This window comes from Dermochelys coriacea, chromosome 16 (genome assembly GCF_009764565.3).
Source record: "Dermochelys coriacea isolate rDerCor1 chromosome 16, rDerCor1.pri.v4, whole genome shotgun sequence".
Classification (NCBI taxonomy): domain Eukaryota; kingdom Metazoa; phylum Chordata; order Testudines; family Dermochelyidae; genus Dermochelys; species Dermochelys coriacea.
Window position 1 is genome coordinate 25,512,094 of NC_050083.1, and position 885,592 is coordinate 26,397,685.

Sequence of the window (885,592 nt, forward strand, 5' to 3'; positions counted from 1 at the left end):
TATAAACAGCTCAGTGAAAACTCATGCCTGATGTATATAAATGGTCAGAAAAGCAGACAAGAGGTTCATATTTATGGCATTTACCTGTGTCTCTACCTCTGTGTGTAGGAGTGTGCACTCCGTATGCCTTCCATCATAGCAGCGTCCCGGTGCTGCTGCCTTTAAATGACTCTTCTGATAAAAATATACCAGCTCTTTCTCTTTAGCTAGAGTTTATTGTACTGAAATAGGGTGATGCCATTCTATAAACCGAGGAGATGTCCTCCCCTGGGACACTTTGTTCAGTCACCCAATTCCAAAGATACGGCAGAAATGGGAAAAGGGCCCAGAATGCCGAGAGGCCTGGAACATTCCATGTGAGGAGGATTGAGCAGGTGGGAATACTAAGCTCAGGGCCAGACTGCTGGTTACACCTATTTGTGTGGCAAGCGTAAGGGCCAAGTCAAATTGCAATACCTGCACTCAGGGGAGTGCAGAGGCTGCTCCATCACTACAACCCTGAAGTGCACAAAGCCCAAAGCAGGGAAAGAGAAGTTGCATCACTGTCCCTCCTCCACACATGCATAAGGAGCAGGCTGTGCCCTAAATTGGGGCAGTAACAAGTATCAGGAGAGTGCTGTGTCCCAGGGAAGTGTTCTCTGTGCTTCCCAGGTATGTGATAGTCCATCCTGCTCTCTGCTCTGGGATGGACCTCAATAAAGCAATCTAACCCTCAGAGGGGACATCAGAGAGTTGTGTAAAGTAACACATGCTATAGAGAAGGTAAATCACATGTGCCTTCTCCCAGTAGACCAGGACATCCAGAGAAACTGAAAGGCAACAGATTTAAAACTGATCAAAGGAAATACTCTTTTTATAAAAATAAACAAACCTGTGGAACTTATTGCCATGTGATATCACTGAGACAATGAGCTTGACAGAACTCAAAAAAGTATTAGACACTTACATGGTTAATAAAAATATCTGCAATTACAGTAGCTGAGATACAAATTATGCAAAACCATCCTGCTTCAGGACATAGCACAAACACCATCTTTCCCCAGAGGCAAATTATTACCTAATCAGTTACAAATTCTGTACTTTCTTGCATAGCATCTGTCACTGGTTTTTGCAGGAGGTGGAAGACCAGATTAGATGAACCATTGGTCTGATCAGTGTGGCTGTTCCCATGCCCTGCACACAGCTAAATCACTGTTTTAAGAATTCTGCTGAGTTCCAATTTTAACCCACACACCTCCTGGGTGTGGTGTTCTGTCCCCACTAGTGTCACTGAGACCTCTTAGAGATTAATGAGGCTGCTGAAGCCTTAGTTAAGGGCCATATGGCTTTTAGCTGATGCAGTAGAAGTCCCAGGTTTGATCCCACCCGGGGATGACGGGGGTTTGTCGGCGTTACAAGTGGGAAATCTCTGATGCTCAGGATGCGCTTCCTCAGCTAGGGGAAGTTTGTAATCCACACACCTCCTGGGTGTGGTGTTCTGTCCCCACTAGTGGCACCAAGACCACTTAGAGATTAATAACTGATACAGCCTTTGATAAGGGCCATGTGGCTTTTCGCTCATGTATTTAGCTCCAGAGGCCCCAGATTCCATCCCGCCCACCGATGACCGGGGTTTGTCAGCATTACACAATGAAGGCTTAACACCTTGCTATTGGATTGTTTGTTTTAAAGTCAGCCTGTCTGTCTCCAGATTTCTAGACCCTCTCCAGGGCAGTACAACCATCTGGGAATCTGTTCCCTTCCGCTATTGCCTGTATTCACTCAGCTCTGACCGAAAGCATGGCAGGATTTCATGCAGTGCATATCTCAGAAGCAGCATGCAGTAGATATGAAGCCAAAGAACAGCCAGTTTTGGAGATTGAGAGGAAGCCAGAGGGGAAAAGGTTTCTATTTCACACTGCTAACAACCTTGGCTAGCATTTCTTTAGCAGGCTGTGATAACTGGTGGGATACTGTCACTTACGTCCCAACAGGCCATTAATGCTTAATTCTTCTTCTTTGCTGATGATTCCAACCTAAGATGTCTGGATCTTATTGGGGGTTGATGTGAGCTGACTAAATCTGCCTGCTGCTAAAAATCCTGGAGTCTACACAACAAATATGAAATGACCACAAGATGCTGATCACGGGGAAAAATATATATATAAAAAACCAGAGCAAAAGCCCTTGATGGCTTCTCTAGTTCTGACCCTCAGAGCTATTCCCATTGCAGATGCTGCTGCCTTCCTCAGCATAGAAAATGTAAGTGCGAGGGATATGAGACAGGACCAAGGGCTGGGAAATATCAGTCAGTAGGTCTCTCAGTATGCCCAGAGGAACCACACAAAGTATGAGTTCCATTGAGGGAAGTGCTGGAAGCAAAGGCTGCTGCAGGAATAAATCAATGGCCATTGCGAGGTAAGTAGCAGTCTAACTGTTTTCCCATCGCTCAGCTGTGGTAGGAAACACGAGCCACTGTAGATGCATTACACCCACTTATGGAGTTTGAAGAAGATTATAAGGGTTTGTTGCCACATTCCGCACGAGCCACCAAGACTAATAGTGTAGAATGCCTAAAGGGCAATCACCACCCTTTGCAAAGTGATGGAGATGCAGCATCCCAAAGGGGCTCCTGCAACACACAAAGGGGATGAGCCCCAAAGGGGCTTGAGGATTAATTAATTCACTAAATCTCTCTGGGGCACATGGAGCCATTCTGTAAAACGCTAGTTCAACTTTTAAAAGAAACCCTGTCCATAGTTCTCATGAATACACTCTAGTGTGCAAGGCAGCATAGACACATGAGAGAACATTCATGGGCAATGCACCATGCAAAGGGCCATGAAAACAAGTGATAATATGCAGCTGAATAGTGATGGTGGTACTCAAGGGCGACTATATCTCTGTGGGTTCCTGTGGGCCCTCCCCCCCACTGAGCATTCTAGTCTCTCTCTTGTTGGACAGTATTTGTGAATGGCGCTGTATTTATGTTGTAAACCTAGCATTAAATTAAATGAAGTTACCACTCTCAAGACAAACTCAAAAGACATTGCCCCAGAGTTAATTTTTGTTTGTTTGCTTTACCACATTTCAGCGGTTATGCACCAGCAGAAAAAGGGGAGGTTGTTTGGTAGAAGAATACACAAGTTCCATGTTGTGATGAAAACAACTCAACAAAGGAGGAATTCTCACACACCTGGGCTATTACAGCTCATCTTTATTATCCTAAATTGAAGGATCTTGGTATGGAAGATATTTTAGAAACTAAAACGTCCTCTGAAGAGGTGCACAAAAAATAACAGGGTTATATTATTATTGTAGTTACCATTTGCATTACTAGTTGTTTCTAGCAGCACCTGTAATGTGCTAAACACTATACAAATAAAAAAGAAGGAACGTTAATACAGGTTACCTAGAGGGGAAACAAGACTCCAGATTCTTGTACTGATCTCATGATCCATGAAGTTGCTGAAGATCTGAGTCTCATAACACTAGATGTAATAAGATGCACTTGGTAAGTACTTATATTTACACTAAGTGATAGAGCCAGAAAACCATCCACTGTTTTTAAAACTAAAGATTGCTGACAATTTTTATTTAGTCTAGCAGCAGTGAATTCCAGGACCTGGGTTTTTGATAACTGATGGCAGCCTCAGTGGATTCAGAGCAGAATGCTGGTACTGACAAAATTAAAAGATTAGAAGATCGTAAGTTATAGAAATGCTCTCTTGCACTCTCTCTGAAGAGCAATTTTGTGTAACTCAGAACTTTCTTAATACACAGAGAAGTAACTTGGTTAGCTAATGAAACTGACATCTGGTGCTCAGAAAGAGCCAAGAATGTTATTGTAGAGGTCACAAGGTGAGTCTCATAGTCACAGAATAAAACGAACCAGGAGATCGCATGTACAGAGTATCACATTTCTGACCATATCCTTGACATCCTGTCATATACAAATCACCACTATTATAAATGAGTCATAATAGCACTTCCCGTTTTATGCTGTGCTTTAATGTAGATTATTTCTCCAAGGAAATTCCTACTTCGAAGAGTCTTGAAGCTGTCCATTTTTAAGACAACGTGCTCAATAACAATAGTAAAAGCTAACAATTTGAACCTCATTACAATGGTCACAAATCACAATGTAGCCAGGGCAGTGGGCTCACATGAGACGACCAGCAAAAACCCAGCCACTTCCTCCTCTGTACAGGGTAACAGCAGCAGAGGTGATGGGTGGAACCCAAAGGGTTTGGTGGTGCAGTTTACAATGTGAGCATTCAGAAGTTTCAGTGCTTCTCCAGTGGATTTCCACACATATCCAAACCTCTGCATCTGGAAGCCTCACTAGGTGTGCATGAATGATCAGACACTCCAGTGATGAGCACCATGAAAAAGCCAGGCAATAAAGAGAGAAATAATGTCCAGCACTTCCTGGTTTAGTCAGCTCAGAACAGTTTTTTCTTGCTGTGTATTGTGCTCCTGTTTCCCCTCCCAGCTGAAACCAGTAGAGGTACCTGAGAATAAGGGTGAGCAAAACAATGCTGCTAAACTAAGGAAAGAGCCAACCAGAACCTTTGACCTTCCCTATAGCTAAACCCTCCCTGGACCTTTCTGGAGATTTTGGTAAATTCATCTATGTTTCTCCTCTCATCTCTCAGATGTGAGATCAAGACCATTCCTGCTGCTTCTTAGAAGCTTCCCCTGCAGAGATTCCCCAGAGGGCACAGCACCCTGGAAAACTTCAAATCTCAAGAAGTCTGGAGCTGCTCAGCTATGCTGTGCAAGTTTGGGGCACTAATGCACTGTAGCCCCCTGAAATCTGAAACTCAATGCATGGCACCAAACTCAGAACTGACACTTGCTGTTGCTGGTTGTATGGGTGCCAACTCTCCAGGATTGTCCTGGAGTCTCCAGAAATTAATCTTTAATTAAAGATTATGTCATGTAATGAAGCTTTCAGGAATACGTCCAACCAAAATTGGCAACCCTCGCTGGTTGGGGGGCTGTGGAGCTCCCATAGAAGGGCACTGCTTCTGCCAGAGGGCAGGGGGAAGCTACCCACCAGTAAGGTTTGGAGTTTGGGCAGCTGATTTGCCTAAGCATTTCCTCATCTGAATGGGAGAAGTGCATGGCTCCTCACCTGCTCCTACCACTGGCAAATTCTGCCTGTAAACCTTTTATAAGTGCTGTAAGACTTGGGGGTTTGGCTGACAATTTGGACAAGGTCTTTATTCAGTCATCACAAAACTATGAGACAATGCCTCATCCTCGACGCAGTGGGGCTTCTCAGCTACTATGTCTATCTATTACATTGAAAAATGTGTGCAAATATCCAGCATTGCCAAACTCATATGTTCAAAACCATAAGATAGGTCACCAAAAAAATCCAGATATTTTTAATGTAATAAAGGATGGATTCTTTTTATTTTCCTTGTGGATTCTGAAACTTCAGGGGGTCACATTTTTCAAGCTTTTCTCCCCAAACACGAGGTTTAGAAACTTATTTTTTTTAAATGAAAATTAAGATTTTCACATATGTAACTCCATGAACTATGACTTACACAAAAACTTCAGAAGTCAGGAGAATTAACATCTGAAGCCTCTCATCCCTAGTCTAGGTCACTAAAGAGCATGGTGGATACTTGAAATATGGAAAAGGGTGAAATGTGCATGTGCATTATATAATATTAAAAATATTAGTGTCTGAACAACCTACAAGATATAGATGATTCAATACTACAGAAAATATATAGTCTATAGCCACATTGTTCTGTACATGGCAATTTAAAAGAGGATTAACAGAACTTCTTGAGTTTCTGGTAGTTTATTAGGAATTGCTGTAGGTATTGACAATGATATGGAGTCTTTCACACCTAGGTCATTGGTTAAATCTATCCCAGTTCAATTGGAACCCCTCTTCCCCAAGGGGTGAAATCCCTATCCAGGGCAGAAGCGTTCCAAAGGCAAAAAGGATACAAACTAAAGTCCCTGTACTGAGGGGGAAGAATCACGGGCCATCTATACATCTGCAACTGCTGCTGCTTCCTGCATGCACCTTCAGAAGCAAAATACTGTGCACAGCTTGGAAAATGGTGTATATCAGAGAGAGAGAAATATCCATCCTAAGTGCAGAGCTGATAGCACTTGAGACACTTACTGTGTGTAGGGGTCACTTCCTTTGAATTACTTATTGGAATTTTGGTTGCATTCTTCATTACTACATAAGATAAATATGCCATTGAAAAATTTACTTTCTGCTTCAGGGTTACCCGTTGGCATTATGAAGAAGGACAGTTTTAATTGTGTGTACTTGATACATTAGTTAAGTGGAAGTTGTCAGTTTTTCCCCATTATTGTAGGAGCTAGCATTGTATCTGAAGTTCTAGACTGTTGTTAAGAATGTTTGTCAGAAAGCTATATAAACTGGCTGCATACATTTCGGTCCCAATGCTGCAAGGCCTAAGAGACTGTCAAGTTCTCACAACCCAAGCCTGTACCATACACAGTGCATTTCAGCCCAAGGTCACCAGGAATAGGATCAACATTCACTAGCACGACCCTCCTACCCAGAAATGTTTCCAATCTTCACTAGGGTCTTCGTTAAAAAAATACAATAAAGATGGGTTTAATGTAAAATATGTAAATGAAGTTTTCTGTGCATCTGCCATCTTTACAGCAGTCCCACCCCCAATGGAAATCTACCAAGTCACCTGTGACAATATAGTTTCCTAGAAAATAAAACCATAATTCTGAAAACAGGTTGCAGGAAATGAAAGCAGAATATGTACACTAAATCTAGAGCAGTGTTCGCATCACAGGACTTGGACTGGATCACTGAAAAACCCTCCCCTTTAATATTGAGCCATGTGCAGATTAGTTTGGGGCTTTGATACATCCTACAATCAAACTTCACCTTCCAAAGGACAATTTGCCACCTCTACCCAAAGCAGCTGGACAGTGCCAATAGGTCTGCTCCTCCAAGTCCTGTGGCATACGCTGCTCTTAAATCTCAGCTCTCACCTAGCTCCTCTTGCCACTTCAATCATTACTGCACTCCTCAGGAAAAGGAGAAAGTGACATAGCAGCAGTGCCCTCCCTGCTGCTTCTTAAGGGGACACACACACACACAAATGGGCGCTTCCTACACTTTTGCTTTTCTTTATTAAGCAATAAATGTTGATTAACAAACAATCCTGCTCACTGATTTTTGCATAGTCCATATTGTTTTCATTTCTAAATTCAGAACCCACCTCCCATGACAACTGGTGCTATGGAAACCAGTAAAAGAAAAAGACTGCATTGGCCCCCACTGGTTGCCACAACAATTGCATCTCTTACATTCATTTTCCCAGCAGAATCTGCGCACACAGACCCAGTCCCACCCTCATCTCCAAGTGGTACTGCCCACCAGCAGAGGGACAGGGAATTAGAGTAGACAATCCATTACCAGAGTCCCGCACCTGCTGACCAGACTTGTTTTGCTGTGTGTGGGTCCTACATGTTACCACAGGCAGGACTTGATCCAGGATCCCTGTATGGTAGAGGTAGCAGCTGTACTAAAAGAGCCAAAGGGGGCTGCCACTACACACTCTGTTTCCCATATCTATCGAACCTTTCTACTCCTCCACCCACCTAGCATGATAGCTCCGGAGGGAAATAGCATGAACATCTGTAGAAAGGACTTCGGAAATGAATATGATGTAAAAATGTACTTTGAGTTCTTAAGTGTGTATAATTAGGGGAAACAGAGTGTGTGCTGCGAAGCAAGAATAGCAAGTTCCAGTAAGCAGAGGGAGAGCAATTGTGGTTCAATATCTTTGGAATAAAAACCATCAAAATATAATACCAATGACGGCTCCTTCACAGACAGATGCTGGGGCGACTCAAGAGTGAATCTGGTGAGGTTTTCTCCTCTGTAAGAGCCTCAGTTTTAATTTCTATAACTTCTACTTAACCATGATTTGAAGAAAAGTATTTTCACAGAGAAATGGGATAGTTCCTGGTTAGAAATCAGACCTATAGTCCGGCCAGAGCAAACACATTTTCAGTGCACTATGGTATTCTTCCTGCCTCGCGACTCTTCTGACAGGAAAAGAACCAGCGGGCCAGGGACTAAACAGCAAGCCAGAAAAACACAAGGTATTTCTGATGATGGCCTAATAACACTCACCCCACAGGTCTTACACATTCATAGGAGTCATCTTATTTTCTAATTTCAGTTTCTCCTTTTGTAGCCCACTCCTTTGCATCCACTGCCAGTGTTCAAGAAGAAAGGCCAATGCTTTATCAAAAAGCCTTTCTACCACCTGCCAAAGAGGTGACTGGAAAGAGTGCCATTGTTTGACATGGAAGAGGGAAAAGAGAATGCCCTTCTATGGGACTGAATAATGAGAGCACAGAATCTGCAGGAGACAAGATAAGAGAGCAGCTACTACAGTGATGAATGTGATATAAAAGCCTATATAGGATAGACCCCTCCCACACTGTCTGTCTTGGCCCCTACCTGAGAGTACCTGACACTCCATGGATCAAATTCTGCTCTCCATTACAAAGGCAGTTTCTTCTTAAACCCTATTAGTTAATGATTGGCTCATGGCTGAAGCATGAGGTTTTATATCTTTCTCTGATCTTATATAACATAACTGTACATGTTGTATGTCTAACATTTTTTAAAATCCTGCCAAGCAGACTCAGTATCTTGTGACAGTGAATCCCACAGGATGATTATTGGTAAAAAAGTCTTTCCTTTTATTAGTTTTATCTGTTCCCTTTTGTTTACATTCCTTTGTTCTTGTATTATGAGAAAGGGTAAATAAGAGCACCTGACTGACCTTCTCTAGACCATTCATTATTTGCCCACCCTTATCAGGTCGCAGCTTTTCCATCTCTCCCCCCAGCTAAGTAGTTTTAAATAATTTCCATCTCTTTCCATAGGAAATTCTTGTCAGGCCTCTAAACATTTTGTTACCCATCTCTGTATCCACTTCGATTTGTGCTATATCATTTTTGAGATACAGAGACAAGAGTTGAGCACAGTAACCCTGGTGAGCTCACAAACCCCTGAGTTACAGAATGGCACTGTAATGTTTTTAGTATTATTGTTTACCCATTTTTATATGCCCTAGCTCTTTTTGCTACCCTTTCTCGTTAACTCTCTAAGCACACACAAAACTACTTTAATTCTATGCATCTTTATTTACTGTGCTCTCCCTCTATTTTACTGTATCTAGAGAAACGTAAACTGATCTATGAACCACTTATACTCTCATATTAGGACAGTACCCTTGCCATTGCCAGCTCATTGTGATTACAAAAGATCAAATTAGGGTAACAACAATGATATTGCAATAGATTTGTTTCAGTTCTGTTGTGGGACCATATACTCAATAATGGAAAAAGGGTGACCACTGAATCTTATTGCTGTGATATCACTATGTTCAGATTTCTACCAGGAGCGTGTGGGAATGTTCCCAATGCCATATCAGGGACCCAAAGTTCAAAACAACTACCAGTTTGCTAAGAAGTGAAAATGTTACTGGCTTAGGAACAAGGGTTTTTCAAAATGTATTTTTACAGTTTTCAAGCTTCTTGGAAATTTAATATCTGTCATTGACATAGTGAATTTCTTAGTCTTTGACTGGCAAAAGCAGTAATCTTGATTGTGCATTTCCTTTACTTTTAAGGCTTGTGCTAGGAGGAACAACATTTAGGAAACCTTGTCTCCAGTGTCTGACAAAAAAATCATTACACTTATGTTAATGTTACTTCAGAGCCATGTTCTTTACAAAATTCACACCTGAACCACATTACATTCCTTTGCTAATAACATGAGCTCATTTGATTTTGTCTCCAACTGGAATTGTTTGAGAGAATGACAGAGAAAAGCCTTTACTGTTGCAATGTCCAAAAGAGCAAACTCTCATCCTCAGGAGCACAGTGCTGCAAGCCTCCCAGCCTTGTTTACTTGCCATTTATGCCATTGTCGCTTTATGCCATTTTCCCTGGAGTTCTGGGAGCAAATAGTGACCAGCAGCCAGGCACGGAAATGCAGGCATTAGAAATCCAGTCAGTTATGATGACTTTCTGATTCACATCAAAAGTTTATAGTACCTAGGCTCAGATAAGGTGGAAACAGTCTGCATGGGACTTTTAATGTCATCTCTGACATCTTCTTTACTCAAAAAGAAAAGGAGTACTTGTGGCACCTTAGAGACTAACAAATTTATTAGAGCATAAGCTTTCGTGAGCTACAGCTCACTTCATCGGATGCATCCGATGAAGTGAGCTGTAGCTCACGAAAGCTTATGCTCTAATAAATTTGTTAGTCTCTAAGGTGCCACAAGTACTCCTTTTCTTTTTGCAAATACAGACTAACACGGCTGCTACTCTGAAACCCTTCTTTACTCAGTGCAACCTGCTAATGTGAGAGGTGTTTAGTATATAAAGTATTATCCTTAACTGCAGTGTCAGGGAGTGGAGTTAGGGTACAGTATCGGCACTGGTTGCATTGTACTAATGTATTCATTTGTTTAGGACAGAGACCAGAAAATTCCAGAAAAAGCATTATCCTCAAATTACGTGGGGTGTGAATAAGCCATGACAGGATGGTTTAGATAGATGGTTATGGGTTCTGTTTTCCATTGTAACCTAATCATTCTTCAGCTCATAATGGAGCCTTTGTGGATTGGGTCACCCTTCCCTCCCTCCTCCGCTCCTTGCCAGCTAAACCTGCCTTTTCTGCCTGAGCACCAGCAATGAAGTCACTGTAGCTAAAATACCCTGGCAGCTACAGACTCATCAAGTAACTCACGTATTATACACATATAACAAGGAATCTGTTCCTTTGGTAAGAAAGTGATGAGGACTACTGACCTGATCCCCCAGAGAGCACCCAGCAGTCACTGTCCTAGGCAACTCTGATCACAGTAACTTTTACAAAAACTCAGTAGTCACTTCACTCTGACAAACGTGCTTCCAGCTCAATAATGACTCTTCTGGGGAACACCTGACAAGATGACTATACCATGGGCAACACAGGAAAAGCTATTTTAAAAAACCTTTTTAAAACTGTGATGCTACAGAATTCCCATGGATGTGTTTGCAGTATCACATGATCTGGAATTATCAGCTCAGTTTCTGCACATGTGCTTTGTTCAGCCATGCTCTAACTGCCACCAGTCTACCTAATTCCAATGCACCCAATGCTGGAGCATGGGTGCAGACCCTTATCATTGCTTTGGCTTTGTATGAGACATTTTTGGGAACTAGCCCTTTGTCACCACTACCTTTCTGAATATCTTCTATTGTAACTATCGACAAATGAGCAAGTCTGCCTTGAAACAAGAACTGGAAATATTACCGGGATTATCTTGCATGTCAAAGTTGCTATCCACTCACTTAACAATCACTCAAAGAAATGATATAAAATATCACTTTTTTACATAGATGAATAATAGAGTGTTTGTCAGTCAATTCTGGGCTGACTGAGCCCCTTTAACTTTCTGAAACCAGAGTCCCTTTTTTTCTAAACCTCCCGAGAAAATGTTGACAAAACAGGCAATTTTCTGTAATTTCACTGCAAGCTTCTGTCAGCACGAGAGGCAGTCAGAGCCCACTCATTTCAGATAACACCACTGGGTAACCTTTGACATTTACCTCCTCGCTGACTTCGGAGGCTCCTGGAAGTGTAACAGTTATGTCTTTCAGGTTGCAGGATGCAGGCCCACAATTTGGGTCTTAGTTCACTGAAGGCAGCCTTTGTTTCCCAGCTGACTAAGAAGCTCTTCTAAAAGGGATAAGAAATGTAGTTAATAGCTCAAGAGTGGCCTAATCATCAGCTGCCATTACCCCTCCAATATTAGGAGGGATGACAGACTTATCAATAACAGAGCCCCAGGTGAGGTACATGAGCCGATAATGTGAATTTCGGCTTGATCTCTGCTCGACTGAGCACAGCACTCATTTAAAAGAAGCACCAGTGTCTATTTTTTACTTCATATTGTGCCAAAAATCAGTCAGCTGCAGAGCTTTTGTTGTGTTTTTCTAACTTAAACCAGAATGATTTGACCAATTTCATTTATAAGCAGAGATGAAAACCTGAGAACTCTCTCATTAAACAGCTTAAGCCAGAGAGATGCCCCCTGTGCATTTATTTCAATATGTGAAAATAAAGATGGACAGCATGCCTGTCTCAATAGGCATATATGCAGAGTTACACATATATACACACACATGATCTGAGTGCAGTATATGTGGGTGGTGTGCAAGTATTGTTCTCTATAACTGAATAAAAGTTTAAAACCTCAACATTATATAGGTTATCTCTGAAGAATGCTTGAACAAAAGGTGTCAACATTTGTTTAATAAAAACCCCATTTGTTCATTAAAAATAAAATGAACTCATTCATCACTAAACTCCTAACGTTCATTGTATACATGGTGTGGGATTTGTTTTCAATCTCTCCAGGTATTTATATGGCCCCATCACTATCGTATCTCAAGCCATTGCAGAGAGCATTTTGCCTGACTTCTTTGAACAATCTACATGTCTGAGATCGATAGACAGATTGATCGATCGAGGGGGGTGGGGTGAGGACAGATCCATCGACCGATCCATACATCGACCGATCCATCCATCGATACAGGGGGTGGGGTGGGGACAGATAGAGGGGAAGGAGTGGGGACAGATCAATCGATAGATAGATAGAGGGGGTGGGATGGGGACAAATCCATTGATCGATCGATCGATAGATAGAGGGGGTGGGATGCGGACAGATAGATAGAGGGGTGGGGTGGGGACAGATCAATCGATAGATAGATAGAGGGGGTGGGAAAAAGTAGATAGATAGAGGGGGTGGGGTGGGGATAAGTGGATAGATTATCGATCGATCAATAGACGGGGTTGGGTGGGGATAGATAGAGAGAGAGAGAGAGAGAGAGAGAGAGAGAGGAGGTGGGGTGGGGATAGACAGATAGATAGATGGAGTGGGGTGGGGATAAGTGGATAGATGGATAGAGGGGGTGGGGTGGGGATAAGTGGATAGATAGATAGAGGGGGTGGGGTGGGGATAGATAGATAGATAGATAGATAGATAGAGGGGGTGGGGTGGGGATAAGTAGATAGATAGATAGAGGGGGTGGGGTGGGGATAAGTGGATAGATAGATAGAGGGGGTGGGGTGGGGATAAGTGGATAGATGGATAGATAGAGGGGGTGGGGTGGGGATAAGTAGATAGATGGATGGATAGATGGAGGGGATGGGGTGGGAATAAGTAGATAGATAGATGGATGGATAGATAGAGGGAGTGGGGTGAGGATAAGTAGATAGATAGATAGATGGGGTGGGGATAAGCAGATAGATAGATGGATGAATGGATGGATAGAGAGGGTGGGGTGGGGACAAGTAGATAGATAGATGGATAGAGGGGGTGGGGTGTGGTGGTGATAGATAGGTAGATAGTGGGGTGGGGACAGATTGATAGATAGAAAGAGGGGTTGGGGTGGGGATAGATACATCAATAGAGAGGGTGTCTGGGGATAGATAGATATAAAGTCCAATGTCTGCCACAATTATTAATTATATTATGGTTGCAGAAAACTAAAAATGCAACCAAATCAGCCAGGGGAATTCTAAACTACTGGCCTGACTGAGAGTGAGCCCAGTCCCACTCCCATCGACCAGAGGGAGAACAGGGTTGGGCACAATGTATCCTGTGACTTGCCCTTTCATGTACATTATTGCCTATTTGGTATGTAAACATAGGAATTGCCCAAGTGGATCGGCCACACATTTCACCATGTTCCGTATCCTGTCTCTCACAGTGGCCAGCATCAACTGCTTCAAAGGAAGGTATAACCACCCAGCAGCAGGAGATGTGGGATAAACTGCCCTCTACTTTAAGTCACATGACAGCTAAGATTTAGAGATTGGTTTAAAACTTGAAGCATAATATCATTTCCAGAAAGTTGATCAGCACGTTTTGACAAACTCTGAATAGCCTTGATATGCATATAAATGTCCAATCCCTTTTTGAATCATATTGAATTTTTGGCCTGAATGACTTCCTGTGACCATGAGTTCCAGTTGAATTATGCATTGTGTGAAATAGTATTTCCTTTCATCAGTTTTGAGTTTCTCACATTTTAACTATATTGCATGTACCCTTGTCTTAGTGTTACGACTATGGATACAATTTTGTCATGGTAAAATTAAGCAAAGTTCATGGAACAGTCATGGGGAAAAAGGACAAAAATCAGGGTATGGTTACTGCAGGGCTGAAGCTGAAGCTGGAGCCCCACCATCCAGGGCTCACAGCCCAAGCCCTGCCACCCAAAGCTTAAGCTGAAGCCAAAAAGTTATGGAGATCTGCTAAAGTCAAGGAATCTGTGACCAAATCATATCCTTAGTTATGGGAGAGGGAGAACAGAAGTTCCCAATTTGAATGGCTTGGGGTCAGTACCCTTTGCATAGTGAAAATCACACTCTCCCTGGTACTGTAGTTAACTACCTCATCCCTTCGCACCTGGGGCCTATATCTTTGAGAGTTTGGTTGAGTCCACCTTAAGGCCCTTTACAAAGGGAGATTTACAAAGGCACAAATGGCATTTAGGGAATAAACTGTCCCTCTCATCAGAGCCTTTATAAACCCAAAGCACTTCTTCCACTGAATCCCTAGCTAGCAGCGCCACCCACAGTGTTGCATGGAATGCCGCTCAGTGTTCAGAACAGATCACATCTAAAAAGGGTTTTTTGATTGTCAAACTATGTTCCCTTTGTTTTGTTTTTTAAAAACTCTTAAAATTATATTTCTTTTTAATCCTTTTCTTTTGAAATAAAGGAACCTTTAATACAGCCAAAGTGTATTTTTTTTTACATCATATCCAATCTTTCAAGAATGCCTTGTTTTCATCAAGTATTTGATTAGAGAGTTTTGTTACTAATGCTAGACTTATAGTAGCTAAATCCAATATAATACTTTCCTGAAATATTACTCAGAACTGCTTAGGCTAATATTTCCAAAGCCAGAATTTTTTGAGCAGCTAAGGGCACAATCTCAAATGGCTTAGAGCCACATACCACAAAATCTGACATTAATACTTTTCCTTACTCCAGAAAGCTCTGTGTTTTTAAACTGTAGTGGCAATTCTTGCATTGACTTCTGCTCTGGCAGCTTTTTGTTAAGCATTAGATATGGCAGCATGAAGAGGGAAAGAATTTAGAGCTCTAAAACCCAGAGATGATGTAGAAGGTCCCAGCAAAAAACAGACTGGGATCTAAACACAAAGAAATCTGAGTCCAGGAAAGAATAATCCCATTAAGTGACCAGCGGCAGCTTGTAGAAGTGAAGATACCACCCCAACCGCATATAAAGGGGCTCTGTGCAGTTTTCTGGTGGAGAGGATTCAGCAACGTGAGGCTCTAAAGATCCCCCCAGAAGGGAAAAGTGTGCTCACTGCACAGGGACTTTTTCATTATGAGAGGAAACTCCAGAGACTTCTACTATTCTGTTTCAACAGCGAATCATAAACCGCCCAAAACTCTAAGGGATTAATTTGCAGGAAAACTAAGCACCCACAATTCCAGCTCAGGTCAATGGAAACGGCAGATCTCAGCACCTCTGAAAATCATCCTGATTGTAAAGTTATCCGCTGATTTGAAATAGTAGCTGAGCACAGGTTCCTATCTGATCTGGGGCCTGTCAGGTGCCTAAAGCCAGTTGTATCAGTATTTTCCTCTCCTCCTTCCTTTTCCCAGTTAATAGACATCTTAATGTTGATATTCTGCTGTCTTGAAATGAGTTCTGGTCTCCCATTTCCAAGGCCACTTTGGGGTAGAGATCATCCTAGCAATGCATGTATCTGCTCAGTCTAAGAAGAAAAAATATATATATACCCGCATTCACTCAAGGAGGCATACAATAATTTTAATTGCCCTGATGAATGAAGAGTGTGTTACCCATTATACCAGGAGTCATAGAGCAGAGATCGGGAGTTCGGAAAGGTTCTGCTCTCTAAAACTCCGGTGGGGGTTCCTTCTTGGGTTAGTCTCTAAGGTGCCATGGGTACTCCTTTTCTTTTTGCGAATACAGACTAACATGGCTGCTACTCTGAAACCTTCTTGGGTTGATTACATTATTTTTAATTGCCCCTAAATTTGCTGTGTTACTAAAATGTCCTCTGGATTAGTTCTTTGACACTGGGATAGATCTACCATAAATAACTGGGTTTCAGCTGTCAAGAGTCCATTTTGAGGGGGCATGAAGTTTCTTGGGGATACTGTATCAATGTTAATGATACAGCAGCCAACCATTCCGAGTATCTGAGTCCTTGGCCCATTGGAGCTAGTGCAGTCTCTCTCTTAGCTTGCAGGAGGCAGCTATCTTCCCAGATCCTAGTCCTCACTCCTGAAACATCTCAGTTGGATGGATTTTCTAGTCCCTTAGCACCCTCACTGGGAACGATGAAAGGTCTGGTGATTCGTTCACACACTGCACGTGCATAGTGCTGATAATACTGATGGAAAGGCACTCGTGTTCTTGGTTCTGAGGAGGAGCGAGATGGTGACAGAGGGGGCCACACAGCTTGGCCTGATGCGGTCAATGGGGCTCATTCCTCACAGCAACCCATGTGTCTGACGGGACACTGACCATCTCTGCAGCTGCCAGTTTGTGTCCCAGCCTCAATGTGTACTTTAAACAGGGGTTCCTCTTTTGTCTGTTAAGCCAATTCTGTTTTCTAAGAGTGAGCCAGGTTTAGTGTCCCCATCATGCTGCCATCCTGCCATCTGAACTACTCTTAGGCCTGAGATGACAATCCAGCATATCTCCAAATTAGCCTTTTTATTGAAATCAATAAAGGAGAAAACACTACACTAAACTATTTGGTGGCAGCTTTGTTATAAACTCATTACTGAGAAAACAGCAATTGCACAGACCTTTAACCACTGTCATTGATTTCAGCGCAGAGAAGGTGATCTACTGAGTTAATCAGTGGTGTTACTGTGGGCAGCAGTGTTCCCACACTGCGCTGCCCTGCTTAGGGTTCAGTTAGCATTTCCATACAAAACCTTTTTTATAATTTGGACACAAAGATCTTCACCAAAGTAAAAATTACCCAAAACATAATATTGACCTGAAAAGTCAATATTAAATATTTTAACACACTTTAAACCCACAAATATAATGCCAGCACATAGCTGACTGATTGGAACATTCTCTGCTAATTTTTGGTTTGCTTGCTGTTACACAGCTGTAAGAGCAATCAACTTTGCCCCCAAACGGAATTTGTCCATTTCTTCTGCAACACTTTTTGGTTACTAGGATAGGAAACAATCCACAAACTCTTACTCCTGGGTGTCTTGCTTACTCCATTGACTCCAATGAGAATGTGCACAGGAGCAAACACTAGTAAACCTGCCCTACACAGACAAATGGTTACATCCACAGAGAGTCAAGATGAAGCCTATGGCATTCTGCAGGGGGCAGGGATCTGTTTGCTTCGATCAGGTGGCAGGTCGCACTCTGTGCTTGATAGAAAGGGTTGGCAGGATTCGGCCCTTAATTACTTCACTGTTCCTCCCACATTAAAAGCTCCAACCCCTAGTTGAATCCTGTATGTCCAAGGAAAGGTTAACATTTTTTCTAGCACTGTAATTTTATGTCCCATTTGTATTCCTCTGAGTTCCTGATTTTATCAAGTTTGCTGAAAGAAAGGTGGGTTCTCTGTGGGTGTGCATCAATGCAATGCTTTTCTCTCATGCTTTGTGTCAGTAATATAGTCAGGAAAACACTTTAAATGAGATTTGTTTAGCATAAAAGATTATATCGATTTTTGCTGGTATCTGGTATCTCCAAGATTTAAAGAGCCAGCATCTGATAACAGATTATTCTAGCCAGGGTCTGGTTTCAGTTTATCCCTAAATACATATTTACTTGTAGGTCTTTGGCAGCAGATTATGTCTCATTATTACTAGCACACTGTAAAGGACACTAAATCATCTTTAATCATTCCTTTTAGTTGTCTCCCCTTTTCCCCTAGATAAGCACCTTCATATAAAAGTAAGTAGGACTAAAAATAACCAAAAAAACCTGCAGACACAAAATGAACCTTTGTGTGCAGATCAAATGTTAGAAGATGCCTCATTCTGTGGCATGTCACAAAGATTTCTCTTTTCACAAGACTGTTTTACCAACAACCATACTTTGGAATATTTATTTCAGAGTTTTCTACTTTATTGATGGTGCTTCAAGAGCGGGACTCTGTCCCATGTCACACGGGCTGTCAAGGCATCCAGGTCATCTCAGCTTGTTTCTGTGTATCTGCAGAATGTCTCATAGATTTACTGGGCAACCCATCCTGTAGCCTGCAAGGGCCATTGATTTGAGGGAATTTGCAGCCTCTCTGAAGGTAGCTACTGTGGAACCATGTTTGTCAAAGACACAAGTGACAGCAGAGGTGCATTGTTTACACTGGGTGGCAGCATTAAAGCAGAGCTAAGAAAGCATTTTTCTATAGATTTTTCATGCAGACACTGAGCTCTTCAAAGGGTTTTGTAAGAATACTCAAACTTGCAATAGGGAGAAATTACTCAATTTATTTCAATGAGAAATAACAATTACACCTGGGAACTAGCTGCAAGTTTTTCCCAAGTTAAAATTAACCATTTTCACAGAAAAACATTGACACCTTTGTCACAAAACAGAAGTTTTATAATGAAATAACTGTGCTTCACAGTAGTGAAAAATGCTAGTTGTTTTCATGGAAAACTGCAAACAAACTGAGGCAAATGTCACAACAAGTATTTCAGTTACTTCTAAGATTTCCTATGGCACCATAGCATCTAAGTGATTCCAATGCATTAATGTATTTAATCTTGCAATACTGTAGAGCGGTAGGGAAGAATAACTATGCCTGTTTATGGAAACTGAGGCAGAGAGATTAAATTGACTTGCATAAGATCACACAGGAAATCTGTGGCAAAGCTTCGACCTCTTAAGTCCCAGTTCAACAACATAACAAAAATACCACCCTTTCTTTCCTTTGTGGTTCTTGGAAGAGACACCAAAAGGTGATTTGTCAGTGGCTTCACTAGTCTTACAGATGTTTTTTCACACTTCCGTGTGTGAAGTCTTGTCTTCATTTGAAAAAAATATTATGCTGCATCAGCTGATATCAGAAGTCTATTGTATTTTAATTTAAGATGCACCTATATATATATATATATATATATATATATGTGCATGATTGCCTCAAGCACAGGATTAAAGTTGGTAAATTCTATAGAAATCGTACAGATCCAGACAGAGGCATCAACCTAGTGGATTTAACCTATAGTCACTTGCGTGTTTAGAATATTATGTGCAGTAGCTCAAATGTTAAACATAATGAGCCTTCTCAGCTTATCAAGGTGCACAGCTCCACTCAGGGGAAACTTGATAAGCATAGCAGTGACATGGCTGGTCCACACACCTGCAGAAGGTCAGCTGTTATTTCATTTCAACAATGGCAAGGCTCAGTTGTTGACAACTTGTTCCAGCACCTGTTTCTGGACAACAAGTATCAAATCAGCTCATTCAGAAAAACCACTGTTTAGTACAGCACTTTTATGGTCCCATTCCTTACTGAGCATCAGTACAAAGAAAGCAAGAGAGGTTGACAGAAGTCTCCTTCCTTTTTAGAGCAGACTCCCCTGAGAGTCATGTGACCCAGTATAGTTCTTGGGGAAGATTCTCTGTACTGGGCATCTCCCACCAAACATCTGGCAACTAGTGACTGCATGTGAAAGGCACAGGCATAGCCTAAATATATCTGGTGTGTCTCATGCTACAAGTAGTAAGAACACAGACTGTTTTACTCTTACAATTCATAGGAAAATATCAGAGGTGATCTTCCTTGTGAGCCTTTCCCTGCCCTTTCTCCTTACCCAGGACACTAAAGTAGTTCTCAGCTCTCTTTGTTGCAATTCTTTGGTGGGGATTTCACCACGACAGTACAAAAGGATCTCTCATTCTGCCCCAAGATGCAGAAAAGGAGATAGCAGGCTGTGCACACTAGCAGAGCTGGCAAGCCAAGAAGAGTATCTCCCACCGGGACTCTTTCTGCTACATATTTACTGTCAGGCACGATCCAAGTTTAAATTCCTACAGCATACAAGCAAAACCCCTGGTCAAACAATACCAAAGAGCCTGTTATAGTACCTAGCCACCAGAAAGGTTTATGCAGGAACCATTTTTATAGGGCCCTGGGACGTTAGCTCTTAGTACCTGATTGACCTCAGCAAGGATCCCAGACTCATTATCACAGAAGAGGAAGGGTTTGACCCTGGGCTCAGGTATTGACTTTATCACAACATAGCTCCTTAGTTTGTCCCTTTTCTCTACCAAGTGGAACAAGGATTCTGGTTGTACAACCTATGAGCAATGGGGCACAATGAAATGCCTTCAGGCTCCCTGCACAGCACACAGCTTTCTGCCTTGTCCTGGGCTCATGAAGGGGTTGGTTTGTTCATTTGTGAGACTGTTCCAGTGTTTGACTACTTAACAGAAGTTTAGCAACCTGGTATTTCATTAATGGTAGAATTGTGACTGGATGGAAACAAATATAGTTGTTTAAATATATTTGTCCATGCATAACTTGAAAATAGTTTTTGGTCAGCGTCTATTTTTAGATTCAGCTGATTTAAGTAGGCCAGTCCTTTGCTGTAATAATACAGATGGACTTCTGGCCATTTGCTCACAATGCAGAATAATTGCACAAAGCAATACATGATACAAAATAGCAAAGGAAGTATATGATCTAGATTAGTGAGCTAATGCACTGCAAACAGTTTGTGTTTTAGTACAAGAAAAATATAATTCTGTGAGCAATAAAGTAATGGGAAAATACATTTGTTCTTTGCTGAACAGAATTTGTTATTTCTATGTTATCCAAGGGATTAGGATTTACTTTTCTTTTCATCTGATGAATGTGGATTAACGTGGTAGCATCCTTAGGTTCTCTTTCCCTGGTTAAATTAATCTAATTGCATTTTCATGTTTCAGATTACAAACATTTGGATTTCCAAAGCTTTTGCTTATCATAGTGAGTGGCATCTCTCTGCCAGATAAGCTCTTTATGAAAGGCATTTTTTCTTAACAAAGTTCAAACTTTAATGGCCTTTTATGAAACATAGTTTGGATAAAAGAGATGACTCAAGGTTTCCAGCATTCCAACCTGCAACAAGCTGCCCAGGTTATGGGTCACAGTCCGGTCTTTTCATGACTAAAAGGCTTCTCTTTTGGATGATGCTGCAGGATTGTCTTGCTATCATTTTATTCCAGCGTATAGACACAGCAGTGGAAGAAATCTGGTTGTGTTTATCGTAAAGACAGACAAACTGCCTTCTATCTTTCACATGGTATGTGCTCTCTGCATCTCCTAATCTCTTGGTCTTCCCTGCTTCTGACTTTCCTCCCTCATTTCTTTGAAAGTTTGTGGCCATACTCAAATCCACTTTCTCTACATCCCCCATCCCTTGCCCTTTCAATTGGATAAAAGATTTTTTCACTTCCTGTCCTAAATTTGCTCAGTAGCACTGCTGTGTGCTGCTGCATTTCACTGGTAAATGAAGCAATCCTTCAGCAGTGTTTGTTTGTTAACAGTTCAGGGGTCTGATCCAGAGAGGTTCTCTGATAAGTTGCATATATTCAGTACCATTCTGCAGCAGGCCCCAAGTCTGTAAAGTGCTTTGTGATCCTTCCTGATGAACGGTGCTAAAGATACAGCAGATCCTTAGCAGCAGTCTAGAGAAGATACCTCTTTAACCCGCATGCAACCAGAAAATGTACAATAATAAAATGGCTGTTTTCCTTCCCCCTGGCTCAAGCATTTAGTACACTTAATTTGTTACCTTGGACATTATCTTACACTAGATTTATTTTTAAATAAAAAATTCATTCATTTATTTTACTTACAAGACAAACAGCCTCACCTCTACATATGTTAGCCCAGACTTCCGCTAGGTTAAGCATGAAGTTGGGAAACAACAGTCAGAAGAGTTCCCGAGGTTAGAAATATGGTCAACAGCAGCACATTGCATCTCTTGTTAAAAAGCTGCTAACCTACATGTTTTGCTTTAAAAATACCCTCCTTTTTATGTTCCAGACTAGTGGCTTCAGTGGTGGGAATTTTGGAGTTTTCATAGGTTGATCCCTATTTCAGTTCAGAGGAAAGGATAGGATATTGCTAAATGGCTAAGTCCCATTTATTCTCATCACATTGCATAGCCAATTACATCCCACTTCAAGGTGAAGGAAAGGAGCTATGGCTGTAAAAACCCCCATTTAGTATAGGAACAGACTAAAATGGGGAATACATGAATGTGTAGCTTAAAATAGCTCAGATAGTATGCTGCCATGCAAAATGCGTTCAGTCATGAATAACCCCCCAAATGCTTTTTTTAAAAAACCAGGAAATCTCAAATGAGGGGAAGAGACACTGATGCTGTATATTGCAAAACTTCTTATCATTGATACCACTAATTTTTAGTTCAATGCATTACTTTTTATCATCGACCCCATATCCAGCAAAATTAGATTTATTGTCCTTGCTTCTTATGAAATTACACAGAAGCTGCTGCTTTATTCCTCTCCAGGACAGTAAAAAGCAATAAAATTCTTGCAGATTTCGACAGTAGGCAATTCAATAAAAAGCTATGTATGTTTTATAAGTACAATAAAGACAAGTCTATAGCTGGATCATAAATGGGTTTTGTTTGTTTTGTTTTTGCTGGCATCCCTGTTGCAGTTGGTTGGCAACCCAGGTTGGTCTTCACAACAATACACAAGACACAACACTGTCTTTTTGGGGAGAGGCAGAATGAAATTTATACCTTTATAATATATTATTTAAGTTTTGCTCTAGGGATTTTGCAATGTGGGTCGGTTTAAAATTTAAAGGTGTTGTGGAACTCAATTTTTTCCTGTTCTTGATTAGTGCCATAAAATTTTATATATATATAGTTTTGTTACACTGTAAAACTTTTCTCTCTTATCATTGTGACTTTCCTTTTTATAAGCAAACAATAAATAAATATTTGATATGTATATAATTATTTGCTAGACTTGCATCAATGCACAGATATTTTATTTTTTTTAAATTTAGGATTAACAAGGGACAATTTGGAGATGAATGGAGTGGTGTATTCCTGAAAAATAGTGTTGCAACAGATTTACTGAGAGTATCTCTGCTGAAATTCAAAATTTTCCCACAAATGTAAAACACTAACTTAATAATATGCAAATAACCTGTCTTAAAGAATTACAGAACTGTAAATTTCATTTTCTGCTCACTTGAAAAAGGAAAAGTCAAAAATATGCAGCAGTTGGACTCAGATTAAAAAATATGCTCTCCTTTTTGAGTTTCTGGGCTTGGCCCTGCAGTGCCCAAACTAAATGGGAGGCTTTTCTGTTACATCAGAGACCGAGGCCCGATCCAGCAAATTGCTCTGTATGTGCACTGAAAGCTGCCCCAGGAACAGCTTGCAAGGTCAGACTCTAACTTTGTACACCAAGGTTCATTTGATACAATATATCATTGGGTTAGAGCTTTCAGATTAGTTTTCATTGTTCCAAGTTCTCTGGGTATTTTAACGTTATGGGACAAGCCTAGCTATTCTTTTTCACCAATGATCTACAAATATCTGTGTTCTTGTGCTTATTGTGAGAATTGAAAACACAAAATTTGGTTTTCAGGGGGACAGAAATATACTCAGACCACATCTGTTTCAAAACCACAGAAAACCCCGAAAAGACATTTTCACCTCCCCATGAAATGATGAGGAAAAGTTGCGTTGTTAATAATTTATTAAAACAATTCTCCTTTTGATCATAACCTAAAAAATCTGAAACCCACCCTTAAAATAAATTATTTAAATGAATCACAGCAGGAGATGCAGAGCACAAAAAAAAAAAAAAAGAAAAGAAAACCACCACTATAAAAAAGCACTCAACATCAGGAAGAAAAATGAGGGTATCAGCTTAAAACTATTAAGGCACAAATGAAGAAACAAGAGAATAAAAGCAATGGAATCAGCATCAGTAACATCTCAGATTTCTATCTCCAAATTACTGCGAATTGTGCAGAAACCTATTCTGAGATACAATCCATATCAGGCCTGGTACTTAGAGCTTGGCATGTTAGTGCTGAATCCTTCCTAAAATAATTGTAGCTTTCAATTTTCTGCCAAAATCTAAAGAGCAAATTCCACATGAGCATTGTTGATTAGCAGTTGGAAGGAAGGAGCCCTAATCTGACCATAAAGTTTTACATATTTTTAACTTTGGTTAAATGGTAGTGACTTTTGATTTTCCATTGCCCTGCACCTTGTCTAGTTGTTTGCACCAATGCCACACGGGTGTACTGTTACCCATCAAAATAGTGGCAGACCATACTGGATTTGCACTGGTATAGGTGATTTTACAAGATGCAAAGCAGAAATTAATCAGGCCCCAAACCCGGGAATCTGGGCTTTGACCATATAGCTCAGAGGCCTCCTGGCTGATGGTGAGAAGGTAGGAAAGTCCACTGCAATAACAACCTGCACACCAATTTAGGGGAATTATTACAAGCCAATTGAATAATAAATTCAGGAATAAATAATTAAATGGCATTTGTGACCCACAACTGTGAAACAAACAAATGCCCCCTCCTCAAAAAAAAACAAAAACAAAAAACAAAAAACCAACCCACGTCTGTGAAGAGACTAGTTGCTCCTCTGTGACCCCAAGAATGTGCAGGGCCCCATCCCCCTAGAAAGGGTTCAAAAACTCAGCCCCCTCCTGGGAAACCTATCTGCTGCTCTCACCTTGGGCAGGGGATGGGCTGGTTTCAGGCTATGTAAAGAGCAGGCCTTGCTGCAACTACTCATCCTGTGATAGTAACTAAGAGCTCCTACCTCATTTGCAGGCTGTTTCACAAAATTTAAGCAAGAACTGCTGACATTAGATGCTTCCATTCTTTAAGTACATCATATCTGAACTCTCCACTCCCTGAGATCCCCCATCTGTGGGGCTCCCCCCGCTGGCACAGTTCATCTTGTGTGCCCAAAAGATAGACAGGGACAATCTTTTCAATTTTTTAAAATTGGAACATTCTCAAAAGAGCAGATGTGGGTATTTGCATTTTATTAAAAATGGCCACATGCTAATCTGGGCTGCCCCGCCCCAGAGAGGGGGACCAGCCTGGGAGCAGCACTACTAGACTTGGGGGAGAGATGCAGCAAGTCTTCCAGAGCTGTATGCACAAGCCAGGAAAAGCTATATAGAAACATCAGTGTAGGAAACATCTTCTTGTCCTGACCCATAGCAGATGCTACCAATAGTACAGAGCTTTAAAGATATTTCTCCAGGAACGCTCCACTCAGCTGCTTCTTTTCCATCCTAATGCAGCTATTGCATAGAAAATCAAGTTGATGTGGTTTGTATTACCTAGTGATGTGCATACAATATGTAATTTATTTACCAGAAAACACTATTGCAAGTGTACGTAAAGCCAACGTTTTAAACTAGTTTTCACAGCTCAGGCAGTCTTAACTTTTGCATTTGCAGCTGTGTCTTCTGCAGAGGATTGCAGGACCTAGAGAAATCAAATAGTGCTGTCTGGGCTCTGTATTGGAGCCCGTTCAGCAGCCCTTGTAACTGGACTTACCCTTTCTGTAAGTCAGCAACCTGATCTTTCAGTTCACTTATTAGTGTCACATGAGTTTATATGAACATGAATTTGCCCAGCACGATTCGCTGGGAGAGCTGTGATTTATATTGCTGAATAACTCCCATATGCCTACAAATCACAGGTCAGTAAACATTATGCATCCCAGAGCTGGGTGCAGACTAGACAATGATGCCACATTGCTCCTAGTTTACACACATGTATCCTTCCTTTTCATGCCTCCTACACGGCAGCATCATTTTCACTAGGATTTTTTGAAATATAATTGCCAACATGTACAGCTCTCCCAGTGATAGCACCAGTGGAAGCTACAGTGTGGACAAGACTCATATGGGCTCAAACACAGACCCCTACTCTCAGCGGTGTTAGACTTGTGGTAAAAATGCCTGAGCTTTGTCTACACTACAGCTTCCAGTCTCTGAGAATCCTAGCGCAGACAAGGCCAAAGAGCTTGGCTTATGAGTCACACACCTAGTTGTATTGCACAAGCTGCCTCATGATGAGCTTAGGTGGCTCTGAATGGACATTCCATGGCCAGGCTGAGTACTCTCTCTTTTTTAATTTCTTTGGCAGAGGGCTTGAATACCAAATCCCACCCAGAATCAGTTTAAATGGCTGACTTATGATCTGTAGAAAACACTTTATGCAGACTGGAAATACTAATAAGCCCCAAGCATTACTTGCCCCACCACAGTATATACCATGTGGGTGAGAGTAACAGAACCTGGAACAAAGATGAGAATGATTGTGTACTGGCTTTTCTATACATCACACTTTCAGCGCCATGCAGACAACTTTCCTTTTAGCGCACAGGAAAGCTCAGGTAAGTCCCTGCCTATGGATAAGAAATGAAGCATTTTTTCTTGTCTGCGTTAGCCAGCCTGTTTTGTAACATGCTGTGTTATGCTGCATAAAGTCAGAAAGCCAGAACAATGCAGCCTCTGTTGTTGTTTTCTTTTTTAGCTGGCCTATCCACTGTCTGCAGACAGCAGGTATCCTGTTGGAATTCTTTGTTTAAGCATCTGGTACTCATGAAATGCAGGGCTTTATGAACTCCCCTCCCCCTCCAAATCCTGCAATACTGACCCACCTTGTGTCTGGAGAAGTTCGATGGGACTTAATTTCTCTCCTCAATGAACACCATGATCAGGAACTTGGCAGTTTCAGTTCTTTGCCTTCATCATCTGTGTTCAAGGCTGCAAATATCTCCAATGTGTCTCCTGTCACCATGAGCGGGATGTGGAGTCTGTTTCCCATTGGGAATTTTAATGCCCTCCTTTGATATCTTCTTTAAAGTTTGTTTCTTTTGTTGGTGGGTGGCTGTTATGAGGTGTTAACAGGCATCTAGCAGAGACATCATTTGTGGTGGGAGGAGCAGGATGGATTTGCAGCACTTCTTTTCCAGTTATTTATCTTAATTGTGTCAGCTTCTACGTTGATTGGGTCAAAGGGTTCTGACTCTGAATGCTTGCTTTCTGGTTTTTATTTCCTAATTCTCCACTCTGGTCCCCATTTTTTTGGGATTTCTTTCTCCAAGTGATGCTTTGGAGATACTTTGATGTTTCTGATGTATGGCTATGTTTAGCTCAATGTGCATCATCCGTGCTTATTCCAGCTTCTTGCAAACAGTGCAACCTGATGAATAAGGCTGCATATATTGTGCCAACCTGTCTCCTACCGAAGCCAATGACCAAGTAATACAGAGCAATCTGAGAGGACCTTAAAAAGCAAGCCACGTGCCATTGTCCCATTACATCAAAGGGCATGCTCTGACATACTGGCATGTTTGTTTGTTACACTGCCCTTGACCATACGGAACTTTGTGATATGTATATCATTGCCCTCTACTTGATGAATTTTGGGAAATCCTCACTGAGAATGGGCCCATGGTTTCAGAATCCAAGTTCAGGAGTTCTCTTCCACATGCTGTCTGTTTGCAGTTAACTGATGACTATGGCATCTGGGAATGTTTGCAGCCATGGAACATTACAACCACTGTTACTCTTAGAGTAAGGAAATATAGCCATTCTTGCCTGCTGCTGGTTATTTTAGGTTCATTATTATGTTGACTAAGAAATTACAGTTTGTAGGGAAAAAATTCTTCTTGATTGTTAACTATTTCCAGTGCTGTTTAAGTAACGGACTGCAGCAACTAGCAACAAATATTATTAGCCACTTTTGTCACAAGGAATAAACATAAAACTGAGCACATAGAAAGACAGCCTATCCCTAAGCTGCAAGTGCAGACAGAGAGAGCTGCTGACTTGTATGTAACCACTCAGGCTTCAATACAAGATAATAGATCCAGCTGTGTTTGGGAAACTCTCCCTTCAGCTGCTGCCTTTGGAAACAGAAGAATGGTTGTACATCAAGTTGATTTAGAAAATTACAAATCCACTGAATTGTGCAGTTCTGTATTACATAAAAGCTGTTGTTAATCTCTCTCTCTCTCTCTCTCTCTCTCTCTCTCTCTCTCTCTCTCACACACACACACAAAATAGCTCATGGACTATTCTGCATTAAAGTTTTGAACAAATCTCATTTCATTTGTGGTGAGCAGGCATGAGTAATAACTTCCTCTGAAGAGGAATCTCAGACCAGTTGCTGCTACCCAGGGCTGAAGCAGTCTATGGGGGTTTCGAAGCAGTCTGTGGGTGTTTCTAGGTTACCTTTAGCTGCTTTGTGTACCAGTGTGAAGTGAAACTAACTGCAGTGAATTGGAGAACATTTAAATACTAAGTCAAAGGTGAAAAGAGAGCAAGTCACTAAGCCTGATACAGGCAAACTACTTTTCATCATTCTAGATTTGTTATTGCTTTGTTTTAGTGCTGAATAAATTCTCTATCAGGTGCCTGTGCTTGGAGTCAAACTACCATTTGGGGTCCTTGCAGCCTATCACAGGTGCATATACTCAGTGGACAAAGAAGCTGGCCTGACAATAAGGAGGCCGAAGCTGACAGTGTTCTGCTAAATTCTTCATCTCTCTAATCAATACTATGAATAAAGCTTGTCTTGGCTGACTGCAGGATGCTTAGCAGCATTAAGCTATTTGAAATCTGTGCACAGTAATAAAACCAAACAGCAGAAGATCAATCCCGGCACAATACCAGGAACAGGGAGAAGAAAGCCAGCAAGGCGATAACCTGAAAATATAGAGCTCTCCCTCTAACCACCACAGTCTAAAACTAACCACTCTGGGGATATGGAGGGAATTCACCAACAAAGGACATCCACCCCAAAATTCTGAAAACACGGTAACCTGGATGCTGTCATGCCAGCTCAGTCCAGCTGCCCTGATATCTTACCTCCAGGGCTGCTCCAAAGAATACTGAATGAATCTCTAGAAGGGATCTGGCAAAGTCAGCAATGCTGCAGGTTGGAGCCTCAGTTAGAGCCTTCAGTTGATTCTTTTCTCCTTCCCATTTTCTAAATGTAAATGAATCAGTTGTAAAGCAAATCTCAGTGTTCAAGGAGAAATATGATTCCAATTAGGTACAGTATGAGCTGTCCTTACTAACGCCAATGGAACAAATTCAGCCCTGGCATAAGGGGGCACAAGTCCACTGAAGCCCATGTAGATCCCGCCCAAACTGAATTGATCCGGTGTCTAACTTTGATTATAGATACATAGGTGGTAGTGGGTTTTAGCACTATTATTCTGCCTCAGCACAAAGCTGCTCAGCGGTGCAGAATAACACCAGTGCAACTGCAAGCCAGCCCTCGAAGCCCTTGCACATAATTCATAGGCTGTCCAACTTAAGCCAGCAATTTTTGCCAAACAAGTGTCTAAGAGTTTCAATTCAGAGTTCCCTGTTGGGAAAATAAGTACTTCCCCCTCTTATTTTCATTAGTTTAAAGAAATACATTTAAAGGATTTTATTCTGTAATGAGAGTATTTCCTATAAAGAGCTGAGCAGTTGGCAGCATTATTACACAAAAGGAATATTGCAAGTGTTTGGCTGTAGAGATCATGAGTATCACACTTCAAAACAATTTCCTTCAGCATTGGAAATGGCATTTCCCTTTTCCAGTTAGTAAGCACTTTACCTTTTTTTTTCCCCGCTTTGTTTAAAACGAGCCAGAAAGAGAACCTTTCCAACAGTTCAGTTCAGTGTCAGGAGTGGCCAGGTGCTGCCATGTGGGAACAGAGTAAGGTTCCAATCATTGACACTAGCTTCTGGACTGTCACAGCTTGGCTGTGTGGTAGAAGCGAAGAGTGCAGCTGCCAGGGGTAGGAAGCCATTCCAGTGGCACATGAATAATCTTCCTTGGCCCTTTAGACCCTGGCACAGTGATCCTTGGTCATCAGGATAGAGGCCTTTTGCAGGTGGCTGTGGAGCATCCCCAAAGGCCCTTAACACAATGGGAACTGTCAATAGCCAAACACTTTTTTTTTTTAAATTAAGTTCATTCTTCATAGAACAATATGAAGAGAGAGAAGATAATGAGCCACCTGCAACCTCCACATAAGAGGTATCCAAGGGCTAATCAGTTTCTAGAGCTGAGCCAGATATTTTATCTCTGCAGAAGATCCCCAGTAAGTGAAAGATACCAGCTGAGTTGTCAACCCGTGTTAGTGGTGACTGTGCCCACCTCCTTTCCTGCTTATTTTCTTTTTATGGACAAGAGAGAAAACAAAACCAGTTACCAATAACAACAGCAACAAAACCTGCCTGGAATCTGAATCTAGCATATTAATAAAACAAGCTCTACCTCTGAAAGAATCTTGCACAGATATTGACATTATTAGCACCTAATCTGCCAAGAACAATAAAGCATATGGGGCCAAACTCAAATACACAAACTCCAGTGCCTCATAGCTACAGGGAAACCTCACAATTAGGACGCTCAATGCAAATATCTCACTAATTGATGTGTTTTACAATTTTATTATTCCCGTTTTAATGCTGTTATAACAAATCCACTAGCCATGAGGCCCCTGTTTCTGCTGCAATTAAAATGCAAAGCAAACTTGGACATGCTAATAACAGATAATTAAACCCCAGCACTTGGCTCAGCATCCAATCTGCTGTTGTACTTTTGCTGTTGCTGCAGATCCCAAAGTGAAGTTTCAATATTTACAGGTCTCAAGAAACACAGTGGAGAGCCAAGATGATGATGTGTTTGTTTATACTCAAGAGTTTGCTCCAAAGATCTGTAGACTTAAGGGAAACTAGAATAAATAACTAAAACAATAATAGTTATGCAATTCCCATTTGCTTTCTTTGTAAAACAGAAATTCTGATTAAATAAATATAGCCTAACCATACAGCGTAGCTCCTGGAGTCAACGTGAGTTCGACACACATAATGACTACAGGATTGGCCACAGCTACATAAAGGAAATCCAGAATGTTTTTTGGGCCATACTCCTAGTTAATCATAACTAGCAGTGAAAACTGATTTTATCTTTAGAATTACAAGTTCCTGTGCACAAAACTTCAAAAAACACCAAACAAAAAAGCCCTACATTCCTTAAATTAAATATTATAGGATTACATCGCAGAATAGATATATTACTAACAAAACAGGTGAGATGTTGGGGACTCATTTATTGGCTCTGATTAAGAAATAATTTTCAAAAATGCAGACCTGCAAATGATGCCCCACAGCTAGTCTACATAACCATGTATTCAGATTACTGTTACTCTCATTTTCCTCCTGCAGCCCATCCATTGGGTGCTACACCTACTTGTTACATCTTATCTGCATTTAGATTGTAACTCTTTTGGGCTAGGACTGTCTTTTACCGTTTGCCTGTTCAGCACCCAAGACAATCGGGCCTTGATCCTGAGTGAAAATAAGTTTAACATTTTTGAAGGCAAAAGTAGATATAGAAAGAGCAGCTTTCAGCTGAGACAAACTTCTAGCCTACCAGAGATCTTGGAGACAAGAGGAGCCAGAAATCAAAGAGATCTTGGAGACAAGAGGAGCCAGAAATCAAAGATATCAGGGAGTTTCACTGATTTATCCATCAACACAAAGATAAAAAGTCAAAGATAAAAAGAGGAGATACTTGTAGCTCTGCACTCTTACATTCACTGCTACATAACAGCACACCCTACCACTAAATGGCTTCATTAACACGGTGCTCAGTTACTGATTCTAAATCGGGGTGGGCAAACTTTTCGGCCTGAGGGCCACATCTGGGTATGGAAATTGTATGGCGGGCCATGAATGCTCACTAAATTAACAATTCAGAAATATTCAAATAAACTTTATTTACTAAAGATACATTTTAGTGAAAATAAACATAAAACCTTACTTACTATTATAAATATACCATCATAGCAACCTATTACAATAATTAAACCAAACTTACTCCCTTTCCACGCCCTTTCTCTCTAGCCTGGATTTGTCGGGTATCAGCTTCCAGTCATTGGACCTCATTGAGATTCACCAACCCTCCGCTCTTAGAAATCTCCTCCCATGTAAGTCCCGACAGCCCACAACTTTGAAAACTGCCACTGAACGCTCCTTGGCCAACTACTTTTTTTTTTTTTTTAAATTCTCAACAATGGAAAATTAAAACTACTAGAACATCAGAGTCACCTAAGCCAACAAGTAGCAGGCACGTGGGCTTGCATGTTCCCAGGCTCTGATGGCACGTGGGGGTTGTGCAGCCAGACTAACATGTGTGCCCTCATGCCTGTTACGCAGGTCCTGATCACACAGGAGCGCTGGGCAAGCGGAGCATGGCAAATCCCGACTCCGCTCCCCAGCTGGAGCGCCAGGCGGGCACAGCGGGGAAACCCCCAAACCCTGCTCCCAAGCTGGAGAGCCAGAGCGGGACAAGCCCCCGATCCCACTCCCCGGCTGGAGAGCCGGAGTGAGGCAAGCCCCTGACCCTGCTCCCCGGCCGGAGCGAGGCAATGGAGCTCGAGAGCTGGATTTAAAAGTTTGATGGGCTGGACGTGGCGCATAGTTTGCTCAACCCTGCTCTAAATGCTACAGTTTTGAGGGATAGATGGCAGGTCACCTCAGAGAGTGATTTTGGAAGGTGAATCAGCAACAGCACCTCAGCGTTTTAGGGAGAGAGCAATGGGCGCTGTTATGAATCTAGGCTGGGCTCCAATTCAAAGCCCAAATCAAAGGCCCCTTTTGAATGATGGTCTTGGCAGTTTGAGCTTTGTTTTGGTGGGTTAATATGCTGTTACACATATGGATGGAACTACAGCCCTAGAGTTACAGGGCCAGGTATTAATTATATCTGTATTGTTGACCTTTTTCAGGAATCTGTAGCTTTATTAGTTGCCTGATCAACAGCTCACCAAACCAAATGTTCAGCAAGGGTGCAGTGGCAAGCCAAGAAAGATGCAGAATTTCTGCCACAGTATTCTAGAGAAAAGATCCAAGACACATTTTCATAAGGATAATAGGATCTACATCGTCCATTGCAGTAATTGCTTGCAAACTATACCTAGCAATGGAACTCTGAGGCTTCACTCCAATGAGAAGGATTTAGTGGGAATAAGGAATCGTTGCTGTGTATGCCAGTTAGTGTGCTGAGTCCTCTGCTGAACCCCCGCATCCCCCCCATGCTGTAGCTGGGATTCCTTTATATGCAACATGCACATTACTACAGCCAGGACTCTGGTAGGCAAGCCAAGAGGAAACCTCCTTGGCTGAGCTCATTTTAGCTGCACATGTTTCTTATGTACGTCACATGGGAGATTATTCACTTTTCACAGCCACATTTCCAGCTGTGGGAATCACACAGTTTCACACAGGCCAAACCAGAGGCTTAATGCAGCTGTTTGTCATTTCATCACTGACTCTATCCTTTCCCTTTTTCAGAATATTTTCCCTGCCTCTTGGTACTGTTGATCCATACCGCCCCCGCCCCCTGTGTTATTTGCTACAATCCTGAACTCACAACTACTATGGAGTAAACACATTTTGGCATAACCTTGATGCAACAGTCCAGATGGTGGCTTTCATGCTTCACCTCCTGACATGAGCCACAGTCTCCAGATGCCAACAGGACAAAAATCATTTCTCCCCTAGCAGCTGTCTCCTGAAAATTGTAAATGGTAGTGACTTTCCATTTCTCTCTGGGCAGTTGTATATTAATTATAACTACACTGAATTGTTTCCTCAGTAAATAAGAATATTGCATTTTCTTAAAATATCCCCACAGTGTGAGTAAAGGTTAATACTTGAGAAGGAGAGAAACATGCCAGAGAAACACATTTCATTCTGATATTTGCGTGTCTGAACAATACTCTAATAATGCAACAGTTGAGAATTTTTACTGGACTTTATGGGAGTGGAAGCCTGTGGATCTCCCTAAGGTCAAGACAGGAGATGAGGTCTGCTAGCCACATCAAATCACAATTACTATAGCACTAATTACAACCCCAATGATCACCACAACAAAAACCAAGTTGGTCACATGGTTTGAATAAATGAGATAAGATAGATAGATAGATAGAAGGGTATGGAGATGGATAGAGAGACAGACAGGGCGATCACACCACCTCCTTGCAACTGTTGAGTGGGATAGCCACCTTCCATTCAGGCTAAATGAGGAACAATTAAATGCCCCTTTGATAGGTGAAAAAATGGAAAACTGCCATCCAAGAACTAGACCACATGCAAGCTTTAGTAGTAGCTGGGCCATGCAGTTCAAGGGTTTCCTGGGAGTTTGTTAATAATGCAGGAGCAGGGAATTAATTTGATTGCAGCTGTGCATCTGTGTGACAGAGACAAAAGAAGCAGAAACACCAGAGAAACTGACTGACAAGCAGCAAAAAGCCAAGGAGCCATCCAGAACAAGCACTGGTAGCATGGTCTTGAGAAAAGACCCCAAGACAGAACTCTTTGGGTAGAGTGCTGGCTGAAAAAAGGGTTGGAACTGTGAACAAAGAAATCTTCCCCTTCTGTTTGATTCTGTTTGATTTGTTCGGGAAACAGGACTTTTGTACATTCTTTGTAAATAACCAGGACTACATTGAAGAAATACCTGACTCCATCATCCATTTCTCCTCCTTATGGAAACAACCTGCAAGACCCTGAATACTGGCTAATTGCTCAGGCCAAAAGGGTAACAATATTTACAGAATAAAGGATCGTGGACTTTATCCAAGGTGTATCTAGCTAGCAGTTTGATTGCAACTCCCTTTTCTATCAGCTTCCCAAATCCCCTCTCTTCAGAACCTATTGCCTCCTTTCCTGCACCTGTAAAAACTCAGGCACATCACTCCAGACACCTTCAATTGCCCCCATTCATTTCAGAATATATTTGAGAACTACTCTCTTGGGGCAGGTTTCAGAGTAGCAGCCGTGTTAGTCTGTATTTGCAAAAAGAAAAGGAGTACTTGTAGCACCTTAGAGACTAACAAATTTATTTGAGCATAAGCTTTCGTGAGCTACAGCTGACTTCATCGGATGCATCCGATGAAATGAGCTGTAGCTCACGAAAGCTTATGCTCAAATAAATTTGTTAGTCTCTAAGGTGCCACAAGTACTCCTTTTCTCTTTGGGCACAATCCAATGCCCATTGAAGCTTTCAACACTGTAGAATTATAATGTAGAAAAGCCAGAAGTGTCCATAAATATTTCTGTTCTACATTTTGGGGGGAAGGGGGGAGGAGGGAAGAGGCAGGGAGACAGGGAGATCACATGGTTTCATCACTATTGTCCTAGTATCTCTGGATGCTTTTAAACAGAAGCTCCTAAATTAGACATTTTTAAATCAAAAGGTCCAGATATCTTGCACCCAAGAGTTTCAAAAGAGCTGGCTGAGGAACTTGCTGGATCACTACTGTTGATTTTCAATAAATCTGGGTGCTCTGGGGAAGTTCCCAGAGACTGGAAGAAAGCTGATGTTGTGCTAATCTTTTAAAAGGAAAACAGGATGACCCAGGTAATTATAGGCCTATCAGCCTGATACTGGTCCCAGGCAAGATAATGGAGCTGCTGATACAGGACTCAGTTAATAAAGGTGTAAAACAGGGTAATGTAGTTAATGCAAATCAACATGTTTTTATGGAAAATAGATCTTGTCAAGCTAACGATATCTTTTTTTGATGAAATTACAAGTTTGGTTGATAAAGATAATGTGTTGATGTAATATATTTGGACCTCTATAAAGCATTTGATTTGGTACCAGATGACATTTTGATTAAAAAACTAAAACAATATAAAATTAACATGACACACATTAAATGGATTAAAAAATGGTAAACCAATAGGTCTCAAAATGTAATTGTAATGTGGAATCACCATGGAGAGGATGTGTTTCTATCTCCTCCTTTGTATCCCTCAACTTTCACAGTCCATCACAACCCAGCCACTGTCTTAAACAGACGATCACCTCATTAAGGCAGTGGTCAGATCTTCCAGTGCCCAGAGAACAAAAAAAAAAAAAAGACCCATGATCCTGATTTGCTCACAAAGACTCATACTTTGTACCAGGGCGGCCATTTCCTGAGCAGCACCCTTGTGACCAGAGGAGGTTTTGCAGTATCCTGTCTCTGTTTCCTCTCTTCAAGGCCCCTTAAAAATTCCACACAGTCTTTCTCGTGCTGAACAGCACTCCCTCCCAATGCTGATTTAACAACAGAAACAGTTCAAAACAATTCTCAGGATCCCAAAATAAATTCCATCACCACAATATGAAAGTTCATGCTCAACTCTGGTTCTTCTACCACAGAGCTCTTCTTCTGTCCCAGTCTATTCCTCATGAAGCTGCTACTCCAAGCCTTTTCTAGCTAGAGTTCTGCCTTCTGACTGGTTTCCTTCTCCTGTCAGCCTCTCCAGCACCCCCTCATGTCATGAGGTCCCCTGCTAACAAGGTCTCCCTTCCTCAAGGTTCTTCAATTATGTACACACCAAAACAGGCTCACAGGTCCTTCGGTCCAGGCTTTTTTCAGTTCTTTCTCCCAAAACAGCAAACCAAAATCTGAAAACACAACATAGTCATTACCCAGCTGGACCTTAAGTTCTGTTTTCAGGGATCTCTCTGTCAAAGCTTACTGCCAGATTTCCTCTCCCTGACAATTTCAGCCACTCTCCCACTCTCACTTCTAAAAACAAAAACAAAACCAAACCTGCTTCCTGCTTCTCTTATAGTGGAATCACTTTATCCAACCCAGGGGTGTCGCTTTAGAAATCAGGGTTGGTAACCCCAGGCCCTCCAGGCTTAAGAGACAAGGCACCCTGTTACAGACTCTAAAAATTCCAAACCTGCTAATGCACAACACTACCCCACCCTCAAGACAAAAAGTGGAGAACTGGTGAATCACAATAAGCTAGCTTTATCTGTTGACACATTGGCCCCCAAACAGCCACTCTTCCCACTGTCCACAGAGATCTCCTTGGTTTTCTGTCACACTGTGACGAATGAAGATTGTGGTGCAAAAATTCAAAAGCCAATGGCAGAATACAAAGGTTTATACAGTCAGGTTGAAGCCTAATGAATTCCTCCAAGCCTAAGCTGAGAGTAAATTACAGGCCAAGAGAACCTTCATATGAGCCTCCACTGAAGCTGACAAGTTCACCACCAAGGAGCTATCCAGCGTGGTAAACCACTTCTTCAATCCAGAGTGCCTACAACATGCAGCAGAACTGAACACCAAACACTGTGAAAAGCTATTATCCTACTGTGCTGAAAAGACCATGCACAATAGGGAAGCCTTCTCCAACAGCCTGTATCCATTCCGTCTGCACCTACCAACCAACAGCTCACTTGCATTCCCATACTTCAGTGCATTTACTTATCAAGAAGTTCTGTACACCATAAAGACAACCCAAAATCTGGGAACCTGCCCTATGCCCTTACTGGCTTGTGAAAGAGAGTCCTGAACAACTGGTGCCGCTTCTGATCAAAGCAGCCAATGCCTCATTCAAGGAAGGACTCTTCCCTTCCTCCCTCAAAACATGCAGTAGCCTGACCAATATTGAAGAAACCTATTCTGGATACATTGGTGCTAGCCAACTACCACCTAATACTGAACCTCCCATTCCTGAGCAAGTTCATAAAAAAAAAGCTAGCCAAAGGCCAACTACAAGCTCATTTAATAGTCTAGACCCAGCACAATGTGCATTCAGACTAGGACATGGAAATGGAACAACTTTAGTGGCACTGATGGATGATTTCCTCCTGTCAACAGACAGAACAGACATCCATTCTCATCCTCTTGAAGCTCTGTACAGCATTCAACACCGTCAACAATCAGATACTGCTCTCTCATCTGAGAGAGACACGACAGGGTCCAGGGTATGTTTAAATCTTTCCTGGAAGGAAAGTAACAAATGAAAAATGCACCTGCACCATTAGAACCATCCCTTGAGCACTCCCAGAAGCATCAATTCTCTCTCTGGTCCTATTCAACAGTTACATGCAGTCACTAGAAGAACGGGCCAGATGACATGGGCTCAAATGCCAGCTATAAGCAGATGACCTACAGCTCTAACTATCCTTTACTACATGTGACCACATGGTGCAGTGCTTGGCTGAGATTAGCTCATGGATGAAGAATAGATGGCTGGAGCTGAACCCAACCAAACCAAATTTGAAATTGATGGGCAGAGAAAAGTATTTTGAAGAGTTTCCAGCCATGGTGCAGTCTCCTTTGGTTGCAGATTCACACCCACAGTGAGTCAGTTCAGTCCATGGTCTGGAAGTACTCTTGGATTCCTTAGTGATACTAAGCTCTCACATAGCAGCATTCACACACAGTGCTTTCTGTCATTTGGCAGATGATGACATATCCACAGTCATTCACACCTTCATCACTTCTTGGCTGGATTACAGCAATGCTATTGGTGGTGGAATCTGTTCCTTAGAAGCTTTTAAGGTCAGGCTTTACAAAGACCTGGCTGGGATGATTTAGTTGGGGATTGGTCCTGCTTTGAGCAGGGGGTTGGACTAGATGACCTCCTGAGGTCCCTTCCAACCCTGATATTCTATCATTCTATGATTCTATTAAACCCAGATATGACATCTTCAATGCTTAGCAAACTGCAACTAGTTCGGAATGCTGCGGTGTATCTACTCAGCAACATAGGCTACCACGAGCACATCAGACATGTCCTCTGCTCCCTACAGCAGCTTCCCATAGAATATCAAAGCAAGTTCAAGGTCTTAGGTCTTATCTTCAAAGTGCTCCATGGCCTGGACCCAGGTTATCTAAAATATAGAATCATAGAACTGGAAGAGACCTTGAGAAGTCACCTAGTCCAGTCCCCTGCACACAAGGCAGGACTAAGTATTATCTAGAATATCCCTGACAGGTGTTTGCCAACCTGCTCTTAAAAATCCCCAATGATGGAGATTCCACCACCTCCCTTGGCAATTTATTCCAGTGCTTCCTAATGTCCAACCTAAATTGTCTTTGCTGTAATTTAAGCCCATTGCTTCTTGTCCTGTCCTCAGAGGTTAAGAAGAACAATTTTTCTCCCTCCTCTTTGTAACAACCTTTTATGTACTTGAAAACTGTTGTCATGACCCCTCTCAGTCTTCTCTTCTCCTGACTAAACAAATCCAATTTTTTTAATCTTCTTTCATAGGTCATGTTTTCTAGACCTTTAATAATTTTTGTTGCTCTTCTCTGGACTTTCTCCAATTTGTCCACATCTTTCCTGAAATGTAGCGCCCAGAACTGGACACAATACTCCAGATGAGGCCTAATCAGCACGGAGTAGAGCAGAAGAATTACTTCTCATGTCTTGCTTACAATATCCCTGCTAATACATCCCAGAATGATGTTTGCTTTTTTTTGCAACAGTGTTACACTATGACTCATATTTAGCTTGTGATCCACTATGACCCCCAGATCCCTTTCCGCAATACTCCTTCCTAAGCCGTCATTTCCCTTTTTGTATGTATGTAACTGATCGTTCCTTCCTAAGTGGTGTACTTTGCATTTGTCCTTATTGAATTTCATCCTATTTACTTCAGACCATTTCTCCAGTTTGTCCAGATCATTTTTAATTTTAATCCTATCTTTCAAAGCAGTTGCAACCCCTCCCAGCTTGGTATCATCTGTAAACTTTATAAGTGTAGGCTCTATGCCATTATCTAAATCATTGATGAAGATATTGAACAGAACCGGATCCAGAACCCTGTGGGACCCCACTCATTATGCCCTTCCTGAATGACTGTGAATCACTGATCACTACTCTTTGGGAATGATTTTCCAACCAGTTATGCACCCCGCCTTATAGTAGCTCCATCTAGGTTGTATTTCCCTAGTTTGTTTTTGACAAGGTCATGTGAGACAGTATCAGAAGCCTTACTAAAGTTAAGATATACCACATCTACCGCTTCCCCCTATCCACAAGGCTTGTCAAAGAAAGCTATCAGGTTGGTTTGACATGATTAGTTCTTAACAAATCCATGCTGACTGTTATTTATCACCTTATTATCTTCTAGGTGTTTGCAAATTGATTGCTTAATTATTTGCTCCATTATTTTTCCGAGTACAGAAGTTAAACTGACAATAAGCTTTAATTCCCCGGGTTGTCCTTATTTCCCTTTTTAGCAACTAAAGTGCCAGGATGAAGACCACACTATACAGCTACGTTCCTTTGGCACAATGGAACTCTCAACAATAAGAGTAAAGCTCATCTGTGTGAGAGACTGAACTTATTCTGAGGGCAGTCCAAGACTGTGGAAAGAACTCCCACAGGAACTAAGGATCATCCCAAACCTCACCACCTTCTGCTCCAATTGCAAGACACTTTTGTTTAACTTTGTCTTCTCTAACATGTATATAGCAACATGTACATTTAAAAACCAAAACCCCTACAAAAACAAGACAAGTGTGCACATGCTTATCCCTCTGGGGAGAGGATAAGAGACCAAACAACACATGACTCATGTGTAGTCATGTTGTCTAATGCATTACAGGAAGGTCCTGAGATACTACAGCAATAAATGCAGTATAGTAACCTATAGAGAATAAAACTATCAGCATTTGAGTGACCTTTCCCTATGTCATCGTTGCAAAGTCTGTGGGTTCCAACCTGAGTTAAACTGGAGTCCAGCTTCTAACCTATATCCCCAGCCAAGCAAGCTAGCCCAGGATTAAAGCCCCTCCAATACCAGGTCAGAGATTTTTCAAGATACATCTACAGAGCAAAAAAACTCAAACCTGGCAGTGAGTCTCAGAGACTGGATCAACTGACTCTTGGCTCATGGGGCTCATGCTACAGGGTCTGAGACCCAGTGAGGTGGAGGTTCTCAGAGTCTGGCCTCCAGACCAAGCCCAAACATCTACATGGCTATTTTGAGCCCATGGCCTGAGCCCCATGAGCCAAGAGTCAGTTGATCCAGTCTCTGAGACTGACTGCCACATTTCTTTGTTTGGATTTTTTTTTTGTACCCTATGGGTGGATGGTGATGGGGTTGGGAGAGGAGGGTCGGGCAAGACTCGGGCAAGAGCTTGGTTACCCATTCAGTGAAGACATATCCTAAGTATCCCCACTGCTGTTCTGAGAGAATTCTCCTCTGCAGAGCTCTGGGAGCAGATTCTGTATCTCTCTGCCTCATTACTTCACCAATACCGTCCGAGCTTTGCCCAGTCACTCTGCTCTCCTACGCCAGCATTCATTATGGAAGTTTGTAAAACATTTGGGGATACTATATGTATGAAAGATGCTATGAAAAGTGCCATATAGTACATGTGATTTTATCATTCCCTTAGTCTTCTACAAATTAACATCAGCAATTTCTGCTTGCAACTGAGAGAAAAAAAACTGTTTGCCATTTTCCATCTTGAGTAAATGAACCTCATATAAAAAGAATTCCTTTCTGGTGGTTTAAGCTGAGAAAGAGGTGGTAAATGACTTAGTTCATTTCAGAAACACATATTAAAAGACCTTCCAATAAATTACTCCTCTTTTCTTTGATTCAGAGAATAGTGCCAATTAATGCTGCATCAGTGGCCAATATTCCAAGAATTTGGACCACAACAGAACAGCTGGTTTGCTACCTGCCTTGCAAAACTATAAGACACATTCTCCTGAGATAATCAGCCCCATTAGTTCAGTAGGAAAGAATTTTTGGTCAAGTGAACAGTGCAGCAGGTAACAAAGGCGACTTTCAGAAAAGATTACAAGAGACGACAGGAAACCCTTTGATTAAAAAGCTGTTTGAAATGTTATCAATACCTTGATCACCTGTCGAAGGTCAAGAAAACCATTTCTAATCACTCAGACCTTGCTTTCTCAAAAGGAATTCTCTACCCACATACAAAGTGAACCTGTTGAACAAATCAGGTCTGTAAGAAGTACATGTAACAATGCTTCTCGGGCCACTAGCCTCTAACTGCCCACCTGTTTTTAAAATGAACACAGATATTCCATGTGACTGCCAAGTTGTCAATAGTGAGCAACTCAGGTGAGGTAGTCTTCTGTTGTGTGATGTGAAAAATTAATTTTAAAAAGCAGAACAGGAATAATATAAGCCTTATTAACTGTTTCAGGCACCATCTGGATGGACAAAACATAAAGACTTAGAGTCTTTTAATGCTTCTTTACATTTACTTTCTGCTTTTAGAAATACCACAAATCCCATGTAAATTGCGTGAGGATTGGAACATCCCAACAGATCTTTTGTTAGACAAATCTAACAATAATAAAACATGAAAAGCAGTGATAGGATTGTAGTGTGTCAGCTCTGTGCCTCTGTTGGTTTGCATAGCTGGAAACATATATTTCACTGATTAAAAAATATTCAATTTTCTGAGGAACATAGCCCTAACTCAAAGACTGATTTTTACATAATTTCTATGACATTAAAATAAGGCAAGGTTAATTATGACAGTCAAAGATTTCGGACCAATTTAACATAAACCCCAGTATGGATGAAGTGAGCTGTAGCTCACGAAAGCTTATGCTCTAATAAATTTGTTAGTCTCTAAGGTGCCACAAGTACTCCTTTTCTTTTTGCGAATACAGACTAACACGGCTGCTACTATGAAACCTGTCAGTATGGAACTGTATGACAAAAATCACATCAACAGAAATTAAGAGTGAGCATCAGAACTGTGTTGAGAAAAGTACAGCTTCTGTACTTCCTCTATGACTATGTCAGGAACGTTCTCAACATGCAGAGATTTTGGGCCAGATGGAATTACCCTGATTCACACCATCTGAGAAGATGGTCTTTTATAAGCTAAATCTGTAAGGCCAACTCACAGCCAAACCAGGGCCGCTCGCTCAGGTGCTGTGATGAGGCAGCCCTCAGGCATGCAGCACAACCTATCACAGAGCAGAGCTTGGGTCAGATGACCCCAGGCTTAGGTATTTCCACAACCCCAGCAGAAGTGCAGATCAGTCTGAGGAACAGTTCTAGCCAACTAGAAACCCTTCTGCTGCCTTGCAGTACACCAGCCTTGTCCCAGTATTGTCCTTGCCCTACGCTAGCCTTGCTCCAGCCTCTGCCTCCTGAGCCTCCCACCTCAAACCCTTTGACTTTGACTGTCTGGTTTCAGCCTGTGACACTTATTTGGACACTGGCTCTGGTACTGACTTGGCTTGGCTTGGCTTTGCACTTTCTGGCCTGCACCTGGACTCTGGCTATGGTTCTGATTCTGGTTTGGCTACAGGCTCTGATCTTGGTTTTGCCCCTGGCCTGTATGCAAATCTCAATTCCAGGACCACTCTTGGCCCAGGTTTCACCCTATGGCTAGCTGTGACCCCCCCATGCTCCAACCACTAGGCCTGATTATCAGAGGCAGTGTCTGATAAAATCAACTTAAAGAAAATTGGCCAGAAAAAATGGAAACAATGTAAGATCTGCATGTCACACATACTGATTCCCCACCTGGAAACATGCTGCTAGAAATAACACAAATGTTGTTAATCCTATACTGATCAACAAAGTAGAATATGGGGGTTTTTGGGTCAACATTATATAGATAATGGAAGAACTTGGAAATTATTGAAAGTACCCCTGAAAATGGAGCTTTATAACAGGGTGTAATGATGGCAGACCAGCTGCCAGCTCATGCCAACATCCCCATGTCTCAATTGAACACTTACAAATACATAGCTGGAACTTGTTTGACTCAGCTGTGTGTTCGGTATTGTTAATATAGGTATTAGAATTAGAAGAATGTGTTCAGTGTTTAGACTTTATTGAATGCTTGTGAGTGTTTGCCTGCATTAAGCTCACTTATAACATCTGTATTCCATATTGTAAAGTAATACTGAAGCAATTGTATTGCGAATGCCTGTGACTATGTAAGGGTACAGCTACCCAAGAGTTTACAGCAATGCAGCTGCATTGCTGAATCTCTCCCACTGACTTAGCACTATCCACACCGGTGCTTAGGTTGCTGTAACTCATGTCACTCGGGGGTGATTTATTCACCTCTCTGAGCGACACAAGTGACGCCGACATAAACTGTAGTGTAGACACAAGGTCTCTCTCCTTCTGCTAATTTAGGCTAATTAGTGTGAAGGGCCGATCTCCAACAGAAAATGGTACACCCTGCCAAAGGAAAGGTCCCTCGATACCAGACAGACTGTTGTGGGACTTTGCAACTGCAATTTCTCTAAATACTCTCAATAAGAGAACAAAAGACTTTTTTGTCGTTCTAAGCTCCTCCCTGTGAAGACGAACCTTGCAAATGAACTCCTCCCATCAACTGAGAGCATATGGAAGGAGGACGTTAAAAACCCCTATCTCTCTTCTGCTTTAACTCTGAGGGGGGACAAGCTGTTTCTAGGCATATTTGAGATATCCCCAGCTGTCTAGCCTGGGTTAGCCTTAAAGAACATACAGAACTTGCTGATTATAGAAGCTTCTATTACCTTTTGAACATCATAACTCATTTGTGTATCTATATTTACCGGCTTTAACCTTTAAATAACTCTTTGGATTCCTTTTTCTATTTAATAAATCTTTAGAAAGTTTATTATAGGATTGGCTAAAATATTGTCTTTGGTGTGAGATCTAAAGTGCAATTGACTGGTCCTTTAGGAGTAGGCGTAACCTGAATATTGCAGTGACTCTTGATTTAAGAGACCATCTATTGTACTTGCGTACCACTTAGCAGATAAGCTTTCTGGACCAAGGATCCCATTACAGCACTAAATAGCTGTTAAAAATGTACCCCTTTTTTCCAGGCTGAATTTGTCTACCACTTAGAGTTGGCATAACATGTAGCTTGTTTGATCACAAAGTTTCTTATAAAAGCTGGTGATGCACTAGGACTTGAAAATGCACTGAATGCATCATTGTCATTTTTGTCACAAGATAACAATGGAGTTAAAGCAATGCATATTATTGAACCATACCTTGGGGGTAGAAGAAAGAGTGGTGTTCTACCATAACCCACAACTTTAGCAAATTAATTATTCTTTCTTGACCATCCCATCTCTAACCATACCCAACTGCATCACAACATGCCTCTCTTCATGTGTAGTTTATTTCATGCATGGTATATTTTAATCTGAGAATCACCAATTATTTCAGTTTTGTTCAGACTTCATTTCAAATATGCAACCTCAGGGTTGGGACAATCCAGAAAAGGGGTACACCCTTTAGTGGCACAGTAAGCAAAACTTCTCTCAGAAATTAAGTGCAGTGTTAAGCCATGGTGCACTGGCAACCTAAACCCCAGAAGTAACTAATATGGTTTTAAATACCTGAGTACTTTTTAAATTGACTGCTTGTGACATACTGGTGGAGCTGAACAAACAGCTTGGCTCAAGCACTAAATATCAGGTATTAAAGCTTGGAAGTGAGCTATTCTAGAAGATGGGAATCTGAAACATGGAAACTGTAATACAAAATAGAGGGCCTGGTATAAAAGGCTTTGTATGAGGCCTAAGACCTGAGGCAAAGTCAGGCCCTGCTGTTATAAAGCAAAGTTAGCAAGAGTCAGGCTATGAGCAAAAATCAGGCTCTGTTACAAAACATGCCTACTTGCAAGTTGACAGAACCTGGCAGAAACCAGGCTGTCTTGCAAAAACACAAGCACTTCTAGGAATTAAGTATTCATGTAAACACATTCCAAAAGGTTAGTTCCAGAACACCACAATACCAAGTACGGTATAAGCACACTCCCCGAAGATAATATAGGACACATTGACCCCTCCTAAAGATAAGGTCAGGATGACAGGGTAATGGATAGAGACATTCTGGTTGAACCAACAGGTATAAGGTAAAGGGTGGTAACTAACCATATCAGAGAGACAGTATGTAACTTGTTTATATCAGTGTATAAAAGAGAGGTCACAGAGGGGGTGTCTTTGTCCAATCAAGGGGGGAACAGAAAGTCTCACTGTTCACTGAGCTGAGTTCATTGTAATAAGCATACATGTATTAGTAAAAACAAAAGGAGTACTTCATCCGATGAAGTGAGCTGTAGCTCATGAAAGCTTATGCTCAAATAAATTTGTTAGTCTCTAAGGTGCCACAAGTACTCATTTTCTTTTTGCGAATACAGACTAATACGGCTGCTACTCTGAAACCTGTCTACATGTATTAGTGTACCTGTAGCACACATAGGATGCTAGAACTGTGCTTCGTTGACAATAAACCTGACCGAGTGCCTTTGTTACTGAATTGAGTCTGTGGTCTTCTTGGGCAGTTTGATTGAGGTCTGCTGAGTCAGCTATCTGTGAAGAAGTGGTACAGCACACAGAGAGAACACACACACACACAGCCAATAACTGACAACAGAGATAAAAGACCTCACTGAGTTTCTCATGTTTGTAATTTTCCACTGACTTATCTGAGTAGTTCTGTTCTAAAATCATGTGTGCATAAATTAAGAGGCATAATTATTATTAACAGGAATTTGTTAAGCACCAACAATGTGCTCACCATAACACAACATGAAGTAAAACATGGTCCCTATCCATAGGAACTTGCCATCTATATTACACTAATAATACAGCGGATGATTAGGAACTGGAAGGTCCAGTCTAACAGTAGTGTGGTTACCTTCTTACTTTTAATAATATTTTATATTTAATTGATGGATTAGAATTGGACTATTCTGTGGAAAAGCAGCATGCGACTTTTCTGTTCTTCACACAAGATTTATCAATACCTACAAACATTGCATTGGGCCATTTCTTTTCCCACCACACTTAACTAAAGGGATGCAAGATTATGCTAAATGCACATGATGCAACTTAGTTGTTACTCACACTTATATAACGAATTTATTGACAAAATGGATAAAAACAGAAACCGTTGAAAAATGTATAGGAAAAATACCCGGAGGACTCCCATAAGACTGGAAGAATAGAACTGTTGTGGATTAACACAAAATACTATAATAAACACAAAGTAGAATCATAGAATCATAGAATATCAGGGTTGGAAGGGACCCCAGAAGGTCATCTAGTCCAACCCCCTGCTCAAAGCAGGACCAAGTCCCAGTTAAATCATCCCAGCTAGGGCTTTGTCAAGCCTGACCTTAAAAACCTCTAAGGAAGGAGATTCTACCACCTCCCTAGGTAACGCATTCCAGTGTTTCACCACCCTCTTAGTGAAAAAGTTTTTCCTAATATCCAATCTAAACCTCCCCCATTGCAACTTGAGACCATTACTCCTCGTTCTGTCATCTGCTACCATTGAGAACAGTCTAGAGCCATCCTCTTTGAAACCCCCTTTCAGGTAGTTGAAAGCAGCTATCAAATCCCCCCTCATTCTTCTCTTCTGCAGACTAAACAATCCCAGCTCCCTCAGCCTCTCCTCATAAGTCATGTGCTCTAGACCCCTAATCATTTTCGTTGCCCTTCGTTGTACTCTTTCCAATTTATCCACATCCTTCCTGTAGTGTGGGGCCCAAAACTGGACACAGTACTCCAGATGAGGCCTCACCAGTGTCGAATAGAGGGGAACGATCACGTCCCTCGAGTACATTCTTTCTTGATTCATAATCCTTATGTGACTTTTAAAAAACAGTGAGACATATCAGAACTCAACAAATGTTAGCATTGTACTGGAAAAAACATAGCTCCTCCACTGGTGCAAAGGGTCCCAAAGCTGGCTTAACCATCTAGCTGAAGATTCCCCTGGTATGGGGAAATCCGTGGGTGGTGCAGAGTTGGCATAGGCTGCTCTGTGATACCCCCCTCCTCAGGTGCAGGGGGCATGTCAGATACATGGTGGGTAAAGGGAGCGTAGATAAAACAGTCTCCAGCCAATGTAATAGCTCCTTGGGCTCACTGCCCCTCAGGTAAGCTGCATCAGTGCAAGTTACTTTTTGCACAGACAGCACATTCTTACTGGGGTTTGCACCAGTGCAGCTGCATTCATGTAGCTACACTGGTGCAAAACTCTCCAGTGCAGACAGCCTTGTGCTTAGGAGGAAGGATGTCTTTGTTAAATATTCAACTGAGGTGCAAAAAGAACTTAAAACACACATTACCTTAGACCAGTGGTTCTCAAACTATTGTACTGGTGACCACTTTCACATAGCAAGCCTCTGAGTGAGACTCCCTCTTTTAAATTAAAAACACTTCTTTACATATTTAACACCATTATAAATGCTGGAGGCAAAGTGGGGTTCGGGGTGGAGGCTGACAGCTCACGACCCCCCACTTAATAAACTCATGACCCCTTGAGGGGTCCTGACTCCCAGTTTGAGAACCCCTGCCTTAGACCCACCTCCCCAAGACTTTCTCCAGCAAAAGCAGGCCATTTTTATACATCTGAAGCAAAAAATAGAAATGGACCAAAAACATTTGGCCAAACTGTTCAGTGCAATCTGCACCAGACACAGCATGAGATAGAGCAGCCTAGGTTAAACTGTTTTAATGTACGGTACTATACACCAGTTATCTACCTATCAAACATATTTAGATGGCCCCTTCACCATAGTATCTGAGCACCTCGCAATCTTGGATGTAATTAACCTCAGAACACTCCTGTGAGGTAGAGAATTACTCGTATACCCATTTTACAGATGGAAACTGAGGCAAGGAGAAACTAAGTGACTTGCACAAGGTCACAGTGGAAGTTTGTGGCATAGCAGAAACATGAACCCATGTCTCTCAAGTCCTAGAATTGTGGCCTAACCACTGGACAATCCTGCTTCTCACAAAACAGAGTTCTGCCTCACACCAGTGGAAATCTCAACTAATTACAGTCAGAGCCTGGCACAAAGGGGTAGGATCCTAAGAGAATATTTCCTTCCATTTAAAAACAAAATCCATTGTAGAAGAACTTTAGCATGGTTAGAAGCTGATGAGTGAAGTTTCATGAATTTTTTATGAGTTTTAATTTTTACAGTAATTAAAAGTGAAAACAATTGGGAAAAGTTTTTGCAGCAAGATTTGACTTGATTTGCAGAAAATAAAACAACAACATACAGGGAATTGTGATTCGGAGCACCATGAAAAGGTAACCAAATTCACTTGAATTGTATTCTATATTGTCTATGATGATCCCACAGGGTAATGGGATATCAAATGCAGCCAGTCACAAAAGTGACACTGTGGAGATTAATGTCAACTTTTATCTGTCACTTTGATGAGTTCTCTAGTGTGAACATGAAATTTTAAAGGCACAGTGTCAAAACAAAATGAAAAAGCCATAATGCTCTCAATCTACTGTTCTCAAAGGATAGACCAAAGGAGCAGAATACAAAAAAATCAGTTTAATGATCAAAACACAAATATGTGCCATTCCCTGTCATTTTGCCTGTTTGCTTTTATCTGCATGATCTGTTTTTGTCCCTAAATCAAGAAACAATCTGGCATTTAAAAGTAAAAAACTCAAGGTAGTGCTAATATTCTTAAAGAAATTATACTGAATCCACCTCTTGCTGGATTCAAACGTAACCAATGCTGCAGTCAACCTTATCATATGAACAAAGAAGTGCAACCACACCCAACAACTCTATAGAGCTCCTTATGCATTTTTGGACCCAGGTCAGGATCGACTTTCTTCTTTCGAAAATCCTCCATGCGCTTGTTCCAGGATCTCTGCAATCCCTTTCCTTCTCTGTTACTGGGGGAATTCTGCGCTAGTGCATGTGTGCATAATCAATGAGCCGTGCATATTTTATTTTTTTGCACAGAAAAAAGCTTCTGCCAAAATGTTGCTGCAGTTCCTCCTTTTGCCCACCAGAGGGTGCTGTGGCACAAAAGCAGTAGCTTGCAGAAGACAATAACTTTTGCAGTTCTGCCCTTTGCCTATCAGAGGGAACTGTTGCCATAGAACACAGCAGCCGCTCCCAGCCAGCTAGGGAAGAGAAAGAGCCTGCCTTCTTCACAGTGCCTGTCAGGCCAGGCCAGGAGACAGGGGCTATGGGGAGACAGACAGCATGGGGTTCTGGGAGGGTCAGACAGGGGTTCATAAGGGCTAGTGCAGAAGGACAGGCTGGGGCAGGGGATGAATGGGAGTGGAGGCACAGAGCCACAGAGGGGAGGGAGGTGCAGGGCCACACGGTGATGGGGAAGGGGGTGCAGAGCTACATAGGGACAGATAGTGGCTGAGTGGGGGCACAGAGATACATGGGGATGAGAGGAGGAGGTACAGGGACACATAGGGACAGTGGAATGGCTGGGTGGGGCCACAGAAACAAATGGAGGATGGGGGAAGGGGCACAAAGTAACAGGGACAGGAGGTGGCTGAGTGGGGCACAAAGACACATGGGGACAGGGGAAGGGGATGCAGGGCCACATGGGGATGGGAGAATGGGTGTCTGAGAGGGGGTGCAAGGACACATGGTGGTGCAGGAACACATGGGGACAGGGGCAGATATGCCTGACTGAATGGGAGAGACTAGGGATCAGCCAGAGTGTGTATGGGGGAAGCTCCCTAACAACATCTTCCCGCACCCCAAAAAAACCTGTTCCATACTTTTCCCACCAATACCCAACAACACTCCAACTTCACACAAAGGCTCCTTCCCTGCAATTTACGTCCCCCTCAGCTCCTCCATTACCTCTGACTGCCCCAAGCCTTTGCACTGCTTCTGAGGCATGCAGGAAATACGGTTCTGTATTGTAGTTTAAATGAATTATTACTCAGAGTGCTGTATTAAGATGCCTAGTAAGGAACCTGTTTGTCAAAAAAACTTCCTGAATCTTTTTTGTTGCTGACAGGTATTTTGAAATAAATGACCAAAAATAACGGAAACTGGTGTGATTATATTGTGTTATTTTGACAAATAAAATATGCAGAATTTTAAAGTATTGTGCACAGAATTTTTAATTTTTTGGTGCAGAATTCCCCCAGGAGTACTCTGTGTATGACTAGCACAGGTCTCTTCTATTGCTACTGGATGTGAAAGAGACTTCTCCTCTGCAGTAGCTGCTGTATGAAATGCCTTTCCTGTGCACCTCTGCTTATTTTCATATTTCATCTGAAAACATTTCTCATGCACATCTCTCCATTCCTCTTTCCTTGCACTACTGCTTATTATTTTTCTCTGTAACTGTATTTAACTCTGTAAAGCATTCTGAGGATATAATTTCCATAGAAGATGCTGTACTAAATAATTCTATATTGTATTAAATAATTCCTTTCCCTTTTGCCCATTGTACTTGTATTATAAAACACTAGTTAATTTCTGAAGGATGCTGACTCACACTGCATGTAAATAAATGTAAAATACTACACAGACACACAATGCTCCAAGTTAGGTGCACACACTGTACGTGTTCATATGGGTGTGATTCCTGCCCAAAGCACTCACCCAGCCCCAGTGGACCTGGCTGCTCTCTCCATTCTTTGCGTCTTGTGATATGTTTCACTTTCTCAATTTATGTCAAAGCAACTCTCTTTAGCAGGGGTGAAAGTAAAATTGAACACTTACCGGTACGGGGCCGGCTCCAAGCCCTGCCCCTCTTCCTGGAAGGGGCAGCATCTCTGGCAGAAGGGGTGGGGCTGGGGGGGGGGTCAGCATCCCCCAGCCAGCACATCTACACTGCCTGGCCCATGCTGCCCAGGGCTCCAGCTGCGATTTAAACGGCCTGGGGCTCCGGTGCTGCTGCGGTAGCAGCAGCAGCACCGGAGCCCCAGGCCCTTTTAAATCGCCGGTCCCATGGCAGCTGCTCCTTTTGCTCACCCTTCCCCGTCAGCAGCCCGGGGCGGGGGCAAAAAGGGCAACAACGTTAAAATGCTTCCGCAGCAGCGCTTTTAGCAGGGTCCTTAAAGCCCTGCAGTGGCAGCGCTTTAAAGTCAGCTGTACGGGCTGGTGCCAGCAGCCTTACTTTCACTCCTGCTCTTTTGTGTCATGATTTGTGACACAGGGTGGGATTTTCAGAAAAGTCTGAGGGACTCAAGAGAACAAGTCCCATGTATTCCAGCCACAATGAACTCTCCCACCACAGCAGTGATAGCACCACTACCCCGACTCCCCTTTTTGGCTTTCTGCTTGGTCTTCTGAGGGCAGCCTTGGTGCCCATGCCACTAACCTAGTGTTCAAAGGACTCTGATTCCAAGAATGTAAGGGATTTGTATGCCTCCATTGTACAGTGAGAGTGGGGCACATGATACACATATCTGGCATACATTTTGTCCATAGGTAATGTTTCTGCAGGTTGTAACTCGTGTTTCAAAGAAGGGTTTAAAGAGCTGGTTGAAGAAGCCTTTGGGAAGAATATAGCAGTTTATGGCCACTTCTGATTTAGGTACAAATTAAAAGATTAAACATGAAAAAATCAGAATGTGCTGATTTGCTTCCAAATAAAACTGCTGGAAAATGTTTATCGTTAGTGTTAATTCCTATTTTATGTAATAGAAGTGGATAATAAAAGCAATCTGAGCACAAAAGAAACCTTAGGAAACAACTATAAACAGTCATTGTCCCACATAGGCAAGAAACCTACAAGCACACAGTCGTAGCCTATGAAACATGGGTGACTGTGTTAAGAAAACTGGCTGAAGCTGTTAGATTTGCAGAATACAACACAGTAAGTTTCATGGGGCTCAAGCACAACATCTGACCTTTGAAGTTAACTTTAAAATGCTTTATTCATGGAATAATTATATAGAGAGAAACCATTTGATAAGCACCTACAAATTATCACTTTAAATAATTATATATTGTTATATCATAGAATATCAGGGTTGGAAGGGACCTCAGGAGGTCATCTAGTCCAAACCCCTACTCAAAGCAGAACCAATCCTCAATTTTTGCCCCAGATCCCTAAATGGCCCCCTCAAAGATTGAACTCACAACCCTAGGTTTAGCAGGTCAATGCTCAAACCACTGAGCTATCCCTCCCCCCCCGAAGATGAGACAAAGATCTTGGATGAATTATTATTTGAGTTTATCCTGTGAAATTCACAGGAAAGGCTGCACAAACACAAAACCTTAGATAATAAACCATATACTTCTCAGCATTTGAAGTTAATAAATAGGTGTGTAACTATGTAATACAACATGAACGCTTAGCTTGTGGAAGAAATACATTTTGATACTTCATTGTAACCACATTAAATTAACATAATGGAGCACAAAGACTTTAAGTCCTACCAATATTATACATAAATTTGTTTGCTTTCTGTGTCTTATTCAGAATTTGTTGCTGATTACCTAAGATACTCGTGTGTGACTGTCAATCAGATGTTAATTTATACTCACCCATCTTCTCCTTAACAAGGAAGTTATTAATAAGGTGAATTAGTGACATAAGTAAAAACACTGCCCACTGTGTTTTTATGAGCAAAACACCCTCAGTATCTGATGTGAAATCGCTATGAAATAGGCTAAGCTGGGACCCATTTTTCTGCTATAATTTGTAAGAAAGTTCCCTCCCCATTAGCTCCCCATTAATTAGCTTAATTAACCTCAACCTCCCCACATCCACCCACCTTTTAGAAAAAAAGACAAGGTAAGCAAAGCATGTCATACGGGCAAACTGAATAACTTTGTGTTCCAGTGCTGACCTAAATGATCTCTTCTAAAATAATTTACTATCCTATTTTTCATTTTTGCACTAGATATAATACCATGTTCTCACTGTGAACTAAACCTTGCTACATACAGTACATAAGGGATCTATCTTATTTCCTGCAAGCATTAAGGGGAAAGAGAACAGCAACTAACAAGCACATGTGACTGGAGGTTGGTGAACTATCTTAGATAAAATAAAAACTGATTGAATCTTTGCCCAGATGCAAATTAAATCCTTTCTGAAGCTTAAGAGAAAAAAGGGCTCTTCTAGTATTTCTGGCCCACCCAAAATCAGGAATTTCTGCAAAACACAACAAAAATCCTGACCTCACAAGGTTCCTAGCCTCATTTCTAGAGTAACAAGGGCTAGGTATGTTTGGATAAACTTGTCTGAAACAAATTTCTGAATTTTGGAGGTCCACCATTCGCTACGTATCACATGCTATGAAAGCTGGATACATTGTCTATATTATAAATCCCCATCTGTGTTATTTTCCAGTTTTTGCATGTATTCCGGTAATATTGTCAGAAGCAGCACAGAAGACAGTTGAGTTTCCATGACTGTTACCAGCTCATGTGTCTTGAGGTTTGCTGGAAAAGCAGTTCTAGGGCTAATTAGCACTTGGAAGGAAGGAGGACCGAAGTACAAACTTCAGACTTCATGCAACAGTATTCAAAATGCAAACATTTAAGGCATATTAAATACTGAACAGGTATTTTACTGAGGACCTACAAAAAGGTCAAAGAGTTATTCTAAAAGGTCTTGGCTCCCTTGTTCACAAATGAAGAGCCTGTTCTAAAAAACCCTCTAGTTTCCAGGCTTCATATTAATTCTAATATGTCAAAGTTTACATCTTTATAAACACACATTAAATGTAGGAACATATAATTCTTAACAGCATAGGGTTCAATAAATATAGATTGCAAAATAAACATGATTACAAAGGATTTAATTTCCACTGCAATGTTTGTAGATCTTCGCTTTATACAGTTATTATTTACCCATTAAATAATAGACTCCAGCTTCCTTAAAATGATCAGGAGCTGTATCAGCAATTGTGCTGAAGTTACGTGAGAGCCATGTTAATGACCAAATATGAACTAGGTTAAGAAAAAAGAAAAGGAATACTTGTGGCACCTTAGAGACTAACAAATTTTAAAAATTTCCTTTTCTTTTTGCGAATACAGACTAACACGGCTGCTACTCTGAAACCTAGGTTAAGAAAGAAGTTGTCCTAGCCTTCAGCACCATCTGCTGTTTTACAAAAATCTGACAACTATTTCTCAATTTTGCCAAGCTTCTTTATCCTTACCCCCCTTTCAGAGCAGACTCAGGTCCAGCCAGAGACCTTCAGACAATATTAAGTATTTTCAATAGCTCTTCCTAAGGTGAAATGCCTGAACTATCACTTAGTTGGGGGCAGGGCATTCTCAGGAAGGGATCCTTGACTCTAGAATTTGTTTTCCCTCAACAGAGCGAGAGATTGAGACCCTTATGTACATGCTGAATGGCCAGCGCACCATTAATTCAGGCTTTTCCTGAGGGGTTGTGTTGAGCAGGGAGGGTCTTCTTTTAATTTCTTTAGCATTGGGGAATTCTCTAGTATTATTGGCATCATGTTAGTGTTACATAGTTCAAACAATTTAGTCATAGTGTATGTGCCCCTAGAAACATAGGATAATTGGAAAAATAAATACAATATTTTTATAATTAAAATTCTGCACCCCTATTTAGATCAGTGGTTTCCTTAATGTCAATCTATTATTAAAAACAAAGTATGCAGGATATCTAAAGGCAATGAAGTGAGCTGTAGCTCACGAAAGCTTATGCTCTAATAAATTTGTTAGTCTCTAAGGTGCCACAAGTACTCCTTTTCTTTAAGCACAAAGAGTCTTTGTCTGTCTGCATGTGGGACACTGCAAAATAACGTCCTGGAAATAAAAACTTTTGTGAAAGTGCCTTAAGAAATAAATTCTCAAACCTTCCATCTCTAGGTCTCTGATTCAATGACAATGTCAATTCCATGACAGGGCTGTCGAGCTCCTAGTGTATTTTTATCTGTACAGTGGTATACTATCACTATAACTGCTATTTGGTATCCTTGAGGGGAGTCTCAACAGCGAGGCCAGAGGACAAACCCACTGTTAAAACTGAAGCTTCCTCTCATCCCCCGGGAAATTCAGAGCCCCTTGACAGAGCAGTATTGGGAAATTTGCATTGCATCTCTTCTGACAATGTACCAAGCCTGCCAATCCTTTATTATCCTTTTACTTGTGAAAAAAAATGACTCAGATACATTTTCTTACACAGTATTTAGCTCAGATTAAAAGGTGTAAAAGGAAAATTGAATATGAAACTTACTTGGATCAAAAAATCATTCAAATCTTCCCAGCTGACCTTTCACTAAGACTAATGGGCCCTTATCTTGCTTAAATCAAAAGGTTCATAAAAGGGAAGCAGCATCAACCTGTTTTGGGGCTGTATCCCCAGCCACACTTTACTGGGAAGCCATAGACTCTATTCAAAGGAGTTGTTTTATTTAATCTAAGAGGCAAGAGAAAATTGCACCACTTTAGCTTCTCCAAAATGTCAACTAAACAGCTCTCTCTCATGTAAGATAGTGTCTGAAAATATATTAACTTTTTATTTTGAGGTTTGATTCCTTATAGGAATAGTCAGTGCTCTACAGTTTAGGTACAATACAGCTAGCCTTACAGTTATGAACTAGCTTAATATCCTGGCACTAAACCACTATCACAATTCTGTAGAATCACAATTGCCACAGGCTTGCTTGGGAAGTTCAAAGTAAGTCTTTGATCTATTTTCAGACTATAATTTTTTCGTATGGAATCCCATTATATTTTTACAGGTTTCAGAGTAGCAGCCATGTTAGTCTGTATTTGCAAAAAGAAAAGGAGTACTTGTGGCACCTTAGTTGTTAGTCTCTAAGGTGCCACAAGTACTCCTTTTTATTATATTTTTAGAAAGTTCTTATATGTGCTTGCCATATGGCCAACCCAGTAGTTTCATGGCAGCATGCTTCTGTGTCATGAGGGGATCCAGGTATATGTCCTTAGCTCAGCCTCTTCCTCCCAGGCTAAGGGAGGCTTGCAACGCTGTTGGGACAGCACACTCAGTTTCCGTGTGAATATCTACTACTGCTCTCTAGTGGCCTCTTCTTGCTTTAGCATACAGCTCTCTTGACCAGCTCTGGAGAGCACAGTGGCCAAGTAGTTCCTCTAGGGGAACCGGGCATGTAATACAATGTGCACTTCCCTCACTCTTCTAAGGCTAATTTACTTCATTTATGCAACTGTTGACACAAACTTCTCACAAGATATTTGCCAAGCTGAGAAATACAAAAGATATCATTATTCTTCTCATTTTTGTCTTGACTCTTTCTCTTTTGTAGCATTCTACCACCTCACATACCACACACTTTTCTCTTCTTTATTCCCCTTCATTCAAGAAAGGGCAGGTAACCTGAACTCAAATCCTGAAGCTTGGGATATATCAGGGTCACCTCGCTGGTAGATCGTCCAACAGGGGATACTGAATGAGCAGAGCAGCTGCTTCTCTATCCCTCAGAGACCATCTTTAACAGCTTTTATCCACTGTGGCAGAGACCAGAAGTTTGAGTCAACTCTCAGACTTTTTTCTTATGGCCAGTAGAGCAATATCTCAGTGTCTCAGGAGTAGCTTGCAAAACATCTGTTTTCTTAATTCCACCATTCTTGATCTTCTTGACATAAAAAGAATTCTAAAAAATAATCCTGTTCTAAATCTCATGCTGGAATAGCAAAAAGAACAGTCCATTGAAAGTAAGACAAATCTGGCAAGTCTGTCTCATTTTGAAAGAGCTAGCTTATATTGATCCATCTTTATCTATGTCGTAAATACCAGTGGATTAAGGGTTGGCCAAAAGGGACATTTGCCCTTTGCCAATATGTGAATGGAACCCTATTAGATTTAACAACACATTGTTTTACAAAAGATATATAGTATTGTTCTATTAACAGTGATTTAACTCCTGATGAGTTTACTGTACGTTCAGCCTGTGCTGTATTTCTACCAATGGAGATCCTGCTGAATGATTCTTGGCTCCAGCCCATTAGGAAATGCCAAAGGAAAATGTCAAACTAATCTAGAGAAACTGAGTTGAAGAATGTAAGCATAATCTATTTAGGACATGGAGAGGAGACATATGGGATCTAGTCACTCCTTAATGCGAGTGCTGAGCTGAGGTTGGGTCAGTGCTGTTAGGTAGGTATTGGACGGGTTCTTGTTCTGTGCAGTGTTTGGGGATTAGTGTAGTGACATGGGGAAAAATACAGAAAAGTTACATAGGCTTCTTGTGAATGACCCTTGTTTCATTTCTCTGAGCGTGCTGGGAGCAGGGTCAGTGCAGTGTTTCAGCAGGATATCTATCTTCTTTCACTCTCCTAAATCAGGGTGAAAAGAGCCCAACAGCAGAATTTTCAGAAAACTATAGTAAGTAGTTTAATAAGTAACTAAGTATAATTAATAATTATAATAGTAAGAATTAAAAATATAGCCAAGAGTTTTAGAAGGGCTATAAATCCTCATGCTTCAGAACATAAGCCAATCACTAATTAATAGGAGGTTAGAATGAAACTTTCTGTACGGGTCGGTTATTCCACAACTGCCTGCTAAAGGGTTTCTTACCCCTTCCTCTGAATCAGCTATTACTAGGTATCGTAGGAGACAGGATGAGCTGGATCACTGGTCTGATCAAGTAGGGCAATAACTCCTGTGTTCCGATTTCAGCACATTGAACAAGAGTCCAAGTGATATGTGTCAGGAGAAAGGCTTGTCGGTTTTGATGCCTTGTTGGACTGAGCCTCTTTTCCAATTTAAAGATGTATTTTTTAAACAGCTTTCTTGTTTTTAATACACTTGGGACGCATTATCTACCACACTGTTAAGAAGTTGCAGTGTATATTAGGTTCTGCCCCATAAAATGATTTAAACCCATAACAATCAGGTGAAAATATAATGCTGTCTTCAGTTATTGCCCCAAACTTATTATTTGTTATTGTTTGGTTTGCAAATTCAATTTTGCATAACTAATTTAATTTACTTTCTGCTGAATTTCACATTAAGCAGAATAGATTAAACAGCCATACCTATACTATATATTGCAAATTTGTATCTGAGTGGCAACCAAAAATATTCTTAAAATTATCTACTGCACTCAAAGAGCAGTGGGAGATAGCGAAGAGAAGCTTGATACAAATCCCTGTTGTATTTTATCTCACGCACTTCCCCTCCAGGGGATTCTAAGGATATTTAGCTCCTGGTTAATAAAAGAGATTGAGCAAGCATGCCTCTCAAAAATCTACATTTACTCCATGTCCCACAAACCTAGTGCTTTTTCATTCTTACTAGTATAAATTACTTTTACAGAATTACAGAAATGTTGTATGAGGGAGCTGAATTTACAGTCAACAGTTGGTGATCTGATGTCCTGCACAAATTCCAGAAGTTTCTAGATTAAATCAAATGAAGGCACTACTTACAGTACACAACTTCACCTGCTCCTCTCTCTTCAAACTCCACTGGCAATTCATTCCACTCAGTAATCACATCCCTATCACTAGCTACTCACCCAGTTTCCCTCTAGGCTTCCAGACAGTTCTCTAAATTTCCTAATAGGCATAACAAGAACCCTGTTCTGATCACTTCACCTTTAACTTTTAGAATAGTTAAGATTTTACTAGATTGAGAAAAGAGCCTAATGCTTCTAATATCAAAATACTTTCAAATATGTGTTTGTATAAATATTGTCACAGATCAAAAAAATGGGAAAAAAATCCCACTGAATTTATTTTTCTGAGAAAAATAATCCCTCCAATTTAGGTTTCTAATAATTCTGCCTAAAGCCCATCCCAGCAGAATACCACTAAGATGTCACCTAGAGGAAAAACTTTATTTCAACAGCAAAAAAGAAATCCTGCTTTACCTAATAAGAGATAGCAGCGGAGGAACAGGAGCCGGTCAGATGGTACCCTGACCTATGAAGATCTGCACGTAGAATTGGGATTTACCCAGCCAGTGCTAGTTTCCAATTTATATTCAGATACAATACTACTTAAAAAAACAACAACAGAAAAACAGGAGTGTTTTCATCTAAGCCCAAATCTGCTTTAATCGCCAGTTAACACAGCACCAAGGAATGTTCTGTTGTTTAAGTTTTAATATCTTGAATCAAAGAATATTTAGTAAGCCAGGAAAGTGCCATGCACAGTAAAAACTAACTGTAGCAAGATAAAAGGGAAATCAGAATTTTGGCCACATTCTTAACAATTTACATTATTTTATTTACTGACTCCTTGGCACTGACATGTAAATTACATAAACATAATTATTAAAGTGTCACAATACTAGGGGTTTTTTTAGTGTTTCTATGGCCACATAAACTTTGGCTTACTCTGGGTATGTGTTTTCTGTTCACTGAAAGGGAAATGAATGCCCATTGTGAAGGAAAAATAATGGCTTCCATGCTTGATAAGAGGAGCTCTAGGGTTGCAGATTCCCTAAAATGAATGCCAGTGTTGGCCCCCTCCTTCAGTGGAACCATGTTGTTGCAGAGGTAATAAAAACAGTAATTTTAAACAGTGAAAAATCAGCATAGGCAGAGATTACAAGCAATTACATCTTTTTAACTGAACTGGGATCACATGGGCTCCAACCCTGCAAACACTTATTCACATGCTTAACTTTAAGTCCCCCTCCACAACTGAACTCAAGTACATGATCTTCTCATTGCACTAGTCCTTTCTCTCTTTTCTTCCTCCTATCGTTTGTTGAATTTTGTCTTTAATCATGCTCAGTTCTGCACCCTCACACAAAGCACCACTGACTTTGTTGAGTGGGTGCATATTCATGCATATCTGCTTACAAAATTTTATGCTTTCAGAGTAGCAGCCGTGTTAGTCTGTATTCGCAAAAAGAAAAGGAGTACTTGTGGCACCTTAGAGACTAACAAATTTATTAGTAAATTTATTAATAAATTTGTTAGTCTCTAAGGTGCCACAAGTACTCCTTTTCTTTTTGAAAATTTTATGCTGTTTGTGGTAGGGACTGACTTTTACTCTATTTTTGTACAGCACCTGGCACAATGAGGCCCAGTCCTCAGTGGTGTCTCTGGTTCCTACATTATACAAAATGATAAATAACAGTATTAAGTTCGCAAAAAGAAAAGGAGTACTGGTGGCACCTTAGAGACTAACAAATTTATTAGAGCATAAGCTTTCGTGAGCTTCAGCTCACTTCATCGGACGCATTTGGTGGAAAAAACAGAGGAGAGATTTATATACACACACACAGAGAACATGAAACAATGGGTTTATCATACACACTGTAAGGAGAAAAGAAAAGGAGTACCCGTGGCACCTTAGAGACTAACAAATTTATTAGAGCATAAGCTTTCGTGAGCTACAGCTCACTTCATCGGATGCATCCGATGAAGTGAGCTGTAGCTCACGAAAGCTTATGCTCTAATAAATTAGGTGCCACGGGTACTCCTTTTCTTTTTGCGAATACAGACTAACATGGCTGCTACTCTGAAAACTGTAAGGAGAGTGATCACTTAAGATAAGCCATCACCAGCAGCAGGGGGGGGAAAGGAGGAAAACCTTTCATGGTGACAAGCAAGGTAGGCTAATTCCAGCAGTTAACAAGAATATCAGAGGAACAGTGGGGGGTGGGGTGGGAGGGAGAAATACCATGGGGAAATAGAAAAGGAGTACTGGTGGCACTTTAGAGACTAATAAATTTGTTAGAGCATAAGCTTTCGTGAGCTACAGCTCACTTCATCGGATGCATTTGGGGGAAATAGTTTTACTTTGTGTAATGACTCATCCATTCCCAGTCTCTATTCAAGCCTAAGTTAATTGTATCCAGTTTGCAAATTAATTCCAATTCAGCAGTCTCTCGTTGGAGTCTGTTTTTGAAGCTTTTTTGTTGAAGTATAGCCAGTCTTAGGTCTGTGATCGAGTGACCAGAGAGATTGAAGTGTTCTCCAACTGGTTTTTGAATGTTATAATTCTTGACGTCCGATTTGTGTCCATTCATTCTTTTACGTAGAGACTGTCCAGTTTGACCAATGTACATGGCAGAGGGGCATTGCTGGCACATGATGGCATATATCACATTGGTAGATGCGCAGGTGAACGAGCCATCCTAGCCACTATGGATGTAGAAGCCCTCTACACCAACATTCCACACAAAGATGGACTACGAGCCGTCAGGAACAGTATCCCCGATACTGTCACGGCTAACCTGGTGGCTGAACTTTGTGACTTTGTCCTGACCCATAACTATTTCACATTTGGTGACAATGTATACCTTCAAATCAGCGGCACTGCGATGGGTACCCGCATGGCCCCACAGTATGCCAACATTTTTATGGCTGACTTAGAACAACGCTTCCTCAGCTCTCGTCCCCTAATGCCCCTACTCTACTTGCGCTACATTGATGACATCTTCATCATCTGGACCCATGGAAAAGAAGCTCTTGAGGAATTCCACCATGATTTCAACAATTTCCATCCCACCATCAACCTCAGCCTGGACCAGTCCACACAAGAGATCCACTTCCTGGACACTACGGTGCTAATAAGCGATGGTCACATAACCACCACCCTATATCGGAAACCTACTGACCGCTATTCCTACCTACATGCCTCTAGCTTTCATCCAGATCATACCACTCGATCCATTGTCTACAGCCAAGCGCTACGATATAACTGCATTTGCTCCAACCCCTCAGACAGAGACCAACACCTACAAGATCTCTATCATGCATTCCTACAACTACAATACCCACCTGCTGAAGTGAAGAAACAGATTGACAGAGCCAGAAGAGTACCCAGAAGTCACCTACTACAGGACAGGCCCAACAAAGAAAACAACAGAAAGCCACTAGCCATCACCTTCAGCCCCCAACTAAAACCTCTCCAATGCATCATCAAGGATCTACAACCTATCCTGAAGGACGAGCCATCACTCTCACAGATCTTGGGAGACAGGCCAGTCCTTGCTTACAGACAGCCCCCCAATCTGAAGCAAATACTCACCAGCAACCACACACCACACAACAGAACCACTAACCCAGGAACCTATCCTTGCAATAAAGCCCGTTGCCAACTCTGTCCACATATCTATTCAGGGGATATCATCAGAGGGCCTAATCACATCAGCCACACTATCAGAGGCTCGTTCACCTGCGCATCTACCAATGTGATATATGCCATCATGTGCCAGCAATGCCCCTCTGCCATGTACATTGGCCAAACTGGACAGTCTCTACGTAAAAGAATGAATGGACACAAATCAGACGTCAAGAATTATAACATTCAAAAACCAGTTGGAGAACACTTCAATCTCTCTGGTCACTCGATCACAGACCTAAGAGTGGCTATACTTCAACAAAAAAGCTTCAAAAACAGACTCCAACAAGAGACTGCTGAATTGGAATTAATTTGCAAACTGGATACAATTAACTTAGGCTTGAATAGAGACTGGGAATGGATGAGTCATTACACAAAGTAAAACTATTTCCCCATGGTATTTCTCCCTCCCACCCCACCCCCCACTGTTCCTCTGATATTCTTGTTAACTGCTGGAATTAGCCTACCTGCTTGTCACCATGAAAGGTTCCCCCCCCCCCCCCCCCCCCGCTGCTGGTGATGGCTTATCTTAAGTGATCACTCTCCTTACAGTGTGTATGATAAACCCATTGTTTCATGTTCTCTGTGTGTGTGTGTATATAAATCTCTCCTCTGTTTTTTCCACCAAATGCATCCGATGAAGTGAGCTGTAGCTCACGAAAGCTTATGCTCTAATAAATTTGTTAGTCTCTAAGGTGCCACCAGTACTCCTTTTCTTTTTGCGAATACAGACTAACACGGCTGCTACTCTGAAACCAGTATTAAGTTCCTATGCTGGAGACAGTTATCCAATCTACAGAAAACTGAGCATTTCCTTTTATAAGGCAACTCTTGTAACACTGCTCTCTCTGTGTTCTACAAGTGTAGAACAGACTTGGGTGTGATTGGGTCATAAAGTTTGTCAGGAATAAGTTCTAATGAATTTGCCTTATCTTTGGAGTCTACCTATCTGCCAAAAGAAAGATGAAAGCCCTGACTCCCCACCAAGAAACACACAGAGAGACCCTGTGCCTCCATTGTGGTCCAGTAACACCAATAATACTCTTCACAGACACAGATGTTTACCACCACAAGTTCCTTGCAAAAATCGGACCTTAACTCTTTACTATGGTCCTCTTTCTCATTCAAATTTGTATTGTAAATGACTTTATATCAGAAGATGTCTGAAGTTAAACTCGATACTTGCCTAACCCAGGACAACAAGTATGAGAAATTGGATAGCTCAGAGCCACATCTGCTCCTCTCAGCTGCCTCTTATTATCAACGATATCCCTCATTGCAAGCACAAATTCATTTACTTCAGTCTTACTCTGATAAGGAGTAAAGTAGAACATTCAGGCAGAGGACAGCATAACGATCAGTTCAAACTGCCCCTAAGTTAAAGGATGATGTATCCAGGTCATGAGCAGTCTACTCAGTAATGTTCCAGCGGTGTAAATGTACATAATTACAAAACAAATGAAACAACGTCTCTGCCCCGAAGAGCTTCCAATCTAAACCATTCTATATGAGCAGGAAGTCTTCTATTCCTGTCCTGGTTATAAGATTAAAATAAAATGCCAAATCCTCCACAAATTATGTCCCTAAATCTCCACAGGCTTCTCTGCCTCTGTTAGTCTTTCCATGGTGAATATTTTCTGTATCCAATTTCCTTTTGCAACTAAGCTAAACAAAGAGCTCTAGGTAAGTGACAAAAAGAGAGACAGCAAGGCTCCTCGGATATACAAAGACGCAATTTAGTCCAGTGGGCCGGGTTTACAGAACCTCGGTTCTATTCCCGCCTCTGTGACCTCAAGCAAGTCACTTCACCTCTGTGTGCTGCGACTCCCCGCCCGGGCTAGCCTGTCTTGTCGGTTTGGACGGGAAGCTCTTCAGGCCCGGGACTGACTCGGCCCGTGTTTGTCGAGTACCTAGAACAACCGGGCCTCCCGCTATTGTAACTGAAACCACCGTTAGGAGAGGCGCCTGCCATCACGTGCCCGGAGGAGCTCGAGCTCGCAGCCGGGTCTAGCCCCGCCCCCGCGGCCCGAGCCGGAGCCGGTGGAGCAGTTCCGGTGCCGCGTGACCCGGAAGCGGAAGCGCGCACAGGAGGAACCGCTTCCGCGCGCTGCCGGGCTGAGGCCGGGAAGTGGCGGCGGAAGCAGCAGCAGCAGCAGCAGCGATCGGAGCCCCGCAGCGGGACCGGCCATGTGAGAGACCCCCGCCGCCCAGGTGAGGCCCTACCTGGATCTAGGCGCAGAGGCGGGCGCCCGGGCTCCCCCTTCGCTCCCGCGGGAGGTGAGAGGGGCCGAGTCTCATCGCTTCGCCGCCCGGGTCTGACTGCCCGTGGCGCGGCCTGAGGCCGGCCCCGGCCCCCCGAGCGGCGCCGAGGGCGCGGAGCTCTCTGTCCCAGAGCGACGCCTCCCCTTAGCCCCTGCGGCGCCGCTCGCTGGGCGGGGACCTCCCGCCCGGGGGCCGGGCCGTCACGTTCCGCTGGGCGCCGACGCACCCTGTGCAGCCCCGCTGATTCCCGGCTGCCGGAAAGGGCCGGCACAAAACAGCCCTGGGATGGGCAGCCCGTGAAAGTCCTCAGCCCACTGTTGTGAGGGGGGCAGGTGCCTCGCGCGGGGATGTTCACCTCGAAGCTTAGTGGGGCACCCTTTAACCACCTGAGGTGGGCTGGGTAATGCTGCCGAGGGTGAAGCTCTGCAGCACTCTGCAAACGTATGTAGTTAGACAGGACTTCACAAGCAGCACCAGTTGTAGACGCCTTCTACCTTTGGATATACAAAGGCAAATCCTTCCTTCAGTGCCTGGCTCTGCTATAGACTTCTTTAGTACCCTGGGGCACATCATTTAATCTGTCTGTACTTCAATTTTCTATCAGTAAAATGGGTATAATAGTTCCTTTGTCTCTTTTAGATTGTAAACTTTTCTGGGCATGAACTCTTAATACATGTAGTGCAGCTAATGTGCACTATAATAAAGTACCAAATTTTGTAAAAACAAGCTTTTATAAAATTTAAGACCAATTATTTATTTCCAAAATACATTATTCTAATAATATTTTATCTTGCAACGTTTGAACCCAAACATCCTAGTATTAAGAGTGTGGAACTCTCTTTAAACAAAACGGGAAAAGTTTTATTGACTTTCCTTGTCCCAGATGGAAGAAATACAATAAAGAAACACAGACAATAAATAGTGAAAAGAAAACAACATTTTAAAGATACTTTCACTTTTCATATCTAACTTCTTAATAATATGTAAAGAAATTTTTATTTACAGTATGATTAAGTTGATTGCCTTTATGTAAACACTTTTATTTTTAATGGTAAACTTTGCATACAACAGCAAGAAAGCAGATCCCTTCTAGAAATGTTACCACGTTGAACCCACACATATTCTGTTGTGCACATCTTTATGGGATTAGGATGTATGCTTGTTGAAAGATGGTAGTTTAGGGTAGTCATAGTAATGCCTTTCAAAAATGCATTTAGCATAGCATTTGTTATAAAGAATAAGAATTCTTATAATAGGATAATCATGGAAGATAAGTTGTTCCTAAAAAATATGGGAAAAGAGGTAATGGCAGTCTGCTTCTTCCTAAATAATGGCATTTTTCATAGTAAGATGCAAAAAATTCATATGACTAAATAAAGATTCTGTAGTAGAATGACTCTTGCCTGTTATGTTGTTACTGAAGAGCTACACTTCGGTAGCCTTGTCATGTGATTCTGCAAAGCAGAAAATAACTTCTCCATGACAGTACTGTTTTTGCATCACTGTCATGATAGGCTGCATGGGCTGGAATTCTTGCAAAGAGACTGGGTTTCTTTCTTTATCTGGGATGCCTGCAGTACTAGCATAGGCATAAGGAAAGTGATGCTCCTAATAAGAGCTGATTGCACTCCTGTAAAAGAGGAGCAATATTTGTAGGAAAGAGTGAAGGGAATGAAAGAAGGAAAATGAGGACCACTGGTAAATACTAAGATTAAACATGCAGACTCCATTAGACCTGTTACCTGGTTCCTACTTCCCAAAAGAGCCCTCTTAGAAGCAGATACAAGGCAAGTAACTGGTTGGTAAGACCTCAGAAATAGCTTTCCTTCCAATAAAAGATTGTAAAATCTGATACTTTTATTAATAATCTGATGGTTTAAAGGAAATCAGCCATTCAGCATTTTGACTGTCTGGCCTTTTCCATCAGTTATTGGACAAATTGATATCAGATAATGATCACCCATCATGAGTGACTGAAAATGATCCTATGACAATTCAGTACGTCTGTTTACCTCCTGTAGTGAGGTTAGGAGGAATGCTGATTAGTTACACACAAATGCAAATAAGTATATTGTGATTATTCACCTTCAATGGGTCACGCTTTTTTTGCCGGGGGGGGGGGTGGACCTCTAACTAAATAAAAAAGGCAAAATAATTATGCTGCTTTAATTTTTAGCCTTAATGTAGATCTTTCCTTTCCCCTTATTAAATTTTGTATGGAGGAGTTCTGGCAACTTCTGTTTTGAATGCAAGGTGGATCTCTGCCTCCAAAATGACCAGGAAGAGATTATATAATCATGAGTTATTGTTTGAATTATTATGGGTGACTTGCATCATCATTCTCTTTTGTGTAGTCTGTGCGTTGCATGCAAATAGTGATGCTGTTTCTTTAGCATCTCCCAAATGAAATAATGATACCTGTCAAATTTTGCATATATGTGCTTGTTTGTAATAAGAAGAATGAGCTTAATCTTCAGCAAGGGAGTTTTAGGTTAGATATTAGAGAAAACGTTCTAAATTTAAGGGAAGTTAATCTCTGGAACAGGTTTCCAAGGGAGATTGTGGAAGCCCCATTTTTTCTGGACGCTTTCAAGAACAGGTTGGACAAACATCTGTCAGGGATGGACTAGGTTTACTTGGTCCTGCCTCAGTGCAGGGTACTGGACTGATGACCTCTCAAGGTCCCTTCCAGCCCTATGTTTCTATGATTCAGTGAGTGAATTGGGGCTTCTTTCCTAGATTTTTGTCCAATCTCAAACGTTAGAATGCACTTTTTTTGAAAGTCGGAACTTTGTTCTAAGAGATAAAGATGTCAACAAGATAGATACTTTGAAGGAGAACTAAATACTATGCATTGAAAAGTGTATTCCTGTGATTGACTGTCACAGTCTAATAGTTTCTTTCATTCTGTTGATCATAAAAAATAATAGTTTTTCTTTCAAGTAGCTGTTGTAAAAAAAACTTCTGGAAGCTCAGATAGCATCTGACCACACCACATCTGATTCAAGCTTGTGCTCTTTTTAAAGTTTTCAGTTACGTAATCTACAAATGTATCCACACAGCTAAATGTGAAGTTAAAGTTGGCCTTTCTATATTCTTGACCACATTAGCATTCCAGATGCAATTATATAAATTTTTTTTTGGTGTTTCCATAATTCCTGTTAAGGATTTGTAACCCAGTATCTATACACCCCTGTTGGCCTATGTCTTTGCTTATAATTTGGTACTTTAAATAAAACTTTAAAATATCAATCATCTCTGTTTCTTTACTATCATGTAACAGACTTTGAGCTCAGGTACTTCTCTTCCTTTTGTAACTAAACAGCTGAACTATTTGAGACCCTTAATAACCTTCAGTTTCTTTGAAGAGTTTAGTCTTGTTAGGTTCCAGTTTAAGCAAGAAAAACACTTACTTTAAAAGGTGCTAAATCAAGGGGTTTTGCAATAAAGTAACATTTGAAAAAGATCAAAGTTTGTGTCACTGTAACGGTCTCTCAGCTCCCCACTAGCAACATCTACTACTTTCTCCTTTTAAAAAATGAGGGGCAGAAAAATATTGTTTATAATAAAGGTCATTAACTCTGCTCTATTTAGGACTCGACAGTCACTTTCTTGCAATATATGTGACTTGTCATATCGAAGTATGAAATAACATATATAAATAACTTAAAGTGAATTACTTTTCTATAAGAGCAAACTGGCCTCTTTTAAGAAAGTTTGAAGAGATGATTTGACTGGCAGTTGGAAAACAGAATTGATTTCTCCCACTTGAGAAACTTTGGGACATTGTGGAATTAGTTAATAAGAAATGCAAGCAACCCTACTGCTGTAATTTCATCAAAATAACCATTTTTTTTTTTTTACTCTTGACCCTCCTAACTATGTGCATGAGTAACCCCATCCCCATAGAATAACTAGCTGTACAGAATACACAGTACAGCTTAGATGTCCAACTTTCATGTTTAGGCACAGATGGCGTAGCAGTTTGTGATCTGTAGAACATTTTTAAAATCGAAAGACTAAGGGGAATAGAAAAGGCAGAAACAGCCTGGCAACTGTGGAGGTTCCTAAAAGTTTTGTTTCTTTGGGTAAGTAAACCCACTTATCTGAAACATGTCAGCCCACTTAAGTGTCCCTTCCTAAAAAGAGGAAAGACTTGAAGATAAGAGAGTGGAATGAGCAAACTTAGTCTCATCATAAATGCTGCTTAGTTATGTTGAAACTGGTTATATTTTCCTCTCTCTTGCAGCACAACACTAGATTTGTAATGAAATGGAGTCTGGGACAAACTCTTTTCGAGTGGAATTTCCTGATTTTTCTAGCACCATTTTGCAGAAGTTGAACCAGCAGCGCCAGCAGGGACAGTTATGTGATGTTTCCATTGTAGTTCAGGGCCATCTGTTCAGAGCCCATAAAGCTGTCCTTGCAGCCAGCTCACCTTACTTCTGTGACCAAGTGCTCTTGAAAAATAGCAGGCGAATAGTCCTTCCGGATGTGATGAATCCAAGAGTGTTTGAGAACATCCTTCTGTCTACTTATACGGGACGGTTGGTGATGCCTGCTCCAGAAATTGTCAGTTATCTGACAGCAGCTAGTTTCCTTCAGATGTGGCACGTAGTAGACAAATGCACTGAAGTGTTAGAAGGGAACCCAACAGTTCTCTGTCAGAAGATGAATCATGGCAGTGATCATCAGTCCCCAAGCAGCAGTAGCTATAATGGGCTTGTTGAAACCTTTGAACTGGGCTCTGGAGGACAGCCAGACTTCCACAAAGTGCAGGAGCTGAGGGATGGTGAAAATGAAGAAGAAAGCTCCAAAGATGAGCTGTCATCGCAGCTAACAGAACATGAGTACCTTCCCAGTAATTCTTCAGCAGAACATGACAGACTCAGCACAGGAATGACAAGTCAGGATGGCGAAGAGGGAGCCAGCGACAGTGCAGAGTGTCAGTATACAAGGCCTATCTATAGCAAACCCAGCATCATGTCACACAAGCGTTGGATCCATGTGAAACCAGAAAGATTTGAACAGGATTGTGAAGGTGTAGATGCACATACTTATGATGAGCACCAGGTGTCTGAATCCATGAATGTCATTCAGACAGAGCATTCTATCCAGTCTTCAGGAGCTGAAGACTTTCATGTAAGTGACAAAAAGATGGAGGCAGAATTTGATGAACAGGCTGATGAAAATAACTATGATGAGCAAGTTGATTTCTATGGCTCTTCTATGGAAGAATTTTCTGGTGAAAGGGCAGATGGAAATCTAAATGTTCACAGACAAGATGTTATGATAGCAGCAGGGTATGGTGAGAGCATTGAAATGGCTACAGGAATTAAAGAAGAAACCACCCTCTCTGGATTCTCACCTACTGACAAACTATATCCTTGTCAATGTGGTAAAAGCTTTACACACAAGAGTCAGAGGGATCGGCACATGAGCATGCACCTGGGTCTTCGGCCTTATGGTTGTGGTGTCTGCGGTAAGAAATTCAAAATGAAACATCATCTTGTCGGCCATATGAAAATCCACACAGGCATAAAACCTTACGAGTGTAATATCTGTGGGAAAAGATTTATGTGGAGGGACAGTTTTCATCGGCATGTAACATCTTGTACTAAGTCATACCAAGCCTCCAAAGCTGAGCAGAATACTACTGAGATGAACTAAAACATAAGACTTATAATTGTTTAGCAGAGTAAGCAAAATAAACTAATTATGCAAATATTGTCTGGTACTTGCTATTGTAAAATTTAAGGTTTTGGTTTTTTCGAAGTTCTAAGGATGTTGCTGATACAGCTGTGAGCAGACCAAATTTTTGTCCATCTACTGTCTCCACTGCAGGTGCTTCAACCCTGCCCTGATGGGACCCCTTTAGAGGTGAGAGGGAAGTTCAAATCTCCATGGCTTATTCATAGGACCCTCTGCTGAGACTGTAACTAATGAGGCCAATTGTGGTGATGTTTTTTGTTATATATTATTGCTGTTATTTATTATTTGTTTCACAGTAGTGCTCAAGGGCTGTGACGAAGGCTCCATTGTGCTAAGAGCTAAATAAACATAGTGTAAGTTCCAGACCCAAACCCCACAATCTTAAAGCTTCAATCCTGCAAACACTTATTCCTGTGCTTAACTTTATGCATGAGAAAGTGTAAGGTAATACACTAATAATAAGGGTAACAGTAGCACAAGGTTGCATAAGTTAGCTATGTGTAGAAATTGCAGGATTCAGGTGTTTTTGTTTTAAATAAATGAATAAAGGATTTTAGTTATATAGAACTGATCTGTTCAGTTCCCTGCTGTCAGCGTCACCAACTTACTTACCATGGGTCATTAAATAGCCTTCAGATAGCTATTTTTTTAGTGAAAAGCCACTTTTTGAGTCAAGCCTTCCTTCTCTTGTTTGTTTACCCATATTTTTCTCTGGCAGAGTGTCTAGTTCTGTCTCGTTACTAGGCCTAGTTCTATTTGTTCATTTTTGTAAAGCACTTGAATATATCATGATGTGTGCTGCATAAATTTAAGAGACAGTTGCATTAAAACTTCATTTGTTTGTACCCCTGCAGTGTATGATGTTAAAGTCGGTTGGGCTGTCTTTCAACCTTGGCTGCCACATCGTAAGAGAATTTGTAGAAGTGTGTGTGTAGCAAGAGGGCATTTTATCAAAATGTTTTTATTTTTTTAAGTGCATAGTTGGTATTATTCCAACACTCAATAAAGCCTTTAACCTATAGCTCAAGTTTCAGAATTCATGGCTTACTGCAGTAGCAAGTACCAAAATCACTGTACAATACAGACTTGGGTTTTTTTGGTACTAAAACTTGTTTGAAAATTTCTGTCCTCTTAAATCTGAAGAGCTAGAGACTTGCTTCAGGAAGTTCTTATTAGTCATTGATAAACTGTCATTTAAATATTTAATCCTCTACTGTTTGAACAGTGGGGACCATAATACATGTTCTTGATTGTCAATTACTGTGACTCTGATCACATTCAAAGGCAGAAGCAGGTCAGAGCTGTTTTCTCTCCAAATGAAGGCCCTTGCTGACAATTTAAATTACCCTAGTTGGATCCCTTTTAATTATACAGTGGGACATGGTGCCATGCACAAGTTTCAGGTTTGTGAGCAATTTCTGGATTCTTAGTTGTGGGAAAGTGGCACTCGTGCGCTATGAGAAGGCTATATTATACACTGGACTCATGCTCTAGCAGATGGAGCAGTGTCATAGTTTTGGGAGATTTTGACATCCATCCAGGCTCCAGGGAATGCACCAGTTGTGAAGGTGGAGATAAGATAGGGGTTGAAGAAGGCAGCTCAAAATGGTTGAAAGCCTTTGCATTCCTACTCAGAAGCAGTTAACCTTATGATGTAGTTTATTAACTGGTGTAAGAACGAAAGAGCCTCCTTAGCATACACTGTGGTCAACAATCAGAAGAGGTGAGTCTACATACATGTAGCCCTCTTCCAGCACTGGTAACTTCTAGCAAAATAGTTAGCCAGGACCAAATAGCAACCAAGCATGACTGGCCCCAAGTTGCATCCAGATTCTGCAATCTGTAGAATCATGGGACTAAAATACAACATGACCCATTATGTTAAAGCCACACACACAAACCGATAATTCCCCCTTTAGTTGTTTTTCTTCTTTATCTGCTTAACAGCCCAATTAAAACATCATTTTAACATCTAACCAAACTGTATCCTGAACATGAATGTCTGACACAAAGGTGAGCTTCATTACTTGGTGGGCTGCTATTACTGCAACTCTTTGGCATATTACTTAAACTTAAGTAAAAATGGGTTTTTTAAAGGCTCTCAAATTTTACTCTATCAATTCTTCAGATATTTTTCATACAGAATTTTGAGTACAGAAAATGAGTCCATTGCTGGCAATGGACATACAAATGGTCAGCACTAAGGAGTTCCTGTTCTTAGCACTTACTTGAACTCTACATCAAAGCAGGGTGGGGGTGATAATTGCTGTCTAACCCATGTACTCAAGGTAACTAAACAGGGATCTATCTGTTCACTAACACTGTAACCTGATCAATGTATAAAAGCACTTTGTATTTAAAAATCTTTATACATATTTTTTACATTTAGAAATTATATAGTCCTTCTATGGTTTCTTTCCACATTTACACTCACTATTTAATATTGAAATTTATAATGGTAGCAGGTTATTTCCTTGTGTGTTTACATGAGTGTAGGGAGAGGGTTACTGTACTTACTGGCCCTTTTTTCCATTTCCCCACCTCCTTACCACATACAGGAAGTACTTTTTGTGACTTTCATGGTTCCATTTGGAGGAGATAATCCTCCTGTTCTCTTCAAGATTGTTCCAGTACAGTGGCTCTCATTCTTTTCCATGCTGTGACCCCCAAAGGACAACAGAGAAGATTTGGGGACCCATCTGGCCATAAAAAAGAGAGGGTGGTTGGAAACCCCAGGTTGAGAACCTATGGTCAAATAACAGAGTATACTTCCACCAGACCCAGACCACCCTACAGAGCTGCCTGTGAACCCCTTTCATTTACTGGCTTGAGATGACTTTTATATGGGACTTTTAAAAGTTAACTTCAAATAGGAGTAATGTTTAGATAACTTTTAAAATAGAGCTTTAAAATTAATGTACTAAGAGACACTTTAAAGGTTTTATACAGGTGTAGTAGGTGTGTGTGTGTGTGTATCCTTTTAATGACTTTTCATGAATAGTAACTCTAACATCTAATACTGTTTCCACCCAATAGGTTGTGACATTTTGTATTGAAAATCCAGCATATATGACTCCATTAACATTTGTAATCCTTGACACTTGGATTTTTGGTATTAATCTACATGATCCGCACTTAGCTAACTAAAACAAGAAGTGCTGAATGCAGCTTCTTCCAGAGCCTATAAGCACCACTATTGGGACAGCCCTGTGCAAGGGATAAAAGGTGCATTCTGGTCTGCAAACAAGGGATCCACTTAATATATATTTTAAGGTGAATGTTATGCATTTATGCTTATGCTTTATAATTTTAGATGAGACCATTTAAAAACGTTAATTTTTTATCCTTCCCTTAACTATCCCCTCTTTTTGCTAGTAGACATTTGCAGAGGGGATGTTTTATAAACACCTGGATCATTGTAGAGAGATAAGAAGAATTTCAGAATCTTCTGTTACTGAGAGTCCACTGCATGGCCTGCTGGTGATAAGAACTCTCTAAGGAGACTAAAGTTAAATTCCTTTCAATTCCATCTCTAGGTTTCTAAGAACATCATTACCCATAGTATCTAAGCAATTGTAATTCTGAAGTACAGTCTCCTGCAGTCACAGTGACAAGTACCTGACTTCTCTTCTCAGAAGAGCTGTGAATCTGTCTTAGGAGTTGTTTTTCTCCTTTTTTGAGATTATATATTAGCATTCCCATTTTGCACACTAGTATTTAAAAAAAAATAAAAATAAAAGGCAGCATCTTCCCAGTTTCAAGTAGCAACCATTCTTGATCGCTTCATGGACAAGCAGAGACCCTAGATGGTACTACTGAAAGATCTTTGGTCTCAATTTTTCCCTCTGATGTAGCTTCCCTGTTAAGACTGTGATAAAATACCACACATCAGAGGCCAGGAAGGAGCTCTGAAATTGCCATATTTCAGTGTCTTTTTATTATAAGGTCCATACTTGACATCACTGTACTTCTGGACATGAAAGAATGGACATTCTTCAGACCACCTAAAGTGAACATTATTGGGCTGGTGCCAGAGAGCTAACCCATCTTTGAATCCTGAGAGCCAGGAGTTTTGTATTTAGTTTGTCATCATTATTTAGTAGAGTTGGAAGTTTTCTCACAATAGCAAAGGATTATATTTAATTATATTTAACTGGGTAGTTAGAGTTTTTAGTTAAAAAGCTCTAAGCTGTCTGTGCCCCAAGGGGAGATGCTGGAAAACCAATTTATTTTTAATGTGATGAAATTATCAGACTCTGATAACTTTGCTTGAAGCCTGTGTCATAAGTCAATTGCTGCTGCTTTTTTGTTCTCCAAGGGATCTTTCTTCCAGAAATGTAACTGTTTATGCAAGTGAGATACAAAAGTTTTTATTATAAACAAAATGTCATTCATAATAGTAAAGTTGCATATCTTATTGAAACTTTGTGAGATGTTATGCCTGTATTGCAAAGGTTGGATAATTTTGTCTATATAATATTGCTGTCCTAATTGCACAGCATGGTTTTACTTAATTTAATGTTGCTGTTTAATATTTTCTTCTTATAGAAGAGATCCATGCTCTTTTTGGTATAACATGTTTTAATAAATGTTATCTGTCAACTTTGTAAATGTTTTCTTTTTTAATTCTAAGTAAACAAAATGAGTGCCTGTTTAGCTCTAATAGTGGTTAGCTATTGCCATGAAAGATAACAGCTCAAACATAATTTCAGTACATCAAAAAGAAGCCAGTACAATAAAAAATGTCATTGCATATTATGATAAAATAAGTAAAAATACACCTAGTAATGCATCTTTATTGACGTATCAATTTACCTTCTAACTTTGCCTAATACGTTTTTCTTCTAAATTCACTTCAGGCTGATGAACATGTAAACTATATAACTGAGGGCCCTGTGCCTGCTTAACCAATATAATCCATATTCTAATTCTTCCTTTTTTTTTTTTCCTTTCATTAGAAAGGCCACTGTATACTACATCTGGGCTTGGCAGTGGGAGAGATAGGGATCTAGTCTTAATCTACTTGACTGTCAATGTCGCAGAAATCGGCATCAGTTACACTGTTTCTAACACCTGTAGCAAGAATAAAATGTTCATAATTTAACAGCTACTTTTGTCTTCTGTCTTGAAGACTCTGGGAATTCAGTGACTGGAATTGCTGTAGGATTCAATTTTGTTGCCACTGTTAACTATGCACATATGTTAAGAGGCAAACAGAACCCTTTGCATTTTATTGGTTGATATAGATATATAGATATATATAGTGGCATTTATAAGGCCCCAGCCACTATTGTAGGCATCAAGATATATGGGCCACATCATAATGGAGATCAGCGTGTGTACCACTGGCAGTTCTTAAACCCTTTGGAACACGCAATTCTATGCTCTGTATTAATTACAGGAGGTCAGAGTAGATCTAATGGTTCCTCACATTGCACCTTAACCATTTTTCATATAGATAAACAGCATGCTGTAACTAGTTGTTCAGATTCTAGCATCTGTTCTGCTGTAAGCAACTTGATTTCTAGTGTGCCACAATTACTTAATATTTAGGCCTTAACAAAAAAAAATTGCAGCTTGAAGGGGAGACTTGCAGGTTGATTTCACCCCTGTGTTCCTAAACATGTAATGTTTAATTTTATATAAAACATGTTTCTCTTACATAAACTTCCTAGTAAGCTAATTGAGACCAATGTTGAATTTACTTTTAACTTGTTCCAAGATGTCTATTAAAACTGGTATTCTAGATGTGTATGGTTGTACCATCTTATAGATAGATATTTCTAAAATCACATTTCCAAACACCTTCATTTACAGATTCTTTTGTAAAAAAATCATAGCACTATGAAGGTTTTCAATTCTCTTAACATTCCTGTTTGTATTTATCACAACAATGTACCTTAATTTAACTGTGTATTGTACTGTATCCAATTAGCACAATATGTTGCACAAACAACTTCTAAAAATCACTAAATCACATAGTTTAAGTGGTGTCAATTCTTCTCTTCATACAAGCACAACTGTCAGTAATTCTTGTCAAAATTAACTTTAGGAATAGAACAGATGCTCAGTCTGCAAACATATAAAAAGGAACACTGTTGTCGCTGACAGAATTTCCACTCTAGATAAGGTTCCAGTGTGCCTTCATAATTGCTTTTGGTACTACCAGCTATAAAGGGAAATGTGCTATGTGAGTCTGCTGGGCTTGTGGCCTCTAGTATGTAATTCAATTCCACCAAAATAATACAATAATTAATAATCATCAATTAAACTCAGGTGATTAACTCCATCTTGCAGCAGATTTTATTTACCTATAAAAAGTGTTTTACTTAGTAGTGAGCAATGATGGGTTGCAATACATCCTGCACACATGACCAACACAAACAGAGAACAACCATACCTGTTTCTGCTGTAGGGCTTCCCTCTTGCAGTTCAGGAACACGCCCTTTACTTACTCCTGTACCCCCTTCCTTATATAAGCAAGGATTGCCTTCTATCGAATAGGCTTTTATAACCAATACTGGTGGGCAAAATGTGAAAAAATCCTGTAACAGGAGACTGCTAAAAGCATTTAATTAAACTCAACATTCAATAAAATTGTATACTGCTCCCATCACTTAAATTGTTGATTAATATTTTCAGAGAAGTTTACCATAGTATATGCTGCTTTACAGGCAATGTAGTTTTGGGTGCCTGTCCTGGTGGTAAGTGGGACACTGACTACCATCACAATGGGAGGAATAGTAAAGAGTTGTTTTGGAGAGAAGGAAGGATTTGTAGGAAGAGAATGAGGTGAGTGAAAGGAACGGAAAAATAAAAGACAGCAGGAAGAGGAATATTTTAATGGCCCTTAGATTGATTAGGGCTGGTAGTACAATGAAGGGCTTGGGAGTGCTTTGCATTTCATTCCTGTGATCTACTGAGTAGTTCTAAATGGAGAACCTAAAAATGCATAGACCAACTGCCAATGAGGTCTCAAACTTGGCTTAATTTAGTCTTAACATGTATAACAATGCATCGTTGTGGCAAGTGTTTCTAAATATGTATGAGGGGGTTGAGTGACTATCCCAAGGTTCTCAAACACTAAAGTCAGTAATGTCTACAGTGTTCTTTTCTTTTTTCATGCTTAAAGCACCCCACTAAATGGAGGAGTACAAATACAGATCATGTTCAAGTGAGTATACAAGTGGAGCTTTACATCATTCAGATTCTTTTTATGTGACTGTGGAAGACCGTAATTTCACACTGCAATTGTAAGGGATGGAATTTAATCTTTTCTCCTCCCCCTGTATCCAAATTTAGGTATTTCCATTGAAAACCTATCATTTACCCAGCTTCAATCCATTTGGCCTTCATTCAGCTATTACAATTGACATTTGTTGCTCCAGATCAGGAAGAATGTTTGATTTCCAAACAAAGACTGGACCTACTTTAGTTTAAAGCAGGTCATTCAGCTAATCCCTAGAAAAATCAGTATTCACACACAGCTCCTTTTTCATGCTTAGCAACTTTTCTTTAATCGTGTGACATATAGCAGTTCATTCAACTTTATTTTTGCACCCACTAAATATAATCTAGACATTCCCTTACATATACTAATAACTGTTCATGGTTTTAGTTTTGTGACTTTTTAATATCAGTGGAAGTTATAGACCCAAACACGATTTTACCTCCTAAATTATTTCTGATTATGTAGTATTACGTATTTATATTGTAGTAGTGCCTGTAGGCCCCTAATGAACTGTGTGTTGTACAAATAGGAGGTTAGGGCTGGTCCCTGCATCCAAAGAGTTTACCTTCTCAGAAGACCTGCAACATCTGAAGGGCGGGGGGGGGTGTGTGCAGGAGAGAAAGATACAAGTATATATAAGCCTTATAACATTTGGTATTTTGCTTTTATAAATACATAAAATAAGAATCAACTATCATCTTCTCCTTAATCTAGCCATTGTTAATTTGCTAATTGCTGGACTTTGAATCATTAAATTTAAGGCCAGAATGGACCACTAGATTATGTAGTCCAGTGGCTGTTAATCTTTCCAGATTACTGTACTCCTTTCAGAAATCTGATCTGTCTTGTATACTTCCAAGTTTCACCTCACTTAAAAACTACTTGCTTACAAAATCAGACATAAAAATACAAACATGTCACAGCACACTTATGGAAAAATTGCTTACTTTCTTATTTTTACCATATAATTATAAAATGGAATATAAATATTGTTCTTCCATTTCAGCATATAGTACATAGAGCAGTATAAACAAGTTATTGTCTATATGAAATTTTAGTTTAAACTGACTTCGCTAGTGCTTTTTATGTAGCCTCTTGTAAAACTAACTAAATATCTAGATGAGTTGACGTACTCCCTGGAAGACATCTGTATACCCACAGGGGTATGCATACCGCTGGTTGAGAACCACTGATTTAGTCTGACCTCCTGTACGTTACAAGCTACTGCCACCTCACACCTATACACTGAACTGAAGAATCTGAATGAGGAATGGATAGTGGATTTATGTTCAGTTCAGGCAGGGTGTTCCATGTGAAAAGGGGAATAGGGTTTAAAAAAAAGTGTTTTTTGAGAGAAGTCTTTCTCCCTTCCCCCACTTTGAATTTTCAGACTCAAAGTAATTTTATTCTACTTACTAAGCACATGTCATCTTTGTTTTAAGTAAAGGAAGTTTAATAGAGTATGTTCAATTAACAGTAAGAAAGCAAACGAATTTTAATCCACTGCCGTTTACACAAAATTGATAGAGCCTTGCGAGGACACAAAATTTGTATCTGCCTGTGATCTGCAAAAATGATCTGTGGATATCAGGGCTCTAAAAATTGATACAAAGCATAAGAAGTTTCTTAAGAGACTAATTCATGCTGCTCCATATAAACTGATAGGGTCCAGTACAGTCAATAGAAATCGCCATTGCTGCTTTGTAGCTATGGTGGGCTTCCCCACATAAGCTATTGAAGTTAATGTGAGTCCATGGAAAAACTTCAATTGATGGTATTAAGACCAAGATTTAGCCCGGTATGAAAGGAGACAGCGTCCCCTTTCTAGTGCCTGGGGAATCTGTTTTGATACTTCCACAACAAGGAGCTTTAAAAACTGAATAGCTTTAACCTGGCTGCCACTTATTCCCTCATTTCCAATCATCTAGAATCTATTCGGATCACGACTAAGCTCTGAAGTTCACTTATCAAAATAAAAACCATCCTAAAGCTGAGAAACTGGAAAGTCCCTTTCCTACATGGATGTTTGTTGGGCAAATTTGGATGTAGATACTGAACAAATAGTAAGAAGTTCTCAGCCACATCATGAAAATCATCATGAGACTCCTGTAAATCCAGATATTCCTGTAGCTGGCCTTTCCTGACCTCAGTAATTGGTTTGAATTGATTTAGCTGCTATGTTTTTAAATATTAATTTTCTTGTTTTTGTGCCTGCTAAATCTAAGCAGCGTGAAGTAGCTATGGACTCCATGACAACAAGCTCAGCTATCAATGCACTGAGAATTATTTTGGCACCTACTACATGATTTAGATCATAAAATTATCTCTATACTTCACAACTTTTAAAACCATGGAATTTCTGATACTGTATGGAACACCTCTTACCCTAACCTTATCGCACCAGTTCTGATAAGGAAACATAATATTTTATTGCAACTTTCAAAAAGATTATACAGAGGCCACAATGTAAATACCCTCAGAATTGCTTACTGCTAAGTACACGGTTAGCTGTAATGAGATCTGATCTTTCTAACGGGTTGTCCCCCAGAGAAATCAGAAAGTCTGCAAAGATTTATGATTATAAGAATCTGTCCTGGAACCCTGGGTAGATCATTTAATAACATTGGACCCAATACACAGTGAATTTCAATATAAGGGTTTACTTCAATAAATACACACACACACCCCTTAAGTAATATTAACGTTACAACACAAACTGAAAAATGCTAGCAAACTAGACATCTTTGGTCAAGGTTGGATATCTTTCTAATAAGTATGTCCTACTTCAACCTCAAACAAGTCATTGGGTTAGATTCTATGACCGGCATTATGCAGGTCTGCCTAGATGCTCATAAAGGTACCTTCTGACCTTAACATCTGTAGAAAAACAGAATATTAATATTGGACACCATCCTTAGCACACACCATCATGTCTATACATTACAGCCAGTGGTGGTTTAGCCTTTTATGGGCCTTGGACCACACTGAAAAGATAAAAAATTAAGTAAAATAAATATACCTTCAGTCTATTTTGATATACCATTCCTAGCTGTAAAATGGGCCATAAGCTACACAAGCTGTAAAACTGAAAACCAAAATAACCTTCATAGGAGAAAAGACACAAACACCAACAGTAGAATCTCAAAAAGAAAGACCCTTGTTTCTAATTTCACTATCCAGAAAGCCATAGGACTGAAAATGAGAAAAGAGAGATGGGAACATACTTAACTCACCTTAGGCTTTTGGTCTGAGACTCAGGCTACAGAAAGAAGTTTTCAGGTCTTGAAACTGCCTCCAAAAATCTCAAGACTTATGACCACACATACTACAACCATTAAAAATGACCTGCAATAATCAGTTGGGTCCTTTTTCAGCAAACTACAAAGCAGACATTCTTAAACCCTAGTATTACATGTGTTTATGTGAAGACAGAGAGATTACTATTCTCAATTAATAAACTCAATTTATTCTCAATTATTTTTTTTCTCTTCCCCAAACAACTGAAACATAGGGGATGATGTATCATCCAAGGGAAAAAAGTCTAGGTTGTATAGTTTTTCACTGTAGGCAACAATGCAGAGCAGGGGGAAAGAGATTGAAATTCATAGGGAAGAAAAAGTGGGTGGGGTGGGGGGGAGACACATTGGGGAGAAAAAGAAAAGCAGGAAATTTGTATTTGTTGGAGTTCCACAAGCAAATCAAGGTCACTGTGTAGCCCAAGCTCTGTAAAACAGGGGGAAATTGTGAGAGAAGCCATTCTATTCAAATTCTAGCAAACAATTTTCAGAGTGGTAGCCATGTTAGTCTGTATCAGCAAAAAGAACGAGTTAGTTGTTGACAAGAAGGTGAGAGTAATGGGGTGGGGGGGATAAGCATGGGGAAATAGTTTTACTTTGTGTAATGACCCAGTGGGTCATTCCCAATGCTTATTTCCCTATGCATATTTCCCCCCCTACTGTTCCTCTTACCTTCTTGTCAACTGTTGGAAATGGGCCATCCTGATTATCACCACAAAAGGTTTTTTTTTCTCCTGCTGATAATAGCTCACCTTAATTGATCACTTTCATTATAGTGTGTACAGCAACACCCATTTTTTCATGTTCTCTGTGTGTATATATATATCTTCCTACTGTATTTTCCACAGCATGCATCGGATGAAGTGGGTTTTAGCCCACGAAAACTTATGCTCAAATAAATTTGTTAGTCTCTAAGGTGCCACAAGTACTACTCCTTCTTTTAGTAGACAGTTGGTATTCACAATAGCTTGAATCAACAGCCAAGTGCCAGGGAAAATAATACTTGGCTAGAGGGAATTATTGCTAAGTTTCAGTGAAGAGAAAGGGATTGAGATGTTTTGAAAGCAGCAGAGTAACTTATCTCATTCAAGAACTTGATGATGAAATTTTGCTCCATATGAATTCCCTCTAGGTATGCTAGGGTATATCCTGCTTTGTCTCCTCTCCACCACCACACATACTAAATATGAGCGAGTTAGTCAAAGTCAGAATTATACTGTAGTTCAAAGGTGTCAAAACCTGAAAGTTTCTAGCCCTCTTGGCTGAGAAGAAAACCTAAAAGCAAAGTTAGTATAAGTTGATGCAATGCTATCTTCAAGGTGTGGACTCCTCCACCGCCTTAATATAATTAGTGCATGAATTCTAATTCCTAATGATTTCACTTCATATCTCAGTAATAACTATTTTTTTTAGGTTTCAGAGTAGCAGCCGTGTTAGTCTGTATTCGCAAAAAGAAAAGGAGTACTTGTGGCACCTTAGAGACTAACAAATTTATTAGAGCATAAGCTTTCGTGAGCTACAGCTCACTTCATCGGATGCATTTGGTGGAAAAAACAGAGGAGAGATTTATATACACACACACAGAGAACATGAAACAATGGGTTTATCATACACACTGTAAGGAGAGTGATCACTTAAGATAAGCCATCACCAACAGCTGGGGGGGGAAGGAGGAAAACCTTTCATGGTGACAAGCAGGTAGGCTAATTCCAGCAGTTAACAAGAATATCAGAGGAACAGTGGGGGGTGGGGTGGGAGGGAGAAATACCATGGGGAAATAGTTTTACTTTGTGTAATGACTCATCCATTCCCAGTCTCTATTCAAGCCTAAGTTAATTGTATCCAGTTTGCAAATTAATTCCAATTCAGCAGTCTCTCGTTGGAGTCTGTTTTTGAAGCTTTTTTGTTGAAGTATAGCCACTCTTAGGTCTGTGATCGAGTGACCAGAGAGATTGAAGTGTTCTCCAACTGGTTTTTGAATGTTATAATTCTTGACGTCTGATTTGTGTCCATTCATTCTTTTACGTAGAGACTGTCCAGTTTGGCCAATGTACATGGCAGAGGGGCATTGCTGGTACATGATGGCATATATCACATTGGTAGATGCGCAGGTGAACGAGCCTCTGATTGTGTGGCTGATGTGATTAGGCCCTATGATGGAGTCCCCTGAATAGATATGTGGACACAATTGGCAACGGGCTTTGTTGCAAGAATAGGTTCCTGAGTTGGTGGTTCTGTTGTGTGGTTTATGGTTGCTGGTGAGTTTTTGCTTGAGATTGGGGCGCTGTCTGTAAGCAAGGACTGGCCTGTCTCCCAAGATCTGTGAGAGTGATGGGTCGTCCTTCAGGATAGGTTGTAGATCCTTGATGATGCGTTGGAGAGGTTTTAGTTGGGGGCTGAAGGTGATGGCTAGTGGATTTTTGTTATTTTCTTTGTTGGGCCTGTCCTGTAGTAGGTGACTTCTGGGTACTCTTCTGGCTCCGTCAATCTGTTTCTTCACTTCAGCAGGTGGGTATTGTAGTTGTAGGAATGCATGATAGAGATCTTGTAGGTGTTTGTCTCTGTCTGAGGGGTTGGAGCAAATGCGGTTATATCGTAGCGCTTGGCTGTAGACAATGGATCGAGTGGTATGATCTGGATGAAAGCTAGAGGCATGTAGGTAGGAATAGCGGTCAGTAGGTTTCCGATATAGGGTGGTGTTTATGTGACCATCGCTTATTAGCACCGTAGTGTCCAGGAAGTGGATCTCTTGTGTGGACTGGTCCAGGCTGAGGTTGATGGTGGGATGGAAATTGTTGAAATCATGGTGGAATTCCTCCAGGGCTTCTTTTCCATGGGTCCAGATGATGAAGATGTCATCAATGTAGCGCAAGTAGAGTAGGGGCATTAGGGGACGAGAGCTGAGGAAGCGTTGTTCTAAGTCAGCCATAAAAATGTTGGCATACTGTGGGGCCATGCGGGTACCCATCGCAGTGCCGCTGATTTGAAGGTATACATTGTAACCAAATGTGAAATAGTTATGGGTCAGGACAAAGTCACAAAGTTCTGCCACCAGGTTAGCCGTGACAGTATCGGGGATACTGTTCCTGACGGCTTGTAGTCCATCTTTGTGTGGAATGTTGGTGTAGAGGCTTCTACATCCATAGTGGCTAGGATGGTGTTTTTAGGAAGATCACCAATGGACTGTAGTTTCCTCAGGAAATCGGTGGTGTCTTGAAGATAGCTGGGAGTGCTGGTAACGAAGGGCCTGAGGAGGGAGTCTACATAGCCAGACAATCCTGCTGTCAGGGTGCCAATGCCTGAGATGATGGGGCGTCCAGGATTTCCAGGTTTATGGATCTTGGGTAGCAGATAGAATATAGCTGGGAGTGCTGGTAACGAAGGGCCTGAGGAGGGAGTCTACATAGCCAGACAATCCTGCTGTCAGGGTGCCAATGCCTGAGATGATGGGGCGTCCAGGATTTCCAGGTTTATGGATCTTGGGTAGCAGATAGAATACCCCAGGTCGGGGCTCCAGGGGTGTGTCTGTGCGGATTTGTTCTTGTGCTTTTTCAGGGAGTTTCTTGAGCAAATGCTGTAGTTTCTTTTGGTAACTCTCAGTGGGATCAGAGGGTAATGGCTTGTAGAAAGTGGTGTTGGAGAGCTGCCTAGTAGCCTCTTGTTCATACTCCGACCTATTCATGATGACGACAGCACCTCCTTTGTCAGCCTTTTTGATTATGATGTCAGAGTTGTTTCTGAGGCTGTGGATGGCACTGTGTTCTGCATGGCTGAGGTTATGGGGTAAGCGATGCTGCTTTTCCACAATTTCAGCTCGTGCACAATACCCACCTGCTGAAGTGAAGAAACAGACTGACAGAGCCAGAAGAGTACCCAGAAGTCACCTACTACAGGACAGGCCCAACAAAGAAAACAACAGAACGCCACTAGCCATCACCTTCAGCCCCCAACTAAAACCTCTCCAACGCATCATCAAGGATCTACAACCTATCCTGAAGGACGAGCCATCGCTCTCTCAGATCTTGGGAGACAGACCAGTCCTTGCTTACAGACAGCCCCCCAATCTGAAGCAAATACTCACCAGCAACCACACACCACACAACAGAACCACTAACCCAGGAACCTATCCTTGCAACAAAGCCCGTTGCCAACTCTGTCCACATATCTATTCAGGGGATACCATCACAGGGCCTAATCACATCAGCCACACTATCAGAGGCTCGTTCACCTGCGCATCTACCAATGTGATATATGCCATCATGTGCCAGCAATGCCCCTCTGCCATGTACATTGGCCAAACTGGACAGTCTCTACGTAAAAGAATGAATAGACACAAATCAGACGTCAAGAATTATAACATTCAAAAACCAGTTGGAGAACACTTCAATCTCTCTGGTCACTCGATCACAGACCTAAGAGTGGCTATACTTCAACAAAAAAGCTTCAAAAACAGACTCCAACGAGAGACTGCTGAATTGGAATTAATTTGCAAACTGGATACAATTAACTTAGGCTTGAATAGAGACTGGGAATGGATGAGTCATTACACAAAGTAAAACTATTTCCCCATGGTATTTCTCCCTCCCACCCCACCCCCCACTGTTCCTCTGATATTCTTGTTAACTGCTGGAATTAGCCTACCTTGCTTGTCACCATGAAAGGTTTTCCTCCTCCCCCCCTGCTGTTGGTGATGGCTTATCTTAAGTGATCACTCTCCTTACAGTGTGTATGATAAACCCATTGTTTCATGTTCTCTGTGTGTGTGTATATAAATCTCTCCTCTGTTTTTTCCACCAAATGCATCCGATGAAGTGAGCTGTAGCTCACGAAAGCTTATGCTCTAATAAATTTGTTAGTCTCTAAGGTGCCACAAGTACTCCTTTTATTTTTTTTAGTATCATTTTATCAGATAGCTTGGAGAACAGGGTGGGACTGGAACCCCCAGATGGAACTGGGAGTTACTGCAGTGAAGGAAATGCAGTGAAAAACAGTGGAAATGCACAAAGACAGGGAAGATGGAGAGACAAAGAATGGAGAAGGGGGAGAAACGGCAAAAGTAACAGTGGTCTTAAAGACAGCACATTTTCTCAGTTTAGTGATGCTGAATGTGACTGAACAAAATATAATGAAAATAATTAAGTTTAGGCATTACATACAGGTTATAATCCACCCTTGATTGTGCAAACCTGAGAGTGCTATGTCAGCTATATATCCTGGAGAGAATGCAGTTCTACATTTATGCCCAGGCACACAGCCCATAATAAACAAGTAGTGCCCATCTTTAAAAAAGGGAAGAAGGAGGATCCTGGGAACTACAGGCCAGTCAGCCTCACCTCAGTCCCTGGAAAAATCATGAAGCAGGTCCTCAAGGAAGGACTTAGAGGAGAGGAAAGTGATCAGGAACAGTCAGCATGGATTCACCAAGGGCAAGTTATGCCTGACTAATCTAATTGCCTTCTATGATGAGATAACTGGCTCCGTGGATGAGGGGAAAGCAGTGGACGTGTTGTTCCTTGACTTTAGCAAAGCTTTTGACACGGTCTCCCACAGTATTCTTGCCAGCAAGTTAAAGAAGTATGGGCTGGATGAATGGACTATAAGGTGGATAGAAAGTTGGCTAGATTGTCGGGCTCAAAAGGTAGTGATCAATGGCTCCATGTCTAGTTGGCAGCCGGTATCAAGTGGAGTGCCCCAAGGGTCGGTCCTCGGGCGAGTTTTGTTCAATATCTTCATAAATGATCTGGAGGATGGTGTGGATTGCACCCTCAGCAAGTTTTCAGATGACACTAAATTGGGAGGAGAGGTAGATACGCTGGAGGGTAGGGATAGGATACAGAGGAACCTAGACAAATTAGAGGATTGGGCCAAAAGAAATCTGATGAGGTTCAACAAGGACAAGTGCAGAGTCCTGCACTTAGGATGGAAGAATCCCATGCTCCTCTACAGACTAGGGACCGAATGGCTAGGCAGCAGTTCTGCAGAAAAGGACCTAGGGGTTACAGTGAACGAGAAGCTGGATATGAGTCAACAGTGTGCCGTTGTTGCCAAGAAGGCCAATGGCATTTTGGGTTGTATAAGTAGGGGCACTGCCCACAGTTCGAGGGACGTGATCAGTCCCCTCTATTTGACATTGGTGAGGCCTCATCTGGAGTACTGTGTCTAGTTTTGGGCCCCACACTTCAAGAAGGTTGTGGAAAAATCGGAAAATGTCCAGCGGAGGGCAACAAAAATGATTAGGGGACTAGAACACATGACTTATGAGGAGAGGCTGAGGGAACTGGGATTGTTTAGTCTGTGGAAGAGAAGAATGAGGAGGGATTTGATAGCTGCTTTCAACTACCTGAAAGGGGGTTCCAAAGAGGATGGATCTAGACTGTTCTTAGTGATAGCAGATGACAGAACGAGGAGTAATGGTCTCAAGTTGCAGTGGGGGAGGTTTAGGTTGGATATTAGGAAAAACTTTTTCATTAGGAGGGTGGTGAAACACTCAAATGTGTTACCTAGGGAGGTGGTGGAATCTCCTTCCTTAGAAGTTTTTAAGGTCAGGCTTGATAAAGCCTGGGCTGAGATGATTTAGTTGGGGATTGGTCCTGCTTTGGGCAGGGGGTTGGACTAGATGACCTCCTGAGGTCTCTTCCAACCCTGATATTCTATTCTATGAATTTTTGGACATTCCCAAAAATAAATTTGATACCCCTCCTCATAAGGAGATCTTCTAATTTTCAGAAGTAATTGCTTACAGTGTAATACCAAATTGTAACCCATCTTTCTCATTGGATTCTCATAATCATAGTTTCCAAGGCCAGAAGGTCAGATCATCTAGTCTGACCTCCTGTAAAACATGAGCCATAGAACGTCCCCCCAAAAATTCTTAAAGGACATCTTTTAGAAAAACATCCAATCTTGATTTATAAATTGTCAGTGATGGATAATCCACCATGACCCTTGGTAAAGTGCTCCAACGATTAATTACTGTCACTGTCAAGCATCTACATCTTATTTCCAGTCTGAATTTGTCTAGCTTAAACTTCCAGCCATTGGATCATGTTAGACCTTTCTATGCTACACTGAAGAGCCCATTATTAAATATTTTTTTCTCCACGCAAATAATTATAAACTGTCATCAAGTCACCACTTAGCCTTTTTTTTGTTAAGTTAAATAGATTGAGCTCTTTGGGTACATCTACAGAACAATTAAGCACTTGCAGCTGGCCTGGGTCAGTCTTTGACATGATTAGTCGATCAGGGCTTTACATTGTTCTGAAGAAGCTTGGTTGTCCACCTATATTGCTAAACCTTGTGAAATCCTTACCTGATGTCTTGAACGCAACTGTAACGTATGAAAACCAAGAGTCTGACTCATTTAACATAAATGGAAGCAGGGTTGCATACTGGCTCCTACATTGTTTAATATTTACTTCTCATTTCTGTTTCAACATGTGTTCTGTGTTGTTTGAGAGGGTGTCTATCTTAGCACTAGAGATGATGGAGGTTTGTTGCAAGGATCAGAGCTAAGACAAAGGTGAAGGAGATCATGAGGGACCTATTGTTTGCAGATGATGCAGCCCTTGTGGCTCACAGTGTTGATGCCCTACAACATCTTATTACCAAGTTCTCTGATTCACGCAAAATCTTTGTGTTAGCAATAAGTTTGAAGAAGACAGTTATCATGCACCAAGGCTCTTCAGACCCAGTTCCAGATATCACCTTAGATGGTATTTGTCTAAATGTCATTGACAAACTTTGCTGCCTTGGCTCTACTGTTATTAGCAATGTAAATCTTGATGCTGAACTCACTAGTAGAATTGGAAAAGCAGCCAGGAACTTTGGCCTTTTGCAAGACAGAGCCTGGAACAATAATAAATTGTCAACTAAAGTGAAAATCCATATTTATGAGGCAAAGTCCACTCTTCTATATGGCTCAGAAACATGGACGACTTACGCCAAACATACCAAAAGACTCAACAGTTTTCATATCAGATGTTTGCATAAAATTCTTTGAATAAGATGGCAAGACTGGGCGACAAGTGTGGAAGTGTTAAATTGTGCTGGTATATCATTCATGGAAAAGTTGATTAGTAAGAAAAGACTCAGGTGGCTTGGACATGTCAAGCGAATGCCAGATTACAGGATCCTGAAGAGTTTGCTGTCCTCTAAAGCTCACAAAGGGTCTAGAAAGAGAGGCAGACCACTGCACAGATTTCGGGATGCTTGCAAAGATGATTTAGTATCCTTTGGAATTTCTGTGGATGATTGGAAAAGGAGTGCAGAATGCTGCTCTGATTGGTGGAGTCAGCTTGTAGATGGAGTGAGGCATTCCAAGGAGGACTGGATCAAGCTTTGTGATGACCAGCGTCAGAGGAGAAAAGAATCTGCTGCTTCAATTCAGAGCATTGCTAGTGTGTGGGTGTGCCCTACCCATGGACAGGACTGTCACTGATGCATTAGATTCAGCAGCCATCAAAGAACTCATCGGCACATACACCTACCATTTCAATCTAGTTTTGGACCAATATCATTGTCAGGATTCTTTTTGTTCCTAATATAATTTAAAAGTTCCTTATTGTTCATAACTCTGCTAGCCATAGATTTTTCCTTGTGTCCCTTAGCTTCTCATCAATTTTCTATAATTCCTAACTTCTGATTTATATTCATTACTATCAACTTCTCCTTCCTCCATTTGTTATAAATATTTTCATATAATATATATAAAACTGTCTTCACTTTTCCACTAAACCAGGTCGGTTTTTTAACCAGTACAGCCTTCTTTCTCAATTGTGGCTTTTGGGAAATCTGGTAAAGTGTTCTGAAATGATTCCTGATTATCATTTATGTTTTTCTGATTAAATACTTCCTCTCAGCTGATTTGGCTCATAATTGTTTTCAGGTTTGTGAAATTGACCCTATTAAAGAACCAAGTGTATATATATTACTAGTGGCTTTATTTTTCCCAAGTACAGTTTTTCCATTAAGGGGAGCAGGAATTTCTAACTTTTCAGAATCATGCTCTTGCCGGATACAGAGCTATATTGCTATCTGAAATTCTCTCTTGCTTTTTGAAGGACACTTTCATGTAATGCCATAAAGTCATCATATCCTGCTACAGTATTACAAATTTACTGGTGTGAAAACCAGATTTAGGAATTTGAATGATTCCACATAGGCATTTTATAATGTTCACTGGACACCTAAATGAAAAAGTTCTTTCCATTGAGTTTAATGAAGCAAGATTTCGGTTTACAAATATGTTTTGATCTCATCTTGAATTTTTCTCAAACAGGAAAGGCACTTTCTGCAAGCAAAAGTCAGGCCATTTTGATGTGAAAAGCTTCTGGATGGTGAAAGCAGGAAACTTTTGTGTAACACCCTTTTCCACACATGAACTAGCCCAGGGGTTCTCAAACTGGGATTTGGGGTCGTGAGGTTATTATGTAGGGGGTCGCAAGCTGTCAGCCTCCACCCTAAACCCTGATTTGCCTCCAGCATTTATAATGGTGTTAAATAAATAAAAAAGTGTTTTTAATTTATAAGGGGGGTTGCACTCAGAGGCTTGCTATGTGAAAGGGGCCGCCAGTACAAAAGTTTGAGAATAACTGAACTAGCCTCTTTGTGATTGCAATTGAGTGGGATTAAGACAACAAGAAAATCAGTATTTGTTAACATAGAATCTGCACTGCAAATGTATCACAGTGTAGAGACTTCCTGACTCTGGCTGCCCTCCAATCTGTGGTCCCAAAGAACTGGTAACATTCCAGGAGCAGCAAGGAGACATGAATGAGGAAACAGTCTCTGACCCTGGCTCTGTCTGCTATTAAAATGTTGCTTTTTGCAGTACACTCAGAACAGTAACAGAAATGAGTGAGGGTGAACAGTGATATTGCTAGTACTGGAGTTTTTCTATAACCCCTGGTAGTACCCCCAGAGGATTCTGAGGTCATATTACTGGTGTGACCTTCAAAACACTACTCAGTTGACCTTCATAGTTTGGCCTTTAGCATTAGTTTTGCCAGATATTTAAGTGATTTGTTACACAGGAGTAAGATTCAGCCTTCTTAACTGTCTTTCATTTTCAGCTCAAAACCTACATCCATTCACCTCTACCCTGCATTGGCCAACGTGTATTACTGGTAATTATTTTCCTGAGAAATTGAGTGAAGTAGAAGTACAAAAACAATTATTTATGAAAAATAAACTAAACCCACATGGTTTAAAGAGTTCTGTTCTAGTATATAAGAACATAAGAATGGCCATACTGGGTTAGACCAACGGTCCATCTAGGTCAGTATCTTGTCTTCCAACAGTGACTAATGCCAGATGCCTCAGAAGGAATGAACAGAACAGGTAATCATCAAGTGATCCATTCCCTGTCTCTCATTCCCAGCTTCTGGAGAACAGAGGGTAGGGACACCATCTCTGCCCATCCTGGCTAATAGCCATTGATGGATCTATCCTCCATGAATTTATCTAGTTCTTTTTTGAACTGTTATAGTCTTGGTCTTTACAACATCCTCTGGCAAAGAGTTCCACAGGTTGACTGTGCATTGTTGAAAGAAATACTTCCTTTTGTTTGTTTTAAACCTGCTGCCTATTAATTTAATGTGGTGACCCCTAGTTTTTGTGTTATGAAAAGGAGTAAATAACACTTCCGTATTTATTTTCTCCACACCAGTCATGATTTTATACCCCTCATTTATGTCTCCCTTTAGTTGGCTCTTTTCCAAGCTGAAAAGTCTCAATTTTATTAATCTGTTCTTATACAGAAGCCATTCCATATCCCTAATCATTTTTGTTGCCCTTTTCTAAATCTTTTTCAATTCCAGTATATCTTTTTTGAGATAGGGTGACCACACCTGCACACAGTATTCAAGATGTAGGTGTACTATGGATTTATAAAGGCAATATGATATTTTCTGTCTTATTATCTATCGCTTTCTTAATGATTCCCAACATTCTGTTTGCTTTTTTTGGCTATTGCTGCACATCGAGTGGATGTTTTCAGAGAATTATCCACAATGACTCCAAGATCTCTTTCTTGAGTGGGAACAGCTAATTTAGACCCCATCATTTTATATGTATAGTTGGGATTATGTTTTCCAATGTGCATTACTTTGCATTTATCAACATTGAATTTCATCTGCCATTTTGTTGCCCAGTCACCCAGTTTTTTGAGCTCCTTTTGTAGCTCTTTGCAGTCTGCCTGGGACTTAACTATCTTGAGTAGTTTTGTATCAACTGCAATTTTTTCCACCTGTTTACCCCTTTTTCCAGATCATTTATGAATATGTTGAATCGGACTGGTCCCAGTACAGACCTCTGGGGGACACCACTATTTACCTCTCTCCATTCTGAAAACTGACCATTTATTCCTACACTTTGTTTCCTTTCTTTTAACCAGTTACCAATCCATGAGAGGACCTTCCCTCTAATCCCATCACAGCTTACTTTGCTTAAGAGCCTTTGGTGAGGCACCTTGTCAAAGGCTTTCTGAAAATCTAAGTACACTCTACCCACTGGATCCCTCTTGTCTACATAGTTGTTTACCTCCTCAAAGAATTCTAGTAGATTGGTGAGGCATGGTTTCCTTTTAAAAAAAAAAACATGTTGACTCTTTCCCAACAAATTATGTTCATCTATGTGTTTGACAATTTTGTTCTTTACTAGAGTTTCAAATAGTTTGCCTGGTATAGAAATCAGGTTTATCAGCCTGTAATTTCTAGAATCACCTCTGGAGCCCTTTTCAAAGATTGGCATCATATTAGCTATCCTCCAGTCATTTGTTACAGAAGCTGATTTAAATGATCGGTTACAGATTACAGTTAGCAAGTCTGCAATTTCACATTTGAGTTCCTTCAGAACTCTTGGTCCTGGTGACTTATTACTGTTTAGTTTATCAATTTGTTCCAAAACCTCCTCTAATGACACCTGACACCTCAATCTGGGATAGTTCCTCAGATTTGTCATCTAAAATAAATGGCTCAGGTTTGAGAATCTCCCTCACATCCTCTGCCTTGAAGACCAATGCAAAGAATTCATTTAGTTTCTCCGCAATGGCCTTATCATCCTTGAGTGCTTTTTAGCATCTTGATCATCCAGTGGCCCCACTGGTTGTTTAGCAGGCTTCTTGATTCTGATGTAGTTAAAAAAAAAAAAGCTATTATTTTTTGAGTCTTTGGCTAGCTGTTCTTCAAATTCTATTTTGGCCTTCCTAATTATATTTTTACACTTCATTTGCCAGAGTTTATGCTCCTTTCCATTTTCTCATTAGGATTTAACTTTCACTTTTTAAAGAATGCCTTTTTGCCTCTCACTGCTTCTTTTGTTTAGCCACAGTGGCGTTTTTTTCGTTCTCTTACTATGTTTTTTAATTTGCAGTATACATTTAGGTTGAGCCTCTATGATGGTGTCTTTAAAAAGTTTCCATGCAGCTTGCAGGGATTTCACTTTTGGCGCTGTACCTTTTAATTTCTGTTTAACAACCTCATTTTTGTGTAGTTCCCCTTTCTAAAATTAAATGCTACAGAGTTGAGCTGTTGTGGTGTTTTCCCCACCACAGAAATGTTAAATTTAATTATATTATGGTCACTATTACCAAGTGGTCCAGCTATATTCACGTCTTGGACCAGATCCTGTGCTCCACTTAAGCCTAAACCAAGAATTGCCTCTCCTCTTGTGAGTTCCAGGACTAGCTGCTCCAAGAAACACTAATTTAAGGTGTCAAGAAACGTTATCTCTGCATCCCGTCCTCAGGTAACATGTACCCAATCAGTATGGGGATAGCTGAAATCCCCAATTATTACTGATTTTTTTATTTTAATAGCCTTTCTAATCTCCCTGAGCATTTCACAGTCACTATCACCATCCTGTTCAAGTGGTCGGTAGTATATCCCTACTGCTATATTCTTATTATTCGAGCATCAAATTACTATCCATCGAGATTCTTTGGTTCATTTAAGATTTTTACTTCATTTGATTCTACGCTTTCTTTCACATATAGTGCCACTCCTCCACCAGTACGACCTGTTCTGTCCTTCCAATATATTTTGTACCCTGGTATTATCATGTCCCATTGATTATCATCATTCCACCAAGTTTCTGTGATGCCTATTATATCAATATCCTGATTTAATACGAGGCATTCTAGTTCACCCATCTTATTATTTGACTTCTAACATTGGTATATAAGCACTTTAAAAAACTTGTCACTTTTTAGCTGTTTGCCACTACATGATATAATTGAATGGGACTTTTCATTTGACAGTTTCTCATCAGATCCTACCTGTATTTTATCATCTTCCATCCTCTCCTCCTTACTAGGACATAGAGAATCTCCATTAATAGATCCTCTCCTAAAGGATGTCTCTGTCTGAACCACGTGCCCCTCTACACCTGTCGGCTTTTCCCCCAGCCCTTAGTTTAAAAACTGCTCTATGACCTTTTTAATTTTAAGTGCCAACAATCTGGTTCCATTTTGATTTAGGTGGAGCTCATCCTTCCTGTATAGGTTCCCCCTGTCCCCAAAGTTTCCCCAGTTCCTAATAAATCTAAACTCCTCTTCCTTACACTATCGTCTCATCCACCCATAGAGACCCTGCAGTTCTGCCTAACTGACCCTGTGTGTGGCACTGGAAGCATTTCAGAGAGGATCTCTTACCTAGCAACCTAAATTTGGCTTTCAGGACCTCTCTGCTATCCTTCCCTGTGTCACTGGTACCTACTTGTACCACGACCACTGGCTCTACAGATAAGTCTATCTAGATGTTTTGAGAGATCTGCAACCTTTGCACTAGGTAGGCAATTCACCATGCGGTTCTCCCGGCCATCACAAACCCAGCTATCTATGTTTCTGATGATCGAACCCCCATAACTATTACCGGTCTCTTGCTGATAACTGGAGTGCCCTCCCCCGGAGAGGTATCCTCAGTGCAAGAGGATATCACATCATCATCTGGAAGGAGGGTCCCACCTATGGGATTGTTTCCCTTTGCTCCAGTTGGATGTTCTCCTTCCCTTAGACTTTCCTCCTCCTCAACAGCACGGAGGCTGTCAGACCGGGGTAGGACCGTTCTACTCCTCCAGGTCAGCCACCCAGTCTCCAAAGCCCGTACACGGTCTTTGAGGGCCAGGAGCTCCTTGCTCCGAATGCACACATATACCATCTTCCCATAGGGCAGGTAATCATACATGTTGCATTGGAAGCAATAAACTGGATAGCCCCTACTCTGTTATTTCCAACAATAATAATCCAAAATGTCTCATATTTGTCTGTTACACCTTTGAACCTGGGCAGGTAGAAAGCAAATATGTTAGCAGAGGACATGTACTTCTGCTGTGTATAATTTTCTATTATTTCCTGCTATTGCATGAATCATGAGGAATAAAAAGAAGGGAAAAAAAGGCAGCCCCCATGGATTTGTTGTGCTTCACACAACTTTCTCAAATGACCAGGATGGGTGAAAGCCTTTTCTTCCCTACATGATGCTCAGACTAACTGTGAGCAGAGGTTTGAATTGAGATCGCTGGCCCTTAACCTGGGTGAGAGAGAGCCCAAAAAGTGGGAGCCAACGAGAATTAAAAGAAGCCAGGAATAGCATAGTGTTCATTTTATTTTTCAGGGGAATAGGCTCTCCCAAGATAAACTTCATTAAGACACATGCACGTTAGCTCTCCTGATAAAGGCCTTAAAATGGGACCTCTAACTGAAAGTTAGTTTGGGCTCTCTCTGGCATTGACCACCACTGCTTCAAGTGTCAGCCAGAGGAAACTGTTCAAAACAGCCTGTAAGGTTAAATACAGCTCCCTCCTGAGTTTGTCAGTGCACTAAACCAGGGACAGTAGCCACTTTATGACATGGTTTTAGTTGTGGCTTGGTTGGCTGCAAATGCACTCTAATTAAGGGAACTTTTGTACAGGGACTTCTGCTACGGCTGCCACATGAAGTACGAACACTGCTGAAGTCCCACTCACTAGAGCATGTGCAACACACAGTGGCGGGAGGAACAGGTATGCGGGAAGCACCACCACCTTCTGACATTACCAGCGGTGCATGGCATACCTTCCATTTCTTTGCGCGTGCTGAGTCCGTCCCAGCCCAGGGGCTGCGCTAAGCCTCTCCTGGGGGAGGAGAGTCGCTCACCGAAACAAGAACCGCCGCAGGGATCTCAGCCCTGCAGAGCCGCGGAGTGGTCGCTGCCGAGCCGAGCCGAAGGCTGCAAGGCCAGCGATTGTATCTGGACGCCAAACGGCTCTGTGCCGGCGGGCGGAGAGCCCCGGCTCGCCCTGCTGCCCGCGGCCGCGCCCCGACGGCTCCGCTTCGGCCTAGCCGGGGCACCGCTGGGCCAGCCGCCGGCGCCTGAAGGGAGACGGCCGCGGGGGGCGGGACTCGGCCCGTCTCGAAGGGAAACGCCCCGCCCCGCCCCGCCCTTCGGCCAGGGGAGCCGCCAGGCCCTCGCCCAGCTCGGTCGGCGGGTGCCCCGGAAGTGCTGCTCAGGAATCACTTCCGGGAGCAATTAGCTGTGGGAGCGGGCGGGAAGCGGCGCTGAGAGGGAGCGGGCCGGGCTGGGCACCCGCCATGTGAGAGACCCCGACACCCCCAGGTGAGGAGCCGCCCGCGGCGGGCGCGGGGCCCGAGGGCCTTGGGACGCGCCGCGGTCCCTCCCCCCCGGAGCAGCAGCCCCCGCGGCCGGAGCCCAGGCCTGCCCAGGCGGGCGGGGGTCCCTGTGCAGCCCCGCCCCTCCCCTGCCCTCCCCAGGGCAGGGCAGGGCGCTGTACGCGCTCCCCTGGGCGGAGGGAGGATGGGCGCTGAATGGTCTCCCTCCAGCCCCTCGCGGGGCATTGCCGCCGCCTTGTCGCGGCCGCTGCCCCTCGCCTGGGGCCCGCCGCGCAGGGCTGCTCCGGACGAGGCGGATGGGCAGCATCGCAGGCTCTGGCTTCACGGTCCCGTCCCGTGGGTGGGCTCGTTGGCTGCTTTGCCCCATTTCTCTTCACCTTCCTTGACGCTAATGCTTCTGCTGGCCGCGGGAGGGGACGCTGAGCCTCCAGAAACGCAACATGGAAACTCCTGGGCACGGGCAGCTCCGTGAGCACGAAATCTGAAAACTCCACGGGCAACTGCCCACTTAATTGTGCTCCCCTCGGACCTGACCTCCCGGCTTCCCATGGAGATTTCTCGTGTGCTGAGCCCACGCGCTCTCCTTGGATGAGCCTGCTCAGAATATTCCAGCGTATAATTTAAATGATCTGTTTCGTTTAATTTTGGCCTGTAAATTGGGAGGCGGTGGCTCATAAATATTGAAGCTTTCTGTAAAGCTACTATTTTCATATAGTGCTCTCCGACTACAACAAGAATATTTTAGACTAGCTGGTATAGAACTGCTTATCCTTAAGGGATAGAAAGACACCTAGACTATAAACATTTCTTCTGAAGACTTTAAACCTATCGTTAATTTTCAGTCTAGATAGACGTTTGTTTTTCCCTTTGGGGAAAAAAATGTTTAAAGCAGTTTTAAAAACCTTCCATTATGCATACATTAGTTTATTGCAGGAACGCAGAGAAAAATAAGAGGGGTAGTCTGGGGTTAGTCTGGATCTGTAAAAGCGACAAAGAGTCCTGTGGCGCCTTATAGACTAACAGACGTATTGGAGCATACAGGCATCTGACAAGGTGGGTATTCACCCACAAAAGCTTATGCTCCAATACATCTGTTAGTCTACAAGGTGCCACAGGACCCTTTGCTGCTTTTAGAGAAAAATAAGCTTGCTGGGTTTGAATTTATTTTTAAAGCCTGCTTTCTCTCTCTCTCCCCTCCAAACTTGGAGAGCAATCTGTAATAAAATAAAAACGACTAGATTTTAAAGGTGAGGAAAGGAGGTCATTAGTTAAAAATAGCTACAGTACAGCCCATTGCAAAGTAGAGAGACATTGTAGAGGACATGGTTGTGAGGTGAAAGGGTCAGTGGTTGGGTAGCTGCCTGAGATCAGGAAGTGTCCGCGCTTCGCCATCCCTTTTTCCTCTTAATGACAGCTGTAGAGTGGCCAGTATACAGGTCTTATGGAGACTGTTGAATAATAATAAACATCCAATTAGAAGAAAGTGGTGTAACAAGGGAGAGATGGAGAATACTTGCATGGAAAGTGCAGATGGATGTCATGTTCTTTTAAAGAAAAGGTGTACTTGTGGTACCTTAGAGACTAACAAATCTTAAGTGATCACTCTCCTTACACTGTGTATGATAAAACCCATTGTTTCATGTTCTCTGTGTGTGTATATAAATCTCCCCACTGTATTTTCAACCAAATGCATCCGATGAAGTGAGCTGTAGCTCACGAAAGCTTATGCTCAAATAAATTTGTTAGTCTCTAAGGTGCCACAAGTACTTCTTTTCTTTTTGCGAATACAGACTAACACGGCTGCTACTCTGAAACATGTTTTTAATGTACTGTAGCGATGATTTTGTTATTATACCTAAATAGATGGCTAACTTCATTAATTTTCATTGCTTTAAAACACTATTACAGCAAGAAAATAATGACTGATGTCTGATTATCTAAAATGTAAAAAGTTATTAGCTGTACATGAGAAATTAGAAAACCAGCTGAAGATGTCACTGACATTAATTACATATTCTTCATCTATACTAATAGCACAAAATATTAAAAATAATTTATTTCACAGTTTAGCGTTGACAAAATAAAGGATATGTATTTTTCAAAACAGATTGTGCTAACAGAATTGTCTCCCATGTTGCAAGTGGCTTGTTGAAACATCTGGTTTCTCAAATTTGGACAAAAGGTTGCTATAATTGTGATTTAGGAACCATTGAATACTTGACTATAAATGGTGAAAATGAAAATGTTGGTGTCTGCATAAGTGTTCAGATATGTGCACAAAATGAAGACTACACAGATGGTTACTTGTTAAATATCTTGCTGATTTCAAAGCACATTTATGGTTCTGAAGCATACGTTGTACTTGTCTGGCACCTAACCTCTGTGTCCAGAGCTTCGTTATTTCCAGCCTTCCACTGTTGTTGGAATTAGATGTGTACATATATCTAGGTTTACATGTAAACTGACTTTTTGAGCTAAAATTGGACTACCTGAAACTTGGATTGATCATGAAAACTTTGTTGTCTCCTAGTCTTTGAAACTTTACCTGTTTATTTTCACTACAATCATTTTTATATGAGCCAGCAATGCACATAGCGGTAATAAGGGGGAAAGCAGTTCTCATGTTTTTGTTTCAGAAGTACTTTCTCTGTTGTAATATTGCTCAAAGAAGAAGTCTTAAATTTTTCTATATTTCTAGTGTCCCAATTGCTATATCTAGATGCCACACTATTCTCGGTGCATTGCAAAGTATAGTGCGTTTGTAATCTAATAATTTACTAGTTTAATAACTAAAAGCACTCGTCTTTAAAATTACACTATTAACGTTTTTAACCAACCGCTTAAATTACTAGTGCTGGTGGGGATTTTTTTCAATAGAACTCAATTTTTCAAAAACTTTTCTGGAAAATGCTGATTTGTCAAACTGAAACTTTTCATGGAAGTTATTGGTTTTGGTAAAACTTTCATTGGGAAGGTTTCTTACACCAGAAATTCTATGCTGGACTTAAGAGGGAGCTGCCCTAAAATAGCCAATAACCCAATGATTAGGGCACTCACCTAGGATGTGGGAGAACCAGGTTCATGTCCCTGCTGTGCCTGATGATTTGGAACAGGAATTTGGACCTAATTACTGGATTATAGTCACTCTGTTGGACCTAATGAATAGTTAATTTATGCAAATTAGAACAGCTCCAATGTGAGAGAGCAAGAGAGAGCCCCAAAATGGCTATAGCTCTGTTGGGAGGCCACTTGCCTGGGATTTAAGAGACCTAGGATCAAATCCCTGTAGTAAAAGGTGGTTACAGTGAAGAGAACACTAACCAGGGACGTGCATCTGTGTGTCCAGCGTCTCACTGAGCTGTTGGCTATTGGAGTGAGTCTCATGTTTTATCAGGAAAAATTTTAAAAGGTCTTGGCTAAATCTGTTTTGCAAAACGGAATTCTTGTTTTTTGGCTAGCCATAAAAATTACATATTATTGCTCCTCTGATAGAGGGCTTACCACCAAAGTGTTGGATCTGTTCTGAATGTGTGTGATGAGGACACATTCACATTGGCTCTCTCTACTATTTAGTTCCTATTGGGCAAAAGATTGAAATTAACAAGAATTTTTCTCTCTGAAATTTATAATCTTTAATACCCTGCCTGCGCACAAAAATGGAGGGACTGGATACTGCAGCATTACCTACGTCTGGTATTCTGTCAGTTCCTTTTTCTCAGGAGCTGGGATTTGGAGTTTTTTTGGGAAATAGGGGAGAGGCATGATTTGAATTGTTGCCCAGTTATTTTTAATAGCCTTACAATTACAAGAGATGCTGTGGTTCCATAGGTTTCAGAGTAGCAGCCATGTTAGTCTGTATTCGCAAAAAGAAAAAGAGTACTTGTGGCACCTTAGAGACTAACAAATTTATTTGATCATAAGCTTTCGTGAGCTACAGCTCACTTCCTCGGATGCATGGTTCCATCTGTCCTAAACAAAAGTATGTTAATTTACTGATCCCAGGAGAGAACTTTCAAAACCACAACATGCACAAATTTTATTTCAAGTAGCCCTCTCAGTTACATGTACATCAAAAACCATGAAAGTATAACTTTTGACCCCTGCGAAGTGGACTTGTAGTTCATTATCTTGGTGCTTTGTGTTGTGGGAAGCTTAAGGGGACTGTATGTATTATGGGACCCGAACACCTTTCTTAGCAATTGAATGAAAATACTTGGCATCATTTGATTTTGGGACATGGGATTTTTCCCCCCCAATTATGTCAAGAAAGGATGCTTAATCAAATTTGTTACGAAATACACCACAAACTTCTATATTCCTCCAGTTTTAAGAGACTTGATCTCCCTAATGTTGGTAGTGCAGTATTGTCAGATTATTACAGATGATGTCCTTTTGAATAAGCGGCAGAGTGTCCTGTGGCACTTTATAGACTAACGGACGTATTGGAGCATAAGCTTTCGTGGGTGAATACCCACTTCGTTGGATGCATGTAGTGGAAATTTTCAGAGGCAGGTATAAATATGCAAGTCCTTTTGAATGACATTAATCCAAGTCCGTTTCTGCCTATTTGTGTGGTTGATGAGATAGCAATTAAAGGTACTGTATCTCTCTTTAAAAAGTTCAGGGAATATCCTGGAGTCATAACCAGTGTTCCCCCTGACAGTATGTGGCATTCCTGCATCCAAGGAGCATGAGGAATTTTTATGTGCATGACAGCTCTTGGTTTGCCAGTATCTAATACGGTACAATATAAAGTACTTTGATGTTACCTTTAAATCCGAAAGATGCATAGAAAAACTACATTCTGTGTTATAGAGAAAGTGTAAACAAAATGAAGCTTTAGTGCAACAGTAAAAAGTGCAGAATGTTACTGAACTAAATTGCAGCATTTTTCAGTAGTGCTGTGGTATCTTTCTGGACCAAGGGCTAACTCCAGATCCCATTGACTTTCTTAGTGACTCACAATAAATTGTTACTTGTACTGAGATCAGAATTCTATATTTGTGTACTCTGGTTTTTGTACCCGTACTTTGCAACTTGCCAAGACCCAAATAGGAGACATTCAAAATGAAGGATACAAATAAATTCATGCAGAAATTGTTGTGGGATTTATTCCTTTAGGGTAAATTTAACTATTTATTTAACTTTGGTTTAATTCTTTATTTCTGACATAAATAATTTAAATAATTTAAAAAAATAAGTGATGGGGCAGCAGGTTTGTGCAGAATGAAAGTAACTCTGAGACAATAATGATTGACTTTTTCCCTTGAAATGAGGGACAGTTATGAGGTGTGTCTGTACCAATAATATCCCACACCAGGCGTTCTCTCTGAAGTAAAATGGATCAATTATTTTCTCTGCTAATGATGCCAAAGTCTCAAAAAAACAAATAAACAAAAAAACCCGACCCTATATTTAAGAGCCCATAATTGTCCCACAAGTGTGTGTGTCCCCTTTAGATTATCAGTTTAAAAATTGACTCTTGCACAGCTTTAACTTCCAGGATGCAGATTTTATAATACAATGAACAACTGAAACACTGATTGCTAGGGAATCATTCTTTAATATATGGCAGGGGTTCCCAAACTTGGTTTGCGGCTTTTTCAGAGTAAGCCCCTGACTGGCTGCGAGACGCTTTGTTTACCTGAGCGTCCATGGGTACGGTCGCTTGCAGCTCCCAGTGGCCGCGATTCGCCATTCCCGGCCAATGGGAGCTATGGGAAGTGGTGCGGGCCGGGCCACTGCTTCCCGTAGATCCCATTGGCCGGGAATGGCGAACCACGGCCACTGGGAGCTGCGAACGGCCGTACCCGCGGTTGCTCAGGTAAACACAGCATTTTGCAGCCCGCCAGGGGCTTACCCTGAACAAGCCGCAAACCAAGTTTGGGAACCCCAATATATGGTGATTTAAACCAGGGTATTGAAGCATTATTTGTTGGCCTCAGTACAATTTTTTAAAAATTTCTTTACCTTCTTATTTCCTTGTCTCCTGAAACCTCTTTGAAAGTTCCAGTTGACAAAGTTTGACACACATTGGTAAATATGAAGTGTAATGGAGAACTTTTGAGTAGAGAGGTGATCTGCCGCCTGGTTACCTGTTTCTCAACTTGGCCATTCAGACATTATGATTTCAGCAGGTTTTTGATTACCTCCGCACTCCTTTGCCTTCATGCACAGCAATTCTTAAATGTTGGTCCTCCTTTATGCAATGTACAGTAAAACTTCTCATATTATGCTAGAGCTCTAGACAAATATAATCAATACACTAAGATTAATATTTTGTAGCAGTTTATCTGTTCCGGTAAGCTTAAAAAGGTGTTCTGAAAAAAGTGTTCCAATCATTCATCTTTTTCTTCTATGGTTTACAACGAAGAAATAATATAGGTCTGGGGTGAAGCTGCAGTATATGAACTCCACAGGGAAATATGTATGGGTATGTGTGTTTATATATAGATACAGATATCCCTTATAGAATTTGTTTTAAGTGCATGGGTCCAAAGTAGCCAAGACCTTATTCTGAACATTTATTAATTGTGTGAATCTTCTGGAAAAGTCCCTTTATTTAGTGAAATAGGTTTTGAAATTGATTATATATATATATATATATATATATATATATATATATATATATATATATAATATAAAATCAATATATTCTGCTTACTTCATTTGAATTAAATAGAAATAAACTACAGTTTTTAGTGCTTTTTGAAAGACTAAAGACAAAAGATTTCCAGGAAAATGGCAGCTTAAACCTAGGAATGGCTGAACAGAGGGCAATCACTTTATATTAAGTATACTAAAAATATAGAGGAAGTACTAGTGCTTGTGATTAAATACAACAATCAAAGTTATTTTTGGCCTGTAAGAAGCTGTTTTCTCCAGGAAGATAAGTACTTAATAAAAAGCTATTTGTTTACTAACTGCAGAAGAACCACTGTCGAAAGACAGGATACTGGGCTAGATGGACCATTGGTCTGACCAATATGGCTTTCTTATGCTCTTACAAGACCGAGGGCCAGATTCATGGACACAGCAAAGATTCTTTGTGTCACACTGTTAGAAGATTCTCTCCATAACGCCAGTGTATAAGGGGCTGGGAGGATCACCCCAGTGCAAGTGGGAATCCTTCAGTGGAATAGAGCTGGCATAGAGGCTCCTACACAATCCTGCTCTCCAGGACAGACATAAGAGATGTGACTGAAGAAAAGGGGACCTAGTAGGGGGCCCTATACTGCACCAATATCTGGCAGCAATTTCAACTGCTTTGCCCTATTAGTAGCTGGCATAAATTAAAACAGCATCTAGGCAGCTCTAACCTGGTGACTGCCCAGAGCAGCTGCAATATTGGAGGAATGCAAACGTGAGCTTTAAGCTAATTTTCCAGTCCAGCTGTAGTTGAGGATCTGGCTCTAAAACTTTCAGCACTGATCATAGTGCCCAAAGTGTCATCTTTCTAAGTGAAAAACACTTAAAAGTCCTCATAAGTGATAGTAGTGGTGTATAAGATGTCAGATTGCATAAAAAAGTTCTCTCAGATTCTAACAAATTAGTGGAGTAAGCACTCAAATCTTTTAAAGTTAAGATGAGGTCTTCATGAATATCCATTACAGCATACTATTTTCTTTCAGCTTTCTCTTGTACTTCAGAATGCTGTAGCCAATCTCAATGTTATGATAGCATTTTTTTTCTTCAAAACAAAGTATGAGGTTACAGTTGATGATATTTCAGTCTAAATTTTGATTGGGACTGAGAGAGAAATACTTAGAAAACTTATTTTTGCACTTTTGTTACAGCAGTAACCACGTTTTAATGTTTTTGTCTATGGTTATATTAATGATGATCTTTAAAAAATCATATATGGCATGACTTTGGCTTCCATACATTTAAATATGTGAGTACAGCTCATATGATTCATAAACAGTTTTAACAGACAGGTATGTATCAGCAAATGAATGAAACTAAACAGGTGCAGACTTAAAAGCAGAAATTAAATATGAGCTTGGCACATGGCTCCATATAGTAGTTACTCAATGCTTTCCTGCTGTTACCATTATAGGCATGGAAATTCAATACCAAGTATATTACATCACCTTCTATTGATTTCACTATTTTAAATTGAAAAATGAGATTTTTGGGGGGGGTAGACCTTGCTGTTTGTATGTTACTTTAAGAAACTACTCTTATCTGAAGTAATTTTAGCCTTGTCCTAAGAAGTAGGGTCATGATAGATAACCAATTGAACATAAGCTCCTGGTGCACTCAAGATACTGTGTTGGTGGATGGCAATATAGAACCATAAGGTAAGGCAATGTGACGCATTAGCTAAGAGGGCAAATGCAATCCCTGGATGTATAAGAAGGGGAATAGCAAGTAAGAGTAAGGAAGTGGTGTCACCTCTGTTTACAGCATAAGTGAGACGTTACTGGAACACTCTGTTCAGTTCTGGTGTCCGTGCTTCAAAAACAATGTTAAAATTTGAAAGGGTTCAGAAAAGCTATAGAAGAATTATTCAAGGTCTGGAAAACATGCCTTATAGTGAGAGACTTAAGAAGCTTCATCTATTAATCTTATTCAGGAGGTTAACTGGTGACTTGATCAGCCAAGTACCTACATGGAGGAAAATATTTGATAGTAGATAGCACTTTAACAAAACCCAAGGTTGGAAGCTCCAGATAGAGTGCATTTCTTTTCAGTGAGGGTAATTAACCATTGGAACAACTTATCTTGGTGTATGGTGGATTCTCCATCACTTGAGGCCTTTAAATCAAAGCTGAATATCTTTAAAAGACATGCTGCAGCTCAACAAGGAATTATGGTCTTGATGTATAAATTACTGGTGAAGTGGTTCAGTCTGTATTATGTAGGTCAGACTAGATGATCACAATAGTCCCTTCTGGCTTCAAAAATCTATGAATATTTTGTTTTAGTTCCTAGAACTACATGGCAGTGGCAATATGGCCAGGACTACAGTTAAGTCTTTTGCCAGTATAGCAATGTCAGATAGTGGTGTATAGTGTCAAAAGTCCTAGTGTAGATGGCAATCTACTGGCAAAAGAGTGATTTTGCCGGTATAGTTTATTTTGTTCGGGGCACTGGTATAAGTTGAGTCTCTCCACTAGGAGAGTTTGCCATCAAAGCAATAATAGCAAGCCTTTTCTATAAAGACCTGACATACTCCTTGCACTGTAGTATATATAATTAATACACAAGACTATACCTAAAATAGTTTTCTAAATTATTTTAAATGGATATTTCAGACTTCTCTCCTACATTTTGATGGCGTACATGTTTTTCTGAAATGTAGTAAGGTTGTATATGTAGTAAATATTTCACCATCTAAAATTCAATATTATAGAAATTCTCAAAGATTTTAACATTATTTGTCCCTATTGGAATATCTCCATTCACTGATTGGGATTCTTCTTTCCAGGAATTCCATCTTATTAGTACAGCTCTTTACTTTCCAATAAAGACCCAGCTTGCTGCAAAGTAGGATTTCATTAGTGTTTTCCATTAGAAGACAATGGAAATTGGAAAGTTTTAGGGTTGTGGAAAGGAAATGATAAAACTTATTCTTTACAGCTGCTCTGAAACTTTGCCACTGCTTTCTAATGAAAAGTCACTTTTTCAGACCCATTTTGTCAATTTTATTATGCAAAGTAGAAGCATTATCTTTGCTTATTTTTGTAACTTTTGGCATAGACAATTTTTTTTTAGTGATTTAGTACTTACTTTAATTGGATGTTATCACAGGGTAGATTATGGGGGAAACAAAATGGGGATTCAACAGCTCAAGTGGCTTATTATCTTGTCAGTATAATGGTGCTGGCCTCCAGGGCAGCGGGATCCAGTGGCCAGAGTCTATTTGCTCATCTAGTTCAAGGCCATGTGGCCCAATGGCCAGAGTCAGTAGATGTTCTTCTGTTCAGGGCAGTGTGGCCCAGTGGCCAGGATCAATAAAGCTGTCCTTTGACAGTAAAGCCCGCCACTTCAGGGGGGCGACTGCAGCCGGTGGTGGGTGCAGTTGGGGTAGGGGGATCCAGGCTACCCTTCTCCACCAGGTCCCAACCCAGGCCCCAAGGAACCAGTAGTTTTGTGATTAGTCTTGATCTCTCGTTGTTATAGTCCTGACCCTGGGTCACTTCCTACGCTGACTTCCAGTAACCACAGTCTCACAGCCTCAGCACTCTCTCCTCCGTCAGCCTCAGCAGTCAGCTCGGTGTTCACCTGGCAGCTTCCTGGTAGGAGCCTGGAATACACATCCGGTCTCCTCTGTGGTCAGGCCAGACTAACCTGAGCTATTCCCTTTTACACTCTGGTTCCAGTCTGAGCATGCCAAGCAGGGTCGAGAGGGCATGGCTTCTTCAGCCCACAGAGTGTGGTTAACCCATCTGGAACCAGTACAGGGTAGTTATGCCCCGTTCCAGATGTGGTGATTGTACTCTTATTAGAATTTTTAAGTCTTTTATTAATTGAATGTATTTTAAAAATTAAGCAGGAAATTTAATGGAGGAAGTTATATATATTAGGGTTGTTAAGTGATTTAAAAGATTAATTGTGCACTTAATCGTGCTGTTAATGATAGAATACTGTTTACGTACGTATTTTTTGATGTTTTCCACATTTTCAAATATATTGATTTCAATTACAACACAGAATAGTGTACAATTTTCACTTTATATTTTTTATTACAAATATTTGCACTGTAAAGATAAAAGAAATAGTATTTTTCAGTTCACTAATACAAGTATTGTAGTGCAATCTCTTTATCATGAAAGTTGAACTTGCAGATGTAGAATTATGTACAAAAAATAACTGCATTCAAAAATAAAACAATGTAAAACTTTAGAGCCTACAAGTCCACTCAGTCCTACTTCTTGTTAAGCCAATCACTCAGACAAACAAGTTTGTTTTCATTTGCAGGAGATAACTCTGCTCGCTTCTTGTTTACAATGTCACCTGAAAGTGAGAACAGGCATTCTCATGGCACTGTTGTAGCCGGCGTTGCAAGGTATGTATGTGCCAGATTCACTAAAGATTCGTATGTCCCTTTATGCTTCAACCACCTTTCCACAGGATATGCTTCCATGCTGATGATGGGTTCTGCTCGATAATGATCCAAAGCAGTGCAGACCAACGCATGTTCATTTTCACCATCCAAGTCAGATGCCACAAGCAGAAGGTTGATTTTCTTTTTTGGTGGTTTGGGTTCTGTAGTTTTTGCATCAGAGTGTTGCTCTTTTAAGACTTCTGAAAGCATGCTCCACACCTCATCTCTCAGATTTTGGAAGGTACTTCAGATTCTTAAACCTCAGGTTGAGTGCTGTAGCTATCTTTAGAAATCTCACATTGGTACCTTCTTTGTGTTTTGTGAAATCTGCAGTGAAAGTGTTCTTAAAACAAACAATATGCTGGGTCATCATCCGAGACTGCTATAACATGAAATATATGGCAGAATGCGGGTAAAACACAGAGGAGGAGACATACAATTCTCCCCCAAGGAGTTCGGTTACAAATTTAATTAACACATTTTTTTTAATGAGCGTCATCAGCATGGAAGTATGTCCTCTAGAATGGTGGACAAAGCATGAAGGGGCATATGAATGTTTAGCATATCGGCATGTAAATACAGGGAGTCCTCGGATGCCACTTATGACACTTTTCAATTCACTGCCCGTTTCTCTCCTACGATGATTTTCACCCTTATGATGAAATCCGGCAGGGAGAACAGCACGCATAAAGTGCTGAGCTTCAGCCAATCACTGATTTCACTGTTCAAGCTTTCTGATTGGCTGAGCCCGGGGCTGGGAGCCAATGAAAAACTAGTGGCGAGGCTACCTGGCAACAAGCTACCATGGCCATGGAAGCAGATCAGACAAGCGACTGCAAGGGACCCCCTTCCAGCTCCATTTATTATAATGCGACCACAAAGTATTTACAAGCAACTCTTTAAAAAGCAAGCCCAATTCTGAGTTAGTATGTTGCCGACATTCTGAGAGCTGCCTGCCTTGCTGCCTCCTTGGCTGTCTGCCCAGCCTGTCTCCCTGTTCAAAAAGTTCTGGAAACTCAAAGCATATGTGATTTTATATGTTTATTTGAATGCTGTTTATCAAATAAATACATTAATGTTGCTACATACAGACTAACACGGCTGCTTTTCTGAAATTAGTCATCTATAATTCATTTAGTACAAAAATCTGGTTTATTGTGGTGAAAATAGTGTATCAAGCCTTGGTTGAGGAGCCAATCCCCCATTTATATCATTGATTCCTATGGAAAAAGCGGTTTCGACTTGCAACATTTAGACTTACAACACAATTCTGAGGAACGAATTGTGTCCTAAGTCCGTGGACTCCCTGTACCTTGCAATACTGGCTACAAAAGTGCCATGCGAACATCTGTTCTCACTTTCAGGTGACATTGTAAATAAGAAGCAGGCAGCATTAACTCCCATAAATGTAAACAAACTTGTTTCTCTTAGTGTTTGGCTGAATAAGAAGTAGGACTGAAGGGACTTGTAGGCTCTAAAGTTTTACATTTTGTTTTTGAGTGTTATGTAACAAAGGTTTCAGAGTAGCAGCCGTGTTAGTCTGTATTCGCAAAAAGAAAAGGAGTACTTGTGGCACCTTAGAGACTAACAAATTTATTAGAGCATAAGCTTTCGTGAGCTGTAGCTCACGAAAGCTTATGCTCTAATAAATTTGTTAGTCTCTAAGGTGCCACAAGTACTCCTTTTCTTTTTATGTAACAAAAAAATTCTACATTTGTAAATTGCACTTTCATGATAAAGAGATTGCACGACGGTATTTGTATGAGGTGAATTGAAAAATACTATTTTGTTTATCATTTTTACAGTGCAAATATTTGTAATAAAAATATAAAGTGAGTACTGTGGACTTTGTATTCTGTTTGTAATTGAAATCAATATATTTGAAAATGTAGAAAAACATAAAAAATATTTAATACATTTAAATTGGTATTCTGTTTAACAGTGCGATTAAAACTGCTATTAATTTTTTATCACGATTAATTTTTTTAAATTAATCCTATGAATTAACTGTGATTAATAGACAGCCTTAATATATATCATTTAAATATCAGCACCTATTATGAAATCACTATGGTTATATGCAATAATTGTCTCAGCAGACTGTCTGTCTCAAATAAAATATTGGATCTGACTCATCAGGAAACAAATTATTATGCAAAACATGTTTCCTGTCCTTTTGCTGCAGTTAGTTCAACCCACTCATTCTGATTGCACAAGATTTTATAGTAAAAGTGATTCACTTCCCCAGAGATCTGCCATACTCCCTAGAGTGATCTCTTTTGTTCTTTTCCCACACAGACATTTATGTTAAGGATCAGAATTAAAGTAAAATGTTTAAGCTATTTTTTCAGTCTCTCTACAGACTCAGGAAGGTAGCAGTGTAGTAAGTGTATCAGTTTGTGCATGGCAAGTAATCTCAGAAAACAAAAGGGCTAAAAGCTTCTTAAAATCAAAACCTTAAATTTTTCAGAAAACATTGGAATCAACACAGTGACCCTTTTCAGACTGGTTGCTTAATGGTTGGAAGTATAGGCCAACATAGAAAAACTGCAAATAAACAGGTAAAAAGTTACCCTTCTGCCAGTAGCTTAGTTCCTTCTGGCCTTAAAATCTGGCATTCTGATCTAGTCTGACTGCCTACATAACACAGGTTATAGAATTTCACCCAATAATTCCTGCATGAGGCTCATACCTTACGGTTGATCTTTCAGAAGGACATACAGTCTTTAAAATAAAGATTTCAAGTGATGGAAAATCCACCATATCTGTTGGCAAATTGTTCCAAAGGGAAATTGTCCTCACTGCTAAAGAGTGGCTGGGAGAGCTGAATATTGTATTTCTAGTCAGAATTTGTCTATCTTCAGCTCCCAGTCATTGCATAATGTTATGCTTTTGTCTGCTATATTGAAGAGCTCTGTACTATCCAAAATATTTTCCTCATCTAGGTACCTCTATACTGCAATCATGTAATCTTTTAACCTTTCCTTGGTCCCATCCCCCCCCGCCCCCCCCGTTTCTTGCTAGTACATGGTGCTGGAATATCATGGTAGGTATATCAGAATTGTTAAATATGCCTTACATTATTAATAGACTTAGTTTCCTAAATATATGTAGCAGGGCTTACAGAGTGACTGCTAGACAAATGGAGTAGGAAAACATCATACTATAATTCTGAAGTGATCTTAACTTCCAGCTAAGCAGGGTTGGGGTCACCTTAAAAGAAAGAGGAAAAACAATGAACTGCATTTTCTTTGAATATTATATTTGATTTCAGATGTTGCTTGCCCTGCTGTCTTGATTTAGAGAAGTGCTGCCACCTGTGAAGATGATTGTGTGTAACAGGGTTAAGTGGAGGATGGCATCTAGACACAGCAGAGAAATCCTATGCTGCTTCTAGCAGGCTTTACTTTGCTGTCTACTCCGGGTAGATGTTAACATTTTTTAGGAGAGTTCATTAGCTGTTGTGTAAATTAAATTAGATTCTATATCTTTCATATATCTCATCACAGCACATAACTTAAGATATAAACAGAAGGTAAATCCAGTGGTATATTAAAGTATCTTGATTGATGTGTTCTGTGTGAAGCCAATAAGCAGTACTGACCTTGGGATTCTGGTTTTTCCTGCTAGAGAAACCAGGTGCAGTGAATGTATAATGTATTTGGACTTCAGAAGGAAAAGAGAAGAAATAACTAAATCAATTTTAATGCTGTGGACATCTGATTAATGACAGTATTGGAATCAGAAAGTGGTGTATGCTGTGGAAGCTGTCACTGGTTAAATAGATGTTTCTCCTTTTGTGTGCTCTGCCCCACCCCCACCCGGTTGTATCTCTAGCGAAAAATTGCAGAAATGCCTTTCTGTTTAGTTTTTGTACTTTGAAACTTACTTTTTTCTATGGATCCTCTTCAAACAACACTTCCAGACACATGTTGAGAATGTTTGGGGGAAGTTTTCTGACTTTCTAGATAGAGTTGCTCCTTTGCACTGTTGTTGCTACTCAAGATCTATAAATGGGATTAGAAGAGAACAGTTAATATCCCAATAAAATCTGAAATGTCTAGACAAAAAATCTGATCACAAGAAGTAAACAATTTGTAGGCTTTTGGTTTTCTTTAACAAACTCTAGAAAACTCTGTTGCACTTTATGAAATAAGTGTTTCAGAAAAATTACTTTGATGGCTGAATCATGGGTGGGCATAATGGGGAGCAGCATGCACTTGAGAGGTTACGACTCCTGCTGGCAGCTTAATATTAATCAGGTTCCTTAATCTTGTTCTACCATTCCTGCCAGATACTGATGTTATAACAGGCATGCCATTTGGGTAGGGCAGGGTTGGCAGTGTCATCCCCCACACACCATGCTTCATACCATGTGCGAACAGTTCAGGCTTCAGGCCCAGAGACCGTCTGCACTCTCTGAAATTCTCTGTGGCAAGAACCCTGTGGGCGTCCTGGAGTCTTCACTCCCTAACCTACCTGGCATAGCCCCAGGGATCTACCTGTCTCACTGCAGCTCTGTTCTAACCTCATCCATTGCCACGCTCCTTTGCCCCAGTGCTCGGGGATGGCAGCTGTGATTGGCGAAGGGGCTGGAAGTGTTGGTCGCTATAGATGCGATGAAGCAGGAGATTTGACATGGCTCTTCTGTCATGTGATGAGCAGAAAATGCACAGTTCAATGGATGTAGGTGGAACTCCATTGTCTGATGGTATATAGGTGGGACTTGCTGTCGTGGGATACCGTGGTTGTGAGGAGCACAATCTCCTCCATAAGCAAAGTGAACATCCCCTTTTTCTCCCCTTCCCCTCTCCTGGCTTACAGAGCATGACTGGTACCAGCTTCTCCTGTGCTGAATTGCCCTGTTTCCACCCCTAGCCCAACCTGTGGATTGGGGGGCTGCCAACTTGTGCTTCAGAATCTGTTTTTCCTAGGATGAATAGAGCGAGGTATCTCCCCTTGAAGTTGTGATTGGGACTGACTGATTATGGATTTTGACATTTATCCTTCATAATTCTGAGAGCTTCCAGGGCCCCCATTAGAAGTTGCCCTTTCCACCCCAATTGGAATGTGGAATTGTGTCCCTGTATTTATAAAGCTACTTTTAGATTGGATGTGGACACTCGTGAAGAACCATTGATATGTCCTGTTATATAAGAGCCACTGAATTGTAGATAGTGGAGACAATTATTCAGTGGACAAAGATGTAAGTAGGAGACAAACCACTTGTAAAAATATTCCAGGCCTTAAGATGTACCTTAGACCTTTTATTTTACCTTGAATTAATTTATTACACACAGCATACACTTTAACCATGTGTTTGCACTTATCTTTGAAATGTAAAATGTGTATAAATCCTGAGTTATAATCTTTTTGTTTTCTTTCACAGATTACATTCTACATCAGTAGAAATGGACAGCAGCAGTTTCATTCAGTTTGATGTGCCCGAGTACAGCAACACTGTTCTGAGCCAATTAAATGAGCTTCGACTGCAAGGGAAGCTATGTGATATAATTGTGCATATTCAGGGTCAGCCATTTAGAGCCCATAAAGCTGTTCTAGCTGCCAGTTCTCCGTATTTCCGTGATCATTCAGCATTAAGCACCATGAGTGGCTTATCAATATCAGTTATTAAAAACCCTAATGTCTTTGAACAGTTACTTTCATTTTGTTACACTGGAAGGATGTCCTTGCAGCTGAAGGATGTTGTTAGTTTTCTAACTGCAGCTAGCTTTCTACAGATGCAGTGTGTCATTGACAAGTGCACACAGATATTGGAGAGTATCCATTCAAAGATCAGTGTTGGTGATGTTGACTCTGTCACTGTTGGTGCTGAAGAGACTCAAGAAAGCCACAATGGAGTAAAAGATAGCAGCTACTTTGCCAATCCTGTTGAAATATCTCCTCCTTATTGCTCTCAGGTGCCACAACCAACAGCGGGTAGTGATCTAAGGATGGAAACTACTACAGGGAAGACTTTACGCAGTCGTCTGCACGAAGAAGGGCACTCGGATCGAGGAAGCAGTGGAAGTGTCTCTGAATATGAAATTCAGATTGAAGGTGATCATGAGCAAGGGGACCTGATAGTAAGGGAGAGCCAGATTGCAGAGGTGAAGGTTAAAATGGAAAAATCTGACCGGCCAAGTTGTTCTGATAGCTCCTCACTTGGCGATGATGGATACCATACTGAGATGGTTGATGGAGAGCAAGTGGTTGCAGTAAATGTAGGTTCCTATGGATCTGTATTACAACATGTTTATTCATTTTCCCATGCCTCATCCCAGGCTACTAACATGTCTGAAACCTTTGGAAGCCTGAACAATTCAAGTCCTTCGAGGTCCATGCTGAGTTGTTTCAGAGGAGGTCGTGCACGCCAAAAACGGGTATCTGCTGGTCACTTACATAGTGATATTCAGGGCTTAATGCAAGGGACTGATGGTGAAACCATAGTGAGTAACCCAGGATATGAAAGCAGTCCACGGGAAAGAAATGCAAGAGGTCACTGGTATCCATACAATGAGAGGTTAATTTGTATTTACTGTGGAAAGTCTTTCAACCAGAAAGGGAGCCTTGATCGACACATGCGATTACACATGGGAATTACCCCTTTTGTGTGCAAGTTTTGTGGGAAGAAATACACACGGAAGGACCAACTTGAGTATCATATTCGTGGCCACACGGATGATAAACCCTTCCGGTGTGAGATCTGTGGGAAATGTTTTCCTTTCCAAGGGACGCTAAATCAGCATTTAAGAAAAAATCACCCTGGGGTAGCAGAAGTAAGAAACAGGATAGAATCTCCAGAAAGAACAGAAGCATTTCTTGAACAGAAAATAGATAATGACACTTCAGCCTCTGAAGCTATGGATTCTAGTATGGAAATTCACACAATGTCTAACACACCTGATTAAAATACTAAGTTCTAAGTGCAACCCAAACAAAGCACATTAATCAATGCATTTTTAAAATTTTTGCTTCTTTAATAGTCTTCAGTACAGGTATATCAGTCTTTTAATTTTCCTGACCTTTTGGAAATCTGGTCAAAATGGTTTCTGAAGGAAGCTATGTGATTGTGCATTGTTTCGAAGGAAGCTGAGTATTTTTCACTCTTGAAGATGCTTAAAGTATAAAGGATAGAGTATTTTGGGTTTCCAGAGGGGGAAGTAGGCTAAAATTGTTCTTTATTGGCTGATCTGGCAAGACACAAATTCTATCAGGGAAGGATATTAAAATAAGACTAGCAGCCCTGCTGGATACACTAAGAGGGTATATTCTCCATCATTGTGCTTCCTAACTTCCATTCCCAATAATGGGGGTTATGCAGCACTATGGGGAAAGACTGTTTTCTCATCAGTCCCCTTCAGGTGTCAATGAAACTTCTTTAGTTTTTTGAAATAGCTATTTTTTGGTAGCTTGCAATTTTATATATATATATATCTATAACAAACTTATCTGTATAACAAACACTTTCACTTTTCTTATTCTGGTTGGGGTGAATGTAAGAGTATGTCAAAGTTAATGTACAAGGCTTTCAACTCTTAAGTCTCATCTCTACCTAGGACTTAGGACTTTGCTGGGATATTTTTTTCTTTTTTAGAAGAAAGTTACTTGGTTTTCATTTTATTAAAATATTACTTTTTGTCCAAAAATGAGCAAAGTGAATAACCTTGTTTAAGTATCCTTGCTTTATAGCAGATATGTAAACCAAATGCCATAAATCTATTAAAGTATGGTTGAATTGTTTGGGTTTTTGTTAGTTGTCTAGAGTACAAGCTGGACAACCTGTGGTGCTGACCTTTTTTATAGAACTTGTATTGTTATACTAGCAAACCCAGAAGTAGCATTGTGGTTTTAAATATGTTTTTACTGGCCTCAGAATCTACCTTCATTTTGTACTGTAGAAACATACCAGGTAACTAAATCTAACTTGATCGTTCTAAATGGTTGGCTAATGCTAACTGGAAAGGGATGTTGTAGTTTAAACTACAGTACTTCCAAGCAGTATTTTATCTTTTTCCCAGAGAGCTGTTTCAGGTGCACAGTAACTTCCTACTTACAGTTCCAAGTGACGTCTCTGCCCTTGGAATTTGTACCTTTTTTTTTGTAAAAATACTATATGGGAATTGCGAGCAATATGTTTGTTGTTATATATGTGAGTATTACAGAGTCACTATGGCTTCCCCATTATTTCAACAGTTAATGTTTTCTTCATAAAGAGACGACCAATAACAAAAACTTTAAAAATACTCTAAATCGTTTTGTATTACCAAATGTGTTTGTTTTTGTTTTTTGGTTCTTATGTGGTGCTATCTTTACCTTTATCAACTTAGGTCAGTATAGTATAGTAAATGTGAAACCTAATGGTAACAGTGAAACAAAAGCAAAATCTGTTCAATGAGATGATAGCTTCAAAGAGACCTTAAAAACATGGCTGGCAAACATTACTGTATAAAATTCTACTTGTTCGGCAGAATTAAGGAAGTACAATTCTGTTAATCATGTTTTTAAAAATACAAAAGAATGAAGCTTTATGTAGATTTGGGCCTATATATTTTTTTTATTCAGATTCATTTTGCAATGATTGCTAATGTTCTTGTGATTATGCTATTGAACTTTTAAAATTAAAAAAATGCTCATTTTTAGGTTACAGGAAAGCAAAAAAGGTAAGTTTGCTGGCTTGTAATGCTTTTTGGGCTCCTATAACTCAAATAACTTTGTGTGGGATATTTAAATATTTTTCAGGCCCTTAGTCCACGAGTCCGAGGTATATGTGTGCAGTAACTTTTAAAATACACTATCTCTTAATATTGTGTCAGTACGCAATAAGGATTAATGTTACTAAATACAGATGTACACTATAAACCCCAGCTGCTCCATAGGAGCAGTTTTAGTTAAATCGGGTACATAATCTGCCTTTTCCTCCTAAAACTGCCTAAATAAGGGATTTGTTCCTCCCTGAAGCAACAGAAGAACTCCTGTTTCCATTAATGGAAACAGTTGTGTGCATCAAGGAGAGGCTAGATCGCTACATGTTTACCATTTAAACACATGTTGATGTTTCAAATAAATGTTTTTTTCTTACATAAATGTTTTTTTAAGTAAATGCAAACAATTGTGTTTTGATAAATTAAGTTTGAGACACATAGAAAAGCCAAGAAATGTAGAGTTAAGCTTAATCCTTTATCTTAAACTTGTATTGTGGTGCCTTTGGGTTGGCTTATTTCCATAGTAATGTGAGTTGAGGGGAGTAGGGAAAGGGCTGTTAACTTTGTATTTCTTGACCTTTGTCATTGTGTCACAGTCTTAACATTATTTAAATATAGTTCTTTGTATCTATACATTTATTCAACTGGTTTGATTTTACCAAAGAGTGACTTATCCAAAATTGTCTCTGACAAAAATATACATCACTTTGATTGTAAAGGTTCAGGTTCAAAACATTGTAATGGGACTGTTAAGGGGCGGGAAATCATCACTTTTTCTACAATATCATGATTCAACAGTTTGCAAGTTCCACTTGCTCCTATTCATTTTGGCATAACATTTACCCTTTCCACTGCTAGCAGTGTTAAGAATTATCAAGCCATAACACAGTACTGTAAGGTTCAGCAGTGCTTCAAAGGATGTATACATGTAGGCCAGCAAAGAGCATCTTTGAATATTACATTTAAACTTATAAAGTGTGTGAATCTGGTAGAAAATGAACTTTAGATCTGGCAGCAGCAATTAAATTGTGCCTTGTCACATGATGGTTTGCCAGGATTAACATTACCATGAAACATAAAACATTATCCACTTGAAGTTCATTTTACAAGTTCACCAAGACAAAGTATCTTGTGTAGTTATTTTAAGCAGACTTTGAAAGTACTGTACAGTACCTATTTCTGCGCTCACTTAAACCGTACAGAACTTACATGTTTCATTTACAATAAATGCAGAAGTCAATAAAATAAGTGATGTGAAGAAATATTTGGCAGTAAATACATCATGAAACCATATAAGGCTGGTTCATAATTGAGTCTCTTCTTGATCTACCTTTTGTATTACATAGACAAATGTGAAAACAGTGACAGTGTCCTTTCCTCTAGATGTTTAACCTATTATTACAAACTGTGAAAACAAAGAATTTTATACTGTTGCTAGTGATTGTGGTTTGTTTCAAACAGTTATTTTAGTTTTCCTAATCAGTTATATTCCATATAATTTCTATTAAAGTTGTAAATACATTTAGAAAATAGATTTGTAAATACCTTAGTGAATCAGTTTAGCTGTAGTCAACAGAGCCTCATGAATGGTTCTGCATTTTATTGCGACATAGCATAAAGGATACTGTCTGTTCACTGTTCATCAGAATATACTGTAGGCCTAAATTTATAGTTTTTTAATATTATAATCTTCCCAAGCATGAGGAAATGTTTTATGCTGAAGCCTTCAGTTTATTTCTAGCCAAAACAGTAAGGCCTGTTATAACTTTTCTTTAGTTTGAAGTATGGGAAGAATAGCAGGAATACAACTGGGGCTGGGAAAAGATTGAGCTTGAATAGCTTTACCATTTTTTAAAGTACCTTATTCAAATCTTTTATTTTAATTTACTGTGATTGTTTTTATTGTCATTTTCTGAAAGGGTTTCACATGAAACCATTGAAAGGGACTCAAATATGCAACACCTAATCTATTTTCCAAGGGAAATTTACCCTTGAATGGTGCTTTTAGACTGGTCAGGGTTATTTATTAAATTTTATATTTGAAAGTATTTGGGAACTGTGTAAATTCTTTATATGAATCTGTTTAGTTCATGAATTGTAAATTTCAAATACTCAGTGACTGAACTAGAAGTTCAGTAAAGTCATTCAAAATGTTCAAAATGTATAACCATTGTGCATTTCTTACATATCTTTTAACAAGTGCCAGAATAATTATATTTAATATAATTATAAGCCCAATGTATTATTCACCTATCCCTATAATGAATATTGACTTAATTATGCAAGTTTACATACAAATTTTAAGCAGAGTAAGCCTGAGACCATTCTGTTCCTATTTTTATTCAGAGGATGTGAAGCATTGATAACTGAGCAGGCTTGCTTATAGCTTGTATAGGCAGCTTACTGCTACAGCAGATAAAATAAATTGCTGCCTCCCCAATTTACATATACTATGAATTCAACCTCTGGACTTGTATTGCAAGACTTCGGTTGGATATCTGATTGAGGTAGAACTCACTACTTCCTTACACAATGTTAATAGTGTTTATTTCCCTTAACAGAAAATGGTATTTTTAAATAACTTTTATTATTTGTATAGTTGTTTTATGATAAATATTTGAACAGTTTGAATGACTTAACTCAGTGTCATTATCTTGCAATATAAACTGGTAACCTCACAACTCCACACTTCATCACCATATGAAGTAAATGAAGCTAGCTAAGCTGATGCTGTAACAACTAATAACTTGCCATTAAGGATTATTTTATAGCATGGATTTTAAAATATTTATTCAAATGATATTTTACACTTGTATTCATTTTGTTTTAGATTTGTGACATGAATATTTCAGTGCTGCTTTATTTTGTTCTGAAGAATTTTTGTTTCTTGCTTGTACATTGCTTTTTTTATGGTATAAATAATAAGTCAATGGGAATTGCTGTTTGTAAATTAAAATGCTTCTAGAGCAAACCAATGTTGTCAGTGTATAATTTCAATTATTTAGTTTAAATATTAATGGGCTCACATCATCTGTCACATTTTATAAAACCTCTATATAAAAGGTTACAATTTAATAAAGGTGTTCCTTTATTAAACGCCAGAGGCAAATCTGTTCTATGAAGTTCCTCTACCTTTAGTGAGCCAGCTAGTGAGTCCTCAGCAGCCTACTGACTTGGTACCATGCTGCAGAGAGCATGACTTATCATGGATCCTAGAAATGTCATAGATTGTCCTATCATAGAATTATAAAAATGTAAAACTCATCCAAAAGAAACTTCTCAATATTGGGTATTACTGTCTACAGTTAATTTACTTTGCATACAGATTTAAGGTTAGTAGCTATGTTCTGCCTCCACAGTTGGATATCATTCTGTGCCCTCATGGAGCAGTAGAGGCCACCACAGACCTCCATTAAGTATACAATTCATTTCCTAACAAAAGAAAAGGTGAGATTAGAAATATGGGTGTCCAGCAATTGTGGACAAGTACTTGACAAGTCTATCTAAAGTTGGCCAACAGTGCCTTACACCTTGCTTTCACAGCTAGACTGATGAACTCTCAAGGAGGTGCCATGTCACCAATGATTTCCAATAGTGAAATATGATCCCACCATCAGCCAAAGGCATACTTCATTAATCTGGTGAGACAGACCAGTCCTTCCTTGGGTGGTGGTTTGCAGAAGAGTGATTTTTGCCTGCTGCCCAGGCAGCAGTCTTACAAAACACAAATGCTGCTATTTCATTACCCTTACTGCACAGGAATTGTGACTATTTTAACTTACTTCCATTGTGTATGTGAGTTATGCTTGTGAACAAAGGAAATTTATCTCATAGTAAAGTTGATTGGATTAGCACAGTGTGAGTGATAGATTTACTGCTGTAACTTCTGTGGAGGCAAGGCTGAGTTAATTATATGTAAACTATTTTTATTAATGCTAGTGCTGCTGCAGGATGCATTTTTGAATAGCTGTTTTAGATTCTCCCCCCACATTTACTGGCTATAGCTTTTCAAAGATGATTTTAGTTGTATTTGCCACCCATACGTCTGTTCTCTCCACATCCTCTTGTATTTGTTTTTTCCATTCTTGTAGTTAATGTGGGGATAACCACTGGAATTAGCAATCCCTCTCAAAATGGAAGCAACTTTTCATGTGGCCTCCACTGTGGGGAAATAAAGTTTATTGTACGCATTGGGGAAGGAAGTCTAATAAACTTGCTAGTTTCCTTTTAACTATAGAAGGAATGTTTGTGTACCATCAAGTGGTCTTAGAAGCTGTTGGGAGAGATGTACAGCAGCTATTTAAAGATGTGTATATGGGACCTTGTGCAGCTATTCAGCAGTTTCTGCAGAATCTTTGCCACATTTTATTCTACTTCAGTGCACAGAGCAGCCATCATTAGTGCTGCAACAGCAGTTCCAGAAGCAAGCCCAGGAAATGAGTGGGGTATTGCATGTAGGGCTGATGCATTCCTCAGCTGCATGGTATTGTGTATTATATAGACTTGTTTATAGCCCGCAGAGTATGTGCACAGACAGCTGACATTGAGATTACACAATCTTCAACAGCTTGCAGAAATCACTGTTGGCACAAGAGTGTACAAAGGGCTGCCATGCTGCAACAACCGCTACAATGCAGCAAGACTCTTAGTTATTTCCATTGACATTTCTTTTCTGGGTAAAAGGATAGAAAAACTTCCTTCCTGTGGCACTGACTGTTGAGCATTTCCTAGGAGCTCAGAATGTTCATTTCTTTTTAAGTTTGTATAAAGCAAACTCCTTGAGAGAGAGAAAAATACCCCTGTTGTTCCCCCTGTGCCTTTGGGTTTAGAGGTAAGAGAAAATTCTGGTGCATCTGTAATTTTTCAAAAAGAAAAGGAGTACTTGTGGCACCTTAGAGACTAACAAATTTATTAGAGCATAAGCTTTCGTGAGCTACAGCTCACTTCATCGGATGCATTTGGTGGAAAAAACAGAGGGGAGATTTATATACACACACACACAGAGAACATGAAACAATGGGTTTATCATACACACTGTAAGGAGAGTGATCACTTAAGATAAGCCATCACCAGCAGCAGGGGGGGGAAAGGAGGAAAATCTTTCATGGTGACAAGCAAGGTAGGCTAATTCCAGCAGTTAAGAATATCAGAGGAACAGTGGGGGGTGGGGTGGGAGGGAGAAATACCATGGGGAAATAGTTTTACTTTGTGTAATGACTCATCCATTCCCAGTCTCTATTCAAGCCTAAGTTAATTGTATCCAGTTTGCAAATTAATTCCAATTCAGCAGTCTCTCGTTGGAGTCTGTTTTTGAAGCTTTTTTGTTGAAGGATAGCCACTCTTAGGTCTGTGATCGAGTGACCAGAGAGATTGAAGTGTTCTCCAACTGGTTTTTGAATGTTACAATTCTTGACGTCTGATTTGTGTCCATTCATTCTTTTACGTAGAGACTGTCCAGTTTGGCCAATGTACATGGCAGAGGGGCATTGCTGGCACATGATGGCATATATCACATTGGTAGATGCGCAGGTGAACGAGCCTCTGATAGTGTGGCTGATGTGATTAGGCCCTATGATGGTATCCCCTGAATAGATATGTGGACAGAGTTGGCAACGGGCTTTGTTGCAAGGATAGGTTCCTGGGTTAGTGGTTCTGTTGTGTGGTGTGTGGTTGCTGGTGAGTATTTGCTTCAGATTGGGGGGCTGTCTGTAAGCAAGGACTGGTCTGTCTCCCAAGATCTGTGAGAGTGATGGGTCGTCCTTCAGGATAGGTTGTAGATCCTTGATGATGCGTTGGAGAGGTTTTAATTGGGGGCTGAAGGTGATGGCTAGTGGCGTTCTGTTGTTTTCTTTGTTGGGCCTGTCCTGTAGTAGGTGACTTCTGGGTAAAAAAGCTTCAAAAACAGACTCCAACGAGAGACTGCTGAATTGGAATTAATTTGCAAACTGGATACAATTAACTTAGGCTTGAATAGAGACTGGGAATGGATGAGTCATTACACAAAGTAAAACTATTTCCCCATGGTATTTCTCCCTCCCACCCCACTCCCCACTGTTCCTCTAATATTCTTGTTAACTGCTGGAATTAGCCTACCTTGCTTGTCACCATGAAAGATTTTCCTCCTTTCCCCCCCCTGCTGCTGGTGATGGCTTATCTTAAGTGATCACTCTCCTTACAGTGTGTATGATAAACCCATTGTTTCATGTTCTCTGTGTGTGTGTATATAAATCTCTCCTCTGTTTTTTCCACCAAATGCATCCGATGAAGTGAGCTGTAGCTCACGAAAGCTTATGCTCTAATAAATTTGTTAGTCTCTAAGGTGCCACGGGTACTCCTTTTCTTTTTGCGAATACAGACTAACACGGCTGCTACTCTGAAACCTGTAATTTTTCAGTTTGTCTACCAAAGTCCGTCAACTTTAGCTTTGAGTGTTTAGAAGATAAAAGTGCTTTCTGCAGAACATTGTGCTAACTTACTACCTTAATTTTTGTCTTGGCAGACTATCACAAATTCTTCAGGTTACCAAACTTTAAAAAAAAACCCAAAACCCTCCCTCCCCCCAATGATTCTATTATATTAGTTCCTTTTGCATAGCAGTGATAGTAACTAATAGTTGAGAACTAAACCCTTTAATAAAAACAGAATTCCCATCCCAGTAGTGTACACATGTCTTGTAATAGCATCTGGGAATTAATAGCTATCTGATATCCTCTTATGATAGCACCTCTCCATTCAAGAGGTCCTAAAGAGCATCATAGGCTATATTTATACTACTGAGATGCAGCCATCTCTTTTGTGTGAAGAGTGATAACCTATTGCCCAGCTGTACCAGAACATTATGTAGAGGAGGGGCCATTTGGCCAAGGACACTAGAATATAGTGCATGTATTTATGAAAGTGCCTTTGAAATCTTTTATGCTCAAACATGTTTTCACTTTTCATGTAAAAGAGACCTGTATGTAAATTAATAATGCTGACTGGACATTGCTTTCTGCCAAGCATAATTTAAATTTCACTGGAAGAACTCAGAACTCTTTTCTTGCCCCTTTCACCTTAGTTTGGTGAGTATGGTTTAAATTTTCCATGTTTGAGAGGGAAATGTTCATGTGCTAAACACTGACTTGTAATGCTTAATGCATCTTTGTCTACTGTTAGTTACTATCTACTATAATGCATAGGAGCCCTAGTTATGGACTGGGAGGACCCCATTGTGCTAGGTAATGTACAAACAACAAAAAGTTCGTCCTTGCCCCGAAAAGCTTATAGTCCAAGTATAAGACGAGACAACAAGTACAAACAGATGGGGGAGAACAGGGAAACAGTGAGACCATATTTGTCAGCATGGTAGGTAGTGGTATCAGCACAAGAGTGGCATGATGCCTATTTAAAAAAAACTTGGCAATGGCTAGGCCAAAGGAGAGTTTTAAGGTGGTAATGAGATTGTTTTGTGGACGTTTACAAGGAACTCGTCCCACAAGTGAGGGCAGTGTAGGAGAAAGCACAAAGGTGTTTGAAAATTTAGGAAATGTGCAATGGAGGCTGGCATAATTTGTCTATTGAACATGGGAGACAATATTTTGATAGAGATGATAGGCAGGATGGGAATAGGCTGTGAAGGGCCTTGAGAGTGAAGACCAGCATCTTATGTTTGATGTGATATAGAATGGGGAGCCAGTAGAGGGATTTTAGAGGGGTGACAAGGTCCAAGAGATAGGGTAAGGGATGATCTTTGCAATTCTGACATATGACCAAAAAAAAAGTCAAGCTAGTCGTACTTACCATGAGTCAGCATCAGGCTGATGCCACAGGCTCTAGGTAGCCCCTAAACTTATACATCTCAAGGTAGGCCTCCCCCCCAAGCACCAGTGTGGGGAAGATTTCTCAGATGCATAGCATCTGAATGCAAATTCACCAGCAGATTAGTTTTTCTTCTTTACTGCAGAAGGAAATATCTTGAGTGCAAAGACTGAAGGGTCCACTATGCTTACCAATGGGATGACATACATCAAAATACAGGTTCTGAAAATTATTTTTAATGTTAAATTATAGTGCAGTAGGTTTGTCACTGGTTTGTAGTTTCATATTGAAGGGTCCTATCCTCCTTCTATCACAGTGATGCTTGGGGTAGGGAATATGGGGAACTTCCCTGATGTTTATATGCATGCATTATCCACAATACTTTTTTCATAAATTCAAAAATATTCCCTAGGATGCTCAGCACATTGTTAAATCCAAGTTGTCTACATCATTTTACCATCTTGAAAATAGTTATTTTGCTGGGACAGAGCTGGAAGGTTGATTAATGCTAGAGTACAAAATTTATTATGGCATACAATTCTAGCTTCACGTAGATTGTAGCCACTGAGACACTGCTGACCTTGAGCACTCCACATTTGTTTAATTTAAGTTGCAATATGTGGCAATAATTACAGTACCATAGTACAGTGTATATGGTTAAACTTGAACCCAACTGCTTGTTTTAGGTCATGAGCCAGCATCTCCCATAATACAATATCCATGTATTAGCCAACTTGAAAGCACTTTGGGCCACTTTTAGAGCAAATAGCCAACAAACAGTTGCACTGCATGGGCTAAAGTAACTTATTTTCCAAAGGAGTGGATCAATAAAATGTGAAAGAAATGACAATTTTTTGTTTGAAATTAGTTTAAAAGTGACAGACACATGCATAGAAGAGAGACAAGGTGGGTGGGGTAAAATCTTTTATTGGAAATTGGTCCAGTAAAATATATTATCTCTCCTACCCTATCTTTCTAGTATCCTGGAACCAACAGAGCTACAACACCACCCCAAACAATATGCATAGGACACGAGTATGAAACACAAAGCTATGTAACTAATGTTTTTGTTCTACCCCTTTAATAATGAATGGGTCACTTTCTGCAAGAGTAGGAGTGTTAAATCAAATGGACTTTGCTTCCCCAAATTCCTTGTGTTTTTTGTTAGATGAGTGATTTGAGGCAGGGGACTGGCTCTTACTATGCAGGCTACTGAATATAAGGGGGTTCCAATCCTGACAAGCACCTGGATCCTCTCATAATATAATGATAAAGTGGGTGGAGTGTTGCTGTGCACTGTTACACCGCAGTAGCTTTCCACTTAGGACAACAGTGCAGTGTTGAAATTAGCTTCTCCCCTGTGACATGATTATTTTGAGGCCTCACTCATTTACTTAGAGCTGGAGGGCACAGGCAGGGGCCCACTTATGCAATGGAGAAAGGGAACCGAGTAGAGGGATTTCTAGCAGTTAGCTACTAACCCCTCAGATCTTGCAACTTGCTTTTAAATAAAAAAAATTCTACAAGACCTTCTGGCTGCAATGCAAATGGTTGAGTTGTGTATTTCTGCACTAGCAGCTAGACAGCCAGAAACTGTATGTGTCTGCCCTGCAATGTAAGCTCAAGCTCAAGCCTAACCTCCCTTCTATCTACATACAAATTCCACTGTTGCAGGACCCCACAGGTGGAGAGAGTCTGAGTAAAGCTGGGACCCAGGTGCAACTGGGGAGGGTACATGCAGACAGCCAAGTCAAATATGATGATTATTGAAAATCTTGTTCATATAAAAAAAGTTCTACCAGTCCTAGAGGATCAGACACAGTGGACATTAGTTTCATAGTAGAGATGACAAACTTTAGAATTGTAAAGAGTCCTTTTCAGAATCAGTTCATCAAGTTATAGTCAATGTCCAAATATTCAATATCAGGGCAGTCCAGCTGGGACTAGAGAGCTCAGTCTTACAACTCAAACTTCCTCCAACTAAAGCTTAAACAGATCTGAGATGAAAGGTCCCAAGAGTTTTTATAGAGACTTTTGCAGCCTCTTGACAGCACTAGTCCTTGGGTGAACAATAGACTTTTAAAGTAACCTATTTGGTAAGCATCACTGGTAATTACCTACATTGATTAACATAAGGCAATTGTCTATTTATTACAAACTTCAAAGAAATTAAGACAGTGACATCAGTACATTTAAATGTTAATTCAGAGATCAAAACAGCTTAATAGAATATAGCATAGACAAGAATGTTTGATTACATTGTTAACCTCTACAATATGTACGTAAACACACAAAACACAAACGCTATCAACTAATATGTCTCTAAAGGTTGAATCAGGGTCAGTTAGCCTGCTAGTTGCTTAACACTTTCTGGCTCCATATCACAAGCTGGGACCTAGGGTTCACGACCCATTGCTTTACATTGTAGACACAGCCTCACTGGATTCATTCTCTGTGATTCTGCAAAAAGTATCCCACAGTCCTATGGGCTAACATTCTTTGTCCAGTGACAGTGAAGTTTGATTGACAGGCAAGTTTTTCCACACTGCACCATGAACAAAGGGCTAGAGCAGCCATGCTTTGAGGGTGCTAGGAAGTCTAGAATAAAGTGGTTGGACTGGAGTCCACATAATATAGTGTCACCCCTTGTGGGGTCCCAGAGCCCAAGTTCTAGGCTAAGCCCAAACATCCCTACTGGAATTTTATAGCCCCCAGCAGCCAGAGCCCTGTGAGCCCAAGTCAGCTGGCACAGGCCAGCTGGGGGTATTTTAGAGTGCATCTACACTGCTAAAAGAGAGCTCAAAGTTGCCATATTCAGCTTGATTGTGTGTTAACTCTGAATCCTAATGATGAAAGTTAAAACATCAATATTGTTAACTGGAGCTAGGAAAACTTGTAACAAGTACCTTATGTGATCATAGAATCATACAAGATTAGAGTTAGAGGAGACTTCAGGAGGTCATCTAGTCCAACCCCCTGTTCAAAGCAGGACCAACCCCAATTAAATCATCCCAGCCAGGGCTTTGTCAAGCCAGGCCTTAAAAACCTCTAAGGCTGGAGATTCCACCTCGTAACCCATTCCAGTGCTTCAGTGACATACTTTGACTTTTTTGTGTGGAATGTTCATGAACATTACAATGCATCTGAGAACATTATTACAATACTTGTATAAACGTTATGTTGCCCAGTTGTTTATCATGTCAGATAAATAATACTGTTTCCATTCTCTAAATGGGTAAGCAGCAGTAGCAATTTGTGCAAGCCACTCTGGAAAAACTATACATTTATACACTTCTTAAGGGAAGCTGGCAGGCTCTGCAGGTATGTTGTCAGAGCCAGTTTACAGCAGCAGGTAAAGGTCTTAGTATGTATGACTCAAACCAGCATGGGCAAAGCTCAGCGTGCCTGTCCTTTGCCATCTCTGCTATCTACTCTAAAACTGAAGGGAAACTCCAATCACCTGTAGACTCAAACCTCTTTTCCATAATGCATGTACAGGCTCAGTGATAAAAACCTGGACATTAAGGGTGAAATCCTGGTCCAACTGAAGTCAACAGGGCCAGAATTTCACCCAAAGACCTTGGTTTTAGAGTAGATGTGCTGAAATACTATGGTTATGAGTCATCAGTAGCTGCATATAGCTAGTGTACCCATTGATGCTCCTTCCCCTGCAACCCTAAAAGCATATTTTGCCTTTTTATATGTTTTGAAGTGTTATGGTCACTTACACTCTATAAGAAGTTCTCTATGAATTTCTCTCATCACAAGTCTAAGTATATTTATATGCAAATTAGTTGCGTTCCACAGGCTCCTGACAAGTTATCCAGGCCATGGATACACTAAATAGACTTGCCGTTACTGTTTTTATTAAATAGGAAGAGTAAATATAAAAATATTTGTGGGTAACCTGTGACTTCATTATACTTTAGTTTTAAAACTAGGAAGACATCTACAATTATTCTAAGATTAAAACGTAACCAGTCAAATTATGCTGTCCCATTCTCTCCCCTTTGGCAATATCATCAATATTCAAAAATGGATTTCCAGTTTTTTTTAAAATCATATATTCTGTGCTCAGTCCTAGAGATCATCTCATCTCTAGTTATATTACTAAAGTGGCCACTATCTTAGCATCAAAACAACAAACAATATAAAACCTCAAAAGAGATTTCCCTCTCTTATTCCTAGAGTTTTTGACAGGCGTTTTATTTTTTCCTTATTGGCCTCTTTTCTGTGGAAAGGGCTTTATCAAAAAGCTGTCTTGTATTTTTATTTAGGCTTAGGCTCAGGTAAGGAGTTCAGATTTTGCATCAGCTGCTAAGAACCCTTTGCCCTTCTAGTGTTAGTGAAAACCTGTCTCTCCCTAGCTATAATGGCCCTCAGGACTACAAGGGTTTCTGAGGATGAGAGACAGATCTTTCATGAAAGACTTCGTAGATCAGAAGTTGGGCTCTGAGTATGGTTCTGAGAGAAACAGGGAGCCAATAGAGATTGCAAAATGTCAGCGATACCTTCTTAACTGCCTTTTTTTTTTTTTAAAGTCATGATGTTGAGCCATGTAATGGTGGTTAGACTCAGGTAAAGACAATTGTAGTAGTCTAACCTGGATAGTTAGATGTCAGATGTGTTAAAGATTCATATGTCCCTTCATGCTTCAACTACCATTCTAGACGACATGAGTCCATGCCGACGATGGGTTCTGCTCAAAGCCAATCCAAAATAGTGTGGACCAATGCATGGTCATTTTCATCATCTGAGTCAGATGCCACCAGCACAAGATTGATTTTCTTTTTTGGTGGTTTGTGTTCTGTAGTTTCCACATCTGAGTGTTGCTCTTTTAAGCCTTCTGAAAGCATGCTGTACACCTTGTCCCTCTCAGATTTTGAAGGCACTTCAGATTCTTGAACCTTGGGTCGAGTGCTGTAGCTATCTTAAGAAATCTCACATTGGTACCTTCTTTGTGTTTTGTCAAATCTGTAGAGAAAGTGTTCTAAAAATGAACGTGCTGGGTCATCATCCGAGACACCTATAACATGAAATATATGGCAGAATCTGGGTAAAACAGAGCAGGAGGCATACAATTCTCCCCCAAGGAGTTCAGCCACAAATTTAATCAACTTTTTTAAATGAGCATCAGCAGCATGGAAGCATGTCTTCTGGAATGGTGGCTGAAGCATAGATATTAAGGTCAGAAGGGACCATTATGATCATCTAGTCTGACCTCCTGCACAACAAAGGCCATAGAACTCACCCACCCACTCCTGCAAAAAAACCTCTCACCTATGTCTGCGCTATTGAAGTCCTCAAATCGTGTTTTAAAGACTTCAAGGAACAGAGAATCCTCCCTCAAGTGACCCGTGCCCCATGCTGCAGAGGAAGGCGAAAAGCCTCCAGGGCCTCTTCCAATCTGCCCTGGAGGAAAATTCCTTCCCGACTCCAAATATGGCGATCAGCTAAACCCTGAGCATATGGGCAAGATTCACCAGCCAGATACCCAGGCAAGAATTCTCTGTAGTAACTCAGATCCCATCACATCTAACATCCCATCACAGGCCATTGGGCCTATTTACCATGTATATTTAAAGATCAATTAATTATCAAAATATAAAAGGAGTACTTGTGGCACCTTAGAGACTAACAAATTTATTAGAGCATAAGCTTTCGTGAGCTACAGCTACAGCTCACGAAAGCTTATGCTCTAATAAATTTGTTAGTCTCTAAGGTGCCACAAGTCCTCCTTTTCTTTTTGCGAATACAGACTGACACGGCTGCTACTCTGAAACTTACCAAAATATGTTATCCCATCATACCATCTCCTCCATAAACTTATCGAGTTTAATCTTAAAGCCAGATAAGTCTTTTGCCCCCACTGCATGAAGGGGCATATGAATGTTTATCATAGCTGGCACGTAAATACCTTGCAATGCCAGCTATAAAAGTGCCATGTGCACGGCTGTCCCTAGGGGAATGTGGGGCCCTTGGGCAGAAGTGATAAATCCATCACTTCCAGGACCAACTGTGCCAGCTAATTGCACTGGCCCATGGGGCCCCCCAAAGCACGGGCCCCAGACTGGTTGCCCCGATTCGCCATACTCAAGGGACGGCTCTGGTTGTGCAAACATCTGTTCTCACTTTCAGGTGATATTGTAAATAAGAAGCAGGCAGCATTACCTCCCATAAATGTAAACAAACTTGTTTCTCTTAGCAATTGGCTGAACAAGAAGTAGGACTGAGTGGATTTGTAGGCTCTAAAGTTTTACACCGTTTTGTTTTTGAGTGCTGTTATGTAACAACAACAACAAAAATCTCCATTGGTAAATTGCACTTTCACAATAAAGAGACTGCACTATAGTACTTGAGTTAATTGAGAGAGTTAATTGCAATCAATCAACAGCCCTAATATATATACACACATTTAAATGGATAAACTGTCACAGTCACAGAGGGGCCTGAAGGGTTACAAACAGCAGCAGGGCCCAGATAATCTCTGTTAGCAACCTTGTCCAGATGCTTCCTTAATGAGTATCTGAGAGTTTATTTTTACCATTCTTCATATCTTGTTTTAGGTGGTTTGAATATATTGGCAATACTACATGTTGAGTTTGTCACCTCTAAAAGGAACCAGAGGAACTACCAAAGATTAAACAAGTTTGCTACATTTCTGCCTCCCCTAATCAAATTATAAGAACATAAGAATGGCCATACTGGGTCAGACCAAAGGTCCATCCAGCCCAGTATCCTGTCTACCGACAGTGGCCAATGCCCAGTGCCCCAGAGGGAGTGAACCTAACAGGTAAGAGATCTAGTGATCTCTCTCTTGCCATCCATCTCTACCCTCTAACAAACAAACAGAGGCTAGGGACACCATTCCTTACCCATCCTGGCTAATAGCAATTAATGGACTTAACCCCCATGAATTTATTCAGTTCTCTTTTAAATCCTTTTATAGTTCTAGCCTTCACAACCTCCTAAGGCAAAGAGTTCCACAGGTTGACTGTGTGCTGAGTGAAGAACTTCCTTTTATTTGTTTTAAATCTTCTACCCATTAATTTCATTTGGTGGCCCCTAGTTCTTATAGTATGGGAACAAGTAAATAACTTTTCCTTATTCACTTTTTCCACACCACTCGTGATTTTATATATCTCTATCATATCCCCCCTTAGTCTCCTCTTTTCCAAGTTGAGCCCTACTGTTATATTCTCATTAGAGCATGGAATTACTATCCATAGAGTCTCTATGGAACATGTGGATTCATTTAAGATTTTCTTTCACATATAGTGCCACTCCCTCCTCTTCCCCCTGCATGACCTGTTCTGTCCTTCCGATATATTTTGTACCCTGGAGTGACTGTGTCCCTTTGATTGTCCTCCCTCCACCAGGTTTCTGTGATGCCTATAATATCAATATCCTCCTTTAACACAAGGCACTCTAGTTCACCCATCTTATTTAGACTTCTAGCATTTGTGTACAAGTACTTTAAAACGCTTGTCACTGTTTATTTGTCTGCTCTTTTTTGATGTGTCAGATTCTTTATGTGAATGTTTCTTGTCTGATCTGGCCCATACTTTATCCTCTTCCTCCTGACTCAAACCTAGAGAATCTGTTGTCAATAAACTCTCCTCTAAGAGAAGTCTCTGACCGATACACATGTGGCTCTGCAGCAATTGGCTTTCCCCCATCTCTTGGTTTAAAAACTGATCTGCAACCTTTTTAAGGTGAAATGCCAGCAGTTTTGATCCACTTTGGTTTAGGTGGAGCCCATCCTTCCTGTATAGGCTCCCCCTACTCCAAAAGTTTCCCCAGTTCCTAATAAATCTAAATCCCTCCTCTCTACACCATTGTCTCATCCACACATTGAGATTCTGAAGCTCTGCCTGCCTACATGGCCTTGCGCGTGGAACTGGAAACATTTCTGAGAATGCCACCATAGAGGTCCTTGATTTCAGTCTCTTTCCTAGCAGCCTAAATTTGGTCTCCAGGATGTCTCTCCTACCTTTCACTAGGTCATTGGTACCTACATGTACCAAAACCACCAGCTCCTCCCCAGCACTACACATAAGTCTATGTAGATGCCTCGAGATAGCTGCAACCTTTGCACCAGGCAGGCAACTCACCATATGGTTCTCCCAGCCATCACAAACCCAGCATCTATGACAGGTTTCAGAGTAGCAGCCGTGTTAGTCTGTATTCGCAAAAAGAAAAGGAGTACTGGTGGCACCTTAGAGACTAACAAATTTATTTGAGCATAAGCTTTCGTGAGCTACAGCTCACTTCATTGGATGCATTTGATGAAGTGAGCTGTAGCTCAAATAAATTTGTACTCCTTTTATTCCAGCTATCTAGGTTTCTAATGATCGAATCTCCCATTACTAACACCTGCCTTTTCCTAACCGCTGGAGAGGTAACCTCAGTGCAAGAGGGTACCCCAAGATCATCTGGAAGGAGGGTCCCAACTATGGGAAGGTTTCCCTCTGCTCCCCTTGACTGCTCTCCTTCTCTGGGCCTTTCATCCTCCTTAACGGTGCAGAGGCCGTCTGACGGTAGATTTGTCCCAGAAAGCCTCATCAACATACCTCTTTGCCTCCCTTAGCACCTCCAGTTCTGCCACCCTGGCCTCCAAAGCCTGCAGACAGTCTCAGAGCCAGGCACGCCCTGCACCGAATGCACGCGGACGCGGACAGGGGTGTAGGAATCGGAACAATGGGTCAAACCTCTGCCCCAGCCAAGACTGGCCCCAGCCACCGGCCCCCCCAGCCGCTGCCACAGACACCGGGCACCGCCACCCCGATTGCTGCTCTGTGCAGAGACGCCCGCAGACCGTCCCGCTCAGCAGCCGGATGACAGGAGAAGAGCAGCAGCTCCGGCGCATTGAGCTTTTATTTGCATGTTCCCGCCTCTACACAGCGCTGATTGGTGAACTCTGGTGGCCGGGCTGAGGATTGGCTGAACTGCCTGTCACTGTGGTGAGCCCCAGGCCCCGCGACCGGGCTCGGCCTCGGCCTCACCCGCGCGGCTGCAGCGGCGGGCGGGGGGCGGCGCGAGGACCCCGCCCCTCCTCCTGCTGTGGGCCCAGTAGCCGGCCGGACTCGGCCTTCGGGAGCAGCGCTCAGGTGAGACCCGCCCCCGCCCCGAGACTTTGGCGGCCTCCCCGGGGGCCAGGTGGGGCCTTTGAGCTCCCGCTTGCCCGGCGCCCCACATCACCTCAGGCCCCCCCTGGCGCCGCTCTCGGCAGAGGAAACCCCTCCCCCTCCCCCACACCCGGAGATCCCGCCTGGACCCTGCTGGAGACCCTCCCCCACACCCTCCGAGACCCCTTCTGCTGCCCCGCCCCCAAAGCCTCCCTGCCCCACACTTGTGAAGCCCCCACGCCCCCTCCCTGCGACTCTTTCCTCGCCCCCCACGCTCCTGGGACTCCCTGCTCCTCATCGCTGAGACCCTTCCCCACACACTTCTGGGATCCCCCCTGCTGCCTCCTATCCCTGAGACCGCTCTCCACCCACTCTTCGGACCCTCCCTGCTCCACCCAGACCATCTCCCCCCCCCCGCCAAGCTTGGGATGCCCCCCACCATCCATCCCTGAGATCCCTCGGCACCCACTCCTGGGACTTGCTACCCACCTACTGGAACTGCCTGCTCCCATCCCCCTTGTCACCTACCTCGGGACCCCTTCCCCCTAGACCCCTCACCAGAGATCCTGGGATGCCCCCCACCTTCTCCATTCCTGAGACCACACACCCTTGGGACACACCCTCATATCCCATTTCTGACACCCTCCCATTCCTGTCACTTGCCCCCAGCCCTCCCAGCAGTTGAGTCCCAGGGATACCTCCTCATCTATGTTGCAAACTCCCTCTCCAGGGACTGGTGAGATCAGAACTGCCTCCCATCTCTATCACTCATTCTTCCCAGGATAGGCGAGACCCTGGAATGCTCTCCCTTGCTTATCTCTGTTACAAACACTCCCCTACCTGGGGGTATTCCTGAAGCACCTCTCCACTCCTACAGCTGCACTCTCTCAGAACAGGTGAGACCCTGGGACCACCCCCACCCCCACCCCCGTCCCTATCCCTTACCCCTGCTCTCTTGAAACAAGTGGCACGCAGGACAGCCCCGCTCATCCATGTTCCTGACAGAACTTGCCACACATCCTTGGGACGATTGAGACCCTGGGACATCTTCTCCACATAGCTGTCACAAATATGCTCGGATATCTCCGAAACACCGGCCAGGACAGGTGACACCTTGGGACACCCCCTCACTCCAGGTCAGGTGAGACCCAGAACTGCATCCACAATCTCTTTTGTGCATGTAATAGGTGAGGCCAATTCCCAAGATATCCCATTCCTGTTACTCACCTTCCCTCATCCCAAGATCACATGAGACCCAGAATCTTCCCCCCGCCTCCCTCCCCAACCCATCCACAAGATCCTCCCTACCCCCATCCCTGTCACATCTAGCTGAGATAGCTGAGACTTTGCAATCCTCCCACCTAGCCCATTCCTGCCTGTGTTTTTCACTCTCTTTTAAACACACAGTTCAGATGAGACCCCAGGAATCCTCTTCTCTGCCCTAACACTGAGATACCCAGGGGCCCTCACCATTGCTGTCTCCCTCTTTCTCCAGGATTGGAGGGACCCAGGACACCTGCCTATTTCTGCCACTGGCACCTGGCATCCCCAGGACCTCCTAACTCTAGGACACACACAGGGGACAGGTGAAACCAAAGGCATGCCCCTTGTAGAGACTTGAATCTCCTATCTCTGTGACACATCCCACAAAACTAGGTATGTGAGACTGGGTCCCGTTGGGGAATGTCCTGACTCCTTTCCCACCTTTCTGCTTTCCCATTCCCCCAAGACAAGTTAGATCTTAGAAGAAACTCAGGAGCCACATCTTGAGGATGGTGAGATGGTGTACCCCCCTGAAACTAATGGGCCTTGGGATTCTCACACACCACCTCCCCTTGTACTATGTCAGACCTGGGGACCCTCCCCCATCCAGTCTCTCCTCTCCAGTCCCATTCCATGTGATAGGTGAGTCATAATCTCCCTACCCCATGGCTTTATGTGTATTTGGTTGGGACTGGGTACCTCTGAGACTGGTGAGTCCCTTTCACTGTCTGTCCTTGGACACGTGGAAGGAGAGGGGTGGTGGCTGGGTTTCCTCATCGTCAAATCCCTGCCCTAGAGCACTGGTTCTCAGCCAGGGGTCCAAGACCCCCTGCGGGGCTGTGAGCAGGGCCAGCATTAGACTTACTGGGGCCCTGCTGCATGGGGTTGAAGCCCAGGCTGTGAGCCGCGCCACCCAGGACTGAAGCCGAAGCCTGAGCAATGTAGCTTCATGGGGGGCCCTGTGGCATGAGGCCCCAGGCAGTTGCCCTGCTTGCTACCCCCTAATGCTGGCCCTGGCTTTTATATGCAGAAAACCAGTTATTGTAGCGCAGTGAGGTTGTGGAGTTTTTATAGCATGTTGGAGGGGCCTCAGAAAGAAAAAAGTTGGGAACCCCTGCCCTAGAGCATGACTAGGGTAAATCAATTTGCTCATCATCACCATATCCTCGTGAGTGTGTGTGTGTGGAGAGGGACTGTTCTTAATATTGACACTTTCCTCCTTTGCAAACACGTTAGCATTTTATGCAAAATAGAGAGAGGAAAACTTGTCCAAGGTGTATATATTTCTCTTTCCATTGGGTAATTTTTTTTCCCATTTGTTACAGTGCAAGTGTGTGGTATTCATATTATCACAGTTTCTTTGTTTACAGGATTCATGCACCCTCCCATCATCACCTCAGACACCCCGTAAGCAGCAATAATGTGAACAATCTATAGTATTGATGTCTCCTACTCTAGATTTGGTGCCCAGTCTAAGAGGCATTAACCAGCTCATTCAGTGAGAAGGCCCTTCATAGGGTGGGGGATCTAAAGCCTTTACAGCTGTTTGGTTTTCTGTGTTTGTAATATAAATAAACTCAAAATCTTTCCATTTTTTCCTTCCCTTTAAGAAGTCTGTGAAGAGCTTGTAGTATTTTAAAGTTTTGGCTAAATAGAAAGGAAGCTCTTGCATTTCATTGCCTCTTCTATGTGTTAGAAAGAAAGTAGATGGTGTATTAAATAAAATTTGTTTTGGACAGAGAGATTTGCAATATTGATAGTTGGCTTCTGTATAGTGCACTATCATTTATAGTGATAAATGCCGGAGAGATATGGACAATTAACTAGTACTGCTCATTCTCTGCACTGCTGTTTCAGAATATAGGGATGGAATTTCCAGCATTTTGATAATTTCATGAGGAGGGTGTGAGGAAGTTTTGGAAGTGGAGGTGCTCTTTGGGTTGTAAGATTCAAAGGATGTTGTGCTTTTTCAGGAAGACGCATACAATGAGGGCTACCCTTGTAAACTGCAACCCTGCTGAGCAGGACATGGTGAGGGTAGGTGGAAGGCACAGACAGCTGTAGCAGAGGATGCTTTGTGAGATAATTTGGGAAACTAATCACATATTGTTTGGGATGACACTCTACAAATGCAATTTAGAACTTTGTTTGACAGATATGTTCTGATTGCATTTTGTAAATGTGTGTCTTTTTTTTGCTTCAGAGAATGTGGATGACTAATGTTTTGGCATATAATGAAAAGGATTACAGTTGAATTATGTAATTGAAGAACCCAAACATGTCTTTTGCATGTAGTTGTTGTCATAGATAGAACTGAAACCAATGAAATGGAACAAATGCAGACTGTTGCCTTATTAAAATTATTTTTTATTAATGCAGCTGTTTACTGTAGAAAAACCTATTCCGTGTCCCAAAGAGATTACAATTGAAGATAACAATGTTTATTTGTATCTTGTCTAGCAGATGCTTAGTAATCAAAACTGGGCTTGCTTTCATACTGAATATTGATTCTGGGACTGGTGGTTATTTTTGGTGTGTGGAAAAGGGGTAACAAAAATATGTGAGAGGGAATGATCTGTATAAAGTTTTTTCTTTGTTTCCAAAGTTTGTTCTTCTCATGATGGGATCCGTTTGAAGAACAATTTAATAGGATACTGTCACCTGAATTATATTTTGTAAGCAAACACATTTTATTTATCTGTGATAAACGTGTTTACTGTAGATTATGAACAGTGAAGAATTCTAAAAGTCTAGTTTACTTGTCACTATTTTATGTTTTAGCTTACTTGTATTTCCCTACCTTGAGTAATATAAATCTATTAATTTAGTTTCACTTTTGTTTATAGTCAATTTCACTTTTAAGTTCTAGTTCTTAGTACTAAAATGTTTAAAATGTTTGAATTCAAACTCTGTATGGGGAAATGTTGATTTGCTTAAAAACACTTATTGAATTTTTTTTTTAAATGGAAACATGGTTATTGGTCTTATATTTACCAAATGTAAGTTGCTTTAAATCAATCACAGTCCAGTTCATACATATAATTCTTCAATATTCTCCAAATTCTTAAACCTTACCACTTGAATGTAATTTGTATTATATTTTTCTGAGTTCTCCAACATTTTCCCCAAATAATATTAGTGTAATTGAACAGAATGAAGTGTTTTTATTTTAGCCTAGCATTCTCTTTGGCCAGGTTGACATATTTTTCAGGGAAGAGCAAGATTTTATGAGGATTTGTTCTGTAGAGGAGGCCCAATAAGGAGTAAAGTGTTAATAAAACCCCTGTTTTTGTGAACATTAATATTAAACAATGAAATCTTGTCCAAGATTTTGTGTTATCGCTGATGACTCCCACTGATATAAAGACCATAAAACAACTTGAACAACTTCCCCTTATTCCCTTTCTCTTTAGTTGTGTAGTATTTCATGGGGGGGGGGGGGGGAATTCCCTGTTTGAAAGCCTTTTTTTTTTTTTTTCTTCTCAAATAATTGTCCATTTTTGGGAAAAAGAGAGTATTTAGATAGTGGGTTTTGTTGCTACTTTTGTGATTGAGGTATGATCCTTCTTGTATGCATTTGTCTTGTATTGTCCTAAAGAAAAAAGTGGGAAGGGAAAAGAATAGCAAAGACAGAAAATGAGGTTTCTTTCTGTTTGTCTTTCTCAATTTCAGACTAGTTGCTGGGGAACCAGAAGGCACAGCATATGATCTTATCAGCCACACTGAGACCTTGCAAACTTTTACCAATGCCAGGCTGTTTCAAGCATTACTGTACTTTTACCTGCCTTTCTAGTCACAGGATCGTGGCAATGATGCAAAAAGTAGAGTTGTTTTAGCTGGCTAAGCCGGATTCTTATTTCACAGAAGACAAAAAAAGGAAGATAGGAAATAGGAGAAATAAGATGGGGAATGAAAAATGACAGTAGCAAAGGGCTAGTAGTAGGAACCTCAGGTTCACGTTTTAGTTGAACCTGAGTGGTAATTATAGAATCATGGCTGGAATGGCTAAAATGTAGGGCTGAAAGGGACTTTGAGGTCATCTACTCCATCCCTTCATGGTAAATCAGGATCAAGTATACCTAGACCATCCCTGACAGGTGTTTGTGTAAAACACAACCTGTTCTTAAAATCTCCTCCAGTGATGGGGATTCCATAACCCCCCTTGGTAACCTATTCCAGTACTTTGCTATCCTTATAGAATCATAGCAATGTAGGACTGGAAGGGATCTTGATAGGTCATCTAGTCCAGCCCCATGGACTGAGAGGCAGGATTAAATATGATGTTAGACCATCCTTGACAGGTGTTTGTCTAATCTATTCTTAAAACCCACCAATGTCAGATATTTCACAGTCTCCCTAGGTAATTTGTTCCGGTACTTAATACCCTTACAGTTAGAAGGGTTTTCCTTATGCCTAACCTAAATCTCCTTTGCTGCAATTTAAACCCATTACTACTTGTCCTGTCCTCAGTGGATAAGGAGAACAATTTATTATCATTCTCTTTATAACAACCTTTTACATACTTGAAGATTGTTATAATGACCACCCTCAGTCTTCTCTTGTTCAGATTAAACAAATCCATTTTTTTCCATCTTTTCTTTTAGGTCAGGTTTTCTAGACCTTTACTCATTTTTGTTACTCTCTCCTGGACTTTTTCCAGTTTGTCCACATCTTTCCTGAAGTGTGATGCCCAGAACTGGACACAGTACTCTAGTTGAGGCTTTATCAGTGCTGAGTAGAATGGAAGAATTACTTCTTGTGTCTTGCTTACAACATTCCTGCTAGTACATCCCATAATGATGTTCACTTTTTTTTTTTTTCAGCAATATTACATAGCAGATCACAAACTAAATACGAGTCAACCATAAGCCTCAAATCCTTTTCTGCAGTATTCCTTCTTGGCAGTCATGTCCCATTTTGCCTATTTGTGCAATTGCTTATTCCTTCCCAAGTGAGTACTTTGCATTTGTTCTTAATGAATTTCATCCTATTTAATTTAGGCCATTTTTCCAGTTTGTCAAGATCATTTTGAATTCTAATCCTGTAGTCAAAAGCGCTGACCAGCTTGGCATCATCCTTAAACTTTATATTTGTACTCTCTATGCCATTATCCAAATAATTTATGAAGATATTGAATAAAATTGGACCAAGGACAGATCCCTGCCAGACCCCACTTGACATGCCCTTCCAGCTTGCCTGTGAATCAGTAATTGCTATTCTCTGAATATGTTTTCCAGACTGATTGTTCAACCACCTTAAAATAGGTTCACCTAGGCTATATTTTCCTAGTTTGCTTATGAGGTCATGTGAGACAGTATCAAAACCCTTACTAAGGTCAAGATGCAATCACATCTACTGCTTTTCCCCATCTATGAGACTCGTTACCCTGTCAAAGAAGGATATTGGGTTAGTTTGACATGATTTGTTCTTGACTAATTCATGTTGAATGTTACTTATCACCTTAATATTTTCTAAATACTTACTAATTGATTGAATTATCTTTCTGGGTACTGAAGTTAAGATGACGGGTCTATAATTTCCTGGGTTGCCCTTACTACCCCTTTTTATAAATAGGTATTGTATTTGCTGTTTTCCAGTCCTCTGGGATCTCTCCCATCCTCCATGAGTTTTCAAAGATAATTGCTAATAGCTCAGAGATCTCTTAAGAATATCCTTAGATATTCTAGGATGTATTACTCAGGCCCTGCTGACTTGAAGATACCCTTAGACAAGTTTAGATATGTCTACACTTCAATTAGGCACCTGCGGCTGGCCCACCCCAGCTGACTCATACTAAGGCTGCAGAGCCGTTTAATTGCTGTGTAGGCATTTGGGCTTGGGCTGCAGCCTGAGCTCTGGGACCCTGCCACCTCACAGGGTCATAGACCCTGGCTCCAGCCTGAGCCCAAATGTCTATACCACAGTTAAAGTGCCCCTAAGCTCAAGCCCCATGAACCCAACTCAGCTGTCACCAGCCAGCCACAGGTTTTTAATTGCAGTATAGACCAACCCTAAGTAATTCTTTATTTGTTCTTTCCTTAATTTAGCCTCAGATCCTACCCCATATTACAATGATGTTCACTATGTTAGTCATCCAATTACTGCTAATCTTTTTGGTGAGACTTGAAACAAAAATGGCATTTAATACTTTGGCCAATGCTGCATTTTTTTGTTGTCTTTCCTTCCTCATTGTGTAATGGCCTACACTATCCTTGATCTTCCTCTAGCTTCTAATGTAACTGTAAAATGTTTTCTTGTTACCCTTATCCCTAGGTAGTTTAATCTCATTTTGTTCCTTGGCCTTTCTAATTTTGTCCATATGTGTTTGTATTTTTGTGGGTTTTTTTGTTTGTTTGTTTTTTAATATTCATCATTTGTAACTTGAACTACTTCCCACTTTATTTTTTATGATTCTTGGGGCTGGGGAAGAGGGTTGGGGTGCAGGGGTGTGAAGACTCAGACTGGGTTTTCCGGCAGGCCCCAGAGCCCACACTCCAGCCGGAGCCCTCGCACCCCTGCACCCCAACCCTCTGCCCCAGCCCTGAGCCCCCTCCCACACCCCGAACTTCAGCCCCACTCCCACCACATTAATTTTGTTATGTACACCAATATGAAGGACATGTGTCTCACAACACCTCCGTATTGGTGCACATAACAAAATTCATAACATGGATGGGAAAAATTAGAGGGAACACTGACCACCACCATTCCAGAACTTGGGGACAGTTATCCTTTTCTTCCAGGAGGAGTGCACACCAACATTGTGATTCTTCAGATACATGAGAAGAACTGCTCTTCAGTACTGAGGCAGCATTAGTTCATCACTGTATAGTAGACTGGGGTATCATCCATTGGATACCCCTTGAGTCCAGTATTGATGACACAGAGATGTTTAAATACTGGACATTTTCAGTGCTGCTACTTGTTCTTCCATACATGTTTGTACCAAATATGCTGTTATAGTGGCATCTCAGTCAGATCCAAACTTTGGGAAGGCTGTCCTGCAGTCTTTATTTAAATAGACTCCAAGCCCCACCTTCTACGAGTACTGCATGTGTTATATTATTGGAATATATATCTGCAACCACTCGAAGAAAAAATGGTTACTTGTTCTGTGACAGTTCTTCAAGATAAAGGTGCAGATGCGTATTCCACAATCCACTCTCCATCCCTTCTGCATTAGAGTCTCTGCTTTTGACATTTGGTACAAAGGAATTGAAGGGAGTTGGGATGGTGCTGCTTCTTAAATAGTTAGGTGAAGGCTAATGGCACAGCGTGTGAGCACTGCCCCATGGGTACTGCTAGGCAAAGTACTGTGGCTTTGGCGCGCTGGGTGTGAACTTGGAGGGTTGTTGGGTATGGGTGGGAAAAGTATGGAACAAGTTTTTTTTGTGGGAGGGGAGGAATTGTTAGGGAGCTTCCCCCATGCAGATCCTGGCTGACCCCTAGCCTCTCCCATTCAGTCAGGCACAACTGCCCTGTCCTCATGTGTTTCTGTACCCCCATGTGTCCTTGCACCCTCTGCCCACATGGGTCCCTCCACCCCCACTCAGACACTCACTCACCCCATCCCCATGTGGCCCTGCACCCCCTCCCCTGTCCCTATGTGGCGCTGTACTCCGTCCCCATTTGTGTCTGTGCCCACCACTCAGCCACCCTCTATCCCTATGTAGCTCTGCGCTGCCTCCCCCATCACCATGTGGCCCTGCACCTCCCTTCCCCCTGCGGTCCCATTCAGTCCCTGCCCCAGTCTGTACTCCCCCACTAGCCCGTAGGAGCCCCTGTCTGACCCCCCACCCTATGCTGTCTGTCTCCCCACAGCCCCTATCTCCTGACCTGGCCTGATAGGACCTGGGAGCAAGGTAGGCTCTTTCTCTTCCCTAGCTGGCTGGGAGCTGTTGCTTTGTTCTATTGCCACAGCACCCTCTGATTGGAAAAAGGTGGAACTGAAGCAATATTTTGGCAGAAGGTTTTTTTCTGCACAAAATTTTTAAAATGTGCATGGCTCATTAATTATGCACTTGCACAGGAGCACAGAATTCCCCCAGGAGTAATACGAATTTATTTTTTGTGCTGTTTGTTTTTTGTATTTCATTTCAGTTTGCCTATTAACTAAAGATGAAAGTTGGTTTTTCATTTACTGGTTCTCTTCCACTAGCACAATATTATAATCGTTTTGCAAACAGTGCAGAAAATATTTAAATCTATTTTTTTCAATTGAAAATAGGAAAAAATATGAAAACTTTAATTTTAGCGTTGGGTTTAATAAAACTTTTTAAAACATATTTTGAACCTCAAATATGTGATATGTTGAAAACTTATTAAAATATATAAAAAAGCATGCAATCATGAGAACAAAACTTGGACACTAAAATCTTTTATTAATGGTGGTGGTTGTGGAGTAGTCAGTAATCACAGTTTGACTTTAAAGCATTTTCAAGATGCTTTTCAGCGTTCTAGCATGTAGGCCTTGATCTTGCAAACACTTATGCACATGCACAACTCTACCATTGTGAGAAGTCCCACGTTTCAGTGGAGTTAGTCACAGTAGCAAAGTTAATCATGTGTGTCAAAGTTTGCAGGATCTGGGCTTAAGGCAGCGACTGTTATAGTTTCCATTTTAAAAAAAACCTGTATTAACATACTCTAAAACTTGTGAAATTTCATTAACATTGAATGTTGCATTGAATATTTTATTTTGTGTTATTTTATTGTTGTGCACTTTCACACTTGTGTTAACATTCTTGGTAATCTTATTCTCATGTCTTGAAAAATCTACCCAGCATCTAGTAGCCAAAAATTAAGCCTATTAGCCAGGGTCCAAATTATTGCTATTTTGTAACTTAAATTAGTCAGTTGTTCACTCTAATCAGTTGTGGCAATTTTCAGTGACCTTTTTATTTAATAAATTATTTTGCATCGGCCTTTGGCTAGTAGTTTTAGTTCTCTGGCTATTGTCTGGCAAAATTTCTAGAGTATGAGAGGGTGGTTGAGTGAATGTGCAGGAGAAATTGATAGGATAAATTAGTAAAAAGAATGACACGGTGAGATTTTGGAAGGTAAATGTGAGAAGGAAAGAGAAAATACAGGCGAGAAGATAGAGAACTCAATGTAGACAAAGATATAAAAGTGCAAAGATATGACGGATCTGAGGGTCATAGTGGATCATAAACTAAATATGAGTGAACAGTGTAACACTATGGCAAAAAAAAGCAAATATCATTTTGGGATGTATTAAAAGGAGTGTTGTAAGCAAGTCGTGAGAAGTTATTCTTTCTTTCTACTCTGCCCTGATTAAGTCTTAACGGGAATATTGTGTCCAGTTCTGAGCACTACATTTCAGGAAAGATGGGGACAAACTGGAGAAAGTCCAGAGAAGAGCAACAAAAATGATTAAAGGTCTAGAAAATATGACTTATGAGGGAAGATTGAAAAAATTGGGTTTGTTTAGTCTGGAGAAGAGAAGACTGAGAGGGGACATAATAACAGTTTTCAAATACGTAAAAGGTTGTTACAAGTAGGAGGAAGAAAAATGGTTCTCCTTAAACTCTGAGATTATGATAAGAAGAGTGGGTTTAAATTTTAGCAAGGGTGCTTTAGTTGGGATATTAGGAAAAACTTCCTAACTGTCAGGATAGTTAAGCACTGGAATAAATTGCCTAGGGAGGTTATGGAATTTCCATCACTGAAGATTTCAAAGAGCAGGTTAGACAAATACCTGACAAAGATGGTCTAAATAATACTTAGTCCTGCCATGACTGCAGGGGACTGGACTAGATGACTTCTCAAGATCCCTTTCAGTCCCATGAGTCTATGACTCTAAAAGGAGGAAAAGAGGAAAATGTCCTGGAAAAAAATTTAGGAAGAGATCCACCACAAGCTATTACAGCAAAGAAGAAACAAGTGGAATGAAGCCAGGAAAGGAAATAAAGTAAAATAAAAGCAAGAAGATGTAGTAAGCTACACTTTTTAAAAAGTCTTACTAAATAAAATATGTCACAAATGAACTATGAGAATGTCTTGTCTAGGCTGTCAGCTGCGCTTATATAGTGGGAGAGAAGAGAAAAAGTAGCTGGCACCTCCATCTTTTAGAACTGAGTAAAACTTTGAATTTCCATTCTGTGGGAAATTCCAACACTTTAATGTTTGTTTTTATCTCAAAATGTGTCAAAAGGTGAAATTTTTCACAAAATGGGAATTCAAAAAAATTTCAATTCAGAAATGAAAAGGAGTACTTGTGGCACCTTAGAGACTAACAAATTTATTAGAGCATAAGCTTTCGTGAGCTACAGCTCACTTCATCGGATGCGTTTGGTGGAAAAAACAGAGGAGAGATTTATATACACACACACAGAGAACATGAAACAATGGGTTTATCATACACACTGTAAGGAGAGTGATCACTTAAGATAAGCCATCACCAGCAGCGGGGGGGGGGGGGGGAAGGAGGAAAACCTTTCATGGTGACAAGCAAGGTAGGCTAATTCCAGCAGTTAACAAGAATATCAGAGGAACAGTGGGGGGTGGGGTGGGAGGGAGAAATACCATGGGGAAATAGGTTTCAGAGTAGCAGCCGTGTTAGTCTGTATTCTCAAAAAGAAAAGGAGTACTTGTGGCACCTTAGAGACTAACAAATTTATTAGAGCATAAGCTTTCGTGAGCTACAGCTCACTTCATCGGATGCATTTGGTGGAAAAAACAGAGTAGAGATTTATATACACACACACAGAGTGTGTTTCATGTTCTCTGTGTGTGTGTATATAAACCTCTACTCTGTTTTTTCCACCAAATGCATCCGATGAAGTGAGCTGTAGCTCACGAAAGCTTATGCTCTAATAAATTTGTTAGTCTCTAAGGTGCCACAAGTACTCCTTTTCTTCATGGGGAAATAGTTTTACTTTGTGTAATGACTCATCCATTCCCAGCCTCTATTCAAGCCTAAGTTAATTGTATCCAGTTTGCAAATTAATTCCAATTCAGCAGTCTCTCGTTGGAGTCTGTTTTTGAAGCTTTTTTGTTGAAGTATAGCCACTCTTAGGTCTGTGATCGAGTGACCAGAGAGATTGAAGTGTTCTCCAACTGGTTTTTGAATGTTATAATTCTTGACGTCTGATTTGTGTCTATTCATTCTTTTACGTAGAGACTGTCCAGTTTGGCCAATGTACATGGCAGAGGGGCATTGCTGGTCAGGAACAGTATCCCCGATACTGTCACGGCTAACCTGGTGGCTGAACTCTGTGACTTTGTCCTGACCCATAACTATTTCACATTTGGTGACAATGTATACCTTCAAATCAGCGGCACTGCGATGGGTACCCGCATGGCCCCACAGTATGCCAACATTTTTATGGCTGACTTAGAACAACGCTTCCTCAGCTCTCGTTCCCTAATGCCCCTACTCTACTTGCGCTACATTGATATCTTCATCATCTGGACCCATGGAAAAGAAGCTCTTGAGGAATTCCACCATGATTTCAACAATTTCCATCCCACCATCAACCTCAGGCTGGACCAGTCCACACAAGAGATCCACTTCCTGGACACTACGGTGCTAATAAGCGATGGTCACATAAGCACCACCCTATATCGGAAACCTACTGACCGCTATTCCTACCTACATGCCTCTAGCTTTCATCCAGATCATACCACTCGATCCATTGTCTACAGCCAAGCGCTACGATATAACCGCATTTGCTCCAACCCCTCAGACAGAGACAAACACCTACAAGTTCTCTATCATGCATTCCTACAACTACAATACCCACCTGCTGAAGTGAAGCAAACTGGATAAATTAACTTAGGCTTGAATAGAGACTGGGAATGGATGAGTCATTACACAAAGTAAAACTATTTCCCCATGGTATTTCTCCCTCCCACCCCACCCCCCACTGTTCCTCTGATATTCTTGTTAACTGCTGGAATTAGCCTATCTTGCTTGTCACCATGAAAGGTTTTCCTCCTTCCCCCCCCCTGCTGCTGGTGATGGCTTATCTTAAGTGATCACTCTCCTTACAGTGTGTATGATAAACCCATTGTTTCATGTTCTCTGTGTGTGTATATAAATCTCCCCTCTGTTTTTTCCACCAAATGCATCCGATGAAGTGAGCTGTAGCTCACGAAAGCTTATGCTCTAATAAATTTGTTAGTCTCTAAGGTGCCACAAGTACTCCTTTTCTTTTTGCGAATACAGACTAACACGGCTGCTACTCTGAAACCTGAATTCAGAAATGTTGAAACATATTTTTTTTTGACATTTTTGATAGAAATGAAATATTTCTGCATTCCTGAAATCTAAATGTTTTGTTGACCTAAAACTCTTCCTTTAGAGGCAGATGATCATTAAATTGCATTCCTCTTGCCTTATGGGAGTTGTAGTTTGGGATCCCATTGGCTCCTATGCACTGGGCTCCCTGGAGGACTACGTCACCCACAATTCAATGCAGTCCCAACTGACTTAGCCGTTTTATTCCTCAGTGGAGTCAGGTGACTCTGGATGCATCCAGGGAGGTGTAGTTCAGCCAAGGAACCTGAAGGGCCTTTAGTTTCCTCTACAGACCAGGCTTCCTGGCAGGAATACATTTTTCCATGATACACCTTAAGGGCCAGATTCATCCATACACTTCAGCTGCTTTTTGTTGTTCTGTTGATGCTGTAAACTGAGTTTAATTGTCCAGTGTGCTATGGCTCCTTTATGCTCCTCTAGTGTACTGGTAAAATTGCCCTTAAAAGACGAATTTTTAAAAAAAGATTTAAGGTTGATACTGCATATTATCAGTTCTTGAAAAATATTGCGTAGTAGCTTTCTCTGTGGGTTTCTGGTTTAGTATTCATGTATACAGCTTTTAATAATTGTGTTTATAAAAAAAAAAGAGGAAATTTCCAGACCAAAAATTATGCTAACGTAAGGGTAAATTTTAGAATACTTATTAGCAACATAAAGGTAAAAACATAACAGGGATATTTTAGTTATTACAGAACTGAATATTTGAAATCAAGGAAATTCAGATATGTTAAGGTAAGAAATGTACAATTAAAGCACCCAAACAACCTTAACTTGGCCAGGTGCCACGGGGCTGGGGAAGGAGCACCAACCTGTCCCTCCCTGCCCCTAGCTCTGGTTCCTTCCCACCCCCAGCCATGTCCTTGGCTTCCAGCCTTGCACCTGTCCCCAGCTTCAGCGTGGCTCTGCACCAGCCCCCAGCCTCAGCTGCTTGCTGTGGCTCTGTTCTTGGCCCAGGGCCGAGGCTGGGAGCAAGGCTGGGAGTAGAACTGCACTTGGCCACGGGCCCGGCTGCTGGCCCCCACTGCAGCCTGGCTGTGGCTCCACTCCAATCCCAGCTACAGCCCTGCTCCTGGACCCAGACCAACCCCCAGCTGTGGCCCCAGCATTCCTCTCCGCATCCCTCCTTTCCCCTAGAGCTGCGGCCCTACAGACAGGAGTAAGGGGAAGTGTGACCCTTCAGTTTGGGGACCACTGGGTTAGAGGAGAGCCAGGGTGGATAAAAATCAATGATTTAAAAAAAAATCAGATTTTTTTAAATTTAAATTGGATTTTTTTGATTAAAATGCTTTTTGAGAAAAAAACCTATCTAAAGATATCTTTGAGCTATAATGTATCTTAATTAAAACTATCTCATTAGGGATTATAAATTCTAATTGTATAGTATGAGACAATATATTCATGTAATGTTTAAGAAAAGCTTTGTAAATGAGTTCCAATAGTTCATGGATTAGGGACCCAATCTTATGGGGTTCCAGAGGCTTCTGTATAGATTATTTAAGTTAATCTTCCTAATCTACCCAGTGGGACTCACTGCTCAGTCTAGAAGATACCATCAGAGATGCTTAGTTTTGCAGTTCTCAAACTGGATTTGTGTCTCCAGAGGTAACATGCTTGTTAACAGGAAAAATGTTTTTAAATAATTATATAGAGGTGAGAAATAACAGACTTCAACCCTATTGTCCCTCTGCAAATTTGTGTTCACAGAGTCAATCCCTTATCTCTCTCTAAAAGTGCAAAGTTTCAAAAAGTTCAACAAATAGAAGATAGTTGGGGGTGGAATAGATCTGGACAAGAAGTCTGGAGATAAATGTGAGAAGCATGGAACATATGCTTGTTTTGTTAAAATATTATATGTTTGCTGTTTGAAGAAAAAAATCCAGAATACTTAACGTTGTTGTTTTAGTTAAAACAATTTAAATATCTGTCTGGTGATGTACTCCTCCTAATACAGCATGGCAAGAAAATCCTGCAAATATTAATGATTAACCTGTTGAACTGGAGATAGTTCACCTCCTAATGACTTCATAAATATCTGCTTCAATTATCTTTGGTAAATGAAATAACCAAACAATCATTCATTTTCTGATATAGTTGTAAAACAAATCTGAAAAATTTTCAAAATAAATCAGTTTAAAAATATATAGTGAGTACCTTCTAAAAATGAAACCTACATCTATCTCTGAGTTGTGAAGAATATGTATTAAGGTTATAACAACCAACAAGAATGCACTTTATGTAGAAAACCATGATTAAATCGAGTTTTCCTGACTAGTGATTTAAATGAATTTGATTTAAATCAAATCTATGCTGAGGAGAGCAGACATGAAACTTCTGTCTGAGAAGGGAAAGGAGAGTTGTGGGAAGCAAACAGGGAAGGGAAGGCATGCTGAGGGGAGGAGGAAGGTCACGTGTTTTGTCAATATGTTCTTTGAAGAAATCAACAAGGTCCTCTGTGTAGAGGGTTTGAGGAATAGTCAAAGGTGATGAAAAAGGCAGCTGGGATTGAGGACATGAGATTCAATTAAGTTGTTTCTTTACTACTTTTACTTATTTTAAGTTATCAGTGCTGAATGGCTCTTTTTCCCCCCCTATATGCCCCATATATCTCTTTTAGGTTTGCTGTGGTGTTAACTTTCCTTAACACACACACTTCTGTAGTTTAAATAAGGCTTATCACATAACATTGTTCAAATTTATAGACCTCTTTAATTACATTGTGTGTACTTGGAAAATACTTCTATTATTTGCATTACTCTGAAGTTGCTTCGTTGGTAGTGTCGAATGATGCTCCGGATAGTGGAATTCTCTCTCCTGGACTGGTGTAGATGGTCATTATACTCCATAGTGCTTTTCTCTTCTTTATTTTCAGTTTATTTGTTTTATGGTATTGGTTTTCCTATGTCTGCAAGACTTGTCTTCTTGTGGGAACCCATGGTCGTTTCCCACCACAAGTCCATGCAGAAGGGCCTCTGTGGTGCTAAAAGGAGGAGGAGCAGAGGAATATGGTATGAAGATAAGAGTGGGAAGCAAACTGGTTGATGCCTGTGGCACTGTCCCCTGCTCAGCTTGATGCATGGAAATACAGGTACATTAATGCATCCTGCATTCTGTCTGTGACTGCTTAGTAGTAGCTCATCCTGGAACTATACTGCCATGGTATGTGAGGATGAACAACTCCTGCCTGTCTGTTTTGGGTCCCATTCCCTTCAATGATCCACAGGGTTGTGCAGCTTTGTTCCTACAAGATCTGTATCATCTCAAACTCCTATCACTTGAGAAAGTGTTCAGAAGGAAACTCTGAGGGGAACCTTACAGAACTTTTCCTGCCTGTGGATTTCTTTGACACCCTCCCACAACCTGCCCCTACGTGAGATGAATCCTCTGTTTAGAGTTCCCTCTCTCTCCACCTGGGAGTCTTACATTAAGCTGGCTGAGCTAGGTCAACCAAAGGAAGAGGCAGAAACATTTTCCCAGCCCTCAAAGCAATCTGAGGCAGAGTTCTTATTCTGTTAATCTCTTACCTTTGTTCGCTGCTCTCCCTCTTACTGAATTTCACATTTTAATGTATTGATCAAAAGGCCATGGGCTTTAATACTTGTTTCAATGTAGACATTGTGAAAATAAAATTTTGTTGTGGCTGGAAATAATATATTTCCTTCCTTACAGCTTAGCCTGGCTGTTGAATAGTGTAGTCTTCAATATGGTATAAAATAATGCTAGAGTCTTATGTTGCACAGAATGAAAAAGATAGTAACCATAGTAATAAACCAACAAAGTGAAACAACACGTGAGCTGTAGCTCACGAAAGCTTATGCTCTAATAAATTTGTTAGTCTCTAAGGTGCCACAAATACTCCTTTTCTTTTTGCGAACACAGTTAGGATTTCCAATTTTAGCCTTCGTCTTTAAATCAGGTTTCAAAAGAAGTGATGTGCCTCAGTCAGAAGTTCAGGCTTCTAGGTTTCAGTACACAAATGATTTGTAGAATACAATCATTGCAGAAAGAGCGCTTTGGTTCTAATTCCCTTTTTTCAGTAACTTCTCATTTACCCAAAATTTCTCCATCTCCTTATCACTCTCTGTTTTCCCCTACATTGTGATATTTGCCTCCTCCCCCATATTTTCTCTCCTCTTCTTCTCTTCCACACTCCACCTCATTTCAATAAAATTCTTCTTTTTCTAATTTATCCCACCCATCCACCCAAACATATCACGAAACGTAGGGCTTGGAGATTTTACCAGATATCTAATAGAATTGAACCTACTAGTCAAAGACCAAAACAAAATGGGGATGGAGGAGGACTCATCTGGCAATACCTTAAACCTTTAACTGCTGTAAGGGGAAAAGTTCATGGTGTTTTTAATGAGGTGCTCTCCCTGTAGCAACTTTGGTGGCCTCATCTTTTCTATCGTCCTCTCCCTAAAAGGAGTCTGATAAATTTGAAGCATCCTTAATCTTTAGCAGCTGGAAGGAAGGAATTTTCTGTTTCTCCCATGTCTCCTCCCAGAGCCTCCTGGATGTGGCAATGTTAGCAATGGGTGTCTTCCACTCTATATTCTCAGTCCCAGCATCCTGGCTGCTGTGAGAGATGTGTCTCTGTTGCTGTATTCCCCTCTTCCGCCCCGCCCCCCGCCTTTATTGAGTCCTCTGCATCAGTGCCTGACAATGTAGATGCTCTTAGCCTTTCCAGCTAGCAGGAATAGAGCAAAATTGACTTGATTCTTGTCAGTTTAACTTCTGGATACAAGTTCTGAATGGCAAGAATGAAAACTGACAAGAGAACTAATGTGATGTCGTGGTAAGAGTGTGCTATAGACCATCCGACCAGGGGAATGAGGTGGACGAGGCTTTCTTCTGGCAACTAACGGAAGTTACTAGATCTCAGGCCTTGGTTCTCATGGGAGACTTCAGTCACCCTGATATCTTCTGGGAGAGCAATACAGTGGTGCACAGACAATCCAGGAAGTTTTTGGAAAGTGTAGGGGACAATTTCCTTGTGCAAGTGCTGGAGGAACCAACTAGGGGGTGTGTGTTGCTCACAAACTGGGAAGAATTAGTAGGGGAAGCAAAAGTGGACAGGAACCTGGGAGGCAGTGACCATGAGATGGTCGAGTTCAGGATCCTAACACAAGGAAGAAAGGAGAGCAGCAGAATACAGACCCTGGACTTCAGAAAAGCAGACTTTACTCCCTCAGGGAACTGATGTGCAGGATCCCCTGGAAGAATAACATGAGGGGGAAAGGAGTCCAGGAGAGCTGGCTGTATTTTAAAGAATCCTTATTGAGGTTAGAGGGATAAACCATCCCGACGTGTAGAAAGAATAGTAAATATGGCAGGTGACCAGCTTGGCTTAAGAGTGAAATTCTTGCTGATCTTAAACACAAAAAAGAAGCTTACAAGAAGTGGAAGATTGGACAAATGACCAGGGAGGATAAATAAAAATATTGCTCAGGCATGCAGGAGTGAAATCAGGAACTCCAAATCACACTTGGAGTTGCAGCTAGCAAGAGATGTTAAGAGTAACAAGAAGGGTTTTTTCAGGTATGTTAGCAACAAGAAGAAAGTCAAGTTTGGGCCCCTTACTGAATGAGGGAGGCAACCTAGTGACAGAGGATGTGGAAAAAGCTAATATACTCAATGCATTTTTTTGCCTCTGTCTTCACGAACAAGGTCAGCTCCCAGACTACTGCACTGGGCAGCACAGCATGGGAGGGAGGTGACCAGCCCTCTGTGGAGAAAGAAGTGGTTCAGGACAATTTAGAAAAGCTGGACAAGCACAAGTCCATGGGGCCGGATGCATTGCATCCAAGAGTGATAAAGGAGTTGGCGGATGTGATTGCAGAGCCATTGGCCATTATCTTTGAAAACTCATGCCGATCAGGGGAGGTTCCGGGCGACTGGAAAAAGGCTAATGTAGTGCCCATCTTTAAAAAAGGGAAGAAGGAGGATCCAGGGAACTACAGGCCAGTCAGCCTCACCTCAGTCCCTGGAAAAATCATGGAGCAGGTCCTCAAGGAATCAATTCTGAAGCACTTAGAGGAGAGGAAAGTGATCAGGAACAGTCAGCATGGATTCACCAAGGGCAAGTTATGTCTGACTAATCTAATTGCCTTCTATGATGAGGTAACTGGCTCTGTGGACGAGGGGAAAGCAGTGGACGTGCTGTTACCAAAGCTTTTGACACTGTCTCCCACAGTATTCTTTCCAGCAAGTTAAAGAAGTATGGGCTGGATGAATGGACTATAAAGTGGATAGAAAGCTGGCTAGATTGTCGGGCTCAAAAGGTAGTGATCAATGGCTCCATGTCTAGTTGGCAGTCGGTATCAAAGGGAGTGCCCCAAGGATCGGTCCTCGGGCCGGTTTTGTTCAATATCTTCATTAATGATCGGGAGGCTGGCTTGGATTGAACCCTCAATAAGTTTGCAGATGACACTAAACTGGGAGGAGGGTAGACATGCTGGAGGGTAGGGATAGGATACAGAGAGACCTAGGCAAATTAGAGGACTGAGCCAAAAGAAATCTGATGAGGTTCAACAAGGACAAGTGCAGAGTCCTGCACTTAGGACGGAAGAATCCCATGCACCGCTACAGACTAGGGATGGAATGGCTAGGCAGCAGTTCTGCAGAAAAGGACCTAGGGGTTACAGTGGACTAGAAGCTGGATATGAGTCAACAGTGTGCCCTTGTTGCTAAGAAGGCCAATGGCGTTTTGGGCTGTATAAGTAGGGGCATTGCCCGCAGTTCGAGGGACGTGATCGTTCCTCTTTATTTGACATTTATTTGACCCCTCATCTGGAGTACTGTGTCCAGTTTTGGGCCCCACACTACAAGAAGGTTGTGGAAAAATTGAAAAGCTTCCAGAGGAAGGAAACAAAAATGATTAGGGGACTAGAACACATGACTTATGAGGAGAGGCTGAGGGAACTGGGATTGTTTAGTCTGTGGAAGAGAAGAATGAGGGGGGATTTGATAGCTGCTTTCAACTACCAGAAAGGGGGTTCCAAAGAGGATGGATCTAGGCTGTTCTCAGTGGTAGCAGATGACAGAACAAGGAGTAATGGTCTCAAGTTGCAGTGGGGGAGGTCTAGGTTGGATATTAGGAAAAACTTTTTTACTAGGAGGGTGGTGAAGCACTGGAATGGGTTACCTAGGGAGGGGGTGGAATCTCTCCTTCCTTAAAAACCTCTAAGGTCAGGCTTGATAAAGCCTGGACTGGGATGATTTAGTTGGGGATTGGTCCTGCTTTGAGCAGGGGGTTGAACTAGATGACCTCCCAAGGTCCCTTCCAACTCTGATATTCTATGATTCTGAGATATTTAGTGCCTGATTCATATATTCAAAACACAGCTCCCATTAGCTTCATTTATCGTTCTGAGTGCTCAGAACTTCGGCAAATCAGACCCCAGATGGTAGAACTACAAAGATGATTTGGCTCACTCTGTCACCTAGTGGAGTTCTCAGCTCTGAATTGTGTGTCCAGGCTACATATACAATACATAGGGAGAGTTGGGACCTACAAAAGGGATTTACAGAAGCCAACATGCTAAGCAGGTCAACTTATTGGTGAAGAGATCCTTTACTTTTTTTTTTCAATTTCAAAAGACAGGAAGTGAAAGCATTTCCAAACAAGTGGGTGCACAACTAAATGCACCTTTTTCCCCCTCTACCCAATGTCTTCTTTATGGTCATGTCACTCCTCTCTACAGATCTGTGCGCCATATGCATTTTACCCCCATTAAATCTTTGGCTTGCTGTGGTTACGAATAAGATTTTTCAGTCATTGCCAACTGTGATGATATTTCTGAGAAATAGACTCCTACTCACTTGGAACTGGACTGAGGCAAATGGCTTATCTTGCATAGGTTAATAAATAGCAGTCAGATAGTGGTTAATTTCAGGATGAAGGTAAAGGAATGTGGTTTGAGAGTAATGGAAGGGAGGTAGTTTCCATAAATTCATAGATTCCAAGGCACAGAAGGGACCAATCTACTCTGACCTTCTGTATAAAACAGGCCATAGAACTTGCCCAAAATAATTTCCAGAGCATATCTTTTAGAAAAACATCCTGTCTTGAATTAAAAATTGTTAGTGATGGAAAATCCACCTCAACCCTTGGTAAATTGTTCCAGTGGTTAATTACTCTGTCAAAAATTTATGCCTTATTTCCAGACTGAATTTGTCTATCTTCCATTTCCAGCCATCGGATGATATAATTTATACCTTTGTCTGTTAGAATGAAGAGCCCATTGCTAAATATTTGTTCCCCACGTAGATTCTTATAGACTATAACCAAATCACCCCATAACCTTCCCTTTAAGCTAATTAGATTGAGGTCTTTGAGCTTATCACCATAAGGAATGTTTTCTAATGCTTTTAATCATTCTTTTGGCTCTCCAGTTTATCAACATCCTTCTTGAGTTGTGGGCACAGAACTGGCCACAGTATTCCAGCAGCCAAATACAGAGGTAAAATAGCCTCTTTACTCCTATTCAAGATTCTCCAGTTTATGCATTTAATGATCGCATTCTCTCTTTTGGCCACAGCGCACATTGGGAGCTCATATTAAGCTGATTATCCACCACAACCCCCAAATATTTTTCAGAGGCACTGCAGCTCATAATAGAGTCCTCTTTCCTGTAAATATGACGTACATTCTTCATTCCTACAGTTACATTCATTCATTTAAATTTAGCCATATTATAACGCACCTTGTTTGCTTGTGCTCAGTTTACCAAGTGGTCCAGATTGCTCTAAATCAGTGACCTATCCTCTTAATTATTTACTACTCCACCATTTTGTCATCTGTGAACTTTTATTAGTTGTGATTTTGTTTTCTTCTAGATTGATAAAAATATTAAATAGTATAGGGCCAAGAACAGATCCCTGCAGGATCCCACTGGAAACACACCCACTTTGATGATAATTTTCTGTTTCCAGTTACATTTTGAGACTTATCAGTTAGCCAGTTTTTAATTAATTTAATGTGTGTCATGTTAATAAAAATTTCTTGTAGTATCAAATCAATTGTCTTACAGAAGTCTAAGCATATTACACCAGCACTATTATGTCTATCAATCTAATTTGTAATCTCATCCAAAAAAGATACCAGGTTAGTTTTACAGGAACTGTTTTCCATAAACCAATGTTGATTTGCATTAATTATATTACACTCCTTTAGTTCGTTATTAATTGAGCACCGGATCAGCTGCTCCATTATCTTGCCTGGGATCAATGTTAGGTTGACAGGCCTATAATTACCTGAATCATCCCGTTTAGCTTTTTTAATAATTGGCACAGTTGAGACTGAGAAGAGGTTCTGAGGATGGGGAATAGGGATGTTGAATGACTTAACTGCTGATTTCCTTACTTTGTGTGGTTTGTGTTGGTGGGATACAGTAGCAACCTTGAGTTAATAATCTTTTTTGTGTATAAACAGATGTGTGTACATAGATATGTAGGTAGAAAATATTTAATTTAAAGGAACATCAAGATATGTGTAGACCAGAATAGCGTAACTGATTTATTTTTTCTGTAACCCTGGCCTTCCTTCCCCTTTCCCTCTTACTGTTTGTTAATATCACTCTTTGCATTATGTCTAAAATAACAAAACGATGGCAAAATATGCACGTGCTGCTGGCAGGGTCAGAGAGTTGCACTTTAAGTTGCACTAGCTAACCCCACAGAGTTTAGCATTTACAACCTTTCATATTGAATGACCATTTGTGCTATAGTGAGCTGGTTCCATGAACCTTTATTCTGCTCTTCTGCTGCATATTGAGAAGTCATTGTGATGTGTAATGACTTACTCTGGTTGAAGAATTAATAATTTTTTTTTAAATTTACACAGGAGAGCCTTGAAAGCAGAATAAAGGCTTTCTTTCATGCAATTTGCATGAAGATCTCACCTCACTGAAAATCATAGATCTTTGATTCCTAGGAGCTAATAATTCCCCTATTAATTCAGAAAAAGAAACGCTCACTGAAAAGCTCTTCTCCTGATAATTAAATAACCATTCTCCTCTTCTGGATGTATATTGTTGCATATAGGAATCAAGAGGAAAATCGCACTTTATAAAAGTGTTAAGAGAAAAATCTTTGCAGCCTATTTCAGTTGCCTCTGTATCCTATGTAACATGCTTTACTTCCTTAGGGAAGGTCAATGGAGGTTGAGCTGCTTCCCAGATTTTTATCTTGGTAGAACAAGAATTCCCACTCTTCATCCATCAAAAAATATTGTAGTTGTAAAACTGAATATTTTGTAATGTAAATATAATTTTTAAAAAGACCCCTTTTCAGGTACAGAGATCTTTTTAGAATGTATTTTATATAGTATCATGAAAAGTATAGATATTTTACAGTAAAACAGATTCATATTAAATTATTAAATGGTATAAGATCAAACAATAATTCCCATTAGTTAATATTTTTTGAAATCTAGTATTAGATTTTTAATACTTCAGTCATATGAAAGGATTGTAAATTCCCAGATGTAAATTGCTGAATTATACATCATATGAAAATTGAAGTATAAGCATTATAGAATTTAAGATGGAAAACCTGGCTATCTGATATTTGTATTATGTAAGGAATAATCTGTTTTCAAAGATAATTGATTTTAAACACCATTAAGAACAAAATCTCCAGAAGAGTGTGATTGTGTGTGAATTTGAAAACTACTTTTGTATAAAACATAGCTTTATTTGACTTTTTCAGAAATTACTGTTCTGAGAAACATGTCGCAATACAACTCTTGTTTTTGAATTCCTGAATTTAAATTTGGAGATAAACATATAATATGGGTAAGCTAATCTGATTTTATTTATTATTAAAAAAAAACAAAGAAAAAGCCTCACAAGATGCATACTGTAGAATATGGACAGTATGCCCATGCAGTATTTCTAATGACACCAAAATGGCCATGGTTTGAAACATGCAGTAGCAAAACAAGGATTTTAATAATTTGCAATTATTATACTAAAATGTGTATAACTGTAAGGGAATATGTATGTATCTGTATTGCACCACCAATCTCTCTGATCTCTAGGTGTCAAATACAGGTGCTTTAAGTTTCAGTTATTGTCATGGTAGGACTCTGTTCTCCAGACCACTCTTACTGAGGTTGTAGTTCTATACTTTGGTCTCAACAAGCTGAATTCTACATGCTGACAACTGCATCACACCTGTGTTCTAGGGAAGAGGCATGCTTTGAGTTAGTTGACTTTAGCCAATTAAGGATTTTGAAGAGGAGGACCAGCACTCTGAAATAGATATAATATAGAATGGAGAACCTGTGTAGAGTACAGATCACAGATGTAATATGTTCTCATCTACCTGTTCTGCTTAGGAGACAGACAGACATAGTCGTTGTTGAATCCAGACATCACAGGTTAGAAAGTGTGAAAGTAAAGAATCTATTTAATTTTTTCCCTTTGATCAAGTCCAATGATGCTGTTGTTCTAACACCACTGATTAGTCAACAAGCTCTTGATCCTTTATGGATGATTCAGTACTTACTGTAATGACCTCACCGGCAGCTATCCCTGGTCGTGCTAGTGTGTGCAAGTGGCTTGCATGCTCCCAGATAGGAGACGCAAACTGCTGCATGGAAAGGACTCCTAGCTTACCCCTGAGCTAGAGAAAGTGATGATAGGCCTGATGCCATTCAACCAGGGTTCAGCCAATCCACAGGCAAGGACCCATCCAGGTGATCCCAAGGCAGATGTACAGGCTCTTAAGGGATTCGGTCTGTCCAGCCTGCTCAAAGTCACTACCTGGCTTGGAACACTTCCACTGCCAAGTAGTTTTGATAGACTGCCCTTGCTCTTGCTCCTGTTCCTCCTCTCAAATAGGCTCCAGCCAGCCCATGCTCCTTCTCCCAAACCTGTTCCATCTAGCTCTTGCTGCTGCTCCAGCTCATGCCTGTTTCCACACTAGCCAGCCCTTGCTCCAGCCTGCATCTGGCTCCTAACTCAGTCAGCTGCCTGGCAATTATGGTACTGTATAAAACTGTCTAGAAGGAAGAGGGGAAGGTAACTAAGTGGAGTCATTAGTGATTGGAGAAAGGGGCATGGCTAATAGGTGGAATCAAATCACTTGAGATGCTGAAGGCAGGAGTGAGTGGAGTTGTAAACTGTTGAAGAGCATTGGTTTGATAGAATATAGAAACCGCTGGAGGGTGGGTAGGGCATTTAATAATGTGCTTCTATATAATAATGGCTACCTTATCTTATTTTTCAGTCTACAGCGATGAGTTCACTAGTTAGTACTTTCTCATTATAACTATAATAAATGTGAAGCTGCTGACTCATAATGCCCAAAGCTGAACAAAGTTCTTGAATAACGTGAAGAAATGATAACTGATAATGTGAGAAGATTTTCAAAATGATGAGAGTTTCATAAATTATAAGGCCAGAAAGAACAAATACAATCATATGGCTTGTGTTATGCAGGAGATCAGACTATAGGATTTCCTTGAATTTGATCTAGAGCATATCTATTAGAAAAACATCCAGCCTTGATTTGGAGATTTTCAGTGATGGAGAGTCCACAGCTAAATTCCCTGTAAGGCTGCGCAGCAGGCTCTCAAAGGTCACGCCAGCAGGGAGAGGAACCCCTCCCCCTGGCCCAGTCCAGCCCAGCCCTGCTGAAGCTGCCAGGGAGAGGAGCCCCTTCTCTAGCTTGGCTCAGCCCAACCCAGCCCTGCTGGAGCTGCTGTGGCTGGGAAGAGGCGCCTCTCATCTGGCCCTGAGTTGCTATGGCGAGAGAGGGCTGGGAGGAGTCTTCTCTCCCCACTGCAGCTCAAGGGCAGCCTGCACCCCAAACCTCATTCCCAGCCCAACTCCAGAGCCATCACCTCTAGCTGGAGCCTTCACCCCTTGCACCCAATCTTCTGCCCCAGTCCTGAGCCCCCTCCTGCACCCCAAACCCCTTATCCTTGGCCCCACCCCAGAGCCTGCACCCCCAGCCAGAACCCTCACCCCCCACACACACCCTAATCCTCTGCCCCAGCTCTGAGCCCCCTCCCACACTCCAAGCCCTTCAGCCCCACTCCACATCACTTCCATATTGGTACACATAACAAAATTCATTCCGCACATGGACATAAAAAATTTGAGGGAACACTGGTCCACAGACCTTGGTGAATTATTCCATTGGTTAATTACAGTAACTCCTCGCTTAAGGTTGTAGTTATGTTCCTGAAAAATGCTACTTTAAGTGAAACGATGTTAAGCAAATCCAATTTCCCCATAAGAATTAATGAAGCTTGGTTGAGGTAGTTGAAGTCAGAGTGGAAGAGGGTGGGATATTTCCCAGGGAATGCCTTCCTGCTAAATGATGAACTAGCACTCTGGCTGAGCCCTCAAGGGTTAACACGTTGTTAATGTAGCCTCACACTCTACAAGGCAACATGAATGGAAGGAGGGGAGACAGCATGGCAGAGAGAGACACACACTCTCTCTCTCTTTCTCTGTGTGTGTGTGTGTGTGTGTGTGTGTGTGTGTGTGTGTGAGAGTGAGGTGCATTGCCCCTTTAAGTATGCTGACCCCACTCTAAGTACACTGCCTTTTTAAGTAGATCAGCAAGTTGAGATAGCAGCTGCTGCTAGCAGGCTCCCTCCATCCTGTGCCCTGTCGTGTCCCCCCTTGCTCTGTGGAGATGGGGTAAAGGAACGGGGGCAGGAGTGGGAGGGAGGGGGACGCCCTGACATTCGCACCCTTCTCCTCTCCTCCTCCCCCTTCTCCCCCAGGCAGCAAGCAGGAGGCTCCTGGGAGCAGAGCCAAGGCAGAGGATAGGAGCAGCACACGGCAGTGGGAGGACAGCTGAAGTGCCCAGCAATTGATAGCCAGCACAGGGAACTAAGGGGGGCTGCTGACCCACCCTGTTCCAAGCCCCCACCAGCTAGATCCAACAGGCTGCTCTTTCTGCAAGCGGTGGACAAAGCAGGCAGCTGTCAAACAATGTTATAAGGGCGCATTGAACAACTTTAAACCAGCATGTTCTCTAATTGATCAGCAACGAAACAATGTTAACCAGGACAACGTTAAGTGAGGAGTTACTGTACCATGACTGTTAAAAACTGTGCCTCATCTTGGGTTGTATTTGTCTAACTTCAACTTCCAGCCATGGGATGTTGTTATGTCTTTGTCTGCTAGATTGAAGACCCACCTATTATCCGATTTCCGTTTCCCATGTACATACTTACAGATTGTGATTGTCATCCTTAGCCTTCTATCAGACAGCTGCAGCGGCACAGGAGCTAGCAAACAGAGCTCTAAACAGGGGAGTTTGAGTGGGAGTTCTGTTGGAGGAGAAGGTAGTTGTACTTGGTTTTGTATTTTTAGTATTTGTATTTGTATTTGTGTGTGTGTAGGGGTTTTGTGCTGGGAGAGCAGCTGAGCCTGATTAGGGGGTGGGGCTTTGTGCTGAGAGAGCAGCTGAGCCCTGCCTAGGGGGTGGGGCTTCTGACTAGGGGCCCTATAAACGTAGCCAGCCAGCCAGTCAGGCAGCGGCACAGACAGCTGCAGCGGCACAGGAGCTAGCAAACAGAGCTCTAAACAGGGGAGTTTGAAAGGGGAGTTTGGATTGTGGTGCTTGTTGGGGTTTGCTTTTGCTGGGGAGGTGGTCTTTTTGGTGTGGCTTGTGTTTCCCAGATTAACAGGATTTAGGTGGGAAGGAGATGACAGATACAGAGGCAGCTGTGGGAGTGACTCCTGCAGTGAAAGACACATTGAGGATGACTGGATGTGGAAGCTGTGGTATGTACATGATCCTGGAGGGGGGAACCGGTAAGAGTTTTGTCTGCATGAAATGCCATCTGATAGAGCTGATGGAGGAAAAGATCAGAGGTTTGGAGATGCAGGTGGAAAGTCTGGTTGAGTTTAGGAAGGGGTTTGAGCAGATGATGGAGCAAAGATATGAGGTATCTGAAGGGAAAAGCTCAGACTCGCAGATGGAAGCAGGGCTGGGGAATTTTGAGGGGAGATTGGATGAGGAAAGTGGTCAGTGGAAACATGTGACTCAAAGAACCAGGCAGAGAAAAAGACAGGCTAGTGCAGGAGAAATAGAGCTTAGGAACAGGTTTGCAGAGTTGGAAAATGAAGAAGGGGCTCAGCAGGTAGTCGCTGAAGGTGGAAGGGTAAGGAAGAAGAGAAGAGAGGCTAGCCCTATAGAAAAAGGGGAAGAGTCAAGGGAGACTACACCAAATATGAGCCCCAGGAGGATACAGGATGGGTTGAAGAGAATTGTAAGGGAAAATAGGAATGGAAAGAACTTGCAGCCAGAGGGAACAGGGGAGAGACTGGAGAATAGCACTGTCACCAGGAAAAGGCAGGTCTATGTGATCGGGGACTCTTTATTGAGAAGAATAGACAGGCCTGTAACTAGAGCTGATCCTGAGAATAGAAGGGTGTGCTGTCTTCCGGGTGCTAAGATACGGGATGTAGACCTGAGGTTGAAAAGGATCCTCAAGGGAGCAAGAAAGAATCCCCTAATTATCCTTCATGTGGGAACAAATGATACAGCCAGATTCTCGCTGGAAAGTATCAAGGGAGACTATGCTAGGCTGGGGAAGACGCTTAAGGAAATTGAGGCTCAGGTGATCTTTAGCGGGATCCTTCCTGTTCCTAGAGAAGGGCAACAAAGGTGTGATAAGATTATGACTGTCAACAGATGGCTTAGGCAGTGGTGCTATAAGGAGGGCTTTGGGATGTATGGCCACTGGGAGGCATTCACGGACAGAGGTCAGTTCTCTCGGGATGGACTTCATCTGAGTAGGGAAGGAAATAGATTTCTAGGATCGAGGCTGGCACAACTGATAAAGAGAGCTTTAAACTAGGAATTGGGGGGAGATGGATGGGAGATGTCCAGAAAATCTCCATGCCAGATTTTAGCATTGAGAGGGAAGAAGATGAAGTAAGAAAGGATACAGCCATGGGTAGGAGAATGTATATAAGGAGCGAGGGCGGTGTGGATACTAGTCTAATAGGTTATACTGGCTGTAGAATGACTGTGCCTAATAGGGTACAAAATGTGAGCGAGGCCAAACAGCAAAAATTAAGATGTTTGTACACCAATGCGAGGAGTCTAGGTAACAAAATGGAGGAACTAGAGCTACTGGTGCAGGAAGTGAAACCAGATATTATAGGGATAACAGAAACATGGTGGAATAGTAGTCATGACTGGACTACAGGTATTGAAGGGTATGTGCTGTTTAGGAAAGACAGAAACAAAGGTAAAGGGGGTGGAGTAGCATTGTATATCAATGATGAGGTAGAATGCAAAGAAATAAGAAGCGATGCAATGGATAAGACAGAGTCCGTCTGGGCAAAAATTACATTGGGGAAGAAAACTAGTAAAGCCTCTCCTACGATAGTGCTTGGGGTGTGCTATAGACCTCCGGGATCTAATTTGGATATGGATAGAGCCCTTTTTAATGTCTTTAATAAAGTAAATACTAATGGAAACTGCGTGATCATGGGAGACTTTAACTTCCCAGATATAGACTGGAGGACCAGTGCTAGTAATAATAATAGGGCTCAGATTTTCCTAGATGCGATATCTGATGGATTCCTTCATCAAGTAGTTGCTGAACCGACTAGAGGGGATGCCATTTTAGATTTAATTTTGGTGAGTAGCGAGGACCTCATAGAAGAAATGGTTGTAGGGGACAATCTTGGCTCAAGTGATCATGAGCTAATTCAGTTCAAACTAAATGGAAGGATTAACAAAAATAAATCTGCAACTAGGGTTTTTGATTTCAAAAGGGCTGACTTTCAAAAATTAAGGAAATTAGTTAGGGAAGTGGATTGGACTGAAGAATTTATGGATCTAAAGGTAGTTGAGGCCTGGGATTACTTTAAATCAAAACTGCAGAAGCTATCGGAAGCCTGTATCCCAAGAAAGGGGAAAAAATTCATAGGAAGGAGTTGTAGACCAAGCTGGATGAGCAAGCATCTTAGAGAGGTGATTATGAAGAAGCAGAAAGCATACAGGGAGTGGAAGATGGGAGGGATCAGCAAGGAAAGCTACCTAATTGAGGTCAGAAGATGTAGGGATAAAGTCAGAGAGGCTAAAAGTCGAGTAGAGTTGGACCTTGCAAAGGGAATTAAAACCAATAGTAAAAGGTTCTATAGCCATATAAATAAGAAGAAAACTAAGAAGGAAGAAGTGGGGCCGCTTAACACTGAGGATGGAGCGGAGGTTAAAGATAATCTAGGCATGGCCCAATATCTAAACAAATACTTTGCCTCAGTCTTTAATAAGGCTAAAGAGGATCTTGGGGATAATGGTAGCATGACAAGTGGGAAGGAGGATATAGAGGTAGATATTACCATATCAGAGGTAAAAAGAAAAGGAGTACTTGTGGCACCTTAGAGACTAACAAATTTATTAGAGCATAAGCTTTCGTGAGCTACAGCTCACTTCATCGGATGCATATCAGAGGTAGAAGCGAAACTGAAACAGCTTAATGGGACTAAATCGGGGGGCCCAGATAATCTTCATCCAAGAATATTAAAGGAATTGGCACCTGAAATTGCAAGCCCATTAGCAAGAATTTTTAATGAATCTGTAAACTCAGGAATAGTACCGAATGATTGGAGAATTGCTAATATAGTTCCTATTTTTAAGAAAGGAAAAAAAAGTGATCCGGGTAACTACAGGCCAGTTAGTTTGACATCTGTAGTATGCAAGGTCCTGGAAAAAATTTTGAAGGAGAAATTAGTTAAGGACATTGAAGTCAATGGTAAATGGGACAAAATACAACATGGTTTTACAAAAGGTAGATCGTGCCAAACCAACCTAATCTCCTTTTTTGAAAAAGTAACAGATTTTTTAGATAAAGGAAATGCAGTGGATCTAATTTACCTAGATTTCAGTAAGGCATTTGATACCGTGCCACATGGGGAATTATTAGTTAAATTGGAGAAGATGGGGATCAATCTGAACATCAGAAGGTGGATAAGGAATTGGTTAAAGGGGAGACTGCAACGGGTCCTACTGAAAGGCGAACTGTCAGGTTGGAGGGAGGTTACCAGTGGAGTTCCTCAGGGATCGGTTTTGGGACCAATCTTATTTAATCTTTTTGTTACTGACCTTGGCACAAAAAGTGGGAGTGTGCTAATAAAGTTTGCAGATGATACAAAGCTGGGAGGTATTGCCAATTCGGAGAAGGATCGGGATATTATACAGGAGGATCTGGATGACCTTGTAAACTGGAGTAATAGTAATAGGATGAAATTTAATAGTGAGAAGTGTAAGGTTATGCATTTAGGGATTAATAACAAGAATTTTAGTTATAAGTTGGGGACGCATCAATTAGAAGTAACGGAAGAGGAGAAGGACCTTGGAGTATTGGTTGATCATAGGATGACTATGAGCTGCCAATGTGATATGGCTGTGTAAAAAGCTAATGCGGTTTTGGGATGCATCAGGAGAGGCATTTCCAGTAGGGATAAGGAGGTTTTAGTACCGTTATACAAGGCACTGGTGAGACCTCACCTAGAATACTGTGTGCAGTTCTGGTCTCCCATGTTTAAAAAGGATGAATTCAAACTGGAGCAGGTACAGAGAAGGGCTACTAGGATGATCCGAGGAATGGAAAACTTGTCTTATGAAAGGAGACTTAAGGAGCTTGGCTTGTTTAGCCTAACTAAAAGAAGGTTGAGGGGAGATATGATTGCTCTCTATAAATATATCAGAGGGATAAATATAGGAGAGGGAGAGGAATTATTTAAGCTCAGCACCAATGTGGACACAAGAACAAATGGGTATAAACTGGCCACCAGGAAGTTTAGACTTGAAATCAGACGAAGGTTTTTAACCATCAGAGGAGTGAAGTTTTGGAATAACCTTCCAAGGGAAGCAGTGGGGGCAAAAGATCTATCTGGTTTTAAGATTCTACTCGATAAGTTTATGGAGGAGATGGTATGATGGGATAATGGGATTTTGGTAAGTAATTGATCTTTAAATATTCAGGGTAAATAGGCCAAATCCCCTGAGATGGGATATTAGATGGATGGGATCTGATTTACTATAGAAAACTCTTTCCTGGGTATCTGGCTGGTGAATCTTGTCCATGTGCTCAGGGTTTGGCTGATTGCCATGTTTGGGGTCGGGAGGGAGTTTTCCTCCAGGGCAGATTGGAGAGGCCCTGGAGGTTTTTTTGCCTTCCTCTGTAGCATGGGGCATGGTTGACTGGAGGGAGGCTTCTCTGCTCCTTGAAGTTTTGAACCATGATTTGAGGACTTCAATAGCTCAGACATGGGTGAGGTTTTTCATAGGAGTGGTGGGTGACATTCTGTGGCCTGCGCTGTGCAGGAGGTCGGACTAGATGATCAGAGTGGTCCCTTCTGACCTTAGTATCTATGAATCTGTGAATCTATAAGCTAAATGACGACAGTTGTATACAACAAATGGAAAGGAGGACAGGTAATAGGCGAGTGGCAGATTGTACTAATTTGTTTCACTTATTGTACCCGCTCTACGCACTTGCACAACATACATCATTTGAAAGCTTATTATGTCTACTTTAAGATGAGGTATGATGTGGAGCTGTCAAGTGGTTCTGTTATCATAGAAATGGGGATAAACAATGACACTATTCATAGTAGCAGCCGTGTTAGTCTGTATTCGCAAAAAGAAAAGGAGTACTTGTGGCACCTTAGATGAAGTGAGCTGTAGCTCACGAAAGCTTATGCTCTAATAAATTTGTTAGTCTCTAAGGTGCCACAAGTACTCTTTTTTTTTCTTTTTGCGAATGACACCATTGACATGTTAAAATGACCACTCTGAAATATTTGCATTAGTTTCTGTTTAATAACTATTTCAAGACATAAAACTGGACTTTTTTGTGACTTCAAAGCATCACAACAATAACCTAAAGGGTAAAATAAAATCTAATAATAAACGTGTACAGGTGTTACTGAAATGTAATAGCGCTGGTGACTATTCCAGTCAAGCGGATTCTCTGTATCTTGTTTCAGAGTAGCAGCCGTGTTAGTCTGTATTCGCAAAAAGAAAAGGAGTACTTGTGGCACCTTAGAGACTAACAAATTTATTAGAGCATAAGCTTTCGTGAGCTACAGCTCACTTCATCGGATGCATTTGGTGGAAAAAACAGAGGAGAGATTTATATACACACACACAGAGAACATGAAACAATGGGTTTATCATACACACTGTAAGGAGAGTGATCACTTAAGATAAGTCATCACCAACAGCAGGGGGGGGAAGGAGGAAAACCTTTCATGGTGACAAGCAGGTAGGCTAATTCCAGCAGTTAACAAGAATATCAGAGGAACAGTGGGGGGTGGGGTGTGAGGGAGAAATACCATGGGGAAATAGTTTTACTTTGTGTAATGACTCATCCATTCCCAGTCTCTATTCAAGCCTAAGTTAATTGTATCCAGTTTGCAAATTAATTCCAATTCAGCAGTCTCTCGTTGGAGTCTGTTTTTGAAGCTTTTTTGTTGAAGGATAGCCACTCTTAGGTCTGTGATCGAGTGACCAGAGAGATTGAAGTGTTCTCCAACTGGTTTTTGAATGTTATAATTCTTGACGTCTGATTTGTGTCCATTCATTCTTTTACGTAGAGACTGTCCAGTTTGGCCAATGTACATGGCAGAGGGGCATTGCTGGCACATGATGGCATATATCACATTGGTAGATGCGCAGGTGAACGAGCCTCTGATAGTCTGGCTGATGTGATTAGGCCCTATGATGGTATCCCCTGAATAGATATGTGGACAGAGTTGGCAACGGGCTTTGTTGCAAGGATAGGTTCCTGGGTTAGTGGTTCTGTTGTGTGGTGTGTGGTTGCTGGTGAGTATTTGCTTCAGATTGGGGGGCTGTCTGTAAGCAAGGACTGGTCTGTCTCCCAAGATCTGAGAGAGCGATGGCTCGTCCTTCAGGATAGGTTGTAGATCCTTGATGATGCGTTGGAGAGGTTTTAGTTGGGGGCTGAAGGTGATGGCTAGTGGCGTTCTGTTGTTTTCTTTGTTGGGCCTGTCCTGTAGTAGGTGACTTCTACAACAACATTCCACACAAAGATGGACTACAAGCCGTCAGGAACAGTATCCCCGATACTGTCACGGCTAACCTGGTGGCAGAACTTTGTGACTTTGTCCTGACCCATAACTACATGCCTCTAGCTTTCATCCAGATCATACCACTCAATCCATTGTCTACAGCCAAGCGCTACGATATAACCGCATTTGCTCCAACCCCTCAGACAGAGACAAACACCTACAAGATCTCTATCATGCATTCCTACAACTACAATACCCACCTGCTGAAGTGAAGAAACAGATTGACAGAGCCAGAAGAGTACCCAGAAGTCACCTACTACAGGACAGGCCCAACAAAGAAAACAACAGAACGCCACTAGCCATCACCTTCAGCCCCCAACTAAAACCTCTCTAACGCATCATCAAGGATCTACAACCTATCCTGAAGGACGAGCCATCGCTCTCTCAGATCTTGGGAGACAGACCAGTCCTTGCTTACAGACAGCCCCCCAATCTGAAGCAAATACTCACCAGCAACCACACACCACACAACAGAACCACTAACCCAGGAACCTATCCTTGCAACAAAGCCCGTTGCCAACTCTGTCCACATATCTATTCAGGGGATACCATCATAGGGCCTAATCACATCAGCCAGACTATCAGAGGCTCGTTCACCTGCGCATCTACCAATGTGATATATGCCATCATGTGCCAGCAATGCCCCTCTGCCATGTACATTGGCCAAACTGGACTGTCTCTACATAAAAGAATGAATGGACACAAATCAGACGTCAAGAATTATAACATTCAAAAACCAGTTGGAGAACACTTCAATCTCTCTGGTCACTCGATCACAGACCTAAGAGTGGCTATACTTCAACAAAAAAGCTTCAAAAACAGACTCCAACGAGAGACTGCTGAATTGGAATTAATTTGCAAACTGGATACAATTAACTTAGGCTTGAATAGAGACTGGGAATGGATGAGTCATTACACAAAGTAAAACTATTTCCCCATGGTATTTCTCCCTCCCACCCCACCCCCCACTGTTCCTCTGATATTCTTGTTAACTGCTGGAATTAACCTTTCATGGTGACAAGCAAGGTAGGCTTTCCTCCTTTCTCCTCCCCCCCCCCCCCCACTGGTGATGGCTTATCTTAAGTGATCACTCTCCTTACAGGGTGTATGATAAACCCATTGTTTCATGTTCTCTGTGTGTGTGTATATAAATCTCTCCTCTGTTTTTTCCACCAAATGCATCCGATGAAGTGAGCTGTAGCTCACGAAAGCTTATGCTCTAATAAATTTGTTAGTCTCTAAGGTGCCACAAGTACTCCTTTTCTTTTTCTGTATCTTGTTTATCATTATCTCTGTTGGGAATGAATGGGATATCACAGTCTTCATTGCCTTGGCATGTATACAATTTTGTGCAGGGAAGATTTTTCTGATTAGAGACACTGCATAAGAGACTCTCATTGCCCGGGGAGAGTAAAGTGATTTTTCTTTCCTGTGCTTCAGTGATATTTCTTGTGATGCTGGACTATCTGCTGACTGTTCTTGAAATACCATTCTAGCTGTTGAATTGAAGGAATTTTTTGTATCAGTGATCTCTGCATTGATGTCTATATTATTATCTCTTTCATGCATGAGATTTGCACCAGCATGAAGTGAATCAGTTCCCTTTGGAATGAACACACCTCTCTGGAGTCTCCTACTTCAGTTTTTGCAGCACTAGTGATGAACCACCTCAGCTAATAGTAATTGATGTGGAATCCATGAAGGTGTAGTATGTCAATTAAATTGCAAGACCCAAACTCATGGTATAGCTGTGAAGCAAGATTTATGTGCACTGGTGTAATAATTGTGGAACAGTTAAACACTGTGCTACTGAGATACATTTTCTTTGAAAGGCTGACACTCTTTGCGGGCTCAATTATATACTCCTTTTTTCAACCTGAGGGCAAACTCCTGCACCAATTGGGGCACAAAAAAGTAGCTGACCTCAGTAAACTGCAATCACCTAGCTTTGGATAATATTCTGAATATTTCAGATAGAAGGATTGAAGCGGCATTATAAAAAAACACTTGTTCATTTGAAAGCTGTTCATCAGTCTTACTCGCCAAAAGAACATTGACAAAATACTGACTTAAGTTCCTGCTTCAGATTACTAGGAGCTTGGATATCATCAGCTAATGTTGTACTGTATAGAATAAATGGTAGACTTGCCTTGTCCTTGCTGTGTGTGGAATGAAATTGCAGAACCATAGTTGTTTTTCTAATCTTGCCTGTAATTTACTACTGGAATAGTGTGCAGTTTCGACGTCTGAGGGAAGTAGGACTTTATAGCTTTGTAGCAGCTTGGACAGGCAAAGAGCCTTTTTGTTGTACATAAGATCATTCTCTCTCTCTTCAATCAGATGATAAAATGTAGTGTTATCATTGGATTGTTGCAGCATAAATAGATGGTTTTTCTTTAAGATTTGTTTTACTCAAGCAGGAAAAAGGGCATGTTAAGTAATAAACTGCATCCTTAGCAATCGGGTCTTCCACAGATAGTCTGCTCTACTTGTCATCGCCTCTTGGTTGAAGTGCTGCCTTCCTTAGATTGTTTGCTCTCTCAGATGTTTCTATTTTATGAAGTTTCTTGTCTGTCTTGTATGTTTTTCTCAAACAAACAATGCACCAAGGTCAATTGCTGGAGGAGGTTCTTGTTCCTGTGGCTCTAGAACAGGGGTGGGCAAGCAAACAATGACCTGCGGGCCGGATGCGGCCTGCGAGCCATTTTAAGCTGGCTGGTGCTCCGACAGGGCACTGGGTCGAGGCCGCACCATGCGGCTCAGCCCCATTCCGCTGGTGCTGGGTTGGGGCCACACCATGCAGCTCAGCCCTGCTCCAGCACTCCAGAACGGATTGGGCGCAGGGTCAGGGCTGCACGACGCAGCTCCCAGAAGACCTGGCATGGCCCCACTCCAGCTCCTATGCATTCCAATGGGAGCTGTAAAGGTGGTGCCTGTGGATGGGGCAGCATGCAGAGCCACCTGGCCATGCCTCCGCGTAGGAGCCGGAGAAGGGACATACTGCTATTTCCACGATCCGCTTGAGGTAAGCACCACTCAGAGCCTGCACCCCCTGAGCCTCTCCCCAACCCCCTGCCCCAGCCCTGATCCCCCTCCCGCTCTCCAAACCCCGCAATCCCAGCCTGGAGCACCCTCCTGCACCCCAAACCTCTCATCCCCAGCCCCACCCCAGCGCCCGCACTCCCAGCCGGAACCAGCACCCCTTCCCCCTCCCCCCTCCCCTGCCCCAGCCCTGATCCCCCTCCCACCCTTTGAACCCCTCAGTCCCAGCCCAGAGCACCTTCCTACACTCCAAACTCCTCAGCCCCATCCCAGAGCCAGCAACGCAACACCAATTTTGTGAGCATTCGTGGCCCGCCATACAGTTTCTGTTCCCCGATGTGGCTCGTGGGGCAAAAAGTTTGCCCACCCCTGCTCTAGAAGCAGGAAAATGTGATGCTCTTTGATCAAATTCAGAGTCATTTTTTTCCCTAGGTTCAATACTACTCTGACACGTTCCAAATTCAGTTTGCTTGTGTATTTCTGAAAGCAACCCCTGTGATTGAGTATTGTTTCCACATCATCCAAATTAGATAATAACTCATCAAGTAGCTGCCAATACAATTCATCTTTCCTGATTTCTGTCCACCTCTGGTAGCTTTTGACAGTTTTACTTTCTTTTGATTTTCTTGATAAATACCACATTTTTAAAAGTTCATGGAGTCTTTTTCTCTTTGATGTAAACTTTAAGGGGCTTGTATCCACAATATCTTCAAATACTATAATGTCCCTGTAGCGGTAAAATTCCCAAAGTATATTAGCATTACCACCACCAGTACCACCATTTTTCATTTTGTACAAGTATACAGACTTGTGCTAAATTAGGTATAAATTAGATCTATGTTAGTATCAAAATTGCCATTTTTGTTTAGTGAGCACTTTGTTTGAAGCCCAATATGAAGCTGTATATTATCTTTAATACTAAAAAGTGTCACTGAATTAATAGCTAGTTTCCAGAATATTTCAAAGGCTAGTATTGCATGCATAAGCAATTACAAATTAAAATCTTCTACCAGGCAGACTAGATGCTACGTAGTACGTATGAAAGCTTACAAATGGAGAAGCATTACATTAAGAATTCATGTACATTTATATCTACCCACTGTGCATTACAAACTATGGGCACAGAGTCTGCTGCTACTAGCACACTACCTTCAGTGTGAAACTGATCTGGTCAGTAAATTTCAATTGAAGATATGGATGAGATACTTAGACAATTAAGAATATGTGATGTGAAAACATTTCATGGTAGATAATTGCATAATGTTGATTTTCGTCATATATGCTAAACAGTTTAATCATTTCTGAAAAAAAAATACTTGCTCATGCAAAACTAATACAAATCTTTTACTACATTGTTGTTTGGTAGCTTTGACCAATAAATACCACATTAAGGAGTTGGAATTAACTTAAACCAGGGGTCGGCAACCTTTCAGAAGTGGTGTGCTGAGTCTTCATTTATTCACTCTAATTTAAGGTTTTGCGTGCCAGTAATACATTTTAACGTTTTTAGAAGGTCTCTCTCTATAAGTCTATATTATATAACTAAACTATTGTTGTATGTAAAGTAAACAAGGTTTTTAAAATGTTTAAGAAGCTTCATTTTAAAATTAAATTAAAATGCAGATCTTATCAGTTTAGTGCAGTGGTTCTTAACCTGGGGTGCACGCATCCCCGGGGGTGCGAGATACTCTTTCTGGGAGTGCAAGACATGCAAGATTTTTTTTTTAAAAGGTAAATCATTGAAAACACAAATTAAGCACAGGCACATAAGTACAACTACTTTGTTTCATCAAACCTATGTATTTATTAACATTATACACTTTTTAACGATTACAGTAATATACTAAGTTTTTAAGTTTTCAAGTTTTTAAGCTAATTGTAGTGTAATTTTTTTATAAGGGCTGCAGAGCGTTGGGACTAGGCCAAGAGCAGAGCCCTGGGCTGGCTGCCGGTACCCCAAGCCAGCAAGAGGGCTGAGCAGGGCTGGAGGCCCAGACCCAGGATGGCAGGGGGCCGGGCAGCTGGAACCCCAGACCAGCAGTGAGGTGAGCAGGGCCGGCGGCTGGTATCCCAGGCTGGCAGCAGGCTGAGCGGGGCCGATGGCCAGGACCCCGGCTGACAAGGGGCTGGTGGCCGGAACCCCAGACTGTCAGTGGGCTGAGCTGGGTGGCGGACAGAACCACAGACTGGCATCGGCTCACCCGATGCTGGTCTGGGGTTCTGCCGGCTCCTGCCAGCCAGGGTCCTGGCTGCCAGCCCCGCTCAGCCCACTGCCAGCCGGGGATTCCATCTGCCAGCTCATGCCAGCCGGGGTCCTGGTCACTGGTCGCACTCAGCTGCTAGATCCTGGAAGGTATCTAGCTGGCATAAGTTCAATCCTAACAATACAAAAGTGATTTTAGTAGCAAGGAGGAAGCTTTTGGAGAGGCTGTGAGAAGAGTTACCTCAGCTGCTGCTGGCCTGGGGTTCCATTCACTCAGGTTGGCAGTGGGCTGAGCGGGGCTGGTGGCTTAGACCCCGGCTGGCAAGGGGTCGGCAGCCAGAACCCCAGACCATCAGCAGGCTGAGCGGGGCCGGCAGACAGAACCCTAGACCGGCAGCAGGCTGAGTGGGCCCGGCAGACAGAATCCCAGACCGGCGGCGGGCTGAGCAGAGCCAGTGGTTGGGACCCCAGCTGGCAGCAGCGTGCCAGTAAAAATCGACTCACATGCTGCCTTTGGCATGCGTGCCGCAGGTTGCTGACCCCTGACTTAAACAGTAAAAACTGTATTCATAGTTATGTTGCAGTTTTTCTGAAACTATGGGGAAAATGACACTTTCTCATTTTGGATACCATCGTTTCACCTTGCCTACAGGTTTATAAGACCACTTAATAGCTCCACATCATACCTCATCTAAACATACATGAAATAAGCTTTAAACTGATATATGATGTAGGGTTATGCAAGGTGGATACAGTAAACTCCAAAATATGGGTCTTTTTGGAATATTGATGCACACATATAACAATGAAATTATTAAAAATATAACAAGCAATGATCATGGCACACTAGTTGCCTTGCCATTGTCGGATATACTGAAGGATTTGTGACATCATCAACCTGAGGAAAAAAATCTTTATTCAACCCAGATTTTTCAGCCTCCTAGCTTTCTCACTGTTCTGCCTAGAGAGGATTGTGGAAGGTGTCTAGCTGGCGTAAGATCAATCCTAACAATACAAAAGTAATTTTAGTAGCAAGGAGGAAGCTTTTGGAGAGGCTGTGGGAGTGGTTACCTCATCCAGTGAGGATATATGCTCATGCTTTTCTCACTGTACAAAATCTTGGAATCTTACTAGATCCATTGCTGCCCTGGATTCTCAGATAATAAGGTTTAATTTTTATATGGCTAGGAGGTTGCCAGCATGTCTTTTCAATCTGGCTTTTAACCTATTGTAGATCATTTGTTAGCTGAAGAGCGATAGCGCATCAGTTGGCTGATGAATTGTTGTCAATGGGAGAGGTGAAGGGGTTGGTAGTGTTATAGTTCTGTGGTCAAGTTGCTCAGCTCTTGGTATTGTTAACTCATGTAATTGTGCCTATGGACTGGTTGTTGGTTGTGTATGTGGCATGTGTAACTTCATTACAGTTGATGAGAGCGAGACATGCACCTAGAATAGAATATGTACCCTGTCTCTGCTAAGTCTGTAGCACATACTATGCAGAATTACTAGACACCTTCATTTACTCACCATTACCTATGACTTATCTGTTTCACAAGCGTTTTAAAAGTTGTGCTCTTCAGTTATTTTGTCACTAGGTGGTACTGTTGCACAAGGCATCATGATTTAAATCACTAGTCAGGAAGACTTGATTTAATCATGGATTTCTACATAAAAGTGCATTCTTGTTGGTTGTGATAACCTTAATACATATTCTTCACAACTCAGAGATAGATGAGGGTTTCATTTGTAGAAGGTACACACTATACATTTTTAAACAGTGATTTATTTTGAAAACTTTTCAGATTAGTTTTACAGCTATATCAGAAAATGAATGATTGTTCGGTTATTTCATTTACCAAAGGTAATTGAAGCAGATATTTATGAAGTCATTGGGAGGTGAACTATCTCCAGTTCAACAGGTTAATCATTAATATTTGCAGGATTTTCTTGCCATGCTGTATTAGGAGGAGAACATCACCAGACAGACATTTAAATAGTTTTATTTAACTAAAACAACAACGTTATGTATTCTGGATTTTTTTCTTCAACAGCAAAACATAATATTTTAACAAAACAAGCAAATGAATTTTTGAATTTAGTTAAACATTCAAGTTTTTTAAAATCTAGTTTGTTTTTGTTAAAATTGTTTTTAACTAAAATAGTTAAATGAAATATTAAAAAAAAATTAAATCGACTATGTCAGCCCAGATCAACATGAGAAGCTTAAAATATTGGCTTCTGCAGCTAACTCAATCGTCGTCACCTTCATTTTTCTGTTTGTTCGTAATCTGGAATAGAAAAACAAGCTTTCCTGCTTTTTCAGGTCCCAAACAATTTTTCAATTTGGAATGAATTAGTCCAAAGGAAGAAAATATTCTTTCTACACTGGCAGAAGAAGCTACTGCTATTAAAAGTAACATTATCACTTCAACAGTCTCTGAATCCAAGTGCTTAAGTGACTTCCACCAGTTCACTGGTGTGACTTTCTTTAAAACATCATCAGCAAACAGATATTTCTTGAATGGTTCACCCTTAGCTCTGAAGTTTGTTATAGTTGGCATTATAGTGAGATGATTGCTGGATGTCCATGTCATAGCTAGCTCCTCTTCTTCAGCAGTTAAGGTTTGTCCCTGGTACCGAATATTGAAAATATTTGCAAGAAAATGAGCTGGAGATAGTGCTTGTCCCATTCGTTTTTTTAATGCTTGTAATTTAAATCTGTCATTGCATATTTCTCTTTTTAAGATCTCACTCAGTTCCTTCCAAATTTCAACAGCATCAGCAATAAAACAGCTTTTTCCTGCATTTTGTTCAAGGCTACAGAAAAAGGCTTCAGGGTACTCGGCATGTGTTCAACATTTCTCTGAAGCCCAGTATTGAGAACTTTGGCTGTGACAGTGTCATCTATTTTTTTCACGATTTTGTTCACAAACTGTCATCAGATTAGGCCAGTTCTTGATATAGTCCACTGCTCAAAACAGTCCACTGCTGAGTTCCATTGCACGTCTTGTGGGAGCGTTACCTTGGTTCCTCCCACTTTTTTCAGAGCAGCTGCTGCAAAGTGGTTTTTATGGAAGTATTTTGCAATTTCAACAACATTAGTCTTTATTTCTGGAACACTGAAGTCTTTGGCTAAGAGGTGCATTAAATAAGCACTGCAACCATATATTATTAGTTTGGGACTCTCTTATAAATAATTTCTTCTCATCTTGGATACATTTGCAGCATTGTCTGTGACCAAGCTGCATATTAGACATTTGAATTTTTTCTCCACAGTTTGTTATAGCTTTTACTGCTGCTACTTGTAAGTATTCTGCTGTGTGTGCATTTCCTGATGTATCAATTGTTTCTGTAAGGAAGACATTCCCTTCTTCTGTTGTCACACAAGCACATACAACAGGATTGTTGTGGACATTGCTCCACCCATCAAGACTCAGTTAACAATTTTACCCTCTAGACCTTTTGCACACTGCTCAATTTCTCCTTCATACACTTTATCCAGCAATTTGCCTGCAACATCTGCTCTGTTGGGTGGACTGTATCCTGGTCTTAATGGCTGAACAATGTTAATGAAGTGTGGGTTCTCAATCATATGGAAAGGCGAGTCTGTTGCATAAAAAAACTGGGCAATTTTTTCATCAATTACCTCTTTTTGTAATCAGCTGATTCTTATCACAAACTTATCTACGATTGTTTCTGGATGATGGAGATTTTTTTTTCTTTTTGCTACAGGTGATATACTATGGCTATGTGACATATATGATGTGACCGAAACACTATCATTGGCAGATAACTCTAAAACTATAGAAAATGATGGTGATCTTGAAGGTGGATAGTCTTTAGAATCCTGTATGTTGAGGATGGATTCTCCTAAACAAAATAAGTTAATGCAGTTATTATTACCATACTGCTCATTTAGTATTATTCATTGCATTCACTGACACTCAGTACTGCTTTAAAAGTGAAATTGTAAAAGGAAGATCTGCCTATTTCAGCTGTTTATTTTTTATCACAACTGCATCTAAAATGATAGTACCATAAAGTAGCAACTATATTTTTTGCTCAAACATGAGAATCCAGAAGGAAGACAGGCAGTCCTTAAGAAAGAAGTATGAAATAAAAAAGTTTACCAACGTGAATGAAGATCCTGCATGTTCAGACATGTTCATTTCATCATCTTCAACGCAGCTTCCTCCTGAGAAGGAACACTTCCCATTATATTGTTTCATTCGGGAAACTAGGCCTTGCATTTCTTTGTTGCGCTGTTTGCATTTTGCACGCATGCCTGTCTTATTCACAGGTAGAGGAACTTCATTAAAATATTCCCAAACTGGGTCTCTTTTATGGACTGCTGACATTATAGGTTTTCCCTTCTAGTGAGAGAATGGTATGGTAGATCTCAAATCAATGAAGGCTACACTCAGAAAGACCTCAAGACTTCTGGAATATGCTGCTCAAACAGTTTCACTTTTGTTTCTACTGCCTGTCCCTCCCATCTCACATTTATCTCCAGACTTCTCCTTCTCCAGATCTATTCCGCCCTCAACAATCTTCTATTCATTGAACTTTTTGAAACTTTGCACTTTTAGAGAGAGGTTAAGGGATTGACTCTGTGCACACAAATTTGCAGAGGGACAATAGGGTGAGGTCTGTTATTTCTCACATCTCTCTCTATTATTTATTTAAAAATATTTTTGCTGTTAACAAGCATGTTATCTCTGGAGAGACGAAATCCATAGTTTGAGAACTGCAAAACTAAGCATCTCTGATGGTATCTTCTAGACTGAGCACTGAGTCCCATTGGGTAGATAGAAAGGTTAACCTAAATAATCTATACAGAACCCCCTGGAACAGCATAAGATTGGGTTCCTAATCCATGAACTATTGGAACTCATTTATAAAACATTTCTTAAACATTACATGAATATATTGTCTCGTACTATAGAATTAGAATTTATAATCATTATTCCATGATGAGATATCTTTGAGGTATAATGTTTTAATTAAGATACTATCTTTAGATAGGTTTTTTTCCTCAAAAATCCGATTTAAATTAAAAACGATTTAAAAAAAATCATTGATTTTTATCCACCCTGCTTAGAATCATAGAACCATAGCATTAGAAGGGACTGCAAAGGTAATCTAGTCTACCCTGTGCCAAGATGCAGGATTTCTTGTGTCTCAACCGTACATGCTAGGCTATTCAGACTCCTTTTGAAAACCTTCAGTGAAGGAGTTTCTATGAGCTCCCTAGGCAGTTCTTACAGTTAGGAAGTTTTTCCTGAGATTGAATCTAAATCTATTATGCTGTAGTTTGAACCCATTGCCTCTTGTCCTGCCCTCTGTGGCAAGAGAGCAACTTTTCTCTATCTTTTTTATGATACCCTTTCAAGTATTTGGAGACCACTATCATGTCCCCCCTTAATCTCCCTTTTCCAAACTAAACACATCCAGTTTCTTCATCCTTTGTTCATATGGCTTGTATTCTATCCCTTTGATCATCTTTGACACTTGTTTCTGGATCCTGTCCAGTTTCTCTACATCCTTTCTATATATTAGAGAGCAAAATTGGACACAATACTCCAGGTGAGGCCTAACCAATGCTGCATAGAGTGGTACTATCATCCCTCGTGACTAGCATGCTATGCCTCTGTTAATGCAACCTAAAATTTTATTTCCCTTTTTTGCAACAGCATCATACTGTTGACTCATGTTGAGGTTGTAATCCACCACACCTCCCAGATCCTTCTTGGCAGTGCTGCTGCCAAGGCCGTTATCCCCCATTCTGTATTTGTGCATTTGGTTTTCCTTCCCTAAGTGTAGCACCTTACATTTGTTTTTGTTGAATTTAATTTTGTTGTCTATAGCCTAGTTCTCCAATTTATCAAGATCCCTTTGAATTTTAGCTAAGTGTTTGCAAACCCCTTCCTCCCCCAATTTGTGTCATCTGCAAATTTTATCACTATGCTGTCTATTCCTACATCCAGGTGATTAATAAAGATGTCATAGTGGATCACAAGCTAAATATGATTCAGCAGTGTAACGCTATTGCAAAGAAGGCAAACGTTCTGGGATGTATTAGCACGAGTGTTGTAAGCAAGACATGAGAAGTAATTCTTCTGCTCTACTCTGTGCTGGTTAGGCCTCAACTAGAATATTGTGTCCAGTTCTGGGCGCCACATTTCAGGAATAATGTGGACAAAATGGAGAAAATTCAGGGAACAGCAACAAAAATGTTTAAAGGTCTAAAAAAACACTGAGGAAAGACTGAAAAAAATAGGTTTATTTAGTCTGGAGATGAGATGACTGAGAGGGATATGACATAGTTCTCCAGTACATAAAACGTTATTATAAGTAGGCGGGCGAAAATTGTTCTCCTTAACCTCTAAAGAAAGGACTGGAAGCAATGGGCTGAAATTGCAGTAAGGGTGGTTTAGGATGGACATTAGGAAAAAATTTCTAACTGTCAGAGTAGTTAAGCACTGGAATAAATTGCCTAGGGAGATTGTGGAACCTCCATCATTGGAGGTTTTTAAGAGCAGGTAGACAAACACCTATCAGGAGTGGTCAAGATAATACTTAGTCCTGCCATAAGTGCAGGGGACTGCACTAGATGACCTCTCGAGATCTCTTCCAGTCCTGTGATTCTATGTTAAATAACATTGGACTGTAATGGGGCGACGCCCCCATCCCCATGCCAGGTTGGGCTACAGTAGGCCGGAGTGGCTGTGCAAGGTGGCAGTCAATCAGGGCTGAGCAGGAGGCAGCCAATCAGGGCCAGGATAGGCCCTATATAAAGGCTGCTCAGGCAAGAGGTAGTCAGTCTCTTCCAGACCTTCAAGGGAGAAGGTCTTTCTCCTGAGCAAAGGAGACCAGCACCCAGGACAGCGTGGTGCTGGGCAGGCTTGGGGGAGCTGAGGAGAGCTCCCGCCCAATACCTGCCAGGCTGCAGGCCCTAATAGAAGGGCCCACAAGGTGCAAGGGGGCCAAAGGGGAAGCGGTCCAGGGAGGAGAGGCGGACAAGGGGAGCAAAGGAGGGGAGGGAGGCCACTGCCAGAGGGTTCCTGGGCTGGGACCCAGAGTAGAGGGCAGGCCTGGGTCCCCCCTTTCCCCCTTGTATTACACCCAGCCGTTAGAAGTGGCCATAGCAGACTGCACCCGACCCCTGACAGAAAGGGGTTAGACTTTGGGGGTGTGGTTGGCCACAGTGGCTGGGGCGAAGCAGAAGGACTGCTGTTATTCCCCCCCCCCCCCCCGAAGGGGGTGAGCGTGGACTAGGGGGCACTACTGGAGGGCAGCGTCCTGAAGAGGACGCTGCGAGAAGGGGGCAACGCAGGTCCAGATGCCAAGAGAGGGCGAGAGATGGACGGGACACCACCAGCAGAGGGCGCTCCACATGGACTGAGCTAATTCCCAGAGGTACTAACAGGAGGCATCACAGTGGTGAGTGCCAACCCCATCACATGGACCCAGAACAGATCCCCGTGGAATCCCATTTGAGACCTCCTTCCAATCTGACATCATTCCATTAATAGCTATTCGTTTTTTTGCAGTTGTTTAACAAATTATGTATCCACTTAATGGTAGTTCTACTGAACCTGCATTTCTCCAGCTTACTTATCAGAATGTCATGTGGGACTGTGGTCAAAAATCTTGCTAAAATCCAGGTATATTATGTCCACCACATTCCCATATCCACCAAACTAGTTACGCTGTCAAAGAAGGAAATCAAGCTGGTTTGACATGATTTGTTCTTAGTAAATCCATACTGACTGTTAGTGATTAGTAAGGCTGCGAGTTTGTCACGGAGGTCACGGATTCCGTGACTTTCTGGGACCTCCGAGATTTCTGCAGTGGAGCCAGTGCTTGGGGTGGAGGCAGCCCGCAGAGCTGCTTGGCCGTGCCTCTGCCTAGGAGCTGAGGGAACGGGATGTTGCCGTTTCCAGGGAGGCGCAGAGCAAGGTAGGGAACCTGCCAACGTCTCCCCTGCTTTACATCAAAAGCCTGAAAAATGGGTTTTCAACAAAAAGTCCATTTAATCAATCATTTTGTCAAAACAAACACATTTTGACTGAAAATTTAATAATCAGTTCTAATTAAGATACTTCATGGACTGATCTGTATTTTAATAGTCTCCAAATTGCTCCATGATCTTAAAGGCAAAGGGATAATTTAATGGTGAAAGTCAAAATCATTGTAGGAGGTAAAGTCTTGTGCCTTAAAAGCTTATTTGAGTTAGCATGTTCCTGCATCATGAGAGATTTGCCATTGTGGTTGAATGAGTGATTTATTTAGAAATAGGTATTTAATCGTCTATTTATGAACACCCTTCCATTGAGAAAAGAGTGAATTTAAAATCCATGTTGATATATATATCACAGTCATTGAACCCATATCATAGATGATGTTTGAGTGTACCTTTTTGTGTCATATTTTTTTCTTTATAGAATAACTGGACTCTTGTTCATTGTTTAATATACTAATCAGTTACTTGTTGTCACAATATCAAATGTGCATAACTAATTTAAATATGTATTTTTATAACTGTAGACCAAGATTTGTTTTCAAACAAACTTCCTGATTATACAAGATTAAATCTATGTCAAGCTACATGTTATGTGTTTGCCCTCCATTTGTTCAGGTGAACAATCAGAGTGTGATATTAGATCTCCATATGTTGTTAGACGAACACTATTCTATCAATGTCCAGGAATACTCGATGCCATCTGCTGCTTGCCAAGAGCTTATGAGCATTTCTTTTGGATGTGAACTTTGCTGCTGTGATTCATGCATTTGCATTAATCCAGTTTCGGGTGATAATATGTGGTCTTTGTTGGAGAACACCTGAAATCTATCTGGAAACTTAAGTTGGAGTGGAATGCAGCAGTCCACTGATTTGTGGTACCTCTTGATGGTATCATTTATCATCTGTGCTCTATGATTTGCACAAACTGCCTGTTGATTTCTGGAAATAGTTTTTAAGGTGATGTTTTAAATCTATGAAGCCCATAACAGTTCGGGACCTGCTTATTTGAGAGACCACCATTCCCCAGGCTGTATTGTCACTATTCTTGTTGAGAAGAGACCCTTGAACTTGTCAGCAGCCTGCTTTTTAATGAGGAGGATCAAGAGCGCTCTCAGTAGAGGCCCCTTTCCTTTGGAATGCTCTGACCCTCTGCCCCAAAGCAGCCTGAATTGACTTTCCAGGCACACAGCAGAGCTTATTTGAGTGGGCGTTAGTGGAGTGCTGAGTCAGTTGAGGGTGGGAAAGTGTGATAGGTTTTCTGAAGCTCCATTGATTGCATAACTGGTGATTAGATAATGGATGGTAAGGTGGGAGGAAGAAGTGCTGCTGCTTTGGTTAGTTTTTAATGTGTATCTCCTAAGTTCTTGTGTTCTCAGTGTAAGTCAAGGGTGCTCAAGGGTTTTCATGGATGCCTTCTGATGTGGACTTCTTCTTAGACCTAGATCTAAATATAAGCATTATATTTGTTTCTTTCCTGAACTGACTAGGGGAAAAAAAAGTGTTAGTATAGTATTATGATAAAGTCACATAGTACTCTTTTTGATTTTATACTTCACAGAGAATTCTTCCCCCAACATATAATGATCTTTTTGTTCCACACATGTGGCTGCTCTCTCACAAGAGAATAAGAAAATCCCTTAAGTCAGTTTTTCATAAATACTGTATATTTGCCTTACAGGAGTTCTCCATTCATCATGTTGTGTCACCAGCAGTGGCTGAGCTGAAATTTCCTGCGTCTTGGGGAGAGCATGTATAAAAGGAATGGCCTCATGGCCAATGTGACCGTCACCTCTGCCACTCTAGAGGTACAGACTCACTGTTTATTTTCATTTTGTTAGATTCTATGTCAAAATAAAGTCACAGCTTATTTTGGCTTCCACAGAAATCCTTTCTGCCATGAAGCATGTCAGCCTGGTTTTTTAGGAACAGTATGTTTTTTGACTATAAAATTAACTTTGAATGCTGTACTTCTGAATGTTCACAGCTCATGCAAAAAAACCTTTCTTTTATGCTTTTGACAGCTGTTGTAACTTGTTGATAGATTTAAATCTATCTATATTGAATGATTATTTGCTGAAGTAGTTCTTTCAAATAAAAATAATCAGCTACCCAACTCTGAATTGGGCCTTAGGGCTTTCCCTTTGATAGAGAATTTTGAAATTTTTGGCTTTCATTCTGAGTAAGAACAAAACCAAATTTCAAAACGTCCAGTCCTCCATGAAATGGAATTACCTTTTCCCACATAGTTCTATGTTCAAATGGTAAAAACGCATAGGTGTGGATGCAAGAAGGCGGCTATTCAGTGGCTATTGTGGGGAAAATAGTATACCACGGGCAAAATATGTAGTGTATCTTGAAATGTATTGGCGTTTAAAATCTCAGCTGGTGTCTTGTGTATCTCCTCTTGATACTATTTTTCTTTTAAATTGGGATCTGTTCAGGGAAGCTGCTGTAAGTAATGATCATCTAAGCTCTCGTTCTTATTCACGGTCAGTGTCTATTGCACCATACTATATAGCAGATGTTTTTGCTTTCACTATCTTATAATGGCCTTGTGAAGAAATTTAAAAGATTGTTAAACCCAGTAGCCTTGCTGGTTTGATTGCATTACATTATAAATCTCTTAATTTAAACTAATCCTTTGCGTGTGCATTTTAAATTCCTCCTAGAGAAACAAACTCATCTGTTTTAGTTTTTAAACCACATTTTCAATTTAGAAGGTATTACTTAAAATTTAATTTTTTTTTATCCAGGTCTGCTTTAGGATTATATAAATGTTCCAAGCTCGTGAGTAAGGCTGTGTACTGTTCTCTTACTGTAGTGGTGTAAAAGATCTAGGATCTCTGATAAAGATCCTATTGCATATTAAAGGAAATGTTGCTGTGCTGAAGAGCCTGCTCATTGTTAAACTGTTCAGCTATCTTAAGCTATTCAGCTGATTTAGAAGAGTAGCAGTGGTTGAAAATCTTGAAAGTGTAAAAATCACTTTCACAAAAATTACTAGGTTTTAGAAACTTCTTCAATATTTTTAAAAAGGCTATTTTTTGATGGATTTTTTTTCCATTTGAAAAATTTTAAATCAGGTCTTCAGTTTAGTAGATTCAGAAGAGCTTGTATGCCAGTGAACAGTTTATTGAAGACCAGGATCTTTGCCATAGCAGTGATTCTTTTACACACAAATCAATACTCATCAAACCAGTGGAGCACTTTGTTGAGGATACTGTTCTTCATGAAATCATTCAGCTGGTTTAGGAGTGGGCTGAACCGTTTCACAGGGGTCTTAGTCTTCAAAAAACTGAACAGGTAGGGTGCAGAAGTCAATTATCTCCAACACAACACAAATGCCCATGATAACAAAATCTGTTTTCCATCCCAGGCTTGGATGCAGGGAACGTTACTAAGGGGATATATCAAAATGCAATTTTGTATTCCTCTCCTAAACTGTTAGTCTTCCCCATACCATATTGTAGAATGAAAATAGTTGTAAATCACTATTTTTCATACAAAACAAAGACTGAGTTCCCGCTTTAAGTGCAAAACAGAGCTAACCTTAAATATGGTGTGTCAATGGCTCTGCCACAATAATTTGAGGAAAATCATGTACTGACTATGGGGACTGGACTAAATGAAGTAATAGGTCTTTTGCATCTCTGCATTTTAATTCTGTGAACTCTTTGGTCTGTTGTACTAGTTTATGCTGTTTATCTTATGCTTCATGGATCTACTCATAGTTTCATTTTTTCCCTTGAAATGCTTGAGGAGTTGAAGTTAAACTGCTCTATTCCAAAAGCCAAGATTTTAATATGAAAGAACAATTCTCAATTTTTGTATCCTGTGTAATTTTGCCAAATGTTGCTGTAGTTTTGAAGTCTGTTCTGCTTCCTACTTATTGCTTTGACCTTTAAGAAAAACACTGAGCAGCATGGCCATGTTGAAGACCCTTATAATATCCAACATTTGCATGCCAGACAACAGTTTGAGAAATTCATCCAATTTAAAAAAAAAAAAAAAAACCTCTTTTCAGTTATATTAACTAGAATATACTTTGTATGGACAGAAATAATTATGCAGCTTTGTAACATTTTCAAAGATTGAACTGTTTTTATTCAAGGTAAATGCAGAACAGTCTTTAAAAGATGTACAGTAACTTTCTAATCTTTAAGTGAAAACATGGTTATGAAATAGAGATTATTACCATTTTTTTGCTTGAATTCTGAGATGTCACTTTTAATTTTGGTTTATTGATGCCACTAGGTCTGCAGTGTTAAAGCAAAGTAGATTTTGCTACTGCCTCCATCTTCAAAAAGGGAGCGCAGTAGGTTTAAGAATCTTTTTAAAACTGTTTTTCTCCAAATACAGATGGATTACAAGGTTTGTGCATTTTCTCATCCAGGCTTGTTAGGCTGAAAAGAGACTGGCCAGATTCTTTGGCCTCATCTGCACTGGAAAAAAATTGAAAGTATAATTCACCACGTATGTACCATCTCTGGGTGGCAGCAATGGTGGAGACAGTAATATAGACAAGACCCAGGTATTTTTATTACCATGTTGCCACTTCTGCTACTGCTGGTAGAGTTTTACCGGGGGTGAATTGTCATTTTTTTTTTATCCTGTACGGACAAGGCATTGTGATGATCAGTAAGAATCTGATTGAGATCTATACCATGTAGATTACAATTTGGGCACAGCTCTAAATACGAGGCTGAAATTGAGGTCACAATTAAAAACTTTGGTTTAGGGTGGTGGCTGCAGTTGAAATGAGCTGATCTACGACTGGTCAGATAATAGATGTTATCTGCTATAGGGAGATTACCTTGGTACCTACATGCCCTTGAGCATTAATGAAAATATATCTTCAAAATACCTCTGTAAAATAAAAAAAGTATTATTCCCAGTGTACAGACAGGGGAACTGAGGTATAGAACAATTTAAATGACTTGTCCAATGTCATGCTTCCAAGCAGAGAACAGTCCTAGTACAGTGCCCTAACCACAAGACCATATTCCAAGCAGAACAGCATAATGGTTTCTAAAGTGACATTGCAGATTTACTGTAGTTGCTGAATAAGATTATTATATGAGATGCCAAACAAATGCATGGAAATAGAGATGGTCTTGCAATTTTTCGGCACAGTGGAAATCCTAACTACAGGGTGACTAGTCACTAGTCTGTACTACAAGTTTGTGTAATATACAGTGACTTTTTATTTTTCAAGCCTTTTAACTAATGATGCAGGATTATTGAAATGAGCTGGTTTGTTACTGTCCAAATTTGACCTCAAATCTCTGTTATTAACCGTTGGGTTTGCTTACTGGCTTGAATATACTGTAGATTCCAGTAACTCTGCACAGTTTTTCCAGACACTACCATCTTGGGAAGGCTGAAGTAAATAGGAATCAATACAAAATATATTTTATAACCAGAAAATATTTCCAAGTTGTTGAGTTTGGGAGAAACCACTAAAACTGCACAAGATGGGGCAGGAAAAAAAAATTTGATTAATCCAAGTGATCCTTTTCGGGGTAGATAGGGCGTACACAAGAGTTGCTAGATTAGATTAATAAAAGTCTTTTTCGTTTGTTTTTAAGCCCTTGCGAGATCTCCAGTGCTTGAGATTTGGGCAGCATTTACAATTTCCTTTTATAGCACACTCATATCTTTTTAACTCTTTCAAAGTGTAGTGTTTACTCACATTAATGCAAATTGTTCTCACATTGTTTCAGTATAGTCCCCCAAAGAGCCTTTAACTCTCACCATTCCCTAAATAATGTTAATATGTAAATTTTGCTAGATTTGTGGATCTTGAGCTGCCAGTATATCAATTGTTGTTATTTATTAATATTAATTTTAAGCATTGACAGAGCATTTAGCAATGTACAGGGCACAAATATAAAACAGTTCCTGCCCCGAAGAGCTTACTATCTATACTTCTCAATCTTCAAACACTGCAGTGTTCAGCAGAAGAAATCCATATTTTGATCACTTATTGTATTTTGATCACTTCTATCTTGCTGGTTCGGAAAATTATAATTGGCAAATGATGTTTTAATGATAAAACCTGTTTTTGAGAATATTTTCTGTCTCTGTAAACCCAATTTATTCATAGAATTGAAAAAAACAAATTTCCTCATGTGCAACCATAAGGAACCCCCTAAATGGGTCTGCAGGCTTTGAACCCTGAGCTTCATATTCACAGCACAGACTCATACTGATTCAGCTAAAGGAGTAATTTATTGTGCATAAGGATGCAATCTCACTTTGCCAATGGGCAACACAGCTATTTCCTCGACAGTCATAGAATGATGGAGATCAAAATTCCTGGGTTCTTTTCAAAACTCTGAGAGGAGAACGTGGATTAGTGGTTCGAGACAGGCTAGCCAAGCACTGTAGAATTGTAACATTCAATCTGAAATGTATGGTAAATGAGGCTTGAGTCTGCCATGTTAGAAACCGTGATTGTATTCCCATTTCTGCCTAAAATGACTACATGCAACTTCTATTATCTTATTTGTAAAATGGAGTGCATGACACTTGATTACTTTGTAGGATTGGGGGCCTGAGGTCTTACTCAATATTAAGGCCTATTAAGCTCACAGAAATATAAACAGCATTTCTGAGGATGAGCAGAACTCATGGTCTCCTGGCTTCCAATCCAGTGCATCTTCCTTAGACTACAAAATAGTCTGTGGGGGAGGGTGTCTCTTTCGTGTCTACAGAATAGGGAGTCCATTTCAGCAGAAATATGGAATTTTATACTTGAAAACTTACTATCCGTAAGATAAACTGAGATTATTAGATACATTGGAAAACCCAGAGAAGAAGAGAACCTATTTTTAGTGTAGTTTTATTACTATTATTTATTAACCTTTTTCATGAGCATTATGGAGGGGAGGAGTGATGGGGATTGCAAGAAGAGACAAGATCCAAGGTGTAGGCTGCAAGACAGAATTGGGCAGGCCATGAAGTCAAGGACAATGTTTGGCAGTTTGTGTGCGAATGGGAATGTTTGAGACTGGGATGTGGATGGTCATGCCAAGTGGTTGGAGCTGGAGTCAGACCTAGTGGTTGGAGCTGTGGTCAAAGGTCAGATGGCAGAGACAAGCGTCGGAGCTGAGAATCGGAGCTGGATTACCTGGAGTGAAGCAAGACACGGACAATGCTGGGTCCAAGGCAGGAGCAGGGCTGGGTCCAAAGCTGGAATAAGGCAGGAGCGGGACTGTAGCAAGGCAGAAGTAAGACTAAGAATAAGTGAGTACAGGAGCAATCACATCTGTGGGTGAATGCTTTGAGCAGCCAGCAACAAGCTGCTGTTGGGTTAAGGGCAAGCCCTCTAGCTTCCTTAGCCAATCAAATGGGGCATTCTATCATGTGGTCTAGTTCAGGGGTTCTCAACCATAGGTGTGTGTACCCCATGGGGGTATGCAGAGGTCTTCCTGAGGGTATATCAGCTCACCTAGATATTTGACTAGTTTTACAACAGGCTACCTAAAAAGCACTAGTGAAGTCAGTACAAACTAAAATTTCATACTGATAGTGACTTGTTTATACTGCTCTATATACTATACACTGAAATGTACAATATTTATATTCCAATCAATTTATTTGATAATTATATGGTAAAAATAAGAAAGTAAGCAATTTTTCAGTGGATAGTTCTCAGAAAACATCCACTCGATGTGCAGCGGAAGTCAGAAAAGCGAACAGAATGTTGGGAATCATTAGGAAAGGGATAGATAATAGAAAATTGCCTCTATATAAATCCATGGCATGCCCACATCTTGAATACTGCATGCAGATATGACACTCCATCTCCAGAAAGATGTATTGGAATTGGAAAAGGTAGAGAAGAGGACAACAAAAATGATTAGGGGTATGGAACAGCTTCCATATGAGATCAGTTAATAAGACTAACTTTTCAGCTTGGAAAAGAGATGACTAAGTGGTGGGGTATATGATAGAGGTCTATAAAATCATGACTAGTGTGGAGAAAGTAAATAAGGAAGTGTTGTTTACTCCTCGTAACACAAGAACTAGGGGTCACCAAATGAAATTAATAGGCAGCAGATTTAAAACAAACAAAAGGAAGTATTTCTTCACAAAGTGCACAGTCAACCTGTCGAATGCCTTGCCAGAGGATGTTATGAAGGCCAAGACTATAACAGGGTTCAAAAAAGAATTAGATAAGTTCATGGAGGATAGGTCTGTCAATGGCTATTAGCCAGGCTGGGCAGGGATGCAAAACTATGCTCTGAAGTGTCCTCTGTTTGCCAGTAGCTGGGAATGGATGAGAAGAGATGGATTGCTTGATCCGTTCATTCTCTGAAGCACCTGGCATTGGCCACTGTTGGAAGACCGGATACAGGGCTAGATCGACCATTGGTTTGACCCAGTATGGCCATTCTTATGTTCTTATAGCATGCTGTGACACTTTTTGTATTTTTATGCCTGATTTTTGTAAGCAAGTAGTTAAGTGAGGTGAAACTTGGGGGTACACAAGACAAATCAGACTCCTGAAAGAGGTACTGTAGTCTGGACAGGTTGAGAGTCACTGGTCTGGCTGATGCAGCCCAGCTATGTTCACTAGGCTGTCAGAAGACTGAGCAGGTGCAGGGCCTTATCCCTGACACAGAGCCAATGAAGGCATTCGGAGAGGGGCTACTATGGTCAAACAGGGCAAGGAATATGATTTTTGTGACTGCAGTTTTGGATGGACTGGATAGGGGTAGCGTAGGAATTGCACAGTACTGAGGGAATGAGATTGCAGTAATGAAGACAGGAGATGATCAGAACATGAGTAAGCATTAGAGTTGCATTTAGCTGTCTCAGAACTGAATGGGTTTGAGATTTTCAGTAAGTTATGTGGAAAGAAAGCAGCAAGATTTGGATATGGCTGGATGTGTGGAGAGAAGAGCCAAAGCTGTTCCATTTGAGCTTGGGCAATACCTTTTATCTGACTGTTTGCTTTCTAATCTAAACTTCTAAAATAGCCTTGTTAGAAATGGAAACTTCTAAGACTTGATACAACTAAAATTTTACTGGAAAAAACATCCTAGTATTTTTTTAGATTTTGAATGAAAAGCCTGTTCTGATTAGATAGCTATATAATTTGTCTGTGGTATAGTAAATACTAACATTCATGAGCCACATCTATTTTCAGAGAAGATTTGCAATGCACTGCATGAAAGTTCTTTCTTTATATGTTGGTCAGTTTTTAGTAGAAACTTTTATTCATATCTATGAATGTGTTATCAGACTTAAACTTTATTTTTTGTTTGTCTGACATGAAATCCATCACTTTGCACATAAGACTTAATTTTTTACTTTCTGTAGGATAGTAGCAGCTCTGACTCTCTGGAAGGAAGGAGTTCAGACTATGCCAATAAAAGCTATGATGCGGTTGTATTTGACGTATTGAAAGTAACTCCTGAGGAGTTTGCAGTAAGTAAAAATGTTTGCATTTATGCTTATAATATTCAGAGCTAACAGTAAAAAAAAAATAGCATCAAAATTTTTTATTCTTTTCCTTCAAAATAGCACCTTTTAAACAAGTCTTTCAGCAATCTCAAAGATAAGTTTCTGATCATATAAATTTTGAGATATATGCCTCAACATGAAGCATTCAGTACTGAACTGATTCAACATCTTTGTTTTTCTGTTGAAACTAATTACAAATCTGTTTGGATTTTTTCCAAAATATTAGATGTTTTTAAGTGGGTTTTAAAACTACTGCTAAATATCCACAGCCCTTTGGAAGCTTGCTGATGCAGACCCAGACCCAGCTCTACTCCCTGTTTTATTTTTTAACCTAAATCTCTAGCATTTTTTTCATGGTTATACAGAAACAGTTAGTTAGTTCTTGAAAGTTGAGGGAGTCAGTTTTCATACCCCCATAACCAATTTTCAGTACCAAATTCAAAGCAAAGCTTCCATGCCAGGTACAGCTCTTTGCTCTTGTATTATTTGGCTTCTGTTTTAAACTACTACATGTGTAATACGTTGTGACTTCTACAGAGCAAGAAGAGGCGATCACGAGGTACTGAAGGGGGCTGAAAGAGTGTACAAATGTACCAGGCACTTGAACCGTATAGTTGGACATAAAATGTGGTGTCAGGTTTAAGCTCCCACAATGCTTACAAAACACAATGGCCATAAACAAGACTTGTGTACCATTGTAACAAATGTTGTCATAACTTTTGTGGATCTGTCATCTTGGAACAAGTCTGGACTGACAGTGCCTCATCCTGCACCAACTTGCAGTTCATTGGATGTGGACTACAGGTCATTATGATAATACATTAAAATTAAAAACTCTCACTTAACAAAGCTACATTAATTCAGTTATAAAATCACTTGATGCTTTAACTTCCATTCACCCAAACTTAACTGAGCACCGCCCACAGGATTGGCCTCCACAGTTAATATAATAAAAGTTCAAAACAGGTTGAAAGTAATGTATACAGATTAGAATCATGGAATTGTAGAAAATTGGTAAAGGAAACAAAAGGACACAAAGAGAGATCAATGGCCAGTTTAGATAAGGACAATAAGATGGAATTTAAGATATTAGGAACAAAAGGAATCCTAACAATGGTATTGGTCCATTAGTAGATGGGAGGGGGGAATCAGTAGCCATGAACAAAAATTTCAGCAGCTCAAGAAATATTTGCCTTTGTAGCACTTGTAGTGTAGCCTAAGGAAAATCATATGTATAATACTTGAATTTGTTTTTAAATACTGGGCATGAGAACTCTTATAACTGAAATAAATCAAACAGAAAAATCCCTCTTCACCAAGGCACATTAAAGGCTCTCTGTAATGGCTTACTGATATTTCATTACTGATCTCCTATATTTGGGGCAGCTAGGTATGTCATCTGGTTCTGGTTCCTAGGGGGACGTAGTTAATTTCATTTTACTAGGAATTAATTGATAATTACTAATAAATTTTTATTTTTCCCACTACATTGAGTTAAATCATGTAACATTCCCTTCACTGAGATTCTCAAATAGATTGAGTGAATATTAATTCAACTGATGAACTTTTCACAGGAAGGCTTGTAAAGCTAAAGTTATACCCTCCCCCTCCCCCCCATGGGATTGGTCTAATTACTGGCAATACTGAAGGGAATAGGTCCACAGCACAATAAGTAGTCAATGGAGACTGGAATTGGTATGTTGCAACTAGATTCCCAGGAAAATTGGGGACAACCAGTCCAAGGTCACTCCCTAAAGTTGAGTGTTGTGGGTTTTTTTGAATAATTTAAAAATAAAAAGTTTGAGAGGAAATGTCGTACTGGTAAATTCTTGCCAACATTATCTAGCTTGGGTACTGAAATCCCATAAAAGAAAAAACTGGCAGTTTTGCCCAACTCTTGCTGAATTTTACTGTCATCTTCACATTTTTTCTTGAACAAGGGATTATGTGGAACATGGCAGGAAAGAGACAGTGATTTACGCTAGATATGGTACTTTACTTGTAAATCATACGGTTGTGCTCTGTGACGGTCTCAGTCCCAGAGATCCCCTTGGGACTGTCACCTGATGTACTGAAACTACCTCTGAGCCCATTTTCCCTGGCAGCTTGAGACTCTAGAACCCTGTCTTGTTGAGCCAGACACGATAGCCTGCTGCAACACGGACCCAGGGTCTGAACCACGCCCCCAAAGCTGCAAACTTAACTGAAAACAGCTCAGCAAGCACTCCTGTCTCCAGCACCCAGACACCCAACTTCCAATGGGATCCAAACCCCAAATAAATTTGTTTTACTCTGTATAAAGGTTATACAGGGTAAACCCATAAATTGTCCACCCTCTATAACACTGATAGAGAGATATGCACAGCTGTTTGCTCCCCCAAGTATTAATCACTTACTCTGGGTTCATTAATAAACAAAAGTGATTTTATTAAGTATAAAAAATAGGATTTAAATGGTTCCAAGTAATAACAGACAGAACAAAGTAAGCTACCAAGCAAAATACAACAAAATACACAAATCTAAGCCTAATACATTAAGAAACTGATTACAGATAAAATCTCACCCTCAGATGTTTCAGTAAGCTGCTTTCATAGACTAGACTCCTTCCTAGTCTGGGCCCAATCCTTTTCCCCCGTACAGTCCTTGTTAGTTCCAGCTCAGGTGGTAACTCGGGGATTTCTCATGACTGGCAGCCTCCTTTGTTCTGTTCCACCCCCTTTTATAGCGTTGGCACAAGGTGGGAATCTTTTGTCTCTCTGGGTCCCCACCCCTCCTTCTAAATGGAAAAGCACCAGGTTTAATGTGGATTCCAGTACCAGGTGACATGGTCACATGTCCTGTGAGACCCCAAGCCTCCGGTCTTCTGGCTTGACTCATGGGAACACAGGAAGGCTTGCAAGTAAACAGAGACATTTACAACCAATTGTTCTAGTCAGTGGGAGCCATCAAGATTCTAAACCACCATTAATGGCCCACACTTCGCATAATTACCATAGGATTTCAGAGTTATACTTCATATGTCTAGTTTTAGATACAAGAATGATACATACATACAAACAGGATGAACACACTCAGTAGATTATAAGCTTTGTAATGTACTTTACTAGAGACCTTTTGCATGAAGCATATTCCAATTATATTATATTCACATTCATTAGCATATTTCCATGAAATATATGGAGTGCAACATCACACACACCTACACAAACCAGATTTTTAAGCCCCTGTTATTCAGTTTATTGGCAGCCAGTCCCATATTTGTCCACAGGCTTCTTCACCACACTGTAGCTAAGTAATGCTGTCATGTCACTCAGGTATGCACATGCCAGAACCGTCACCCTAAAGGCAAACCCCCAAAGTTTAAGTACTAACAAGACTGATAGTCCAGGGCTGCATGGACAAACCACTTACAGTTACATTAGACTTGGATACAGATCATTAAAGTATGCAAACGAACCATTTGCAGGCAAAACTTTCTACGATAAAGTGTGACAGTGCAGTAACATGCTGATACTCAGATGGCTGCCCCTGCTGCTGGTGGCCCAGCACAAGCAGAGAACTGAAAAAAATCCTAATTAAGAGGTGAATCTCCTCATTGAGAAAATGTTGGCACACAAGCCAAGACTCCTGAAAAGCCATACCCAGTAAAAGCAGCTGTAAATATGTACTTGTTTTATTTTCATACTAAATGATTTTTAACACTGTTTTTGTTGCAGAGCCAGATTACATTAATGGATATGCCAGTATTTAAAGCTATACAGCCAGAGGTATGTTTTCTTAAATTCACTGTTAATATTTGTTTGGTGTATTTGGGGGAAAAAGTGACCAGTTGGATAACACACTTTCTTATAGATGATTAATGTGGTGCCATAAATGTATATAAATACTGCATAACAAATGGACTCTTCAACTATAAACATTCAAAGTGGACTTGAGAGACTAGAAGGCATTTATATCTGTACACTTCAATTTTGTTAAAGCTCACACATGAAGATCCTCATGTTGATATGCAAAGTAATCGTGTGAGTGGTCCAGCTAGCACCTTTTTCTTGGGGACATGTTGGGCTAGAAATGGAGCATTAGGATGTTGTAGAACTACCACAGGAAATGTGCTGAGTTATAAAAACAGTGCTTGCTTATCTCCCCTAAGTATATACTTTCTTTTATTTTAAACTTTCCTTCTAGAAAATGAAGGAAGACCATTTGTATGGAAAATTAACAAAAAAGTGAAAATTATTCTGTTTAAGCAATCATTATTAAGTCAGTGTTTTACCTTCATTCTGCGTGTTTTAAAAATCATGTTGTGTCTCTGAAGTATATTGTGTGTTTGAGATGGTATAATTTTTGTAACTCACAAAACTTTAAGAGCCAGATTTTCAGAATGCTCAGCACCCATCAGCTTTTATTGAGAATATGAAAAATCTGGTACTAAATTCTTTGCTTTATTTTGTTGGTTTTAAGAAGCTGTACAGCATTAGTCCCAACTGCCAACATGAGCAATCTCAGAATATTATAAATTTAGTGCTTAGATGCTTTATATAATATGCTCTGAGTTTCATTCTGCAGGGATAGTGTGTTGTGTGAATTTTCCTATAAAGCTGTTAGCTTTTCCATTTAAGAGCTACAGGCAGTTTGAAGACACATTTGACTCTGCCTTCAAGGACTTCTCAATCAACAAGGTGTTACTCCAGAGCTTTTGTCCAAACAGATTAGGGTCTAACTTCTCTGCAGCATACAAGCCCAGTGTTGGGCCCAGCTTTTTCTTCACAAGTCCTCATTGAAGCAGAAGCCACTGTTTCTCTAACTGGGTCTTTTGAAATGCATTCTCAGACCATTCTTCCTTGCTGGGGAAAAGAGAGGTTCCATATGCTTTTTTGGTAATACGGACTCAACCTCAGTTTGAGAGGACTGCTTTTTTTCTACTGTTCTGTCTATGGGGGAAATTGATACTCAGATCTCATCAATCTGTCCTGGTGACATCACACTGAAGAAAATGGGTATATAAGATATTCATTTTTTTTTCCTGCCCATACCAGAGAACTACCAAAACAAAAGTTAATGTAAACAACGAAGTATAATTTGATTGCTAAAGAAATTAAATCAGACTTGTTTGTATTGCGTGCTGCAATCTTTCCTATGTATTTTTTATTAATGATTTGTTGAGGCTACTGGTAAGGTATACATAAGAATGGGAGACTTTATTTCTGTAACTTGATGATTAGGTGTGTTGGATAGTGATTTTGAAATATTTGCATATTATCCGTCTCTAATAAAATAACTTTTCAACAGCCCAAGATCTCCTGTAACAGGGTTATATCAAATGTAGCTTGAGCTGCTAAGGCAAAGTTAAATATAGCTTCTACATGAAGTTTGGAGAACGTACATTGTGAAGAGCTCTGTGCAAGCACTGATACTAGCAGTTCTTCTGAAAGACTTTTTTTTTTTTTTTTTTTTTTTTTACAGCAGCTGTTCTTCATTTTCTGAACACTGCCAGAGAGCTAACATTTGAGATGGTTGCTGAGAAGTTTATCTGGTGTATTAGATCATTTTAATGATAGGATCATAATGAAAGACCACATTGCATGACCTCAGTAGCTCCTTATTGGTGGGTTAGCATATGAAGGCAGAATCCCTGGGGGTATGTCTACGCTGCAGCTGGGAGGTGTGATCACAGTGTGGATAATCAGACTCATGCTAGCTCAGCTCAAACTAGCATGCTAAAAATAGCAATGTGGATGTTGTAGTACTAGCACGGCCCGGCTAGCTGCCTGAGTCTAAGCCCCTCTGACACCCTGGGTCTGAGCTGACTCTTACATGCTTCTTAATTACATAATGTTCTGCAGGGCTCATGCTGCCACTATTAAAACTTTTGGGGAATGTCTAAAAATTAATTATATTTTTTTTTAACAAAGTACTACGCTCTACATGGCATAGCTATATCAGATCTCATTCTGACAGACAAAGATGAACTGATCATGGAACTAAAAATTTAGTCATTGCCTAGGTACAGATGGTGATGACCCAATTGCTTTTGCAATGGGCAAACAGAATATAGTCCTGACCAGGGAAATACATATTTTTGGTGCTTTTTAAAAGGGTCAGTTTCCTGAAGCTGAAAACAATCAAGCAAAACCAATCAGAAGGAACAATTTAAACATGCATAATAATTAGGAGGTTAAGAGAACTTTACTAAATGTCAGGTTTCAGAGTAGCAGCCGTGTTAGTCTGTATTCGCAAAAAGAAAAGGAGTACCCGTGGCACCTTAGAGACTAACAAATTTATTAGAGCATAAGCTTTCGTGAGCTACAGCTCACTTCATCAGATGCATTTTTCCACCAAATGCATCCGATGAAGTGAGCTGTAGCTCACGAAAGCTTATGCTCTAATAAATTTGTTAGTCTCTAAGGTGCCACGGGTACTCCTTTTCTTTTTACTAAATGTGCCTTCCCCAGAAAAAACCCAGAATTCCACAGTCACAAAGAAGGCTAGATAAGTTTTTTATAAAAAATCCTGGTTAAGAAGGAAAATGAAAGCACCAAGAAAAAGCAATATTTGCCAAACGGAAAAAGGGGGAAATTGCTAGCAATGTCTATAAATTAATAATCAGGAAATAGAGACAATTGATAAAGGAACAAAAAAGTTTAAAATTAATAGACTAAGGAGCTCTCTGAGCTGTAGATGTTTAATAAATCTTGGGGTACTGGTGAAGTCACAGAGAACTGAAAAAAAGTTCATGTACCAATATATAAAAAGGGTAAACAGCATGACCTACGTGACAATATAGGCCAGTTAGCTTGACCTTGATCCCAGGTAAAATCGCGGAAAGGCTGATACAGAATCAATCAGTAAAGAATAAAAGGATGGGAGATGATTAGTACAATTCAGTACAAGTTTATGGAAAACAGGTCTTGCCAGACAAAATTCATATTTGTTTTTTTAGATCAAAAATTTGGTTGACAAAGGTAATTATATTGACACAGAATACTTACACTTCAGTAAGGCATTTGACTTCATGCTGTATGAATCTCTGTATATGTATCTTCTGTACACTTCCATTCATGGGAATGGTGCCCCCTTGTGCCTCTAGAATCTTTTGGAAAGCAATATCCATTGGAACTGCACAAGTGTCATCTTGTGACACTAAACATTCAACACCCAACATTATATAAAGGAATTGCCTAATAGCCATGGTTCCTTCTCCATGGCAGAGAGCACAGGAACTTTGCAGTTGTCTTGGGTCAGTATTCAAAAATGGTATCTGGATACATTTTATCTTAAAAAAAAAATTCTTTTATGTAGTTTCTCAGTATGTTAGATTTGATCATATTTTACGGGAGAGTTTTTTCCTAAAAATTAGTGTGGCAAGTGTACTCTGAGCCCTTGAGACTTGCTTGGTGCCAAAGCCATATCTGGAGAAAAGTGTAATAAAAGTTCTTATGCCACTTTATTTTCCCCAACTCAACCCGCCTCTTTGGGGAGGCATATCATGTCAGATGCCTCATTGTGGAGCCACATTCACTACAACAGTGCAATGTGTGCTGAGTTTCACTCTTTGGGTTTGCTATGAAGGGTACTGAACAGCCTTCCCAGACCCGCTACTTCTCTGTGGATCAAGTTTTTAGCACCATGCTTTGCTTTGCGTAGCCCTTGAAGAGAGGATTGAATGCTTCTGTCTTCTTAGCCTCAGACTTCTTCTAGTGTCAAGACAGTATACCTGAGCCTACTACAATCCTTGTCTACCTTCCATATCAGACAACACATCTGTCTCAGAATGATGAGCTTCTCCATGGATGAGATCCCCATACTTGTCTATACGAGGCCTCATACAAAAATCACATTCCAAACGTGGACAGCTTGGACACGTTACCTGCCCCACAAAGACCTTAAAACAGCTCAGTTGATTATCCCATCTCATATATGTAGTCCTTGAGTCCAAAAGCTCCTTTGACTGACATCACAGATGCTTCCAATGTGGGCTAGGGAATACATTTCTAAGAACTAGAAGTTCATGGTCTCTGGAATGACCAGGAAAGGAGTAGGACCAGGTTGACAGATAATACATCAGCAAAGTATTAACTAAAAAAAATGGCAGATTTCTTTCCTGAACACTTTATGGTATGTGCTCTCATATATACCAGGTGGCTCTATATCTAGCTAAAGATAAAAATGTGCAGGCAGATTATCTTAACAGTGAGATTTGAGACCAGCACAAGTGTCACCCTGAAGTTCAGTGGTGAATTCTCTTTACAGCTTGTTATATTCAAGACCTATCCTGGCCTGCAAATAGAACAGCTTACTGCTTGAAAAACTGCCAGGCCTCTTAAGATGGCTCAGACTTCCCTGTAAATCCAGCCCCTTTTCATAAGAAAGCTGTGTTTGCTGCTTGATTCACAAGGAAAAGGGCTTCACACCAATCCTTCTCCCTTGGAGGTTTGAGACCGCAATCCCAAATAATTATGCTGTTGAAAAAGGTTTTGACACATCTGCTACCGGGACCTATCCCCATAGATGCTGCTTAATTGGTATATCCAGCATGCATATCTCTCAGCCATTTCTTGCTCCTGTTCACAATACCATTGTTACAACATTCCATAGGTGCATACCTCCTGGGTAAAATAATTCAGGAGAGTTTTATGACCTCTGCCTCACTGTTTGGTCTTCAGGCACACCAGCAAAGTTGTTGACATGCTTTCTGGCCCTGTCAACCACAACCAGTGCATAAGAACCACTTCAAATACTATAGGGCAGCAAGTGATCACACCAGCAAAGTAGAGGGAAACGGGTGCATCAGGGCTGCCCAGTCTCACTTCATTTGGAGGATAAGATGGATGCAAAGTAAATAATGGTCTCCAAGATATGAGGAGGGCATTTCAGATAGAATTCTATGGCAACAGCTCATTAGTCCAGGTGTTGGGAAGCCCCACAAAATGCCCTGCTGACTGAACCATCAAAGTAGCACTTTAGCCTGAGATAAGCCTATCTGTTCTCCATGGACATGTGTTGCTGCTCAGTGGACGATGCTGTGGTCTGTGATCCTACTGTTTACATGGATTTAGTCTAGCACCTGAATATAAAAGAAAAGCTACACAATGAGAATAGACACTGAAAAACAAAGAAAAGGGACATGAACAGGTATGTAAAGTCCTGGTCTATTATTGCAGTCTGTTCTGCCAGCCAAGCTAGCTGGTGATGAGGAAGTCAAATCTATTCGGGCATATGTCCTACAACAGGCAGAGTACCACCTGCAAGGGGGGAGGGTCCCAGGCTCCAGCCCAAGCCTGAATGTCTACACTGCAATTTTACAGCCCCACAGCCTGAGCCCCATGAGCCTGAGTCAGCTGACATGGGCCAGCCATCAGTCTTTAACTGCAGTGAAGATATACACTCAATCTTGTCACTTCATTCCCCTCTGTCTCTCTTACTTGCCTCCTTCCCTTTCCTCCCTGTTCTCTTCCCCCTATTCCTTTGTCCTTCTGTTTAATTTATCACCTCCTAATAAAACTCCATCCAAAGTATTTAAACAAACAAACTAACTTATGGCACCAACATGATATTTGCAGGCCATTATACTGATTACTGTGCTTATGCATTATACCCCTTTTTCCTATTTTTTTTTTTTTTTTTGCATTTAGATTGTAAGATCTTTAGGGCTAAATCAGGGGTGGGCAAAATTTTTGGTCTGAGGGCCACATCTGAGTGGGGAAATTGTATGCAGGGCCATGAAAGTATGGCTGGGGCAGGGGGTTGGAGTGTGTGTGTGGGGGTGATGTGCAGGAAGGGGCTCGGGGCAAGAGGTTGGGGTGCAGGAGGAGTGTGGGGTTCAGGAGGAGGATCAGGGCGGGGCTTGGGGTGCAGGAGGAGTGTGGGGTGCAGGAGAGGGCTCGGGCAGGGGGTTGGGTACAGGAGGGATGCAGGGTGCAGGAGGGGCTCTGGTCAGGGAGTTGGGGTTCAGGAGGGGGCTCAGGACAGGGGGTTGGGGCACACATGGGGTACGTACAGTGTTCTGTGCCCTGCAACAAAGCGGAATCCCATTAGTCGGTGTCACTCTTAGCCCCACAGTGCCTGTCAAGATGAATGGTGCCCATGGTATAACATTGCTCTTCATATAGCTACGCTTCATAACTTATAATGTTAAGTCAGTAAAAAAAAAAATATAACACTTAGGTCAGCGTTTCTCAAACAGGTCCATGAGGGTACTCCAGGAGGTCCACAGGCCCCCCTGATCAACTCCTCCCTGTTCCTCAACTCCTCCCTCTCCCTCTCCCTCTCAGAGCCTCCTGCATGCGTGTTCAGCGGCATGCAGGAGGCACTGGGAAGGAGTGGGGACTGGGCACGCTTGGGGGAGGGGGCAGAAAGAGGAGGGGCAAGGGTGGAGAGGGGGTGGGAAGAGGTGGGGCCTTGTGGGAAGGGGTGAAGTGGGAGCAGGACTTGGGGCTGAGCAGAGGGCTTGAGGCTCTGCAAAAAATTTGACATCAAAATGGGTGTCCTCAGGTTGCTAAAGTTGGCCCAGCACCGCTTACCTCAAGCGGCTCTGGGGTGGTAGTGGTGTGTAGCCGGGATAAGCCAGGCTCCCTGCCTGCTCTGGCCCTGTGCCGCTCCCAGAAGTGGCCAGCATATCTGGCAATGGCTCCAGGGGGTGCGGTGGGATGGGGCAGGTGGCTCTGCAGGGCGCTGCCCTCGCCTGCAGGTACCACCCCCAAAGCTCCTATTGGCCGTGGTTCCCCGTTCCCGGCCAAAGGGAGCTGTGAGGGGCAGTGCTGGCAGGTAAGGGCAGCGCATGGCGTCCTCTCCCCCAAGGGCTGCAGAGATGTGGTGCCAGCCACTTCCGGGAGCGGTGCAGGGCCAGGGCAGGCATGGAGCCTGCCTTAGCCCCCTGCACCACAGGGCTGGCAATCCTGCTGGCTGGATCGAAAGCCCTGACAAGCCGAATCCGGCTTGCGCACTGTAGTTTGCCCACCCCTAGGCTAAATGCACGTTTATTTATTGTATTTGTACAGTGCCTCGCACAATGGAGCTGCATTTTGGTTAGTCCTGAGGCAGTAATGTAATTATAGACTAAATAGGTAATAAGATGCATCTGAATGCAAAAGGATCTCAGTGCAAAGGAGCCAATCTGAGCCCCATAGTGAAATGCCATTAAATTTTTCCAAAAAAGGTACTCAAGTCTTGTTCCTTCCTAATTTCTGCTGTAATGCAGACACAGTGTGAGAGCATGATTCCAGCTAAAGCATTATAGAGCCATCAACAGAAGGCTCACCTGAGTGCCATAACCCTGGACACAATGCCCAAAGGCCTAAAAGTTCCTGAAGTTGCCACAAGGTCACCTTCTCTGTAGCTATTACTCCCATCAGTAACTCCTTCCTTCAGGCACATTACTTTATCCATTGGCAAGCACAACTCACCCACCACAGTGTCAAATTCAGTGCCCAAATAGGTCAGAGTCGTGTCTGGCCCCTCTGCTTTTTCAGGGATGAGCTAAATACTCAGTCTGTGTCACAGCCTGAAAAAAACTGAGAAGTCATTAGTAGTGCCCAAATCCCTACACCACTGTGTACAAGAAATCATCCAAATTGTGAGCCACTGCAGCCAGTCCTGTTTCCCTTTTCCCTTTTCATTACCTGACCCAGGAATTAATTAAATTTCTCCAAGACAACACAGAAAAGAGCACCCCTTGGGCATGCCCATGCCATAATAATCCCTTTCAAAGGTAATAATAATCCCTCACAATTCAAAACCTTTTGGATACACTGGCAAGAGACAAAATGCTGATTTGTTGTCACTCTTCACTCCACAGTGGCCCTTCATCAGCTCCACAGCACAAATGTTTGCATCAATAGCATCACTGACTGATGAGCCCTGAGGATATGACACATGATGTGTCAGTTGATACTTACCTAGGGACTTCTTGGCCATAATCCCCAGTTGGGAAATCCTAAAATTGGGAAAAAGAAGGGAAAGAAAGAGCCAGTGATATGATCAGCATCTAGATTATGTTGGCTCTTCACCCTTAACACACAGCTCATGGCAACCACTAACTTCAGATTATGGAACTCTGGATCTGACAGAAGGTATCCAGAACCCTTCCCAAAAGCCCTCCCCTAGTTACTCAGCTATGAGTTCATAGGAGTCTAGCAGCCCTTTCCACTAGATATCCAATTTAAGTGGAGTTGGGGCCAGTCCTGTTAACAGGACCATTGTTTTCCCCTTTCTGAAAAAAACTATTTCTCTCTACCTCTCTGTTACAAGGTAGTCTGTGCCTTTAAGGCTACTGGAGTCTAGGGTAAGCCCACCCATGCAGTGTGGCCATAGTCCTTTAAGATTTTGGGATCCTGAGATTTCCAAAGGATCTAGGAAATAAGAGATATTGCAAGAAAGGAAGCAGTCCTGGGAATAAGTACTGTAGTTTTTGTGAAGACAACCTGTTACTATCTCTTTCAGGGCCTGGGATCAGGAACCTTGCAGAGTGGGCAGGGCAACTCTCCTCTCTCTCCCAGGTGAATGGGATGAGCTTTGGGAAGGGAACCAACATCTATCCTGCTTCCTTCTTCACAGCATGGAGACACCATCAGGCAAAGGCCAGCTTGCTGATTCTTCCAAGATGGAGGAGTAATTGTGGAAAAGGGGCCAGTTGAAGGATAAGCTGGTTAAAGCCCTATTACTGGCCTAAATTACAACTCCTGTTCCAGGGACGGGAGGGCTGGGGCTGGGGGTGGGAGTGGGATTCCTGTCTACAGTAACTAGTTCTTTGAGATATTGTAGTGTGAATCCCACAATCTGCCCCTGCTTTGGGTGCTCAGGACCTTGCAGATTTTGAATTGCGAGGGAACTGAGGAAGGACTATGGATGCTCCACCATTTATGTGCTGATACAGGGAGATGGGGCGTGTGTGGTCCCAAAAGACACTGCTATTCAGTAAAGTCTGTTATCATCATGAGCTGCAAGCACATGTTTAGTGGATCCACAGTGATGACAACATCTCAAAGAACCACAGTTCCTGTAAAATAAATAACCATTTTTAATGGGAGAATTGCAGGAAAGTAAAGGAAATAAAGTTTTAAAAGAGAGATTTTTTTTGTTGATGAGTCGGTAAACCTTTTTAGATCAATTACTTTCATATAAAGTGTTCTTGGGTACAATACAGGGAAAGAGTACTGGGCTTTGTTTTGCATTGCAGAGCTTGTAAATTGCTGCTGCTTATACAGTGATGTAGTATCTGTAAACTCTTGGGCCTGGTTCTTTTTGGGTTTTTTTTTTTAATGTTCATAATGAATTGATCCACCTAAACTTTTTAAGCTGTTTGAATTTATCTGAATTCAAGAAGATTATACTCACTCCTTCATCTTACACATACACATCCTTAAGTCTCTAAATGACAAATTTCTTTCCCTATTCAATTTCATAGTGGTTATTCTGTAACACATTATGGAGTATTTGCTTAGCCTGTTAAAAGTGGCTAATACATTGTATTTAAGTAGTAGTATTTGGATATATCCTTAAATGAGTGAGAATTATTGAAATGTTCTGTTTTGTTGCTTATATCTCAGCTGGGACCTAATTCACAAACACAGACCGAGTTTTTTGAGTATGTGACTGTGACAGACAGTAGAAAATGAAAATTCATTTAACATTACTTTTAAAAAAAGTTGTTAGATTCTGTCCTATTTTAGAAAGCAAAATAGTGAAAACACAGAACTTCTAGGAAGCCATGTATGTGATTAGTATATGGTTTGGCAGGATGCAAGGAAAATGGAAATTTGCAAACATCACACTATGGCTGCCCTGTTGCCTGATGTTTATAACAAGCAACTAATTTTATCATTTAATGGTTGGAAATATTTTTCATCCTGAATCTGAATAAAACCCCAAACCTTAATTTTTTTTGCAGAAGGAAATTACACGATTTCTTTTTGGAAATACTGTAGCAGGAACATTTTGGTGTTTCTGAAATGAAATATGCTCCCTGGGCTCCCAGATTCCCCAAGAGCCTGGAAGCCCTCAGAGCCCTGGCTCTGAGCCAAGCAGGCTGCTGAGCAGCCGGGAGCCTGGGAGTCCGGCTACACACCCGCCTACCAGACAGTTTGCTGAGCAACCCCCAGGAGTCCTGTCTGTGTGGCAACCTGCCAGGTGAACTGCTGAGGGAGAGCAGGCAAGATGACAGGAAACCAGAAAGGTTCCTGTGGGACAATTTGATTTTGCAGAATCAGCATTTTTTTGATGGAAACATTTCCAACCAGCTCTATTACAGGCATTCCAGAGGGCAGAGATAAGTGTGCTATAAAAAATTGCTGTATGCCTTTGGTTCCAGAAATCAAAGGACTTTCTTTTAAAATAGAGTATAACATTATTTTAAAAAGCAAGTTTTCCACTTACTGATCTGCAAAGTGACTATTTTAGGTGCTTTTTAATAATACAACATTTTTAATCATCCTTGTGTTTTATTCCTTGTTGTTTTCCCTTCTTCTTGCTACTACGTGCTTTGCCTTTTGCCTGAAGAGTGAATGTCTCCTTTGACCATTGCTGTTCTATTGGCTGGTTGACCACTGAAATTAAATTAATAATGTGGTGGCATTTTTGACCCTAGGAAAGGATATTGTTACTTCTATTTGCAGCCTCCACTAGCTAAGGAAGTTTGATATCTTACATGAAAATATACCTTATTGCTGTCACTAACAGTACTAAACACATGAGTTGCCTGAGGCCAGTAGTGGTCAATTGTGAATTTTCAAGGCTGCTTTCTTATCAGAATTAAAATTTATTGTGCTAGGAGGTGTAATATTGTACAACTTTTCCGTGTATTTCTGTCCTGAAAATGATTTAAAAACCAAAAATGAAGCTCACTGTTACAATGGCTCCAATCCAAGTCACTACATAATTAAGCAAGCAGATATAAAACCAGTCATCTAGTTTTATTTTACTTGAGGATTGAACCAAAAAATGTTCTCTTCTCTCTATTGTGAATATATCTTCACAATATATTTAAACTTCTTAACCTTGAAGAAAAAAAAAAGATTACATCAGGCTTTAGGTTAGTTTAGTTTTTGTTGTGGGAAATAGGATCATTGTGTGGTCTCCCCTTCAGTTTATGTTCCTGAGGCGGAGTGGGCCACATCATTGTGTATGTGCAATAGCCCATTTTTCAAATGTTAATTCAGCCACTTACGTAATAAAGTTTCAATAACAGATGTCATCGCCCATTTTGTTTATCAGGGGTCAACCGTGCTATTTTTTTTAACATGCTCTAGTGTCTTTGATACAAATTCTATGTTGGTAAACAGATGAGTAGTCTTAGCACAGTCTCCTTTCATGCACATCACCAAACCATACCACAGGTTTGATATAATTTGTAGTATCTGCTTAAGACACTCACAGTTGGAAAAACACAGATGCTGTGTGTCAGTATTAATGTGCAACAGCAAAAGGTCTTCAGGTACTGCAGTGATGCACTAGAGAGAAGAGAACTAGAATAGCTGGATATCTGCAGGTCATGATTTGAAGTGTATTGGATGAGCTGTGCAGAACCAAAATAAAATTCTCATTGAGAGGCTGTCTATCATCTATTTTAACAGTTTATGTAATACAATGATCAGTCTCTCTAAGCATTTTTATAAATACAATACTGAAAAAAAAAAAGAACCCTCCCCAAATGACCCCTACCAACCAAAATTGTAAAGTCTCCCTGTACAATTAGCCTTCTTGGAAAGAGCCTGACATTATGCCCTGAAGATCAACAAACTTGATCTCTGTCAGATCAAGAGGGGAAACACATTGCAGTCATGAGCCTTCCCTTGAGAAGACCCTGCTCCAAGTGATAGCTCAAGAAGCATAGCTGATCTCAACTGCTAGGATTCAGCGGGCAAAGAGAAATGGTCTCTTAAATAAGCAGGACACATCATCGAGGGCTTTATATAGCAAAGGTAGCACAATTAATTGTTTGCAGAAATGAATTGGAGCAAATACAAAGCGCGCATAGATATAATGTGCTTTTGCCGGCAAAATTCAAAGTAGTTAAAGAGTCAGATATCTGGGCTTTCCCAATGTTTTCTGGCATATTCCACGTAGAGCTGATTGCAGTAATCTGTTCTGGAGCTAGCAAAGGTATGGGTAACTGAGGAAGTTTGCAACTGAAAGGAAAGGTTACAACCACCTGCCCCCGCATCGATTGCAGGGTGTAGGGGAGAATCACTCTCTGCCACTGCTGCTGATTGAATATTCAGAAGCAGCTGGGGATCCAAGAGCACTCCTAGCCTAAATCGTTAGTTGATCATGAAAGATATTCATAGTGTCTGATCAGGCAGCTTATAGCATGGTCCATCATCTGGGTAGTATTCCTCTTCAGAGAGCTCTGAAACAGAATCAGTTCCATTAATTCTAAGGGAAACTTATTTAAACAGATCCTCTGCCCCAATGGGAGCAAAGATGACTCCTGGGCAAAGGATGTAGTGGTCTGACTAGTACAGTACAACTTTCACCCCTTCATCCCCAAACTCAAATAAAAAATGAGATCTTATTTGTTCAGACAGAAAGCTCAACTGCAGATATCAGCAATTCAGCTAGGTAGTCTTTGGTTAATATCCATAGATTTTTTTAAAATGAAAATTAGTTACTGCATGTATGCAGTTGTGTTTACTAAAACAATTGTTTTCTTCCACTCAAATAGCAATTTATTTCACCCATTTAAAAAGTCAATATTTGGCAACGATTACCATAGTTATTTCTTATTCTCAGAATGGGAAAGACTATAAATTTTGGGTATTGCTGTGTTCACTGTTGGCAAGTATTGCTGTTTTTTTTTAAATGATGACAGCTGTTCTTATCATTTGATGAATTAATTTTAAAAAATCTTTTAAATAGTAGATCTAAAAAAAAGTCCATTCCCTGCAACTTTTTGCTTTCCTGTAGTTGAATGCTTGAGTAGATAATTTTTAAAAAGCTCCAAAAAATAATTGTGAGATGCTAAATGCCAAGATTTAGACTGGAGTAACTGTTTTACCATGAAAAGAAAAGGAGTACTTGTGGCACCTTAGAGATTAACGAATTTATTTGAGCATAAGCTTTTGTGAGCTACAGCTCACTTCATCGGATGTATTTAGAATTCTCTGCAAATGGATTTATGTAATGGAAAGGCTGTTTGTTTGCATACCATATAGAGTGGTGATGGCAGACACCTCTGATACAAAACACTATATAGTATAGTTTATCGAAATGCTGCATAGAAAGCTAATTAACTAAAGAATCATATGATTCATAAAATGTAAACAAACAGATCTGAAATGCATTAGGGTTTTCTTGCAGTTGCATAGATGGTATATAAATGGACAACTTAGGTGGATTTAACTTTGAATATTTTTGGAAGACAGAAATAAATGGCATTGTAAATAGAACTTTCATGTAATCTTTCCAATTTCTTGCTGGACATTCTTACTTATCTTTAAAAAGGGGAACTAAGAGGAAACACGCTGGTTATGTGCAGTATTGACCAAGTGCCTTTCATAATGTCCAGTTTATCGTTTCCATGCCATTTCTGCCACATTCATTGTCCTTCTCCCAACTTTCTCATCCCCCACACCAGTAGACTCAGTTGTGTTCTCTCTCCTCCATCCTTGACTTCCATGCTCTTCTCTCTCATCATAAACTGTGTTCAACTAATCCAAAGCCCTGGTTCACTCCTAGCATTTGCTTCCTTCACTTCTGTTCTCAACCTGTTGAACATCTCTGGAGAGAGTCCCAATACTTTGCTGACTTGCTCCACTACAGGTTTGTTCTCTTCCCTTGTTCTCTTTATGTAATACAACAGTTGGTCTCTCTAGGCACGTTTATAAATACAATATTGAAAAAAGATGATGATAAACTCCCCAAATAACCCCTATTAACAAAAAATGTGAAGTCTCCCTGTACAATTAGCCTTCTTAGAAGGAGCTCACATTGGGCCCTGAAGGTCAGCAAACAAATGTGAACAGCATTCTGGAATGTATCAGCAGGAGTGTTGTAAGCAAGACATGAGAAGTTATTCTTCCACTCTACTCCTTGCTGATAAGGCATCAACTGGAGTACTGTGTTCAGTTCTGGGTGCCATATTTCAGGAAAGATGTGGACAAATTGGAGAAAGTCCAGAGAAGAGCAACAGAAATGATTAAAGGTCTGGAAAACATGACCTATGAGGAACGATTGAAAAAAAATTGGGTTTGTTTAGTCTGGAGAAGAGAATACTGAGGGGGGGGGACACAAGTTTTCAAATACATAAAAGGTTGTTACAGGGAGGCTGAAAAATTGTTCTCCTTAACCTGTGAGGATAGGACAAGAAGCAATGGGCTTAAATTGCTGTGAGTGGTTTAGATTGAACATTAGAAGAAAACTTTCTAACTGTCAGGGTGGTTAAGCACTGGACCAAATTGCCTGGGGAGACTGTGGAATCTCTGTCATTGGAAGTTTTTAAAAACAGGTTAGACAAACACCTGTCAGGAATGTCTAGTTATTATTTAGCCCTGCCTTGAGTGAAGGGGACTGGACTAGATGACTCATTGAGGTACCTTTTAGTCCTACACTTCTATGATTCTTCTCTTTAAACTATGGCATATCCCTGGCTAAACAATACTTCTCTTGCCTCCTTGAATCCCATGCCCACAGTTGTTCCCATCACTTATTTGCAACCTTTGACTCTTCCCTTTTTAAACCCTCCCCTCTTCTCACTCTCTTCCCTCTATCTGCACAAGATCTTGCTGACTTCTTCAATAAGAACATTATTAAAGTCCTCCAAGATCTCTCTCCTCACACCTCTTCTTTGCTTCTCATTTTACCCTGTCCCCAAAACACCTCCTTCTTCTCCTCCTCCTCAATCTTGAGGTCTCCTGCCTTCTTTCCACCTCTAATCCATGCACCTGCCCCAGTGATCAGATCCCTTCTTGCCACCTTACTTCCATTTCCCCCGTACTCACACTCTCCCTCACCTTTCTTATCCAGCTGTCATTGACCTCTGGTCTCCCCTATTCTTAACAAACCATCCCTTGACTCCTGATGCCTTTCTATCTAATATTATATTTCTATACTTCCCCTCATCTACAAAATAGTTGAATGTGCATTCTGTAATCAATGCATTGATTTCCTCTCCTGCAACTCTGTTTTGCATCCCTTCCAGTCTGGGATCTGGAATTTTCACTCTACTGAAATTGCTCTCTTTGGTTTCTAATGACCCCCTCCTGGCCAAATTTCAGGGCCTCTAGTGTATATGTAGGCTTGGCAGAATTCCATTTTTATTTTTTAGAATGTGGATGGATAATATCAGTTTATTTTAAGCATTTTTATTTAAATTCACAACCGAAGGAAATCATTGAAAGGGGGGGTCAATTATTTAATGACATTCTGATAAGCTCTCAAGCATTGTTTTTCTTACTTTGCCTATCTGTAAATTTAAATTATTATTGATGGAAATATATTTCTGTGTGTGTGTGTTTGTGTGTACAATGAAATCAGTGTCTACTGACGTTTACCAGTAAAAATCTAATCCTTCCAAACCTATCTATAGTTTCTGCCTTCACCTCTCTGCTGCTTTTGATCCTTCTTCTTGACATCTTATCCTCTCTGGGCTTTCAGAATACTGTCCTCTGCTGGATTTCTTCCTACCTCTGGGCTTTTTCAGCATCTCCTTCAGTGGAGCCACTTCCTCCCCACTCCCCCTCTTTGTGGAGATTTCCCAGGGCTGTGTCCTTGGCCTTTTACTGTTTTCACTTTACACTTCATCTCTTGGTGATCTCATCAGCTCAAATGGCTTCAGCTGTGATTTCCGTGCTGATGACTCACAAAGCTATCTCTCCGTCACCAGGTAGTTTTCTTCCATCCTGTCCCACCTCCCTTTCTGTCTCTCTGATATCTCCTCTTGAATATCTTGTCATCTTAAATTGAACATGGCCAAAACTGAACTCTTTCTCTTCCCAAACCACCTCCCCTGCCCTACACATCTAACCCATTTCAGTCCATTTGCTTCTTCCTCAACATATCCAAGATCTTCTCTCCACCACCACAGCCTTAACTCTTGTTCAGAACTTCAGCATTGTTCCACCTTGATTACTGCAACATTCTCCCCTCAGCGTTCCCAAATAATACATCATTCCCTGTCAGTCCATACAATTGCTGCCACTTCCTTGCCTGCTGTTTTGATCATGTAAGTCCCTTTTTTTAATCTCTCCATTTGCTTCCCATCTGATATCAAGGTAAACTTCTTGTTGTTATTGCCAAAGCTCTACATAACTGTCCATTCCTGATTTACCCTCTTTGTCAAGCTGTGTGTTGTCACCTTGTCCTCTCTGCTCTGCCAACATTCCCAGTCTAGTCTGCCCATTGGTCATATTTTCGCACAGTCTCCTCCATGACTTCTTGCATGCAGTCACCTATGTATGGTGTGACTTCCCTAATCTCATCCACCAGGCCCCTACTTGTTAGTCTGTTTTAAAGACCCATTTCTAACCTGCTGCCTATAGTGAATTATATTGATTATGATATTACTTGTATATAAGCTGACTGTTTTTGTTCCTTTTGCCCTGACTACCTCAGATCGGGGACTGTCCTTAAGTATTTGGTAAAATGCCTAACACATAATAGTGCTACCACAAATAGATCATTTGCCTATAAAATTATATCTATGCTACAGAATTCTATATTATGTTCTTTAGGATGCTTAAAGATGTCTCGGGCAAAACATCCCTATTCTTCACTTCTGACATACCCTCTTTCTGGTGTTAGATCAGGATGTATCTGGGCTAATCTTCTGGAATATGTTCACACACATACTGTGTATTTATTGTTTCTTAGCAGTGTCTCTGTTTTAGCCATGCTAGCAGTGCCCTTGTGAAGTTCATGTGTCAGACAGTCAACTTGTAAGCATCTGCTTTAATAGATGGCCTGATGTTGGTTATTGGCATGGCCTGACTTTGCTGACTATGGTTTAGGCCTTAGGTCTTCCTCCAGGCCCAGTGCTCCAGGCTTGCTTTCTCTCCTACTCTGCTGTAATGCAACTGAAATTGGTGAATTACAAATTACAAAATTACAAAGGAGCAAAATATTTGGCCTTGTTCCTTAAGCAAAATATTCTGAAGACCTGTACATAAAATTAACACACAACTAAAATGGTTCATGTTTTCATTTTGCTAATCCATGGATGGAACAAAAAGAAAAGGAGTACTTGTGGCACCTTAGAGACTAACAAATTTATTAGAGCATAAGCTTTCGTGAGCTACAGCTCACTTCATCGGATGCTGTAGCTCACGAAAGCTTATGCTCTAATAAATTTGTTAGTCTCTAAGGTGCCACAAGTACTCCTTTTCTTTTTGCGAATACAGACTAACACGGCTGCTACTCTGAAACCATGGATGGAACGTGTGCAAAGTGCTTCAGTTCCTTTAATACTGTCTTTCCTCTCATACTGTCATACCTTGGCAACATCTTTGACTCTCTTCTTCCTCTTTATACTTACTTACCCTAGTATATAGTCTTTCGGACAGAGATATAGCAGGACAGAATAGACGTAATTATTCAAACATATATTGTAAATCAGTGGTTCTCAAACTTTTTACTGGTGACCCCTTTCACATAGCAAGCCTCTGAGTGCGACCCCCTTCCCCTTTATAAATTAAAAGCACTTTTTTATATATTTAACACTATTATAAAAGCGGGGTTTGGGTGGAGGCTGACAGCTCGCAACCCCTGAAGGGTCCCAACCCCCAGTTTGAGAATCCCTGTTGTAAATAGAGCTGGTCAAATAACAGATTTTTTTGAGTGTCAGAGTGGTAGCCGTGTTAGTCTGCATCAGCAAAAACAACGAGGAGACTGAAATCTATAGCTATTCAGGACAACCCTTAGCACATTCTTAACTTTAAGCATATACTTAAGTGTTGCCTTGAATAGGGATGCTTTCTTGAATCAGTGTCTAGATCTGCTGCTGTTATTCCTTTTATTTCTTGCTTTTTCAGATGTACTGCTGCCATGTGAATCTAGCCTTCTAGAAAAGTTCTCCAGCCAAACAGCAGCAACAGCAAAGATATGAATTCACCCTGCCCCTATTCTAGTTCTATTCTGTATAAGTTTTTGTATTACATTCATCACCATAGTACATTAAACATAACTGCACATCTGTCATGTGTGATGTGTTCTTCTCATCCTCTCCCAGAGAGAGAAGCAAATGGAGTGTCTTGTTTTGGTAGGGGTGGGTTTTTTGGTTAAATGTACCTGTTATCTTGTGTTTATATTAGAGAAGGCAAGATCAAGGAAATGTACCTTCCACTTGGAGCAGAATGTGGTGATGTTTCTGAGAGCTCTTAGTTGCTGGGAGAATTCATTCCACAGTCTCAGACCACCCCCAGAGAAGATTCTCCCCCCCTCTGACGAGCTTTACTCTTGTTGTTGAGAGTTCCATTGTGCCAGAGTTCCATGGTTGACCACAGCCTTTGTCCCAGAGCTTTAAACGGTCTATGGGAAACCAGTGTAGGAAATGGAGGACAGGTGTGATGTGCTCACAGTAGCCTATGTTGCTGAGGAGAGACTCTGCAGTTTTTTGTACTAGTCAGAGTTTCTTAAGTGCTGAAGGTTTCATGCCCTGGTATATCACATTGCTGTAGTCTAACCAAGAGGTGATTGGCATGAAAAACTGAGGGCAGGTCTTCATCTGCCAGTATAGGACAGAGTTTTCTAGTCAACCGGAGGTGGTAGAAGGCATTAGTAATGGCTGTTGTGAGAGCTTATCACATGTCTGTGACATGTGAACTCTTCTTCCCTGGAACTCTGTCCATGCTGGATACTTTAGTCCAAGCTATCTATGATCCCTGAGCAAGTTCATAGAAAAGCTAGCCAAAGGCCAACTAAAAGTTCATCTAACTGAAACCAATATACTAGACCCAGCACAATCTGGATTTAGGCCAGGACCCAGAATTGAAATGGCTTTAGTAGCACTGATGGATGGTCTCCCCCAGTCAATGGATAGAAGGCAAACATTTATTCTCATCCTACAGGATCTCTCTGCAGTGTGTGACACTGTTTACCATGATATACTGCTGTCTTTCCTGAGAGGTGGTAGGAGTCCAGAGTAATGTCCAAAATGGTTTGAGTCCTTCCTGGAGGGATGCACCCAAAGAGCAGTGATGGGAAACTGCACATCCACCACTATACCCCTCATCTGTGAGGTTCCACAAAGATCAGTTCTCTCTCGGTCCTTTTCAACATCTACATGCAGCCAGTAGGTGAATTGGTCAGATAAAATAGACTGAAATGCCAGCAATATTCAGATGACACATAGCTCTACCAATATTTCACCACATCTGATCACACCTCCACCACCAAGATGGCCTAGTGCTTGAATGAGATCAGCTCATGGATAAAGAACACCTGTCTAAAGAAGAACCAGAGTAAAACAGAGGTTAGGCAGAGGAAAACAGTTTGAGGAGTTGGTATCTAGTTTGCATATTCATTCAAGCTCAGCAGTTTCTCTTTGGAATCTGTTTTTGAAGCTTTTCTGTTGCAAAATTGCCACCTTTAAATCTATTACTGAGTGGCCAGAGAGGTTAAAGTGTTCTCCTACCAGTTTTTGAATGTTATGATTCCTGATGTCAGATTTGTGTCTATTTATTCTTTTGCATAGAGACTATCCAGTTTGGCCAATGTACATGGCAGAGGGGCATTGCTGGCACATGATGGCATATATCACATTGGTAGATGTGCAGGTGAAAAAGCCCTTGATGGCATGGTTAATATGATTGGGTCCTATGATGGTGTCACTTGAATAAATATGTGGACAGAGTTGGCATTGGGCTTTGTTGCAAGGATAGGTTCCTGGGTTAGTTGTTTTTGTTGTGTGGTTTGTGGTTACTGGAGAGTATTTGCTTCAGGTTGGGGGGCTGTCTGTAAGCGAGGACTGGTCTGTCTCCCAAGATCTGTGAGAGTGAGGGATCATATAAGAGACAGTTCCTGTCCTGAAGAGTTTACAATCTAAGGGCAAAATAGTTTGTGATTGAGACCACGATAAGGAGCGGCGTAAAAGAAGCAGACCAGAAGTAAGGCTGTTATTCTGGGTGTCAAAATCATAGAATCATAGAATCATAGAATATCAGGGTTGGAAGGGACCCCAGAGGGTCATCTAGTCCAACCCCCTGCTCAAAGCAGGACCAAGTCCCAGTTAAATCATCCTAGCCAGGGCTTTGTCAAGCCTGACCTTAAAAACCTCTAAGGAAGGAGATTCTACCACCTCCCTAGGTAACGCATTCCAGTGTTTCACCACCCTCTTAGTGAAAAAGTTTTTCCTAATATCCAATCTAAACCTCCCCCATTGCAACTTGAGACCATTACTCCTCGTTCTGTCATCTGCTACCATTGAGAACAGTCTAGAGCCATCCTCTTTGAAACCCCCTTTCAGGTAGTTGAAAGCAGCTATCAAATCCCCCCTCATTCTTCTCTTCTGCAGACTAAACAATCCCAGCTCCCTCAGCCTCTCCTCATAAGTCATGTGCTCTAGACCCCTAATCATTTTTGTTGCCCTTCGCTGTACTCTTTCCAATTTATCCACATCCTTCTTGTAGTGTGGGGCCCAAAACTGGACACAGTACTCCAGATGAGGCCTCACCAGTGTCGAATAGAGGGGAACGATCACGTCCCTCGATCTGCTCGCTATGCCCCTACTTATACATCCCAAAATGCCATTGGCCTTCTTGGCAACAAGGGCACACTGCTGACTCATATCCAGCTTCTCGTCCACTGTCACCCCTAGGTCCTTTTCCGCAGAACTGCTGCCGAGCCATTCGGTCCCTAGTCTGTAGCGGTGCATTGGATTCTTCCATCCTAAGTGCAGGACCCTGCACTTATCCTTATTGAACCTCATTAGATTTCTTTTGGCCCAATCTTCCAATTTGTCTAGGTCCTTCTGTATCCTATCCCTCCCCTCCAGCGTATCTACCACTCCTCCCAGTTTAGTATCATCCGCAAATTTGCTGAGAGTGCAATCCACACCATCCTCCAGATCATTTATGAAGATATTGAACAAAACGGGCCCCAGGACCGACCCCTGGGGCACTCCACTTGACACCGGCTGCCAACTAGACATGGAGCCATTGATCACACAAAATCTTGCTCATGGTCTCTCTGCTGCTCAGGGAGGGAGTTAACTGTGACAGATGTAGACCTGTTAGAGCATTTTCTCCCTGATCCATTTGTGTAACAATGCCAGCAGGCATGTGGGAGGATGGAGTTAATGCTCAGTCTGGGTATGTCAGTGTAACCCACTCACCTCCTGGGTGTGGTGTTCTGTCCCATCTAGTGGCACCAAGACCACTTAGAGAGAGAGAGAGATTAATGAGCCTGCTGTACAGCTTTAGCTAACAACCATATGGCTTTTAGCTCATGCAGTAGAGGCTCATGCACTAAGCTCCAGAGGTCCCAGGTTTGATTCTGCCTGCCTACGACCGGGGTCTGTTGGTATTACATCTACACTTAAACCACTACAGTAACACTGCTGTAGAGCTTCCATGTGGACAATATCTATGATGATGGAAGTGCTTCTCCTGTCGCTGTAGGTAATCCATCTCCTTGAGAGGTGATAGCTAGGTCAATGGAAGAATTATTCCATCAACCTAGCGCTATTTACACTGGGGTTTGTCGGTATAGCTGTCTCTCTTAGGGTATAGATTTTTCATACCCCTGAGAGACATAGCTATAGCATTGCCAGCTCTCCAGGATTGTTCTGGAGTCTCCAGGAATTAAAGATTAATTAAAAATGAAACCTGCATGTATATGTCCTACCAAAATTGGCAACCCTAATACCAATGCAAATTCCTAGTGCAGACCAGGCCTATTCCTCCTTGCCCACTTGTGGAAGGTGGGGCACAGTGATTCTGCAGAGTCTGCTTCCTCTGTTTGCAGAAGGCACAAGGTAGTCAGAAGGAGGTTTATGCCCCTCCTACTTCCTTGCACCAGCACGATCTGGCCCTATGTTGGTCAGATAAAGAGTGGAAAGGGAAACAGACACAGAGGTTGAAATAATTGACCCTGCTGGGCTATGTTAGTCAAGTGGCAGAGCTTGGAATTAGAGTCCAGGTCTCCTGAGTCTACCGCCAGTGCACTCTCCACTTTACTATGCTGACCTTCATTGTGCCTACATTAGTGTTGCTTTGAGAGCCTTGTTTTGCTTTTCCTAACTTGTGTTTAAATGCTTTTAACATAATTTTGTGCATTTGCACACATGCTATGTTCACTATGCTCTTTAAGTCAACTTGCTTAATCTTGAGAATAATAGTTTTTCCCCACACCCACATTTTAAGTATTTCTTTGAGAAGTTTGTGTTATAACAAATTGACAGTTTTAGACAGTAGGTTGTCAAAGAAATTGCATGTGAAATATTTGAACATCTTTTAAAGCTAGTGCATGCTGTTTTTTCCTCTTTCTCAATGAGCTGTAACTTAAAAATTTGTTTGTATAATACTGTGATTAAAAACACTAGAATAAAGTCCCTGGCACCACTTAATGGCATTTGCACAGATATGCAGATATTTGCATTCTAGGTTTACATAGGCCATATGAAACCTTATTGGTGAAGAGTGTAAAAATTCTCTGGGAAAGTGTAAGATGTTTATATTTTACATTCCAGTTTCCTTTTTGTACATTTATTAGGAAACTGGTCTGTTTGAAGCTATACCTAATGAGAAAGTAGTCTTCATCTTTCTAATATCATCCTTCATACTTCTATATAGAAAAGGAATATAGTTGAGAATTATACAAAAAATTCAGCTAGCAAGGAAATGCTAAATTATTTATGCTTTAAAATCTGCTTTTCTATATTGTTCAAATTAAATTAATTTTCCATACTCAGGTTTTCCTTTGTTACTCACTAACTGTTTCTTCACTGCTTTTGAAGTAATAAGCTTACTATTTAACATTCAGTCTGATAAAATTTTCTCTTATTCTGGTAAGTGTGAATTCTGCTATCTCCAGTAAAAGAGCTTCTAAGATTTTTCCACATTTTTCCGCATATAGCTTCCAGGTTCTTAAACCAGACATCTGCTCATCACAGGGAGAACCTTGTGTCTTGACAGGTGTGAATTGGCACTGTTATCAGCAGGAAGCTTGTGATGTGAAGTGCAGGTGGAGACTAAAAGTGCTTTTCCTGGTTCTCACGCAGCAATATGTGGGCCTGCATTTCTGTAGACAATTCAGTTTATCAAAGTGTGTAAAATGTTTTTTGGAGGCAAAAGTTTGTGGCTGATTTTTCTCTCCCTTTTGGCCTGCATGCCTCTGAAGTGCATAACTCACATTTGGAAACTTGCACAACATTTTGTTTGACATTGACATTGTAAAAACAGGAGTGATTGAGAGCTAGAGTTCTGGATAACTCATATATATATATATATATATATATATATATATATATATATTCCCCTATTGTTACATCTGAATATAAAGGCTGTGTAGATATGTGGTAATTTGAACCTGTAAATGAAGAGTCAAGTTGTCTAAGGTATTTGGAACTGCATAAAACAACCACTTGAAAATAGACACATTTTTTCTTTGCAAATCTGAACATGTAATTATAGTCTAATTTCTTTCAATGCATAACTGTTAAATGTTTGTACATCTCATTTAAAACAATTAGTAAGAGTTGTCTGAACTGTCCTCTGTATTTAATTTAAAGCACTAGTGTGACACTTAGAGCTCCTTGGAGTGTAGAAGGGAGACCAAGAGGATGGGTAGTACTCTCCCATTTGTGGACCGCCAGTTTGTAGAGCTGGAGGTTCTTCAAGTTCTGTCCCTGTGGGTGCTCCGTTTTAGGTGTTTGTGCGCTCCTGTGCTCGTAGTCGGAGAATTTTGGTAGCATTGCCTTGTTGGATCGCACATGCGTGGTCCATGTCTCGTGCTGCTTCAGGCAGTTAACTGACACTGTGCGATCAAAACCCACTCAGTTCCTTCTCTACCACCCTCTGCTACAGAGTCGGAGCAGTCAGCAGCGCCTCACTTCTTAGTAGTTAATTAGTTGAAGAGTTAGTTATCTAGTTTCCTCATTAGCAGCTATTTACATTGTTTCCCTTTTTCTTTTATACCTGTCATCTAGTTTATAACAAAACAAAACAAAACCCTTTTTCCTTTTACTTTCCTTTTGAACTATTGGCTGGGGAGACGTTTCAGTTGAACCTCCGAATACACAGCTGCTCTGAGGGTGAAAGCCCACCCTGACAGGAATGCCTGGTTTCCTGGGCTTTAAACACTGTCTCAACTGTAACCTTGCTATATCTGTCTCAGATGGCCACGATCAGTGTGTTCCCTGGCTTGGTGAAACGCACACAACTCAGAAGTGCCAGGACTGCCTCAAGCTCACTGCTAGGACAAGAAGAGCTAGAGATTTGCAGTTAAAGCTCATCCTTATGGAGAAGTCTCTCAAACCTGCATCTGAGCAAGGACTCCTCCTGGTCAAACTTTGCTGACCATGGCTTCTGACCCGCCTCAACCATGCGTCTGAGCAACCTGCCAAAAAACTGTCAAAAAGGCAGGCACTTGTGTCCCCAATGCAGGAATTGGCCAAGAAGTGCCGTTCCGCGAGCGGACACTCAGCACCGGCACTGACTGCACTGTCAGCACCGGCAGCACACAGCAGGACCACCCAGCACTGCTGGTACTGTTAGAGTCAGAGACTCTAAAAGAGCCAGCTCTGACAGAGGCACTAAGGGGAAATCTAAACCTCATGCCTTGGCACTGCCAATATCAAAGCTGCGATCCGCACGCAATGGCGTGGCACTGGGACAAATGGTGGCTCCTTCAAAGGCATGCTCGGTGCACAAGGTGGTGCAGCCTTCAGTGCCAGCTTATACACAGCAGCTCCCAGCACCAACAATGATACCACCTCAGGGACCAATCAAACAGACATAGCAGCAGTTTCTCAGACACAAGGGTCTCGTAGTCGGTTCTGCCCCAACTCCCCTATCATCGGCACCAACGCGAATATGTCACGCTCGGCACCGAGTCTCCTCACATCTCTAATACAATCCACTCCTCCCTATTTGAGTGAAGAGGAGGATGAGAGTGAGGAAGGACAAGGAGATCTCCCTCCACAATCTCCTCTCTACCATGAACCGACTAACTCAGGACCCCCTCAGGGGACGTAATACATGATCCCAAGTATTTTCAATGGTACAGCCAGCCCTGGGGGCCCCCATGCTTCCCCCAACCCATTGGGCATACTGGAACCCGTGGATGGCATACCACACACAACAGGGACTGTCTGCCACATCCAGACCCAGCACACAGCAGTCACCTGCAACTTCAGTGCCTGGACCTTTGATGGTGGCAAGGGAACCGGGGGAAGATGAGGAAGAACCCCCAATCCTGGAACAGGCACTGCCTACCTATTTGCCATCACTGTCCACAGATGACACCATTATGCGTCCTCCCCCTAATATAGGGGACGATTTCAGACTATTCCAGGATCTATTTTAAAGGGTGGCTAGCTCCCTGGACATCTCCCTTGAGGAGGTCCAAGTGACACAAAACAAACTAGTGGACATTTTGCATACATCTGCTTCATCAAAAATTGCTCTGCCCATGAACGATGCGCTGATGACCCTGTCAAAACCATTTGGCAGAGCCCTGCAACTGCTCCTCCAACCTGCAAGAGGTCTGACCAAAAATATTATGTACCAGCCAAGAGCACAGAGTTCCTCTTTTCAAATCCAGTGCTCAATTCCCTAGTGGTGGATGCAGTCCAGGAACTTGATAGGCAACAATAGCCCAAAACCACACCTCACGACAAAGAGTGGAAAAGACTTGATCTTTTTGGCCACAAGGCGTATTCCTCAGCTACACTACACCTCCGTATAGCCAACTACGAGACATTACTGGCAAAATATGACTATATTAACTACACCAAAAATGTCTGAATTGACTGATTTTATTTCCAAGGACAAGAGAGAACAATTCACAGCACTTGTATCAGAGGCACAACTCATCAGCCCTGCAAGCCACACTTGATTCTGCGGACACAGCTGCAAGTTCAGTGGCGAAGGCCGTTGTGATGAGAAGGGCCTCATGGCTCCATCTCTCCAGCTTCCCTAAGGAGGTGCAATCCACGGTTTAGGATTTGCCATTTGAGGGTCCCAAACTCTTTGACAAGAAAACAGATGACTCTCTCCACTTGCTCAAGGGTTCACGAACAACACTCTGATCCTTGGGAATCTATACAGCCAAACCTAGGAAAAAACAGAGAAATTATTATGTATCCCAACACTATTGCCAGACCATGTATTCACAACAACAACAGTGATTTGAGTCACAGGCCCACAAACACAGACTCCTGAGGGAACGCCAATCCACTTCTTCAGTAGCTGCATCCCAACCATCAACCTCCAGACAACAAATCTGAAGTCTTGGTCTAGGGCACGAGAACCCCAGGTCTGTCTGTGCTGGAGACACCATCTTCCACCACTCCCCATCCTCCCTCCCCGTCCCTCTTCAGGGATCCCTCTCATGAGTCTGTACTGTGCCCAGGAGGTAAGCCACCTCATGTAGCTAGGAGCAGTAGAACCGTTCAAACAGAACAAGAGGGAGAGGATTTTATTCCCGCTATTTTCTCCCAAAGAAGAAGTTTGGTGGATGGAGACCAATACTTGATCTACGACAACTCAACGAGTTTGTCAAAACACAGCTATTCAGTATGGTCACGCTAGGCACCTTAATCCCAGTTCTAGAAAGAGGGGATTGATTCTCGGCCCTCGACCTCCGGGATGCATATTTTCATGTAACAATACATCCCTCTCATCTCAGATTTCTGTTTTACTATTGGACACGACCACTTCCAATACAAGAGCCTTCCCTTCGGAATCTCTACTGCTCCTCGAGTGTTTTCGAAGATACTGGCTGTGGTTGCAGCAAACTTGCACAGAAATGCAATTATGATATTCCCATACTTGGATGACTGCCTGCTGAAAACGTCAACACGGCAGGCAGCAATACAAGCCACCAAACAGATGGTAACCCTCTTCATGAGATTGGGCCTCCAAATAAATATTGAAAAGTCCACTCTGACTCCGGTGCAGGAGTTGGAGTTCATTGGGGCCCATCTCAGTTCTACGGAGGCCGTAGCCTCTCTACCAAAGCAACAGTTTCTCACTCTCACTAGCCTCATATCCACAGCACGAAACAGTCCACAGATATCAGCCAGGACTTGCCTACAACTTCTTGGTCACATGGCAGCCACAACCTTTGTCGTCAGACATGCCATATTAAACATGTGTTGCCTGCAAGTATGGCTCCATATGAATTATGTCCCACACAGACACAGCATAAACAAGTGTCTTACGATGCTGGACAAAATAAAGGACTCCCTACTCTGATGGACACAACCAGCCAACGTATGCACAGGGGTGCCCTTCCTTCAGAAGACGCCGACACTAACCATCACTACAGATGCCTCACTGTCAGGATAGGGGTGCCCACAAGCATCCACATTCTACTGAGGGCCACTGGTCTCCTGCAGAATGCCTTCTACGTATAAATCTTATTAGAACTACGAGCTGTCCACAATGCCTGCTCCCTCTTCCTACCACTCATCAAAGACAAGGCCATTCAGATCCTTACGGACAACATAGACTGTATGTTTTATATAAACAGACAAGGGGAAGCATGATCACACTTCCTATGCGTGGAAGCCATAAAACTCTGGCAATGGTGCATCAGACACAATATCCACATCTCCGCGTCTTACCTACCTGGATGCCAGAACATCACAGCAAATGCCTTAAGCAGGCATTTTTCTCACAAGTGGGAGCTCGACAACAGAGTACTTCTACACATATTTCAACAGTGTGGGTTCCCAACAATAGACCTCTTTGCAATCGCACAAAATACCAAATGCCCCCGATTTTGCTCCAGGGCAGGTCTTGGCATATGGTCCTTAGGTGACGCATTCCTCTTCGAGTGGAATGCTCCCCTCCTATATGCCTTCCCTCCCATCCCTCTCCTGACCTGAGTGATCCACAAGATCAGGCAGTACGGGGCCACAGTAATCTTAATGGCCCCCGCATGGTCTTGCCAACTATGGTATCCTTACCTTCTCAGGATGGCTATGTATCCATCAATCACACTCCAACTTTGGCCTCATCTGTTGTCCCAGGTCTCAGGTTGTGTTCTGCATGTGGACCCACAAAAAGTCCATCTCAGAGCATGGGTCCTCCATGGCTCACAGGATCTGAGATGACCTGCTCGGAAGAGGTACAAAACATATTATTAAATAGTCATAGAGCAACTACCCGTTGCACATACATGCTCAAGTGACAGCAATTTGAAGCCTGGTGCCCACAAAAACAGATGGCATCCATCTCACTCTCATTACCCTCAATATTAGATTACCTATTAGAGCTTAAAAGGTCAGGCCTCTCCATGAGTTCAATAAAAGTCCACCTATCCACCATCACAGCCTTTCACCCCAAGGTGAATCAACATTCTGTCTTTGCTCACCCGCTAATCAAATGTTTCCTCGAAGGACTCAACAACGTCTACTCTGAACTACGTGAGCCAACTACACCATGGGACCTCATCCTGGTCCTTCATGCCCTCACCTGTTCCCCATTTGAACCCATGGCTACATGCTCACTACTACACCTTTCCATGAAAGTGGCATTCTTTGTGGCAGCTACAACTGCCAGACGAGTAGAAGAGCTGGGAGCCCTCATGGCAGATCCCCCATACACGGCCTTTTTTAAAGATAAAGTATCCCTAAGACCACACCCCAAGTTTTTATCGAAAGTTGTCTCAGTTTTCCACCTTAACCAACCCATTTACCTACCGACATTCATAGAATCATAGAATCATAGAATATCAGGGTTGGAAGGGACCCCAGAAGGTCATCTAGTCCAACCCCCTGCTCAAAGCAGGACCAAGTCCCAGTTAAATCATCCCAGCTATGGCTTTGTCAAGCCTGACCTTAAAAACCTCTAAGGAAGGAGATTCTACCACCTCCCTAGGTAACGCATTCCAGTGTTTCACCACCCTCTTAGTGAAAAAGTTTTTCCTAATATCCAATCTAAACCTCCCCCATTGCAACTTGAGACCATTACTCCTCGTTCTGTCATCTGCTACCATTGAGAACAGTCTAGAGCCATCCTCTTTGAAACCCCCTTTCAGGTAGTTGAAAGCAGCTATCAAATCCCCCCTCATTCTTCTCTTCTGCAGACTAAACAATCCCAGCTCCCTCAGCCTCTCCTCATAAGTCATGTGCTCTAGACCCCTAATCATTTTCGTTGCCCTTCGTTGTACTCTTTCCAATTTATCCACATCCTTCCTGTAGTGTGGGGCCCAAAACTGGACACAGTACTCCAGATGAGGCCTCACCAGTGTCGAATAGAGGGGAACGATCACGTCCCTCGATCTGCTCGCTATGCCCCTACTTATACAACCCAAAATGCCATTGGCCTTCTTGGCAACAAGGGCACACTGCTGACTCATATCCAGCTTCTCGTCCACTGTCACCCCTAGGTCCTTTTCCGCAGAACTGCTGCCGAGCCATTCGGTCCCTAGTCTGTAGCGGTGCATTGGATTCTTCCATCCTAAGTGCAGGACCCTGCATTTATCCTTATTGAACCTCATTAGATTTCTTTTGGCCCAATCCTCCAATTTGTCTAGGTCCTTCTGTATCCTATCCCTCCCCTCCAGCGTATCTACCACTCCTCCCAGTTTAGTATCATCCGCAAATTTGCTGAGAGTGCAATCCACACCATCCTCCAGATCATTTATGAAGATATTGAACAAAACGGGCCCCAGGACCGACCCCTGGGGCACTCCACTTGACACCGGCTGCCAACTAGACATGGAGCCATTGATCACTACCCGTTGAGCCCGACAATCTAGCCAGCTTTCTACCCACCTTATAGTGCATTCATCCAGCCCATACTTCCTTAACTTGCTGACAAGAATGCTGTGGGAGACCGTGTCAAAAGCTTTGCTAAAGTCAAGAAACAATACATCCACTGCTTTCCCTTCATCCACAGAACCAGTAATCTCATCATAAAAGGCGATTAGATTAGTCAGGCATGACCTTCCCTTGGTGAATCCATGCTGACTGTTCCTGATCACTTTCCTCTCCTCTAAGTGCTTCAGGATTGATTCTTTGAGGACCTGCTCCATGATTTTTCCAGGGACTGAGGTGAGGCTGACCGGCCTGTAGTTCCCAGGATCCTCCTTCTTCCCTTTTTTAAAGATGGGCACTACATTAGCCTTTTTCCAGTCATCCGGGACTTCCCCCGTTCGCCACGAGTTTTCAAAGATAATGGCCAAGGGCTCTGCAATCACAGCCGCCAATTCCTTCAGCACTCTCGGATGCAATTCGTCCGGCCCCATGGACTTGTGCACGTCCAGCTTTTCTAAATAGTCCCTAACCACCTCTATCTCTACAGAGGGCTGGCCATCTCTTCCCCATTTTGTGTTGCCCAGCACAGCAGTCTGGGAGCTGACCTTGTTAGTGAAAACAGAGGCAAAAAAAGCATTGAGTACATTAGCTTTTTCCACATCCTCTGTCACTAGCTTGCCTCCCTCATTCAGTAAGGGGCCCACACTTTCCTTGGCTTTCTTCTTGTTGCCAACATACCTGAAGAAACCCTTCTTGTTACTCTTGACATCTCTTGCTAGTTGATTCACATTCTACCTCAAACCCCACACAGATAGAACGCAGTCCACCCTTCATATTCTCGATGTACAGAGGGCATTAGCCTTTTACATAGACAGAACAAGGCCATTTCGTAAATCACCCAGACTGTTTGTATCCATCACCAAACGTTCCAAAGGGAGTGCTATATCTAAACAAGGACTCTCCAAGTGGATCTCTGGTTGCAAAACAAAAAACAAGCCTGTGCTATCATCAGTGTGCCCACCAACCCCCCAAGGGGATTCACATGCATTCCACCTGTCAGCCTCCATGGCTTTCCTGAACAATGTACCCATCACGGACATTTGTAGAGGTGCTACCTGGGCCTCAGCCCATACCTTTACATAGCACTACGCGTTAGAACAACAGGCAACATCTGATACCTCGTTCGGACTCTCTCTACTGTCATCTGTCACGACTTCAACTCCGAAGTCCCCTCCTTCCACCAAAGGGCACTGCTCTGAAGTCACCTAAAATGGAGCATCCACAGGGACAGCACTCTAAGAAGAAGAGAATGTTACTCACCTTGTGCAGTAACTGAGGTTCTTCGAGATTTGTGTCCCTGTGGGTGCTCCACTACGCTCCCTCCTCCCCTCTACTTCGGAATTTCTTACTCAGCCTCTCCAGTAGAGAAGGAACAGAGTGGGTTTTGGTCGCACAGCATCAGTTAACTGCCTGAAGCAGCAGGAGCTGGGGACCACGAATGTGCGACCCAACCGGACACTGCTACCTTAAATCTCCGGCTATGGGCACAGGGGCGCACCAACACCTAAAATGGAGCACCCACAGAGACACACATCTCTAAGAACCTGAGTTAGTGCACAAGGTGAGTAACCTTCTCTTAAGGGCTAAAGTGTTTCAGCTGCTCACCAGAGTATAATGTGGCCAATCTGAAGCTCTATGCAACTGCTTAGGCAATATATTAAAACTCCAATGCAATGGCAGAGCCACATCCAAGCAAACCCACTCTCAACCATGCACATAAAATCCATTTTCGGTGTTTTGAGTGCTACTGTAAAAATGATGTAGGGAGAAACCACAGTGAAATTGGGAAGGATTTTTGTTCTTTTCCATTATTAGTTCTTGCCTAGGTTCTGATCGTATATAACTTCATAATTATTCCAGTATTCAGGTTTTTCGGTTGTAGATGATTTTGTGTACTGCTCCTAAGTGAACAAGCAAGAAAAAAGATGGTTTTCTTGGGCAAAAAGTAAGGGAGGGGGTCACTTGCCAAAATCACAAAAGTGGCCAATGAGATTTTGCAAAAAATTCAAGTGAAGACTAAATGTTTAAAACATTGAATTTTGTGATTGAAATTTGCAAGGTTCTTAGGATTTTTGCAGTTTTAATACTAAGTGTTTTCCTACCTTAACTCTAGATCTCCTTATCATGCTTGCCTATATTTTTATTACATGTAATTTCAAGACAAAAAAGGAAGCTAGAACAAACAAACAGTTTACTGGACATTTTCAGAAGTCCAGAAAATAGACGTAATCCATGCTTTGATTTGTTCTAGTCAGTGGGGTAACAAAAGTATTGCAGAAACAGAGTCAATAAAAACCAGTTTATTTTTTATTTAAATCAGATTTTAATTTAAATTAAATGCATTTTTATTTAAAATGTAATTTTAAATTATGACAAGCTACATTAAAGACCTAAACTTACTATAACAAATTCATTTAAATTAAAAAAAAATAAATAGGACATTTTTGTTGCCAAAGTTTTAAAGAAAGTTAAACCACTGAACTGATGGAAGTCACTGGCTAAGCCACCTGGAACTAGAATTTGTTTAAGGGCTAACCCAGCCTTTGACAGCCTTTTGCAGGTAGAAAGAATGTTTCCTTCATTTGAAAAAAGAAAAGGAGTACTTGTGGCACCTTGGAGACTAACAAATTTATTAGAGCATAAGCTTTCGTGAGCTACAGCTCACTTCATTGGATGCATCGTGCTGTAGCTCACTAAAGCTTATGCTCTAATAAATTTGTTAGTCTCTAAGGTGCCACAAGTACTCCTTTTCTTTTTGCGAATACAGACTAACACGGCTGCTTCTCTGAATCCTTCATTTGAGTTTATTCAACTAGTTCATCACAATGACTTGTTCATTCAAAGTTAAGAAACCAGTTGGGAGTTGAAAAAGCAAGGAAAGCTTATTTTTCCACTTCCAATTTGTGAATAAAAACTAAATGAGGATGAGATCTACTATGCTAGATACCATGCAATGTACAGTTATACAGTAATAAAACCTCCCGACTCCTACTTGATATTTCCCTTTTTATACAACTAAGGATCATTAGCCAGCACATCACACTGGGAGTTCAAGTTGAGTTTTTTATCCACTCTGACCTCTAATTCCTTTTTTCAGTCACTACTTTCCAAATTAGTCCCATCCTACGAGTATGACCTTCATTCTTTCCTAGATGTATTACCTTGTTTGCGGAGCATGAAATTATCTGACTTCAGGAAATCATAACAAACAATAGTATGCCTCCCCAGCGATACAAGTTACAGCAAACGTATCAAACCTGTCCTCTGCTTCTGACATTGGCTTTCTGTAATGGGGTGAAACCTCTTGAGCACCACTTGTTGGCTGGGTGAGATTCTGCAGTCCTTTTCCCCTCTCCTGGAGTCTTCTGTAGGTTGTCAACTTAGCTTGGCAGGTCTTCAGTGGCGTGGCCCTCTGGCTTCATTGCACATTCAAAATTAACTGCTTTTTGGGTAGCAAAGAGTCCAAAAAAGACCATTTGCCTGCCCTCACCAGGGTCTTCAACCCCAGCTTTGTGCCTTTTAAATTCAGCCCTTTGCTCAAGTTTCAAAGTAAGCCTTGTCCCCTTCTTGGGGTTTACACCATTTTACTATTGGCTAGTGGTGGAACCTGGGCCCATCCATTACTCTGGGTTTCAACTCAGGGACCCTATAAACAGCAGCTGCATCCCATTCTCTTCGATTCGTTGCTTCTAGTTCCCTGGAACTCTTCCTGCCTTGCCTCTTTATCTTCACGCCTTACCACAGGGTTGTAGTTCTCAGGTCTTCTCTCTCCCAGCGTAAGCAAATGCAGCCAGAATCAAAATCTGCTTATCCCTCGAGGTCCTTTGTCCAGAAAGGAGAACATAAGAATGACCATACTGGGTCAGACCAAAGGTCCATCCAGCCCAGTATCCTGTCTACTGACAGTGGCAAATGCCAGGTGCCCCAGAGGGACTGAACCTAACAGGTAATGATCAAGTGATCTCTCTCCTGCCATCGATCTCCACCCTCTGACAAACAGAGGCTAGGGACACCATTCCTTACCCATCCTGGCTACTAGCCATTAATGGACTTAACCTCCATGAATTTATCCAGTTCTCTTTTAAACCCTGTTATAGTCCTAGCCTTCACAACCTCCTCAGGCAAGGAGTTCCACAGGTTGACTGTGTGCTGAGTGAAGAAGAACTTCCTTTTATTTGTTTTAAACCTGATGCCCATTAATTTCTTTTGGTGGCCCCTAGTTCTTATATTATGGGTACAAGTAAATAACTTTTCCTTATTCACTTTTTCCACACTACTCACGATTTTATATACCTCTATCATATCCCCCCCTTAGTCTCCTCTTTTCCAAGTTGAAAAGTCCTAGCCTCTTTAATCTCTCATCATATGGGACCCATTCCAAACCCCTAATCATTTTAGTTGCCCTTTTCTGAACCTTTTCTAAGCACCCTTATTTGCCCCTCTGGTCCCAGCCGGGAGCTGACCTGCTTTAGGCCTGCAGCTCCTTTTATCTGAACCTGCTGGGCTCTCATTGGCTGCTTCTGTGAGGCCTTTCTAGGCAGGCCTGAGGATTCACTTTCGCTGCTCCTTTCCTGGGGCAGGGTGTAATAGGACTGTGGGCCATCCTGTAGGGAACAGTAAAGGCTAGGTACACCCTGTCACACTTCCCATACATCATCATATCATATGCAACTTTGCTATTCTCATTTTCAAGGGATTTAGTGGTCAGGGCCTGGGATCCCTAAAAGCTTAGCTGAAGCTCTGGTACAAAGACCACTGTTGACATTTTCACTCTGACACAGTAGAATTGTCTACTGCCAGGGTAAAGCTCAACTGTGCAGGAGACAGCGCTTTGTTGGGGGCTACTCCCGGACTTAGGGAACAAACTCGCTAAGGATTTGAGAACTACTAAAACATTACTGTTTTCTATTCTAAGTGCACTGTAATACTTGGCCCTGCCTTTACTAAGAAAAACCTATCGCACTTCATACATAAATAAACAGTTAAAGTAGTTAAATCCTTGTACAATTTTCCCTTTGGTGAAAGGGAGGGAGAAAGAAGACATCACTTAATACACTACCGGCAGCTTGTGATGGGGTTCATTCACTGCATAGGGTGCCTCCTTGTGGTCACATCTCGGGATCATCTCCATTCAGTTCTGACATCCTCTTCCTCGCACCATGACCCCTCTCTCTCCAGGACTTGGGGTGTCCTTCTTCGTAACTCAGCCCTTTTGCCAGATCACTATAGTCCTCCCTTTCCAGGGTAACGAAGTCTTTCTGGATCAGCTGTCCAACACTCTTGTGCCACTTCCCAGTGGCTGGTAGGGGAACCAGGCCTGCCCTCTGAACTGGGTTCCAGCCCAGGGATCCTATAACAAGCAGCCAAGGTCAGCACGGTCCTACCCCTTACTGCTGTTTCCCTGGGCTTCTTACTTGGTGCTCTCAGGCTTCCTTTCCCCACAACTTCTCTGGGATTTACCCTTCTTCTAGGGATAGAAGCCTGGGGCTTTTTCTCCCTCCTGGGTTTTTACCTCCCCTCTGCTCCCTGGAGTGACTGCTGACTCTCTCCTGCAGCCCCCTTCTGCTGCAAACTTCTTGGCTTTATAATCCATCCTACTTAAGCCCAGCTGAGCCTCTTGTTCATTTAAGCCTGATTCTCCCTCCCTAATTGGTCCCTCAGGCCCACATTAACCCTTTATCAATCAGGTATCTTTTGCAGGCATACAGCAATGCTACACTGAGTTGATCAGACTTAAATACAGGGTATGGATTCAGGGTACATTGTATATCCATGTTACACAGAAACCCTCTCCCTTTATATACAGTTACACATTTAATTGCATTTACTGTACAGTGTATTACACATTTTAGGGTTGGCTTGGTTACTTTGTAGGAACCAACCTCTGTACAGCATTCTCTGTCCACGCACTGTCCATGTTCACCAACTCTTTACCTGTTTTCCCGACTTATCTTGCCCATTGTTATCTTGTAAGTGGTTCTCTGGGTATTCTCTTCCCTTATCTTAGCTGCATAAATATTATTAGGTGCCCTGTGCTGTTCAGAGGAGCAGAAAATACAGGGAAGAAAAAACATCACCCCTGGAATCCTAGTTCTATTACCTACCACACAGCCCTCTGGCAACAGTTGGATGTTGCTTGTGTGTATGGGCTGAGTGAAAGGTTAGAAATATTTAAGAGCATAAGAAGGCCATACAAGTTCAGATCAGTGGTCCATCTAGGCCACTGTCCTGCCTCTGAGTGTGGCTGGTGCCACGTGCTTCAGAGGGAATGAACACAACAGTGCAATTATCAAGTGATCCACCCCTTGTTGTCCTGTCCTAGCTTCAGGATGTTGGAGGTTTAGGGGATACCCAGAGCATGGAGTTGTATTCTTCCCCCTTCCCCCAATCTTGGCTAATATCCATTGGTGGACCCATCCTCCATGAACTCATCTAATTCTTTTTTGAACCCAGTTATACTTTTGGCCTTCACAACATCCCATGGCCACAAATTCCACAGTTTGAGTGTGCATTGTGTGAGGAAATACTTCCCTTTGTTTGCTTTAAACCTGCTGCCTATTAATTTCAGCAGGTGACCCCTAGTTCATGTGTTATGTGAAGGGATACGTAAAACTTTCTCCATACCATTCATGATTTTCGTATCGCCACTCAGTTGTGTCTTTTCTAAGATGAACAGTTTCATACACTTTTTAATCTCTCCTCATATGGAAGCTGTCTCATCCCCCTAATCATTTTTGTTGTCTTTCTTTGCACTTTTCTAATTGTAGTATAATTTACTAAACATTATGTTTAAAATATTTAGTGTCTGAATCAATAGGTTCAATGTAGGCAGATTGTTTCAGACCTTCATTGTCAAGATAACTGAGCTCCATGCAATTCAGTATGTGAAACCTTAAAAATAGGATCACTATTGGCTGTGGATGTATTTATGTTGAAAAGCCCATGATGCATTTTGTAGGAGTAAGGTTTGCCCAAGTTACTGTTACTGTTAAAAAAGTTTCAGAGTAGCAGCCGTGTTAGTCTGTATTCGCAAAAAGAAAAGGAGTACTTGTGGCACCTTAGAGACTAACAAATTTATTAGAGCATAAGCTTTCATGAGCTACAGCACGATGCATCCGATGAAGTGAGCTGTAGCTCACAAAAGCTTATGCTCTAATAAATTTGTTAGTCTCTAAGGTGCCACAAGTACTCACTTTTTTAACAAAAAGAAAAGAACTCCCTCCATATTGTGCAGCCTCTTGTGCACTTTTTGGCTATGGCCTTTCATCCCAGAGGCAGCTGAAGTTCCTTAATACTCTCTGTGTGTAATTAAGTGCTTAATGATTAAAGGTCCAACATAAAAGTATGATAGTATTTTAACACATGCTACACAGTGAATCAGAAGGGCGACTTTATTGGGATATCTCTCCAGAACATGTCCTAGCCTAATGATAATGAATGGTAATGACTGGTACTCAGAGAGAGCAAAGTTTTACAGAGTAGTTGTCATGGAATTAGGGCCTTTATAACTGCAAAAACAACGAGGAGTCCGGTGGCACCTTAAAAACTAACAGATTTATTTGGGCATAAGCTTTCGTGGGTAAAAAACCAGTTCTTCAGATGCATGGAGTGAAAATTACAGATACAAGCATAAATATACTGGCACATAAAGCTTATGTCCAAATAGGGTGACCAGATAGCAAGTGTGAAAAATCGGGACAGAGGGTAGGGGGTAATAGAAGCCTATATAAGAAAAAGCCCCAAATATTAGGACTGTCCCTACAAAATCAGGACATCTGGTCACCTTATGCCCAAATAAATCTGTTAGTTTTTAAGGTGCCACCAGACTCCTTGTTGTGTTTGTGGATACAGACTAACACGGCTATCCCTCTGATACTTGATTTATAACTGCAGTGATTGATGTTTTAGAAACGCTTACGGTAGATATTACTCTTGTGTGTCCATTTCTGTGTTTTCCTCTAATGGTATTTCAGTTAAGTTTAGTTTCCTTTCCTTACATTGGAACTCAAAGACAATATTTCAACTCTGTTTTATTTTTAAAGACTGTTTATCTCCCTTTTAAAAAGTTGTAAATAGTGAAACAGTATTTTGATGTATTTTCTAGGAACTAGCCAGCTGCGGATGGAATAAGAAAGAAAAACACATCCTCGCCCCTAATATTGTTGCCTTTACAAGGAGGTTTAATCAGGTAAATAATCTAATTAGATTTACAGAATTAACACTGCCCACCTGAATTTAACAAGGATTGAATTTGTTACTTCATTGATGTACATAAATGTGCCATATCTGAATCCTATTAACTTTGATGGATTAGTAATCATAAGAGTTAGATTTTTTTTTTTCTTGTGAATTGTTGGCTTTAAAGGAGATCAGTATGGGTGTAGCAAATATGTTGATTGTAACTGACTTGTAATTTTTCAGACTAGAGCTACGTTTAAATGCTGCAAGGGATGGATATAAAATAAGATCATTTTTAAGATGAGTATTACATGATACTCAATGGACATGAAGATAATAATGGATTGGTGATGTTGGGTTTGGGCTTTTGTTTGTTTATTTTGTTTGCTCTTTTTTGATGGGGAATTTTATTTATTTAATAACAAATGTGAAAACAAATTGCTAAATGTAAAGGGAATTATTTTTCTTTCTGATAAAGACTATTTGATTATATTCCACTTCAACAACCTGCTCTCAAACAACAAGGTTTCTGGGTAGTGATCAATGGCTCCATGTCTAGTTGGCATCAGATATCAAGCAGAGTGCCCCAAGGGTCGGTCCTGGGGCCGGTTTTGTTCAGTATCTTCATTAATGATCTGGAGGATGGTGTGGATTGCACCATCAGCAAGTTTACAGATGACACTAAACTGGGAAGAGTGGTAGATACGTTGAGGGAAGGGATAGGATACAGAGGGCCCTAGACAAATTAGAGGATTGGGCCAAAAGAAATCTGATGAGGTTCAACAAGGACAAGTGCAGAGTCCTGCACTTAGGAAGGAAGAATCCATGCACTGCTACAGATTAGGGATTGAGCAGCTAGGCAGCCGTTCGCAGAAAAGGACCTAGGGGTAACAGTGGACGAGAAGCTGGATATGAGTCAACAGTTTGCCCTTGTTGCCAAGAAGGCTAACGGCATTTTTGGCTGTATAAAGTAGGAGCATTGCCAGCAGATTGAGGGATGTGATCATTTCCCTCTATTCGCCATTGGTGAGGCCTCATCTGGAGTACTGTGTCCAGCTTTGGGCCCCACACTACAAGAAGGATATGGAAAAATTGGAGAGCGTCCAGCAGAGGGCAACAAAAATGATTGGGGGCTGGAGCACATGAATTATGAGTAGAGGCTGAGGGAACTGGGATTATTTAGTCTGCAGAAGAGAAGAATGAGGAGGGATTTGATAGCTGCTTTCAACTACCTGAAAGGGGGTTCCAAAGAGGATGGATCTAGACTGTTCTCAGTGGTAGCAGATGACAGAACAAGGAGTAATGGTCTCAAGTTGCAGTAGGGGAGGTTTAGGTTGGATATTAGGAAAAACTTTTTCACTAGGAGGGTGGTGAAGCACTGGAATGGTTTACCTAGGGAGGTAGTGGAATCTCCTTCTTTAGAGGTTTTTAAGGTCAGGGTTGAGAAAGCCCTGGCTGGGATGATTTAGTTGGTGATTAGGTCCTGCTTTGAGCAGTGGGTTGGGTAGATGACCTCCTGAGGTCCCTTCCAACCCTGACATTCGATGATTCTTCCAGAGCCTGAGACTTTCTGGGGTTCTGATGTAACCCTCACTAAAGATGTGCATGTATTCACCTTGTATCTAATAATAAGAAATGAACAAAAAGAAAAGGAGTACTTGTGGCACCTTAGAGACTAACAAATTTATTAGAGCATAAGCTTTTGTGAGCTACAGCTCACTTCATCGGATGCATTTGGTGGAAAAAACAGAGGGGAGATTGATATACACACACAGAGAACATGAAACAATGGGTTTATCATACACACTGTAAGGAGAGTGCATAGCCAGATAATCCTGCTGTCAGGGTGCCAATGCCTGAGATGGGGCTTCCAGGATTTCCAGGTTTATGGATCTTGGGTAGCAGATAGAATACCCCAGGTCAGGGCTCTAGGGGTGTGTCTGTGCGGATTTGTTCTTGTGCTTTTTCAGGAAGTTTCTTGAGCAAATGCTGTAGTTTCTTTTGGTAACTCTCAGTGGGATCCGAGGGTAATGGCTTGTAGAAAGTGGTGTTGGAGAACTGCCTAGTAGCCTCTTGTTCATACTCCGACCTATTCATGATGACGACAGCACCTCCTTTGTCAGCCTTTTTGATTATGATGTCAGAGTTGTTTCTGAGGCTGTGGATGGCACTGTGTTCTGCATGGCTGAGGTTATGGGGCAAGCGATGCTGCTTTTCCACAATTTCAGCTCGTGCACGTCGGCGGAAGCACTCTATGTAGAAGTCCAGTCTGCTGTTTCGACCTTCAGGAGGAGTCCACCCAGAATCCTTCTTTTTGTAGTGTTGGTAGGAAGGTCTCTGTGAGTTAATATGTTGGTCAGAGGTGTGTTGGAAATATTCCTTGAGTCGGAGATGTCGAAAATAGGATTCTAGGTCACCACAGAACTGTATCATGTTTGTGGAGGTGGAGGGGCAAAAGAAGAGGCCCCGAGATAGGACAGATTCTTCTGCTGGGCTAAGAGTATAGTTGGATAGATTAAAATATTGCTGGGTGGGTTACGGGAACCACTGTTGTGGCCCCTTGTGGCATGTAGTAGTTTAGATAGCTTAGTGTCCTTTTTCTTTTGTAGAGAAGCAAAGTGTGTGTTGTAAATGGCTTGTCAGAGACAAACACCTACAAGATCTCTATCATGCATTCCTACAACTACAATACCCACCTGCTGAAGTGAAGAAACAGATTGACGGAGCCAGAAGAGTACCCAGAAGTCACCTACTACAGGACAGGCCCAACAAAGAAAATAACAAAAATCCACTAGCCATCACCTTCAGCCCCCAACTAAAACCTCTCCAACGCATCATCAAGGATCTACAACCTATCCTGAAGGACGACCCATCACTCTCACAGATCTTGGGAGACAGGCCAGTCCTTGCTTACAGACAGCGCCCCAATCTCAAGCAAAAACTCACCAGCAACCATAAACCACACAACAGAACCACCAACTCAGGAACCTATTCTTGCAACAAAGCCCGTTGCCAATTGTGTCCACATATCTATTCAGGGGACACCATCATAGGGCCTAATCACATCAGCCACACAATCAGAGGCTCGTTCACCTGCGCATCTACCAATGTGATATATGCCATCATGTACCAGCAATGCCCCTCTGCCATGTACATTGGTCAAACTGGACAGTCTCTACGTAAAAGAATGAATGGACACAAATCAGACGTCAAGAATTACAACATTCAAAAACCAGTTGGAGAACACTTCAATCTCTCTGGTCACTCGATCACAGACCTAAGAGTGGCTATCCTTCAACAAAAAAGCTTCAAAAACAGACTCCAACGAGAGACTGCTGAATTGGAATTAATTTGCAAACTGGATACAATTAACTTAGGCTTGAATAGAGACTGGGAGTGGATGAGTCATTACACAAAGTAAAACTATTTCCCCATGGTATTTCTCCCCCTCACCCCACCCCACCCCCCACTGTTCCTCAGATATTCTTGTTAACTGTTGGAAATAGCCTACCTTGCTTGTCACCATGAAAGGTTTTCCTCCTTTTTCCCCCCCTGCTGCTGGTGATGGCTTATCTTAAGTGATCACTCTCCTTACAGTGTGTATGATAAACGCATTGTTTCATGTTCTCTGTGTGTGTATATCAATCTCCCCTCTGTTTTTTCCACCAAATGCATCCGATGAAGTGAGCTGTAGCTCACGAAAGCTTATGCTCTAATAAATTTGTTAGTCTCTAAGGTGCCACAAGTACTCCTTTTCTTTTTGCGAATACAGACTAAAACAGCTGCTACTCTGAAACCTGAAGAAATGAACAATGAGTTAAAAAAATTTCCACTTAAGTTGCAGTACAAACCATAGCTTATCCTTATAACACACTTGTAATTTAGAAAGGAAAAATCTTACCTAGCAAATCAAGTATATGCTAGTTTTAGGAGCATTCCGAGTAACAATAACCCTCAAATTTTGCTTAGGTGCACTCAGAAGTAGTTGTATGATTTGTCATTGTGCACAGGCATCTAGATGAGGGGATAGTCAAGGTTAATCCTTAGTAACGAATAACTAAATGTTTAATGATGTAAAAAGAAAAGAAGAGTTATTAAATGGTTAAGGAATCATATACTTTATAATTGATTTTTAGAGTTTCCAGGTCAGGATCATAGCTGTGATGATAAATCTGGTAGCTTGTTTTTACCCAAGCAAGTTGGGGGGTCATTCAGTTCCTTGTTCAAAGCTTCCTTAGAAGATTACAGTCCAGAGGTAAGAAGCAGAAATGAAGACAAAGAAAATGATTTTCACAGAGCAGTCTCCCTTTTAAATGTTCAGCTCAGGTGCATGGAAAATTCGGGGCAAAAGAAGGAGTCTTAGGTCACGTCCTCATCACATTTCCTTGCATGCTACAATGAGTCAATAGCTCATTGAGTGTCTTTAGTCTCTTTAATGGCCCGTTGTGAGAGTTGAAAGAAAAGGAGTACTTGTGGCACCTTAGAGACTAACAAATTTATTTGAGCATAAGCTTTCATGAGCTACAGCTCACTTCATCAGTGTCCTTAATGGACAGTCCTGACTGTCTAATCCTGATGTAAATCTGCCTGGGGGTGTCACCCAGGATTCATAACATGTGTTTGAGATACAGATACATAACCAATATTCATAACTTCAGATACAAAGAGGATACATGCATATTAAGAGGATTATCATACTTAGCAATCTGTAACTTTTCCATTGATGCCTTACATGACATACTTTGTACAAGATTTGTTGCAATTGCATAATAGTGGTAGCAACAATGATATAAAAGGCCATCTTCCTTTTCATACAGCATCATATATAGTTATTATTAGATAGCAACATCACCCCCTTCCTCAGGTCTAGTCTACAATGGCAATGCTAAAGCGCTTCCGCGGCAGCGCTTTAGCGTGCCTTGTGTAGTCACAGTGCAGCGCTGGGAGAGAGCTCTCCCAGCACTCTAAAAAAAACCCCACCTCCACAAGGGGCGTGGCTCCCAGCACTGGGGCACTGTTTACACTGGGCATTACAACACTGCAACTTGCTGTGCTCGTGGGGGGGGGTGTTTTTTCACACCCCGTGAGTGGGAAAGTTGCAGCGCTGTTAATTGCCAGTGCAGATAAGCCCTCAGGTACTTTCTTCAGCAAAAGACAAAAACAGGAGTCCAGAGGCAAACAGTTGACAAAATTAATGTGGCTATTTATCTTTGCAGCAGTTAATCAGGGCCCAAACTGCCTATGGATAGCCAAATTATCAGCATTTCCAATTAACAGGCAGGGTGATGGAAAGTTTAGGTGTTCAGACTCTCATAACAAAAGAGAGATATCTGTGGTTAAGATAAATTATAGAGGAAATAAGAAAAGGAGTACTTGTGGCACCTTAGAGACTAACAAATTTATTAGAGCATAAGCTTTCGTGAGCTACAGCTCACTTCATCGGATGCATTTGGTGGAAAAAGCAGAGGAGAGATTTACACACACACACACACACACACACACACAGAACATGAAACAATGGGTTTATCATACACACTGTAAGGAGAGTGATCACTTAAGATAAGCCATCACCAGCAGCAGGGGGGGGAAAGGAGGAAAACCTTTCATGGTGACAAGCAAGGTAGGCTAATTCCAGCAGTTAACAAGAATATCTGAGGAACAGTGGGGGGTGGGGTGGGGTGAGGGGGAGAAATACCATGGGGAAATAGTTTTACTTTGTGTAATGACTCATCCATTCCCAGTCTCTATTCAAGCCTAAGTTAATTGTATCCAGTTTGCAAATTAATTCCAATTCAGCAGTCTCTCGTTGGAGTCTGTTTTTGAAGCTTTTTTGTTGAAGGATAGCCACTCTTAGGTCTGTGATCGAGTGACCAGAGAGATTGAAGTGTTCTCCAACTGGTTTTTGAATGTTATAATTCTTGACGTCTGATTTGTGTCCATTCATTCTTTTACGTAGAGACTGTCCAGTTTGGCCAATGTACATGGCAGAGGGGCATTGCTGGCACATGATGGCATATATCACATTGGTAGATGCGCAGGTGAACGAGCCTCTGATAGTGTGGCTGATGTGATTAGGCCCTATGATGGTATCCCCTGAATAGATATGTGGACAGAGTTGGCAACGGGCTTTGTTGCAAGGATAGGTTCCTGGGTTAGTGGTTCTGTTGTGTGGTGTGTGGTTGCTGGTGAGTATTTGCTTCAGATTGGGGGGCTGTCTGTAAGCAAGGACTGGCCTGTCTCCCAAGATCTGTGAGAGTGATGGGTCGTCCTTCAGGATAGGTTGTAGATCCTTGATGATGCGTTGGAGAGGTTTTAGTTGGGGGCTGAAGGTGATGGCTAGTGGATTTTTGTTATTTTCTTTGTTGGGCCTGTCCTGTAGTAGGTGACTTCTGGGTACTCTTCTGGCTCTGTCAATCTGTTCCTTCACTTCAGCAGGTGGGTATTGTAGTTGTAGGAATGCATGATAGAGATCTTGTAGGCGTTTGTCTCTGTCTGAGGGGTTGGAGCAAATGCGGTTATATCGTAGCTCTTGGCTGTAGACAATGGATCGAGTGGTATGATCTGGATGAAAGCTAGAGGCATGTAGGTAGGAATAGCGGTCAGTAGGTTTCCGATATAGGGGGGTGTTCATGTGACCATCGCTTATTAGCACCGTAGTGTCCAGGAAGTGGATCTCTTGTGTGGACTGGTCCAGGCTGAGGTTGATGTTGGGATGGAAATTGTTGAAATCATGGTGGAATTCCTCAAGAGCTTCTTTTCCATGGGTCCAGATGATGAAGATGTCATCAATATAGCGCAAATAGAGTAGGGGTATTAGGGGACGAGAGCTGAGGAAGCATTGTTCTAAGTCAGCCATAAAAATGTTGGCATACTGTGGGGCCATGCGGGTACCCATCGCAGTGCCGCTGATTTGAAGGTATACATTGTCACCAATTGTCACCCCCCCCCTTTTTTTTTTTTTTTTGCTTGGGCAGTTGCGCTCTCAGAACTTGGGGTGGCAAAAAAGCTAGAGCTAGCCCTGTTGCCAGCCCTAAGCTTTCACAAATCTGGGAGAAAAGGGTTGGGTGTTGGAGGTTGGATGAGGAGCTGTGAGAGGGGGAACTGGGACTGGCTGGGCAAGGAGACTGGAATGAAAAGTCTCAGGAACAGGGAGTAAGACTGGCTAGACCAGGAGAATGGGACTTTGATGATGAACCAAGAGTGGGAAAGAGACAGGACTGGGACACGAATAGGTTGGGAAAATGGAGCCGGAGGGATTGGGCTTGAGGGGAACTGGCAGAAGGGTCTCTGACCACTGGAGCTCTCTGGAGCTGAAATGGAACTCAACATTCCTGAGTCTCATCATTTTTTTTGGTATCAGCAAATATCTGTGAAACCCCCTATTAAAATGTTTGTTTCATCCCCCTGTGTACTGAACGAGGCAGTGGCCCTGTAGAAAAAAAGTAGTATGTGATCACTCAGTTAAAGATTGTCCCATAATGCATAAAGGGGGTGAATTAAAATTGCACAGGCAACCTTAATACAGGCATTTCCTAACTTTTCACTGCTTGACTTTACAATCTTAATGTTCTTTTAATGTAGGATTTTTTGTGTGTGGAATACAGGATATAATGTCATTCGGTGCTCTCATTAAATTTTCCTGCCCAGATATAGTACTTTCTTGAGATACAGTTCCCTTTGAGGTTGTAGACAGAAACAGTGGCCTCTATTTTTTTCTCACCAATCCCTTTCCCACCCCGGAAAATTGTTTTCTTGGAAGGTAGCTGCACTGTTCAGATAAATAGAATGTAATATAAGGTATGCACCCAAAACTACATAGGGGATGTGAAGCAGATATTCTAAGTTGGTTTAGCAAATATCAAATAACTTTAAACCTGGCATTATTCCCATAGACATGACTAGGTCTGTGTTGGGATCAGTCCTATTCAACATATTCATAAATGATCTGGAAAAGGGTAAACAGTGAGGTGGCAAAATTTGCAGATGATACAAAATTACTCAAGACGGTTAAGTCACAGACTATGAAGAGCTACAAAAGGATCTCTCAAAAGTAGGTGACTAGGCAACAAAATGGCAGATGAAATTCATTGTTGATAAATGCAAAGTAATGCACACTGGAAAACAAAATCCCAACTATACATATAAAATGATGAGGTCTAAATTAGCTGTTACCACTCCAGAAAGAGATCTTGGAGTCATTATGGATAGTTCTCTGAAAACATCCACTCAATGTGCAGTGTCAGTCAAAAAAGCAAACAGAATGTTGGGCATCATTAAGAAAGGGATAGATAGTAAGACAGAAAATATCATGCTGTCTCTATATAAATCCATGGTACGCCCACATCTTGAGTACTGCATGCAGATGTGGGTGCCCCATCTCAAAAAAGATATATTGGAATTGGAAAAAGGTTCAGAAAAGGGCAAAAAAATTATTAGGATATGGAACAGCTTGAGGAGAGATTATGAGGAGAGATTAATAAGACTAACTTTTCATCTTGGAAAAGAGATGACTAAGGGGGGGATATGATTGAGGTCTATAAAATCATGACTGGTTAGAAGACAGTAAATAAGGAAGTGTTGTTTACTCCTTTTCATAACACAAGAACTAGGGATCACCAAATGAAATTAATAGGTAGCAGGTTTAAAACAAACAAAAGGAAGTATTTCTTCTCACAATGCACAGTCAACCTGTGGAACTCCTTGCCAGAGCATGTTGTGAAGGCCAAGACCATAACAGGGTTCAAAAAAGAACTAGATTAATTCATGGAGGATAGGTCCATCAATGGCTGTTAGCCAGGTTGGGCAGGGGTGGCGTCCGTAGCCTCTGTTTGCCAGAAGCTGGGAATGAGCAACAGGTGGGTTTTTTAGAGTGCTGGGAGAGCTCTCTCCCAGCGCTGCACTGTGACCACACTTGATGATTACCTGTTCTTCTTATTCCCTCAGGGGCACCTGGCATTAGCCATTGTCGGAAGACAGGATACTGGGCTAGATGACCTTTGGTCTGACCCAGTATGGCCATTCTTGCGTTGTTTGAACAGCTCACCTTTCTAAATAATGCTATAATAAATTAACCTCCATTGCTAAATGTATAACATATGGATATGTTCATCTGGGGATAGATTAATTTAAAATATAGAGTACTTGCTTATGTACTTGTTGGCATTGCACTTGATTTTCAGCAAAGTGGATCTTCGTTCTCAGAAACCATGAAAGGGAAGAACATTGATACAAGGCTTTGAGGAGGCAAGTCTTGGTTATACATGCACTCTAAGGGGTTTATAAATGAGCAAATGAGTCTTTGGAAAGGTGAGCAACACTTTGAGCCAGCCCAGCAAATCCTTACTCAAGCAAATAGTTCTATTGACTTCAATGGTATTACCGGGTGAATGAGACTACTTATGTGGCTGGAAGTTTGCAGGATCAGACTCTCATAACTAAGGCCCCAAAATGATGAGTTATTACTATTCAAGAATTGTCCAGGCATCAAGGCTGTTTAGAAAAAGATAGGACAGAGGGCTAAAAGACAAACTCAAGGTCTAGTAGCAAGATTTCTTTAAATTGTCTGAGGAAATTTAGAGTGTCTGCAGCCTTTTACAAAAATGTACAATAATGTTGGTGCAGCTGAAGAAACTTTCCTGTCTATGAACGAATGAATTAAAAAAATTGATATATAACATTAAGATTTTATATGATGTGCCAAATAACAGTAGAGGAAAATAGGGAACTGAATGAAATATAATTTCAATTCATCACAATATTATATGTATAAAAGTGAAGTTGACTATGAACTTTGGGCAAAATATTGTAAACTTTAATGACATGCTTTACCTTGTGAGCAATTCTTTTAGGGGAAGAAAGAGGTTGCATTCATATTGATTTATTTTGGTTACTGAGAAAATGAAGAAGTAAGGCTAATATTTGCAATGAAGCATGCTTATTTTATCAAGTTATTGAAATACATCTGTGCTGAAAGAGGTAATTAATAAAAGGAAGTGAAACCAAATAGTGTGTTTATAAGAACACTTGATCACAGGGTAGAATAATCAGAAATGTAACTGTTTGATTCATAATGCACACACTCAGTTCAACCATATGCACCAAAGTCCCACCATTGTTACTGAAACAAAGAGAAATGGAAGATTTATACAATTGTTCTGATCTGCTCAATAACAGCAGTTCTTCTTTGAGTAGTGTCCCTATAGGTGCTCCACTATAGGTGTGTGTGCATCCCTGTGCTTCTGATTGGAGATCTTGGGTAGAAGTGTCCATTCGGCCCGCACATGCTCTCTCCTCCCCAAGTTGTGCTCTGCCTTGAGGCTAATTAGTGCTGTGTGGACAAACCACCCTCCGTTCCTTCTCAACCATCCCTGGCTAGAACCAGAGCAATTACTAGTCCATTCATGGATACTCTATATCTTTAGAAATCCTTTATATTAGTCATTCTTAGTGTTTTCATTTGCATTTTCTTTTTAGGTGATAGGATTCTATTGTTTTTTCTTTTCCCGTTTTCCTTTAAATAATAAGTTTAAAAATTGGGAAAAAAATTTACTTCATTCCTTTCCCCCCTACTTGGGGATTGCCCCCTAGCAAGGGGCATGCCCAGCAACCCCAAGTTTAGGAGGTGCCTCTCCTGTATGGAGGCCATACCTGTAAAAGACGGACATTCCCGCTGCATCCATTGCCTCAGAGGCCCACATTCCCCAGAAGTGTACTTTTTGTCACCTGCTGAAAGCCAGCTCCTGAAAATAACGGGAACTAAAGCTAAAAGTACTTCTGATGGAGGCAGATCTGCAACCTGCGGCTGACCTGGTCCGAAGTCTACTCGGTGACGAGAGCCATCACCATAGCCTTCTACCTCCAAAGTAAGTGAACCAAGGAAGAATCTTTTGGATTTCTTATGTAAGACCTTCAAAAAGAGAGCATGAGCCCTCACAGTGAGTCCTGAACCAGCCAGAGGAAAGCCCCAGCACATTCAGTCACTTCAGTACTGACCACTCCTAAACACAGTGCCCACAAGGCACAGGGTCATCCAGTGCAGATACCAGGAGTAAGCCTAAGTTTCCTCAGGGCATAGGTGCTGAGGCAGCGGTACCACCTGTCAGAGATAGAAGCACAGATCATACCGCCTCTGTGAAGTCGGCAGCAATACAGAAACCCTCGGTACTGATGACAAATAGAAAAGCTCATCAGACCGCTCATCTCGGCCAAGATCGCCAATTGCCTCAGTACCGATGACCACAGCACCACAGGAGTTCAGATTTTCTAAGGACCTGCTGATATGTGAAACCACAGAGTCCCCTTTACTCAGTACCAGGGTCTCTGTACCAGGCACATCTCGAACCATGGAGTCACCACCCAGTACCAAGCCATTCACCTCAGTCACCTCCAACGTTCAACGGAGATTCAAAATCTCCCCTGGTCATTATCACACTCACTCAGATTATGCTCCCTCCCGCCATCAATCCAGACTTTCCCAGACATATTTTCACTCTGGACCTCAGCCCCCATGGTATGACCAACCATGGGCTCTGCCACCAATGCCTTTTCCACAGTCCCAGTGGCTTTACGGGATCCATGGACAGCTTATAGGCACCATGCCTCCTGGACATCCAAGGTCACCCACCAGGAATCTGTGATGTGCTCTCCTTCTTCCTCTACATCTAGAGCCTCAGAGCCTCTTGAGGAAATTTATGAACCACAGGAGATCGGGCTAGAAGAGGAGATACTCCACCAACTATTTTCTCTTTCTTCTACCCAGATGAGGCAGTGATGCCCCCTCCTTCATCTATGTCAAACGACTTCACGTTCAGGACCTTACAAAGCGGGTGGCAGATACACTACAAATCCCTCCTGAGGAGGTGAAGGACACCCACCATATGCTGCTGGACATTTTACATACATCCTCCTCCTCGAGGATCACCTTCCCCCTTAATGAGGTGCTTTTGGATCCAACCAAACTCATTTGGCAAACACCAGTATCAGCCACACCAACGTGCAGATGGTCTGATAAGAAGTATTATGTCCCCCACAAGGAATCAGAGTTCTTCTTCTCCCACTTGCCACCTAATTCCATTTTAGTGGATTTGGTGAACTCCCATGGCCACCAGTGCTATTCAAAATCCACCCCTTTCTATAGGGATTGGAAGAGACTTGACTTGTTTGGGAGGAAGGCCTGTTCTTCTGCGACTTTACAATTTCAAATTGCAAACTTACCAAGCTCTAGCAACCAAATACGATTAAACAAATTACGCCAAGCTTAACACCTTTATTGACCACCTGCCAGTCACACAGAGACCAGTTTCAGGCCATCATACAGGAGCGGCTGTTAGTGGTGAAAACAGCTATCCTGACTACGCTAGATGGTGCAGATACTGCAACCCTTTTGATTTTGACAGCAATCGTGATGCAATGAGCATCGTGGCTGCATCTTTTGGAACTGCTGAAGGAGGTTCAGATGAGAGTTGAGGACCTCCCCTTCGAAGGCCCGAAGACCACTGCTGCACTCCAGACTCTGAAGACTCCAGAGCCATGCTACAGTCGCTGGGATCTAATACACCTGGATAAAAAAAGGAAATTTAGTACTCAGTCCTCCCAAAAGTTGCATCTGCCTCAGTACCCATCATAGCACTACTGTGAGCCACAATGAAAAAGGTTCAAATTTCAGAGGTGCAAACCATCAGGCCCCTCAATCCTCCACATCACAGCCTTCCATCTCGAAATACCAATTTTGATGCCTTGTTTGAGACCCTGAGAGACCACTCCCTATGACTAAGGCTGCGAGTTTGTCACAGAGGTAATGGAAGTCAGGGATTTTGTGACTTTCCGTGACTTCTGCAGCAGCTGATGCTGCTGACTGCAGGGCCACCCGAGCAGCTCAGGCAGACTCGGGGCTAGCCACATTGGCCGCTGCTGTGGCAGTCTTGGGCCACCGCCCTCCTCCCCTGCAGCAGCAGGAATTTGAGTGTGGGAGGGGGCTCAGGGCTTGGGGTTGGTGTGCGGGAGGGGGTGAGGACGCTAGGTGGCACTTGGTGGGGGGGGGCTCCCCAGACACGGTGACATCCCTCAGCTCCTAGTCAGAGCAGGCACCTCCCCAAGGTTCCTAGCCAATGGGAGCTGCAAAGCCCGCACTCGGGGTGGAGGCAGCGTGCAGAACTGCTTTGCTGTGCCTCTGCGTAGGAGCAGAGGGAGGGGGATGTTGCTGCTTCTGGGGAGGCGTGGAGCCAGGTAGGGAGCCTGCCAACCCTGGCAAACCTCTCAACCCCAGCACCAGTGGGAATCCCAGGCTGCGCGCTGCCCCCCACCCCCCTGAGCACCAGCGGTGCCCCCCGGGCAGCCCCCCCAGCACCCTTAGTGCCTCCCGGGCCACCACCCATGTCCCCTCCCCACAACATTATTTCTCACTACAGATGCATTCCTTATAGGTTGGGGTGCACATCTCAACAACCTCACAACTCAGGGCAAATGGTCATCCCTGGAGGTGCCTCTCCACATCAACTTCCTCAAACTCCGAGCAGTCAGGAATGCTTGCATTCACTTTCTTCCACTGATCAGAGGTACACACACAAAGTTGATAGCAGACAACATTGCGTGCATGTACTACATAAATTGTCAGGGCGGCACCCTGTGTGCGGAAATGGTAAAGCTATGGAACTGGTGCATTTGCTACAATGTTCTAATATCAGCATCCTACCTAACAGGAGAGCAGAACACAGCAACGGACACTCTGAGTGGTTAAGTGGGAAATGAACCCAACAGTACGCCACAACATATTCTATCAATGGGAGACACTGACAATAGACTTGTTTGCTGCATATCTGAACAAGGAGTGTCCATGCTATTGCTCCAGGGCCACCTTGGACAGCACTAATTCGGTGGTATTTTTCTTCCATGAGACAAGGGCCTTCTATGTGCCTTTTTCCCATTCCCTCTGCTCTTGAAAGTCCTGTTAAAAATAAAAAGAGAAAAAGTAAATGACATACTAATTGATCCCACCTGGCTGAGATAAATGTCATATCCGTACTTGTCACAGCTTGCAAGATGTCCACTGATTCCTCTTCAACTTGCTCCTTACCTCCTCTCACAGAACAAAGGGCACATTCTCCATCCCAACTTGCATATATGCTGTCTCAAGGCTTGTCTCCTTTGTGGTTCTAACACATAGAGAGTTCCTGCTCCATGGAGGTACAGGAAGTGTTACTACACAGTAGAAAATGGGCTACCCATTGTACTTACCTGCAAAAGTGGACTAAATTTCAGGTTTGGTTAATTTCCTACAAATTACCACACTATTTTCTACCCTTCCCATGGTGTTGGACTACATAGTTGTTCTCAAGAAGTTGGGCCTATCCCTCAGTTCACTCAACATACACCTGGTGGCCATAGCAACTTTCCATCAACTAGTAAAGGGATACTCAGTTTTCTCCCACCTAGTTACAAAAAGATTCCTTAAGGGCATAGTGAACCTCTCTCCCCAACCCAGACATCCCATTCCAACATGGGACCTAAATCTGGTTTTAAAGAGCCTCACTAGTTTTCCTTTTTACCTATGGCCATTTGCTTGCTCACATCTGTCAATGAAGACAGCATTTCTTGTAGCCTTCACTTTGGCAAGGAGAATAGGAGAAATAGTGGCACTAATAATGCACCCCCCTTTTACAATTATTTTTTAAACACAAGGTTACTCTTTGGCCCCACCCAAAGTTCATCCCCAAGATGACCTCATCTTTTCACATAAACCAATTGATTCATCTCTCAACCTCTTACCCTAAGCCTCACCATGATAACAGGGAAGCCATACTGCACACACTAGACATTAGGAGAGCCCTGGCCTTTTACCTGGATAGGATGAAGGCCTTTAGGAAATCTCCTAAGCTTTTCCTTTCCATTACAGAAAGGTCTAAAGACTCAGTGATATCAGCCCAGAGACGCTCCAAATGGGTCTTGAACTGTATTAAGCACTGCTATCATGTTTGCATTGTGGTACCTCCATCTGGAATCTGCACGTAGTCCATGAGGTTGGTTTCTTCCTCTGTCACCTTCCTCAAGAATGTCCCTATCTCGGAAATCTGCAGAGCTGAGATTTGGGTGTCTGTTCATACATTCACAGAACACTATGCAGTTCCTGGAGACTCTGCTTCGTTTTCAGCTCCACAGTACTGTCATCCATAACAGACTTGATGCCGAAGCACCACCCTTCCATTGAGGATACTGTTCAGGAGTCACCTACAGTGGAGCACCCATAGGGACACTACTCGAAGAAGAAGAGAAAGTTACTCACCTTTTTCAGTAACGATGATTCTTCGAGATGTGTGTCCCTATGGGTGCTCTACAACCCGCCCTCCTCCCCTCTGCTTCAGAGTTTTTGATAGGGACTCTGCGGTAGAGAAGGAACAGAGGGTAGTTCGCCTGAGCAGCGCTAATTAGCCTTGAAACAGAGGGCGGGGTGTGGAGGGAAGAGTGCATGTGCTGGCTGAACGGACACTGATACCAAAGATCTCCAATCAGGAATGCAGAGAGGAGTGGAGCATCCATAGGGACACGCGTCTCAAAGAACCATTGTTACTGCACAAGGTGAGTAACTTTCTCTTCTTGAAGTGATTTGCATTGTTTATTGGACTGTTAAAACATGTTTAAAGAGCATCAAAGAATATGGAGAGACTTCAAACTGGACATTTCAACAGCTAGCAGAAGGATGCTGGAGAAACTGCAATTTGATCAAGCATAATTGCGAAGTTGGCCAAAGGATGCACCACAAAGAGGCCCTGAAAAGTGACTTGCGGCTCACCAGAGCAAACTTTCCGATGTTCAAGTTATGTCCCAAGATGGTTGTACCAACAGTTATGCCCTAACCTGTCTTATGCAAACTAGTGTGACAAGATGTGTTGCAGAAAGAAACTAGAAGGTTCCAGCCGCACTTGCAAGAACTAAAAAGGTGATGCTTCGTTTCCTGATTGCATGGTGAGAGGAGGACAACTCTCATTTTGCTAGGACCTTTTGAATTTTTGGCAGAAATATGGGTTACCATCTGATTTGGTTCATGCCAGCACTTCCAAAAAGAGATAACAAGTTATCCCAACAGAGATGGGATAAAATGGTCTTTTTCTGTTAGCACATTATTTCTGAAAAGCTGAACACACCTGGAAGGGAGAAGACAGGTCCTGGGCTGACCACCTGGGAGTCCTCCTGTTGATATCAAGTTCATATCTCAGGCACATTTTAACTGTCTCCTTCTATTTTCAGTAATTCAGGTTGCCTGTTAGTACACTGAGAAAAAACTATAATTGTCTCCATCCTTCACACCACCTGTGTTTGCAGTGTAAACTTCTGCTATGAACAATAACTAAAATGAAAGCTGATGACTCAGCAAAGATCTGGTGATAAGTAACACAGTGTGATAACCCAAATCAGTCAACTGACCATTTTCTGAAACTGGTAACTAATTAGTAAGGAAGTGTACCAGCTTGCGTCAGTACTTTAAAGATGGTCAGAGTTAGTGTGTCTCCTTGTTTTTGTAACAGGTTCAAATCAAGGTTGTAAAGTGATCTGAAACTCAACAAGTTACTGTTGTTAACTAAGATTGTTGAACACTATGTATATTTACCATAGTTAATCACTTCATAATGCCTTTCAAATTTTATGTGCACACAGTCATAAAACAGACTAAGCATACAAGCTTCTTGAACTGCACTCATAAGAATGGCCATACTGGGTCAGACCAGAGGTAGTAAACAACACTTTATCTGCTTTCTCTACATCAGTCATGATTTTATAGACCTCAATCATATCTCCTCTTAGCCTTTCTTTTTCCAAGCTGAAAAATCCCAGTCTTATTAATCTCTCCTCATACGGAAGCTGTTCCATATCCCTAATAATTTTTTTCCCCTTTTCTGAACCTTTTTCAATTCCAATATATCTTTTTTTGAGATGAGGGAACCACATCTACACACAGTATTCAAGATGTGGGCGTACCATGGATTTATTTAGAGGCAACATTATATTTTCTGTCCTATTATCTATCCCTTTCTTAATTATTCCCAGCATTCTGTTCTCTTTTTTGACTGCCGCTGTACATTGAGTGGATGTTTTTAGAGAACTATCCACAATGTCTCCAAGATCTCTTTCTTGAGTGGTAACAGTTGATTTAGACCCCATCATATATGTATAGTTGGGATTATGCTTTCCAATGTGCATTACTTTGCATTTATCAACATTAAATTTAATCTGCCATTTTGTTGCCCAGTCACCCAGTTTTGAGAGAACCTTTTGTAGCTCTTCGCAGTCTGTCTGGATTTTAACTATCTTTAGTAATTTTTTATCATCTGCAAATTTTGCCACCTCACTGTTTACCCCTTTTTTCAGATCATTTATGAATATGTTGAATAGGACTTGTCCGAGAACAGACTCCTGGGGGACACCACTGTTTACCTCTCTCCTCTGAAAACTGATCATTTATACCTACACTTTGTTTCCTATCTTTTAACCAGTTACCAATCCATCAGAGCCCCTTCCCTCTTATCCCGTGGCAGTTTACTTTGCAGAAGAGCCTTTGGTGAGAGACCTTGTAAAAAGGCTTTCTAAAAATACTTAGTTAAGTACACTATATCCACTGGATCCCCACTCAGTCTGCATAGTCTGTCATAAATGTAGAAGTTCATGTTAGAGGAGTGTGAGGAAGTAGGTTAAAAGGATTGACTACTATAGATCCACTGGGAAGGAGACCTGGGTGAACTGGCATGTATTTAATTAACCAAATTGTCTTGCACTTTAACTTTGTATGGGGGGGGGAGTTTTCGTTTTACATTTTTGCTTTTGTTTTTTCTTTCTTCTCTGTTTGGAGGGACTCGTAATCAAAAATCTAAATAAAGTCACCTTTCCTAGATAGTGATTGAATATAGGTGTTATTTTCTGTAATGGTTGTGTGATTTGATTCTGAAAATCTGAATGATTATATTGACCAGTTTTCTAGTTTGTTAGCCAAATCCTAGTCCACTACTGTTTTTGTTGTCTTATATCCTGTTCTATCAGATGTGGCTATTAAGGATATTTAATTAAACTTTATAAAATTAAATTAATCTCTCAAGTCCTTTTTGTTTAGTTAAGCTATTGAAATTAAAGAAAGGTTGTGTGGGTAATGAGTTCAGCAGTTGCTTACTAAGGTTTGTTTAATACCACATCTTTCTTACAAGACTTGTATCTTTCCTGCTCCTAATCTGCATTTTCTTTAGAGAATCGAGACAGTTTATAGATGTTTAATATAATAAAGGTGTGGATTTTTGCATTAAATTCAGATGTATATGTTTCTTTATAGGTCAGTTTCTGGGTTGTACGAGAAATTTTAACAGCACAGACCTTAAAAATAAGGGCAGAAATATTGAGCCATTTTGTGAAAATAGCTAAGGTAAGTGTGCATTTTTATTGTTGTTATTATTGAAAATATTCTTTTTTTGTCTGTTTCTCCACTCATATCAACTCTTTCTTTAGACCACTGAAGAATAAAATTCTTGATAGCACAGCTCCTGCTTTCCCACTAAGTACTTGGTCATTGTGACACACAATGTGACCACCACAGACTGATCTGCTCATACATAGCTAGGTACAATGGGCAGCGAACTTTTTAACTGGCTTCTGCTATAAATATTATAGTTTAGCATGTTTGCAAGTTTAAAGGTGATTCATCTTGCTGCTATTATGCTGTTGAGCTGTGCTGGAGCCATGGACAACATAATTACCAAAACAAATTTTTGTTGCTAGCATTAGAGCTGGCTGGAAAAAAATTATTTCCCCACTGAAAATTATGACCAAAAAATTTTCATCAACATTTTCCACAGAAAATTTAGAATTGGTGGCAAAAAATTGAAAGCCAAAATATTGTGGCTAAAAACTGGAATATTTCTATTTTGACACACTGCCATAGAGCCTAATGAAGCTGGAATTCTGAGGCCTGATCCTCCCATTCTCTGCTATAGGTAGGGCTCACCAGTTGAACTACAGTTTTTGTGATGCACCACAATGTCACCTTTTGGGACTTGTCTACATGCAGGTTACTGTGCAATAATCCAGATGTGAATGTGCACCAGTTTGCTGCTCAGTAATGTGCTGCATGGATACTGCTACTGTGCATTGAAAGTTCTGGAGTACAGTTTGTCTTAATACACTTTCAAGTAGTATAGTAGTAAGCTAAGCCATGCTCCATGACTTTCAGGACACTGTAGCTATGTCCATCTGGACTCAACTGCGTGGCAAGCAGGCGTGCTCTAGATTCATACTCTGGCTTTCTGTGCCATAACTTCCCTTGTAGACAAAGCCCTTGGTGAGGGGAGCTGTGCATCATGGGAAGATGTAGTCCTAATAGGGATTCAGGACACAGAGGACAATTGGAGCATTAGGCATGTGATGGGGTGAACTCCCCACACTAGGCCTCCAAGAGCTGGGCTAGGTCAGCTGGGTCCAGTCACCTAATTAGGTTGCTTATGCTGGAGGCAGCTAGTTGGAAAGACGCTCACTTGTGCAGGAACATGCAGGGCCTTTAAAGCCAGGTAGCAGGCTACAGACTGGGCTGCTGAGAAAGGGCAGTCCATCCCTGGGAAAAGGGAGGAGTGTTTGGGGGCAGCTGGGAAAAGCTGCAGGAAGTCAGGCAGCAGTCACTCCCAGGGAAGTGGGAGGAGGGTTCTTGGAGCTGGTACACTCGAGATAGAAGGGTGTTGTAGGAAGTCGTCCAGGGGAGGAGCAGTGAGGGCAGAAAGAGGAAACCCAGAATTGCTGAGCGGAGGGTCTCTGGACTGGAACCTGGACAAGAGGGCGGGCCTGTGTTCCCCTACCAGCCACGGAGGGAGTAGTACTGGTGCAGACTACCTAGGACTGAACCTCATAAGGGGGAACACTGAGTGACCTAGCTGGAGGGCTAAGTCAGGAAAGGATGCTGTGAGTCCTGGAGCAAGTGGAGCTGCAGACTAGAGTCAGAGTGACAGCATGCAAGCCGCGGACAAGGGTGTCAGCCTTGAGAGCTAATTCCCAGAATGACTAGGAGGAGGCACCAGCACAGCGGTGAGTGGAGCACCTTATGATAAGGCATATGAGTTACAACTTCCCTGAGGCACCCTGGCAGCCTTTCAGAAATGAAGCATTTTGGTTTTCGTCTGTGTGACAGAGCTCCTTCTCTGCCTCGGTGGGTTCCGCGCTTCCACTTAGCGGAGGGCCAGGGTGTTCCTCTCTACCTCAGAATTTCCCCACACCCCTGGGCTTGCTGTCCATACCTTGCCTGAGCCGGATTCCTCCCGGCTTCCCTGATGGGGGAAGGGGAGGGAAGCCTCTTAGTCTCTGGTAGTCCCTCTGGGCATGGTGGCAACAAATCAGGTACCCAGTTAAGTCTCTCCTTTCTGGCAAGGTCTCTTTCCTCAGACTTCCAGGGCCCAGAAGGGCTGTTCACCCTGTTGGGTAGGGTTTCTCCTGCCCTTTGTCTGTGTATTTGTAGGGTTTTCCCTCCTGGTGCTTGTCAGCATCTGCACCGCCCAGCTCTCCAGTAGCGCACTTTCCTCCCACAACTCCTATTGTGTACCCCACCCCTCCCTTCTTTCCTGTCCCCTGCTGTTTTCCCCTCCCATTTGGCCCTGTTTGCCTGTGCGCCTGCGCCCCTTTCTCTAGTGCTTGTGATTCCCTTCCCCTTTTCAGTTTTCTCCCTCACTGCTTTGCATCCCCTCATGTTAGTTTAGTTTCTTTCCTCCCCAGTGCAGTTGGAGGAGCCAGTTCTACTATCTTGTGCTGGAGTTTGTGTCCCTTGGTTTTCTGTGTCCTTCTCTGCTGGCACCCTCCGCCCCCGATTCCAGCCTACCGGGGAGGAGCAGCGGCCTCCTTTCCCATCCCCCTCTCCCCTTTTGTTTCCCTTCCTGCATTTTTGTAATTCTGTGATGATGGTCTGGCTGCTGTAATATCATTTTAGTGCACTACCCATATATATTGGGAGTTGTATATAAAAGAATTATTTCTCTTACCTGATCTGAGAAACAAATGAATATTACTTAGTTTTTTAATACCTTAAGTACTGTTATCCACAGCTAATACTGGAAGTAAGAATGAGTGTACAGCTTCTTAAAATCTTTTTACAAATGAGTTATGTGAAAGTATTTCCCATTTTTCTTTGCTGCAGGCACTGTGTTGAAGTAAACCTTTTTTTATATAACACAATGTTGCTTCTGCTCCTTCATGCAACACATAATCAAACCATCGAACTCGTTGCCAGGGGATGTTGTGAAGGCCAAAAGTATAACTGGGTTCAAACAGAATTAGATAAGTTCATGGAGGACAGGTCCATCAATGGCTATTAGACAAGATGGTCAAGGATGCAATCCCATGCTCTGGGTGTCCCTAAACCTCTGACTGCCAGAAGCCGGGACTGGATGATAGGGGATGGATAACTTGATAATTGCCCTGTTCTGTTTATACCCTCTGAAGCTTCCAGCACTGGCCACTGTCAGAAAATAGGATATTGGATTAGATGGACCATTGGTCTGACCCAGTATGGCCAGTTTTATGTTCAAATGTTCTCAGTTGTCTTGGTGATTTTTACAGCAAGGAGTCTGCTGAAGATAACTGTGACCACAGGCTGGGTTTTTAAACATGTTGGGAGGGGGAGAAGCATTGTCTTTTTAAAAAAAGATTACAGCATTATTTTAACAAAAAGTCACTTTATTAATTCTAGACTACTTCATTCAACATCTTCGGTAACCATTGGAGGCCAAAGTTGAATCTTTTGGCCCAATTAAACATATATGTTTCCAGAACTATAGTATCATATTGTTAGAACTTGTTTTCAACAATAACACCTGAGTTACACTTAAAAATATTTAATCTTTTCCACCTCCAAAGAGAGAACCTTGCAAAACCCAAATTAGTTTCGTGAACGTAGGAGGTACATCTAAGTGAGCTTTCACTTTGCAATGAGTTCAAGGCAAGCCTGGAATATCTGCAACATTTTTAAAGTGCAAAATGTCACCCAGATTAATAGAATTTCCCAAATTAGACACCATTTAGTACCCCTTGCTTTTGTTTTGAAGAATTGCACCTCTAGTTTGATTGTATTCAGTGTGATGGCTCTAAAGAGCTATGAGAAAAGGTTAATTAATTTTTCCTTTGGTGGTGTTTCAGAAACTTCTAGACCTGAACAACCTTCATTCCATCATGGCTGTAGTATCAGCATTACAAAGCGCACCTATTTTCAGGCTGACAAAAACCTGGGCTGTAAGTTAACTTGTCTTTATTTTAAATCTTCTCCCTTTTGTTATGGTGTATAATAATCCTGTGCTTTGTTGTCTAAATATCACTCGATCGCTGAGTTAGAGCTGAAGGAAGGAAGATAATTTACCTTTAGAAGTGATTTTGTGTATGCTCAGAGGTGAAAGTAAGCCGGTACACCCCAGTACGGCGTACCGGCAAGAGCCGGTGCGCTGTACCGGGGTGGATTGGCTTCCGCAGGCACAATTTAAAGGGCCTGCAGCTCCCAGCAACGCCTGGAGCCCCTGGCCCTTTAAATTGCTGCCGGAGCCCTGGGGTAACGGCGGCGGGGCTGGGGCGGTGATTTAAAGGGCCCGGGGTGGTAGTGACAGCTGAGCCCTGGGCCCTTTAAATCGTTCCCAGAGCCCTGCCTCCGCTTCCCCAGGGCTCCGGCAGGCTCCGGGGACGATTTAAAGGGCCCAGCGCGGTGGTGGTAGCCGGAGCCCCATCCCTTGAGCCCTGCTGCTGGAGCCCTGGGGAAGCGGTGGCGGGGCTCCAGGGATGATTTAAAGGGCCCAGGGCTCTGGCGGCCGCTACCGCCTAGGGCCCTTTAAACCGCTGCCAGAGCGCCCGGCTGCCACTGTTACCCCGGGGATGGGGAGAGAGGCACTTGCTGGTACAGGGTGGCCCAGGGCTGGCTCTGACCTCCCCCAACCCTGTCCTTTCTGCCCGAGGCCCTGCCCCTTCCGGGGGCCAGAGCCAGCCCCAGCCCAGCCCTGTACCAGTAAGTCCCTATTCTTACTTTCCCCCCTGTGTATGTGTTATCAAATTACTCTAATTTGGTGTCAACTTGAAACCATCTGTTTATGAACGAGAAATCTATATTGTTTTATGGCATTGCGTTATACGTTAAACTAAAGCATAAGCTTAACTTGTTTTCGTTACTGTTATTTCCTTTCCCTGATTTGTTTGTCTCATTCATCTGTTGTGCCTTGTAATAACCTAGACTGTGAGCTCTTTGAGGCAATGACTTGTTTTTTGACTATGTGCCTGTACAGCATCTAGCATATTAGGGTCCTTACTCCTGGTTGAGGTCTCTACATATTATTTGCAGTACAAATAATAATTAATAATAAAAAGCTTTCTTAGGTAAGTAGTTCTATCACGATATCAAGCAGGACTTTGTTCTTTTAAAAAGTCTTTCGAGCAATTTTTGTCAAAGTCCAGGTTAATAGACCAAAACATTTCTGTACTTTAGGCAAGTAAAGCTTTCCCTTCAGTTCATTGTTTGTGTGTGTGTATATAGACAACATACGCTATAATCCAAACTGTTTTTGGTGCTGAAAATCTTTATGAAAAAACATCTCTCTAGTTCCATCTTACACACACATAACTTACTGTGATGTTTTGGGGATCACCCAGACCAGTAAGAGGTTCTGTCACCACCTGCCCTGTAACTTTGGGTGTCTTAATGGTATGCAGCTATGGCTCAGAGCTCTAACAATGGTAGCCAGTTCACTAACATAAAGGTCTGACTCTGGCTTCCACCAGCCTACTTATTCCTTGAAGTCTTGATGCCAGAGCCCTCCAATCTTGAGTCTTCCCAAATCTGACCAAACCAAGTTCTCAACTACCAGACACTCAGACTTTCCCCCTCTTGGTTAATCACCCTCAAAGACATGAAACCTGCCTCCACTTACCAGTTCACTTTGGCACATACACTCCACACAGTTTTCACAACAGAGACTGCTTAGGGTAAAAGTAAACAAACTGTTTATTTACAAAAACACAAAAAAAATCACAGATTCAAAGATGGAATAACAAGGGAAAGCAAACACATACAAGTTTCAAAGGAAAAAACATGAAGATGCAATATCAGGCTTTACAGTTCTACGTTAGATACGTTCCCTTTTCTAATACAAGTTACCTATTGCCTTTGAACAGCTTTCCAGTATACCCTCTGGCATAAAGCAGATCAAGCAATCGTAGCCAGTCCCCTTTTGAGACTTTCCTTTAGTTCTGGATAAAAACTGGCTCCTCAGCCAGCTCATAAAACTTTTGGATGCAAGTTATTGGGACCTGCTGATCTGAAAATGTTTAAATGTATTAGCTTTTATCCAGAAACATTAGTGGAATGGAAGGAGTAGTGTCATCACCATCTGATGAGGCTGCATCATCTGTTTTTCCCAAATACAGAACAGAAATATTTATTGAACATTTCTGCCTCTTCTGCATTTTTATTGATAATACTACCATATCTATCTATTAATGGACCAATACCATAGAATCGTAGAATCAAAGGACTGGAAGGGACCTCAAGAGGTCAGCTAGTTCGGTCTCCTGCACTCATGGCAGGACTAAGTATTATCTAGACCATCCCTGACAGGTGTTTGTCGAACCTGTTTTTAAAAATCTCCAATCATGGAGAGTCCACAACTTCCCTAGGCAATTTATTCCAGTGCTTAACCACCCTAACAGTTAGGAAGTTTTTCCTAATGTCCAACCTAAATCTCCCTTGCTGCAATTTAAGCCCATTGCTTCTTGTCCTGTCCACACAGGTTAAGAAGAACAATTTTTCTCCCTCCTCTTTGTAACAACCTTTTATGTACTTGAAAACTGTTATGTCCCCTCTCAGTCTTCTCTTCTCCAGACTAAACAAACCCAGTTTTTTCAATCTTCCCACATAGGTCATGTTTTCTAGACTTTAATGATTTTTGTTGCTCTTCTCTGGACTTTCTCCAGTTTGTCCACGTCTTTCCTGAAATGTGGTGCCCAGAACTGGACACAATACTCCGGCTGAGGCCTAATCAGCCCAGAGTAGAGCGGAAGAATTACTTCTCATGTCTTCCTTACAGCACTCTTGCTAATACATCCCAGAATGATGTTTGCTTTTTTTGCAACAGTGTTACATTGTTGACTCATATTTAGCTTGTGGTCCACTATGACACGCAGATCCGTTTCCGCAGTACTCCTTCCTAGGCCATCATTTCCCTTTTTGTATGTGTCCAACTGATTGTTCTTTCCTAAGTGGAGTACTTTGCATTTGTCCTTATTGAATTTCATCCTATTTACTTCAGACCATTTCTCCAGTTTGTCCAGATCATTTTGAATTATAATCCTATCCTCTAAATGACTTGCAACCCCTCCCAGCTTGGTATCATCCGCAAACTTTATAAGTGTACTCTCTATGCCATTATCTAAATCATTGATGAAGATGTTGAGGACAACTGGACCCAGAAATGATCCCTGTGGGACCCCACTCGTTATGCCCTCCCAGCATGACTCTGAGCCACTGATCACTACTCTTTGGGAATGGTTTTCCAACCAGTTATGCACCCATCTTATAGTAGCTCCATCTAGGTTGCATTTCCCTAGTTTGTTTGAGAAGGTCATGTGAGACAGTATCAAAAGCTTTACTAAAGTCAAGATATACCATGTCTACCACTTCCCCCCTATCCACAAGGCTTGTTACCCTGTCAAAGAAAGCTATCAGGTTAGTTTGACACGATTTGTTCTTGACAAATCCATGCTGACTGTTACTTATCTCCTTACTATCTTCTACTTTGCCAATTGATTGCTTTATTATTTGCTCCATTCTCTTTCTGGGTGCAGAAGTTAAGCTGACTGGTCTGTAATTCCCCAGGTTGTCCTTATTTCTCTTTTTATAGATTGGCACTATATTTGCCCTTTTCTGGTTTTCTGGAATCTCTCCCATCTTCCATGACTTTTCAAAGATAATCGGCTAATGGCTCAGATATCTCCTCAGTCAGCTCTTTGAGTATTCTAGAATGCATTTCATCAGGCCCTGGTGACTTGAAGACATCTAATTTGTCTAAGTACTTTTTAACTTTTTCTTTCTCTATTTTAGCCTCTCTTGGTCCTACCTCATATTTACTGACGTTAACTATGTTACACATCCAATCACCACCAACCTTCTTGATGAAAACCGAAACAAAAGTCATTATCCACATTTCCGCATTTTCTGTTGTTTTTCCCCCTCGTTGAGCAATGGGCCTCCTTTATCCTTGGTCTTCCTCTTGCTTCTAATGTATTTGTAGAATGTTTTCTTGTTACCCTTTGTCTCCAGCTAGTTTGATCTTGTTTTGTGCTTTGGCCTTTCTAATTTTGTCCCTGCATACTTGTGTTGTTTGTTTATATTCATCCTCTGTAATTTGACCTAGTTTCCACTTGTTGTAGGACTCTTTTTTTTGAGTTTCAGATCATTGAAGATCTCCTGTTAAGCCATGGTAGTCTCTTGTCATATTTCCTGTCTTTCCTACACAGTGGGATAGTTTGCTCTTGTGCCCTTTAATAATGTCTCTTTGAAAAACTGCCAACTGTCTTCATTTGTTTTTCCCCTTAGACTTACTTCCCATGGGATCTTACCTACCAACTCCTTGAGTTTGCTAAAGTCTGCCTTGAAATCTATTGTTTTTATTTTGCTGTTCTCCCTCCTACCATTCCTTAAAATCATGAACTCGACCATTTCATGAACACTTTCATGCAAGCTGCCTTCCACTTTCAAAATCTCAACCAGTTCCTCCCTATTTGTCAAAATCAAATCTAGAACAGCTTTTCCCCTAGTAGCTTTCTTCACTTTCTGAAATAAAAAATGGTCTCCAATACATTCCAAGAACTTGTTGGATAATCGGTGCCCTGCGGTGTTATTTTCCCAATAGATGTCTGGGTAGTTGAAGTCCCCCATTACCACTAAGTCCTGTGCTTTGGATGATTTTGTTAGTTGCTATAAAAAAAGCCTCACGCACCTCTTCTTCCTGGTTAGGTGGTTTGTAGTAAACCGCTACCATGACATCACCCTTGTTTTTTACCCCTTTTATCTTTATCCAGAGTCTTTCAGCTAGTCTGTCTTCATCTCAACCTCAGTCCAAGTGTATATATTTTTAATATATATGCCTTATAAGGCAATGCCTTCTCCCTTTTCCCCCTGCCTGTCCTTCCTGAGCAAGCTGTGCCCTTCTATACCAATATTCCAGTCATGTGTATTATCCCACCAATCTGTGATGCCAACTATATCATAGTTCTGTTTATTTACTAGCATTTTGAGTTCTTTCTGCTTATTCCCCATACTTCTCGCATTAGTATACTAAGATACTGATAAGATACTGACATCTAAGATACTGATTTGATTTCCCCCCCCCCCCAGTTCTGTCTTCTCTCTCCCTTATCCTTGCTATAACAGCCCATGTTCCCCCCCCCCCCAAATTCCAAACTTTCTCTCAGGTCTCCATTGTCAGGATTTTTTTTTTGTTCCTAATACATTTTAAAAACTTACTATTATCGTTAAGTCTGCTGGCCACAGTTTTCTCCTTTGCTCTTCATATCTGGTATCTATTATCATATCACATGAAATCATATAATATCATATATTTTAATTAATGTAGACAATTCAATTTACTTTGCTAGATTTTCAAATAAAATTTTATTTTGTAAAGAAAATTCACATCTTTCCTCTTGGACTGAAAATCTTCCTTGTTACTGCAGAAATAAAGATAGTGGAAGCTGACGAAATAAATGGAACCTTTGCAAATTTTGGAAATATGCTTGATTGATAAAGTCTTGTAATTATCTTTGGAAGACTTACAGCACTAGTAAGGGCAGTCCAAGCTTCTCTCCCATGCCCCCAACCAATATGCCACCACAGCTCTTGAAGGACCACCACTAAGACTCATAAGGGGAGTGTTGTTTCCATGCTTATGGAACTCACCCTTCTACTGAGACTGCGAATAAGAATCCCAAGTGTTAGAGTTTCAGAATAGCAGCCTTGTTAATCTGTTTCTTCAAAAAGAAAAGGCGGACTTGTGGCACTTTAGAGACTAACAAATTTATTTGAGCATAAGCTTTCGTGAGCTACAGCTCACTTCATCGAGCTGTAGTTCATGAAAGCTTATGCTCAAATAAATTTGTTAGTCTCTAAGGTGCCACAAGTCCGCCTTTTCTTTAAATGTTAGTGTGTGTGTTGTGGATAACTGCCTACTGGGAATTAGACTGTGACGAAATCCGCATTTCATACAGCCTACTGAAGAAATCTTGATTTGTAAATCACCTTAGCTGATCCTAATATGAAAGAAGGATGTCTTTGTGTCTCATTACCCAAATCACATCTCTGTCATGTGATTTTCATATAATATGATGAGAAACACAAATCTATATGCATTAATTCTGCATTGTCTTGTAAAATGTTTCTATTTCAGCATAGAAGTTCTGCTGTGACCACCACTCAGTAGATGCTTTGATTCATGATATTTTAGCATTCCATCTCAATGCTACAATACAATGAAACAAAAGGTCTATACAAATTTCCAATAGACGCCTTTGGCTGGACTCCCAGACAATGCAAAATTCTGTGGGCAGGCCTGTTGTTTATATTAAGGAATATTAGTACAATACTCCAGTTTTCTTTTAAATTATAGTGGCTTCCCTTTAGGGAATGAATTCATTACAGAATGTATGTAATAACTTTTATTGGCCCTTTACTATTCAATACCTTCAGTCCTCTTAATTTGCTGTTAGTTTATATACAACAACCAAGTCATCTCTCAGCTGAAGGGCTCACTTGTACACAAAACTGTATGGTAGAATGTTTCATATTCCTTATCCTTTTAACATTTTATCCCAGTATATGTTTAAAGAGGTACATTACTTTCTCACTTTGTTCTCTAATGAAAAGTTTTATTTTCAGACTCTGTTTTCTGATGAGACTGTAGAGGTTTTAATAATATATCTTATTGTGATTGTGATTTTTTTTTTGCATCATGATATTATTTGGAAATAAACATTTTAATTAGAGTGCAAAATATTGGGAGGAGGAAGAATGGGATCATCATCAAGGTATATATCCTTTCTGAGTTATAATTTGTAACTTAAGGGTCTACTCTGTTTTAAGACTCTCAGAACTTGGTGCTCGTGAATGTAACTCCTTTTGTTTCTATACACCTCTATTACTTTAGGAGATTTTTGGTCTGCTCCAACTTCAAGTATTTATCCTGGTTCCTTTGTTTCCTGGAAATGCTCACCTATACCATTGGTTATTTTTAAAAAAAAATCAATCTTACACTACCCACATTTTAGGGCTTTCACCAGTGTGTCTTATTCTGCTTTTACTGTGATGGATTTGCAATTTGAGTTTCATTGGAGAATCGATTTGTCTTCCCGCCAAACACAAACACCACAAATTTGAAGATGATACAAAATTATTCAAGATAGTTTAATCCAAAGATGACTCTGAAGAGTTACAAAAGGCTCTCATAAAACTGGGTGACTGGCCAGAATGGCAGATGAAATTCAATGTTAAGTGTAAAATGCACATTGGAAAACATAATCCCAACTACCCATACAACGAGATGGGGGTCTAAATTAGCTGGTAAACACTCAACAAAGAGATCTTGTAGTCATCATGGATAGTTCACTGAAAACATCTTGTTTGTGTGTAGCAGCAGACAAAAACCTCCAATGATGGAGATTCCACAACATCCCCAGGCAATTTATTCTAGTGCTTAATTACCCTGACAGGAAGCTTTTCATAATGTCCACCATAAACCTCCCTTGCTACAATTTAAGCCCATTGTTTCTTGTCCTCTCCTCAGAGGTTAATGAGAACAATTTTTTGCCTTCCTTCTTGTAACAAACTTTTATGTATTTGAAAACTGTTATGTTCTCCTCAGTCTTCTCTTCTCCAGACAAACGCATGCAGTTTTTTCAGTCTTTCCTCAAAGGTCTTGTTTTCTAGACCTTTAATTATTTTTGTTTGCTCTCCTGTGGACTTTCTCCAATTTGTCCACATTCGACCACTGAAATACAGTGCCCAGAGTCCAGAGATATATATGTGTGTGTGTGTGTGTGTGTGTGTGTGTGTGTGTGTGTGTGTGTGTGTGTATATATGTATATATATATATGTGTATATGTGTATATATATATATATGTGTGTATATATATCAGTATATAAATCCCTGGTACACTCATACCTTGAATACTGTATGCTGTTTTGGTCACCCCATCTCAAAAAATATATATGTGATGGGATATTTACCCCACACTGACCCTGAAGGCATAAGGGGACTCAGGAAGGGGCAGTTAAGTTTCACAGTTGCACCTGACGGAAGGCCCATGGTTTTATAAGTATTAATGGCTTATGTAACCTAGCAGGGCTTCAGCCATGGGGAGGGGCGAAGGGGAGAAGGGAGGTTGGGGCTGCAGCTGCAGGGTGGGAGGGGGGTTCAGGGCTCTGGACAGTCAGGGGAGACTTGGGGCTTTAGCTAAGAGGAAAGTGCCAGTTTCAGCCCCACTGCTCCCCCTGTAGCTGAAGCCCCAACATGTGCTGCGCCCCACTCCCCATCTGAAACTGGGAATGGAACCATGGGGAACCCCGAGCTCCAGCGTTCCCCACAGGGCTGAAGCATTGAATGGAGCTGCAGGGCTGACGTCGTGAGCCCCAGTGTTCCCTGGGGGCAGTAGCCCTGAGCCCCATACCTGGAGCCCTACAGCCCCAACTCCCCACCCCAAGGCTGAAGTCCGTAACCTCTTGTCCAGCATTATGGGACATTTCAGAGTTATGGACAACCTCCGTTCCAGAGGTGTCCATAACTCTGAGGTTCTACTGTAAGTTTGTTCCATCAGTGGCTGTTAGCCAAGATGATCAGGGACACAACCCCAAACTCTGGGTGTTCCTAAACCTGTGACTGACTGCCAGAAACTGGGACTGGATGATTTTGGATGGATCACTTGATAATTGTGCTGTTCGGTTTATTCCCACTAAAGCATCTGGTATTGACCACTGTCGGAAGACAGGATACTGGGCTAAATGGACCATTGGTCTCGCACAGTATGGCCATTCTTATGTTGTTATGTTTTTGTTATATTATTGTACAGCCGCCAAGCAAGGAGAGCAGGAGAAAGTTGCTGTATTAAAAATATTGTTTCTTCTTGGATTCTCTGCCATTCACCTTAGATTTTTTTTTTTTTTTTTACTACTCCTAATAGAAGCTGTGACTCTGTTAAATATATTTACAGATTCAGTTTTTTCCTTTTTCCTTTAATTTACAATCAGATCTGGAGGTCAGGAAATTAGTGAACTTTAGCAGAACATCCAAATGAAGAAACATACAAAGCTGCTCAGGATAAAAAATTGTTGGTTTTGAGCTCCAGTGAAAATTAGGGACCCAAATGAAAACAGAACCTATTTGAATTAGTAGTTTAAAACATGTTGTTGTATGAAAAGAGGAACTGTACTTTAAAACAAAAAACAGATTACTTACCCAAAGGACCATGTTCCTATGGAATAAAAGATGTGATTACATTTTGCTGCTTTGTATGTAATTATTTTGTGTTACATTCGTAGTTAGTGATTTGTTCTTTCTTATATGCAAAAGTTTGGAAATGTTCAAAACACAATAACGTCAGAGAAAATCTCTGAGTTCTCCTAATTATATTGTTTATATAAGAGTTAATCTAGAAAAAAGAACGGGAAGTGCTGGCTGTGTATTGTACACAGTATGTATGTGCTATGTATGGGAATAACGCAGTGCCCAGAAATCTTTATGTATTGTCCAAAGTATTCTATCAGATCTCAAATGCTTTTATTTGTATAATGGAGTACAAACTAGACCTCAATAGGGACCAAGATGGAATACTGTCTGTGTATTTAAATTGGAACTGTGAACTGCATGTACTTCTCATTTTGAAATTAATATGAGTTCTCCCTTTTATTTTAATGGGCATTGGGTTGGGCTCAGAGTGAGTGATTCCTATGCTGATTCCAGTGAAGTCAATGGCAGAATTCCCATTAATGTCAGAGGTACAAGATTGGCCCTTAGCATGTTAACCATTCAGCACTGAACACTTGGGTTCAAATTCTACTTTCAGTTGTAGGCAAATATTTGGTCTCATGAGTGCACATTACAAAACCCCTGCACAAATTGGCACAAATCGGCATCACTGACAGTTTCTGCTGAAAGAGAGAATTAAGACCGTTTGTATCTGAGATGTACTGGCAGAGATGGGCATGAGCCACTTGCAAAGTTCCTGCCCATCTAAGCCTACCAGAAGCCAATGCTATTAGTCTCTTATGTTTAAGAAATAGAAACTTGCATAGAAAATGTGAATAAAATAATACACCATGTAAAAAGGAGTGAAAAACAAAGAATACTTTCAATTTTTCTTTAAAGTTTAACTTAAGTTTCATCATATTCAACTGTCAAATTGAGGATTAAATTGTCTGGACATCTAAACACATGTGTTTTCCTGTGGCTGTTTGCTACTAGCCCTGTTTGTACCAAAAACAAGGGGTGGGTGTGTGGGTGTGAGAGAGAGAGAGAGAGAATTGGGAGCTGCCTTGGCTTCATTAATCTTTTATATCCACTTCATGAGTCACTCAGTGCTTTTCAGTGCCGGAAAAAATATTGAAAGCTCCACCCACACCTTGCCGTAGGAATTAAAATGGCAGGGTTGGGTTTTACTGTTGTGCTGTGGAGTATTTTAAAAAGAATTAAGTAAAAAAAAAAGCATGTCTTGAATTGATTTAACATGGGCACTAATATCTGCTTTCCTAGCAGTGATCACGTTTTAATGTATTCACAGGGCAGTACCCTATAAGATTTCCTGAAGAGCTTGTGTGAAGTGAGCTGAAAATGCAATATTAAACATCACTTGTGATGTGACGGCTGAGATGTATTCGCAATCTGTTCTGCATCCTCGTCACTTGATACATTTAGATTTATAAAACTATACAACATGGGGCCTGATCCTGCAACATTTGTGCACATTGATTTCAATGGGACTGCTCTTGTGAATAAAATTTGCTTGCACAAATAATTGTTTACAGGATCAACTCTAAGTATGATCAAATTCTCTGCAATTAAACATGACATGGTAGTGATCTGCTAATAGTTTTCTTAGACATGCATGCCATGACGGTCCCCAAAGAAGAGCTTTGAGTGAACATAATAGAAAAGAAAAGAAGAGGTGTAGCATGCCTAACAATTCAAGTAGGAAATGTGGTGAGCTGTGATCATCTGCTGCACAGTGTGACAGTTTTGAAAGCCAGCTAGGGCTCTCAAATCTTTGCAGCTCTGCACAGCCCTCTTGGGACAGCAGTCACCGTTTGATAGAGTCAAGGATTTACTTATAGCAAGCCTTGGCAGCACATTCTATAGGTAAAGTTGAAAACAGTTTCCATTATAAATCTGTTTCCACACTTATAACTTTCCAAAACATAACTTTTAGTTAAATTTTCCAGGGTTGGTCCCTGCCAAAAGGTGATTTTTTTTCCCAAGTTTCAGCAAAATCCTGTCAGCCTTGTTTGGGTTATGAGAGTGGAAAAGAAACTTCCAACTGTTTTTAAAAACAAAAATTCTAAGCACAATTTTTAAAGCAGGGCTGCAGCAAAAAGAGCTGAAGTTGAAACTGTTAGCTCGGCATGGACATAATCTTTATTGACAATTAATACTTTTGCATACTTTGGAAAAAAATAGCAGGTCCCAGCCCCACTGCCATGCGGGGCTGGGAGCTACAGCGGGGAGCTGCTGGTGGGGGGCCCTATCAGTGGCAAAGGCTGGGGAGCAGCAGGGGGCCCCCCACTCGCAGCCACTGAGCAGCTCCGGGGTCCCTCTGCTGCCGCCGCCAGCAACTGGGAACTGGGGGGGGGGCTGGCTGCTTGCAGCGACTGAGAAGCTGCAGGGGGGGCCGTGGCGATGACTGGGGAGTTGTGGGATGGGGGGGCGGCCGCTGAGCAACTCCAGGGTGCCTCTGCCACTGCTGTCAGTGACTGGGAGCTGCAGGGGGAGGGCTGGCTGCTTGTGGCAGCTGAGTCACTGCAGGGGGGGACCCCTGCCAGCGGCGGCGGCTGGGCAGCTCAGGGGTTATCACCAGCGGTGGCAGCTGGTCAGTTGTGGGGGGTCCCGCCACCTGCAGCTGCTGGGCCCCTAATGCCGCCCGCGTAGGCTGGTCAGCTGCGGAGCCCCCAGTGTCATGGAAGTCACTGGAAATCACGGATTCCCTGACTTCTGTGACCTCCGTGACATAATCTTAGTAATCATAGCCAGTATTCTTGCAGCACCTTTTTGAAAGAGCTCCTAAAGTTTCCTTGCCTTTGGCTCAGTGCTCTGACTGTTACCTCTTTCTTTGGTCTCCTCTGGAGGGTAGATTAGTTTCCTTTTCTCTGCAGCACCGATCTGTGTTTGTCAACTCTGTAACAACCACTAAATACAATCCAGATGTCTTGAATACAGCAAAGTTTATTTAGAATAAACAAAATTGCCAACAAAATACAAGTTAAGAATAATATGACTATCAATCTAGTTAGAGAGACAGTGCAGCAAGTTTAGCTAGATTTGGCTTAGTCACAACCTATTGCTTAAGCAACAGGAACATTTTACAAGACAAACTTCTGCTACCATATTTTTTCTTACTCTCTCTCATTTAGTAATGTTTGAGGCTCACCTGTGAAATTATGTACACTGAATATTGTAGTAAGCAACATAAATAAATTCCTTTAAAAACATTAAAATGCTAATTTGATTGTTTATTTCCTTCCCAGCTGCAAGTGATGTATGCTGACCATACCCTGTTTTAGCAACAATTGTTCCTCATCGTCTTTAGCTAGCAGCCTGGAAGATGAAAATAGATTCTGGAATACTCCAATTCTTTATTGTAAAGGAGAAGAACACATTTTCTTTATATTTATGGCTCTTTTTCTTTAATATAAAATTCTTCATGTGGTATCATTGCAAAGTAAAATTATGCTAGATGGAAGATGATAGTTGAATAAAATGTTAGAATAACAATTCTTCTTTGAGTGCTTGCATATGTCCATTCCACTTCAGGCGTCTGTGCTTCAGTGTACTTAAGCCAGAGAACTTTTTCCCAGAGTGGTACCCATTGGGGTGGTACATGTGCCCTCTGCATGTTCATGCTGCTAGCATGAGAGTATAAAGGGGCAGCGCTTCTCTGACCCCCCTCAATTCCTCCTGCTGTCTGTGATCAGTAGTAGGAGCAAGCATGTGAGTTTCTCACTTTCCGTTTGTAACTTAGAAAACTTTAAATGTTTTTAATGTAAATATTTAGTAAAAAAGTTTTTTCTAGTTAAAGTACTTGTTATAAGTTTCCATTCAGCTTATTATTCTTTGTTTCCATTGAGCTTTGTTTTGGTACTAGGGTATGCCAAGTCTCCAGGCTTCAAGTGTTCCGAATGAATGCAATAAGTTAGTGCCAGTCAGCAGTCGCCACTGCAGCTGCTTGAAGTTTCTGGGTGAGGGATCTGTTAGGAATAAGTGCCCTATTTGCAGAGGGTTTAAGACTCATACTAAAAAGCTGAGGGAAGTTCATCTTCAACATAGTCTCCTGGAGGCTAATTTGCATTTGATGTGTGAGGATTCAGACTCTGTGCCATCCTAGAGTGTGGCTGGACTTAGTAGCTTCTCCATGCCAAAGTGATCGAGAGAGAGGGCAACAATCCGATGAAGTGAGCTGTAGCTCACGAAAGCTTATGCTCAAATAAATTTTAGTCTCTAAGGTGCCACAAGTACTCCTTTTCTTTTTGTGAATATCACTATTGAGACACCATTTTCCTCCCAGTTTTAACCTCAGTACCCAGCAACCAGTACAGATTGTCCATCCAACTCTTATTCATCCTATTATGGTGGCTTCTGTACCACTGGAGCAGATGGACATGTCAGTGCCACTGCTTAACATCTCCTCATCACCCAAGGAGGCTATTGTATCAGTCATCTGCAGTCTCTGATGTCTACAAGACATACAAAGAGCGTATGAAGAGGGCTGCTACCTCTCTAGGTATCTAGTGCTGGTTCAAGATAACTCTCATAAGCTCATGGATATCTTGCATTCATCAGGCCCTGCTGACGTGGCCCTGCTTATTAATGTTATGATTTAGGAGACAACCAAAATCCATTGGCAGATCTCCCTCTTCTTTATTATGGCTAAAAGTACAGAAAAACGGTATCCAGAATCTTTACAGTTACAGGATTTTTTTAAATTTTCTCTTGGAGCTTTAGTGGTGGAAGTTGTGAATGGGCCATGCTCAGGGTGTCCCTAAACCTCTGACTGCTACAAGCTGGGTCTGGATGAAAGGGGATGGATCACTCAATGAATTGCCCTGTTTTGTTCACTCCTTCTGAAAGCATCTGGCACCTGACACTGTCGGAAGGTAGGATACTGGGCTAGATGGGCCACTGGGCTGACTCAGTATGGCCATTCTTACATTCTTATGAATGAGAAGTCAAGACAAGGATAGATTAAATTTACTCCCAAAGATAAGGATGCAAAAAACCTGTAATTCTTTTGGAAAAAGTTTATTCTTCTTTGGGCATTACAGTTTAGAATAGCAGCCCACCAAGCGTTGCTTGCCAGGCACAAACATTCAAATTGGGATGTAATGTCTAAGTTTCAAGAAAAGTTACCAGATGAGTTTATAGCCTTTATAAATTAGGGCCATTTGGTAGCCCACTCTTCTCTGCAGGTGGCTTTGGATGAGAACAATTTACTGGCTCAAGTGATGACAGCTGTCACTGGGCGTCATGCTTCATGGCGGCAGGTGTCGGGAATAGCAGTGGAAATGAAACAGACAATAGAGAACTTGTCCTGTCAGGGCCCAATTTTTTTTGGCGGGGGGGGGGGGGGGGGGACACAAAGCAGACAAGGCTCTGCACTTTCTTAAAGATTCCAGGTGAAGTCTTTAGATATTTGTACCCCAGCTATACAGAAAAAGAAGTTTCATCCTCTGGTCCAAGAGAGAGAGTCATTTTATTTGCTCTGACAGCCCAATCACTCCAGGAGATATCATAGGTCTCAGAAGACGAGACCACCTCCCTCTCCTCCTCCACCATCTGCTACCAGTAGAGGGTCTTCTACTTCCAACCAGTTTATTTGACTTCTTGGTTGAGGGTAACAAACTATTCTGAGGCCATGTCTACACTAGCAAGTTTTCAGCAGCATAGTGTACCAGTGCAGCTGTGCCTTGGTAAGATCACTCACGTAGCCACTCTATGCTGACAGGAGAGAATTCTCCGGTTGACATAATTAAACCACCCTCAACGAGTGGCGGTAGTTATGTTGGCAGGAGAGTGTTTTTTCACACCCTTGAGTGACATGTTATACTGTCAAAAGTACTAGTGCACGTATAGCCTGAGATTTTCTCTCCCTTTGGCTGCAGGTTGTACTTGTGGCACCTTAGAGACTAACACATTTATTTGAGCATAAGCTTTCGTGAGCTACAGCTCACTTCATCGGATGCATCCGATGAAGTGAGCTGTAGCTCACGAAAGCTTATGCTCAAATAAATGTGTTAGTCTCTAAGGTGCCACAAGTACTCCTTTTCTTTTTGCGAATACAGACTAACATGGCTGCTACTCTGAAACCTGTCATTTGGCTGCAGGTTGTCCCATTTCCTAAAGGCTTGGACCCATATTACAACAGATTGGTAGGTTCTGACCATGGTGTAACTGGGATATACCCTGCAATTCACCTGTATTCCCCCATCCCTTTTCAGGGAATTGATTAGTCTCTAAGGTGCCACAAGTCCTCCTTTTCTTTTTGCGGATACAGACTAACACGGCTGCTACTCTGAAACAAAGGCAAATTAGTTTACCTCCCTGAACATCAAATTTATAGGTTTGGTTCTCACCTCTCTGTCAGCGAGAGCATATTTGCCTGAAGCCAGATTTCAAACAATATTAAACCTGTGCAAAGAGTTCTAGACATATACCCATACAACAGTAAGGAACTATCTGAGACTTCTCGGACACATTGGAGCTTGCACATACCTGACATCATGCAAGACGTCACTTCAGGTAACGCAGCGATAGTTGAATTCTGTTTATCATCTTTCACGTCACCTGCTGGTCATGGTGACTCACATATATGCAGCTGTTCTGCCCTCCCTGGGCTGGTAGATAGACCCCACCTAATGAATGCAATGAAGTGCCTTTTGCTCTGCTTTCACCTTCTGTGAATCTGGTCACAGATGCATTATCCCTTGGTGGCTTGGTGCACCTGGGAAGCTTTTGGACTTAGGGTCCCTAGTCAGATCAGGATCTCTCCCTCCACATCAATTTCAGGGCTCCTGGCTATTTATCTGGCCAGTCAAATGTTTCTTTTCCACATCGCGGGTTGCTCTGTACAAGTACTCACAGACAACACTGCTGCAATGTTTTATCTCATCAAACAGGGAGGTGCTAGGTCAGACCCCCTTTGCCAAGAGGCTGCAGACCTCGGTGCAGAAATTCCAGAGAACAGAATCTCACTCAAAGCATCTCCAGGAGTCTCACAACTCCCTAGCAGACTCTCTCAGCAGGTGATTGAGGAGATCACAAACGGTCCCTCAGACCCAATGTAGAAAAGTCTGTTTTTCAGATTTGGGTGGGGGGTACCAAAGTTGGACCTGTTCACCACTTGATAGAACAGAAAGTATAATCAATTCTGGCTAAGGGGAGGTCTCAAACCAGGGCCTATGAGAGATGCCTTCCTACTGTCTTGGAAGGGGAAAGCTTTCTGCTCTTTCCCCCCACATCCTGATAGTGCCCAGAATGCTAACCAAAGTCAGGCAAGATCATGCTATTCTAATCTTGGTGGCACAACAGCATTGGTTTTCAGATGTGTTGAACCTCTCCATTTGGGATCCAGTTCTTCTCCTTCAGGACCTGGATATAATTTCACAGGAGTATGATCAGATTCTGCATTCCAGCTGTCCCAGACTGCACCTGACTGCCTGGATGTTCAATGGCTAGCTCGTCAGGAATCTGTATACTCTGTGGTAGTTCAGAACATTCTTTTGAATAGCAGGAAGTTCTCTACCAGGTACACATACCTTTTGAAGTGGAAGAAGTTCGCTGTGGGCCGAGGTTCTCCTTCATGGGCTCGTTTCAGTTTATTCTGGATCATCTGCTTTACCTGAAAGAGAGAGCCCTTTCCATCAGTATAAAAAGGATTCACCTGGCTCCTATCTTGGCGTTCCATCCTACTGTAGAAGGCGGGTCCATGTTTTCCAACCCTATGAGAACAAGGTTTTTAAAAGATTTGGACAGACTTTTCTCACCTATTAAAGATCCATCACCTTCCTGAGACCTAAATGTAGTTCTCTCAGGATTGGTAAGATCCCCTTTTGAGCCCAGGGCCTCTTACTTGTTGTCTGATCTCTCAACAAAGGTGGCTTTTTTAATAGCTACTACCTTGGTTAGGAGGGTTGCAGAACACCTGACTTTGGCTGACCTTCCTTACGCATTTTTTTTATTTAACAAAGAAAGACTAGGTTGCTTAATGCTTGCAGCCCAAATTCCTCCTGGTTTTGGATTTTCATATGAATCACATTATTTAGGGTACGTCTACATTGCAGTAAAAGACTTGCAGTGCGGAGCTTTGGCAGCAGGGCTAATACATGCAGTGGAGACTTTCAGGCTTGGGCTGGAGTCCACGTCTGTGACCCTCCTCACTCACGGAGTTTCAGAGCGCAGGCTCCAGCCTGAGCCCAAACATTTACGCTGCAATTTTTAGCCTCACAGTCCGACCCCAGCAAGCTTGAGTCAGTATACCCAGGCTCTGAGACTCGGTGCCATGGGTTTTTTATTACAGTATAAACATACCCTTACTTGCCACCTTCTTTCTGAAACCTCACTTTCACAAAGATGAGGAAAGACTACATACTTTGTCAGGGGTTCTCAAACTTGGGGTTGGGACCCGTCAGGGGGTCGCAAGGTTATTACATAGGGTGTCGTGAATTGTCAGCCTCCACCCTAAACCCCGCTTTGCTTCCAGCATTTATAATGGTGGTGTTAAATTTACAAAAAAGTGGTTTTAGTTGATAAGGGAAGGTCACGCTCAGAGGCTTGCTATGTGAAAGGGGTCACCAGTACAAAGTTTGAGAACCACTGCTTTACGTGTTCATAGAGCATTATCTTTTTATTTGGAAAGAACTAAGGAGTTTCAATTTTCTCCTCAAAAAGAAAAGGAGGACTTGTGGCACCTTACAAACTAACTAATTAATTTGAGCATAAGCTTTCGTGAGCTACAGCTCACTTCATCGGATGCATTCAGTCAATTTTCTCCCCAGTTATTCATTTCCTTTGCAGGAATGATGAAATGGATGCCTGTTACCTCTCAGAGGATTTCTTTCTGGATTTCCTCCTGCATTCATCTCTGTAATAATATTGGTAATGTTCCTCTATCAGAAAGAGTGTTAGCAAACTCTATCAGGGTTCAAGCAGCATCAGTGACTTTTCTGGATCATTTTGCCATCAGTGACATTTTTAGTGGTATCGCTTGGTCTTTGGTTCATACCTTTACCACTCATTAAGCTGTCCCCAGGGACAATGCTAAATTTGGGAGAGTAGTATTAAAGTTCTTGTTTAGGTAGATTCCAATACCCTCCTCCTCCTGAAACTGCTTGGGAATCACCTAAAGTATAATAGGCACATGCAAGCACTTGAAGAAAAAACAGTTGTGTACCTTCTTCTGTAATTGATGTTCTTTGACATGTATTGCAAATGTCCATTTCGCAACCCACCCACCTTCCCCTCCACACCAGAGTCATTGTGAGACTGATATTTGGTGTGAAGAAACAGAGGGAGATCCAGGCAGCTCCTCCCCTTTATATTCTCAGCTAGCAGCATGAGCATACAGCGGGCACTTGGGCTTCCCTGATGGGTATCACTTTGGGAAAAAGTTCTCCAGCTTTGACACACTGGCATGCAGACACTTAAAGTAGAATATCTTGAAGAACAAACAATTATAGAACATGTATGTACCCGTGGTTTTTCTGTTTTATTGATATTAGTTTCCAGGGGTGGAGTTATAAGAAAGGGTAATCTCCTTAAAGTGTTTTTGGGGGTATGGGGGTTTGGTGTAGAAACTTTCAAACCCTTTGGAAACATGTTTATGAGTTTATTTTTTTCCAGATAAAAGCAAATAACTGCTACAGAATGTTTAACTTTTGTAGTTTCTCATTTTGCTAGCAGACATTCCAAAGGGACCATCTGGAAATGTGTTGTGTGCAGTGTTGTTGTAGCCATGTTGGTCCCAGGATATTAGAGTGCCAAGATGCGTGAGGTAATATCTTTTATTGGACCAACTTCTGTCTCTCTCACTAATAGAAGTTGGTCCAATAAAAGATATTACCTCACCCATCTTGGCAGTCAAGAAATTTGTCACTCTTGCAAGATCATGAACTTTTCAGCTGGGGTTATGAAATGATGTAAGTTGTTCTGGAGTCAAACCTATCACCTGACAAATACCATAGACTTTCACACCTTATTTTATATTTACATTACATGGAAGATTAAATTTCATAAAAACCCCCCAGTTCCACGCACGGGAAGACAATGTATTTCAATGGTTGAATTAAATAATGAACCATATAGTTGCATGGTTGATGATCATTAGGCACAGGAAAACCTCTTGGGGAAGGGAGAGCATATAGAGAAAGGATGAGCTCAGCTTTATCCGAAACAGAATGTTTACTGTCAATGGAAAACAAGGTTTGAGGCAAAGGGTTGAATGCAGAAGAGTACTCGAAAATAAGATGTAGGTATATAGAAAACAGATTAGAGAGAGCTGATCTTGTGTACTTTTTCATTAATAAATTGAAGAGGAAGTATTCAGTGCAACTCACTGGTGCTGGCTGTTATTGAGACACATACTAATGAGAACTAGACATTAGACAAAGACCCTGATCCTGCAACTTGCAAAATTGGAACCAAAAATAGCATTTGAATTTAGTCGGCTGAGGTTTAGAAAGAATTTCCTCCCTATAATATGGAATTGCAAAAACGGGTGCAATCTGGGAGTTTTATATCTTTCTCCAATATTGTCTACACCTCTAAGACAGGATTCTATATTGGATGGGCAAGTTTTCTGTTCTTTCTATTAATTAACTATATTTGAAAACAAAATAATTTATTAAAATACACCATGATTGAGCATATGATATTCTGAGCACTTCTGTACTAGGTAAAAGCTGCAATAACACTTGTATGTAACCACAGTGTTACAGGTTTTGAGACCCAGCCCAACAGCAATCACTTCTCCTGGTGTTTGCATTACTGTTCTTCCACTGAGTCATCTAGAGTTCTCAATAACTTCTGTAATCATAAGCTTTCCTGGCCTCACCAAGCTCTGATTGGCTCAGTTCTCAGGCTGCGAATGAGTAAGATGCAGCTCTGCTTGGCCAGAATGGTGGTTTTCTTTGAAAGAAAACTACTTAGCATGCTTAGTAATTGCCACTCCCTATTTTTGCATGTTTACGTAGAAATGGCCACAAATTCCCCAGTTCTGCTCTCTGCATACATACAGAAACAAATAATTCACATACATTCATTCATCTCCCTTCCCCACCGCTGCTACTCCTTTCTTAGGGCTTAAACTACTGCAATATAAAGCCCCAGTGGGTATTTCTACACTGCAATTAAACACCCATGGCTTGCCTGTGTCAGCTGACTCAGGTTCACAGGGGTTGGGCTACGAGGCTCTTTAATTGCAGTGTAGACATTCAGGCTTGGGCTGGAGCTCAGGGTCTAAGACCCTCCCCCGTCATGGGGTCCTGGAACCCAGGTTCCAACCCTAGCACGAATGTCTACACTGCAGTTAAACAGCCCTGTAGCCCAACCCCTGTGAGCCTGTGTCAGCTGACACAGGCAAGCCATGGGTGTTCAGTTGCAGTGTAGATATACTCAAAGGGACTGCTCTTGTTTAAAGTTAAGCAAGTGTAAGGATTTACAGGATCAGGGCCTAAGAAATGGCATTTGTATTGGCGTCTTTTTTGTTTTCAGTGTGACTAGTGTTGCCAACTTTGTAGTAATTAAAAACTGGTTGCTCCAGCAGGAGTGCCAGAGCCTCCCCTGCCATGCCTCTTCCCCACCAAGGTCCAGCCCCTCAGCTTGGCACCTACAGAGTCGGAGCTGGGAGCTGCAACTGCCTGACACAGGTAGGAGGCAGCCCAGGCTGAGTAGGGGCTGGTGTGGGTGGTGACCTGGCACATCCCCACCTCCCATGCCTTCAGTAACCAGACTGGTTAGTAGTACTGGCTGGACAGTGTCGGGTCCCCTTTTCGACCGGACTTTCTGGTCAAAAACCGGACATCTGGCCACTCTTAAGTGTGACTCAGACATCAACATGTGAGCTTGAGCTTTCCTTTTAACAGAGCTTTCCTTTTAACAGTCTTATATATGTACTGAATTTCTTTGTTTGTGCTGGTGATGACTAAAGAACTGAGGGTGGAAAAATGCATCCTAAACTAATGAATTTGTCACTAAAGAGCATGGAACGACAAGCCAAACCAGTTTGACAACAGCTATCAGAATAAATTTACAGGACTGTGGTTCATCTGAGCTGAATTTTGATAATCAGATACATTCCATTCTTATGACATACACATTGGAAGAAGTTATGCTTCCAAACATAACAAAATATGCTTCTTTAACATCTGGAGTCCAGTGAATCATTGCCTCAATTAAAATAATTCATTGCCTAATTTGTACATGGAACACTATATTTTTCATGTAATTTACTACTGCATATTGTAAAGAAATGTATCTAACGTGTGTTAAATATAATTTTTAAAATTAAAGATCAATTTAAAAATTACAAATTATTTAAATAATCACTGAGAGAGAGGTTGTCATATAATACAGGGGAAAACACAGGTTGAGGCAGTACAAGTGCAAGAATTTTTGCATTCCTTCTATTGTCAGGGGGCCTGAACATTTCTCTCAAGCTTGACCGCTTTACTCCATCACCCCTACTTCAACCTGCCCTGTCTCTTCCCCAGTCCTGTCTCCTTGTCCAGTTCCATTCTCCTTCTCTACCCAGTCCTAGTCTCCACTCCTAAAGTTTCTCATCCTAGTCTTTTTCGAGCTAGTTGTAATCTCCCCCTCCTTGTATGATCCTGTCTCTTTCCTCCTCCTGACTTCCAGTCCCAGTTTCCCTCCCTGGGTACTTCATCCAATCTCAGTCTCCCCCGTCCCCACCCTTTGCCTGGATCCTTGTCCCAAGCTCTTTGCCCACCTATCCTCACCCCATCTCCCAGTCTTCTTTCCCAGATAGTACCAGCCTCCTCTCAACCCTGGCTCTGAGGCTTCTTGCCCAACCAGCCCCTGTCCCACCAGACTCCCTATTCCAATATACTCCTTTCCCTACTCCTTGGTCTGGCATTTGTCTCTTCTGCATTCAAATCTGATGGCATCCAGGCAACACAGAGGAGGAAGCCAGCAGCAGGGGGTAACTGAGAGCACAGGAGAGACAGGCTTCCTTCTCACTTCTGGAGCCCTGCCCCACCCTGGCCTGGAACAGCTAGGAGCAACCATTACAGGTCAAGTTCTGTTGAGCCACTGTAGCCCTGGAATGGAACATGTTCAGTCACTCTGTGAGGATGGTGCATTTGTAGTCTGGGTGGCACTAGGAGCTGTGAGGGGATGAAGCTTGCTTACTTGCTCTGTGGAAATGTCTCATACACAGTCTGGTCTGCGCTAGGAGCTGTAAGAGGCAAAAACATGTTCATTGAGGATGGAATCTTCAGAGATGTTAGCTGTTTAGCTATAGCAAGTCTCTACTGAGCATGTGTGAACTGCAATTTTTCCGTAAAGTAATTGTGCACATACACATTCACTGGAGGTGTATGTGAGCCCAGATCACTTGAGTCCCTCCTTGAAAATATGAGTATGCTAGAGCATTTCAAATAAAAGTTCACCAGCATTTTTTAACATGGGCACAAAAGTGTATTTTTCCCTAATTCATTCTCAGAGATGGCTGAACTTCTTTGGGTGAAATTTTCCTATCTATTAATTTTCCTATCTATGGCATACACATCCAGTTTAAAAAATGTAACCTCAAACAGTTAAAATTTTGCACATTTATAAGAAACTGAAAACAAGATCTTATAATGGAAAGTGTTTGGCAATGTTAATAATAGGCAGTGCTAGCAGCCCCCCCCCATAATACACTTATTTTTTAACCCAGGGATATTTGGACAGAATATTTAGACATAACCCTTTTTTCTTTTGATCAAAGAAACGTAACCCTTTAACATTCAAATCATAGTTAACTCACACAACTCAAAATATTAATTGTGATTTAATAAAGTATCGTGATTCATCGCAGGTTTAATCGCATAGTTAAACAATAGAGTGCCAATTGAAATTTATTAAATATTTTGGCTGTTTTGCTACATTTTCAAATATATTGATTGCAATTACAACATACAATACAAAGCGTACAGTACTTACTTTATACTATTTGTATTTCAAATATTTGCACTGTAAAAATAAAAGAAATATTATTAAAAAATAAAAAGTATTTTTCAGTTCACCTAATACAAGTACCGTAGTGCAATCGCTTTATCGTGAAAGCGTAACTTACAAATGTAGATTTTACGTAACTGCACTCAAAAACAAAACAATGTAAAACCTCCGAGCCTACAAGTCCACTCAGTTCTACTTTTCTTCAGCCAATCACTAAGAGAAACAAATTTGTTTATATTTACAGGAGATAATGTTGCCTGCTTCTTATTTACAATGTCACCTGAAAGTGAGAACAGGCATTCGCATTGCACTGTTGTAGCCAGCAATGCAAGATATTTACGTGCCAGATGCGCTGAAGATTCATATGTCCTTCATGCTTCCACCACCGTTCCAGAGGACATCCTTCCATGCTGATGACGCTCGTTAAAAAAATAACGCATTAATTAAATTTGTGACTGAACTCCTTCAAGGAGACTTGTACATCTTCAGCTCTGTTTTTTACCTGCATTGTGCCATATATTTCATATTATAGCAGTCTCAGATGATGACCCAGCATGTTGTTTGTTTTAAGAACACTTTCACTGCAGATTTGGTAAAACATAAATAAGGTACCAATGTGAGATTTCTAAAGATAGCTATAGCACTTGACCCAAGGTTTAAGAATCTGAAGTGCCTTCCAGAATCTGATCGGGACGGGGTGTGAGCATGCTTTCAGAAGTCTTAAAAGAGTAGCACTCCGATGCAGAAACTATAGAATCTGAACCATTAAAAAAGAAAATCAACCTACTGCTGGTGGCATCTGACTCGGATGATGAAAATGAACATGCTTTGGTCTGCACTGCTTTGGATCATTATCGAGCAGAACCCATCATCAGCATGGACACACATCCTCTGTAATGGTAGTTGAAGCATGAAGGGACATATGAATCTTTAACGCATCTGGCACGTATTTTGCATTACGCATCTGGCACGTAAATATCTTGCATTGCCGGCTACAACAGTGCTATGCGAATGCCTGTTCTCACTTTCAGGTGACATTGTACACAAGATGGGGGCAGCATTATCTCCTGCAAATGTAAAGGATGATTAGCTGGGGATTGGTCCTGCTTTGAGCAGGGGGTTGGACTAGATTACCTCCTAAGGTCCCTTCCAACCCTGAGGTTCTATGATAAAACAAACTTGTTTCTCTGAGTTATTGACTGAATAGGAAGTAGGACTGAGTAGACATGTAGGCTCTAAAGTTTTACAGTTTTATTTTTGAATGCAGTTTTTTTTGTACATAATTCTATATTTGTATATCAACTTTCATGATAAAAGAGATTGCACTACAGTACTTGTATTAAGTGAATTGAAAAACACTATTTCTTTTATCTTTACAGTCCAAATATTTATAATAAAAATAAATATAAAATGAGCACTGTATACTTTGTATTCTGTGTTGTAATTGAAATCACTATATTTGAAAATGTGGAAAACATCCAAAATATTTATATAAATAGTATTTTATATTATTGTGTAACAGCGTGATTAATCGTGATAAATTACTTGACAGCCCTAATCAAACAGTCTTCTTTGCTTAGAATCAGTCACGTGACACATTTTTGTAAATTTAAAGAAAAATGTAGCTTATTTTATTGCATTTGATTTTAAAATTAACAATGTTTACTCAACTATCTGCATTTCATATTTTAATGCTAGTGGAACAAGTTGCCTGGGGAAGATGTGGAATCATCATCACTTGAAACAGATTGGAGGCTGAGGCTAGACGGTCATCTGTCAGGCCTAATCTTGCAGCATCTTCCTCGATAACGTTCTCTCTGCCCAGGCATCCAAAACTCTCATCTGGGCTACTGTCATTTCCCATTTTAATTACTGTAACATCTTCCTTTCCAGCTTCCCTAACATCTACATCTCTCCCCATAGGTCTGTGCAAAATACAACTGCTAATATTTTCCTTGTCTGTTGCTCTGATCAGATCACACCTATATTTGAATTCCTCCACAGGTTCTAGTTGTTTCTCCAAGTCAAGTTCAAGCTTCTTGTTTTCACCTTGAAGGTTCTTCCTAACTCTCTTCTGTCCAGTCTTGTCACTTGTCATATTGCTATGTCATCTCTCCTCTACCAGTAATATCATATCATATATTATTGTATGATTGTCATCTTCTCCCACAAACATCACCTATATCTTTTTCCATGCTGCCCTTTGTGTGTGGAACACGCTCCAGCAGTTGATCATGAAGACCAATAGCTTCTCCTCTTAAGACCCAACTCTGCCATGATGTGTATAAGAAATCAGCTAATTCATTATGGCTAGACAGGCAGATGGGATTAGCTGATTCTTTATTCATAATGATAAGTGCAAATCATATAAAAATGTATGTACTTGATTGTATCTCTTTCCTCCTTCTCTTCATATGTCACTTGTCAACTTAGACTGTAAGGTCTTCATATCTGCAATGTGTTTGTATAGTGCCTACCACAATAGTGCTTCATTGGGTGTACTATGTGCTACCATAATACAAATAAATTATAGTAATATTTAAACATACTAGGTAAATAGAGAGGTTTGCAGAATGTGAAAGCAACTTTGGGGTCGGTTGGACAAAGTGGGGGAAGGGAGCAGATTTCAGAATCAAGGGCCCTCCCCTGAAAATGCATACTCTACCGTCCAGCTGTACAAATCTGTGGATACTTATCCCAATCTTGTGAGCTAATCTTAACTATTATGGCTTAACACAAAGAGAGGAGGCCTGTCAGATACATGGAACCCAGAGCAAGGAGAGCTTTGCTCTTGAAAATAAACTAGAATTTGCACTACGAAACTAATTAGAAGTTTATGAAACATGGGCCCATGTGTTATCTCCTGTGATGATGTTTTGTCATGAAAGCTTGTCACATTTTCTATGATGAAGTCAATGGGCAGGACTGAAGAAGCAACCTTATTGCTAACTTCGATTTTATCCTATGTGAGTACAGTTCAGTGATATTCAGCATCCCCATTGTTTATTCACTTGAATAACACATAGCCAGGCTTATCTCAGTACTTGAGATGCTTGTCTGCAATTGTGTACTTATAACTAATAATATTCCTTTAAACCTTCCTACTAATCCCTTTCCATTAGTATAACACAATGAGAATCTGCGCTGCCTAACCCATGCTTTAACCACAAACTGATTAATAATTCTCCACTCTGATGTATGCGTTTAATCCTATTAAAATTAATGGCTGGGTTCCATCACTGTAACCAAGAAGAGAACTTGTGGCTTATTGTTATGGTAAAATGTGTGCCATTGAAACCTGCTCTCCTACCAAAATATACATCTTTCTTTATATAATCAGAAACTGCATATTCTCACTGTGGTCCTAGCTACCTCTTTACATTAAATGGTCCCTACTTATCCTAGTAAATGGATCATATACCAAGCAGAAGCACTTAGCATGCATTTCTGTCTCACCCATCTTTCCTTTTTTTTGCAGCGCTCACAGGTACAGCAATAATTAATCACATACTGAACACTATCTGGCTAATATAAATTTGGCAGTGTCCTGCTAGTAGTTTTTCCTACTACTGTGTATCCTGTAAATTAGGATGTTTATTTGCCAGCGACGGCAATTGCTTCCTACATTCAAAGGGAACCCACAATCTGGTGGTAAACCTCACTCCCTTCTACTGCACCTCACTAGTTGCAGTGCTGCCTGCAAAGTGTTCCATCTTTTGTAGACAGTTTCTCTCTGAATGCTCTTCTGTCATCTTCTAGTTTCCTGCTTTTCTTTATAGTTTAGTAGGATTGGGTCCTGGAGTTGCATTTTGATCATCTGCTTTTTCAACAGAATTGTTTCATTTTAGGTTGTTATTGCTCTAATAAACATTCATTTCATTAGTAGATAAACTATAAAGACAGATTTCAGAGTAGCAGCCATGTTAGTCTGTATCCACAAAAAGAAAAGGAGTACTTGTGGCACCTTAGAGACTAACAAATTTATTTGAGCGTAAGCTTTCGTGAGCTACAGCTCACTTCATCGGATGCATGCAGTGGAAAATACAGTGGGGAGATTTATATACACAGAGAACATGAAACAATGGGTGTTACCATATACACTGTAATGAGAGTGATCACTTAAGGTGAGCTATTACCAGGAGAGCGGGGGGAGAGGGGAACCTTTTGTAGTGATAATCAAGGTGGGCCATTTCCAGCAGTTGACAAGAACGTCTGAGGAACAGTGGGGGGTGAGGGGGGGAAATAAACATGGGGAAATAGTTTTACTTTGTGTAATGACGCATCCATTCCCAGTCTCTATTCAAGCCTAAGTTAATTGTATCCAGTTTGCAAATTAATTCTAATTCAGCAGTCTCTCGTTGGAGTCTGTTTTTGAAGATTTTTTGTTGAAGAATTGCAACTTTTAGGTCTGTAATTGAGTGACCAAAGAGATTGAAGTGTTCTCCAACTGGTTTTTGAATGTTGTAATTCTTGACGTCTGATTTGTGTCCATTCGTTCTTTTACGTAGAGACTGTCCAGTTTGGCCAATGTACATGGCAGAGGGGCATTGCTGGCACATGATGGCATATATCACATTGGTAGATGCGCAGGTGAACGAGCCTCTGATAGTGTGGCTGATGTGATTAGGCCCTATGATGGTGTCCCCGAATAGATATGTGGACACAGTTGGCAACAGGCTTTGTTGGAAGGACAGGTTCCTGGGTTAGTGGTTCTGCTCATGACCAGAACCCTCCAAATCCAGTTGTCCACATATTACCCCTCATTCACTATGACTGTATGGTCCTTCCATTGACTTTAGTGGGATCTGGATCAGGCCCAGATGATAGCTCTCCCAGTTGGAAGATAAAGATGACATTCAAAGTTTTTTGGAGTTCAATTTTTTAGCTCATTATAGTCTTGGTCCATCAATTTCCACTTCCATCGTATTTATTTTTGTTAAAACTCCTATTTTCATTAAAAATAGTGGTTGATTAGTTTGGTTAGCACATTAGGATGCTTCACTATCAAAATCTAAATAAATATCTACTTTAGTAGGACAGGGTAACTCTGCTTTCATCCCACATTCTGTAGCTTCCATCTAAAACGAAATAATAATGTAGCTACAAGTATCTCCTTTTTTGGCTTTCTCTAATCTTTGCATTCTATGTGCTGCCCCTCCTGAACTAGGTTTTCAAAGATAGAAAGTCCATGTCTCATAAATCAGGGTTGCTTTTAAAAAACATAAGTAAGAAGTTAGAACTGTAAACTGGATGGATAGAAAATGTAGTGCTCTTCTGAGAATTCCTAAATGGAAAAGGATACCGTATAACTAGAAATCTGCAACTATACCTCTTAATATGTTGCTCAGCTCATTTCCATCTGATTATTTTGGGAGAAAACAATGTAAATGGTAGAAAGTCATGGTCTGTCAACATGTGACTACTCACATGAGTTTGCAAGTTACGGATTTTCATTTTTTAAAATTCAAATGATTGATCATTTTCCATTCTTCTTCGAGTGGTGTCCCTGTGGGTGCTCCACTTTAGGTGTTGGTGTGCCCCTGTGCTCATAGCTGGAGATTTAAGGTAGCAATGCCCGGTTGGGTCTCGCATGTCTTGCGCCACTTTAGGCAGTTAACTGGAGCTGTACGACCAACCCCCCTTCAGTTCCTTCTCAACCGCATTTGGCTCGAGTGGGAGTACTTAACAGTGCCTCACAGCTTAGGAATAGCTTAGCTTTCCCTTACTTTTAAGTTTTCAGTTAGAATAGTTAGCTTTCCTATTTTAGCCCCGTTTTTTTCTTCTTCCAAAAATTATTTTAATTTTTCTTATAGGGCTGTAGGTTTCTGTTTCTACAGCAGCAATGCAGTTATTGTACCTCCCCTCCCCTTTGTTTTTTACGGGGAGAGTATGCTCCATGAGGGGCATGCCTGGCTTTCCAGGTTCAAATGCTTCACTACCTGCAGGCTTTCTGTACTTCTTTCAGATGGACACTTTGTGTGTCCGGTGTCTCAGCGTGACACATATACCGCAGAAGTGTTTGCACTGTCACAGTCTGAAAGCTTGCACCAGAAAGGCAAGAGATCTCCAACTGAAACTTCTCATGGAGAAATCTCTCTGCCCAGCATCTGAGAAATCACTATCAGCAACCTCTGATAAAGGGCCCTTGGCACAGGCTCCATATCAACCCGCCAAGAAGGTAGCAAAAAAAGGGATACCATGTCCCCGACTTCGGAGTTGGCCAAGAAAAGGTGCTCCACTCACGAGCAAACATTCCTGGTACCGACTGCACCGTTCATGTCAATGGCCAAAACAGTGGGCTCCTCCGGTACCGTCAGTACCAAGAAACTGAAAGCTCCCAAGCAGCCAAGCTCAATCACAGGCACCAAGGGGAAAATGAAACCCCATGCCGCACTACCATTGAACATGAAAAAGCAATCAGTACCGAGTACTTCAATAACTCGAATGCTAATGCTGCCACCTATTGCAGCCGTTGCACACGTCAGTCACACACCGGTGCTGACAAGCAGTTTCCAACATGCAGTACCATTTCCTACTACACCAATTGTACCAATACTGGGCACGTCACAGCAATTCCTCCACCACAAAGACTTCTCCGTTCAGTGGATACCGGAGTCCCCCATCCTTGGCACCGACGGTACCTACAGCACTTAGTCAACCCTGGCTGCCCGCTGTGCCCTTCCAACCATAATGGCATTTTTGGAACCCGTGGGCTACATATTAACAATAACAGGACATACCTGTTGGCCTTCCCACAGCTGACACAAGTCAGGCACCTTTCTTGACGCCACAGGGCCTACCTAGCACCTCTGAACAGGGGGCTCAAGAGGAGGAGGAGGAATTCTCTGATCAAGACAATTCCCTTGAAGTCCATTTCTCCTCATCCTCACCGAATAACACTATTATGCCCCACCTCCCACCAGAGGTGATGATTTAAAAAAATGTAAAGACCTCTACAAGAGAGTTGCCACTTCACTGGACATCTCCCTGGAAGAGGTCCAGGAATCACGACACAAGCTAGTTGACATACTGCACCCATCGACCTTATCTAAAATCGCCCTTCCCATGAATGATGTATCCTGTGAAGTTGCTATGGCAAATGCCTGCAATGATTCCACCTACCTGTAAGAGATCTGATAAAAAATACTACGTGCCTGCAACGGGCTCTGAATTCCTTTTTTCGCATCCAACACCTAATTCATTGGTGATCAACGCCGTATATTCCGCTGCGACCTTACAATTGAGAATTGCCAACTAGGAGGCCTTATTGGAAAAGTATAACCACAATAACTACTTGCGTCTCTCTGAATTTACTGCCTTTATTCCAGATGACAAACAAGAACAATACAAATCACTCATTACAGAAGGTCAACCCGTAACCAGAACAGCGTTACAAGCTGCCCTTGATTCAGCTGCGATATCCATAGCAACCGCAATTGTTATGAGACGAGCCTCATGGCTCCACCTATCCAGATTCTCAAAGCCAGTACAGTTGACTGTGGAGGACTTACCGTTCAAGGGATCCAAATTTTTCATGGACAAAACAGATGAGTCGTTGCACACTCTTAAAGACTTGAGGGTGAACATTGCAATCTCTGGGCATCCACACACCTAAGATCAAAAGACGATGGGCAGTTATCAAGTCCCTCAATGATTACAACCCCCTCCATTTGCACAATTCAGTAGATACTACAACCCTCAGGGTCGAAAGTAGAAAACCTTGAGGAGACAGCAGTCCACTCCCTCGAATACTACTTCTCAACCATCAACTTAACCATGAACATAACAGAGGTTCTTTGAGATGTATGTCCCTGTGGGTGCTCCACTATGCTCCCTCCTCCCCTCTGCTTTGAAGTTTTATCACTTTATTCTGCAGTAGAGAAGGAACAGACTGGGGGTTGGTCACATAGCGCCAGTTAACCGCCTGAAGCAGCGCAAGACAGGGACCACACAATCCAACTGGGTACTGCTACCTTAAATCTATGGCTACGGGCACGGGTGCACCAACATCTAAAGTGGAGCACCCACAGGGACACACATCTCGAAGAACCTCCATTACTGGTGAGTAACGTTCTCATCCTTATTAACGTGTTTTCTTATAATTTCATATTGGCCGGCCAGCCAACCAGCTGTTCTCAGGGTCTCTGGGCATCTACTTAACAGCCACACCCATAAATCATCTTGAGCAATTGTGTTAAATTATCCCAGAGGGACAAACTTGCTCTTTTGTCCATTGTCGTCATAATGAGAACCTTACATCCATGTTTTAGTTTCACAGCTGGTTAATTATAAACCTCCTAGATTCCAAATATTGTTAACTACACCTAAACTGAAAATATAGTCCTTAAAAAGGTCTGAAATAAATCTTCATCTGCTAGTTCCTGATAAGTAATGATACCAAAGGAATCACTAATGCATCTTTCTCCAAGTGATTGTTTCCAAATGTTTATTAACATTCCTTGGCAAATCTGATTTAAAAGTCTGATGAGTAGATAAATATGAGTAGATAACATCTACTGATGAGTAGATAAATATACCTGACAAAAACCATCTTGTATTTCTCTGCCATTTTTCTCATTTCTTTTTTTCTTCCACCTCTCTTTGACTACAGGGTTTGGTCCTAAATCTACCACATCCTTCAGCTTAACTCTCATATCATAGTACATCAGGCTAGAAGAAGGTCTGTGCTTGAAGCATGCAAAATCTTAAATAAATTTATTGAATATTTGCCAAGATAAATGTTTTCACAACTAAACCAGTAGTGACACCTATAGTTAATATTTCTGTTCTAGCCCCTGTTTTCCATCACTCACATGTTTTCAAAATTTTTGCCCATGGGCTGATATTTTCTAGCCTTGGCCTGTATCCAAAGTTAATTAAGTCTGAGGGGGAAAATAGGTCAACTACTTTCATGTGAATGGGAAATTTGAAAACATAGAAACAAACCCTACAATTGTAAAAAGATTTCTAACGCTAGCCTCAGTGAGATGTGCCTTTGACTATTTTGACAAACATTGATTTTAATTTGACTGAATAATGACCTTTTATACAGAGTGCATTGAATAAGGCAAGGCTTCTTCACACCCCTGTATCATTCACAGCACACACAAGTGCATTTTTGAAATTGTATACTGTATTTGTATGTTATGTATTGAATGAGGTGAAGGGGTGTTGCCTCATTCAGTGCACACATTACATAGTGTGCATCCCCCCACACATTGCCTTTGCTCTACTGACTAATTAGACAACAGGCACACACTTCATGGACCAGGCTCCCCAGGCTGATAATGCAATAACCAAAATTCTGAAATGAAATGCGTAATACAACCCATTATACATACAGAAAAAGCTAATTATATATTCAGTAAAGTTACTGCCCAGAGAATGCGAGCCAATCTAAAACATAATTTTTACATTTTAGGAACTGGGGGGAAATGGGGAGGTCGTTTTTGTTTTTAAATAACCTTATTAAAAGGAAACTTTACTACTTTAGGTAAAAAAAAATTTGCTGTATCCTAAAATAATCCTACTTCTTCCTACATTGTTTTGTTTGCATCTTTTAGTTTGTAGTATCCTGTGGCATGACTCTGTCCTAGCAGAGGTGAGGATGGTTGCCAAATCCACAATTACTGTTTTTTTCTTGTATTGTTTCTTATAGATGTGTAGAATAGTCCAAACATATATCAAGACTCTCTGGTTTGTAGGAGAGCTTAGGAATATCGTACTTCCACTATCCTGGTTTTTGGTTCATATAAATTCAGTGGCAACTGTTTGCCTTTCAGATTATGTAAAAGTATGAATCACAAAACTTGAATGTACCCATAAGAGAGGATGGTGCAAGTACACTGATTTTTAATTTTTTTTGTAAAGAAAAACCTCAGAGATTGAACCCCCATTTTGAGTACACTAATTTTTTCATACAAAGTTATTTAGCTCGATAAACTGTTCCATTCACAGCCTCTAGGACAAATGTAGCAAAACATAAATATCTCAAGTTATTATTCCTTTTGTTTATTGTAGTACCCATGATATGCTGGACACTTTCCAGATATGCAAGACGAGACGGTCCCTGCCCCAAGGAACTGATAATCTACAGATAGACAGAGAGGTCAGGAAAGGGCAATAACAAAAGGGAAATACTGTACCAATCAGCATGATCCACTGTAGGGAATACCATCTAAAAGCAGAGAGAGTAATGGCCTTGCACATATTTTGAAGAATATATGAGGACACATGAAAAGATATGGAGGAGATTATTCAAGAAGATGACTGATGGGTAGGAAAGGATAACATTGGTGGCAGTGTGGAAGGGATAGGGTATAATGTGAAGCACAACAAGGAAATACAAGTCAGCAGGAGCAGATTCATAGAGAATCTTGAAAGTGGTGGCTATTATTTAAATCTCATGCAGTGGCAGATGGAAACACAGTGGAGAACGTCAAAGAGAGGAATGACACAATCAAATCAACAGACCAGGAACATAAGAACGGCCAGACTGGGTCAGGAAGATGACTAGTAGTTCTAAGTCACTAATGTTTTTTTTCAATGAAAATAACTTGATGAATGCATTGGGCTCAGAGTATTTTGAAATTTTTTTTCCAAATCTGGCTTTTCTGAAGTGTCTGGGATGCACTTGATGTGCATTCATCTTCAGTACCCAACACCTGTGACCTTAAAAAAATATTAGATTAGAATGAAAAATGACATAATTTTAAAATAGTATTATTTTAAATACTTTATTCGTCATCTGTAATGTAGTCATGGCTTTTCCAGTGTGCAGAAGATTCATTGCTAAAATTATGGATTGATTGTGAATTGTTATTTAAACATAGTACACAACGTTTCCTCAGGTCAAATGATAATATTCAAGGGTCTTATCCTGTTTTTCATTTTTTATTTGATCAGTTTTCACTAATACAAGAAGTCCAGTTTGCTTCCCTGGTACGTCTTATGTGATTTAGAAATTCCTAATGTGAATATTTTCTAGAATCAAGCATGAAATTTACTTTTGCCTCATGCCCCTCAAGCGTGCATTCCTTGAGACCAGAGGTAAAATTAGATTGTGGGTAGACATTGATGGGCTCCCCATAATGATAAAAATGTGCCCTTTAGCTAGGATAAAAACTAGAATTTGGACACATTTTCATGCAATTCCTATACCTGTCAAGATGTGCCCACTTCAGACTGTAGGAAGGCACATTTTGATTGGTTCCCTATACCAGTCCAAATGTACCTTCTGTAGACCTCATTGTGTATTACCCTGCCCCTCATGCCATACAGTGAATGTTCAGATAAAGATAAATCACAGTGTAGGAAAAAGAACATGGGATCTGAATTATAGGACATTCCTACAGGTCAACTACAACAGATTCAATCTCACATATTATTGCAGGAACCCAGCACCACTTCAGTGTACTTGAGAAAGTGAAACACTCACTGAAACTAAGAGCAAAGTTTGGATGAAGGCAGGAGCCTCATGGAGACTTCAGTTGCCAAGTGCACCTGTGCACCTGCATATACTCACTTCAGAGTACGTCATGTTTAGAGACGTTTACATCTGCTTAATAACAAAACGGGTATGTTTGGATGTATGGCAGATTTTGACATGACACCTCCCCGCCTATTCCCTCTTACTTGTTGCTGGACCAGGAGAAGCAGAGTTACACTAGTTTAGTTTAATGTGTGCTTTTAAATCAGGTTAGTTAAACCAGCTTGAAAGATTGTATGGACATTCTTGATTTAAAATTAAATAAACTCAGAATATGGTAGAACATATTCTAGTTTTTATGTAATTTGGAAATATGCCCATACCGATCAACCCCAGCTTCAGAAATTGCTTCTTGCAGACAAAATTTTCCATAAAAAAGTACCTTAAATGGATAAATAGAATTTAATCTAGCCTTTTATGTAAAATAAATTTTAGCTAAATTATTCTGTAAATCAGAATGTTTATATAGCAGGATTAAATGATACACAACATTGAAATAAAGAGGGAGTCATGTCATTCGAAGTTAATGTGATCCGTATTGGGTGAGCTGTTAACTATGCAGAACTGTGAAATAATTGACGATATACTTAAAACTCTCAAAAGATTAAAATATAATTTTATTAAAATGCTTAAAAGAAAAATGCCTATGCTGTCTCTAGGGTATGAAGATTTGGTACTGAGGCTCTGATCCAGTAAAGAACATAAGTACAAGCTTAACTTTATGTGATGAGCGGTCCCAAATATGTGCAAACAGGGAAACTTAAACAATGGGACCACTCACATCCTTGAAACTAAGCACATACATAATTTATTGCAGAACTGAGACTTAAAGAAATTTCTAATAGTTTACATTATGTATCCTTGTGAAATATACTAGTTCATTAAAATTTGCATTCAAGGTATCTATAAATGACATTTTTTGGAATGACAGAATGTCATTAGATAAATAAGAAATGAAATATATGATGTATGCCCAGTTTAATTTAGAAAGCAAAATGTTCAGCCATTATTTCAGAAATCTATCAGTAAGGGATATTGTGATCCTCTAAGGAAGAAGAAATTAACTTCCCTTTGCCTCAGACAAGATGTTGTTTCTGATGTTTTAGAAAGCTGTTGCATCACAATCTTTGCTGTGATTGCTATTGCTGATACTGCTAACACTACGCATATCACTATTTTCCTACATTTGTTAAAAGTAAAATGTCTTTTGTTCTCACACTGAATTTTTTGTGAAATCAGAAACAGAATTCTGCAAGGAATTTCTTTATTATAATTGATTTCAGCTACAAAAATTGGTAAAATTCTACAATGCTGGTATATTTCTACATCAGTGAAATTTGCCATCTAGGAAGTGGTGAGCTTTTGCACTGGATTGAATTAGGTCTTGATCCCTCCAGGGAGACTGAAGCATCCGCGCAGAGCCCTAAAAATTCCATGTTTCTCTGAACAACAGTTGATAGGCATGAATTGCAATGTAGTATCAGAGCTTTAGTGAATATTCATAAAACTCTCATCCCTTTTAATGTGAAAAGGGAAAAGAGGTGATTTCAGAAAACTCTGGCTGTTGCAGCCTTTCAGTTGTGTTTACCATTTTCCCCAATTTTTTTTTATCTCACTGACAACTGGTGTTCAATATTGTGTAGTTTTTCATTACTCGATATCAACTTGTGTATGGACCATTCTTAACTTGCTTAGGCCTTGATCCTTCAATTTAAAGTGCACAGGTTTGGGCTATAGAGTAACTCCTCCAGAAATGTAGAGATGCCACACTTCCCATGCAGTCTGGTGTGTCTGTGAGGTACTTTGTGCTTGGGAGTAGAAACAAAGGAACCTAGAACAGGGCAGTCACAGGTTATATTGAGAGAGTAGTGGGAAGTTTTGTTACCTTATTTCAGTACATAGTTTCCATTCTTAGTAAAGGGTTTATCTTGAAACCTGTCTGCTTGCAATAAGATACTACAAGTTTGACTGCTGCAGCCACACAGAGCCCCACTGACTTGATTGTGGCTCTCCTGCTTCAGTGAAGCAGTCCACTCATGTGTTATCCATTGCAGGATCGGAATCTTGATCACTATGACCAGTCTCCTGGCATTGTAAAAATATTAGTTGTAAAGTCCTTTATTAAGCTTTCCGGAACAAGAATTGGAATATTAGGAGCGAGCTGTCCAGGTAGCATTATGACATGAGATCTTTCTCTTACCCTAAAATTCAAGTGTAAGAACTCAATATTAAGTAGTCTGCGACACCATAATTTTTATGCATCAATACTAGCTCCAACTGGCTTTTTAATTGTGGCTTCAAAAATATTAGCAAGGTATATAAAATCAGCTAAAAGTGAATGAATATTTTTGATGCAGTATATTACACGTATATGCCTCCATAGTTTAGGACATCAGACTCTTATTCTGACCTGTTTTGCTGTACTCTGTGTAACTTGCCAAGATTATGTAGCAAATAGTAAGATTAACCAGAAATATAATTATTTTAAGACTTTAAGACTTTTTCTTCCAAGGTTTTAGCAACTCTGTTAACATTTATAGATGTGCTTTTTTGGGGACACTGATGAAATGGTGTGTCTTGCATATATAGAGAGAGAGCCCTTTCTCAGTATTAGTTATTTTAAGTTTCAAAATCAAGAGCATATAATATTCTGTAAATTAGGAAAGAATGTTAATGTCTGGATTATAACATTTTACATATTATCCTTAAAAAATTAACACAGATAATGTTAGGTTTAACATTTTATCATTTACATAAAAATGTATATAAAAGATGATAGATTGACAAAATATATATAAATAATACTAAAGATCTGTCTACAGCTTCAGAGTTAAGAGTGAAACTATACTTTTATTTTAATGTGCAAAAAACTTTCAAATATCATGCTAGTTTTGGTTTGTTTGTTTTAAATCTAACCAAATCTCCTTGTAGTATGCTTTTCTGTGATCTGGGTGACACTGTCTCTTGAGTTTGTATTTACTATTTATCTTTCTCTTCTCTTTAGCTTCTAAATCGCAAAGACAAGACCACCTTTGAGAAGTTAGACTACTTAATGTCTAAGGAAGATAATTATAAGAGGACACGGGAGTACATCAGAAGCTTAAAGATGGTCCCTACTATTCCCTATTTAGGTAGGTGTGAAAACAGGCTTGTGGTATCTGTGGAAATATATTCAGTTTTGAATAAGAAGTCTTTGCTGTTTCTGACTGACAGCTAGCCAGCTGGAACATGATGCACTTGAAGCAAACCACATATTGAACATATGGTTCACTTAGTTTGTTGTTCAGAAAAATTAAAGGTAGTGAAGGATTTTAAGGTGTAATAATGTCTAAAATCACTGTGAACTTGCAGAACTTTCATCTTCACATTAAATCCGAAAATATAAGTACATCAACGTTTAATGTGGATCATAGCTCTTTTTAATTTACAAGAGGATTGGATTTCAGGAATGTCTTAAATTTAAGTTTTTGTTAGAGAGACAAGATGGTGTCGTAATATATTTTACTGGACCAACTTTTGTTAGTGAAAGACAAGCTTTCAAGTTATTCAGAGCTCTTCTTCAGGTCTGGAAAAAGTACTCGGAGCATTACAGATAAATACAAGATGGAACAGATTGTTTAGCAGAAGTAGTTAACACACATTCTAAGGGACGATTCAAGGTAAAGCCCATTAACACCCCTTCAGTTAAAAAAAACGGGGAGGTTACGGGGTGTGGCAGAGCTTCTTCTCTGCATCGGTGGATTCTGCGCTTTTCTTCATTGTCCCCCGACTTTAGTTGAGTTCTAGGCTCAATAGCTCCTCCCCAGACTGGGGGAGGGGGCCTTTAGCGTGTGGGAGGGGCCTTTAACACTTCCCAGCACCCAATAAGACCACTCTCCTATAGTGCTAGGTTGGCGCATGGAGCTCTCCACCCTTCGAATTCCCTGGCGCGTACTTCAGGAGATGGAGGCAGCCTTATTGCCCACTTCTTGGGTCTACTTCTAGGAGGTCCTGCGAGAGGGCACCCCCTGCCCACCCTTCACCCCAGGCCCTCTGGATATTTCCATCAAGCCCCTGCCCCATAAGCCCTCCCATCCTCCTCCCCTTAGTACTCCGAGCCAACTGCACGCCTTGCAGCTGATCCGGTTTCGAACTGCGCCAAAGGAACAACTGTACACAGTCGCGCTTCACACGCTTCATTTCCCCATTCTCATGTCCCACCCTGACACCAAGTGGTGGGACCTATTACCTAAGCAAACTTGTAACAACACAAGTGAATGCAAAAACAGAAAGAATTAGGAAGCTGGAGAAGGGCCCAGGTTATGGAGATTCTTGATACAGGTTCAGGAGTTTAGTTGGAAGTTAAGCATTGGTCTTCTTGGTGTTTTATTATTGTCTTGTTTTTATCATTCTTTTTAAAAATGAACATCGTGGGTAAAATACTGGCACTATTTAACTCAGTGGGGATTTTGCCATTCACTTAAATGACACCAGAATTTCACCTGGTTCATTATAAAGCCCATGATTTTAAAGAATTGAATGTTAAGTGGCAGTAAAAATTTGTCTTACAAATGGGTAAAACAATAAACAAATTAATATTTCCTTGCTACAATGATGGTCTGCCATAGCATAGCATGGTCTGCTCACCACCCTGTTTCATTAAGTGTAAAGGATCTGTGGTCTCATGTGTTGTTTACTGCAAACCATCCAAATCCTGCTCTGAATACAGAATTTTCTCATTTTCTGTATAACACTTTCTCATCCCATCTAAGTGCTTCACAAACATTAATGAATGTACGTTCACAACAAGTCTCTAAGATGAAGAGTTGGTACTATCTCTATTTTACAGATGAAGAATTGAAGAACAGTGAGGTTAAGTCCAAAATTGTGAGGTGTCCACCAATTTGGGGCATCCAACTTGAGATGTCTAAGGCATGATTTTTTCAGAACACTTAGTATTTGTATAGCATTTTATACATTCAAAGCATAGCTCCAGTGAACTTTAGCTGTACTTATGAGTGCTCAGCACTTTGGCAAATCTCTTCTCAGTTGTCTGAGGCAGAATATTTTAAAACTGAGCACAGTTGCTGGCCACCTATTAAAAGTTTGGTTTAACTTATACAGGCAGCATTTTATAGGAACTCTGTAGCAGAGGCTAGAATAGAATCCAGGTCTCCAGAATAGCATTCAACTACAAGATCATCCTTTCTCTTTCTGTAGTCCCCTGCCTCGTTCACTACACATCTTCCAACTTCAGCAACAAATGAGAGAAGGGTCCTTTAGACAACAGCCTCTTTCACTACGCAACCCTGATTCATTCCCTGAGCACAATCCGTCCCCTGCCTCATTTAGTGCACAGATCAGGTGGAAAAAATGTGTAATTGTGTGATGAAAGACGGTATCATAGTGCATCCGCACAAGGGAACAAACAGTCGCATGGGCACTCCTCCATGATGCCTGCGTGCCAGCAAACAAGAGTATTGAGAACACAAAAGAGATGGTTTTCGTGCTTTCAATTCCATTGCTCAGTTCCATTCTACAGCAACCAGGAGGAACGATATAAGGAAAGTCCTTCTCCATCCCTGTAGCCATGAATTAGAGCTTTCATGCTCAGTGCAGACCAAATCTTTACAGAATTTTGCTGCCAGCTTCTAATAAGCCTCTACTGAGTGCATGCAAACAGCAGTTTTCAGAGGCTTTTAACTTGAATGAAGCTGAATGGATTTTCACCAAGACAGCAAAAGAATTCTCTGTCCCCAGAGCAATCCTCATGGCAAGTTTGAAACATGGAGATATTAGAGTTTCACAACAAAAGAGTTATAAGAATATTTTAACACTGGCAAAACAATGTATTGTCTCCTAGTTCTTGGAAGAAGCTAAACAACCTTTGCTGAAGCTTTTTTTTTTAATTACCGTAAGTTGGACATTCTGATGCTTTGGGATTTAACCTAGACCAGTAAGGGTTGTTACCACCTGCCCTGTAACTCTGGGTGCCTTCACTGCTATGCTGTGGTGGCTCACATCCCTGGCACCAACAGACAACTTATAAACATGCATATCACACCCTGTTTTTCACCACCCAGTTACTTTTTGCAGAGTGACCCCAACACCTCCCGCCCAGTCCCGAATTTCCTCCAAACCGTCTGCCAATGTGACAATCTGCTCAGGTTCCTAGAATTGTGAGTAACTGTGTTACCCCTCTCATTCTCACCAAGTGAGAGTTTTGCTACTGCTAAGCTGTGTGACAACTCCCTGACATCATAACTTGTCTGCCTTGCCAGCAAACTCTTCAGGACTCTGCCAGTTTGAATCTTGCCTTGCAAGTAATAAACAGTAAACCACAACTACTGAGTTCCCCGGAGACATCTCCCAACTGTGGTCAGCTGCTCCTGGAATATTCACAGAAATTACTAAATTTGATGCTCCTTTAAAGAGACGATACACTGCAGCTCATTAGTTGAGCTGTGGTTTGACAAAACACTCATATTTCAGTCATAGAACTGATATGGTTTATCATAAAAGTAAAAGTTTATTTAACAAAAGGACATGGGATTAAGTGATACCAAATATAAGGAATAAAGATGGAAATAGTTACAAGCAAACAAATGTGAAAATGTGCTTCCAAGACTAAAAATTAACAAGCAAATTACAATCTTTGCTTAAACAGATTTCTTACATGTATTTAGTTTCCAGAGACTTCAACCACCTTGAAATCAAGAGCTCTGGCTGCTTGATCCCCCATGTTGTGGGTCCCAAAATAGCTTTCTGTTTCTGCTCATATTTCCCAAATTTCATTAACTATGTTATAAGAATCAGGAAGGCTTCCTGCTGTTCCTCCCTTCCTGTTGACTTCCCATCCCTTACTGATTTGTATGTAAATGGGCTTCTGTTGTTTTGATTCAGTAATGCTTAATTTATATTTCAGACCGGTAGATAGTTGCCTGCCTTCCTTCCTCACTGAGAGAGAACCTGTTTTTCCCTGTGTTTGGTCACAGACTTCAAAGCATAATATCACTGCATATTCATCATTCCTCACGTAGTATTAATGCAGACATTTCACAATGATATTAATCACCAGTGTGTCGCAGGCTTTCATAAGAGTTTGCTTGATACAGTTTGATAATACAGTAATATTGTGTATAAGCAGGTGATTCAATTGCTTATCATTAGAGATTCAGAACTCCTGTTTTTATAGCCAAGTAAACCTTTGAAATGTATTCTTTGAAAAGTAAGCCCAGACCAAATTTCTTTCTCCTGCTGGGGTGTAGACGCACTGCTGTCTGCCCAAAGTTCATTGATTGTGGGTCAAGAGGCAGGAAGGCTTCCCGGGGGTACATTCTCCATCCCCATTGAGATTATATTCATCTTTTCCCACTTAATCTCCTGATCGCTTTGTTTACCTTGTATGTAAATGTGCTTTTTTTTGTCTTTGGTCACATCATACCTAATTTACATCAGACACACATTCAAGCAGATGGAACCACATTCCTTTGTCTGGAACAGCCATGGTTTAGGCCCTGCTTGCCAAATACATTTTTAAGAACATAATTCTATTACTTATTTATAACACTTGGTATATACCCCGTACATACACCACACACTAATTTTTTTTGGGACCAGGTGTTACCAGTTTGTGTATGATGGATTACATGACACGTTTTAGATACAGTTTATGACAACAATGTGTTAGGTGTAGTGAGTATGTCTGGCCTGATACAAGCTGCTGTCACAGAGTAGTGAACACTAACGGTCCTGTGATTCACAGACATCCAGCATGGAAATTTTCAGGTTAAAGTATGGCAAAGTTGTAAGCTGCTGAAAACAGCGCGTTATAAAGGAATATAAGCACACTTAACAACAGATGACATTGCCAGTTCTACTTATTATAGGACTTTGCACTTCTATAGTGTCTTTCATCCAAAGGCCTCAAATTGCATGACAAACATTAATGAAGTTAGCCTCATAACTCCCTATGAGGTAAGGGTGATTGTCTCATTTTATGCTGAAGAAACTAATGCACAAAAATTTGAAATTATTTACCAAAGGTCAGACAGAAAGTAGTGGCAGAATTAAAAGTAGAACTCAGCCTGATTCCCAGTCTTGTGCTTTAGCCACTTCCCCATCCTTTGTTTATATACTGTACGTTGACATGATTTCAGTTCCAACTGAACTTCAGAGTAGTGCTTTTGACCTTCTAACCAGAGGAATTTAGGGGTGTAACAAACTATTATTCTAGGTGAGACTTAACTTAGGTCTTTGAAGACATGGACAGTTGTTAGTGGGAATAACAGGTTTCAGAGTAGCAGCCGTGTTAGTGAGCTGTTGCTCATGAAAGCTTATGCTGAAAGAAATTTGTTAGTCTCTAAGGTGCCACAAGTACTCCTTTTCTTTTTTGTTAGTGGGAATGTTTCATTGAAAGTGTTTTATCTAAAGAAGAAAGTTTACATAATTGCTGTACAAGCAACTTTATAGGAATGCATTTCTGTAATACATTTATCTCATTTCTCCTGCCAGTTTTCTTCTTAGCTCTTTATATCTTCATCCTTCCCTCTTGATATCGGAGGGAAGATCAGCCTTAACTTTGAATTCCAGGCTTCTGTTAATTTGTGTCACAATCTTAATAATAAAATGTTATTTAACCAGATTAGTGGCTATTCATTTCTCTTTTTTATAGGGATGTAAAGCGATTAAAAAATTAATCCTGATTAATCGCACTCTTAAACAACAATAGAATACCATTTATTTTAAATATTTTTGGATGTTTACTACATTTTCAAATACATTAATTTCAATTACAACACAAAATACAAAGTGTACAGTGCTCACTTTATATTTATTTATTATTACAAATATTTGCACTGTAAAAAACAAAAAAAACGTATTTTTCAATTCACCTATTACAAGTATTGTAGTGCAATCTCTTTATCATGAAAGCTGAACTTACAAATGTAAAATTTTTTACAAAAAAAAACTGCATTAAAAAATAAAAGAAAGTAAAATTTTAGAGCCTGCAGGTTCACTTAGTCCTACTTCTTGGTCAGCCAATCACTCAGACAAACAAGGTTGGTTACAATTTGCAGGAGATAATGCTGCCTGCTTCTTGTTTACAAAATCACCTGAAACTGAGAACAGGCGTTTGCATGGCACTGTTGTAGCTGGAGTTGCAAGATATTTATGAGCCAGATGCGCTAAAGATTCATATGTCCCTTCATGCTTCAACCACCATTCCAGAAGACATGCTTCCATGCTGATGATGGGTTCTGATTGATAACGACCCAAAGCAACGTGGACTGACGCATGTTCATTTTCATCATCTTTGTCAGATGCCACCAGCAGAAGGTTGATTTTCTTTTTTGGTGGTTTGGATTCTGTAGTTTCTGCATCAGAGTGTTGCTCTTTTAAGACTCCTAAAAGCATGCTCCAAACCTCGTCCCTCTCAGATTTTGGAAGGCACTTCAGATTCCTAAACCTTGGGTCGAGTGCTGTAGCTATTTTTCAAAATCTCACATCAGTATCTTCTTTGCATTTTGTCAAATCTGTTGTGAAATTGTTCTTAAAATGAACATGTGCTGGGTCATCATCCGAGACTGCTATGGCATGAAATATATGCAGAATGTGGGTAAAACAAAGCAGGAGACGTGCAATTCTTTCCCCTCCATCCCCCCAAGGAGTAGAGTCACAAATTTAATTGATGCATTATTTTTTTAACAAGCTTCGTCAGCATGTAAGCATGTCCTCTGGAATGGTGGCTGAAGCATGAAGGGGTATATGAATGTTTAGCATATCTGGCATGTCCATGTCCTTGCAACGCTGGCTACAGAAGTCCCATGCGAACACCTGTTCTCACTTTCAGGTGACATTGTAAATAAGAAGCAGGCAGCAGACTCTCCCATCAATGTAAACAAACTTGTTTGTCTTACCAATTGGCAGAATAGGAAGTAGGACTGAGTGGACTTGTAGGTTCTAAAGTTTTACACTGTTTTGGATTTGAGTGTAGTTATGTAACCAAAAAAATCTGCATTTATAAGTTACTTTCACAATAAAGAGACTGTACTTCAGTATTTGTATGAGGTGAATTGAAAAATACTATTTCTTTTGTTTATATTTTTTACAGTGCATATATGTGCAATAAAAAATAATATGCAGTGAGCACTGTGCACTTTGTATTCTGTTTTAATTTAAATCAATATTGAAAATGTAGAAAAACATCCAAAATATTTTTAAAATTTAAATTGGTATTCTATTGTTATAAGTGTGATTAATCCCAATTAATTTTTTAATAGCAATTAATTTTTTGAGTTAATCACATGAGTTAACTGCGATTAATTGACAGCCCTACTTTTTTATGATTTTTGTAAGCCATCTTTATTGAGTTTTAAAATTTGTGGTATTTCATCTGTCCTGAAAACTCTGGAATGATTGTCATAAACATATCTTTAATCTCATGAAAATATGTATTTAAAAATTGCTAATAGTTATTACTCATCTACATAAGAATGAATTTTTTATTGTTTTTCTTTCAGTCTCAGAACTGGTTTGGTGGCAGGTTATAAACATTAGCTATGCATTATGTCCACTTGCTAAATCTTTATGAAATTTAATTTGGAAAGCATTGGTGTGTGGGCACTGCAAAACCACATTTCTGAATTAAGTGACTTTGTTTCTGTCAATATGTTTCTTCCATATTACTCCAGCGCTCTAAGGTGCATTCTAGATCAATGCCCCATGAAAATATTCATTTGAAAGTAAAGCTATCAAAAAAATAAGTATCACTATAACTTGCAGGTTTTGAAAACTCATAAAACACTCATAAAGCTTTAAAACAAGCAGAATGATTTTAAAAAAAACTCTCTAAAAATGTGTATGTTTGGGCACACAATCTCAGTCTGTCACTGAAAAAGTGCATTTGGCTTTGGGGTAAGTTTGCTCCAAGCTCTAGTGTTAAAATTATCACAGCAAAATTAGAAATATCTTAAAAAGGAGGTTTGTAATTGGAATACTGACCTAACATTGATTATCGCCCTTGCTCCTTGTTCAGTACTTATTACTTGTGCATGCTGACTCCATGTTATTTCCCAGTACCAGATCTAATGGTACATTTGACAGTTGTTGACAATTTGTTCTTTAGTGAATATAGTATTGGTAATAGACTGAAGAACAAGGACAAAACAGGTACAATGTAGGCAGCAGCAAACTTCCCCGTATACTTCTCTCCTACTAATGTGCCATATATGACTTGAAGGAGTTACTTTTAGTGGTAAAGGGAAAATGTATTCTCCCTTAGTCTCTTTAGTCTCTCTTCTTAAGTCTTTAGTCTCTCTTCTTAAGACTTTCAACCAGGGTAGCAAGTGGTAACAAACACATTTTACAAAGGCCACTCAACAGGCCGTCAGCTTGTATGTGCTACCACTTTCTGTCTCATTACGGAAGCTTTAGTTAATGCTGAGTTGAGTTACGCACTTAAAGCAGGGATTAGGTATATCGGGAATAGAAGAAATCCTAACAAAGGTGTAGGCTCATTACTTGATAGAGATCGTAGAATTTTAATATCACTACAGAAGAAGGATGACGTGTTCAATAAATATTTCTGTTTTATGTTAGGAAAGAAACACAATTATGTCCTTGTATCATGAGTGTGATCTGCTGTCCTGTACAAGGTGTCAAGTAATTATAATAGGGCAGTCATTCAGAGTAATCTGGATTTCCTGATAAACTAGGCCTACTCAAACAAAATGTGTTTTAAGATAGCCAAAAGCAAGGTCATGCATCTATGAACAAAGAGTGCAGGCTGTAGCCACAGAATGCGGGAACTATATTCTGGAAAGCAGTGACCCTGAAAAGGATTTTAGGCGTCATAGTGGACAAGCAAGTGAACATTAGCTCCCAGTACAATGCTATGGCAAAAAGAGCTAATGTGATCCTTGAATGAAAATTGGGATTGAGGAATAGGAGTAGGGAGGTGATTTTTGCCTCTGTGTACAGAGTTGAGGAGACTGATACTGGAATACTGTGTCCAGTTCTGGTGTCCACATTTTAAGAAGGATGTTGAACTATTGGATAGAATGCAGAAAAGAGCCATAAAAATTATCTGAGGGCTAGAGAAAATGCCATACAGTGAAACACTGAAAGAGCTCAATCTATCTAATTTATCAGAAAGAAGATTGAGAGGTGACTTGATTACGATGTATAAATATCTTCATAGGGAGAAATTATTGGATACTAAAAGGCTCTTTACTCTAGCAGAAAAAGGCATAACAAGAACCAATAGCTGAAAATTGACCCCAGACAAATTCAAATTAGAAATAAGGCACAACTGTTTAACCGTGAGGGTAATTAACCAGTGGCGCAACTAGCAAGGGAGGTGGTGGATTCTCTATCTAAGTATCTTTAAATCTAGACCAGTACCCTTTCTGGAAGATATTCAAACTTAAGTAATTGGACTCAATACTGGGATAACTGGATGAAATTCTATAGCCTGTGTTATATAGGAAGTTGGACTAGATTATTTAATTTTCCCTTCTGGCTTTAAAATTATGAAAAATACAGTATACCCTCTCCAAATTTACATCACTTACTCTTTGGTACAGAATACATTTTTCTCAGAATTAACACGTACAGCTGTTATTTATTTTAGAGTTTATAGTTAATTAAAATGGGTCCTTTAAGGAATTTAGTACCCAGTGCTACAACTTTATTTTTGCCCCTAAGTATGTCCGTTACAGAATAACAGACTTCAGATTTCCCACATAGTTAATGTGCATCAAAGTCATGTACATGTTAGTTTTTTAGAATTAGATAAAAACTGATTTTTAAAAACACATTAGCTTTTTTCCCCTTTTTTTCATTCATGGTGCCACTAAAGGACAGACTTAAGGTTGGTTGCTTTAACTGTGCATTTCTTACCTTAATATGTTTGGATTTCTGTTAGGTTTAAGTTTAACCTTAACTTAATTTCCTGGGTTTATATCAATGGGGTTTGGGATAATTACAACATCCCTATAATATTGTTTACCCTAAATTACTGCAATGTACTGTCCACCTTAACTCTACCTTAACATAGTTATTGAATGTGTGTGTGTGTGTATGTAACTGGAAAGAAAAATTAAAACTTTGCTTGAAGTTTTAAATGAGCACAGTCTAAGCAAGTAAAATAATATTCATAACCACACTCTCTGTAAGATGTTAAATGGATTTAGTCTGTTCCATGTTTAAAACCACTATTTTAAACTATTTTTAAAACTTTGCTGTAGAATTTTTTTCTTTTCAGACAGATCTTCCAAGTTAGAAAAATCTTGAGATCAGCAAGACTGTGGTCTGGAGTGTTGGAAGCATTTAGCCATAGGTTGGTCTGGGAAATAATTGCAGTCTTGTTTGAAAATTTATGGGTACTGTGGTTGGTCACTGAATTTTCCAATTTTCATTGAAGGTGGTCTTTTCATACTGTGTGCCATAGGGAAGACAAAGAGGTGTGTGTGTGTGTGTGTGTGTGTGTGTGTGTGTGTGTGTTGGGGAGGGTGCTATTCTATTGTGTACTTAATAGTTTCTCTTGTAGAGAAACTATTAAAAGGTCACCCCCCCCTTTTCTTTGGATATAACAATGGGTATAACAGCCCTGAGTGATGACAGAAGAGTTTTATGGAAGGACTTCTTTGAAATGGACATTTAAGTATGAAAGTTAAAAATTGCTTTCTCCAGCAATTTGCTTTAATAATAGGGAGATAAACTTTTATCTGGACACTGTTGGTAGTATTCAGCTGTGCAGCTCCTAGCATGCTGAAAATGTGTCAGGGTAGCCTTGCTTACCCTACTGTGAAAAAGATGCAGTATGGTCTTTACCCATTTCTATTAGTTGGATTGGAGTGTATCAATTTTGTGTATCCCTTGTGGCAATCTGCTTATTAGGGGATGACACTCAAAACAAAATCTATTTTGCTTTTTCATTAAACTCAGCTTGATTGATTTTATTTTATTTGTGGAGCTAAGAGGTAAACTGCTACAGTATTGTATCTGGTGGTGTGTGTACAATATCTTTGATTATTAAAACTTGAATTGAACTGTTACTGAAGAATATAGATTCATTTCAAAATGACCACAACATATAATCATCTTAGAATCATTTCACGTACTGGAAATAGTGGAGCAGAAGTGATTGTATCCCTTTGGCAATATTGAAGGACAGCAGTGGGACATGACAGGGATATTTAGTTCTTACGTATATCTTCTACTCTTAGGTTCTGACTCCTGTTGAAGTCAATGGGAGCAGTGCCTGAATTGGGGAACTGAACTTGACTCTAAGCATTAGTGTTTTAATTATCTGAAAGTGACAATTCAGAAATAAGAGAGACAAGGTGGGAGAGGTAATATCTTTTATGGGACCAATTTCTGTTGGTGAGAGAGATACAAGCTTTTGAGCTCACACAGAGTGAATTTGACCTGAAGAAGAGCTCTGTATAAGCTCAAAAGCTTGTGTCTCTCTCCAACAGAAGTTGATCCAATAATAGATATTACCTCACCCACCTTGTCTAGCTAATATCCTTGGACCAACACATCTACAATAATGCTGCATAATTCAGAAGTAAGTAATTCATATACTTGCTCGTGTACCTTTATACATTACACTATTTGAAATGAACTTTACAATTTCTGACCTCAGTATTTTCATTATAAAATAGTTGTATATCAAGGGAAGCCATGATGATAAAGACTTGGGGTAAATTTATGCCTGATGTAATTCCTTTGACTTCAGTTTGGATTTTAAATGTTATTTCCATCCAGTGGACTTGAATGTAGAGCTTCCATGGTTAAAGTCTTCCTCATTGTAAATGCATTCATCTGCTTTCCTGAGAGAGACTTTGATTGCCAGTAAATAGTTCCTCTGTGCATCATTATTAGAAAATTCTGACCACTGTAAGTTCTGGAGTGCCAGCATATACTGTTTCCAGTACAGCATACAGCCTAACGGAGGGGTAGTCCTCTAACCCTGCTAATGTGTGGTATACTCTTATTACATTAAAATCAATTAACTGGCATGATCTCAACACACATGGAAGTGAGGTATGCAAGAAACTAAATTAATTTTGTAACTTTACAAACTAACAAATGATGTAATTTTAACATAGGCAGCTGCTGTATTTCTTGCGACTTTTAGTGAGGGCAAACAGCAAATCCAACATCTGAAAGCACAAAGTGAATTTAAAAAAATACCAGTATGTATGATCTATCTTTGTATAGGGGGAGAGTGGCAACATGTCATAGTCAAGAAGCAAACAAAGCAATAAGGAGAGCTGAAAGTAAATTAGTCGTATTAATGTCAAAGGAAATGTGCATATTTCTGGGTCCTTCTCTGCCTGTAATTTTTATTTCTAGGAGGAGAGAGGGGAAATACTTCTTTATTCATATTAAAGATTATGAGGTTCAATTTTAGCTGAATACAGCATAATATTTGTGGTTTTGGGAAGCAAGTGTTTGAGGAGGTTTATTCCGAAACCTTTTCCAAAACCTATAAAAGGTTTTCTTTCCTTTACTGGTCGTTTGCGTCAGTTATATATTCCCAGTGATGGGTTTTTTTTATATTACTTTTAAAAATCTACTGGAATACTGTCTTGTTAACCCTTATTGTGAATTATTTCAGGGAACACTATAGAGATGCAGACACATTTAATACTACAAAAATTATTACCATGAAGTGCATCTAAATAAATCCTGAAACTAATACATTTGTTTAATACCTACTTTGTACAGACTTGCTAAGCCCCTAAGTTTTCACTAAATCTTGAGTCAAGCCTCAAAAAGTCATGCACTTTGCTGAAAAATAATAAGATTTTTTAAAAATAATAAATTGGAGTTCATTTTGTTTTTTGGTTTCTGTACCTTTACGTTATACTCTGGTCGCATTTTTGAAGCTTTTCTACACAGTTAAGAGGGCTAGAAGAAAAGAATGAAAGGGGTGCAATAAAAAAATCACGTAATTTTATTTTAGGTTAGGGGCATTGCATGTTGGTTTCAGATTTATAATATACATAGAAATATTATACAGAAAGCTACAATAAAAGAAAGTGAAAGTTGCAAAGTCAAGCTTCTAAAAGTTAGGAAATGCAAGAATTAAGGTTGCCTGTGCAACCTTTATTTACACTCCTTGTGTGTATGCATTATGATACAGTCTTTAATTACATGATCAAATACTATTTTTCTACTACTTTTCTGCCTTATTCAGAATACAGAATAAACTCTGCTGGGGAAATGAATTAGGGTTCTATAGTGAATGATGCTGTTGTCTGTCGGATCTGTTCTTCATTTTTTGCAGATTTTGAAAGGGTGTAAGTGAACGAGGCAGGGGCTGCAGGAAGAAAAAAGGATGTCTTATGGTTAAGGCAGTTGAAATTGCACCCTGGAGAATTTAGTTTTATCCCTGCCTCTGATACAGTGTTCCTATGTACTGCTGGAAGAGTCAAAACCTTTCATTCATTGTGTGTTCTTCATTTTCTAGGCGCTTAACGTGAGCACCCTGGGATCTGGTTTGCAGCAGTGCTGAGCACTCATAACTGCAATTGAGGTGCCTGCTCAATGGGTGGAAAACTTGATGGGGCTGATGGTGATAAGGACAGCCCCAACAGAAAGGGGAAGAATGTAAGCTGAGGGATGCAGCAGTGGCTCCTCCCCCTTCAGAGTCTCTAATCTCTCATTGGCTGCTGGGACAGGAGAGGAGCTGATAGGTCCCTCACTCTCCCCTTTCATTAATTTAAACTGTAGTCTGGGCTGAATGGAGCCTTTTTTTTGCTCCATGCAGCAGCCTCACTCTGGTAGCTTTGGAGCTAAGTTCTGTGGCTGCTGCAGGTCTGACTCATTGCCTTTTTTGAGGTCAGGAAGAAATATTTTGTTCCTGTAGGGGCCAAATTGGTGTGGGCCTGGTGGATTTTTTCACCTTCCTCACAGCATCTTGGAGACACAGTTACATTAAATAGGAGTAGGATTTAGTAATTAGTTGTAATACTTAGTAGGAATGTTAGTTCATCACAACTTACAGCCAGTTTCCAGTGTAGTTAAAAGGATAAAAGGAACAGTTCTCTGAAGTAAAAGACGTGAGATTTTGCTGATGGGTGCTGTATTCATGGGATAAGGGAAACCTTTTGGCCTTCACAGACTGAAATACCCCCCTTTACTATCCTCTGTCCCCTTTGCAGGGGTTTGTGAGGCAAGTGGTAGGAATCAGATGAGTGAGCGAAGTCCTAGCTGTAGGCTGAGGAAAGTCTACCCTGAGTTATGGTTTATGTGATAGGAACCCAGTAACCCCTGCACTGGAACTCACTTAAATTGCCTGGTATGTGAGAGCATGTGTGACAGCGTGCATAATGCCCTCCCCTGGGATAAGTTGAATAAGGTTGTGGCCTGCCACTTAAAATACATCCGTGTGTTTGTCCTCATTCACTGCCATGTCCAGATCAATCAATGGAAGTTGTTCATTGAACATAGAACGTGCTGTAAAAACGCTAACTACTCTGAAAAATCAGGCCATAGGTGTCTCAAGTTAGGCAACCAAAATTAGTTGTCACTAGACAATTTTGTATATATTTTCCTCTGTGCCACAGTTCCTCATCTGTAAAATGGAGATAAGACCATCAGTCCATTTCACTTGTTGTGATGAGCACCATAGAAAGGCCTGTGAGGAAATTAATAAATTATTATTCCAGGCAGGTTTTGGATAGTGTGTACTGAATAAGGCATGGGGTTACATGTTGTGTGGTGAAGGTAATATTAAATATGTACCCATTCAGGATGTCATTCAAGTGTCTTATCTTATACTTAGCTTATAAGTTTGTTGGGGCAGAAACTGTCTTTTTGTTCTGTGTTTGTACAGCGCGTAGCAAAATGGGGCCCTGGTTCATGACTTGGGCTCTTAGGCACTACCATAATACAAATAAATAATAAAAATAATAAACCATAAAGCCATCTGTTTCCTTCATGCAATTCCCTGTCTTATTCACTACACATCTTTCAAATTCTGTAATAAGTGAACTTAACAGAAAACAGCCTCATTCACTGCACAACCATGACTCACTTCCTGAGCACATTTCATTCAGTACACAGAATAAGACGGGGGTCGTCGAAAAAATAGCATGGGTTCAGGTAATAAAAACTGTATAATAATACATATACAAAAGAGGGTTGAAATTTGGATTAATTTTACAGTCTTGTATAATTTCTGTATTTCAATCATTAAATGTTTTTTATTCCTCTTAAGGGAGATTGCTTTTACTGCCACTTACAAAATTACTGTTAACTAATATTTATATTATTTTCGGCACGTGAAATGATCTGAAATATTGCAATCTGAAAAGTGTGTCACTGAGCCATTGCCTCCAAGTTACTGATATTCAAACTCCCCATTGATGGAGAATATGCAAGAGTCTATATTTCTTTTTGTTTTTAAAAAAGGACTATAGGAATTTGTTGTTTTTTCCAGTCAACAAGTTTGCTCCCCAGAAGTGAGAGGTTCCAACTCTGAAAGAAATAGTAAATTGTGTAACTTGTAAGAATAACCTTATCACAAAAATATTTGATGGAATTTAGGCAGAAACTATGTATTTATTCCTCTTAAAAATAAGTTATTTTTCAGTAATTCCCTGAGTCAAAAGCCTCGCGCAGGAAGACAGGAAAAGGAGAGATATATATCCTTATATCTCTTAACTCATTGACTGGTATAACTGATGAGGGAGTCTTATCAGGGGTTCTGTAAAGAGTCATACTCAGTCGTCCAAAAACAAAAGGATTGTAGCTTTGGCAGAGGCCACTGGCAGTTGGTGGGAGTCTAGAGAGTCGGTTAGTAACAGAAGTTAGCATATGGACATGCAATAGCTGTAACAACAGCTTTTTGTGAGATGATGAGTGAAAATTGTTTGCTTCACTTTATAAGACTCCATACCATCCCCATGCCATATATGTTAGGATAGTAACTGGCAAGGCATGCATTATCCCAAAGTGCCAGAAACATTTAGCAAATTAAGTGGTTTAATCTGAATGTTTCTCCCTCGCTAATTGGTCATAAAAAGAAAGAATAGATTGCCTTTGTTGAAAGGGAGCCAATTAGATATTGCTGTATTGAGTACAAGAGTGCTGGAACATAATAATTAGGGCTGTCAATTAATCGCAGCTAACTCATGCAATTAACTAAAAAAAAATTAATTGCGATTAATCGCACACTTAACAATAGAATACCAATTGACATTTTTGAAATATTTTTGGATGTTTCTCTACATTTTCAATATTGATTTCAATTACAACACAGAATACAAAATGCACAGTGCTTACTTTATATTATTATTTTTGATTACAAATATATGCACTGTAAAAATCATAAACAAAAGAAATAGTATTTTTCAATTCACCTCATACAAATACTGAAGTACAGTCTCTTTATTGTGAAAGTAACTTATAAATGCAGATTTTTTTTGGTTACATAACTACACTCAAATCCAAAACAGTGTAAAACTTTAGAACCTACAAGTCCACTCAGTCCTACTTCCTATTCTGCCAATTGGTAAGACAAACAAGTTTGTTTACATTGATGGGAGAGTCTGCTGCCTGCTTCTTATTTACAATGTCACCTGAAAGTGAGAACAGGTGTTCGCATGGGACTTCTGTAGCCAGCGTTGCAAGGACATGGACATGCCAGATATGCTAAACATTCATATACCCCTTCATGCTTCAGCCACCATTCCAGAGGACATGCTTACATGCTGACGAAGCTTGTTAAAAAAATAATGCATCAATTAAATTTGTGACTCTACTCCTTGGGGGGGATGGAGGGAAGAGCATTTCACGTCTCCGGCTTTGTTTTACCCGCATTCTGCATATATTTCATGTTATAGCAGTCTCTGATGATGACCCAGCACATGTTCATTTTAAGAACAATTTCACAACAGATTTACAAAATGCAAAGAAGGTACCGATGTGAGATTTTGAAAAATAGCTACAGCACTCGACCCAAGGTTTAAGAATCTGAAATGCCTTCCAAAATCTGAGAGGGACGAGGTGTGGAGCATGCTTTTAGGAGTCTTAAAAGAGCAACACTCTGATGCAGAAACTACAGAATCCAAACCACCAAAAAAGAAAATCAACCTTCTGCTGGTGGCATCTGACAAAGATGATGAAAATGAACATGCGTCAGTCCACACTGCTTTGGATCGTTATCAATCAGAACCCATCATCAGCATGGAAGCATGTCTTCTGGAATGGTGGTTGAAACATGAAGGGACATATGAATCTTTAGCGCATCTGGCTCATAAATATCTTGCAACTCCAGCTACAACAGTGCCATGCAAATGCCTGTTCTCAGTTTCAGGTGACACTGTAAACAAGAAGCAGGCAGCATTATCTCTTGCAAATTGTAACCAACCATGTTTGTCTGAGTGATTGACTGACCAAGAAGTAGGAATGAGTGGACTTGTAGGCTCTAAAGCAGGGATCGGCAACCTTTGGCACCCGGCCTGCCAGGGAAAGCCCCTGGCTGGCTGGGCCAGTTTGTTTACCTGCTGTGTCCACAGGTTCGGCCGATTGCAGCTCCTTCTGGTCGTGATTCGCCGTCCCAGGCCAATGGGGCTGCAGGAAGGGCTGCCAGCACATCCCTCGGCCCATGCCGCTTCCTGCAGCCCCTGCTCTAAAGTTTTACATTCTTTTATTTTTGAATGCAGGTTTTTTGTACATAAGTCTACATTTGTAAGTTCAACTTTCATGATCAAGAGATTGCACTCTACAGTACTTGTATGAGGTGAATTGAAAAATAATTTTTTTGTTTTTTACAGTGCAAATATTTGTAATCAAAAATATATATATAGTGAGCACTGTACACATCGTATTCTGTGTTTCAATTGATATTAATCTATTTAAACCTCCAAAAATATTTAAAATAAATCTTTTAACAGCACGATTAATCGCACGATTAAACATGATTAATTTTTTAATCACTTGACAGCCCTAATAATAATCAACAAGTCCACAAAGTTCTGATCTTGAGCCCAGTTTGAAGGCACCATTTTAAAGAAGCAGGTGAGTAATCAAGAGAGTAACGTCTGCTACGAGGAGTGCCCGATTGGAAAGCAATTGATTGGCTGGCACAGGTGCAGCTGCTTATATATATTGGCTGTAACAGCTGAAGAGGGGCAGACTAGTGCTGTGGGTGAAGAGGTAATCTAGGTCTGGGGAGAAGTGAAAGAAACATACTGAAGGGAGGAGCTGTAGAGCTGGCTCTCTGAGATGAGAATAATAGGAACAGGCCATACTGGGTCAGACCAAAGGTCCATCTAGCCCAGTGGTTCCCAAACTTTTCAGCATCATGCCCCCTTTTTAATTTTTGAGAAACCCTCACACCCCCCACCTCTCCTTTACCATCATCCAACAGCCCCTTTTATAACATTTATAACATCCTTGTCCCCTGACCACCCCCCCGTGGGACCACACCCCCTATCCAACCGCCCCTGCTCCCTGTCTCCTGACTGCCTCAACCCCTATTCACACCTCCAACCCCTGACAGGTCCCCCGGGACTCCCACGCCTATCCAACCCCCCTCTGCTCTCTGTCTCCTGATCACCCCCACAGAACCTCCACCCAATCCAACTGCTCCCTGTCCCCTGACTGCCCCCCTGTCACCTCCTGCCCCTTATCCAGCCTCCCCTCCCCCCCTTACCAGGCTGCTCAGAGCGGCAGGACTGGCTTATTGGAAAGCCTGGGAGGTGGGCAGGCGCAAGCGGTGCTGCCTGCGTGGCTTTGGGGGAGGGTGGACAGGAGGGGAGGGGCCAGGGCTAGCCTCCCCGGCCAGGAGCTCAAGGGCCCAGCAGCCTCACACCCCCCCTTGGAATTTCTTCACGCCTCCCCAGGGGGGCGCATGCCCCAGTTTGGGAACCAATGATCTAGCCCAGTATCCTGTCATTAGCCAATGCCAGGTGCACCAGAAAGAATGAACATAACCGGTAATCATCAAGTGATTCATTTCCTGTCGCTCATTTCCAGCTTCTGGCAAACAGAGGCTAGGGACACCATCCCTGCCCATCCTGGCTAATAGTCATTGATGGACCTATCCTCCATGGACTTATCTAATAATAAACCCGGTTAGTCTTGGCCTTCACAACATTCTCTGGCAAAGGGTTCCACAGGCTGACTGTGCACTGTGTGAAGAAATATTTCCTTTTGTTTGTTTTAAACCTGCTGCCTGTTAATTTCATTTGGTAACCCCTAGTTCTTGTGTTATGAAAAGATGCAAGTTAACATGTCCTTATTCACTTTCTCCACACTAGTCATGATTTTATAGACCTCCATCATATCCCCCCTCAGTCCTTTCTTTTCCAAGCCGAAAAGTCCCAGTCTTAGTACTACTCATATGGCAGCCGTTCCATACCCCTAATAATTTTTGTTGCCCTTTTCTGAACCTTTCCCAATTCCAATATATCTTTTTTGATATGGGGCAACCACATTTGCACACATTGCAAATGGATTTTTATAAAGGCAATATGATCTTATTTATCTATCTTATTTATCTGTCTTATCTATCCCTTTCTTAATGATGCCCAACATTCTGTTCGCTTTTTTGACTGCCACTGCACATTGAGTGGATGTGTTCAGAGAACTATCCACAGTGACTCCAAGATCTCTTTCTTGAGTGGTAACAGATAATTTAGACCCCATCATATTATATGTATAGTTGGGGTTATGTTTTCCAATGTGCATTACTTTGCATTTATCAACATCGAATTTCATCTGCCATTTTGCTGCCCAGTCACCTAGTTTTGTGAGATCCTTTTGTAGCTCTTCGCAGTTTGCCTGGGACTTAATTATCTTGAGTGTTTTACATCATCTGCAAATTTTGCCACCTCACTATTTACCCCTTTTTCCTGATTATTTATGAATATGTTGAATAGGACTGGTCTCAGTGCAAACCCCTAAGGGACAGCACTGTTTACCTCTCTCCATTCTGAAAACTGACCATTTATTCCTACCCTTTGTTTCCTATCTTTTAACCAGTTACCGATCCATGAGAGGACTTTCCCTCTTATCCCATGACAGCTTACTTTGCTTAAGAGCCATTGGCGAGGGACCTTGTCAAAGGCTTTCTGAAAATCTAAGTGCACTCTATCAACTGGATCCCCCTTGTCCACATGCTTGTTGACCCCCTCAAAGAATTCTAGTAGATTGGTCTCTGCATCCTGTCCTGAGGTGACATATACCCAATCAATATGGGGATAGCTGAAATCCCCCATTATTATTGAGTTTTTTATTTTATAGCCTCTCTCATCTCCCTGAGCATTTCACAGTCACTATCACCATCCTGGTCGGGTGGTCGGTAATGTATCCCTACTGCTATATTCTTATTATTTGAGCATGGAATTACTATCCATCGAGATTCTGTGGTACAGTTTGGCTCATTTAAGATTTTTACTTCATTTGATTCTATGCTTTCTTTCACATATAGTGCCACTCCTCCACCTGTACGACCTGTTCTGTCCTTCCAATATATTTTGTACCCTGGTATTACCGTGTACCATTGAATTTCCTCATTCTACCAAGCTTCTGTGATTCCTATTATATCAATATCCTCATTTAATACAAGGCACTTCATTTCACTCTTATTATTTAAACTTCTAGCATTGGTATATAAGTAATAAGTATACACAGCACACAGACAACCTGTGGAACTCCTTGCCTGAGGAGGTTGTGAAGGCTAGGACTATAACAGGGTTTAAAAGAGAACTGGATAATTCATGGAGTTAAGTCCATTAATGGCTATTAGCCAGGATGGGTAAGGAATGGTGTCCCTAGCCTCTGTTTGTCAGAGGGTGGAGATGGATGGCAGGAGAGAGATCACTTGATCATTACCTGTTAGGTTCTCTCCCTCTGGGGCACCTGGCGTTGGCCACTGTTGGTAGACAGGATACTGAGCTGGATGGACCTTTCGTCTGACCCAGTATGGCCATTCTTATGTTTTTAAGCACTTTAAAAACTTGTCACTTTTTAGCTGTCTGCCATTAAATGATGTAATTGAATGGACTTTTTTTTTCATTTGACTGTTGCTCATCAGATTCTAGCAGTATTTTATCATCTTTCATCCTTTCTTCCTTACTAGGACATAGAGAATCTCCATTAATGGATCCTCCCCTAAGGGATGTCTCTGTCCGAACCATGTGTTCCTGTGCACCTGTCGGTTTTCTCCCAGCCCTTATTTTAAAAACTGCTCACGACCTTTTTAATTTTAAGTGACAGCAATCTGGTTCGATTTTGGTTTAGGTGGAGCCCATCCTTCCTGTATAGGCTCCCTGAATGTTTCCCTAATAAATGTAAACCCCTCCTTCCTATACCATTGTCTCATCCACCCATTGAGACACTGCAGTTCTGCCTGTCTAACTGGCCCTGCATGTGGAACTGGAAGCACTTCAAAGAATGCTACCATGGAGGTCCTAGACTTCTTACCTAGCAGCCTAAATTTGGCCTCTAGGAACTCTCACCTCACCTAGAATACTGTGTGCAGTTCTGGTCTCCCATGTTTAAAAAGGATGAATTCAAACTGGAGCAGGTACAGAGAAGGGCTACTAGGATGATCCGAGGAATGGAAAACTTGTCTTATGAAAGGAGACTTAAGGAGCTTGGCTTGTTTAGCCTAACTAAAAGAAGGTTGAGGGGAGATATGATTGCTCTCTATAAATATATCAGAGGGATAAATATAGGAGAGGGAGAGGAATTATTTAAGCTCAGCACCAATGTGGACACAAGAACAAATGGGTATAAACTGGCCGCCAGGAAGTTTAGACTTGAAATCAGACGAAGGTTTTTAACCATCAGAGGAGTGAAGTTTTGGAATAACCTTCCAAGGGAAGCAGTGGGGGCAAAAGATCTATCTGGTTTTAAGATTCTACTCAATAAGTTTATGGAGGAGATGGTATGATGGGATAATGGGATTTTGGTAAGTAATTGGTCTTTAAATATTCAGGGTAAATAGGCCAAATCCCCTGAGATGGGATATTAGATGGATGGGATCTGAGTTACTATAGAAAATTCTTTCCTGGGTATCTGGCTGGTGAATCTTGCCCATATGCTCAGGGTTTAGCTGATTGCCATATTTGGGGTCGGGAAGGAATTTTCCTCCAGGGCAGATTGGAGAGGCCCTGGAGGTTTTTCGCCTTCCTCTGTAGCATGGGGCATGGTTGACTTGAGGGAGGCTTCTCTGCTCCTTGAAGTCTTTGAACCATGATTTAAGAACTTCAATAGCTCAGACATGGGTGAGGTTTTTCATAGGAGTGGGTGGGTGAGATTCTGTTGGCTGCGCTGTGCAGGAGGTCGGACTAGATGATCAGAATGGTCCCTTCTGACCTTAGTATCTATGAATCTATGAATCTCTCTCATATCCTTCCCTATGTCATTGGTACCTACATGTACCACGACCACCGGCTCCTCCCCAGCACTACACATAAGTCTATCTAGATGTCCCTAGAGATCTGCAACCTTTCCACCAGGCAGGCAAGTCACTGTGCAGTTCTCACAGTCATCGCAAACCCAGCTATCTATGTTTCTAATGATCGAATCCCCCATAACTATTGCCAGTCTCTTCCTAATAACTGTTGTTCCCTCCCCCCGGAGAGGTATCCTCAGTGCAAGAGGACACCACAACATCATTTGGAAGGAGGGTCCCTATGGAATTATTTCCCCCCACCTCCAGTTGGATGTTCTCCAACCCTGAGACTTTCATCCACCTCCAACAGTAAGGAGGCTGTCAGACTGGGGGTGGAATTGTTCTGCTGTGTCCTGAAAAGTCTCATCTATTTACTTCTCTGTCTACCTTAGCTCCTCCAGTTCAACCACTCTGGTCTCCAAAGCCCGTACATGGTCTCTGAGGGCCAGGAGCTCCTTGCAGCGAATGCACAGATAAGCCACCCGCCCATAGGGTAGGTAATCATACATGCTGCATTGGATGCAATAAACTGGATAGCCTCCACTCTGTTGCTGGACTTTTGCCTTCATTCTCTTTTTTACTCCTGAAGCTCGTTCCTTTGTTGTGGATGTTTTTGTTTTTAATCAGGGGTTGTTTTTGGCTTTATGTTTAAAGAATGTTACCTAGCCCCCCACACACACGCACACGCACTCTCCCTCTGTAAACTCCCTCGCAGAACTCCCGTATTCGCTAGCTCCTCTGGTCACTTAGAAGCGGGCTTTTTAAAGTCCTGGTCTTCCTGAGTAGCCCTGCCCCCTGGTTAATAGTTGATAGGTGCTAAAGGATCTTATAGATCAAAGCCTCATTAAGAAGCTCTCAGCCTTACCTAGCAGGCCGCTAGGCTTAGCACGCACAGTCAGCACACAGTCTCCCAAATAGACTACATGGTATACTTCAATCAAGCAGCAAGCATACCACAAACACTGCAGACAAGAAACTTACCCAAGGTTCACGTAATTACTCCTCATTCACCTGGAAAATTCCCTCGCAAAACTCCCCTGTTAGCCCTGCCTATTCTGCTAATTCCCTTGATGGCTGGGCACAGTAGATGTCTCTTCTGTTGGGGATAATCTCAGATTCTGAGCAGATGCTCAGAAAGATTGTCTTTCTCTTTGAAAATGTGCAAGTTGCAAGATGCAAGGCTGAAACTTCATCTTCTGGAATAATCCATGAAGGTCTCTTCAGGCCTTGAGGAAACAAGTTCCAGAGACCTACAAGAGGACAAATCATTATCATTGAGCACCTTGTCAAATAGACAGATGACGTTTAAGGCTGACGGGGAGAATACGGCACAAAAGTCAACCTAACATCAGCATCAAAACTGACACCAACACTTCCAAGGTCAAGCTTGGGGACTGAAAGGGTCCAATCCAAGTGCTGAGGTAGAAGCTTAAGAAGGAACTCAATGTTCTCCCACTAGGACAGGCAAGACCACCAGACAGTCCTCTAAACCGCCCATGGCATTGAGGACTGGAGAGAAGGCGCAGCCTGCAACACAGTAGACTCTGCTAGCACTGATCCTAGTTTTGATGCTTCCCACAGCGTTGACCCCAGCCTTAGGCAGGCCCGTATCCACCGAGATACCTACTGGAACCACTACAGACCTGAGGGTACCTTACACATTGGCACTGGCTCTAGAGGAGACCTGTTCCTCTTCACTGTCACCAGACATATGTTCTCCCTGTTATTGAACATAAAACCTTTCCCCCTAAAATCTGCGGTTCATGCTGCCCAGAGACCTATGCGTTTCTCCTGCAGGTCTTAGCTGCCATCAGCCTTCCAAGAATGGCATTGGGTCCAGTCAATATCCAGCAAGTTAGGTGTACTCCAGTGGTATGCCACTGTAGCTTTCTGTGGCAAGCCATCACAGGGGTTGAGAAGCCAGTCTCCATCACTGAAGCAGAGGTCTCTCTCCTCACCAGCGTCCCTGAACAGGAAAGGAGCCAGATCGATGGGCAGAGCAACACAATGCCTCATCTCACCATGAAAGGATCTCTCTACTTCATCACTGGACAAAGTGATATCCTTCGCATTGGTGCTGACACTGGATGACTATAAAGCATTTCAAGAGCTGCTTGTGAGGAGTACCAAGACATTAGAGATCAAAACAGTGATCACTACAGAGAAGTCCCACAGGCTGTGTGACATCCTGTCCACTTCTGGTCCATGCACTTTAGCTTCATTGCAAATATATGTGGCTAATTGCCAGTCCTTACTAACTAATTAGAACAGAGTGCCTCTGTCATGGACCATCCCATTGTGCCATCTTCTGGTTAAACATGGTTCAGCAGACAGTCCCTGCCTCAGTTTCTTCCTCTAGTGGCTCCCCTTTCCCGCACAGCTCAGAGTTTGTGATATGGCCCTCCAGCCAAGTCACTAAGCAAATTTAACTCATGGGAAAACAAAAGTCCAACTGAAAGGCCAAACAAAAAGTTCTTCCACCCTTCTTGGGCTACTCTCCAGCCTGCCTTCTGGGCTAATTTTTCAGTTTTTTCTTTGCTCCATTGTAGAGCACTGACTCCCATGCTACTTTCCCTGGAATCCCTCTCACTGGAGTTTCCTGATTTCTGCATACTCTGCGTCAGGGCCTTCCCAGGAGCTCAACCTGCTCCCAGTAATTCCTCTCTCTGAATTTCATCATCCTTTTTTATGATCATTAGGTGATCACCTGACTCCATCTCCTCCAGACAGGAGTTGGCTAATTATAGCACAGGCAGGGCTGAGATGTTTGTTTTTATAGAAACCTGAACAGGTAGACTGGGCCCTGATTCCCCTTAAAGGGACCAGCCACTCTGTGATAGACTCCCTTCCTAGCAGAGCTCCCTCATGATAAGAGAGAGCAGCCTAAAGATGTAATTTAAGATAGGCTTACTTTATCAATGGATGCCTCAGACACCATGGTCACATGTATGGCCACCGTCATAACCATGCAGCAGGTATTATGGCTCCAGGCATCAGGCATCCCAGGAGAAGTACCGGCCACTATCAAGGACTTCCCTTAGAAGACCAGAGCTGTTCACAAAGTGGACTGACTAACAGCACTCTTCACTTGCTGAAGGACTCAGAAGCTACCCTACTCGCCTTGGGGATTTACACCTCCACATCATACTTCCAGTTCTACTGTCCTCAGTCACAGCAGGAACCATGCACTCCACCCTACCCTCCCAGACACACTGAGTATCATGCCAAGAAGTGTGTGAGATACAAAAGGTGACATCAGCCTTTCTTCTCATCAGCAACCCATCTTGCTCCTAGGACTCATCAGCAGATTTGACTGGATGGTCAAGGAGCACATTGGACTCAGTCTGTAGAGCACCATCTTTGGTACTCCCGAACCCCAGGAGAGGTTCATCTTGCAGCAGTATCAGTGTGTCATGCATGGATGCAGTTACACGCTTTCTTTTCACATCTAATGGTTTTTAAATTCCTTTAAGGGCCTCCTTCACACCCTGGAGGAATAGACCCAGCTTCCTCAGGGGATGTTATTGTTGTCCTCAGGAAGTTCATGGAGCCTTTCATTGAGCCACTATCAGAATGTTCCATACACCACCTCATCACCAAGATTGTGTTTCTGGTGGCCATTGTGTCAGCTCAAAGTCAGCAAGCTCTAGGCTCTCATGGAAGGACCACCCATGGACATACAGAAAAGGTATTGTTGAAACCACACCCCAAGTTCAAGACAACCTCAGAGACAGACTTTCACTTGAACCTTGCCAGTCTTCTTCCTGAAGCCACACTTGATACCCAGAGAGAAGAAACTGCCTATCCTGACTTATCCAGAGCTTTGCTTTATTGCTTTAATAGGACCAAGCCATTTCAGTGGTCTCCTCACCCCTTTGTGGCCACTTCTGGTCCAACCAAAGGCTAAGCCATCTCTTTGCAGAGATTTTCCAAAGTGAATCATACAGTACATTTCAGTCTGCCATCTGCTGGCTGGTTAACCCTTCGAATATCAAGGCACATTGTTCCAGAGCACCGGCTGCATCTATTGCCTGCTTCAGAAACATTCCAGTCTCTGAGATCTGGAAGGTTGCGACGTGGAGTAACCCACTGACATTTGTGAAACATTATGCCCATGATGTGGCTGCCAAATTCGGTGCCACGTTCAGGTGAGCAGTATGTCAATCTTCGTTTGACTGATTCAGCTGATACTCCTCACTTCCACCGTCCAGTGAGGACTCTGCTTGCCAGTCACCTACAGTGGGATCCATATTGACACATACTCTTTAGAAGAACCACAGTTACTGTAAGGTAAGTAACTGTTCTTTAGAATACAAACTTCAGTGTGAAAATGCTGTGAATTGTTTTCCAGCTGAATAGGAACAAGAGTTTTCATAGAAATACAACTTTTGATTTTTGTCATGGTTTCAATCCCTTAGGGATAACCAATGTTCAGAAACTAGAGCAGATAGAAACAATTAACAGAGTCCCTGTTTAGCAGTTAACAAATTAACCAGGTTCCCCCATCCGGTAGCTGGACTAGTTGAGTATGCATCTTGAGCACTACTGCAACTAAGACATGAATCATGAGCCTTGTGGACCATAGGAAGCAGCCCTACCAGCTGATCCAAAAGATATTCTCCCCTTTGACTGAGATGATAGGAGTTGTGCAGTACTTGTCTCAGCAGGAAGCTGCTTTGGTAGATCTTGAAATGTGTAGACAATTCATTTAATGGGAAAAGCAAATCATTAATGGTGTAGAGTTAGAAGTCAGAATTGATTTGATTTAAATTAACAATGGTAGACTTGTGTGGCGTTAAAGCATTTCCTGTACTTTGAAAGTTAGCCTGAACTGAAATACCAGAATGAATCTAAATACATCAAAATAGCATTTGTTGCTTTATTACCAATTTGCAATATTACAAGGATAATCTGATAATATATTAAAAACCATACTTTCATTTATATACAACACATGCTACATCAGGCATCACCAGTTTTTAATGTACATCATACATTTGTAAAGAAATAATGAGGTAATAAGGGAGGAAAGTATAATATGCACATGGTAAAAAAAAAAAAATCTCACAGGCTTATTGTAAGGTATGCCAAATTGCCAAGAGCTTTTTTTGTTTTTCTCAGACATTCTTTCACTAAATTTTATGGTTTTCACTGTAGTTTCTAATTTGTAACAATTATCTATTCTACATACCTACCTCAGCAGAATTCTAAAATTCTCCAAGTTTCCACAATTGATTTTAGTTATAAATATGAGTGAGTAATTCTCTTTAATATGTTGACACACAATGTACTCATTAATAATTGTAAAATATGGCAAATATAATTGTTCTTGGTTACAAATATTTTCTTCCAAGAATCTTAATCTTGTGGCTAAGGACATTAAATAGAATATAGATCGGTATCCATCATTTGCCTGCAAAGTTGGATAGCCCCTTTAATTTGTAGCCATTTTCTGATTACAGTGGCTACACAGCAGGTAATGACGTAGCTCAGTATAAAATAATGTTAAATATTTAGGCTATTGTTTTATATGAGAATTAATATTATTCATGTTGGCTATATAATATGCAATAGCCATTATAAGTTTGGATTACTTTATAAATACATGTAGGCAGTTCAATTTAAAAACACTCATTTTCCTTCCTTGATCAAAAATGTTTGTATCAGGGGTCATCTTTGAGAATGATGGCATGTACATCAAGAGAGGAGTGAGAGCAACAGACTGGATTAATCATTATGGTAACTATTTGGGTGTCTGCCCACAAACTGAAATGATTTACTGATTGTTTTATCTATGACAATTAATAAAAATTAAATTAGGAATAATCCCACTAATACCCTACAGTACATATACCAACTACATGGTTTCAAAGGATGCGATTTCCTGTGTCAAATGATCCCTACTAATAAGAATAAAACTCTTGCTGTACAGATTGTACTGTATTTGAGAATATTTATACATAATACAAAATATTTAGATGCTGTGGCAGTATTTTTAGAATCTAGACATAATTTACAGGGAATAAAACCCAGAAGTGTTATCTACAGTCCATGTCAAATCCCAGTTCTAGAAACAGGAACCTTAATTATTTTTGGTACAAAGAAAGATGTTCTGAAAGTTTATTATATCACTTACATTGTATGTTTTTGCTAGAGTGAATGTTGAAAATACAATATACAAGTCCTCAAATTGTAGCAATAAATGTACAATATCTTACATTCCTTGCTGCCATAAAGATGTATTCCGGATAGCACATGCAGCTATTACTGCCATTTCATTGTTCTGTTTTAAACAGTAAATTAAAAGAGGAAAAAATTCTTTCAGTGGAACGTGTTGGGGTTAGGCCTGATCATCATAACAACTTTCTTTAGTGAATATGATCCACCACGGAATTCAGCCCAGTAAACACCATCCTGGTATCGACTACGATAGTGTCCTCCCCGATACCAGACTCCATTGAGGTTTGAGTGAGCACAGGCATTGTACCACCATCCTCCTTTTTGGTAATGAGCACAGTTACCTATAATGAAAAGCAGACTGTTATTAGTATAGAAACTGAAAATCTTGCAGTGAGCAGACTAGCAAAACTTTCATAAAAAAATAGATATTTTTAAATCTATCAATCTGATGATGTAAGCAGCAAGGCACACAAAACCTTCCTTTTACAGTCCTCAATCCTGCAATCAAAACTATTCAAGTGGACTCTTCAGTGGAGCTCCACTTTAGTACAAGATTCACCTGCAAGGATCCAGTTTCAGGATCCGGGTCTTAATTTTTAAAATAAAATCAAATATTTAAACTAAAAAGATTTTTGTCATCTGTCAATGAAAATCATTAGATTACTGGATTAATTGGTGTATCATCAGAGTGATTTGTTTTTCGCTTTTGTAAATGTTTTTAATTATATGTTTAAATATAATTTTCTATCATGTCATTCTATGACTTGCCATTTTCCTTAGGTTTTTTTTTCTTTTTAAACACTTCATACCTGTGTATACATCATGGTCTCTATCCAGTGTGGTGAACTGCTTCCCATTGTGCCAAGTGAAAGAATCCCCAGCGTTGCCATTGTAACGACCCAGTCTCAACTTGTAATATTCACTCTCTGGCTCCAGTCTGAAACTGGCATATTCAGCAAATACTTTTCGACCTGACCAATCTTCCATAGTTACAAGCAGTTTGTAGTTGCCTTGATTTGTTAGCCAATAAATATTTTCTAAACCCAGCCAGTACTCTCCATCTATGTTACCAAATCCTTGCTGTGAAGAAATAGTGACAAATGGATTACGGTTGCATATATGTTTTACTTTTAAATCTCAATGTATCCTTAACCATGGCACCTTGATAATGACTACATGGGCATATTTTGAAATTCCAGTGCAACTTCACCTTGGCCCTAAGTATATTTCAGCACTTGACACCACTGAAAATTTTTTCAGAGGAAGGTACAAGAGATTATGGAGTGGACACTCATGGAATAATCTGTCTAATGGGAAGTTTCTTGCCACCCTATCAGTTAGTGGTTGGTTTATAACTTGAAGCGTAAGTGTATACTCCTTATAAAAGTAGTTGTATCCTATCTAACATAGCTGTGGATGGTCTCATTATTCACATGTCTAATTATTTTTTCAGTCCTACTAAGCTCTTAACTCTAAATCTCCCATTAAGACAGGAAAGAGAAAACAAGTTTCATTTGTCCTAACCTTGTAAGTATCCCAGTTCCTGAAAAAGTTGACTGATCCATCGAGTCGTCTCTGAATGACAGTCCAGCCACCAGGGTCATGTCGTTGGTCACACCAGACCTGCATAAGTCGATTTGTATTTTCAGGTTTCACAAGATAGATGGAACTGGTGTCATGGCCATCTTCTAATGCCTGTAGACAGTCTCTCCATGGTCCTGTTTTAAAATAAACACTATGCATTCAGAAAATAATTGTGCTTGTCATCTTTGTCTTCTGAAAATATTTGAATGTGGAACATTTTTTTCCTTGCATGTACTAGACATGCTTCTGTCAAGTATTATGTATAACTGTCTTCTTAAAAAACACACATTTTCACCTTTGCCTATGGAAGGTTTAATGTCCAGTAGTGAGCTTGCACAGACCTGGGCTTCATTTGGTTTCATGAGGTTCTTGACCTCTTTTTACTTCATTTATTCCTTGGCAAACCATATTGTGTATGCTGTTTATACAATATATTAATTTATTGATCTTGGCTGCCTGCATGTTTTCTTTATGCAGTATACAAAACATGGCAGATTATGCAATCTATCTTCTAAATCATAGCCATAATTTTTAGTCTTATTCAGTATAAAGGATACTTGGAATTACAGAAGACTAAATAGTGGTAGAAGTGCAATTATAAAAGAAGAAGATACTTCTAGTATGTTCAGACTTGCATGCATGCTGGTGATTTGGATTTAATAGCGTTGTGAAGGGATGCATAGTGTAAAGTATGGAGTGTAGGTTTAAAATATGGAGCATGGCATTGTTCTACCACCTGGCAAAAAGAATTCACAGTATCCAAGTCAGGTAGGAGAAAGGTATTCACTGCAAATGCAGAGGCAGTCATATTTAGGGGGATAGTTCAGGAAAGGCAGAGTAGCAGGTAAGATCACTTGGAAGCACATGGGAAAGTCCCTTGCCCTTAAGCATGGGATTTGTGTGGTCAGGAAGACTGAATCCCGTTAAGCATGTCCTTGTTTGAAGACTCCCCTCTGGATTCTGTCTTGTGCTGCCTTCTGAGATGTGGCAGGTCAGAAATTTAAGAGTTAGCTGCTTTAAGGTGTGTAAGCTAGAAGGCAAACTCAGTGGCAGGGTAAAGTAGAATAAAGTTCCCAACAACCATGTAGTCAAAGACCCTTTCTTCAAGGCTGGGTTTATTTTCAAACAAAAGCAAATTAATTCATAATATTGTGTACCATCCAGCCAGCTGGGAAGGGAGAGCGTATAGCCCATTCCTGTTAGTAGCCAGGAACAGTGCTTAATTTTTGCTAGGGCTCTAGGCTTGGTAGTTCATAGCCCCAGCACTTGGCAGTTCTGAAAGTTAAAAAATTGCCTGCATCCTGGCACCTCTTTCATTACAAATTAAGCACTGGTCTGGAATGACTACTAATGGAGACACACACTTCTACGACTTCCCTGACTCAGGGTTCTTCCTGTTTGCTGCCCCAGCCCTAGAGGAAAGAAGCCTTAAACCTGGTTTCTTATAGGTTACATGCCTGTACTAGCCATTTGCCTGCAGCTACAGCTCCATGTTTTAAATGGCCAAAGAGTTGTAACAGACACACTGGGATGCATGCATACACCCCAAAGCCTGGTGCCCTTTATACAGGCTAGAATTTTCAAAATCGTCTAAGTGATGTAAGAGCACGACTCCATTTGTTTCTGTGTCACTTAGACACTTCTGAAAATTGCAGCTATAGTTTTTAAAAAACAAAATAAGGGAAATAGCTGTTAAATACAGAAAAAACTTTACTTTTACTTTTTAAATTAACCTTTAAAGACAAAATCTATATAGTAAAAACATTTGAGAGCAATCTCAGGATAATGAATGTCTTAGAAATATATAACAGACTGTAAAGTAAAACTAAAATAGATTTAAAAAATATCCTGTGTGGAAAGACTGTCATTTCTTTAACATGTTATCTGAGTTCCTAGGGGAGCAGCATCTGAGTGCCCAGGAAGGAAAAAAAATTGATTGGTAAAAAGTGCCCAGTAGAATTCTGGATTTTGTTGTTGATCCTTTTGCAAAAATTCAGTGTAGGCTAACTAGGCCCATCTGAACACCTAGGTATATTGCAAAAAGAAAATCAGAAACATTCATGAATTCAGGATCCACTTACTTAGTAACTATATTTTGAATTTTAACATTTTGGTGCCTGCATAACATGATGGTGGCAATATTAGAAATGGCTGTATGGACAGTTTTGTTCAGTTGCTATGGTTATAGTGAGTGAGCTGATAGAAGAAAATGATAAAACTGTTATCAGTAAGTAACTGGTCTGGATCAATTTTTAAGGCAACTGAGGGAGTATTATAGTACAAGAATGTTTGATCAACATTTATAAAGAAGCCAGAACTGAGCTATGTAGTAGACAGATCTTTTTCCTTTTAGTAACAAAAGAGTCAAATTGACTTTGGCTTCTATTCTGGATGGGGATTTTCCAGCTGAGCTGCACCCAAAAATAACATTGACATGTAGATCAACAGTAGACTCAGCAATACAATAAACCATTATAGACATTAGCATTGTCACACTGATATCTGAAGGCAAGCAAAAAACAGTTAATGGATCAAAAATGTGGTGTGATATACTCCATACATAGAGGAGAAAGAAAGCTATCCCATTTGCTGGAGTGCAACACATTGGTTTCAGGTATGGAGGCCATAAAGCAGCTATTTTTAAGAGATTAGACTTTTTAAAAAAGTTTCTAGCTCAAAGAAAATGTTCTCAGTGTGAAAATACTCAGATTCCTCCCTAATTGGTCCGGTATAAGAACCCGGTATAGATAGAATGTGTACAGCATTGTTTTCGGAAATCTGTAGACAGTCATCTCTAGTAGCTTTGCTACTGTGCTCATATTTTTGCCAAAAAGCAGAAAAGTTAAATTAACAAGACTCACAAGTCAGTGAGTCCGGTCTGGACTTCAGAGTCCAGACTGAGAGAGAAAAGAGAGGATTTAGTAAAGCATTCATCTTTGGAATGATACTAAATTGTATGTTGCTATTATAATAAAACATAGTTTTAAGTTTATACAGAATAAATACTTCTGTAATAAAGACTATTGCCATTGTTTTAATGCATGTAAATAAGACGATTATAATGAATTAGCTTAGTTCACATTGGATAGTGGATAGTCTGTGCCACTTGTTCAATAAATTGTAGCTTAGTTTAGGTGAACTTTTGCTATTTTAAAAAGCCTTTTGTAAATACTCAAGAATCCAATCTAAAGTGGGTGTTTTGGGTTTTTTGGTCTGTGTCGAAGTTATTTGATTTTTGTATTTCCCTTTGTCCTCAGCAGCACAGTCCTGTGAATAGAACGCTGCTTCTTAGCCCAATTTCCTTTGTGGCTGCAGATAGAAGTACATGTTCTTGGCTGCTTAAATGAAGATGCAGCACTCTGTTTTCATATCTGTGTTTTATTTTGTTAAAATGCAGGCGACAGATGACATTGTATTTTTTTCCAATATCTAGTTCAACACATTTAACTTGACTTTGTGTTGACTGTATCAGTCTGCATTTCTTTTCTTTCACTGACTACCCCGTTGCTATTAGTTTATATTTCACCAATAAACGCCTGATTCTAAAAAAAAAACAAAAAAAAACCCCTTAAATACAGTGAGTTTTATAACAAAGAAAAATACATGAGTTCAGAACTGTTGTGGAACAAACTTCTACAGGAACTAAGGACCATCACAAATGTTTGACCTTGCCTTCTATCACAAACACATAGCATCATGAGCGCTTAAAACAAACAACCGCTCCACAACTAAACAAAAAAACAACAAACACTATTCTGCACACATAATACTTCTCTGGGGAAGAGGATGAAAGACAGATTAATCACATCACTGTAAAGAGCTCAGATACTAAGATGATGAGAAAGGTATGAGAACCTGAATAGAATAGAATAGAATAGAATAGAATAGAATAGAATAATGCTTCCTCTCTCACTGTTACCAGTTAATCTGCAAAAATAGCTTGAACTCCTACCTCAAAGAGAGTTTTATTATGGTTTCAGACGAAAGGGAAAGCAGTTAAAAAAAACCTCACTAAACAAGATGTGTTTGGTCTCACTAATTTAATTTTACAGACTTGGGATTTTATGATCATGCAAATATGTACTTTCAAATAGATGTAAAAACGTGTGTGTCAGCAAAACATCTCCAGTGCTGAGGTCTCTAGTATGATTTCTTTTAATTACTACCATTTAATTATTCTAATGTACCTGATTTTTGGTTTGATATGGGAAATGCAGTGGTTTTAAACTATTTTTGCTCTTCTGCTATCATTCTACTGAAATAGTGATGGACATGACAACTGATACGTTCTATCGAGCAATGTGAAATACTAAACGGTTAAACAGTAAGCATTAGTCTTACCGGTTAACCAACCCTAACCATTAACCCCCAGCCCTGGGCCGACCAGCTCACCCCAGCCCCAGGCCACCCAACTAGCCTGCTGACCTCAGCCCCACGCCAGCCGACCAATCCACGCTGGTCTGCCGATACCTGCCCTGTGCCAAGCTGGCCGATGCCAATGCCACGCCAGTTGACTCCAGCGCCACGCACTGGCCAGCTGGAGCAGCCCCAGCCATGCCGACCCCGACCCCACACACTGGCCAGCTGGAGCGGTCCCAGCCCCGCGCTGGGCTGCCAATCCCAGCCTTAGCTGTGCCGGCCAGCTGGAGCAACCCCAACCATAGAGGCCCCAGCCCCTCCCTTTAATTGATTAACTGTTTAAATGGCATTTTAATAGTTTAAACAGTTAACTTTTTAAACAGATATTTACATCCCTAGTTCTACCTAAATGAACCTCTAATGTTCAGTAGCAGTTAGTGGATTAAAGGATAATCTCAGATCACTGCTTTTAGGAATGTTCTAAGATTCATTTATATATTATGAATTATCGTATGAAATATAGTCTAGATCAGGGGTGGGCAAACTACTGCCCGGGGGCCACATCCGGCCCTCCAGACTTTTTAATCCAGCCCTCAAGCTCTCGCTGGAGAGCAAGGTCGGGGGCTTGGCCCGCTCTGCGTGGCTCCCAGAAGCAGCAGCAGCATGTCCCCCCTCCTGCTGCTATGCATAGGGGGCAGCCAGGGGGTGCTGCACCTGCCTCAAGCACTGCCCCCACAGGGAACCACAGCCAATGGGAGCTGCAGGGGTGGCACCTGAGGACTGGGTAGCGCACAGAGCCGCCTGGCTGCCCCTATGCATAAGAGCAGGAGCGGGGACATGCCGCTGCTTCTGGGAGCCGCTTGAGGTAAGCACTCCCCAAAGCCTGCACCCCTGACCCCCTCCCATACCCAAACCCCTGCCCCATCCCTGATCCCCCTCCCATTCTCCAAACCCCTTGGTCCCAGCCCAGAGCACCCTCCTGCACACTCAACTTTTCATCTTGAGCCCTCACTCCCCCTCACACTCCAGCCCAGAGCCCCCTCCCGCATCTTGAACTCCTCATTTCTGGCCCCACCCCAGAGCCCACACCCCCAGCTAGAGCCCTCACCCCCTCCTACTCTCTAACCCCTAATTTCATGAGCATTCATGGCCCACCATACAATTTCCATACTCAGATGTGGCCCTCCGGTCAAAAAGTTTGCCCACCCCGATGTAGACCAGGGATGGGCAAACTTTTTGGCCCAAGGGCCACATTGGGGTGCAAAACTGTATGGAGGGCTGGGTAGGGAAGCCTGTGCCCCCAAAACAGCCTGGGCCCTGCCCCCTATTTGCCTCCTCAAACTTCCCACCTCCTGACTGTTCCCCTCAGAACACCTGACCCATCCAACCCCCCCTGCTCCTAGTCTCCTGACTGCCGCTTCCTGGGAAGCCCCGCCCCAACCACCCCCAGGACCTGAACTCCTATCCAGCCCCCCCTGCTCCCTGTCCCCCCGACCCCATCCACATCCCCACCCCATGACAGGCTCCCCGGGACCCCCATGCCCTATCCAACCCCCCCGTTCCCCAACTGCCCCAGAACCTCCGCCCCGTCCAACTGTCCCCTGTATGCTCCCCTAGCCGCCTCCTGCTCCCTGTCCCCTGACTGCCCCCCAGGACCCCCTACCCAACTCCCCCACACCGCCCTGCATGCCGCCGCCTTGCTCCTTACCATGCTGCTTACCGAGGCTTCTGGGCCAGGATCTCAGGGGTTGGGCAGAACGGTCCCACGTGCGATAGTTTGCCTACCTCTGGGTTAGTGCATATTTGAGATCTGACAGCAGTTCTAGTTGCCATAGTTTCTGCAGATAACTTTTCCAAACATAATCTTTTCCTCCCCAAAAGTGTAATAGAATTATTGAGTTACACAGAGCGACTTGATGAATGGAGATAATGAATGAAAGCGCTTTTGGCAACTGGAAGCCATGCAGAAAGTAAATGATACATATGATGCTAAAAATACCATAGACTGGCAAAGTTTTCATTTGTCATGCGTTTAAAATTAGGGTCTCTTTCAGTTGGTGCACTGCAAAGCCTGCACAAGGCAGAATATTTTGGTAAACTGTCCCTTTTATACGTCTCTATTACAGAGAGAATATATGACCATGCAGTTCTTTTTCCTATGTACTGTGTAAAAAGTAGTACAAATGACTGCCTGGAAGAGCCATTTTAAATTAAACCTACTGGATTTTGATTGCTGTGTGTCCCATTCAGTTTATGTAATGTGAGGATATCTATTTTGTAATTCTGGTCAATTTATATAAACATGGATTGCATATTACAGCTAATTAAGAATCCAAGAAACTGTTGTTTTGTGTTATTTTAACAATAGAGAGGAATGAAGGAGTTCTGGTCAACATTTCAGACTATGTGGTAAGTTGTTTCAGATTTGCCTGAGTTCCAGAGTCTGTGGCCTGGTGTGGAACATGTTACATCATTTTCTGTCTCCATCTGATCTTGGTTTGTATCAGTGAGGCTTCTGCTGCTGTTCATACCGGCAAGCTGACCTATAACTCACACCTTTTTGCTAGCTTTTATTAGTCTTATAAAGTAGTGGTAGAGAATTTAGTAGATTTCATTTTCACTTTCTTGTACAGCTCGTTAACATAATGAGTTTTATTTTATTTTAATTCATTTGTTTGTAGAGGTGACATCTGTTATTGCTGAAAACTTGTACTAAACAGTTTCTAACCAATTAACATTGGGACTAGCAAGCAACATTGCTGTATTGACAATTGCTGTTTTTACTGGTGATCATGATGTGAATACAGGATAGAAGGTTATAGAAGGCGGGCATCTCTTCCCTGTACAATAAACCCCAGTCAGAACACATTCTATGGCAGGGGTTGGCAAACTTTTTGACCCGAGGACCACATGTTGGTGGGGAAATTGTAGGACTGGGGCAGGGGGTTGGGGTGCGGGAGGGAGTGCGGGTATGGGAGGGGGTTCAGTGTGCAGGAAGTGAGGCTCAGGGCAAGTGGATGGGGTGCAGGAAGAGGCTCAGGGCAGGGGGTTGGGTTGCAGGAGGGGGTACAGAGTGCAGGAGGGGGCTCAGGGAAGGGGGTTGGAGTGCAGGAGGGGTGCAGCAGGAGGTTAGCGGCTCCTGGGGGCAAGGTGGAGCAGGTGGCTCCACTGCGCGCTGCCCTCGCCTGTGGGTACCATCCCCGAAGCTCCCATTGGCCGCAGTTCCCTGTTCCCGGCCAACGGGAACTGCGCGGGGCGGTGCTTGCAGGCGAGGGCAGCACATAGAGCCCTCTGTCCCCTGCTCCCTCAGAGGCCGCAAGGACATGGTGCCATCTGCTTCTGGGAGCGGCATAGGGCCAAAGCAGGCAGGGAGCCTGTCTTAGCCCGCTGCACCCTAGTTTGCCCTCCCCTGTTCTATGGTGATTGTATCTCAGGATTTAGCTAATTTAAACAGGCGCAGGAAGGGAGAAGTTTTCATCATACTGTCATTCAGGGATGTTTTGAACCCTTACTTAGAATTACCCACTGGACAAAATATGTAATAGTTATCATTATTTTGGATAGTGTGAGGATATTTATTTTGACACTAAGGTGTTCCTGTTTGCAGATTTCTTACACAGAATTGCAACAGATACTTGTATTTTAGAAGAGTCGAGCCCATTCATTGATTTACTGTATTTGAATGTTCAAGTACTTTCACTATGAATTCATGGTATGCCCAGGAGAGAAGCTACTCTGGGAACTTCTGTTAGCATCTAGTCACTTTGACTCAGATTTTTAAAGGTATTCAGGCATAGTGATGCTCACCGTTGCAATTCCTAACAAATTTAGGATCCTAAATCTCATTTTCGAAAGAGATTTAGGCATTTGGGCTATGTCTTCGCTGCCATTAAACATCCAGGTCTGGCCCATGTCACCTTCCTTGGATTTGTGGGGCTTGGGATTAAGGGTTGTTTAATTGCAGTGTAGACGTTCAGGCTCGGGCTGGAGTCCGGGCTCTAGGATCCTGCAAAGGGGGCAGATCCCAGAGTTCGGGCTCTAGCCCAAGGCTGAATGTTTACACTACAATTAAATAGTCCATGAGCCCAAGTCAGCTGACATGGGGCAGCCGTGGGTGTTTAATTGCAGTGTAGACAAAATCCTATTGATAGTAAATAGGATTGTAGTTCCCATAAACCTGAAAATGAGACTTAGGCTCCTAATTAAATTAGGCATTACAACGCTGAGCATCAGAATGCCTAAATACTTGCATTTTTATATAAATGAGCAGTAAATTAAAAATTATGTTATAATATTTGGCTTAGTCGTGAGGTATCGTACCAGCTGGTTCATTGACTGCTTTCTTGTTCACTGTATAATTTCCCATTGTTGTATATTTGCTTCATAAGCTGTGGATGGAGAAAATTGTTCCCATTCAGCTGCTGTCATTTATGACTGTGCATGGAAAACAAGTACAGATGGTAACTTTGCTTCATGAATTTTATGTTTACAATGACAAATCATTCTTTCAGGAATTAAAACAGAATATCTCAATTATTTTAATTTTATTTTCACATAGAACCAGACAGCAAAAGCTTCAGGGGCAACTTTCAACAAAATGCTTTATAATGAAGTAACACATTTTGGCAAATGCATGAATGAAAGCATGTGACTCTAATCCTATCCACACAAATTAATTTGTTCATGATAAAACTCATGTCTTTCAAATGATTGCACTCCAGATATGTTTGTACATTTTTAGACTGGGATTTGTGAGCATTCTTTCTCTAGAAGTGCTTCATTGTACAATACAGCAATATCTTCGTGTTGTTTTCATGATACATTCTGCCAATGCTGTTCATTATGCATGCATTGATTTTTATCCTCTCTTGGGATTTGTTAGGCACTAAAAACAGACCATGATGTATCTGTTGAAATACAGCCCAGAACTTCAAATGTTCCTATTATATTTGACATAGTACTGAAACCATAAAGGGATAATGCTTCTCTATCTGTTTTAAACCTGACAGTTTTTTTTTATAGAAACCACATTTTGGCTGAGTTATATGAATGTAGAAAAATGCTCAGCTTACATTTTCAATCTCATTTTGGCGTGGTAAAGCCATGTTTCTTAAGAGCTTTTAAAATATTATTAGGAAAACATTTTAAAATAGTGATCGCTTTATTGTCATAGAATATTATTATTATTATTTATTTGTAACATAGTGGCTGTAGTCAGGGAGCATGGTCTGATTGTGCTAGGCACTGTACAAACAGAACAAAAAGATAGTTCCTACCCTAAAGAGCTCAACCTCAGTAATATTTGCACTATCTTCTATTACAAACTCTCTCCTGCACATAGTAATTATGTGTGTCTGATACATAGAATCAAGAGATTATTGTGGGATTTTCCTGACACCCATAAGCCTCTCCAGTTCACATGCCTAGGTATATTAATTTTGAATGGGACAGATGTGAATACACATCAATCATAATGAAGTTTCATGTGAAGCAAAGGAGACATTTTCGGTGTGTGGTCTGTATAGCCTTGCTTGTTTGTGGCTTGTGGAAGCTGGACATATTTTTGATTCAACCCAGGAGTTGTGTAAGTATTCAGATATTTTTTAAACAATTAAATGTTATACTGATGAAAATTACTGGATTAACCACCATGCAGACTGAAGTCTACTGTTTATCCACAATACAGGTATGGCATGGCAACAGTAGTGCAAGCTTCCTTAGCACTTAGGAGGAGTGGGCTACCGCTAAGGTTAAAAGACAGATCAATATCCATAGCATCTAGTCGATGGTCTATTTGTTAATATATAATATGCCTATACTTATCTCTTATAAAGCACTTTTCCTCCAGAGATCTCCGCATGCTATACAAATGTAGGGTATCATTATTCCTGTTTTTCAGAAGGGTATGCTGAGGTGCAGAGAGGTAAAGCGACTTGACTAAAGTCACACAGCAGATCAGCAACAGATCTAGGAAGAGAGCCAGGGTCTCCTGACTCCCAACCTAGTTGACCTGTTTACTCGATGGATAACATTGCCTCACACAGGTTGCCTGGAATGGTGGTGGATTTATGTGATGTTACGTAGACATCTCAGTCTAATTCCTAGTGAACAAACTATCAATTTATGTTTCAGAGAGACCATTGAACAGCTACTAAACAATGACCACTTTTAATCACTGGTAATTTGAGGCCCACTGAGGTCAGTTACTCATATACTGAAGGGGGAAAATTGGGCCCCTGGCCTGAATTGAAGGAGGTGAAGTAGAGATGAAATATTGTCTCTGTTACCAATTCCCCAAACTGTGTAATTTTTAGAAACTGAGTTTATCTGTATAATTATTCAAAGATTAAGATTTTGTGGGATCATTTGACAAGAAGTCACTGAATAGCCCAAACCAGGGAGCTTTGAGAACTAACAGAAAATGTTTGGATTTTTGTTTTTAAGAATACTTTTTAAAAAGGAGCCTATATTAATAGAATTTAGGCACCCCATATTATTGTGAGTGATTTAATATTATCTAACCTACAGGGGGTCAATATCATATCCTACAGAGCATACTTGGAAAGAAAGAGACAGACTTTGTCACATTATTTAATTATTTCAGAAAAATGTAATTTAATTAAGGTTGAAGTATTAATAATACAGAGCACAAGTTAATATGGTTAGCTATTGTGTTCCAATTTGAATTCTGAGGTAACACTGAAAGGAAGTTTTAGGGGGTGGAATCTAGGTTCTGGGCTGGGAAGGCATGTTATATAAAGTGGATAGAAGAGTTCCTCTAGTCTTATTTCATTTCCAATATCCATCTTAGAAATCAAAGTTGTGCCAATCAGAAAAATCTTTCTCAGGGAAGTGAGCTATTTGTCTAGCATGTAAAAACTGAAGGGAAGGAGCTGTCTAACTATACTGTACCATTTCTTCTAAATCTTCCTAGCTCATATTGGCAACTTTCTTTCCCTTTAGAACTGACAACCTCTGCCAATTCATTTGGACAGAGCTCAGAAGATTCTAATTCATTGAGACTTTAATTGTGCATCCTAATTTATTTTAACTCCAGCCAAGACTTGCCAACTGATTTATGTCGTCTTATGCAGTATGATGAATCCTTTGCTGCCACCCCGGCTCCCCTTTCTTTTGCTGAAAAAAGAGAGAATCTCTGAAATCTGAAAATTTATGTTATAGGATCTGTAACTTTCCCTTTGCCAGCACTATTTAAGAACAGTTTCCATTGAACAAGGGCACTTTAGTCTTACAACTTTTAACTAAGAAAAGTAATCATATGATATATATCTATATCTACTTTGTAGTCTTCTGCCCTGTTGTCACATAACACAAGACTTGATGCATACTAGTCTGTATCATGTCTGTCTTTAACAATGTGCAGTAATCTTTTGGGAAAATTGGAAACTAGGATTGAAAATGTTCCTTGCATCAACAATGCACTTGTTCCTTGAGCCAAATGGAAATGTAGGCAACTGAATTGCACAAATTTCTAGAAGGTAGCTCTATCTGAGTGTAAGTCTTTGCTGGAATTTCTTAATCAATAACTCCTTTCATAAGTAGTAGGAGTTTTTGAATTGGTATGTTGGAGTAGGAGTTTTTGAATTGGTTATTTTTATCCTGTCTATAGTCATTTGTCATGATCTCTGAGGGTTGTTAGTTAAGCTATCTCTTTTTTTGTACATCGTTTTACTATCTGAAACTCTATTACAGGTTTTTCTGATTTAATGTTAGTGCAGTGCACCATTTCTGTAGTGAATATGCTTGCATCAGATATCCCATTCAGTAATCTAGGGAGGAATCTACACAGATGTGCATTTTCTCCAGTTAGATTTATTGTACTCAAGAATCATCTTGAATTTTGTGAAATAAGGTATCCTTTTCCAGGTCTGCTATGTTGTCTGTTACTATTCTAGTGCATGTCTGATTGAACACATTATCATTCTCACTTGCAAATAGAAGGTAACGGCTGAATAGAGGTTAATGTTATAATTGTAAGAGATAAAACAAAGTTGGCCAATTTAAGAATTATATATCTTTTCCTAAGCAAATCATTGTGGATTACTGAATGCCAGAATTCACAATGACCTAAGATCTTGATTTTGAATTTTTTTCAGTGTGAAGTGCATCATCTTCATAGATAGAGAACACACTAGTGCAGTCAGAAGGATGTAAATATTAGTTGGGTATATATGCAGCACTGCTGGTCATTAAGTTTTTGTACTAATATGGATATCAGATCTGGTGTTCACACTCCCTTGTGCCGAACGGTTTTTTTTAATTTCCTGGAGAAATGGAACTATATGGCCTTTCCCTGCTATACTCAGTTTCCTATGGCTATGTGTATGCTGCACGCCGCTTGTGGGAGTGTGTATGGTATGTGTAGATACGTGCTATAGTGAAAGGCAAACTGTGCCACATTGCAGTGTGTAGCTGCACGTGTCAGTGAGAGGCTCTGGTGGCGACAGGCAACAGGAAAAGGCTTGGCGGTGAGGAGCTGTCAGAGCCTTTCCCCGCTGCCATAGTCTTTCCCTGCAGCAGCAAAATAATCCAGCAGCTCCCTGTTGCGGGGGAAGAGATCTGGTACCAGGCAGCTGCTGAAGACTTTCCTTGCTGCAGGAGTCTTCCTCTGTGGTGTGCTATATTTTGAGGTCTAAATGCCAGACTCACTCTTTAATAAGACTGTCCCCAAGTAGTTTCACAAAAAGATAAATGGGTAATGAACCAACACTGATTTCCCCATAGAATTTTAGTGTAATATTTTCTGGTGAAGTGTATACTAGCTGTGAGATAAGTTGGATGAGGTAATATGTTTTATTGAACCAACTTCTTTTGCTGACAGAGAAAAGCTTGGCCAATAAAAGATATTACCTCAACCACCATGTGTCTCTAATATCCTGGGACCAACACAGCTACAACTACAACTACACTGCATAGCTATTAGTGTCATTCACCTTTGAGCACACTTTAAGAATATATGATGTGTGGAAAAATGTTGCTAGAAGTAAATTTTAAAATGACTCTCCACCTTATTCATACCAATTATTTCCTAAAATAAATAAAAGCCAGTTTAATCTGGAGAGTACCTGATAATCTGAGAGGTTTGACAAGACCATCCAGCAAATGTTGGAAAGATTTATGGAATGGGTGTAATAAGCACCTATCGTTATACCTCAGTTTTTGGCTACACAACTTTAGACACTTAAGATGGGCCTCACTTTTTTAAAGAAAGAGCTGAGCACCCATGCTTTGAAGATCAGGCCCCTTTTATATGTCTCAATTTGAGTGACCAAAAACCAAGGCAAGCAAAATCAATAATAACTTACGAAAATGTAAATGTCTGGAGGGTTTCAATGGACTCAAGGATTTGACTAGAGCAAGAGGAGATCAAAGATCTCTTACTTACTGGGCACCAGACTTTAACTTTCATAGAATCGTAGAATATCAGGGTTGGAAGGGACCTCAGGAGGTCATCTAGTCCAACCCCCTGCTCAAAGCAGGACCATTCCCCAACTAAATCATCCCAGCCAGGGCTTTGTCAAGCCTGACCTTAAAAACCTCTAAGGAAGGAAATTCCACCACCTCCCTAGGTAACCCATTCCAGTGTTTCACCACCCTCCTAGTGAAAAAGTTTTTCCTAATATCCAACCTAAACCTCCCCCACTGCAACTTGAGACCATTACTCCTCGTTCTGTCATCTGCTACCACTGAGAACAGTCTAGATCCATCCTCTTTGAAACCCCCTTTCAGGTAGTTGAAAGCAGCTATCAAATCCCCCCTCATTCTTCTCTTCCGCAGACTAAACAATCCCAGATTAAGACAGAATCTAGTTACTGGTCTCCTCCTGAGGTAGCAAAACTGTGTGCTACCTCTTGCTCAGGATTTATGAAAAAGCCAGTTTAGCCCTGAATATGTAGCAGTGTCATTGGCAAATGTTAGTGAGTTAGAGATCATAAAAGGAGCATACTGTTCCCACTCAATTGTCTAGGCACTGTGCAGGGATTACAGAGAAACAAAGAGATCTGCCCTTGAGGGACAGTCAAAAATTCAGATGCAAGAACACTTTTGACAACATTTGGCATTGCTCCGATTTATGCTTGTAAATTAAAAATGGCAAGGGGGAAACAGCTTTTGACCCATTAAGAGTTCAGGGATTTAAACTGAGTTCCATGAAGTAATGATCAAGAGGGAAATTTTCAAAAATACCAAAGGGAATTCAAAGCGCAAGCCTCATGATGATATGTCTGGGGGGAGAAAGCGGAAGGAGACTCCGCTGGTTGGGAGGCATGAGATGCGATGTCCTGAGGTTGGGGGTTCCACGACCACCACTCCCAAGAGGAGAAGGCGGGTGGTGGTGGTCGGGGACTCTCTCCTCCGGGGGACTGAGTCATCTATCTGCCGCCCTGACCGGGAAAACCGAGAAGTCTGCTGCTTGCCAGGGGCTAAGATTCGTGATGTGACGGAGAGACTGCCGAGACTCATCAAGCCCTCGGATCGCTACCCCTTCCTGCTTCTCCACGTGGGCACCAATGATACTGCCAAGAATGACCTTGAGCGGATCACTGCGGACTACGTCGCTCTGGGAAGAAGGATAAAGGAGTTGGAGGCGCAAGTGGTGTTCTCGTCCATCCTCCCCGTGGAAGGAAAAGGCCTGGGTAGGGACCGTCGAATCGTGGAGGTCAACGAATGGCTACGCAGGTGGTGTCGGAGAGAAGGCTTTGGATTCTTTGACCATGGGATGGTGTTCCATGAAGGAGGAGTGCTGGGCAGAGACGGGCTCCATCTTACGAAGAGAGGGAAGAACATCTTTGCCAGCAGGCTGGCTAACCTAGTGAGGAGGGCTTTAAACTAGGTTCACCGGGGGAAGGAGACCAAAGCCCTGAGGTAAGTGGGAAAGCGGGATACCGGGAGGAAGCACAGGCAGGAAGGTCTGTGAGGGGAGGGCTCCTGCCTCATACTGGGAATGAGGGGCGATCAACAGGTTATCTCAAGTGCTTATATACAAATGCACAAAGCCTTGGAAACAAGCAGGGAGAACTGGAGGTCCTGGTGATGTCAAGGAATTATGACGTGATTGGAATAACAGAGACTTGGTGGGATAACTCACATGACTGGAGTACAGTCATGGATGGTTATAAACTGTTCAGGAAGGACAGGCAGGGCAGAAAAGGTGGGGGAGTAGCACTGTATGTAAGGGAGCAGTATGACTGCTCAGAGCTCCGGTACGAAACTGTGGAAAAACCTGAGTGTCTCTGGATTAAGTTTAGAAGTGTGTGCAACAAGAGTGATGTCATGGTGGGAGTCTGCTATAGACCACCGGACCAGGGGGATGAGGTGGATGAGGCTTTCTTCCGGCAACTCACGGAAGCTACTAGATCGCATGCCCTGATTCTCATGGGTGACTTTAATTTTCCTGATATCTGCTGGGAGAGCAATACAGCGGTGCATAGACAATCCAGGAAGTTTTTGGAAAGCGTAGGGGACAATTTCCTGGTGCAAGTGCTAGGGGAGCCAACTAGGGGGAGCGCTTTTCTTGACCTGCTGCTCACAAACCGGGTAGAATTTGTGGGGGAAGCAAAAGTGGATGGGAATCTGGGAGGCAGTGACCATGAGTTGGTTGAGTTCAGGATCCTGACGCAGGGAAGAAAGGTAAGCAGCAGGATACGGACCCTGGACTTCAGGAAAGCAGACTTTGACTCCCTCAGGGAACAGATGGCCAGGATCCCCTGGGGGACTAACATGAAAGGGAAGGGAGTCCAGGAGAGCTGGCTGTATTTCAAGGAATCCCTGTTGAGGTTACAGGGACAAACCATCCCGATGAGTCGAAAGAATAGTAAATATGGCAGGCGACCAGCTTGGCTTAATGGTGAAATCCTAGCGGATCTTAAACATAAAAAAGAAGCTTACAAGAAGTGGAAGCTTGGACATATGACCAGGGAAGAGTATAAAAATATTGCTCGGGCATGTAGGAAAGATATCAGGAGGGCCAAATCGCACCTGGAGCTGCAGCTAGCAAGAGATGTCAAGAGTAACAAGAAGGGTTTCTTCAGGTATGTTGGCAACAAGAAGAAAGCCAAGGAAAGTGTGGGCCCCTTACTGAATGAGGGAGGCAAGCTAGTGACAGAGGATGTGGAAAAAGCTAATGTACTCAATGCTTTTTTTGCCTCTGTTTTCACTAACAAGGTCAGCTCCCAGACTGCTGTGCTGGGCAACACAAAATGGGGAAGAGATGGCCAGCCCTCTGTAGAGATAGAGGTGGTTAGGGACTATTTAGAAAAGCTGGACGTGCACAAGTCCATGGGGCCGGACGAATTGCATCCGAGAGTGCTGAAGGAATTGGCGGCTGTGATTGCAGAGCCCTTGGCCATTATCTTTGAAAACTCGTGGCGAACGGGGGAAGTCCCGGATGACTGGAAAAAGGCTAATGTAGTGCCCATCTTTAAAAAAGGGAAGAAGGAGGATCCTGGGAACTACAGGCCGGTCAGCCTCACCTCAGTCCCTGGAAAAATCATGGAGCAGGTCCTCAAAGAATCAATCCTGAAGCACTTAGAGGAGAGGAAAGTGATCAGGAACAGTCAGCATGGATTCACCAAGGGAAGGTCATGCCTGACTAATCTAATCGCCTTTTATGATGAGATTACTGGTTCTGTGGATGAAGGGAAAGCAGTGGATGTATTGTTTCTTGACTTTAGCAAAGCTTTTGACACGGTCTCCCACAGCATTCTTGTCAGCAAGTTAAGGAAGTATGGGCTGGATGAATGCACTATAAGGTGGGTAGAAAGCTGGCTAGATTGTCGGGCTCAACGGGTAGTGATCAATGGCTCCATGTCTAGTTGGCAGCCGGTGTCAAGTGGAGTGCCCCAGGGGTCGGTCCTGGGGCCCGTTTTGTTCAATATCTTCATAAATGATCTGGAGGATGGTGTGGATTGCACTCTCAGCAAATTTGCGGATGATACTAAACTGGGAGGAGTGGTAGATACGCTGGAGGGGAGGGATAGGATACAGAAGGACCTAGACAAATTGGAGGATTGGGCCAAAAGAAATCTAATGAGGTTCAATAAGGATAAATGCAGGGTCCTGCACTTAGGATGGAAGAATCCAATGCACCGCTACAGACTAGGGACCGAATGGCTCGGCAGCAGTTCTGCGGAAAAGGACCTAGGGGTGACAGTGGACGAGAAGCTGGATATGAGTCAGCAGTGTGCCCTTGTTGCCAAGAAGGCCAATGGCATTTTGGGTTGTATAAGTAGGGGCATAGCGAGCAGATCGAGGGACGTGATCGTTCCCCTCTATTCGACACTGGTGAGGCCTCATCTGGAGTACTGTGTCCAGTTTTGGGCCCCACACTACAGGAAGGATGTGGATAAATTGGAAAGAGTACAACGAAGGGCAACGAAAATGATTAGGGGTCTAGAGCACATGACTTATGAGGAGAGGCTGAGGGAGCTGGGATTGTTTAGTCTGCAGAAGAGAAGAATGAGGGGGGATTTGATAGCTGCTTTCAACTACCTGAAAGGGGGTTTCAAAGAGGATGGCTCTAGACTGTTCTCAATGGTAGCAGATGACAGAACGAGGAGTAATGGTCTCAAGTTGCAATGGGGGAGGTTTAGATTGGATATTAGGAAAAACTTTTTCACTAAGAGGGTGGTGAAACACTGGAATGCGTTACCTAGGGAGGTGGTAGAATCTCCTTCCTTAGAGGTTTTTAAGGTCAGGCTTGACAAAGCCCTAGCTGGGATGATTTAACTGGGACTTGGTCCTGCTTTGAGCAGGGGGTTGGACTAGATGACCTTCTGGGGTCCCTTCCAACCCTGATATTCTATGATTCTATGATTCTATGATTGATAGCCAATGGGACTTGTGCTCCTAAATCCCATAGGCATTTTTGAAATATCTTCCCTGCCCTTAATCTTTATTTGTGACTTGTACAAAACCAGTTATGCTGTTGGTGTTTAATAAAATGGTGATCATCAGGGCACATTACAAGGCCATCTCATAACCTAGGCTTTTGGGGAAGTAAGCATTTGATAAGGGCTGGCTTTCGTAGGAGGTGTTAGGGTCTAGTTTTGATGTTCTTTAATTTGATTGTTGGTTTTGGTTAGTTCTTTACTTATTTTTCTGCTTTGGGAAGGCTACTGGGTTTTATTGTATTGCTTGTATTTTAAAATTATGTCAAAGGTGCCTAGAAGTCAAAATAATCACTTTTTTCTCTGTGTTCTAAATGTAAAATAAATTAACAAATAATAAATAATCAGGTTAATAGAATTAACAATAATCTTGGAGCACTAAAATGAGAATCTCTCTAAGTAACTCTAATTTTGACCTAAAAGTAAATAATCCAGAAGCACAACAGTTAAACTGGATATGTCCTCCTCATCTTATTCTTACTCTTAGAAACTGCAATACATGGAACAATTTGAGAAACAGTATGAGGCCAAAGTTTTAGAAACTGACTCCCCCACTACTATAATTTGAAAACAGTTTTTAGCTGGGTTGGATTTTTTTTCAAGTTTTGATTGCTTACAGGTAATACCTTGTATGTCATATTTTAGCCTGGAGCTGAGGTTTATGGCACAGTTATAAACCATGAAAATTAGAAGTTTATAATGGAAAAAATTGAAACCGTAAAAACAGTATTTGAAGGGAACTGACCTATTGCCACTTTATATTTCTAGAGTGATAACATAATAGCAGCAGAAAAGCAAAGTGTGTGTTGAACAGGTGCTTAACAGGCCAGATCCAAAGTCCATTTGATTAACTGGAAGTCTTTAATGAGCTTTGGATCCAGCCCCAACTGGCCAGTATATCCAGGACAGACACAGCCTTTCATTGTTTGTTAATTGATGGATTTCAGTTTTTAAAATGTGCCCATCCTTTTCTTTGGACATATGTACACGTAATGTAACATTAGAGCAACATTGCAGACGAAGGACTAAAAAATATAATAACCATCACACTCTACGTAAAAGAATGAATGGACACAAATCAGACGTCAAGAATTATAACATTCAAAAACCAGTTGGAGAACACTTCAATCTCTCTGGTCACTCGATCACAGACCTAAGAGTGGCTATACTTCAACAAAAAAGCTTCAAAAACAGACTCCAACGAGAGACTGCTGAATTGGAATTAATTTGCAAACTGGATACAATTAACTTAGGCTTGAATAGAGACTGGGAATGGATGAGTCATTACACAAAGTAAAACTATTTCCCTATTAAGGTGCCACAAGTACTCCTTTTCTTTTATTTCCCCATGGTATTTCTCCCCCCCCCCCCCCACTGTTCCTCTGATATTCTTGTTAACTGCTGGAATTAGCCTACCTTGCTTGTCACCATGAAAGGTTTTCCTCCTTCCCACCCCCCCACCCCCCCCCCCCCGCTGCTGGTGATGGCTTATCTTAAGTGATCACTCTCCTTACAGTGTGTATGATAAACCCATTGTTTCATGTTCTCTGTGTGTGTATATAAATCTCTCCTCTGTTTTTTCCACCAAATGCATCCGATGAAGTGAGCTGTAGCTCACGAAAGCTTATGCTCTAATAAATTTGTTAGTCTCTAAGGTGCCACAAGTACTCCTTTTCTTTTTGCGAATACAGACTAACACGGCTGCTACTCTGAAAAATAACCATCACAATTCTTCAGAAAACTCTCCCACTTGTTCACCCAACTATTCATCCTTTTCCTCCTTGAAAAAAGCCTGAGAGTATAAATGAGCAAATTCAAGCTGTGGCAAGCCAAAGTTGGAAGCAAATTCCTCAGTCTAGGACTTGTGAATATAAAGGCCCAGCTAACAGCATCCCTGCAATAAAGGAGGTGTTAGCACAAATATCTCACATTATCTCAACTACATTGATATTGTATGGCAGACACAGGTATCTGAGTTATCCTGGACCCAGCATGTTTAAGGTTTTTTACATCACAGTAAATATATTAAATTGAACCCAAAACAAACTGGGAGCCAGTGGAGCTCACAAAACACGAAGTACTGTGCTCCCTGTAAGAAACACCCTTAAGATTCAGCTGCTGAAGTAGCTGAAGTTTTTGAATGGTCTTGTGTGGAGAATATTGCAACAATCCAGTTTCAGGGGGACAAAATGTTGCTTACTGCAGTAGGATTTCTGTATTTGAAAGAAGAGGATGGAATCTCTTGGTCAAGCATAAATATTAAAGCACCCTGGGGCACTGCCACTACCTAACATTTGCAAAACTGCACCAAGTCCAGGCACACTCCAAGGTTGGGAAGGCAGTAACAAAAGGTAGACAAATTCCCTTAACAGAAGGACTCATAGTACCTCTGCCAGTTCTCCTAGCAGGTGCACCAAGTCCACCAACATAACCTCAGTCTCATCTGGGGTGAATCTGAACCAGTTCACCCTCAAACTTTTGCATTATCATTTGCTAAATATGTTACGTGCTACTTACCTCTGTCTGCATCTTTGAGACCCAAGTATGATATCTCCACCTCTGGAAAATGTGCTGTTAGTCACTGCATATTAAAATAGATATCATTTAGACATGCCAATAAAATAACTTACCAGATGGTTTATCAGTTGAAGTTGGACTGCTAGTAACTGGTGGCATGGTTGGTAGATTAGGTGGTAGAACCTTTAAATTCTGATCACTCTGAATCTCATTGGTAGCTATTTGGTTAATAATGCGATTGTAAGTAGGAGGCTGATACATTCTGTTTGGTGGTTGGGGAGGTTGGGGTATTGGCTTAATGGATGGCATTCTTTGACAATGTTCTTCTAGCTGTGCAATAATTATAGACTGGTTATTGGCAATTGACACCAAATGTTGATATTTGTACTCTAGGTCCTTGTATTTGTTTGCAAGTTGCAACATATCAGCAGTTTGGTTCAATATCTTATTTTCAAGTTGGGAAAGTTCTAATGCATTGTCCCGTTTTCGAATAATTTCATGTAGCAGCTGCATATAAAGTTGCGTGACACGAGAGTTCATATTCCGACTTTCTTTTCGTAAAAGTTTAACCTCATTAACGATCCCACCATCCACCTCCACCAATTGCTGAAGAGTTTCTATTTGTCTCTTTTGCTTTAGAAGTTCATTGTTAAGCAGCTCTAATTCTTGCTTATTTACCCGGTTTTCAAGAAGAACCTCAGGCTCCTTTGAATTAACACAAATGGCACCTGTCACTTTCTGCTGAGGTACAATAAAGGTGTAAGTGCACTTGTCCTGTGTGTCGCTGGACCGCTTATACCTGTTCATGTAAATGAATTCTTGCTCTGTGCCCCCATCACTGTTTTCAAATTCCTGTGTCTTGCTAGCAGACACTCCAATGACTGCAATTAGTAATAAGCAAGTTAATCTTGCTGCCTTCATCATTCTTTATTTTTGGATAATTTTTCTTCTACAAATGAACTTCTAAAATCTGTTTAAAAATATAAAAAAAAGTTATTTAGTAATAATAAATACAAAATAAATTAATGTGAAATAAGAAGATTAACAACTGATGTATTCATTGGGAAGTCTTAAAAAAATCTCTTCAAGTGGTAAATGATATTATGAAAATAAACCTATTTTCATGCCAACAAATATGGTATACTTTTCATGTCTGGTAAGAGCTTCTACCAAATAAAGATAAAAAATGATAGAGAGGCTACTGAGCTTCATGGAGACAAGTTATAACTTACTAGCATCCTGTGACCAAATCCTTTGTTAATAAATTGTGAAACATTGCTATAATTTCTCACCACTCACCTCAAGGAACTGAATTAGTAAAAAGTAAGCCCATATTTCTAGGAGAGTGCCATAAGTTTCTCAGAAATTCATTTAAATAAAAATTAAGTTTTCATCGCTTACATTTGCAAAGATAACTTTCAAATGTGAACAGAATGTTGCTGATCCTATGGTGTTACGGTTTCTAAGATGCACTAGATTAGGGCTGTCAAACTATTTTTAAAATCGCAATTAATCGCAAGATTAAAAAAATAGTTGCAATTAATCACAGTTTTAATCACACTATTAAACAATAATGGAATACCAATTTAAATTCATTATAAATATTTGGATGTTTTTCTAATTTTCAAATATATTGATTTCTATTACAACACAGAACACAAAGTATACAGTGCTCACTTTATATTATTTTTATTACAAATATTTGCCCTGTAAAAATGATAGAGAAAAGAAATAGTATTTTTCAATGCACCTAATACAGGTACGATAGTGCAATCTCTTTATTGTAAAAGTGCAGTTTATAAATGTAGAATTATATTTTTTCAGGGCTGTCGATTAATCGCAGTTAACTCAAAAAAATTAACTGCGATTAAAAAATTAATCTTGATTAATCGCACTGTTAAACAATAGAATACCAATTGAAATTTATTAAATATTTTGGCTGTTTTTCTACATTTTCAAATATATTCATTTCTATTACAACACATAATACAAGGTGTACAGTGTTCACTTTATATTATTATTTTTGATTACAAATATTTGCACTGTAAAAATGATAAAGAAAAGATAGTATTTTTCAATTCACCTCATACAAGTACTGTAGTGTAATCTCTTTATCATGAAAGTGTAACTTACAAATGTAGATTTTTTTTTGTTACATAACTGCACTCAAAAACAAAACAATGCAAAACTTTAACGCCTACAAGTCGACTCAGTCTTACTTCTTGTTCAGCTAATTGCTAAGACAAACAAGTTTGTTTATATTTACAGGAAATAATGCTGCCCGCTTCTTATTTATAATGTCACCTGAAAGTGAGAACAGGCGTTCGCATGGCACTTTTGTAGCCAGCGTTGCAAGGTATTTACGTGCCAGATATGCTAAACATTCATATGCCCCTTCATTGTTTTATTTTTGAATGCAGTTATTTTTTGTACATAATTCTACATTTGTAAGTACAACTTTCATTATAAAGAGATTGGATTACAGCACTTGTATTAGTTAATTGAAATATACTATTACTTTTTTTTCAGTGCAAATATTTATAATCAAAAATAAATATAAAGTGAGCACAGTACATTTTGTATTCTGTGTTGTAATTGAAATCAATATATTTGAAAATGTAGAAAAAAATCCAAAATATTTAAATAAATGGTATTCTATTATTGTTTAACAGTGCGATTAATGGAAATTAATTTTTTTAATCGCTTGACAGTGATAATTTTTTTTACATAACTTCACTCAAAAACAAAACAGTCTAAAACTTTAGCGCCTACAAGTCCGCTGAGTCCTACTTCTTGTTCAGCCAATCGCTAAGACAAACGAGTCTGTTTACATTTCTGGGAAATAATGCTTCCTGCTTCGTATTTACAGTGTCACCTGAAAGTGAGAACAGGCGTTCACATGGCACTGTTATAACTGGAGTTGTAAGGTATTTATGTGCCAGATATGCTAAACATTTGTATAGCCCTTCATGCTTCGACTTTTAGGCTCTAAAGTAATAATAATAATTATTTGCAATAAACCTTTGTAAATTGCACTTTCAGAATAAAGAGACACCACTACAGTACTTGTAGGAGGTGAGTTGAAAAATGCTATTTATTTTGTTTATCTTTTTACACGGCAAATATTTGTAATAAAAATAATATAAAGTGAACAGTGTATATTTTGTATTCTGTGTTGTAACTGAAATATATTTGATAATGTAGAAAAACATGAAAAATATGTATAATAAATGTTAATTGGTATTGTATTATTGTTGAACAGTGTGATTAAAACTGCAATTAATTGCATCTATTATTTTTATCTAGTTAATTTGTTTTGTGTTAATTGCTTGTGTTCACTGTGATTGATTGACAGCTCTATATTAAATGTAAAGTTGTTTAACAATATTTTAACAATTAAAAAGGAGCATATAAATCTGTTTTATTGCTTAAATTTGCAGGAGGTATGGCTTTGATGGAGTTGTGGCAATTTAGGTATTTTTTTACCTTGATTAATAACATTAAATCTCAGGGTAGAATGTTTTGAATACATCAGTCAACCCTGAAAACATTCCTACACAATTTACATACCCTGCACGTTAATAAATCAGGAACTTTGACCCCAAAACATTGTATACTTTAAAATCACACAATTTCAGCAGAGAGAATTTATCTCTCTGTTAATTGAACTGCTTTTCAACTAAAGTATTTAATGTGACTTTTACAAGGAAAATCCCATTTCCTTCGTATTCCTCCTTACATTAGTCCAAGTTACTGCCTTAACAGGATCTGCCTTCAACACTCCTGTACTAGCTACTAGTGTTTATTGACTTTTTGCAATAGTAGTGCCATTTTTGAGATACTTAAACTGATTTTAATCCCTCAGGTATTCAAAGCGGATCTCTGTGGCACTTTTCTTCATAAAACACAGTGGCCACAACAGCTAAGGGTTTATAAGACATCATCCTTTTAGGCATTATGAGTTCAACATTGGGGTCACTAGCATTAATAAACTTTTCTGAGGCTGTTCCATTTTCAGCTATGCAGCCAAATAACTCCTTGGCATTGCATATGTCTGAGGGCTTCCTTTATTCCTAAATACTGCAAAAATATTCAGTCTTTTCTAAATATTCCCAGTTCTCTTCACAATGGCTAAAGAAAGAAAAACTCCATGATCTACACAGTATATATAAAAAGAAAAGGAGTACCGGTGGCACCTTAGAGACTAACAAATTTATTAGAGCATAAGCTTTCGTGAGCTACAGCTCACTTCATCGGATAAGTGAGCTGTAGCTCACGAAAGCTTATGCTCTAATAAATTTGTTAGTCTCTAAGGTGCCACCGGTACTCCTTTTCTTTTTGCGAATACAGACTAACACGGCTGCTACTCTGAAACAGTATATATAAAATCATACCAGGTATGTGTGTGTTTCCTATGTTTCTCAGTTCTGTTGTGAGAGTTGATATTTTGGATGTTATTTTTTGAATAACATGCACTCAGTGTATAAATCTGTCAATAATTGCTTATTACATAATTGCATGAGAATGAATATTTAGAGTAAGCAACTCAAATATTTATAAGTACACACTTAGATTACAGGATGGTGCACTGCAAAATACACGTTCATCCGTATGTGAGCTTGGATACCTCATTGAGGGTGTAGTAAAGTGCACTAGAATTTTTGAAGGGGTATATATTGCACTTTCCTTTAAAATTGGGTTGCCCCTTTTAATGAATTTTAATGAATCAAAACATACTTTCCATATTATTTCTGCGGTTTGGTTTTCTTTCTTTGTTCTAAGGAAAAATAATATGAGCCTGTTTGGAAATCTTTTGCATACTGTAGCTCTGAACATTGCTTCATTTTGGTCAACTTGCATTGTTGTTAGGCTCACAAGGGGTGATTAGATAGCTTCTCGATAATCAGATTAAGATATTTTTATGATTTTCTTTTAAATATAATTTTGCCTTGATGTGTGCAAATAGTAACTCCCATTAATGTTACTGGGATTAAGGGAGTAAATACCTTATAATAGCCATCTATATTACAGCTTTTCTTTCATTGTAAAAATGGTGGATTTCTTTCTTTTTCAGACTGACTTGAGTATTTCAGCTAATTTTTGTGTGGGTTAGAGAACAGTGAAAGCACTGAAAAGTTTATGAGAAAATATTGCACTTGAATGTGTGTATGTGTGTGTAATCTAGTTTGCATAAAAATATACGTCGAACTTGTTCAGCATGTAATGCCTAGTTTGACTTTTTCTTTACCAACATGTCATTATTATCTTGTTTTGCTATACATGTAAAACATTTCCTTATAACCCTAATTTTCATTTAAAACACTTGCTTTTGTTTAAAATAACAAATTAAAAGCAATGGATTTCGTATTCCCCATTTACATTTTTATGAGAAATGTACAGCTACAGTCATTTAAATCCAGTGGAAAGGTACAATTATGACTTTTGTGTCAGTGGAAAAAATTGATTTTAAAAGTGAAAATGTTAGCAGTCTAGACTTTTTCTAATATAATTTTCCCCTCTTCTATACCCACTTTTAACTGTCAAAGTTTATAATAAAAATAGTAATTTATGTAGTAAAGGCAATAGCATTAAAATCCCTAAATTTGGATCCATTTCTGGTCTTAGAACTAAAGACAATTATTTCTTTGCACTTTTTATTATTGGTTTCTAAAACTCTGTTTGAAATGCAGCTTTTCTAAACATATGAAGGCAGTGATAGTATTGCCCAGACCTTCTGTAGGTTGAGGAAAAAAGATTAGTTTTTGAAGTTTTATAATGTTAAAAAAGGGACTGTCTCTCAGACATTTTCTCACAATCTACATTACGCAAGCAGCCGTCAATTTCAGTCAACAGGAGCTGGTCTGAGGAGCACATTTCCTTTTGGAAACACCATGTGTCATCATTTCCAAAACAAATTTTCTGATGTTTTCTGTTTTTTGAGAAATTTCTGAAAATGTCGTTTCATTCTGATTTGGAACAAAAACAAATTTCAAAATGCCAACATTTCTTGTGAACCAGAAATCCAGAGTTTTAGCCTGTTCTAGTTGTCAGCAAATATCTGAGAAATCCACTGGCAAAGTGTGTATCTAATCCCTCTCTAGTAAGCTCAAGTGGCAGAGATCTGTGCAGTGGATCTAAAGGTTCTAACCTAGCTGATGAGTCATGTGGGTATCAATATGATGCCACATGTTGAAATTTATTTTTTTCAGTTCGCTTTAAAAAAAAAAAAAAAAGGATATTGCACACAAAAAGCCCCTATGTTAAAATAACATGATTAAGGTTTCACAGTCAAGCACTCCAAAGTTAGGAAAAGACTCATTCAGAACACAGGATGGACTATGCTCGGGGAAAGGATCTGGTTGGTGTAGTTAATGAGGCTGTTGTCATAGAATCAAAGGACTGGAAGGGACCTTGAGAGGTCATCTAATCCGGTCCCCTGCACTCATGGCAGGACTAATTCTAGACCAATGTTCTTCATTGCAAGGCCTGCGAGCAATCAACCCTAAGTGATGGCGGCTCTCATCAACCCTAAGGGCAGCTCCCTAAGTTCCCAGAGCCTGCACCCCCAGCCAGAGGCCTCAACCGCACCCCAGCCCTGAGCCTCTTCCTGCACCCTGAACCCCTCATCCCCAGCTCCACCCTGCAGCCCTCACCCCCACATCCCAACTCTCTGCCCTAGCCCAGAGCCCCCTCCTGCACCCTGAATCCCTCATCCCCTGCATTCCAGCCCTGAGCCCCCTCCCGGACCCAAACCCCTCATCCCCAGCTCCACTCTAGAACCCTCACTCCCGCTCCCCACCCTCTGTCCTACCCTGAGCCACCTCCCATACTCCGAACCCCTCGGCCCCACCCCATGTGGCTCTCACATTGAAGGTTTTTTGCCAAAGTGGCCCCCACTTCAAAAATAGTGAAGAGCAACTGATCTGGACTATACCTGACAAGTGTTTGTCTAACCTGCTCTTAAAAATCTCCAATGATGGAGATTCCACAAACTCCCTAAGCAATTTATTCCAGTGCTTAACCACCCTGACAGTTAGGAATTTTTTTGCTAATGTCCAATCTAAACCTCCCTTTATGCAATTTAAGCCCATTGCTTCTTGTCCTATTCTCCAAGGTTAAGGAGAACAATTTTTCTCCCTCCTCCTTGTAACAACATTTTAAATTCTTGAAAACTATTATCATGTCCCCTCTCAGTCTTCTCTTTTCCAGACTAAACAAACCCAATTTTTTCAATCTTCCCTCAGAGGTCATGTTTTCTAGACCTTTAATCATTTTTGTCACTCTTCTCTGGACTCTCTCTAGTTTGTCCACATCCTTCTTGAAATGTGGCACGCAGAACTGGACACAATACTCCAGTTGAGGCCTAATCAGTGCGGACTAGAGCGGAAGAATTACTTCTTGTGTCTTGCATTAAACATTTCTGCTGATACATCCCGTTTTTTTTTTTGCGACATGGTTACACTGTTGACTCATATTTAGCTTGTGGTCCACTATGACCCCCAGTTCCCTTTCCGCAGTTCTCCTTCCTAGGCAGTCATTTCCCATTTTGTATGTGTTCAACTGATTTTTCCTTCCTAAATGAAGTACTTTGCATTTGTCCTTATTGAATTTCATCCTATTTATTTCACACCATTTCTCCAGTTTGTCCAGATCATTTTGAATTATAATCCTTTTCTTCAAAGCACTTGCAACCCCTTCCAGTTTGGTATCATCCGCAGACTTTATAAGTGTACTCTCTCTGCCATTATCTAAATCATTGATCAAGATATTGAACAGAACCGGACCCTGAACTGATCCCTGCAGGACCCCACTCATTATGCCCTTCCAGCATGAGGGTGAACCACTGATGATTACTCTCTGGGAATGGTTTTCCAACCAGTTTTGCACCCATCTTATAGCTCCATCTAGGTTGCATTTCCCTAGTTTGTTTACGAGAAGGTCATGTGAGACCGTATCAAAAGCTTTACTAAAGTCTTTGGGACCCTTCCTCATTTGTTGCAGAAGTTGGAAGGGGTTTAGTGAATGAGGAAGGAAGAAAAGAGGATAGTCTCATGGTTAAGTTAGTTGAGTGCTGCCCAAGAGAATTGGAGTCTATCCCTGCTTCTGCTGGAGATTTTCTGTGTGATGCTCAACAAATAATACACACATTTTCATTTGTGGCCACTAATTGTGTGTTCCCCGTTTTCTGGGTATCCAACTTGAGACTCTGGGGCTGAGCACTCACAGCTGCAACTGAAGTCAATGGGAGCTGTGCTTTAAACATATCCAAGTGCTATAAAATGCTAAGCACTCTGAAAAATCAGGCCCTTGATGGCTCAAATTGAACAGTCAGAATTAATGGACATGGACAACCTTAATTAGCATTTCCTAATTATTGAGTCTTTGACTTTGCAACCTTAATGTTCTGTTAACACTCTTTTTGTATTAGCTTTTATTTATGGTAATGCCTATCACGTGCTTTCCAAATGTTCAGGAAAGTCGGTTCCTACTCTGAGGAGCTCACAATCTATGGACCCTGGAACTTTTGCAATTGTGACAGCTAGGTTTGCTTAGAGCATATTTAGATAACATGATAGTAAGAAAGCCTGCTTTCTGTATATGCCTGTCCCTCCACCCTGGGAGTTCCACTGGTGGAACTTGCAATGGTTTTTGATCAACTGTAATAAAGTTGTTGAAAAATTTCCAGTGTATGTACACCTCCCTAAGAACATACTAGCCTGAAGGGGAGGGCAAGGAGAAGATGGGAAAAAACCTTACTGCATTGCTGTTAATAGCATTAGTATTATTTCTTTGGGAAACTCCTTGCTCTTTGCTTTTGTGGACTTGCTATGAGGAAAGCAGACAAGAGAGAATGGAGTCAGTACATTTGTATAGCAAGATCTTGCCATTCTAAGCAGGAATACTGTAGTAATAATTTATTATTTATTTACTGCATACAATGAAATTACGTAGCAACTCTATTTAACATACATTTTTTACAAAGCATCATGCTAATAATTAATGTGCCTGTTTAGATCATTTTTACAGATATTCACATACTCTGAGTAAAAATATAATTGAACGTCAATGGTAGTATTATGTTAATTGTAATTATACCAATTAAAGAGAGAGAATTGTAGTGAGGCTTTGGTAGTATGTTTCAGTAAATGATACAAGAAAACTGTATCAGCAATGATTTTTGTGGATCTTTTTGAAAATTGTTTATTTCCCATGTGTCTCAAATTTTAGTATAACTTGAATGAAACTCATTTTCATTTTGCAATTAGAAAGGGATTGTAGCTTATGGCGTTTGGCAAGAATCTTGAGAACTTGTCAGATACAAGTTTTGGGTTTCATGTCCAAAGGCGCAAGGAACTGGCTGTTACAAATAAGTTCCATGTATTCTTTAAAGTTTGAAAACTCTGGAAAAATAAAGAACAGAAATTAAAATTACCCCAGATAGCTTTAACTTTCATAACCAGCATTTGCACAGCAGGTCACACTTGGTTTCCAGAGTTTATATTTCTACACAGATGAAACCATTCTTGTAAATGTCTACAGCACAGTAGATGTAAAACAGCTTTGATTTCAGTATTTGAATTGCAGACCTTTTCTCTTCACAAACCCTGTTTATTATGGCCCATGGAAAGAAACTCTTTCCCCCCCCCCCTCAGAGTTCCATTATGTCCCTTTTACAGTGTTTCATGACTTTAATTGAGTGCTGGATTTGGGGTGCTTCTTCCTTTTCCAGGCTGAAGAACCATAGAGCAAATCAGAAATGTTTGTTCAGCTTCTCGAATGGTAATTCATTTTTGGAGAATTACAGAGGAACATGGGAATTAGGTTCATTATCCTCATCTGAACAGAAGAATATCCAGAGTTTGTCCCTTGTGCCACCTCACAAAAATGGAGGCTAGAGAAAAGGAAGCACGAATGAAGAACAACAACTTGACTAGACTGTGCTGAATCTTTTCTTCCTCTCATATCCCATTGTGACATGGAGGCCCATTGGTACCAACAGACAAAGGCTTACCTGTTTTTTACAAGCAACTCCTGTCTCAAGCCAGACAAACTCACTATAACTAATACACAATTTTCATAATATTTATCCATGAAAGGTAGCATGTGAGTTCTCTACTGAAAGCTTGTAACTTATCAATAGTCATAATCACTGAGAGCTGTGTGTGGGTAATATTTAAGGAATAATGTAACTATGTTGAAAACTATTCCTTATGGTCGTAGAGCAAAGGTTAGCCACCAGGGAATCAAGACTCAGTGATGGAGCATTTATGCAGGAGGGAGTTGTGACCTTTCCCTGATTAGCCAGTAAAGTAATGCAAGGCTCAATTGTCTACCCTTTACCTTACCCCAGAATAGACAATGGAAAATCATCAGACAAGTGCAAACAATCCAAACCATTTGGAAGTAGAAAGGAACATTATAATAGACAAGAAATTGCCTATATGTGAATAAAGACAAAATATGAATTCAGTATTAGGCAAGGTGGAGACAGGAACTCAGCATCCATTCACTGAGAAAATACACTGTTGAGCAAGGGTGTTTCATGAAAGATTGGATCCTGGTTCATGGGAAGCCAGCAAGCTCTGCAACAGACTGCATTTTGCGCCAGGGTTCGGGACCTACTTTATTAAGCAGGAAAGGTAATTATTAAGTGTAGTCACTAGTTTGCATTCTATAATTTTGTTTTGTGTTGTAACTAGGGCTGTTGATTAATCACAGTTAACTCATGCGATTAACTCAAAACATTGTTTCAGAGTAGCAGCCATGTTAGTCTGTATTCGCAAAAAGAAAAGGAGTACTTGTGGCACCTTAGAGACTAACAAATTTATTTGAGCATAAGCTTTCGTGAGCTACAGCTCACTTCATCAGATTCATCTGTAGCTGTAGCTCACGAAAGCTTATGCTCAAATAAATTTGTTAGAGTCAAAACATTATTCACGATTTAAAAAACGTATCATGATTAATCGCAGTTTTAATTGCACTGTTAAATAATAGAATACCAATTGAAATTTATTAAATATTTTTGGACGTTTTTCTACATTGATGACTGGGCAACAAAATGGCAAATGAAATTTAATGTTGATAAATGCAAAGTAATGCACATTGGAAAGCATAATCTCAACTATACATATAAAATGATGAGGTCTAAATTAGCTGTTACCACTCGAGAAAGAGATCTTGGAATCATTGTGGATAGTTCTCTGAAAACACCCACTCTGTGCAGCGGCAGTCAAAAGAATGAACAGAATGCTGGGAATAATTAAGAAGGGGATAGATAATAGGACAGAAAATCTCATGTTGCCGCTATATAAATCCACGGTATGCCCACTTCTTGAATACTGTGTGCAGATGAGGTCGCCCCATCTCAAAAAAGATATATTAGAATTGAAAAAGGGCAACAAAAATTATTAGGGGTATGGAACGGCTTCCATATGAGGAAAAATTAATAAGACTGGGACTTTTCAGCTTGGAAAAAAGACAGCTAAGGGGAGATATGATTGAGGTCTATAAAATCATGACTGGTGTAGAGAAAGTAGATAAGGAAGTGTTGTTTACTACTTCTAATAACACAAGAACTAGGGGTCACCAAATGAAATTAATAGGCAGCAGGTTTAAAACATATAAAAGGAGGTATTTCTTCACACAATGCACAGTCAACCTGTGGAACTCCTTGCCAGAGGATGTTGTGAAGGCCAAGACTATAATAGGGTTCAAAAAAGAACTACATACATTCATGGAGGATAGGTCCATCAATGGCTATTAGCCAGGATGGGCAGAAATGGTGTCCCTAGCCTCTATTTGCCAGAAGCTGGGAATGAGTGACAGGGGATGGATCACTTGATGATTACGTGTTCTATTCATTCCCTCTGGGGCACCTGGCACTGGCCACTATTGAAAGACAGGATACTGGGTTAGATGGACCTTTGGTCTGACCCAGTAGGGCCATTCTTACATTCTTATATTGATTTCAGTTACAACACAGAATACTAAGTGTACGCTGCTCATTTTATATTATTAATTTTGATTAGAAATATTTGCACTGTACAATGATAAATAAAATAGTATTTTTCAGTTCATCTCATACAAGTACTGTAGTGTAATCTCTTTATCATGAAAATGCAATTTACACGTGTAGATTTTTTTTTATTACCAATCATTAAGACAAACAAGTTGGTTTATGGGAGATAATGCTGCCCACTTCTTATTTATCTCACCGGAAGTGAGAGCAGGCATTAGCATGGGACTTTTGTAGCCTGCTTTGCAAGATATGCTAATCATTCATATGCCCTTCATAGATTCATAGATATTAAGGTCAAAAGGGACCATTATGATCATCTAGTCCAGTGATTCTCAAAGCTGGTCCACCACTTGTTCAGGTAAAGCCCCTGGTGGGCCGGACCGGTTTGTTTACCTGCCGTGTCCGCAGGTTCGGCTGATCGCGGCTCCCACTGGCCGTGGTTCACTGCTCCAGGCCAATGGGGGCTGCGGGAAGCAGCGTGGGCCAAGGGACGTGCTGGCCACCCTTCCTGCAGCGCCCATTGGCCTGAAGCGGCGAACCGCAGTCAGTGGGAGCCGCGATCAGCCGAACCTGCAGATGCGGCAGGTAAACAAATCGGTCCAGCACGCCAGGGGCTTTGCCTGAACAAGCAGCGGACCGGCTTTGAGAACCACTGATCTACTCTGACCTCCTACACAATGCAGGCCACAGAATCTCACCCACCCACTCCTGCAATAAACCTCTCACCTATGTCTGAGCTATTGAAGTCCTCAAATCATGGTTTAAAGACTTCAAGGTGCAGAGAATCCTCCAGCAAGTGACCTGTGCCCCATGCTGGAGAGGAAGACGAAAAACCCCCAGGGCCTCTTCCAATCTGCCCTGGTGGAAAATTCCTTCCTGACCCCAAATATGGCGATCAGCTGAACCCTGAGCATGTGGGCAAAATTCACCAGTCAGATACTCAGGAAAGATACCCCATGGTTTGGCTGCCATTCCAGAGGACATGCTTCCATGCTGATGATTCTTGTTAAAAAATAATACATTAATTAAATGTGTGACTGAACTTCTTGGGAGAGAATTGTATGACTCTGGCTCTGTTTTACCTGAATTCTGCCATATATTTCATGTTATAGTAGTCTTGGATGATGACTCAGTGCATGTTGTTCACTTTAAGAACACTTTCGCTGCAGATTTGACAAAATGCAAAGAAGGTACTAATGTGAGATTTCTAAAGATAGTTACAACACTTGACCCAAGGTTTAAGAATATGAAGTGCCTTCCAAAATTTGAGAGGGAAGAGGTGTGGAGCATGCTTTCAGAAGTCTTAAAAGAGCAACACTCCAATGCAGAAACTACAGAAACCAAAAAAGAAAATCAACCTTCTGCTGGTGGCATCTGACTCAAATTATGAAAATGAACATACATCAGTCCAGACTGCTTTAGATTGTTATTGAGCAGAACCTGTCATCAGCATGGACACATGTCCTCTGGAATGGTGGATGAAGCATGAAGGGACATATGAATCTTTAGCGCATCTGGCATGCAAATATCTTGCGACGCCAACTGCAACAGTGCCATGCGAATGCCTGTTCTCACTTTCTATTGTGCCATTGTGAACAAGAAACAGGCAGCATTATCTCCTGCAAATGTAAACAAACTTGTTTGAGAGATTGGCTGAACAAGAAATAGGACTTAGTGGACTTGTAGGCTCTAAAGTTTTACATTGCTTCATTTTTGAATGCAGTTATTTTTTGTACATAATTCTATATTTGTAAGTTCCACTTCCATGATAAAGAGATTGCACTACAGTACTTGCATTAGGTGAATTGAAAAATATTATTTCTTTTGTTTCTAACAGTGCGAATGTTTGTAATAAAAAACAATTATAAAGTGAGCACTGTACACTTTGTATTATGTGTTGTAATTGAAATCAATATATTGAAAATGTAGAAAACATCCAAAAATATTTAAATAAATGGTATTCTATTATGGTTTAACAGTGCGTTTAATCGTGATTAATTTTTTTAATCGCTTGACAGCCCTAGTTGTAACCACTTGTTTCCATCACTCTCTCTCTCATTTCTTTCTTAAATAAACCTCCTTTTGTTTTATTATAAATGCTCATAAGTGCCGTGCACTATGCAGGAGCACTGATTTAAGGTAAAACTGGGGTACACTGTTCCTTTGGGAGCAAAGGATCTGGAATTTCTGAGTAGCCAGTGTCAAGAGTTGAATATCACAGGGGAATGTTTCAAGGGGACCTACCAGGCAAAGACAGGGCTTGCATAGCATGGAGGAGAGTGGTTTAGTGGCTGATAGATTGGTAGTGTTAGGGAGCTAAAACCCAGCTATCATGGGCAAGACTACCTCTCGCTAGAGGCAGGGGGATAACAAGGTGACTCTCAGTCCCGGCTACCTTGAGAACAGTCACACCCATGTCTCTACCTTTCACTTAGTTTAAGAAGTTGCTTCTTTAAGGGAGAATGTGATGCAAAATGAGGTTCAACAAGGACAAGTGCAGAGTCCTGCACTTAGGAAGGAAGAATCCCATGCACGGCTACAGGCTGGGGACCAACTGGCTAAGCAGCAGTTCTGCAGAAAAGGACCTGGGGATTACAATGGACGAGAAGCTGGATATGAGTCAGCAATGTGCCCTTGTTGTTGCCAAGAAGGCCAACGGCATATTGGGCTGTATTAGTAGGACCATTGCCAGCAGATCGAGGGAAGTGATTATTCCCCTCTATTCGGCACTGGTGAGGCCACACCTGGGGTATTGTGTCCAGTTTTGGTCCCCCCACTACAGAGGGGATTTTGACAAATTGGAGAGAGTCCAGGGAAGGGCAACGAAAATGATGAGGGGGCTGGGGCACATTACATATGAGGAGAGGCTGAGGGAACTGGGATTATTTAGTCTGCAGAAGAGAAGAGTGGGGGGATTTGATAGGAGCCTTCAACTACCTGAAAGGGGGTTCCAAAGAGGATGGAGCTAGGCTGTTCTCTGGGTGGCAGATGACAGAACAAGAAGCAATGGCCTCAAGTTCCAGTGGAAGGTCTAGGTTGGATATTAGGAAACACTATTTCACTATAAAGGGTGGTGAAGCACTGGAATGGGTTACCTAGAGAGGTAGTGGAATCTCCATCCTTAGAGGTTTTTTAAGGCCCAGCTTGACAAAGCCTTGGCTGGGATGATTTAGTTGGTGTTGGTCCTACTTTGAGCAGGGGACTGGACTAGATGACCTCCTGAGGTCTCTTCCAACCCTAATATTCTATGATTCTGTGTTGATAGTTCCATTCGATATACAAATATTAACAGAACAAGAAGTCCCTGTTGAAATGCTGTTCTTGCTGCAGAGTCCAATACATGTTCCTGTATTATAGCTGTTATTCAGCAAAGCTGGATGTTTAACAAAGTTATCACTTTTTTCTGTTTGCAATCTGTCCTTGAAAAAAACTTTATTTTTTTCTGTATTGGTATTTGTACTTGTTCAATCAAAAATGTATGTGAACAAATTATAAAAAATGGCTTATCTGCAGAATGAACACTGATTATTGGACGTTGGGTACTTTTGTGCAAGTGGTCACCTAAGCCACATGACATTGTTTCTGTTCTCTGATTGGATAACTTAAATTTTATAAACAATATGCCTGCCTGAACAAATTGTTTGCTCATTCAATCTGTCAAGGAGAGGATGGTGTACTTGGGGGGGGGGAGTGGAGAGAAACAGATTATACATGCAGACCTAGGGAAGTTTAAGCCACATTAGTTTTCTGTCCTCTTTTGTACAAGATAGCATTATATTTGTTTATTTAGAAGGCTCCCCATTTTTATGATATCTGGATTCCTTCCTCAGAGAGAGAGAGAGAGAGAGAGAGAGAGAGAGAGAGAGAGAGGTATGTCACATCTGTTGGGTCTCTAGCAGACTTCGCATTCAGTTTCCTTTTGTCACATTCATACTAAATAATTCTTGTAGCTGTTGCCCCTATTTCTCCTTAACAGGGGTGCTGCTCTTTGGTGATCCCTGATTTCTCTCTGTTGGCACCCTCCTGTCTGTCAGTAGCTGTTCTCTGTCACAGTGGCCAGTACATATTTGAGCAGGACCATGTTTGTAACCAGATGTGAAACTCTCACTTCAGTATCTGGCCACCCTACAAACGCTGTCTGTAATCTAGCCCCATTATAAAAACAAAGTATCTCCAAGCTAGGGACTCTTCTGCTTCTCAAACATCTCTCCTCCCGCATTATCTTCCCTTCTATCTCCCCAGGGCTCCTCAAACTGCAATTATTTTGCTTGAGAACGCCAGTAACTTTAAAATGTTCTCCTAGTCTCTCCTTGTCTCCTAAACTCCTCAAACCAAAACACACAAGCCAGTTTACATAAATATGGATGTGCCAGCAGTTTTGCTATGAATTCCCGTAAATGCTCACAAACACTAGGTCATACCGAATAGCCACACTTACACAAATAAAAGCTCCTCTGCAAACATATGTACTCACATAAACCAACTTTTTGAGTGGTCATGAAAAACCACACAAAGGACATAAATGTGGTTGGATTGAATCATGAATAGGATTTGATTAATATGTTTGCGAGCACATTTATCCAGTATTCACCCTTCTCTATTATTTGAACTGTAATTTGTGTCCTGATTGGTGTATATTTGCTCTGTCAATGTTTGGTTTCCCTCGAGACACAATTAGAGGACATTCCTATCATCAGAGTGAAGGGAAAATAAACTTTCAGAAAAAGTTATTTGGTATTTTTCCAGTCCCTGAAAAGGAAAAGCAAATAATTATTTTCTTTGGCTTTGTTAGTCACAAGTTAAGAAAAAGCGACTTTGGGAATTGCTTTTCCATATTGCACTGTAAGGCATTTGTAGTCTGTAGGAACATTCTTGCTTAATCAAAATATTGTTGATTATTATAAATGTTTTTAAAACTCACAAATGAGATTTCCCCAAGACTTGAGTATTTTACCATCTGAAACTAAATAGGTATTTCACTTTGTATTATCATGACCTCATAAGAATGAGGCTGAAAATTTCTGTTTTATGAATAACTGTAGGACTATATACAAAAGTTAATTCCGCATTTTAATGAAAAATACATACATATGCTTGTATCACATTATCTCTTTTAGATTTTCTAATGGTTATTACATTTGAAAGATTTTTTTTGTGCACGTGACTATAAGAGTCTGATAACTCCATTAACTGAAAAATGTGACTTCTAGCAACTCACATTGTGTGTTCTGTAAAGCATCATTCAGATTCTATGAAAACTGCACCAAATAAACCCCAAATACTGCAGATTGCACTGTTTAAATTGAGTACTTCTTAGCTAATATGATTAATTAGTTAATAATTGCAATGCATTTTGAAGAAGAAAGATGTTATATAAGGCGAGATTTATTATTGTTACTGCATGTATAATGTCTGTAATCCTAAAGAATTTCTGCAACAAAAAGTCTCTGTTTGGCAATCGGGGATTGGTATTTCATGAGACATTTTTATGGCATCTGTAACCCTGGTTTTCCTACCACAGTTTAAATTTCAGCATCTTTGAAAACAGTTGAGACCATAGGAAAGATGAATTGTGGCTAAACTTTGACTTCCATTATGCTTTTTATTGTGGTAAGAATTGCTAATTATTTTAAATGCATGGTAGTTGGGAAACATTTTGAGAGTCAAAACAAAATAGCATTTATGCTATGAAACTCTGGAGAAATACAAAAGCAAAATAATATCAACAAACATAACTATTGTCTGGAAAACTCTAAGGCAATACTGCATGAAATTTATCAGCTATAGATTTCATATCAAAAGATGCAGTTCATACCCTGTCTTCACTTGTTTCAGAGTAGCAGCCGTGTTAGTCTGTATTCGCAAAAAGAAAAGGAGTACTTGTGGCACCTTAGAGACTAACAAATTTATTAGAGCATAAGCTTTCGTGAGCTACAGCTCACTTCATCGGATGCTTCACTTGTATGTGATACTATTCTGAAAAGGAAATCTTAAAGAATTTCAGGAGCTAGGATTAGTTGACTTATTTTCTGCTACTCTTGTTCTTCTATATATAGTGTATTGTTATTAAGATAGAGGACAGTTGTATGAAAGCCTCATGCACTGAACTGCATAAACCCAGTTTATGTGTAAGTGATACATGATACTGTATCCACCCTGAGAGGCTGCTTTTCACGAGATAACTATTTTCCATGTTTAAGGCAAGATTTTACATAAGGAGATTTCCAGTGACTTTTAGTGACAATTTGCACTGCTGTAACTGTACATCAGAGATAGCCTAATTTATTGCAGCTTCACTAATTAACTACGTGATGCCAGGAGCTGGGAACTGAAATTCTAGAAATTGAGGTTCCAGCAATTGTTCTCAACAAGAGGTTATAATATTAAAAAAATTGTTTGCAAGTTGGCAGTAGTGCTAGAACAGTTTGTACTTTGGGGATGCTGAGAGCCATTGAACCAAACCATAAAGTAAACCCTGTATATGATGGAAACTACTTCAAGCCAGGGGATACGGCAGCACCCAGAGTTCCAGCACCTATGCAATTTGTGATTAGGGAATTGAGGGGGGCAGGTTTTCAGATGCACTTCAGGTTGGAGTATTGGTAATCCTCAGTAGAAAAGGGAGATCTACCCAAAGTGAGAAACAGGCTTTTCGAATATGAACAAGAGCACTGAGCTGTCAGATGGAATAAGATAGGATTTCTAATGTAAGTGGTTGGACCCTTATTTTGTTTTTCTAAAGTAGTACATTATCACATTAACAAGACAGCTGCAAATTTTCATTGTTCAGTCACTTTGCTTTTATTTCCTATGCTTCATCCTACATTTGTATAACTGGTTTTATTAAATAAATGTCATGTCTTTGTCCTACTAACTTGCAAATTAAATTTAATCAAGGGTGGGATGGGAGGAGGCCAGAGCTCCCAGCTTATTCTCATCTTAATTATTCATCCTCCTCTGGTTCAACAGGGGTTGAAGCCCAGAGCCCATCCTTAAATGTAGCTCTCTGGCCTGAAATGCAAAGTGCATATAGTTTACTAATTAAAGTAGCACTCTAAATCCTTTTAGAAATACCCCATATAGATAGCTTAGTCCAAAGAGAATGTGACTGCATGAGATGTGCTCTTTTTGAACACCACATAACATTCTGGAACTGCATCTCTATAGCTTTTTGCTTCAAAAGAAAAATAAATGTAACCCAGATAGATACTAATGGATTAGTTTTTCAGCACATACTAAATAAATCTGGAACTAAAGCCTAGTCAGCAGTTGAACCAATAATTTTGTGTAGATTACATTTATTATAGTAGAGTTACTGGTAATTGTTAGATTTGGGTGGGCTGTTTTCCTTGGATGACTCCAGCGTCAAAAAACTGTATTATGAAGCCGTTTATGCAACTTCCACAAGTAGAGTTATACACACAAATGAAGTCAGATTCATGAAAGGCCTAGTGTTGGATCATATGGTATTTCTCTGAAAAAAATGTGACCATTTAAAATAAATATGAATATGTGTTACATGTATTCACACACCAGATTGTGATAGACATTTAATTTATTACATTACCGTTCTTTGAAGGAGAAAAGTTTAACCGAAGTACGGAAGAAAGCAGCAATGCGTGTTTCTATAAAACCCCCAAGCTTCCCCCATCCATCACACATAGGTGGCGTTCTTTTAGCTTACAGTAAACATACAATTCTATCCATTAATTGGAATTAAAAGGCAAATAGAAATTTAAAATATTTTCTGAAGAAAAATAAGAAAAATCGTCTTAATTCTTTCTTCTGTAAAATCATTTGGTAGTCAGTGATTGTAGGAGACCTTGCAACTAGCAGGCATCTTCAAAACACCAGTCAGTAATTTGATCTTGATTTCACAACTCTAGTATGATGATTTTCTGAAGCTGTCTTTTTTTCCTCAGTCCCCACTCCTTCTGTCAAAATGCTTAAAAAAAATACACTTTACATGCCCCATTTTCCAGTCATTCTATTATAGAATTGTGGGCGTTGTGCTAACAAACTCTTGTCCTTTAGCTCAGTCAGAGCTAGAAAGATTTTTCTGTTTTCTCCAAGAGTGGAAAGACATTAATTGATTTGTATTTTCTTGTTAAGTAAACTCATTTATTTTGTTTCTTGTTTGTGGAGAAAGGAGATTGCTATGTATTAAACAAAAGATTTTACTAGAATTTTTTCTGTGTTGGCTTACTTGTTTTGTAACAGGAAATTGAACTTTACAGTGCAAATACTGTACAACAGTATGTATGTTTGGCAATTCAGGGAATAGCTCTACATTTTTATTTAAAGTTTAAAGTAAACAAATGGAGTCCAGGGGAAAAAATGACAGGTACAGCATTTACTTTAAATATAGAAAAGATGATGTGCTTACAAGTTGAAAACTCATTTTACTCTGATTTTAGGAATTCCTGGGTGGGTAAGGGTATTTTGAATTCTTTGCCATTAGTTACTGGATTCCCATAAGCAGAACACTAAACTACTGGCTGAAATGAAATGAACTACTTCAGACAGATTCATTGCAATATTCTTTTCAGCTTGTTCTGCTCAGTTCAAATTGTGGGTAATAACTAATCCTCAAACACTACTTCACTCTTAAAACTCTGAACAACTTTTTTTTTTGTTGAGTGAATGGATGACTAATGAAATACAGCAGAGTGAAGGAATCTTAATTAGTTCTTAGAGTACTTTTCTTTTGAAATGGTACCAATTGCTGTAAGAAAGGGATTACATCTTGTTGAGCCTTCTATCTTTCTTTCGTACAGTTTCCGGCAAAAGAAAGTAGTAGCTCTTTTAAATGCAAGAAGTACAGCTTTTCTGTCTGGATCATCAAGAAATTTAGCAGGCAGAATCCATTTAGTGGGTTGTTCTTTGTGCCTCAGTAAAGCTAGCTCTCATGGATTTGGAATGTAGTTATTGCAAGCAAGTACTGCATTTGCTGTTACTTCCCTTAACAGTGGCCTCACTTTATTTTCACATAATCCAATCACTCTTGAAAAGAGTATAAAAAGCTAGCGCTTAGTCTTTCAATATGTTGTTAGTATGCAGTAGCCCTGTAATACAAAATTTCAATACTTACTTTTATTTTGCTTGTTCAAAAGATTGTATTTAACCAGTAAAGTTGGTGAATGCTGTACTTGCAAAAAGATGCATCTAAATTTTACTTTGTTTTTAAAGTAAAGGGTTCACGTAAACTTCCAAACAACAGGATATTTTATAAAACCTGTAGGGATTTACAGGAACTTTCATATCTGATTAATCTGATTTAATGTAGAAGAGATTGAAGGCAGGCTTCCGGGTTTTTAATACAATAGCTCTTTCAAAGAGCAGACATGAAAGAAATGTAGAACTTTTTGTCATGAAAAGTTTTGCTGAAAAGCATACAATTCTTTGAACAAATGTACAGTTAGTATGAGAAGAAGGCACAAAACCTCCAACTATGTACAGCATAAAGTAAGAAGGAAATACTCATGTTCTTTAAAAGTTAATTGCTCAGCAAGAAGTCTTTGATTCTCTGACACTGTATAATGTCACAAAATCATTTTTATCAAACATTATATTTTCATTTTAGAGTAAAAATTTACAAAATTCAACTTTAGTTACAAATTGTATGGATGCAAGAGTACTTTAGTAATAGTTATATCTGTTTGCTTATTTAATAAGCATTACACAGTTCATAACTAAATTTACATCAGAGAGATTGTAATAACTCTCATAACAAAACAAAGCTGCTACTAAAAGACTGGCTTTATAACTCAGTCTCTGTGCATTGGAAATTATTTCATACATGTGAAAACATCTGTATATTTTAAATGTAAACCAGCAGTACTATGATAACATTCTTACCGAGTTTTCTTTGCCTTTGGCTTCTTTCTTCAGTCTTTAACGTGCTTTTTATCAAAGATTAACTGAACAGCTTATCCATTGGAACTGTGACATCTCTGTATCAGAAGTATGTCTGCAGTGAAAGCAAGCTAGACTCTGCCACTGAAAAGTTTTATACATTTGATACTATAATTAGAAAAGTTAATGCCCTAAGGCTCTGATAATCTTGTTTTTCTTATTGTTTAAACTCTTTTCTTTGATAGAAAAAAAAGACAGTTAGTTGCTGAATCTAAGATGAACATCCTCATGCTATAGGCATGGAGGGACAATAGGCTGAAGTAGTAACTTTCTTTTGATGAAAGAAGAGAACTCAGGCATTTCAATTCCGAAGTCTTGAATCTATCATTTCATGCAGGACTAAAGCAGCCTTATTTGAACTTCAGCTCCTTTGTGGTGGATTTACATGCTGGAGTTTAAAAAAAAAAAAAAACCCTATTGAGTATGCAGCAAGTAGACAAGTTCTGGTTGGATAAGCCTTTTTTCCCCTCCCACAAGTACAAGGGATCCACCAGCAATAGACACGTTCAGGGCCTCCCCCTAACCACAAACAGCAGAGGTCTGGCTGAAACCAAACTTTAATACAGTGATGTCACAGCTCACAGCAGTCCAAAGTAATCTGGCGTGCAGGAGGCTGCCTCCCTGGGTTTTGGCAGAGCACATTAGCAACAATTTCCTCTGGATAGCTGAGCTGAAAAACTACCAGTTCCTTATGAAGATATCAATGCTTTGTAAAGGGTTTTGTTCCGGAAAGGCCAGGCTTCTACTCTTGGCATTATGTAATGTTTATTTTAGCTACATTTTTCGGTAGCATTTTGTGGAATTGGTATGTTAGTAAAGTTGTCTGAATTATTGTGAGCCATTTGTTCATAGTACTTAAAAACATGTAGAAATTAGACTCCTTAGATTTTTGGCATTACTGATTAACTGCTAATATTAATCTAAAAAGTGAGTTATCTACCTATAAAATTCAAAGCTGTGAGTCCTGAGTTCAGAGAGAAATTCTGGAGTCTACTGTGTGTTTAAAAAGCATGATCTATTTATTTATTTTTGTTCAGACAAGATGTTAGAATATCTATTGCGCAGAATTCAACTGCAAACTGTCTTGTGGGAGACTGAGTCTCTTTCCTTTTTAGCAAAAAGAAAAGGAGTACTTGTAGCACCTTAGAGACTAACAAATTTATTTGAGCATAAGCTTTCGTGAGGATGCATCCGATGAAGTGAGCTGTAGCTCACAAAAGCTTATGCTCAAATAAATTTGTTAGTCTCTAAGGTGCCACAAGTACTCCTTTTCTTTTTGCGAATACAGGCTAACATGGCTGCTACTCTGAAACCTTTCCTTTTTAGTGCACTTCACAAAACAAATGTTGGTGTGGGGTATCTTTTAACTCAGGCAATTTGCACAGCAGCCCCTTGATTATTTCTGGGTTTTTAGTTAGCCAACATCTATTTTATTCCTCTTCAGTTTAATGTGTAGGCAAAAAAGAGAGAATTTATACTACTATGGACAGACATAAATAATAACTAAAAAGACAATCAAAGTAACAAGGGGTGCCTGAACACTTCTAGTTCGACCACCTTCCTCACCCCATGCCTTCAGTTTACCATGACATTTCCAGGTGAAGACAGAAATCAAATTGTCCAAACTCAAGTAAGCTCTCCAGTTATCTAATACTGTTTAAGGACATGTATTAATATAACTTGGCTGAACCCCAATATTTTTTACCAGTTTGCCTGCAAATGATGCTGCTTGGTGTTCCACAGCTCTTACATGTTCACTATTCATTCTTAAAGATTTCTTCCCAATTGATGATTACATGCTACAAAATCTGCCATTGCTTTTCTATGTGTAGTGTATACTCATAGTCATTTGCTATAGATCAGTGGTTCCCAAACTTTTTTCTGCCAAAAACCCCTTTGGCATCTGCCTAATTGTCCCAGATCCCTTTCATTTCTGTCACTACCAGAATGCCCCACCAGTGTGAGAACACATCTGCCAGCGTGACATCGCACACAGTGTGCATGATAGATCATGGTGATTGAGGACACTATTTTGAAGACAAAATGGCATCCTTCACGTGGCAAAAGTGCCAGAACATCATTTCAGCACATTCAGGCCTTGTTCACAGGACAGACCCATGCATAATCCCTGATGGGCCCCCAAGAGCCTGGAGGACCCCACTTTGGGAGCCACTGCTATAAATTATATTTTAAAATAGGCTTTGGTTGGATTATTAATAAAAGATCCAGTTTTAAGGTGCATCTGTACAATGCTAAAAGACTTCACAGAAATATTACAAATTAAAAGTGAAACTAATTTAAAAAATGCTTTCAGTGCTGACTTAATCACAATTAAAAATCAACAATTAGCAAATTGGGCTATTTCTTTACTTCCTTTCACTATGTAGTATCCTAGCTGTCTGAGTAGGTCATTTTAAAAGGTCATACATAAGCAAGTTATTTCTGTGCTTTTAGTTAATTTTTGAGATGGATTGTTACAAGATCTCTCATCTGCTTGCAGGGATTAAAGAAATCCATATGAGAATACTTTAAACTAGATTTATCAAAGGCAAAATAGGAGATAAGTTTTGAATTTAATAGAAAAGATGCATTTCTGTTCATTAAGTACCTTTCATTTAATTAACAGTTTTAGTGATAATTATGAAGTTTCCTTATTTATAGAAAACTAATGCATACTGTGTTGAAAAGAGCACACTTGTTACCTTTATATATAAAGTTGATTAGTGGGCTGGTCTTAGCCAGTAACAATAAATAGTAAGACAGGAGTAGTCAAGCTTGATAGCCTTTATTAATAGAGTTGACTTTATTATTTAAGAATAGCACATAAGAAGGCTAACCATAGCATACAACAATACTTGATCCTTGTGAAACCAAAGCTTACTGCTGATCCCAGTCTTGTCTGGTTCCATCAGTAACTCGAACTATTTTTTGTAGTTTTGATGATCTATAGCTTCACTTTTTTCACACATAACAATTACTCAAATCCCCTTTGTCTGATACATTTGCAAATTTGCAAGCACATATTGTAATATTCAGACTTTCCAAACTAATTCAGTTAGAACACTTGTTCTGATAAATAGGATTTCATGCTAAACATTAAGCAACTAAACTTTCCACTCTCACTAAACTAAATTTTCCACTCTTAATAAAGGTTACACAGCTTAACATTATTATTACAAATTATTCTTAAAGCTTGCTAGGGGTTTGGTTCACTTGACAATAGGCCCTTTGGCCTAATGGTCAACACACTAAAAAATATGATTTGCTAGTAATGCAGTAATTGTCACAGGAATTCATTCTTACTCCTTCAACAGATGTGGCCTTGCGTTCCTTGCAGGAGGATGTTATAGAAAGCACCTTACATATCAGCTGTTGTCATTCTACTTTATTACTGTACATTGACAGGTTCCCCGTATCAAAAGGAGCCACTTTTTGGGGTCTGAAGGATCACCAAAGTGAATTCAAATAGTAACCATAGGCACTTGGGACTACAGCTGGTTGAAAAATTTCTGACAGAACAGATTTCCATCAGAAAATGCTCACGTGATGGAATTGACCCATTCTACAGGAACATGTCAATTCCATGAAAGCTTTTGATGGAAACTGAGTTTCTGTTAAAATTTCTCTCAAATTTCACATATTCTGACTACTCATATTCCTTTCAGAGTGGTAGCCTTGTTAGTCTGTATCACCAAAAACAATGAGGAGTCCTTGTGGCCCCTTAGGGACTAACAAATTTATTTGGGCATAAGCTTTCATGGGCTAGAACTCAATTGATCAGAGTGGAAAATATAGTAGCAGGTATATCTATATATTTTTCCTCCCTTGGCTTTTTACTGTTAATTGAATTCATAGATTCATAGATACTAAGGTCAGAAGGGACCATTATGATAATCTAGTCTGACCTCCTGCACAACGCAGGCCACAGAATCTCACCCACTCACTCCTGCAAAAAACTTCTCACCTATGTCTGAGCTATTGAAGTCTTCAAATTGTGGTTTAAAGACTTCAAGGAGCAGAGAATCCTCCAGCAAGTGACCCGTGCCCCATGCTACAGAGGAAGGCGAAAAACCTCCAGGGCCTCTTCCAATCTGCCCTGGAGGAAAATCCCTTCCCGACCCCAAATATGGGGATCAGCTAAACCCTGAGCATATGGGCAAAATTCACCAGCCAGATACCCAGGAAAGAATTCTCTGTAGTAACTCAGATCCCACCCCATCTAACATCCCATCACAGGCCATTGGGCCTATTTACCATGAATAGTTAAAGATCAGTTAATTACCAAAATCATGTTATCCCATCATATCATCTCCATAAACTTATCGAGTTTAATCTTAAAGCCAGATAGGTCTTTTGCCCCCACTGCTTCCCTTGGAAGGCTATTCCAAAACTTCACTCCTCTGATGGTTAGAAACCTTCGTCTAATTTCAAGTCTAAACTTCCTGGTGGCCAGTTTATATCCATTTGTTCTTGTGTCCACAGTGGTACTGAGCTTAAATAATTCCTCTCCCTCTCCGGTATTTATCCCTCTGATATATTTATAGAGAGCAATCATATCTCCCCTCAACCTTCTTTTAGTTAGGCTAAACAAGCCAAGCTCCTTAAGTCTCCTCTCATAAGACATGTTTTCCACTCCTTGGATCATTCTAGTAGCCTTTCTCTGTACCTGTTCCAGTTTGAATTCATCCTTCTTAAACATAGGAGACTAGAACTGCACACAGTATTCCAGGTGAGGTCTCAACAGTGCCTTGTATAACGGTACTAAAACCTCCTTATCTCTACTGGAAATACCTCATTAGACTGACCCCCCACTTGGTAAGGCAACTCCTATCTTTTCATGTACTATATATGTATAGTACATATGTATATCTAATGTCTAACGAGACAATTCAATTAACAGTAAATGCCAAGGGAGGAAAAATCACTTTTGTAGTGGTAATGAGGGTGGTCCATTTCAAACAGTTGACAAGAAGGTGTGAGTGTCTTTATTCAGGCCTAATTAGATGGCTTGCAAATTAATTTCAGTTCTGCAGTTTCACATTGGAATCTGTTTTTGAAGGTTTTTTTTTTTTTTGAAGAATTGCCACTTTTAAGTCTGTTATTGACTGACCAGGGAGGTTGAAGTGTCCTCCTACTGTTTTTTGAATGTTGTAATTCCTGATGTAAATTTGTGTCCATTTATTCTTTTGCATAGAGACTGTCTGGACAAGCTTTCTTTCTGAGCAACTCTGACAAGACATCTAAGCACCCTGCCACCCCATGTCTATTCTTCCCTTTCAGCAGTTATGATCTAACCAACATCTAACCAAGTTCTCTGTGGTTTTCTGTACAGACTGAATCAATAAAAATTTACATTTTCTAGGTTCTGTTAAAATGTGCCTATCAGGTTGAGCAAGTAAAGTCTCCCCATACTCTAGAGGTTAGAGAGCTTTTATGTAGAGATTCCATCTATTTTTAGAAAATCAGAATGGTTTGGAAGAATGCTCTATAAATCTGTCATAGGAAGGATAGAAGGCAAAATGGGATTTTGCATCCACCTTTTACAAGGGTGTGGCTTCCGCTTGGACAAAATGGAAACTTGCTTACCTTAGATTTGCAAGGCCTTGACATCAAGGTCAGTCCATTCATCTTCATTAAGATTTTAGACTGAATGTCATAGTTTTCAGAACACTTCACAATGGCTATATTTCCATTTTAATACTATGCATCTTACAAGTTGATTATTAAATGTGCCTTTGATTTCAGATACATACAGTAACGAAGGAAAATGGTCATTCTTTCTAGCTATGTCTTCTGCCTTGTGTGATGTTCCAAGCAGAGAGGCATCATAAATGAAATATGATTTTCAGTTCTTGTTCTATAGCAGGTCAAGAGATACAACAAACTGGTAACAAATGCTGCCTTAATAATAAACACAAGATTGATCTTCATTTTATAAATAAAAGATCACAACAGTCTGAGTATCTTTGATCTCACTGCATGCTTCTGACAATGATTGTGAGAGAAAGGTATTGTAACAGAGAAGATTCCCACTGTTTTTGCCTATTGGGCAAAAATCTGGCCATGTAATATAAACATAACATGTCACCATAAAAGGATGACTTGTATGAATGAATGACAAATAGGCTTTCAAACATTCTTTTAATCTCATATATATTCATTATTATTATTCATTTTATTATTTATTATTTATTTGTATTACCACAGCATGAGCTATGTCTTCACTGCAGAGGTAGTTCAAATTGTCTGCACAGGAGTTATCTCCCCTCAAGATAGCCTACCTCAAGTTGGAGCAGTCATACTGCAAAATAACACTCAAACTGCACAGTGATTGGATTAGCAGTACAGGGTAGATGTGCCTCCACTGTTATGCCTCAAACTAACACTGCTGTAAAGACAAGCCCATGATCCTTAAAATGGTTTTGTCAGTGCTTCCTGCTGATGATTAGAAGTATTATATTTTAAATTCCAAAACCAATAAACCTCAACCAATTTTCATGTGCCATGAGTTGGTGATTGTAACTCAGAGTGGTTAAGAGTGTATTTCATGGTTCCAAGTATCGGAGGGGTGGACCACATCCACCCTGACTGAATTGGCCTTCAACATTGGTTCTCCACTTGTAAGGTAACTCCCTTCTCTTCATGTGCCAATATATATTTATGCCTGTATCTGTAATTTTCACTCCATGCATCTGAAGAAGTCGGTTTTTTACCCACAAAAGCTTATGGCCAAATAAATCTGTTAGTCTTTAAGGTGCCACCAGACTCCTCATTGTTTTCATTTCATGGTTGTGACCCTACTTGCATGGACATGGAGAATGAAGTACTCTTGCACCCATTGAGATTGGTCCCTCCAGAAAAGGGCGGGGTGGGGGGAGTACATTGGCAGGAACAGCATGTAGAAATTTACTGTTTCTTCCTTTTCCTTCCTGTTCTGTGGTTAAAGAGTTTCAATCGATCATCAGCATTCACTTCAAAACAAAAAATAATGTGGTCACCATGAACTGGTCATGAAACTGAGCTCTCGTTGCTTTGGATGCTGACTGTGCCAACCAAGGAATGGCATGTGGAAGGCTGGATCAAATTTCCTTTAATTATTTTCTAAAATGTGATTATTTTAATGGCTTAAACAGATGTAAACATTTTTACTATACTGTGTCTGATTATATTTTGCTTTGTGAATACTTAGTTTGTGGGGAGTCAGCACTAGTCCCAGGGGCTAAGCAGTTGGACTCTGGGGTCCTAGCTTTCAAGAGGGGTTGATAGGCAAAGGATCTGCATCCTGTGATTGTGTCTAGAGACCCCAAACCAGGATCAGTGCCGGGACTCTGTTCAAACTCAGGAGGCTTAAAGAGTGCATGGGGCCCAACTTGGAAGGCCCCTAAACCCAACCATTTGGAAATGTCCAGAAAGAGTGGGAGCACTACCAGTGCTATCAAATTGATGTAGACTAAAGCATATGTCTCAGGGAATGCAGAAGCACTGATGGGTGTTGACAGCCTTTGATGGTCTGTAGATGAGCAAAAGAATCTTGAAGTTAGTCTACTACCTGATAGAAGCCAGTGCAATAGCTTCAGTATCAGGATGCTCAAGGTCCTGTCTTTATTTACTTTGCATTTATATAGTACCTTTTATCCAAGGATCTTCAAATATGTGAGACATAAAAGAAATGTCAGGGATTGTGTGGGTGTGCTGTTCAATGGAGAAGGTGAGCTGGTAATGGAAGATGATAGGAACGCAGAGCTGCTCAATGCCTACTTTGCTTTAGTCTTCTCACAAAAAATGATGTAACAAGATGACTAAAAAAATTACCATAGATGATAAAGGGGAAGGGATGCAGATTGAGATAAGTAAGTCAGAGATCTTTTGACCAATTTGAATAAATTCACAGCAGCAGGGCCTGATATTGTTCTTTCGAGGGTACTGAAGGAATTAGCTGAAGAAATCTCAGAGCCACTGGCAATAATATTTGCAAACTCATGGATGACAGGAGATGTCCTGGAAGACTGGAGGAGGGCTAACATAGTGCCCATTTTTAAAAACAGTAAAAAGGAGGAGACTGGGAATGATAGACCTGTCAGCATGACTTTGATACTGGGAAGCTAACTAGAACAATGTATAAAACATTCAATTTGTGAATATGTGGCAGATGAAGGGGTAGTCACTAGCAGCCAGCATGGATTTACTAAGAACAAATCATGCCAAACGAGCTTGATTTCCTTCTTTGACAGGGTAACTAGTTTGGTGGATGGGGGAAGGAGGTGGATATAATATACCTAGACCTCAGCAAGGCTTTTGACACAGTCCCACATTACATTCTGATAAGTGAGCTGGAGAAATGTGGGCTCAGCTGAACTACCATTAAGTGGACACATAATTGGTTAAACAACTGCAAACTAAGTAACTATTAATAGAATTATGTCAGATTGGAGGGGGGTCTCAAGTGGGGTTCCACAGGGATCTGTTCTGGGTCCAGTGTTTAACATCTTTACTAATTACCTGGATGTAGGAATAGAGAGCATACTGATCAAGTTTGCAGATGACACAAAGCTAGAGGAGTTGCCAATACTTCAGAGAATACAGTTAAAATTCAGAGGGATCTTGATAAATTGGAGGACTGGGCTATGGACAACAAAATAAAATTCAGCAAAGACAAATGTAAGGTGCTACACTTAGGGAAGAAAAAACAAATGCAGAATACAGAATGATTGGGAGTTGCTGGCTTGGCAGCAGCACCACTAAGAGGGATCTGGGAGTTACGGTAGATCACAATCTCAAAATTAGTCGTCATAGAAGATTAGGGTTGGAAGAGACCTCAGGAGGTCATCTAGTCCAACCCGTTGCTCAAAGTAGGACCAACACCAACTAAATCATCCCAGCTAGGGCTTTGTCAAGCCGGGCTTTAAAAACCTCTGAGGATGAAGATTCCACCACCTCCCTAGGTAACCCATTCCAGTGCATCATCACCTTTCTAATGAAATAGTGTTTCCTAATATCCAACCTAGACCTCCCCACTGCAACTTGAGACCATTGCTGCTTGTTCTAGTCATCTGCCAGTGCAATACTGTTGCAAAGAAAGGAAATACAATTTTAGGTTGCATTAATAGAGGCATAGCATGCAAGTCAAGGTGATAGTACCACTTTTGGTGCTGGTTAGGCCTCAGCTGGAGTACTGTGTCCAATTTTGGTCACCAATGTATAGCAAGTATGTAAAGAAACTGGAAAGGATCCAGAGGCAAGTGACAAAGATGATCAAAGAGAGAGAATATAAGCCATCTAAACCAAGGCTGACAGAACCTAGGTATGTTTAGTTTGGAAAAGAGAGATTAAGGGGGGAACATGATAGTTGATACTTGAAAGGCTGTCATTAAAAAGTTAGAGAAAAGTTCTTTCTTGCCACAGAGGGCAGGACAAGAGGCAATAGGTTCAAACTATAGCATAGCAGATTTAGATTTAATCTCAGGAAAAACTTCTTAACTGTAAAAAAAAGCCTAGGAAGGTCATTGGAAGCTCCTTCACTGGAGGTTTTCAAAGGTAGGCTGGAAAGCCATCTGTCTTACATGGTTTAGACACAACTAATCATGCATCTTGGGAAGGGATTAGACTAGATGACCCTTGCTGTGCCTTCTAAACCTGTGATTCACTTTATAAACATTAAGTCCAGCACTCCTGTGAGCTATGTGGGTATTATTGCACTTACTCCTTAGGGGAAGGAATGGAGTTCCTTCTCACCACCTGTGGCTGTGAGCTGGAACTCAGCAGTGTCAGAGCCTCTTCACTCACTAAAGAGCTTCTTATTGCTTGTAAATAATTGTAAATAGTGGTAACTAGTTAGGTAGTTGTTAGTTTAGTGACTAATATAGCATTTCCTTTTTTCTTTTCTATTAATTCCCTCAGTTTGGGAATTTGTTTTTCCTTGAGAGACTGCCTGGTAATGGTTCCTATCTCCAATGGCAGATACCAATCATGCGGCACCAAAGTGCCTGTGCAGTTTATTTACAGGGTGCAATCCCATCACCTTCTCACCCTATACAGCTTCAGGTTTTCAGCCTTGAGGACTCCTTAGCCTCCTTAGCCCAGAAGGGAAAAGCTACCCCTCTCCGGCTTTTCCCTGGCTTCTTTCCTCTGGCCTTGTATGTGCCCAGGCTAATTAGGCTGGCAGCTGTCTCCCCTTTACCAATCAGGTGCAGGTTTCTCTAGCTAGCTCCAATTTATCTCCCTTAGTTGGCTCAGGTGTTCCTGCCCAGCAAACTATCACACAGAGACTAGCTCTTCAGACAAGAAAAGAACCAGCCCCTACTGCTGATCAGCAAGATTAAGGGTCTGAAGAAGAGCGACAAGCCAAGAACTCCAGTATTGTGACTCCCATATCCTCATCCTCTTGATAGGGCTGTTGTTCCACCAACATCATTTTTATAACCGGATGACTAGAAATTTTTCCAGAGTTGTTCAGGAGAATGGCAGACAGTCTTATCCAAGACAATCTTGTTACCCACGGTGCAGATCTTCTGACCTTAGAAGAAAATGTCCAAGGTTCCAGAGGACAAATACATTCACATCTTTTGTGTGATCTATGCATCCAGCTATGTCCTCAAGGTAGTAAATCTGACTCATGAGTTGTGGGCTCTTTATAACTTCCAGTGAATCCACCAGTTATTTCTGCACCTTTTGGCAACCACCATTTTGTTTTCATGGTGTTTTGAGTACCATAGCATACTGCTGTGTTATGGAGATAATTGAACTGGGACACTCAGTTTAGTTCCATACTCGTCCCACCTGCCCCCCACCCATCTTTCTTTTTCAGGAACTCCTCTTACAAGAACATGGTGCATCAGGAAGTATAATCACTTCTAGTTCTTGGTAGATGATGTTCCAAAAGAATTCAGACGATCCTGTTCTGCCAATGATGAACAGGGGAGTCACAGTTTAGAGTGACTAGATTGTTCTTACAGACTACTAAAGCATTAACTTGGTCCAGAAGTAAAGAATAGGACCTAATAGCTTTGTTTAAAAAGTAAGATCCCCCCCCCACCCTCACATAGAAACATGTTTTTGCAGAAAACCATGAGGGAGACGACACAGAAACTAAGAGGATGATTGCTCTTATCTTGTACGAGCAGGGGACAGGATACTAGACTACATGGATCACAGGCACAACCTGGTAGGATGAAGCCTATAACTGTATTCCATATAAATACCTGATAAATGCTCGAGCGTTAATGACACTTTTGCCTAAGTATTTACAGTGCATGAAAGGCTAATCTATGCCATTTTGGAAGATCAGTAAAAAGGATGACAAGAACAAGGTTTTTAATGCATGCTTTGAATGTATTTTTAAAGAAGTCTTATAATAATTTAGTGCTCAGTACAGAGCAAAGATAAATCTGTATTGAATTTTATTACTTAGGGTACGTCTACACTGGCAAGTTTTTGCATCACAAGTTATACCATTTTTATTGAAACACTGGAATTAAACCACTGCTGCGTGTCCACACTGTTCTCCTTGTGATGCTGGAGCACATCCACATTAGCAGCTCTTGCAACAGCAAAGACAGCAGTGCATTGTGGTAGCTATCCCACTGTGAAACTGGCCACAGGATGCTTTGGGAAGGGTTTGCAGTGCCTCATGGGGCAGGCACAGCATCACATGATGCAGGTTTTCCAGTTCTATTACCCGGGGTTCTTTCAACCCAAAGCTCTTGGTAACTTTTACTATGTGCAAGGTGGTGTCAGGAAATAAATTAGGGGAGACATGGCTGTCCAACAGATAGATGGTTGGCACAAACAGGACAACACGAGTGCTTTCACTTAAAGCTAAACTTTACTTAGTCTCAAGCACTTACACATGTCCGCAACAGGTTAGTAAAACACCCCTAACCCTTGATAATTACCAAAGCTTAGTGTGGCTCTCAAGTGACACAGCGGCAGTCTTCCAGTGGCCAAATCTTCTGTCTGCCAGTGGGGACTGCAAGATGTATCCAGAGGGAGAGTCCAAAAAGAGTCCAATTACCTCAAACTTTCTCCCCTTCTTTATACATTAGTAATAGAATGACATGTTCCTTAAAGAAACTTATTAAGTAAACAGTTTCAATGGTCAAGCAAGAGGTTCCTTCTGATTATGATTAACTAGGTGTTGGTTTTTCCAGAGTTTGCAGCCTTGAAGCCCCAGTAGCTATTCCTGGGGTACATCCTGCTCTTCTAAGATGCATGTATCAGCAACTTCAACACAATTGTTATCAGGAAGGACGCGGGGTCAAGCTGCCCTTTCTGTGGCACCCGAAATACCCTCCCCTCCTGTCTTGGTCAAACTGAGAGTGCTGAATGGCCAATTTACAGCCTGCTGACTTGGCTCCTTTTAACAATAAGCCATAGTGGTTTCAGGCACTTTACTGGTTTGCTAAAGTCTCCCCATACAATCCCATTGTTCCATGGGCATCCTACAACATTGCCAGCTGCTTTTCAACTGAAGGGGGCGGGGGAGGAGAGAGAGAGAGAGTGTGTGTGTGTGTGTGTATGGGCGGGGGAGAGAGACAGTGTGTTTTGGGGGACAGTGTGTCAGCATATTGTCTTGTAAGTTAAGACAGCAGCAGGAAGCAACCAGTGCTGAGGCGGGGGAAACCTCGACATCAGCCCCTGCCTCCCTCCCTGGGCTTGCGGCACAGCAATCTCTCTCTCTTTCTCTCTCACACCACCCCCCATGTTCAACAGCATAAGCATTCCGGTCACTTGAGGCATTATGGGACAGCTCCAGGGGCCAATTACAGTGCAGAAATCAATCAAGTGTTCACACTGACAATAAAACACTGGGGCCACTGCGCAAATAGCCTTATGACTCTTTGAGGTGGTTTTTTTGCAGCGCTGCAACCGAGGAGTTTCTCCGCACAAAGTGGCTTGGCAGTGTGTACATGTGTGCAGTTTGAGCGCAAAAAGCTGCTTTACTGCGCAGAAACTTGCCAGTGTAGACAAGCCCTTAAGTTTATATTTTTTAGTCCTGATCCTGCAAAGGGATTCAGCTGCTCCTTACGTTCACACAGAAACCCAGTGACCTTGAGCGATTAACAGCCAAGACTTCAGAGGGATCCCACACATGCTGACTGCTGTGCAGCAATAGGGCTTGAAAAGCCATAGATGATGATAATGTTCCATGTGGCAATGAACTGGAGGCTGCCATTGCTTTCAGTTTAATAGAGTGAATGAAAATTCTGTTAGTCATTAATTATGCATCTCGCCTTGTATTTCATGCTCACTTAGGGCTTTGTTCATCTGTAATGATCCATATTGTACAAAGCAGCAGACACTGAAAGGATTGTAGAACTTAGCTTCCCAGTAACCCCAACATATTTAAGAGAAAAAAATTTATACCTACAAAAATCTGTTTTATAGAATTAATGGGTATTTAGCAATGGTAAATTCCAATTCCCACTTCTGAGTTTGCTTCTTGATTCATCAGGCATTTTAAAGGGTAATTCATAGTAATCGAAGTTATGTTTTGTGGAGTAAGGTAATTAATCCAGGCCAGAATTAGTAACCCCGATAAGTACATAAGTAAATAGTATTTCAAATAGAGGGCCAAAGTCTCAAGCAATTGAGGAAGGCTATCAAGGAGATGGATGAGGCTCCTGAATTCTCAGGGCAATTCTGTACCTATGTAGCTACTTCTTCAGGCTCTTCTCTAAACTCCAGTGGCTTCCAATGTGCCATCTACTAGCTGAGGATGCATTCTGGTGATGCCGCCTACATGGGGGAATTCTGGGGCATTCAAGTGTAGAAGTTGTCCCTGTGCCTACTGGGGATTTCCCCAGAACCGGAGAATCCTAGCTGGGAAATTGCATCCAACTTCTGGCCTCTTTGCACTGCTGGAGTGGACCAGATAATCTGGACCGGGGAGAGATCAATTTTGGTGCATAAATCAGTTAATTATATTTTTAGCTAAATATGCAGTAAATGCTGCTTCTTTCACGAATAAAAATCTTATTCTAAAAGGGGCCTGGTTCCCAACAGGATTTATTATTTTTTACTTAGGTCATCATTTTTATCAAATAGCAAATTATTTATTGCTGCAGTAACACATTATGAATTCCAAAGGTTTTCCAGCCCAAGATCATTCAGATTGCACTGCTGGAGGCAGGCAGTGCTCAATACATTCTTTACTTCCATTTAGTTCAGATGTCCAGATGCAGAAACCTGATAACCTTTCCTGTCATTACCTATAATTTAGAAGACAGGAATGGCAGAAAGTCATTTCATTTTGTTAAAGTGTTGATTTTTGATACTTCGGGTGGTTCTGTTTTTCCAGCAACATGCTATTGTTTACTGAGCGTCTTAGCTGCCTCTTGTATTAGGAGTTCTGCTTCTAACCCAGATTTTCTGTATAGTGTCAACATGGTGCCTGAAGCACAAAACTTTTGAGAGAAGCTGCAGCCTTGTGTGCATCAAACAATGGTGATGGCTTTAGTTCATTCATTTGATGATCTGCCATGTCAAGGGAGTAAGAGAAAACCACAAAATGGTTGGAAGAAGCTCCTTTTTCTCTGAACCTTTTAGAAATCAGGCTGTGTAACACAAAACCTAATAAAATTGGATTAATTTAGTTTTCCTTTAGAACTCATAAATTAATAACCATGACCCTGTGTTGTTATACCACAGCAGGAGCACTAACGTATCCAGTTGTTTGCGCCAGGCTCTAGTAGAAAGGATTATCATATTGAGCCAAACTTATATTTTTCGTATTCCTAAAAGGGTTTACATTAGGTATTTATTTAAACTGTTTTTGGAGGAGAGGAGGTCTGTGCTAATAACTTGCTCCTGCATACCCTTGCTGAATCTAAGGGCTAATCTCCACTGTATTTCCACTGAATGCATCTGATGAAGTGGGCTGTAGCTCACAAAAGCTCATGCTCAAATAAATTTGTTAGTCTCTAAGGTGCCACAAGTCCTCCTTTTCTTTTTGCGGATACAGACTAACACGGCTGCTACTCTGAAACCTGTCATTACACTAGAAGCGTTACAGCAGTGCAGCTGCACCGCTGTAGCTTGTCTGCTGAATATGCTCAATCCCGATGGGAGAGAGCTCTCCCATCAGCATAATAAAACCACCTCTGCAAGAGGCAGAAGCAATGTTGGTGGGAGAAGCTCTCCCACTGACGAAGCACTGTCCACACTGGTGTTTAGGTTTGTGTAACTTATGTCACGTATGGGGTGGCTTATTCACACCCCTGAGCGACAAAAGTTATACTGACATAACCTGTAGTGTAGATAAGCCCTAAGGGGAGGTGTGTTTGGGGGAAGGGCAAGGGCATTCTAAAGGTTTAATTGTGTGTAACTGCAGATATGTCTACACCTCGACTTGGGGTATGTGAGTCCAAGTTCACATAGACATGCTAACATTAGCTGTCTTTGAGCTAGAATGCTAAAAATAGTGTTGTAGTGAGGGTAGCATTGACAGCAGCGAGTAGTGGCATGGGATAGCTGTGCCAAGTACAATCCAGGGGTACACTCGCTGCATGGCTAACCCTTGCTACCTCTCACTGCTGCCTGGGCTACACCACTGTTTTGGGCATGCTTGCTCACTGAGAGCTAGTGTGTGTATACCTATACAAACTGGAAATCATGCAGCTAGCCGGGCGGTTGAGAAGGAACTGAGGGGGGGGGGTTAGCCTACGAGCGCTGACTAGCCTCGTGGTGCAGCATGAGGAGAGACAGCACATTTGCGGGCCTAATGGACATTTGCTACTGAAGTTCTCTGGTCAGCAGCACAGGGACGCAGACACACCTACAGTGGAGCATCCATAGGGACATGCATCTCGAAGAACCATTGTTACTTACAAGGTAACTTCTTCATCTCAGGTTTCTTTCTTTTTTTAAGTACATTTCTAGCCTTCATAGTGGTTGCAGAGAAAAGCTTGAAAATGTAATTCAGGTGTATCCGAAAGGCTCAAACAGCACAAGAAAAACAAAAATAACTCAAAATGTATTTTTTAAAATATTTGCATAATTTCTAAGTCAAACTTATGACTTTTTTTCAGGTCTGACTCATAATTTTTGAACATTTGGGATTGACACTACAGCAAAATGTTTTATAATAAAAATATGACAGCATTAATTAACTCAACAAAACCACTATTTATTGATGCACTTGAGGTTACAGCCTCAAGAAGCTCTTTAGAAAGCAGGCAAATTACATTATCATATACAAATTCATCTGGGTCTCCCACATTTGTTACAATTATATTTGTATTGATTTTCCTTATAATTGCATCCTTCAAACATGAGGAAAGACTCTTTGAAATAAATATGCTTACAGGAAATATATAATACAGAAACTTTTTCTAGGCCTGTATAATAAGTAAGCTATAACTCACTAAAAAACACTTAACAGTATGTGTTCCCTGCTAAATAATACTTGTTTTTGAACTTTACAAAGTAATATTCTATCAAGAAATAATTTAGTGTGGATCAATCAATACTTGCCTTCCTGTCTTTGGATAAATGTGTAGCAGTTTGTCCACAGAAGTATGTGACACTGAAATTTGATAATTATTTTGCATCCAGGTAAAAGTTGTCAGTATCTTTCCATTAATTAAATCCTTAACTTATAGAATCCCTTTTTAAATTCAATAACCTTTAGAGATGGACAAGAGTTGAATTGAGAAATGCAGACTTCTTTGTAGTGGGCTGAAGGTAAATTAAGTGGGGTGGAAGCCTTAATGCACTAAAGCGCTCCCCATGAGTCCAAAAACCAGGCTGGTCATTTGGTTTACATTTTGGGAAGGAATTAGTGTTTCAAATTTGGAGTGAGCATTCTCTTTTATTCTGGTATAGGGTATGTTTGTAGAGCTCCAACCTTGTAGTTGGCACCACAGTAATGTTCTGAACCACACTAAGATATGATTGTTCTATCAGAATCAAACTGTGTCACAAGAAGACAGGAATGGAAGCTAGAGGCAGAGGTCAGGCAAACCTATTTCACCAGACAATTACTATCCTCTGTTTAGTATTAGAGGGGTAGCCTTCTTAGTCTGGACCTGTAAAAGCGGCAAAGAGTCCTGTGGCACCTTGTAGACTAACAGACTTATTGGAGCATAAGCTTTCATGGGTGAATAAATGCCACAGGACTCTTTGCCGCTTATCCTCTGTTTAGTATCATAATATTTATTTCTCTGAAAGTAAATAGAATCAGTTCAGAGTTTTGCATTATTAATCAGTCACTGCAATCTGTTTCTAGAGAGTGGGAAGGAGGAAAATAAGAAAGAGGAAGGATAAAAATTACCTGAGCGTGAGATGAACCAAAGAATCAGAGAATAAAATTTAGTGCAGTTCTTAATTTTGTATTTGTCATCTAGATAAAATAATCTTGGAAACACAGGAAAAGGAAAGGTTGGAGGGATACTGTCCAGAAATAATCTGTTAATTGGTAGCTAAAATTTCAAAGCTGTGAAGCTGTATAAAACTGTTCTCATGTCTGGTGTTAATGGAAGAGTTAGCCATGTAAAGATATGGAAAAGGAAAAAATAGAGAAAGAAATTGCCTCTTCAGTGCCTATTTGCTTTAGCATGGTAATATTGGAGACTTTATGTTCTGCTGGATATCTCATGATATCCTACAGGATGGAGAATAAAATCTCCAGTTATCCTCTCCAGTTGCAACTCTATGAAATAAATAAATAAACACATTGGTGAACTGACAAGATGTTTGCTAACTTCCTGAAACAATTGAGGCCTGGTTGAAAGCCCATTGAGACCAAGGGCTGTTCATCCATCAACTTCAGTGGACTTTGGGCTAGCCCCCTCTGTGCTTGGTATTGTATTCCACCTTTACCTGTATATGCTGTCTGTTAAGAGCCTGATCTGGCAAGCTGCTGAGCATCCTCCAGATGATGCTGAGCACCTTCAACTTCTTTTAAAGCCTGCATGATCAGGCTTTTATGACCCAATCCTACACATTCTTTACTACATGAGTAGTCTCTTTAAACTAAGTGGCATTACTCTCATCTCTAAAGGTACTCAGGTGTAAATGTTTGCAGGATTGTGGCCTTAAATTGCAAATTCACCAGGGAAGGGGCTGTTTTAATTCTTGTGTCTAAAGTACCTAGCATGCTGCATGCTTATTGGGTGCTGTAGTAATAATATTGAACAGACCTTGCCAGGGCATCTCCTTCTTCAGAGAAATTTGGCCAGTTGTCTGCGTTAGATGCATTATAAATATTAATGTCCCTGCAGGTAGAAACAAGTAGCAGGTAAACTGTGATAGTTCCAATTCAGGATTTGTGGAGTCACTTAGTTTTATATTTTAAAATTGTTATTTTTTTTATATTTTAAATTTTTATATTCAGGAGTTTCCTGAAGTAATCTTATTATTTTTCGTGGCATTTCTCCACTAACCACTTGATTGAAAATTCATTTCTATGTTAACAAAGGAGAGGAAGTGCTTTATTTCAGTACAGAGAGAGGGGTTTTTAGAAAACGTTTGATTTTTTTTTTCAGTCAGTCTTTATAATTGATTTTGGAGCATTTTGCACTGTCCCTTGCATGAGAAAGCACAGCTAATTCTGATCTTCTCTCTATCTGATGACTTTTGTCTAGTATTGTGTGCAACACTGGACTTTTAAAAAGTGTTTGGTGATTTGGTGACTAATGGTCTTAATGAATAATAGAGGCCCTGAGCTCAGGGATACAGAATATTTGAATTATACAGGTGAGCTATATACCCAGACAACCAAAATCTAACATTAGAATTCCAGAGGTCTAATTCTGTCATTTGATGGCCATTATTTCTTTGTGTGATGCCCCAGAAGACTATGCTGCCTGTGTCATACTCATGGTCATTTTTGGTAATATCCCAAAGCTTTACAAAACCACACAACATAAGAAAGAAAACAGTCTTGTCTTTCTGCATATGGCTGCTTCAGTCTCTGGCATTCTTCACTGTTGGGTGTGTCAACACCAGTACAGTGCATGCTGGGGCAATGAACCATATGGGAAGCAGCACCATTCCACAGTGGGCCTAAGTTTGGGACTTGAAACTAAAAAAAAGGTAGATTTTTAACATTATCAAGTACGGTTGTCCTTCTATTCTAATTATTTGTTTTATTTAAGGGCGAAAACCCTTCTTAGCCTACTTATCTTGGGTTTTCTGGACTAATTTTGATATGGCTCAAGTTATGGAAACACAGAGGTGGATGATTTGTTAATATGGATCAGATTAACGTGCTTTCCAAAATTATTAGTTTGTTAGAATAAGATCTCATCTCCTAAAGCTTGTTTTATGTCTCATATATAAATTAAATAAATTTAACCAATTACTAAAGAATTTTGGAACTTATCTTCTTTGATATTACTCAGTCTTTACATTTTAATGCAGTTTCGATGATCAAATGGCTGGAAGTTAACATTAATGTATAAAATGTCTATTCAGAAAAGTGTATTTTCAGTGCTTGTGTATGTGTGTGCGTGTACACACCCATTCTGTTATTAAATGGAGAGAATATTGTAGTGATTATTAAATGATATCTAAAGGATTAGCCAGCACTGATGATATAATACTCAAGAAAAGGAACTCTTTTTGTGTTAAAATGACACTGTCATGTATTGTTATTTAGGTTTATTGTGTGTTTGTGACACCCCCTTATAAAGGTGAGAATCAAACTTCTTTCCCTGTCTGCCTTGTCCAGTAGGCAAGCATTAACTTTTTCCTTTGCTCCAAAACAAACACAATGTATTTTAATACATGAAAATGCAAAGTTATAATTTAGGGGGAAAGGAACATGCTTACAGAAATGGGGATTGTATCCTGGAAAGCGGTGACTCTGAAAAGTATTTTGGGGTCATAGTGGACAAGCACCTGAATGTGAGCTCCCCATGTGATGCTGTGACAAAAAGGGTTAAAGTGAACCTTGGATGTATCAACAGTAGGAATAGGGAGATATTTTACTTCTCTATATGGCATTGGTGAGACTGACTTTGGAATACTGCAAGCGGTTCTGGTGTCCACATTTTAAGAAGGATGTATGTAGGGACAAAGTCAGAAAAGCTAAGGCACAAAATGTAGGGACAAAATGAGGAAGGATAAAGAACAAAATGAGTTATAACTAGTAAAAGAACATGAAGGTCAATAAGAAGAGGTTGTATAAAATATTAGGAGCAATGAAGGTCAATAAAAAGAGGTTGTATAAAAATATTAGGAGCAAGAGAAAGGAGTGTGTAGGTCCACGACATAGTGGAGAAGCAGAGCTAATAATTGATAACATTAAGAAAGCTGAGGTGTTTAATGCCTATTTTGCCTCAATCTTCACTAAAAGGGTTAATTGTGACCAGATACTCCACACATTAGTACTAACAAAGAGGAAGGAACACAAGCCAAAATAGGGAAAGAACAGGTTAGAAAATATTTAGATAAATTAGATGTATTCAGTTACTCAGGGCCTGAGGAAGTTCATACTGTAGGGTACTTAAGGAACTAGCTGAAGCAATTGGAACCATTAGTGATTATCTTCAAGAACTCATGGAGGACGGGTAAGGTCTAGGTCTCAGAGGACTGGAGAAGGGAAAACCTAGTACCTATTCTTATAAATAGGTAGGAGGGCGCGGCAAATTATAGACCAGTCAGCCTAACTTCAATACCTGGAAAAGCACTAGAACAAATGATCAAACTATCAGTTTGTAAGCACCTAGAGAATTATAGAGTAATAAGTGTTAGCCAGCATAGATTTGTCAAGAACAAATGATGTCAAACCCACCTAATTTCTTTCCTTGACAGGATTACTGGTGTACTGGATTGGGAAAAGCAGTAGATGTGATATTTCAGTCCGACTTGACATTCTCATAAGCAAATTAGGGAAATGTGGTCTAAATTAAATTTCTATGAGGTGTATGAGGTGTAACTGGTTGAAAGACTGTACTCAACGAGGAGTTATCAATGGTTTGTTGTCATACTGGGGGGATGTATCTGGTAGGATTCCCCAAGGTCAGTCCTGGGTCTGGAACTGTTCAATATTTTCATGAATGACTTGGATAATAGAATGAAAAGTATGCTTATAAAATATGCAGTTGAGACTACGATAGGAGGGGTTCCAAGCATTCTGGAGGACAGGATTAAAATTCAAAATGACCTATAAATTTGAGAATTTGTCTGAAATTAACAAGATGAAATTCAATAATGATAAATGCAAAGTACCACACTGAGGAAGGTAAAATCAAATGCACAACTAAATGGGAGATAATTGACTAGATGATAATACTGCTGAAAAGGATCTGGGGATTATAATACATCACTAATTGAATGAGTCAAGAATGTGATGCAGTTGCAGAAAAAACTAATATAATTCTTGGATCTATTTAGCAGCAGTGTCATGTGTAAGACGAGAGTTAATTATCCCACTCTACTCAGCACTACTGAGGCCTTATGTGGAATACTGAGTTCAGTTGTGGGTGCCACACTTTAAGAAAGATGTGGACAAAACTGGAGAACATCCAGAGAAGAGCAACAAAAATAATGAAAAGTTTCGAAAATCTGACCTATGAGGAAATGTTTAAAAAAAAAAGTGTTTAGTCTTAAGAAAAGACAACCGAGGGGGACCTGGTAACAGTCTTCAAATATGTTGAGGGTCGTTACAAAGATGGTAATCAATTGTTCTCCGTGTCCTCTGAAGGTAGGACAAGAAATAATGGACTTAATCTGCAGCAAGGGAGATTTAGGTTAGATATTAGGGAAAATTTTTTAACTAGAAAGGTAGTCAATCTCTGGAACAGGCTTCCAAGGGAGCTTGTGGAATCCCCATCACTGGAGGTTTTTAAAAACAGGTTGGAGGAACACCTGTCACTGACAGTCTAGGTATACTTGTTCTTGCCACAGTGCAGAGATGGTGGATTACATGACCTTTCAATATCCCTTCCAACCCTACATTTCTGTGATTTTTATACTGAAAAATTGGAGAGAGAGCAGAAAAGGCCCACCAAATCTATTCAATTAGAGAAAATTTCTTACAGTGTGAGACTTAAAGAACTCAGTCTGTTTATTTTATGAAAAAGGAGATTGTGGTTATTTGAATTATGGTGCATATATACCTTCACAGGGAGAATATACCAGATACTTAAGAGCTCTTTAATCTAGAAGAGAAAGTCTAAGAAGGACCAATGGCTGAAAGTTGAAGCCAGACAAATTCAAATTAGAAATAAGGCATAGCTTTTTAACAGTAAGGAACAAGCTACCAAGGGATGTGGTGGATTTTCCATCTCGTGATGTCTTCAGACCAAGTTTGGATGCCTTTCTGGAAGATAATCTTCAGTCAGTCATAAATTTCACCCAATTATCCCTATACTGAGTTCAGTAACTTAATAGCCTGTGTCATACAGGATGTCAGACTAGATGTAATGATCCCTTCTGGTTTTATAATCTATGAATCTATATGTTCAGAAGGCCTTACACCTGACCTCCCTGTTTGCAATTGTAATTTACATAGATGACATTTAAGCCCACTTTTGCACCTTCAAAAAGAATTGCAAATGCATATCAAAATGCCTGCACCTCCTACCTTTAGTATGCCCACAAAGTGGTGCAAATACTCATTCTAGATCCTGACCTCTCCTTCAGTCTGAGACATGTGGGAATGTGATGAGGCATATACCCCTACATTGACATTAAAAGAGTTAACTGGGAGCAAGAGAGCTTGATTAAGGCCCCTGATTGCACTTTAAGGGTGAGTCAGACCCAACTGAAGATGAATCCCAGTTGAGGGGGATCTGGGTGGTGATCATAAAGGAAGTAAGCCCAAATGAGAAGTAGGCTATAGGGAGAAAGAGGAAGGACTCTGGACTCCCTTTGTGATTGCTAGAGATTGAAGGAAGGGTTTACAGAGGGACGTAGATGTGCAGTAAGCCCATGGAGGAGCTCAGGGAAAGGATCTGAAGGAAGGCCAGGGTAGTCCAGGGATGCACTGAGGAGTCTGAGAGAGCACCTGCAGTGAGTCCTCGCTTCTACAGGGAAAGGTCAGTCCCAGAAAGGAAATATCAGATAACATATTTTCCAAATTTTCCCATGCAGTTCAACTATGTGTACAAAATATCAGGCTAAAATCATGCCTATGAAAGAGAGTCAACCCTTTGAGAAATTTACCATTTAATGTCTGTAGCACATTCCTTACCAAATTATAAAGATATGTAGCTAAACTATGGTCTTTCTAATGTTCAGCTCTCAAGCACAGCAGCTGTGCACCTTGGACTGTTTTATGCCTTTCATTTTATTCAAGATTATCTTCTCTGTTAGTTTGCTAACAATTATATTTATAAGAGTCAGATGATTAGTGTTAACGATTTAAGAAACGTGTTATCATGTGTTTTTTGTTTTTGCTCTGTATCCTGTACTTATGACTCAGAGGACATAATATAGACATGACTCAGAAAGAAAAAAATAAATCTCATCTTTGTGGAGAGAATTTTAACAAGTAAGTGTGCACTCATGGAACCTATTTGGACCAGGGCAAAGGCAGCGTCTTTCACCCTGACTGTACTTAATAGCTGTAATGTCCATCAATTTCCAGGGGTTTTTTTTTCAGAGCAAAGGGCATTATGGAAAATGAATAGAATTTTTTTTTTACCATGTACCTCCAGTGAATCTGCAACTAACATCTGAATCATATTTTTTCTCCCTTATACCAGGGTCTTTACATTTTGTTTTTCACTTATTTGTTTCATTTAACACATGGTAAAATTGTAATATGATAGTTTGTATAGGTTTTTCAACTTCTCAAAATAAACATCAAAGCTATGAGATAATTGTGTATTGTAACATGTTTTCCTAAAACATTTCAGAATGTATAATGTACACAAACACAGGCATATTGCAACTCTGAAGCAAATGGACAAAACTGCTTGTTTGAAGGGACCAGGCTATTGAATGGTAAGGAAAGGAGTCGTCTTGCTTGTTTTTTTAATATGAAACCTGTGTTTATGCTTTGTTTCTGCTGTGAAGAGGCGTGTGTAGCGTGTTTACTGCAATTTCTTAACCTAAAATATAGAGGTGACCAGAGAGCTAAGAAGGTAATCACTTGCTTTTATAGAAATTATTAGGTGAAATAAGTATGGTGGTCATGTGTCGATGTCAGATGACCATAGATCTGAGTGTTTTTGTCACCTCACCCACTGTACATTGAGAGAATTATACCCCAGAGATTGAATTCAGCCTAGATAATTGTTTCTCACCAGTATGCAATACAATGCTCTTACTTATCATAACTAAGATTGTAAATAGTTTAATTGACAAGATGTTTGGATGATTAACTCAAGGCAACTATGTTAGAATTTATGATTACCAACCATACTGGAATAGTTCCCACAAAAGTAGGCATCCATGCGACTAGATTTCTTTTAGCACATTCCATTGTTTGAAAGGTCCATCTTGTTTTTATTGTGTTTCAATTTTCCAGTTCAAGGTCAGATTTGGACTAATATTGTCTACTGCATTTCTATTACAGTGTGTACATGTTTCATTGCATGGTGAAGTTTGTTCACATTTAGGGGATTAGTGGGGAATAAGCCCCACTCCTCTCTACTTGGCCATTTTAGGACTACCCAGATTGCAGATAAAATGCAGGGAGGAAAGAGCAATATGCCTGTTACTGTCTGCTACCTTATTCTAGCCTTTATTGTTTTTGTAGTCTGTGCGGAAAGGTTTTAGTTACTACTTGGGCATGCACGTTGAAGGTAAGATACATTTGACTGGTTTTATAAAGCGTGCTGTCTTCTTTCAGATTTTTGACTGTTTGCATCTGCTAAACCGTGGTGGGCAACCTGTGGCCCGCTGGCCGCATGCAGCCTGCCAGCGGATTACCCTGATGGACCGCGAGACAGTGTGTTTACATTGACAGTTTGCAGGCGTGGCCACCCACAGCTCCCACTGGCTGTGGTTCGCTGCTCCCTAGTGAGCAGATCCAGAGTCACAGTTCTGATGTGTTTACCTTAAGTAATAAATAGTTACGACTACCATAGAAAATGTGCATGTAGTTTGAAATTGAATTCATGAAGGGAGAATACGATATCCATTCCTGGCTCTCTGTTTTTGAAGAGGCCAAGTCCAGCTCTGTCTCATCTGATTGGATTTTTGCTATGGCTTTGTAGTTGGCACGTGAAACTTATCTGAGAGAGGAGGAGTATTTTATCCAAACAAATAATAAGTTGTCATCATGGTGCAGGTTCAGAAACTGCCTTTGTTTGTTTTGTAAATAAGAACCTAATTTCCAAATCAGCCCATATATCAACTCTGTAGCAGTTAGATTGGGATTTGACCCACTAGCTCATTTAGGTGTGGTCTGTTCTTAAAATTTACATTGACATAGCTAAATCGGTTGGAGTGGATTTTTCAATTACCAATGTAGTTATGCTGACGTATGCCCAGTGTAGATACAAGTAGGTCGATGAAAGAAGGCTTTCATCATTCTACCTACCTTCATTCAGGGAGCTGGTGTTCCTACAGCAATGAAAAAAACCCACCCATTGTGCTAAATTGTGCCTACACTATGGAGTTATGCTGGCGCAGCTACAGCACCATAGCTATGCTGATATAGTCCCTGTAGTGTAGACAGGACCTTGTGGTTTATCTTCATTGCCACAGTTAGCTCAAATTACAACACTCAAGTTACTCCACTCAAGCTAGCCTTGTTCAATCACCACACCTTAAACTGAGTATGGTGGGGTGATCTGGCTTGCTGGGGGAACGGGTATAGTGCTTTATGGGTTGGGGATGAGAGAGAGCACCGAAGCTTCTGTAAATGTAGAGTGAGTCAGTGTGGCAATGCTAACTCATGCCCCCTGGAAAGGCCGGGGAGTTGATTAAGGGCAAGCCCGGGCAGAGAAACTCTTTTTTTCCCAGACCAGGTGGAGCAGTACCCACCCTCTCTCCCCTTGGAGTGGCAAAATACCAGGTTTGGTCAGGACCCGCTGTGGGCATCGCACTAGCTGCTTCATTCTCAGGGGGCTGGGAAGGAATTTTTTCCTCACCACCAGATAGACCAAGGTGGAATGTTTTTTTTTTTTTCACCTTCGCAGGTTCGGGGGGGTGGGGTTGTTATGGTGAGTAGGGAAGGGAGTTAGGCTATGATGACTCAGTTCATTATGTAAGCGTGGAGCAGATGTCCCGTTCAGGTACTCCTTAGGGAAGGGACACAGTGACCAGATAAATGGCTTGGTAAAGGACTTAAAGGAGATGTTTGTTAAAGGAGCAGACCGGGAGTTGTGAGGTTGGGGCTCCTATGAGTGGCGCGGCAGGGAGCCAACCCCTTTTCCTTTATAGCCCCTCTTAACCCTTGTTTGAGGTAGGGGGGGAATAGTCAGGTCCCAGCAGTGGGTTGGCTGGGGACCAGGATGGAAAAATTGGGGGCTGGTGGAAGCCCCCAGCTAGATATTGAAATGATCATAGAATTACCAGCACTGTACACTGTTATCTGCCGTGTAGTCCCAGACATCTAATAGGCTAAACGCACCCAGTTTTTTCAGTTTTTCCTCATAGGTCTTGTTCTCTAGACCTTTAAACCTTTTTGTTGCTCTCTTCTGAACTTTCTCCAATTTGTCCACATCTTTCCCCAAGTGTGGTACCCAGAACTGGACTACTACTCCAGTTCAGGGCTTAACAGTGCTGCATATGGTGGAAGAATTGTGTCTTGTCTACAAAACTCTTGCTAATACATCCCAGGTTTTTTTTATAACAGTATTACATTGTTGACTCATCTTTAATTTGTGCTTTGGTATAACCTCCAGATCCTTTTCTGCCGTACTCTTTCCTAGGCAGTCATTTCCCATTTTTCAGAGTAGCAGCCGCGTTAGTCTGTATTCGCAAAAAGAAAAGGAGTACTTGTGGCACCCTAGAGACTAACAAATTTATTAGAGCATAAGCTTTCGTGAGCTACAGCTCACTTCATCGGATGCATTTACATCCGATGAAGTGAGCTGTAGCTCACGAAAGCTTATGCTCTAATAAATTTGTTAGTCTCTAAGGTGCCACAAGTACTCCTTTTCTATTTCCCATTTTGTATTTGTTCAATGGATTGTTTCTTCCTATGTGTAGTACTTGCATTTGTCTTTATTGAATTTCATCCTATTTATTTCAGACCACTTCTCCAGTTTTTCAAGATTATTTTGAATTCTTATCCTGTCCTTTGAAGCGCTTGCAACCCCCTCCGAGCTTGGTATCATCCGCAGACTTATAAGTGTTCTCCCTATGACAGTATCAAAATCATTTATGAAAATATGGAATAGAACCAGACCCAGGACAGATCCCTGTGGGACCCCACTCATTATGCCCTTCCAGCTTGACTGTGAACCATTGATAACTATTCTCTGAGTACAGTTTTCCAGCCAGTTGTTCACTCACCTTATAGTAGTTCAATATAGGCTATGTTTCAGAGTAGCAGCCGTGTTAGTCTGTATTCGCAAAAAGAAAAGGAGGACTTGTGGCACCTTAGAGACTAACAAATTTATTTGAGCATAAGCTTTCGTGAGCTACAGCTCACTTCATCGGATGCGTCCGATGAAGTGAGTTGTAGCTCACGAAAGCTTATGCTCAAATAAATTTGTTAGTCTCTAAGGTGTCACAAGTACTCCTTTTCTTTTTGCGAATATAGGCTGTATGTCCCTAGTTTGTTTATGAGATGGTCATGTGAGATAGTGTCAAAAGCCTTACTAAAGTTGAGATATATCACATCTAATGCTTCTCCCTCCCCCATCCACAAGGCTTGTTACCCTGCCAAAGAAGGATATTAGGTTGGTTTGACATGGTTTGTGCTTGACAAATCCATGTTGACTGTTGCTTATTACCTTACGAGTCATGTTAAGTCAGTCCACAGGCAGCAGCTCCTCCAAAATGAGCTGTTCCTCACTTAGCCAGGGGGACCTGCAGGGTGTAGGAAGGTGCTTTCTTGCAGTAATAGGAATGGTGGCAGATTGTGGATGCTTTCCGGGATTCAGGCACAGCCTCTAACAGGACTATGGAGAGCCCTCTGCTGAAATGGGGGAAGGATTGTAGCCTCAGAAGGAGGGCTGCAGAGAACACAAAGGAATAAAGAACTTTAAGTCCTAACAGGAGGGCTATCGAGTTCCTTGTGCCAAGGCAGAAGGGTGGCAGTCCCTGGAAAGAGGGCTTCAGATTGCCCTGCCAACCAGGGAATGAATAGTTTGAGCTTAAAATAATGTTATATGAAATCCCTGGGTGCATATGAGCTTGTCTGAATGAGGAGATGGAAGATGACTGAGGCTGGGGTGTCATAATGGGCCACACCCCTCAACACTTGTGTTCAAAAAGAGAACTATTTTTATTCCATTTCCAAAGTAAAGAGACCAAGCATGGAAAATTTCAGTGCATAGGTGAAAGCCTGAAAAAATTATGCATCCGATGAAGTGAGCTGTAGCTCACAAAAGCTTATGCTCAAATAAATTTGTTAGTCTCTAAGGTGCCTCAAGTCCTCCTTTTCTTTTTGAGAACATTATGAGGGATTATAATGGAAACTGTTAATTAGCCTAATCTTTAAGGCTAATTATAACCTGTAACCATCTATTATTACAAATATTGTGAACCAAAGTTACTCTAATGTGCAATAATCTATGTTCAAATGGGGCCATTTTAGTTAAGTAAATGTAGTGTTTGGTTAAAGACCCAGCATTAATAATTTAGGAGATTGTGTCTTTTACAGGGAAGACCTCTGCTTGACAGTCTTACATGGCAGTGTCACAAAAGCTGTCTTGATTGGCTAAATCAGTCTCCTGTTAGATAGAAGACAAAAGGTGGGAGATAGGAAAGTGGAGAGAGAAAATGACGTGTGATGGAGAGGGTGGCATTAGGAACCTAAGGGGTGCATCCCAGGTATTGTTCAGGATTTAGGCAAAGCCAATGGGGCTGTCAGTGTCCTCTGGTTCCCTCTTTCTGGCCTGCTGTGGTCAGGATATTTTTCAGGATCAGGACAAAGAAGGCCCAGTAGTGTCATAATAGATCCCAGGGTCCAAAAGACAGTGGAGGTGGCAGTCATGATGATAAAGCTGGTCCTTGGTCCCACTGCTTCCATTTAATGGTCCCTATATAAATATTGTCAAAGAAGCGATTGCAACCTCATCCTATTAGAATTAACCAATGGAAATACATTTTGATTATTTTATCTGTAAATATTTCCTCCCATTTCTAGAATCTTTCACCTTATTATCTTGCAACCCATGACTTTTGCCAGGAATCTTGAAGACCACTTTTCACAGTTCTCAAGCAATCCAGTTTATATTATACCAGTCTGCTGTAACTCTTGCCTATTTTTATTTTTAAAAAAATATATGTAACAGACTACGTTAGTTTTTTGTTACTTTGGACAATTTAGAATACAGGTCTCTTCACAACCCATCTCTCTCTTGGAATTATTTTAATCCTCTGCTGAAGTCCTTAAAGAGTCTTGTTTTCCTTTGAACCACTTTAGAATAGTGATTGAATTGATTATGTCCTTGGGAGGTCTACATTTCAGAAACCCAATCTCAGGTAAAAGGAGTTGATGGCTGCTAGGTACTGACCTTTCCTTTAGTGTCCTTTTGGCTTTTCTGAAAGGACACTGTATTCCTCCTCGCAGACACTATATTCTTTCTCTACAAACTGTAAAATTAACTCTGAAGTTGGCTCCAGTGGTTGGCTCTACCTTTTCTGACCTGCATCAAAGACCCTTATGGTAAGTGAAAAATAAAGGAATCAAATTTAGGCTCCTTGTCCTTGTTAAGAAATCTCTGTGCTGATCAATTGCCTTACGTCAGATAGAACAATTATTCTGTTAAACCTATTAAATTCTCAGATTTTAATAATTATTTTGCCTCCTTTTTCCTAGTACGAAATAAAATATTTTCAGAATTTCCTCTGTCTTTCAGCATACACATCATATTCACCCCTGAGTTTTAATCCTCTTAAAGTATTAAATGTAATGTATGTTAATATTTTGGATAATCGGCAATAATCATTCACTTCAACTTTAGCGCCTAAAAGAAACTCCAAGCCTATCCATTAATACATCTAATGTTTTGTTGAGATCCCAGATAGGACTATTAAGGGAAAGAGATGCTCGCATCTTTTCCCTACATTATATAGCACTTGTATATGCAAATGAACAAACTGAAGTGGAGAGAACTTGTTCCTCAAGATCTAAAATAGGATTCATTCTCTTGAAAATGTCTGGTGTAGCAATAAAAAAATTTAACCACATCCCTCCAGTAGCCCTTGTCCCAATTCCACTGTCCCTCTCTTTTAATTTAGTGAGAAAATATTTTGCTACAATGTCTGAAAATTCAGAAATCAAGTTGAAGATGCCTTAACATAAAGTGTTAAAACATTGAGCGAAGAAGTGTACCAACTACTGAGTGCCACAGCCTCCCTTGGAACTCTATTCCAGAGACTGATTTATAGTTAGAAAGTTTTTCCTAATATCTAACCTATATCTCCATTACTGCAGATTAAGCCTATTACTTCTTTTCCTTCTTTCAGCATATATGAAGAACAATTGATCTCTGTCATCTTTATAACAGCCCTTGTGGTATTTGACAACTGTTAACAGGTCCCCCCGATCAACTATTTTTTAATGTTTCATCATGGGTCATGTTTTCTAAAACTTTTATTGGTTTTGTTACTCTCCTCTGGACTCTTTTTTCGATTTATCCCTATCTTTCCTAAAGTGTAGTGCCCAGAATTGGCCACAGAAGTCCAGCTGAGGCCTCACCAGTGTTGAGTAGAGCAGAACAATTACCTGCCATGTCTTACATACAAAACTCATGGTAATATGCCCCAGAATATTAGCATTTTTTTGCAACTGCATCACATTGTTGACTCGTGTCCAATTTGAGATAATATAATAACCCCTAGATCCTTTTCAGCAGTACTACCACCTAGCCAATTATTCCTCATTTGGTAGAGTTGCACTGGATTTTACCTACCTAAGTGTACTACTTTGCACTTGTCTTTATTTAATATACCCATACCTATACCTATGTGTTATTCCTGTCATTGCGTTTCTTATCCTGTTTCAAGAAAGAGATTAACCCCTTTATTCCCAGCAGATAACAATACTAAGTGAGAGGGGAAATGAAGTCACATTTTTTCATAAAAATACAATCTGACTCACATGGCTTCAACTGCCATCTCTGCTGATGCCTCACAAATCTGTTTTTTCCTCTACCCAAATTTATCTCAACATGCCTTTCTGACATCTTCTCCTGGATGCTCATTAAGAACTCGCACTTAATATGACCTAAACCATGAGGACTTGATCTGATCTTGATCTTTTCCTCTGAACTTTCTCCACTTCCCATATTCTCTGTCAATGTTCACATCACCAACGTCCTCTTTGTCACACACTAAGGGTCATTTTTAAGTCTTTTCTCTTCTTTGCCTCTCACATCCATTGTCACTTCATCCTTCACATGTCTAAGCCCCATCCACAAGCTCTTCTTGTGGCTTGAAAGCTTCTCTCTCTCTCGTAGACAGAAGTTGGTCCAATAAAAGGTATTACCTCACCCACCTTGTCTCTCTAATATCCTGGGGCAGACATGGTTACAACTTCACTGTGTACACCAGTACATGTCTTAGAGGATAGGTTTCAGAGTAGCAGCGTGTTAGTCTGTATTCGCAAAAAGAAAAGGAGACTAAGGTGCCACAAGTACTCCTTTTCTTCTTAGAGGATATTTATCCATAAAGAATAACATGTAAGTTATCTACAGAAAGCTCATAATTTGTCAAGATCCATAATCTTTGTGAGATGTATGTATGGATAATATTTAAGGAATACTGTATTTATATTGAAAGTATTCTTTTATGGACTTGGAATAGAAATGAGGAGGTAATGTATCACCTCCTTTGTCAACTAGTGAGATAATGCAAAGTTCTATCATCTATCCTTACCATAGTCAGAAAACCATCAAAGACAATGACAATCAAAACCACTTAAAGGTAGAAAAGAAACATTACAACAAGGCAGAGGTTTGCCTTGCCTGTGAATAGAAACAAAAGACTGTTTTCAGTATAACAAAGTGTAGGGAAAGGCATTCTGAATCCATTCGTTGAGGAAAATCCCTGGCAGAGGGGGATGCTTTTGTGAACATTTGGATCCTGGTTCTCAAGAAACCCAGCCAGCTCTAGCAATGCACTGAACTTTGGGGGGTAATCCTACTATATTATATAAGAAATGTAGCTATTGATAAGTTTAGACCCAGATTCATGTTTTGTTTTGTGTTGTAAACAGTTGTTTCCATCATTTTTTTCCACTTCTAGTTAAATCTAAATAAAACTACTTTTGTTTTATAAGAGCTCATAAGTGCTGTGTAGTTTACTTAAGTAGTGGTTTAAGATAAAACTGATAAACTGTATACACTTCACTTTGAGTGCAGAATTTCTGTTAGTAGTCAGTGTCAAGGGCTGGATATCACAGGGGAACAATTCAAAGGGATTCCACCTGTTAATTTGCAAGGCAAAGAAAGAGCTGGTATAGCCCAAAGGAGAGCACTTGAGTGCCTAAAGAGCTCACAGTGTCAGGAGAAAAGACTCCGTCTCATTGGAGCCAGGAGGTAACAAGGTGACTTAAAGTCCTGGGTATCCCGAGAACTATCACACTGTCCAGTGTGTTCAGATCTGTCCAATGAGTCCTCTGGCTCCATTGCATCAAATGAAAGTTTTGTGCTAACTTTTAAGGCCTTACATAGCTCTGCTCTCACCTACTTACCTATCCTTGCATCCATCCTTTTCTCCACCACTAATGATGCCAGCCTCAGTGCCCAGTGTCCTCCACTTCTCTCATAACTTTCTGCACCTTTTTCTGTTCTTCTCTGCTCAAACTAATTTGTCTGGCTACTGCCAATTTCTCATTCAAATCCCTCCTGAAGATCCATTTCTCCAAGTGAGTTAACCAAAGTCAACTTTCTCTCATGTTATGAGATTTATCTTTTTAATAACACAAAAGATGTTCACCCATGCTTGGCACACATCTTTGCTGAATAACTATGTAATTTTGTTACTTTGCCCTCTGCTTCTCCTTCCCATCTCAACCCTACTGTTTCACTGTTCCTTCATTGCATCATAGATAATCGCTTTGGGACAGGGACTTGGTCTAATTTATTTATACTTTTGAGCATTGTAATAATAATTATAAATGAGCCTGTAACAAACTTTTTTTCAGTCCTCGCACTTGAGCAGTAGGTTACATTTGTGTTAGTGTGCAGCACAGAAATGTGTATGCAATTTAAAAAATAAAAATGAAAGTTTTGTGAAAATTCTTTTTTTTTTTACACAGCTTCAGTAATGAGAACTGTTCCACTGAACTTTAACTTGACGCAATGGCCACATAAAATTAATGTTTCAATAATGTATATTATTTTATAATAACTGTACAGTTTGTCACCACTGTACCTTACAATATTTTGGGCCAGTCTGAGCAAGCTATATATTTCTGCTTTAAAGGAAAAATAGCTAGCTTCTGGAATGGTTTTGGTCAGTTATTCTATATGAAACAGATTGAAATATTGTTAGTACATGGAATTTTAAACATTGTTTTACAAAATGATTGACGTCAGTACACTTTCTTGAATGTGTTTAACTTTATTGTTGTACCCTGTCCATCTTGGAAATTCACTTCAGAAATTTCCAGTGACTTCAATAGTTTTCTCTGTATACTATGTCTGTCTAATTAATTATCTTCTAGCCTTGAAACATATGTACTGGCTAAAGCGATCAAAGTCAAAAGTAGCTACCAAATTTAAATTAAGCAAAATTTATATTTGTGCGAGTTTGGGGCTCTTTGGGGTTTTTTTTAATCATAAATGTTATAAAAATAAGTAAAGTGAAAAGTAAATATAAGACTCTTCCTATAGTATTTTTGAGGTTAGGCAACTATCACTGGAAATGTCTGCTGTCTTTGTTGTGCTGATTCCTAGACCTTGGCTTTAATGCCAAATGTCAAAAGGAGATTTACAAGAGTAAAAAAGTCAATTTAAAAACATGACAGGCTTCTATAAATAGCATATAAATCTCTTGTCTACTTTAAGTGAGTGCTCTAATGTCTGTCCTCTCTGTAAAAAGAAAAGGAGTACTTGTGGCACCTTAGAGACTAACAAATTTATTAGAGCATAAGCTTTCATGAGCTACAGCTCACTTCATCGGATGCATTTGGTGGAAAAAACAGAGGAGAGATTTATATACACACACACAGAGAACATGAAACAATGGGTTTATCATACACACTGTAAGGAGAGTGATCACTTAAGATAAGCCATCACCCACAGCAGGGGGGGGAAAGGAGGAAAACCTTCCATGGTGACAAGCAGGTAGGCTAATTCCAGCAGTTAACAAGAATATCAGAGGAACAGTGGGGGGTGGGGTGGGGGGGAGAAATACCATGGGGAAATAGTTTTACTTTGTGTAATGACTCATCCATTCCCAGTCTCTATTCAAGCCTAAGTTAATTGTATCCAGTTTGCAAATTAATTCCAATTCAGCAGTCTCTCGTTGGAGTCTGTTTTTGAAGCTTTTTTGTTGAAGTATAGCCACTCTTAGGTCTGTGATCGAGTGACCAGAGAGATTGAAGTGTTCTCCAACTGGATTTTGAATGTTATAATTCTTGACGTCTGATTTGTGTCCATTCATTCTTTTACGTAGAGACTGTCCAGTTTGGCCAATGTACATGGCAGAGGGGCATTGCTGGCACATGACGGCATATATCACATTGGTAGATGTGCAGGTGAACGAGCCTCTGATAGTGTGGCATCTCAGGCATTGGCACCCTGACAGCAGGATTGTCTGGCTATGTAGACTCCCTCCTCAGGCCCTTCGTTACCAGCACTCCCAGCTATCTTCGAGACACCACCAATTTCCTGAGGAAACTACAGTCCATTGGCGATCTTCCTAAAAACACCATCCTAGCCACTATGGATGTAGAAGCCCTCTACACCAACATTCCACACAAAGATGGACTACAAGCCGTCAGGAACAGTATCCCCGATACTGTCACGGCTAACCTGGTGGCAGAACTTTGTGACTTTGTCCTGACCCATAACTATTTCACATTTGGTGACAATGTATACCTTCAAATCAGCGGCACTGCGATGGGTACCCGCATGGCCCCACAGTATGCCAACATTTTTATGGCTGACTTAGAACAACGCTTCCTCAGCTCTCGTCCCCTAATGCCCCTACTCTACTTGCGCTACATTGATGACATCTTCATCATCTGGACCCATGGAAAAGAAGCTCTTGAGGAATTCCACCATGATTTCAACAATTTCCATCCCACCATCAACCTCAGCCTGGACCAGTCCACACAAGAGATCCACTTCCTGGACACTACGGTGCTAATAAGCGATGGTCACATAAACACCACCCTATATCGGAAACCTACTGACCGCTATTCCTACCTACATGCCTCTAGCTTTCATCCAGATCATACCACTCGATCCATTGTCTACAGCCAAGCGCTACGATATAACCGCATTTGCTCCAACCCCTCAGACAGAGACAAACACCTACAAGATCTCTATTATGCATTCCTACAACTACAATACCCACCTGCTGAAGTGAAGAAACAGATTGACAGAGCCAGAAGAGTACCCAGAAGTCACCTACTACAGGACAGGCCCAACAAAGAAAACAACAGAACGCCACTAGCCATCACCTTCAGCCCCCAACTAAAACCTCTCCAACGCATCATCAAGGATCTACAACCTATCCTGAAGGACGAGCCATCGCTCTCTTAGATCTTGGGAGACAGACCAGTCCTTGCTTACAGACAGCCCCCCAATCTGAAGCAAATACTCACCAGCAACCACACACCACACAACAGAACCACTAACCCCGGAACCTATCCTTGCAACAAAGCCCGTTGCCAACTCTGTCCACATATCTATTCAGGGGATACCATCATAGGGCCTAATCACATCAGCCACACTATCAGAGGCTCGTTCACCTGCGCATCTACCAATGTGATATATGCCATCATGTGCCAGCAATGCCCCTCTGCCATGTACATTGGCCAAACTGGACAGTCTCTACGTAAAAGAATGAATGGACACAAATCAGACGTCAAGAATTATAACATTCAAAAACCAGTTGGAGAACACTTCAATCTCTCTGGTCACTCGATCACAGACCTAAGAGTGGCTATACTTCAACAAAAAAGCTTCAAAAACAGACTCCAACGAGAGACTGCTGAATTGGAATTAATTTGCAAACTGGATACAATTAACTTAGGCTTGAATAGAGACTGGGAATGGATGAGTCATTACACAAAGTAAAACTATTTCCCCATGGTATTTCTCCCTCCCACCCCACCCCCCACTGTTCCTCTGATATTCTTGTTAACTGCTGGAATTAGCCTACCTGCTTGTCACCATGAAAGGTTTTCCTCCTTTCCCCCCCCTGCTGCTGGTGATGGCTTATCTTAAGTGATCACTCTCCTTACAGTGTGTATGATAAACCCATTGTTTCATGTTCTCTGTGTGTGTGTGTGTATATAAATCTCTCCTCTGTTTTTTCCACCAAATGCATCCGATGAAGTGAGCTGTAGCTCACGAAAGCTTATGCTCTAATAAATTTGTTAGTCTCTAAGGTGCCACAAGTACTCCTTTTCTTTTTGCGAATACAGACTAACACGGCTGCTACTCTGAAACCTGTCCTCTCTGTGACAGGGTCAGGCCAGATGGCTATAGGAGAGTAATAGAAGGCAGATATATTAGCCCTAGGCTAAGTAGGTCCCTTTTCCCTGGGTAAGGTAACAAGGAAGGTTCCTGAACAATCAGGAACCTTCTGAAGACAATTAAGACAGGCTGATTAGAACACCTGCAGCCAATCAAGAAGCGGCTAGAATCAATTAAGGCAGGCTAATCAGGGCTCCTGGGTTTTAAAAAGGAGCTCACTTCAGTTTGTGGTGTGCGTGTGAGGAGCAAGAGGTACTAGGAGCTGAGAGTGAGAATGCGGACTGTTGGAGGACTGAGGTGTACAAGCATTATCAGACACCAGGAGGAAGGTCCTATGGTGAGGATAAAGAAGGTGTTGGAAGGAGGCCATGGGGAAGTAGCCCAGGGAGTTGTAGCTGTCGCACAGCTGTTCCAGGAGGCTCTCTAGACAGCTGCATTCCACAGGGCCCTGGGCTGGAACCTGGAGTAGAGGGCGGGCCCGGGTTCCCCCCAAATCCTCCCAACTCCTGGTCAGACACAGGAGGAGTCGACCTGAACTGTGAATTAAGAAAAACGGCCAAGCTGAGGGGTGCCGTGAAGCTCCAAGGCGAGCAAATCTGCCAATAAGCGCAAGACCCACCAAGGTAGAGCAGGAACTTTGTCACATCTTCAAGAGTATGTTGGTATGATTTCATATTAAAGTGGTTTCAGAATAGCTGAAGTAATTTGATGTATGTAGTTTAAGGCAGAAACTACATGGAAAGTCATCCTCTGAAAATGTTTACGTACAGCCCTGTAATTCTCAAGCTTATATTGCATTTGCAGTTTCAAAAACTTAGAGACAACAGCAAAAAACAAACCCCAAAGAATGAAGAGTTGTGTGAAGATACATTAAAAAGTTAACAGGATAAATTATTTCTATTGAAATGTAAAAATTAAATGTAAAATGTAAAATGAATATAGCTACCATTAACCTCACGAAAGCTTCACCTTGGCCTCTGTTATACACACACACAATGTTCGATTATGAATAGGAGTTATATTTGAATGCTGAGGTGCCGTTAAATCCGTTTGTGAGAGATGTGATATTTAGAAAACAATAGTTTACTGAAAATACAAAAATTAGTAACTGTCACAAAAACTAATTGTTAAAAATATTGTTATATACTTTCAAATGCTGTTATTTATTTACCTTTATAAAAAAACAAAGAAATAGTTTATCCTTGCCAGTTTGTGGTGCTGCTTCTTACATACACTGTGTTCTGGTTGGATGGCACTAGATGAAAGCAAGAAATCTGGTCATAATTTCATGTTTGCTTTTCGTCTGAGTGATCCCATTCACTTGGCCACTAGCGTGGATTTATGTATTACAATTCACATGTTCATGTTGGTTTGGCAAAGTTCACCGTCAGTTTGTTATTAAAATATCCCAAGGCCTACCAAGGCTAACCAGGATATGCATTTAGCTCTTCAGAAAAGTGCTCCAGCCCTTGGTTCACGGAAAATGTCATCTAAATTTCATGAAACCAGCAAAACCACAAAACTGTTGGCAGTTTTCTGACTGTGCACTAATCTCGAGAATAGTGTCTCTGGTTTTGCAGGCTGCTGATTGCAGTGATTTGGGAGTTGATAGTATATTGTTAAGTTGCATTCACTTGGAGTCTTCTATTTGATTTGGTATGATACAACCTCACATATTTATGTGGAAACGTTTTTATTAAATATAGTTTGCTAGAAGTTGAAAACATATTTTTTTTCTCTTTTGGTTTTTCCTATCAAAACATTTTGATTGCTCCTGTTTGGGGGAGGGGAGAGAGTAAAATATTACTTTTAGTAGGTTTCCTTCTGCTAAGTGTGCTGGTTGCCATACCGCCCAGTAGACACCACGTTATGTGCTACCAAATGTACTGTGCCTGACATCCATGTAAAACTGCAGCATATATGAATACAGGCTCTTCAAGCAGTGAGAATATCTGTAAAAAGTTACATATTGCTATCCCATAGAAGCAGCATTATATGTAAATGAGGCTATGTGTAGAGCTAACTTTGTTCATTCAAACATTTAAATTTTACTGTCCTTTTATAGCATTTGTTTTGTGGTTATGATTGTTATGCTAACTGTACGATTTACTGTGCTTTCTTAATCAGAATGATAAATAAGAATAACACACAATATTGGTCAGGCTTGTCTAGAGTACTTCTTCTTTCAGATAATAATTCTTTGATGTTATTGAACTCTATTACATCCATGAGCAACAAAGACAAAATGAACTCCTGACTAACACAAAGAACTTGCAGCAGCTCCTTCCTAGTTTATTTGCAATACTGAATTACAGAGGGGCCTAGCAGGGCACTGTTGCTATAGTCAAAAGGAGTGTATGGCACTGTGCTTCAACCACACAATTCAGGACATATTAACTGTATTATATCACATCATATCTTTATATCCAGGAAAAGAAAGGATAAAATAGGCCGAACCCAGAGTTAATCCCAATTGTCAGCTGGGTTTTAACCAAACCTAGAGTATTTGCCTTCAGTTTTGCAATAATAATTTGTGGGAGCAGTTTTGGTGCTTCAGATGTGTGAATCCCTTCCTATACCCACAAATGATTGCAAGCCTGAAAGCAGAGAGATATTTGAAAATCAGACTCTTAAGGTTTAATGGCTGCTATTCTAACAGTTTTCCCTCAGGTATATGGTCCCCACTGCCGTAGTGTCCGAGTGCTTCACAACCTTTAATGTATTGATTTTCACAACACCCCTACGTAGCAGAGAAGTGCTGTTCTCTCCAATGTACAGATGGGGGAACTGAGGCACAAAGCGACTTGCCCGACGTTACACAGGGAGTCTGTGGCAGGGAAGGGAATTAAGCCTGGTTTTCCCAAGTCCAGAGCTAGTACCCTAGACATCCTTCCTCCCTGCTAGTAATGTAGAATATAGTGTAAAATAATATACACAGGTGTTTTTCTTTAAAATTTGAGAAAATCCGTCATTAGTGTCATCACTTTGGAAATGTGCATCATCTGTGGGACCAGAAATATCCTGTTACCCCATCTCAGCTTGGAGTCCCATTCCTTGTAAGGAGCAAATCTTCCACAGCTGCTTGTGGAGATTGACAGGGCATAGATCACTTGATGATTACCTGTTCTGTTCATTCTTCTAGGGCACCTGGCATTGGCCACTATCAGAAGACAGGATACTGGGCTAGATGGACCTTTGGTCTGACCCAGTCTGGCCGTTCTTATGTAAAACCTGTGGGCCTGAACCAAATCCTGTTGAAGTCGGTGGTTGTATTTCTGTTGACTTCAACAGACTTTGGATCAGGCCTTATAACAATGTGTTGCCCACACCTACTCTCTCCAGGGCAATGATACTTATTCAGGGGAACATTGCCTATGCCACTGTTAATTTGTTTCTTCCCCAGGAGCATAAAATACAATAAAGACAATAAGGGGAATGTCTTAGGAGAGAGTCAAAGATCACAAATAAGTGGCCTTGTGCTCATGTCCTGATGAGCCTCACACTTCTCACTAAGACCTTTGCTATTAAATTTAGCAATAATAGAGGCCTAAGTCCCCTTTGGCAAGTTACAAACAATCTGTCCCTATACACGCTATAACTCCCATTGATTCATTTAATTGAAGAATGTTTGGTTATGTTGCTTCCTTGCTCTAGATTTTTATTTCCATTGTATTATAAACTAATTATAATTACCCAGCTAGGAGACTGGTTTAAAAAACAATAGAGAGATGTCAGTGTGGCTGGAAAATGTTTTGCTTATGGAAGCAGCTGCCCATGAGCTCACTCTTTGGAAAGCATCCTGGTGACTGCATGCCTTCAGGGGGAGCACAGTATTTTATGCACAGTAGCACATTTATGAGCTACAACTTGAAAATCTAAGTCCCTGCATGTTTTCTTTGGCCCACCGGCGTCCATGGACCTGCCTGTTTTTCACTGGGGGAATCGTTTCATGTTTCCTGTTTGAGAAGCATACTGATTCTCATTTAGTATTATTATTTCATATTTGTATTACGATAGACTCAACATGCTTTCTTGTGCTGGTAGCTGTACAAAGTTATATGAAGACATGGTCCCTGCTCCAAGACCTTACAGTACAAATGATACATGAATGGTGAGGAATAAGAGAGATGCAATCAAATAGATGCAGCTTTATATGTGTTTAGTAAATTCAACAAAAAATGCAGTTTTAGGACAACCAAGACTGTTTGCGAATTTGGGAATTTGCTAATTCAGCAAATGGTTTTGTCTGAATAAAAAATGAAGGAATTTTTTTTTTTTAGAAAAAGTCTAAACAATTTGTTTTGAAATGTCATTTCAAATCAGCATTTCATTTTGTCATTTTGTTTTGAACCATGCATCTTGAACCATGCAAATGACATCATGTCAACAAGGAAAAAAACAAAAAAATTCAGTTTAATTTCAAAGCTAACTTAACTTTTTTGGTTCAGTGACCAAACCAAAAAATTATTTCTTGAGCTCTACTGGGAAGCATGTGGTGCAGATCAGGTTTGCAAAGGTGCTATGTGTACATGTGTATGTACACGCACACACCATTCCTTGACTGTGTGGGTACTTTACAGCCTGTGATGTAAATTAGAACAACACGAAGGCTGCTCTAATCTTCACAGCCTGCCCATGGCCCTGAGGAGCTGTTCATAGAATCATAGAATATCAGGGTTGGAAGGGACCTCAGGAGGTCATCTAGTCCAACCCCCTGCTCAAAACAGGACCAATCCCCAACTAAATCATCCCAGCCAGGGCTTTGTGAAGCCTGACCTTAAAAACCTCTAAGGAAGGAGATTCCACCACACCCCTAGATATCTAAGGAAAAAAATTATTCCAGGAGTTAGGGATTATTGATCCTATAATTCCCCAGACACTCCCCCTTTTCACTGGCCACTGTCACTGTGCCAGCATCAAGGAGGGGTGGTGTAAGAGTTACTTGCAATGGATTGAAGCCAACGTGGGAACCCCATGCACTGGGGGAATCCTCCAGTGGCTAGATCTATCAGTTTTGAGACAGCTTCAGATTGTGCAAAGCAGTTCTGATATGATATAGACACACTGGCAGCAATAGAAACACAAGCTGAAACAACACAAAGTAGAGAAACTAGAAATACCGCATGTAGTGAGGGAGTGGAAAGAAACTCCACTCCCACAAATCTAAAATAGTTATTCTTCATAAAATCTGAAGCTAGTTTTGAATTGTTGAGTTGAGTAAATGAATGTGAAGCTACTGAGAGGTGAAGGCACTTTGCACTTCTCAGCAGGTGCTCCACACCTTGCAGAGTTGTACATTAGAGTAAGTTTCTACAGCATATACCAAACTAAATGTATAGAGTAGAACAGAAGGGACAATATTAAACATAGTATGCACCTTAAAAATGTCATAATTTACCAGCAGCTGCCACAGAGTGACTTCTAAGTTGCCACAGGTATTCCTAGCCTAAATATTAGAAGATTTGTTATCTATGATCTTTTAGAATGACTACCCATGAAGTTGAAGTGAACAACAAATGGAATTGAAGCAAATCATGGTGACTCGCCCACCTACATTATTAAGTGGAGATTATTTATTTTTATCTCATTTCAAAGCATGTAGATAATGAGGCATATGCTATACAGCTACTGTGGAAAATACAGTTTAAAGAAATTTCAGTCAGACAGTGCAAAAAGACTAATTTCTCCCTCTTCGGCTTGCAGCTTGCAATTTTTGTTCACCATGTGAATTAAGACATTGGGGTACTTGAGAGAAATAGAGAACAGACTGACATTTAATCTAAAACTCTGAGCCACAGAAACAGGTTACAGAAATGGACTCTGTTTTCTATAGAAAGCATAGCAGTTAAGAAATTTACAGAAAGTATATACAGGTTTCAGAGTAGCAGCCGTGTTAGTCTGTATTCGCAAAAAGAAAAGGAGTACTTGTGGCACCTTAGAGACTAACAAATTTATTAGAGCATAAGCTTTCGTGAGCTACAGCTCACTTCATCGGATGCATTTAGTGGAAAAAACAGAGGAGAGATTTATATACACACACACACACACACACACAGAGAGAACATGAAACAATGGGTTTATCATACACACTGTAAGGAGAGTGATCACTTAAGATAAGCCATCACCAGCAGCGCGGGGGTGGGGGGTGGGAAGGAGGAAAACCTTTCATGATGACAAGCAAGGTAGGCTAATTCCAGCAGTTAACAAGAATATCAGAGGAACAGTGGGGGGTGGGGTGGGAGGGAGAAATACCATGGGGAAATAGTTTTACTTTGTGTAATGACTCATCCATTCCCAGTCTCTATTCAAGCCTAAGTTAATTGTATCCAGTTTGCAAATTAATTCCAATTCAGCAGTCTCTCGTTGGAGTCTGTTTTTGAAGCTTTTTTGTTGAAGTATAGCCACTCTTAGGTCTGTGATCGAGTGACCAGAGAGATTGAAGTGTTCTCCAACTGGTTTTTGAATGTTATAATTCTTGACGTCTGATTTGTGTCCATTCATTCTTTTGCGTAGAGACTGTCCAGTTTGGCCAATGTACATGGCAGAGGGGCATTGCTGGCACATGATGGCATATATCACATTGGTAGATGCGCAGGTGAACGAGCTTCTGATAGTGTGGCTGATGTGATTAGGCCCTATGATGGTATCCCCTGAATAGATATGTGGACAGAGTTGGCAAGGGGCTTTGTTGCAAGGATAGGTTCCTGGGTTAGTGGTTCTGTTGTGTGGTGTGTGGTTGCTGGTGAGTATTTGCTTCAGATTGGGGGGCTGTCTGTAAGCAAGGACTGGTCTGTCTCCCAAGATCTGTGAGAGTGATGGGTCGTCCTTCAGGATAGGTTGTAGATCCTTGATGATGCGTTGGAGAGGTTTTAGTTGGGGGCTGAAGGTGATGGCTAGTGGCGTTCTGTTGTTTTCTTTGTTGGGCCTGTCCTGTAGTAGGTGACTTCTGGGTACTCTTCTGGCTCTGTCAGTCTATTTCTTCACTTCAGCAGGTGGGTATTGTAGTTGTAGGAATGCATGATAGAGATCTTGTAGGTGTTTGTCTCTGTCTGAGGGGTTGGAGCAAATGCGGTTATATCGTAGCGCTTGGCTGTAGACAATGGATCGAGTGGTATGATCTGGATGAAAGCTAGAGGCATGTAGGTAGGAATAGCGGTCAGTAGGTTTCCGATATAGGGTGGTGGTTATGTGACCATCGCTTATTAGCACCGTAGTGTCCAGGAAGTGGATCTCTTGTGTGGACTGGTCCAGGCTGAGGTTGATGGTGGGATGGAAATTGTTGAAATCATGGTGGAATTCCTCAAGAGCTTCTTTTCCATGGGTCCAGATGATGAAGATGTCATCAATGTAGCGCAAGTAGAGTAGGGGCATTAGGGGACGAGAGTTGAGGAAGCGTTGTTCTAAGTCAGCCATAAAAATGTTGGCATACTGTGGGGCCATGCGGGTACCCATCGCAGTGTCGCTGATTTGAAGGTATACATTGTAACCAAATGTGAAATAGTTATGGGTCAGGACAAAGTCAAAGTTCAGCCACCAGGTTAGCCGTCACAGTATCGGGGATACTGTTCCTGACAGCTTGTAGTCCATCTTTGTGTGGAATGTTGGTGTAGAGGCTTCTACATCCATAGTGGCTAGGATGGTGTTTTTAGGAAGATCACCAATGGATTGTAGTTTCCTCAGGAAGTCAGTGGTGTCTCGAAGATAGCTGGGAGTGCTGGTAACGAAGGGCCTGAGGAGGGAGTCTACATAGCCAGACAATCCTGCTGTCAGGGTGCCAATGCCTGAGATGATGGGGCGTCCAGGATTTCCAGGTTTATGGATCTTGGGTAGCAGATAGAATACCCCAGGTCGGGGCTCCAGGGGTGTGTCTGTGCGGATTTGTTCTTGTGCTTTTTCAGGGAGTTTCTTGAGCAAATGCTGTAGTTTCTTTTGGTAACTCTCAGTGGGATCAGAGGGTAATGGCTTGTAGAAAGTGGTGTTGGAGAGCTGCCTAGTAGCCTCTTGTCCATACTCCGACCTATTCATGATGACGACATTTAGCCGTATAGAGTGGAAATCTGTCAACTTCATGAAAAAACTCGCACAGATACAGACAGACATCATCTTCCTCTCCAAATGCAAACAGATGGACATCATACCGAAAGGACTGAAGGTAAAAAATCCATTACAATCTACATACCATACAGACTATGCTGACAGCTTGTGCCACACACTCTCAAAGAAACTGCAGAACCCCCTGATCAACATCCTCTACAGCAAACAGGGAAAGATTAAGAATGAGCTCTCAAAACTGGATACTCTCATAAAGAACCAACCTTCCACACAAACTTCCTCGTGGCTGGACTTTACAAAAACTAGACAAGCCATTTACAAAACACACTTTGCTTCTCTACAAAAGAAAAAGGACACTAAGCTATCTAAACTACTATATGCCACAAGGCGCCACAACAATGGTTCCCGTAACCCACCCAGCAATATTGTTAATCTATCCAACTATACTCTTAGCCCAGCAGAAGACTCTGTCCTATCTCGGGGCCTCTCCTTTTGCCCCTCCACCCCCACGAACATGATACAGTTCTGTGGTGACCTAGAATCCTATTTTCGACGTCTCAGACTCAAGGAATATTTCCAACACACCTCTGACCAACATATTAACCCACAGAGACCTTCCTGCCAACACTACAAAAAGAAGGATTCTGGGTGGACTCCTCCTGAAGGTCGAAACAGCAGCCTGGATTTCTACATAGAGTGCTTCCGCCGACGTGCACGAGCTGAAATTGTGGAAAAGCAGCATCGCTTACCCCATAACCTCAGCCATGCAGAACACAGTGCCATCCACAGCCTCAGAAACAACTCTGATATCATAATCAAAAAGGCTGACAAAGGAGGTGCTGTCGTCATCATGAATAGGTCGGAGTATGGACAAGAGGCTACTAGGCAGCTCTCCAACACCACTTTCTACAAGCCATTACCCTCTGATCCCACTGAGAGTTACCAAAAGAAACTACAGCATTTGCTCAAGAAACTCCCTGAAAAAGCACAAGAACAAATCCGCACAGACACACCCCTGGAGCCCTGACCTGGGGTATTCTATCTGCTACCCAAGATCCATAAACCTGGAAATCCTGGACGCCCCATCATCTCAGGCATTGGCACCCTGACAGCAGGATTGTCTGGCTATGTAGACTCCCTCCTCAGGCCCTTCGTTACCAGCACTCCCAGCTATCTTCGAGACACCACTGACTTCCTGAGGAAACTACAATCCATTGGTGATCTTCCTAAAAACACCATCCTAGCCACTATGGATGTAGAAGCCCTCTACACCAACATTCCACACAAAGATGGACTACGAGCCGTCAGGAACAGTATCCCCGATACTGTGACGGCTAACCTGGTGGCAGAACTTTGTGACTTTGTCCTGACCCATAACTATTTCATATTTGGTGACAATGTATACCTTCAAATCAGCGGCACTGCGATGGGTACCCGCATGGCCCCACAGTATGCCAACATTTTTATGGCTGACTTAGAACAACGCTTCCTCAGCTCTCGTCCCCTAATGCCCCTACTCTACTTGCGCTACATTGATGACATCTTCATCATCTGGACCCATGGAAAAGAAGCTCTTGAGGAATTCCACCATGATTTCAACAATTTCCATCCCACCATCAACCTCAGCCTGGACCAGTCCACACAAGAGATCCACTTCCTGGACACTACGGTGCTAATAAGCGATGGTCACATAACCACCACCCTATATCGGAAACCTACTGACCGCTATTCCTACCTACATGCCTCTAGCTTTCATCCAGATCATACCACTCGATCCATTGTCTACAGCCAAGCGCTACGATATAACCGCATTTGCTCCAACCCCTCAGACAGAGACAAACACCTACAAGATCTCTATCATGCATTCCTACAACTACAATACCCACCTGCTGAAGTGAAGAAACAGATTGACAGAGCCAGAAGAGTACCCAGAAGTCACCTACTATAGGACAGGCCCAACAAAGAAAACAACAGAACGCCACTAGCCATCACCTTCAGCCCCCAACTAAAACCTCTCCAACGCATCATCAAGGATCTACAACCTATCCTGAAGGACGAGCCATCGCTCTCTCAGATCTTGGGAGACAGACCAGTCCTTGCTTACAGACAGCCCCCCAATCTGAAGCAAATACTCACCAGCAACCACACACCACACAACAGAACCACTAACCCCGGAACCTATCCTTGCAACAAAGCCCGTTGCCAACTCTGTCCACATATCTATTCAGGGGATACCATCATAGGGCCTAATCACATCAGCCACACTATCAGAGGCTCGTTCACCTGCGCATCTACCAATGTGATATATGCCATCATGTGCCAGCAATGCCCCTCTGCCATATACATTGGCCAAACTGGACAGTCTCTACGCAAAAGAATAAATGGACACAAATCAGACGTCAAGAATTATAACATTCAAAAACCAGTTGGAGAACACTTCAATCTCTCTGGTCACTCGATCACAGACCTAAGAGTGGCTATACTTCAACAAAAAAGCTTCAAAAACAGACTCCAACAAGAGACTGCTGAATTGGAATTAATTTGCAAACTGGATACAATTAACTTAGGCTTGAATAGAGACTGGGAATGGATGAGTCATTACACAAAGTAAAACTATTTCCCCATGGTATTTCTCCCTCCCACCCCACCCCCCACTGTTCCTCTGATATTCTTGTTAACTGCTGGAATTAGCCTACCTTGCTTGTCACCATGAAAGGTTTTCCTCCTCCCCCTCCCCTCCCCCGCTGCTGGTGATGGCTTATCTTAAGTGATCACTCTCCTTACAGTGTGTATGATAAACCCATTGTTTCATGTTCTCTGTGTGTGTGTGTGTATATAAATCTCTCCTCTGTTTTTTCCACCAAATGCATCCGATGAAGTGAGCTGTAGCTCACGAAAGCTTATGCTCTAATAAATTTGTTAGTCTCTAAGGTGCCACAAGAAAGTATATAGAACTTTTAATGGTGTCAGGTTCAACCCAAGTAACTGTTTCCACAAGTATGTGGAATGCAGGGTGTGGATGAAAATGAAAACAAATTAAGAATGATGACTACAAAGTACTTTTCAGAGAGCAATAACTTCTCCCAAATAGTTTGTTAGCAGAAAGAGTTAAGCACCAAATTAATTTTAATCTCCTCCCACCAAATACACACACATTTTAATATCAATAGATAACAGATATAGATGTGTATGTGGTATAGCTCCTGTTCAGGAGAGAGGAAATGAGGGCATTTATAGTCAGGGAAGCAAATGTTTAAGTCACTGGTTTGGGCCAACTGAAGAACGTTACAGATCAGACTGTAATTTTTAAGTACTTCTCCAAACTCCTCTTATCAGAACAGACATGAAAAAGGTAGTGCCAAGGGTCTGACTGGGCTCTAGATGGTTATGCCATCACTCCTACTCCTTACTACTTCCTTGTTTTCTCGTCTGGTAAGGGGATCACATCACAGTTTTCCAACTGGAACACTGGGAGGTATCATCAGGTCTATCAGAAAAGCATTACAAAAAGCGGAGGGTGGGGGGGGAACATGGTCTTTCCTATCTCTTAATGCAAAATGTGCATATTTGAGCAGGTTTTTAAGAGAAAGATAGATAGCCCCAGCCTTTTGGTTTCTTGGAGGACTACCAACATTTCACATTTGAAATGGATTCCTTCTTACCTCTCACTGGCCCTGTGTCTACGTCTCTTCCTTTTTAAAAAAGCGCACATGATTTTTTCACCAGATCATCCTTTCCTCTCCAAGCAGCTGAAGGTCTTTACAAAATGCATTTGGGAAGCTAGACAGATTCAGACTGGAAATAAGTTGTACATTTTTGACAACGAGAATAATTAACCATTGGAACAATTTACCAAGGGTTGAGGTGGATTTTCCATCACTGACCATTTTAAAATCAAGATTGGATGTTTTTCTAACAGATTTCCTGTAAGAATAGTTTCTGGAAAGTTCTCTGGCCTGTGTTATACAGGAGATCAGACTAGATTATCACAATGATCCCTTCTGGCCCTGGAAGCTATGAATCTATGAATAATGTAACCTCTTTCTTCCCAAGATGGCAATGCTTTAGGGTGGTGTAGAGGAGCCAGGCATAGTTGGATTTGGGAGGAGGAGTTGTGGGGGGCAGATGTTATTAAGTACTCTTCTGTCTCAGAGAGGGAGTGTGAGAAGTGCAAGTGTTGGATGGGATCTTCCAAACACCATCTTGGCTGTGCAGAATTGCACTGAGAGACTGAAAAAGTTGTAAAAGTGCACAATAATGAATAATCATGTGTACCAGACATGTGAACACAAGAAAACTCTTGCAAATTCCCAGCACCTTCTAAAATAGAATAATCTTGCCAGTCTGTCTCCTTCTGGAAAACTATAGCGGAACAAATTTTAGTGAGCCACATTGCTTTTCTTCAATTCCCATTACCACACTTCCCATTACTACTTGTGCTATTATGTAATTCATGGCTATAAATGATGGAAGTGAGACTTTGGTGTATACTAAAGAGCACATGAGGACATTTAGTCTTCAGGAAAGAATTTACATTTTCCCAGATTGAATTATTACCAATTTTTATTAAAAGTTGTGGGTTATATTTAGGTCAACTACCAGCAGATTATTTTAGTGTAAGCTATCCCAAGTGAGGAATTGTTTTCACTGAACATACTTAAACAGAATAATAGAACTACATATTAATGCTTGGTGATTAATGCAAACCTACCCTATATCTCTATGAGGCAGGGGAGTTCACGCTAAATGTGCTCTATGCAATATATGGTTTCTCCCTCTGTAGAAAAAAAGTACTTTTGACTAGCATGGCTGCCATTTCTGTTAATGGTTGAAATTAATCAAGACAGTTTGATATGATAAAACCACACAAGTGCAGCCACATCAGCCAACTAGCTTAATTTCTGAAACTTTAGAATACTCTTTCCATGGCACGGTAGGAAAAATGTGGAAAAAATGTCTTTAATCATAAACGTTCTCAAAAAAGAAAATGGAAAGTTTAATATGGAAATGTGGCAACTTTTTATGCTGCACAAATTATTTTCCTGTCCAGAAGAATTTTCCTTTCTTTGTTATGTGACAGATAAAGTTGTGCTGGGAGCACTAATCTAGCACACAACACATAAAACAGCTTAGGAAGAAACAGCAAATAAAACCTTTGTTTAGATGACCTTCCACATACCAGAAGCCATGCTTTGACTGCTATAGAAAAATCAAAATGGGTCCATGCCTTTGACACATTATAGTGGTTGCAGTAGTAATCACTATAGTAAAGACTGCATAATGATTTCCAACCTACTCCATTTTGAATATTGCACTCTGTGCAAGTTCAGTATATTTCATATGACTTTTTCTCACTGCACTCATAAAGTCCTCTATCCACTTCCATTGAAGTTGATGAGAGGTTTGCCATTAATTTGAATGGGAGCAGAAGACTGGTCTGTGCTAACTTAGCTGCATGGTTTAAAACAAAATGAGAGGAGGTGCATAATGAATAAGGTGCTCCATTGAATATCTGTGGAGACCTTGCCTCTTGGATCACACAGCTTCACATAAAATAATATGGCTTCAGAATAAAATATTTATAGACCATTTTCTTGTGTGTGGTGGACAGTATATGCTGAGACATTTGTTAACTTAATAAGTACTCTGTATATTTTTGTACATTATTTCAAAACTGGAAGAGTAGATACAAAGTTGCAATGTTTTTGTACTGAGCACTCAAGTATAGTAAATGTTGAAAAGATTGAACATCTTTCTGAAAAGCTGAGGTAGGTTGGTTGGGGGGGGGGGTGAGAGGAGGATGTTTTAAGTGCCAATTCAACCCTGGAATCTGCAGTCAGACCATGTGCCCTGGTAGAGTCCTGTCAATTTTAGTATGTCTCTTTGAAAGTTCAGAGGGTTGCTGCACAGTTCCCATTGCATGATCAGAACTTTAGCTTACAGATTTCTCAAAGTGATTTCATGCCAGTTTGACAATTTAAATGCAGGACAGTGCTGTAGATAATTAGAAAGGTGCTGGCACTGCTGTTAGCCAAGCCTGGGTATTTTGGTTGTTAACGAGTCCCTATCATCTGAATGAAAAACGGTAATTGGTGGGAAGCCAAACAGATTTTCCAGGTTATAGCTGGATACTCAGGTTGTATTTAAGAAACAGTTCAACAAATGAAAGGTGATGGCAGTTTATTCTTTATTTAATGTTTGTATTTACTTCATTTTTTCTCTTATCCAGCTTCTTAAACCTGCAGTTTTGACATGGCTAAAAAAAAACTGCACAGGATTTGGCCACAAGCGAAGTGAAGATTGAGGGTGGGAACAGTATTTCCTCTTTAGTAATCTGCTACTTTTCCTGTGAGGCAAAGGACAGGCCATTTTCTGATTCCATGACCCTGATTCTCCATGACTCTGCACCTTGTCTTGTCATTTATACCAGTGAAAACTGTGTGTAAAATACTACCAAATCAGAATGATAGGGCCTGATTCTGGATTACACTAAGGCAACTTTCTATTTCTCTAGCTATCTAAAGGGGCCTTAAAGTGAGAGTAAATGTAATTTACATACACTTTAAAGTCACTTTATGTTGCCAGAGTGATGTAAAATGGGCTTTAATATAAAAGAGAATTGGAACCTTAGTGTTTTAATCCCACTTAGCACTGGTGTATATGAATTAGGCCCCATGAGTCTCTCTCAAAAATTGCATGGGTGATTGTATGGTTGCTTTACCTTCATAAACTTGGTTTTTCCGTTGGTCAAGAAAAATGTCCTCAAAAATCAGACAAACCCAACAGTTGCTTATGCATTTTCTCAGCATCTACTAGGTTCTTCTTAATCGCTCTAACTTTTAGATTCAGATATTTAGTGCAAGTCCTGTCTCTTTCTCTCCTTTGTTTTCCATCCCCAACTATTTATATTTGCCCAAACAAAAAAATTAGTTTAGCTCTATGAGGAAAGGTTTTATTTTGGAGACTTTTGGGGTGCTATTGCCATCTATTAATTGAAATTTTTATTACTATTTATGTATTTTGTGAGGTTCTAACCATTTTTGCATTCACTTAGACTGGGAATTATACAGCTCATATCATGCTTTCTTAATGTAGAATAGAGTTCTGAGTTTGATATCGTTACTGAATCATTGCAAATTTGTGACTGCAGCGAAAGATAATGTTTTAAAAAGCTGTTATTTGTAAGGTTGCCTCAGGGTATCAGACATTAGAAATACCATGTGTTATTCTTTCCATGGATTCTGCTGATGTACAACTTCCTCAATTGGAACTTTTTACTACATAGTTTCATCATTATATCTCATAGCTAATATAATGTTAGAACATTAACATGTATGGGTTTTAAAGTTAAATTGCTCTGGAAAGAACATTAGAGACTAGTAACTTGAGTGTGTGACTGCACATCAGTAGCAACAAGAAGGTCAGAATATACACAGAGAGCTGCTGTAAGAATTTTCAGAACACCTAAACTCCAAATGGCTTTCTTTGGCTGCTAAAAGATCTGTTGCCATGTTTATCTTGGTAAGAAAATGTAAATAACGTGGTATAAGTATTATTTCTTGTAGCTTGTTGTAGTGGGGCAGTTATCCTGCTCCTAGGGAAAAAGGTATGCTGATGGGGAAGCGGCCACGGGGTGTGGCCACGCCCAATCAGGCCACAGCTGGCCCTGATATAAGGGCTAAGGGAGGAGTTGGGACACTCTCACTCCAGCCCTGAAGTGGGAAGGACCTAGCTGTATCTTGGGCAGAGCAGTGCTGGGGAGTTCCAGCCTGGCAACTCCCCAGGCTGAGGCCTTGTTAAAGGCCTAAAGCAGTACTGGGGCTGCAGAGGTGCAGCCCGGAGATATGCAGAGGCAGCTGGTCCAACCCCCTTGCCAATGATGAGTGGCCATTACAGACTGCAGTTTGCCTCAGGGGAAGGGGGCTAGATGACGACTGGCAGTAGCCACTAAGGCCAGGTGGGTAGAGGGGGAGGGGGTTCCCCTGGGAGGGGAGACCCAGACTCTGGAGGCACTGCTGTGGGGCAGCACCCCAAGGAAAGGGGCACCAGGGTCCAGAAGGGACATGGGGCCTGAGACAGGAAAGACACCTGCCAGTAGGAGGCGCTCTGAGTGCTAGAATTGAGCTAATTCCTGGATGACCAGCAGGAGTCACCACAGCGGTGAGTCTGCAATCTGCTACATTGTGTATCTGATGTGGGACAGCTGTGTAAAAGACACTAATGCTCTACTCATCCCCCAACAATCTAACCTTTCAATGTGTACGTATTGGGTAATTATAGAGAGTTACATCAAGTGACATGTATTGTTGTGTAGGAAGATAATTCTTCAACACCATGATTATTTTATTGGACTCTGAGCTGAATTCATTCCTGGTGTAACTTGGTTGTAGTCAGTGAAGTTACATCAAGGAGGTATTTGGCACATTTAATTCAAGATTATGAACTTCTGAGCTTCTCTATGTGGTTTCCATCCAATTCCAGTTTTGTAATCAAATATTTGACATAAGCGCCTGATCACAGAATAATTCCCATGTTTACAACATGAAAAATGAACAGCTGTGTTAATAAAGATAAATGAACACGTTATGTTAGAGAGATTAATGCTGCTTGTCCATTGTCAGTGGACTATTATGTTTCTAGTGACTTTTATGCTATCAATCAATTTAGATTTCATGTGCTACATCTTTTGTTCTATTGGTCTTCAACAAGCTTTAAAAAGATCACTTTCTCTTCTAACAGTGCTGTTTAAAGGAGAAGCTGGTAATGGAGTAATGAGATAAATCTCTACATTTAATGTTATTAGTAGCAGTTAGATACCATATTAAAACATTATGTAGCTCCTTTCAAGCAAAAGGATCCCAAAGCACTTTAGGGTGTAGCAATCACTCATCTAGCCCTGAAATTCAGCCGCCTCTGCTATGGAACGTGGTCAGACTACTACCACGTAGCTTTTCACAGGGGTAGCAAAGAGAACTTCTCCAACATAAACCATAGAGACAACACTAGAGAAGCCAGGATACCACACTTGGCAATGGTAAGGACTTGGGTTTTATATGACATCCAAGAAGATGCCTCCAGTAGCATAGTACCCACTAGTACCATGCTAAAGCTTTCATTCATGATTCTGACAGAGAAATGTCCAATTGTAACAGTAACTGGGGCTGCAATCTTGTTTTGTTTCAAAGCTAAAAATAAAGTTGGTTAGACAACTTGGAAGACGTAGATGTTTCAAAAAGTCATTTCAGTGATGTAGCAAATGGCACTCTCCTCTGAGTCAGCATTACATTAAAATATAAAAGGATTATCTTTGCGGAATATTCATTCTTTGGGATTCTTCACATATCCCATCTTCTTTTAGTTTTTCAGATTACAAACTCTGGGTCCAGTACTGTTTCCATTTCATGTCTGATATAGCACTGAGTAAAAATAGTTAATAAGAATACTTTAGGTTCTGAAAGTTATACTTCAATATATTAATTTTTGGATATATAGTAAAATGACAACTGCTCCTGCCAATAGGTGAACTTTAAGTGCTAGTTAAAATAAAGGATTAACAGTTGCAGATACAGGGTAATTTCAGTTGGATCAGAAATTCATTGCCAGTCCTGAATTGTCACATAGTGTTACTGTGTGCATTTAAACAGAGGTGATGGCATTCCAGTGTCAGGTGGAATGACTCTGCATATCTGTACAGTGCATAATTAAGTTAGAAAAGCATCTTGGGATGAATTGTGCATGTGCCTTGTAATTATTGTTAGTCATGGTTTTTAAAATGTAGATTGCATCCTGTCTGCCTTTTATACAGTCATTCATATGTAGAATCCAAATCTGTCTTGTAATGATCAGATAACTTTTTCGAGTAAAATAACTGAATTTAAAATGATTTTAAGAAGGTGTAAATACTGTATTTCTCTTTCTTGCTGATGTGGATCCATTGCACAATGATCAACAGAATTATTACAAAACCCTAGGAATGTTTCCTAGCAGTAGCATGAGCCTCTGCAATACCTTATACTCTTTGTTGAATTTGTTGTTTGTTGGGAAGCTTATCACTTGAAACTTTAAAATTAAAGGAACCTGGGTACATTTATCATGGTGGTCATTTTGACCAAACTACTGTTCTGTGGTTTCATATACTCAAGGTTCTGCCTTCTTAGTTTTCATCTCAATAGTGAGGCACATTGTGTTGTGACTAAGCGCAGCCTTTACTGTATACCATAGCTTAGACTAACATATGGAATTGGCTGCATGTTCCTTACTTAGTAGATATCTTTTGGAAACTGTTAGAACACTTATTCTTAATTCTTCAGGTATTACACAGACCTGAGGAAGACCTCTGTGCCAGCTCGAAAGTTTCGCGCGCTCTCTCTCTAAGAAAAGTTGGTCAAATAAAAGATATTACCTCACCTACCTTGTCTCTCTAATATCCTGGGACTGACACAGCTACAATGCTGCATAGAAATCTTATATGATATTTTGTATGGCATGACACTCCACTGTTATTACTTTCTGCTTAATTGAAAGTGACTCATCCTCCAGACTCCTCTATTCAAAAACTGCAGAAACCACCAGTGCTACAGTGAAGTTGTATTTATAGTTGACACATTCTGCTTACTTTCCATTGGGAACCAAGATGGATGAACTTTGACGGTAATGGCAGTGTTGGCTAAGATACACTATGTAAAACACTGCAATTCCAACTCCCCCCGGCCTGATTCTCATGTATACTAATTTACATTTACACACACATACATCCAGATTTCTTTAACTGCCAGAATGGTAGAAAGGGAAGTTAATGTAAATGAAAATTAGGACCCTTATTCCAAAACATGGATAAAAGAGTCACTCTGAAGAGTTTTTAATATCTAGTCCTGATTGATTCAGTCTGTTTTCTTCTAAGTTTCTTGCCTCAGTTTGTACGGAATTTGTCTATTCCAAATACACATTAGCAAGTGAAGCTACAGACTTATGTAACACTAGCACAATTAAATAGATTCCCAGTGTGTTGTCATATCTATAATAAAATGGACTGCCTTTAGAGCCTTTAAATTTGTCTCTAAGGTGCCACAAGAACTCCTTTTCTTTTTGCGAATACAGACTAACACGGCTGCTACTCTGAAACCTGCCTTTAGAGTGTTTTAGTCATTCCTTAGTCTCTCCACTGATAATGTTATTTGGTGCCAGCTGTGGCTGTGTCTACACTGCCACTTTCAGTGCTAAAACTTTTGTCGTTCAGAGGTGTGAAAAAACACCTCCTGAGTGACAAAAGTTTTAGCGCTGAAAAGCACCAGTATAGACAGCACTTTATGCAGCTCCCAGCGATAAAGCTATCACTGCTTGTTCGGGGTGGGGGTTTTTTTTATCGCCACGGCAGCGCTGTAACCTGGGCAGTGTAGACGTACCCTCTGATACTGATTTTTTGATTTGGATATTTATCCAATATGAATTGAACTGAGATCCTCCAACTCATTTCACATATTGCCATATGATTCCCATTCAGTGCCTGACCTCAAATCATGTTTACTTCAACATGAAATGTTTGGAATCTTTGCCATATAAAAATATACCAATTTTCATACTTTAAATTAAAACCCTTGTCCTGTGAAGAAAAGACCTTTAAAATCAAGCATAATTCACAAGATCTGTTCTTTTCTTGGGAGTGCCAGGGTATAATGAAGTGCCTCACAGGTACACAGAAGAAAATGGAAAGGTAAGAGAGGTACACAGCTGTTTCCAGCTCTGACATCTTTGCCAGTTTGTACAGTGTGTGCAAAAATATTGCTTTGCGGAGCAGTAGTTTCAGTGCTTCTAAACAACCTCTTCTGCCACCGCTTGTCATTGCCTCAGTGGGATTAGCTGGGTTTTCAGGAATGGCTAATAAGTGAGCAGAAAGAGTTTTCCTGGTTATATTTTGGGCCTGATTTGGCAATATGACTTTAAGTTTACCATAAATCCAAACCATGTGTGTTTCTTTGGTAACTATCATGTTGCACAGTATTAAAATACATTACACAGGCTACTGAACTCCAGTGGTGAGAAAAAGAAATTAACTTGTCAGTAATCCTGTAAGGGCCTGAAATGCCTGGACTCCCCATACACAAATTACACATTACATTGTTGCTCTACCTTCAAGACAGTTTTAATAAGGGGGGTGGGGGGATTAATCTAACCCAGCCCCACTCTGATCAAAAATCTGAGGTCAATGAGTTATTTCTCCACATGGAGCAGTTGACAGTAGTCCCCTCTTTTTTTACCTGCTGTGAGCCTGAAAAACACACAGGCAATAGATTTCTGTCAGCTCTGGATTCCTGAATGCCCTTTATGAGCTCATCCTGAAGCATGCTAATGTGATCAAATGCAGGCGGGGGAGCTTTGCTGCATGACCTACTCACAGCTAATGGGGAAACTATTGTTAATCTAACTGGGTGGTTGCCAAAGTGACCTACTTCAAATGAAAATGAGATAAAAGACTCATTGGGCTGAGGTTCCCTTCCACAAATATTGTTTTACAACCTCCTCCTCTTTTTAAGTCAGTTCTTCAATTTAACAGCACAGTGTGTAGGTTTCTGCCTGGAACAAGAACAGGACCAAAAACTTAAATGTACATGGCCTAAACATAAACAGTAGTCGCAATGAAATTGTGATCATGAGCTTTATATGTTTCTGGTTTACTGCAGTGAAAATTAGCATGAGAAATTAATCTTATGTGACTTGAACCATACTATAATATTATGTTGTAGTATTAAGTATTACAATATTCATTCACAGGTTTCAGAGTAGCAGCCGTGTTAGTCTGTATTCGCAAAAAGAAAAGGAGTACTTGTGGCACCTTAGAGACTAACAAATTTATTAGAGCATAAGCTTTCGTGAGCTACAGCTCACTTCATCGGATGCATTCGATGAAGTGAGCTGTAGCTCACGAAAGCTTATGCTCTAATAAATTTGTTAGTCTCTAAGGTGCCACAAGTACTCCTTTTCTTTTTGCGAATATTCATTCAGCCTTTGTTCATGTGTCCCCTTCTTGGTTTTGATGCTATATTCGGTAAACTACTCCATTTTTAATTTGAAATAATTGTACATGTTAAATATTCTCTCCTAGCCTTCATTATTTTTCAGTATTTCTTCCAAGATATTAGTGAATTTTACAGGTTTGAAGAACTTGAATGTATGCTCTGTATGTTTGAGAAAAAGTATCTGAGGACTGTTATTACTCCATAAGAAGTGAAGAATATTCAGCCATAGTAATTATTGTTGAATCAGGAGTTTAGATCTAGTAGCACATAGTGCATACTGTCAGCTTGAAAAAAAGTTTACATTTTAATATTTGATGGAATAAGTGAATGTGGCTTTTTTTTTTGTTGAGTTTCTCTACTATCACCAGAAAACCTGGGTTGTAACAACTCCAACCTTATCAATATGACCTTCCAGTGTTTTTGTTCAGAAATACTATAATGAAATCAAAGACTTTTCAGCTGAGCACTCTGGCATCTGGATTGTTCAAGGCTCACATAGAGAAAATCTCCTGTTGGTTTTATGATGAGATCAGTAGTTACAAAGCATCCAATTGGCTGGAAAATCATTTTACTCTGTGAGAATGACAAGTTTTAAAAACGTACCATCAGTGCTGCAGAAATTATCATGGTTAATTTATTATACTCCCTCGTCCAAACATATAAACATTTATCACTATTTTTCACCTTCCAGCAAACTGGTTTCACAATAGCCTTGACACTTTGGTGTTTCAGGTGTTTTATTCATATTGTTACAGAGAAGAGCAACATGACAAACATGGAAGCTACACCTCTAACTTTCCCTCCCATCTAAACTCCTCCAGGTAACATTTAACTGAGTTTAGCCTCTTCCAAAGCTTTACTAGATACCAAAGTCTCTTAAAACTTTCTGAGAAGGGCCAATCCTTATATTCTTAATTATCCAATACGTTCTCCTCCCATTCAGTGAAAAATCATTTGAGTCCCCTACAATTGGCCATCTCTCCTTGTTGATTTTTTTTTCTACCACTGTCGGATTCATTTTGATTCAATCCTACAATACAGAAAAAGATGTCAGTTGTACTAACACTATGATGGAACAACTGAATAAATACCAGCTATCATCCATTTAGTGAGCCTTCCTTGGATCAAGAATGGAAATTTCACCTATGATGACCCCCTACAAATGGAATGCCCTCCGTGAACTGATCTATAAGGCACCACCCTTCCTTTCAAATGCCTGCACAAGTCCCATTTCATCCACAATGACTGAGGGACAGCTGATTAAAGTCAGTACTTATGTATTTATATCAATATAAGACAGACAAAAACAGTGAATGTATACAAAAGTTGTATACATCTTTTCCTCCACCTGTCATATATTGTTTGTCTTTAGCTTGCAATCCCTTACAGGTAGATACATTCCCTGTCCCAGTATTTGTACTGATTGTTGCCTCTGGATGCTACCATAATAAAAATATTTAATAAAATGACAGGCATGTTGTTAAAATATTAATCCACATCTGCCTAATCTCTTCCCCCATAAAACTGTAGTTTTGCTTGTTGAATCACAAACGTAATGAGTATCTCTGCTAGCACATATGAAACAAAACACAGCCTCAGCATGACTTGCTACAAATCTGTTTCGCACTAAGCAATATTATATAAACTGGTTTCTACCTTTAAATGTACAGCATCCCATATGCTCTGATCTGCAAACAACAGTGCTTTGTTTTATCACTGGAAGTGAAAATATTGACTTTTTGATGTCAAAAGTTCCACTATTAGTAGTTTTATAGGCATTGGTTTGTATCTGTTTCTAACCATTATTAATTGTGCTGGGTTTTGTGCTGTATGTGTAAATTACATACAAAAATGTGTTCAAAGTTGTATAGGTTGTAAAGTCATGAACTTGAAAGTTAGGAAATGCTACTATGGTCTATGCAACTTTAATTCTCCCCCTTGTGCTTCCAACCTGTGTGACAAGTCTCACTCAGGTTGAGGTTCTGTGGGGAAAAATAGTATTTCATCATGTAATTAAAGATCATGTCCTAGTGCATACCAACAAAAGGGCAAAATTAAGGTGGCATGGAGGTACTAGATTTAAAAAAAAAAAGTAAAATGAAGGTGATGTAACTTTAGTCTGGAAAATTATGCAAAAAATAGGTTGAAGAGGAAGTAAGGATGCCTTAGTCATGAGCAAAAACAGATGTGATGGTTTCAGGTGATAAATGGAATATTTGATTTTGAGGATTGTAGGAATGGCCAGTGTTAATTCATTTTCAGAATGAAGAGGATTCTTATCAGGCCTTAACAGACAAACTATCACAGTTTTTGACAAAGAAGGAATGGCTTTAAACTTAGAATTTGGTTTTGGGAAAACCTAACTACAAAGATTGTTTCACTCTCTGTACTGCCTGTGCTGTTACAGGCATCCAGAATGTTCCTTTCCCACCTTGAAAAATGGACACAGGTGCCATTCCAGACAAACTCCCTGCCGTTATCCCTCTGGCCCAATGTATACCAATATTCTATGGGCTTGTGCACTAGAAGAGCATGTATACTGATTAATAGAAATTAGGGAACAGATGATATTACTGAGGGTTAATGCTGTGGGGAAGCCTTTTGCTATCTCACTGAATAACTCTTCATTCAAAAAGAACTAGATAAGTTAGAGGATAGGTCCATCAGTGGATATTAGCCAAGATGGTCAGGACTGCAACCCCTCAGGCCCCACCAAAGACTTGCAATAATGTACAAATTGGCCCCATTTGATTAATCTGAAAGCAGTACTGTGCAGTGCTTAGCTTCCTCAGCTTTTGTTGAAGTCCAGGATTTTTCATTCTTCGGGATCATGCAATATCAGGTCCTTAGTAATTTGCCAAATGCATGGAGATATTTCCCTCTTCTCCTCCCACTTTAATTCCATAGTATTTTCCAGGGTGAACACCACATTTTAATGAAGTGTATACACTGAAGTTTTGCCTCTTCTGTATAAGAGACATTCTTCCTTGTAAGTCAACAAGGCGTCCGGTGGCACCTTAAAGACTAACATTTATTTGGGCATAAGCTTTTGTGGGTAAAAAAACACTTCAGATGCATGGAGTGAAAATTACAGATCCAGGCATTATATAATGACACATGGAGAAAGTTACCTCACAAGTGGAGAACCAGTGTTGACAGGGCCAATTCCATCAGGGTGGATGTAGTACACTCCCAATAATTGATGAGGAGGTGTCAATTCCAAGAGAGGCAAAGCGGCTTTTGTAATGAGCCAGCCACTCCCAGTCCCCCCTTACGCTTCCTTGTAAGTGTACATTGTCCACGGTTTTCTATGTTCTTGTAAGCAGTGTCACAGAATTGAAGTCCAAATTTTACATTTTTGATTACACAAAACTCAAGCTCTTTGCGGTTAATAATCTCCCCATTTGTTCAATGGGAAAGGCACAGATGGGTTGCTGGTGGTTCCTGGGTGTTCTGTTTTTTAGTACGTACTTGATTATTTCTTTATAAAACACTTGATTAATCTTTAATTTCAGGAATATATCTCTTGGATTTAATCTACATCGATTCTGCATATCCTTCATCTGGCAGCATCATGGAGAATGAACAAAGATCCAATCAAATGAACAATATCCTTCGAATAATAGCTGATTTGCAAGTCTCCTGTAGCTATGGTTGGTAATTTTTGTCTTGTTATTATAAAGTCGTCACTCATATTAATATAATAAATCATTAAGAGATGTCTGCCTGTGGCAAGGGGAAGACTCACCGGTGCGGCACTTCCTGCTGGTTGTCTTGGGAATTAGCTCTCCAGCCTTTGGAGCGCCCTCTGCAGGCTAGTGTCTCACTTGCCGCTGGCCCCCATGTCCCTCCCAGACCCCAGTATCCTTTACCATGGGGTTCTGCCCCAGCAGTCTCCACACTCTGGGTCTCCCCTCCCAGGGGAACCCCAACCCTCTAAACCCACCTTGCCTCAGTGGCTACTGCCAGTCATTATCTAGCTCCTGCTCACTGGGGCAGACTGCAGTGTAATGGCCACTCATCATTGGAAAGGGGTTAGGACCTGCTGCCTTTGCCTATCTCTGGGCTGCCCCTCTGCAGCCCCAGTACCTTTGTAGGCCTTCACCAGGCCTGGAGTCTGGGGTTTTACCAGGCTGGAGCTCCCTCTGGCCTTCCCTAGCACTGCTCCACCTCAGGTACTTTGCTCCCAGGCAGCTAGCCCTTCCCACTCTAGGGCTAGAGTGAGATTCCTCTAGCCTTGCCCACAGTCCTCTTATAAGGGCCATCTGGGCCCTGATTAAGCCAGACACACCTGTGGTCAGCTACACAGTCAGCTTCCCCCAGCTGTTCTTAACCCCTTTCCTTGCTGCAGCCCTCTCCAGGGCTGCTTTTAACCCCTTCAAGGCTGGAGTGGGGTGACCACCCCGCTACACTGCCTCATATGAAGAGGGACACGAGGCTAATGTAAGTCAATAGAGTGATGCACTGCTTAACTTCTGCTTCTGTATAACTTCCGTTTTAATACCAAATTAGGCAGTTGAATCATATGTGTTCTCTGTTAATGGAACTAGTGTGCAAGCTTTGTTAAAACAGTGTATTTAATATGCAGGCTAAAACTTAAGTATTTAGTGAACCAGGGCTCTTGCATTTGGATTTTACTAGACTAACATTCTGGTTTATTTTTATTTTATTTAAATTCTTTTTGTTCTGTTTTTGCTCTATTATTGTTCAGATGAGGGAAGGTAGGATGTTTCACTGGACCATTTCTTGCCTGGATGAACTAGAGTCCCTGCTCCCCATAAATCAAGCGACTCTTCAGACCACCTCTGGTACCACAGGACTCTCCACCCTTCTCTGTGGGTGCTTCTCTGGTGAACAATATTTAGGAGGATGAAGAAGACTTCCAGTCCGTCTCTTCTATTTTTGTTCAGGGTTCTCTGACATATCCTTTCAGGAACCCATTCTTTAGCAGTCACAGGGAAGATTGTACTCATCAACAAGGGTGGGGGAAACCAATCCTGCATTCCACCCTCCACTCCTCTATGCCACCCCCAACAGCCATACTGGGCCCTTGGCTGCTTATTGGCAGCAATTTGCCAGACCTCTGGTACCATTTCATAAGGAGCCTAGAGTCATATACTCCTCTCCTCCTCAAACAGCCCTCCCCCTCCACCCCCAGGAGACGACATTTAAAGAGCAGGAGGTCAGATTGGATAAAGAAGCCACCCCTCAAATATTCATTTCATCCCCGTCTCCACACAAGGGGGTTATGTCTCTTTTCAAAACAATGATTTTGATGAGTCAGTTGAGCATTCAAATCCTCCTGCACCTCTAGTTTCACAGCTGCATATGTTTGCCCACCTCCCCCACTTTGGAGATGGCCTTTCCCATCTCCTTGGAAGCAGATCACTACAGAGCGAGTCATAGAGGTTATAACATTGGGCTATGCCATTCATTTTACATCCCAACTTCCCCACACCCCATGTTTCTTAAGGGATGCCTTCACAAGCTTTTATTGAGACAGGATGTGAACTGTCTCCTTTGATTAGGAGCAATAGAGCCTGTCTTGCTGCCTCACAAAGGCAAAGGGTTTTACTCAAAGTATTTCCTTATGCAAAAGAAGAACAAAGGATGGAGACCAGTTTGTATCTAAGATTTCTAAACAAGTTCATAAAGTCTTAAAAGTTCAGGAAGGTGACTCTGGCAGCTATAATTCCTTCACTGGAGGAAGTGGATTAGTTTTCAACCCTTGACCTACAGGATACCTATTTCCATATGATGATACATCCATTGCACAGGAAATACCTACAGTTCACTATAGGCCAGGATCATTTCCAATACTAGTTCTTTCCTTTAGTTCTTCTGCCCCAAGGGTATTCTCAAAGATCCAGGAAGTAGTGGCTGCTTACCTGCGACAAGAAGTGATCCTAGTCTTCAGTACCTCAGCAACTGGCTACTCGTTGTTCCCACGAAGCAGTGCTATCTTCCATCCAGACAGCCCTTGCTCTGTTCCAGGAGTTGGGTCTTCAGCTGAATGAAAAAAAATCTTTGTTAACCCCTGAACAGAAGATACAGTTTATAGGGGTGTCTTCAGAGTTGTTGACAGCCAGGGCTTACCTTCCCGTAGACAGATTTGTAACTTTGTCAAATCTGGTATACATAGTTCAGGGAAACCCTCATACCACAATAAGGAATTTTCTTGGCTCCTAGGGTAACAGGGCATCTTGCATCTTTTTGACCAATCACACAAAACTACGTGTCTACCACTTCCAGGGTTGGCTCAGAATGACCTATTCTCCAGCCAGACACACCTTGAACAGGCGGGTGATGGTTCTTCTGCAAGTGAGGAATTCTTTAGACTGGTGGAAAAATCAACTCAGCATTGGTGCAGGTGTTCCTTTCTGTTGTCCAACCCCATCAATAACTTTAACAGATGCATCCGTGTTGGGGATGGGGAGCTCACCTCAATGCTTTCACAACTCAGGGCATATGAACAACTCGGGAAACCAATCTCCACATCAATGTACTGGAACTCAGGGCTGCCTTCATTTCCTACCCCTCCTCAGAAGCAAATCAGTCAGGCTCATGATGAACAATATATCCAGCATGTTCTGTATCAGCAAGCAGGGAGCAGCAAGATTCCCCTTTCTGTGCACTGAAACCATGAAACTATAGAACTGGTGCGTAGCTCATCAGATCCAAATTCCATTGGTCTACCTCCCAGGTATTCAGAACACCACAGCAGATGTTTTCAGAAGACACTTCTCCCAGGACTCCAAACTCTCAAGTTCTCCACAGCATATTCCAAAGATGGGGAGTGCCAGAGGTGTCTCTCTTTGCCATCTCCAGGAACAAAAAGTGTCCTCTTCTCTGCTCAAGAGGAGTCTGAGCCACCACGCTTTGGGAGACACTTTTCTTCTATCTTGGAAGAAGCATCTGCTCTATGCGTTTACCTCTCCACTGCTGATATGAAGGGTGGTGAACAAAATCAGGCAGACAAGGCCAGAGTTGTCCTTTATAGAACTGACATGGCTGAGAAAAGCTTGGTACCCTTCCCTGCTTCATTTGTGTCCAACCACCAGTCAAGCTTCCGACCACTGCTCATCTCATGTTATAAGCCACAGGTTGCCTGCTTCACTCCAACCTAGGGTTTCACCACGTCAGGGGATGGTACCTTGGTGGTTCATGGGTTAGAATCCTCCTGCTCTGCAGAAGTGCAACAGGTGTTACCAAAAAGTAAAAAGAAATCAACCCATACTACTTACTTGCAGAAATGGAAGAGATTCTTCCATTGATGGTATTTCCAACGCCTTCTGCCGGAATTGGTGCCTCATTCAGTCATCATAGAAATGTAGGATTGGAAGGGACCTTGATAAATTATCCAGTCCAGTCCTCTGCACTGAGGCAGAATTATCTAGACCATCAAGTTGCAGTGGGGGAGGTTTAGATTGGATATTAGGAAAAACTTTTTCACTAAGAGGGTGGTGAAACACTGGAATGCGTTACCTAGGGAGGTGGTAGAATCTCCTTCCTTAGAGGTTTTTAAGGTCAGGCTTGACAAAGCCCTGGCTGGGATGATTTAACTGGGACTTGGTCCTGCTTTGAGCAGGGGGTTGGACTAGATGACCTTCTGGGGTCCCTTCCAACCCTGATATTCTATGATTCTATGATTCTATGATCTCCCACAGGTTTTTCTGTAACCTGTTCTTAAACCTCCAATGATGGAGATTCCACATCCACCCTTAGATAATCTGTTTCAGTGCTTGACTACGCTTAGAATTAGGAAGTTTTTCCTAATGTCTAACCTAACTTTCCCGTGATACAGTTTAAGATCGCTACTACTTGTCCGGTCTTCAGTGGTAAGGAGAACAATTTATCACCCTCCTCTTTACAACGACCTTTCACATACTAGAAGACTATTATTATGTGTCCCCTCAGTCTTCTCTTCTCCAGACTAAAGAAACCCATTTTTTTAGTCTTTCCTTGCAGGTCATATTTTCTAAATCTTCATTTTTATTGCTCTCCTCTGAACTTTCTCTAATTTGTCCACATCTTTCCTGAAGTTTGATGCCCAGAAGTGCACACAATACTCCAGTTGAAGCCTTAACACTGCTGAGTAAAACTGAAGAATTACTACTTGTTTCTTGCTTACAACACTCCTGCTAATACATCCCAGAATATGTTTGCTTTTTTTGCAACAGCATTATATTGTTGACTCATATTTAGTTTGTGATCCACTATAACCCTCAGATCCTTTATTTAATACTCCTTCCTAGGCAGTCATTTCCAATTTTGTATGTGTGCAACTGATTGTTTCTTTCTAAGTGGACTACTTTGCATTTGTACTTTTCATTTGTCCTTATTGAATTTCATCCTATTTAATTCAGACCATTTCTCCAGTTTGTCAAGATCATTTTGAATTCTAATCCTATCCTCAAAAACGTATGCTGTCCCTGTGTGGTATCATCCACAGCCTTTATAAGTGTACACTCTATGCCATTATCCAAATCATTTTTGAAGATATAGATTAGAACCTGACCCCAGACAGAACCCTGCTGGACCCCACTTGATATGCCCTTGCATTCTGACTGTGAACTATTGATATTACTACACTCTGAGTACTGTTTTCCAGCCAGTTGTGCACCCACCTTATACTAGATTCGTCTAGGCTATATTTCTCTAGTTTGTTTATGAGAGAGTCATTTGAGACCGTGTCAAAAGCCTTACTAAAGTCAAGATATGACATCTGCTGCTTCATCTTTATCAACAAGGCTTGTTACCTTTTCAAAGAAGGCTATTAGATTGGTTTGACATTTATTCTTGACAAATCCATATTGACTGTTACTTACCTTATTTTTTACTAGGTGCTTACAAATAGAATGTTTGATTATGTGCTAGATTATCTTTCTGTGCACTGAAGTTAATCTTTACAGTCACACCCTAAATTCATGCCTAAAATATTATCAGAGTTCCATCTTAACCAATCCATTTATCTACCAGTGTGTTTTCCCGTACCACTTAGCTCTCTGCAAGAGACCAGTTTTCATACCTTGCATGTTAGAAGGGCATTGGAGCAAACAAATTAGAAAGTCATCTAAGCTGTTCATCTGATTTGCAAATACATGAAAGGGATCCACAATCTCTGCTCAGACTATCGAGATGGCTATCTGGTTTTATATTCATTTCTTACGATGCTACAGGCATTCATCTCACCCAAATGGTGATAGCACATTCAACCAGATCACAAGCAACCTCCACAACGTTACTTAAGAATGTGCCAGTATCTGAGATATGAAGCCCATGTAGTGGCCTGACAGTATATATGTTTTCTGAACATTACACTATGATCCATGCAGCAAGATCTGATGTGGCATTTGATACTGCAGCACTGGTCTTTAGTTCTAGAGTGAATTCTGAAGATCCCTCCTCACTCTGGGGATGCTGCCTGGTAGTCACCTGAAGTGGAGCACCCTTAGGGACATTACTCAGAGAAGAACAAACAGTTACACACCTTGTGTAATAATTGTAGTTCTTGAAGATGTGTCCCCCTATGGGTGCACCACTACCAGCCCTGCTTCGGACTGTTCTCTAAGGGACATTTGGGTGGAGAAGGCACTGAGGGCTGTTCAACCACACACTCCCATGTAGACTTGGTGTCCAGCACAAGAAGGAAAAGGGCATGTGAGCTTTCCAAACGGACACTGCTAATGCAAAATCGCGGCTCAAGGATTTGAGAGGCTCCTGTGTACCTGAAGTGGAGAACCCATAAAGATGCACATCTTGAAGAAGTGCAGTTATTGCACAAGATGAGTAATCTCCTTTTGGTGCTCATCAGAGGCCTACCTAGTGGAAGGCTCCAGGGCCTGTTGTGGGAGAGAGGGAGATGTGTTCCTTTTGGTGCCTTTTTCTCACTTCGGAACTCTCAGGTTGAAATCTTGTCCTGATGCTTTTTGCCATTAAGTTTCGAATAAGAATCCAAAATGTTTGTTGTGAATTTGAACCAAATTGTCTGAGGTTTGCTCGTTAATACATGAACCTCACTTTTCTCTTTGTAAATTGAGAGCACATACTAAAATCGCCTAATTCTCCTAGTAAAATCAGCAGCTGAATCTCATCTATAGCATGAATGACAACTAAGCCTTTATTTGGTAAAATCCTTAACATTCTCATACAATCTAACAAAATAATATTCCTAGACAGTTTCTCCCTTGGGGAGTTATGGTCTCCTTTTGGTTTCATTCATAAAATCAAAAGAACTGGAGGAATCTGAAGAAGAATTGCTTTTATTTTTGCAGTTGTAGAGATTTATCTTGGCTATTTTTTTTTATACTCTACAGATCATCTCATAACTTTACCCCACGTGCAAAAGTACTTAAAGTCTGTCCGCTACATTGAGGAACTTCAAAAGTTTGTGGAAGATGACAACTATAAGTAAGTACCATACTTTCCTCTATCCCTACATGTTTTAATGGAAAGATGGCCTGGCTATTAGCTTGAGTAGGAATTATACAAAAAAATCTCTGACAGAAATGTAAGAAGAGTTTAACATTTTTAAACTGAGCTGATATTGTTAGGACATCTGAGTGAAACCCTAGCTGGCTGTAGTCCTTATGACTCTTAACATCAGTTCCAAAATTGTATTTCTTTAGCTTTTGCAAAGGCAAAAATCAAGTGTCTGTCATATTACAGTATAGCCTTGTACTGGGAATGGCACTCAGGAGCCCTAAAACTGGATGTTCCCTTGCAAACTCTGTTGGCTCAGGATGCAAGCTGGCCCCAAGCAAACAATATGCATTTTAATACAGCTAAATGTAAATGTATAACTAGGAACAAAGAATACAGGCCACATTTACAGGATGAGGACTCTTTCCTGGGAAGCAGTGAGTCTGAAAAAGATGTGGGGGCAGTGGCAAATAATCAGCTGAACATGAACTTCCAGTGTGACGCTGTGGTCAAAAGGGCTCATATGATGCTTCGATGCATGAATTGGGGAATTTTGAGTTGAGTAAAGAGCTTATTTTACCTCAGTATTTGGCACTACTGCAACTATTGTTGGAATACAGTGTCCAGTTCTGGTGTCCACAATTCAAGAAGGATGTTGATAAATTAGAGAGAGTTCAGAGAAGACCCATGAGAATGATTAAAGGATTAGAAAACATGACCTGTAGTGATGGACTCAAAGAGTTCCATCTATTTAGTTAACAAAGAGAAAGCTAAGGGGTGACTTGATAAGTCTATAAATACCTACATGGGACACAAATATTTAATAATGTGCTCTTCAGTCTGGCAGAGAAAGGTCTAACATGGTCCAATGGCTGGTAGTTGAATCTAAACAAATTCAGAATGGAAATAAGTCATAATTTTTTAACAGTGAGTTATTAGCCATTGGAACAATTTACCAAGTGTTGTGGTGGATTCTCCATCACTGACAATTTTTAGATCAAGATTAAATGTTTTTCTAAAAGTTCTGCTCTAGGAATTATTTTGGGGAAATTTTATGACCTGTGTTGTATAGGAGGTCAAACTAGATGATCAGAACGGTCCCTTTCATGAGTTACTTAATGCTATCTGAAATGGTGTACACAATACCTTTTAAATACAACTGAATAGTTATACCAGGCTAATTCACAACAAACAAGGCTGGCTTTGTCAGGCTACTACTTTCATATGTCAGGTGTGTGAAAAGCAACACTCACTCAAAAAGCTGAGGTCAAGAGCAAACCAACATGCCAGAGTGAAAGAGGCTGCATATACACATTCATTTTCCAGAGTGGGGAACTGAGGGTCCCTATTTCACTTCTGCAATCCTCAGGATCATGTATGTGCCAGTCCAAAGAATGGCCTAACCTGCATCAAACCAAACTGTCCTGCAGTTATTTCTCAGATACAGCAGAGCATACTTCAGTTGTTTATAGTATTAAAGACTGGTACTAAGCTATCATGCATATGTCTGTTGCTGCTAGTGTAGACATTGTTAACAGAAAGATCCATCTCTTAAAAATAGGCAAGACAGATTTGAAGACAGTGAGCATGAAACAAAATGGTGACCTTTCCTGTTGGCTTCCAAATACCCCATGTCTGGAGATACCTCAAGTTTCTAAAGCTGTTCTACTGCACTCTATTTCAGACCAGTGCGCATATACTACATTTCTTCAGCCAAACAGTAATTGAGACAAACCATTTATGATAAAGTATGGAATAATTAATTTTGCAATGTGGAGCCATATAAAAGTTTAATGTGTTTGGAGTTTTACTCTGCTTCAGATGAGAGAATCATTCTAAAGGAAATAACATACAAAGCAGACATTGTTCTGGGACTGATACCAGAACTGCATGAATATGTCCGGACAAACTTCAAATGGAGAGAATATCCTCCATAATCTGTCCCATTGCCTAGGATAACCTCCAACTAGAGCAGCCAAATCAACATTGGCCTATTCACTGCAGAAGATCAGCCTTGTTTATGATTTTGACAAGTTTGTGTTTTTGGTTCAGATTAAAAGCAGATCTAGGAACAATGATATTTTATGTCATAATTCTGCTTAGTGTTTTGCACTGTCTTCCAAATGAAAAAACGCACATCTACATAATTTTTTTCAAATACAACATATATTATTTTAAAAAAAGGAGAATTTCTACCATTATATTCATGGTGGGATTTGTGTGTTCATTTCCCTCTCTTCACATCATATGTACAACACAAATAGAGGGATAGACTTGCACACTATGCACACAGATACACACTGAAAACTTGCACATTATATGTTGTTGTACAAATTAAGGACAGTGTGAGCTCTATGCTAAAAGTAGTCTGACTTTCATATGTTTGCCCCTGAATGTTAAAATTTAGTGAGCAAGAGATTGTATTTACTTATTTCCAACATGATAAGCATGTTTTATTAAATGAAGGCAGGGAGAGCACAAGCTTATAATCTATATTGCAATAGGGAAAATTGTAGTTAGTGTATGCTTTACAGCTCCTGGACTGGCTGCCAGCAAATGAACACATCGCTTAATTTAATTTTTGGACAGGCTCTCCTGTTCATGATACAACGTTGAGATTATATAGACAGTAGTTTTTCATTAGTTCTAGTATCTTTGCGAAAGTGAACAAAACAAATGGTCTTTATTTATATTTATTGCCATGACATAATACTTGGATGTACTACAAATTATGAGTAATTTATATTTAATTTTTTGAAGCCACTTTTAATCCCAACAGAGGTTTTGCTAACAACAGTGAGAAGTATTTACGTATATTGTTAGAGGTAATTCAATTCTCATCCTTTGATCTGGATGCCTGGGAAAATGCATTTTCTGAGCAAATTTACTAATTTTCTTTATACGCATGAGTTATGTCTAGTGAGAGTTCAGCTGAAGCCAAAGGAAAAATTCAAAGTGAAAGGAAATCAGGGCAGAACTTGATACCTAATATGGTAAAGGCCACTGCAGCTTCTTTGAGAGCTTGCAATGTCCATTACACTGTAAGTGTGTGTGCATCTTGTGCACCGGTACCAGAGAGTTTTCCCTAGTGATACCCATATAGGCATGGCCTTGCACAACCCCAAGCTCCTTGTGCTACAAAGTGAGGGTATAAAGGGCAGAATAGCCCTCCCCCTATTTCAGTTCCTTCTTAGCGTGCACTGTTGATGGTCGTAGCATTGGTGTTACCTGTGAACAAATAAACTGTTTGGTACTACCTAGTGGTACTCAGTTTTTAGTTATTTTCCTTCTTTTTCTTTCTTTATTTATTGTTTCTTTTGAAAAAAATTACTTTGATTATGCACCCCAGGAGGTCTCTGGACCCCATTTGATACTGGGGGGGCCTATGCCGAGGTTCCCAGGGTTTAAACCTGGTGTAGGCTGTAAAAAGCCTATGCCTGTTAGTGACCCTCATTCCCTCTGTCTCAAGTGTTTCAGTGAGAGCCCGGTTAGAGGCAGGTGCTCTGTTTGTCATGACACTGAGGGAAGAGTGCCTCCAGTGCCTCCTGATGGAAGTTGCACGTAGGCTGGCATTATTGCCCCCTCGGTCCTCCAAGGAATGCTCTTCAAAGACTCATTATCAGAGTCTTTGCCTAGACGGGCCTGCAGAAAGAGGCTGCAGGAGATCCCCAACACTGGTAACATTTTCTTTGAGGCCCAGGACTTCAGACCAGTCTCTGCCTCAGAAGCATAAGCAGAAGTTGGCTTCTGGCTCATCAAAGTCTTGGGTTAGGAACTCTTCCATGGAAGGGTGATCCACTACTGAAGATAGAGCACACCAGACAGCACCCCGCTTCCCAGTACCGGCTCCATTGGAGAAATGAGCTGTTCATTGAGATGCCCTCCCAGGGACCATTGAGACCGGCTATTTCTTCACTGGCTATGGAGCAGTCTTCCTAGTCAGCATCTAATGGCTGTACCTACTACACTAGAGGCTTATGCTGTGGCCAGTAACTTACAATGCCTGCTGATACTGCCATCACCATTTCTTCAGGACGAAGACCCTTGACTGGCATTGTCACAGCTATCTAGATCATCAGCACCTGGATATTCTTCTGTGAGGCCATCAGTTTCAGGCTCAGTACTCTCCTCTTCCACCTTCTTGGGGCCAGTTCCAGATCTCCCACACTGTATGTTGCCAGATGCTAGAAAGTCATCCATGTTTCCCCCAGTGCCTCATTTCCAGCATAGGTCTCAATCCTGGTCAACAAGTACCCCTCCCTGTACTGTGCCACTTGGGTCTCTAGGTACTCTGATTCATCATGTACACAAGGATAAGTGAAGACTCCATAATCCCTGACGTTCATTGACCATTGGCTTTTTACCTGGATAGAACAATGCCCTTTTGGATTTCTTCCAAGTTTTGCAGAATGTATGAGAAGTCATCCTCCCTCAACTCAGACTCTCCCAGTGGATCACTAGCTGCTTTACAATGTGTTGAGCTGCCAAAAGAGTAACGCCTCCTGACCAATCTCACAGCACATTCAACCAGAGAACATTCAACCTCACCAGTGTTTGTGGCACTGTGGCGGGGTGTGCATACCCTGCACTAAGAAAGGAAGGGTTAACCTCATACTGTGGGCGGCAGACGTCTCACCGCTCAGGCTGTGCTGGGCATGCTCCAACTGCTGCCTCAGTACATAAGGGAGTAGGGCAGCTCATTCTCAGCTGACCACCAAGGAGGGAGGACGCTTGGTGGAGGCTTCTGCCCGGGAGCCACTTCAACACTTGACTGCGGGAACCAGAGATCCCAAGGCCCAGTCCAGAGTCTTGTCGCCTATGGCTGGCCAACTGGAGTCAGAATCCCAGGGGCTTGGAGACCTCAACAACGTTCAGACCCTGGCTTCAGGAGACACAGTAGGAAGTGGCCCAGGGAGGCAGAGTGAGTGATCTCTTCCTCCCAAGGAAGGTCAGCATATCATGGTAGGATCTCCTCTGACTGGGTGGTGAACACATTTGCCACTGACAGGGCAGGTCCCTCTACCCTGGCCGTCCCTCTTCCCTCCAGGTGGCGGCTACTTACTTGTGCCATTAGGATACACAGTCCTGATCCCCAGGGAAGCCATACTGATTCTGGCCATTGGGCCGCACCGCCCTGACCCCAAGAACAGTTTTATTGACTTTGGCTATTAAGCTGGACAGCCCTGATCCCCAAAGGCAGCCATATTGACTTTGGCCATTAGGCCACACAGCCCTGATCCTCAGGGCAGCCATATTGACTCCAGCCATTGGGTTGTGCTGCTCCCAGCCTAGGGATAGTCAGGTGGACTGTAACTGCAGTAGTATCACAACCCCGACCTGCCCCAAAATGGGACAGGGTATGCATATCCCACGACAGGCACACATCCCAATTATGGATATTTGTAGAGCAGCAACGTGGTCCTTGATTCATATATTCACCAGTTATTGCATATTGTCTGCTGCATCAAGGGAAGATGCAAATGTAGGCAAGTTGATCCTATAGTCCTTCTTCTGATGAGACTCTGAGCCCCACCACCTGCGTTAATGGCATGGGAGTCACCTACAGCATAAAGGACATATGCAATCGCTTTAAAGAAGAAAAAAGTTACTTACCTTCTCGTAACTGATCTTTGAGATATGTTGCATATATCCATTATATGACCCATGCTCCATCCCCAGCACATCAGAGTCTATCATCTGAACTGAAATAGGGGCTGGGAGACTCTGAACTTTATACCCTTGCTTTGTGGCACTAGAAGCTTGAGGATGGAGCTGGCTTAAATGCCACCCTGGTTAGGACCAGCAGATGTCATGTGCAACATCACCAGGGCCACCCTGAGAATCATGGCAGTCTCCACAGAAGCAAGGAGATCTGTGGCAGAAGCAATGGTCAAGCCAAGGCCAAGCTTCCCATTTTACCCTTCAGAAGTGGATGCCTGTTTGCCAAAGGTTTCAGAGTAGCAGCCGTGTTAGTCTGTATTCGCAAAAAGAAAAGGAGTATTTGTGGCACCTTAGAGACTAACAAATTTATTAGAGCATAAGCTTTCGTGAGCTACAGCATCCGATGAAGTGAGCTGTAGCTCACGAAAGCTTATGCTCTAATAAATTTGTTAGTCTCTAAGATGCCACAAATACTCCTTTTCTGTTTGCCAAAGAAATCCAGAAGCTGGAGAAATTTCTCTCGCATAAGGAAGATGAAGGGCTTCCATAAAACAGGTTCACTGGAACACCAGTGACCTGCTTCCTGGGCTAGATTTGCCAAGCTTCAGGATGGAGTTTCTGAAGTCTGTTAAATCCAGTCAGTTAACTCTGCATAGGTTCTCTGTTCCCTGTGTCATCAAGATGCCTTGCTCTGCATCACAATTTGGCCATTCTTGTGTCTCATAATACTGGGGCACCTTTATCAATATCAGGTTCTTTCAAAGGAAAGAAATCCAAAGGAAGGATCAGATGTACACTTCTACATGAACAATTGTCTAGTGAGAGCTAAGACAGAGCACCAAGCAAAAGAAACAAATAGGCTCCTTCTTGGAAAATCATGGTTAGATCATCCATTGAGACCATGTGTCGACAACTGGTCTGTCTAGGAGTCCAATCAGAGTTAAAGTATTGCCAAGACAAATGCTCCACAAGAGAGGAGAAGTATTCAGCTGCTTCAAAGTGAGGGCAGTGAGACTCGCACTGCTCCACTTTTGAAGTATCTTACCATCAAGGCTGGGTATAGTCAGGCAACATGATCCTCATCACATATGTAAATTGTCAGATGCATGAAAAACAAAGATATGGCAAAGGATGTGCATGTACTTCCAATACCAGAAGGTTTTTTAAGTTCTGCATGTATCAGGGTTCTGAAAGAATACAGCAGACAGCCAAAGAAGGCAACAGATTTGTCCAGGGGTGTGAAAATTCAGTTCCAAGAGTTCAGTGCAATATGCTAAAAGTGGGGAACCCCATAGATAGACCTAACGGCCACCAAGTTCAAAAGGAAGACATAAGTTTATTCAGCAATATGAGGGAGCATGACTTATGGGAAATAGATGCTCTGTCACTCTGGAGTGGCCAAGTTGCCCTTGGAATCCAGAGCTGGTGAATCTGGTGTTGGAAGCTTAATTCTGGCTCCTAGTAACAGAAAATCTTCTGACATCTCATCTGAGACATATGACGTGTTTTCCGATGGCAGGCAAATGAATAAAAGGCATTTTTGGATAAGGACATCACAACCTTGATGTTTTCTTGGAAACAATCTCCCTCCATGTAATCTGCAATTGTTTGGAAAGGAAGATAAGGAATTTCCATACAAAATCAGACCCAAGGTTCATCTAATTCTGTATCCTGTCTCCAACAATGGACAGTACCAGGAAGATGTAAAAATCCTGTATCATGCAGATGTGGGATAATATGCTCCCCACATTAGCTCTCATCCTGCTGTCTAATAGTTAGAGATTGGCTTAAACCCTGAAGCATGAGTTTTAATATGCCTTCCAATATTTTCCCTACAATTACAATAGCTCTGGATAGTCTTTCTATCCACACAGATTTGAATCCTGCTTAGTCCTTTGCCTCTGTTTTCCTGTGGCAATGAGCTCTCTATTTACCTAGCTGGGTTAGGTCTTTCTTTTTCTGTTAACCTTCTTCCATGAAGAAAATTTACATTTTATTCCTATTCTTTGCTTTCTGCTCCTAGACAGTTTATCATCCATGACAATATTTTGCTTCTCACCCCATGATTCCCTGGCTTCTTGAGGCCTCTTGTGCAGGACTTTATCAAAGGTCTTTTATAAATCCAAATACCTTTTTTGTCAAAGAGACTTTGTCAAAGGTCTTTTACAAATCCAGATATCTCTTGTGTGACACAAGAGGTATTGACCTGCTGATACTTGTGATCCCTGTATTCTGGAATTGTTTTCAGTATGTCAAGATTTAGCGATAAGTACCATCTTATGGGAAAAACAAAGTCTTTTCTAGTTATAATTCTTTAAATTCATGCTTCAGAGGGCAGTATCCAGATTAGATCGATTTCAAAAGGGAGTGTCCAAGAAAGACAAAGAGGAGTTACCAGATCAGCAAAACTACCCAGAAGTGTTTTCCTCTGAATCTAAAACAGAACTTCTTATTCTTGTCAATGTGGCCTTGCTAGCTGTGATGGAAGTCCACAGAAAAATTGAAGAGACCAAGCACGGTAACTAAGAAATGGTCTAGTGTGCACCAGTGTAAAACAGATGTTTTTTCTTTTCCTAAGGATATCCCTAATTAAGGACACAGCAATATCCAGAGATTGAGAGCTAAGTCCCACAGACACTCAGGAGAAACTTTGAGCCTACTAGGAAACTCGAACTTCATCAGAGCCTAATAACCTCTTTAACATGGTGGCTCAGCTTCACCATTTCAAAACAGGACTTCTAGTAGCTGAACTGAACAGGCTTTTGAGTGTTTTTCTATGAAAGATAGGATACCCTGAGTGGATTCTTGGAATGTTTCCACCAGTTTTTCTTCTAAATCTGGCTAAAGTTCAAGGGATGCTACAAGAAAGATATCTGTCCATCTTCACCTTCACTTTCAAGATATTTGGGTTCTTATAGGAGGGTCTGAACAAAGATATCACAGAGTCAACATTAAAATGTCCAGAGGCTGTATTATCAAGTCCACTATCCTAAACAGGCAGGAAGAAATTTCTTCAAACTTGGATTTAAAGTGTTACCTCAGGAGGAGGAAGAAATGTTGCATGTCAAGATTTGTTGAGCTCTGCCATTGGACCTTGATTTGGTTCTTAACCCATGATTCTTCATCCCTTTGAGCTCCTTGGGAAGGTATGTTTGTGATTTCCTCTCTATCACAGTGCCATTCCTGGTACCCAGCACTTCTACCTTGTGGATAACAGAGCTTGAGGTTTTATCCACTGGGGATCAGTATAGTCCACAGTGATAAGGTTGTTCTTCAACTAGACCCAATTTTTATCCCCAAAACTAATTCAGCATTTCACAGTCTAAGATTTTCCCAAATCCACCTCAATTAAGAGAGAATATTTAGCATACATGAAAAGTTCATTGAGCCCTCAAGATCTTTGTCCATTGCAAAAAGTAATGCTGTATTTAGTCAGTATCATCCTGCATCCAAGAGAAAGAGAAAGCAACTAAATCTACTGTTTCAAGTGGACTGAGATGGTGCACCCCGGTGGCCTACAGATCAAACAGTGTCTGTCCAGCAACCAGCATTAAATACCACTGAGAGTGGTAGCAGTCTCCTGGTCCAAGAACTTACACACCATATGAGGAGATCTGTAAGGAGGCCACGTGGTCATCTATTCATGCTTTCTAATAATTGTACAGGTTAGACATTCAGGCACTGGTGAATGCTGCCTTTCATGCTCTGTGCAGTGGACTCCTGGTAAAATACAAGGAATTTACTACCCTGTGTATAGTTCTGAAGGCGTACTGCATCATAGATTCACAGAGTTTAAGGCCAGAAGGAACCATTAGATCATCTAATATGAACTCTTGTACCTCGCAGGCCATTAAATTTCACCTGGTTACTCCTTTATTGACCCCAATAATTCGTATGTGACTGAAGGTCATCTTCCAGAAAGGCATCCAGTCTTGATCTGAAGATACCAAAAGATAGAGAAACCACCACTTCTATTGGTAGTTAGTTTCAATGGTTAATCACCCTCATTAAAAATGTGTGCCTTATTTCTAACTTAAATTTGTCTGGCTTCAATTTCCAGCAATTGTTTCTTGTTATGCCATTCTTTGATAGATTAAAGAGGTCTTTGTTACCAGGTATTTTTCCCCTGATGGTACTTTTATGTTATAATCAATCTTTCAAGCTTTCCATCACCTTTTTGCTAAGATAAACAGATTCATCTGTTTGTCTTTCACTTTAAGGCATTTTCTTCAGATTATTTTTTTTGGCTTTTTTCTGCACCCTCTCCAGTTTTGCTATATTATTTTTAATAAGTGGACACCAGAACTGGACACAGTATTCTAGTATTGGTTCCACCAGTGTCACATACAGACGAAAACATTTCCCTACTCCTACTCCCCTGTTATACAGCCCAGCATTGCATTAGCCTTTTTTGTCACAGCATCACACTGGGAGCTCATGTTCAGTTGTACGTATATTACATCTGCACAGCAACCCCTCCAACCAAACTTGAAATCTCATCAAAGAATGAAATCAGGTTTGTTTGACCAACTCTGTTTTTCATAAAACCATGCACTGGCATTAATTATATTTATATCCTTTTAATTCTTAACTTAATTGCGTAGCAGATTTTCCAGTATTTTCCCAGGACTGATATCCGACTAATTGACCTGTGGTTACCCACGTCATTCCACTAGCCTTTTTTGAAAATTGGCAGAACATTAGCACTCTTCCAGTCTTCTGAAATTTCCCCAGTATTCCAAGATGCATTAAAAATTAACATGAGCAGCCCAGAGATCTCCTTAGCCAACTCTTTTAGCACTCTTGAGTGAAAGCTATTCATGCCTGCTGATTTAAAAATTCCAGTAGTTAATTGATCTGAATCCCTTGCAAATGAAAGATAATAGGAAAATTTAATGACTTACCAAAAATTGCCTTACTCTGAGTTACAAGGTCCACAGATATGACCTTACCTTGCTTGGAGTATATTGTTGCCAATGGGCTAAAACTGCCATTTAGTTCATTTAGAATTGGTCCATAAGGCTGTGCTGTGCAATAGGAATTCATAGATTCATAGATAGTAAGGTCAGAAGGGACCATTCTGACCTCCTGCACAGCACAGGCCACAGAATCTCACCCACCCACTCCTATGAAAAACTTCACCCATGTCTGAGCTATTGAAGTCCTTAAATCATGGTTCAAAGACTTCAAGGAGCAGAGAAGCCTCCCTCAAGTCAACCATGCCCCATGCTACAGAGGAAGGCGAAAAACCTCCAGGGCCTCTCCAATCTGCCCTGGAGGAAAATTCCTTCCCGACCCCAAATATGGCAATCAGCTAAACCCTGAGCATATGGGCAAGATTCACCAGCCAGATACCCAGGAAAGAATTTTCTATAGTAACTCAGATCCCATCCATCTAATATCCCATCTCAGGGGAGTAGTCTTATTTACCCTGAATATTTAAAGATCAATTACTTACCAAAATCCCATTATCCCATCATACCATTTCCTCCATAAACTTATTGAGTAGAATCTTAAAACCAGATAGATCTTTTGCCCCCACTGCTTCCCTTGGAAGGTTATTCCAAAACTTCACTCCTCTGATGGTTAGAAACCTTCGTCTGATTTCAAGTCTAAACTTCCTGGTGGCCAGTTTATAACCATTTGTTCTTGTGTCCACATTGGTGCTGAGCTGAAATAATTCCTCTCCCTCTCCTGTATTTATCCCTCTGATATATTTATAGAGAGCAATCATATCTCCCCTCAACCTTCTTTTAGTTAGGCTAAACAAGCCAAGCTCCTTAAGTCTCCTTTCATAAGACAAGTTTTCCATTCCTCAGATCATCCTAGTTGCCCTTCTCTGTACCTGCTCCAGTTTGAATTCATCCTTCTTAAACATGGGAGACCAGAACTGCACACAGTATTCTAGGTGAGGTCTCACCAGTGCCTTGTATAACTTTACTAAAACCTCCTTATCACATTGGCAGCTCATAGTCATCCTATGATCAACCAATACTCCAAGGTCCTTCTCCTCTTCCGTTACTTCTAATTGATGCGTCCCCAACTTATAACTAAAATTCTTGTTATTAATCCCTAAATGCATAACCTTACACTTCTCACTATTAAATTTCATCCTATTACTATTACTCCAGTGTAGATTCATAGTTTATTCGTACAGTGTTTATAAACTCATTAAAAAATTTAAGGTCACTGGGGATATTGTCCTTTCTTTGGAAGCTCTCTTAACTGGTAGATTCTTCAGTTTAGCTGGCCACACCCTTTCGTGCCAGTGACTGACAGGTACAGCTCTGCCTACATAGCTGGACACAGGCAGAAAGCTAATTGGCTAATGTATCTGTGGACCTTTTAAGTTAGAGAGAGGACATTTTTGATAAGTCAAAATATATTTTCCTATTCCATTAAGGGCTCACTAACGGTAATCCTATTTACTCCTTTTACCCTGGATCATCTCATAGTTTTGGCTGGAGAAAATGTGCTTGTTATGTTTTTTACAAGTATTTACCTTTTCTCCCTTAAAAATAATGTAAATTTGACTTAAACTACAATAACTTTTTTATAAAGTGCTCAGAAGAGGAATAGTTTTAAATATAAGTATTATACATTGTTGTTGTTTGGTTTGCATGTTGTCTGGGTTTTTCCTGTGCTAGTATCTGATATCTTTAGAAGCTATCCACTCATGCAAAACATAGCTCATATTCCATTAAGGAAGTTTTCAGTGGAAGTGTTCAGTTTTTCTATGTGTATCTTGACTTTCACTGAACAGCTGTGAAAGAAATCATCAGCTACTGCCTGAGTAAGCAATATAGTTTTTGAAATCTGCTAACCTTGGAACATCTGTTTCTTTCCATTTCTTGAGTCTCCTGACTCCCAGCTGAATTTTACTGTTTGCAGATTTTAAAATGCAGACAAGCTCTTTAGCCCCTAATTGACAGAACAGTATTGGAGGGAGTCATAACACTCCTGGAGTGTCCTATCTCCTTCCTGATTGCTTTACCAGTAGTGCAGGTTTATTTAAACTTTCCCACATCTACCACTGAGTACAGAGTGCTTTTCAGCTTTTTCAAGCTGCAAAACTGAGCACGCAATTGAATTTGGCATACTCAATACCTGAGTTACAAGTAAGAATCTTTTTATATCCTCCTACAGAAAAAAAAACCTTCGTTTTCAACCTACTATAGTGAACAGAAAGCTGGACATAATGCCACAGATCCCATAGACCCTTTCAATCCTTGCCTGCCTAAAAATTGATCAGAAATGGTTAGGTTTGTGCCTATTATCACAATATAGAAAGGGCTGCTTGCCCAGATTTGATATAGAATCATAGAATATCAGGGTTGGAAGGGACCTCAGGAGGTCATCTAGTCCAACCCCCTGCTCAAAGCAGGACCAATCCCTAACGAAATCATCCCAGCCAGGGCTTTGTCAAGCCTGACTTTAAAAACTTCCAAAGAAGATTCCACCACCTCTCTAGGTAACGTATTCCAGTGTTTCACCACCCTCGTAATGAAAATTTTTCCTAATATCCAACCTAAACCTCCCCCACTGCAACTTGAGACCATTACTCCTCATTCTGTCATCTGCCCACCACTGAGAACAGTCTAGATCCATCCTCTTTGGAACCCCCTTTCAGGTAGTTGAAAGCAGCTATCAAATCCCCCCTCATTCTTCTCTTCCGCAGACTAAACAATCCCAGTTCCCTCAGCCTCTCCTCATAAGTCATGTGTTCCAGTCCCCTAATCATGTTGTTTGCACTCCGCTGGATGTTTTCCAATTTTTCCACATCCTCCTTGTAGTGTGGGGCCCAAAACTGAACAAGTACTCCAGATGAAGCCTCACCAATGTCAAATAGAGGGGAACGATCACGTCCCTTGATCTGCTGGCAATGCCCCTACTTATACATCCCAAAATGCCATTGGTCTTCTTGGAAACAACAGCACACTGTTGACTCATATCCAGCTTCTGGTCCACTGTAACCCCTAGGTCCTTTTCTGCAGAACTGCTGCCTAGCCATTCAGTCTCTAGTCTGTAGCGGTGCATGGGATTCTTCCGTCCTAAGTGCAGGACTCTGCACTTGTCCTTGTTGAACCTCATCAGATTTCTTTTGGCCCAATCCTCTGATTTGTCTAGTTCCCTCTGTATCCTATCCCTACTCTCCAGTGTATCTACCTCTCCTCCCAATTTAGTGTCATCTGCAAACTTGCTGAGGGTGCAATCCACACCATCCTCCAGATCATTGATGAAGATATTGAACAAAACCGACCCGAGGACCGACCCTTGGGGCACTCCACTTGATACCGGCTGCCAGCTAGACATGGAGCCATTAATCACTACCCATTGAGCCCGAAAATCTAGCCAGCTTTCTATCCCCTTTATCGTCCATTCATCCAGCCGATACTTTTTTAAGTTACTGGCAAGAATACTGTGGGAATACTGTGTCAAAAGCTTTGCTAAAGTCAAGGAACAACATGTTCACTGCTTTCTCCTCATCCACAGAGCCAGTTATCTCATCATAGAAGGCAATTAGATTAGTCAGGCATGACTTGCCTTTGGTGAATCCATGCTGACTGTTCCTGATCACTTTCCTCTCCTCTAAGTGCTTCAGAATTGATTCCTTGAGGACCTGCTCCATGATTTTTCCAGGGACTGAGGTGAGGCTGGTGGTAATGGTTTTCTTCCACTGCTTGAGTGGGGAGGGGAAGGAGGAAGAAATAAATGCCTCCTCTCTCCCCTTGGGTCCATGTGCCAGTGGGATACAGAGGGGTAACCGACCTTCTCAATCTGTCAACAGCCTTTGACACGGTCACTCATGCTCATCTTCTCAATATGTTGTCCGCCCTTGACTTCTGTGATTCAGTCCTCTCTTAGTTATAGATTCATAGATACTAAGGTCAGAAGGGACCATTCTGATCATCTAGTCCGACTTCCTGCACAGCGCAGGCCACAGAATCTCACCCACCCACTCCTACAAAAAACCTCACCTATGTCTGAGCTACTGAAGTCCTTAAATCATGGCTTAAAGACTTCAAGGAGCAGAGAAGCCTCCTTCAAGTCACCCATGCCCCATGCTACAGAGGAAGGCGAAAAACCTCCAGGGCCTCTCCAATCTGCCCTGGAGGAAAATTCCCTCCCGACCCCAAATATGGTGATCAGCTAAACCCTGAGCATATGGGCAAGATTCACCAGCCAGATACCCAGGAAAGAATTTTCTATAGTAACTCAGATCCCATCCATCTAATATCCCATCTCAGGGGAGTAGTCTTATTTACCCTGAATATTTAAAGATCAATTACTTACCAAAATCCCATCATACCATCTCCTCCATAAACTTATCGAGTAGAATCTTAAAACCAGATAGATCTTTTGCCCCCACTGCTTCCCTTGGAAGGCTATTCCAAAACTTCACTCCTCTGATGGTTAGAAACCTTCGTCTAATTTCAAGTCTAAACTTCCTGGTGGCCAGTTTATACCCATTTGTTCTTGTGTCCACATTGGTGCTGAGCTGAAATAATTCCTCTCCCTCTCCTGTATTCATCCCTCTGATATATTTATAGAGAGCAATCATATCTCCCCTCAACCTTCTTTTAGTTAGGCTAAACAAGCCAGGCTCCTTAAGTCTCCTTTCATAAGACAAGTTTTCCATTCCTCGGATCATCCTAGTAGCCCTTCTCTGTACCTGCTCCAGTTTGAATTCATCCTTTTTAAATATGGGAGACCAGAACTGCACACAGTATTCTAGGTGAGGTCTCACCAGTGCCTTGTATAATGGTACTAAAACCTCCTTATCCCTACTGGAAATGCCTCTCCTGATGCATCCCAAAACCGCATTAGCTTTTTTCACAGCCATATCACATTGGCAGCTCATAGTCATCCTATGATCAATCAATACTCCAAGGTCCTTCTCCTCTTCCGTTACTTCTAATTGATGCGTCCCCAACTTATAACTAAAATTCTTGTTATTAATCCCTAAAGGAATAACCTTACACTTCTCACTATTAAATTTCATCCTATTACTATTACTCCAGTTTACAAGGTCATCCAGATCCTCCTGCATAATATCCCGATCCTTCTCTGAATTGGCAATACCTCCCAGCTTTGTATCATCTGCAAACTTTATTAGCACACTCCCACTTTTTGTGCCAAGGTCAGTAATAAAAAGATTAAACAAGATTGGTCCCAAAACCGATCCCTGAGGAACTCCACTGGTAACCTCCCTCCAACCTGACAGTTCTCCTTTCAGTAGGACCCATTGCAGTCTCCCCTTTAACCAATTCCTTATCCACCTTTTGATGTTCATATTGATCCCCATCTTCTCCAATTTAACTAATAATTCCCCATGTGGCACGGTATCAAATGCCTTACTGAAATCTAGGTAAATTAGATCCACTGCATTTCCTTTATCTAAAATATCTGTTACTTTTTCAAAAAAGGAGATTAGGTTGGTTTGGCACGATCTACCTTTTGTAAAACCATGTTGTATTTTGTCCCATTTACCATTGACTTCAATGTCCTTAACTACTTTCTCCTTCAAAATTTTTTCCAGGACCTTGCATACTACAGATGTCAAACTAACTGGCCTGTAGTTACCCGGATCACTTTTTTTTTCCTTTCTTAAAAATAGGAACTATATTAGCAATTCTCCAATCATTCGGTACTACTCCTGAGTTTACAGATTCATTAAAAATTCTTGCTAATGGGCTTGCAATTTCAGGTGCCAATTCCTTTAATATTCTTGGATGAAGATTATCTGGGCCCCCCGATTTAGTCCCATTAAGCTGTTTCAGTTTCACTTCTACCTCAGATATGGTAATATCTACCTCCATATCCTCATTCCCATTTGTCATGCTACCATTATCCCTAAGATCCTCCTTAGCCTTATTAAAGACTGAGGCAAAGTATTTGTTTAGATATTGGGCCATGCCTAGATTATCCTTGACCTCCACTCCATCCTCAGTGTTTAGTGGTCCCACTTCTTCTTCTTTCTTTTCTTCTTATTTATATGGCTATAGAACCTTTTACTATTGGTTTTAATTCCCTTTGCAAGGTCCAATTCTACTCGACTTTTAGCCTGTCTCACTTTATCCCTACATGTTCTGACCTCAATTAGGTAGCTTTCCTTGCTGATCCCTCCCATCTTCCACTCCCTGTATGCTTTCTGCTTCTTCTTAATCACCTCTCTAAGATGCTTGCTCATCCAGCTTGGTCTACAACTCCTTCCTATGAATTTTTTCCCCTTTCTTGGGATACAGGCTTCCGATAGCTTCTGCAGCTTTGATTTAAAGTAATCCCAGGCCTCCTCTACCTTTAGATCCATAAATTCTTCAGTCCAATCCACTTCCCTAACTAATTTCCTTAATTTTTGAAAGTCAGCCCTTTTGAAATCAAAAACTCTAGTTGCAGATTTATTTTTGTTAATCCGTCCATTTAGTTTGAACTGAATTAGCTCATGATCACTTGAGCCAAGATTGTCCCCTACAACCATTTCTTCTATGAGGTCCTCGCTACTCACCAAAATTAAATCTAAAATGGCATCCCCTCTAGTCGGTTCGGCAACTACTTGATGAAGGAATCCATCAGCTATCGCATCTAGGAAAATCTGAGCCCTATTATTATTACTAGCACTGGTCCTCCAGTCTATATCTGGGAAGTTAAAGTCTCCCATGATCATGCAGTTTCCATTAGTATTTACTTTATTAAAGACATTAAAAAGGGCTCTATCCATATCCAGATTAGATCCCGGAGGTCTATAGCACACCCCAAGCACTATCGTAGGAGAGGCTTTACTAGTTATCTTCCCCAATGTAATTTTTGCCCAAACGGACTCTGTCTTATCCATTGCATCGCTTCTTATTTCTTTACATTCTACCTCATCATTGATATACAATGATACTCCACCCCCTTTACCTTTGTTTCTGTCTTTCCTAAACAGCACATACCCTTCAATACCTGTAGTCCAGTCATGACTACTATTCCACCATGTTTCTGTTATCCCTATAATATCTGGTTTCACTTCCTGCACCAGTAGCTCTAGTTCCTCCATTTTGTTACCTAGCAGTTGGTGTACAAACATCTTAATTTTTGCGGTTTGGCCTCGCTCACATTTTGTACCCTATTAGGCACAGTCATTCTACAGCCAGTATAACCTATTAGACTAGTATCCACACCGCCCTCGCTCCTTATATACATTCTCCTATCCACGGCTGTATCCTTTCTTACTTCGTCTTCTCATGACAGTTCTCATGCTATCTCTCTAATCACTCCTTCAGCATGTCAGAGAATCCTGATCATCATCCCTCCAACTTTGGTGGGAGGTTTTACAGGCCTCTATCCCCTTGTCTTCTCCCTCTATATTATATCTCTGGATAATGTCATCCACTAACACAAATTCCACTACCATCTCTATGCTGAGGATTTCTCCAATTCATCCACCTTACTCCATACCATTCTACCTCTATCCATACTATAAAATCTGTGCCTGTCTCTCTGACATTTCCTTATGGATGTCTAGCCATCACCTCCGGCTCAATGTGGCTAAAACAGAATTCAGGCCTGTAACCCAGGTGTCATATTTGACTCAGTGCTCTCTATAGGTCCTCATGTCTAGGCTATTCCTAAATCTTAATAATTCTTTCTGCATAACATCTCCAGGGTATGGCCTTTCCTATCCATCCTCACAACTAAAACTCTTGTCCAGACTCTCATCATCTTGCTGCCACATCCTCTTATCTGGGACCTTGACATATCTCATTTTTCCCACTATTATCCATTTTGAATACTGCTACAAATACCATTTTCCCAGCCCATCATTTTGACCTTGTCACCCCCTCTTTGTCATCCCTCCATTGGCTCCCTTTTCTCTATCAGTTAAAAATAAGCTAATTGTCTTCACTTTCATGGTCCTTTATGGCCTATCCCCATATTACCTATAATTTCTCATTCTCTCCTGCCTCCACTCACCCAATGATGCCTGCCTCCATTATTCACTTGTTACATTTTCAAACAAACACCTTTGCGCTTTCTCCCATGCTCTCCTCATGCTTGGAATAGCTCTCTCTAAACGCCTGCAAAGCTACCTCATTGTCCTCCTTCAGATCTCTTCTTTGAACTGCCGTTCACCTGGATGTCTGCAAAAACTTGATAATGTTTAGCCCATTGGTGTTCTGAAGCCAATCTCTATCATGCTGACCAGTGCTGCATCGTTGTTTCTTTCTGCTCCCCTGTCAGTCTGTAGTCACCTGTTATCTCTTGTCATATATTTAGATCATAAGCTATTTGGGGCAGGGCCTGTCTTTTTGTCCTGTGTTTGTACAGTACCAAGCCCAATGAGGTCCTGGTACGTGACTGGGGCTCCTTGGTGCTACTGCAATACAAATTAATAACCAGTTGCTCTCCCTTTAGTGCCATGTGCCTGAGAGAGACAGAGGGGTAACCAGCCTCCTGCCCCCCACAGAGACAGAGGAATGAGTTGCATGCTTGTATTCCCCCAAAGGATGCAAAGTGATGTAGAGATGCCTTAGGGAAACAAGATAATCTTCTCATCTATTTATCTGGTAGTCACAGTTCTTATTTTAAGATACTGAGAGGCAAAATGAATGTACATACTTAGCAAAGAAGTTAACTTGTGTTCAAAGAATATTAATAAGAAAAGTGTTGGCTTCATACTGGCAGAGAGGCTTGGAGGAAAGCAAGTGAGACCTCTGCACTGAGGGCTAATAGGGGACCAGTGCAGACCAAACGATGGTGTCTCCTGGGAAGCAGACCTGGCCAAGGAGTGCTTATATAAAGTAGCTCTGCCGCACAGTGGGTCCTGCCTGCTGAGCAACTGTTGAGATAGGAATTAAAATTGCTCCTTGCTCTTAGGGCAAGTCTACACTATGGGTTAAGTCAACCTAAGTTACGCAACTCCAGCTATTTGAATAATGTAGCTGAAGTTGACGTACCTTAGGTCGACTTATTGCGGTGTTTAAACCACACTGGGTCGATGGGAGAAAACTTTCCCGTCGACTTACCTTTATGCTTCTGGTTCCAGTGGAGTATCGGAGTTGATGGGAGAGCGATCAGCGGTTGATTTAGTGGGTCTTCACTGGACCCGCTAAATCGACCCTTAGTGCATCGATCACCGCAGCATCGATCCACGGTAAGTGTAGACAAGCCCTTAGAAATCTAGTAGGAAGTAACAGAAACAGCCCTTGGGGTGGAAGGATGGAGCTAGCAGTTAAATGACAGCCTGGCACTCAGGAGAACTGGTTCACTTTCAGGCCCTGTCCCTGCCCCTGACCTTAGGCAAGTCAGTTAAACTGCCCTGTGCCTCAGGTCCTGTCTGTGAAATGAGGAGAATGGTTCTGCACTACCTCTCATGGGTGTTATGCCAATAAAATTCATCAATGATTGAGGCACTTAGATACTATGGTGATAAGGGTCAGATAAATATCAAGGGACCAGTTGCAGTGAATCTGCCCCAAAAGTTAAGTTAAATGAGGGTAGCTTCATTGGTTGTTTTTTCCAAGTCTTGTTTAAATTGCCAGTATACAAGACTGTGAACTTATCAGTAAGTGAAAAGTCACTATTATTACTCTCTGGGCTGCAGGTGCAGTGCCTCCAGTTGTCCCTCACTTGAGACTTCATCCCACACAAACCTGGGGCTTTTTCTTTTTAATTGATGACAATTATTCTAGAATTAAAATGCCGAGTAAAGAAATATAAGGGTTATAGAAATACCCATATTTAAGCCTTCTAGCTTTGGGAGACTTTTGATCCCACCTGTGGGTATTAACAGGTTGAGCAGTATTGCTGCCTTGCAGCAGTTAACCTTCTTCTAATTCTAATCTTCCCGCTGCTGGCTGTGACAGACAGAGGCTGTCAGAGAGAGGGACTGCTTCTTGCTGCATAAGACTGACTTTGGTATCATGCTTTAGTAGCTGAGCAATAATATGGGAAATAAGGACTCTCCCGAGCACTCTTAGACTGAGTGCCTGATAGTGCATCTCCTTCTTCATTGTTCCCAGGTCAGTAAATAAGGAAAAGCAAAAGTCCCCAGAGCTGGTTTCAGGTAGCCTGGCATGAAATTCACACTTTTACAGTACAGTGATGCTATACATTTATTTCTTGAACAAAAGACAGAAACTCTTGTGCAGATACTTATATAGAGGAAAAAACTTGTCTAGTCAAAGAAATAATTAAAAAATAATTAAAAAAAGAGAATTATACACACTGCCTTTACATCAGAGCCACATATGCCCATATTTTTAAAGGAATTTAGGCATTGCCCATTGCAAGTGACTTAGCATCTGTGTCCCATTTTCAGAAGTGACAGGAGCCTGAGACTTAGGCTTCTAAGTCCCAAGTCACTTCTGAAAATGGGACTTAGCTGTTAAGTCACTTAGGCCTTACAATGCTGAGTGGAGTAATGCCTGAATACCTCTAAAATCAGGCTGTAGCATCCACATCTTGTATCTGTTTTATTTCATTGCTCACATTCAGCACACCCATGAAGAGGAGAGCCTAGTGAGCTGTAGCTCACGAAAGCTTATGCTCTAATAAATTTGTTAGTCTCTAAGGTGCCACAAGTACTCCTTTTCTTTTTGCGAATACAGACTAACACGGCTGCTACTCTGAAACCTAGCACTTCTCCAGTTTACCAATTGTCAATTTTTTATTCTAATTTGTGATTAAAGACAAGTTTGGTTAAATTAAGGTATATTCTCTTTCCTCGTAACTTGGCAATTCAGATGTTTTGCAGCTACCCTAAGGTTTCTGATTCAATAAACCTCATCTTGCTTTGATACAAAATAGACACTGATCAGGCTTCTGGCTTAAGAGTTTATGTAGCACCTGCCACTGGTTATCTAAGCATTCTTTTCTTTTCTTTTCTTTTTTCTTTTTTTTTTTTACTGTCTTTCTGGAAAAAATAGGAACACATTGAGCATTCCAATAAAATAGACGGAAGGAAAACTATTTCCATGTTAAGGAAAGTCACTCCCACAATATGTAAAATTGTCTTGGTAAACATTGTAGATCTTAAGTTGAGAGTCAGGAAAGGAAGAGTCTCACCAACAATGCAGTTGAATTTCAGAGAGAGAGAGAGAGAGAGAGAATTCCTCTGTTTATTAGCCAATATTTAGGGGCAGATGGCCCTGTTTGAATAAACAGGAAGCAGCTATAATAATTAATTTCTTACATAATGCTTTTCATCTGTATATCTCAAAGTGTTGTACAAAGGAGTCAGTATTATTATCCACATTTTACAGATGGGGATATGAGGTACAGAGAGGTGAAATGACTTGGTCAAAGTCAACTGCAAGCTAATGAGAGCCACAAATATAACTCAGGTCTCCTGAGTCCCAGTCCTGGGCTCTAACCCGTAGTCCACTTTGCCATCCCAGGAAGCAGCTATTGTTGAGCTTTGTTCTTAGTGTACATACAAAGCACAATAATTACTACTGAAGTCACATCATCTGGGAGAATTCCCAGGGCTCTTAATTCCACCCATATATCAGTAATACTTCCATTTCAAGTTCATCATCCTCTCCTACAAGATCCGGTGTAATCTTGATGCCACAAACTATGTTCTCTGCTCCCCATCTCTCTTAAGCCTCTTGTTTTGTCTTAGTTAGAATACTAAAGTACCTTATGGCAGGGACTGTGGCTTATCTATGTTTGTAAATTAAAGTGTAAATTAATAGTGCTATAAATATTTTTAATTACAATTATCAATATTCTAGAGAGACATATGGGAATTAACTGGCCTCTTGGGAAAAGGGTTAGGAAAATAGATGTAATGGATTTAATGGATATGCAACATTAATCTCATACACTCTCACTGCCTCACACTCTTACCATCGCATTGGAAACAAGCATTTCCAACCACCGAATAGTTTCATTCTAAGGAGAACATTATGATTGTTTATATGTAGAATTCCTTTAGCCTCTTTCAGTTGCAAGCGGAAACAATATATAGTTGTCAGTCAGCAGCCATGTGAAATCATAAATCTGCCCACTGTATGCATCCAATAAAGTGAGCTGTAGCTTACGAAAGCTTATGCTCAAATAAATTTGTTAGTCTCTAAGGTGCCACAAGTACTCCTTTTCTTTTTGGGATACAGACTAACACGGCTGCTACTCTGATACCCTTTGGTGTGTTTAATTGATCACAGACACAGAGCATTGATGTAGTGAAGTTATTACTCCTGCACCATAGAGGTCCATTCCAGCTTTTGCTCACGCTGTCATAGATCTTAGCTCTTTAATTATAAGATTGGTGTTTGTTTTATGCTATGTGCTGCTGTAGATAGTTTTGAAGTAGAAAGCAAAATAGTTTGTCTTTGAAAACTACAGTACTGATCAAGGCATTCAAACCTGAACCAGAAACAGATCAGAGATCTGAAAAATATCAGACTGTTTTTCTTCCAGAAGTTCATGTCCCATAGCTCCTACTCTCTCCCCAGAAGCTATAATTGTTAAACCCTAGTCAAGGATGAACTTATCTTTAGAGTTAGCAGGAAAACATGAAATAACCATTGTGGTTAAGTCTGTGTGAATCTCGGAAGTGAGATTTGGAACATGATTTAGATTTAAAGGGACACTGTCAACTTAAATAGCATACTTGTGTCTGAAATTTTTGTACCTAGAGGTGTTACAAGTAACACCTAAAATGGCTCTAACTAAAAGAGTACAGGCAACATATCTTTGTTTTCATTTGCAGCACTTTCTAGATAAACAGTTTGACTGTTGCCTCTGTTCATTCACTGTCCATTCGGTTTGTGTGGGCTTTCCACACAACAGGAGAGAAAAAAACATTCTTAAAAATAAGAAATGACTAATACTGTAAATGACAAAATTGGTGAGCATGCCACTTGAAACTACTTTAACTCCAATTTAAATTGACTAGATTTTAAGTTGACTGTGTCCTTTTTAAATTCTGTTTAAACAGAGTCATTTGAGAAATAATTTGAGAAAGTTTCCTTTAACATTTCAGCAGAATGCAACAGTGCTTGTACTCTTGCCAGATGTAGACAAAAAGCTTCAAGATGCTGTCTCTAAATGGGTGCTCCTTTACACCTTGTCACACAAGGTACATAGGCCCTGATTCAGCAAAGCATTTAAGCATATGCTTATCTTTAAGCACATACTTAAGGACTTCAACGAACAAGGATGGACATAAGCAACTTAGAAATATGTTAGCAAAAATCAGGCATGAAATTTTCTCTTATTAACATCATTCTCCTATTAACATTCTTTAACCATCCATCCTTTGCCTGTTAAGACTAAGGCCCCCATTTTTGCAAGCCATTTAAGCATGTACTTAAGTCCATCCTTGTTCAGCAAAGTACTCTAAGTATGTGCATAAAGATAAAGATTTGCTGAATCAGGACCTATGTACTTACTATAAAAGAAAAGGATCTGTAGAACTCTCACTACTGCCCCTCTACAGTCTCACTAGACAGCGTGATTGTCTGTCTTAGTGTAGCATTCTATGTGCTTACTTGCTAGTGCAGTGATCTAGGAATTCAATTCTGCATCCTCCACTCTTGAAGTTCAAATCATAATGCAAAACCAAACAACAGAAGTTCAAACATTTTCCCATAGATTTTATTTCTTTGTGCATGACCAAAGAGCTCTGTACTCCTTACTCAAGCACACTCTTGTTGAGCTCAATAAGAGTTTGCACATAAGGAATTCAAGATTGACTCCATTCAAAGTAAAAAAAAATGAGGAGTACCGTGGCACCTTAGAGACTAACAAATTTATTCGTGCATAAGCTTTCGTGGGCTAAAACTGACTTCATCAGATGCATGCAGTGGAAAATACAGTAGGAAGATATATATACACACAGAGAACATGAAAAAGGGTGTTGCCATGCCAACTATAACAAGACCAATTAATTAAGATGGGCTATTATCAGCAGGAGAAAAAAAACTTTTTGTAGTGATAATCAGGTCCATATGGGTCCAGGAATGTACCACCAAATGGCACTGCCACTATCTTTGTATGGTCACCTGTGGGCACCTCCACCAGGCCCTATGCCACTGTAGTGGCCATACTTGGACCCCTGGGCAGCACACAGCCAGCCTGCCTTCAGAACCCCAAGAAGTGGAGGAGCAAGAGGTGAACATAAAGGAGGAGGTCACCCCCATGGCCATAACCTCTTCTTCACTGGATGAAGTGATCATGCCGTTGCCACCTTCCAGATGACTTCTACTTGTTCCAAGAGCTGACGAAGAGAGTGACTGACACCCTCTGCATGCCATTGGAAGAGGTTAAAGATATTTAGCGCCAACTTATCAATATTCTTTATGCTTCATCTACCACAGAAATCATCCTCCCAATCAATGAGGTCATCCTAGACCCAGCTAAACCTGGTCTGGCAAACCCTGGCTTCAGTGGCCTGACATACAAGCCATCAGACAAAAAAATATTTTGGAATAATATTGGAATCTACACACCAGAGCAAAAGAGATGCTGTAGTCCTCAATACCAAAAGAGGCCTTATTCATCCCAATTCCCATCACAACAGCACTATAAACCCCAGAGGAAAAAAGGAAAGTTCTCAAAATGAAAGCCTTCAGATTCCTAATCACCTGCCCCTAAGCATCACTTTTGATGGACAGGTTGAGGCACTACGAGACCACTCCCCACTGCTACCTGTGACCACGCACCCATTTGACAGCGTTCCGGAGTGCCTAGGCATGCATAACATCAGACAGATGGGTCCAAGAGATCATCAGATCTGGATATTCCATCCACTTCACCTCCTTACCCCTCCACAACATCCTTCACTGTCCCTCTTCAGGGACCCTTCTCACAAGAGTCTTCTATGGCAGGATATAAATCGACTCCTACAGTTAGGAGTCATAGAACCAGTATCTCAACATCTATAAGGCATCTACTCTCACTACTTCCTAATACCATAAAGGAAGGGAGGTTGGAGACTCACCCTGGACCTCCGAGCTCTCAACAAGTTTGTCAAAGCTCAGAAGTTCAAGTTGGTCACCCTATTGATGATCTTTCCATCACTGGAATAGGGAGACTGGTTTTCAGCCCTCAATATACAAGATGCCTACTTTCACATCTCAATACTACCAGCTCACAGATGTTTCCTCAGGTTCACTCTGTGACATGACCACTACCAATACGAGGTCCTCTCATTTGGATTTTCGTTAAGTCTTTTGAGTATTTTTCAAAGTTCTCTCAGTGGCCACCCATCTGTGATCTCAAGGGATCATGATCTACCCTTAACTGGACGATTGTCTCCTCAGGGTCTGGCCACTTGAGGAGTCTTGTCGAGCCACCGAAGACACAACACACTTGTTCACGGTGCTGGGTCTGTAGATCAGTTCCCAGAAGTCGACCCTCACGCCAGTACAAAGCCTAGAATTCATAGGGGCCAACCTAGACACGCTAGAGCCCAAAGCCTTCCTACTTCAGGACAAATTTCTGTCCCTGGTATCGCTTGTAGACATAGCTCAATGCAGCCCTCAGGTGCCAGTAAAAATCTGTATCCAGCTCCTGGGGCATACAGCAACCGGCATGGCAGTGATTCCACATGCCAGACTTCACATGAGAAGCCTACACAGCTGTGGTTCAACTCAGTTTACAGACCAAGCAGGGACAGTCTGGACAAACCGCTGTCACTATCCACTGCCACCAGGCAAATGGTCGCCTTCAGAGATCTCCCTGCACAGCAATCTCCTTGAGCTGAGAACAGTCAGTAAGGCCTGTACCAGTTTCCTCCTGGGGATAACAGGATCACAGAAAAAGGTCCTGATGGACAACATAGCTTGCATGTATTATATCAACTGCCAGGGAGGAACCAGATTGCCCTCTCTATGCACAGAGGCCATGAAATTGTGGAACTGGTGCATCTCTCACAACGTCACCTTATCCGTGGCTTACCTCCTGGGCATGCAGAGTGTGGTAGTGGACAAGCTCAGTTGCCCCTTCCTGCATGACCACAAGTGGGAGATTTACCCGTCAGTACTTCTCAACTTGTTTACACTGTGGGGATCACCATCCACAGATCAGTTTGCCACTTATCAGAACAAGAAGTGTCCGTGGTACCGTTCCAGGTTGGGGATCAGACAGCACTCTCTGGGTGACGCTCTCCTCCTCCCATGGAAAAAGGACCTTCTTTACACCTTCCCCCCATTTCCTCTTCTGCTGAAGGTCCTGCTAAAGATAAAGAGGGACAGAGCTTAAGTAATTTTGATTGCTCCCACGTGGTAGAGTCAGACCTGGTACCTTTACGTGATACAGCTTGCAATGTGCCCACCGATCTCCCTTCCAGCCACTCCGTACCTTCTTTTTCAGGATAAAGGCATACATACATCCCAACTTGGGGATCCTCTGCCTCAAAACATGGCTCCTAGGTGGTTACAGCACCTAGAGAGGTCATGCTCAAAGGAAATGCAAGAGGTTCTACATGACATACTACACAGCAGAAATGGTCCAAGTTCCAGATTTGGTGAACATCCCAACAAATTTCTCCAGTGTCAGCAACTCTTCCACATATTCTGAAATATGCCCTGACCCTTAAAAAATCTGGGCTATCCCAGAGCTCTCTCTGGGTCCAGCTAGCAGCTATTACAGCATTTCAGCAACCCAGAGAGGGGTACTCAATACTTTTGCACCAACCCACTAAAAGGTTCCTTAAGCGAATAACAAATCTCTTCCCTCAATTTCAACTTCCTACCCCCTCATGGGATCTAAACCTAGTGTTGAAAGGCCTAACTAGACCTCCCTTCAAAGCTATGGCTGCCTGTTCACTAGCATACCTGTCGATGAAAAGGGTCCTTCCGGTTTCTTAGTTAGAAGAATAGGGGAAATGCCAGCTCTGATGGCACATCCCCTGTATACAGTATTCTTCCCTTACAGGGTTACACTTAGGCCGCATCCAAGGTTCATCCCTAAAGTGACTTCCTTGTTTCACATGAATCAGTCTGTTCGCTTTCCCACCCTCTACCCCAAGCCTCACCGAGACAATAGGGAGGCCATACTGCATACTCTAGATGTTAGGAGAGCCCTTGCATTCTACCTCAATAGGACAAAAAAGGCCTTCAGGAAGTCCCCTAGACTATTTCTCTCTCTCTGACAGAAAGAATGAAGGGCTTGGCGATATCAGCCCAAAGACTATCCAGGTGGGTCTAAAATTTCATATGAGTGTGCTACCAAATTCGTAACATGATGCTTCCAGACTTGATTTGTATACATTTCACAAGATTGATCTCATCTGTTGCCTTCCTCAAGAATGTCTCCATGTGAGAGATCTGCAGAGCAGCAATGTGGGCATCAGCCCACACCTTTGCAAACATTATTTGTATTACAGTGGCACCTACACACTTCAACCAGGATTGGGACCCCCATTTTTATAAGGGCTAAGTTTATGAATAATGAGAGACAGTCCTTGCCATAAAGAGCTCATAGGCAAGATATTGATAGTTCAAAATACCAGTTCAGGACTCTTCTTGTGTAAACAGCAGTTCAGGTTTAGGTAAGCGGGATGCCAAGGAAAAGGATCAGTGAGGGAAAAATTAACACGTAATGAAAATGCTACCCTGACTCTTCAAGCTGTTTGATTTTGAAATATAGTTGGTGCATATATATCAGCTATAAAGTACTGCTTTTTAATCCTATATAAATATAATATTAAGTACTGGAGTCATGAAAAGTTCCACTCTGCCACAGTTACTCACAGTGAGCAGTACTTTACTATAACAGTAGCCCCATTGATTTATTTACTAATCATTGAGGCCTAGATTGTTACTTTAAAACTTTCCTGAAGGCAGATTTTAATCATCCCAGACAATGAAGTGTATGTCCGCGTCACACTACTTCCTCAGCTCCTCCCCTTGTTCTACAAGGAGGAATAAGTTACTTCATCTCTTCTTGTGGAGCAGCTAATTCCCTTCTGTGTGCACAGCCAGTTACTGAGGCAGGAGGAGACTTCATTCCCCATCCTTGTCTGCCCCCTACCCGCCCACTCACTAGACAAGTAGTCTTTGTTCTCTTCAGTGCAGCTGGAGTGACAATTTGATCAGGGCAGTATGGGGGACTTACTCACCTGTGCAAACACATAATGACTGTAACAGTCTAGCCCAGAGTAAGACTGTCAGAATTGGACTCAAAGAGGAGAATTGAAAGTAAAGAGTTTCTCAGAGGTCTCAGTCCAAATTATAATGCTGGAAGACATGTCTTTGGTGAAGCTGGACTGTATTAAAGAACTATTGCATATTTTATTTCTGCAATATATTAAGTTCCTCTCTTCCTGTTATCAGGGAAATTATACTTAATGAGATGTACAGAAATATGCAAAGATATTGTAATAATAAAACTTCTATTTACACTAATGGAAGAAATCATAGAGGACTAGTTCCCTTACAGTGCATTCCAGCTATAGGATGCTTCAGAAAATCTTCAGGGCACCTGCTTTTTTATAACATTTTGTTTCCTTTACTTTTCCAGCAGCACAAGAGGAAGAAACAACTGATTGCACGTTTTTGTTTTTTAAAAGCTATTTTGTCCTTATTTTTTTTGGTTTCATAGTAAGTAGGCAGTTTATTAGTTTACTAAAATGCCCCTCAATTTATTTTCAGAGATTTTTCTTCAAGTTCTGCCTCGTCATTCAGAACTTTCCAGTATGGCAGCTGGATCCATCCTATCTACAGCTTAGCTGGACATCTATATTACAGTTGTGTTTTGGAATGTTGACAAGTTTTTATTCTTTTCTCTTCGTCAGCATTGAGTTATTGCATAAAAACCATATTCACCCACGGTGGTGAAGCATAACCTTTATGCTTGGAAATTAGTCCTGGAGACAGTAGCTGCAACAAAGCTCAAGATCAGATGGACAGAGTGATCAGTAAGATAAATGTCAGTCCATATTCTGATCCACACACAGCAATGTGATTGCTGTTGGAAGAGTCCTGAATCATTTGCTTATCATACTAGAAATGAGAGGAGCTTTCAGTGGTGGTGGTGAAGCTATCTGAAACTGTCTGCACCTCTGGAAACAGTGGATCTTGATTTACTGCCTTGTGGGTATGACTGAGACAGAAATTAGTTTTAAACACATGGAGCATGAAAGTCAGCTACCACCAATAGACAACATTGCATTCAGCCTCTGTATAGGCCAAAGATGCTAGCTTTGATGCTTGCTCCAATGTCCAAGTGCTGCTTTGTGAAAGATCTTTGGGTTGTGTTTTTGGGACAATCAGTGCTTTATTTGTACCCAGGTATATGTGGGTTAGGGTTGCTAGGCATCCGGTTTTCAAACAGAACGCCCGGTCGAAAATGGACCCTGGTGGCTCCGGACAGCACTGCTGACTGGCCATTAAAAGTCCAGTTGGCCGCCCGCAGTGGGGCAGGCAGGGTGCCTGCCTGGCACTGCGTGGCTCCCGGGAAGCTGTCTGCATCTCCCTCTGTCTCCTAGATGTAGGGGCAGCCATGGGGGCTCTGCATGCTGCATCCCTCCTCCGAGCACTGCACCCCTCCTCTGGGAACCAGGGCCAATGGGAGCTGTGGGGGTGATGCCTGCAGGCAGGGACAGTGTGTGGAGCTGCCTGCCCATTCCTCTGCCTAAGAGCCAGAGGGACATGCCAGCCACTTTCAGGAGCTGCCTGAGGTAAGCATCACGCAGAGCCTGCACCCCTCACCCTTTCCTGCACACCAATCCCTTGCCCCAGCCCTGAGTTCCCTCCTGCACCCAAACTCTCACTCAGAGCCCGCACCCCTTCCCACACTAGCCCTGAACCCCCTCCTACACCCAAACTCCCTCCTGGAGCCCACATCCCCTCCCACACCCCAACTGCCCCAGCCCTGAGCTCCCTCCCGCACCCTGAAACGCTCATTTCTGGCCTCACCCCAGAGCCTGTATCCCCTCCCAGCCCGGAGCCCCATCCTGTGCCCTGAACACTTCATTTCTGGCCCCACTCCAGAGTCTGCACTCCCAGCCCAGAGCCCATACTCCCTCCCACACACCAACCTCCAGCCTGGAGCCCCCACCCACACTCCGAACCTCTTTGCCCCAACCCCCAGTCCAGAGCCTCCTCCTGCACCCCAAACCTCTCCTCTCCAGTTCTACCCCCGAGCCTGTACCCCCAGCTGGAGCCTTCACCCCATGTCTCACCCTAACTCCCTGCCCCTGCCAAGTTAAAATGAGGAGGGAGGGGGAATGGAGTGAGCAGGAGTGGGCCTCGGAGAGGGGGTGAGGCTGGGGCAGGGCCTTGGGGAAGAGGCACGGTTGGGGTAGAGCAAGGGTTTTTGGTTTTCTGCAAATAGAAAGTTGGAAACCTTACTATGAGTGGGCACGTGTTTGCATGTTTCTCTCCCTATCTTTTAGGGGGAAATGGAGTATCTGGGGAATTGTATAGATTAGACTGGATGGTGATAAACTAGCCATGATAGAATCTCAGGCATTGAAATTATGTTGATTGCTTCAGACAAGAGGTATTGATAGATGGGTTCTTTACACTTCCCAGACTTTGTGGGATGGGTGGGGAGTGTTTCAGTTGGCAAGGGTGACGTGAAATATAGATATGGCCCTGGACTGGGACTGACAGTAGATGAGGTGTAGTTCCCACAGATTATTTATCTAAATCGGGGTGGGCAAACTTTTTGGCCTGAGGGCCACATCTGGGTGGGGAAATTGTATGCAGGGCCATGAATGTAGGGCTGGGGCAGAGGGTTGGGGTGTGGGAGAGAGTGCGGGGTGTGGGAGGGAGTGTGGTGTGCAGGAGGGGGCTCAGAACAGGGAGTTGGGATGCAGGAGGGGCTGCAGAGTACGGGAGGGGGCTCAGGGAAGGGGGTTGGGATGTGGGCTCTAGCCTGGCGCCGCTTACCTCGAGCAGCTCTGGGGTGGCAGCGGTGTGCAGTGGGGCTAAGGCAGGCTCCCTGCCTGCCCTGGCCCAGCACTGCTCCCAGAAGTGCCCAGCATGTCTGGCAGTGGCTCCTGGTGTGGGGTGGGGCAGGCGGCTCCGCTGCCCTTGCCTGCGGGTACCACTCCCAAAGCTCCCATTGGCTGTGGTTCCCCATTCCTGGCCAATGGGAGCTGCAGGGGCAGTGCCTGCAGACAAGGGCAGAGCCCTCTGCACCCCCCCCTCCCTTAGGGGCCGCAGGGACATGGTGCCAGCTGCTTCCGGGGGCAGCGCGGGGCCATGGCTGGCATGGAGCTTGCCTTAGCCCCACAAGGCTGGCAATCCCGCGGGCCAGACTGAAAGCCCTGATGGGCCGGATCTGGCCTGCAGGCTGTAGTTTGCCCTCCCCTGATCTAAACGGATAATGTTGCTAGGTCTGTGAAAATGTTTAACATTTACTATGAGTTCTAAATTAGTCTGTCTGTTGGTCCTTTACCATATTTTTTTTACTTTTTTCTAGATTCTTAAGTTAAAAACGTGTAGATATTTTTAAATATAGGGCTAAATCCTGACTCCATTAAAGTAAATGGCAAAACTCCCATTGATTTCTCTGGAGCCATGATTTCACCCATAGAGTTTTCACAAACTATACATTTTCAGAATATACTTTGGTGTGACCAAACAGATTATAACAGTTTTACTGAACTTTACAATTAAGCTGATGCAGAGTCCAAAGCCATATCTGAAAGCTTGACAGTGATATCATGCCCTCTCTTTCAACATGCTGGGGTGGTCCTGCCATCCTTATTTTGAATAGTATCTTGTTGCAAACAGTTCTATTGAAATGACTCAAACAGTAGTGTTTGAGGAGTAACTTCTTCAAGTAGTTGCAGATGATTTTCTTCATGGTTACTGTCTCAGTGACTTTCTCTGCATTTTGTAGATAGTAGTAGTTAACCAGTAATTCAGTTACTTTTATGAGTTATAAGTAGTTGTGTTAGTTTGGAAAGAAACCTGGTGAATGGGCTCAAGGTTTTAAACACTGTCCATCATGTTGCTATCCCAAATTGTGACTCCTACACAAAGTGCCTTTTTTGTCTCAGTGAGGAGCACATTAAAGTGTAGTATATGCAATTTGTTCAAGAAAAGAAGGCAGATTGCCAGAGTCCCACACCTCAAACAGTACCTTATAGAGCAAGCCATGAGGCCCATTTCAGCCCCAGGACCTTGTCCGACCCCTCAGTCTGCTATAGAGATGACAGTAGTCTCTGACAGACACTTGGACTTGGACTTTTTCCAGAGAGGGGACCAATGTCTCTTCTCTGGGCCTCCCTAAAAGAGGAGTCATAAAGCTGACTGAAGTTGAGCCATTCCCAGTCCAAGAGAGACTCTTCCAAGAGGAATGCAGAGCATCACCAGTACTCCTCAGATACCTAGGATAGAGCCATGTCATCCACCCATTCCCTGTTACTGAGATGAGAACAGATCAGTACTTACCATCAACTCCAGTACTGTCTGTAGGACAACCATTGAACCTGGTACTAATGAGCTCCATTTCTTCACCAGCATTGTCAGTACCAACCACCCAACAGACTTATCAGGCAGCAACTGATTTGTTTTGCGTCTCTGTTCCAGACTTTTGTGTACATGAGTCCTCAGCAGTAGAAGTACCCTCTGCAGTTCCTGGCTCATCTGAATCTGTCACTCTGGAGTACAGATTGTTAAACGCACCACTGTTGGTACCAGTTAGGAAGCCCACCAAAAGAGTGACCTCAACATTGTCTTTGGCACCAGTGTACCCTTCTCAGTACTGACCTATTCTTTACCTTCAATGTCAGTCTGTCTCAGCACTCACAGCTATGGTTCTGGACCATTCCTCGGACAGGGCACTGACGGTACCTCATACTTTGGCACCAGTACCGAAATCCATCCCAGCAACAACTTTCAATGTGGTCTTGACATCTCATTGGGCCTTTGCGGTACCAGCTACCATGCCGGGTTTGGTACAGATAGAGCCCTCTTCCCACTGGCTACAGATAGATCAGGGCATTTAGTGACTCCATCAGGTTTGGCTCCTGTGTTGCCCAGTGATTATTCACAAGGTCCATTGCACTCAGGCTTAGAATCTTCCTCTACTTGCAATCCCCTCCTAGGCATTGGTTGAGTAAGTGTTCCAGACCACCTTCAGAGGAAGAGCATCAGTACAGAGACCAATACTGTTCCTTTAGTAGAGATAGGTCAGCATGACCCAGTTCCTACTCACCTCTTGTGTCATACACTTTTCCTCAGTGGTCCCTTCTGAGCCCATGGGGGTGGGCTCTCCTCTTCCAATGTCCCGATCGTTGGCACACTCCAGAGGAAGGTTGCCAGACCATTTTGCTAATCGACTTTCTAAGCCACCTATATTGGGGACACATACAAATATTGCTCCCATTGAGCCTCCAAAACAGCAGTGTGAGCCACTACCAGAAGAACCAGTCCAGCTACAGGAAAATCCACTTGTTCCTGTTTGTCACTGGATAATTCCATGGCCCTAGATTCTTTCTCCCCTTTTCCAGAGATTTTTCCCTACCAAGACCTCCAAAGAAGGATGGCTCCAGCATTGGGCACTCAAGTTGAATTTGTCCAAGAGAATATTCAAAGATCTTGGACAGACTTTAGTTGTCAGCCATTCAGAGGGTTGCCATTGCTATAAATAAGGCTTTCTTTGAGCTGACGAAGAGCATTTGATCACACTACCTTCCGTAGCACCTACAGCTAAGTACATGGACAAGCATTATTATGTCCCTATTCAAGACTTTGAATGTTTTAATTTCCATCCAGCCCCAAGCTCCCTTGTAGTCATTGCCACCAATGAGAGGTCAAGGCTGAAGAGATTCAAATCAACTCCCAAAGAGGAAGAGGCCAAGAGGTTTGATTTGATGGAAAGAAAAATGTATTCCACCTCATCTCTCCAAATGTGCATAACTAATCAGCAGGCACTTTTATCAAAAAAAGACTTCATAAACTGGAAATCTGTGTCCATATTTACTGACAGACTTCCTGAAGATGCAAGGGAAGAATTTAAGGTTTTCATGGCAAAGGGCCACCTAAAAGCCAAGACATTGCTTCAGTCAACACTGGGGACCCCATTAGGAGGAGGGTCCCAGCCTGAACATCTGCACAGCAATTTTACAGTTCCACAGCCCAAGCCCTGTGAGCCTAAATCAGACATGGGCCAGTGATGTTTAATTGCTGTGTACTGTAGATGAACACTTCAAGTACATTTCCCAGACCTGAAGAGCTCTGTGTGGCTCAAAAGCATCTCTCTTTCACCTACAGAAATTGGTCCAATAAAAGATATTATCTCACCCACCTTGTCTCTTTAATTTACCAGTATAGTTAAACCACCTCCCTGAACAAGATAAACTATATTGGCAAAAAAAACTTTTTTGCTGGTATAGCTGCATCTATGTGGGGGAGGATTTGAGGGAAGGGGGTGTGACATTGCACTCCATATGTTTTATGGAAAGATGCTTATGAATATGAATATGATGTAACTGGAATATGCTTTATGTAAAAGGTCTCTTGTAAGGTATCATAGCAAAGGTTATAAATTATTGAATATATTCCTCCTATTTGTGTGCATGTATCATTCTTGTATCTAAAGCTAGAAATACGAAGTATAACTCTGAGGTCTTATTGTAATTATGCAATATGTGGGCCATTAGTGGTTGTTTAAAATCTTGATGGATCCCATTGACTAGGACAATTAGTTGTAAATGGGTTATTTACCTGCAAGTCTTTCTGTGTAAGTGTGGGCCAACCCAGCAAGAATGGAGACTAGGGGTCTTACAATGACTTGTGACCATGTCACATGATACTGGAATCCATCTTAATCTGGTACTTTTCCATTTAGAAGGAGGGCTGGGGACCTAGAGAGACAAAAGATTCCTGCCTTGTGCCAAAGCTATAAAAGGGGGTGGAGCAGGACAAAGGGAGGGCCAGTCATGAGAAAACCCCTGGTTACCGCCTGAGATGTCTGCTGGAACTAACAAGGACTGTACCAAGGGAAAGAATTGAGCCCAGACTGGGAAGGAATCAAGTCTGTGAAAGAAGCTTATTGGAACATCTCTGAGGGTGAGATATTACCTGTAATCAGTTTCTTAATGTATTAGGCAACACTTGCGTGTTTTTGCTTTATTTTGCTTGGTGACTTACTTTGTTCTGTCTGTTATTACTTGAAACCACTTAAATCCTACTTTTTATACTTAATAAAAGCACTTTTGTTTATTAATAAACCCAGAGTAAGTGATTAATACTTGGGGGAGCAAACAGCAGTGCATATCTCTCTATCAGTGTTATAGAGGGTGGACAATTTATGAGTTTACCCTGTATACGCTTTATACAGAGTAAAATGGATTTATTTGTGGTTTGGATCCCATTGGGAACTGGGTATTTGGGTGCTGGAGATAGATAACCTGTTGAGCTGTTTTCAGTTAAGTCTGCAGCTTTGGGGGTGTGGACCAGATCCTGAGTCTGTGCTGGAGCAGGCTAGTGTGTCTGGCTCAACAAGATAGGGTTCTGGAAGCCCAAGCTGGCAGGGAAAACGGGCTCAGAGATAATTTCAGCACATCAGGTGACAGTCCCAAGGGGGTCTCTGTGACCAGACCCGTCACATGGGGGCATTGCTGACATAGCTATGTGTGTCAGCATTGTGGTTTTTTTTAATACTCCTAACCAACATTGCTATGCTGACAAAACTTTGTAGTGTAGATTTAGCCAAAGTCACTTTCTCCATATGGTGTCTTGTCTACAGTGTACCTGATTCTCAGAAGGACTGAGCACTGCAGCTCAATTGAAGTCACTGTGAAATGTGGTTACTCAACACCCCTGAAATATAAGATCATTTTCATAGTTTTCTTAATTCCTGTAACTGGTTAACTAATAAATGTTAACGTGTATTAATTCTCAGTGTGAGGGCCTCCAAATTCACCTTTATTTGCTGGGCTATAGAGGAACTTGTGAAGGTAGATTGCTTGCATTGTGTCTTGTGAGGAGCACCCTAATTTTAAGTTGTTTTTCTGATTTGGAGATGGTTATTACCAAGATTATTAAGTCATTACTGGCCCTTTTTCATGGTGAGGATAAAGAAATAGTAGATGAAAAAGACACACAAGAATAGTGAACCTCACTATGAACCTATACGGGAAATAGGATTCAAAGTATATCGTGACATTATCAGTATCCTGTCATTGTCATGCTCCTGTGGTTGCCAGCGAAACTGCATGCATAGCTTTACCCTTTTACAGCTAAACAGTGGAGTACTTTTGTTTAGATTTTTATCAGGTATATGCTGAAGTAAATAGTATTTTTCTGTCTCGTCCTCAAAAATGTGCAAATAAGATGTGACGTGTCACCATTTATGGCATGGCTGGTACTAGAGTGCTGAAAATCGACTGTTATGTCTCTGCCATTGCTTCTCCTTTGGTTAAGGAACAACTCAGTTATGTGAGGTCAGAGTAAAACACATAATTCATTTTGTATAAACTCCTTGAATCCTAGTGTAAGAGTTCATCCAACATTCTCAGCTTGCCATTCAAATCTTCCAACACCAACACGTTGTCCAGTTCCAGCAAAAGATCACAAAATAAACTGAAAAATGTTTCCATAAAAATCAAGCAGTCCCCACTGAAACAATAAAAAACTCTAGAATAGTAAGTAAAAGCTCTTTCTCAAAAGTGAACAAAATTGGGATCAAAAGAATGAACATATAGAAAATTATAAAGCACAGAATTAACAATTGTTGGAACGTTTTCACAATCCTAGAGCCACAGGCACAGAGGATAAAGTCCCATTTCAAGATTCCAGTAATGCCATCTGGTTATTCCCCCTCATTACAGGGAATTCCCAGATGATAGATGTTTGTTATGATGTGATTAAAATAACACACTGGGAGGCTAACCAGTTGTACAATAATCTTCTCCAAAATTCCTTCAGCCACAGCAGAAACATGCTGTGGGTTTTATTACTGTAACTTCCTCCGCATTGCAGGGCTTTTGAAAGAAGCATGTCATTTTCTAGATACTGAGATCCTGCTGATGGGAATAAACAATGCCATCTCCTCCCTCGATGGAGAGGAATGTTTCATATCCACCCTGAAGCCTGTTGCTACAGAGATTTACAAGGATCGCTTAATGGCAATGGGCTATAAATTATAGAGCATGGAACAGAACCCTTTGCAGAATAGCAGCCATGTTTGTTTTGTTACCATTGGAGTCTTTCATCTGACTGGTTAACTTAGCACCTCACTTTCTTACACGAATAAAATTTGGGTGATTTATGAACTCAGTGCTCTTTTACCATTCACATCTCAGTTTGAGAGAAAGCTCAGCAGTGCTATGCTCAGGGGGAAGCATTTGCCAATATTAACTATATGAAACTGGTTCATTGTAGTTGTTGCTTATGCTTTCAAATGTTTCCTTTTTAATCACATGTTCAGCTACTTATATTTAAAAAATAAATAAAACTGTTTGTCTAAACTGAATTTGATTTACCAGTTACCTCACCCAAATCTCAAAGCTGCAGTTTAAAAGGATATCAGAACTGTTCTAGGTTTTCAGTAAGCTTGGCTGCAGAAAAAAGGAATACTGTATTTGTTATTTTATGCTCCATGTTTTTCAAATATATTTGAAAACACTGAAAAAACACTGTTTCCCTCCCAAATTGAAAGGAATGGAAGAAGAATTCATTATTGCAAATTTTCTTTTCTATGGATCTTTACTTCCTGCGACGGGGCAAGGCCAGATGGCTATGGAAGAGTATTGGGAGATAGATATATTAGCTCCAGGCTAAACAAATCCCTGGTACCAGGATAAGTGAAATGGCAGCTGCTCTAGGTCAATTAAGACACCTGGGACCAATTAAGAACTTTCCAGAAGGCAGGGAGAAGGCTAGGTTGATTGGGACACCTGAAGCCAGTCGGGGCTGGCTGAAAATAGTGAAAAGCCTCCCAGTTAGTCAGGTGGGAGTGCATGTCAGGAGCTGTGGGAAGAAGTTCTGTGGTTGGAGAGGCTGAGTAGTACACACCATATCAGGCATAAGGAAGGAGGCCCTGAGGTAAGGGTGAAGTGGAGCTTGAGGAAGTGAGGGCTGCTGTGGGGGAAGTAGCCCAGGGAATTGTTCATGTCATGTTTATAAAAGGTCAGCTACCATAGCTGATACTATTAGGGTCCCTGGGGTAGAGCCTGGAGTAGAGGGTGGGCCCAGGCACCCCCCCCCCCCCTTTTGCCCCCTGATTAATCACTGAGACTGGGAGACAACAGAGACTGTGCAAGGAAGGATAACTTCTCCTCACCTCCCTCACTGGCTTATGATGAAAATGGCTCAGTAGACTGTGACCCCTTGTCTCTAGAAAAAGAAGGGTTACGTGGAGGGGCACAGTGAGCATCTGAGGCTAGCAAAATCTGCCAGGAAACGCGGGACCCACGGAGGCAAGGACAGAGCTTTGTCACATTCCAAAATCTGTTTCTGGGTCTCAGAGTGATGATTTGTGGTATTTACCTTCAGTTATCTTTTGAAGTTCACTTATGTGCTGGTATCTTCACTTTTTGCCTGATTTAGCTATATTAGATCAGATCTCTTAACTCGGCTCGACAGTGTAGTCACATGGTCAGTGTCAGTCAAACCAAAAATCCAACAACTGCATGAAAAGTCATACAGGAGGCTGATACATAAAAGAAACTTTGTTTAATAGTGTGGCCTCTTGTCATGTATGCTAAAAACATAAAGTTCATATTACAAGGTGATCCTACAGTGTAACATAGCCTCCTGGAACCAGGAAATATGCAGCCATTTGTAATATTCTTATCCCAATGGGATATTTAGAAAAAGGTTAGTCTAGCAGTCTTCAGCCTAAATTATAGAAGAAGATAAATGTATGGATTATCCATACAAGAGCAACAAAAATGTGAAGTTAGATGACAGAGATGTATGAACAGATTCATAGATAAGACCAGAATGGACCATTATGATGATCTAGTCTGACTTCCTTACAACCTCAATTTAAGTCCTACTTGAATTATCAATCTTGATTTAAAATTTCCGTGATGGAGAATCAATCACAATCCTTGGTAACTTGTTCCAATAGTTAATTGTTCTCACTGTTAAAAAATTGTGCCTTATTTCTAATTTGATTTTTGTCTAGCTTAAGCTTCTAGCCATTGAATCTTGTTATACCCTTTGCCTGCTAGATTAAAGATTGCTGTTCTCCATGCAGGTTCTCATAGATCAGGGGTGGGCAAACTATGGCCCGGGGGCCACATCCGGTCCTCCAAACGTTTTAATCTGGCCCTTGAGCTCCCGCCGGGGAGCAGGGTCCGGTGCTTGCCCCGCTCCAGTTGGGGAGTGGGGTCAGGGGGTTGCCCCGCTCCATGCAGCTCCCAGAAGCAGCAGCAGCAGCAGGTCCCCCTCCTGCTCCTACGCATAGCCAGGGCATGCTGCACGCTGCCCCTGCAGCTCCCATTGGCCAGGAACCACAGCCAATGGGAGCTGCAGAGGTAGCACACAGAGCCGCCTGGCTGCCCCTATGCTTAGGAGCAGAAGTGGGGACATGCCGCTGCTTCTGGGAGCTGCTTGAGGTAAGCGCTCCCCAGGGCCTGCACTCCTGAACCCCTCCCTTGCCCCAAACCCCGGCACCACCCCTGATCCCCCTCCCACCCTCCAAACCCCTTGTTCCCAGCCCAGAGCACCCTCCTGCACCCCCAACCCTTCATCTTCAGACCTCACCTGCCCTTACACCCCAACCTCTGGGCGCAACCCAGAGACCCCTCCTGCATCCTGAACTCCTCATTTCTGGCCCCACCCCAGAGCCCACACCCCCAGCCAGAGCCCTCACCCCCTCCTACACCCCAGCCCCCAATTTTATGAGCATTCATGGCCCACCATACAATTTCCATACCCAGATGTGGCCCTCAGATCAAAAAGTTTGCCCACCTCTGCCATAGATTGATCAAGCCACCCCTTAACCTTCTCTTAGTTACATTTAACAGATTGAACTCTGTCAGTCTATCTCTGTAAAGCATATTTTCCAATCCTTTGATCATTCACATGGCTCTTCTCTGAACTCTCTCCAATTTATTAAAATCCTTCTTGAATTGTGGACACCAGAACTGGCTACAGTATTCCAATAGCAATTCACTGGTACCAAATACAAAGGGTAATATAACCTTCCTATGCAGTAGTCTCCTTTTTATACAATCAAGGGTCACATTAGCTCTTTTGGCCATGGCATCACACGTGAGCTCATGTTCATGTGATTACCCACTATGACCTCCCCCATTTCTTTTCAGAGTCACTGCTGCTCAAAATAGAGTCCCTCATTCTGTAAGTATGGCCTACATCTGTGGCTCCTAGATGTATAATTTTACATTTGGCCATATTAAAATCGTATTGTTTTCTTGCGCCCAGCTTACCAAGCAATCCTGATCACTCTGTATCAGTGACCTCTCTTCTATATTATTTACCACTCCCCAATCTTTGTGTAAACTGCAAATTTTATTAGTAATCATTTTATATTTTCTTTCAAGACATTGTTAAAAGTATTAAATAGCATAGGGCTAAGAACCGATACTTGTGGGACTCCACTAGAAGCAGCACCACCTACCACCACCATTAGAAGCACTATACCTACCAGCAGTTCTCAAACTTCATTGCATTGTGACCCCCTTCTGAAGACAAAATTGCTACATGACCCCGGGGGGAGGTGCCCAAGCTCTGCTATCGCGGGTGGGAGGAGAGGAGGCAAGGCCGGAGCCCGAACCCCACCACCCCAGGCCGGGGGGGGGGCTGGAGCCCAAGCACTACTGATGGGGGGAGAGGGGGCTGGAGCCTGAGCCCCACCACCCAAGCCCCACTGCCCCAGGTGGGGGTTCAGCTTTAGCCCCGGGTCCCAGCAAGTAACAAATGCTGGCCCTGGCGATTCCATTAAAATGGGGTTGTGACCCACTTGGGAGTCCCGACCCACAGTTTGAAAATGGCTAGATGATGTTTTCCCATGTACAGCTACATTTTGAGACCTATCAGTTAGCCAATTTTTAATCCATTTAATGTGCACTTTGTTGATTTTGTATTGGTTCCAGTTTCGTGATCAAACTACTGTGTGATACCAAATAAAATGCCTGACATAAATCTAAGTTAAGTATGTCAATGCTATTATCTTTATCAACCAATCTCATAAAAAAATCAAATTTGACAAGATCTTTTTTTCCAGTAATCCATGTTCATTAGCATTACTTATATTTCCTTTATTTAATTTTTTTTAATTATGTCCCTTATCAGTCTTTCCATTATTTTGCCTGGGATCAGTGTTTAGGTGACAGGCCTATAATTACCCAGGTTATCCCATTTACCATTTTTAAATATTGACACTACATTAGCTTTCTTCCAGATTTCTGGAACTTCCCCAGTGTTCCACGACTTAGTGAGAATCAACATTAGCAATCCAAACAGCTCCTTGGCCAATGCTTTTAAAGTTCTTAGATGCAAGTTAGCCAGATCTGCTGATTTTAAAATGTCAAACTTTATTAGCTACTGTTTAACATCCTCCTAAGTTACTGCTGGAGTGGAAAGTGTTTCATCCTTATATGATATGACTACATCATCTGGCTTTTTTCCAAATAGAGAACAGAAATGTACATTGGAAAACATAATCCCAACTATACATATAAAATGATGGGGTCTAAATTAGCTGTTACCACTCAAGAAAGAGATCTTGGAGTCATTTGGATAGTTCTCTGAAAACATCCACTCAATGTGCAGCGGCAGTCAAAAAAGCGAACAACATGTTGGGAATCGTTACGAAAGGGATAGATAACAAGATAGAAAATATCATATTGCCTCTATATAAATCCATGGTATGCCCACATCTTGAATACTGCGTGCAGATGTGGTCACCCCATCTCAAAAAAGATATATTGGAATTGGAAAAGGTTCAGAAAAGGGCAACAAAAATGATTAGGGGTATGGAACGGCTTTCGTATGAGAAGAGGTTAATAAGGCTGGGACTTTTCAGCTTGGAAAACAAACGACTAAGGGGGGATATGATAGAGGTCTATAAAATCATGACTGGTGTGGAGAAAGTAAATAAGGAAGTGTTATTTACTCCTTCTCATAACACAAGAACTAAGGGTCACCAAATGAAATTAATAGGCAGCAGGTTTAAAACCAGCAAAAGGAAGCATTTCTTCACACAATGCACAGTGAACCTGTGGATCGCTTTGTCAGAGGATGTTGTGAAGGCTAAGACTATAACTGGGTTAAAAAAAGAACTAGGTAAATTCATGGAGAATAGGTTCATCAGTGGCTATTAGCCAGTTTGGGTAGGGATGGTGTCCCTAGCCTCTGTTTGCTAGAAGCTGGGAATGAGTGACAGCAGATGGATCACTTGATGATTACCTGTTCATTCTCTCTGGGGCACCTGGCAATGGCTACTGTCGGAAGACAGGATACTGGGCTACATGGACCTTTGGTCTGACCCAGTATTGCCGTTGGTATTTTCTTATATTCTTAAATATTTATTGAATACTTCTGCCTTTTCTGCATTATTATTGAAAATTCTACCATTTCTATCTAATACAATTTTTAGGATTCTTTTTGTGCCTAATATAATTTTAAAAAAACTCCTTATTGTCCATAGATTTCTCCTTGTGTCCTTTTGCTTCTCTTATTAATTTTCTACAATTCCTAGCAACTGATTTATATTCATTACTCTCAACTTCCCCTTAACTTGCCTCAGAGATTTCTTGTGACCCTCAATGTAGTCTCTCTCCCCTCCTAGAGGCAAGGATTACAGCTTACTGAGTCACCTTCATCATTGGCCAGTCAACGGGTTTTGTGTAAGAATGCTCTTTAGACCCGGTCTTCCTTCTTGTGCGGGGGGGGAACCCGGGCCCACCCTCTTCTCTGGGTTCCAGCCCAGGAACCCTAATTGGCAGTGGCAACAGGTTGTTTTCCTATACTTCTGGAGCTATGGCCCTTCCCTGGGCCACTTCCCCAACCATCCCTCCTAGCACCCTCCTTGGTACCTGACCACACTTGTTCTCCTGGCTCTTTTACTGCGCACCTTCTTTCTCCCAGTCTTCCCACAACACACCTTCTTACTCCCAGCTCCTACCAGCCAGCCTCTCTGAAGGGACTTCCTTTTAAATTAGTCCCAGCTGGTTCTAAATGGTCTTCAGGTGATCTGTTTAGCCTGTTTCCCTTGATTGCTTCTAATCAGTTCTTAGCTGGTTCCAGGTGTCTTATGGAGTTTGCCTGACTTAATTGCTTCTAGCACCTTCCTGACTGCTCTGGAGTAGCCCTTGCCCTGGTCACACAGGGAACAGAAAACTATTCATCCAGTGTCCAGTGTGTTTTCCTTCTACCAGACTCCTGCACCCAACCAGTCTGGGTCTATCACACTGCTTTCATTTGCCCACTAAACCGGGTTGATTTTTTTTTTAACCAGTGTGGCCTTCTTTCTCAATTGTAGCTTTTGAGCATCTAATAAAATGTTCTTAAACAGTTCCCAGTTATCATTCACATTTTTCTGTTTAAATTCTCTCTCCCAACTGATCTGACTCATAATTGTTTTTATCTTTGTGAAATCAATCCCTTTTAATGTATCAAGTATATATTTTACGGGTTTGGACAATATTCTGTTTTCACATTACAGTGTGATCAAGTCATGATCACTTGTACCTAGGCTACCACTATTTTTAGATCCATGATCAATCCTTTATCTGTCAAGATGAGGTCTAATATAGAATTCACGCATGCTGGATGCAACGTTTTCTGAGTTAGGAAATGATCATTTATAATATATAGAAATTGCAACAACGATTTAGTACTGGTAGCATGGGACCTCCAGCATGTGTCACTAAGTTGGAAGTCCCCCATGATAACTTTTTTTTTTACCTACACATTATAGGTAGGTGCTTAAAAAGACAGTCATCCTGTTCTCTAATGTGATTTGGTGGTCTGTATCAGACACCAACTAGTAGCCCATCCTGTGCTTTATCTTTTACGACATTGAGCCATAAGCATTTAAGATCATTTTCTTCCAAGTTGTCAGTGAATTGGAAGCAGGTAATCATTTTTGACATAGTGTGTGACTCCTCCAACCCTTTTCTCTATTTGATCCTTCCTAAATAGGATGTAACATTGTGACAGGATCGGGCTAGATGGCTATAGGAGAGTAATCGAAGGCAGATATATTACCCAAGGCTAAGTAGGTCCCTTTTCCCTGGGTAAGGTAACAGGGAAGGTTCCAGAATAATCAGGAACCTTCTGGAGACAAATTAAGACAGGCTGATTAGAACACCTGCAGCCAATTAAGAAGCTGCTAGAATCAATTAAGGCAGGCTAATCAGGGCACCTGGGTTTTAAAAAGGAGCTCACTTCAGTTTGTGGTGTGCGTGTGAGGAGCTAGGAGCAAGAGGCGCTAGGAGCTGAGCGTGAGAATGCGGACTGTTGGAGGACTGAGGTGCACAAGCATTATCAGACACCAGGAGAAAGGTCCTATGGTGAGGATTAAGAAGGGGTTGGAAGGAGGCCATGGGGAAGTAGCTCAGGGAGTTGTAGCTGTCGCACAGCTGTTCCAGGAGACTCTCTAGACAGCTGCATTCCACAGGGCTCTGGGCTGGAACCCTGAGTAGAGGGCGGGCCGGGTTCCCCCCAAATCCTCCCAACTCCTGGTCAGACACAGGAGGAGTCGACCTGGACTGTTTGTTCAGAAAAACGGCCAAACTGAGGGCTGCCATGAAGCTCCAAGGCGAGCAAATCCGCCAATAAGCGTAAGATCCACCAAGGTAGAGCAGGAACTTTGTCACACCATTGATTTTAATATTCCAATCATGCAAATCTTCCCCCTAAGTTTCAGTAATATGAAGTAGGTCAAATTTATGCTCATAATTGAATAATTCCAATTCTTCTTCTTTACTACCCATGCTCCTAGCTTTGGTGTATAATTAAATAAAATGTTTCTTTTCTTCATGTCCACTGGTGTCTTGATTAATTATGTGCTTTATTGTGTGCTAAATGTATGCTTCTTTGTTCCCTCTTTTTATCCTCCTCTTTTATTATTAGTTTAACATCCTCCTGACTACTCGTAGACTTTAAGGTCAGAAGGGACCATCATGATCATCTAGTCTGACCTCCTGCACATTGCAGGCTACAGAACCTCACCCATCCTCTCCTGTAATATACCGCTAACCTCTGGATGAGTTACTGAAGTCCTCAAATCATGATTTAAAGACTTCAAGTTACAGAGAATTTACCATGTACACTAGTTTAAACCTGCAAGTGACCCATGACCCATGCTGCAGAGGAAGGCAACACCCCCACCCCCACCCCTGTCTCTGCCAAACTGTTGCAGGGGAAATTCCTTCCCAGTCCCAAATATGCGATCAATTAGACCTGAGCATGTGGCAAGACTCACCAGGTAGGTACCTGGGAAAGAATTATCTTAAATTCAGAGTCCTGCCCATCTATAGTCCCATCTCCAGTCGTTGGACATTTTTGCTACTGGCAGTTGCCAATGGGCCACATGCCTTGTAGGCTGTCCCATCATACCAGCTCCTCTATAAACTTATCAAGTTCAGTCTTGAAGCCAGTTAGTTTTTTTTGTCCCCACTGCTCCCAGCCTGTCCCCCAGGAAATTGGTTCTCCATCTACTGAGTTGGAGACCATTCAAACCGTGAAGCCCCCTCTCTACACAGAAGATGGACCAAGTGTTCCACAAAACCAAAATCTTCTGTCTTACATCACTTAACTAGCCAGCGATTTACTTCCAGAATCTTTTGTCTTCTGTCTTCCTTTGCTTGTAGGACAGGAAGGATCTCCAAGAAGATCACTTGGACATTCTTCTGCTTCAGCACCATTCTGCATTCCTTGATGTCATCTATAATCTTTAAAGTACCCTGTAATACAGTGTCATTACTGATGTGATATGCACCATTCCAGAGGAACTTTGCCTGCCAGTTTCAGTAACATCTCTAATCTTAGAGTGATGTCTCATGTCTTGATTTTGGAAAGGCAGTATGCCACCCTGTTGTCCACCTGTTCCTTGCAGAACATTCTTTCCATTCTTCTTAGCATAAAATCCTCTTCAAGGGTCATCTGTCTTCCATGGATGGTTGAAGATCCACTTAAAATTGAAAACTGAATCACTGTTGTAGGATTACCTTAAACTTGGAGTTAAATTGCAACTCTCCATATTTTATAATGCCAGAGTCATTCCTGTGGAAGCCAGATTCCTAGGTATTTCAGGCATAAGGATCCTTATCCAAGTCTAATAACTTGATCCAGAGTTGGCTTTTTCATACTGATATTTCTGTTGGGATAGATCAAAATGCATTTTTGAACTGGTCTAAGAAAAAATGTCACCTCTGATGTATCAACCTTTAAATAAAAGACTGAGCAGGATTACAGACTTTTGCATTGAAGACCAAAAAACTTCCCTTAAATCCCATTATTTTCGACTGTTAGTTGTGCATTTTGTGGATATACATTTATCTTTCTGTCATTACCCTGGTTTCACTGTAATTCACTGTGTCCTGTCCCGGACATCATATTAACCTTATTTTTAATAAAGAAGCATATATCTTGCCTGGATATTTATATTATTGTACTATTTTCTAATGCCCGTATAATTGTGCATTGACCTGGTATCAACGTGATAAGACAGATGCTTTTCATTAAAGAACATTTCTCAGGACACTGGCCCTCACCATTGCACTGTTTTTTTTGCAGCAGAGCAGCAAAGAATTTTGGAATAGAAATGTAGTTGTCTTAGCACTCTAAGAAATCCAGCGTGACACTGGTTGCAATAAGAGCATTCTTGAATTGTGCGTCAGGGATGAAAACCAGCATTTCTGGGATGTAATGTTTGTAGGTAGTGGTGATGGTATGTTGTCCATTCTGCCTTCTGGTGCACCAGATACATTGTTGAACCAAGTTATGTCAATATGTACGCCCGGAATTACCCTTTGAATATTGATAACAGTGCAACCCATTGCAAACAGCACAGTATAATCTGTCTCTGGAGTAATGCTGTGGATCATTTGAGGCTGTCCTGTCCAATGTGACAGCACTTTGCTCTGGGTGGGTAGCTGGTGGGGCAGTTGCTCTTCATTATACTCCCCAATCTTGCCATATGCTAAAGAATTAAGACGAGTAATGTTGTTTGTATGAATTTAAATACCCCCAGTAAAATTGCAGCCCTGTTCAAATTCTCCTCTCAAAAACACTGGTGCAGAATAGACGATCTGTGGGTGCCAGGATGAGGAGGGTATGTGTTTAAACAAGAGGTGGCAGGAGGTAGATACAACAGAAGAAAGGGCACATGAGGAGGAGTGTTGAGATACTACATCAATAAATACATTATAAATAAGGCTACGATTTAGTCATGGGTATTTTTAGTAAAAGTCATGGACAGGTCACTGTCAATAAACAAAAATTCACGGCCCCGTGACCTGTCCATGACTTATACTATAAATATCCCTGACTAAATCTTGGTTGGGGACGGGGAGGGGGCCCTAATGGAAGTGGGGGTGTGGCTGGCTCTGGGGCCGGTCCAGCAGCAGCTACACGGCTGACTGCAGGGCCATCCAAGCAGCTGGCTGCAGAGCCACTCCAGCAGTGGCAGATGTGGCTGTCCATGGGGCCACCTGAACAACAGGCCCCGGAGCCAGCTGCTTGGGCGGCCCTGAGGTCAGCCACACTCGCCATCACAGAGGTCACGGAATCCGTGACTTCTGCGACCTCCGTGACAGACATGGAGCCTTAACTATAAACCCTCGCAGGAAGGCAGAATGATATGTTACAATTAACATTACATTCTTGTAAATAAATATACTAACTATTAAACATTTATATTTATTCAGTATTATTTTCTTACAAACTCTTTCAAATCCCACAAAATAAGCCTTATTTTCATAAGCACACACAATTAACACATTTATAAAATAAATATTTCCTACCGCACAGTTCTCTGGGATCATGTAGGGACCCCTCCCACAAACATGTAGAAAGGGAAGAGTTCTTTGCCACTATGGTTTACGTGTCTGCATTTTCAGATTCATAGTTCTGCTTTGACAAAAAGTATAAAAGATAATTCACACTGACATTTTAAACATATCTGTGACGGGGCAGACTGGCCCCGCACTGGGAATGAGAGGATCAACCCTTCCCTGCTGGCAGAGGAAGCCACGCCCCTGAGGATCTGTTGGGCATGCTCCAATAGAGAGTCAAGTATAAAAGCCTGCAGAGCTACTCAGTCAGGGCTGGCAGCTGAGGAAGGAGGACACCCAGGGGAGGCTCCAGCCCAGGAGCAGTGGCGACTCGTACAGGAGGGAGCCGAGGGGCTAGGAAGTGGGACCAGAGACTGGCAGCGGTGGGAGCCCCAGGGGCTGAGGAACCTGAAGACCCTGATGCCACAGGGACTGCTACATTTGGAGAACTGGTAGGAAGTGACCCAGGAAAGGGAAGGGAGTAGTATTTCCCACCACTCTGAAGGCAGTGTATTGCGGTAGGATTCCCCGCTGATCCAGGGCGGATCACGCCGTCAATGACAGGGTCATGGGTTACCCCAAAGGAGATAGATGAACTCTGGCTACTGGGTTGCACTATCCTAAGAGGGGAAGAGGACTTAGTGGAACTCTGGCCCCCAGGTCACACTGCTTTAGGAGCACACTATAGAGACACTGGCTGCTAGGCCATGGTATCCCACCAGAAGAAGAGAGTTTCGGGAGACTCTGGCCATTGGGCCACGCTGCTTTAGGAGCGCACTATAGGGACTCCGGCGCTAGGCCGTGCTATCCCACCAGAGGAGGAAGATTTAGAGGGACTCTGGCCATTGGGCCATATAGCCCTGACTACCGGGGAGGTTGTGAAACTGGTGTAGAAGCCGGGAGGTGGGATTAACCTCCCTCCCACCCCTGGAATCAAAGGGGTTGACGAAATACAAAACCCGCCACAATATCTCTTAGTCTCTTAGGTGGATTTAAAGGGCAGAGGTTAACTTTAGGAATCCAGGACCTGTTTTGTCATGAAGCTAAATAAATAAATATTCTTTCAGATCAAACCAGACTTCCTACTTAAAATAAAATAATTAGTTTCTTCTGTTTACCTTTCTAACTTCAGTGAATGCTTTCACTACTGATGTGTCTAAAATCCTGTTTTCCAGATTATCCTTAAGAATTGAGCCAGGAAGCAGCTCTCCTCGACTGGTCTCCTCCAAGGAAGATCTTGCAGGTACAAAAAGTTGTTGTGAATATTTGAATCTCAACAACGTATCAATATTACATCTGTACTTGGATAAATCATTCTCTCTAGTTTATGCAACTAGAGTTTCTAGGCTTTTTATGCCCATATAGTGAATCCAATTCACATCAGCATTCTGCCTAGGGATTCATTGCATTTCAAGTGGGAAAATTGCATTTTATTGTAATTAAATAGGTATGCTGAAAGAATTGTCAGAAAATCGATACCTCATTCTGAACTTCAGAGCATTGAGTGATGTAGATGATCCCAAAAATGTAATAGTTGTAGAATTGTCAGTAATGAATTTTTCAGTAGTGAGCACCTGACTTCAGTATATTTGTAATACCAAGAACAAGTGGTCACTTGGTAAAATAAATAGCCAATCAATTTAGAACAAACCACACAGCGTGTAGTTAGTCTGGAATTCACTACCCTGGGTGGTCAGAATCAGATATTGTGGCAGCATCATAGAAATAGCCAGATAATTGTATAACTGCTAATAACAATTGCAGGTGGTGAGCTAAGATGCTCACCAGATATCATGCTTCAGTGGTCAAGAAGGAAGTTTTGCCTTTTCATCTGCAGAAGAATGGCAAATTCTATCATCTTTTAAAAAATAAGTAAAATCAAAACCTTTAGAAGTTATTCTTCACTTGAAGAGATTGTAGATGGAGCATGCATTCAGCACTGTTTGGCTAATGGGTTTATCGATCTCTAATTTCACATGAAACTGGAAAATGAGCATTTCTGCAGTTAGTGGTTGGCAAGCTCCACATTTTTAATAGCCAGTATACACGCCAAGTAGATATTTTCCTCTGTACTTTTGAGTAAAAGCACAGAGGTATTCCAGCTCTGTTTCCCTAGAGATAATCCCTGGGGTTGGCCAACACAGGTTGGCAAGGGTGCAGTACTGCTAACCAAGTCTGTCTCTCCACCAGCCTTGTCACCACATCATTCCTGCCAGGGACCACCGTGCCCAGTGGTATTACTCTGTGCTTCTTTGTCAGACTTGTTTCCATGGAGCAGTCCTCTAAGAGGTAGATTTCAGAGTAGCAGCCGTGTTAGTCTGTATCTGCAAAAAGAAAGTACTCCTTTTCTTTTTTCTAAGAGGTAGAGTATCTCTGATAAAGATTGCTAACTTATAAATAAGCATAATTTATCACTGAGCACAAATGCTACGTAAAGAATAGATAGAGTATTTGCACATGAAACAGAAATTGGATGGATTAGGTGTTTGTTACAAACGTGCTTTTTCATTTTTACCTATCTAGTGAATAGAAATCAGGACTGTATCTCTTTCAGTGTGCTTGATTCAGTGCAGTAAATAATAAATTAAGTTCTCTACACATAGTTCTGTGTAAAGTAGCACATGAAACTAAGGAAGGGAGCTATATCACCTCGGGAAAGGGTAAAGTAGTGTTGTGATAACTATCCAACATTATCTATTATCTATCTATACAATAGAATTCATAAGAGATTTTGGCTGGTGTCTGTTTCCCCAATATACAGACATGCTTTCCCATTATCTAATAAGACTTGTTTGGAAGCAGAATGAAGATGGTAACCACACAATACAGACTGTTGCCTCTTTTTGTCTTATGAAAGGATTTGATATAAGTGACTTGGGACAACTTGGATGTTTCATTATTTTATTTCCAAGTGCCCTGTTACCAGTTTTAAGGTAAAGTAACAACCTTCACAGCTACTAGATTCCATGTGGATCTGTGGGATTCAGTGGGAGCCTGGGTACAACACACTGCTTCCCTTGACTTGACTGAATAGACACTGAGGATATTATGACGCATAAAGTCATAGAAATGGAGCCTTGTTTTACCAAAACTAGGCAACATGTTTGATTAAAGGACCACTGTTGAGATTGGTTGGCCCAAAATGCGAACTTACCTTTTTTATTGCTCATATGTTTCCAGAAACTATGTCATTCTGTATGATGAGGGTTTGTGATTTGAGAGTAGTGGTTTGGAAAACAAATTCTTCAAAACCTGCTTGCCTTTATTTGATTAACCATGCAATAAGAAGCTTGTGTGTGCAGCCCAGCCCCCATGGACAATAAATAATTAGTGTGTAACTAAGTGCCCAGGAAAAGCCCTATAATAACATATTGGTACATGCATGCAAGTGGGGGTAGGGAGATATGTAACCAGTTTTCAGTTTTGAGCATCTAAGAGCTTTTTCTAAACAGCGAGGGAAAATGCTTTTAAGAAACTGAAGTTTATCTTCGTATCTTGGCAGTGTCCTTTTAAAATATGAGATTCTTTGTAGATACAATGGTATTTAGTGTTGACTTGGGCTTCATCTTGTTAATATTGTGCTAGGATTCCAAATAGATTGTAGGCTTAGATATGTAATCTGGCTTTGTGTTGAAATATTTGGATTATCTTGACAAATGAGTTAATTTTTACTAAGGTAGCCCCAGAAGAAGCTATGTTCAGCTGAAATATAAACATAGAATCATAGAACTGGAAGGGACCTCAAGAAGTCTTCTGGTCCAGTCTCTTGCAGGACAAAGGATTATCTAGACCCATCCCTGACAGGTGTTTGTCTAACCTGCTCTTAAAAAATCTCCAAAAACGGAGATTCCACAACATCCCTAGGCAATTTATTCCAGTGTTTAGCTACCCTGAGAGGAAGTTTTTCCTAATGCCCCACCTAAATCACCCTTGCTGCAATTTGAAGCATTCCTTCTTGTCCTATACTCAAGGGTTAAGGAGAATTTTCTCCATCCTCCTTGTAACAACCTTTTATGTATTTGAAAACTGTTACCATTACCCCCCTCATTCTTCTCCAGACTAAACAAACCCAATTTTTTCAATCTTCCCTGATAGGTCATGTTTTCTAGACCTTTAATCATTGCTGTTGCTCTTCTCTGGACTTTGTCCACATCTTTCCTGAAATGTGGCACCCAGAACTGGACAGAATACTCCAGTTGAGACCTAATCAGCCTGGAGTAGAGCAGAAGAATTACTTCTCGTGTCTTGCTTACAACACTTCTGCTAATACATCCCTGAATGATGTTTGCTTTTTTTTTTGTAACAGTGTTACACTGTTGAACCATATTTAGCTTGTGATCCACTATGACCCCCAGATCCCTTTCTGCAGTACTCCTTCCTATTTTGTATGTGTGGAACCAATTTTTCCTTCTTAAGTGTAGTACTTTGCATTTGTCCTTATTCATCTTGCTTACTTCAGACCAATACTCCTGTTTGTCCAGATCATTTTGAATTTTAATCCTATCCTCCAAAGGACTTGCAACTTCTCCCAGCTTGGTATCGTCAGCAAATTTTATAAATGTACTCTCTAATGCCATTATCTAAATTAATTGATGAAGATATTGAATAAAACTTTCACATATGGGTTCCAAAGTTAGGCACCTAATAAGTTGCCTGATTTTTCCGATGTGTACTGAGCACCCACAACTCTCACTGAAGTCAATAGATACTGCTCATACTTAGCAGCTCTGAAAATCAAACCAGATTTTTAGGTGATTTTGGCATCCTAGTTTGAAGGTGTTTACCCATACTCTATTTCCCCAGTACAGTACCCTTGCTAATCACTGTGAAAAATCTGGTACATTCAGAAAGAATTTCTTCATTGATATTGTGATATTTTAGGGATGATAGTGGAAAATAAATTAGGCATCAGGTTGCAGTGTTGTAGGAAGAAAAAAAAGGCCCATGTACTTTTGAAATGTTGTGACAAAGCTCTGTCCTTGCCTCCATGGGTCCCACGTTTCCTGGCGGATTTCGCTAGCCTCAGAGGCTCACTGTAACCCTGCACATAACCCTTCTCTCTCTAGAGACAAGGGTCACAGTCTACTGAGCCATTTTCATCATAAGCCAGCGAGGGAGGTGAGGAGAAGTTATCCTTCCTTGCACAATCTCTGTTGTCTCCCAGTCTCAGTGATTAATCAGGGGGCAAAGGTGAGGGGGGAAGCCCAGGCCCACCCTCTACTCCGGGCTCCATCCCAGGGACCCTAATAGTATCAGCTATGGTACTTTTAGAAACATGACATGAACAATTCCCTGGGCTACTTCCCCCACAGCAGCCCTCACTTCCTCAAGCTCCACTTCACCCTTACCTCAGGGCCTCCTTCCTTATGCCTGATATGGTGTGTACTACTCAGCCTCTCCAACAGCACAACTTCCTCCCACAGCTCCTGACATGCACACCCACCTGACTAACTAGGAGGCTTTTAACTAGTTTCAGCCAGCCCCTGATTGGCTTCAGGTGTCCCTATCAACCTAGCCTTCTTCCTGCCTTCTGGAAAGTTCTTAATTGGCCCCAGGTGTCTTAATTGACCTGGAGCAGCTGCCATTTCACTTATCCTGGTACCAGGATTTGTGTAGCCTGGAGCTAATATATCTATCTCTCACTACTTTTCTATAGCCATCTGGCCTTGCCCCGTCACGCTGTATATACAAAGATACCATATCACAGCATAAGGAGCCCTTTTCTGCATTATAATGTTTTACTCTGGGGACCTCATTCCCAGAAAGATATTGACAAATTGTCAGAAATTCTTAAGTACAATAAAAATAGTTGCAGAGCCGGAGAAATTAATTTACATGAAGGCATTAATAGCTAAATCCATAAGGAAAGGAAGTTGTGAAAGAACCAGAAGTTGGAACATTTACAACTGAACTGGATTAAAAAAATGTGTAAACATAAATTATAAAAGAATCCTGCACTAGCCATGGAATATGGATGGGATGATCTAATAAATGACTTTTCTAGATCAGCATTTACCTCTTAGTCTTGAAACTAGAGCTAAAATAATTCATAATGAATAATTCATCTTCAAGAATTGCCTGGCCGAATCTTCTCCAGTGGGATGTGCATGCAACTTTGTTGTCGAGCCAAGAACTCTAGAAAACAAATAGACATTATGTGAGCTATGTTCATCCTCTCTCATGGGTTTGAATATTTTGACCTGAGATTTTATATTGAGCAATGGCCCCAACCCTCTTTCAATCCCTGTTCAAACACTGTAGTTAGCAGCTGGTGAGCAGCAGAACCAACTGCTCTTTAGCCTGCACTTTGCTGCATCCTCTCAATAATTGGTGGAAGTGTAGTTGTTAGTTTTTTGTGTGTATTTTTAGGGCTGTCAAGCATTAAAAAAATTAATTGTGATTAATCGTGCAATTAATCACAGTGTTAAACAATAGAATACCATTTATTTAAATATATTTGGATGTCTTCTACATTTTCAAATATACTGATTTCAATTATAGCATAGAATACAAAGTGTACAGTGCTCACTTTATATTTATTTTTTATTACAAGTATTTGCACTGTAAAAAACAAGATAAAATAGTATATTTTAATTCACCTGATATAAGTACTGTAGTGCAATCTCTTTTTCATGAAAGTTGAACTTACAAATGTAGAATTATGTACAAAAAATAACTGGATTCAAAAAGAAAACAATGTAAAACTTTAGCGCCTACAAGTCCACTCAGTCCTACTTCAGCCAATCACTCAAACAAACAAGTTTGGTTACATTTGCAAGAGATAATGCAACCCGCTTCTTCTTTATAACGTCACCTGAAAGTGAGAACAGGCATTCGCATGGCACTGTTATAATCAGCATCGCAAGATATTTACGTGCCAGATGCTCTAAAGATTCATATGTCCCTTCATGCTTCAACCACCATTCCAGAGGACATGCGTCCATGCTGTTGACGGGTTCTGTTTGATAACGATCCAAAGCAGAGCGAACCGATGCATGTTCATTTTCATCATCTGAGTCAGATACCTCCAGCAGAAGGTTGATTTTCTTTTTTGGTGGTTCAGGTTCTGTAGTTTCCACATTGAAAAGTTGCTCTTTTAAGACTTCTGAAAGCATGTTCCACACCTCGTCCTTCTCAGATTTTGGAAGGAACTTCAGATTCTTAAACCTTGGGTCAAGTGCTGTACCTATTTTTAAAAATCTCACATTGGTACCTTCTTTGTGTTTTGTGAAATCTGCAGTGACAGTGTTCCTAAATCAAACATGTTCTGGGTCATCATCCGAGACTGCTATAACATGAAATATATGGCAGAATGCGGGTAAAACAAATCAGGAGACATACAATTCTCCCCCAAGGAGTTAAGTTACAAATTTAATTAACGCACTATTTTTTTAACGAACGTCACCAGCCTGAAAGCATGTCCTCCGGAATGGTGGCTGAAGCATGAAGAGGCATACAAATGTTTAGCATATGTGGCATGTAAATACCTTGCATTGCTGGCTACAAAAGTGCCTTGCGAATGCCTGTCCTCACTTTCAGGTGACATTGTAAATAAGAAGCAGGCAGCAATATCTCCCGTAAATGTAAACAAACTTGTTTGTCTTAGCAATTAGGTGAACAAAAAGTAGGACTGAGTGGACCTGTAGGCTCTAAAGTTTTACATTGTTTTGTTTTTGAGTGCAGTTGTGTAACAAAAAAATCTACATTTGTAAGTTACATGTTCACAGTAGAGATTGTACTATGGTCCTTGTATTAGGTGTATTGAAAAATACTGTTTCTTTTGTTTATCATTTTTACAGTGCAAATATTTGTAATCAAAACTAATATAAAGTGAGTACTGTACACTTTGTATTCTATGTTGTAATAGAAATCAATATATTTGAAAATGTAGAAAAACATCCACAATTATTTAATACATTTCAATTGGTGTTCTATTGTTTAACAGTGCAATTAATCGCAATTAATTTTTTTAATTACAGTTAATTTTTTAAGTTAATTGTGTGAGTTAACTGCAATTAATCGACAGCCTTAGTATTTTTTCATTATAGTTTTTTTTTAAGTGTGTTGCTTTTTCACCACACTTGCTAGTTTTAAAGTCCCCACTTGGGCATGGTGCCAGTCGTATACCTTATTCGTTGGCATCTTTGGACTGTTCTTGCTCCAATGTTAATGAAGCAGCCTGGGAAGAGTGAATACTCTCTTGGAGGTATCTATTCCAAAGTCTTATGCTGAAGCTTTCAGGTGCTTGGAACCATGGATTTAAAGACTTTTGAGGGAAAAATCAAAGCTGGTCAAGCAGGCAGGTGCTGCTAAGACTGCAGGTTCGTTGAAGCTGACAAAACAAGAGGCATCCTAGATCTTTGCATCCCACTAGCCAGCCAGTCGCAACTGGAACTGACGAAAGAAGAATCTTTATCCAAAGGACTTTCTCTGCTGAGAGCAGCATTGCACTTGGGAGCTGGTATGGATAATGTTTTCATATCAGATGTTCTCATTTTTCTGGAGGTCGTTACCAGTGCCATCATTATGATTACCATCCACTCACTCTTTAAAACTAGAATTCAAGACTTAACTGACTGTCTGCCTGAGAATCTGATCTTCTAGTATACATAATTCTCCTCTGAATGAACAAGGAATGAAATGAATATTTTCTGTGTGATAGACACTGCTTCCTCTGTGATGTTTATGCATAAACTCCCATTTATGCTGTGTAGAGCTTTGAATATATATCAGTGAGTCATACTCCCTGTAATTTCCAGCTCAACTGAAGAATTTGGGTGTATTATGTTAATACGACTTCATAGAATCATAGAAGGTTAGGGTTGGAGAGACCTTAGGAGGTCATCTAGTCCAACCCCCCTCCTCAAAGCAGGACCAACCCCAACTAAATCATCCCAGCCAGGGCTTTGTCACGCCGGGCCTTAAAAACCTCTAAGGTCTAAAAGCTGGATAGAGAAGAGGAGTGCTGCATTTACAGTTTTCTAATTAGGTTATTCACTTTGGAAAATGAGGAGAAATATAAATATTTCTCTGAACCAGACTAAAAATCAGAACATGCAAATTATATTTACTGAAATAGTATCCATCATCTTGAAAGCTGTACTGTTTTAAGCTATCTTGATTTGCCAACTTTGTCTGTTCTTACCCAATAGTTGATGAGAGGAAGCAGACGTGATCTGATAAGTAGTTTTACATTCAGAATGACATTTATTATGATCAAAACCTAGACCACTGAGTGACTATGATGGGATATACAAACCCCACATTGGGCAACATGGGGTTAAGGGATTATTTTGGGCTCAGCCAGCCCTGCCCTGCCACACCTGCAGCAAATGCTCCATCTCGTGGAGGAATTAAAAGGCAGGGAATTAGCTCATTTGGGTGGCAGAGCTGAAGGTCAGAAGACCCACAGCTCCAGCAGTGCAGAGCAGAAAGAAGCCTAAGACTCTGACACAGCTGCCCAAAGGAGGCCTCCCAGAGGCAAGGGAGGACCCACCCCAGAGACAACCAGAGAGAGAAGTATCCTGTGGACTTTGGACATTGGTAACATAAGAACGGCCATACTGGGTCAGACCAGAGGTGCATCTAGTCCAGTATCCTGTCTTCCAACAGTGGCTAGTGCCAGGTGCCCCAGAAGGAATGAACAGAACAAGTAATCATCAAGTGATCCATCCACTGTCGCCCATTTCCAGCTTCTGGCAAACAGAAGCTAGGGACAACATCCCTGCCCATCCCGGCTAATAGCCATTGATGGACCTAGCCTCCATGAAATTATCTAGTTCTTTTTTTAACCCTTTTATAGTCTTGATCTTCACAACACCCTCTGGCAAGGAGATCCACAGGTTGACTGCGTTGTGTTTAAAAAAAACCCCTTCCTTTTGTTTGTTTGTTTTTGTTTTTAAACCTGCTGCCTATTAAGTTAATTTGGTGACCAAGTCTTATTAATCTCTCCTCATATGGCAGCCATTGCATACCCCAATCATTTTTGTTGCCCTTTTCTGAACCTTTTCCAATTCCAATATATCTTTTTTGAGATGGGACGACCCCATCTGCACGCAGTATTCAAGACGTGGGTGTACCATGGATTTATATAAAGCCAATATGATATTTTCTGCCTTATTATCTATCCCTTTCTTTATGATTCCCAACATTCTGTTCCCTTTGAACTATCCACAATGACTCCAAGATCTCTTTCTTGAGTAGTAACAGCTAATTTAGACCCCATCATTTTATATGTATAGTTGGGATTACGTTTTCCAATGTGCATTTCTTTGCATCTATCAACATTGAATTTCATCTTCCATTTTGTTGCCCAGTCACCCAGTTTTGTGAAATCCTTTCATAGCTCTTCACAGTCTGCTTGGGACTTAACTATCTTGAGTAGTTTTGTATCATCTGCAACTTTTGCCATCTCACTGTTTACCCCTTTTTCCAGAATATGAATATGAATAACCCCTCTTATTGTGGTTTGGCTTTCCCACCAGGGGAAAGCCTTGGACTAAGCTGACCTTGATGGGTGGAGAGGAAGAGGCCCAGGGAGGACAGCCTGAAGCAGCCTTGGTTGCCAGACAACTGGTAGTCCAAAGTGTCCTGAGTCGGAGCCCAGTGGAATGGGAGGGCCCGGGCTACCCTCCTCACAATCCTGTGGTGGCCATGACCACTAGGCTCACTGTCCAACCAGATCCCAAGTGAGGACTGTTACAGTGACCGAGAGAGAGAGAAATTGATAGATGTATTCTAGATTAGACTTTGCATCCAGAAAGTGGTTTATATCATCCTTGTTTATAACTCAACAAAAGCCATTTAAATAAGCTGTTAATGATATACATGAAATACTGCTGCAGCCATGCAAGACAGAGCAAAATGAATTTTTCTATTTAATTATTTTTATAAGTGTGCAAGGAGTGATGATTTGGTACACAGGTGTCCACCAAATGCCAGAGCCCATCAGATTTCAACTCTTTCTCTTCACTTCATTTGTGCCATACAAATCTTGTGAGTTTAGCTAAGGTGATTTATGCCTTCATTCAGCCAAAGGAGAACATTTCTGTGGTATAAGTGTAACCCACACACAGTCTGGGTATGGTGTTCTGTCCCATCTAGTGACACCGAGACAGCTTAGAGAGAGATTGAGTCAGCTCTGCAGTCATAGCTAACAGCCATATGGCTTTTAGCGCATGCAATAGAGGCTCCTACACTAAGCTCCGGAGGTCCCAGGTTCCATCTCGCTCATCGAGGACCGGGGTCTGTCGGCATTACATAAGCAGTAAAAAGCATTCAATTTCCTGTTATATTCAGCCTCTAAAACACAAGACAGAAATTCTGGTTACAAAACAGATCATAGAATCATAGAATATCAGGGTTGGAAGGGACCTCAGGAGATCATCTAGTCTAACCGCCTGCTCAAAGCAGGACCCACCCCAACTAAATCATCCCAGCCAGGGCTTTGTCAAGCCTGACCTTAAACTTCTAAGGAAGGAGAATGCACCACCTCCCTAGGTAATGCATTCCAGTGCTTCACCACCCTCCTAGTGAAAAAGTTTTTCCTAATATCCAACCTAAACCTCCCCCACTGCAACTTGAGACCATTACTCCTTGTTCTGACATCTGCCCACCACTGAGAACAGTCTAGATCCATCTTCTTTGGAACACCCTTTCAGGTAGTTGAAAGCAGCTATCAAATCTCCCCTCATTCTTCTCTTCCGCAGACTAAACAATCCCAGGTCCCTCAGCCTTTCCTCATAAGTCATGTATTCCAGACCCCTAATCATTTTTGTTGCCCTCCGCTGGACATTTTCCAATTTTTCCACATCCTTCTTGCAGTATGGGGCCCAAAACTGGACACAGTACTCCAGATGAGGCCTCACCAATGTCGAATAGAGGGGAACGATCACATCCCTCGATCTGCTGGCAATGTCCCTTATACATCCCAAAATGCCATTGGCCTTCTTGGCAACAACGGCACACTGTTGACTCATATCCAGCTTCTCGTCCACTGTAACCCCTAGGTCCTTTTCTGCAGAACTGCTGCCTAGCCATTCGGTCCCAAGTCTGTAGCGGTGTATTACTCATTATTTGATTTGATGAGAGATTATTTTGATTTTTCAGACTAAGTAACCTTAAGAATTCAGTCTCAACACTGGAGGTGCTCCAGATGTGGGAAGAAAGCAGTAAAATATATACAGATAGTGTTTTGGAGGGAAACATTTCTGCAGAAAACCCCACAATTCTGTCAGTTACACAGTTTTTTGTTGGATGCACTCTGAGGAAACAGTTCACACTAAAACAGTGCACCTTTTAAAACTAGATAAAAGGGCCAAAGGAGATGTTAAATAAGGTGAATTCTTCTTGCAAAGACTGGCTTTGTGTTTGTGAGGATTTGTTTTTCTTAGTTAAAACACAAAACTGGGCTCTGATGTGCCATATGATTACATTTCATATATTTAATGTGGGTGTTTATGTTTTGGCTACTTTATTGATATTGTTCACATTTAAATAGCCCCTTTAGAGTAACTCTGGAAGTTCTCACCTTCTTTGCTGCTGTCATTTCAGTCTGACTGCAGACTCAACAAACCAGATGTGTCTATCAGTCACTAATGCTGTGTAAACCCAGTTTGAGGGGCTTCACGTTTTATTTTATACAGGTTGTTAGATCCTGAGTGCCTGGGAGAGAAAACTCACTTAAAAAAACCCAAACACACAACTCCAGGCTTGGAAACCTCAAGATCCTAAGTCATCCTAAGCCAAGCAAGTAACATGGTAGTGTCCTGATGGGTGCTGTACAGTGGTACACACACCTGGATGCTATTCTGCAATCTTTATGCTCATCGAGTTTTACTCACTCTCAAGTAATTTCATGATTGACTGCCATGCATGTTAAGTAAGGTTTGCAGAACTTGTCCTATCATTTGCAAATTATAGTACTGGATTTCAATTTACAGCCTATATATGTTATATATAGCATAACTGATCTAGGAATAAGACCCTTACTAAGAGCTTTCTAAATGCTAAGGGAATTATCCTCCTCCTATTTTCTTATCAGTTAAAACACGTCCTGTGAGACAACTTTCTGGATCCTCCAAAGCTTTTCGATCCTATCACCTTCTGGAACCTAGCCAATTCCCATGTCAGTAACACCTGGGCAGTGACTATTGTGGGACCATTCTGTGCTAAGAAGGAATATATGTTTCTAACTGCTGGGAACCATTGCCAAGTCTGGATTCTTGGGTGGAGTAGTCCTGCCCTGTTGCAGGACACACTTAAAATCTCCATCCCTTATCCTATATTTCTGACATTACCTGCTTCCTCCATTACTGGTTCTTAACCAAGCCATGAGGAGATGAATTAGCATGAGGAGGTGAGTCAGATTGGGAACTCAGGCCAGAGATGGAGGAGGACCTGACATGGAGCTGGAAGAAAGGATTGGGATTCCATTAGCCCACTGGTGATGGTGTTCCAGAGTTCAGCAGGGGTAGGTGGTAAGAGGATAAAGAATGCAAAGAGCTTTCTGTTTAGGAGGTTGGTAGGGAGGGAGCAGTGCAGCAGTTGCCACAACAAAAGTCTAAATCCAGTTGCTACTTACATATCAGACTCCACATTCATCAGCAAATTCTAATCTTATTGCATTGGGAATTGCCTTCAGAAATGCAGGTCCTTACCACTTTTGCTAATTCAGAATCTGCATAAGCTGTTAAAAACAAGTTTATTCTCTTTTCTGGACTCTGTCTATTAGAGGGTGAGATGATCAGAACCCTAACAATCTCTCCAGTAGAGGCAATGGTGCACAGACACACAAGTTAATGAATTTCATGGAGAAAATTTTGAGAAAAATGATCTCACACATAACAGTCAGTCACTATTCTAAAGCATTTCTCAGGTTTTTTTTAATGTTAACCTTCCCACCCACCCCCCCTCCCCGCCCCAATACCTAATCACCATTCAAGATTCTCTTGCTAATGATGACCTCTGTGATATGAGTTTTATAAGCTGTGGTATGTTTTTAAATTATTCTTTATATATGATCTTTTGTAGATGGATTAGAAGTCTATATTTCAAGCTAAAAAAAATATAGCTGTTTCCCCTTGAATAGATTAAAAACATAAAATGTAGTAAATATCAGTTGTGAATTTTGACCACACAGAATTAAAAACAGTACAGTCTGTGACTGTATTTTCCAATACTTTCATTTTGGGGTATTTTGGCCTGAATACCCACAGTTATCAATGTAAAGTAATATAGGGTTAGATTCTCCTCTCAGTTTGACCATTATAAATCAGGAGTAAGACCATTGCAGTCAGTGGAGTTTAAATAGTGAAAACTGGTGTGAAAGTAGAATCAGACACATGGTAAGTTAAGGCCCAGCTCCACAAAGGGCTGAGGACATTGTAATGCCATTTAAATTAATGTAATTTCTGGACCATTAGTGTCTCCCATGAAATACTAGACCCATCATAGTTGAGCTGCTTCAGTATTAAAGGTAATAAAACTTAAGTTGACAGCTCTCTAGCTAAACTCTTAGTGTGACATACTGTATTTCTCTCTTATGAGCTGCCTCATGTTACCAAACATAATATTGTGGTAATGATTAGTCACTTCAAAATCCAGTAAGGGGTGGGTGTCTGTCCTCAGGTCCTTGACTTTAGTTGCCTGGCTTGAAGATGGAAATAGGCTTTCCTTTCCAGTACTTCTCCTCCTTCAGCACATAGAATCATAGAATATCAGGGTTGGAAGGGACCTCAGAAGATCATCTAGTCCTACCTGCTGCTCAGAGCAGGACTAATCCCCAACTAAATCATCCCAGCCAAGGTTTTGTCAAGCCTGACCTTAAAAACTTCTAAGGAAAGAGATTCCACTACCTCCCTAGGTAACACATTCCAGTGTTTCACCACCCTCCTAGTGAAAAAGTTTTTCCTAATATCCAACCTAAACCTCCCCCATTACAACTTGAGACCATTACTCCTCATTCTGTCATCTGCTACCACTGAGAACAGTCTAGATCCATCCTCTTTGGAACCCCCTTTCAGGTAGCTGAAAGCAGCTATCAAATCTCCCCTCATTCTTCTCTTCCGCAGACTAAACAATCCCAGTTCCCTCAGCCTCTCCTCATAAGTCATGTGTTCCAGTCCCCTAATCATGTTGTTTGCACTGCGCTGGATGTTTTCCAATTTTTCCACATCCTCCTTGTAGTGTGGGGCCCAAAACTGGACACAGTACTCCAGATGAGGCCTCACCAATGTCGAATAGAGGGGAACGATCACGTCCCTCGGTCTGCTGGCAATGCCCCTACTTATGCATCCCAAAATGCCATTGGCCTTCTTGGAAACAATGGCACAGTGTTGACTTATATCCAGCTTCTGGTCCACTGTAACCCCTAGGTCCTTTTCTGCAGAACTGCTGCCTAGCCATTTGGTCCCTAGTCTGTAGCGGTGCATGGGATTCTTCCATCCTAAGTGCAGGACTCTGCACTTGTCCTTGTTGAACCTCATCAGATTTCTTTTGGCCCAATCCTCTAATTTGTCTAGGGCCCTCTGTATCCTATCCCTACTCTCCAGCGTATCTACCTCTCCTCCAAGTTTAGTGTCATCTGCAAACTTGCCGAGGGTGCAATCCACACCATCCTCCAGATCATTGATGAAGATATTGAACAAAACCAGCCCTTCTCCTCCTTCCCACAGAGTATATTATAGATCATTGCATGGAGACATAGTTTTTCTTAGTGAAGTTTCATCTGTCTGTGTAAGGCTCAGTGAAACAGTTTCATTTATTAGTATTTCTGTTTGCAAAATACTGGAGAAAACCAGCTGTCCTTTTTCCACCTGGATTGCCAACCAGTTTTCCAGTAAATCAAAACAGGTGACAGACATTTGTTTGAAATGAATGTCTCACAACAGGGTATTTTTTGTATTAGTGGTAATCTCATTACATTGCCACATTTATGTATAATTGTAGATAGTGCTTTTATAGGAAAATTGCATCCCCTCATATAGAGAAGTTTGTTATAAATAGTTTTAGAGCATGGGACTTTACCAGAAATTTGATCCTGTGTTTTTTCAGGGACTCTTCTGATTCACACAACTTGATTGAGACTGTTTTTAAGTCCCTTAGATCTGCTATAAAAACAGGACATTAATGATGCACAGAAAACGTTAATTGTTCACATTTCCCAATTGAATGCCTTAGCTGAAAAATGGCATCTGTGTTCCTGCAGTGTTGGCTAAGAGATGTCCAATATTACATCCAGCAGACAGATTGTTCTGGAAGATAGAGCGAAGTATTTTTTTTTCCCCAGAGCAAAACAGAATATTTGACATAATATGTAGCAGATATGTTTGAGTTCCCAGTGTCTAACGTTCTTTAGAATTAGAACATCACTAAATGTGATATTCAGTACAGATAGCTACATATGTTTTTCTAGTGGATCTCAGTGTCACTCTGAAAAGTAGCTAATCAGAACATAGAAAGTTTGTTTTTTACAAAAGCTTTGTCTATTTTGTTTTTTTTAAAAATGTTCAAATACTGAAAGAGTAATACTCATGTTTAAAAAAATACATGCTAACAGTAGGGACCTGATCTGTATTTTATAAGATGTTGAATGGATCCATGTGAGAGTTTCCCAAGCATTGGAGTGTGAGCTCCCAGAGTGGAATCTGGATATTTTTAACAACCCCGTCATTCAAGGGTCAACATTTTACATCTCCCCTTTAGACTGCATTGGTGGTGAGAGTCTGGTGAGCAGGTTCTTCAGAGGCAGTGTTGAGGATGAAGCCCATCGCCTTTAGAGCAGTAGTCAGGGCTCAGTTATGATAAGATCTGTTATTTCTTGTGTTTCCACTGTGCTTTAGAATGGAGAAATCCATCACTATTGAGGCCCCATTATACTTACTGCCAAAGGAGTAAATAGGCTAAATTCTTACCTCAGTATAGATCCATAGTAACTCTGCAGAAATCAGGGTTCTTCAAGTGCTTGCTCATGTTGATTCCATTCTAGGTGTGTGCGCGCCCACGTGTGAGGTTGTTGGAGATTTTTGCCTTAGTGGTATCCATAGAGCCAGCTGTGGCACCCCCTTGAGTGCCGCGCTCATGCGTCAGTATATCAGGCACTGCTGGCCCTATGCCCTCTCAGTTCCTTTTTACCACCCGTGGTGGTTAGTCGGAGCACCTTTCCTTGCATAGCAAGGGCTTACGGTTTTGTCTTTTCTGACTTAGATCCTTAGGGCCTTGTAAATAGTTTGTTTATAGTAGTTAATGTTAAGTGGGGGTCATGCCCCGGTCTCTGCGCGGACTGTAACAGGCCTTACCATGAGGCAAACTGAGGCGGCTGCCTCGGGTGCCAGACTGTGATGGGTGGGGGGGCACGCCACTAGGACCAAGAGTGTAGAAAATTGTATCTGCTGCTGGTACATATGTATTCTCTCTGCTCTAGATGCAGAGAGATAGTGGAGTGTTGTGCTGGAGGAAGGAGGGCAGAAGAGACATAACAGGCAGGCAGGAGAAAAGATGAGAAGGAATAATAGAAAGCAGCAGGAGCTGCAGGGAGAGAGAGGAGGAGGAGCCTCTTATGTACCTCTCTAGCACCCGCAGGTGCCTGGACTGATTAACACCAGCTTCTCAGGGAGCTTCCTGTTTCCTGCTGCTTCCCTGAACCCACTTGAGGAGAACAGGCAGAAGTAGTAGGAGCCAGTTAAGCCCTTAAGACAGTGATATCTTCCCTCACTCAGGCCCTGTTACCAGCCTGCTTATTTGTCCTCTTCAACTGAGTGTTGAGAGCCACTATAGCTGGCACAGAACAGCAGTCATGAGTGAAAGAAGAAAACGTCCCTCTGGGGCAGAATTCAGAAAAAGAAAGAAAGCAAAGAAAGCTTTTCTATCTAAGCAGGAAGAAGCTCTCCTGAGATACATAGACACAAATGTTCACGGTGAGCCTTCCTGCCTCAGTGAGGATGTGAGTGGTGAGGAGATGCCTGATCTTCCAGGTAATCAGAGTGCAGGTGACCTGTCAGCTACTGCAGGCAGCATCCATATCTCCATCTCAAATTGATGTAACCATGCACATTCCTGAAGAAAAGTGTAGATCAGAGAAGAGAGTGGTGGAGGTGCAAGAAACAGCTGCTGCTGAGTTTAGTTCCTTAAGTCTAGATGATCCAGGACTGTGGACCCACTTGAGCAGTAGCCTGAGGGACTTCCTTGTACTGCATGGGCCACAGCAAGTGAAGACAATGAAGACAATTCCCCAAAGACAATGAAAATAGAAGTTTCCATCCAACACATTACTGGCGTGAAATCCCAAATGGTGACAAAGTGGAGAGGCCATGGCTTATGTACTCAAAAGCCCAGAATGCTGCATGCTGTTTTTGTTGCAAACTCTTCCAGTCTAATGTTCCAGCCACACTGGGTTCTACAGAAACAAAGGACTGGAAAAATCTGGCTAGAAATCTGGCATGCCATGAGAAGGCAGCAACTTACCAGAGAGCATTCCATAGGTGGAAAGAGCTTGAGATGAGACTAAGGTTAAAGACCACAGTAGATTATCAGCATCAAGAGAAGAATGCATCAGAGTCTCTTTACTGGCAAAATGATCTAAAAAGGCTCATTGCCATTGTGAGAATGCTTGCTACCCAAAACCTAGCACTGCATAGCACTTCGGATCAGCTGTATGTGCCAAACAACAGAAACTTCCTTAAAATTATGGAGCTGATGGTTGAGTTTCATGCTGTACTCCAGGAGCATCTAAGAAGAGTCACCACCCAAGAAATGCGCACACACACCACTACCTTGGAAAAACAATTCAAAATGAGATCATACAGTTACTGGCAACAAAAGTCAAACAGAAGATTGTGGCAGATCTGAAGTCAGCAAGATATTACTCTGTTATTCTGGACTGCACACCTGACATCAGCCATATGGAACAAATGACTTTAATGGTGCATTTTGTAACAACAACAGAACCTAGTGAAAATGTCCCTGCAATAGTGACTGTCATTTGAGCTCCCTGCCTCAGGTGCCAAAATGTTGTGGGCTGGCCCTGAATAGGCCTATGCCTGTAAGTGGCCCCCACAGCAGCTGCCTCAAGTGCTTGGGGGAATCACATGTAAAGGACAAGTGTCGTTTTTGTGAACATTTTTGACCCAGGACTCAGAAGGAGTGGGATATTCACTTGAGGGCTTTCCTCATGGAGGCTTCTCTTTGTTTGGCTTCCAAATCATCCCACCAACACTCGCCTAGTACCTCAGCCTTGGTGTGCAGCGCACCCCCAGCACCAGGCTCTGCCCAGCACTGCTCCCCATTGCCAGTACCCAAAAAGAAAACAAAGAAGCATGGCTCCCTGGCACTGAGCAAGAAGGGCCATGGGACATGGGGTAAAGGACCCAGTCGGGCCACCCTGCCACTCCGGAGCCACATGGACGTGCCTTCCCAGTCAGGGCCCTTAGCCCCTTAAAGGATCCACCACTGACTCCCGGAAGTGGTAAGGAACCCAAATCCCTGACGGTCCCGAGAGAGCAGAGGCCTCCGTCCGTGCCGCCAGCACTGCACGTGCCACAGGAAATGGCAAAAGCTCCCCACGAGACAAACCAGCTGCTAAGACCCCATAGGGAGCAGTGGAGCACCTCTAATCCCCCGAGACAAGGCAGTGTGCTCCTCCATGCCGAAGATCTCCGGAGTCGGAGCCCAGATCCTATGGGGCTTGCCCTCATTCACCGCAGTTGCGATCCCCACCATCTCTACATGGATTACCTAAGGGGAGGCCTGGTCTCTGTATTGCCGGTACCGTTCACCCTCCCCGCAGGTTGTCCTCTCAGTGCAGCTCTCAGTCGCCTGCCACATGGGAGCACTCCCCATCCTAATTCTGGTCCCCCCAGCCCTGGCACTGGTCCCTCGATACTGGCACCGATCCTCTCACTCCAGGCACCAGTCTCCAGCAGTGACAGCTCCACCATGGTCACTGAAAGGGGATTCCTCCGGAACGGAAAGGCAGTTCAGCCCCTCACCCAGATTCCACCGGCCCAATTGGTCTCCCAAGGCCGCATCAAGATCGATGATACTTTCTTGGCAGCACAGCCAGTGACCAGCACAGTGGCCTTATTGCCGTCATGCTTGGAGGTAGGGGTAGAGGAGACAACACCCACCTTTAAACCTCCCTCCCCCATGTACCTACTCCTGTGGTACAGTCGTCATCTTCATCCCTGGATGAAGTGGTCACGGGACCCTCAAAAGCCAGCCCACCTAACAACTTTAAAGAACACCAGGCCCTGCTTCGATGAGTGGCTGAGAACTTGGGCCTAGAGGTGGAGGAGATGGCTGAGCAGGTGGAGACCTTGTTCAATGTCCTCTCAGCCTCTATCCCGGCTACTATAAGTGCATGACAGGGTCCTCAAAATTGCCAAGACCCTCTGAAAAACGTTGTCTTCCATCCCTCCCACCTCCAAAAGGACCAAAAAGAAGTACTTTGTCCCAGCCAAAGGGTTTGAGTACTTTTATACCCACCCACCTCCGGACTCGCTGGTTGTCTCTGCGGCCAACAAAAAAGATAAGTGGGGCACACCAGCTCAACTCCCCAAAATAAAGAGGCGAAAAGACTGGACCTTTTTGGGAGATAAATTTATTCCACTGCCAACCTACAATTCCAGATGGGGAACCATCAGGCCCTTTTGGGCAGGTACAATTTTAATTCATGATACTCCCTCCATAAGTTCAAGGAGTCCCTCCCGTAGGTTTTGGCCCAAGAATTTGGCACCCTGGTGGAGGAAGGCACTGCAGCGGCTAGATGGTCCCTTCAGGTGGTGTGGGACTCGGTGGCTAAGGTGGTCACAGCGGCGGTGGTTATGAGACGCAACTCCTGGCTTCAGACCACTGGGCTTTCCCAAGAGATGCAGATCTCGATCCATTCCTCCCATTCAAGATCCAGACCTCCCATTCAATGGGAATGGTTTCTTCTCCAAACAAATGGATATGAGGTTGCATGAGTTGAAGGACACTCGGGCCACCCTTCACTCACTGGGCATGCATATGCTGCAGTCTGCACAGAAGCATTTCTGGCTGCCCCCACCACCAAGACCTTGGCAGCCTCGTCAGGGATCTGCTAGGAGAAGGGACAGACACATGAGTTTTAGTCGTCACCGCCCTTCCTCTTCCCACTCACCCATGCAGCCTGGCCTGGTGAAGCATCCCGGGGACCAGAAGTGCTCATTTTGAAGGTGCGCTCGAGAGCAACGCCCCAGTCAATTCCCTGTCTTTTCCTCGACTGTCTTCATCCCTACCATTCAGTCTGGTTGTGGATCACTTCAGACTGCTGGGTGCTGGACATAGTATCTCGGGGCTGTATCCTGCAATTTTTGGCCACCCCTCCCTCCCTCCTTCCCACCCCCGCTCTTTCCGTTCCTCTTCAGGAACCCTTCTCATGAGCAACTCCTCATTTAAGAGGTCGAGAACCTCCTGCACCTAGGGGCAGTGGAGGAGATCCCTCAGAACATGAAATGAAAAGGGTTCTATTCCCACTACTTCCTAATTCTGAAGTCAAAAGGGGGCCTCAGATCCATCCTGGACCGATGTTGCCTCAACAAGTCTCTCAAAAAGTTGAAGTTTCGCATGGTCTCCCTGGCCTTTGTCATCCCCTCCCTGGATCCAGGAGACTAGTACACTACCCTCGACTTAAAGCACACTTATTTCATTTTTCTATATTCCCAGGTCACAGACACTTCCTCCATTTCATAGTGGGCAGGCACCATTTTTAATTCACAGTGCTGCCCTTTGGCCTCTCATTGGCCAGGGTGTATGCCATTCATCTAATAGCCATGCAAGTGCCTGGAACCAGGAGAGTCATGGCGGATCACCTCAGCAGGACTTACTTCTCTCACCATGAGTGGTCACTCCATCCAGAAGTGATCAGTATAATATTCCAGAGGTGGGGGACTCCTCAGGTGGACCTGTTTGCATCCAGGCAGAACAGAAAGTGCCACATGTTCTGTTCAATCTGGGGAATGGACAGGGGCTCCCTGTCAGATGCCTTTCTCATTCCATGGTCAGGGGGACTGATGTATACCTTCCTGCCAGTGCTGCTGATTCACAGAGTCCTTGTGAAGATCAGGCAAGACAGGGCAAAAGTTACCCTAACAGCCCCTTCATGGCCTCTTTTTCACTTGTTCGGCACATTGCCGAGCCTTTCGGTAGCCACCCCGCTGCAGCTGCCCCTCTGGCCAGATCACAGAACCATGGCAGCCTTTTGCATCCCAACCTGGCAGCGCTGCATTTGATGGCTTGGCTACTGCATGGCTAAGCACAGATGAACGGGCATGCTCGGCCCTTGTCCAGAAGGTCTTGCTGGGTAGCAGGAAACCCTCCACCAGAGTGACTTACCTGGCTAAATGGAAAAGATTCACGTGCTGGGCCATGCTTCAGGAGATCCTAGATTATCTGCTGCACCTCAAACTTCAAGGTTTGTCCCTGTCATCAATCAAGGTCCACCTGGTCACTATATGGGCTTTCTATCCTCCATTCCAAGACAGGTCAATCTTTGTTCACAACATGATGGCACAGTTTTTGAAAGGTCTGGAGCATCTCTACCCACATGTCCAGGATCCTGTCCCTCCTGGGACCTGAATCTCGTGTTGTCGACGTTCATGGGGGGGGTCTCTATTTGAGTATCTGGCTTTCTGCTCTCTCCTACTTCTCGCCTGGAAAGTTTCATTCCCGGTTGTGATTATGTCAGCCTGCAGGGCGTCTGAGATCAGAGTGCTTATTTCGGAGCCACCCTATACAGTCTCCTACAAGGATAAGGTCCTGCTGTGACCGCACCCATCGTTTCTGCCCAAGGTCATTTCCCAGTTTCATACTAGCCAGGATATATACTTGCCCATCTTCTTTCCAAAGCCTCATGCATCGGATGAGGAGTGCAGGCTACACCTCTTGGATATCAGGAGGGTGCTGGCATTCTATATAGATACAACAAGGCCGTTCCATAAGCCAGTGCAGTTGTGTGTAGCGGTGGCAGACAGAATGAAAGGTCGCCTGGTGTCTGCTCAGAGGATTTCGTCCTGGATCACAGCCTGCATCTGCTACTGCTATAAGCTGGCTAAAGTGCCTCCACCGGCAATCATGACGACACACTCGACTAGGGCACAAGCGTCATCAGCGGCCTTTCTGGCACAGGTACTAATCCAAGAGATCTGAAGAGCCCCTACCTGGTCGTCTGTCCACATGTTCGCATCTCATTATGCGCTTACCCAGAAAGCTAAAGACGATGCTGGCTTTGGCAGAGCAGTGCTGCAAACTGCAAGACCATGCACTCTGAACCTGCCTCCATTGATACTGCTTGTGAGTCACCTAGAATGGAATTGACATGAGCAAGCACTTGAAGAAGAAAAAACAGTTATCCACCTTTTTTGTAATGATTGTTCTTCAAGATGTGGTGCTCAATGTCTATTCCATTACTCACCCTCCTTCCCCTCTGTCGGAGTTGTCGGCAAGAAGAAGCTGAGAGGGTTTAGGGCCAGTGGCACCCGATATACCAACACATGAGCATGGGACTCAAGGGGACGCCACAGCTGGTCCTAAGGCAAAAATCTCTGACTGCTCACGTGGGCGCACACACACCTAGAACGGAATGGACATGAGCAACACATCTCGAAGAACAATCGTTACGAAAAAAGTGGATAACCATTTTATTTGCTGGTTTCAGAATAGCAGCCGTGTTAGTCTGTATTTGCAAAAAGAAAAGGAGTACTTGTGGCACCTTAGACTAAGAAATTTATTTGAGCATAAGCTTTCGTGAGCTACAGCTCACTTCATCGGATGCAATGAGCTGTAGCTCACGAAAGCTTATGCTCAAATACATTTGTTAGTCTCTAAGGTGCCACAAGTCCTCCTTTTCATTTTATTTGCATAGCTGTAACTGGGGATAGAATTCAGCCCAATATTGTCAGCCCTGGAAGTGGCTGAAGAATTTAAGTAGCTTGTTATTTTAATGCATTATTTTTTTAGCCCTAGAGCAGGTGATACTTAAGAGTTAAAAAAACAAAACATTCAAAAAACCACACAACTGCAAAGGCAGAGACACCAGGATGTTTGCACATTTGTAACCTTTTGGCAGTAGATGTACTACACTGGTGATGTAATCTGTATGACACTTCCAGTATTTTAGATTCAAAGGAAAGCATAATTTTCCATGTAAACACTGAGTCTGACATTTAGTTTTGCTATTTGTTTTAATGGTTGCCTCAGTAACTAATAAATAGTTTGCGCTGAGTGCTTTAATAGCCAGTCATTTTGTAGAAATGAGAGTTGTCTAATCCTCCTGCAACCGCTTGATTGCTGCCTCATGGTTTAGGTGGCTACTTTCCTGGTGCCGTTGTTAAAGTGGTATTGGCTGAGCTTCTAGGATAAGATCTCATCTTTTTTTTTTTCCTCCCAGAAGTTTACAGCCCAGGAAGAAAATGTTATACTTGTGTGAAACGTGGTCTCATAAGCCTGCCATGGAGCGCTCTGTTCCATGCAAATCTTCAGAACCCATTTTTGAAAGTGATTGATATCAATGAAGAAATGTGTGGAATTTAAGACATTTTTATCAATCAGTAAGTTTGCTACCAAGAATTGGCTTTAAAAAAAAATCTGTGCAGAACTAAAGCTTCCCAAATCAAAATTGAGAACAAGTTTTTTAAAAGCAATTAGAGCTGATACAGCCATCAAGAAGAGAACAACCACTTTTCACCATTTTATTATGTGGGATTCATTTCTCAACATAAACAGTTCTCTTCAGTGTCCTAATTGATTTCCAACTTTTATTTTAATTCATACAGCCTAATCTCCTGGATACTTTATGAAAGCATACTGCACCCAGAGGGCAAGAGATTTGACCACCATGTTTTGCCTCAGTTGAGTCATAGTGTCCACCTGGAAGAATTTTTTTTTTAAAGAAAGTTTTACTCAAGCATGGTCAATATATTTCCTTTTAACTTAACAGCTTTCTGCCAGCTGTGCTCTCATAGCTGTTGGGGGAAGCATCAATAAGGTAAATGTACTTAACCCACTAGAAGACAGGTACAGAAAAAGATTGAGTAATTGTCAAATTCCATTGAAGTAAAATCTGAGGCTACAGCCATTACCTTTATGATGACATATTGTGAGGGAAGCTCACCTAATATACTAGTCTGAGGCATTGATGTCTGACAGACTCCTTTAGGGTCCTTTTTATATTTTATTTGACATATATTATATTAACTTTGACAAATCCCCATATGTTATCACATCACAAAATTGGCACCAGGTAGTCCCTTCTTGGCAGTTTCAGAAGGGAGGCCAGAGCTGAATGGTCCATGGAGACTAAACTCCCCTGTCACACTATAAGGGTATGTCTGCACTGCAGTCAGGAAGTGTGACTGTAGGCCCTTGTGGCTTTGAATGTCAACAGTAAGTTTTAGCAAGTAGAGTTAGTGAATATCAGTTTTATTTCTTACACACACATATGTGAACACATATGGTCTCTAGAGTAAAAAAAAAAAGGTCATAGTTCCTTAATTTTCTCTAAAAATAAAAATCAACAAATAAATTAATAGAAAATATACAGAGAGGAGCATGAAAGTTGAGAATTTTCTTCCTGAAAAGTCTCTGGTATTCTTTCTGTTATCCTAGCCTGTGGTGAATAGATCACCTTCCATGCTCCTCTCTGTATATTTTCTACTAGTTTATTTGTTGATATTTTTTAAGAAGAAAATTAATGGACTATAACTTTTTTTTTCTCTAGAGACCATATGTGTTCCTGTGTTTTAATAAAAGGTTGTAAAAGCAACATTCATTTATAACATTTGGAATATTATTCATGGAAAAATTATGCAAAGGAAAAAACAGTATAATCCTCTGGGATATTAAAGATATGTGGTAAACTTTTCCAAATGCTCTTGCCATAGTTCTCTAAACAGCACTCATCACATTCTTCTGCGTTTCTCTAATTACCCAATGTAAACAGTTTTTTTAAATAATGTTTTGATAGTTTTATACATTATTTTCTTGTACATGTCAGCATAGTCTTGACAATGATGAGAAATAATGAAAACCAAATTTGCCTTTCTCCATGCCAAGTAACTGGAAAATCCTGCTAAAAGTGCTTTGTCTCCTTGAAAGCCATAATGATAGAATAGCAATCATGGTAACAGTATGCACTAGGATAGGGGCCAAGGAGAATAAATAGGAGACTTTTCAGTAGCAAATGATCTCATTTAATGGAAAAAAGCACCAAAAATCACTTGATCTCAACTGAATTTAGAGACTGGAACTTCACTGTTGAGCAACAAGGCTAGGCATTTGCAACACACCAAGCAGAGTCTGGGATAGTAGTCTACACTCTGAAATAAAACCTAATAAATTATATGAGCTTTATTCTTTTTACAGGGAAGTCTCTTGCTGGGGGTAATGTTGAGCAACAGATCTTTTTTTTCAAACAAACCCAAGATTCTTTGGTGGTTCCAAACCCCTCCACCCCATGGATTCCAAAGACTTTTTTTAATTTGCAGGCAAGGGGGAAAAAAACTGCTTCAGAAGAATGAAGCAACAAATTATATCGGTCAAGCCTTTGCATGAGAGTAATCTAATCACTAGATTAGAATAACATAAAGAGTCATGTCTAAAGGTTAGGCAAAACATCAAAGCTCTTTCAAGTTGGGGTAGTACCACATTCAAATCAATAGTCTGCTCTGCTCCCCTTGTCAATGGTAAAATTCACTGTTATTTCTATGGAAGCACTGTTGTTGGGGCTCTTAAATGATATGTTGCAAAACAACCATGTTGTCAGTTTCAAAAAAGCACCTTGATGCTTTCTGGTGGAAAATATCTCTTTATGATGTGTTTCTACAATGCCTAGCACAATGGGGTTGGAACCTCTTATGCACTACTGCGGTACAGATAAATAATAATAATGGAGAGAGAGAGCCCTGCAAATCTGTGAATATCCACTTTATATCCAGGGATATCTGCATCTGGATGCGGATATCCACAGACCATATTTGCAGATCGTGCATCAGATGCAGATACATATTTTGTATCCACGCAGGGTTCTATTCATAGGCATTCATCTCCGATTGCGCATATGCAAAATCAGCAGCTGTGTTGCAAAATTCACTGTCAAGAACACCCACCCACATGTATGAAAATAAGAGTTGGACCAATGGCCTCTGTTTTCAAAGGGTAAGTTAAGCCCCTCTTTACTATTAATAAGAGTTGTGCAGCCAAATCCTTGAGTGCTCCACTGAAGAATGATTCACTCCTCATGGTCAGCATTAGGGCACTGAGACTCTTAATACTCACATACAAGTCTGACAGCTTACTCCAATGTGCAGGCATTATTATAGCTGGAGCGCTATAGGTTGCATGAGCATTATCACCGTTATAACCAGCTGTTTTCATTCTCTTGTAACTTTCATTAACTGTCAGGCCTTGTGTCGGCTTGAAGGTGACATTTTTTGGAAGTTGGAGCTAATACAAATATTTCATCCTTGGGGGGGAAAAGAGTAAAAAAAATATATTTTCCACATTATAAAAATATAATTGCAATTTTTTAAAATAGCACTAATGCCAACAGCTGAAATGGGAAAGCTGGAATTCAGCAGCGGTTTAGCCTTCACTGGCACAAAGAGGCTTTGAGTCTTCCAGTGAAAAATTGGTTTTGCTTTCATGGAATTAAGATTCAAAAGTCTTTGAATGGTTATGCTGTCATACAGTGGATATGGTTTTTTTAGCTGCTTTTATCAGTGGTCTAAGGAGAGAAAAATGCATTATGCATTTATGTAGAGCTGATCTACATGTGCAGTGAATGTGTGCAGCTTCTGGGCTCTGCACTGATCTGGACTTCTATTCACAAGACCAACCTTTGTTGATTGATACAATGCTGATGAGATTTAACTGAATAATTCAAGGATCCATGGTTGCAGACCTTTCCTGGGGAAATTTTCTTCCAGTTACAAAGTACTGTGTAACTACAAAAAGAAAAGGAGTACTTGTGGCACCTTAGAGACTAACAAATTTATTTGAGCATAAGCTTTCATGAGCTACAGCTCACTCACGGCTGCTACTCTGAAACCTGTGTAACTACAGTACTGGATAAAATAAATGCTGGGTACTTTGATTTCTGGAACTGAGTCAAAAAGGGCATCTTAAGATATGGATTTGCATTGGGTTTAAATTGGGTTCAAGTTTTAATTGTATTCCATAAAAGTCTTATGAGCTCTTTTTTGTTTTTGTTTTTTTAACATTTTGGCCTAAATGGGCAGTGGGCAAATCTGATGGTCAGAAATGTCTTGGTAAACTAATTCCTTCAGTTTTTTGATTGTTTGTATGTATGTATGTATGTATGTATGTATGTATGTATCATTACTAATCTGTATTTGGAATCAATTAGAGCTGATGCATTTTATTCTGTAGATGTATTTTTGAGTATGTGGTGGCCTCACGCATGTTCCCTATTATGTTAAAATGTTTAAAATTACCACTGTACACCAGTTATGTTGCTACGAGCTACATTTTGCTCTCTGTGTCAGTATTATAAGCATACATAGAATAAGCAAGATTCTGTCTTTCATCCTCACTAGTAAGAGATAATTTAAAAAATAAACTTTAATCCAGTATCCACCTCTAAAACCTATGATAAACATTTCTTGTTCCCTTTAGCTGGAGAGAGTTTTAGAAGGAAAAAACCCAGTGTTTGACAGTTTCTAAGATGGTATTAAAGAAGTCATAACTATCCTTTGGGGTAAAAGAGAAAAATGTAGTTAGTATGAGCTTGAGCTGTTATTGCTGCTATTGTTAAAGTCCAATCCCATTTAATCACAGGTGGACTTTGGGATTCAGTTGGAGGTGGCAGGGGTGGCAATGTCATGTGGATCCCCCACTCTAGCCCAGTTCGGTCAGGACATCTCTCGGAATCAGGATGACGAAGGCTCAGGGTCCCAACAAACAATGGGGGTAGCAGGATCCTGACACTCACTCCACTAGCCTCCCTTTGCTCTTCTCTATTTTCCCTCCAAAGTCCCCTTCTTTAAGGACCCACAAAAAGAATGGTGGGTGGAATAGCCCATCCCCTCATTATTTTGTCCACCATGTTAGGCCTAATGTCTGACACACCAGTTTCCACATTAATTTTCAGTTCCACATTTACTGTTTTTACTAAGCACAATATCAGCACACTCATTGATTAGGCCTTTTTCTTTACACTAATTTAGTCTTTGTCTCCTTTTCATACCTTTTCCCATTAACATTTGTTGTTATAAGTTATTGTGACATCTTAAGAACTTTCACTTACTCTTTACCGTTGAGTTTACAATTTGGGTAAATAGGAAGGCCCAATTATTACAACATATGACTCTCATTGATTTTAATAGCCACCCTACAGCTAAAACCCAGGCATCACTTAACAGTGTAATTGGAACAAAATATTCTCCACTTCCTAAGAGAACCCTACAATGTGCAGTCAAAAACTGAAGAAGCAGATGCCATAATCTCTATAACTGGGTTCCGCTAATCTGGTATTTCATCTGATCTCACAAAGGTAAACCAAATTAGGCCTGGGCATTATTCCCATAGAAAAATCCAAGAAATAGCCAGATTCTGCAGAAATTGATACTGGTGATTCAGTAGGGAATATCTTTTCTTCCAAATCAATACTGACCTCAGTGCTCCAGCATTATTCTAGGGTGTACTGTGGTGCTGGAGGGGTCATCTGTAAAATAGGATATTAAATGGAGGTCCTAGCCATTTATGGATGAAAACTAAGGATAGTTGTTTACAAGTTCAATGTTAAATTTAATGAACATTAGTAGCAATTTTCTACTAATTGATAACATGTTCCATTCTTCTTTCAAGAATTATTTCTAATAATTTATTGAAAAAGAAGGAAATCAAATGAAGAGGCTGCTCAAAAACAGGTTCCCAATCCATCATTACTTTCTAATCTAAATGCTTGTACTGTATAAGTAACTTTTACCAGTACACTAAAAAGCACCAGACAGTTTCATTGCAGTGACAACTATGGTCTGTAAAGGATCAGAATGATTGACAAAGATGGATCAAATTACTAGATGCTAACTATATTCAGTTACAAGTAGAAACCCAGATACTTGACACAGGTATAGGAATCCTGAAATGAGCTCCAGTTGACTGAACATTTGAGGGATTAGAGTACTGTGACAGCATCCATATTAGCTTTGACAGATATTCCTAATCATCTTCATTACAGAAGTTTTTTTGTAGCAGGCAATAAAGCAGGGCCTGCAGTATTACTTTCACTGGATATTTCTAGTCTTTAAATTATTTATGTAGATAATGGAATGTAATAGGGTCCACTAATGTTTGGAGAAAGCGTCTCTCAAAGCATTGCTTCTAAATAATAAATAAGAGAAAAATTCATAGTCAGACAGGGAATGTATACTATTGTTTGATAGTTAATTTACCTTATCTTGGCTTTGTAGCTTTAAGTACATTGAGTCTGTACATTGTGAATGACTGCAGAAATTAATAACAGGACTTCTATGCGTTTTATTTGGAAGTTTCCAATTTTTTTTGTATGCAAATGGAATAAAATACCAGAAGGCACGTCAGTATGTGCATTGGATTCTCAGATGTTGCCTTTCTAGCCATGCTGTATAAAGGAAGAAACATGCCAATATGAGCCTGTGTCTTATAGTGTTCCAACCCTTATTAGGTTTCAGAGTAGCAGCCGTGTTAGTCTGTATTCGCAAAAAGAAAAGGAGTACTTGTGGCACCTTAGAGACTAACAAATTTATTAGAGCATAAGCTTTCGTGAGCTACAGCTCACTTCATCTGCTGGTGATGGCTTATCTTAAGTGATCACTCTCCTTACAGTGTGTATGATAAACCCATTGTTTCATGTTCTCTGTGTGTGTATATAAATCTCTCCTCTGTTTTTTCCACCAAATGCATCCGATGAAGTGAGCTGTAGCTCACGAAAGCTTATGCTCTAATAAATTTGTTAGTCTCTAAGATGCCACAAGTACTCCTTTTCTTTTTGCAACCCTTATTAGTTACAGCAAACACAAAAAGCAATAGTTTTTGGGTTTCATTTAAAATAAATCATTTCTACTGACCTGCCTCCCCCCATTAGAGACTATAAATAATCTATTAACAAGGTGTCAATCCCATGGTAAAAGAAGAGCAGGAATTTCCTGTAGAAAGAAGAAACAGCATTTTCTGGGTTCTGTCTCTACTCAGCATCCTGGACAGTTTAATTAAATATGCATTACTTTCTTTTAAGTCTGACTGAATTTAGTGCTGGGAACAGGAATTTAGTGCTGGGAACTATTTATCCATCGAATAGTTACAGCACCGGCAGCAGCCATGCAAGCCTCCCCACCCTATCTTACCTCTCAGGATAACCTGTCTCCTGTTCATTCAGTAGTCTCACTATAGATACTACCATTAGGGAGATCAATTGTGATATGGACTGGTTCATCAGGAACTGGAATTAGACAATAACCTCATTTCACAAGACTGATGAAATAGTAACGACTGTCAGTCACTACCAGATGGTCAGATCTGAACTGGTGCCCTAAGGTGAAAGGCCCCATATCCCCCTTCTGCTTTCACCCTCCCACACAAGCCAGCTATTCCCTCAACATGACCCCAATTGGAGCAAATGCTTTAGAGGTGAAAGGCTCCATAACCTATCCCCAATCTGAGTTATCCAGTTCTCTTGCATACATTAAGAAGGGTTTCACCATTTTTTTAACCAGGTTTAGTTTTTAGTGTTTTGGTGTCTTAATATCTGCTTGATCTGAAAGCTCTTTTATTCTCCTTAAAAGGAATTATAATTAGGGTTCCCTGTCTGTTGCAGAAGTCACGGATTCCGTGACTTTTTGCAACCTCCGTGACTTCTGCAGTGGCCAGTGTGGCTGACTTCCGGGCCGCCCAAGCAGCTGGCTCCGGGGCCTGCTGCTCAGGTGGCTCCAGGGACAGACACACCTGACACTGCTGGAGAAGCTCTGCAGCCAGCCACTTGGGCAGCCCTGCAGCCAGCCACACTGATTGCTGCTGGAGTAGCCATGGAGCCAGTCTTCCTAGCCTCTGCTCAGACAGCCCCAGGGTGGCTAGAGCAGCAGCTGCTAGTGGCCCCCAGGGTGGCTAGAGCAGCAGCTGCTAGTGGCCCCCCGGGTGGCCAGAGCAGCCGCTGCACAGCGGACCCTGGGCAGCTGGTGCTATTGGCCCGGGATGCCCCCCAGTCCGCTCCCGCCCAGCAGAACCCCGCCCCACAATTTAGTCAGTGATATTTATAGTATAAGTCATGGACAGGTCATGGGGCCAAGAATTTTTGTTTATTGCCCATTACCTGTCCGTGACTTTTACTAAAAATACCCATGACTAAATCATAGCCTTAATTATAATCATTGCAACTTTAAATCTTAATATTTTTGTTCAAGGGCTTCTGTTTATTCACAATCTTGTGAATTGCACCCTCTGCTGCCTTAAGAGGGTACTATTTCTAAGAGTGTGACTATACAGAAGAAACTCTTAATGAAATATATTTAATGTGATATGTAATTTCTTTCTCCTCGTTTTGATTGGCATAGCACTTGAACCTATAAAAGTTATTTAAAACACTTAGAGCCACATTCTGCCTGAGATATTTGTGCACAACTTTGATCAACTTCACAGTGACTTATTTATGACTATTTCAGGACAGAATCTTCCCTTGCTGTTCATTTTCTGAGGGAAAGTTCTTTTGGGATTTTTTTGTACAGTGGATTGCTACAGATTTTAAGACATTTAATTGCTTTGAGCTAACTGACTTTTCACATTAGAAAACAAAGAAAAGTTACAAAGAACTTAGACCCTCAGAACTGTGGAGTTTTAGAAAATTTTTAATTATATTTTGAGATCCTATTGTATAGCAACCATGCGTAAATGACTTTTTATCATGTGACTTGCATTGTTAAATTGGAAACTACACTATAGCAACAACTAAATCTTTCTTGCTCAGGAAACAAAATATCTAGATCTCCAAAATAGAAGTTGAATTCATCTTCATGTTAATCAACTATGAATTATCATATATGCACTTTGTAATAGAATGTATGCTGAGGGAGAGATTTCCTTGACCAAAGTTAAAACCCCTTATGTTATCTGCAATAGGTTGAGTGAAATAGAAACTTTGATTATACTTAGTGACAACTAAAAGTGCTGATTTTAATCATTTCCTTCTTGTCCAGATCTTTTCAGAGGGTAGCCACCATTATTTCAAGGTTCCATTGAAAAAATGTATTGTTCCATTACATTTAGTTTGTTTACTCTGTGATCAGCAAGTTCTTTGTTATACATAGAAAGAGTAGCTCTGTCTGAAGAAGTCCTTTCCTTGTGGTCCTTTTCTTGGTAAAAATGTTTACTTATCTATTTTTACTGCTTCATCGTGTTTGTAAGCATCGGATTCTGTTCTTCCACATATGTACTAAATTCTAAAAATGCAGAGTATAACTATTATTTCATCTTACCTATACAGATGCTCCAATTTGGTAAGTGTCATATATTTTCATTTATGTGATAAAAAAGTTGTAGCAAGGACAAATGCAACAGAGAACACATTCAGATGAGCATTGGGGAAAAAAGGTGAAAGACAAAAACAGATAAATTCTCTCTTTGTGTGTACCCACCAAATGATGATCCAGTAAATGATATGTTTAAAGTGTTTATTTTCTCTCTTTTGGTTATAAGGACCAATGTCATCTCTCTCCTTCCACAATATTGGTTTGTCCCTATGCACTTTCTTTGTCCAACTAAAAAGTAGGATAAAAGGTGCTACTGGGAAGCTGAACAGACAGTTTTCCCATTGCTGACACTGAGAAGCCATTGTAATTTGCTCCTACTGATGGCTCAGGTCATGGTAGCATCTTTGAGCCTACAATATGGAGAAATTACAATGTAAATAATCTTTCACCAAGGTCTGTCTGTTTCACCTAAATAAGTAAAACTCCAGGCTGACGGCTGGACTGGAAAGTAAAAAGTCCTGGATCTATTTTATAATATCAACTCTTTTCCAGTTAGCAGCTCCCTCTTATTAATGGATGCACTGTTCTTTCTTGAGGAAGCAACTGCTCTTTGACTTACTGCAGTCTGTGCCATGAGGTCTCAGGCCAAAGCAGGAGAAACTGTTGTGGAACAAATTCTATGCCTGTCCTGTTCATGGTGTTTGGTCTATGTGGCAGATGCCCAGCTGTTCCTGATATTAGCCTTTCTCCAAACCCAACTCTTACACTATGCAGTGGAATGTTCTTCTGCCTCAATTTAGGAGCATTTTAAACCAAAGCTCCTCTATATGGGTGCTGATGGCACCTATCTATTTCCAGCACATACATGTCCAAACCAAAAAGATATCTCAGCTGTAAACTTGGGATGAGGAGAGGGGGATGTTTGTTCAGTTAGACATGGCTTTTCACATCACAGAATTTCCATTGCAATTGGCCCCCAGGGGCATTTTCAACAGAGAGGCCATAGATACTAAGCTCTCCTCAAACCTTCAAGAAGTGTCCTCTGTAGAATACTGGGGAAGCTTGCACTACTGCTGCCTGAGCTGTACCTGAACTGGGGACAATGTGAGCAGCCTTTTCCAAGACCATCCCTCTGGAGTCTGTCACCAGTGTTAAAGTCACAACTAAACAGTTTAAAAATGAAATATAACTGTTTACTGTGAAACAAAGAATTGCCTTAAGTGCAGTAACCTACTTCCAAAGACATAAGAAGTTGCTAACTGTGTTGTTCTCTGCTTCCTGGCCAAGATCATGCAAGCCTCTTGCAGACAGCATTCAGGAGGAGGGATGAGAGCAGCCTTGCATGGTGACTGTGGACCCTGATAAAATCTGAGAAATGAGAAGGAGGATAATTTTCAGTGAGACTTTCCTAAATTCCCAAAGATCATAGATAATTGAGAAATAACACATCTGTCTGGCTGTAAGCTACATGAAAAGTCCCCGCTTTCTCTCAGATATTCATGCTATGAGTCAATATGAGCAAACTGTTTACAGCTGGACGGGTTTCGAACCAAATTCAGAACATATGTTTTGTTAGACATGACTGCTTACCCCTGAAGCACAAACTGACTTTATGGCTGTGCAAGTTATGTGTTGGCAAATCCAACGGTTGTAAGTGTCCAAGACTTTTTGTGGGAGTCCATCATTAATAATATGTGCAGGAATGTTTTGAGGATGACTTCCATTTCCATTTTGCTTTATTTGATTGGATCCTTTATAAAAACAGATGGTGTAACCCAGTAGGTAAGCGACACTATTTCATAAATGCAGCTGCCTTTTGAGATCTGTAACAATCCAGTTTAAGTAGTGGCTGTTTAATCATCAGACCTTATTTCTGAAAGTCTCTGCTGGATTTCTGAGCCCTCTCAAAAATGAAGAAAATAACCAAAACTAGCTCCCGAAATGTCTGTTTTTTGCATCAGTTCAGCATTAATTTATTTCTACTTTTAGGTCCATCTCAGGTGTCAGCAACTGTGAGGTTCAGCAGGAGACCAACTTGTCCTGATGCCTCAGTGTCAGCCAGACTCCCAACCCCTCCTGTACCAAGACACAGGAAGAGTAACAGCCTGGGAAACAAGTGGGTGCTTCACACTGTCTCAGCTTCTGTCAGTTCAAGCATCATTAGGGATTAATCCAGCAGTTGAAAGTTCTTAGATATTTCAGACAGTTTTCCTCTTATGCCCCTCTCCCATTTCTAGTCCTATAGGAGTGATTCAGGCATTAGTTTGTGTGCTTCAGGATTTTTCAGAAAGATGTCTTAACACTTTTCTGTTGTTTTGACTGAAATCATGCTTCCTGCTAGTGCCAGGAATAGTTGGCAATACTTACTTCAGTGCCATTCTTATACTATCCACTTTGATTTGTGTGACTGTCTGATGTGCATAACAGATTTTTAACATCTCAGTGATCTATCCAAGGAACGTTACAATCTCCATGGCACCCACTACTGTTCTGAGAAGTTGTGGCCTTTCTGTACTGTATTAGCTGAATTGTATGGGTTAGAGAGAGACTCCCTCTTTACCATTTATTGAGGAAAACTCAGATCAGTGACAGCATCTCCTTTCTACATCTACCCAATTTTACAAGAGGATGGACTGTGGCAGAGAGCTCATGTGACTTGTCCAGTATCACACAGTGTCTGTTGATTAGGTTAACTGAGGATCATTCAGCAGTGAATTAGCTGTGTAGCATGCAGTCTCCTATCTATGCTTCTTACCACTAGATTACACAGCCTCTGTACAGTGAGGAGTCAGAGCAAATAAATTAAAAGTAATAAATTCCCATCTGCACAAATACAACAATTGTTAACTATACACACTACTAAATCCAAAGCCTGATTAGGTTTAAATGCAGCATGTATATAAGCAGTAGGAAAATGTGAGAAGTCCCATTTAACTGCTTGCTATTAAAGAACTTATTGACATTCATGATCATTGTATGGTGAGGCAAAGTCTGAATGGAAAAAAACAGGGATGAATGAATGATATCAGATTACGTAAGAGCTTTTGCATTTTTCTTTTCTTTCCCAACTTTCCAGTATGATGTGTCAGTTCAGTGTAGTTGAAAGTAAAAGTGCAACGTTTCCAACAGAGAAGCCACGCCACCTGCTGGATGACAGTGTCCTAGAATCCCACAGTCCTGTCAGAAACCACACTCTAAACTCAGTTTTCACCAATGGAATTTCCATAGGTAAGAACTCTATGGCTCGCTGAATTCTCTGCTTGTCTGTCTCTGCTGCTTGGAAATATGCAATGGCACTTATAACTACAGAAGCAGAAAGATTGTTTAGCTTCTAAACAAAGAAAGACTGGTCACTTTTTTGGGAGGAAGTAGATTGGAACCACCTCTCAACTGCCCCGAGGCCTTGTGAACCCACTCAGTTTTTGTGCAGCTTAGCTCAACTCATCCACATAGATTTATTCTCCCCCCGCTAGAGATTGTCTCACTAGAACAAGATAGAGAGGGTCTGGGGGAAGTTCTGCCAATGTCCATGTTCTACATAAATGGGATGTCAAACCAGCACTTTTTACCACCAAATAGTTCCCTAATGAAATGAGAATAAGTGTAAGAGCTATTTTTGCATAAGACCCATGTTTTTAACCTGTATTAGTGTAAAGTGAGGTTGGCCTGGGGTTTGTCCTATAATGAAGGCATTGCCAGGAGCAGATAGGAAGCAGAGTAACCTGAACAAACCACAGTAAAAAGAAAGAAGAGCATTAGTGCAATATGCTTTTAAGGATGTGGGAACTGTTTAAAGAAGCTTATTGTCAATAATTAGAGCCATAAAACCTTTTCTAGTCTTTTACTGGTTTACTGTAGCTCAAATCTATATGGAAGAAAATCAAAACAACTTATTCAAGATAGGAAAAATTGGGGTTGTCAATCTTTGCAGTTTTGAGGAAATTAATCTGAAACAAATGTCCATTCTAAAGACAGGACTATGCAATAGGGTCATTTAAACTACTCACATGATCTTTCTGACCTTTGTCCCAGTTCTGGTTTGTTGTAAAAGAAAGCTGAAACAAAAAAGATTAACTTTTTCATTCACTGGTGTATTCCTCTTGAAAAGTCATTGTTATGCTGCTTGCAAAAGCAAATTGGCCTTAAAGTTAAAGCTGACAGGTTCCTTCCCAGACTAACATGCCAAGATGCCTTGTGATTAAATCAAATAGGAAATCTACATTGTTTCAGCCAGACGTTGAATCATCGAAATTCAATTTACCTTACTCTTACTGTCTTACTAGCAGCTGCTAGCACATCACATAGTAATACTCCTGAGGGCATTCTGCACCAAAACAATTAAAAATTCTATGCACAATATTTTAAAATTCTGCAAAATTCTACAAGTTTTATTTGTGACTAAATAAATGCAGAGGCTCCAGCATGGCAATGGGGAGCACAGGCCACTAGCTGCACAGAGGAGGAAGATCACCCTGCAGCCCCCCCACACCCAGGACACGGACTCGGCGGTGAGGCTGCACCCGACCCTGACACAGCACAAGGCCTGGGCCTGTCCCAGAAACACCCTGGAGCCCTGCCCCTCTGCGCCAGGCACACCAGGTGTGGGCAGGCTTAACCAGACAAGATCCAAGTGTGTGGGGCTCAGTGTGACAGGATCCAGGTGTGGAGTGAGAGGATTCTGTGTGGGACAATCTGGGTGCAGGCAACTCAGTGGGGGGTCTAGGTATGGGGGGATCTGGATGCACAGGGGCTTGTTGGGGGGTTCCAGGTACAGGGGCAATGGGACTCTGCAGGGATTTCCAGGTGAAGGTTGTTGGGGCTCAGCGGAGGGGTCTGGGTGTGGGGGGCTTAGTGGGGGAGTCTGGGTGCTGGGGGAGTGGGCTTGATGGAGTGGGGTCTGGTAGAGCTAGTTGGTGGTCAGTGGTGTGAGGGTCTAGATGTGGGGGCTCAGGGTGGTGCAGGGGGTGCTGCATCAGGGTGGGGGTTTGAGTGCACTCAGTGGGAGGCAGTCTGGGTGAAGGGGTGGAGGTCTGGAGGTGGGGGGTCTGACTGCAGGAGGGCTCCAGATGCAGGGGTTGAGGTTCAGTGGGGTGGGGTTCAGATATGGCGGGATGGGAGGTTCTGGATGTACTGGGTGAAGCTTACAGGGGTGTCTGGGTATGGGAGGTCCGGATGCACAGGGGTTGGATGGATGGGGGAGCAGCTCCCCGTACAGTGACCCCTCCCGTCACAGCTGAGGAGTGATGGGGGCAGGCAGCAGGGGAGGATGCTGAGCTTTCTGCAGCTGCGGGAGGTTTCTGCGGGTGGGTCTGACACAGCCCCAGCCACTCCTTGCAGGGGAAGAGGAAGGTCCCATCCTCTCCTGCCTCCAGCCCAGCCTGGACTAGCAGCTGATCCTGGCTCAGGGTAGGAACCACTGGCTGGGGTGTCCCTAGCCCCATGGTGATTTACCTCTCCGCCGGTTGCTCTGGGTGCCTGAAACATTGTACCTGTGCTGCTTGGAGTGGTGCGTGACTACTCTTGCAGCTTCCTTTGCTTCCCTGTCAGAAAATCATTTTTCTGCGGGGAAGCAAAGAAATCTGCGGTGGACATGAGTTCTGCACACGCACAGTAGTGCAGAATTCCCCCAGGAGTAACGTAGGGCAAGTAACTCTGGCCTGTGTGAGATATCAACTACTTCATTAGGGTTCTACAGAAGAAGGATGCTGGTGGCAGCAGGTTGTTATGGTCATAAAGGCATGACTGTGGGCTTATCTACACTGCATTAGTCCACACCAGAAGGGTGTAAATTCTACTGCGCACTAGTGTGTCACAAACTAACTGGCCCATGAGGCCCTTGCTGACATGCAGTAAAAGTTCTCTAGTGCATGTTAATGTAGTCATGTTTCAAACAGTACTAAGAATCTGCATGGTAGTCAACAGAAAGTCAGTATCACAACCAGGCTTCAGTAGTCAGACCTAGTGGTCATAGCCGGAGTCAAGCCAAGAGCTGGAACCGTAATCAGGAATCAGGAGTCAAGCTAGGGGTTGGAGCCAGAATCAGAGGTTGGACCAGGAATCTGAGTCAGAGTCGCAAATCAAGCCAAGGGTCAGAGCCGGAATCAGAGGTTGGACCAGAAATCTGAGTCAGAGTCGCAAATCAAGCCAGGGGTCAGAGCCGGAATCAGGAGTCTTGAGCCAGGGGTCAGAGCCAGGGCTGGAGTCAGATGCTAGGGGCAGGGATCAGGAACCAGGAACAGAACAATGAAGCAGGATCCAGGGACAAGTCAGAAAAGCAGGACTTAGTAGTCAGGTGAGAAGGCAGAGTCTGATGTAGCAGCCAACCAGGAATTCACCCTGTTGCAGAGACCACTTCTTGGGCCTCCTTCTGGTTTAAATAGTGCAGCTGAATCAATCGGTGAGCATGAGCCTGCCAGTAAGGACACCCGTGGGTGGTACATCTGATGGGACCAGGGTTCCATTAGTCTCTCAGCCCCTAGCTACTAGCAGGGTACCAGGTGGCAGCCAGAATGCAAAGGCTGCCTGGGGAAGTGCAGATCCAGGTTTAAGACCTGTGGATCCCACAGGCACTTCCTTATGTTATTTAGCCTATCCCCAAAGTAGAAAGGAGATGGACAGGCTAGAAGTACTTTTGACCAAGAAGAACATGGGATTTTCACTAAACTTCTGAATTCTCCTTAACCAAGAGGTAAATGCAGGACTGAGAGAGAGCCCACTCTGCTTTATACTCAGCATTAGCAGATCATTCATTGACATATTACGGCAAAATCTGTTTCTGCACAGCTGAGGCTGCATTTCACTCAGATGGCTATGCCAGGGTCAATGATAAGGTATGAGTGACATGAAGTGGACAGGGACCATTGATGTAAATGGCATCAAGCTAATATCACATGGCTCCAAACAGTGACACAGAACTAATATGTTCTCCATGTTACAAATTCTGTTGCTTGATAAAAAGACAGTGAGTGTCATCTCTAATAGCTTTATTTTAATTTTAAAATGTTGGGGTAGAAATAATTCAAGGTCACTCTACAGACCTGACTTTATTCTGTCTTCCTGCGGTATTGAAGTTCTGTAGGAATAGCAGCAGCATGAAAATTAAAACAAAAGGACATATTTAAACGATGTATATTTAAAATTACAGCAGCAGCAACCACCCATTCATCAGAACTACATAGTGACAGGAAGGATCATGCAATCTATTTCTGAAGTCAGATTTTATCCTGATCTCTAAAGATTGGAATTTTCAGACCTAGCTTCAGTGATCTGTTTCCATAGTACTGTGTCCAAATTCTCCTAGTGATTCCAGGTTCTTGCAATTTTAATTTTCCTTGAGCTTTTCACTTATATATATTCTTTCTTTTCTAGGAAGTAGTGAAAGTTCAGAATTTAGTGAGGAGCTGTCTTCAGGGCTTGAAAGGTGAGTTATAACCCAGTGTCTTCATTTTCCTCACTCAATACCACATAAAATCACTAAGGGGCTAATTGTTTTTAGGGGCTAAGAAACTGTTACAATTGCCAAAATAGGGATATTCCAGTAACAGAAAAAAATCTGAATCAGGAGATCCTTCTGAAATCATTGATAACTAATTCTTAGGAAGAGAAATGACAAACATTTTGAAGAAATGCATCATAAAAATATGTATTTTGGATTTAGACTATTCAAAATTATAAAACTGCTACTCAACATCAGTGGCAGAATCTGAACCTATAATTGTAATTTGATTACTATGTTGTTATCAAACTTAGGTTTGTGTGGACCATGCGGTTGAAGGGTCTTTAATTTAGCAGAGAAAAGCAGAAGGAGATCCAATGGCTGGAAGGTGAAACTAGGCAAATTCAAACTGGAAAAAGTGCAAATTTTTGACACTGTGAGTGCAATTAACCATTGGAACAACTTAGTTGATGCATATGGGGGCTTCTCCATTACCTGGAGTCTTTAAATCAGGTTTGAATATCTTTTTAAAACACTATGTTCTAACACAAGGCAATATTATTGGGCTTGTTGCAGGAACCATTTGGTGAAATTCTCTAGTCTGTGTGATATGGAAAGTAAAACTAGATGGTCACAGTGGTCTCTTCTAACTTTGAAATCTGTGAAATCTATAGCTTTAGGCAAACTGGTCAACTGACCAAAATACAGTACATTGAATTATCTGAATATTGTAAATCCATAAAAAGGCTTTTCACAAGCCTCATCACACATTCCAATTCTGAGGTCTCATTCTTATGATTCCTTATGATCGTAATGAGGATGGGAAATGTTACAAATGGAGGTAATGCTGACTGTATGTGTTACTAATGTGTAAACTGATTAATCAGAAACTCTGCCTTCAGCAAGCACTTTATTCTTTTCCTCTTCTACCCTCCCACTCCACTTCATGTGAACTATCTGAATAAAACAGTGTTTCAGGAAGGGGCAGCAGAGCATCTGCTTTGTCCTCATATCTTTGGTTGTCAATGGAGAGATTGCCTTATAGTTTGCAGGACTTGCTGGATTAAAAGCTTTAAAAATAGTATTATCAATAAACTTTACCATAAATAAAAAGAGACTAGTGCCAAATTCTATTTGTTTATGTGCCAGGCCAAATAATACCAGAGTGTGTACAGTTTCCTGAATCCCCATGTCTAAACAATGCTCCAATAAATCCAATGCAACTAAATATGTATAATATTAAGACCACATCCGTTTTCAGAAATATAAAAAGCTGTGTTTAAGGCACCCACTTAGATTCCCATATCAGACTGTTTTTGTGACTCTGGATGGCAGGCAGATGCTGAGGAATGTGGACCTTAGTATGTGAACTCTTCCATAAACTACTGATGAAATCTGTACTTGTATATTTTTATATTGAAAAGGGACATTAACTCTTATTTGCCGACAGAGGGAATTATTTTCTGTAGAGTTACATGTGCTTCTATTTACAGCATGACTCCCTTCTGTGAGGAAATAAATCTAAGGTATATCCATATGTCTGAGAAAACCTGCTTTACAATCCAAACATTGGTTTATTTTGAATCTTAAACATGTTGAATCATCAGCTTGATACTCTAGACCCTAATTATTAGGCATCTCACACAAGGATATCCCTTTTTAACTTGTATTGGTACAAACATAGATTAAACAGTGGGGTCAGGGCAGACACAGTAGCTTTTTTTTTTTCCAGGGCATACATTAGCTATATACATAGAATACAGTGCATGATCTATTAAAGAACATTTATTATAGCCACAAACACCCACTGACTAAGTTTAGAACTGCTATACTTTATCACATCAGTCCTTATAGGACTAAAGCTTCCTAAATACACATTAAAAATAGAGCATACATTTAATTCCTTTCCTTTATACTAGACTTAAGGATGTGCTATCTCTATCTCAAAAAGAAACAAAAATCTGGGGAAAACACATCAGATAGTTAACAGAAGATAGGGAAACCACTTCCCTTGCCAAATGGCCCCTTCAGGGTTACAGCTACTTGGTTGTGCCATACTTAAAGGGTCAGTTCCAGAAAGGCATGCAGGGAATAAAAATCCTGTAAGAAGGCAACCCTGCTCTGGGAAGAATTAGTAGAGCTATGGAAGTCACTTAGGAAAATGTCCTGTGATAGGAACTGCTTTGGTATTGTGCCTGTTATCAGCATATCATATGTATATCATTGAAATAATGAAACCCATTTATATAGCATTTATGGGCAAATCCTAAATTCAGTGCTCAATGGGGAGAAAATGGCATTTCAAAAAACCCTAATTTGTTACTCTTTTTGCAATATCTTTATAACTGTTTTGTTTATTTTGTTTGTTTCCTGAATTCCTCATGTCAGTTTTTGTATTATGACAAGAATATGAATCCAAAAGCCAAATTCCTAAATAATCTATTCCCAAAATGAACACTCAGAATAATCCTTCCTTGTTAGAGATAAAATGAAGAGTAAGTCCAAGTAAAAGGAAATATCACATTCTGAGCTGTGGAAAACAGATTCACAAACCCATAGATTGTGAATTATTCTTTACCAGCAAATGCAAGCTGTCTGTGCAGTGTTCAGCCTCAACCTGGATCTTTCCCTATGTTTGTTCATTCACAAAGATTCGTATTCCATAAAAACATGTTGCATTTCTTACAGATGTTGAAAATACTTGTTTTTATTACAAACGTGAAAATTAAATCTTTTCCATTTCTAAGTAAATACAGATGCCTTGTAGTCTGATTTAGAGATTAGTATCATATGTCTCGCTCATTTTATTCCTTATGTGTTTTGAATGGACGTTCACCACAGCATTTATGGTACTAGAAAAGAACTCATGTTTAAATTTACAAACAGGGGTCGGCTGTATGCCACGCTGGGGCCTAACTGGCGAGTACCAATTCGGAATTCTCCCAGAAGTCGAAGCTGTGTCTACAGGTACAATTAGGTGGTGGGTCTGTTTCTCTCCACATGCAGTGATGAATTCTCATTTGAGACTCTCTATTTTCCTTAAGTAAACCAAATGCATCTTGTCTCCAAAAGTATCACTGGGTGAACAAACTAACTCATTGGGATTCTTTTTCCCTTCCATTTCTGCACAAAACTCCCATTGAGCTAATATAAGCTGTATGTGCTTAGCCAGAGGAGAGAAGAATATTTCGATAGAGATTCAACCAATAAATACATCTGGCTTCCAAGCTTCAGAAGCTGATTGGTGTTGGCTTCTATGACATTGCATAAGCATGTTTGTCATGAAAGCTGGATGTTTTCTTGCTTAATTTGGGGGTTTAAATATATTAACTATGCAAAGAAAGTTAAAAGGATGGCTTCTTGGTCCTTCTGTATAATTTATTTCCTGAATTAAACTAGAAATATTCTTCTCATATTGTCTAAGTCAGATAGAATATACTTCATTGTAGCGATTTTTGTACAACAAAGACGTGTTAGCTTAGGCCTTCAGTAAACTATATGGAACATCTGCAAAGCAGCATCAACATACTCTCCCACAAATCTTATTCACCAGTATACTTCACAATCATCATACAATGTGGTAGGTAAGACTGGATTCCTGTCCCCTCTATGTAACTGCTAAGCAACTTTCTCCAGTTCCAGTGCACTGGGGGTGCACAAACCTAAGTGGAATACACAGCTGCATCTACTTGAAGAAGAAACAGGTAAAATAATAGAAATAACAAAAAGATTAAATGTATTACTTCAGTGGAAGTAGGATCAAGCCCTAGACTTTTCAGGAAGCCAAATGCTCTGCTTATAGGCGAAGGAGAGACAAAATACAGATTTGCTCAAAGTTGTAGCCATGAGAATCATCCATTACATGTGAACCTCACCTGTACTCAAAGTTTTAACATGAAACTCTATAAGTTTTGCTGAAAAGTTCCCTGATATCAGGAAATGGAAATATTGATATAATATGTAAATCTGACTACAGCCACCTGAGCTGGGCTAGTAAAATCTTGACAACCCTCTGAAACTGCAGGAAGGTAGCAGAGGGGATTGTGTTGATCCTATGGCTCAAGATTAAAATACAAAATGAGGAAAGTGATGATGACCAGTTTTAGAAATGCCCCAAGTGATCTCAGGATCACCATCTCTTAACTGCCCATGGCATAACCAATGGCATACAGTGTTTTAATGCTTAAATACAGGCAGAAATGATCTCTGATTGCCATTACAGGGACCACTGAAGACAACTATTAATATAGCTGCTTTTGGAAAATATGTTGGGGCTTGTACATGTATGTTTGAGGTATCTGCTTCTGAAAACCACAGATTAATTCAAAGATTCATAGAAGTCAAAGGTATAAAAGAACTAATAAATCACTTCTAGTTCATCCCCCAAGGAATAGGGAAGGACTGTTCACTACAGTACATCTTCTCATAATTTCTTTCTATCATTCCATTACAATGGTATATGAGTGCTTTGGCCAGTCTTGCTTTATTGGGGGCTTCCCCCACTTCTTTTCAGAGGCTCTCAGATACTACAGTGATGGGGGACAGGTTTTTTTGTACCTAAACAAGAGAGAGTTCTGGTGTCAAGCCAGTCCCCTTGCCAAGAAGACTTTGCATTCTAAATTTTCCTTTTCTTTCTTTTATTCCATTACTTCTAGTTATACCCACTTATATCTCCTAAATAATTCCTGCTTTTGAAAATACATTCCCTGCATTGGCCAGGGTCTGAACTAGATTGCCTGCTGGGGGGTTTTCACTTCTGATTTCTTGGATTCTTTGATGCTGTAATGCACGTTGTTCAGTTGACTTTATGAAGCATTATCAGGTATATTTTATTTCTTTGTGAAAATACACTTAATGTATGTGTGTTTCTTGGAACACTTGTTTATTTGTCCCACAGAAGACAGCTTAATTTTTCCAAATAAGCATTGAGCCACTCAGATCATTCAGTTGGTGAAACATTCTTAGAAGCTTTATAATAGAAATTAAAGATAGCCCTTGATGAGGATAGGGCCCCAGTCACAGAGGAGGAAAGGATGTTAAATGAGAACAGCAACTAGACTCTCCCCCAGGGGTGTGCAAACTAAGGCCCTGGGGCTGCATCCGGCCCTTCAGACATTTTAATCTGGCCCTCGAGCTCCTGCTGAGGAGCGTGGTCCAGGGCTTGCCCCGCTCCGCATATGCTGTGGCTCGCATGACTCCTGGAAGCAGCAACATATCCCCCCGCTGGCTCTTACACGTAGGGGAAGCCAGGGGGCTCTGCACGCTGCCTCTGCCCCAAGCGCCGCTCCCGCAGCTCCCATCGGCCAAGAACCACAGCCGATGGGAGCTGCAGGGGCAGCACCTGTGGACAGGGCAGCTCGCAGAGCCGCCTGGCTGTGCCTCCGCATAGGAGCTGGAGTGGGGACATGCCGTTGCTTCCGGGAGCTGCTTCAGGTAAGCACCGCCTGGAGCCTGCACCCTGATCCCCCTCCAGTGCCCCAACCCCAGTCCCAGGCCTTATCCCCATCCCACCCTCCAAACCCCTGGGTCCCACCCTCCTGCACCCCAGAGCCCGCACTGCCAGCTGGAGCCCTCACCCGCAACCCACACCTCAACCCCCAGCCTGGACCCACACCCTGAATTCCTCATTTCTGGCTCCACCCCAGAGCCCTCACCCCCTTCCACACCCCAACCCCCAATTTTGTGAGCATTCATGGCCCTCCATACAATTTCCATACCCAGATGTGGCCCTCGGGCCAAAAAGTTTGCCCGCCCCTGCTCTAACCTCGTCGCTCCAGTTCCTGCAACCATTATATCACCCCACTGAGAGGAAATAGCAGGCTGCTAAAAAAGGAAGTCTGTGCAGAAATGATCAATTTTGCATTTCCCTGTTTTGAATACAAATTTTAACAAAGCAACACAAAGAAATCAATTACTTTACCTGCAACACCAGAGAAATATCTGTAAATATCCAGCAGAAAGTTTCCATGTACTTTAGATTTCTTTCTATGTAAATGTATTTGATATATTTAAATTAAACATAGAACAGAAAACCACCTATCCCATAGGCACCCTGAAAAATTATTAAGAACACAATCCAGAATATTTAAAAAAAAAAAAAGGCAAAACAGCAGCTGATCTCTGGCTTGCATCCGCAAAATCAGCATGACTCTGTGTAACCCTTGGACCAAGGCCAGAGTCCTGTGTAGGTGCTACTTATAGATGTATTGTTTTCATCAACATGTATTTATATTCATAATCGTATTATTGATTATAGACAAAAGGGTGCTTGTTCATAAATGAATGAGATTGTGCAATAAATGCCATATCACATAGATAACGTTTTACTTGTGTGCATTAATCAGTATATGATTGATATACTTCTGGTCAACAACATTGGCCTGGGTATATTTTTGGGTATTGAAATTTCAGTGTTATGATCACAAAATACTAGATAGATACTAGAGGCAGAAAGTTCCAAACAGATCATCTCCTACCCATCCTTCTGTAAAAAGAATGTCCCTACTGAATATCTGAGTTTCTTATCTAGCCATGGAATTCCAGGAATTCCATCATCTTATTGTGTGATGAAAGGAACTCAATATTTTCAACATTATGCTTTAAGTAATTTTGCACTATTACTTAGTTTCTCTTCTCTCATGCCATTAGTCAATATGCTTTCATTAATGCCTTTTGATTTCTGAAGTCATTGTCATGAGCTATTGTGGGGCTTTTATGTTGCCACAATTCCATACTTGGTATTTTTCCAGACTCCTGAATTATTTCTGCATTGCACTAGGATGAAACTCCAAATTATGTGTTTTCCCTCGAACTTCTGCAATGTTTTGTCCTCAATATTTATTCTGATTTTTAAGCTGTGGGAGCAAAGCATTCTGTTCATCCACTGACCTCTTCCCCAGCATCAAACATGTTTCCAATAGTCAGTACTATTGCCTAACTTCTAGGAGCAATCCACAACATTTAGGAGTCACTTTTGGATGCAGCAGGCTTAATTCTTCACTGCTTGCCACCTTGTGTTCCTAGTTGCACCTGTGCAAAGTGGGTATACATTGGTATCAAATCCTGTCTTAAAACTACTTTGCAAGACAGTGGATATGGTCCATTGAGTAGTGCTTTGAATGCAGAGGGGACAAAAGCCAGACCGGGGGGATGGAAAGGAGTAGGTTGGGACAAGGAATCTGGTGAGACTGGGACTGGAGTGCGGGAGAAAGAAACCGGGACCAGCTGGCAAGGAGACTGAGGCTGGGAGCCAGGAAAGGAGATTTGTATCTGGTGAGGAAAACTGGGAGGAGGGGGACCGGGGAGTCAGTTGGCTGGATGGGGGGAAATGCTGAGATTGGAGGAGAAGTTGGGGGAATGTGGGAGATTGGGACTGGATGAACAAAGAGACTGAGACTAGGAGATAGTGTGAGGAAGAACGAGACCAGGGGATAGCTCTGACCAGGGCTCAGATGCAGGGGAAGAACAGGGACTGGTTAGGCAAAGAGACTGGGACCTGGAGCCAGGGAGGGGAGCTGGGTCAGGGAGCTTGAAGGATACTGAGATTGGACAAAGAGGATAGGACTGGGAATCAGTGAGGCAGGGGGAAAACTGGATGAGGAGCCAGGAGTGGAGAACTAGGACTGGTTCTGTGGAGGCAACAGAAGTGACGGGGACTTGGACAGTGAGCCTAGAGGACTGGCTGGGCAAAGGGACTGGGATGAGAAGCCTGAAGAGTGGAGACTGGGACTGGAACCAGAACAAAGAGACATGGGTGGGTAAGAAACAGGATAAGGGCAGGGACAGGTTGGAGGGGATGAGGCAGAAGGGGGTCAAGTTTGGGAGGAACAGGCCGAAGAGTCTGTGGCCACTAGAATGCACTCCTTTCCAGAACCTGAACTGGAACCCAAGATTCCTGAGTCTCACCATTCTTCTGTCAGCAGATATCTATGAAACGCACTGGGAAAGCGTCCCATGCCCCTCTGGCTCACACAGAGGAGGAGGAGGATCTATTATTGCTATCAGTTACTCACTAAGATCAAGCAGCACAGGTCTGTGTTGTGGATCTAAATGTTCCAACTACACTGATAAACAATGTGGTGTCGATATGATGGAATTTCTGTTTTTTCCCATTTGCTTTTTTAAAAACCTAGGAAATTATACACACACACACACACACACACAAACAAACCCTATGTTAAAAGAACATCATTATGGTCACAAAGTTAAGCACATGAAAAATGATCCAGAATTTCAGCTAAGGTTATCTAATCCAACACATATAATGTATGGAAGGAAAAAGGATACACAAGTAACAGCCAGTTATTCTGTAATGATAAAATTATGGAAATTAATACCATCAAAGAACTAATGGGGATTATTAACATACCCATGCTGGTTTATTTGCTAGTAAAGCATATCAAATCCCATGTAGGAAGCCCAAGTTGCAGGTGACCATTAATGAGGCTAGAAATATTAATTATGGTAAAGGCCACCTCAAAGGGCCTGATCTTTTTTTTCATGATATAACAATTTACTGATGGATCTAAAAGATAAGATAACCTTTATGGGAAAATAGGAAAATAATCTAAAAACAGATGTCCCTTTGGGGCAATGGGAAAATATATGGAGGAAGGCCAAAATCTCATTTATTTGCGTAGCCATTAAGGAAGATTACTTCAAAATATGTTATTCGTTGTACCTCATACCATTTAAGTGAAGTATAATATATATAAAGGATGGAGAGAAATAAGGACCTTTCTGGATATATGCTGTGAATGCCCTAAGACAATAGTATTTTTGGACAAAATAACAAAAAGAATTTTCAAGGTAACTGAAGTGAGGCCAGCCACAAAACCCATAGTGAGTCTATTAGGTTACATTTTAAAAGAGGTTGCTAACTTGGTGTAGGGCTCGTTAATAACACAAATACTGCTAGCAGCCAGCTGTGTGATAGCTCATTTTTGGAAAGATAGATACCCCATCATTAGAGGCAAAGAGAAATAAATTATGGGAAATCCTTTCAATGAAAAAAATGATGGACAGCCTTATGTCAGGCTCAAGTAAATTTTATATTATGTATGGTTACGATTTTTGGAATCTGAACAAAATAAATACATCGATAATAAGAAGTTTACTAAACACAGCTAGGACTTTTAAATGTAGCAAATACAGGTAATGATTAGGAGTTGTTAATACTTGTATGGAAAGTTTATTTATGTTAATAATGACAAAATAAAACTTTTTTTAAATAGATGAGAAAATTCATGTGATTTGCCTGTTATGGGGGTATCACAAAGCAAAATCTTCTGTCTCTGGTTAAAAATCATCTTGTAGTTGTTACTGGCAAATCTGGGTATGGACTGCAGATATGTAAATTGTGTGTAATCTACATACAAATCCATCATAGACTGTAAGCTTTGGGAGAACAGTGTCTTTCACTATTTTTTGAAGCACCAAGAACTCTGTCAACACATTACATAATAAGTGATAAGCATATTCAAACAATTATAAATGTAAATTGATTGTAATGTGGAGAAGGCAGCTGTGGGTATCTTAGTGTCACTGCTTTTTCAGTTTGCTTAATAGTTACGCAGAGTAGAACTGTACATGTAGTGTGGTCAAATTTTCCAGTAACAGATCATCTGCAGAAAGATTTTTAACATGCTTAATCCTATAGTTTGGCTTTTTTAATACAAACAGTTTCAAACATGTCACTAATCTATTTTGAATGTTCACAGATACCATTGCTGCTTTACACCTATGGTAAAATATATTTTTTCTTAAAACAGAGGCACTAGCTATTTGGGTTCTTAAAGATGCCCTGGTACATTCTGCAAAAGTGAAGGCAAGTCCTGGTGGCCAGATTTAATTCTGATTTATGAAAATACATTATTTCCATCAGATATTCCTCCTGTAGTTTCAATTGGATAATATTCTTCACTTTCTGTCATATAAAAATATATAGGTTGCATATGTGTGTAATTAGAAACTATGCACAGTAAGAGAACTACCATGGGTCCTGGTTTTCTGGAATAAAGGTAATTATTTTTAGGCTCACCACTATGTAAATCAAACATAACTCAGTATAACATGTAGTGCTACATTTCTCCAGTTTCCTGAAATCTACTAGAATTTTTCAGATAACCTGGTTATTTTGTTTAGGTATCTGAAACATACATGCTACAGAACCAAGTTTCGATCATTCTATATATATGCAATAGCAACCACTGCATGGAAAACCTCTATAAAAATACATTTTATTAAGAGCATTATTTGTTCCTGTTTGTCTGCTCCCCTAAATGTGACAGTGTTTGTCACTTCAGCCCAACAGGGGCCTGCAACTGCACATTAGGGAGTTCAACAGGAGTCATCACCATGGAAGGGCCTTTAAGAAGGAAGACATTACTAAAGGAAGGCAGAAAGCCTACAGTAAGTTGGACCTTTACTGTGATCCTAATTTGATAATGGCTGTTATTGTTTACATTGTTAGCTTCAGACTAAAGTGCAATGCCGAACAGGGCAGGACAGTTAATTCTGTTCCAGGAAACAAAACAATGTTTTGCTTTAAAATCACTTTCTATTAAAACATAAAACGCACAATGGTTCCTTTTCTCCCAGCATCTGCTCTGCATCAGTTCTTTCCCTGTGTATTTGTAAGGGACACCACAGAGGTGGGATGAGAAGAGGAACTCTATGTAGTATCAGCTTCTGTAAAGGCCTGTCAGCATCTATTTCTGTGGGATCCCTCTCCTCACATTCAGATCCCCCTCACATCAGTGGGAGGGCTTTGTGTCCTGTTGCAAGCAGGACACAAAGTCTGAATGGCTCTTCAGGAGGAACAGGTAGTATTGCAGAGGACCAGCTCTCTGCACAAGCATTATGCCATAGATTCACAGGATTCCCCCAGCCTCAGTCTCAGGCCCTCTTTGGGATGGGAGAAAATGATGCAATGGAAATCCCATGGTTTACCTTTGATCCTCTTACAACTTTTTATTTGGAGCTTCATGGTTTAGTCTTAAGAGATTTGAAGAACTGTGGAAATAACCTTGTAATTAGAGCTGTGCAAAATTATGTGGCTGCAACTTAATTTAAACAACAATGTAGATTCAGATAAACCAAAATATTTTGTGAATTTGCATCAATTTCAGCACATTTTTTGAATAGAAGAAAAAAATTGAAAATGTCCAAATGATTTATTTCAACACTCCCAGAACAAGATGTTTTGATTTTTTTGGCTAGATTCATAAAAGGGTGGTGGAGAAGAAAGAGGAGGGGTTGGTGGTGCATCCCTTATACCAGTTGCCCAGTAATTAGGGAATTCACCTTGGATATGGGAGACCAGGGTTCAAGTCCCTGCTCCAGAGCAGGACCAACCTATTGACTATTCTGGGGTGGGCTCTGATATCAATCTCTTTTACTGAAGCTGTTCCACTTTGTATAAATACAGTGAGTGAGAGTGACTCTATAGCCTAGTGATTAGTGCACTCATCGGGGAATGGGAGGTGTTACCCAGGTTCTAGTCCTTGCGCCAATTAATTTTTAATTATTTGTACAAAGTGGAAGAGTTTCAATAGGAGAGAATGAGTAAGACCACAACTTCCTCTTTGATTTTGTGAACGGTGCCCAGGTTTCCTTGTGAATCTAGGTCTTCATTTCCTTTGTTTTTACTTAAAAAACAGATACAAATCCCTAAAATCAAACCAAAACATTTCTTTTGACCTGAAACAAATTTTTTCTGACTTTGATTAGCCAAAAATTCTGAAAAATTACTTATAATCAATTATGTTGACCAAACGTCAGAGGCAGGTATAAGATATGTCCAGCAGAGGGCAGTACAATGCTCTGCACTGAAATGAACAGTCCTGAGATTTCTAGGGGAGACATTAGGATAATGTGGATTTTCTTTGCTGTATCTTGCATTCTCAGAGACAGCAACAAGAGCCTAGGGAGCTATACTGATTTACACCAGCTGAGAATTTGGCCCCAGCTCCCTCCTCCTATTAGCTTCCTTACTTTAAACAGATAATTCTAATACTTAGTTGTTAATTCGTTTTCAGAGTGTCAGAAATTAATACACTGATATTTTTACCTATTTTCTTTTTTCTTATTCAGCTCTCCTCATGGACTAGATATTGGGTTACACTTTCAGGGTCAACTCTTCTCTACTTCGGAGCAAAATCATTAAGAGGCACAGAAAGAAAACATGTAAGCAAAGTATATTAATTTGTTCTAGAAAACAAACCATTCTTTAGATGTATCATCCTCATGAGCAGGACTGGCAATGTGCATTCGAAAAGTGAATATGGTCACTCCTAGCTATCACATTTGTCTGCTCTGTTTTCATGGTTAGAAGTCAACCCAGTGCATAATCATTCTACTGCTAATTGTAACTGATCTGTCTGTCTCTTCTAGTATAAATCTACTGCTGGTAAAAAAGTCTCTGTTGTGGGATGGATGGTGGCACTGCCTGATGATCCTGAACATCCTGATATTTTTCAGCTAAATAACCCTGATAAAGGTAGATGCTACATTATACCTGGGGAATGGGGTAATAGCATTTAATGTGTTAAGTTTACATTATTTGCAATATCATGTGCTCATAAAGTTAAGGAACCAAATTTTCAAAATAGGGTACAGTGGGAGATGCATGCATCTGCAAAAAGCCCATGTTTGTGGGGTCCTGCAAGAGGCCTAAGTGCAACTTGCCAAATGATTGGGGGAGTGAGTTTTCCAGGAACTCTTGGGATTAGTGTGAGGTCACTTGCATTCCCTGTTCTCTATAGATATGTTTACCCTGCAGTTAAGCACCTGCAGCTGGCCCATGTCAGCTGATTAAGGCTTGCAGGGCTCAGGCTATGGACATGGGCAGCGGGTTATAATAGGCCAGGGGAGGCTCAACCTTCCCTGGCGCTGCCGTGGCCACCAGACCCCCAATTTCAGGGTTTTGGGGAGAAGTTTTTGATTTATTATTGCCCCTGTAGGCTCCAGGGCAGCTGAGGAAGCAGTATGTGCTACCGCCTCCTCAGCCACCCAGGAACCTGCATGGGGCATAGCAAAAGCTTCTTCCGGAGAAGACAGACACATGCTTTTCTCCTGGTGCCTAGGGGTCTGGGAAAGGGAGTTGCGGCATGGCTGTAGCTGAGCTTGAGGCTTCAGCCGGCTGGGGCTCCTCCAAACAGGGGGAGGGCTCGGGGCTTTGGCCCACTTTGGCCCTCCTCCAGCCAAGGGAGGGTCTCGGCGCTCCAGCCACCAGTGTGGGGGAGGGTCTCAGGCTTTGGCTGGCTCAGGGCTCCTCCAGCTGAGGGGAGGTCTGGGGACTCTTCTGGGTGGGGGTGTCTTAGGGCTCCTTCCACCGCAGGGGGGTGGTCTTGGGGCCATGGGGGTGGGAAGAGGCAGGGCTGGGGCTAGCCTCCCCAAAGGGAGGCTCCACCCGCCCCCCATGGCTATGTGGCTGTTGAATTGCAGTGTAGACATTGGGGCTCAGGCTTCGAGGGTCCCAGAGCCCAGGTTCCAGCCCAAGTCTGAACATCTACACAGCAAGTTTTAGCCCTGCAGCCAGACTGACCTGGGCCAGCCCGGGATGTGCCGCATAGCTTTTAGTCCAGTGTAGATGAACCCTATGGTGGTTGGTTTTTCTTTTCCAAATGGCTTTCTCAAGGTCACTATGTCCTTTAAATATCCCTGTAATCCCTAGATAGTCAGCTTCACTGTAAGTGCTGATTTATGAGGCTTCTCCAAACATCAAAGTATTTATAAAACCATTTACTTAGATTTTTAACCATCATTACTCATCAGACACTTCAAATGTTCAAAAAAATCCTAGCATCGATGTGCATTATGAGGGTCTCTACAGAAAACCTTGAAGTTCCCCTAGCATTTCACGTCTTTCTTTGTTTCAATGAGAGGCAGTGATGAACATGAGCTGCACATGCTGCATCTCTCTCCTGTAGAATACAATGAATAAATGTAAGTCTGACTTCAAGAGAAAATTCAGGGAAGGGAATGCTGACCTGAGGAATGAAAGAGACCAACAAGGGAATGCTGGAAAAGCTAAATTTGCAAACAATAGTGTATCCATGAAAACGATTCAGGGGTGAGATATATAAATGCTAGTGGAATGAAGCAAAGTATAAAACGAAGGAGGTTGGAGTGGATGCCCATATTGGTCTTATTGTCTTTGGTTCTATGACAGCTTAATTTTACTCCCATGTGCTACCCTCAGGTCTACTGAATATACATACTATCTTCCACCCCCTACCTGGGGGGGTGTTGGGCACATATTCCCTGTAGCCTATCCTCCCTGCCAGAGCCTGCTGTGTGTGGTAGGAGGAGTTTGGGTATTTGAGGACCAAATTAATTTTCCTATTTACTTTATGCTCTTGGCTTCTACACTAAAAGATTATAATGTAGCAAAGCCAAGTGTCTGTCAAAACCTCAGGGATCCTGATTTTTTTTAATTTTGTAGGCAATATTTACAAGTTTCAGACTGGGTCAAGGTTTCATGCAATACTGTGGCACAAGCATTTGGATGATGCATGCAAAAGCAACAGGCCTCAGGTAAGGCCATGAAAATGTCTTTTCCAACCAGTTTCTCCCTTACATTCCAGGAAACCCCTACATAGAGGATGCCACTTTCTAGCCTCTATGGGCACCTCGATTATACACAGACAAGCTCATCAGGATATATTTATACAACCCATTTTTCATATTGACCAAAGTTTTGTAACAGGTATGAAAGGCAAGATTTCAAATTCTAGGATACCCACAAAAATCTGGTAATGGTGAATTTATGCAGCTCTAGCCCTAAGTTTCAGTGTCCCTTACTGTGTCATGTTTTTCTCTCCCAAGTTATGGTACAATGTCCTTTTACTAGCTTGCAGACTCAGCCTCACACAGAGCCTTTTTAAGATACTGATTGCATTGTTGGCACTTGACAATAAATGGCAATAATAATACAATGATTAACACTTCAGTTTCCCATTGCCACAGGAACTTTACATTGCTGACTAATTTACATTCTCTTCCAGGTACCTGCTAACCTAATGTCATTCGAATAACTTGCATCAGTATGTGGTGTGACTTCAAGTGCCAAACTGCAGGATGGGAATATCTTTCCCTGAGGAGAAGGAGCTCCCTAATGGGAGCCAGCTGCCCCAGACAAGATTACTTCAGCACTTTTCTATGTAACTTGAAAGTGATTTTGACACAGCTTTTAAAAGCAGAAAGTGAATGTTGTCCTTAGGACCAGATATAGTCTCATGCACTGAACATAAGTAGACAATTTAGAGAGACTGAAGATGAGTCCTGACTGATGCAGGATCCTGGAAACCTTGACTTTAACTTTGTGGTCACAAACTGCCTGGACTAATGTTTGACCACAAACTGTGCATCACATCTTCTGCCTATTCTTTTTTAAACTGTTCTTTTTATTGTTAAGCTGCTTTATGTGACTGAAGAACATTTAGCCCATGTTGGGTTTTCAATTCTTTCTAATGCACAAAATGATTGACAGTGTTAACTTGCTGCAAAGTGTCAATTAGAATAGAAAATTGTGGAACAACATTTTTTAACCTAAGTGCACTGAGTTGCTTGGTAATGTGGTTGCCTCAGATTTTGTATCAAATCTCTGGACAATTCTGCAGTTCACATTTGAGCTATTTGGGAAATGTGTATTTTGGCACAAGATAAATAGTTTAATTTAGTATTTCTTTCATTTGAATGTGCTGCTTTTAAATATAATTTAAAGGGACCCCCAGATGAGTGATGGGTCCATTGCTATTTAAATTCACTTTGTGTTACAGCTTTTCTTGGGTTTTCTTACTCCTAAGGATAAATTGGCCCTATTTTTTCCCCTTTACTATGGGTGCTATTCATCTAAAATCCCTAGCTCCATAGATGCAGGTATTTGGATCTTCCCACCTGGTGCTGACTCCTCAGAATGGCTGAACTTTCCACTCACTGTTCCACTCTCATGTGGGTGACCCAATCCCATTCAGCACCTGCATGTGCGCACACATCACCTGGTAGGCAGAATAACGCCACTAATACTGCTGTCATGAAGGCCTCTGATCCTCTGAAATCATGATGGAGGTGAGATCTAGGCAGGACTGATTGGCATGTAAGAGACCCTTCTCTGCCAGGAGAAACCACCTGGTTCTCTTTTCCCAGGTGTGCCTTAGCATTTCCAGCTGGTAGGAGCTTTCTGCTATTCTCACCTTAATTTCAGTATTCTTCACCTTTTAATCACATCCCTCTGCTGGTCAGCATTCAGGCTTCATCCATCAAGGATGAATCATTGCATAAAGCTCCCACCTCACTTTCAGCTAGGCTTTCTAATGCCATGACCATTGGCCCTAAAACCCTCACTCTGCACCTCCCCAAGAATGGGGCAAAATGGTGAGCTAGGTGGGAGAGTCCTGTGATTCGACCACATGCTTGCAGACCATGAAAGACCAGAAATAATTTTGGATGAACAGAGCCCTACATCAAAACAAGTGCCCAGTCACTGGGCTGTTCTGCTGATCTCACATAATCTTGATATTATGGCAGATTTTTTTTAATTTATCTTACAAAAATACCTTATTTGTAATGCTGAATTTTTGGTTGACTATAAAAATGTTTTTTAACTGTCTGTGTCACAATCCTGGGAATGAAACTTGGTATGTGACAAGAAAAATAGTTCCTACTGATTCCTGTAGGGAGAGACAGGGCAAGTATCAGAATTCACACAGATTTGACATCAGACTTCTTTGATGGTTCAAGAGATCTTCAGTGGGATAGAGGAGTGGCCAAAAAATATCTTTTTGCTTTTTTACCAAGCCAAAAATTAGTTGTAGTAGTGACCTGATAACAGCATCTGTAAGTCCAAGAATGGAATTTTCAATAGTTAGATCTGACACAGAGGATTTTTAAAGATGATGATGCTGGTGAAATTCTGTCAACAGCATGTCACTGTTGCCCAACTATTTGAAAATGAAATCATCTGAATTATTCTCCTAGACAGAGAAATGCATGGATGGTTGTGGTGAGAGGTGAGTTATACATTTAAACTATTTCTGAGGATGCAGGTATTCTCTGGACTACCATTCAAATGAATTCATAGGTGCATGTATGTGTAGTGTGTGCGTCTGTACGCATATCTAATCTATTGCAGCATCCAAAGGGTTGAACCATCTGAAACGGCATTATTGTAATGTTATATGTCTGACCTAAATCCTCAAATGCTAAGAGGAAAGGCTGAAGATCTAATTTGCCACCCCCTTATGCAGAATTTGTATAAAATAGAGCTGCTGTTAATCAGGAGCCCTGGATCGCTGCCTGTATCTAAAATGTCCTTGGATTTCTGTGTTTAAGCCAGAGCTAGAATGTAATGTCACATACAATGCTGTTGCTTTTTTCAATTATATTTAAAGACAACACTTCCTCGACATACATAACATGTATTCAAGCATCCTGAATTCCCACTTTGCCTAATGAATCATAAAGGGTTTTGGAGCTTCCAGGGCTACTGGTAAGAATGTTAAGTGGCCCACCTGGTACAATAAATTTGGAAGGTGATAGATCAAGAAACCAAACTGTTCTCTTAAATAAGTATGCATTTTGCCATCATAGCCATTGGCAGAAAAAGATTTATAAAGGGACTTGTGACATAATTTAAAAAATGAGGAGGGACTAATAAATGCATTGCCAACAATTAACAGTGTACTTGTATTTTCCAGATTGCCAACCAAATGAGTGTTTAGGAGGATGAGGACAGTATAGGTATAGGTGGCCTCAAGCATCGAAGTTTAAAATGCACATTCGCCAGAGCAGAATTTTTAACACAGCTAATTTTAATGATTCTGCAAGAACTCTGAAACGTACTTATGTAGTGCTTTTATACACCAATCATGTCCAGGTGAAACCATAACAACTACATCTATCTTGTTCTGCTCTATTGGGAAGTGGGTGATTCCCCTGTACAGAGATCCTGTTCCACAAATCCTACTGAAATCCTTGCAGCAAAACGTTTTGCAAATGCTTAGTTACCCCATTAATAAGAGAACAATTTGGTCATTGTTAAATATAAAATTAATTTAAAATTGTAACAGTCACTGACCCTGACATCCATATTAGGAGGCTAAGGAAATTTCTAAAGCTGTTTTTAGATGTAATGGGGGAGGGGAGAAACAGCTAATTCTCATTTCCTTTTTTTCCACCGTGCTTGTAATTCAAATTAAGTAATGGATGTTGTGGCTGCTGAGACTGTGGACAAAGTTTCACCTTGAAGTGACACTCACAGTTAACTGGTTTCAGAGTAGCAGCCGTGTTAGTCTGTATTCGCAAAAAGAAAAGGAGTACTTGTGGCACCTTAGAGACTAACAAATTTATTAGAGTATAAGCTTTCGTGAGCTACAGCTCACGAAAGCTTATGCTCTAATAAATTTGTTAGTCTCTAAGGTGCCACAAGTACTCCTTTTCACAGTTAACTGATAGGCTAGTAATGGCAAAAGCTGGAATCTGTTTAGATCTTGAGGGCTTGTAGAATTCAAATCCTTGTGGAACATTTTAGGTGTTAGTCTATTCAGGGCACAGAGTTTTTTCCTCCTTAGAAAACAATCTTTCTCAAGAAAAGCCCTTTAGAAGCTGGCCATGAAGGGGGGATTTGAAAGCAGCCTTCAACTACCTGAAGAGGTGTTCCAAAGAGGATGGAGCTAAGCTGTTCTCAGTAATGACAGATGACAAAACAAGGAGTAATGGTCTCAAGTTGTGGTGGGGGAGGTCTAGGTTGGATATTAGGGAAAACTATTTCACTAGGAGGGTGGTGAAGCACTGAAATGGATTACCTAGGGTGATGGTGGAATCTCCATTCTTAGAGGTTTTTAAGGCCCAACTTGACAAAGCCCTGGCTGGGATGATTTAGTTGATTTTGGTCCTGCTTTGAGCAGTGGGTTGGACTATGACCTCCTAAGGTTTCTTCCACCACTAATCTGATTCTATGGCAGAGAAGTTCCAAACATCTCCAGGTCCCTTCATCTGTATAGCAAACCCCTACAAAGATAGGAGTTCAAACGTGAAACCAGGATATGCTCTGAACTATTTGTGGCATGAATGAGAGAACACACACAAAAGTGACTCTGATATCCTGACATCTCTCATAGTGCCATGGATGGAATTTGTGTGTGTCTGTGGAGAGAACAAAACCCTCCAAACAATGCTACTCGGGACTTTGAGTAATTTGCATTTTTAAAGTTTTTAAAGAATTGGTAAAATGAATGCTTGAGCTGATCACCAGTTGCAGAGTAGATAGTATTACGTAAAACAGAGCTGAACATGGCAATTTTGTAGTTTTGCCTTGTGCAATATGTCTTAAAATTCTTGTAATATATCACAATAATTGTGGTATTGCTTTGTATCATTTGAGAGGATAAAATGAATGAGAATAATAGAACAGTAGAGGGATGGTATTAGCTTAATCCATTTTTAAATACATTTATTAATGTTAAATACAAAACAGTATGAATTCTAATAATTACTAATTTTTGGGGACTCAGTATCTGGCACCTTTAATGTGAATTAAAAGCTCCTGTTGAAATAATAGACATTGATTAAAATATCACCTCTATGAAAGGATATCATAAACCTTGTAAGTGTTATCAGTCAGACAGTAAAACTTCAGCTGTTTTGTAAAAACAGGCCTTTTTAGTCTATTTTTCAGGATGACTAATTTCAGACTTGTGAAGATATAAGATATATTTCAGGCAATATTTATTATTAATTTATTAGTGTGTGTAATTTTAAAGTAATTCAGTGCCAAAATGCATGTTTGTCCCATTAGCACTCAATTAAGGCATCAACAGAAGTTTTCAGTATACAATCCATTTGTCGCATTACAATGTAAACCAATTTCTATATTTGTTTCTTGTGAACACTGTTGCACTATTTTTGGCCGTATTTTTCAGCAGCCCACTGCATGCCATTTGTGTACAGACTTTCTATAACTTTTGTGAATTGTCTCACCCATAATAACCACTGAACTTTTAACCCTTGTGTGGGAGTCTTTAGGTTTTTGGCAAAGTATTTTGTTACCTCAGTCTTGTATCAAGTTGCCGTATTTCAGCTTGTTACATTGATAATGATTGTTTCACTAATTAAATACCTTAATGTAAAAAAATTGTTTAACAAACAAATGCATTTGTTTGTGAATCTGTCAGATTGTTAACAATATCATGTATTGTCAAGAGTAGATTTGAAGTATACAATGAACTAGAATTTCTCACGTCAAGCACATCAAACTGTGCTTTGTTTGTGATTGAACAATAACATAGCTGGACGCTACACTTTATAGTTGCATAAACTACAGTCATTTATAAAGCAGATGTGAAAGGATCAAAATGTGAGGCAAAGAACAAGGAAAATCCTTCCAAACTTCCAGGCTATGTGAGGTTATAATCAGGGCTTTATATAAACAGATAAAATTCTGTAGTCCCTTGTTAAGATCTGTCTGTGCGCAGAAGTAGAGACAAGTCCATGACTTTGGCAGGGTAGCAAGCCTTGTGGATAGGGGGGAAAGTGTTAGACGTGGTATATCTTGACTTTAGTAAGGCTTTTGATACTGTCTTGCATGACCTAGGGAACAACAAACAACAGTGGTATACAGCTTGATAGTATTCATCACCATATATTTTTGACAGTTTCCACGCCCCATTTAGGGCTTATAAGAACATAAAAATGGCCATACTGGCTCATACCAAAGGTCCATCTAGCCCAGTATCCTGTCCACCGACAGTGGCCAATGCCAGGTACCCCAGAGGTAGTGAATCTAACAGGTAATGATCTAGTGATCTCTCTTCTGCCATCCATCTCCACCCTCTGACAAACAGAGGCTAGGAACACCATTCCTTACCCATCCTGGCTAATAGCCATTAATGGACTTAACCTCCATGAATTTATCCAGTTCTCTTTTAAACCCTGTTATAGACCTAGCCTTCACAACCTCCTCAGGCAAAGAGTTCCACAGGTTGACTGTGCACTGAGAGAAGAAGAACTTCCTTTTATTTGTTTTAAACCTGCTACCCATTAATTTCATTTGGTGGCCCCTAGTTCTTATATTATGGGTACAAGTAAATAACTTTTCCTTATTCACTTTCTCCACATCACTCATAATTTTATATACCTCTATCATATCCCCCCTTAGTCTCCTCTTTTTGAAGTTGAAAACTCCTAGCCTCTTTAATCTCTCCTCATATGGGACCCATTCCAAACCTCTAATCATTTTAGTTGCCCTTTTCTGAACCTTTTCTAATGCCAGTATATCTTTTTTGAGTTGAGACGACCACATCTATATGCTGTATTCAAGATGTGGGCATACCATGGATTTATATAAGCACAATAAGATATTCTCCATCTTATTCTCTATCCCTTTTTTAATGATTCCTAACATCCCGTTTGCTTTTTTGACTGCCGCTGCACACTGCGTGGACATCTTCAGAGAACTATCTACGATGACTCCAAGATCTTTCTCCTGATTAGTTGTAGCTAAATTAGCCCCCATCATATTGTACAAATAGTTGGGTTTTTTTTTCCAATGTGCATTACTTTACATTTATCCACATTAAATTTCATTGGCCATTTTGTTGCCCAATCACTTAATTTTGTGAGATCTTTTTGAAGTTCTTCACAGTCTGCTTTGGTCTTAACTATCTTGAGCAGTTTAGTATTGTCTGCAAACTTTACCACCTCATTGTTTACCCCTATCTTCAGATCATTTATGAATAAGTTGAACAGGATTGGTCCTAGGACTGACCCTCCTATTTCCAACCCACCTTCCCCGTTTCTGTTGGTGTCGAGGTTTGGCACTGTTGGCCATTTTGAAAAAAAAATTGGATTCTTTTTTATGTTTGAATGGGGGAAATGTTGCATGCTTGTGCTTTGATGCATTTGGTTGTTTTTTATGAAAAAAAGGTTGAAAGAATAGAGTCAGAGCTTAAAGATTAAAAAAAGAAAGCTTTGGTACAGGAAAAAAGGAAAGAAAGGTTGTTTGGTTAGGTTTAGTAAGGAGAGATTATTTTAAAGGCCTAGTTTGGTATGTTATTAAAGAATAGAAAGAGAACTTAAAGAAAAATAAAGATTTTTGTTTTTAAAGAGTTAGTTTCAAAGAAGAGAGGCAAGTTATTAAAGAAAAGAGATTTTTGATGAGGTTGAGTAAAGAGAGGTATTTTTAAAAGGACTAGTTTGGTATGTTATTGTAAAGAGACTAGCCAGGGCTCATCCCTCTCCGGGACAGTGGGGAGTCACACCGGCTCACTACACACTGTTGATGTTTATGGGGAATTAGTTCTGCCACGGGAGTCTCTCTTGGTGGCCCTTGCGGCAACTGAAATAAGCAAAATGAGCCCAGGCCCTGGGTCGAGGCAGGGCAACAATGAGTCAGGCGCTCAGGCCCTCAGGCAGGGGCCGAGCAGTAGCAGTACAATAGGAGCAATAAGCCTAGGCCCCAAAGAACCTGGGAGAGGGGGAGACTGCCATCCATAAATTGGGTGGCGGGGGGGGACGCAGACCCTCCCACTCCACTGCATCCCAGCCTGGGGCCCTCGCAGCGGCAGAAGACCCGCTGCTGTGTCAGTGGGGATCCTGGCCGCAACACACTGACATGGGCTCTGGCAGTGTTGCAGCCAGACTAGGGTCAGCTGCCCCCGGGCTATTTCCAAACTCCCCCTCGGGTGGTACCGAGGTACCTGGGTCCCGGTGGTGTCCTCAGGGTGTCCGGCACCATGGGTTCCTCGGGGTAGGTGGTTAGAAGCAGCCCCAACAACTCCTCCGGGTAGCTGACGTGGGGCAGGTCCAGCAACTCCTCTGGGTTGCGGGCACGGGACAGGTCGGAGGCATCTGGCCTCCCCAGCAACTGTCTCCCTAGTGAGTATTACCTCAGGGTTAGAACCACAGCCAGTTATTTTATAAAAGTAATTAGTTAAAGTTTTTAACAAATAGAGGTGAAAGGCTTGTAAAGGAATAATCACTTGAAAAAACAAACCTATATGAAGACATAGCCCTTTATTTAACATTTTTACATGTGTTTCAATTAAAAAAAAAAAAAAAAGAAAAAGCACGCAGAAAACACCCCAGAACTTTAGTAACAGCTAGTTTATATTCCCCTTATTCTGTAATCCCATGGATCAAAGAGAAGTTTATTTTCCTCCCCACTTTTTAACAAATCCATGCGAAAGTTATATTAAGCTTCCATTTTTTTTAGGACTTTTAGATTTAAGTATGAATTTTTCTGTTGCATTATCAGAATATCTTTGTTTTTAAATGTTTGCAACCCGTGTGCTGAGACACAGGTACAAGCTCCTGTGTTTGTTTTGGGTCCAGAGATTTTATTAAAATAATACAGCACAGGCACGAGATCTTCCCGTGTATACAGTGGCATTGTAATATTTTCAGTATTATAATCTGCCCATTCTATATGTCTGAACATTTTCTTTATTATCTGGTTAATCTGGTGACTGATTAACTTCCAGAGTTTTCTCTTGGTTACTAAAGGACCCTGTGCCAGGAAAGAGGAAGCCTGTGGCAGTTTGGAGGAGGACCCTGCACGCCCACAGATAAAATTGCATAAATTATAGGTAATCAGCTGCAGTGAGGACACGTACAGCATCTTCTTTGCTTGAGTTAGTCAGGGCTTCTCACTGAGATTCTGGAAGTATATGGGGAGGTTAGGGCTGCAATTTCTGATTTGGTACCTGATCTTTCCCAGCTACATAAAATCTAGTGCTTTGTTTAAAGTACCAGTGACTTGAACCTTGCAATCTGACCTGAACTAGACAGGACCCAACTACAGGTATCAGGTTCAGGTTGGGTCTGAAAACACTCTCGACCCAACACACTCAGGCTTAAGTTGAGTTGTCTCTGACCCCTTGATCCCACAAGTTTGCCCATGGAAAGCTTGCAATTTGAGCACAAACAGCATTTGCTTTGCATTTGCCAATCGTGTGGCTGGGTCCAAGATGCGAACAAGTGTTTTCAAACGTAGTTTATTTGTGACAATGTGATCGTTGTGTCACAGAAACTAATTAAGCCCTATTATAACTACATCCTCAGCACTTTTCAAAGATCATGATGCCTAAATATAAATGTCTACTGTCATAAATATAATGCCTACTGTCATAAATATAAAGGGAAGGGTAAACACCTTTAAAATCCCTCCTGGCCAGAGGAAAAACCCTTTCACCTGTAAAGGGTTAAGAAGCTAGGATAACCTCGCTGGCACCTGACCAATGCGGAGACAATATACTTTCAAAAGCTGGAGGCAGGGAGAAACAAAGCCTCTCTCTCTGACTGTGTGATGCTTTTGCCGGGGACAGAACAGGAATGGAATCTTAGAACTTAGTAAGTAATCTAGCTAGAGATGCATTAGATTCTGATTTCTTTAAATGGCTGAGAGAATAAGCTGTGCTGAATGGAATGGATATTCCTGATTTTGTGTCTTTTTGTAACTTAAGGTTTTGCCTAGAGGGATTCTCTATGTTTTGTATCTAATTACCCTGAAAGGTATTTACCGTCCTGATTTTACAGAGGTGATTCTTTTTACGTTTTTTTCTATTAAAATTCTTTTTAAGAAACTGAATACTTTTTCATTTTTCTTAAGATCCAAGGGTTTGAGTCTGTGGTCACCTATGGAAATTGGTGAGAATTTTTATCAAACCTTCCCCAGGAAAGGGGGTGTAAGATTTGGGAGGATTTGGGGGGGAAAGATGTTTCCAAACGGACTCGTACCCAGTAACTCATGTTAGACATTTGGTGGTGGCAGCGAAAGTCCAAGGGCAAAAGGTAAAATAGTTTGTACCCTGGGGAAGTTTTAAGCTGGTAAAAGTAAGCTTAGGAGGTTTTCATGTAGGTCCCCACATCTGTACCCTAGAGTTCAGAGTGGGGAAGGAACCTTGACATGGTGGCAGAGCGGTGGGATTAACTTGAAATCATTTTGAGATCAATTTGAGATTTTTTGAATCAGAAGCACAGATTGGAAAAGCAAATTTTTTTTCCCTTGGGCTGCTGAAAAGCAGGTTTTTGGCTGAAAGCAGTTAGAGGGTTTTTTTCTCTGCTTTGGGGACAGAGCAGAGACAAAAGAGAATTGTCTTTTGTGAGCTGGAATTTTCTCTACCTAAAGGCAGGGTAGTTAACCTCCTGCAGGGAAATTCACAAATCTTCACAGACCTGAAGTTGTTTTTTACCTAAGAGCAACTAGAGGGGTTTTCTGTCTATTTGCCTGGAGACAAAGGTGTTAATTTTTGGGGTTGGGGGGTTTTTTTAGGATTTTGATTTTTTGAACAAGAAGCACAGATCTTAAAAAGGAATTTTTTTTTCCTTTGGCTGCTGAAAAGCAGGTTTTTGGCTGAAAGCAGTTAGAGGTGGTTTTTTCTCTGCTTCGGGGCCAGAGCAGAGATAAAAGGGAATTGTCTTTTGTGAGCTAGAATTTTCTCTATCTAAAGGCAAGGTAGTTAACCTCCTGCAGGAAAATTCACCAGTCTTCACAGACCTGAAGAAGTTTTTTTTTTTTGTTTTTGTTTTTTACCTAAGAGCAACTAGAGGGGTTTTCTGTCTATTTGCCTGGAGACAAAGGTGTTAGGATTTGGGGGGTTTTTTGGCTTTTTTGTTTTGTTTGTTTGTTTGTTTGTTTGTTTGTTTTTGGATTTTTCTGCAGGCTGACAATCACTATCAGAGAATATAGGCATCATATTACAGCACAAGCCAAGCCAAGTTTTTTTTTGTTTTTCTTTCTAACTCACGGGTGTAAAGTCAGTTAAAAACAGAGAGGTTAGGATGACGGACTCCATGGTTCAATAAAAACTGGAATTAGGCAGATTTGAGGAGGAAAAAAAAAGGAACATGAAAGACTGGTAGAACTCAGAAGGATGGAGATGGAGGAGAAAAAGAGAGGAAGCATGTGGAAGAGGAGAAGGAGACGGCAAAGGCTCAGCAGAATATAACAACAAACCCTAGCAATCCTTCTCCAGGTACCACTTCCCATCCCAGAAAGTTCCCCACCTACAAGGCAGGCGACGATACCGAGGCCTTCTTAGAAAACTTCAAAAGGGCCTGCCTTGGGTACAGCATCTCTACAGACCAATACATGGTAGAGCTGAGACCACAGCTCAGTGGACCCTTAGCTGAGGTGGCGGCTGAAATGTCTAGGGAACACATGAACCAGTATGAACTGTTTAAAACCAAGATGAGAGTCAGAATGGGGCTAACACCCGAGCATTCCCGTTGGCGGTTCAGAGCCCTAAGGTGGAAACCAGACGTGTCATTTACCCAACATGCCTACCACATTGTGAAACATTGGGATGCCTGGATATCAGGAGCAAGTGTTAAATCTCCAGAAGATTTGCCCTTCCTAATGCAAATGGAGCAGTTCTTAGAGGGTGTTCCTAAGGAAATAGAAAGATACATCCTAGCTGGGAAGCACAAAACTGTAATCGAGGCGGGGGAGATTGGAGCTAAATGGGTGAAGGTGGCTGAAAAAAAACAACTGGGGTCGCAGTTGGAGCGGATACCAGAAGGGACAACCTCAGACCACACCCTACTACCGGGGGCAGCCCAAGGCCCCACCTACCCCCCTAAGGAACCCTCCAGCCACCTTATCATCCCGCCACACCGTTCTCTAGCATCCCCCCTTGCCCCAGTGATCCGTCAGCTGGACGATGTTTTAAATGTAACGAGCCGGGGTATGTAAAGGCCAACTGCCCCAAGAACCCCAACAGATTACAGTTCATTCCACCGGAATCACACCAGAGGTCCTCAGGCCCAGATACCTCCAAGATACCCTTGGAGCAGAGGGAAACTGTGCGTGTGGGTGGGAAGAAGGTTACGGCGTGGAGGGACACTGGAGCACAGGTGTTGACTATCCATGCTTCCTTAGTGGACCCCAATTTAATCAACCCAGAGATTCAAGTGATGATTCAACCCTTCAAGTCCAACTCTTTCAATTTGCCTAAAGCCAAGTAGCCTGTCCACTACAAGGGCTGGTCAGGAATGTGGACTTTTGCAGTCTATGATGATTATCCCATCCCCATGCTGTTGGGGGAAGACTTGGCCAATCATGTGAAGTGAGCCAGGAGGGTGGGAATGGTCACCTGCAGCCAGGCTAAACAAGCTGTCACGCCTAGCTCTGTTCTGGAAACTTCTACCAGGACCCGGTCAGAGGTGATGGATCCAGACACCAGGCCAATATCTGCAACAGCAGTAGTGGATCCCGTCACAGAGACCCAGGCAGAGCCAGAACCGGAACCGGCGGAACAACCAGCACCAGAACCATTGCCAGCACTGAATCCAGTACTCGCAACTCCAACACCAGAGGGCCCCACCGAACCTGAACCGGCAGCAGCTGATAACCCTACACAAGAGGCTTCAGCTCAACCGGAGCCTGAACCCCAACTTAGTGCATCAGTGGAGAGTGGTTCACAGTCAACGGAAACAACCCCATCCCCTACATCGCTTCCAGAGGGACCAAACGTAGGTTCACAATCCAATGAGGAACTGATGTCTCCAGCATCAAGGGAACAGTTCCAGACTGAACAGGAAGTAGGTGAAAGCCTCCAGAGAGCTTGGACGGTGGCACGGAGCAACCTACCACCTCTCAGCTCTTCTAATCGATCCAGGTTTGTTGCAGAAAGAGGACTTTTATACAAGGAAACTCTTTCTGGTGGACAGCAGGAAGACTGGCATCCTCAGAGACAGTTGGTAGTTCCAACTAAGTACTGGGTCAAGCTCTTGAGCTTAGCCCATGATCATCCTAGTGGCCATGCTGGGGTGAACAGGACCAAAGACAGTTTGGGGAGGTCATTTAATTGGGAGGGAATGGGCAAAGATGTTTCTACCTATGTCCGGTCTTGTGAGGTATGCCAAAAAGTGGGAAAACCCCAAGACCAGGTCAAAGCCCCTCTCCAGCCATTCCCCATCATTGAAGTTCCATTTCATCAAGTAGCTGTGGACATTCTGGGTCCTTTTCCGAAAAAGACACCCAGAAAAAAGCAGTACATACTGACTTTCATGGATTTTGCCACCCGATGGCAGGAAGCAGTAGCGCTAAGCAACACCAGGGCTAAAAGTGTGTGCCAGGCACTAGCAGACATTTTTGCCAGGGTAGGTTGGCCCTCTGACATCATCACAGATGCAGGAACTAAATTCCTGGCAGGAACTATGGAAAGCTTTTGGGAAGCTCATGGGGTAAATCACTTGGTTGCCATTCCTTACCACCATCAAACAAATGGCCTGGTGGAGAAGTTTAATGGAACTGTGGGGGCCATGATACATAAATTCGTAAATGAGCACTCCAATGATTGGGACCTAGTGTTGCAGCAGTTGCTCTTTAGCTGTACCACATCCTAGTTTAGGGTTTTCACCATTGGAACTTGTATATGGCCGTGAACTTGTATAAAGGCTAAGGGGCCATTACAGCTGGTGAAGCAGCAATGGAGGGGTTTACACCTTCTCCAGGAACTAACATTCTGAAGAAGCAGTTGGAAAAAAGCTGCTAGAGAAGGAGAAGAATAGAGATGCTGAGCTAGGGATGAAATGGAACCCAGGTAGGAGATGAGGTGATAACAGGAGAATAAAACTAGTGGACGGGGAAGTGAGGAGGAAAGAAGAAAAACAGAAAAGGTTTCTGGTCAGGACAAGTAGGAAAAAAATACTTGCTATGTGAGCCAATGCTATTAGAGGTTCCCCTCATCCCCCCATCTCCTGATTGGACACAGGAGGAGCTGACCTGGTCTGTGAGCAACACCAGAAGGGAAGGTCTAATTTGGAAAGGGATCTGGCCTAATCCCAGGCCCACTAGATGGGACACAGAGACTGTGGGGATTGTTCTCTGTTTCCCCCATGCTGGCCAGTGATGAGGTTAGCAGAGTGGACGGCTGGTTTGAGCCTCTAGCAGAAGCGGCCAAACTGAGGGTTGCTGTGAACCTCTGAGGTGAGCAAATCTGCCAAAAAGCGCAGGACCCACCTAGGCAGAGGAGGAACTTTGTCACAATACCTAAAAATTTCTCATTAGGGCTCCAACCCTCTGGAGATATAACTTGTCTTTGATTAAGAATGTTAACAAAGTGCTAAAAGAAGCAGTACTTCAAATGGACCATGAAAAATATATTGCAGGTATTCTCAGAAGCCATTGGAAACACCTTTAAAGGGACAGTTATAGACATTTCTACTTTATAAATCCTAAGGCCCCCATTTGTAAAAGGACAAACTAGTTTAGTAGTAATTTTCAGCATTGAAAACGAGACCTGGAAAAGCAATCCTACTCATGGTAAAAGCTACAGTAAATTAAAAGCATGAGTGAGCCATTATGTGATGCAAATATGTTAAGAATGGTGGCATGATATTGTTAAATGTGTGTGTCTCTCTCCTGCTCTAGTCCCATCATTTTTTTTTCTAAAGAAGCTGAAAATACATTGTACATAATCTCAGCCACTTTCCTTATATTTATGGAAACACAACTTGTTTATGTTATTTATTTAGGGATCAGAGTATTGCTCTACTTCTAGAAATAGGAAGACAAGGTAAAATTCGCAATGTACTTTCCCCAACATAGCTGTTAAGGGCTCCTAATCTTTAAAGGTGGTGGTCTTTAAATAAATATGTTAAATATTTGGTTTTAATATTTTCTTTCTTTAGGCATTGTACTCTGTTATTAGGAAAGTATTGAATTAGAACATAACAAAGACAGTAATATAGCAAAATGACCATTTTGATTTGTGTTGTTTCTAATCCATCCGTTACTCCGGTGAGTTTGACTGCATGGGTTAATTTAAATTCAGTCTATGAACTTTAAAAGTAATTTATCATTTCTTGTTCAAAAAGGAGCATAGAAGGAGGTGGTTTTATTTAATGTTGTAAATTTCCCCTTATGCCGGCAGCCATATGATCTCTGAATTGCTAGCTTTGGCAGCTGACATTTCACAATGTCTCACATTTTCAGACAGTCATTGTTATTTTTGTAAGCAACATGGTGTTTATAAAAATAATGAATTAAAGTTAATAGTCTGTGAATTTAATAAAATTATTAATTTCATAGAAGAATACACTCATAAAATAAAGTTTTTTCTCAAAGTTTTTGGAAAATGGTTTTGTTTTGCCCATGGCTAATTCTCCTATTAATGTTAACTGGATTTGCACTGATGCTATTATGTGAGATTATACCCACAACACCTGTTTAATGAGAACTGGGTTTCTGGAACCCAGTTTATTTCAATCATTTGGGCTAGATTCACAAAGGAATTGAGGCATGTCAGTGCGGAGTGTCACCATCCCTAATTTTTAGGTGCCTAGAAAGTCACTGGAATTCACAAAGCCTAGGTTAGGCATCTTCAATCCCTGGAATAGATGGGAGGAGAGCGGCGCCTCAGAATGGGATTCACAAAAGCCAGCCCAGTAAGCAGCTTCTTGCCTAAACTAGCCCATGGGAGGCGCCAAGCTGAGGGGGATGGGCTAAGCTCTTGGAGATGGGCACAAAATCTGGGCTGCAGGGATCTCCTGCATCCCATCTCCTGGGATTAGATACTACACCATTTGGCAAGAAGCTTGCGCTCTCTTTTTCTGGCCCAGTGATTCTTTTATTTACTCCCGGGGGAATTCTGTGCCACTGTGCATGTGGTGCCAATTTCTTTGCTTCCCCACAGAAAAATGACTTTCTGACAGGGAAGCCACAAGAGCGGTCATGCAACCCTCCCCAACAGTGTGTTTTGGGTGCCCAGGGCAGCCAGCAGAGAGGTAAATCACTGTGGGGCAGGGGACGGGACTGGGGAAGACCTGGCTGATGGCTTCTACCCTGCATCATTCTCAGCTGCTAGTCCCAGCTGGGCTGTGGAGAATGGGACTTCCTCTTCCCTGCATGGCATTTGGGGCCAGGTCAGACCCACCTCCAGATTTCTCCCCCAATGCAGGAAGCTCTGCAAACTCTCCCCGCACTTCCTGCACCCATTTCGCCTCAGCTGCAAGGGGAGTGATCCCTGTACAGAGAGCTGTTCCCCCAACCACCCAACCTGTATGCATCCAGACCCCCTCATACCCAGATCCTCCCACTGAGCCACCCCCATCTCCCTCCGCATTCAGAACTCCCCTGATGAGCCCCACTACCCCAGCACCTGGACCACCCTGATGAGCCACCCGGATTCCCCCCCCCCACTGAGCCCCAACCAGCGGCACCTGGAGTCCAACCCGCCTGCTGAGCTCTATCCACCCAATACCCAGCTTTCCCTGAGCTGAGCCCCAACCACCTTCACCTGGACCCCCCTGCAGAGTCCAATTACCATTGCACCCAGAACCCCCCAACAAGACCCTGTGCATCCAGATCCCCCCATAGCCAGATCCCTACTGAGCTGCCTGCACCCAGAAGAGTCTCAATCCACACCTGTGTCACACCCCAATGGCCCCCCTCCCTCAAGTCCCCTGGGGAGGCAGATCAGTATTGTATGTTGCTAACGCTATTGCAAAGTGTTTTGGGAAGGGTTAAAGGTATAAAAGTAAAATAAAAGGTTCCTTTGCAGGTCTTAGAAGGCTGAGGTGGGAAAGGAAAGGGTTAATTTAAAAATTCAGCTTGGCCTAAAAATAAAAAAGAAAGCTGCTCTGCGCTTAAGGTCAAAAATCAACACAGTCTCTGCCTTGCTCCGCCTGCCAACCACCAAACCTGCAGCTGACTGTAAAAAATAAAAACAAAAGCAAAGCAAGTTGCAGGACTGAGATTACACATTTGCAAAAGTTGGCTGCCCAGTGAGACTCATCAGTCTGCCTTTGTGACCCTGGAGCCAGTGTGTTTGGGAGACAAGCCACAGAAGGCCCGTCTGGACTGTTATACTGAGCATGGGGACCAATGGTCTCTGAAGGGGATGCCCCCAAGACACCCCCAGGGCTTAAAAATCCTCCCAAGAGCAGAAACAAGTTGGAGACTTTGTAGCAGAACCCCTAATGACCTGTGCACAGGACAGACTCCCGTCCATCCCCCACCCCCTTCTTATGGTATACCTCAGGCCTGGCCAACCTGAGGTAGCTTGGGTGTGAGTATGGAAGTGGGTTAGAGCTCGGGCACTAATGCTTTTTCCTTCTTCTAAGTGACATGGACGTGATTCCAGCACTCTCCACTGTTCTTTTATTATTTTCTTAATAAAGCTTTAAAATTTAGTCACATGGTGTGTTCCTGTATCTACCCCACCCCCCCAAACCCTGAATGGTTCTGCGGTCTCAGACTAATCACCTGAAATCTTAGGCAGATTGGTAACAGAAATTTGTCACAGTTTTGGTGGAGAATTGCGGAGGGGGGGAGCCCTGTGGAGCACACCAACTGTTTTGCACTGGGTATTTCATGTTTGCTCTGTCTGGCACTGTTGGTATTTCATGTTGAGGATTCTATGATTAAAGGTGTGCTCCAACCTCACTCATAGCATGACAGAGAACCAGAGGGAGGTTTAGTATTCCTCTCTCCACCCCGGTCAGTGGGGGAAGGGTGCAGGTGGGTCTACCCCTGGTCATAGCAGTACCGGACAATGGGAGGGGAACTTAGCAATTCTCGCTCCAAGGGAATAATCCTCAGTGCGTACACCCCCAGTTGTAGTATGACTGAGTTGAAGAGGAGAACATAGGGTGTCTCGCTCTGCCCGGACAGAGTTGGGGTGTATGTACTCTCGGTGGGATCGGACTGAGTAATATGGAGGGAGGCTTAGCGCCTCTTCCTCTGGCCCCTCAAAGGAGGGGTGAGCATTGTAAGCCCTGGTGCTGGTCAGTGTAAGCAACATGCAATTTCAAGTAATTAAAAGATTTTAAAAGTTGTACTAAGGAATTGTAACAACATGTTCAGGAAACAGAAGGGTACAGCTGTGGACTCGGGAGTCCCACAGTCGTGGGTGATGGCATCAATGACGGATTCAATGCCGGACGTACAGGCATTAGGGAGTGTGGGCACGGTAGCCCAGTTGCCCAGGCAGTTGGCGTCTCGGGAGGCAGGTGAGCCTGATGCCTGATGCAAGCCACGGAGGAGGCAGCAAAGAGGGATGGGATCCTGCTGCCTCTTTCAAAGAGAGGTGAAGACCTCTCCCGGTTGGAGAAGGCTCTCACCAAGGCTCTGTGGCGGAGCTTCGGAAAAGAGTGTAGACTTGGAAGGATTTGTTAGACCTATATGCCAAGTATAAAAAACAGAAGGGTAAAAAACCTAGGGGCAGCTGTGGAATTAATTTAAACTGCAGCAGCCATGTGGTATCAAATGTTGTTAGGACAGCAAGAGGAACTGGGGAGAAGGGAGGTGTATTACAGCTAATGGAAACTGAGCAACTGAAAGCACAAATCACTTACCAGGTGGCAACCCAAGTCTACACCCAGAATAAGTTGCAAACCTTGAAACAGGACTTCCAGGGGGAAAAAAAGCAGAACGCACCTGCCTGGGAGCACTGGCTAAGCAAGTACCAGCCCTTCAAGGACTTGTCAAAGATTTAACCATTCGTGCTCAGCATATTCCCCAATGGCAGTGTGCTCGCCCTGAAAAGAAAATTGAGCAGTTAAAATGTCAGTTGGCCGTGCATTCGGTCCAGATGGCAAGCCTCACAGGGGATGATTTGGGTAACCCTGGTGAGGGCTTTGATTTCTCCCTGTGCGAAGATCCCCAAGGGTGGGTGAATGCTTGTTGCACTCCCATAGCGGCCCTCATTAAGACCGAGGAGAGGTCCAGTTCATAAAGGAAAAATAAGGTTGTATGTACGGCATCCCCACTACAAGAAAAGCACCCCGTGGAGTAATTGTAAAGAGGAAAGGGACCAGGAGGGGTGGCAGCTAATTAAGGAGCCCACCCTCCTTGCTAAATTAGTAATGGAATGAAGCCTGTGCCCAGAAATGGTTCAATGAGAAAAACAGGATCAAACCCAAACAAGCAAACAGGCAGCAAATAAAAAAATTAAAAAACAGGTTAAAAACCTTAAAAAATAAAAAAAAAAATCAGTAAGTACAGGTATAAAAAATTCAAATTCCTAAAATAGTACTTAAAATAATAAAATCTGAGTTAATGAAGGTGTCATTTAAAAAAATAAGCAAATAATTTTAAAAAAAGTAAAAAGTTAACTCTGCAAAGGCTAAAAAAATTAATCAGTTAAACATTGTAAAAATATTTTTTTAAAAATTTCTTGGTTTCTTTGCAGCTATTCTGAAGGAAAATGGGCCTTTTTCCAAAGGAATGTCTGTAAACAATCCAGGTAAAAAAAAATACTGTTCAATTAAAATCATTTGACTATAAACAAGTTAGTCAAATTTGCTAAAAAAAAAAAAAACACTCTTGGTGTTTTGTAGGTTTAAAATTAATTGGTGTTGTTTTAAATAATACCACTAAAATCCATTTGAATCTTCCATTCGAAGTTGCAAAACCAAGAAACACTTTTGCCAGACACAGGTAACTAGTGTTGTTTAACTTTGGTATTTAGCATTCAATCCTGAAGGTAACTCAATGCTTTATAAAATTTAAACTATTTAAAATAAAAACCAAAGTCATGGCTGCAGCAGGGCAATCAAAACCAAAACATTTTTTTAAAAAATGTCATCTGTTTTTTAATAACAAAATAGCAAATAAAAGCTGTAGTAAAAGAGAGAAAGACCGTGCCCCGCACTAAGCCTTAAAATAGCTCTATGTAATCAAACTATCACTTTGCCAAAGGGAGCCACAATAGGTTGTGTTTTCATCTTCAAATCACTGTGTGTCTGCTAAAAATTAAATGTGTTCCTTTTAAGACAGAGTCTCTGAGCTGCTAATGGCTTTAAATCCAAAAGCAAACCAAAAAGCATCTGTGTTAATGCAAATTACCTAACTAATAAAGGTAAAAGCCATGGAAATCTGGCCTGCCTATAAAACAAACACAGGAAAATACGGGGGTAACTCCTCTGTTTTGCCTGCAATCAGCAAAAATATTTATAAAAAAAATAAAATTTAAGCAATCTGCCACTCCTAAAGGGATAAAAACATGTTCTTTTGTCTTTCAAAAAAAAAAAAAAAAACACCAAAAAACAAAAAAAGCTGATATCAGCTGAAAAGCAACCCGAAATACCATGAATCTACTGTCACAATAGAAATTGTGTTTTGTGTTATCTTTTGTTGTTTGTGTTGTTGCTAAGCACTGTTGTGTACCAAATGCTGCAGGAAAACCTCCTCAAGTAGCAGACACCATATTAAAAAAAATTAATTTTAAAGCAAAAATTATAAATACTGTAAACCTACAAATAGTTAAAAATAAATTAAGCTCTTTGTCACAGCCTAATACAAAAACAAATAAAAAAAAATACATACTGCTATAGCTATAAAATGTAATAAAATGTAGATACTTGCTTTGTTCACCTTAAAACACAAAATGTTTTATGGTAATATCAAAAAACACTAAGGTTTTAATTCACTTGCTAAAGCAAAAAAATACTTATCATATATCAAATACTTATGTTTAATACTTATCAATACAAATAAATGCAGTATGTTTTTAGTATAATAAGGCCAGACCTTTTCATGGAGGGAATTGTTATTAAAATCGCACACCAACAGGCTCTGAAGGCAAAAATATAAAAAGTTAGCCCACTACCCATAGTGAACATGGAATCCTTCTGGCTACCCCAGACCTCAAGTCAGTGGGCTGGAGAGGGAGGGAAGCTACTGAACACCAGAGGTTGTACCGAGTGGACTCCTCAAAAGTGGGTGTGCTTATCCTTGCCTGTTGCTCCAAAGCTCTGTAGTAAAGACATTTCCCTAAAATCTTGTATATAAATTAAATTAAATAATAAGTCCAAAGTACTGTATAATGGGCAATGTGTACATGTCAATTCCTAAAAAAAAAAATTTTTTTTAAATAAAAATGTTAGCAACCCGTTAGTAAGCAAATGTAATGTAAATATAGTGTTTACCAATAATCACATTTACTGTTTGCCACAACCAAAATGTCTCAGCTTTGCGCAGTTAAAAAAAAACAATGTAAAACCTGTGAAGCCGTAAAGACCGCTTTAGATAAGGAAAAGGCCAAGCATAAGGGGATTGTCAGTAAAGACCTCTGAAAACGGCAAATTGAAGCCAAGGTAATGTTGCAAAAGCTGGGGAAGGTGGCCCACACTCTGAACGCCAAGTGGGTGGGTCTGTAATCCATTGTAAATCGCATCACCCCGGTAGCGTACAAGCTCCAGCTACCCAGCAAATTAGTAACAAAAATCTGTCACACCTGGCTCCCCCCATTCTATGCTCCTCCACACTTGAATCTTGCCTTGCTGAGCCTGCCTGCCCACAGTTGGTACACCTGGCAAGAAGGGGCAGGACCCTGCAGTGTTTCTGGGACAGGCCCAGTCCTTGTGCTGTGTCAGGGTTGGGTGCAACCTCACCACTGAGTCCATGTCCCAGGGGAGCTGCACAGTGATCTCCAGCCGCTGTGCAGCCAGTGTCCTCTGCTCCTAATGCCATTCTGGAGCCTCCACATTTATTTGACAAATACAATTTGTAGAATTTAAAAATATTGTGTGCAGACTTTTTAAATTTTTGGCACAGAATGCCTTCTGGAGTATTTCTTTATTCACAATGGAACAGAGTCAACAGAAGAAACTGAGGGAGCCCCATATTGGAATGTCTCATAACCCAGTGGCTAAGGCACTCACTTGAGAGGTGACAAGTCCCTTCTCCCTCTCAGGGAGAGAGTTGAACTAGGTGTCTCCCACATTCCAGGTGAATATCCTAACCACTAGGGTTAAAAGTCATGAGGGAGATGGTCTTGCTCTCCCCCTCAATGTTCTGTGTATGCTTGCCTATAGGGGCCCAATGTGGTAGGCATGCTCAGAATTTCTTCAGGCAAGTTAGATAGAGGAATGCTTTTATCTTTCCCCATGTGAATCATTTTGGGGCTTAGGCATCTGGATGCCTGTCATGTGGCTGTGATGCACAGCCAGCCAGCACAGAGCCAGAAATGTAGTTGCCTAGGGAACTTTTATTGCAAACACTTAGGTGCCAAGCAAGTTTAGGCATCTGCAGGGTTCAGTGGCAGCTGAGTAGGTAGGCTGTGAATCCCAATGGAGTGTGCTTTTTGGATTTAGGCACCTAAAGTGCCAGTTAGGCACTTAAGTCCTTTTGTGAATCTAGCCCTCGTTTTCACTAGTTTATAGCCTGCCATAGTATTTTTGTTTCTACTCAGTCAAAAAATGTCTCTGGCATTTTCATTTAAATCTTCAGAAAACTATCGCTATGTTGACCAGTTTGTTTCCATTAACTTTTTAGGATATATATTCAAAAAATCTCATGGAAATAGTACTAAATAAATTCAACATTTATTCACAAAAGCTTATAAATAAATAATTCACATGTAAAGTATAAAATTCTCATCAGAATCAGCAGGACAAACATAACTGGATTTGTGTTGCCAGGTCAAATATTTAAGTTACAGATATATTCTGTAGGGCTTAACTTGGCTGAAATGTAGCTATGTATTGCAAGTCTTGCAATGTCAATCCCTGATTTCAGTAATTAAAGTTATTTTTCTGCCTCACTTTCTATTGCATTTCCTTTTAAAAGCCATTTTAGAAATCCTCCCTGAATGTTCCATGCAACCTAGCACTCCGGTGCCGCTTGACTGGTGTGTAAATAGCTGGCTCCAAAGATCACACACACTTGTTACCAGTATTCCAAACATTCTACATTAGGACTTAGCCATTGCTTGGAAGTAACCCTATCTGGATTCATTTTGTTCCAATTTATCTGGAGGTGAAGCTCTTAAAGCTCAACTCGCTGAGAGCTGCACTAAGTTTAAATAACATTGTGAATTTAAACTGATAAAGGGCTTATTTACATGGCCCTGTTGTACTGGGGTGGAGGGGATGAGTTGCAGCATGCACTAAAGTGTTGCACTGTAACTGCCTCATGTAGACCCTGCGAGTGGTAACTAAAAGATACCTAGTTTGCACTCACAGTGTCCTGTTTGAAACGGGCCTGTGTTAAAACAAACTAGGTACCTTTTAGTTCATGCTAGCAGGATCTACATGGACAAAACCTGATTTTACACAATTCAGATCTAACAATATACTAGTGCATTGGTTCAATACACATGCAAAGGAAAGAGCAACTCCTAATTGATTATCACCACTTTTGTGAAGCCGCTTAGGTTTTCTTTGGAAGTCTACTATCCAGGTCTGATCCTACTTAATTCTAGACCTAGTGAAATCAGTCATCCTTAGGTGTGGATATAGGGTGAAAAGCTATTTAGAGGTCTTGGTGGCAGAAGAGAAATTAGAGGTTGCTGGGAACTAGAGTGGAGTTATTATTCGTGTTTATGACAAGCCCCATCTCGCCTATTCCTGGTCCCTAACTCCTTCCTTAGGATGGGAGAGGCAATGGAGAAGGTAAAAAGGTGCATATCAGAGGGACAGGGAGGGGCAGGAGAGAGAACAAGTCTGGATCCCATCAGTGTTCTGGGCACTGGGATTGGCTAACAACAGTAGATATTTGTATGTAACCCATGAAACATTTGGCCTGGTTAATCCCAGGGATGAGCTGGAGAGGACCTTGCATTTAAGGTGTGACTTACTGAGTGGAGAGGAAGGTGTTCAGGACAACCTTCCTCATACACTCTTCACTAGTTTAACCCTCTTTTCCTTTTTAACACTTAGGGAAAAAATTCCAGCATGGGTGTCATATGGGAACTGGCTCGTCCTCAGTGTGATGAGTTTGCTGCTATTACAGCAGGGAGGCAGAATTTCTGGCCGATTGGGAATAGGAGAGGTTAGCATTTTTATAAGTGAAGTCTGCCCTGTCTCTCTTTGACAGGAGCCCCTGTGAGCCAAGCCAGATGTGGCTTTCTTACTGCTGCTCCCAGTTCCCAATTGCTCTCTCCTGCTTGGGAGCCAGCAGGGAAGGTGGAAAGCAGGCCTGGCAGCTGTGCAGGGTGAGAGGAAGCTTTGAGTATAATGCTGGCTTGGGGAGGGAAGCAGCCTTCCTGAGCTGTTATTAGCAAGCAGAGGTCTCAGTTTCTCTTGCAGAGTAGCACCAAATAGGAGGATTGGTGGGGCCTGCGGTGCTCAGAACAAAACTTCTCAGTGTGGCAAGGGCTGAAAGCCTGGGTTTGGGGTAGGAAGGGGTTTTTGTTTTTTACCTTAGAAATATTAATTGAACCAATTTTTGTTTTCCTGGTGTTTGCTAAAGTTATACTTGAAGAGCCTAAGGAAGTGGAGTGGGAGCTTTTCTCAGCCCTTTCTTGAAGGTGTTGAATCATTTACAAAGTATTTTTCTCCCAAGTGGTCCTCAGGTGTTTGTTTTTTGTTAAAACTCTGTGAAACTTGGCTGTTAAGAGGCTGAATTAAAATCCCTTCTTGGTTGCTTGGGTTTCACTTCTTGGAGTTTTGTGATGTTATGAAATTTAACAACACACTAGTCATCCCTAGAGTCTTCCAGAAAAAAAGGGGTGGTATAGTCTGAATTTAAACTTTTCAGGCCTTCTTTATCTATCAAAGAATCAACAAAGTGCACAGACCCACTTATTTTTCAGGTCATCTTTCACATACTAATAACCTATGTCAGGTGCGGAGAGAAGAAATAATTATATCTACTGCCCAACAAAACTCCTTGAAATTAAAACCAGCTGTTAAAACTGCCAAAACAGCTGGGTTAGGTTGTTCCAAAGATGTGGGTGGCACACAGGTGGAACTCAGACTTTCCCTGCCTCACCCCAACAGAAAAGTATTTGCAATTAAAAAAAAAAACATAACTAGCTAATATCTTGAAAAATTGTAAAAGCCTAAATGGCTTTGCTTGGACAGTACTCAATATCATAATGGTGTAGGTTTGCCTGTGCAAGGATGCAAGGGGAAGCCACTGGGAGGAGATTGGCTGCCTTCCTCAGGGTGAGCAAAAACTTGTTTTTTCCAGTAAGTGAGTCACTGCTGTTAAAATTAAACACCACCAGATGTTCCAAATAAAATGCTTTGGCAGGTCTCCTAGGTATTGTGCTGGGATTTGATTTGCCTAGTTCCAGCTTCTCTTTCTGTGTTCAGTAATAATCACACTTGGGCTTGAATAATTTAATTTTGGCATAAATTTAAGCAAATCACAGATAACTGGCAGGATCTCTAATGGCAAAACCTTCTGAAAGCTTATTTGAGGACTGAACAATACTTCCCTGAGCCTTCTGCTCCAGAAGGTATTTGGGACATACTCTTTCTTTCAGGCAATTATTCTCTAGTGTGACAAAGTTCCTCCTCTGCCTTGCTGGGTCCTGCGCTTATTGGCGGATTTTCTCGCCTCAGAGGTTCACGGCAGCCCCCATATTGGCCACTTTCGTGGCTCAAACCTGCTGTTCAATCAGTTAGCCTCATCCACTGGCCAGCATGGGGAAAGGAAGAACAACAATCCCCGCAGTCTCTGATGATCCACCTAGTGGATCGGGGAACAGGCCAGAGACCTTCCTCTCTGGTGGAACCCACAGTCCATTTGAACTCCTCTGGTATCAAGTAGGGAGTTGGGGGGAATGGAGGGAACCAGGGCCCACCTACTCTGGGTTCCAGCCCAGGGCCTTGTGGATTGCAGCTGTCTATAGTGGCGCCTGTAACAGCTGCATGACAGCTAGAACTCCCTGGGCTACTTCCCCATGGCCTCCTCCTAACACCTTCTTTATTCTCACCACAGAACCTTCCTCCTGATGTCTGATAATGCATGTACTTCTCAGTCTTCCAGTTGTATGCCTTCTCACTCTCAGCTTCTTGCACCTCTTCCTCCCAGCTCCTCGCTCACACCACAAACTGAAGTGAGCTCCTTTTTAAACCCAGGTGCCCTGCATTGTGCAGGAGGTCAGACTAGATGATCCTAATGGTCCCTTCTGACCTTAATATCTATGAATCTATGAATCAATGATTAGCCTGCCTTAATTGATTCTAGCAGCTTCTTGATTGGCTGCACGTGTTCTAATCAGCCTGTCTACCTTGATTGTTTCCAGAAAGGTCCTGATTGTTCTGGAACCTTCCCTGTTACCTTACTCAGGGAAAAGGGACCTACTTAACCTGAGGCTAATATATCTGCCTGCTATCACTCTCCTCTAGCCATCTGGCCCGACTCTGTCACACTAGGTATCCTGTGAAACTTATTTTAAATTACTTTTGTTCATAATTACATCCAGAAGAAGCAGAGGTGATAGTAGGTAATACATATATTGTATTTAACTATTGTATTGCCTGATTTAGGAGGTTAATAATATTAGTATAGTATGGGTTTAGGCTCACCAATCTGTTTGATAAGAAGATAAAAAGGTTTTTGTTTCGAATCAGGCACTACAGAATTTATAAAGGACCCTCGGGGGTGTCAAGGTTCCTTCCCAACTCTGAACTTTACGGTACAGATGTGAGGACTTGCATGAAAGACCTCCTAAGCTTATTCTTACCAGCTTAGGTTAAAAACTTCCCCAAGGTACAAACTTTGCCTTGTCCTTGAACCATATGCTGCCACCACCAAGCATTTAAACAAAGAACAGGGAAAGAGCCCACTTGGAGACTTCTTCCCCCCAAAATATCCCCCCAAGTCCTACACCCCCTTTCCTGGGGAAGGCTTGATAAGAATCCTCACCAATTTGTACAGGTGAACATAGACCCAAACCCTTGGATCTTAAGAATAATGAAAAATCAATCAGGTTCTTAAAAGAAGAATTTTAATTAAAGAAAAGGTAAAAGAATCACCTCTGTAAAATCAGGAGGGTAAATACCTTACAGGGTATTCTGATTCAAAACATAAAGAATCCCTCTAGGCAAAACCTTAAGTTACAAAAAGACACAAAAACAAAAATATACATTCCATCCAGCACAGCTTATTTTACCAGCCATTAAACAAAAGGAAATCTAATGCATTTTTAGCTAGATTACTTACTAACTTAACAGGAGTTGTGAGGCTGCATTCCTGATCTGTTCCCGGCAAAAACATCACACAGACAGACAAAACCCTTTGTCCCCCCAGCCTCCAGATTTGAAAGAATCTTGTCCCCTCATTGGCCATTTTGGGTCAGGTGCCAGTGGGGTTACCTTAGCTTCTTAACCCTTTACAGATGAAAGGATTTTGCATCTGGCCAGGAGGGATTTTATAGCACTTTATATAGAAAGGTGGTTACCCTGCCCTTTATATTTATGACAGGGGGTATGACAGGAAGCTCACACTGAGACAGATAATAGCTTTAAAGACTTTTTATTAAGATAAATGAAATAGTAATTGCATGGTAAAATAAATAGATTACAAAGTTACAATTGTATTACTGCTATTTAAAAGATGCATATGGTATCATGGTATTATATGCTACAAAGGTTTGATTATATACTTACACCCTTTCTTGATAACCTGGCGGTGAGAGACACAGGACCAGCTTCGCCTCTGGCAGTTTAGGTTCCTCAATTCTCGAGTGAGAGGTGCAAAGCTTAGAAGAAGCTAGAGCTAAGAGCTGTCGAAGCTAAATTAGAATTTACTTAACTAACTTAAATTAAAACCTAATAAACAAAACTAAGAACAAAGTTTAGGGAAACCAAGCTTAGCCTAGTTCCCTTGGAACTTAGAAAGTTTAAGAAAAACAAGTACAGGCGCCCCTAGCAACGTTGGTCACTTCTTTTATAGGGCACAGGTGCCTGAACCCTCCTTCTATGCCCAAACTTCATTTCTCACCCACAAAAATGTTAGGGTACACTTACTCCATAGGTTAGTATGTTTGTACATATTGATGACATGTACATATATATTAATGACATTAGATCATACACACATTATTTTTGTTCTCCTGGTTATTTCAGTTCTTTCCTTGTGGTGTACCTGTTAAGTTTGAGGGTACAGACTTGGAAAACCCCTATGACATTCTACCATTATCAATCTGTCTAGGTGAAAGGTCTCAGACATACGTGTATGTGTTGACTTTGCTATCTGGGTGGAAGGTCCCAGACATAGATATGCTAACTTTGCCTTAGCTCAACATACAGCATATGTCCTGTAGGTCCCTTGCATTACAGCCAAACTTACCTTAATATAAATCCATAGACCTGTTACAATAAACCAAATACTTAAACTATAAGAGAAGATACATATATACTCAAACAAGCAGGTTAATCCTATAGGCTACATACACCCCTTTGATGGGATGATTTGCAACAATGAACCCCATCACATAGGTATGGATGTAGGTGGTTAAGTATATGTGGGGACAGTTTTAACGTCATTCTTTTTTGGTCAGGGTGGAGGAAGGGTATTATAAAGATGGTATTCTGGACCCTGGCACGTTTTTGGTGTGGGCACCATGTATACATATTTATTATTTTTAACATTTGGTACCCATCTAGGTCTTTGCTTGGGCCTGTTGGATTTATACTGCTGGCATTCTAAAATAAGGAGATTAATCCCAATTGCAATTCCTTGGATAATAACTCATTTTTTTTAATTCAAATTTTTTCCTGGGAGTTGTTGCAGGCTTATTACCCTCATTTATTAACTGGGTAATAGTTTGTTTGTCTTTTATCATATTGTTAGTAATTTGTATGAGGTGGGTCTCCTTATGAGCCAATAATGACTTTAACTGTAACCCTAGTGGGGGAATATAGACAAGAAAGGTGGGTGTACTTTGGATAGTTAAATGTATAAGATGGGTTGGACTAGATAATGATGATGTTTTTAAAAGTGGGAATAGGGGGAATAGCTTGATTCCCTATTAAAGTGGGTTGCTTTGGAGTAAAACAAAAATTTGGCTTTGTGACAGGACACTTCAAGGGACCATATTGGTACCTCTTTTGATTGGTAACCACGCAAAATTGGATATTTTCAGTATAGGTCACCCTCTTTATTGGAGTCTTTTACTTGGTCAGCCTCACTAGGCATGTCAATGATGAATTTTGTAATTTTTTTCCCTACAGTCCACACAGAACAGTGTTTGTTTTAAACACATTACACCTACAGATATACTGAGGCCCTTTTTTAGAGCAACAGGCTAGCTGTGGTACTTTTCAGGTTTGAGTTGGAGTGTGATAGACCACCAAGGGAGGTGCATTAATGCATTTCCTATAGATGTCGCCTTTGAGGTGACCTTTAGAGTGGACAGCTACCAATTGCCTGTACACATCCTTGTTTGGGTCAAATACTGGTAACGAGACTGTGAATTAGACATACAGGGATCGTGCCATCCTATAATCTTTAGAAAGAGAACAACCATCTCGGTTGGGGTGAGGTGTCAGATCCCATTTCTCTCACAGCACCCATTGATAAATGCTGGCATGAATCCAAACATGTGGATTGTTCCTTTTCCAGCCTTTGAAAACATTTGGGACAGTACCAACTTAACAGTTGCTTATTTTTAATTAAGTTAGGAACCTTTCCCAATTTTAAGGATTGTAATGTATTAGTGATTGCATTTACAACATATTTTCCATATGCAGAGCATATAATTTTATTTTCTAAATGTTGATTTCTGTGCTGATTATTGTTTAAAGCGATTAGCTGATTAATTTTACATTGGGTCTTATTAAATAGTTGGGTTATGTCATGCATATTATAAACAATAAATTGCTTTTTTGTGACAATTTTTTTATTTTCTGTAACATTGGATTGACCATTTGGTTGGTTTCCTCTTGTAACACACAATTTATATGTTTGCAAATTTTTTATATATTTGCTTGGTTTTAAATTGACACTTCTGAACCAAATAGTCCTGTTAGGAATCCTAAACTTTTAAGAAGATTTAAGCTACGCTTTCTCCTAGAAGTATGTGGTTTATGGATTTTATTATCCATCCCCAACAGAACAATAGCTTGCACTTGTTGTTGATAGGCTGCAATCCTATCCACAAGTTGTACTGAGAAAAAGGAAGCCACTTTGGTATGCTGACAATAGCTAAATTCTCCTAGATACAAATTAGACAAATTTAACACTACAGGAATATGCATAAATGGAACCTGATTAATTACTTTTCCAATTATGGGAGTTGTGGTGAGACCATAAGCAGGTGCTGGGTTTATCACTGGACAAGTTACATTATTTGATATTGGATTGTTATAATTGTAGTTAATAATTGGATCCTGAACCTTAAGTTTAAATGTTACCTTTAGTATATATCTTTTGCTTCCTGATTTGGTTTAAAATTAGCTATAATGACCACTTTATATTGTTCTTTATCCTTATATTTAAGTTTATATAAGGTTAAACTGCCCCCTTCCCCCCCATTATCAGATTATTACAAATGGCTTTGTTTTTTTCAAGTTTTATAAGGTATTCTGTGTTTCAGGGAAGATGAATTTGTTGGTGAGGAGGTATAGGTTTTATATCCTCCCTCCTTTGAGTTATTATCTAAAGGCCAAATTTTTTTTCCAGCCACTGGATGGCAACAAGATTACTCCAACCAACTGATATTTAAAGGTGACATTTTTCCCTTTAATTCCCTTAACCTGGTGGATAGGACTGTGGATAAGTTCTGGGTTGAGTATAATAGTTTGTTTCTTTTGTGTTGGTATATTTTGAGCAATTGAGCACGACCGTGTTGTTTGGTTTTATGGGGTTGTAACAGTTTAGTATCAAATTTGTGATTTTGGCTTAGTCTTACCCTTAGAGTAACGATAATGGTGTAATAAATTAGAAATATTAATGTCCATTTTATGGTTGCAATTTGCTGGACTTCAGCTGTCGCGATTCTGTCGGATGCTGTTTATTTAAGTTTTGAGGAGGAAGTTGCTTCTGCGACCTGAATGATTGATACAGCTTTAACTGATTAGCACGGTAGATTCTGTTTTTTATTATGCTTGCCTCCTGTTATCCTAATTTTACACACTGCTGAACTGAGTTTATCGATGACTTGGAAGGGTCTAATGCATTGGTTACACAGGCCATACTCTGGTGCTTTATATGATAACAGCATTACTTGGTCTTCAACCTTCCAAGTATTTTGTTGTTGTTGTTGTCAAAGTAAGCCTTTGCCTTTTGTCTGGATTTCCCCAATTTAGGAGCTACCTGCAAGTGGACCTGATTTAAATGTTTTTGCAGATTTTGCAGGTAGGTATTTATTTTTATTTCCTCTAATTGAATGCCACTGGTGTGCCAAATTAAATGTTCTAGTAATTGCATCGTTCGGCCTGTCATTACATTAAAGGGTGTTTTATCAGTAGATACAGCCAGTGTTGCTCTCAATGCCATTAAAATTAGAGGCATGAGAGTGTTCCAGTTACGCCCATTGTCATCAACCAGTTTTCTTAATGTTACTGTTATAGTTTGATTGGTTCATTCCACCATCCCAGCGGACTGTGGTTTGTATGGGATGTGAGGTCTCTGCGGGACTTCCATTAATTTAAGGCAGTCCCTAAAGAACTGTCCAGTGAAATGTGATTCCTGGTTCGATTCCACCTTTGCAGGGATTCCCCATCTAGAGAAGACTTGCTCTACTAGGATCTTGGCAGTGGCTTTTGCAGTATTGCAAAAGAGGAAATGCCTCTACCCACTTTGAAAAAGGATTGACAGCCACTAACAGATATTGGTTACCTCTGAGTCCTTGGCAAAGGACCTACAAAGTCAACCAGCAAAACCATTTAAGGACCTTTATACACCTGAGATTTTAACGGTGCATTTCTTTTGGATGGAGTTGGATTGGCTTGAGCACATGCCAAACAATATTGTTGCACATTCATCCTAACAAGTGGCCACCATCTCACAGATGCAAGATGCTGGATAGTTTTGTTCACTTTTTGGTGTCCTCCTAAAGGAGTGTCATGAACCTTGAACATCATTTCCCTCCGTAAGTGAGCTGGAACTACACATACAGGGAAACGACCTCCTGTATACATGAGAATTCCATTCACTACCTGCAAATGCTGCTCATATCTTCTCTACTGTTAGCGACCCTTCTTCTTTTATTTGGGAAAGCTTTTTGATTACTTTTACTATCTCTTTATCCAATTTTTGCACCTCTTTTAAATTCGGTATGTCAGCCTGTACAACTTTAGTTGTGGCAATAGAGCATCTGGGACTAGCGGTAGTAACAGAATATTCCTGGTCTTTTTCTTTCCAGAATTTTCCTGATTGGGCTTCTTCTCAGGCAAATTTATTAGCCTTTCCATTTTTTGTAGCATAGGGTTTTAATTTTTAGTGAGCTTTTATTTTTTTTTACTTTAATTGGCCACCCTGGAACAGCGATTGTTACTTCTAACAGCAGGTGTATTTAATCAGCAATGCATACCTAATAGGTGAGCCATCAGAAGATGTGAACCCATTTGTCTTTCAACATGGTAGAAACTCTGTAAGAGAATTGCATACCCATTAGGAGTCTGAAAATAGACAGATACTTTGGTATGTGATGGTGATGGAGAACTGCACACAGTACTCTAACACACAAGCCACCGCTGCTAATTTAGCATATTGAGCTGAATGTGGAATGCATGAATATGCCTTCTCCCAAGTTTCTCCTTTTCCCTTGGGAGGAACTGCATGGATTCCAAATCTGGTATAGGGTAATAACTAGATGGTAATAAGTAGAACTGTTAACAAAGAAATGACAGCTGCAGTGGCACAGGAGCAAGCAACAGAGCTATAAACAGGGGAGTCTGATTGGGAGTTTTGTTGGAGGAGAAGGTATTTGTATGTGGTTTTGTGGTGTTGTATTTGTAGTATTTGTATGTGTAGAGGCTTGTAGGGGCTTTGTGCTGGGAAAGAAGCTGCGTCCTGATTAGGGGGTGGGGCTTCTCTGACTAGGGCTCCTATAAAGGTAGCCAGCCAGTCAGGCAGTGGCACAGGAGCCAGCAAACAGAGCTGTAAACAGGGGAGTTTGAGTGGGAGTTTGTATTGTGGTGCTTGTTTGGGGTTTGTTTTTGCTGTAGGTGGTGGTGTTTGGGTGTGGTTTGTGTTTTCCAGATTAACAGGATTTAGGTGGGAAGGCTATGACAGATACAGAGGCAGCAGTGGGAGTGACTCATGTCGTGGAAGACACAATGAAGATGACTGGATGTGGAAGCTGCGGTATGTACATGATCCTGGAAGGGGTACCTGGTAAGAGTTTTGTCTGCATGAAATGACGTCTGATAGAGCTGATGGAGGAAAAGATCCAAGGTTTGGAGATGCAGGTAGAAAGTCTGGTTGAGTTTAGGAAGGGGTTCGAGCAAATTATGGAGCAAAGACATGAGGTATCTGAAGGGAAAAGCTCAGACTTGCAGATGGAAGCAGGACTGAGGAATTCTAAGAGGAGACTGGGTGAGGAAAGTGGTCAGTGGAAACATGTGACTAAAAGAACCAGGCAGAGGAAAAGATGAGCTAGTGAGGGAGAAATAGAGCTCAAGAACAGGTTTGCAGAGTTGGAAAATGAAGAAGGGGCTCAGCAGGTAGTCGCTGAAGGTGGAAGGGCAAGGAAGAAGAGAAGAGCAGCTAGTCCTATAGGAAAAGGGGAAGAGTCAATGGAGACTACACCAAATATGAGCCCCAGGAGGATACAGGATGGGCTGAAGAGGATTACAATGGAGAATTACATTGGATAATAGGAATGGAAAGAACTTGCAGCCAGAGGGAACAGGGGATAGACTGGACAATAGCACCATCACCAGAAAAAGGCAAGTCTATGTGATCGGGGACTCTTTATTGAGAAGAATAGACAGGCCTGTAACCAGAGCTGATCCAGAGAATAGAAGGGTGTGCTGCCTTCCAGGTGCTAAGATACGGGATGTAGACCTGAGGTTGAAAAGGATCCTAAAGGGAGCAAGAAAGAATCCCCTAATTATCCTTCATGTGGGAACAAATGATATGGCTAGATTCTTGCTGGAAAGTATTAAGGGAGACTATGCTAGGCTGGGGAAGACGCTTAAGGAAATTGAGACTCAGGTAATCTTTAGTGGGATTCTGCCTGTTCCTCGAGAAGGGCAACAAAGGTGTGACAAGATTATGACTATCAACAGATGACTTAGGCAGTGGTGCTATAAGGAGGGGTGTATGGTCACTGGGAGGCATTCATGGACAAAGGACAGTTTTCTTGGGATGGACTTCATCTGAGTAGGGAGGGAAATAGACTTCTAGGATGGAGGCTGGCACAACTGATTAAGAGAGCCTTAAATTAGGAATTTGGGGGAGATGGTTGGGAGATGTCCAGGTAATCTCCACGCCTGATTTTAGCATTGAGAGGGAAGAAAACGAAGTAAGAAAGGATCCAGCCATGGGTAGGAGAATGTATATAAGGAGGAAGGGCAGTGTGGATACCAATCTAATAGGTTATACTGGCTGTAGAATGACCATGCCTAATAGGATACAGAATGTGAGCGAGGCCAAACAACAAAAATTAAGATGTTTGTATACCAATGTGAGGAGCCTAGGTAACAAAATGGAGGAACTAGAGCTACTGGTGCAGGAAGTGAAACCAGATATTATAGGGATAACAGAAACATGGTGGAATAGTAGTCATAAGTGGACTACAAGTATTGAAGGGTATGTGCTGTTTAGGAAAGACAGAAATAAAGGTAAAGGTGGTGGAGTAGCATTGTATATCAATGATGAGGTAGCATATAAAGAAATAAGAAGCGATGGAATAGATAAGACAGTACACCTGGGCAAAAATTACATTGGGGAAGAAAACTATTAGAGCCTCCCCTGGGATAGTGCTTGGGGTGTGCTATAGACTTCCACGATCTAATTTGGATATGGATAGAGCCCTTATTAATGTTTTTAATGAAGTAAATACTAATGGAAACTGCGTGATCATGGGAGACTTTAACTTCCCAGATATAGACTGGAGGACGAGTACTAGTAATAATAATAACAGGGCTCAGATTTTCCTAGATGCGATAGCTGATGGATTCCTTCATCAAGTAGTTGCTGAACTGACTAGAGGGCATGCCATTTTAGATTTGGTTTTGGTGAGTAGTGAGGACCTCATAGAAGAAATGGTTGTAGGGGATAGTCTTGGTTCAAGTGATCATGAGCTAATTCAGTTCAAACTGAATGGAAGGATTAACAAAAATAAATCTGCAACTAGGGTTTTTGATTTCAAAAAGGGCTGACTTTCAAAAATTAAGGAAATTAGTTAGGGAAGTGGATTGTACTGAAGAACTTATGGATCTAAAGGCAGAGGAGGCCTGGGATTACTTTAAATCAAAGCTGCAGAAGCTATTGGAAGCCTGCATCCCAAGAAAGGGGGAAAAATTCATAGGCAGGAGTTGTAGACCAAGTTGGATGAGCAAGCATCTCAGAGAGCTGATTAAGAAAAAGCAGAAAGCATACAGGGAGTGGAAGATGGGAGGGATCAGCAAGGAAAGCTACCTTATTGAGGTCAGAACATGTAGGGATAAAGTGAGACAGGCTAAAAGTCAAGTAGAGTTGGACCTTGCAAAGGGAATTAAAATCAATAGTAAAAAGTTCTATAGCCATATAAATAAGAAGAAAAGAAAGAAGAAGAAGTGGGACCACTAAACACTGAGGATGGAGTGGAGGTCAAGGATAATCTAGGCATGGCCCAATATCTAAACAAATACTTTGCCTCAGTCTTTAATAAGGCTAAAGAGGATCTTAGGGATAATGGTAGCATGACAAATGGGAATGAGGATACGGAGGTAGATATTACCATATCTGAGGTAGAAGCGAAACTCAAACAGCTTAATGGGACTAAATCAGGGGGCCCAGATAATCTTCATCCAAGAATATTAAAGGAATTGGCACACAAAATTGCAAGCCTGTTAGCAAGAATTTTTAATGAATCTGTAAACTCAGGGGTTGTATCGTATGATTGGAGAATTGCTAACATAGTTCCTATTTTTAAGAAAGGGAAAAAAAGTGATCCGGGTAACTACAGGCCTGTTAGTTTGACATCTGTAGTATGCAAGGTCTTGGAAAAAAATTTGAAGGAGAAAGTAGTTAAGGACATTGAAGTCAATGGTAAATGGGACAAAATACAACATGGTTTTACAAAAGGTAAATTGTGCGAAACCAACCTGATCTCCTTCTTTGAGAAAGTAACAGATTTTTTTAGACAAAGAAAACTTAGTGGATCTAATTTACCTAGATTTCAGTAAGGCGTTTGATACCGTGCCACATGGGGAATTATTAGTTAAATTGGAAAAGATGGGGATCAATATGAAAATTGAAAGTTGGATAAGGAATTGGTTAAAGGGGAGACTACAATGGGTCATACTGAAAGGTGAACTGTCAGGCTGGAGGGAGGTTACCAGTGGAGTTCCTCAAGGATCAGTTTTGGGACCAATCTTGTTTAATCTTTTTATTACTGACCTCGGCACAAAAAGTGAGAATGTGCTAATAAAGTTTGCGGATGGTATTGCCAATTTAGAGAAGGACTGGGATATCATACGGGAGGATCTGGATGACCTTGTAAACTGGAGTAATAGAAATAGGATGAAATTTCATAGTGAGAAGTGTAAGGTTATGCATTTAGGAATTAATAACAAGAATTTTAGTTATAAGCTGGGGATGCATCAATTAGAAGTAACGGAGGAGGAGAAGGACCTTGAAGTATTGGTTGATCATAGGATGACTATGAGCTGCCAATGTGATTTGGCAGTGAAAAAAGCTAATGCGGTTTTGGGATGCATCAGGAGAGGCATTTCCAGTAGGGATAAGGAGGTTTTAGTACCGTTATACAAGGCACTGGTGAGACCTCACCTGGAATACTGTATGCAGTTCTGGTCTCCCATGTTTAAGAAGGATGAATTCAAACTGGAACAGGTACAGAAAAGGGCTACTAAGATGATCCGAGGAATGGAAAACTTGTCTTATGAAAGGAGACTCAAGGAGCTTGGCTTGTTTAGCCTAACTAAAAGAAGGTTGAGGGGAGATATGATTGCTCTCTATAAATATATCAGAGGGATGAATACAGGAGAGGGAGAGGAATTATTTCAGCTCAGCACCAATGTGGACACAAGAACAAATGGGTATAAACTGGCCACCAGGAAGTTTAGACTTGAAATTAGACTAAGGTTTCTAACCATCAGAGGAGTGAAGTTTTGGAATAGCCTTCCAAGGGAAGCAGTTGGGGCAAAAGAACTATCTGGTTTTAAGATTCTACTCGATAAGTTTATGGAGGAGATGGTATGATGGGATTTTGGTAAGTAATTGATCTTTAAATATTCAGCGTAAATAAGACTACTCCCCTGAGATGGGATATTAGATGGATGGGATCTGAGTTACTATAGAAAATTCTTTCCTGGGTATCTGGCTGGTGAATCTTGCCCATATGCTCAGGGTTTAGCTGATTGCCATATTTGGGGTCGGGAAGGAATTTTCCTCCAGGGCAGATTGGAGAGGCCCTGGAGGTTTTTCGCCTTTCTCTGTAGCATGGGGCACGGGTCACTTGCTGGAAATTCTCTGCTCTTGAAGGACTTCAGTAGCTCAGACATAGGTGAGAGGTTTTTCGCAGGAGTGGGTGGGTGAGATTCTGTGGCCTGCGTTGTGCAGGAGGTTGGATAGATGATCATAATGGTCCCTTCTGACCTTAGTATCTATGAATCTTTTAACGGAATCTGTCTCCTGGATTAATGGTTGGAAAAGCTTTTGTTTTTCCTCTCCCCTTAAATCCAATTAATCAAGATCGGGACACACATGTGGCTTCCCTTGGTGCAGTAGGGCAGTTGGCAACAAACTGCAATATCTTTTCCTTGCAGCAGCAATGCCCAGTGGGGTAGGTGAGCATTTGAGACTTGCCCATCTTTTACCCTGTTGGACAGTAAGACCTGAAGGGGAGTGTATGATGAGTGTAATATGATTGGGCTGAGGCCAATTAGAAAAGAAAAGTGTTGTATGGCCCAACTGGTTGCCAATAGGTACTTTTTACAATTGTTGAACTTAAGTATAAATGTCAGACTATGCTGACAGCTTGTGCCATACGCTCTCAAAGAAACTGCGGAACCACCTGATCAACATCCTCTACAGCAAACAGGGAAAGATTAAGAATGAGCTTTCAAAACTGGATACTCTCATAAAAAAACAACCTTCCACACAAAATTCCTCATGGCTGGACTTTACAAAAGCTAGACAAGCCATTTATAACACACACTTTGCTTCTCTACAAAAGAAAAAGGACACTAAACTATCTAAACTACTACATGCCTCAAGGGGCCACAACAGTGGTTCCCTTAACCCACCCAGCAATATTGTTAATCTATCCAACTATACTCTTAGCCCAGCAGAAGAATCTGTCCTATCTCGGGGCCTCTCCTTCTGTCCCTCCACCCCCACAAACATGACACAGTTCTGTGTTGACCTAGAATCCTATTTTTGATGTCTCTGACTCAAGGAATATTTCCAACACACCTCTGAACAACATACTAACCCACAGAGACCTTCCTACCAAGACTACAAAAAGAAGGATTCTGGATGGACTCCTCCTGAAAGTCAAAACAACAGACTAGACTTCTACATAGAGTGCTTCCGCCAATGTGCATGGGCTAAAATTGTGGAAAAGCAGCATTACTTGCCCCATAACCTCAGCCGTGCAGAACACAATGCCATCCACAGCCTCAGAAACAACTCTGACATCATAATCAAAAAGGCTGACAAAGGAAGTGCTGTCGTTATCATGAATAGGTCGGAATATGAACAAGAGGCTGCTAGGCAGCTCTCCAACACCACTTCCTACAAGCCATTACCCTCTGATCCCACTGAGGGTTGCCAAAAGAAACTACACCATTTGATCAAGAAACTCCCTGAAAAAGCACATGAACAAATCCGCATAGACATACCCCTAGAACTTACCTGGGGTATTCTATCTGCTACTCAAGATGCATAAACCTGGAAATCCTGGACGCCCCATCATCTCAGGCATTGGCACCCTGACAGCAGGATTGTCTGCCTATGTAGACTCCCTCCTTAGGCCCTATGCTACCAGCACTCCCAGCTATCTTCGAGATACCACTGACTTCCTGAGGAAACTACAATCCATCAGTGATCTTCCTGAAAATACCATCCTGGCCACTATGGATGTAGAAGCCCTCTACACCAGCATTCTACACAAAGATTAACTACAAGCCATCAGGAACAGTATCCCCAATAATGTCATGGCAAACCTGGTAGCTGAACTTTGTGACTCTATCCTCACCCATAACTATTTCACATTTGGGGACAATGTATTCCTTCAAATCAGCAGCACTGCTATCGATACCCGCATGGCCCCAGAGTATGCCAACATTTTTATGGCTGACTTAGAACAACGCTTCCTCAGCTCTCGCCCCTAATGCCCCTCCTCTACTTGCGCTATATTGATGACATCTTCATCATCTGGACCCATGGAAAAGAAGCCCTTGAGGAATTCCACCATGATTTCAACAATTTCCATCCCACCATCAACCTTAGCCTGGACTAGTCCACACAAGAGATCCACTTCCTGGACACTACAGTGCTAATAAGCGATGGTCACATAAACACCACCCTATACCAGAAACCTGACAACTATTCCTACCTACATGCCTCCAGCTTTCATCTAGACCACACCACACGATCCATTGTCTACAGCCAAGCTCTACGATACAACTGCATTTGCTCCAACCCCTCAGACAGAGACAAACACCTACAAGATCTCTATCATGCATTCCTACAACTACAATACCCACCTGCTGAAGTGAAGAAACAGATTGACAGAGCCAGAAGAGTACCCAGAAGTCATCTACTACAGGACAAGACCAACAAAGAAAATAACAGAATGCTACTAGCCATCGCCTTCAGCCCCCAACTAAAACCTCTCCAATGCATCATCAAGGATATACAACCTATCCTGAAGGACGACCCATCACTCTCACAGATCTTGGGAGGCAGGCCAGTCCTTGCTTATAGACAGCCCCCCAACCTGAAGCAAATATTCACCAGCAACCACACACCACACAACAGAACCACTAACCCAGGAACCTATCCTTGCAACAAAGCCCGTTGCCAACTCTGTCCACATATCTATTCAGGGGATACCATCATAGGGCCTAATCACATCAGCCACACAATCAGAGGCTCATTCACCTGCACATCTACCAATGTGATATGTGCCAGCAATGCCCCTCTGCCATGTACATTGGTCAAACTGGACAGTCTCTACGTAAAAGAATAAATGGACACAAATCAGCCGTCAAGAATTATAACCTTCAAAAACCAGTCGCAGAACACTTCAATCTCTTTGGTCACTTGATTACAGACCTAAAAGTTTCAATTCTTCAACAAAAAAGCTTCAAAAACAGACCCCAACAAGAGACTGCTGAATTAGAATTAATTTGAAAACTGGATACAATTAATTTAGGTTTGAATAAAGACTGGGAGTGGATAGGTCATTACACAAAGTAAAACTATTTCCCCATGTTTATTTCCCCCTCCACACACACACGCTGTTCCTCAGACGTTCTTGTCAACTGCTGGAAATGGCCCACCCTGATCATCACTTAAAAAGGTTCCCCCTCTTCCCCCGCTCTCCTGCTGGTAATAGCTCTCCTTAAGTGATCACTCTCATTACAGTGTGTATGGTAACACCCATTGTTTCATGTTCTCTATGTATATAAATCTCCCCACTGTATTGTCCACTGAATGCATCCAATGAAGTGAGCTGTAGCTCACAAAAGCTTATGCTCAAATAAATCAACACCGGAGCCTTGACAATGGCCTGTTTTAGCTGGGGTACTGCTTCCATGTGTTGCTCATTCCAATTCCATGGACATTCTTCTTTAACAGTTGGTACAAGGGACCTGCAATGGAAACAAAATTGGAAACGAAATCCCTGTGGTACCCAATTAAACCCAAAAAGGATTTTAAAGCTGTTGGGTCCTGTGGTAAATGCAATGTTTGGATTGCATCCACTTTCTGTTGTGCCAGGGTTCTACCCCATTTTGTCAGGGTGGGGCCCAGGAAAGAGCCACGGTTGACCATTAGCTGTGCCTTGGCCGGATTACATTTTAGCCCTGCTTTCTTTAGGATCTACAGGAGCTCATCAAGCCTTTTCAGATGCTCCTTTTTGATCCATGTTGCCAAACAAACAAAGGTCATCTACGTATTGAAACAGAACAGTTGGTTTAGAAAATTGCAACAGTACCCACCTTATTTGTGCATGAAATAAAGCTAGATCGTTTTTATACCCCTGGGGTGAATGTGCCCAGGAATATTGGACCCCCTGGAAACTAAATGCAAAATGCTGCTGTGAAATGCAGGCCAATGGTAATGTTCAAAACTGTAACTGATGTTAAGGACAGAAAATCACACAGCCTCTGGATCAAAGGAATTGATTAAATCTGGCATCTTGGCCACTGTAGGTGGGTGTGACACAAGTGGGTGTGACCTAATTTGGGCATTTGTAATTGTGATGCCAAGAAGCATCTATTTTTTTCCACAGGCCAAATAGGGTAATTGGCAGTGGAAGTACATTTATGTAGTACTCCCTGTGTCAGTAAAGACTTGATAGTCTTTCCTGTGTATGAGTTTGCTTGGTCTGGGTAAGGCTATTGTCTTTGGGATGATATATCTCCTCCTTTCATAACAATAGTGACTGCCATACATTCACAATCATGTTTGTGTTTAGCAAAGGCATCCACATGCTTGTGAAGTAAAGCCTGTAACTTAGGTTGGTCTGCATGATTAGCCACTATTTTAAGCTATACCCTTTAGGTTCAAAGTCCTCCACTGGAGACACCATGCCACACTCAGGTATGATCACTGGTGAGTCGTCCTTTGCTTACTGTTCTACAGTAAGACACAACAATTGGTTAACCAAATCAAGAACACATTCTTGTTTGTATAGGAAATTAGTTCCCAATAAGCAATTCCTTGGGTCTGCTATTTTTATAAACGCAAAGGTATGAACCTTTTTTAGGTGACCTGTTTGTACTTCAATGGGTTTAGAAAGCGTGGCAACAACCTGATTGCTTGCAAAGTTGAAAGTTTTTTTTATATGCCCTGATGACAGAGAAAAGGATCTAGGATACTTGACCTGGATTATGCTAATTGCTGCACCAGTATTTATAATAAAATTTCTGTGGCTGCCCTCTACCACTGCAGCTACTGTGGGTCTCCGGCTTGCATCCCTGCCTAAAGGGGCTATGATTATGCTCGGGGCTGGTTGGTGTTATGCCAAGTAATTTGTAGAGTATGCAGACAAATAATCTACCGGTTCTTCTTCTACCTCTTCGGAGGCAGCCAACTCTGGAAGAGAAGAGGCTGTCCACCAGAGAAGGAAATGGGTTAACAGAGGCCACCGGACGGTTCGAGGGTGCTGGGCCTTGGCTTTCCATCAGCAGCTCATTCACTCATGCTTGGAGTTCCCGAATATCCCGTCATTGAGCCTCAAGCATTTGCTGCACTGTTTTAAACATTATTACAACTGAGGTTTTTATCTCTATGGGGAGGTGGTGACTTGGATCTCTGCAGGCATGAATTATTCTAGGCAGCATCTGAAAAGAAAGGAACATGGTCCCAGACCCCTACATGGGTTCCAAACGCATAACCCTGTCGAGAGGCAAGCCCACTCGAAGGTCCAGGATTATTATGTGGGTTGGGGTCATTTTGCCAACACTGGTACCTAGGAAATTTAGGAACACCTTGGCCTAACCCTGGGGGTCCCTTAATTCTTATGGTGGGATTAGCTTATGGTTCCTGAAGTATTGCAACAGGGGCTCCACGCCAACCTATTTTAGGGCCTTCTTGAGAATATGCCTTGACCAGTAAGCCTAATGCCTCCTTTAAAGAAGTGCTATTATATATATGCACGCTAACCTTTTCCTGCAAATGCGGGAGATAGTTATTGACTAACAAACTAATGTATGGTGGCTCATCTGTTTTCCTTTTTAGGAGACTGTGCCATGCTGCACTTAACCGCAGGTGAAATTGATGTGGGAACTTAGGTCTTTGCTTTAGGTTAGACAGGATGGCCACTCCAGCTTGCCCCAGATGCTGATTATGTTTCAATAGGTCTACTGTGTCTTTAAAAGATTTTTCTTTTACCCTAAATTCAGGTGGCAAAGTACTCCATAATGCTTGATTCACTGTGAGTTGTAAGATTTTAACCCAATCTTCCCTTGGTAAGCCAAAACACTTCTAGTGTTTTTTGTACATGTTGTGCATGCATTGCAACCGAACAATCCTCCATTATTCCTACTTGCTTAGCTACCAGATCTAGGTCTTAATATTTGTAACCACTGTTACAGGGCAATTAGAATCTGAGGATCTTCTCCCCGGATTGGGATCTGAGTTTTTAATCTGAGTTTGAATTTATAATTTCTATGTTTTGACTTCTCCTACCCAAATCCACATTTCTCTTATCAGAGCTATTAGAACTTTACTTTGGAAATAATCCTCGCTGAGCAGGGTACCTTTGTATAAAACCTTTACGTCCTACACTTAAGGCATTTCCACACTGACTCAGGACATCTCTTAGTTCATTAAATCTGATGTAGTAGGATGTTTTACCGGTACATCAGGTGAGACTAGCATATACCAAAGGGGTGTAGAGGGTCCATGAAATTTTAGGGACCTAGGCAATGTTGATGATTGCCCAAATGCCAATAAGCATCCATCCAAAGGGTCTCCTGATCTATATGGTGCCAATGTAACATTGAGTGGAGGAGCAAGAATTGCTTTCCTTGTTTGTATCTTTTTCTGTTGTAACCTAGAGATCACTACATCACAGGCACTAGTACTTGTGTTACTTGTGATACCACATCTTCTAGTCCCTGGACAATCACAGTTTTTAAAGGTTTCAGAGTAGCAGCCGTGTTAGTATTCGCAAAAAGAAAAGGAGTACTTATGGCACCTTAGAGACTAACAAATTTATTTGAGCTGTAGCTCACCAAAGCTTATGCTCAAATAAATTAGTTAGTCTCTAAGGTGCCACAAGTACTCCTTTTCTTTTTACAGTTTTTAAAGGTATTTCCTCTTTACTATCAGAGGCAGACACTAACAGAGGAGAGGCTATTTCCTCCCTCTTTGCTCTGCTCATCTCATTTTTTACATCACTAGTCGCATTCTCTATTATGACACTTAAATCCACCTCCTGTATTGCCACCCTGGGACTTCCTTTTTCTTTCTGCACTGCTAACTTCCTCATTTGACTCTCCCTGTGGCTTCTGAGACTTAATCATACAGTACCTTTAGGAGCGGAGTTGATCAGCCTGAACTAACTCTCTTGTCCTACTTCTCGTAACTGGCCTTGCAGGATTCTCTATTTCCGTTAGTTCCACCATGCCAATAGGGATGGGAACCGACTCTTTGTTCTCCTCTAACACATCTCCTATCTTTTCCAACTCTTTGATTCTTTCCAACAGCAGACCATGGTTTGATTTATAGCTGTCCAGCAATTTTAAGCTGGCATTCACTCATTCCTGCCAACAATGTGCTTTCTTTCCTGCTTTCAGTGCCTGGTACCTACACTGTTTCAACTTTTTTTTTTTTTTTTAAATTCTGCTTCTTTTGGAAAAGTACTGACCGCTCCTCTGACACTACATGTAGCCAATTTGTTAAATCCTGAATAACCTTTCCTCCTTCATCCAAAGTTTGCTAGGCTTTCCTGAGGAGCTTTAATTTTTTATTTAATTTTTTTTCCAGCGAACTACAAGCCACGAGCAGACATTTAACAGCTATTTTCTTTACCAGTTTAGCCTTTCTTTTTTTTTTCTGCTTTGTTTTTACTTTAAACACTTCACTTACAAAACCCCATGGGTTCCAGTGCTTAGAGATTATCTTGCAATTTTTTTAGCTGTACTAAACCTTTTCCATGTTCCTGCATGTATTTTCTGGCAAAGTTTTTTAAAGCCGTATGAAGGGTAACTAACGGACTCTACCCTTGCCGCACTCATCTTAACACGTAACATAGAACTTATTTTAATTTTAAAACTTTACTGTTGACTAGTCTATGTAATAAACTATATAATGAACACTCTTCTGTTCTTTACTCTGAAACTAAAGGCATTCCTTTACAGAAACAGGAAACAACACCCCAAACTAGTTTTTACACTTAGTTTAATAAGTCCCAAGTAAACAATAGAGGGGTGGGGGCACGTTCCCCCCCTCTTCCCTCAATGGCTCGTAGCTGACAGAGAGGTTTCTTTCCTCTGTCAGGACCTGCCAAACAGCTGGGGAAAACTGAGGCAGACGGATCAGAGGTGCAGCCCAGGAGAGTTGAGGGGACTGAAATAAGGTAGCTCAAACCATAAAAGTTTTAAGTTACTGTGGCCTTTTGGCAGCAATTAATAAATAGATTTATTAACTCCCCCGCCACCAGTGTAGGTCATTGGGCTCAATGCTATCGGTACCATTTGTTATAACTTCAATCTTCAACAAAGCCCCTTAAACACGTGTATTACTTTAAGCTATATATATAAGCTTCTTATTAAGCAAAGTGAATTGTATCTGTTCCTCAGTTAAGTAGTTTTAACTATATTGCAAGTTTGAAGGGTAACTAATAGCTGGCTGTTAGCTAGAGGGATCTGAAAAAAAGTGAAAGACTCAGAAAAATTTGTAAAGGGCCCATTTAAAATTCATTTAAACTCCAGAATTAACAGATTTAGTTGAAAGTCCTCAGAAAATTCAGTCTTAATAGATTATGTTCAAGTTTGGGCAAGATGCATCATATGAGGTTGAGTGCCTGTTTTAAATGGAAAAATTGAATCCACCCTTAATTATAGAGGTACAACAGGGCCTCTTTAATATATCATAAAGAGGTGTCAGAGCAGGAGGCCATGGCTCCGTATAGCTGGGTTCTGTTCCTAGTCTTGACACATGCCTCGGATGCATCACATTCTCTGTCCCTCACTTTTCTCTCTCTCTTTAAGTTAGAAATAATACTGTGCTCATGAAGGGGCTTAATTAGTATTTAAGTGATTTGAGATCCTCTACTAGAAAGTGCTATCAAAGTCCAAGAAATATACATTTTAAAGTATATATGCTCAGATGTTCTGATTTTGTAATGAACTGAGTAACATATGAATCATTAAAATATATGTCACAAGAGAACTAAGACATGAGCACTCCCTGAAGATCCTTAGATAAAAAGGGAAAGGACTACATTACTTTTGACAAGAAATACCTAAACAAACTTCCCAAATCTGTGCTTAGTTCCTACAAAGGATGCACAGGCTGCATGGCAAGAGACTATAAAAGGCAGCTGCATCTTCTCCATTTTATCTTCAATCCTGCTTCTTACCTCTGGAGGAACTTTGTTACAAACTGAAGCTCTGAACAAAGGACTGAATGACCCATCCAAGCTGTGGACGTATTCCAGAGACTTGATTTGAACCTGCAGTTTATTCCATCACTGCTACAAGCTGGAACCAAGAACTTTGCCATTACTGTATAATTAATTCCATTTAACCAATTCTAGCTCTCATCTATATTTTTCCTTTTATGAATAAACCTTTAGATTCTAAAGGATTGGCAACAGCGTGATTTGTGGGTAAGATCTAACTTGTATATTGACCTGAGTATGGGGCTTGGTCCTTTGGGATTGAGAGAACCTTTTTTTTCTTTTACTGGGGTACTGGTTTTCATAACCATTCATCCCCATAATGAGTGGCACTGGTGGTGATACTGGGAAACTGGAGTGTCTAGGAGAATTGCTTGTGTGCCTTATGGTTAGCCAGTGGGGAAAAACCAAAGTCCTCTCTGTTTGGCTGGTTTGGTTTCCCTTGGTGTGCAAAGGAACCCCAGCCTTGGGCTGTAATGCCCAGCTTTAAGTAATTTGTCCTGAATTGGTACTCTCAGTTGGGTACCACCAAAACCAGCATCATTACACCAACTGCAAGGAATTTTGAATAATCTGACTAAACATTTTCCTCTCCTCTCAGGGAGGAGAAACTTAAACTAGAAAGTGCAGGGTTGAGGGGGCTTGCTAGGAACCAAGATGGATAACTCTTCACAATATTTTCTGTTTAGATCTTCCCCCTCAATTACAGAAAGTGCTCCTGCAACTTAGAAAATTGCTTATAAGCAAAAATAACCTGGAAAAATGAGATTCTTTCTTGAAGCCAGACCCTAAACAGCCCATCTTTCAATGCCTGCTGTCAGCCTAAATACTTAGTGGAGATGAGAAGTAACACAGTGGCCTTTGGTGGAACACTACTGAGAGTATCAATTCAGGACAAATTACTTAGAACAGAGCAGTCACAGCCCAAGGCTGGGGGTTCTTTACTACTAAGGCACATTAATGGAAAAGTTCTTGTTTCAGGCTTGTAGCAGTGATGGAATAAACTGCTAGCTTAAGTTAAGTCTCTGCAGTACATCCACAGCTTGGATGGGTCATTCAGTCCATTGTTCAGAGCTTCAGTTTGTAGCAAAGTTCCTCCAGAGGGTAAGAAGCAAGATTGAAGACAAAATGGAGAAGATACAGCTGCCTTTTATAATCTCTTGCTATGCGGCCTGTGCTTCCTTTGTTTCAAACACAAGCTGCCCAGCACATGGCTTGGAAGCCTTAGAGTTCTCTCCAAAGACATGTCCCTGCATGCCTTGCTGAGTCATAAGGCGTATCTGCCTTCTCTCAATGGATCAGTTGTATAGCTGATGGTCCTTAATGGGCCATCAAGAAGGCTAGGCAGTGCTGATGCCAAACTGTCTGGGGGTGTCACCCAGAAGCATAGGACAAGTTTGAAATACATACTGTGATGGGGCAAGGCCAGATGGCTATGGAAGAGTAGTGGGAGATAGATATATTAGCTCCAGGCTAAACAAATCGCTGGTACCAGGATAAGTGAAATGGCAGCTGCTCCAGGTCAATTAAGATACCTGGGGCCAATTAAGAACTTTCCAGAAGGCAGGGAGAAGGCTAGGTTGATTGGGACACCTGAAGCCAATCAGGGGCTGGCTGAAACTAGTTAAAAGCCTCCCAGTTAATCAGGTGGGTGTGCATGTCAGGAGCTGTGGGAGGAAGCTGTGCTGTTGGAGAGGCTGAATAGTACATACCATATCAGGCACAAGGAAGGAGGCCCTGAGGTAAGGGTGAAGTGGAGCTTGAGGAAGTGAGGGCTGCTGTGGGGGCAGTAGCCCAGGGAATTGTACATGTCATGTTTCTAAAAAGTCAGCTACCCTAGCTGATACTATTAGGGTCCCTGGGCTGGAGCCCAGAGTAGAGGGTGGGCCTGGGCTTCCCCACCTTTGCCCCTGATTAATCACTGAGACTGGGAGATAACGGAGACTGTGCAAGGAAGGATAACTTCTCCGCACCTCCCTCACTGGCTTATGATGAAAATGGCTCAGTAGACTATGACCCTTATCTCTAGAGAAAGAAGGGTTACATGGAGGATCACAATGAGCCTCTGAGGCTAGCGAATCCACCAGGAAATGTGGGACCCACAGGGGCAAGGACAGAGCTTTGTCACAATATATATCTAAAACCCACAATACAAAGGTGATATAAACAAGATCATCATATCTGGCAAATTATAACATTTTTGCAGATATCTTACATGGTACATCTGGCTGATTACTTCTCTGTGTTACCTCAGGAGCCAACATTTGAAATCCAGGAATAGAGCCAATACTTATAACTTTAAATACAAAAATGATACATGCATACAGATAGCATAATTGTAACCAGCAAATCATAACCTTTTTATAAACACCTTACTTGACCTCTTTTGTATAAGATTTGGTGCAACTATAGGACCTTGGTTGCACCAATGATCTATATGGTCACAGTTCACATCAACAACATTATAGAAGCCCTTCTCAATAAGTAACTTCACAAGCATTGGCATGCAGTCTCTCCTACTTGATCTGCCTTAAATCCAGGTGTCAGATGATATTGATATATTTTCTGTAGCAAACTTCTTGCTGAAAAAGCCTATTAAATAACATGAAAATGGAAGCCTCAGCAAGTTTTGTGGACTCAGGCCCAGATTCACAAAGGGATTTGGGTGTGGTGATGCTCAGCATCACAATGCTTAACTTTCAGGTGCCTTGAAAATCACTGGAATCCACAAAGCCTGGTTTAGGCACCCTATACAGTGCAAGGGGAACAGACAGGTACCCAAGAATGGGATCTATAAAAGCCAGCACACAAAACAGGAACTCACCTAAACTAACCAGTTGGAGATGCCAACTAGAAGTGTGTGTCTTAAGCCAATCCCTCTCATGGAGTTAGGTGCCTAAGCCATTCTTGCCTGTTCTTCCTTTGTTTCTTGCATTGGTGATACCCCTGCCACCTCTATAACTCTTACCCCAGTGGTAAGAGCACTTATTCAGGATATGGGAAACCAAGGTTCAATTCTCTTCTCTGCTTGATGGGGAGAGAGGATTTGAACGCAGGTCTCCCACCTCTCAGGAGCGTGCTCTTACCCCTGAGCTATGGAATATTCTCATGTGGAGCTCCTCAGTCTCTCCCACTGAAGCTGCTCCACTTTGGAGAAATAATCATTGGAGCAGGGGGACTTGACCCTGGGTCTCCCACCTGGGTGCCTTAGCCCCTAGGATGTGGAGTCATTTTTTCTCTCTCTCTCTCTCCCCGTGACTCTTTATTTATCCAAAGTGGAAGTTTCAACAGGAGAGATTAAGAGTGACCTACATCATAATATCCCAAACGTGGGTGGTTACAGCATGCTCCTGATGGGTGGGAGACCCCTTGTGATATACCAGTACACAATCAAGACTGTGTAGCTGTGTCATCCCTGCTCTGTAACTTGTGATGCCCTTTACAATGCTTTGCTGCTGTAGCCACAAACCTGGCCTGCTCACAAACAGCCACCATTATGTAAATGTGTGTGTGCTGCAGCCAGCCAGACACACCTTGGCTCTGACCAGCCTTAGTTATGCTGCAGAGTGACCCCAACACACCCCCAGTCTCAGATCTTCCCCTAGAAATGTATGCCCTGTACTTGCCAGCCCTCTCTTGGACGGTACAAGTATATTACATCTGTTATTCTTTTAAGGGAATAATATGCCAGTTTACTATTTTAAATAGTTATCTGGACACTTTAATTTTAACACACTGGATTAGATAAAACAAATTTAACTTCAAAGAGATCGATTTTAACTGAGTACAAGTAACAAGGCATAAAAGCCAGAAACAATTACAAGAAAAATAAAAGGTAAAATGTTTACTGGTGATTAACTTAAACTATATTAGGTCTAGTCTACAGTAGCAACACTAAAGCGCTGCTGTAGCTGCGCTTTAATGTGGCTTGTATAGTCGCGAGAGCTCTCCCAGCGCTCTAAATGAGGGGCATAGCTACCAGCTGGGGGGAGGGATCGCTACTGGGGGAAGGAATCACTCAGTGGTTTGAGCATTGGCCTGCTAAAACAAGAGTTGTGAGTTCAATCCTTGAGGGGTCCATTTAGGGATCTGGAACAAAAATTGGGGATTGATCCTGCTTTGAGCAGGGAGTTGGACTAGATGACCTTCTGAGGTCCCTTCCAACCCTGATATTCTATGATTCTAAGGGAACTCTATGTTGTTTCTTTGCTAAGATGCAGGTTTTTGCCCCGTCCTCTTTCCTGCCAAAGAATAGCCATTTTGAAGGTAATGGTCCATCAGCCTTGTTTACACCTGGCTGAGGTGTCAGCTTGCCCTTTGTCTCTGAGGAACTGGCTTGGCCACTCCCCAGACTTATCAGGAAAACATACTTTTAGTCATGATTTCAGTGTGTCTATAACTTCACATATAACACTTCTACTTGCATTTCGCCATGATATTATTGATCAGCAAATTGAGTTTTTACATTATACCTCACAAGACATACTTTGAACAAACATTATTACAATATTGTGTAGGTTGTGAACACATATATTCTGTAACACCCCTGTTCAAAACCTTTGTCCCCCATAGATGGGGGAGGGTGAGAAAAGAGAGAAGGGGGGGAAATTGAATTTGGGTAAGTGCCCTAACCACTGAGCTAGAAGTTATGAGGGAGGCAGTATCACCACCACCACCTTTTCTGGCTAGATTGTACAAAAAGGATTTCGTCAATCTTGAATATTGCTCCATGATTTTAAAGAGATAATTCATAAGTAGAAACAATATGTTTTGGCTTCTTTATGAAGCTTCTCACCATCCCCATTTTATAAAGCAGTAAAAGGGCATAAATTTGTCTTTTTGGCTTTGTATTTCCCTTCTATTACAAGATCAGTCTCCCCAGTGTCTCCTCCTCCTACTGGGAAGCACTCAGAGGGAAGGCAGAGGAGAACTTAACTGTCATTCCCCAGGGTATCTAGACTGCTGAACAGCTGTGTCCCTTTAAATCTCCAACATAGAGTGTTTTTATGCTGCATTGCTGTGAGAACAAACCACTCCTGGTCCTACAATCACTCCCAGATGAATTACATGAATGCTCTGGCCAGCCACTCATGATTTCCATACAAGGAAACTTCAGCAAATTCCCAGTCCCAGACTTGTCTCCAAAACTATGCATCTTGTAATGGCCAGCTCTCTTCTTCTGGACAATACAAGCTCATAGAAAGTCTGTTGTTTCAGCAATGGAAAATGAGATGCACCAGCCCGGTTATTTCAAATGGAGGTTCCCAAGCTTTTCACTCTAAACACACTGGTTTAGATAAAACAATAAAACAAGTTTACTAACTAAGAAAGATAGATTTTAAGTGACCACAAGTAATGAGACATAAAGTCATTTTGCTTACAAAGAAAATAAAAGATAATATGGAAACTAATACTTAATTTAGGAAGCTAAATGGATTCAAAACAAAGGTTTTAATCTCACCATATGCATTCAGCATTCTGTACTGGCTGAAAAGCCACCCAGCCAAGATCCTTCCCCCCATGGGCGGCGGGTGAACCCCTGCTTTTCTCCCGAGACCCCGCTCCCCTATAACAGGAAGAGCCCTGACCCCACCCTCCATGACTAGAGGAGCCCCCTGGTCTGCCCTCCCCAGCCACACTGCGCCACCCCCTCTCCTGAGTGCCGGGATGGCCACACTGGGCTGAGAAGCCAGTCCCCACCCATGCCCGGCCAGCCCCAGCGTACAGCTTAGCCTTCCCTGGCTTATTATGCCCACTGCCCATAGCTCCCCCAGTACAATGCTTCCTGTGTCTTTCAGGCACTATAGCAGCCATGAGTAGAAATTGGGGGGTGGGGGAAGAGGTGATTTTGAGGCCACTGTTTCTCCTCATACCCTTCTCCCCTCTTGAGAATTATCTCCAGCCGAGGTTCGTGTGATAGGCAATCTCTTTACACAGGAGTTCCCAGCTGTCCCATTGTCAATATGTAATGTTCTCACCAGCACTCTTCTTCCTGCCACAGAATGGATGCTATAATTATGTGATAGCATAATCAGATAAACTATTATAGACTGATACCTGGCTGGGGTGCCAGTGTGTCTTTATCTCTGAAAAACTGGCTTGTTTGCCTTTGAACTTTGGAACATGTTACACAATAAAATCATAACTTTACATTAACAATGTTGCCACACATATTTTACCAGGCCAGTAATGTTTATTAGATTGTGAGTTTTCAAATGACACCTCACAAAGCATACTTTGTACAAAATGTATCACAGAACCTTGTAAAAAGGGTGGTCATAGGGGTACAGTCTGTCACAGTAGCTATGGCTTGTCTAAGAGGGTGGGGAGTTAGACTGCTCAAGGCTTATCCCTGGAGCTTGTGAGCCGCAGACCTCCAGAGAGCATAGATGTCTGTGTGTCATGCATAGAGATGTGGTTGTTGATGTTGCTATGTCTGTCTTGGAAATGGCCTTGAAGATCAGGACCGAGTCCAGAAACACACAGGGAGCCAGTGGAGGGTCTGGAGCACAGACTAACATGCTCCCAGTAGCCTGTCTCATGGCAGGGGCTGTCATATTCTGCATAAGCTGGAGCCTCAGCATTGCATTTGCTCTCATTCCCAGTGAGTTTCAATAAAACAGTGTGGAGGTGGCTAATGTATTGAGCCCCATGAGATCCTCCTCCAGGCTGAGGCAAAGTCTACTAGCAAGCTTGAGGTAGGAGGTTTATGTTTTTGTTGTTGTTTGCCCTGTGCAAGACAGATGCATTGGGTGTGCTTACATGTAATTGACTGTGTCTATTTTAGGTACTTGTATGATACCACTGTATCTAAGCCTGCACTGTAAATGTATTAATCCTCAAGGGGTAAGAAAGTATGGTTTTTACAGATGAGGAACTGCAGCACAGAGAGTAAGTCTACACTGTAATTAAAAACCTGCTTCTGGCCTTTACCAGCTGACTTAGCTAAGGATAAGGGGCTGTTTAATTGCGGAATAGATGTTTGCTCTAGGGCTGGAACCCAGGCTTAGGGACCCCATGAGGGGGGAAGGCCCCAGAGCTTATGCTCCAGTCTGAGCCCACAGTGTAATCTGCTGTGGCTTAGTACAACAAGGAATTTTTATGGCAACTGGAGTAAGAGGGCATTGGGGTGGATGTCAGATGCTAAGAGGAGAAAAACTGTGGGATGAAGGATTGGTAGGCACTCTTGAGAAAAGGTAGTTTTCCCTTCCCAGTTTTTAAGAGGAATAAATTATTTGTAATTAGAAGCATTAGTTTTAAAAGGAGGTGATTGCCCAATATGTTAAAATGGCTGTTGGGCCCATACATTCCTGGGGTAGGTTTTTTAGCTAGACATAAGCCTTTAGATTCTAAAGGTAATACAATTAACAGGTCCTTTGACAAGTCACAATGTACAGTGACCCATCTGAGAGCAAACTGAAACACTGATAATTGCTATTGTGCAGAAAGGGAAAACGGAACAAGTACTTTCTCTAACACAAAGCAGTGGACATGGTGTGCCATGGTCTGACCTGCATTTCATGTTCTCCTTCTCCTGCAGGTATGTCTGTCTGAAGTTCTTGAAAAAATTCAACTGCATCTGCATTTAAATCCATCTGAAATGTTATGCTGTAAAAGAAAATCATACCATGTAGCTGCTACTTGCATTTTTGCTTTCACTTTGATGATGACTCTATGTTATCTTTGGACACAGGGGGACTCTTTCCAACCAAATAGAACAACACAAGAAGGCAACCTCTGTAGAGGGGAAATTGCCAGCAATACAATCACAGCCATAAAAGGTACTAGAACTTTTATCATTGCCCCATACTTCGATAATGGGAAAAGCAAAATAAACCACGTGATTGGGATTGTTCACCATGAAAAGATGAAAGACTTTTTCTGTTGGTTCTGCTGCCAGCCTGATGGTGAAATATATGTATCAAAGGCAGCAATAGATGTTCATTCAGATCGATTTGGATTCCCTTACAGGGCAGCAGACTTGCTTTGTTCAGAACCTAAAAACTGTGATCCAAACTTTGTATCCATCAATTGTGAACCTAAAGTAAATATTGACCAACTACCAAGATTTGAAATAAAAAACCGCAAGGCTGAGACCTTTCCCATTGAATTCACTGTGTGTATCTCTACCACGTTTGGAAATTACAGTAATGTCTTACAATTTATACAGACCATGGAGATGTACAAAATTCTTGGGGCACAGAAAGTTATTATCTATAAGAACAGCTGCAGCCAATTGATGGAGAAAGCCTTGGAATTTTATATTGCAGAAGGAACCACTGAGATAATTCCCTGGCCAATTACTTCATACCTCAATGTTTCTTCTTACTGGCATTTTTCTATGGATACCAAAGACATTGGCTACTATGGACAAATCACAGCTCTAAATGACTGTGTTTACCGCAACATGTACAGGAGCAAGTCTGTGCTTCTTAATGATATTGATGAAATTATTTTGCCCATGAAACACCCGGACTATGATTATGATGAGCGGCCTTCAGGAGCAAAATCCAGGGGCTGGCATTTTCCTCTGAGAACCACATCTTTCCTAAAACTGTATATGCTTCCACTGACATATTCAACATTACATCCTGGAATGCTGTGCCTGGAGTTAACATCCTGCAGCATATTCACAGAGAGCCTAACAGAAAAAATGTAATTAATCCTAAAAAAATGATAGTTGATCCAAGGAAAGTAGTTCAGACATCAGTCCACTCTGTCCTACATGCCAATGCGGACAGTGTGAATGTTCCCATTGATGTTGCCCTTGTTTATCATTGCCGGGAACCCCTTCAAGGAAAGCTTCCTAGAGAATCCCTGTTTAGGGATACAACAATCTGGAGATGTAACTCATCATTAATCGTGAATGTTAACAAAGTGCTACAGAAAACAGTGTTCTAAGTACAAAGAATGAGACCATGACGGGGTGGGTTACCAACATGTATAGATTCTGGAAGGAGGGTCCCAACTAAGGTCTGTTCCAGCTTGATGTTCTCCTTCCCCAGGACTCTCGTCCTCCTTAACACCACAGAGGCTATGAGACCAGGGATGGGACCACTCTATGGGCCCCAGAAAGTGTCATCTATGTACCTCTGTCTCCTTTAGCTCTACCAGTTCAGCCACTCTAGTTTCCAGAGCCTGTACTCAGTCTGAGGGCCATGAGCTGCTCGCACCAAATACACACACATTGCCCATTTCTCAGATGCTGTCTCCAGGCTCTCATATTTCATTCAGTTTAATTGCAGTGGAGAATTAATTGAAGTGATCGGAGTCTTTTTCACAGCTTCATATGTCATTGTAGATTGTCACAAGGTCCCACATGCTTTAGATCACTGGTAAATGTATTTATCCTTATCCGATGATGTTATAAAGCTAAGGTAACCCCGCTGGCAACTAACCCAAAATGGCCAATAAGGGAACAAAATTATTTCAAATCTGTGGGGAGGGGGGGACAAAGGGTTTGGTCTATCTGTGTAATGCTTTTGCCAAAAACAAATAAAAAATGCAGCCTCACAACTCCTGTTAAGTTAGTAAGTAATCTAGCTAAAAATGCGTTACATTTCCTTTTGTTTAATGGCTGGTAAAATAAGCTGTGCTAAATAAAATGTATATTCCTGTTTTTGTGTCTTTTTGTAACTTAAGGTTTTGCCTAAAGGGATTCTCTATGTTTTAAATCTAATTACCCTGTAAGGTATTTACCATCCTAATTTTACAGAGGTAATTCTTTTACCTTTTCTTTAATTAAAATTCTTCTTTTAAAAATTAATTAATTTTTCATTGTTCTTAAAATTCAAGGGTTTGGGTCTGTGTTCACCTGTACAAATTGGTGAGGATTCTTATCAAGCCTTCCCCAAAAAAGGGGGTATAAGGCTTGGGGGGATATTTTGGGGAAAGACATCTCCAAGTGGGCTCTTTCCCTGTTCTTTGTTTAAAACGCTTGCTGGTGGCAGCATATGGTTCAAAAACAAGGCAAAGTTTGTACCTTGGGAAAGTTTTTAACCTAAGCTGGTAAAAATAAGCTTAGGGGGTCTCTCATGCAGGTCCCCACATCTGTACCCTAAAGTTCAGAGTGGGGAAAAAACCTTGACATGGTGGCAGAGGTGGGATCATTTTAAACCAAAGATCATTTTGAACCAGAAGCACAGCAGGATTTTAAAAGGTGATTGCAGCTGTAAATTCTGTCTCTCTGCCTGGGGGACAAAGCAGCAGGCATAACAAAAGGTGGTTACCCTGTCCTTTATATTTATAACAGATGTGTTCACTGATTGTTGTCTTGTCTGCATGGGACTTTTTATATGCACATTATCTGTAACTTGGGTCTCCACCAAGTGCTGTTTCCAATATCCTCTATAGATGATGTCATGGTATCCTCCTGCACTGAGGATACCTCTCTGAGGCAAGTTATTAGGAAGAGATAGGAATAGTAACAAGGGATTTGGATTTTAGAAATATAGATAGTTGGCAAATTGCTGGTTGAGTGTGAAGGTTGCAGATCTCACAGAACATCTAGGCTGAGTTATGGGCCATGCAAAGGAGGAGCTGGGGGTTGTAGTACCTACATGTACCAATGACCTAGGGCAGTGATCTCCAACCTTTTAACACCCAAGATCACTTTTTGAATTTAAGGTCAACCCAGGATCTATCCTGTCCCTTCCCTGTTTCCTCACTTCCCCAGGTGGGTATTGTAGTTTTAAGAATGCTTGATAAACAGATTGACAGAGCAAGATGGGTACCCAGAAATCACCTACTACAGGGCAGGCCCCATAAGGAAAATAAACAGAACACCACTGGCCATCACGTACAGACCCCAGATAAAACCTCTCCAGCACATTATCAACAATCTGCAACCTATCCTGGAAAACGATACCTCACTCTCCCAGACCTTGGGAGACAGGCCAGTCCTTGCTTACAGACAGCCCCCCAACCTGAAGCAAATACTCACCAGCAACTACACACCACACCACAGAAACAGACACAGGAACCAATCCCTGTAGCAAACCTTGTTGCCTACTCTGTTCCCATATCTACTCTAGTGACACCATCAGAGGACCAAACCACATCAGCCACACCATCAGAGGCTCATTCACCTGCACCTCTACTAATGTTATATATACCAATATGTGCCAGCACTGCCCCTCTGCCATGTACATTGGCCAAACCAGACAGTCCCTATGTAAAAGAATAAATGGACACAAATCGGACATCAGGAATGGTAACGTACAAAAGCCAATGGGAGAACACTTCAATCTTCCTGGACATTCTATAACAGATTTGAAAGTAGCTATACTTGAACAAAAAAACTGTTCAAAGAGAAACAGCAGAACTAAAATTCATTTGCAAATTTACCCACCATTAATTTGGGCTTGAATAGGGACTGGGAGTGACTGGCTCATTACTGCCTCTCCTGGAATTGACACCTACTCATCTATTGTTGGGAGTGGACTACATCCACCTTGATCGAATTGGCCCTGTCAGCACTGGTTCTCCACTTGCGAGGTAACTCCCTTCTCTTCATGTGTCAGTATATTTATGTCTGCATAAATCTCTCCTCTGTTTTTTCCACCAAATGCATCCGATGAAGTGAGCTGTAGCTCATGAAAGCTTATGCTCTAATAAATTTGTTAGTCTCTAAGGTGCCACAAGTACTCCTTTTCTGTCTGCATCTGTAATTTTCACTCCATGCATCTGAAGAAGTAGGGTTTTTACCCACGAAAGCTTATGCTCAAATAAATGTTAGTCTTTAAGGTGCCCCTGGACTCCTTGTTGTTTTTGTGGATACAGACTAACACGGCTACCCCCTGATACTTGGCTCTGGGAGGGGGGGCTCAGGGCAGAGGCTTGGGGTGCAGGAGAGGGTATGGGGTGCTGGCTCCAGGAGCAGGCTCGGGTTGGGGTGCAGGCTCCTAGCGGGGGCACTTACCTCAGACAGCTCCCGATGGGCAGCGCAACAGGGCTAAGGCAGGCTCCTTGCCTGCCCTGGCACCACTCAGGCACATCAGCAACTCCTCCCCATCACAAGCCAGGCCACCCCCCCCCACACCCTGCCAGCCAGTAGTGCACAATGTGACCACGCCACTCCCGAAAGGGACAAAAGTGCCCCTGTGGCCGCGGGGGGGGGCGCATATGGCTCCACGTGCTGCCCTTCTCTGCAGGCACTGCCCCCGCAGCTCCCATTGGCCACAGCTCTCTGTTCCCAGCTATGGGAGCTGCGGGGATGGTGCTTGCAGGCAGAAGCAGCGTGTGAAGACCCCTGCTGGCAGCTTCTGGGAGTGGCGTTGGGCCGTGGCAGGCAGCCCTGCTGCACCACTGCAGCTAGAGATCACAATCGACTGGGAGAGTCTCCAGGATCAACCAGTTGATCTCAATCAACGTGTTGGTGACCACTGACCTAGGGAAAGGTAGGAGAGAAGTCCTTGAGGACTAATTTAGGCTGCTAGCTAATAAAGTTCAGGACCTCCATGATAGCATTCTCTGAAATGCTTCCCATTCCACACACAGGGACAGTAAGGCAGAACTGCAGATTCTCAATGCATGGATGAGACAGTGGTGTTTGGAGGGGGGATTTAGGTTTATTAGGAACAGGGAAACCTTTTAAGAAAGGATGAGAAGGATAGGCTCTAACTAAGCCAAAACAGAACCAGATTGCTGATATTTTAAAATTAAAAGCATAATTGAGAAGTTTTTAAATTAAGAAATGGGGGAAAGCCAACAGGTGCAGGGCAGCACACGGTTCAGACAAATACATCCTTTAGGGGAGGATTTATTAAAGGGAATACTTTATATCCTAGTAAAGAGGAGAGGATAGAAGTTGATAAAGTACAGTTAGGAACTGAAGAGAAAAACAGTCAAACAAAAAAAGAGTCCCATTCAGTTACATCACATGAAGCAGACAAATATTTACAAATTTCATAAGTGCTTGTATACATGTGCAAGAATTCTAAATACTAAGATGAGTGAACTTGACTGGCTGGTATTAAATAAAAATATTGATATAATGGGCATCACAGAAACTTGGTGGAATGATGATAATCAACGGGACACAATAGAATGCAAAATATATAAGAATGACCATGTAGGTTACGCTGGTGGGGAGATGGCACTATGTGTGAAAGAAAACATGGAGTCAAACATAGTAAAAAATCTAAAATTATTCAAACTGTCCCACAGAATCTCTATAAACAGAAATTCCATGCTTGAATAAGAAGAGTATTGCAGTAGGAATATATTACCAACTCCCTGCCCAGGATGGTGATGGTGACTGTGAAATGCTTAGGGAGATGAGAGAGACTACATAAACGGAAAACCCAATAATAATGGGGTATTTCAACTATCCCCATATTGAATGAAAACATCATCTCAGGATGGGATGCAGAGATCAAATTTATTGACACCATTAATGACTGCTTCTTGGAGCAGCTGGGCCTGGAACCCACAAGGGAAAAGACAATTCTTGATTTAGTCCTAAATGGAGTACAGGATCTGGTCCAAGAAGTGAATATAGCTGAACCACTGAGTAGTAGCAACCATTATGTAATTAAAATAGTGAAATGCGTGCAAGCTGCATGGAAAAACATTTTAAAAACACCATAATAGGCTCAAATTGTGGAACTTGTTGCCAGGGGCGGTTGTGATGGCCAAAAGTATAACAGCCATTAAAAAAGAATTAGATAAATTCATAAGGCATAGGTCTAGTAGTGGCCATTAGCCAAGATGGTCAGGGATGCAACCTTATGTTCTGGGTGTCCCTAAGCCTCTGTCCTGTCAGACCTTCTGGCAGTCAACAGGGGATAGATCTCAATTGTCCTATTCTGTTCATTTCCTCTGAAGCATCTGCCACATCTGCTACTGTTGGAAGACAGGATTCTGAGCTAGATGGACCATTCGTCTGACCCAGTATGGCAGTTCTTATGTTCTTAATGCATAGTGATCAAAAGACCTGAGGTACTAGGGAAAACATACGTTTCTTAACATGGCTGCTAGAGCTAGATTTAGGCATCAGTCATAGGGTGACCAGACGTCCCGATAAAATCGGGACTGTCCCGATTTTTAGTTCTTTATCCCACATCCTGACCGATGCACGGTCAGGATGCCATTTGTCCCAATATTGCGGCTTTAGCCGCTCTGGCGTTTTAGTTTTGGCAACTCAGCTCCGGCCGCTTTTTTTATTTTATTTTTTTTGCTTCCCCCGTGTCCCGATATTTTGTCCATTTCATCTGGCCACCCTAATCAGTCACCATGCGAAGTCAGGAGAGGCAACTTGAACTGGAACTTGCCTCAAACTATTAATGAAGAGTCTCAGAGGAATGAGGAGCAAACAACTGATCAGCAATGCTGGGGACCTTTTTTTTTTTTTAAAGAAAATTTTGTGGAGCGTTTGCAGCTGAGCAATGATCCAATTAATGACATTTAAAGGGGGTAGAAAGGATGGAACCTATTCTGGCAACTACAAGGTTACTTATAGCAAAATATTGACTTTTACCTATTACTTTAGAGCCTTTTATATAAAGTCATTAAGAGATGGGTAGAATTAGAACTACAGTAATTACTTGTTCACCACCATGCTGCTGAATTATCTTAAATAATTAGCACAGGTACAAAATATTAAAAAATTATCTAAAATTAGTGTCATGTGCAAGTTCTGCTGAATAAAAGAGTAACCAAAGTGGTGTGAAAATGACTTTGCAAATCTAGTTGTTTAAATCTCACCCTACAATCTATTTTATTGCTGAACAATAGTAGTTTATACAAATTTTTTAAATTCTGTATTGTAACACCAATGGAAAAAAACATTAATTTTGTTAGAATAAGCAAAAATGCAATAAAAAGGAGTAGGATAGATGTTAGAGAGAAAACCGTTTTTTTAAACATTAGATGGTGTCAGGGTTCCCTCCTCATTCTGAACTCTAGGGTACGGATGTAGGAACCCATATGAAAGACCCCCTAAGCTTGTTTCTACAAGCTTAGGTTAAAACTTCCCCAAGACACAAATTCTTTGCCCTTGGAGGGTACGCTGCCACCACCAAGTGATTTAACAAAGAATCAGGGAAAGGACACTTGGAGTTCCTAGTCCCCCAAAATATCCTCCCAAGCCCTTACACCCCCTTTCCTAGGGAGGCTTGAGAATGATATCCTAACCAATTGGTTACAAAGTAATCACAGACCCAAACCCCTGGGTCTTAGGACAATAGAGAAATCAGTCAGGTTCTTAAAAGAAGAATTTTATTTAAAAAAAAAAAAAAGGTAAAAATCACCTCTGTAAAAATCAGGATGGAAAATAACTTTACAGGGTAACAAACGATTCAAAAACACAGCAGAACTTGCTCTAGTTTCAAAGTTACATAAAACAGGAATAAACCTCCCTCAAGCAAAGGAAAAATTCACAGGCAGAACCAAAGATAATCTAACACACCTTGCCTGGCTTTTACTTACAATTTTTGTAATATGAGAGACTTTTAGGATAGTTTACAGGAGAAGGAGTTTTCAGACCTGATGCTTCTCAAGAGAACACACACAACAAAGCCTCCCCCTAAGATTTGAAAGTATCTTCTTTCCCCATTGGTCCTTTTGGTCAGGTATCAACCAGGTTATTTGAGCTTCTTAACCCCTTACAGGTAAGGGGGAATTCTAGGCTACCCTTAGCTGTATGGTTATGACAGATGGCATTAAGAGGGCTGCCTTTTTCAGCTGCTCCTAGTTGCCTAAATGTTAATTGGTCTCAGCTGTGTGCAGGGGACCTAACAGACAGCTTTTGAGGAGAAAAAGTTGGTGCTGGTTAGTTACTTGAAAGGAAGGCGGTTTTGTTTCTAGGTGGAGGAGAGATGGCTGTGAATGCTGAAACTGCACTCAGTTTTCCATGATCTTTCATCTTATTATGAAGAAATGGTTATTAGCTGATTCTAGTTCTTTGTAAATCGGGTAAGATCTATTGTGTTGCTCCTTTATGAGTTAACCTGTACTACTGTATTTTTTTAACTAGGCCATATGGAGAAAAGAATTGAACTATACTAGGACTTGATTTTTTTTTATACATACGCTTTTACTTAACTTTCAATGAATGGTAAGGAGGGGGTGTGTGACATTGCACTCCATATGCTTTATGAAAATATGCTTATGAATGTGAATATGATATAACTGGAATATGCTTTATGCAAAAGGTCTTGTAAAATATCAGGTTTCAGAGTAGCAGCCGTGTTAGTCTGTATTCACAAAAAGAAAAGGAGTACTTGTGGCATCTTAGAGACTAACAAATTTATTTGAGCATAAGCTTTCGTGAGCTGTAGCTCACGTGGGGCATAGCCTAGACCCTGGGTCTTTGTTGCAGCAGGCTAGCATGTCTGGCTCAACAAGGCAGGGTTCTAGAGTCCCAAGTTGGCAGGGAAAAAGGGCTTAAAGGTAAGTTTAGCACATCAGGTGACAGTCCCAAGGTGATCTATGTGACCAAACCTGTCATGGGAGAGGAAAAAAAAAATGACACCCTCTCACTGACTTGTTTACTAATGTGTTCATTCATGCTTTATTAATAGTGATAGATACCAAAAGCCAAATCTGTTCCCCATGCAGAAGGACCCTCCTTACAGAGGAAACTTCTGGCAACATTGGTAGGTAGTGGGAACTCCCTGCTATCTACCACTTAGGGTGGTAGACAGGTTATTTTTGATGTCTATAAATAACTTTTACTCAAATGAAACTTTAGGTTGCAGTCTCACAATCTGATCTGCTCAAGCAAAACTTTCCATCCATTCAGTTCCCTATCAGTTAGCTTTTGTGGAGTTGCAGAAATCTGTCTTCACAGAACAGACTCCAGTACTGGGCCATTAGAGGGGTTTTACTCATATAGGATTTCCGTGTAGCATTTAGGTTTTCATTCAGCAATTTTTAATTAGAGTTTTATATTACACTTTTGGGTTCCCACTGTAAATGACTGAATTAACTACTTGATACTTGTCTCTTTGGTGGCTGATCTCTTCAAAATGATTCTAAATCAGTGTTTTACATATATTCCATCAAAATAAACATCATCCAAGTAATCATCCACAGCACAGATAAGCATTATTGTTTTGTTTGTACTGTTCTTTGCTAGGTCCCCATTGTGTGTTTCTGTGGGGGAGACTTCTTCATCCTCAGCTTATGGTGCTGCACCACTAATTAGTCAAACCCTTGTAAGCCCAGATAGTGTATGGAGGAAGGGAAGGGCGCAGGGCAAGGGAAGGATAGAAGCTGGTACAATAATAAGCAACTCCCTTGTATTTTGGTGGTGCTTGAGCAATGCCTAAAGTGAATGGTAGCAAGTTATCAAGAGCAGTAATGTGCTTATTGAATAGTCATACATAGGCCTCTATCAAACCAACAGGGTATCCCTTTAGTTTGACTTGGGTTAGTTCTGATGGCTTATCTGTTCTGTAAAGCACTAGCTAATTATATTGAGGTATCACACTAACACCCTTTCTATTGGTCAAGTACTACTTAGTGAGTCAAGTATCTGTCAGTGTGGCTGTCCTAGTGCATGAAGAATCTATAGTTAGTTGCTCAACTAAATTCAAGACAACCATTGAATAGGTACACTGCATAAAGTTAAAAGATTTGTCCTACATTTACACTGGCCTTAATACTCACTTAGCACAGCACAGCACATTAATGTAATTCTTTTGTTGTGGTGCTTTTTTCACCATCCATTCTAGTTGAGTGCTTTCTTCTTGATTGGGAAAAAGGTAGGATACACTACAGGCCCATTTTGTCTTCCAAAATGTCATATGACACCATGACTAAGCTGAAACAAATTATGGGTGAATTGTCATTTTAATTAGCTGTGGTGATTAGCTGACCATGTGTTTCAGTCACAAGCATGTAAAGTGTCCCCAAAAAAGAAGTGAACATCACTCCTCACTACATCTGCAATCAAATTGTGTATTTTAACCAGTCTCAACAAAAACAAGTTACCATTGTAAAGAGGTGAATGGGTTAGGACTCTGGTTTTAAATACCTGGGATCAAATCTCTTTTTCTGTGACTTCCCAAGTCAATTAGTTCCAGAGCCTCAAAGATATGTAGGTATGTAACCCTGATTGAAATCAATGGGAGTGAGGTGTGTAAACACCTTTGAGGCTCTGGTCCTCCGTTCCCCATCTGCGAAAAAGAAATTACTATACTGCCCTACCAAACAGGTGATGTGAGGATATGTACATTGAAACGCTGATCGGAGCCATGTAAGTGTGTTAGGTAAAGGACAAAGTCATTAATCTTCAAGCAGTCTTGTATTTAGAAGTGGTGTAAAAATAGACATGGAGGGGAAATTTTATTTCCAAAATGTAGAAATGCAGTTCTAAAGCATAGGAGTCAGGTAATGATGGATACAGCTTTTAAATATAAAAGATTCAGCATAATATTTGAATACCTACTATTAAAAAATATTTACTAAAAATCTTCTCCCCCTACATTAGTGAGGCCTAGTAAAACTGGTCAGAGAAGAGTACAATGGATTATTTTAGTTCTATTCTTTCATGTTTAGAACTCCTGAACTCTTATGAAAACAGAGTGTATTCATAATGTCACAATTTTCATCCTTATCTTCATTCTCCAATCCAGATTTAACAGGTACTTCTGTACTCATTAGCACACTATTATTATGTTGGATGGTGGACAGCCCTTCGATGTCATTTGACACACCATGTATGAGCCTAAAGCCTACTGCCTAGGGCTTAAACAAGTTCCCTTCCCTTAATGTTTTCCCTAAATGTATGGATTAAACTGTGCTCTGACAATCAAATTCTAAAAAACAGTTATGCAATGTTAATAAAGCCATACTGGGTGAACTGTTGGAGAATTTTGTGCAAATAAATATTCCATGTTTCAGTCCCTGAGGAAAGACCAACACATGATCCAAAATATTTATTCAATAACTGTGCAATGGCACATTAAACCAGCAGGTTGGTTTTATTATATACTCGGTGCAGGAAAAGACACTTTGTTTCTGTGCCAACTTCACTCAAGCAGTGAACTGTAAAAAACACTAGCCCACAAATTCTCCACGTTCAAATCCTGCAGTTATTTATGCTGCTTATCTCTAAGAATTTGCCCCAGTCTGGCCAATGGAAGGGAATATCACATGAACACAGGCCCCTACTTAAAACGAAACAAGCAATCGCTGTCATCAAGAAATATTCTGATAGTGGCAAAAGGACTTTACTGCTTCCTTGACTGCAGGTTGCTAAGACTTTAAACTCTTAGTAACAATAAAGGAGAAACCAAGTTCCTGAAGAGGCTGACAGTTGAGGAAATCATGCAGTTCTACACTGAGTATTCTGTGTACTGGTGCAGTTTTAGCACTGTGATTAGCACTTGATGTTACATGTATAAGATAGTAGCTTCACCTTCTGTTTCAGCAAAAGATATTGGACAGAAGTCTTTCAGATCAAACACCACTTCATTTTAGACTTAAATGATAGATCTGAGTGATTTAAACTTTTATAATCTATACTTTGTCAAGAAAACCCAAATATGTATGCTTAAATATGAGTACAGATTAAATTAATTGGCAAATAATGTTAGCATGCTGTGTTGTATTATGTCAAAACAAGCCCATCTCTCCCAAATGCCCTAGAAAACAAAAAATAAGTGATTGTGCATTGCATGATGATACCATTAGGTGTGCAACTTTGGTTCATGCAAAGTCTTCTTTCATGGACACACTGCTTTAAGTCCCAGACTCATGAATATCCTACCACATCTTCAGCCATGTTCTTTCCACAATACCAAATGAATACTGTGGTCTGGCATACTGGTGGCAAAAACCAGGCCCATGTCATTTTGGCCATCTAGTCCATTTAGCCAAGACATTTCACCAGCCAAAAAGCTTGAACCTCTCTTTGACTTTCTATATTCTGGCAGTGGCCAGCGGCTAATCAGTTTTTCTGTCCTCAAGTCCATTATATACAGGTATTTGTTATCAAATAATAGGGCAAATATATCTCCAAAGCCCAGCAAGGACAAGTTTGCAAAATCAGGAGGTTTGATGACCCTGAAAGATAAGATAGTGTTTAAATCAGAATTGGTATCCCTGTATATTATGAAACTTCATCCCCTATATGCATCTACTGAGAGAGGAAATTGGAGTTTAAGGACAAAATGATCTAAGGAAGAAGTAGTTAGTTTCCCTAAAGAGCTGCCAATATGCCTTAATCCAGGCCTGCTCTAGGTCCATTCCTTATTAGAAAATGTCCCACAAAGATATATTTGAAGCCAGATTAGGAGGTGAAACTACCCAAGGCAGGTAACAAAGGCAAAACTGTGCTTTTCTTTTGGGTTAGAGACATAGACATAGAGAATGAGCTAGTATCCTTCAAAAGAGGTCTGTCAGTATTTCCATAATAAATCCTATTCTTGGGAAATTATGATTTTGGATGCCAACACTCTTCTGGGACTGAGATACAATAAAGAGTAAGGCCAGAACAGAATTTAATCTTCTCTGACCCCCTCACCTGCAGTCTGCAGGACATCTGATTACATCATTCCACTAAATTCTGAGACATTTTATGATGCGTCTCAAGCCCAACGGTACCACGAGAAGGATCGTCCTTATGCTTCCTTGTCCCATCCAATGGCTCTGTAGTCTACCATAGTGGTTTTGAACCAGATTGTTTTTTAAACCTCAACAATAAAGCTTCACATGCAAAGTTAGTCTCAAACTGAAAGATTTACCTGAGAATATCATAGCTGGCAAAGTCCCACTGGTACAATCCTAGAGCTGAACTGCACACTATGTATTTACCATCAAAGTGCAGTCTGGGCTGCAGTGAGATGCTGCGATCTTCAGATACAGACAGGGTTTTTAAGCATTTGCAGTTTATTTCTCTTCCAATAGGCCAAATCTGCAATTTAAAAAAAATCCAGCTTTTCATACTATAAAGCATCTCAAGCTGTAAACTGCTACATGAACAGAGAGTGATTGCTTTGCACTTATTTATGTGTTGGTCATTCTGGACTGCCAACAACTAGTGAATTTAGACAAGTTATATTTCAGACAATTTCTGGAAGTGGAGTTCCTGACCACAGAAGGTATTTTCAGGTTTTTCTTGCTTTCAGTCTACAGAAGAGTAGTAGTATTGACAGTGTGCGTCTTGACTCAAGCCTGAAGTGTTCCACTGAAGAGGCTTTTTTAGTTAATTCTCAATCTCTTGTATACTGATTAAGTGAATGAGAAAACCGACTAGTTTTAGCAACACCATGTTTCACCAAATCTTTTGCTAATCCTCTTAACTATATTAACTTTCTCTACCCAATCAGAAGATTAATAAAGTCCTAATGAGCACACTTATGAGAAACATTGTGAAGCTCTAAACTATTTATTAAAATCAGAACTCCTCCTCCCAATCTATATGCCCCCCACTGAAGAAGAGTTTGCAAAAAGAATATACTTGGCAGAGACTGAAGGCACTTGGACTTATGCCTTACTACAAACCCAGGGCTACCCACTTAATGCACACCCAGCCATCTGATATTCAGTCTTAAAATATAAAGAAAAGCATAGAACCACCACTAGCTTTGAAAGACCCATTTGTCTTCTATACAATGCTTCACTGATAGGCTGTGGGGAAAAATCCATGTACTCTTAAAAGCTCCAATGCATTCCCTAAATGCAGAAAGTACCATACTTTTCTGCACTGTGATACACATTTAAACAGACACAGTACATACCTTGATTTCATACTTATCTGCACTTAAAAGAATATAATCCCCAGGACTATGCATGAGAGATTTGACTTTACACTTCTGCAAAACCACCTGCAATTGAAGAAATAGTTAAATAGGTCTAAAGCTCACTAATTCCCTAGTTCATAAACAGATTCCCTAGTTCATAAAATATGAAATTACTTATTCAAATCTAGTGGAAAACTTGCTCTGGTTTATTGACAATGTGAGTAATAGAGCTTTAAATACTGATAATGGAGGTTTAAAAACATTGCAATTCTGCTATGACTGTGCCTTTGGGGCACAGGTTCTTTTAAGGAAGAATATTTTGTCATGAAAAAGAACCCAGAACAATTAAGACTTTGTGGTCCCACTGCTGACAACTCACTGTGACAGAAAATCCTTTCATGTTAAACTTTATTCTAGAATCACCCTGACCAGCTAAGAACTAAGCATTCCAGCTTCCTCAACTTTGCTCACCTTCATTTTGACTGTACACTTTACAGACAAGCAGCACTTTTTTTCATTGTAATTATGCCTTTCAAAGTAGCTTGGCTTCAGTACAATCACACTCATTCCTGGAATAAAACATTAAACCCTAATCATTCCATTCACTTTGCTATAGGAACTACTTCATGTAAATGGATTGAATGTTTTCACTGTAGCTTTTGTAAGTGTCTCTTCTATGAAATATAACTGTAGCCGTGTTGGTCCCAGGATATTAGACAGACTAGATAGGTGAAGTAATAACTTTAGTACTTTTCCCAGACCTGAAGAGCTCTGTGTGGCTTGAAAGCTTGTCTCCCTCACCAACAAAAGTGGGTCTCATAAAAGATATTACCTCACCCACCTTGTCTCTCTTCTACCAAAGGGTTATTTTTTAACATTTTAACAGCGATTTCCTTTGAATCACAACTGACAATCCCTGCGTCGACCACTTATCTTTGGTTACTGACAACCCACCCCCTGTACAGCTGCAAGTGAAGGAACACCACTTGAGGAGATATGGGATGTGTGTAAAAACACATGCACAGTATTATCTTGCAAAGCATGATTTGACTACATCAATACAACCCTACCTTAGTGACCCATTCAGTGTGTCCAGTAAGTGTATTCAGGCACATTCCTGTTGATAAGGCCCATACTTTCAAAGTGAAGTCTGCAGAACCACTGACCAGAACATCAAGTTCATCATTGTAGTCCACACTAAAAACTACAAGCAAGAAGGATTTTAAATGAGTAGCACCACTCTTTACATTTATCCTCGTCTCATCTGAGATGAGGGTACCAGGCCAAGACTAATAACCTCAATCTTCAAAGGTTCTAATGGGTCAAACAGATTGAATGGTTACTTTAAATACATGAATCTGTTATTTCCACCCCTTAAAGCTTAGATTCCCAAGACTATTGGTTCTTCTCCATGAAATTAGAACCGTATCACAATTAGCAGAGTTGTTTTTTGACTGATGTATGAATTAAGTGTAGTGTAACCTAATTATTTAGGCTAGTCCCATTGTAGATGTTCCAGAAGTAATTTTGTTTTAAATATCCTAGTTCTGAAAAGCCTTAGCCCATCAAAAAAACCAAAAAAAACTTACTACATTTAAAGCCTCAGCTGTTCTGGTAGGCAGCCTCCTGTCCTTAGTGCAAGATGAATTTCTAAGTGGTCATGTTTACATAGCAGGATTAGTAAATTCCGGATAACCTTCCAACTCAAAGGGGCAAACTGTGGGCCCACGAACCAGCCCAAATAACCAAGCTGTACATGAGGGAGACTTGGAAGAGAGTTGGTGAGAGGGAATTCTCCTTCCAGGGTTGGAGCTGCAGCTGCTACTGCAGCCTGTTACACCTGCTGTAACCCCCTCCAGAGAAAGAGAGATGTGAAGAGTTACCAGGGATACAGGCAAGTTCAGATCCACTGGCCCTATCTCATTCCTCTACTCAAATCCTCCCCCGGCTTGGGATGCAAGTGGCCCTGGCAAATTGTGCTCCATGTTACACTGAGCAGGTATCAAGTACTATACTACCAGAACTATACCACTTGTATTGTGTCCATGTCCCTGCAGACCAGGGTGTCCCTAAGCCTAGGACTTACCCCAAAGAGCAGGCAGAGCTAGTGTGCATATTTGTAGATATTTTTTTGGTCCCTCAAAAGAGATGAGAAACTGATTCACAATATGAAACTCACAGCACAAGTAGCAGTGTCTGCTGTACAATGGTCCAATTCCAAACCCTGTTTCTAATTTGACAGGGATAAAGTCAAAATTTGACTGGTTGACATAAAAGTAGAATAAAAGCTCAACATACCTGCACCGGTATGCCCTCTGAAATGCTGGATCTTGGCCCCTGAACTCCATTCCCAACAGGCTACCGTGTTATCAAAGGATCCTGTTACAAGCTTTTGCTCATCAAACTTCACTGTAGCACAAGTGTGTGTCTGGATACCATATATGCACTGCCCTGTGCTTACATCCCACAGCTTTGCAGATAGGTCATCTGAACCTATATTTAAGAACACAATAGCTGGTTGCATTAAAGTGACAGCACAGCTATCATAAATCAGATTAAACAAATTATATTGTTACAAAATAAATGGTAAAGCTCAAAGATGAGAAATCTTTAAGCATCATAATAGACTCCAAGGCTTCCTACCTGTACAAAGAAGTCCATCTTTATAGTAAAGTGCATATACTCTGGCACTGTGTCCAATTAATGAGGATGTCTCAAAGGCTTCATGGTCCTTCAGTTGCTTCATTCTTAAAATAGCCTTCAAGTAAACCTTCTTCCAGTGCAGAGGGTCCTGAACAGAATCATCTATCTGCCAACCCAAGTTCTTACAAGCAGTTTGCCACACCTCTGTGCAGGCACTTATAACCTTATTCCACTGCTTTGACACGAGGCAACATGTGAGTAAGGTCTGAGGATCAAGCCATTTTAACAAATAAAAACTGAGTTCCAGAGGAAGAAGTTTGAGGAAGTCCCGCTTAAGGAGAATCTCTAGGTTATTGGAGAGGTGCCTGAGCTGGACTGCTCCACTCAAACTAATCAGGTGATCCAGAGTTTCATTTTTCTGCAAGTCCGTCAGAGAAAAAAATGTAACAGAAATGTTATCAAGCCATGCTTCAAAGTCCTTTTTCTCCATAAGGTTATGGAAAAATTTACCTGCGATACATCAAAATATTGCGTTAGCTCTGTTCAAAAAGATAATGTAAACATTTCTCATCTTTAATCATTGATTTATCAGCATTCTCAACCTCAAATGTTGATAATGTAAATCTGTCTACAAAAATGTACTTTCATACATTCAATAGATAAATATATAGCATTTACAAAGTAGATTCAATGGTCTTAGGAAATGTATTTGGCCATAGTGTTTCTCTTTTACTAAAGACTAGTGTCATTGTTTTCCCTGTAAACATGCTTTAGATCCGTCTTAGTCCCTCTTGAGAATAGGTCTCGCTACCTTCACCTCTCTGAAGAGTGAGTAGAACCACGCTCTTCGACTACCTTCAGATTGGATCTCTATATATCAGCCACCCTGTTTCCCACTGTATTAATACAACAGCCCCAAGTGGGTTTGGCATTTGTAAGCCCTTTCATTCCAGGAACCTGTGACAGCAGCTTATTAAAATGAATCAAAAACATCTTATTCGAAACACATTCATGCAAAGGTACAGAGCACACAGACCAAAAAGTAAAACCAGTAAACATCTAGATGTATATTTTTCCCTTGTCTAACCCATAATCGTTCCTTGCCAACTTTGGTATAATTTACCTAGATCAGTTAGCTCCATCTCTGAGTTGGTAGAAGCAGACGGTTCTGTTGCAGTTTGTGTCTCTCCTATGCCTGTCAGCTCTCACTGATGCTCCCTGGCAAATCACTCAATCAACTCCCTGTTCTTGGCTTGGTGTCCCACAATGGTTTACTATCCTCCTTTGATCCTAGGTTTAGCATTAGGAAGAGCAAGCCATTCTAGCTTGGATGGAGCCCGGTAAGTAGCTTCTTCCTAATTAATGACTCAGTGACTGTTATATTAACCTCTTTTGAAGCAAGTTTCCCCCTCACAGCTTCCTCTGATTTAACTCTATGCTTTCAGGCAGGATAATATCACACCAAAAGTGAGGTACATAAGACTTTATGCACAGCCTCCATAAGATATAGATTCATATTGGTATAATCAAATAAGCCACACTTTAAGCTGTGGTCACTAAAAATCACCATGAGTTACTTATTCTTTCAAAGAGTCTCTCCCTAGCCACTTACATGGTTAACCTATTAGACAGCTAGTTGAACCTAGTCTGTAGAAATCAAAATCCAAGGTACTGAAAAGGCATTAATTTAAGATTGCAAGAGTCTATAATAAATTTGTCTCCAGTAGCAAAATACATTAAATTAAGGTATGTGTCCTAAAAGCATTGCAAAGAGGAAAGGTAATGAACACTTGTGAAGACTTATGAAGACACTACATGGAATGGTCTAGATAATACTAAAATCTGTTCTGGTTTCTGACCAGTAAATCTAATGATTTTGAGTAGAACAAAAAGCTTAATATCCAGTTGACCTACCCATCTCCCGAGTATGCAAATGTTGCAGAAATCGTTCTGAGTTTTCCAGCATTTGTTTCATTACTGATTTTGGTCAAGCAATTAACTCAGTCTATTGCTTTTAGTCACAGTGGTAACAATGTGTTAACTGTACAGTTCACCAAATACAGAACAGACCCCAATAATCAGATGCTGTTTGACCACTTTTTTCTGTCAAAACTTCAGGCAACTTCTTGCAAACCCTGCTAAGACCTGAACTACATAAAATCGTGCCCTTTGTTAAAGGACAAATGTAGCACAAGTTGTGGAAATGTAGCACCAGTTGTGGGCATGCTGGCAGGCTAGAACCTGGCTTTCACGGATTTCAAGGCCAGAAGAGACCATTGTGATCCTATACCTGGTTACTGTGTAAAGTGGGAAGGGGAAGCGTAGCCACTTGCCAACTACGCTGTTCACTGCAGAATGTCAGGCACTTCTCTATGTTCTGGCTGGGGGGCCCAGGCATCATAGATATCCGGGTTGGAAGGGACCTCAGGAGGTCATCTAGTTCAACCCCCTGCTCAAAGCAGGGCCAATCCCCAACTAAATCATCCCAGCCAGGGCTTTATCAAGCCTGACCTTAAAAACTTCTAAGGAAGGAGATTCCACCACCTCCCTAGGTAACACATTCCAGTGTTTCACCACTCACCTAGTGAAAAAGTTTTTCCTAATATCCAACCTAGACCTCCCCCACTGCAACTTGAGACCATTACTCCTTGTTCTGTCATCTGCTACCACTGAGAACAGTCTAGATCCATCCTCTTTGGAACCCCCTTTCAGGTAGTTGAAAGCAGCTATCAAATCCCCCCTCATTCTTCTCTTCCACAGACTAAACACCCCAATTTCCCTCAGCCTCTCCTCATAAGTCATGTGTTCCAGTCTCCTAGTCATTTTTGTTGCCCTCCGCTGAATACTCACCCTAAGTAGGTGTCAGGCACAGGGCGTCTCTCAGCAGGCACCAGCCATTGCTCTTTTAGCTCCCTGGAGCCCAACAGGAGCTGGGATTCCTCTGCAGCCATTTCTCCTGCAGCAGCAAAACAGAGATTCAGTCACTACCTCGCCATGACCCCAGCCTAGCCGCTGCACCCCAGGATCCCGCCCCGCGCGCTCGCCGAGCCCTTGGCATCCACATCTCGATCCCTCCGCGCGGAGGTCACTGGGGCCTTGGGAGGAGGCGGCCTGGGCCCTGCGGGGTGAAGTCGGGTCCTGTCCCACCCCTCTCCCCAGGGGTCGAACCTGCCGCCGCTAGATCCCACTGCAAGCTCAGCCTCTACCCGAGCAACTTCCGGCGCGCACCTCAGACGTCATTGTCTTGCGCCCCGGCCTATCACTATTTCCGTTCTCCCGGCCCCTTAGAGGGAAAGGATCGTGAGAGAAGGCGGCGGGGTTGCGACGAGCTCTGTCGAGCGAGCAGGTAGAGAGACTGCCGAGAGCCATCCCTTCAGCACAGCGAGGCCGGCCTGCCCGGAGAGTCAGAGCTAGGCCCATAGAGCTCGCTAGTCCTCCACGCCTAGAAAATCCCCGGAAACGCTGTGCGGGGGACTGGACAAAACGGACCGTCGGTCCCTCAGTCTGTTCCCTCGGCACCTGGAGCCGGGACTTTGAGGCCTGGCGGGCGTCAGGCTCAGTGCGCGCGGTAGCTGGTTCCCTTCTGAGGGATCGGGGGTAGGGCGCGCTCTCCGCGCGGTCCTGCAGCTGCTGCCCCCTCCCTGGCTTGCGCATAAGGGGAGCGCTGGGCTGGCGCCCATCGCTGGAGAGTGACTAGGCCCTTCCAATCCCGGTGAGTGGGGCATCTATTCCTGCGTCCCGTAGGCTCTACCCCGAGCTCTGGGGTGTCCCTCTCTTCCCTGGCCCTACAGAGAGGGGTTTGTAACCCTCCACACCTACAGTAGTCTAGCGATTCTTTTATTTTTGCTTTTTCCTTTATCTCACTAGGCTGAGGCCAGGCTTGCCCGACTGCCATTGCCAGGACAGCGCTACTTTGGATGTGTGTGTGTGTGTTTAAATAGACAAATGGCTGCAGAGGAATCCGAGCCCCTGTTGCGCTCCAGGGAGCCTAGTGAGCAATGGCTGCTGCCTGCTGAGAGCTACCCTGTGCTGGATGCCTACCTGAGGTGAGACCCTTGCTTTTCTGAGCTGGAGACATTGGAGTTCCTGGCTGATTAGTAACAAAGTGTCAATGTATGGCTGCCATCCCTACTCTGATGTTTCCAGTGAAGTCTTTCCAGAGACTTCACTTGCTTCTTCCCATGTGGCGTTCCAGCCTACATGCCGTTTGGCTTTGAAATATTTGACCCTGCTCCAGACTAGACTCTATTCAGACTCTCTCTAGCTCTCATTTGACTTCTTTTTCCTACTTTTATTGAATTTATCAATTAGTTAAAAGCAGTTTTGACATAGCTCTCGCCGAACAAAATAAAAGGCCACAAACAATATAGTTTTATAATGTGGCGTTCCTGCAACTCTCCTGAGATATAGCAGCAAACTCGGTGACTAATATGGAAAAATATCACAGTATGAGTTCTGGGCACAGCAGAGTAGAGTGCCTAATGGGCTGGTAGGAATAAGACTCAGTGAGGAAAGCTGATTGACTTCTGGCTAACTGAAAACGAAGCTAAGCAAGTAAGTTTTAAACAACACTTAGAAAAGAGTTAGATGAGGAGTACTTGTGGCACCTTAGAGACTAACAAATTTATTAGAGCATAAGCTTTCGTGAGCTATAGCTCACTTCATCAGATGCATTTCGTGAAATGCTCACGAAAGCTTATGCTCTAATAAATTTGTTAGTCTCTAAGGTGCCACAAGTACTCCTTTTTCTTTTTGCGAATACAGACTAACACGGCTGCTACTCTGAAAGGAGTTAGATGTACATCTGAATGTCTTCTAAAAGATGTGCTCTAGCTCAACCAAAAGTGCTTGAGGCTAGAATCGCTCTAGTGAAATTCTGTCACCTGAGTGATGCTGAAGATCCAATCATCATTATGGTCCTTTTTGGCCTTAAAAACTATGAACGAGGGCAGAGTGCTCTAGTGAGCTGAAGTGATAGTATGAAGGACCTGATATGAAGAAGGGGTCAGAGAAAATGCAGTTTCGGGGAAAAGAGCTTGCCAAGTTACATGGAAGCACAAGCAGTGGTGAAGACGACAAAGGCAAGTCTTGTAGTGGGTCACGAGCAAGTGTAGGTCCTTCAAGACAAGATTGATGTAATTATGTTTGTAACAGGATTCCTAACAGACTGTTTGATTTCCAAGAGCTGCTATAGTCAAAGAGAAGAGAGTGGGGTCTTGAAAGCAACAGAGTAAGGAGTAAAACCTGGAGGCAGTATGGTCTGATGGATTGGGACTGGGTCTTGAGAGACATGGGTTCTATTCCAGATTTGCCACTCTGACAATATGACCTCAGTGAAGTCATTTTGTCATTTTACTCATTTTTTGAAAAGCATGTTGAGAAGTATGGATGGAAAGAGATCTTTATTTTTAAACTAGAATCAGAATGTTTAGAACATCAAGATGGACTTTGTCCTGATACAAAACTAAGTAGGAGTTAGAGAATGACTGAAAAAAATGTTTTTAAAAAACATGCATGCAGAAACTGAGAGTTGGCTTTGAGTGTTGGGAGATTTTTTTGTTCGTTGTTGTTGTATCCAGACCCACTTTGAACTAGTAAATCTTTTAGTCTAAAATCAAAATGGCTTAAAGCTGAGATCTGATTGCAGAAATATGTTTAGAGCAGAAGTGGAAAGTATCGAATTCTCTTGCATGCTTTTAATCTCATGTTAAACACAGGTTACTGTGAAACAGTAAAGATAAGGTTTTGACACACTTCTGAAAATAAAAGGATGTGTAAAATTTTGTGTGGTTGGGAAAGTGATGGGTGGTTGTTTTGATGTTAGATAACAACTGATGCAGTTCCCTCAGCCATGTCAGCAGTTTCTTTGGAGAATCAGGTGACAGAAGTTGTGGCTATGGTTTGAAACTAAATATTTGTAATTCAAAAAACTTCCTGAGAAAGCTCTTTCACTTCTGTTACTAAATAAAATATCTTCTTAAGAAAAAAAGAGCTTTTTGCGTTTTGTGCTTAAACTGGCTGAAATGTTTGATTCCAAATGAGTCAGTAACCGACTTCCCCCCCCCACCCTCACACAAAAAGTGGCTATTTTGCCATTGCCTCTATTACTAATTTCATTGGCTTTGCCAATTGGGGGGAAGGGGAGGAGAAATCTTTTATAATTCTAGCTCTGAGAGAATTAAACAAATGTAAACTCAAGTCCAAATCAATATGTGTGCACATAGACGTACTGGTTCCCCTCCAAGTACTGATTTTATGGTGTGTCCACAATGATTATATTTTATTTTAGCTGTGATCCTAGGCTGTTTACTATGACTTTAGCTTGAAATACTGGCCCCTTTGAAGTCAATAGAAAAACTCGCATTGACTTTAGTGGCGCCAGGATTTCACTGTTTCTGAGATGTTCCAGTTTATGTTCTGTTCAGCTTCTAACCTCACTTGCTATTATCTTGACAGCCTTCTCCACCTCTTACTCTCCCTAAGATGATACCAAAATAATCAATTTAAATTGTGTGTTCTGGAACACTTAAATTACTTTTTTTTTTTTAATGTATTTGGACATTTCCAGATTACCTGGACTGAGATTGTCTGATGGCTTGCACTGAGGATTCTGAAACATTGAACTGATCTATTTACATACTTGATTGACCAAGTCACACAATTTGTACATATAAAGCATATTATAAAGGAGAATTTTCTTTAGCTTTTGCAGTAATGTGAGAACCAACAATTGTATACACATGCAGAATTTCTGTTTGACTCATTACAGCAAAGTGCAGAACAGGAAGCTATATCTGGCCACCTTTGCTGCTGTTTTGGGACCCCTCAGCTTTGGATTTGTCTTAGGTTACAGTTCACCAGCTATTCCTGATCTGAAGAAAATTAGTGACCCTAAATTAAGATTAGACACCAACGAAGCATCATGGTTTGGGGTAAGTCTCTGCAAGATGCATTATCATAGCGTGTGACTGATTTGGTAAGAAAAAATTCGTTACACGTTTTCAGTTGTGGGGCAGATCTATTTTGAGAGGACTGTCTGTTTGTATGAGACTAGGCAGCTTGCGTTTAATAATGGAATATGGACCTTTTCAGTTCTAGGTAATTTGTACAAATTTTAGTCTGAGTGACTGAAAGTTGTTTCCACCTGGTCGCTGTTCGATAGTCTGTGAAATTAATTTAGAGTTTTCTGCCCCATTCTATGAACTCATTGCACTTGGCATTAACTCGCTTCCTCTTGGTAGTTTCAATAGAACGGCCAAAGATTAAATGGGCCCTGGAGACTCTGCTCCCATCTCTCATTGCTAAATTAGATCACACTATATTGAGGGTAAAGCATGTTGTAGCAGTTTGCTGTACCACTGCTTAGGCAGCAGGGCCCCAGGACGGTCAAGCTGGCCACTCTCCTGTGCCTTTAAATTGTACTTTTAAAAAGATGCATGGTGGTTCTGTTTTTAACTGATTATGGCTAGTATATCTTTTCCACTGCAATATCTTTTAATTTATACACATTTATTTTTATATATGTGCATGCGCACGCGCGCACACACACACACAGAGTCTAAAACTGATCTACTATCCTTCTGTGGTGGATTAATGAACTTTGGGTACATTTCATAAGAGTGTTAACAAGAGTGTCACCTGTGTGATGCTGAAGATCAGATCATTATAATGGTCCTTTTTGGCCTTAAAAACTATGAACGAGGGCAGAGTGCTCTAGTGAACTGATGTGATAGTATGAAGGGCCTGATGTGAAGAAGGGGTCAAAGAAAATGCAGTTTTGGGGAAAAGAGCTTGCCAAATTAAATGGTGTCCTGGCTATTGTTGAAAGTGCGCTAGTTTATGAATGGTTAGGTAGGCTAGTCTTTGTCCCTTGGTCTAATGACTTCTGGACATCTTCTTTTACACCAAAAAGCTATGATTGATTTTCTGAAAGGCTGTAGAATGTATAGTCATTTATCTATTTGTGTGTGCTTGTTTTCTGAAGTCTGTAGTAACATTAGGAGCTGCTGCTGGAGGAATACTGGGAGGCTGTATGGTGGATAAAATTGGGAGGAAGCTGAGTTTGATGCTGTGTTCAATACCATATGTCTCTGGGTTTACAATTATCATATCTGCCCAGAATGTCTGGATGCTTTACATTGGACGAATATTGACTGGGTTAGCCAGCGGCATTACTTCACTTGTTGTTCCAGTAAGTGAAACATGCTCTATTTCTTTCTTATTTATTATTTATTCAGCACACTCTGGAAAAATGTTGCATGAGATAATATAACCTTAAAACCAGGAGTGGCACCACAGCTATGGTACCCATACAACCTTAACTCTACCCTGTAGTGACACCATGCAATAACCATATGACTATGATCGTAGCATATTCATGTTTGTGGTCTTATATTAAATAGCATTGATTTTAAAAGATGGATTACATGTATTTCCTCTTGGTGTCTCTCTGAAATGTGAAGCTAAAGTGTTTTGGGTTTCCCAATGGCATTTCCAGTCCTCAATATGTTTGGATTTATTTTCAGTTTAATGTTAACTCTGAATTTCCTGGGTTTATAACACTTATTAGTGCAATGTCACTAACTTTTTTTTTTTTTTTTTTTTTTTTAAATTCTACATTATTTTCAGTCTTCACTCCATTTTAACATAGTCTTTGTCCGGGAATTTCCTTGTCCTTCTTAACATTTTATTTGTTTAATATATAAACTGTTAATAAAACAAAGACTACATATCTTTATCTTTCTAAAACTTTTTAAACTCTTAGGGTAAGATTCATCACTAAGCTGTGGCTGCTTTACAGCATTTTGGAGGAGTGGAAAGCAGGCAGAGTATATACATCAGTTTATCAGCTATCTCCTGACTTTCATTTTTCCCTGTGCATGCACGTGTGCGTGCACACTAGTTTTCTCCTCTCGCCTACCTTCAGTTTCCCCTACCTTCACCCCTCCACTTCTCTTTTGTCCTCCTTGGTGAGCAGATCTAGTGTAATCTGTAGTTTTTCAAGGATCCCAGTGTTGCCAACTCTTGCGAAGTAAATGTAACCTTAAGTCTCTCGAATTAGACGGCAAATAAAAAACCCCAAATTCATCATTGGCTTAAATCCTGAGACTTTAAAAAAAGTTATATTTCAACATTTGTGGCTGGCAGTACTCTATAGCTGCATTTTCCATTACTGAAAGTTTATTTGTTGTTAAACTGCATTAACGACTTCAGAGAAACTCTCAGAGCTGTTCACTTTCAAAAGGGCTGCCCTATTCTGTTCTATAGGATTGAGGCCACAGGCAGCCCTCAGTTAATTAGCCTCTGGCTCCAGCCCTTATTGTTTGTTATAAGACATGGCAACAACTTTGAAAGAAAAGGGGTTCTTTGTGGAATTATCTGAAAGAACACTTATTTGTCTGTCCTTGCCAAAGAAGAAACTTCCTCTTATGAAGAAAAATGGCTTTGAAGACCACTAATCCTACTTTACCAAAAAAACAAAACAAAAAACTTCAAATGTAGCCTATTCCTCAGAGGGATTTCAGTGAGGTTTTAATTATATGGGAATTTTAAAGTCTATTTTGTTACTAAAATTATTAGGGGGATACAAGGTTTGTGACCCAATGCAGGGATGACCTGGTATTTACCAGAGATTGATGTTTGTTTGTTTACCAGGTAAAATCACAGTTGTTACTGCCCTGGGAAAAACTAATTAGTTTTTCAAATAGAAAATGCCTTAAGTTGGAACTATACTATTAATAAATATCACATTACACTTAGTTTTAGTTACCTATTCAAATTGTGGTTACATAAAGCAGCAGGGTTGAACAAATAAAATATAAAACTGCTGTGGGTGTAATACTAATATATAATTATGATATGGAATGTAAGAATGTCTATACATTTTGGTTTGGTATTTTTCTCAAGGAAGTTATACATGTCATAACTCATTTCAGTTCTCAATATTACATAAACAAAAGTCAAACATTTTGATTTTTATGAAAAATGACAATAATGCAGAGGTGTAAGCTTGAAGCATTAAGCAATGAGAAGCATGCAGAGTTGCAGACTACCGTTCCAGATCCATTTGGCCATGTAGCATTCTGTAGCAGAAGACAAATTTTGATGTAGTGTATAGACTGAGCCTGTTTCACAGTTTTGAGTGGATGTATCCAAAGCTTGAAAAGATTCGTTCTGCGCTTGCTGGACACTGATGCAATTATTTTTCCTGGTTTAAATCTGTATTTACCAGCTCCCTGTCCTAAACTAGTTTTTTCCCAGGAAATTGCGAACCCCGACCCAACGTGAAGTTTCTTATGGGATCTTAAAATGAACTGGTTTGCGTTAACTTGAATAGATTTACTTTTAAATTCTCAAAACTCATTCTCTGCCCAAAGAGTAAGGACTGATTTTTGGGAAGGATCAAATGTATTCTTCATATGTAACAAAGAAGATGAATCCCTGCTTTCAATGCAAACTTAACTCTGTCCTAACCATGGAGCCTTCCATATTTGCTCATAGGGCTCAACTGACTCTAAAAGTGGGGTTCTGTGATAGGTGTGACACTGCCAGTATAGCATAAGGTGGGACAAGAGCTGGCAAAATCAGATTTTTCATTGTCTGAAACAGGGTAGGAAGTATAGAGTTTGTTGAATTAAAATGGTAAAGTCTCAAACCGTGACCTACAAAGGGTTGTGTGCAGATGAATCCTCATGTGCAGAGCCCCATTCAAGTCAGTGGAGTTGTCCAGGGTGCCACCTCTGTGTATCTGTTAGCAGAATCATGGACTTACTTTGTATTTCACATTCAGCGTCCATGTCTGGAATACTAACTTATTGTCTTCTCTGCAAGCTGTGGCATTTTGATTTCTATTAATTTTGGCATGTTTGTTAGTATCTTTGGTAGAGCCTTTCATGGAACCAGTGTAAATTTCCAAAAGTGACACTGCTGGATCTAGTCATTCCAGTTTAGCTGCTTATGATTGATATTGGGATACTGTGGGTATATTTTAACAAGTTCTTTTCAATATCAGCTGTTCTTATTTTTAAGACTATTTTGTTAATATTTTCTAATTATGCATATTTTTTTTAGGTGTATATTTCTGAAATATCCCACTCAAAAATTCGAGGAACACTTGGCTCATGTGTTCAGCTGATGGTAGTGAGTGGTATACTGGGAGCTTATGTTGCAGGTATTGCACTTAGTTATAGAATCATAGACATGTTGGGCTGGAAGGGACCCTGAGTGATCATCAAATCCAGGCCCCTGTGCTGTAGCAGGACCAAGTAAACCTAAACCATCCCTGACAGGTCCAATGTGTTCTTAAAAACCTTCAATAGAGGATTCCACAACCTCCCTTAGAAGACTGTTCCAGAGCTTAACTACACTTAAAGTTAGAGAATTTTACATAATACCTAACCTAAATATCCCGTGTTGCAGATTAAGCACATTACTACTTCTATCTGTAGTGTACATGGAGAACAGGCCTGTTCTCCAATAGCCTTTGACATATTGGAAGACTGTTAGGAGGTCCCACCCAGTTGTTTTTTCTCAAGATTAAATATGCCTTTTTTTTTTTTTTTAAATAACCTTTCCCCATAGATCAGATTTTTCTAAACCTTTTATTATTTTGATTGCTGTCCTCTGGGTTCTGTCCAGTTTGTCCACATCTTTTCTAAAGTGTGGTGCCCAGAATTGGACACAGTACTCCAGGTGAGTAGCGTGGGACAATTATCTTCCATGTCTTGCATAAAACGCTCCTTTTAATACACCCCAGAATATTAGCCTCTTTTGCATCTGCATCACATTGACTCACATTCAATGTGATGTATAATGTCCTCCAGATTCTTTTCAGTGGTACTACTGCTTCACCAGTTATTGCCCATTTGATAGTTGTGCATTTGATTTGTCCTTCCTTGCATTTGTCTGTATTGAATTTCATCTTGCTGAATTCACACCAATATTCCAATTTGTCAAGGTTCTTTTGAATTCTAATGATAGAAGATTAGGGTTAGACAAGACCACAGGAGGTCATCTAGTCCAACCCCCTGCTCAAAGCAGGACCAACACCAATTAAATCATTCCAGTTAGGGCTTTGTCAAGCCGGGCCTTAAAAACCTCTAAGGATGGAGATTTCACCACTTCTCTAGGTAACCCATTCCAGTGCTTCACCATCCGCCTAGTTCAATAGTGTTTCCTAATATCGAACCTAGACCTCCCCCACTGCAACTTAGACCATTGCTCCTTGTTCTCTCATCTGCCATCACTGAGAACAGCCGAGCACCATCCTCTTTGGAACTCCCCTTCAGGTAATTGAAGGCTGCTATCAAATCCCCCCCCTCAGTCTTCTCTTCTGCAAACTAAACAAGCCCAATTCCCTCAGCCTCTCCTCATAATTCTTGTGCTCCAGCTCCCTGATCATTTTTGTTGCCCTCCGCTGGACTCTCCCAAATTTGTCCATATCCTTTCTATAGTGGGGGGCCCAAAACTGGACACAGTACACCAGATGTGGCCTAACCAGTGCCGAATAGAGGGGAATAATCACTTCCCTTGATCTGCTTGCAATGTTTCTACTAATGCAGCCCAATATGCCGTTAGCGTTCTTGGCGACAAGGGCATGCTGCTGACTCATCTAGCTTCTCATCCACTGTAATCCCCAGGTCCTTTTCTGCAGAACTACTGCTTAGCCAGTCGGTCCCCAGCCTGTAGCGGTGCATAGAATTCTTCTGTCCTAAGTGCAGAACTCTGTACTTGGCCTTGTTGAACCTCATCAGATTTCTTTTGGCCCAATCCTCCAATTTGTCTAGGTCACTCTGGACCCTATCTCTACCCTCCAATGGATCTACCTCTCCCCCCAGCTTAGTGTCATCTGCAAACTTGCTGAGGGTGAAATCCATCCCATCATCCAGATCATTAATAAAGATGTTGAACAAAACCAGCCCCAGGACTGACCCCTGGGGGACTCCGCTTGATACCGGCTGCCAACTAGACAACAAGCCGTTGATCACTACCCGCTGAGCCCGATGATCTAGCCTGCTTTCTGTCCACCTTACAGTCCATTCATCCAATCCATACTTTAACTTGCTGGCAAGAATACTGTGGGAGACCGTATCAAAAGCTTTGCTAAAGTCAAGGTATATCACATCCACCGCTTTCCCCATATCTACAGAGCCAGTTTGCCTTCTGTGATGATATCAGGTTGGTCAGGAATGACTTGCCCTTGATGACTGTTGACTGACTGTTCCTGATCACCTTCCTCTCCTCCAAGTGCTTCAAAATGGATTCCTTGAGGATCTGCTCCATGATTTTTCCAGGGACTGAGGTGAGGCTACCTAGTCTGTAGTTCCCTGGATTCTCCTTCTTCCCTTTTTTAAAGATGGGAACTATATATTTGCCTTTTTCCAATCGTCTGGGACTTCCCCCAATCACCACGAGTTTTCAAAGATAATGGCCACTGGTTCACAATCGCATCAGCCAACTCCCTCAGCACCCTTGGATGCATTAGATCTGGACCCATGGACTTGTGCATGTCCAGCTTTTCTACATAGTCCTTAACCTGATCTTTCACCACTGAGGGGCTGCTCAGTGTTCAGCCTCCAAAGTGCTTGCAACCCCTCCCGGGTTGATATCATCTGCAAATTTTGTAAGCATACTTTCCATTCCATTATCCAAGTCATTAATGAAAATATTGCTTAGTAGTGGATCCACAACTGACTCCTGTGGAACCCCAGTAGATACATCCTCCCAGTTTGATAGTGAACCATTGATAACTAATCTTTGTCTTTTAACCAGTTTTGCATCCATGGTTTAGTAATTCCATCTAGACCACATTTCCCGAGTTTGCTTAGGAGAATGTTGTGTAGGGCTGTGTCAAAAGCCTTAGTAAAATTAAGATGTATCACATCTACTGCTTTCTCCCATTCAGTTGGCCAGTAACCCCATCAAAGAAGGAAATTAGGTTGGTTTAGAATGATTTGTTTTTTGACAAATCCATGCTGGCTATGTGGGAGGCAGGGCTAGTGAAACTTCTCTAGACTTCAGAAGGAGAATCAGCATATTCCTCACTTTGAGGAAGGGAAAAATGTACACAAATTGCTTTATCAGCAGAGCTAGTACAGCTCACTATAATGAGTACAAATGTCACCTGATTCTCTTAATTTATGTTCCTTCTCCTTCCTGCCTCAGGAATGGTACTTGGATGGCGCTGGCTGGCTGTGCTATGTTCTTTCTCACCATGTATAATGCTCGTGTTCATGTCCTTCATGCCTGAAACACCTAGGTTCCTGCTGAACCAGAAAAAACACCGGGAAGCTATGGCTGCTTTACAGTTTCTGCGGGGATCAGAGGTGGACCATGAATGGGAATGCAGGCAGATTGAAACCAGTGCTGAGGAGCAGGTGATGAAGATTTTGTTCTGGCTTACACTAAAAGCTTTTTTTATTCAGTAAAGAAGAAATTTGGTTGAATATGGTTATTACTTACTTTGTGTGTGTGGTCAGAGATAATAGTGAAATTAATTGTTTCAGGACTTGACTGTTCTCTCAAGTGTGACTTCTTCTCTTCTCCCTCCCTCCTCCTGGCTGCCAAATCACTGTATAGGAAATGAGACTAGAACACACTGCATTTATACCAATGTGGCCTGGTTTGCATATTTTTAGGATCCAAAGCTCCCACTGAAGACAGTGGGTGGTCCAGATGCATGTGGAGTGGAGAATCAGGCCTCGAATCCCATTTTTTAATTATTTGTAGCAGGTACCTAAATCCTTTCAGCCCCTAAGTTGCATTGGGTTATTAAATAGCTGAACAAAAGAACTAGGAGGAAATGGAAATAGTAGAAGTATTGGCCCAATATCTTCTCTTACACTGACATAACAAGAGATTGGTGAAAACTTTTTTTCCCACAGAGTGATCACTCTATACCTGATTTACCAGTCCTCATTCTGAAAAGCAACTTGCACAACATTTTAAAAATGAACTTGGAATTTTGAATTCATAACCTTGTTAGACACTTAGTAAAGACACTGGATTTATAGCTAATTAAAAAGAAAAGGAGTACTTGTGGCACCTTAGAGACTAACAAATTTATTGGAACATAAGCTTTCGTGAGCTACAGCTCACGCAATCCGATGAAGTGAGCTGTAGCTCACGAAACCTTATGCTCCAATAAATTTGTTAGTCTCTAAGGTGCCACAAGTACTCCTTTTCTTTTTGCTAATACAGACTAACACGGCCGCTACTCTAAATATGTGCTAACTACTTATGCTAAACTGTTTGATCTTGTATTTAGCAACACTGAGTACCTTTCCCAGATCTGAAGAGCTCTGCATAGCTCCAAAGTTTCTCTCTCACCAACAGAAGTTGGTATGATAAAAGATCTTGCCCACTTTCTCATAAATAAGAGCATAGATTAGCCCCCTCAATTTGTTGTAGAGACTATATTGACCAAACTACTAAACAGGTCTTTATAGTTTGGACCCACAGATATTTGTAGAAAGTGAATACCAGTAAATCTCATGTTTTATGAAGGGGTTTGTGGATTTGGGTATTTTCTGAGAACTGGATGATGGGGCAGTAGGAGGAGCAGGCAGAGACTTCAAAGGAAACTGATGCCCTGTTTTTCTAAATTCCTTGCTGTGGCTTCAAATGTTGCTCCCTCAGATGTCCAAATACTTTGGTTCAGTTATAGTAATGGGAACTGATGGTAGAAGAAATCAGCATTATTTAAGTACTGAGAGTTCAAGCTGTTCAAACATATCACATTTATGATACCAGTTTAATAGATTACTTAAATGGAGGATTCAGAATAGCAGCTGTGTTAGTCTGTATTCGCAAAAAGAAAAGGAGTACTTAGTCTAAGGTGCCACAAGTACTTCTTCTTTTTTTTTAAATGGGGGACTTGCTCTGTTTGTGTATGACCAAGTGCCTGGGACAGACCACACTGACAGCGCCCCCCTCAGGGCAGACTGTCTGCCCTATTTCTTGCAATCTCCAAAGCTGGTGGTTTACTCCATAATTAGTCAAACCAGTACCAGACTGTCTAGCCAAATGCCTTTAGGTATTCTAGCTCTTGGCTCCGATCCAGATAACCAAGTCTAATATAGTGAGAGATTATTGAAAACCCGTTTCACCATATGTGAGGTTCTTTCTAACTCACAAGGATCAGACACGCACATCCCCAGGTCAATATGAATTTCAGATCTTACCCAAATATCACACTGTCAGACAATCCTTAGTAACTAAAGATTTATTAAGAAAAGAAAAGGAGTTTTATAAATGGTTAACAGATTTTATACATACAAATGATTGATTGCAAAGTCCTTATATCAGGTTTGTAGCAGTGATGGAATAGACTGCTGGCTTGGAAGTCACCAGAGAGACTTTACAAAAGATTGGAAGGTCCTCAGTCCATAGTTCAAGATTCTTTTTATAGTAAATCTATAGTCCAGAAAATTAGAGCAGGAAAGAAGTAAAATGGAGGTGTCTCAGGTGTCTTTGTATTCTCTGCCATGTACATGGAAACTTACTGTCCCAAACAAAGGCCACAGCCCCTGTATGTGAAAGTTACTGTCCCAAGATCCGATGAAGTGAGCTGTAGCTCACGAAAGCTTATGCTCTAATAAATTTGTTAGTCTCTAAGGTGCCACAAGTACTGCTTTTCTTTTTGCGAATACAGACTAACATGGCTGCTACTCTGAAACCTGTCCCAAGATAGAGTCCAGTGTCACATAAGTGTATCACATGCTCCTACATGTTTTGCTGAATCACAGAGGATGGCCATTAGCTCCTTGCTGTCTGAGGCATCCTCAAAAAATGCTATCTGAATAGGATGAGTTTCTTCAATGGCCCATTGGGAGAGTGGAGTGTCCCTGATGGGCCCTTGGCACATAGCTGCTTAGCCCTGTTTTAAATCTATCTGGCAGAATACAACACATAGCCAATATCCATAACTTCAGATACAAAGATGATGCATGCTTATAAACAGGATAATCATACTTAGCAAATAATATTTTTCCATTGATACCTTACATGACATTCTTTGTACAAGATTTATGGAAATTGTATAACAGTGTTAACAGTAAAATAAATGGCCACCTTTCTTATATGCAGCATCACAATATGGTCTTATGATAGATCTGAAACTCAGTGGTGGCACTTCATTCAGTTATGCAAATCAAATAATTGTCACTGAATCTTTGCCTATGTCTTCTTCATAGCATGGACTAAGTATTGCTGAATTTAAGAATCCAGCCATCTACAAGCCATTTCTTATTGGTGTGGCACTGATGTTCTTCCAGCAAGTAACAGGGATTAATGCAATTATGTTTTATGCAGAAACTATCTTTGAAGAAGCTAATTTTAAGGTAAACCTTGTTCACTTCCATCTTTCTAAAATATAACAGATAAATGCAGTTTAGCCGGATGTTACACTTGAGTCCAGAGCACCAAACAGAAACCATATATGAATTTTGTGAATCTGTTGGAATGATAGAAAAATTTTAAGTCTCTGTACCAGTTCGTGGTTTTGTTGTATGCAGGCATCTGACTGTCCTTATTCTGGTTGGTTAGTTTTAGTATTAACAGTTTCTTCAAGGAAAATAATATACATTAGGCTGCTGGTCAGCAACTTTGCCTCCATTTCCAGGAAATGTAGTATAAGCTGCCAGAATCCCACTTGTATGGTCATAGGTCCACGCAGAATCTCTCTTGCCATGGTTACTGTTGTGTGCTTCAGAGGAAGTAAAATTACTGTGTTAGGTGAAAGCTAAAGTACAGCTATGGAGAGGAATAATTGCTGGAATGGATCTCTAAAGAAAAATCAGGACACTTTACTAGTCATAATTAAATCATGCAAAGTGCTTCTGTCTGGTGTCACTTTGTCAGTTAAACCGAAAACTATGCTCTGCATGTTAGAATCAAACTATTTAAAAATACAGACTTTTTTCATATACATTTCATGCATTCATCCTCCACTGCCTCAGTTTCCATTGTGTTTCTTGCATAATCTCCAGGTCATCCACAGGTATAGCAGTGACAGAGGCTTGTGAGAGAATTAGCTGCTAATAACTATCTTGTGTTAGTTTTCTGAATGAAATTAATAAAATTGAGTCTGTATATTAATAAGAGCAGTGGTTGTGAGCTGGGCATCTGGGGTTCTATCCCTCACATTCTTGTTACCTGCTTCTGACTTTTTTCCAAAGTCATGTGATGGAACCATAATGTTGTCATCCATGGCTACCTAGGAAATTCTCATCTGCACAGTATGGCCATTCAGAACCTTATGGTAGCAGGATGATATACAGCAGCGGTGGCCAATCTTATTGACCCTCCGAGTCGCATATGACAATCTTCAGATGTTCAAGAGCTGGGGTGTGTCTGTTGGCGCTCAGGGCTTCAGCCTTGCGGCAGGATGGTGGGGCTAGGGGCTTCTGTCTTGCAGGGAGGGGGTGCCTCTGGGCTTCAGATGAAGCACCGAGCCCCAGCTGATGCATCCCAATGGGTTGAAGCCCCAAGACTCCCCTCCCTACTGGATATGTAGAGAAGGTGGGTGGTCATGCAAGGCTCCGAAAGCCACAGTTTAATTGTAAAAGAGAATTGCAGAATATTTAATTTTTTTGGTGCAGAACCCCCCCCCCCCCCGGAGTAACTTACCTGGTGAGGCTTAATGCTTGAAAAGCATTTTGAGATCCTCATATGAAAGGTACTGTGCAGAAGCACAGTATGTTAATTAATACAGAGATCAGACCAAGATATCAATACTGCATACAAATCAGCAATACAAAATATGCTATTTCTTTTCTACCTGCAGCATTACTGGAAAATCCTAATCACTTACTGAACACCATGACATTGCTTCTACAGATTTTTTTTCTCTTACTTTCAGGACAGCAGAATGGCCTCTGTTGTTGTGGGTTCCATACAAGTGTTTTTCACAGCTGTGGCTGCACTTATTATAGAAAAAACTGGACGAAAAGTACTGCTTTCTATTTCAGGTAAAAAAAAAATCTATATTTTTAAAATATATAATACATATGACATGAGATGGCTGGTTTGAATCAATGCAAATGGAACATCTAGACACTAATTTGTCTTCTTCAAACCATACTTAAGAATCTGTCTCTTTGGAGAATGTGACTGAAGGAGCTAAAGACCTAGGTCCAGACTTCTCCAGTGTCCTGCATCTTTTTGTCTCTGCTTTGTGCCCTTAACTTGCACTGTATTCTACGTTGAAGGAATCCTGTTTCCATGTTGCCAGTTAATAACTGAGAACTTAAGATCCAGAAGCAATACAAGTTCTAAACACTTTGTGAGGCCTTTTTATTTAAAGGCTGGGATAATGAAGAAAGTGTCTTTCATCATGCAAAAACTTGCCTGCATTTTAACATTCCTTACTTGGGTCAGATATGCAAAAGCTTAAAGATTAGTTTCTGTTGGTAAACATCCTCTTTTTAAGAACAATGTTTGTAATATCAAAACTATCCTTGTTAGCCTACTGCATGAAGGTTTGTAATTATGCAGTGAATTGGTTTATTTTAAAACTTAACTTGAAACTTCTGTAGACTTAGGCTGGTGATTTAGAAGAACAGTTGTGATCAACTTATACGCTGCACTGGAGAGTTACTCTTTCTTTCTGGGCCAGGTCTTATCACTTTTGCCGCCTTCCCTTTTTTTAAGATTATTATAATCTCTCATTTCAGATAATGCAAGGGAGAGATCTTTCCAAAGAAGCAGTTTGCTTTCTTAGTTACATTAAAAACCATTGTCTTCTGAAATTAGTGAACATTTCTTGTTTACTTGTGCCTATTTCACAAGTAGGTTTGGTAGTATCAATTATATCAAGCAGGATTCAAACATGCATATATGTATGCAGTATATTTGAATCCAGTAATTGTATGTATATTCACAGTGATTGCTGAGGTGGTTGTAATTCTAGATACTACTACTATTTGTGTGTGGCTTTTTTATTTTTACTTTTTTTGGGTGATCTCTCACCCGAGTCAGCCTGTACCAAATAGTTCCAGAGATAGAATAGCATCCTTAAACTTACACAATCATTGTGGGCAAAGCATAAATGTGAGGAACTTCCGTAAGAGGCTTGTTGGGGTGTGTTTTTTATTTTTTGTATTTAATTTACCAATTCTGGTCTCCCAGATACAAATCTTTTCAAAGTGGCAATAAATCTGCAGTTGGTTGTTCTTCACTTTTGCAGGGGTCATTATGGCTATCAGCACTGCAACATTTGGGTTGTACTGTAAAGTGGTCCTTCCAAACCCTAGGAATTCATCACATCCTGACTTATTGACTACACCAAATTCAGTATCTGCAGGAGCAGAAAACAACCTAGCATGGTTGGCTGTAGTGAGCTTGGGGCTGTTCATCACTGGTGAGTGGTCTACCATTGTAATCAGGGGCTATGCAAAAAAAAAAAAATTGTCAACTATAAAAACACTGGAGACAGGACTACTGTGTACCTTGGAAGTTCTCAAATATGGCCTTACAATAGTACTGATCACCTGTGACCTCTGTTGATTCAGCTAAAAGTGTGAGAGCACAACACTTCTTGGGGATCAAGATATAAGGCTCTGCTTCTGCAGTCTGTACTTCACTCAGCAGGGACTCCTGCAGGGGTGTAGGATATTGATTAATCAGCCTGGACCACATTCTTAGAAATTGCACTTAAATATGTTTTGGGGTTTTGTTTTGTTTAAGCTATGAATCTGGGTTTTATTAGAACGTGACCTTTCTTACTGAAATTTTGAAAGACTCAATGGCATAAGGTGATTTTTGAGCAGTATAATGTTTATAGACTATATCTGAACAGCAATTGAACTAGCAAAAAGGCAAAGGTCCTTAAGTTTAGGAAACTAGTTTTCCATTGCCATAGTTATTTTTAACATGCTTTGTACCTTTGCTTATGCTGTTCGATAGTGATCCTACATATTTATTATTATTTTTTACTCTGTTCACAACCGGTAACAAGTATTTTTTTCTTCTTCCTGCATCAGTCAAAGTGAGGTAACTTTTACGTTAGTGCAGGGCAACTGAAGTTAAAAATGTAGATTTAGTTTGACCAAACCTCCACTTCAGAGAGATGAAACAAAAAACCCTCTCATTTATCTAAGCATGTTATCAGATGCTGGGGTTAATAATTTTGGGGTATTGTTGCAACAAGTATGTACCAGTTTTGGAGTGTGCATTTTGTTACTTTCTAAGTGAAACGTTCCCTGTACAGCAGTCTGACAGGACAGTAGTTAGAGTTTGGGTAGAATTAACACTTATCACAGAACAGGCTTTGGCATCATTCACAACTTGCTTCTTTAAATGCAAAACAAGCTTACTCTTTTTCACCTTTATTTTCAATTTCAGGTTTTGCCCTTGGTTGGGGTCCCATTCCATGGCTGGTGATGTCTGAAATATTCCCACTTAAAGCTAGAGGGATTTCCAGTGGTGCCTGTGTCTTAACAAACTGGTTTATGGCTTTTTTAATAACCAAGGAATTTCATGATCTTACAGTAAGCACCATCTAACCCCAATTATGAATCTTACCCCTTATGATTGATGCTGAAAGTTGATAAACAATGCTCTTCCCTGGTAATGCGGTATTGCAAGTAGTCCTATGCAGTTTTGTTTTTTCTAATTTTTTTTTCTTTCAGGGCTTCCTGACTTCCTATGGCACTTTCTGGCTTTTCTCTGCCCTCTGTATCCTAAATGTAATTTTTACTGTCCTGTATGTGCCTGAAACAAAAGGAAGGACTTTGGAACAAATAGAGGCTCACTTTCGAAGATTACCTGTGACCTGAGGTTCTTTACCTGTAGGAAAGTTTCCTATTAGGTTACTGTTTGTGTTATTGCCTAAACTTTTCCAAGGAAGATCCTCTGGGTTAGTAGGCTGCATGTGAATTTGTGATGTGTTTAAACTTAGTTTAAATCAACTTTTAATCAATTTTGTTAACTTTGGCAAAAATCTGAATTGCACTAGATGGAGAACCAAAACATTGTTCTTACACGCTGTACACATTCAGCTTCTTTCAGGTTTATAAAGTAGCAGTTGCTGCTAATTCACTGTGATACATGAGTTATTCTCTCCTTTTCCCAGGTCTTGGACCTTCATTTGGGCTGTCCTTGTTTCTCTCTCTCATGTTCCCTTTACCTACTGTAGATTAGTTATGAACAACTGCTTTTAATGGATTAGCTGGTATGCTGTTCATTCTGTCTCTTGCTGCATGAGCCAGTCCTGTGTGTTTATGGATCGGAGGGAATCCCTTCTTCCCTGGCTCTGTGCTGGTGTTCAGCACAGTATGTAGTACAAATGAAACCTGTTATTGTCTGAACTGCATTAATTTCATATCCTATTTTAGTTCTTCCACTGTCTTCACCTGTGCTTGTATGGGTAGTGGCCTGACTACTGAACAAAAGCCAGGCCCTTGGTGAGTATAACAGTCCTGAAATTAATGCACTAGCCATCAGCCCTCTTCAGATGAATGCCTGATAAATTGCTGAACACCCTCTAAGAACCCTAACTTCAGGAAAGGGTTTGAGCACCACAGGGAAATATATTTAGTTGTAATCTTTAAGGAAAAACAGAGCATTTTAAAATTTCAAATAAGTACCTTCAGAGGTGGTAACACTTGACAATGGAAGGTGTGTTGCTTCTGCTCAGTTTGCCAAACTGCTGAAAAAGCTTCTCGGCCTTGGGAAAAACTTTGTATAAAACCCCTCTCCCTATATATCAGAATGGCAGTGAGCCAGACAACCACATCTGCACTTCACTCCACAGCCCCAGCCAACCTAAAACTGACTCACTCTCCATCCCCTCCTCCTCTGGGCTTTGTCCCTTTCCCGGGCCAGGAGATCACCTCATTCCTTTGTTCTCTAACCCTTTAGCTCTCACCTTGCAGGGGGAAGGGCCCAGGCCATCAGTTGCCAGGAATCATAGAATCATAGAATATCAGGGTTGGAAGGGACCCCAGAAGGTCATCTAGTCCAACCCCCTGCTCATAAAAGGAGACAGAGTGTCAGCCATTTGTGTACACTGGCCCTTTGCTCTGCAACAATTACACCCTCTTATCCCACCACCTAGAGACTTCAGAAATGCACAGAGTAAACGGAGGCACCCCTACAGTATTCAGAGGAAACGTTAAGAACAATCCCACTTTGTCACATCTCTTCCCCCCTTTGAGACTGAACTGAGTGAGGGCACTTTAGCAGTTACCTGGGGAAGTTCAAACACACCAACATTCCCATGAAGAAAAGGAGTACTTGTGGCACCTTAGAGACTAACAAATTTATTAGAGCATCGGATGCATCCGATGAAGTGAGCTGTAGCTCACGAAAGCTTATGCTCTAATAAATTTGTTAGTCTCTAAGGTGCCACAAGTACTCCTTTTCTTTTTGCGAAAACAGACTAACAGGGCTGCTACTCTGAAACCAACATTCCCATGGATGCCCTATCATCTCTCCCATTCCTTAGTGGGAGTTACACCAGGCCCTTCCAGTTTCAAACCCTCCCTTAGGTCAGGGCACTCACAGGCCACATTTATGCAGCCCTTGTCCTTTTGCCATCCCAAAACCCCTGGGGTTCAAACTGGGATTTTCTCCCAGCACTCCTGTCTGGAGGGCTGTGATTCGGGTTGTCTTGGTTAAGAGCCCCCATCCTGACCTTAGCCACCCTCTGACCATGTGTCTGTCACCCACTGCTCTGCATCAGCCCCTTTCATTGGAGGCAGCCACTTCAGAGCAGAGGGGTCAGTATACACCGCAAAGCACCACCCAAACAGATACAGCTGCAGCTTTTTAAGGGGCCTGCCCCATGGCCAGGCATTTATTCTTTATGGCCATATAGTTCTGCTCCTGGGGCAGCAGCTTCTTGCTTGGGCACCCAATGGGGTGTCTCCCCTCACTTAGCATTGACCTGCATTAGCACTGTGCCCAGCCCTGCATCTGAGGTGTCAGTGAACACTGAAATGGGCTTGGCCCTATCTGGGTTTACCAGGTCCTGGATTCGAGCCTATTTCAGTGCACAGAGAGCCCTCTGGCACTGCTCAGTCCAGACCACCTTGTCTGGCTTCTCTTTCTTACATAGCTCAGTGATGGGAGTAGCTAGGGAGCTAAAGTGGGGTACAAACCCCCAGTAATACAACACCATCCCAATAAAGGCCTGGACCTGTTTCTTGGTCTGGAGAACAGTCAATCTCTGATCCTGTTCACCAGCCCATTGGACTGAGGGTGATATGGAGAGGTCCAAGTTGGCCAGACTCCACATTTCTCCCCCAAGCCCCGGAGCAGGGCTGACATGACATTGGACCCCATGTAAGGACCTCACTGGGGACAACCAACTTAGCAGCAAGGGGAGCAGTACGTCTGCCATGGTGTCTGCCTGTCTGCCTCGGTGGAGGACAGATCCCCCACCCCTGGATAGTGGTTGGCTAAATCCATCACCAACCAGATCGCCTTGCTAAGGGGCCCCACTATATCCAGAGCCCCCTTCCCTGCCGTGGAATCACTTCTCAGAAGCACATCTGGACCAGGCAAAGCTGGTTGGCAGACATCAGCCCTGCCTGTGAGTCCCCCCCACTCAGCTGGGGTCTTATCTCCCCACTTGCTCAGCGCTGTCCTTGCTGTCCCAGTGGAGGCAGGCAGTGAGCTCTCTGCTCTCCTTACAGCATCAGAGCCAGCATGAGCCCTCTCCCATGTGCAGGAAACATCTCTTTGTCCCACCCAGCCCTAAAGGTCTGGTTACAGGCAGGCAGGTAGCCTAAGCCTAGCAGCTCCTCCCCCCTGCCAGCCAGGTCATCTGAATTTTCACTGACCATTTCAGTCTCAGCCAGTTGGTTCCCTGGATTCAAATTCAAATCCTTGGCAGTTACAGGAGCAGGGCCTGGATCCTGGCCCTAAGAGACACAGTCACCCCCTCAACCGGGTCTCACAGCTGATATCCTGGAGAACCCCAATGACCAGCCAACCCTAACCCTCCTGTGTCTGCACAGGGATCTGGGCATTAGGCAGGGCGAGGGGCTTTATCCCTGGGACCTTCACCCAGGTCACACAGCCCTTCAGCATTTGGTGGGGCTGCACTATCTGGGTCTTAACAGTTCTCTCTGTCCCAGGATCTTGCCCCCCAGGAATGTCTCGCCCCTGACCATCACCTTCCTCTCCCAGTGGGGGTCTGAGGGGCCTGAACCCAAGAGCCTCCACACAGCCATACAGGTTGGGGTCAGGAGTGGGAGCCTGTCCACCATCCCACCCATCTGGCTAATGGCATCTATGGCCTTGGGACCCAGAAAGGAAGCTAGACACTGGGGCTTTTCCGCAGAGTGCCCCGATTCAAATCACCAGCCTGCTCAAAGGCAGTGAGGTGGGCATCCACATCCCCCCGCTCCTTAACCAGGGGCAGCAATTTATATCTAGGTTCCCTGTGGAACTGGCACCCTAGGGTCTATCCCTTCTCACCCCTGCGAGGTCCTCTATGCCTCTCCCCTCATAGAATCATAGAATATCAGGGTTGGAAGGGACCCCAGAAGGTCATCTAGTCCAACCCCCTGCTCAAAGCAGGACCAAGTCCCAGTTAAATCATCCTAGCCAGGGCTTTGTCAAGCCTGACCTTAAAAACCTCTAAGGAAGGAGATTCTACCACCTCCCTAGGTAACGCATTCCAGTGTTTCACCACCCTCTTAGTGAAAAAGTTTTTCCTAATATCCAATCTAAACCTCCCCCATTGCAACTTGAGACCATTACTCCTCGTTCTGTCATCTGCTACCATTGAGAACAGTCTAGAGCCATCCTCTTTGAAACCCCCTTTCAAGTAGTTGAAAGCAGCTATCAAATCCCCCCTCATTCTTCTCTTCTGCAGACTAAACAATCCCAGCTCCCTCAGCCTCTCCTCATAAGTCATGTGCTCTAGACCCCTAATCATTTTTGTTGCCCTTCGCTGTACTCTTTCCAATTTATCCACATCCTTCTTGTAGTGTGGGGCCCAAAACTGGACACAGTACTCCAGATGAGGCCTCACCAGTGTCAAATAGAGGGGAACGATCACGTCCCTCGATCTGCTCGCTATGCCCCTACTTATACATCCCAAAATGCCGTTGGCCTTCTTGGCAACAAGGGCACACTGCTGACTCATATCCAGCTTCTCGTCCACTGTCACCCCTAGGTCCTTTTCCGCAGAACTGCTGCCGAGCCATTCGGTCCCTAGTCTGTAGCGGTGCATTGGCTTCTTCCATCCTAAGTGCAGGACCCTGCACTTACCCTTATTGAACCTCATTAGATTTCTTTTGGCCCAATCCTCCAATTTGTCTAGGTCCTTCTGTATCCTATCCCTCCCCTCCAGCGTATCTACCACTCCTCCCAGTTTAGTATCATCCGCAAATTTGCTGAGAGTGCAATCCACACCATCCTCCAGATCATTTATGAAGATATTGAACAAAACGGGCCCCAGGACCGACCCCTGGGGCACTCCACTTGACACCGGCTGCCAACTAGACATGGAGCCATTGATCACTACCCGTTGAGCCCGACAATCTAGCCAGCTTTCTACCCACCTTATAGTGCATTCATCCGGCCCATACTTCCTTAACTTGCTGACAAGAATGCTGTGGGAGACCGTGTCAAAAGCTTTGCTAAAGTCAAGAAACAATACATCCACTGCTTTCCCTTCATCCACAGAACCAGTAATCTCATCATAAAAGGCGATTAGATTAGTCAGGCATGACCTTCCCTTGGTGAATCCATGCTGACTGTTCCTGATCACTTTCCTCTCCTCTAAGTGCTTCAGGATTGATTCTTTGAGGACCTGCTCCATGATTTTTCCAGGGACTGAGGTGAGGCTGACCGGCCTGTAGTTCCCAGGATCCTCCTTCTTCCCTTTTTTAAAGATGGGCACTATATTAGCCTTTTTCCAGTCATCCGGGACTTCCCCCGTTCGCCACGAGTTTTCAAAGATAATGGCCAAGGGCTCTGCAATCACAGCCGCCAATTCCTTCAGCACTCTCGGATGCAATTCGTCCGGCCCCATGGACTTGTGCACGTCCAGCTTTTCTAAATAGTCCCTAACCACCTCTATCTCTACAGAGGGCTGGCCATCTCTTCCCCATTTTGTGATGCCCAGCACAGCAGTCTGGGAGCTGACCTTGTTAGTGAAAACAGAGGCAAAAAAAGCATTGAGTACATTAGCTTTTTCCACATCCTCTGTCACTAGCTTGCCTCCCTCATTCAGTAAGGGGCCCACACTTTCCTTGGCTTTCTTCTTGTTGCCAACATACCTGAAGAAACCCTTCTTGTTACTCTTGACATCTCTTGCTAGCTGCAGCTCCAGGTGCGATTTGGCCCTCCTGATATCTTTCCTACATGCCCAAGCAATATTTTTATACTCTTCCCTGGTCATATGTCCAACCTTCCACTTCTTGTAAGCTTCTTTTTTATGTTTAAGATCCGCTAGGATTTCACCATTAAGCCAAGCTGGTCGCCTGCCATATTTACTATTCTTTCGACTCATCGGGATGGTTTGTCCCTGTAACCTCAACAGGGATTCCTTGAAATACAGCCAGCTCTCCTGGACTCCCTTCCCTTTCATGTTAGTCCCCCAGGGGATCCTGGCCATCTGTTCCCTGAGGGAGTCAAAGTCTGCTTTCCTGAAGTCCAGGGTCCGTATCCTGCTGCTTACCTTTCTTCCCTGCGTCAGGATCCTGAACTCAACCAACTCATGGTCACTGCCTCCCAGATTCCCATCCACTTTTGCTTCCCCCACTAATTCTACCCGGTTTGTGAGCAGCAGGTCAAGAAAAGCGCTCCCCCTAGTTGGCTCCCCTAGCACTTGCACCAGGAAATTGTCCCCTACGCTTTCCAAAAACTTCCTGGATTGTCTATGCACCGCTGTATTGCTCTCCCAGCAGATATCAGGAAAATTTAAAGTCACCCATGAGAATCAGGGCATGCGATCTAGTAGCTTCCGTGAGTTGCCGGAAGAAAGCCTCATCCACCTCATCCCCCTGGTCCGGTGGTCTATAGCAGACTCCCACCATGACATCACTCTTGTTGCACACACTTCTAAACTTAATCCAGAGACACTCAGGTTTTTCCACAGTTTCGTACCGGAGCTCTGAGCAGTCATACTGCTCCCTTACATACAGTGCTACTCCCCCACCTTTTCTGCCCTGCCTGTCCTTCCTGAACAGTTTATAACCATCCATGACTGTACTCCAGTCATGTGAGTTATCCCACCAAGTCTCTGTTATTCCAATCACGTCATAATTCCTTGACATCACCAGGACCTCCAGTTCTCCCTGCTTGTTTCCAAGGCTTTGTGCATTTGTATATAAGCACTTGAGATAACCTGTTGATCGCCCCTCATTCCCAGTATGAGGCAGGAGCCCTCCCCTCACAGACATTCCTGCCTGTGCTTCCTCCCGGTATCCCGCTTTCCCACTTACCTCAGGGCTTTGGTCTCCTTCCCCCGGTGAACCTAGTTTAAAGCCCTCCTCACTAGGTTAGCCAGCCTGCTGGCAAAGATGTTCTTCCCTCTCTTCGTAAGATGGAGCCCGTCTCTGCCCAGCACTCCTCCTTCATGGAACACCATCCCATGGTCAAAGAATCCAAAGCCTTCTCTCCGACACCACCTGCGTAGCCATTCGTTGACCTCCACGATTCGACGGTCCCTACCCAGGCCTTTTCCTTCCACGGGGAGGATGGACGAGAACACCACTTGCGCCTCCAACTCCTTTATCCTTCTTCCCAGAGCCACGTAGTCCGCAGTGATCCGCTCAAGGTCATTCTTGGCAGTATCATTGGTGCCCACGTGGAGAAGCAGGAAGGGGTAGCGATCCGAGGGCTTGATGAGTCTCGGCAGTCTCTCCGTCACATCACGAATCTTAGCCCCTGGCAAGCAGCAGACTTCTCGGTTTTCCCGGTCAGGGCGGCAGATAGATGACTCAGTCCCCCGGAGGAGAGAGTCCCCGACCACCACCACCCGCCTTCTCCTCTTGGGAGTGGTGGTCGTGGAACCCCCAACCTCAGGACATCGCATCTCATGCCTCCCAACCAGCGGAGTCTCCTTCTGCTTTCTCCCCCCAGACATATCATCTGGTCCACTCTCCGCAATGGTACCTGTGGAGAGAACATGAAAGCGGTTAGTTACCTGTGTCTGTGTTACTGGAACCCGGACATTCCGCTTACCTCTTCTGGAGGTCACATGTTGCCAAGCTTCTTCACTGGCCTCTTGGCTCCTCTGTGCAACCTGCTCTATATCTTTAGAGCTTTGTGCCCCTAGAAGCCTATTCTGAATTTGGTCCAGAAGATCCTCAGTCTCTCGTATACAACGCAGGGTATACCTCACCCGTTCATGCTGCTGCTGCTTCTCCTGCAGCTCTTTCTTGGGCTCTCACTGTCTCTGTCCTCTCGTGCTCTCGGACTTGGCTCCAATTCCATCCATCTCTGATCCCCTCATGGGGAACCCGATCCTGAAGACCCCCATCTGGTTGGGGACAGGAGTCTTAGGGATACCTGGCTACCACCCCAGCTGCTCCCATATCCTGCTGTAGCCCCATTTGGGTCAGAAATCTGCTCCTTAGAGCGGTCATCATCCTCCAGCTGCACGATTAGCTGTTCTTTGCTGAACTTTCCAATGCGCAACCCTCTCTTCTGGTACAGGATTACAATGTCCTTCTTAAGGAGATGGTGATAGGCCATCACTTCACTGTTCCCAAGTTGCTGTGGACTCATAGGCCTGTGTGCTCTCAGCTCCCCATGGTTTTCCGGGAGAACCCCTAGTGTGCCAGCCCTTCTTGAGGTCACCACCTCTTCGCCAAGGTCAAGCTGCAGCCTCCTCCGCCCCTTGGACAGCTTGCTGCAATCCCCGGGGAACCCTGATGCTGCAATCCCCGGGGAACCCTGTTACTGTAAAAATCCTTCTCTCTCCCAGGGCCAAGCCGCAGGCTCCTACACCCGAGACTGCTCACCGCAGTCCCCAGGGGGACCCTATTACTGCACAGTCCTTCTCGCTGGTCTCACACTCCGAGGGATTAAGCGTAGCTCCTCCGCTCTGAAACCGCTCCTCTCTAAGCCTTTAGCATGGCTGGTCCTCGTCAATCCCCGTTGTTTTACTGCTCCCCAGTCACTTACTGCAGGAAGCACTATCCACAGGGTGCAGTACAGCCCACAGCTACCACCAGTTGTCACGGAGTCCCCGAGCGATGCTCTGGTACTGCTCTCTATGAAGCCAATCAGGACTTGTGGGGGAGCCTCCTATCTGTGAGCAGACTGTGTTCAGGGCAAAAAGCTCACACTGCTTCCACCTTCCTGGGTCTGACTTCGGAGCATTCAGCATCCTCTGCCCCTCCGTGCGCTTCCCACAGCGAGTCCGCCCAGGTGGGGTCCTCGGGAAGCCAGAGGGTCCTATACCCCAATTTCGCAGTCAGATGTGACTCTTGAGTCAGCCAGTAAAACAGAGGTTTATTAGATGACAGGAACATGGTCTAAAACAGAGCTTTAGGTACAGAGAAGAGGACCCCTCAGCAGGGTCCATTTTGGGGGGCAGTGAGCCAGACAACCTCATCTGCACTTCATTCCCCAGCCAGCCCAAAACTGACTCACTTTCCACCCTATCCTCCTCTGGGCTTTGTCCCTTTCCCCGGGCCAGGAGGTCACCTGATTCCTTTGTTCTCCAACCCTTTAGCTATCACCTTGCAGGAAGGAAGGGCCCAGGCCATTGGTTGCCAGGAGACAGAGTGTCGGCCATTTGTGTACACTGCCCTTTGCTCTGCAACAATTACACCGCCTTATCCCACCACCTAGAGACTTAAGAAATGCACAGAGTAAACTGAGGCACACCTACAGTATTCAGAGGAAACATTAAGAGCAGTCCCACTTCGTCACAAAAACAATCATGGTTCACAGTGATTGTCATCACATGGAAATATCTCCTTTTTCACTGACTAATTTTCAAAAGAAGGGCAAGAAGAAAATTTCATAAGTGTCTATATTCCATAACTACATTTTAAGAAATATTAACAATTCTCTAATCAGATGTACTTACAAGTAGAATCTCAGTGGGAGTTACTTCGCCATTCAGACAGTCTTATAAAAGCCTGAGCTAGACAGCCAGATAGAAATGATACTGAAGAGGCCTTTACTCATTGGTGGGACAGAACAGAGTAGCTAGATGGAGGGACACAGAAGTAGCCCTAGTGCCACTTTTGCTCCAGATGTGGAATGGCTGATACAGAGGCGTGACTGTGGTATAAAGTGAAAGAAACTTCAATGTCTCTTAAGTATTAGGCCTATTTTATAAATGGGAAAACTGGAGGCACCCAAAGGTTACTGGACATATTCATTGTCATACAGTGAATCTGTGTTCAAACCAGGAATAGACCTCTGCCCTCCCTGTCCTGTGCTCAAATGATGCCATCTCTAAAAATTTTCAGCTGGAGAAAAAAAATTGCACTGGTCTCAAGGCAGTAGGTTCTGCCTGTATCTTATTCACATCATGGAGATCTGGGGTGGAGGGGACTTAATGGGATAGGAGATAATTCAGTATCTTTCTTTGCCTTAAATGAGGTCATCACGCTACTGTCCCAGATCTATAGTACCCAGGCTTCCCACGTGACTGCTGCACAGAAATGCCTTCAAAGACCAGGTGTGTTACACCTGTCAGCCTCTGCTTCAAACACACTTATTTAACTTCACCTCTTCCCTTTTCCTTTTAAACATACAGTCCCTGTCTGAGCAGAAACCTAGTTTTCCTTCTGAAACCATGAAAGCATTAAAGGCACAGAATATTCATATTCTTAAGTTGCAAACAAATGTTGCATATGCAGGTCCCCTAGTATACATGGGTGGCAAGAAATTTAAGACCATGGGGGGGAACGATGGCTGAATATTGAGTAGGGGGACAGGCCCTATTTCTGATCCAGGCAGATAAGCTGGCCACATCTCTGTTTAACTATTTCCCAAAAATAAAAGTACATGTTTCCCTTTGCTATGGCAATACAAATAATAATACAACAGTTTCATCAGCATGTCATTGCTGTATGTAGCTAACAAAAGCCAAAACTAGTGCTGCTATCTACAAATTTCACCTTTATAAGACTGTTAGAAATATCAACTTTTGCGTGAAGGGTTGCTATTACATTAGCTATTAGGGTCCCATTGGCACTGTACAAACTCAGGTAGACATAGTCCCTTCCCCATTGTTCAGGATTCCACCAGAGGAAGTATTCAGGTTGTTACATAGTGTTAAGCACACATTGCAGCATTATTCTAGAGTCAGTCTGACTAATAAATAAAATGTATGCACCAATTTTCTACTTCAAGCACTTTTCATAATTTTAAAAACACATATTAACCCAGCGCAATAAATCCATTTTAAACAGGTCTTAAAAACACAGCACTTGGAGACCTTCCAACTCAACCCACATCTAGGAGCTCAAAGGCACCATAATGGGCAATGTTCCTATACCCGCACCTGGAAAAGCATGGGAGAACAGGCATGTATTTTCAGTGAATAACTTAATTAAAAGGTAAAGGGCCCAATTCTCCTTTCATTAACACCAGTGTAACTCTACTGACTTCAAGGGCATTACACTGGTACAAATCAGGCGTAACTGAGAGGAGGGTCAGGCTGAAAAGGCCTGCTAAATCATTCTTGAAAACAAGGGAAAATATTGGCTAAGTGAGAATGGAGTGAGAGCTGTACACATGTAGTGAGAGGCTAGGAATGCTCAGTGTGTGACTGAAGTAAAAATCAGTGAGCTGTCGACTTGACAGGGAAGTAAGACTGGATTGGAAATTCTTTACCAGTACAGCCAATTACTGGGTGGGCCAGAAAGTTGGTTTCAGCTAGCAATAGAAGGAGAACGCATCCATGTCACAAGGGGATCAAATCCATCAGCAAACCAGACAACTACAGCTCTCTGCCCCAAACTGTACACTAACAGATTCATTAAAATGTGCAAAACCAAGCAAATTTACCAAATATAGTATTTGTGGCCACAAATTAGAAATGAAAACAGAACTTGACTGCAGTGCAAAATATGAATGAGTTTACTCAGACTATCTAAAATAAGATATCACACACACATACACACACAAAGGGGGGGTGGGAACCCTCTTCCATGAGTCTGGGAATGAGGGGTGCCAAAGCAGAGACATCTTCCTGTGCAGAACCCTGCCCATGAATACGCTTGGGAGAACAAGGAATATGACTTTAGAAGCCCTTCAATGCAGAAAGGGCTTTTGTTCAAACCCTGCTGATACATGTCTTCTCCTCTGAAGTGACTAAAAACATCTCTTAAGGAAAAAAAACCCTCAAAAACACTTAAACAGGGAAAAGAGTGACACAAAGCAGCCCCTTATGAGAATACCACTACTCCTTCAAGACTACAGACGAATGAACAACATGATCAGAACTTGGAGAAACTACCACCTTTGGAAAGGAAAGAAAAGCACTGTCCAGTGCTTCATTGGTCTAATGATTCATTAGTAAAACCAAACAAACAACAGGCTCATGTCAAATTTCATAAATATTTATTACATCTCAATGAACAAAAAAGTACCAGCTGCTCCTTCACAACAATGGCCTATTGCACTTAAAACAGCTTTAGTTATTATAGTAATGATTCCCTTTCTTTACAGGCTACATTCAAAACACAGTACATATACATTACTTGCGATTAAAAACAGTGGCAATACAATAGATTTTAAGACACTTGGTGGTAGTTAAATTTTTAGATCACAAAGGTTCAGCAACAGTCTAAAATCATTGAGGTACATAACCCACTGCTAACATTCAAGCACTTCAACAAAACAAAATCAGGGTTGACACAAACTGCTTTGTACAAACCTTAGAATCCTAACATCTTCCATTCAACTAGCTAAATACTTAAACAAGAGGCAATAAATAAATGTGCAAAGATATTCCTGTTTTCTTTTTTCCTCAAGGCTCGTAGTATTGTTATGAATTCACATTTACACAGATAAACAAAGGCTGCTCTTGGTCATTTGAATGTCACTAGTAGGACTACGGCAAAGCAGACATGCATTATACAGGCTGGCAGAAGTGCAGTGTTGTACTGTCACAATACTAAAAATACATTTAGTAACCTGGCAGCTAGTAAAGACATTTGCTGAAGACCTCAAACAACGGAATTTCCTATATCTTAGAAATGATATCCAAATTTCTCAAGGTCGAATTTATTCCATCACGAAACAAAATCCATAAGAGCTCATTCACCAACACCAGAAGGGCAATGAGAAAAGATTTCTTTAGCTAAAGTGGCAAATGCTGGGTGTATTAACTACCAATCACAGCAATATTCATTTTCAATTTCTTTTTCATTCTCACAGATAGAAAGCTACAAACATGATGTAAAAACACAATGAAAGGGGAAAGAAATATCCTTAAAATATCATTATAAATATACATGCCAACACATGCTTTTTAATTTACTATCTTATAAGGAGGAGTCTAAACCTGGCTGTTGGACAGCATTAATAAACTTGAGTGCGTTTTCCAAAATGTATTCCAGCCAAATGCTTAGGCATATGAGTGTGCCCAATATGGCATGAGGCAGACTAGCGAGCTACAAGCAATCAAAAGATCTTGTTGCTCTTTAAAAGCATTTTGATTCATGCGACTTAAAGGGAATAATTTGCAAGGCAGCTCAAGTCTTTAGAATGACCAAGCATACCTGACCTCAATGATGGACTTGAGAGGGCCTTAGAGAACCAAGGTGGGTGAGGTAGTAACTTCAAGTTGGTCCAATAAAAGATATTACCTCAGCCACCCTGTGTGTCTAATATCCTGGGACCAACAGGGCTACAACAATTTAAGAGGACATTAGTTACCCAAAAGACTACAGGCTGACATAAATCCAGGGAACAGGCACTTGGAACAGCAAGGTGGGCAAATCCTGTCCTGGTGGGTTTGTAATGCCATGTATACCACACCCTGTCCTAAGGCAGAGCTCTCTAAAAAAAGCTGACATCAGAATGTCCGAGTCAGTATGAAGCGATGAAAACAGCTACAAGCACGGTTGAGGGCTCTTTTTGTTCAGACTATCACCAAGTTCAGTCATCAATGGTATTAGCACACTGTTGCCGTCCAATTTTTAAGTTCTCAGTCATTTGACTTTACAAATTACATCCATGCTGGGTACAACTATAGTAAAACATGCATCTATGCTGTGCCAGGAGTCCTAGACCAGTGTGATATCAGAGGTAACTCTGCCAATCACTGCCTTTACAGCTAATTTTGCATGCAACAGTTTCGCTGGTTGTATGAGGGAGACTGCATAGATGGAGGATTACTTGGCCCAACTGCCATGATCATGCGGTAGCATGGGCTTTCAGCTATTATAATATATTCATGCACACAACCACATAAAGACTTATCTCCCACCGCACACACCATACCTCTAATAAATACATTCATCTCTAGTCTCTGCAGAAGTACAGAGCCTCTGTAACTTGTGAGAAGCAAAATTTCAAGTCCCTCACCCCACATAGTGTGACAAAGGTTGACTATACATGTACTGCATTCTACTTAGGTTCTTCCACTATTTCCAGCATGCTGGTATTTGTACCTCCTTCCAAAGTTTAAAAACAAATGTAGGCCTTCATTCCTCCCCACAGGTTTTTTTTTTTTTTTTGCGTTTTGTTTTATAGTTATTTAAAGACAATGAGGTGCCACGAAAGAATGCTACAGGATAGAAGTGAGTTTTCATTTGGCTTGCAAAGTGGTAAAGTGTGTCACCATTCTAAAGTTCCTGCAGGCACTACTCCTAGAGGAATTCTGCACCAAAAAATTAAAAATTCTGTGCACAATATTTTAAAATTCTGCAAAATTCTTCAAATTTTATTTTTCAAAACAACACTATATAATCACACCACTTTCAATTATTTTGGTAATTTATTTCAAAATACCTGTCAGCAAGTATGTCTGTAACAATACAGACACACAAAAAATCCCCAAGGAGTAGAGAGTTAAAGAAACCCCTACAACAACCCAGTTCCTGCTTCTCTGCCCCTCTCCCCTCCCCCACAAAGCCCAGCAGGGGGGGTCAGACAGTCACACCTCCTCCCCCCAAAGACCAACTACAGTGGCCCCCCAGCCCAGACACTCAAACCCCTACCCCCCAGAGCCCAGCTGCAGGGCCCTCCCCCCAGCCGAGACACTCAACACCTACCCCTACCCTCTCAGAAGCCAGCTTGCGGGGCCCTCCCCCTGCCCAGACACTGACAGACCCTACCCACCTAGAGCCCAAGGATCCAGAGGGAAAAACAGCCTGATGCTGGGTCCCAGGCTTGCATGGAGTTTCCTGTGCACCCTCACCTCCTTCCTTCAGGACATGCTGAGAACTGCAGCTGTTGAGAACCCTGCTGAGTTTTCTCCCCTCCCTCCCGCCTTGTCTTCCATTTGCGAGTTGGGGTCTAGCGGCCCCTAGTGGTGGTCAGTATCTCTGCTGCCCATTTCTATGGGAGAGAAAAGGAAATTCTGCATGCCCAACATTAATTTCTGCAAAATTCTGCATTGTGTAGTGGTGCAGAATTCCCCCAGGTGTAAGGCACAAATTCTTTGGCCAGCCTGAGAAAGGCCTGCCTCCTCACAAAGGAACTTTCTCCATGAGGTGGGTACAGTTCCATTGTTCCTGAGGAGCAAAGCTGACAAGGGTAGTCAAGGTCCCTTAAGTAGCTGGCCTTAAATATGACTCAACATTCTATAGGAAGCCTGTGGAATAAGTGGAATGCAGTGATGACGTGCTCTCAGTAAACCAGGCTGCTGAGGTAAGACACGGCTGTATTCTGACCAACTATATTTTTTTCAGGCTTTGCGCTTTCAACTACCGTATCATAGAATCATAGAATATCAGGGTTGGAAGGGACCTCAGGAGGTCATCTAGGCCAACCCCCTGCTCAAAGCAGGACCAACCCCAACTAAATCATCCCAGCAAGGGCGTTGTCAAGCCTGACCTAAAAAACTTCAAAGGAAGGAGATTCCACCACCTCCCTAGGTAATGCATTCCAGTACTTCACCACCCTCCGAGTGAAAAAGTTTTTCCTAATATCCAACCTAAACCTCCCCTACTGCAACTTGAGACCATTACTCCTCATTCCGTCATCTGCTACCACTGAGAACAGTCTAGATCCGTCCTCTTTGGAACCCCCTATCAGGTAGTTGAAAGCAGCCATCAAATCCCCCTTCATTCTTCTCTTCCGCAGACTAAACAATCCCAGTTCCCTCAGCCTCTCCTCATAAATCATGTGTTCCAGTCTCCTAGTCATTTTTGTTGCCCTCTGCTGGACGTTTTCCAATTTTTTCACATCCTTCTTGTAGTGTGCGGCCCAAAACTGGACACAGTACTCCAGATGAGGCCTCACTAATGTCAAATAGAGGGGAATGATCACGTTCCTCGATCTCCTGGCAATGCCCCAACTTATACATCCCAAAATGCCATTGGCCTTCTTGGCAACAAAGGCACACTGTTGACTCATATACAGCTTCTCGTCCACTGTAACCCCTAGGTCCTTTTCTGCAGAACTGCTGCCTAGCCCTTCGGTCCCTAGTCTGTAGCAGTGCATGGGATTCTTCCGTCCTAAGTGCAGGACTCTGCACTTGTCCTTGTTGAACCTCATCAGATTTCTTTTGGCCCAATCCTCTAATTTGTCTAGGGCTCTCTGTATCCTATCTCTACCCTCCAGCGTATCTACCTCTCCTCCCAGTTTAGTGTCATCTGCAAACTTGCTGAGGGTGCAATCCACGCCATCCTCCAGATCATTAATGAAGATATTGAACAAAACCGGTCCAAGGACCAACCCTTGGGGCACTCTACTTGATACCAGCTGCCAACTAGACATGGAGCCATTGATCATACCAGTTGAGCCTGATAATCTAGCCAACTTTCTAGCCACCTTATAGTCCATTCATCTAGCCCATAATTCTTTAACTTGCTGGCAAGAACACTCTGGGAGACCATGTCAAAAGCTTTGCTAAAGTCAAGGAATAACACGTCCACTGCTTTCCCCTCATCCACAGAGCCAGTTATCTCGTCATAGAAGGCAATTAGATTAGTCAGGCATGACTTGCCCTTGGTGAATCCATGCTGACTGTTCCCGATCACTTTCCTCTCCTCTAAGTGCTTCAGAATTGATTCCTTGAGAACCTGGTCCATGATTTTTCCAGGGACTGAGGTGAAGCTGACTGGCCTGTAGTTCCGCAGATCCTTCTTCCCTTTTTTAAAGATGGGCACTACATTAGCCTTTTTCCAGTCATCCGGGACCTCCCCCGATCGCCATGAGTTTTCAAAGTAATGGCCAATGGCTCTGTAATCACGTCTGCCAACTCCTTTAGCACTCTTGGATGCAGCGCATCCGGCCCCATGGATTTGTGCTCATCCATCTTTTCTAAATAGTCCCGAACCACTTCTTTCTCCACAGAGGGCTGGTCATCTCCTTCCCATACTGTCCTGCCCAGTGCAGTAGTCTGGGAGCTGACGTTGTTCGTGAAGACAGAGACAAAAAAAGCATTGAGTATATTAGCTTTTTCCACATCCTCCGTCACTAGGTTGCCTCCCTCATTCAGTAAGGAGCCCACACTTGCCTTGACTTTCTTCTTGTTGCTAACATACCTGAAGAAACCCTTCTTGTTACTCTTAACATCTCTTGCTAGCTGCAACTCCAAGTTTGATTTGGCCTTCCTGATTTCACTCCTGCATGCCCGAGCAATATTTTTATACTCTTCCCTGGTCATTTGTCCAATCTTCCACTTCTTGTAAGCTTCTTTTTTGTGTTCAAGATCAGCAAGGATTTCATCGTTAATCCAAACTGTTCGCCTGCCATATTTACTATTCTTTCTACACATCGGGATGGTTCGTCCCTGTAACCTCAATAAGGATTCTTCAAAATATAGCCAGCTCTCCTAGATTCCTTTCCCCCTCATGTTATTCTCCCAGGGGATCCTGCCAATCAGTTTCCTGAGGGAGTCAAAGTCTGCTTTTCTGAAGTCCACGGTCCGTATTCTGCTGCTCTCCTTTCTTCCCTGTGTCAGGATCCTGAACTCAACCACCTCATGGTCACTGCCTCCCAGATTCCCGTCCACTTTTGCTTCCCCTACTAATTCTTCCCGATTTGTGAGCAGCAGGTCAAGAAGAGCTATGCCCCTAGTTGGTCCCTCCAGCACTTGCACCAGGAAAATGTCCCCTACAATTTCCAAAAACTTCCCAGATTGTCTGTGCACCAGCAGATATCAGGGTGATTGAAGTCTTCCATGAGAACCAGGGCCTGTGATCTAGTAACTTCCATTAGTTGCCGGGAGAAAGCCTCGTCCACCTCATCCCCCTGGTCTGGTGGTCTATAGCAGACTCCTACCATGACATCACCCTTGTTGCTCACACTTCTAAACTTAACGTAAGTTATATGCCTATAAAACAAGTGAAGTAGTAATGACTGTGTCTGATCATGGCCAATTCTATTGGCCAGGATGTGCTGCAGTCTCATTGCCAGTCCCAGGGGGCACAGTAAGTTTCTTGCAGACACTCATGGAAGAGTTCAACATCAGCAAGGAGCTTGGAAGAGCCCTTCAGCTATGATCTGTCTTGATGATTTGAGAGACAAGGTGGGTGAGGTAATATCTTTTATTGAACCAACTTTTATTGGTGAGAGAGATAAGCTTTTGAGCTACTCAGCGCTCTTCTTCAGGGCATGCCTCCACTGATGGAGACAGTACTGTGGTTTTTCAATTGTTCCCTTCTACCTACCAGCATAATCCCAGTCTTGCTAGAGTGTAATTTCAACCAGCTTTTTCTGATTCATTTGCTGGTCTTGGCCAGGCACTGGGATAGCTGGGTATCAGGTTGTGACAGGCAGGAGGAATTGGCTTTGTTGTATAGTCCTATAATTTGCACTTAAGTCATCTTGCCAATTCTCAGAAGTTGCATGTAAATACTAAAAAGGCAAAGGGAGAAAACTGCATAGGTGAGGGTCCAGGTGGCACAAGTGCAGTTTCCCATCACTACAGGCCTCAAAAAAGCCATTTTAGTTTCTCTTGAGACCCTGACACCTCTCTCAAGCAGCAGAGTATCCTATGTGTATGGACATTTGGCATTTATCCATGAGGAGCAAGAGATCATCCATCCGCATCTCCAATGCTATTTCTATTTCAAATTCTAGCCTGTAACCTAACTGGGAAGGATCTTGGACACTGGCTATAGACAGCCAACTATTTAACATTATAATTACTGTATTTTACACTATGACCTCCTCTCTGACTCTTCGTCCCTCCCCCCCATATTCCTGTGTGTGCTCTCTTGCTCACACATCTCACACACACACACACACACACACACACACACTCTCTCTCTCTCTCTCTCTCTCTCTCTAGCTCCTGGATATTTGGATACACACTCTGTGCCCCACACAGCCTATCTGATCCCACGAGCCCTCTTTCAGTTCCCCTTGGCTATTCTGATGTGCTCCCTACATTTGCCAAGAGAGCTGTAGCTCACAAAAGCTTATGCTCAAATAAAATTTGTTAGTCTCTAAAGTGCCACAAGTACTCCTTTTCTTTTTGCGAATACAGACTAACATGGCTGCTACTCTGAAACCTGATTAATCACTGAATCAAAGAAATAGAGACAAGAGATACTTGTTAGGGCACTCAGTCCACATTTCCTGGACAAATGCAGGTCATTTTCCTGTGATCTGGTGCTATCTGAATTATATAATTCATAGATTTTTAAGGACAGAAAAGACTATTATGACTTGTGCATAACACAAACCATAGAATTTCACGATTCCTGCATCAAACTCAGTAACTTCTGGTTAAGATAAAAGCATACCTTTTAGAAATATGTCCAATCTTGATTTAAATCCATCAAGTAATGGAGAAGCCACCACATCCCTCAGTAGGTTGTTTGATCAGTTAATTACCATAACTATTAAAAATCTGCACCTTATTGCCAGTATGACTTTGTCTACCATCAATATCCAACTTCTGTCTGTGCTCCTTTCAGCCCTTCTTATCTTGCTTAGTGATATTATCTGGGAGCCACCTGATACTGCCATTACAGATAGACTTCAGAGTTCTATGAATGTGTAGATAGATATAGCTTGGGAAATGTGTTGCTACTGTGATGAGGCTCACAGAAAAGGGCTGTTTTCCTGAGTATCTGACTAGAATAATTTCTTACAGTGCCATTGCTACAGTGATAACCATAAACATGTGCATATCATATACTCAGCTCCTGCCAAGTTCTCTCATTTCTCCATTCCTGAGGCCTTTCCTGCACTGATTATTAGGGCTGTCAATTAATCGCAATTAATTCACACGATTAACTCAAAAATTAATTGCAATTAATCACAGTTTTAATCGCACTGTTAAACAATAGAATGCCATTTTAAATTTATTAAATATTTTGGATGTTTTTCTACCTTTTCATATATATTGTATGGTGTTGAAACTGGAATCAAAGTGTATATTGGTTCTGGTTACAAATATTTGCACTGTAAAAATCATAAACAAAAGAAATAGTATTTTTCAATTCACCTCATACAAGTACAATAGTGCAATCTCTTTGTCGTGAAATTGCAACTTACAAATGTAGATTTTTTGTTACATAACTGCACTCAAAAACAAAACAATGTAAAACTTCAGAGCCTACAAGTCCACTCAGTCCTACTTCTTGTTCAACCAATCACTAAGACAAACAAGTTTGTTTACATTTACAGGAGATACTGATGCCCTCTTCTTATTTACAATGTCACCAGAAAGTGAGAACAGGCATTTGCATAGCACTTTTATAGATAGCACTGCAAGGTATTTACGTGCAAGATATGCAAAACATTCGTATTCCCCTTCATGCTTTGGCCACCATTCCAATGGACATGCTTCCATGCTGATGACACTCATTAAAAAAAATAATGCAGTCATTAAATTTGTGACTGAACTCCTTGGGGAAGAATTGTATGTCCCTTGCTCTGTTTTACCTGCATTCTGCCATATATTTCATGTTATAACAGTCTTGGATGATGACCTGGCACATGTTCATTTTAAGAACACTTTCACTGTGAATTTGACAAAATGCAAAGAAGGTACCAATATGAAATTTCTAAAGAGAGTTACAGCATTTGACCCAAGGTTTAAGAATCTGAAGTGCCTTCCAAAATCTGAGAGGGACAACGTGTGGAGCTTGCTTTCAGAAGTCTTAAAAGAGCAACTCTCTGATGAGGAAACTACAGAATCCGAAGCATCAAAAAAGAAAATCAACCTTCTGCTGGTGGCATCTGACTCAGATAATGAAAATGAACATGCATCTGTCCACACTGTTTTGGATTGTTATCGAGCAGAACCTGCCATTAGCATGGACACATGTTCCTTGGAATGGTGGTTGAAGCATGAAGGGACATATGAATCTTTAGTGCATCTGGCACGTAAATATCTTGCAATGCTGGCTAAAATAGTGCCAGGAGAATGCCTGTTCTCACTTTCAGGTGACACTGTAAACAAGAAACGGGCAGCATTATCTCCTGCAAATGTAAACAAATTTGTTTGTCTGAGCGATTGGCTGAACAAGAGGTAGGACTGAGTGGACTTGCAGGTTCTAAAATTTTACATTGTTTTATTTTTGAATGCAGTTTTTTTGTACATAATTCTACATTTGTAAGTTCAACTTTCATGATAAAGAGACTGCACTAGAATACTTGTATTAGGTGAATTAAAAATACTTTCTTTTGTTTTTTTTTTACAGTGCAAATACTTGTAATCAAAAATAAATATAAAATGAGCACTGTACACTTTGTATTCTGTGTTGTAATTGAAATCAATATATTTGAAAATGTAGAAAACATCCATAAATGTTTAAATAAATGGTATTCTATTCTTGTTTAACAATGCGATTAATTGCATGATTCTTTTAATCGCATGATTAATTGCAATTAATTTTTTAATCACTTGACAGCCCTACTGATTATGCAGCTCTTTGCTAAGTCTCTTCAATATGCCTTCTTAACTCCCTCAGCAGCTTCAGTCAATGCCAATTTTTATATGTTGAGTTGTATGGACTGTGCTAGAATATCAGAAGAAGAGAACAGTTCCATGAGCTATTTCAATTTACAATTTGATATTTTGACAAAACAAAACAAAATTTCCAGTTAAAATTTTATTTTAACTAAAGCCTGAGTTTGCAACACATGAGTATAGGCTCCAAAATAACCCATGAGCATATGCATGTACAACTAACACAACAGAAGCAACATAATGGAACAAGGCTGAGGATGCAGAAAGGGAAAGAAAAGACTGTTGTTTCTTTCAGGATGAGATGTTAGTGCAATTAGTGCTCCTAAAGTGGGTTCAATGAGCCCCCATACATGTTCACTTACATGCTAACATGGTCTGCCCTGAATATAGTTGTATAAAGAAATACTGTCTTCACACACAAAACAGGCCCCAGACTCCATCAAATGTAAGTGCCACGCTTCGCATCTTTCAGCTTCATTTTTCAACCTGAACTGGTAAATGGTATTGGGTGTGTAAGCTCTTTCCAACAATTGTGGCATGCTCTCTCACAAGAGTTGAAATCTCTGGCAAACAATTTCAGCTCTCTTTTCTTAGATGCTTTTACTTAGAATTACAACACACAGATTTACTGGTTTAAAAATACTGTAATACTAACCACTGGTTAAAATACTTTCTTCTAATGGAAGAATGATTGCAGCTGAAAATATTGCTTCTTTCCTTAATCAGATGTTACAGCTGAGAGTAAGAAATGATCCTTTAAATGAAGTTAATTAATATTTTCTTGGCGGAGCAATTAGCAGCTACCTATACTGATAAAAGGTTAGGAATAGAGTACTAGGCAGGAAACTGGATTATATTCAGATACACTCATTTAAAAGACACAAGTTTGCAGCTGTTCTTGCTAAGAAGGAAACAAACTATGACACCAGCATGGCATCCCTAAAATAATGAAGATGCTGAACTATTTCTCATTATGGAACAAGAAATAACTTGTAAATGGAGCTGACATCTTAAAGTAAAAAAGGAGGAAAACATCACATTTTTGTGAAAAAGCAAAACATTTTGATTTTTGTTGCAAATTAATTTTTTGGCATACAGAAAATGCAGGAACGGCCTCAAGAATCATTTTGTAGGTGAAATATGTCCTTCGTACATCAAAAGGTTTATTGTTACTATTTCACCACAAAAACCTAGCTGTTCAGTGACATTTCAGCCTGGATTCACTCAGCAAAATGTAGCTATTTGGAGCAGTCTAAAACTGTATCATTTAAACAGTTAATGCACAAGCAAACAGCAACAAATACAGGTGCCTGCATGTTAACAGGAGGTTCATCTGCAAGTCCAAACACTGATAGAAAATGGAACACAAAATCAGATGCTGGCTCCTACATACTGTGTTTTCAAGAAGTTTGGAGGTACACAACAGGGATAATATTCCAGTTATGTTGTTAGCCTGATGCATCTTTCTTCCTTTATCTTTGATTTTCAATTTTTAGAGGATAATTTGAAAGTTTGTATTTTTCTACAAACTTCTCTGCATTCTGGAATTTTTACTCCAAATCTTGTTTTCAGGTCCCTCTCAAAAAAAAATATACATGGAAAGATGAGAGCTAAGAAAACATATTTGTATCTTATTAATAGATTCCAAGGCCTGAAGGGACCATTGTGATCATCTAGTCTAACCTCCTGTATAACACAGGCCATTTAAACTTACACAAAATAATTCCTAGAGCAGAACTTTTAGAAAAACATTCACTTTTAATTTAAAAATTATCAATGACGGAGACTCCACTATGACCCTTGGTAAATTGTTCCAGTGCTTAATTACTCTCACTGTTAGAAATTTATGTTTTATCTTACCTGATCTTCATAGAATATCCTTGATTCTTCTGTAAACATTATAACAGAATGGTACCACTTCAGGGACAGATCATCCTGGCTGAAAAGAACTTTGCCACAAGTTTATTTTTATCTTTTAAAAAATGTGAAATAAATTATTTTCTTTATGAAGATTATCTTTCTACGTGACACACTGTGCTATGGAACAATTTATAATATCAGTGGCTGCAAATAACACAGCTAAGTATTACTTCTCATTCAGGTACTCCAAACATAAGAAGTTCAGAAAGAATAAAAATGAATCCTTTTATTTACTTAAAATTTTCATCCTAAAACTACCATTGATATCTACCACCTTGTTACAATACGAACCAAAGGTTCTTTAACTGAGAAAGGTAAACATAAAGATGGCAAAAAAGCTTCACCCAATTGGGTTCTGTAGTGAATATTCACCAATATTCTCCATTTCCAGCCATACGTTATCACTAAAAGCAGTGTTGTGACATTCCTAAGGCCTTCAGAGTCATAAGAAAAGGAAAAGGAGAAAATAAGGGACTCAAGATTGTCTTCACTTCAAGTCAATGATGTCTTCATCAAATGAAGTAGTGAGATGAAATGGACTGCTAGATGGCGGGCTCTCCTCCCGGTTTGCTGCAGTGTCAGGATCTGAACTAGTGGAAAGGTGACGCCCTTCAGAATTGCTTTCAAAAGAGCTTGAAATTATCCTGCAAGAAGGAAGGCAAAACTCTGTGAAAACATTCAGATCAAAGCAAGAAGCAAATAGATTCATAGATTCATAGATACTAAGGTCAGAAGGGACCATTCTGATCATCTAGTCCGATCTCCTGCACAGCGCAGGCCACAGAATCTCACCCACCCACTCCTATGAAAAACCTCACCCATGTCTGAGCTATTGAAGTCCTTAAATCATGGTTCAAAGACTTCAAGGAGCAGAGAAGCCTCCCTCAAGTCAACCATGCTACAGAGGAAGGCGAAAAACCTCCAGGGCCTCTCCAATCTGCCCTGGAGGAAAATTCCTTCCCGACCCCAAATATGGCAATCAGCTAAACCCTGAGCATATGGGCAAGATTCACCAGCCAGATACCCAGGAAATAATTTTCTATAGTAACTCAGATCCCATCCATCTAATATCCCATCTCAGGGGATTTGGCCTATTTACCCTGAATATTTAAAGATCAATTACTTACCAAAATCCCATTATCCCATCATACCATCTCCTCCATAAACTTATCGAGTAGAATCTTAAAGCCAGATAGATCTTTTGCCCCCACTGTCCCAAATGAACAGCTATCCCTGGGCATAACCACGTTAGTGTGAAGACAGATCTAGGACCTCGGAATAGTTTGACCCCTCTCTTTTTAACTCTGATTTTTCAAAGTATTTACTCATATTCCCACCAACCCGGACAATAGAAAATGCACACAAATATCAAGTTTACAGACAATCAAATATCCCCGGCAGTTAATGTTCATGGATGAGGTCTCAAACAAATATTTTATATTGTCATTTCTAGTCAAAATATTTAAATCACTCTACTTTTATTCTCTGTAATTTAAAATTGTGTTAATGAAAAAAATCACCAGTCATGTCTGGGCCAAATCCTGCCTTCGCTCTTCTCAAGTATAGATTCCATAGTGCACTGAGTATTGCAGGAGCAGCAGGGCTGAGGAGGAGGCAGTTTAGAGAAATTCTATATAGTTAGCAAGGACTGTAAAGAGGGAACAGGACTTCTTCTCCGTCTCTGTGGGTGCCATGCTTCTTTCTAGCAGTGGGTCAGGATAGTGTCTTGTCTCTCAGAATCCCTCCCCTCCCGTTTTATGGTGGGCGGGGAAATATTGTCTCCAAGCGGCCTTCCTGTTTCTGGGCCTGCTAGGCCCTCACTGCTTCACTGGGGCTTCTGGCCTTCTCGGTGGACATCCAATAAGAGGAAAAGGGCGAAGGGGGCCCAGTCCTGCCCTCTACTCCAGGCCCCAACCCAGGGACCCTACAAATAGCAGCCTCATGCTGCCAGTTCCCAAGAAATCTGCTAGCTTCCCTGGGTTATTTCCCCACACCTCTTGGCTTATTGTCCCAACTTTGCTTGGGCAGGGTTCCTCCCGATCCTCCTGCCAGGGGAGGAAAAGCCCCTAGTCTCTGGTAGTCCTTCCGGGCATGACAGCATCACATGCAAGGCTAAATGCAAGGCTCAGTCTCTCCCCTCTGGCAGGGTCCTTTTCTTCAGGTCTTTGGACTTAGCTCCTGTTTAGGGTAGGGTTTCTCCCCAGTCTCTATACCTGTGGGGTTCTCTTGTCCATATCAGCTTCCGCACGGCTCAGCTCTCCAACAGCTTGCCTTCATTCTCACAACACTATCACCCCCCTGACTGGCTGGGGGGGAGGCTTTTAACCCCATTCTGGCAGTTTTTTAGTTGGCTCCAGGTGTCCTAATTAACCTGAAGTAACCCCTGCTCAGTTACCAGGGGAAGAGGAACCTACTTATCAAAGGATTATACCTTCCTTCCTGCACTCTCCTGTAGCTGTCTGGCCTGACCCTGTCACACCAGTGAATCCAAAATCTGCACAACTGTTTGCCAAAATCCTTCTGAGGGAAACGCAAACATGGTAGTTACCCTATCAAGGCCCATTTAGTCTGGTTTTGTTCATAGGTCCATGATTTGGTTCCTGGGACAGCCAGATATAATTCAAAAAGGCTATAAACACAGAAACCAGAGATGATATGAAAATATTGACAATCCTTAGCCAAAATTATTACTGGTCCCAGTTCTGACACTACCATGGCAGTGTTACGGAATTTTTTTTTAAATGATTTATAGTTTAAAATTATCAGTAATATTACAGTACAACCCAGCAGCCCACTCAGGGTCAGGACCCACTGCACTACACATAGGAAAACATAGTTCGTGCCCCAAGGATTTTACCCTCTCATTTAACGTGATTCTTTTTTAAATCCTCCTCTTTACCTGTCACTGCTTGTTGACCTTATTGCTCCCTGCTTGGGGTCTGATGGTTTTCGAGGAACCTTCTTTTGCTTCTGTGCTACTTCTGATTTGGGAACTTTCTCGTCCAAGAGGCCTCAATAAAGGAATAAAAGACATAGTTTTCAGAAAAGAGATTAAACATTCATGGGGCTATTATAGCTACAATACCTTTCATTGGCTTCAGACACTGGCTACATTATGACTGGGTTAGAGTACAGACCTACTGTGTGCATTAGTGAATCAGACACCAGATTACCAAAGTTTTTATGTTTTCTTTAAAGCATGTAGCCTTTTTACAAAAAGGCTGTTTTTTCACCAGCTGACATTTTATTTTTGTAATATTTTCTGCTATGTGTCGCTCCAGAAATCTAAATGGGTGACACAGACTCCAGGTAGTATAACTGGGAATTGATTATATCAATCAAGAGGCTTTACCTAGTAGTTCTTTGCGTGTTCTGCTTGCAATTTCTTTAATTTCCATACGAGACAAAGATAATGAGTGACTGACAGGAGCTGAGGCAATAACACTGGACGTTGGGGTGGTGATGGCCTTGGGGACTAATGGTGACTTCAGAGGTCGTTCAATGCTTCTCCCAACCAGGTTACTGAGAGGAATTTTGTATAAGTTTTTATACTGAACTTCACCTGAAACACACAAAATAATAACCAGAAATAGATTTTCATATTTTCAAACTAATAATTTGACACATTACTTTTTATCACTTGAGTGGTGACAACATGTTCAGCTAATCATAACGAAGACATGGCCATTTAACTGCAGCACTTACCATCTAAATAAACAGACAACAATTGGACATAAAAGAATACTGGAACTAGATCAGAGATGGGCAAACTAAGGCCTGTGGGCCATATCTGGTCTGTGGAACCGGTCTGCCTGGCCCCTGAGCTCCTGGCCCAGGGGGCTAGCCCCTGGCCTCTCCCCTGCTGTTCCCCTCCCCTGCAGCCTCAGCTCACTGCGCCACTGGCTCAATGCTCTGGTCGGTGGGGCTGTGAGCTCCTGGGGCAGCGCAGCTGCAGAGCCTGGCCTGACTCGGTGCTCTCTGCTGCATGGTGCGTGGCTGGCTCCAGCCGGGCGACACGGCTGTCTGTCCTGGTGCAGCCGTGCCACCAGCCATCGGTACTCCAGGCAGTGCAGTAAGAGGGCAGGGAGTGGGATGGATAGAGGGCAGAGGAATTGGGGGGTGGTCAGGGGCCAGGGGTGCAGATAGGGTTTGGGGAGGTCAGAGGGCAGGGAACAGGGTTGAATGGGGGCAGGGGTTCTGGGAGCCATCAGGGAATGCGGGCGTTGGAAGGGGCAGGAGTCCCGGGGGGCCTGTCAGAGCAAAAAGTGTGTATGTGGGGGTCAGATGGGGGCAGAGGCCAGGCCACGCCTGGCTGTTTGGGGAGGCACAGCCTCCCCTAACCAGCCCTTCATACAATTTCTGAAACCCATTGCAGCCTCAGGCCAAAAAGTTTGCCCACCCCTGAACTAGACAGTGGATGCTGTTAAGAGAGTATGATTTTATAGTGAAGTGACTATAGCATTTATTGATATAGAACACAGAGGGGAAAACAGGGATTGCTGTTCCCTTTGTTAAAATATTTTACATGCAAGTTGAAGACAATGGGGATGCAAGCTCCCCTTTTCAATGTTACCATCAGAGATCCACTATGAGCAAGTGGGCAGTAACTTCACAGGGACCCCTTTGCAGCTTTCTTTGATAGGATTGTTTAAACTAATAATGTTACTGGTACTTTATAACTCAAACTGTGCTATAAGTTCTTCAAGTGATGGTCTCTATGTTGATTCCAATCACGGATGTGCATGCGAGCCATGCACCGGAGCTGTTCATATTAGTGTCCGTTGACTCGCACGTGCATCCACCGCATAGTGTGTCCAAGGCTTTAAGAAGCTGTGCGGGTCGACAACACTACAGTTCCCTCTTACCACTGCATGGCCATAGTCGGAAACCTCATTTCTCTATCTTCATTGTTATTCTTTCAAAAATTACATTCTCAGATCGTATATTGTATATAGTTAGTTGTAGAGTAGTTGTCCGTTCCTCATTTTCCCTTAGCTCGTAGTTGTTAGTTTAGTTAGGAATTAGCTGTAGGAATTCCCAGAACACCAAAGACGCCTATACTGTCTGGGTGAAGCTCATGTAGCAGCGTGCTTTCCATCTGCTGCTCCTTCCCACCTAGAACTCAGGAAGCTTGTGAGCTTCATCTCTGCAAATTCCTAATGGAGGGGGCTATGGACCCATGCCCTCCACAGGAACTGGCACCGATGAACCTCTGCTCCGCCCAGGAGTCAGTCCTGCTTCAGGCCCATCCCACCCAGCGCCAATGGCACCGCCACATCCTTCCAAACGCCATGCTCATAAGAAGCACTCACATGGGGACCGCTCCAAAGCACAATGTTTCCTCCCTGAGCTGTGCCAGGTCAGGTGAAAAGTTGCGTGCAGAAGAGGAGGCCCTCCCGCTTGGAGCATAAGTCCCGCTTAAGAAGTCCCAGCACCCTGTTCCAGCGATGACAACTTCGACCAAGCGGCATTGCAGCCTTCACCACCGTTACCTTCCCCATTAACACCCACAGCTGAACTGATGCTGCTATTTTTGGGCTCTCCACCGCACTGCTCCAACAGCTCCGCCTCTGCTAGAACCATCTTTGGGTTTGGACTGGTCCTCCGTGGTGGACCCACCTTTTTCTCCTGCCCACTCATACAGCCCAGATACTAGAGAACCACCCTATCCTCCACCTTACAGGCACTTAGCGGATCCGTGGTTTACCTATCTAAGGGAATCATCGGTTCTGAGTGACCCATACGCCTGGCCCTATTGGGCAGCTTGGGACCCATACCAATGGTGGATGCATCACCAACGTTCTCTGTTGACTACTGCAACCTATGACACTTCTGTGGATGCTCCCATTCCGCTGGACCTGTCCGCACCAACGGCACCTCTGGAACCACTGACACCGGTCAACACCAGTGCCTCCTCCACCCTGGATGATCCTCTTATACCCTCCCCACCTGCTTTCCTACAGATGAGCGTGCTCAATATCAAGCCCTCTTGCGATGCATGGCCAATGATTACAATCTTCTCATAGAGGACATACAGAACCCTCAGGATCAATTCCTGGATATCCTTCAGCCTCCAGGCTCTGCCCACAATGCCCTGCCCATCCCTAACATCATTCTCCAGCCAGCTCAGGCGCTTTGGCACACTCCTCCACCATGTACACCTACCCTGAAGACAGTGGAACATTACTACTTTGTGCCAGTCAAGGGTATGGACTTCCTTTTCCAACACCCACCCTGTAACACCTTGGTAATCCAAGTGGCCATGGAGCACACCCAACACCACCACCTCCACTCTACCCCACTGGATCGTGCAGCCAAAAAAATTGACCTTATTGGGCATTCCTCTGTGGGACAACAATTCCTCATAACCAGTTACGAAGCCATACTGGCCAAGTATGATTCCTGCTCACATGCAACACTGGACCAATTCACTGAATTCCTCCTCCCAGATAAGCAACAGGAATTCCAGTCTCTAGTTGATGAGGGCACACTGGATGCTGCTGACACCTTTTCCCGGTTACTGGCCCCTGGGGTGGTACTTCACTGTGATTCATGGCTTCAGTCAAGTGGCTGTCCAATGGAGATCCAAATAACTTTGCAGGATCTTCCCTTTGATAACAAACTATTCAGTGATAAAACAGATGAAGTCTCTAAGGTGCCACAAGTACTCCTTTTCTTTTTGCAAATACAGACTAACACGGCTGCTACTCTGAAACCATTCTTAGTTTGTGCCCACCTGGCAGCACTCAGTGCCTTTATCCCTCAGATAGATGGTTTCTTCATCCTTACCCATCTACCATCCGCTTCCTCTGCAGCCTCCTTAATGTCTTTCCACCCATCCATTAGCCAATTCCCCCCCAGTACCTTAATTTAGTTCTTTCCACCCTCAGTGAACCACCCTTCGAACTGTTTGCTACGTGTTCCCTTGCACATCTTTCCATTAAGGTCATCTTGCCATGGCCATTACCTCTGCACATCAGATGAGCAAACTTGCTAAGATGGTGGTTCCCCTTTTACTATTTTCCACTATTTACTATTCTCCACCCCAAATTCCTTACCAAAGTGGCATCCCCATTCAATGTCAACCGATGTGTGCATCTCCTCATTTTTTAGGCTAAACCACATGCCTCCCCGGCACATCGCATTCTCCTCTCCTTGGATGTTCATAGAATGCTTGGTTCTATCTCCGCTATGTATATTACATCAACCAAACTTGTAATCCCATTTAAAAAAAGGATATCAAGTTAGTTTGATAGGCTCTATTTTCCATAAACCCATTCTGATTTGTATTAATTAAATTGTTTTCCATTATTAATTGAGTCCTGTATCGGCCACTCCATTATTTTGCCTGGGGTTAAGATCAGGCTATAGGAGAAGGATCTGGGGAACTACAGACCAGGTAGCCTCACCTCAGTCCCTGGAAAAATCATGGAGCAGATCCTCAAGGAATCCATTTTGAAGCACTTGGAAGAGAGGAAGGTGATCAGGAACAGTCAACATAGATTCATCAAGGGCAAGTCATGCCTGAATTGCTTTCTATGATGAGATAACTGGCTCTGTGGACATGGGGAAAATGATGGATGTGATATACCTTGACTTTAGCAAAGCTTTTGATACGGTCTCCAACAATATTCTTGCCAGCAAGTTAAAGAAGTACGGATTGGATGAATGGATTATAAGATGGATAGAAAGCTGGCTAGATCTCAGGCTCAATGGGTAGCGATCAATGGCTCAATGTCTAGTTGGCAGCCAGTATCAAGGAGAGTGCCCCAGGTGTCGGCCCTGGGGCCAGTTTTGTTCAACATCTTCATTAATGATCTGGATGATGGGATGGATTGCACCCTCAGCAAGTTTGTGGATGACAGTAAACTGGAGGGAGAGATAGATACACTGGAAGGTAGGGATAGGGTCCAGAGTGACCTAGACAAATGGGAAGATTGGGCCAAAAGAAATCTGATGAGGTTCAACAAGGATAAGTGCAGAGTCCTGCACTTAGGATGGACAAATTCCATGCACTGCTATCGGCTGGGGACCGACTGGCTAAGCAGCAGTTCTGCAGAAAAGGACCTGGGGATTACAGTGGACGAGAAGCTGGATATGAGTCAACAGTGTGTCCTTATTGCCAAGAAGGACAACGGCATATTGGGCTGCATTAGTAGGAGCATTGCCAACAGACTGGGGCAAGTGATTATTCCCCACTATTCGGCACTGGTGAGGCCACATCTGGATCACAGTTTTCCCCCCTACACATTCTAGATAGATGTGTAAAGAGTCACTCATCCTGTTCCCTAGTGTGATATGGGGGGTCTGCAGCAGACATCAACTAGTACCCCATCTTGTGCTTTATCTGTAAGGACAGCAGTTCTCAAGCAGGGGCCGTGAGCAGGTTTTAGGGGGTCTGCGAAAATAAACCAGAGCACAGGGCTAGCATTAGATTCACTGGGGCCCAGGGCAGAAAGCCGAATTCTGAGCCCTGCTGGTCAGGGCTGAAGCTGAAGCCGAAGCCCCTCCTCCCAAGGCTGAAGCCGAAGCCTGAGCAATTTAGCTTAGTGGGGCCCGCCGTGCCATCAGGTCCTGGGCAATTTCTCTGCTTGCTACCCCCTAATACCAGCTCTGGCTTTTAATCTACTGAAAAACGGTTGTCATGGCATGGGTGGGCCATGGAATTTTTATAGCATATTGGGGGAGTCTCAGTAGAACAAAGGTTGAGAACCTCTGTGCTAGGACACTGAGACATAACCAAGATAATTTTCTTCTGAGTTATAAGTGATTTGGAAACAGTTAATGTTTGACAGAGTTCCACTCTCTCTCCCCTTTTGCCACTCAGTCCTTCATAAATGGGTTCTAACTATTGATTTTAACATTCCAGTTGTCAAATCATCCCACCAAGTTTCAGTAATACAATACATCATATATATGCTGATAAATGAGCAATTCCAATTCCTCTTGTTTGTTCCTTGGCTCCTTGCATTAGTATATAGGCAATTCAATAATTTTTTCTCTTTGTATCCTTTGGCTCCTTGATTAATTTTGTTTTCAATATCTCAATTGTGTGCTGAGTGTTCATATCTTCCCTCATTTTACTCTCCTGTAGTTTGACCAACTGTATATCACAGGCCATTACATTTCATCCAGTTACACCTGTAATGAGCCCAATAACTTGTGTTTAACTAAAGCATATCTTCCAGAAAGGAATCCAGTCTTGATTTGAAGACATGAAGATGGAGAATCCACCACTTCTCTTGATAGTTTGTTCTAATGGTTAATTGCCCTCATAGTTAAAAATGTGCGTCTTGTTTCTAATATGAATTTGTATGGCTTCAGTTTCTAGGCATTAGGTTCTTGTTATGTGATAGAATGTGGGCAATACTTACAGGACAGGGGACACTATCTTAAGAAGCAGTGACTCTGAAAAAGATTTGGGGGTCCTGGTGGATAATCATCTAAGCATGAGCTCCCAGTGTGGCACAGGACCCAAAAGAGCTAATGCAATCCTGGTATGCATAAACAGGGAAACCCCGGTAGGAGTACAGAAGTTATTTTACCTCAGCATTTGGCACTGGTGCAACCACTGCTGGAATATCATGTCCAGTTCCGGTTCCCACAACTCAAGAAGGATATTGATAAATTGGAGAGAGGGTTCAGAGAAGAGTCATGAGAATGATTAAAGGATTAGAAAACATGCTTTATGACTCAAGGACTAGATTCCCTCAATCTATTTAGCTTAACAAAGAGAAGGTTAAGGGATGACTTGATTACAATCCATAAATACCCACATAGGTAACAAATTATAGAATTGCAGCACTTGAAGGGACCTTGAGAGGTCATCTAGTCCAGTCCCCTGTACTCATGGCAGGACTAAGTATTATCTAGATCAGTGGTTCTCAACCTGCAGCCCAATCAGCACAGAGCTGCAACCCATGTGACATCCTCAGGGCCATATCGGTAGTAATGGATACAACCCCCAATGGTAAAAAGGTTGAGAACCACTGATCTAGACCATCCCTTACAGATGTTTGTCCAACCTGCTCTTAAAAATCCATGATGGAGATTTCACAACCTCCCTAGGCAATTTATTCTAGTGCTTAACCACTCTGACAATTACAAAGTTTTTCCTAATGTCCAACCTAAACCATCCTTGCTGCCATTTAAGCCCATTGCTTCCTGTCTTTTCCTCAGAGGTTAAGTAGAACAATTTTTCTCCCTCCTCCTTGTAACATTTTATGTACTTGAAAACTATTATGTCCCCTCTCAGTCTTCTCTTTTCTAGAGTAAGCAAGCCTAATTTTTTCAGTCTTTCCTCATATGTCATGTTTTCGAGGCCTTTAATCATTTTTGTTGCTCTTCTCTGGGCTTTCTCCAATTTGTCTACATCTTCCCTGAAATGTGGCGCCCAGAACTGGACACACTACTCCAGTTGAGGCCTAATCAGCATGGAGGAGAGTGGGAGAATTACTTCTCGTGTCTTGCTTACAACACTCCTGCTAATACATCCCAGAATGATATCTGCTTCACATTTAGCTTGTGGTCCACTATGACCTCCAAATCCCTTTCCGCAGTACTCCTTCCTAGGCAGTCATTTTCCATTTTGTATGTGTACACAGCTCTGCCAAACCCAGTATCGTCCCTGGCCTGCTGGATGATGGCGTGGTGTAGTGTGCCGTGAACATGTGAACTGAAGACCATGTCGTGGCTCTGCAAATGTCCTGGATAGGGACATGTGCCAGGAAGGCCGCCGAGAACGCTTCTGCTCTCGTCGAGTGGGCGGTGGCTGAACCTGCGCCAGCTCATAACAGGTCCAGCTGCAGGAAGTGATCCAGTTAGAGATCCTCCGAGAGGAGACCGGCAGGCCCTTCATCCTGTCCCCTGTCACAATGAAGAGCTGCGTCGATCTGCAAAAGGGCTTGATATGCTCCAAGTAAAATGCCAAGGCATGTTGGACATCCAGCCGCCTCTCCTCATTCGTCTTGTGAGGCTTAGGACAGAACACCAGGAAGATGTCCTTGTTGATATGGAAGGAAAACACCACCTTCAGCAGGAAGACCAGCTAGGGTCGCAGCTGTACCTTGTCTTTGAAGATTGCATATGGCAGTTCCGTCTAGCCGATGTCACTGCCACAAGAAAGGCGACTTTCCACGATAGGTGAGAAAGAGAACAAGAGCCCAAGGGCTCAAAAGGTAGACGCGTGAATCTGAAGAGAAGCAGATTGAGGTCCCACTATGGGACAGGATCCCTAACAGGAGGGAAGAGCCTTTTGAGACCTGATGGACATCTTGTGTGAGAACACCGATCTACCCTGGATTGGTGGATGAAAAGCCGAGATGGCACCTAGATGAACCTTGATAGACGAGAGGGCCAGGCCTGATTTTTCAGGAGGAGTAAGTATTCCAAGATTGACTGCAGCAAAGAGTGCAATGGGGAGATGCTACTTTTAGACACCCAGTGGGAGAATCTCATCCACTTCGCCAGGTAAGTCACCCTAGTGGAGGGTTTTTTATTTCCCAAAAGGAGCTGGTGAAACTCACTGGAGCAGGCTTTTTTCTCTGGGTTCAACCATGCAGCATCCATGCCATGAGGTGGAAGGAGGCAAGGTTGGGGTGCAGGAGATGACCATGGTCTTGTGAGAGAAGGTCCGGGTGGTTGGGCAGAGGCCATGGGAGACTACTACCAGATCCAATAGCGTGCCGAACCAATGCTGGCACAGCCACACTGGACCAATCACAATGACTCGAGCCTTGTCCCTCTGCTGACTAGCGGGACGGACAGGAACGCATACATCAGATCTCCCCACCAGGACAGGAGAAAGGCGTCTGAAAGAGCGCCTTTGCCAAGGCCCTGCAGGGAGCAAAACTGATGACATTTCCTGTTCTGCCTGGTGGCGAACAGATCTACTCATGGAGTTCCCCACCTCTGGAAGAGCATGTGGAACACTACTGAATGGAGTGACCACTCGTGGTGAAAAAAGAAGGACCTGCTGAGGCAATCTGCCAGCATGTTCCTGATTCCAGAAAGGCAATATGCCTCCAGGTGGATCGCATGCTGGATACAGAAATCCCATAGGCGGAGTGCCTCTTGACACAGGGCCGACAAGCATGCTCCCCCTTGCCTGTTGATGTAAAACATCGAGACTGTGTTATCCATCAGCACTGAACCACTTGGCCGGATAACTGCAAGAGGAACACTCCACAGGCCAGGCAAACTGACCTGAGCTCTTTAACATTTATATGCAACGTCATTTCCTCTGCGGACCAAGTACCTTGCGCTTCCCAGCCAAAGTCCAAGGCATCCAATATCAGCAACACTGAAGGTCACAGGATATCGAATGGGACTCCTTCAAAGACTGTTCCAGGGTCGGTCCACCACTGCAGCACTGTGAGTACCTCTGATGGGATGGTGATGACCTTGTCCATGTGATCCCTGGATGGGGCACAGTCCACAGCCAGCCGTTGCTGGAGGGGTCGCATTTGGAGCCTCGCATGGCAGACGACATATGTGCACACCGCCATGTGGCCCAGCAGCTGTAGGCAGACCCTGGCCATTGAGAGAGGAAATGCAGAGACTCCAGCAATGAGGTTCCTCGTCGTCTTGAACTTGTCATGCGGCAGAAACTTCTTCGCTCTGGTGGAGTCAAGGACCGTCCTGATAAACTCTATCTTTTGTACAGGGACTAATGTTGATTTTTCCTGGTTTATCAACAGGCCTAGTCTCCTGCATGCGGTCAACAACATCGCAACGGAGTCCTGGACCTGGGATCTGGAGTGACCCTTAACCAGCCAGTCATCCAGGTAGGGGTGGATCAGGATACTTGAATACCTGAGGTGAGCTGCCACCACCGACATGCATTTTGTAAACACCGTTGGTGCCGTAGCCAGGCCGAAGGGGAGCACTGGTAGTTTGCGGATCCCACAGTGAAGCATATGTGTCCTTGAAAGATCACTATATCGAAGTACGAGTCCTTTAAGTTGAGGGCAGTGTGACATCGCACCCCATAATGCTTTAAAGAAATATATTTGTGAGTGTAAATATGACATAACTGGAATATTTTATTTTGTTTTATTCTAGATATGCCATGTAACATATCTTTGCACAGGCTACAATCTACTGAATATATTCATCATATTTGTATGCATGTATCATTTTTATATCTGAAGTTATGAGTGTTGGCTCTATGCTTGTATTTAAAGTGCTTGCTGCAGGAAGCACATAAGGCAGATTTGGTCAACATCATGTGAAGGGGTTATTCAAGTAATTGGGAGTACTTAACTAATAATGGACTTTGGGAGATGCCAATCCACATCTGAGCTTTCCTGGGAACATTCCAACTAACATGTAAACAATGGCATCAGCCTGCAAAAAGCTGAATCATTCACAGACATGTGACTTGCCCAGGTAGCTAAAGACTCCATCTTGTGACTGTGATGTTACACTAGAGAACAAAGGCCCTGGAAACCCCTCCATTTTGTCTTCAGCTGGCTCAGAAGATAGCCTCTCCACCCGAAAGAGATGCCTGAAAGAAACTGGAACAAAGGACAGTAACTACAGAGGTGTGAATGATTGCTGGACCCAGACTAGGAAGGAGTCTAGTCTGTGAAAGAAGCTTATTGGAACATCTCTGAGGGTGAGATTTACCTGCATTTAGTTTCCTACTGTATTAGGCCTAGACTTGCATGTTTTTGTTTTATTTTGCTTGGTAATTCACTTTGCTCTGTCTGTTAGTACTTGGAACCACTTAAATCCTACTTTTTATATTTAATAAAATCACATTTTGCTTATTAGTTAACCCAGAGCAAGTATTAATACCTGGGGGAGCAAACAGCTGTGCATATTTCTCTATCAGTGTGATAGAGGGATAACAATTTATGAGTTTACCTTGTATATGCTTTATACAGAGTAAAACGAATTTATTTAGGGTTTGGATCCCATTAGGAACTGGGAAGTTGCAAGTCAGCAGGGGACAGGACAGGTGGCATACCAGTTTCCCGGATCCAGGGAGGGGATGATGGAGGCCAGGGAAACCATGCGGAAGCTCAACTTCTTGAGATGCTTGTTGAGGCCTCGCAGGTCCAGGATGGGACCTCTGGGATCAGAAAGTAAAAGGAGTAGAACTCCTTGCCCCTAAGGTCTAGGGGGACTTTTTCCAAGGCCCACACCTGCAGCAAGCCTTGCACCTCCTGATGCAGTAGACTCTTGTGAGAGGGGTCCCCAAAGAGGGATGGGGAGGGAGGGTGGGATGGGGATAGAAACAAGCTGGAGGGTATAGCCCTGCACCACAGTATTGAGGACCCAACGGTCCGACGTTATAGACACCCAGGCTGGGAGGAAAAATGAAAAAGATGGTTGGAGAAACAGAAGGGGCAGGATCCAGGACAGTGGCTGGAATGTTGTCCTCGGATGCATCCTCAAAATGCCCATTTCGACCCCTGCTGGGAGTGGGAAGAGCTGGTCTGTGTCAAGATAAAGGGCTGTTGACCCTGATGGTGTTGGTAGCCCTTGCCCTTCTTCTAGAAAGGCTCCTGCTTAGGCTGGCTATGCTGCTGATGGGGAAGGCTGCAGCTTAAAACACTTTCTTTGCTGCCCCAGGTAGAGGCACTGGGTCTTGAGTGTGGTGCACGAGTCCTTTAACCCATGCAGCTTATCATCTGTTTTCTCCACAAACGGAACTTGGCCATTGAAAAGGAGGTTCTGGATGGACTGTTGGACCTCCACTGATAGGCCTGAGGACTGCAGCCATGCCGCCCCCTCATGGTTATGGCTGAGGGCATGGTCCCTACTGCAGTCAGCCATGTCTGAAGCCACCTGCAAGTGCTGCCCTCGCCACTCCCTGCCCCTCTTCCAGGATGGCCTGGGGTCCTCCAGGAGGGAGTCAACAAATTTGGCCATCAACTGCCAAATATTAAAATCATAACAGCTCAGTAGAGCCTGATGATTTGCCACCCTCAGCTGTAGGCTCAATGAAGAATAAACTTTCTCCCAAAAATGTCCAACTTTTTCACCTCCTTATTTTTGGGAACAGACTCTGGTTGTCCCTGTCTTTCCCCGCTGATTGACAGAAGACACTATTAGCGAGTTCGGGGAAGGATGGGTACACAGGTATTCATACCCTTTAGTGAGCACATAGTACTTGCACTCTGCCCGCCTGGAAATTGGGGATATTGATGCAGGGGTCTGCCAGAGGGCCTTGGTAATCTTGGCCTCCCCCTAATGTACTGGCAGCATGACTCTACCAGTTGCTGCGGAGCTGAGGATGTTGAAGAGAGTGTCTGAGGGCTCCTTGGTTTCTAGCCCCAAGTTTGAGGCTACCCTCCTCAAAAGCTCCTGATGAGCTGTGGCATTGTCCTGCGGGACCATAGGCAGGGGTCCCATGATGGCCTCATCAGGGGGATGAGGAAGAGGTTATAGGTGCAGAAAGAGTCACCACCTCTGTGACCTGCTTGGCATGACCTCCTTCCCCCATCTGTTGGGCACAGGGGGTTCCAGGCATGGCGGCCTCAGTCTCAGGTGGGCAGGAGACTGTGGCAGAGGGCTTGTCGGAGACTCCCGACAATGACTTATACCTTTGGGGGAGCTGCGTGAACATCCACAGGTTCCAAGGGTGCCACAGCATGGGCCATTGACCCTGTGGCCACAGTAGTGCTGACAGTGCCGCAGGGAGAACTGGTGTCACCAATGGAGGACCTTGTCCCACCTATAGGGGTTCTTGGTTCGACTCCAAGCCCAGGGATGGAGGGCCATATTCCGGAGACTGAGACCGCACCAAGGCCGACCAGGTGTCTTGGTCCTGGCTGTGTCCACCACCACACTCTGAGTGGGATCTGTATGCAGGAGATGATCCATCGCGTCGAGTTCCCGGGCTCCAACTGGTATGTAGCCCTATGTCCAAAGCATGGTGGCTCTGCGTGGGCAAGCACTGGTGGGACGCTCCCTGAAGTGGCGAGTGGTACCGCATTGATGGGGACTGAGGGAATGGTCCAAGGGCAGGCTTATTCCTTGATTTGGGAGCTGCAGTCGCCGATGTGGGTGGCACCGGGTGGGACAAGATATCCTACGCTGCCTCCAGGGCCTCCAGGGTTAACGGCATCACCAGGTGCTGGACTCCCATACTGTAATCCAGGGTGGCTGGCACATCCCGGGATGGGCTAACCTGCTCAACTGAAGGCACCTCCCATTTGGAGTCGATGAGCCACCGTTCGTTGGGTCTAGACTCGCCTCCTGCCCTCTCCTTGCCCTTGCGAGCAGGAGACTGACTTCTCCCAGTCTTCCTCCTTTTACTGGTCGGTGCTGGGGAGGTGGATTGTCATCTGTCTGATGATGACACCCGCGGGCCACTCTGCACTGATGCCACGGTGCTGGGTGTGGAGTCCGATCTCAGCTGCTCCAGTGCTGGTGTCAGTGCCAGCTCCATAAGGAGCACTTTAAGTCAAATGTCCCGCTCTTTCTTAGTGCGAGGATTAAAGCTCTTGCATATTCGACACCTGTTGCTGATGTGAGAGTCTCCCAAACACCTTAAACAACTGGTGTTGGGGTCACTGACCAGAATGGGTTTCTTACAGTGGTCGCGGTTCTTAAAACCCAGGGAGCAGGGTAAGCTCCGTCCCGAGCCTAAGTTCCATTTGGAACAACTAAAACTAACTAAAACACACTAAGAGAACTAATACTAGTTGATATAACTATGTACAATAGCAAGGTTTGCAACGAACCTAGTGAGGTAAAGAGAAAGGCGCATAAACACTGCAAAATTAAATGTAAAAATGTAATAAGAAAAGCGAAAAAGGAGTTTGAAGAACAGCTAGCCAAAAACTCAGAAAATGGTAATAAAATGTTTTTTAAGTACATCAGAAGCAGGAAGCCTGCTAAACAACCAGTGGGGCCCCTGGACGATCGAGATACAAAAGGAGCACTCAAAGACGATAAAGTCATTGCGGAGAAACTAAATGAATTCTTTGCTTAAGTTTTCACGGCTGAGGATATTAGAGAGATTCTCAAACCTGAGCCCTCTTTTGTAGGCGACAAATCTGAGGAATTGCCACAGACTGAAGTGACACTAGAGGTAGTTTTGGAATTAATTGAGAAACTTAACAGTAACAAGTCACCGAGACCAGATGGCATTCACACAAGAGTTCTGAAAGAACTCAAATGTGAAATTGCGGAATTATTAACTATGGTTTGTAACCTGTCCTTTAAATCAGCTACTGTACCCAATGACTGGAAGATAGTTAATATAACGCCAATATTTAAGAAGGGCTCTAGAGGTGATCCTGGCAATTATAGACTGGTATGTCTAACATCAGTTGGGCAAATTAGTTGAAACAATAGTAAAGAATAAAACTGTCTGAAACATAGAAGAACATAAATTGTTGTGCAAAAATCAACATGGTTTCTATAAAGGGAGATCATGTCTTACTAATCTATTAGAGTTCTTTGAGGAGGTCAACAAACATGTGGACAAGGGGGATCCAGTGGACACAGTGTACTTAGATTTTCAGAAAGCATTTGACAAGGCCCCTCACCAAAGGCTTTTATGCAAATTAAGTTGTCATGGGATAAGAGGAAAGATCCTTTCATGGATTGAGAACTGGTTAAAAGACAGGGAACAAAGGGTAGGAATAAATGGTAAATATTCAGAATGGAGAGGGGTAACTAGTGGTGTTCCCCAAGGGTCAGTCCTAGGACCTATCCTATTCAACCTATTCATAAATGATCTGGAGAAAGGGGTAAACAGCGAGGTGCCAAAGTTTGCAGATGATACTAAACTGCTCAAGATAGTTAAAACAAAAGCAGACTGTGAAGAACTTCAAAAAGATCTCACAAAACTAAGTGATTGGGTAACAAAATGGCCAATGAAATTTAATGTGGATAAATGTAAAGTAATGCACATTGGAAAAAATAACCTCAATTATACATACAATATGATGGGGGCTAATTTAGCTACAACTAATCAGAAAAAAGATGGAGTCATTGTGGATAGTTCTCTGAAGATGTCCATGCAGTATGCAGCAGCAGTCAAAAAAGCAACTGGTTTTTAACGGGATGTTAGGAATCAATAAAAAAGGCATAGAGAATAAGATGGAGAATATCTTATTGCGCTTATATAAATCCATGGCATGCTCACATCTTGAATATTGCGTACAGATGTGGTACCCTCATCTCAAAAAAGATATACTGGCATTAGAAAAGGTTCAGAAAAGGGCAACTAAAATGATTAGGGGTTTGGAACGGGTCCCATATGAGGAGAGATTAAAGAGGCTAGGACTTTTCAACTTCGAAAAGAGAAGACTAAGTGGGGATATGATAGAGGTATATAAAATCATGAGTGGTATGGAGAAAGTGAATAAGGAAATGTTATTTACTTGTTCCCATAATATAAGAACTAGGGGCCACCAAGTGAAATTAATGGGTAGCAGGTTTAAAACAAATAAAAGGCAGTTCTTTTTCATCAGCGCACAGTCAACCTGTAGAACTCCTTGCCTGAGGAGGTTGGGAAGGCTAGGACTATAACAGGGTTTAAAAGAGAACTGGATAAATTCATGGAGGTTAAGTCCATTGACGGCTATTAGCCAGGATGGGTAAGGAATGGTGTCTCTAGCCTCTGTTTGTCAGAGGGTGGAGATAGATGGCAAGAGAGAGATGACTAGATCATTACCTGTTAGGTTCATTCCCTCTGGGGCACCTGGCATTGGCCACTGTCAGTAGACAGGATACTGGGCTGGATGAACCTTTGGTCTGAGCCAGTATGGCCATTCTTATATTCTTATGTTATTCTTATGAACAATTCTATGGAAGAAAAGGTTTGCTGAAGCAAAGGAATGTACTAGCACCATCACTGGTTGTAAGAAGGAAGGAACGGAGGGTGGTGGGAGCCGGTGGTGCCCCTTATATCGCAGTATATGCGCGCCATTCCAGCAGGCACTAGACCCAGTCTCCTACAAATACCACTGAGGAAAAAAATTGTGGCACTGGTATACGTGGTGAGGAAACACACCTAACATGGAATGAACATGAGCAAGCACTTGCAGAACTAAAATTATTACTTTCCCTGTTTTTTTTCTATCACAGCTATACAGCAGCAGTAGCATATTTAACTGAGCTAGAGGGGTGTACAGCAGTGGCTCTCAACCTTTCCAGGACTACTGTACCTCTTTCAAAAGCCTGATTTGTCGCATGTACTCCCAAGTTTCATCTCACTTAAAAACTACTTGCTTACAAAAATCAGACATAAAAACATAAAAGTGTCACAACATACTATTACTGAAAAATTGCTTACTTTCTCATTTTACCATATAATTATAAAATAAATCAACTGTGATATAAATATTATGCTTACATTTCAGTGTATAATACATAGAGTAGTATAACCAAGTCACTATCTGTATGAAATTTTAGTTTGTACTGACTTTGCTATTGCTTTTTACGTAGCCTGTTGTAAAGCTAGGCAAATATCTAGATGAGTTGATGTCCCCTCTGGAAGACCTCTGCGTACCCACAGGGGTACTTATACCCCTAGTTGAGAACCACTAGTGTACAGTGTGTGATCTTTTTATTGGGTCCTTGTCATTTCATATTTATCCCCCTTATTGTTTGTTACTCCACTGATCGTGTCATATCTAAAGTGATATTGCAAGCTCTTTGGGGCTGGGGCTGCCTAATTATTATTTTCATTCTATAAAGGAACTGTAATACTCCCATGGTGAAAAGAGCTGGGTGTTGGTAGGGTGTCTCAGTTCAGTTCTTAGTAGGCAACTGTCTCTTTTCTGAACCTCCCGTCATAACTGGCATCTTTGTTTGCAGTCTTATCCCTGAAAAATAGTCGTCAAAGATTCAGCAGGCCATTGAAAATGGATTCTTTTCCTCCTCCTCCTAGGAAAGGTCCCTCCAGAGCAGTGCTGAGGGATATTGGCAGGAGGTGAGCAAGCTTGCACAGCCACTTCTATGAATAAATAGAAAATTTCGGTCTTCAGCCCCAAGGGTTGCCAATCCAAAATCTTTCACCATCTCCAATTTCACCAAACCAAAAGCCCAGAGATATTGGAAATGTGATAATTGCCAGAGCAATTCAAAGCCAACACACAACCAGCCCCAACAATACTTTACCTTCTGCTGAGGAAGAAGGGAATTCTGGCATTTCATGAGCTGTTGGTGTCTGAGGAGAACTGTTCGAACTGGTTTCCTTCAAACTGCTATTGGATGATCCACTTACTGTTGCAGTAGCTTTAAAATAAATATCTGACTGAAATGACAAAGAACACATCGTTAGCACAGCAAGACTTCCCAGTTTATCATTGAGACTGTGCTCAAAGAGTTTTCCTTTACATGGTGCAGCCATTGTATGCTGATTTGCCAATGGAAAGGCCTTAAAGACATCTGGAGCTGACATCCAAGAATCCTCTGGTAGTATACAGTTGGCAGAGCAGCCAGCTCCTACATGATCCCTCTTCTTGCAGTTAGAGAAGGTGGGATGGCCTGGGCTTTCCAGAGGGCTGTCAACTCCTGTCTGGGCCTCTTGGCCCTCTTGGCAATCAATGCACATTAGGCAATGCACATTAGAGTAGCCTTAAGGACAAAGGTGACCAGCCCAAATGGTTCCAGGAATAGGAGAAGGTCAAAAACAGCACCAAGCCATAATGGCACACTCCTACCCTCCCACGTATGCGGTGTGCTCCTCAAATAACAACTGAGGAACTGGACCAGAGTCCAAGGGTTTGGCTCAATAAGCAACTTGTGTTCATATGAAGTTAGAAAAAGTAGCCTAATCTTTCCTTTACTATCACTGCTCCTTATTACAAATAGAGAATTCTCCCTCCTTTTTCCAGGTGCATATATAAGGGCTAAGCACAAAACATACTAAGCCATCTTCATCCTTGAAGTCATGGAATTACCCAAGGATGAAGTTGGCCTATTTGCACTTACTCCATGCACTCACATCTGTTGACTCACCAAACCCCTTTACCTTGTGTTCAGTCAGAGGAATGTCAAGTGGAAAAGAGAACTATGTAAACTAACTATGTAAAATGAAAGAAACTGGGAAAGATATTTGAAAAGGAGCATCTCTGGGTGAGCAATGGTAATATAAATGATAGTGCTGCACTTGGATTTGAGATTTATACTCAAATAAGGAATATATATGGTCACTGCAGCCAATGAAATGAGCAGTCCTGTGCTTCTTTAAGATCATACATCTAAGTATACAGTTTCAAATTACATATATAATCTGCAGCCTAACTTGCTCATGTAGGATCAACTATTTTTGTGATTTTAATAGACTGTTCTGAAGGGGACTGTCTCCATTCTATGCTTGCACACCCAGAAGTCTGCGTTACCAGGAACTGCACATACACATTGTAATGAGACCTCATACAGAGGCCCAACAAGGTTTTCCTATGTCTTACCCTTGATGCAACAAGTTGAAGTTCAGGCACCACAGCTGTGTGGACTAGGTTCCCATTCACCACTAATCGTATCTCTATGGAATCAGTAGTGAAGGCCAGGATATAAGGGAAAGCACAAACTGCAAGGGAACAAGGGCTGCTATTACTGAGAAAAATTATGAACATATATTTGTAGCAGATGTTTTACATAAGCACCTAGAGCTTTTAAAAGATTCTGTAAATTTCCTAAAAGAAAAGGAGTACTTGTGGCACCTTAGAGACTAACAAATTTATAAGCTTTCGTGAGCTACAGCTCACTTCATCGGATGCATTTCGTGGAAAAAACAGAGGAGAGATTTACACACACACACACACACACACACACACACACACACACACACACACACACACACACACACACACACACACACACACAGAGAACATGAAACAATGGGTTTATCATACACACTGTAAGGAGAATGATCACTTAAGATAAGCCATCACCAGCAGCAGGGGAGGGAAAGGAGGAAAACCTTTCATGGTGACAAGCAAGGTAGGCTAATTCCAGCAGTTAACAAGAATATCAGAGGAACAGTGGGGGGTGGGGTGGGAGGGAGAAATACCATGGGGAAATAGTTTTACTTTGTGTAATGACTCATCCTATCTCGGGGCCTCTCCTTTTGCCCCTCCACCCCCACGAACATGATACAGTTCTGTGGTGACCTAGAATCCTATTTTCGACGTCTCAGACTCAAGGAATATTTCCAACACACCTCTGACCAACATATTAACCCACAGAGACCTTCCTGCCAACACTACAAAAAGAAGGATTCTGGGTGGACTCCTCCTGAAGGTCGAAACAGCAGCCTGGATTTCTACATAGAGTGCTTCCGCCGACGTGCACGAGCTGAAATTGTGGAAAAGCAGCATCGCTTACCCCATAACCTCAGCCATGCAGAACACAGTGCCATCCACAGCCTCAGAAACAACTCTGACATCATAATCAAAAAGGCTGACAAAGGAGGTGCTGTCGTCATCATGAATAGGTCGGAGTATGAACAAGAGGCTACTAGGCAGCTCTCCAACACCACTTTCTACAAGCCATTACCCTCTGATCCCACTGAGAGTTACCAAAAGAAACTACAGCATTTGCTCAAGAAACTCCCTGAAAAAGCACAAGAACAAATCCGCACAGACACACCCCTGGAGCCCCGACCTGGGGTATTCTATCTGCTACCCAAGATCCATAAACCTGGAAATCCTGGACGCCCCATCATCTCAGGCATTGGCACCCTGACAGCAGGATTGTCTGGCTATGTAGACTCCCTCCTCAGGCCCTTCGTTACCAGCACTCCCAGCTATCTTCGAGACACCACTGACTTCCTGAGGAAACTACAGTCCATTGGTGATCTTCCTAAAAACACCATCCTAGCCACTATGGATGTAGAAGCCCTCTACACCAACATTCCACACAAAGATGGACTACAAGCCATCAGGAACAGTATCCCCGATACTGTCACGGCTAACCTGGTGGCTGAACTTTGTGACTTTGTCCTGACCCATAACTATTTCACATTTGGTGACAATGTATACCTTCAAATCAGCGGCACTGCGATGGGTACCCGCATGGCCCCACAGTATGCCAACATTTTTATGGCTGACTTAGAACAACGCTTCCTCAGCTCTCGTCCCCTAATGCCCCTATTCTACTTGCGCTACATTGATGACATCTTCATCATCTGGACCCATGGAAAAGAAGCTCTTGAGGAATTCCACCATGATTTCAACAATTTCCATCCCACCATCAACCTCAGCCTGGACCAGTCCACACAAGAGATCCACTTCCTGGACACTACGGTGCTAATAAGCGATGGTCACATAACCACCACCCTATATCGGAAACCTACTGACCGCTATTCCTACCTACATGCCTCTAGCTTTCATCCAGATCATACCACTCGATCCATTGTCTACAGCCAAGCGCTACGATATAACCGCATTTGCTCCAACCCCTCAGACAGAGACAAACACCTACAAGATCTCTATCATGCATTCCTACAACTACAATACCCACCTGCTGAAGTGAAGAAACAGATTGACAGAGCCAGAAGAGTACCCAGAAGTCACCTACTACAGGACAGGCCCAACAAAGAAAACAACAGAACGCCACTAGCCATCACCTTCAGCCCCCAACTAAAACCTCTCCAACGCATCATCAAGGATCTACAACCTATCTTGAAGGACGACCCATCACTCTCACAGATCTTGGGAGACAGACCAGTCCTTGCTTACAGACAGCCCCCCAATCTGAAGCAAATACTCACCAGCAACCACACCACACAACAGAACCACTAACCCAGGAACCTATCCTTGCAACAAAGCCCGTTGCCAACTCTGTCCACATATCTATTCAGGGGATACCATCATAGGGCCTAATCACATCAGCCACACTATCAGAGGCTCGTTCACCTGCGCATCTACCAATGTGATATATGCCATCATGTGCCAGCAATGCCCCTCTGCCATGTACATTGGCCAAACTGGACAGTCTCTACGTAAAAGAATGAATGGACACAAATCAGACGTCAAGAATTATAACATTCAAAAACCAGTTGGAGAACACTTCAATCTCTCTGGTCACTCGATCACAGACCTAAGAGTGGCTATACTTCAACAAAAAAGCTTCAAAAACAGACTCCAACGAGAGACTGCTGAATTGGAATTAATTTGCAAACTGGATACAATTAACTTAGGCTTGAATAGAGACTGGGAATGGATGAGTCATTACACAAAGTAAAACTATTTCCCCATGGTATTTCTCCCTCCCACCCCACCCCCCACTGTTCCTCTGATATTCTTGTTAACTGCTGGAATTAGCCTACCTTGCTTGTCACCATGAAAGGTTTTCCTCCTTTCCCCCCCCCCTGCTGCTGGTGATGGCTTATCTTAAGTGATCACTCTCCTTACAGTGTGTATGATAAACCCATTGTTTCATGTTCTCTGTGTGTGTGTGTATATAAATCTCTCCTCTGTTTTTTCCACCAAATGCATCCGATGAAGTGAGCTGTAGCTCACGAAAGCTTATGCTCTAATAAATTTGTTAGTCTCTAAGGTGCCACCGGTACTCCTTTTCTTTTTGCGAATACAGACTAACACGGCTGCTACTCTGAAACCTGTAAATTTCATGAAAATCTGACCTTCTCTAGCATCTCACCTCTCTAGTGTATATATTTTATAAGTTTTTAAACAGCCACTAAAATGCTGATGGGTGTCCAACTGCATAAAGCCTATGTGACTGCCTGATTCTCCACGTTTAGTAGGGTGTAGATGAAATCTCTCAAATACAGCAGGAGGAAATGAACGGGCTGAGGAGAACAAGAAAAAGAAGCCAATGATTTCAGAATTTTGTTTTTGCATGGAAAGAATCTGCCAAATAGATATAGATATAGAATAGCTTTTCTAAACTATCAAATGCAAAAATCTAGGTGAACTGGCACAGCCCTAGAACTGAGTGTGACATGGCTGCATTTCTGTAACACCCACTGCTGCTCCAGTAGGGACCAAGTACAATTCCAAACCAAATGAAAATGTTAAACCATCCTACTAGGTTACTACAGTCTTTTCTTACCAATAGCATAAGGAACCTGGTTCCAACTAAAGTGGAAGTCCGATGCCGATGTCTGGACCAAAGGAGAACCCCCATTATAGGGGCATACCTTTCTGTAGTAGCAGACATCTGTAACAAAAGACATCCGTTACCTCACACAGAAAATGACACAAATTGACATTAAATAAAATGGCTTAGAAAATTGGATTATATCTTCCTGTACAGCTGTTAAAACCATAACAACATGAATTTACTGACTACAATTTTTAAAGGGAAAAAAACAGAGGTAATATAGAATATATACTATATTGTGTTTCATCTGTTGTAAAATCTGATTTCAAGTGTCTACTTTGATGTCAAAGCTATTTATAATTTATTTTACAATTCATTAATATTTTATGAAATCATGTGTTTGCTTGTTTCCCCAATCCTCCATTACTTGTCTGTGGCTAGAGACATGGGCAAGAAATGTTCTGAAGTTGACATCAGTGGCACAGTATCTGTTGGCCAGCATGAAACACCCTTCAAGCAGTCATACATTAGCACAGTTCACACTCCCCAAAGACTGAAATGTACAGAGAGGGGAAACTTCCATATGAGGCCTGGGGGATATTAGACAGAGGTTTTATTAATCAAATGACTTTTGTACCCGGTCTCTCAGGAACTGCAGTGTTATTTTTACAATGGCTCAAATTCTATCAAATTCATGGTTTTCATGCACTGCATGTACTTCCATCAGCAAGTGCTTCTACAGCACCTACTTCTAATCATAAAGCTGGTAATTTTTCAATACTAAAAAGCAAAAAGGAAAGAATAAAAGCAGAGGTCAGCCAGGGACTCCACTGACTGGCTTTTAAAATCTGGATTCACTGATTACTCAAAGAACATTATTATTGCAGTGATTATCCAATGTGAACTATGCATCATCATCTATTTCCCTAGTTGCAGGATTTCTTTCAATTATGAATTATAAAAGCCAGGAATAATATACTTAAAAATTATCAGTACATCTGCAAAGTCAAAGATGAAATTAAGAAAGTCACCGTCTTTCTATGAGTAGTACACACAACAGGGATTCTAGTTAAACTGAAAACCAGCTTACAAATCCCTATTCTTTTTATTTACTCAGATTGAACTCTTGAATTTTGTCTGAAAGGATGCCATTACTTCCTCACGTGTCTAGCCTTTTGTAATAGGTACTTATATGGACTTCATTACTGTAATGTTTGAGCACCTCACAATTTTTAATGTATTTATCCTCAACTTCTCTGTGCTGTCAAGAAATGCTATGACATTCATTACAGATGGTGATCTGGGCATAGAGTCTAAGGCACAATTTCTTAAAGGTATTTAAGCATTGCTGCACTCAGTGTTGCAGTGCCTACCTAATTTAAGATCCCAAGTCTCATTTTCAAAAGGAATTTTGGTAGTTATGAGCCTAAATTCCATTGACTGTCAACGGGATTAGGCTCGTAAGTGCCTGAACCCTTTTTGAAAATGACATTTAGTCTCCTAAATCAGGTAGGCATTGCAGTGCGGAGCACAGCAATGTCTAAATACTGATGAAAAGTTGGGACCTAATTGTTTTGTCCAAGGTTACACAGGGAGCCTGTGGTGGAGCAAGGAATTACATCAAAGTCTCAAGCAAGAGTCCTAATCATTGGATGATTCATTAAAGATTGTGAGGGGCTCAGACACTCTGGTAATGGGGTCATATAAGAAAGAAAGGCAATTATAATAATGGATACCTCAGAACTGACATTTTAGTGAGCAATTAACACCAGAGGTGGTTCTCCAAAATTGGAGAATTTCATTTGTACACCTGAAAATAGAAGCAGGTAGCTGATGTTTCTATATTCTGCACAGCTTGTCATAAAACAATAATGAAAATTATATTGAAAAACTGCTGACTTTGCAATATGTAGAATCATATCCCACAGACAAACAGGATTGATACAAGCAGACTGATGTATTAATGTTTTTAAACTTTCTTTGCTATTGCCTGGATCAAATAAAACAGCACTTACAGTTATAACACAACAGTAGACCAGCGTCACCATCTTCATATACATCAATAGCTGCAACAAAATTAACCTGCAATGATAATGGGTAAGGGTAGTGGGCAGACTGGATACTGAGGTTATTACAAACTACTTTTGAGAAAAATGCAACACTTTGTCCCAGAGTCAGTGGAGATGCACTCCTGCAGCTCAGAACAAAATCTGTCCTTTTCAAGTGTAGCCTTCTGTAGCTATACCTTTATTTGGCATTCATTGTAAATCCACTCTTAGTAAGGGATTCAATTAGTTTTCCAATCAATATTTTCTACAGTAACATCATAATGTAGTAACAGAACTTATTTGGAAACACAGATGTTTAGAAAAGGGTAGTTACTTACCCTTTATAACTGGAGATCTGTAGATTCTGCAAGATCTGTAGTTGCTATCTGTATTCCACTGTGTGCTGATGTGTCGGAGACTGGAGATTTCTAGCAAGTAGTGTCTGTCTCCACCTACGTAGTTGTTCCCCTTGTGTTCCAGACTCAGGGCATAAAGGATGATGCGGACTGACCCCTCTCCAGTTCCTCTTACTGCAGATCAGAGAGGATCCGAAGTAGAGGGGAATGAGGGCAGGTAGTGGAATACAGATAGGGACCACGCATCTTGAAGAACTCCAGTAATGAAGACTGTTTAATTCCCTTGTTTCTTTGAGTGCTGGTCTCTGTGTGTATTCCACTGTGAGTGACTGACAAGCAGTACTCAGAGAAAAGGAGGATGCAAGAATACAGCTGGGATGGCTGCTTGCAGAACCGCTATCCCAAAGGATTTGTCGGCAGAGGAGGCTTGACCCAAGACATAATGTCTCATGAATGTGTGCCTGGAACTCTACATCACCGCCTTGCAAACGTCAAGCAGAGGTACTTGTCGGAGTGATGGTACTGAGGCTGCCTGTGCTCTTGTAGAGTAAACCCATATCCCGTGTGCGATAAGACAGTAAATAACAAAGTAGGATGCAGTCAGAGATCCTCTGGGAGGAAAAAGCTTGTCCTTGGACTTGTTCTGCTGTGGCCAGAAACAGTGTAGATGACTGATTTGTTCAGTTCTCTGTAGGTAAAAGGCTACAACTTGTCTCACATAACCGAGATGAGGTTTCCTTATTTTGATGGATGTGTGGGCCTTCAGAAAGAACACAGGTAAGTGCATATTCTGGTTTATGTAAAATTCCTAAATTGATTTAAGGGTGAATTTCAAGTGTAGTTGTAGTGAGATCTTGTCTTTATGAAATGTAGTATAAGGAGGGTCTGCCATTAGGGCTCCTAACTCACTTATTTGTCTGGCTGAGCTGATAGCAGCAAGATAGGGAATCTTCACAGATTGGTAAAGCATTGAGTTGAAAGGGTGGCACAGTGACTGTTGGAAGCACTAAATTAAGATCCCATTGAGGAGTTGGTTTTATTACTTGTGGAGAAGTTCTAATAAAACCCTTTAAAAACTTGGAGGTGGTGGGGTGAATAAGGCAGCATAGCTATCTGATGGAGGGTGATGTGCTGATTGCTGCTAGGTGAACCTGTATGAAACTAAGGGAAACGCCAAACTTCTTGAGCATAAGAAGGTAATGGGGGAATATCAGGGATACCTGCTGACTCAGGAAACTCAACAGAGCTGCTGGGCTCAGATAGAGAAGCGCCCTCTCTGGACACAGTACGCCAGATGAGGTTTATAAGAAGCTGAAGATTGGACAAATGACCAGGGAAGAGTATAAAGATATTGCTCAGACATGCAGGAGTGAAATCAGGAAGGCCAAAGCACACCTGGAGTTGCAGCTAGCAAGGGATGTTAAGAGTAACAAGAAGGGTTTCTTCAGATATGTTAGTAACAAGAAGAAAGTCAAGGAAAGTGTGGGTCCCTTATTGAATGAGGGAGGTAACCTAGTGACAGGATGTGGAAAAAGCTAATATACTCAAAGCTTTTTGATAGGATACAGAGGGACCTAAACAAACTGGAGGATTGGGCCAAAAGGAATCTGATGAGGTTCAACAGGGACTAATGCAGAGTCCTGCACTTAGAACAGAAGAATCCCATGCACTGCTACAGACTAGGGACTGAATGGCTAGGCAGCAGTTCTGCAAAAAAGCACCTAGGGGTTACAGTGGACGAGAAGCTGGATATAAGTCAACAGAGTGCCCTTGTTGCCAAGAAGGCCAATGGCATTTTGGGCTGTATAAGTAGGGGCATTGCCAGCAGATCTAGGGATGTGATCGTTCCCCTCTATTCAACATTGGTGAGGCCTCATCTGGAGTACTGTGTCCAGTTTTAAGCCCCACACTACAAGGAGGATGTGGAAAAATTGGAAAGCGTCCAGCGGAGGGCAACAAAAATGATCAGGGATTGGAACACATGATTTATGAGGAGAGGCTGAGGGAACTGGGATTGTTTAGTCTGTGGAAGAGAAGAATGGGGGGAGATTTGATAGCTGCTTTCAACTACTTGAAAGGGGTTCCAAAGAGGATGTATCTAGACTGTTCTCAGTGGTAGCAGATGACAGAACAAGAAGTAATGGTCTCAAGTTGCAGTGGGGGAGGTTTAGGTTGGATATTAGGAAAAACTTTTTCACTAGGAGGGTGGTGAAGCACTGGAATGCGTTACCTAGGGAGGTGGTGGAATCTCCTTCCTTTGAGGTTTTTAAGATCAGGCTTGACAAAGCGCTGGCTGGGATGATTTAGTTGGGGATTGGTCCTGCTTTGAGCAGGGGGTTGGACTAGATGACCTCCTGAGGTCCCTTCCAACTCTGATATTCTATTATTCTGAGGCGGCAGGTTGTAGAATGGATACGTGGCAACACATCTTAAAGAACTAAGTTACAAAGGTTAATAACTATTTTTTCTTCTTTGAATGACTGCACATGTGCATTCCATTGTATGTGAGTCCCCCAAGCAGTTGCATAGATGGTAGGATTGGAGTTTATGGACATGCCGACTGCAACATCATCCCTGGACTGTTGAGTGATGGTGTAATGAGAAGAGAATGTGTGTGGAAAGGGTAGAAAGACTATATTGGTGCAAGATATCTCCTTAACTGAGGAGATAGCTAAGCCTTGCTGCTTCAGGTGTAATAAATACTCAAGCATTTCCTAAGTAGTCCTAGTGGAGGGCTTCCTACTACTAATAGGTCATGATGCACCTGCTGCAAATAAGCCTGCTTTCCTGGATTTAGCTATGATGATTCCAGACCGTCAGGTGAAGGGAGCTGTGGTTTGGGTGGAGTAGCTGACCATGGTCCTGAGAGATCAGGTCCAGGTGTAAAGGTAGCAGGATTGGAGCCATCACAGAGAGGCCTAGCAGGGTGGTGAATCAACGTTGATGGGGGCATGCTAGGGCTATCAGAATGACCTAGGCCTGGTCCCTCTTGATCTTTAATAGTACTTGTGCATGAGCGGAATCGGGGGGAAAGCGTAGTTCAGGTGACCTGTCCATGGCAGCAGGAAGGCATCCGTGAGAGATCCTGGGCTATGGCCTCGCAGGGAGCAGAACTGGTGACACTTCCTGTTGTACCAGGCTGCAAACAGGTCTGTCTGGGGAGTCCCCCACTGATGGAAAACTTCCTTCACAATATCCAGGAGAAGGAATCACTCCTGGTGACCGGAGAAAGACCAGCTGAGGTGATCTGCCAACCCATTCTGTACTCCCAGAAGGTGAGAGGCTCCGAGGTGGACTGAGTGGGCTATGCAGAATTCCCATAGCTGAATTGCTTCCTTACACAGGGCAAAGAGTGAGCCCTCCCTGCCTGTTGAGATAAAACATGGCTGTAGTGTTGTCTGTAAGAACCAACAGGTTCTTCACCGTAACGTGAGGCAGGAACATCTGACAGGCCTGGTGAACTGTCCTGAGTTCTCCGACAATGATATGAAGTGAGAGCTCTTCTGGAGAGCAAAGGTCTGGAGTCCTGAGGGCTCCAGGTGAGCTCCCCAGCCTAGCGCTGATGCATCTGAGACCAGGGACATCAAAGGTTGAGGCTGTAAAAAGGGAACACCCGCACAAAGAGCAAGTGGCTCCGGCCACCAATTGAGGGAGATGGGAATCTGAGAAGGTACCATGAGTCCAGAGTCCAGATGATGGTGGTTTGAGGAGTACACTGAGACCAGCCACAACGGAGCCTCCAACAGGCTGAACAGGAGTACTGCAGATTCGTAGCGCATGTGGCTCACTCTGAAGCTGAAGAATCTTCTGTGGCTTTAGTAAATCGATATATGAAAGTGGACAGCTCTTAAATCAAGGGCGGCCAGTCCCAGGGATCCAGGGAGGGAATAATGGAAGCCAGGGAGAGACCATGTGGAATTTTAATTTCTTGAGGTTGCTGCAGATCTAGAACAGGTCTGAGACCCTCCTTGGCTTTTGGGATTAGGAAATAACAGGAGTAGAACCTCTTCTCTCAAATTCGGTGAAACCTCTTCTACAGCTCCCACACAAAGGAGAGATTAAACCTCCTAGGCTAGAAGTTGATCTGAGAGGGGTCCCTGAAGGAGGACGGGGAGTGAGGATGGGAAGGAGGAGTAGAAATAAACTGGACGGTATATCCCACTTCCACCATGCTCAACACCTAACGGTCCATGGTGAAATGGGACCGTGCACTGATGAAGTGGGACAGGACGTCCGCAAATAAAGGGGAAATAGGATCCTGCATCAGAAACTGGTATGATGTCCTCCAGCGTCCCATCAAAATGCCTGCTTAGAATCCCCTGGATGCCGGGGGAGGGGCGGCATTGATGTTGAGGTAGAAACAAGTGGTGACCTATGCCTAAAACTCTGCTCTTTTTCCTCTGCAATCTTTTTCATCTCAGTCTGCTCCAAAAAGAGCGATCCTCCCTGTATAGGTAGGTCCTGAAGAATTTGTTGGACTTCCTGTGTGAGACCAGAAGACTGTAGACTTGAATTCCTGTGCACGGCCACTGCTGAAGCCATGGACTTGGCCACCGAATCCAGGGCAGCTTGCAAGGAAGCCCTTGCTACTGATTTCCTCTCATCTACCAGCGAGGAGAACTCTTGCCTGGCCTCTTGGGGGAGCAAGCTCGTGAACTTCTGCATAGAATCCCACATGTTGAAGTCATATCTGCCCAGAAGTACCTGCTGATTTGTGATCCCAAGCTGCAAGCCCACAAGTAGAATAAAACTTTCTACCAAATAAATCCAATTTCTTGGGAGTCCTTTGCTTTAGGTGTTGCACCTTGATGACCCTACCCTTCTCTTTCATTGGCAGTAGATACCACCAGAGATCTCGGGTGGCGGAGGGAGATGAGTGTACAAGAACCTTGGACAGGCAAAAAGTATTTTTGCTCAGCTCTTTTTGATGTAAGGAAGTGGGGGTGTGCCACAGGGATTTAACAGGGTCCCTAATGGACTCATTAAGAGGCAGGACTACTTTTGATGAGCCCGCCATGTCTAAAATGTTAGATTATGGGAGGACTCCTTCACTACCTCCACCCGTATGCTTAAATTTAAGGCCACCTTCTTCAACAACTCTTGGTGAGGTAACATGCTCACTCCTGACAGCTTTGTCAGGGGAGGAGGAGGAGGCCAGCACTAACTGAGAATACCCTTCTTTTCTGCATCAGCAGGATCCCACAGAACCGGTTCCTGAAATTTGGCACGGAGTCCAGATCAGGTGTTGCCCAATGAGGCAATGATGTTCTTCTTTCAGAGACACAAATAGGAGTGTCTTGAATAGAAATTCTGAATTGGGGGAAACCCCTGGATTTCAAAAGGGCCACTGCATTGGCATAGGTGCCCAGTGACCTCTAGGATAAGTACTTGATAGCACCGTGTGCCTGGGTCCATAGCAGGGTAGGAGTGTCTGGGAGAGTGGCGGGAGTGACTCATGGGACAGGAGGAGTACAACCCAACCTCCAACTCAGAATATGATGAGTATCTATCTGGTGACCACGGAGGTGCGGTTCCCACTGGTGCTGCAGACCAGTGCCAAGGTAGGGAAGCCTGTGTCAAGGCCAGCATTGTTGGTTTCTCCTTAGACAGTACTGCTGGGCCTCACAGCAGACAGTAACTGGGAACAACAGGTTCCCTCTTGCCTGCCAGCAACGATACTGACAACTCCTGTACTGCCAGAGATACTAGTAGAGACAGTGATAGCCGGTCTCTGGCAGCGACAAACGCCTCCAATGTGGAGGGCACCGCAATAGCGCTAGTACCATGCTGCATTCCCAAAGTAGACAGCTCATCCAGTACCAGAGTCAATGATGTTTCATAAGAGCTGGAGGTCAATGGTGCTGGCCGCTGCGGTACTGAGGTAGAAGAGTGGCATGGCTTAGGTCGCACTCAACTCTGATCCCCATGCCTGGCCGTCTCTGGTGCCAGAGATTCTCCCATCTCATTTGGCTGCTTCTTGTGCCTTTTCCTTGGCTCTAGTGATGGTGAACAGTGCCAGGACTCTTGCAGGGCAGAGCCCTTACCAAAACTGATGTACTTAGTGCTGAGTCCAACTGACTCGGCTCAGAGAAAGGTCTCAGTGCCTCCTCCAATAGTAAATATTTCAGCCTGGCCTTCTTCATGTGAGGCTTAAAGTCCCTGAAAATCTGGCAGCAGTCCCCAATGTGAACCTCTCCCAAGCACTTCAGGCATCTAGACTGTGGGTCGCTCAGGGGCATAGCCTAGTTGAAGGAGGTACAGGGCTTGAAGCCTTGTGACCGAGGCATGCCTCAGCACTGCATACGGACCAAACTCCGCCACCTGAGATACACCAACTACACTAAACTGACTAAAAACTATTTACAACTAACCAAACTATATACAATTGTAGGAAAAGGAAGACCACTAAGAAAACTTGCCAAAGCAAGGAGAACAGTTCCAGCAACCTGGGGGAAGGATAGCTCAATGGTTTGAGCATTGGCCTGCTAAATCCAGGGTTGTGAGTTCAATCCTTGAGGGGCCATTTAGGAATATGGGGCAAAAATTGGGGATTGGTCCTGCTTTGAGCAGGGGGTTGGACTAGATGACCTCCTGAGGTCCCTTCCAGCCCTGATATTCTATGAACCTGTCTGGGCGGTAAGGAGGAATGGAGGGGGCACAGGTTTGGCTGGGTACTTTCTACCAGCACATACAGCACCAGAGAGTGCTCAAGCCATCTCAACAGGTACCTCTGAAAATTTTCCAGTGACTGTGCTTAGGGCATGCACACACCTACAGTGGAATGCACATGTGCAATCACTTGAAGAAGAACAGTATATGCTGCACTTCCTGTTTGTCTGAGAGGCAAATGGATCCTGGATAGGGGTTTCCCACTGAGCGAAGATGCTGTTCATCCCTGAACTGTGCAATTCCTACTTGTGGTCAGTGACAAAGTACTTGCTGAGGCTGTCTGCTAGTGAATTCTGAGTTCCTGGGAGATACACCAGGTGACCGCTTCTACACACAGGAGAACAGATCTTGCTCTTCCATTTGTTTATGTACAATACAGTTGTCGTAGTGTCTGATGTTGTAAGAACATTTTGAGAATGGATTAATGGCAAGAATGCCCTGTATGCTTCTCAGACTGCCTGAGTTCCTGCAAGTTTACATATATCCTGGTTTCCCAAGGGGTCCAAATGCCCTATGCTATGTAACCATCTATGTGAGCCCCTGACCCTAACAAAGAGGCATATGAGATTATTGTTCTATGGGGTGTAGGAAAGGAGTATAGGAAAGGAATGCACATGCACACTTGTGCCAGTTCCTTATACCTGGTCAGAGAGGTCCTTATCTCGATGAGGATTGTCACTAAGAATTCATGCTGTGTTTGTTCGGTGTATATGCTGCTCGAAGCCAAGACTGCAGGCAGTGGAGGTGGAATCTGGAACAATGACCAAGGGTTGTGCACAGCCCAATCTATCAGTCTGCCCAGGGCTTGGAATCTGTGCATAAGGAAAATAAGCTTTTGCCCTAACTGGTCGAAGGTCATTCCTATTATGTCTACAGTCTGAGTCAGAGTTAGAGTGGACTCTTCTATAGTGACAGAGACTCCCAGGGATGCTAGGAGATCATAGAATCATAGAATCATAGAATATCAGGGTTGGAAGGGACCCCAGAAGGTCATCTAGTCCAACCCCCTGCTCAAAGCAGGACCAAGTCCCAGTTAAATCATCCCAGCCAGGGCTTTGTCAAGCCTGACCTTAAAAACCTCTAAGGAAGGAGATTCTACCACCTCCCTAGGTAACGCATTCCAGTGTTTCACCACCCTCTTAGTGAAAAACTTTTTCCTAATATCCAATCTAAACCTCCCCCATTGCAACTTGAGACCATTACTCCTCGTTCTGTCATCTGCTACCATTGAGAACAGTCTAGAGCCATCCTCTTTGAAACCCCCTTTCAGGTAGTTGAAAGCAGCTATCAAATCCCCCCTCATTCTTCTCTTCTGCAGACTAAACAATCCCAGCTCCCTCAGCCTCTCCTCATAAGTCATGTGCTCTAGACCCCTAATCATTTTTGTTGCCCTTCGCTGTACTCTTTCCAATTTATCCACATCCTTCCTGTAGTGTGGGGCCCAAAACTGGACACAGTACTCCAGATGAGGCCTCACCAGTGTCGAATAGAGGGGAACGATCACGTCCCTCGATCTGCTCGCTATGCCCCTACTTATACATCCCAAAATGCCATTGGCCTTCTTGGCAACAAGGGCACACTGCTGACTCATATCCAGCTTCTCGTCCACTGTCACCCCTAGGTCCTTTTCCGCAGAACTGCTGCCGAGCCATTCGGTCCCTAGTCTGTAGCGGTGCATTGGATTCTTCCATCCTAAGTGCAGGACCCTGCATTTATCCTTATTGAACCTCATTAGATTTCTTTTGGCCCAATCCTCCAATTTGTCTAGGTCCTTCTGTATCCTATCCCTCCCCTCCAGCGTATCTACCACTCCTCCCAGTTTAGTATCATCCGCAAATTTGCTGAGAGTGCAATCCACACCATCCTCCAGATCATTTATGAAGATATTGAACAAAACGGGCCCCAGGACCGACCCCTGGGGCACTCCACTTGACACCGGCTGCCAACTAGACATGGAGCCATTGATCACTACCCGTTGAGCCCGACAATCTAGCCAGCTTTCTACCCACCTTATAGTGCATTCATCCAGCCCATACTTCCTTAACTTGCTGACAAGAATGCTGTGGGAGACCGTGTCAAAAGCTTTGCTAAAGTCAAGAAACAATACATCCACTGCTTTCCCTTCATCCACAGAACCAGTAATCTCATCATAAAAGGCGATTAGATTAGTCAGGCATGACCTTCCCTTGGTGAATCCATGCTGACTGTTCCTGATCACTTTCCTCTCCTCTAAGTGCTTCAGGATTGATTCTTTGAGGACCTGCTCCATGATTTTTCCAGGGACTGAGGTGAGGCTGACCGGCCTGTAGTTCCCAGGATCCTCCTTCTTCCCTTTTTTAAAGATGGGCACTACATTAGCCTTTTTCCAGTCATCCGGGACTTCCCCCGTTCGCCACGAGTTTTCAAAGATAATGGCCAAGGGCTCTGCAATCACAGCCGCCAATTCCTTCAGCACTCTCGGATGCAATTCGTCCGGCCCCATGGACTTGTGCACGTCCAGCTTTTCTAAATAGTCCCTAACCACCTCTATCTCTACAGAGGGCTGGCCATCTCTTCCCCATTTTGTGTTGCCCAGCACAGCAGTCTGGGAGCTGACCTTGTTAGTGAAAACAGAGGCAAAAAAAGCATTGAGTACATTAGCTTTTTCCACATCCTCTGTCACTAGCTTGCCTCCCTCATTCAGTAAGGGGCCCACACTTTCCTTGGCTTTCTTCTTGTTGCCAACATACCTGAAGAAACCCTTCTTGTTACTCTTGACATCTCTTGCTAGCTGCAGCTCCAGGTGCGATTTGGCCCTCCTGATATCTTTCCTACATGCCCGAGCAATATTTTTATACTCTTCCCTGGTCATATGTCCAAGCTTCCACTTCTTGTAAGCTTCTTTTTTATGTTTAAGATCCGCTAGGATTTCACCATTAAGCCAAGCTGGTCGCCTGCCATATTTACTATTCTTTCGACTCATCGGGATGGTTTGTCCCTGTAACCTCAACAGGGATTCCTTGAAATACAGCCAGCTCTCCTGGACTCCCTTCCCTTTCATGTTAGTCCCCCAGGGGATCCTGGCCATCTGTTCCCTGAGGGAGTCAAAGTCTGCTTTCCTGAAGTCCAGGGTCCGTATCCTGCTGCTTACCTTTCTTCCCTGCGTCAGGATCCTGAACTCAACCAACTCATGGTCACTGCCTCCCAGATTCCCATCCACTTTTGCTTCCCCCACTAATTCTACCCGGTTTGTGAGCAGCAGGTCAAGAAAAGCGCTCCCCCTAGTTGGCTCCCCTAGCACTTGCACCAGGAAATTGTCCCCTACGCTTTCCAAAAACTTCCTGGATTGTCTATGCACCGCTGTATTGCTCTCCCAGCAGATATCAGGAAAATTAAAGTCACCCATGAGTGAGTGCCCATGAGTGCCCATGAGATGGGGCAGCAGTTGTGCAAGTAGAGTGGTATAGTCCGGTATGTCGTACCAGTAAGCTGTTTATAGCCAGTACTGTGTACCAGAAAGACACAGGAGGAGCAGAACGTGGGGCTGCCAGGCAGCCCACGGTGGCAGCTCCTCCAGCGCAGCTGTACCACCCCGCCTTTTCATACAGCTGTGTGTCTGTGTCTCATGAAAGCTTATGCTCAAATAAATTTGTAAGTCTCTAAGGTGCCACAAGTAATCCTTTTCTTTTTGTGAATACAGACTAACACGGCTGCTACTCTGAAACCTATCTGAGGTCTGTTCAACAGCCCTGCTGGAGGACAGACTCCCAGGATTCTATTTGGACATTTATAGAAACCTCTTTAATATTTTTAATGAAATTATTACTAGGCCAACATTGGTTTGAGTGATCATGAGTTAACACAGTTTAAATTAAAAGGAAATATAAACAAAAATAGGTCTGCAACTAGGTCTTTGACTGTTAAAGGGCAAACGATAAAAAATTTAGGGAATTAGTTACAGAAGTGAACTGGATTAAAGAACTCAAGGATCTGAGTGTGGCTTGAAATTACTTTAAATCAAAGTTGCAAAAATTATCTGAATCCTGTATCCCAAGCAAAGGGGAAAACATTGCAAGGAAGGGTTGCAGACCAAGATGGATGAACAAGCATCTCAAAACAGACTATTAAGAGAAAACAGAATGCCTACAAGAAATGGGGGAAGGGATGGATCACCTTGTCTGGATCTGATTGAGCCCTCACAGTGTGCTCCATTAGGTGCTTCCGAAGTTGGAGTTCTTGTGCCTGCCACGTTTGTGTGAGAAAAGAGCAGTAGACACCGCACTTAGTGGAGAAATAAGCTTCTTCAAGCAGAGGCAGCGCTGGAGGTTGTCACTCACCAAAAAGGAGTGGGAGAAGGAAAGGCAATTTGTAAAGCCTGGGAGCCTGGTCATAATCTAGGTCCTTCACTGACAGAGGATTTCTCAGGATGGAGACTGTAACTTAAAAATTACTTATCTAACGATAACATAAAACTTTTAAATATTTATAGACAAGAATGCCTACAAGGACCAGTTCTGGACACTGGAGGATTCCTGCTAAGGTCATGTGATGGTAAAAAAGGAACTGGAGAGGCATCAGTCTGCACCGCCGCTTATATCTTCGGTATGGACCACAAGGAAAGCAACTGCAGAGGCGTTGACCAATGGATGCTACTTGCTAGAAATCTCCAGTCTCAGGCACATGGAGCACGTGTGTACCAACAGTGGAATACACATAGGGACCAGCATTCAAGGAAGAAATAGGCCGAGCCACCACGCAGTGCTAAAAATGCCAGCTCTAAAAGGAAACTTTGTAAAATATCAAACAAAAAACCCCAACTCTGCACACCATGACTGGGAGGCTGGAAAGACCATAAGCATACATATCTTGCCTCTCAGGAATCTTAGCATTGAAAAACATGAGACACACCAATTTGGCAGTTGTTCCAGGTTTAATAAATTCCTATATGACAATAAAGCATGGCTGAACAGATTTCGATACCCTGGAAAACACGGCTACAATTAAGAAACTGACAATTATTGGAATGAGAGAAAATGGACACTGGAGAAAGTGGAAAATTTTATAAAGTATGGTCAACAGAAATTCTCATACTGCAACCCTCAACTGATTCTTTGCAACTAAATTCAGTATCTGGAATGCCCATAAATAGGTTTAGAAGGATTAGATTTTTATTGGTAAATGTAGGTAAATGTCTATTTCATTGTATACACACAAACCAATGAAAATATATTCCCATAGACAATAACTGAAATTTACAGACAGGCAAAGCAAGAAATTGCTGCTCGAGAGCTTACTACAGTCAAAATCTGGTGATTTAGACTTTTGAATTAGGCTTCTTACAAATGGACTAGGGAATGAATAGTAAACATAGGTATGCTCTTTTGATTTAAGGGTATTTACTTTGTCAGCCTCACATGTAAAAATTAGGGCTGTCAAGAGATTAAAAAAATTAATCGTGATTAATCGCATTGTTAAGTAATGGAATACTATATATAAATATTTGTGGATATTTTCCACGTTTTCAAATATATTGATTTCAATTACAACACAGAATACAAAGTGTACAGTGCTCACTTTATATTTATTTTTATTATAAATATTTACACTGTAAAAATAAAAGAAATAGTATTTTTCAATTCACTTAATACAAGTACTGTAGTACAATCTCTATCATGAAAGTTTAACTTACAAATGTATAATTATGTACAAAAAAAACTGCATTCAAAAATAAAACAATGTAAAACTTTAGAACCTACAAGTTCACTCAATCCCTACTTCTTGTGCAGCCAATCACTCAGACAACAAGTTTGTTTACATTTGCAAGAGATAATGCTGCCCACTTTGTTTAAAGTGTCACCTGAAAGTGAGAACAGGCATTTGCATGGCACTGTTGTAGCTGGTGTTGCAAAATATGTACGTGCAAGATGCAATAAAGATTCATATGTCCCTTCATGCTTCAACCACCATTCCACAGGACATGCGTCCATGCTGATGATGTGTTCTGCTTGGTAACGATCCAAAGCAGTGCAGATCAACGCATGTTCATTTTCATCATCTGAGTCAGATGCCACCAGCAGAAGGTTGATTTTCTTTTTTGGTGGTTTGGGTTCTGTAGTTTCTGCATTGGAGTGTTGCTCTTTTAAGACTTTTGAAAGCATGCTCCACACCTCATCCCTCTCAGATTTTGGAAGGCACTTCAGATTCTTAAACCTCGGATTGAGTGCTGTAGCTATCTTTAAAAATCTCACATTGGTACCTTCTTGAAATCTGCAGTGAAAGTGTTCTTAAAAGGAACAACGTGCTGAGTCATCATCTGAGACTGCTATAATATGAAATATATGGCAGAATGGAGGTAAAACACGGAGCAGGAGACATACAATTCTCCCCCAAGGTGTTCAGTCACAAATTTAATAAATGCATTTTTTTTAAACGAGTGTCATCAGCATGGAAGCATGTCCTCTGGAATGATAGCCAAAGCATGAATGGGCATACGAATGTTTAGTGTATCTGGCATGTAAATACCTTACAATGTCAGCTACAAAAGTGCCATGCGACCATCTGTTCTCACTTTCAGGTGACATTGTAAATAAGAAGCGGGCAGCATTATCTCCTGTAAATGTAAACAAACTTGTTTCTCTTAGCGATTGGCTGAACAAGAAATAGTACTGAATGAACTTGTAGACTCTAAAATTTTACATTTTTTTTTGAGTGCAGTTATGTTACAAACAAAAAAAATCTACATTTGTAAGTTGCGCTTTCACGATAAAGGGATTGCACAATGGTACTTATATGAGGTGAATTGAAAAATACTATTTCTTTTGTTTATGATTTTTACAGTGCAAATATGCTATAAAAATAATATAAAGTGTACACTTTGTATTCTATATTGTTAATTGAAATCAATATATTTGAAAATGTAGAAAAACATCCAAAATATTTCATACATTTCAATTATCCTACTATTTAACTGTGCAATTAAAACTGCGATTAATCACAATTTTTTTAATTGCCATTTAAAAAAAATTAATCGCGAGTTAACTGCGATCAATCAACAGCTCTAGTAAAAAATATAAAATTTGTGTTTTAGTGGTTTATAAAGCTTTAACTTTTTGAATCTCAACATCTACTGACATTAAATAATTATTGCCTGACCCTCATAATTTCCTGCAACTATGAATATTTAAATTGATAACCAAAAATGCTTTAAACCCATAATTATGCGTAATTGTGAAAATTTAAATAGATTAAAAAGCTTTACAACAAACAGATTTTATCTGCCGAAATTATACAAAAATAAATGTAATAATCAATCATAAATGTAATAATCATGAAATTCTGTAAGTAGCACAAATAAAACTATAAACTAGTTATAACGGATACTGGACTGGAATCAGTATGGTGAGGGGTGTGGTATGAAACCCTTGGTTGCACTAGATCAGGGGTTCTCAAACTCCATTGCATCATGACCCCCTTCTGACAACAAAAATTATTTCATGACCCCAGGACAGGGGACCAAAGCCTGAGCCTATCAAAGCACAAGTCCCACCACTCCGGGCGGGGGGGGGGCCCAAAGCTGAAGCTCAAGGGCTTTAGCCCCCAAGCAGGGGGCCTGCAACCTGAGTCCTGCCACCCAGGGCTGAAGCCCTCAGGTTCTGGCCCTCAGTAGTGAGGCTTGGGCTTCAGCCCTGGTGACCCCATTCAAAGGGGGTCCTGACCCACTTTGGGGTCCCGACACAGTTTGAGAACCGCTGCACTAGATTATACTAGGCAAACACTTTCCAGATCATACTACTAGATTAATGAAAAAGATTTTAACATTGTTAAAAAAAAATCAGCTTCATGAGCAGTGTCTCCTTAGCTATCCTCTAGCCAACCAGCCTCAGAAGAGATTGTACTGGACATTTAAATCCTTGTTTAGTGGGTCTGTATAGTTCAGGTAATAGTTGATAATGGGACCTGGAAAGAGGAAGTTATTCACCTTGTGCAGTAACGATGATTCTTGAGATGTGTCTCCCTATGGGTGCTCCACTGTACATGCACTAACATCCCTGTGCTGCCGATCAGAGAAAGTTGGTAATAGTGTCCGACATGCACTGTCCTCATTGTGCCCTGACACAAGGTTAACCAGAGCGCGTGGGCGAACCCCCCTCAGTTCTTTCTCTTCCATGGAGTCCTTGGCAAGAACTCCAAAGTAGAACAGAGAGTGGGTTGTGAAGCCCCCATAGGAACACACATCTTGAATAATCATTGTTACTGCACAAGGTAACTTCCTCTTCTTCTTCAAGCTATGTCCCCTATAGGTGCTCCCACTGTAAATGAATCCCCAGCAGTATTCCTGCTGGAGGACTGAGGCTTCAGAGTTGAGTCTCTGGTAACTGCATAATGTTCTGTGAAGGTATGAGCAGACACCCAGGTTCCTGCTATACAGATTTCTGAAATAGGGACATTCTTGAGGAAGGTGATGGAGGAGGAGACAGACCTCAGGAGCGAGCGCCAATACCGGATGGAGGTGTTATGTTGCAAACCTGATAGCATTGTTTAATACAGTTCAATATCCATTTGGAGTGTCTCTGGGCTGATAGAGTTGAGCCTTTAGATCTCTGCAACAGAAAGGAAAAGCGTAGGAGATTTCCTAAAAAGCCTTTGTCCTATCCAGGTAAAAAGCCAGGGCTCTCCTAATGTCTAGTGTGTGCACTATAGCCTCCCTGTTATTACAGTGAGGCTTGGGGTAAAAGCTCGGGAAGTGAATCAGTTGATTTATGTGAAAGGAGGAGGTCACTTTGGTGATGAATTTCAGGTGCGGTCTTAGAGTGGCTTGTCCCGAAACCATATTGCGGGTTGCAGGGGAGGGTTCCATCCGTGCTTCCCCTATTCTCCTTGCTTAAGTGATCGCCACCAGGAAGGCTGTCTTCGTCGACAGGTATGTGAGCAAACAAGTAGCCATGCATTCAAAGAGACGTCTAGTTAGGTTTTTCAGTACTAGGTTTAGGTCCTATGTTGGAGTGGGATGTCTGGGTTGGGGGAAAAGTTTTTACTATATCTCTGAGGAATTGTTTTGTGGTTCGGTGTGAGAGCAGAGAGTATCCCTCTACTTATCGATAGAAGGCTGCTATAGCCGCAAAGTGAACTTTGAGTGAACTGAGAGATAGTCCTAATTTTTTGAGAGTCAGTACATGGTCTAGGACCACTGGAAAAGTAGCGGATGTCAGCGAAATTTGTTGGGAATTACACCAAACCTGAAACCTGGACCACTCCTGCAGGTAAGTATGACATGTAGTGTATTTCCTACCGTGTAGTAACACTTCTTGTACCTCCCGAGCAGGACCTTTCTATGCACTGGAACCATGAAAGAGGCAAGCCTTGAGGTGGAGTATCCTCAAGTTGGGATGTAGAGTGCATCCTTCGTCCTGGGTATGGCGTGGGTTGGAGAGAGATCAGTGGGCCCGTAGCCATTTGTGACAGGTAAGGGTACTAAGTCTGTCTCAGTCAAGTGGGAGAAGCTCCTTCTCTTTTTATTTTTAATAGGACTTTTGACAGAAGAGGAAATGAGGGAAAGGCATAGAGAAGGTCCCTGTCACACAGAAGAGTTTCAGAGTAGCAGCCGTGTTAGTCTGTATTCGCAAAAAGAAAAGGAGTACCGGTGGCACCTTAGAGACTAACAAATTTATTAGAGCATAAGCTTTCGTGAGCTACAGCTCACTTCATCGGATGCATTTGGTGGAAAAAACAGAGGAGAGATTTATATACACACACACACAGAGAACATGAAACAATGGGTTTATCATACACACTGTAAGGAGAGTGATCACTTAAGATAAGCCATCACCAGCAGCAGGGGGGGGGAAAGGAGGAAAACCTTTCATGGTGACAAGCAAGGTAGGCTAATTCCAGCAGTTAACAAGAATATCAGAGGAACAGTGGGGGGTGGGGTGGGAGGGAGAAATACCATGGGGAAATAGTTTTACTTTGTGTAATGACTCATCCATTCCCAGTCTCTATTCAAGCCTAAGTTAATTGTATCCAGTTTGCAAATTAATTCCAATTCAGCAGTCTCTCGTTGGAGTCTGTTTTTGAAGCTTTTTTGTTGAAGTATAGCCACTCTTAGGTCTGTGATCGAGTGACCAGAGAGATTGAAGTGTTCTCCAACTGGTTTTTGAATGTTATAATTCTTGACGTCTGATTTGTGTCCATTCATTCTTTTACGTAGAGACTGTCCAGTTTGGCCAATGTACATGGCAGAGGGGCATTGCTGGCACATGATGGCATATATCACATTGGTAGATGCGCAGGTGAACGAGCCTCTGATAGTGTGGCTGATGTGATTAGGCCCTATGATGGTATCCCCTGAATAGATATGTGGACAGAGTTGGCAACGGGCTTTGTTGCAAGGATAGGTTCCTGGGTTAGTGGTTCTGTTGTGTGGTGTGTGGTTGCTGGTGAGTATTTGCTTCAGATTGGGGGGCTGTCTGTAAGCAAGGACTGGTCTGTCTCCCAAGATCTGTGAGAGCGATGGGTCGTCCTTCAGGATAGGTTGTAGATCCTTGATGATGCGTTGGAGAGGTTTTAGTTGGGGGCTGAAGGTGATGGCTAGTGGCGTTCTGTTGTTTTCTTTGTTGGGCCTGTCCTGTAGTAGGTGACTTCTGGGTACTCTTCTGGCTCTGTCAATCTGTTTCTTCACTTCAGCAGGTGGGTATTGTAGTTGTAGGAATGCATGATAGAGATCTTGTAGGTGTTTCTCTCTGTCTGAGGGGTTGGAGCAAATGCGGTTATATCGTAGCGCTTGGCTGTAGACAATGGATCGAGTGGTATGATCTGGATGAAAGCTAGAGGCATGTAGGTTGGAATAGCGGTCAGTAGGTTTCCGATATAGGGTGGTGTTTATGTGACCATCGCTTATTAGCACCGTAGTGTCCAGGAAGTGGATCTCTTGTGTGGACTGGTCCAGGCTGAGGTTGATGGTGGGATGGAAATTGTTGAAATCATGGTGGAATTCCTCAAGAGCTTCTTTTCCATGGGTCCAGATGATGAAGATGTCATCAATGTAGCGCAAGTAGAGTAGGGGCATTAGGGGACGAGAGCTGAGGAAGCGTTGTTCTAAGTCAGCCATAAAAATGTTGGCATACTGTGGGGCCATGCGGGTACCCATCGCAGTGCCGCTGATTTGAAGGTATACATTGTCACCAAATGTGAAATAGTTATGGGTCAGGACAAAGTCACAAAGTTCTGCCACCAGGTTAGCCGTGACAGTATCGGGGATACTGTTCCTGACGGCTCGTAGTCCATCTTTGTGTGGAATGTTGGTGTAGAGGGCTTCTACATCCATAGTGGCTAGGATGGTGTTTTTAGGAAGATCACCAATGGACTGTAGTTTCCTCAGGAAATCGGTGGTGTCTCGAAGATAGCTGGGAGTGCTGGTAACGAAGGGCCTGAGGAGGGAGTCTACATAGCCAGACAATCCTGCTGTCAGGGTGCCAATGCCTGAGATGATGGGGCGTCCAGGATTTCCAGGTTTATGGATCTTGGGTAGCAGATAGAATACCCCAGGTCGGGGCTCCAGGGGTGTGTCTGTGCGGATTTGTTCTTGTGCTTTTTCAGGGAGTTTCTTGAGCAAATGCTGTAGTTTCTTTTGGTAACTCTCAGTGGGATCAGAGGGTAATGGCTTGTAGAAAGTGGTGTTGGAGAGCTGCCTAGTAGCCTCTTGTTCATACTCCGACCTATTCATGATGACGACAGCACCTCCTTTGTCAGCCTTTTTTGATTATGATGTCAGAGTTGTTTCTGAGGCTGTGGATGGCACTGTGTTCTGCATGGCTGAGGTTATGGGGTAAGCGATGCTGCTTTTCCACAATTTCAGCTCGTGCACGTCGGCGGAAGCACTCTATGTAGAAATCCAGGCTGCTGTTTCGACCTTCAGGAGGAGTCCACCCAGAATCCTTCTTTTTGTAGTGTTGGCAGGATGGTCTCTGTGGGTTAATATGTTGGTCAGAGGTGTGTTGGAAATATTCCTTGAGTCTGAGACGTCGAAAATAGGATTCTAGGTCACCACAGAACTGTATCATGTTCGTGGGGGTGGAGGGGCAAAAGGAGAGGCCCCGAGATAGGACAGATTCTTCTGCTGGGCTAAGAGTATAGTTGGATAGATTAACAATATTGCTGGGTGGGTTACGGGAACCATTGTTGTGGCCACTTGTGGCATATAGTAGTTTAGATAGCTTAGTGTCCTTTTTCTTTTGTAGAGAAGCAAAGTGTGTTTCGTAAATGGCTTGTCTAGTTTTTGTAAAGTCCACACAGAAGAGTGTCGCCCAATAAATTTTGCCCTATCCCTGTGCTGGAGCAGTAGCGTGGACATTTCTTGTTCAGGTAAGTGGTGAACAGGTCTGTGGTCGGTGTCTCCCACTGCCAGAACAGGTCCTGAAGCACTGCTGGATTTATCTCCCATTTGTGATTGTGTGGGAATTTGCGACTAAGGTTGTCCGCTATTGAATTTTGTACTCCTGGAAGGTAGGCCACTGATAATGTGATGTTGTGGGAAATGCACCAGTTCCATAACTTTAGCGCTTCTGCACAAAGGGAGGGAAACCTAGCTACTCCCTGCCAATTTATGTAGTGTATAATGCTATGTTGTCTGTGTGTCTTCCCTTGATCAGTGGAAGAAAATGGGCGCAGGCATTCCTGACCACCCTGAGCTTGAGGAGGCTGATGTGGAGGGACATCTCTGTGGATAACCATTTGCCTTGTGTTGTAAGGTCATTGAGATGTGCACCTCATCCTATGAGGGATGTGTCGGTGGTGAGAAGTAATGATGGTGAAAAGGGAATCCCTTGCAATCATTTGCTTGATTTTTACACCAATCCAGGAAGTTTTTGACCTTGGTGAGTAGTAACAGAGGTTTGTCTAATCTGTCTCTCTTCGATCCGTAGATCGAGTTGAACCATAACTGGAGGCACAACATGTAAAGTCTAGCATGAGGTATCACTGCTAGGCCATATACCCCAGGAGTCTGGCTGATATTTGAGGGCTGTTTTGTACTGTCTCAATGAATGTGGCCAAACTGTGGAACCTGTGCTGTGATAGGAGCGCTTTGGCCTGTAACAAGTCAATGTCAGCTCCTATGAAATCTAGGCGCTGTAGAGGGGTGAAGGTTGATTTTTGGACATTGATCTGTAGTCCCAGTTCCATGAACAAGTCTACTGAGGTTTTGGGCCTTGTTGAAGGAGCAGGCTCTGAGGAGACAATCATCCAGGTAGTGGTAGATCATGATCTCCTGGGAGCATAGGTGACCCACAATATGGAGAGGACTTTGGAGAATACTCTTGGCACTGAGGAGAGGCCAAAGGGAAGTACCCTGTTTTGGTGGTGGTCCTTGCACATGAAAAATCTGAGAAATCATCTATGTGAAGGTAGGATTGATATGTGGAAATAGGCATCCTGTAGGTCAAGGGCTGAAAACCAATCTCCCTGTTCCAGAGATAGATAATCATTGCTAGTGTGACCATCCAAAATTTTTGAGCTTTGACAAATTTGTCTAGAGCTCTGAGATCCAGTATGGGCCTCCAACCTCCCTTTCTTTTTGGGTATCTGGAAGTAATGAGAGTAAAAACCTTTGTCTCACAGATATTGAGGTACTGGTTCTATGGCTCCTAACCGGAGAAGGAGATCTATTACTTATCTTAGTAAACTCTTGTGAGGAGGGTCTCTGAAGTGGGATGAGGAAGGGTGCTGGAAAAACTAGATTTCTTTCTCCGAGACTCAAACGCTGGGTTCGGAATTGTGAAATGTGGTATTTATGTTGAGATTGTGGACTAAACTTTCTCTTTTGTTCAGGAGTACAGATCACAAATGGGTGAAGAGTGGCCCTGGAATCTTTAAGGATATAGAGGGACATGTCACCGAACAATGTGGTATCTTTGAAGGAAAGGTCTTCTACGGTTGTTTGTACTTCCTTAGGGAAGCCAGACAGGTATAACCAAGAAGTTTGCCTCATAACCACCACAGTGGAGATGAACAGCTGTGTCAGCTGCATTGAGAGCTGACTGGAGCACTGTTTTGGCCACTAGTTGTCCCTCATTGATAATAGCACGAACTGGTCACAGTGTGACTCTGGGAGCTGATCAATAAAAGTGTTGAGCTTTGTATAATTGACGTAGTCATATTTATCTGTTAAAGTTTGATAATTTGTAATTCTAAATTGCAATGTGACAGAGGAGTAGGCCTTTCTCCTGAAGAGGACCAGGTGTTTCCAATCCTTGTCATAAGGAGTGCATCTCACTTGGTGCTGGCAGGCCCAAGATTTTACCATGTCGATGACAATGGAATTAGGAGGAGGGTGAGAAAAAAGGAATTTCATTTTTTCAGTTCCTTACATCAGTCAGGATGTAATTGTTTTTATCAGCCTGTTTACAAGTAGGCATCACTGATGCTGGGGTTTGCTAGATAGTCTTGGCTGGCTCCAGAAGGGTCTCATTGATTGGGAGGGCTATTCTGGAGGATGAGGAAGAGTATAAGATGTCAAGGAACTTCTGATAGGTATTTTTTACCTCCTCCAGGGGCATCTGCAGCATGTCTGCTACCCTTTTAGCTAAATCCTGGGAAAACCAGAAATTGTCAGTGGGCATCACTGCCTCGTCTGGAGAGGAGAAGGAGATGTTGGTTCTTGATGTAACTTCCTCCTTGATTCTTCCCTCCTGTTCCTTCATGATCTCCTCTGGAGGTTCAGAGGTTCTGGATGCTGTGGCCGAGGGAGAATGTCTCAGAGGCTCACAGTGAGTCAAGCTGGAAGTCTAAAAAATGTGAGGTCTATATTCCACCCAGGGATACCAGTAGGGCCACTGGGATAGAGCTTGGTGGCAGTGCCATGGCTGGCCTACCATGGTGGTGGCAGAGTAGGTTGAGGGTATGATTGAGGAGCCCCTTATAATGGGCACCATAGGGATCATAGGAGGAGTGACAAGAGACGACCTCCTCTGGCTCACTGTCTGAATCACCACTAGAAAGTGGAGGTGAATGGCATGGTGCCAAAGATTCCTGTAGCTGGAGGAGACTTGGTACTGGAGCCCTAGTACCAAGAAGGGGAAATTCTGGTATATCAGGTACCCTGAATTCTCTTGAGTGCTGGAACTCTCGCAGTCCTGACCGACCTGGTGCTGATACGGTGGGAGTTGGGGATCTTGCCTGTACTGAGTACTCTGATGCTGGGTGGCTCACAGCTGACAGTGCCGAAAGTACCACTGATACCAAAAGCATCGTCTTAATGGTGTGCACCTGTTCCTGTCCTCATCCATCGGTGCCCATCAGGTTTTTAGGCGCATCAATGGTACCTGCCGTTCCAGATCTTTGTGAGCTATAGGTACCGTACTTGGACGGTCTTGGTACCAACTATACCGAGCATGCCGGTGATCTTTTTTGGCTAGCTCGAGGCTCACATATCTCTTTTTAGATACCTTTCATGAGGGTCTGCAGCTGATTTGTTCGACCCATAGTCCCTGGACATTGAGGGCTGTGGGGAAGATTCAAACCTTCTAGGTGATTCCTAGTGTAGGTCAAGGGAAGGCTGACGGGCTGCCTCCATCAGGATGATTTTTTTTTCCTCAGTTCCCTGTCCTTACGAGACCTTGGTTTAAACTGTTGACCGAGACCACACTTTTGAGGAATGTGGCCTTCCCCGAGGCAGCATATATGTTTATCTGCCATATGGATGGCCAACTTACATGGGGTGCACTTCTTGAAGCCTGGTGAGCCAGGCATACCTTGCTGGGGGGAAAAGGGTCCCCTACAAAGAGGGAAAATTAAAAGTATTTTTTTAAAAGAGAAAATAAAGAAAATGTACACCTAAGGAAGGAAGGAGATTAGCTACTAAAAATGCTAATGAAAAGAATAGAGATAACGATCACAAACAGACTGCTAATGGCTCTGTCTCTAGCCAGGGGCGGTTGAAAAGGAACTGAGGGGCGGTTCGCCCACACAAGCTGGTTAGCCTCCTGGTGGGGCACAAGGGAGTATAGTGGATGTGTGGGCCGAATGGACACTGCTCCCAAAGTTCTCCAATCAGCAATATAGGGATGCAAGCGCACCTAAAGTGGAACACCCATACGAACATTATACATATAGCAATGGAGAATTGCTAATATAGTTCCTATTTTTAAGAAAGGAAAAAAAAGTGATCCGGGTAACTACAGGCCAGTTAGTTTGACATCTGTAGTATGCAAGGTCCTGGAAAAAATTTTGAAGGAGAAATTAGTTAAGGACATTGAAGTCAATGGTAAATGGGACAAAATACAACATGGTTTTACAAAAGGTAGATCGTGCCAAACCAATCTAATCTCCTTTTTTGAAATAGTAACAGATTTTTTAGATAAAGGAAATGCAGTGGATCTAATTTACCTAGATTTCAGTAAGGCATTTGATACCGTGCCACATGGAGAATTATTAGTTAAATTGGAGAAGATGGGGATCAATCTGAACATCAGAAGGTGGATAAGGAATTGGTTAAAGGGGAGACTGCAACGGGTCCTACTGAAAGGCGAACTGTCAGGTTGGAGGGAGGTTACCAGTGGAGTTCCTCAGGGATCGGTTTTGGGACCAATCTTATTTAATCTTTTTGTTACTGACCTTGGCACAAAAAGTGGGAGTGTGCTAATAAAGTTTGCAGATGATACAAAGCTGGGAGGTATTGCCAATTCGGAGAAGGATCGGGATATTATACAGGAGGATTTGGATGACCTTGTAAACTGGAGTAATAGTAATAGGATGAAATTTAATAGTGAGAAGTGTAAGGTTATGCATTTAGGGATTAATAACAAGAATTTTAGTTATAAGTTGGGGACGCATCAATTAGAAGTAACGGAAGAGGAGAAGGACCTTGGAGTATTGGTTGATCATAGGATGACTATGAGCTGCCAATGTGATATGGCTGTGAAAAAAGCTAATGCGGTTTTGGGATGCATCAGGAGAGGCATTTCCAGTAGGGATAAGGAGGTTTTAGTACCATTATACAAGGCACTGGTGAGACCTCACCTAGAATACTGTGTGCAGTTCTGGTCTCCCATGTTTAAAAAGGATGAATTCAAACTGGAGCAGGTACAGAGAAGGGCTACTAGGATGATCCGAGGAATGGAAAACTTGTCTTATGAAAGGAGACTTAAGGAGCTGGGCTTGTTTAGCCTAACTAAAAGAAGGTTGAGGGGAGATATGATTGCTCTCTATAAATATATCAGAGGGATAAATATAGGAGAGGGAGAGGAATTATTTAAGCTCAGCACCAATGTGGACACAAGAACAAATGGGTATAAACTGGCCACCAGGAAGTTTAGACTTGAAATCAGACGAAGGTTTTTAACCATCAGAGGAGTGAAGTTTTGGAATAACCTTCCAAGGGAAGCAGTGGGGGCAAAAGATCTATCTGGTTTTAAGATTCTACTCGATAAGTTTATGGAGGAGATGGTATGATGGGATAATGGGATTTTGGTAAGTAATTGATCTTTAAATATTCAAGGTAAATAGGCCAAATCCCCTGAGATGGGATATTAGATGGATGGGATCTGATTTACTATAGAAAACTCTTTCCTGGGTATCTGGCTGGTGAATCTTGCCCATGTGCTCAGGGTTTGGCTGATTGCCATGTTTGGGGTCGGGAGGGAGTTTTCCTCCAGGGCAGATTGGAGAGGCCCTGGAGGTTTTTTTGCCTTCCTTTGTAGCATGGGGCATGGTTGACTGGAGGGAGGCTTCTCTGCTCCCTCGAAGTTTTGAACCATGATTTGAGGACTTCAATAGCTCAGACATGGGTAAGGTTTTTCATAGGAGTGGGTGGGTGACATTCTGTGGCCTGCGCTGTGCAGGAGGTCGGACTAGATGATCAGAGTGGTCCCTTCTGATCTTAGTATCTATGAATCTATGAATCATACATATATACACATACCACCCATTCAGACCTATCCCAGATCTGTAGTGACAAAAAGCTGTTACCAAAAGACAGCTGTTTGGTGACCAAAGTGAAATGATTTGATGGGCATCAAGTCCAATTCCCGGAGGCCAGTGTCCACATCCCAAAAACCACCACCATAATTGGTACCAACTGACAGCCTTGTTGGTAGCCTTAGCCAATAGGGCAGTGACTGAACGGGCCATGGTGAATGAAGTCCCCTCTCATCCCTAGAAGTAGCTTCTTCAGATCAGGGTTGAGGAAAATTGGCAAGGCCACATGGGGAAGCTTGCATTGCAACTGTCCATGCTGTACCTGCTCAGTCTCCAAGGCTGTCAAACCTGGTCCCTTTCATCATCACTAAATTCACGCAAAAAACATAAAAAGTCCAATATAAAACAAAAAGTAAATTAAATAAAACCAAGAACCATCAGAAGAGAGGAGAATTTATCTATCTGCATTTTGAGGAAGACTATCAGCATAAACAAACTGCTCAAAATATTCGAGCTTGGGTATCTAAAATCAGACATCTAAATCTATATTTCGACACAAATAAAAATGGCTTGACTTTCAAAGATACTGACCATCCCAGGCTCAGACAGAAATCAATAGGAATTGTGGTTACTTAAAACTTTTGAAAAGTCAGGGCATTTATTTAGATGTTTAACTTCAGGCAACCAAGTTAGAACATTTTGGCCATTGGAAATACAATGCTAATTCTGCTTGTTTCCCCATTTCAGTACTGCATTGGGCAGTGATTTCTTAGATAAGACTAAAAGCCATTTCTTGAGTTCAAGTTATTAAGAAATTCTCACACAACACTCCAAAAATGTAAGTAGTAGTTTTAGGCAGTTGTGGTTGGTATTTAAAACTTCATGAAAAGGCAAAAAAGCACTGATAAGTGCTCAGGTTTGTTTGTTTTTTTTAAATTGTATCATTTTCATAAGACTTCATAACAGCGGCTCTCAACCTTTCCACACTATTGTACCCCTTTCCAAAGCCTGATTTGTCTTGCGTACCCCCAAGTTTCACCTCACTTAAAAAGTGCTTGCTTACAAAAATCAGAGTGTCACAGCACACACTTATTGAAAAATTGCTTTCTTTCTCATTTTTACCATGTAATTATAAAATAAATCAACTGTGATATAAATATTGTACTTACATTTCAGTGTATAATATATAGAGTAGTATAAACAAGTTATTGTCTGTATGAAAATTTAGTTTGTACTGACTTTGCTAGTGCTTTTTATGTAGCCTGTTATAAAACTAGGCAAATGTCTAGATGAATTGATGTACCTCCAAGCAGACCTCTGCTTTCCCCCAGGGGTACTTGTGTCCCTGTTTGGGAACCACTGCTCCATAACATCAGTGCTGATACTACCTGCTTTGATTACTTTTTAAGTGCTGTACATTGAATTGCAGCTACTACAATCTAATAGCAAAATGCCTTATTGGGCGCACTGAATCTTGACAGAAAAAGAATTAATGATGACTTTGAAAAAGACAGAACTGTGGCAGATAGTTCCAACAGGAGGAATGACGTACTAACCTTACCAGAGCAATTGTATAAATTCTATGTGTTTTCTACATCCATGGACTGTTGCCTATTGAGGAGGGAGGAGAAAACCACATTTTCTGTTTACCCAGCATCTGAGTAAGAGAGAGGGTGTCCTGAAACTGAGTAACAGATGCTCTGTTTTGAGAAATTACTGTTAGGACTCAGACTTTAAAGCCAGGAGGGACCATTGTGATCATCTAGCCCAGGAGTGGGCAAACTACAGCTCAGGGGCAGCATCTGGCCCTCCAGGCATTTTAATCTAGCCCTTTAGCTCCTGTCAGGGAGCGGCATCTGGGGCTTGGCCCACTCTGCGCGGCTCCCGGAAGTAGCAGCAGTGCCCCCAACCAACTCCTACACATAGAGGCATCCAGGGGACTCCGCATGCTGCTCCTGCCTCAAACACTGCCCCCACAGCTCCCATTGGCTATGGCTCCCGGCCAATGGGAGCTGCAGGGGTGGCGCCTGTGGACAGGGCAGGATGTAAAGTCCCCTGGCTGCGCCTCTGTGTAGGAAGCAGAGGGGGGACATGCTGCTGCTTCTAGGAGCTGCTTGAGGTAAGTGCCGCCCAGAGCCTGCACCCCGACCCCCTCCCTTACCCCAACCCCAGCTCTGATCCCCCCTGTCCCAGCCTGGAGCAATCCCTAACCTCTCATCCCCAGCCCCACCCCAGAGCCTGCACCCCCAGCTGGAGCCCTCCCCACTTCCCCCAACCCCCTGCCCCAGCCCAGAGCCCCCTCCCGCACCCTGAACTCCACATTTCTGGCCCTACCCCAGAGCCCTCACCTCCTCCCACACCCCAACCCCCAATTTCATGAGCATTCACGGCCTGCCATACAATTTCCATACCCAGATGTGGCCTTCGGACCAAAAAGTTTGCCCACCCCGATCTAGCCTGCACTCCTGGTCTTCGCAGGACACAGAACCTCACCCATCCACTCCTGTAATAACCTCTGGCTGAGTTACTGAAGCCATTAAATCATGATTTAAAGGATTTCAAGTTACAGAGAATCCACCATTTACTCTAGTTTAAACCAGAAAGTGATCATTCTCCATGCTGCAGAGAAAAGCAAAAACCCCCAGGGTATCTCTGCCCATCTGACTTGGGGGGAAATTCCTTCCTGACCTCATCTAGTGCCCCATCTCTGGCTGTTGGGGATATTTGCTTGTCGCAGATGGGCCACATCCCATTGTAGGCAATCTCATCATACCATCCCCTCCATAAACTTATCAAGCTCAGTCTTAAAATAAATTAGGTTCTTTTGCTCTCACTGCTCCCCTTGGAAGACTGTTCCAGAACTTCTCTCCTCTGATGGTACAAATCTTCATCTAATTTGAAGCCTAAATTTGTTGATGGTCAGTTTAGATCTATTTGTTCTTGTGTCAACAGTGGTGCTTAACTTAAATAACTCATCTCCCTCCCTGGTTTTTATCCCTCTGATGTATTTGTAGAGAGCAATCATATCTCCCCTCAGCCTTTCTTTGGTTAGGCTAAACAAGAAAAGCTGCTTCAGTCTCTTCTCATAATGTAGCTTTTCCATTCCTCTGATCATCCTAGAAGCTCTTCTTTGCACCTGTTCCACTTTGAAATCATCCTTTTTAAACATGGGAGATTAAAACTACACACACATTCCAGATGAGATCTCACCCGGTCATTAACCTATGTTAAAAATAGACCTTAAGGGGAGTACCAAAGGCCTTCAGGAGGAATATGCAAGACTGGAAAAGGCAATCAAACAGGAGGGAGCTTATTCCTCATACCTGTTTAGAAGGCAGGGAAAGCTGGTTCAGTCTTGGTTTATGCAAATCTTAATTTGAAATTGATGGCTAACAAAGAGTAGTTTACACACACACACACACACACACACACACACACACACACAGTACTAAAAGGGAAAAAAGCCTTTGAGCTAGGAAGAAAGGAAAAGGTTTTACAGCTATGCTGATGGTGAGATGCAAGACTTTTGCCCACCTGGTGATACACCTAGGAGTACCAATCAGAGATGTCTTACTTTATGATTGCCTGGGGAAAATCACCATTAGGTACCCTAAAAAGAACCCAGGTCTAAGGCAGAGTGGGAGCAGAGATAATAGCTTAAAAACTAAATTAAAAGCATAAAAAGCCAAGATCCTCCCAAACTGGTGCTCCAAGGAAGGTAGTATAAGTCACTGTGGGCTCAAGGATAGCTATGTCGACTTTTATGGTGCTAGGTATGGTTACGCTAGCAAACTCTGTTCTAATGCTGAGAACTTACCCTGCTTGATTCAATATGATGTAACCTGTAGGACTCCCCAGTACTCTCGTTAACTAAATCAAACTGATGTCGATATGCTACACAGATCATATTGTCATTGTCTCCAGTAGGTCCATCCACCAGAGTCATGATCACTGGAGGGTCAGAGAGACAAATCTCCTGTAATGTAAATGACATTACATTAAGATGGAAATTAAAGGAATTATTCTACTTTTCATATTCTCACTGGAAATAGTTTGTACTACAGATGGTGACCAGTGAGCTGTGCTAGAGGGCAGACAGGCTATACACATATGTTTCATTGATGAACAAGAGCCCAGTTCAAAAAAGTGGAGGATTTTTGTTTAAGTATCTGTAGTGGGATTCCCATCACCATTGTTGGGCCTCTCACTTGAACCAATCCTTGGGTTTAGAAAGGCAAGATGTGTGCCCCTCCTGAACCAGGTGTTAGCCCAGTCTGAGAGAAGGTATTTTTAGTGATTTGTCTCAAGCATACCCTGATGTACTGGAATTCCTCCACTGGTGATTCAGACAGGGGTGACATCAAACAGACACTGGTTAAACTGTTGCCTTGATTGTATTTCTTTGTGATGAGGAGCAGTTTGTTCCTAATAGCCACAACAATCCTCAGTTCACTGCTGTGGTGAGTATTAATGGCATACAAATGGCAGCCTAAGGAGATAATGCAAGTATTAACATTCCCTTCAAGAAACACACCCACGAACTCCATATAGTTCCTTGTGAAATGAAACCTAATTATTTCTTCACCCTCTAAAATTTGCAAATGAATAATTTCTTATGGATGTGAATGACTACATGCATAGGCTTGTGCCAAAGGCAGTATGCATCTCAATCCTATCCCATAAAATTCTGTTGCTTCCCATCTAGAAATGCTCTCAGCTTTTCCAATACAACTCAACAATATGGTGCAACTCCCTTGCTATTCCATGTACTAGGAACTCATACAATTCCACCACTGCATCGAGTCTGACCTGCAGCACTATTATTTCAGTCCTGGATCTCCATACATAGCTCTGTCAGAGTCCTTCAATCCTGCTTGCAATATATCTATTCTGCTTCAGAATTTCTCCTAGGTAAAAACTAGCAAGTCATGTGGTATTTTTGTGAAGTGCACATATGGGAATTGGGATTAGTCCAAATTTATTTTCACATACTATCTAACACAGGATTTCAATCCACCATCCAGAGGAGAATAACTAAGGGTCAGTTGCTGCAACATCTACATGGGAACCAATAGGACCTTTGGCAGCTTCTGGCCCAATGCTTTAATTGGGTCTTTGATAAATGAGAGTCAAATCACCTTTTGTTTTCTCAAGTTTATTTTCTCTGCAGTCATATTTGCTCTTTGCCATCTGCTTTGCTTCTATGCCATTTCGTACAGCGCTCATCCTGAAGACAAGGAGACGAGAGTCCTTCCCTGTCAGGTCGGGGGGGGGGGGGGGGAGAACCAGGGAAATACCAAGTTAAAATAAAGAACAAAACTAACATTTCCAAAAAGAATAAATGTCAAATCTGCATATACACAGCCACAATTATGAAGATAAGAGGCAACTCTCTCCAATCTAGTTTGGAGATGAGTGGAAATATGCTAGGATGGAAAAAATGCCTATGAATTCTGCTTAGGTTATGCAATTGTGCTACCAGATTGAGAGCTCCTGAGCTGATGAGCAGAACTAGCATAATCTGTTATGGTATGAAATTAAATCTGGAACACAGCAACCCATTCAAGAAATCAAAAGATTCCTTCAAATCAATAGCACAGGTTCCCTGCACCTGGTTCTATACTGGAAAATAAGGTAAAAACTTGGTGCTGTAATGGAAAACAAGGTGAGAAAATGAGACCAGGATTATTACAACACAATGAAAACCAACACACAAAGCACTAATGCAAATTATCACACAAGATTTTAGCATTAGCTCTCTGGGTGGGAATAATCCAACTGAATCTAAATTTACTAAACTGAGTCTAAATTTACCAGATCTATGACAAAATGAAAATCTCCCTGGGGCAGATTGACTTTGTTCCTCACAAGACTTAAAACTTGTGATAATTTAAACAAATTTATGCCAAAGGATTCATATTTCCACTGCAGAAATGAAAACAACATTCACTACCAGTGCTAAAATCTTTAGTATCCAACACCTATAGGTAAGCTGTTTAAAGATCATGTATATAGAGGGAAAAGCTTTAGATCATTAAAACAAAAACAAACAAACAAAAAACAAAATAAAAAAGGCCTATTGCACCTTGCAACAGGCAGGAGCAAATAACAAGAATGGTTACTTACCCTATGGCAATTGTGGCTCTTTAAAATGTTGTCAGTATGGATGCCACTATAGTGGTGCACGCACCTCCTCATTGCAAGACTAGAGTCTTCTGAATAGCAGTGTCCACTGAGGATGTACATGCATCCTGTGCCTCTTTGTGCACCCATGCAAGCACATAAAAGGCAGAATTTCTCCCTAGGTTCCCTGGGAATTTGAAACTACTCCTCGGGGAATTACGCACCACAGCACATGCAGAATTTGTGCAGAAATTAATGTTGTGCGTGCAAAATTTCCTCCCCCCAAAATGGACTGCACAGTTGCTGGCTGCCACCAGGGGCTGCTGGACCCAGCAGAGACCAGCTCACAAATACAGGAACTCCTCAGCAATATTGTTAATCTATCCAACTATACTCTTAGCCCAGCGGAAGAATCTGTCCTATCTCGGGGCCTCTCCTTTTGCCCCTCCACCCCCACGAACATGATACAGTTCTGTGGTGACCTAGAATCCTATTTTCGACGTCTCAGACTCAAGGAATATTTCCAACACACCTCTGACCAACATATTAACCCACAGAGACCTTCCTGCCAACACTACAAAAAGAAGGATTCTGGGTGGACTCCTCCTGAAGGTCGAAACAGCAGCCTGGATTTCTACATAGAGTGCTTCCGCCGATGTGCACGAGCTGAAATTGTGGAAAAGCAGCATCGCTTACCCCATAACCTCAGCCATGCAGAACACAGTGCCATCCACAGCCTCAGAAACAATTCTGACATCATAATCAAAAAGGCTGACAAAGGAGGTGCTGTCGTCATCATGAATAGGTCGGAGTATGAACAAGAGGCTACTAGGCAGCTCTCCAACACCACTTTCTACAAGCTATTACCCTCTGATCCCACTGAGAGTTACCAAAAGAAACTACAGCATTTGCTCAAGAAACTCCCTGAAAAAGCACAAGAACAAATCCGCACAGACACACCCCTGGAGCCCCGACCTGGGGTATTCTATCTGCTAAACAAGATCCATAAACCTGGAAATCCTGGATGCCCCATCATCTCAGGCATTGGCACCCTGACAGCAGGATTGTCTGGCTATGTAGACTCCCTCCTCAGGCCCTTCGTTACCAGCACTCCCAGCTATCTTCGAGACACCACCGATTTCCTGAGGAAACTACAGTCCATTGGTGATCTTCCTAAAAACACCATCCTAGCCACTATGGATGTAGAAGCCCTCTACACCAACATTCCACACAAAGATGGACTACGAGCCGTCAGGAACAGTATCCCCGATACTGTCACGGCTAACCTGGTGGCAGAACTTTGTGACTTTGTCCTGACCGATAACTATTTCACATTTGGTGACAATGTATACCTTCAAATCAGCGGCACTGCGATGGGTACCCGCATGGCCCCACAGTATGCCAACATTTTTATGGCTGACTTAGAACAACGCTTCCTCAGCTCTCGTCCCCTAATGCCCCTACTCTACTTGCGCTACATTGATGACATCTTCGTCATCTGGACCCATGGAAAAGAAGCTCTTGAGGAATTCCACCATGATTTCAACAATTTCCATCCCACCATCAACCTCAGCCTGGACCAGTCCACACAAGAGATCCACTTCCTGGACACTACGGTGCTAATAAGCGATGGTCACATAAACACCACCCTATATCGGAAACCTACTGACCGCTATTCCTACCTACATGCCTCTAGCTTTCATCCAGATCATACCACTCGATCCATTGTCTACAGCCAAGCGCTACGATATAACCGCATTTGCTCCAACCCCTCAGACAGAGAGAAACGCCTACAAGATCTCTATCATGCATTCCTACAACTACAATACCCACCTGCTGAAGTGAAGAAACAGATTGACAGAGCCAGAAGAGTACCCAGAAGTCACCTACTACAGGACAGGCCCAACAAAGAAAATAACAGAACGCCACTAGCCATCACCTTCAGCCCCCATCTAAAACCTCTCCAACGCATCATCAAGGATCTACAACCTATCCTGAAGGACGAGCCATCGCTCTCACAGATCTTGGGAGACAGACCAGTCCTTGCTTACAGACAGCCCCCCAATCTGAAGCAAATACTCACCAGCAACCACACACCACACAACAGAACCACTAACCCAGGAACCTATCCTTGCAACAAAGCCCGTTGCCAACTCTGTCCACATATCTATTCAGGGGATACCATCATAGGGCCTAATCACATCAGCCACACTATCAGAGGCTCGTTCACCTGCGCATCTACCAATGTGATATATGCCATCATGTGCCAGCAATGCCCCTCTGCCATGTACATTGGCCAAACTGGACAGTCTCTACGTAAAAGAATGAATGGACACAAATCAGACGTCAAGAATTATAACATTCAAAAACCAGTTGGAGAACACTTCAATCTCTCTGGTCACTCGATCACAGACCTAAGAGTGGCTATACTTCAACAAAAAAGCTTCAAAAACAGACTCCAACGAGAGACTGCTGAATTGGAATTAATTTGCAAACTGGATACAATTAACTTAGGCTTGAATAGAGGCTGGGAATGGATGAGTCATTACACAAAGTAAAACTATTTCCCCATGGTATTTCTCCCTCCCACCCCACCCCCCACTGTTCCTCTGATATTCTTTTCAGAGTAGCAGCCGTGTTAGTCTGTATTCGCAAAAAGAAAAGGAGTACTTGTGGCACCTTAGAGACTAACAAATTTGTTAGTCTCTAAGGTGCCACAAGTACTCCTTTTCTTTTTTCTGATATTCTTGTTAACTGCTGGAATTAGCCTACCTGCTTGTCACCATGAAAGGTTTTCCTCCTTTCCCCCCCCTGCTGTTGGTGATGGCTTATCTTAAGTGATCACTCTCCTTACAGTGTGTATGATAAACCCATTGTTTCATGTTCTCTGTGTGTGTGTATATAAATCTCTCCTCTGTTTTTTCCACCAAATGCATCCGATGAAGTGAGCTGTAGCTCACGAAAGCTTATGCTCTAATAAATTTGTTAGTCTCTAAGGTGCCACAAGTACTCCTTTTCTTTTTGCGAATACAGACTAACACGGCTGCTACTCTGAAACCAGTAACTCCTCACTTAGTCATCCTGGTTAACATTGTTTCATTGCTGATCAATTAGGGAACATGCTTGTTTAAAGTTGTGAAATGCTCTGCCTGCTTTCTCCACTGCTTGCAGGAAGAGCAGCCCATTGCAGCCAGCTGGTGGGGGCTTGGAACCAGGGTAGACTGGCAGCCCCCCATCAGCTTCCCGCTCCCCTAAGTTCCCTGTGCAGCAGCCACCCAGCATGCTATCAATTGGCAGTTCAGCTGTCTCTCCCCACACTGCCCTGTGCTGCTCCTGTCCTCTGCCTTGGAGCTGTTCCCGGGAGCCTCCTGCTTGCTGTGCAGGGAGGGGGAAAGAGGGGGACTAATGTCAGGGTGTCCCCATCCCCCCTACTCCTGCCCCCCGCTTACCCCTTCTCCATATAGAGCAGGGTTTGGACAGGACAGGACTCAGGATGGATAGAGCTTGCTGGCCACAGCTGCTGTCTCAATTTCCTGATCTTTTTAAAGGCAATGTACTTAGAGCGGGGTCAGTGTACTTAAAGGGGCAATGTGCATCTCTCTCTCTCCGTCACACACAGGATATGTCTCTGCTCCGTCTGCCATGCTGTCTCCCCTCCTTCCATTCGTGCTACCTTGTAGAGTGTGCAGCTACATTAACAACAATGTGTTAACCCTTGAGGGCTCAGCCAAATGCTAGTTCATCATTTAGCAGTAAGGCATTCCCCAGGAAATATCCCACCCTCTAACTTCACCACCTCAACCAAGCTTCACAATCATCATTGCTGTGTACAGTATTAAATTGTTTGTTTAAAACGGGTGTGTGTGTGTGTGTGTGTGTGTGTGTGTGTGTGTGTGTGTGTGTGTGTGTGTGTGTGTGAGATAGTTTTTTGTCTGGTGAAAAAAAATTTCCCTGGAGCCTAACCCCTCCTATTTACATTCATTCTTATGGGGAAATTGGATTCACTTAACATCATTTCCCACCAGCTGCAGCTCTGAAAGAAGGTGGCGACCTGCAAGCAATTCCATACAAGTCCGTGACCCAACATCAGGCTATTTCTCCCTCTGGATCCCTGGGCTCTAGAGGAGTTGGGGGTGATAGTGTCTGGGCTGGGGACGATCTTTCTTTTCTGAATCTGTGTCAATGTGGATTCTACTGTAGATGACTGGTAAGTAGTACCCCATTCTGGATGATGGGACCAAGAGCATCGCTGCACCAGTCAAATAGAAGTACTGCTCTCCTGAACTGGGCATCTGCCCTGGCAGCTAAGTCCAATGCATAATGTTTGACAAAGGTCAGTGGGTTACTCCAAATTGCCACCTTGCAGATTCAGGAAACTGGCAAATTTCTGAAGCAGGTAGAGAATGCAACTCGAGCTCTGGTGGAATGTGTGATTTGGGAAACTCTCTGTGCAATGCTATGAATTCTGTGTGAGATTATGAACCCATTCTACGTACCTTTACAAAGCTACAAATTCCATTTTGAACATATAGCCTTTTGCCTTTTTTATGGCCATTTTCCTTCATGTTTGCTGAATTTCCAAAGACTGACACCAAGATAGTTCCTACCCAGGAAAACTGGTTTTTCAGGAGAGAGGTTGCCTTGGCAAGAAAGTCACCTGGTAGAAAGCTCTGATCACATGGGGAAGCTGGCAAGGACATCACCTGACAAAGGGGGCTAAAAGTTATAAATAGGAAGGAGTTGATTTGTGTAAGTCTTTGGCCATTTTGTCTCCAGGTCAAGAGGAGAAACAACTAAGCAGGTAAGGGCTTCCATGAGATGGGATGCCTGTTTCCTGAGCCCAGATGGTCCCTCCACAAGGGAAGGGTGAGCTAGTAAGGGAAGATGAGTGTAAGGTTTATTATTTTGTATGATCTGTATGGTCTTGTGATTTATATGATTAAGAGAAATTGTGTTAAACTCTGGGCAAAGTGTCTGTGTGTGTTATATGCTTCACAACTGCTACAAGACTCCTGAATGAGTTAGAACAGTAAACCAGAAGGCTCACATCTTGAGGTGGATTTCTAGGAGAGTGTGTTTAAGCATGGGTGAAACTGAAGTTCAACCCTGAATCCAAAGGGGCTAAGCAGCTGGACAGCAGGTTCCTCTTCTCTAGATGGGAAGCTAGACTAAGGTTTTGCACCACAAGAATATGCCTAAGCCCCCAAAGATTGGAGCAGTGGCTGGACCCCATTCTGACTCCAGAGGCTTAAAATACTCAGAGATCCAGAGGCCTGGCATCCCTTCACCGCAACATGATGGGCAGCTCCAATGTTGAGGTTCCAGGCAGAAGCAGGTTTCCTGGCTGGTAGTTAATATAATAAATCTTTTGGGAACTTCAATACTGTCATGTGAGAGCACAACCAGACAGACAGACGACAAGCTGAGATTGGGGAAAGGTGGACCTCAATAGAGCAGTATGAAATGTTGGAGTGTTTTAAATGTATCAAGTAGTCAAGGACCTTCAATATCATAGTCTCCATATGGTCCAGGCAATGTTGGGCTGCCCACATAGAGAACCTCTTCCTTTTTTTCAGTTACAGGTCAGTAACCTCCCTTTCTTCTTCGAGTGATGATCCTGTTATATTCCACTGCGGGTGACCAACAAGCAGTACCTAAGTCAGAGGAAGGTGCAAGGATGTAGATAGCAGAGCTTAGTGGAGGACCGCCATTCCAGAGGAGGCAGAGGAGTCCTGTACACCAAGCCACAATGTCTTGCAAACATGTGAATGGAGCCCCATGTGGCTGCTTTACAGCTGTCAAGGAGGGGTACCTCCAGAAGTGATACTACAGTTGTTGCTTCTGCTCTGGTGGAATGCACTCTTATCCCGGGGGGTTTGGGGAAGGTTCAATAGCTGATAGAGTAGAATGCATTCAGAGATCCATTTGGAGATTCTCTGGGTGGAGATAGCATGCCCCCTGATTCTTTCTGATATAGTGATGAATAGTCTCAGGGATTTCATGATGTGTTTTGTTTTTTGCAGGTAAAAGGCCAAGGTTTGCTGAACACTGAGGGAGTGGAGTCTTCATTCTTCTGCAGAAATATGCAGTTTTGGGAAGAATACAGGCAAGTGAACGATTGGCTAAAGTGAAATTCTGAAACTACTTTAGGAGTGAATTTGGGGGGTAGATTAAAAGAAACCTTATCCCTACAGTGTAAGAAGGCTCTGCCATCATTGCTCCAAGTTTGTCAACTCTTCTAGCTGAGGAAACAGCTGCAAGGAAAGCAATCTTCATGGAAAGGAGAGACATGGAGCAAGAAGCTAAAGGTTCACACGGGGAGAGTATGGAGAGAACAAGTTTTAAGCCCCACTGAATAAGTGGGAATATTCTGATTAAACCATTCTGGAATCTATTTGTCAGTGGATGTGCAAAGACCGAGTAGCCCTGAGAAGGTGGATGGTATACACTGATTGCTGCCAAGTACACTCACAAGGAGCTGATGGACAAGCCTGATGTCTTCAGAGAGAGGATATAGTCCAAGATGAGAGAAATATCTGCAGTTTCTGGGGGAATGACTCTTTGAAGTGCCCAAGAAGAAAAACACTTCCATTTAGCTAGGTAACATCTTCTAGTAGAATCCTTCTGCTATTAGAAAGAATGTCCCACATGACTGTGGAGCATGAACGTTCCAAGGATGATGCCCATCCAAATACAAGCCCTGAGGTGGAGGATGTAGATCAGGGTGCTTTCATCTTGCCATTCCACTGGGTCAGGAACTTGGGAAACGTTGGGAGGATAATCAGAGATTGGGATGACGTGTAGGATGTTGGGAAATCAAAACTGTCTTGGCCAGAAGGGGGTGATCAGGATGACCTGTACTATATCCTGCCAGATTTTGCATAGAACTCACGGCAGGAGTGATAGTGGAGGGAAGGCATAGCTGAACTGGTCCAGCCAAGGAAGAAGCAGAGTGTCGCCCTGGGAGAGGTGACCTGGGGCTCCTCTGGAGCAAAATGTGGTGTATTACCTGTTTGCTTGAGAGATGAACATATCTCTGGCTGGGGTTCTGCACAGAGTGAAAATATTGTGCAATACTAAGTCTTGGAGCTCCCACTTGTTGTCGACTGCAAAATGCCTGGGGAGGAAGTCTGCAATCACATTTTGCTTCCCCAGAAGGTATACTGTCAATAGTGTGATTCGATTGGTGATATACCAGTTCCAGAGACTGACTGATTCTGCACACGGGGAGACTGATCTTGCTTCTCCCTGCTTGTTGATGTAGAAGATAGTCGTAACATTGTCTGATATTATAAGAACACAGCGAGTGTGGAAGAAAGGACTCACAGGTTTTCCAGACTGCTCACAACTGCAGGATATTGATGTGGATCCTGGACTCTCAAGATCATAGAATCATAGAATCATAGAATATCAGGGTTGGAAGGGACCCCAGAAGGTCATCTAGTCCAACCCCCTGCTCAAAGCAGGACCAAGTCCCAGTTAAATCATCCCAGCCAGGGCTTTGTCAAGCCTGACCTTAAAAACCTCTAAGGAAGGAGATTCTACCACCTCCCTAGGTAACGCATTCCAGTGTTTCACCACCCTCTTAGTGAAAAACTTTTTCCTAATATCCAATCTAAACCTCCCCCATTGCAACTTGAGACCATTACTCCTCGTTCTGTCATCTGCTACCATTGAGAACAGTCTAGAGCCATCCTCTTTGAAACCCCCTTTCAGGTAGTTGAAAGCAGCTATCAAATCCCCCCTCATTCTTCTCTTCTGCAGACTAAACAATCCCAGCTCCCTCAGCCTCTCCTCATAAGTCATGTGCTCTAGACCCCTAATCATTTTCGTTGCCCTTCGTTGTACTCTTTCCAATTTATCCACATCCTTCCTGTAGTGTGGGGCCCAAAACTGGACACAGTACTCCAGATGAGGCCTCACCAGTGTCGAATAGAGGGGAACGATCACGTCCCTCGATCTGCTCGCTATGCCCCTACTTATACAACCCAAAATGCCATTGGCCTTCTTTGCAACAAGGGCACACTGCTGACTCATATCCAGCTTCTCGTCCACTGTCACCCCTAGGTCCTTTTCCGCAGAACTGCTGCCGAGCCATTCGGTCCCTAGTCTGTAGCGGTGCATTGGATTCTTCCATCCTAAGTGCAGGACCCTGCATTTATCCTTATTGAACCTCATTAGATTTCTTTTGGCCCAATCTTCCAATTTGTCTAGGTCCTTCTGTATCCTATCCCTCCCCTCCAGCGTATCTACCACTCCTCCCAGTTTAGTATCATCCGCAAATTTGCTGAGAGTGCAATCCACACCATCCTCCAGATCATTTATGAAGATATTGAACAAAACGGGCCCCAGGACCGACCCCTGGGGCACTCCACTTGACACCGGCTGCCAACTAGACATGGAGCCATTGATCACTACCCGTTGAGCCCGACAATCTAGCCAGCTTTCTACCCACCTTATAGTGCATTCATCCAGCCCATACTTCCTTAACTTGCTGACAAGAATGCTGTGGGAGACAGTGTCAAAAGCTTTGCTAAAGTCAAGAAACAATACATCCACTGCTTTCCCTTCATCCACAGAACCAGTAATCTCATCATAAAAGGCGATTAGATTAGTCAGGCATGACCTTCCCTTGGTGAATCCATGCTGACTGTTCCTGATCACTTTCCTCTCCTCTAAGTGCTTCAGGATTGATTCTTTGAGGACCTGCTCCATGATTTTGGTAACAGATGTCCAGGTACCTTGTGCTGTGGCTGTTCACGTGGGCTTCCCAACCTAATGGGGATGGGTCTGTAATAATGGTCCTGTCAGGAGAGGACGGGAGAAAGGAGATGCCCACTCATACCTGATAAGGATTTGTCCACCATAGCAGGGAAGACACCACCTTGACGGAACTGTTACCACGAGGTTCATGGGATGGTGGTTTGGAGAGGTGAAGTCATGGGAATGGGGTGTCATAGGTGCATGAGGCCACATGACACAGGAGAGAGACAGACATATCATGACCGGTACTCAAGGGAAAGAAATCGAGGCAGTTGACAAATATATTTACCTAGGTCAGCGGCTGAGCAGAGATAACCCCCTCATTTGAAGGGGAATGCAGTAGGAGATGAAAGGCAGGGTGGACAAGTTTCAACAAAATAAAGACGTCTAAAATAGATGATGAACTGCCCATGAAGAAAAGGAAAGAACCGTTTAATTCCACTGTTCTGCCAGCAATGATATATGGAGCAGAAAGCTGGTCAACAATGAAAGCTGAGGAAGAAAATTTCACTGTCACCCAGAGAGCAATGCAAAGGCGAATGTGTAAGATTTCGCTCCGTGATCATATACCGAATGAGGAGATCAGAAGGTGTACAGAGATGACCGATGCAGCGCAGGCGATGTATGATGCAAAGTGAAGATGGGTGGGTCATGTAGTCCGCAGGCAAGACAATAGGTGGACAATCCGCATCAATGAATGGATCCCCAGAGACCACAAGCAATCGCTGGGCAGACCAAAAACGCACTGGGCCGATCCAATGACAAAACTCTTTGGCCAGAAATGGAAAGAATGTGCTCACAACAAAATAGAATGGTGTGGCATCGACTTGCGTTCACGGAGGGACGGACAAGGACAAGCTGGACAAAGGCGACAAAGATGACTCAAGGATAGTTTGTGATCTGAATTATGGTATTGTTCATGGTTTGGAACCGGTCTTTGGCCAGGTATGTTCTTGTGGTGATAAGAATTCAAGATGGCCCCACTGAAGTCCAGAGATTGTGTGGGGCTGAGAACAGATTTTTCAGCATTTATGCTGACTTCCAGTGAGGACAGGAGGAGTAGCATCACCAAAGTTGATGCGTAGGTGTCCTACTGGGACTTGGTGACAAAAAGCAAGTCATCGAGGTAGGGAAAGACAATGAGACCATGAGCTGATACTACCAAGAATATCTTGGTTAAGACTCTGGGGTCAGTTGCTATTCCAAAAGGAAACACCCTATACTGAAAATGGTCAGACCCCACCATGACTCTGAGGAAGTGTCTAGGAGCGGGATGAAAGTGGAAGTAGGCATCATTCATGTTGAGAGCTGTAAACCACATGCCCTTTTCTCAAGATGGGATTATAGATACCAGTTTGACCATGTGAAATCTGAGTTTGCAAATGAAGTGGTTGAGTTGGTAGAGGTTGAGGATTGGTCTCCATCCGCCCTTCTTTTTGGATACAAGGAAGTAAGTTGAGAAAAACCCTGTCCCTTCGTACTGAAGGGGGGCATGTTCTATCACTCCTCACTTCAATAAGTAGTTCACCTCTTGTTTGAGAAAATTCTTGTGAGAGGAGCCCCTGAAGTAGGATGGGGAGAGGGATTTTGGAGAAGGTAGGGATGTAAACTCTATCATAATGCCAGAGTGGATGACATTCAGCACCCACTTGTCCATAGTTATTGCACTCCAGATATTGGAAAAAAGAGTGCTAGATGACCCCCAAGTGGTGCTGGGTGGGGGTGGAGGATCAGGAGGTGCTGGCTTTGGCCAAAAGAGTATATGAACAAAGCAATCTCAAGTAGAAGTAGAAAAGTTATTTTACCTCTATATTTTGCATTGGTGCAACCACTGCTGGAATACTTTGTCCAGTTTGGTGTCCACAATTTAAAAAGGATGATAAATTAGAGATGATTCAGAGAAGAGTCATGAGAATTATTTAAACAATTAGAAACCCTGCCTTACAGTAAAAGACTCAAGGAGCTCAATCTATTTAGTTAACGAAGAGAAAGTTAAGGAATAAGTTGATCATAGTCTATAAACACCTACCTGGGGAACAAATATTTAATAATGGGCTGTTCAGTCTAGCAAAGAAACATGATCCAATGGCTGTAAATTGAAACTAGGCAGACTGTAAATGAGGTGCCTTTTTTTTTTTAAAACTGCAAAAGTAATTCATCAATGGAAACATTTACAAAGGGTTGTACTGGATTCTCCATCACTGGCAATTTTCAGTCAAGACTGGCGAAAACAATTGAGACTACGCTGATGATTTGGGGAAACTGTCTGTATAATTTATGAATTCTGGATGATCTTGTGAAATTGTGCTTATGAAAACTGTTTTATCAACTAATTCCACGTTTATGTGTCTCCACCACTGCTGACAAAGCTTTAAAATACATCTCTTCCAGACCAGGGACAATGGAGACACATTAACCTTAACAACTGTACTTTGACCAGTCTATAAGTATGCTAAAGAAGCTATTGTAGCTGGGAGAAGCTACTTCCTGCTACTTGTCCGCAGTGGACTGTTTGGAGAGTGGATAATTCCAAACAAGACAAGACAGACAAACTGAGGGAAGACTCACAGGGCCACTGGATGTTTTGGGCAATAGAAGGAAAAGGGGTGGACAGGCCAAGGTCAGAGAAGATGAGGTAGGGAAAGAAGGCTCTATGTTTCAGAAGACAAGCCATGCTTTGCAGCATAAGGATCCTGGAACTAGGTAAATAAAGAGCCCAACTGTTCACCAAAAACATAGCCCCCAGCAATAATAAGTATTGGGGGTAATGCCTGCCCAATGACATTGTTAAATGGTCGCGGCATCCTAACTGTGCAAAGATAGCATAATCACTTGTCTTTTAAATAAAGATTAAAATGAATAGCCAAACAAGGTTCTACCTATCTCTTACAAATAATTAGTGAAATTTATCTCGTGCGAAAGCGAGAACAACATCATAAGACCATGTGGAACTTCAAATACAGATCAACTATTACTAACACCCCCTCTCCGGACTTCTAACCGATTAGTATTTGATTCCTATTTTTGGTTGGACGACCTCGGAGTAAAACAAAACCTCTGATAAAAGAACATATTTCTATACCTAGACCTACAACTCAAAGTGCCTATGGCAAAATGAGCCAATATATTTGATCACCGAACCAAGCTACTCCAGGGATAACAGCGCAATCCCCTCCTAGAGTCCCTATCGACGATGGGGTTTATGACCTCAGTGTTGGTTCAGGACATCAAGGGTTCATTTGTTCAACGATCAACAGTCCTACATGATCTGAATTCAGACCAGAGTAATCCAGGTCAGTTTCTATCTATAACTGAGCCTTTTCTAGTACAAAAGGACCAAAAAGGCAAGGCCTATCTATCAAAACAAGCCTTCCCTTATATTAGTGAAATCAACTTTAATAATAAGGACAAATAACCAAGCCCCCCAAAGAGGGCCAAGTTGGGGTGGCAGAGCCAGGGATCAGTGCAAAAGGCCCACCTTTTACTTAGTGATTCAACGCCCCTCTCCAACTATGAAAATGCTACTCTCTAGTTTAAAATCCCCACTCGTATATATAATCCCAATCGCTGTAGTTTTCTTCACCCTAATTGAATGAAAAATTCTAGGATATATACAACTACGTAAAGACCCTAACATCGTAGGCCCATATGGACTACTACAACCAGTAGCAGATGGCATAAAACTATTAAAGAGCCAATCTATCCATTAAGATCATCCTTTGCACTATTCACCCTAGCCCCAATCCTAGCCCTTTTACTAGCCCTATCAATTTGACTCCCACTACCACTACCTTTCCCACTAGCCGGTCTTAATTTAGGCCTCCCATTCCTAATTTCCTCCTCCAGCTTCATAGTCTACTCCATCCTCTGATCAGAGTGGGCCTCAAACTTCATATATGCCCTAACAGTAGCCAGAAGAGCAGTAGCCCAAACCATCTCATACAAAGTAACCCTCGGAATTATCCTACTTTCTCTAATCCTATTTTCAGGAGCATTTAATATACAAACATTATAACCACACAACAACCAATATACCTTATCTTCTCTTCCTGACCACTAACAACATGAAACACCTCCACACGAGCAGAAGCTAATCGAGCACCATATGACCTCACTGAAGGAGAATCTGAATTAGTATCAGGATACAATATTGAGTATGCCGCCGGTCCATTTACCCTATTCTTTCTAGCAGAATAAGACAACATCCTAATAATAAATACCCTTACTGCTATCCTATTCCTCAACCCAGCCTCCCTTAACACACCTTAATTATTCTCCCTCTCATTAACATCAAAAGTCATACTGCTTTTAGCAGAATTCCTATGAATCCGAGCCTCACACCCATGATTTCGATACACCCCATAAGAAAATGCACCTCCTATGAAAAAACTTCTTCCCAGTCACCCAAGCACCAAGCAATAGCAATTGCCTTCTCAGCAGTGGTGCTCAATCAGGGGTCCGGGGCCCCCTGGGGGGCTGAAAGCAGATTTCAGGGGGGCCGCCAAGCAGGCCAGCATTAGATTCTCTGGAGCCCAGGGTAGAAAGCCAGTGCCCTGCCACCTGGGGCTGAAGCTGAAGCCTGAGCAATGTAGCTTCACAGGGGCCCCTGTGGCATGGGGTCCCAGGCAGTTGTCCTGCTTGCTACCCCCTAATGCCGGTCCAGGCTTTTATATGCAGAAAACCAGTTATTGTGGCACAGGTAGGCTGTGAAGTTTTTATAACATGTTCTAGGGGGCCCTCAGAAAGAAAAAGATTGAGAACCCCTGTTTCTGAGGACTACCACCCATACCATAGAACACGTGCCTGAAATTAAAGGATCACCTTGCTAGGGTGAATAATAGAGCCTAAAATCCTCTCGTTTCCTTAGGAAAATAGGATTCAAACCTATACTACAGAGATCAAAACTCCCCATACTTCTGTTACATCATATCCTAATAAAATCAGCTAACTAAGCTCTTGGGCTCATAGCCCGAAAATGCTGGTTAAAATCCTTTCCCTACTAGTGAATCCACAAGCAAGCATAATTATTACTTCAAGCCTAACTATAGGACACCTACCTACAATCTCCAGCAACCACTGAATTCTAGCATGAACTGGACTAGAAATTGATGATTAGCCATCGTTTCACTAATTGCCCAGCAACACCATCCATGAGCAATTGAGGCTGCCACCAAATACTTCTTAATACAAAAACTAGTCCCATTATCCCTACTAGTAATAACTGCCCAATCCCTACGCACACCCCTCCTGTTAAACACTAGGGCTAACATCCACCCTAGTTGGCGGATGAGGCGGATTAAACCAAACCCAATTACGAAAAATCATAGCATTTTCCTCCATTGCCCACCTAGGATGAATAACCACAATCCTCACTAAACTTATATTACTCACATTCTACCCATACATTATAACCACCTCAACAACATTGCTAATAATTAAACCTCTAGAAACAACAAAATATCCGTCATAACATCATGAACAAAACTTCCAAACCTAAGCACCCTGATAATACTTACTCTTATATCACTAGGAGGCCTACCTCTATTAACAGGATTCATACCAAAATGACTAATCCTACTAGAATTAACCATCGAACACAATCATTATTTCAGAGTAGCAGCCGTGTTAGTCTGTATTTGCAAAAAGAAAAGGAGTACTTGTGGTACCTTAGAGACTAACAAATTTATTAGAGCATAAGCTTTCGTGAGCTACAGCTTTCACGAAAGCTTATGCTCTAATAAATTTGTTAGTCTCTAAGGTGCCACAAGTACTCATAATCATTATTGCCATCCTGATGGCTCTCTCACTCCTCAGCTTATTCTTTTACTTACGCATCTCATACTATGCAGCCATCACACTACCACCAAATTCAACTAACCGATGCCACAAAACTAACCAAAAACTTTCTCTAGCCCCAATAACCACACTCTCTACCACTCTTCTTCCCATCATACCCACCCTATTAACTATCCTCTAGAAACTAACATTTTTTCAAATGTTGGCTAGTGTGGAGTAGACTTTTCTGTACTGCTACTTTAATAGGAAGATGCGTGTGTCAATTTCATGGCAACAAAGACAACAGCTACCTATAAATTTAAAAATAAAGATTTCTTCTTGTCCTCAAGGACTCTTTTTTCAACAGAGCAGAATGCTAATCGAAATAAAAGTCCACAATAACAGAGACCAGGGCAACCTGGAATAAAATCTAGGTCAATTTATGATGTCCTAAAGTTATATCAAAGTAAGATTAACATTCAAAATTAATTAAAAGGGATATGCCTCTAATATTCCTAAATGTATATGACACAGCATTACTAGAGATTTACCTCTGTTAAGTCCTAGCTGGTGTTGCACCTCTCTATGTACTTTCACAATATGGAAATGCAATATTAAACAGGCAACTGTGACTCTCTTACGTCTTTGAACTGTAGTCTTTGTTGGTAACTTTACATTTCTTTCATTAGGGTATAGTATAATACAATCAAAGAATCACTTGTAGTATGAAACATTCTCCACTGTCTATATCAAATCCGCTTAATATTTATTTATTATAAATTTTGGAGTGAAAAGCATGGTAAGAATTTTGTCACGAGATTAAAAGTCACTGTTACTATGAGCTTTCTTCTGATAATTGACAGAACCTAAGTAAATGTATAAATTTCATAATGGAGCCGAGTTTAATCAAAATGAGTTGTAGATAAGCTACTGCCAAGAAGTTGTTCCCACTTTAATATTTATTTAATTCTATAGAAAATATTTTAACTTTGCAGTTTGGCAGATATTAGAACTACAGAAACTGAGACATTCCAACTCCTGAGTTCACTTGTTTCCTGACCATTGCAATTGTAATGGAGGGCAATTCTAATAAGTCTTCAGGCCTGTAAACTAGGGTGGGGACTCCTGCTCATTAAAGTCAGTAGGATTACTTGCGTGAATACGGTAAGCAGGATTTGGCCCAAAAAGTTACAATACCAGCAACAAGCAGGAATTACTTAAGACTAAGAGGATTTCCCCATCAAAGGAAAAGCAGCTTCTGCTGTACGATAGACCTGGTATTGCATATTCATACTGCTGGAAGCTCCAATGATAAGTGGGAACAAAGTGATGTGCAAGTGCAGTGCCAGTGTCTCATAACTTCAGTTATTGGGACATTGTCTTCCACCAGTACTGACTAGTAAACTTGTTCACATACCACTGGATCAGAAATAGTCAAAGAAATTCATCTGGGTAGGAATGCAAGAAGGCAGTTGAAGGTGAGAGACTCGGGAATAAATACAGTAAAAATGGAAAAAACTCTTTAAAAGAGAATTACTGACAAAATGAAATAGCATTCTGAAAGGGCAAGTGCATAAATTCTGAGCTACGAGTAAAGTAATAGTGTGCCAGCCACATTCATATTGGAACCAAGAGGTAAAGAATCCTACCTTTGTCTGCTCTGGTAATCAAAAGGTCCAAAGCTTCCAGCACATGCATCTGTTTCACCTGGAGAGTTTTATCAAATACTTGCACTGATGACTGGCCATCTGGAAAGGAAACATGACCCCCAATTAGAACACATTTTTGACACTACAATTTGCTGACAAGTGATTTTAAAGCATCTTGTTTCTTGTAACAAAAACGTGTGTTTTTTTTCTGTGAAAATGAGGCATCTGGCATACTGTCACTTTATATACAGTACCAAAGATAGTAGTTCCTTCTTAGAAGGATCAGGGAGTAGCCGTGTTAGTATGTATCCACAACAACAACAACAACAAGTCCGGTAGCACCTTAAAGACCAAAAGATTTATTTAGGCATAAGCTTTCGTGGGTGCATGCATCTGAAGAAGAGGATTTTTTTACCCATGAAATCTTATGCCCAAATAAATCTGTTAGTCTTTAAGGTGCCATTGGACTCCTTGTTGTTTTTCTTAGGAGGAGTTACCACTGATGTGAATCAAATAGCAAGAACAGAGCCTAAAAGGAACAGTTTTTGGGAAGTTTGAGAAGAATTACTGAGAACCAACTACCCCAATATCATGACTGCCAAATATGGCATTCTGGGGAAGAGGCATTAGAGTCATAAAATCAGTGCTAGGGAGGAAACAGGCTTGGATGAGAACATAAATGGTACACAGCCACCTTCGGCCTCAGGCTCAGTGGAAGCATCAAGGACTGTGAAGTAGAAGCAGGCTGCATGGACAACCCTTGAGCTTGAATTTGGCTTAATAAAAAGTCCTCTCAGATAGTGAAAAAAACAGCATCTGAAACCAATAAAATATTCAGAAGTCTGCATTAAAACAGTGCCCCCAAGATGATCTGATTTGCCTAGTTTTAGCGCAGAGCAAATTTTTGCAGTTAAGTTATAAAAGTCCTGATAGTAAGGATATATAGTAATAGATGTGGACTTTTAACTATCTTAAGTAGTGAAGAGCTGCTAACATCCTCATAGGCACCACTGATTGAATCTGTCAGGAACATAAATATTGACCTGTAGACAAATGCTGGATCATCCACTAACCATCTATTAGCAGGACACCAACATCTGTAGAAACTAGCAAGGACTGGCCCCAAGAATCCGCACAAACAACTTCATGAGGAAAATTACTGCAGAAACATTGGGACTCCCACGGCTGTGAAACGACAAACAGTGTACGGTAAATACACTAGGAAATACAAAGTTTATCAACAGGAAATTTCAAGTACAATGGCTGAAAAGTAACACCTGGACATCTTGGGCAGGACAGAATGCCCAGAGCTGCACTTTTGGAGTTAAAAATATCAGACTTTGGTCTGTTTGCTGGGGGAGGCAAAAATTCTCTTTCAGTTAGTTTGGGAGGTTAAAAAATATAAGCTACATTTGTGAAACTGGAGCACTGAATATCCCCTATGGGAAAAGGTCCCATCTTGCAGGTGCAGGAAAAGTGCACAGAGGTGCTCCTTGCACATTCCACTCCTGCACACCCACACTATGGCCAGAAAAAATCTGGCCCTTTATTAGGAACAACAATGCAATTTAATTTTATGTGCATGAAGCAAAAGTTACAAGTATCACATAAACGTACACGAAAAACAACTGGCATTTTCATTTACTACTCCACTCAAACAACAGTGGGACTGCTAAAACCAGCTTTAAGTTCAGAGATAGTTTCCATACCCATCCATTTACTGGGCCTTGCTGCAGAGCCATTTTCATATTTGCACTGATACATGGATCAATGTTAAGGTTTTCTCTTCTGTTATTGAATAAAATTACATATATGCATTATAAGATTTTGAGTGTAGTCCCATACACAATAGGCCCTGGAATGCCAAGATTTTGAGCAACTTTGCACATCATCATGTATAAATGTCCACTCACCTCCTTTTTATAGAGGCTTGTGGTTGCTGAACTAGTTAGGGCATCTCCTCTCACAATGGTTTTCAGTTTCAGTGCCTTAAACAAGACAGATATTTCATTTAAAATGTGTTCTTTGTTGGTAACACCAAAGGATAAATAAATACTAAAGATATGGAGACTGACTATTGGGGAAGGGAGGGAAGCAATTTCAGACTATAATTACAATAGATCCAGCTCTGAATTTCTGTGCTACATTACATAATTTCTTTATAAGAAAACCAGCCATTCCGTGTGTTTTGAGCAAAGATTAAACTGTTCAATAAGATGCTGAAAAATTATATGATATCAGACAATATATATCTGCTGTTGGTAAAAAAAAACATAACACAGCAAATATATTAAGGGAGAACACCTTAAATAATAATGAGTCCTCACACCCACAAATTAAGTCCATGAGCTAACTACACCCTTTACGCCAGCTGAGAATCTGGCCCTATATAGTTAATGTCACATTTTTAAAAGTGCATTTCAAGACATTAAGTGGCACTATTCACACATTCTTGTGGAATGATATAAACAAAATTTGTCATGAACAGCTTTACAAACCTTTCCAGATGCAGGTCAACAGAAGCATGCTGATTTTGAAAAATACTTAGCTCATAGTACAGAGCACAATACCAATGTTGCACAAAGTAGCAGTGAGAAGACAAAAGGAGAATCTGAATTAGTTTATCCTTCCATATCGTCATTGACTAGAAGAGCTCCACAACCAGATCAAAATCCAGTGTTTCAGTACCGTATAGTCACATGGAACCAACAGTGATTGAATAATGCACACAAAGAAGAAAGCAAATTCCTCTTTTTGGAATAATTTCTGTATCAGAAGCAGGAAGCCTGCTAAACAACCAGTGGGGCAACTGGACGATCGAGATGCTAAAGGAGCACTAAGGATGATAAGGCCAATGCTGAGAAACTATATGAATTATTTGCATTGGTCTTCACGGCTGAGGATGTTAGGGAGATTCCCAAACCTGAGCCATTCTTTTTAGGTGACAAATCTGAGAAACTGTCCCAGACTGAGGTGTCATTAGAGGAGGTTTTGCAACAACTTGATAAACTAAACAGTAATAAGTCACCAGGACCAGATGATATTCACCCAACAGTTCTGAAGGAACTCAAATGTGAAATTGCAGAACTGCTAACTGTAGTCTGTAACCTATCATTTAAATCAGCTTCTGTACCAAATGACTGGAGGATAGCTAATGCGATGCCAATTTTTAAAAAGGGGTCCAGAAGTGACCCCCGCAATTATAGGCCGGTAAGCCTGACTTCAGTACCAGACAAACTGGTTGAAACTCTACTAAAGAACAAAAAACTGTCAGACACATAGATGAACATACTTTGTTGGGGAAGAGTCAACATGGTTTTTGTAGAGGGAAATCATGCCTCGGCAATCTACTAGAATTCTTTGAGGGGGTCAACAAGCATGTGGACAAGGACGATTCAGTGAATATAGTGTACTTAGATTTTCAGAAAGCCTTTGAAAGGGTCCCTCACCAAACACTCTTAAACAAACTAAGCTGTCATGGGATAAGAGGAAAGGTCCTCTCATGGACTGGTATCTGGTTAAAAGATAGGAAACAAAAGGGTAGGAACAAATGGTCAGTTTTCAGAATGGAGAGAGGTAAACAGTGGTGTCCCCCAGGGGTCTGTACTGGGACCAGTCCAATTAAACATATTCATAAATGATCTGGAAAAAGGGGTAAACAGTGAGGTGGCAAAATTTGCAGATGATATAAAACTACTCAAGATAGTTAAGTGCCAGGCAAACTGCGAAGAGCTACAAAAGAGCTCACAAAACTGGGTGACTGGACAACAAAATGGCAAATGAAATTCAATGTTGATAAATGCAAAGTAATGCACACTGGAAAAACATAATCCCAACTATCCATATAAAATGATGGTGTCTAAATTAGCTGTTACCACTCCAGTAAGAGATCTTGGAGTCATTGTGCATAGTTCTCTGAAAATATCCACTCAATGTGCAGTGGCAGTCAAAAAGGCAAACAGAATGTTGCGAATGATTAAGAAAGGGATAGATAGTAAGACAGAAAATATCATATTGCCTCTATATAAATCCATGGTATGCCCACATCTTGAATACTGCATGCAGATGTGGTTGACCCATCTCAAAAAAGATATATTGGAATTGGAAAAGATTCTGAAAAGGGCAACGAATTGATTAGGGGTATGGAACAGCTTCCGTATGAGAAGAGATTATAAGACTGGGACTTTTCAGCTTGGAAAAGAGACAACTAAGGGGGGATATGATTGAGGTCTATAAAATCATGACTGGTGTGGAGAAAGTAAATAAGGAAGTATTATTTACTCCTTCTCATAATGCAAGAACTAGGGGTCATCAAATGAATTTAATAGGCAGCAGGTTTAAAACCAGCAAAAGGAAGTATTTCTTCATACAACGCACAGTGAACCTGTGGATCACTTTGTCAGAGGATGTTGTGAAGCCAAGACTATAACAGGGTTCAAAAAAGAACTAAATAAGGATAGGTCCATCAATGACTATTAGGGCCCTATCAAATTCACAGTCCATTTTGGTCAATTTCACAGTTATAAGATTTAAAAAATTGCAAATTTCATTATTTCAGTTATTTAAATCTGTAACTGTAGGGGTCCTAACTCAAAAAAAGGAGTTGTGGGGGGGTTGCAAAGTTTTTGTGGGGGGGGGGGTTTGCCGTACTTCTACCCTTACTTCTGCGCTGCTGGTAGCAGTGCTGCCTTCAGAGCTGAGCAGCTGGAAAGTGGCAGCTGCTGTCTGGGACCTCAGCTCTGAAGGAAGAGCTGCCACCAACAGCATCACAGAAGTAAGGATGTCATGGTATGATATTGCTGGGCCCTCAGTAAGTAGCCGCCACTGTCTGGCTGCCCAGCTCTGAAGGCAGCAGTGCAAAAGTAATGGTGGCATGGTATGGTATTCAGACCCTTACTTCTGTGCTACTGCTGGCAGGGCACTCCCTTCAGAGCTGGGTGCCCAGCCAACAGCTGCCATTCTCCGGCCACATAGCTCTCAAGGCAACAAAGTAGTAAGGGTGGCGATACTGGGACGCCCCTCAAGTAACCCTGGGACCCCCCTGCAACTCCCTTTTGGGTCAGGAACCCCAATTTGAGAAACACTGGTCTCCCCTGTGAAATCTGTATAGTATAAGGTACCAGCACACAAAAGACAAGATTTCATGGTCCATGGCGTGTTTTTCATGGCCATGAATTTGGTAGGGCCCTAGGTATTAGCCAGGTTGGGCAGGGATGGTGTCCCTAACCTCTGTTTGCCAGAAGCTGGGAATGGGTGACAGGGGATGGCTTACTTGATGATTACCTGTTCTGTTCATTCTCTCTGGAGCACCTGACATTGTCAGAAGACAGGATACTGGACTAGATGGACCTTTGGTCTAACCCAGTATGGCTATTCTTATGTTCTTAACTTCCTTTTAAAGACTGAGAGGAAAACTAATTCTTAGCAAGCATTACAAGTAGCTAATTTATTCTGAGAGATGTCCAAATTCACAATGCCTATACATCTTTGCACTACTCTGCCTGAGCTGCACTACTGAGAACTTTGAACCTCAACTGAAGCCAAGGATCTGAGCCAATTATTTCCAGACCAAAAAAGGGCTGCCTGTCATATTTTGGATTTATTTAAATCTTTGCTTCCTTCTAGTTCCACATATGCCTTGATTCACTCTTTCTCCAGAAACAAGTCCACAGTGGCATCTCAAAGTCATTTATCCTTTTTACTTAAATCAGCTTCCCTAATAACTCATCCTCTGATCATTATTCTTTCTGTGAATGTAATTCTGCTCAATCCTCTATTTAACTGTACTTCCATCATTTATATTATTGCCTAGTTATTAACTATTGCTAGTGTAATTTTCTGTCCTAGCATTTGTCGTCTTCACTACATTGTATATCAATTTACTTTAAAAAATTAAAACAAAATCAGTAAATTGTTTTGAGCTACCATCACCATTTTTCTAAATACTTCCCATAATATAATGTATTTTTACTAAATAAAGGGGATGCTTCAGATAAGTGTTAAATGCTGTATTACCATAATACAGACTAAATACATCTCCCCCTTTCTGCTAACAGGTTTGCTCCTGAAAGTGCTCCTAATATATTTAATGAGATTCATGACTAAATTAACAACAGTAAATGCCGTCAGCACCTTGATTTGGTTATATCATTCTACCTCAGATAAGCTAGAACCAGTTGGAATTTCACAAGCCTGTTTTGGGCCACACATCCCTGATCTTACTCCACACATCCCAGTGGAGTGATTAATTTGACCAATACTTTCTAAATAAAACATACCTGACCAAGTCGGACAAATTCTTGACGGGCCTCCTCTTTCTTCCGTGCAGATCTAGGGGATTCTGGTAACACGTCACTGAAGGACCTCCTATTAAGCATGTTCTTTAAAAAAAAAAAAAAAAAAAGTCTTACTGACCCAAACTTTTTCAGTTTTTTAAAAATTTCATCTGACATTACTTGACTCTGCTGTATTCTTTCAGCATTTTCCTGTGACCACAGTTCAAGTTTAGATTACTAACCAAAAAATAACCACCCTCTCTTAAAATTTGCTCCTACTGATGAATCTAAGAATGCATGCTTTAGCCTTTTGATTTACAAGGTTGTGGAGCAGCTGTAATACTCTTCACACGTATCACAGTGCTATCCAGTATATCAATGATGACATATGCAGTAGAAAGAGAGAGCCTGAGATTTGAAGCCTAGTATATGGGGCCTGGTGTAAGGCAGAATGTGCTCTGATATGAGACAGAGAAGTTAACTTTCTCAGTTCTTTAGAAATTCTAATGCTGTCTGACACCCATTTTGAGAGTCTCTGTGTTGAAACAGTATATTCTCTGGACTTATTACAAAAAGATATAAATAGTCTTGAAGGTTTGTGGAATGGTTTTGTCCTATTGAAGTAATATAAGGTAGCTCTTAAAAGCTTCCAAAGTGTTAAGTTTAGTCTTTGCAGTGGATGAGTGAGGTCTTAGAAAGAACACTGGCAAGCGAATGAACTGATTTAAATTAAAGTCTGACACTATTTTAGGCACAAATTTGGAATGAGGATGAAGAGTAACTAAAGGTCGTATAAGATGTTCCTCACAATAGGTGATATAAGATGGTCCTACCATCAGTGTTTGGATTTTGCTCATTCTGCGAGCCAAGGTAGTAGCCACCAAGACTGCCATATTAATAGCCAAATGATACAAAGAACAGAATGACAGGTTCAAATGGAGGCTGCATCAGGAAGACTATGTTTAAATCCTTAACAGATGGAAAAAAAGGAGTTAACCCCTTCAAAAAACTAGTTATAGTAGGAATAAAATCATGGGGAAAAATTATGTGTTCCTGAACTGGGAGATAATAGGCAGATATCAGTGCTAAGTGAACTTCACTAGATCTAGTCAAGACATCTGAATGCTTTAATGACAACAGATTACCTCAATAACACGTACAGACCCCTCCAACGTGTAAAATCATCATGAGACGCCTGTATTAAAAACTATTTCCACTTGGCCCCATAGTATGCCTTGTTAAAGGTTTTCAGCTCTGAATGAGAATGAGAGAATGACAAAGCCCTGGCTGGGATGATTTAGTTGGGGTTGGTCTTGCTTTGAGCAGGGGGTTGGACTAGATGACCTCCTGAGGTCTCTTCCAACCTTAATATTCTATAATTCTATGATCCTGTACCTTTGCAGAGGAAAGTCTATCCTCCAAGACCAGCCTACTAACATCCAAATTGTAAGAAGTAGAGACACTAAGGGCAAGTCTTCACTCCCCACCGGATCGGTGGGTAGTGATCAATCTATCGGGGATCAATTTATCGCGTCTTAGATAGACACGATAAATCGATCCCTGAACGTGCTCCCCGTTGACTCCGGAACTCCAGCTCGCGAGAGGCTGAAGCAGAGTTGACAGGGGAGTGGCAGCGGTTGACTTGCCGCCATCTTCACGGCCAGGTAAGTCGACCTAAGATACGACGACTTCAGCTACACTATTTGTGTAGCTAAAGTTGTACATCTTAGGTCAGCCCCCCACCTAGTTTAGACCAGGGCCAAGTCTGGGTGTAGAACCAGTCTTTGGTTCTGCATTACGATGTCCAGACTGATCAGTAACTTGAACTGATAAGTGTACCGTCTCTGAATACTAAAACTGACACCCCCCACACTGAGGCTGTTAGCATAACTTGACCCTGTCCTGTATTACATTCCTGAGGATCCTAGTAGTTAGGATGACCAGGGGAAAGCATGCATCAGATTCCTGTCTCAGCTAATGCATCTAAGAGAGCACCTAGACTCATTTCTTCTCTGGATCAAAATGTGCAATGTTTGTTGTTTAAAGTGGTCATGAACAGGTAGGTGGAGGGATACCCCCACTTCTGAATTTTTATCTGAAGGACTGAACACTTGAGGGACCATTTTCTACTGAGCTGTCACCTAAATTGTTTTGAACCCCAGGTGAATGTAGGGCTATGAGATTGATGTGATGCTAAAAACACACAATTCCAGTTCAATTCCTGTAGGCATGGGGAGAGATGATCTTGCTCCTTTGCCTTGCCTGTAGTGTGAAAACTTGGACACTTGTATCCTGAATCAGAGCTAGATGAATAGCCCTGAGTGTCACAGCTGGATCGTTGGCAGCCAGACCTGGTGGTCAGAGCCGGAGTCCACAGTCAAAAAACAGGAGTTGAGTATCAGCTGGATCAAGATACCAGGAGATCAGAAGCAGGAGACAAGCTTGAGATCAGAACCACAATTCAGATGCCACGAGTCAAGAGGGGCTGGGATGCCAGGAAGTCAAGCCGGAGGAGCTGGAAGCACAAGGCACACAGTCCAGAGCAGGGTGGATCCCAGTTATTTGGATAGCTTCCTGTTCCTGCTGATGGCTTAAGTAGAGTCAGCGGGACAATCGGCTGCTCTGAGAACAAGCACCCACGGAGTCATGTTGTGTCTGCTTGGCTGGTAGATGGACTTCAGACAGACTTGGAGAGGATGAAGATGCAATCTGACATGTGGTGTCACATAAGTGCAAGTAGCTATATGACCAAAGAGATTAAGACAGACATTCACTGATATCTTTGCTCAAGTCTGGATGCCAATAGAAGATGACTCATGGTGTCCAATCTATTGCTGATCTTGCATCTAGAAGTGCTCCTGTGACCCCTACTGATTAAGAGTAAGGGCTGACTTGTCTCAATTTGTCTTAAGTCCGAGTGAGAAGAGAAAGCACCATCCTCACTCAGTGACTTGCTGTAACAACGTTTCTCATATCAGCCAATCACTGAAGGAAGAATAAATGTGAAGGCATTGACTGTGCAGGTGAGCTATCCAGGATGGCTGTTCTTATGACTTACTGCTGATTTTCATGCAATTAAAATGTAAAGAGGAAGAACACCCCTTTGCTATCCAACTTACTGTATGCAAATCAGTACTCACCAGAGTGGATATCTTCTTGAGCAATAGGCCACTGTGGGGGGGATATGAAGTGCATAAAGATCACTCAGGTCTTGGATTTACCTTGTGCAGATCAGGCATGAGGTCCTGGTATAAAGAGCGAATCAGCATGTCTAGAGTGCGCTGCCGTTTCTGAGCAAATGTTGGGGTTTCCAAGGTGGCTTTTTCCCCATTTATTACTAAAACATATTGAATAAAGGAGGATGTGTTATTTAAAGGGGTTTCATGTCCTTTACTGAATCCAAGTTGTCTTCATGTAAGGATATTCACTGTAAAATTACTAATTTGGGTTTGTTTCACATTTGTGCATATTATGAACTAAAAGTTTTAGCTGTTTTATCATCATGACTATGGAGAATTTTTTAACCCTATTTGCTTTTAAGCATCTAAAAACTTTATTTACCTAGTATCATTTTTCATAGACACAAAAACAACTATGTAAACTCCAAAAAGATACTATTTCACAGTCAATTTAAAAAGAACCATTTCCTGAATCTCAGTAAATGTGCTGAAGTTCTTTGATATATGACAAAAAATGTACCACCGTACTGTCTATGTCACAGGCTGTCAGTCCAGCTGCCTTATACTTTAGAATTGTATTAAAAAGTTCACAGAGTTCCTTAAGGCTCTGCTAAGTTCAATTTGAGGCCCAAACAATGTCAAATACTGCTGTAATTGATAAAGCGGTTTTCAATAAACTAAACAATTTGCCATTTTCTAATTAGATTTTATCAAAGCAATTAGAGACAATCCCCTATCTTTAAAAGCCAATGAGCAATCATAGATCTCGATCACACAGCCCAATAATCTCTTGGCTTGTATACGAGTTAGGAGTCTACACTGCTAATCCATTTAAATATCAACGAGTATTCTTTAGTAACTTATATGAAATTAACTGGTGAGTTCTCAGTCAAGTTCCTATTGGTCAGATGTTTACATTACAAAAATCATGATTAGTACTCAGTGGCCCCTTTCCTGGGAGTCTTAGCAGGAGGTCACGGCTTGAATGAGTCCATTAAGATTGAGTTCTCTCCTCGAGAACTGGTTCATAACAGCACTAAAATATTCATAACAGCACAAACATACTGACTGTTTTCCATGCTGCATATTTTCTGTAGATGAAGTATTTTAGTCTCCAAAGCTGCCAGTTTGGCACCTTTTACTGCTAAATATATGAAATGGCATTAGATTAATATGTTTCTGAATATCACTCTCCTTTGTCTTTAGGAAGAAACCTTTGGAAAAATGAACAATTCATCAAAAATGGGACAAATACTTCTGAAATGCTCAAATCAGATTGGATCTGGTAACCTAGGAAGTATTAACTGCATCGGAGTTCAGTGTTTATCAGAACCAAATAATGTTTGAGGGGATTCATATTCCACTGAGGCTAGAATAGCCAAACTTTAAAAAAGACTCAATATAAAACTGTAACACTGCACAGCAGAAAAATTATTTACAATCTACAATATCCCAAATAAGTGTGAAGAACAGATTCTTATGCATCAGACTAGAAGTTTAAAAAGGTCTCTTTGACCTCAAAAAGACTTACACTTCACTAGTACAAAGTCCCTGAATTCCTGGTGATCTGTGAACACAGGTGGGGATGGAAGGGGAGGCCCAAAGAGAGGTACACTTTCTTCTGAAAATATTTTCAGCCTAATGAAAGAATTACTATTTATTTGGTTTGAAAGTCACATACTAAGAGTACCAGACATGCTTCTTAAGCAGGAAGGGGAACTATATATTGTTACTGGGAAACAAAATATCAACACTTGAGACTTGCGATTTCTGAATGAATAGTCCCAGGATATTCACCTGGGATCACATACCGACACCTGTCCATTAACTAGTACATTACTTTACATTCAGTTGACTCTTGTAGAATGATACACTATTCAATAAGGACAAGAGTGGTAGAGTCTAGTCCTTATTCAAACAAAAATGAAATTACAAACATGTCAAAATCCTACCACTGTGTACATTACCTCTTTTTTTTTTTTTTTTACACTGTGTATTACAGACATTTTCCAACACAAACCCTAGGCACATATATAAAAGTGAGCCAAGAACTAGAGTATTATAAGGAGTAACACAGTCAAAAGAGAGCTTTCCTATCTGCAAGCCTAGTTTCAATTGGGTACAGAATAAACACAATAATATTGGATTCCTCATCTGATTATATTCTCAGTCACATTACTGAATCAGGACATAAGAGCCTCTGCTTAGGCACAGTAGAATACACTATGTATTACAAGGAGTGACTCTTATTTGTGGGGAAAAATTCCATAGATCTCAACTACATTATGCCCCACCATGGAACTGTTTACCACTCACTTTCATGATCACTTAAAAACACCCAATTCATGGAATTCAATAGGTGGACTATGAAGAATGGTTTACTTCTGCTTCTACTGTAACATCAAACTAACAAAGCGAATGATTTGGTTAAAGTTAGCACCTACCTGTAACTATCATTTTGCTTATTATATCTCACCAAGGCAAAAATATCTGCCATGCAAGTTAAAGAAATTAATCCATTACTTTCATGTCTATGGAGTTCACTTGTGTTTTGAAAATGCCCATTCTGTTGAAAAAGCAGATGAAATATGGTGAAATGTATTAATTGCTTTATTACATTTGATATAATTCTAGTCTATGCACCTTCGATTGTTCTGGTAGGGTCTCTCTTTTACGAATGTTTAAAATGGCAAGGCTTAAAAAGCACAAGTATCTTAGTCATTATCTATAATGAGAAGTTTTATTGTGTTTAAACACTATTTTCAACAACTGAGCTAGCTAATGTGATGGTCACCACAACTCTGTGGTCAGTATACATGAGGACAAGCCAAATTCAGCTTAAATCTTAGATAGTCATGACTAGGCTTAATGATGTTGAAAATAACTTGTTCTTGTCTACAGTTACCACAAAGTGGATTATTATAAAACATGTTTCAACATGTTTAATAAAATTTCCTAACACAGACTTATAGAAATTCTTCTAGCATAATTCAGTTAAGCAGACGGCCAAGTAGGGTAGCAACGTAAATTCTCATGACTGCACCAAGTTCTATTACCAATCTTGATTCATGACTCTGGTAAGAATCTAGGCAACAGTGCATACGGAAAAATGGCCAGATAACTCAATGTGGATGCAAATCTCAGACAGAAACAGATCAAAGACATTTTGTTGTGGCAGATTTCCTTGACACTGACTGATCTTTGACGTGACCTTTGAGCTGCATGACCTTCTAAGCTATAAACAGTGTCAAGGAAAACACAAATCTGAGGAACCTTTCTAAGAGGGTTTTTTTTTTGTTTTTTGTTTTTTTTTTAAAAAAGAGTACTCCGAATAAAACCTAGGGACCTTTTGCCATCAGGCTCTGGGCTTTGTCTACACTAGAAAAATTAGGACCTGTAATTATCCAGTGGCATAGCTCCAGCAGTGGCAGTAATACGGAGGCTGCACCCATAGGTGCCAACTTCTACTGGCACCGGTGGGTGCTCGACACCAATCTGGCTCCAGCCCCATCCTAACTCCACCCCTGTCCCGCCCCCTTCTACCTCCATTCCAACTCCTTCCCCAAAGTCCTTGCCCCCTCCCAGCCTCTATTCCATCTCTTTCCCCAAATCCGCCCACTTCTTCCCCTGAGCAAGCCACATTCCCGCTCCTCCTCTCCCTCCCCCCACCCCGAGCCTGCTACAGCTGTTTGGCAGAGGCAAGCGCTGGGAGGTAGGCAGAGGAGCAGGGATGTGGCATACTCAGGGGAGGAGGCGGAGGAGGAGGTGAGGTGGAGCGGGAAGCATGGCTGCTGGTGGGTGCAGAGCACCCACTAATTTTTCCCCATGAGTGCTCCAGCCCTGGAGCACCCACGGAGTCAGCCCCTATGGCTGTACTGTAGCCAGTGCTCAGGTGTTTTATTATTGTCTTATCTAACTCTCCTCAATATAGGAGCATTTTTCCTACTATAGACACAGCTTAGAGAAGAGCTTTCCCAGGATAGGCAACTAGGTGAAGGGGAAAACATTGGCAGCACAATTAAATGAGCCATGTGGAATGCAAGCCACCTTTGGAAAGAATTTAGGGCAGTCTGTGGCACCAACATATCTTCAAAGAATTTAGAAAAAAGATGGATCAGACAAATGGGCTTGATCCTAAGAAGGGGTGAGCATTACAACAGAAGCTGCAGGCGCTCTATACATCTCAGGATCAGACTCTTACTTTGCTGGCTGAAGTCACTTCCACCAAGAAAATAACATTCCTCGTAAGAGTTTTGAGCACATAGGCATTCAATGGTTCAAAAGCTGTCAGCAGCATGGCCAGGATCCACATTAATTTCCCATGATGGGGGCTTTTAAATAAGTGATTCAAACACCTCAGATCCCTCATGAATTTGATGACAAGGAGCTGCAGATTACAGTTGAGCAAATAACTTGTTTTTCAGTTCACTGGCAGTTAAAAATAAAAATAAAATTCAGTTTGGGTCAAACCAAATCAGAAAATTTCCAAAAAAATCTTGGTGAAATTAAAAGTCCATATTGAGTCAAACAAAACATTCATAAAATGGCAGCAGGAGAAATGGCTTATATAACTTTCAGCCCAATGGTCAGGGCACTCACCTCATACATGAGACACCCAGGTCCAAATCCTAGGCCTGCAGCAGGGATGTGAACCCAATCTCTTCTTCCCAGGTGAGTACCCTGCATCAGTCTATAAGAAATTCTCTCTCGCTCTCTCCTGTTGAAGCTGTTCTCTTTTGTATAAATAACTAAATATTCATTGGAGAAGACACTTAAAGTTGCATCTCCCAAGTGCATACCCTAGCCACCAGGCAACAGAATCATTCTCTCTTTGTGTGGCCCAATGACTATTCATAGAAGCAGAGAAGATTATGGTTGGAAGAGACCTCAGGAGGTCATTTAGTCCAACCCCTCTGCTCAAAGCAGGACCAACCCCAACTAAATCATCCCAGCCAGGACTTTGTCAAGCTAGGCCTTAAAAACCTCTAAGGATGAAGATTCCACCACCTCCCTTGGTAACCCATTCCAGTGCTTCACCACCCTCCTAATGAAATATCCAACCTAGACCTCCCCCACTGCAACTTGAGACCATTGCTCTATGTTCTGTCATCTGCCACCACTGAGAATAGCCTAGCTCCATCCTCTTTGGAACTTCCCTTCAGGTGGTTGAAGGCTGCTATCAAATCCCCCTCCACTCTTCTCTTCTGCAGACTAAATAAGCCCCGTTCCATCAACCTCTCCTCATAAGTCATGTGCCCCAACCCCCTAACCATTTTTGTTCCCCTCGCTGGACCCTCCAATTTGTCCACATTCTTCTGCCAGGGGGGCCCAAAACTGGACACAATACTCCAGATGTGGCCTCACCAGTGCCAAATAGCGGGGAATAATCACTTGCCCCAATCTTTTGGCAATGCTCCTACTAATTCAGCCCAATATGCCATTGGCCGTCTTGGCAACAAGGGCACACTGTTGACTCATATCCAGCTTCTCGTCCACTGTAACCCCTAGGTCCTTTTCTGCAGAACTGCTGCCTCGCTATTCGGTCCCTAGTCTGTAGCGGTGCATGGGATTCGTCCGTCCTAAGTGGAGGACTCTGCACTTGTTCTTGTTGAACCTCATCAGATTTCTTTTGGCCCAATCCTCCCATTTGTCTAGGTCACTCTGGACCCTATCCCTACCCTCCAGCAGATCTACCTCTCCCCCCAGTTTAGTGTCATCCGCAAACTTGCTGAGGGTGCAATCCATCCCATCATCCAGATCATTAAAGAAGATGCTGAACAAAATTGGCCCCAGGACCAACCCCTGGAGCTCTCTGCTTGATACTGGCTGCCAGCTAGACATCGAGCCATTGATCACTACCCGTTGAGCCAGACAATCTAGCCAGCTTTCTATCCACCTTATAATCCATTCATCTAATCCGTACTACTTTAACTTCTGGCAAGAATATTGTTGGAGACCATATCAAAAGCTTTGCTAAAGTCAAGGTATATCATGTCCACCGCTTTTCCCCATATCCACAGAGCTAGTTATCTCATTATAGAAGGCAATCAGGTTGGTCAGGAATGACTTGCCCTTGATGAATCCACGTTGACTGTTCATGATCACCTTCCTCTCCTCCAAGTGCTTCAAAATGGATTCCCCTGAGGATCTGCTCCATGATTTTTCCAGGGACTGAGGTGAGGCTATCTGGTCTGTAGTTCCCCAGATTCTCCTTCTTCCCTTTTTTAAAGATGGGAACTATATATTTGCCTTTCTCCAATCGTCCGGGACTTCCCTCGATAACCATGAGTTTTCAAAGATAATGGCCAACGGTTCACAATCACATCAGCCAACTCGCTCAGAACTCTCGGATGCATTAGATCCGGACCCATGGACTTGTGCATGTCAAGCTTTTCTAAAGAATCCTTAACCAGTTTTTTGTTTTTTTTTTTTACCACTGAGGGCTGCTCACTTCCTCCTCACACTATGGTGTCCAGTGCAGCAGTCAGGGAGCTGACCTTATCTGTGAAGACCAAGGCAAAAAAAACATTGAGTACTTCAGCTTTTTCCACATCATCTGTCACTAGGTTGCCTCCCCCATTCAGTAAGCATCCCACTCTTTCCCTAACCTTCTCATTGCTAACATACCTGTAGAAACCCTTCTTGTTACCCTTCATATCCTTTGCTAGCTGCAACTTCAATTGTGCTTTGGCCTTCCTGATTACACCCTTGCATGCTTGAGCAATATTTTTATACTCCTCTCTAGTCATCTGTCCAAGTTTCCACTTCTTGTAACCTTCTTTTGTGTTCCTGCTCACCGAAGATTTCTCTGTTAAGCTAAGCTGGTCACCTGCCACATTTGCTATTCTTTCTGCATTATTCTGTTCACATATTTTATACAGAGTGGAACAGCTTCAGCAGTAGAGATGGAGAAAGACCCATCCCAGAATAGCCTGGTCGTGAAGACTATCATCTGGGGAGAGGACACATCTGGATCTAAATCCGTTTCAGAGTAGGGACTTGAAGTTGGTCTTCCACATCCCAAGTGTATGTCCTAACCATTCGGCTAGAAGCTACAAAGTGGGTACTGCCTGCTCCTCTAGCTGTTTTATTTATCAACCCCGATTTTTTTCTAGCTGAAACGATTTAGCAAATTTGTGAATAGTTTAAAGTTGACCAAAACTTCTTTTCAATGAATGAACTACTGAAGCAAAAACATCAGCCCACCTCTACTGTGGACACTGGCCTAACATCCAGTTCCTTAAATACTAGAACAACTGCCAAGTGGGCTTGGAGGGAAGATGTCTGTGTCCCAAACAGAGTAGAAGGTGAAAGATAACTGACTTTTGCACTGGGTATGTAAAAGGATCCATGTAGGATTTCACACCAGTCCAAAAGCATTTCTGAGCTACACAATGACCTGGGACACCTGCTTGGACAAAATAAGTATTTCTATTTCTCTCAAGAGTCATGCAACAGAGAAGAATTCCCAGGCTGAGACGTAAAGACTTGCTCTATACATATGATCCAGTATATTCAGACACTCAACCTGATGAGATTAGTAATGCACTAAACAGGCTCAAGAACCTGTCTGTCTTGTCCTAAAAGGAGTCTATTAGAATTGGTGTCTCTCCTGCGTTTCATCAGGACCTTTGCTAACAGAGTGAGGGAGTAAAGCCATACAGTAGCTTTCCATCCCACTACATGGAGAAGATGGAGCTCAACCACTACTTATCGTCTGAAAAGAACTGGCAGCTGGCACATTAGGGAGTTGTCCACATTACATAGCAGGGACTGGTGAAGGATGCTCCCTGCCATCACCAATGCACAGTTGCCAACTTCACAAGGTAAATAAGCACCCCGACTTTCACAATAAGCCAAATTGAAGCTAATGCCATTTCAAAACAAGGCCAAAACAAGCCAATCCCTAAGAACCGCCACACTCTGTGACTAGGTCCCCCCCAGCGTGCAGTCTGGGACTGTGATGGGCCTGCTGTGTACCCCTGACTCTCTCCCCACTTGCCCCTGCTTGCTCCCTACTTGCAGAAAGCTGATTAAAAAAAAGAAGCAACAAATTACAACAAGCAACAAGCCAAAAACTAGCCAACAAGCAACTCACAAGCCAATTAAGACAAAAACAAGCCCAATTTCTGCATTTTTCTCACAGGTGTGGCATGTCTGGACCAATGGCTTTAGAACTTTGATATTGTTGAAACCCAAGAGTGTGTTAGATAAGAGAGAAATATTCTTCTCCAAAATTCATTAACTAATCCTCTCAACATCCCATGTGGTAAGAATTATTGTCATGATTTTACTAATACTGAAATTCAGGCATAGAGAGATAAAGTGACTTCCACAAGTCTTATTAACATTTGTTTTGCAGTAGCATCTAGAGGCCTCTATGACGTGGGTCCTCACTGTGCTAGGCACTTTAGCAATATACAGTAAATGATAGGCCCTGCTCAAAGAAAAATCTAAGACAAGATCAAACATGTGGATAAAACAAACAAGTGGGCAAGAAGAAAGGGGTAACAGCAATAGACCATGTAGTCAATTGGGTTTAGAACTCACAAGTTCCTGACTCTCAGTATTGTGTTCATTTATATAGGTCATAATGCAATTTTAAAATGTCACCCATCACTCTGAAGGTTTTGGTATTTTTTACATTAATTGTGTTTCCCATCCCATCTATAATATCTAAAATAAATTATCTCTAAATGTCTTGAGGCAGTATTCAGTGGGTACTGAAAAATTTATTCACATCAATAGCAGAAATATTTTCTGAAAATATACTTTTGGAAATGTATATGGAGTTAACTTTGTGAAGCCATCTGAAGAATCCTTTAATAATAAAAGCATCTGATTTGAAAGTGTCTGCTTGTTTTTAATCTGCACACCTTTGATGTAGTTCATGATGGAGAATTTTCGCAAGATAGAGTTAGGGATACAAAATAAAGTAATCCATAAAATGTAATGTGCAATTTCCTTTTAAAATATACTTTTCTCTTCTGTGAATGGCATATAGGAAGGATTTAATGGGGGTTTGTAAAGAAGCTTTAGTCAATTAAAAAAACAGAAAGCAAAAGATACGTGTAAAATGAGAGCGAATCATGGAGGGCTTAAATGCTGGAGAAGATTCTTCTCCTTCCTGGAACACGATGGTGACAATGTCATTTCCAATATGACGCTTCCTTTCTACCTACAAAAAGGAGAGATACCATCACTAGAATTGGATCCTGAGTATTAATAAAATGAAAGAACAATGAAACACAACATGAGATTATTGAATTTAATGCACTTTTTCTATGATGGCAGTTGACAGTAATCTGAAGTGTGTGCAGGCATCATTTATACAAACATACTATTCTGTTTTTATCCAAATACAAAAAAAAAAAAAAAAAGGAGTACTTGTGGCACCTTAGAGACTAACAAATTTATCTGAGCATAAGCTTTCGTGAGCTACAGCTCACTTCATCAGATGCATCCAATGAAGTGAGCTGTAGCACACGAAAGTTTATGCTCAAATAAATTTGTTAGTCTCTAAGGTGCCACAAGTACTCCTTTTCCTTTTGCGAATACAGACTAACAAGGCTGCTACTCTGAAACCTATCTAAATATAGGCATTTAAAAGTGCATTATAGTAATGTCAAAATACTGTGAAGCTACTTTATTCTTTATTCATTCTTGATCTAATTGTACAATGACCATGGAAATATGAGGAACTGATGTCTATTTATAGCCCAAACACAATATATTTGTTGAAATTAATTAGAAATAATTATCTATATTATTTAAATGTAACTGAATTACATGCAAATTAAATTTTAGAATGATTTTTAATTCTATTTATGAGGAAGGGAAAGCAAGAAGACATATACCTTACTACACAGTGTACTGCAAAGGACTTGTTAGGAGTCCATTTTTAATTTGAAAGCATCAAGGTTAGTCTAAATGAAATTGGATTTCACTAACCTCAATCTGAGAACCATGAAACCAGACTTCAGAAGTGACTATGGAACTTCAGACTCAGACAAAAGAGATGCTGAAATCTGATCAAAGGGAAATGTTTTGTCTGCATTTTCAGACGTTAATTATTGATCTCTGCTTGGTTTAAGGCCTTGTCCCTTGTAACTAAGCTCTCTAAGTGAGAGGCCCATTACAAAATTATCCGGTCCCTTTCAGCCTGGGTACAACAACAGTAAAAGACAGTTACCTTTTCCATAACTGGTGTTCTTCGAGATGTGTTGCTCATGTCTATTTCACAATAAGTGTGCGTGCTCGCCACGTGCACCGGTGCCGGAAGTTTTTCCTCTAGCAGTACCCGTAGGAGGGAGCGCCCCCACAACCCCTGGAGTGGCGCCTGCCTGGCGTGGTATAAGGGGAGCTGTGCGCTCCCCCCACCCTCAGTTCCTTCTTGCCAGACAACTCTGACAGAGGGAAAGAAGGGTGGAACAGACATGAGCAACACATCTCAAAGACACCAGTTATGGAAAAGGTAACTTTTCTTCTTCAAGTGATTGCTCATGTGTATTCCACAATAGGTGATTCCAAGCTATATCTGTTGGAGATGGGTAAGAGTTCACAAGTTCCCAGGTTCTAGGAGGACAGCCCTGTTGAACCCGGCATCATCCCTGGTTTGGGATGACAAATATCCTGGATGGGGATGTGAGCCATGAAGACAGCTGATGAGGCCTGCGCCCAAGTCGAGTGTGCTCTCACAATGGGTGGTGCGGGACACCCACCAGCTCATAACAGGAATGGATGCACAAAGTGATCCAATTGGAAAGCCGCTGCGTGGAAATCGGCTGGCCCCTCACATGCTCAGCCGAGGTGACGAACAGTTGCGAGGACTTTCTGAACGGCTTGGTCCGCTCAAGGTAGAAAGCCAGAGCCCGCCGTACATCAAGCGTGTGGAGACCGTGCTCCTCACTGTACGCATGAAGCTTGGGGCACAGGACTGGTAGAAAAATGTACTGACCCATGTGGTAGGCGGAGACCACCTTCGGGAGAAACACGGGCGGAGCTGAACCTTGTCTTTATAAAAGACCGTGTATGGCGGCTCGGAGGTCAGGGCCCTGAGCTCCGAGACTTGCCTGGCTGACGTGATTGTAACCAGGAAGGCCACCTTCCATGAGAGGTGAGACCAGGAGCACATGGCCAGTGGTTCAAATGGGGGCCCCGTGAGACTAGCCAACACCAGGTTTAGGTCCACTGCAGGACCGGGGGTCTAGAATATGGAAAAAGATGGTCCAAACCCTTAAGGAACTGGCCAGTCATAGCATTGGAAAATACTGTGTGCCCTTGCACCAGCGGATGGAAGGCCGATATGGCTGCCAGGTGCACCATGACTGATGAGGGCGCCGGGCCCTGGTTTCTCAGGTGGAGGAGGTAGTCAGGAATAAGCTGGATCGGGGTGGTCACGGGAGAGACTCTGGGGTCCTCTGTCCATCTAGAAAAATGGGACCACTTTGCCAAGTAAGTGCGGCAAGTAGAGGGTCATCTACTTTCAAGGAGGATGCGCTGAACTTGTTCTGAGCACGTTTTCTCCTCTCCACCTAACCATTGAGCAGCCACGCCATGAGGTGAAGAGCTACTAGGTTGGGATGGAGGAGGCAGCCCTGGTCCTCAGGAGAGCAGGTCTGGGCAGAGTGGCAACGGCCACGGTGGAGCTACCGCCAGGCCCATGAGGGTCCCATACCAATGTTGCCTGGGCCACACCAGGGCAATCAGAAGAACCCAGGCCTTGTCTGTCTTTATCTTCTGCAGGACTCTGCTGATTAGAGGGAACAGGGGGAAGACGTAGAGAAGCCGGCCTGACCTGGACAGGACAAAGGCATTGGAGATAGTGCCCCTCCCCAAATCCCTCCTGGAGCAGAACTGGGGACATCGCCAGTTCTGCCGAGTCTCAAATAGGTCCACCTGCGGAGTTCCCCACCTTCGGAAGAGCAGATGGGCCACTTCTGGGTGGAGGGATCGCTCATGTTGCAAGGAAAAGTCCCTGCTAAAGCGATCCGCTCTCTCGTTCCAGGTGCCCGGTAGGTGGAAGGCCTTCAGGTGGATGTCGTGGGCTATACAGAAGTCCCACAGCCTGAGGGCTTCGTGGCATAGGATCGGGCCCCGCCCTGCCTGTTATAGAACATCAAGGCCATGTTGTCCATGAGGACCCTGACTACCTTGCCCTTCAGGTGCGAGAGAAATGCCATTCACGCCAGCCGCACTGTCCTGAGTTCCTTGATGTTTATATGTAGGGTCAGGTCTTGGGCCGACCCTAGGCCTTGGTTCTGAAAGTTCCCCATATGGACCTCCCCAACCCAGGTCCAATGTGTCGGACACCAGCTCCGATGACGGGGCCCTGTCCCTGAACGGGACCCCTTGGAGCATGTTGTTTGGGGTGGACCACCACTGTAGGGAGGTGTTCACAGAGTCCAGCACGGTGAGGACCTTGTCCATCCTATCCATGGCCTAGGAGAACTTAGAGGCCAACCAGACCTGGAGGGGCCTCATCCTGAGTCTGGCGTGACGGACCACGTACGTGCAAGCAGACATGTGACCAAAGAGCTGCAGGCAAACCCAGGTTGTTGTCACCGGGAACTTTAAAACTGAGTTGACCAGACCTTTCAGAGTTTCGAATTTGTCTGGCGGGAGAAAGGCTGTGGCCGACGCTGCATCCAGAAGCGCCCTAATAAACTCTGCGTTGGACCGGGACTAACATGGATTTGGTGCTATTTATCAACAGGCCCAAGGCTGTTCACATGGACAGTAGGAGTGCCACGTGATCCCTCACCTGCGACCGGGAGGTGCCCTTGACCAGCCAATTGTTCAGATAGGGAAAAATCTGAACCCCCCCCGCCGTCTGAGGTAGGCCGCTACCACCATCATGCATTTCGTAAACAGCCCGGGAGCAGTGGATGGACCGTGAATTGGTAGTGATTCTGTCCCACCACAAAACAGAGGAAGCGCCTGTGCCTCTGAAATATGTGGATGTGGAAGTATGTGTCCTGCAGATCGAGGGCAGCATACCAGTCCCCAGGATCCAAGGAGGGGATGATAGAGGCCAGAGAAACCATACGGAACTTGAGTTTCACCATGTACTGGTTCAGACCTTGCAGGTCCAGGATGGGTCTGAGCCCCTCTTTGGCCTTCAGGATAAGAAAGTATTGGGAGTAATACCCCTTGCCCATGAACTCCTTGGGCACTGCCTCTACTGCTCCTAGTTCTAGGAGCCACCCCACCTCCTGCTCAAGCAGAGCTTCGTGCAAGGGGTCCCCCAGTAGGGATAGGGGAGGGGGGTTGTTGGATGGGGAGGAAGTAAACTGGAGGGTGTAACCCCGGGAGATGGTGTTGAGGACCCATCGGTCCGAGGTTAGCTGCAACCATTCCGGGAGGAAAGCACACAGCCAGTTGGAGAAGGGTAGCTTTATTGAGGGTGGATCCCTGATGAGGGCTGGCAGGGTCCCCCCGAGCTGCCCATCAAAAGTGCCTTTTCCCCGCCTGCTTGCCCTTAGAGGAACCAGGCTGGGGGGTCGGCCGAGATTGCCTCTGAGGGCATCTCTTATAGTCCCACTGTTTTTTATGGGCGGCCTCATACTTAGGGAGGGTCTTGCCAGAGCAAGTTAAAGCAACTTAGGTCTTGCCAGAGCCAGTACATATAGGCCCAGAGTCTGGAGGGTCGTGCAGGAATCTGTCATGCCGTGCAGCCTTGTATCTGTCTCCTCTGCAAATAGGGCTTTCCTGTCAATCAGGCGATCCTGCATGGAGGATTGCACCTCGCTGGAAAGCCCGGAGAGCAGGAGCCATGACGCCAGTCTCATGGACACCGCAGAGGCCATGGATTGTGCAGCTGTATCCGCAGCAGCCGAGGCTGACTGCAGGTACACCCTAGCAGCCGCTGCCCCCTCCTTCGCAAGCGACTTGAACTCCTTTCTATCGTGCTCCTGGAGGGAGTCCTCAAACTTGGGCAGGGAGCCCCACAAATTGAATTCATACCAGCACAGGAGAGCCTGATGATTTGCCACTCACCACTGGAAGCCCGAAGACTAATAAATTTTCCTTCCGAAAGAGTTTAGTCTCTGAGAGTCTTTATTCTTTGGGGTCGGCGCTGGTTGACCCTGCCATTCCCTGTGGTAGACCTACTCAACCACCAGGGAGTTGGGCGCCGGGTGGGTATATAAGTACTTATGCCACTTGGTGTGTACAAAATACTTGCGTTCCATCTTCTTAGAGATAGGGGCCAATGAGGCCCGTGTCTGCCACAGGGCATTTGAAATTTTAGCCTCCCCTTCATGGAGACGCAAGGCCACCCTACCCAGTGCCGACGAGGACAGCATGTTAAAGAGAGAGTCTGAGGGTTTCTCCATCTCCTCTGCCTGGAGGTGGAGGCTTGCTGCCACCCTCTTTAAGAGTTCTTGATGGACCCTGAAGTCCTCCTGCAGGACAGAGAGGGGCAGGGCCGCAATCGCCTCCTCCAGGCAAGATGAAGAGGCCGGTGCGGTGCTCTGGGTATCAGCCGGCACCGGAGAGTCCACCACCTGATCGGACTCCAGGAACGGTGCCAAGGATGCACATCCCACTGACTCCTTCCTGGGGGGGTCTGGAGAGGGAGGCCGATGGTGCTTCTGAAGCTCCGGCTACCGAGCGAGCCCCCACCGGGGGCTGTGCTGGAGGCCACGGTGCCCACTGGTACCATTGGGCCGGCCCACAAAGCTCAGTACCATTGCATCTGCTGTGGCACCAGCAGGGCCGGCTGTTTGGCTTGGCTGGTCTAGCCCATCGAGGGACGGCTTACGAACGGAGGCCGGGCTGGCATAAGATCTGCTGCTACCTCTGGACCGGGAGGAGCGGCAGTGCCGGGATTGTCGTCGGCCACGGGACCATGATCTTGAAGTTGAGGACCAGTACCGACAGTAGCAGCTGCTCCGTGAACGGCCTTGACGGGCGGACCTGCAATGGAGAGATGCCGACAATCGACATCCGGGGCTGCGATGTCTTGGCGGAGACTTGGAGTGGGAGTCCGAGCGGGAATGGCATCGACGACCTTGCCGGGAACGGCTGCGGTACCCCCTCCGAGATGAGGACCGTTGGCGGCATCTGCCTCGGTCCCGTCAATAATTGCTCCTTGAGGACGAGCGGTGCAGAGTGTCCCAGACGGGTGGAACCCAGCCAGACAGTCTGGTCGGCGTTGAGGGCGATCCACCTGGACTCTGCCCCAAGCGGTCACTGGGCAGCGAACGGCGTTGAGAACATTCCCTTGACCAAGACCGAGCTGGAGGCGACTGCAGGGATCCCAGCGGCGGCTTGCCTCTGGAGCATGGGGCCGACATCGGCAGTGCTCCTGGCCGCCTGGAGGGCTGCAGGCGTGGAAGGCATCCGGACATCCGGAGTGGCCTGTTCTGAAGGGGCCGGGCTACTCCGCTCAACGCGAGTCGGAGGCATGGGCCCGGTGGGGAGTGAGGACTGCCCAACATGGGTCTAGCCTCTGTCCCAGATTTCCCTCGGTGCCGCTGCGAAGAGGGAGTCTTTCTGGCCCTCTTAGCATGCCCAGAGAATGGGCAGTAGTGCCGACTGGTCAATGGCACCAGAGGGTCGCCGCGTACCGACGCCACGATGCCAGGTACCAGTTCGGAGCAGCATGCCGGAGTCGTGGTCAGTGCCGACCCCATCAGGATAGCCCGGAGCCTAATGTCCCTTTCTCTTTTGGTCCAAGGCTTAAATGACTTGTAAATCTTGCACCTTTCGCTGATATGGGTTTCTCCCAAACAGCTCAAACAGTCTGCAGTGGGGGTCACTTCTTGGCATAAAATGCCAACAAGAGCCACACGACTAAACCCCAGGGTGCAAGTCATGCCCTGGCCTGGGCTTGCTGACTAACTAAACAGCTAACTAACTACAGGTACTAACATTGAATGAACGAACAGTACTGGAGATGGAGCTACAGCAAAGCTGGAGCAGAGCAGTTCCAACACCTTCACTGGAGGCAAGAAAGAACTGGGGTGGTGGGGGGGAAGCAAGCAGCTCCCCTTATACCACGCCAGGCGCCACTCCAGGGGTCGCTGCCCCCCTACGGGTACTGCTAGGGAAAAAATTCTGGCACTGGTGCACGTGGCGAGCGTGCACATCTATTGTGGAATACATATGAGCAATCACACAAAGAAGAAACAAGACTTGCAGATGCTGGTTCTGTCCAAGAGGCCAATTATACCTTCTTTTGGCAAGGTAAAAGCAGCGAAGAAAATAGTCTTCACAGTGTCAGTTTTGCCTTGAGAAACAAGTGGGTAAAGCTCCTAGAAACACCCATTTGGAAGTCAGAGCATATCATCTCACTTAAACTTCAGACGACCAATCAGCTCTATGAACATCATTATTGCCCATGCACCAACACTCAAATCTAGCCCTGAGGAGAAGGATACATTTTACAACTATTTGCATCAAGTCATCAAAAGAATACCATCAAGTGAGCAACTTTTCCTCCTAGGTGACTTTAATGCAAGAATCGGTGCAGACAACTCATGGCCAGATTGCCTACGACATTTTGGCATTGGCAAGATGAATGAGAGCGGCCAATAACTCCTTGAATTCTGTGCCCAAAATCCAAATGTGCATTACCAATTCATATTTTACAGGAAAAGATCACCACTAAGTGTTTATCGATGTTGATAAATGCAAAGTAATGCACACTGGAAAACATAATCCCAACTAGAATATAAAATTATGAGGTCTAACTTAGCTGTTACCACTCAAGAAAGAGATCTTGGAGACATTGTGGATAGCTCTCTGAAAACATCCACCCAATGTGCAGTGGCAGTCAAAAAAGCGAACAGAATGTTGGGAATTATTAAGAATGGGATATATAATAAGACAAAAAATACCATATTGCCTCTATATAAATCCATGGTATGCCCACATCTTGAATACTGCAGGCAGATGTGGTTGCCCCATCTCAAAAAAGATATATTGGAATCGAAAAAGATTCTGAAAAGGGCAACAAAAATGATTAGTGATATGGGATGGCTGCGTATGTGGAAAGATAAATAAGACTGGGACTTTTCAGCTTGAAAAAGAGAGGACTAATGAGGGGGGGGAGGAGATATGACAGAGGTATAAAAAATCATGACTGGTGTGGAGAAAGTAAATAAGGAAGTGTTATTTACTCCTCCTCATAACACAAGAACTAGGGGCCTCTAAATGAAATTAATAGGCAGCAGGTTTAAAACAAACAAAAGAAAGTATTTTTTCACACAACGCAGAGTCAACCTGTGGAACTCCTTGCCAGATGTTGTTGTGAAGGCCAAGACTATAACAGGGTTCAAAAGAGAACTAAATAAGTTCATGGAGGATAGGTCCATCAATGGCTATTAGCCAGGATAGGCAGGGTGGTGTCCCTAGTCTCTGTTTGCCAGAAGCTGGGAATGGGCAACAGGGGAGGGATCACTTGATGATTACCTGTTTTGTTCATCCCCTCTGGGGCAAATGGCATTGGCCACTGTCGGAAGACAGGATACTGGGCTAGATAGACCTTTGGTCTAACCCAGTATGGATGTTCTTAAAGTGTCATGGCGACATCCATGATCAGGGCACTAGCTCCAATTAGACCTTGTTATCATCAGGAGGAAAGACCTACCCTTAGTGCACAACACTCGCACGTTCAACAGAACTGATTGTGACAGTGACCACTCCTTGATTATTACCAAAGTGAAGAATATAGCCAAGAAACTACACAGAGCAAAACGTAGAAGCAAGCCAAAAAGCTATTAACACCAAAAACCGGAGGAAATGCCAGGAGTTTGGGCAAGCTTTTGAACTTAATATGCATGGGAGTTATTACCAGAGAAGGCAGAGGAATTTTGGGAAGATTTAAGAACAACAATCCATGAAACAGCTTTAGCTACACTTGGGGAAAGAGACCATCAAAAAAGGACTGGTTTGAAGAAAATGAAGCAGATCTATTACCTCTCATCAATATTAAGAACAGTGTCCATCTGGAACACAACAAGAAGCCAACAGAGAGCACCAGAATGAGACTTTGACATGCAAAAACCAAGATACAGTGAGCAAGCAGATGCTGTGCAAATCATTACTGGATCAAGCTCTGTGAAGAGATACAGACAGCCTCAGACACAGGAAACCTCAAAATCGTGTATGATGACCTGAAGAAAGCTCTAGGTCTCATTGTCACAAGGTTGCCCTCTCAAATTGCACAGCAGTGACATCATTACCTACAAAAAAGCAAGCGGTTGTCTCATTGGGTTGAACACTATTCAGAGCTATACGCACAAAGAAACACCACCAGCAAATCAATGGACCAAATACCAACTCTAAAGGTCATGCCAGAACTAGATGTGGAGCCCACTGTAGAAGAGCTAAGCAAGGCCATTGATTTGCTATCAAGTGGCAAGGCTCCTGGAAAAGATGGCATCCCAGCAGAAATCCTCAAGTGCGGGAAAGACGGCCTATTACCATATCTTCATCAGCTGCTACTTAAATGCTATAAAAGAGGGTGAGGTACCACAAGAGATGCGTGATGCAGTCATAATCACTTTGTATAAAAAGAAAGGCAAAAAAGGTGAAAGCAACAACTACAGTGGTATCTCGCTACTAAGCATAGCAGGAAAAGCTTTTGCAAAAGTCATCTTAGTGAGCCTACAACAGCTAGAGAAACGTGTCTCCCTGAATCACAGTGTGGATTCAGGGCTGGAAGATCAACTATAGACATGATATTTTCTCTGCGTCAACTCCAAGAAAAGTGCAGAGAGCAAAACCAACCATTGTACATCGCCTCTGTGGACCAACCAAAGCATTCAACACTGTCAGCAGAGCAGGTCTATTTGCAATACTAGAAAAGATAGGATGTCCACCAACCCTGTTAAGTCTTATACGTTCATTCCACAACAACATGAGAGCAACTGTCCAGTTTGACGGGTCCACTTCAGAGAGCTTTGAGATGAAAAGCAGAGTGAAGCACGGATGTGTTCTTACCCCTACACTCTTTGGAATCTTCTTCTCAGTACTCTTGAACTGTGTGTTTAAGGACATGAAAGATGGAGTGTATCTCCCATGAGATCAGATGGGAAATTCTTCAACCTGCCCCCGACTTAAGTCACAGACCAAAGTAAAAAAAAAGTGCTAATCAGGGAACTTCTATTCCCTGATGATGCTTCCCTCATAGCCCACAATGAAGATCTATTACAAGAACTCATGGACTGCCTTTCAAGTACCCGTCAGCCATTTGCTCTCACCATCAGCATCAAAAATATGGTTGTGTTAAGAGAGGACGTTCCACAAGATCCTTCTATTACCTTAAATGCAAATCAGCTAGAAGTAGTCCAAAAGTTCAGCTATTTAGGTTCTACAGTGACCACCAACCTCTACCTGGATGAAGAACTAATTGTTTGCATTGGAAAGGCTGTCACCACCTTTAGCAGACTAACTAAAAGAGCATGGAACAACTCAAAGCTTACCATCAAGACCAAAATGCTACCGTATCAAGCTTGCGTCCTCACCACTCTCATGTATGGTGGGAAAACACCGACAACTTATGCTCAACAGGAGAAAAGGCTGAACAGTTTCCACCTACGTTGTTTATGCTGCATACTCAACAACAAATGGCAAGATAAAGTCACTAATGCAGAAGTTCTTCAAAGGGCAAATTTACCAACTGTGACAGCCCAGCTCAAGCAAAGACGACTGCACTGACTGGGCCATCTGAATAGGTTGGAAGGACATACTATATGGGGAGCTATCAGAGGGAACAAGAACAACAGGACATCCCACGCTTCACAATGAAGACGCATGCAAGTGAGATATGAAGGAATTTGGAATTGATCCTGACAAATGGGAAATGCTGGCAAGTTATCTTAACAAGTGGCACAATCATCTCCATCAGGGTATCAGAGTCCATGACAGGAGCTGGCTCCTACAGCTCGAGCAGAAAAGAGCCCATAGGAAGCAAGCAGCTCCCAACCAAGATACATACATTTGCAATAACTGCCAAAGATCATGCAAATTTCAGATTGGCCTATTCAGTCACATGAGACATTGCAAACCATGTACTTCATAGCCTGCAATTCCCACCATCTCTCGCAGATGAAAGGATGCCAACACCCATTAGGCATGGGGTTTGAGAATTATCATTTTGTGTGAAGAGACAAAAAGTACTACAGTTAGAGCTGGGTGAAAAAATATATTTTTCACTTCTCTGGCAATTCCAAAAAATACAAAAATTGTTTAGGTCAAACAAAACATTTAATTTCAACAAAACCATTTAAAACATTTGATAGGTTTTGTTTTTTTAATTGGAAAGTTTGAAAAGTAATTTTGAACCAAAAAATTTAAATGTTTCATTTTGAAAATATCAAAACAAAATATTTTGTTTATTTGGGACAAGGTGTTATTGAAACAATTTGGCAAATTTGTCATGAATTCATTAGAAGTTTTGGTGTCACCAAAGCTCCACCTTTTGCCAAAAAAGTTTCAGTCAAAACATTTCACCCAGTTCTAGCTAAGATCTTATTACTAAAGAGTGAGTATTGGAAGCAATTATAAAGTATGTGGAGTTGGCCAGTTTTTAGGCATCAGAAATGCTGTTTTGAAGACTGTGGGAAATATCTGTATTAATGTTATGAATATTGTGTACTTCTGATGGTCACTGGGTTGCTTAATGATAGCTAAGAATTACGTCAACTTTATCAGATCTGTTTTTGGTCTACAGAAACTAAAGTTAATGGCTTTATATAGCCCCAATTACCAATGCTTAACTAGCAATACTGGGGTCAAGACCTTTTTTTTTTTTTTTTTGTTATGTCTCTAAGTGAGGCATAACCATCCTCTACTTTAGGACAGGGACAGGGTCCTTTAGACAGGAAACCTTAAACAAAGAACTTGAGAACTTTTAAGAAGAGCAGCCCTGATGCACAGCAAGGGAACATCAGGGTCTGCAGAAAAGCAGAAGGAAACAGTCCCCAGAAGCAGAAAGGTACCTGGGATAAGCTAGACCTACCTGTGTCTTGAAGAAATATTAAGCTTTAGGTAAGACAATATGTTCACTGTCCTTTTGTTGTTCTATCACTTTTCTCTCTGATTGCTATGTTCCCATGGATATAAAACTTTGTTTGGAAGAAGCTGTTCAGAGTCAGTGTGTTTACCTACTGATCACAGCATTTCAAAGGCAAATTTATTAAAATTGCTGAGGAAACATGATTGATAAACAAGGGTACAGCAACATGGAGAGCCAGTCTAAGAGTTCGGTAAATAGAGAGATTCCACTTTGAGAGAAGTGCAGATGCTGGGCCTCTCACTTGAAACGGGGTGCCCAAACAGAGACTGAGTGAGGAGTCAAAGGAACAGCTAATCCTGGACTGTGAGAGGTGTCAACGTTTTGTGAGGCAATTATACCAGCGTTTCCTGTAAATGAAGTTTCCTCTCTCTCTTGAAATTTCAGATTGTACATAAAAGCAGCATTACCATCACAAATATTCTGGTAAGTCTGCCTAAGCACAACTAAGAAATGAATTTAAAAACAGCCAGCACTGACTGAATACTGCAGCTAATAATTCTAGCAAGTAACAGGAGTCTATGAAACATGGAGCTACCATACCTATTGGCTGTTTTCCTTTCTTTAGTGTCTTTTATGGTGGTAACAATTAGGTAAGAGAGATCATTAGAAATATTAAGTGCCTTAGAAAACTTTTACCACCACTCAGCAATTAAACTTTACAGGACTCTTCTGAGACAAGTAAGGAATAAAAGATTATCTTCGTTTTACAGATAGGAAAATTGAGGCACAGAGATATTAAGGTGTTCTGATGCCGCAAATTGGCTTGGCAAGCTTCAGATCCAGTAAGAGGACAACTAGGGTAATTCATGAATGAAGAGAGAGAGAGATTTGCCTAAGGTCAAAGAACAAACTGGTGGCAAACCTGGGCACAGAAACCAGATATGCTGATTTTCAGTCCTTTCATTGAATTTCTAGATCATGCTTGTGATGTTGCACTCCATGTGTTTTATGGAAATATTCTTATGAGTGTGAATATGATGTAACTAGAATAAACTTTATGCAAAAGGTCTCTTGTAAGGTATCATAACGAAGGTTATAAACTACTAAATATATTCCTCCTATTTGTATGCATGTATCATTCTTGTATCTGAAGCTAGAAATATGAAGTATAACTTTGAGGTCCTACTGTAATTAAGGAAAGTGTGGGCCATTAATGGTGATTTAGAATCTTGATGACTCCCAGTGACTAGGGCAATTGGTTGTAAATGGTTTATTTACCTGCAAGCCTTCCTGTGTATGTGTGGGTCAGCCCATGGGGAATGGAGAGTAGAGGTCTAACAGTGACATGTGACCATGTCGCCTGATAATGAAATCCATCTTAAATCTGGTACTCTTCCATTTAGAAGGAGGGGTGGGGACCCAAAGAGACAAAAGATTCCTACCTTGTGCCAAAGCTATAAAAAGGGTGAAGCAGGACAAAGTGGGCTGCCAGTCATGAGAAAACTCCTGGTTACCAACTGAGATGTCTGCTGGAACTAACAAGGACTGTGCCGGGGAAAGGAGGCTAGTCTGTAAAATAAGCTTATTGGAATATCTCTGAGGGTGAGATATTATCTGTAATCAGTTTCTTAATGTATTAGGCTTAGACTTGTGTGTTTTTGCTTTATTTTGTTCGGTGACTTACTTTGTTCTGTCTGTTATTACTTGAAACCACTTAAATCCTTCTTTTTATACTTAATAAAATCACTTTTGTTTATTAACAAACTCATACTTCATATTTCTAGCTTCAGATTCAAGAATGATACATGCATACAAATAGGAGGAATATATATTAATACTTGGGGGAGCAAACAGCTGCGCATCTCTATCAGTGTTATAGAGGACAGACAATTTATGAATTTACCCTGTATAAGCTTTATACAGAGTAAAATCAATTTATTTGGGGGTTTGGATCCCATTGCGAACTGGGTGTCTGGGTGCTGGAAATAGGTAACCTGCTGAGCTGTTTTTAGTTAAGTCTGCAGCTTTGGGGCGTGCACCAGACCTTGGGGTCTAGGTTGCAGCAGGCTAGTGTGTCTGGCTCAACAAGACAGGGTTCTGGAAGTCCCAAGCTGGCAGGAAAAACGGGCTCAGAGGTAATTTCAACACATCAGGTGACAGTCCCAAGGGGGTCTCTGTGACCAAATTATCATTTAATGGCAGATGTTGAGATTCAAAAAATTAAAGCTTTATGACCATTACAACATAAATGTATCAACATCATATGTCAAAATACAAAGTAAATGTCCAGTAATCAAAGTCTAATAAGCTCTCAAGCAGTATTTTTCTTACCTTGCTTATCTATAAACTTTGATCATCAATGGAAATATTTTTTCAGTTTGCCTGTGTGTGTGTACAGTAAAATAGATGTTTATCATTTTTATCAATAAAAATATAATCCTTCCAAGACTAACTGAGATAGGTAATGCAATGAAGTGTATTGGCAATAAAGATATAAATGTTATATATCGGGCACAATTTTGAATGCCATAAGCATTGAGAGATTTTTTTAGTCTTACATTTCAAAAAACAAGTTTCACTGACAAACTAAAAAACCTTTTCTTTTAAACATGCGGTGGTTTACTAAGAAAAAATCAGTATGAAAACCACATACTTGCTGCTTGTTCTCTTTAGAATATGGTAGCATGGTTGAAACATGGAACATAATCTCATGCCCTTGATACAATGTGTAGATGGAATATATTCCTGTTGTATCATCTGCAAAGGAAGAAAACCACTCTCAGTAGGATTATGCAATATTGTATTTCTAAGGAGAAAAGGAAACAATTTCCTGCCACAGAACAGTCTCAGGGCACCTCCTTTTCAAATCCATACTTCTTACTTGCCTTTAAACAGGACAAAGTTCATTATAAAATCTTGACATCCTGCATAATTTAAATTATATATAAAAGATGGACTACCCAAGCTAGCGATACAGTCACATTAAGAAGAAAAGGAGTACTTGTGACACCTTAGAGACTAACAAATTTATTAGAGCACAAGCTTTCGTGAGCTACAGCTCACTTCATCGGATGCATTTTTTCTGCCAGTGGACTTACCCTGAAAGGAGATATGTATTCAGCAACTCAGTGAAAATGCATCATGAACATAAACAAATGCAGCCACCAACACACATCAGTAGAATCTCCATTCAAGAAATCCATAATTCAGTAAAATATATTCCTGTGTTTGGGGCTGACAGCCAGTGCATATCTACATACTCAATCATGGCCTTCAACTGAATAATGAACTCCTCCTACAGAGTCCCACTGGAAGACGTGTCCAGTTTAGTTTTATTTTAGTACATCATGAATTCGAAGGGGTCCTATCCAGCAGAGGACTTGTGCCTGACAAATCTAATTTTTGTCTCTAAGAGAAAAAGGAGCTGAATGTGACTTCTTTACAGTATATGAAGTTGTTATGCTATTTAGCCATCTGTAGCTAACACCATGACACAGAATATGTGGCCAGTTCATGACAGGAAAGATGCAGTCTAAGAAAACAGACCATGTGAATTTGTGAGGAATAAATAAGGCTGAGACTGCATCATGGAAATCCTCCAAATTCTAGGCTCTGTCAGGGGGCAGAGTGGGATGGTAGGGAAGTATGCTATGCCAAAGCTTGGGGGGAAGTGCCTGATATGTTATTTCCTATTATAGTCAGTGGGGATGCCTCTCCATGCTGATATCCCCATCCCAAGCACTGTTGTGAGGAAGGGAGTGTCTCACATTGCTTAGCTATAACCAACCCACGATGACAGAGGAATAGTATTAGAAGGTTTTGAAAGGAGTGTGACATGACAGACATAGCCTGAGTGATGGTAACTGTATCAGGTGGTGTCTGTGGTGGGGAGATAAAGATTTACCAATAATATTAAGAACATTATTATTATTTGATTAAAAATGGCAAAATGTGTCTAATAATATGTTTAGGAAATAGTATCTGAGTAGGTCGCTTCTCAGACTGGACTATTACTGTCTGTTATGTAAACAGTATATGAGTGTTCTTATATTCTGTACATATGCATGCACACTAACAGCACATTCACAATAGACCTGTCACCAGTTATTTCAGCTGAAATCTTACTTTTGGTGTCCAGACCTCCTCTGTAGCCTGTCCAGCCCTTCAGTGTAACTGTGTCACCCAAAAGATTCAATAATCTTTGAAAGCTGTCACTTCCAGTTTCTACAAGTGGAAAAAGCAGTGTTAGGCACGAAACAGTTCATCAGTATGGCAGATGCAACTGCATATTAACCACAATACAGAACACAGGGCCTACTCCCCAGCTTATATTCAGGCAAGCACTGCTTCTTCATGTGAGTGTCCCTTTTCTATATTAATTCTCTAAATATCTGCATGAGTATATTAGAAATTTAATACATGAAACAGGAATGTGTGAGCTGACCCATTGGCTCAACAGTAGAGGAACACGCTACCATGTGGGAAACTAGAATTTCACAATTGAATTCAATTCTCCTCATATCACCCAAGCTTGGGACCTCTGTGAAAGCAGCACTGTCAGCCTTGAGGAACAGGTAAAAAAAGGGATCACCATGTGTTTACTAAACAGTGACTCCCTTTTGCTAATTCTGAAGACACAGGGACAGTCATCATGATGCAAGGCCTCGAGAAAATAAAATGGGAAATAAGTGGTCCTTTGGGATCCTGAGCCCCACTTCTTCCAATCCCTTAAAAAAATTATGGATGTTTTTATCTCAAATTTGGCTTGCAAACTTGAGAGTACAAATATATTAGACAACACATGAAAACAGCACCAACACACCAGAAGCTGGCCAAAGCTATAATCATACAAAACTCAATTTTTTTTCAAGTGTAACTTTAAAGTATACAAAGCCCACATTAAGAAAAAAGTCAAAACCCAAAAGTCTGGGTTTTCTGATTATTGTTATTGTCAGCCAGATGAAAATGAAAATTCTCACAAACACAACTATTCAAAGAAATTATATTTAATGTGTGAGAAATCAAAACTATTCTTTTGGGTATACAACAATCTCAAACTCTGGGGGGAAAAAAAGCAAACAACAACGGATCCAGCCCCTTTCCAAAAGGTAGTTTTCAAATATCTTTAGAATTATTGTAAAGAAAACCAGAGTTCTTGGAGATGTCCCTGCATACTCCTATTTATGGGATATTGCACCACTCTGTAGTGCCTTTCACTAGAACCCTTTGAACCTACCCTTCTAGCAGTGTAGCTACGGCACTCCTGCACCACTGCCCCTCTCCTCAGCATACCCAACATACTGAAGATGAAGCTATAAATGGGGTAGAGCACCCTCCCAATTGCTTCCTCCACAAAGCCAGAGACATCATGACCAGGATTCTGACAGAGAGGGGAAGAAGGGAAAGAAGTGTGAATATGCAGAGCCATTTCAAAGAACTCCAGTTAAAGGTAAATAACCTTCATTTCTTCTTTCAGTGGGTCTGCATATTCCCACTTATGGGACAGATTGATAAAGAGCACTGAGACTAACATGGAGGTGGGAACATAGTCTTAACTGAATAAAGACTGAAGCCCTCTTGCCAAATCTAGTATCCACTCTAGAAGCCAAATTCAGAGTATAATACTCGGTGAAGGTGTGTACCAAAGTCCAGGTTGACAGGTTTCAGAGTAGCAGCTGTGTTAGTCTGTATTCGCAAAAAGAAAAGGAGTACTTGTGGCACCCTAGAGACTAACAAATTTATTTGAGCATAAGCTTTGGTGAGCTACAGCTCACTGCATCGGATGTCCAGGCTGTAGCTTTGTAGATCTCTGCATCTGGCACCTGCCTAAAACAAGCGAAAGAAGCAGCCAGAGCTCTAATGTAATGTGGTCAGATTGAATACCTATAATACACCAGGATATAGTCTGAGAAGAAACCGTATGCCCCATATTATTCTTGACATAAATAAAAAATAAACAGTCTAGACATTTTTACAAAAACTCTTAGTTCTGTCCAAATAATATGCAAGAGCCCTTTGGGCATCCAGTTGGTGGAGGACAGATTCCCCTTTATCAGAATGTTGTTTAGGGGAAAAAATACCCACTAACATAGGCAAGAACCAAGGATCAGCTTTAAGAATTACCTTGTCTCTATTAAAGGAAGTAAAAAGGTGAATCAGCCATGACCCCAGTCAACTCACTCACTCCCCTGGCTGATGTAATGGCAACAACGAAGACAGTTTTGAAAGGCAAATAATAAAATGAACATTCTGCCAAAGGCTCAAATGGAGGTTTTATCTACATGGTCAAAACCAAATTATGGTCCCCAAAAGGGGCAGGATCTCTCACAGGAGGATACAAGTTTGATAAACCTTCCATGAGCTTCTTACTGAAAACATGAACAGTGATCTACCATTAACCAACGTATGATCCGTGGAGATGGCTGCCAAATGAACTTTTAACAATGAATTAGACAACACTTGATTTTTTAAGTACATTAAGTATTCCAGAACACAAGGGATAGAAGACTGTAGGGGAACCAGACTTCCCATGCATCCATGCCTGAAATCTTGACCACTTCAGATGGTGGTAGTTTCTAGTGGACTGTCTTCTAAAACTAACTAGTATGTTCTGCACAGATGACAAACATAACTGCTCAAGAATAGACAGAGTCAAATCCCAGTCACTCAAGCCATCAGGTAAAGGGATTGCGGGTGCAGATGAAAGATCCTCCTCATGGGACAGATCTGAGGACAGAGGAAGATGCATGAATGAGATAAGCAAACCACTGCTGACATTGCCATGCTGGGGCAATGAGTATCACCCATGCCCTGTCCTGGCCCATTCTTGAACAGAAACAGTGGCATTTCCTGTTGGGTCTTGTCATGAGCAAGTCCACAACTGGCTGACCCCACCTCAAAAACACAGTCTGAACTCACTTATCCTTTAAGAACCACTTGTGCATCTGAGAGCCATCTGTGCTCAGGAGATCTGCAACTACATTTTTCTCGCCTGCCAGATGTAGTACCACAGGATGAATGTCATGGCAGATACACCAATCACATAACTTTGTCACCTCCACACACAAGGGGGGGGAATGAGCTCTCTCATTTGTCGATACAATACATTACCAATGTATTGTCTGTTATTACGTGCACAACCTTCCCTTGCAGAATACAGACGAATGATTTGAGAGTCAAATCCCAGTTCCAGCATGCTGATGTGCAATGCTCTTTCTTTGGATGACCAGAGCCCTCAAACTGTCAAGTAATTCAGGTGTTCCCTGTTTGACCACCAGTCTAGACATACTATAAGGTGGTGAGGCATGATAATCAATAATTGAAAGCTGGCCCAACTTGGGCTGGAGACCCAGGACATCCACTGCTGAATGGGTCTCATTCTCAGCTGTGCAGAGTCCACAGGTAGTGATTGCCATAAAACCCATGAGAAACCTTGCCCCTCTGTATAGGACAACTTCAAATCTTTAATATACTCTTTCCCATTCTTAGAAACCTGTAGTCTGGCAGAAAAACTCTCCCTTCTACAGAGTTTAATATGGCCCCTTTAAAGGGAATCCTTTGAGTAGAATAGAAAGAATCCTAGGTCTGAGAGAAGTTTGGTCATAGTGGCTATGTGGCTCATCAGGTCCTCATGCACAGTTGCCTTTAGCAGCTAATCATCCAAGAAGGGATAAATAAAAATACTCTGATTCCTTAAATAAGCCACTACTGCAGAAAGACATTTTGTAAGTACTCTGGGTGCCAAATAGGAGCACCTTGTACTGGAAATGGTGACCAGCCATCACGAATCAGAGATACTTTAGACAGTGGTGTAGCCAGGTGGAAAACAACGGGGAAGCAGAGAAAAAAGGCACCACCCCCTGGTACTCACCCGGCGGTGCTTCGGGTCTTCAGCAGCACTTCAACATTGGGTCCTTCATTCGCTCTAGTCTTCGGCACTAAAGGACAGCTCCCCCGGCCACCACAATGCCACCAAAGACCGGAACAAGTGAAGGACCCGATGCCAAAGTGCTACAGAAGTTCCAGAGCACCGCTGGGTGAGTAAAAATTTTAAAGGCGCTAAGTAATTAAAAGGGTGCAACTCCTGCTCGGTGGGGGAGCGGCTCCGGTCCCGCTCCCCCACTAGCTACGCTACTGATTTTAGATGATTTTGACAGATTGCGATTTGAAAATGCTAAACTAAATCATAGAAGAGAAGACTCTGCCTATGAGGACATCAGAGGGGTTCACATCCACCCAGGCATAAAGTTAGGCAGACCGGAGGTGGGAGGGCACTTCGCCCCCTTTGTAGCCTCACACTCAATTTGTGGGGTATGCTGAGGAAAGGGGTGGGGCTGCAGGAGCCCCGTAGCTACACTGCTAGAAAAAAGGGTTCTACCAAAATGTGGCACAATATTTCATAAGTGGGAATATACAGAGCTACTCAAAGTGCATTTGCAATATCACACCAGTGTTGGAAAAGAAACTGGGAGAAGCAGACTTTTTAATCCTTTTATACATAAATGTAAAAATAATGCAATATTTTACTCTAACACAAAGTCAGCTCAGACCCTGACATTGGATTAAGTTTGCAAGTCCTGCATACAGAAAAGACCTGTAGCATAGCACTAATAGCCATCTCTTTTCTCCACAGCCAATATACAGAGTCAATATGCAGTCCTGTTGTTTTTACATTCAGGCAGCCAAATGTGTTCAATTACCAGATGAAAAGGTGAAAAGAACGTGCCGACTCACCATTGCTGAACATTTCATCATCTGTAAGTTGACCATCTTTGGCATAAAGAACGCCAAACTTAAAATTTACGCAGCCCTGAGAAATAAAAACAGAGCTATAGTGTGTTAATCAGGAAAGATGAGCAAATGAACTTTTCTTATCATTTTTCCACTAAAGATTTGTATACAAGTCCTACTTATGGAAATATATGGCCCTTATCCTTGTGTTACACAAATACCACATTTATATTTTTCTCCACTAATTTATCTTTGAGTCATATGATGAAAATCTATTTATGTACTTAAATGTATTCACAATGGAACTTACAATCTTCAGCTTTGCATGCTCCACAGTGCCTCACATTACAGTTCTTGTTACAAGAAATGACTGTTACAAGAAATTACATATAAAGGGGAACTTATTCTAAATGCAAAGCTAATATTCGCTGAATGGGTTTTGTGAGTTCAAAGTGATCAGTTTACACTTACTTCTTGCTCTTCAAGAACCAGTAAATCCTGTTTAAAAAAAAAAAAGCATGGTTAGCACTCTGACAAAGACCTAGCCATCTTATTTCCACTCCTTTAAAAATCAGAGTTGTTTTCCTTTTCAAGTGACACTTCAATACACTTCAAGCTACAATGTTTTTTGGCAATGTCACAGAACTGTAATCTGCACCATCCTGTCCTGCCACTGCAACTGAGCAACAACTAGTACAATAGTGTATTCTAAAACACAAGAGGGAAGAAAACAGTCTCTTTCTTACCTTTTGTATCTCAGGGTGAGGAATTTCCCTAGGGCTTTTTTCAAATTTGTCAAGACTCATGGCACTGAAATGCAATTAAAAATAATAGATTTTGTAAGAGAGAAAGAATATTTTTCAATATTATCCATTTAGTAGTACACACCTGCACATAAAGAATTAACCAAATAGCCATTTTATCATATATGTTTGCATTCTAATGATCTCTTTGCCCTATGACACTGACTACTACATGGGAATTTTAGAGAAAGTAATGAGTAAGATACTGCATTGCCATCAAGTTAAACCTTATTCTGTTGGCATATAAAGCTCTGAGCTAAGGACTATCATAGTTATCCTTTTAATATGACACAATAGTGAATTTTGTTTTGTAAACTTTTCCTCCACTTCGTAAAAAGTAACATAAGGGAAGTGAAAATCAAAACAAAAACAGGTGTATTATTAAGTTTAACACAAAACTATAACCTAAATATGCACAAGCAACACAGGAAAATAGAGAAATAGTCAACTGTATACATAAGAAACAGGATAAAACCTTTGTATATGCAGAAAAATACAAAATCTGACTTATTAAACAGACAAGAGACAGTTACTTTTTCCATAACTGGTGTTCTTAGAGATGTGTTGCTCATATCTATTCCACAATAGGTGTGCGTGCTCGCCACGTGCACCAGTGCCGGAAGTTTTTCCCCTAGCAGTACCCGTAGGGGGGAGCGCCCCCACAGCTTCTGGAGTAGCACCTGCCTGGCACGGTATAAGGGGAGTTCCGCACTCCCCCACCCTCAGTTCCTTCTTGCCAGACAACTCCGACAGAGGGGAAGGAGGGTGGGATGTGGAACAGACATGAGCAACAAATCTCGAAGAACACCAATTACGGAAAAGGTAACTGTCTTTTCTTCTTCGAATGATTGCTCATGTGTATTCCACAATAGGTGATTCCAAGCTATATCTGTTGGAGGTGGGTAGGAGTTCACAAGTTCCCAGGATGGAGTACCACCCTGCCGAACCAGGCATCATCCCTGGCCTGGGAGACGATCACATAGTGTGAGGTGAATGTGTGAACCAAAGACCACGTGGCAGCCCTACAAATGTCCTGGATGGGGACTGGGCCATGAAGGCAGATGGCAAGGCCTGGTCCCGAGTCAAGTGTGCCCTCACAATGGGTGGCGCGGGAACCCCCACCACCTCATAACAGGAACAGATGCACAAAGTAATCCACTTAGAAAGTGGCTGAGTGGAAATCGGCTGATCTTTTGCATGCTCAGTCAAGACGATGAACAGTTGCGAAGACTTTCTGAATGACTTGGTCCACTCAAGGTAGAAAGCCAGAGCTTGCCTCACATCGAGTGTGTGGAGACTGAGTTCTTCACTAGTCGCGTGAGGCTTGGGGCAGAGGACTGGCAGAAAAATGTCTTGACCCATGTGCTAGGCAGACACTACCTTCAGGAGGAATGCATGGTGTGGGCAGAGCTGGACCTTGTCCTTATGAAAAACCGTATACGACGGTTCGGAGATTAGGGCCCTGAGCTCCAAGACCTGCCTGGCTGACTGATAGGTACCAGGAAGGCCACCTTCCACCAGAGGGAGACCAGGAACATGTGGCCAGTTGTTCAAACGGGTTCCCCGTGAGATGAGCCAACACCAGGTTTAGGTCCCACTGTGGAACCAGGGGCTTGGAATATGGGTAGAGACTGTCCAAACCCTTAAGGAACTGGCCAGTCATAGGATGGGAAAACACTGTGTACTCTTGCACCAGGGGATGAAAGGCCGATATGGCCGCCAAGTGTATCCTGACTGACGAGGGCGCCAAGCCCTGGGCCCTCAGGTGGAGGAGGTAATTAAGGATAAGCTGGATCGGGGTAGCCGTCAGGGAAATATCCAGGCCTGCCACCCACCTCAAAAACAGAGATCACTTCCCCACATAGGACTGGCGAGTGGAGGGCCATCTACTTTCAAGGAAGACACGCTGAACCTGTTCCGAGCATGTCCTTTCCTTGTCACATAACCACTTAGCAGCCACGCTGTAAGGTGAAGCATTGCTAGGTTGGGATGGAGGAGGCGGCCGTGGCCCTGAGAGAGCAGATCCGGGTGGAAAGGCAACTGCCATGGTGGAGCTACCGCCAGCCCTGAGAGGGTCCCGTACCAGTGCTTCCTGGGCCACACCGGGGCAACGAGGAGGACCTGGCTTTGTCTGTCTTTATTTTCTCCAGGGCCCTGCTGATCAGAGGGAATGGGGGAAAGGCGTAGAGGAGCTGGCCTGACCAGGACAGAGTAAAGGCATCGGAGATAGCGCCCCTCCCTAGGCCCCCTCAGAGCAGAACTGGGGGCATCGTCAGTTCTGCTGGGTCGCAAATAGGTCCACCTGGGGAGTACCCCACCTTCGGAAGAGCTGGTGAGCCACTTCCAAGTGTAGGGACCACTTGTGCAGAGAGAAAAAATTCCTGCTCAAGCCATCCGCCCTCACATTACGGGCACCCGACCGGTGGAAGGCTTTTAGGTAGATGTCGTGGGCTATACAGAAGTCTCACAGACTGAGGGCTTCGTGGCAGAAGGCAGAGGATCGGGCCCCACCTTGCCTGTTGATATAGAACATCGAGGCCGTGTTGTCCGTGAGGACCCTGACCTACGTTGCCCTCCAGGTGCAATCGGAAGGCCATACACGCCAGTCGCACCGCCCTGATTTCCTTGACGTTTATATGAAGGGGTAGGTCTTGGAGAGATTACAGGCCTTGGGTCTGAAAGTTCCCCACATGGAACGCATCGGACACCAGCTCCAACGATTGGGCCCTGTCCCTGAACGGGACCCCTTGGAGCATGTTGTTTGGGGCGGACCACCACCGTAGGGAGGTGATCATAGAGTTCGGCATAGTGAGGATTTTGTCCATTCTGTCCGTGGCTTGGGAGAACTGCGAGGCCAGCCAGAGCTGAAGGGGCCTCTTTCTGAGTCTGGTGTGATGGACCACATATATGTACGCAGACATGTGACCCAGCAGTTGCAGGCAAGCCCTGGCTGTCATCATCGGGAACCTTGTAACCGAGTTGATGAGCACTTTCAGGGTCTCAAACCTGTCTCGTGGGCAAGAGGCCCTGGCCAACATTGTGTCCAGTAGCGCCCCAATAAACTCTATGCGTTGGACCGAGACTAACGTGGACTTGGCATTGTTTATCAACAGGCACATTGGGGACAGCACCTTAAATAGGGAGTCTTAGGGCTCTTGCATCTCCTCAGCCTGGAGGTGGAGGTTCACTGCCTCCCTTTTTAGGAGGTCTTGGTGGGCTCGGTAGTCCTCCTGTGGGACAGAAGGGGGTGGGGCCACAATCAGCTCCTCCGGATGGGGTGAAGCTGGTGCGGTGCTTTGGATGTCGTCTGGCACCGGAGGACCCACCACCTGGTCGGACTCCGGGCACAGCACGGAGGACACAGGCCCCAACGACCTTTTTTCTGGCGGTCTAAAGATGGATGCCGACGGTGCTTCCAAGGCCCCAGCCAGCGAGTAAGCCCCCACCGAGGGCTGCGCCGGAGGCCACAGTGCCCACTGATACCACTGGGCCGGCCATGACACTTGCTGAGGCACCAGCAGGGCCGGCTGTTCGAGCTGGCTAGCTTGGCCTGTAGAAGAGTGGCTGTGATGTGAGGCCAAGTGGCGTATGATCCGCTGCTGCCTCTGGACCGGGAGTATCGGCAGTGCCGGGATCTACATCGGCCAGGGGACTGCGATCTCAACATGGAGGAGCGGCACCGACAGTAGAAGCTGCTCCGCGAATGGCCTTGATGGGTGGACCCGCGTCAGCGAGACGCCGGCGATCGACGCCTGGGGCTACAGTGCCTTGGCGGAGACTTGGAACGGGAATCCGAGCGAGAACGAAGTCGACTGAATGCTGCGCGCTTTAGCGTTGCCAGTGTAGACTAGCCCTAAATGTTAACACTTAACTATTGCACTTCATGGATAGGAGGACAAAAGATGTATACAGTAAGATGAGTAAGACCTTTAACAACACATGGTGAGTTCGCATGGGGTAGAGGGTGCATTTGGTTTCCTCTCCTGAACGCATGTGTGTGTGTGGGGGGGGGGAGGTGTCAGCTTTCAAAAGTCTGGGAAACAGTGCAGAAGAGAATCCACAATATCCCACATGAGAAAGCAGAGGAGAAAATCAGCTAAGGACTCCAATCCATTTAGGAATTTTTGTTTCTTCCTTAAAAAGAAAAGGAGTACTTGTGGCACCTTAGAGAGACTAACAAATTTATTTGAGAATAAGCTTTCGTGAGCTACAGCTCACTTCATCGGATGCTCACAAAAGCTTATGCTCAAATAAATCTGTTAGTCTCTAAGGTGCCACAAGTACTCCTTTTCTTTTTGCGAATACAGACTAACACGGCTGCTACTCTGTAAGCTGTTTCTTCCTTGGTTGACATTACCCCCTCATCCACATTCTAGTCAGATCTCTCCACCCAACTTTTTGAGGCTTCACCTGATCTGTCCACAAGCAAGCCCAAGATCACTTCCTCTCAAGCACCAATTAGTTAGTTCCAGTTAATGCCCAATTTCTAACTTGAAGATATTTCCCCCCACTCTGCCCCCCAAAAAGGGTGCTTAGATTTCTCTATTGCCATAGAGGTGTCACAAGGCCATTACTTGGCATTCTATAGCACCTGGACTGGAGGCATCTTGCATATAGAGGCTTTCCTTAAGAACTGTATTCTTTGTTTCACTGTTTTCTACAACCATAACGGAAAAGAAAATATGAACAGAAATAAAGCTTTTGAATGACAAAGGAAAACAGGGCACAGACAAATACATTTAATGATATACATTTGTGAATATTTACCTTAAAATAGATTTCACTGATAATGTTTTCGTGGGACTGTAAGGAAGGCATATTTTCTGAGTACCCTATGAAGGAAAAATAATAGGAGAGGTTAAATCAAACGCTGAAATTCTCTATGTAACTAAGTATGAATCTTAGTAAAAACAAGCAAACTAAAGACCAGGATCCCATCCTCAATGTTATTTAAATATATTTATTAATTACCTGGAAAAGGGGAGGAAGAGAGTGATGTGACAAAACATGTAGATGATGCAACATTATTTAGGCTAATCTAGAGTATAATGGAATGTAAGGAACTGCAGGGGGAACTAACAACGTTAGATGAGTTGGTTGAGTTCAGGATCCTGACGCAGGGAAGAAAGGTAAGCAGCAGGATACGGACCCTGGACTTCAGGAAAGCAGACTTTGACTCCCTCAGGGAACAGATGGCCAGGATCCCCTGGGGGACTAACATGAAAGGGAAGGGAGTCCAGGAGAGCTGGCTGTATTTCAAGGAATCCCTGTTGAGGTTACAGGGACAAACCATCCCGATGAGTCGAAAGAATAGTAAATATGGCAGGCGACCAGCTTGGCTTAATGGTGAAATCCTAGCGGATCTTAAACATAAAAAAGAAGCTTACAAGAAGTGGAAGGTTGGACATATGACCAGGGAAGAGTATAAAAATATTGCTCGGGCATGTAGGAAAGATATCAGGAGGGCCAAATCGCACCTGGAGCTGCAGCTAGCAAGAGATGTCAAGAGTAACAAGAAGGGTTTCTTCAGGTATGTTGGCAACAAGAAGAAAGCCAAGGAAAGTGTGGGCCCCTTACTGAATGAGGGAGGCAAGCTAGTGACAGAGGATGTGGAAAAAGCTAATGTACTCAATGCTTTTTTTGCCTCTGTTTTCACTAACAAGGTCAGCTCCCAGACTGCTGTGCTGGGCAACACAAAATGGGGAAGAGATGGCCAGCCCTCTGTAGAGATAGAGGTGGTTAGGGACTATTTAGAAAAGCTGGACGTGCACAAGTCCATGGGGCCGGACGAATTGCATCCGAGAGTGCTGAAGGAATTGGCGGCTGTGATTGCAGAGCCCTTGGCCATTATCTTTGAAAACTCGTGGCGAACGGGGGAAGTCCCGGATGACTGGAAAAAGGCTAATGTAGTGCCCATCTTTAAAAAAGGGAAGAAGGAGGATCCTGGGAACTACAGGCCGGTCAGCCTCACCTCAGTCCCTGGAAAAATCATGGAGCAGGTCCTCAAAGAATCAATCCTGAAGCACTTAGAGGAGAGGAAAGTGATCAGGAACAGTCAGCATGGATTCACCAAGGGAAGGTCATGCCTGACTAATCTAATCGCCTTTTATGATGAGATTACTGGTTCTGTGGATGAAGGGAAAGCAGTGGATGTATTGTTTCTTGACTTTAGCAAAGCTTTTGACACGGTCTCCCACAGCATTCTTGTCAGCAAGTTAAGGAAGTATGGGCCGGATGAATGCACTATAAGGTGGGTAGAAAGCTGGCTAGATTGTCGGGCTCAACGGGTAGTGATCAATGGCTCCATGTCTAGTTGGCAGCCGGTGTCAAGTGGAGTGCCCCAGGGGTCGGTCCTGGGGCCCGTTTTGTTCAATATCTTCATAAATGATCTGGAGGATGGTGTGGATTGCACTCTCAGCAAATTTGCGGATGATACTAAACTGGGAGGAGTGGTAGATACGCTGGAGGGGAGGGATAGGATACAGAAGGACCTAGACAAATTGGAGGATTGGGCCAAAAGAAATCTAATGAGGTTCAATAAGGATAAATGCAGGGTCCTGCGCTTAGGATGGAAGAATCCAATGCACCGCTACAGACTAGGGACCGAATGGCTCGGCAGCAGTTCTGCGGAAAAGGACCTAGGGGTGACAGTGGACGAGAAGCTGGATATGAGTCAGCAGTGTGCCCTTGTTGCCAAGAAGGCCAATGGCATTTTGGGTTGTATAAGTAGGGGCATAGCGAGCAGATCGAGGGACGTGATCGTTCCCCTCTATTCGACACTGGTGAGGCCTCATCTGGAGTACTGTGTCCAGTTTTGGGCCCCACACTACAGGAAGGATGTGGATAAATTGGAAAGAGTACAACGAAGGGCAACAAAAATGATTAGGGGTCTAGAGCACATGACTTATGAGGAGAGGCTGAGGGAGCTGGGATTGTTTAGTCTGCAGAAGAGAAGAATGAGGGGGGATTTGATAGCTGCTTTCAACTACCTGAAAGGGGGTTTCAAAGAGGATGGCTCTAGACTGTTCTCAATGGTAGCAGATGACAGAACGAGGAGTAATGGTCTCAAGTTGCAATGGGGGAGGTTTAGATTGGATATTAGGAAAAACTTTTTCACTAAGAGGGTGGTGAAACACTGGAATGCGTTACCTAGGGAGGTGGTAGAATCTCCTTCCTTAGAGGTTTTTAAGGTCAGGCTTGACAAAGCCCTGGCTGGGATGATTTAACTGGGACTTGGTCCTGCTTTGAGCAGGGGGTTGGACTAGATGACCTTCTGGGGTCCCTTCCAACCCTGATATTCTATGATTCTATGATTCTATGACTTAACAGCATGAGGGCTGATGAAATTAAGATGCAGAAAATTGCAAGACAGTGCCATTGAGAGGAACACTTGAACTATGCAGACACATTAATGGGTTCTAAGTTATCTGTAACTACATAGGAAAAATTGTCACTGTGTATCACTATGGACTGCTAAATTGAATCTTCTCAATGTACAGCGGTAGCCAAAAAAAGCAAAACAAAATATTAAGCTTTATTATAATTATTATGCCATTATATAAATTGATAGTATGCCCTCACCTGGAATACTGTATTCAGTTTTGGCCACTCATCTCAGAATTAAAGAAGTGTTGCAGATATGGACAATGAAAATGGATTAGTAGCATGGATAGATTTCCATATGAGGAGAGACTAAAAAAATTAAGGCTATTTAAGTTTAGAGAGCCCACATAAGAGGCAATGTGTTACAAGTATAAAAATATTGAATTGTACAGAGAAAGTAAGTCAGTCAAGTGCTCCTCTTCACAGTCTCATAATACAAGAATGAAGGGACAGCGAACAAAAATTAAGTCAAGTAAAGGAACAAACAGAAGAAAATATTTTTATAAAATGCATTATTCAACTTTGGAACTCAGTGCTACAAGATACTGCAGCAAAAATCGCAGGGTTAAATAAAATATATATTTAGGTGGATAATAAAAATATTCTCAGTTACATTGGCTAGGATAAAAATTCATAAGGTATATAAATCCTCATGCATCAGGACTTAATCTAATCACTAACTGTCTTGGGTTAGGAAAAAAGTAATAGCATGCCTATAGGTGAAGTTAACTACCCATTATGGAGACTCTTAAACCTTCCCATAAAGCATCCGATATTAGCCCCTGTGAGAGATAAGCTACCTGAGTACCTGAACCCAAGGGTGGCTTAAGTAAGGCACAGGCACTACAGTCCTGCGTCTGGGGCCTCTGCTCCTGGAGACAAGTAATTACAGCAGAATCTGAGCTCTCATTTTAAAAAGTTTCTAATCCCCATGGTTGGGAAGAAAAACTTGAACATTAACTGACTGACACAGTAACATCTCCTTGAGCTTGCAGAGAGCCTGAGATAATAGCTCTGAGAGGTTTGAACTACCTCATTCATCTTAATGGGATATTAATTCCAAGACCTACTGCTGTGGGGAACTCAATCAATATCCAACCAGCAGAAGACTGTGCATAGCAGAAGAGAAAAAATGCAATAGGCACCAGCCCATCCACCTAAGCATATGCACCCTAATTACCAAGGGAAGTGCTGAGAATGGGTTGTCCTTGCTACCATCCTTGCCTATCTAGGGCTAGGATCCCATGGACTGTCTATTTAAGCTGGGATTCCATGTTGCTGCCTATACCTCTCTGAGATGGGAAGGGACAGCTGCTATTGCCACACTAGGTGAGGGGCGGGGTCACAAGGCAGGGGCAGTGCTCTGGGAGATGTTTGATTGTTAATTTCAGGATCCATCTCCTGAAATTCCTATAAAACAATTTGTTCTTCTTTGTATGACAATGTTGGAGACTGGTCTCCCTCTATATTTTGTCAATGAATCTGGTATCTTCAAATCTGTGGGAACTGTTTCTGGAAGTGTTAGAGGGAACTGAAACTGTACACTGTACTGTAGATCTGGGAATGGCCAACAGGGGCCCCTCGAACACAGTGGCATCTACCAGTCTGGCTAGTAATCCACAACCAAATCTAATTCATAACATTATCCATAATAAGGGTCCTCTTGGACTAGTTGAGAGCCAGAAATTCTTCTAAGGACATACAAACTGATAGCACCTCCCGCTTGTAACTGTCTACAGATTGCAGATCTGATTCCAGATCCAATCCAGAACACAGAGGCAACAGCAGTGGTCCTGGCACCGGAGAGACTGGTTTACTAGGAGAATCTGACTGAATTTTAGGAGGTTGAAGCAGAGGCCTGGCGTGGTGCTCCTCTACCCTTCTCTTCTCTGACAGTTATTTCCTCTCTCTCAATTCTTCACTTCCTGGATCCAATTAAGGTGGAGGCATCAGATCCGAGTGACAGTTGTGAGCACTACAGTAAGAGGAGATTGGATAAGACGACTGATAAATTTGGTCCTTCAGTTTCTGGTTTGGATATGACAAACTAGGCTATGTCTACACTACCACGGTAAGTCGACCTACACTGGGTCAAGAACATGGAGTAATGGCCTCAAATTGCAGTGGGGGAGGGTTAGGTTGGATATTAGGAAAAACTTTTTCACTAGGAGGGTGGTGAAGCAATGGAATGGGTTACCTAGGGAGGTGGTGGAATATCCTTCCTTAGAGGTTTTTAAGGTCAGACTTGGCAAAGCCCTGGCTCAGATGATTTAGTTGGGGATTGGTCCTGCTTTGAGCAGGGGGCTGGACTAGATGGCCTCCTGAGGTCCCTTCGAATCCTGATATTCTATGATACGCAACTCCAGCTATGTGAATAACATTTCTTCCAGAATGGAACTAATGCTTGAAGAAGTTATACTATCAAATACTAAAAATCTATTTTAATAAAATCGTATACTAAATTACTATAAACCTAATTTAATATAACCTTATACTAAATAACTATAAACAATAGCTATTATCTAAAGCCTAATAAAATAGCTATCTTGAAAAAAGCTTTAGACCACAGGTTCAGTCTGATTCCCAATCCGCCACTGCTGGTGTTGGAAGGGACTGAGGCTGTCAGAGTGCCAAACCTTCGTTTGTAGCCTAGCCCCTAGGACAGGGGTCTCAAACTCAATTTATCTTAGGGTCAGTGCCAGTCCTCAAATCCTCCCAGCGAGCCAATAATGTCACTGAAATGGTGTTCAGAAAGAAAGAAAAACGTTTATATTGTATTTTTTATTACGAATTTCTTAGAAATAATAAAACTGTCATACAACTTTATACAATTCTTTGCCTGCCAGAGAGTTCTTAGTGTTTGCCAGACACCTGGCAACACTTCAGTTCTGTCAGTTTGTTGATGTTTGGCCTCAGTGACCGAGCAGCTGAAACCTTCAGAATTGCAGCAAGGTGTGCATCAGATAGTTGTGTTTGGTATTTTGACTTGTTTATATTCATTGTGGAAAAAAGTGACGCCGCCTCCATGGCTGACTCTGCCCAGCAACTAATGATGCTGACTCTGTCCAGAGACTAATGATGGTATCTTTGTCCCTCTCCCCCAGCCAATGGGAGCTGCCATGGGCGGCACCTGCAGCAGACATGGCCAGGAGTGTGGCTGCATGTATCTCTCCTCCGCGGGCTGCAGTGGGGAGGTTCTCGGGTCACAGATGGCCCGCAGTCCGGGAGTTTGAGACCCCTACCCTAGGACTTCATGATGGTGAGGGAATGGGCAGACAAGGGCCCGCGAGTCCTCCAACAGGCACTATGATTAAGGTTCATCTCAGCTACAAACTGTCAGTGCATCCCACAAAAGGCAACATGCAGAGACCACTTGAAGGAGAGACATATGTTGTAAACATCTTAGAAGCTTTTACGCACAATTCAGAAAAAAGGGGTTGGGGGAATCAAAGCAGCTAACAGTAACCCTGAAAGAAAAATATCAGCCCTCTAAATTGTGGGCCACACTGTACCTATTGGTACTGGCCCACTTTGGGGGTGGAATGGAGCTGCAATGCTTTAGGAAGAGCTCTGTGAAGCACAATTCAGCTTGGTGCTCCTAGGAATATAATGTTCTCCAAGGCATTTAATAAGTTCCATAGGCTGTGTGAAGGGTAATGAGGCCATGGCCCCACCTTCTCTGTGTCCCCCTTTGGAAAGGAGGCAGTACCAGGGAGCATATATTTTGCTGTTGCAGTGCATGTTATTTTGACCTTTCAAAAGAGCATCTATTCTTTGTAGTAGGGTCAAGAGCATAATGGATCACATTATGATGCCAGGACCCTACATGGTTATGCCAGGGAGACAATAGGGAGAAGGAGCCTCCCTTCCACTTACATCTCCTATACAGTGGGACAAACACAATCCAGCCGGTTATGTTCCCAGCCCTATCACAAAGAAAAGAAATACATTTTTTAGAATCACAAAACACACAATACAACAGCAAAATATTTTACAGAAAAACAAAGACCGAAGAACAACATGTCTCAGTTTTCTTCCTGGTGCTGGAAGAAAACATTCCATTGACATAAAACCATTTAGTAGGTTTCTGTAAAGGTATTTAAAGAGGACTTAATAGACTCCCAGAGATACTTTTGCTGATCTTACACTTTAATTTTTATTCTACATAAAACCACTGATATTCTTTTGACTTGTAAAATGGCATGAGGTTTATTATTTATTTGATCTCAATATTTCCTGAACACAGAGTGGAGTGTTACGGTCATTTAATAACCCACAGAGGGAAATCCTGCAAGGCTCATACCTAGACCATATCAGTTCTTAGCTATAGAACTCTAACTATTGTATACCTGCTCCTGAAAATTTAAAAAAACTGATCAAATGATTGCTGAATGGCAAATGTTCCCACAGTCCTTATTTTGAGTACATATTCAGTCATTTAATGCAGTGGGTGTCATATGGTATCACACAGTAGGTGGGCACAGTAAGGGCACCATCTTATTTCAAACTAAGCCTGGGAGGTTACCAAAATTTATTAAAAAGTTACCACTAAAATTGTTATTTGGAAGACTATTTCTGTGAGTAAAGGTTTTATTGGCTAATGATCACATCACTAAAGAACCATATCAGATAAACAACAAAAAACCAAGGAAACACAAGAATTTTTATTCATTTGCAGCTGATGTTCATATGTAGCACTTCTGATGACAAACACAGGACTATTAAGGCATCCACTAGGACCAAACACCACTCACAAGCAAAACTATATAATCTGTACACTGTCCAGCTTTTCGTCTATATACAGTGGGTGCAATTAAAAAGTTAATTCCAGTTTTAATTATATTTCCTATATTTAGAATGGGTAATACCACTAGAACCAGTAATATCTTAACTGGAATGAACTTAAAATGTGCCCACTGTACTGATTCAGCAGCCATAAATTGTTAAGTCATTTGGACTAGTGTATTTTGAAGTAACTGACACTTCCATCTGTCATTATATTTTTACCGTACAATGGGGGAGTCTAAAGTGCAGAGTGAAGAGAACATTTCCCCCTTATAAAGAAAAGGAGTACTTATGGCACCTTAGAGACTAACAAATTTATTTGAGCATAAGCTTTCGTGAGCTACAGCTCACTTCATCGGATGCATCCGATGAAGTGAGCTGTAGCTCACGAAAGCTTATGCTCAAATAAATTTGTTAATCTCTAAGGTGCCACAGGTACTCCTTTTCTTTTTGCGAATACAGACTAACACGGCTGCTACTCAAACATTTCCCCCTTATGTTATCTTCAATTTTTAAATTTCCTTTTTGGTGGTTTTATTTTTAATTTTGTTTTTTGTAAAGACAGTCCCCTCATGAGCCAGGAAACGTGGAACAAATCAATATGGATGGTGTGATTCTTATGAAGCATATACCACCAAGAATTGACCAAAATCTCTTCTGCAAAACGCATGAAACAGGAAGCATGTATGTGGTTAATACTCTTTTGATGTACTCTCACTGCCTGGGATTTGTATAAATCTAATTTGTCTGTTTGCTTTTATAGTTTGCATTAATTTTTTAAGTGGTTAAGCGTTACACCACTCCACCTACACTTCATATTTTACATTACCCTTTTCCCTTTAACCCACTTCTACTGCTTCTGACCATGTCACTCCCCTCCTCCACTGGCTTCATCTTGCCTTACATATCAACTTTAAGCTTCTTGTCATCATCTACTTCAAGGCCCTTGAAAACTCCATCCCTGCCTGTATCTCACCTCTCTTCTCCTGCTCTGTCCCATCCATCTACTCTCCTAAGCCACCTTACTAACTAAACACTCTCTCTGTATCCTTCTTCTCTCACCTTTACGTCTCCTTTTAGGTTATCCCATAGACAAGGATCTTCCTGTCTCTCCTTGTGGCCACACATCCACCCTCTATGCATTTGTATATCTTCTTGAAACACAACTTCTGTGAAGCTTTTCAATGATAATTCACTACAGTGAATAATTAAAATATGCCCATTTGTGACTGGACTTCTATGCAAGTCATCCAACATATCGACAGTCCAAACTGTATGATCTTGCTAAAGGCAGAATGGAAGGCCCATGGAGTAGGGACCATTCCTTCTCCTATGTTTTATTGAAAGCTATTCACACTGACAGTGCTCTGAAATAGTAAATACTTAAAAATAAGTGAGTTTTAATAACTAGTGAACTAATGACCTTTAGAGGGTCAGCAGGGAATCCAAAAGTTTCCTGTACATGAAGGAAGCCAGGATGACAAAAAACTAGCATCTGGATACATGAACCCTACAGATAAGATTTGTTTGCATTCTTTTCTGGGCTTACTTATACCATATATGAAATGCATATATGCATCCGATGAAGTGAGCTGTAGCTCACGAAAGCTTATGCTCTAATAAATTTGTTAGTCTCTAAGGTGCCACAAGTACTCCTTTTCTTTTTGCGAATACAGACTAACACGGCTACTCTGAAACATACCATATATGTACCTCCTGTGGTAACCACAGCACTGTAGCTACAGAAAAATGTTAGGAATTCAGTGGTACAACTGAGGAAAGGAAATGCCCTAAAAAACCATGGAGAGCAGGCAGGCAGGCAACTATTAATATTTGTTCCTTACTGTTTTTTTCCAGAGAATTGAGCGGTATTGAGGGACACGTTGATTGTTTTGGTTGGAGAGCACGACAGACAGAAAAAAAGGGTTCTTCTCTGCATCTGTACCCATGTAATTCTGATGAACTAGAAAGGAAACACAAGTGAAAAACAATTATACAAAGAAAAATCAATCGTTACAAAAGGAACTACACTGTTGGTAGATTTCCAGCAGCATATTGCCAAAATCTCCTTACTCACTTTTCCCACTGCTGAAACCCTTGTCCATGTGCTGTGATCTCTTGCCTTGATTAAAATAATCTTCTCTTGTTCAATCTCTCTGCCACTCCTCCAGCTCCCACCACTCCACAACCCTCTGAATTCTTCTACTTATTGCATCTAGTTTGAGTTCCTCATTCTAGCACGTCCTATAATAATTTCACAGTCACATTTCCCTCTGAACTCTCTCAAGTCCCATTAAACACTTTCCATTCCTTTTGCTTACTCTATCCTTTTCCCGTTCTCTATTCTTGGTTTTGTGCTCTCTGTCGTGCTGCTCACTACACCTGGAACAGTCTCCCTGCTGTGGGTAGCAATTTCAGTGTGTATGCCCAGTCCCAGAGTACACAACATCAGCATTTAACATTTGGTCTATGCTGGTCAGTAATGGCTTTACTGAAGCCTAATAAAACAAATAAGGATGCCATTGATTTTAAGGAAGAAACATGATTTGAGAAAATGTTTTTAAATTATGAAAGGTGTGTGTTATTGATGTTTTACATACACTGAGAAAGGTCTGAGAATTTGTAATTATGGTTCCAACTGATCTACATTAAGGTGTTAATATTAATGCTATTTACCACAATATTAAATATTATATAGTTACAGTTTGTTGAGTTTCAATTTCTGTGTGAACCATAACTTTAAAATTCCAATCTTTTGTACATTTAAAATCTCAGCTATAAATTGTTTTTGCATTTAATTACAGCAAGTTAAGGTTCCTACAGCATTAACTCAGATATATTTTTGTTTTTCTATTCAAATGTCTATCTGTCATATTAATGTCATAATGTACATCATAATATACAGAGTATGCACAATATAACCAAATTAACTGTGTTATAACCTTAACATTTTCAAGTTCATGGCTTTTTGCAATTATAATTGTAAACTTAATGCTGCCTTGAAGCTTCCATTTAACATGTAATAACTGACAAAACATTAATAGTAGGCAGTTGGTGTTATGGACCCAAGATGCATGATACAAAGGAGATGTCAGCTTCAGTGGAAGTTGTAATGATTTTAAGGTCCAAAATGTTTGAGAAAAGGCTGAAAATTGCTTTTATTTAGCCTAGGGAAAAGAAGGCTGGGGTGTGGGTGTGTGTGACATGAGAACAGTCTTCAAATATGTAAAAGGTTGTTATCAAGAGGATGGTGATCAATGACAAGAAGTAATTGTCAATCTGCAGCAAGGGAGATTTAGGTTAGATATTAGGAAACACTTTCTAACGATAAGAATATTAAGTACTGGATTAGGTTACCAAGGGCTCTTGTGGAATCCTTGGTATTGGAGGTGTTTAAGAACAGATTAGACAAACACTTGTCAGGGAAGGTCTAGGTATACATGATGCTGCCTCAGTGTGGGGGCATGGACTAGATGGCCTCTTGAGGTCCCTTCCATCCCTACATGACTATGATTTTATCAATGAGATCACTAACATGAATAAGGCCACCACAATTTTATCCTAAAACGTGCTAGACACCTACTGAAAATCTGTTCTATGAACAATAAATACATTTCATTTTTTTTTACCAACATTATTTGCAGAGAGCAAAGCTAACAAGCAGTCCTGTTTTTACTGTTGCTGAATCCAAGAGGTCGATCCTAAGTGGAGATTGGATTCCACTATACAGATACAACTCACCTGCCCTTTAAAACTTGGCTTTCTGGATTTATTATAGTATTGTCAGATCATATACCTATATATAATACTATATTTATATAAATAGTAACCACAATGCTTTCTTTTAGAAGAGGCCATGACTGCTCCAGGTCAAGCCTTTTCTCTCCTCATTGTCTCTCCCCCAAAAGGCCAAACTGAGAATATGTCACTTGCAAAGCATGCTAATGAACTTGAAAGCTCAGCAGTTCCCAAATGTGGTAACATGCAGTGCACAACTCCTGCTCTTTCCATTTCTAAAGTTTATAAATAGTATGCTACAGCCAACATGATTCTTTAATCAGCATTTCCACTGAGTTGTTTCAGTGTTGTATGCGATTTCAGAATTAAATATTCAGTTGATCCAACAGCTTCCAAAATACCTCAGAAATTTGGCTTTTTTAGGAATTTGTCTCTAGTCTCTGGCACCCAGGGTTATTTTTAAGAACGTGACTTAAAGGAACATTGTCAATAGATCAAATTGTTAAATTTTCTATTTTTCTTGCATCTGTTTGTAAAATGCAAGTAATTTTGAGAGATTTTTTCCAAGAAAATTTCTTATTTAAAAATATATTTCTTCTAGATATCCAGCACTCATAGGCAAATTCAAAACCACATAGTATGCACAGGGAAGCAGCTATGAACATCCTGCAATAACCGATCGGTGTATACAGCCTAGCCCTAGTGAACATCCCTACAATAACAAACCAGATTGTAAAAACAACGAGGAGTCCTTGTGGCATCTTTTAGACAAACATTTATTTGGGCATAAGCTTTCATGGGCTAAAACCCACTTTATCAGATCAGCGAGTTTTAGCCCACAAAAGCTTATGCCTAAATGAATTTGTTAGTCTCTAAGGTGCCACAAGGATTCCTCACGGTTTTTTTGCTGATACAGACTAACATGGCTACCACTCTGAAACCTGAAACCAGATTGTACATTTTATATATTTGTTTATATGTATTGAGGCAGTGCTTAGGAGCCCTTGTCATGGACATTGTGCTAAGCACTGTAGAAACACAAGTAACAGAAAGGTAAAAAATGATTTTAAGAAATAGATGTTTAAGATTTCAGGGTGTCTATTATAAAACAAAATGAATAGAAGAAAGACTCTTGCAAACACATTAAGAAATCCTGACTCTGTCAACAACTTTAAAGGACTTAATGAAGAAAGCATGGAAATCAAAACCTGGCTGCAGATCCTCACTATCAAGAGACATGGTTTAAATTTAGAAGAGATAAGAGAAAATTTATTGAGGAATTGCAGCTTCAAGGGGAAGAGAGGGATTTTTTTGTTTTGTTCTGTAAAGTTTATGTTTCAAGTCTCTCAAACTACAGGATTTTGCCATCCCAGTTCCTTCCTATAAAATCTGTGAAGAAAAGCAATTTCTGCTGATTCCCCTTAAAGTCTTGTGCAAATATGCCGTGTCACAAAATACTGCTACATTATATGGAGCGGCATAATTGTTATTTTTAGACTTACAAAGCCAAATAGGGGCCTAAGTGACTAATCTGGTGAAATCCTGCCAACTCAGTGGGCCAGTTCCGGAAGATATTTTGTGAAAAAGAACAAGGACAATTGAGTAAGCCACTTCAGATACGATATAAACTAATCTGAACCTTCACTCAAGTCTTAACCGAGCCTAAACTTTTCCTGATGTGCCATTAACTTGGCCTTCAACAATTCACATATACTTCAAGCATATTTCCTTATTTTGTCTGGGACAAGTAGTAGAAATTCAAAAATCCCCAAACAAAAAGTGTTCTGAAAACATTTTTACCTTATAGAAAAGTGAGGAGCACCAGAATTCTTGAAAGAAACCCTGATGTGACAAGACTTCTTGGGCTTGGGGCTTCTCTCTCACTAATGAAGCATCAGTGCTAGAAGTTTACTGCCTGTCCATTGGAAGCTAAAGTCTGCAGTGCAGTGAATGATTACAGCTTTAGTGACCAAATACTATCATGTGCTTATCCTGGATTGTATTGTGCCCCCAATAACATCAGAAGCTAAGCTCTTTGGGCCATGGACCCACCTGTCTGCCACAGTCCATCTTCTGTACAACTCTGCACACACTGAAGGTGCAATATTAATAAGAAGAAATAAAGTCAATCCCATGCACTTTAACAATTGCAATTACTCAAATGTGAAAAGTATTTCTCATTTATTTAAAATCATGTTTAAGCCATTTACAAAAGTGTAATTACCTTTTCCTAGAAAATATTTGAAATACCATCTGGTGTGATACTCTGGGTTTTCCAAGTGCACATCTGTTCTGCGCCATGTACCTGGGGTGAAATCTGCATTCTGAAGCAGAAACAGAATTGGGAAATTATTAGATTAAACTCCTCCAAATGCAAGGGGGGGGGAAGGGGAATAATGCAGGAAAAAGTGAAACAAAATTAACTAAAGTGCACCTGAGGAGTTTGATCCTCATGCCCATTCTTCATTCAAAAGCATGAAGCTGATTTGGAAATCTATTTTAATGCAACTGAAATAAAAATTTCTTACAGGTGATTTGAATATTGGATTGCTGAATAATCGGAATATTGGTACAGAAGATCACAGATTGTTCAGGAAAGACAGGCAGGGGAAAACAAGGAGGAGATGTTACACTGTATATCAAGATTATATACTCTTGTTCTGAAGGTGGTGACAGACAGACCAGTTAAAACTCTCTGGGTGAAGACAAAAAATGGGGGCAACTTCACGGTAGGTGTCTACTATAGATCACCAAATCAGGAGAAGAAGGTGGATGAGGCATTTCTAGAACAAACAACAGAAATAACTAAAAACACAAGACCTGGTAGTAATGGGGAATTTTAGCGACCTAGATATCTGTTGGAAAAGTAATACAGCAAAACAAAGTGTCCGGTAAATTCCTGGAATGTGTAGGGGATAACTTCTTGTTTCAGGAGTAGAGGAAGCAACTGTGGAGGGGTAGTACTTTAGACTTGATTCTGACTGATTCTTGAATCTGAAGGTAGAAGGCAATGTGGGTAAAAATGATCATGAAGTGTTTCTAAGGAAAGAAAGGAGTGAGAGCAGCAGAATACGGACAATGGACTTAAAAAAGCAAATTTTAACAAGCTCAGAACTAGTAGGTAAGGTCCCATGGAAAGAAAATCTAAGGGAAAAAGGAGTTCCAGAGAGCTGGCAGTTTCTCAAAGAGAAAATATTTAAGGCATAACAGCAAATTATCCCGATGCAAAGGTAAGATCAGTAGAATAGTATGAGGCCAATACAGCTGCATCAGGAGCTCTTTAAAGACCTGAAAATCAAAAAGAAATATTATAAATAGCGGAAACATGGACAAATTGCTGGGAATGAATACAAAAGAATAGCACAAGCATGTAGGCACAAAATCAGAAAAGCTAAGCCACAAAATGAGTTACACCTAGTAAGTGACATAAAAAGCAACAAGAAGAGGTTATTTCAATACATTAGGAGCTAGAGAAAAAACATAAGTAAAGTGTAGGTCCACAACTTTGCAGGGAAGGAGAGCTAATAACTGATGACATCAAAAAGGCTAAGGTGTTTAATTCCTGTTTTGCTTACATCTTCACTAAAAAGGCTAATTGTGATCAAATACCTAACCAGATTTAACAACAAGGGGGAAGGAACACAAGCTAGAATCGGTTAAAGAATAATTAGATAATTTAGATGTATTCAAATTGGCAGGGCCTGACAAAATTCACCCAAGCATACTTAAGGAACTACATGAAGCAATCTTTGAGAACTCATGAAGGATGTGTAAGGTACCAGTAAACTAGAGAAGGGCAAACATTGTACTTATCTTTGAAAATGGGGAACAAAGAGAAAGTGGAGAATTACAGACCAGTCAGGGTAACTTCAATATCTAGAAAGATAATGGAACAAGTACACCAAGGATAATAGAATGGTGAATAATAGCCAGCATGGATTTGTCAAGAACAAATCATGCCAAACCAACTGAAATTCCTTTGTTGACAAGATTACTGGCCTAATGGATGAGGGGAAGAAACAAACATGATTTATCGTGATTTTAAGAAGGCTTTTGATACAGTCCCACATTACATTCACAGAAGCAAACTACAGAAAAGTGATCTAGATGAAACTACTATAAAGTGGGTGCACAACTGGCTGAAAACATATACTCAAAGAGTAATCAATGGCTCGCTGTCAAACTAGGAGGACCTGTCTACTCTGGTCCTGCAGGGGTCTGTCCTGTGTCAGGTACTATTCAATATTTTCATTAATGACTTGGATAATGGGTTGGAGAGTATGTTTATAAAATTTGTGGATGACACCAAGCTAGGAGTGGTTGCAAGTATTTTGGAGGACAAGATTAGAATTCAAATTGACCTTGACAAACTTGAGAATTGGTCTGAAATCAGCAAGATGAAATTCAATAAAGACAAGTGCAAAGTACTACATTTAAGAAGGAAAACTCAAACGCACAACTACAACATGGGGAGTAACTGGTTAGGCAGTAATACTGCAGAAAAGGATCTGGGGGTATAAAAGATCACTTACTGAATATGACCCAGCATGATGCAGTTGCAAAAAAGACTAATATCATGCTGGGGTGGAACAACAGGAGTGTCTTATCTAAAACACTGGAGGTGATTCATTGCTTCACTCTATTCAGCACTAGTGAGGCCTCAGCTGGAATACTGTGTCCAGTTTTGCACTCCACACTTTACAATTTGTCTGCATCATTCCGAAAGAGTCCAAAGGGCAGCAACAAATATGATAAAAGGTTTAGAGAAACCTGACCTATGACAAAAGCTTAAAAAAGCAGAGATGTTCAGTCTTGAGAAAAGAAGACTGAAGAGGGAACCTGGTAACAGTCTTCAGATATGTTAAGAGCTATTATAAAGAAAACAATGATCAATTGTTCTTCACATCCACTGAAGGTAGGACAAGAAATAATCGGCTTACTCTGCAGGAAGGCAAATTCTGGTCAGATATTAAGAAAATCTTTCTAAGTATAGGGATAGTTAAGTACTGGAATAGGTTACCAAAGGAGGTGTGGAGTCCCTGTAATTGGAGATTTTTTTTAAGAATAAGTTAGAAAAACACCTGTCAGTGATGATCTATGTATACATAGTCCTATCTCAGTGCAGAGGGATGGACTAAGATAAACTACTGAGGTTCCTTCCAGCCCCTTACATTTCTAGGATTCTCTTTAGCTAAATGCTTTCATATCACTTCGGCCTTTTCTCACTGGCTCTCCCTTGGAACCACTGAGTTTTGATGGCCCTTTAACATTCTACTAAAATCAACAACACATCTAGATACAGGAATTATAGCAAAAAAACAGGTTTTTAAAACTCTCTTTACAATGTTTTGCCTCCAGATTTCCCCCATTTGTTTTTATTCTTCCCAGCACAACCCTAGAAGACTTTCAGCCATGGCCACCCATACTTTTGGAAGAACAGAGGGCATGGGAATCCCACTGGAGTCCTTCACTGCTGCTTCTGGGTTGATTGCTTGGTTAAAGGCAAGATTTAAAGTGACAGAAATCCCTCTCTTTTGCTTAGAGGATGTTTATGCTACTTCCACTGTGCTCTAAAGCCAGATCCCTCACTTTACCAGCATATCATTCAATGAAAACTGTTTTCATATTTTAGTCTAGAATTTCAGCCAGAAGAAACAATCCACCCTGACTCTTAGGTACTTAATAGAATCTGCTGTCTCAGTTGTACCTGGCCTTGTTTATGGAGAGCAGGGCAGTACAAGGTACCTACACACTTTTGCACTCGTACACCGTGATTAGGCAAAATGGCTGTCCTTGCACTCCCCTGAAAACAAGGACTACTACACACTAGTGACACTGTCTTGCTAACCTTTCTAAAGGGGCAGAGCCAAAACCTCAGGCAGCTTCTCAGGCGGCATTGAAGAATACATCCTGAATCTTTTCAAAGGGTGGTATATGCCTGGAAGCATTGTGCCAGGCTAAGCAAATGCTTTCCGGAGTTCCTGCTGAGGACATGTGCCCCTGCAATGGACTGTGACATTAAATCACAACTGAACCCAGTGTGTTTCTTTCATTATTCTATGGTGTTTTTAAAGTATAATTCTTTTATCATTTGATGGCTACAGTAGTTTAGTTTATTGGAACATTCACTATGGGAGTGCTGTACTATCCTTTCTCTGTGCATCGCTAATACATTATGTGCAATTTACATTTAAAGAGGAACACATCAGAAGCAAGCGTCTAATCATAGGTAACGTACAACAAACTGGGCATGGAAATACACCCCAGTGTATCTCAGATTACAGATCAACATAGTACTGACATATATTTCTGATTCAGCTACTGTCTAGTAAGGAGACATCCTCATAGTACCTTAATATTCAATAATACTAGCATTAATCACTGTTTTCTAAGGAACCATGAATGAGTCTGGGCCGATTCTGGCAGAAATTACCCCAAATTGCCCGTTCAGAATGCAAGCTGTGTGTACCACTTCTGCAATACAAAAGGCCTGACAAAAGAAACTATGACTTTCAGCAAGAATCCTGGGGCTTGGGTATCCCCTGGCTAATAAGCAGATTGTGTAGATCAGCTATTAATAGGTTAACAAACTATTTCACATAAAAAAAAATTTAACACATCATATAACCTGCCAACTGGAATTTTATTTATTTCAGAGGTATCTGGACTGTGCAGAGAATGTTACAATTGTAAGGTCTGAATCTTGTGACCTACCAGGGCTATGACCAAAAAAGCCTGATGCCACTGGCGCCCAATTCTGACTGGAATTATATAAAGATACAATTATATAATTGGAGAGTTTAGAAAAATGCCACAAGAATGATTTGAAGACTAGAAGGCATGTATTACAGTGAGAAACATAAGAAGTTCAGTCTATTTAGTTTAAGAAGTAAAGAGATGACTTGATCACAATCTATAAATACCTACATGGGGAGATAATTTCTGAAAGCAGAGGGCTCTTATCTAGCCAACAAAAGCATTACAAGATCCAACAGCTGGGAGCTGAAGCTATATAAATTCAAACCAGAAATAAGATCCCACAATCAAGAAAAAACACCACACTAGTTCAAAAACAAACCTGGCCTAGAGTGTAAGTAAAAGCATCTATAAAAATCATATATTACAAATGGAAGAAAGGGGAAGCTGATAATGAATATAAATTAGAACCTAGGAATCATAGAAAAGAAGGGCAGCAAAAGGACACAAGGAGAAATCTATGGGCAGCAGATTTAAGGACAACAAGGCGATTTAAAAATATATTACGAACAAAAGAAATTCTAACAATGGTATCAGTCATTAGTAGATGGAAATGGTAGAATTTAGGGATGTAAAATATTAAACTGTAAGCATTAGTCTGACCAGTTATCCCACCTTAACCGTTAAGCCTGAGCCCCAGGCCCTGGCTGGCCAAAGCAGCCCCAGCCTCTCTCCCTTTAATCGGTTAACCGATTAAACAATATAATTTTAATAGTTTAAACAGTTACCATTTAAAATAATATTTGTATCCCTAGTAGAATTATCAATAAAAATGCAGAAATGTTCAATAAATATTTTTGTTCTGTATTTGAGAAAATATGATAGATTATGTATTCATATCAGCTGATGACAATGATGAAATACTTTTCATTTCAACAGTAAAGGAGGATGTTAAACAGCAGCTCCTAAATCTAGATATTTTGAAATCAGCAAGACTGGATAATTTACACCCATACATTTTTAATGAGCTGGATAAGGAGCTCTCTGGACTGTTAATGATGATTTTCATTACGTCTTGAAACAGTGGGAAGATCCAGAAGTCTGGAAGAAAGCGAATGTTGAGCTATTACTTAAAAAGCCAAACAGGATGACCAGATAATTATAGGCCTGTCAGCCTGACATCAATCCCAGGCAAAATAATGTGAATGGTTGAAACAGGACTCAATTAATCAAGAAGAAAGTATAATTAATCCCAATATATATGGTTTATGGAAAGTATATTTTATCAAACTAATTTGATTTTTAATTTATGAGATTACAAGGTTGGAGGATAAAGATAACAGTAGTGATGAAACAGACTTTTGACACAGTATCACACAACTATATGGTGCATATTAAATTATTAAAAACTGGCTAACTGATAGATCTCAAAATGTAATTGTAACAAGGAATCATCTGCAATAGAGTGTGTCTAGTGGGGTCCAGCAGGGATCTGTTCTTGGCTGTACCCTATTTAACATTTTTATTAATGATTTACAAAAAAACATAAAATCATCACTGATAAAGTTTGCAGATGACAAAAAGATTGGGGAAAGTGGTAAATAATGAAGACGACAGGTCACTGATACAGAGCCATCTGGAATGCTTGGTAAACTGGGCGCCACAAGTTGTAATATAACCAAATGTAAATGCATACATTTAGGAACCAAGGATGTTGGCCATACTTACCAGATGGGGGACTTTATCCAGTGAAGCAGTGATTCTGAAAAAGACTTGGGAGTCGTGGTGAATAGTCAGAAGAAAATAAAGACCTAGTGCATGCTGTGACCAAAAAGGCTAATTCAGTCCTTGGATGCATAAACAGGGCACTTGAGTAGGAGTAGGGAGATTATATTACCTCTGTACTGGAATACTGAAAGCAGTTCTGCTGTCCACAATTCAAAGAGAACGTTAATAAACTGGAGAGGGCCATACAAGTTAGAGAGGGTTCAGAGCAGAGCCACAACAATGGTTAAAAGACCGGAGAACATGCTTTACAGTGAAAGACAACATGCTCTCTTTAACAAAGAGAAAGTTAAGGTGTGATTATACAGTTAATAAGTACCTACATGGGGAACAGAAATTTGATAGAGGGATCTTCAATCTAGCAAAGATATAACAACCACCAACAGCTGGAAGTTGAAGCTAGACAATACAAACTAGAAATAAGGCACAATTTTGTTTTTAAAATAGTGAGAGTAATTAAACAATGGAACAACTTACCAAGGGTCGTGGTGGATTCTCCATCACTGGAAATTTTTAATCAACATTGGATGTTTTTCTAAAAGATATGTTCTCATTCAAACGGGAATTAACTGAGGGAAGTCCTATGAAGGAGATCAGACTACTTGATGATAGTCCTGTGACAGACTGAACCCTCCCATCTGGGATACCACCTCATGTGCTGGGGTCCCACTGGTTCTGCCTGTTCCACCAGCCTGGGTTTCCTCACCCTGTCCTAGTTGTGCCAGGCCCTCAAACCTTCTCCATCGTGTACGTACACGTACACATACACACACAGGTAGGGACACACCCAGCTGCAAATGGACACAGAGACCATGAGATCAGCTATGTGTGGGAGGAATCAGCTCAGGGATTCACCCAGCACTCATGTGCACATCCCCTTTGGGGTGTAAACCCAAAATAATATTGTCTTGTACTGTATAGAAAAATCTACACAGCGCAAGCTCATAAAAATTGCCCTCTCCCTCAAAGTAGAAAGAGATAAGCACAGCTTCTTGACCTCCCCCCCAAGATATGAATTGCACAAACTGAGTTATGTTATAACCAAGAAATAAGTTTATTAACTACAAAAGGTAAATTTTAAAGTGATTATAAGGGATAGGAAACAGAACAAAGTAGATTACCGAGCAAATAAAACAAAACACACAAACTAAGCTTAATACATTCAAGAAACAGGTTACAAAATGTAATTTCTCACCCTAAATGTTGTTTTAGGCAAGTTGCAGAATTTCTGTAGCTTAGAGTTCCAGTTATTTCTCTTTACAGACTGAACCCCTATCTCAGCCTGGATTCAAACCTGCCTTTCCCTTCAGGTGTTTTTAGCAGTCTTCCTTCCTGGGCAGGCAATGCAGGAGAGTCCTGAATGCCTTAAATAGAATTTACCAGGTGACATCATTAGATGACCCTGCGGTGTTAAAGCAACATCCCAGGAAGCTCCTCAGGAAAGTGGGAGATCAGTATCTCCAAAGTTCTATTGTCCTTCTTAAATGGCTCATTCAGGCTGATTGTCTACTGTCTGGTGGGCATTCCCCCAAATACACACACAGTTGTAATTGTTACATAGTCAATATTCCTAACTTTAGATACAGAAATGATACATTCATACAAATTGGATATACACATTCAGTAGATTATAACCTTCTCATTGATACCTCACATAACCCATCTTGCATAAAACATATCTTAGTTATGATGTATTCGTATCATAACATTTCTGTGAAGAATATGGGGGGTAATGTCACAAGTCCCTCCTCCTAGCCTTAAAAATCTATATCTAATAAATAAATATGAATACGATATGCCTTCTGTGCCATGTAGTTAGGAGTTCTAAAATAGAAATTTAATTATAAGGCACACAATAGATATCGAGAGATGATTTTGAGAGATTTCTAACATTACACATTTTTCTCACTTGTGGACTTAAGCATCAGTCTCCCACTTTATGCACCTAGAGGCCAACATTTAGGCATCACTGGTGTTCACAAGCCAGGTTCAGCTGCCACATAACCCTGCAGGCACCTAAACTCCCTAGGAGCCAGAGTTTCCACCATTAAAGTCGCTGAAGTTCTTAACTTTTGGCAGCTGGGCATATACACAGCCATGTAAGTCCCGATACCATCGAACATCTTGGCACCTAACTCACGTCTAAGCTTAAGCCCCACTGGGACCCACAAATTAGCACTCTCCTACCTATCTTGCCCTCAGGACCCAATCTGAGGTATGTGTTATGATAATGGTGCTTAATACCTCTCCTCCCCCTATGACTTTTAGCTTAGTGGTTAGAACACTCACCCAGGATGTGAGAGAAGCAGGTTCAATTCCACTATATATAAATAATTAAAGATTAATGTGCATCTGGACTGGAACACCCATAGGCAGACATCTCTGAAGAACCACAGTTACTTCACAGGGTGAGTAACCATTTCTCGTTCCCTTTAAGTAGCAATATGAGTTAGAAGTAATCAATGTCTCTGTAAATCATTTGCAACCATAAATGTTCTCAACATTTTGAAAAATGAAGACTTTAGAATGTTTATAAAAGAAATCAATTTCAGTAAGAATGTGTGCAAGATTTTTTGTATCGGTTTACACTAAAGGTTTTTCTCTTTGCAAATGGGAAGGATGAGGAAGCCCTTTCAGTTTATAGCTCTGATAACACGTCATAAGAATCAGTCTTCTTTTGAATATCTTGAATAAAGATCATCTTTACATTGTTTTATACAACCAGTTCTCTTTCTAACATTAATATCTTATAGAGTTTGTTTTATTGAGATAAAATTTATGTCCATACCAAACTGCTGTCTGGCACAAATAGGATGTGTCTTGTTCTTTGAGAAAACACTCTTGTTGTTTGCCTTTGAACCAAATGGTTTCTAGTTTTATCATTTACTATTCGTAATACATTGACAATATGCTGTTAAAGATACATATCAGATATTCTATATAAAGCACAATTACTAATACATAAATATTTAAAACATAGTATAAAAGAAAACAGTACTGAAGTTAAACCAAAATAGAAGTTAAAAGCTGCATCCCAGAATGTGTGTGTAATGTAGTAATTATGGTTTTATAGCTAAGGAGGTGTCATTCTCTTTGACACTTGGGGTGGAATTCACAAGAGGGACTTAGGCACTGTGAAGCTGAGCAGGGAGCTGTCTAGGACAGTCAATAGGAAATGTTGAAGAGAGGGATGTGGCCTGGGTCAGGGCCCTCAAAGGGAGCTAGGTCTCTGTCTCCACTTGAGATTCAAGGCACTGAAGCCTGTCCTGTACTTAGGTGCCTAAGCCAGGTCAGTTATTTTACAAGAAAAACCAAAGTGATGGAGCCCACACTTTTGACCTTTATCCCTGTGGTTAGAGCACTCACCCAGCATGAGAGAGCCCTGGGTTCAATTCCTGATGTGGAGCAGAGATTAGAACTTGGGTCATCTACCTCCCAGGAGAGGGTGCTAACCTCTGAGCTATGGGTTATGTTAGGGTGGGTTTCTTGCAGTCTCTGTTGAAACTGTTCAATTTTTTAAATAAATAAATATTGAATAAGGCAGGGGGACTGGAACTTGGGTCTCCTACCTCCCAGAAGAATGCCCAGAATCACTGGGCTATGGAGTCATTCTCATGCTCTCTGTTCCTTCTCTACTGCAAAGCTCCATGGCAAAAAACTCTGAAGTAGAGAGGACGGCGACAGATAGTGGAGCATCCACAGTGACACACTCAAAGAGCCACAGTTACTGCACAGGGTGAGTAACCATTTCTTCTTCTTTAAGTAGTGTCCCTACAGGCACGCCACTCTACATCACTAGCAAGCAGTACCCTCTACGGAGAGGCATGACTTTGGAGTCGAGTCCAAGATTGAGGACAGTACAATAGAGAATACTGCATCAGAAGCTAAGCCTTGGGTAAACACATAGGGTTCGGAAAGATATGAATGGAGGTACAAGTTGCAGCTCTACATATTTCTGTGACTAGAACGTTCCTAAGAAAAGCTATCAAAGTAGAAAGGGATCTTGTGAAGTGAGTTAATACTCTAGAAAGTTACAGATCATGAGACTGGTAACAGGTAATGGATATCTGGCTCCATCTAGAGAGTCTTTGCTTGGAAATTGGAGATCCAATTCTGTCCACAATGGAAAAAAATAATCTGGGAGATTTTCTGAAGTGTTTAGTCCTGCCTAGGTCAAAGGCTAATGCCCTTCTGACATTGAGTGTACTTAATGCCACATATTTTCCTTATTCAGATGTGCTTTAGGGGGAAAAAACTGGAATGTGGATAGGTTGGATTATGTTGACATCTGATGATATCTTTGGTAAGAACTTGAGGTATGGTTGTAATGTGACCTTATTCTTAAAAAATACTGTGAATGGAGCCTATGCCATCAGAGCCCCTCTCTCTCCCCTACTGTTTGAGCAGAAGTAATGGCTATGAGAAAGGCCATTTTCACAGACAAGCGTAGAAGGGAGCTGATAGCCATACTTTCAAAGGGCGAGGGGGGGGGGGGAGGGCTCATAAAAGGTATGTAAGCACCAAGTTGAATCCCAAACTGGAGTAGGGCATGTGACTTGTGGAAAGAGGTTCCCCAGTCCCCTAAGAAATATCATCATTGTAGGATGAGTCAGCATGGAAAAACCCTCCATCATAGGATGGAAGGCTGTAATAGATGACAAATGTACTCTAACGTAGCTCAGAGACAACCCAGTCAGTTTTAGATCGAAAATGTAATCTGATATATCTGACAGAAGAGAGGAATTAGGTGAAAGATGTCAGTAACAGCAGTGACAATCTCATCCACATTTGTAGGTAGGTATTACGAGCGGATTGTTTTCTACTATATAATAGCACTCTCTCTAAATCTTCAGAACAGATTGATGTTTCTAATCCTGCAAATCAATTAGCCATGCCTTGAGTCAAAGAACCTCAAGACTTTGATCAGCACCCCGAGAGAGAAGATGGGAACGGTCCAGAGAGTGATCAGTCAACCCATAATGAGCTTGGTGAGGTAAAGGAACTATGTTTGTCTTGGCCATGTCAGAACTATGGCTGTCCTTGTCTTTCCTTACTTTGATCAATACTTTGTCTATCAAGGGAGCTGGAGGAATGCATACAGGAGACTTGAACTCCAGTGAAGGAGGAAGGCCTCTCCCAATGAGCGCCAATCAAGTCCGCTTCTCAAGCGGAACTGGGAACTCTTCTTGCTCTTTACAGTGGCAATCAGGTCTACCTGCAGGATGCACCAGCACAAAAATATGTAGTGGAAGCTAACTCCCATTCAGGATCTTGTGAGAAACACCTGCTGAGGGTATCTGCTGTGAACTTTTGCACACCTCTGCTGAGGTGTAAGCTGCTGAGATGTTGATCCGATTTCAAAACACCAATTTGAGAGGCTCACTGCTTTGGCACAGACGGAAGGCGATCTTACTTTCCCTTGACAGTTGATATAAAACATGTTATAACATGTTTGTCATGATCTTCATATACTTGTCCCTGATCAGTGGAAGGAAATAGAGACTGACTGCTCTGAGTTCCAGTAAGCTGATGTGCAGGATAGCTTCAAGAGATGACCACCTGCCTTGAGAAGTGAGAGTGTCTAGATGGGCTCCCCATCCCGATAAGGATGCATCAGTTATCACTAGCATTGAAAATGGCTGAGCAAAAGGGACCCCTGTGCAAACATTTTGTCCTTCCACTAATCAAGGGACTTTTTCCACAATGAAAGGCATTAAGAGTAGTTTGTTCAAACTGTGTTTGTTCAGCGAATAAACAGTTCTGAACTACCCCGGAGGTCATGCATGTGAAGTCTCACATGGCTTATCACAAAAACACCAACTGCCATATGCCCCAACAGCTCTAGACAGTTTCTGGCCAAAGTTTGGGGTCTAATCTGGACTCTGGTGACTAAGTTGGCTAGGGCTATGAATCTGTGCAGGGGGAGATATGCTTTGGCTGCTATTGCATGCAAGTGAGCTACTATGAACTCCAAACTTTGTATGGGGGTTAGGGTGGACTTCAGGACGTTTAACTACAGTCCCAGTCTGAAAAATAGATCTATGGCCCTTTGAGTGGCCAACAAGGATTTGTTGTAGGAGAATCCCTTGAGAAGCCACCACTGAGAGAACTTTTGAGAACACTCTGGTGCTGAGGAGAGACCAAATGGAAGCACCCTCTCTTGGAAACGCTCTTTCCCCAGAGTGAAGTGGAGGAACCTTCTATGGGAATGGTGAATCACTATATAAAAGTACGTATCCTGGAGGTCAGGGGTTGAGAACTAACCCCAGTGAGGGAATTATTGCTTCAAGAGTTACCATCCTAAACTTCTGAACCTTTACAAATCTGTTGAGTAATCTTAGATCTAGAATGGGTCTCTAACCGCCATTCTTTTTTGGAACCGGGAAGTATCTGGAATAAAACCCCTTCTCTTGGTGTTGTGTAGAAGCTGGTTCTATAGCACCCTAATTCAGGAGAGAGCCTATTTCCGGTCATAGAAGGTGCTCATGAGAGGAGTCCCTGAAGACAGATAGGGAAGTGGGGTGGGATGGTGGGAGTGAAATAAAGTGGATGGAATTTCTTGTTTAAATCATCTTGGCAGAAGTGAAAGAGGTGGTCACTGAAGTAAGGGAGAAAAGCAGATGGATGCAGGAGGTATTAATGGGAATGGTAACCAGCACCTCAACCACCCCATCAAAATTGATGTTTCTAAGTTGTCAGTTGTGAGGTCAATGCCTCAGAGGTAGATGGTCGCCTCTGGCAGGAAACCGAGAAGAACGATATCTCTGCGCTATCTGGGACTTACTGAACTTTCTTTTCTGTGCAGGTGTGTAAATTTGCAAAAGAACGCAACGTGGCCCTTAAGTCTTAAGGTACATAGAAACTCATCAGTCTTTTCTGCAAACAGCTTCGATCTGTCAAAAGGAAGATCCCTCAACTGTATTTTGGACTTCCCTCAGAAACCCCTATAGCTGAAGCCAGGACCTCTTGCTAAAGTCGAACTGTTTGCTTGCCTTGCACCAGAGATTAACCAAACTCTGGTTGTGCCCCTATGACCAACTAAGCAGCACAACTGACAAAGGAGTTCTTTGTGTCAGTAACTATTACAAACACAAGAGAAGGTTCACTCTGCTTGCAGCTCAGTGGTCAGAATAAAATGGAAAGATTAAATGCCAAGCATCTGTACTTGCATTAGAGGGGTAACTTCTGTTTCCTGGGAGTCAACTGGCCAGTCTTAGGATAGAAAAGAGAAAGGACACCATCCCATGGGACTGTTGGATAGCAATGGCAGACTCTCAGGACCCAAGTCTGGCAGACCTGGGCCCAAGCTGCATCCATACTGCAAAATGATGGAGTTTGGACCCGAGTCCCCATGGGGCCCAAGCGCGAATCCTCTACTACTGCAGAGTCCTGGGACCTGGAGCTGAGTCAGACAGAATCATAGAATATCAGGGTTGGAAGGGACCTCAGGAGGTCATCTAGTCCAACCCCCTGCTCAAAGCCGGACCAATCCCCAACTAAATCATCCCAGCCAGCGCTTTGTCAAGCCTGACCTTAAAAACCTTAAAGGAAGGAGATTCCACCACCTCCCTAGGTAAAGCATTCCTCCTAGTGAAAGTTTTTCCTAATATTCAACCTAAACCTCCCCCATTACAACTCGAGACCATTACTCCTTGTTCTGTCATCTGTTTCCACTGAGAACAGTCTAGATCCATCCTCTTTGGAACCCCCTTTCAAGTAGTTGAAAGCAGCTATCAAATCCCCCCTCATTCTTCTCTTCCACAGACTAAACAATCCCAGTTCCCTCAGCCTCTCCTCATAAGTCATGTGTTCCAGTCCCCTTATCATTTTTGTTGCTCTCCGCTGGACGCTTTCCAATTTTTCCACATCCTTCTTAAAGTGTGGAGCCCAAAACTGGACACAGTACTCCAGATGAGGCCTCACCAATGTCAAATAGAGGGGAACGATCACGTCCCTCGATCTGCTGGCAATGCCCCTAGTTATACATCCCAAAATGCCATTGCCCTTGTTGGCAACAACAGCACACTGTTGACTCATATCCAGCTTCTCGTCTACTGTAATCCCTAGGTCCTTTTCTGCAGAACTGCTGCCTAGCCATTCGGTCCCTAGTCTGTAGCGGTGCATGGGATTCTTCTGTTCTAAGTGTAGGACTCTGCACTTGTCCTTGTTGAACCTCATCAGATTTCTTTTGGCCCAATCCTCTAATTTGTCTAGGGCCCTCTGTATCCTATCTCTACCCTCCAGCGTATCTACCTCTCCTCCCAGTTTAGTGTCATCTGCAAACTTGCTGAGGGTGCAATCCACGCCATCCTCCAGATCATTAATGAAGATATTAAACAAAACCGGCACGAGGACCTACCCTTGGGGCACTCCACTTGATACTGGCTGCCTACTAGACATGGAGCCATTGATCACTACCCATTGAGCCCGACAATCTAGCCAACTTTCTAGCCACCTTATAGTCCATTCATCTAGCCCATAATTCTTTAACTTGCTGGCAAGAACACTCTGGGAGACCATGTCAAAAGTTTTACTAAAGTGAAGGAATAACATGTCCACTGCTTTCTCCTCATCCACAGAGCCAGTTATCTCGTCATAGAAGGCAATTACGTTAGTCAGGCAAGACTTGCCCTTGGTGAATCCATGCTGACTGTTCCTGATCACTTTCCTCTCCTCTAAGTGCTTCAGAATTGATTCCTTGAGGCCTGCTCTATGATTTTTCCAGGGACTGAGGTGAGGCTGACTGGTCTGTAGTTCCCCGGATTCTCCTCCTTCCATTTTTTAAAGATAGGCACTACATTAGCCTTTTTCCAGTCATCCGGGACTTCCCCCGATCACCATGAGTTTTCAAAGATAATGGCCAATGGCTCTGCAATCACATCCGCCAACTCCTTTAGCACTCTCGGATGCAGCGCATCTGGCCCTGTGGACTTGTGCTCGTCCAGCTTTTCTAAAGATTCCCGAACCACTTCTTTCTCCACAGAGGGCTGGTCACCTCCTCCCCATGCTGTGCTGTCCGGTACAGTAGTCTGGGAGCTGACCTTGTTTGTGATGACAGAGGCAAAAAAAGCATTGAGTACATTAGCTTTTTCCACATCCTCTGTCACTAGTTTGCCTCCCTCATTCTGTAAGGGGCCCACACTTGCTTTGACTTTCTTCTTGTTGCTAACATACCTGAAGAGTAACAAGAAGGGTTTCTTAACATCTCTTGCTAGCTGCAACTCCAGGTTTGATTTGGCCTTCCTGATTTCACTCCTGCATGCCCAAGCAATATTTTTATACTCTTCCCTGGTCATTTGTCCAATCTTCCACTTCTTGTAAGCTTCTTTTTTGTGTTTAAGATCAGCAAGGATTTCACTGTTAAGCCAACCACTGTTATGGTCACCTGCCATATTTACTATTCTTTCTACGCATTGGGATGGTTTGTCCCTGTAACCTCAATAAGGATTCTTTAAAATACAGCCAGCTCTCCTGGACTCATTTCTCCCTCATGTTATTCTCCCAGGGGATCCTGCCAATCAGTTCCCTGAGGGAGTCAAAGTCTGCTTTTCTGAAGTCCAGGTCTGTATTCTGCTGCTCTCCTTTCTTCCTTGTGTCAGGATCCTGAACTCGACCATCTCATGGTCACTGCCTCCCAGGTTCCCATCCACTTTTGCTTCCCCTATTAATTCTTCCCGGTTTATGAGCAGCAAGTCAAGAAGAGCTCAGCCCCTAGTTGGTTCCTCCAGCACTTGCACAAGGAAATTATCCTCTACACTTTCCAAAATCTTCCCAGGATTGTCCGTGCACCACTGTATTGCTCTCCCAGCAGATATCAGGGTGATCGAAGTCTCCCATGAGAACCAGGGCCTGCGATCTAGTAACTTCCACGAGATGCCGGAAGAAAGCCTCGTCCACCTCATCCCCCTGGTCCGGTGGTCTATAGCAGACTCCCACCACGACATCACCCTTGTTGCTCACACTTCTAAACTTAATCCAGAGACTCTCAGGTTTTTCTGCAGTTTCATACTTGAGCTCTGAGCAGTCATACTGCTCCCTTACATACAATGCAACTCCCCCACCTTTTCTGCCCTGCCTGTCCTTCCTGAACAGTTTATATCCATCCATGACAGTACTCCAGACATCCTAGTCATCCCACCAAGTCTCTGTTATTCCAATCACATCATAATTCCTTGACTGTGCCAGGACTTCCAGTTCTCCCTGCTTGTTTCCCAAGGCTTCTTGTATTTGTGTATAGGCACTTGAGATAAGTCGCTGATCGTCTCTCTTTCTCAGTACGAGGCAGGAGCCCTCCCCTCTCGCGCGCTCCTGCTTGTGCTTCCTCCCAGTATCGCACTTCTCCACTTACCTCAGGGCTTTGGTCTCCTTGGATTTGTGTAGACGAAGGGGGGATTTGGGCTCAAGTCTGAGTCTGCGCCTGGGCTTACTCTGCAGTGTAGGCATGCCCTTGGACTACTGTGTTAACTCTTGCACTCTCTGTCAGTCTATTCATTTCATCTATACAACCAAGCACACAGCAGCAATACTACAACTACAAAGAACAAAGAAGCTGCACACCACCACATCAAGAAGCGGCAACCTTCCAGCCCAGCACTGCTTCTACAACAGGATCACATTACCCAAAACTTTGACATGCACTGATGAGATGAAGCACTGCATTTATTTTTTTCTTGTAAAACTTTTAAATGGGTACCAAAATGCTATTATAATTTAAAGGTATCTAACAAGTTTCTCCTGTTAAACATCACTGTTTAAAGTTTAAACTATGTACTCATGGAAAGGAGACATAAGCTAACCTTTGTAAATGGAGAGAAAAATTGGGACTTAGACTATTAAGAATCTTAAATTTAAATTAATTTGCCTGTCTCGGGAACTCTCCTTAAATGGCATCTTTTAAATAGCTGAATTTAAATATTTCTTTGGTTTCAGAAGACTTAGTTAATATCACTCACTATATGATCATATATAAACTGTTTAAGCATAGTAAACCAAATACAATTCTCCAACCCTGAAACAAAATTCCTTGTCCCATCTACAAACTGTTTTAGTGCTCAGTGATACACTAAGACAGGACTCTACTGATTTGGGAACTAATATACTTTGATCTTATCTTACGTAGAGAAGAGTGTCTCCACCAGAGAGGGCCCAACTCTTATGGTGTAATCTCCATTAAAAACTCTCCATAGACACAAATACAGAAGAGATTCCAACTGAAGTAAGTGAAGCATTTATTGCTTATGCTCTGTTTTTGTTTTATTTTCTCCCTTTCCCTTTCATTAGTAATAAACTAATCCTAATTAATAATTGTGATTATTTTGCTTATCTTTAGTTGTGCTGTCCCTAGAGCATAGCAAGAACCCCATTTAACTAAAATAATACATCACATCCCTGAAATGGCATTAAGAGAAACAATTACTGTTTCTTGTTTCTCAAGATTATAACTTTTTAGTAATTTTTAGGATGTTACTTGGTGCTCAATACCTTAAAACATCCCTTTCAACCACACAAAAGTTTTTTCTTCAGTAATGCATGCTAAGCAACTGACTTACTGAAATCATCCCAATGCCCCTATCACTTCAAAAATGAAAATTATTATTTATGATTTTCATTAGATGTTTGAACAAACAAATTTGAAGCTACCTATGCAGATGGGAACATAGAGGGCAATATTCCTCTAGATGCAGATAGCCAATATAATGCCCTCTGCAGCACTTAAATCCTGTATTGAGGCTATGTTGGGTGATGGCAGTGTGGGGCTCAGGTGGAGTTAATAAAGAGAATGGTTGTTCACGTGGGACCAACATGAAGGGCAGGGCTGGGGTAAAGTCATGGGATTATAACAGAACCTGTTCAAATGGTCTGGAAGATTCTAACACCCTTGTTTTCTTCCTTTCCTCAACTCATCCTTTAACATCCCCATATTAGGCCACCTTCCTTCAGAATGAGCAGGGCCTGTACACAATTCCCTCCAGAATCTATCAGCTCTGATCCTGAAATCTTTAAGGAAAAGAGGGAAGGATTTTGCAAAGCAACATGGAGGATGTCTCTGCACCACTTCTGGTCCCTGCGAGGAAGGAAGGAGCTATCTTGAGTTTTGAATTTAGATTGCCCATGATGTGTCACACGTGGCCAGCCAGGCTGATATAAAATACATGCATTTTAAATTAAATATACTGACTCACATGAGAAAGTCTGGGGATAGAAGTAGCAGAGCTGGAAGTAGGATTATACCTTGATCAGGATTCTATATCTCATCTCAAAAATGTAGGAAAAGAATTTTATATCAAGAACATAATTTCTAATATTCTACATTACACACATACAACCATACTGGATCAGATTAGTCGTCACTCAGATCATCCAATCCTGCATTATGACTCTGGTACAGGTTTACATCAGATGCTTCAGCAAACTCCCACCCTCCCTGCAGTAATGTATCCAGCTAATTGTGAAATGATTGGTAAGGGGCCCTTTTCTGCCCCAAGTTCACCAATTTATATTCTACAGTGTAAGGCTAGGTTATCCTTCACTATATCAAATATCTATTTTTAGAGTTAGAAGACTTAGAGGAACCAGACATATCCATGAATGCTTCTGAGAGGAAAGTGCTCTGACAATGCCCAATCATTGCAGCCAAATAAACTTCCTCGCATTGAATATCAACCTTGTATATTGAATTAATGACCTCCTGAGATCTCTTCCAACCCTAATCTTCTATGATACAACACTTCAGAAATTCAAAAATGCTGTTACTTAATTGATTTATCTTTAAATAGGAAAAGGCAATAGATATAAACAGGGGCTTTTTCTTACCTCATCAGAAGATCCGTTTTCCACTCGGAAACGTCCAGCTCTTTGAATGGCTCCATCAGCATCACTAGATATAAGCTGTGAAAAAAAGAGTTAAAGTTAGAGATACAAAGTTCTGACTTCAAAAGCCTCCACCTAATCAGAAATTAAACAACACTTTGGCTTTCACCATCTTAGCCAGAGGTGTGCAACCTGTCCTTCCCCCTCTCCTCCGAAGATAATTATTACTCTGAGTTGAGCTTATCAATTTGGCCAACAAAAGACAACTTCCACCAAAAATTTACTCATTGTAAGGACTCAGGCAGGGAATGGGCTATTATGTACACCTGCTGGAGTGGCTTGCCTACTACAAATTACAAGTTTTTTTTGGTCTCAAATTTTGGCTGCACTGACATGCAGGCTGGATACTGAGAGGCCCCGACTATGAGAGATGCAATTCCACTAACTGATTACCAGAAGGCAGACAGTTTTACACAAGGAGAGAAAACTAGGCTGCCTGGACCATGACACATGCATACTGTGATGGGTTGGACCCCCCTCCTGGGGTGCCACCTGATGTGCTGGGGTCTCACTGAGCCCACCCTTCCACCAGCCTGGGTTTCCTCACCTTGTTTTTGCCATGCTAGGCTCTCAAGCCTTCTCCAGCACACACACAGGTAAGGCCACATCCAGTTGCAGACAGACTGAAATCAGCTCCATGTGGAAAGTCTTAGTTAGAATGGCCAGCACTCACGTGCATACCTCGTTTGGGGTATAAACCCAAAATAATATTGTCTTGCGCTATATAGAAAAATCTGTACAGCGCAAGCTCATAAGAATTGGCACTTTTCCTCAATGTGGAGAGAGATATGCACAGCCTTTTGAATCTTACAAACTGGGTTTTGGAATAAACTAAAAACAAGTTTATTAACTATGAAAGGTAAATTTTAAAGTGATTATATGGGATAGAAAATAGAACAAAGCAGATTACTGAGCAAATAAAACAAAACACGCAAACTAAGCTTAACACACTCGAGAAACAGGTTACAAAATGTAATTTCTCACCCTAAATGTTTTAGGCAAGTTGCAGAGTTTCTGTAGCTTAGAGTTCCAGTTATTTCTCTTTCCAGACTGGACCCCTGTCTCAGTCTGGACTCAAACCTGCCTTCAGGTGTTTTTAGCAGTCTTCCTTCCTAGGCAGGCAATGGAGGAGAATCCTGAATGCCTTCCTTCCCAGCCTTAAATAGAATTTACATAGTGCAGGAAGCCTTTGTTTCCAGTGGAAAAGTACCAGCAGTATCCAAGGTGGTATTTTGTACCAGGTGACCTTATCACCTGACCCTGCAGTGTCAAAGCAACCATGAAAGAAGGTTTATTTGCAATGTCCCACAGGAAGGAATTCCAGGGAAGATGGGAAATCCACATCTTCAAAGACCCATTGTCTTCTCCCAATGGCCCATTAAGGCTGGTTGCTTACTGTCTGGTGAGCATTTCCCAAGTACACACATAGTTGTAATTGTTACATAGTCAATATTCCTAACTTCAGATACAGAAATGCCTCCAAGGCAATAGGACCTCTAGTGCACAGAGGTTATTTAGAGCCCATTCAACCAAATGTGTAAACATCCCCATCGCTTCTCTCCAATGTATCCGTAGCCAAGATTTGTAAGGCTGTCACTTAAAATTCAATAAATACATTTACTCAGTGTTACTCTTTGTACTCTGGAGCCGCGCCATCCACTCATTTTGGCAGGATGAAAACATTTTTGAGGAAGTTTTCTCAAGTCTTATGACAATTGTCAGACAATTGACAAGCTGAAACTAGACAAATTCAGACTGGAAATAAGATGTAAATTTTTAACAGAAAGAGTAATTAACCGTTGGAACAATTTACCAAGAGTCATGGTGAAATCCATCACTGAATTTTTAAATCAAAACTGGCTGTATTTATAGAAGATAGGCTCTAGGAATTTTGTGGGGGAAGTTCTACGGCCTGTGTTATTCAGGAAGTCAGACTGGAGAAAAATAGTGGTCCTTTCTGGCCTTGGAATCTATCGATCTATGAATTTAGATACTTGCTCCCATGCTAGTTACATGATTCCTGGCCTTAAACTTTCCAGCAATTAGAAACCTTTGCAGATTCACATTGTCAGAGGTGGTGTCCCTCTGCAAATTGGTGAACACAGAGTCAATCCCTTACCTCTCTCTAAAAAGTACAAAGTTTCAAAAAGTTCAATGAATAGAAGATTGTTGGGGGTGGAATAGATCTGGACAAGGAGAAGAAGTCTGGAGATAAATGTGAGAAGGAAGGGACAGACAGTAGAAACAAAAGTGAAACTGTTTCAACAGCATATTCCAGAAGTCTTGAGGTCTTTCTGAGTGTAACCTTCATTGATTTGAGATCTACCATACCATTCTCTCACTAGAAGGGAAAACCTGTAATGGCAGGCGGCCATAAAAGAGACCCGTTTAGGAATAAGAACCATTCAAGAAATATATGTTTGCTGATTATATTTTAAAGACAGTCACACCAGTGAACTGGTGGAAGTCACTTAAGCACTTGGATTCAGAGACCGTAGAAGTGACAATCTCACTTTTAAACAGCAGTAGCTTCTTCTGCCAGTGTAGAAAGAATATTTTCCTCTTTTCAACCAATTCATTCAAAATTTAAAAATTGTTTGGGACCTGAAAAAGCAGGAAAGCTTTTTTTTCTTATCCATATTAGGACAAAGAGGAAAATAAAGGTGAAGATAACTGAGTTAGCTGCAGAAGCCAATATTTTACATTTCTCATGTTGACCTGGCTGACACAGTTGATTTAATTTTTGGTTTTTTTAAAAAATATTCAACTATTTTAGTTAAAAATAATTTTAACAAAAACAAACCTGATTTTAAAAAACTTGAATGTTTTAACTAAATTCAAAAATTCATATGCTTTTTTGTTAAAATAGTATATGTTTTTTAAAATCCAGAATACATAATGTTGTTGTTTTAGTTAAATAAAACAATTGAAATGTCTGTCTGGTGATGTTCTCCTCCTAATAACAGCATAGCAAGAAATCCTCCAAATATTAATGATTAAGCCGTTGAACTGGAGATAGTTCACCTCCCAATGACTTCATAAATATTTGCTTCAATTACCTTTGGTAAATAAAATAACCGAACAATCATTCATTTTCTGATATAGCTGTAAAACTAATCTGAAAAGTTTTCAAAATAAATCACTTTAAAAATATATAGTGTGTACCTTCTAAAAATGAAACCTATATCTATCTCCGAGTTGTGAAGAATATGTATTAAGGTTATAACCAACAAGAAAGCACTTTTATGTAGAAAATCATGATTAAATCATGTCTTCCTGACTAGTGATTTAAATCAATTTGATTTAAATCAAAATCCACCCTGTAAGCAACACATCTTGATGACTCACAAGCAGTATCAATGGAGGCAGGCTCAGAGTTCAGAGTCATGCAGCTTGTAGCACAGCTCTGCCAAAGCCGACATCATCTTGCACCTGCCGAGTCAGTGCATAGTGCAATGCGAACATATGGATGAACGACTACATGGTGGCCCGACAGATCTCTTAAATCAGCACCTGTGCCAGGAAGGCTGCCGAAGATGCCTGCGCTCTAGTGGAATGAGCCGTCACAATCGCTGGCACGGGCCCTTTCACCAGCTCGTAGCAGTGGCGGATTGACGCCATGATCCAAGAGGAAATTCTCTGGGCTGACACTGGGCAGCCCTTCATCCTGTCTATGACAGCAACAAACAACTGCATTGACTTATGGAACAGTCGCACTCTATTGATGTAGAAGGCCAGCGCCTGTCTGACATCCAGTGTATACAGGTTGCACTCCTCACCTGATGCATGAGGCTTTGGACAGAGGACCAGTAAGTAAATGTTCTGGCCTGTGTAGAACTGGGAAACAACCTTGGGCAGCAAAGCTGGATGCTTGCGCAGCTGGCCCTTGTCCTTGTAGAAGACTGTATAGGGCGGTTCCGACATGAGCACCCTGATCTTGGACACCTGCTATGCCGACATCATGGCGACCAAGAAGAAAACCTTCCAGAAAAGGAGTAGGAGCAGGGAGCTAGGGGTTCAAAGGAGGGCCCATGAGCTTTGAGAGCACCAGATTCAGGTCCCACAGAGGAACCAGGTCTCGGACGTGTGGGTACAGGTGCTCTACCTCTTTCAGGAATCGCGCCGTCATGGGATGGGGCCTGAAGCAAATCTGCCCTAAAGCGGAGGGTGAAATGCAGAAATAGCTGCCAGGTGCAACTTGACCGCGTTGCTTCCCGCAGCTCCCATTGGCCGGGAATGGCGAACCACAGCCACTGGGAGTTGCCGGGTGCTGTGCATGCAGACAGTCAATTTAAACAAAATGCCTTGTGGCTCACCAGTGAGTGCTGACCAGGCTTAAATGACCGGGGGCTATACCAGGGAGAACCAATGCTGGAGAGATTGGCATGGGGGAAACAGTGCTGCAGAGACTGGTAACATAAGGGGGAGTGGTTCCACAGTGCCGGCGACCAGGACCGACGTCTAGACGCACATCAGCGATAGGGCAAACAGTCATAATATGGGGAGTGCCAATCCTGCACTGAATAACATCCAGGGGGAGAGTTTTGGCAATGTTGTTCAGTGACCTACAGTGCTCTCCTGCCCCCGGACGGATCTTAACGGCTGGCTTGTCCTCTCGGGGAGCCTTGGCCTAGTCCTGCGGCACCAGAGACGTCATAGGAGCAGGTGGAGAGCTGTGCTCTCTCTGTGCCTGGGTTTGGGATGCGACGGTGAAGGTACAATGGCGGGTCCCATACCACTCATTAGAATCAGCGACAGACTTTTAAGAGGGCTAAGAGCCCCAGCCTTGGAGGCACGCTCACGCTGCTCTGGAGAAAGTTGGCGGACAGGCTGGTCCCTCTACCGATGACCTGGGCCTCCTTGCTCAGTGCCAGCGAGCGCTTCTTCGCCTTCTTCTTCAGCACTGGCAACGGCAAATAGTGCCGAGAGGAGCCAGGTGCCAGCGGTGCACAGCGCACATAGGCCTAAGTACTCGGTGCAGCCTGCATAGATTGCTTGGAAGATTGGCGGAGAGCAGACTCCATCAGAAAATTCCTAAGGCAAATGTCCTCCTCCTTCTGGGTGTGAGGCCAAAAATTCTTACAGATCCAACAACGCTCCATGATGTGTGATTCCCCCAAACACTTAAGGCAACTGTTGTGGGGGACACTCACATGCATAGGCCTACCACAGACTTAGCAGGGCTTAAACCTGGGAGCTTGGGGCAAAGTCCCTGCTGGGACCCTAATTATCAGCTAACTATGCACTTAACTACTTAACACTAACTACAATCGAACAAAGGCCCGAAGGCATGAAGTCCAATGGGAGAAACCACTAGCTCTTGACAAAAAAAGAAAGGCGCTCCGACTGACCACCATGGACGGTAAGAAGGAACGGAGAGGGCATGGGCCGGCAGCGCCTGATATACCGCGGCATGGGTGCAGCACGCTAGAAGACGCTACAGCCAGCCTTATGGTTACTGTTAAGATAAAAATCTCCAACGGCCACGCACATGGGCTCGCGCATACTTAGAATGGAATCGACATAGGCAAGCACTCGAAGAAGAACTTGATTTATGGTGAATAGGGTTTTAATAACATCTCATTATACAAGACCAGGACTAAGGAAGCAAGGTAACCTAAGGGGAAGAAAGCTCCATGTTCCAGCATGCAAACCAGGTATTGAAGCAAAAAGACTCAACAATTCAAGGATCTCTGACCCCAACCTGGAGTGGTTAGAAAACGAAGGCAGGGAAATGTGTGTAGCGTTTGTTTTGTATAATTTGTACACTCTCTTTTGCTTTATATGATTAAGGAAAAAAGCAAACGCATTAGACTTGTGCAAAGCGTCTGTGTATGTTAAATTCTTCACAACTACTGCATGCCTCTGGAGACAAACTATTTAAATCAGAAACTTCACATTTTTGGGGTGGAGTTCTGAGAGCGTGTGTTTAAATCCAAGGGAATCTAAAGGGTCAATGCTGGGCCAAAGGGACTAGGTAGTTAGACAGTGGGCCCCAGCTCTCAGAAGGCAGTGCTAGATAGAAAGTCTGTACCCAAAGAGTGTGCCTAGGGATCCCAAGATTGGGACAGTATCTGGATTTCATTCAGACTCCAGAGTGTTTAAACTCTCAAGGATCCAGGGACCAGGGGCTTGGATTCCCCTCACAGCAGTCTGTGGATGGCCAGCGGGGGACAGTTGGCCAGATATATGACAGAATGGTAGAAGCATTTGGAATCAATGTGGCAGCATGGGAAACTTCTTAAAATACTTTTGCAAAGGCCTACACATATTTCTGCTCTTAAACTGAAAGCCAGAAGCACATCTGTTAGCTTGTTTTGGATAAAAGTTAGATCAAGCATAAATTACTAACTGCTCATGAAATTACTAACCACTTCTGAGCTTCTGCACAGTAAAGTCTATTTGCTGGTGGTCAGGAGAAATCAGAGTTAGTGGCCATGCTAAGCTCCTATGAGTGAAGGCAGGATGGGGCACCCACTCCAAACTGGGGCCCAGGAAAGGTCCTTTTTTTCCTGCTAGCATTTGCCTTGGTCACATCTGCACTACACTGGTGGCTCATAGTCCTTAAGTAATGCGCTCTGGTCTTTCTCCTCCTTTGTCATTTTTAACTAAAAACCCCATTGTTTATAGCAGAAACTTCTGTTACTAGTCCCTAAGTAAACAAAGTTATACTTTATACCGTAAAATTTCATCCAATTTCTATTACTCCAGTCCTCTAGGTCATCCAGTTCTTCCTGTACAATATTCTGATCCTCCTCTGTATTGACAACACCTCCCAAGTACCATCACCAAATTTCAGTAGCACATGCCTGCTTTTTGTGCCAACATAATAAATTTTCAAAGATTAGTTCCAAGATCAATCGTTGAGGAACTCCACCAGTAACCACCCAGCAGTCTGACAGATCTCCTTTCACTACAACCAATTGTTCTCTCCCCTTTAGCCAGTTCCTTACCCATTTTACAATTCTTGTATTAATCCCCATTTTAACTACTAATTTCCTAGATGATATGGTATCAAATGCCCTGCTGAAATCCAGTTAGGGAAATGCAGTAGATCTAATCTCATCAAAGATATCAAGTTAGTCTGACATGATCTACTATTGGTAAACCCATGTTGAATTTCATCCAATTTTCCATTTACCTCCATATATTTCATTATTATTTCCTTTTAGAAGCCCTCCAGTAGATTTCCACAAGCTAAAACCATATTCAAAACTTTACAAGTTAATGAAAAATAATTCCTATAAAAAAAAAAAAAAGATATCAGGTTACTTTGACAGGATTACAAGTTGGTTGATTGATACAGGTAACAGTGTTGAGGTAATATACTTAAACTTCTGTAAGGCATTAGAATTGGTACCGCACAACTTTTTGAATAAAAAACTTGAATACAAAATCAACAGGGCATACATTAAATGGATTAAAAACTAAAACTGATACATCTCAAAATGTAACTGTAAAGAGAGAATCATCACAGAGCAGGTGTGTTTCTCGGGAAGATAAATGAATTTATGTTTGTGAAACACTCTCATACTACAGTGACAATTCACAGAAAAGCTACAAGAAAATTAATAATTCTGTATTTAAAGCAAATTTTGAACAGCATGCAGTAAATAATGTATGGGGCCACACACTGATTAGGATAAAACACTCAATAAGCTGCTCATTAAGTGAGCCCCATCCACCCTATGCACTGAATGAGGCACTGTGGAAAAATAATATGGCTCTGTGGGAAAATAGTATGTCTTCATATAATTAAAAATCTGTATCAAACTGCATATGCACAAGGGAAACCATATTAAAGTGGCATAAACAACCTTAATATTGGTCTTTTCTAGCTTCTGACCGCTTTTGTTGAGTCTGCAACTTACTGGTCTTTCAATGTATTTGCTGTATGTAATTCTATATTGGTTCTTCTCCTGCCTTCATCACTGTAGTATCTAAGTGCCTTCCAGTAGTACATTAAGTGATGTGGTTAATATCTGTCACCTGTAGTTCATGATCCCTTTCATACTCTCCCTCGGGGAAGAATTGTGTGTGCAATGTAGTTTTGTAGTTATATGTACACACTGCTCTATGTTCATACTGGAGAAGGCAAGGTCAAAGAAGTCCACTTTGCGCATGGAACAGTGGAGGATCTATGGTTAGAATTTGCTCTACCTGCTGGTTTCAGAGTCAAAGCATGGAATTTTCAGAAGTACTCAATGTGTGAGCAGTATAAGGCTAACACTGAGCACTTTTGAAAATCCCACCTCTAGTTTGTTATTAAAAGTTGTGAAAGAGGGTCTAGGGACCTGTCCAGAATTCATGACACCCCCCCCCAAAAAAACAACCCTGCTTTCAGAGATTTAACAAAAGGCTTGACCAAAAATAGATACCAACAGACAACATGGTCTGTGAAAGGTAGGTTTTGAAGTATGTTAGGCCTCTGAAAGGGAAGCTAATCATCACTAATGAAAGGAGTACTTGTGGCACCTTAGAAACTAACAAATTTATTATCTCTAAGGTGCCACAAGTACTCCTTTTCTTTTTACGGATACAGACTAACATGGCTGCAACCCATCACTAATGATTCACTCTCCTGCAGGATAAGGCATGTTCATGTACATGTATGTTCCCCCATTTTGTGTGTGTGTGTGTGTGTGTGTGTAATTGTATCTGATAAAGATTGGTTTGGAAAGCAGGGAGCACTTGCTTGGATCAGGTAGTGTGGGGAGGACAGGCAGAGGAAGGAAGGGAGACCTTTCTTTCTGGTCAACAAGTGATGCTGACAGGGTCACCAGAGGAGTCAGAGACTGGACTGCTTTCACGGGAGATAAGCTATTCACTTGATTTTTTTTCTCTACAACAAAGAAAAAAAAACTGCATCTAGTTTAGTGTATGGAAGTATAAATCTAAATATGTAAGGCAAGCCATTTTTTAAAACTCCATTTGCTCTCCGTTTATAATAAATATCCATTTTGTTAGAATGCTATTGTCTTGGTAATTCCATCCTGATTTTCCTGGAGAAAAGAAAAACCTGTAACCTCTAAGGGGAGGTGCTGAATGGTAGGATTTCTGGAACTTATATACCCAATTCAGTTACGGGCACAGATGGAGGCAACCTATCCCAGTGAATGGTGTTGTCATTAGCCTGCAGAGAGCCAACACAAGGGCACACAAAGGCCATCTCTTTTACTCCAGTGTTCACTTGAGTAGGGAATGAAGAGAGAGAGAGAGACACTAACACACACACACACACACACACACACACATATATATATTAGGGCTGTCAAGCAATTCAAAAAATTAGTCACGATTAATTACACAAGTAAAAAAATTAGTCGCGATTCAAAAAATTAGTCGTAATTAATCACGCAATTTTAAAAAAATGTCGCGATTAATCACACTGTTAATAGAATACCATTTATTTAAATATATTTGGATGTTTTCTACATTTTCAAATATATTGATTTCAATTATAATAGACTACAAAGTGTACAGTGCTCACTTTATATTTAGTTTTGATTACAAATATTTGCACTGTAAAAAACAGTATTTTTCAATTCACCTAATACAAATACTGTAGTGCAATCTCTTTATCATGAAAGTTGAACTTACAAATGTAGAATTATGTAAAAAAAATAACTGCATTAAAAAATAAAAAAATAGTATAAAACTTTAGAGCCTACAAGTTCACTTAGTGCTATTTCTTGTTCAGCCAATCACTCAGACAAACAAATGTGTTTACATTTACAGGAGATAATGCTCCCCGCTTCTTGTTCACGTCACCTGAAAGTGAGAACAGGGTTTTCACATGGTACTGTTGTAGTCGGCGTCGTAAGATATTTACATGCCAGATGCGCTGAAGATTCACATGTCCCTTCATGCTTCAACCACCATTCCAGAGAACATGTGTCCATGCTGATGACAGGTTCTGCTCAATAACATTCCAAAGCAGTGTGGACTGACATGTTCATTTTCATCATCTGAGTCAGATGCCACCAGCAGAAGGTTGATTTTCTTTTTTGGTGGTTCGGATTCTGTAGTTTCTGCATCAGAGTATTGCTCTTTTACGCCTTCTGAAAGCATGCTCCATACCTCTTCCCTCTCAGATTTTGGAAAGCACTTTAGATTCTTAAATCTTGGGTCGAGTGCTGTAGCTATCTTTAGAAATCTCACATTGGTACCTTCTTTGCGTTTTGTCAAATATGCAGCGAAAGTGTTCTTAAAATGAACATGTTATGAGTTATCATCCAAGACTACTATAACATGAAATATATTGCAGAAAATGGGTAAAACAGAGTCGGAGACATACAATTCTCCCAAAAGGAGTTAATTAAATTAACACCTTTTTTTTTTTAACAAGCAACATCAGCACAGAAGCATGTCCTCTGGAATGATGGCCGAAGCACGAATGTTTAGCATAACTGGCACGTAAATACCTTGCAATGCCAGCTACAAAATTCCCATGTGAATGCCTGTTCTGACTTTCTAGTGACATTGTAAATAAGAAGTGGGCAGTATTATCTCCTGTAAATGTAAACAAACTTGTGTGACAAAGTTCCTCCTCTACCTTGGTGGGTCTTGCACTTATTGGCGGATTTGCTCATCTCGGAGCTTCATGGCAGCCCTCAGTTTGGCCCTTTTCGTGAACCCATAGTCCAAGTCAACTCCTCCTGTGTCTGACCAGGAGTTGGGAGGTTTGGGGGGAACCCGGGCCCGCCCTCTACTCCGGATTCCAGCCCAAGGTCCTGCCAAATGCAGAGTGCCTCCTGGAACAGCTGTGCGACAGCTACAACTTCCTGGCCTACTTCCCCATGGCCTCCTCCCAACACTTTCTTTATCCTCACCATAGGACCTTCCTCCTAGTGTCTGATAATGCTTGTACTCCTCAGTCCTCCAAAAGTATGCGTTCTCACTCTCAGCTCCTAGTGCCTCTTGCTCCCAGCTACTTACACATGCACCACAAACTGAAGTGAGCTCCTTTTTTAAATCCAGGTGCCTTGATTAGCCTGCCTTAATTGATTCTAGCAGCTTCTTGATGGGCTGCAGGTGTTCTAATCAGCCAGTCTGTCTTAATTGTCTCCAGAAGATTCCTCATTGTTCTGGAACTTTCCCTGTTACCTTACCCAGGGAAAAGGGACCTACTTAACCTGGAGTTAACATCTCTGCCTTCTATTACTCTCCTGTAGCCATCTGGCCCAACCCTGTCACACTTGTTTGTCTTAACGATTGGCTGAACGAGAAGACAGACTGAGTGGACTCGTAGACTCTGAAGTTTTGCATTGTGTTGTTTTTCAGTGCAATTCTGTAACAAAAAAATCTACTATTTGCAAGTTGCACTTTCACTATAAAGAGACTGCACTACAGTACTTGTATGAGGTGAATTGAAAAATACGGTTTCTTTTGTTGATCATTTTACAGAGCAAATATTTGCAATAAAAAATAATAATATAAAGTGAGCAGTATACTTTGTATTTAGTGTTGTAACTGACATCAATATATTTGAAAATGTAGAAGAACATCCAAAAATATTTAATAAATTTCAATTGGTATTCTATTGTTTAACAATGCGATTAAAACAACAATTTTTAATTGCGATTAATTTTTGAGTTAATCGCGTGAGTTAACTGCAATTAATTGACAGCCATAATATATATTTAGGAGGTGGAAGGAATCTGATTTTTAAATAAGCAGCATGTTATTCTAAATATAGTACATGTGCTCAGAAATACTGTATTGGATGCATATTAAAAACTGATGTATACATATAAGTAATTTATTCTTTGAACTTATTAAGGAGGAATCAAGCTGATCACTAGAGTTCTTCAGCCTATGTCTATAAGGATTTCTAAATAATAAATAAGAAAACAATTAAAATTGTTAAAATTGGGTACAAGAAGATTATTTTGGTTATAATTTGCCTTTACTTCCCTTCCTACTTCAGTTGATTTTTTTCCACTCATTTTTGGGATCATTAAAGACTGCTTTTTATAAATTCATGTATTCATAGATTTAAGGCCAGAAGGGACCACTGTGATCATGTAGTCCAACCTACTACATATCTTGCGACATACACTTTCACCAAGTTATAACTGCATCAAGCCCAATAAGTTTGAACTAAAGTATATCAACTGTAAAAGCTGCTTTGACTATTTAAACATTTTATGAAATTGTAGCTTACAAGACTCTTAAATCAGACTTGCCAAATTTACATGATAACATTCAAACTAAAGCCTATTTAATATGCATGTTATTTAATTAACTAATATTTTTGGAAATGTGTGGTGTGTATGTACAGAGAGGCAGTATGTGCTGCATTTAGAGTAGAGGACTGGTAGTCAAGGGTGATGGGCTCCATTTCCAGCTCTGCCAATGACTCACTGTGCATCCTAGAGCAAGTCACTTCTCCTTTGTACCTCAATTTACTCATCAACAAAATGGATATAATACTATTTACCTCAGAAGAATTTTGTGAGAACAAATGCTTATAACTGGATTAAAATACAATATGTAAACCGTGATCACAGCGGGACAAAAACGCATATAAGTAAAAACACCAGCACCAGCTGGTGCCTTGTCTACACAAGATTTCCGGATATTGCTACCACTTGTGTAGTTGCACCAGTGGTAACATTAGTGGGAAAATTTAGGGAGAAATTCTAGGGTAGATCAGGTTTTGTTGCATTAAGGGTGGAAATCCCCAACAGAAAATAAAATTGTTCAAGCAGTGAACAGGCTTAGGAAAAAGAAGCATTGATTCAATATTTTGTTTTTAAAAGCCTGAAGAATTACAGGGATTTGTATGCTATAATAAGGGGAAAAGTTAAACCACATTTCATGACAGCCAAAATCGTCCCCTCAATTTCAGCTCCATGTCTGCCATTATTTAACATTTAAAACTTGATGTTGGGGGAACTGATATTTATTAAGTAGAAAAGACAGAAAAATATGAATGAAGCTACAATTTTGTCATACACAATTTAGTCCATTTCACAGCACAGGTGCTGGGGAAAAAATCCGTAGTCATGGAAAGTTCATAGCCCAGGGTTGTGGGGGAAAGGCGTGTTGAAGAGCAGCCCAGCTCAGCAAGGAGGGAAGGCTCCCAGAAGGGTGTTGGAGAGAAACCAACCCTGGAGAAGAGGGGAGACTGGAGAGCAAGACCACCCCACCAAGGAGGGGAGGCATCAGGAGACTGGAAGGGCAGAAGAGCAAACTCACTCCACTCTCACCTCACAGTGACAGCTCCTGTCCCACGGGCTGGGCCTGGCTCCCCGCTCCAAGCATTGTAATTCTGTGCATTAGGTTGCCGCACCACTCAGGTTTGGCACATCCACCCCGTCTTCTTCTACAGATGGGAAAACATGCCAAACCTGAGTGGTGCTGTCACCACGTGGGCCAGGTTGCAATGCCCAAAGCAGGGAACTGGTACCGCAGGAGCCACCACTGTGGGGGTCACAAACTTTATTAAAATTCACAATTACTATGAACACCATCACCTAAATTGTAGCCACAGTTATGATTGTGACAGAAAAAAATTTAATTTCTACCCATATGTGATACCACAAGTAGATTTTCCAAAATGTCAAACAGATAAAGAACAAACAAACCAAAAATTAAGGTTATTTGTCCTAAATTACTGTACTTTGGACCAATGAATAAAAATCTGCAGATAGTTTTTCAAATAATAACCTAAATACTTTCAGTAGGGTACAAATAGTCTGTTGAGCAGACAACAGTTAATTTGCCCTCTTATGATTATTTCTTTTATTATTAATTAATCACCACAGATAATGCCTTGAATTAGTATAGAAAATACGTACGCGCGCACATGTGTGTGTGTAAATATCTGATCCTTGGTCTCCTCACAACTGTACTGCTGAACAATAATCTACCAGTGTACACAATTGGCATACTTATCAATTAAAACACTTTCTATTAGCTTGAAATCGCAGTGCTATCTAATAAGATATTCCAGATTCCTTCCTATATTAAGGATAAAAATACAACTTCTCCCTCTTCCCCTTCCCCTCAGTTTCCCTGTATCAACTTGGACAATTTAATTCTGGCTATCTATAGTCAATGATAGTGTTTCAATAACTGATACTCTGTTAATTTATGCAGTATCCAAGTTCTTCCTTCATTAAGAAGTAAAAATGTTCATTTCATGCCTAGATTTGAAGAAAAATCTTAAAATAAATTAGCATGGATTTTTTTGGGCAGAGATTTTTCTATGATAAAATTATACCTCCATTTTTAACTTCAACCTCTCAACCCCACCCCATTAACAAACACACACACAAAAAATATCAATCAATTACAAAATCATAGTGCTGCTCTTTTGTCAACCTCAAATTAATATCAACAAAACAGGCTAATTTTCAATCTTTTTGAATTTTTAAGGTAAATGCTAGATATATACTATTTTTCAGCTGACTGGCAGAGAAGATTTAGATTCGAGTGAAAGGTCTGCAAGCAAAGATAATAAATATCCACTTCAAAATAGATTTAAGACATTATAATTTTCAAACTCAGCCTAAGAACCTTATTTTTCCAGGTTATTTGTGATGCTTTTGTGATATTTCATCTGCACATAAACAAAAATAGATTTCCACAAGCTCTGTATTACAAGCTGCTAAAATTCAGAACAACTGAGAATCATGGAATGGTCTATATAAACTTACCAGCTCCACAGATCCATAATGCTTTCTACTGAACTCTCCACGTCTACAGCCCAAGTCTTCAGAGACAGAGCTGGAACAGAAATGCTTCATCAGTAGACATAGTTAACTGGCCCTAAAGCTCCTGCAATATTCAGCTACCATTGACAAAAATCGTTCCTGCTGAACAAGGTTTGCGGTGCATAGGCTCATCACTGCAGGGGACCCTCCTTACAACATGCAAAACCTCTAGCAGCCATTGCAGTCTAGCTTTCATTTTACCCTGAAAGAGAATGAAATGCCTGAGCCTGATCAGAAGGAAAAACCATTATTAAATTAAATATTTAGTCATTAGGCGATCAACTGAGAGCTCCAGGGTGGATGGTGATTATAAATTTAATTTGAGATCTCTGCCTAACCTAAGGAAACAGAAACCCTGCAGTAAACTTAACACATAGAACAGGTCTGCCTACGTGAGCTACATTTGCTGACACGTGGTATGCTGTAATTAAACTTTCTTACAGGAGAGTCTCTTTATATGTCCTAAATACTCATAGAAAATAAAAATACAATGATTTTACTTCTGAAGTTTTTTAAAGAACAATAATTAGTTTATAGTTTCCTCCTCCTGTAGGCTTTAGTGACAAAAATAAAATTCTCACTCAGAATAAATGGAAGTCTAGCCCCAAGTTAAATGTCTGTGGGTACACACACATGCATTCAAACATAGTTATTTCGTATGAGTATAATGTATATCAATTTATGGGTTTGGTGTACCTAGAACAAGTGGCAAATGCATTTTTCTTTCTCAATACCTATAGCACACTTTGGCCCCACATATATAGTGGTGATATCCATGTTATAAATACAATCTAAAAAAAAAAAAAGCAAGGCTGCAATTTAGTATAAACCTTTGACTGCCTGACGTGCACTCTGTCTACTAGTCCATCTCCCCAGCACTTTTCCTGACAACCCCAACCTACCACTAGCTTCCAACAGTCACTACTATTATATAGGGTTTTTTTTTAAACTTGCTACAAAAATATTGTCCTCAAAAAATTGCTTCGATGTAACATGGACAATAGTCAATCACAAACCAAGAACAGATATCCTGTTAGATAGCTTTGAAATCATCAATGGTAAAAACTGCAGCTTTAACTGTATGGAAGGAGAATTTCTTAGCTTTTAGTAAGACTCACAACACTTGCTTCAGCCCTACAGGACCCCAAGGTACCAACATTTAAAATTACAATTCTTGCTATAGAAAAGCTATTTTGGGTTGTATTTACAGGTATTTAAAATGCTTTAATTATTTTATTTCCTTTTGACTTGTGTGGTTGGAATGAAGGAAGAATAAATTTAGGTGGAAGAATACAAATGAAACAGCTCTAATAATTTTAAAACTTGCCAAAATAATTCTAAAATACTCTCTCTCAAATATAAGCATTATACAGAAAATACAATGAAGCGTTACTGGTACTCATTTGAGATGACCCGCATTACACAAGTAGCTAAGCTGCTGATGGGTATAGTTGCCATCCCAAAGTCATGCCAACAAAACCTTCAGACTACACACTCCCATCTATTCACCCACCACCTACTTATATAAATTACACACACACACACACACACACACACACGACTGAAAAACACACTATATTCTTTAGTGAAGTATGGAAAACTGGATAAGAGAACTGAGTTCTGTAGAAGTAATTCAGATCTTGGATAGGATTTTCAAAGCATACACGTTTGAAAGTGAGATTTACATACTTTTAAAATTTTTACCACTTACCACACAAATAAATATAAACAGATTATCCCACATGCCATGATTATACTATATTACATGTAACTAAGGCTTTAAAAATAAATTACAGTAGATTCCACTTTACAGCAATACTGATAATAGCAATACACTGTCAGGAACCAACCTCATTCCATTATCAATGTTAACAGGATTCAGATACTGGCAACAGGCATGCGCCTATTAGCAACTTTTTTAGAGGAGAGTTCCTACCTGTAATCAATTTCCTGGCTCTAAGAACACAAAGCTCAACACTTCCACTGCATACCATAGCTTCCAAATGCTTGGACCTATATTTCACCAATAAAGTTTGGGTTCTGGAGCCCCTTTGTGAGCCCTGTGCTATGCAAGTGCATGTAGCCATAAATTTGATATCTCAAAGTCAACCGTTTGACCCATTCTGAAGAACAGCCCTAACATTTTACAGGAGCATAGAAGCAGCACAAACCAAGACTGCAGGCATCAACACAATGGAAAGGAGGCAGACATTAGTGAAACCCTGTAGCTCTGGTTTCAGCATAAGCTTGGCCAAGGTGCTCAACTCTCCAAACCAAACAGAAATAAAGCTAGTCAGCTGGCAGCAGAGCAAGGAAAGGAGTTCAACCTATCAGACAGCGGGCTTTGTCAAAGGAAAGCCCAGCACACTGTCGTTCAACATAAAGAGCACAGCAAGAAAAAAAAAAAACACTGATCTTCTGGTGGCTACTGAATGGAGGATGGACATCTTACCCAGTATTCTAGAGAAGTTCCAGCCATGTGACATCTTGAGTGCTGATGAACCTGGTCTCTTCTACTGCGCTTTCCCAACAGAGGCAGTAGCATGATGAAAGAAGGGTTTGCAGGAAGGGAAAGAAAAAAATAAAGCTATGGACCACATTGCATTGGTGTGTTGTGCAAACATGGATGGAATGGAGAAATGCCATCTTATGGTGGGTGAAAAGAGCAAGGACCACTCAAAGCTGCCATGATCTACCAAAACTCTGCAAATGCCTAGATGCAAATTTGTTGTTTGAGGAGTGGCTAAATTGCCCAGCTCATTCACTTAATGTAGAGCTATCACACATCGTGTTAACATTCTTCCCTCCAAACACAACCTTAGCCATGCACCCAATGGACATGAGTGTCATTAAAAACTTCAATGGTCTCTACTGTGATCATCTTACTGCATGCATCATCACATCTCTTGATGCTGACCCACACTTACAAGCATTGGATGTTGACAGAGAACAATTCTGATTGATGCATTTCATCTTGTTAAGAAGTCATGGGCCGTTGTTCTCCCCAAGACTGTTGCAAACCCTCCCTTTCTGAAGCAGTTTTCAACAGCAACAGAAAGTGCTGGTCTGGTAGACATCAACGTGCTGGCCAATGCATCAGTTCCAGAAACTAAAGGCACATGAATTTGAGACCATTGTTGAATATGACAGTCATTTGCAGATGGAAGGTGAGATCACTGATGCAGAATTTCTGGAGACAGTAGCCGCTGTGAAGCGCCTACAGGCTGATGAGCCACAAGAGATACAAGACAATACTGCATTGAATGATGAACCTGAAGAACCTTCGCTTATAGAACACATATGTGCCGTGGACATTTTCCACAAGATATGATAGAATCATGGCTTTGAGAATGGCTATGAGACTGTATGCAAGACTGAGAAGGATTTACAAGTGGAGGTAGCCAACCATAAAAAGCAGACAAATTTTGTTCTTGAAAACTTTTATTTTACATTTTAAACAAAAAATGCTGGCTACTGGATAAGCATTTTTCTGTTCCCTGAGTGACCAGAGTAGGGACTGTGCTAAAGCAATCAGGAACCTGCTAGAACCAATTAAGACAGGCAAGCTAATTAAGACACCTGGAACCAATTAAGAACATACTAGAACCAATTATGGCAAGCAAACTAATCAGGACACCTGGTTTAAAAAGGACGTCCCATCAGTTAGTGGTGGGCGCGCAAGGAGAAGGGAGTGAGAAGGCATGCTACTGGAGAAGTGAGGAGTTAAAAGCTCAGGCTTTAGGAGAAAGACCCTGTGGTGAGGATAAAGAAGGTGCTGGGGGGAGGCCATGGGGAAGTAGCCCAGGGAGTTGTAGCTGTCACGCAGCTGATACAGGAGACACTGTAGACAGCTATTATCCACAGGGTCCTGGGCTGGAACCTGGTGTAGAGGGTGGCCTGGGTTCCCCTCATCACCCCAACTCCTGATTGGACAGAGGAGGAGCTGACCTTGTCTGTGAGAAACACCAGAAGGGAAGGACTAATTTGGAAAGGGATTTGGCCTGTCCCCGACTCACAAGGTGAGACACAGAGACTGTGGGAATTGTTCTCAGTTTCCCCCATGCTGGCCAGTGATGAGGTTAGCCGAGTGAACAGCAGGTCTGAGCCTCTAGCAGAAGCGGCCAAACTGAGGGTTGCCGTGAACCTCTGAGGCGAGCAAATCCGTCAAAAAGCACAGGACCCACCAAGGCAGAGGAGGAACTTTGTCACACCTTGAAAACAGCGCCTTCCATTTATTGGCAACTTCCAAATAACTTTTTGCTGGGAACTGAGAGGTTTCTAATATGCAGAATCTACTGTATTTTATTTGGCAGTTCAAACAATAAAACATGAAATGTTGGCCTCATGTATTTTGTCACCATTTCCTAAAACAGAGCAATGGTTTTTTACACAAATTTAAGATTTTAGCTTTTGATTGGCTGTAAAATGCACCTGGATTTGATTGCGGATGATTTCCTGGTCTCCATGAAATAACTTCAAGGTAGTAACATCCCACATATCTGTCTGAAGTACTTATGTGTGACATAGAGAAGTACTGTTATCCCCATTTTACCTGAGGCACAGATCGGCTTGCCCAAGATCATAATAGGAACTATGCGGTAGGGCAGGGAATTGAACCCAGTTCTTCGAAGTCTTAAGATAGCACCCTTACCTCTGCCATTAGAGCTAATGTGTACTATTTGCATTGCAGTAGTACTGCTGTATGGATATTGATCTCAAAGGCCTAAAGAGTTAAACGTGTTATAAACTCTTTCACTGTCCAACATTAAACAGAGATAGATAGGTTTAGGGTTAGTTTTAAATAGAGGTCTTGGGTTTACTCTGTTACTTGGCAAAACACCCAAAATCATTCATTCAAATTAAAAATATACTGATTAAACTAAAAAAAAACCCCAAGAAATTAAAACAAGCATTTATATTGAAACTGAGTGATTATGCAAAACAAATTTCAGACCTTACCAAAGTCTCTCTCCTTTTGGAGTCAAAGTATCAGACTCTCCCATTTTCAGAACAACTTTTCTCTGATAAAAAAAAGGAAAAAGTTAATTTTACTCTCAGTCCTGATATGAAGGAGATTCACTTGTCCTGTTCTTAAGTAACAGACTCAAGGTGGAGGAGAAACAGGATAGAAAAAGAAACACTGGACCACTGGTTAGTTATGAGTGAATGTTTTGGCTGGCAAGTCAACCACACAACACCTGCTCTTCGAAGCTTGATTAGTTACAATCTGGTCAGGGGTGTCTTCTGGCTGGATCCTTAGACAAGGCAGTAATGATGAATGCAGTATAGCTGACTTCAGGATTTGATGAAAAGCCAAGAGCGTGAGATAGGACAGGAGGAAAGAAATAGTGGGGAAGAAAACACCACAGCAAGAGAAGGGAATACAATATAGGATCTTACAAGCTTTTGTAATATGTTGGTAATTAGCTATCTCCACTGGAGGGCTGAGGACTGGATGTCATGCTAATGTGATGATTTTCAGCCCTTACAGATGAAAATAAAAGTTCCTTAAATAAGACCAACCAGCACTCGTCTCAGGACGAAAGTTATTTAGATGAGTCAAGACGAGTTGCAATGTGGCAGATGAGCTGAGAGAAGACTGTTTCCCCTTCAAAATCTCTTTTTTTAAGAGCCCCAAAAAGTAGTAAAAGTGGGCGGCATATTTTATCCTCATTATTTTGTCCATCAGTTAAATCAATTTCCATAAGCCAAAATTGGGAGAAGTAATTTTGTTCCCACATTTTCTTGTTTACCAAGTATGATCTCCCCACAGTCGTTGACTTGTATCAGTAGGTCATTTTGTTTGGACAGATAGTTTTTCTGTCTGGTTTCCTTGAACCTATTACAACATTCACTGTCGTAAACAACTTGACCTATTTTTCATGGTTATTGTAAAATCTTATGAACTTTCATATACCTTTTACAATTGAGCTTAGGGTATCTTTTCAGGTGCAATAATCACAACAGTATCCAAATGCCCCAATCAGCAGAATACACCATTGTTCTGGGCCTTGTGCAATTATATAAATAGACAGTTCCTGTCCCAAAGAGCTTATAATCTATTGAAGACAAGAAAAATAATGATTACTAACAGCAGGACAACAAGAGGGAGAAATTAGAAAGGGAGAGACTAATTATGAGATCCTGCATCTACATGGGCTGCAACTGTCTGTCCCAATCAGAGAGTCCACTCTGGGCTGTGTGGTTGCTTCAGGAGGCTCAGTGAGGCTGACGAGCACACTCCGTGTATATGGAATTTTCAGATATTTTAGTAGCAAGCCTGTGTTTATAACTTGAGCAAATCTAAATGGATTTTCACAGAAATGGCAAAAGGCACTACTGTAACCCTAGGACAAGTCCCTGCCAAATTTCAAGTTCCTGCTCCAAATCCACAAGGCACAAAAGCTTCTTAAAAACTGGTCAGGAAAATGGGTTATTATTAAAACTACCTATTTTCCTCTGACTATTTTTGACTATGGCTGAACTGTTTTTTTGCTGAGAAAAAAACATGTAAGGCAGAGACCAAACATGGAATGAGTCAACCTGAGTTATTTAAACTTTGGAAAAAAGTTATAAACAATTGAAAATACAGAGTTATAATGGGAAATGTTATGTAACAGGGTTCAGAGACAGCACCATATAATATATATAGTCATGAATCCCTATATTGGATTGGCTCTCTATCCAGCCACTATCAAAAATTTCCTGTACACTTCATTATAGAAGTGGGTTTTAGGGTAGAGGCCTTACAGCACAATTTCAAAAGTGTATTACATGCATAAGAGAATGGTATGGAAGAAAGCATGGAGATGCTTGTGCCAAGTAATGGACAGTTGAGATCATTGGTGAATCACTGAGAACATATATAGCAGATGGATAAGGAGGGGAAGCAGTGTGAAGGTCCATGTAGGTTCAGGCAAACTTGAATTTAACGTGGTGGAAATGGGAGAGTCAATGGAGGGATTTGGAGAGATTGTGATCAGAGCAACAGCCAAGCAAGATGATGTTAGTAGTTAGGTATCGAATGAACTGGGGAGGTGACATGGATGTGGGGAGCTCAAAGGAGAAGAGGTTGCACTGATTAATTCAGTAGATGATAAAAACTTGGAAAAATAATTTAGTTACATGAAAAGAGAGAAAAAAAACAGATCTTACAGATGTTACAGCGGAAGAAGTGGCAAGATTTGGACATGGCCTAGATTGGTGGAGCAAGAAAGAGAGAAGTCAAAGATGAATGGAATAAATGAGACCCTTTTCTAATTCTTGAAATGGTGGGCATCTCCCTTATATTCTTTCACACACACTTCATGTCCCAGCCTCCTCCTCTCACTCATGTCATCCAGCCTCCCACGACAGAGAAAAATAGTACAAATGGAGGAAGGGAGTTCTTGTGACTATCAAAAGTGAGAGGGAGCACAGCTAGGAAAGAATTGTTCATTTTTGCTGCTCCTTTCATTTTATAGCTGGACAGAAGTTAGGGTGGGGGGGAGTGAAGGGAAGAAATGGTCCCTCATACCTTCACAATTCCATCCATGTGGGAGAGGAAAATGTGATGTCATCTCTGCTTGTTTATTTCTGCCAGAAAGTAACTGTTGGGCTCTTATTCAATAAACAATCTTTGGGTATTGATAGTTGCACTAGTTAATGTCACATCTCTAATTCTCTTTGATGGGAAAGGTTATCTAGAAGATAATGGGGCAGCAGCTCTGGCAATACCCAGAGTCCTTAGATTTGACCATGATTGATACAGTTTTAAGTCTGGGTATTGTATGGAGACTGCAGAGTTTTAATAGGCAGCAGGTTTAAAACAAAACAAAAGGAAGTATTTTTTCACACAGGATACTGGGTTAGATGGACCTTTGGTCTGACCAAGTATGGCCATTCTTATGTTCTTATTGGTTGATCTCCTGCTAGCAAATTACAAGAACCAGATATTCATTTTAATTTTAATTTGCTCAGCACCTCTGATACTGTGCCAACACCACCTTCTGGTCAACAACTGTGGACCCTGACAGGGATGGAAGGAATAGTTTTTGAAGTGGCTCAGTTCTTTTCTTGTTGAAAGGACTCGGGCCCTGGTATTTGCTTTGTATTGGTTCTGGTATTTGCTCATCTATCTCAATGGGGGGTCTGGACCACAGTCTCTCCAATATGCAGAAAGCACCCATCTTTATGTTTGTTTCATTAGGTGTGGCTAGTAAGCTGCCTCTTAGTGTCTTGTTGAGATGAGAACTTGCAGAGGGTAAGCTGATTGCACTTTAACCCAGATGAGACTCAGGTGATATTGATGGGTTGGGAAAACCCATCACCAGACGTGATAATAGCTGCTCCCTCTATTACAAGAATTTGTCTGCCTTTTGTTGTTATTCAGGTTTGTAATGTGGGAGTCCTGATGGACCTGCAACTGCCAATCAAAGTTCAGGTAGTGGCAGTGGTCAAGATTACTTAAAATGTATGCTTGGCCAGGAAGTTGCATCCTCTTCTTTGGTACCCCTGATCGACTTAGAACTTTAGGTGCTCAACTTGGCAATCCATTTGCTGAGCACCATTTCTTACAGGAAGTACATTGCACCTGCATTTTCTGATCTACATAGAATTCTCATTGGTCCTACAGAGAAATTTAAGGTATTGATTTTAATCCATATTCCTTAAAAATAGTTGCCTAATAGACCGTCTCTCTCCATCTAACACAAAGTCATTGAGACATCTGAGTTATGTAAGCTTATAGTCCCCTTGTTTAAAACAAACATGCAGAAGCTAGAAGTTCTCAGTGAGGGGTACTAAGATATGGAATTCACTTTCCATGTAACTCAAGAGCCTAAATTCATTTTCCTACAGGACACAACACACATTGTTCTGGAAAGCTTTTTGGTGACTTGGAATCAAAGTAAAGGAACAAATGGACCAATTCAAAAGATGTTTTTTCTAGATCTGGATGCCTATCTACCAGTAACTGAAGTAAGATTCTCCCACTCCAACATATTTCATATAGGTTATGAAAAAAAACTAGCAGATGACAGCAACTTGATCAGTAGTTACCTTTGTCTGGATTAATTTGATAGTCTGGAGACAAAAGACACTAAACCCATTACCAATCTCCTCAGGCAACCATCTTCTTTGCTGCTCTTACTGATTATACCACATTTCTGGACATGCTTACATTACTGCAGAACACTTTGATTTAAATCAATCTTTTATCAGCATTTTTTAATGATGATTAATGGAATATGTAAGGTAATTAAGAGTCTATTTAAGCCAAAAAGGTACCAACCTCCTAGATTCAACTAGCAGACCTTATTAAGAAGGATTTTAATTACACACAATAGAAGGGGATGGGAAGAGGGAGAAAAGGATCTTTCACTTAACTCAGTGAACAGATGTGTATTTCCAACAGACAAGGTAGTCTTGAAGACAGAGCTGTTTGAAATAAAAAGGATAAATAATACATAGGATATTAGCACATTATGATGTCGATACACACATACAAGAGTATGGAAAACAAGCAAAAACTATAAATGAAAATAAATAAATGGAGAATATGATATATTGGGCATAAATGAAATTTGGTGGGATGATCCTCAACTGGAACATCAATACGAGAGAGAGAGAGAGGGACAGACACACAAGCCAAATTTGGGGGGGGGGGGGGTTATTGCGATCTGACAAAGAAGAGTGGAAGAGAAATTATTTGGATACAAGGAATGAAAAAAGCAAAGAAGTAAGGAAAGATCATCTAGAGAGAAGGTGAGAGAAAACAAAAAACATTCCTGGACCAACTCCCAAGGCACTCTGAGCCATATGACACTATATTGATGGTGTGTTTTAAATACCAAGATAGCTTATTGTTAACAATGGCAAGAGTTCTCAGGTTAAGTAAAAGAAATGTGTTATGAACCAAAAGCTAGAGAAACCCTCCAACTCACACATCCTGAACTTACCTACTACAGATAGGGAGAAACTGACTGAGGAAATGAGAATAATAATGAGGATTTGAATCAATTAAGTGTAGTGAGAAATGCATGCACAGAAATCATCATCAAGGACAAGTGTTTCAGATTTCAGGAAAGCAAATTTTGGGGAATTAAATAACATAGCAACTAAAGTGCAGTAGGAAATATTAAAATCCACCACAATGAAAGGCAGCTGAATGGTCTTAAAAGACACCATAATCAAGGCACAACAGACTACTGGTGAAAACATCTGTGAAAAAGAAGAGAATGCAAAGAACAAGCAACAGCCAATGTGACTTTACAATAAACTGCTCACATACTTGAAGAAAGAAAGAAATGGTTACTCTTCCTGTGCAGGTTTCAGAGTAGCAGCCGTGTTAGTCTGTATTCACAAAAAGAAAAGGAGTACTTGTGGCACCTTAGAGACTAACAAATTTATTAGAGCATAAGCTTTCGTGAGCTACAGCTCACTTCATCGGATGCATTTGGTGGAAAAAACAGAAGAGAGAGATTTATATTTATATATTTACTGATATTCTTGTTAACTGCTGGAATTAGCCTACCTTCCTTGTCACCATGAAAGGTTTTCCTCCTTCCCCCCCCCCCCCCGCTGCTGGTGATGGCTTATCTTAAGTGATCACTCTCCTTACAGTGTGTATGATAAACCCATTGTTTCATGTTCTCTGTGTGTGTATATAAATCTCTCCTCTGTTTTTTCCACCAAATGCATCCGATGAAGTGAGCTGTAGCTCACGAAAGCTTATGCTCTAATAAATTTATTAGTCTCTAAGGTGCCACAAGTACTCCTTTTCTTTTTGCGAATACAGACTAACACGGCTGCTACTCTGAAACCTGTCATTATGCAAGGCACTGAATTTAGCCGTATAGAGTGGAAATCTGTCAACTTCATGAAAAAACTCGCACAGATACAGACAGACATCATCTTCCTCTCCAAATGCAAACAGATGGACATCATACCGAACGGACTGAAGGTAAAAAATCCATTACAATCTACATACCACACAGACTATGCTGACAGCTTGTGCCACACACTCTCAAAGAAACTGCGGAACCACCTGATCAACATCCTCTACAGCAAACAGGGAAAGATTAAGAATGAGCTCTCAAAACTGGATACTCTCATAAAGAGCCAACCTTCCACACAAACTTCCTCGTGGCTGGACTTTACAAAAACTAGACAAGCCATTTACAAAACACACTTTGCTTCTCTACAAAAGAAAAAGGACACTAAGCTATCTAAACTACTATATGCCACAAGGGGCTACAACAATGGTTCCCGTAACCCACCCAGCAATATTGTTAATCTATCCAACTATACTCTTAGCCCAGCAGAAGACTCTGTCCTATCTCGGGGCCTCTCCTTTTGCCCCTCCACCCCCACGAATATGATACAGTTCTGTGGTGACCTAGAATCCTATTTTCGACGTCTCAGACTCAAGGAATATTTCCAACACACCTCTGACCAACATATTAACCCACAGAGATCTTCCTGCCAACACTACAAAAAGAAGGATTCTGGGTGGACTCCTCCTGAAGGTCGAAACAGCAGCCTGGATTTCTACATAGAGTGCTTCCGCCGACGTGCATGAGCTGAAATTGTGGAAAAGCAGCATCGCTTACCCCATAACCTCAGCCATGCAGAACACAGTGCCATCCACAGCCTCAGAAACAACTCTGACATCATAATCAAAAAGGCTGACAAAGGAGGTGCTGTCGTCATCATGAATAGGTCAGAGTATGAACAAGAGGCTACTAGGCAGCTCTCCAACACCACTTTCTACAAGCCATTACCCTCTGATCCCACTGAGAGTTGCCAAAAGAAACTACACCATTTGCTCAAGAAACTCCCTGAAGAAGCACAAGAACAAATCCGCACAGACACACCCCTAGAACCCCGACCTGGGGTATTCTATCTGCTACCCAAGATCCATAAACCTGGAAATCCTGGACGCCCCATCATCTCAGGCATTGGCACCCTGATAGCAGGATTGTCTGGCTATGTAGACTCCCTCCTCAGGCCCTTCGTTACCAGCACTCCCAGCTATCTTCGAGACACCACTGACTTCCTGAGGAAACTACAGTCCATTGGTGATCTTCCTAAAAACACCTTCCTAGCCACTAGGAATGCAGAAGCCCTCTACACCAACATTCCACACACAGATGGACTACAAGCTGTCAGGAACAGTATCCCCGATACTGTCACGGCTAACCTGGTGGCAGAACTTTGTGACTTTGTCCTCACCCATAACTATTTCACATTTGGTGACAACGTATACCTTCAAATCAGCGGCACTGCGATGGGTACCCGCATGGCCCCACAGTATGCCAACATTTTTATGGCTGACTTAGAACAACGCTTCCTCAGCTCTCATCCCCTAATGCCCCTATTCTACTTGCGCTACATTGATGACATCTTCATCATCTGGACCCATGGAAAAGAAGCTCTTGAGGAATTCCACCATGATTTCAACAATTTCCATCCCACCATCAACCTCAGCCTGAACCAGTCCACACAAGAGATCCACTTCCTGGACACTACGGTGCTAAGAAGCGATGGTCACATAAACACCACCCTATATCGGAAACCTACTGACTGCTATTCCTACCTACATGTCTCTAGCTTTCATCCAGATCATACCACTCGATCCATTTTCTACAGCCAAGCTCTACGATATAACCGCATTTGCTCCAACCCCTCAGACAGAGACAAACACCTACAAGATCTCTATCATGCATTCCTACAACTACAATACCCACCTGCTGAAGTGAAGAAACAGATTGACAGAGCCAGAAGAGTACCCAGAAGTCACCTACTACAGGACAGGCCCAACAAAGAAAACAACAGAACGCCACTAGCCATCACCTTCAGCCCCCAACTAAAACCTCTCCAACGCATCATCAAGGATCTACAACCTATCCTGAAGGACGACCCATCGCTCTCACAGATCTTGGGAGACAGACCAGTCCTTGCTTACAGACAGCCCCCCAATCTGAAGCAAATACTCACCAGCAACCACACACCACACAACAGAACCACTAACCCAGGAACCTATCCTTGCAACAAAGCCCGTTGCCAACTCTGTCCACATATCTATTCAGGGGACACCATCATAGGGCCTAATCACATCAGCCACACTATCAGAGGCTCATTCACCTGCGCATCTACCAATGTGATATATGCCATCATGTGCCAGCAATGCCCCTCTGCCATGTACATTGGCCAAACTGGACAGTCTCTACGTAAAAGAATGAATGGACACAAATCAGACGTCAAGAATTATAACATTCAAAAACCAGTTGGAGAACACTTCAATCTCTCTGGTCACTCGATCACAGACCTAAGAGTGGCTATCCTTCAACAAAAAAGCTTCAAAAACAGACTCCAACGAGAGACTGCTGAATTGGAATTAATTTGCAAACTGGATACAATTAACTTAGGCTTGAATAGAGACTGGGAATGGATGAGTCATTACACAAAGTAAAACTATTTCCCCATGGTATTTCTCCTCCCCACCCCACCCCCCACTGTTCCTCTGACATTCTTGTTAACTGCTGGAATTAGCCTACCTTGCTCGTCACCATGAAAGGTTTTCCTCCTCCCCCCCCCCCCCGCTGCTGGTGATGGCTTATCTTAAGTGATCACTCTCCTTACAGTGTGTATGATAAACCCATTGTTTCATGTTCTCTGTGTGTGTATATAAATCTCTCCTCTGTTTTTTCCACCAAATGCATCCGATGAAGTGAGCTGTAGCTCACGAAAGCTTATGCTCAGATAAATTTGTTAGTCTCTAAGGTGCCACAAGTACTCCTTTTCTTCTTCCTGTGCAGTAACTGTGGTACTTCAAGATGTGTGTCCCTACAGGTGCTCCAGTGCCCCCTGCGCCTTTCATCGGAGATTTCTCATAGCCATGTATGTTCAGCCCATGCATGCATGCTTGTCAGCTAGGCTGTTGTGATGATGACCTGACTGCATATACTCCAATTCCAAAACTTGACAGCTCTGGCACCGAGGGAGGGTAATACTGCTCCTCATTCCAGTTGAAATAAAACCTGAATTATATGTTGCCTGTCATGACCTTTATGTGTTTGCTCCTCATTAGCTGTAAAAACTGGAGACAGGCGTATCTGACCATGCTGAGTTCCAGGAGGCTGCTGTGTAGCATGATCTCTTGCAACATCAACTTGTGCTGAGCTGTGAGAGTGTCTAAATGCTCTCCCCGCCCTAGCAGAGAGGTGTCCATCATTATGATGACCCTGGGGGAAGGACGTGCAAATGGGACTCCTGTGCATATGTTGTGATGGTCTTTCCACCAAATGAGGGATTGTTTTATGCAAGTGAAAAAGGAAAGAAGCATGTTTAGACTGTGTCTGGTGAATAAACAGTTCTGAGCCACCCCTGAAGGCAGCGCATTCGGAGTCTTGCATGGTCTATGATCAAGGTGCTGGCTGCTGCGAGCCCCAACAACTGAAGACAGTTCTTGACCTGAGCTTGGGGGCTGAGCTGGAGTGTATTAGCTATGTTGGAAAGAGCCACAAACCTCTGCAGAGGAAGGAAGACTCTTGCTGTTACTGAATTGAAATGAGCTCCTATGAATTCTAAGTTTTGCACAGGGGTCAAAGTGGATTTTTTGAATGTTCAATAGCAGGCCCAATTTGAGGAAGAGATCTATGGCCTAAGGATTGGTTCTCACAAACATTCAGCTCGAATTCTTACCCCTAACACTACATCTTTGATGCAACATATGGTTCAAGGTGCGATTATGAGCATAAAGGAACATTACCAATCAAAAACTGCAAACTGGATTATTATTGCTCTTGATGCAGACCAACACAGATGTTCAGACAGTCCTGAAAACTGTAAGTTTGCTAGATTGTATTTGTTTTCTTGTGAGGCATAGCAAGAGGTAAATCTGACAACAATTTCCAATTGTTTCAGGAAAGCAAATTTGTTATGCCAGTGAAAGATGTACATAGTGAGGATATTGACAACCTCCTGAACAATATTCCACTTCCAATCAACATGGAAAAAAGAGGACTTAGTAGTTGCTGTGGATGAGGATTTGCTCAAGTTCAGTGAGTTAACTGAAGAGGAATTACTGAGCGCTGCAGCTGCTGCAAGGTCAGAGAAATTAGCTTGTGTTGATTAAACATATCATAATCAAAAAAATCATCAAGACAGCAAGGATGATTTTAATGAAGTTCCACCTCCAACAAACTCCAAGCTGTTGAAGGCTTCGAACACACATCAACACATTTCATAATGAGAGGGACTTGGTGACAGGGTCTACAGGTCTCTTTGGGACACTGAATCCCATCTTAAGAACATAAGAATGGCCATACTGTGTCATACCAAAGGTCCATCCAGCTCAGTATTCTGTCTTCCAAGAGTGGCCAGTGCCAGATGCCTCAGAGGGAACAAACAGAACAGGTAATCATCAAGTGATTCATCCTCTGTTGCCCATTCCCTGCTTCTCGCAAACAGAGGCTAGGGACACCATCCCTGCCCATCCCGGCTAATAGCCATTGATGGACCTATCCTCCATACATTTATCTACTTCTTTTTTGAACCCCATTATAAATCTTGGCCTTCACAACATCCTCTGGCAAGATATTCCACAGGTTGCCTGTGCGTCGTGTGAAAAAAAATACTTCCTTTTGTTTGCTTTAAACCTGCTGCCTATTAATTTCATTTGGTGGCCCCTAGTTCTTGTGTTATGAGAAGGAGTAAATATCACTTCTTTATTTACTTTCTCCATACAGCCCATGATTTTATAGACCTCTATCATATCCCTCCTTAGTCGTCTCTTTTCTAAGATAAGTCTCAGATTTAATAATCTCTCGTCATACGGAAGCCATTCCATACCCCTAATATTTTTTTCCCCTTTTCTGAACCTTTTTCAATTCTAATATATCTTTTTTGAGATGGGGCACCCACATCTGCATGCAGTATTCAAGATGTGGGCATACCATGGATTTACATAGAGACAGCATGATATTTTCTGTCTTACTATCTATCCCTTTCTTAATGATGCCCAACATTCTGTTCGCTTTTTTGACTGACACTGCACATTGAGTGGATGTGTTCAGAGAACTATCTACAATGACTCCAAGATCTCTTTCTGGAGTAGTAATAGATAATTTAGGAGAGTAGATCCCCATCATGTTATATTTATAGTTGGGATTATAGTTCGGGGAGGGATAGTTCAGTGGTTTGAGCACTGGCTTGCTAAACCCAAGGTTGAGAGTTCAATCCTTGAGGAGGTCATTTAGGGATCTGGAGCAAAAATTGTGGATTGGTCCTGCTTTGAGTAGGGGGTTGAAATAGATGATCTCCTGAGGTCCCTTCCAACCCTGCTATTCTACGATTCTTGGGTGAATACCATCTGGTCCTGGTGACTTATTACTCTTTAGTTTATCAATTTGTTCCAAAATCTCCTCTAATGACACCTCAATCTGGGAGAGGTCCTCAGATTTGTCACCTAAAAAGAATGGCTCAGGTTTGGGATTCTCCCTCACATTCTCAACCGTGAAGACTGATGCAAAGAATTCATTTAGTTTCTCTACAATTGCCTTATCGTCCTTGAGTGCTCCTTTAGCATCTTGATTGTCCAGTGGCCCCACTGGTTGTTTAGCAGGCTTCTTCCTCATCAATTATTGGGAGTGGACTACATCCACCCTAACTAAATTGGCCTTCAGATTCATAGATTCATAGATACTAAGGTCAGAAGGGACCAGCAGGGATTCAGCATTGGTTCTCCACTTGTAAGGTAATTCTCTTCTCTTCATGAATGGAAAAAATCAGAGGGAACATTGCCATCAGCAATTTAATTGCTAATTTTTGACCGGCTGCGTGCACAAAAAATTTCTTCTGTGCAAATTGTTGTGCTTCTATGCAATTTTTGCACGCGTGGTGTTTTGTCATGTGCGCAGGTTTAGGATCTGTATGCGCGCACACACGCGCACAGCTTAGTGGGAACAGTGGAAATCAGCCCGTCAAAATTGCTGCTTGGCGGTGGAAGAGAGCAAGGTAGAAGGCTAAAAGGTAGACAGTTTCCTTCTTTTGATGTAGTTCATATGGCATCTGGGAGGTCAGGAATTGAGCAGGACTGGATCTCTGAGCCATCTGGGACTTGCTGAGCTTTCTCTTGTAGGCGGGTGTATAAATCCCAACAGAACACTTATGAAGCACCTGGAGGAGAGGGGGTTGATCAGGAACAGTCAACATGGATTCACCAAGGGCAAGTCATGTCTGACCAACCTGATTGCCTTCTATGATGAGATAACTGGCTCTGTGTATGTGGGGAAAGTGGTAGACATGATATATCTTGACTTTAGCAAAGCTTTTGATATGGTCTCCCACAGTATTCTTGCCAGCAAGTTAAAGAAGTATAGATTGAATGAATGGATTATACAGTGGATAGAAAGCTGGCTAGATCGTTGGGCTCAAAGAGTAGTGATCAACCGCTCTATGTCTAGTTGGCAGCCAGTATCAAGCGGAGTGCACCAGGGGTCGGTCCTGGGGCCAGTTTAGTTCAACATCTTAATTAATTCTCTGAATGATGGAATGGACTGCACCCTCAGCAAGTTTGCAGATGACACTAAGCTGGGGGGAGAGGTAGATAAACTGGAGGGTAGGAATAGGGTCCAGAGTGACCTAGACAAATGGGAGGATTGGGCCAAAAGAAATCTGATGAGGTTCAACAAGAACAAGTGCAGACTCCTGCACTTAGGACAGACGAATCCCATGCACCGCTATAGACTAGGGAACGAATGGCTAGGCAGCAGTTCTGCAGAAAAGGACCTGAACATTACAGTGGACAAGAAGCTGGATGAGAGTCAAGAGTGTGCCCTTGTTGCCAAGAAGGCTAACTTCATATTGGGTTGTATAAGTAGGGGCATTGCCAGCATATTGAGGGAAGTGATTATTCCCCCCTATTCAGCACTGGTGAGACCACATGTGGAGTACTGCATCCAGTTTTGGATGATGTGGACAAATTGGAGAGAGTCCAGCAGAGGGCAACAAAAGTGATTAGGGGGCTGGGGCACATGATTTATGAGGTGAGGCTGAGGGAACTAGGCTTATTTAGTCTGCAGAAGAGTGAGGGGGGATTTTATAGCAGCCTTCAAACTACCTGAAGGGGAGGGGGGTTCCAAAGAGGATGGAGCTAGGCTGTTTCCAGTGCTGGCAGATGACAGAACATGGAGCAATGGTCTCATGTTGCAGTGCAGGAGATCTAGGTCAGATATTAGGAAAAACAATTCACTAGGAGGGTGGTGAAGCACTAGAATGGGTTACACCTAGGGAAGTGGTGGAATCTACATCCTTAGCGGTTTTTAAGGCTCATCTTGGCAAAGCCCTGGCTGGGATGATTTAGTTGGGGTTGGTCCTACTTTGAGGAGGGGAGTTGGACTAGATGACTTCCTGAGGTCTCTTCCAACCCTAATCTTCTATGATAAACATACGGTAGCCCTAGAGTCCTTTAACATTTGCAGAGATTCATCCGTGGTGTCCACAAATAATGCAGACCCATCAAAAAAGGTCCTCAACTGTATTCTGGAAACCCAGGAAGCCCTTCTCATAACTATGCTGTAGTAAATCAACAGGCAGCAGTGTAAAGGAGGCTTGTAGAGATGTTCTGGCAAGTAGCTGGCCCTCCACAATAATTGCCTGGAATTGCTCCCTGTGCTCTGCCATTAAGTGGTCAACAAAAAGAGTTCAGCTTTGTGTAGTTTACAGGACTGTACTTTGCCCTTAGTGCCTGGTAATTGGTGATTCTAAATTGTAAGAAGGCTGACTAATAAGATTTCATCCCCAGTAGGTCTAGATGCTTATGCTCCTAGCATGGTGCTGCCTTCCATGTTTCTTAAATACATCAACTGTCAAGAAATTAGATGAAGGATGAGAAAATAAAAATTCTGAGTCCTTGGCTGGAACGGAATATTTCTTATTCGCTCTCTTGCATGTTGGCAGAATAGTAGCTTCCAGACTATCTTCGCTGTATCCAGAAGGGCTTCGTTGACAGGCAAAGCTATCTAGCCTGATGAGGGTGAATGAAGGATATCAAGCAGCTTATGATGAGGTTCTTTAACCTCTTTGAGAGACAACTTCAAGGAGTCAGCAAGTCTCTTGACCAGATCCTGGAATTGCTTAAAATCATCAGCCAAGGATGGAGAAGGGGACATGATCGCTTCATCAGGAGATGGAGACATTCGCTATAGGAAAGACCTCTTCATCAGCTCTAGCTTCCTGCTCCTCAAAGGTTTCTTCTTGAGGATCAAGTCTCTTAGAGGGAGCAGATGATGCATGTTGTCTTTCTCTGCAATGAGTGGTGCTCAATTGCATGGAGAATTGTTGGTGACACACTGCCCAAGGGTCCCAATATAGCTAAGGAGGTGGTGCATAAGGCATAGGACGAGGAGGCACTCCTGATGCTCATACCAGGAAGATGTTGGTTGCAATCTTGTGGCACGTGTAGTTATAGACTCAGAAACTTCTGAAACGGGGCCTCTATAGGAGTGAGGGGGAGAATCCTGAATTGATATTTGAGACACGGAGGCATGGCCTTCATCAGAATCCTCTTCCTCAAACTCACTCTTGAATGGTGGAGCACCTAGAGAAATCTGAGGTGCAACTGTTAGTACTTGACAAACTTCAGGCAATCTCAATATCCTTGGTACTGACAGTATTTTGGAGCCAAGCAGCTGAGACTAGGGCATCTCAGATATAGCCAGGTCCACAGGAAAACAAAACTCCTGCGATATTGAGTGTGCTATCGGTACGGACTCTGTGGTCTGCACCAAAGTGATGGTGGCCAAGGGCACTGATGGTTCTGTGGGTCTTGGGCACTCCAAGGAAAGTATGCTCGGAGGCTGTCATAAATATACAGCTAAGGATAGCATAAAATTCCTCCTGAGCAGCTGTACTGAATCCTTAACTGTAAGGGGTTAAGAAGCTCAAATAACCTGGTTGGCACCTGACCAAAAGGACCAATAAGGAAAGAAGATACTTTCAAATCTGTGGGGGGAGGTTTTGTTTGTGCTCTCTTTGTTGTTCCCCCTCTGGATAGAGAGAGACCCCGACAAGGCAGGAAAAACATCTCCTGAAATCATACCTGAAATGAGCATATAAGATTACAAAAATTGTAAGTAAGGGCAAGGAAATGCGTTAGATTATCTTTTGTTTTAGCTTGTGAATTTTCCCTATGCTAAGAGAGACTTTTATTCCTATTTTGTAACTGGGAAGCAGAGTCAAAGGGGAATCCTCTGTGTTTTAAATATTTTTATTTAACCTATGAAGTTACTTTCCAAGTTACCTTCGCAGGTGTGATTCTCTTACTTTTTTTTTAATAAATAAAATTCTTCTTTTAAGAACTTGATTGATTTTCAGTGTCCTAAAAACCAAGGTGTTTGGTCTGTGCTCACATTGTAACCAATTGGTTTGAATATTATTCTCAAGTCTCCCCAGGAAAGGGGGTGAAAGGGCTTGGGAGAATATTTTGGGGGAACAGGGACTCCAACTGACCCTTTTCCTAAATTTTTGTGTAAATCACCTGATGGTAGCAGCAATACCATCCAAGGACAAGGAAAGGATTTGTGCCTTGGGGAAGTTTTAACCTAAGCTGGTAGAAATAAGCTTGGGGGGTCTTCATGTGGGTCCCTACATCTGTACCCCAGAGTACAGAGTGGGGAGGGAACCCTGACAGAGCCCAAGTGAGCTTCTTAAGTACCAAGGAAGCAGAGGAAGAGCTCTTCTTGCTATCTTGGTCCGCTAATGATACAGATGATCTCTCTGGGCCCAAGACTGTGCAGACTTTTGGTCTAGCTGGATACCTGAGAAACCAGCAACCTCATGGGTACCTGACTGGAGAGCAGATGGTGCTGAAACGGCTGAAGGTACCAACAATCTCAGTTTTTTAGAAGCTGATTCCCTATCTGGTGAGCCCGTAGCACAGTCCTTGGAGGACTTATGAGAGGAGTCTTGTGTCTTCCTCTTACATATCCTGGAGGAATGGGGCTTCAGTATCAGGGACGCAGTAGATATGCTCGAAGACCAGCATACAAGGGGGTTCTCCTCGCTTGGGTCAGAAGCTGGGCGTAGAGAGCACTCCACAATGAGATAAAATGTTATCTCCCTGTTTTTTCTGGCTCTGGAAAGCTACTACTATTACTCACTAATTACACTAATGCCAAGACCTTTTTCAACTAACTACTAGAATAAGAAATAAAGGACAAAGTTGAGGAAATCTCAAGAGGGACAACTGTCAGATCTCCATCTCAGGCTAAAGATGCTGAGAAGGAACAGAGGGAAGTTCCCTCATGCAATGCTATATAACAACAGCATGGGGCACAAGGCTGACTATCACACATGTGCAGGCCGAACGGATGTTGCTATGAGAAGTCATCAATCAAAGCCACAGGAGGCGCAAGCACACCTAGACTGGAGCACTTGCAGAGAGACTACCTGCAGAAGAAGGTGCATTCTGGAAGCTGAAAAAGAGGTAAGGCAATGAAAAAAAATCCACTAGTCAAGACAAGAGAAGACTGAGGAACTTCAGAGGTGTCTTAAAAAGCTAGCTAAATGGGAGAAAAAGTAGCATGATGGTAGCTGAAATACAGTATTGACAAATACAAAGTAATACACATAAAAAGGAATAATCTGAACTATGCATATACATTACTGGTTCTAATTTAACTGTAACTGCTCTGAAAAGCCACCTACCTGGGCATCATTGCAGACAGCTCAACAAAGACCTCTGTTCATCATGCAGCAGCACTCTAAAATGTTAGGATACGTAAAGAGATGGGACAGAATATATTATAATGCTATTATGCAAGTCAATCATACACCCTCACTTGGACTTCTGATCACCTCATTGCAACAAATATAGCAGATATAGATGGGATCCAGATACAGACAGAGAACATTACTAGAGGCATGGAAAGATGTATTTATGAAGAGAGAATGGGAAAAGATTGAAATTGTTGCAATTTTGAGCTGTATTCACAGTGGCTTTATGGATCTGGAAAGTTACAGCCCCACTCTACACAGCTCTGATAGAGCTGTACATGGAACGCTGCATTCATTTCTTGCAAAACATAACGCTCTATGTGGCACAGTAGCAAGGCCAGTTAAGGTTTGTTAAAGTTGTTTTACACTTTTCATTATTACCTGTTTTCAGTTGCTTACAATGAGGGCTGTCAGTTAATCAGTTAACTCAAGCGATTAACTCAAAACAAATTAACTCGATTAAAAAAACTAATCGTGATTAATCACAGTTTTAATCACATGGTTAAACAATAGTAGAATACCAATTTAAAATTATAAATATTTTTGGATGTTCTTGTACATTTTCAAATATAAGGATTTACATTACAACACAGAATACAACGTATCCAGTGCTCACTTTACATTATTTTTATTACAAATATTAGCACTGTAAAAAAGAAACAAATGAAACAGTATTTTTCAATTCACCTCATACAAGTACTGTAGTGGCAATCTCTATTGTGGAAGTCCAAGTTACAAAAGTAGATTTTTTTTGTTACATAACTGCACTCAAAAACAAAACAATGTAAAGCTTTAGCGCTTACAAGTCCACTCAGTCCTATTTTTTTTTCCAGTCAACTGCTAAGACAAACAAGTTTATTTACATTTATGGGAGATAATGCTGCCCACTTCTTATTTACAATGTCACCTGAAAGTGAGAACAGGTGTTCACATGGCACTTTTGGAGTCGGCACTGCAAAGTATTTACATGCTCGACCTGCTAAACATTTGTATACCCCTTCATGCTGCATTTATTACAGTAACTCCTCACTAAACGTTGTAGTTATGTTCCTGAAAAATGCTACTTTAAGCGAAATGATGTTAAGCAAACCCAATTTCCCCATAAGAATTAATGTAAATGGGGGGAGGTTAGGTTCCAAGGAAATTTTTTTTGCCAGACAAAAGATTATATCCATCTATCTATATGTGTGCACACGCGCACACACAAAAACAATTTAATACTGTACACAGCAATGATGATTGTGAAGCTTAGCTGAGATGGTGGAGTCAGAGGGTGGGACATTTCCCAGTGAATGCCTTACTGCTAAATGATGAACTAGCACACTCAGCTGAGCCCTCAAGGGTTAAGACGTTGTTAATGTAGCCTCACACTCTAAGAGGCAGCACAAATGGAGGGAGGAGACACAGCATGGCAGTGGCAGTTTCCCTGTGGAAACTGAATGTGATGATGAACCCACACTACCCCACTGGAGTGCACCATTCCCTCCACTTTCCAAAGAGCCGTGAGAGAGAGAGAGAGAGAGAGAGAGAGAGAGAGAGAGAGAGAGAGATGTGCATTGCCCCTTTAAGTACACTAATCCCACTCTCAGTACACTGCCTTTTTAAGCAGATCAGCAAATTGAGACAGCAGCTGGTGCCAGCAAGCTTCCTCCGTCCTGATCCCTGTCCTGTCCCCCAACCCCCGCTCTGTGGAGATGGGGTACAGGAGCGGGAGGATAGGAGAGGGGGGGAGGATGACACCCTGACATCAGCACCCCTCTGCCCCCCCACCCTCCCCACACACATAGCAAGCACGAGGCTCCCGGGAGCAGCTCCAAGGCAGAGGGCGGGAGCAGCACATGGCGGTGGTGGGAGGGACACCCAAATTGCCCAGCAATTGATAGCCTGCTAGGCGGCTGCCACACAGGGAACTTACGAGAGCTGATAGGGGAGCTGCTGGTCCACCCTGGTTCCAAGCCCCCACCAGCTAGCTCCAAAAGGCTGCTCTTCCTGCAAGCAGTGGACAAAGCAGGCGGCTGCCAAACAATGTTATAAATGTGCAACTTTAAAAGAGCATGTTCTCTAACTGATCAGACATAATGAAACAACATTAGCCAGGACGATGTTAAGTGAGGAGTTACTGTATTCCAGAGGACATGTTTCCATGCTGATGACGGGTTCTGCTCGATAACGAAGCTTTCATCGGATGCATTCGATGAAGTGAGCTGTAGCTCACGAAAGCTTATGCTCTAATAAATTTGTTAGTCTCTAAGGTGCCACGGGTACTCCTTTTCTTTTTAGACAGAAAAATGTCTCTTTCAGACAGATCAGACTAAAGAGTTTTGCCCTAAGTCCTTAGACTATCCTGACAGCACCAAAAGTACTCCAAAAAGGCAACTTTTTAAAAAGAAGTCAAAAGAAGATTCTTTCCTAGTCCTCCTCTAACTAGAATTAAAAGCTCCTGAACACATGTGGAATATCAAATGATGTAGAAATTGTAAGAACAAATTCTTACAAGACCAAGAACCCTACGGTTTTCTCTGGGTTACAACCATCACAAGGAGACAAACAAAATTTCAAATAGTATTTTGGCATGTCCCAGGCCAAACCTAGAAACTGCTAATGCTCTAAAAACAGGCTAAAAAACACTAACCTGGACTTTCCAAATATACAAAAAATTTGGTTTGAGAGTTCTCTCAATGGCTCAAAGAGTGCCCTCTGTGTTTTGTTTTTTCCTTTTCAGAAATGTAAGTATGGAAACGCTGGCATTTTCTTTGTGTGCAACTTTTGCTCTCTCCAATCCATTTTTGTGGCTGGGTGTGCTAGTTGCCTTGGAAACCAATGTAGAAGCAATTCTGGTTGGATGAGATTTATCACCATCAGTGTTGTGGGTGGAACTTTAAGCAAACAGTGGTCAAGAAGGATTTGGGTTGTCATCCTGCTCTGAAATTCTAAGTGAGTTCCATTTTTGAGGAAGTGACGGAACACAGTTAAGATGTTGCTTTAAAAGGAAAGAGAAAAAGCAGCCTTATTGAGTCTTTCAAGTGCAGCTAGAGATATCAATCAGAACTGTTGACCTATGTCCAAAATGTTGATAACATTAAAACAAGTTATACAGTGCTGCAAAGAGCATTACTGATCTGTTATACTCTTAGAAGAACAAGTTCTACCACTGACACTTGCCTACATACTCTCTCAGTCTGTCATGTTCCACCTGCTCAAAAGAGTGCAGAGAGATAAATAAAAATTCAGCACTTGCTAGGATTATTCATCTGAAAATGTCTGAAACAATAAAAGAAAAAGTCATCTTGTGAATCAACTCTCTGAAACTAGAACACTCTTCCATGGAGCTGGGAAAGAGTTTCTCTCAAGTACAGCCGCTTCACTGTTAAACAACTTACCAGGCACAATCAGCACAGTGCTGCTGAACACTACCAGGTTCAGCATCCAAATGATGCCAAGAGATGCATTTTCCAACAGCATCTAAGTGGTTAAAGTAAAACCCCTATGCAGGGGGTGAATAATACCGAACAAATATTTGATGGGAAAGTAACCAACACAGTAGTAGTGCTCACTGAGAACTAGCTATGATAGTGTCCAACGAATTACATGCAAGTGCAAAATGATATGACAGCAAAAAGCCCAATGCAGTTTTGGGCTGCATAAAGAACAATGGGTCCAATACTCCTCCTTCGTACACTTCTAGTGAAACTGCTTCTAGAGCAGCATGTTCAGTACTGAGCACTTGATACCAGAGACAGATGACAAACTGGAGATAGTTTTGCTACTACATAAAAAGGGTCAAGAAACTAGATTATGAGGGAATACTGAAAAGTGCAATATGAATAGATTTGGTAAGTGCTGACTGAAGTTCTTGGGTATAACAGGTATATACACCAAGGAGGATAATTGATTGGCTTACTAAAAGTAGAGCAAGTGGGAGTAAAGGAATAAAATGAAGAAAATTTTAAAGATACCGGATGTACATCAGAGAGAGTCTTCCTGACAGTATACTTTAAGTGCCTTTGAAATAGGCTCCACAGAAAGTAGAGGCTCCATTGTCATTAAAATTAGACTGGATAAAAGGTCCAATAAGGTACACTATAATATATTCTGACACTGCAAGGAGTTGGACTTTATGACTTAGGACCAGACTGTTAAAGGTATGTAGACTCTGCTAACTCCTAGCTGATTTAGGAGCCTACATTTCATTTTCAAAAGCAATTTTTGGCTAAGGGCCTAAATCCCTTTTGAAAATGGGATGTAAACTCCTAAATCAGATAGGTGTTGTAACACTGAGTGCATCTTTAGATTCTATGATATCCTGAAACAATTTCTGAAATAGTTTTTCACAGGAGTTTTAAGCTAAAAAGGATGCATAGGAGGGAAAGGCTTGTGACTCTCCTCTGAGGTATTTCTGTAAATTAAATACATAGACAGCTTTTTACGTTGATATGAAAATTAAAAACTTACAATTTAAAGAGATTTTGTCTTTCTTGGCATTGTTACTCTAAGCATTCCCATTCCCCTGCTGTACATTTTCTTTACATGTGACTATCTGCTTGGACCACATGCTAAGGCACTGAATGACTCAAACAGTCGGTAATGGGATCTGAAGTCTTTCACCCACTAGACCATTAATTTGGATCTGGTCCAGCTTAATAATAGCCAAAAGCAGTTAAAACTGGACAGCTGTTTGATAGCCTTTGTTGAATGAGCTGATGGCTTCAGTCCAGTTCCCAATTTCCAAAGTTGTCCACATTGCACAAACCACTATTACACTTATCACATCACCTATGGGTAGTCTCAGCAGAAAAGCCAACAACTGAATGAGACCATGGAGGATGAACCTCACCCTGTAAGATAATTTTTAGAGAACAGGGGCAAGGCACTTCAGCAGGAGGTGGCATGGGGTAACCTTGCACTGCCACTGATTGTGCTGTATCTGTTCCATACATAGAGTAGTTCATACCTAAGGAATATCAGTACAGTACTTTGCACAAGTACCATACCAAAGTTATTTAACATTATTACAGCAGGTGCTTGGTAGCATCCACTAAAGATTACAAAACAGTTTCCATTATAATCATGTTTGAATCAACATGTCAGGCACAGTCAGCAAACCTATATTTGCTTGGTCTCTGCCCAAAGGTGTCTTGGATAGATTGAGCAAGTCTCTTTAGACATTTTGAAGTTATGAGTACCTATAATCACTTCAAAACAGTGTAATCATCTTTGCTTTCATACGGCTAACTCAAAAACTGTTCAAAGTTAATTTCCCCTCAAACTAGTGACAAACAAAATAAGGGGAGAAAACCAGCCAAGCAAAAATACCTTCCCCCACTCAAACCAAAAAAGCAAACAAACCCAAGTTTTCTTCTTCCTGATGAGTTTGCATATGACAAGGTACAAATAAAAAATCTCCAGATCAGATTTTTGCAATTTTCTGGTCTGTACTGCATTGTATAATCTATTTCAAAAAGCTATGTTAATGCAATGTTAAGTTGCACAGTTAAAATACGAAGGAAACAATGTTCCCATAGCAACATTAACTAAAAGAAGGATTGGTTGATTGGTGTCTGGCAAATGGAGGAATAGATCAAATTGAGCTGAATGAGGTTCAGTTTGAACAAGGTAAGAGTTAATGCTGGCAGACTGGGAGAAAAGTATTAGAACAGATAGTGGTGATTATACAGGTTTCATAGTAGCAGCCGTGTTAGTCTGTATTCGCAAAAAGAAAAGGAATACTTGTGGCACCTTAGAGACTAACAAATTTATTAGAGCATAAGTTTTCGTGAGCTGCAGCTCACTTCATCGGAGCTGTAACGCACGAAAGCTTATGCTCTAATAAATTTGTTAGTCTCTAAGGTGCCACAAGTACTCCTTTTCTTTTTGGTGATTATACAGTATCTGCTTTGAGGACCAAGAGCAGTTATTCACCTCTGAAATCTTGAGTTTATATCTTGGGGGCCTGGCTAAGCCAACAACTTAGAACAGAAAAATCACGTGGCAACAGCAGTCAAGAAATCATTTTACCACCATGCCTACCCAGTAGGGTACATATCTTGCAGATGCAATCATGCTTCTGTTATCCATGCTTCTGTTGCTTCAGGACTAGACTATTGCAATGTCCTCTACATGGCACTACATTTTAAATCAATTCAGAAGCAGGAATTGGTACAGGAGGTCCATTAGCTGAGTGAGATGTCTTATTGAGATTACATAGCACCTGTCTTCTGAATCCTGCACTGTGTACCAGTTAGTTTCTGGATGAAGTTTAAGGTACTGGGTTTGAACTACAAACCCTTTAATTGCCTGAGAGTAGCTTACTTGAGAGACTGACTCCCTCCTTGTGATACTCCCATAGTTACCATTAGCAAAAGCACTTACACTAGATCTCCCTCACTATAGCAGATGGGGGTGCAGGGGATGGCAGTGTCTCCATAAAGGCACCAGGGAGCCTCCAACACCAGTTTAAAATAGGTGGATTTGTTAACTTCCAGGGCATACTCTAAGGCCCATTTATTTCATGAGGCTTTTGAGGAAATTAAGGGATGTTAATACAATTTTATATTAACAACTCTTTGGTGGAAGGGGGCACAGTTTGTGATTATAAATTGGAACAAAACAAAACAAAAAAATTTCTGCTGGTGAAGCCAAATTATAACCTACATAAATTCAACAGCTCTGGTTCAAGTAGTTTCTAAACTCCCCATATAGAAGAGGTGTGGATTTTAGCTTTTTGCTTATAAAAAGATATCCCACAAGAGGGACATTAAAATACAATGGACATATGGTAACAATGTTTATATATCTACTTTTTTAAAAGTTAAATTATGTACTCCATGCTCTAGTAAAAACATGCACAAGAATAATGTAAAAAATTTTAAATTAAAAATTCAACTCCTACAATAAACATTCCCCAATCCATGCATACTAAAAGTAATAAAGAATTCTCCCACACCCACATGCATGTGCTACTTCTGGGAGCATTCTGCGCCAAAAAATTAAAAATTTGGTGCCAAAAAATTAAAAATTCTGCAAAGGTTATTTGCCAAAATAACACTACACAATCACACCAGTTTCAATTATTTTGGTAATTTATTTCAAAATACCTGTCAGCAAGTATGTCTGTAACAATACAGACACGCATAAAAACTCCCCCAGGAGCAGAGTTAAAGAAACTCCTATGACAACCCAGTTCCTGTTTCTTTCCCCAAGCCCAGTCGGAGGGCCAGACACCCACAATCCCTCCCCACCAGAACCCAGCCATGGTGCCCCACCCCAGCCAACCAATACACCCAAGCCCCCTCCCACCCTGAGCCCAGCTGCTGGTCCCCCCCAGCCCAGATTCCCACAGCCTCTCCTCAGGAACCAATCACTATAACAAACCTCATTGCCTACTCTGTCCCCATATCTACTCTAGTAATACCATCAGAGGACCCAACCACATCAGCCACACCATCAGGGACTCATTCACCTGCACATCTACTAATGTGATACATGCCATCGTGTGCCAGCAATGCCCCCTGCCTTGTACATTGGCCAAACCAGACAGGCTCTACGTAAAAGAATAAATGGACACAAATCGGACATTAGGAATGGTAACATACAAAAGCCAGTAGGAGAACTCTTTGATCTTCCTGGATTCTATAACAGATTTAAAAATAGTCATCCTTCAACAAAAAAACTTGAAAAACAGACTTCAAAGAAAAACAGCAGGACTAAAATTCATTCGCAAATTTACCACCATTAACTTGGGCTTGAATAGGGACTGGGAGTGGCTGGCTCACTATAAAAGCAATTCTCTCTCTCCTGGAATTGACACCTCCTCATCAATTATTGGGAGTGGACTACATCTACCCTGATTGAATTGGCCCTGTCAGCATTGGTTCTCCACTTGTGAGGTAACTCCCTTCTCTTAATTTGTCAGTATAATAATGCCTGCATCTGTAATTTTCACTCCATGCATCTGAAGTGGGTTTTTTACCAACAAAAACTTATGCCCAAAGGAATCTGTTAGTCTTTAAGGTACCACGAGACTCCTTGTTGAACAAGTTCTTAGAATGCATTGGTGACAACGTTTTGTTTCAGAAGGTGGAGGATGTAGCTAGTGGGTGGCTTTGTAGATTTGATTCTAAAAGGGAGAAATGGGTTGAGAATCTGAAGGTGGAAGTCACCTTGGGTGAAAGTAACCAAGAAATGATAGACTTCATAATTCTAAGGAAAGGAATGAGCAGCAGAATAAAGACAAGGACTTCATAATAGCAGACTCAACAAATTCAGAAGTAGGATTCCTTGGGAAGGAAATTTTAAATAAATGGGAGTTCAGGAGTGCGGCTGGTTTCTAAAAAGAACAATATTAAAAGTCACAACAGCAAACTATTCAAATGCAGAGGAAAAAATAGAATAGTAAGAGACCCATATAGCTGCATAAGGACCTTTTAAATTACCTGAAAAATCAAAAAGGAATCATAAAAAAGTGGAAATAAGGACAAATTCCTAAGAATGAGTATAAAAAAGAGCACAAGCATGTAGAAACAAATCAGAAAGATTAAGGCACAAAATGGGTTACAACCAGGAAGGAATGTAAGACAAGAAGAGGTTCTCCAAATATATTAGAAGTAAGAGAATAATGAAGGAAAGTATGTCCACTACTGAAGAGGGAAGGGGAGCAAACAACACATAATATAAAAAAAAAGGCTGAAATGTTTGTAGCTTTTTTTTGCTTCAGTCTTCATTAAAAAGATAAATATTAACAACAAAAGAAAAGGAAAATAAGACAAAGTAGGGAAATAACAGGTTAAAGAATATTTAGATAAGTTAGATGTATTCAAGTCAGCAGGGTTGGATGAAATTCACCCTTGAGTACTTACGGAACTTGCCAAAGCAGTCTCTAAACCATTAGCTGGTGACTGAAAAGGGCAAACAAATGCATATCCTCAAAAAGGGAAAAAGGAATTATAGATCAGTCTGCCTTTGATACTCAAAGATACTTGAACAAATTATAAAACAATTTTTTCAAACCTGGAGGATAATAAGGCAATAAGTAATAGCCAACATGGATTTGTCAAGAAAAAATATAATGCCAAATTAACCTAATTTCCTTCTTTGACAGAACAACAGGCATAGTGAAAGGGGGAAATAGTCATAATATATCTGAACTTTAGTAAGGCTTTTGACATTGTCCCACATGACATCATCATAAGCAAACTAGAGAAATATGGTCCAGATGAAATTACTGTGTGCACAACTGTTTGAAAGACCATACTTCAAGAGTAGTCGTCAAGATTTCACTGTCAAGCTGGGAAGACATATTACGTGGGCTCTGACACTATTCAATATTTTTTACTAATGACTTGGATAATGGAATAGAGACTATGCTTATAAAATTTGTTGAGGACACTGAGCTGGGAGGGGTTGTAAGTACTTCGGAGGACAGGATTAGAATGCAAAATTATCTTCATAAATTGGAGAAAAGGTTTGAAATCAATCAGATTACATTCAGTAAAGACAAACGCAAAGTACTACACTTAAAAAGAAAAAAATCAAATGAACACAAAATGCAGAATAACTACATAAAAAGATCTGAGGGTTATAGTTGATCACAAATTGAATGTGAGTCAACAATGTGATGCTACAGCTAAAAAGGCAAATTAAATTTGGGATGTATTAACAGGAGTGTCGTATGTAAGACGGGAGATAACTGTTCTGCACTGCTCAGCACGTGCAAGGCCTCAGCTGGGAAACTCAGTGTCCAGTTTTGGGCACCACACTTTATTACAGACGTCAACAAACTGAACAGAGTTCAGAGAAGAGCAAAAAAAATAAAAGGTTTAGAAAACATGACCTGTTAGGAAAGGTTAATTGAATGGGGTATGATTAGTCTAAAGAAGAGACAGCTGATAACCGCTTCAATTCTATAAAAGATTGGTAAGAGGACTCTGATTAACGGTTCTCCATGCCCATCGAAGTTAGGGCAAGTAGTAATCAGTTTATGGCTAGAGTCATAATGGAAATTTGGCATGCCAATGCTGAGCATTGCCACAATTAATTTTTAGGCGCCTAGAAAATCACTAGGATGCACAAAGCTTGAGTTCAGCACTAAGGTTCACTACACAAAAATGAATGGGGAGAGATGGGGGCCTCAAAATATGATCCACAAAGGACAACTCACCTCACTAGGCAGCTCCTCACCTAAGCTAGGCAGTGGGAGATGCCAAGCCAAGGGGTATGTACTAAATCCCACCCGTCTCAGAGATAGCCACCTAAATCCAGGCTACAAGGAAACACCTCCCTCTGCAGGGGATTCTCAGCTGCAAGCCCTTTCTTGGTATTAGGCATCTACAACATTTTTGTGAGAGGGATGATGAGGGCAACAACCTCCCTTCTAACTTTTTGTCCACTGGAATGTGGGATACCCCCTCGTTCAAGACCCCCTTCCACTTGAGAGGCAGCATGGATCTGAATAGGGATCTGCCATTTCTCAAGTGACAGTCCTAGCTGCAGGACTATGTGATATTCTGATGCTGGGCTGCCTCAGTCTCTCCTATGAAATCTGTTTCATTCTTGATCATGGTGATTTAAATTAACAATTTAAATCATCATCTAAATCACCAAGTGGATAGCCTCCTTAAGTCATCAACTTTTCCATTTGTACTTCAGTTATTTTCTCAAAAGAGGTGCATTCTCATTGTATTGATTTATAGCTAGAGCCTTTACACTAGATTTAGTATATCTTATAGTGTGCCCTCATAGATAGCAAAAACTATTTATATTTATTTTAAACAATTATAAAGCTTAATGTTTTCAGATTCTTGTTAATTGTCCATTTTTAGTATGCTAGGAAATGGTGAATGATTTATTGCTTATTTACTACATAATTAACTTATTGTCAAGCTGCGTTAGGATGGTAACTGAAATTTTATTAAACAAACAACCTTAAATGTTTTGGATACATTAACCCCTCTTATCAAAACATTTTACATTTACAACTACATTTATTAAACACAAGGGTTAATTGTAGTCAGTGAATTAAACTGATTATTTCAGCCAGCCTAGGAAACTTTTCAAATATGCTTAATAGAAAATAACGAGAACTTAAGTTCTCATTCACCTCAATCTCTTGAAAATGAGACGATCTAATAAATTAGTTAGGCTGTCCTTTAAACTTATAAAGCTAGTAGATCTCATCCCTTCCCTCATTTTTATTGATAGACCGAAAGAGAAAGACAAGTTTCCTATTTTTCAACTCAATAGATTTCTCAAGTTTCAATGAATTAGTCCACATGAAGAAAATATTCTTTCTGTGCCTGCAGAAAAGGCTATTTATGTCAAAAGCTGAGTTAGTACTTCAAGAAACTCTCGTTCCAAGAGTTTAGCTGGTGACTGCCACCAGTTCAGTGGTGTGACTTTCTTTAAAACACCATCAGGTAACATGTACTGCTTGAATAGTTCACCTGCAGCCCTGAAATTTATTATTGTTGGCATGACTGATGGGTGATTATTACATATTCATGTCTTTTCAAAGAAAATTGCTAATGGCTCAGATATCTCCTCAGTCAGCTCCTTAAGTATTCTAGGATGCATTTCATCAAGCCCTCGTGACTTGAAGACATCTAATTTGTCCAAGTAATTTTTAACTTGTTCTTTCCCTATTTTAGCCTCTTCTGATCCTACCTCACTCTCACTGGTATTCACTGTTAGATGTCCAACCACCACTAACCTTCTTGGAGGGGTTTACCTGCCCGGGAAATGGCTGTCTCCTCCCCTTCAGCAGGAGGTTCATTAGCATATCCACTGACACCAAAATGCTTGGAAGAAACCCCTACCCCTGCCTTAAAGGAACAGAGTTAGTTTTCACAAGAACAGCAGGAACAACATTTTGCAAAAGTGGGGCCTGGACTGGGGAACCCTCGTCCCCCCTCTCTGTCCCCAGGAGGTCAGTTGTGTGGCTGCTCCCCTCCAGGAGGACAGTTACACAGTTAAAACCTGAGCCACAGGTGAGGTGCCTGGGATTACAGATGCAGATCCAGCAAATTTCTCCTGGGCAAGCCTTCCCCTGTAATTAATGGGGGGACATCCCTGTACTCCCCCACATTCCTCGTTCGGGCCCCCCTCTAAGACATGCACCCTGTCCTCCCTAGAGAGGAATCTGTCCTCTGTTCAGCTGTGGGCTCACAACTGACAGACAGAACAGACCCCCTTTCCCCCCCTCATACTGGTAGGCATTGCACCCTCCTCCCTCTTTGAATTGGGTTTGCCTCTGGTTACAGAGCCCATGGAATCCACATCCACTGCAGCGGTCTTTAGGACTCCATCACTTTTCTCTGGGCTTTCCTCTAGGACACATTTTTCTACGTATTTTAGAGTGAGTCCTGTTCCTTGCTTAACTGCAACATCCTGGCAGCCAGCAACTTGGACAGTCTTCCTACCATCAGGCAAAACATTCCCATCCCCCCGGCCCTGGAGAAAAGCCAGTTTTAGCCTTGGGATAAGAGCTGGCCTCAACCACACCCACCCTTGTCAACAGACAATAATTCCTCTACAGCAGTGGAGCAAAGAGACACTCTCCCATTTCCCCAGCAGTTTCTGTAACTTTACTTTTCCCTCTCTGTGGCTTCAGCACGAGATTCCTTCTTGCTGCTGCCAGACTCCAGGACAGCTTGAGCCACATTAAAAAAGCCATTCCCCAAAATAATTTGTGTAAGATTATGAGGAATCGCAGCCACGGTTAATTCAGCTTGCAAATCCTCGGTTTCCATGTGCACTTTAGCAAGTGGATGGACTACATGACCTCTTGGAGGTCCCTTCTAGCCCTACATTTCTATGATTTTATGTAGCCGATGGAGAGAGATAACAGAGACAAGCAAATATGAAGGATACCCTTAATGGTGAGTCATATTACGTAAACGTTACAGTATCTCTCCATTCAGTCCTTCCCAGAAACTATAGGAACTCCTCTCTTGATCACTGAGCAAGCCTCCTTCTGGTAAGTATGAGGGGAGGTGAGTCCTTCCCTCAAACCATCCACATGGGGACTCCTATAAACTGATATTAATTTATCTCTTCCTTCATCTCCTGTAACGATGCTGCCTTTGGTGGAACACAACTGAGAGTATCAATTCAGGATAAATTGCTTACAGCAGGGCAGTTACAGCTCAAAGCTGGAGTTCCTTTACTATTAAGGCAAACCAAACCAGCCAAACAGAGAGGACTTCGGTCTCACCCCACTGCCTAACCATAAAAGTCATACAAGCAATTCCTTTAGACACTCCAGTTTCCCAGTATCACCACCAGTGCCACTTGTTATGGGGACGAATGGTTATGAAAACCAATACCCCAGTAAAAGAAAAAAGGTTCTATTGATCCCAAAGGACCAAGCCCCAGACCCAGGTCAATATATAAGTCTGATCTTACCCACAAATCACACTGTTGCCAATCCTTTAGAATCTAAAATCTAAAGGTTTATTCATAAAAAGAAAAATATAGATGAGAGCTAAAATTGGTTAAATGGAATCAATTACATACAGTAATAACAAAGGTCTCAGTTCAGGCTTGTAGCAGTGATGGAATAAACTGCAGGTTCACATCAAGTCTCTGGAGTACATCCACAGCTGGGATGGCTCATTCAGTCCTTTGTTCAGAGCTTCAGTTTGTAGCAAGGTTCCTCCAGAGGTCTGAAGCAGGATTGAAGACAAAATGGAGGGGTTTCCAGGGCCTTTTATATTCTCTGCCCTGTGGAAGGACACCCCTTTGTTCTTACTGTGGAAATCACAGCAGCAAGATGGAGTTTAGGGCACATGGGCAAGTCACACGTCCATGCAACACTCAGTTCTTTACAGGCAGCAGCCATTGCTCCCATGCTACCTTGAACGTTCCCAGGAAGACTTCTTATGTGGATTGGAGTCTCCCAAGGTCCATTGTAAGCTAAGTGTTTCTTGATTGGGCACTTAATTTGCAAATTCCTTTCTCAAGAAGCTGACCAAATGCTTCACTAAATGCTATTTAGAATCAAACAGAATGAGATACAAGTACATAGCCAATATTTATAACTTCAACTACAAAAAGGCCACACATACAAACAGCATAATCATAACCAGCAAATCATAACTTTCTCAGACACTTCACACAACAACCTTTGTACAATATTTGCTGCAAATATATAACAGTGGTTGCAACAATGATCTATACGGTCACAGTTTATGTCAATAATGTCACATCCCCAGAAAATGGTTTCACTGACATTTCATTGGAGGGATCCCACGTTTATTTTTCTTCCGGGACTTGAGCAAATTTGCTCAGTTTGCAAGTTTAAAAAAAAAAAAAAAGTGCTACAAACTAGACCACTGATCAGTAAGTCATGCTGTACCCATTCTATATCTCTCTCAGAAGCAGTACCCTGACTCAACACACACAGCTCAGGTTGAGATGGTCCACAGAGATAAAGCATATTAGCACTTCTCTGAAACTGCTCTCTCATCTTTCATTTAAAAAACATTAACAAAAAAAATGTAATCCTCTAGCAATTATGGATGCAAACAAAACTTCAAAAATGTAAACAGTGTAACTGATGCAGAGACATCTATGCAAATCCGCAAAGAATAAAATAACTCAGAGGTGTCAACTGCCCCATTCATCTCACTGATATGTTAACTCCGATGCCTAAAGATGCTAATTTAAATACCATGATTGTTAATATTTTATTTCTTATGGACAGGGAGGATCACAAATCTGCACAATTTACTGAGAGTGACATCTCATTTTCATCCAAGTGAACGGTGTTTTGGAGATATTGCCAGATATTTTTTTTCCCCACTGTCAAGCCCAAGGAGCTCAGCAGAGGTCATAGACACATTCAAGCCCCAACAACTGGGAATCAAGCAGAGCTCAGAAAGTAGTCATATCTGCACAATCTCCTCTGAGTAGTGTCTCATTTTGGTGAGTCACATGGACAAAGTTTATTTTGTGGTTGGAATTTGGAAGAGTATCAACACCTTCCCTCCACAATTTGACCCCTAACTGATGGGTGTTTTACAGGGGTACTTACAGTGCAGTTAAGGTATGCATCACTGTCCCCCCTTCACGTAAAGATTCCACAATTGTAAATTTGTTAGAAATTCTGTTGATGCACAAACCAAAATAAAGCCAGTTCAGTATTCCATAGGGGCATATGCTCTGTATTGCTAAAGAAAAATGGAGTTTGAGTTTTGCTGAACTCAGTGCTCTAGAAGGGCATGACACAAGTGGGGGCAACCTTAAATAACTTCATTAACACAGAGTTGTCAGCAAACAGTCAGTAAGGTAAGCACCTATATGACTTTGAATATATCCAAGAAACAGATCTGTGAGAAAGATGATGCTTATTTTTATTTAAAGCATAGTGATTTTTCAATCCGTAAGCACTCTTTAAAAGGCTATGGGGAGGTCTCTAACATTGGTGATGAGAGAGTAGTCAACAAATCAGCCTGTTCAAAATTAATAAAGCATAGCCTCAATAGATCACTCTGCATATCATGACAGGTTTCAGAGTAGCAGCCGTGTTAGTCTGTATTCGCAAAAAGAAAAGGAGTACTTGTGGCACCTTAGAGACTAACAAATTTATTAGAGCATAAGCTTTCGTGAGCTGTAGCTCACGAAAGCATATGCTCTAATAAATTTGTTAGTCTCTAAGGTGCCACAAGTACTCCTTTTCTTTCTGCATATCATGTAATAGCCATATGTTCAAAATCTAAACTGGACCTATGGGTTAGAAAGTTAAAAGACTTGGCAGACCTGGAAATGACAATCACCAGTTTACAGAATAAAAGGTGCATATACATTAAGCTATTGACTCTTTTTAGACCACCCAAGAAGCACTAAAAGAATGACTTCTCATAAAGTGCTTGAGTCTTCATTACATACAGAACATTTTGAAGTATCAGAGGGGTAGCCATGTTAGTCTGTATCCACAAAACAACAAGGAGTCCGGTGGCAACTTAAAGACTAACAGATTTATTTGGGCATAAGCTTTCATGGGTAAAAAACCCATTTCTTCTGATGCATGGAGTGAAAATTACAGATCCAGAGATAAATATATATTGGCACATGAAGAGAAGGGAGTTACCTTACTTACCTTACCCACAAAAGCTTATGCCCAAATAAATCTGTTACTCTTTAAGGTGCCACCGGAGAGAACATTTTGAGTGGACTATACACATGAGCCAAAGCACTTTTACTGGGTTTTGCAGTAATACAGAAAGCTTTTTTTCCCCCATCCAGTACATACTGATAATGAAGGTTGGAATACCTAATACAGTCAAACAATAAAACAATTGTCCAATATACTTTAGAAATATTCCCAAACAAAAACTGAATAATTACACAACTTGCCCTACAGAGAATACTAAGAAAAAAAAAAAAAACAGGAGCCACAAATCTCAGTGTAACACTTTGTCTCTTCTCCTTGTCAGTTTTATTTTCCTTACCTACATTTTGCCAGTTACAGTTAAAGTTGCCCAGCTTTATTTATGCAAAACACTCTGCATGTAAAAGACCATTTGTTTAAAAATATGAAGATAGAATAACTGAAGTTTACAACTTGAAAGAACATCCAGCCTAAAACCCAACCAAAAAAATGCATCACCAAATTCTGCATTAGGGAAAGCAATTAAAAACTTTTTAAAAAGAGGGTAGGGGTAATTGAATTTATGTTTTCAAGTGGATCCGAAATAACAAAATTTTTAAAAAGCTAAAATCTGATCATGTAAGGAAGGCTCTAACACACCCACCACACAATGACCCCAAAAGACAAACTAAAAGAATACACACAAAACTTGGAAATACAAGTATTCCATTACATACAATGCCCCCAAATCCAAAAAATGACCTTTCAACCACAAGTCTTTCTTAGTGCAGGGTATTTTAAAAAGCGTCTGAATGACAAGGAAGCTTTCACAGTGTAGTCACATCACCGAAGCAATAAAATATGTCAGTAAAATATATTATATCTCCTCATGAAGAGGATTTTATTACATTTGTATATTATTAAATATACATATTTGTGAGATGGTGTCAATGAAATCAACTGCAGAGCAATTTGATACATTGCATTTAGCAAGCATCTTTCACAATCTCATCTGTACTCTAGTCACAAATTCACTTGTCTCAGGATTTACTCTAACATTTCAAACCTTCTGAGCATCTTAAAAAAGCTGACTGTCACAATAGTTCTCTATTTCACAAATATGTAATTTCCTTCCAAATATACATTTGTCTACAGTACACTACAGATAATATGCAATCATACACAAAAGTGTAAGGTCACATGCCTCACAACCCATCATGACTAGTAAACAAGAACTTATACCACTGGACAAGAGAAATTCTACGTTTTCAGTGAGATATGGTGCACTTGCTTCTAACACTGACAGGTCCAAAAAGCAGAACTTTGAAATCATGGTGGGTTTATGACACAGGCATTTTATGAGTGCCAAGGATAAATCATCTCTGGCAGGAATGACATATTCCCTGGAGTCATCTTCCCTCTTGAAATGCCCCCATCCTCATTTCAGGGTGCTCCTACAGCTGACCTCTGGCTAGTATATTTCTGAACATATATATTTAATTAACGTGTTGTTTAGGTCATAAAGGCCATTTCACAATCCACACTTCCAAAGCAAGGGAATGTGGATCTCTCTAGTGGCTGTGAGCGACAGGCACCCCTATCGCTTCCTAGTTTCACTGAGTTTAAGACCAGAAGGGACCATTAGACTCCTAGTTTGACCTCCTCTATGCCACACGCCATTACTTTTCACCCAGATACCACTACATTAAGCCCAAACACTTTAGTCAGAATCAGATTAAAACATTTCAGTCCTCAGGAGACTAAACTGTGTGCCAGTAGGACAGAATGGGGAGAGACTAAGATACCATGAATGCCCAAGCCCCTACAGGTTTCAGAGTAGCAGCCGTGTTAGTCTGTATTCGCAAAAAGAAAAGGAGTACTTGTGGCACCTTAGAGACTAACAAATTTATTAGAGCATAAGCTTTCGTGAGCTACAGCTCACTTCATCGGATGCATGAAGTGAGCTGTAGCTCACGAAAGCTTATGCTCTAATAAATTTGTTAGTCTCTAAGGTGCCATAAGTACTCCTTTTCTTTTTGCAAGCCCCTACAATTTCAGAGAATCAATTAGGCGTGATATGCCCAGATCTTGGCAGGTAAACCACACCCCATGCTGCAAACAAAGGCAAAAAGCCACCAAAGGCCCAACTAATAGGGGGGAAATTCTGTTAGATTGTCTATAGAAGTTGGTATTTCCACTACCATCACCACAATGGTCTCTCTACAAGAGCAAACATAGTGAGGGAATCAAGAGGGACTCCAATAGCTGCCAACAAATAATAAACCAAATCTGTATATCCATGGATTTTCATAGTCTAGCTGCGTGCACTAGAACAGGCTCATACTACTATTAACCGTCCTTATTCCTCCCCCCTTTATTTGATTCACCAACCCATTACATCTTCCTTAGACACAGGCCTAGTCTACATTAAAAAAGTGGTGCTACTTTAAGTAAATTGCTTTCAAATCAGTCTAGTCAAACTGGGGCAAATTCCTAGCATAAATGCATTTACACTGGATAAACCCTCACTTCAATCAGTTTAGTTTAATTTGAGAATTTAAAAATGATGTAAACTGGTGAACCTTTTCTAATATAGCGGCGCCCTAAGACTGTAAATCTAAGAGAGGAACACTGTGTTGTTTGGGGTGGTTTTGGGGAGTAGAAAGTGAGAATTGTATCTGTGTAATCATGGCTCTATAACCTGCATCCTTCACCGGCCCTCCCTTTCCAAGTGCATGTTAAATCTACATTTATAAATCCCTCAGAGTATAGGCCCATCTTCTAAGTGTTTCACAAAGAAAGAAGGTATAGTTACAGGCACTATAAAATAAATCAATTTGCAGTGGGAACACACTGGCATGTTCTAGAGCTTTCCACAGTTACTGCTTCATAATTATATTTTTTATATTTTATATTCTATTTTTTTTTTTACTCAGTTTCATTCTCATTTTCAAATAATTGCCCACTTCTTAAAACACAGACACCTGCCCCGACCAGTTAATACATTACCCCATCTGTAACCAGCTCCAATCCCACCGGGCCAAATTTCAGAATTCCCCTTGCCGTCCAGCAGCACGACTCCACCTTACCATAGCAGTCCAACATGATCCCTTGATTTTTAACCCTCTTTCATAAACTTGTCCCACACAACAACAGCTTCCGTTACACTTCCCCCACCCCAGCCAACCCTTCCCGCCCCACCGACGCCGCAAGCAACCCCCACGACCTCCCAGGGGTCCCCCGGCGGGAGTGAGATGGAAGAAGGGCCACAGCTCCCGTCTCTGCTCAAGGCGGGAAGAGCGTAAGCCCCCTCAGTATAGTAACGCCCACAACCTCCTGCTGCCGGGGAGCCCAATACTGTGGACACACCCCGAGCCTCACGGGAGACCCCACCCCCGAGCCCGCCGGCTCAGTTACCGTTGGGCGATGCTGAGGAATCGTGTGGAAGCATCCTGGGCGCTATTCAGCTCCATGGGGGTTGTGCGTCACTCATGCCTCCGGCTCCACCGTCAGGAACCGGTTCTCCCGCCGGGAGTAGCGACAGACAGCGGCTCAGCTCAGAGAACATTCCGTTCCCCGGGCGGTGGGACCCGACCCGAAGTCTCCCTCCATCCCACAGCGCATCAATCACTGCTTACCAAACCACCTACCAGCCTGCTCCGCCCCAGCTGTTCCCACAGACCCCTCCCCCCAGCGGTGCATAGTGGGATCTGTAGTTCTGAGGACGAAGCAGCCTGAGGGGAGCTTCCAGCTGCCGCGCTGGGTTCCTAGGGTAGGAGTATAAACATGACTTACAAGGTCCCTGGCAGACAACCTCCAAATCCCGCCCTGCTGTAGCGGTCTGTAGTCTGGGAGCTGACCTTATTTGTGAAGACAGAGGCAAAAAAAGCATCGGTCCCTTAGAATTTGTTCTACCTACTTATGCTAAACAATCTGTTCCATCTTGCATTTAGCTGTGACACTCAGAGTACCTTTCCCAGACCTAAAGAAGAACTCTGAGTTAGTCTACACTGAAGCTGTAAGTCAACCTAAGGCTATGTCTACACTGGCACCTGAATGACAAAACTTTTGTCTTTCAGAGGTGTTAAAAAAAATCCCCCCCCCAAAGATAAAAATGTTGCTGACGACAAGCACCGGTGTGAACAGCGCTTTGTCGGCAGGAGCGCTCTCCTGGCAACAAAGCTAACCCTGCTCGTTGAGGGCGGAAGTTTTTTGTTGGCAGGAGAGTCGACAAAACAGCAGGTAGACTGCACCTTTTAGCGGCACAGCTGTACCAACACAACTGTGTCGCTAAAACCTGTGTAATATAGACATAGCCTTAGTTACGCTACTTCAGTTGCATAACTGAAGTCGACGTAACTTAGGTCAACTTACAGCTGTGTCTACACCACACTCTGTCAACGGGAGACACTCTCCTGCCGACTTACCTTAGGCTTCTAGGGGAGCTGGAGTACAGACATCGATGGGAGAGGGCTCTGCCATTGACTTAGCAGGTCTTCACCAGACCCACTAAATTGACACTGCTGCATCAATCGCAGAAGTGCTGATTTAGCTGTAATTATAGACATGCCCTCTGTGTGGCTTGAAAGCCTGTCTCTCTCATGAACAGAAGTCGGTTCAATAACAGATATTATCTCACCCACCTTGTCTCTCTAATAAGCGTAACTGTACGCAGTTAGCCTGATATCAATCTTGGGCAAAATAACAGAAATGTTAATATAGGATTAAATTCATAAACTATTAAAGAATAGGAATATAATTAATGCCAGCCATCATGGTTATATGGAAAATAGGGTTGTCTGATAAAACATGATTTAATTCTTTGATAAGACATGATTTAATTCTTTGATGAGGTTTCAAGTTAGGTTGATAAAAGTAACTGCAAAGATGTAATATACCAGTGCCTCATGACATTCTCATTCAAAAATTAGCTCTATAAAGTATCAGTAATCCACATGTTAAATGGATTAAGCACTAACTGACTGATCTCAAGATGTATTCAATGGGGAGTCATAGCTGAAAAAAAAATTTTAATAGGGTTTCACAAACATCAGTTCTAGGCCCGACACTATTCAACATGTTCATCAATGATCTAGAAGTATATATAAAAATCACTGCTCATAATATTTGCAGATGACAAAGATTGGTAAATATTGAGGTCAGGACAGAGCAATCTGGATCACTTGGTAAGCTGTGCCCATTCAAACAGAATGCTTTTTAGTTCAGCCAAATGCAAAGATACACATCTAGGAGCAAAGAATGCAGGTTACTTCTGGTCTTAAATTCTATCTATCTATACATTATCTGTAATCCACTACAAAAAGGAATAGGCATTATGGTGGACAGTTCAACTAAAAAATTTCTTCACTGTGATGCAGTGGTCAAAAAATATCAAACAAGAATAGCATGAATTAAGAGTAACACTGAAAATATATAATGCCATCATATTACTTTGTATTTAGCATTATATATGTTAGTATAATCAATGGTTGGAGACAGTATATTGGATTAGATGGATCAGTGGTCTGATCCAGCATACCAGACAACATTGGTTTCATACTTCATTCTTCTCATTTATTATTTGTATTATGATAGTGCCTGGGGCCCTAGTAACACACCAGGACTCCATTGTGCTAGGCGCTGTATAAACACAAACCAAAAAGATAGTCCCTCCCTTTAGGGGCTTACAGTCTAAGTACTGTTGTCTCTTGTCTAAGTATAACAATATATAGATATACATAAATGGGAATTCAAATAAACAGTAAGACAATATTGATCAGCATAGTAGAGTAGTCTCTGCACACTATGTGCCTAACCACTGTCAAGTATTCTGTAGGCATCACAACACAGTAGAGTTTTGAGGAGGGATTTGAAGGTGGAAAATGAGGTACCTTTGCACATGTTTATAGGGAGGATGTCCCAAAAGGATGGAGCAGCATGGGAGAAAATACAAAGGGGTATGAAAATTTAACAAGTGGGCATTGGAGGCTGGCATCGTGGACTGATCGGAGGTGAGCTTCAACAGCTCAGTAATGAATGACAAATTATATTAACTAAGTGCTTACAAAACTCATAATAGCCATTACTTCCAGATGGCCCAGGCTGAAATTTATCTAATGTCAACAAAAAGAATGGTTATGTAGCTACAATTGAAAACTGAACAATTTACAACTTACCTGAAAACTGCGAAGCTTGTTCACGAGGCACAAAACTAACCAACAAAGGAACAGCAGCAGCCACTCTAATACATGAATTAGGGTGGGTCACCTAGCCATGGACATCCTCTTTGAGTATTTAGAAACTAATTATCATCATCTTAATAGACTGTATCATTTACACGTTTTGGAAACTACAGGAATTAGATAAGTAGTACTAGAGACCCAGGTTGCTTTTCAAAGTGGTTTTGAAAACTGTTTAAGAACTGCTTCATAACCTAATGCAAAATATTTCCTAATATCACCATATTTGGCCTGTCCTCTGCATAAGGTAATTTATTTCTAACAAGCCACTGTTTAAAAATTTCATCAAAAGTAGACATTTTGCATTTTGAAATAATCAGCTGTACATTCACAGTGTGCACAAAAAATGATCATGTGAACAGTGCCTTCTCTTTCTTGTAAAAACAGATATTATTAAAATTACAACATGATATAGAAGAATAGTGCAATGTACAAATAATAGCTACTACAAACACAGGATGGGATACATTACTTTTGGGCAGAGGTCTAATAAAATGCACTTAAATATTGCTAACAGAAAGATACAGTGGTATTTTATATAAGTAGCTAAAACATTTAATTTAACTGTTTCATTGAGGAAGAAGCAATTCTCATAGCAATAATTTTTTTAAATGTGTCAGATCAAGAAAAATATTACTTTTTACTCTGGGGTATCTTTCAAGGCCATGAGGATCCTTCTCCCTTTATTTTTCTCAACTTTCATTGATATACACTTACTCACTCACACCTCGCTTCCTCTTCAAAAACTGTGCAAGTTCCATGATCATAGGGTTGCCAGGTTTCCAGTTTTCGATCGGAATGCCTGGTCAAAAAGGGACCCTGGTGGCTCCAGTCAGCACTGCTGACCAGGCCATTAAAAGTCCAGTCAGTAGCGCAGCGGGGCTAAGGCAGGCTCCTTGCCTGCCGTGGCTCTGAGAGGCTCCCAGAAGCAGCGGCATGTCCTCCCTCAGGCTCCTATGGGTAGGAGCTGCCAGAGGGCTCTGCACACTGCCCCTGCCCCAAGCGTCAGCTCTGCAGCTCCCACTGACCAAGAACCGTGGCCAATGGGAGCTGTGGGGGTGGCACCTGCGGAAGGGGCAGCACGCAGAACTGCCTGGCCACGCCTCCACGTAGGAACCGGAGGAGGGTCATGCCATTGCTTCCAGGAGCTGCTTGAGGTAAGCACTACCAGGAGCCTGCAACCCTGACCCTCTCCCGCGCCCCAACCCCCCACCCCGCCCTGATCTCCCTCCCGCACTCCGAAGCCCTTGGCCCCAGCCCTGCCCTCCTGCACCCCAAACTCCTCATCCCCAGCCCCAACTCAGAGCCCACACCCCCAGCCAGAGCCCTCACACTTCTCCTCCTCCAACCCCGCTGCAGCCTGGAGCCCCCTCCCGCACTCCAAACCCCTCATCCCCAGCCCAAAGCCCCTTCCTGCACCCCAAATCTCTCATCCCCAGCCCCACACCCCAACTCTCTGTCCCAGCCCAGAGCCCCCTCCCACATCCCAAACCCTTCATTCCTGGCCCCACCATGGAACCTGCACCCCCAGCCCAGAGCCTATACCCCCTCCCACACCCCAACCCCCAGCCTCAGCCTGGAACACCCTCCCATACTACGAACCCCTGGGCTCCACCCCTCAGCCTGGAGCCCCCTCCTGCAAACCTCTCATCCCCTACCCCAGAGCCTGCACCCGCAGCCCTCACCCACTCCTGCAACCCAATCCCTGAGCCAGCCCAGTGAAAATGAGTGAATGAGTGAGGGTAAAGAGAGCGAGTGACAGAGGGACATGGGATAGAGTGAGCGGAGGCAGGGCCTCGGAGAAGGGGCAGGGCATGGGCATGGGCATGGCCTTGGAGGAAGGGTGGGACAAGGATGTTCAGTTTTGTGAGAGTAGAAAGTTGGCGACCCTACATGATCACCATACAGAGCTACTACTAAACCTCAGGTTTCAGAGTAGCAGCCATGTTAGTCTGTATTCGCAAAAAGAAAAGGAGTACTTGTGGCACCTTAGAGACTAACAAATTTATTAGAGCATAAGCTTTCGTGAGCTACAGCTCACTTCATCGGATGCATTTGGTGGAAAAAAAAGTTTTTCCACCAAATGCATCCAATGAAGTGAGCTGTAGCTCATGAAAGCTTATGCTCTAATAAATTTGTTAGTCTCCACCAAATGCATCCGATGAAGTGAGCTGTAGCTCACGAAAGCTTATGCTCTAATAAATTTGTTAGTCTCTAAGGTGCCACAAGTACTCCTTTTCTTTTTACTAAACCTCAGAGTGTGAACCTTATTCAAGGACCCACACACAACAACATAGCATCACAGATTTTGGTTATATGGAGACAATGTTTTACAAACTTTCAGATAAGATATGAAACTGAGATCCTGACCAACTGTTGTAATTAAAGACCCCATAATGCCTTTTGCTAGAGCAGGGGATATTGTCTTTGTAATTATCCAAATTATAATTTGACCTACTGCCTACTTATATTCACTCTGTAGTTTAAATTGTGTACAGACTTTACTTCTTTTAGTATTGCTGTGTATTGTTAAATATCTGCAGCACTCCACACTAGTAGTGTCTGAATTTCAAGGATGGATTAAATGAACCCTGTGTGTATTCTTATGCAGTTTGGAATAATTAGGGTGCACACTTATTTTACTATTCCCAATATAATTTCTGGCATACAGTATTTAATTTTCTTCAATATCTGATTTTAATGAAGAGACTTTCTAGGGGTAATAGAGGAAGTTTAGTCTCCGTGGCCCATACAATTCTTGGCCTCTCTGATGAGTCTGCCAATTAGCACAAAGCATGTTGGCAAGTTTGTGATGTGAGAGCTGCAACTGAGCCCAAAAAAACTCATGTTATATTGGGTTCATCAAACATCCATTAAATGAGAGAAACCTTTAACTCTTACAGATCTGGGCTAGATCCAAACTGGTAACATTTTAGTGAAAAGGTCTATAGCACATTAGCAACATCTTGCAGCATCCAGTCCTTCTGAAGAGGGGTAAGTTTATTAGATCAAGTTCTGACTTTTTGGATTTTACATGGGCAGAAACCGCCATGCTTTGGCCACACAGGGTATATCTACACTGCATCTGGGAGCTCAGCCCAGGTGAACAGATAAACATTATCTCTGCTTGAGCTAGCATGCTAAAAATAGCAATATGGCTATTACAGCAAAAATGGCAGCATAGGCTAGCCAACCAAGCATGGACCCTGGGAGTCAGGCTGGCTGGAACTCAGGCAGCTAGCCCAATCTACTGCCTGTGCTGCAATGTCCACACTGCTATTTTTAGTGCATTAGCTCAAGAGCTAGCTTGAGTCTGTCTACCTATGTTGGGAGGCACATTCCCATCCATTGGGTAGATGCACCCACAAGCAAACTCCAACACAGTGCTCTCAGTGGCCTTCAAAACAATATCTACAATTAAGCGTCCCACCCTGTCCTTAAAAGGATGGCTCCCATTAACCAATACACAAATAAAACAATTGTTAAACTCAACATCTAAATATTATATTTTGCAACATAAACTTATTTCAACAATAAGTCATTTTAGAATTTTCATGTTAATTTAAGACAGTGCCATTATATATATTTTCCTACATTGATCATCAGAATTTGAACACACAACTTTCAGAGCCATAGCACAAACACCTTTTAGTTCAGCTGCAGGAGTAGCTGGCTGTTAGCCTCTATGTGTACCAGCTTGTAAAAGGAGATGTAGACACAACTATTTGTGAGACAACCCTGTAATGCTGGGTCTCAGGCTGCCTAGGTTCTACTCCTGGCTCTAGGAGCAGAATGTGGTATAGTGGTTAGAGACAGATGAGCCAAACAATATGGCATTTACCTTCTGAAAGGCAGTGCAGCAACATGAATGAGACTGGGGTCTGCTATTTTAGAGGCTAGGGTCCTATTTCCTGAAATCATTTTGTGCAACCTCTCAGTTATCTCATGTGATCCCGGGAGCCCCTCAAGCCAACTGGCAGAGTGACCACCATACTGTAACTCATATCAGGCCACACACATTCATTATCTCAACACATATGGGTTGTGTACAAAGAGTTATATATGTGTTCGGGAAATATGTTCTTAAAATACATTTGGAAGGAAGTGCATAAACCCAGCCTGACCTATGCAAAAGAATGTGTATTTACCTGTCTGACCAGCTTGATTAACAATGAAAAGTACATTTACATATAAGGTAAACAAAGACATCAAGCTAACAAGCAGGAGAGAAGACAGTTTGGAGATCCTGATAAGGGACAAAATCTGCACCCAAGAAGACTGCCTGGCTCTTGAGACATAGAAAATGGACTTTGGATAATATAAGGGGAGCAAAAAAAACCCCAAAACACGTTACTTACACCATAACTTAGGGAACAAAGGGAACAGAACCTTTTGATTCTGTGAATTCATGCTTTGTCCATTGAATAACTCTGTTTCCTTACTTCTGTTTTCATTCAGTGTTCATGCAAGGCCTACAACTTGTAAAATAGGTGAATGATAGTTCCTCTGCATAGTCCTGGGTGGTTTAATAATGGTATGACATTCATAGAAATATTAACAATGGTCAGCAGAAAAGCTGGAACTAGAAGTCATGGTTGCCTGGCTTGTAGTTCAGTGCATGTTTCCCTAGGCTAAAAGATATTTATTTTTTAAGAGAGAGTGGAATACAGACAGAAATGCACACTTTGATAAAGCTGTGAAACAAATGAATATCATGTGAGATTCATAACACTTGGCAGCTCTGCAGATATGTAGATGATTTAAGGCTATTTTAAGTGTTCTAGATGATAGAAGAAAAGTATGCTTAAAACAGTTCCTGAACAATTTAAAAACTGTGTTAACACTTGTTAATCTCTAATGTGAATGGACCCCAAATATTAATTAATTAAAAATTAATACAACCTTGTGTATTTTAAATGCCTAATATACCTGTCGGTGCTCAATAAATATTATGTAGGCAAATATCTTTGCTTAAAACTAAAATTAGTAAATAGAGAAAGCCAAAGGCTTGACTCTCTTTCTATACAGGTATAGATATTAATGCCTCTGAAGTCAAACAGCTCAATTCTCTTCTCTCTTAGACCTGGTGTAAACCAGCAGTTACTGCACTGAAGACAATAAGGTTACACTGCTATAAATGAGACTGGACTCCATTTTCCAATCTGCAGCAATTCTGCTGAACTAAAGGCACAAACCAGCTGTGAACAGTCTTCAGTCAGAGTTTAATAACAAAAACATCACACCTACATGTCTATGTATTAAACATTCATGGGCCAAAATTGTCAATCATCATCAAGACGAATCCCAAAGGGATAGCCTTCTTGCAGATCAAATGTCATGCAGATCAATCTCTAGTTAAGTCCTTAAGACAGTCTAGCTGCATGTTCAATCTATGTCTGTCATTGGTGAACTTATTGTGTCACTGAAACTTTTGGCAACCACACTATTGCTGATCATGTAGCAGCATTTTTTGGAAAAGATATTTTGTAATTAATGAATCTTCCATCTGAACAATATGGCCATATCAAGAAATATGTCGAAATCAATCCAGTGTGGACAGAGGTGATTGATGGATTTGGCTATGAATATTTTCATTGCTGATCTTGTGCTGCCACTTAACACAGAGGAGCTGGCAAAGACAACAAAGATTGAAAACGTCAGTCCGCTGCTCTTCAGCCTTTCTCAGCACATACATATCACTGCTGTACAATAAAGTTGATATAAATGTGGTTCTGTAGATCAGCAGTTTTGTAGAAAGCTTGATGTCACAACTTCTCTGCAGAGGCCACTGAAGGGCCTGAAACATGGTAGAAATTGCTGCTATACAAGCATCCACATCTTTCAAACATCCTCCAGCACTATCTATGGTGTTTCCCAAGTATTTGACAATTGTCATTTGTTCAATATCTCATCCTGACAGGTTAATACTGAGCTGGTTGTAATCGGGAGTTGAAGACTGCTTGATGGTTATGGCTAAGGCTACAGTGTTTGGTGTGAAGGTTGCAGTGTTCACAGTAATTGTGAATTCTGATAAAGTCTATGAAACCTACACACATACACACAGAAGCAGTTCCTTTCCCCTCCAGGCTTTACAACCTAGTTCACATGGTTGCAGCACCACTCAGGCTTGGCACATCTTCCCCTCTGCAGATGGAAATAGAGGGGCAGAAGGGCTAAATTTGATTGGCATTGGAACCTGACCCATGTGGCCGCACCACCATCCAGGTTTGGTATGTCCACCTGGAGATGGAAATGGAGGGGCAGATGTACCAAACCTGAGTGGCATTGCAAGTACGTGGGCCAAGCCACAATGCTCGGAACAGGAAGGGGGACCCAACCCACAGGATAAGAGCCGCCACTGCAGCGTGAGTGCAGAGTGGAGTCATTCTCCAACCAATGCGCCTCTTATAGGCTCCCTGTATTTTTCTGCATCTCTTCCATTAAATATTGTAGCCTTAATTATGGCCAGGGATTTCTTGGAATCATTTTTGTAAGCTTCCATCAATCAATCAATGCCAACACTGAACAACAATGGTAACAGGACGCAGTATTGCCAAACTCTTGTGGAAATTGGAAACCATGCCATGTATCTACTATTAACTCAAACATAGCTTTCTGTTCCATTATAGATCTCTTCTATCAACAACTCTGTCTTCCCAGGGATGCTAAGTCACCTCATCAGAGCCCACAAATTTGAAGCACTGAATCAAAGGCATGGTGGAAACTTATAAAAATGTTGTGCACAGCTTATTAAATTCAGGCATCTTTTCAAAAACTGTCTTAAGGTAAAGATCTAGTTGATAGTGGAACAACCAAGTCTAAAGCTGCACTGAGTATCCCTCCTAGCTTTTGCCATGAAGGGCATTGATGATTTGAGACATCAACATGGAAGCAAAGACATTTTCTTCTAATCCTTCTTTTCTTCTAACATTTCTTCTAATTTTAAAGCATGCCATTCATCTGGTTTTTCAAAATACACTTTACTTTTGACTTAGTCATGGCCACATAAATTATATAAGAATTTATGGTTTCTAATAAATTAACATTACTTCTACTAGAACAGAATCATCACCACTTCATTTTTTTTCTACACAAAGAATTATCAACAGCATATAATACAGATTTTTGGTGGAAATAGACATTTCTTTTTAAATATTTTTGAGGAAACTTAAATCCATGCATTGTTTGGAAGGGTGTGTTATTCAAATATTATTTGGATCAAAGTGGAATACCACATTCTAAAAAAGTAAACCACACTTTTCATTTAAAACTTTGGAAAGCAAATTTAGTTCTGGAGGAAGGTGTAGGCCAGACTAGACTGAAGGCTGTGGTGCTCTAGTGCAAGCATCAAGAGAACAGACACATGGCTGCAGATAAAGGTAAACACCGGGGGCACAAATTCACCCTTAATCTGAATCTTGCATAGTCGTTTACACCAGTGCAAAGTGGAGGTAAAATGCTACCAAATCAGAATGGTAAGTATTTCACTCACTTTGCACTGGTGTAAATGACAGCAGAAACAGTAAAGCAATGGTGAATCAGGTTCTAAGCAAAGAATTATGCAATGAGAGGAAGAAAATCTTGAGCTCCTTTCCCATTGACATACTTATTCTCAGAAACTCAGAGTATAAGGGTCATGTTTGTAAGCACAGGATGGGAGCATCTGCATAGATATATAAATATGCTACTCAACATCCAAAAGAGCATATGGTCACAAAGTTCTCCTCCTTGGCATCACTCCAGCTTCTAAACAGGAGTAATTTGGTGGCCAGGAAGCAGCACTCTCACAAGGTCAGCCTGTATGCTTCATGGCCACTCTCCTGTTCATTACTTTTCACCTCATACTTATACATGTATCATTTGGCACTTGTACTGTGTAGGGTCAAAGTCTGAAATTTTAAAATAATTGAATATAGTAATAATTGTGGGAGCAATCCCCCTTTGATAACCCTTCTGTCATAATTTTCCTCACCATACTAGAATCAAGTGTACTGACACGCTCCAATCAGTCTCCAGCACTGGGCAGAATAGCATTTCTAGCAGTGCCCTCAAACTGCATGATCTGCCAGTGCCACAGAAGTGTAGAATATTTTGATAGCAGCGGGTTATCTATAAAATACCCTAAGTTTCTGTTATGATACAAGGATCCCCACCACCTGCTTCTTGATTAAAAGAAAAATATAGCATTCTCTAAACAAGTTAAGCTAAAAACTGTGCCAAGGGGCAAAATAAAGTCCAAAAAACCAGTAGCACTCTCATTATATTAATGAATATTTTAAAATCCTTGTTGAAGTTCCTTGACTGATGAATGGACACATCTAATGTAAGCAACTTTTAGAAATCAACCCTATTAATTTATTTTATCCTTGTAAAGTAATAAAACTGTAGCAAATCTGTGAAGAGTAACTTCTACTTAACTGTAGATTATCTGTATAGAGCACACAATACTTGTGACTCGAAGGTCAGTACTCAAATCCAAGAATTTATTGCAAATCTAGGTTAAATTAGTTCTCAAATAGCACACAGCATTGTCTATACCTAATATTCTAGGAGGAGTTCAAGGGTGCTGACGGTGTATGCATTCAGAAACACCCCAACACACACACACACACACACACACACACAGCAAACTAGAGGGGTAGGACCTTATACACCACAGAATCCAACACCATTGTTAAAATAAACCTTGTTAACAGAGACAAGGTGGGTGAGGTAATATCTTTTATTGGACCTACTTCTGTTGGTAAGAGAGACAAGCTTTTGAGCTTACACAGAGTTCTTCTTCAGGGATCAGATAAGAACTCTGTGTACGTTACAAAGCTTGCCTCTCACACCAACAAAAATGTATGCAATAAAAGACATTACCTCACCTACCTTGGCTCTCTCATATTCTGGGACCAGCAAGTCTACAACAACACTGCGTAAAATCTTGTTAACAGTCATCCTTTCCATACTAATGAACAACTTTTCTTATCTTCAAGTATCTGGATTGCACTGAAGGGCTACTGCTTTAAAAAAAAAAAGTTACTTTCTTTGCTTCTTCCAGAGAACCTGCTTATAGAGAAATCATAAATCAGAGAGAACTGCCTTCCAACTCTGAAACATTTATTTTCAGCTCAAGAGTTTAGTGGTTATCATTTTCTCTCTTTTACTTCCTTATTTGGAATAAATAAGAGTCAATAGGTATATTATTTTGACTGGCTCAAGCTTGAATAATTACTCACTCTGTGGTAGCCTCTTGTGATTCTGCAGCTGGAATTTCAGTTATTCTATCACACCACACCCCTTTTCTATAGCAAAGAAATCCACCCTGCTAAATGCATGTATCTTTGGAACTGCAGCATTACTGAAGGCTCTCATAACACAGGGTTATCTCAAATCATTTTCCCCCAGGGTGGGATCCAAAAGTGAAAGCCAGCTAAAAGAGTTCTGGGGAGATCTCAGCTGTGGACCGGTTTACTTTTTGTACTGAGGTTAACAACATCTCCAAATCCAAATGAGGCTGGAATGCAAATACATAGCCTCTGCAGGAAAAAAAGAAAAAATCAGCACACTACACGTAAGTAATACGACACCATTTTAACTCTGTAAGAAATTTTAAATGCATTAGGAAAGAAGGCTTACTTTAGGAAACAAAGCCCCCCTCCCCTCCCTTACCTCATGCTGTCACAAGTCTTTTCCCATTTTATCAAACAACAAGCACAAAATTAATAAATAAAGTAAACAAGAGTGAAAGCAAAATAAAAAAACAGGGCAGTCTAAGAAAGTATACTGCAAATTCATTGGCTCCAATGATGTCTAGCTTAAATCTACGATTCTAGTTGGCAGTTTGCAGGAATGATAGATATTCCTTATTCTGTGTTGGATGGTGCAGGATGCAGCATATCTACTGCAGTACTCTAGGCTGGCAGACACACAAGTAGCAATCTGCCTCAGCTCTGTTAGGAGCTAATGCTGGTTCTGAGCCAAAGTTTCCCCCCAAAAAAGAAAAAAATCCCAAACACATACATACATATATTTTATAAATATAAAAACATAAGGCTGTCTTGGAAAATGTGTAAAAAGATTAAAAACAGAGCAAAAAAAAATACTTACCAAAGAATTAAAAAGAAAAGAAAAGCATCAAAACAGAAGCAGCAGAAAATTAGTCAGCACCAGAATTTAAAAAAAAAAAAAAGACTTGAAAAAGATCAGAAATTAAAATAATTTGTAGGGAATTGACAAAAGAGATAAACTGTAAAGTAACAATCAAATATACCTCATTTTTGTTTATTTGGCCTTTTTTAATAGGATCTGATTATCTCTCTGGATTATATTATTGTTGGTTTATATCTGTTCCTGCCCTTTTAAGGGCACAGTAAAAATTCAAGTATAGGTTTTTGTTTTGTTTTGTGGTTGGGGGGTTGTTTTTTGTCTGAATTATAAGAAAATTAACAAGTGGCCCAATTCTGCAGGCCTCCAATACCAAAATTCTCACCACTGAAGTACTATAAATATTATTCTTAGACCCAACATCTTTTAATCCAGGGATCTCAAACTCAATTTACCTTAGGGCCAATGCCAGTCCTCAAATGCTCCCAGCGGGCCAATAATGTCACTGAAGATGGTGTTCAGAAAAGAAAACGTTTATATTGTATTTTTTATTTTGAATTTCTTAGAAATGTCTTAGTCATACAACTTTATACAATTCTTTGCCTGCCAGAGAGTTCTTAGTGTTTGCCAGACACCTGGCAACACTTCAGTTCTGTCAGTTTGTTGATGTTTGGCCTCAGTGACTGAGCAGTTGAAACCTTCAGAATTGCAGCAAGGTGTGCATCAGATAGTTGTGTTCGGTATTTTGATTTGTTTATATTCATTGTGGAAAAAAGTGATGCAGCCTCCATGGCTGACTCTGCCCGGTGACTAATGATGGTGTCTTTGTCCCTCTCCCCCAGCCAATGGGAGCTGCCATGGGCAGCGCCTGCAGCAGACATTGCCAGCAGCCTGGCTGCATGCGTCTCTCCTCTGCGGGCCGCAGTGGGGAGGTGCTCGGGCCACAGATGGCCTGTGGGCTGGGACTTTGAGCCCCCTAATCAGTGTTTTTCAAACTCTCAACAAAAGTTCTGGACTTCAAAAAAACTTTAGTGCAAAAGGAATTCCTCAGCTATTGAGCACTTGCAGACAGTGAATTGAATTTAAAATATAGCTGGGATGTATTACAGCATTCGCCTGGCAATCTAGTAAATATCGTTATATTCCAGATTTCAGATCAGTTCTATTATCACTTCATATCCCACATAAACTTTTCCATTTATTGATTTTTTCAGCTATAATTTTCTATGAGTGATCTCTGTACAGGTTTTTTTTTTTGTTTGTTTGTTTGGGTGGGGTGTTTAGCAAAATTCCTACAAGTATTTTGGAATTTTGGAGAGTGAGAATAATTTCTTCTTTTATTAAAACAGTTCTAGTCATACATTTTTAGACAGGGCTAGAGCAACAAATAAACAAATACCAAAACACTGCTTCTGAAACATTTATTTTCCCAAGAAGTACTAGGAAATTAAATTTAAACAAGTATGATAACACAGCATTAGGACTGAACAATGCAACATTACAAAATTAGGAAATGTAAAAGTTCCAGCTGAGTGCATAACTTTAACTGTGCATCCTGGCAAGTCTGCATTATGATATAGCATTTAGTTATGTGATCTACATCATAACCTTAACATTATCATTTCATAAATGTTAAGTGCTTAACTGTACAATCCTAATATTACATTAACATTGTTTTGTGCTATTTGAGATATGAAATCAGATTTTCAGCTGAGCCTAAGTAGCATCCTGTAACCTATAACATCACATGCCACCCATAAGTAAGTTTATTCAGCACTAAACCTTTTGGTTGTTTCACTGTAACTAAACAATTACAATCTCTCCGGAAAAACTGTTTATAAGCTGTCAATAAGAAGAGAAAATATTCTATTAAAAGATTTTTCCTCAGCTTCTAATGCTACAGGGCATAGTTGCACAATGTCTTATCCAAATAACAGGAAAAAAAAATAGTAAGCCCCTTCCAGGCTGAAATTTTAAACATCCTCCACACCAATAGTGTATACTTAAAAATTTTTTAATCTGAACTCCATGGTAACTATTGGGCCTCCTTCCAATCCCTTTTAATTCCAAAAACATCTCACCTAAAACAAAGTCTTGTTTCCTGAATCCACACTGTATCCAAATTGTGCCCCTCCAAAAACAGAGAGCAACCGCCTCCACCAAGAACTCAGAATGAAGCAAACGTTCCAAGTTGCTATTTTTAATGCCATCTGACAAGGGTTTAGGTCTGAGTTTCCACACAAAACTGAGCTCTCCAGCTAGCCACTATTTAGCAGTCCATTTGGTTTGTCCCCAACCCCTTCTTTCTTTTGACCATTTTTCCCTTGCTTATTAGTTGTTTACCCTCCCTTGGGATAGCAAGCCCTAATCATCACCACCCTGATAAATGTGTTTGATACTGTGGACTGACGGTTAATGAAAAGACAGTTACCTTTTCTGTCACTGGTGTTCTTCGAGATGTGTTACTCATGTCCATTCCATGTAAGGTATGTGTGCTCACCATATGTACCAGTGCTGAAAGTTTTTCCCTCAGTGGTATCCATTGGGGACTGGCTCTGGCGCCCCCTGGATTGGAGCGCATATGCCGTGGTATAAAGGGTGCTGCTGGCTCCTCCCACCTTCAGTTCCTTCTTGCCAGAAACTCCGACAGTGGGGAAGGAGGGCGGGTCATGGAACGGACATAAGCACCACATCTCGAAGAACACCAGTTACGGAAAAGGTAACTGTCTTTTCTTCTTCGAGTGCTTGTTCACATCCATTCCATGTTAGGTGACTCCCAAGCAGTACCAACAGAGGAAGGTAGGAGTTCATGGATGTGTAGCCTGTAACACAGCTCTGCCAAACCCAGCATCATCCTTGGCCTGCTGGGTGATGGTGTAGTGTGCTGTGAACATGTGAAACTGAAGACCACGTCCTGGCTCTGCAAATGTCCTGGATGGGGACATGTACCAAGAAGGCTGCTGAGAATGCTTGTGCTCTTGTTGAGTGGCCCTTCACCAACAGCAGCGGTTGACCTGCACCAACTCGTAACAGGTCTGGATGCAGGAAGTGATACAGTTGTAGATCCTCTAAGAGGACACCGGCAGGGCGTTCTTCCTGTCCGCTATCATGATGAAGAGCTGTGTCAACCTGCGAAAGGTAAAACGCCCAGGCACATCAGACGTCCAGGGCACGCAGCTGCCTCTCCTCATTGGTCTTGTTCAGTTTAAGACAGAACACCAGGAGGTACCTTGTCTTCGTAGAAGATTGTATATGACGGTTCCGAGGTCAGGGCTTTAATCTCCGACACTCGTCTAGCCGATGTCACTGCCACAAGGAAGGCAACTTTCCACAATAGGTGAGAAAGGGAACAAGAGCCCAAAGGCTCAAAGGGCAGACCCGTGAATCTGGAGAGAACCAGATTGAGGTCCCATTGTGGGACAGACTCCCTAACAGGAGGGAAGAGCTTTTCAAGGCCTTTCAGGAACCTGATGGACATCTCATGCGAGAACACCGATCTACCCTGGATTGGCGGATGAAAAGCCGAGGTGGCTGCTAGATGAACTTTGATAGAAGAGAGGGCCAGGCCCTGATTTTTCAGGAGGAGCAGGTATTCCAAGATTACCTGCAGCAAGGTACATGTTGGGGAGAGGCTACATTCAGACACCCAGTGGGAGAACCTAGTCCACTTTGCCAGATAAGTTGTCCTAGTGGAGGGTTTTCTACTTCCCCAAAATAAATAATTAAAAGGAATGAAACTACATTTACAGGCGCTTACAGGAAAGAGTGGTCAATGCCGGCAATCAGAATGGCAGATAAGACATATTTGTAAACAGACATGTCAATCACACATAAACATCAAAAACACAAATAAAATTGATGAATATTTTAGGAGGGGTCTGTGTGTAACATACTTCCGTGAAGCAAATGTCATTTAGAAGCTCACTACATTGTTTTGGATAGGGAGGAGAAGCCTGATCTAGCCACTGCACGCCAGCTCCAGCCTGCCTTTAACCCCTGTTACTGCACATGTTTGGATTGCTCCAGTATGCTCAGTAATGGCAGATTATCTAATGCTGATGGGAAGCATATAATGCTACAAGTTAGTTGCTCTTTTCCTACTTCCCCACAGCCCCTCATGAGGGTCTCTAGGCAGCATTTCATTGCTTCACATTAAAGCTCTTTCCTCTTTGGGTCTCTGTGTTGTGGGTGTTTGCTGTCAGGTGCTTGACAGTGCGGGACTTGTAACTTTGTGATAAAGAATGCTCTATTTTAAATAAAATTCAGCTGTGACGATCCTTGGTGTGGCTCATTTTTTAAAGTGCAGAACACCACATGCACTCTCTCCATCTCCCCCTAGCTGTGTGTAGGAAGCCCAATGCTGGGATACCAGGATGCAATGCCCTGTGTGTATGCTCCCCTACTGACACCCTCATGCCCTGTGTGTATCCCTGTTCCAATTGTGGTAGTGCCCCTGGTTGCTAGTATTCTGTGTGTCTCCCCTCTATGTGTGCAACGACCCCTGGTGGCCAGTTTAGGACATGCCATATGTGTAAACCTCTCCCCGGTGGAGGCAGTGATCCCTCCTGGACATGTGAGGCAGTACCCTGTGTATATCCCTCCAATTAAGGCAGTGACCCCTGGTGGCCAGATGAGGCAGTGCCCTATGTATATCCCCCACAATTGGGGCAGTGTCACCTGGTGGCTAGGTGGGGCAGTGTCCTGGGGGTATATCTTCCTCCAGTGGGGGCACTGACCCAAGATGGGTCAGTGGTTTGTGTGTATTCTCTCCTCACCCCCTTGGAAGCAGTGAAACCTGGTGGTCAGGTGGGACAGTGCCTTGTGTATTTCCCCCTCCTCATTGGGGCAGTGACCCCTGGTTCAATAGTGGGGCAGTGCCTTGTGTGTATTTCAGCAGCCTAGTCCACCCCACCCCATCCTATCTTGCATTGGGCCAGTGACCCCCTGATGGCTAGATGAGGAAGTGCTGTGTGTGTAGCCCACAGGGCAGGGAGGAGAGGAATGACCCTGGTGGCCAGGTGTGGTAGTGTCCCGGGTGTTCCCTTCCTCCTTTGGGACTGTGACCACAGGTGTCCAGGAGGGTCAGTATCCTGAGTGTATCCCATCACCTTTGGAGGCATTGGCGACCAAGATGGGGGCAGTGCCCTGTGTGTATGCCTTCCCACATTCTATGCAGTGACCCAGGGTGGCCTGGATAGAGAGTGTGATGGGATCCCCGGGGTACATCCTGGGACTGTGGGACCACTGTGCCCCCTGAACTCTCTCTAGCCTGGGCTGTCTCTAACAGTGCCTTGCTAGTGACCAGCAGCAAACCCCTTCAGGTGCTGTTATCACTCAGCACAACTGCATGAGGAGACCTGCACCCAGCTAGATTGCATGAATGCTCCCAGAGCCACTCATGAATCACACAGAGAAAGGCACCAGAGCCAAATCCCCCCAGCTTCCAGCACTGTACCTCAGGAATATACCTTCTTGCACTGCTCAAAACGAGCAGGTGCAAATGTATTAATTGGTTCACCACTTCATTAATGGAAAGTGGATATACACTAGCCTTTGCAAACCTGAGCAGAGTACCAAACACTTCAGGTAAACTCACTGGTAAAGATAAACAGTTAAACAAATTTATTGACTGCAAAAGATAGATTTTAAATTATTATAAGTGATAGGCAAAAAGTCAGTGTTAGTTACCACAAGAAAATAAAATATAAGCACACAGACTAATAAAAGAAGTCTAAACTCTCAACCCTATTAGACTGGGGAACATCTAAATTAAGCAGTTTTTCTCTCCCCACTGGATATTGCATTTCATAGTACACGGATTTCATCCTTGAAACCTGTGCCAGTCTCCTCTGTTGGAGTCTTAAGTCTTCTTCTCAGTGTCCTTGTTGCTTGCAGCATAGGTGGGGAAAGGAGAAAGGCCAAGCATGGGCCCCCTGTGTTCTGTTTTATACCCTCAGTCCCATGTGCTTGGGGAACACAAGTCCAGGCATGTCTGCGGGGCATTGCTGAGTCTCCAGGCAATGGAGTGGTAGTGGGGAGCTAATATCTGGCTGATTGCTCAACTTACAGCATGTTTTAATGACAACCATACAACACAATTCTCGTAACTTCATATGCATTAATGATATACATGGATAGAGAAATGACTTTCAGCGGATCATAAGCCATGCCTGACTAATCTAATTGTCTTCTATGACAAGATAACTGGCTCTGTGGATAAGGAGAAAGCAGTGGACGTGTTATTCCTTCACTTTAGCAAAGTTTTTCATATGGTCTCCCACAGTATTCTTGCCAGCAAGTTAAAGAAGTATGGGCTGGATAAATGGACTATAAGGTGGACAGAAAGCTGGGTAGATCCTCGGGCTCAAATGGTAGTGATCAATGGCTCCAAGTCTAGTTGGCAGCCGATATCAAGCAGAGTGCCCCAAGGGTCCCCCAGCAGCCACCACTTCTGCCCCACACTAGGCAAGGGGAAGCCCCATTCCCCAACCCCAGTGAGGCTACGGTGAAGGGCAGCAGGCTGCAGCAGGGGAGGAAGGAAGCCACATGTGATGGCAGTCCCCTCCCCCCTCCAGCACCCACCCAACCACCGCAGGGGAGACGGGGTGGGGGGGCTTCCTGAACCTGAGCAGCTGGGGCTTGGGTGAATTTTGTGACACTCTGCTCTCCCCCCACCCCACAGCCACCACTCCTCCCGCACACTGGGCAAGGGGCAGCCCCATCCCCCACCCCCAGTGAGGCTATGGTCAGGGGCAGCAGCATGGGAGGCCACACATGATGACAGCCCCCCCCCGTATTCCCCATAGGGGAGGCAAGGGGGCTTCCTGGACCTGAGTGGGGTCCTAGGAGTATGTGCAGAGTGAGTGTGCTGCGAGGGTGGGGGAGAGGAGGGGTCCCTCACCCAGAGCTCACTGCTGCCGGGGGCAGGGGAGAAGAGTCCTCTCTGACCCTAGCCCTGGGGCAGCATGTCTGCACCCCAAGTTCCTCGTTCCCAGCCCTGTCCCACCCCAGAGCCTGTGACCCCAGCACCCCAACACTGAGCCCCAGCCCTGAGCCCTCTCCTCAGTATGAACCCCTCATCCCCAGCCCTACCACAGAGCCCTCACCTGAGGGGAAAAACACACAACTTAAATTTGGCGATCAGTTTGGGGTATGATCATGTTTAGCACAATACTTGATTATTTTACACCCTTTAAAGTATATAATTGGTTGTATACAGGTGTTATGAAGCGGGAATGTTCTTAATGTTTTCTCTGAACACTGTGTGGGTGCCTCAGTTTCCTCTATGCACTTCTTAAGGATCTAGGTGGTGGGATAAGGGTGTGTGATTGTTGTAGAGCCCTAGAGGGCCAGTGTGATGCTGTCTAGAGAGAGAATGACCGACACCCTGTCTCCTGGCAACTGATGGCCTGGGCCCCTCCTCTGCAAGATGCTAACTGAAAGTGTTGGAGAACAAAGAGATTAGGTGGCCTCCTTGTCCAGAAAAGACACAAAGGTCGGAGGAAGGGCTGGAGGCAGTGTCAGTTTGGAGCTGGCTAGGGAAATGGGAAGAGGCCCAGAACTTGGGTCTGGGCTCCCCCACCCCCAAGTTGGAACTGACTGAGGGGTCCTGTTTTCTGTACCTACAACAAGCTCTGTTTTATACTGTATTTCTTCTGTTTACCGGCTGGCTGAGAGTCATGTCTGACAGTGGAGTTGGGGTGCAGGGCCCTCTGGCTTCCCCAGGAGCCCTGCCCGGGTAGACTCACTGCAGGAGATGCACGGTGTGGCAGATAGCATCATACTGGCTCCCTAGGGCTCTACACCAATCACACACCCTTATCCCACCACCTAGAGCCTTAAGAAATGCATAGGGGAAACTGAGGCACCCACACAGTATTCAGAGAAAACATTAAGAACATTCCCACTTCATCACAATAGGTACAACAAAATATAATATTCTGAAGCAGGCGAGTGCTGCTTCTGACTTTCCACTTTTAATTGACCCTTGAAATCTTGTGGCGCCGGTGCATTGTAGCTTCATTTTATTCCAGCAACAAATTCTTGATTTGTAGGACGACTAACAATCAACAACCCTAACCCTATATTTGTTTTAATTTTAGAAAGTATTTGCTTTGAGGGTTGTTGATCAAAGAGTGCTTGGTTGTTTCTGTATTCAAAAGAGTATTAATAACGTTGATATTCTTAGTTAAATAATTTTTTCTTACGATAGTGATATTGTGGAATAAAGGGAAACTGTTAAACACTTATGGTTTCCAATCCATTTTTACATTATTTAATAAACTATATATCGGCTTACAGGGTGGGTGGGAGGGCGGGGGAGGTGGGGGACTAGACCCATTCTGGGCACCACCAAAAATTATACAAATCTGCTGCCCCTGCCTAGGGGTTACAGTGGATGAGAAGCTGGGTATGAATCAACAGTGTGCTGTTGTTGCCAAGAAGGCTAATGGCATTTTGGGCTGTATAAGTAGGGGCATTGCCAGCAGATTGAGGGACATGATTGTTCTCCTCTATTTGACATTGGTGAGGCCTCATCTGGAGTACTGTGTCCAGTTTTGGGCTCCACACTACAAGAAGGATGAGGAAAAACTGGAAAGCGTCCTGCGGAGGACAACAAAAATGATTAGGGGACTGGAACACATGACTTATGAAGAGAGGCTGAGGGAACTGGGATTGTTTAATCTGCGGAAGAGAAGAATGAGGGGGGATTAGATAGCTGCTTTCAACTACCTGAAAGGGGGTTTCAATGAGGATGGATCTAGACTGTTCTCAGTGGTAGCAGATGACAGAACAAGGAATAATGGTCTCAAGTTGCAGTGGGGGAGGTTTAGATTGGATATTAGGAAAAACTTTTTCACTAGGAGGGTGGTGAAGCACTGGAATGTGTTACCTAGGGAGATGGTGGAATCTCCTTCCTTTAAGGTTTTTAAAGTCAGGCTTGACAAAGCTCTGGCTAGGATGATTTAGTTGGGGATTGGTCCTGCTTTGAGCAGGGGGTTGGACTAGATGACCTCCTGAGGTCCCTTCCAACCCTGATATTCTCTGATTCTATGATAACCTTTCCCCTGATACCTTACAAGACATGCTTTATATGTAATATCACAATTATATACAGATGAGGAATATGGGAGTTACAAGATGCTCCCCTAAAGTACAGTATGTCACAGAGGGGCACTGGCAGAGCTATGTGGGGAGCACCTCACTCGGATAGCAAGGGGTTGTGGGTCAGGATTGTGGGGCACTGGCAGAGCTGAAGCCTAGCAGAAGCCTTCTGGTGCTACTTTGTCTAACCCTAGAGCTACCCCACCAAGGTGCTCATGGACCAAGGCACTTCCTTCACATCACAGATGTTCAAGGAATTGTGTTCTCTCAATATGGCAACCACAAGCTAAGGATGGCAGCCTACTACCCACAAGGCAACAGCCTTGCAAGCGAGCCAATCAGAAACTGCTAGTGAGGCTGAGGATCCTGTCAGAAACATGGAACTTCCTAGAGCTAACTTTCATTTATAATAAAACAGTGTACACCTCCAATAAGTACCCACTGAATGTCACTGGGCTCCCACTACTGGGATGGCTCACATGAGGGGATTCCTATGGAAGCATCAGACTATGGTCCTGGCCCCAAGCGAACAGAGGAGAAGAGTGAGGAGATTGGAGGGGGAAGAATGAGGCACCGAAGTCCAGCCTCATGGCAGGGAAGAGGAGAGCAGAGAGGAGGCAATCAAGCCTGATCCTGGGGCAGAGGGGAACAGAGCAACAAGGCAGGAACATCCCATCAGTCTGAAAGGCTGAACAGGGGATGTGTGTCCCTCCTACTCAACTGACAGAGCAGCGCTGAAGGTGGCCAAGTCATGGAGCATGCCCACTACCTGGAGACAGGTGTGTTTCCCCCATTTCCTCCCCTCCTTGCTACTCTGTGCAAATCTGATTGGCTGGGAGGAGTGCCACTCCAAAACAAGCACCCAGAATTAAATAGGATCACCTCAGAGGATTTGAGCCTATAAGCAGATGGAAGGCAGGATGGGAAACAAGACCAGGACAGGAGGAAGGTTTGGAGAGAGGATGGAATAAAGAACGAATAGGAGGAGCAAAAGCAGCAGCTCTGATCTCTGTGCTCACAGTGCATGCCAGCATCAGTGTGCATGGACAGGTTGGACTAACCCGGGGCTGGGGGTTTGCATGGGTGCCGGGCAGAGAGTGGGTGTGTGTCTAGCCAGGTGTATGTGTGAGAGTTATGTGCTGTATCGGAGGCAAGTGAGGTTTCAGAGTAGCAGCCGTGTTAGTCTGTATTCGCAAAAAGAAAAGGAGTACTTGTGGCACCTTAGAGACTAACAAATTTATTAGAGCATAAGCTTTCGTGAGCTACAGCTCACTTCATCGGATGCATTTGGTGGAAAAAACAGAGGGGAGATTGATATACACACACAGAGAACATGAAACAATGGGTTTATCATACACACTGTAAGGAGAGTGATCACTTAAGATAAGCCATCACCAGCAGCAGGGGGGGGAAAGGAGGAAAACCTTTCATGGTGACAAGCAAGGTAGGCTATTTCCAGCAGTTAACAAGAATATCTGAGGAACAGTGGGGGGTGGGGTGGGGTGGGGTGGAGAAATAGTTTTACTTTGTGTAATGACTCATCCATTCCTAGTCTCTATTCAAGCCTAAGTTAATTGTATCCAGTTTGCAAATTAATTCCAATTCAGCAGTCTCTCGTTGGAGTCTGTTTTTGAAGCTTTTTTGTTGAAGGATAGCCACTCTTAGGTCTGTAATCGAGTGACCAGAGAGATTGAAGTGTTCTCCAACTGGTTTTTGAATATTACAATTCTTGACGTCTGATTTGTGTCCATTCATTCTTTTACGTAGAGACTGTCCAGTTTGACCAATGTACATGGCAGAGGGGCATTGCTGGCACATGATGGCATATATCACATTGGTAGATGCGCAGGTGAACGAGCCTCTGATAGTGTGGCTGATGTGATTAGGCCCTATGATGGTGTCTCCTGAATAGATATGTGGACAGAGTTTGCAACGGGCTTTGTTGCAAGGATAGGTTCGTGGGTTAGTGGTTCTGTTGTGTGGTGTGTGGTTGCTGGTGAGTATTTGCTTCAGATTGGGGGGCTGTCTGTAATCAAGGACTGGCCTGTCTCCCAAGATCTGTGAGAGTGACGGGTCGTCCTTCAGGATAGGTTGTAGATCCTTGATGATGCGTTGGAGAGGTTTTAGATGGGGGCTGAAGGTGATGGCTAGTGGCGTTCTGTTATTTTCTTTGTTGGGCCTGTCCTGTAGTAGGTGACTTCCTATCCTACTTTGCCTTTGGTTGGACTCATGGCATCCACCAGCCACAAGAACTGGAAGGGGAGCAGCTCAGACCCCAAGAATGGGTATGTGTAGGAGTAGTAACATCATTCAGGGACCAACTGACTGTGGCTGTGCCGAGGACACAAGACCTTGGCTGGGCAGGGACTGGGAGTGTTGCGGTGACTAGTCTGCACTGCCT

At 41.7% G+C, this 885,592-nt stretch overlaps 8 protein-coding genes and 8 long non-coding RNA genes across 83 annotated transcripts; 9 read left to right on the plus strand and 7 right to left on the minus strand.

The window, feature by feature from the left end:
* Window positions 1-64,667: 64,667 nt before the first annotated feature.
* Window positions 64,668-75,285, plus strand: ZBTB43 (zinc finger and BTB domain containing 43). Of its 8 annotated transcripts, none has more exons than XR_006276012.1 (4): window positions 64,822-64,981; window positions 69,216-70,664; window positions 70,811-70,923; window positions 73,237-75,285. XR_006276012.1 is itself a non-coding variant. In XM_043498702.1 (4 exons), exons 2-3 carry the CDS (start codon window positions 69,239-69,241, stop codon window positions 70,828-70,830), a joined length of 1,230 nt encoding a protein of 409 aa, XP_043354637.1. In that variant the 5' UTR covers window positions 64,822-64,981; window positions 69,216-69,238; the 3' UTR covers window positions 70,831-70,846; window positions 73,237-75,285. The 8 variants fall into 8 exon arrangements, 3 of the variants coding, with proteins under 3 accessions (XP_043354634.1, XP_043354637.1, XP_043354636.1); XR_006276013.1 differs by having other exon boundaries at window positions 70,811-70,846; XR_006276014.1 differs by having other exon boundaries at window positions 69,216-70,448.
* Window positions 64,991-82,670, plus strand: LOC122456874. Its single transcript, XR_006276015.1, has 3 exons — window positions 64,991-66,964; window positions 78,533-78,538; window positions 82,619-82,670. It is a non-coding gene; the product is annotated as an uncharacterized LOC122456874 (long non-coding RNA).
* Window positions 82,671-96,681: 14,011 nt separating this feature from the next.
* Window positions 96,682-115,230, plus strand: ZBTB34 (zinc finger and BTB domain containing 34). 2 transcript variants are annotated; one of them, XM_043498713.1, is made up of 4 exons: window positions 106,830-107,222; window positions 110,336-110,426; window positions 111,140-111,289; window positions 113,255-115,230. In XM_043498713.1, the coding sequence occupies exon 4, from the start codon at window positions 113,277-113,279 to the stop codon at window positions 114,774-114,776; it is 1,500 nt and encodes a 499-aa protein (XP_043354648.1). In that variant the 5' UTR covers window positions 106,830-107,222; window positions 110,336-110,426; window positions 111,140-111,289; window positions 113,255-113,276; the 3' UTR covers window positions 114,777-115,230. The 2 variants fall into 2 exon arrangements, with proteins under 2 accessions (XP_043354647.1, XP_043354648.1); XM_043498712.1 differs by lacking the exons at window positions 106,830-107,222; window positions 110,336-110,426 and adding an exon at window positions 96,682-96,798.
* Window positions 96,711-539,824, plus strand: RALGPS1 (Ral GEF with PH domain and SH3 binding motif 1). Of its 17 annotated transcripts, XM_038375136.2 has the most exons (25): window positions 133,342-133,477; window positions 134,277-134,391; window positions 134,501-134,636; window positions 134,991-135,151; window positions 137,364-137,433; window positions 183,077-183,203; window positions 185,792-185,929; window positions 190,729-190,836; window positions 194,589-194,639; window positions 232,890-232,973; window positions 251,271-251,360; window positions 255,104-255,196; window positions 292,914-293,040; window positions 427,050-427,187; window positions 433,851-433,944; window positions 483,664-483,731; window positions 517,948-518,074; window positions 519,035-519,186; window positions 523,327-523,378; window positions 526,280-526,360; window positions 533,698-533,803; window positions 535,487-535,579; window positions 535,787-535,892; window positions 537,840-537,931; window positions 538,402-539,824. In XM_038375136.2, the coding sequence occupies exons 9-25, from the start codon at window positions 194,604-194,606 to the stop codon at window positions 538,429-538,431; spliced, it is 1,569 nt and encodes a 522-aa protein (XP_038231064.1). In that variant the 5' UTR covers window positions 133,342-133,477; window positions 134,277-134,391; window positions 134,501-134,636; window positions 134,991-135,151; window positions 137,364-137,433; window positions 183,077-183,203; window positions 185,792-185,929; window positions 190,729-190,836; window positions 194,589-194,603; the 3' UTR covers window positions 538,432-539,824. The 17 variants fall into 17 exon arrangements, with proteins under 17 accessions (XP_043354641.1, XP_038231064.1, XP_038231059.1 ...); XM_038375131.2 differs by lacking the exon at window positions 185,792-185,929; XM_038375127.2 differs by lacking the exons at window positions 137,364-137,433; window positions 185,792-185,929 and having other exon boundaries at window positions 134,226-134,391.
* Window positions 129,283-133,215, minus strand: LOC122456876. The gene is made up of 2 exons (XR_006276034.1): window positions 132,941-133,215; window positions 129,283-129,393 (listed from the first exon to the last, which is right to left on the minus strand). It is a non-coding gene; the product is annotated as an uncharacterized LOC122456876 (long non-coding RNA).
* Window positions 272,003-297,262, minus strand: LOC122456877. Its single transcript, XR_006276035.1, has 3 exons — window positions 296,565-297,262; window positions 285,933-286,032; window positions 272,003-272,086 (listed from the first exon to the last, which is right to left on the minus strand). It is a non-coding gene; the product is annotated as an uncharacterized LOC122456877 (long non-coding RNA).
* Window positions 320,173-366,499, minus strand: ANGPTL2 (angiopoietin like 2). The gene is made up of 5 exons (XM_038375137.2): window positions 365,742-366,499; window positions 343,978-344,834; window positions 323,022-323,215; window positions 322,307-322,577; window positions 320,173-321,838 (listed from the first exon to the last, which is right to left on the minus strand). The coding sequence occupies exons 2-5, from the start codon at window positions 344,786-344,788 to the stop codon at window positions 321,639-321,641; spliced, it is 1,476 nt and encodes a 491-aa protein (XP_038231065.1). The 5' UTR covers window positions 344,789-344,834; window positions 365,742-366,499; the 3' UTR covers window positions 320,173-321,638.
* On the minus strand, window positions 503,069-520,307 carry LOC122456875. 18 transcript variants are annotated; one of them, XR_006276018.1, is made up of 8 exons: window positions 519,966-520,307; window positions 517,193-517,326; window positions 513,844-516,368; window positions 512,914-513,101; window positions 509,777-509,963; window positions 504,839-506,074; window positions 504,331-504,555; window positions 503,069-503,564 (listed from the first exon to the last, which is right to left on the minus strand). It is a non-coding gene; the product is annotated as an uncharacterized LOC122456875 (long non-coding RNA). The 18 variants fall into 18 exon arrangements; XR_006276022.1 differs by having other exon boundaries at window positions 504,331-505,804; window positions 505,917-506,074; window positions 519,966-520,304; XR_006276021.1 differs by having other exon boundaries at window positions 504,331-506,074; window positions 513,844-515,928; window positions 516,124-516,368; window positions 519,966-520,303.
* Window positions 539,825-542,820: 2,996 nt separating the features above from the next.
* Window positions 542,821-546,452, minus strand: LOC122456884. The gene is made up of 2 exons (XR_006276042.1): window positions 546,091-546,452; window positions 542,821-543,982 (listed from the first exon to the last, which is right to left on the minus strand). It is a non-coding gene; the product is annotated as an uncharacterized LOC122456884 (long non-coding RNA).
* Window positions 546,453-546,508: 56 nt separating this feature from the next.
* SLC2A8 (solute carrier family 2 member 8) lies at window positions 546,509-667,501 on the plus strand. Of its 12 annotated transcripts, none has more exons than XM_043498782.1 (12): window positions 546,509-546,568; window positions 569,327-569,375; window positions 610,123-610,168; window positions 615,598-615,760; window positions 616,813-617,019; window positions 619,899-619,998; window positions 622,992-623,203; window positions 626,021-626,167; window positions 627,688-627,796; window positions 629,014-629,187; window positions 630,171-630,316; window positions 666,423-666,820. In XM_043498782.1, exons 1-12 carry the CDS (start codon window positions 546,524-546,526, stop codon window positions 666,426-666,428), a joined length of 1,404 nt encoding a protein of 467 aa, XP_043354717.1. In that variant the 5' UTR covers window positions 546,509-546,523; the 3' UTR covers window positions 666,429-666,820. The 12 variants fall into 12 exon arrangements, with proteins under 12 accessions (XP_043354717.1, XP_043354713.1, XP_043354719.1 ...); XM_043498778.1 differs by lacking the exon at window positions 666,423-666,820 and adding an exon at window positions 630,458-631,175; XM_038374363.2 differs by lacking the exons at window positions 546,509-546,568; window positions 569,327-569,375; window positions 610,123-610,168; window positions 666,423-666,820 and adding exons at window positions 612,044-612,174; window positions 612,696-612,874; window positions 630,458-631,175.
* Window positions 577,130-595,219, plus strand: LOC122456883. Its single transcript, XR_006276041.1, has 3 exons — window positions 577,130-577,140; window positions 583,673-583,676; window positions 594,639-595,219. It is a non-coding gene; the product is annotated as an uncharacterized LOC122456883 (long non-coding RNA).
* LOC119844345 (beta-1,4-galactosyltransferase galt-1-like) lies at window positions 581,285-593,916 on the plus strand. Its single transcript, XM_038375016.2, is given in 5 exon segments — window positions 581,285-582,009; window positions 582,180-582,905; window positions 592,034-592,974; window positions 592,976-593,023; window positions 593,025-593,916. Coding segments are annotated over 3 exon segments (1,299 nt in total). The 5' UTR covers window positions 581,285-582,009; window positions 582,180-582,905; window positions 592,034-592,093; the 3' UTR covers window positions 593,395-593,916.
* Window positions 602,768-612,146, minus strand: FBXW2 (F-box and WD repeat domain containing 2). Of its 5 annotated transcripts, none has more exons than XM_038374372.2 (8): window positions 611,997-612,146; window positions 611,679-611,784; window positions 608,829-609,338; window positions 608,484-608,678; window positions 607,256-607,389; window positions 606,183-606,269; window positions 605,187-605,356; window positions 602,768-604,506 (listed from the first exon to the last, which is right to left on the minus strand). In XM_038374372.2, exons 3-8 carry the CDS (start codon window positions 609,316-609,318, stop codon window positions 604,218-604,220), a joined length of 1,365 nt encoding a protein of 454 aa, XP_038230300.1. In that variant the 5' UTR covers window positions 609,319-609,338; window positions 611,679-611,784; window positions 611,997-612,146; the 3' UTR covers window positions 602,768-604,217. The 5 variants fall into 5 exon arrangements, with proteins under 5 accessions (XP_038230300.1, XP_038230301.1, XP_043354723.1 ...); XM_038374373.2 differs by having other exon boundaries at window positions 608,829-609,246; window positions 611,997-612,144; XM_043498788.1 differs by having other exon boundaries at window positions 608,829-609,246; window positions 611,891-612,049.
* LOC122456886 lies at window positions 635,588-655,421 on the plus strand. The gene is made up of 2 exons (XR_006276044.1): window positions 635,588-635,640; window positions 655,144-655,421. It is a non-coding gene; the product is annotated as an uncharacterized LOC122456886 (long non-coding RNA).
* Window positions 651,626-861,411, minus strand: GARNL3 (GTPase activating Rap/RanGAP domain like 3). Of its 12 annotated transcripts, none has more exons than XM_038374927.2 (30): window positions 861,173-861,411; window positions 824,872-824,933; window positions 819,856-819,925; window positions 805,133-805,207; window positions 786,063-786,162; window positions 781,945-782,063; window positions 772,700-772,764; window positions 767,876-767,939; window positions 767,601-767,627; window positions 767,133-767,208; window positions 762,525-762,623; window positions 761,053-761,156; window positions 746,501-746,609; window positions 739,876-739,921; window positions 738,963-739,069; window positions 737,474-737,589; window positions 734,256-734,357; window positions 729,891-729,965; window positions 729,051-729,162; window positions 727,978-728,076; window positions 710,806-710,922; window positions 709,981-710,156; window positions 709,485-709,643; window positions 680,721-680,787; window positions 678,715-678,822; window positions 675,108-675,226; window positions 673,813-673,948; window positions 657,077-657,286; window positions 656,624-656,735; window positions 651,626-654,368 (listed from the first exon to the last, which is right to left on the minus strand). In XM_038374927.2, the coding sequence occupies exons 2-30, from the start codon at window positions 824,913-824,915 to the stop codon at window positions 654,212-654,214; spliced, it is 2,970 nt and encodes a 989-aa protein (XP_038230855.1). In that variant the 5' UTR covers window positions 824,916-824,933; window positions 861,173-861,411; the 3' UTR covers window positions 651,626-654,211. The 12 variants fall into 12 exon arrangements, with proteins under 12 accessions (XP_038230855.1, XP_043354712.1, XP_043354702.1 ...); XM_043498777.1 differs by lacking the exon at window positions 861,173-861,411 and adding an exon at window positions 860,765-860,875; XM_043498767.1 differs by lacking the exon at window positions 861,173-861,411 and adding an exon at window positions 830,041-830,104.
* Window positions 743,230-765,764, plus strand: LOC122456885. The gene is made up of 3 exons (XR_006276043.1): window positions 743,230-743,415; window positions 753,672-753,677; window positions 765,752-765,764. It is a non-coding gene; the product is annotated as an uncharacterized LOC122456885 (long non-coding RNA).
* Window positions 861,412-885,592: the final 24,181 nt, after the last annotated feature.

What these genes read in the sequence shown, in the direction of transcription:
- SLC2A8 (XM_043498778.1), top strand. Translation starts at nt 546,524, where the DNA reads ATGGATCAAAGAGAAGTTTATTTTCCTCCCCACTTTTTAACAAAT. An exon ending in CTCCCCACTTTTTAACAAAT is followed by an intron (nt 546,569 to 569,326) that starts CCATGCGAAAGT and finishes TCCCCAATTTAG; the next exon opens with GAGCTACCTGCAAGTGGACC. An exon ending in TGTTTTTGCAGATTTTGCAG is followed by an intron (nt 569,376 to 610,122) that starts GTAGGTATTTAT and finishes CTTTGATCCTAG; the next exon opens with GTTTAGCATTAGGAAGAGCA.
- FBXW2 (XM_038374372.2), bottom strand. Translation starts at nt 609,318, where the DNA reads ATGGAGAAAAAGGACTTTGAAGCATGGCTTGATAACATTTCTGTTACA. An exon ending in AGATGGACTTCTTTGTACAG is followed by an intron (nt 608,679 to 608,828) that starts GTAGGAAGCCTT and finishes TCTTAAATATAG; the next exon opens with GTTCAGATGACCTATCTGCA. An exon ending in GCCAGCTATGATATTCTCAG is followed by an intron (nt 604,507 to 605,186) that starts GTAAATCTTTCA and finishes CTTATCTTTCAG; the next exon opens with GGTCATCAAACCTCCTGATT.
- ZBTB34 (XM_043498712.1), top strand. Translation starts at nt 113,277, where the DNA reads ATGGACAGCAGCAGTTTCATTCAGTTTGATGTGCCCGAGTACAGCAAC.
- GARNL3 (XM_043498777.1), bottom strand. Translation starts at nt 860,860, where the DNA reads ATGTTGGACTGCTATGGTAAGGTGGAGTCGTGCTGCTGGACGGCAAGG. An exon ending in AGGAGGTCTGGACACCAAAA is followed by an intron (nt 761,157 to 762,524) that starts GTAAGATTTCAG and finishes CTTCCTTTGCAG; the next exon opens with ATGATACAACAGGAATATAT. An exon ending in CCAGGTTCCTTATGCTATTG is followed by an intron (nt 675,227 to 678,714) that starts GTAAGAAAAGAC and finishes GTTCCCTTGCAG; the next exon opens with TTTGTGCTTTCCCTTATATC.
- ANGPTL2 (XM_038375137.2), bottom strand. Translation starts at nt 344,788, where the DNA reads ATGATGAAGGCAGCAAGATTAACTTGCTTATTACTAATTGCAGTCATT. An exon ending in TTCAACTGATAAACCATCTG is followed by an intron (nt 323,216 to 343,977) that starts GTAAGTTATTTT and finishes ATTTTAAAACAG; the next exon opens with GACCATGGAGAGACTGTCTA. An exon ending in GGAACTGGGATACTTACAAG is followed by an intron (nt 322,578 to 323,021) that starts GTTAGGACAAAT and finishes ATTTCTTCACAG; the next exon opens with CAAGGATTTGGTAACATAGA.
- ZBTB43 (XM_043498699.1), top strand. Translation starts at nt 69,239, where the DNA reads ATGGAGTCTGGGACAAACTCTTTTCGAGTGGAATTTCCTGATTTTTCT.
- RALGPS1 (XM_043498706.1), top strand. Translation starts at nt 183,147, where the DNA reads ATGTATAAAAGGAATGGCCTCATGGCCAATGTGACCGTCACCTCTGCC. An exon ending in CCCTACTATTCCCTATTTAG is followed by an intron (nt 293,041 to 427,049) that starts GTAGGTGTGAAA and finishes CTTTAATTTCAG; the next exon opens with GAATATATCTCTTGGATTTA. An exon ending in GTGGAAGATGACAACTATAA is followed by an intron (nt 433,945 to 483,663) that starts GTAAGTACCATA and finishes CCTGTTTTCCAG; the next exon opens with ATTATCCTTAAGAATTGAGC.